General features: G+C 44.6%; 1 protein-coding gene across 1 annotated transcript; it reads right to left on the bottom strand.

Moving 5' to 3' along the window:
• Positions 1-32,394: 32,394 nt before the first annotated feature.
• GFRA4 (GDNF family receptor alpha 4) lies at positions 32,395-551,315 on the bottom strand. The gene is made up of 9 exons (XM_069745134.1): positions 550,602-551,315; positions 209,521-209,601; positions 102,346-102,624; positions 87,613-87,693; positions 48,776-49,121; positions 42,142-42,251; positions 39,657-39,791; positions 35,562-35,719; positions 32,395-33,460 (listed from the first exon to the last, which is right to left on the bottom strand). The coding sequence occupies exons 1-9, from the start codon at positions 550,648-550,650 to the stop codon at positions 33,317-33,319; spliced, it is 1,383 nt and encodes a 460-aa protein (XP_069601235.1). The 5' UTR covers positions 550,651-551,315; the 3' UTR covers positions 32,395-33,316.
• Positions 551,316-1,153,433: the final 602,118 nt, after the last annotated feature.

Genomic DNA, 1,153,433 nt, shown 5'->3' on the forward strand with positions numbered 1-1,153,433 from the left:
GAAGAACAAAGGCACCAAATCAGAGGAGGAAGGCAATTTAACCAAGGGCACCAGATGGACCATTTTAGAAAAGCGATCACAGACCACCCAAATGACCGACATCTTTTGAGAAACGGGAAGGTCAGAAATGAAATCCATCGAAATATGTGTCCAAGGCCTCTTCGGGACCGGCAAGGGCAAAAGCAACCCACTGGCACGTGAACAGCAGGGCTTAGCCCTAGCACAAATTCCACAGGACTGCACAAAAGCACGCACATCCCGTGACAGAGATGGCCACCAGAAGGATCTAGCCACTAACTCTCTGGTACCAAAGATTCCTGGATGACCAGCCAGCACCGAACAATGAAGTTCAGAGATAACTTTACTAGTCCACCTATCAGGGACGAACAGTTTCTCGGCCGGACAACGATCAGGTTTATTAGCCTGAAATTTCTGCAACACTCTCCGCAAATCAGGAGAGATGGCAGACACAATGACTCCTTCCTTGAGGATACTCGCCGGCTCAGATAACCCCGGAGAGTCGGGCACAAAACTCCTAGACAGAGCATCCGCCTTCACATTTTTAGAGCCCGGAAGGTACGAAATCACAAAATCAAAACGAGCAAAAAATAACGACCAACGGGCCTGTCTAGGATTCAAGCGCTTGGCAGACTCGAGATAAGTAAGATTCTTATGATCAGTCAATACCACCACGCGATGCTTAGCTCCCTCAAGCCAATGACGCCACTCCTCGAATGCCCACTTCATGGCCAGCAACTCTCGGTTGCCCACATCATAATTACGCTCAGCAGCAGAAAATTTCCTGGAAAAGAAAGCACATGGTTTCAACACTGAGCAACCAGAACCTCTCTGTGACAAAACCGCCCCTGCTCCAATCTCAGAAGCATCAACCTCGACCTGGAACGGAAGAGAAACATCTGGTTGACACAACACAGGGGCACAGCAAAAACGACGCTTCAACTCCTGAAAAGCTTCCACGGCAGCAGAAGACCAATTAACCAAATCAGCACCCTTCTTGGTCAAATCGGTCAATGGTCTGGCAATGCTAGAAAAATTACAGATGAAGCGACGATAAAAATTAGCAAAGCCCAGGAATTTCTGCAGACTTTTCAGAGATGTCGGCTGAGTCCAATCCTGGATGGCCTGGACCTTAACCGGATCCATCTCGATAGTAGAAGGGGAAAAGATGAACCCCAAAAATGAAACTTTCTGCACACCGAAGAGACACTTTGATCCCTTCACGAACAAGGAATTAGCACGCAGTACCTGGAAAACCATTCTGACTTGCTTCACATGAGACTCCCAATCATCAGAGAAGATCAAAATGTCATTCAAGTAAACAATCAGGAATTTATCCAGATACTCACGGAAAATGTCATGCATAAAAGACTGAAAAACAGATGGAGCATTGGCAAGTCCGAACGGCATCACCAGATACTCAAAATGACCCTCGGGCGTATTAAATGCCGTTTTCCATTCATCTCCCTGCCTGATTCTCACCAGATTATACGCACCACGAAGATCAATCTTAGTAAACCAACTAGCCCCCTTAATCCGAGCAAACAAGTCAGATATCAATGGCAAGGGATACTGAAACTTAACAGTGATCTTATTAAGAAGGCGGTAATCAATACACGGTCTTAGCGAACCATCCTTTTTGGCTACAAAAAAGAACCCTGCTCCCAATGGTGATGACGATGGGCGAATATGTCCCTTCTCCAGGGATTCTTTCACATAACTGCGCATAGCGGTGTGTTCAGGCACGGACAAATTAAATAAACGACCCTTAGGGAATTTACTACCAGGAATCAAATTGATAGCACAATCACAATTCCTATGCGGAGGTAGAGCATCGGACTTGGGCTCTTCAAATACATCCTGATAATCAGACAAGAACTCTGGGATGTCAGAAGGAATGGATGACGAAATAGACAAAAATGGAACATCACCATGTACTCCCTGACAACCCCAGCTGGTTACCGACATAGAGTTCCAATCTAATACTGGATTATGGGTTTGTAGCCATGGCAACCCCAACACGACCACATCATGCAGATTATGCAGTACCAGAAAGCGAATAACTTCCTGATGTGCAGGAGCCATGCACATGGTCAGCTGGGCCCAGTACTGAGGTTTATTCTTGGCCAAAGGTGTAGCATCAATTCCTCTCAACGGAATAGGACACCGCAAAGGCTCCAAGAAAAATCCACAACGTTTAGCATAATCCAAATCCATCAGATTCAGGGCAGCGCCTGAATCCACAAACGCCATGACAGAATACGATGACAAAGAGCATATCAAGGTAATGGACAGAAGGAATTTGGACTGTACAGTACCAATGACGGCAGAGCTATCGAACCGCCTAGTGCGCTTAGGACAATTAGAAATAGCATGAGTGGAATCACCACAGTAGAAACACAGCCTGTTCAGACGTCTGTGTTCTTGCCGTTCAACTTTAGTCATAGTCCTGTCGCACTGCATAGGCTCAGGTTTACTCTCAGACAATACCGCCAGATGGTGCACAGATTTACGCTCGCGCAAGCGACGACCGATCTGAATGGCCAAGGACATAGACTCATTCAAACCAGCAGGCATAGGAAATCCCACCATGACATCCTTAAGAGCTTCAGAGAGACCCTTTCTGAACCAAGCCGCCAGTGCAGATTCATTCCACAGAGTGAGTACTGACCACTTCCTAAATTTCTGACAATATACTTCTACATCATCCTGACCCTGGCATAAAGCCAGCAAATTTTTCTCAGCCTGATCCACTGAATTAGGCTCATCGTAAAGCAATCCAAGCGCCTGGAAAAACGCATCAACATTACTCAATGCAGGGTCTCCTGGCGCAAGAGAAAACGCCCAGTCCTGTGGGTCGCCGCGCAAAAAAGAAATAATAATCAAAACCTGTTGAATAGGATTACCAGAAGAATGAGGTTTCAAGGCCAGAAATAGCTTACAATTATTTTTGAAGCTCAGGAACTTAGTTCTGTCACCAAAAAACAAATCAGGAATAGGAATTCTTGGTTCTAGCATAGATTTCTGATCAATTGTATCTTGAATCTTTTGTACATTTATAACGAGATTATCCATTGAGGAGCACAGAGCCTGAATATCCATGTCCACAGCTGTGTCCTGAAGCACTCTAATGTCTAGGGGAAAAAAAAAAAAAAAACTGAAGACAGAGCTGAGGAAAAAAAAAATGATGTCAGGACTTCTTTTTTCCCTCTATTGAGAATCATTGGTTTGTCTCCTTGTACTGTTATGCTGTGCTATCAGGCAACACAGTGTGCAGTAATCAGCGCACATACAGTGATATGGCAATAACCCAAAAACAATAGAACAAGCTCTGAGACGTGGAATCTCTGCAGACTGCAATACCTGAACCTATCCTCACACAACTAAAAGCAGCAGTGGATTGCGCCTAACACTACCTATGCAACTCGGCACTGCCTGAGGAGCTGACTAGCCTGAAGATAGAAATATAAGCCTGACTTGCCTCAGAGAAATACCCCAAAGGAATAGGCAGCCCCCCACATATAATGACTGTTAGCAAGATGAAAAGACAAACGTAGGAATGAAATAGATTCAGCAAAGTGAGGCCCGATATTCTAGACAGAGCGAGGATAGCAAAGAGAACTATGCAGTCTACAAAAAACCCTATAGCAGAACCACACAAAGGGGAGCAAAAAGACCCACCGTGCCGAACTAACGGCACGGCGGTGCACCCTTTGCGTCTCAGAGCTTCCAGTAAAAGAGAATAGCACAGCTGGACAGAAAAAACGGAAACAAAAACCAAGTAACACTTATCTAGCAGAGCAGCAGGCCACAGGAAAGATGCAGTAGCTCAGATCCAACACTGGAACATTGACAAGGAGCAAGGAAGACAGACTCAGGTGGAGTTAAATAGCAAGGCAGCCAACGAGCTCACCAAAACACCTGAGGGAGGAAGCCCAGAGGCTGCAATACCACTTGTGACCACAGGAGTGAATTCAGCCACAGAATTCACAACAGGCACCCCTATTAATCTTAATGTTTTATAAAAATTGTTTTTTTTTGCAACATCTATTTCAGTTTCATATATCTAATAACTGTTGGACACAGTAATGTTTCTGCCTTGAAATGAGGTTTATTGTACTAACAGAAAATGTGCAATCTGCATTCAAACTAAATTTGACAGGTGCATAAGTATGGGCACCCCACCAGAAAAGTGACATTAATATTTAGTAGATCCTCCTTTTGCAAAAATAGCAGCCTCTAGTCGCTTCCTGTAGCTTTTAATGAGTTCCTGGATCCTGGATGAAGGTATTTTTGACCATTCCTCTTTACAAAACAACTCCAGTTCAGTTAAGTTTGATGGTCGCCGAGCATGGACAGCCCTCTTCAAATGATCCCACAGATGTTCAATGATATTCAGGTCTGGGGACTGGGATGGCCATTCTAGAACAGTGTAATTGTTCCTCTGTATGAATGCCTGAGTAGATTTGGAGCGGTGTTTTGGATCATTGTCTTGCTGAAAGATCCATCCCCTGCGTAACTTCAACTTTGTCACTGATTCATGAACATTATTGTCAAGAATCTGCTGATGCTGAGAGGAATCCATGCGTCTCTCAACTTTAACAAGATTCCCGGTGCCGGCATTGGCCACACAGCCCCAAAGCATGATGGAACCTCCACCAAATCGTACTGTGGGTAACAAGTGTTTTTCTTGGAATGCTGTGTTTTTTGGCCGCCATGCATAACGCCTTTTTGTATGACCAAACAACTCAATCTTGGTTTCATCAGTCCACAGGACCTTCTTCCAAAAAGAAATTGGCTTCTCCAAATGTGCTTTTGCATACCTCAGCCGACTCTGTTTATGGCGTGCTTGCAGAAACGGCTTCTTTGGCATCACTCTCCCATACAGCTTCTCCTTGTGCAAAGTGCGTTGTATAGTTGACCGATGCACAGTGACCATCTGCAGCAAGTTGATGCTGCAGCTCTCTGGAGGTGGTCTGAGGATTGTCCTTGACTGATCTCACCATTCTTCTTCTCTGCCTTTCTGATGTTTTTCTTGGCCTGCCACTTCTGGCCTTAACAAGAACTGTACCTGTGTTCTTCCATTTCCTTACTATGTTCCTCACAGTGGAAATTGACAGGTTAAATCTCTGAGACAGCTTTTTGTATCCTTCCCCTGAACAACTATGTGGAATAATCTTTGTTTTCAGATCATTAGACAGTTGTTTTGAGGAGCCCACGATGCCGCTCTTCAGAGGAGATTCAAACAGGAGAACAACTTGCAAGTGGCCACTTTAAGTAGCTTTTCTCATTATTGCATACACCTGGCTATGAAGTTCAAAGCTCAATGAGGTTAGAAAACCAAAAAAAAAAGTGCTTTAGTAAGTCAGTAAAAAGTAGGTTGGAGTATTTAAAACAAGAAAATGATAAGGGTGCCCATACTTATGCACCTGTCAAATTTTGTTTGAATGCAGATTGCACATTTTCTGTTAGTACAATAAACCTCATTTCAAGGCAGAAACATTACTGTGTCCAACAGTTATTAGATATATGAAACTGAAATAGCTGTTGCAAAAAAAACACTTTTTTATAAAACATTAAGCTTAAGATTAATAGGGGTGCCCAAACTTTTTCATATAACTGTAACTACTGTAATACTGTCCCTTATGTACAAGAATATAACTACTATAATACTGCCCCTATGTACAAGAATATAACTACTATAATACTGCTCCTATGTACAAGAATATAACTACTATAATACTGCTCCTATATACAAGAATATACCTACTATAATACTGCCCCTATGTACAAGAATATAACTACTATAATACTGCCCCTATGTACAAGAATATAACTACTATAATACTGCTCCTATATGCAAGAATATAACTTCTATATTACTGCCCCTATGTACAAGAATATAACTACTATAATACTGCCCCTACGTACAAGAATATAACTACTATAATACTGCTCCTATGTACAAGAATATAACTACTATAATACTGCCCTCTATGTACAAGAATATAACTACTAAAATACTGTCCCTATGTACAAGAATATAACTACTATAATACTGCCCCTATGTACAAGAACATAACTACTATAGTACTGCTCCTATGTACAAGAATATAACTACTATAATACTGCCCCTATGAATAAGAATATAACTACTATAATACTGCTAGTATGTACAAGAACATAACTACTATAATACTGCCCCTATGAATAAGAATATAACTACTATAATACTGCTCCTATGTACAAGAATATAACTACTATAATACTACTCCTATGTACAAGAACATAACAACTATAATGCTGCCCCTATGTACAGGAATATAACTACTATAATACTGCTCCTATGTACAAGAATATAACTACTAAAATACTGGCCCCTATGTACAAGAATATAACTACTATAATACTGCTCCTATGCACAAGAATATAACTACTATAATGCTGCTCCTATGTACAAGAATATAACTACTATAATACTGCCCCTATGTACAAGAATATAACTACTATAATACTGCCCCTATGTACAAGAATATAACTACTACTAGACGGTGGCCCGATTCTAACGCATCAGGTATTCTACAATATGTATGTATGTATGTATGTATGCATATAGCAGCCACATAGTATATAGCAGCCATGTAGTATATAGCAGACACGCAGTATATAACACAGCCACGTAGTATATAACACAGCCCACGTAATATATAGCACAGCCCACGTAATATATAGCACAGCCCACGCAGTATATAACACAGCCCACACAGTATATAACACAGGCCATGCAGTATATAACACAGCCCGCACAGTATATAACACAGGCCATGCAGTATATAACACAGGCCACATAGTATATAACACAGGCCACGTAGTATATAACACAGGCCACGCAGTATTTAACAGTGGCCACGCAGTATGCAACACAGCCCACGCAGTATATAACACTGCCCACGTAGTATATAGCACAGCCCACGCAGTATATAACACAGCCCACATACTGTAGTATATAACAGAGGCCACGCAGTATATAACACAGCCCACGCAGTATATAACACTGACCGCGTAGTATATAGCAGCCACATAGTAAATAGCACAGCCCACGTATTATATAGCAGCCACGTAGTATATAGCACAGCCCACGTAGTATATAGCAGCCACATAGTATGTATTACAGCCCACGTAGTATATAGCAGCCACGTAGTATATAGCACAGCCACGTAGTATATAGCACAGCCACGCAGTATATAGCATTGCCCACGCAGTATATAACACAGCCCACACAGTATATAACACTGCCCACGTAGTATATAGCAGCCACGTAGTATATAGCACAGCCCACGAAGTATATAGCAGCCACGTAGTATGTAGCACAGCCCACGTAGTATTTAGCACCCACGTAGTATATAGCACAGCCCACATAGTATATAGCAGCCACGTAGTATATAACACAGCCACGTAGTGTATAGCACAGCCACGTAGTATATAGCACAGCCACGCAGTATATAGCACAGCCCACGCAGTATATAGCACAGCCCACACAGTATATAGCACAGCCCACACAGTATATAACAGCCCACGTAGTATATAACACAGGCCACGTACTATATAGCAGTGTGGGCACTATATCCCTGTTAAAAAAAATAATTAAAATAAAAAATAGTTATATACTCACCCGCCGGCGTCCAGCGAAGCTGTCCCGACGCGCGCGCGGCTGCCGCCAGCTTCCGTTCTCAGCGATGGATTGCGAAATTACCCAAAAGACTTAGCGGTCTCGCTATGCATCGCTGGGAACGGAAGCTGGCGGCAGCCGAGCGCACATCATTGGACTACGGAAGGTGAGAATAGCAAGTTTTTTGTTTTTTTTATTATTTTTAACATTAGATCTTTTTACTATTGATGCTGCATAGGCACTGACTGCAGGGGAGTAGGGAGGGACTAATTCGCAGCCACAGGATTTCCATTACAGACAGACAGACGGAAGTACCCCTTAGAGAATTATATATATATAGATAATACTGTCCCCTATGTACAAGAATATAACTACTATAATATTGTCCATATAAACAATAATATAACTACTATAATACAGCACCTTATGGATAAGATTAGTTGGAATGTATTTTGTTGAATTGTTTTTATATTGCGGAAGTTCTTGCAGTGATTGTCAGTAATCTGGACTTGTTCTGTTAAGCAGCAGACTAGAATTCTTGTCGTCTTTGTTCCATTAGTAAATATTAATAAGTATGCCAGGCATTAAGTAGAGAGATTCCAATCACATCTGATGAAATCGGCATCTTGTTGACCCTGCTGAGGTGCCACCTTCCATTCAGCCTTTCTGTAGAAGCCTCTTGAATGTATGCTGCGCTGGAAGCCACATATGATGAGGAACGTGTGCCTAGCATTTTAATGGCACACTTATGTTCAATGACTTGTTTGTTCGGATTCATCCGTCTGCGTACGGTATCTGAGCAGAGGTCTCCAAGGACAGAAACCAGCTAGATGGTAGTTGTGACAACCAGAAAATTGCATATAATGCTAAACAATATGCTGAGAAAAGGCTTCAAACCTGTCATGAATGTCATAAATAAAACATACCGTATGCGGGGCACACTGTGTGGTCAGGTTCTCCCTTGTGTCAGCATTGTGTCACTGTTATTAAAATGTTACTATCTGCTATTTTCTGGTGTCAACATTTTTCATCTACTGTGTTAGTAGCCAACATTTAGGCCAAACAACAAAATGTGAACATTTCTAGTTCCTCATAGCATTAGTTAGAATGTGTCCTTCATATGTTGAAAGCTCAGTAACGTAACTTTTTAGGGTCCAAGCTCTCTTTTTTCTTGAAGCAAATGACCAACCAGCAATAACCCCCCTGAGATCTACAATTTTTGAAGGCTGAGGCTGTGTGCCAACAATTATCTTGTTATTTTATGTTTAAAGACCATACTGCCACTGAAGTACTGGAAGCAATGTCTAAAGCATAAAAAGTTAACACACTGAGCTGCTGTGAAATGCTGAGTTGTGGGAACCGTACAGTTAGCAGTAGCATGTCTGCCCATGCCACCTTTGTGCGTAAAGAGATTGATAGAGAGTTCTGCTGCAGTTTTGCTCCAGCTAAGAAGGATTTGCAAACAAACTACAGGCAGATGCTATAAAGAAGCCCAGATCAAAAGCCAGCAAGTAAGGTGGGAATAATACTTTCCCATTGATGAGCCTGCCCAAGTCTACTTTCACAGTTTCGTCATTTTAGATCTGTCGCAATGCGTCATTTTGGGAAAAAAACGCATCCTGCAAATGTGACTGCAGGATGCGTTTTTTTGCCCATAGACTTGTATTGCCGACGGATGGCCATACGTCGCGTCTGTCGTGCACTGGATGCGTTGTGTTTTGGCGGACCGTCGGCACGAAAAAATGTTCAATGTAACGTTTTTTCGTATATGTCGCATCCGCCATTTCCTACCGCGCATGCATGGCCGGAACTCCGCCCCCTCCTCCCCGGGACTTAGAATGGGCAGCATTGAAAAACTGCATCCGCTGCCCAAGTTGTGCCGAATTTGCACAACGTCCGTCTGTACGTCACGCCGACGCTTTGTGATGGCCCCGTACCGACGCAAGTGTGAAAGAAGCCTAACAGACTACTTAGGGCCAAAGAAGAGCATTCAAGAAGATTCATCGTGAACTGCAGTTTTCGTTGTTTGCCCAAGAAAGAAGAGTTTATCATATCTGGATGATAGAGCCATCATTGCACAGCCTGAGTGAAAGCTGTCATTACTTACGGGAAGCAAAGAGGCTTATTCCCGTGAGTGAGGATTGTTTGCACCAACAGGGCAAAGATTAGTTGCCATAAGGGTCAGATGGCCGTATAACTCGGACAGGGATCACAACGCAATGTTTGGACTGTCCGGTGGTTCTACCGACCCAAGCATGACAGCTGCATCAAAATACATGCTATCCTGCTCGGGACGGGAGATCTACCTGACAGTCCGAGAGTTGCGATCCCTGTCTGAGGTATACGGCCGCCGTCTGTATCTTCTGTATGAGTGAATGTTAGACACAGCAAATGGGAGTATAAAGGTTGTCACGGGGTCCTACTCCGGTATCACACAATCAACAGAGCGAGAGATGAGTGGACAGTCCCAAGAACCTTCATTACATGCAAACCAAAAGGTCCATAAAACAATCTCTGAGGATAAAATAGTCCAGGAATACGGATACAGTCCAGTACCGGCATAAATGCCCCGGGAGCTGAGAGTCAAATCCAAGGCCTGAGATCGATATGGACGTGCGGCACCAGATACGTAATCTTGGTTTCTCCATGTCTCTCTGGGGTGCTGACCTTAGCATCACCATCCCACAAAGGATTGATCTTACTTGTCTATCCGCCTCCTCAGGCCTCCTCCTTATATTCAGGGGTAGGCAGGGCAGACAGGTTGGATGGTTTTCTGTTGTGAATTCTGTTGTCGGGCTCCCTCCTGTGGTCATGAATGGTACTTCGGCTGGTTCTGTCCATGGACTTCCTCTGGTGGGTGTTTCTGAGTTTCACAGGTGACGAGGTTAATTCGTTAGCTGCTGCAATATTTAACTCCTCTTAGATCTTTGCTCCATGCCACCTGTCAATGTTCCAGTATTGGTCTAGTTCTCTCCTGGATCGTTCTTGTGACCTGTCTTCCCATCAGAAGCTAAGTTCCAGCTTGTATTTCTTTGGTTTGCTATTTTTCTGTCCAGCTTGCTATTTAATTTGTTGTCTTGCTTGCTGGAAGCTCTGGGACGCAGAGGGAGCGCCTCCGCACCGTGAGTCGGTGCGGAGGGTCTTTTTGCGCCCTCTGCGTGGTCTTTTTGTAGGTTTTTGTGCTGACCGCAAAGTAACCTTTCCTATCCTCGGTCTGTTCAGTAAGTCGGGCCTCACTTTGCTAAATCTATTTCATCTCTGTGTTTGTATTTTCATCTTTACTCACAGTCATTATATGTGGGGGGCTGCCTTTTCCTTTGGGGAATTTCTCTGAGGCAAGGTAGGCTTTATTTTTCTATCTTCAGGGCTAGCTAGTTTCTTAGGCTGTGCCGAGTTGCATAGGGAGCGTTAGGTGCAATCCACGGCTATTTCTAGTGTGTTTGATAGGATTAGGGATTGCGGTCAGCAGAGTTCCCACGTCCCAGAGCTCGTCCTTTATTATCAGTAACTATCAGGTCATTCCGTGTGCTCTTAACCACCAGGTCCATTATTGTCCTGACCACCAGGTCATAACAGTACAGGTGGCCCAAAGTACTAATGCATCTCAATAGAGGGATAAGAGAAGTTCTGAGACCATTTTTTTTTCTTTGCAGTGTGTTTTGTCTCTATTTTCCCCTTTACCTCTGGGTGGTTCAGGACACTGGTGTAAACATGGACATTCAAGGTCTGTCCTCTTGGATGGATAATCTCACTACAAGGATACAAAACATTCAAGATTTTGTGGTTCAGAATCCGATGTCAGAGCCTAGGATTCCAATTCCTGATTTGTTTTTTGGTGATAGATCTAAGTTCTTGAATTTCAAAAATAATTGTAAATTGTTTCTTGCCTTGAAACCTCGCTCCTCAGGTGACCCTGTTCAACAAGTAAAGATCATTATTTCTTTGTTACGTGGTGACCCTCAAGACTGGGCATTTTCCCTTGCGCCAGGAGATCCGGCATTGCGTGATGTTGATGCGTTTTTCCTGGCGCTTGGATTGCTTTATGACGAACCTAATTCAGTGGATCAGGCAGAGAAAATCTTGCTGGCTCTGTGTCAGGGTCAGGATGAAGCGGAGATATATTGTCAGAAGTTTAGAAAGTGGTCTGTGCTCACTCAGTGGAATGAATGTGCCCTGGCAGCAATCTTCAGAAAGGGTCTCTCTGAAGCCCTTAAGGATGTCATGGTGGGGTTTCCTATGCCTGCTGGTCTGAATGAGTCTATGTCCTTGGCCATTCAGATCGATCGACGCTTGCGTAAGCGTAAAGCTGTGCACCATTTGGCGGTACTATCTGAGCATGGGCCTGAGCCTATGCAATGTGATAGGACTTTGACCAGAGCTGAACTGCAAGAACACAGACGTCGGAATGGGCTATGTTTTTACTGTGGTGATTCCACTCATGCTATCTCCGATTGTCCTAAGCGCACTAAGCGGTTCGCTAGGTCTGCCACCATTGGTACGGTACAGTCTAAATTTCTATTGTCTGTTACTCTGATTTGCTCTTTGTCATCCTATTCTGTTATGGCATTTGTGGATTCAGGCGCTGCCCTGAATTTGATGGACTTGTAGTATGCTAGGCGCTGTGGTTTTTTCTTGGAGCCCTTGCAGTATCCTATTCCATTGAGAGGAATTGATGCTACGCCTTTGGCCAAGAATAAGCCTCAGTATTGGACCCAATTGACCATGTGCATGGCTCCTGCACATCAGGAGGATATCCGCTTTCTGGAGTTGCATAATCTGCATGATGTGGTCATTTTGGCGTTGCCATGGCTACAGGTTCATAATCCAGTATTGGACTGGAAATCTATGTCTGTGTCCAGCTGGGGTTGCCAGGGGGTACATGGTGATGTTCCATTTTTGTCTATTTCGTCTTCCACTCCTTCTGAAGTTCCAGAGTTTTTGTCGGATTATCGGGATGTATTTGATGAGCCCAAAGCCAGTGCCCTACCTCCTCATAGGGATTGCGATTGTGCAACTAATTTGATTCCTGGTAGTAAGTTTCCTAAGGGCCGATTGTTCAATTTATCTGTGCCAGAACACGCCGCTATGCGGAGTTATATAAAGGAATCCTTGAAGAAAGGCCATATTCGCCCGTCGTCATCACCGTTAGGAGCAGGGTTTTTTTTTGTGGCCAAGAAGGATGGTTCTTTGAGACCTTGTATTGATTACCACCTTCTTAATAAAATTACAGTCAAATTTCAGTATCCTTTGCCGTTGCTGTCTGATTTGTTTGCTCGTATTAAAGGGGCTAGTTGGTTCACCAAGATAGATCTTCGAGGGGCGTATAATCTTGTGCGTATTAAACAAGGCGATGAATGGAAAACAGCATTTAATACGCCCGAGGGCCATTTTGAGTACCTGGTTATGCCATTCGGGCTTTCCAATGCTCCATCAGTATTTCAGTCCTTTATGCATGACATCTTCCGAGAGTACCTGGATAAATTCCTGATTGTGTATTTGGATGATATTTTGGTCTTTTCGGATGATTGGGAGTCTCATGTGAAGCAGGTCAGAATGGTGTTCCAGGTCCTTCGTGCGAATTCCTTGTTTGTGAAGGGGTCAAAGTGTCTCTTTGGAGTTCAAAAGGTTTCATTTTTGGGGTTCATTTTTTCCCCTTCTACTATCGAGATGGACCCTGTTAAAGTCCAGGCCATTTACGATTGGACTCAGCCGACATCTGTGAAGAGCCTGCAAAAGTTCCTGGGCTTTGCTAATTTTTATCGGCGCTTCATCGCTAATTTTTCTACATTTGCTAAACCGTTGACTGATTTGACCAAGAAGGGTGCTGATGTGGTCAATTGGTCTTCTGCGGCTGTAGAGGCTTTTCAGGAGTTGAAACGTTGTTTTTCTTCTGCCCCTGTGTTGTGCCAGCCAGATGTTTCGCTTCCGTTTCAGGTTGAGGTTGATGCTTCTGAGAATGGAGCAGGGGCTGTTTTTTCGCAAAGAAGTTCTGATGGCTCGGTGATGAAGCCATGTGCTTTCTTTTCTAGAAAGTTTTCGCCTGCTGAGCGTAACTATGATGTTGGTAATCGTGAATTGTTGGCCATGAAGTGGGCATTCGAGGAGTGGCGTCATTGGCTGGAAGGAGCCAAGCATCGCGTGGTGGTCTTGACAGATCACATGAATTTGACTTATCTTGAGTCTGCCAAACGGTTGAATCCGAGACAGGCTCGATGGTCGTTATTTTTTTCCCGTTTTGATTTTGTGGTTTCGTACCTTCCGGGCTCTAAGAATGTGAAGGCTCATGCCCTGTCAAGGAGTTTTGTGCCTGACTCTCCGGGTGTTCCTGAGCCGGCGGGTATTCTCAAAGAGGGGGTAATTTTGTCTGCCATCTCCCCTGATTTGCGGCGGGTGCTGCAAACATTTCAGGCTGATAGACCTGACCGTTGCCCAGCGGAGAAACTGTTTGTCCCTGATAGATGGACTAGTAGAGTTATCTCTGAGATTCATTGTTCAGTGTTGGCTGGGCATCCTGGAATCTTTGGTACCAGAGATTTGGTGGCTAGATCTTTCTGGTGGCCGTCTTTGTCGCGGGATGTGCGTTCTTTTGTGCAGTCCTGTGGGACTTGTGCTCGGGCTAAGCCCTGCTGTTCTCGTGCCAGTGGGTTGCTTTTGCCCTTGCCGGTTCCGAAGAGGCCCTGGACGCATATTTCTATGGATTTTATTTCGGATCTCCCCGTCTCTCAAAAGATGTCGGTCATTTGGGTGGTTTGTGATCGCTTTTCTAAGATGGTCCATTTGGTACCTTTGCCTAAATTGCCTTCCTCCTCTGATTTGGTGCCATTATTTTTCCAGCATGTGGTTCATTTACATGGTATCCCGGAGAACATCGTTTCTGACAGAGGTTCCCAGTTTGTTTCAAGGTTTTGGCGATCCTTCTGTGCTAGGATGGGCATTGATTTGTCTTTTTCCTCGGCTTTCCATCCTCAGACAAATGGCCAAACCGAACGAACTAATCAAACTTTGGAAACATATCTGAGATGCTTTGTTTCTGCTGATCAGGATGATTGGGTGTCCTTTTTGCCTTTGGCTGAGTTCGCCCTTAATAATCGGGCCAGCTCGGCTACTTTGGTTTCGCCGTTTTTCTGCAATTCTGGTTTCCATCCTCGTTTCTCTTCAGGGCAGGTTGAGTCTTCAGACTGTCCTGGTGTAGATACTGTGGTGGATAGGTTGCAGCAGATTTGGACTCATGTGGTGGACAATTTTACATTGTCCCAGGAGAAGGCTCAACGTTTCGCTAACCGCTGGCGCTGTGTGGGTCCCCGACTTCGTGTTGGGGATTTGGTTTGGTTGTCGTCTCGTTATGTTCCTATGAAGGTTTCCTCTCCTAAGTTTAAGCCTTGTTTCATTGGTCCGTATAAATTTTCTGAGGTTATCAATCCTGTGTTATTTCGTTTGGCCCTTCCTGCTTCTTTTGCCATCCATAATGTGTTCCATAGGTCGTTATTGCAGAGATACGTGGCGCCTGTGGTTCCATCCGTTGATCCTCCTGCCCCGGTGTTAGTTGAGGGGGAGTTGGAGTATGTGGTGGAGAAGATTTTGGATTCTCGTGTTTCGAGACGGAAACTCCAGTACCTGGTCAAGTGGAAGGGTTATGGTCAGGAAGATAATTCCTGGGTTTTTGCCTCTGATGTTCATGCTGCCGATCTGGTTCGTGCCTTTCATTTGGCTCATCCTGGTCAGCCTGGGGGCTCTGGTGAGGGTTCGGTGACCCCTCCTCAAGGGGGGGGTACTGTTGTGAATTCTGTTGTCGGGCTCCCTCCTGTGGTCATGAATGGTACTTCGGCTGGTTCTGTCCATGGACTTCTGGTGGGTGTTTCTGAGTTTCACAGGTGACGAGGTTAATTCGTTAGCTGCTGCAATATTTAACTCCTCTTAGATCTTTGCTCCATGCCACCTGTCAATGTTCCAGTATTGGTCTAGTTCTCTCCTGGATCGTTCTTGTGACCTGTCTTCCCATCAGAAGCTAAGTTCCAGCTTGTATTTCTTTGGTTTGCTATTTTTCTGTCCAGCTTGCTATTTAATTTGTTGTCTTGCTTGCTGGAAGCTCTGGGACGCAGAGGGAGCGCCTCCGCACCGTGAGTCGGTGCGGAGGGTCTTTTTGCGCCCTCTGCGTGGTCTTTTTGTAGGTTTTTGTGCTGACCGCAAAGTAACCTTTCCTATCCTCGGTCTGTTCAGTAAGTCGGGCCTCACTTTGCTAAATCTATTTCATCTCTGTGTTTGTATTTTCATCTTTACTCACAGTCATTATATGTGGGGGGCTGCCTTTTCCTTTGGGGAATTTCTCTGAGGCAAGGTAGGCTTTATTTTTCTATCTTCAGGGCTAGCTAGTTTCTTAGGCTGTGCCGAGTTGCATAGGGAGCATTAGGCGCAATCCACGGCTATTTCTAGTGTGTTTGATAGGTTTAGGGATTGCGGTCAGCAGAGTTCCCACGTCCCAGAGCTCGTCCTTATTATCAGTAACTATCAGGTCATTCCGTGTGCTCTTAACCACAAGGTCCATTATTGTCCTGACCACCAGGTCATAACAGTTTTCACCCCCCCAGGCCTGGGAATGGTGAATCAGAGGTCAAGGCACTACAAGGAGGTGATTGTAGCATTTGGAGAGCAGAGGGATCATGAATGGACAGACAGGAAGTGTCAGCATACGTTCATCAAGATTTTGTCTGTGTGAAGGAAGTGCTGCTGAAGACTGTTGCAGGAGAAAGCAAATTGTCACCATTGTTATCTCATTATTATATATCAACTCCCTTCTTCTGTTCAAGACTGTTATATCTTAAAGTGGCTTCTGTAACCATCAAGCTCTTTGCCTCCCAGTGACTAAAATTCATTGATTGTTGCTGGCGTCTTTCTGCATTGCTTTTGCCATGCCGGAGTTGGAGACCACTTAGTCCAACAAGGGCGAGTGTAATGTCGAACTCACAAGCTTTTTTCAAAAGTGAGCAGGGAAAAATGGCTCCTGCCAACTTAAACACTTTTTTTTAAGTAAAAAACATAACTTACCCCTAGGCATAGTTTCTTCCCCTCTTACCTCCTGTACCATCCTGGAAGAAACACTTTTACTCTCCAGGAGGCTTCCTTTGGAGAAAAGGAGTATGCAAAGTGGATGACTTCTTATGGTTGGGTCTACGTAACTCATTGACTTGTGCGTGATACTTAGAAGCTAGTGATCCATTGTGCCAACCATGGAATTCAAGAGTCCAACACAACAATAATGACCAAAACCAACTGTACTTAGTAAGCCATGGGACACATTTTTGTTCTAGGTGGTTTTGGCTCCTTTTTCTTCAGATCAACTGGTCAAATAAAAACAATCCACTCTAAAGTTAAATTTGGATGGTGTTGTCTTCTAATGGATCTAAAGGGATTCTTCTGAGTCCTAACATTGTGATTGACTAGTAACATAGTAACATAGTAACATAGTTAGTAAGGCCGAAAAAAGACATTTGTCCATCCAGTTCAGCCTATATTCCATCATAATAAATACCCAGATCTACGTCCTTCTACAGAACCTAATAATTGTATGATACAATATTGTTCTGCTCCAGGAAGACATCCAGGCCTCTCTTGAACCCCTCGACTGAGTTCGCCATCACCACCTCCTCAGGCAAGCAATTCCAGATTCTCACTGCCCTAACAGTAAAGAATCCTCTTCTATGTTGGTGGAAAAACCTTCTCTCCTCCAGACGCAAAGAATGCCCCCTTGTGCCCGTCACCTTCCTTGGTATAAACAGATCCTCAGCGAGATATTTGTATTGTCCCCTTATATACTTATACATGGTTATTAGATCGCCCCTCAGTCGTCTTTTTTCTAGACTAAATAATCCTAATTTCGCTAATCTATCTGGGTATTGTAGTTCTCCCATCCCCTTTATTAATTTTGTTGCCCTCCTTTGTACTCTCTCTAGTTCCATTATATCCTTCCTGAGCACCGGTGCCCAAAACTGGACACAGTACTCCATGTGCGGTCTAACTAAGGATTTGTACAGAGGCAGTATAATGCTCTCATCATGTGTATCCAGACCTCTTTTAATGCACCCCATGATCCTGTTTGCCTTGGCAGCTGCTGCCTGGCACTGGCTGCTCCAGGTAAGTTTATCATTAACTAGGATCCCCAAGTCCTTCTCCCTGTCAGATTTACCCAGTGGTTTCCCGTTCAGTGTGTAATGGTGATATTGATTCCCTCTTCCCATGTGTATAACCTTACATTTATCATTGTTAAACCTCATCTGCCACCTTTCAGCCCAAGTTTCCAACTTATCCAGATCCATCTGTAGCAGAATACTATCTTCTCTTGTATTAACTGCTTTACATAGTTTTGTATCATCTGCAAATATCGATATTTTACTGTGTAAACCTTCTACCAGATCATTAATGAATATGTTGAAGAGAACAGGTCCCAATACTGACCCCTGCGGTACCCCACTGGTCACAGCGACCCAGTTAGAGACTATACCATTTATAACCACCCTCTGCTTTCTATCACTAAGCCAGTTACTAACCCATTTACACACATTTTCCCCCAGACCAAGCATTCTCATTTTGTGTACCAACCTCTTGTGCGGCACGGTATCAAACGCTTTGGAAAAATCGAGATATACCACGTCCAATGACTCACCGTGGTCCAGTCTATAGCTTACCTCTTCATAAAAACTGATTAGATTGGTTTGACAGGAGCGATTTCTCATAAACCCATGCTGATATGGAGTTAAACAGTTATTCTCATTGAGATAATCCAGAATAACATCCCTCAGAAACCCTTCAAATATTTTACCAACAATAGAGGTTAGACTTACTGGCCTATAATTTCCAGGTTCACTTTTAGAGCCCTTTTTGAATATTGGCACCACATTTGCTATGCGCCAGTCCTGCGGAACAGACCCTGTCGCTATAGAGTCACTAAAAATAAGAAATAATGGTTTATCTATTACATTACTTAGTTCTCTTAGTACTCGTGGGTGTATGCCATCCGGACCCGGAGATTTATCTATTTTAATCTTATTTAGCCGGTTTCGCACCTCTTCTTGGGTTAGATTGGTGACCCTTAATATAGGGTTTTCATTGTTTCTTGGGATTTCACCTAGCATTTCATTTTCCACCGTGAATACCGTGGAGAAGAAGGTGTTTAATATGTTAGCTTTTTCCTCGTCATCTACAACCATTCTTTCCTCACTATTTTTTAAGGGGCCTACATTTTCAGTTTTTATTCTTTTACTATTGATATAGTTGAAGAACAGTTTGGGATTAGTTTTACTCTCCTTAGCAATGTGCTTCTCTGTTTCCTTTTTGGCAGCTTTAATTAGTTTTTTAGATAAAGTATTTTTCTCCCTATAGTTTTTTAGAGCTTCAATGGTGCCATCCTGCTTTAGTAGTGCAAATGCTTTCTTTTTACTGTTAATTGCCTGTCTTACTTCTTTGTTTAGCCACATTGGGTTTTTCCTATTTCTAGTCCTTTTATTCCCACAAGGTATAAACCGCTTACACTGCCTATTTAGGATGTTCTTAAACATTTCCCATTTATTATCTGTATTCTCATTTCTGAGGATATTGTCCCAGTCTACCAGATTAAGGGCATCTCTAAGCTGTTCAAACTTTGCCTTCCTAAAGTTCAATGTTTTTGTGACTCCCTGACAAGTCCCCCTAGTGAAAGACAGGTGAAACTGCACAATATTGTGGTCGCTATTTCCTAAATGCCCAACCACTGGTTGGTGAGAGATCAACTTTCGGGACAAAAATAAAGTGACACGCACAGCAGCTCATCTATTTGCATGGCTATAAGGCTTTAGGGTCGCACCTCCACCCAATCAAAGGGCGATGACCTTCTATCGGAAAAAACCCATCAAGCGCTAAGTTTTCGGCAACCCCTTCATGGTGCAGGACTTATTAATTGTGTCAGGACCAGGATTTTATTATGGACTGCTCCCATCCGGTAAATGAAACTCAATATCGGTGGACATTTTTTCCAGTGTGGTGATGATTCTTGTTCATTCATCAACTTGCCAAGGGAAGAATTCCTATCTCTCTGTACAATACACACAACACTCTAAATTGCACGGTAAATAAAATGGACTCATTGAAATCAAATTAATTTCAGTTTCATTGCAAAATGCTAAAAAATTCATTGGAGCTCAGTTCCAGCCTCAGGTCGACAAGCGTATTACAGGGACAGGTGCCAGGAGTTGGCGAGACGCCTGGTTGCTGTATCTCTTTTTCCTGGACATTGAAATTATTTTTTTTGTTTTCTTGCTTCCCATCCTTTGTTGATGTGCCAACTATCTAGGGGCTCACATGACACCTGGTGCCAGAACAGATCTGCTGTATGACAATGCCATTCTGCTTAGTGTTTATTCTAGAGTTTGTTATTCATGAATTTTTCCATTCCAAAATAGTTTTTGGAATAGTTTTTTTTTTTTTTTAAATAAAACATTGACTTTTCAGATTGCCTTAGTGCACTCATGCCCATCTGTTGGCTCAAACTCAAAGCAAAAAGCTTATGTCAAGTTGTGACTAGACTTTCTTTCACTTGGGGCTCTGACCATGGAGAGTGGCTTGTTGGCTTCCCCTGTATTCAGGATTTGGATCACATGCCCTCCATTATTTTTAAATCCAAGTTGCTGAGATTGGTAGCTTTATTAATCACAAACAGAACTGTGATGATGCAAAGCTTTGCCATTTAGGACAAGAGGGGTTTCATCCCACTTCATACCATTTTCCACCTAAGCTAAGGATTTTTTATGAGGTACGTTTTATGTCGTAGCAGCTAGTTTCCACCCAATTGCATAGAGAAAGGAGAGGAGGAAACCCTCATGTCTCTGTGCGCTGTGTATGGGAGACAATATAGCGGCTAGTCTCCATCCACTAACTTAGAGATATGATAGCACAAGTCCCTCATCACTGTGTGAGGTGTCTAGGGAGAGCAGAAATCTCTCATGTCTGGGTGTGCTGTGTACAGGAGACATCGTAGCAGTTAGTCCTCATCCATTATGAGAGCTGTGCACCAGAGACATTATAGCAACTATTCTCCACCCACTAGTTTAGAGACATGATAGCCGGAGTCCCTATGTGAGGTGTGTAAGAGAGACATTATAGCAATTATTCTCTACCCACTAGCTTAGAGACAGGAGAACAAGAATCTCATGTCTGTGTGTGCTCTGTAGGAGAGACATTACAGCAGCCATTCTAACCTCCACCCACTAGCTTAGAGACAGGAGTACAAGAATCTCATGTCTGTGTGCTCTGTAGGAGAAACATTATAGCAGCTACTCTAATCTCCACCCACTAGCTCAGAGACAGGAGAGCAGGAATCTCATGTCTGTGTGTGCTGTGTAGGAGAAACATTATAGCAGCTACTCTAATCTCCACCCACTAACTTAGAGACAGGAGTACAAGAATCTCATGTCTGTGTGCTCTGTAGGAGAGACATTACAGCAGCCATTCTAACCTCCACCCACTAGCTTAGAGACAGGAGAGCAGGAATCTCATGTCTGTGTATGATGTGTAGGAGAAACAATATAGCAGCTATTCTAATCTTCACCCACTGGGTTAGAGACAGGAGAGCAGGAATCTCATGTATGTGTGTGCAGTGTAGGAGAGACATTATTGCAGCTATTTTCCACCTAATAACTTAGATATATGAGAGTAGGAATTCCTCCTGTATAGGAGAGACATTATAGTAGTACTGTAAGTCTCCATTTACAAGCTTAGAAACAGGAGAGCAGGAATCCCTCATCCATGTGTGAGATGTGTAGGAAAGTCATTACAGCAGTTAGTCTACACCTCAGTCATAACTTAAAGCTAGGAGGGCAGGAATCTCTCATGTCTGTGTGTTCTGTGTGTAGGTGACATTATAGTAACTATTCTCCACCCACCAGCTCAGAGATAGGAGAGTAGGAATCCCTCTTGTCTGTGTGTGCTGTGTTGAAGAGACCTTATGGCAGCGAGTCTCCACCTACTATCTTAGAAACAGGAGGACAAGAATCCCTCTACTCTGTGTGAGGTGTGTAGGAGAGTCTTTAGAGCAGCTAGTCTCCACCTACTAACTTAAAGCTAGGAGAGAAGTAATTTTTCATATCTGTGTGTAACAGGCTGGGTGGTGGAACCACCTTGCCGAAGGTCAGGGATGATCTGGAGGGGCATGACTAGGAGCCTCACCCAATCTGACCACTGATATGCAGCAGCGTACGGCACCGAGATCCGAAGAGAGACAAGGGAGGTGATCCAGGGGCTACTCCAGGACTGACCTAGGGTAGATGGCAGCTGATCCCCTAGGAATGAGTAGCTGGGGTGGTCCAATAGATGCAGGCAGGGAGAGTAAGATGACAGGTACCACAGATGCTGATGGGACCAGCTGGTGAGAAGATGGGCACTGACAGGTGCAGACTGGATCGGTAGATAGGAAAGCTGGTGGGCACGGCTGGTAGACAGACTGGTGGGCACAGCTGATAGACAGGTTGGTATTCAGGAATACAAGCGCTGGGACCGGAGAACTGATAGGAATGTTAAGAACACATTTACAACATTGCATGGGCTGCTCCAACCTGATGGAGGTGCCTTAAATAATAAGTGCTCCCCAGCCATTGGCTGGGTATTCTTTAAGATGGTATGCACTATCCCATGATTAAGAAGCCGGGACAGCACACGCACACCCTAAGCACTCTGCCTGGGGATCTGTGAGCAGTGTGCAGACCTCGGGCAGCTGCAGGAGGAGGACGAGGTGCAGGACCGTGACAGTGAGTATGTTGGCACCTCTGCTGGGGGAGGTAAGCGCAGAACAAAGGTGCCGGAGACTAGGCAGGAGGTGGAGCAGGAGGTACAGGGATGTGGTGGTGAGAGCACCAGTGTCTCTCCCGTGGAAGGGAATGCAGAGACACCAATATTACACTGTGTATAGGAGACATTATGGTAGCTATTCTCGACCCATCAACTCAGAAACAGGAGTATCTTATATATGTGTGTTCTGCGCAGGAGAGACATTATAGCAGCTATTCTTCACCTAACAACTTAGATAGTAGGAATCCCTCTTGTCTATGTGTGCTGTGTTAGAGAGACACTATGGCAGCTAGTCTCACCCTACTAGTTTAGAAACAGGTGAGCAGGAATCCCTCATCTCTGTGTGAGTTGTGTAGGAGAGTCTTTATAGCAGCTAGTCTCCACCTAACAACTTGGATCTATGAGAACAGCAAACTCTCATGTTTGTGTATGCTGTGTATAGGAGACATTATTACAGCTAGCCTCCACTCACTCTCTTCAAGACAGAAGAGGAGGAATCTCTCACTTCTGTGTGAGACATGTATGGGAGACATCATAGCTGGTAGTCTTCTAATAACTTACAAAAAGGAGAACAGGAATCCCTCATCTCTGTGTGTGCTCTGTATAGGAGACAATATAGCAGTGTGTCTCTACCTACTAGCTCTGAGACAACTGAAAATTGGAAATAGAGATTGTAGAGGTGAAAACTGGAGAAAAATGCAAATCATACAAAGGCCATAATTAGTGTTATTCCTCATGTACTGCTTATTCTTAACAGTTACCGAAAAACGTCCAAATTTTGGTCTGTATGACATTGACTCATAATTTTATAGGTGAAATCCACTTTTCATAAATGTCAGGAGACCAAGGTATGAGCATTACTACATACCTATTATCACATGTTACAACTAAGTCCTGTATAATGATGGTAATAGAAGTTACATTACTTTTCTAAAGACTTCTTCATTTTGGCACATGGCATGCCGTTGATTCCACCTTTCTAGTGGTGTAATATAACTAGAGCAGAACAAAGAGTGGAAAAATTGCAGCTCTGTAAATTAATTCCACAATCATTAACACATGAAAATTCACATAATTAATACTCTTTTTGTATAGTATTAAATGCTGTAATTGGAAAAAAAATAGTGAGAACCAGCCAGGAATAGGTAAACGGTAGCATAGGCCCTAGTGTGCCTTTTGTTACAAGAAGTTGTCCAGGTTTGGGATAAAACTATGCAGTCACCCTATGTGACTGCAAACTGCAGAACCTTGGTGACAGCGAGGCAATAGTTTGACTCTTGTTTTTATTGTTATCCAACTTTTTTATCCACTCTTTATATAGCGCTAACATATTCTGCAGTGCTTTACAGTTTGCACACATTATCATCACTGTCCCCAGTGGGGCTCACAATCTAAATTCCCTATCAGTATGTCTTTGGAATGTGGGAGGAAACCAGAGTACCCAGAGGAAACCCACGCAAACACGGGGAGCACATACAAACTCCTTGCAGATGTTGTCCTTGGTGGGATTTGAACCCAGGACTCCAGTGCTGCAATGCTATCCACTGAGCCACCGTGCTGCCCTAAGCTTGGTTCTGTTACATTATTTATTTGTTATCATATGTACATTGTAAGCTTAGTTCTGTCACCATATCTATGTAGAAAGCTTTTTTCTGATACTTATCTATGTAGTACCGTATTTTTCCGACCATAAGACGCACTTTTTTTCCTCCAAATTTGTGAGGAAAGTGTGGGTGCGTCTTATGGTACGGATGTAGCATGTGGGGAGGGGGACAGCAGTGAGTAAGATCGCACTGTTATGCCACTTCAGGATGTCCCCGCTGCCCAGAATCAGTGCTGGGAAAACCATGTGGTCCGGATGATTAAGTGCAGTGAATATTCATTAGCGGCTCCCCGCCCACCTATCAGCTGAGCGGTAAGCCAGAGCAGCAAATGAATACTGCACTTAAGCAGGGACACACATGGCTTCCCCAGCGCTGATTCCTGCAGCAGCTGGGGAGGTCTGTGTGTCTGGGGGAGAGGAGGCAGCAGCAGCAGGGGCCAGAGGAGAGAGGAGATCGCTGCATACCTGCCTGCCATGCCTGGGCTGGATGTCAAGTGCTGTGCACAAACAGGACCTGTTTGTTGTCAGGAGTGGGCGGGCTGGAGCATCACATGGCAGCTCAGAGCACTTCCTCTTCTTGACATCATCACAGGTCCTTCAGGCTCTCCACTAGAATCTGCAGCTTCCTCATAACCTGTGCTGTGGAAAGGAAACGAGGGAAAGCTCTGTGTGTGCAGTCATGGGATGCTTTTACCTCACCACAGTGTGGCTGGTTGCCACATTTAAGAGGTTAGTCTTTACAAAACACAATAAAGCACTCTGCCACTCCTTTGGTGAACTATAACTCCCAGCATGTCATAGGATCTGCAGGACATGCTGGGAGTTATAGTTCTCCCATGGGATTTTAAAGCAGCACTCCAGTGTTATTTTGCAGTGCTGGAGTGGTGCTTTAACTATAAGCCCTGTGCCCCAATTCTGGTACTCACCCTCCAGCATTTTCATATAGTACTGTACAGATACCACACTGGTCCCGCAGCTTCCAACATAATAACATACTATTATATATAATAACACCACATATAATAGTATGTTATTTATGTTATTAAATATTTTACCACATTTTTTTGCTTCAAATATTTTTTTTCCCTATTTTCCACCTCTAAAACCTGGGTGCGCCTTATAGTCCGGTGCGTCTTATAGTCCGAAAAATACGGTAAGTTTGGTTATGCTCCCGCATCTATGTAGCAAGCTTGATTCTGTTATTAAATCTATGTAGTCATCTTGGATTGTTTCTGCATCTATATAGTTAGCTTCATTGAAGCATGGTATCTGCACAGTAATTTTGGTTCTGTTACTTTATCTATGTAGGAACATATAGACAAAAAACGTATATTGAACAAAGTAGAAAATGTATTAATAATTGCAACAAAGCAAAACAAAAATTATTTAAAAAGTAGCCATGAGTGTCTGAAAGGAGCCAAAATAGATCTCAGTGGCACCACCTTGGGAAAACAAGCAAGCCAGGTACAAGTACAACTAAATGGCAAGGAATGGCGATGTTATACTAAGTGACAAATAGTGACATAGACAAATAAATGCATCCTGAAACAATTGGTAATCCATATCAATGGCAATACATAATTACAGTCATATGACATGAGGATGAAGGTTTCACGATTAGATAGTGCAAAAAGACGCCAATGCTGCCAGAAAAAGGATTGAAAAAAAATTAAATGATAGTGAAAAGTTGCCTTACCTAAACCCAGATGGTGGTGCCACTTCCCCTACGCACGTTTCGGCGACGTGCCTTCGTCAGGGGAGGTCCTATAACTATGTAGTAAGCTTGTTGTTACAGTGTCTATGTATTAAGCTTTATTCCTGTTACTTGTATCCATGTAGTACGCTTGATATTGGTTCTGTATTTATATAGAAGGCTTTATTCAGGTACTGTAAGAAGCTTAGTTATGTTACCATATCTGTGTAGTAAGCTTGGTTTTGTTGCTGCATCTATGTAGAAAGGTTGATTTTGTTACTGTATCCATGTAGTGAGTTTACTTCTGTTACTGATTTTATATAGTAAGCTTATTTCTGTTATTATAATCTCTGTTTAATAAACTTAGTTTGGTTTATGTATCTATGTGATAAGCTTGGCTTTAGCACCATATCTTGGTTCTTTTCCCGTATCTATGTGGCCAACTGGGTTCTGTTACCATATCTACATAGTAAGCTTGGTTCTGTTACTTTATTTATTTGTTATCACATGTACATTGTAAGCTTAGTTCTGTCACCATATCTATGTAGAAAGCTTTTTTTTTCTGATACTTAAAGTTAAATGGGTTAAGGATAACTAAAATCATCCAACTTCGGCTCATAAGTGATAAAAAAAAGAAGCAGATTTCTCTGATACCATATATTATGACGCTTCTTAAATTCACTTGTGCCATTGATTGACATTGACCATTTATCATCCAATCCCGTAGGCAGGTGATGAATTTTAAAAGCGTGAACATGCAATAATATTACACATAACATCCAGATTTTTTTATTTATATTAATATGTAGCCATATTAATTGGTTTTATTCATCTCTCTAGGTCTGTTATTATCTTATCTTGTGTTCCCAAGTAAAAAAAAATAAAATAAACAAAATAAAAAGTTTACATGAATTATTCAGGACAGGTAAGTGTGAAACATTACTGTTTTCGTACGCTAAAATTGAATGAAAATAATGCAAATTAACAATGACAAATGACTCATAACAAACCCAATAGAAATGAATGGGTTGCAACGACTGACATAAATGATCTGAAGCATCCTTCAGCTAAAGCTTTTCATACAATTCTATAACCACATTGATTCTTGCTCATTTTTTTTTATTTTGCCTTTCATTAATGCTATTACAGAAAAACACAAAAATCTCCTGTCGCCTTTCCCATCTTAATATGCTTGTTTAATGAGCTTCAGTGTATAAAGAGACTCAGCGCATAGACCCAGTACTATAAAAAAACTCAATATACTTTGCATTTCTGCTTTTATTAAGATTTCCTTTTTTTATTGCATTTATGTTTCTTTATTTTAGGCCTATAGCTTTTCTTCACCCTATTGTGCTCTGGCGCATTTTCTGATTTTTTTTTATTATTTTTATTTTATTTTTTTTTCAGATACATATCAGCATGTTGTTTTGCCATAGCAAAGAAACCCATACAACTAATTTCTCCTTTCTAGTCTGCTACAATAATACAACTGTTCCTTTAATACTTTAATGTTTTCAAAGGCGGCCTGCTGTGCCGATGCATTTGAATTTGTGGATATAGGCGAGAAGGAGAAATCATTTTCTGCTTTTGGAAATTCTCATCTATTCCACCTGAAGCTTACAGACTTGTTTTATAAAGAACACAGAAAGAACAAAGCTCGGCCTCGTCTTATTGAACGTGTGGTTTTATTACACACATACGAATTTAGCTCAGCTGCCAGTCACTGACCCAATATCAGAATATATAAATGAGGATCGAGATAGATTGCCATCCGGGAACATGGTGTCTCTTAAAGGCAAACACGTTCCATCTTATGTTTACTTGTGGGCAGATGATGTAGCGATATACAGAAAACCATGTATACAGTACTGTGCAAAAATTTCCGATAGATGTGGAAAAAATGCTGCAAAAAAAAAGAATGCTTTTAAAAAAAGTTTATTTTTAGAAACTATTAACAATGGACAGCAGTGTGAGCAGCCTCTTCTTACATCAGCACCCTGGTATCTCTAGTTTTGCATCAGATAGACAGAGTGGACAGCAGTGCAAGCAGCCACCTCTTACCTCAGGAACCCTGGTATCTCCAATGTTAGATCAGATAGACAGAGTGGACAGCAGTGCAAGCAGCCACCTCTTACCTCAGGAACCCTGGTATCTCCAATGTTAGATCAGATAGACAGAGTGGACAGCAGTGCAAGCAGCCACCTCTTACCTCAGGAACCCTGGTATCTCCAATGTTAGATCAGATAGACAGAGTGGACAGCAGTGCAAGCAGCCACCTCTTACCTCAGGAACCCTGGTATCTCCAATGTTAGATCAGATAGACAGAGTGGACAGCAGTACAAGCGGCCTCTTCTTACCTCAGGAACCCTAGTATCTCCAGTATTAGATCAAATAGACAGGGTGAACAGCAATGTGAGAAGTCTATTCTTACCTCAACACCCCTGGTATCTCCAGTTTTTCGCAGATCAGATCAGATAGAGACAAGGTAGACAGCAGTGTGAACATGTTCTTCTTGCCTCAGGACCCCTGGTATCTCCAGTGTTAAATCAGATAGACAAGTTGGACAGCAGTTTAAGAAGCCTCTTCCTACCTCAACACCTCTTGTATCTCTAGTATTAGATCAGATTGACTGGGTGGGCAGCAGTGTGAGCAGCCTCTTCTTACCTCAACACCCCTGGTATCTCCAGTATTATATCCCACAGGGTGGACAGCAGGGTAAGGAGCCTTTTACCTCAGCACTCCTGGTAGCTCCAGTATTAGATCTGACAGATACTGTAGAGTGGACAACAGTGTGAGCAGCTTCTTCTTACCTCAACACCCCAATATCTCCAGTATTAAATCAGATCAAATTGACAGCAATGTGAGTGGCCTCTTCTTTCCTCAGCAACCCTGGTATTTTTGGTATTAAACCAGATAGAAAGGGTGAGCAGCAGTATGAAAGTATGAAAAGCCTATTCTTATCTCATTACCATGATATCTCCAGCATTAGATCAGGTAGATCGAATGGACAGCAGTGTGAGCTACCTCTTCTTACCTCAGAACCCCTGGTATCTCCAGTATTAGATCAGATAGACAGGGTGAACAGTAGTGTGAGCTGCCTCTTCTTACCTCAGGAACCCTGGTATCTCCAAAATTAGATCAGATATACAGGGTGGACAGCAGTTTGAGCAGCCTCTTTTTACCTCACCACCCCTGGTATCTCCAGTATTAGACCAGATATACAGGGTGGACAGCAGTGTGAGCAGCCTCTTTTTACCTCACCACCCCTGGTATCTCCAGTATTAGACCAGATATGCAGGGTGGACAGCAGTGTGAGCAGCTACTTTTTACCTCAGCATTCCTGGTATCTCCAGTATTAGATCAAATAGGGTGGACAGCAGTGTGAGCAGTATCTTTTTACATCAGCACACCTGGTATTTTCAGTATTAGATCACATATACAGGGTGGACAGTAGTGTGAGCAGCTGTTTCTAACCTTAGCAATCTTGATATCTCCAATATTATATGAGAGTAGTTTGAGCTACCCCTTTTTTTGTCAGCACCTCTGGTATGTCCATTATTAGATCAGATAGTCTGGGTGGTCAGCAGTGTCAGCAACTTCTTCTTACATCAGCTCCCCTGGTATCTCTAGTTTTAGATCATATAGACATTGTGGACAGCAGTGTGAGCGGCCTTTTCTTACCTAACACTCCTGGTATTTCCAGTATTAAATCAGATGGACATGGTGGACAGTAGTGTGGTCAGCCTTTTCTTACCTCAGCAATCTTGATAATTCCAATATTATATCAGATAGACATGGTAGACAACAATTTGAGCGACCTCTTCTTAGCACCCTGTTTTCTCCAGTATTAAATCAAGTAGACAGAGTGAAGAGCAGGGTGAGCGGCGTCTTCTTACATCAGCACTCCTTGTATCTCCAATATTAGATCGGATAAACAGAGTGGACAGCAGAGTGACCAACCTTTACTTGCTCAGCACTCCTGATATCTCCAGTATTAGATCAGACAGAAGGGACAACAGTGTAAGCAGCCCCTTCTTACCTCAGCAGTTCTGATATCTCCAGTATTAGATCAGATAGAGACAAGGTAGACAGCAGTGTGAGCATGTTCTTCTTGCCTCAGCACCCGTGGTATCTCCAGTGTTAGATCAAATGCAGTGGACAGCAGTGTGAGCAGCCTCTTCTTATATCAGCAATCCTGATAGCTCCAATATTACATCCGATAGACAGAATAGACAACAGTGTGTGAGGCCTGTTCCTAACTTAGCACCCTGGTATCTCCAGTATTAGATTAAATAGGGTAAACAGCAGTGTGAGCGGCTTCTTACCTTTGCACTTCTGGTATCTCCAGTATTAGATCAGATAGAAAGGGGTGAAAAGGAGTGTGAGCAGACTCTTCCTAGCTCAGCAATCCTGATATCTCCAATATTATATCAGATAAACAGGCTGGATTGCAGGGTGAGCAGCCTCTTCTTACCTCATCAATACTGATATCTCCAGATAGACAGGCTGGATAGCAGTGTAAGCAGGCTTTTCTTATCTCAGCATTCGTGGTATCTCCATTATTAGATCAGATAGATAGTGTGGCCAGTAGTGTGAGCAGCCTCTTCTTACCTTAGTACTCCTGGTATCTATAGTATTAGACCAGATAGACAGGGTGGACAGCAGTGTGAGCAGCCACTTCTTACCTCCGTACTTCCAGTATCTCCAGTATTAGATCAGATAGACTGCGTGAACAGAAGTGTGAGCAGCCTCTTCTTACCTCAGCATTTCTGGTATCTCCAGTATTAGATCAGATAGACAGGGTGGACAGCAGTGTGAGCAGCCTCTTCTTACCTCCGTACTTCCAGTATCTCCAGTATTAGATCAGATAGACTGCGTGAACAGGAGTGTGAGCAGCCTCTTCTTACCTCAGCATTCCTGGTATCTCCAGTATTAGATCAGATAGACAGGGTGGACAGTAGTGTGAGTAGCCTCTTCTTACCTCCGCACTCCCATATCTCCAGTATTAGACAGTCTCTGCACTACTGGTATCTCCAGAATTATATTAAATAGGGTGGACAGAAGTGTTAGCAGTCCCTTGTTACCTCAAATGTCCTAGTATCTCTAGTACTAGATCTGAATATACCTAAGCAGTACATCTTCCTACACATGAGGGGACGAAACTTCCTACTGCAGACGCCCAGACAACTGTCTTAACATTCTAGTGTTACTGTCGACATTTTAATCCTATAGTGATTATATAGACAATGCAATTGTGCTTTAGTGATTAAAAGTATTTAGGGATTTATTTATGAAGACAATTTCTTAATTTTTTTTATTATTATTTCCAGAGAACCCATTTAAGAACTCCAATTTCTCAGAATACAAATTTAATGCAACATTGCAATATGCTTGAAATTGTTGCCAGGCTTCAATTCATATAGCAAACATTGTTTGGCCACATATAGTATGAACATCTCCTATGTCTGTCGTTGAGCAGAGATTGACTGATAAGGTTTCTTTGTTTTCGGATCTCAGGTTTGGCATAAAGAAACCCTCTGCAAGTCTGAAACTGATTAATTAAAAAAAAGTAATGAAAGAATACTATGGAGCTTGTCGATTGCTTCCTGTTGCTTCTGGTGTTCAGTTGAGCCTTTATGCAATTTGCAACTATCAAAACTACTCTATCTAATGGATAATTTAGGGTCATGCTCTGGTGCCTCCCTTGATGCTTTTCTTCGACAGTTTTCTAGTGTTTTCCAACATTGTTATGTCGGTAAGTGTCCATCAGCTCGCTTACTCTTGAGGCTTTTCCTATCAACACACCAATGGTTGCTTTGTGTTCCTTCCAGGATAGAGGAGCTACTCCAACACCACCTCATCCTTTTCGTGTGTGGATCATGTCCGCTACCATTTATGCCTGGATCAATTCTGGAGAACTGTTCATGACGGTGGTAAGTTGTGGGTGAAATCGCCAATACATGAGAATTTTCTTTCTTCTTCATTGCTATTTTGACTTATTTAGAAACATTTTCTGCATTTTATTTTTTACATTGACCCCTTCTTTTCATTTATAGTTGATTATCTGATGGTAATTGTCTTCAATTTCCCTCTAATCTCCACAAAAATAACTGATTTGAAAAGGAATATGTCTGCTGCCTTGGATACTAGAGATGAGCGAACCCAAACTAGGTGTCTACAGCTGAACTCCGAACACGGAATTCTCCCGAGAAAGAGGGAGAGACGTATGGAGAGGGAGATCGATTCTGTGGAGGCACTCTGCTTTTTCGGCAGCTCCTTAGCCTTTTCTACGATCATTTTACAGTACCAAAATTTGGGTCTTCATTAATTTCTATGGTGTTTGGGTTCAGATTCAAGTTTTGGTAGAGTTCTGGTGCCCAAACCAAACTTTGGACTAAAGTTCAGTTGAACACTTACATTTAGCATCATGACCACCTTCAGCCACCTTCTCAAGGTTTACAGTAAAGCCAATGTAAAATTGGAGTATCATTTGGTGCAATGACAAGAAAAGCAAACAAAAACAAAGAGAAAATCAAAATCCAAAAAATTACACACCCATATCAAACAGACAACTAAAATTAAAGACAACGTTGACACTCGGAGTTGTATAGTACAATTTAATGCTACTTTCCAAAAAAAAAAAAAAAAAACGGAAAAAAAGAAAATTAAAAATTTTATTCATGAGATCTTCAGTTTTTAAAGGAAAAAAATAGTTTGGGGGGAGCAGATGAGGGGTAACTTAGTTATGATAAAATAAAACTCTGTTGACTTAAGACGAAGCAAATTTGCAATATATCGTGAAAGCTAAATTATATCTCATCTTGTAGAAATTGTCTCAGACAGACGTCAAGAAAAGGTTCGATGACCTGTTGAGGAATACAAGCACTTCAGATGCTTGGGAGGGGACACCAACTTAGGAGAGCCATGTCCTTCATGGTATGACCTTGTCCTTCAAGAGATGAATCCATCCATGATATTTACACATCTTCACCTCTACCAGCATCAAGAATGTAGAAAATAAGAGGCCATATAATGCAGAATACAGTTTCCCAATCTCTTATATACTTTTTTTTTCTCCTACGTATTATAGGATTTAGGAACATCATCTCAACAATTTCATCCAAAAAAAGTTTTTTTGTATTTCACCCAAAGTTACTTTCATCAAAATTCTTGTCCTTGTGCTCTGTCGAGTCCCAGTAGACATTTGTGCATTATCTTAGATGCTCCTCGTGACCCCACAGGCACAGCTGGCACCAAGACTTCGCCAATATTCCAGACGAGTCCACGGGACTGCCACCCGGCCTTCCAAAAACTGTCTGAAAATCAAGTCCGAGACTCAAAAAGACGTTTCCTTATTATTTCAAAAGACGATAAAAGAAAGGAAGGACTTTTAAGATTACCATGAACTAACATAAAAAAATAGAGAAGACACAGTTTTGTTTTTCTCCCAGAAATTTTGTTTTTTGTTTGTTTTTTTTTCTCCTTTTTTTGCTTTTAGTGTAAAATGAGACACTCTCAAACGTTTTCAGATAAAGATTTGAAAAAATAGAGTGAAGAGGAAGGAACATCCACCACCGATCAACTGGGAACTGGAAGATGGGCCAAGAGAATTGAAGACTTCAGACTTGATTTCGTTGGATCCGACCAGGAAGGGTTCCTCCTTTGAAACCTTAAGGAAAACATTTTTAAATTATTAACCATAGTACTACTACTACTAATAATAATAATACAAACTGCTTTGTGACTTCTTAGAGGGCCAGAATGAAAATCTTTTAGAAAAGGTGTTTCTTCTTGGATATTGGTTTTGGTGAGAAACCCAAACTTCGATTAAAAAAATTAAAAGAAGTAAGAAAAAAAATATATAAAAAGTGATTGTCTCTTTGCTAGAGCCTTAAAATGGTTGTCCAATAGTGGAAAAATAACATATTTAAATACTTTATCAGGAAACACTGATGGGTCCCATCGGGAGGACACTTTATGATCAGATTAAGTCAAGGGACTCCTCTATTCTGGTAGGGTTGGTCCAAAGTGAGGAACCCTTTTAACAACATAAAAATACTTACAGTTAGGTCCATATATATTTGGACAGAAACAACATTTTTTTAATTTTGGTTATAGACATTACCACAATGAATTTTAAACAAAACAATTCAGATGCAGTTGAAGTTCAGACTTTCAGCTTTCATTTGAGGGAATCCACATTAAAATTGGATGAAGGGTTTAGGAGTTTCAGCTCTTTAACATGGGCCACCCTGTTTTTAAAGGGACCAAAGTAATTGGACAGATTCAATAATTTTAAATAAAATGTTCATTTTTAGGACTTGGTTGAAAACCCTTTGTTGGCAATGACTGCCTGAAGTCTTGAACTCATGGACATCACCAGACGCTGTGTTTCCTCCTTTTTGATGCTCTGTCAGGCCTTCACTGCGGTGGTTTTCAGTTGCTGGTTGTTTGTGGCCTTTCTGTCTGAAGTTTAGTCTTTACCAAGTGAAATGCTGCTCAGTTGAGTTGAGATCAGGTGACTGACTTGGCCATTCAAGAATACTCCACTTCTTTGCTTTAATAAACTCCTGGGTTGCTTTGGCTGCATCTGGATTGTTTTGCTTACAATTCATTGTGGTAATGTCTATAACCAAAATTAGGAAAATGTTGTCTCTGTCCAAATATATATGGACTCAACTGTATCTTTAAGAAGTTATCCCAACTTGACACATGCTTTTCCTATGCCATTTTAACGAATATGGACCTATAGGAGGAGTGAGCCTCCTGATTGGGCCCCCGCTCTTTGAAGAGTCACTTACATGGGTCCCTATTCAATTGGGACATAATATATGTAAAGGGGTTTTCTACCCCTTTGTTTAAGTTTACATAAATAAGAAAAAGCACATACTTATCGATCCCCTGCCAACTGACATCTGCAGCCAATGATTGGCTGCAGCGGTCGCAAGCTGACCACGATTGAAAAGGACAGGAGATGGGAAGGGAATCAATAGGTGAGCATGTGGTATTATTTTTTTTTACCACCCCGGGGTCCATATGTAAACTTTAAATGGTTGGGTAAATGCAGGATAAATGTACAGCAGCCCGTTTCTCTCAATGGTATCTTCTGGAATCGCCTTCATGGATACCATGGGCCAGGACCCCAATAATCTAGGATAGGATAGTCCAGAGGGGTTTGCATACTTACAGCCATAAGGGATGCGATCTCATGCAATAAATTATAATATTACTATATTATTTATAAGTAAAAAATAAGACAAAAAAAGCCAATGGTTTTGACTCAAATTCCATGCTTCTGTTATGTCACCATGGTAACAGACTACAAACAAAACTGGTGTTGTCGGATCCTGCAGTCACGTCTTATAGAATGTACTTTTGCACGTAAAATTAAAGGAATATAAAATTAAACACCTAATCAATTAGTTTTGATTAAAAATGCCCCTTGATTTTTTTTAATTTTTTTACTACATCTCCTACGCAGATCTTTATATGTCTCCATAGTAATCCTGGATATAGTCTGACGTGATAATCACTTCCCCCCGTCCTCTCTTCAACTGGATATCAAGAAAAGAGAGTAGAGGGAGAGAAACCACATGTGAATGTGGGTGCAGAGTTTTTCTTGTTTGTTACCATGGATACACATTTCTGCGCATTGGAGCTGTATACACAAAACTATAGGTGATGAAAACTATTGCCTGTTTTACTTTAAATGCATTTGAGCTCTATAAATCCACCACTAATCACATGGAATCTTACACTCATCCTCTTACCTTTGTGGGCTGGACGTAGACATTGACGCTTTCCTTTACTGCAGGGATAGAGGCATTGGCGTATTTTTCCTCCTTATGCTCAGGTGTTGTAGAGGCCATGGACGGATTTAATGCCAGATTTAGATTAGTTCCATTGCCAAAAGCATGAATAGAGTTTTCTATGAAGCAAAAACAAGTTAAAAAAGTCATAATCGATTTACCGGTACAACAAGCTACAAAAGTTACAACTCTATACAGAATAATATACTCCACAAAAAAAACGAACGCCGCTCCCGGCCGAAGCGATCCGAGCCAGTGTTTTATTCTGAGCCGTCATTAGCCCGCTCCTAGGGAAATCAGCTTTATGCAAGATCAGATGTTCAGCTGCGACGGTGGAATGAGCGGCTCGCCGGCGATGATTGCCCAAGTCAATAAAGAGGCCAATAATTGAATCAAAAAGGCAAATGCAGAACATTCATCTTTACCTTCTCCAAACAGACCTGGAGTGCGGAGACCTCCACACAGCTGCTGCCCCGTCCAATGTCTGATCTCACCAAAGTTTTATCAAACTCTTCAGACTATCAAATCAATACGTTTGCCCACCAGCCACAACAGGGCGACCTTTCTTTGATTGGACCCAAACTTTTTATTTTTTATTAGACGTACAGGTCCTTCTCAAAAAATTAGCATATAGTGTTAAATTTCATTATTTACCATAATGTAATGATTACAATTAAACTTTCATATATTATAGATTCATTATCCACCAACTGAAATTTGTCAGGTCTTTTATTGTTTTAATACTGATGATTTTGGCATACAACTCCTGATAACCCAAAAAACCTGTCTCAATAAATTAGCATATTTCACCCATCCAATCAAATAAAAGTGTTTTTTAATAACAAACAAAAAAACCATCAAATAATAATGTTCAGTTATGCACTCAATACTTGGTCGGGAATCCTTTGGCAGAAATGACTGCTTCAATGCGGCGTGGCATGGAGGCAATCAGCCTGTGACACTGCTGAGATGTTATGGAGGCCCAGGATGCTTCAATAGCGGCCTTAAGCTCATCCAGAGTGTTGGGTCTTGCGTCTCTCAACTTTCTCTTCACAATATCCCACAGATTCTCTATGGGGTTCAGGTCAGGAGAGTTGGCAGGCCAATTGAGCACAGTAATACCATGGTCAGTAAACCATTTACCAGTGGTTTTGGCACTGTGAGCAGGTGCCAGGTCGTGCTGAAAAATGAAATCTTCATCTCCATAAAGCATTTCAGCCGATGGAAGCATGAAGTGCTCCAAAATCTCCTGATAGCTAGCTGCATTGACCCTGCCCTTGATGAAACACAGTGGACCAACACCAGCAGCTGACATGGCACCCCACACCATCACTGACTGTGGGTACTTGACACTGGACTTCAGGCATTTTGGCATTTCCTTCTCCCCAGTCTTCCTCCAGACTCTGGCACCTTGATTTCCGAATGACATGCAAAATTTGCTTTCATCAGAAAAAAGTACTTGGGACCACTTAGCAACAGTCCAGTGCTGCTTCTCTGTAGCCCAGGTCAGGCGCCTCTGCCGCTGTTTATGGTTCAAAAGTGGCTTTACCTGGGGAATGCGGCACCTGTAGCCCATTTCCTGCACACGCCTGTGCACGGTGGCTCTGGATGTTTCCACACCAGACTCAGTCCACTGCTTCCTCAGGTTCCCCAAGGTCTGGAATCGGTCCTTCTCCACAATGTTCCTCAGGGTCCGGTCTCCTCTTCTCGTTGTACAGCGTTTTCTGCCACATTGTTTCCTTCCAACAGACTTACCATTGAGGTGCCTTGATACAGCACTCTGGGAACAGCCTATTTGTTGAGAAATTTCTTTCTGGGTCTTACCCTCTTGCTTGAGGGTGTCAATGATGGCCTTCTTGACATCTGTCAGGTCGCTAGTCTTACCCATGATGGGGGTTTTGAGTAATGAACCAGGCAGGGAGTTTATAAAAGCCTCAGGTATCTTTTGCATGTGTTTAGAGTTAATTAGTTGATTCAGAAGATTAGGGTAATAGGTCGTTTAGAGAACCTTTTCTTGATATGCTAATTTATTGAGACAGGTTTTTTGGGTTATCAGGAGTTGTATGCCAAAATCATCAGTATTAAAACAATAAAAGACCTGACAAATTTCAGTTGGTGGATAATGAATCTATAATATATGAAAGTTTAATTGTAATCATTACATTATGGTAAATAATGAAATTTAACACTATATGCTAATTTTTTGAGAAGGACCTGTACATCTGAAGATAGTGATTGTCTCCTTAGTTAGCCGAGCACTTCTCACACAAGGTTGTTTTTAGCTAGAGATGAATAATACCAGCCCTTTATTTTTATAGGTTTCTGGCCCGGCACAAGTAAGTCTGATAAAAAAAAAAGGCTAGGAACCCATCAGAAGAAAGTTCGCCTTGTTATAGCTGGTGGGCTCATACATATTGACCAAGCACAATAATTTTATAAGAATATTCTATATGGCTGTAATGCAGTTTATATTTCATATATTCAATGTTTGCACATAACTACAAAACTTGCCGCACACAATGTGCTGCTGCACTTTTTGGTATATAGTATATACAGTATATATACATATTCATACAGTCCTGGACAACAGTGTTGGCACCCCTCAAATAGTTCCACACATGTTTATTTCCTTTGTGTGTATTGGAACAACACAAAAAAAAATTGAGGGGAAAAAAGGCAAATTGGACATAATTTCACACAAAAGCTAGAAAAAAATTGTTGGTACCCTCAACTTAATACTTGGTCACCCGCTTTGGAATAAATAACTGCAATCAATCGCTCCCTATAACCATCAACAAGCGACTTCTCCCATTAGCAATTTTAAGATCCCTCCACAGGTGCTCAATGGGATTTAGATCCGGACTGATTGCTGCCACTCAAGACCTCCTCAGCGCTTTGTTTCCATCCATTTCTGGGTGCGGTGCTTGTTTAAATATGTTTGGCGCCAGTGTCCTGCTAGAAGTCCCATGACATAGGACACAAACCTAGCTTTCTGACACTGGGCAATACATTGCAACCCAAAATTCTGGGGTAATCTTCAGATTTCATGATGCCTTGCACACAGTTAAGGCGCCCAGTGCCAGATGCAGCAAAACAACCCAAAAAACATCTTTTAACCTCCACCATATTTGACTGTAGGTGCTGTTTTCTTTTCGTTACAGGCATCATTCTGTTTGGTTGACAGTAGAATGATGTGCTTTACCAAAAAGATCTATCTTGGTCTCATTTGTCCACAAGATACTTTTCCAGAACGATTTTGGCTTGCTCATATGCATTTTGGCTAACTGCAGCCTAGCTTTTTTATGCCTCTATGTCAGCAGAGGGTTCCTCCTTGGTTTCCTGCCATAGTGTTTCATTTCATTCAAATGTCAATGGATAGTTTGCGCTGACACTGATGCACCCTGAGCCTGCAGGATAGCTTGAATTTCTGTAGAACTTGATTGGGGCTGCTTATCCACCATCTGGACTATCCTGCGTTGCAACTTTTCATCAACTTTTTCCTCTATCGTCCACATCCAGGGAGATTGGCTACAGTGCCATGGGTTGTAAACTTCTTGATTATGTTGCTCACTGTGGACAAAGAAATATTAAGATCTCTGGAGATTATTAAACTTGTTTAACAATTTTGGTTCTCAAGTCTTCAGACCCTTGTCTTCTTTTCTTTCTGTTCTCCATGCTTAGTGTGACACACACAGACCCATAATGCAAAGATTGAGTCAACATCTCCTCGTTTTATCTGGTTTCAGGTGTGATTTTCATATTGCCCACACCTGTTACTTGCCACAGGTGAGTGTGAATGAGCATCACATGCTTGAAACAAAGTGGTTAACTCACAATTTTGGAAAAATGCCAACATTTTTGTCTGGCACATTTTGGTGGTTTTGTGTGAAATTATGTCTAACTTGCCTTTTTTCTCATTTTTTTGTGTTGTTCCAATACTTAGCAAATGTAAGAAAATCAAGGTTGGAGTTGTACTAAGATAAAGGAAGCTGATTGTTGAAACCCTCATATTAACACCCCCTTGACTAGACATCTGGAACTTTTCTGGAAACTTACGTAGACAGATGTTATTCGTGAAGAAGTGTAGGAAATTCTCACACTCCTCCTGCCGGTTTCCACTGGTGTTACATGTGCACCAGGGGGCCACACTTGAAGATGAGTTGTCCACATAGTTGGGTGTGATGGGACTACCTGTAAATACATTTACAGACAAGGAAAACTGATGAGTACAATATTGTGACATTAGATATGCTAAGCATAACACATACTATATAGTGTTACTACAAGAGATACTACTCCATTCACTCTCTATAGGACTGGTATATAGCGGAGTACAGTGGACAATGATCCATTCAAACTGCCAGTGAGCCCACCAGTGAACAGAAACTTTTCACCTATTATTTAAGAAGCAAATGTACATTAGAAGTGTTGAAACAAGAGGAGTGGAGTGATAGAGGAAGCAGAAGAGGAGTGGAGTGATAGAGGAAGCAGAAGAGGAGTGGAGTGATAGAGGAAGCAGAAGGGGAGTGGAGTGATAGAGGAAGCAGAAGAGGAGTGGAGTGATAGAGGAAGCAGAAGAGAAGAGGAATGAGAGGAGGTGTAGAGGAATGAGTGGGAAGTGAAAAAGGGAAACTACAGGTGGAAGAATGAGCGGAGAAGTGGTGGAAGCAGAGGAGAAATGGAGTAACAAGGGGAAAGGTAAAAAATTGAGAGGTGACAGAGGAAAGAGAGGTGAAATGTAGGAATGAGAGAAGAGATGTAGGATTGAGAGGGAAAATGGAAGAGTAGAAGGAAACCAAGGAAAGGTAGAGTATTGGTGAAGAAATGAAAAAAGGGGGAAGAATGATAGGATAGGAGTAATTTAGATAACTAAAGAGAAAGTTAAGAACAATTACAAAAGTGAAAGAGCGGAAATGGAGAAATGAGACGGTAACTGAAGAACTGAGAAGTGAAGGAATGAGAGGAAAAATAGGGGAACCACACAGAGAAGAAGCAAAGGAAAAGTAAAGTAATGAGGAGAAGTGGAGGAAAAAGGTGACGTGGAAAATAAGACAAGAGGTGAAGGAGAGAGAGAGAAGTTGAGAAACAAGAGGATAAATAAAGGAATGACAAGAGATGTGGAGGAATTAGAGGAGAAACTGAATAAGGACAGGAGAAATGGAGGAAAGAGAAGAAGGGGAAGACATACAAAGAGGAGAAAAGTGAAGGAACCTGAAGAAATATCCAGGAATGAAAGGAAAATGGAAATAGAGTAAAGAGAAGAGACACAGGAGAACTAAAAGGAGAACTAATTAAAGGAGAACTGCAGAAACGAGGACAGGAGTGAGTGGAGAAACCAGAAAAGTGAAGAAAGCAAGGGGTAGATGGAGGAACAAGAGGATGTGTTGAAAAATTGGAAAAGGTAAGCTGGAACAATAGGAGAAAAAAGTGAAGAATTGAGAGGATCAAGAGGAACCAAGCAGCAGAGTTGATGATTGAATTGTACTACATGTTTGGAGAATGTCACATCAGTATTTAGGAGAGAGGATGAGAAATGGTAGACACATTTTGGATTTTTGTGGAAAAGCAGATGTTTTTATGTTGGAGAACATGACCAGTCCAGAACAGGCTCGTACAGTAGTGGTCAGTATGACCAACTGGTCACACAAATCAAGATCTTCGGTATTCTTTTAGAGACCATGAAAAAAAAAAATCCTTTCTCTTACCCTCTGGATGAGGATGTGTCAGATACAATGATCATTTTGTAGCAGTACTGTGTCATCGTATAGTTCCTTATTATCTTTTCTTTCCTAAGCTATAAAAAAGAAGGTTCAAGCTTGTCCCTCAACATCTACTGGAAATCAGCACCAAATACCTCATTACATTCAACAGGGTCTAAGGAACCACTAGTGCCAGGGCCGAGACTGACAGCAGCTGTTGTTTTCGGCCTAACGGACTAATGGGCCGCTCGTATCAGAGTAGATTGTTAGCTCAGACATATCCATCCTGCAGGTGATTCTTAGTGTGGTGAGCATCGAGTCACCTGCTTGACATCTTCTAGTCCCGTAGTGAAGGTTTATCCTATGGAGCTGCATGATGAGAAAACTAGGCTGAAATACAGCAGTGGTCATTAAGGAAAGATGAAACCCACAGCAAGAGCAAACTAGGTGCCCATCTTGGTGGTATGTCACGTCAACGTGCCATCCTCGTAGCATTGAGGAAGGACTCTCTGCCACCCGGGAGATTTGCCAAGGCCGAGCTGTCCAAACGCACATACAATGGGCAACATTAGGAACGTGGAGAAGGCGCAGTTATGCTTCACAGCTGAAATCATAAATTCTCTGTGAATGTTTTAAAAATAGTTTTCAAGTTGGAAGTTTGTGTATTCCCACCCATCTCTAGCAAAACGTGGCAAGCAAAATCGCACCCAAAAGTGGACATCTTAGGAGCCCTGCTGGGCTGACGTATTAGAGTTCACAATTTGTGGGTAATACATTTTGATAATTATTAGGCATGTTGATCCTTCTCCTTATCCGTCTATAAGCATGGAATGACACGTTACCTATAATCCCCGTGTACGCCATCAAACAAGCGGCGTGGTTCTCCCGCGCACATCCGGTCACAGACTGTGCCGACGGCTGACAGTCCAGTTGGAAGGCAGCTAACCGGGATCTGAATGGAGAAAATTAGAATTATCAAAATTATGGGCTGTAAACATTTACTACTTATAGTCATAATGATTTATTATTGTTTTCCAATGTGTCCGTAAAAATATTATCGGTCCGTGATTTTTGATAATGTGTCCAGAAAAAATAAAAGGTTAACTTGGCAATCCAGATCCAAGGAACCCAAAACTTAATATTTGGGCCTTGTTTATTTTAAAAAAAACACCTAAAAAGAAAAACTATTTTGGTCACCTATGGCAACCAATCATAGCCCAGCTTTCATTTATTAAACAGGTCTGATGAAATGAAAGCTGCGCTGTGGTTGGTTGCTATGGGTAATAAAGATGGCTCTGCTTTTACACGGTTTCATAAATCGTCAGCAACCAGGCCGGACGTCTCTCATCCTCACGCGTCTTGTTCTGTAGAGTAATGTCGGCCCCAATGACACATCCTAAACGCGATGCTGTATTTATAGAGCGCGGTGCTGATGTATACACCTAGCCAGGAGCCATACATAAACCGCGGCCTGGGCTGTAATAGCCGATGCACAACGTCGACCACCGTGTCATAAAAATAAATTTCCACAAAAATGAACAAAATGAATGTGGTCCGGTCAAAATTATAAAAGATTCCAGTCAGCTGCTCCCCTAGCGATATATGACCACAATATGGCCGCCATCCCAGCTCTCCTAGAGCCCATGGGCGTTTAGTCATGCTGCGATACATCCTATGGCTGTTTTATGAGGTAAAGATGATACAAATGAATCTGCATTTGCCGTAGACATCGTGTGGGCAGTGAACTAAGCAGCTCCATACAGCGCAGGGTGCCGACTGTGCCGTACAGCCGACACCTGAGTCTAAACGCTATGCAAGAAGATAGGCTAAACTGCCGCAATCAGAGCTCTTAGATGCTGCTGTCGTTCATGTCAATGGCCTCTAAGAGGCTTTAAAGGAAGGGGAGCTATCCCATACGATGCCCATTGGACTCCTATCACAACATGACTCCTGCTATGGCATCTTGGAGGCCTACTGAAGAACCCCATGTCAGCCATGTTTGAACACCCATGAAGTTCAGCCTGTATTGTACAAGTTATCACTGGTACAAGGTCCCAAGACAAAGACAGTAAAAAAAAAAAAAGTAAAAATACAAAATATCCTTTTTTTTTTTTTTTTTTATTTACGCCATTCCCTGCCTTAATCCCAGAAGGTAAAAAAAAAATGATAAAAAAATATAAAATACTTGATGAGTGACCGTCTGAACTACTAAAATATCTGAATACAATGACTGCCAAAATGGAAAAAAGAGAAAAAAGCATTGCTGTTTCATGGTCATTTCGCTTCCCCTGAAAAGTTGAGTAGAAAGAGATCAAACTACAGCTCGTTCTGCAAAAATAGCTACAAATCAAGTGACCGACAAAAAAAACAAACCAAAAAACGTTATAGCTATTAAAAATTGAGGCAGTAAAATGGAAAATTAAAGAGAGGTCCAAATGCTGACATAAACCTGGAACTGGCTCCGAAGCTATGACCGACCTGGGGCACGGGGCCGTATATCATTCTGTCTTCCTGAGGTAATTCCATGCACAAATAAGCTTTCCATATATTTTCATAGCTCCTGTAGACTACAATGGACAGAGATGAGAGCCAAGGAAGGAGGAGACCCCAATTCTTCTGATGGGAGTCCCTGAAGTAGAACCCCCACCTATCAGACAATGGAGGCATGTATCTCCTATGCCATTAGACTGGGGCAACCTGGAGCAATCGGATAAAGTGACCCACGAAACGTTCTACCGTCCTAATAAATCAAGTATGAATCTTCCTCCTTTGAATAATTAAAAAAAAAATTGCAAATACATATATGTGCATCCAAGCTATGAAATTATAAGTTTAATTAACATGTATGTTGTTTATCATCTTATTATTATTATATAAAAAATATAAATATTAAATAAATCAATCAATCAATCATTATTAAATAAAGATTATTAAATTATTATCATCTTTTGATTATGTCATGGGACTTATAATTAATCAGAATCTGTCAGATCAAGTTACCCACCAAATCGCAAATAAGAGAGTGCAGATCTTAAAGTTAACTTCATCAAACTCTTTAAATCATCTATCTGTTGCTGCATTCCCGAGAAATCAGAGGTCATTTCCTCGACTAGTACTAACCTTTTTCGTTAAAGTAATAACTCATTGTCTATATGACGGTAGAAGATATTAAGTAATTGGATTATGAGCTGCTAATCAGACCAAAAAGGCTGATGCGGGAGGGGCAAACAACCTTAGGAGGCAGTGGCTTGGGAAGTGCTCTGTCAGGCCCAGAGCACTTAAAGTCTTATGAATTAAACAACTGATTTCTCAGGAATGCAGCAACAGATAACAGATTAAAAAGGTTGATGAAGATAACTTTAAGATCTTCATGCTAATATTTGCAATTTACAACCATTGTTTTTTTTACATCAATATCAATGATATCATAAGTGAAAAGCAACTTTGTAATATATCTTCTGCTTCTTTCTCCTCCCAGATTGATTATCTCTCAGTTGATGAGTACAATCTGTAAAATCTGTTGTCAGTGAAGGCATTTTCCTATTTCTGAGATAAGAGATGACAATTGGTGCTCATAAGATTCTATGGAGAAAGGAGCTAGAGGCAGACAAGACACAGATGTTCTGTTGGAAGTTCTCCTAAAGGGACAGTTACAGTTCTTCATAGAACTTTATGAGCCCTAATCATCTCCTATCTCAGTAATGGGAAAATCTATTAACTGAATACAGACTTTACCCTTAAATTGAAGCTTTTGAGAATGAATGAACAGTCCAGGAGAAGAAAACAATCAGATTTCTCTGATAAGAAAGATTGCAATTTTTTTTTATTTTCACATGATGAAAACGACAATTACACTTTAAGTGCTCTGAGCACTTAGTGCCTCATTTGCATATTAATTTAAACACTGATTTTTCAGCACTGGGGAAACAGACAGCAGGTATAAAGGTGTCAATGGATTTAGCTTTTGGAGGGGAAAGGGAGGCTGCTCTTACTAACAAATTGTAAAAATGAAAATAACCTACATGACTTTTCTATTTTATTTGTCTTTGTTTTATCTAATGGGGGATTTTTTTTGTCTAATCTCCACCGTTACAGCCTCAATATGGTTATACGGTGGAGAGCTTTGTCTGATCTTCAACATTAGAGCCTAAATATGATTATACGGTGAAGATCGGAGATTTTTCTGATCTCCACCGATAGAGCCTAAACATGGTTATACGGTGGAGATCAGAGCTTTGTCTGATCTTCAACATTAGAGCCTAAATATGGTTATACGGTGGAGACCATAGCTTTGTCTGATCTTCACTATTAGGACCTAAATATGGTTATATGGTGGAGATTGGAGCTTTGTCTGATCTTCACCATTAGAGCCTAAACATGGTTATACGGTGGAGACCATAGCTTTGTCTGATCTTCACTATTAGGACCTAAATATGGTTATATGGTGGAGATTGGAGCTTTGTCTGATCTTCACCATTAGAGCCTAAACATGGTTATACGGTGGAGACCATAGCTTTGTCTGATCTCCACTGTTAGAGCCTAAATATGGTTATATGGTGGAGACCACAGCTTTGTCTGATCTCCACTATTAGAGCCTAAATATGGTTATACGGTGGAGACCATAGCTTTGTCTGATCTCCACTGTTAGAGCCTAAATATGGTTATACGGTGGAGACCATAGCTTTGTCTGATATCCACTGTTAGAGCCTAAATATGGTTATACGGTGGAGACCACAGCTTTGTCTGATCTCCACTATTAGAGCCTAAATATGGTTATATGGTGGAGATTGGAGCTTTGTCTGATCTTCACCATTAGAGCCTAAATATGGTTATATGGTGGAGATTGGAGCTTTGTCTGATCTTCACCATTAGGACCTAAATATGGTTATATGGTGGAGACCATAGCTTTGTCTGATCTTCACCATTAGGACCTAAATATGGTTATATGGTGGAGATTGGAGCTTTGTCTGATCTTCACCATTAGGACCTAAATATGGTTATATGGTGGAGATTGGAGCTTTGTCTGATCTCCACTATTAGAGCCTAAATATGGTTATACGGTGGAGACCATAGCTTTGTCTGATCTTCACCATTAGGACCTAAATATGGTTATATGGTGGAGATTGGAGCTTTGTCTGATCTCCACTATTAGAGCCTAAATATGGTTATACGGTGGAGACCATAGCTTTGTCTGATCTTCACCATTAGGACCTAAATATGGTTATATGGTAGAGATCCAGAGCTTTATCTGATCTCCACCGTTAGAGCCTAGATGTGGTTATACGGTGAAGATTGGAGCCTTGCCTCATCTCCACCGTTAGAGCCTAAATATGGTTATACGGTGAAGATTGGAGCCTTGCCTCATCTCCACCGTTACAGCCTAAATATGGTTATACGGTGGAGATCAGAGCTTTATCTGATCTCCACAGTTAGAGCCTAAACATGGTTATACGGTGGAGATCAGAGCTTTATCTGATCTCCACAGTTAGAGCCTAAATATGGTTATACGGTGAAGATTGGAGCTTTGTTTGATCTCCACCATTACAGCCTAAATATAGTTATACAGTGGAGATTAGAGCTTTGTCTGATCTCCACCATTGGGGCAGGACTGTATATCACTGACGGTTTGATGCTCCTTTTTGTGCGACCACAGTAGCAGCAAAGCTTGCGTGGTTCAGCCACTGCCACAAACCTCTACACTAAAATTCTAGTGGATAATGTGAAGGTTTTGCGAGTCTATTCCAGTCTATTCGCGCAATCACTCCAACCATCCCTGTGTATAAGCCCCCATCTGCACCGTGTTAGTCAGTGCTACTCATGGACAAGAAAGGATAGCTACATTACGTCTCTTAGGCCTCTTCAAATCTACTGTCAGGAGATCTATGACATGTTCCACGATGGATATTGACTTGCTGCCTCCAGTACTCGCCTCACAATCACTCATGGTCGTTGCCATTATGAGTCTTGTAGCGTATCTAAGTCGAGGGTTTATTGGACTTTAACTCAAGGACCTTTAAAATCCCCTCGAGAATATTAAATGTCAGGAGCAAAGTGATAATTAAAAAGCATGGCTTTTCACTCCAGCTCACATCTGTTGTTGTAGGACCGGGGCGTAGCATTGCAGGCAGGACGTGCTGAGAGTTGTACTTATTGAGTTGTATAAATCTGATCGTCAATATTAAGACAAAGATATATAAATTTTACATTTAAGTTTTATGCAGTTTTACTCTGTAAACAATAGGAGAGAAGAGATAAAAGTTGATGTCTCATCACCAGAAACTCTTTTAATATGGCTTACTAGGACTTATGGGCATTGCCTGCCCGGGACCCCTCTCCATAAACCAGGGTAAACAGTCCTTGCTGGTTGACCTGGTCCATCTGTGTATTTCCAACTGAATACTACAGGGGAAATGACCAGATGAAACGTTTCATAAAATATTAGCTGTTCTCTGGTGGCTTAAAAAACAAAGCTTAACACGGGGGCCATACTGTACAATCGGGCAGTATCAGGTAGTGTATTTATGTATGTATTCAGGTCCATACAGTGAAACTATGGATTGTCTGAACATGTAAACTTATTTTTAGAAATATTTATGCAACCACAGCAAGGTAAATCTCTGTTCTGCCCCACTAGGTTGTACTGGCCCAAGAATGGACCACAAGATTCCTACGTCAATCACCTTTGAAGGAGCCCAAGCAGAAAAGAACTGATGACGTGATGCAGTAGGTGGGTCCCCATCAAGATTCCTTGGTCTGGTATGTCTGATCATTGGGACATTTGAGCAGCTTCTATCAGCGCACGGGTAGAAGTTGCCCACAGCCTCTGAGTCAGTCCTACTTATCCTAAGCTCCAGTCAAGGGACAACTGGATGATTTCCAATTTCATAGCTTCAAGGTTGAATGTAGACATAAGTTCCTCAAGTTTAACCCATACTCTAACAAATTGATCCAGAGGAAGTAAAACGAAACCAATGACACAGATGCTATTTTCTCTATATTATGGTAAAATTTATTTCCCGACTCCACATATAGAATCAGACCAGTTCCCTGGATCAACGTTCCATCACAAAATCTAGTGCCCATAACCTGTAAAACTATATTTTCCAAGGAAGTCATCCAGGCCTCCTTGTACTTGTCTACTGAAGCTCAAATTAAGCTCAATGAATCACATAGAAGGTAGCGGATAGACAAAGATCAATATGGACCACAAACGACCCAAGGGCCTTGTGTTGATCTTCCCTTCCATGCACTTTCCATACAATTTAGGACAATCACCCAATTTGCAATTGCTTAAAATGTATTTCAGTTGGGGACAAGGGTTTCACCAACAGGTGTTGAACCAAACAAAGCTTGGCACCCTTTCTCCATGGGCCCCATACTAGATGTTCATTCTGCTACTGCTGTATGTATAACAATGTAGACAACAATTTACAAAGAACCGAAGAACAAGACATTTTCTGGAATGAAGTAGCTTACCTACAAATGTAATCGCCCTTGCAAGCGTCTAGTGGAGCGAGGCAGTTGGGCTTCTCTTTTGACTCATAAGAACAAGCCGGAACGATGGTTTGCCGCCTCCGCTCCGCACAGGCAATGTCTTCACAAGGGCAGAAGAGCAGTTCACTGGTATACTCAGCCGGGACTCGGTCAAAAAACTTCCTCAAGGCCTTGTGACATTTGGAACGGTTGCAAGAGTCAGTCCGTGGCATGGGACGTATGCACAGGCCTACATACTCTGTTCGTAACTTCTGGCAAGTGGGGTCCACGTTGCAGGCTTTGGCCGCATCAAGGCAACGATTCACTTGTGTGACTTCATTCTCAGACCCTGGAAAAAGTGATAACGTAGAAACTGAGAAATGGCGCAGTGAATGAATTACAAGAGTGTCAGTAATGCGGCCTCATGTCAAATTAGAAGATCTCAAAATGTGCACTTCACGTCTGGTCCACAAAACCCAGGTGTGACTTTCTTTCAAGGTAACCACCATTTAAGCGCATGAAACTTAAGTTGCTTTGCCTCTCCACATGACACAGACCTGACTTCTCTAGATAACTACCATTCAAGCACATGAAGTTTGAACTGCTTTGCAGAAGACTGCCTCTCTACATGACACAGACTTGACTTCCTCTAGATAACCACCATACAAGCAAATTATGTTTTAACTGCTTTGCAGTAGACTGCCTCTTCACATGGCACAGACTTGACTTCCTCTAGATAACCACCATACAAGCAAATGATGTTTTAACTGCTTTGCAGTAGACTGCCTCTTCACATGGCACAGACTTGACTTCCTCTAGATAACCACCATACAAGCAAATGATGTTTTAACTGCTTGGCAGTAGACTGCCTCTACACATGACATAGACTTGACTTCCTCTCTAGATAGCCACAATACAAGCAAATGATGTTTTAACTGCTTTGCAGTAGACTGCCTCTTCACATGACACAGACTTGTCTTCCTTTCTAGATAACCACCATTTAAGCGCATGAATGAAGTTTGAGCTGCTTTTCAGTAGACTGCCTTTCCAGATTGCACAGACTTGATTTCCTGTCTAGGTGACCACCTTTTGAGCACATGAAGCCTGTAATAGACTGCCCCTTTTTTTCAAGGCGTACCTAGTAATTTGTCATTAAAATATTTTATTTTTTCCCATTAGAATACATAGTATTTCCGAAAATTCATCATGAGTGTAGAGCAAAAAGGAAGAAAGGAAATAACAGCTTAATTGTATAGAAGAGATTTTCCCATATTTGATTTTTTTATCTAACTTCCAAGCATTTGAAAATTATGAAATCCCGATGTGCAGTCATATTGGGTGGCGACTGCTGAAATCACCCCCCCCCCCCCCCATTATCCCATTAAAAATAAAACAATTTAAAAAAATAAAAAATACACATATTTGGTATCACTGCGTTAGTAAAAGTCTGATCAATCAAAATATAAAATAAATGTATTCAATCGGTAAATGGTGTAACGAAAATAACAATAGAAATAGAAACGGCAAAATTACATTTTTTTTTAGCCGCCGCAACATTGCAATAAAATGTAATAAGAGGCTATCAAAACATCATATCTACTTCAAAATGGTATCAATAAAAACGTCAGCTCTGGGTGCAAAATATATGCAATAACTCAGCGCCATATCCCAAAAATGAAAACTTTACAGGTCTTGGAAAATGGCGACACAAGCAAATTTCTTTTTGCAAATTTGTTATTTTTTAAAAAAAAATATACAGTATATATGTATGTTTGGTATCTGCGTAATCATACTGACCTTGGGAATCATGTTGCGAGCTTAGTTTTACCATACATTGATTGAAGTAAATAAAAAAAAAAAAAAAACAATTGTGGAGGATTTGCACTTTTTTTTTAACGCACTTGGAATTTTGTTTGGGCTTTCCACATTTTTCAACCACATGATACAATGAGTGGAGTTTTTCAAAAGTACAAGTCGTTCCGATGAAAACAAGCCCACATATTGCTATCTGGATGGAAAAATGAAAAAGTTTTGGCTCTTAGAAGAAGGGGAGGAAAAAGGAAAAATTAAAAAACAATCCAATCTCGCCAGGGGGTCTGGCTAAGAACCAGGAAGAAGGGGAAACGTTTCACACCTTCTGGCCCTTTTGAAGAGAGATGTCAACTACAGCCTGACACTATCTATCTATTAGAAACATTACACAAAGAGTTTCAGAGGAAATAATATATTCATTGGCGGAGTGGCCATGGCCCAGTCACAAACCAGCAATTATAATATTAACCTGAGAGGCTGATCTAGGAATTTGACCTTCAGGTTGACTCTATAAATTAGGCCTACACACAAAGAAAGATGTTCACATGTGAGGGCATCCTGGAAACTGATGTGATCCATTCCATATTTCTCCCTCCCTCAGGGACAGAGAATCAGAATGCAAAGTTTGATATTTCTGTAAGTTTTCTCCCTTTATTTTTATAACTGTTTTTGCATATTTGTATGTCACTTTTCATTCCCATATTTTTATACTCTTTTTATTATTGTAAGCACTGTACCTTTTCTATTAAAGCTTAAAACTTTAATAAGTCTGAACATTGATGCTCTAAAGAATCCATAGCCTTAAAGTGCGTGAACCTTATGATTGGCAGACAGTAGAAGAAATATTTCCGGGGCTCATCGCCCGTGTGTTCGGTGAGTGGTGGCAGCGTGTATGAGCGGGTGTGTGGCCTGGGTCGGTGTGATTTATGTTCCCATTACAGCATAGGACAGAGGTTCAATGCTGGACTGAGAGAGAGGAGATAGATTAACCCTTGCAGGCGCAACCCCAGTCACATGCTGAGAAGCGGGTACGTGACAAGAAGCAGCAGAAATCATGAGAAGGTTATATACATAACCACCACCATCAACATAAAAAAAATGTAATAAAGTAGCTTGTTGTAGACAAAATTTAAAATCCAGTAAGACGTCTCCGGGGAGGGGACATATCACCCTCACATTGAACATATGGGATTCATTATGGTTCGGGAGGTGAGAAAGAGCTGACACTTCAATCTCCATTGAATTAGGACTTATGGAATTAATTATATGAGGAAGAAAGAAACTAATTATAACTGGGGAAATGAGAGAACTGCTGAAGTAGGGACCCACTGCAGTGACCAGGTAATTACAATAGGAGATCTATTCTGGGGAAAAAAAAGACACCAGGCTTGGGGATTCATTTATGGGTCTTAGAAGAAGAGGAAAAAAATGAAAATGCAAAAACGGAAATTGGTCATGTCGGGAAGGGGATAAAATAAAAGGTGACATTGACAAGGGCGTTCATTGAGAGGAGCTACAGTAAGATAAAGCCATACATGAGCTGTAGTGGATGTCTGATTGGCCTGTATAAACGATCGGTGGAGGCAGCTAGTAGTTACTTTTGTTATTGTGGTGTTGGTAGTGACTGTACTGGGGTATATATATATATATCCCATGCGCTGGGATCAGAGGTGTATATATCATACGCTCACTGTGAGTTCCCCGATACCTGGCCTAGTAGTGTAAGCAGCCGCCGCCTCGTCTATCAGACAATTGCGTAATTGCCCTGATGACTGGAGGCAGCGGAATGAGGTCCCCTGACGCCCGCATACTCCCCTCCACTCACCCCTCACACAGAGTTAATGCCGGCGGTAACGGACCGCGTTATAACCGCTGCTATTAACCCTGTGTGACCAACTTTTTACTATTGATGCTGCGTATGCGGCATCAATAGTAAAAAGATCTAATGTTAAAAATAATAATAAAAAAAAAAAATCGTTATATACTCACCGTCCGTCGGCCCCTCCTCGCGACGCTCTGGTGACCGCGCCATGCATTGCGATCTCGTGAGATGATGACGTAGCGGTCTCGCGAGACCGCTATGTCATCATCTCGCGAGACCGCAATGCACTCTTGAGACTGGAGCGCACGAGGAGCATCGGTAACCGCTTCCTGGATCCAGGGGCCAACGGAGGGTGAGTATATAACTATTTTTTATTTTAATTCTTTTTTTTAACAGGGATATGATGCCCAAATTGCTGTATACTACGTGGCTGTGCAATATACTACATGGCTGTGCAATATACTACTTGGGCTGGGCAATGTACTACGTGGGCTGTGCAATGTACTACGTGGGCTGGTGTTGTGAATTCTGTGATCAAGCTCCCTCCTGTGGTCACAAGTGGTACTGCGGCTTCTGAGTTTCCTTCCTCAGGTGATGAGGTTAAGTCGTTAGGTGCTGCTCTATTTAACTCCACCTAGTGCTTTGATCCTGGCCTCCAGTCAATGTTCTAGTATTGGTCTTGCTTCCTCCTGGATCGTTCCTGTGGCCTGTCTGCTCAGCATAAGCTAAGTTCTGCTTGTGTTACTTTTGTTGCTATATTTTCTGTCCAGCTTGCTTTAATTTGTTTTTCTTGCTTGCTGGAAGCTCTGAGACGCAGAGGGAGCACCTCCGTCCCGTTAGTCGGTGCGGAGGGTCTTTTTGCCCCTCTGCGTGGTTGTTTGTAGGTTTTTGTGTTGACCGCAAAGCTATCTTTCCTATCCTCGGTCTATTCAGTAAGTCGGGCCTCACTTTGCTAAATCTATTTCATCTCTGTGTTTGTATTTTCATCTTAACTCACAGTCATTATATGTGGGGGGCTGCCTTTTCCTTTGGGAAATTTCTCTGAGGCAAGGTAGGTTTATTTTTCTATCTTCAGGATTAGTTAGTTTCTCAGGCTGTGCCGAGTTGCATAGGGAGCGTTAGGCGCAATCCACGGCTGCCTCTAGTGTGGTTTGATAGGTTTAGGGATTGCGGTCAGCAGAGTTTCCACGTCTCAGAGCTCGTCCTATGTTTTGTGGTTTTTGTCAGGTCACTTGTGTGCTCTGAACTTCAAGGTCCATTGTGGTTCTGAATTACCTATTCATAACAGTACTGGAGGCCCAAAGTACTATGCTTCTCAATAGAGGGAAAAAAGAAGTTCTGAGACCATTTTTTTTTCTTTGCACTGTGTTTTGCCTTTTTTTCCCCTAGACATTTGGGTGGTTCAGGACACAGGTGTGGTGATGGACATTAAAGGTCTGTCTTCATGTGTGGATCTTCTCACTGCAAGAGTACAAAATATTCAAGACTTTGTGGCTCAGAATTCTATGTTAGAACCAAGAATTCCTATTCCTGATTTGTTTTCTGGAGATAGAGCTAAATTTCTGAGTTTCAAAAATAATTGCAAACTGTTTCTGGCATTGAAACCTCGCTCCTCTGGTGACCCAGTTCAACAAGTTAAGATTATTATTTCTTTATTACGTGGCGACCCTCAAGACTGGGCATTTTCTGCTTGCGCGAGGAGATCCTGCATTATGTAATATTGATGCGTTTTTTCTGGCGCTCGGATTACTGTACGATGAACCTAATTCAGTGGATCAGGCAGAGAAAAATTTGCTGGCTCTGTGTCAGGGTCAGGATGAGATAGAGATTTACTGTCAGAAGTTTAGAAAGTGGTCTGTGCTCACTCAATGGAATGATTGTGCTTTGGCAGCAATCTTCAGAAAGGGTCTCTCTGAAGCCCTTAAGGATGTCATGGTGGGATTTCCTATGCCTGCTGGTCTGAGTGAGTCTACGCTTGCGTGAGCGTAAATCTGTGCACCATTTGGCGGTATTATCTGAGCATAAACCTGAGCCTATGCAGTGCGATAGGACTTTGACCAGAGCTGAAAGGCAAGAACACAGACGTCAGAATGGGCTGTGTTTCTACTGTGGTGATTCCACTCATGCTATCTCCGATTGTCCTAAGCGCACTAAGCGGTTCGCTAAGTCTGCCACCATTGGTACGGTACAGTCGAAATTTCTTTTGTCCGTTACTTTGCTCTGCTCTTTGTCTTCCTATTCTGTCATGGCATTTGTGGATTCAGGCGCTGCCCTGAATTTGATGGACTTGGAGTTTGCTAGGCGCTGTGGGTTTGTCTTGGAGCCCTTGCAGTGTATTATTCCATTGAGAGGAATTGATGCTACGCCTTTGGCCAAGAATAAGCCTCAGTATTGGACCCAGCTGACCATGTGCATGGCTCCTGCGCACCACGAGGATATTCGCTTTCTGGTGTTGCAAAATCTGCATGATGTGGTCGTGTTGGGGTTGCCATGGCTACAGGTCCATAACCCAGTATTGGATTGGAAATCAATGTCTGTGTCCAGCTGGGGTTGTCAGGGGGTACATGGTGATGTTCCATTTCTGTCTATCTCATCATCCACCCCTTCTGAGGTCCCAGAGTTCTTGTCTGATTACCGGGATGTATTCGATGAGCCCAAGTCCAATGCCCTACGTCCGCATAGGGATTGTGATTGTGCTATCGAGTTGATTCCTGGTAGTAAGTTTCCTAAGGGTCGACTGTTTAATTTATCTGTACCTGAGCACGCCGCTATGCGGAGTTATGTAAAAGAATCTTTAGAGAAGGGTCATATTCGCCTGTCGTCATCGCCATTGGGAGCAGGGTTCTTTTTTGTGGCCAAGAAGGATGGTTCGCTGAGACCTTGTATTGATTACCGCCTTCTAAATAAAATCACGGTCAAATTTCAGTACCCCTTGCCGCTGCTATCTGATTTGTTTGCTCGGATTAAGGGGCCTAGTTGGTTCACCAAGATAGATCTTCGTGGTGCATATAATCTTGTGCGTATTAAACGGGGCGATGAATGGAAAACTGCATTTAATACGCCCGAGGGCCATTTTGAGTACCTAGTTATGCCATTCGGACTTGCCAATGCTCCATCGGTATTTCAGTCCTTTATGCATGACATCTTCCGAGAGTACCTGGATAAATTCCTGATTGTATACTTGGATGATATTTTGGTCTTCTCGGATGATTGGGAGTCTCATGTGAAGCAGGTCAGAATTGTGTTTCAGGTCCTGCGTGCTAATTCTTTGTTTGTGAAGGGATCAAAGTGTCTCTTTGGTGTTCAGAAGGTTTCATTTTTGGGGTTCATTTTTTCCCCTTCTACTATCGAGATGGACCCTGTTAAGGTCCAGGCCATTTATGATTGGACTCAGCCGACATCTTTGAAGAGTCTGCAAAAGTTCCTTGGCTTTGCTAATTTTTATCGTCGCTTCATCTGTAATTTCTCTAGTATTGCTAAACCATTGACTGATTTGACCAAGAAGGGTGCTGATGTGGTCAATTGGTCTTCTGCTGCTGTGGAAGCTTTTCAAGAGTTAAAGCGTCGTTTTTCTTCTGCCCCTGTGTTGTGTCAACCAGATGTTTCGCTTCCGTTCCAGGTTGAGGTTGATGCTTCTGAAATTGGAGCAGGGGGCTGTTTTGTCGCAAAGAGGGTCTGATTGCTCGGTGATGAAGCCATGCGCCTTCTTTTCCAGGAAGTTTTCGCCTGCTGAGCGAAATTATGATGTTGGCAATCGAGAGTTGCTGGCCATGAAGTGGGCATTCGAGGAGTGGCGTCATTGGCTTGAAGAAGCTAAGCATCGCGTGGTGGTCTTGACTGATCACAAGAACTTGACTTATCTCGAGTCTGCCAAACGGTTGAATCCTAGACAGGCTCGTTGGTCGCTGTTTTTCTCCCGTTTTGACTTTATGGTTTCGTACCTTCCGGGCTCTAAAAATGTGAAGGCGGATGCCCTGTCTAGGAGTTTTGTGCCCGACTCTCCGGTTTTGCCTGAGCCGGCGGGTATTCTCAAAGAGGGAGTAATTGTGTCTGCCATCTCCCCTGATTTGCGGCGGGTGCTGCAAAAATTTCAGGCTAATAAACCTGATCGTTGCCCAGCGGAGAAACTGTTTGTCCCTGATAGGTGGACGAATAGAGTTATCTCTGAGGTTCATTGTTCGGTGTTGGCTGGTCATCCTGGAATCTTTGGTACCAGAGATTTAGTGGCTAGATCCTTTTGGTGGCCGTCTCTGTCGCGGGATGTGCGTTCTTTTGTGCAGTCCTGTGGGATTTGTGCTCGGGCTAAGCCCTGCTGTTCTCGTGCCAGTGGGTTGCTTTTGCCCTTGCCAGTCCCGAAGAGGCCTTGGACACATATCTCTATGGATTTTATTTCGGATCTCCCCGTCTCTCAAAAAATGTCGGTCATTTGGGTAGTTTGTGATCGCTTCTCTAAGATGGTCCATTTGGTACCCTTGTCTAAATTGCCTTCCTCCTCTGATTTGGTGCCGTTGTTCTTCCAGCATGTGGTTCGTTTACATGGCATTCCAGAGAACATCGTTTCTGACAGAGGTTCCCAGTTTGTTTCGAGGTTTTGGCGAGCATTTTGTGCTAGGATGGGCATTGATTTGTCTTTTTCCTCGGCTTTCCATCCTCAGACAAATGGCCAAACTGAACGAACCAATCAGACCTTGTAAACATATCTGAGATGTTTTGTTTCTGCTGATCAGGATGATTGGGTGTCCTTTTTGCCGTTGGCTGAGTTCGCCCTTAATAATCGGGCCAGCTCAGCTACCTTGGTTTCGCCGTTTTTCTGCAATTCTGGGTTCCATCCTCGTTTCTCTTCAGGGCAGGTTGAGTCTTCGGACTGTCCTGGTGTGGATACTGTGGTGGACAGGTTGCAGCGGATTTGGACTCATGTAGTGGACAATTTGACCTTGTCCCAGGAGAAGGCTCAACGTTTCGCTAATCGCAGACGCTGTGTGGGTCCCCGACTTCGTGTTGGGGATTTGGTTTGGTTGTCATCTCGTTATATTCCTATGAAGGTTTCCTCTCCTAAGTTTAAGCCTCGTTTCATTGGTCCGTATAGGATTTCTGAGGTTCTTAATCCTGTGTCTTTTCGTTTGACCCTTCCGGATTCTTTTTCCATCCATAACGTATTCCATAGGTCATTGTTGCGGAGATACGTGGCACCTATGGTTCCATCTGTTGATCCTCCTGCCCCGGTTTTGGTGGAGGGGGAGTTGGAGTATATAGTGGAGAAGATTTTGGATTCTCGTGTTTCGAGACGGAAACTCCAGTATCTGGTTAAGTGGAAGGGTTATGGTCAGGAAGATAATTCCTGGGTCTTTGCCTCTGATGTCCATGCTGCCGATCTTGTTCGTGCCTTTCATATGGCTCATCCTGGTCGGTCTGGGGGCTCTGGTGAGGGTTCGGTGACCCCTGCTCAAGGGGGGGTACTGTTGTGAATTCTGTGATCAAGCTCCCTCCTGTGGTCACAAGTGGTACTGCGGCTTCTGAGTTTCCTTCCTCAGGTGATGAGGTTAAGTCGTTAGGTGCTGCTCTGTTTAACTCCACCTAGTGCTTTGATCCTGGCCTCCAGTCAATGTTCTAGTATTGGTCTTGCTTCCTCCTGGATCGTTCCTGTGGCCTGTCTGCTCAGCATAAGCTAAGTTCTGCTTGTGTTACTTTTGTTGCTATATTTTCTGTCCAGCTTGCTTTAATTTGTTTTTCTTGCTTGCTGGAAGCTCTGAGACGCAGAGGGAGCACCTCCGTCCCGTTAGTCGGTGCGGAGGGTCTTTTTGCCCCTCTGCGTGGTTGTTTGTAGGTTTTTGTGTTGACCGCAAAGCTATCTTTCCTATCCTCGGTCTATTCAGTAAGTCGGGCCTCACTTTGCTAAATCTATTTCATCTCTGTGTTTGTATTTTCATCTTAACTCACAGTCATTATATGTGGGGGGCTGCCTTTTCCTTTGGGGAATTTCTCTGAGGCAAGGTAGGCTTATTTTTCTATCTTCAGGATTAGCTAGTTTCTCAGGCTGTGCCGAGTTGCATAGGGAGCGTTAGGCGCAATCCACGGCTGCCTCTAGTGTGGTTTGATAGGTTTAGGGATTGCGGTCAGCAGAGTTTCCACGTCTCAGAGCTCGTCCTATGTTTTGTGGTTTTTGTCAGGTCACCTGTGTGCTCTGAACTTCAAGGTCCATTGTGGTTCTGAATTACCTATTCATAACAGGCTGGGCAATATACTAGGTGGGCTGGGCAATATACCACGTGGGCTGTGCAATATACTACGTGGGCTGTGCAATGTACTGCGTGGTCTGTGCAATGTACTACGTGGGCTGTGCAATGTACTACGTGGGCTGTGCAATGTACTACGTGGGTTGTGCAATGTACTACGTGGGCTGTGCAATGTACTGCGTGGGCTGGGCAATATACTAGGTGGGCTGGGCAATATACTACATGGGCTGTGCAATGTACTACGTGGGCTGTGCAATGTACTACGTGGGCTTTGCAATGTACTACGTGGGCTGTGCAATGTACTGCGTGGGCTGTGCAATGGACTATGTGGGCTGTGCAATATACTACATGGGCTGTGCAATATACTACGTGGGCTGTGCAATATACTACATGGGCTGTGCAATATACTACGTGGGCTGTGCAATGTACTACGTGGGCTGTGCAATATACGTGGGCTGTGCAATATACTATGTGGGCTGTGCAATGTACTGCGTGGGCTGTGCAATGTACTACGTGAGCTGTGCAATGTACTGCGTGGGCTGTGCAATGTACTACGTGGGCTGTGCAATATACTACGCGGGCTGTGCAATATATTACACGGGCTGTGCAATATACTCCCTGGGCTGTGCTATATACTCCGTGGGCTGTACTATATACTCCGTGGGCTGTGCTATATACTACGTGGGCTGTGTTATATACTACGTGGGCTGTTACACACTACGCATACATTGCTGTATACTACGTGGCTGTGCAATATACTACATGGCTGTGCAATATACTACGTGGGCTGGGCAATGTACTACGTGGGCTGTGCAATGTACTACGTGGGCTGGGCAATATACTAGGTGGGCTGGGCAATATACTACGTGGGCTGTGCAATGTACTGCGTGGGCTGTGCAATGTACTACGTGGGCTGTGCAATGTACTGCGTGGGCTGTGCAATATACTACGTGGGCTGTGCAATGTACTACATGGGCTGTGCAATGTACTGCGTGGGCTGTGCAATGTACCAAGTGGGCTGTGCAATATACTACATGGGCTGTGCAATATACTACGTGGGCTGTGCAATATACTACGTGGGCTGTGCAATGTACTACGTGGGCTGTGCAATGTACTGCGTGGGCTGTGCAATGTACTATGTGGGCTGTGCAATGTACTGCATGGGCTGTGCAATATACTACGTGGGCTGTGCAATGTACTACGTGGGCTGTGCAATATACTACGTGGGCTGTGCAATATACTACGTGGGCTGTGCAATGTACTGCGTGGGCTGTGCAATGTGCTACGTGGGTTGTGCAATATACTACGCGGGCTGTGCAATATATTACACGGGCTGTGCAATATACTCCCTGGGCTGTGCTATATACTCCGTGGGCTGTGCTATATACTCCGTGGGGTGTGCTATATACTACGTGGGCTGTGTTATATACTACGTGGGCTGTTACACACTACGCATACATATACTAGAATACCCGATGCGTTAGAATCGGGCTACCATCTAGTAATAAATAATAATAATAATAAAAGTCTATAATGCAAGTGTAGCGTAGTCGGGTGATTGAGTTTATTAGCACGTTTTTTTCTCCCGTGTTAGTTCATAGCTCTTTATCACAGATTATATAGATGGATCACACGCACCACATAAATAAAACACAGATCTGCAGTTATTTCATTCGGTGTGAAGAAACATTTCAGAAGGTGTTTCTGCAGTTTGCTTGAAGGGACTTTCATGATGCTTCCACCAGGCAATCCTTCATGGTACCATATCGATTTTCAGCAATAAATGAATCTCTTTTTATATTTAGCAGGAAATAAGATGAAAACAATAGAAGTCATTCTCATATAAAAAATATCAACAGTGGCAAAAATGTGTCCCTTCCATGTCGTCCCTTGTGCAGTCACTTCTTACATGCATCCAGCAAGCAGTCCTTCCCCACAATCCAAGATGGACGGGCATCTAATGCAGCGTAAGAGGGACAGACCAGCCCGCATTTGTATGGTCTGTCCGTAGGGGCCAGCATGGACAATGTATAACTTCAGAACTTCTCTACTCCTCTTCTCGAACCTCTTTAAAAAGTTTCAGCAAACTTTTGAGATGTCCTAGAGATATGGCGATTTGGATAATAATATCTTCACAGATCGCTTAATCGAAAGAGCAAAGGTTTCGGACAGACACTGTCTTTCCTCATTGTTTTAAAAGGATTTGGACACCTTTTTATTTGCTTATATGAAAGCATTTTGGTCTAGGAATAATTTTTGCAATTGTGTGTTGCAATAACATTTTTGCACCGTTTGCCTTCTATAGACTATTGCGTTAACCAGTCTATTGCTGGTTGCAGAATGAGTTAAACAGCCTAAAAAAACAATCCCCAAAATTATCCCGGTAATGACTCCCTGTGTAACCTGTATTTTTGCTATTTTTTTTAGCTCCCCTTCAGCCGTCCTTGTGGTCTAGTAACATAGTAACATAGTTAGTAAGGCCGAAAAAAGACATTTGTCCATCCAGTTCAGCCTATATTCCATCATAATAAATACCCAGATCTACGTCCTTCTACAGAACCTAATAATTGTATGATACAATATTGTTCTGCTCCAGGAAGACATCCAGGCCTCTCTTGAACCCCTCGACTGAGTTCGCCATCACCACCTCCTCAGGCAAGCAATTCCAGATTCTCACTGCCCTAACAGTAAAGAATCCTCTTCTATGTTGGTGGAAAAACCTTCTCTCCTCCAGACGCAAAGAATGCCCCCTTGTGCCCGTCACCTTCCTTGGTATAAACAGATCCTCAGCGAGATATTTGTATTGTCCCCTTATATACTTATACATGGTTATTAGATCACCCCTCAGTCGTCTTTTTTCTAGACTAAATAATCCTAATTTCGCTAATCTATCTGGGTATTGTAGTTCTCCCATCCCCTTTATTAATTTTGTTGCCCTCCTTTGTACTCTCTCTAGTTCCATTATATCCTTCCTGAGCACCGGTGCCCAAAACTGGACACAGTACTCCATGTGCGGTCTAACTAGGGATTTGTACAGAGGCAGTATAATGCTCTCATCATGTGTATCCAGACCTCTTTTAATGCACCCCATGATCCTGTTTGCCTTGGCAGCTGCTGCCTGGCACTGGCTGCTCCAGGTAAGTTTATCATTAACTAGGATCCCCAAGTCCTTCTCCCTGTCAGATTTACCCAGTGGTTTCCCATTCAGTGTGTAATGGTGACATTGATTCCTTCTTCCCATGTGTATAACCTTACATTTATCATTGTTAAACCTCATCTGCCACCTTTCAGCCCAAGTTTCCAACTTATCCAGATCCATCTGTAGCAGAATACTATCTTCTCTTGTATTAACTGCTTTACATAGTTTTGTATCATCTGCAAATATTGATATTTTACTGTGTAAACCTTCTACCAGATCATTAATGAATATGTTGAAGAGAACAGGTCCCAATACTGACCCCTGCGGTACCCCACTGGTCACAGCGACCCAGTTAGAGACTATACCATTTATAACCACCCTCTGCTTTCTATCACTAAGCCAGTTACTAACCCATTTACACACATTTTCCCCCAGACCAAGCATTCTCATTTTGTGTACCAACCTCTTGTGCGGCACGGTATCAAACGCTTTGGAAAAATCGAGATATACCACGTCCAATGACTCACCGTGGTCCAGTCTATAGCTTACCTCTTCATAAAAACTGATTAGATTGGTTTGACAGGAGCGATTTCTCATAAACCCATGCTGATATGGAGTTAAACAGTTATTCTCATTGAGATAATCCAGAATAACATCCCTCAGAAACCCTTCAAATATTTTACCAACAATAGAGGTTAGACTTACTGGCCTATAATTTCCAGGTTCACTTTTAGAGCCCTTTTTGAATATTGGCACCACATTTGCTATGCGCCAATCCTGCGGAACAGACCCTGTCGCTATAGAGTCCCTAAAAATAAGAAATAATGGTTTATCTATTACATTACTTAGTTCTCTTAGTACTCGTGGGTGTATGCCATCCGGACCCGGAGATTTATCTATTTTAATCTTATTTAGCCGGTTTCGCACCTCTTCTTGGGTTAGATTGGTGACCCTCAATATAGGGTCTGTTATGGTCTATATTCTAAACTTCCTGCCAGCTATCCCTCGGTGCCTAGATACATTTCCCAAGAGACAGAGCTATTCTGTCCCACAGTCCAGACACTCCCATCCTCAGTGTCTGCCCATTCCATCGACAAAGCACCATCTTGAGACTCCTATACAGTCTCAAGATGGTTAAATTTCTGCCCACACAGTTTTCCCCATCCTGGTATACCCCAACACTCTCCTGCCATCTGTAATGTTCCAGATGCTGACACTGCAGCAACCCAGAACTCAAACAGCCTTAAAAGCCAAATGGTGCATTTTTTTTGCCATAAATATATGCATTTATGAAAAACAAACAAACGTGTGCTTCCAAAAGTGTCCATATCCTTAGATCTTCTCTTTTGTCTTGGCAGATGAAAGCGCTATTGCCTCAATTTTAATGATAGCTGAGGGCTGAGCCCAAAGCTCCATATTTTAATACTAGAGGCAGTGTAGTGCACCTTACTAAGTAAGGTGGAAGGGCAGCACCAAAACACTCCTCTTCAGGTTTCAAAACATGAAAAATTTGGAGATGGCTCAACTTGTTTCTTAGTGTCACTGATCTGCTGTGGTAAGAGGACTTCTACTGTAGATGTACACAACTTCTCCATTTGCTTCGCTCCCTTCAATGAACGTCCTTGCCAATGTCACCTCTTCGAAATTTTATTGAATATTTGATTTTTATCCCCTTCCCGACATGACCCATTTCCGTTTTCGTTTTTTCCCCTTCTTCTACGACCCATCATTTTTTGGTCCACATTGCCGTATGAGGACTTGTTTTTTTTTGTGTGAGGAATGAGTTGCACTTTTGAATGACACCATTCATTTGACTACATAGTGCACTGGACAGTGGGAAAAAAGATCCCAGGGTGAGGAAAGTGAAAAACCCCTCCATAATTCTCACATTGTTTTCTGAGAATTGTTTCAATGGCAAACATTGTATGGTAAAAGTTACCTGGCAATATGATTCTCCTTGTCAATACAATTACGAGGATACGAAACGTGTCCAGTGTTTTTATTATTTTAGTAATTAAAAAAAAAGAATCAGACATTTGTAAAAAAAAAAAAAACTACAACAAAAATACTTTCATTGTTTTGCCATTTTCGAAGACCCATTACATTTTTCATTTTTTGGCTGATCGGGGATTATTTTTTGCAAAACGATACATCCTTTTCGCTAATACAATTTTGGGATAGATATGACATTTTGATAGCTTCTTACAGCATTTTTTGTGGAGTTGCAGTAAGAAAAAAACCCCCCACAATTTTGACATTTTGATTTTTTTTCTGTTTACGGTCTACTATTAACCGATCAGGCAATTCATTTCATACTTAGATAGATAAGGCTTTTCTGGACGTAGTGAAACTACGTGTGTTTTAAATTTTTTTAATCTTTTTTTTTAAATTAGGGAAAAGAAGGGTCATTTAAACTTTATTTTTTTGTACTTTTTACTGTATTTTGTAGTCCCCTTTGGGGACTAGAACCTGTAATTATCTGATCTCTTGTGGTATAGACATCCATTACTATATTAAAAATAAAAATAGAAATCTTTAGAGTCTAACCTATTGTTTCAGGAAAAACACACGTACATTAGCTGCGACGAACCGACTCTGACCCTTTTGTCTTGATCCGCCTGATGAGCGTGTGCAAAGTTCATTGTGAAGGGAGAAGGAGCAGGAGAGATGTGACATCTCCTCCTGTGATTGGTGGATCCTGTGTTATCAGCTGTATGTAGACGTGTTATCAGTCATTATAATATCCTGCCTCTGATGATAACGAAACTGCTGAAAACTCTTCCTGAAAGTCTAACACAGCCCCAGCGGCCATTATCAAAATTGATACATCACTCACTCAATTTTGTTTTTTAAATATAGATTGTGATATTTAAAAAAAAAATGCTAAAAATTTGTAAAAAAAAATAGATGTAACACAAAAAAAGATAATATTGTGATCATAGCTAATAAAAGTTTTTGGACCCCAATAACAAGAAAGTACGGAACACCTAAAACATTTTGCAATTGTTACTTAGCGTTCTGTTTTTCCCACAATCGTTCTTTTCTTCACAGCCGCTCACTATTCAACATTACAAGCTTTATTTTCTCAGGAGGTGTCGAAACTGGCGGGGTCAGTGTGACCCAGAGCTTTGCTATTAACCCATTCTCAATCAAGTCTGGACAAGCTAAGCTCTTGTTTACTGCCAGACCACAGTAAATAGGCACAAGTCACGTCTCCTCTGTTTTCCTGCACCGTTTCGTCTCTGTTGTCTAGGGTACATTTAACAGGAAGAGCGGCAATTGAAGTCAAGCTATTTTGTGGGACGTCGAGCTCTGTAATTGAACGCCTAATGGTTTAAAGTAAGAAAAGAACATTAAAAAGGTTGGAAAAGTAGTAATCATAGTGGTTGTCAACAAAGTGCTCAGCGGAAGCGATGGCTATTTTAACCCACTTCGAGTCCTGACCCAGCGTACTACTATGTGCCATATTATACAGAGATCGTCGAAATCAAGCAGTTCTTAAAGTGAAACTACGAGCACATTTTCATCTTTAGAATGTAACGTACCAAGGGATCTCATTCTTTCCCAATCAGTCCTCATTTGTAAATCCTTGACACCAGACACTACCAACCACCGCTGCATATTCTGGGTTGTGCAGCAGAGGTTGCCAAACAACTTCCTTCTCTCTAACATGATCGTCTTCCTGCTCTTCTCACCCGTGCGCTTTTTACCTTAATACCCCTCTACTCCCTTCTCCTGACGGGGGTGACTATAATACTATCCCCTACAATCAGGACATTGATGAGTAAGGAAACTAAGCTCCTATGATGCCAAAGGAAATATCATTTGTCCACTCAGCCCTGCAGTGTGCACCCACATCTGGCTTTCAATTATTTAAGTAAATTGCTATGATTAGAGATGAAACAATTTAATGCAAATCAAATTTGCGTTGAATTTTTAAGAACCTGCTGAAGCCGGCGAATTGGAACAATTTGTGATAGCCTGTTTTATACATTGCAGAAAATTGCATTGCCCTGCATCATCTTGGACAGTGTTCCCCATAATCCTTGCAGCTATCACATCACATGCTATAGCACAGCCAATCAGGAGGAGTTATCATAGCCTGTATAAAAGCTGCGACAGGGAATGCAGCAGCCATGTTGTGGTGAATCTGGATAATGACAGCTTAGCAACAGAGATACGCTCTTCTGTGCATAGTTTTCGGGAGTGTACGCCCTACTGGATGTGGACACTCAGAAATAGTAGACTGTGTCTGAGTGACTGCCTCCAGTAAGTACAGTACAGACCAAAAGTTTGGACACACCTTCTCAATTAAAGATTTTTCAGTATTTTCATGACTATGAAAATTGTAGATTCACACTGAAGGCATCAAAACTATGAATTAACACATGTGGAATTATATACTTAACAAAAAAGTGTGAAACAACTGAAATTATGTCTTATATTCTAGGTTCTTCAAAGTAGCCACCTTTTGCTTTGATGACTGCTTTGCACACTCTTGGCATTCTCTTGATGAGCTTCAAGAGGTAGTCACCGGGAATGGTCTTCCAACAATCTTGAAGGAGTTCCCGGAGATGCTTAGCACTTGTTGGCCTTTTGCCTTCACTCTGCGGTCCAGCTCATCCCAAACCATCTCGATTGGCTTCTGGTCTGGTGACTGTGGAGGCCAGGTCATCTGGCGTAGCCCCCCATCACTCTCCTTCTTGTGAAATAGCCTTTACACAGCCTGGAGGTGTGTTTGGGGTCATTGTCCTGTTGAAAAATAAATGATGGTCTAACTAAATGCAAACCGGATGGAATATCATGCCGCTGAAAGATGCTGTGGTAGCCATGCTGGTTCAGTATGTCTTCAATTTTGAATAAATCCCCAACAGTGTCATCAGCAAAGCCCCCCCACACCATCACACCTCCTCCTCCATGCTTCACGGTGGAACCAGGCATGTAGAGTCCATCCGTTCACCTTTTCTGCGTCGCACAAAGACACGGTGGTTGGAACCAAAGATCTCAAATTTGGACTCATCAGACCAAAGCACAGATTTCCACTGGTCTAATGTCCATTCCTTGTGTTCTTTAGTCCAAACAAGTCTCTTCTGCTTGTTGCCTGTCTGTCCTTAGCAGTGGTTTCCTAGCAGCTATTTTACCATGAAGGCCTGCTGCACAAAGTCTCCTCTTAACAGTTGTTGTAGAGATGTGTCTGCTGCTAGACCTCTGTGTGGCATTGACCTAGTCTCTAATCTGAGCTGCTGTTAACCTGCGATTTCTGAGGCTGGTGACTCGGATAAACTTATCCTCAGAAGCAGAGGTGACTCTTGGTCTTCCTTTCCTGGGGCAGTCCTCATGTGAGTCGGATTCTTTGTAGCACTTGATGGTTTTTGCAACTGCACTTGGGGACACTTTCAAAGTTTTCTCAATTTTTCGGACTGACTGACCTTCATTTCTTAAAGTAATGATGGCCACTCGTTTTTCTTTACTTAGTTGCTTTTTTCTTGCCATAATACAAATTCTAACAGTCTATTCAGTAGGACTATCAGCTGTGTATCCACCAGACTTCTGCACAACACAACTGATGGTTCGAACCCCATTTATAAGGCAAGAAATCCCACTTATTAAACCTGACAGGGCACAGCTGTGAAGTGAAAACCATTCCAGGTGACTACCTCTTGAAGCTCATCAAGAGAATGCCAAGAGTGTGCAAAGCAGTCATCAAAGCAAAAGGTGGCTACTTTGAAGAACCTAGAATATAAGACATAATTTCAGTTGTTTCACACTTTTTTGTTAAGTATATAATTCCACATAGTTTTGATGCCTTCAGTGTGAATGTACAATTTTCATAATCATGAAAATACAGAAAAATCTTTAAATGAGAAGGTGTGTCCAAACTTTTGGTCTGTACTGTATATATGCCTGAAAATGATGAACAGCAGAGCGCATGTTCGCTCTGTCAGCACCATTATAGTTTATGGACTCGTTGGCGAATATGTCTGAATCTCGTTTTCCAGGGGGTTCGGACGTAAGCCCCACCGAGCCCACTGCTTAGTAATCAAAATAGGTAGTCACACTGCGAGCCGGCCACAATACTTCCTGTCAAAGCTTTTCCAAAATGTTCTCCATTGGATAAAAGTATGTCTGCATCTTACAAACAGTACACCACTTTAGGAAAGGGATGACGCCACTTAAAGGGACTGTGCAGTGTGTGGGGACCCCCAACACTCCTCCAGGAAATATCCCAGTCTTCCGGGAATTAGTCCAATGGTGAACGTTGCTTGCAGAGTCCTCGGACATCTCGAGCCGTGGCGTATCGGACGGATGAGCTGGCGCGTGCAATCATTCTGTTTTTAGCATCGTATAAAATCATTTTTTACTAGCGCAATTTTTTTTCCTGGAGCAAACCCTAAGAAAGCGGGACAGCTGGTCACCTAATATCTTCATCCATCACAAGAAGATTCCTTAGTGCCTGCTCTTCCATGTGTTGCCTGAAAGGCAGTGTTCGCAGGACATAAATCCTCAGCCTCCTGCATAAAGGGGGCCGCACATGAGGCTCCTAACACCCCCCAGGGAGGAGGTTTGATAATTGAAAGCAGGTGGTCCATAGGCAAGTGCTCGGAGGATCTTGGCTGACTTTGTACTTTAAGGTTGATGTCCTCCCAGTATTTGCTTCTCCAGCTCACTGGGTGGCTTGCAGAATGAATTTTCAGAACTCTCCAGAGCCCAAAATGCCAGTGGTTCTGGCCTCCTACATGGCGGATTTATTGTTCGTCCTGTCAGTGCTGGGCCCGAGTCTGATTCTGACATCCCATAAGCACAGAATGAAATGAGATTATTCATGTCCTAACACAGCACGATATGGAGCATGCAGAAAATAGCCGTAGTATTTCCATAAAAGCCAAACATAGGCAATTCTACAAAAAACATCAAACTGTTCCAATTATACTTCCAAATGTATTAATATGAGAGTATACAGCACAGAAATCCTCACAGACACATGTTAGAGTCTAGTTCGCGGTAAGATAATTTTCTGATAACAGGTAACAATAGATAATTATAATTATATGGACTAAAAAAGAGCATGCTCAAAGTAAGACGATGATTGGAAGGAGAATAAATGTCGGAAACACGCCATATAAAAATAGAAATAAAAGTACAAGCCTACAACTGCTACAATACTGCCCCACTCCTGCTGGAAAGTTTTCATACCCCAGCAGAATTTTTGCTTTCTTTGCCTTTTTTCAGAGACTATGAATGATAACACCAAAACTTTTTCTCCACTCATGGTTAGTGGTTGGATGAAGCCATTTATTGTCAAACTACTGTGTTTTCTCTTTTTAAATCATAATGACAACACAAAACATCCAAATGACCTTATGAGCCCAATATACAAGAATATAACTGCTATAACACTGCTCCCTATGTACAAGAATAAAACTATTATAATACTTCTATGTGCAAGAATATAACTACTATAATACTGCCCCTATGTACAGAATATAACTACTATAATACTGCCCCTATGTGCAAGAATATAACTACTATAATACTGCCCATATGTACAAGAATATAACTACTATAATACTGCTCCTATGTACAAGAATATAACTACTATAACACTGCTCCTATGTACAAGAATATTACTACTATAATACTGCCCCTATGTACAAGAATATAACTACTATAATACTGCCCCCTATGTACAAGAATATAACTACTATACTACTGCTCCTATGTACAAGAATATAACTACTATAATACTGCCCCTATGTACAAGAATATAACTACTATAATACTGCTCCTATGTACAAGAATATAACTACTATAACACTGCCCCTATGTACAAGAATATAACTACTATAATACTGCTCCCTATGTGCAAGAATATAACTACTATAACACTGCCCCTATGTACAAGAATATAACTACTATAATACTGCCCCTATGTGCAAGAATATAACTACTATAACACTGCCCCTATGTACAAGAATATAACTACTATAATACTGCTCCTATGTACAAGAATATAACTACTATAATACTGCTCCTATGTACAAGAATATAACTACTATAATACTGCTCCTATATACAAGAATATAACTGCTATAATACTGCCCCTATGTACAAGACTATAAGTACTATAATACTGCCCCTATGTACAAGAATATAAGTACTATAATACTGCCCCTATGTACAAGAATATAACTACTATAATACTGCCGCTATGTACAAGAATATAACTACTATAATACTGCTCCTATGTACAAGAATATAACTACTATAATACTGCCCCTATGTACAGAATATAACTACTATAATACTGCCCCTATGTACAAGAATATAACTACTATAATACTGCCCCTATGTACAGAATATAGCTACTATAATACTACCCCTATGTACAAGAATATAACTACTGTAATACTGCCCTATGTACAAGAATATAACTACTATAATACTGCTCCTATGTGCAAGAATATAACTACTATAATACTGCCCCTATGTACAGAATATAACTACTATAATACTGCCCCTATGTACAAGAATAAAACTATTATAATACTTCTATGTGCAAGAATATAACTACTATAATACTGTTCCTACGTACAAGAATATAACTACTATAATACTGCCTCTATGTACAGAATATAGCTACTATAATACTACCCCTATGTGCAAGAATGTCTTTTTTCGGCCTTACTAACTATGTTACTATATCATACAATTATTAGGTTCTGTAGAAGGACGTAGATCTGGGTATTTATTATGATGGAATATAGGCTGAACTGGATGGACAAATGTCTTTTTTCGGCCTTACTAACTATGTTACTATGTTACTATGTTACTATGTTACTAATATAACTACTATAATACTGCCCCTATGTACAAGAATATAACTACTATAACACTGCTCCTATGTACATGACTATAAGTACTATAATACTGCCCCTATGTACAAGAATATAAGTACTATAATACTGCCCCTATGTACAAGAATATAACTACTATAATACTGCTCCTATGTACAAGAATATAACTACTATAATACTGCTCCTATGTACAAGAATATAGCTACTATAATACTGCCCCTATGTACAAGACTATAAGTACTATAATACTGCCCCTATGTACAAGAATATAAGTACTATAATACTGCCCCTATGTACAAGAATATAACTACTATAATACTGCCGCTATGTACAAGAATATAACTACTATAATACTGCTCCTATGTACAAGAATATAACTACTATAATACTGCCCCTATGTACAGAATATATCTACTATAATACTGCCCCTATGTACAAGAATATAACTACTATAATACTGCCCCTATGTACAGAATATAGCTACTATAATACTACCCCTATGTACAAGAATATAACTACTGTAATACTGCCCTATGTACAAGAATATAACTACTATAATACTGCTCCTATGTGCAAGAATATAAGTACTATAATACTGCCCCTATGTACAGAATATAACTACTATAATACTGCCCCTATGTACAAGAATAAAACTATTATAATACTTCTATGTGCAAGAATATAACTACTATAATACTGTTCCTACGTACAAGAATATAACTACTATAATACTGCCCCTATGTACAGAATATAGCTACAATAATACTACCCCTATGTACAAGAATATAACTACTGTAATACTGCCCTATGTACAAGAATATAACTACTATAATACTGCTCCTATGTGCAAAAATATAACTACTATAATACTGCCCCTATGTACAGAAAATAACTACTATAATACTGCCCCTATGTACAAGAATAAAACTATTATAATACTTCTATGTGCAAGAATATAACTACTATAATACTGTTCCTATGTACAAGAATATAACTACTATAATACTGCTCCTACGTACAAGAATATAACTACTATAACACTGCTCCTCTGTACAAGAATATAACTACTATAATACTGCTCCTATGTGCAAGAATATAACTACTATAATACTGCCCCTATGTACAGAATATAACTACTATAATAGTGTCCTTATGTACAAGAATATAAGTACTATAATACTGCCCCTATGTACAAGAATATAACTACTATCATGCTGCCCCTATGTACAGAATGTAACTACTATAATACTGCCCCTATGTACAAGAATATAACTACTATAATACTGCCCCTATGTACAGAATATAGCTACTATAATACTGCCCCTATGTACAAGAATATAACTACTATAATACTGCCCCTATGTACAAGAATATAACTACTATAATACTACTCCTATGTACAAGAATATAACTACTATAATACTGTTCCTATGTACAAGAATATAACTACTATAATACTGCTCCTATGTACAAGAATATAACTACTGTAATACTGCCCTATGTACAAGAATATAACTAATATAATACTGCCTCCTATGTACAGAATATAACTACTATAATACTGCCCCTATGTACAAGAATATAACTACTATAATACTGCCCCTATGTACAGAATATAACTACTATAATACTGCCCCTATGTACAAGAATATAACTACTATAATACTGCCCCTATGTACAAGAATAAAACTATTATAACACTTCTATGTGCAAGAATATAACTACTATAATACTGCTCCTACGTAGAAGAATATAACTACTATAATACTGCTCCTACGTACAAGAATATAACTACTATAATACTGCTCCTATGTACAAGAATATAACTACTATAATACTGCTCCTATGTAGAAGAATATAACTACTATAATACTGCTCCTACGTACAAGAATATAACTACTATAATACTGCTCCTATGTGCAAGAACATAACTACTATACTACTGCTCCTACGTACAAGAATATAACTACTATAACACTGCTCCTCTGTATAAGAATATAACTACTATAATACTACCCCTATATACAAGAATATAACTACTATAATACTGCTCCTATATACAAGAATATAACTACTATAATACTGCTCCTATGTGCAAGAATATAACTACTATAATACTGCCCCTAAGTACAGAATATAGCTACTATAATACTGCCCCTATGTACAAGAATATAACTACTATAATACTGCCCCTATGTACAAGAATATAACTATTATAATAATGCCCCTATGTACAGACTATAACTACTATAATCCTGCCCCCTATGTACAAGAATATAACTACTATAATACTGCTCCTATGTACAAGAATATAACTACTATAATACTGCTCCTATATACAAGAATATAACTACTATAATACTGCTCCTATGTACAAGAATATAACTACTATAATACTGCCCCTATGTACAGAATATAGCTACTATAATACTGCCCCTATGTACAAGAATATAACTACTATAATACTGCCCCTATGTACAAGAATATAACTACTATAATACTGCCCCTATTTACAAGAATATAACTACTATAATACTGCTCCTATGTACAAGAATATAACTACTATAATACTGCTCCTATGTACAAGAATATAACTACTATAATACTGCTCCTACGTAGAAGAATATAACTACTATAATACTGCTCCTACGTACAAGAATATAACTACTATAATACTGCTCCTACGTACAAGAATATAACTACTATAATACTGCTCCTATGTACAAGAATATAACTACTATAATACTGCTCCTACGTACAAGAATATAACTACTATAACACTGCTCCTCTGTATAAGAATATAACTACTATAATACTGCTCCTATGTATAAGAATATAACTACTATAATACTACCCCTATATACAAGAATATAACTACTATAATACTGCCTCCTATGTACAAGAATATAACTACTATAATACTGCTCCTATATACAAGAATATAACTACTATAATACTGCTCCTATGTGCAAGAATATAGCTACTATAATACTGCCTCCTATGTACAAGAATATAACTACTATAATACTGCTCCTATATACAAGAATATAACTACTATAATACTGCCCCTATGTACAGAATATAGCTACTATAATACTGCCCCTATGTACAAGAATATAACTACTATAATACTGCCCCTATGTACAGACTATAACTACTATAATCCTGCCCCCTATGTACAAGAATATAACTACTATAATACTGCTCCTATATACAAGAATATAACTACTATAATACTGCTCCTATGTGCAAGAATATAACTACTATAATACTGCTCCTATATACAAGAATATAACTACTATAATACTGCTCCTATGTGCAAGAATATAGCTACTATAATACTGCCTCCTATGTGCAAGAATATAGCTACTATAATACTGCCTCCTATGTACAAGAATATAACTACTATAATACTGCTCCTATATACAAGAATATAACTACTATAATACTGCCCCTATGGACAAGAATATAACTACTATAATACTGCTCCTATGTACAAGAATATAACTACTATAATACTGCTCCTATGTGCAAGAATATAACTACTATAATACTGCCCCTATGTGCAAGAATATAACTACTATAATACTGTCCCCTATGTACAAGAATATAACTACTATAATACTGCTCCTATGTACAAGTATATAACTACTATAATACTGCTCCTATGTGCAAGAATATAACTACTATAATACCGCCCCTATGTACAAGAATATAACTACTATAATACTGCTCCTATGTACAAGAATATTACTATAATACTGCTCCTATGTACAAGAATATAACTACTATAATACTGCTCCTATGTGCAAGAATATAACTACTATAATACTGCCCCTATGTACAGAATATAACTACTATAATACTGCCCCTATGTACAAGAATAAAACTATTATAATACTTCTATATGCAAGAATATAACTACTATAATACTGTTCCTACGTACAAGAATATAACTACTATAATACTGCTCCTACGTACAAGAATATAACTACTATAACACTGCTCCTCTGTACAAGAATATAACTACTATAATACTGCTCCTATGTGCAAGAATATAACTACTATAATACTGCCCCTATGTACAGAATATAACTACTATAATAGTGTCCTTATGTACAAGAATATAAGTACTATAATACTGCCCCTATGTACAAGAATATAACTACTATCATGCTGCCCCTATGTACAGAATATAACTACTATAATACTGCCCCTATGTACAAGAATATAACTATTATAATACTGCCCCTATGTACAGAATATAGCTACTATAATACTGCCCCTATGTACAAGAATATAACTACTATAATACTGCTCCTATGTGCAAGAATATAACTACTATAATACTGCCCCTATGTACAGAATATAACTACTATAATACTGCCCCTATGTACAAGAATAAAACTATTATAATACTTCTATATGCAAGAATATAACTACTATAATACTGTTCCTACGTACAAGAATGTAACTACTATAATACTGCTCCTACGTACAAGAATATAACTACTATAATACTGCTCCTACGTACAAGAATATAACTACTATAACACTGCTCCTCTGTACAAGAATATAACTACTATAATACTGCTCCTATGTGCAAGAATATAACTACTATAATACTGCCCCTATGTACAGAATATAACTACTATAATAGTGTCCTTATGTACAAGAATATAAGTACTATAATACTGCCCCTATGTACAAGAATATAACTACTATCATGCTGCCCCTATGTACAGAATATAACTACTATAATACTGCCCCTATGTACAAGAATATAACTACTATAATACTGCCCCTATGTACAGAATATAGCTACTATAATACTGCCCCTATGTACAAGAATATAACTACTATAATACTGCCCCTATGTACAAGAATATAACTACTATAATACTACTCCTATGTACAAGAATATAACTACTATAATACTGTTCCTATGTACAAGAATATAACTACTATAATACTGCTCCTATGTACAAGAATATAACTACTGTAATACTGCCCTATGTACAAGAATATAACTACTATAATACTGCCTCCTATGTACAGAATATAACTACTATAACACTGCCCCTATGTACAAGAATATAACTACTATAATACTGCCCCTATGTACAAGAATATAACTACTATAATACTGCCCCTATGTACAAGAATAAAACTAATATAATACTTCTATGTGCAAGAATATAACTACTATAATACTGCTCCTACGTAGAAGAATATAACTACTATAATACTGCTCCTACGTAGAAGAATATAACTACTATAATACTGCTCCTATGTACAAGAATATAACTACTATAATACTGCTCCTATGTAGAAGAATATAACTACTATAATACTGCTCCTACGTACAAGAATATAACTACTATAATACTGCTCCTATGTACAAGAATATAACTACTATACTACTGCTCCTACGTACAAGAATATAACTACTATAACACTGCTCCTCTGTATAAGAATATAACTACTATAATTCTACCCCTATATACAAGAATATAACTACTATAATACTGCTCCTATATACAAGAATATAACTACTATAATACTGCTCCTATGTGCAAGAATATAACTACTATAATACTGCCCCTATGTACAGAATATAGCTACTATAATACTGCCCCTATGTACAAGAATATAACTACTATAATACTGCCCCTATGTACAAGAATATAACTACTATAATACTGCCCCTATGTACAGACTATAACTACTATAATCCTGCCCTCTATGTAGAAGAATATAACTACTATAATACTGCTCCTATGTACAAGAATATAACTACTATAATACTGCTCCTATATACAAGAATATAACTACTATAATACTGCTCCTATGTACAAGAATATAATTACTATAATACTGCCCCTATGTACAGAATATAGCTACTATAATACTGCCCCTATGTACAAGAATATAACTACTATAATACTGCCCCTATGTACAGACTATAACTACTATAATCCTGCCCCCTATGTACAAGAATATAACTACTATAATACTGCTCCTATGTACAAGAATATAACTACTATAATACTGCTCCTATGTACAAGAATATAACTACTATAATACTGCCCCTATGTACAGACTATAACTACTATAATCCTGCCCCCTATGTACAAGAATATAACTACTATAATACTGCTCCTATGTACAAGAATATAGCTACTATAATACTGCTCCTATGTACAAGAATATAACTACTATAATACTGCTCCTATGTACAAGAATATAACTACTATAATACTGCTCCTACGTACAAGAATATAACTACTATAATACTACCCCTATATACAAGAATATAACTATAATAATACTGCTCCTATATACAAGAATATAACTACTATAATACTGCTCCTATGTGCAAGAATATAACTACTATAATACTGCCCCTATGTACAGAATATAGCTACTATAATACTGCCCCTATGTACAAGAATATAACTACTATAATACTGCTCCTATGTATAGGAATATAACTACTATAATACTGCCCCCTATGTACAAGAATATAACTACTATAATACTGCTCCTATATACAAGAATATAACTACTATAATACTACCCCTATATACAAGAATATAACTATTATAATACTGCTCCTATATACAAGAATATAACTACTATAATACTGCTCCTATGTGCAAGAATATAACTACTATAATACTGCCCCTATGTACAGAATATAGCTACTATAATACTGCCCCTATGTACAAGAATATAACTACTATAATACTGCCCCTATGTACAGACTATAACTACTATAATCCTGCCCCCTATGTACAAGAATATAACTACTATAATACTGCTCCTATGTACAAGAATATAACTACTATAATACTGCTCCTATGTACAAGAATATAAGTACTATAATACTGCTCCTTCTGTACAAGAATATAACTACTATAACACTGCTCCTCTGTACAAGAATATAACTACTATAATACTGCTCCTATGTGCAAGAATATAACTACTATAATACTGCCCCTATGTACAAGAATATAACTACTATAATACTGCTCCTATGTACAAGAATATAACTACTATAATACTGCTCCTATGTGCAAGAATATAACTACTATAATACTGCCCCTATGTGCAAGAATATAACTACTATAATACTGCTCCTATGTACAAGAATATAACTACTATAATACTGCTCCTATGTACAAGTATCTAACTACTATAATACTGCTCCTATGTGCAAGAATATAACTACTATAATACTGCCCCTATGTGCAAGAATATAACTACTATAATACTGCCCCCTATGTACAAGAATATAACTACTATAATACTGCTCCTATGTACAAGAATATAACTACTATAATACTGCTCCTATGTACAAGAATATAACTACTATAATACTGCTCCTTCTGTACAAGAATATAACTACTATAACACTGCTCCTCTGTACAAGAATATAACTACTATAATACTGCTCCTATGTGCAAGAATATAACTACTATAATACTGCCCCTATGTGCAAGAATATAACTACTATAATACTGCTCCTATGTACAAGAATATAACTACTATAATACTGCTCCTATGTACAAGAATATAACTACTATAATACTGCTCCTATGTACAAGAATATAACTACTATAATACTGCTCCTATGTACAAGAATATAACTACTATAATACTGCTCCTATGTACAAGAATATAACTACTATAATACTGCTCCTATGTACAAGAATATAACTACTATAATACTGCTCCTATGTACAAGAATATAACTACTATAATACTGCTCCTATGTACAAGAATATAACTACTATAATACTGCTCCTATGTACAAGAATATAACTACTATAATACTGCTCCTATGTACAAGAATATAACTACTATAATACTGCTCCTATGTACAAGAATATAACTACTATAATACTGCTCCTATGTACAAGAATATTACTACTATAATACTGCTCCTATGTACAAGAATATAACTACTATAATACTGCTCCTATGTACAAGAATATAACTACTATAATACTGCTCCTATGTACAAGAATATAACTACTATAATACTGCTCCTATGTACAAGAATATAACTACTATAATACTGCTCCTATGTACAAGAATATAACTACTATAATACTGCTCCTATGTACAAGAATATAACTACTATAATACTGCTCCTATGTACAAGAATATAACTACTATAATACTGCTCCTATGTACAAGAATATAACTACTATAATACTGCTCCTATGTACAAGAATATAACTACTATAATACTGCTCCTATGTACAAGAATATTACTACTATAATACTGCTCCTATGTACAAGAATATAACTACTATAATACTGCTCCTATGTACAAGAATATAACTACTATAATACTGCTCCTATGTACAAGAATATAACTACTATAATACTGCTCCTATGTGCAAGAATATAACTACTATAATACTGCCCCTATGTGCAAGAATATAACTACTATAATACTGTCCCCTATGTACAAGAATATAACTACTATAATACTGCTCCTATGTACAAGTATATAACTACTATAATACTGCTCCTATGTGCAAGAATATAACTACTATAATACCGCCCCTATGTACACGAATATAACTACTATAATACTGCTCCTATGTACAAGAATATAACTACTATAATACTGCTCCTATGTACAAGAATATAACTACTATAATACTGCTCCTATGTACAGAATATAACTACTATAATACTGCCCCTATGTACAAGAATAAAACTATTATAATACTTCTATATGCAAGAATATAACTACTATAATACTGTTCCTACGTACAAGAATATAACTACTATAATACTGCTCCTACGTACAAGAATATAACTACTATAACACTGCTCCTCTGTACAAGAATATAACTACTATAATACTGCTCCTATGTGCAAGAATATAACTACTATAATACTGCCCCTATGTACAGAATATAACTACTATAATAGTGTCCTTATGTACAAGAATATAAGTACTATAATACTGCCCCTATGTACAAGAATATAACTACTATCATGCTGCCCCTATGTACAGAATATAACTACTATAATACTGCCCCTATGTACAAGAATATAACTACTATAATACTGCCCCTATGTACAGAATATAGCTACTATAATACTGCCCCTATGTACAAGAATATAGCTACTATAATACTGCTCCTATGTACAAGAATATAACTACTATAATACTGCTCCTATGTGCAAGAATATAACTACTATAATACTGCCCCTATGTACAGAATATAACTACTATAATACTGCCCCTATGTACAAGAATAAAACTATTATAATACTTCTATATGCAAGAATATAACTACTATAATACTGTTCCTACGTACAAGAATGTAACTACTATAATACTGCTCCTACGTACAAGAATATAACTACTATAATACTGCTCCTACGTACAAGAATATAACTACTATAACACTGCTCCTCTGTACAAGAATATAACTACTATAATACTGCTCCTATGTGCAAGAATATAACTACTATAATACTGCCCCTATGTACAGAATATAACTACTATAATAGTGTCCTTATGTACAAGAATATAAGTACAATAATACTGCCCCTATGTACAAGAATATAACTACTATCATGCTGCCCCTATGTACAGAATATAACTACTATAATACTGCCCCTATGTACAAGAATATAACTACTATAATACTGCCCCTATGTACAGAATATAGCTACTATAATACTGCCCCTATGTACAAGAATATAACTACTATAATACTGCCCCTATGTACAAGAATATAACTACTATAATACTACTCCTATGTACAAGAATATAACTACTATAATACTGTTCCTATGTACAAGAATATAACTACTATAATACTGCTCCTATGTACAAGAATATAACTACTGTAATACTGCCCTATGTACAAGAATATAACTACTATAATACTGCCTCCTATGTACAGAATATAACTACTATAATACTGCCCCTATGTACAAGAATATAACTACTATAATACTGCCCCTATGTACAAGAATATAACTACTATAATACTGCCCCTATGTACAAGAATAAAACTAATATAATACTTCTATGTGCAAGAATATAACTACTATAATACTGCTCCTACGTAGAAGAATATAACTACTATAATACTGCTCCTACGTAGAAGAATATAACTACTATAATACTGCTCCTATGTACAAGAATATAACTACTATAATACTGCTCCTATGTAGAAGAATATAACTACTATAATACTGCTCCTACGTACAAGAATATAACTACTATAATACTGCTCCTATGTACAAGAATATAACTACTATACTACTGCTCCTACGTACAAGAATATAACTACTATAACACTGCTCCTCTGTATAAGAATATAACTACTATAATTCTACCCCTATATACAAGAATATAACTACTATAATACTGCTCCTATATACAAGAATATAACTACTATAATACTGCTCCTATGTGCAAGAATATAACTACTATAATACTGCCCCTATGTACAGAATATAGCTACTATAATACTGCCCCTATGTACAAGAATATAACTACTATAATACTGCCCCTATGTACAAGAATATAACTACTATAATACTGCCCCTATGTACAGACTATAACTACTATAATCCTGCCCTCTATGTAGAAGAATATAACTACTATAATACTGCTCCTATATACAAGAATATAACTACTATAATACTGCTCCTATGTACAAGAATATAATTACTATAATACTGCCCCTATGTACAGAATATAGCTACTATAATACTGCCCCTATGTACAAGAATATAACTACTATAATACTGCCCCTATGTACAGACTATAACTACTATAATCCTGCCCCCTATGTACAAGAATATAACTACTATAATACTGCTCCTATGTACAAGAATATAGCTACTATAATACTGCTCCTATGTACAAGAATATAACTACTATAATACTGCTCCTATGTACAAGAATATAACTACTATAATACTGCCCCTATGTACAGACTATAACTACTATAATCCTGCCCCCTATGTACAAGAATATAACTACTATAATACTGCTCCTATGTACAAGAATATAGCTACTATAATACTGCTCCTATGTACAAGAATATAACTACTATAATACTGCTCCTATGTACAAGAATATAACTACTATAATACTGCTCCTACGTACAAGAATATAACTACTATAATACTACCCCTATATACAAGAATATAACTATTATAATACTGCTCCTATATACAAGAATATAACTACTATAATACTGCTCCTATGTGCAAGAATATAACTACTATAATACTGCCCCTATGTACAGAATATAGCTACTATAATACTGCCCCTATGTACAAGAATATAACTACTATAATACTGCTCCTATGTATAGGAATATAACTACTATAATACTGCCCCCTATGTACAAGAATATAACTACTATAATACTGCTCCTATATACAAGAATATAACTACTATAATACTACCCCTATATACAAGAATATAACTATTATAATACTGCTCCTATATACAAGAATATAACTACTATAATACTGCTCCTATGTGCAAGAATATAACTACTATAATACTGCCCCTATGTACAGAATATAGCTACTATAATACTGCCCCTATGTACAAGAATATAACTACTATAATACTGCCCCTATGTACAGACTATAACTACTATAATCCTGCCCCCTATGTACAAGAATATAACTACTATAATACTGCTCCTATGTACAAGAATATAACTACTATAATACTGCTCCTATGTACAAGAATATAACTACTATAATACTGCTCCTTCTGTACAAGAATATAACTACTATAACACTGCTCCTCTGTACAAGAATATAACTACTATAATACTGCTCCTATGTGCAAGAATATAACTACTATAATACTGTCCCTATGTACAAGAATATAACTACTATAATACTGCTCCTATGTACAAGAATATAACTACTATAATACTGCTCCTATGTGCAAGAATATAACTACTATAATACTGCCCCTATGTGCAAGAATATAACTACTATAATACTGCTCCTATGTACAAGAATATAACTACTATAATACTGCTCCTATGTACAAGTATCTAACTAATACTGCTCCTATGTGCAAGAATATAACTACTATAATACTGCCCCTATGTGCAAGAATATAACTACTATAATACTGCCCCCTATGTACAAGAATATAACTACTATAATACTGCTCCTATGTACAAGAATATAACTACTATAATACTGCTCCTATGTACAAGAATATAACTACTATAATACTGCTCCTTCTGTACAAGAATATAACTACTATAACACTGCTCCTCTGTACAAGAATATAACTACTATAATACTGCTCCTATGTGCAAGAATATAACTACTATAATACTGCCCCTATGTGCAAGAATATAACTACTATAATACTGCTCCTATGTACAAGAATATAACTACTATAATACTGCTCCTATGTACAAGAATATAACTACTATAATACTGCTCCTATGTACAAGAATATAACTACTATAATACTGCTCCTATGTACAAGAATATAACTACTATAATACTGCTCCTATGTACAAGAATATAACTACTATAATACTGCTCCTATGTACAAGAATATAACTACTATAATACTGCTCCTATGTACAAGAATATAACTACTATAATACTGCTCCTATGTACAAGAATATAACTACTATAATACTGCTCCTATGTACAAGAATATAACTACTATAATACTGCTCCTATGTACAAGAATATAACTACTATAATACTGCTCCTATGTACAAGAATATAACTACTATAATACTGCTCCTATGTACAAGAATATAACTACTATAATACTGCTCCTATGTACAAGAATATAACTACTATAATACTGCTCCTATGTACAAGAATATAACTACTATAATACTGCTCCTATGTACAAGAATATAACTACTATAATACTGCTCCTATGTACAAGAATATAACTACTATAATACTGCTCCTATGTACAAGAATATAACTACTATAATACTGCTCCTATGTACAAGAATATTACTACTATAATACTGCTCCTATGTACAAGAATATAACTACTATAATACTGCTCCTATGTACAAGAATATAACTACTATAATACTGCTCCTATGTACAAGAATATAACTACTATAATACTGCTCCTATGTACAAGAATATAACTACTATAATACTGCTCCTATGTACAAGAATATAACTACCGTATCTTCTGGCGTATAAGACGACCCCCAACTTTTCCATATAAAATATGGAATTTGGGATATGCCCGCCGTATAAGACAGGGGTCATCTTATACGCCCAGTCATCTTATACGACGTGTGGTTCCCAGGGTCTGGAGGAGAGGAGACTCTCCTTCAGGCCCTGGGATCCATATTAATGTAAAAAATAAAGAATAAAAAACATGGATATACTCACCCTCGGACGGCCCCTGGCTCACAGCGCTGCTAGCGTCTCCCTCCGTTCCTTAGAATGCGGTGAGTGAAGGACCTTCGATGACGTCGCGGTCACATGAGCGGTCAGGGCCTGAGGTGAAGGCTGCTAACACCGGGGATCACACCGTGTGTGACCAGAGTCTGAACTCACTGGGTGTTTTGCTGGCAAAAGTGGTGGGGGAAATCGACTGTGTCCTAGAGGGGATGGGGCCCCTGGCGGAGACTTATAGGAACCAGGAACTGTTTATGTCACACAAGCAGAACTCTGCAGATTCCAGGTCACACATTGTCCCAGGTGGACCCCAGAAGCAGGTACAGCCTGTGCTGCAGCCCGCAAGCTTCTGCTTCCAGAAGGGTCAAATACTGCACCAGCAGCCTGCGGCAGATCACAAGCAGCAACATGTAGAGCAGATTCCAGCAGAGGTACCACAAGTCTCAGGGTGTCCAGCGCAGCAGCCTGCGGCAGATTCCAAGCAGCATGACGAAGTGCAGATTCCAACAGAGGGACTACAAGTCTCAGAATGCCAGGCACAACAGTTGGGCAGTGGACATGTGCCGTTAGTTACTGATGGTGCTCAGCAGGGCCCTGATGCTGGGGATAACTGCGCTGTATGTGAGGGCTTGGGGGAGCACAGTGTCTTTGGTGGACGCTGTACAATCTGATAATGACATTGATGTTGATGATAACAGTGTGCATAATAATGTCTGTGATTTCCCCCCATTAATTCTGAGCACACAAGGTGTGGCAGCCCCCCTGCTGCAGAACCTCACCCTAATGTGACCCCGCAGGTTCCCCCCAGTAATGCCTGGAGCCGTGGTGCTCCGTCCTTCATCTCCGGTGCCAACTATACTGGCCAGGCATTTACAACGTGGTGCATTTCCGGCACAGAGGTGCCAAGGAGGACCTGCCAGACAGGAGGTTTGTGGTCAGAGAGCTCCTGTGCCGCCAGATGGGGTTTGCGCCAGTCAGCATCTTGGCAGTAATCAATCTTCCAGACAGGCAGGGCTATGACATCAGCTTTAGTCTATGTGCACACGTTGCGGATTAGGTTTAGTAATTTCTGGTGCGGATTCTGCATCGCTTGGCAGAAAACGTAGGTGCAGATTTGTCGCGTTTTTTGTTCTTTTTGGTGCGGATTTTTTGTATATTTACTGCGTTTTTTTACCCCTGTGGATTTCTATAATAGAATTGGTACAAAAACGCTGCAGATCCGCAAAAAATAAGTGACATGTTACTTCTTTTAATCTGCAGCGTTTCCGCACGGAATTTTCCGCACCATCAGCACAGAGGGTTTTTTTGCCATTGATTTACATTGTACTGTAAATCACTGCGGATCTGCAGTGTTTCTGCACCGCAAAAAAAACGCTGCGGATCCGCAGGAAATCCGCAACGGGTGCACATATCCTTAGGCTATGTGCACACGATGCAGATTTAGTGCGGATCCGCAGCAGATTTTTCCGTGTAGAAACGCTGCAGATCCGCCCTGTGATTTACAGTACAATTTAAATCGGTGGGTAAAAAAAAAAAAGCTGTGCTAATGGTGCGGAAAAATCTGTGCGGAAATACTGCGGATTTAAAAGAAGTGCATGTCACTTATTTTGTGCAGATCTGCAGCGTTTCAGCACCCTTCCACTATAGAAATTAGCAGTGGTAAAAACCACAGAAAATCCGCACAAAATCTGCAGCAAATCTGCACCTTTGGTTTCTGCCAGGAGATGCGGATTTTGTGCAGAAAATTCTGCACCCCATTGCACATAGGCTTAAGCTCATGACTGACCTGGACAGATTCTGGTCTAACTTCCTCAAGTTTAGTGACATGGAGGGCTGAAGTAAGTTCAGCTTTACTTCCATCTCTAAGCCAGACATGGATACCGTTAATGTCAGCTTCTGGAATGAGTCTGTTCCCCCGCAGGACATTGTGGTGTGGCTCTGGAGGCATTGTGACCTGGTCTCTGACCTCAGTGATGGTATCTGGACGGGAGGGTCTTGGTGAAGCTGCGCCAGTGTAATAACGTCACTGCCCACTTACCCAACTCCTTCTTTATTGGGAGGGTGAGGGGTGTGTGTTTCTATCCCGGGCAGCCTCGTAAGTGCAGCCTGTGTGGGGAAGTCGGCCATGTCGCTGCGGATTGCCAGAACCAGGTGCAACCTCTGTGGGAAGATCGGCCACCCTCACAGGGACTGTCCAGATGCTTGGCACAATATCTGTAAGGACTTTTCTGACGAGGATTTGGTGGCAGAGATTCTGGAGGAGGCAGCTTTACTGTCAGGGGAAATACTGACTGGGTCGGAGGTCCATCAGGGATCTACTCGGCTAACACCAGAGCAGCAGGGTTCAGAGATGAGTGTGGAGGTTGTCCCTCAGGAGCAGCAGTCACATGAAGGCATTACTTCAGCACTACCATCTGTGTCTGAAGGAAATAGCAATAATCAGACTAAAAGGAAGAAAAAGGACAAGACCTCCCGTAAAGCTGGGAAGTATGATACTGGCCCAGGAGCCAGGAGGAAAGTCCAGAGTTCTGCAGGGGTAATGGTCGTATCCAATAGGTTTGATGTTCTGTCTGAGTCTGATGTTGATTTTGAAGATGACCTTAAAAGAATTGATGCAGAGTGTGATAGGGACGTAGAGGACTGTCCTCCGCCTAAGCGGAAGCCCTTACCTGAGGGCACGCGGGAAGAGTCTGAAATGGAGACAGGTGGTGGGCAGAATAACTCCGACCCAGATCTGTGACGCTGTCAACCAGATAATGTGTGAACTCGGATAGGTAGAATCATTAGGAAATGTGAAGTTATGGATGTGTCCCTGGGTTCTAATATGATGAGCTCTTTTTGCTATGCTTTTTTTTTTTTTCAAACCAGAAGTATGGACTCTTTAAGTTAATTTTACACGTATCATCTGGATATGTAATGAATGTATGTACAATCCAAGTGAATTTAGTATTGTATTGTGTTACTGGAGGAATTTTGTTAAATTTAATTGTATTGGTTTGTTCTTACAATAAAAATTGCCCCTACGTACAAGAATATACTATAAGGCGATGTTCACATGTTGCATTTTCGCTGCAGGCAATACCTGCTCTCTTGGCAGTAAAGAAGCTGATTATAAAAAGTAGGTTTTTCTGCGTTTTTCGGGATCCCAATGTTTAGCTTTGCTTCCACCACAGAAGTAGGAACAAGGGAAGTTGTTAGGTTACCAATACAAGACCAGGCTTTTGCTAGTACTGTAAAACACAGCTTAAAATTTGCATTAAACAATGCAGCAAAAAAAATAGCAAAAAAAAAGTCATTGTGTGAACATAGCCTTATACAGTCCTAATGTCACAGGTTGGCGAACTGTATATTTGTGTTCTTTGTGTTTGCAGCTTTCTTTTCCTCACCGTCCCCCCTCCCAGAGTGCAGTGGTATGGTCCATGTTTGCTTTTGCATCATAACGTGACACATTGAATCCTCTGGTACGGCTGGATTATATGACGCTGGATGATATGGTCTTTGTGTGGAACATCTCCACATTTGGAACAGGACGAGCTGTAGAATGAGGATATAATTACCTGCGGTGATGGACGCCAGCCGCACGTAGTCAAAGCCCCTCACGAATGATTCGTACGGTGAACTCTCTAAGACACTTACACCTGAAAAAAAAAAAAACAGAGAGAAGCCGAGTTACTGCCTTTTCCTATTGTCAGTCCCTTCTGGTATCGTCTCTTACAGTCTCATTATTTTCGCTTCCCACAAAGGTAACATTTGACCGGCAATTTCATGCGAAACCGACCCGACTGAATGATGCCCCGCGGAAGGGAACATTATGGCGGAAACTCTCAAAGTGCTCCCCGGCATCATTTCACTTTATGGGAAGTTTCTCCGCTCTTGACAGGAAAAAATATTTATTCAAAGCCAACTTCTGAAAATGAAATGTTTCAATTTCCAATTTTTCATCTTTGATATTTGCGAGCTGTAATGCGGCGCGCGGCCTCAGACCTCGCACACAAATCGCCGTTCCCACCGCTATTATTCGGCAATAAAAAGTCATGAAAAATGTGCTCATTCAGCACTGGAGCGGACGCCGACATCCATGCTCGTTTTCCTTTGTAACTTCACTCACGACCCAAAAAGTCCGTGTGACTGTACATAATGCAATATCCATCGTTCTCTAATGTCGCACCCAAAAGCCAAGCAAGGACGAGAGGAGGGGAAGAGTAGGCAGCTGCCTAAGGCACCATGGCGAAATGAGGCAATTTCTGAATTAATAAAAAAAAGAGCTTAAAGAGAAATTTATAGATCATGCTATATGGAATTTTGGTGCACATGAGCAGCTGCTCACACATGAAGGGCACGGGGCTGTAGGTAAATGGAGAGCATGTATGGTAGGGAAAGAGGCAATTAAAGGGAATATATCAGCAGGATTTGACCACCAAAACTATTCATGTGCCCATGTCGCTCTTTTAAAGACAAGTCCAACAACACCTTTACATGGCCAGTCCTTTACTCCGCTACTGAAAAAATAGCATTAGAATTTATATAAAAATGAAGCTGAAGGACTACGGTAGATCTGAAGCCTGTGTCACTCCAGGTCTATTCCCACTGAGAGCAACTTCCTCCTATTTTATTTTTTACTCTTCAACCTAAAGGATACCATGTTAATAACTAATGATCCCTGAGTTTTCTCCATCACAGGCAGGTTCAGGCAGGGTTTACATGAAGGGAGTATATCAAATAGCTCCCTATATCTCAGCTTCTTAGAATCAAGAAGGATGGTCCGGCCTGTGATTTAGGAAGCTGATGTCATGCTGCTGCAATGCAGGTAGGTGCAGGCTTCACTAGATGGCAGTTAGAGGAAGCAGGTCTGCAGCTAAACAGTGCTAACCTGCAGTGCAGCAGTGAGGCTACCACAGGTGGCAACAGAATAGTCAAACTAGCCGGGTCAAATCCTAGAGTGTAGCGTAGTACCAAAGGAGTAAGCAAACTTGCGGTCAGAAACAAGCCAGGGGGTCCGTAACAGTAAGGAGTGGATAAGCCAAAAGACAAAGGACAGAAACAGGTCAGGATACAAGCCAAGTCAAAACCAGGGAGTCTGCACACTAAAGGGAAACACTGAGTCAAGACGGGAATAGAGGAAAATAGAGACACGGGTTCAGACACCAAACGCAGCAGGAAAAATCAGAGCAATTAGAGTCAGCTACAGCAGAACAAGGCAATAACTATAACTGACATCCTGCAGGAAGCAGGGGCAATAAATAGCCAACCTGAGCCCAGACTGAGGCTGGAAAGGTTAACTATTGACATGACCAGACCGGGAAAAAGGGAAAACAGGACTCAAAACCCGGTCTGGATCATGACAGCTGAGCTATATAGATCTTCTTAACCATTCTCAATCCATTACATATATATCTGCTATGGAACAGGTGTAAGGTGAAGGCTCGGGAGCTGAGCCTGCACCACACAGAACAGGCGCCGGCTGTGTTATACAGCTGCTGCTAACAGCAACTAATGTTCTGATCTCTGCTGTTTAACCACTTAAATGTCGCATCTAATCTCTTAAGTGGCACAATACTGTTGGGGCATCCGTTCAAGTGTCCATCGCCCTCCTGTGCAATAAAAAAAATGATTTATCCCCTACAACAAATGCCGTAAAGAAAAATAAAAAGCCAGAATTGCTGTTTTTTTTGTTTTTAACATTTCCCTAAAATATGAAATAAAAAGTTATTGAAACGCCTTATGTGCCTCAAATTGGTATCAATAAAAAAAGTCAGCAAAAAAACAAGCAGCTCAAGTAGCTCCATCGACCAACACTAAAAAAGCTACGGGTATCCGAACATGTAGACAAAAATTAATCCTTTTTTTTTTTACAAAGTTCAAAAAATTTGTAGCCACTAAAATATTTTATAAAAAACTAAACAAGTCTGGAAACTTCCGTGTTCACAATGATCTTGTGAATCATGGTGCTCAACAAATTAAGTAAAGATAAAACCGAAAAAAAAAAAATGTCAGAACTCCTCATTTTTAGTTATTTGATCCCATAAATTACATTTTTGCCTATATTTTTCTCACTTCACCAACTTAGAATGCTTAGTGCTGATTCATCACACACAAATTGGATTGCAAAAATATTTTGTAATGTAAGAAAATAGTGAAAAAAGCCAAGGGGGTGTGAATACTTTTGCAGAAAAGCCTGAGGTATACAGCTCGCTGCAGTGTATCAGGGATCTCTCTTTTGTAGCAAAGTCTGCACCAGCGCCCATTGGATGCCGTGAAGGCAAGGTTTTATTGTCTGGATCTTGTAGATCGTGTCCTCGCCTGACATACACGTGTTCCGCTACTTCATTTCGCCAGAGACTTTCTCCATAATTTGTGTCATATGGGGCTGGTAGCAAATAGCTCCGGAAAGCCGTGCATGTGTTTTTGGCTTCCATTATTATTGCTGCCATGGTCTATTACTTGTGATATTACAACAACAACATTTTTTTCGGAGCAGTTAAAATAGACAGAGAACAGCGCGTATTGATTACAGCGAGCAGCCGGCTACACGGCAGATGATCGAAATAAATCATCGCTGCGGGAAGGGGGCATATTGATGGAGCGACAATGGCTGATTTAGAGGAAAATTTCCCTTTTTTTTTTAAACTGTCCAATACTCTGGTCACCCAATGATACATAAAATGTCCATCCGGAGTTGTCTGTTACAATTACTCCAGGGCGTCCGAGTGTTCTTGATGTATTGTGGCGCCCCAGGGTCCTGGTTGTCACAGTAGCGTTGCTTTCCTCACGGGGAGAGTGATGTTACACTTGAAGGCAAGAAGGGATAACTGTAACCAGGTAACCACAAGCATGCAACACATTCACACTCCAGGCCACCAGGGGGAGCTTTTGATCCTATTCACTAGGTGACTCCCCCATATATATATATATGGTAGTCTGTAGGGAGAGTGAGAGAGTTCGTGCCAGGAAACAGACTGGATCAGTCTGAGGCAGAAGAGGGTTTAAGGAGCTGTGTAGCCGCAGTGCAGCAGTTCCCGGAAAGAGACATTCAGAAAGCCGAATACATTGCAGTGAACGTGCAGGAGAGCAAAGCACAGGAGAGGATACCTCCTTCTGAGGCGCAGAAACCGGTAGCCGAAACACCAAGGATCATAAGGCCCTCCACGACTTACATCAGAGACCGGCAGGACAGCTGAACTCCACGTTACCTGTTTGCCTTAGTACCCAGGAGGCACGGTGACACCCTTAGAGCCTGGGGCGTGCTAGAGTCCCTATAAACCGCCTCAAGTCACCAGTCATACGGGTCGTGTCCTATCTTATATAGAGGACAGAGAGAACAATAGAACACCTGTGAGGACCTTACTTGAAGCCCTAGGCAGTAAGGGACTACAACACCACGGCACTAGAGGAAGGCTTTGATTTCCACCTGGGTAAGGGGACTCATAACTTGCCTCCAAGCCAGCTGGATCCTGCCTGCCCTGTGATCTGGTGCCCTGGACTGTGGCTGCCTGAAGTCTTCAGTAAACAAGGTAAAGAGACTGCAAACCTGTGTCCTCGTTCTTCATTGCACCACTCACCATCTTCCATTTACACACCGGGAGCCCTGGGGACATACTTCACCTGTGTGAAGGTAAACCATCTAGCTGCCATAACATCACCCCAGATGACCCCTTAAAGCAGCGTTGGTCCCCACTGACCGATTACCACAGGTGGCGTCATGAACATAAACTTTATTCCCTTTAAAGACCTTCCCCTTTTACATGGGCACCCTGGGCCACAGACCGGGTCGCCACCGTGACATCCCCCTGTGAAACTCAGGACCCGAGTACCCCACGGCCCAGGCGGGGCGACTCATTTCCATTATCCACAGTTGTAGATGCAATCAGTCCCATATATAAAGCGTCCAGGTCTGTAAACTATATTTTTAGGCTGGTTCAGTAATAATTATTCCATTCAGGACCGGCAGTGTACAGTATTGCTCCTAGCCCCTTAGTGTTGTCACCCAGTACGTACGGTATCATTTTGAAGGCCCCCACATTGCCCACCACACACTGTATAATGCACACAGTGGACCCCACCCCAACACTATATGATGTTGCCCGAGCACACACTCTATGACTAGTGATGAGTGAATACATTCATCACTATTTATTACTCGCACAAATAATTTGGTATTCGGAATATTCGTTTCTCGGCGAGTAATTAGGTATTCATCATGGTATATTGGCGCTTTATTTACACCCAATGAACATGCTGGACTGGCTTGACAATCACAGTAATACCGGCTCCATCTTTGGTGTGGCAAAGCTGTGATTGGCTGACCTTCCAGCATCATAGGGACTATTTAAAGGCTGCCGGCGCCATCTTGCGCACGTTCCAGCCGGAAACAGCGTAGGGAGTGCGTAGTCTGAACGTAGGGAAAGTGAAAGTAGTGTAGGAAGAGTGATAGAAAGTCATAGTGAGCATTATTTATTCCAAAAAGCTCTTTTAAGAGCTGAAGACTGTCCAGATTACTTGTTTTTGTTTGTGAGGTGGGGATTCACTTTAATGTGAGGGAGGGAGGGTGGATGAAAGGCAGGTGGCTAGGTGTTCACTGGTGAACTCTGTATTATCTATACACTGACACTATATACAGAGTTCCTGTCTATAATGTCACTGGTGATCCCTGTAGTACCTGTACACTGACACTGTATACAGCGCTCATGTGTATAATGTCACTGGTGATCTCTGTATTACCTGTACACTGACACTATATACAGAGCTCCAGTGAATAATGTCACTGGTGATCACTGTATTACCTGTACACTGACACTATATACAGAGCTCATGTGTATAATGTCACTGGTGATCACTGCATTACCTGCACACTGACACTATATACAGAGCTCCTGTGTATAATGTCACTGGTGATCTCTGTATTACCTGTACACTGACACTGTATACAGCGCTCGTGTGTATAATGTCACTGGTGATCACTACCTTACCTGTACACTGACACTACTGTTATGAAAGGCAATTCAGTACTACAATGGACATAGCGGTCAGAGCACATACAGTGATCTGACAATAACCCAAAATCATAGAACGAGCTCTGAGACGTGGGAACTCTGCAGACCGCAATCCCTAATCCTCTCCAAACAACACTAGAGGCAGCCGTGGATTGCGCCTAACTCTGCCTATGCAACTCGGCACAGCCTGAGAAACTAACTAGCCTGAAGATAGAAAATAAGCCTACCTTGCCTCAGAGAAATACCCCAAAGGAAAAGGCAGCCCCCCACATATAATGACTGTGAGTTAAGATGAAAAGACAAACGTAGAGATGAAATAGATTCAGCAAAGTGAGGCCCGACTTTCTTAACAGATCGAGGATAGAAAAGGTAACTTTGCGGTCTACACAAAACCCTAAAGAAAACCACGCAAAGGGGGCAAAAAGACCCTCCGTACCGAACTAATGGCACGGAGGTACACCCTTTGCGTCCCAGAGCTTCCAGCAACAAATTAGACAAGCTGGACAGAAAAAATAGCAAACAAATAGCAAAAAAGAACTTAGCTATGCAGAGCAGCAGGCCACAGGAATGATCCAGGGAAAAGCAAGTCCAACACTGGAACATTGACAGGAAGCCAGGATCAAAGAATTAGGTGGAGTTAAGTAGAGAAGCACCTAACGACCTCACCAGATCACCTGAGGGAGGAAACTCAGAAGTCGCAGTACCACTTCCCTCCACCAACAGAAGCTCACAGAGAGAATCAGCCGAAGTACCACTTGTGACCACAGGAGGGAGCTCTGCCACAGAATTCACAACACACTACAGTATATTCAGAGCTTCTGTGTATAATGTCATTGGTGAGTCACTGTATTACCTGTGCTCTGACACTATACACTGTATACTATATACAGAGCTCCTGTGAATAATGTTACTGGTGATAACTGTATTACCTGTACACTGACACTATATACAGACATCCTATGTATAATGTCACTGGTGATCACTGTATTACCTGTACACTGACACTATGTACAGAGCTCCTGTGTATAATGTCATTGATGAGTCACTGTATTACCTGTACTCTGACACTATACACTGTATACTATGTACAGACCTCAAGTGCATAATGGCACTTATGATAATTAGTATTTTTTTTTATTGATGATTAGTATTTTAGTATTCCGTCACTATATGGTGGTAATATGTGATCTGGTCATGGTGTGGTGGCATTTATTTGTTCCCTGTATGTAGCATTATTCAGTCACTATGTGTTGGTAATATGTGGTTTGGTCATGGTGTGGCGGTATTTATTTGTTCCCTGTTTGAGTCATTATTCAGTCACTATATAGGGGTAATATGTGGTCTGGTCATGGTGTGAAAGTATTTCTTCCTTGTATGTGGTATTATTTGGTCGCTATGTGGTGGTGATATGTGATCTGGCCGTGGTGTGATGGTATTTGTTCCTTTATGTGGTATTATTCGGTCACTATGTGGTAGTAATATGTGATCTGGTCATGGTGTGGTAGTATTTATCCCTTGTATATGATATTATTTGGTCACTATGTGGATATTTTAAGAAATGTTTAATAGGTTAGAATAGAGCCCAGCCAGAAGAGTCTAGCTTGGCGTGGTGGCGGTTGAAAAATCTTTTGGCCAAAACAAAAGCTCCTCGCTGTGCATGTGATCTGATGTTCGATGGGAACTGTTAACTTGTGATTGACAAAGTGCAGAAGAGAAGTTTTTCAAGAGTGGGTGGTGGGACTGTGGAAGGTTTAAGGGGTGGAACCTGGGCAGAGTCTTAAGGGGACCCATTTGGGACGGCCGTTTAGGCCGTTGTCTGCACTCTCTACATTGCTCCCAAGCCTATGCTTTTTTTCCCCATGAAATAAAGACTTCCACTTTTGGTAACGGTGAGTGCCTTCCTTTTTTCTTTTACTGTGGCCTGAAAATTTTACAAGTATGGGGGGCCTGAAATTCTTGGTGGAAGTCTTGCTTCTGTATCTTTCTATGGTTGTTTGTGCTCATTTGTAGTTTTGGGGCTGCACAGACTTCAGCCATTTGTTCAGTAATCTTCTGACCACTGTCAGTTTTCTATTCTGTTCTTATTTCTAGTGAAGTGAACACATTGTATTTCAGGCTCTCTGGTAAAGTAATATTGTTGCTAGTAACAACTCTGTCTTGGGTTTTAAGATTCTGTACTTTTTACAAATATAACTGTGAATTCGGAAAAGAGGTCATGAAGCTGTGACATGACTTAATAAAGTGGGGACTAGATTTAATGCAGAAACGTACAGTATAAGAACAAGTGGACACTACAAGCAGTTTCATTAATGCTTTCCAGATGTCTGTGACCAAGAGGTCCACGCTTTGCTTAGATACAGTCATTGTGTCCATGTCTGCAGAATCCTACTTATGCTGATCTGTTTTTGTAATGGCTATCATCCACTCTCTGTCCAGGATAGCACACCTGGCTGTTACCTTTCAATCTTATAATGAGTTTGTTAGCTGTAATACACTTTGCGGATTACAACCCTCCTTCTAGACTGTTAAACATACAACAATTTTGCAGGCGATGCAAAGCTAGGAGGGATAGCGAACACTAGAGAAGACAGAGAAAGGATTCAGAAGGATTTAGATAAGCTTGAACAATGGGCAGCGACTAATAGAATGGTATTTAACAGGATGAAATACAAAATTCTACATCTGGGCAAGAAAAACGAAAATTACATCTAAAGAATGGGAGGAATAGAACTAAGCAACAGCACGTGTGAAAAAGACTTGGGTATACTAATAGATCATAGACTGCACATGAGTCAACAGTGTGATGCAGCAGCAAAAAAGGCGAACACAGTTCCAGGATGTACACTGCTCAAAAAAATAAAGGTAACACTTAAACAACAGAATATAACTCCAAGTAAATCAAACTTCTGTGAAATCAAACTGTCCACTTAGGAAGCAACACTGTTTGACAATCAATTTCACATGCTGTTGTGCAAATGGAATAGACAACAGATGGAAATTATTGGCAATTATCAAGACACCCTCAATAAAGGAGTGGTTCTGCAGGTGGGGACCATAGACCACATCTCAGTACCAAAGCTTTCTGGCTGATGTTTTGGTCACTTTTGATGTTGGTTGTGCTTTCACACTCATGGTAGCATGAGACGGACTCTACAACCCACACAAGTGGCTCAGGTAGTTCAGCTCATCCAGGATGGCACATCAATGCGAGCTTTGGCAAGAAGGTTTGCTGTGTCTGTCAGCGTAGTAATGTCCAGAGGCTGGAGGTGCTACCAGGAGAGACAGGCCAGTACCACAGGAGGGGCCGTAGGAGGTCAACAACCCAGCAGCAGGACCGCTACCTCCGCCTTTGTGCAAGGAGGAACAGGAGGAGCACTGCCAGAGCCCTGCAAAAATGACCTCCAGCAGGCCACAAATGTGCATATGTCTGCATAAATGGTTAGAAACTGAATCCATGAGGATGGTCTGAGTGCCCGATGTCCACAGATGGGGGTTATGCTCACAGCCCCACACCATGCAGGACACTTGGCATTTGCCACAGCACACCAGGATTGGCAAATTCACCACTGGGCACCCTGTGCTCTTCACAGATGAAAGCAGGTTCACACTGAGCACATGTGACAGAGTCTGGAGACACCGTGGAGAACGACCTGCTGCCTCCAACATCCTTCAGCATGACTGGTTTGGCAGTGGGTCATTAATGGTGTGGGGTGGCATTTCTTTGTAGGGCCGCACAGCCCTCCATGTGCTCGGTAGGTAGCCTGACTGCCATTAGGTTCGGAGATGAGATCATCAGACCCCTTGTGAGACCATATGCTGGTGTGGTTGGCCCTGGGTTCCTCCTAATGCAGGACAATGCCAGACCTCATGTGCCTGGAGTGTGTCAGCAGTTCCTGCAAGATGAAGGCATGGAAGCTATGGACTGGCCAGCCCGTTCCACAGACCTGAATCCGATTGAACACATCTGGGACATCATGTCTCGCACCATCCACAAACGTCATGTTGCACCACAGACTGTCCAGGAGTTGGCGGATGCTTTAGTCCAGGTCTGGGAGGAGATCCCTCAGGAGACCATCAGGAGAATGCCCAGGTGTTGTAGGGAGGTCATACAGGCAGGTGGAGGCCACACACACTACTGAGCATCATTTCCTTGTCATGAGGCATTTCCACTGAAGTTGGATCAGCCTGTAATTTGATTATCCACTTTGATTTTGGGTATCGTTCCAAATCCCGGCCTCCATTGGTTAATAAATTTGATTTCCATTGATGATTTTTGTGTGATTTTGTTGTCAGCACATCCAACTTTGTACAGAACAAAGTATTCCATGAGAATATTTCATTCATTCAAATCTAGGATGTGTTATTTGAGCGTTCCCTTTATTTTTTTTTTCTGAGCAGTGTATTAAGAGAAGCATAGAGTCTAGATCACGTGAAGTAATTATCCTGTCTACTCCTCCTTGGTCAGACCTCATCTGGAATATTGTGTCCAGTTCAAGGCACCAAATTGTAAAAAAGACATTGAAAAACTGGAACAAGTTCAGAGAAGAGCTACCAGGATGGTGAGCGGACTGCAAAGTATGTCCTACGAGGAACGGTTAAATCATCCGGGAATGTTTAGCTTGCAAAAAAGAAGGCCGAGAGGAGACTTAATAGCTGTCTGCAAATATCTGAAGGGATGTCACAGTGTAGAAGGATCATCATTATTCTCATTTGCACATGGAAACACGAGAAACAATGGGATGAAACCGAAAGGGAGAAGATACAGATTAGATATTAGAAAACACTTTTTGACAGTGAGGGAGATCAGTGAGCGGAACAGGCGGCCACGAGAGGTGGTGAGTTCTCCTTCAATGGAAGTCTTCACACTGAGGCAGGGCAGACATCTGTCTGGGATGGGTTAGTGACTCCTGCATTGAGCAGACGGTTGGACACGAGGACCCAGGAGGTTCCTACCAACTCAACCATTCTATGACCGTTTGTTATTCTGTTTGTTATTCTGCTTTCCATATGACTTGGCCTTTAGTTAGGTTTGTATATGGAGCATGCTCTCGTTTTCTTCCTGTGTGATCTTGTGTTCATCAGTGTAAGAGCATTTCAGCGGTCACTTTCTGTGGAGTCCTGCACAAGTTCCTTTCTTCTCTGGTATCCATCTACTTGCCTAGTCTTTAGACTTTCTAGTGTCAGGTCTGAGCTTTATCTAGTGTATTCGTCAGGGCGCTGCATGTCAAGGTAAACAGCATAACAATGTGCCATTCATTTTTTTTGTGTGTCCCATTACTGAATATTAATCTGTGCTCTTTATTAATAACGTCCTACTAATCATCTCTGGACAGTAACATTTCCACTCTAAGCTGGTAGCTGGTAGTTCTCATTATTCCGTTTGGCCTATGTGAGTTTATTAAGATTGGGGCTCTAGTCTGCAGTAATTCTAGGTGAAACCTCACAGTGTGCACAGTGCGCGCTGTCAGGATTTTCTGGCGCAGACGCCAGGAGTGGGGAGGTCATGTGACTGCAAGTATATGATTTGCACACTTCTGGCCACATTCATACTAGGCGTGTCCAGGTCGCTCACGTCTAGTTGGCAGGTGACCACATGTATATAAATCACATGATTGCAGTCTCACGCCCGCCCATTCCTAGCTCTGGCCCAGGAGAATCCTGACAATGCGCACTGTGCGCTGAGAGGATCAGCAAGTCTGCAGTCCCATGCTTGGACATCCCCCTTAAGCTCGTGACCATTTTCTGTCTTAGTTGGAGATCTGAACCGTTTTTTGTATCAGTCTTCACTAGGCTGTGCTGTTCTGTGCTTTTCCTTTATGTGTTACGGTTTTCAGCAGAATCATTCACACACTGTTCATCTGCTCTCTGCTCATCGTGGTCCCTTCACCGCATAAGTCTGAAGCTGCTGTATACTCCAACAATATGATGCGTCTAGTGCTATATACTGTATTCTTACTACTCCAGAGTCATGTAAAGGGTCCACTATTATATTATTCAGTGGATCATTCATATAGCACTATATGGAAAAAGTATGTGCCCCCCAAGTCCCCCCCCCCCCAGGACCTTCTCTGACCTCCTATCTTGCACCCGTAGATAATAATATGGAGTCGCTCCTCTAGGAAGGATTTACCCCTTCATCCAGAAGAGCAATTGTGGGGTCAGACCCTGATGTTGGGGGAGGCCGGGCTCACAGTCTCCATCATAGGATGGGGTCCGGTCTCTGTGCGGCCGCTCATGTTCTCCCCTCCATGTCACAATGGACCTTGTGCACTGGGGGAGACAGTCATGGGGGACAGAGAAGGGTGAACCCCAAACTGTTCCCACAAAGATGAAGTTACAATTGTCCTCATTGTTTTATGATTTCCCATCACTGGAGCCAAGAGGCTGAGGCCGCCCCCTGATAACGGTCTATAGCATTATCCTCCACCATCTGTACAGGGGGCACAGTGCAGCCAGGGGGCAACGTCCTCCTGGAGTCACCAAACCCAGACTCCTCCATCACACGCAGATAGAGAAGTCCAGGGGTGGCGGCTTTACACCACTCCATCCGACGCTCGCCATTGTGCTTGGTGATGTACGGCTGCATGAAGGTCCCGGCGGGGGGCAGCGTTTGTGCTGATATTATACCAGAGGAGGTCTGGACTCTATTGTTACGGGGGCAGCAGACCGTTGATGACTTTTCTGCTCTCTGCTCCTCAGCACGCGGCCCCCCGCTCTGTAACATTTCGGGGTCTTCACCTGGTGTGGTTCCTTCCACTTCTCACTAATATCACACTCAGATGATGGGGCAAGAAATGTCATGAACGCACTTGTTCCCCCGGTGGCTCCTATTACAGGACCGCGCTGGTATCTGAGCTCGGCACCTCCGGCCGTTCTATCACAGGTTAGTAATGGCAGACGAGTGGCCGAAGGCTATACATCGGGGGGACGAGGGGCTGGAGGTTATACATCGGGGGGAAGAGGGGCTGGAGGTTATACATCGGGGGGGACGAGGGGCTGGAGGTCATACACCAGGGGATGAGGAGACGAAGGTTATACACCAGGGTGGAGGAGGGACCGGAGGTAATATACTGAGAGTAGAGGGGCCGGAGGTTATACCGGCCGGGGGGACGTGGGGCTGGAGGTTATACACCGGGGGGAGGAGGGGCTGGAGGTTATACACCGGGGGGAGGAGGGGCTGGAGGTTATACACTGGGGGGACGTGGGGCTGGAGGGTATACACCGGGGGGAGGAGGGGCTGGAGGTTATACACCGGGGGGAGGAGGGGCTGGAGGTTATACACCGGGGGAGGAGGGGCTGGAGGTTATACACTGGGGGGAGGAGGGGCTGGAGGTTATACACCGGGGGGACATGGGGCTGGAGGTTATACACCGGGGGGAGGAGGGGATGGAGGTTATACACCGGGGGGAGGAGGGGCTGGAGGTAATACACCAGGGGGGCGTGGGGCTGGAGGTTATACACCGGGGGGAGGAGGGGCTGGAGGTTATACACCGGGGGGAGGAGGAGATGGAGGTTATACACCGGGGGGGAGGAGGGGCTGGAGATTATACGCTGGGGGGGAGGAGGGGATGGAGGTTATGCACTGGGGGATGAGGAGACGAAGGTTATACACCAGGGTGGAGGAGGGACCGGAGGTAATATACTGAGAGTAGAGGGGCCGGAGGTTATACACCGGGGGGAGGAGGGGCTGGAGGTTATACACCGGGGGGAGGAGGGGCTGGAGGTTATATACCGGGGGAGGAGGGGCTGGAGGTTATACACTGGGGGGAGGAGGGGCTGGAGGTTATACACCGGGGGGACATGGGGCTGGAGGTTATACGCTGGGGGGGGAGGAGGGAATGGAGGTTATGCACTGGGGGATGAGGGGCTGGAAGTTATACACCGGGGAATGAGAGGCTGGAGGTTATACACGGGAGATGAGGAAATGAAGGTTATACACCAGGGTGGAAGCGGGGCCGGAGGTAATATACTGAGAGTAGAGGGACTGGATGTTATATACCGGGGTGGGGGGTTTCGTGAGGGACTGGATGTTATACACCGGGGGGGAAGAGGGGCTGGAGGTTATACAACGGGGGGGAAGAGGGGCTGGAGGTTATACACCAGGGGGGAAGAGGGGCTGGAGGTTATACACCGGGGGGGAAGAGGGGCTGGAGGTTATACACCGGGGGGGAAGAGGGGCTGGAGGTTATACACCAGGGGGGAAGAGGGGCTGGAGGTTATACACCGGGGGGGGGGGAGAGGGGCTGGAGGTTATACACCGGGGGGGAAGAGGGGCTGGAGGTTATACACCGGGGGGGGAAGAGGGGCTGGAGGTTATACACCGGGGGGGAAGAGGGGCTGGAGGTTATACACCGGGGGGAAGAGGGGCTGGAGGTTATACACCGGGGGGGAAGAGGGGCTGGAGGTTATACACCGGGGGGGAAGAGGGGCTGGAGGTTATACACCGGGGGGGAAGAGGGGCTGGAGGTTATACACCGGGGGGGGGGGGAAGGGGAAGAAGGGCTGGAGGTTATACACAAGGGGGGCGAGGGACTGGATGTTATACACCGGGGAATGAGAGGCTGGAGGTTATACACGGGAGATGAGGAGATGAAGGTTATACACCAGGGTGGAAGCGGGGCCGGAGGTAATATACTGAGAGTAGAGGGGCTGGATGTTATATACCAGGGGGGGTGGGGGGGTGAGGGACTGGATGTTATACACCGGGGGGGAAGAGGGGCTGCAGGTTATACACCGGGGGGAAGAGGGGCTGGAGGTTATACACCAGGGGGTGAGGGGCTGGAGGTTATATAACGGGGGGGATGATGAGAGGCTGAATGTTATGGATGTTATACACCAGGGGGTTAGATGCTGGATGTTATATAACAGGGGGGGGGGTCTGTATGTTATATATCGGGGAGAAGGGGAGTGTTGGAGGCTGGAGGTTATACACCAGGGAAATGGCTATATAAAAAAACCCAGAATTCCATGATTAAGCCGTGTGGCCAATACTTTTCCGTGTATAGTATATATAGCGTCCAGCGGTATATACAGAGCAGTGTTACAGGGGTTGTCCGGCTGTGGTACCGCTATCAATCAGGTAATGACAGCTTACCTTACACATAGGCCCCCAGTGTCCTGGACACCCCCTTTAATACTCAGAGCAGCCTTAAATACACTCCCCCCTAGTGGAGAACTGGTGTAAAACTTCCACTTTGTGGAGCCCAGCAGATATTTGCTATATAAAGCCGAGTTCTTTATCACCAATTTACAAAGATTCAGCTCTGCTCTGTGCCCCCCGTGATTGTTGTGCACACTGACCTTCCATCAGGGTGTGGTGAATGCTCCAGTATATGTTGAGGCAGTTCTTCTCCTTCTTCATCCCTCGCTTGCACTTGCAGCCGTGCAGCTGGCTGGACTGGAGCGCGTCCACGGTCCGCTTGCACTGGCTCTTGGCATTGGGTGCCAGCTTATTGGCGCCGTTCCCAGCTATGCACTGGCGCAGTGTCCGTAAATTGAAGCTGCAGCTGGGGTTGTGCTTGCACGCTTCTCCGGCCTGTAGACAGTCTCTGCTGGAGGATGTGGCACCGGCTGTCTTGTCTGTGGAGGAACAGAAATAGAAATGAGCTGGAGCTATTATGCAAATATTACGCTTTTTTCTTATAATAGTTCCGCAGTAATACACCAGTGGGAACAACTGCGCATATAAAGCAGCCGTCAGATGCCCGTCTGCACAGTGAGCAGATTTTATATGCAGAATGTTCTATGGAATAAAGTCATTTAGGAAAATGTTAGCAAAATAATAGTAAAAAGTTCCCATTCCATCTGCTGCCACCAGGGGGAGCTCATTGCATGTGAAAAAAATGATTTCAATTTGAGATGTATGCGGTTGGCACCCTCTAGTGGTGGCAGCAGGCAGACAGTATTCAAAGGGCTATTTCCTAAATAATAAGTTATCCCCATCCACATAGGGGCCTCCGCTCCATTCATTGCCTATGGGATTGCTAGAGAAAGCGGAGTGCAGCACTCAGCTGTCCCATAGACAATGAATGGAGTGGAGGTCGAGCATGCGCTCAATGCAAAGATAAGATCTTGTGTTGCGGGACCTTCAATCACCCTCAGCAATCAGCAGGATATCACCTATCATACAGATGAGGGAGAACGAGCTTTATTAAAAACCCCTTTAATTATATAACTCATTTTTATTTCATATACGATCCACAGATGCTTTTTGCTTCAAAAGAGCCTCCGAAAATCTCAACAAAGCCTGTCTGTACAACCACACATTTATTATTAACTACTAAGCCACCAGGGACATTATTCATTGTCCACTAAACCACCAGGGATATTAGGTATTATCCACTAATCCACCAGGGATATTGGGTATTATACACTAATCCACCAGGGATATTAGGTATTATCCACTAATCCACCAGGGATATTAGGTATTATCCACTAATCCACCAGGGATATTAGGTATTATCCACTAATCCACCAGGGATATTAGGTATTATCCACTAATCCACCAGGGACATTAGGTATTATCCACTAATCCACCAGGGATATTAGGTATTATCCACTAATCCACCAGGGATATTAGGTATTATCCACTAATCCACCAGGGATATTAGGTATTATCCACTAATCCACCAGGGATATTAGGTATTATCCACTAATCCACCAGGGACATTAGGTATTATACACTAATCCACCAGGGACATTAGGTATTATACACTAATCCACCAGGGATATTAGGTATTATCCACTAATCCATCAGGGAAATTAGGTATTATCCACTAATCCACCAGGGACATTAGGTATTATACACTAATCCACCAGGGATATTAGGTATTATCCACTAATCCACCAGGGACATTAGGTATTATACACTAATCCACCAGGGATATTAGGTATTATCCACTAAACCACCAGGGATATTAGGTATTATCCACTAATCCACCAGGGATATTAGGTATTATCCACTAATCCACCAGGGATATTAGGTATTATCCACTAATCCACCAGGGATATTAGGTATTATCCACTAATCCACCAGGGATATTAGGTATTATACACTAAACCACCAGGGATATTAGGTATTATCCACTAATCCACCAGGGATATTAGGTATTATCCACTAAACCACCAGGGATATTAGGTATTATACACTAAACCACCAGGGATATTAGGTATTATCCACTAATCCACCAGGGATATTAGGTATTATCCACTAATCCACCAGGGATATTGGGTATTATCCACTAATCCACCAGGGATATTAGGTATTATCCACTAATCCACCAGGGATATTAGGTATTATCCACTAAACCACCAGGGATATTAGGTATTATCCACTAATCCACCAAGGATATTAGGTATTATCCACTATACCACCAGGGAAATTAGGTATTATCCATTAATCCACCAAGGATATTAGGTATTATCCACTATATAACCAGGAATATTAGGTATTATCCACTAATCCACCAGGGATATTAGGTATTATCTACTAAACCACCAGGGATATTAGGTATTATCCACTATACCACCAGGGATATTAGGTATTATCCACTAATCCACCAGGGATATTAGGTATTATCCACTAATTCACCAGGGATATTAGGTATTATCCACTAATCCACCAGGGACATTATTCATTGTCCACTAAACCACCAGGGATATTAGGTATTATCCACTAAACCATCGGAAATTAGGTATTATCCACTAAACCATCGGAAATTAGGTATTATCCACTAAACCACCAGGGATATTAGGTATTATCCACTAATCCACCAGGGACATTAGGTATTATCCACTAATCCACCAGGGATATTAGGTATTATCCACTAAACCACCAGGGATATTAGGTATTATCCACTAATCCACCAGGGATATTAGGTATTATCCACTAATCCACCAGGGATTTTAGGTATTATCCACTAATCCACCAGGGATATTAGATATTATTCACTAATCCACCAGGGATATTAGGTATTATCCACTAATCCACCAGGGATATTAGGTATAATCCACTAATCCACAGGGATATTAGGTATTATCCACTAAACCACCAGGGATATTAGGTGTTATCCACTAATCCACCAGGGATATTAGGTATTATCCACTAATCCACCAGGGATATTAGGTATTATCCACTAATCCACCAGGGATATTAGGTATTATCCACTAATCCACCAGGGATATTAGGTATTATCCACTAATCCACCAGGGATATTAGGTATTATCCACTAATCCACCAGGGATATTAGGTATAATCCACTAATCCACAGGAATATTAGGTATTATCCACTAATCGACCAGGGATATTAGCTATTATCCACTAAACCATCGGAAATTAGGTATTATCCACTAATCCACCAGGGATATTAGGTATTATCCACTAATCCACCAGGGACATTATTCATTGTCCACTAAACCACCAGGGATAATAGGTATTATCCACTAATCTACCAGGGATATTAGGTATTATCCACTAAACGATCGGAAATTAGGTATTATCCACTAATCCACCAGGGATATTAGGTATTATCCACTAATCCACCAGGGATATTAGTTATTATCCACCAAAGCACCAGGGATATTAGGTATTATCCACTAATCCACCAGGGATATTAGGTATTATCCACTAATCCACCAGGGATATTAGGTATTATCCACTAATCCACCAGGGATATTAGGTATTATCCACTAAACCACCAGGGATATTAGGTATTATCCACTAATCCACCAGGGATATTAGGTATTATCCACTAATCCACCAGGGATATTAGGTATTATCCACTAATCCACCAGGGATATTAGGTATTATCCACTAAACCACCAGGGATATTAGGTATTATCCACTAATCCACCAGGGATATTAGGTATAATCCACGAATCCACAGGAATATTAGGTATTATCCACTAATCGACCAGGGATATTAGCTATTATCCACTAAACCATCGGAAATTAGGTATTATCCACTAATCCACCAGGGATATTAGGTATTATCCACTAATCCACCAGGGACATTATTCATTGTCCACTAAACCACCAGGGATAATAGGTATTATCCACTAATCTACCAGGGATATTAGGTATTATCCACTAAACGATCGGAAATTAGGTATTATCCACTAATCCACCAGGGACATTATTCATTGTCCACTAAACCACCAGGGATATTAGGTATTATCCACTAATCCACCAGGGATATTAGGTATAATCCACTAATCCACAGGAATATTAGGTATTATCCACTAATCCACCAGGAACATTATTCATTGTCCACTAAACCACCAGGGATATTAGGTATTATCCAGTAATCCACCAGGGATATTAGGTATAATCCACTAATCCACAGGAATATTAGGTGTTATCCACTAATCCACCAGGGACATTATTCATTGTCCACTAAACCACCAGGGATATTAGGTATTATCCACTAATCCACCAGGGATATAAGGTATAATCCACTAATCCACAGGAATATTAGGTATTATCCACTAATCGACCAGGGATATTGGCTATTATCCACTAAACCATCGGAAATTAGGTATTATCCACTAATCCACCAGGGATATTAGGTATTATCCACTAATCCACCAGGGACATTATTCATTGTCCACTAAACCACCAGGGATAATAGGTATTATCCACTAATCTACCAGGGATATTAGGTATTATCCACTAAACGATTGGAAATTAGGTATTATCCACTAAACCATCGGAAATTAGGTATTATCCACTAAACCACCAGGGATATTAGGTATTATCCACTAATCCACCAGGGACATTAGGTATTATCCACTAATCCACCAGGGATATTAGGTATTATCCACTAAACCACCAGGGATATTAGGTATTATCCACTAATCCACCAGGGATATTAGGTATTATCCACTAATCCACCAGGGATTTTAGGTATTATCCACTAATCCACCAGGGATATTAGATATTATTCACTAATCCACCAGGGATATTAGGTATTATCCACTAAACGATCGGAAATTAGGTATTATCCACTAATCCACCAGGGACATTATTCATTGTCCACTAAACCACCAGGGATATTAGGTATTATCCACTAATCCACCAGGGATATTAGGTATAATCCACTAATCCACAGGAATATTAGGTATTATCCACTAATCCACCAGGAACATTATTCATTGTCCACTAAACCACCAGGGATATTAGGTATTATCCACTAATCCACCAGGGATATTAGGTATAATCCACTAATCCACAGGAATATTAGGTGTTATCCACTAATCCACCAGGGACATTATTCATTGTCCACTAAACCACCAGGGATATTAGGTATTATCCACTAATCCACCAGGGATATTAGGTATAATCCACTAATCCACAGGAATATTAGGTATTATCCACTAATCGACCAGGGATATTGGCTATTATCCACTAAACCATCGGAAATTAGGTATTATCCACTAATCCACCAGGGATATTAGGTATTATCCACTAATCCACCAGGGACATTATTCATTGTCCACTAAACCACCAGGGATAATAGGTATTATCCACTAATCTACCAGGGATATTAGGTATTATCCACTAAACGATTGGAAATTAGGTATTATCCACTAATCCACCAGGAACATTATTCATTGTCCACTAAACCACCAGGGATATTAGGTATTATCCAGTAATCCACCAGGGATATTAGGTATAATCCACTAATCCACAGGAATATTAGGTGTTATCCACTAATCCACCAGGGACATTATTCATTGTCCACTAAACCACCAGGGATATTAGGTATTATCCACTAATCCACCAGGGATATAAGGTATAATCCACTAATCCACAGGAATATTAGGTATTATCCACTAATCGACCAGGGATATTGGCTATTATCCACTAAACCATCGGAAATTAGGTATTATCCACTAATCCACCAGGGATATTAGGTATTATCCACTAATCCACCAGGGACATTATTCATTGTCCACTAAACCACCAGGGATAATAGGTATTATCCACTAATCTACCAGGGATATTAGGTATTATCCACTAAACGATTGGAAATTAGGTATTATCCACTAAACCATCGGAAATTAGGTATTATCCACTAAACCACCAGGGATATTAGGTATTATCCACTAATCCACCAGGGACATTAGGTATTATCCACTAATCCACCAGGGATATTAGGTATTATCCACTAAACCACCAGGGATATTAGGTATTATCCACTAATCCACCAGGGATATTAGGTATTATCCACTAATCCACCAGGGATTTTAGGTATTATCCACTAATCCACCAGGGATATTAGATATTATTCACTAATCCACCAGGGATATTAGGTATTATCCACTAAACGATCGGAAATTAGGTATTATCCACTAATCCACCAGGGACATTATTCATTGTCCACTAAACCACCAGGGATATTAGGTATTATCCACTAATCCACCAGGGATATTAGGTATAATCCACTAATCCACAGGAATATTAGGTATTATCCACTAATCCACCAGGAACATTATTCATTGTCCACTAAACCACCAGGGATATTAGGTATTATCCACTAATCCACCAGGGATATTAGGTATAATCCACTAATCCACAGGAATATTAGGTGTTATCCACTAATCCACCAGGGACATTATTCATTGTCCACTAAACCACCAGGGATATTAGGTATTATCCACTAATCCACCAGGGATATTAGGTATAATCCACTAATCCACAGGAATATTAGGTATTATCCACTAATCGACCAGGGATATTGGCTATTATCCACTAAACCATCGGAAATTAGGTATTATCCACTAATCCACCAGGGATATTAGGTATTATCCACTAATCCACCAGGGACATTATTCATTGTCCACTAAACCACCAGGGATAATAGGTATTATCCACTAATCTACCAGGGATATTAGGTATTATCCACTAAACGATTGGAAATTAGGTATTATCCACTAATCCACCAGGGATATTAGGTATTATCCACTAATCCACCAGGGATATTAGTTATTATCCACCAAACCACCAGGGATATTAGGTATTATCCACTAATCCACCAGGGATATTAGGTATTATCCACTAATCCACCAGGGATATTAGGTATTATCCACTAATCCACCAGGGATATTAGGTATTATCCACTAATCCACCAGGGATATTAGGTATTATCCACTTATCCACCAGGGATATTAGGTATTATCCACTAAACCACCAGGGATATTAGGTATTATCCACTATACCACCAGGGATATTAGGTATTATCCACTAATCCACCAGGGATATTAGGTATTATCCACTAAACCACCAGGGATATTAGGTATTATCCACTAAACCACCAGGGATATTAGGTATTATCCACTAATCCACCAGGGATATTAGGTGTTATCCACTAATCCACCAGGGATATTAGGTGTTATCCACTAATCCACCAGGGATATTAGGTATTATCCACTAATCCACCAGGGATATTAGGTATAATCCACTAATCCACAGGAATATTAGGTATTATCCACTAATCGACCAGGGATATTAGCTATTATCCACTAAACCATCGGAAATTAGGTATTATCCACTAATCCACCAGGGATATTAGGTATTATCCACTAATCCACCAGGGACATTATTCATTGTCCACTAATCCACCAGGGATAATAGGTATTATCCACTAATCTACCAGGGATATTAGGTATTATCCACTAAACGATCGGAAATTAGGTATTATCCACTAATCCACCAGGGACATTATTCATTGTCCACTAAACCACCAGGGATATTAGGTATAATCCACTAATCCACAGGAATATTAGGTGTTATCCACTAATCCACCAGGGACATTATTCATTGTCCACTAAACCACCAGGGATATTAGGTATTATCCACTAATCCACCAGGGATATTAGGTATAATCCACTAATCCACAGGAATATTAGGTATTATCCACTAATCGACCAGGGATATTAGCTATTATCCACTAAACCATCGGAAATTAGGTATTATCCACTAATCCACCAGGGATATTAGGTATTATCCACTAATCCACCAGGGACATTATTCATTGTCCACTAAACCACCAGGGATAATAGGTATTATCCACTAATCTACCAGGGATATTAGGTATTATCCACTAAATGATTGGAAATTAGGTATTATCCACTAATCCACCAGGGATATTAGGTATTATCCACTAATCCACCAGGGATATTAGTTATTATCCACCAAACCACCAGGGATATTAGGTATTATCCACTAATCCACCAGGGATATTAGGTATTATCCACTAATCCACCAGGGATATTAGGTATTATCCACTAATCCACCAGGGATATTAGGTGTTATCAACTAAACCACCAGGGATATTAGGTATTATCCACTAATCCACCAGGGATATTAGGTATTATCCACTAATCCACCAGGGATATTAGGTATTATCCACTAATCCACCAGGGATATTAGGTATTATCCACTAATCCACCAGGGATATTAGGTATTATCCACTTATCCACCAGGGATATTAGGTATTATCCACTAAACCACCAGGGATATTAGGTATTATCCACTAAAGCAAAAAAGAGGGAAGAAGCCAGCACTGCTTATGGTCAGAACGCAATAACTGAAGTGCAATTGCACATAAATTCTAACTGTATTTCAAATATGAGACATTTAGCAAACAATTGATCAATTCTTTGAGCTACCCCGCCACTTCACGGCAATCTCATAATGGGGCAGTCCTAATCTTCGTATTTTATTTACGTTGTGCCATTATGGCCTCCTGAATGTATAGAGAGTATAAAAAAAAAAAAAAGGACCACATTAAATGCTAACTGTACCTGGAGCATTTTCAGAATCACTCCCTTGGTGCCAGGAAAGGCAAGCGCAGGTAAAGGCCGATCAGGTCCAGTGCGGACATTTCAGATCTGGCTTCCACACTGCCAAACCCGCACCAAAGATGAAGGGTGAGACAGGCTGAGACACAGGTGCACAACTAACTTGAGCCTGAGGCGGGGCAGGGCTGCTGTGTGTGTGCACAGCAGCCTATCAATCACAGTGAACACAGAAAGAATGGCGCACATAACCCAGCGTGCGCGGCAACAGTGGTGGTCAGCCACATACCAATGCAAAGCTAAATGTCTCATATTTGAAATACAGTTAGAATTTATGTGCAATTGCACTTCAGTTATTGCGTTCTGACCATAAGCAGTGCTGGCTTCTTCCCTTTTTTTTTGCTTTGCATTGGTATGTGGCTGACCACCACTGTTGCCGCGCACGCTGGGTTATGTGCGCCATTCTTTCTGTGTTCACTGTGATTGATAGGCTGCTGTGCACACACACAGCAGCCCTGCCCCGCCTCAGGCTCAAGTTAGTTGTGCACCTGTGTCTCAGCCTGTCTCACCCTTCATCTTTGGTGCGGGTTTGGCAGTGTGGAAGCCAGATCTGAAATGTCCGCACTGGACCTGATCGGCCTTTACCTGCGCTTGCCTTTCCTGGCACCAAGGGAGTGATTCTGAAAATGCTCCAGGTACAGTTAGCATTTAATGTGGTCCTTTTTTTTTTTCTTTTATACATTCAGGAAGCCATAATGGCACAACGTAAATAAAATACGTAGATTAGGACTGCCCTATTATGAGAATGCCGTGAAGTGGCGGGGTAGCTCAAAGAATTGATCAATTGTTTGCTAAATGTCTCATATTTGAAATACAGTTAGAATTTATGTGCAATTGCACTTCAGTTATTGCGTTCTGACCATAAGCAGTGCTGGCTTCTTCCCTTTTTTTTGTTATCCACTAATCCCCCAGGGATATTAGGTATTATCCACTAATCCACCAGGGATATTAGGTATTATCCACTAATCCACCAGGGATATTAGGTATTATCCACTAATCCACCAGGGATATTAGGTATTATCCACTAATCCACCCGGAATATTAGGTATTATCCACTAATCCACCAGGGATATTAGGTATTATCCACTAATCCACCAGGGATATTAGGTATTATCCACTAATCCACCAGGGATATTAGGTATTATCCACTAATCCACCCGGAATATTAGGTATTATCCACTAATCCACCTGGAATATTAGGTATTATCCACTAATCCACCAGGGATATTAGGTATTATCCACTAATCCACCAGGGATATTAGGTATTATCCACTAATCCACCCGGGATATTAGGTATTATCCACTAATCCACCAGGGATATTCGGTATTATCCACTAATCCACCAGGGATATTAGGTATTATCCACTAATCCACCAGGGATATTAGGTATTATCCACTAATCCACCAGGGATATTAGGTATTATCCACTAATCCCCCAGGGATATTAGGTATTATCCACTAATCCACCAGGGATATTAGGTATTATCCACTAATCCACCAGGGATATTAGGTATTATCCACTAATCCACCAGGGATATTAGGTATTATCCACTAATCCACCCGGAATATTAGGTATTATCCAGTAATCCACCAGGGATATTAGGTATTATCCACTAATCCACCAGGGATATTAGGTATTATCCACTAATCCACCTGGAATATTAGGTATTATCCACTAATCCACCAGGGATATTAGGTATTATCCACTAATCCACCAGGGATATTAGGTATTATCCACTAATCCACCAGGGATATTCGGTATTATCCACTAATCCACCAGGGATATTAGGTATTATCCACTAATCCACCAGGGATATTAGGTATTATCCATTAAACCATCAGAAATTAGGTATTATCCACTAATCCACCAGGGATATTAGGTATTATCCACTAATCCACCAGGGATATTAGGTATTATCCACTAATCCACCAGGGATATGAGGTACTATTTATATTATATATAATATGCATATTTTACAGATATATAAATACATGGAATTAAAAAGAAAACCAAAATGACAAAATGACGAGTTCCTGTAATCTCCGGTGACTTTACTGCCCTGCATGAGGGCATGAATTATGCGTGAGCCCAGTGCTGCCATGTGTTGGAGGCATATCCTGATTCTTGGATGGCAGCGCTGGGGTGTTGGCGCCGCGCTCCTCCTGCCGCGCTCCGCCCACCGCGCTCTGTCCACATACCGGCAGCGCTAATGTCTGACCACTTGTGACTGTGATGCATGAAAAATGTATTTTTCCCCCAAATTGAAGCGGCCGCTTCTCTCTGTAAAACTCTCCCGAACGATTCTCAATTATAAATCCGTGTTATTACTCGTCAGTCAGGCGTCTAATTGACCCCGATGGGATAAGATTACAGATGTAGGGAAGAGGAATAATAGAGGGAATTTATGGATCCAAAGCCTGGAGTCAAATATGACAACTGCGGCCGAGCAATGAATCACATTGCACTGAACCGGCAGAGGATTAATCACAAGAAATAAAAAGAACTAAAATATATCCAAACTGCCGACTTACACTGGATAGTGAGGCCCCATTGTGAAAGATACCAATCCTCAACAATCAGAAATGCACAAACTCTCCTTATAACAGCAGTCTAGATGAGTGGTCTGGAGCCCCCTATAACAGCAGTCTGGAGCCCCCTATAACAGCAGTCTGCAGCCCCCTATAACAGCAGTCTGCAGCCCCCTATAACAGCAGTCTGCAGCCCCCTATAACAGCAGTCTGAAAACCCTATAACAGCAGTCTGGAGCCCCCTATAACAGCAGTCTGCAGCCCCCTATAACAGCAGTCTGGAGCCCCCTATAGCAGCAGTCTGGAGTCCTCTATAACAGCAGTCTGCAGCCCCCTATAACAGCAGTCTGAAAACCCTATAACAGCAGTCTGGAGCCCCCTATAACAGCAGTCCCATATAACAGCAGTCTGAAGCCCCCTATAACAGCAGTCCCATATAACAGCAGTCTGAAGCCCCCTATAACAGCAGTCTGGAGCCCCCTATAGCAGCAGTCTGGAGTCCTCTATAACAGCAGTCTGCAGCCCCCTATAACAGCAGTCCCATATAACAGCAGTCTGAAGCCCCCTATAACAGCAGTCTGCAGCCCCCTATAGCAGCAGTCTGGAGTCCTCTATAACAGCAGTCTGCAGCCCCCTATAACAGCAGTCTGAAACCCCTATAACAGCAGTCTGCAGCCCCCTATAACAGCAGTCTGCAGCCCCCTATAACAGCAGTCTGGAGCCCCCTATAACAGCAGTCTGGAGCCCCCTATAACAGCAGTCTGGAGCCCCCTATAGCAGCAGTCTGGAGTCCTCTATAACAGCAGTCTGCAGCCCCCTATAACAGCAGTCTGCAGCCCCCTATAACAGCAGTCTGAAACCCCTATAACAGCAGTCTGCAGCCCCCTATAACAGCAGTCTGGAGCCCCCTATAGCAGCAGTCTGGAGTCCTCTATAACAGCAGTCTGGAGCCCCCTATAGCAGCAGTCTGCAGCCCCCTATAACAGCAGTCTGAAACCCCTATAACAGCAGTCTGCAGCCCCCTATAACAGCAGTCTGCAGCCCCCTATAACAGCAGTCTGGAGCCCCCTATAACAGCAGTCTGGAGCCCCCTATAACAGCAGTCTGGAGCCCCCTATAGCAGCAGTCTGGAGTCCTCTATAACAGCAGTCTGCAGCCCCCTATAACAGCAGTCTGCAGCCCCCTATAACAGCAGTCTGAAACCCCTATAACAGCAGTCTGCAGCCCCCTATAACAGCAGTCTGCAGCCCCCTATAACAGCAGTCTGGAGCCCCCTATAGCAGCAGTCTGGAGTCCCCTATAACAGCAGTCTGGAGCCCCCTATAACAGCAGTCTGGAGCCCCCTATAACAGCAGTCTGGAGCCCCCTATAGCAGCAGTCTGGAGTCCTCTATAACAGCAGTCTGCAGCCCCCTATAACAGCAGTCTGCAGCCCCCTATAACAGCAGTCTGAAACCCCTATAACAGCAGTCTGCAGCCCCCTATAACAGCAGTCTGAAACCCCTATAACAGCAGTCTGGAGTCCCCTATAACAGCAGTCTGGAGCCCCCTATAACAGCAGTCTGAAACCCCTATAACAGCAGTCTGCAGCCCCCTATAACAGCAGTCTGAAACCCCTATAACAGCAGTCTGGAGTCCCCTATAACAGCAGTCTGGAGCCCCCTATAACAGCAGTCCCCTATAACAGCAGTCTGAAGCCCCCTATAACAGCAGTCTGGAGTCCCCTATAACAGCAGTCTGGAGCCCCCTATAACAGCAGTCCCCTATAACAGCAGTCTGAAGCCCCCTATAACAGCAGTCTGGAGTCCCCTATAACAGCAGTCTGGAGCCCCCTATAACAGCAGTCTGGGGTCCCCTATAACAGCAGTCTGGAGACCCCTATAACAGCATTCTGGAGTCCCCTATAACAGCAGTCTGCAGCCCCCTATAACAGCAGTCTGAAACCCCTATAACAGCAGTCTGAAACCCCTATAACAGCAGTCTGGAGCCCCCTATAACAGCAGTCTGGAGCCCCCTATAACAGCAGTCCCATATAACAGCAGTCTGCAGCCCCCTATAACAGCAGTCTGAAGCCCCCTATAACAGCAGTCTGAAACCCCTATAACAGCAGTCCCCTATAACAGCAGTCTGGAGTCCCCTATAACAGCAGTCTGCAGCCCCCTATAACAGCAGTCTGAAACCCCTATAACAGCAGTCCCCTATAACAGCAGTCTGGAGCCCCCTATAACAGCAGTCTGCAACCTCTATAGCAGCAGTGTGGAGTCCCCCTATAACAGCAGTCTGGAGCCCCCCTATAACAGAAGTAAGGAGCCCCCTATAGCAGCAGTCTGGAGCCCCCTATAACAGCAGTCTGGAGCCCCCTATAACAGCAGTCTGGAGCCCCCTATAACAGCAGTCTGGAGCCCCCCTATAAAAGCAGTCTGGAGCCCCCTATAACAGCAGTCTGCAACCCCCTATAACAGCAGTCTGGAGTCCCCTATAACAGAAGTAAGGAGCCCCCTATAACAGCAGTCTGGAGCCCCCTATAACAGCAGTCTGGAGCCCCCTATAACAGCAGTCTGGAGCCCCCCTATAAAAGCAGTCTGGAGCCCCCTATAACAGCAGTCTGCAACCCCCTATAACAGCAGTCTGGAGCCCCCTATAACAGCAGTCTGGAGCCCCCCTATAAAAGCAGTCTGGAGCCCCCTATAACAGCAGTCTGGAGCCCCCTATAACAGCAGTCTGGAGTCCCCTATAACAGAAGTAAGGAGCCCCCTATAACAGCAGTCTGGAGCCCCCTATAACAGCAGTCTGGAGCCCCCTATAACAGCAGTCTGGAGCCCCCCTATAAAAGCAGTCTGGAGCCCCCTATAACAGCAGTCTGGAGCCCCCCTATAAAAGCAGTCTGGAGCCCCCTATAACAGCAGTCTGGAGCCGCCTATAACAGCAGTCTGCAACCCCCTATAACAGCAGTCTGGAGTCCCCCTATAACAGCAGTCTGGAGTCCCCTATAACAGAAGTAAGGAGCCCCCTATAACAGCAGTCTGGAGCCCCCTATAACAGCAGTCTGGAGCCTCCTATAACAGCAGTCTGGAGTCCCCTATAACAGAAGTAAGGAGCCCCCTATAACAGCAGTCTGGAGCCCCCCTATAAAAGCAGTCTGGAGCCCCCTATAACAGCAATCTGCAACCCCCTATAACAGCAGTCTGGAGTCCCCTATAACAGAAGTAAGGAGCCCCCTATAACAGCAGTCTGGAGCCCCCTATAACAGCAGTCTGGAGCCCCCTATAAAAGCAGTCTGGAGCCCCCTATAACAGCAGTCTGCAACCCCCTATAACAGCAGTCTGGAGCCCCCTATAACAGCAGTCTGGAGCCCCCCTATAAATGCAGTCTGGAGCCGCCTATAACAGCAGTCTGCAACCCCCTATAACAGCAGTCTGGAGTCCCCCTATAACAGCAGTCTGGAGCCCCCTATAACAGAAGTCAGGAGCCCCCTATAACAGCAGTCTGGAGCCCCCTATAACAGTGTAAGGAGGTTGCTTTCCCTGCTCCTTGCCTGGAACCACTTAGACAGCTGGGTTGTTGGGGGGAAGACTTTCTACCCTGGACAGAAGGGACCAGGTGACTGCTGGGAAGAGAGAGGGGTGTGGTCAGAAAAAGAGCGGGAGAGCAGAGAGAGGGCAGCGCGCCAATGAGAAGGCAGGCTGCAGCGCCGTGCTCCCCTAAAGGTAGTGCTCCCTGTGAGGGCACTGAGGCTGAGATACCAGCCGTAGTGGAGGCTGGATGTGAGAGTGTGGACTTGGAAGCCTCGGTAATCAGAGAAGACGCATCTCCTAACAGTGACCTGAGCGGGCAGCCCCGGTGACCGTAGTGACAAGCCAAGACCCCTGAGTGTGACAAGTAAACTGCTCAGTGTGTGTGTGTGTAGCATTGCTACTGCAGAGAGAGAGACTGCCAGGCTGATACACAGAGACTGGCAGCAGAGTGACTGAGTTACTTCCTGCTTCCAGCTTCACTGGAAGAAAAGACTTAACCCCGGAGTCTCCAGTTCCCAAGAGACAGAGGAGAGACTTCAGAATCTTCAAGCGCTGCTGGTGACTGTGCCCACGTTGGAATAAGGACCCTCAAGTCAGGACCGCCCTGGACTGATAAGTTACCAGAACATTTGTTAACCGTTTGCGATTCCGCTTAGTTGTTTACTGTTTGCTTTATTTCTATTAACCCTCTGTTTACTCCCTGCGAGGAGAATCTAACTCCTGTTAATAAATTCCCCTCAACAGTTGGTCGGTCTGTTCCGTGGTGACATACTCTACCCTGCACTCTATTACACTTGGCGTAGTCGGCAGGATGTCACACGGTAGCGCGGAAGGGGCAGGCTAAGCAGTTGGGGGAGGCTCCAAGTCTAGCATCTCCCTGGGAGCCATGTTAGTTAACCTGCCATCAGGGAGCAATGTCATGTTGTGGAGTTGGACGGAGCACATCCGAGGGATAATGCGGATGCATCCTATGACACCGGCTCTGCAGGCGGAAATAGCGGTGATGGCCCTAGAGGGGGATGCACGGGACTCTGTTATGCTCAGAACCCCCCAGGCGAGAGATACCCTGGACAAAGTGTTACGTATACTTGAGGAGACGCATGGGGACCCCACTGACGTAGGGGAGCTGCACATGCGACTGTTTCGCCGGGTACAAAGAGAGGGGTAGACCGTGACGCAATATATGAATGCACTGCAGGAGCTTCATACTGCCATTATACGGAAGGACGGCATAGGTGTGGGGTCAATTGACGTTGTGCTGCGAGACCAACTGGTGACAGGCTTGCGAGATGTGTTGGTGAAACAGGCCCTGCGAGAGCGCATGCGCGTAAAGCTAGATATGACTTTCTCTGAGGTCGGGAGTGATGCACGCAAGAGCAAGGGGTGGTAGTGCCAGTGGGAAAGGTATGGAGTGGGGAGGTAACAGCCCCTCAATGGGTAGAAGACTTGAAGAAGGAGGTTAAGCGAGTCCGTGAGGAAGTAGCTGAATATAAGAAGACCCATGCTGCAGAGTGCAGCCCTCCGGTGCGAGAAAGGGAAACCGGCCCCCAAAGTGAGACTAGTGCCGCTCGGCGAAGAAGACTGCCTACGTGCTACAATTGCGGAGCACCCTGTCAAAATGAAGAGGAGGCAATGTGAACCCGAGATTCCCAGCTGAAGATAAGAAGAATCTGGGAGGAGATTGAGAGTCTGGGGAAAGCCATTACTGCCGTTTTGGGGACCAGCGGCATACCCCAAGGTAACGTGCGGAAGCCGCAAAAAAGAGAGGAGAGGTGCGCAGCATGAAGAAGGCTTCAGTGGTGGCCCCAGAGTGTAACTCCATATCCTGGGGTGAAGAGCAACCGCAAATGAGAGATGTCCCCCGCCGAGGTCGATGATCCAGACTGAAGCGCCCTCCAGACAGACGCAGACGTGAGTGCTGGTCGTGCAGAAGGGTGGGACACATGTCCAGAAATTGCCCTACCCGAGAAGAGCAGTGGCAGAGATCGGCTCACCCCTCTGAGGGTCCTGCTAACTGGAGGGAATGTCGCCCCTGGAGAGAATGGTACGGCAGGAAGAGAAGGGTTCCACCTAAGGCAAGACAGTACCACAATGTCGGACGCCAAGGAAAGGTGGAGAAAGTGTCAAGCATCTCTGGTAGAATGACTGCGCTGTCCCAACGCGTGAAGGTGAGCCTTGTGGAACTCCAGCCTGGGTCTGAAGGTTTTGTTGGTGAGACTCAGCCCGGAGGGCAGAAAGGGACGTCCACTCGAGAAGACGACCAAAGTGTTTTACTACCTTGCCCAGCACGAGTTCCCGAAGGAGAGAAAGTGCCACGTGCTCCTGCGACGCTCATTTTCGAGGTCCTCGTCAATGAGGAGGAACCACTAATATCATCCCCTGAGGTGAAAAGTGTGCTGGCTGTCAGCTCACAACATCCTGATCGGACAGAGGAAATGGAACAGCTGTTGGAGACGGGGAGTGTGGCTGAGAAGCCCTGGGAAGTGATGCCCGCAGAGCCCGGCTTGCATGGTCTTAATCCATCTGATTCTAATTTGGACAAGAATGCTCTTGTCAAAGAGAGGGGGAGCTATAGAGAAGAATTACCTGTACTAAGCCCCCAGACTGAGGAACCCGAGCAAGAAGCCCCTACGCAAACACCTGCTACCGGCAAGGCTAAGAAGAAGAAGAAAAAGAAGAAGAGGACAGCAGTTGTTGACGAAGCAGAGAAAGCATATCTCAACCTGACTGATGAACAGCTCCTAGACCATTGTTTTAGGGAGTATTTGCAAGAAGAAAGGCAGAAGGAGATGCGAGGATTGCAGGTATCTGACTCCCCTCAAAAGAACAAAGAGAAGCAGGAAGAGACCTCGCCTGTGGAATGGCGAGCTTTAAGAGAGGGGGAATGTAAGGAGGTTGCTTTCCCTGCTCCTTGCCTGGAACCACTTAGTCAGACAGCTGGGTTGTTGGGGGGGAAGACTTTCTGCCCTGGACAGAGGGGACGAGGTGACTGCTGGGAAGAGAGAGGGGTGTGGTCAGAAAAAGTGCGGGAGAGCAGAGAGAGGGCAGCGCGCCAAAGAGAGGGCAGGCTGCAGCGCCGTGCTCCCCTAAAGATAGTGCTCCCCGTGAGGGCACTGAGGCTGAGATACCCACCATAGTGAAGGCTGGATATGAGAGTGTGGACTTGGCAGCCTCCGTAATCTGAAAAGACGCATCTCCCGACAGTGACCTGAGCGCTCAGCCCCCGTGACCTCAGTGACAAGCCAGGATCCCTGAGTGTGACAAGTAAACTGCTCAGTGTGTGTAGCATTGCTACTGCAGAAAGCCTGCCAGCCTGATATACAGAGACTGTGCAGCAGAGTGGCTGTGTTAGGCTATGTTCACACTAGCGTTCGGCTAGTGTGCGTCGCGCTAGTGTCGGGCGACGCACGCGTCATGCGCCCCTATGTTTAACATGGGGGACGCATGCGTTTTTGCTTGTTGCGTTTTCCGATACGTGCGTCTTTTTTGACGCTAGCGTCGGACCAAGAAAACGCAACAAGTTGCATTTTTCTTGCATCCGATTTTCATCAAAAAACGACGCACGCGTCGAAAAACGCAGCGTTTTTGCGTGCGTTGTGCGTCGCGCCGCCGACGCAGCGCCGCACAACGCTAGTGTGAACGTAGCCTTACTTCCTGCTTTCAGCTTCACTGGAAGAAAAGGCTTAACCCCGGAGTCTCCAGTTCCCAAGAGACAGAGGAGAGACTTCAGGATCTCAAGCGCTGCTGGTGACTGTACCCACATTGGAATAAGGACCTTCAAGTCAGGACCTCCCTGGATTGATAAGTTACCAGAACATTCGTTAACCGTTTGCGATTCCGCTTAGCTGTTTACTGTTTGCTTTATCTCCATTAACCCTCTGTTTACTCCCTGCGAGGAGAATCTTACTCCTGTTAATAAATTCCCCTCAACAGTTGGTCTGTCTGTTCCGTGGTGACATACTCTACCCTGCACTCTATTGCAACAGCATTCTGGAGCCCCCTATAACAGCTGTCTGGAGCCCCCTATAGCAGTATGCAGCCCCCTATAGCAGCAGTCTGGAGCCCCACCATAACAGCAGTCTGGAGCCCCCCTATAGCAGCAGTCTGGAGCCCCCCCCCCATAATAGCAGTCTGGAGCCCCCTATAGCAGCAGTCTGGAGCCCCCCTATAACAACAGTTTAGAGCCCCCCATAGCAGCAGTCTGGAGCCCCCTATAGCAGCAGTCTGGAGCCCCCTTATAGCAGCAGTCAGGTCACAGGCAGTTGCGCCCCTGCCACCTAAATGCAGAAGTCGGTACTGCATCTCATCCCCATTCCTATAATGGAGCGAGGCTGCAGTACCACAGATATCCACTGACAATGGGGGCGCTGTTTCCTGCAGCCATTTGTGTAGGACCGTTCCTCTCACCCCATCAATCCCATCACAGTATGTACATGGCGTATGTGGCCGTCGCTTCCTTTAGTAACTGAATGAAAAAATCCACCATGATTTCTCCCTCATCATGAACACCATTTAAAAAAAAATGTCTAAATTGCAGGATTACTGCTTTATTGTTCCCTTTCACCCTCCTCCTCCCTCAGAAAAACTAAAAGTTTTATGGAAGCAACAAAAACTACAACTTGTGCAAAAAAAAAAGAAATGCAAAAAAATAAATAAAAAAAAAACAGTTAAAAAAACAAAAGAGAATAACCGTCCCTACCCTGCGTGGTGGAATGTGGAGGCGCCTGTAATCCCGGGATGGCGCCATTGTTCAGATTCAGCCACAGAAATGCTCTAATGCAAAAAAAAGGGTCCAAACCTCCCAAAATAAGTGCTGAGAAGTGATTCCTGCGCATCCAGCTCTGCAGGAACGGAGGCGCCGATCAGGCAGAACGCGGAGCCTGTCACCTAGCGAGCGGAGACATCCGATTATCAGCCTGGATCTGGCAGCTCAGCGGCTAAACACACAGCAGGGTCCATTAAATATGGAGGACGGCGCCGGCAGACAGCGCACACGAGGCCGCCGGCGCCACTCACACTCTTAATTATATATCTGTAGAATATTAATTATGTATACCTGTACACAACTTACTGAAGAGGAACCTCCTGCGAGCACTGATGAGATTCGCGCTGTTTACTATTATTACAGCCACCGCAGGGTGGTCTCACAATATTTACACATTTAATACACTTAGAAACTCTTTTTCCTTTGGAAACATGACTCTTTAAAGCACCTTTAAGCACCGCCCCTGCCTAAGAGCCATGCTTAATCAATGCCCCCTACTAAAGCATCACCCCTGCCTAAGAACCATGCTTAATGAATGCCCCCTACTAAAGTACCGCCCCTGCCTAAGAGACTTGCTTAATCAATGCCCCCTACTAAAGCACCGCCCCTGCCTATGAGCCATGCTTAATCAATGCCCCCTACTAAAGCACCACCCCTGCCTAAGAGACTTGCTTAATCAATGCCCCCAACTAAAGCACCGTCCCTGCCTAAGAGCCATGCTTAATCAATGCCCCTACTAAAGTCCCACCCCTGCTTAAGAGCCATGCTTAATCAATGCCCCCTACTAAAGCACCACCCCTGCCTAAGAGCCATGCTTAATGAATGCCCCCTACTAAAGTACCTTCTCTGCCTAAGAGACTTGCTTAATCAATGCCCCCTACTAAAGCACCACCCCTGCCTAAGAGACTTGCTTAATCAATGCCCCCTACTAAAGCACCGCCCCTGCCTATGAGTCATGCTTAATCAATGCCCCCTACTAAAGAACCACCCCTGCCTAAGAGCCATGCTTAATCAATGCCCCCTACTAAAGCACCACCCCTGCCTAAGAGCCATGCTTAATCAATGCTCCCTACTAAAGCACCACCCCTACCTAAGAGCCATGCTTAATCAATGCCCCCTACTAAAGCACCACCCCTGCCTAAGAGCCATGCTTAATCAATGCCCCCTACTAAAGCACCACCCCTGCCTAAGAGACTTGCTTAATCAATGCCCCTACTAAAGCACCGCCCCTGCCTAAGAGCCATGCTTAATCAATGCCCCTACTAAAGTGCCACCCCTGCTTAAGAGCCATGCTTAATCAATGCCCCCTACTAAAGTGCCACCCCTGCCTAAGAGCCATGCTTAATCAATGCCCCCTACTAAAGCACCATCCCTGCCTAAGAACCATGCTTAATCAATGCCCTCTACTAAAGCACCGCCCCTGCCTAACAGACATGCTTAATCAATGCCCCCTACTAAAGCACCACCCCTGCCTAAGAGCCATGCTTAATCAATGCCCCCTACTAAAGCACCGCCCCTGCCTAAGAGACATGCTTAATCAATGCCCCCTACTAAAGCACCGCCCCTGCCTAAGAGACATGGCTAATCAATGCCCCCTACTAAAGCACCACCCCTGCCTAAGAGACATGGCTAATCAATGCCCCCTACTAAAGCACCGCCCCTGCCTAAGAGCCATGCTTAATCAATGCCCCTACTAAAGTGCCACCCCTGCTTAAGAGCCATGCTTAATCAATGCCCCCTACTAAAGCACCATCCCTGCCTAAGAACCATGCTTAATCAATGCCCTCTACTAAAGCACCGCCCCTGCCTAACAGACATGCTTAATCAATGCCCCCTACTAAAGCACCACCCCTGCCTAAGAGCCATGCTTAATCAATGCCCCCTACTAAAGCACCGCCCCTGCCTAAGAGACATGCTTAATCAATGCCCCCTACTAAAGCACCGCCCCTGCCTAAGAGACATGGCTAATCAATGCCCCCTACTAAAGCACCACCCCTGCCTAAGAGACTTGCTTAATCAATGCCCCCTACTAAAGCACCGCCCCTGCCTAAGAGCCATGCTTAATCAATGCCCCTACTAAAGTGCCACCCCTGCTTAAGAGCCATGCTTAATCAATGCCCCCTACTAAAGCACCATCCCTGCCTAAGAACCATGCTTAATCAATGCCCTCTACTAAAGCACCGCCCCTGCCTAACAGACATGCTTAATCAATGCCCCCTACTAAAGCACCACCCCTGCCTAAGAGCCATGCTTAATCAATGCCCCCTACTAAAGCACCGCCCCTGCCTAAGAGACATGGCTAATCAATGCTCCCTACTAAAGCACCGCCCCTGCCTAAGAGCCATGCTTAATCAATGCCCCCTACTAAAGTGCCATCCCTGCCTAAGAGCCATGCTTAATCAATGCCCCCTACTAAAGCGCTGCCCCTGTCTAAAAGCCATGCTTAATCAATGCTCCCTACTAAAGCACCGCCCCTGCCTAAGAGCCATGCTTAATCAATGCTCCCTACTAAAGCACCGCCCCTGCTTAAGAGACATGCTTAATCAATGCCCCCTACTAAAGTGCCACCCTTGCCTAAGAGCCATGCTTAATCAATGCCCCCTACTAAAGTACCGCCTCTGCTTAAAAGACATGCTTATTTAATGCCCCCTACTAAAGCATTGCCCCTGCTTAAGAGCCATTCTTAATAAATGTCCCCTACTAAAGCAACGTTACTGTTTAATCAATGCCCTATACTAAAGCACCGCCTTTTCTTTTGTGAATGGTGGATCCTGTGTTATCTACTGTATATAGAGGTGTGATCAGTCATTGTACAGGAGGAGGTGAGCTGTGACATTACCTATTGTGAATGGTGGATCCTGTGTTATCTACTGTATATAGAGGTGTTATCAGTCATTGTACAGGAAAAGGAGGAGGGGAGCTGTGACATCACCTATTGTGAATGGTGGATCCTGTGTTATCTACTGTATATAGAGGTGTGATCAGTCATTGTACAGGAGGAGGAGGTGAGCTGTGACATTATCTATTGTGAATGATGGATCCTGTGTTATCTACTGTATATAGAGGTGTGTTCAGTCATTGTACAGGAGGAGGAGGAGGTGAGCTGTGACCACCTATTGTGGATCCTGTATTATCTACTGTATATAGAGGTGTGATCAGTCATTGTACAGGAGGAGGAGGTGAGCTGTGACATCACTTATTGTGAATGGTAGATCCTGTGTTATCTACTGTATATAGAGGTGTTATCAGTCGTTGTACAGGAGGAGGAGGAGGTGAGCTGTGACATCACCTATTGTGAATGGTGGATCCTGTGTTATAATAATAATAATCTTTATTTTTATATAGCGCTAACATATTCCGCAGCGCTTTACAGTTTGCACACATTATCATCACTGTCCCCGACGAGGCTCACAATCTAGAATCCCTATCAGTATGTCTTTGGAATGTGGGAGGAAACCGGAGTGCCCGGAGGAAACCCACGCAAACACGGAGAGAACATACAAACTCTTTGCAGATGTTGTCCTGGATGGGATTAGAACCCAGGACTCCAGCGCTGCAAGGCTGCTGTGCTAACCACTGCGCCACCGTGCTGCCCCTGTGAGCTGTGATATCACCTATTGTGAATGGTGGATCTTTTGTTTTCTACTGTATATAGAGGTGTTATCAGTCACTGTACAGTAGGAGGTGAGCTGTGATATCACCTATTGTGATCGGTGGATGCTGTGTAATGTACTGTATATAGAGGTGTTATCAGTTATTGTACAGGAGGAGGAGGTGAGCTGTTACATCACCTATTGTGATCGGTGGATCCTGTGTAATCTACTGTATATAGAGGTGTTATCAGTCATTGTACAGGAGGAGGAGGTGAGCTGTGACATTGCCTTTTGTGAATGGTGGATCCTGTGTTATCTACTGTATATAGAGGTCTTATCTGTCATTGTACAGGAGGAGGAGGTGAGCTGTGACATAACCTATTGTGAATGGTGGATCCTGTGTTATCTACTGTATATAGAGGTCTTATCTGTCATTGTACAGGAGATGGAGGAGGTGAGCTGTGACATTACCTATTGTTATCAGCTGTGTATAGAGGAGTCATGTCTCTAAGGATAATGAATATCAAAAGACTCAGTCACTTCCAGAAAGCAAACAGCTATGTACAGGTGATTACTAGGAGTCGCCATCTCCATATATGACCCACTAATAAAGCTGCACTCTGTGGCGCTATAGCACGCCTACATGAAACATATGAAATCTGCTCTAGATAATAGGATACAGTGTATGTGCTAGGTATTCTCAGTCTAGAGCAGTTATGCAGTTCACATTTCATATGTTTCATGTTTGCACGCTATAGTGCCAGAGTGCAGCTTTATCTGGTGATAATGAGCCTCCAACGTCTTCCTGAAAGTAGAGGAAGTTTGAAAAGAGGAGAGGGGTCTAAAAAAGTCCCAGGGGTCACTGTGGAAATGTCAAAACTTTATTTTTTTTTACTTAAAGATCATGACCTAAAAAATAATTATCAAAATTAAAAAAATACATTTTAAAAAAACCTAATTTAAACAACAGATCACGTTTTGATGATAGCTTCACCGTGTCGGGAGATGGTTATGTTATACGTGTCTATTTGTCACTACCTGGTGGTCGTTATGTGAACTGCAGCCTCTATAGGGTTTAATAAAAATTTCCAGGTAATGTATTATATCTCTAATGTGAGAAATTGCCAATATTTTAACTAGATTTGCAGAAAGTGAAGGGTGCCAACCAGGGCCGCCATCAGGGCATTACTGGGGCAGGATTCAGCAGTTTGCTCAGTAACTGAACATTCAGTTGCAATCTATTGCGGTGCAGGACTCACTTCCTAGGAGCCGCCAGATAATCAGAGGCCGAACTATAGCGGTTCAGGAAAAGGACGCTGCTAGATTATGGCCAGGTAAGGATGGAGACATAGGGGGGCAGGATGGAGACATATGGGGGAAAGGATGGGAGGATATACTGTATAGGGGAAGGGATGGGAGGATATATGGGGGCAGGATGGAAAGATATGGGGTCAAGATGTAGACATATGAAGGGGCAGGATGGGAGGAGAAGGGGGTGCAAGATGCAGACACATGGGGCCATGATTGGAAGACATATGGGGAGCTGGATGGAGACACATGGGGACATGAAGAGAGATCACATGTGAGGTAGAATGGAGACACATGGGTCATGGTCTGGTCATGGTGTGATGGTATGTGTCCCTTGTATGTGGTATTACTCGGTCACTATGTGGTTATGATATGTGGTCTGGTCATAATGTGGCGGTATGTGTCCCTTATATGTGGTTTTATTTGGTCACTATGTGGTGGTAATATGTGATTTGGTCATGGTATGACAGTATTTGTCCCCATATGTGGTATTAATTAGTCGCTATGTGGTGGTAATATGTGATCTGGTCATGGTGTGGTGATACTTGTCTCTGTATGTGGTATTATTCGGTAATTATGTGTTGGTAGTATGTGGACCGTTCATGGTATGATGGTATTTGTCCCTTGTATGTGGTATTATTCAGTCATTTTTTGCTGGTAAATATGTGGACCGGATATGGTGTGATGGTATTTGTCCCTTATATGTGGTATTATTTGGTCACTATGTAGTGGTAATATGTGATTTGGTCATGGTATGACAGTATTTGTCCCCATATGTGGTATTAATTAGTCGCTATGTGGTGGTAATATGTGATCTGGTCATGGTGTGGTGATACTTGTCTCTGTATGTGGTATTATTCGGTAATTATGTGTTGGTAATATGTGGACCGTTCATGGTATGACGGTATTTGTCCCTTGTATGTGGTATTATTCAGTCATTTTTTGCTGGTAAATATGTGGACCGGATATGGTGTGATGGTATTTGTCCCTTGTATGTAGTATTATTGGTCACTATGTGGAGGTAATATGTGGTCTGGCCGTGGTGTGGCGATTTTTGTCCCTTGTATGTGGTATTATTTGGGCACTATGTGGTGGTAATACGTGGTCTAATCAGGATGTGGTTGAATTTGTCGCCTGTATGGTATTATTCAGTGACTCTGTGGTGGTAATATGTGATCATGGTGTGAGTATTGGATACTTAACAAATATTTAATAGGTTACAGCAGAGTAGGGCCCGGCCAGAAGAGTTTACCTTGCCATGGTGGCGTCTGAAAAAATATTTTGGACAAAACAAAAGCTGCCGGTTATATGTGTGTGATCTGGTGATGGGAACTGTTAATGTGTGGTTGGTGAGGATGTGGTGCAGAAAAGGAGTTTTTCCAAGAAAGGGTGGTGGGACTGCGGAAGGTTTGCGGGGTGGAGGCGGAGCTGGGGTGGAGCTTGGGCGGAGGCTCAAGGGAGCCTGAAATGTTGCCAGTATGGGGCCCCGAAATTCCTGGTGCCACTAGGGTGTCTTTTATTTATTTGAAGGGACGCTGTGTAATTCCCAACCTTCGCCTGTAGTAACAGTGTAGATTGTAAGCTCCTGGGGACAGGGATGTGAAGTATGATCATCAGTACAGCACTGTGGAATAGGTTGGCGCTATGGTATATAATCACATGTGGATAATGGCTGGAGTGGGTCTAATTGGGTTCATCACGAAGACCCTAAGTGGAGCCGTCACAATGTCATCTCTCACCTCTCCTTTTTTTTTTGGTGAGGTCCTGAAGGGACGTGGTCATTTCTCATTCGGGAAGTGCTATGTAGGCTGATAGTTTGTCTTTGTGGGGCGGCCGGCACCTCCGGGACCATTCTGTCGTGCGGCTGGTCTGACATTCGGAGTTATAATTGGATCTGCCGTGTTCGGCTCGGGAACAATGAGAGGAACTCAGTTTGTAGCGATTGATAACATTGCTGGCGCCGGCGCTGTCACACAGGTACAGCACGTTCTGCTCAGTTCAGAGCCTCGCATTGAGAAGATAGAGGGCACGCTCAAAGAGAAACGCTCGGCCCTATGGAGGAACAAAAGAGCCACCGCCAAGGTCCCCGGGGTCAAACTGGCCAGCATCTACCGGGGCGAAAAGCATCCTGCGGGCGGGTGATGTAGGGACCCTGTCTGGGCTGGATATTAACCATGCAACGCCCAGAACTACCCCACCAGATCCTGTAGACGCAAACAGAATTATACTATATATATATATATAAATATATATATATATATATATATATATATATATATACATACAAGTATATATATATATTATATATACTCCACTATACATGCTACATTTTGTCTTTCATTTACAGTGGGGCAAAAAAGTATTTAGTCAGTCAGCAATAGTGCAAGTTCCACCACTAAAAAAGATGAGAGGCGTCTGTAATTTACATCATAGGTAGACCTCAACTATGGGAGACAAACTGAGAAAAAAAAATCCAGAAAATCACATTGTCTGTTTTTTTATCATTTTTTTTGCATATTATGGTGGAAAATAAGTATTTGGTCAGAAACAAACAATCAAGATTTCTGGCTCTCACAGACCTGTAACTTCTTCTTTAAGAGTCTCCTCTTTCCTCCACTCATTATCTGTAGTAATGGCACCTGTTTAAACTTGTTATCAGTATAAAAAGACACCTGTCCACACCCTCAAACAGTCTGACTCCAAACTCCACTATGGTGAAGACCAAAGAGCTGTCAAAGGACTCCAGAAACAAAATTGTAGCCCTGCACCAGGCTGGGAAGACTGAATCTGCAATAGCCAACCAGCTTGGAGTGAAGAAATCAACAGTGGGAGCAATAATTAGAAAATGGAAGACATACAAGACCACTGATAATCTCCCTCGATCTGGGGCTCCACGCAAAATCCCACCCCGTGGGGTCAGAATGATCACAAGAACGGTGAGGAAAAATCCCAGAACCACGCGGGGGGACCTAGTGAATGAACTGCAGAGAGCTGGGACCAATGTAACAAGGCCTACCATAAGTAACACACTACGCCACCATGGACTCAGATCCTGCAGTGCCAGACGTGTCCCACTGCTTAAGCCAGTACATGTCCGGGCCCGTCTGAAGTTTGATAGAGAGCATTTGCATGATCCAGAGGAGTTTTGGGAGAATGTCCTATGGTCTGATGAAACCAAACTGGAACGGTTTGGTAGAAACACAACTTGTCGTGTTTGGAGGAAAAAGAATACTGAGTTGCATCCATCAAACACCATACCTACTGTAAAGCATGGTGGTGGAAACATCATGCTTTGGGGCTGTTTCTCTGCAAAGGGGCCAGGATGACTGATCCGGGTACATGAAAGAATGAATGGGGCCATGTATCGTGAGATTTTGAGTGCAAACCTCCTTCCATCAGCAAGGGCATTGAAGATTAAACGTGGCTGGGTCTTTCAACATGACAATGATCCAAAGCACACCGCCAAGGGCAACGAAGGAGTGGCTTCGTAAGAAGCATTTCAAGGTCCTGGAGTGGCCTAGCCAGTCTCCAGATCTCAACCCTATAGAAAACCTTTAGAGGGAGTTGAAAGTCCGTGTTGCCAAGCGAAAAGCCAAAAACATCACTGCTCTAGAGGAGATCTGCATGGAGGAATGGGCCAACATACCAACAACAGTGTGTGGCAACCTTGTGAAGACTTACAGAAAACGTTTGGCCTCTGTCATTGCCAACAAAGGATATATTACAAAGTATTGAGATGAAATTTTGTTTCTGACCAAATACTTATTTTCCTCCATAATATGCAAATAAAATGTTAAAAAAACAGACAATGTGATTTTCTGGATTTTTTTTTCTCAGTTTGTCTCCCATAGTTGAGGTCTACCTATGATGTAAATTACAGACGCCTCTCATCTTTTTAAGTGGTGGAACTTGCACTATTGCTGACTGACTAAATACTTTTTTGCCCCACTGTACCTTCCCCCCATAAACACAATAACTTCTAGGCAGGATATAAAGACTAACTACTAAAAGTACACATCATTTTACTTTCTATTGCTCATCTCCTTCCTAAATATAAAGGTAAACAGCTTTCTGAATAGTCTTCATTAAAAGTTTTCTACCATTTTTCCAATGTAGAATATCTGCAAGTCCTTAATCTGGCCTAGAATGTTATTATCCGATCCTACAGCGCTCCAGGTTCTCTGTCTCTGCTCTCCCTCTCCTTTTTCTCAGTATTTGAAATAGCAGCAGGGACAAAGCTGTTCACAGATCTCCAAATGTGGAGAGAGGAGAAAGCGGCTACAGTCTCAAGGAGGGTAGAGAAAACAGGCATTAAATAAGTATTGGAGAGGAGTAGAAGCTGTACTGATGTATGAACTTATGAAGACAGCAATACCCTGGAAATACACAGCTCACATATACAGCCTATATTACTGAGAGACACACAGAGCTTACATTCAGCCTATATTACTGTGAGAGACACACAGATCTCACATCCAACCTATATTACTGGGAGACACACACAGACCTCACATCCAGCCTATATTACTGGGAGACACACAGAGCTCACATCCAGCCAATATTACTGTGAGAGACACACAGACCTCACATCCAGCCTATATTACTGAGACACACAGAGCTCACATCCAGCCTATATTAATGTGAGAGACAGACAGAGCTCACACCCAACCTATTTTACTGAAGGAGACATACAGACCTCACATCCAGCCTATACTAATGTGAGAGACACACAGACCTCACATCCAGCCTATATTACTGGGAGAGACACAGACCTCACATCCAGCCTATATTACTGGGAGACACACAGATCTCCCATCCAGCCTATATTACTGGGAGAGTAACACAGAGCTCACATCCAGCCTATATTACTGGGAGAGACACACAGACCTCACATCCAGACTACATTACTGGGAGAGACACACAGATCTCACATCCAGCCTATATTACTGGGAGAGACACACAGACCTCACATCCAGCCTATATTACTGGGAGACACACACAGATCTCCCATCCAGCCTATATTACTGGGAGAGTAACACAGAGCTAACATCCAGTCTATATTAATAGGAAAGATACACAGACCTCACATCCAGCCTATATTAATGGCATGGACACACAGCCCTCACATCCAGCCTCTATATTCTTGGGAGAGACACATGGACCATAAATCCAACCTATATTACAGAGAGAGACCCACGTACCCCACATCCAGCCTGCAGAACTGGGGAGAGAAACACAGACCTCATATCCAACCTCTATTACAGGGATAGACACACAGACCTCACATCCAGCCTATATTACTGAGATAGAATCTTGGACCTTACATCCAACCTATATTACAGATAGAGACGCATGTACCCAACATGCAGCCTGTAGTACTGGGGAGAGACACACAGAGCTCACATCCAGCCTATATTACTGGAGGAGGCACACATACCCTATAACTATATACATAAATGAACATCAGTTATTAATTATACCGTATGCATATAGATGACAACTCAACTAGCAATACTAATAAACAGGAGAAACCAGAGTCAAAAATGGCCAAAAGGTTACAAACTCACATTATTTATTGAAAATGCTGTCACTAATTTTCACATAGAGTATACATAATATTATCATGTAGTATATAGTAGATAGTTTAGAATAATATTGTGACTACATCCATGGATACAAACAGTGATCCAAGTTCACAGAACGGGACAATTGTGAATACAGCAAAAACTAGAGATATTTACAAATAGGCAGCAAATGTGCTGCTAACACATGAATGCTTGTGTCTCAGATATAGAGCGATCCAGCCAAGTAATACAATCAAATTAGTGGTGTTAATAGAGTCGCCATATGTCTCTGTGCAAAAAGTACAACATGTAAAGTTTAATAAGGGAATTAATTACCCATATGTGCAAAGGTCCCGTCTGGATCCTGGTCACGTACCGTAAGCACGCATGCGCTCTTGCATTTTTTGTACAATCACGTGATTGGATGTGATCATTATTTAAACCGGACTGAGATCCTGATTAAACCACGCCCCCTGAGGAAGCGGTAACAATTGCACGCGAAACGCGCGTTGGGGTATGTGACCAGGATCCAGACGGGACCTTTGCACATATGGGTAATTAATTCCCTTATTAAACTTTACATGTTGTACTTTTTGCACAGAGACATATGGCGACTCTATTAACACCACTAATTTGATTGTATTACTTGGCTGGATCGCTCTATATCTGAGACACAAGCATTCATGTGTTAGCAGCACATTTGCTGCCTATTTGTAAATATCTCTAGCTTTTGCTGTATTCACAATTGTCCCGTTCTGTGAACTTGGATCATTGTTTGTATCAATGGATGTAGTCACAATATTAATTTAAACTATCTACTATATAGCCTATATTACTGTGAGAGACACACAGACCTCACATCCAGCCTATATTACTGGGAGAGACACACAGAGCTCACATCCAGCCTATATTTCTGGGAGAGACACACCGAGCTCACATCCAGCCTATACTACTGGGAGACACACAGACCTCACATCCAGCCTATATTAGTGGGAGAGACACACAGACCTCATATCCAGCCTATATTACTGGGAGAGACACACCGAGCTCACATCCAGCCTATATTACTGGGGGAGACACAGAGATCTCACATCCAGCCTATGTTACTGGGAGAGACACACAGACCTCACATCCAGCCTATATTACTGGGAGAGACACACATAGCTCACATCCAGCCTATATTACTGGGAGAGACACACAAAACTCACATCCAGCCTATATTACTGTGAGAGACACACAGGGCTAACATCCAGCCTATATTACTGGGAGAAACACTCACAGACCTCACTGTTATGACCTGATGGTTAGGACAAGAATGGACCTGATGGTCAAGAGCACCCGGAAAGACCTGATAGCTACAAAAACACAGGACAAGCTCTGGGAAGTGGAAACTCTTCTGACCGCAATCCCTAATCCTATCACACACACTAGAAATAGCCGTGGATTGCTCCTAACGCTCCCTATGCAACTCGTCACAGCCTCAGAACTAGCTAGCCCTAAAGATAGGAAAATAAAGCCTACCTTGCCTCAGAGAAATTCCCCAAAGGAAAAGGCAGCCCCCACATATATTGACTGTGAGTAAGATGAAATCACAAACACAGAGATGAAATAGATTTAGCAAAGAGAGGCCCGACTTACTGAACAGACAGAGGATAGGAAAGGTAACTTTGCGGTCAACACAAAAACCTACAAAAAGCCACGCAGAGAGTGCAGGGAAAAAAAACCTTCTGCACCGACTCACGGTGCGGAGGCGCCCCTCTGCGTCCCAGAGCTTCCAGCAAGCAAGGCAATATTCACAATAGCAAGCTGGACAGAAAAAATAGCAAACAAGAAAAAAGCAAAGAGGAACTTAGCTTCTGCTGGAGTAAACAGGTAACCAGAACGATCCAGGAGCGAACTAGACCAATAGTACAACATTGACAGCTGGCATGGGGCAAAGATCTAAGTGGAGTTAAATAGAGCAGCCCACTAACGACTTAGCCTCGTCACCTGTGGAAGGAAACTCAGAAACACCCACAGCCACCAGAGGAAGTCCATGGACAGAACCAGCCGAAGTACCATTCATGACCACAGGAGGGAGCCCGACAACAGAATTCACAACACCTCACATCCAGCCTATATTACTGAGAGAGACACAGAGCTCACATCCAGCCTATATTACTGGGAGACACACAGAGCTCACATCCAGCCTATATTACTGGGAGACACACACAGAGCTCACATCCAGCCTATATTACTGGGAGAGACACAGAGAGCTCACATCTAGCCTATACTACTGGGAGAGACACACAGAGCTCACATCCAGCCTATATTACTGGGAGAGACACACAGAGCTCACATCCAGCCTATATTATTGGGAGAGACACACAGAGCTCACATCCAGCCTATATTACTGGGAGAGACACACAGGGCTAACATCCAGCCTATATTACTGGGAGAAACACTCACAGACCTCACATCCAGCCTATATTACTGGGAGAGACACACAGAGCTCACATCCAGCCTATATTACTGGGAGACACACAGAGCTCACATCCAGCCTATATTACTGGGAGAGACACACAGAGCTCACATCCAGCCTATATTACTGGGAGAGACACACAGACCTCACATCCAGCCTATATTATTGGGAGAGACACACAGAGCTCACATCCAGCCTATATTACTGGGAGACACACAGAGCTCACATCCAGCCTATATTACTGGGAGAGACACACAGACCTCACATCAAGCCTATATTACTGGGAGACACACACAGAGCTCACATCCAGCCTATATTACTGGGAGAGACACAGAGAGCTCACATCTAGCCTATACTACTGGGAGAGACACACAGAGCTCACATCCAGCCTATATTACTGGGAGAGACACACAGAGCTCACATCCAGCCTATATTATTGGGAGAGACACACAGAGCTCACATCCAGCCTATATTACTGGGAGAGACACACAGGGCTAACATCCAGCCTATATTACTGGGAGAAACACTCACAGACCTCACATCCAGCCTATATTACTGGGAGAGACACACAGAGCTCACATCCAGCCTATATTACTGGGAGACACACAGAGCTCACATCCAGCCTATATTACTGGGAGAGACACACAGAGCTCACATCCAGCCTATATTACTGGGAGAGACACACAGACCTCACATCCAGCCTATATTATTGGGAGAGACACACAGAGCTCACATCCAGCCTATATTACTGGGAGACACACAGAGCTCACATCCAGCCTATATTACTGGGAGAGACACACAGACCTCACATCCAGCCTATATTATTGGGAGAGACACACAGAGCTCACATCCAGCCTATATTACTGGGAGAGACACACAGAGCTCACATCCAGCCTATATTACTGGGAGAGACACACAGAGCTCACATCCAGCCTATATTATTGGGAGAGACACACAGAGCTCACATCCAGCCTATATTACTGGGAGAGAGGGCAAAAAGTAAATGGAGGCACCACGGTCAGTGGGACTCAAACCAAGGCCTAAACAGTTGCCAAATATATATAGAGACTGCCCGCACTGCTCCTCTCTCAGGGTTCACATGCCCGCTTCTAGCCTGCCCTAGACCGGTACCAACGGGACCGGGTCTTTGCATTATACACAGGGTCTATTGTTTCTTGGCGGTCGGTTCTATTTGTGGTGGGTATTGTTTTTCTACCCACTTATTTGCCCTATTATCATTACCTTTACCACCGGTATGGTTACCTGTAGTGCTTTATTTGTGGCCACTGCGGCACATTTATTATATGGTACCTGCTAGGTCTGCCTTTTCCCCAGGATAGTTCCATGTCCCTGCATAATGTATAATGTATGACTTTATGGGCCTGGCTGGGTTGTTCATGGTGTGCTATTATGCTGCTATTTAGGCCAAGTTCAATTTATGGGCATGTGCATTATACTCTGTCTGGGTTTGTGCGGGTTTTTTTGCCTCAGTTTGGGCTTTTGTTAGTATGGGGTTATGTTATATCCCCTTGTTTTTAATGTGTTTTTTTGTCTGTTGCATACATGTCTAATAAAGTTGTGATTTGATATGTTGTGGTGGTGACTCCCATTTCATAAGGCCTACCTTTCGTCTCTCTATATATATTTATTACTCGGAGAGACACACAGGGCTAACATCCAGCCTATATTACTGGGAGAAACACACACAGACCTCACATCCAGCCTATATTACTGAGAGAGACACAGAGCTCACATCCAGCCTATATTACTGGGAGACACACAGAGCTCACATCCAGCCTATATTACTGGGAGAGACACACAGAGCTCACATCCAGCCTATATTAATGGGGGGAGACACACAGCCCAGACATCCAGCCTATATTACTGGGAGAAACACACACACAGACCTCACATCCAGCCTATATTACTGGGAGACACACAGAGCTCACATCCAGCCTATATTACTGGGAGAGACACACAGAGCTCACATCCAGCCTATATTACTGGGAGACACACAGAGCTCACATCCAGCCTGTATTAATGGGGGGAGACACACAGCCCAGACATCCAGCCTATATTACTGGGAGAAACACACACACAGACCTCACATCCAGCCTATATTACTGGGAGACACACAGAGCTCACATTCAGCCTATATTAATGGGGGGAGCCACACAGCCCACACACCCAGCTTATACTACAAGAAGAGACACATAGAGCTCACATCCAGCCTATATTACTGGGAGAGATACACAGAGCTCACATCCAGCCTATATTACTGTGAGAGACAGAAAGGCCTCATATCCAACCTTTATTACTGAGAGAGTCACACAGAGCTCACATCCAGCCTGTATTACTGGGAGAGATGCACAGAGTCCTCACTATAAGCCTGTATTTCTAGGAGAAACACTCCCACAAGAGAAAAGTCTGAAACGTAGATCAAGATGAAAACTGTAGATCGTGGGGGTCTGAAAATTAATGAAGTAAAGAAATAGCAGACTGAAATTTAGCAAAAACAACCCTTTTTTTATTTTCAAATTGTCTATAGTCTTTAATTGTTTTTCATCCTCACCATCATGGTTTATGAATAAAATACCAAAAGAGCAGTAAAGACTGATAATGAGCAGTAAAAGAAGGAGGAGCTGGCAATGTAGACGTAAGTGGAATTCATGCTCTTGGGCTAGATATGAGACAGATAGATAATAGTGAGGCCCCATTCACACATGTTGATGTGTCCTGTACTGGAAGCACCAGTACCAGTATTTTCTTTGTGTCCGTGTGTGTGTATGTGGGTCGTCCACACTGTGCTATACAAGACCTGGCGACTGTGAAGAGCGGTGATGTCCGAGTGTATCATGAGCTGGACTTGGGGAACGTCGTGGTCGACTATGGAGGATCTGTCTGGGACCTTTTTTTTATTTTTTATAATAAATTGGTGACCGAGGGACAGTGTGTTGTTTTTATTTCTCTATTTTTATGTTTTTCAGGTTTCTCTTTGTGGACTGTGTCGGATTCCTTATACTACATTCTAGTATTTTTTTTGTGTCTGTGCTTTTATTTTTAATTACTGAGTTAGTAATTGGGGTGTCTGATAGATGTAGGGCTTGATACCCTCTGTGGTTTTGGACAATAAAACAGCTGACATCAACCCCAAGCCCCATTACCCTGAGTGCCACCTCAACAGGGCAAATGAGAAGAGAGAAGGCGAAGCGCCAGAATTGGAACATCGCATGTGATGCACTAATTCTCAGGTGGCTGAGGGCTGGTATTTTTAGGCTGGGAAGGGGCAAATAACTAGAGACCTTCCCAGCCTGATAATAGCCCTCAGCTGTCTGCTTTACCTTTGCTGGTTAATAAAAGTAAGGGGGGTCCCCATGTGACAACACAGCATTTTATCTTAATTAACCAGACATCTGTTTTCAGTATGCCAGCAGAAATAGACTGTTATCTATATGTCGACTTTTGAATTTATGTTTTCAATGAGAAGAAGAAATGTCAGCACTCACCCAGTCTGCAGGTAATTCAATCCATGTTTATTTTCTTAACATCCTGGACAATATCATAAAGTGTGGTAGTGCTAATATTGCAAATACAGGTGCGGGGATTTCAGAAGAAACCATGAGACATGGTGGACAACGGCCCTTTCGCCCTTCACTAGCACTTCTACAGGTCCATAAATGAACTTGCATTTGTTATAGTAGATCTACTGTACTTTATGATATTGTCCAGGTTGTTAAGGAAATACAAATGGACTGATTTACCTGCAGACTGGGTGAGTGCTGATTTTCCTTCTTCTCCCTGAAAGCTTAATTTATGTTTTGGATCTTGCACCACCCTGGAAAGTCCTATGCATGAGGTTGTGAAATGGCTATATGGGTCATTCAGACACTAAAAAAGCTTCAGAAATTGGTGCCTTGACATTCTTCTGTACATATTTTGAATTTATGTGTTTCTTTCTGGTTGGTCAAGAAAACACAGACTTTTTTTGTTTAAACCTGTAATATTGACTTGAAAGTTGACATTTGATGTAACATATTGTGCTGTTATACTGGATGACCAGAGACGCAGGATAATTGAACATGATGTTTGCTAATATGTTGATTACACATTGTCCAGGCCAGCTAGCCTGCTGACTTGCAAAACAGAGGAGTAAAAACTAAGCAAATACATTAAATAATTAAACAAAATGGGTTGATCTCGTCACCATTTTTCCCTTTTGCCTCTGGATGCTGGTTTGAAGGACAGTTGTTAACTATAAAAAGAGGATATATGCATCTCTGTAACAGATACCTCAAGATACAGAAATGCATCCAGATATCCAAAGAACCAGAGACTCTTTACTAGAGAGCAGCCAAGACATCATGGAAATTTGTCATTCTACAGGATGTCAGCTTAGGGGACCACGGCCCCAGCTGAAAAAATACAGATCTGCTCCACTGACCATCACTGAACCATGGATACGTTAGATATAGTTAGGATTTGGACCTACCAGTCACCTGAGCCCCATGGATACATTTGTGAAAGCCAGGAATGGGACCTACTGGTCACCTGCCTCCATGGGGATGTTCGGAGAAGCCAGGTTGTGACCCTCATTGGGGGGGCAGAGATTAGCTGGAGTGGCTGGCATGAGACTCCTAGTCCTGTGATGATAATCTCCTGATGATAAAACACTGAATATATTGAAACTACATCAAGCAGCCCAAGTAAGTGACATAACACTGGAATCAAGGTCTCTGTCTCTACAACAAGCTGCTCACCGATTAAATAGTAAAAACCCGCAGACAGATTCCCTTTAAAAAGACTCAGTTGCTAAATTAACTGAAAAAAACAAACAAAACAACAAAGGAGAATATAAAAAAATACAAATAAACAAGTGAACACAAACAAAATAGATTTTAAAAAAGGGTCAATATTAAAAGAAGAATCAAAAACACCAAAAATGAGACAAAAAAGGTGCAAATGACTACAAAAAGTGACTTGGGAAGCTCAGTTATAGGCTGGGATCAGTTCCCGCAGCTGACGGAAGGTTGTTGCCTGATTCCGTCCCGGCCATCTCTCCTTCCGTGATCTCCAGGTACGTGGGAGATTTACGTCTGGGTTGTAATGGAGCGAATGACTTGTATTTAGAAGCGGCTGCTTACTCCAAGCTCAATAATCCAATGTGCAGATGAGGCTCGTCTCTTCTCTCCGGCGGAGGCCGAGCGCACACCTTAGATCTATATTACGCATCACAATCACTCAGCTACATAAAGAGAGAGGATCAATGTCGCGCCTTCATCCGCACACAACAAGCTCTTGGATCAATGGCGCGCCTTCATCCGCGCACAACAAGCTCTTGGATCAATGTCGCGCCTTCATCCGCGCACAACATGCTCTTACCTCCAAGTGATATTTCTTGCTAAATACGGAACCATTTTCAGTTCCATTACAGCTACCAGGAGACTTGGATTCGCCCAGTGAAATCGTCTCTGTCTTCCCCAGGACTGACAAGATAATGCGGGAATATCAGCCCATAATTCACCTATCGCCAATACACCGCCCGCTCTCCGGAGCCATGATCTTATGATTGACTGTGTTACCGCCGGACGGGGCATCATCAGACTGCTGCAAAAACGCTGCCGAAACCTTACATTCAGGGGATTACTGCCAGGTAATGAGGAGTAATATATGTCGCCAGCGGAGGGGCCGCAAGGCAAACACACGAAACGCCATCTGTCTATATAAAAGTAGGGTCTGCCTGATGCACAACTACAGCGATCAGCAGCACTGACTCCCCCTGACCGCAGCTCTGCAAAGGTTGGAGAGCTACAGTGCGCTATATGAAGAGGCACAGGTGATGAGGGGCTTTCTCCTGGAGACCACCCGCCCGCATGACTTATCATGCTTATGAATATTGCAGGGTCACAAATCCAGGCTCCACATGAACTATGAATCCCGGCACCCGGGATTATCGAGACCTAGACCCACAGCAATTAGGAATGGCAACCTTAGCTTGGGAGTTACATAAACTGTAAAGCAATAATGTACAAAGTAATGTCTCAGTGTAGGGTGGATGGACACACAGTAATGTCACAGTACAGGGATAATACACACAGTGATGTCACAGTGCAGGGATAATACAAACAGTGATGTCACAGTGCAGGGATAATACACACAGCAATGTCACAGTACAGGGATAATACACACAGTGATGTCACAGTACAGGGATAATACACACAGTGATGTCACAGTACAGGGATAATACACACAGTGATGTCACAGTACAGGGATAATACACACAGTGATGTCACAGTACAGAGATAATACACACAGTGATGTCACAGTACAGGGATAATACACACAGTGATGTCACAGTACAGGGATAAGACACACAGTGATGTCACAGTGCAGGGATAATACACACAGTGATGTCACAGTACAGAGATAATAAACACAGTGATGTCACAGTACAGGGATAATGCACACAGTGATGTCACAGTACAGGGATAATACACACACTGATGTCACAGTACAGGGATAATGCACACAGTGATGTCACAGAACAGGGATAATGCACACAGTGATGTCACAGTACAGGGATAATACACACAGCAATGTCACAGTACAGGGATAATACACACAGCGATGTCACAGTACAGGGATAATACACACAGCGATGTCACAGTACAGGGATAATACACACAGCGATGTCACAGTACAGGGATAATACACACAGTGATGTCACAGTACAGGGATAATAAACACAGTGATGTCACAGTACAGGGATAATACACACAGTGATGTCACAGTACAGGGATAATACACACAGTGATGTCACAGTACAGGGATAATACACACAGTGATGTCACAGTACAGGGATAATACACACAGTGATGTCACAGTACAGGGATAATACACACAGCAATGTCACAGTACAGGGATAATACACACAGTGATGTCACAGTACAGGGATAATACACACAGTGATGTCACAGTACAGGGATAATACACACAGTGATGTCACAGTACAGAGATAATCCACACAGTGATGTCACAGTACAGGGATAATACACACAGTGATGTCACAGTACAGGGATAATACACACACTGATGTCACAGTACAGGGATAATACACACAGTGATGTCACAGTACAGAGATAATACACACAGTGATGTCACAGTACAGGGATAATACACACAGTGATGTCACAGTACAGGGATAAATTTAAGTAAATAGGGCAGCACACTGCAGCGCCAAAACATGCAAACTTGAAAACACAAAATTTGAACTGCATTACTGCACTGAAAATATGAAAAATGAGAGCTTTTAGCGCATAAAAATGGCCAATTTTATGTGTACCTCGTAGCCACTTTACGGCATCTCTCTTATACGAGGCCCTACGCTTGACCTACCTCACTGAGAATAAACGTCTCCATCTGAATGGGTACATGTGAAACCTCTCCTTGGACTCAAATTCTCTCTCACTGTGGAGAGGTATTAGACCTGCTGTAATTAAAACACCTGAAGCTTGGAGGCGTGGCTACGAGGTACACATAAAATTGGCCATTTTTATGCGCTAAAAGCTCTCATTTTTCATATTTCTAGTGCAGTAATGCAGTTCAAATTTTGTGTTTTCAAGTTTGCATGTTTTGGCGCTGCAGTGTGCTGCCCTATTTACTTAAATATATACGAGTTGGCGACTCTGGGTTCAGCACCTGTTCACACTGTGTCTATGTTTGGATGTGCAGATCAGGTTTTTTGAAAAGTACAGGGATAAGACACACAGTGATGTCACAGTGCAGGGATAAGACACACAGTGATGTCACAGTGCAGGGATAATACACACAGTGATGTCACAGTACAGAGATAATGCACACAGTGATGTCACAGTACAGGGATAATACACACAGTGATGTCACAGTACAGGGATAATACACACAGTGATGTCACAGTACAGGGATAAGACACACAGTGATGTCACAGTACAGGGATAATACACACAGTGATGTCACAGTACAGAGATAATACACACAGTGATGTCACAGTACAGGGATAATACACACAGTGATGTCACAGTACAGGGATAAGACACACAGTGATGTCACAGTGCAGGGATAATACACACAGTGATGTCACAGTGCAGGGATAATACACACAGTGATGTCACAGTACAGGGATAATACACACAGTGATGTCACAGTGCAGGGATAATACACACAGTGATGTCACAGAACAGAGATAATGCACACAGTGATGTCACAGTACAGGGATAATACACACAGTGATGTCACAGTACAGAGATAATGCACACAGTGATGTCACAGTACAGGGATAATACACACAGTGATGTCACAGTACAGGGATAATACACACAGTGATGTCACAGTGCAGGGATAATACACACAGTGATGTCACAGTGCAGGGATAATACACACAGTGATGTCACAGTGCAGGGATAATACACACAGTGATGTCACAGTACAGGGATAATACACACAGTGATATCACAGTGCAGGAATAATACACACAGTGATGTCACAGTGCAGGGATAATACACAGTGATGTCACAGTACAGGGATAATAAACACAGTGATATCACAGTACAGGAATAATACACACAGTGATGTCACAGTGCAGGGATAATACACACAGTGATGTCACAGAACAGGGATAATACACACAGTGATGTCACAGTGCAGGGATAATACACACAGTGATGTCAGAGTGCAGGGATAATACACAATGATGTCACAGTACAGGGATAATACACACAGTGATGTCACAGTGCAGGGATAATACACAGTGATGTCACAGTACAGGGATAATAAACACAGTGATATCACAGTACAGGAATAATACACACAGTGATGTCACAGTGCAGGGATAATACACACAGTGATATCACAGTACAGGAATAATACACACAGTGATGTCACAGAACAGGGATAATACACACAGTGATGTCACAGTACAGGGATAATACACACAGTGATGTCACAGAACAGGGATAATACACACAGTGATGTCACAGTAAAGGGATAATACACACAGTGCTGTCACAGTACAGGGATAATACACACAGTGATGTCACAGTACAGGGATAATACACACAGTGATGTCACAGTACAGGGATAATACACACACTGATGTCACAGTACAGGGATAATACACACAGTGATGTCACAGTACAGGAATAATACACACAGTGATGTCACAGTGCAGGGATAATACACACAGTGATGTCACAGTACAGGGATAATACACACAGTGATGTCACAGTACAGGGATAATACACACAGTGATGTCACAGTACAGGGAGAGTACACACAGTGATGTCACAGTGCAGGGATAATACACACAGTGATGTCACAGTGCAGGGAGAGTACACACAGTGATGTCACAGTGCAGGGATAATACACACAGTGATGTCACAGTACAGGGATAATACACACAGTGATGTCACAGTACAGGGATAATACACACAGTGATGTCACAGTACAGGGATAATACACACAGTGATGTCACAGTACAGGGAGAGTACACACAGTGCTGTCACAGTACAGGGATAATACACACAGTGATGTCACAGTACAGGGATAATACACACAGTGATGTCACAGTACAGGGATAATACACACAGTGATGTCACAGTACAGGAATAATACACACAGTGATGTCACAGTGCAGGGATAATACACACAGTGATGTCACAGTACAGGGATAATACACACAGTGATGTCACAGTACAGGGATAATACACACAGTGATGTCACAGTACGGGAATAATACACACAGTGATGTCACAGTGCAGGGATAATACACACAGTGATGTCACAGTACAGGGATAATACACACAGTGATGTCACAGTACAGGGATAATACACACAGTGATGTCACAGTACGGGAATAATACACACAGTGATGTCACAGTGCAGGGATAATACACACAGTGATGTCACAGTACAGGGATAATACACACAGTGATGTCACAGTACAGGGATAATACACACAGTGATGTCACAGTACAGGGAGAGTACACGCAGTGATGTCACAGTGCAGGGATAATACACACAGTGATGTCACAGTACAGGGATAATACACACAGTGATGTCACAGAACAGGGATAATACACACAGTGATGTCACAGAACAGGGATAATGCACACAGTGATGTCACAGTACAGGGATAATACACACAGTGATGTCACAGAACAGGGATAATGCACACAGTGATGTCACAGTACAGGGATAATACACACAGTGATGTCACAGAACAGGGATAATGCACACAGTGATGTCACAGTACAGGGATAATACACACAGTGATGTCACAGAACAGGGATAATGCACACAATGATGTCACAGTACAGGGATAATGCACACAGTTATGTTACAGCATTAGTATAATTAATAAACAATCATGTTTCAGTCCAATCTGCTGCGTTGTCTGAATGATCACTTTGCACCAATATCGCTGCCTCCATAATGAAGACCCCGATATGACAGGGCCAGGTAATGTGGGCAGAAGCCGGCAGTCACACGGCACAGAGGACATCATTCCTTTTTCGGTGGTAGAATGAAGATATATTTCAGGAGGATAATCACTTGTAATCGCCCGTGTGCAACTGCGCTTCCTGCGAGAATTACCCCAGAGCGTTTCATAAAGAAATATTGGCTTTTACATCAGCCAGGAGACCCCAAACGGTCGTATGGACCCGACTCGTGCCATGTAATGGTCAGTGAACTATGACGGATCTGATCTCCGCTAGATGACTATTCTTTGGCTGTGCGCACGTTACCGCCGTCCTCCTGTCCCGGTGTTTTACCGATGCTGAGAGCTGCTCCATCCACTGATTATATGGAGAAGCGTCCTCGGGAGAGATACGACGGACCATAACATTTCCGAAAGAATTCTCAGTCATGTTTGTAAGATCCGCTTCCGCCCTTATAGTCTTTATAGCTTCTTCTTCAGTAAACAGGGAGCGTTAAGGCAAACCTCATTGTTATGAGATTCTATAGGATTTTTTTGGCCTTTGTTTATTAAAGAAAATTCTGGAAGAAAAAGTGCGAATTTGTATTTAATTCAAATAAATAAACTTTTCTACAGAGCTTTTTTCTTCGCCAACATTAACCTTAGAGTTTGAGGTCCAGGCAATGAGGTTTCCATATGTATGTAGCACCCTCAGATGCCCCAATAGGTGCCGACAACGCCATACATATCCCCTAGCATACCCACAGAGCAGATGGCACAGAAATTGCCCCATAAAATGTCAAAGATGCCCACGAACAGTCAGTAGTCTCAAAAGTCCCAAGCTCTAGAAAGGACTTTGGAGAGGTGTGTTGCCCTAACGTTACCCAACATGGGTGGTTTTGAGGTTTTTTTGGATGTTCCTTGGCAGGTTGGTCCTAAGTCTTAAATTATTTTATGCCAGTACCTGCCACACAAGTTCTCCTGAGCATAGCCCAAGTTGTCCCGGTATGGACATCCAATGGTCTCCAGTGTGGTAACTCATATAACAGTTTGATGAAGGTCCTAAATCATGAACACCGCTAAAAAGGCCCTCCTACTATGTACAACAGCTTTATTTTAATACTTATAAAAAATGGGCTTCTCATGTTAGGGATATAGTGAGGGTGAGTTAGGAAATCTAGGCCTATTCAGGTCTAGAACTTACCCTACCTTGCCGCGGAGATAGGCAACCTAAGATTGCAATATGGCACCCCCGCTCACCATCGGCTTGCCCTCAGTGACCCTAAATATAACGCACCAATAATACACCTAGAATATTGTGAAAACAAGAAAACAATATTCAACAGGCCACTAAGATGACCACCAAATGGCATATCTCATCACTGGTATATATAAGAGCCATCAGAAAATATAAATCAGCCAAATTCACATATAGGGGAGAACATAAACTGAAATGTCCAAGCTGATCCATTAGGCAAGTGTCCATGCTACGATATTCAGACGCAACTATCAGATGCCTACATCCAGTCAGACACTTAGACCCTCATGGTTTGAGGGAACTGCTCAAGCATAATGCTTATAGTCTATAGATGATACTTATCGTGTGTATAATTCTTATAATAAATCTAAAAGCATGTGGATGATACTTATGGTGGGTTAATGCTGCAATATACATTCCCAATTCCCATTATCTCCCGTGTGGTGCAGTAACTAGTGATGTCTCCAACTTGATTGCATCAGTAGATGGTGGAAAAATGCAGATTAACCCGGGCATTGGGTTAATCAGTTTTATTATTATAAAGGCAGTGAGCTTGGGAGTTTCAACAAACTCACAAGAAGAAACAGGGAGACATGAACAGATGTAGATAGCAGTGGGTTTACACATGTCACAATTTCACGGTGTGCTGGCAATCTCCTCAGCTGCACTTCCTTCTCTCTGGTGTAGTCACTTTCTTAGCTCACACTCACAGTGATAATCACTTCTTATGGCAGCTTGTCTGGACCACCGAGCCTATTTGCATCCATTTCCTTTCAGTTAACCACCCAGTCCTTCACACATAGGAACCGGTCTGTGAGCCATCCCTGGCGTAGCACTTCTCTTCACACTTTTCCGGCAGCTTAGAGATTCTTCTAATATAGCGTGTATACGCTCCTAAACCTTTTTGGTGGGTTTACACTGTACCTATCTGATTGATGTCTTCTTTAGCCACAATGCTGCCTGTGGTGTGGAAATCCTTGCTCCTATAAAGGAGGTAGTCTCACATGCAGGATGGACCAGTCTCTTCCATCTGAGGAAAACAAAACCAACTGTAGATCAGGCTGAAGCTCCTTTATGCTCCTTTGTGGTCCTCAATAAGCTCTGGGCTCGTACAATGTACTATTTGAATATTTGAGTGCACCCAACAGGGTAAAGCATGGAGAATTTACAATGGGTTGCCATGATAACATTCAGAGTCATGGCAACTAATCTCAGACCGACTTTATTTTTCCTGCCCGTAAAATCCGAGCTCTGATCATTTGCTGTGGGCCAAGTTTAAAGCATAAGGCCAATGTTGTGCTCTCTATTTTGACAATGTATGACATTATACGACAGTGTATGATAGTATATGACAGTGTATGATGGTGTATGACAGTGCTGTGTGTTCTGCTTTACGGCCGGCGCTCACAGTCACTGCGGGAAGCTGAGGGCGAGGGACGTGACAGACACCGGAATGTGAGTATGTAGTGTTTTTTTTTTTTTACATTTACAATGGTAACCAGGGTAAACATCGGGTTACTAAGCGCGGCCCTGCGCTTAGTAACCCGATGTTTACCCTGGTTACCTGGGGACTTCGGCATCGTTGGTCGCTGGAGAGCGGTCTGTGTGACAGCTCCCCAGCGACCACACAACGACGCTGCAGCGATCACGGCCAGGTCGTATCGCTGGTCGTGATCGTTGGTAAATCGCTAAGTGTAATGGTACCTTAAGATGGGTTAATAGAAAAGCTAGATCCAAGTAATAAGAAGTGCTAACTCAGCAGACATACCCAGAAGAGACAGATCATAGAGTGGGGTCCTGACTCCTGCCGTGACTAACTGCTGTTGAAATAACTGCGGCGTCTTTATGCTTATCTGCGCAATGCTTTGCTGCAGAAATGCACGTGCCTGACCCATATAGTGTATGACACTATATGACAGAGTATGACGGTGTATGACAGTGTATGACACTATATGACAGAGTATGACGGTGTATGACAGTGTATGACACTATATGACAGAGTATGACGGTGTATGACAGTGTATGACACTATATGACAGAGTATGACGGTGTATGACAGTGTATGACACTATATGACAGAGTATGACGGTGTATGACAGTGTATGACACTATATGACATTGTATGACACTATATGACAGTGTATGATGGAGTATGACACTATATGACAGTGTATGACACTATATGACAGTGTATGACGGTGTATGACAGTGTATGACACTATATGACAGTGTATGACGCTATATGACAGTGTATGACAGTGTATGACAGTGTATGACACTATATGACATTGTATGACACTATAGGACAGTGTATGATGGAGTATGACACTATATGACAGTGTATGACACTATATGACAGTGTATGACGGTATATGACAGTGTATGACAGTGTATGACAGTGTATGACACTATATGACAGTGTATGATGGTGTATTATTATTATTATTATTTATTGTTATAGCGCCATTTGTTCCATGGCGCTTTACATGTGAGGAGGGGTATACATAATGAAAACAAGTACAATAATCTTAAACAATACAAGTCATAACTGGTACAGGAGGAATGAGGACCCTGCCCGCGAGGGCTCACAATCTACAAGTATGACACTATATGACAGTGTATGACGGTGTATGACAGTGTATGACACTATATGACAGTGTATGATGGTGTATGACAGTGTATGACACTATGACAGTGTATGACACTATATGACAGTGTATGACACTATATGACAGTGTATGACACTATATGACGGTTTGAAATCACTAAAGCTTAGAGATGGGCAAACCCAAACAGTAGAGTTTAGCATCCTTACCAAACACCTACTGTTCGGGCACGCATACCGAACACGGACTTCAAAAGGAAGTTCATGCTACTGTTTGGTTTCAGCCCCATGAATACCGGGTGTTTTTCGCACTGTCATGTCCATGGTAATAACATTAGCGCCATTAAGACAGCGGTTCCCATGCTATCAAATGACAACATGAGCAGGCAGCTGTGAGCAGAGGTATAAAGTTTACTTTTGGTCACTGGTGTCGGCTGATGGGGCTACTCAGTCTACACTTGCAGCCGCTAATAACAGCGAGAGCAGGTGGTGGCTGATGGGAGTAGTATTCATCAGCTGGCAGCTCTGCTGTAAATAAATGATTAAAAAATAAAAAAAGGCGCTGGTTCCCAGCATTTATGATAACCAGTCAGGCAAAACGCACAGCTGGAGGCTGCAACCCTCAGCTGTCAGCTTTAGCATGGCTGTTTATCAATATTAAAGGGGTCCCCAAGCCACATTTCTCCCGATGAAGTCACCGATACATGTTGAGCGATACCGTCTGATACTTAAAAGTATAGGTATCGGATAGTATCGGCCGATACCCGAAAAATATCGGATATCGCCGATACCGATATCCGATACCAATACAAGTCAATGGGACACCAAGTATCGGAAGGTATCCTGATGGTTCCCAGGGTCTGAAGGAGAGGAAACTCTCCTTCAGGCCCTGGGATCCATATTAATGTGTAAAATAAAGAATTAAAATAAAAAATATTGATATATTCACCTCTCCGGCGGCCCCTGGACATCACGCTGGTAACCGGCAGGCTTCTTTGTTTAAAATGAGCGCGTTTAGGACCTGCGAATGACGTCGCGGCTTCTGATTGGTCGCGTGTCGCTCATGTGACCGCCACGCGACCAATCAGAAGCCGTGACGTCATTCGCAGGTCCTAAATTCCTAGAATTAGGAGTTTAGTGAATGAGAATGACGTCGCGGCTTCTGATTGGTCGTGTGGCGGTCACATGAGCGGCACGCGACCAATCAGAAGCCGCGACGTAATTCGCAGGTCCTAAACGCGCTCATTTTAAACAAAGAAGCCTGCCGGTTACCAGCGTGATGTCCAGGGGCCGCCGGAGAGGTGAATATATCAATATTTTTTATTTTAATTCTTTATTTTACACATCCCTATGGATCCGATACCGATACCCGATACCACAAAAGGATCTCGGTATCGGAATTCCGATATCGCAAGTATCGGCCGATACCCGATACTTGCGGTATCGGAATGCTCAACACTAATTATGAGACTTTTTCTCATTGTGCTAGCGGTGTTCACTGCAGTTCAGTGTCCCGACTGGAAATGCTGCCTCAGTGACCGGCGGTAACCTTTATGACATCATTGCTAATCACTGATGCTGCGCTCGCAGCAGTTCATTTCAGTGGTTCTCAGCCTGGACGGTCGCATCTTGGCACTGTTCATGTTGAAAACTTTTTATCCCCCCAGACATGGATTACGGCGTGGGACAGAATGATAGACAAGTGAAGGATATTGCTGTTTTTTTATTTATGCTTTATTACAGTAGATGATAGCTTCAATGAAATGGGCATTAGGTGAGTATGGCTTAATTTAAAATCATTAAAGAAGCTTCTGTCATTCTTTCAATTACAGTTAAATGAAAAAGTTTGGGCACCCCTATTAATCTTAAGCTTAATGTTTTATAAAAATAGTTTTTTTTTGCAACAGCTATTTCAGTTTCATATATCTAATATCTGTTGGACACAGTAATGTTTCTGCCTTGAAATGAGGTTTATTGTACTAACAGAAAATATGCAATCTGCATTCAAATAAAATTTGACAGGTGCATAAGTATGGGCACCCTTATCATTTTCTTGTTTTAAATACTCCTAGCTACTTTTTACTGACTTACTAAAGCACTTTTTTTTGGTTTTCTAACCTCATTGAGCTTTGAACTTCATAGCCAGGTGTATGCAATCATGAGAAAAGCTACTTAAAGTGGCCACTTGCAAGTTGTTCTCCTGTTTGAATCTCCCCTGAAGAGTGGCATCATGTGCTCCTCAAAACAACTGTCTAATGATCTGAAAACAAAGATTATTCAACATAGTTGTTCAGGGGAAGGATACAAAAAGTTGTCTCAGAGATTTAACCTGTCAATTTCCACTGTGAGGAACATAGTAAGGAAATGGAAGAACACAGGTACAGTTCTTGTTAAGGCCAGAAGTGGCAGGCCAAGAAAACCATCAGAAAGGCAGAGAAGAAGAATGGTGAGATCAGTCAAGGACAATCCTCAGACCACCTCCAGAGAGCTGCAGCATCAACTTGCTGCAGATGGTATCACTGTGCATCGGTCAACTATACAACGCACTTTGCACAAGGAGAAGCTGTATGGGACAGCGATGCGAAAGAAGCCGTTTCTGCAAGCACGCCACAAACAGAGTCGGCTGAGGGATGCAAAAGCACATTTGGAGAAGCCAATTTCTTTTTGGAAGAAGGTCCTGTGGACTGATGAAACCAAGATTGAGTTGATTGGTCATACAAAAAGGCGTTATGCATGGCGGCCAAAAAACACAGCATTCCAAGAAAAACACTTGCTATCCACAGTAAAATTTGGAGGAGGTTCCATCATGCTTTGGGGCTGTGTGGCCAATGCCGGCACCGGGAATCTTGTTAAAGTTGAGGGACGCATGGATTCCTCTCAGTATCAGCAGATTCTTGACAATAATGTTCATGAATCAGTGACAAAGTTGAAGTTACGCAGGGGATGGATGTTTCAGCAAGACAATGATCCAAAACACCGCTCCAATTCTACTCAGGCATTAATGCAGAGGAACAATTACACTGTTCTGGAATGGCCATCCCAGTCCCCAGACCTGAATATCATTGAACATCTGTGGGATCATTTGAAGAGGGCTGTCCATGCTTGGCGACCATCAAACTTAACTGAACTGGAATTGTTTTGTAAAGAGGAATGGTCAAGAATACCTTCATCCAGGATCCAGGAACTCATTAAAAGCTACAAGAAGCGACTAGAGGCTGTTATTTTTGCAAAAGGAGGATCTACTAAATATTAATGTCACTTTTCTGGTGGGGTGCCCATACTTATGCACCTGTCAAATTTTGTCTGAATGCAGATTGCACATTTTCTGTTAGTACAATAAACCTCATTTCAAGGCAGAAACATTACTGTGTCCAACAGTTATTAGATATATGGAACTGAAATAGCTGTCGAAAAAAAAACAATTTTTATAAAACATTAAGCTTAAGATTAATAGGGGTGCCCAAACTTTTTCATATAACTGTATATTACATGTTTGGAGCTTAGCGACACTTGGATGTTGTAATTCTGGTTACCATGGTTACCTGCACATTTTTCTCCCCTCTGCAGCACTTATGATAATATTTTCTGTAAATTCTTATTGAAAACACATAATAGCAGTTCAGATCTATTACAAAAAGTAGCTGCCACCAACAATTGTTTATACAGGCTGATCGGACACCTGTTACAGGTGGTGTATGGCTTCATGGGTGCAGTTTATAGAGCAAGAGGAACAGATATTACATTTTATATAGGTAATCCAGAAATATCGTAAGTGTTTATAAAATACTAGATGGCGGCCCTGTTCTAACGCATCGGGTATTCTAGAATATGCATGTCCACTAGTATATTGCCCAGTCACGTAGTATATTGCCCAGCCATGTAGTATATTGCCCAGTCACGTAGCATATTGCCCAGTGACGTAGTATATTGCCCAGTCACGTAGTATATTGCCCTGTCACGTAGTATATTGCCCAGCCACGTAGTATATTGCCCTGTCACATAGTATATTGCCCAGCCACGTAGTATATTGCCCAGTCACATAGTATATTGCCCAGCCACGTAGTATATTGCCTAGTCCCGTAGTATATTGCCCAGCCACGTAGTATATTGCCATGTCACGTAGTATATTGCCCAGTCACGTAGTATATTGCCCAGCCACGTAGTATATTGCCCAGCCACGTAGTATATTGCCCAGTGACGTAGTATATTGCCCAGCCACATAGTATATTGCCCAGCCACGTAGTATACAGCACAGACACATAGTATATTGCCCAGCCACGTAGTATATTGCCCAGTCACGTAGTATATTGCCCAGTGATGTAGTATATTGCCCAGTGATGTAGTATATTGCCCAGCCACATAGTATATTGCCCAGCCACGTAGTATACAGCACAGACACATAGTATATTGCCCAGCCACGTAGTATATTGCCCAGTCACGTAGTATATTGCCCAGTGATGTAGTATATTGCCCAGTCATGTAGTATATTGCCCAGCCATGTAGTATACAGCACAGACACGTAGTATATTGCCCAGCCACATAGTATATTGCCCAGTCACGTAGTATATTGCCCTGTCACGTAGTATATTGCCCAGTGACGTAGTATATTGCCCAGTGATGTAGTATATTGCCCAGTCATGTAGTATATTGCCCAGCCACGTAGCATATTGCCCAGCCACGTAGTATATTGCCCAGTCACGTAGTATATTGCCCAGCCACGTAGTATATTGCCCAGTCCCATAGTATATTGCCCAGTCACATAGTATATTGCCCAGTCACGAAGTATATTGCCCAGTCACGAAGTATATTGCCCAGTCACGTAGTATATTGCCCAGTCCCATAGTATATTGCCCAGTCACGTAGTATATTGCCCTGTCACGTAGTATATTGCCCAGTGACATAGTATATTGCCCAGCCACATAGTATATTGCCCTGTCACGTAGTATATTGCCCAGTCACGTAGTATATTGCCCTGTCACATAGTATATTGCCCAGTTACGTAGTATATTGCCCAGCCACGTAGTATATTGCCCAGTGACGTAGTATATTGCCCAGTGACGTAGTATATTGCCCTGTCACGTAGTATATTGCCCAGCCACGTAGTATATTGCCCAGTCACGTAGTATATTGCCCAGTCACGTAGTATATTGCCCAGTCACGTAGTATATTGCCCAGTCACGAAGTATATTGCCCAGTCACGTAGTATATTGCCCAGTCACATAGTATATTGCCCAGTCACATAGTATATTGCCCTGTCAAATAGTATATTGCCCAGTCACGTAGTATATTGCCCAGTCACGTAATATATTGCCCAGTCACGTAGTATATTGCCCAGTCACGTAGTATATTGCCCAGTCACATAGCATATTGCCCAGTCCCATAGTATATTGCCCTGTCACATAGTATATTGCCCAGTCCCATAGTATATTGCCCAGTCACATAGTATATTGCCCAGCCACGTAGTATATTGCCCAGTCACGTAGTATATTGCCCAGCCACGTAGTATATTGCCCAGTCACGTAGTATATTGCCCAGTCACGTAGTATATTGCCAAGCCACGTAGTGTATTGCCCAGTCCCGTAGTATATTGCGCAGCCACGTAGTATATTGCCCAGTCACGAAGTATATTGCCCAGTCACGTAGTATATTGCCCAGTCACGTAGTATATTGCCCAGTCCCATAGTATATTGCCCAGTCACATAGTATATTCCCCAGCCACGTAGTATATTGCCCAGCCACGTAGTATGTTGCCCAGCCACGTAGTATATTGCCCAGCCACGTAGTATTTTGCCCAGCTACGTAGTATATTGCCCAGCCACGTAGTATATTGCCCTGTCACATAGTATATTGCCCAGCCACGTAGTATATTGCCCTGTCACATAGTATATTGCCCAGCCACGTAGTATATTGCCCAGTCACATAGTATATTGCCCAGCCACGTAGTATATTGCCCAGTCCGTAGTATATTGCCCAGTCACATAGTATAATGCCCCTTCACGTAGTATATTGCCCAGCCACGTAGTATATTGCCATGTCACGTAGTATATTGCCCTGTCACATAGTATATTGCCCAGCCACGTAGTATATTGCCCAGCCACGTAGTATATTGCCCAGCCACGTAGTATACAGCACAGACACGTAGTATATTGCCCAGCCACGTAGTATATTGCCCAGTCACGCAGTATATTGCCCAGTCACGTAGTATATTGCCCAGTCCCATAGTAAATTGCCCAGTCACGTAGTATATTGCCCTGTCACGTAGTATATTGCCCAGTGACATAGTATATTGCCCAGTCACGTAGTATATTGCCCAGCCACATAGTATATTGCCCTGTCACGTAGTATATTGCCCAGTCACGTAGTATATTGCCCTGTCACATAGTATATTGTCCAGTCACGTAGTATATTGCCCAGTGACGTAGTATATTGCCCTGTAACGTAGTATATTGCCCAGCCACGTAGTATATTGCCCAGTCACGTAGTATATTGCCCAGTCACATAGTATATTGCCCTGTCACATAGTATATTGCCCAGTCACGTAGTATATTGGTCAGCCACGTAGTATATTGCCCAGTCACGTAGTATATTGCCCAGCCACGTAGAATATTGCCCAGTCACGTAGTATATTGCCCAGTCACGTAGTATATTGCCCAGTGACGTAGTATATTGCCCTGTCACGTAGTATATTGCCCAGCCACGTAGTATATTGCCCAGTCACGTAGTATATTGCCCAGTCACATAGTATATTGCCCTGTCACATAGTATATTGCCCAGTCACGTAGTATATTGCCCTGTCACATAGTATATTGCCCAGTCCCATAGTATATTGCCCAGTCACATAGTATATTGCCCAGCCACGTAGTATATTGCCCAGTCACGTAGTATATTGCCCAGCCACGTAGTATATTGCCCTGTCACGTAGTATATTGCCCAGTCACGTAGTATATTGCCCAGTCACATAGTATATTGCCCAGTCACATAGTATATTGCCCTGTCACGTAGTATATTGCCCTGTCACGTAGTATATTGCCCAGTCACGTAGTATATCGCCCAGTCACGTAGTATATTGCCCAGTGACGTAGTATATTGCCCAGTGACGTAGTATATTGCCCAGTCACGTAGTATATTGCCCTGTCACGTAGTATATTGCCCAGCCACGTAGTATATTGCCCAATCACGTAGTATATTGCCCAGTTACGTAGTATATTGCCCAGTCACGTAGTATATTGCCCAGTCACGTAGTATATTGCCCTGTCACGTAGTATATTGCCCAGTCACGTAGTATATTGCCCAGTGACGTAGTATATTGCCCAGTGACGTAGTATATTGCCCAACCACGTAGTATATTGTCCAGCCACGGAGTATATTGCCCAGCCACATAGTATATTGTCCAGCCACGGAGTATATTGCCCAGTGACGTAGTATATTGCCCAGTGACGTAGTATATTGCCCAACCACGTAGTATATTGTCCAGCCACGGAGTATATTGCCCAGCCACATAGTATATTGTCCAGCCACGGAGTATATTGCCCAGTCACGTAGTATATTGGTCAGCCACGTAGTATATTGCCCCTGTCACGTAGTATATTGCCCAGTCACATAGTATATTGCCCAGTCACATAGTATATTGCCCTGTCACGTAGTATATTGCCCTGTCACGTAGTATATTGCCCAGTCACGTAGTATATTGCCCAGTCACGTAGTATATTGCCCAGTGACGTAGTATTTTGCCCAGTGACGTAGTATATTGCCCAGTCACGTAGTATATTGCCCTGTCACGTAGTATATTGCCCAGCCACGTAGTATATTGCCCAGTCACGTAGTATATTGCCCAGTTACGTAGTATATTGCCCAGTCACGTAGTATATTGCCCAGTCACGTAGTATATTGCCCTGTCACGTAGTATATTGCCCAGTCACGTAGTATATTGCTCAGTGACGTAGTATATTGCCCAGTGACGTAGTATATTGCCCAACCACGTAGTATATTGTCCAGCCACGGAGTATATTGCTCAGCCACATAGTATATTGCCCAGTCACGTAGTATATTGGTCAGCCACGTAGTATATTGCCCCTGTCACGTAGTATATTGCCCAGTCACGTAGTATATTGCCCTGTCATAGAGCATATTGCCCAGTCACGTAGTATATTGCCCAGTGATGTAGTATATTGCCCTGTCACGTAGTATATTGCCCAGTCACGTAGTATATTGCCCAGTCACGTAGTATATTGCCCAGTCACGTAGTATATTGCCCAGTCACGTAGTATATTGCCCAGTCACGTAGTATATTGCCCTGTCACGTAGTATATTGCCCAGTCACGTAGTATATTGCCCAGGGACGTAGTATATTGCCCAGTGACGTAGTATATTGCCCAACCACGTAGTATATTGTCCAGCCACGGAGTATATTGCCCAGCCACATAGTATATTGCCCAGTCACGTAGTATATTGGTCAGCCACGTAGTATATTGCCCAGTCACGTAGTATATTGCCCAGTCACGTAGTATATTGCCCAGTGACGTAGTATATTGCCCTGTCACGTAGTATATTGCCCAGTCACGTAGTATATTGCCCAGCCACATAGTATATTGCCCTGTCACGTAGTATATTGCCCAGTCACGTAGTATATTGCCCAGTCACGTAGTATATTGCCCAGTTACGCATTATATTGCCCAGCCACATAGTATATTGCCCTGTCACGTAGTATATTGCCCAGCCACGTAGTATATTGCCCAGCCACATAGTATATTGCCCAGTCACGTAGTATATTGCCCAGCCACATAGTATATTGCCCTGTCACGTAGTATACTGCCCAGTCACGTAGTATATTGCCCAGTCACGTAGTATATTGCCTTGTCACGTAGTATATTGCCCAGTGACGTAGTATATTGCCCAAATATAAGAAAATCAACCATCAGCACTCAGCTTGGAGGATGCACGCTCCAAAGTCCAAGGATCCAATCGGACCAAATAATCACAAATAGAAAAGAAGAGCAGCATCCATACCGGGTGATAGAGATCCAAGAAACGATTTATTCTGCCATCAAAGGTTACAACGTTTCGGCCATGGTGGCCTTTGTCAAGTACACACAATCTCAGTAGTGGCCATCTTTAAATAGTGTGGAGCCCACATGGGCACCAATCACCATCAAGGGGCGGCCTTTATTAAATATACATAAACATAAAAAATTAGTGCTTAAATCACTTGCGACATCTAATCACAGACCCAATAATACCCCAATCACATAACCCATAACAGAAAATATGTACAGAAACAGTACAGAAAAACATAGCATCCCTTCACAGGCCAATAGCTGTGTTCGTTGCTCCGTTGTCATGGTGAGGCTTCATCCAATCATATGCATTTGATAGGGCAAACCCCTTCCTTGTCCAATCACCAAACGTTAGAGAAAAGGGCGCAAAGTCTGTGACCCTCCAATGATAACCAACCTGCAGGAGAAAATCCACATGGCCATAGAACGCCGGCGCATGCGCACGAAGCACACCACACGGCCGATCATGTGACCGCCCCGTGGTGCCGCCCAGCGCGCACGCGCCAGACATCACAGGCCAGGCGCCGGCGCCGGAGAGAGAAGGCACAGCGAACACCGCATGGCCGACACCGGAGACACCACAGCGTATCAGCGCCAGGGTCTCCGGTCCGCCCACACGCGACACTGCGCCTGCGCCCACAGGCTAACCGCAGACATAGCCAAATCCATGGCAACTACATTCCCTGCTAACAAACAATGATTACATAGCAATTTTGACAGACAAGGAACACAGGGAGGAAAAAACACCCAAAAAGAGGGGAGAATTTACACAATAACGGCCTCCGTCTGTTCCCAGGGTGCCAAGTCACAGACTAATCTGTAAAAGAAGAAGGGAAAAAGAGGGGGAGAAAAAGGGGGAAGGGGGAAAGGGGAAAAAAAGGGGGGGAGAAGAAATATCAAAATTAATAAAATTTAATAAAATTTGCAAAAATTGCAAAAAATAGCGCACAATTAAAAATACACAGAGGGGAAACACATACCCTAAATGAGTACGAGGGAGCAAGAACATCATTAATTGAGACTGAATCTACAACCTATCTCATATATCAAATATCCATTTAATCAACTATGTTATTCAACTATGTCATGCAAATCTGTAGATTATAATCTACATTAAGGCCTTTGGGCTGTAGCGTCTCTAATACTGAGATCCACCTCAACTCCTTCTGTTTCAATTTGAGTGTCCTGTCACCCCCTCTCCTCAGAGCAGGAACCCCATCAATGACTCTAAAACGCAGCTGATTGATGGAATGTCTACATTCACTAAAATGCTTTGGAATTGGTAAATCCTGTAAATTTGTACGTATCGTACTCTTGTGCTTACTTATCCTTGTTCTTATTTCTCTCGTTGTTTCACCAACGTACATTAGTCCACATGGGCACACTATCAAATAGATAACAAATTTTGATGAACATGTGTACCGTTCGTTAATCATAAATTTTTTACCAGTACGAGGGTGACAAAAGCTGTCACCCTTAAGCATATTTCCACAGCAAGCACAATTGAGACAGGGAAAGTTACCCATCCGAGGAGGACAAAATGTCGTCTGGATGGTAACCTTACCCGGCCCAATGTCGGATTTCACCAAACGATCTCTCAAGTTACGCCCTCGTCTATACGACAATATAGGGCGTGGACTAAAATCTTGAATGTGGGGCAAACCCCTATGTAATATCCCCCAATGTTTATTGAGAATATTGGCAATACCATTACTGGCTGGACAATATGTAGAGACAAACGGCACTCGTTTTGGTTTATCCCTCCTGTTATGAGTCTGTAGGTCATCATTAGTCAATCTGATCGCCTTGTCCCTATGACCCAACACCTTCACCTTTGGATACCCTCTCTGAATAAATTTATCACACATTTCGTCAAGTCTTGTGTCACACATCTCTGTGTCAGTAACTATTCTTCGTACCCGAATCAGCTGGCTCCAAGGTAGTGAGTCCATCATACGTCTTGGATGGTAGCTATCATAACACAAAAGACTGTTCCTGTCAGTCACTTTTGTGAATAAATCAGTCCAAAGTTTATCATCTTTTTTATAGACCAAAGTGTCCAAAAATTGTACCTGGTCAACCGAACAAGTCATCGTGAATTTTAACTCCGGGTGTATACCATTGAGCTCCGCCAAGAAGTCAAGGAGGCACTCATGGTTACCTTCCCATACACAAAAAATGTCATCGATGTAGCGCCACCAGACCCGGACGTGCCGCCAGAAGATGGATCTGCAGCAGTGTGAGGACCCCCGGATTGTGCACAGTTGGTCCTCACACTGCTGGAGTTCATCCTCGGGAGGAATTTTTTCCTCTTTGGGGATGAGTACTACCAGCAGTTACGGGGTACCGCCATGGGGTCCAATGTGGCCCCCACTTATGCTAACATCTACATGGCGGTACTCGAGGACCAACATGTGTACAGATCCATCTTCTGGCAGCACGTCCGGGCCTGGTGGCGCTACATCGATGACATTTTTTGTGTATGGGAAGGTAGCCATGAGTGCCTCCTTGACTTCTTGGCGGAGCTCAATGGTATACACCCGGAGTTAAAATTCACGATGACTTGTTCGGTTGACCAGGTACAATTTTTGGACACTTTGGTCTATAAAAAAGATGATAAACTTTGGACTGATTTATTCACAAAAGTGACTGACAGGAACAGTCTTTTGTGTTATGATAGCTACCATCCAAGACGTATGATGGACTCACTACCTTGGAGCCAGCTGATTCGGGTACGAAGAATAGTTACTGACACAGAGATGTGTGACACAAGACTTGACGAAATGTGTGATAAATTTATTCAGAGAGGGTATCCAAAGGTGAAGGTGTTGGGTCATAGGGACAAGGCGATCAGATTGACTAATGATGACCTACAGACTCATAACAGGAGGGATAAACCAAAACGAGTGCCGTTTGTCTCTACATATTGTCCAGCCAGTAATGGTATTGCCAATATTCTCAATAAACATTGGGGGATATTACATAGGGGTTTGCCCCACATTCAAGATTTTAGTCCACGCCCTATATTGTCGTATAGACGAGGGCGTAACTTGAGAGATCGTTTGGTGAAATCCGACATTGGGCCGGGTAAGGTTACCATCCAGACGACATTTTGTCCTCCTCGGATGGGTAACTTTCCCTGTCTCAATTGTGCTTGCTGTGGAAATATGCTTAAGGGTGACAGCTTTTGTCACCCTCGTACTGGTAAAAAATTTATGATTAACGAACGGTACACATGTTCATCAAAATTTGTTATCTATTTGATAGTGTGCCCATGTGGACTAATGTACGTTGGTGAAACAACGAGAGAAATAAGAACAAGGATAAGTAAGCACAAGAGTACGATACGTACAAATTTACAGGATTTACCAATTCCAAAGCATTTTAGTGAATGTAGACATTCCATCAATCAGCTGCGTTTTAGAGTCATTGATGGGGTTCCTGCTCTGAGGAGAGGGGGTGACAGGACACTCAAATTGAAACAGAAGGAGTTGAGGTGGATCTCAGTATTAGAGACGCTACAGCCCAAAGGCCTTAATGTAGATTATAATCTACAGATTTGCATGACATAGTTGAATAACATAGTTGATTAAATGGATATTTGATATATGAGATAGGTTGTAGATTCAGTCTCAATTAATGATGTTCTTGCTCCCTCGTACTCATTTAGGGTATGTGTTTCCCCTCTGTGTATTTTTAATTGTGCGCTATTTTTTGCAATTTTTGCAAATTTTATAAAATTTTATTAATTTTGATATTTCTTCTCCCCCCCTTTTTTTCCCCTTTCCCCCTTCCCCCTTTTTCTCCCCCTCTTTTTCCCTTCTTCTTTTACAGATTAGTCTGTGACTTGGCACCCTGGGAACAGACGGAGGCCGTTATTGTGTAAATTCTCCCCTCTTTTTGGGTGTTTTTTCCTCCCTGTGTTCCTTGTCTGTCAAAATTGCTATGTAATCATTGTTTGTTAGCAGGGAATGTAGTTGCCATGGATTTGGCTATGTCTGCGGTTAGCCTGTGGGCGCAGGCGCAGTGTCGCGTGTGGGCGGACCGGAGACCCTGGCGCTGATACGCTGTGGTGTCTCCGGTGTCGGCCATGCGGTGTTCGCTGTGCCTTCTCTCTCCGGCGCCGGCGCCTGGCCTGTGATGTCTGGCGCGTGCGCGCTGGGCGGCACCACGGGGCGGTCACATGATCGGCCGTGTGGTGTGCTTCGTGCGCATGCGCCGGCGTTCTATGGCCATGTGGATTTTCTCCTGCAGGTTGGTTATCATTGGAGGGTCACAGACTTTGCGCCCTTTTCTCTAACGTTTGGTGATTGGACAAGGAAGGGGTTTGCCCTATCAAATGCATATGATTGGATGAAGCCTCACCATGACAACGGAGCAACGAACACAGCTATTGGCCTGTGAAGGGATGCTATGTTTTTCTGTACTGTTTCTGTACATATTTTCTGTTATGGGTTATGTGATTGGGGTATTATTGGGTCTGTGATTAGATGTCGCAAGTGATTTAAGCACTAATTTTTTATGTTTATGTATATTTAATAAAGGCCGCCCCTTGATGGTGATTGGTGCCCATGTGGGCTCCACACTATTTAAAGATGGCCACTACTGAGATTGTGTGTACTTGACAAAGGCCACCATGGCCGAAACGTTGTAACCTTTGATGGCAGAATAAATCGTTTCTTGGATCTCTATCACCCGGTATGGATGCTGCTCTTCTTTTCTATTTGTAGTATATTGCCCAGTGACGTAGTATATTGCCCAACCACGTAGTATATTGTCCAGCCACGGAGTATATTGCCCAGCCACATAGTATATTGCCCAGTCACGTAGTATATTGGTCAGCCACGTAGTATATTGCCCAGTCACGTAGTATATTGCCCTGTCACGTAGTATATTGCCCAGTCACGTAGTATATTGCCCAGTGACGTAGAATATTGCCCTGTCACGTAGTATATTGCCCAGTCACGTAGTATATTGCCCAGCCACATAGTATATTGCCCTGTCACGTAGTATATTGCCCAGTCACGTAGTATATTGCCCTGTCACATAGTATATTGCCAAGTCACGTAGTATATTGCCCAGTGACGTAGTATATTGCCCTGTCACGTAGTATATTGCCCGGTCACGTAGTATATTGCCCTGTCACGTAGTATATTGCCCAGCCACGTAGTATAATGCCCAGTTACGTAGTATATTGCCCAGTCACGTAGTATATTGCCCAGTCACGTAGTATATTGCCCTGTCACGTAGTATATTGCCCAGTCACGTAGTATATTGCCCAGTGACGTAGTATATTGCCCTGTCACGTAGTATATTGCCCTGTCACGTAGTATATTGCCCAGCCACGTAGTATATTGCCCAGTCACGTAGTATATTGCCCAGTCACGTAGTATATTGCCCAGTCATGTATATTGCCCTGTCACGTAGTATATTGCCCAGTCACGTAGTATATTGCCCAGTCATGTAGTATATTGCCCTGTCACATAGTATATTGCCCAGTCCCATAGTATATTGCCCAGTCATATAGTATATTGCCCAGCCACGTAGTATATTACCCAGTCACGTAGTATATTGACCAGTCACGTAGTATATTGACCAGTCACGTAGTATATTGCCCAGTCACATAGTATATTGCCCAGCCACGTAGTATAATGCCCAGTCCCGTAGTATATTGCCCAGGCACATAGTATATTGCCCCTTCACGTAGTATATTGTTTAGACACGTAGTATATTGCCCAGTCCCGTAGTATATTGCCCAGCCACGTAGTATATTGCCCAGTCACGTAGTATATTGCCCTGCCACGTAGTATATTGCCCAGCCACGTAGTATATTGCCCAGTCACGTAGTATATTGCCCAGTCACCTAGTATATTGCCCAGTCATGTAGTATATTGCCCTGTCACATAGTATATTGCCCAGTCCCATAGTATATTGCCCAGTCACATAGTATATTGCCCAGCCACGTAGTATATTACCCAGTCACGTAGTATATTGCCCAGTCACATAATATATTGCCCAGCCACGTAGTATATTGCCCAGTCCCATAGTATATTGCCCAGGCACATAGTATATTGCCCCTTCATGTAGTATATTGTTTAGCCACGTAGTATATTGCCCAGTCACGTAGTATATTGCCTAGTGACGTAGTATACAGAACAGAGCCACGTAGTATATTGCCCAGTCACATAGTATATTGCCCAGTCCCGTAGTATATTGCCCAGCCACGTAGTATATTGCCCAGTCACGTAGTATATTGCCCTGCCACGTAGTATATTGCCCAGCCACGTAGTATATTGCCCTGTCACGTAGTATATTGCCCAGCCACGTAGTATATTGCCCAGTCACGTAGTATATTGCCCTGTCCCATAGTATATTGCTCAGCCACGTAGTATATTGCCCAGTCACGTAGTATATTGACCAGCTACGTAGTATACTGCCCAGTCATGTAGTATACAGCACAGAGCCACGTAGTATACAGCACAGAGCCATGTAGTATACAGCACAGAGCCACGTAGTATATTGCCCAGTCACGTAGTATATTGCCCAGTCACCTAGTATATTGCCCAGTCATGTAGTATATTGCCCTGTCACGTAGTATATTGCCCAGCCACGTAATATATTGCCCAGTCACGTAGTATATTGCCCTGTCCCATAGTATATTGCCCAGCCACGTAGTATATTGCCCAGTCACGTAGTATATTGACCAGCTACGTAGTATACTGCCCAGTCACGTAGTATACAGCACAGAGCCACGTAGTATACAGCACAGAGCCACGTAGTATACAGCACAGAGCCACGTAGTATATTGCCCAGTCCCGTAGTATATTGCCCAGTCCCGTAGTATATTGCCCCTTCACGTAGTGTATTGCCCAGTCACGTAGTATATTGCCCAGTCACGTAGTATATTGCCCAGCCACGTAGTATATTGCCCAGTCACGTAGTATACAGCACAGAGCCACGTAGTATACAGCACAGAGCCACTTAGTATATTGTCCAGTCACATAGTATATTGCCCCTTCACGTAGTATATTGCCCAGTCACATAGTATACAGCACAGAGCCACATAGTATATTGCCCAGCCACATAGTATACAGCACAGAGCCACGTAGTATATTGCCCAGCCACGTAGTATACAGCACAGAGCCACGTAGTATATTGCCCAGCCACGTAGTATACAGCACAGAGCCACGTAGTATATTGGCCAGTCACGTAGTATGCACCATATCCCTGTTAAAAAAAAAAAGAATTAAAATAAAAAATAGTTACATACTCACCTCCTGGTGCCTTTGGATCGAAGCGGGCGTTTCCCGATGCTTGTCGCGCGGTCCGGTCTGAAGATTGCATTGCGGTCTCGCGAGATGATGACGTAGCTTCTCGCGAGACCGTACATTATCATCTCGCGAGACCGCAATGCATGCAGCGGTCACCGGGGCGTCGAGAGGAGCGAGAAAGGCCGGTTCCTGATCCGGGGGGGCCACCGGAGGGTGAGTATGTAACTATTTTTTATTTTTTTTAACATTAGATATTTTTACTATTCATGCTGCATAGGCAGCACGAACAGTAAAAAGTTGGTCACACAGGGTTAATAGCAGCGTTAACCGAGTGCGTTACACCGCGGTCAACGCTGCCATTAACCCTGTGTTAGCGGTGACCGGAGGGGAGTATGCGGTCGCCGGGCACTGACTGCGGGGAGGAAGGAGCGGCCATTTTCTTCCGGACTGTGGCCGTCGCTGATTGGTCGTGGCAGCCATGACAGGCAGCTGGCGAGACCAATCAGCGAATGAATAACCGTGACAGAAAGAAGGACAGATGGAAGTGACCCTTAGACAATTATATGGTAGATACACAAGATGATACAATATGGGAACGAAACAGTATGATATATACAATTACATAAAATAAATAAATATAAGGTAAGAAATGTATTAAATCTGTGTTACGGAAATGGCTCATAGCGTAGTGAAGGGAATCATTTTGATTGAGAAAATGGACAGAATCCACAGTGGATTTACTGTTAGTAAGTTGGATGGATTCTGGTGGACTTTCAGTGATGTGAGTGAATGTGCTCTAGTTGTCTTTTCCCCAGCTGATATCCTGTTTTAATCACGTGTCCCCGGCAAGAGGTCTCTGCTTCAAAGGAGATTAGAGTGTCCGTTCTTTCCCTATTTCCCCTGTGTTAATTGGTTCCTAGGTCTAAGTAGTCCCACTTCAAAAAGGAGATCTTCTCCAGCTACAAGTAGTTTTCCTTCTTCCCATATGTTGAATGTGAGGTGGAGGAGGGGGAAACATGTCCCCTCACTGGAGAATATCTTACAGATTTTAATCTTTCTCTATGACAACCATTGTTTCTAAATGAAGCACTCCACTCTAGCTTCTTTGTTTTGCACATATTATATTGGAACAGCATCAAAATTCTATTCGTGTGATATATTTAACCCCCTGTCAGTTAAATCAAGGTGCCTGCCTACTCCTCTCTACTATGCACACTCGACTTGGCGATTTCAAGGTGCCTGTCTATATCTCCATCTCCAGTGATTCATGTGTCATCCTGTATATCCAGCTCTGCTGATCCTCGTGCTATCCTGATCCATGTGCCATCCTGTATATCCAGCTCTGCAGATCCATGTGCCATCCTGCATATCCAGCTCTGCTGATCCACGTGCTATCCTGATGCATGTGCCATCCTGTATATCCAGCTCTGCAGATCCATGTGCCATCCTGCATATCCAGCTCTGCTGATCCACGTGCTATCCTGATCCATGTGCCATCCTGTATATCCAGCTCTGCAGATCCACGTGCTATCCTGATCCATGTGCCATCCTGTATATCCAGCTCTGCAGATCCACGTGCTATCCTGATGCATGTGCCATCCTGTATATCCAGCTCTGCAGATCCACGTGCTATCCTGATCCATGTGCCATCCTGTATATCCAGCTCTGCAGATCCATGTGCCATCCTGCATATCCAGCTCTGCTGATCCTCGTGCTATCCTGATCCATGTGCCATCCTGTATATCCAGCTCTGCAGATCCATGTGCCATCCTGCATATCCAGCTCTGCTGATCCACGTGCTATCCTGATCCATGTGCCATCCTGTATATCCAGCTCTGCAGATCCACGTGCTATCCTGATCCATGTGCCATCCTGTATATCCAGCTCTGCAGATCCATGTGCCATCCTGCATATCCAGCTCTGCTGATCCACGTGCTATCCTGATCCATGTGCCATCCTGTATATCCAGCTCTGCAGATCCATGTGCCATCCTGCATATCCAGCTCTGCTGATCCACCTGCTATCCCGATCCATGTGCCATCCTGCATATCCAGCTCTGCAGATCCATGTGCCATCCTGCATATCCAGCTCTGCTGATCCACGTGCTATCCTGATCCATGTGCCATCCTGTATATCCAGCTCTGCAGATCCATGTGCCATCCTGCATATCCAGCTCTGCTGATCCACGTGCTATCCCGATCCATGTGCCATCCTGCATATCCAGCTCTGCTGATCCACGTGCTATCCTGATCCATGTGCCATCCTGTATATCCAGCTCTGCAAATCCATGTGCCATCCTGCATATCCAGCTCTGCTGATCCACGTGCTATCCTGATGCATGTGCCATCCTGTATATCCAGCTCTGCAGATCCATGTGCCATCCTGCATATCCAGCTCTGCTGATCCACGTGCTATCCTGATCCATGTGCCATCCTGTATATCTAGCTCTGCAGATCCATGTGCCATCCTGCATATCCAGCTCTGCTGATCCACGTGCTATCCTGATCCATGTGCCATCCTGCATATCCAGCTCTGCAGATCCACGTGCTATCCTGATCCATGTGCCATCCTGTATATCCAGCTCTGCAGATCCATGTGCCATCCTGCATATCCAGCTCTGCTGATCCACGTGCTATTCTGATCCATGTGCCATCCTGCATATCCAGCTCTGCTGATCCACGTGCTATCCTTATCCATGTGCCATCCTGCATATCCAGCTCTGCAGATCCATGTGCTATCCTGATCCATGTGCCATCCTGTATATCCAGCTCTGCAGATCCATGTGCCATCCTGTATATCCAGCTCTGCTGATCCACGTGCTATCCTGATCCATGTGCCATCCTGTATATCCAGCTCTGCAGATCCATGTGCCATCCTGCATATCCAGCTCTGCTGATCCACGTGCTATTCTGATCCATGTGCCATCCTGCATATCCAGCTCTGCTGATCCACGTGCTATCCTTATCCATGTGCCATCCTGCATATCCAGCTCTGCAGATCCATGTGCCATCCTGCATATCCAGCTCTGCTGATCCACGTGCTATCCCGATCCATGTGCCATCCTGCATATCCAGCTCTGCAGATCCATGTGCCATCCTGATCCATGTGCCATCCTGTATATCCAGCTCTGCAGATCCATGTGCCATCCTGTATATCCAGCTCTGCAGATCCACGTGCTATCCTGATCCATGTGCCATCCTGTATATCCAGCTCTGCAGATCCATGTGCCATCCTGCATATCCAGCTCTGCTGATCCACGTGCTATTCTGATCCATGTGCCATCCTGCATATCCAGCTCTGCAGATCCATGTGCCATCCTGCATATCCAGCTCTGCTGATCCACGTGCTATCCCGATCCATGTGCCATCCTGCATATCCAGCTCTGCTGATCCACGTGCTATCCTGATCCATGTGCCATCCTGCATATCCAGCTCTGCTGATCCATGTGCTATCCTGATCCATGTGCCATCCTGCATATCCAGCTCTGCTGATCCATGTGCTATCCTGATCCATGTGCCATCCTGCATATCCAGCTCTGCTGATCCACGTGCTATCCTGATCCATGTGCCATCCTGCATATCCAGCTCTGCTGATCCACGTGCTATCCTGATCCATGTGCCATCCTGTATATCCAGCTCTGCAGATCCATGTGCCATCCTGCATATCCAGCTCTGCTGATCCACGTGCTATCCCGATCCAGTCATTACACTGGCTACCCATCCACTCCAGAATCCAGTACAAAACTACTACCCTCATCCACAAAGCACTCCATGGCTCAGCACCACCCTACATCTCCTCCCTGGTATCAGTCTACCACCCTACCCGTGCCCTCCGCTCCGCTAATGACCTCAGGTTAGCATCCTCAATAATAGGAACCTCCCACTCCCGTCTCCAAGACTTTACACGTGCTGCGCCGATTCTTTGGAATGCACTACCTAGGTTAATACGATTAATCCCCAATCCCCACAGTTTTAAGCGTGCCCTAAAAACTCATTTGTTCAGACTGGCCTACCGCCTCAATGCATTAACCTAACGATCCCTGTGTGGCCTATTTATAATAAAAAAAAAAAAAAAAAAAAGGTTCCTCGCATCATGTTCTCATACACTTTATGCAGTATTAGCCCTCTGTGTCTGTACTGCTACATACTTAGGCAGGTAACTGGTTCATGCAGCTTTACATGAACACCTGAGCCTTACACTATAGCCGGTCCGAATAACTATAGCAATTGTTACCATCCACCTCTCGTGTCTCCCCTTTTCCTCATAGTTTGTAGCTTGCGAGCAGCAGGGCCCTCACTCCTCCTGGTATCTGTTTTGAACTGTATTTCTGTTATGCTGTAATGTCTATTGTCTGTACAAGTCCCCTCTATAATTTGTAAAGCGCTGCGGAATATGTTGGCGCTATATAAATAAAATTATTATTATTATTATTATTATGTGCCATCCTGCATATCCAGCTCTGCTGATCTACATGCATTCCCGTTACATCCAGATGGGGGCAGGACTAGGGCGCAGCTATAGGGAAGCCCCCCATGACCACGATTGGCCGGGAGGTTCTTTTAAAAAATATATAAGGTTTTTGATAGGTGGTTGGTAATGGGGGGAGGAGTTTTAAGTAGGGGGCTTGAAGAGTGGGAGAAAGTGCGGGAAAACCATCAGTTACCCTCTCAGAATCCAGAAGAGGCACTCCCATCCACCCTTCCCTTTGCGATTTTCCTGGATGGTGTCATAAAGGGGAGGGGGTTGGTATGTAAATAAAAAAAAAAAAGGGGTATTGGGTTTAATTGTTGCATATCTTTAATATTGTTATTGTCACAGTGGCAGTGCGGCGGGGGGTGGGGGTTCTTGGAGTTGACGCTGATTGGTTGGGGGAAGGAATTGTAACATATTTTCAGGCAATTGAAAATGGTGTGGGGTTCTGATTCTTGAAAGGAGGCAAGTATATAGTACGTGTATCTACATGGTGGTCCCCAGGTGGGAGGTCGTCTGCTCACCAGGTAACCTGGATTCACACACCTTACAGAATATGCAAAATAGCTGAGAAATATAATGACTGCCGTGATATAAGAATGAAAATGATGGATCCCACTTCTTTTTAGATAAACTGCTTTATTAAAAGTTTTTAGTTTTAACTTTTCGTGACAAGGTCCTGCCGACCACGTCCATAGTTCCAGCGCCCTCATTAAGGGTCACCGCAGAAGACCATAGAGGAGTGGACGATGCGGATAATGAGCGCTGCCCGACGGAGAATAATTATAATAATGAGGCTCGAATCCAACCCACAACTTCTGCTATGTAATGTAAAACGCACTTCTGAAATCATCAGTCATTTGTCACTCCGCACACAATAAAAAAAAGCCTGAAAAAATGCAGAAAGGCAAAAAGTACCAAGAGCTGAGGATAAAATAGTATAGACAAGAATAATGACAAGGATTACTACAGAGTAAAACCAAAATGATAATACATAGATATATAGTAAATAGATAGATAGATAATGGATCGATAAGAGATAGATAAGCAGATAGATACAGTTGTGCTCAAAAGTTTACATAACCCGGCAGAATTTTTGCTCTCTTGTCCTTTTTTCAGAGAATATGAATGATAACACCAAAACTTGTTCTCCACTCATGGTTAGTGGTTGGGTGAAGCCATTTATTGTCAAACTACTGTGTTTTCTCTTTTTAAGTCATAATGACAACCCTAAACATGAAATTGACCCTGATCAAAAGTGATTTTGGCCTGATAAGAAGTTGACACAAATGGGTTTCAATGGCTACTAAAGGTAATATCGTCACCTATGACCAGTTGCCTTGTGATCAGTGTGTGTGCATAAAAGCTGAGTGAGTTTCTGGGATCCAGACAGACTCTTGCATCTTTCATCCAGCCACTGACGTTTCTGGATTGTGAGTCATGGGGAAAGCAAAAAAATCATTAACGGATCTACGGGAAAAGGTAGTTGTACTGCATAAAACAGGAAAGGGATACAAAAAGGTATCCTAGGAATTGATAATGCCAGTCAGCAGCGTTCACACTGTGATTAGCAAAGGGAAAATCAGGGGCTCGGTAAAAACAAAACCACGGTCAGGTAGACCAACAAAAACGTCATCCACAACTGCCAGGAAAATTGTTTGGGATGCAAAGATAAACCCACAAAAAACATAAGCTGAAATACAGGACTCTCTGAAAACTAGCGGTGTGGCTGTATCAAGCTGCACAATAAGTAACATAGTAACATAGTAACATAGTTAGTAAGGCCGAAAAAAGACATTTGTCCATCCAGTTCAGCCTATATTCCATCATAATAAATCCCCAGATCTACGTCCTTCTACAGAACCTAATAATTGTATGATACAATATTGTTCTGCTCCAGGAAGACATCCAGGCCTCTCTTGAACCCCTCGACTGAGTTCGCCATCACCACCTCCTCAGGCAAGCAATTCCAGATTCTCACTGCCCTAACAGTAAAGAATCCTCTTCTATGTTGGTGGAAAAACCTTCTCTCCTCCAGACGCAAAGAATGCCCCCTTGTGCCCGTCACCTTCCTTGGTATAAACAGATCCTCAGCGAGATATTTGTATTGTCCCCTTATATACTTATACATGGTTATTAGATCGCCCCTCAGTCGTCTTTTTTCTAGACTAAATAATCCTAATTTCGCTAATCTATCTGGGTATTGTAGTTCTCCCATCCCCTTTATTAATTTTGTTGCCCTCCTTTGTACTCTCTCTAGTTCCATTATATCCTTCATGAGCACCGGTGTACACAGTACTCCATGTGCGGTCTAACTAGGGATTTGTACAGAGGCAGTATAATGTTCTCATCATGTGTATCCAGACCTCTTTTAATGCACCCCATGATCCTGTTTGCTTTGGCAGCTGCTGCCTGGCACTGGCTGCTCCAGGTAAGTTTATCATTCACTAGGATCCCCAAGTCCTTCTCCCTGTCAGATTTACCCAGTGGTTTCCTGTTATGACCCCAATGGCGAGGGTCTCAGAGGAACGTGGAAGTCTGCAAGATACAAAAATCCAGCTCATAGGGCAGTGGTAACTGGGTTGACCATATATCTACTCCTAACGCCAACACTAGAAGTAGCCGGGGGTCATACCTACGTTGATCCTAGATGACTCGCGCCAGCCGGAGAATCTAAATACCCCTAGTAGAGGAAAACAAAGACCTCTCTTGCCTCCAGAGAAAGGGACCCCAAAGCAGGATAGAAGCCCCCCACAAATAATAACGGTGAGGTAAGAGGAAATGACAAACACAGAAATGAACCAGGTTTAGCACAGAGAGGCCCGCTAACTAATAGCAGAATATAGAAAGGTAACTTATATGGTCAACAAAAAACCCTATCAAAAATCCACACTGGAAATTCAAGAACCCCCGAACCGTCTAACGGTCCGGGGGGAGAACACCAGCGCCCTAGAGCTTCCAGCAAAAGTCAGGATACAGATTAGGAACAAGCTGGACAAAAATACAAAACCAAAAACAAATAGCAAAAAGCAAAGTAAATGACTTAGCTGAATAACCGGACCAGGATCAGTAGACAAGAGCACAGCAGATTAGCTCTGATAACTACGTTGCCAGGCATAGAACTGAGTGTCCAGGGAGCTTATAAAGCAACGCCCCTAACTAACGACCCAGGTGCGGAAAAAAGGAAAGACAGAAAAACCAGAGTCAAAAAACTAGTAACCACTAGAGGGAGCCAAAAAGCAAATTCACAACAGTTTCCCATTCAGTGTGTAATGGTGATATTGATTCCTTCTTCCCATGTGTATAACCTTACATTTATCATTGTTAAACCTCATCTGCCACCTTTCAGCCCAAGTTTCCAACTTATCCAGATCCATCTGTAGCAGAATACTATCTTCTCTTGTATTAACTGCTTTACATAGTTTTGTATCATCTGCAAATATCGATATTTTACTGTGTAAACCTTCTACCAGATCATTAATGAATATGTTGAAGAGAACAGGTCCCAATACCGACCCCTGCGGTACCCCACTGGTCACAGCGACCCAGTTAGAGACTATACCATTTATAACCACCCTCTGCTTTCTATCACTAAGCCAGTTACTAACCCATTTACACACATTTTCCCCCAGACCAAGCATTCTCATTTTGTGTACCAACCTCTTGTGCGGCACGGTATCAAACGCTTTGGAAAAATCGAGATATACCACGTCCAATGACTCACCGTGGTCCAGCCTATAGCTTACCTCTTCATAAAAACTGATTAGATTGGTTTGACAGGAGCGATTTCTCATAAACCCATGCTGATATGGAGTTAAACAGTTATTCTCATTGAGATAATCCAGAATAACATCCCTCAGAAACCCTTCAAATATTTTACCAACAATAGAGGTTAGACTTACTGGCCTATAATTTCCAGGTTCACTTTTAGAGCCCTTTTTGAATATTGGCACCACATTTGCTATGCGCCAGTCCTGCAGAACAGACCCCGTCGCTATAGAGTCCCTAAAAATAAGAAATAATGGTTTATCTATTACATTACTTAGTTCCCTTAGTACTCGTGGGTGTATGCCATCCGGACCCGGAGATTTATCTATTTTAATCTTATTTAGCCGGTTTCGCACCTCTTCTTGGGTTAGATTGGTGACCCTTAATATAGGGTTTTCATTGTTTCTTGGGATTTCACCTAGCATTTCATTTTCCACCGTGAATACCGTGGAGAAGAAGGTGTTTAATATGTTAGCTTTTTCCTCGTCATCTACAACCATTCTTTCCTCACTATTTTTTAAGGGGCCTACATTTTCAGTTTTTATTCTTTTACTATTGATATAGTTGAAGAACAGTTTGGGATTAGTTTTACTCTCCTTAGCAATGTGCTTCTCTGTTTCCTTTTTGGCAGCTTTAATTAGTTTTTTAGATAAAGTATTTTTCTCCCTATAGTTTTTTAGAGCTTCAATGGTGCCATCCTGCTTTAGTAGTGCAAATGCTTTCTTTTTACTGTTAATTGCCTGTCTTACTTCTTTGTTTAGCCACATTGGGTTTTTCCTATTTCTAGTCCTTTTATTCCCACAAGGTATAAACCGCTTACACTGCCTATTTAGGATGTTCTTAAACATTTCCCATTTATTATCTGTATTCTTATTTCTGAGGATATTGTCCCAGTCTACCAGATTAAGGGCATCTCTAAGCTGGTCAAACTTTGCTTTCCTAAAGTTCAGTGTTTTTGTGACTCCCTGACAAGTCCCCCTAGTGAAAGACAGGTGAAACTGTACAATATTGTGGTCGCTATTTCCTAGATGCCCGACCACCTGCAGATTTGTTATTCTGTCAGGTCTATTAGATAGTATTAGGTCTAAAAGTGCTGCTCCTCTGGTTGGATTCTGCACCAATTGTGAAAGATAATTTTTCTTGGTTATTAGCAGAAACCTGTTGCCTTTATGGGTTTCACAGGTTTCTGTTTCCCAGTTAATATCCGGGTAGTTAAAGTCCCCCATAACCAGGACCTCATTATGGGTTGCAGCTTCATCTATCTGCTTTAGAAGTAGACTTTCCATGGTTTCTGTTATATTTGGGGGTTTGTAACAGACCCCAATGAGAATTTTGTTACCATTTTTCCCTCCATGAATTTCGACCCATATGGACTCGACATCCTCATTTCCTTCGCTAATATCCTCCCTTAAAGTGGACTTTAGACAAGACTTTACATAGAGACAAACCCCTCCTCCTCTCCGATTTTTACGATCCTTTCTAAACAGACTGTAACCCTGTAAGTTGACTGCCCAGTCATAGCTTTCATCTAACCATGTCTCGGTTATTCTCACTATGTCAAAGTTACCTGTAGATATTTCTGCTTCTAGTTCTTCCATCTTGTTTGTCAGGCTTCTGACAATAAGGAGGCACTTGAAGAAAAATGGGCTGCATGGTCGAGTCTCCAGAAGAAAGCCATTACTGCGCAAATGCCACAAAGTATCTCGCCTGCAAAACAGCACAGACACAAGCCTCAAAACTTCTGGAACAAGGTAATTTGGAGTGATGAGACCAAAACTGAACTTTTTGGCCACAACCATAAACGGTACATTCAACAAGGCCTGTGATGAAAGAAACACCATCCCTACTGTAAAGCATGGAGGTGGATCGCTGATGTTTTGGGGATGTGTGAGCTACAAAGGCACAGGAAACTTGGCCAAAGTTGAAGGAAAGATGAATGCAGCACGTTATCAGCAAATACTGGAGGCAAATTTGCGCTTCGCATGGGGCGTACTTGGACATTCCAACATGACAACGATCTAAAACACAAGTTGACCTGTCATTGGCTACAGAAGAACAAAGTGAAGGTTCTGGAGTGGCCATCTCAGTCTCGTGACCTCAGTATTATTGAGCCACTTTGGGGAGATCTCAAGCGCGCAGTTCATGCTAGACAGCCCAAGAATTTCCAGGAACTGGAGGCTGTTTTGCCAAGAAGAGTGGGCAGCTTTACAATCTGAGAAAATAAAGAACCTCATCCACAACTACCACAAAAGACTTCAAGCTGTCATTGATGTTAGAGGGGGCAGTACACGGTATTAAGAAATCGGGTATGTGAACTTTTGATCAGGGTCATTTGGATGCTTTGGGTTATCATCATGATTTAAAAAGAGAAAACACAGTAGTGACAATAAATGTTCTTCACCCAACCACTAACCATGAGTGGAGGAAAAGTTTTGGTGTCATCATTCATATTTTCTGAAAAAAGGCCAAGAAAGCAGAAATTCTGCCGGGGTATGTAAACTTTTGAACACGTTTGTAGATTATAGATAGATAATATACAGATAGATAATAGATTATAGATAGGTATTGATGGATGATAGATTATAGATAGATTATAGATAGATAGATTATAGATAGATAATAGATAGATAGATTATAGATAGGTATTGATGGATGATAGATTATAGATTGATAGATTACATAGGTATTGATGGATTATAGATTATAGATAGATTATAGATAGGTATTGATGGATTATAGATTATAGATAGATTAGATAGGTATTGATGGATGATAGATTATAGATAGATTATAGATAGATAGATTATAGATAGGTATTGATGGATGATAGATTATAGATTGATAGATTATAGATAGATAATAGATAGGTATTGATGGATGATAGATTATAGATAGATTATAGATAGATAGATTATAGATAGATTATAGATAGGTATAGATGGATGATAGATTATAGATATATTATAGATAGATAATAGATAGGTATTGATGGATGATAGATTATAGATAGATTATAGATATATAGATTATAGATAAATAATAGATAGGTATTGATGGAGTGCTGTACCAGGTGACACTGTCTCCTCTGCTGCCTTTTGTTCAGGCCACGTAACATCTGCGCAGATAATTGCTTTGAGCTATTATGAAATAATTATACAAAATTCTCAGTTTACATCACACATTTTCTGCGCTCAGATGCAGGTTCTGTAATTGGCCCAAATCCCCCGAGTGCACAAATTTGTGTAGGTTTCCAGTGCATTCCCCTAATTAGTCGCAGTAGCTCCAAATCTAGCGGATGTTAGTATTCCGAGATGCCGCGCAGCCTCCATTACAGATACCGCGCTGCGCAGACATACAGAGCTGAGCGGAATCACTAATGTCCACGCCACGCAGACCACGTGTGATAGGGCCTGGGGATGAGCCACCATCGCTGATCCGTAGTGTCCTGGAGCAGGAGATATCTCCATCATCACAGAATAGGAATAAGCTGAACGTGCAAATGACTGTATAGGGAAATTCTTGTAATCCGGCATTAATAGGACTAAGGGGTGCTGAAGTATCAGATCTACTCAAGATATTTGTGGGAATGATATAATATTAGTACGCCATGAGAGGAGCCACATAGACATTAATCAGGGGCAGGTAATGTCCTTCTCAAAAATACATTGATCGAGCTGATATAGCATATTTATCTAGAAATTACATGACATGAGAATAGTTTTTTTTACGGAATAATATACCGTATATAGGTGATGATACTTGCACACTGCACTTCATGGGGGTCTATTTCATCCTCCTAGCACAAGGGTGGGCAATTCATTTTTCCAGTGGTACCACATGAGCGACAGTGACGGCTGTGAAGGGCTGAACCAATAGGCTGAAATTAATTCTACTCAATATTAATATATTATGATTATTATATTATTGACAATTATATTAATATTAATTGTATCACTTAATATTGAGCAGAATTAAGTATGCTGACATCCCTCTATTATCGTTTTAACCCGAATACAGCCCCTTCTGTAAATGAGCCTCCCAAGGCCCCTTATATACTGTAAGAGCTCCCACACAGCCTCCCCATATACAGCATGAGCCCCACACAGCCTCCCCATATACAGCATGAGCCCCACACAGCCTCCCCATATACAGCATGAGCCCCACACAGCCTCCCCATATACAGCATGAGCCCCACACAGCCTCCCCATATACAGCATGAGCCCCACACAGCCTCCCCATATACAGCATGAGCCCCATACAGCCTCCCCATATACAGAATGAGCAGCGCGGTAAATTTTAGTCCACACCCCTGACCACACCCATTTCACAACTAGTCACACCCATATCCACACCCCAACCACACCCATTTAGCATTGCTGATCACACTGTTTCATAAACAATAATTATAAAAAAATTGGCCACACAGTGCTAAATACTGTATAATGGCCCCACATGATGCTCCATACTGTATAATGGCCCCACATGATGCTCCATACTGTATAATGGCCACACAGTGCTCCATACTGTATAATGGCCCCACATGATGCTCCATACTGTATAATGGCCCCACATGATGCTCCATACTGTATAATGCACCCACATGATGCTCAATACTGTATAATGGCCACACAGTGCTCCATACTGTATAATGGCCCCACATGATGCTCCATACTGTATAATGGCCCCACATGATGCTCCATACTGTATAATGCACCCACATGATGCTCAATACTGTATAATGGCCACACAGTGCTCCATACTGTATAATGGCCACACATGATGCTCCATACTGTATAATGGCCCCACATGATGCTCCATACTGTATAATGGCCCCACATAATGCTCCATACTGTATAATGGCCCCACATGATGCTCCATACTGTATAATGGCCACACATGATGCTCCATACTGTATAATGGCCCCATATGATGCTCCATACTGTATAATGGCCAAACATGATGCTCAATACTGTATAATGGCCACACAGTGCTCCATACTGTATTTTGGCCCCACATGATGCTTTGCACAGTATAATGGCCACACATGATGCTTTGTACAGTATAATGGCCACACATGATGCTTTGTACAGTATAAAGGCCCCACATGATGCTGGGTACAGTATAAAGGCCCCACATGATGCTGGGTACAGTATAATGGCCCCACATGATGCTGGGTACAGTATAAAGGCCCCACATGATGCTGGGTACAGTATAATGGCCCCACATGATGCTGTGAATAGTATAATGGCACCACATGATGCTCCATACAGTATAATGGGCCCACATGATGCTTTGTACATTATAATGGCCCCACATGATGCTGGGTATAGTAAAATAGCCCCACGTGATGCTGGGTACAGTATAATGGCCCCACATGATGCTGGGTACAGTAAAATAGCCCCACATGATGCTGGGTACAGTATAATGGCCCCACATAATGCTGGGTACAGTATAATGGCCCCACATGATGCATAATGCTAGGCACAGTATAATGGCTACACATAGTTACCCCACCCCCATCATTGCCTTCTCCATCACCACACACCTACACATACACCTCACCGCGCTCCCTCGCAGCAGCCGGCAGCTTCTTCTCCCGCGGCGCTGAATATCATCCAGGCGCACCACGCCGCTGACTGCTCACGTCGCTGCTGCTCCGGTAGACCTCTCCATGTCTCCTGTGCCAGTCAGTGTCAGAGCGAGGGGCAATATCTGTTCCTATCCGATACAGCTAGCGATCACGCAAGCAGTTTAAAGCGGTGTTACATTTGGTCTGAGACCATGTGGGAAAAGGAGGATCCCGGCCGGGACAGCGGGACAGAGTCTCAAAATTGGGACTGTCCCGCTGGATCCGGGACAGTTGGGAGTTATGCACACGCGACTCCGCTCTGCACACATACACGGCTCCGCTCCGTACACCTCATGCACACGCGGCTCCGCTCTGTACACCTCATACACACGCGGCTCTGCTCCGTACACCTCATACACACGCACCTCTGCTCCGTACATCTCATACCCACATGGCTCCGCACACCTCATACACACCGGGCTCTGTTCCGTACACCTCGTACACACGCGGCTCCGCTCCATACACCTCATACACACATGGCACTGTTACATCAAAACTGTAAACCCCTCCTGACCCCACACATAAACTTACCCTCATCCAGCACCATGACAACCAGCACAGCAGAGTCCTGCATACACTAAGGCCCCTGATGCGTCCCCTGACTCCTCCACTCCTGTGACCTCATCACAGGTCCTGTGCGCACAGAGCAACCAAAGTTTCCCAACGTCTCTTGGCAACCAGTCGGTGAATACATCACAGTCAGTGCAATGCGGGAAAAGTAACGTTCCAGCAATGACCGCGGGGCAGTCTCACAAAATCGGTACTGCCCCGCTGGATTCGGGATGGTTGGGAGGTCTGCTAATATTGAAACATTTAACACACGCCAATTTTTGTGCAAAAATGTGTGACTTCTTGTGATTTAAAATACTTTTGCCAGCTTTCAAAAGTGGTCGTGGTTACCTGGGCAAATGAAGTTTGGCAGTCTAGTCAAGTTTATGAAGTGCAAACAAAAAGTAACAAAGAAAAGTCACAAACTTTCTCCAGTATAAATAACAAGAATTTACATTTAATGAAAGCGTCTATTAACGGTGACACATCCACGAGGAGCAGAGACATAAATCCGTGTGTATGGGATCCTCACATTACAGAGGGTCTCCCACTAGAAACAGATCCCCCAGATACCGGACATAGGAAGGGGCAGATACTCCTGACACCCGGGACTGGAGACGCGCGATATTACAGATACGTGACTGGTGTCGGACGGCCATGATGCTGTCTCCGCGCCTGTTCTGTTGGATCTATCACTTTCTCATTAGTAGACGTGTAACAATTAAGCCACCATGACTTCTGCCTCCAGATAAATCAAAAAACTCGACATAGTCCCTTGGTGATGAATGGCGGAGGCGGGTGGATGCAGCATTAAGAGACAGATTAGCGATATTAATATGTTTTTATAAAGCGCCAGAACAGATGGCGACATTGTGCGGTGGTTTAACGACAAAATCTCATTAAAACTTCAGCCATAAATTAATTTCACAAATTCTATAGAGGTCGAAAACTTGAAAGCCGGGTAGAAAGTTTCTGTTTCCCTATTAAAACAATGGCCTAGTTGAAAATGAAATGGGCCGTTATTATTGTGCCCATATTAGCCACCTGGCAATTTTTCTACCACTTTTTATGGCCCTTGGGCCAGTTCCTTTCTCCTTGTTTGCTCACAATTCCTATAGTTCCTCTGAAAAATCAGAGATAGTGGATGGGACAACCGGTATAGGTCCCCTGGCTCTAAGGGCCCCATAGCAGGTGCATATTATATACATCTTGACTCTTGACATATGTATTGTGGACATCCGAAAAATAATTATTTTCACAGCTTGTGTGCAAAAATGAACTGATTTCCTAATGGGCCTGTTCCAGTACCTATAGTGCTGGCAGAACACTAAAAAAAAAGAAGATCTGTAGAGCAAGGCCATATTTGCAGCATAAAAGACACTGTAGGGCGAAATGGTGCAATATGGGACAAAAATGGCACCAGAATTGCCAATTATCAATTTACCTATTTTTTATTTTAGTATTTTTTTTGTATTTATTTTCAGGTTTTGCAAAAAAAAATTTTGGGGAAAAGGAGGGATTGTAACCTTTATCAACATGTTATTCTTCACTCTTTTTCAGCCTTAGTTGCTGTTGGATAACACAGCTGCTGAATCTTACTTTAGGAAGTAACTGGAGGAGAAACCACAAAAACTTCAACCCAGAAAAGTGAACGTTTTGCAAATTTACCCTTTAATAAACTGTAAAATGCTGTGAAGAAAAGTTTCAAAAAGTTGCTTCCGATCCAGTTTGTAAGGATTGTGACCTGCATCGACCACACAAACTCCAGCCAGACTTGTGAAAGTCAATGACCCAACCACAGAGTGACGGCGTAGTGGAGGAAAGCTCGATCCTGCTGTCCTCATCCCCTACAACAAGGAAAAACAGCTGTGGAGCACCAGACTAATCTGTCCGGGATCCATCCTGATTCTGCTGCTCTGTAACTTCACATCCTCTCATTTTCCGTGGGCAGTTCTGCCAGCACTATAGGTACCGGAACTTCTTCTCATCCATCTCCCAGCATACACAGCTATTATTCAATTGGTTGCTTACCCTGGAATTAAAACGTAACCGTCGCTTTAACTTTTATTTCATAAATCAATAGTACATGAAAATGAGCAACTTTGTATTAGGTCTTATCAGAGAAATCTGCTTCTGTCTCTGCCAGAATGGATCAGTTATTATCAAGATTCATGGACATGGCAGCTGCTCTGAATACAATTCTGTGCACGCGGAAAGAGGGAGGAGCTAGAGGCAGAGCTCCTCCCTCCTCCGCCTAGCTAATAGAATCTTATCAGTAGCAGCTGCCATGTCCTATCTCAGTAATGGGACAGGAGATAAAGACCCTCCCCACTTGCTTCAGAGAAAGATCCTCCCCCACTTCCTTTACAGATAAAGACCCTCCCCACTTCCTTTAGAGAGATAAAGACCACCCCCCACTTCCTTTACAGATAAAGACCCTCCCCCACTTCCTTTACAGATAAAGACCCTCCCCCACTTAATGTAGAAAGATAAAGACCCTCCCCCACTTGCTTCAGAGAGATAAAGACCCTCCCCCACTTCCTTTACAGATAAAGACCCTCACCCACTTCCTTTACAGATAAAGACCCTCCCCCACTTCTTTTACAGATACAGACCCTCCCCCACTTATTGTAGAAAGATAAAGAACCTCCCCCACTTGCTTCAGAACGATAAAGACCTTCCCCCACTTCCTTTACAGATAAAGACCCTCCCCAACTTCCTTTAGAGAGATAAAGACCCTCCCCCACTTATTGTAGAAAGATAAAGACCCTCCCCCACTTACTGTAGAGAGATAAAGACCCTCCCCCACTTACTGTAGAGAGATAAAGACCCTCCCCCACTTACTGTAGAGAGATAAAGACCCTCCCTCACTTACTGTAGAGAGATAAAGACCCTCCCCCACTTACCGTAGATAAATAAAGACCCTCCCCCACTTACTATAGAAAGATAAAAACCCTCCCCCACTTACTGTAGAGAGATAAAGACCCTCCCCCACTTACTGTAGAGAGATAAAGACCCTCCCTCACTTACTGTAGAGAGATAAAGACCCTCCCCCACTTACTGTAGAGAGATAAAGACCCTCCCCCACTTACTGTAGGGAAATAAAGACCCTCCCCTACTTACTGTAGGGAAATAAAGACCCTCCCCCACTTACTGTAGATAAATAAAGACCCTCCCCCACTTACTGTAGAGAGATAAAGACCCTCCCCCACTTACTGTAGGGAAATAAAGACCCTCCCCCACTTACTGTAGGGAAATAAAGACCCTCCCCCACTTACTGTAGAGAAATAAAGACCCTCCCTCACTTACTGTAGAGAAATAAAGACCCTCCCCCACTTACTGTAGAGAGATAAAGACCCTCCCTCACTTACTGTAGAGAGATAAAGACCCTCCCTCACTTACTGTAGAGAGATAAAGACCCTCCCCCACTTACTGTAGAGAGATAAAGACCCTCCCTCACTTACTGTAGAGAGATAAAGACCCTCCCCCACTTACTGTAGGGAAATAAAGACCCTCCCCCACTTACTGTAGGGAAATAAAGACCCTCACCCACTTACTGTAGAGAAATAAAGACCCTCCCTCACTTACTGTAGAGAAATAAAGACCCTCCCCCACTTACTGTAGAGAAATAAAGACCCTCCCCCACTTACGGTAGAGAAATAAAGACCCTCCCCCACTTACGGTAGAGAAATAAAGATCAGCCTTTAGAGTCGGAAGGCTGCCCCACTTCCTGTAGATAAAGACCCACCCCCACCCCTTGTAATTGGTGTATTTGTCCCTAGAAGCTGATTACACTTGACAACAGGCAAAGGACAGCAAGTGAAATAGGGAGGAAGATCTAGTAACCTGCTACTTGGAGTTATTTTCAAGGATAAGACAACAGAATTTTTACATAAAGTGATTTGCAGCTGCCACTAGAGGGAGCACCTTACATGCAGATTTGTACACATTTGTCTGACATGAGCTCCCCCTAGTGGTAACTGCTCGCAGTCATCATTTTAATTCTTGGTTCTATGCCTTATTGGAAGATATAATTAGATTGGATAAAATCAAATGATATTAACACTTTACTGCCCATATTTAATATTGATATAACCTCCTATGCTCCAGGGACATTTAACCGATAATTACCCGAGAGCATCATGACTGCAGCCGGTGTTAGGATCAGGGATGCAGCTTTCCATCTCGCAGCCAATAGGGAAATCACATGTGTACATCTGGGGACGGTGAGCGGGGAAAGACGCGCCATTTATCTCCATCTGCAGAAGTGAAACTTTTCCTTCTCCTTGTTATTTCATAGAACGCCTTGATTTGAAGTGATCTAATTTTACACCTCCTCCAGTGCAAATCCAAAGAGCTGCTAAACAATGGCCATTACGGGATGATTTATGGCACCACGGCGCTCAGCAGATCCCGGGCGGAGGAACATATCAAATGCTTTTCTGATTTCAGGACAGAGGAAATGTGATTCAGTCGCAACAAATCAAATCTCAGCCGCCATGAAGCATCGGGTAATATACAGGATAGCTCAGTATATAGGATAGAGCAAATCTCTGCATCTATCGGCTGTGACCTCTCACCTCTGAGGTTAAACTCAAGCTCAAGATCAACTTAGATGAGGGTCCTCTGGTTAATCTTAAAAACGATGTGTCACTGGGTCAAAAGTGACCCGTTTTGGCTCCTATTCCCTAAACTCCACAGAGTATTCTGTTTTTTTTGGTACCAGAGATACAGGTCAGTGTATTTTGTGCACATTTATCTGGTCTTTTCGAAGAGGAAGTGGCTCACAGGCTCCTCTGGGGCGTGTCCTTAGGCTGTTCTGCATAAATTACCCTGTGAGCCACGCCTCCTTGCAACACACCATAAAAATAGCACTAAACGAAAAGGCCCATATCTTTAGAACCGTACGACGGGTGTAAAAAATAACCAAAAAGACAGAATACTCAGTGGAGCAGGGGGATAGCATTCACCTGGTGACAGCTCTTCTTTAACTTTCTTGAAGAGCACTCTTCATTGTGTATAGTTATTTTATTATGAGAACGGACAAACATCTGGAAAATAGAGACATCAAATTGGGACTGGTCTCCAGAAGTTGTAAGACCAAAAAGCTCCCCTAACATTATACTTGTCAACACTGTCTGGGAGACTTCTGCTTGTGTTGTGCCCATGGCACGTTTTATAGGCCCTGCTCTTCCACCCCAGTTCCATCCATTGGCCATCCATGTCCTCCACCGTGTCTCCCTTCCTGTCATCGAGCCCAAGAAACCTTCCAACAATCGTTCATTTTTGGAAAGACTTGCACCTGAGTTATTTGTCAATTCTGTTTGAAGTTCTCCCATTATTTCATGTTTCGGGAGAGTTGCCGATAATGCTCAAAATGTAACCCAAGAAGGAATTAACTTGGACCTGCCAACATTGGAAGAGAAGAAGGAAGGAGCTAAAATGCCACCCACCACCATCATAGCCAACGGGAGGTCTGTCACCTGTTCCTGTAGCTCTATGGTAGCGATGTGGTCTAGAACTCCTTGGAACAAATGCAAATGTGCTTGTCAATGCCTTGTAGAACATATGAATGTCTAAGACGGGGGTCTCGAGACCCCACTCTATTGCCCAAAGCAGTAGCCATGGGCCCACTGTGGAGTACTTAGTAATTCACAGTTTCCTCTCTTAATTTAATGGGCACAAGGTAATACTAAAAATTAAAAATGTGGGTCTGCCGATCTCTCTGCAGTGATATCACCGGCTGTATTCAGGTTCTGGACCCAGGGGGGTAAATGCAATGCTGGGTTCATCAGTGACATTCTTCAATGCTGCTTTCTTCTGAAACATGGACGAGGGACGGCCATAGGATGAGGGGTACAGCAGCATTCAGCAGATACCCACAGAGATTAGATAGTGTAATGTGAATATTTACTAACCAGTTTATAGAACACAGGAAAAGATGGCAGAGAAAAAGTGTATACGTAACACAATGACAGCAGTAATTCTAAATATCACCGACTAAGGCTATACACAGGTACACTTAACCAGAATTAACAATTAAAAGTGAGCAAAATGCAATGCGATTAACCCTTTCTATGCATAAATCAATAAAACGATTGTGTTGTGCCAGTACTTTAGTAATCACCTACTCGGAGCACTTTTCGGAGTGTCTCTTACAGAAGAGGCCTTTTCTCCTAACTAACTGGACACAGTTAGGGTTAAGGTTAGGGTTAGGGTTAACGTACATATATACATCCTGAGACCAAAGTTGAAGAGTCCATGCTGGGCTGAGTTCCGAATAATCAGTAACGCCGTCTTGAAGCTCTTAGGAAATGCCGATCTTTCCAATGCAGGGCTTCCCTAAGTCCTTAGAGAAAAGTCCTTAGCCCAAGATGCTGTATACTTGGTTGTCCTCACCGAGTCGTCTCATGTCAAGCCAAACAACGTGTCTCAGAGTCACCAACAACAGATCCAGAGTTGCACTGCCCTATTCAGACTTTCTCCAAGGATTACCAGTTTCATTACCACCCGGACTCTTGCTCCACTCCTCCCAACCACCCACCAACCGCCAATATCCCCCCCGCGCTCCAACTCTGGACTCTCGCCGCTACCCTCTACTGGCCAGATCATATATTACATCACAAATTTCCAACAAAAACAGTAAACTTTGATTAACTCTTACATTTCTTCTATTAGATGAGGGTCTTAAAGGGGACCTTTCACCTGCCACAAATATCTAACTTTTTAACTGGTGTAAATGCTGTTGTTCTCTTGAATCCGGCTTTGTTTTTCTCTTGTTCCTGCGTCTCTCAGTTCATGAGATATGGCCCCTTCTTCCCTCTATATAGATCTGGTCTTGTTGGCCAAGTGGGTGTTGCCCTTAACTCGTATCTGTAGGCATCTTCTTAAGGACCACGCCCACTTGGCTTACAAGACAAAATTTATATTGAGGAAAGAAGGGGCCATATCTCAGGAATGGAGAGGCGCAGGAACATAAGATAAACAACGCCGGATTCAGGAGAACAGAAAAATGACATATTTATGGTGACAGGTTCTTTCTACCTGGCCCGGTCAATAACATCTTCTAATCTACACAATTTCTTTATGTAAGTAATTTCATGCGATTTACCCTATGACATACTGTACCTAAGATGCACTGAAACCAGCTAACAGTGTACATTCATAAATTATGCAAATTAATTTCCTTGCTGATGAATTATTTACCAGGCATTATTACTAATTCTAAGTTTCTGCAGTTAGTTCCAGAAGTAAGTAAAAACAGAATATGGCGTCAGAGGACGCCGCCGGAATGGATAAGGCGAGAGCCACAAATAAATCATTAAGTCTGGGTGTTTATTTCTAAATGATGATGTGATTTGTGTGGCGCCGCTGATTTTTGTTGCCTTGTTAGTAGCGGTTTTATAAGGAGTGCGGCATTAATATAAATGGCTTGTACTCCCAAGCTCGAGATGAGAGCTGTCAATCACGGCCTCCCCGGGGTTCAGTCTGCCAGGTTCCTATGTAATACAGATGTAGCGGGAGATCAATATTGATCATGGGAAGCAAACATGAATTAATCGCTCGTAGTAAGGAAGTCTGTTTAAAGTATAATGGGATTGTGCTTGTCACTTACAATATGTGTCATTATTACACTTGGCGAGATGAGACATTGTCGTCTCCGCGTCTGCCCGTCCCTTATGCCTTCTGATGTGTACAATGTAAGATATCTCATTTAATCCTCCCACCATGGCCCTGTGCATTGTACGGCCTTGGTATGTGCCCTCTTTAAATTACCTTCAATCAACAGAGACTAGCTTCTGAACCACTTTCCACAATGGGATTCCTATGTTTTCTGAGCGGCTGGGTCACCCAGGACTGTGATTGTAAACTATCTATGTCATTTCTATGAAAGCGATGATAAGTGTACATTATATACCTGATTTACTATATGGTATGTCTCTTCACACTCCAAAGTCTCAGTGTGTATAGTATACAGCAGTCTCGTGATATCCTGAGATAGATACAGCTGAGTCTCAGTGTATCCTATATCATGTATACAGTAGAGTGTCGGTGTATCCTCTATGTTGTATATACAGCAGTCTCGTCATATCTTGAGATGTATACAGCTGAGTCTCAGTGTATCCTATATCATGTATACAGTAGAGTGTCGGTGTATCCTCTATGTTGTATATACAGCAGTCTCGTCATATTTTGAGATGGATACAGCTGAGTCTAAGTGTATCCTATATCATGTATACAGTAGAGTGTCAGTGTATCCTCTATGATGTATATACATCAGTCTCGTCATATCTTGAGATGTACTGTATACAGCTGAGTCTCAGTGTATCCTATATCATGTATACAGTAGAGTGTCGGTGTATCCTCTATGATGTATATACAGCAGTCTCATCATATCTTGAGATGTATACAGCTGAGTCTAAGTGTATCCTATATCATGTATATCTGGATTATCTCAATGAGAATAACTGTTTAACTCCATATCAGCATGGGTTTATGAGAAATCGCTCCTGTCAAACCAATCTAATCAGTTTTTATGAAGAGGTAAGCTATAGGCTGGACCACGGTGAGTCATTGGACGTGGTATATCTCGATTTTTCCAAAGCGTTTGATACCGTGCCGCACAAGAGGTTGGTACACAAAATGAGAATGCTTGGTCTGGGGGAAAATGTGTGTAAATGGGTTAGTAACTGGCTTAGTGATAGAAAGCAGAGGGTGGTTATAAATGGTATAGTCTCTAACTGGGTCGCTGTGACCAGTGGGGTACCGCAGGGGTCAGTATTGGGACCTGTTCTCTTCAACATATTCATTAATGATCTGGTAGAAGGTTTACACAGTAAAATATCGATATTTGCAGATGATACAAAACTATGTAAAGCAGTTAATACAAGAGAAGATAGTATTCTGCTACAGATGGATCTGGATAAGTTGGAAACTTGGGCTGAAAGGTGGCAGATGAGGTTTAACAATGATAAATGTAAGGTTATACACATGGGAAGAAGGAATCAATGTCACCATTACACACTGAATGGGAAACCACTGGGTAAATCTGACAGGGAGAAGGACTTGGGGATCCTAGTTAATGATAAACTTACCTGGAGCAGCCAGTGCCAGGCAGCAGCTGCCAAGGCAAACAGGATCATGGGGTGCATTAAAAGAGGTCTGGATACACATGATGAGAGCATTATACTGCCTCTGTACAAATCCCTAGTTAGACCGCACATGGAGTACTGTGTCCAGTTTTGGGCACCGGTGCTCAGGAAGGATATAATGGAACTAGAGAGAGTACAAAGGAGGGCAACAAAATTAATAAAGGGGATGGGAGAACTACAATACCCAGATAGATTAGCGAAATTAGGATTATTTAGTCTAGAAAAAAGACGACTGAGGGGCGATCTAATAACCATGTATAAGTATATAAGGGGACAATACAAATATCTCGCTGAGGATCTGTTTATACCAAGGAAGGTGAAGGGCACAAGGGGGCATTCTTTGCGTCTGGAGGAGAGAAGGTTTTTCCACCAACATAGAAGAGGATTCTTTACTGTTAGGGCAGTGAGAATCTGGAATTGCTTGCCTGAGGAGGTGGTGATGGCAAACTCAGTCGAGGGGTTCAAGAGAGGCCTGGATGTCTTCCTGGAGCAGAACAATATTGTATCTTACAATTATTAGGTTCTGTAGAAGGACGTAGATCTGGGGATTTATTATGATGGAATATAGGCTGAACTGGATGGACAAATGTCTTTTTTCGGCCTTACTAACTATGTTACTATGTTACTATGTTACTATGTATACAGTAGAGTGTCGGTGTATCCTCTATGATGTACAGTATATACAGCAGTCTCGTCATATCTTGAGATGTATACAGCTGAGTTTCAGTATATCCTATATCATGTATACAGTAGAGTGTCCGTGTATCCTCTATGATGTATATACAGCAGTCTTGTCATATCTTGAGATGCATACAGCCGTGTCTCAGTGTATCCTATATGATGTATACATTAGTGTCGGTGTATCCTATGCGATGCAAATTTAGCAGTCTCTATATCCCCTTTGTGATGTATATATAGCAGTCTCAATGTATTCGTTGTTATGTATACCGCAGTCTCGCTGTATCTTGTTATGTATAAAACCGTCACTGTCACTGGGCATTGTGGGCAACATTGAGTTTCAGCTCCCAACAAAGATTTTCTATTGGGTTAAGATCAGTAGCCTGGCTAGGCCTCTCCAGGACCTTGAAATGCTTCTTACAGAGTCACTCATTAGGTGCCCTGGCTCTCTGTTTCTGGTCATTGTTATGCTGGAAAATCCAGCCACGACCTATCTTCAATGCTCTTACTGATGGAAGGAGGTTGTTGGCCCAAATACATGACCCCATCCATCCTCCCTTCAATACGGTGCAGTCGCACTGTCTCCTTTGCAGAAAAGCAACCAAAAGTATGATGTTTTCCCCACCATGCTCCACGGTTGGGACGGTATTCTTTGGGTTGAACTCATTCTTCTTTTACCTCAAAACACGGCGAGTGGAGGTGATACAAAAAAGTTCTATTTTGGTCTCATCTGACCACATGAACTTCTCCCATGCCATGGAAAATGGCAAACTTTAAATGGGCCTGGACATGTGCTGGCATGAGCGGGGGGACCTTGCATGCCCTGCAAGATTTTAATCCATGACAGTGTAGTGTGTTACTAAAGGTAATATTTGAGACTGTGGTCACAGCTCTCTTCAGGTCATTGACCAGGTCCTCCCATGTAGTTCTGGGCCGATTCCTGACCTTTCTCAGAATGATCCTTACCCCAGGAGGCGAGATCTTGCATGGAGCCCCAGACTGAGGAAAATTGATAGTCATCTTGTGTTTCTTCCATTTTCTAATAATTGTGCCAACAGTTGTGGCTTCTCACCAAGCTGTTTGCCTATTGTCCTGTGGCCCATCCCAGCTTTGTGCAGGTCTACAATTTTGTCCTTGGTGTTCTTAGACAGCTCTTTGGTCTTGGCCATGGTGGAGAGGTTGGAGAGTGATTTAGTGTGTGGACAGGTGTCTTTTATACAGGTAATGAGTTCAAACAGGTGCAATTAATATAGGTAATAATAGTGCAGAGTAGGAGGCTTCTAACAGAAAAACTAACAGGTCCGTGAGATCCAGAATACTCGCTGATTGGTAGGTGATCAAATACTTATTTCATGCAATAAAATGCAATTTAATTGTGTAAATATCATATAATGTGATTTTCTGGTTTCTGTTTTTAGACTCTGTCTCTCACAGGTGAAATGTTCCTACGATAAAAATGACAGACATCTCCATTCTTTGTAGATGGGAAAATTTGCAAAATCAGCAGCGTATGGAATACTTATTTTCCCCACTGTATGTACAGCAGCCCGTGTGTCCTATGTGAAGAATACAGCAGTGTCAGTGAATCCTGTGTGATATATTTACAGTCTCTGTGACTCCTATGTGATGTATTTGCAGCAGATTCTCAATGTCTCCTATGCTATGCATACACAGGAGAGTCTCAGTGTATCCTGAGATGCAGCTTCAGCCTGTATCCTCGCCTCCTGCTGGTGATAAGTTTCTCCTGCCAGTTCATAGCATTGTAAATCTGCATCTCACCAATATACACTTTAGATTTGGCACACAGCACTTACCTACTAAATTGCTGCTCTCTTATATTATGTTTTATACAGTAGATATAAAATATATCCTTAAATATTTATTGTATTACATTGTATTAAAGCTGGAATAGATGGGCTTTGTATGTGCTGTAATGACAGGAGTATCAATGCTTATTGCAACCTCGGTGTCTTCCTGTACTCACTTCCTACACCACTTTATTTTAGATGGAAAACAATTCTCGACAATGGCAAAGCCTCCCTCACTCTGCGCGGCAATTACTAATCTAATTAGCAGATAAAACAATACAATTTTATTTGGTTTCAGCTTGTAATACAGCAGCTTTATACGGTCAGAGAGACGGAGCATCTGTCAGTAATGCGGTAAAGCATTTACTTTGCAATTAGTAACACTTTCCTATCCAGGAACAGTATCATAGAGCAGGAGCTGTGCAGAGGACAAGACCAGACCTCCGGGTAACGCATTTAGGCTGAGGAGGAAGCCCCCTCTGCCACTCAGAAAATACAAGTAAGTGATTTAATATATTGGGTCGCATAGTAATCTTTCATGTTGGAAACTTTTGGGGCTTTTTAAAAACTTTTTCCAATCCTCCTCAGATTAGGTTCATATATCATAAATGAAATGTCATAAATAAAATGATAAACATGAGAGGTGTAGCTAGATAAACTGCATGGGCATTAAGTGTGGCTGGTGGAGACCCCCAAGGTCCCCATCGTGTAGTGTAGAAAAGCCTTAGTCTGTCACCTTCCATGACTAGTAGTTGGAAGTGTTAGGCTTTACGACACACGTACAATGATGACCCATCGAAGGCCAACCATGGGGCATCGAATTTGACAAATGGTGCAATATTATATGGACTGGCTGGTGGGAATTTTTAGACCTTCACGACGTGTCTTTTCGTTCCATTGCTAAACCCATGTTTAACACCAAGAATAACTTGAACCAGGGTAGCTATTGGTGTAAAACTATTTTGTTGGGTTCCATGCTCAAACCATTAAAATAGTAGACAGAGTAGATACATTACCTTGTAAGACTTGTGTTACTATGATTTTTTCTAGTATTGTACTTTGACTCCTGATGTAACCCACTTGGCTTGACATCTATCCTGCGCTCCTCTCTGCTGCGTTACCCTTCTACGTTCTCCGAACCTTGGCCTAACCACCTACACTTAGGCCTTAAGTTCTGCTACTGCAACTGTAATGAAGTCCACCCAGTGTGGCCAGGAGATGTGGACCAACTTGGTGATAAGGGATTTGGTTTAGGGCTGAAGGAACATTGAGCTCTATACTCTTTATGTCCATGAGATGGAATGGACTTTCCCAAAGGTCTCCATTGGCACCAACGGGTAGCAAGTAAATGGAAAAAAAAACACTACGATGTGGTGCAAAGGCTTGGGCAGTGCCAAACCAATGCCAAATTGAACAGGAATAACATAACCGAAAGAACAAGAACCGAATATAGCTTATTTTCTATAGCCAAAGATGACGGCGATAACTGTACACTGTATCCCAGGCAGAGTAGTGTTATACAAGAGGACATTGGTCAGTAGGGATTGGCGGAGTAATGGCAACCACTATTGGGAACCATATCTTTTATGGTTCATTTTCATCCTTGTTTAACTTTATCCATGGAAGTCAGACCAGATCAAGGCATTTAGGACTAGATGAGTATCTCAAACCTCAACCAGTCCTTAGTAACATTGGTGATTTGATGAATCTGTGCTGTCCAGTTAGTTCTTTTCCTACGTATTGTAGGAATCAGAATTAGACTGTTATGATTAGGTGGCCTTGGAGCAGCATGAAAACCTTCACTGGAGTTAGTGGTAACTATACAGACCGAAAACCCTGATCTTATCACCGCAACTAGAAGTAGCCGTGGGGTGTGCCTAACAAAACCTAGACACCTCGACACAGCCGGAGGACTAAATACCCCTATAGATGGAAATAGGAAAACTAACTTGCCTCAGAGTAGACCCCCAAAGGATAGGCAGCCCCCACAAATAATAACTGTGAGTTGGAGAGGAAAAGACACACGCAGGCAGAAAACAGGCTGAGCAAAGGAGGCACTTCTAGCTAAATAGAAAAGGACAGGACAGGATACTAAGCGGTCAGCATAAAAATACTACAAAAATATCCACAGCAGAAAATACAAAACTCCACCACCTAACTAAAGATGTGGAGAGTATATCTGCAACTCCAGAGAATCCAACCAGACTGAGAAAAACAACTGGCACAGTCAAAGCTGGAGCAAATAGAAACAAAAGATCAGCACTGAAAATAAGCACACAACAGGTGTGCTTCAGAAAAAGAAACAGACACTTATCTTTGCTGAACTGGCAGATAAGCAGGAGAGGCCAGGCAGAGATCCAACACTTCCAAAGAAACATTGGCAACTGGCAAGGGCTAATGAATCCTGCACACTTAAATATCCCAGTCAGAACAGCAATTAGCAGATACACCTGGCCAGGACTGTGACTCAGAGAAAAACTGCATTCCCACCTACAACCACTGGAGGGAACCCAAGAGCAGAATTCACAACATTAGACATGCTGACATAAGAACCAAGCTCTTTATTAGCAGAAATAAACATGTATACATTTCACAATATTAATTTTCTATAAGCCTATGAGATCTGTTCCTTAAAATTGTAATCCCGCCCCTGAGGAACCTCGAGCTTTAATAATGTCTAATTTTTTTGGATCACCGACAATTAACCTGCTTTCATGTTTAAGTCATTTTTCATCACCCCATGAATTTATACAAGGTCCATACAACGTTTTATCGATGTCACCTGAGATTGCGAGAGTGCCACAATTAGATGAAGGTACACACCAATTTCACCGTCATTTCCAGACAAGGGCTGACTATTAGACGTCTCATTAAATGCCAAAGGATGTGTCAGCCGTGTAATGGGTTATGACTAGGAAATTTATGAGGCGATGTCAATAGATCTGAAATCTCACTTGACAAAGAGTGAAGACTTGTTAACGTGGAGCTGACATTTTAACGTCAACGTTTTGTTTGAAGAATCAAATTGGTCAAATCTCTAACGGATGAAATAGATGGCAACTATTGATCCTTATAAAAGGAGCTGTCACGGGAGGACAATCTGACATCTGATCTTCTAAAATCACGGTTTTCAGGTTCTCGCTTGCACAAATTCGCGATATGAGGTGACAGATATCTCTCACATGAGTGACATGACGGAATGGCGGTCATGTATTCATTACTAAATACGCACTTTCCAATTTCTCAAAATACAAAAGTAAAACCTCGACAGGCTGCCATTGACATAGCAACGACTGAATGAACACCTATAGTATAAACGACTCATGGCAGAATATCGCAAAAACAATAATTTTTTTTCAAAGCTGTCATCTCAAGTGAATTATTTGGGACATGTCAAGCCCATTGCAAATGTCAGAAAGCAATCATGATCTTCAAACTAGTGATGGTGTTGGAAGTTCTTCCATATCACAGAAGAACCATGAAATTAACTATAGATGCATATTTTTTTTTTATGAGGTGACATAACCCAATGATAACTGCTTTCTCGTACTCACAACTCATGAGTGCCACCAGGCCAACAGTCATTATTGACCAATTTTAAGGCAATACTCAAGTTTCGGAAGCAGAAACACTGGGTGGCCACTCTTTTAGAGACACCTGCCCTTCATGATTGACGCTTTTCTGTAGGGAAATTAGACATGTGAACCCAGAGTGGAGCGTAACATCAAGTGATCAGTTTTCCTTGGATCATTTTCAGGGTAAAAGAATGAAAAAATCAAGGGATCTGAGCAACATCGAATGACACTGGTCAGGGCCAGGATTATCATAAATTGCCAACCTCGTGAAGATTTCTCATGCGGTGGTGTAAAGAGAATATCTAGAAAGGAAAACAACCAGAGACAGGGGATTCTCTGGACGGAAACAACTCATCAATGAAAAGGGTCAGGGCAGAATGTGGAGAATCGCTTTGATGAACATTTATGGGCACGGATAGGCAACAACTGCGGACAGCTAGGTTCATCCTTTCCAACGGAAACAGAAAGGAAAGACTGTATTGTGCAAACTAGCGCAAAAACTGAAGGATTCACCAATGGAATCCAGGCTGCACCTTACTGGTGGGAGGTCAGAATTTGGAAAATAATTAGTTCTATGAATGGTTAACCCATTACTGACAGGGAGAGGGAGTAATGGTGGAGGAATGGGTTCTCGGCATACCCTGGATCCTCTGATACCTGTGGATGGATGACCCCTTCTTGTCAGGCTAGTGGAAGTGAAGTGATGGTGAGGAAAGGTTTTCTTGGCACCATCTGGCTCATATGATACTTGTGGATTGATGACCCCTTATTGACAGGGAGATGGAGTAATGGTGGAGGAATTTGTTCGTGGTGCACCCTGGGTCCTCCAATACATGTCTGGTTAGTGGAAATGAAGTGATGGTCAGGAAAGGAATCAATGTTGCACCTTGCAGGTGAGATGTCAGAATTTGGAGAATGGACTCTTTCTGTCAAATGTTGTCAGTTCTGTGAATGGTTGACTCATTCCTGAGTGGGAGCTGGAGTAATGGTGGAGGAATAGGTTTTGGCTCACCCTGGATACTCTGATACCTGTGGATGGATGACCCATCCCATTTCGCTGTTGGAGTAGTGGTGTGGGGAATGTTTTCTTGGCACACCCTGGCTCCTCTGATCCCTGTGGATGGATGATCCATCCCATCGGGCTGTTGGAGTAGTGGTGTGGGGAATGTTTTCTTGGTACACCCTGGCTCATCTGATACCTGTGGATGGATGACCCATCCCATCGGGCTGTTGGAGTAGTGGTATGGGGAATGTTTTTTTGGCACACCCTGGCTCCTCTGATACCTGTGGATGGATGACCCATCTCATCGGGCTGTTGGAGTAGTGGTGTGGAAATGTTTTCTTGGCACACCCTGGCTCCTCTGATTCCTGTGGATGGATGACCCTTCCCATCGGGCTGTTGGAGTAGTGGTGTGGAGAATGTTTTCTTGGTACACCCTGGCTCCACTGATTCCCGTGGATGGATGACTCTTCCCATCGGGCTGTTGGAGTAGTGGTGTGGGGAATGTTTTCTTGGCACACCCTGGCTCCTTTGATCCCTGTGGATGGATGACCCATCCCATGGGGCTGTTGGAGTAGTGGTGTGGGGAATGTTTTCTTGGCACACCCTGGCTCCTTTGATCCCTGTGGATGGATGACCCATCCCATGGGGCTGTTGGAGTAGTGGTGTGGGGAATGTTTTCTTGGCACACCCTGGCTCCTTTGATCCCTGTGGATGGATGACCCATCCCATGGGGCTGTTGGAGTAGTGGTGTGGGAATGTTTTCTTGGTACACCCTGGCTCCTCTGATACCTGTGGATGAATGACCCATCCCATCGGGCTGTTGGAGTAGTGGTGTGGGGAATGTTTTCTTGGTACACCCTGGCTCCTCTGATACCTGTGGATGGATGACCCATCCCATCGGGCTGTTGGAGTAGTGGTGTGGGGAATGTTTTCTTGGTACAGCGTGGCTCCTCTGATTCCTGTGGATGGATGACCCTTCCCATCGGGCTGTTGGAGTAGTGGTGTGGGGAATGTTTTTCTTGGCACACCCTGGCTCCTCTGATACCTGTGGATGGATGACCCATCCCATCAGGCTGTTGGAGTAGCGGTGTAGGGAATGTTTTCTTGGCACACCCTGGCTCCTCTGATACCTGTGGATTGATGACCCTGGAGTAGTGGTGTGGGGAATGTTTTCTTGGCACACCCTGGCTCCTCTGATACCTGTGGATGGATGACCCTTCCCATCGGGCTGTTGGAGTAGTGGTGTGGGGAATGTTTTTCTTGGCACACCCTGGCTCCTCTGATCCCTGTGGATGGATGACCCATCCCATGGGGCTGTTGGAGTAGTGGTGTGGGGATTGTTTTCTTGGCACACCCTGGCTCCTCTGATCCCTGTGGATGGATGACCCATCCCATTTCGCTGTTGGAGTAATGGTGTGGGAAATGTTTTCTTGGCACACCCTGGCTCCTCTGATACCTGTGGATGGATGACCCATCCCATCGGGCTGTTGGAGTAGTGGTGCGGGGAATGTTTTTCTGGTACACCCTGGCTCCTATGATACCTGTGGATGGATGACCCATCTCATGGGGCTGTTGGAGTAATGGTGTGGGGAATGTTTTCTTGGTACACCCTGGCTCCTCTGATCCCTGTGATTTGTTATTGGATAGTAGAGCTTATGGCTGACCAAGTATATCCCACCATGACAGCGGTGCAACAATGCACTACGCCAAAGGGCTGTATAGTCATGGATCATGGATTTTCCTTAGTTCTTGGCCTTCACAGTTCTCAGCTCTATATCCTATTTAAAGCACCACTAAGACAAGTTAGAAAGGGCTGTCCTGAGCCCGTCATACCTTCATATGTTAGAAGTACGGCTATCCTCATGGGCGCCTATTTCTTCATTATCTAGTGCAACTTATGCCATCATGAATGCAGATGTGAAGACCAAATGAGGTCCAGTGCTCTACTAAACGGGGGTCTCTAATAAAGTGGCCATTCACTTTACATATCCACCAATCAAGTTTGCAATATATGTACAAGGCAATAACGACGACATAATAAACCTGGCTCTTAGGTTCAGTCATACAATCCTTTTGCCTTAGAGGGACACAACACTTACCCCGTTACATATCTACTTCTTACACGCACTGTAAACTGTGAGGCTTTCGGGCTTTGTGGATGAAATTCAGATAGTAACATGCAGCCAAGCTCTTTCCGCCTGCACGCAGCCATAACCAACCTTATTAGCATGACATGACCTTCAGATGCAGGAATGTTTGTATCTAATGACTTCAGGCATATTCTTCCTAACTTTTGCATTAATGTTACCATGTTATCATCAGTTCTGCGAATAACTATGGACAACTTTTCTGTTATTTCACACTAAGGGCAGAAAGATTGGCCGTTGACGGTCTTAAGACCATTTATTTATAGCTTTATTCTCAGAATTGTTTCTATAATCATAAGGTGAAATAATGCCATACACTATGATACATAGCAATTAATAATATTAAGAATGAAAATGATACAGTTTTTCTTTTCAGTCTCCCTAGATTTCAGAAGGTGAAGCTTCTGAAGCAATTCTGTAAACTCTTCTGTGTCCAGCCATTAAACAAAGCAGCTCTCTCTTCCCCTCTCGCAGCAGTACGTAAAGCACCACCATAGTCTCAATCAAACCCGTATATATACAGTATATATGTCACTAGAAAAGGACTGTTTAGATTGGCCAGCAATTGGAGGACATGGCAAATCACAATTATAAGACGGTTTATACAGTCACACAAGCACTCGACGAATAAGCAGGCGTAAAAATCATCGTTAACGGCAGCAAATCGTCCTGTGTAAACAGCGGATGGATTTTGTTGACTTTTATAAACAGGTCGGTAAAATGTAGTCACAGTGTATAACTGGAATAAAGCCGAGCATGTCCCGAAATGCTAGTCATTACCCCTCGCAAAACCTGCCGATATCATTGGGAGCAGCCGAACGTCTAACATGAATGGAGACCTCCAGACTCTTCCCCCAACAGATAATGTATGTGGCTAGATGTTGCAAATTTTTATTTTCAATGATTGATCTATTTGTTCTCCAAGACATAAGCCACTGATCGAGGACTCTAGAGGAGACTGAAGAGTCTGCAGGCAACAGAAGAGTCTGGAGGAGACTGAAGAGTCTGGAGGAGACAGAGGAGTCTGGACAAGACAGAGATGTCTGGAGGAGACAGAGGGGTCTGAAGGAGATAGAGGAGTCTGGAGGAGATAGAGAAGTCTCGAGGAGACAGAGGGGTCTGAAGGAGACTGGAGGAGATAGAGAAGTCTGGAGGAGACAGGGGAGTCTGGACAAGATAGAGAAGTCTGGAGGAGACAGAGGGGTCTGGACAAGATAGAGAAGTCTGGAGGAGACAGAGGAGTCTGGACAAGATAGAGAAGTCTGGAGGAGACAGAGGAGTCTGGACAAGATAGAGAAGTCTGGAGGAGACAGAGGGGTCTGAAGGAGATAGAGGAGTCTGGAGGAGACTGGAGGAAACAGAGGAGTCTAGAGGAAACACAAAAGACTGGAGGAGACAGAGGAGTCTAAATGAGACATAGTAATCTGGAGGACACATAGTAATCTGGAGGACACATAGTAATCTGGAGGACACATAGGAATCTAGAGGAGACATAGGAATCTAGAGGAGACATAGGAGTCTGGAGGAGACAGAGGGGTCTGGAGGAGACATAGGAGTCTGGAGGAGACATAGGAGTCTGGAGGAGACATAGGAGTCTGGAGGAGACAGAGGGGTCTGGAGGAGACAGAGGAGTCTGAAGGAGATAGAGGAGTCTGGAGGAGATAGAGAAGTCTCGAGGAGACAGAGGGGTCTGAAGGAGACTGGAGGAGATAGAGAAGTCTGGAGGAGACAGGGGAGTCTGGACAAGATAGAGAAGTCTGGAGGAGACAGAGGGGTCTGGACAAGATAGAGAAGTCTGGAGGAGACAGAGGAGTCTTGTTGTGAATTCTGTGGCAGAGCTCCCTCCTGTGGTCACAAGTGGTACTTCGGCTGGTTCTCTCTGTGAGCTTCCGTTGGTGGAGGAAAGTGGTACTGCGGCTTCTGAGTTTCCTTCCTCAGGTGATGTGGTGAAGTCGTTAGGTGCTGCTCTATTTAACTCCACCTAGTGCTTTGATCCTGGCCTCCAGCCAATGTTCTAGTATTGGACCTGTTTCCTCCTGGATCGTTCCTGTGGCCTGCTGCTCTGCATAGCTAAGTTCCTCTTTGCTATTTGTTTGCTGTTTTTTTCTGTCCAGCTTGTCAATTTGTTTTTTTCTGCTTGCTGGAAGCTCTGGGACGCAGAGGGTGTACCTCTGTGCCGTTAGTTCGGTGCGGAGGGTCTTTTTGCCCCCTTTGCGTGGTTTTTGTAGGGTTTTGTGTTGACCGCAAAGTTACCTTTCCTATCCTCGCTCTGTTCAGAAAGTTGGGCCTCACTTTGCTAAATCTATTTCATCTCTACGTTTGTCTTTTCATCTTAACTCACAGTCATTATATGTGGGGGCTGCCTTTTCCTTTGGGGTATTTCTCTGAGGCAAGGTAGGCTTATTTTCTATCTTCAGGCTAGCTAGTTTCTCAGGCCGTGCCGAGTTGCATAGGGAGCGTTAGGCTATCCACGGCAGCCTTTAGTGTGGTTGGAGAGGATTAGGGATTGCGGTCAACAGAGTTCCCACGTCTCAGAGCTCGTTCTTGTTTTTTGGGTTATTGCCAGGTCACTGTATGTGCGCTGTCCTCTATGTCCATTGTGGTACTGAATTACCTTTCATAACAGGACTGGAGGGCCCAAAGTACTAATGATTCCCAATAGAGGGAAAAAAGAAGTTCTGAGACCATTTTTTTTTCTTTGCACTGTGTTTTGCCTTTTTTTCCCCCTAGACATTTGGGTGGTTCAGGACACAGGTGTAGCAATGGACATTAAAGGTCTGTCTTCATGTGTGGATCAGCTCATGGCAAGAGTACAAAGTATTCAAGACTTTGTGGTTCAGAATTCTATGTTAGAACCGAGAATTCCTATTCCTGATTTGTTTTTTTTGGAGATAGAACTAAATTTCTGAGTTTCAAAAATAATTGTAAACTATTTCTGGCTTTGAAACCTCGCTCCTCTGGTGACCCAGTTCAACAAGTTAGGATCGTTATTTCTTTTTTGCGTGGCGACCCTCAGGACTGGGCATTTTCTCTTGCGTCAGGAGATCCTGCATTAAGTAATATCGATGCGTTTTTCCTGGCGCTCGGATTGCTGTACGATGAACCTAATTCTGTGGATCAGGCAGAGAAGAATTTGCTGGCTCTGTGTCAGGGTCAGGATGAAATAGAGGTATATTGTCAGAAATTTAGAAAGTGGTCCGTACTCACTCAGTGGAATGAAGGTGCGCTCGCAGCTATTTTCAGAAAAGGTCTCTCTGAAGCCCTTAAGGATGTCATGGTGGGATTTCCTATGCCTGCTGGTCTGAATGAGTCTATGTCTTTGGCCATTCAGATCGGTCGACGCTTGTGCGAGCGTAAATCTGTGCACCATTTGGCGGTATTACCTGAGCTTAAACCTGAGCCTATGCAGTGCGATAGGACTTTGACCAGAGTTGAACGGCAAGAACACAGACGTCTGAATGGGCTGTGTTTCTACTGTGGTGATTCCACTCATGCTATCTCTGATTGTCCTAAGCGCACTAAGCGGTTCGCTAGGTCTGCCACCATTGGTACGGTACAGTCAAAATTTCTTCTGTCTGTTACCTTGATCTGCTCTTTGTCATCGTATTCTGTCATGGCATTTGTGGACTCAGGCGCTGCTCTGAATTTGATGGACTTGGACTATGCTAGGCGTTGTGGGTTTTTCTTGGAGCCCTTGCAGTGTCCTATTCCATTGAGAGGAATCGATGCTACGCCTTTGGCCAAGAATAAGCCTCAGTACTGGACCCAGCTGACCATGTGCATGGCTCCTGCACATCAGGAGGTTATTCGCTTTCTGGTGTTGCATAATCTGCATGATGTGGTCGTGTTGGGGTTGCCATGGCTACAAGTCCATAATCCAGTATTAGATTGGAAATCCATGTCTGTGTCCAGCTGGGGTTGTCAGGGGGTACATGGTGATGTCCCATTTCTGACTATTTTGTCATCCACCCCTTCTGAGGTTCCTGAGTTCTTGTCTGATTACCGGGATTTATTTGATGAGCCCAAGTCCGATACCCTACCTCCGCATAGGGATTGTGATTGTGCTATCGATTTGATTCCTGGTAGTAAATTCCCAAAAGGTCGACTGTTTAATTTATCTGTGCCTGAGCACGCCGCTATGTGGAGTTATGTGAAGGAGTCTTTGGAGAAGGGGCATATTCGCCCATCATCCTCGCCATTAGGAGCAGGGTTCTTTTTTGTAGCCAAGAAGGATGGTTCACTGAGACCTTGTATAGATTACCGCCTTCTAAATAAGATCACGGTTAAATTTCAGTACCCCTTGCCATTGTTATCTGATTTGTTTGCTCGGATTAAGGGGGCTAGTTGGTTCACCAAGATAGATCTTTGTGGTGCGTATAATCTTGTGCGTATTAAGCAAAGCGATGAGTGGAAAACTGCATTTAATACGCCCGAGGGCCATTTTGAGTATCTAGTAATGCCATTCGGACTTGCCAATGCTCCATCAGTGTTTCAGTCCTTTATGCATGACATCTTCCGAGAGTACCTGGATAAATTCCTGATTGTGTACTTAGATGACATTTTGATCTTCTCGGATGATTGGGAGTCTCATGTGAAGCAGGTCAGAACGGTGTTTCAGGTCCTGCGTGCTAATTCTTTGTTTGTGAAGGGATCAAAGTGTCTCTTTGGTGTTCAGAAGGTTTCATTTTTGGGGTTCATCTTTTCCCCTTCTACTATCGAGATGGATCCTGTTAAGGTCCAAGCCATCCATAATTGGACTCAGCCAACATCTCTGAAAAGTCTGCAAAAGTTCCTGGGCTTTGCTAATTTTTATCGTCGCTTCATCTGCAATTTTTCTAGTATTGCTAAACCATTGACCGATTTGACCAAGAAAGGTGCTGATTTGGTCAATTGGTCTTCTGCTGCGGTGGAAGCTTTTCAAGAGTTGAAGCGTCGTTTTTCTTCTGCCCCTGTGTTGTGTCAACCAGATGTTTCGCTTCCGTTCCAGGTCGAGGTTGATGCTTCTGAGATTGGAGCAGGGGCTGTTTTGTCGCAGAGAAGTTCCGATTGCTCGATGATGAAACCATGCGCCTTCTTTTCCAGGAAGTTTTCGCCTGCTGAGCGAAATTATGATGTGGGCAATCGAAAGTTGCTGGCCATGAAGTGGGCATTCGAGGAGTGGCGTCATTGGCTTGAAGGAGCTAAGCATCGCGTGGTGGTCTTGACTGATCATAAGAACTTGACTTATCTCGAGTCCGCCAAGCGGTTGAATCCTAGACAAGCTCGTTGGTCGTTGTTTTTTGCCCGTTTTGACTTTGTGATTCCATACCTTCCGGGCTCTAAAAATGTGAAGGCGGATGCTCTGTCTAGGAGTTTTGTGCCCGACTCTCCGGATGTATCTGAGCCGGCGGGTATCCTCAAAGAGGGAGTAATTGTGTCTGCCATCTCCCCTGATTTGCGGCGGGTGCTGCAAAAATTTCAGGCCAATAAACCTGATCGTTGCCCAGCGGAGAAACTGTTTGTCCCTGATAGGTGGACAAATATAGTTATCTCTGAGGTTCATTGTTCGGTGTTGGCTGGTCATCCTGGAATCTTTGGTACCAGAGAGTTAGTGGCTAGATCCTTTTGGTGGCCATCTCTGTCGCGGGATGTGCGTACTTTTGTGCAGTCCTGTGGGATTTGTGCTCGGGCTAAGCCCTGCTTTTCTCGTGCCAGTGGGTTGCTTTTGCCCTTGCCGATCCTGAAGAGGCCTTGGACACATATCTCTATGGATTTTATTTCAGATCTTCCCGTCTCTCAAAAGATGTCAGTCATTTGGGTGGTCTGTGATCGCTTCTCTAAGATGGTCCATTTGGTGCCCTTGTCTAAATTGCCTTCCTCCTCTGATTTGGTGCCATTGTTTTTCCAGCATGTGGTTCGTTTACATGGCATTCCAGAGAATATCGTTTCTGACAGAGGTTCCCAGTTTGTTTCGAGGTTTTGGCGAGCCTTTTGTGGTAGGATGGGCATTGACTTGTCTTTTTCCTCGGCTTTCCATCCTCAGACTAATGGCCAGACCGAACGAACCAATCAGACCTTGGAAACATATCTGAGATGCTTTGTTTCTGCTGATCAGGATGACTGGGTGTCCTTTTTGCCTTTGGCTGAGTTCGCCCTTAATAATCGGGCAAGCTCGGCTACCTTGGTTTCACCGTTTTTCTGCAACTCTGGGTTCCATCCTCGTTTCTCTTCAGGGCAGGTTGAGTCTTCGGACTGTCCTGGTGTGGATACTGTGGTGGACAGGTTGCAGCAGATTTGGACTCATGTAGTGGACAATTTGACTTTGTCCCAGGAGAAGGCTCAACCTTTCGCTAATCGCAGACGCCGTGTGGGTCCCCGACTTCGGGTTGGGGACTTGGTTTGGTTATCTTCTCGTCATATTCCTATGAAGGTTTCCTCTCCTAAGTTTAAACCTCGTTTTATTGGTCCGTATAGGATTTCTGAGGTTCTTAATCCTGTGTCTTTTCGTCTGACCCTCCCAGATTCTTTTTCCATACATAACGTATTCCATAGGTCATTGTTGCGGAGATACGTGGCACCTATGGTTCCATCTGTTGATCCTCCTGCCCCGGTTTTGGTGGAGGGGGAGTTGGAGTATATTGTGGAGAAGATTTTGGATTCTCGTGTTTCAAGGCGGAAACTCCAGTATCTGGTTAAGTGGAAGGGTTATGCTCATGAAGATAATTCCTGGGTCTTTGCCTCTGATGTCCATGCTCCCGATCTTGTTCGTGCCTTTCATATGGCTCATCCTGGTCGTCCTGGGAGCTCTGGGGAGGGTTCGGTGACCCCTCCTCAAGGGGGGGGGGTACTGTTGTGAATTCTGTGGCAGAGCTCCCTCCTGTGGTCACAAGTGGTACTTCGGCTGGTTCTCTCTGTGAGCTTCCGTTGGTGGAGGAAAGTGGTACTGCGGCTTCTGAGTTTCATTCCTCAGGTGATGTGGTGAAGTCGTTAGGTGCTGCTCTATTTAACTCCACCTAGTGCTTTGATCCTGGCCTCCAGCCAATGTTCTAGTATTGGACCTGTTTCCTCCTGGATCGTTCCTGTGGCCTGCTGCTCTGCATAGCTAAGTTCCTCTTTGCTATTTGTTTGCTGTTTTTTTCTGTCCAGCTTGTCAATTTGTTTTTTTCTGCTTGCTGGAAGCTCTGGGACGCAGAGGGTGTACCTCCGTGCCGTTAGTTCGGTGCGGAGGGTCTTTTTGCCCCCTTTGCGTGGTTTTTGTAGGGTTTTGTGTTGACCGCAAAGTTACCTTTCCTATCCTCGCTCTGTTCAGAAAGTTGGGCCTCACTTTGCTAAATCTATTTCATCTCTACGTTTGTCTTTTCATCTTAACTCACAGTCATTATATGTGGGGGCTGCCTTTTCCTTTGGGGTATTTCTCTGAGGCAAGGTAGGCTTATTTTCTATCTTCAGGCTAGCTAGTTTCTCAGGCCGTGCCGAGTTGCATAGAGAGCGTTAGGCTATCCACGGCTGCCTTTAGTGTGGTTGGAGAGGATTAGGGATTGCGGTCAACAGAGTTCCCACGTCTCAGAGCTCGTTCTTGTTTTTTGGGTTATTGCCAGGTCACTGTATGTGCGCTGACCTCTATGTCCATTGTGGTACTGAATTACCTTTCATAACAGAGTCTGGACAAGATAGAGAAGTCTGGAGGAGACAGAGGGGTCTGGACAAGATAGAGAAGTCTGGAGGAGACAGAGGAGTCTGGACAAGATAGAGAAGTCTGAAGGAGATAGAGGAGTCTGGAGGAGACTGGAGGAAACAGAGGAGTCTAGAGGAAACACAAAAGACTGGAGGAGACAGAGGAGTCTAAATGAGACATAGTAATCTGGAGGACACATAGTAATCTGGAGGACACATAGGAATCTAGATGAGACATAGGAATCTAGAGGAGACATAGGAGTCTGGAGGAGACAGAGAGGTCTGGAGGAGACATAGGAGTCTGGAGGAGACATAGGAGTCTGGAGGAGACATAGGAGTCTGGAGGAGACAGAGGGGTCTGGAGGAGACAGAGGAGTCTGGAGGAGACAGAGGGGTCTGGAGGAGACATAGGAGTCTGGAGGAGGCAGAGGGGTCTGGAGGAGGCAGAGGAGACGAAGAAGTCTGGAGAAGACATAGGAGTCTGGAGGAGACAGAGGGGTCTGGAGGAGACATAGGAGTCTGGAGGAGACAGAGGGGTCTGGAGGAGGCAGAGGAGACGAAGGAGTCTGGAGAAGACATAGGAGTCTGGAGGAGACACAGGAGTCTGGAGGAGACAGAGCAGTCTGAAAGAGACAGAGGGGTCTGGAGGAGACATAGGAGTCTGGAGGAGACAGAGGGGTCTGGAGGAGACAGAGGAGTCTGGAGGACACAGAAGACTGGAGGAAACAGAGCAGTCTAGATGAGACTGAAATGTCTGGAGGAGACAGAGGGGTCTGGAGGAAACATAGAAGTCTGGAGGAGACAGAGGGGTCTGGAGGAGACAGAGTGGTCTAGAGGAGACCGAGGGGTCTAGAGAAGTTAGAGTAGTAGTGTGCGGGAGACAGAGTGGTTTGGAGGAGACAGAGGGGTTTGGAGGAGTCAGAGGGGTCTGGTGGAGACAGAGTAGTCTGCGGGACACAGAGGGGTCTGGAGGAGACAGAGGGGTCTAGAGGAGATATTGGGGTCTAGATGAGGCACAAGGGTCTGGAGGAGACAGACGAGTCTGCGGGAGACAGAGGAGTCTGGAGGAGACAGAGGGGTCTGGAGGAGTCAGAGGAGTCTGGACAAAATAGAGAAGAAAGAGAAAGAGGGTTCTAGAGGAGATATAGGGGACTGGAGGAGATAGTGGGATCTGGAGGAGATAGTGGGATCTGGAGGAGATAGTGGGATCTGGAGAAGACATGGGTCTGGAGGAGATAGTGGGATCTGGAGGAGACAGAGGGTCTGGAGGAGATAGTGGGATCTGGAGAAGACAGGGGTCTGGAGGAGATAGTGGGATCTGGGGGAGACAGGTGGGTCTTGATGAGGCACAAGGGTCTGGAGGAGATAGTGGGATCTGGAGGAGACAGAGGGCTCTGGAGGAAATAGTGGGATCTGGAGGAGATAGTGGGATCTGGAGGAGATAGTGGGATCTGGAGGAGACCGAGGGGTCTGGAGGAAATAGTGGGATCTGGAGGAGATAGTGGGATCTGGAGGAGATAGTGGGATCTGGAGGAGATAGTGGGATCTGGAGGAGACATAGGAGTCTGGAGGAGACATAGGAGTCTGGAGGAGACAGAGGGGCCTGGAGGAAATAGTGGAATCTGGAGGAGATAGTGGGATCTGGAGGAGATAGTGGGATCTGGAGGAGACAGAGGGGTCTGGAGGAGATAGTGGGATCTGGAGGAGACAGGGGTCTGGAGGAGATAGTGGGATCTGGAGGAGACATGTGGGTCTTGATGAGGCACAAGGGTCTGGAGGAGACAGAGGAGTTTGGCATCTTATTTCTGATAGAGAACACAGGAGTGGTTACCCGAGCTGAGTGTTCCTGTGTATGAGGGACGGTGGTTCAGGCCCTCTCCTATCTAGTTTGTATGGGGGGCTTTAGGCCGTTAGTTGTAGCTAGGACAGAAATAGTGTTTTTCGCAGTGATATATATGGGGCAGAGTTGTTTGTTGGTGCCCCCTTTTGTACTCGGCCCCCTTTGTACTCGGCCCCCTGTATCGGGGTGCACTGTCACCTCTGTCCTCCTGTCAGCTGTGAATAATCTTTAGTTTCTGTGTTCTGTCTACAGAATAAAAGCCGGCGCTGAACAGGACCCAGAATCGCCGGTGTGAATACATTTGCATCCTCATTTGAAGCCCAAGGATCCTTCCTATGTAAGGCATTGTATCACAGCCATCATCCTCACTAGCTGCCGGCAATTAAGCTATAAAAGAAGCCCTGAATGCAGGGTATTGATCTGACAGGTGTGACGTCCTCCAGCAAAAGGCGGGAAGGTCTTCCCTGGGTCACGCACTGATGAGTCGCCTACGTGGCGGCACAATATGCGGCCTCCATGGCGGATACGCTTATTCATCATCAGTCTATTTGTACCGATACAGAACAATGGTCGTCGTGAGGACAAGAGCAAGCGATACTGCGAGAATTACATGAGCCGATCTGCAGATATACTATGAGAACAAAGTGCTGGAGGGTGGGAGGCAGCACTCGCACCTGGGGGGGTCCAAAGACCGCATGAAGGATAACAGTCATGTCCATTTACACAAAGCCTATAGAAAAGCATAATCTTGCAGCCCTCGTGCCCCACAACTTGCCATTGCATTCTGCCAGCACTATGGGTGCTGGAACTTCCTTCCCGAACTTTCTTTGGTTTTTATTTAATTGCTTGTTGGTGGTGGGATCTGTTCACATTTGCATTGTAGTACACCAACAGATTTTGATGGATCCCATTTGCTTACAACACCTGGTTTCTGACGTCCCGCTGAGGTTTCCAGTATGTACGGAGGCTCTGGTGATGATAACCTTTTAACTATAATTTGTAAAAATATATACAATACACAGAGGCGAGAGCGAATCTTCCATATGCATGTCTTCACGAGCGCAAGACAGCCCCTCAGGCCACCCTTAAAAATACCTTCCCCAAAATCCACTTCTGGCAACCCAGCGAGCGAGCGCTGCTCTGGAGAACTGCCTTCCACATCCTCAATCTCCTTATGAATCAGTGTTAACCTTTTTTGTGCTGCAAATTTATGCACATTGCCAAAGCTAAATACAAAATGCTAAAAAAAAAAAAACATAAAAAAAATATAAAAAAAAATATCAGATTAATGTATTCGCTGCCAGACAGGTGTCCTCACAGCAAATCTTTATTTGCACCTTTTAAATTATTCCTGTTGATTAACACATTTGAAAGATTTGAGATATATCTATATATTTTTTTAAAATGTTATTTTTTTTTTTTATTTATTTTTTTTTTAATTGAATGCATACGGGCTGAAACCTATATCTTTATCTGGAAAGGTGGCTGCTTATCTGCGCTTTCTTTCTTGCTGAATTAGTAACTCGCCTGATTACCCCGCCAGGGAGGCGCTATGGTGCTATTATAAATGTCACAGGAGACGGACGAGGATGGAGCGCGGACGGCCCCGGAGTCTCTTGACAGCAGCCAGATGGAAAGTAGTGCGGAATAATGATAAACCTATAGATTGGTGTGCGGCGCGCGTCGGTGCCTCCATTCACGACACATGTCGCAGAGATTACACCCTAATGCACTACAGAGATAATAGGTTTGCAGAAAGAAGTCATTATACTTTCTATTCACCGCGTCCTTCCATGGAAAACTCTTAACCATCATTATAACTACTAATTTTTCCTCCCCTCTACGAGTACAGCAAACGCGCGTCGCCTCCCAGATGCAAGACATTGATTTCTCTATTCACTCCAAACAATCGCAATTTTTTTTTTCTTAAAAAAGATACAATTCGTTTAAATAAGATCCATGAAGAAAAAAACCTTTTGTCTTTTGTCTGTTGCTGCTCGCTGAGACTTCGGAGGCCGTTTTTCTTCGGTTGCTCCTTTGGCCGCTGCTTGAAGCTGTAAAAAAAAAAAAAAAAAAAAAAGAATAATATTTAGCAAAGCTACATTTTTTTTTTACGAAGGGTCAGTTAGCTAATAATAGGGATTGAAGAAGTGTAATTGTAGTCATCAGTGATACAAAAAAAAAATCATTTTTTTTTCTTTTTGCAAAATAAAAGAAGGGAGGAAAACAAGAGCGCGGTCTTTATGTGACGAGACAAAGTGCTATTTGCAACCCAGCAGCACATTCAGGTATTGTATGGAGCTAAACGTACGGTTCCAGCGCTGAAAAGGATAAAATGCAGCTGAAATGTATATACTTTTGTCGTTCGGCACTGCAGGGTTATATAGAAGCGCGCGCAGCGGGTCAGAAGTACAATGAGCCGCCGGACTGAAATGCTCAGCACGGAGCACAGGCGTATTCAATAAAATCACACATTTACATTTATGGCGATTAATTAAAACCGGGACGTGGACCGGATGGTGAAGAGACAAGGTTTCTTTTGTTCAAATATTTTTAAAAAAAGTAGAGATGAGCAATGTTTGTTCAGTCGCGTGTTGCGTTCTGCGACTGTGAAGACAAAACAGAATTCAGGAATTGATATTTTGTCTCTCGTCATAAAACGGGAAACAAAACGCAATGCGTTATCAAAACTCCGGCCAAAAAATGATGCGAGTTGCTGGAAGTGCGGAAGTAAAATCCGGAAAAATTGGGGCAGCTTGAGAGAAGTTTTGTAGTAATGCGCAGGGAACAGAGAAAAAGGACGGAGAGGATTGGTTAGGAAGCCATTGTGGACAAGTGACTGTAGAAAAGCAACGAGTGAAGGAAAGGAAGTAATATCCAGAAAAAGGGGCAGGAGAACAAGGGTAACAAAGCACGGGGGGGCACAGTGGTTAGAACTGCAGCCTTGCAGCGCTGGGGTCTTGGGATCAAATTCCACCAAGCAAGGACAACAGTTTGTATGTTCTCCCCGAGTTTGCGTGGGTTTCCTCCGGGTTCTCTGGTTTCCTCCCACATTCCAGAGACATACTGATAGGGAATGGTAATTGTGAGCCTTAATGGGGACAGCGATGATAATGTGTGTAAAGCGCTGCGGAACTAATGGCGCTATATAAGCAAAAAGCATAATAAATAGATAGGGCAGAGGTAACAGGGCCATACAGGGCAGAGATAACAGGACCATACAGGGCAGAGGTAACAGGACCATACAGGGCAGAGGTAACAGGACCATACAGGGCAGAGGTAACAGGACCATACAGGGGAGAGGTATCAGGACCATACAGGGCAGAGGTAACAGGACCATACAGGGCAGAGGTAACAGGACCATACAGGGCAGAGGTAACAGGACCATACAGGGCAGAGGTAACAGGACCATACAGGACAGAAGTAACAGGACCATACAAGGCAGAGGTAACAGGACCATACAGGGGAGAGGTATCAGGACCATACAGGGCAGAGGTAACAGGACCATACAGGGCAGAGGTAACAGGACCATTCAGGGCAGAGGTAACAGGACCATACAGGGCAGAGGTAACAGGACCATACAGGACAGAGGTAACAGGGCAGAGGTAACAGGACCATACAGGGCAGAGGTAACAGAACCATACAGGGCAGAGGTAACAGGACCATACAGGGCAGAGGTATCAGGACCATACAGGGCAGAGGTAACAGGACCATACGGGGCAGAGGTAACAGGGCCATACGGGGCAGAGGTAACAGGGCCATACGGGGCAGAGGTAACAGGGCCATACGGGGCAGAGGTAACAGGACCATACAGGGCAGAGGTAACAGGACCATACAGGGCAGAGGTAACAGTACCATACAGTAACATAGTAACATAGTTAGTAAGGCCGAAAAAAGACATTTGTCCATCCAGTTCAGCCTATATTCCATCATAATAAATCCCCAGATCTACGTCCTTCTACAGAACCTAATAATTGTATGATACAATATTGTTCTGCTCCAGGAAGACATCCAGGCCTCTCTTGAACCCCTCGACTGAGTTCGCCATCACCACCTCCTCGGGCAAGCAATTCCAGATTCTCACTGGCCTAACAGTAAAGAATCCTCTTCTATGTTGGTGGAAAAACCTTCTCTCCTCCAGACGCAAAGAATGCCCCCTTGTGCCCGTCACCTTCCTTGGTATAAACAGATCCTCAGCGAGATATTTGTATTGTCCCCTTATATACTTATACATGGTTATTAGATCGCCCCTCAGTCGTCTTTTTTCTAGACTAAATAATCCTAATTTCGCTAATCTATCTGGGTATTGTAGTTCTCCCATCCCCTTTATTAATTTTGTTGCCCTCCTTTGTACTCTCTCTAGTTCCATTATATCCTTCCTGAGCACCGGTTCCCAAAACTGGACACAGTACTCCATGTGCGGTCTAACTAGGGATTTGTACAGAGGCAGTATAATGCTCTCATCATGTGTATCCAGACCTCTTTTAATGCACCCCATGATCCTGTTTGCCTTGGCAGCTGCTGCCTGGCACTGGCTGCTCCAGGTAAGTTTATTATTAACTAGGATCCCCAAGTCCTTCTCCCTGTCAGATTTACCCAGTGGTTTCCCGTTCAGTGTGTAATGGTGATATTGATTCCTTCTTCCCATGTGTATAACCTTACATTTATCATTGTTAAACCTCATCTGCCACCTTTCAGCCCAAGTTTCCAACTTATCCAGATCCATCTGTAGCAGAATACTATCTTCTCTTGTATTAACTGCTTTACACAGTTTTGTATCATCTGCAAATATCGATATTTTACTGTGTAAACCTTCTACCAGATCATTAATGAATATGTTGAAGAGAACAGGTCCCAATACCGACCCCTGCGGTACCCCACTGGTCACAGCGACCCAGTTAGAGACTATACCATTTATAACCACCCTCTGCTTTCTATCACTAAGCCAGTTACTAACCCATTTACACACATTTTCCCCCAGACCAAGCATTCTCATTTTGTGTACCAACCTCTTGTGCGGCACGGTATCAAACGCTTTGGAAAAATCGAGATATACCACGTCCAATGACTCACCGTGGTCCAGCCTATAGCTTACCTCTTCATAAAAACTGATTAGATTGGTTTGACAGGAGCGATTTCTCATAAACCCATGCTGATATGGAGTTAAACAGTTATTCTCATTGAGATAATCCAGAATAACATCCCTCAGAAACCCTTCAAATATTTTACCAACAATAGAGGTTAGACTTACTGGCCTATAATTTCCAAGTTCACTTTTAGAGCCCTTTTTGAATATTGGCACCACATTTGCTATGCGCCAGTCCTGCGGAACAGACCCTGTCGCTATAGAGTCCCTAAAAATAAGAAATAATGGTTTATCTATTACATTACTTAGTTCTCTTAGTACTCGTGGGTGTATGCCATCCGGACCCGGAGATTTATCTATTTTAATCTTATTTAGCCGGTTTCGCACCTCTTCTTGGGTTAGATTGGTGACCCTTAATATAGGGTTTTCATTGTTTCTTGGGATTTCACCTAGCATTTCATTTTCCACCGTGAATACCGTGGAGAAGAAGGTGTTTAATACTGTATGTTAGCTTTTTCCTCGTCATCTACAACCATTCTTTCCTCACTATTTTTTAAGGGGCCTACATTTTCAGTTTTTATTCTTTTACTATTGATATAGTTGAAGAACAGTTTGGGATTAGTTTTACTCTCCTTAGCAATGTGCTTCTCTGTTTCCTTTTTCGCAGCTTTAATTAGTTTTTTAGATAAAGTATTTTTCTCCCTATAGTTTTTTAGAGCTTCAATGGTGCCATCCTGCTTTAGTAGTGCAAATGCTTTCTTTTTACTGTTAATTGCCTGTCTTACTTCTTTGTTTAGCCACATTGGGTTTTTCCTATTTCTAGTCCTTTTATTCCCACAAGGTATAAACCGCTTACACTGCCTATTTAGGATGTTCTTAAACATTTTCCATTTATTATCTGTATTCTCATTTCTGAGGATATTGTCCCAGTCTACCAGATTAAGGGCATCTCTAAGCTGGTCAAACTTTGCCTTCCTAAAGTTCAGTGTTTTTGTGACTCCCTGACAAGTCCCCCTAGTGAAAGACAGGTGAAACTGTACAATATTGTGGTCGCTATTTCCTAAATGCCCAACCACCTGCAGATTTGTTATTCTGTCAGGTCTATTAGATAGTATTAGGTCTAAAAGTGCTGCTCCTCTGGTTGGATTCTGCACCAATTGTGAAAGATAATTTTTCTTGGTTATTAGCAGAAACCTGTTGCCTTTATGGGTTTCACAGGTTTCACTTTCCCAGTTAATATCCGGGTAGTTAAAGTCCCCCATAACCAGGACCTCATTATGGGTTGCAGCTTCATCTATCTGCTTTAGAAGTAGACTTTCCATGATTTCTGTTATATTTGGGGGTTTGTAACAGACCCCAATGAGAATTTTGTTACCATTTTTCCCTCCATGAATTTCAACCCATATGGACTCGACATCCTCATTCCCTTCGCTAATATCCTCCCTTAAAGTGGACTTTAGACAAGACTTTACATAGAGAAAAACCCCTCCTCCTCTCCGATTTTTACGATCCTTTCTAAACAGACTGTAACCCTGTAAGTTAACTGCCCAGTCATAGCTTTCATCTAACCATGTCTCGGTTATTCCCACTATGTCAAAGTTACCTGTAGATATTTCTGCTTCTAGTTCTTCCATCTTGTTTGTCAGGCTTCTGGCGTTTGCGAGCATGCAGTTTAGAGGATTTTGTTTTGTTCCAATCTCCTCACTGTGGATTGTTTTAGAAATGATCTTACCTCCCTTCTGAGTATGTTTTCCTGGGTCTTCTTTGTTCGAGTCTAATGTTTTTCTTGCCGCAGAGGTAGGGCAGAGGTAACAGGGCCATACAGGGCAGAGGTAACAGAGCCATACAGGGCAGAGGTAACAGGGCCATACAGGGCAGAGGTAACAGGGCCATACAGGGCAGAGGTAACAGGGCCATACAGGGCAGAGGTAACAGGACCATACAGGGCAGAGGTAACAGGACCATACAGGGCAGAGGTAACAGGACCATACAGGGCAGAGGTAACAGGGCCATACAGGGCAGAGGTAACAGGGCCATACAGAGCAGAGGTAACAGGACCATACAGGGCAGAGGTAACAGGACCATACAGGGCAGAGGTAACAGGACCATACAGGGCAGAGGTAACAGGACAATACAGAGCAGAGGTAACAGGACCATACAGGGCAGAGGTAACAGGGCCATACAGGGCAGAGGTAACAGGACCATACAGGGCAGAGGTAACAGGACCATACAGGGCAGAGGTAACAGGGCCATACAGGGCAGAGGTAACAGGGCCATACAGGGCAGAGGTAACAGGACCATACAGGGCAGAGGTAACAGGACCATACAGGGCAGAGGTAACAGGACCATACAGGGCAGAGGTAACAGGGCCATACAGGGCAGAGGTAACAGGACCATACAGGGCAGAGGTAACAGGGCCATACAGGGCAGAGGTAACAGGACCATACAGGGCAGAGGTAACAGGACCATACAGGGCAGAGGTAACAGGACCATACAGGGCAGAGGTAACAGGACGGGGCGTTTGCCATCAATAACCTATGGAGGCTGCAGCCTCGACTCGTGGGGGCAGTGATGGGGCAGTGACAATTATTCCTAGGGCTCCGGACGCCCCCATATGTGCCCATACGTCTCTGTATGCGCAGCCCTTGAGCTGTCAGCGAGTCCTGGCCGGCGCGGATCACCTTATATGGTTATATATGGCCTCCTTGCTTAATAACCACAAACCGCGATTCTCCTCTGACGACGACTAAGCTGAAAGCCTCCGTCTGATATTGGAGTCACATCTCAGCTTCCCACAAATGTGACTTTCAGGCATGGCCGCCGCTGCCGCTCGCCTCCTCTCTATGCTCCATATAGTTTAGCTCCTGGTTTATGATTCCTCTTAGTCAACATGTCAGAGATAGGAGGATGGACGCATTACCGGCATTGATTGCCTTCCTGCAGATTCTTCCTAAAATTACTCTGCCCCAGCTGTTCCCGCCCGGTGCGGGCGGTGTACAATTTCACCGTCCTATGTTCAATAGGCAAAAGCAAAGACCTTGGTGTCAGCTTCCGACGACCTCTCTCTGCCTCTCAATACCAATGTTTTATTATAAAGCAGCTCCCAATTTTTCGGCAGATTTTTCCAAGATTGAACTTGATGGACCTAGGTCTTTATTCAGCCGACGCAACTATGTCATTGGGGGAATTTACAGGATTAGATTTGCAAGGACTCAAAATGGCGTACGCGGTTCATGAATTTTGCAAAGTAAAAATTTGTCTTAAATTTTCTCTTTAACCTTTTTTTGTGTCACAAAGATAAGAAGACAAAGATGAGTGTCAAATATGCTGTCCCTAAAAATAATGCCAAATACACAGTATAACAAAAAATTGTGCAACTCAGAGTCCCTAAAAAAGTGCCGTATATACAGTATCCAAAATACAGTATTTAATGCGCAATCCACAAGAGTGTTGTACACCCAGTTCTTAAGAAAGTGCCAAAAGCATCACAAAAATGATGCCAAATACACAATATGCAAAAATATTGGCACACATACAAAACAGTGGCAAACACAGACCCTAAGAGGAGTGCCATGTCCATAGTCTTCCCATATGCAGTAATAAAGAAGCAATTACTAAAAATAGTGCCGTACACACTGTCCTTAAAAATAACATCAAACATACAGTATTGCCAAAAACAGTGCAAAACAGACCCTAAAAAAGTGCTGCACACAGTCCTCATAAATAATGCCGTACACACTGCCATTAAAAATAATACCAAACATACAGTATTGCCAAAAACAGTGCAAAACACTGTCCCTAAAAAGTGTTGTAAATAATCCTCATAAATAATGCCGCACACACTGCCATTAAAAATAATACCAAACATACAGTATTGCTAAAAACAGTGCAAAACACAGTCCCTAAAAAAAGTGCTGTAAACAATCCTCATAAATGATGCCGTACACACTGCCATTAAAAATAGTGTCAAACATACAGTATTACCAAAAACAGTGCAAAACACAGTCCCTAAAAAAGTGCTGTAAACAATCCTTATAAATAGTGCCGTAAACACTGCCATTAAAAATAATACCAAACATACAGTATTGCCAAAAACAGTGCAAAACACAGTCCCTAAAAAAAGTGCTGTAAACAATACTCATAAATGATGCCGTACACACTGCCATTAAAAATAGTGTCAAACATACAGTATTACCAAAAACAGTGCAAAACACAGTCCCTAAAAAAGTGCTGTACACAATACTTATAAATAGTGCCGTACAAACTGCCATTAAAAATAATACCAAACATACAGTATTGCCAAAAACAGTGCAAAACACAGTCCCTAAAAAAGTGCTGTACACAATACTTATAAATAGTGCCGTACAAACTGCCATTAAAAATAATACCAAACATACAGTATTACCAAAAACAGTGCAAAACACAGTCCCTAAAAAAGTGCTGTACACAATACTTATAAATAGTGCCGTACAAACTGCCATTAAAAATAATACCAAACATACAGTATTGCCAAAAACAGTGCAAAACACAGTCCCTAAAAAAGTGCTGTACACAATACTTATAAATAGTGCCGTACAAACTGCCATTAAAAATAATACCAAACATACAGTATTACCAAAAACAGTGCAAAACACAGTCCCTAAAAAAGTGCTGTACACAATACTTATAAATAGTGCCGTACAAACTGCCATTAAAAATAATACCAAACATACAGTATTGCCAAAAACAGTGCAAAACACAGTCCCTAAAAAAGTGCTGTAAACAATACTTATAAATAGTGCCGTACAAACTGCCATTAAAAATAATACCAAACATACAGTATTACCAAAAACAGTGCAAAACACAGTCCCTAAAAAAGTGCTGTACACAATACTTATAAATAGTGCCGTACACACTGCCATTAAAAATAATACCAAACATACAGTATTACCAAAAACGGTGCAAAACACAGTCCCTAAAAAAGTGCTGTACACAATATTTATAAATAGTGCCGTACAAACTGCCATTAAAAATAATACCAAACATACAGTATTGCCAAAAACAGTGCAAAACACAGTCCCTAAAAAAGTGCTGTAAACAATCCTCATAAATGATGCCGTACACACTGCCATTAAAAATAATACAAAACATACAGTATTGCCCACAATAATGCTAAACACTGTGTTCCTAAAATAGTGACGAAAACAGTCTGAAATCGTGTCATACACATAGTATCCCCCCAAATTATATCCCCAAGTGTAGTGTTAAACACACAATCATCATGTATAGTGCCGTACACACTGCCCCAAACTAAAGGAGCAACATGCCAACTCGGCACTTTCTGCAGTAGACCGGGTGGAAGACAAAGCAAAGGACCTGGAGGCAATCTCCCCCATCCAATCTAACACTGCCTCATCATGTTCTGGCCTCACTATTCCTGTAGCGGTTCTCGGCCCTACGAATTTACGCAGAACGTCCTGTCACCTGCGTGCTCCAGAGGAAGGTGTTTCATTTGATCACATTGCAGTAACATAATGACCATGTCCTCTCCCTGCAGCAGCTACACCACCACTACCAGCAGCAGCTACATCACCACCACCAGCACCATGGCCATGTTCCCTATTTGATGCTCTCCTCATTTTTGGAAGTGGTTTTTAGGCACACTACTTGCACAGGGATAGTGGCAGAGCAGAATTGTTTTTAGGCACAATACTCTAAAAGAGATGGTTGCAGAGGATAAATATTTTTTAGGCACACTACTCGTACAGACATAGCGATAGAGTATAATTAGAGTTTTAGGCATGGACACAACTTGCACACACAGCAGAAGAGTATTTTTATATTTTTAAGCCCACTAATCATCCAGACATGGCTGCAGAGTACACACAGAGGGTTTGTGGCACAGCACTGTCACAGTCAGTTTTTCAGAGTACATAGAGAGGCTTTTTGGCACAGTACTCCCACAAGCATGGTTGAAGAGTACACACAGAAGCTTTTTGGCACAGTACTCACACAGGCAGGATTGCAGAGTACATACGGAGGCTTTTTGGCACAGTACTCCCACAGGCAGGGGGGGAAGAGTACACACAGAAGCTTTTTGGCACAGTACTCCCACAGGCCGGGGTGCAGAGTACACACAGAAGCTTCTTGGCACAGTACTCCCACAGGCCGGGGTGCAGAGTACACACAGAAGCTTCTTGGCACAGTACTCCCACAGGCCGGGGTGCAGAGTACACACAGAAGCTTTTTGGCACTGTACTCCCACAGGCAGGGTTGCAGAGTACACACAGAAGCTTTTTGGCACAGTACTCCCACAGGCAGGGGTGCAGAGTACACACAGAAGCTTTTTGGCACAGTACTCCCACAGGCAGGGGTGCAGAGTACACACACAAGCTTTTTGGCACAGTACTCCCACAGGCAGGGGTGCAGAGTACACACAGAAGCTTTTTGGCACAGTACTCCAACAGGCAGGGGTGCAGAGTACACACAGAGGCGTAAAGTTACAGTACTCCCACAGGCAGTTTTTAAGAGTATATACAGAGGCTTTCAGCACAGTACACCCACAGGCAGGGGTGCAGAGTACACACAGGCTTAAAGTCACAGTACTCCCACAGGCAGGGGTGCAGAGTACACACAGAAGCTTTTTGGCACAGTACTCCCACAGGCAGAGGTGCAGAGTACACACAGAGGCGTAGAGTCACAGTACTCCCACAGGCAGTTTTTCAGAGTACATACAGAGGCTTTTAGCACAGTACTCCCACAGGCAGGGGTGCAGAGTACACACAGAAGCTTTTTGGCACATTACTTCCACTGAGACGCGAGCAAAGAGCACACACAGAGGCTTTTTTGTGGAGTACACACACACACAAGCTCTAATACTTTCCCTCGCTCCAGCTGCTTCTTGTCCCTACAGTAATCAGAGCAAAATGGCGGTGGGACCCGTGATACGACATTTAAATAGACCGGGTCACGTGGTGCGCCGACCAATCACAGCCGTGCCAATACTTGGCCTGACTATGATGGCTCCAGAAGTGTCAACAACCCAAAGGCTTGCTGATTGGCTGCTCTGCAGCCTTTCAACAAACTTTATTCGGCATCCGAACCCGAACAGTAAACCGTACATCAGGTAAAAAGTCAGTAATGGAACCGAACCCTGAACTTTACAGTTGGGGTTCACAAATCACTAGCTAAATCCTCTTCCCATTCGGCTGTTTGGTTGTTGCAAGAATTTTCAGTATAATCCGTAAAGTTGGCGTTTAAAAACAGCAACGATTAAGACTCCGGTGATTCTCAGCAGAATGGACGGTGTTCGGTGTCCTAGAAATCTATAAGGAGGATCTGCTGAATCAGGCTCGTCATCCCAGCGGGGGGAATCTAGAAAACAGCAGCGACCCCACAGAATGTATTTTAGACTAAAAAGGATTTTTGCATTTGACTTTCATTAAAAATGTCGCTCCGTTTTTGTACTATAGTCAGTGTCGCACTGTCGATTGCGGTCTTTACTTGTCTTTTTCGGCTGATTTATGACCAGAGACCACATCAAAGTTGAATGTCCAGCGATGCCAAGAGCCCGTGAAAAACAAATCTGCAACATTTCTAATTAAACCCAATAGCAAAAATTATTACATGTATTTAAGCCCCCCAAAAAGCCTAATTTCATTTTTTTACGCTTCTTTTTTTTTCTGAGCTAAGCTGATATGAAAGCAATCAGCGTCCTTTCTGCATTTCCTTCGCTCCTTTGGACACGTGATTATATATGTTTGTGGGACATCATGTACATATAATAAAACCTTGATTGGAGGGCACCGGCGGCCGGGCCTCTCTCCCAGATGAATCCCCTATAGGGGTGGGGGATGGGCAAGAATAGGTTAAACGCCGCTTTGTACCGGGCGCCATTTGCAGCTTATGAGCGGCTTCCCGGACATGTAGCGAGTTATTATCACTCGGACCAGCTTGCTAAAAAAAAAAAAAAAATTTCCAATCCCCCCCCTGAAATTGCCGGCTAACGAAGGACTTTCATAACTTGTATCAGCGGCACAATATTGGAGGGAGGATTAAAGAGAGGTAATCACATTCTTTGTTTTATACCTTCAAGATGAAGAATAATCTCCTGGAAGATTCGTCTGCCCAATTCTATACTTTCGGAAAAGCAGATTTCTCATTTCCACATTTGCATACTTTGATGCGGTTATCAGGAATGTAGAATTACAGGCGCAGCGAGCGGGAGGCCCAGCGTGTCCACAGACGTGAGGAATTGGCCGAGAAGGCGCCTACCATCGAGGCCGGCCGCTCCAAATCACCTTCCCTATGGCTTATGGAGAGAACGCGGAGGAATGACCAGAGGGGCATGTGCACATGACAAAGGCCAGAAAATGGGCCCTGGGTGACAATTAATGCCATTTTCACATTAAACATATAAAACATCATAAATGAATGTTTATGTTTCCAAAAAATTCCCAGACAATACCGCCATTCACTGCTCAAATAATGTCACCATACAGTATATATACCGTGTATATATATAATACAACCATATAGTTCCCACACATACTGCCACCAAATGCTCAGATAGAACTGCCTTATAGTGTCCAAATAATACTACTACACAATGCCAGTTTATATATTATACAACCAAACAGTGACCATATAATACTGCCAACAAATGCTTCAGTAGAACTGCCTTAAAGTGTCCAAAAAACTACTGTACAACTACTACACAAAGCCAGTATATAAATAATGCAACCATACACTGACCATATAATACTGCCAACAAATGTTTAGATGGATCTGCCTTACAATGTCCAAATAAAACTACTATACAATGCCAAATAATATCTACATGCAATATATAAATAATACAACCACACAGTGACCATATAATACTGCCAACAAATGCTTCAGTAGAAATGCCTTAAAGTGTCCAAAAAACTACTATACAACTACTACACAATGCCAGTATATAAATAATGGAAGAATACAGTGACTATATAATACTGCCAACATATGTTTAGATAGATCTGCCTTGCAATGTCCAAATAAAACTACTATACATTGCCAAATAATATCTACATGCAATATATAAATAATACAACCACACAGTGACCATATAATACAGCTAATAAATGTTTAAATAGAATTGCCTTAGTGTGCAAATAAAACTGCTATACAACTACTGCAGAATGGAGTATACAAATAATACAACCATATAGTGTCCACATATAATACACCCAACAAATATTTAAATAAAACTGCCTTATTGTGTCCAAATAATACTACTATACTATTACAAGTGATACCTACACACAATATACAAATAATACAACCATATAGTGCCTGTCATGGCACTGTTGCAGGATATCCCGGGGCTAGGGTTTCCTTGCCAATCCCTAATGCTAGGGGCGCTTTAGCTATCCCTGCTCAACAGATTATTTCTGATGGTGAAGACGTCGGGGCCTCGTGTCTTGCTGAGCTCCTAAAGCAGCCATTATCTGTCCTCTTAACCACCCAAGGAAGTGGGGAATTATAGTGTATAAGAAGACACAAACAAGACTAACAAGGGAAGATGTACAGGGATAAATGAAAATACCTATCGTACAAATATGCACTCACAAACAACAGAAGTAAGTAAAGGAAAAAAAGAAATAGGAAAGATGAGGATATGCACACAGACAAATCACCAAGCAACGGTCTTCTGAACAACACTCCGAGTCCATACATCTCCTCAAACATCCAACACCTCCAACTACAGAACCAGATAGTATGAAACTAACACTGGCAAGTATATATAGCAGAAGGGAGTGGCCAACACTGAACAGCTGAGACCATTAAAGCAGGAAAGCTGCAGGAGCTCTCAACTGGACAGATTGACCTTTGCAATGCTAGCAGAAACTTGCACTGTTTATTATGATGGTGAAGTGCTTCTAATCGGTCCAGGAGTAGAAGAAATCAGACTGCGTGGTCTTCTAGCCCCTCTCCGTCGTGGTAAAGCCGTGACAGTGCCCACATAATACTAATGTTCGAATAATACTGCTATACCATACCAAGTAATTCCTCCACCCAGTATGTTAATAATAGTACCATGTAGTGGCCACATGCTTGTTCTGATTGGCTGCTGTTTAGAAGCAGAAGCTCACAAGAATCAGGGAACAGATCCCTACTCTACTTGTTTTACCAAAGAGAATGCAAACTTAACTGATAGCGAGAAAAAGAAGACTAGCAGTTATCTGCTGTGCAAAAGCTGAGAAGGTGGTCAGGATGGAGTTCCCTTTTAAGTATCACTAGAATTTGATGTTGGGTTCCCTTTTAGACCCACTTTCTCCAGTGTTTCCAGCCTGCTCTTATTCTTCAGCTCCGGTGAGCACACAACGTGGCAGTAGACGATATAAGCCCACAATGCACTCGCAGTGTTACACGGGCCGGCGCCTCTGTCTGCTGCCAGTCTGCGTTAAAAGAACACAAACAGCTAAAAATTTAATAAGGTGCTATACATTTAATTATTGAGCACTCACAGCCCTCGGCAATCTCTCCCTCCAGACCACAAGACATAAAATATTCTTCACCGGTTTGACCTCAGGTTTGCAAATGCAGACTAAATGCCAGCGTAATATATGAAGCAAATAATAAAATGGAAGATAAGGGTCCGGGCACCTCCGGCTCCACCGATCCAGCTCGCTACACCTCCAAGGAGTCCTCGGGGACCGATTACAGTCCTGGATTTACAGATACAATACTGGGGCTTATTACTGCTCTCCTAGGGCTATAATCTCTAACAATCGATACGGAGAAGTACGGGGTATGGGAGGGTGGTACAACCCCACTGGAGGAGAAACAATGAGCCCCAGCTCAGGGGGGACTAAATGAGCTACACGTATGGGCCATTGGGCACCAACCTTCAGATGCCATGTGCCAATGATGGATTGTCCCTTTGGCTACAGGAGAGGGGCCACAATCACAACGTATCATCCAATCTACTTTTGGGAAGGGGAACGATGAATCAAGGACATTTCTGAAAATGGGGCAAAGTTAACAAAACTGTCTAATTACTTAGACAGTCCTAAATTACAGCAAATGTATCAGTGTCTAATTTTAAGACTTTCTTTAGGGCTCATGGAGACGTCCGTGCAACATGGTCAGATAATGGACCTGCCATGGGACTCAGCTTCATATAATCCCACGTTCCGTTCAGGGGACCCCCGACCAGCCCATGTGTTGCGATTAGTGTTGAGCGATACCTTCCGATATCGGAAAGTATCGGTATCGGTTTGGATCGGCCGATATTCAAAAAATATCGGATATCGCCGATACCGATACCCGATCCCAATGCAAGTCAATGGGACCAAAATATCGGAATTAAAATAAACCCTTTCTTTCCTTGTAGGTTCATTCTACATGAAGGAAAACAACTAAGAATAATGCCGGATGTATTTGGGGAGGTGGCGGAGACATTAAAGTCATAGAGGTTTATCCCAATCAAATAGAATAGCATGTTTTTTGTTTTTTTTTAAGACGTTCGGAGTGACAAAGATATTGACTATGTAAATTTTTTTTTTATTTTGTCAGATATTGATGTTTCACTATTCCACGCCCTTCCCCTTCTTTTTTTTCTTTTTTTTTTTCTTTTCCCACACTTTCATCTTCATCATCATCAGCATCTTTGACATCAACTTCTTCACCTTATTCATCTTCTTCTTCATCTTCTACCTATTTTTTTTTTTTTATTACATTCTTCATATTCATTTTATTCAACTATTATTATTCTTCTTATTCTACATATTCTTTTTATTCCACTGTTATTATTCTTCCTATTCTACTTCTTCATCATATTCTCATTTGTGACAGGCATTCCCGTAGTTGTTATCTATAAAAGTTTGAAGATTACACCTTCCGTTCTGCCAGTCACAAAAGTTACATTTGTCCGCGTTCAGTTTGGCCTGCAGCATCAGGCTTTATCCAGGGGCACCACGAGGAGGAACGGACTCACCCCCATACACTGCTTAGTCTTCTTCTGCATATAATTTAGATAATATCTTTTGCTCTGATATTAAGTCTTATGCTTAATGTTCTTCTGCTCTTTGTTCTGCAGCCTCTTGTTCTTCTGCTTCTCGGTCTTCCATGTTGTCGTCTCCAGGGTCGTCGTCTCCAGTGTCGTCATCTCCGCCGTCGTCGTCTCCGCCGTCGTCGTCGTCGTCATCGGGGTGGTCTTCCGTGTCGTCGTCATCGTGGTGGTCTTCCGGGTCGTCGACGTTAGGGTCTTCAACTTGGAAATGTAGCAGAAGGTACAAGAAGGCTGAGAAAATGCCAAGAACCAGCTGATGGAACTGGAACTCGGATGGCTACCCGAAGGTTCAAGAGCCTATGGAACTACCGAGGACCAGCTGACGTTACTGGAACCCGGTTACTAAGCAGGAGGTACCCGTGCTAAAAAGCACTACCAAGGACCGCCTGACGTTGACGGAACTCGGATACCCAGAAGGAGGCACCTAAGCCAAAGGCTCTGCCCGGAACCAGCTGACGTTACTGGAACCAGGATGGGGAGCAGAAGGTACAAGAGCAAAAGACACTGCCGAGAACCAGCTGACGGTACTGGAACCCGGATGGGTAGCCGAAGGTCCAAGAGCCAATGGAACTACCGAGGACCAGCTGACGTTACTGGAACCCGGTTACTAAGCAGGAGGTACCCGTGCCTGAAAGCACTACCAAGGACCACCTGACGTTGGTGGAACTTGGATACCCAGAAGGAGGCACCTAAGCCAAAGGCTCTGCCCGGAACCAGCTGACGGTACTGGAACCAGGATGGGGAGCAGAAGGTACAAGAGCAAAAGACACTGCCGAGAACCAGCTGACGGTGCTGGAACCAGGTGGTGGACCCGAAGGTCCACAGGAGAGGAGAGAACAGCTAGGCCGCGAGGCAGCCGCAGTTACCGAACCCCAACAGTCCTACAGGGGGAGCTGGGCCTACTGGCACTACAGAACCAGCCTTGACTACCAGTTCACGCAGCCCACATAGGAAGCTCCTAAACTGGAGGCACCCTGGAGTTGGCTAACCCGACCGCACCACGACGAGGCAAGCATAGGTGTCTCAGTGAGCTTGACACAACCCGGAAACAGCTGACGGTGCTGAAACCAGGCTTGGCACGAGGGAGTACCTGTGACAAAAACACTGCCGAGAACCAGCTGGCGGTGCTGGAACCCGGATGCGTTGCCCCAGTGTGCAAGAGCCAATGGCACGACCGAGGACCAGCTGACGGTGCTGGAACCCGGTTACTAAGCTGTAGGTGCCCGCGCTTAAAAGCACTACCAAGGACCGCCTGGCGTTGGCGGAACTCGGATACCCAGGAGGAGGCACCTAAGCCAAAGGCTCGGCCCGGAACCAGCTGACGGTGCTGGAACCAGGTGGTGGACCCGAAGGTCCACAGGAGAGGAGAGAACAGCTAGGCCGCGAGGCAGCCGCAGTTACCGAACCCCAACAGTCCTACAGGGGGAGCTGGGCCTACTGGCACTACAGAACCAGCCTTGACTACCAGTTCACGCAGCCCACATAGGAAGCTCCTAAACTGGAGGCACCCTGGAGTTGGCTAACCCGACCGCACCACGACGAGGCAAGCATAGGTGTCTCAGTGAGCTTGACACAACCCGGAAACAGCTGACGGTGCTGAAACCAGGCTTGGCACGAGGGAGTACCTGTGACAAAAACACTGCCGAGAACCAGCTGGCGGTGCTGGAACCCGGATGCGTTGCCCCAGTGTGCAAGAGCCAATGGCACGACCGAGGACCAGCTGACGGTGCTGGAACCCGGTTACTAAGCTGTAGGTGCCCGCGCTTAAAAGCACTACCAAGGACCGCCTGGCGTTGGCGGAACTCGGATACCCAGGAGGAGGCACCTAAGCCAAAGGCTCGGCCCGGAACCAGCTGACGGTGCTGGAACCAGGTGGTGGACCCGAAGGTCCACAGGAGAGGAGAGAACAGCTAGGCCGCGAGGCAGCCGCAGTTACCGAACCCCAACAGTCCTACAGGGGGAGCTGGGCCTACTGGCACTACAGAACCAGCCTTGACTACCAGTTCACGCAGCCCACATAGGAAGCTCCTAAACTGGAGGCACCCTGGAGTTGGCTAACCCGACCGCACCACGACGAGGCAAGCATAGGTGTCTCAGTGAGCTTGACACAACCCGGAAACAGCTGACGGTGCTGAAACCAGGCTTGGCACGAGGGAGTACCTGTGACAAAAACACTGCCGAGAACCAGCTGGCGGTGCTGGAACCCGGATGCGTTGCCCCAGTGTGCAAGAGCCAATGGCACGACCGAGGACCAGCTGACGGTGCTGGAACCCGGTTACTAAGCTGTAGGTGCCCGCGCTTAAAAGCACTACCAAGGACCGCCTGGCGTTGGCGGAACTCGGATACCCAGGAGGAGGCACCTAAGCCAAAGGCTCGGCCCGGAACCAGCTGACGGTGCTGGAACCAGGTGGTGGACCCGAAGGTCCACAGGAGAGGAGAGAACAGCTAGGCCGCGAGGCAGCCGCAGTTACCGAACCCCAACAGTCCTACAGGGGGAGCTGGGCCTACTGGCACTACAGAACCAGCCTTGACTACCAGTTCACGCAGCCCACATAGGAAGCTCCTAAACTGGAGGCACCCTGGAGTTGGCTAACCCGACCGCACCACGACGAGGCAAGCATAGGTGTCTCAGTGAGCTTGACACAACCCGGAAACAGCTGACGGTGCTGAAACCAGGCTTGGCACGAGGGAGTACCTGTGACAAAAACACTGCCGAGAACCAGCTGGCGGTGCTGGAACCCGGATGCGTTGCCCCAGTGTGCAAGAGCCAATGGCACGACCGAGGACCAGCTGACGGTGCTGGAACCCGGTTACTAAGCTGTAGGTGCCCGCGCTTAAAAGCACTACCAAGGACCGCCTGGCGTTGGCGGAACTCGGATACCCAGGAGGAGGCACCTAAGCCAAAGGCTCGGCCCGGAACCAGCTGACGGTGCTGGAACCAGGTGGTGGACCCGAAGGTCCACAGGAGAGGAGAGAACAGCTAGGCCGCGAGGCAGCCGCAGTTACCGAACCCCAACAGTCCTACAGGGGGAGCTGGGCCTACTGGCACTACAGAACCAGCCTTGACTACCAGTTCACGCAGCCCACATAGGAAGCTCCTAAACTGGAGGCACCCTGGAGTTGGCTAACCCGACCGCACCACGACGAGGCAAGCATAGGTGTCTCAGTGAGCTTGACACAACCCGGAAACAGCTGACGGTGCTGAAACCAGGCTTGGCACGAGGGAGTACCTGTGACAAAAACACTGCCGAGAACCAGCTGGCGGTGCTGGAACCCGGATGCGTTGCCCCAGTGTGCAAGAGCCAATGGCACGACCGAGGACCAGCTGACGGTGCTGGAACCCGGTTACTAAGCTGTAGGTGCCCGCGCTTAAAAGCACTACCAAGGACCGCCTGGCGTTGGCGGAACTCGGATACCCAGGAGGAGGCACCTAAGCCAAAGGCTCGGCCCGGAACCAGCTGACGGTGCTGGAACCAGGTGGTGGACCCCAAGGTCCACAGGAGAGGAGAGAACAGCTAGGCCGCGAGGCAGCCGCAGTTACCGAACCCCAACAGTCCTACAGGGGGAGCTGGGCCTACTGGCACTACAGAACCAGCCTTGACTACCAGTTCACGCAGCCCACATAGGAAGCTCCTAAACTGGAGGCACCCTGGAGTTGGCTAACCCGACCGCACCACGACGAGGCAAGCATAGGTGTCTCAGTGAGCTTGACACAACCCGGAAACAGCTGACGGTGCTGAAACCAGGCTTGGCACGAGGGAGTACCTGTGACAAAAACACTGCCGAGAACCAGCTGGCGGTGCTGGAACCCGGATGCGTTGCCCCAGTGTGCAAGAGCCAATGGCACGACCGAGGACCAGCTGACGGTGCTGGAACCCGGTTACTAAGCTGTAGGTGCCCGCGCTTAAAAGCACTACCAAGGACCGCCTGGCGTTGGCGGAACTCGGATACCCAGGAGGAGGCACCTAAGCCAAAGGCTCGGCCCGGAACGAGCTGACGGTGCTGGAACCAGGTGGTGGACCCGAAGGTCCACAGGAGAGGAGAGAACAGCTAGGCCGCGAGGCAGCCGCAGTTACCGAACCCCAACAGTCCTACAGGGGGAGCTGGGCCTACTGGCACTACAGAACCAGCCTTGACTACCAGTTCACGCAGCCCACATAGGAAGCTCCTAAACTGGAGGCACCCTGGAGTTGGCTAACCCGACCGCACCACGACGAGGCAAGCATAGGTGTCTCAGTGAGCTTGACACAACCCGGAAACAGCTGACGGTGCTGAAACCAGGCTTGGCACGAGGGAGTACCTGTGACAAAAACACTGCCGAGAACCAGCTGGCGGTGCTGGAACCCGGATGCGTTGCCCCAGTGTGCAAGAGCCAATGGCACGACCGAGGACCAGCTGACGGTGCTGGAACCCGGTTACTAAGCTGTAGGTGCCCGCGCTTAAAAGCACTACCAAGGACCGCCTGGCGTTGGCGGAACTCGGATACCCAGGAGGAGGCACCTAAGCCAAAGGCTCGGCCCGGAACCAGCTGACGGTGCTGGAACCAGGTGGTGGACCCCAAGGTCCACAGGAGAGGAGAGAACAGCTAGGCCGCGAGGCAGCCGCAGTTACCGAACCCCAACAGTCCTACAGGGGGAGCTGGGCCTACTGGCACTACAGAACCAGCCTTGACTACCAGTTCACGCAGCCCACATAGGAAGCTCCTAAACTGGAGGCACCCTGGAGTTGGCTAACCCGACCGCACCACGACGAGGCAAGCATAGGTGTCTCAGTGAGCTTGACACAACCCGGAAACAGCTGACGGTGCTGAAACCAGGCTTGGCACGAGGGAGTACCTGTGACAAAAACACTGCCGAGAACCAGCTGGCGGTGCTGGAACCCGGATGCGTTGCCCCAGTGTGCAAGAGCCAATGGCACGACCGAGGACCAGCTGACGGTGCTGGAACCCGGTTACTAAGCTGTAGGTGCCCGCGCTTAAAAGCACTACCAAGGACCGCCTGGCGTTGGCGGAACTCGGATACCCAGGAGGAGGCACCTAAGCCAAAGGCTCGGCCCGGAACCAGCTGACGGTGCTGGAACCAGGTGGTGGACCCGAAGGTCCACAGGAGAGGAGAGAACAGCTAGGCCGCGAGGCAGCCGCAGTTACCGAACCCCAACAGTCCTACAGGGGGAGCTGGGCCTACTGGCACTACAGAACCAGCCTTGACTACCAGTTCACGCAGCCCACATAGGAAGCTCCTAAACTGGAGGCACCCTGGAGTTGGCTAACCCGACCGCACCACGACGAGGCAAGCATAGGTGTCTCAGTGAGCTTGACACAACCCGGAAACAGCTGACGGTGCTGAAACCAGGCTTGGCACGAGGGAGTACCTGTGACAAAAACACTGCCGAGAACCAGCTGGCGGTGCTGGAACCCGGATGCGTTGCCCCAGTGTGCAAGAGCCAATGGCACGACCGAGGACCAGCTGACGGTGCTGGAACCCGGTTACTAAGCTGTAGGTGCCCGCGCTTAAAAGCACTACCAAGGACCGCCTGGCGTTGGCGGAACTCGGATACCCAGGAGGAGGCACCTAAGCCAAAGGCTCGGCCCGGAACCAGCTGACGGTGCTGGAACCAGGTGGTGGACCCGAAGGTCCACAGGAGAGGAGAGAACAGCTAGGCCGCGAGGCAGCCGCAGTTACCGAACCCCAACAGTCCTACAGGGGGAGCTGGGCCTACTGGCACTACAGAACCAGCCTTGACTACCAGTTCACGCAGCCCACATAGGAAGCTCCTAAACTGGAGGCACCCTGGAGTTGGCTAACCCGACCGCACCACGACGAGGCAAGCATAGGTGTCTCAGTGAGCTTGACACAACCCGGAAACAGCTGACGGTGCTGAAACCAGGCTTGGCACGAGGGAGTACCTGTGACAAAAACACTGCCGAGAACCAGCTGGCGGTGCTGGAACCCGGATGCGTTGCCCCAGTGTGCAAGAGCCAATGGCACGACCGAGGACCAGCTGACGGTGCTGGAACCCGGTTACTAAGCTGTAGGTGCCCGCGCTTAAAAGCACTACCAAGGACCGCCTGGCGTTGGCGGAACTCGGATACCCAGGAGGAGGCACCTAAGCCAAAGGCTCGGCCCGGAACCAGCTGACGGTGCTGGAACCAGGTGGTGGACCCCAAGGCCCACAGGAGAGGAGAGAACAGCTAGGCCGCGAGGCAGCCGCAGTTACCGAACCCCAACAGTCCTACAGGGGGAGCTGGGCCTACTGGCACTACAGAACCAGCCTTGACTACCAGTTCACGCAGCCCACATAGGAAGCTCCTAAACTGGAGGCACCCTGGAGTTGGCTAACTCGACCGCACCACGACGGGGCAAGCATAGGCGTCTCAGTGAAGTTGACACAACCCGGAAACAGCTGACGGTGCTGAAACCAGGCTTGGCACGAGGGAGTACCTGTGACAAGAACACTGCCGAGAACCAGCTGGCGGTGCTGGAACCCGGATGCGTTGCCTTGCCTATTAAAGATTGTCTTCCTAGAGCCCCAACTAGCGGTGTTGGAGCAAAGGGTAAGCAGGGGGAGATGAGTGTAGGCCGAAGCCTGCACTGGAGGCAGCTTTGTGTCTGCGTTGCGTTTGCAGGACACTTTGCCGGCTACACACTGGGGGAACAGCTGGCGTTGCTGAACCCCACTAACACAATGGCGTGTGTTTTTCTCTGTGCAGCTAGCACTTGCGGGCAAAAACTAGCGATGTTAGAGCCCGTGTTGAAGCAGGAGGAGGAGGAGAGGAGCAGAGTGTAGGCCGAAGCTTAGTTGAACCAATTTCAAAGGAAACCTTTAACCCCCCCCTCAGGTGTTACAAAGTACAAGAGACACACCTTGTGCAGTATTAATGCTGCACAAGTGAAAGGTTGCTCTATTAATTTGTCTACTTGCACACGCTGAATGAAAGACATACACAATTTACCCCATTCTACAGTCAAACTGTAGTGGATGCGTGACTTGGTTTTTTGATGAGACGCAGCACAGGTGTCCAAAATAACGCCTTGGTGCTTGGAGCAGCTTCCTGAGCGTTGTTATTTGCTGTACAGGAGTCTGCGCTCTTGTGTTATCCCTTGGCAATGCCCTGTTAGCGCTGCCCATCTTATGACATCATTTCATGTTGGCCGGTGCGGTTAACGATGGCCATAAATCCCAGACCCACAGTGTCTTTTCATAAAGCCACACTGCGGTGCTGGGATTCGTGGCCTTGAGCAGTAAATATTTTGGCCGCTCACACACGTCCTTACACCTGCTTCAGACTGGGCGGCCTCTGCTGATCCCTTCTCGCATGCCGCGGCCATGAGGCTGCACAGTCTGAAGAAGGCTGAAGGAGATGAGTTAAGACAGGCGAAGATATGCACTGCTCGTGCCCATCAATCACACCCTCGCAGTCAAAATAATTAAGACAACGAGGAGCATTTTATTCAGGCAGGGCGGACGAACAGGCGCAAGTAGCCAACCAATGATGTCAGAAGACGGGAAGCGCTACCAAGGGGGGTGCTGCGTATCATTAGAAAGGAAAGTCACACCTCAGGGACAGTGGAATGGTCTCAAAGAGACACATTTTGTACGTGTTGAGTTCCACGTGGGCAAGGAGAAAACATCAGCCACCTTGTACAAATGCAGCAGTACTGCTGTACAAGGTGGCTGTTATACATAGAAACACCTGGGGGTGGGGGCCAGGCTCCCTTCAATTTCAGTTCATGTGCCTGCGTGGCGTTTGCAGGTCACGTTGCAAGCTGCACAGCAGGGGAACAGCTGGCGGTGCTGAACCCCACTAACACATTGGCTGGTGTTTTTCTCTGTGCAGCTAGCATTTCCGGGCAAAAACTAGCGGTGTTTGAGCCCAGGGTCAGCAGGAGGAGGAGGAGAGGAGCAAAGTGTAGGCCGAAGCCTGCACTGGTGGCAGCTTTTGGTCGGTTGTGCCAGCGTGGCTTGTGCTGGACACGATGCCGGCTACACAGCGGGGGAACAGCTGGCGTTGCTGAACCCCACTAACACATTGGCTGGTGTTTTTCTCTGTGCAGCTAGCATTTCCGGGCAAAAACTAGCGTTGTTAGAGCCCAGGGTCAGCAGGAGGAGGAGAGGAGCAGAGTGTAGGCCGAAGCCTAGTTGAACCAATTTCAAAGGTTACCTTTAACCCCCCCTCAGGTGTTACAAAGAACAAGAGCCACTCCTTCTGCAGCATTAATGCTGCACAAGTAAAAGGTTGCTCTATTAATTTGTCTACTTGCACAAGCTGAATGCAACACGTAGACTATTTAGCCCATTATACTGTTTAACAGTAGTGGAGGCGTGACTTGTCTTTTTAAAGAAAAGCAGCACAGGTGTCGAAAACAACACCTTTTTGCATGGGCGCAGCTTCCTGAGCGTTGTTAGTTGCTGTACAGGAGTCTGCGCTCTTGTGATCCTTTGGCCATGCGCTGTGAGCGCTTCCTGTCTTATGACCTCATTTCATGTTGGCCGTTGCGGTTAGCGATGGACATGAATCCCAGACCCACAGTGTGTTTTTAAAAAATCACACTGCGGTGCTGGGATTCGTGCCCTGGTGCAGTAAATATGTTTGCCGCTCACACATGTCCTTACACCTGCTTCAGACTGGACGGCCTCATCTGATCCCTTATCGCCTGCCGAGGCCATGAGGACACCCAGTCTGAAGAAGGCGGAAGGAGATGAGTGAACACAGGCAAACATATGCACTGCACATGCCCATCAATCACACCCTCGCTGTCCAAAAAAATAAGACACCGAGGGCCGTTGTTTCGAGCAGGGGAGATGCACAGGCGCAGCCAGCTAACCAATGATGTCAAAAGACGGGCAGCGCTAACAAGGGTGGTGCTGCGTGTCATTACAAAGGAAAGTCACACCTCAGGGACATTGTAATGGTCTGTAATGAGACACATTTTGTACGTGTTGAGTTCCACGTGGGCAAGGAGAAAAAGTCAGCCACCTCGTACAAATGCAGCAGTACTGCTGTACAAGGTGGCTGTTATACATAGAAACACCTGTGGGTGGGGGGCAGGCTCCCTTCAATTTCAGTTCATGTGCCTGCGTGGCGTTTGCAGGTCACGTTGCAAGCTACACAGCAGGGGAACAGCTGGCGTTGCTGAACCCCACTGACACATTGACTGGTGTTTTTCTCTGTGCAGATTGCATGTCCGGGCAAAAACTAGCGGTGTTAGAGCCCAGGGTCAGCAGGAGGAGGAGGAGAGGAGCAAAGTGTAGGCCGAAGCCTGCACTGGTGGCAGCTTTTGGTCGGTTGTGCCAGCGTGGCTTGTGCTGGACACGATGCCGGCTACACAGCGGGGGAACAGCTGGCGGTGCTGAACCCCACTAACACATTGGCTGGTGTTTTTCTCTGTGCAGCTAGCATTTCCGGGCAAAAACTAGCGTTGTTTGAGCCCAGGGTCAGCAGGAGGAGTAGAGGAGCAGAGTGTAGGCCGAAGCCTAGTTGAACCAATTTCAAAGGTTACCTTTAACCCCCCCCCTCAGGTGTTGCAAGGTACAAGAGCCACACCTTGAACAGCATTAATGATGCACAAGTCAAAGGTTGCTCTATTTAATTTTGCTCCTTGCACACGCTGAATTAAACACGTACACTATTTAGCCCATTATACTGTCAAACAGTTGTGGAGGCGTGACTTGTCTTTTTAACGAGACGCAGCACAGGTGTCAAAATTTGCACCTAGGTACTGGGCGCAGATTCCTGAGCGTTGTTATTTGCTGTACAGGAGTCTGCGCTCTTGTGTTATCCCTTGGCAATACCCTGTTAGTGCAGGCCGTCTCATGACCTCATTTCATGTTGGCCGGTGCGGTTAACGATGGCCATAAATCCCAGACCCACAGTGGCTTTTCCTAAAGTCACACTGCGGTGCTGGGATTCGTGGCCTTGTGCAGTAAATATGATCGCCGCTCACACATGTCCTTACACCTGCTTCAGACTGGGCGGCCTCAGCTGATCCCTTATCGCATGCCGCGGCCATGAGGCCGCACAGTCAGAAGAAGGCGGAAGGAGGGGAGTGAAAACAGGGGAACATATGCACTGCTCGTGCCCATCAATCACACCCTCGCAGTCAAAATATATGAGACAACGGGGGGCGTTGTGTCGGACAGGGGGGACGCACAGGCACAGCCAGCCAACCAATGATGTCAGGAGACGGGCAGCGCTAACAATGGGGGTGCTGCGTGTCATTAAAAAGGAAAGTCACACCTCAGGGACATTGTAATGGTCTGTAATGAGACACATTTTGTACTTGTTGAGTTCCACGTGTGCAAGGAGAAAAAGTCAGCCACCTTGTACAAATGCAGCAGTACTGCTGTACAAGGTGGCTGTTATACATAGAAACACCTGTGGGTGGGGGGCAGGCTCCCTTCAATTTCAGTTCATGTGCCTGCGTGGCGTTTGCAGGTCACGTTGCAAGCTACACAGCAGGGGAACAGCTGGCGTTGCTGAACCCCACTGACACATTGACTGGTGTTTTTCTCTGTGCAGATTGCATGTCCGGGCAAAAACTAGCGGTGTTAGAGCCCAGGGTCAGCAGGAGGAGGAGGAGAGGAGCAAAGTGTAGGCCGCAGCCTGCACTGGTGGCAGCTTTTGTTCTGTTGTGCCAGCGTGGCTTGTGCTGGACACGTTGCCGACTACACAGCGGGGGAACAGCTGGCGGTGCTGAACCCCACTAACACATTGGCTGGTGTTTTTCTCTGTGCAGCTAGCATTTCCGGGCAGAAACTGGCGTTGTTTGAGCCCAGGGTCAGCAGGAGGAGTAGAGGAGCAGAGTGTAGGCCGAAGCCTAGTTGAACCAATTTCAAAGGTTACCTTTAACCCCCCCCTCAGGTGTTGCAAGGTACAAGAGCCACACCTTGAACAGCATTAATGATGCACAAGTCAAAGGTTGCTCTATTTAATTTTGCTCCTTGCACACGCTGAATTAAACACGTACACTATTTAGCCCATTATACTGTCAAACAGTTGTGGAGGCGTGACTTGTCTTTTTAACGAGACGCAGCACAGGTGTCAAAATTTGCACCTAGGTACTGGGCGCAGATTCCTGAGCGTTGTTATTTGCTGTACAGGAGTCTGCGCTCTTGTGTTATCCCTTGGCAATACCCTGTTAGTGCAGGCCGTCTCATGACCTCATTTCATGTTGGCCGGTGCGGTTAACGATGGCCATAAATCCCAGACCCACAGTGGCTTTTCCTAAAGTCACACTGCGGTGCTGGGATTCGTGGCCTTGTGCAGTAAATATGATCGCCGCTCACACATGTCCTTACACCTGCTTCAGACTGGGCGGCCTCAGCTGATCCCTTATCGCATGCCGCGGCCATGAGGCCGCACAGTCAGAAGAAGGCGGAAGGAGGGGAGTGAAAACAGGGGAACATATGCACTGCTCGTGCCCATCAATCACACCCTCGCAGTCAAAATATATGAGACAACGGGGGGCGTTGTGTCGGGCAGGGGGGACGCACAGGCACAGCCAGCCAACCAATGATGTCAGGAGACGGGCAGCGCTAACAATGGGGGTGCTGCGTGTCATTACAAAGGAAAGTCACACCTCAGGGACATTGTAATGGTCTCTAATGAGACACATTTTGTACGTGTTGAGTTCCACGTGGGCAAGGAGAAAAAGTCAGCCACCTCGTACAAATGCAGCAGTACTGCTGTACAAGGTGGCTGATATACATAGAAACACCTGTGGGTGGGGGGCAGGCTCCCTTCAATTTCAGTTCATGTGCCTGCGTGGCGTTTGCAGGTCACGTTGCAAGCTACACAGCAGGGGAACAGCTGGCGTTGCTGAACCCCACTAACACATTGGCTGGTGTTTTTCTCTGTGCAGCTAGCATTTCCGGGCAAAAACTAGCGGTGTTTGAGCCCAGGGTCAGCAGGAGGAGTAGAGGAGCAGAGTGTAGGCCGAAGCCTAGTTGAACCAATTTCAAAGGTTACCTTTAACCCCCCCCTCAGGTGTTGCAAGGTACAAGAGCCACACCTTGTGCAGCATTAATGCTGCACAAGTAAAAGGTTGCTCTATTTGTTTTGCTCCTTGCACACGCTGACTAAAACACGTACACTATTTAGCCCATTATACTGTCAAACAGTTGTGGAGGCGTGACTTGTCTTTTTAACGAGACGGAGCACAGGTGTCAAAATTTGCACCTAGGTACTGGGCGCAGATTCCTGAGCGTTCTTATTTGCTGTACAGGAGTCTGCGCTATTGTGATCCCTTGGCCATGCGCTGTGAGCGCTTCCTGTCTTCTGACCTCATTTCATGTCGGCCGTTGCGGTTAGCGATGGACATGAATCCCAGACCCACAGTGTGTTTTTAAAAAATCACACTGCGGTGCTGGGATTCGTGCCCTGGTGCACTAAATATGTTTGCCGCTCACACATGTCCTTACACCTGCTTCAGACTGGGCGGCCTCATCTGATCCCTTATCGCCTGCCGCGGCCATGAGGACACCCAGTCTGAAGAAGGCGGAAGGAGATGAGTGAACACAGGCAAACATATGCACTGCACATGCCCATCAATCACACCCTCGCTGTCCAAAAAAATAAGACACCGAGGGCCGTTGTTTCGAGCAGGGGAGATGCACAGGCGCAGCCAGCTAACCAATGATGTCAAAAGACGGGCAGCGCTAACAAGGGTGGTGCTGCGTGTCATTACAAAGGAAAGTCACACCTCAGGGACATTGTAATGGTCTCTAATGAGACACATTTTGTACGTGTTGAGTTCCACGTGGGCAAGGAGAAACAGTCAGCCACCTCGTACAAATGCAGCAGTACTGCTGTACAAGGTGGCTGATATACATAGAAACACCTGTGGGTGGGGGGCAGGCTCCCTTCAATTTCAGTTCATGTGCCTGCGTGGCGTTTGCAGGTCACGTTGCAAGCTACACAGCAGGGGAACAGCTGGCGTTGCTGAACCCCACTGACACATTGACTGGTGTTTTTCTCTGTGCAGATTGCATGTCCGGGCAAAAACTAGCGGTGTTAGAGCCCAGGGTCAGCAGGAGGAGGAGGAGAGGAGCAAAGTGTAGGCCGAAGCCTGCACTGGTGGCAGCTTTTGGTCGGTTGTGCCAGCGTGGCTTGTGCTGGACACGATGCCGGCTACACAGCGGGGGAACAGCAGGCGGTGCTGAACCCCACTAACACATTGGCTGGTGTTTTTCTCTGTGCAGCTAGCATGTCCGGGCAGAAACTGGCGTTGTTTGAGCCCAGGGTCAGCAGGAGGAGGAGAGGAGCAAAGTGTAGGCCGAAGCCTGCACTGGTGGCAGCTTTTGGTCGGTTGTGCCAGCGTGGCTTGTGCTGGACACGTTGCCGACTACACAGCAGGGGAACAGCTGGCGGTGCTGAACCCCACTAACACATTGGCTGGTGTTTTTCTCTGTGCAGCTAGCATTTCCGGGCAAAAACTAGCGGTGTTTGAGCCCAGGGTCAGCAGGAGGAGTAGAGAAGCAGAGTGTAGGCCGAAGCCTAGTTGAACCAATTTCAAAGGTTACCTTTAACCCCCCCCTCAGGTGTTGCAAGGTACAAGAGCCACACCTTGTGCAGCATTAATGCTGCACAAGTAAAAGGTTGCTCTATTTGTTTTGCTCCTTGCACACGCTGACTAAAACACGTACACTATTTAGCCCATTATACTGTCAAACAGTTGTGGAGGCGTGACTTGTCTTTTTAACGAGACGCAGCACAGGTGTAAAAATTTGCACCTAGGTACTGGGCGCAGATTCCTGAGCGTTGTTATTTGCTGTACAGGAGTCTGCGCTATTGTGATCCCTTGGCCATGCGCTGTGAGCGCTTCCTGTCTTCTGACCTCATTTCATGTCGGCCGTTGCGGTTAGCGATGGACATGAATCCCAGACCCACAGTGTGTTTTCAAAAAATCACACTGCGTGGCTGGGATTCGTGGCCTTGTGCAGTAAATAGGTTGGCCGCTTACACATGTCCTTACACCTGCTCCAGACTGGGCGGCCTCAGCTGATCCCTTATCGCCTACCACGGCCAGGAGGCCGCACAGTCTGAAGAAGGCGGAAGGAGATGAGTTAAGACAGGCGAACATATGCACTGCTCGTGCCCATAAACCACACCCTCGCTGACAAAATAAATATGACAACGAGGGGCGTTGTTTCTAGCAGGGCGGATGCACAGGCGCAGCCAGCTAACCATGATGACAAAAGACGGGAAACGCTACCAAGGGGGGTGCTGCGTATCATTACAAAGGAAAGTCACACCTCAGGGACAGTGGAATGGTCTCAATGAGACACATTTTGTACGTGTTGAGTTCCACGTGGGCAAGGAGAAAAAGTCAGCCACCTTGTACAAATGCAGCAGTACTGCTGTACTAGGTGGCTGTTATACATAGAAACACCTGGGGGGGTGGGGCCAGGTTCCCTTTTAATTTCAGTTCCTGTGCCTGCATGGCGTTTGCAGGTCACGTTGCCGGCTACACAGCAGGGGAACAGCTGGCGTTGCTGAACCCCACTAACACATTGGCTGGTGTTTTTCTCTGTGCAGCTAGCACTTCCGGGCAAAAACTAGCGGTGTTTGAGCCCAGGGTCAGCAGGAGGAGGAGAGGAGCAGAGTGTAGGCCGAAGCCTGCACTGGTGGCAGCTTTTGTTCTGTTGTGCCAGCGTGGCTTGTGCTGGACACGTTGCCGACTACACAGCAGGGGAACAGCTGGCGGTGCTGAACCCCACTGACACATCACCTAGTGTTTTTTTCTGTGTAGACAACACTTCCAGGTGGCAACTGACAGTGTTGAAACCCAGGGAATCAAAGAGGAGCAGAGTGTAGGCCGAAGCCTGCAGTGGAGCAAGTTGAAAGGGAACCTTTAACCCCCCCCCCCAGGCATTTGTTGCTGAAAGAGCCATCTTGTACAGCAGTAATACTGCACATGGAAAATGGTGGCTCCGAAAATTATGCTCCTTGCAAACGCTGAAGTACACACTCATATAATGTGTCCCCTCACACCGTCAAACCATCCCGGAAGTGGGACTTTCCTTTGTAATGTGACACAGCACAGCCGTCATTCCAACCCCCTTGGTGCCGGGCACCACCTCCTCAACGTTGTTTGGTTCTGTCACGGAGCACGCACTGTAATGTTATCCCTTGGCCATGCACAGTTAGCGGTGCCCGTCTTCTGACATCATGTAGGTGTCAGGCTGGCAGTGCCTGTGCGTCCAAGCTGCCCGAGATCCAACCTTGCAGTGTCATCTAATGTAGTCCCACTGCGGGCCAGGGATCCATGGGCATGCGCAGTGCATATCATCGCCTCTCACTCACCTCCTTCCTGCTTCTTCAGACTGTGCGGCGTCACGGCCGTGGCATGCTATTAGGGATCAGCTGACGCCGCCTAGTCTGAAGAAGCGTGAAGAAGGGGAGTGAGAGGCTAGTATATGCACTGCGCATGGCCATGGATACCAGGCCCACTGTGGGATCACATTAGACGACACTGCGAGGTGTGATTTCGGGCAGCGTGGACGCACAGGCGCAGCCAGGACGACAACAAATGATGTCAGAGGACGGGCAGCGCAAACTGTGCATGGCCAAGGGATAACATAACAGCGCAGGGTCCATGACGGAATCAAACAACGCTAAGGAGGCAGCGCACGGTGCCAAGGGGGTAGCAATGACGGCTGTGCTGTGTCACATTACAAAGGAAAGTCCCACCTCCGGGACGGTTGGACGGTGTGAGGGGACACATTACATGAGTGTGTAGTTCAGCGTTTGCAAGGAGCATAATTTCAAGAGCGACCTTTCCCTTGTGCAGTATTAGTGCTGCACATGGTGGCTCTTTCAGTAACAAACGCCTAGGGGGGGGGGGGGACAGGTCCCCTTACATTTTAGTTGTGCCAGCGTGGCGGTCGCATGACACGTTGCCGGATACACAGCTGGGGATCAGCTGACGTTACTGAACCCCAATAACAGAGGAGCGACTGTTGACTGTGCACACAGCACTTCCAGGCACCAACTGGCGGTGTTAGAGCCCAGGGACAGCAGGAGGAGCAGATTGGAGGTATTGCCGCACACACAGCTGGGGATCAGCTGACGTTACTGAACCCCAATAACAGAGGAGCGACTGTTGACTGTGCACACAGCACTTCCAGGCACCAACTGGCGGTGTTAGAGCCCAGGGACAGCAGGAGGAGCAGAGGAACAGAGTGTAGGCCGAAGCCTGATTGGAGCAAGTTGAAAGGAAACCTTTAACCCCCCCCCCCAAGACGTTTGTAGCTGAAAGAGCCATGTTGTGCAGCACTAAGGATGCAAAAGGAAAAGGTTGCTCTTTTAATTATGCTCCTTGCAAACACCGAAGTAAACACTAAAAATGTGTCCCTTTATACCGTTAAACCGTTCCGGAGGTGCGAATTTCCTTCGTAATGGGACACAGCACAGCTGTCATTCCTATCCCCTTGATGCCGTGCGCTGCCTCCTCAGCGTTGTTTTAAGCTGCCACGGAGCCTGCGCTGTTCTGTTAGCCCTTGGCCATGCCCAATTAGCGCTGCCTGTCTTCTGACATAATTTGGTGTCAGGCTGTCAGTGCCTGTGCGTCCACGCTGCTCCAGATCCCACCTCGCAGTCTCATCTAACGTAATCCCACTGCGGGCCTTGGAACCATGGGCATGCACAGTGCATAACCTCGACTCTCACTCCCCTCCTTCCCTCTTCTTCAGACTGTGCGGTGTCACGGCCGTGGCATGCTAGGGATCAGCTGACGGCGCACAGTCTAAAGAAGGCGGAGGGAAATGAGCGAGAGCCCGAGGGGAAGATATGCACTGCGCATGCCCATGGATCCCAGGCCCGCAGTGTGACTCAATCAGAAGACACTGCGAGGCGGGATCTCGGGCAGCGCGGCCGCACAGGCGCAGCCAGCCTGACACCAAATTATGTCAGAAGACAGGCAGCGCAAATAGGGCATGCCCAAGGGATAACAGAACAGCGCAGGCTCCGTGACAGCTTAAAACAACGCTGAGGAGGCAGCGCATGGCACCAAGGGGGTAGGAATGACGGCTGTGCTGCGTCACATTACGAAGGAAAGTCCCAGCTCCGGGACGGTATAACGGTATCAGTGAACACATTTTATAAGTGTTAAGTTCTGCGTGTGCAAAGAGCTAAAAAAAAAGAGCTACCTTTTCCTTGTGCAGCATTACTGCTGCACAAGATGGCTCTTTCAGTAACAAACGACGGGGGGGGGGGGGACAGGTTCCCTTACATTTAGGTTGTTGTGCCAGCGTGGCGGTCGCAGGACACATTGCCGGCTACACAGCTGGGGATCAGCTGACGTTACTGAAACCCAATAACACTGGGTCGTATGTTTTTACTGTGCAGCCTGCACTTCTGAGCCGCAACTGGCGGTGTTGGAGCCCAGGAATAGCAGTTCAGGTGGTAGAAAGATGAACACAGCAGGAGACCTGGATGACACCCAATTACTTAATCAGGCAGAGGAGTGGCAAATTCCTGCGAGATCCAGGCCTGGTTCATTTTCAGGAAAGTAAGCCGGTCAACGTTATCGGAGGATAGTCGCATGCGACGGTCTGTTAGTACACCACCTGCGGCACTAAAGACACGTTCCGATAAGACACTAGCCGCAGGGCAAGCCAGCACCTCCAATGCATACTGGCTTAGCTCTGGCCATGTATCCAGCTTAGAGACCCAAAACTTGAACGGGGAAGAGCCGTCTGGGAGTACAGTAAGAGGGCAAGCCATGTAGTCTGTCACCATCTGACGGAACCGTTGCCTCCTGCTGACTGGAGCCGCCGGTGATGGTGTAGACATTTGGGGCGGGCACACAAAAGTGTGCCAGAGTTGTGCCATACTGGGCTTGCCTTGGGCAGAGGCACTGCTTCTGCTCCCTCTTTGGGCAGAGCCTCCCCCACTGCCTCGACGCACTGAGCTGCTTTGTAAAGCACTAGCAGCACTCCTCTCAGTTGGACAGGAGAAGATGATGGAATTCACCAGTGTGTCGTGGTACTCCCGCAATTTACGCTCCCGGGTCAACGCAGGGATGAGGTTTTGGACGTTGTCCCGGTAGCGAGGATCGAGGAGGGTGAACACCCAATAATCAGGCATGTTGAGAATGTGGTCGATGCGGCGGTCGTTTCTCAGGCACTGCAGCATGAAATCCACCATGTGCTGCAGAGTGCCAACCGGCCCAGAAACGCTGTCCCCTGCTTGAGACATGATCTCTGCCCGCTCGTCATCACCCCACCCTCGCTGTACACACTGACCACTGGACAATTGTGTCGCTCCCTCCTCTGGACGGAGCTCTTCCTCCTCCATTGACTCCTCCTCATCCTCCTCACAAATTGGCCCCTGCGTACCCCTTTGTGAGGAACCACGTGGCGCTGACTCTCCAGAAGCTGATGGAAAAGGTGACTCCTCATCCTCCACCTCTTCCACCACATCATCCCTTAACCCTTGCAAAGTTTGCTGAAGCAGGCAGATAAGGGGGACAGTCATGCTGACTAGTGCATCATCTGCACTTGCCATCCGCGTGGAATAATCAAAAGGACGCAAAACCTGGCAGACGTCCTTCATAGTGGCCCACTCTGTGGTTGTGAAGTCTGATCGGCGCTGACTGCGACTTCTTTGCGCCTGATGCAGCTGGTACTCCATAACTGCTTGCTGCTGCTCACACAACCGCTCCAACATATGTAACGTGGAATTCCACCGGGTAGGTAGGTCACATATGATGCGGTGTTCCGGAAGGCGGAATCGGCGCTGCAGAGCAGCAATGCGGGATCTGGCCAAGCTGGAACGCCGCAAGTGAGCACACTCTAGGCGGACCTTGTGCAGCAGGGCATCAAGATCCGGATAGTCCCTCAGAAAACTCTGCACAACCAAATTGAGCACATGTGCCAGACATGGGATGTGAGTGAGGTTGCCAAGGGCCAAAGCTGCCACCAGATTTCGGCCATTGTCACACACTACCATGCCTGGCTGGAGATTCGCTGGCAGTAACCACACATCGCTCTCCTGCTTTATGGCATTCCAGAGCTCCTGCGCTGTGTGGCTTCGATGCCCCAATGAAACTAGTTTCAAGACGGCCTGCTGACGTTTGGCCACGGCTGTGCTCATGTCGGTCATAGGTAAACGTTCACGGGTCCATGTGGGGGTGGACTGTGACGGATCCTGCAGAGAGGAATCAGAGGAACTGGTGTAAGAGGAGGAGTCGATGCGTACAGACTGGATTCCTGCAATCCTTGGAGTGGGCAGGACACGTCCTGCGCCACTCGCACGATCTGTACCTGGCTCAACAACATTAACCCAATGGGCAGTGAGGGAAACATATCGCCCCTGTCCATGCTGACTGGTCCACGCATCGGTGGTGAGGTGGACCTTGCTACTGACGGCGTTCAGTAGCGCATGTTTTATGTTTGCCTCAACATGCCTGTGCAGGGCAGGGACAGCCTGCCTGCTGAAGTAAAAGCGGCTGGGCACCTTGTACTGTGGGACTGCCAATGCCATCAAGTCACGGAAGCTGTCAGTCTCCACCAGCCTGAACGAGAGCATTTCCAGGGACAACAGTTTGGCAATGCCTGCATTCAGAGCCTGTGCTCGGGGGTGGTTGGCCGAGAATGCCCGCCTTTTCTCCCATGCCTGTACTACCGATGGCTGTAGAGTAGACTGGGAGTGTGAGGATGACTGGGAAGGTGGTGCTGTGGGTGGAATTACACAAGGTCTCTGGGAGGAAGCCAAACCAGCTGTGCGTGAGCTGGAGGAAGAGGCAACACGAGCTGAAGAGGTGGTAGCTGCCGCTGTTGGTTGGCCTACATCTTCAGTGTGTTTCTGTAACTCCACCGCGTGCCTGGTCCGCACATGTTTCCACATATTTGTGGTATTGAGGTTGCTGACATTTTTCCCTCTTTTTACTTTATGATGACACAGCTTGCATTTGACAAAACAAATGTCATCTGCAACTGTGTCAAAAAAGGACCAGGCACTGCAAGTCTTGGGAGCGCCCTTTTTGGCTTTGGAAAGAGACAGGCTCCTAACGGGTGCCAAAGTGGAGGCTACAGGCTCCGCAGTCTTCCCCCTCCCTCTCCCTCTTTGGCCCGTAAGAGGAAGCTCTTCCTCTGAGCTGCTCCCACCACCTTCCTGTTCCTCACGCCACGATGGGTCAAGGACCTCATCATCTCCACTACCCTCTGCCACCAACTGCTCCTCCTGGGTAGTCTCAGCAGCACAGTACGCACGAGAAAGCGGCACCTGAGTTTCATCATCAGATGCGTACTGCGCTGTGGTCACCGGAGGCACTGGCCCACCTGCCTCTTCAGAGTCAGAGAGATAAAGCTTTTGGGCATCACTGCACACTGCCTCTTCTTCCATTTCTCCAATGCTGCTTGGCTGGCCCCCTGTTTCCAAGCCAAGAGATTCAGAGAACAGAAGTAGAGACGGCTCCTGTCCTGGGCTCTCTGACTGCCTGGCCAATTTGGCAGGTGGTGAAGAGACAGATGGCTGCTCTCCAGTGCTCTGTGCCTGAGAGGATGTGGCACTAACTGAAGTCGATGCCGAGGCGTTAGCTGCCATCCACCCGACAACGGCTTCAATTTGGTCTTCACGCAGCAGCGGTGCACGGCGCTCTCCGACAAAGCTGCGCATGAAGGACTGTTCCCTGCTGAAACTGAGTGACGACGAGTCACCGGCGCCCGCAGCAGGCACAGAATCACCACGTCCTCTCCCTGCTCCTCTCCCTGCTCCGCGCCCACGCCCACGTGCCTTACTCCCTGCCCTCTTCATCTTGGTTGACAGATAAAGATAAGCAGAAAAGTACTAAGGCCTTAGTGTGCTTATTCCTGTAATGCTCCTCCTAACAGGTGTAAGAAACACTAATGTTGTAAATTGTGGACTAAACTTTATTATTTTTCAAATGTGGCCTACACAAGTGTAAGTTGTGTTTGGTGAACTTAACCTTTTTTTTGGTGCAGATCGGGCTACAGAGCTAGTTTAAATCACACGGAGACCGTGCAGACAGCCGTAAACGGCGCTGCAAGGCCAAGAAACCCTCCTCTAGGTTATCCTATATAGTGTTTTTCCACTATTTAGCTGGATACAAGTGGAAAGACACTAATAGGAATTTTTTTTTTCAAATTTTAAACTGGCTGCACTATTTGAAAAAAAGGAAATTGTTTTTCAAGGTATGAGGCAGTAACGCACCCTGAGCTGAATCCAACCGGCTATGGCTGCACACAGACTACAGGGCGAGCTGGGCTCACACGGAGACCGTGCAGACAGCCGTAAACGGCGCTGCAAGGCCAAAAAACCCTCCTCTAGGTTATCCTATATAGTGTTTTTCCACTATTTAGCTGGATACGAGTGGAAAGACACTAATAGGAATTTTTTTTTTCAAATTTTAAACAGGCTGCACTATTTGAAAAAAAGGAAAATTTTTCTCAAGGTATGAGCCAGTAACGAACCCTGAGCTGAATCCAACCGGCTATGGCTGCACACAGACTACAGGGCGAGCTGGGCTCACACGGAGACCGTGCAGACAGCCGTAAACGGCGCTGCAAGGCCAAAAAACCCTCCTCTAGGTTATCCTATATAGTGTTTTTCCACTATTTAGCTGGATACGAGTGGAAAGACACTAATAGGAATTTTTTTTTTCAAATTTTAAACAGGCTGCACTATTTGAAAAAAAGGAAAATTTTTCTCAAGGTATGAGCCAGTAACGAACCCTGAGCTGAATCCAACCGGCTATGGCTGCACACAGACTACAGGGCGAGCTGGGCTCACACGGAGACCGTGCAGACAGCCGTAAACGGCGCTGCAAGGCCAAAAAACCCTCCTCTAGGTTATCCTATATAGTGTTTTTCCACTATTTAGCTGGATACGAGTGGAAAGACACTAATAGGAATTTTTTTTTTCAAATTTTAAACAGGCTGCACTATTTGAAAAAAAGGAAAATTTTTCTCAAGGTATGAGCCAGTAACGAACCCTGAGCTGAATCCAACCGGCTATGGCTGCACACAGACTACAGGGCGAGCTGGGCTCACACGGAGACCGTGCAGACAGCCGTAAACGGCGCTGCAAGGCCCAAAAACCCCCCTCTAGGTTATCCTATGTAGTGTTTTTCCACAATAGAGCTGGAGACTGGTGGAAAAACACTAATAGGAAATTTGAGAAAAAATGTGCAGCAGGCTGCACTAAGAGCAAAAAAGAACAACTGTGTGAGGCAGTGTGAACCCCCCCTGAGCTGAATACAACCGGGTATATGGCTGCACACAGACTACAGAGTGAGCTGCACACACACACACACACAGAGACCTTGCAGAACGCTGTTAAAACAGCGCTGCAAGGCAAGAGCAAGGTGAACAGTGAAGAACACACAGCGTTTTGCTAAATTAGCCTTTGGAAAGGAAAATAAAGCAATTAGCTAGCTCAACTGGCCCTCAGTTAGAACACAGCGTCCTGTCCCTAACTGAAATCACAGCAGAGTGAGCGCAAAATGGCGGCAGCGCTTTTTTATAGTGCAGAGTGACATCATTTCAGCAGCCAATCCAAGCCTTGCCAGTACTTACATGCCCACCATGCTAAACAGGATGTGCCCACACTTTCATTCATTCCTCATTGGCTGCTGCGTTCAATTTGAATTCTGGGAACTTCCGATTCCGGTATCCGATACGCGGGAAGTATCGGAATTCGGTATCGGAATTCCGATACCGCAAATATCGGCCGATACCCGATACTTGCGGTATCGGAATGCTCAACACTAGTTGCGATCCTTGGTCTGACCATGTTGCATGGACGTCTCCATAAACCCTAAGTCTAAGTTTCCACCACTTATTAGTTGGCTTACTTTGTGTCGCATGTCCTCTTTCTCCACTAGCCAGGTCCCTTTTTAGCTTGGCCACGTAAACTAGTTGGACAAGTTGTAAAAAGTGTCTAAAACACATCCAAAATATGGCACACATGGCATCAGTCACGAAAGACAATTTTTTTTTTTTGTTTGCCCAAAATATGTCTGGTGCATTGAACTTGATAAATATTCCCTGATGTCTTACTGGTAGAGATACCATAATGTACGATACGTTCGATTCGACTGCCAGGACCACCAGTGATCCCAAATACAGGGGATCTGAGAACAGGTCACACTCCATGACAGTCTATGGGAGATACCGATGATGGACGCCGGTCTCAGCAATCAGACGTTTCCACTATATCCTGCCGATACGTCTTCAAGGTCAAAAAATGCCACTTTGTCATTTTGGATTGTCTATCAGTCTATGGAGTGTGGGTGGAAACCGGAGTACCCGGAGGAAACCCACCAAACATGGGGAGAACATACAAGCTCCTTGCAGATGTCGTCCTCGGTGGGATTTGAAGCCCGGTGCTAACCACTGAGGCACCGTGCTACCGATAGACCGATGCATATTTGGATAAATAGATAATTTTACATTAGATTTAAAATTGATGGACAGACTAAATATTAGATTGAATCCTTTTGAAATATGAATTCGACAACTTCAGGAAATTTTTCCAAAATTTTTTATTTGCAGTGAATCAATCTAACGATATGTGTAACACCCTGAGGTCTCCCAGGACTGCATCCAACTCCTTTCAAGCACTTTAAAGCAAACACAGCCTAAGTAATGTCCAAGTGACCTCCGAATATATGGCTACGGGTAAACGGATGGTAACTAGAGGTGATCGATTGGAATCATAGGAATTCCACAGCTGCCAGACGGGAACCGAGCGAAACGCCTTGCTCCTTCTTGAATCTTCGGGACCTTGTCTAATTTGTAAGTCTGGCGTGATGTCGTCATTGCTTATAATGTTGCGTTGGGCCCACAGGTAGGATGCGGTTCGCAGGGCCACAGAATACAGATGTCACCGCGGGAAAAGTTTCTCGTGAATCCAATCAATCATTTCCAATTATCGTCTCTTTACTCATAGTCAAATATATTGAGGTCATTGAGACATTACTAGAGCTGTGATTGCATTAAGGAGCTTGATAGGAATTGGATACAGTCCTAAGAGACCTCAGAGTGTTCTACTGTAGACATCTTTTCGGGGCAGTTGGAATACTTTCAATCGATTTGACGAACATTAAATTTCTTGGAAAAATGATTTGCTCATAATAGTAACCGTTCTTCATTGCTTATTGTCACACACTATCTGTACAGTTTGTTCAGTTTTTTTATGACTTTCTTTACGTATTTCAATTACTGAGCTCTGACGTCCTCACAGAATTCAAATTCACCCCTAGCGTGGCCACTGCATTCCCTGCCTCGGCTTTTATACTGGCTGCGATAGCCATTTATCATGTGATACGATAGTTGCAAGGCATTATATGGAAACCTAATCTGTAATATGCCAAATACATACAAATATCTGTAAACATGGCTGTTATCGACTGCAATATATACACAACCAGCTGCTCTAGATAATGCGGAGATCACCGTGGTAGCAATCTGATGGGGTTTGCTCAGTAAAGTGTTCCCGTCCTCAGTCTCCAGACATGAAGCATCGTCCTCCGTCTAAAGTATGTGTGAATTATGCTTGTAATCACAGCCGCTCTATGCGTTGCTCTCATTGACTTAACCGCGAACTCGTTCTTTACACGGAAGGTCTGTATTAAAAAGCAATTAGAAAGTGAGTGTAATGTATGTGGCCATATATTCCGGGGAGATTCACGACACCACTGCTTTTATGATTTCACGTTATTCTGACCCTGAAAACATTTTTGCAGCCACCAATCCCGCGCTTCAAAGAGCCACCTCTGGATTACAGGATGAATGACCAGATGAGAAAATCAATGCAGGCAGAACACAGCAAGGTGGATGGCACTAATCTTCCCAATGTGACCTCACCGCCGTCCTCTACGGAGCCCACACACGGTACTGGCATCTGTTTCCTGTGCCAATTCCTCAGGTGCAGGCCCAAATTCATGGGGAGTCTCAGGTGGTCATTTAGTAGGATCCTGCAGTGGAAGCCTGTCATTTGTAGTTCTACAACCTAATCAATGCATAATGAGAAATTCTGCAACTTTCTATCATACTTTGTGTCCATATTACACATATACATATTACACACATACCATACACACTGTACTGTACATATTACACATATACATATACAACCATACTATACATACCATACTGTACATATTACACACATACCATACATACTGTACTGTACATATCACACATATACATATTACACATATATACCATACATACTGTACTGTACATATCACACATATACATATTACACATATATACCATACATACTGTACTGTACATATTACACATATACATATACAACCATACTATACATACCATACTGTACATATTACACACATACCATACATATTGTACTGTACATTTTACACATGTACATATTACACATACATACCATACATACTGTACTGTACATATTACACATATATATATATATATATATATATATATATATATAAAAAAATAAAGTGAACACTAAAATCCCACATCCTAGATTTCACTGAATGAAATATTCCAGTTGTAAATCTTTATTCATTACACAGTGGAATGTGTTGAGAACATTAAAACCTAAAAATGATCAATGTAAATCACAACTAATATCCCACGGAGGTCTGGAGTTGGAATGATGCTCAAAATCAAAGTGGAAAATCAAATTACAGGCTGATCCAACTTCAGTGGAAATGCCTAAAGACAAGGAAATGATGCTCAGTAGTGTGTGTGGCCTCCACGTGCCTGTATGATCTCCCTACAATGCCTGGGCATGCTCCTGATGAGGCGGCGGATGGTCTTCTGAGGGGTCTCCTCCCAGACCTGGACTAAAGCATCCGCCAACTCCTGGACAGTCTGTGGTGCAACGTGACGTTGGCGAGACATGATGTGCCAGATGTGCTCAATCGGATTCAGGTCTGTGGAACGGGTGGCCAGTCCATAGCTTCCATGCCTTCATCTTGCAGGAACTGCTGACACACTCCAGCCACATGAGGTCTGGCATTGTCCTGCATGAGGAGGAACCCAGGGCCAACCGCACCAGCATATGGTCTCACAAGGGGTCTGAGGATCTCATCTCGGTACCTAATGGCAGTCAGGCTACCTCTGGCGAGCACGTGGGGGGCTGTGCGACCCTCCAAAGAAATGCCACCCCACAACATTACTGACCCACTGCCAAACCGGTCATGCTGAAGTATGTTGCAGGCAGCAGATCGCTCTCCACGGCGTCTCCAGACTCTGTCACGTCTGTCACATGTGTCAGTGTGAACCTGCTTTCATCTGTGAAGAGCACAGGGCGCCAGTGGTGAATTTACCAATCCTGGTGTTCTGTGGCAAATTCCAAGCATCCTGCACAGTGTTGGGCTGTGAGCACAACCCCCATCTGTGGACGTCAGGCACTCAGACCATCCTCATAGAGTCAGTTTCTAACAATTTGTGCAGACGCATGCACATTTGTGGCCTGCTGGAGGTCATTTTGCAGGGTTCCCGCAGTGCACCTCCTGTTCCTCCTTGCACAAAGGCTGAGGTGGAGGCCCAGCTCCAGCGTGTGATCATCACACTCATCTTCCTTCAGGGCTTCTGATACCATGTGTCATGTATATATGGTGTATAGGGGACATCTGGTTGTGATGTGGATGGTCTGAGATCTGAGATGGATGGATTAGAGAAGTTCCTTCAAACTTTTTCCAGACTTCCTTCAGAACTTTCTTTTGCAGAGATATACATCTTGTGACACTTTCGTCTTGGACCCTACGCCCACGCCATTAGTTCCAGGATACATTAAACTCCTAAACCATCTTGTGAAGAGCGCTCTGCAGATATTTCCACCCATCCTACAGCCGCGCACATGCCGTGATTGAAGCGATGACAAACAGCTTAATGAGGCCTAATTAAGAGATGGATTCGCTTTGCGGTGGATGAAGCCGCTCATCTCTGAAGATGCAATTAAAATGTCCCTTTTTTTTCTGTACAACCTTTCGCTCTTCAGTCAGACTCGGCGGACGCGATTATACATTGTCTCCATCTACTCCACCTCACCAAAGACAATCAAGGACTAAATTACCGCCAGTCCTAAATTGGGCCATACAATTACATTTCATTTGCATCCCATTGAAGCCGTCCATACATGTTCTCCGGTCTCCTCGTCATATAATGGATGCGAGTGTTGAGTCTGCTCGAGTCGAGTCGTAGGATGAAGATCTCTTCACATGCCATTTCCTTAATAGCCACAAATGAGGAAGTTGTTTCTGGAGAGGAAATCTCAATGAGGCGGCTAAGGACTGTTTTTCTTCCTAATCTTAGCCAGACTATGTGTGTCTCCGCTGTCCTCCTGCAGCCATCTTCCTTACGTGTGCGGACCGTCTTCTTGGTCTTCACTTTTTTATCTCTTTTAGGCCATGTTCACACAGTGCGTTTTTTACCGCGGAACCGCGGCGGTTTTGCCGCTGCGGTTCCGCAGCTGTTTTCCATGCAGGGTACAGTACACTGTACCCTATGGAAAACAGGACACACTGTGCACATGGTCCGGAAATTGTAAAAAAAAAGACGCGCTGAATAGCTCCCGGAAAAAAGAAGGAGCATGTCAATTCTTTTTCCGGAGCCGCAGCGGTTCTGCACCCATAGACCTCCATTGTGAGGTCCAAACCGCAGTAAAACCCGCAGATCAAAAATATATCTGCGGGTTTTACTGCGGTTTGATGTGCAGAACCGCTGCAGCAGGAAGTGCGGGGAGCGGGCGGAAGTGCGTGGGCGGAGTGTGGCTGCCCCCCCCGTGTTCCGATCCCGCCCCCCCGTGCTCCGATGCCCCCCCCAGTGCTCCGATGCCCCCCCCCAGTGCTCTGATGCCCCCCCCGTGCCCTAATCTCCCCCCCTTATACTCACCCGGCGTCCCGGTGTCCGTCCGGCCGTCTTCTCCCTGGGCGCCGCCATCTTGCAAAATGGCGGGCGCATGCGCAGTGCGCCCGCCGAATCTGCCGGCCGGCAGATTCGTTCCAAAGTGCATTTTGATCACTGAGATATAACCTATCTCAGTGATCAAAATAAAAAAATAGTAAATGACACCCCCCCCCCTTTGTCACCCCCATAGGTAGGGACAATAAAAAAAATAAAGAATTTTTTTTTTTTTTTTTTTTCACTAAGGTTAGAATAGGGGTAGGGGTAGGGTTAGGGGTAGGGTTAGGGTTAGGGGTAGGGTTAGGGTTAGGGGTAGGGTTAGGGGTAGGGTTAGGGTTAGGGTTAGGGGTAGGGTTAGGGGTAGGGTTAGGGGTAGGGTTAGGGTTAGGGGTAGGGTTAGGGGTAGGGTTAGGGTTAGGGGTAGGGTTAGGGTATTTTCAGCCATTTTAACCCTAAAAAAATTCCTAGAAAACACACAGACTCTGGCTAGAAAACTGCATCAAAAAAACGCATCAAAAAACGCATCAAAAAACGCATCAAAAACGGACCAAAAAAGGACCAAAAAAAGGACCTGCGTTTTCTGCCAAGAGCTGCAGTTTTTTAAAAAACAGTCAGGAAAAAAAAAGGATGGAAATCCTGAACGTGTGAACATACCCTTATGCTATCAGCTAAATAATTCCCATTGTGTCCGGAGTCTCCCGGGCCCTCACCATCTATCTGCAATTATCATTTCTCGTGTTACGGCCGCCCTCCGCGACTCCTGAGTCTTCATCTACTTGGGATGTAATGTGGCGCCATTGTGTTCTCTTTCTTATCTTCTTTTTTATTCTTCCATTTCTCTTCCTACTATTTTCTTCTCATATTTTCCCTTCCTTATCTTCTATTTGTTCTTGTCTCTTCTCTCTTTTATATCCCTTTCCTTCCTTATTCTCTACTCTTCCATCTCTTCTCGCCCCTTTATTCTCTTCTTTCTCATCTTATGTCTTCTCATCTTTCTTCTCTTATTTTCTCTTCTTTCTTATCTTTTCTTTCTCTTTATCTCTTCTCTTCCTTCTTTTTCTTCTTTCTCCTCTTTTCTTTCTCTTCCTTTCCTTTGTTCTCATTTTGTCCTCCTATTCCTTTTAATCTCTTTTTTTTTCTCATCTCTTCTCTTTGTTCTTTCTTTTCTTTCTCACCTCGTCCTTCCTTCTATTTTCTTCTCTTCTTTTCCTTCTCTTCTCATTTGTACCCTTTTCTTTCTCTCTTCTTTCTCATGTAATCCCTTCTCTTCCTTCCTTTTTTCCTTCTCTTCTCATAACGTCCTCTTCCTTTTCTTCTCTTTTTTCTCATCTCATTTCATCCTTCTCTGCTCCTCGTTCTTTCTCTTCAACTTCCTTCTCTTTTCTTCTCTTTCCTTCTCTTTTCTTCTCTTCCTTCCTTCTCTTCTCTTCCTTCCTTCTCTTCTCTTCCTTCTCTTTTCACCCCTTCCTTCTCTTTTCTTTTCTCCCCTTCCTTCTCTTCCTTCTCTTCTCTTCCTTCCTTATCTTCTCTCACCTTCCTTCTCTTCTCTTCCCTTTTCCTTCAAATCTCTATTCATCTCCTCCATTCTCTTCCCTTCCTTCTCTTCTCTTCTCCATTTTCTATTCATCCCGTCCATTCTCTTTTCTTCCTTCTCTTCTCTTCCTTCCTTCTCTTCTCTTCCTTCCTTCTATTCTCTTCCTTCTCTTCTCTTCCTTCTCTTTTCACCCCTTCCTTCTCTTTTCTTTTCACCCCTTCCTTCTCTTTTCTTTTCTCCCCTTCCTTCTCTTCTCTTCCTTCCTTATCTTCTCTCACCTTCCTTCTCTTCTCTTCCCTTTTCCTTCAATTCTCTATTCATCTCCTCCATTCTCTCCCCTTCCTTCTCTTCTCTTCCTTCCTTATCTTCTCTCACCTTCCTTCTCTTCTCTTCCCTTTTCCTTCAATTCTCTATTCATCTCCTCCATTCTCTTCCCTTCCTTCTCTTCTCTTCTCCATTTTCTATTCATCCCGTCCATTCTCTTCTCTTCCTTCTCTTCTCTTCCTTCCTTATCTTCTCTCACCTTCCTGTTCTGATAGGCAATTCAGTATCACAATGGACATAGCGGTCAGAGCACATACAGTGATCTGACAATAACCCAAAATAATAGAACGAGCTCTGAGTCGTGGGAACTCTGCAGACCACAATCCCTAATCCTCTCCAAACAACACTAGAGGCAGCCGTGGATTGCGCCTAACTCTGCCTATGCAACTCGGCACAGCCTGAGAAACTAACTAGCCTGAAGATAGAAAATAAGCCTACCTTGCCTCAGAGAAATACCCCAAAGGAAAAGGCAGCCCCCCCTCACAGTCACATATAATGACTGTGAGTTAAGATGAAAAGACAAACGTAGGGATGAAATAGATTCAGCAAAGTAAGGCCCGACTTTCTTAACAGAGCGAGGATAGGAAAGATAACTTTGCGGTCTACACAAAACCCTAAAGAAAACCACGCAAAGGGGGCAAAAAGACCCTCCGTACCGAACTAACGGCACGGAGGTACACCCTTTGCGTCCCAGAGCTTCCAGCAAAACAAATAGACAAGCTGGACAGAAAAAATAGCAAACAAATAGCAAAGAAGAACTTAGCTATGCAGAGCAGCAGGCCACAGGAATGATCCAGGGAAAAACAAGTCCAACACTGGAACATTGACAGGAAGCATGGATCAAAGCATTAGGTGGAGTTAAGTAGAGAAGCACCTAACGACCTCACCAGATCACCTGAGGGAGGAAACTCAGAAGCCGCAGTACCACTTTCCTCCACAAACGGAAGATCCCAGAGAGAATCAGCCGAAGTACCACTTGTGACCACAGGAGGGAGCTCTGCCACAGAATTCACAACAGTACCCCCCCCCTTGAGGAGGGGTCACCGAACCCTCACCAGAGCCCCCAGGCCGACCAGGATGAGCCACATGAAAGGCACGAACAAGATCGGGAGCATGGACATCAGAGGCAAAAACCCAGGAATTATCTTCCTGAGCATAACCCTTCCATTTAACCAGATACTGGAGTTTCCGTCTTGAAACACGAGAATCCAAAATCTTCTCCACAATATACTCCAATTCCCCCTCCACCAAAACCGGGGCAGGAGGGTCAACAGATGGAACCATAGGTGCCACGTATCTCCGCAACAATGACCTATGGAATACGTTATGTATGGAAAAAGAATCTGGGAGGGTCAGACGAAAAGACACAGGATTAAGAACCTCAGAAATCCTATACGGACCAATGAAATGAGGTTTAAACTTAGGAGGGGAAACCTTCATAGGAATATGACGAGAAGATAACCAAACCAGATCCCCAACACGAAGTCGGGGACCCACACGGCGCCTGCGATTAGCGAAACGTTGAGCCTTCTCCTGGGACAAGGTCAAATTGTCCACCACATGAGTCCAAATCTGCTGCAACCTGTCCACCACAGTATCCACACCAGGACAGTCCGAAGACTCAACCTGTCCTGAAGAGAAACGAGGATGGAACCCAGAATTGCAGAAAAATGGCGAAACCAAGGTAGCCGAGCTGGCCCGATTATTAAGGGCGAACTCAGCCACAGGCAAAAAGGACACCCAGTCATCCTGATCGGCAGAAACAAAGCATCTCAGATAGGTTTCCAAGGTCTGATTGGTTCGTTCGGTCTGGCCATTAGTCTGAGGATGGAAAGCCGAGGAAAAAGACAAGTCAATGCCCATCCTACCACAAAAGGCTCGCCAAAACCTCGAAACAAACTGGGAACCTCTGTCAGAAACGATATTCTCTGGAATGCCATGCAAACGAACCACATGCTGGAAGAACAATGGCACCAAATCAGAGGAGGAAGGCAATTTAGACAAGGGTACCAGATGGACCATCTTAGAAAAGCGATCACAGACCACCCAAATGACTGACATCTTTTGAGAAACGGGAAGATCTGAAATAAAATCCATAGAGATATGTGTCCAAGGCCTCTTCGGGACCGGCAAGGGCAAAAGCAACCCACTGGCACGAGAACAGCAGGGCTTAGCCCGAGCACAAATCCCACAGGACTGCACAAAAGTACGCACATCCCGTGACAGAGATGGCCACCAAAAGGATCTAGCCACTAACTCTCTGGTACCAAAGATTCCAGGATGACCAGCCAACACCGAACAATGAACCTCAGAGATAACTTTATTCGTCCACCTATCAGGGACAAACAGTTTCTCCACTGGACAACGATCAGGTTTATTAGCCTGAAATTTTTGCAGCACCCGCCGCAAATCAGGGGAGATGGCAGACACAATTACTCCTTCCTTGAGGATACCTGCCGGCTCAGATAAACCCGGAGAGTCGGGCACAAAACTCCTAGACAGAGCATCCGCTTTCACATTTTTAGAGCCCGGAAGGTACGAAATCACAAAGTCAAAACGGGCAAAAAACAGCGACCAACGAGCCTGTCTAGGATTCAAACGCTTAGCAGACTCGAGATAAGTCAAGTTCTTATGATCAGTCAATACCACCACGCGATGCTTAGCTCCTTCAAGCCAATGACGCCACTCCACGAATGCCCACTTCATGGCCAGCAACTCTCGGTTGCCCACATCATAATTTCGCTCAGCAGGCGAAAACTTCCTGGAAAAAAAAGCGCATGGTTTCATCACTGAGCAATCAGAACCTCTCTGCGACAAAACAGCCCCTGCTCCAATCTCAGAAGCATCAACCTCGACCTGGAACGGAAGAGAAACATCTGGTTGACACAACACAGGGGCAGAAGAAAAACGACGCTTCAACTCCTGAAAAGCTTCCACAGCAGCAGAAGACCAATTGACCAAATCAGCACCCTTCTTGGTCAAATCGGTCAATGGTTTGGCAATACTAGAAAAATTGCAGATGAAGCGACGATAAAAATTAGCAAAGCCCAGGAACTTTTGCAGACTTTTCAGAGATGTCGGCTGAGTCCAATCATGGATGGCTTGGACCTTAACTGGATCCATCTCGATAGTAGAAGGGGAAAAGATGAACCCCAAAAATGAAACCTTCTGCACACCAAAGAGACACTTTGATCCCTTCACAAACAAAGAATTAGCACGCAGGACCTGAAAAACCGTTCTGACCTGCTTCACATGAGACTCCCAATCATCCGAGAAGATCAAAATGTCATCCAAGTACACAATCAGGAATTTATCCAGGTACTCTCGGAAGATGTCATGCATAAAGGACTGAAACACTGATGGAGCATTGGCAAGCCCGAATGGCATCACTAGATACTCAAAATGACCCTCGGGCGTATTAAATGCAGTTTTCCATTCATCTCCTCGCCTGATTCGCACCAGATTATACGCACCACGAAGATCTATCTTGGTGAACCAACTAGCCCCCTTAATCCGAGCAAACAAATCAGATAACAATGGCAAGGGGTACTGAAATTTAACAGTGATCTTATTAAGAAGGCGGTAATCTATACAAGGTCTCAGCGAACCATCCTTCTTGGCTACAAAAAAGAACCCTGCTCCTAATGGCGACGATGACGGGCGAATATGCCCCTTCTCCAGGGATTCCTTCACATAACTGCGCATAGCGGTGTGCTCAGGCACGGATTAATTAAACAGTCGACCTTTTGGGAATTTACTACCAGGAATCAAATTGATAGCACAATCACAATCCCTATGCGGAGGTAGGGCATCGGACTTGGGCTCATCAAATACATCCCGGTAATCAGACAAGAACTCTGGAACCTCAGAAGGGGTGGATGACGAAATTGACAGAAATGGAACATCACCATGTACCCCCTGACAACCCCAGCTGGACACCGACATGGATTTCCAATCCAATACTGGATTATGGGCTTGTAGCCATGGCAACCCCAACACGTCCACATCATGCAGATTATGCAACACCAGAAAGCGAATAACCTCCTGATGTGCAGGAGCCATGCACATGGTCAGCTGGGTCCAGTATTGAGGCTTATTCTTGGCCAAAGGCGTAGCATCAATTCCTCTCAATGGAATAGGACACTGCAAGGGCTCCAAGAAAAACCCACAACGCTTAGCATATTCCAAGTCCATCAAATTCAGGGCAGCGCCTGAATCCACAAATGCCATGACAGAATACGATGACAAAGAGCAGATCAAGGTAACGGACAGAAGAAATTTTGACTGTACTGTACCAATGGTGGCAGACCTAGCGAACCGCTTAGTGCGCTTAGGACAATCAGAGATAGCATGAGTGGAATCACCACAGTAGAAACACAGCCCTTTCTGACGTCTGTGTTCTTGCCGCTCAACTCTGGTCATAGTCCTATCGCACTGCATAGACTTAGGTTTAATCTCAGGTAATACCGCCAAATGGTGCACAGATTTACGCTCGCGCAAGCGTCGACCGATCTGAATGGCCAAAGACATAGACTCATTCAAACCAGCAGGCATAGGAAATTCCACCATGACATCCTTAAGGGCTTCAGAGAGACCCTTTCTGAATATAGCTGCCAGCGCAGATTCATTCCATAGAGTGAGCACGGACCACTTTCTAAATTTCTGACAATATACCTCTATCTCATCCTGAGCCTGACAAAGAGCCAGCAAATTTTTTTCTGCCTGATCCACTGAATTAGGCTCATCGTACAACAATCCAAGCGCCAGGAAAAACGCATCGATATTACTCAATGCAGGATCTCCTGACGCAAGAGAAAATGCCCAGTCCTGAGGGTCGCCACGCAAAAAAGAAATGACGATCCTAACCTGTTGAACTGGGTCACCAGAGGAGCGAGGTTTCAAAGCCAGAAATAGTTTACAATTATTTTTGAAACTCAGAAATTTAGTTCTATCTCCAAAAAAACAAATCAGGAATAGGAATTCTCGGTTCTAACAAAGAATTCTGAACCACAAAATCTTGAATATTTTGAACTCTTGCCGTGAGCTGATCCACACATGAAGACAGACCTTTAATGTCCATTGCTACACCTGTGTCCTGAACCACCCAAATGTCTAGGGGAAAAAAAAGGCAAAACACAGTGCAAAGAAAAAAAAATGGTCTCAGAACTTCTTTTTTCCCTCTATTGAGAATCATTAGCACTTTTGGCTTCCTGTACTGTTGTGATAGGCAATTCAGTATCACAATGGACATAGCGGTCAGAGCACATACAGTGATCTGACAATAACCCAAAATAATAGAACGAGCTCTGAGACGTGGGAACTCTGCAGACCGCAATCCCTAATCCTCTCCAAACAACACTAGAGGCAGCCGTGGATTGCGCCTAACTCTGCCTATGCAACTCGGCACAGCCTGAGAAACTAACTAGCCTGAAGATAGAAAATAAGCCTACCTTGCCTCAGAGAAATACCCCAAAGGAAAAGGCAGCCCCCCACATATAATGACTGTGAGTTAAGATGAAAAGACAAACGTAGGGATGAAATAGATTCAGCAAAGTGAGGCCCGACTTTCTTAACAGAGCGAGGATAGGAAAGATAACTTTGCGGTCTACACAAAACCCTAAAGAAAACCACGCAAAGGGGGCAAAAAGACCCTCCGTACCGAACTAACGGCACGGAGGTACACCCTTTGCGTCCCAGAGCTTCCAGCAAAACAAATAGACAAGCTGGACAGAAAAAATAGCAAACAAATAGCAAAGAAGAACTTAGCTATGCAGAGCAGCAGGCCACAGGAATGATCCAGGGAAAAACAAGTCCAACACTGGAACATTGACAGGAAGCATGGATCAAAGCATTAGGTGGAGTTAAGTAGAGAAGCACCTAACGACCTCACCAGATCACCTGAGGGAGGAAACTCAGAAGCCGCAGTACCACTTTCCTCCACAAACGGAAGATCCCAGAGAGAATCAGCCGAAGTACCACTTGTGACCACAGGAGGGAGCTCTGCCACAGAATTCACAACACCTTCCCTCTTTTCTCTTCCCTTTTCCTTCAATTCTCTATTCATCTCCTCCATTCTCTTCCCTTCCTTCTCTTCTCTTCTCCATTTTCTATTCATCCCGTCCATTCTCTTCTCTTCCTTCTCTTCTCTTCCTTCCTTATCTTCTCTCACCTTCCCTCTTTTCTCTTCCCTTTTCCTTCAATTCTCTATTCATCTCCTCCATTCTCTTTCCTTCCTTCTCTTCTCTTCTCCATTTTCTATTCATCCCGTCCATTCTCTTTTCTTCCTTCTCTTCTCTTCCTTCTCTTCTTTTCCCTTTTCCTTCTATTCCCTCTTCATCTCGTCCAATTCTCTTCTCTCTCTCTTCTTTCTCATGTAATCCCTTCTCTTCGTTCCTTTTTTCCTTCTCTTCTCATAACGTCCTCTTCCTTTTCTTCTCTTTTTTCTCATCTCATTTCATCCTTCTCTGCTCCTCATTCTTTCTCTTTCCTTCCTTCTCTTTTCTTCTCTTCCTTCCTTCTCTTCTCTTCCTTCCTTCTCTTCCTTCTGTTTTCACCCCTTCCTTCTCTTTTCTTTTCTCCCCTTCCTTCTCTTCATTCTCTTCTCTTCCCTTTTCTTTCAATTCTCTATTCATCTCCTCCATTCTCTTTTCTTCCTTCTCTTCTCTTCCCTTTTCCTTCTATTCTCTCTTCATCTCGTCCAATTCTCTTCTCTCTCTTCTTTCTCATGTAATCCCTTCTCTTCCTTCTTTTCTCAGAATGCCTGTCTGTATCACTATGCACAATGTATATATGATGTATTTGATTTATTTATTCATTCTTGGTTGGCACCACATAAAGGTCAATGTGTCAGCCAGTAGCTCAGGCACCAGAGCCAACAACTACCTCTTTGCCCCTTATAGCTGCACTCTGCACAAGCAATTCCCCAAATTTACTGAATGATTCTTGACTGCTACAAGGAATGAGCAAATACCCCAATTAAAAATTGGGAGACCACCAATCTGAATTGAAAAACAGCTCCCCATGGTTCACAGGTCGTGCCTGGTATTGCATCTCAGCTTTATTAAAGTGAATGGAGCTAAGCTGCAATATGCAATATCACCCACATCCTGTGGACAGGAGCGTCGCTGTGAAACTGGCACGGTTTCCTAATTCGGGACAATCCCTTTAAATTCTATGTGCTATTAAATCCCTTATAGTGACTGTCCCAGTATTCTATCATGAGCAGCCATTAACACAAGGCCACGAGCAAAAGTAACAGAAAGTCTACTTAACCCTAAAGTGGCCTCAATCTATAGAACCCAAGAAGGCAGCGCCGGGCTATTCATCACTGTCACCGTCCGCGCGCACCGTTCGGAGATATTTCTGATACTCGCCGTATAAACCGCCTGTTAGTTTTCCTTTCTGCAGATGCCACTGATTGGTGTAATGGTCCCGCCGCGCGGCTGGGACGTCTGAACGTTTCCATGTATCGCAGCTTGTTACAGGAGCAATCTTAGCGCTGTGCTAACAAGTTAGCGGCCACTCCCTGGGTATCATGGACCCGGCGGATCGGGAGATCAGGCGTGTAACACATGACATCAGTGGTATCTGCGCGTCGCGCTGCGGTTTTTATAGATGACAACTCTTGGAAAAGAAATATAATCTGTTGTGAATTCTGTGACCAAGCTCCCTCCTGTGGTCGTGAGTGGTACTTCGGCTGGTTCTGTCTATGAGCTTCCTTTGGTGGATGAGAGTGGTACTGCGGCTTCTGAGTTTCCTTCCTCAGGTGATGAGGTTAAGTCGTTAGGTGCTGCTCTATTTAACTCCACCTGGTGCTTTGATCCTGGCCTCCAGTCAATGTTCTAGTATTGGTCTTGCTTCCTCCTGGATCGTTCCTGTGGCCTATCTATCCTGCATAAGCTAAGTTTTGCTTGTGTTGTTTTTGTTTGCTATTTTTTCTGTCCAGCTTGCTATATTGGTTTTTCTTGCTTGCTGGAAGCTCTGGGACGCAGAGGGAGCACCTCCGTACCGTTAGTCGGTGCAGAGGGTCTTTTTGCCCCCTCTGCGTGGTTGTTTGTAGGGTTTTGTGTTGACCGCAAAGCAATCTTTCCTATCTTCGGTCTGTTCAGTAAGTTGGGCCTCACTTTGCTAAATCTATTTCATCTCTGCGTTTGTATTTTCATCTCAACTCACAGTCATTATATGTGGGGGGCTGCCTTTTCCTTTGGGGTATTTCTCTGAGGCAAGGTAGGCTTATTTTTCTTTCTTAGGGCTAGCTAGTTTCTCAGGCTGTGCTCGAGGCGCATAGGACTGGTCAGGAGCGCTCCACGGCTACCTTTAGTGTGGTTGGATAGGATTAGGGATTGCGGTCAGCAGAGTTCCCATGTCGCAGAGCTCGTCCTATGTTTTTGGTAATTGTCAGGTCACTTTGTGTGCTCTGAACTTCAATGTCCATTGTGGTTCTGAATTACCTGTTCATAACAGTACTGGAGGCCCAAAGTACTAATGCTTCTCAATAGAGGGAAAAGAGAAGTTCTGAGACCATTTTTTTTTCATTGCACTGTGTTCTGTCTTTCTTTTCCCCTTTACATCAGGGTGGTTCAGAACACAGGTGTGGACATGGACATTCAGGGTCTGTTCTCTTTGATGGATAATCTCGCTATAAATGTACAGAATATTCAAGATTTGGTGGTTCAGAATCCTATGTTAGAACCTAAAATTCCTATTACTGAGTTATTTTCTGGAGATAGAGCTAAGTTTTTGAATTTTAAAAATAATTGTAAACTATTTCTGGCTTTGAATCCCCGCTCCTCTGGTGACCCAGTTCAACAAGTTAAGATCATTATTTCTTTATTACGTGGCGACCCTCAAGACTGGGCATTTTCCCTTGCGCCAGGAGATCCTGCATTATGTAATATTGATGCGTTTTTTCTGGCGCTCGGATTGCTGTACGATGAACCTAATTCAGTGGATCAGGCAGAGAAAAATTTGCTGGCTCTGTGTCAGGGTCAGGATGAGATAGAGATTTATTGTCAGAAGTTTAGAAAGTGGTCCGTGCTCACTCAATGGAATGAATGTGCGCTGGCAGCTATTTTCAGAAAGGGGCTCTCTGAAGCCCTTAAGGATGTCATGGTGGGATTTCCTATGCCTGCTGGTCTGAATGAGTCTATGTCTTTGGCCATTCAGATCGGTCGACGCTTGCGTGAGCGTAAATCTGTGCACCATTTGGCGGTATTATCTGAGCATAAATCTGAGCCTATGCAGTGCGATAGGACTTTGACCAGAGCTGAAAGGCAAGAACACAGACGTCAGAATGGGCTGTGTTTCTACTGTGGTGATTCCACTCATGCTATCTCCGATTGTCCTAAGCGCACTAAGCGGTTCGCTAGGTCTGCCACCATTGGTACGGTACAGTCGAAATTTCTTTTGCCCATTACTTTGATCTGCTCTTTGTCTTCCTATTCTGTCATGGCATTTGTGGATTCAGGCGCTGCCCTGAATTTGATGGACTTGGAGTTTGCTAGGCGCTGTGGGTTTGTCTTGGAGCCCTTGCAGTGTCTTATTCCATTGAGAGGAATTGATGCTACGCCTTTGGCCAAGAATAAGCCTCAGTATTGGACCCAGCTGACCATGTGCATGGCTCCTGCGCACCAGGAGGATATTCGCTTTCTGGTGTTGCATAATCTGCATGATGTGGTCGTGTTGGGGTTGCCATGGCTACAAGTCCATAACCCAGTATTAGATTGGAAATCAATGTCTGTGTCCAGCTGGGGTTGTCAGGGGGTACATGGTGATGTTCCATTTCTGTCTATCTCATCATCCACCCCTTCTGAGGTCCCAGAGTTCTTGTCTGATTACCGGGATGTATTCGATGAGCCCAAGTCCAATGCCCTACCTCCGCATAGGGATTGTGATTGTGCTATCGATTTGATTCCTGGTAGTAAGATTCCTAAGGGTCAACTGTTTAATTTATCTGTACCTGAGCACGCCACTATGCGGTGTTACGTGAAGGAGTCTTTGGAGAAGGGTCATATTCACCCGTCATCGTCGCCATTGGGAGCGGGGTTCTTTTTTGTGGCCAAGAAGGATGGTTCGCTGAGACCTTGTATTGATTACCGCCTTCTAAATAAAATTACGGTCAAATTTCAGTACCCCTTGCCGCTGCTGTCTGATTTGTTTGCTCGGATTAAGTGGGCTAGTTGGTTCACCAAGATAGATCTTCGTGGTGCATATAATCTTGTGCGTATTAAACGGGGCGATGAATGAAAAACAGCATTTAATACGCCCAAAGGCCATTTTGAGTACCTGGTTATGCCATTCGGGCTTTCTAATGCTCCATCAGTGTTTCAGTCCTTTATGCATGACATCTTCCGAGAGTACCTGGATAAATTCCTGATTGTATACTTGGATGATATTTTGGTCTTCTCGGATGATTGGGAGTCTCATGTGAAGCAGGTCAGAATGGTGTTCCACGTCCTGCGTGCTAATTCTTTGTTTGTGAAGGGGTCAAAGTGTCTCTTTGGTGTTCAGAAGGTTTCATTTTTGGGGTTCATTTTTTCTCCTTCTACTATCGAGATGGACCCTGTTAAAGTTCAGGCCATTTATGATTGGACTCAGCCAACATCTCTGAAGAGTCTGCAGAAGTTCCTGGGCTTTGCTAATTTTTATCGTCGCTTCATCAATAATTTTTCTAGTATTGCTAAACCGTTGACTGATTTAACCAAGAAGGGTGCTGATGTGGTCAATTGGTCTTCTGCTGCTGTGGAAGCTTTTCAGGAGTTGAAGCGTCGTTTTTCTTCTGCCCCTGTGTTGTGCCAACCAGATGTTTCGCTTCCGTTCCAGGTCGAGGTTGATGCTTCTGAAATTGGAGCAGGGGCTGTTTTGTCGCAGAGAAGTTCTGATTGCTCGGTGATGAAACCATGCGCCTTCTTTTCCAGGAAATTTTCGCCTGCTGAGCGAAATTATGATGTTGGCAATCGAGAGTTGCTAGCCATGAAGTGGGCATTCGAGGAGTGGCGTCATTGGCTTGAAGGAGCTAAGCATCGCGTGGTGGTCTTGACTGATCACAAGAACTTGACTTATCTCGAGTCTGCCAAACGGTTGAATCCTAGACAGGCTCGTTGGTCGCTGTTTTTCTCCCGTTTTGACTTTGTGGTTTCGTACCTTCTGGGCTCTAAAAATGTGAAGGCGGATGCCCTGTCTAGGAGTTTTGTGCCCGATTCTCCGGGTTTGCCTGAGCCGGCGGGTATTCTCAAAGAGGGGGTAATTTTGTCTGCCATCTCCCCTGATTTGCGGCAGGTGCTGCAAAAATTTCAGGCTAATAGACCTGACCGTTGCCCAGCGGAGAAACTGTTTGTCCCTGATAGGTGGGCGAATAAAGTTATCTCTGAGGTTCATTGTTCGGTGTTGGCTGGTCATCCTGGAATCTTTGGTACCAGAGATTTGGTGGCTAGATCCTTTTGGTGGCCGTCTCTGTCGCGGGATGTGCGTTCTTTTGTGCAGTCCTGTGGGATTTGTGCTCGGGCTAAGCCCTGCTGTTCTCATGCCAGTGGGTTTCTTTTGCCCTTGCCGGTCCCGAGGAGGCCATGGACACATATCTCTATGGATTTTATTTCGGATCTCCCCGTCTCTCAAAGAATGTCGGTCATTTGGGTGGTTTGTGATCGCTTCTCTAAGATGGTCCATTTGGTGCCCTTGTCTAAATTGCCTTCCTCCTCTGATTTGGTGCCATTGTTTTTCCAGCATGTGGTTCGTTTACATGGCATTCCAGAGAACATCGTTTCTGACAGAGGTTCCCAGTTTGTTTCGAGGTTTTGGCGAGCCTTTTGTGCTAGGATGGGCATTGATTTGTCTTTTTCCTCGGCTTTCCATCCTCAGACATAATGGCCAGACTGAACGAACCAATCAGACCTTGGAAACATATCTGAGATGTTTTGTTTCTGCTGATCAGGATGATTGGGTGTCCTTTTTGCCTTTGGCTGAGTTCGCCCTTAATAATCGGGCCAGCTCGGCTACTTTGGTTTCGCCGTTTTTCTGCAATTCTGGGTTCCACCCTCGTTTCTCTTCAGGGCAGGTTGAGTCTTCGGACTGTCCTGGTGTGGATACTGTGGTGGATAGGTTGCAGCAGATTTGGACTCATGTAGTGGACAATCTGACTTTGTCCCAGGAGAAGGCTCAACATTTCGCTAACTGCAGGCGCTGTGTGGGTCCTCGACTTCGTGTTGGGGATTTGGTTTGGTTGTCATCTCGTTATATTCCTATGAAGGTTTCCTCTCCTAAATTAAAGCCTCGTTTCACTGGTCCATATAGGATTTCTGAGGTTCTTAATCCTGTGTCTTTTCGTTTGACTCTTCCAGCTTCTTTTTCCATCCATAACGTGTTCCATAGGTCATTGTTGCGGAGATACGTGGCACCTGTGGTTCCATCTATTGATCATCCTGCTCCGGTTTTGGTTGAAGGGGAGTTGGAGTATATAGTGGAGAAGATTTTGGATTCTCGTGTTTCGAGACGGAAACTCCAGTATCTGGTTAAGTGGAAAGGTTATGCTCAGGAAGATAATTCCTGGGTCTTTGCCTCTGATGTCCATGCTGCCGATTTGGTTCGTGCCTTTCATGTGGCTCATCCTGGTCGGCCTGGGGGCTCTGGTGAGGGTTCGGTGACCCCTCCTCAAGGGGGGGTACTGTTGTGAATTCTGTGACCAAGCTCCCTCCTGTGGTCGTGAGTGGTACTTCGGCTGGTTCTGTTTATGAGCTTCCTTTGGTGGATGAGAGTGGTACTGCGGCTTCTGAGTTTCCTTCCTCAGGTGTGGGGTTAAGTCGTTAGGTGCTGCTCTATTTAACTCCACCTAGTGCTTTGATCCTGGCCTCCAGTCAATGTTCTAATATTGGTCTTGCTTCCTCCTGGATCGTTCCTGTGGCCTATCTATCCCGCATAAGCTAAGTTTTGCTTGTGTTATTTTTGTTTGCTATTTTTTCTGTCCAGCTTGCTATATTGGTTTTTCTTGCGTGCTGGAAGCTCTGGGACGCAGAGGGAGCACCTCCGTATCGTTAGTCGGTGCGGAGGGTCTTTTTGCCCCCTCTGCGTGGTTGTTTGTAGGGTTTTGTGTTGACAGCAAAGCAATCTTTCCTATCTTCGGTCTGTTCAGTAAGTTGGGCCTCACTTTGCTAAATCTATTTCATCTCTGCGTTTGTATTTTCATCTCAACTCACAGTCATTATATGTGGGGGGCTGCCTTTTCCTTTGGGGTATTTCTCTGAGGCAAGGTAGGCTTATTTTTCTTTCTTAGGGCTAGCTAGTTTCTCAGGCTGTGCTCGAGGCGCATAGGACTGGTCAGGAGCGCTCCACGGCTACCTTTAGTGTGGTTGGATAGGATTAGGGATTGCGGTCAGCAGAGTTCCCACGTCTCAGAGCTTGTCCTATGTTTTTGGTAATTATCAGGTCACTTTGTGTGCTCTGAACTTCAAGGTCCATTGTGGTTCTGAATCTCCTGTTCATAACAATAATCACAGAATGGGAATATTTTTGATAAATGCTGAATAAACGCCATCTACTGTAATAGATTATAGGGCACTATTATACCGCGGGGGTTATTATTGTAATCATGCCCCTCTCCTTACTGTCTGATTATAAGAAGTAATAATATATCGGACACTGTGCGTAAATACACATGAGCCTAGAAATGCGTTAGCAGCAGCATCCGGCGCATGTGCTCTACATCCGCACACTGCACATACTCTCTACATGCGCACACTGCACATGCGCTATACATGCGCACACTGCACATACTCTCTACATGCACACACTGCACATACTCTACATGCGCACACTGCACATGCGCTATATATGCGCACACTGCACATAGTCTCTACATGCGCACACTGCACATGCGCTATACATGCGCACACTGCACATAGTCTCTACATGCGCACACTGCACATGCGCTATACATGCGCACACTGCACAGTCTCTACATGCGCACACTGCACATGCGCTATACATGCGCACACTGCACACACTCTCTACATGCGCACACTGCACATGCGCTATACATGCGCACACTGCACATAGTCTCTGCATGCGCACACTGCACATAGTCTCTACATGCGCACACTGCACAAGCACTGGATACTTCTGGACTCATCGCGGAGTCTAGTAATTGACACGCACTTTTCAATAAAACACTAGAAAGCCACCATATAGTGACAATATAATACTGCTCTATAGAACCTGTTTAATATGGTACCCAAATGGAACCTGTGTGACATTGCCATATGGTGCCCAAATGTTAGGTCACATTCCAAGTGCTCACAAGAAAATGTAGTTTTTACAAATATTTTCACCATATACTGCTGGATCGCTTTAGTTTGATTCCTAATTTTCTTGTCCTAAGGATTGTGCTGGGTAACAAAAGGATTTGAGCAGTTGCATAGCTTGCCACTCATGCAGAGATGTTTGAAGGGTGCCAAAGTAAGAAATCGAGGGTTCTTATCAGCACCTGGCAAAGATGGGCAAATGCTGATGCCCCGTGGTACAGCTGTCTTTAGATTCAACATGTTTTGTTTGGTCGGAGATGGGGGTCTTCTCTGCACAATAACACTGCTCACTGCATGCTTCTATATACTGTGCTTATTTGTCCTTTTTTTTTTTTTTTTTTTACTACCGGTAAGTCTTAGGCCACCGTCACACTTGCGAGTTTTACGGACGTATGAAAGCAGAAAATACGTCCGTAAAACTCGCAAAACAAACGGCACAATTATTCTCTATGCCCCTGCTCCTATCTGCCGTATTTTACTGATCCATATTATACGGCTTTCTACGGCCGTAGAAAATCGCAGCATGCTGCGTTTGTCACCGTATTGCGCAAAAAAAACGCCAATGAAAGTCTATGGAAGCCTGAAAAATACGGATCACACACGGACCAGCAGTGTGACTTGCGAGAAATACGCAGCGCTGTTAGAGAGAAAAGCCGGTAATTCATTGCGGTGTACAGTAAAATCACACTGACAGCTTACAATAGAATAGGTAGAAAAAATGTCTACACATAGAATATGTATATATATATATATATATATATATATATATATATGTCAGTGAGACACATATATATATATATTTATTAATATTTCTTCCAGCGCGAGATAGCTTTAAAGCCGGTAATTCAATTACCGGCTTTTGCTCTCTCCTTCCTAAACCCGACATGGTATGAGACATGGTTACATACAGTAAACCATCTCATATCACCATTTTTTTTGCATATTCCACACTACTAATGTCAGTAGTGTGTATATGCAAAATTTGGCCGTTCTATCTACTAAATTAAAGGGTTAAATGGCGGAAAAAATTGGCGTGGGCTCCTACACAATTTTCTCCGCCAGAGTAGTAAAGCCAGTGACTGAGGGCAGATATTAATAGCCTGGAGAGGATCCATGGTTATTGCCCCCCCCCCCTGGCTAAAAACATCTGCCCCCAGCCACCCCAGAAAAGGCACATCTGGAAGATGCGCCTATTCTGGCACTTGGCCACTCTCTTCCCATTCCTGTGTAGCGGTGGGATATGGGGTAATGAAGGGTTAATGCCACCTTGCTATTGTAAGGTGACATTAAGCCAGATTAATAATGGAGAGGCGTCAATTATGACACCTATCCATTATTAATCCAATACTAGTAAACGGTTAAAAAAATACACAAACACATTATTAAAAATTATTTTAATGAAATAAAAACAAAGGTTGTTGTAATATTTTATTCAACGCCCAATCCAATCACTGAAGACCCTCGTTCTGTAACAAAAAAAACATAATAAACCAACAATATCCTTACCTTCCGCAGATCTGTAAAGTCCAACGATGTAAATTCCTCTGAAGGGGTTAAAATATTTTGCAGCCACCAGCTTTGCTAATGCAACATTGTTCGTGGCTGCAAAACCCCGGAGAATGAAGGTAAAGTAGGTCAATGACCTATATTTACCTTCATTTGCGGTGAGGCGCCCTCTGCTGGCTGTTCCTAGATCGTGGGAACTTTCATAGAAAGCTCCCAGGCTCGAGTTCATATGAGGACAACCAGCAGAGGGCGCCTCTTATGAACTCGAGCAAGGGAGCTTTCTAGGAAAGTTCCCACGATCTAGGAACAGCCAGCAGAGGGCGCCTCACCGCAAATGCAGGTAAATATAGGTCAATGACCTACTTTACCTACATTCTCCGGGGTTTTGCAGACATGAGCAATGTTGCATTAGCAAAGCTCATGGCTGCAAAATATTTTAACCCCTTCAGATGGATTTACATCGTTGGACTTTACAGATCTGCAGAAGGTAAGGATATTGTTGGTTTATTATGTTTTTTTTGTTACAGAACGAGGGTCTTCAGTGATTGGATTGGGCGTTGAATAAAATAATACAACAACCTTTGTTTTTATTTCGTTAAAATAATTTTTAATAATGTGTTTGTGTATTTTTTTAACCCTTTACTAGTATTGGATTAATAATGGATAGGTGTCATAATTGACGCCTCTCCATTATTAATTAGGCTTAATGTCACCTTACAATAGCAAGGTGACATTAACCCTTCATTACCCCATATCCCACCGCTACACGGGAATGGGAAGAGAGTGGCCAAGTGCCAGAATAGGCGCATCTTCCAGATGTGCCTTTTCTGGGGTGGCTGGGGGCAGATGTTTTTAGCCAGGGGGCTGGCAATAACCATGGACCCTCTCCAGGCTATTAATATCTGCCCTCAGTCACTGGCTTTACTACTCTGGCGGAGAAAATTGCGCGGGAGCCCACGCCAATTTTTTCCGCCATTTAACCCTTTAATTTAGTAGATAGAACGGCCAAATTTTGCATATACACACTACTGACATTAGTAGTGTGGAATATGCAAAAAAAATGGTGATATGACATGGTTTACTGTATGTAACCAGGTCTCATATCATGTCGGGTTTAGGAAGGAGAAAGCAAAAGCCGGTAATTGAATTACCGGCTTTAAAGCTATCTCGCGCTGGAAGAAATATTTATACATATATATGTGTCTACTGATATATATATATGTATATATATATATATACAGTATATATATATATTTTTACACATGGATCCCTTCTATAGCCGTATGTCGGTTTTGCAAGCCTGCGAGAAAAACACGCAGTACGGATGCCATACGGATTACATACGGAGGATGCCATGCGCAAAATACGCTGACACACCCTGCCTACGAAGGAGCTACGGACCACTCTGTTGGGGACTTCTCAGCGTATTACGGCCGTAATATACGGACCGTATTTTTCAACGCTGAGTGTGACGCCGCCCTTAATCTCAGAACCTGCTGTATGGACGCTAGAAACACAAAGAAGGTCTTTGAAGGGAGGCCAGCTAGGTAGTTACCCAAATCCTTTTGTTACCCAGCGCGATCCTGAGGACAAGAAATCCAGGGGAAAACTAAAGCCATGGTTGTGAATAATTTTGAGGACTTTCTCTGCCCGGAAAAATAAAATCTCAATAGTATTTTGTTTTTTTTTACCCACAGGTATAAAATAAAATTATATCCAGCTATAACTTTTTATGTAAGTATATGGAATAAAAGAAAGCGAAAACACTAAATTTATTAAAAAATAACATTAAAAAGAAAAAAAAACACTTAAGTGTAACACATTTTAATAAAAAAAATTGCGTGGACTTCGTTGGTATCCTTGTAACAATGGTGATAAACGAAATCGCACAATCACTTATTTACTGCATCGTAGTAATAACAGTAACGTGAATTAAATGCTTCTTTATACATTGAGCAAAATGTCAGTCAAGGGGAGCGAGGTGGGGAGAAGGTCCTGGGCTCTTGGATTAGTCATGATAATCGCATGGTCCTTGTCTGATTTTTTTTTTTATAAAAAAGTACAAAATACAGAATATTTAAGTGATTCCATAATAGCAGAGGAAATCTCTCCTTCCTAATACACAGATCATAGGAAATGTTTATATGTAGCTGTTGTTACAGTTTGATCTTGGCAACATTGAAACGTTTGAGTGGGAGGGACTAGAACAAGCCTGTGCTGCCCGAAAAGGCAGTTTATTGTATAGCATAACTTCTTGTGGCCGTATCTTTGGACTTGCAATTAGAAAGGGGGTAAATGAGTTATGAAGTCAAGAAATTGCTACAGTCAGACTCATAACCTAAAAAAAGAGAGAAAAATAGAAAGAAAGAAGGAGATAAAGAAAGAAAAAGAAAGAAAGAGGGAAAGAAAGAGACAAAGAAAGAAAGCGAGAAAGTGAGAGACAAAGAAAGAAAGAGATAGAAAAAGAACGAAAAAAAAAGTAAGAGACAAAGAAAGAAAGGGAGAGAAAGAAAGAAAGAAAAAAGAGAAAGGAGACTAAAAAAGAAAGAGACTGAGAAAGAGAGAGAGAGAAAGAAAGAAAGCGAGAGAAAGAAAGAAAGAAAGAAAGAAAGAAAGAGAGAGACAAAGAAAGAGAAATAAAGAGAGAAAGAAAGAAAAAAGTAAGAGACAAAGAAAGAAAGAAAAAAAAAAGAGAAAGAGACTAAAAAAAACAGAGACTAAGAAAGAAAGAGAGAGAAAGAAAGAGAAACAAAGAGAGAAAGAAAGAAAGAAAAAGAAAGAGAAAGCAGCAAAGAAAGAAAGAAAAGAAACAGAAAGAAAGAAAAGAAACAGAAAGAAAGAAAGAGAGAAAGAAGAGAAAGAAAGAGAAAGAGAGAAAGAAAGATAGAGAGAAAGTAAGAAATAAAGAGAAAGAGGTAAAAAAAGAAAGAAAACAAAAAAAAGAGAAAGAAAGTAAGAAAGAAAGAGAGAGAGAGAAAGATAGGGCGAAAAAAAGAGAGAAAAATAGAGAGAGAGAAAGAAAAAGTAAGAAAGAAAAATAAAGGGGGAAAGAAAGAGAAAGAGAGAGAGAAAGAAAGAGATAAGGAAAAAGAGAGACTAAGATAGAAAGAAAGAGAGAAAGATAGAGAAAGAAAAAGAGAGAGAAAAAAGAGAGAAAGAGAGTAAGAGAGAAAGAAAGAAGGAAAGAAAGAAAGCCAAATCCCACAATGGATGGAGAGAACATCCGTCTGTCCGATCTTATGTAATGAATGTCGCTGTAGGTAACATGAAGAAGGCCCCGCTGCAGTGTGAATAGCGGCACTCGCCGGGCGGTTTTCACATATGGCAGCACCGTAAAGTTTTGCATTTAAAAAACAATCTGCGCCCAGCACATATTTATGATGCAGGAGCGCAGCGTCCACCATTAATCTTCATTTGAAAAATACTGGTGTGACAGGCGGCTTATTGAGCCAATATATTAACCAGTCACTGGCGATAAACCAGCCGGCAGGTAGAGAACACCGTACATCACGCACACTCCCCATCTGACAGCCTCCTGCAATACAGCACTCATGGTAAAAGACTATATGCATAATGCACAGAGGAGGCCAACATATATCGGAGAGGAGCACACAGCTCTTATTACATCAATGCATGCAACCGGAGAGTAAGAAAACTAAAACCTATAAGAAATAATGACAGGAAAAATAATAAAAACACTGTGACACTCTGCATTAAGTGATTTTACAACTGGGAAAATTTAGGGTCATCCAATATTGGGCATCCTGTTCTCAGTAACACCCCTCTATAATCACATTACTCTAATTATTAAATATTAATTACCATCCAGTGTTATACTGCAGAGGATCAGTAATGTCTGTACACAGTGACTGCACCAGCATAATAGTGAGTGCAGCTCTGGAGTATAATACAGGAGGTAACTCAGGATCAGTAATGTAATGTATGTACACAGTGACTGCACCAGCATAATAGTGAGTGCAGCTCTGGAGTATAATACAGCATGTAACTCAGGATCAGTAATGTAATGTATGTACACAGTGACTGCACCAGCAGAATAGTGAGTGCAGCTCTGGAGTATAATACAGCATGTAACTCCGGATCAGTAATGTAATGTATGTACACAGTGACTGCACCAGCAGAATAGTGAGTGCAGCTCTGGAGTATAATACAGGATGTAACTAAGGATCAGTAATGTAATGTATGTACACAGTGACTGCACCAGCAGAATAGTGAGTGCAGCTCTGGAGTATAATACAGGATGTAACTCCGGGTCAGTAATGTAATGTATGTACACAGTGACTGCACCAGCAGAATAGTGAGTGCAGCTCTGGGGTATAATACAGGATGTAACTCAGGATCAGTAATGTAATGTATGTACACAGTGACTGCACCAGCAGAATAGTGAGTGCAGCTCTGGAGTATAATACAGGATGTAACTCAGGATCAGTAATGTAATGTATGTACACAGTGACTGCACCAGCAGAATAGTGAGTGCAGCTCTGGAGTATAATACAGGATGTAACTCCGGGTCAGTAATGTAATGTATGTACACAGTGACTGCACCAGCATAATAGTGAGTGCAGCTCTGGAGTATAATACAGGATGTAACTCGGGATCAGTAATGTAATGTATGTACACAGTGACTGCACCAGCAGAATAGTGAGTGCAGCTCTGGGGTATAATACAGGATGTAACTCAGAATCAGTAATGTAATGTATGTACACAGTGACTGCACCAGCAGAATAGTGAGTGCAACTCTGGAGTATAATACAGGATGTAACTCAGGATCAGTAATGTAATGTCTGTACACAGTGACTGCACCAGCAGAATAGTGAGCGCAGCTCTGGAGTATAATACAGGATATAACTCAGGATCAGTAATGCAATGTATGTACACAGTGACTGCACCAGCAGAATAGTGAGCGCAGCTCTGGAGTATAATACAGGATATAACTCAGGATCAGTAATGTAATGTATGTACACAGTGACTGCACCAGCAGAATAGTGAGTGCAGCTCTGGGGTATAATACAGGATGTAACTCAGGATCAGTAATGCAATGTATGTACACAGTGACTGCACCAGCAGAATAGTGAGCGCAGCTCTGGAGTATAATACAGGATGTAACTCAGGATCAGTAATGTAATGTATGTACACAGTGACCGCACCAGCAGAATAGTGAGTGCTGCTCTGGGGTATAATACAGGATGTAACTCAGGATCAGTAATGTAATGTATGTACACAGTGACTGCACCAGCAGAATAGTGAGTGCAGCTCTGGGGTATAATACAGGATGTAACTCAGGATCAGTAATGTAATGTATGTACACAGTGACTGCACCAGCAGAATAGTGAGTGCAGCTCTGGAGTATAATACAGGATGTAACTCAGGATCAGTAATGTATGTACACAGTGACCGCACCAGCAGAATAGTGAGTGCAGCTCTGGAGTATAATACAGGATGTAACTCAGGATCAGTAATGTAATGTATGTACACAGTGACTGCACCTGCAGAATAGTGAGTGCTGCTCTGTGGTATAATACAGGATGTAACTCAGGATCAGTTTGTAATTTATGTACACAGTGACTGCACCAGCAGAATAGTGAATGCTGCTCTGGGGTATAATACTGGATGTAACTCAGGATCAGTAATGTATGTACACAGTGACTGCACCAGCAGAATAGTGAGTGCAGCTCTGGGGTATAATGCAGGATGTAACTCAAGATCAGTAATGTATGTACACAGTGACTGCACCAGCAGAATTGTGAGTGCAGCTCTGGAGTATAATACAGGATGTAACTCCGGGTCAGTAATGTATGTACACAGTGACTGCACCAGCAGAATAGTGAGTGCAGCTCTGGGGTATAATACAGGATGTAACTCAGGATCAGTAATGTAATGTATGTACACAGTGACTGCACCAGCAGAATAGTGAGTGCAACTCTGGAGTATAATACAGGATGTAACTCAGGATCAGTAATGTAATGTCTGTACACAGTGACTGCACCAGCAGAATAGTGAGCGCAGCTCTGGAGTATAATACAGGATATAACTCAGTATCAGTAATGTAATGTATGTACACAGTGACTGCACCAGCAGAATAGTGAGTGCAGCTCTGGGGTATAATACAGGATGTAACTCAGTATCAGTAATGTAATGTATGTACACAGTGACTGCACCAGCAGGATAGTGGGTGCAGCTCTGGGGTATAATACAGGATGTAACTCAGTATCAGTAATGTAATGTATGTACACAGTGACTGCACCAGCAGGATAGTGGGTGCAGCTCTGCTCAGCTGCTGCTCATTGTGCTAATTGTGGGTGCGGTCGCTGCTGAACCTGCAGTGTGCTCCTGAGCTCCAGAGAACCACCATCTCTCCACTTGGGGACCTGCTCTCTCTCTTACCCAGGGAGGGAGTGGGTTTCCTGGGATGAGTGAGGGAGCCAAGTCCCAGGCTTCTGCTTCCCGGACCAGGCTGGCGGGGGGCAGAAGGAACCAGCAACCAGCCTGCACATCAGAGGATTCGGGGGTGAGACGCTCCACCAGGAGTCGCAGCAATGTGGCTCCTACTCCCCCCAGGTCTGAAGAGACCCAGAGAAGCCGCAAGGCTTCCATGGAGGAGAAGCCTGCTAGTATGCAAGATGGCGGCCCTTCTGGAGGAAAGCTGAGTGCTCACGGAGGTGAGGCCAACCTCACCGAGGAGGGTTGGGCGCTGCAGGGTTCCCAGGAGTCTGTGACCACCTATGCCTCCCGGGTCATGAGCCACCTCCGTGAGTATGAAGATGCTAGCAAGAGACTGATGAGACTCCGGGAGGAGCTGCGCTGCACAAGCAACAAAGCTGCAAGTTCCTCCAAACCGAGGAAGAATCAGCTCCAGGCGGAGGTAAGGAGACTGAAAGTGGACATCAATGAGCTTGAAGTCAGAAAAGCTTTCATAAGAGAAAAAAGTGGACCGTTTAAGGAAAAACTTATTAATGAAGATCGATTCAGGGAAATGGCTGATAACAGAGAGCAAAGGCAGATGGGGCTGCAGCCTGAGTGCCAGGTGGATGATGATGATGAGGAGGAGGATGACCAGCAGAAAGCTCCACCTGGCAGCCCTCTTAGTCACTCAGAGGCCACGTGCAGCGAGCTCCCTGCTGGACAGGCGACGATGACATCTCGTCGCAGTTCTGCTGGCTCTGGGGAGGACAGTGACATCGACCAGGGAGGGGCGCTAATGGCAGAGATCAAGCTGCTGGAGTCCCCAGTGTGCCTTCAGAACTTCCATCTTGGTGATGATTTACCAGAGGAGGCACCTGGGGTCCAGAAGAAAAAGGTAAAGAAGATCAAACCTAAGCTGCAGGAAGCGGTAAGCTATGTATATGCCCCCCTCCCTGTACCCCCTGAGTCGGCTGCAGGGTCAGCTCGCTGTATAAGCCCCGTTGCCCAGCCCAGCCCGGGTTCTGCTGTGGATCCGGTGCAAAGGCGCGGGGAGATTACAGAGCACGGTAATGAGGCGCAGAGCTCCGTCTCTGCTTGTAGTAGCGGGGATGTAGCAGCAGGTGCATCAGCCAAGAGGCTGGACAGTGAGGGCGGCCCGGCGGCGGGCAAACGATCAGGCCACGATGCTGTGGTGCGCTCCTCAGTGGGAGGGGGGAGCGGCCCAGTGTCGGGGGCAGCTCCGGTAGCCTCGGTGCCCTTGAATGCTGTTGCCGCTGATCACTTAGTTGAGGAGCGGCGGCAGTGTGAGGGGGTTGCTGGGGCTGGGAGTTCCGGTCCTCCTCCCAAAGTCCTGTTCTGTGTTGGCGCTGCTGGTCAACAAGATGCTGACATAAAGGATCAGCGGCGCCCCACAGTGGCGAAAGATCAGCGGCGCCTGGTAACAGTAAAGCAGCGGAAAATATCATCTGATGATGCGGAGGGCACACGTAAGACCAGGGGTGAGGTCACCTCCAGTTCTGTGGAGGAGAATCAGCCCCTTGTGCCTGATGATGCGGAGGTCAAAATGTCACCCCCTGTTGTCACTGGTCCAGCAGGAGTGAATGTGGTGGTGGGTATGGATGAGGAAAACTCTTTGTCTAGTGGTGTGGTTGCTGGTTTGGTAGAGGGTGAGGGGGTTATGGAGGTGGGTAATAGTGATGCTGTTGGTGTGGATGTGGTCACTGGTCCGGTTGCCCCCCCGGTGGTGGCAGCGCCTGTCAGGAGTTATGCCGCTGTCACCTCCGGGGGAAATAGGGCATCCTCCTCATCTCCGGGCTCTGGGGACGGCATGTTGCAACGGCGTCTCCTGGAGGCTCTAAAGAAGGGGGAAAGATCACTAATGGTAGAGGGTCGAGAGGTTGATCTATCCTTCTGGATAGAGAGGCATGGCCTCGGGGCCTTCCGAGAGCAAAGAGGGGGGGATACAGTGTGGTCCCTCCCAACAGCCGGGCCGGGTAGTGTGCGTAGGAATGTGGTCCGTCTTCAGTGGAGGGGCAATGATGCGTGTCCTCCAAGGTCTAAAGTTGTGGAGCTCCTGCTGAGGATGGGCTTCAGTGCGATTGACATCTACGCCTTGATACAAGCTTTGTTCGGCCAGAGGGGCTGGAGCTCTTCTGGTCGAACTATGAGTTGGCAAAAAATGAGCCCGGCTGGCGAGACTTTGCCGTTCAGGTGGTGTCTCGCCAAAACCAAGTCAAGAAAGTGACCGTGATGACTTGTAACGAGTCACTTTCTTGTTATGACATCATGACGTGGCTTAGCCGGTATGGAGAGGTGGTAGAAATGCCAAAGAAAAACCGTGACGAGTTTGGTATCTGGTCAGGGGCCTGGACGTTTATGGTAAAACTTAAGCGTTCAGGTGGTACGGTTGCCCACATACCATCATCTGCCTTCCTGGGTAGGGATCGTATCCTGGTCTTCTACCAGGGGCAACCGAAGCTCTGCCACAAGTGCGGCGACCCCACACACTTCAGCGCAAACTGCACTGTGCAGAAGTGTGCACTGTGTGGGGATATCGGCCATCTTGCTGCATCTTGTGTGGAGATTAGGTGTCACCTGTGTGGTGACTTAGGTCACCCATTCAGCCGTTGTCCTCGCTCCTTCGCTAATGCAGTCATGACCCCGGTGGGAGAAAGCCGTGAGGCTGATTCTGCTGGGGAAGGGACTAGCAGGGGTGAAGGAGCTGAGGGGCCAAGGAAGAAAAGCAATAAAAAGACGCCAGCCCAGCTAAGGCGTCTAGACAAGCGCAGACAGGATAGGGAGCTGGGCGAGCCTCGTACTACTGGGGCGGCCCCTGTTCTGGATGCCAGTCTTGCTGCTGAGGCCCCGAGGGATGATGAGTTGGATGAGGAGGTCAGGAGGATCCACAGGGAGGAAAGTGCCACTGCCTCAGAGTCCTCCCATTAAGAAAGTATGGATGAGGATAATAGGCAGTGGCTAGAGGACAAGCGTAAGCTCGGCACCAAAAAGAAGAGAAAGAAGGGAGATAAAACATCTTCTCCCGCTCTGACCAAGGTACCTAAGGAAGGAAAAACCGACTCCCCTCTGGTTGGTTTTTCCAACCGGTTCCAAGCCCTTGAAAACATCTCTTCCTCTGAGGAGGAAGCTGAGGGTGAGGTTCTGGCTTCGGCGGGGCTCACAGGGGACGCCGAGTCTCCTCCTTCTGGGAATGTAAGATCCTTGGAGGGAGGGACTGGCCCAGAGTCCGGAGACGAGGACCAAAAAAATAAAAAACACGTGGGAATGGATACTTCATTGTCATTAAAGAGGGGGAAGGATTCCTCCTCTGAGGCAGAGGATAAGGGGAGTGGGAAAAAGAAAGCCATCTAACTCAATCACCAATGATGGCTGTACCCACTCCGTTGACGCTGGCGTCCATTAATGTCGCCAGCATAAAGTCAAATACAGCTAGATTTGCGGCCTTTGATTTTCTCAGCCGGGTTGAAGCTGACATTTTCTTTTTGCAAGAGACCAGGCTGCCAAACATGGCAGATGTGTTTAAAGCTAAGAGGGAGTGGAGACTCGGGCCCTCCTATTGGTCTCTTGCGGCCGAGCCGTATAGCGGAGTGGCGGTCCTTTTTACCGCACCGGTGGAATGCCGACGGGTTATTGAGTTAGAAATGGGGAGGTGCCTGATCTTAGATGTCCTCATGAAGGGACAAGAGCTCCGGCTCATTAACATCTATGGTCCCCAATCTAAGTGGGACCGGAAGTGTCTCTTTATGAGGATCAAGCCCTACCTTTTTACAAGTCGGCAGGTTGTCTTTGGAGGGGACTTCAATGCTGTCACGAGGCCCCGAGATAGAGGAGGTTCCAGAGACAAGCTGACTTATGATAGCGTCGCCCTTAATAGTATAGCTAGTGAGGCTCGCCGGGTGGATGTCCACATTCGGCACACCCCAGGCCACGAGGGGTTCACCTATCATAGAGGTAACTGTAGGTCCAGAATAGATAGGTTTTATTTAAAGGAGGAAGCTGTCTCTTCAGCACTGTCTGTTGTTGAGGTGGAGTTCTCCGACCACTGTTTAATTTTGTTTTCTCTGAATGTTACAGAGACCCTCCGGATGGGAAGAGGCTTTTGGAGGCTCAATTCATCTCTCTTGGAAGAAGCGGAGATAAGACAGTCCTTTGAGGATTTTCTTCAGAGCCAGGTACCATTACTGGATCTTTGTAGTAGTAAAGGTACCTTCACACATAACGATATTGTTAACGATATCGTTGCTATTTGTGACGTAGCAACGATATCGTTAATGAAATCGTTATGTGTGACAGCGACCAACGATCAGGCCCCTGCTGGGAGATCGTTGGTCGCTGAATAAAGTCCAGAACTTTATTTGGTCGCTGGACTCCCTGCTGACATCGCTGGATCGGCGTGTGTGACACCGATCCAGCGATGTCTTCACTGGTAACCAGGGTAAACATCGGGTAACTAAGCGCAGGGCCGCGCTTAGTAACCCGATGTTTACCCTGGTTACCATGCTAAAAGTAAAAAAAAACAAACACTAGATACTTACCTAACGCTGTCTGTCCTCCAGCGCTGTGCTCTGCACTCCTCCTGTACTGGCTGTGAGCGTCGGTCAGCCGGAAAGCAGAGCGGTGACGTCACCGCTCTGCTTTCCGGCTCACAGACAGTACAGGAGGAGAGCAGAGAAGCAGAGCGTAGCGCTGGAGGACAGACAGCGGTAGGTAAGTATGTAGTGTTTGTTTTTTTTACTTTTAGCATGGTAACCAGGGTAAACATCGGGTTACTAAGCGCGGCCCTGCGCTTAGTTACCCAATGTTTACCCTGGTTACCGGCATCGTTGGTCGCTGGAGAGCGGTCTGTGTGACAGCTCTCCAGCGACCAAACAGCGACGCTGCAGCGATCCGGATCGTTGTCTGTATCGCTGCAGCGTCGCTTAATGTGAAGGGGCCTTTAGTCAGAGTGGTGGGAGATGTTCAAGGAAAGGGTGGCGAGATTCTTCCGCCAGCTCTCGAGCCTCAGGAGTCTGAGCAGGTACCGCCTGTATCAGGGTCTGAGGAGGAAACTCGAGTATCTTGTCTCAACTGGAGGTAGCCGCGAGGAGATCTCCAGAGTGAAATCTTTGCTTATGAGGGATTCAACCAGGGATTCAAGCTTCAGGAGGCTAATTTGCATATTCCAGGTGCCTTCTGGGAGAAGCGAAGTCTCCCTAAGCTAGAAGATCGTTGGGTACAGCCGGGACCAGCTGCTTCGAAAGCATCACCAAACCAGGGATTCAAGCTTCAGGAGGCTAATTTGCATATTCCAGGTGCCTTCTGGGAGAAGCGAAGTCTCCCTAAGCTAGAAGATCGTTGGGTACAGCCGGGACCAGCTGCTTCGAAAGCATCACCAAACCAGGGATTCAAGCTTCAGGAGGCTAATTTGCATATTCCAGGTGCCTTCTGGGAGAAGCGAAGTCTCCCTAAGCTAGAAGATCGTTGGGTACAGCCGGGACCAGCTGCTTCGAAAGCATCACCAAACCAGGGATTCAAGCTTCAGGAGGCTAATTTGCATATTCCAGGTGCCTTCTGGGAGAAGCGAAGTCTCCCTAAGCTAGAAGATCGTTGGGTACAGCCGGGACCAGCTGCTTCGAAAGCATCACCAAACCGCGCGCCGTAATTTTTGCCTGTAGGACATTATTGCAAGAGAGCTTGGCTGAGTAGATTACACAAGAAGGAAAACACACAGCAAGTCAGCAGGATCTAGGAGCAACATGGCAGATGTGACAACCTACATGGTGAGCTGCAGCATGTGCTACATGTTCACAGATCGACCAGAAGAAGAATCCAATTTCACCTGTCAGAAGTGTAGACTAGTGGCCCTTTTAGAAGAAAAGGTGCGGGGTCTGGAAGAAAGAATAGCAACTTTCAAACTCATCAAAGAGAATGAAGACTTTCTAGACAGAACAGAAGCATCTCTACTGGTCACAGAAGGTGCAAAAAGTGTCAGAGAACCTCCAAAAGCAGATGAGTGGAAGCATGTGACCAAAAGAAGCAAGAAGACCATGGAGAAATCACCAACCACACAACTGAAGAACCGATATCAAATCTTTGTAGAGGATGAAGATGGCACACCTAAGAATGAAGCAATACCAGCAAGCAAAAAAGAAAAGGGCACACAGCAACAAGTGACAGCAAAAAGTACAGCCAAGAAGCAACGAAGAGTGGTGGTGGTGGGAGACTCACTACTGAGAGGCACCGAAGCAGCCATCTGCAGACCGGACATAACTGCAAGAGAAGTATGCTGCCTTCCAGGTGCGATGATCAAGGATGTGACCGATAGGATACCAAAGCTCTTCAGCTCCAAGGACGTCCACCCATTTCTTCTGATACATGTTGGCACCAATGACACGGCAAGGAAGGACCTACCGACAATCTGCAAGGACTTTGAAGAGTTGGGGAAGAAAGTAAAGGAACTGGATGCACAGGTAGTTTTTTCTTCTATCCTTCCAGTAGACGGGCATGGCACCAGGAGATGGAACAGGATCCTTGATGCAAACAACTGGCTAAGACGATGGTGCAGACAACAAGGATTTGGATTCCTGGACCACGGTGTGAATTACTGGTATGATGGACTCCTCGCCAGAGACGGACTACACCTCAACAAACCTGGGAAACACACATTCGCCAGAAGACTCGCTACACTCATCAGGAGGGCGTTAAACTAGAAGAAGAGGGGACGGGAAGAAAAACATCAGACTCGAACAAAGACGACCCAGGAAAACATACTCAGAAGGGAGGTAAGAACATTTCTAAAACAATCCACAGTGAGGAGATTGGAACAAAACAAAATCCTCTAAACTGCATGCTCGCAAACGCCAGAAGCCTGACAAACAAGATGGAAGAACTAGAAGCAGAAATATCTACAGGTAACTTTGACATAGTGGGAATAACCGAGACATGGTTAGATGAAAGCTATGACTGGGCAGTTAACTTACAGGGTTACAGTCTGTTTAGAAAGGATCGTAAAAATCGGAGAGGAGGAGGGGTTTGTCTCTATGTAAAGTCTTGTCTAAAATCCACTTTAAGGGAGGATATTAGCGAAGGGAATGAGGATGTCGAGTCCATATGGGTTGAAATTCATGGAGGGAAAAATGGTAACAAAATTCTCATTGGGGTCTGTTACAAACCCCCAAATATAACAGAAAGCATGGAAAGTCTACTTCTAAAGCAGATAGATGAAGCTGCAACCCATAATGAGGTCCTGGTTATGGGGGACTTTAACTACCCGGATATTAACTGGGAAACAGAAACCTGTGAAACCCATAAAGGCAACAGGTTTCTGCTAATAACCAAGAAAAATTATCTTTCACAATTGGTGCAGAATCCAACCAGAGGAGCAGCACTTTTAGACCTAATACTATCTAATAGACCTGACAGAATAACAAATCTGCAGGTGGTTGGGCATTTAGGAAATAGCGACCACAATATTGTGCAGTTTCACCTGTCTTTCACTAGGGGGACTTGTCAGGGAGTCACAAAAACATTGAACTTTAGGAAGGCAAAGTTTGAACAGCTTAGAGATGCCCTTAATCTGGTAGACTGGGACAATATCCTCAGAAATGAGAATACAGATAATAAATGGGAAATGTTTAAGAACATCCTAAATAGGCAGTGTAAGCGGTTTATACCTTGTGGGAATAAAAGGACTAGAAATAGGAAAAACCCAATGTGGCTAAACAAAGAAGTAAGACAGGCAATTAACAGTAAAAAGAAAGCATTTGCACTACTAAAGCAGGATGGCACCATTGAAGCTCTAAAAAACTATAGGGAGAAAAATACTTTATCTAAAAAACTAATTAAAGCTGCCAAAAAGGAAACAGAGAAGCACATTGCTAAGGAGAGTAAAACTAATCCCAAACTGTTCTTCAACTATATCAATAGTAAAAGAATAAAAACTGAAAATGTAGGCCCCTTAAAAAATAGTGAGGAAAGAATGGTTGTAGATGACGAGGAAAAAGCTAACATATTAAACACCTTCTTCTCCACGGTATTCACGGTGGAAAATGAAATGCTAGGTGAAATCCCAAGAAACAATGAAAACCCTATATTAAGGGTCACCAATCTAACCCAAGAAGAGGTGCGAAACCGGCTAAATAAGATTAAAATAGATAAATCTCCGGGTCCGGATGGCATACACCCACGAGTACTAAGAGAACTAAGTAATGTAATAGATAAACCATTATTTCTTATTTTTAGTGACTCTATAGCGACAGGGTCTGTTCCGCAGGACTGGCGCATAGCAAATGAGGTGCCAATATTCAAAAAGGGCTCTAAAAGTGAACCTGGAAATTATAGGCCAGTAAGTCTAACCTCAATTGTTGGTAAAATATTTGAAGGGTTTCTGAGGGATGTTATTCTGGATTATCTCAATGAGAATAACTGTTTAACTCCATATCAGCATGGGTTTATGAGAAATCGCTCCTGTCAAACCAATCTAATCAGTTTTTATGAAGAGGTAAGCTATAGACTGGACCACGGTGAGTCATTGGACGTGGTATATCTCGATTTTTCCAAAGCGTTTGATACCGTGCCGCACAAGAGGTTGGTACACAAAATGAGAATGCTTGGTCTGGGGGAAAATGTGTGTAAATGGGTTAGTAACTGGCTTAGTGATAGAAAGCAGAGGGTGGTTATAAATGGTATAGTCTCTAACTGGGTCGCTGTGACCAGTGGGGTACCGCAGGGGTCAGTATTGGGACCTGTTCTCTTCAACATATTCATTAATGATCTGGTAGAAGGTTTACACAGTAAAATATCGATATTTGCAGATGATACAAAACTATGTAAAGCAGTTAATACAAGAGAAGATAGTATTCTGCTACAGATGGATCTGGATAAGTTGGAAACTTGGGCTGAAAGGTGGCAGATGAGGTTTAACAATGATAAATGTAAGGTTATACACATGGGAAGAGGGAATCAATATCACCATTACACACTGAACGGGAAACCACTGGGTAAATCTGACAGGGAGAAGGACTTGGGGATCCTAGTTAATGATAAACTTACCTGGAGCAGCCAGTGCCAGGCAGCAGCTGCCAAGGCAAACAGGATCATGGGGTGCATTAAAAGAGGTCTGGATACACATGATGAGAGCATTATACTGCCTCTGTACAAATCCCTAGTTAGACCGCACATGGAGTACTGTGTCCAGTTTTGGGCACCGGTGCTCAGGAAGGATATAATGGAACTAGAGAGAGTACAAAGGAGGGCAACAAAATTAATAAAGGGGATGGGAGAACTACAATACCCAGATAGATTAGCGAAATTAGGATTATTTAGTCTAGAAAAAAGACGACTGAGGGGCGATCTAATAACCATGTATAAGTATATAAGGGGACAATACAAATATCTCGCTGAGGATCTGTTTATACCAAGGAAGGTGACGGGCACAAGGGGGCATTCTTTGCGTCTGGAGGAGAGAAGGTTTTTCCACCAACATAGAAGAGGATTCTTTACTGTTAGGGCAGTGAGAATCTGGAATTGCTTGCCTGAGGAGGTGGTGATGGCGAACTCAGTCGAGGGGTTCAAGAGAGGCCTGGATGTCTTCCTGGAGCAGAACAATATTGTATCATACAATTATTAGGTTCTGTAGAAGGACGTAGATCTGGGTATTTATTATGATGGAATATAGGCTGAACTGGATGGACAAATGTCTTTTTTCGGCCTTACTAACTATGTTACTATGTTACTATGTTAGGTGTCAGTACGATAGACACGCATCTTTGGTTTTTGAGAGGGATTACGGGAAGTACCGCTCACCCGACCCTTACAGAAACTGCAAGATGTCAGTGAATAGTAAAGTGGTTACAGGACTGGTCGACACTACGGGGTCCCTGAGGCGATCCAGATCAGGGATCCTGGAGGTTGTCAGATCCTTCTACTCGCACCTCTTGGGGAAGAGTGATCTTGATTGGGATGAGATGTCGGCTTTCCTGGCTGAAGCTGTCCCCGAACCAGGGGTAGACCCCTCTCTTGACGTTTTGACAGAAATGATCAGGGAACAGGAAGTTCAGTTGGCGATTGAAGGGCTTGCCCCCAAAAAATCGCCTGGTCCAGATGGCTTAACATCTGAATTCTATAAGACCTTTAAGGACGTTTTGGTTCCCCTCTTGACTGAGGTATTCAATGAGTGTCTTTCCTCGGGCACTCTGCCGAAGTCAATGAGGAGGTCTGCTCTGATCATCTTGTCAAAGGGTAAGGACCCGTCTTGCATTGAGAACTGGCGTCCCATAGCGCTTCTCAATGCAGACAGGAAGGTTCTGGCAAAGGTGCTGTTTAATCGGCTGGTGAAATTTGCACCCCGACTCCTTTTGGGGGCCCAGCATTGCTCTGTTCCAGGCCGCAGCACATTTAGTGCTGTGCTCTGTGTCCGAGAGGCAGTGGAGCAGGGTAGGGCTGGTCACTGGAAGGGGTACATGCTGTCACTGGACCAGGCAAAAGCGTTTGATCGGGTTAATCATGAGTACCTCTGGTCCGTCCTTCTGAGATATGGCCTGCCGGGGGGGTTTGTTGATTGGCTTAAGAACTTGTACAGTGGGGCAGAGAGTTTCCCGCTTGTGAATGGTTGGATTGGCAGCTCTTTTGATGTTGGGTCCGGTGTTCGCCAGGGTTGTCCCTTGAGCCCGCTGCTGTACGTGTTTGCGATTGACCCTCTTCTTAGGAGGGTGGAGCGTGGACCGTTGGCCGGGATTGGGATGGACCAGGCAGCACCGGAAGCCACTCTGAGGGTGGTGGCGTATGCTGATGATGTCACTGTGTTTGTTTCCTCTCATGAGGAGGCAGGGTGGCTGATGTCAGAGGTAGATCGCTACTCGGAGGCATCCGGGTCCAAGATCAACCGGGATAAGTGTGAGAGTCTCTGGCTGGGAGGAGGAGATCCTGGTTTTGATCTCCCGGACACCCTTCCAGGACCCAAAGTCTCTGCAAAAGTCCTTGGCATCGAATTTGGCCAGGGGGATTACCCCAAACAAAATTGAGACAGCAGGCTAGAGATCGCCACTCAGAAGGTGAACCAATGGAAGGGTTGGTCTTTGACCCTAAGGGAAAGGGTAAACCTGATCAAAACTTACCTGCTCCCTTTACTGATTTATCTGGGCAGTGTATGCATCTTGCCGGAATCTCTCTGGACTCGGGTCTACAGTTTGTTCTTCCAACTGTTATGGGGGAATAGACTGAACCTGGTCAAGAGGGAGGTTACTTACCGTACGAGGAGACTAGGAGGGTTGGGTATGGTCAACCCTGTGGTATTCCTTGTGGATACCTTCATTAAGATCAATATCGCAAACCTCTGGAAAGAGAGGGCTCCTCCGTGGGTATTCTCCTGTAGGGGATGGTTTCAGCCTTTCTTCCAGGAATGGGAGACAGGAGGGCAAGTGAAGGATCTTCGCACACCGCATGGACATCTTCCGGCTTACGCTACCTTGGTTCTGAAGGTAATTCGTCGGTGGGGTCTGGGAATGTGGGAGATCAGGACTCTGCCAAGGAAACTCCTTGACAATAGGGTCCTGTTGACCCATTTCCAGAGGCCTCTGGCGCTCAGGGACTGCCCAAGTCGGGATCTTGGGGTGGGTCTGCATCTTTTGAATTCTATCAGGATCCCCTCGAAGTTTTGGGACTTGGCTTGGCGCTGCTTCCATGGGAAACTGTGTGTGAGGGACAATCTGAAGTGTAGGAGCTCTGAGGACAGGAATTGTCCTCGGGAGCATTGTGGTACCTTGCTGGAAAGCATGGACCACTTCCTGCTTCATTGTCCCTTCAACACAGAGGTGTACAACAGGGTGGGCGCCTTCATTGGCTGGTCACGGCTGGCCGGTCTCTCCTATGCGGAATGGGCCTATGGAGCATTCGGAGACCTTGGTGGTCGGGACCGCTGCACCTTATTTCTAGTTAGCGCAGTGGTTAGGTATCACACGTGGAACGCACGGTGCTTAGTATCGACGCAACGAAAAATCCTCCCAGTGGAAGATGTGTTTAGGACCATACTCGGTGACCTGGTGAAGGTGCGCTCTCTGGAGTATGGGAGACTGGGCGCACGGAGGGCCGCTCTCCTCTGGAGGGGCTTTTCTTTTAGTGTGCCCTAGTCTGGTCATCTCCTTTCCTGGTGGTGGGCTGATGCTGACACTGTAGATTTTTGTTTTGTTTGATCATTATACAGTGATGTAGGGCTGCAGGCGCCGAACTTGGGCTTCGTGATTTGTAATTATTGTGGTGTGTGCTGCTGTATATAATGTATATATTGTATATAGGGATATAGAATTGGGTGTAGGTGTTAGGTTGGGTGGTGGGAAAAGTGGGGAGGTGGGATTATCTTGTGGGACTATAGGACACTGGGTTGTTTGGAGGAAAACTGGCACTGCCTGATCTGGCCTATGGACGTTGGACTGAGGCATGAGACGCAGGACCAGCTCTCAAGTCAGTGCGGGGGGTTGGGAATGAAGGATAGCTTAATATTGTATATATTTGTGTAATTTGTAGTTATTTTATTTAAAACTAAAAAAAAAAAAAAAAAAAAAGTTCATGTATATAGTTTTTGTTTGCCATTGTTTATTTTATTTGTTATTATTATTTTGTTTGGTGACCGGACCAGAAGGTCAAAGTAGTTATTCTGTATATACTGTATAATATGTGTGAGAGGAGAGAATGAGCGGCTGGACCAGTGTTCAGTGTACTGTTTATTTTCTGGCTAATATTTTTGTTATGTTTTCTGCTATTATTATTGTTATGTTTTTCATTTTTATAATAAAAGATCTACAGGATGTAACTCAGGATCAGTAATGTAATGTATGTACACAGTGACTGCACCAGCAGAATAGTGAGTGCTGCTCTGGGGTATAATACAGGATGTAACTCAGGATCAGTAATGTAATGTATGTACACAGTGACTGCACCAGCAGAATAGTGAGTGCTGCTCTGGGGTATAATACAGGAGGTAACTCAGGATCAGTAATGTAATGTACACAGTGACCGCACCAGCAGAATAGTGATTGCAGCTCTGGAGTATAATACAGGATGTAACTCAGGATCAGTAATGTAATGTATGTACACAGTGACTGCACCTGCAGAATAGTGAGTGCTGCTCTGTGGTATAATACAGGATGTAACTCAGGATCAGTTTGTAATTTATGTACACAGTGACTGCACCAGCAGAATAGTGAATGCTGCTCTGGGGTATAATACTGGATGTAACTCAGGATCAGTAATGTATGTACACAGTGACTGCACCAGCAGAATAGTGAGTGCAGCTCTGGGGTATAATGCAGGATGTAACTCAAGATTAGTAATGTATGTACACAGTGACTGCACCAGCAGAATAGTGAGTGCAGCTCTGGAGTATAATACAGGATGTAACTCAGGATCAGTAATGTAATGTATGTACACAGTGACTGCACCAGCAGAATAGTGAGTGCAGCTCTGGAGTATAATACAGGATGTAACTCCGGGTCAGTAATGTAATGTATGTACACAGTGACTGCACCAGCATAATAGTGAGTGCAGCTCTGGAGTATAATACAGGATGTAACTCGGGATCAGTAATGTAATGTATGTACACAGTGACTGCACCAGCAGAATAGTGAGTGCAGCTCTGGGGTATAATACAGGATGTAACTCAGGATCAGTAATGTATGTACACAGTGACCGCACCAGCAGAATAGTGAGTGCAGCTCTGGAGTATAATACAGGATGTAACTCAGGATCAGTAATGTAATGTCTGTACACAGTGACTGCAACAGCAGAATAGTGAGTGCAGCTCTGGAGTATAATACAGGATGTAACTCAGGATCAGTAATGTATGTACACAGTGACTGCACCAGCAGAATAGTGAGTGCAGCTCTGGGGTATAATACAGGATGTAACTCAGGATCAGTAATGTACTGTATGTACACAGTGACTGCACCAGCAGAATAGTCAGTGCAGCTCTGGAGTATAATACAGGATGTAACTCAGGATCAGTAATGTAATGTATGTACACAGTGACTGCACCAGCAGAATAGTCAGTGCAGCTCTGGAGTATAATACAGGATGTAACTCAGGATCAGTAATGTAATGTCTGTACACAGTGGAAGCACCAGCAGAATAGTGAGTGCAGCTCTGCAGTGTAATACAGGATGTAACTCAGGATCAGTAATGTAATGTATGTACACAGTGACTGCACCAGCAGAATAGTGAGCGCAGCTCTGGAGTATAATACAGGATGTAACTCAGGATCAGTAATGTAATGTATGTACACAGTGACCGCACCAGCAGAATAGTGAGCGCAGCTCTGGAGTATAATACAGGAGGTAACTCAGGATCAGTAATGTGATGTATGTACACAGTGACTGTACCAGCAGAATAGTGAGTACAGCTCTGGAGTATAATGCAGGATGTAACTCAGGATCAGTAATGTAATGTATGTACACAGTGACTGCACCAGCAGAATAGTGAGTGCAGCTCTGGAGTATAATACAGGAGGTAACTCAGGATCAGTAATGTAATGTATGTACACAGTGACTGCACCAGCAGAATAGTGAGTGCAGCTCTGGGGTATAATACAGGATGTAACTCAGGATTAGTAATGTATGTACACAGTGACTGCACCAGCAGAATAGTGAGTGCAGCTCTGGGGTATAATACAGGAGGTAACTCAGGATCAGTAATGTAATGTATGTACACAGTGACTGCACCAGCAGAATAGTGAGTGCAGCTCTGGGGTATAATACAGGATGTAACTCAGGATTAGTAATGCAATGTATGTACACAGTGACTGCACCAGCAGAATAGTGAGTGCAGCTCTGGGGTATAATACAGGATGTAACTCAGGATTAGTAATGTAATGTATGTACACAGTGACTGCACCAGCAGAATAGTGAGTGCAGCTCTGGGGTATAATACAGGATTTTACACAGAATAAGTAAATAGGTGAGTAACAAAATGACACAGATTTAGGATCCTATCTAGAATGTGAGATTCCTTACACTTTCATTCCTCTTAGAATCCAATCTAAGTGAAGTCGTTAATACTGTAATCATGCACACAGTGTCTGTATGGTGAGCGCTCGGAATCAGTGACCCTGTAACGGGTTGTATCCAGCTGAAGATTTGTCCTATTTGTAAAATGGCTCCTGGATTATTTGTTTTCTGCTCTGCATCTTCCGGTTGCACATAAGCAGCGTTATCTGCGGCACAAGAAGCCACGTAAAGCGGTCATTTTATAGACTTCTAAATACATGAAATGGCAAAAAAATTGCAATATTTAATTGCTGTTTGATTTTTTTTCCCAGCAGCATTAACATGAGGACGGGCAGAGCAATTTTCCAATTAGACGTCGTCTCTCCTTCTTCTAATGAAATTTCTGTAGGTGTCACAACATTTAATTAAAACAAGATGTAAAAGCCCCTGCAGGATTCTTATGGTGAATTGTAACATTATACCCGGAGTTCACGGGCAATTTTGTCATGTTTTCTGCGGTACGACGCTGATAAAGGGCTATAAACAAAACATGATTCTTACACCTCAGACAATAAATGCCGGGCCACTAATTTGTTATTCCCAGTTCTTTGCCTACGTGGGTCGTGCATTACTTAATAGTCAAGTAATAAAACAATTATGTCCTGCAAGTGTTGGAAAGATAGAAGAAGAAAGCACAGGAGTGGAAACTATGGGACGCTCAGGTGCCAGGACAGAGACGCCTTTAGCTCCTCTGCTATACTAACGTCTATGAGCCTTTAGGCCCCTTACAGTGTCAAGGTAGAGAGGCCTTTAGGCTCTTTGAGGTACCAGCCTAGAGAAAGCTTTAGAAATCAGGGTCTGGAGGCATTTTTTCCACCTGACATACCATGGTAGAGAAGCTTTTAGCTCCCTCAGGAAAATGAGGACTTTAGACATCTTCAGGTATCAGTAGAGTAGAGAAGCCTTTTTATCATCTCAGAAACCAGGGTGAAAAGTCCTTTAGGCCCCTTTAAGTATCAAATTAGTGATGTCTTTGGGTCCCCCAAGGTACCAGGTTGGTTAGAGTGGTTTTCAGGCATCCTCAGGTGCCAGAGTAGAGAATATTTTAGAATCTCTCAGGTACCAGGGTGGGGAGTAATTTAGGCCCCGTGACGACAGAGCATTTCATCTTAATTATTCAGATGTCTATTTTCAGTAAGCCAGGAGGCATAGACTGTTATCTTTATGTTGACTTTTCTTGTAGGTTGTATTGATATTTGCAAATTGATTAATGGTTGTCATTTACCTCTTATATCAGCTCCTACAGTTTATTGTATTGTTATCTTTGCAAAACAGGGATGCTGTGTCACTGAACAATGATATTTGCTTACAGTATATGTTGATTACACATTATACCAGGCCATGCAGTTTGTTGACTTGCAAACTTTGAAAGGCAAACTAAATAATCAAACAATTTGAGTTAATCTCATCACCCCTTCCCTTTGACCTGTAAATAATGGCTTGAAGAACAGTTGTGAACTATAAAAAGGGGATATGCCTCTAACAATGTACATCCAGACATCCAAGAGATCCAAAGCTCCAAAGAAGGCACTCTATAGCATAGCTGTCAGATTATGGCTTCATCACGAAAGACACAGATTTGACATTCTACATGATGCCAGCATAGGTGACCACAGCTCCGGCTGAAAGAATAGAGATATGCTCCACTGACCATCACTGAACCCATGGATACGTTTGGAGTACTCAGGACTTGGACCCACCAGTCAACTGAGCAACATCGATACGTTTGAGAAAGCCATGATTGGGACCAACTGGTCTCCTGGCTCCAAAGAAATGTTTGGAGAAGCCAGGTCATGACCCTCCGGTCACCTGCCCTTGTACCTCAATGGACTGTGAGCTTCCTAAGCTTGTCTTTATCTCCAGTGTGTGCCTGCTGCCGGTGGGGGTAGTCAGCCCTGGGAGGTCTGAAGCAACAGCTGCTCTTATCTTGGTGAGTCAGCAGAAGGGTAAGACTCTGTAATTTTGCACCATCATGGGTATTTTGCTAGGACTGTTCAATGTGTTATTTGCCTGTGTTGTGGTTCAATAAAGTATCACCATACTGTTTTACCCTCACCTTGTGTTGTCTGAGTAGCATTGCACTCATGGTAAAAGGAGAGCAGGCGTTAAGTGGGATAAGCCTGGGTCCATGCTATTTCAACTAGCGGACTAGAGCATCCTTTAGGTAGGCACACACATGTACTGGGGTAGAGAGCCCTTTAGATGCCTTTGGGTACCAGGATAGTGATGGCTTTAGGCCCTCTCAGATATCAGTGTAGAGATTGATTTAGGCTGTTTAGGTATCAGGACCTTGAAGCCTTTGGCCCTCCTCAGGAACTGAGTAGAGAGCCGTTTAGGACCCTTCAGATATTGAGTTAGTGTATATTTTAGGCCCTTTCAGGTACCAGTGTAGGGTGTCATTTAGGCTGGTTTAGGTATCACGGTAATGATTCCTTTATGAACCCTTGGATACATGGGTAGAGACCCCTTTAAACTCTCTCAGGTATCAGTGTAGAGAAGTCTTTAGGCCCTTTCAGGTATAAGACTAATTATGCCTTTAGGGCCCCTCAGGTACCAGATTTGTGATGGCTTTAGGGCCAATCAGGTCTTGGAGTTAAGAGTCATTTAGGCCAGTTTAGTTATCAGTTTTGCGATGCCTTAAGGCCCCCTCAGTTATTGGAGTAAAGAGCCCTTTAAACTCTCTCAGGTGCCAGGGTAGAGAAGCCTTTTGGCCCTCTCAGGTATTAGGGAAATGATGCATTTAGGGCCCCTCAGGTATCAGAGCTATGAGTCTTTTAGGCCCCCTCAGGTACCAAAATAGTGATTCATTTAGGCTCCATAAGCTACCAGGACAGCAAGTCCTTTAGACTCTTTCAGGTATCAGAGTAGAAAAGCCTTTAGGGCCCTTCATGTATTGGGGTATAGAGCCTTTAGACCCTCTCAGGTACTAGGGCAAGGACACCTTTAGGGCCCCTCAGGTACCAGTGTTGAGAGTTATTTAGGTCTGTTTAGGTATCAGGATAGTGATGCTTTTAGGTCCCATCAGGTACCAGGGTAGAGAGAACTTTAGACTCTCTCCTGTATCTGGATAGAAAAGCTTGTAGGGCTCTCTCAGATACTGTGGTAAAAAGTCATTTAGGCCCCTCTTAGGTACTTGGGTAGAGAGTGATGCAGGGCTCTCTCAGATACTGTGGTAAAAAGTCATTCAGGGCCCTCTCAGATACTTGGGTAGAGAGTCATGTAGGGCTCTCTCAGATACTGTGGTAAAAAGTCATTCAGGGCCCTCTCAGATACTTGGGTAGAGAGTCATGTAGGGCTCTCGCAGGTACTGTGGTAGAATGTAATTTAGGGTCCTCTCAGGTACCGAAGTAGAGAATTATTTAGGGCCCTCTCAGGTTCTTCGGTACAGAGTCAGTTAGGCCCCTTTAGGAATCAGAGTAGTGATGCTTTTACGCCCCATAAGGAGGCAGGTTAGATAGCCCTTTAGACCCCCTCTTTACCAGAGTAAAGAGCAAATATTGAACATCCATTTGAAACAATAGCCACAAAATGTAAGAAGGAGAGGACGTGACGGCAGATGAAGTATGGACCCTGAAAATAATTGTCTCTTGTGGGCCTAAAGTTCCTCTTTCCGTCATTGGAGTTTATCAGTCATTTTATCAAGAACCTTAGAAGAAATCACAAGCAGTGAGCATACAAATACAGATGATGCCTCTGGTAAGATCCAAAATCCAAACAGGGTTCCAAATGGAATTTCTGCCAACCCGTAAACTCTTATACTACCCATGAAAGAAAGGGCTTGTAAATATGAGCATACTTCTACATAGGCATGTTCCTAGAAAGGACTGAGGATTACGTTGGGCTGCGCCTGAGCTGGGCTTGTACTTATGTACTGGAGCCAATCTGAATGAGCAGCACTGCTGTACAATGTGAGAACCAAAGCATGAGACAGGAGGTGGATTTCGGACTACTGCAGGCTCCAGTGGGCAATACACCGAAACGGGAGTCACTTGGAAAGACCTACTTATGATTTTGAAGACCACAAGTCAATTGGAAAGACCTACTTATGATTTTGAAGACCACAAGTGGACATTCTAAATCAAGACTGTGCTACGAGGCATCTTCTTCACCCAACATGATGTACGATATTGTACTGGACCCATTTATAACTGGTGGATAATTTCGATGGAAGGTCAAAATTTTGTAAAAATTGGAAACCCAAAATGAGTGTTGTCCAGTTATGGTTTATCCTGCTACCAGTCCATGGTCTAAATGACCACACATGGGGCAGGGGCCAGGACTGGTGCTGCCCATTACACCCTTCTACGTCATTTTTCAGTGCATCATTCCCAGTAATAATAAATTCCTACAGAAATCTGTAATGAAAACAAATTAACCCCCGGAGGGCGATAAGGAATATGTTGAAAATGGATATTTTCTATTTCTGTTTTGTGAAGGAAGAGACGGATACGTAAGGCTCATTTTAGTTAATTCAGTCTGACGACGGCGTGGAGAAGTGAGGTAACCCTTCAATACATCTTCTTTCTCAGCGTTTAATAAGCCGAGGAATTTCAGATTGGTTTTCGCGACCCAAAGTGCTTTGAAGTAAATATAATGTGATGCTATTTCGTAATATAGAAAGCAAGCAGAGCAATCAAAATACATTTCTGGCAGAGAGCGCAAACCATTCCCGTTATCAAAGGACTTGTGAAATGAGTTTTCAAAGAGTCTTGCGGGGGATGGGGGGGGGGGGGGGTCCAGAAATTAAACTGCTAATCTCACTTGTCTCTCCGGTCGTAAGCATGTGTTTTAAGCGCAAATTGTTTTATTTAGCAATTTTACATTCCAAACAGTAGTAAAAATATGATTTACCACTTCTTATCCTTGCTACATCGAACTTGATTCAGTCGTCCCACCTAACATAACATATACCGTAACAGGGTGTAGAAGAAGGGCCTGCCTACAAAAGTCAGAGAACGTCCACCGAAGAACATCATGGATGGTGTTTGGTCCAGTATTAAATGCTGATTAATTTCTGAATATTAATGGATTTTTTTCTCACTCTATATTTATTTAAAATAATAAAATCAAATCTGAAAACATTTTTGATAAATATTCATGGGCCGCGTACTGAGTTGTTACTGATTTCAATGCATTACCAGTACACAATCAGCTCCTAAACTCCCCGTAGTGGTGCCTCCAGATAGAATGTTATAATTAAATCTGACTTGTCCTAATTGCCAAAGTGGCCATTTTTTTTCTCTTATATTATTCCTGCTGCTCCTCTGAATATTTTGTTTTTTGTCTTTTTTAAATCCGCCCTACGGTTCCAGAAATATGGGCCTTTTTATTTATTGCTAATTCCTATGGAATCTCGGGGGCGTGTCTTTAGGCTCCTCAGCATTGTTACCCTGTGGGCCACGCCCTCTTGTAAAGACTATAAAAAATAGCATTAAATAAAAAGCCCTATATCTCTGGCACTGTATGTCGGATTTAAAAAAAACAAAAACCCTAATACTCAGGGGAAGAGGGGGAAACACATAAGATCAAAAACTTGCTGATTTTGACCTAGTGACAAGGCCCCTTTAAACTTGGAAATAGCTCCTTGTGCTGGGCTTATGTTTATGCAGAGGACCCAATATGAACCAACAAAGCAAAATGATGCTTTAATTAAAGGGGTTTTAACCAAAAATTGCAAGTTATCCCCTCAAACCTCTGTTAAACCTGTAGAAATCAGTATCAGAAACTAATTCCCTCTCCTATGGATAGTGCTTCATTTGTGATTTGTGTCTAAAAGGGATCTGAAGCTCTGTATGAGACAAGTAGAGCTCTGCCTACTATAAAAATATAATATTAATAAATGCTCTGGGACAACTACTTCCACGCCCCCAATGCACTCCTCGCCTAATTTGCATATGGTTTCTAAGCTAAATTTCTCATGACTGGCATGTCAGATCTCTACAAAACTAGGGTTGCTGGTGAGAGACAATGAGACACAAATCTGAATGCCTCGTTGCTGCCATTCTTGATACTACTTTGATTAAATTGTGAGATGAAGACCACTGTGAGGATTAAAAAACGCAGTGAAAAAAAAAAATTTTTTTAATAATATTAAAAAAAATCCCAAAATAAAGGAATAAATATAATAAATAAAAAAAAGTCTGATCAATTAAAATATAAAATTACCTAACCAGAAAGGTGCAAATCCTCAAAAAGGAGGGACTATTAGCCTGAGTTAAGCACAACAAGACCAGGCCAAACAAACTAAGCAATAAACCGCTAAATGTCACTAAATATTAGTGGGAGAACAAACTGATAAAGTCTAACATATCCTAGTTCTATTGGGCTCTCAAGGAGTCTCCATATAGATACCAATATGTTGTCAGCACCCCCAATAGGGAGATGCATGAGATCATGCCATAATTCTAACCCACCTACCACATGCAACAAGACATGGCAATATAGTAAAGAGGTATATTACCTATTAATGGACTTGGTGTGCACTCCTCGGCGTCCCTCTGCCCCGACGCACGTTTCGCAGTAGCTTCTTAGAATTATGGCATGATCTCATGCATCTCCCTATTGGGGGTACTGACAACCTATTGGTATCTATATGGAGACTCCTTGAGAGCCCAATAGAACTAGGATATGTTAGACTTTATCAGTTTGTTCTCCCACTGATATTTAGTGACATTTAGCGGTTTATTGCTTAGTTTGTTTGGCCTGGTCTTGTTGTGCTTAACTCAGGCTAATAGTCCCTCCTTTTTGAGGATTTGCACCTTTTTCTCTCCGTAGTAATTCATATGCTTTTATTGTTATTAAAAGATATTTAATAAAATTGTTATTTTATATAGTACCGTTGTGGGGATCGTATTATTATTCTTCGATCACACTCTTTGTGAAGGCTATTCTATATATGGTACCAGTTGCCCCTTGGTCTGGGGGGGGGGCAATATTTTGTTTATTGTGGAGCAAAAAGTTGTGTATACAGTAAAAATAAATGCTGTAAAGAAATTAAAAATCGATTTTTTTTGGGGGGGGTCACAGCACCCCTTCAAAAAAATACAATAAACAGAGATGAAACGTTATATGTACCCAAAAAGAGACACTAATAAAAAGTACAGCTCGGCACTCAAAAATCACAAACCCTCATTCAGCTCCATTGACTGAAAAATAAAGAGTTACAAATCTCCAAAAATGGCGATACAACCAATTTGGTTTTTTTTTACAAAATTCTGATTTTTTTCAGGCCCAAAAATAATAAAAAATAGTTGAACAATCGTACTGACCTGGAGAATTGCGTAACCAGGTTGTTTTTACTGCACAATGAAGGACGTAAAGTCAAAACCCCAAAAAACAAGGACTGCTCTGCATTTTCCATATTATTCACGGGGGGCGGAAAGGGAGGAGGCTGGCTTTTCAGACCCAGGCCGGACAAGGAACAGCAACTCCTTGAAGACCTGGGCTTTGAAAAACCTTCACCCGACCATCTGCGTTGGAGAAAATGGAGATATCGAATAACCTAGAACGGTGCAAAAAGGGTGAAGGTCACTGGCAAAGGGGTCATTCAGGCTGATATATGGAAATCAGGGAAGAATATTTCCATCGACACCAGAACCCATCTCCGTATGTCCCATGTGAGCGGCAGCCGCGTTACTTGTCCTTTATAGGACGTCACCTTTAACGAACAAAACACAACGAGATACAAAAATAAAACTGAATGATAAAGAGAAAGTCAATAAAAACCGCCAGAGGCAGATGAAATTATCCTGCTGACACTCACCAGTGACTACTAGTAGCTCGCACGCACGATCCGGAGCTGTCAGGACCCCATCAGGAAGATTACAGCTGAGACAGCGCTTTCTGCGCACGTCCTGCCCTTGACGAGAGATGTTCTCATCAGTTCGGGTCCTGGGCGTAGAGCACGCTAAATGGAGACTTTACTCAACTTCTTGCTGTCTTATTACTAACCATTACACCAAGAAAACGTCGCGTCTTTAGTTCTCCATACAGTAGCCATACAGCCACTTGGCCAGTGCCAGCATGGATGATGATAAGAGTGGTCGACAAAAAGAGAGTCCCTGGGCAGGGGCATAAATAGGCATCATGGGGCCCCAGAGCAGAAGCAATAAGACGGTCACCTCCCACACACAAAAATAATAATATTCAGCAGTGTCACAGAAGAACAAAGCGCACAACGTTACAGCTCTTGCCAAGTCATTTTGTTCCTATGGAGGCCCCTTAGTGTTCCCGCGGACTAGGATAACCCTTTTATGGCTCTCAAAGAGTATGATGCCAATAAAAGTACCGCCAAAAAACAGTAAGATACCCCCCACAGTGAACTCCCTACCCTACAATACCACACAAAAATATGAGACTCCCTCAGTGACTCCAACACAGTATGATGGCCCCCACAGTCTCCCACACATGGTATAATGCCCCAGACATAGCCCTCCATACAGTTTATATGGCCCTCCATATAGCATAATGGCCCTACAAATAATATAATGGTCACCACAAAGTATGATGGTCCCCAGATAACATTCTACACAGTATGATGGCCCTCACACAGCCCTCCACATAGTATAATGGCCTCACACAGCCCTCCACACTGTATTATGGTTCATACACAGTATAACTGGCCCCCACATACATAGTAACATAGTAACATAGTTAGTAAGGCCGAAAAAAGACATTTGTCCATCCAGTTCAGCCTATATTCCATCATAATAAATCCCCAGATCTACGTCCTTCTACAGAACCTAATAATTGTATGATACAATATTGTTCTGCTCCAGGAAGACATCCAGGCCTCTCTTGAACCCCTCGACTGAGTTCGCCATCACCACCTCCTCAGGCAAGCAATTCCAGATTCTCACTGCCCTAACAGTAAAGAATCCTCTTCTATGTTGGTGGAAAAACCTTCTCTCCTCCAGACGCAAAGAATGCCCCCTTGTGCCCGTCACCTTCCTTGGTATAAACAGATCCTCAGTGAGATATTTGTATTGTCCCCTTATATACTTATACATGGTTATTAGATCGCCCCTCAGTCGTCTTTTTTCTAGACTAAATAATCCTAATTTCGCTAATCTATCTGGGTATTGTAGTTCTCCCATCCCCTTTATTAATTTTGTTGCCCTCCTTTGTACTCTCTCTAGTTCCATTATATCCTTCCTGAGCACCGGTGCCCAAAACTGGACACAGTACTCCATGTGCGGTCTAACTAGGGATTTGTACAGAGGCAGTATAATGCTCTCATCATGTGTATCCAGACCTCTTTTAATGCACCCCATGATCCTGTTTGCCTTGGCAGCTGCTGCCTGGCACTGGCTGCTCCAGGTAAGTTTATCATTAACTAGGATCCCCAAGTCCTTCTCCCTGTCAGATTTACCCAGTGGTTTCCCGTTCAGTGTGTAATGGTGATATTGATTCCTTCTTCCCATGTGTATAACCTTACATTTATCATTGTTAAACCTCATCTGCCACCTTTCAGCCCAAGTTTCCAACTTATCCAGATCCATCTGTAGCAGAATACTATCTTCTCTTGTATTAACTGCTTTACATAGTTTTGTATCATCTGCAAATATCGATATTTTACTGTGTAAACCTTCTACCAGATCATTAATGAATATGTTGAAGAGAACAGGTCCCAATACTGACCCTTGCGGTACCCCACTGGTCACAGCGACCCAGTTAGAGACTATACCATTTATAACCACCCTCTGCTTTCTATCACTAAGCCAGTTACTAACCCATTTACACACATTTTCCCCCAGACCAAGCATTCTCATTTTGTGTACCAACCTCTTGTGCGGCACGGTATCAAACGCTTTGGAAAAATCGAGATATACCACGTCCAATGACTCACCGTGGTCCAGTCTATAGCTTACCTCTTCATAAAAACTGATTAGATTGGTTTGACAGGAGCGATTTCTCATAAACCCATGCTGATATGGAGTTAAACAGTTATTCTCATTGAGATAATCCAGAATAACATCCCTCAGAAACCCTTCAAATATTTTACCAACAATAGAGGTTAGACTTACTGGCCTATAATTTCCAGGTTCACTTTTAGAGCCCTTTTTGAATATTGGCACCACATTTGCTATGCGCCAGTCCTGCGGAACAGACCCTGTCGCTATAGAGTCACTAAAAATAAGAAATAATGGTTTATCTATTACATTACTTAGTTCTCTTAGTACTCGTGGGTGTATGCCATCCAGACCCGGAGATTTATCTATTTTAATCTTATTTAGCCGGTTTCGCACCTCTTCTTGGGTTAGATTGGTGACCCTTAATATAGGGATTTCATTGTTTCTTGGGATTTCACCTAGCATTTCATTTTCCACCGTGAATACCGTGGAGAAGAAGGTGTTTAATATGTTAGCTTTTTCCTCGTCATCTACAACCATTCTTTCCTCACTATTTTTTAAGGGGCCTACATTTTCAGTTTTTATTCTTTTACTATTGATATAGTTGAAGAACAGTTTGGGATTAGTTTTACTCTCCTTAGCAATGTGCTTCTCTGTTTCCTTTTTGGCAGCTTTAATTAGTTTTTTAGATAAAGTATTTTTCTCCCTATAGTTTTTTAGAGCTTCAATGGTGCCATCCTGCTTTAGTAGTGCAAATGCTTTCTTTTTACTGTTAATTGCCTGTCTTACTTCTTTGTTTAGCCACATTGGGTTTTTCCTATTTCTAGTCCTTTTATTCCCACAAGGTATAAACCGCTTACACTGCCTATTTAGGATGTTCTTAAACATTTCCCATTTATTATCTGTATTCTCATTTCTGAGGATATTGTCCCAGTCTACCAGATTAAGGGCATCTCTAAGCTGTTCAAACTTTGCCTTCCTAAAGTTCAATGTTTTTGTGACTCCCTGACAAGTCCCCCTAGTGAAAGACAGGTGAAACTGTACAATATTGTGGTCGCTATTTCCTAGATGCTCAACCACCTGCAGATTTGTTATTCTGTCAGGTCTATTAGATAGTATTAGGTCTAAAAGTGTTGCTCCTCTTGTTGGATTCTGCACCAATTGTGAAAGATAGCCTTCCTTAAAAGTATAATGACCCTTACATAGACCTCCAAATAGTAAAATGGCTCCCACATAGCCCTCCAAACAGTATAATGGCCCTCACATAAACCTCCAAATAGTATAATGGTCCCCGCATAGACCTCCAAACAGTATAATATCCCTCACATATACCTCCAAATAGTATAATGGCCCACGCATAGCCCTCCAAACAGTATAATGTCCCTTACATATACCTCCAAATAGTATAATGTCCCCCACATAGCTCTCCAAACAGTATAATGGCTCTCACATAGACCTCCAAATAGTATAATGACCCCCACTTAGCTCTCCAAACAGTATAATGGCCCTCACATAGCGCCCCAAAAAGTATAATGGCCCCACATAGCCCTCCAAACAGTATAATGACCATCATATAGACCTCGAAATAGTATAATGGCCCCCACATAGCTCTCCAAACAGTATAATGGCCTTCACATAGACCTCCAAATAGTATAATGGCCCCCGCATAGCCCTCCAAATAGTATAATGGCCCTCACATAGACTTCCAAATAGTATAATGTCCTCCACATAGCTCTCCAAACAGTATAATAGCTCTCACATAGACCTCCAAATAGTATAATGGCCCCCACATAGCTCTCCAAACAGTATAATGGCCCTCACATAGACCTCCAAATAGTATAATGGCCCCCACATAGCTCTCCAAACAGTATAATGGCCCTCACATAGACCTCCAAATAGTATAATGGCCCCCACATAGCTCTCCAAACAGTATAATGGCCCTCACATAGACCTCCAAATAGTATAATGGCGCCCACATAGCTCTCCAAACAGTATAATGGCCCTCACATAGCGCCCCAAAAAGTATAATGGCCCCACATAGCCCTCCAAACAGTATAATGGCCCTCACATAGACCTCCAAACATTATAATGGCATAATGGCCCTCACATAGACCTCCAAATAGTATAATGGCCCCCACATAGCTCTCCAAACAGTATAATGGCCCCACATAGCTCTCCAAACAGTATAATGGCCCTCACATAGTGCCCCAAAAAGTATAATGGCCCCACATAGCCCTCCAAACAGTATAATGACCATCATATAGACCTCCAAATAGTATAATGGCCCCCACATAGCTCTCCAAACAGTATAATGGCCCTCACATAGTGCCCCAAAAAGTATAATGGCCCCACATAGCCCTCCAAACAGTATAATGACCATCATATAGACCTCCAAATAGTATAATGGTCCCCACATAGCTCTCTAAACAGTATAATGGCCTTCACATAGACCTCCAAATAGCATAATTGCCTTCAAATAGCCCTCCATACAGTATAATGGCCCCCACATAGCCCTCCATAAGGACTGTTATGGATGATGGCACCAGCAGAATAGTGAGTGCAGCTCTGGGATAAGGTTGCTTTGTTACTATCTTTGTACTTATCATCCTATTATAGTGTGTAACGCATTGAATACTCCACGGGGAGGTGTAGAATAAATAACATAGACCTGCACTGGTATACTGCATTTTAGAGAACCCATCAGACATTCTCGGCTTCTCGCCCCTTGAGGTGCGGTGACCCGGCCATATGCTCAAGCTCTTGGCAAACACTTCACTTTAGTGTATTTTGCGGTAGACGTTAGACATGCTGGAAATGTGAAGGCTTTTATTATTAATCAGAAAACAAATAAGCTAAAAGCTTTCTGGTCGCTTTGTAATAGTCCTAATTCAGTCACTTAATATGGACTGTATGTAAAAACGCCCCAATATTCCGGCAGGAATCTATTAACGGATAATGTTTTATTAGGCCAGCAAGAGAAATGTATTCGCAGCCGCTGTAACTTGTGCCATATTGTGTCTGCGTGGAAGTGCACTTAGTATGAACACGGATTAAAACATTTCAAAAGGGTTATTATCTGTAAAGGAAAACAACATGTAGTAAGGCCAGTGGTTCAGCTAGAACTGTATGGAAGATGGATTACTCGCACAATAAAAATGCTTTGAAAAAAAAGATGATATATTCTATTTTACTCTTCTCAGTAATACGTTGAGCTATTAAACATATCAAGCTTTCAATATGGTACACTAAAATCTGTAGAGCTTTATCTTACAGGACAATGTATCCAGGGCTGCTACTAGGAATTTCGGGGGCCCCATACTGGCAACATTTTCGGGGCCCCCTTGAGACTCCGCCCCGCCTCCACCCCAGTCCTGCCTCCACGCCTCGAACCTTTCACAGTCCCACCACCCACTCATAGAAAAACTCAACATCTGCACCACGTCCTCACCAATCACACGTTAACAGTTCCCATCACCAGATCACATACATAGCTAGCAGATTTTGTTTTGGCCAAATGATTTTTTAAGCCGTTACCATGACAAGGTAGACTCTTTTCGCCAGCCCTTGTCTACTCTAACCTATTAAACATTTGTTAAAATATGCAATACAATTTAGGTATATTTTTATTTATTTTTCAAATTTTAAAATGACCAATAATATCACATACAAGGGACAAATATCACCACACCATGACCAGACACCATATTACCACCACATAGTGACCAAATAACAGCACATACAATGAACAAATATCGCCACACCATGGCCGGACAACATGTTACCACCACATTGTGACTGAATACTACAATACTGATCATTAATAAAAAAAGCACAATACTAATATCACCATAAGTGCCTTTATACACAGGAGATCTGTACTTAGTATGCAGTGTCCTGGTACAGGTAATACAGTGATTACCGGTGACATTATACACAGGAGCTCTGTATACAGTATCAGTGTACAGGTTTTACAGTGATCAATGACGTTATACACAGGAGCTCTGTATATAGAGTCAGTGTAAAGGTAATAAAGTGATCACTGGTAACATTGTACACAGGACCTCTGTATATAGTATACAGTGTATAGTGTCAGTGTACAGGTCTCTAGGTTAAGTCCTTCATCTTCACTTTTCATCTTCATCCAGCACAGACTGCCATCACCTCTTCCAGCCAGAGCTCGTCTCTGAAAATAACACAGTTATCTAGAGCACCGCTTGCAGAACACATTATCCCCTTTCTGACCTTGGACGGTATAGTACGTTCGAGGTCAGATCCCCTGCTTTGATGCGGGCTCCGGCGGTAAGCCCGCACCAAAGCCGGGACATGTCAGCTGTTTTGAACAGCTGACATGTGCCCGTAATAGGCGCGAGCAGAATCGCGATCTGCCCGCGCCTATTAACTAGTTAAATGCCGCTGTCAAACGCAGACAGCGGCATTTAACTACTGCTTCTGGCCGGGCAGCTGGAAATGACGTCATTGCCGACCCCCGTCACATGATCGGAGGTCGGCGATGCTTCAGAATTGTAACCATGGAGGTCCTTGAGACCTCTATGGTTACTGATCGCCAGCAGCTGTGAGCGCCACCCTGTGGTTGGCGCTCACAGCACACCTGATTTTCAGCTTCGTAGCAGCGAACAGCAGATCGCTGCTATGTAGCAGAGGCGATCGTCCTGTGCCTGCTTCTAGCCTCCCATGGAGACTATTGAAGCATGGCAAAAGTAAAAAAAAAAGTAAAAAAAAAAATGTAAAAAAAATAAAAACAATATATAAAAGTTTAAATCACCCCCCTTTCGCCCCAATCAAAATAAATCAATACAAAAAAAATCAAATCTACGCATATTTGGTATCGCCGCGCTCAGAATCGCCCGATCTATCAACTAAAAAAAAGCATTAATCTGATCGCTAAACGGCGTAGCGAGAAAAAAATTTGAAACGCCAGAATTATGTTTATTTGGTCGCCGCGACATTGCATTAAAATGCAATAACGGGCGATCAAAAGAACGTATCTGCACCAAAATGCTATCATTAAAAACGTCATCTCGGCATGCAAAAAATAAGCCCTCAACCGACCCCAGATCATGAAAAATGGAGACGCTACAGGTATCGGAAAATGGCGCAATTTTTTTTTTCTTAGCAAAGTTTGGAATTTTTTTTCACCACTTAGGTAAAAAATAACCTAGACATGTTAGGTGTCTATGAACTCGTAATGACCTGGAGAATCATAATGGCAGGTCAGTTTTAGCATTTAGTGAACCTAGCAAAAAAGCCAAACAAAAAACAAGTGTGGGATTGCACTTTTTTTGCAATTTCACCGCACTTGGATTTTTTTCCCGTTTTCTAGTAAACGACATGCTAAAACCAATGATGTCTTTCAAAAGTACAACTCGTCCCGCAAAAAATAAGCCCTCACATGGCCAAATTGACGGAAAAATAAAAAAGTTATGGCTCTGGGAAGGAGAGGAGTGAAAAACCAACACGGAAAAATAAAAAATCCCAAGGTCATGAAGGGGTTATTTATTTTTTTCCCAACTTCTACACTACACCAGATGAAGAAAAAAGGAGACCGTGTCGCTCTTCACAGTAACAGGACCACCCCCCATTTAAAACAGTATCCTCAAAAAATAAAATAAATACGTCACTGCAGTAATAATATCCCTTAATTAGCCCCCTATGATAATAATATCCTCCATCCTGGCCCCATGTGTCTCATTCCTGGCTTCAGCCATATGTTCTCCCATCCTGCCCTCATGAGTATTCATTGTGCCCCATGTGTTGTCCCATCCTGCTCCATCTGTCCCATGATCCTGCCCCATCTGTTGCATGATCTTGCCTCATCTGTCTCCATCGTATCCTTCCTGACCCATGATCCTGAACCATGTGTCTCCGTCCTGCCCCGTGTCTCCATCTCGCCCCCTTGTTTCCATCCTGCCCCCTGTGTTTCCATCCTGTCCCCGTGTCTCCATCCTGCCCCCTGTGTCTCCATCCTGCCCCGTGTCTCCATCCCGCCCCCTTGTTTCCATCCTGCCCCCTGTGTTTCCATCCTGCCCCCGTGTCTCCATCCTGCCCCCTGTGTTTCCATCCTGCCCCCGTGTCTCCATCGTACCCCCATGTCTCCATCCTGCCCCCCTGTGTCTCCATTCTGCCCCCCGTCTCCATCCTGCTCCCTGTGTCTCCATCCTGCCCCCGATGTCTCCATCCTGCCCCTGTGTCTCCATCCTGCCCCGTCTCCATCCTGCTCCCTGTGTCTACATCCTGCCCCCCATGTCTCCATCCTACTCCCTGTCTCCATCCTGCCCCCTTGTTTCCATCCTGCCCCCTGTGTCTCCATTCTGCCCCGTGTCTCCATCCTGCTCCCTGTCTCCATCCTGCCCCCTGTGTCTCCATCCTGCCCCCTGTGTCTCTATCCTGCCCCCTTGTTTCCATCCTGTCCCCGTGTTTCCATCCTGCCTCATGCCTCCATTCTGCCCCCTATGTTTCCATCCTGCCCCGTGTCTCCATCCTGCCCGCTTGTTTCCATTCTGCCCCGTGTCTCCATCCTGCCCCCTTGTTTCCATCCTGCCCACTGTGTCTCCATCCCGCCCCCTTGTTTCCATCCTGCCCACTGTGTCTCCATCCTGCCCCCATGTCTCCATCCTGCCTCCCTGTATCTCCATCCTGCCCCCTATATTTCCATCCTGCCCCGTGTCTCCATCCTGCCCCCTATGTTTCCATCTTGCCCTGTGTCTCCATCGTACCCCCATGTCTCCATCCTGCCCCCCTGTGTCTCCATTCTGCCCCTGTGTCTCCATCTTGCCCTGTGTCTCCATCCTGCCCCGTGTCTCCATCCTGCCCCGTGTCTCCATCCTGCCCCCTATGTTTCCATTCTGCCCCGTGTATCCAGCCTGCCCCCTATGTTTCCATTCTGCCCCGTGTCTCCATCCTGCCCCCTATATTTCCATCCTGCCCCGTGTCTCCATCCTGCCCTGTGTCTCCATCCTGCCCCGTGTCTCCATTCTGCCCCCTATGTTTCCATCCTGCCCCGTGTCTCCATCCTGCCCCGTGTCTCCATCCTGCCCCCTGTGTCTCCATCCTGCCCCGTGTCTCCATCCTGCCCCCTTGTTTCCATTCTGCCCCGTGTCTCCATCCTGCCCCCTTGTTTCCATCCTGCCCACTGTGTCTCCATCCTGCCCCCATGTCTCCATCCTGCCTCCCTGTATCTCCATCCTGCCCCCTATGTTTCCATCCTGCCCCGTGTCTCCATCCTGCCCCCTATGTTTCCATCTTGCCCTGTGTCTCCATCCTGCCCCCTGTGTTTCCATCCTGTCCCCGTGTCTCCATCGTACCCCCATGTCTCCATCCTGCCCCCCTGTGTCTCCATTCTGCCCCTGTGTCTCCATCTTGCCCTGTGTCTCCATCCTGCCCCGTGTCTCCATCCTGCCCCGTGTCTCCATCCTGCCCCCTATGTTTCCATTCTGCCCCGTGTCTCCATCCTGCCCCCTATGTTTCCATTCTGCCCCGTGTCTCCATCCTGCCCCCTATGTTTCCATCCTGCCCTGTGTCTCCATCCTGCCCTGTGTCTCCATCCTGCCCCGTGTCTCCATCCAGCCCCCTATGTTTCCATCCTGCCCCGTGTCTCCATCCTGCCCCGTGTCTCCATCCTGCCCCCTGTGTCTCCATCCTGCCCCGTGTCTCCATCCTGCCCCCTTGTCTCCATCCTGCCCCGTGTCTCCATCCTGCCCCCTTGTTTCCATCCTGCCTCCATGTCTCTATCCTGCCCCCCATGTCTCCATCTTGCCCCGTGTCTCCATTCTGCCCCCCATGTCTCCATCTTGTCCCCCATGTCTCCATCTTGCCCTGTGTCTCCATCCTGCCCCGTGTCTCCATCTTGCCCCGTGTCTCCATCCTGCCTCCATGTCTCTATCCTGCCCCCATGTCTCCATCTTGCCCTGTATCTCCATCCTGCCCCCTTGTTTCCATCCTGCCTCCATGTCTCTATTCTGCCCCCCATGTCTCCATCTTGCCCTGTGTCTCCATTCTGCTCCTTGTCTCACATTCTGCCCCCCATGTCTCCATCTTGCCCTGTGTCTCCATCTTGCCCTGTGTCTCCATCCTGCCCCCTTGTTTCCATCCTGCCTCCATGTCTCCATTCTGCCCCCCATGTCTCCATCTTGCCCCCCATGTCTCCATCTTGCCCTGTGTCTCCATCCTGCCCCGTGTCTCCATCTTGCCCTGTGTCTCCATTCTGCTCCTTGTCTCACATTCTGCCCCCCATGTCTCCATCTTGCCCTGTATCTCCATCCTGCCCCCTTGTTTCCATCCTGCCTCCATGTCTCTATTCTGCCCCCCATGTCTCCATCTTGCCCTGTGTCTCCATCTTGCCCCATGTTTCCATCCTGCCCTGTGTCTCCATTCTGCTCCTTGTCTCACATTCTGCCCCGGGCCGCTTTCAATAAAAATAATAAAAAACCCTTTCTCCTTACCTGGCCACACTCCAGCGCTGACATCCACCCCAGGTATTTGAAGCGCATACTTGCTGGCAAATAGCAATGACGTCATAAGCCGGAAACCTGCGCGCTGATGTCAGCTGCCAGCCTCCGATTGACTGGCGGCTTTTAACTATTGCCGTGCGGGCCATCACAGCAATACAGGTTACCTGAACCTGCGTCTCAGACACAGATTCAGTTGCAGCGGCAGAAGCCTGCCGCTGGGGTCCGAGGAGCGGAAGAGAGGGGGCCCAATGCGGGACCCCTCTGTTCAATGAACCCCCTATGCCAGTCAGAGCAATAATGCCCTGAAGAAGGCCCTGAATGGGTCTACTATAATACTGCACTTTATATGCAAGAATATAACTACTATAATACTGCTCCTATGTACAAGAATATAACTACTATAATACTGCTCCTATGTACAAGAATATAACTACTATAATACCGCCCCCTATGTACAAGAATATAACTACTATAATACTGCTCCTATGTACAAGAATATAACTACTATAATACTGCCCCCTATGTGCAAGAATATAACTACTATAATACCGCTCCCTATGTACAAGGATATAACTACTATAATACTGCTCCTATGTACAAGAATATAACTACTATAATACTGCTCCTATGTACAATAATATAACTACTATAATACTGCCCCTATGTACAAGAATATAACTACTAGAATACTGCCCCTATATACAAGAATATAACTACTATAATACTGCTCCTATGTGTAAGAATATAACTACTATAATACTGCCCCTATGTACAAGAATATAGCTACTATAATACTGCCCCTATGTAGAAGAATATAACTGCTATAATACTGCCCCTATGTACAAGAATATAACTACTATAATACTGCCCCTATATACAAGAATATAACTACTATAATACTGCCCCTATATACAAGAATATAACTACTATAATACTGCTCCTATGTGCAAGAATATAGCTACTATAATACTGCCCCTATGTAGAAGAATATAACTGCTATAATACTGCCCCTATATACAAGAATATAACTGCTATAATACTGCCCCTATATACAAGAATATAACTACTATAATACTGCCCCTATATACAAGAATATAACTACTATAATACTGCTCCTATGTGCAAGAATATAACTACTATAATACTGCTCCTATTTGCAAGAATATAACTACTATAATACTGCTCCTATGTACAATAATATAACTACTATAATACTGCTCCTATGTACAAGAATATAACTACTATAATACTGCTCCTATGTACAAGAATATAACTACTATAATACTGCCCCTGTGTACAAGAATATAACTACTATAATACTGCCCCTATGTACAAGAATATAACTACTATAATACTGCCCCTGTGTACAAGAATATAACTACTATAATACTGCCCCTGTGTACAAGAATATAACTACTATAATACTGCTCCTATGTACAAGAATATAACTACTATAATACTGCCCCTATGTGCAAGAATGTAACTACTATAATACTGCTCCTATGTACAAGAATATAACTACTATAATACTGCCCCTGTGTACAAGAATATAACTACTATAATACTGCCCCTATGTACAAGAATATAACTACTATAATACTGCCCCTGTGTACAAGAATATAACTACTATAATACTGCCCCTGTGTACAAGAATATAACTACTATAATACTGCCCCTATGTACAAGAATATAACTACTATAATACTGCTCCTATGTACAAGAATATAACTACTATAATACTGCCCCTGTGTACAAGAATATAACTACTATAATACTGCCCCTGTGTACAAGAATATAACTACTATAATACTGCTCCTATGTACAAGAATATAACTACTCTAATACTGCTCCTATGTACAAGAATATAACTACTATAATACAGCCCCTATGTACAATAATATAACTACTATAATACTGCCCAGTATGTACAAGAATATAACTACTATAATACTGCCCATATGTACAATAATATAACTACTATAATACTGCTCCTATGTACAAGAATATAACTACTATAATACTGTCCCTATGTACAAGAATATAACTACTATAATACTGCCCCTATGTACAATAATATAACTACTATAATACTGCTCCTATGTACAAGAATATAACTACTATAATACTGCTCCTATGTACAAGAATATAACTACTATAATACTGCCCCTATGTACAATAATATAACTACTATAATACTGACCCCTATGTACAAGAATATAACTACTATAATACTGCTCCTATGTACAAGAATATAACTACTATAATACTGCTCCTATATACAAGAATATAACTACTATAATACTGCCCCTATGTACAAGAATATAACTACTATAATACTGCTCCTATGTACAAGAATATAACTACTATAATACTGTCCCTATGTACAAGAATATAACTACTATAATACTGACCCCTATGTACAAGAATATAACTACTATAATACTGCTCCTATGTACAAGAATATAACTACTATAATACTGCCCCTATGTACAATAATATAACTACTATAATACTGCTCCTATGTACAAGAATATAACTACTATAATACTGCTCCTATGTACAAGAATATAACTACTATAATACTGCCCCTATGTACAATAATATAACTACTATAATACTGCTCCTATGTACAAGAATATAACTACTATAATACTGTCCCTATGTACAAGAATATAACTACTATAATACTGACCCCTATATACAAGAATATGACTACTATAATACTGCTCCTATGTACAAGAATATAACTACTATAATACTGCTCCTATATACAAGAATATGACTACTATAATACTGCCCCTATGTACAAGAATTTAACTACTATAATACTGCCCCTATGTACAAGAATATAACTAGTATAATACTGCCCCTATGTACAATAATATAACTACTATAATACTGCCCCTATGTACAAGAATATAACTACTATAATACTGCTCCTATATACAAGAATATAACTACTATAATACTGCCCCTATGTACAGGAATATAACTACTATAATACTGCCCCTATGTACAATAATATAACTACTATAATACTGCCCCTATGTACAATAATATAACTACTATAATACTGCCCCTATGTAGAAGAATGTAACTACTATAATTCTGGCCTCACTGTTCTTGGATATAGTCAGTATAATTTTCTCCACTATGTGTAAGAAGTCTTATTTCCATGCTAATAAGCCTGTGTGGACCTGATACAGTAGGACCGGGAGCTTTATTCTCTGATTGTTGGGGTTTGCGTTATCACATCGGTTCTTCTATCCCTTTTCACTTTGTTGTAGGTAAAAAGCAAAACCAATTTCCTTTTATAAATGTCTTCTTTATTTTCTTGCAGCTGTCTTGCTTTGGTCTTGAACAACCTCTCCAGTTGATGAATGATTTGTAGGTGTCCTCCGCTCATCACGTACATATTGTAAGGGTTTTTTTTTTATGGGAACATTTTATATTTCCACGACCTAATGTGTTTTCTTCTCTATATGCAATGTCTTAGCGCATCAGCTTTACCATCTAGAATAATATGTTTTCCCATATCTTAACCCGCGGTAAGGTCAGCGTATCAATTACCGCTTCGTCTCCTGAATCAAGCTGAAGAACGCTCCTCGGATTGGTCTTATATGCTACTGCTTAGCACCCAGAGTTCCTGCACAGAAAATATATTGTATGGCGACTGTCTACTACTCCTATAAGCCACAGTAAGATTTCTGCCCCTTCCACTGCTGTTGGTTATCATTTCTGGATCTTATTCAGGGAGAGTTCTTAGTTTGGGAATGTTTTATGTGCAGTTTTAAGCTTTAGACCTTCATAGATTTAGAGAAATAAAGAAACCATTTTTCACTATAATTGTAAAGGAGATGAAGTCATAATATATATATTATCCCAAAACAATCCAATTAATGGCAACTGGAATATAGCTTTACTTAAAAATTTCCAGTCCAGTAATTTTGTCGGTGTAAAGCCTGTGCAACTGCATCACATAGCTGACTGTCCTGATGCTTCTGGTCAGACCTATTGTTGGTGTAAAGCCTGTGCAACTGCATCACATAGCTGACTGTCCTGATGCTTCTGGTCAGACCTATTGTTGGTGTAAAGCCTGTGCAACTGCACCACATAGCTGACTGTCCTGATGCTTCTGGTCAGACCTATTGTTGGTGTAAAGCCTGTGCAACTGCTTCACGTAGCTGACTGTCCTGATGCTTCTGGTCAGACCTATTGTTGGTGTAAAGCCTGTGCAACTGCATCACATAGCTGACTGTCCTGATGCTTCTGGTAAGACCTATTGTTGGTGTAAAGCCTGTGCAACTGCATCACATAGCTGACTGTCCTGATGCTTCTGGTCAGACCTATTGTTGGTGTAAAGCCTGTGCAACTGCTTCACATAGCTGACTGTCCTGATGCTTCTGGTCAGACCTATTGTTGGTGTAAAGCCTGTGCAACTGCACCACATAGCTGACTGTCCTGATGCTTCTGGTCAGACCTATTGTTGGTGTAAAGCATGTGCAACTGCCTCACATAGCTGACTGGCCTGATGCTTCTGGTCAGACCAATTGTTGGTGTAAAGCCTGTGCAACTGCATCACATAGCTGACTGTCCTGATGCTTCTGGTCAGACCTATTGTTGGTGTAAAGCCTGTGCAACTGCTTCACATAGCTGACTGTCCTGATGCTTCTGGTCAGACCTATTGTTGGTGTAAAGCCTGTGCAACTGCTTCACATAGCTGACTGTCCTGATGCTTCTAGTCAGACCTATTGTTGGTGTAAAGCCTGTGCAACTGCTTCACCTAGCTGACTGTCCTGATGCTTCTGGTCAGACCTATTTTTGGCGTAAAGCCTGTGCAACTGCCTCACATAGCTGACTGTCCTGATGCTTCTGGTCAGACCTATTGTTGGTGTAAAGCCTGTGCAACTGCATCACATAGCTGACTGTCCTGATGCTTCTGGTCAGACCTATTGTTGGTGTAAAGCCTGTGCAACTGCCTCACATAGCTGACTGTCCTGATGCTTCTAGTCAGACCTATTGTTGGTGTAAAGCCTGTGCAACTGCTTCACCTAGCTGACTGTCCTGATGCTTCTGGTCAGACCTAACAACAACTGCTCCCAGCTTTGTTAGCGGCTGCCTTGTGTTCACTGGCTTGAGCTGCAGGTAGCCGCCAGGAATTACTCCTGGGCAGTCCCCGATACCGCAGCTGCGGATACGAGGGATTTGTGCTCTGGACGGGGACATGCGAGCAGAGTCACAGACAGGAAGGATTCGGAGACTGACGGACAGGACTGACAACATGGACTTTGGTGTTAGGGTCTTGGACAGACAAGGGTCTCGGAAAACAGTTCAGGTACCTCCGAAATGGCTACATGGTACAGGTACCGCCAGAACTTCTGCAGGGTCATGTATACACTTCTCAAGACTATGGGGACAGTACAGGACAGGGAAATAATTTACACTAAACAAAGTCCCCTGTCGACATATAGTTGGACACAACAACTAGCACTAAATAACTATAGGGGGTTGCCCAGTCACCTCCTTATTGGGGAAGGTGCTTTTTATACAAGACGCCTCCCAGTGGTTGGCGAGTAGCGTGGGGATGCTGCCACCGCCAGGGTGGTGAGTACACCGGTGTCCCCACATGCAGGTAGGAGGGGGACTATGCGATGGTGCCGGCAATGAGTGTTATAGGGCACAGTATGTACAGTAGTGTGGTTCGGGCCCCCTAGGGTCTTTTTATGGTTACAATCATGTTTGCTGATGACGCTTAAAATCAAAATTTCCAACATTAACAGACACCCAATACTTCTGTCAACAAGTATGATAGTGTGAAATAATAAAATCAGACATACTGCACACCATTATACTTTTTGGGAGTGACCAGGTTTTTGGGCGCTGCTGGAACAGCAGTGATTTCGTATTGATATTCCTGATTCTTGCTCCAGACAAAAAGAGAGCGGCCTGGAAATGACAAGTGGCGGGAATTAAAGCCAATGTTACTTTCCTTTGCTTTTTTTTTTTTGAGTCATCTAAGCCTCTTGAGGAACAGTAAAAGGTTTTAGAAGTTTGAGACTCACTACCGCTGTGCCGTAAATTAGGCTGAGCAATGTTCAAACTGAGCATTTCAACTCAACACATTACCTTAAAAAAGGATTTTTTTTTTTATCAAAATGACGTCAAATTGTCCTCAAATTCTTTCAACGACAGTTGTCAGAGCCAAAAGTGAGCATTCGATGGAAAGAAACACCATGTGCAATTTTGTGCGTTGCCTTTTTATTATATTTATAATAAGTGTAACTTTGTATTTCCTTGTATAGATTTTACTAATCTGCGGAACCGTCATCAGCTATCTACCAAACAGACACAACTATTAGATAAGTATAAAATAAGGCTGAAAAATGTTACAGGGAGCAGGGACGTGTCTTTGATAGCAGGGGCTAGTCTATGTGAGCAGGGGTGTGTCTATGACAGTGGGGGCGTGTCTATGTCAGCGGGGGCAGGTCTATTAGAGTAGGGGAGTGTCTATGTGAGCAGGGGTGTGACTTCGGGGGCATGTCTATGTCAGCACGGGAGTGTCTATGTCAGCAGGGGCAAGTCTATTAGAGTAGGGGAGTATCTATGACAGTAGGGGCAAGACTATGAGAGCAAAAGCAAGTCTATGTGAGCAGGGGTAAGTCTATGTGAGCAGGTATGTGTCTATGACAGCAGGGGCAAGTGTATGTAAGCTGGGGAGTCACTAGGACAGCAGAAGCAAGTTTATGTTAACTGGGCAGTGACTATGAAAGCAGAGGTAAGAGTATGTCAGCAGGGGTGTGTCTACGACAGCAGAGGCATGTCAATGTCAGCAGGGGAGTGTCTATATACGCAGGGGCAAGTCTATGAGCAGAGGAAAGTCTATGTGAGCATGTGTGTGTCTATAACAGCAGAGGCAAGTGTATGTAAGCTAGGACAGCAGAAGCAAGTTTATGTTAACTGGGCAGTGTCTATGAAAGCAGAGGTAAGAGTATGTCAGCAGGGGTGTGTCTATATACGCAGGGGCAAGTCTATGAGCAGAGGAAAGTTTATGTGAGCATGTGTGTGTCTATAACAGCAGAGGCAAGTGTATGTAAGCTAGGACTGCAGAAGCAAGTTTATGTTAACTGGGCAGTGTCTATGAAAACAGGGGTAAGTGTAAGTGAGCAGGGGAGAATCTATGAAAGCAGGGGTAAGAGTATGTGAGCAGGGGCTATAAAAGCAGTGGTAAGTGTATGTGAGCAGAGGAGTATCTATGAAAGCAGGGGTAAGAGTATGTGAGCAGGGGAGTATCTATAAAAGCAGGGGTAAGTGTAAGTGAGCAAGGGAGTATCTATGAAAGCAGGGGTAAGTGTAAGTGAGCAAGGGACTATCTATGAAAGCAGGGGTAAGTGTAAGTGAGCAAGGGACTATCTATGAAAGCAGGGGTAAGTGTAAGTGAGCAAGGGACTATCTATGAAAGCAGGGGTAAGTGTAAGTGAGCAGGGGAGTATCTATGAAAGCAGGGGTAAGTGTATGTGAGCAGGGGAGTATCTATAAAAGCAGGGGTAAGAATATGTGAGCAGGGGAGTATCTATGAAAGCAGGGGTAAGTGTATGTGAGCAGAGGAGTATCTATGAAAGCAGGGGTAAGAGTATGTGAGCAGGGGAGTATCTATAAAAGCAGGGGTAAGAGTATGTGAGCAGGGGAGTATCTATGAAAGCAGGGGTAAGTGTATGTGAGCAGAGGAGTATCTATGAAAGCAGGGGTAAGAGTATGTGAGCAGGGGAGTATCTATGGAAGCAGGGGTAAGTGTAAGTGAGCAAGGGAGTATCTATGAAAGCAGGGGTAAGTGTAAGTGAGCAGGGGAGTATCTATGAAAGCAGGGGTAAGAGTATGTGAGCAGGGGAGTATCTATAAAAGCAGGGGTAAGTGTATGTGAGCAGAGGAGTATCTATGAAAGCAGGGGTAAGAGTATGTGAGCAGGGGAGTATCTATAAAAGCAGGGGTAAGAGTATGTGAGCAGGGGAGTATCTATGAAAGCAGGGGTAAGTGTAAGTGAGCAGGGGAGTATCTATGGAAGCAGGGATAAGAGTATGTGAGCAGGGGAATATCTATGAAAGCAGGGGTAAGTGTATGTGAGCAGAGGAGTATCTATGAAAGCAGGGGTAAGTGTAAGTGAGCAGGGGAGTGTCTATGAAAGCAGGGGTAAGAGTATGTGAGCAGGGGAGTATCTATGAAAGCAGGGGTAAGTGTATGTGAGCAGAGGAGTATCTATGAAAGCAGGGGTAAGAGTATGTGAGCAGGGGAGTATCTATGAAAGCAGGGGTAAGAGTATGTGAGCAGGGGAATATCTATGAAAGCAGGGGTAAGTGTATGTGAGCAGAGGAGTATCTATGAAAGCAGGGGTAAGTGTATGTGAGCAGAGGAGTATCTATGAAAGCAGGGGTAAGTGTATGTGAGCAGGGCAGTATCTATAAAAGCATGGGTAAGTGTCTGTGGGCAGTGATATGTCTATTAAAGTAGAGTTAAGCGTATTCATGTAGAGGTGTGTCTATGAATGCAGGTATGAGTGTATATGAGAAGGAGCATGTCTAATAAAGTAGAGGTGCGTGTACGTGAGCAGGGGTTGGTCTATGAAAGTAGGGTTAAGTAGGCATGCAGAGGTGTGTCTATGAATGCACGTGTGAGTGTATGTAAGCTGGAGTTTTTCTAAGAAAGCAGGGGCAAGTGTTTGTGAGCAGGGGTGTGTCTAAGAAAGCAGGGGAGAGTGTATGTGAGCAGGGACGGGTCTACGAAAGTAGGGTTAGGTGTATTTATGCAGAGATGTGTCTGAATGCATGAGTATATGAGCAGGGATGTTTCTAAGGAAGCAGAGGAGAGTGTATGTGAGCAGGTGAGGTCTGTGTAAGTATGGTAAAGAGTATTCATGCAGTGGTGTGGCAATGAATGCAGGTGCGAGGGTAAATGAGCAGGGGTGTGTCTAAGAAAGCAGGGGTGAGTGTATGTGAGCAGGTGAGGTCTGTGTAAGTATAGTAAAGAGTATTCATGCAGTGGTGTGGCTATGAATGCAGGTGCGAGGGTAAATGAGCAGGGGTGTGTCTAAGAAAGCAGGGGTGAGTGTATGTGAGAACGGGTGCATCTATGATCTCCGCAGCGAGAGCATGTGAGCAGCGAAGTGTGTCTGAAACATGGAGGAGTCTATGTATCACTTATGGGTGACTGGGTAAAGCAGGGCTATACTCTATAAACGACTGTCACCAGACAGCAGCTGATTTCATCCTTATCTACTTGACAGCTATTGACCTCACAGCACTAAAAGTCAGAGTTACATATGTGCGGAGAGATAGTGTGGTTCTCTCACTGTACCCGATTGGTTTTTAGTTGACCTATTTACCTTTGTGTTGTCATCATCACCATTTATCTAGTGACTGTGTATCAGGACTTGGTGTTAGCCTTTTGTGGATTATTGATCTGTTCTTTAGACCAAAGGTCTACTTAATGAACCCTGATGAAACGACCAGTTGCTGTAGAAACACAATTAAACTAGGATTTTTTGACATAAGCACTCATACCTTTACGCGGAACTATTGTAATACATTTATTGTAGCTTTAGTTACATCATGCACCTCTCAAGTAGGGTTTGGACCGAGTTTGTAGCTGCTCATGTCATGGGGAGCACTATGACTTGACTGAGATAGGAGTAGTACCCCATAGAGTAGAATAGTACCCCATAGAGTAGTAAGCTATAGAGTAGAGTAGCACACCATAAAGTAGAGTAGTACTCCATAGAGTAGAATAGCACCCCATAGAGTAGAGTAGTAACCCATAGGGTAGAATAGTACCCCATAGAGTAGAGTAGTAAGCCATAAAGTAGAGTAGAACCTCATATATTAGAGTAGTAACCCATAGAGTAGAGTAGTAACACACAGAGTAGAACCCCATAGAGTAAAATAGTACCCCATAGGGTAGAATAGTACCCCACAGAGAAGAGTAATAAGCCATTATGTAGAGTAGAACCTCATAAATTAGAGTAGTAACCCAGAGAGTAGAGTAGTAACACACAGAGTAGAACCCCATAGAGTAAAATAGTACCCAATATAGCAGAGTAGTACCCCATAGAGTAGAATAGTACCCATAGAGTAGAGTAGTAACCCATAGAGTAAAGTAGTAACACAAAGAGTAGAACCCCATAGAGTAGAATAGTACCCCATAGAGTAGAGTAGCATCACATAGAGTAGTAACACATAGAGTAGTACCCCATAGAACCAGAAACCAATAGTACCCCATAGAGTAGAGTAGCAACCCATAGGGTAGAGTAGCACACCATAGTGTAGAGTGGCAAACCATAGAGTAGATTAGTACCTCATTGAGTAGAATAGTACCCCATAGAGTAGAGTAGTACCCCATAGAGTAAAGTAGTACCCCATAGGGTAAAGTAGTAGCCCGTAGAGTAGCACCACATAGAGTAGAGTAGTAAGTTACAGTAACCCATAGAGCAGAGTAGTAACACATAAGAGTAGTAACACATAGGGTAGAATAGTACCCCATAGGGTAGAATAGTACCCCATAGGGTAGATTAGCACCCCATAGAGTAGAGCAGTAACCCATAGAGTAGAGTAGTAAAACAGAGTAGAATAGTACCCCATAGAGTAGAATTGTACCCCATAGAGTAGAGTAGCACCCCATAGAGTAGAGTAGAACCCCATAGAATAGAGTGGCAACCCATAGAGTAGAGTAGTACACCATAGAGTAGAATAGTACCACATAGAGAAGAATAGTACCCCATAGAGTAGAGTAGTACCCCACAGAGTAGAGTAGTACACCATAGAGTAGAGTAGTACACCATAGAGTAGAATAGTAACTCATAGAGTAGAATAGTACCCCATAGAGTAGAGTAGTACCCCATAGAGTAGAGTAGCACCCCATAGAGTAGAGTAGAACCCCATAGAATAGAGTGGCAACCCATAGAGTAGAGTAGTACACCATAGAGTAGAATAGTACCCCATAGAGTAGAATAGTACCCCATAGAGTAGAATAGTACCCCATAGAGTAGAGTAGTTCCCCAAAGAGTAGCATTGTACCCCAAAGAGTAGAGTAGAACCCCATAGCGTAGAGTGCAACCCATACAGTAGAATAGTAACCCATAGAGTAGAGTAGTACCACACAGAGTAGAGTAGTACCCCATAGAGTAGAATAGTAACCCATAGAGTAGAGTAGTACCGCACAGAGTAAAGTGGTACTCCATAGAGTAGAATAGTAACACATAGAGTAGAGTATTACCACACAGAGTAGAGTAGTACCCCATAGAGTAGAACAGTATTCCATAAAGTGCTCTTATTTTAGGAATAGCAAAATATTTGCCTATTATAATCTCATTGACTCTGGGTTTGGCTTTATTTGTTGACCAAAGAACCAGGAAAAGCTCTTCAGAGCTTTAAAATTGATAAGGATAGCTAAAATTTTTTCAAAAATGTGCTTAACATGGTTCCATAATTTCAACTACATTCTCCATTAAGGACTTGTCTTCCTTTATAAAAGTCGATGCCCCCACATTCCTCCGCCTCATAATGTATTCCTGTATCGCCCCAGCTTTACTGTATACCTTATATTAAAAAAAAACCTTTGAATTTCTCAGACGCTGTTATGGTAAGAGCTTCAAACAGTCCAAAGGGCATCTCCGGACAGTGCTCCTCACCAACTCTCTACCTCGGAACACTGACCGTCCACGTGGTCTGATAATGTCTCACTTTGAGCAAAAAGTCTGCTTTGTGGAGGCTTTAGTCCTTACTGGTGGTGCGAATGATGTAGAAGATGTTATTAATGTCAACCATGGGTGGAGAGTTGGATTAACAAGGCAGAAAGTTTGGCGACAAACATGGTCCATAGATAACCGTCAGACCGTTCAGTACCCATCGTAATGCCTCGTTGGCCAACTTCAAGGCTTTTTTTTTTTAACTTGTTTGGAATAGATTAAAAGACTTTGGTGCCTACCGATTTTAAAGGATAAACCTGACGATAGGTTCCTCTTAAATGTGTCCTGGATGACCATCTCATACTATGAAGGTCCTGGTGCCGGGCACATCCTTGGAGTACCAAGATGAAGTTTTGATTTATTTTTTTCCCAATTTCTCTTAGGGACCAAGTACGTTTTGAAAACATCCTCTACTGAACTCTATACAACCAGCTCTGGAAGATTGTATCACCCTCGTTGGTCCTGCGGTGAAGCACCAAACTCTTGAGCTGCTGGAAGATTGTATCACCCTCGTTGGCCTGCGGTGAAGCACCAAACTCTTGAGCTGCTGGAAGACTGTATCACCCTTGTTGGCCTGCGGTGAAGCACCAAACTCTTGAGCTGCTGGAAGATTGTATCACCCTCGTTGGCCTGCGCTGAAGCACCAAACTCTTGAGCTGCTGGAAGATTGTATCACCCTCGTTGGCCTGTGGTGAAGCACCAAACTCTTGAGCTGTTGGAAGATTGTATCACCCTCGTTGGCCTGCGGTGAAGCACCAAACTCTTGAGCTGCTGGAAGATTGTATCACCCTTGTTGGCCTGCGGTGAAGCACCAAACTCTTGAGCTGCTGGAAGATTGTATCACCCTTGTTGGCCTGCGGTGAAGCACCAAACTCTTGAGCTGCTGGAAGATTGTATCACCCTTGTTGGCCTGCGGTGAAGCACCAAACTCTTGAGCTGCTGGAAGATTGTATCACCCTCGTTGGTCCTGCGGTGAAGCACCAAACTCTTGAGCTGCTGGAAGATTGTATCACCCTTGTTGGCCTGCGGTGAAGCATCAAACTCTTGAGCTGCTGGAAGATTGTATCACCCTCGTTGGTCCTGCGGTGAAGCACCAAACTCTTGAGCTGCTGGAAGATTGTATCACCCTTGTTGGCCTGCGGTGAAGCACCAAACTCTTGAGCTGCTGGAAGATTGTATCACCCTCGTTGGCCTGCGGTGAAGCACCAAACTCTTGAGCTGCTGGAAGATTGTATCACCCTCGTTGGTCCTGCGGTGAAGCACCAAACTCTTGAGCTGCTGGAAGATTGTATCACCCTTGTTGGCCTGCGGTGAAGCACCAAACTCTTGAGCTGCTGGAAGATTGTATCACCCTTGTTGGCCTGCGGTGAAGCACCAAACTCTTGAGCTGCTGGCCTCCTACATTTTTTTGCAGGAGAACATGGAGCACTTACAACCCCCCGAGGAACTCATTTGTAATTTGGACGCAGTATTTGTGTAGACGACATTATTATAAAGTCCATTAGAGACATGATGGAAAATCCATTTACGTAGGTGACTCGTAAAAAAAAAGTGATTTCTAGCCTTTTTTTAAAAAAAATTGTCCTCTATATATTTTCGCGACCTTTAATTAGTTATACTAAAGTCATTACCAAGAAAGACCTGATGGCACTAAACCATCTATTGTTATTTTTTTTTCCCCTCTCTCTCTTAGCAAAATTATACTTTATTAGCATACTGTCTCGAGCAGGGAATATAATAAAAAATGAATCTACCTCCCCAGACTGCTGGGGATGCAAGATTTTTACCATCAGTAATATACGTCTCCTTGGAGAATGAACTGTGTATACTAAAAGTAATTTATAAACCCTTACGAGGAAAGTGGGAGAAAATCTATCTCCTTTTCTTACAGCGAGAATGGGTCCGAGCCAACACACCCAAAAGAGATTAATCTACTGCGATGGGAAATTTATTTTTTTTCCTCTTATTTTTTTTTTTCCCCCAGAATATAATAATCCCCAATAACCTGATTTATATACACCGTTATAACTCAAAGTGGAGAATTCTGTTACCATCATAAAACATAAATGTGATACAAGCACTTACAGAAGCAGAATCTTGGAATTTAATTACATCCTTCGCATTTCATAGGGAACGTACGTAATTATTTATAATGCAGCTAAATGATATTCATGGCTTTAATATTAAGAGTGTCTGCTGCAGAACAATTTTACATTTTAAATATGTTTTCGGCTCCTTTTTTTGCTGTTTACTTTTATTTTTAATGGTTCTTTGCCTTTTTTTTGTGCACGGAAGCGTAAGGTCTATGGAGAAACTTAGGGTTGTGGAAGATGTAAGATGTTTACTGCAAATTTTGCATTTTGGTGCCGCAGTCGTCGACCCCCAGAGCCTTCACCTTGTGCCCTATCGTATGTTGGAGAGTGATGGGAAGCGGGAAGACATGCTTCCCATCACCCATAGGTTAGGCTATGGGTTGAACTAGATGGACTTAAAGTCTTCCTTCAACCTTAATAACTATGTTACTATGCTCTGTGAATGAACTAGTCCAAGAAAATGGAAGGAAGGTCAACCCAAGAAGACCATTTTCTTATTCAAACAAACTTTACATAAATCAAAAAGTACCAGCGAATGTAAGAAACTTTGTAATATATCTTCTTTCTCCACTTATGAGCCATTTTCTCCATCTGTGGCTTTAATCTCATCATTTACATTGAAAAAAAAAAGCTAAAATTTATCTTTGTCAAAATAAAATGGACTACAGAGAGGTGAGGAGCAGAGCAAGAAAGACAGAGGACTAGATATATAGTGCTGCATCTTTCTAGTGTTTATCTCACCCCAGAGATGAATTTACAGCTACACTGCTTAGTATTATAGCTGTGTAATGTCCTTCATGCTTCTGCAATCTCATTAGTATTTTTTCTCACTCATGTGCTGGATCAACAGTAATACTAGTCAGTACTGCTGTATAATGTCCTTCAAGCTTCTGCTTTCTAGTACAGGTAAATATTTTATCTAACCTTGGTGATAGATTCACAGAGACAGGAGAGCAGGAATCCCTCATGTCTGTGTGTGCTGCTTATGGGAGACATCATTGCAGCGATTCTACGTCCACTAGCTCACAGACAACTGAGAATTAGAAAAGTAAGCTGCAGAGAGGAAAACCGGTACACCATGCAGGAAACAAGACATATAAAGGGCGGAAATAGTGTAATTACCCATTGCGGTGCATTGGCTCACTCGGCTGCTCACAGAGTAGACACAGGAACGTTTCTAGCGTTCTACTGGTTTATTTAAAAGCAACAGCATAAACCAGTGCAAAGTTCAGCAAAATAAATAAGGCCCTTCTGGTATAATGGGAAAACAAAAGATAACATATAGCACAGTCCATGTGACTGTGGGGATCTGTTCCATCAGGGTAAACAGCAAGGCTCAGCTCTGTTTCACATAAACGTGGCACTGGAGCTTCGTCTACAGGTACACCGACCACTGAATGATTCAGTCGGCTGACTATTTACCTTCTAAACCACACCCTAGGGAGGAGATATGGTGAACAGCCTCCCACCCTCTCTTCAGCTGTTCACTAAACCTAGCCCTAACCTGGACTTAGTGTGCAGGCGTGTTTTCCTAGGTTCATATCACCGAAGCTAAAAACCTCAGTGACCCATATCTCCCCTCCAGTACCTTGCCAATGACTTTTGTCCCACCAGGTACATGCACACGACAGCTTATTTTGAGTAGGCAACATTTTTTAGGTCAAAATTAGACCCCTGTACCAGAGCGGAGCGCTGTGGTCACCCGCCATGGCGGCAGTAACATTACTAAGCATCCACCCAAACACATTTAATCAGTGATACATCGACGAGTCTCAAGCAGAATTACTTCGGGAAACTATTTGTTCTGGACATTTTAACCCTTATATTTCTTTTGATTGTTAAGTCCATTGTTATGAGTCCCCCGCTATTCTTTCAGTTTAAGTTTAATATCTGCAAAAATGCAAATCCGAATTTTGAAAACATTATTAAAGAGCGTCTTGAATTAATCATTAAGGAGAATGAGATGAATCGAGGGCTCGCTACTCGAACACAAGTTGAGGCGCCTCTTTCATGTGGAATCTCTGATAAACGCCATTGATCAGGTTACGCTCAACTTCTTTTGAGGTGAAAATTCTAAAGAAGGTTCAATAGGCCCGAGAGCGTGGCATTCACTGGGGATAAAATGAATCAATCTGCACCGCCGAAACTTATTCTCAGCTCCCCCCAGATTATAGGAATCCTTTTAGAAACGTGGCCAACTGCAAGTCTCCATTCTACAGTGGTCTGAAGAACGGGAGCGGGCGAACTCTTATCCCTCGCTGCGAAGAATGGAACCTCATCATCTCTCTTCTACATTTTCATTTCATCTTATTATTTCAATATATTTCTGCTTTCCCTGTTCCAATGCTGCGATGGTGCCCCCGACCTTAAGAAAAGTACTGTAGCTCGCCAAGCATCGCCTTATGTCCTGCACTGCACATTTCACAGAAAAACACGACTTTCTAAGATCCCATAGCTTTTATAAAACTACAACTCCCAACATGCTCTGACAATGATCGCTGAGAGGCATGCAATACCTGACTGTGCACCGCACACCTGTAATACCTGACTGTGCACCGCACACCTGTAATACCTGACTGTGCACCGCACACCTGTAATACCTGACTGTGCACCGCACACCTGTAATACCTGACTGTGCACCGCACACCTGTAATACCTGACTGTGCACCGCACACCGGCAATGCCTGAATCTGCACCGCACACCTGTAATACCTGACTGTGCACCGCACACCTGTAATACCTGACTGTGCACCGCACACCTGTAATACCTGACTGTGCACCGCACACCTGCAATGCTTGACTGTGCACCGCACACCTGTAATACCTGACTGTGCGCCGCACACCTGTAATACCTGACTGTGCACCGCACACCTGTAATACCTGACTGTGCGCCGCACACCTGTAATACCTGACTGTGCACCGCACACCTGTAATACCTGACTGTGCACCGCACACCTGTAATACCTGACTGTGCACCGCACACCTGCAATGCTTGACTGTGCACCGCACACCTGTAATACCTGACTGTGCGCCGCACACCTGTAATACCTGACTGTGCACCGCACACCTGTAATACCTGACTGTGCGCCGCACACCTGTAATACCTGACTGTGCACCGCACACCTGTAATGCCTGAATGTGCACCGCACACCTGTAATACCTGACTGTGCGTCGCACACCTGCAATGCTTGACTGTGCACCGCACACCTGTAATACCTGACTGTGCGCCGCACACCTGTAATACCTGACTGTGCGCCGCACACCTGTAATACCTGACTGTGCACCGCACACCTGTAATACCTGACTGTGCACCGCACACCTGTAATGCCTGAATGTGCACCGCACACCTGTAATACCTGACTGTGCGCCGCACACCTGTAATACCTGACTGTGCACCGCACACCGGCAATGCCTGAATGTGCACCGCACACCTGTAATACCTGACTGTGCGCCGCACACCTGCAATACCTGACTGTGCACCGCACACCGGCAATGCCTGAATGTGCACCGCACACCTGTAATACCTGACTGTGCGCCGCACACCTGTAATACCTGACTGTGCCCCGCACACCTGTAATACCTGACTGTGCACCGCACACCTGCAATGCCTGACTGTGCACCGCACACCTGTAATACCTGACTGTGCACCGCACACCTGTAATACCTGACTGTGCACCGCACACCTGCAATGCTTGACTGTGCACCGCACACCTGTAATACCTGACTGTGCGCCGCACACCTGTAATACCTGACTGTGCACCGCACACCTGTAATACCTGACTGTGCACCGCACACCTGTAATACCTGACTGTGCACCGCACACCTGCAATGCTTGACTGTGCACCGCACACCTGTAATACCTGACTGTGCGCCGCACACCTGTAATACCTGACTGTGCACCGCACACCTGTAATACCTGACTGTGCGCCGCACACCTGTAATACCTGACTGTGCACCGCACACCTGTAATGCCTGAATGTGCACCGCACACCTGTAATACCTGACTGTGCGTCGCACACCTGCAATGCTTGACTGTGCACCGCACACCTGTAATACCTGACTGTGCGCCGCACACCTGTAATACCTGACTGTGCGCCGCACACCTGTAATACCTGACTGTGCACCGCACACCTGTAATACCTGACTGTGCACCGCACACCTGTAATGCCTGAATGTGCACCGCACACCTGTAATACCTGACTGTGCGCCGCACACCTGTAATACCTGACTGTGCACCGCACACCGGCAATGCCTGAATGTGCACCGCACACCTGTAATACCTGACTGTGCGCCGCACACCTGCAATACCTGACTGTGCACCGCACACCGGCAATGCCTGAATGTGCACCGCACACCTGTAATACCTGACTGTGCGCCGCACACCTGTAATACCTGACTGTGCCCCGCACACCTGTAATACCTGACTGTGCACCGCACACCTGCAATGCCTGAATGTGCACCGCACACCTGTAATACCTGACTGTGCACCGCACACCTGCAATACCTGACTGTGCACCGCACACCGGCAATGCCTGAATGTGCACCGCACACCTGTAATACCTGACTGTGCACCGCACACCGGCAACGCCTGAATGTGCACCGCACACCTGTAATACCTGACTGTGCGCCGCACACCTGCAATACCTGACTGTGCACCGCACACCGGCAATGCCTGAATGTGCACCGCACACCTGTAATACCTGACTGTGCGCCGCACAACGGCAATGCCTGAATGTGCACCGCACACCTGCAATACCTGACTGTGCACCGCACACCGGCAATGCCTGAATGTGCACCGCACACCTGTAATACCTGACTGTGCGCCGCACAACGGCAACGCCTGAATGTGCACCGCACACCTGTAATACCTGACTGTGCGCCGCACACCTGCAATACCTGACTGTGCACCGCACACCGGCAATGCCTGAATGTGCACCGCACACCTGTAATACCTGACTGTGCGCCGCACAACGGCAATGCCTGAATGTGCACCGCACACCTGTAATACCTGACTGTGCGCCGCACACCTGTAATACCTGACTGTGCGCCGCACACCTGTAATACCTGACTGTGCACCGCACACCTGCAATACCTGACTGTGCACCGCACACCGGCAATGCCTGAATGTGCACCGCACACCTGTAATACCTGACTGTGCACCGCACAACGGCAATGCCTGAATGTGCACCGCACACCTGTAATACCTGACTGTGCGCCGCACACCTGTAATACCTGACTGTGCGCCGCACACCTGTAATACCTGACTGTGCACCGCACACCTGCAATACCTGACTGTGCACCGCACACCGGCAATGCCTGAATGTGCACCGCACACCTGTAATACCTGACTGTGCACCGCACACCGGCAATGCCTGAATGTGCACCGCACACCTGTAATACCTGACTGTGCGCCGCACACCTGTAATACCTGACTATGCGCCGCACACCTGCAATACCTGACTGTGCACCGCACACCGGCAATGCCTGAATGTGCACCGCACACCGGCAATGCCTGACTGCACCGCACACCTGCAATGCCTGAATGTGCACCGCACACCTGTAATACCTGACTGTGCGCCGCACACCTGTAATACCTGACTGTGCACCGCACACCTGCAATGCCTGACTGTGCGCCGCACACCTGTAATACCTGACTGTGCGCCGCACACCTGTAATACCTGACTGTGGCCGCACACCTGTAATACCTGACTGTGCGCCGCACACCTGTAATACCTGACTGTGCACCGCACACCTGCAATGCCTGAATGTGCACCGCACACCTGTAATACCTGACTGTGCGCCGCACACCTGTAATACCTGACTGTGCACCGCACACCTGTAATACCTGACTGTGCGCCGCACACCTGCAATACCTGACTGTGCACCGCACACCTGTAATACCTGACTGTGCACCGCACACCTGCAATGCCTGAATGTGCACCGCACACCTGTAATACCTGACTGTGCACCGCACACCTGCAATGCCTGAATGTGCACCGCACACCTGTAATACCTGACTGTGCGCCGCACACCTGTAATACCTGACTGTGCACCGCACACCTGCAATGCCTGACTGTGCACCGCACACCTGTAATACCTGACTGTGCACCGCACACCGGCAATGCCTGAATGTGCACCGCACACCTGTAATACCTGACTGTGCGCCGCACACCTGCAATACCTGACTGTGCACCGCACACCTGTAATACCTGACTGTGCGCCGCACACCTGTAATACCTGACTGTGCACCGCACACCTGCAATGCCTGACTGTGCACCGCACACCTGTAATACCTGACTGTGCACCGCACACCGGCAATGCCTGACTGTGCACCGCACACCTGTAATACCTGACTGTGCACCGCACACCTGCAATGCCTGAATGTGCACCGCACACCTGTAATACCTGACTGTGCGCCGCACACCTGTAATACCTGACTGTGCACCGCACACCTGCAATGCCTGACTGTGCGCCGCACACCTGTAATACCTGACTGTGCGCCGCACACCTGTAATACCTGACTGTGCGCCGCACACCTGTAATACCTGACTGTGCGCCGCACACCTGTAATACCTGACTGTGCATCGCACACCTGTAATACCTGACTGTGCACCGCACAGCTGTAATACCTGACTGTGCATCGCACACCTGTAATACCTGACTGTGCACCGCACACCTGTAACGCCTGAATGTGCACCGCACACCTGTAATACCTGACTGTGCACCGCACACCTGCAATGCCTGAATGTGCACCGCACACCTGTAATACCTGACTGTGCACCGCACACCTGTAACGCCTGAATGTGCACCGCACACCTGTAATACCTGACTGTGCACCGCACACCTGCAATGCCTGAATGTGCGCCGCACACCTGTAACGCCTGACTGTGCACCGCACACCTGTAACGCCTGACTGTCCGCCGCACACCTGTAACGCCTGACTGTGCGCCGCACACCTGTAACCCCTGACTGTGCGCCGCACACCTGTAATACCTGACTGTGCGCCGCACACCTGTAATACCTGACTGTGCACCGCACACCTGTAATACCTGACTGTGCACCGCACACCTGTAATACCTGACTGTGCGCCGCACACCTGTAATACCTGACTGTGCACCGCACACCTGTAATACCTGACTGTGCATCGCACACCTGTAAGACCTGACTGTGCATCGCACACCTGTAATACCTGACTGTGCACCGCACACCTGTAATACCTGACTGCACCGAACACCTGTAATACCTGACTGTGCACCGCACACCTGTAATATCTGACTGTGCACCGCACACCTGTAATACCTGACTGTGCACCGCACACCTGTAATACCTGACTGCAACGCACACCTGTAATACCTGACTGTGCACCGCACACCTGTAATACCTGACTGTGCACCGCACACCTGTAATACCTGACTGTGCACCGCACACCTGTAATACCTGACTGTGCACCGCACACCTGTAATACCTGACTGTGCACCGCACACCTGCAATACCTGACTGTGCACCGCACACCGGCAATGCCTGAATGTGCACCGCACACCTGTAATACCTGACTGTGCACCGCACACCTGTAATACCTGACTGTGCATCGCACACCTGTAATACCTGACTGTGCACCGCACACCTGTAATACCTGACTGTGCACCGCACACCTGTAATACCTGACTGTGCATCGCACACCTGTAATACCTGACTGTGCACCGCACACCTGTAATACCTGACTGCACCGAACACCTGTAATACCTGACTGTGCACCACACACCTGTAATACCTGACTGTGCACCGCACACCTGTAATACCTGACTGTGCACCGCACACCTGTAATACCTGACTGCAACGCACACCTGTAATACCTGACTGTGCACCGCACACCTGTAATACCTGACTGTGCACCGCACACCTGTAATACCTGACTGTGCACCGCACACCTGTAATACCTGACTGTGCACCGCACACCTGTAATACCTCACTGTGCGCCGCACACCTGTAATACCTGACTGTGCGCCGCACACCTGCAATACCTGACTGTGCGCCGCACACCTGCAATACCTGACTGTGCACCGCACACCTGCAATGCCTGACTGTGCACCGCACACTTTTAGGGTTTACATTCTGTTCAATGAAGATTTGATCAGGAAGCTTTAACAATCCAGCGCTGTAAATGGCAGCCAACATGTTGTGCATGAACACACATCAGCCCTATCTGGTGACAGCAGTTATGTGCAACACTAATAATAACATTTCTCTTCCATCTTTCGCACTCCATCAAGTATAGCGGCACAGATACACTGTATACTACCCGTAATAATACCTGTCATCATAAATGCAAAGTGGGGCTCGATGGCGGCTCAGCGTGGGGTCAGTTATATGTGCAGTAATAGCAGCTTCTCCCGGTGACAATCACATGCCGCCATTGAGCAGAGTGATCATTTCTGAGATAAATGCGGAGATTCCTTACCACATTGTCATCATTTCCGTCTTCTGCTCTTTGCTACTTATTTATGGGGGAAAAATATCACTTTTGCTAAAGTTGGTTTAATAGAACAAGCAGAAATCGTGGCCACACTTAATAATGTGAAATGTATCAATACTTAGTCCCTAATATCACCCAGTCCCGATCCGATCTGAAGACGCACAGTTGGTTTATAAAACCCTTTGAGTTCCTCTCTGGCGGCTGCGCATTACACAAACAGCCCACTGTCACTAAAGGTGAAACGCGTCGAGGAAGTTATGGTAATTTCTATAAAACCAATGACGGCTTCATTTATGTATCTTGGATTTCTGACTGTATTGGAACTAGCCATGTATTATAATGTATGGGGAATGGCTTCTGATAGGACTAGGCTAAGACCTGGCTGTCTGATACGTGCGATTGGCACTGTCTTATCTATTACTTCATTTGTTTCAATACCGGGCACTTGGCACTTTCCTTTTAGTGCGATATGCTATCTCTGATGCTGTGATTTGTGCTTTACATGGATTTTTATCTGTTTATTGAGCCCTAACTCTCATTTGCCACATTATAGGGCTCTATAGGGTGAGAAGGACGAGTCGTCGCCTAGTGGGGGCGCCACATGCGCAGGTTTAGGGTGCCATCCAAGGTAGGATAAGACAGGGTGTTGTTAGGGTAAGGTGTTAGCCCCCTCTAATTCATGTGTATTCATGTTATTAGTATTTCTCAATATTTTTAGTTTCAACATGTTTTTATTTTTTCAAAGAAAAACCAAGAAAGTTTCACAACAATATCCCACGCAGGGGAATATACATGAATATAATCAAATTCTAGATTAACCTTGATGGTATTTAAACAATACAGTTAAACACGCAGACAAAGACAGGTGGTTGAAAAAGACAAGAGGAGATGGGGGGGGGGAGTAAGAGATCCATTACTGCATCAGAGTACTATCAATGGTCGGGTATAAGGAGCGAGTCCAAGGAAGACTATCGGGCATTAAATTGGCCTCATAGTGATAGTGTTAAGACTTGGTCAAGATTGCTGCTAGAGTTCTTTTCAATCCACGGTCTCCATATTTGATAGTAAGGCTCCCATTTTCTCAATATTTTTAATAGTAATAATTAAAGTAATATTTTTTAAATATTTGATAAGTGCATATTTTTTAGTGAATATTTAAGGCTTGACGTATGCGGGAACACCCCATAAGACCTTCTGTATTCTGGTAACAGCCCCCAAGACCTACCATGTACTGGGAGCACCCCACAAGCCTCACAGTATACCAGTAGCACACCAGCAGGTCCTGACATATACTGGGAGCACCCCACAAGCCCCACAGTTTACTAGTAACACCCCACAAGACCCACAGTTTACTGGTAACAACACACAAGACCCACAGTTTACTGGGAACACCCCACAAGACCCACAGTTTACTGGTAACAACACACAAGACCCACAGTTTACTGGGAACACCCCACAAGACCCACAGTTTACTGGGAACACCCCACAAGACCCACAGTTTACTGGTAACAACACACAAGACCCACAGTTTACTGGGAACACCCCACAAGACCCACAGTATGCTGGGAACACTTGACAAGACCAACAGTATACTGGTAACACCCAACAAGACCCACAGTTTACTGGTAACAACACACAAGACCCACAGTATACTGGTAACACCCCACAAGACCCACAGTTTACTGGTAACACCCCACAAGACCCACAGTTTACTGGTAACAACACACAAGACCCATAGTTTACTGGTAACAACCCACAAGACCCACAGTTTACTGGGAACACCCCACAAGACCAACAGTATGCTGGGAACACTTGACAAGACCAACAGTATACTGGTAACACCCCACAAGACCCACAGTATACTGGGAACACTCGACAAGACCCACAGTATACTGGTAACACCCCACAAGACCCACGGTATACTGGTAACAACACACAAGACCCACAGTATACTGGTAACACCCCACAAGACCCATAGTTTACTGGTAACACCCCACAAGACCCACAGTTACTGGTAACACCCCACAAGACCCACAGTATACTGGTAACACCTCACAAGACCCACAGTTTACTGGTAACAACACACAAGACCCACAGTATACTGGGAACACCCCACAAGACCCACAGTTTACTGGGAACACCCCACAAGACCCACAGTATACTGGGAACACTTGACAAAACTAACAGTATACTCGTAACACCCCGCAAGACCCACAGTTTACTGGTAACAACCCAGAAGTACTGTGAACACCTCACAAGATGCACAGTATACTGAGAACACCCAACGAGACCTGCTGTGTACCGGGAACACCCTTTGAGATGCTCTGACCCATTCATCTACATATCATAATTTAGTGCTGGTCACAATCGCTCAGATCCTCACTCTTGTCCATTTTTTTTTGGTTTCGATGTATCATCTTCAAGAACTGACTGATCACCTGCTGCCTATGTTTCAGAGAGGAGCCATTGGCAGCCGACAACGGATAATATTAAAGCCAGCTCTGAGAGAGTTTCAATGTTGAGATGAACAGTATGTTATGAGATATGTGAGAATTCCACACTGAGAAGGTTTCCTGTCTCTGTACTCATCAGGCAGAGGAGCAGATCCTCTAAACATGTGGATTTAACAAAAGGGAATGAGGGAATTGGAGGGTCGAGTGACTTCTCAGGAGTTTACGAGTCCATGCCTGAAATCGAATATTGAAGACCATGTACGTTAGAAGCTGTCAATGAACGTTCCCTTGAGGGACCGACTTCAGTATTCGGCCTCACATTTTCTAAGGTTCAAAGGCTTTTGGTGAGAATGTGTTTGATTTGATGTAACCTATGCAAATAAGCTGTGAGAATGGAGGGAGTGAGAGCGCTCCATCCCCGAGGTTATGGAGGAACGACGCCATCTCCATATTCTAAGGACTGTAGAACGTCAAGTTTAGTGAAAAGCTCAGTAAGCGTCATGATTATACGGTTACAAGCTTTTAAACGCCACACGATCCAATTGTGCCTGTTTTAGTCCTCTGCCTTTCATGTGGACTTTAAAGCCGCTTATATAATGTCTATCATATTATCAATTGATATAATAACTGCCTTGTGTCTTTGCAGATTTTTTTTTTTCTTTCACATCAAAAAGGTGTCGAAAGCAGAGAAATTCAGTAAGAAATACACAACCCCAGGCAATCACGTAATAAAAAGTATCTCACTGAGAATTGTTGGAATAAGCAACTTTTCTTTCTTTGTATCTGGTGGCAAAATAAAGGCATCAAACAATGAGTGCGGTCCCTGGTGGACCAAGTGCAAAGGTCAACTCCTGCATCAGCTTCAACATTATCAGCTTATTTGAGTGTTTTGGAGATTGGGCCAAGTTAGTGTCATCATGTAACATATATACTATATTGTGCGTAGTCCTACATTGACCCTACACAACCAATGAGGTACAATCACCTTCCAGGGCCAATCACAAGTACATCGACATTTTCCAATCATGGGCATAGCGTAAGGCTCTTGGTCATTTATAATGGTCTTCAATGGATTAGGATATTTGCAGCCCTTCAGGGTCCAGCAACTGGGTGTGACTGCTTTCTTGACATTCCCTTTAGTTATTCCCCTGGCAACTCCGATGATGCTTGTCCCATGGATATTGTTAGGACTCAGGGATAACCCGAGAGTGGACCCTCTGGGTCGTGACTCTAGAGCCCCTGAGGACGAGCAGACCAGATGGAACCACCCCTTATACAGGGAGCGTTAAGGTACCTTCACACTAAACGATATCGCTAGCAATCCGTGACGTTGCAGCGTCCTCGCTAGCGATATCGTTTAGTTTGACACACAGCAGCGATCAGAATCCTGCTGTGATGTCGTTGGTCGGGGCTAGAGGGCCAGACCTTTCTTTGGTCGCTGGCTCTCCCGTTGACATCGCTGAATCGGCGTGTGTGACACCGATTCAGCGATGTCTTCGCTGGTAACCAGGGTAAACATCGGGTAACTAAGCGCAGGGCCGCGCTTAGTAACCCGATGTTTACCCTGGTTACCAGCGTAAAAGTGAAAAAAACAAACACTACATACTTACCTAACGCTGTCTGTCCTCCAGCGCTGTGCTCTGCACTCCTCCTGTACTGGCTGTGAGCATCGGTCAGCCGGAAAGCAGAGCGGTGACGTCACCGCTCTGCTTTCCGGCCGCTGTGCTCACAGCCAGTACAGGAGGAGTGCAGAGCACAGCGCTGGAGGACAGACAGCGTTAGGTAAGTATGTAGTGTTTGTTTTTTTTACTTTTAGGAAGGTAACCAGGGTAAACATCGGGTTACTAAGCGCGGCCCTGCGCTTAGTTACCCGATGTTTACCCTGGTTACCTGCATCGTTGGTCGCTGGAGAGCGGTCTGTGTGACAGCTCTCCAGCGACCAAACAGCGACGCTGCAGCGATCCGGATCGTTGTCGGTATCGCTGCAGCGTCGCTTAATGTGAAGGGGCCTTTAGGAGCAGGCCCAAGGGGGATGGAGACACAACTGCTAGAGCCAAAGGGATGACTACAGAGGTACGGAGGTAGAGGGAACTAGTTGGAAGGGACTGGGAGACGAGGCCTGAAGCCTGACCGGTAGGGTTGAGGCACAGGTGAGACACAGCGGAGACGCGGGGGAGATAAGGCAGTGACGCAGGGCGAATGCGGCAGTTGCACTAGGCTGGTGCAAAAGTGACACTGGGTAGGCACAGCAGAGACACCAGGCAGGAACGGCAAAGACGCCAGGCAGGTACAGAAGAGACACAGAACAGAAAACGGAAGGGACACCAGAGAGGCACAACGGGGACCCAGGGCTGGCACGGGAGAGGCACAGGACAAAAGCAGCAGGGACACCAGGCACGACGGGGACCCAGGGCAGAAACGGGAGAGGCACAGGAATGGAGTGGCAGGGACACCAGGCAGGCACGATGGGGACCCAGGGCAGACACGGGAAAGGCACAGGAATGGAGTGGCAGGAACACCAGGCAGGTATGGGAGACTCAGGACAGGCACGGAAGAGGTACTGGACTGGAGCGGAGGGACCTGAGGAAGAAGAGAACGCAGGCAAGAATAGCTTAGCGATACCCTAAGAAGCACAGGCGTCTTACCTAGGAAGATGCTGGGAAGAAATACCTGATGGGCGCTGCCATATTGGGGAGGAGTCATCAGGTCGCGACCTCCCAGGAAGCCCAGCGGCAGATAAGACGCGACTGCGCATGTGTGGGGAAAGAATGCACAGACACCCGGAGAAGACAGAAGAGGAGCGGCGCAGGACCACGTCGGAAGTGCGCTGAGGGATAGAAGAAGGCAGGTAAGTATCCACGGACGTGACAGTACCCCCCTTCTTACTCCCCCTCTCTTTAGTGCTAGAGGGAAATCTCTTCATGATAAGAGGAGCATTGATGTTCTCTCGAGGCTCCCACGATCTCTCCTCAGGACCGAATCCCTCCCAATCAATCAAAAAAAAGGTTCTCCCTTAACAGTCTTTTTGGCAAGAATATATATTACATTAAAGACACCATCAGAAGTACTGGGCTGAGGTGAAAGGGAGGGAGAAGAGTGAAAACGATTGAAGACTGTGGGTTTGAGGAGAGATACATGGAAAGCATTAGGAATTTGTAGTGAGGCAGTTAATCTCAATTTGTAGGATACATCATTGATACGACTTAAGACCTGAAAGGGACTGATGTAACGAGGACCTAATTTGTGAGAGGGAATCTTAAGTTTGATATAGCGTGAAGAGAGCCAAACCTTATCCCTGGGACAATATGGAGTAGCGTCCAGACTTTTCTTATTGGCATACTTTTTTGTTCTGCAACTAGCTTTTTCAAGAGCCTCTTTAGTCTCCCTCCAGACTTTAGAGAATTCCAAGGACAAGAAGTTCGCCGACGGCACATCTGAGGTGAGAGAAACAGGAAGAGGAACGCTAGGATGTTGCCCAAAGACTAGAAAGAAGGGAGATTTGGAAGAAGATTCACCGGAATGATTATTATAAGCGAATTCGACCCATGGGAGAAGAGAGACCCAATCATCCTGGTGAGCATTGTTGAAGTGCCGGAGGTAGGAAGTTAGAACTTGATTGACTCGTTCCACTTGGCCATTGGATTGTGGATGATAAGCGGAAGAGAAATGTAGGTTAATCCTCATTAATCTGCAAAGAGCTCTCCAAAAGCGTGAGGTGAATTGGACCCCTCGGTCAGACACAATATGTTCTGGGAAGCCATGAAGCCGGGAGAGATGGAGTAAAAAGATTTTTGCCAACTCAGAAGCGGAGGGCAGTCTAGGTAACGGAACAAAGTGGGCCATCTTCGAAAATCTATCCACGACTACCAAGATGACAGTACAATTAGAAGAACGAGGCAAATCGGTAATGAAGTCCATAGTAATATGGCTCCAAGGGACAGAAGGCACAGGAAGTGGATGCAGAAGTCCGGACGGTAGTTGTCTGGGGATTTTGTTCTTGGCACAGGACAAGAAGCAATGAACTCCGAGACATCCAGACGAAGAGACGGCCACCAGCAATGGTGAGAAATAAGAGAGAGTGTCTTCTTGACTCCAACATGACCGGCGATCTCGGAAGAATGTCCCCAATGCAAAACTCTCTCTCTGTCTTGATCCAAGACTAACGTCTTGCCAGGTGGAGGAGAGATCACTCTCAGAGGAGCTATAGTGATGACCTTAGCTGGATCGATGATATGTGCCGGGCTCTCCTCAAGGTCCATAGGCAAAAAAGATCAGTGCATCCTCCTTGACGTTCTTATTGCCGGGTCGAAAAAGAAGTTCAAAGTCAAACCGTCCGAAGAACAGAGACCACCTGGCTTGCCGAGGATTGAGCTTTTGGGCAGATTGAAGATATGCTAGATTCTTGTGATCGTGATGATGAATAGATGAACGGCTTCTTCAAGAAGATAGCGCCAATCCTCTAAGGCCAACTTAATGGCTAGTAATTCCTTGTCCCCAGTGGAATAATTCCATTCAAGAGAGATAAAAGCTTTGGAGAATAAGCTGCAAGTAACTAAGTGGTTCAAGGAAGCTCTTTGTAAAAGAACGGCACCAGCTCCGACGGAAGAAGCACTGACCTCGAGGATAAATGGCCTATTCGCATCAGGGCGATGAAGCACAGGAGATGCCGCAAACCTTTGCTTCAGGTCTGGAATGCATCTTCAGCTTCAGAGGTCCAACGATTGCAATTGACTCCTTTGTGAACCAGAGCAGAAATCGGCTTGGCAATCAAAGAAAAGAGGGAGATGAACCATCTATAATAATTGGTGAAGCCAAGGAAACGTTGAATTGCCTTTATTCCAAGAGGACGAGGCCAGTTGAGAACAGCAGATACCTTCTCAGGATCCATCTCTAGACCGGATTACGAGACAATGAAACCAAGGAAGGGCAGAGAAGATGTATTTTTCGATCTTGGCAAAAAGGTGATTGTCCCTTAGGCATTGCAAAACTTGACGAATGTCTCGTCTATGAGCGGAGAGATTAGAAGAAAAGATGAGAATGTTGTCTAGATAGACCACGACACTGGAGTAGAGGAGATCCTGGAACACGTCATTTACGAACTCTTGGAATACCGCAGGTGCGTTGCAGAGGCCAAATGACATAACTAAATACTCGTAGTGACCATCACGAGTGTTGAATGCGGTCTTCCACTCATCCCCAGCTCGAATTCAAACGAGATTATAAACTCCACGCAGATCATGCTTGGTAAATATTTGCGCTCCCCTCAAGTGATCGAAGAGCTCAGGAATGAGCCAGCAGCGGGTATTTGTTCTTCACCGTAATGTTGTTTAGGCCTCTGTAATCAATACAAGGACGGAGAGAGCCATCCTTTTTCTTTACGAAGAAGAGGCCTGCTCCGGCAGAAGAAGAGGACCTCAGAATGAAACCCTTGGCAACATTCTCTTGAATATACTCCGACATGGCTTGCGTCTCTGTAGGTGAGAGAGGAAAGATTCTACCTCTAGGAGGATTAGCTCCAGTGACGAGATCAATGGGGCAGTCGTAGAGTCGATGCGGAGGAAGACTCTCAGCTTCCCTTTTGTCAAAAACATCCGAGAAAGAACTATAGATGCTGGGCAAACCAGATGGTAAAGAAGAAGAACCTACTGGATGCACTGGCAGCAGACAACTCCCTCGGCAGAACTCTCCCCAGCGCAAAATATTACCATTGTGCCATTCTAAAGAGTGCTCGTGGGTCCGCAACCATGGAAGACCAAGGAGAACTGGATGAGAGAGACCAGACAGAATGTAAAATGCAATTTTCTCCCTATGCAAAGCTCCTACTTGAAGCTCCACCTCATGTGTAACTTGATTAATGATCTCCTGTAAGGGATTACCATCTACGGATGCGAGAATTTGGGGATTTTCTAAGGTTCTTACAGGAACAGAGAATTTAATGACCTCCTCAAGCCTAATAAAATTCCCTGCGGCGCCCGAATCTACATAAGCATCTAATGAAAAACCTTTACCACCAACATGCAATAAAACAGATAAAGTAAGGGGTAGAGAGGTATCACATACACCTAGGGAGGCCTCTCTTACCTGACCTAGGCGGAGAAGTTTTCCAGATGCTCTGGACAAGCTTGCAGCAGATGGGAGGTACTTCCGCAGTAAAAGCAAAGATCCTGAGTATGACGCTGTCCTGACATCCTGAGACGATCAACTTGGATCCTGAGTATGACGCTGTCCTGACATCCTGAGACGATCAACTTGCATAGATTCAGGAGCAGATGCCATAGCGGACGTGCTGGATCTAGGACGGGACGGCCTACTAGAGGAAGGTGAAGGGTGAAGAAGTCTTCTCTCTCTGTCATGCTCCTGGAAACTAAGATCAATACGGGTAGCCAGGGAAATCAAATCCTCCAAGACAGTTGGTGTGTCCCGACCTGCTAGCTTGTCCTTTATACGACCGGAGAGGCCCCGCCAGAAGGCTCCCACCAAAGCCTAATTATTCCAGCCTAAATCAGAAGACAGAGTACGAAACTGGATAGCGTACTGACCTACAGTTAGAGACCCTTGGCAGAGGTTAAAGAGAGCCTCAGTAGTAGAGGCCAGACGCCCCGGTTCGTAAAAAACTCGACGAAAAGTCTCCAAGAATACAGATAATCGGGAGACTACGGCATCATCTCACTCCCAAAGAGGATTAATCCATGCCAAAGTGTCCCCCTCCAGATGGGAAATCAAAAAGGGTACTTTTGCCCGATCAGTGGGATATTGCTGGGGCAAAAATTCAAAATGAAGATGGCACTCATTAAGAAAACCCCGACACAGTTTGGGATCGCCACTGTACTGAGGTGGCTTAGCCAAGCGAGGAGGAGGGTGGGGAGCGGAAGCTGAAGCAGATGTAGAAGCGGCCAACGGCAAAGAGAGCAATCGGTCGTCCACCGAAGCCATATAACTAAGAATATGGGCCTGGGTGTCTCGCTGCTGAGCGAACTCCTGCTGTAGGCCTGCTAGCTGAGAAGCATTCCCAGGACCCGTAGACTGAAGAGAAGAGAGACCGGTATCCATAGTTTTCATTAAGGACATAATACGGGTCTGATTTTTCCGTAAAAAGACCAGCTCCTTTTGAGCAGCAGAAGCTCCAGCGGGGTCCATGGCCTGTGCTTACTATTAGGACTCAGGGATAACCCGAGAGTGGACCCTCTGGGTTGTGATTCTAGAGCCACCGAGGGCGAGCGGACCAGATGGAACCACCCCCTATACAGGGAGCATTAGGAGCAGGCCTAAGGGGGATGGAGACACAACTGCTAGAGCCAAAGGGATGACTACAGAGGGCCGGAGGTAGAGGGAACTAGTTGGAAGGAACTGGGAGACAAGGCCTGAAGCCTGACCGGTAGGGTTGAGGCACAGGTGAAACGAGAAAAAAGATTGGAGCGCACTTACCCAGGTAAAATAGTCACCACTTTATTAGGACTTTGTACAAAAAGCAGGGAAGGGAGTGGATAAAGATCGGACGACGGCCGTTTCGTGCAGAGTGGCACTTCAACGGGTCCTGACTGGTAGGGTTGAGGCACAGGTGAGACACAGCGGAGACACAGGGGAGATAAGGCAGTGACGCAAGGCGAATGCGGCAGTGGCACTAGGCTGGTGCAAAAGTGACACTGGGTAGGCACAGCAGAAACACTGGGCAGGAAAGGCAAAGACACCAGGCAGGTACAGGAGAGACACAGAACAGAAAACGGCAGGGACACCAGACAGGCACAACGAGGACCCAGGGCAGGCACGGGAGAGGCACAGGACAGAAGCGGCAGGGACACCAGGCACAATGGGGACCCAGGGCAGACACGGGAGAGGCACAGGACTGAAGCGGCAGGGACACCAGGCAGGCACGGGAGAGGCACAGGACTGAAGCTGCAGAGACACCAGGCAGGCACGACAGGGACCCAGGGCAGACATGGGAAAGGCACAGGACTGAGTGGCAGGAACACCAGGCAGGTACGGGAGACTCAGGACAGGCACGGAAGAGGTACAGGACTGGAGCAGAGGGACCTGAGGAAGAAGAGAACGCAAGCAAGAATAGCTTAGCGATACCCTAAGAAGCACAGGCATCTTACCTAGGAAGACGCCCGGGAAGAAATACCTGATGGGCACCGCCATTTTGGGGAGGAGCCATCAGGTTGCGACCTCCCAAGATGCCCAGCAGCAGATGAGATGCAGATGGGAAAGAACACACAGACACCCGGAGAAGACAGAAGAGGAGCGGCGCAGGACCACGGGATGGGAGAAGGCAGGTAAGTATCCACGGACGTGACAGATATATTTAAATGAGGTGTAGCTGGTACTCACCAATCATTGCACTGGTACTGTCATCCCTTTCTATAACCAATTTCTGTTACACATATGTCCCAGCAATCTTGGTCTCTGCTTCCTTCTCCTAGTTCTGTTGCCCTCTGTTGTGGTCCACATTGAGTTTTAAAAGTTGCTTGGCATGGATCATCTCTGTAGACTTACTTGAGGTCCATTTAGACATACACCTGTGTCTTGGGATTGAGGCTCCAGTGTTTCTTGTATGTTTTGCTCCGTTACCTGTGCTTGTTGTGTTGTGAATATCCCTGCTGGGTTCCAATCCATCCTGCTATTCCTGACATTCTTGTATGTGCCAAGTCCTTGCTGCCTACTTACCTTCCTGCTCTCTGAACCGATGCCTGGGGTCTGGTTGCCCTCCCTGATCCACCTCACCTGGTGAGCCTAATAATTACTCATTTAAGACCTGCTTCCTGAAAAACATCTCTCGCAAAATATCCATTTTAGGAGCGGCTTTTCTTTGTTTCAATAATTTTTATTTGAAAAATAACATAAAGATCTCCCAACATGGGAGTACTGAATGTACAGTAATCACATAGATATCAACAGTAACTTGGTATTATATTAGGGGGTTATAGATGTTGATACATTTAAAACAAGACAATGACAAGACAGAAACGAAAGGGGTAAAAGCTCAAGATCATGAATAATATAAAACCGTTCCACAATTCTACAAAATTGAAAGAAAAAGAAAAAAAAAACTTCTCTCATGTCAACAAATATTAGTCGGACACCATCACTGGCCCCATCAAGTGCCTTCAGACCACCACAGAGACTGAAAAGAGTCAGGAGCGGCTTTTCTAAGCTCTCCCTATTGAGCCTGATTTTGTGAGACTATGAAAGCAAAATCGGGACTGTTTTAAAGACTGTCTGTGGAAAGCTCAGCTCTCCATGAAATCATCCATTGTATCATGATGGCCTGACCCTGATTCTTATCTCAAAGCCTTGCCGATGGTGGCCAATTTAGAGAGGAAGTCAACATCCAACTCTCCCCAGCACATTGAAAGTGTTTCTGATTAAAATAAGTTATGTGATCATCTCGATAAGTGATAATATGATGTGCGGTGGATGCCCCACCACTAGGACTTGCACTAATCAGCTGGTAAGACAACTTCTATCCCTGACTGGGAACATTTATCTCCTGTACAAGATGGTGTGACAAGATACATTCCCGGGAATGAATGGAGTGTAGGTCATATGCACTTCTACTCCATTCACACAGGAATAAAAGTTTACCATTCATCGATCGGTGTTATCCCCCATCCTTGATAACCTTTTTTATCCGAACAACCCTTTTAAGCTACATGCCCATTTGGCCCACAAACCATGTTGCCAAGTGGAAAGATATTACTCGAAGTGTCCATGTACACTCTTAAAATGCAAGATACAACTTACAGACCAAGAATGATTTTGCTTCTAAAAAAGAAGATTGTTTTTCCTAATCTCACACGTTCAGTATTTGTGTATGTGTTCGGTACACATGGCAGGTAAACATTACACCTCGCACCCCAACGCCCAAGTAGAAAAACGAACTTATAGTCGTACTCACAAGTTTGAAAGTCATCCCTTATCCACGGGATATGGGCCAACTAAATGTCACTGGGCGTGACTGGGGCTCAGAAGATCCACATGGGAATAGGGCAGTGGTCGATCAAACTTGGCTCCACTCCTTTCATTCTTTATGGGACCACCGGTGGAAATAGCTGAATGGTGGACTGCTTGCCCCCATAAGAATGAATGCACATGATCGACCACTGCTACATTCACACGGGCTCTTCGGAGCCTTGGTTCTCGGGATTTGTGGGAGTTCCAGAGTTCTGACTCCCAGCGATTAGGAAGTTAACTTTCATGGGCAAGGGATGACTTTTACCTTGAGAATACCCCTCTAAATATGATTCTATGGCATTTCCATTTCTTTCCTTTAGGAACAATGTCTATCAGGGTGTAACAGATATTGTTCATTGTGCATAGCCATACTGTGTAGTCCTACAATGGCCATAAAGAACTAATCACGAAAAGACAACATTCTCAAAAATGGTCATTGATTGTTGAGGCTTGGTTACCAGGACATTATTACTTGCTGTTCCTCAATGTCACCGTGTTCACACTCTTATTTCATGCACTTTTTTAAAATTCTGTCCCTTTCCTTTCATACACATATAGATAATTCTCACATTACAGAACATTCTTAGAACAACCTCATGGTCATTTGCAATAAAAAAAAAAACCTGTTTCCTTCCCATCCTGTGTCGCCTCCTCATGTTTTCTGCTGCCACAGTGGGTGGGGCCAAAACAAGTCTGTGTATCGTGGAGAGGCAGTCTACTGTCCAGAAGAAGCAACTTCCTGTGACTACTATAAGTAAAAAAAATAGAGATTCCCCCAGACAAAATGGATGGAGGTAAACCTAGGAGACCTTCACAGAGGCTGAGAAACCTGAAAAACAAAGGTCTCACTTGGAAACCCTCCTCAACTGTAGAATGGCTGACGGCCACTTCAAATCAGCACACAGGCGTCCGGGGAAGGGTGGAAATGCCAAAAAATTAAAAACAAATGTTTAGGAGGTTGTGCACTTCAAGTTAGCTTCTTTTAGGACTAGAAGGACAACGTAAAGGAGGTTGCCATTTCCAGTCTACTTATTGGGCACCAATTTTCCTGTTTGTCCTAAGGAAAAAATAGCCAGGGGTTACAAAGTGTCAGACTCCTAAATAGAAGCTTTTTGCATTCCGCTCTTCATCAGACTCACGCCTTCATCTCTTCCCCAGACAGGGACACGTCATACATTTCAATCAAAATCTTCCCCCCTCTCGTGGAAAGAGATCCAGAGTGTTGTCATCAGAAAGCTTTGTTACGTGAGGGGTTCTCCTTTGCCGGGATGACGAGACCCTTTGTTGGGTGCAAGAGGGCAATTATTAAAAATGTTTGCAGAGCTGACAAAGTTTGTTACTGGCGAAGCCGATGAATGACCACACCGGGATTCCCGTACTAAGCTGCGGGGGCCAATATCACCGCCACACTCCGTACCGCACACGTGGGAAATTACAAGAGGCAATTAGTTGAAACGTTGACGACAAATAAAATTAGTCATTTACGAGGTTGCTTTCCCAATGCCCATGTGTCGTGTCAGGGTTAAATGTATCTGCATTAAAAAAGTCTCTCATGTACAAGAGAAAGGGATGAGAAAGAAGGAAAATGTACAAAATAATTAATAATAAACTAATTTTGTTCCTGAGATGAGATTAGAATTTAATCTGATGGAAGAAATATATAAGATAAATCTAGTCTGTTTGTCTCATGCCCCTCGTTCCTCCTCCTGGCTTCAGCAGGAGCCTCCCCCCTTTCTGATCTTTGCGCAGTATCCATTTGCTTGGAAACTCTGACATAAAATAAAATAAAAATAAAGCATTTAGAATAATTAAAGTCCTTTTTAATACAACAGCTTAAAAGCTGGGACTGGCGTCTGGCAATGTCAGGCTCCTTCGCAGGTCACAGTGATAATATACCGCCATCGCACCATTTGGTAAATTGTTCAGAGACTTCGGGCCGTTCCGTTGAATAATACGCTGGATATTTTTCCTGCTTTATAGCTCGTCAGAAATTTCCATAGTGTGATTAGGAACTTATGAGAACGACTCTCAGTGGGAAATTGCGCACTTTGCCAATATGCTTCTTACTTACAGCTCGGATATTTATTCTAGTTTACATATAAATTAATTTTGTTGTGCTTTGGGTAAAAAAAACAAAACAGAGAAACAAACCATTTTTTTTCCAGCACAGAAGCTGAGCAATATTCCAACGTAACTAAGCGTGAGTACCGAGACGCCCGTCCTACTTAGCAATATCATCGCCTCCTGAAGCTCCCCGTCCCCAGGTAGAACAACGTTCAGCTTCCAAGGGAGAAACCTCTTAAAGTACCACTAGATAGAACAACACGGGGAACAGCCTGAAAACTATTCATTTGGGACAATTCTGAGATCCCCCGAAGCCATCGTAATATATAAAGTATAAACGTTGCAAAATTTTACATTCAAAAATTTGTGCAAATCTGTACTGGAAAATATACAATAACTCCAAGTTTGGGCTGTCAAGTGGAGACAATTTTGGACCAAGGGCAAATAAAGAAAAGAGCACCCTCTCGCCTCGGTTGTGATCTTGGTGCCATCTCAGTAGGGGTCAATACATTGCTTGCCCTTTCATACTTTTTTGTGTCACGATCCTCATGCTGATCATCCTGTTCCCTAATGTCGAAGACCCAATGACAAAGAGTCGTTGACGTCACTCAAGGGAAGGAGATGGGTCCAGTCTAAACTAGGAAGTATGTCTACAAGCCAAGAGTTTCTACATGCTAGTCATCTCTGGTACCCAGACTATTGGTTGGTTATTAATATCAGATCGGTAGGGGTCTGGACAACAGAAGGTCCATACTGCAGTCCATTTACCTGGTCTGTTGGGGTGTTCAGAATCAGACCCCATAGATTAGACCAGTATAAAGGTACTGGATAACCATGTTTTGTGACAGTGACATCAAACTTGAGACGATCTTTATGACCCACTTACGGCATGATACACGGGCATAGTTCATACCCTTTAGGTAATACTTCCTTAGATTCATGTACCATAATATGACAAATTCTTAATTTTGGCACCAAGTCAACCATCAAATTGATGTTTGGTTCAGCAGAACCTCAGTAATCCTGTGTCTTCCGGTTATGATAAGGGTCTCCGAAACCAGCCTGTGTGTATCAGGTTGTGATCCAGATGTCCAAAGTTGGAGGAGGTATGACAAAGCATGATTTAGTTTTTCCATTATTGTTTTTTTTTGGCCAAAGGAAGTATTAAAGGGGCTGTCATTTGGTTATGAAGCTAAACTGAAATTGAACTAAACACCACACATCCAGCTCCTGGAACGACCATACATTCCTCAGCAGTGATCACTACACTGGAAATGCTGTATTTCGTGTTGACTATTGAACGAATGGTCCTCAACATTGGCAGACACAGACAGAATAGGTCCTTGTGGAAGAACAATATCTGGGCCCTTTGTAGTCCAATAGCTCAAAATAATGCCCAATTTCACCTGCTTAGGATGTAGAAGTGGACCCCTTACCTCTTCGAGACCTGTGCAGCTGCTCAGGATGCATCAATAATATGTTTGCCCCTGGCCCTCAATATAATAAATGAATGGGCTGCCCATGCCTGCCAAAGTGGATGCCACCGATGCTGTATGACATCTGTATGTCCAAATAAACAATATGAAATCTTGCCATCTCATTGCGAGAGCCCTTTTAATAATAGCAGCACCCAGTTACAGGACGCTGACTGAGATCTCGTTGATGTGTTTATTATACACGGAGATGACTTTTCATTGCAATTTACAATGCTTATGACAAAGTCTAGGCCTCTCACAATTAAATGCAATGTCTTTTTTAATTAAAACTTTTCTGTTCCATTTACAGATTCTGAGTGCTAAAAGTGGGAAATGATGTTTTATTCACTATGAAATGAAGTGTTGCATGTGATTTGCACAATATAGCAACCTCATACAGCTAAATCTCAATCCAAATGTTAACCCCGACCTTTGAGAGCAAACTCTCCACAAACTCTAAACAAAAGCAAATCATTCCAGCCAAGTCTCAGACCAACTCTCCACCAACTCTCCATTCAGCCTTCAGCCTCTCTACTTAAGTTTTTACCCAAGACAGCCCAAATCTTCATCAAACTCTCAATCCATGCAAAATTCAATAGTTTTCCATCCAAATCTCAGCCCAATTTTCTAATATATTCCCCCCATATTCTCCATGTAAGTTTCAGCCCAAGTTTTTACCCAACTGTCCATCCAAGTTTAAGCACAACTCTGAACCCAACTTTCCACACAAGACTCAGCCCAACTCTTCATCCAAGCCTCAGTCTAATTCTCCATCCCTTTCTGAGTCCAACACTCCATCCAAGTATCAGCCCAATGCTACCAAGTTCTCCATAAAAGTCACAGCCCAACTGTTTTCCCAACTCTTCAACCAAGTTTCAGTTCAACTCTGAACCTAACTTTCCACTCAAGTCTCTGCCCAATTCTGCATCTCAGTCCAACTCGTCACACATTTCTCAGTTCAACTCTCCATCCAAGTCTCAGGTCAACTCTACCAAATGCTCCATGTACAGTAAGGCTCAGCCCGACTGTTTACTCAACTCTCCATCCAAATCTAAACCTAACTTTTCATCAGCTCTTAACCCAATTTCCCACCAAAGCTTCAGCCTATCACTTCATCTACGTTTTAGCCTTACTCTGAACTCAATCCTCATCTACGTCACAGCCACCTTATTTAATCCAACTCTTTACATGTTCATTGGAGGCTATAGTCCTTGGTCAAATCCTCAGCCCAGCACTCCATCAATTCTCAACCCAACTGTCCACTCAAAACTAAGACCAACTCGATATGAATCTCTCCATTTTTATCATCCCAACTCTCCACTAAGCTATTTACTTATGTCTCGTCATTACTTTCCATGTAATTATCAGCCCTGCTCTTTACTTAACCCTCTAGACAACTCTTAACTCAACTCCTTACACAATCTTTGGAGAGTTTAGCTCTTGGACCACCACTGTTCGAAACTCCCGGCATCTCATAAGTTCTTTAAAACAATAATGTCAATTGCATTTCCTAAGAAATGCTTGAAGATTACTTGTCATAGAAATTCTTGACTGGACCTACAGGGGATCAGGAATTAAATAAATGCTATATCTTATTTTAGGCAAAATCTGGAAGGGCAAGGGAGGTCCAGATCACTATAACATATAATAAAATAGCTAAAAGATCTTTGGCCTGGTACTAGTTTTACAGGATCATTTTCACGTCAACAAGCAATTCCCTAACATTGGTCAAATTCTCCATCAAAGAATTATTATTACAGTAAGCATCTGTTATATGTAGGCAGGTTGTAGGAAGAGGGATCAACGCAAACACATGTTGGTAATTAGTAAGTCATTGAAATGTAGCAAAATAGAAAGAAAATCAGATTTTAGGACCAAAGAATGAGCATATAAATAGTAAATAATCCCATCATGTTCATTCACCTCTACGTCTCCCCGCTACCTCCAGTACAGTGTGTGTTCTATATAATTCTTAGGTGGATTTAGTTTTCTGCTTTGCTTTTTTCCAATATATGTATAATTGCAATATATAAATGCAATAAAACTCTTCAGCAGTATGTAATTTCCAAGGGATCGTGAAGATAATTGTACCTTGCTTTCATATGCGTACAGGAGAGAGCTGCTTACGTTGTCTGTTTCTAGCATGCTGGGATATACAATTACCTCTCCGTAATTACACAGCATGATGCGCTACGTTGAGTATTTGCTCTTTTATTAAGTACTCCTAATTATATTGTGCATAATGGGCACGGTACATTTCCATGTGAACATTCACATTAGTTGCATGATTTTACCTGAGCTTAACATGGGAACGTGGAGGAATGGCAGAAGGAGAGGAGTTAGGCTACTGTCATATTATGTTTCTGCCAAACGTTTGTGGCTCCATCAGGGGCTTGCATCTGGGATTTGTTGGAACCCCTGAGGGAGACAGAGTCACTTTGTGCTCCATCTGGGCCAATACAGTATAGATGTGGCACAAATCATGCTTGCGGAGTGGGCATAGATGAAGGACCTCTGCACCCTCGCTTTCATGTTGGATGTACCCTTCCCCTCTTTTAACCAGCTGTTTCACCACCGTAGGTCCACACCTCTCAGTCACCTGCCGGTAAATTAACAATCGGTATTTATTTGCTGAGATAGTGTGGCTGGAACACAGAATTAGCACAAAAGATTTAGAGTCTGAAATGTGGACCGATGTCTGGACCACACTTTTAGCAGAAAGGATTTAGATTCTCTACTCTGACATCTCTCCACCTCCACCCCTCAACAAACAGGTCCACCTGTCCCCCGGCTTATCATGCAGCACCACTATCCTAGCCAAAGTCCTGACAAAAGCATTAGTGGAAACTCAATCGCTTACCAAACTTTGGACGAATTTTGATGATTTTGAGGAAAATGCTCGGGAATCCAAATCCGAATCTGCCGAATTTGAGAGTGGTAAATGTTTTCCGGACAAGTTCACTCATCTCTACTCCCAACCCCTTGAAATAATCTGACTCACTAAAACAGACCCTTTGGGGATGGGAAAAAAAGTAGCTTTTTTGACCCCGGTCTTTTCTGTAACAGCATAAGGATGCGAAACCTGGATGATAAAGAAACAAAACAAAAGAAGAATAGACACCTTCGAAATGTGGTGCTGGAGAAGGATGTTATCAATACCATGGATGGCAAGAAGAACAAACAAATCAATTTTGAAACAAATCAAGCCAGACATGTTTCTCGAAGTAAGGATCACCAAGCTACGACTTGTTTACTTTAGACACATCATAGGAAGAGAGCAATCACTGGAGGAGGACATCATGGTTGGAAGAATAGAAGGAACAAGGCGAAGAAGAAGACCAGTATGGCTTGATACTATCAAGGTAACAGAGGAGAAGATCCTGGTGGACATATCTAGACTTGTACAAGATCGATCTTCCTACAGAGAGTTCATCCATCAAGTCGCCAAGGCTAGGGATTGAGTAGAAGAACGTTAAATAAATAGAGGGAAATCGGCAACTTCAAATGAATGGCGGTCTACCTAATGCTTAGATGTACCAGGGGTTCTGAGTAAAATGCCCCCTATATGACGCCTTGATGTGGAAGGGAATTTATTACAGTCCCTGTAATTGAAGGTTTATACTATATCGTCATGCATACCATGACGTCTCCATTTTGGACTTCTTTACCCAACATGGCAAGTCAAATAAAAGAGATGTAGGAAGTATCTAGAAATATTATCTTTTCCTCCATTACATAAAACATTGCCCATTTCGCTCCCCTTTACTTTCTAGGGATATATCACAACAACATTGCTACAAAATATAGGCTTCAAAACAAAATAAAAAAAGTCATAAATACTCCAAGAAAATTAAATAAAAAAGCCTTCATATAACCGGGAAATTGCTTCTTTCTTGATGTCAAAGCCGCCGTTAGAAGCCTGTCAATCGCATTTGATCCACTCTGTTAGCTGGATAACTTTATAGAGTCTTCGGTTGTTGGGATTTTTTTTTTTGCTTCGCATGAAAAGAAAAAATGAGATCAAATCTTAATATCAGTCTTTCTCCATCACTTTTTCAGACAATGATATATAATATTTTATTGGAATTATATCCTGTCCTGCCATTTGTCAGAACTTCAGCATTTTGTGCTTCTGCACCGCCGCTATGAATGAATAATAGATGTGCGCTTATAGTCCGATGGAGTTTAATAAATGCCATTATGCATGCAAAAAGGTCGGCATCACTGAAATATTCTTTACTTAAGAGTTTGCTTGCGAGGATCTCTGACCTTACTGCCGCTGTTTTACTGAAGTGTTCACTTTTTTTATATTGGCTAAAAAAGCTTTTCTTGGCTTGGTTTTTTGTTGTATTTATTCAAAATGTTTTTATGCATTTTTTTAGTTGTTTTGTTTGACTCATTTTGCATTTCATTTATAATATATTTTTTAAATCATTTTTAGTTATTTTGTTTTAAATCTTATGCATATTTATTTATTGCATTCTTTTTATTTAGCTTTACTCATTTTGAGCTTCATTACTTTATGCCTTTTTTATATATTTTATTTATTTATGTGTAAAATATATATTGCATTCATGTTTTTTTTATTTATGTCATTTTACCCATTTTTTATTTAATTTGTTTGCAATATTTTATTTTTTATATTTTTATGTATCATGCATTTATAGTTATTTTTCTTTATTTTTATTTATTGCATTTATGTTTTTATTTATTAAATTTTACTAATTTTTAATTGCATTTATTTGCAATAATCTTTTTTATATTATTTAGTTATTTTTATGTATTATTTATATTTAGTCTTTTTTATTAATTGTATCTATGTTTTTTATTTATTTACTTTTACTCATTGTATTGCATTTATTTACAATATATTTTTATTTTAATATTTATGGGATTTTTGCCATGTTTGAAAATTATTAATCATTTATATCATTCATTTTTTAATGTATTTGGTTTTGCTATTTATTTTTTCATTTAATTCACTAGATAAATGTATTTACAATCTTTATGTATTACGCATTTAAAATTACTACCTATTTTTCTATTCTATTAATTTTTTACATTTATTTAGTTATCTTCATTTTTAATTCAATTTACAGCTGGTGAAAAAAGTATTGAACGCGTCACCAATTTTCTAAATAAACAGATTTCTAAAGGTGCTATTGATAAGAAATTCTCACCAGATTTCAGTAACAACACATCCAATCCACACAGGCAAAGAAATCAAACCATGGATTTCAACAAATTATTTTTTTTTATACTTCATACAAAAGCCTTTGTTTGTGATGACAGCTTCTAAACGTTTCCTGTATGGAGAAACTAGTCGCAGACATTGCTCAGGTTTTGCGCAAATTTTTAATTGTTTTCAATCTGTATGAATTTGTTGGGTTTTTTTGCACTATTTAACTAAAATTTCATATTTTGGGATATGTCTGTTTAAGCATAGTTTATTTTCCTTTATTTAAATACCTTAAAGTGAAAAGTTCTCACAGCTCTCTGGGTTCTTTGGCCGGCAGTCTATCACCTGTCTGATGAAACAGAGATTGCTACTCGGCATTTACCACATTCTGAGTTTTTTTCCACCTAGCACAGAAGCCATCACCCCATGTACTAAATCACCAGAGCTGCCACATTGATTTGTGGTTTAATTAACCTTTAGTTACAGACCCCCCCCATAAAAAAAAACTTTAATGAGCAAGAAAAAGACTTTTCCTTTAACTTTGTGAAGTTTTCGTCCAGTATTAGAGATTGACCTTTTGTCCTGCCCTTTGTGGCTTCTGCCGAGGTGACTTTGTGATGTATGTCCAATGTACAATTTCAAGACAAGTACAATGTCTTTCATTTATTTTTTTCCTCTCAAAGTTAAATGAAGTAAATTTTTCACTATACTAGAAGGGACACTAGTAGGAACAGAAGAAGGGAGCAGTTGGACTAATTTTAGTGCCTAGAAAATGTAATCAAATGACAAGACGGACTACACTAATGGGCCAAGGAAAATCTACGCAAACATAGGCTTGTCAAAGCAAGATGTGTTGACTATAGGCAACTTCCATAAAGAAACATAAGTGTCCACAAACATATTGGCTCCGGGTATTTGAAGAAAATCTTCAAATGTAACGTTCCACCAAAGACTGTCTAACTAGTTTTGGGGCAGAAGCAAATATCAGATATCAATATATTATACAGTATATTGATTTACCATGGTGGGTCTGGACAGGAAGTCTAAGTTTAGTGCCACCATCAATATGAAGGAAACTTGGGAAGATGCCAAGGTCCACTGAACTTTGGGGCCCAAGAAAACCTAAGTTGATTGACTAAGGAAAACTATGATTAAGAAAGTCTGGTGCCCACTAACATACTGGTTATACAAATCTGTACAACACCGGGAGATACAAAGCTACACCCAACCTTGGGTAGAAAATATATGACATGTGTTTTACTTTTCTCATTTTAAGTCATTTTTATGTTTTTAACCAAATTTTTCCAAAATTTTGGGATAGTTATAGGGAGTAACTACATAGCTAGCTGGCAGAAGGTCAATCTGAGAAGAATGAACTCTGTCAGTTGTAATGGACATGACTTGGAAAACTAGGAGTTGGACCTTAGTGTCAACTCGGTTGGCAACAGCTGACAGTTGGTGATATCAGAAACGTGAAATGTTTGGAGAAGCATCATCAAGGTAGAGTTGATTCACTATGAGATTAAAGCAGAAGGTCAGGACAGGCGGCAGAAAACAATCAGGAAATGATACAAGCCAGCTCAGTAACAGCCAAAAGCTAACTACTAGTGATGAGTGAATATACTCGTTACTCGAGATTTCCTGAGCACGCTCGGGTGACCTCCGAGTATTTTTTAGTGCTCAGAGATTTAGTTTTCATTGCCACAGCCAAATGATTTACATCTGTTAGCCAGCATAAGTATATGTGGGTATTGCCTGGTTGCTAGGGAATCCCCACATGTAATCAAGCTGGCTAAGAGATGTAAATCATTCAGCTGAGGTGAGGAAAACTAAATCTCCGAGCACTAAAAAAAACTCGGAGGACCCCCGAGCGTGCTCCGGAAATCTCGAGTAACGAGTATATTCGCTCATCACTACTAACTACCTGAACATCACCCAGGATGTATCAGCTACTACAAGAGCCTTTTAGCTTAGGAGTGGAGTGATGGGAAAGGTTCTTGAGGAGTCAACAACTTATTGGATGAAGGTGATGCCCAAGGTCTCACGATAACCCTTTAAGAAGACGGGAGTCAATGCATAAGTGCCCTAGGATCAGCAGTCAGGAGAAGCCAGCGACTGAATAAGAAGTGGCATCAGGAAGCAAGAAGAGGGTGAAAAGAAAGCTCACATATGGACTGGGGAACATTGGCAGCAGTGATGGCCAATGAGTATGGCCATAGCTACTCAAAAGTGACTACTTTTGGAAATTCATCCATGGGCATTGTAAAAGTTGAATGATTCAAGAATGTGTACCATGTAAACTAGTAGATGCCAGCTGGTACGGACTGGGGCAGAAATTCAGCCCTTGCATTTGAAATCTCACAGGCCCATGCTGTCCCCGTCCCCAAGAACCAGATGGGAATATATTACCAATATTGCCCAGGATGGAAGAAAGTAAAATTTCCTACAAGACCAAAGGTCAAATGATATCCATGGCCTGCTGGGGTAAGTGACTGAGTCAGCAACTTTGTGCTCCGTGAAAACTATTAAAAGTGTGGGTATCTTGAGAACACAGATTCTGCAAACAATGTAGCAGACAAGGTGGCCCACAACCAGACAGGCCCTTCTGAGATTTGCCAGAATTGCCAGTCTGGCCCTGGATGCAGGTGGTCTACTGAAGGTGGCCTAAAGAAGAATTCTTCTTCAAAGATTTCCATAAATTGCATAAGGGTCACAAGTGTGTCATGCCAACCTAGGAGATCTGGGTGGTAGATGATCACTGCTTATTGTAAATTGCAGATCTTCCACTTAGCCTGTGTTTGGATGCCGTATTAATTTAGTTTGGTTTCCTTTGGTGCTCAAAAGGTTAATAACCCTTTCTATGCTGGTCAGAAACATGCAGCTCCATTTCATTTGTTTCTGATCAGGTCATTAACTCTTCCTATAAAACCTGGCCAGACCCTCTCTGTCTTTGTCCTGCCAGTATAAGCTCTGCATCTTTGCTCTTAGGAGATGCTGTGTTGAATAGGAGATCATTGTTGCTATTGTAGTTTCACCTTCCTGTGCTGTGTGCTAAAAGTAAGTTGTGGTGAAGTATGTGTATATACATATATATATATGCGGTGACCTATGTATAGGTATTGTGTGACTAATAACATCTGTCCTGAAGGCTGCATGTGTCACCCAGGTGTTAATATGTATTTTCCTGAGACAAACAGACTTCTGTCTCCAAATCTCACCAGGGGGTCTAGCTAGAAAAAAGGGAACATTTGACACCTCTTAGCTCTTGGAAGAGAGATGCCAATTACGGCCTGATAGTATCTCTGTGAGAACCTTTACACAAAGGATCTCAAGAGAAAATAATATATTCATTGGTAGCGCGGCCGTGGTCCAATCAAAAAACAAGCTATTATGATATTAACCTGAGGGGCTGGTCTAGAAATCTGACCTCCAGACCAAATCTATAAATTAGACCTGTGTTCAGAGAATCGTGTTCACATGTGAGGGCAGCCTGAGACGCTGATGTGTTCCACCAACTCCATTCACCCCCCCTCAGGGAGCAAAAAGCAAACTACCAGTTGGATGATTTCTGTAAGTTTCTCCTGTTTATTTTTATACTGTTTTGCATAATTTGTATGTCTTTTTATTATCATATTTTTATACCTTTTCTTACAGTAAGCACTGAACCTTTTTGTATTAAAGTATAAAATTTTAACAAGTTGAACCTTGAATGTTCTAAAAGAACCCATAGCCTAGAGGTGTGTGAGCCTTATAAGCGTTAGGCATTATTAGTACTAATATTTCCGGGACTCATCGCCCGTGTATTCGGTGAGTGGTGGCAGCGTGTATGAGCGGGTGTGTGGTCTGGGTCGGTGTGTGATTTATGCTCCCATTACAGCATAGGACAGAGGTTGAATGCTGGACTGAGAGTGGGGAGATAGATTTACCCTTGCAGGCACAACCCAAGTCACGTGCTGAAAGCGGGCAGGTGACGAATTAGTTACACCACGGAGTAGGGATCCGTGACATAAGTGTTTGGAGAGAACTTGTTGTGGAGTATTCTGTTGTACGTGTTCGTTTATCTCTTGGTCCCTTTTCCTGTTTAGTCTATTCCTCCCTATTCCTTTCCTCCTTCCTATTGTTGGTTAGTGCTTTTGAATGATAGAGGGTTTCTTTTATCTCTTTTTTTGTCTAGTGTGTCTTGTTCACATTACATTTCTGTCCCAGGCTCCAAGGAGTGGGGGGGGGGAGAAAGACCAGGGATTAACAGGATCACTGTGAGTTCAGAGACTCGGGTCTCTCTACCATCAAGAGTATCCCCGGGATAGGGATAGTTAAGTTCCCAGTTCCAGGGACAGTTTGAGCCCAATCTGTCCTAGCGAAGACCGTCAGAGTGTGACAATAAGTTTTTGCATAAGTTCATCAACTACAAACCATGATGATGAAGTCAAGTTGAACTATGGGGGAACTCTGTTCTTGGATCAGAAATAATTAAAACAAAGAAAGGATTCAAGAAAGTCTGGCATTGTGAAGAGGTAGACAACGGGGGCGAATGGCCTCAGTGTTTCCTTACGCTCTGATCAGTAAAACAACCCCCTGTAGATTCATCGCTCAATGAGAAAATGATCAGGTTATTTCCACCATTGAGGTGAAAATCTCCGTAACACTTAAGAGTTTTCTAACTGCTTTGTCGCAAACACTTATGTTGACCTCACTTTGTCATTCTTCCGGCAGAATTATAATTTCTTACAGATCTTGACAATAGCAAAGGCTCAAAACAGTGTTGGAGAGACCTCGCCGAATGTCAAGATGTTAGTGCGTTATTCAGCAACATAAACTCATTATTATCCAGTATTTCTTCTCTACACACATGGCTTGTAGCCAAAAAGCTGAACACAAGTCATACTGATATTGTTAGACTGTGTCCATTGGGTTCTTACAAGAATCATCAAAAGCATCACAATCATCATCCATTCATTATAATACAGGCCAATTGTCCAGTCATTACAGTACAGCAGTGGCTCGTGGTAAGGGAGAAGGTCATACAGCAGAGGCTTAGATCACAATTCTGTTATGTCTCAAGCTGACAAAATCCCAGAAATTGGTATATGATGAAGATGACCATGTATGTGATATTGGTGTATGATGTATGATGGAGATTACCACATGCCAGAGATTGGTTTATTGAGGAGATGACTATGCACCAGAAATTGGTGTATCATGTAGATGACCTTGTTCCAGAGTTTGGTGTATCATGGAAATGACCACACACCGGAGATTGGTGTATCATGGAGATGACGGTGTTTCTGAGATTGGTGTATCATGGAGATTACTGTGTTCCAGAGATTGGTGTATCATGGAGATAGCTATATGCTACAGATTGGTGTATCATGGAGATCACCTTGTGCCAGAGATTGGTTTATCAAGGAGATGACCATGTGCCGGAGACTGGTGTATCATGGAAATGACCATGCAAAAGAGATTGGTGTATCATGTAGATGACCATGTACCAGTGATTGGTGTATCATGGAAATGACCATGTGCCCGAGATTGGTATATAACGGAAATGACCACATCCCGGAGATTGGTGTATCATGAAGAGGACTGTGTGACAAAGATTGGTGTATCATGGAGATTGGTGTATCATGGAGATGACCGTGTTCCAGAGTTTGGTGTATCATAGAGATCACTGTGTGCCAGAGATTGGTGTATCATGGAGATGACCGTGTTCCAGAGATTGGGGTATCACGGAGATAACCATGCACCAGAGATTGGTGTATCATGGAGTGAACCATATGCTAGAGATTGGTGTATCATGGAGATCACCGTGTGCCAGAGATTGGTGTATCATGGAGATCACGTGTGCCAGAGATTGGTGTATCATGGAGATCACCGTGTGCCAGAGATTGGTGTATCATGGAGATCACCGTGTGCCAGAGATTGGGGTATCATGGAGATCACCGTGTGCCAGAGATTGGGGTATCATGGAGATCACCATGTGCCAGAGATTGGTGTATCATGGAGATAACCATGTACCTGAGATTGGTGTATCATGGAGATAACCATGTACCTGAGATTGGTGTATCATGAAAATGACCATGTACCTAAGATTGGTGTATCATGGAGATGACCATGTACCTGAGATTGTTGTATCATGTAGATGATCATGTGCCCAGATTGGTGTGTCATGAAGATGACCTTGCTACAGAGATTGGTGTATCATAAAGATAAACATGTGACAGAGATTGGTGCATTATCAAGATGACCATGTCTCATAGATTAGTGTGTCATGGAGATGACCGTGTACCCGAGATTGGTGTATTATGGAGATGACAATGTGCCATAGATTGTTGTATCATGGAAATAACCATGTACCTGAGATTGTTGTATCATGTAGATGCCCATATGCCCATATTGGTGTATTATGAAGATGATCTTGTTACAGAGATTGGTGTATCACAAAGATAAGCATGACATACTGTAGATTGGTGTATCGTGAAGATGACCATGTCCCATAGATTGGTGTGTCATGGAGATGACCATGTGCCTGAGATTGGTGTATTATGGAGATGACCATGTGCCGGAGATTGGTGTAGCATGGAGATCACCATGTGCCTGAGATTGGTGTATTATGGAGATCACCATGTGCCTGAGATTGGTGTATTATGGAGATCACCATGTGCCGGAGATTGTTGTCTCATGGAGATGACCAAGTAATAGAGACTGGTATTTAATAGAGATGACCATGGCCTTGTACCGGAGATTTGTAAATCATGGCGATTACCTGAGTTTGGGGTATATAAAGTGACTCTGTCTGTGGTCACCTGGCAGTGCTATATTGGGCTTCAATGAGTAGGCTTTGTGATAGTTACTTTGACTATTAGGACCCAGGTGAACACTGATATTCACCCTTTTATCCCTGTACAGGGATGTGTTCCTACACCAGGGCCCCAAGCTTGAGTCCACAAAGTAGCTGCTGGCTGGTGGAGCAGGCTGTCAGGAAGCCCAAATAGCCGAATCACAACAAGAGGTACACATAAGATAAAATTGTCAATTAAAAGAAATGTCCGTGAATGAGCCAAGGAGTGAAACAGAAATAAGCACTGGGTCTTCATGAGCAGAGTACATAAATGTGGAGCCAATGATCATCATTTATAACTGACAGCGAGAGACAGAGATTCGGGAGGTTAAATTGAGGACTAGGCACACATCACAGAGACCACACAAGACAATAACAATTAACCCTCAAGCTCCCTTCCTGCATGGCACCATTTATTTTAGGGGATAAAGAAAGAACCATTGCATTGTTGCCCTGCATCAACAGGCTACAGTACCATGGAGATTACCATATACCAAAGTTTGGTGTATCATGGAGAAGACCATGTATCAGAGATTGGCGTATCATGGAGATGACTATGTATCAGGGATTGGTGTATCAAAAAAGCCCTGTGCCGGGCATTGGTGTATGATAGAAATGACCATGTACAAAAGAATAATTTATCATGGAAATGATAGTGTACCGGAGATTGGCGAGTTAGGAAGATGACCATGTACCGGAGATTGGCGCATCATCGAGATGACCATGTGCCAGAGTTTTGTATATCATGTAGATAACTATGTAATGGAGATTGGTGCATCATGGAGATGACCATGTGCCAGAGTTTGGTGTATCATGCAGATGACCATGTACAGGAGATAGGTGTATCGTGGAGATGACCATGTGCCAGAGTTTGCTGTATCATGGAGATGACCATGTATCAGGGATTGGTGTATCTGTGCCGGGCATTGGTGTATGATGGAAATGACAATGTACAAAAGATTGATTTATCATGGAAATGATAGTGTACCGGAGATTGGTGAATTAGGAAGATGACCATGTACCGGAGATTGGTGCATCATGGAGATGACCATGTGCCAGAGTTTGGTGTATCATGCAGATGACCATGTACCGGAGATAGGTGTATCATGGAGATGACCATGTGCCAGAGTTTGGTGAATCATGCAGATGACCATGTGCCAGAGTTTGATGTATCATGGAGATGACCTTGTGCCAGAGTTTAGTGAATCATGGAGATGACCATGTGCCAGAGTTTGGTGTATCATGGAGATGACCATGTGCCAGAGTTTGATGTATCATGGAGATCACCATGTGCCAGAGTTTGGTGTATCATGGAGATCACCATATGCCAGAGTTTGGTGTATCATGGAGATGACCATGTGCCAGAGTTTGGTGTATCATGGAGATGACCATGTGCCAGAGTTTGGTGTATCATGGAGATGACCATGTGCCAGAGTTTGATGTATCATGGAGATCACCATGTGCCAGAGTTTGGTGTATCATGGAGATCACCATATGCCAGAGTTTGGTGTATCATGGAGATGACCATGTGCCAGAGTTTGGTGTATCATGGAGATGACCATGTGCCAGAGTTTGATGTATCATGGAGATCACCATGTGCCAGAGTTTGGTGTATCATGGAGATCACCATATGCCAGAGTTTGGTGTATCATGGAGATGACCATGTGCCAGAGTTTAGTGAATCATGGAGATGACCATGTGCCAGAGTTTTGTGTATCATGGAGATCACCATGTGCCAGAGTTTGGTGTATAATGTAGATGACTATGTGCCAGAGTTTGGAGTATCATGGAGATGACCATGTTTCAGAGTTTGGTGTATCATGGAGATCACCATGTGCCAGAGTTTGATGTATCATGGAGATGACCATGTGCCAGAGTTTGGCGTATCATGGAGATCACCATGTGCCAGAGTTTGATGTATCATGGAGATGACCATGTGCCAGAGTTTGGTGTATCGTGGAGATGACCATGTGCCAGAGTTTGGCGTATCATGGAGATGACCATGTGCCAGAGTTTGGTGTATAATGTAGATGACTATGTGCCAGAGTTTGGAGTATCATGGAGATGACCATGTTTCAGAGTTTGGTGTATCAGGGGATCACTATGTACCGCAGATGGGTAGACAATCAGGATTCTCATATCCCAGTTACCAGAGAGTAATGTATGGTGGAGGTGTCCATGTACTGGGGAATAGCACACTGTGGAGAGAACAGAGGCCATAGATTGCTGTATTGTGGGTATTTCCTGGCCGGTGCCACCATGGATTTATATAGACATTGCAGAGATAAAGGCTATAAAACTATGAAGACAATAAAACGCTGTGACAGAGCTGACATAATAATTGGCACTGGAAAATCAGCACGGAAAACATAAGGAGCTTATCGGATTAACATTGCTGGAATATCTTTATTTAGTAGACCATTTATATACTGTACCGCTGAGCATCTGCGAGAATAAACCGAGAATGTATCTACCCACAGGAACGAGCATGGCTGCCTGCGAGAGAGCACTCTATGGAGAAAGAGACTCATTACATAGTCACAGGAGACTACAGGACCACCAGCCGGTCTGCTCTCACCGGAAATCAGTCACCCGAACAACAAACGGCCATATCACCGAGCTGTGCCGCTGCAGCTCCGTAGTGTCTGTACAGCAGAATAGTGAGTGCAGCTCTGGGGTATAATACAGGAGGTAACTCAGGATCAGTAATGTAATTTATGTACACAGTGACTGCACCAGCAGAATAGTGAGTGCAGCTCTGGAGTATAATACAGGATGTAACTCAGGATCAGTAATGTAATGTATGTACACAGTGACTGCACCAGCAGAATAGTGAGTGCAGCTCTGGGGTATAATACAGGAGGTAACTCAGGGTCAGTAATGTAATGTTTGTACACAGTGACTGCACCAGCAGAATAGTGAGTGCAGCTCTGGGGTATAATACAGGAGGTAACTCAGGATCAGTAATGTATGTATGTACACAGTGACTGCAGCAGCTGAATAGTGAGTGCAGCTCTGGGGTATAATACAGGATGTAACTCAGGATCAGTAATGTAATGTATGTACACAGTGACTGCACCAGCAGAATAGTGAGTGCAGCTCTGGAGTATAATACAGGATGTAACTCAGGATCAGTAATGTAATGTATGTACACAGTGACTGCACCAGCAGAATAGTGAGTGCAGCTCTGGGGTATAATACAGGATGTAACTCAGGATCAGTAATGTAATGTATGTACACAGTGACTGCACCAGCAGAATAGTGAGTGCAGCTCTGGGGTATAATACAGGAGGTAACTCAGGATCAGTAATGTAATGTATGTACACAGTGACTGCACCAGCAGAATAGTGAGTGCAGCTCTGGGGAATAATACAGGATGTAACTCAGGATCAGTAATGTATGTACACAGTGACTGCACCAGCAGAATAGTGAGTGCAGCTCTGGGGTATAATACAGGATGTAACTCAGGATCAGTAATGTAATGTATGTACACAGTGACTGCACCAGCAGAATAGTGAGTGCAGCTCTGGGGAATAATACAGGATGTAACTCAGGATCAGTAATGTATGTACACAGTGACTGCACCAGCAGAATAGTGAGTGCAGCTCTGGGGTATAATACAGGATGTAACTCAGGATCAGTAATGTATGTACACAGTGACTGCACCAGCAGAATAGTGAGTGCAGCTCTGGGGAATAATACAGGATGTAACTCAGGATCAGTAATGTATGTACACAGTGACTGCACCAGCAGAATAGTGAGTGCAGCTCTGGGGTATAATACAGGATGTAACTCAGGATCAGTAATGTATGTACACAGTGACTGCACCAGCAGAATAGTGAGTGCAGCTCTGGGGAATAATACAGGATGTAACTCAGGATCAGTAATGTATGTACACAGTGACTGCACCAGCAGAATAGTGAGTGCAGCTCTGGGGTATAATACAGGATGTAACTCAGGATCAGTAATGTATGTACACAGTGACTGCACCAGCAGAATAGTGAGTGCAGCTCTGGGGTATAATACAGGATTAGTATAGGATAGGTAGTGTAACACATTCATATAATGGCTCCTCTTCTCTATGATAGAATATAAACATCTTGTGGTAATAATCAGTATTCCTTGTCTCCTGTATAGTGACGTTTGCTCCTGTTATTGTCCGTATACAGGGCATCCTGGCTCCGCACACGCACTCTGTAATTAGCACATTAATAATCCTGCATATTTGGCTATTTAGCGGAGTAATTAATGACCTGTGGAGCTGATGTCTGTATTTATGTAATGACGCTGTGGGATCCTGCGGAATATCGGTGGTGACCTGAGCGGAGACGCTCCATGTAACAGGACGGATTGAGGAAGGGTCCGTGCTACCAACATGACCCTCAGGAATAATCACGGGTTCGGCGTGGACTTCATTAAAAAGAAAAATGGTATAATAGCGCAGAGTATTTAAGGAAATGTCTCTTTTCTGCTTTTTTTTTCCATTCCTATGCAATAATTTCTAATTTGGAGGCCCATGAATAGCAGACAACCCCGGGCACTAGTGGGAGGTTACAGACTGAGGCTGGATGGAGGCCCGTGCAGCACAGAGGATTTCAGGAGAAGACTATATACTATATATTTTTTTATTCCCAGTGTAGGAATGTCCCCGTGAAGATGACACAATGTTGAGAAATGATTTAATCTTTGCTTCTGCGTAACATTTTGGGGAAAGTCAATAGTAGGAGAAGTCCTTCCACCGCCCCCGTCCTCGCGGCATCGGCCCTGACTATGGCAATCAGCGAAAGGTTAGTGGCTGCAGACACATACGTCTCTGTCAGCGGCTGCCAGCACCATGCATCACTCCCGGCCGCCGCGGCCCAGCTACATCGCCTGATCCGAGCCGGATTTCAGATTGGAGTCAGGTCCTAAGGAACACATTGTGTCCGTCACTGCCCTGCATCCTAAATACGCGGCTCAGCCTGGGCGCCATGACTTATGGCAGGGACCCCTTCCATCACTCATCGCTGAGGACAAAACTGCTTCACCCTGCGGTACCGGGATCACGGCTTCTATAAGGCTCAGCCTTAATTGATCAAATAATCCTACAGAACTTTATACATTACATTGTAGCGAAGGGCGATATTCTAAAATCATATTTTGACCAAAGAAAAGGATTTTTTACAGTCACAGCAATCACATTGTGAGCAGAGGAATAGGGTTCTTTCAGCGGTGTAGCTGGGGTTTTGGTTTGGGGGGGAGGGGGTTAAGCTTCTGAGTGGGCCTCTAACCAGGTAACCTTAATTACAACTGGGTGACGCGCCCTAATAGTGTAGGAGAACCTCAGCAGATGACCGCGCTGTTACTGAAGATAATCTCTATATAAAGACCAACATGGATATTACCGCCATATGGTCAGTGGCAGATACCAGCCCTACAGAACATATAAGAGATCACAGCACAGTTAGTGATGTCTTACCGCTGACGTTCTTTCTGATGGAATCGTTCATTTTTCCCGTCTTTTCCATCTGGCCGAGACCGACATGACAACTTCTTCCAGCTACAACTCACCTGCAGAGAATACAACAAAGACACGTTTCACTCCTCACATTCCAGCCCCATCACCATCTATTCCCAACCTGCACAAACTCCTCATCCTGGTGTTACCCCGATACTTAGCCGCTGCTGCCGTATGTGACCGTATTACTGCACCTGATACCCCAATACTAAGCCGCTGCTGCCGTATGTGACCCTATTACTGCACCTGATACCCCAATACTGAGCCGCTGCTGCCGTATGTGTCCCTATTACTACACCTGATACCGCAATACTGAGCTCCTGCTGCTGTATATGTCCCTATTACTGCCCCTGATACCCCGATACTGAGCCGCTGCTGCCGTATGTGTCCCTATTACTACACCTGATACCGCAATACTGAGCTCCTGCTGCTGTATATGTCCCAATTACTGCACCTGATACCCCAATACTGAGCCGCTGCTGCCGTATGTGTCCCTATTACTACACCTGATACCGCAATACTGAGCTCCTGCTGCTGTATATGTCCCTATTACTGCCCCTGATGCCCCAATACTGAGCCGCTGCTGCCGTATGTGTCCCTATTACTGCCCCTGATACCCCAATACTGAGCCGCTGCTGCCATATGTGTCCCTATTACTGCCCCTGATACCCCGATACTGAGCCGCTGCTGCCATATGTGTCCCTATTACTGCCCCTGATGCCCCAATACTGAGCCGCTGCTGCCGTATGTGTCCCTATTACTGCCCCTGATACCCCAATACTGAGCCGCTGCTGCCATATGTGTCCCTATTACTGCCCCTGATACCCCAATACTGAGCCGCTGCTGCCGTATGTGTCCCTATTACTGCCCCTGATACCCCAATACTGAGCCGCTGCTGCCGTATGTGTCCCTATTACTGCACCTGATACCCCAATACTGAGCCGCTGCTGCCGTATGTGTCCCTATTACTGCCCCTGATACCCCAATACTGAGCCGCTGCTGCCGTATGTGTCCCTATTACTGCCCCTGATACCCCAATACTGAGCCGCTGCTGCCGTATGTGTCCCTATTACTGCCCCTGATACCCCAATACTGAGCCGCTGCTGCCGTATGTGTCCCTATTACTGCACCTGATACCCCAATACTGAGCCGCTGCTGCCGTATGTGTCCCTATTACTGCCCCTGATACCCCAATACTGAGCCGCTGCTGCCGTATGTGTCCCTATTACTGCACCTGATACCCCAATACTGAGCCGCTGCTGCCGTATGTGTCCCTATTACTGCCCCTGATACCCCAATACTGAGCCGCTGCTGCCGTATGTGTCCCTATTACTGCCCCTGATACCCCAATACTGAGCCGCTGCTGCCGTATGTGTCCCTATTACTGCCCCTGATACCCCAATACTGAGCCGCTGCTGCCGTATGTGTCCCTATTACTGCACCTGATACCCCAATACTGAGCCGCTGCTGCCGTATGTGTCCCTATTACTGCCCCTGATACCCCAATACTGAGCCGCTGCTGCCGTATGTGTCCCTATTACTGCACCTGATACCCCAATACTGAGCCGCTGCTGCCGTATGTGCCCCTATTACTGCGCCTGATACCCCAATACTGAGCCGCTGCTGCCGTATGTGTCCCTATTACTACCCCTGATACCACAATACTGAGCCGCTGCTGCCATATGTGTCCCTATTACTGCCCCTGATACCCCAATACTGAGCCGCTGCTGCCGTATGTGTCCCTATTACTGCCCCTGATACCCCAATACTGAGCCGCTGCTGCCGTATGTGTCCCTATTACTGCACCTGATACCCCAATACTGAGCCGCTGCTGCCGTATGTGTCCCTATTACTGCCCCTGATACCCCAATACTGAGCCGCTGCTGCCGTATGTGTCCCTATTACTGCCCCTGATACCCCAATACTGAGCCGCTGCTGCCGTATGTGTCCCTATTACTGCCCCTGATACCCCAATACTGAGCCTCTGCTGCCGTATGTGTCCCTATTACTGCCCCTGATACCCCAATACTGAGCCGCTGCTGCCGTATGTGTCCCTATTACTGCACCTGATACCCCAATACTGAGCTGCTGCTGCCGTATGTGTCCCTATTACTGCCCCTGATACCCCAATACTGAGCCGCTGCTGCCGTATGTGTCCGTATTACTGCACCTGATACCCCAATACTGAGCCGCTGCTGCCGTACGTGTCCCTATTACTGCACCTGATACCCCAATACTGAGCCGCTGCTGCCGTATGTGTCCGTATTACTGCACCTGATACCCCAATACTGAGCCGCTGCTGCCGTACGTGTCCCTATTACTACACCTGATACCCCGATACTGAGCACCTGCGGTGAGGTTCTCTGTGCCCTCTAAATTCTAAAGCAACTCTCTATAATAATGTAATGCCGGGTGCAAGTGCCCTAGACAACAGTGCCCACATTTTGCCCCCTAGAAAGTGATATTGCCCTGTGTGCCCCTGTGACAGTCACAGTGACCTGAGTTCCCCTATAACAATAAGTGCCCACTTTACATTTAATAATGTCCCGAGTCTCCCCCTGTGCAGCTCCCCTATACACAGCATGATGCTCTCTTAAACACAGTATACTGACCCCATAGTAGCCCCCAAACTGATGGCTCCAACAATGTATAATGACCTCCACACTGTAATCTCCATACTGTATGATGGCCCCCTAGATAGCCTCCATATACAGCAGCATAATGCACCAAATAGTCCACAATATAGCATAATGCACTCCCCCTTAGTCAGACCCTGTAATAAGGCTGCACCCCCATAGGCTGACCCTGTAATAAGGCAGCACCCCCATAGGCAGACCCTGTAATAAGGCAGCCCCCTTAGTCAGACCCTGTAATAAGTCAGCACCTCTATAGTCAGACCCTGTAATAAAAGCAGCCCCCTTAGGCAGACCCTGTAATAAAGCAGCAGCCCCCATAAAAAAATAAATAAATACTCACCTCTCTTCTTTCTGGTTACTGCGCTGTTCCCGCTGATCTCCTGACAGAGGGTGCCGGGCAGTGACGTCATCGCGCCTGCTGTCAGTGACGTCAGACGCCGACACTGACAGGGGGATGATGGGGGAAGGAGCGCAGCGCTCCTTCTCCCACCATTGAGATCAGCTGTATCGGCTAAATTCCGGTACAGCTGATCATCCGATGACGGCGGGGGGGCTCACTGCTGGCTCCGGGCCCCCCGCCTGCTCAAGGGCCCCAATGTGGAAGAGCAGGGAGATCGATTGTCCCTGCTCTGCCGCAGAATGGTACTGTATCGGCGAGCTAGCGTGGCTCCAGGTGGGCCCCCTCAGAGCACCGGGCCTGGGGCGCACGCACCCTCTGTCCCCCGGTAGCTATGCTATGGGGTTCTTTACAGTTACAGCAATCACTTTATGAACAAAGGAACAGGGTTCTTTACAGTCACAGCAATCACATCATGAGCATTGGAATAGGGTTCCTTACAGTTGCAGTAATCACATTATGAGCAGAGGAATAGGGTTCTTTACAGTTACAGGAATCTCATTATGAGCAGAGAAGATGGGTTCCTTATAGTCACAGCAATCACATTATGAACATTGGAATAGGGTTCCTTACAGTCACAACAATTACATTATGAACAGAGGAATAGGGTTATTTGCTAAAACAGCAATCACATTATGAACATTAGAATAGGGTTCTTTACAGTTACAGCAATCACATTATGAACATTGGAATAGGGTTCCTTACAGTCACAACAATCACATTGTGAGCAGAGAAATAGTGTTCTTTACAGTTACAGCAATCACATTATGAACATTGGAATAGGGTTCTTTACAGTTACAGCAATCACATTATGAACATATGAATAGGGTTCTCTACAGTTACAGCAATCACATTATGAGCATAGAAGATGGGTTCTTTACAGTCACAGCAATCACATTATGAGCAGAGGAACAGGGTGCCTTACAGTTACAGCAATCACATTATGACCATTAAAATAGGTTTCTTTACAGTCACAGCAATCACATTATGAGTAGAGGAGGTGGGTTCCTTACAGTCCCAGCAATCACATTATGACCATAGGAATAGGGTTCTTTACAGTTACAGAAATCACATTATGAGCAGAGGAGATGTGTTCTTTACAGTTACAGCAATCACATTATGAGCAGAGGAATAGGGTTCTTTACAAATACAGCAATCACATTATGTGCAGAGGAATAGGGTTCTTTACAAATACAGCAATCACATTATGTGCAGAGGAATAGGGTTCTTTACAGTTCCAGCAATCATAATAATGAGCAGAGGAATAGGGTTCTTTACAGTCACAGCAATCACATTATGAGCAGAGGAATAGGGTTCTTTACAAATACAGCAATCATATTATGTGCAGAGGAAAAGGGTTCTTTACAGTTCCAGCAATCATATTATAAGCAGAGGAATAGGGTTATTTATAGTTCCAGCAAGCACATCATAACCAGAGGAATAGAGTTCTTTACAGTTACAGCAATCACATCGTGAGCAGAGGAATAGTGTTCCTTACAGTTACAGCAATCACATTGAGAGCAGAGGAATAGGGTTCTACACAGTTAAAGCAATCACATTATGAGCAGAGGAGATGTGTTTTTTCCAGTTACAGCAATCACATTGTGAGCAGAGGAATAGGGTTCTACACAGTTACAGCAATCACATTATGAGCAGAGGATGCGGGTTCTTTACGGTTACAGCAATCACATTATGAGCAGAGGATGCGGGTTCTTTACGGTTACAGCAATCACATTATGAACATTGGCATAGGGTTCTTTACAGTCACAGCAATCACATTATGAGCAGAGGAGATGGGTTCTGTTATTAACAGGTAATTCAGAACCACAATGGACATTGAAGTTCAGAGATCACAAAGTGACCTGACATTTACCAAAAACATAGGATGAGCTCTGAGACGTGGAAACTCTGCTGACCGCAATCCCTAATCCTATCACACCACACTAGAGGTAGCCGTGGATTGCGCCTAACGCTCCCTATGCAACTCGGCACAGCCTGAGAAACTAACTAGCCCTGAAGATAGAAAAATAAGCCTACCTTGCCTCAGAGAAATTCCCCAAAGGAAAAGGCAGCCCCCCACATATAATGACTGTGAGTAAAGATGAAATACAAACACAGAGATGAAATAGATTTAGCAAAGTGAGGCCCGACTTACTGAATAGACCGAGGATAGGAAAGATAGCTTTGCGGTCAACACAAAAACCTACAAACAACCACGCAGAGGGGCAAAAAGACCCTCCGCACTGACTAACGGTACGGAGGTGCTCCCTCTGCGTCTCAGAGCTTCCAGCAAGCAAGAAAACCCAATATAACAAGCTGGACAGAAAAAATAGCAAACAAAAAACAACACAAGGAAAACTTAGCTTATGCAGGATAGACAGGCCACAGGAACGATCCAGGAGGAAGCAAGACCAATACTAGAACATTGACTGGAGGCCAGGATCAAAGCACCAGGTGGAGTTAAATAGAGCAGCACCTAACGACTTAACCTCATCACCTGAAGAAGGAAACTCAGAAGCCGCAGTACCACTTGTGACCACAGGAGGGAGCTTGGCCACAGAATTCACAACAGTACCCCCCCCTTGAGGAGGGGTCACCGAACCCTCACCAGAGCCCCCAGGCCGACCAGGATGAGCTACATGAAAGGCACGAACCAGATCAGCAGCATGGACATCAGAGGCAAAGACCCAGGAATTATCTTCCTGACCATAACCTTTCCACTTAACCAGATACTGGAGTTTCCGTCTCGAAACACGAGAATCCAAAATCTTCTCCACTATATACTCCAATTCCCCTTCAACCAAAACCGGAGCAGGAGGATCAATAGATGGAACCACAGGTGCCACGTATCTCCGCAACAATGACCTATGGAACACGTTATGGATGGAAAAAGAAGCTGGAAGAGTCAAACGAAAAGACACAGGATTAAGAACCTCAGAAATCCTATATGGACCAATGAAACGAGGCTTTAATTTAGGAGAGGAAACCTTCATAGGAATATAACGAGATGACAACCAAACCAAATCCCCAACACGAAGTCGGGGACCCACACAGCGCCTGCGGTTAGCGAAATGTTGAGCCTTCTCCTGGGACAAAGTCAGATTGTCCACTACATGAGTACAAATCTGCTGCAACCTATCCACCACAGTATCCACACCAGTACAGTCCGAAGACTCAACCTGCCCTGAAGAGAAACGAGGGTGGAACCCAGAATTGCAGAAAAACGGCGAAACCAAAGTAGCCGAGCTGGCCCGATTATTAAGGGCGAACTCAGCCAAAGGCAAAAAGGACACCCAATCATCCTGATCAGCAGAAACAAAACATCTCAGATATGTTTCCAAGGTCTGATTGGTTCGTTCAGTCTGGCCATTTGTCTGAGGATGGAAAGCCGAGGAAAAAGACAAATCAATGCCCATCCTAGCACAAAAGGCTCGCCAAAACCTCGAAACAAACTGGGAACCTCTGTCAGAAACGATGTTCTCTGGAATGCCATGTAAACGAACCACATGCTGGAAAAACAACGGCACCAAATCAGAGGAGGAAGGCAATTTAGACAAGGGCACCAAATGGACCATCTTAGAGAAGCGATCACAAACCACCCAAATGACCGACATTCTTTGAGAGACGGGGAGATCCGAAATAAAATCCATAGAGATATGTGTCCATGGCCTCTTCGGGAGCGGCAAGGGCAAAAGCAACCCACTGGCACGAGAACAGCAGGGCTTAGCCCGAGCACAAATCCCACAGGACTGCACAAAAGAACGCACATCCCTCGACAGAGACGGCCACCAAAAGGATCTAGCCACCAAATCTCTGGTACCAAAGATTCCAGGATGACCAGCCAACACCGAACAATGAACCTCAGAGATAACTTTATTTGTCCACCTATCAGGGACAAACAGTTTCTCCGCTGGGCAACGGTCAGGTCTATTAGCCTGAAATTTTTGCAGCACCCGCCGCAAATCAGGGGAGATGGCAGACAAAATTACCCCCTCTTTGAGAATACCCGCCAGCTCAGGCAAACCCGGAGAATCGGGCACAAAACTCCTAGACAGGGCATCCGCCTTCACATTTTTAGAGCCCGGAAGGTACGAAACCACAAAGTCAAAACGGGAGAAAAACAGCGACCAACGAGCCTGTCTAGGATTCAACCGTTTGGCAGACTCGAGATAAGTCAAGTTTTTGTGATCAGTCAAGACCACCACGCGATGCTTAGCTCCTTCAAGCCAATGACGCCACTCCTCGAATGCCCACTTCATGGCTAGCAACTCTCGATTGCCAACATCATAATTTCGCTCAGCAGGCGAAAATTTCCTGGAAAAGAAGGCGCATGGTTTCATCACCGAGCAATCAGAACTTCTCTGCGACAAAACAGCCCCTGCTCCAATTTCGGAAGCATCAACCTCGACCTGGAACGGAAGCGAAACATCTGGTTGGCACAACACAGGGGCAGAAGAAAAACGACGCTTCAACTCCTGAAAAGCTTCCACAGCAGCAGAAGACCAATTGACCACATGAGCACCCTTCTTGGTTAAATCAGTCAACGGTTTAGCAATGCTAGAAAAATTAGCGATGAAGCGACGATAAAAATTAGCAAAGCCCAGGAACTTCTGCAGACTCTTCAGAGATGTTGGCTGAGTCCAATCATAAATAGCCTGAACTTTAACAGGGTCCATCTCGATAGTAGAAGGAGAAAAAATGAACCCCAAAAATGAAACCTTCTGAACACCAAAGAGACACTTTGACCCCTTCACAAACAAAGAATTAGCACGCAGGACCTGGAACACTATTCTGACCTGCTTCACATGAGACTCCCAATCATCTGAGAAGACCAAAATATCATCCAAGTATACAATCAGGAATTTATCCAGGTACTCTCGGAAGATGTCATGCATAAAGGACTGAAACACTGATGGAGCATTAGAAAGTCCGAATGGCATAACCAGGTACTCAAAATGGCCTTCGGGCGTATTAAATGCTGTTTTCCATTCATCGCCCCGTTTAATACGCACAAGATTATACGCACCACGAAGATCTATCTTGGTAAACCAACTAGCCCCCTTAATCCGAGCAAACAAATCAGACAGCAGCGGCAAGGGGTACTGAAATTTGACCGTAATTTTATTTAGAAGGCGGTAATCAATACAAGGTCTCAGTGAACCATCCTTCTTGGCCACAAAAAAGAACCCCGCTCCCAATGGCGACGATGGCGGACGAATATGACCCTTCTCCAAAGACTCCTTCACGTAACTCCGTATAGCGGCGTGCTCAGGTACAGATAAATTAAACAGTCGACCCTTAGGAAACTTACTACCAGGAATCAAATCGATAGCACAATCACAATCCCTATGCGGGGGTAGGGCATTGGACTTGGGCTCATCGAATACATCCCGGTAATCAGACAAGAACTCTGGGACCTCAGAAGGGGTGGATGATGAGATAGACAGAAATGGAACATCACCATGTACCCCCTGACAACCCCAGCTGGACACAGACATGGATTTCCAATCTAATACTGGATTATGGACTTGTAGCCATGGCAACCCCAACACGACCACATCATGCAAATTATGCAACACCAGAAAGCGAATATCCTCCTGGTGCGCAGGAGCCATGCACATGGTCAGCTGGGTCCAATACTGAGGCTTATTCTTGGCCAAAGGCGTAGCATCAATTCCTCTCAATGGAATAAGACACTGCAAGGGCTCCAAGACAAACCCACAGCGCCTGGCAAACTCCAAGTCCATCAAATTCAGGGCAGCGCCTGAATCCACAAATGCCATAACAGAATAGGATGACAAAGAGCAAATCAGAGTAACGGACAAAAGAAATTTTGACTGTACTGTACCAATGGTGGCAGACCTAGCGAACCGCTTAGTGCGCTTAGGACAATCGGAGATAGCATGAGTGGAATCACCACAGTAGAAACACAGCCCATTCTGATGTCTGTGTTCCTGCCGTTCAGCTCTGGTCAAAGTCCTATCGCACTGCATAGGCTCAGGTTCATGCTCAGATAATACCGCCAAATGGTGCACAGATTTACGCTCGCGCAAGCGTCGACCGATCTGAATGGCCAAAGACATAGACTCATTCAGACCAGCAGGCATAGGAAATCCCACCATGACATCCTTAAGGGCTTCAGAGAGACCCTTTCTGAAAATAGCTGCCAGCGCACATTCATTCCATTGAGTGAGCACGGACCACTTTCTAAACTTCTGACAATAAATCTCTATCTCATCCTGACACAGAGCGAGCAAATTTTTCTCTGCCTGATCCACTGAATTTGGTTCGTCGTACAGCAATCCGAGCGCCAGAAAAAACGCATCAATATTACATAATGCAGGATCTCCTGGCGCAAGGGAAAATGCCCAGTCTTGAGGGTCGCCACGTAATAAAGAAATAATTATCTTAACTTGTTGAACTGGGTCACCAGAGGAGCGGGGTTTCAAAGCCAGAAATAATTTACAATTATTTTTAAAATAAAATGTGTTCTGAACCACCCTGATGTAAAGGGGAAAAGAAAGACAGAACACAGTGCAAAGAAAAAAAAATGGTCTCAGAACTTCTCTTTTCCCTCTATTGAGAAGCATTAGTACTTTGGGCCTCCAGTACTGTTATGAACAGGTAATTCAGAACCACAATGGACATTGAAGTTCAGAGCACACAAGTGACCTGACAATACCCAAAAACATAGGATGAGCTCTGAGACGTGGAAACTCTGCTGACCGCAATCCCTAATCCTATCACACCACACTAGAGGTAGCCGTGGATTGCGCCTAACGCTCCCTATGCAACTCGGCACAGCCTGAGAAACTAACTAGCCCTGAAGATAGAAAAATAAGCCTACCTTGCCTCAGAGAAATTCCCCAAAGGAAAAGGCAGCCCCCCACATATAATGACTGTGAGTAAAGATGAAATACAAACACAGAGATGAAATAGATTTAGCAAAGTGAGGCCCGACTTACTGAATAGACCGAGGATAGGAAAGATAGCTTTGCGGTCAACACAAAAACCTACAAACAACCACGCAGAGGGGCAAAAAGACCCTCCGCACCGACTAACGGTACGGAGGTGCTCCCTCTGCGTCTCAGAGCTTCCAGTAAGCAAGAAAAACCAATATAGCAAGCTGGACAGAAAAAAATAGCAAACAAAAAACAACACAAGCAAAACTTAGCTTATGCAGGATAGACAGGCCACAGGAACGATCGAGGAGGAAGCAAGACCAATACTAGAACATTGACTGGAGGCCAGGATCAAAGCACCAGGTGGAGTTAAATAGAGCAGCACCTAACGACTTAACCTCATCACCTGAGGAAGGAGACTCAGAAGCCGCAGTACCACTCTCATCCACCAAAGGAAGCTTATAGACAGAACCAGCCGCAGTACCACTCTCATCCACAGGAGGGAGCTTGGCCACATAATTCACAACAGGGTTCTTTACAGTTTCAGTAATCACATTTTGAGCAGAGGAATAGGGTTCTCTACAGTCACAGTGATCACATTATGAGCAGAGGAATAGGGTTCTTTACAGTTACAGCAATCACATTATGAGTAGGGTAAAAGGGTTCTTTACAGTTACATCAATCATATTATGAACATAGGAATAGGGTTCTCTACAGTTACAGCTATCACATTATGAACATAGGAATAGGGTTCTCTACAGTTACAGCTATCACATTATGAACATAGGAATAGGGTTCTCTACAGTTACAGCAATCACATTATGAGTATAGGAGATGGGTTCTTCACAGTTACAGCAATCACATTATGAGCAGAGGAGATGGGTTCTTTACAGTTACAGCAATCATATTATGAGCATAGGAATAGGGTTCTTTACAGTTACAGCAATCACATTATGAGCAGAGGAGATGGGTTCTTTAAAGTTACAGCAATCATATGAGCAGAGGAATAGGGTTATTTACAGTTACAGCAATCATATTATGAGCATACGAATAGGGTTCTTTACAGGTACAGCAATCACATTATGAGCAGAGTAATAGGGTTCTTTACAGTTACAGCAATCACATTATGAGCAGAGTAATAGGGTTCTTTACAGTTACAGCGATCACATTATGAACATAGGAATAGGGTTCCCTACAATTACCACAATCACATTATGAGCATATGAATAGGGTTATTTACAGTTGCAGCAATCACATTATGAGCAGAGTAATAGGGTTCTTTACAGTTACAGCAATCACATTATGAACATAGGAATAGGGTTATTTACAGTTACAGCAATCACATTATGAGCAGAGGAGATGGGTTCTTTACAGTTACAGCAATCACATTATGAGCAGAGGAGATGGGTTCTTTACAGGTCCCGCAATCATATTATGAGCAGAGGAATAGGGTTCTCTACAGGTAAAGCAATCACATTATGAGGATAGGAATAGGGTTCTTTACAGTTACAGCTATCACATTATAAGCAGAGGAACAGGGTTCCTTACAGTTACAGCAATCACATTATGAACATAGGAATAGGGTTCTATACAGTTACAGCAATCACATTATGAGCATAGGAATAGGGTTCTTTACAGTTCCAGCGATCTCATTATGAGCAGAGGAGATGGGTTCTTTACAGTTACAGCACATATGATTTTGCAATAACAGTATATCCCACTCCCACACACAAAAAACCTGACCTCCCAGTACAAAGCATCGGACATTGTAATATATAATATTCCTTTCATATTCTACCATACATTAACTCTTGTCGAGATGCAGGATAACAAAACTGTAACATGGTCATCTACTGTGCACTTTTTTAGTTGTCTCTGAGCTGGTGGGGGACTCGATGCTATATTGTCTCCCATACACAGCACACACAGTCATGAGGGATTTCTGCTCTCCTGCCTCTACATAACACATGTCCAGGAGCAGCAGCATCATTATATTGTACCTGTACTGAGCAGTGTAACTGTGAATGCAGCTTTGAGATAATAAATTCTCACTAGAAAGCTGCAGCACCATTTGTTTCACTCTCTACCTCTCTTGTTTACTTTCCTTCTTACTCTGCTCCTCCTCCCTGTCCTCCATCTGTAGACTTCAAAAGGCAGCTGTAACCTGATCCCTCAGTGAACTGTCAGTGCATCTGGTCTTAAGCAGGACGAGATTTCTGGTTCTTTTGATGTAGCAGAGAAATGTGTGCGGGCACTTGTCTTTTTTACCCCATATAAGAGCTCTAAACATTGTTCTTGGTTAAATCATTTTTGCCTTTGTTGTGATATATAAGAGCTAATTTTTTTTGTCATTTTTATATTCTTTTTTTTTCTTATATTGGGGAAAAAGGAAAGAATAAAGAGAAAATACATGTCAGAGAGCCGGCTCCCCGTGGTCTCGGGTTTTAGAACTTTACTGCTTGTTGGGTGCTTCCGTAAGTAGTTAATAAAACTGTTTTCTAAACTGCTTGCCCAAAACTTGGGAAAAAAGGATGTGATTTTTTTTTTCAGAAACAGCGCCTCTCTGGGCACTAGCTTGTGTTTGGTATTACACCACAGCTTCATTGACTTCAATGGTGCTCAGATGCAATATCAATACACAATCTGTGGATGGTCAAGTATAAAGTACAAACGGAGTACACCGCCGGCACACGGAGTACACCGCCGACACACAGACGTCACCGTAATAATGAGCCAACTTTGGCCAAGGCAGAGGGTCTTCCCTGTGCCACCCCTCTATAACGCCACCTAGATATGCCCGCGTTACAGAGATCTACAGCAGATGCCCCCACCTCTCGGGCGCGCGCCGGACCACGGTCATGTACCGGGTCAATAAGTGGCGTTATTGACCGGGAGGATAATTATAGGATTAGTCAGGCATGTTCATACTGTCTTGGGTTTCCTGAAGGCAGCTCTTTCTTAAGAGGATTGCATGTGTATGATTGGGATCAGCACCATGGAGAGCGCAGGAAAGAAGGGTCAGGTATGAGAGGGAAGAGCAGATCTACCCTCAAGGACAATAGGAGCAAGGTGTGAACTGTCACCACCGGAGATCACAGTGCCTGACATCACAGGGCTCATATGTAGGTGACTTACAACATACAAGGCGATCAGTGCAAATCTGCGACCGATCCCTGCACAAGAATAACGCTGTCTGCAATCAGGAAAGATACCATATTGCCTGTGATATGCTACATGCATCTACACATGTGGTCTATAGCCGCTCCTGTGCCTCACACTGGTATCTGTAGTTCTCCTGCACCTCACACTGGAATCTGCTACTCCTGCGCCTCACGCTGGAATCTGCTATTCCTGTGCCTCATGCTCATATCTGCTACTCCTGTGACTCACACTGGAATCTGCTACTCCTGTGCCTCACACTGGTATTTGTAGTTCTCCTGCGCCTCACGCTGGAATCTGCTATTCCTGTGCCTCATGCTCGTATCAGCTACTCCTGCGCCTCACACTGGAATCTGATACTCCTGTGCCTCACATTGGTATCTGCTCCTCACGTGCCTTACACTGGTATCTACTACTACTGTGCCTCATGCTGGAATCTGCAGCATCTCCTGTACCTCACATTGGAATCTGCTACTCCTGTGCCTCACATTAGTTTCTGCAGAATCTCTTGTACCTCACATTGGAATCTCCATTTCTCCTGTACCTCACACTGGTATCTTCTGCTCCTATATTTTAGACTGGTATCTGCTACTCCTGTGCCTCACACTGGTATATGTTACTCCTGTGGCTCACACTAGTATCTGCTACTCCTGTGCCTTACACTGGTATCTTCTGCTCCTATATTTTATACTGGTATCTGCTACTCCTGTGCCTCATACTGGTATCTGCTACTCCTGTGCCTTACACTGGTATCTTCTGCTCCTATATTTTATACTGGTATCTGCTACTCCTGTGCCTCACACTAGTATCTGTTACTCCTGTGCCTCACACTAGTATCTGCTACTCCTGTGCCTTACACTGGTATCTTCTGCTCCTATATTTTATACTGATATCTGCTACTCCTTTGCCTCACACTGGTATCTGCTACTCCTGTGCCTTACACTGGTATCTTCTGCTCCTATATTTTATACTGGTATCTGCTACTCCTTTGCCTCACACTGGTATCTGCTACTCCTGTGCCTTACACTGGTATCTTCTGCTCCTATATTTTATACTGGTATCTGCTACTTCTGTGCCTCACACTGGTATTTGCTACTCCTGTGCCTTACACTGGTATCTTCTGCTCCTATATATACTGGTATCTGCTACTCCTGTGCCTCACACTAGTATCTGCTACTCCTGTGCCTTACACTGGTATCTTCTGCTCCTATATTTTATACTGATATCTGCTACTCCTTTGCCTCACACTGGTATCTGCTACTCCTGTGCCTTACACTGGTATCTTATGCTCCTATATTTTATACTGATATCTGCTACTCCTGTGCCTCACACTGGTATCTGCTACTCCTGTGCCTTACACTGGTATCTTCTGCTCCTATATTTTATACTGGTATCTGCTACTCCTGTGCCTCACACTGGTATCTGCTACTCCTTTGCCTCACACTGGTATCTGCTGCTCCTGTGCCTTACACTGGTATCTTCTGCTCCTATATTTTATACTGGTATCTGCTACTCCTTTGCCTCACACTGGTATCTGCTACTCCTGTGCCTTACACTGGTATCTTCTGCTCCTATATTTTATACTGGTATCTGCTACTCCTTTGCCTCACACTGGTATCTGCTACTCCTGTGCCTTACACTGGTATCTTCTGCTCCTATATTTTATACTGGTATCTGCTACTTCTGTGCCTCACACTGGTATTTGCTACTCCTGTGCCTTACACTGGTATCTTCTGCTCCTATATATACTGGTATCTGCTACTCCTGTGCCTCACACTAGTATCTGCTACTCCTGTGCCTTACACTGGTATCTTCTGCTCCTATATTTTATACTGATATCTGCTACTCCTTTGCCTCACACTGGTATCTGCTACTCCTGTGCCTTACACTGGTATCTTATGCTCCTATATTTTATACTGATATCTGCTACTCCTGTGCCTCACACTGGTATCTGCTACTCCTGTGCCTTACACTGGTATCTTCTGCTCCTATATTTTATACTGGTATCTGCTACTCCTGTGCCTCACACTGGTATCTGCTGCTCCTGTGCCTCACACTGGTATCTTCTGCTCCTATATTTTATACTGGTATCTGCTACTCCTGTGCCTCACACTGGTATCTGCTACTCCTGTGCCTTACACTGGTATCTTCTGCTCCTATATTTTATACTGGTATCTGCTACTCCTGTGCCTCACACTGGTATCTGCTACTCCTGTGCCTTACACTGGTATCTTCTGCTCCTATATTTTATACTGGTATCTGCTACTCCTTTGCCTCACACTGGTATCTGCTACTCCTGTGCCTTACACTGGTATCTTCTGCTCCTATATTTTATACTGGTATTTGCTACTCCTGTGCCTCACACTGGTATCTGCTACTCCTGTGCCTTACACTGGTATCTTCTGCTCCTATATTTTATACTGGTACCTGCTACTCCTGTGCCTCACACTGGTATCTGCTACTCCTGTGCCTTACACTGGTTTCTGCACCTCTCACAGGTTGGAATGATCAATGTAATGACATTTTCTGACACCATCTATCCACATCTTCCTCATCCAGTGTTTATGATGACATCATGATGATGTCACATCTCTCTAAGTTCATGTGTCTAAGTTCTTCATTGCGACCAAGCCTTCTCTAATCTTCAGCTTTCTTTAGTACTTTAATGATGTAGCCATCTTAAAAGGGTTGTAAAGGAGGATCGGTCACAACTTTTCTGATTGTTTGGGGTCCGCCTCCTGGGACCCCTACCGATTCCGAGTAAGGGGCTCAGACATGCGTGTAATCCTAGCAAACAGTTTGCAGCAACCGCTCCATTGTAGTGGTGGGTTTCAGAGCCTTTTCTCAGGATTCCTTTTCTTTAGATTCTTTTTATCTCATTTTACAATTAGAACTGATAAATATATGGAGAAATCATCTGTATGCGCCGCAGGAGCTCAGCTCTGTCCTCCCTCATCCCTACTGTCTAGTGTGTGGCTGTGAGACAACTGCCTGCAGCAGGAGCCTCCCCTCTCTGTCCTGTGCCCAGCTGACAAGGGAATATATTGGTATTATCATTAACCCTGTGTTCTCTGAAGGATTTCTACAAGACAGTTTCAAGAACATGCAGAAAACCCTTCCCATTGACCAATGTGTCGAGCGTGGTCGGATCATGTCCTGGTTACTTTATTAACCATTTCTAGCAACATTGTTACGCTAGTGCTTAAAAGTTTGTGAACCCTTCAGAATTTTCCATATTTCTGAGTACATTTGACCTAAAACTACATCAGATTTTCACAAAATTCTTAACAGTAGATAAAGAACCAAATCTAGTCACTATCTAGACACTGTCATGATCCAGGCCAGGGTTTGTTTCTTGTTATTCTTTCCCTGGTCTGGTTATGCAGGGGTTAACCTTCTCTGCCTCGTTTTGGGTTCTGTGTGGCTATTTCAGTCTGCTGTGGCCTGCAGACCAATGTCAGTGATAGTTTACGCTCCCAGGCTAGAGCAGCTGACCCCTTGATACTGTGTTTTGGTCCTCTGCCCGTTTACTCTGTTCCTGTGATTTTCCTACCTACCACCCCCTTGTCTTAGTGTTCTCTCCTTGTTCTTGGACCTTTTGGTATGTGACCCGGCTTGTCTTCTGACCTGTTTTACTGTCTCTCGTCTTGGCTATATCTGCTCCCGTCTGGCTCCGACTTCTGGCTTGTATTTGACCATGTGCATTGCTGTGACCTCTGGTACTTCTTGCCCTTACAGTTTCTGACTCGGCTCGTCTGGCCACTCTTTCGCTACCAGGTGGCGCTTGTGCTGCTGCTCAGAGGTGTTACGCTATGTGTGCAACCTCTCTTCCCTCACCAGCATCCCCTGGTGGAGGTTGCGCTAAGCTGCACTGCAGCAGCATTACACACATCAGATGGAGGAATTTTAGCCTATTCCTCCCTACAAATCAGCTTCACCTGTGTTATTTTGGTGATTTTCCTAACGAACCATTTCCAGCACTGCTATAATTGGGGTTCAATTCTGATTAAAAATCTGATAGTAAGGGCGAATGATATATCCACAAATGTCTGGATAGACGCACAGATTTGTATACCACCTTTAGGATATTTCTACGCCTACTCACCTTTCTCAGTTCCATCGCCAATGTATTTTTTGTCCTGGTCGCTAGCTCTTTCTGGTAAACCAGCACACACCTGTGATGTCACAATCCAGCTCAGGTGGCTGCAGTCTGCCTGAGTATTCAAGTAATACTGCACTCGGCCTAGCCACAAGACAAACCCAGCATTGTACCGCTGGGCTCAGCTATATCTAAAGGCTTATCTGCCAACTTGGCTTTGCTATTCCAAGGTGCTGTCCGCACAGTCGGTTCTGCTATATCAACGTGCCTGTTCGGCAACACGGATCTTCTGTTCTACAGTTTGCTACACAAAGGTATTTTTCTACCAGCTATTTCAAGATTCTGACTGCACACTCGACTTCGCTATTCCAAGGTGCCCGTCTGCCAAAATCTGGAGTTTGTATTTGAAAAAGGTCTTGGTTCGAGCCAGAAAGGTGCAATAAATCTGCCTTCATCTGCCTTACTTCCTGCACCAGCATCTTTCATTTCTAATATCTATCCTCCAATCCATTATCCATTGTCCGCCAACTTGCCTTTTGCTATTCTCAGGTGCATTCCACAAATCTGGCACAATTCAGGTCTGCTGTTCCAAGGTGCAATCTGCACGCTCAGATCTGCCGATTCAAAGTACCTGTCCACACAACCAGCTCTACTCATCCTCACTGTTCCACCTGACCTATCTAATTCCGCTGCATCGACGCCTCCGGTCTGTGCTGCTCTTCGTCACCTATGAATTAACAAATCCACCCGAACAGGTAAGCAATAGCACAAATTACAGCCTCCATACACTGCCATACAGTCTTCATACATTGCCATACAGTCTCCATACACTGCTGTACAGGCTCCATACATCGCCATACAGTCTCCATACATTGCCATACAGTCTCCAGACCTATCTAATTCCGCTGCATCGACGCCTCCGGTCTGTGCTGCTCTTCGTCACCTATGAATTAACAAATCCACCCGAACAGGTAAGCAATAGCACAAAATACAGGCTCCATACATTGCCATACAGTCTTCATACATTGCCATACAGTCTCCATACACTGCCATACAGACTCCATACACTGCCGCACAGTCTCCATACACTGCCATACAGTCTCCATACATTGCCATACAGTCTTCATACATTGCCATACAGACTCCATACATTGCCATACAGACTCCATACATTGCCATACAGTCTCCATACATTGCCATATAGTCTCCATACACTGCCATACAGGCTTTATACACTGCTGTACAGGCTCCACACATTGCCATATAGTCTCCATACACTGCCATACAGGCTTCATACACTGCTGTACAGCCTCCATACACTGCCATACAGTCTTCATACATTGCCATATAGTCTCCATACATTGCCATACAGTCTTCATGCATTGCCATACAGACTCCATACATTGCCATACAGTATCCATACACTCTCATACAGTCTTCATACATTGCTATACAGACTCCATACATTGCCGTACAGTCTCCATACATTGCCATACAGTCTTCATACATTGCCATATAGTCTCCATACACTGCCATATAGGCTTCATACACTGCTGTACAGGGTCCATACATTGCCATACAGTCTCCATACACTGCCACAGAGACTTCACACACTGCCATACAGACTCCATACACTGCCGCACAGTCTCCATACACTGCCATACAGGCTTCACCCCATTTTTGTAGCAGAAGAAATTTGATAGAGATGAACGGATCATAAATAATGGAAGATGGCGTTTTTCAATTTTGTTTCTTCATAGCTTGGTCATCTCAAACCTCCCAAAAAAACAGGTATGAAACCAAAAGTCTATGGGTATCTATCCCCCCCTCCACCCCCCATGTACGTGGAAATCATTCCCGTAAAATGTTCCCAACTTCCAGAGTAATGAATGATTTCGTCGTATCTATTGTGGAAGTAAATCAGTGAGTTCTGGATGGGGGATTCGTCTTCGCCGTCGCTCGGCTCGTTAAATCGAGGGCTGTTCTGGAGACTTTGCACACAGACCCATCCATTGGGACTTCATTGTACAGCATGCAGAGCCGGTTCTGCGAGACGCCGCCGCCGCGCGCGCTGCGGACGACACAAAGCAATATCTCCCGTCCTTCCGCAGAGCAAACAATTCACCATATGTTCCGTAGCAGCCGATAAGGCTCGACATTTCATAATGACGCTTGCCCTTGAAGTTTTAATTTTTAGTGGAGTGTGCGGAGCCTGCGGGGAAGGAAACCGCTGCTCCGGACGCCATTGGAGCGCTCCTCCTCAATAACCCCTTCACTATAAACGGCGGCGCTCTCCACACTTTACAAACTGCCGGGAAAATTAGAAAAATATGTTGTTTAAGATTCAATTTAGATTGGGGCCGTCTGTAAGACGTCGTAATAATGGGAAGATGATCCTTAATGGAGTTGATGGATACAGACGACACTGAGGAGGGCACCGTGCGCCGGCCCCCACTGTATGCGCCACAATGGGGAGCTACTCATTAGCCGTGCCCTCTGCCGCTCCCAGCGAGTCCATGAATGGCAAGACCATCCGTCTACAGCCGTCACAGCAGGGGCAATGTACAAGGCTGCCCATGGTGACAGCTGAAGTCAGGGGGTCAGGACCTGCTCCTCCTCTCACCCGCTCTGCTACATGAAAACCTCTTGGTGAGCGTCCATGGGCTTATATATTGGCTTGTAAGGTCTCCTAGGGATCATGCACACAGTCATATTACAGGTTTTGCATGGAACCATAACAGGATTGTCATGGGGCCATATAGGATTTATACAGTATGGCACTGGCTTCATGAACTACTATACATGCTCCATACATTGCCATACAGTCTCCATACACTGCCATACGGGCTCCATACATTGCCGTACAGACTCCATACACTGCTGTACAGGCTCCATACATTGCCATACAGTCTCCATACACTGCAGTACAGGCTTCATACACTGATCTACAGGCTCCATACATTGCCATACAGTCTCCATACACTGCTGTACAGGCTCCATACATCGCCATACAGTCTCCATACATTGCCATACAGTCTCCATACATTGCCATACAGTCTCCAGACCTATCTAATTCCGCTGCATCGACGCCTCCGGTCTGTGCTGCTCTTCGTCACCTATGAATTAACAAATGCACCTGAACAGGTAAGCAATAACACAAATTACAGGCTCCATACATTGCCATATAGTCTCCATACATTGCCATACAGTCTCCATACATTGCCATATAGTCTCCATACACTGCCATACAGGCTTCATACACTGCTGTACAAGCTCCATACATTGCCATACAGTCTCCATACACTGTTGTACAGGCTCCATACATTGCCGTACAGACTTCATACACTGCCAAACAGACTCCATACACTGCCATACAGGCTCCATACACTGCCATACAGGCTCCATACACTGCCGTACAGGCTCCATACACTTCTGTACAGGCTTCATACACTGCCGTACAGCCTCCATACACTGTGGTACAGTCTCCATACACTGCCATACAGTCTCCATACATTGCCATACAGCCTCCATACACTGCCATACAGGCTCCATACACTGCCGTACAGGCTCCATACACTTCTGTACAGGCTTCATACACTGCCGTACAGCCTCCATACACTGCGGTACAGTCTCCATACACTGCCATACAGTCTCCATACATTGCCATACAGCCTCCATACACTGCCATATAGCCTCCATACACTGCCATACAGCCTCCATACACTGCCGTACAGCCTCCATACACTGCTGTACAGTCTCCATACACTGCCATACAGCCTCCATACACTGCCGTACAGCCTCCATACACTGCCATACAGTCTCCATACACTGCCATACAGCCTCCATACACTGCCATATAGCCTCCATTCACTGCCATATAGCCTCCATACACTGCCATACAGGCTCGGTATCTCCTGTACAGACTCCATACACTGGTCATCCATTAAATGACAGTGTGACCATGACGCCACACCATGGCCCCTTCTCCTGCACAGTGGGTAGGGTTTCCTCAGAATCAAACAGATCACGAGAGGTCCCCCAATTTCTTTTTGAATGAAGCTTCTCAAACATGATTGATCCATTTGTTTCTGTAGAATAGTAAACTTCTCTACTGCTCTCCTTGGATCTTTCGTATAATAATATCACAGTTTAGCAGCTGATTTGCTCTGTGGATTCACAAAGAACCAGACGAGAAGCATCTTCTCCTACAAGAAATCGAGGAAAAGAATTATTGAAAACCTGCATTTATATTAGCTAAAATTAGTTAGCAGCTGACTTGGTCTGTGGTTTAACAAGGGGCCAGGAACGGCTTTTTCATCAAGAGAAGGGGACAAGATAAATCTTTGACACATCTGTCACTGTGGACTTTAATATGAGAAGCTTCACTACTGCCCTTCCTGAGCCTTCCACACAGTGACATCAGAGCTGAGCAGACGATTTGAGAAAGAACTAGAAGCTAAGCAGATATTCTATTAATTGAATGGGTCAAGAGAAATTATCAAGACTTTATTGGATGGGCATCAAATGAAATTTTGCATTGAGCCGGTTAAGAAGTAGCAAGTGTCTAGTCCACACGGGCGTGTGTCCAACAATACAAGCGTTCAAGGAGCAGAAAATGAAGACTCCAGACGACAATCAGCGCCTTGTGAGGATATAAAACGGAGATGACTGTTTTTGTGTTGTAATGTAATTACCAAGATAAAGCTGCCGAAGAATCTGCTCATTAACTGGAACTTTACTGCCAATTAGAAGCCCGGAATATGTTCTATTAGACGTGCGGCGTCTCGGAGGCCGCGGCTGCTGCGTCTGGTGCGCTCGGATGTGGCTGTTGTGCAATGTGCGCCTCATATTGAGACAATCATCTCGCTTATAACGGCCCCGGTGACCCCAGAAGTCTGGACAGCTTTACAGTCGCCGGGACGAGTTCTGCACAGGACGGGCGAAACATCACTGCTTGGGGGCTAATTATACCAGCACTTTCCTAGGCAGCGCTGGAGTTTTACTTTTTTCTTCTTGTTTCTGATGAACCCATTGAGGATAAAAGCAGAGAAGAGTTCATTTAAGTGATATTTTATCCCTCCAACCACCAAAAAAAAAGAAAAAAGGGGTTGTCAAACATTAACACACCAATGTCCTTCCCTTATGATAGGTCATCAATAAACACACCAATGTCCCTTCCTTACGATAGGTCATCAATAAACACACCAATGTCCTTCCCTTATGATAGGTCATCAATAAACACACCAATGTCCCTTCCTTACGATAGGTCATCAATAAACACACCAATGTCCTTCCCTTACGATAGGTCATCAATAAACACACCAATGTCCTTCCCTTACGATAGGTCATCAATAAACACACCAATGTCCCTTTCTTACGATAGGTCATCAATAAACACACCAATGTCCTTCCTTACGATAGGTCATCAATAAACACACCAATGTCCTTCCCTTATGATAGATCATCAATAAACACACCAATATCCCTTCATTACGATAGGTCATCAATAAACACACCAATGTCCTTCCCTTATGATAGGTCATCAATAAACACACCAATGTCCCTTTCTTACGATAGATCATCAATAAACACACCAATATCCCTTCATTACGATAGGTCATCAATAAACACACCAATGTCCCTTTCTTACGATAGGTCATCAATAAACCCACCAATGTCCTTCCCTTACGATAGGTCATCAATAAACACACCAATGTCCTTTCCTTACGATAGGTCATCAATAAACACACCAATGTCCTTTCCTTACGATAGGTCATCAATAAACACACCAATATCCCTTCATTACGATAGGTCATCAATAATCACACCAATATCCCTTCATTACGATAGGTCATCAGTAAACACACCAATGTCCTTCCCTTACGATAGGTCATCAATAAACACACCAATGTCCTTCCCTTACGAGAGATCATCAATAAACACACCAATGTCCTTCCTTACGATAGATCATCAATAAACACACCAATAGCCCTTCATTACGATAGGTCATCAATAAACACACCAATGTCCTTCCCTTACGATAGGTCATCAATAAACACACCAATGTCCCTTTCCTTACGATAGGTCATCAATAAACACACCAATGTCCCTTTCCTTACGATAGGTCATCAATAAACACACCAATGTCCTTCCCTTACGATAGGTCATCAATAAACACACCAATGTCCTTCCCTTACGATAGGTCATCAATAAACACACCAATGTCCTTCCCTTATGATAGATCATCAATAACAGATTAATTGCGGTCCAACACCTGGCACTCCACCAATCAGTAAGGATTAAAAACAGAACAGCACCATACACTGTGCAGTGGTCATTCTCGGTACTGCAGCTCAGATCACAGTACAATGATAGCTGAGCTGCAGTACCACGTTTGGCCACTAGACAGTGTATGTCGCTGTGGTGCTGTAGCCCCATACCCCAGATATCAGCTGTGGGGGGGGGTCGGATCTCTGACCTAAACAACATTCCATTAATCCTTAAAATACAGCACAGATTTTGTAATCTCTTTACTCTAGGAGTCGTTTTGGCTCTTTGGAAACAAGTAATTTGCTTTACATCTGTTGAATGCTGACAAAAGGTGTAAACATATTTAAAGGGGTTGTCCACCACTCAGACAACCCCTTCTCAATTACAATATTCCCCCAAAAAGAATTGAAAAAAACCCCTTATACTAAACTCCGGTGTCGGCACCTTTCCAACGATGTCGCGTGATGTTTTTGTGCTTGTAGCCAATCAGTGGCCACTTAACTCTCACTTCTTTTGGACAAAACTGACATTTGATGGAAGTGGCTGCAGGGCTCACGTGACATAAAACGTCACTCAAGCTATGGGAGACCTGTTGTCGAAATTGCTGGAAGGACGGCAACCTCGGAGGTGAGTATAAGGCTTTGTCACGCTGCAGCACTGCAGGTAAATGCAAACTCCACTAGATGGCAGCAGAGAGAGGGCTGGAAACCTGCTCAGAGCAGATCAGCAGAACTGCAGCGAGGCAGTCCGAGTCAATACCAGAGAGTAGCGTAATACCAAGGGGAATCCCAAACACAGAGTCAGAACAGTGCCAAAAGGTCAGTAACGGTCCATAACATAAGTACCAGAGGGAAGAGACAGAATCAGGTCAGAGCCAAAGCAGAGTCGAGTACCGGGGAGTCCAAACACAAAGGGAAACACAGAGTCGGGGTGGGAAGAGAGGAATAAACAGACACGGGGAAAGACAGCTAAATGCAGCAGGACAAATCAGGGTCTCACCAGAGCCAGCTACACTCGCCGTTGGCAGGAAATATAACTGGCACTGCCTGCAGGATGCAGCGCAGAGAAATAGCAGACCTGACACCGGAACGAGGCAGAGAAAGTTAACCCCTGACATGACCAGTCCGGGAAAGGAGAGACAAGACCCAAACCCGGTCTGGATCATGACAGCGTTTTCTTTTGGGGGAAGGGAACATTGTAATTACTAAAGGGTTGTCCAAGCGGTGAACAACCCCTTTAAGACCACATTGGACAAGGCATTATTAAACCCACTAAAGAAGCCTAATTTATCTATCGGCTTTCCTCTTAGCTCTACTTATCCCAAGGTGACCGTTGAGACCTTTGATAGAAAACCCCATAATCTTACGATACTCGGTCGGGAGACAATTATGCTCTATGTGTCTGTATGTGGCCACCCAGTGGTTGTGATGGGGATTTCGCTTCATCTGTGTTTTTTTCTTTTTAGCATGTCAATAATCATGTTTAGGGTTTGTATCTTGAGAAATTAGAGTTTTATAAAAGGTGAGGATGGAGTCATTAGCATCTCAGGAACTTTTAGCCATTTTTCCAATTCCTACGTATTCATCGAAGGTGGTTTCCAGATACATAAAAGATCTCAAAGATCAACATTCGCGTTCAACTTTAGACGTACCGTAAGGAAACCAATCAATATGTTTTCCATTTCTCGATGAGAAGGAGCATCTGACCGCATTTACTTCTACGGAATCCAAACTTTCAGACCACGTGGTGTAAGCCACATCCAGAAATAGCCCCACTCCATCACCAGAGACCCCCCCGCCCCATATATAAATATAGAAGGTGACTTTGGGAATCTGGAGATGTCTGAATCCATTGACGATGCCAAAGAAACGAGGCAGCTCCTGACGAACGTCTCCGCGGCCCCCGCTGCATACATAATAGATCAATAAAAGCTTATTTACTTATGATAAACACATATCAGATCAGTATTTTCCCCCCAGCGGTGGCAGTCTTGGAGTTGATGAGCCGTATGTTTTTCTGTTCTTTAATTTCCTGTCTTGGAGGATTTTTATGGCGACAGTGATGTGCCGCAATGAGATATATGGATGATTATTTAAGAAAATAAAGTATACCATTACATTTTAGAGAGCCCCTTTAAGAAATATCAGCTGCTCCTCTCTCGCTGGGCCTACAGTACCATCAATGGTTTCCTATGCTAAAAGCATTATCTTTCCACACAACAAGGTTTTGGTGCACAAACCAGACTAATATGTCCAGATTTTTATGCTCTTTTTAGTGGACAGTTCACCATTTATTCATCTGCATTCTGCCAGCATTATAGGCACTGTGACTTCCTTTTCCTAATCTTTTAGCATGTATTGCTCCTGCCATTGTTCAAGAGCTTACTGACCAGATACAATTTCTGATCTACAGGTTTGGGAGCATTTGGGAAGCGGTGACCATAACATGGTAACCTTCAATTTTATTTTTCAATCAGACATTCAAAAGGGGAAATGACAAAACCTGGAACTTTAGGAAAGCTGATTTTAACAAATTAAGAGAAAAGCTTCATCTTATAGACCTGGACCACGTCACGGTAACTGGGAATATCGAAAATAAAAGGGGCATGTTTAAGGATATACTACTAGAATCCTGTAGAAAACATACCCTCTGGTAATAAAATGTCCAGGAATAAAAAGAAACCATTATGGATAAATAAAACAGTACTAAGTTTAATAACAAAAAAACAAAGAACATTCAAAATCCTGAAGGCCAAGAATACAGAAGTAGCATTTCAGGGATATAAAGATCTAAGTAAGAAATGTAAAAAAGAAATCAAGCTGGCAAAGCTATCTACAGAGAAACAAATCGCCAACGACATTAAAATAAATCCCCAAAATTTTTATAAATGCATCAATGATAAAAAGGAAAAAATAGATGGTATCGGCCCCTTAAAAGATGACAATAAGAAGAGAATCACAGAGGACAAAGAAAAGGCTGAGATATTAAACAGGCACTTTTCATCAATGAACTGTCTGTTCCAGGGCTCATTCAACAAGGCAAAAATCAAAGTTCACCACCTGATATAACTAGTTTAACACAAGAAGAAGTACGCCTGCGTCTGAGCAAATTAAACATTGACAAATCCCCCAACACAGATGGCATTCATCCACAGATACTGGGGGAATTGAGCTCAATAATTGACAGACCACTGTATCTCATATTCTTAGACTCTCTTATAAGAGGGTCGGTGCCAGAGGATTGGAGGAGGCTCATGTGGTACCAATATTTAAGAAAGGTAAGAAGGTGGATCCGGGCAACTACCGTCCGGTAAGCCTGACATCAGTAGTGAGCAACATGTTTGTGTGCATTATAAGAGATGACCTGCAGAGATATATTGCACAGAATAATATAATAACTGACAACCAGCATGGATTCATGAAGAATAAGTCGTGTCTAACATGTTGGGTTTCTATGAGGAGGTGAGTGCAAATCTGGATGTAGGTAATGCGGCTGATGGGATTTATCTGGACTCTGCAAAGGCATTTGATTCAGTTCCACATAACAGCGTTATACTGAAGCTACAGAGGCAAGGACTGGGGGAAACTATGCAGATGGGCCAGGAATTGGCTAAATGACCAGAAACAAAGACTTGTCATAAATGATACGTTCACTAAATGGTCAGCAGTGGGGACCACAGGGATGTGTACTGGGAGCAGTGGGGACCGCAGGGATCTGTACTGGGAGCAGTGGGGACTGCAGGGATCTGTACTGGGAGCAGTGGGGACCACAGGCATCTGTACTGGGAGCAGTGGGGACTGTAGGGATCTGTACTGGGAGCAGTGGAGACCGCAGGGATCTGTACTGGGAGCAGTGGAGACCGCAGGGATCTGTACTGGGAGCAGTGGGGACCGCAGGGATCTGTACTGGGAGCAGTGGGGACTGTAGGGATCTGTACTGGGAGCAGTGGAGACCGCAGGGATCTGTACTGGGAGCAGTGGGGACCACAGGGATCTGTACTGGGAGCAGTGGAGACCGCAGGGATCTGTACTGGGAGCAGTGGAGACCGCAGGGATCTGTACTGGGAGCAGTGGAGACCGCAGGGATCTGTACTGGGAGCAGTGGGGACCGCAGGGATCTGTACTGGGAGCAGTGGGGACTGTAGGGATCTGTACTGGGAGCAGTGGGGACCGCAGGGATCTGTACTGGGAGCATTATACAGGGATCTTTGTAGGACCGATTCTTTTCAAACTCTTTATTAATGACGTTGTGGATGGGATTAGGAGTACAGTATCAGTCTTTATTGACGACACCAAACCATATAGGATATAGGATATAGAATATTAAAATCTCACCTTGACATTACAATACCGCTAAATGAGCTGAATAAGATGTCTGATGGGCAAACATGAAGGAATACAAATGTAAAGCAATGCACCTGGGATGGAGTAATCCTTTTGCTGCATATACATTAAATGGGAGAACACATGGGACTACAGAACGTGAGAAGGACGGGGTATTCTGGTTACAAGTAAGCTGAGCAGCAGCACTCAATGTCAAGCAGCAGCCACAAAAGCAAACAAGATTTTAGGGTGTATAAAAAGTGCTAAAATCCTGCGATCCCAATGTATTATTACCCCTCTTTATAGGTCACCTGTGAGGCCACATCTAGAATATGGTATCCAGTTTTGGGCTCCACATTTAAAAAATGACATTCAGAAATTAGAGTCAGTTCAAAGGACCTAAGTCTTTATTTAATCTATGTAACTAAATGCACATTTCACTGATCTGCCTGTATTCAGTGTAACAGACAGGAGAGCAGGAGCATAGAGACCCACTCCTGCTTCTTGTAGCAAGATAAAGACCAGCCCCCACTTCCTGTAGAGCGGCAAAGACCTGCCCCAATCCCTGTAGAGAGACGAATACCCCTCCGGTTCCTGTAGAGAGACGAATACCCCTCCAGTTCCTGTAGAGAGACGAATACCCCCCCCGTTTCCTGTAGAGAGACAAATACCCCCCAGTTCCTGTAGAGACAAATACCCCCACGGTTCCTGTAGAGAGACGAATACCCCTCCAGTTCCTGTAGAGAGACAAATACCCCCCCCGGTTCCTGTAGAGAGACGAATACCCCCCCCCGTTTCCTGTAGAGAGACAAATACCCCCCAGTTCCTGTAGAGACAAATACCCCCACGGTTCCTGTAGAGAGACGAATACCCCTCCAGTTCCTGTAGAGAGACAAATACCCCCCCCGGTTCCTGTAGAGAGACGAATACCTCCCCGGTTCCTGTAGATAGACGAATACCCCTCCAGTTCCTGTAGAGAGACGAATACCCCCCGATTCTTGTAGATTGACAAAGACCTGCCATAGTCTCCATAGGGAGACGAAGACTCGCCTCTGCTTCTTGTAGCAAAACAAAGACCTGCCCCAGTTCCTGTAGAGCAACAAAGACCCCCTCCGCTTCTTGTAGGGAGATAAAGACCTCCCCAATCCCTGTAGAGAGATGAATACCCACCCCTGCTTCCTCTAGAGCGACAAAGACCTGCTCCAATTCCACTAGAGAGACAAAGCCCTGCCCCTGCTTCTTGTAGAGACAAGGCCCTCCCCCACTTCCTGTAGAATGACAACCCACATCCACTTCTTGTAGAGACAAACACCCACTCCTGCTTCCTGAAGATAGACCAAGACCCACTCCTGCTTCCTGTAGATAGACCAAGACCCACTCCTGCTTCCTGTAGGTAGAGGAAGACCCACTCCTGCTTCCTGTAGGTAGAGCAAGACCCACTCCTGCTTCCTGTAGGTAGAGCAAGACCCACTCCTGCTTCCTGTAGATAGACCAACACTCACACTTGCTTCCTGTAGATAGACCAAGACCCACTCCTGCTTCCTGTAGGTAGAGCAAGACCCACTCCTGCTTCCTGTAGATAGACCAACACTCACACTTGCTTCCTGTAGATAGACCAAGACCCACTCCTGCTTCCTGTAGATAGACCAAGACCCACTCCTGCTTCCTGTAGACCAAGACCCACACCTGCTTCCTGTAGGTAGACCAAGACCCACACCTGCTTCCTGTAGGTAGACCAAGACCCACTCCTGCTTCCTGTAGATAGACCAAGACCCACACCTGCTTCCTGTAGAGAGACCAAGACCCACTCCTGCTTCCTGTAGATAGACCAAGACCCACTCCTGCTTCCTGTAGACCAAGACCCACACCTGCTTCCTGTAGGTAGACCAAGACCCACTCCTGCTTCCTGTAGGTAGACCAAGACCCACACCTGCTTCCTGTAGGTAGACCAAGACTTACTCCTCCTTCCTGTAGATAGACCAAGACCCACTCCTCCTTCCTGTAGATAGACCAAGACCCACTCCTCCTTCCTGTAGATAGACCAAGACCCACTCCTCCTTCCTGTAGATAGACCAAGACCCACTCCTGCTTCCTGTAGATAGACCAAGACCCACTCCTGCTTCCTGTAGATAGACCAAGACCCACACCTGCTTCCTGTAGATAGACCAAGACCCACACCTGCTTCCTGTAGATAGACCAAGACCCACTCCTGCTTCCTGTAGATAGACCAAGACTCACACTTTATTCCTGTAGATAGACCAAGACTCACACCTGCTTCCTGAAGATAGACCACGACCCACACCTGCTTCCTGTAGATAGACCAAGACCCACTCCTGCTTCCTGTAGATAGACCAAGACTCACACTTTATTCCTGTAGATAGACCAAGACTCACACCTGCTTCCTGGAGATAGACCACGACCCACACCTGCTTCCTGTAGAAAGAGAATTATCCACCTTCACTTATGTTAAAGAGATAATGAACGATCTCCACCTTATTGTGGGGAGACAAAGACCCACTCCTACTTCCTGTAGAGAGATAAATACCCATCTCCACTTCCTATAAAGAGACAAAGACCTTCAGCACCTTCCTGTAGAGGGACAGCTTCTCTGCTGCTAGAGACCAATTACCCTTGGCAGCAGGCAGGTAACACCGATGAGAGTAGCCGGCAATTTGGAGTGACTTTCCAGGGGTACGACAATATAATTGATATATAATGTGATTTACAGATTGGCTATTAATTAACTTATCTATGAAATGAGATCAACTTGTCTGAAATTACCGAGACCATTGATCTAATATGAGCTGCCTCCATCGATGGTCTCCACGAAAGTTGTAATCACTTCCTTTGTGCTTAGTGTCTCCCCGATGTCTAGTTATTATGAGCTTCCCCCATACTTACGTGACCCTACGGCAACACGTTGCCTACAGTATATGGCATTTGTTATGCTTATTTATTTGATATACCCCATAATGGCTGTGATGGTCTCGCCGGAGGTGAGCACTAGAAGGAGGCTTTCATATAACTACTTTTCTCATGTATTTCCATTCTGCTCATGCACTACGCATTTACAAAAACTAAATGTATGAGCTAGTTATGCCATTGGCGAACCAAGCCAAGAAAATGGTCAGGCTTCAGCAGATTTTCATATCCCTGAATATAAAACTCTTCTTCCCCACAAACTGCATAAAGCAGCTAAATACACAACACGAATCCTCAAGTCTCCCATCTCCTTCCTCGTGATTTAGGTCATGCATTTCATAACTGGAGGTTAAAATTTACATCTGTGCTCATGATGTTTCTAGGTGTCAGATGCGATGTCACAATACTCACTTGATTAACGCAATTTCTATAATGAACATGGCCACAAGTAAAAAAACATAATTCGTTATTTCAGCATTATTCTTTAGCGCACATCACGCCTGAGCGCTGACGAGCGGACGAAGCCGCATCAGCCTTAACTCTTTCTACCTAAAACGCTCAGGCTGTACTGCACCAGGTCAGAGGAGTTCAATAGCGCCAATGATAGTGCTAGTAGTACTGCCTCGCTGCATCGCCCCTAAATAAAATGAAGATAATACAGTGTCTCGCTGTAAATAAAGAAAAGGCACAGACAGTACTGCTTCCCTGTCTCTCTCTGTAAAAAAACAAACACAAGTTACATTTAGTACTGCCTCTTCCTGTAAATAAAGAAAAGGTACAGATAATACTGCCTCCCTGCATCGCTCCTAAATAAAGTGAAGATAATACAGTCTCTCGCTGTAAATAAAGAAAAGGCACAGACAGTACTGCTTCCCTGTCTCTCCCTGTAAAAAAACCAAACACAAGTTACATTTAGTGCTGCCTCTTCCTGTAAATAAAGAAAAAGGTACAGATAATACTGCCTCCCTGCATCACCCCTAAATAAAGTGCAGATAATACAGTCTCTCACTGTAAATAAAGAAAAGGCACAGACAGTACTGCTTCCCTGACTCTCCCTGTAAAAAAAAACACAAGTTACATTTAGTACTGCCTCTTCCTGTAAATAAAGAAAAGGTACAGATAATACTGCCTCCCTGCATCGCCCCTAAATAAAGTGAAGATAATACAGTCTCTCGCTGTAAATAAAGAAAAGGCACAGACAGTACTGCTTCCCTGTCTCTCCCTGTAAAATAAACACAAGTTACATTTAGTACTGCCTCTTCCTGTAAATAAAGAAAAGGTACAGATAATACTGCCTCCCTGCATCGCCCCTAAATAAAGTGCAGATAATACAGTCTCTCACTGTAAATAAAGAAAAGGCACAGACAGTACTGCTTCCCTGACTCTCCCTGTAAAAAAAAACACAAGTTACATTTAGTACTGCCTCTTCCTGTAAATAAAGAAAAGGTACAGATAATACTGCCTCCCTGCATCGCCTCTAAATAAAGTGAAGATAATACAGTCTCTCGCTGTAAATAAAGAAAAGGCACAGACAGTACTGCTTCCCTGTCTCTCCCTGTAAAATAAACACAAGTTACATTTAGTACTGCCTCTTCCTGTAAATAAAGAAAAGGTACAGATAATACTGCCTCCCTGCATCGCCCCTAAATAAAGTGAAGATAATACAGTCTCTCGCTGTAAATAAAGAAAAGGCACAGACAGTACTGCTTCCCTATCTCTCCCTGTAAAAAAAACACAAGTTACATTTAATACTGCCTCTTCCTGTAAATAAAGAAAAGGTACAGATAATACTGCCTCCCTGCATCACCCCTAAATAAAGTGCAGATAATACAGTCTCTCCCTGTAAACAAAGAAAAGGCACAGATAGTACTGCTTCCCTGACTTTCCCTGTAATTAAAGAACAAGTACAGATAATATTGCCTCCCTATAAAGAACAAGTACAGATAATACTGCCTCCCTATAAAGAACAAGTACAGATAATACTGTCTCCCTGCCCCTCCCTGTAATTAAAGAAAAGGTACAGATAGCACTGCCTCCCTATAAAGAAAAGGTACAGATAATACTGCCTCCCTGCATCGCTCCTAAATAAGGTGCAGATAATACTGTCTCTCCCTGGATAGTACTGCTTCTCTGCCTCTCCCTGTAAATAAACACAAGGTTCATATAGTACTGCCTCTTCCTGTAAATAAAGAAAAGGTACAGATAGTACTGCCTCCCTGTACATAAAGAAAAGGTACAAATAATACTGCCTCTTCCTGGATAGTACTGCCTCCCCCTGTAAACAAAGAAAAGGTCCAGCTAGTACTGCTTCCCTGCCTCTCCCTGTAAATAAACACAATGTACAAATAGTACTGCCTCTTCTTGTAAATAATGAAAAGGTACAGATAGTACTGCCTTGCTGATTATCCCTGTAAAGAAGATTGGTATAAATAGTACTGCCTCTCTATAAATAACCTTGATACATATAGTACTACATCCCTGCCTCTCCCTGTAAATAAATGGTGCAGATAATAATGCCTCCCTGCTTCTCCCTGTAAATAAAGATAAGGCACAGATAGTACTGTCTCTCTGTCTATTCCTATAATTTAATAAAAGGTACAGGTAGTACTGCCTGTAAATAATATCAGTGCAAGTATTACCGCCTCTCTATCTCTCCCTGTAAATAAGATTGACTCCACTGCCTCTCTGTAAATACAATTGGTACAGATTATGCTGTTTCTCTGCCTCTCCTTTTAAATAAGATACTGAAGGTACAGATAGTACTACCTCCCTATCACTCCATATAAACAGAATAGTTTCAGAGTTTGCTGCCACCTTGACTTTTTCCCTCCCTATAAATGATATACAGAAGATAGATTGTACTGCTTTATTGCTTATCATTCCTTAAATTATGTAGGTGCAAATAGTACTGCCTTCCTGTCTCCCCATGTAACTGATATAGGTACAGATAGTACTGCCTACCTGTTCTCTTCTAGTAATTGATACATAATTGTACAGAAAGCATTGTCTCCCTGTTCATCTTTGAAACTGATGTAGGGACAGATAGTTCTGCTTCCCTGTCTCTTCTTGTATATGATGTAGGTACAGATAAGGTAACGTTCACATTAGCGTTTCCCGACGCTGCGTCGGGAAACGCTGCGGCAACGCATGCGTCATGCGCCCCTATATTTAACATGGGGGGCGCATGGACATGCGTTGTGCTGCGTTGTGCGACGCATGCGTTTTTTTTGCCGCAAGCGTTGGGCGCAGAAAATGCAACAAGTTGCATTTTTCTTGTGTCCAAATTTCGGCAAAAAAAGGACGCATGCGTCGCAAAACGCAGCGTTTTTGCGTGCGTTTTGGTGCGTTTTTATTTGCGTTGTGTCGCCGACGCAGCGGCGCACAATGCAAATGTGAACGTAGCCTAATACCTTGTCTTTGTCTCTCCATGTAAAGGATAACGGTATAGATGGTACTGTCTTTGTCTCTCTGTAAATGATGCAGATACAGATAGTACTGCATCCTTATCTCGCTCTATAAATGATGTAGATACAGATAGTACTGCCTCCCTGTCTCTCCCTATAAATGATGAAGATACAGATAGTACTGCCTCCTTGCCAATTCCTATAAATGATGTAGATACAGATAGTACTGCCTCCTTGCCACTTCCTATAAATGATGTAGATACAGATAGTACTGCCTCCTTGCCCCTTCCTATAAATGATGTAGATACAGATAGCACTGCCTCCTTGCCTCTCCTTATATATGATGTAGATACAGATAGTACTGCCTCCTTGCCTCTCCTTATAAATGATGTAGATACAGATAGTACTGCCTCCTTGCCTCTCCTTATAAATGATGTAGATACAGATAGTACTGCCTCCTTGCCTCTCCTTATAAATGATGTAGATACAGATAGTACTGCCTCCCTTTCTCTCCCTATAAATGATGCAGATACAGATAGTACTGCATCCTTGCCTCTCTCTTTAAATGATGTAGATACAGATAGTACTGATTCCTTGCCTCTCCTTATAAATGATGTAGATACAGATAGTACTGCTTCCTTGCCTCTCCCTATAAATGATGTAGATACGGATCGTTCCGCCTCCTTGCCTCTCCTTAAAAATGATGTAGATACAGATAGTACTGCCTCCTTGCCTCTCCTTATAAATGATGTAGAAACAGGTCATACTGCCTCCTTGCCTTTCCTTATAAATGATGTAGATACAGATAGTACTGCCTCCTTACCTCTCCTTATAAATGATGTAGATACAGATAGTACTGCCTCCTTGCCTCTCCCTATAAATGATGTAGATACAGATAGTACTGCCTCCCTGCCACTTCCTATAAATGATGTAGATACAGATAGTACTGCCTCCTTGCCACTTCCTATAAATGATGTAGATACAGATAGTACTGCCTCCTTGCCTCTCCTTATAAATGATGTAGATACAGATAGTACTGCCTCCTTGCCTCTCCTTATAAATGATGTAGATACAGATAGTACTGCCTTCTTGCCTCTCCTTATAAATGATGTAGATACAGATAGTACTGCCTCCCTGTCTCTCCCTATAAATGATGCAGATACAGATAGTACTGCATCCTTGCCTCTCTCTTTAAATGATGTAGATACAGATAGTACTGATTCCTTGCCTCTCCTTATAAATGATGTAGATACAGATAGTACTGCCTCCTTGCCTCTCCTTATAAATGATGTAGATACAGATAGTACTGCCTCCTTGCCTCTCCTTATAAATGATGTAGATACAGATAGTACTGCCTCCTTGCCTCTCCTTATAAATTATGTAGATACAGATAGTACTGCCTCCCTGTCTCTCCCTATAAATGATGTAGATACAGATAGTACTGCCTCCTTGCCACTTCCTATAAATGATGTAGATACAGATAGTACTGCCTCCTTGCCTCTCCTTATAAATGATGTAGATACAGATAGTACTGCCTCCCTGTCTCTCCCTATAAATGATGTAGATACAGATAGTACTGCCTCCTTGCCTCTGCCCAGTAGCTTCTGTCCATGGTGACTTCACCAGCACTGGATGACCAGTCCTTTACTGTGACAGCAAACTAAATGCTCAAATCCTTATCATTTAATTAAGGGCCGTGCGGTGACATCTGTCAAGCAACATGAAGATGACGGTGTTACACTGCGATGTCGCATCTCGTGATTGTCAATGACGGACATTAGGTCACATTAACCCATTACCTGCTGGGATAATAATGGCTGGAAAGTCACCTGCGCGGCCTTTCCCCCGTAGACTTCAGGGTAAGTTGCGCGTGACCCACCTGTGATGTGTCTGCCATCACTTCGGCATTAGTACCTAGGATCTAGAAATCCTACATCTGACATTTTGCTTGAGACGGAGGATCCAATGTCATAAAAGGGTTAAACAAGAGGAAAAAAAAAGAAGTCAATTCTGCTGCTGCAGCGGATACAAGTCTCTATTCATGTATGATCCCTCCTGTGAAGTGTGGATCCTCGGCAGAACCTTCCCGCGGCCCCGGTTCAGGCGCTCGGGCTCCGTCCATGTTTCTTTAATAGATTGGGTTTCTCAGTGGTTCTTCTTCCTTTCTCCACGCGTTCCTCATGAAGCTTTCATACATGTGTGAGATCACTTACAAGTTCCCTCGCTGTGCGGTATTTATGGATCCAATTAATAGTGCATGAGATGCTGATAAACAAGATAGCGCCCTGATCTCACAGCAGCATCAGCACCGCATCAATCCATTATTAATGGCGCAATAGAAGATTACACGCTCAATAAATGTCTGCCGCTGCCATCGTGTAAGAACAGGACTACTGTGCCGCAAGTTATCTGATCCCCAACCCTGCAGAGGAGCAGACACAGAGGACAGGGTAACGAGGCACGGGGTAACGAGGCACAGGGTACTGAGGCATGGGGTAACGAGGCATGGGGTAATGAGGCTCGGGGTAACGAGGCATGGGGTAACGAGGCACGGGGTAACGAGGCACAGGGTAACGAGGCACGGGGTAACGAGGCACAGGGTAACGAGGCACAGGGTAACGAGGCACGGGGTAATGAGGCACAGGGTAACGAGGCACAGGGTAACAAGGTACGGGGTAACGAGGCACGGGGTAACGAGGCACAGGGTAACGAGGCACGGGGTAACGAGGCACGGGGTAACGAGGCACAGGGTAACGAAACACGGGGTAACGAGGCTCGGGGTAACGAGGCATGGCGTAATGAGGCACAGGGTTACGAGGCACAGGGTAACGAGGCACAGGGTAACGAGGCACAGGGTATCGAGGCACAGAGTAACGAGGCACAGGGTAACGAGGCACAGGGTAACGAGGCATGGGGTAATGAGGCTCGGGGTAACGAGGCACAGGGTAACGAGGCACATGGTAACGAGGTTCGGGGTAATGAGGCACAGGGTAATGAGGCACAGGGTAATGAGGCACGGGGTAATGAAGCACCCGGTAACGAAGCACAGGGTAACGAGGCACGGGGTAATGAGGCACAGGGTAATGGTAATGAGGCACAGGGTAATGAGGCACAGGGTAATGGTAATGAGGCACGGGGTAACAAGGCACGGGGTAATGGTAATGAGGCACAGGGTAACGAGGCACGGGGTAACGAGGCACAGGGTAACAAGGCACAGGGTAACAAGGCACAGGGTAACAAGGCACGGAGTAACGAGGCACGGAGTAACGAGGCACAGGGTAACGAAGCACGGGGTAACGAAGCACGGGGTAACGAGGCACAGGGTAATCAGGCACGAGGTAACGAGGCACAGGGTAACGAGGCACAGGGTAACGAGGCTCGTGGTAATGAGGCACAAGGTAACGAAGCACCCGGTAATGAGGCATGGGGTAACGAGGCACGGGGTAACGAGGCTCGGGGTAACGAGGCACAAGGTAACGAGGCACAGGGTAATGAGGCACGGGGTAATGAGGCACAGGGTAATGGTAATGAGGCATGGGGTAACGAGGCACGGGGTAATGGTAATGAGGCACAGGGTAACGAGGCACGGGGTAACGAGGCACAGGATAACAAGGCACAGGGTAACTAGGCACGGCGTAACGAGGCACAGGGTAACGAGGCACAGAGTAACAAGGCACAGGGTAATGAGGCACGGGGTAATGAGGCACAGGGTAACGAGGCACATGGTAATGAGGCACAGGGTAACGAAGCACGGGGTAACGAGGCACAGGGTAATGAGGCACGGGGTAACGAGGCACAGGGTAATGAGGCACAGGGTAACAAGGCACGGTGTAATGAGGCACGGGGTAATGAAGCACGGGGTAACGAGGCACAGGGTAATGAGGCACGGGGTAATGAGGCACAGGGTAACGAGGCACAAGGCAATGAAGCATGGGGTAACGAGGCACGGGGTAACGAGGCACAGGGTAATGAGGCACAGGGTAACGAGGCACAGGGTAACGAGGCATGGTGTAACGAGCCACAAGGTAATGAGGTACGGGGTAACAAGGCAAAGGGTAACGAGGCACGGGGTAATGAGGCAAAAGGTAACGAGGCACAGGGTAGCAAGGCACAGGGTAATGAGGCTCGGGGTAACGAGGCTCAGGGTAACGAGGCTCAGGGTAACGAGGCATGGGTAACGAGGCATGGGGTATTGAGGCAAAGGGTAACGAGGCACAGGGTAATGAGGCACGGGGTAACGAGGCAGAGTAACGAGGCACAGGGTAACGAAGCACGGGGTAACGAAGCACGGGGTAACGAGGCACAGGGTAATCAGGCACGAGGTAACGAGGCACAGGGTAACGAGGCTCGGGGTAATGAGGCACAAGGTAACGAAGCACCCGGTAATGAGGCATGGGGTAACGAGGCACGGGGTAACGAGGCTCGGGGTAATGAGGCACAAGGTAACGAGGCACAGGGTAACGAGGCACGGGGTAATGAGGCACAGGGTAATGGTAATGAGGCATGGGGTAACGAGGCACGGGGTAATGGTAATGAGGCACAGGGTAACAAGGCATGGGGTAACGAGGCACAGGATAACAAGGCACAGGGTAACTAGGCACGGCGTAACGAGGCACAGGGTAACGAGGCACAGAGTAACAAGGCACAGGGTAATGAGGCACGGGGTAATGAGGCACAGGGTAACGAGGCACATGGTAATGAGGCACAGGGTAACGAAGCACGGGGTAACGAGGCACAGGGTAATGAGGCATGGGGTAACGAGGCACAGGGTAACAAGGCATGGTGTAATGAGGCACGGGGTAATGAAGCACGGGGGAACGAGGCACAGGGTAATGAGGCACGGGGTAATGAGGCACAGGGTAACGAGGCACAAGGCAATGAAGCATGGGGTAACGAGGCACAGGGTAACGAGACACAGTGTAACGAGGCACAGGGTAACGAGGCACAGGGTAACGAGCCACAAGGTAATGAGGTACAGGGTAACGAGGCAAAGGGTAACGAGGCACGGGGTAATGAGGCAAAAGGTAACGAGGCACAGGGTAGCGAGGCACAGGGTAATGAGGCTCGGGGTAACGAGGCTCAGGGTAACGAGGCTCAGGGTAACGAGGCTCAGGGTAACGAGGCATGGGGTATTGAGGCAAAGGGTAACGAGACACAGGGTAATGAGGCACGGGGTAACGAGGCACAGAGTAACGAGGCACAGGGTAACGAAGCACAAGGTAACGAGGCACAAGGTAACGAGGCACAGGATAACGAGGCAAAGGGTAACGAGGCACAGGGTAACGAAGCACATGGTAATAAGCCTCATTTGCAATGAATCAATCAGTTTCACTAGGATGAAAGCTCCTGACTCTGCAGACGAGGAAGGAAGCACTCAGTCATCAGCTGCACCCGGCTTCCACCAGTGTGCTTCCTGCGCTGTAGTCACCTTCCTCATCATCTTACAGGGTTGTTCCATCACAGACATTTATGGCATATCCACACAAGTGGGCCCGCTCCTAAGTGCCCTGTGGACATGCCATACATGTCTGTGATGGATTTTTTTCTGAATACGCTGTATAGATGAATTTCCATTTCCTCTTTTGTTGATTCTATGATTTCTTGTGCTGGACAAGTGTTTAGAGAAAATGGGCGCTGGGTAAGAAGAATATCAGCTTCTGCTCTGGACGTGGACCCTGGTAACAAACATAGCGGAGCAGAGAGTCGGGCTGCCAGCTCCACCACTGTCCCAGTAATCTGCAGAGCTGACATTCACATCTTCTTAAAAGAATTGCTTAATTGATCCAGTAGTATAAAAAGGCACAAAAAATGGTTGAACACAACAGCACAAAAATCAAATAGGCCGAAAAGAAATATCTGCTGCGCTCCAAAGCTGCATGGTCTGTGGCTTCACAAAGGTCCAGCGCAGAGGATATTTCTTTCCATCTTTGGTGCTCAACCATTTTTTGTGCCCTTTATACTTAATTCCTGGGCCGTCTTGCATCCTTTGCTATTTTGAGGTCTAACCACAAATTTTCAATGTTGCTCAGATCAGGGGACTGTGAGGGCCATTGTAAAACCTTCAGCTTGCGCATTTTGAGGTTGTCTATTGTGGATTTTGACGTGTGTTTAGGATCATTCTCCATTTGTACAAGCCATCCTCTTCCTCTTCTCACCTGCAGCTTTTTTTACAGATAGTTTTAGGTTTGCATGAAGAATTTGTTGAGATTTTGTTGAATCCATTCTTCCCTCTATCCATGAAATATTCCCCGTGCCATTGGCTGCAACACAATCACAAAGCATGATTGATCCTCCACCATGCTTAATGGTTGGTCAGATGTTCTTTTCCTGAAATTCTGTGCCTTTTTTCTCCACCTTTAATCAGTGTGGCCAAAAATTTATATTTTATCCCCATCAGTCCACAGGATTTGTTTCCAAAATGCATCAGGATTGTTTAGATGTTCTTTTGCATATTTTAGACACTGAATTTTATGGTGAGAACGCAGGAGGGGTTTTCTTCTGATGACTCTTCCATGAAGGTCATATTTATGCAGCTGTCTCTGAACAGTAGAACAGTATATCACAACTCCAGAGTCTGTTAAATCTTTCTGCAGGTCTTTTGCAGTCAAGCAGGAGTTCTGACTTTCCATTGTAGCAATCCTAAGAGCAGCTCTCTCTAAAATTTTGCTTGGTCTTCCACAACTTATCTTGACCTCCACTGTTCCTGGTAACTTCCATTTCTTAATTGCGTTTCAAACTGAGGAAACAGCGACTTGAAAACGCGTTGCCATCATCTTATAGCCTTCTCCTGCTTTGTCGGCCTCCACCATTTTCATTTCCAGAGTGCTCGGCAGCTGCTTAGAAGAACTCATGGCTGCTGCACAAGGTTAGAGGAGCAGCATCACCTGGCCTTTCCTAACGATGATAGTGAACAAGCCATAAGCCTAACAGCCTAATTAAGGTTTGAAAACTTGGTTAAAGTTATTTGAGCACCCAAATCTCCAAGGGTGCCTAAACTTTTGCATTGGACCATTTTCCTTTTTGCAATTTTTAAAATGTAAAAGATGAGAATATATAGTTTTCCTAAAATATAAATGCATGTGTATGTGGCTGCCCTGCCTGTGGGATCTGTGGGGGGCATCACATTGTGTGTGTGTGAGCCCCAATACTATGTGTGTGGGGGCCCTCATACTCTCTGTGTAGGCCTTCATAATGTGTATAGGGGCTGTGGGGTAATTATTATTTATATAGGGGAGCGGAGGGACCATCATACTGTGCTGGGGGCACTTTACAGAAGGTATTACACTGTGATGAGTGTTTGTGGCAGCATTATCATCTTTTGAGGGGGCACTGTGGGGTCATCATACTGGGCATGCGCAGCGTGTCATTTTGGGTGGAACTCACTGGGGGTATCATGCAGTTTGGGGGCATTTTTCAGGGCATTATATAAAGGTGTATGTTAGTGGTGAACAAGTCTAGGGGCTTTGGGCATAATTAATGCGCTCTACGTGTCCCTCCACCAAATAATTTCCTCGCGGAGGGGGGGAGGAGAGGACGTTTGCGGAGGGGTCCCGTAACTTCTAAGACCACTGGAAAGATAGATATGTTGGTCCCACCTCACTAAAAGACCACCATCCGTATCCAGAGCAGATTGCTGGTTGTAGGGAGTCTCTTCGATGAGAAGACCACCCCTGGATGACCACCATATGGAGCCCTTTTCGATGGTGGTCTCTTGTACCGATGAAGTCACGGGCGGCCGCTTTCTACACCGCTCTCTGCCACTCTCTGTGCCGCTTTCTCTCCGCCACACTCTCTCCACCACTCTCTCTCAACCACTCTCTCCGCCGCTCTCTCTCCGCCACTCTGTGCCGCTCTCTCTCCGCCACTCTCCACCACTCTCTCCGCTGCTCTCTCCGCCACTCTTTGTGCCGCTCTCTCTCCGCCGCTTTCTCTCCACCACTCTCTCCGCCGCTCTCTCTCCGCCACTCTGTGCCGCTCTCTCTCCGCCACTCTCCACCACTCTCTCCGCTGCTCTCTCCGCCACTCTTTGTGCCGCTCTCTCTCCGCCGCTTTCTCTCCACCACTCTCTCCGCCGCTCTCTCTCCGCCACTCTGTGCCGCTCTCTCTCCGCCACTCTCCACCACTCTCTCCGCTGCTCTCTCCGCCACTCTTTGTGCCGCTCTCTCTCCGCCGCTTTCTCTCCACCACTCTCTCCGCCGCTCTCTGCCACTCTCTGTGCCGCTCTCTCTCCACCGCTTTCTCTCCACCTCTCTCCGCCGCTCTCTCCGCCACTCTTTGTGACGCTCTCTCTCCGCCGCTTTCTCTCCACCACTCTCTCCGCCGCTCTCTGCCACTCTCTGTGCCGCTCTCTCTCCACCGCTTTCTCTCCACCTCTCTCCGCCGCTCTCTCCGCCACTCTTTGTGACGCTCTTTCCCCCTCGCCGCTTTCTCTCCACCACTCTCTCCGCCGATCTCTGCCACTCTGTGCCACTCTCTCTCTCTGCCGCTTTCTCTCCAGCACTCTCTCGCTCCGCCGCTCTTTTTCCGCCACTTTCTCTCCGCCACGCTTTGCCGCTGTCTCCCTGCTGCTCTCTCTGCACCGCTCTCTGCACCACTCTCTACACCGCTCTCTCCGCCACTCTGCACGGCTCTCTCTCCACCACTCTCTCCCTGCCACTCTCTGCACCGCTCTCTCTCCACCACTCTCTGCCGCTGTGTCCCTGCCGCTCTCTCTGCCGCCGTCTCTGCACCGCTCTCTCTCCGTCGCTCTCTCTGCCGCTCTCAATATTCCCTGTAAATTGTATGAGAATGCTGCTGGAAACAATGGAACCCAGGTAAGGCGGAGAGGAAATTGGAAGCAGGAGGGTAATCTATTTTATTAACCCCTCCATTCATCTTGCTTCCTGTGCTTGTCGGCTCAGGCGGCGGATGAGGAGTGCGGCCGCTGACAGCAGCAATGCACCAGGGCATCAGCTAATACTGAGCAGATATTAGACCCCGGTGAGTGGAGCGATCGATGCCATCTTATCTCACACTCTCTGCTGCTTACACTTTACACTTGGCCTCCGAGGGGAACGTTTCCCGACATCGCTCATTTTCTGCTCGATCTCGGCCGCGTTCACAGGTCCCGTCCAGATAACGAGTGACATCGCAGTGATCGAGCCGTGCTGGAACCACCAATACGATGAATCCAGGAGCATCTCCTATCACTTCTTTAATAATAATAATTTTTATTTATATAGCGCCAACATATTCCGCAGCACTTTACAATTAAGAAGGATTGTCAATTTTGCTTATTACTTGGTGCTATAAAATGATTTTGGCAGTTGGGTTTTAGTAAAACGTTTGCCCCATTTTTCTCCTCGAGCGTCTGCACTTTACTGTCTATTGCTGGCTGCAGATTGAGTTAACCGAGAATCCATCAGTGAGCTCCTTCTTATGGGAGAGTTTGCATCTCTTTTATCTGTCCTTTTCTGAGCTCCTATCGGCTGATAATTACCCACAGAACACATCGAGGTTGAATGTGCTGGGAAACAAAGAGCCTGTAAACGTCGGGGCAAACTTTGTAATGAAAATGAAACGCAAAACTAATTTTTATCTTTATCTCCGAGCACTAGGACACCCTAGAACCTCAAGATCGGAACCCGCAATAATTGCATGTGTGGCCTCGGCTCCAGTCAAGGACTGAAAGAAATAACTGAGTGCTGTGTGCAGCAGTACCATAGACAATGAATGGAGCGGAGGTTGAGAATGCGAATCTCTATCCCGTCTTTGTGGTCCCCAAATCTCGGGACCCCTGGGGGTCTCAGCAGTCGGGCCTTCAGTGATCATTATTAGCTTTTAGGAGTTTACACTTTGCTGACGCAGAGGATGATTGTGGCCTTTTCAGAAAACCATTCTTTTCTAGGCGAGAAATCGTGGCCACCAGATGATCGGTCCTAGTCAATTTGTCCAGGTCTAATCCATAGTGTCGGCTCATTCTCCGAGGACCATTATCTTCTCTTATTCTCTCCTTTTTGACATAAAAAAAAAACCCTGAACAAAAGACTGTGGATGAAAGGCTTGTAGTAAAACTGACGTCTACCGGGGCTGAATAGGAGGTGGCAGCCATCGCTGCAGCTGGCGGCGCTCCGCCTACCTCCTGAAGGGGGTGATGAGACTTGAAAGCATCGGATCCATCAAGGGCCACCACCGGCTCCCCTTCGTTCCCCGACCACCGTGTTTATAAAGAAGCACAAACCAGCGACGGCGGACGGCTCCTTTCTTGTGCCATCGCCTCCGATGCTCCTCCTCATCTTTCTCCTCCAACAAAGCATCCCGAAAATAAAACGTTATGTGAAGACGCCACTTCTGCCTGGCGCACCTAACACCCACCCGCTGTCATCTCAGCCACCGAAAATCACGGCACTCTCCCGGGGTACAAGGATAAAGGCAGATTAAATGGGCGTCTCGGGGGGATGATATTCCTGGTCCTGCATCACAGGACTGTGCACACACGGAAATCCTACAGACGGAGGCGAGATGTGGGGAAGACAGGGGAAAATCCGGGGAATGTCGGAAAGGGGCAAAACCACGGCAGATAGCAGGACCGAAAGCACGGAAATATACAAGGACCGACTCAGGGGTCAATTACTATTTGTGAAGTAATGATTTGCCATATCTATCACCATCATCTCTATTTACAGTGGGTACAGAAAGTATTCAGATCCCTTTAAAGGTTTCACTCTCTTTTGAATTTACCGAATGGCTGCAATAAAACAAAGTTCATTTTCTTCTCTCATTAATGTACACTCTGCACCCCATCTTGACCGACAAAAAACAGAAATGTAGAAATTTTTGCAAATTTAATAAAAAAGAAAACATGAAATATCCCATGGTCATAAGTCTTCAGCCCCTTTGCTCAGTATTGGGTAGAAGCCCCCTTTTGAGCTAGTACAGCCGGGAGTCTTCTTGGGAATGATGCAACAAGTTTTTCACCCCTGGATTTGGGGATCCTCGGGCATTCCTCCTTGCAGATCCTCTCCAGTTCCGTCAGGTTGGATGGTGAACGTTGGTGGACGCCATTTTCAGGTCTCTCCAGAGATGCTCAGTTGGGTTTAGGTCCGGGCTCTGGCTGGGCCGGTCAGGAATAGTCACAGAGTTGTTCTGAAGCCGCTCCTTTGTTATTTCAGCTGTGTGCTTAGGGTCATTGTCTTGTTGGAAGGTGAACCTTCGGCCAAGTCTGAGGTCCAGAGCACTCTGGAAGAGGTCTTCATCTAGGATATCTCTGAACTTGGCCACATTCATGTTTCCTTCAATGACAACCAGTCGTCCTGTTCCTGCAGCTGAAAAACACCCCCATAGCATGATGCTGCCACCACCATGTTTCACTGTTGGGATTGTATTGGGTTGGTGATGAGCGGTGACTGGTTTTCTCCACACATACCGCTTAGAATTATCACCAAAAAGTTCTATCTTCATCTCATCAGACCAGAGAATCTTATTTCTCATAGTCTGGGAGTCCTTCATGTGTTTTTTAGTAAACTCTATGCAGCTTTCACATATCTTGCACTGAGGAGAGGCTTCCGTCGGGCCACTTTGCCATAAAGACCCGACAGGTGGAGGCTGCAGTGCTAGTTGTCTTTGTGGAACTTTCTCCCATCTCCCTACTGCATCTCTGGAGCTCAGCCACAGTGATCTTGGGGTTCTTCGTTACCTCTCTCACCAAGACTCTTCTCCCACGATTGCTCAGTTTGGCTGGATGTCCAGGTCTAGGAAGACTTCTGATGGTCCCAAACTTCTTCCATTTAAGGATTATGGAGGCCACTGTGCTCTTAGGAACCTTGAGTACGGCAGAAATTCTGTTGTAACCTTGGACAGATCTGTGCCTTGCCACAATTCTGTCTCTGAGCTCCTTGGCCAGTTCCTTTGGCCTCATGATTCTCATTTGGTCTGACATGCACTGTGAGCTGTGAGGTCTTATATAGACAGGTGTGCGCCTTTCCAAATCAAGTGCTATCAGATTAATTACACACAGCTGGACTCCAATGAAGGAGAAGAACCATCTCAACGAGGATCACAAGGAAATGAACAGCATGTGACAAATATGAGTGTCTGGGCAAAGGGTCTGAAGACTTATGACCATGTGATATTTCAGTTTTTGTTTAAATAAATTTGCAAAAATTTCTACATTTGTTTTTTTCAGTCAAGATGGGGTGTAGAGTGAACATTAACGAGAAAAAATGAACTTTTTTGAATTTACCAAATGGCTGCAATGAAAGAGTGAAAAATGTAAATTGGTCTGAATAATTTCTGTACCCACTGTATCTATCACCACCCATGCATAGGTATCTATCTATCTACAAAAAAGAGAAAGAAAAAGCAGCACTAGCAAGCAGTAAATAGAACATGGCTGCTAAGTTCCAATCATGTACCAACCCTCCATATAATGGAGAAAAATGAAAATAGTAATCGTCTTTAGAAAATTATGAAGATGATTTAAAAGCCGATAATGGCGTGTATCAACATTTCGGCTCCAGGTGTGAGTCTTTCTCAGGTTCGCCTCCCAGTCTTTTGTATAGACTCCATGTCTGCTTTCCATCAGATAACCCACTTTAATCACCTGTTCACAGCAGGGTCGCAGCTTAACAAGGGTCATGTGCAGTGTTAGAGCGCTAGCTCTTGTTCCCTTCGATTTATGACGCCGTGCTTCAATCTTGAATATGAGGGTGACACGTCCCATCTCCAGAGACGGCTTTATAGATGAATACTTTCCTACCGTACATTTATGACATCGATAAAAATAATAACAAAAGACAAGTCTTCCTCCCGGTGGAGGAAACGTTCCAGCGGTTGATGTGTCACCGGTGATGTATCAGCTCCTTATTTTCTTATGTAGATGAAGATTTGTGCAGGATTTATGTGACTTGATGAGCACAAGCCCCAATCATCTCATTATAAAGCGCTCACGTGCCCCGGCTGAGCCTCCACTTATCTCGCCTCGTGCTGCCGGACACTGGGGTTCGGTCAATTCCATGGAGAATCAATTCAAACTAAAGATCAATATTGTCTTTACATTTGTCCTAGAAGGATACATTTATGTTTTCCTGAAAATATGGAAAGGATCGACTTTATATTATCTGGGCATTATTGTGTAACTTTATACAGTTCTGGAGACGTAACCACAAAACAAAACTAATAGGGTGAAATAAAGCCCCCAATATTCGCACCTCCGTCCCATACATCCAATGGTTGTGGAAAAACCCTGTAATCAGGCACAGCTTTACTTCTGGCACAGAGAACGCATGCTACTTTATATCTTTACCAGTTACACTGTATAATGCCCACCACTATCAGCCCCCCAGAAACCATAATGCCCACCATTATCAGCCCCCCAGTAATCATAATGCCCACCATTATCAGCCCCCCAGTAATCATAATGCCCACCACTATCAGACCCCCAATAACCATAATGCCCACCACTATCAGCCCCCCAGAAACCATAATGCCCACCACCATCAGCCCCCCAGTAATCATAATGCCCACCATTATCAGCCCCCCAGTAATCATAATGCCCACCACTATCAGACCCCCAATAACCATAATGCCAACCACTATCAGCCCCCCAATAACCATAATGCACACCACTATCAGCCCCCCAATAACCATAATGCCCACCATCAGCCCCCAATAACCATAATGCCCACCACTATCAGCCCCCCAATAACCATAATGTCCACCACTATCAGCCCCCCAATAATCATAATGCCCACCACTATCAGCCCCCAATAACCATAATGCCCACCATCAGCCCCCAATAACCATAATGCCCACCACTATCAGCCCCCAATAACCATAATGCCCACCACTATCAGCCCCCAATAACCATAATGCCCACCACTATCAGCCCCCCAATAACCATAATGCCCACCACTATCAGCCCCCAATAACCATAATGCCCACCACTATCAGCCCCCCAGTAATCATAATGCCCACCACTATCAGCCCCCCAATAACCATAATGCCCACCACTATCAGCCCCCCAGTAACCATAATGCCCACCACTATCAGCCCCCCAGTAATCATAATGCCCACCACTATCAGCCCCCAATAACCATAATGCACACCACTATCAGCCCCCCAGTAACCATAATGCCCACCACTATCAGCCCCCCAGTAATCATAATGCCCACCACTATCAGCCCCCAATAACCATAATGCCCACCACTATCAGCCCCCCAGTAACCATAATGCCCACCACTATCAGCCCCCCAGTAATCATAATGCCCACCACTATCAGCCCCCAATAACCATAATGCCCACCACTGTCAGCCCCCCAATAACCATAATGCCCACCACTATCAGCCCCCAATAACCATAATGCCCACCACTATCAGCCCCCCAGTAATCATAATGCCCACCACTATCAGCCCCCAATAACCATAATGCACACCACTATCAGCCCCCAATAACCATAATGCCCACCACTATCAGCCCCCCAGTAACCATAATGCCCACCACTATCAGCCCCCAATAACCATAATGCCCACCACTATCAGCCCCCCAATAACCATAATGCACACCACTATCAGCCCCCAATAACCATAATGCCCACCACTATCAGCCCCCAATAACCATAATGCACACCACTATCAGCCCCCCAATAACCATAATGTTCACCACTATCAGCCCCCAATAACCATAATGCCCACCACTATCAGCCCCCAATAACCATAATGCCCACCACTATCAGCCCCCCAATAACCATAATGCCCACCACTATCAGCCCCCAATAACCATAATGCCCACCACTATCAGCCCCCAATAACCATAATGCCCACCACTATCAGCCCCCAATAACCATAATGCCCACCACTATCAGCCCCCAATAACCATAATGCCCACCACTATCAGCCCCCAATAACCATAATGCCCACCACTATCAGCCCCCAATAACCATAATGCCCACCACTATCAGCCCCCAATAACCATAATGCCCACCACTATCAGCCCCCAATAACCATAATGCCCACCACTATCAGCCCCCCAGTAATCATAATGCCCACCACTATCAGCCCCCAATAATCATAATGCCCACCACTATCAGCCCCCAATAACCATAATGCCCACCACTATCAGCCCCCCAATAATCATAATGCCCACCACTATCAGCCCCCCAATAACCATAATGCCCACCACTATCAGCCCCCCAATAACCATTATGCCCACCACTATCAGCCCCCAATAACCATTATGCCCACCACTATCAGCCCCCCAATAACCATTATGCCCACCACTATCAGCCCCCCAATAACCATAATGCCCACCAGTCCACATTCCCCGCCCTTCTGTTTATTTAAAGAAAAAATAATTAAAAATGAGTTCCAATGTATCCGAACAAAATAAAAAATACAAGAAGAAGAAAACAGAATATGTTATCAGCTCCACTGATAAATGTATTTTTTTTATTTTTATTTTTTACATTTTTCATAAAATGATGTTAAAAAAAAAACTGGCAATATTCACACAGTCTAATTTAAGACTCCTGTTTGCTGTTTTTCACATTTTCCTCAATAGATGGACTCAGAGGAAGCTCTAACCTGGGCAAAGGTCAATGTGAACGGACCCGGACCTCTGCTATTATGAATGATGAATCCTGTGTTATCTACTGTATATAGAGGTGATATCAGTCATTGTACAGGAGGAGGAGGTGAGCTGTGACATCACCTATTGTGAATGGTGGATCCTGAGTTATCTACTGTATATAGAGGTGTTATCAGTCATTGTACAGGAGGAGGAGGTGAGCTGTGACATCACCTATTGTGAATGGGGGATCCTGTGTAATCTACTGTATATAGAGGTACCTTCAGTCATTGTACAGGAGGAGGAGGTGAGCTGTGATATCACCTATTGTGAATGGTGGATCCTGAGTTATCTACTGTATATAGAGGTGTTATCAGTCATTGTACAGGAGGAGGAGGTGAGCTGTGACATCACCTATTGTGAATGGGGGATCCTGTGTAATCTACTGTATATAGAGGTACCTTCAGTCATTGTACAGGAGGAGGAGGTGAGTTGTGATATCACATTGTGAGTGGTGGATCCTGTGTTATCTACTGTATATAGATGTGTTATCAGTCATTGTACAGGAGGAGGAGGTGAGCTGTGACATCACATATTGTGAATGGGGGATCCTGTGTAATCTACTGTATATAGAGGTACCTTCAGTCATTGTACAGGAGGAGGAGGTGAGTTGTGAAATCACATTGTGAGTGGTGGATCCTGTGTTATCTACTGTATATAGATGTGTTATCAGTCATTGTACAGGAGGAGGAGGTGAGCTGTGACATCACATATTGTGAATGGTGGATCCTGTGTTATCTACTATATATAGAGGTGTGATCAGTTACTGTACAGGAGGAGGTGAGCTGTGATATCACCTATTGTGAATGGTGGATCCTGTGTTATCTACTGTATATAGAGGTGATATCAGTCATTGTACAGGAGGAGGAGGTGAGCTGTGACATCACCTATTGTGAATGGTGGATCCTGTGTTATCTACTGTATATAGAGGTGATATCAGTCTTTGTACAGGAGGAGGAGGTGAGCTGTGACATCACCTATTGTGAATGGTGGATCCTGTGTTATCTACTGTATATAGAGGTGTTATCAGTCATTGTACAGGAGGAGGAGGAGGTGAGCTGTGACATCACCTATTGTGAATGGTGGATCCTGTGTTATCTACTGTATATAGAGGTGTTATCAGTCATTGTACAGGAGGAAGAGGTGAGCTGTGTCATCACCTATTGTGAATGGTGGATCCTGTGTTATCTACTGTATATAGAGGTGCTATCAGTCATTGTACAGGAGGAGGAGGTGAGCTGTGACATCACCTATTGTGAATGGTGGATCCTGTGAATGCCAAGAGTGTGCAAAGCAGTCATCAAAGCAAAAGGTGGCTACTTTGAAGACCCTAGAATATAAGACATAAATTCAGTTGTTTCACACTTTTTTGTTAAGTATATAATTCCACATGTGTTAATTCATAGTTTTGATGCGTTCAGTGTGAATGTACAATTTTCATAGTCATGAAAATACAGAAAAATCTTTAAATGAGAAGGTGTGTCCAAACTTTTGGTCTGTACTGTATATACACACACACACAGTATATATATATATATATATATATATATATATATATACTTGAGTATAAGTCGACCCCCCCTAATTTTGCCACAAAAAAACTGGGAAAGCTTACTGATTCGAGTATAAGCCTACGGTGGAAAATGCAGCAGCTACCGGTAAATGTCAAAAGTAAAAATAGATACCAAGGAAAGTAAAATTAATTGAGACATCAGTAAACCTATAGGGAGGGCAAACAATTTAAATGCTCCGCCATCATAAGATACAAGAGAACCAAGAAACAATGGACACAAGAGCTCAAAAAATAATAACAGCTTTATTAAGACAAATTCAAAACATTACAATAAATACATAAAAAACAAATACGTAAAATGCAAAAGATGAGAGAAGAGGCGAGCCTAGTGCCACGCACAAATACACTAATCCATTAAAGAGCAAATCAAATGGTAGCTATAAGAAAGAAAGGCCATGTATACGAGCATGTAAAGATGTAATCAAAGTCATGAAATAAGGATTAGCCAAATATTCAATATAGTTGTAGTGTATACTAATACCAGAAAGTGGGCAGCTACACAGAAAATAAAGCTCCAAAGTACTAGGCAAACAGCAGGAAGGTAAAAAAGTATATAGCCAAATGAACGGGTGTCACATTAAAACATTATATATAGAGACAGACCCCTTATGGCTTATCACTAGAGTTGAGCGACCTTGACCTTTTTAGAGTCGAGCCGGGTTTTGCGAAACCCGACTATGTCCAAAGTCGGGTCGAGTGAAATCGGCCGATTATGACGTAAAGTCGGGATCGACCGAAACACGAAACCCAATGCAAGTCAATGGGGCAGCATAGTCGGCAGTGAGTGGGGGCCAGGAAAACACCTAGAGTGCCCATTTTAATGTCAAAACCATCCATTCTTCTTAATGAAGCTTGTCAAGCGTAATTTACCTTATAATAATTGGAAGGCATTTGAAATTGGGGGTCATTTGGCTAAAGTTGTGTGGGGTAGGGCTGGTTCAAGTAATTAGTGGGCCCAGGAAATCTGGACCACGTCACGGCAGTGGAGCAGGGAGAGGTAAGTATTTCAACTTTGCAAGTGCTGTGATCCTGAGCAAGCAGGGGGGGCCCACTCGTTGGCATTGGCACTGGCACAGGGCCCCTCAAAGTACAGCGGTGTGTTTGCACGGCGGGGGCGCCTCCCACCGGCAGCAACACTTTTGCGTACTATGAGAGGCCCTGTGCCAGTGACGTCGCCAACTAGTATTCCTCCCCCCACCTGATGAAGGAACCTGCACTTTCATCTGCACCTTCCTCTTTGTCCCCGTGTAAGGTGGTATGGTATGCGGGAAGAGCAACCTGACTTTCAGCAGGGTCACAATGTTGTTGTGTAGCATGCACGGGGAATGTTGCGTTATGGGTCAATGTACCAGCAGACTCATCTATCACTGGCTGGGCAATGGGCAGGATGAGGAGGAAACACAGATATAGACCCAAAGAATAAAGTTGGCTAAATGCAGTTCAAAATTGGTAACACAGGAATAACCAGGGGGCATTGCAGTGGAGGACAACTGGAATGAGAGGCTGACACAGAGAGTAGGGCCAAATCAGTAAGTAGTCGAAATGCAGTTCAAAATTGGCAACCGTAGTAAACAGGCGGCACAGCTTTGTTCAGTGGAGGAGAACAGCAAGGAGTGGCAGACACCGATAGTAGGCCCCAACCCAACTAGTAGGCCAAATGCAGTCTAACATTAACAACTACTTAACGAGAGGCTGAAAATGGTATTTCAGGACAGGAAACCAGGAGAACAGCAAGGAGTGGCAGACACCGATAGTAGGCCCCAAACCAACTAGTACGCCAAATGCAGTTGTTCCATTTAACCACAATTTAATGAGAGCCTGAAGATAGAAGCTCAGGAAAGGCAACCTGGGGAACAGCTTGGAGTGTAACACACCATCTCTCTCCACCCCATACCCATTTTGTAGGCCTAATGCTGTGTACTTTTCTACAACTACTAAACGAGAGTCGGAAGACCGAAGCAATGGCAAGGAAACCTGGGGAACACCTTGGAGTGTAACATACCATCTCTCTCCACCCCATACCCAATTTGTAGGCCTAATGCAGCCTACTTTCCGACACCTACTAAACGAGAGCATGAAGATCGAAGCTCAGGAAAGGCAACCTGGTGAAAACCTTGGAGTGTAACACAACCTGTCTCTACACCCCATACACAATTAGTAGGCCTAATGCAGCGTAGTTTCCAACAGCTACTAAACGAGAGCCGGAAGATCGAAGCTCAGGAAAGGCAACCTGGGGAACACCTTGGAGTGTAACACAACCTCTCTCTACACCACGGAAGGGCTGATTCTTAGGAAGGAAGGCTGTTGTAAATAAGCATTGCGCGTCCGAGGGTGATTATATTCTTATTCGGTATCTACTCACCCTCGGACGCGCCATGCTTCTTGATTTGTAATTAATGTTTATTTGCAATGTGCTTTTGACTTACTCAATTATTTTTTTAATTATTGATTTTATTAAATTAATAGTTTAACATCTTATTGGAAATAATTTAAAGGAGACGCGACAGGACAACACTCGGTGGATGCCATATCTGTGTTAACAACTCCAAAAAACTTTCAGTTAACTTCTTGCAGGAGAAAGAAATTGTAGCTGTTGGACCTTTGTAGTACAGTTCCAGATATTTGTTGTGTGTTTGTTTTGATTGTTAAAATGTCTGCATTTGAGATCTCAACACGATCTTATTTTTTATAATCAAATTAATTTTTTAAATATTTTATTAGGTTGGTTCAAGGGGTACACGGGCCGCAGTAGACAGGTCAGTGGAGGCCTAGTGGAAGGAGGGACCGCAGATGCGCCACTGTTTCACCCATACACAATTAGTAGGCCTAATGCAGCGTAGTTTCCAACAGCTACTAAACGAGAGCCGGAAGATCGAAGCTCAGGAAAGGCAACCTGGGGAACACCTTGGAGTGTAACAACAACCTCTCTCTACACCACGGAAGGGCTGATTCTTAGGAAGGAAGGCTGTTGTAAATAAGCATTGCGCGTCCGAGGGTGATTATATTCTTATTCGGTATCTACTCACCCTCGGACGCGCCATGCTTCTTGATTTGTAATTAATGTTTATTTGCAATGTGCTTTTGACTTACTCAATTATTTTTTTAATTATTGATTTTATTAAATTAATAGTTTAACATCTTATTGGAAATAATTTAAAGGAGACGCGACAGGACAACACTCGGTGGATGCCATATCTGTGTTAACAACTCCAAAAAACTTTCAGTTAACTTCTTGCAGGAGAAAGAAATTGTAGCTGTTGGACCTTTGTAGTACAGTTCCAGATATTTGTTGTGTGTTTGTTTTGATTGTTAAAATGTCTGCATTTGAGATCTCAACACGATCTTATTTTTTATAATCAAATTAATTTTTTAAATATTTTATTAGGTTGGTTCAAGGGGTACACGGGCCGCAGTAGACAGGTCAGTGGAGGCCTAGTGGAAGGAGTGACCACAGACAGGCATCGAAGGCCTAAAATAATAACACATGGCTGTAGGCAATTTTAAATTGGTTCCAGGGGTACACGGGCAGCAGTGCCCTGGTCAGTGTAGTAGTAGTTGAAAGAATGGACCGCAGACAGGCATCGAAGGCCTAAAATAAAAAAATTGGGCTGGCTGTAGGCAATTTTAAATTGGTTCCAGGGGTACACGGGCAGCAGTGGTGTGGTCAGTGGAGGCCTAGTGGAAGGAGTGACCGCAGACAGGCATCGAAGGCCGAAAATAATAACACATGGCTGTAGGCAATTTTAAATTGGTTCCAGGGGTACACGGGCAGCAGTGGTGTGGTCAGTGGAGGCCTAGTGGAAGGAGTGACCGCAGACAGGCATCGAAGGCCTAAAATAATAACACATGGCTGTAGGCAATTTTAAATTGGTTCCAGGGGTACACGGGCAGCAGTGCCCTGGTCAGTGTAGTAGTAGTTGAAAGAATGGACCACAGACAGGCATCGAAGGCCTAAAATAATAACACATGGCTGTAGGCAATTTTAAATTGGTTCCAGGGGTACACGGGCAGCAGTGCCCTGGTCAGTGTAGTAGTAGTTGAAAGAATGGACCGCAGACAGGCATCGAAGGCCTAAAATAAAAAAATTGGGCTGGCTGTAGGCAATTTTAAATTGGTTCCAGGGGTACACGGGCAGCAGTGGTGTGGTCAGTGGAGGCCTAGTGGAAGGAGTGACCGCAGACAGGCATCGAAGGCCTAAAATAATAAAACATGGCTGTAGGCAATTTTAAATTGGTTCCAGGGGTACACGGGCAGCAGTGGTGTGGTCAGTGGAGGCCTAGTGGAAGGAGTGACCACAGACAGGCATCGAAGGCCTAAAATAATAACACATGGCTGTAGGCAATTTTAAATTGGTTCCAGGGGTACACGGGCAGCAGTGCCCTGGTCAGTGTAATAGTAGTTGAAAGAATGGACCGCAGACAGGCATCGAAGGCCTAAAATAAAAAAATTGGGCTGGCTGTAGGCAATTTTAAATTGGTTCCAGGGGTACACGGGCAGCAGTGGTGTGGTCAGTGGAGGCCTAGTGGAAGGAGTGACCGCAGACAGGCATCGAAGGCCTAAAATAATAACACATGGCTGTAGGCAATTTTAAATTGGTTCCAGGGTTACACGGGCAGCAGTGGTGTGGTCAGTGGAGGCCTAGTGGAAGGAGTGACCGCAGACAGGCATCGAAGGCCTAAAATAATCACACATGGCTGTAGGCAATTTTAAATTGGTTCCAGGGGTACACGGGCAGCAGTGGTGTGGTCAGTGGAGGCCTAGTGGAAGGAGTGACCGCAGACAGGCATCGAAGGCCTAAAATAATAACACATGGCTGTAGGCAATTTTAAATTGGTTCCAGGGGTACACGGGCAGCAGTGCCCTGGTCAGTGTAGTAGTAGTTGAAAGAATGGACCGCAGACAGGCATCGAAGGCCTAAAATAATAACACATGGCTGTAGGCAATTCTAAATTGGTTACAGGGGTACACGGGCAGCAGTGGTGTGGTCAGTGGAGGCCTAGTGGAAGGAGTGACCGCAGACAGGCATCGAAGGCCTAAAATAATAACACATGGCTGTAGGCAATTTTAAATTGGTTCCAGGGGTACACGGGCAGCAGTGGTGTGGTCAGTGGAAGTCTAGTGGAAGGAGTGACCGCAGACAGGCTTCCAAGGCCTAACATAACAAAATTGGGCTGGCTGTAGGCACTTTAAATTGGTTCCAGGGGTACATGGGCAGCAGTGTATGGTCAGTGGAAGTCTAGTGGAAGGAGTGACGGCAGACAGTCTTCGAAGGCCTAACATAACAAAATTGGGCTGACTGTAGGCACTTTTAAATTGGTTCCAGGGTAACACGGCCAGCAGTGGCCTGGTCAGTGTAGTAGTTGTAGAAAGAAGGGACCGCAGACAGGCTTCGAAGGCCTAACATAACAAAAATGTCAAAACAATGGTATTGTCAGTGCCAGGCATTGAAGGATGTCAGCGCCTAGACTACACATTGGTGAAGCTGTGAGAGATAATTTTGCTAGTGGTAGAGCACTGTTTGAGATGGGGGGGGGAACTGTCTTGTGGCCGGCGGTACAGGCACAGGGCCCCTCATATTACAACGGTGTGTCTGACGTTGGGTGCGCACCACCACCGCCAGAGACACTTTATTGTACTATGAGGGACCCAGTGGCAGTGCCGTCGACCAAAAGCGGCCACACCCACCTCTTCAGACAAACAGCACTCTCAAGGGTCCAAGCGCAAAGTGGCGATAGCACGGCCCCGTGTGGGGAGTTTGGCCATTTCGTGAGGTGGAAACATGTCGTATGCTGGACAATCAGGTGAAGAAAATTACGAGATTGGAAAAGTCATTCAGAATAGTCCACAGGCAAGACCTTTTCATAGGAAAGCTAGGTGTCAGCCGGGCAGGGTGGGGCAAAAGATTTTGAAATCCAGTTGTGGTTCATTTTAATGAAGGTTAGATCATCTACATTTTGGGTAGCCAGACGAGTCCTTTTTTCTGTTAGTATTGAACCTGCAGCACTGAATACTCTTTCTGATAGGACACTAGCTGCCGGGCAAGCAAGCTCCTGCAATGCATATTCTGCCAATTCTGGCCAGGTGTCTAATTTGGATGCCCAGTAATCAAATGGGAATGACGGTTGAGGGAGAACGTCGATAAGGGATGAAAAATAGTTTGTAACCATACTGGACAAATGTTGTCTCCTGTCACTTTGAATTGATGCTGCAGTACCTGTCCTGTCTGCGGTCATAGCAAAATCACTCCACAACCTGGTCAGAAAACCCCTCTGGCCAACGCCACTTCTGATTTCTGCCCCTCTAACACCTCTGGTCTGCTGGCCCCTGCAGCTCGTGTGAGAACGATCACGGGCGCTGTGTGCAGGGAATGCCAGAAGCAAACGGTCAACAAGAGTTGATTGTTTTGTTGCTAATATTAGTTCCAAGTTCTCATGTGGCATAATATTTTGCAATTTGCCTTTATAGCGAGGATCAAGGAGGCAGGCCAACCAGTAATCGTCATCGTTCATCATTTTTGTAATGCGTGTGTCCCTTTTGAGGATACGCAAGGCATAATCCGCCATGTGGGCCAAAGTTCCCGTTGTCAAATCTGCGGTTGTGCTTGGTTGAGGGGCAGTTGCAGGCAAATCTACGTCACTTGTGTCCCTCAAAAAACCAGAACCCGGCCTTGCCACGCCACCAATTTCCCGTGCCCCCGGGAAAGCTTCCTCATTAAAAATATACTCATCCCCATCATCCTCCTCATCCTCCACCTCCTCTTCGCCCGGTACCTCGTCATGTACACTGCCCTGACCAGACAATCGCTGACTGTCATCAAGGCTTTCCTCTTCCTCTGGTGCAGACGCCTGATCCTTTATGTGCGTCAAACTTTGCATCAGCAGACGCATTAGGGGGATGCTCATGCTTATTATGGCGTTGTCTGCACTAACCAGCCGTGTGCATTCCTCAAAACACTGAAGGACTTGACACATGTCTTGAATCTTCGACCACTGCACACCTGACAACTCCATGTCTGCCATCCTACTGCCTGCCCGTGTATGTGTATCCTCCCACAAAAACATAACAGCCCGCCTCTGTTCGCACAGTCTCTGAAGCATGTGCAGTGTTGAGTTCCACCTTGTTGCAACGTCTATGATTAGGCGATGCTGGGGAAGGTTCAAAGAACGCTGATAGGTCTGCATACGGCTGGAGTGTACAGGCGAACGGCGGATATGTGCGCAAAGTCCACGCACTTTGAGGAGCAGGTCGGATAACCCCGGATAACTTTTCAGGAAGCACTGCACCACCAGGTTTAAGGTGTGAGCCAGGCAAGGAATGTGTTTCAGTTGGGAAAGGGAGATGGCAGCCATGAAATTCCTTCCGTTATCACTCACTACCTTGCCTGCCTCAAGATCTACAGTGCCCAGCCACGACTGCGTTTCTTGCTGCAAGAACTCGGACAGAACTTCCGCGGTGTGTCTATTGTCGCCCAAACACTTCATAGCCAATACAGCCTGCTGACGTATGCCAGTAGCTGCCCCATAATGGGAGACCTGGTGTGCAACAGTGGCAGGTGCGGATGGAGTGTTTGTGCGACTGCGGTCTGTGGACGAGCTCTTGCTTCTGCAGGAGGACGAGGAGGAGGAGGAGGAGGAGGGGGTGCGAACGGCTACAGACAACTGTTTACTAGACCGTGGGCTAGGCAGAACTGTCCCAAACTTGCTGTCCCCTGTGGACCCTGAATCCACCACATTTACCCAGTGTGCCGTGATGGACACGTAACGTCCCTGGCCATGCCTACTGGTCCATGCATCTGTTGTCAGGTGCACCTTTGTGCTCACAGATTGCCTGAGTGCATGGACGATGCGCTCTTTAACATGCTGGTGGAGGGCTGGGATGGCTTTTCTGGAAAAAAAGTGTCGACTGGGTAGCTCGTAGCGTGGTACAGCGTAGTCCATCAGGTCTTTGAAAGCTTTGCTTTCAACTAACCGGTAGGGCATCATCTCTAACGAGATTAGTCTAGCTATGTGGGCGTTCAAACCCTGTGTACGCGGATGCGAGGCTAAGTATTTCCTTTTTCTAACCATAGTCTCATGTAGGGTGAGCTGGACTGGAGAGCGGGAGATCGTGGAACTAGCGGGGGTGCCGGTGGACATGGCAGACTGAGAGACGGTGGGAGATGGTATTGTTGCCGCCGGTGCCCTAGATGCAGTGTTTCCTACTACGAAACTGGTGATTCCCTGACCCTGACTGCTTTGGCCTGGCAAAGATACCTGCACAGATACAGCAGGTGGTGCGCTAAATGGTGGTCCTACACTGCCGGAAGGGATGTTGCGTTGATGACTAGCTTCATTGGCCGAGGGTGCAACAACCTTAAGGGACGTTTGGTAGTTAGTCCAAGCTTTCAAATGCATGGTGGTTAAATGTCTATGCATGCAACTAGTATTGAGACTTTTCAGATTCTGACCTCTGCTTAAGGAAGTAGAACATTTTTGACAGATGACTTTGCGCTGATCAATTGGATGTTGTTTAAAAAAATGCCAGACTGCACTCTTTCTAGCATCGGATACCTTTTCAGGCATTGCAGACTGAGCTTTAACCGGATGGCCACGCTGTCCTCCACCAGGTTTTGGCTTTGCCACGCGTTTTGGGCAAGATACGGGCCCGGCAGATGGAACCTGTGGCGATGTTGATGCCTGCTGCGGCCCCTCCTCCTCCTCTGCTTCAGAACTGCTGCCGCCTGCACCCTGTTCCCCCAATGGCTGCCAATCGGGGTCAAGAACTGGGTCATCTAATAACTCTTCTTGTACCTCCTGCGCAACTTCGTCTGTGTCACCGTGTCGTTCGGTGGTATAGCGTTCGTGATGGGGCAACATAGTCTCATCAGGGTCTGATTCTTGATCAGCACCCTGCGAGGGCAATGTTGTGGTCTGAGTCAAAGGACCAGCATAGTAGTCTGGCTGTGGCTGTGCGTCAGTGCACTCCATGTCAGATTCAATTTGTAATGGGCATGGACTGTTAACTGCTTCACTTTCTAAGCCAGGGACGGTATGTGTAAAGAGCTCCATGGAGTAACCCGTTGTGTCGCCTGCTGCATTCTTCTCTGTTGTTGTTTTTGCTGAAGAGGACAAGGAAGTGACTTGTCCCTGACCGTGAACATCCACTAACGACGCGCTGCTTTTACTTTTACCAGTTTCACGAGAGGAGGCAAAAGAGCTAGAGGCTGAGTCAGCAAGATAAGCCAAAACTTGCTCTTGCTGCTCCGGCTTTAAAAGCGGTTTTCCTAATCCCAGAAAAGGGAGCGTTCGAGGCCTTGTGTAGCCGGACGACGAACCTGGCTCCACAGCTCCAGACTTAGGTGCAATATTTTTTTCCCCACGACCACCTGATGCTCCACCACTACCACTACCCTCATTACCAGCTGACAATGAACGCCCCCGGCCACGACCTCTTCCACTAGACTTCCTCATTGTTTTAAAAACGTAACCAAACTAACGTTATTTGTTGCAGTCACACAACTTACACGGTGAGCTATAACTTCAGTATGATTTAGCTACCCCTTTACAGGTTGGTGAGACCACAGCGAAAATCAGGCCCAATGTTACACACTCTTTTTTTGGTGGCTGCAAATTAGAGAGATGCCCCACACGCAGGACTGTCACTGAAGCACAAATGTTAATATTAATGTCACACTATTATTTTTTTTTTATTTTTATTTTTTTCAGGAACACTTTAGAAACCCCCCCCCAAAAAAAAAATTGATTTTTGCAGGGAGAATTTAGAAAACAAATGTAACAAACTATATGCTTTCTATGGGCCACTGAGTGAGAGATGACGCACACAGGAATCAGGAGTGGCACACAAGCCCAGAGGCCAATATTTTTCTACCAATGATTGATGGAGTTATTTTCTCTGGTAGATTTTGGAACCCAAATCAAGGGAAAAAAATATAGGCTTTCTATGGACCACAATTGGAGAGAGAGAGAGAGAGAGAGAGAGAGATGGCACACCCAGGAGTCAAGACTGGCACACAAGCAGAAAGGCCAATATTAATCTCCCACTGTTTTTTTTGGTTGTTTTTTTTTTTTTTTTTTCAGGGAGACTTTAGAAAAAAAAATAATAAAAAAAATATGATTTTATCAGGAAGAATTTAGAAACCAAATAAAATAAAATGATTTTTTCAGGGAGAATTTATAAAACAAATAAAACCAAAAATAGGCGTTCTATGGCCCACTGACTGAGAGATGACGCACCCAGGAGTCAAGACTGGCACACAAGCAGAAAGGCCAATATTAATCTCCCACTGTTTTTTTTTTTTTTTCAGGGAGACTTTAGAAAAAAAAATAATAAAAAAAATATGATTTTATCAGGAAGAATTTAGAAACCAAATAAAATAAAATGATTTTTTCAGGGAGAATTTATAAAACAAATAAAAACAAAAATAGGCGTTCTATGGCCCACTGACTGAGAGATGACGCACACAGGAATCAGGAGTGGCACACAAGCCCAGAGGCCAATATTTTTCTACCAATGATTGATGGAGTTATTTTCTCTGGTAGATTTTGGAACCCAAATCAAGGAAAAAAAATATAGGCTTTCTATGGACCACAATTGGAGAGAGAGAGAGAGAGAGAGAGAGAGAGAGATGGCACACCCAGGAGTCAAGACTGGCACACAAGCAGAAAGGCCAATATTAATCTCCCACTGTTTTTTTTGGTTGTTTTTTTTTTTTTTTTTTCAGGGAGACTTTAGAAAAAAAAATAATAAAAAAAATATGATTTTATCAGGAAGAATTTAGAAACCAAATAAAATAAAATGATTTTTTCAGGGAGAATTTATAAAACAAATAAAACCAAAAATAGGCGTTCTATGGCCCACTGACTGAGAGATGACGCACCCAGGAGTCAAGACTGGCACACAAGCAGAAAGGCCAATATTAATCTCCCACTGTTTTTTTTTTTTTTTCAGGGAGACTTTAGAAAAAAAAATAATAAAAAAAATATGATTTTATCAGGAAGAATTTAGAAACCAAATAAAATAAAATGATTTTTTCAGGGAGAATTTATAAAACAAATAAAACCAAAAATAGGCGTTCTATGGCCCACTGACTGAGAGATGACGCACCCAGGAGTCAAGACTGGCACACAAGCAGAAAGGCCAATATTAATCTCCCACTGTTTTTTTTTTTTTTTTTTTTTTTTTCAGGGAGACTTTAGAAAAAAAAATAATAAAAAAAATATGATTTTATCAGGAAGAATTTAGAAACCAAATAAAATAAAATGATTTTTTCAGGGAGAATTTAGAAAACAAATAAAACCAAAAATAGGCGTTCTATGGCCCACTGACTGAGAGAGAGAGAGAGATGGAACGCTTAGTACTGGCACACAAGCCCAAAGGGCAATATTAATCTCCCTTTTTTTTTCCAGGGAGAATTTCTAAAACCCCCCCCAAAAAAAAAAATTGGCTTTCTATGGCCCACTATTTGTGAGAGAGATGGGACGCTCAGGACTGGCACAGATGGCACGCTCAGGACTGGCACAGAAGCCCAGAGGCCAATATTAATCTCCCTTTTTTTCTGGGAGAATTTATAAAACCAAAAAAATATTTAAATAGGCTTTCTATGGCCCACTATTTGTGAGAGAGATGGCACGCTCAGGACTGGCACAGATGGCACGCTCACAACTGGCACACAAGCCCAGAGGCCAATATTAATCTCCCTTTTTTCAGGGAAAATTTATAAAACCAAAAAAAAAATTAAATAGGCTTTCTATGGCCCACTATTTGTGAGAGAGATGGCACGCTCAGGACTGGCACAGATGGCACGCTCACAACTGGCACACAAGCCCAGAGGCCAATATTAATCTCCCTTTTTTCAGGGAAAATTTATAAAACAAAAAAAAAAATTAAATAGGCTTTCTATGGCCCACTATTTGTGAGAGAGATGGCACACTCAGGGCTGGCACAGATGGCACGCTCACAACTGGCACACAAGCCCAGAGGCCAATATTAATCTCCCTTTTTTTCAGGGAGAATTTATAAAACCAAAAAAAAAATTAAATAGGCTTTCTATGGCCCACTATTTGTGAGAGAGATGGCACGCTCAGGGCTGGCACAGATGGCACGCTCAGGACTGGCACACAAGCCCAGAGGCCAATATTAATCTCCCTTTTTTTCAGGGAGAATTTATAAAACCCAAAAAAAAATAAAATAGGCTTTCTATGGCCCACTATTTGTGAGAGAGATGGCACACTCAGGACTGGCACACAAGCCCAAAGGCCAATATTAATCTCCCACTGTATTTTTATCAGGGAGAATTTATACACCCCACAAAAAAAAATACAGAAAAATGAAAAGGCTTTCTATGGCCCACTATGTGAGAGAGATGGCACACACAGGGATGGCACTCTAGCAGAAATGCCAAATTGCCAATCTTAATCTCCCACCAAAAAAAAAAAAAACAGGGAATGTCCTACAATTACTATCTCCCTGCCTGCAGTAATCTCAGCCAGGTATGGCAGGCAGCAATAAGGAGTGGACTGATGCACAAATGAAATAAAAAGTGTGTACAAACCAAAAAGATAGCTGTGCAGAAAGGAAGGAACAAGAGGATTTGTGCTTTGAAAAAAGCAGTTGGTTTGCACAGCGGCGTACACACAGCAATGCAGCTATCAGGGAGCCTTCTAGGGCAGCCCAATGAGCTACAGCGCTGAGGGGAAAAAAAAAACAAAAAACTTCCACTGTCCCTGCACACCGAGGGTGGTGTTGGACAGTGCAAATCGCTGCAGCACAAGCGGTTTGGTGGTTAATGGACCCTGCCTAACGCTATCCCTGCTTCTGACAAAGCGGCAGCAACCTCTCCCTAAGCTCAGATCAGCAGCAGTAAGATGGCGGTCGGCGGGAACGCCTCTTTATAGCCCCTGTGACGTCGCAGACAGCAAGCCAATCACTGCAATGCCCTTCTCTAAGATGGTGGGGACCAGGACCTATGTCATCACGCTGCCCACACTCTGCGTTTACCTTCATTGGCTGAGAAATGGCGCTTTTCGCGTCATTGAAACGCGACTTTGGCGCGAAAGTCGCGTACCGCATGGCCGACCCCGCACAGGGGTCGGATCGGGTTTCATGAAACCCCGACTTAGCCAAAAGTCGGCGACTTTTGAAAATGTTCGACCCGTTTCGCTCAACCCTACTTATCACAACTATCTGTGCAAAAATATAAGCGTTATAGATTAGTTCTCCCTAATGGCTCAGTAAGCCATATATTGCACATAATCCCGGGAAGTCCCATGCAAAAGAAGGGGGAGACTGAACAGATGCAAAAATAATACGTTAGCAACCTGCTGCTACCGTGCGTGGAAGAGGAGGCCCCGACGCGCGTTTCGCAGGAGTTGCTTCCTCGGGGGGCACTAGGTTAAGTGTTTTTGAATATCCATATTGAATCAGGAGCCCCATATAATGCTCCATACAGTTCATGATGGCCCCATAAGATGCTCCATATTAAAATATGCTCTTCTGACCTGAGCGTCACTGCAGAAGACGCTGAAGATGGACCGGCGCCCGGAACGAGGAGCAGTGAATATTGCGCAGCGCTCCCCTTCCCCATTATACTCACCTGCTCCTGGCGCGGTCCCTGGTTCTCTGGTGCCGCAGCTTCTTCCTGTACTGAGCGGTCACCGTTACCGTTCATTACAGTAATGAATATGTGGCTCCACCTCTATGGGAGCAGAGTCGGGTCCATATTCATTACTGTAATGAGCGGTACCATGTGACCGCTCAATACAGTTAGAAGCTGCGGCGCTGGGAGAACCAGGGACCTGCAGGGACCGCGCCGGGAGCAGGTGAATATTGTTAGACTCCCCTCCCCTGCCGACCCCTGGGTATGACTCGAGTATAAGCCGAGAGGGGCACTTTCAGCCCCCAAAAAATGAGCTGAAAATCTCGGCTTATACTCGAGTATATACGGTAGGTATTTGATCCCTTGCTGATTTTGTAAGTTTACCCACTGACAGACATGAACAGTCTATAATTTTAAGGGTAGGTTAATTTTAACATTGAGAGATAGAATATCAAGAATAACATCCAGAAAATCACATTGTATAAATTACGGCACGGAGCACAGGGGACCAGAGATCCCAGCTGATTAGCTCTATTCATGCAGTGTCAGCTGCTGGGCAGAGACGGGACCGGACAGAACCCCAGGGCTTCTCGCTTCCTGGGTCAGACAAGACAAACGACAATCACTCCCATTATTTCTCAGTTTTTGTCATCTCTTACGGTCAGACTTGTTCTCTCTTTCCGCCATTGATATGAATCGATACTGTAAAGTCAGTCGTCTGCACTTCTAGCGTTCGTGGACCACGTGGGCCGTTATGTGGACACAGTTCTCCCAAGGAAGCGCAGAAAGGACACGGACGTGACTGTGGGAATAATATTCCAAAGACTGACGGGGATGAAGAGACACAAGAGGGAAGTGTGTGACTGGGATGGGTGACCGGGTGACTTGTAAGTGCAGCAGGTGCCAATGATGCCGGACCGGCGGTCACGGGGAACCAAGTGTTATGGGGGACCAAATGTCACAGGGGACCGGCTGTCACGGGGGACCAAATGTCACGGGGGACTGGCTGTCACGGGGGACCAAATGTCACGGAGGACCAAATGTCATGGAGGACCAGCTGTCACGGGGGACCAAATGTCATGGGGGACCGGCTGTCACGGAGGACCAAATGTCACGGGGGACCGACTGTCACGGGGGACCAGCTGTCACGGGGGACCAAATGTCACGGGGGACCAAATGTCACGAAGGATCGGCAGTCATGGGGGACCGACTGTCACGGAGGACCAAATGTCAAGGGGGACCGGCTGTCACGGAGGTCCGGCTGTCACGGGGGATCGGCTGTCACAGGGGACCAACTGTCATGGGGGACCCAATGTCATGGGGGACCAGCTGTCAAGGAGGATCAAATGTCACCAGGGACCAGCTGTCACGGAGGTCCGGCTGTCATGGGAGGGATCGGCTGCCACGGGGGGGGATCGGCTGCCACGGGTGACCAGCTGTCATGGAGGACCCAATGTCATGGGGGACCGGCTGTCAAGGAGCACCGGCTGTCACGGGGGACCGGCTGTCACGGAGGACCAAATGTCACGGGGGACCAAATATCATGGGGGACCGGCTGTCATGGAGGACTAAATGTCAAGGGGGACCGGCTGTCACGGAGGACCGCGGCTGTCACGGAGGATGGGCTATTACGGGAGACCGGACTGGATGCCAGACCAAGGTAGCACAAACATTACTCAACTCTGGCAGCATCACATAGTCTTCAAAATGTCGGACTATGGATACAACTTCTTGTCCAAAAGGAAGAACTCTGAAGCGCAAACTGCTGCTATTCTAAGAGACCATATACGTTGCATCATATCTGGCACTTTTGGGTAATTAATGACTTCTGGTGATTGCGTCATTGTGCAGAGTCGCAGGGGAGGTGGTGCAGACATTGTGGAATACAGACAGTGACATGATGTGAAGAGGGAATGTAAAGAACGAGATGTTGTGTTCCCAGCAGTGCAGAGGATTTCAGGAGAGGAGCGTGCTGGTTGTACAGGAGGCAGTGACTCGTCCTCTGATCTGATGTTAGTGAGGACCGGGCAGCTTATGACAGTGACATGATGTGAGGAGGGAATGTAAAGAACGAGATGTTGTGTTCCCAGCAGTGCAGAGGATTTCAGGAGAGGAGCGTGCTGATTGTACAGGAGGCAGTGACCCGTCCTCTGATCTGATGTTAGTGAGGACCGGGCGGCTTGTGACAGTGACATGATGTGAGGAGGGAATGTAAAGAACGAGATGTTGTGTTCCCAGCAGTGCAGAGGATTTCAGGAGAGGAGTGTGCTGGTTGTACAGGAGGCAGTGACTCGTCCTCTGATCTGATGTTAGTGAGGACAGGGCGGCTTGTGACAGTGACATGATGTGAGGAGGGAATGTAAAGAACGAGATGTTGTGTTCCCAGCAGTGCAGAGGATTTCAGGAGAGGAGTGTGCTGGTTGTACAGGAGGCAGTGACTCGTCCTCTGATCTGATGTTAGTGAGCACAGGGCGGCTTGTAACTTAGACAGTGACATGATGTGAAGAGGGAATGTCTGACATGTGTGGGTACAAGGCGCCAGCAGCACAGAGTGTTTCAGGAGAGGGGTGCAGTGATTTTTCTGGGAGGCAATGAACCAGTTCCCTCGTATGACATAATTTAGCACAGGCTGATTATCACTGGGTTTAGTGAGGAGGAGAATTCAGACGAGGGGATGGTCCTAGCCCGACAGTAGAATGAGCAGGGTCTGGAGCAGCACAGAGTATTTTAGCAGAAGCGTGCTGGAGAGACCACCTGTCCACTAACGGTGTCATTATCAGGGCAGCGTCATGATGTAATTTTGAGGTTACAGACTGAATGACAGATACATGGTGGAAAGAGCAGCAGTCTCAGAAGTAGGATTCCCAGCAGCACAAAGTATTTAAGTGTGCTAATCTTTAGAGAAGTAGCTACTTGTCCGCTGATGTAATGTTAGTGAGGACGAGGGGCTGTGGGTGACAGGACGTTATAGAAGAAGCAGGGCCCGCAGCAGCACAGAGTATTTCAGCAGAGCAGTGTGACCTGCCCCTACAAGGGACGACTTCTTCCTCGCGCAGGACTGTCATGGTGAGGAGGAGATGGGAATACTGACGGTAGGAGTAGCAAGGTAACCAGCAGCACAGAGTATTTCAGGACACACGCTCTCATCTTTTTGCTATATATTTTTCATTAAAGAGGTAATCATGGCGGAATTCAGTGAGCGGACGGTGAGCGGGGAGAGGCCGTGGAGCAGACGGCGGTGTGTCGCCCACGTGCCACACGTGAGACTGGGGGAACGAGGCGCGGTTTGTGCCATTTCACATTTCTTGAGTCCTTCAGAAAATCCCCGACACCGGCCCCCCATGTCATAATTCCTGCCTGACACGTATCTGCGCCGTCTGTCAGTGTATATGGCCGCAGGGCTAATGTCCCTCATCATCAATATCCCGAGCGGGGCAGACGATGACCCTCGCAGGGAGAAGGACACAATCGCTTCCTCCTGAGATTACACACAGTGACAAATGGCTCCTGAGACCACTCATGGCCGAGTCTTCAGAAGACCCTGGGTCTGATCAGCTGCTCCCGTATCTCCGCCATCTTCTCTCTATCAGGTCTCTTATTTCCTGAGGAACAAGCCGGCTATCTGCGTGATGGATTATGGAGGTGGAGAACGAATCTAATCCAGAGCGTGGAGGCATGACACGGCGTCACATGGTGCGTACACTGAACCGCCACCGTGTCAGCACCAGTGATAGCGAAAAGGTGCAAATATATAAATGAGTGCTGCAATACCAGACAAGACCTGTGGGCCAGGGTGGCGCTGTTTCTTAACCAAACCGAAGGTTCCTTAACTTAATATTCTGCTACACAACCTATAGAGGAGATCACTGCAGACTAATGATTTGTGTAATTCTCGGCGAGTATTTTGTCCGCTCCTTGTGATCAAAATGGGCTACAACCCCGAAGACTTTACGCCTCTGAATAACATGTGCAGCTGTGGTAACAGGAGCGTCAGGCCGTGTGGAGACATCTTATACCATTCACCTGTTTGCCCATCATTTCCTTTCTCTCCTCAGCTTTCTTTGCTCCATGTTCAGTGTGACGAACACCATGATCCCAAACAGCACAATGACTACTTTTCACCCTTTAAATTTGCAGACAGACTGATAAAAAGAGAGTAACATGTTGCGGATTTGGCCCTGCGGATCCGCAGCAGTTTTCCATTTGTACAGTAGCATGTAAACCTATGGAAAACAAAATCCGCAGAGCACATGCTGCTTATTTTCCGCATCATGTCAATTCTTTGTGCAGATTCCGCAGCGTTTTACACATAAACCATTATAGGAATCCGCAGGTGAAAGCAGCACAAAATCTGCTGAAAACTCGCAGGGAATCCGCAGGTAAAATGAAGGTCATTATACCTGCGGATTCTGCAGAATCTGCGCAGAAAAATCCACAAACGAATCCGTAACGTGTGAACATACCCCAACATGTCCCTATGGTCAAAATATTTTTAGTCTAGTCTAGGAGTGCCATCATTTATGTCTAAAACATTTTCATTCGTTTTTTTTCTATGGAATCACAATTAGAAAGGAATGTCTGATTGTCATTAGCTGATACTCAGCAAACGTAAAATGAAAAAAATACTTCTGTCAGTTTCAAATTATTCCAATGACTATTGGGGGTTTTTCTGACTTTACCAAAAGATACCATCAATTACTGATTCTGTACTGATCCTGAGTTACATCCTGTATTATACTCCAGAGCTGCACTCACTATTCTGCTGGTGCAGTCACGAGTACATACATTACATTACTGATCCTGAGTTACATCCTGTATTATACTCCAGAGCTGCACTCACTATTCTGCTGGTGCAGTCACGAGTACATACATTACATTACTGATCCTGAGTTACATCCTGTATTATACTCCAGAGCTGCACTCACTATTCTGCTGGTGCAGTCACTGTGTACATACATTACATTACTGATCCTGAGTTACAGCCTGTATTATACTCCAGAGCTGCACTCACTATTCTGCTGGTGCAGTCACTGTGTACATACATTACATTACTGATCCTGAGTTACCTCCTGTATTATACTCCAGAGCTGCACTCACTATTCTGCTGGTGCAGTCACTGTGTACATACATTACATTACTGATCCTGAGTTACATCCTGCATTATACTCCAGAGCTGCACTCACTATTCTGCTGGTGCAGTCACTGTGTACATACATTACATTACTGATCCTGAGTTACATCCTGCATTATACCCCAGAGCTGCACTCACTATTCTGCTGGTGCAGTCACTGTGTACATATATTACATTACTGATCCTGAGTTACCTCCTGTATTATACTCCAGAGCTGCACTCACTATTAATATAATAATAATAATCTTTATTTATATAGCGCCAACATATTCCGCAGCGCTTTACAGTTTAACAGTTTCAAACACTATTCTGCTGGTGCAGTCACTGTGTACATACATTACTTATCCTGTAAAAAAGCTTTTTTGTATACTGTGCATAGGCAGAAAGCTGCCAAATCAGTGGTGGGACGGGGTTACACAACGCAGGAGGACTAATTGGCAGGAGACACCTTGTCTTTTAGTGATAATCTCCATCACCGTTTTTGAAGAAGCCATACTCTGCAGACCGGTGACACATTGCTGTAATCAGCGTTTCTGCCTCTACATCAGATTACATAGCATAAACCTGCCGATAGATTCCCTTTAAAGGGCCAGTCTCTCTTAGGAGTAGACCAGTTTTGTCACCCCTCTTACAGCCTTCGGTTATTGGATATAAAGCTCCATCGCCCCAGCTTCACCTTTCCCCTTTCTTACCTCCACTTTTTTTTTCAGGTAGAACATATCCAGACGTGCTCCCTCCATCCTCAACGTGGCCATCACTCAACATCAACAGGTCCAACATTATCAACCACTTGGCTAAGGGAATCATTTCCTCCTTTGGGCAGACTTCTTATCTCCTGCCCAGGACCACATGCAACATCTTGGTAACTCTTTAAAGTCACCAAATTCCAGTTTGCTTCAATCACTTCACGTTTCTTTCCTGTCTTCACGATCTGACCTGGGGCCATGACTCTTCTTTTTTACTCCACCCTTCACCAAATCTATGACTCCCTAATCTCACAAGTCCAGTTCCTTGGATTAACCCTGATTTTTACCCGTTCTTCAGACCATACATTCAAGCCCCAACCACCAATTGACTTCTATTTCATCTCTTGATTCTGCCTTCTTCAACGCCAAGGTCAACAAAAATGGTAGAAGGAGCGTAGAAGCCCTCAAAACGAGTTCCACAAAGACATGGGATGACGAGTAATTAGAGTCGTTCAACATCCATGGAACTTCGATTGCATCAGTCGTTCTCCCCAACACCAGTGCTGGACCCCACAAATGCTCCTCTACCTTGGGTTTGGGTTTAGAATACCCAACATGTCTACATAGGGTCAATGGTCATCGTTGAGGGCCACTTTGGTCAAGTCTTCAATTCTTGGAGAAGGTGGTGGTGGTAAATAATGATGGCGCTACCAGGGTTGTAGTGTGCAGAGAACTCACAGACAGATCCTGGTACCCAAAGGGGGTCGCCATCTTCCCCTATATAGGTGGCCCACAGCAGATGAGTGGCCCCTTTACTGACTTCATACAAGGGCCCAGAAGTTTCCAGATGTCCTACAAACACCCATTAGGCTGCAATGTTTTCATTGTTTGAGAAGTTTGAGTTTAGATTTTTTTTAAGATTTTTTTCTTCTTAGAAATTAGTTTTAGGAAATGTCCTTTTCCCCCCGATGGGAAATCTGAGCGCTATGACCTCCTGCGTGTGACCGGCCGCCAACGTTATGGCGTCTACCCTACAAACGCTGCCATGATGAAGCAGGGGTTAAGAGGGAGCAGAATCCGTCTCGTTCCTGGCTCCGGCTGTGATCTGAACACATTCGTCTCATTTATTGCCGCGTCTTGGCCATTCTCAAGTAAATATAATCAGCGGAGAGATTTAAGGATTATAAATATTGAACAGGTCGCGCGATCTCACACAAGGCATCCCATAAAACGGGCCGGCGAAAATGGGAATGGTAACTAGCCGCGCGCCTTCTACGGCCGGGGACGAAGATAAAACGGCCGTTCAGCTCATTTACCACATGGAAATATGGAGATGGGATCATCAGAGAAAGGAGCAAATGTGACGTAAAGGGCATGGAGATGTGAGGATGACGAGGGCCGGGGGAAGGACGGCTGCATGGGAGAAGAGCGGTTCTGGAGGCTGAATGCCTGGAAGCCATCGGTGCCTGCGAGAACAGAGACGACAATGCCGAGTTATCGTGTAATTAGGTGTCATAGAAGGAGAAGGGGCTGCACAGGTACAGGAGAAGGGGCAATGGGGGGCTGCACAGGTACAGGAGAAGGGGCTATGGGGGGCTGCACAGGTACAGGAGAAGGAGCAATGGGGGCTGCACAGGTACAGGAGAAGGGGCAATAGGGGCTGCACAGGTACAGGAGAAGGAGCAATGGGGGCTGCACAGGTACAGGAGAAGGGGCAATGGGGGGCTGCACAGGTACAGGAGAAGGGGCAATGGGGGGCTGCACAGGTACAGGAGAAGGGGCAATGGGGGGCTGCACAGGTACAGGAGAAGGGGCTATGGGGGGCTGCACAGGTACAGGAGAAGGGGCAATGAGGGGCTGCACAGGTACAGGAGAAGGAGCAATGGGGGCTGCACAGGTACAGAAGGGGCAATGGGGGGCTGCACAGGTACAGGAGAAGGGGCTATGGGGGCTGCACAGGTACAGGAGAAGGGGCTATGGGGGCTGCACAGGTACAGGAGAAGGGGCTATGGGGGCTGCACAGGTACAGGAGAAGGGGCTATGGGGGCTGCACAGGTACATGAGAAGGGGCAATGGGGCTGCACAGGTACAGGAGAAGGGGCTATGGGGGCTGCACAGGTACAGGAGAAGGGGCTATTGGGGCTGCTCCATCCCCTCCTCTACAATGACTGATAACACCTCTATATACAGTAGATAACACAGGATCCACCATTCACAATAGGTGATATCACAGCTCACCTCTTCCTCCTGTACAATGACTGATAACACCTCTTTGTACAGCAGATAACACATGATCCACCATTCACAATAGGTGATGTCACAGCTCACCTCCTCCTCCTGTACAATGACTGATAACACCTCTATATACAGTAGATAACACAGGATCCACCATTCACAATAGGTGATATCACAGCTCACCTTCTCCTGTACAATGACTGATAACAACTCTATATACAGTAGATAACACAGGATCCACCATTCACAATAGGTGATGTCACAGCTCACCTCCTCCTCCTGTACAATGGCTGATAACACCTCTATATTCAGTAGATAACGCAGGATCCACCATTCACAATAGGGGATGTCACAGCTCACCTCCTCCTCCTGTACAATGACTGATAACACCTCTATATACAGTAGATAACACATGATCCACCATTCACAATAGGTGATGTCACAGCTCACCTCTTCCTCCTGTACATCACTATATACAGCAGATAGCACAGGATCCATCAGTCACCATAGATGATATCACAGCTCACTTTCTCCCCTTCTCTGCTGCGCCTCATGCCCAAAAAATGTTCCCACAAAATAAAATACAGATTACTATATAATATCCCAAATATTCTATATGATATATTCCCATGAGGATTCCGTCATTCACCAGTTATTAGTGATACAGCAGATAACAAGTCAGCACTAAAGTACTGGGAGTTAACCAAAATAAAAGTAATGATGTTCGGGGTGTAGGAGGGTGGTGACGTAGGTGGAGTCCATGGGCTGCGACCACCGCTGATTACTACAAGAAGGGGAATCTATCAGCAGCTCCATGATACTGAAGCTCCAGATGGTTATTACTCTGATGAGGCTCCTCGGGGGCGTGGCTATGGGCGGAGCAGATTTGTCATGTGACCCAAGTGCTTAGGGTTAAGAAGATTTAACATCCGTCCATGTCAGTATATGAAATCCTTCCTGGCTGAGTAATGAGTACAAGGTCTGATGTAGGATCTCTCCCTATCACACATTTCCTGTAACTGATCCCATTCCTCCGTCCTAAACATGTTAATTAGTTGAGGTCGGGACATAATTGAGCTACAGCAAATTAGCATGAATGTTCCTAATCAATATCCATCCAACTTGTCAGACGCTATTGACTGGCGCCTCGGCCTTCAGCTAATTGTGGGACAACAAGCCGATAGCGGGACCTCGAGACGTTCCCCCTGGGGCGAGGAGCGCCCCGCTGAGCCGGCGAAGTCCTGTACTGCGGCTCCATCCTGCAAGCAGGCTTAATGGAAGTAACGATAAATTGCAAATGTATGCACGCCCTATCATGATGATGAATGGAGGCCCCGACAGGAGCCATAACTAATAAATCACCAATGGCGGCTAATACAAAAAAAGAACAGAATAAATAAAAAACGGATAGAAGTCATCGGCCATGTAGGAGAAACGCCCGTCTGGTACAGGACAGCTTCTATCAAAAGGGGGAAATAATTCACCCGGCCGTAGATCAAGTGGCTCACCTTTAATCTGCTTGATCTCCTTTAATAACAGGGTTTCTATACACCAGTATCAGACCATGACCCGCTCCTCAGTAGTACCAGTAATAGTACTGTACAATGCATATGTAATACCGCCATATTGTGTATTATTACATCCAAATAGTATCGCAATAACCAGCACCATACATTGCCCACATTATATTGTCATATGAAATCTATATAAAAGTATTATACGGTGCTACGTAACTCTACAGAAAACGGTATTCTACTGTGCCTAATTAATAATACCGCCATATTGTGTATTATTACATCCAAATAGTATCGCAATAACCAGCACCATACAGCGCCCACATTATATTGTCATATGAAGTCTATATAAAAGTATAATACGGTGCTACGTAATACTACAGAAAACGGTATTCAACTGTGCCTAATTAATAATACCGCCATATTGGGTAATATTACATCCAAATAGTACCGCAATGACCAGCACCATACAGTGCCCACATTATATTGTCATATGAAGTCTATATAAAAGTATTATACGGTGCTACGTAATACTACAGAAAACGGTACTCTACTGTGCCCAATTAATAATACCGCCATATTGTGTAATATTACATCCAAATAGTACCGCAATGACCAGCACCATACAGCGCCCGCATTATATTGTCATATGAAGCCTATTTAAAAGTATTATACGGTGCTACGTAATACTACAGAAAACGGTATTCTACTGTGCCTAACTAATAATACCGACATATTGTGTAATATTACATCCAAATAGTACCGCAATGACCAGCACCATACAGTGCCCGCATTATATTACCATATGAAGCCTATTTAAAAGTATTATACGGTGCTATGTAACAGTACAGAAAATGGTACTCTACTGTGCCCACATATAGTGCACACATAATATCACTATACAAAATATGACCACAAAGTGACAACACAGCGCTGCCGTATAAGCACATCATATCAGAATGCAGACAATGACCATAAAGTAATCTCATATTCCTGCCTTATAGTGCACACCCTAGATAGACCATTGCTGAGGCTGAATCTGCTACTAGGCCGGTTATTTGGGAACTAACAGTGAGCACTTGGTGTATACCCCCGTGATTCCAATGCATGAAATATGTGTATATACCCCCTGGTACGGTCACTGCCAGCTCTCCAATAACAAAAGGATCTACTAGCTGCCACCACCAATCGTTTATACAGGCCGATCGGACACTCGTTACATGTACTACCGTATATGGCTGCATGGGTGCGGTATACAGAACAAAAGGAACAGAGATATTATATTTTATATATTTAATCCAGAAATAAAGGCAGTGTTCATAGAAATATACCAGATGATACAATATAGGAACCAAACAGTACAATATACAATTACATAAAATAAAAAGGGATAACCAAAGAAACTTACTAAACATTGGTCACAGAAATGGCTCAGAGCTCAGCTGAAGGAACCACTCTGATTGGGAAATTGGCCTGAACCCACAGCGAACTATGTCATCCATGGAGAGACAAAGACAGAGACCCAAATTTCACTTTTTTCAGCTCACTGTTACGCCTACATACCTCCCCTTGGTGACCTTACATGGGGGCTATTAGTGGGATGTTCTCAGCACTTCACACTTTTATGAGATCCCCAACTTACAGGACACCTCCGCCTCTGAAGGTCCCAGGCATTAGATATTGAGGTCATATTTTTTACTGTGATTTTTACTTTTAGATAGTGATCAAACATGGTCTGTTCACATCATCTATAAGAACGTTATTAAGTTGGAGGCATTCTAATGGCCCCACGGCAATGTGAGTGAATGTGTCATGTCCGTCCCTTCGCTGAAAATGTATCTCCCATAATTATCGGATCGATACAAACCCCAATATTCCTATCTGACCACTGGCGCAGAACTGTCTACCTGCGGATTCTTTTATGAGAGGCTGTTCCCTCCTTGGAACAAAGCAGGCCTCTGCACATCTCCGCCTTTGTGTCAACAAATCTCAATCTGGCTGCCTTTTTCCTGAGCAGATATCCTGTTATAATCACCTGTCCAAAGCAGGAGGCCTCTGCTTCAAAAGAGATATTTCAGTTTTTATTCAATATTTCCACTATGTTAATGGGTTTCTTTGTTCCTAGGTCTAATTAATCCCACTTCAAACAGGAGATGTTCTCCAGCTACAAGTAGTTGTTAGGGATGATAAGTGCAATTGTTCTTTACTCAAGTTTTCCTAGGATGCTCGGGTATGCACAGAGTATCGCGGGTGCTCGAGTGACATGTTCAAGTACCCACGGGGATTGCCTGACATACACGGGCTATCCCCACACGTTTTGAGGTTGTCTAACAGCTGCAAAACATGTGGCTGCGGGTACTCGAACATGTCACTCGAGCAACCGCGATACTTGGTGCAAACCTGTGCACCCTAGGCAAACCTGAGTAAAGAGCACAAGCGCTCATTGCTAGTAGTTTTCCCTCTTCCCGTATGTTCTATGTGAGGGGGACTGGTCTTATGGATTTTGATTTTTGTCTTTGACACTCTTATATAGTGCACACATAATATTAGTATGCACAGCATGACCATACTGTGCTCATATAATACCGCCTTATAGTGCACACATAATATTAGTATGCACAGCATGACCATACTGTGCTCATATAATACTGCCTTACAGTGCACACATAATATCTGTATACAGACCATGACCATACTGTGCTCATATAATACTGTATTACAGTGCAAACATAATAGCTGTATACAGACAATGACCATACTGTGCTCATATAATACTGCCTTACAGTGCACACATAATATCTGTATACAGACCATGACAATACTGTGCTCATATAATACTGCATTACAGTGCAAACATAATAGCTGTATACAGACAATGACCATACTGTGCTCATATAATACTGCCTTACAGTACACACATAATATCTGTATACAGACCATGACAATACTGTGCTCATATAATACTGCCTTATAGTGCACACATAATATTAGTATGCACAGCATGACCATACTGTGCTCATATAATACTGCCTTACAGTGCACACATAATATCTGTATACCGACCATGACCATACTGTGCTCATATAATACTGCCTTACAGTACAAACATAATAGCTGTATACAGACAATGACCATACTGTGCTCATATAATACTGCCTTACAGTACACACATAATATCTGTATACAGACCATGACAATACTGTGCTCATATAATACTTCCTTATAGTGCACACATAATATTAGTATGCACAGCATGACCATACTGTGCTCATATAATACTGCCTTACAGTGCACACATAATATCTGTATACCGACCATGACCATACTGTGCTCATATAATACTGCCTTACAGTGCACACATAATATCTGTATACAGACCATGACCATACTGTACTCATATAATACTGCCTTACAGTGCACACATAATATCTGTATACAGACCATGACCATACTGTGCTCATATAATACTGCCTTATAGTGCACACATAATATCTGTATACAGACCATGACAATACTGTGCTCATATAATACTGCCTTATAGTGCACACATAATATTAGTATGCACAGCATGACCATACTGTGCTCATATAATACTGCCTTACAGTGCACACATAATATCTGTATACCGACCATGACAATACTGTGCTCATATAATACTGCCTTACAGTGCACACATAATATCTGTATACAGACCATGACCATACTGTGCTCATATAATACTGCCTTACAGTGCAAACATAATAGCTGTATACAGACAATGACCATACTGTGCTCATATAATACTGCCTTACAGTACACACATAATATCTGTATACAGACCATGACAATACTGTGCTCATATAATACTTCCTTATAGTGCACACATAATATTAGTATGCACAGCATGACCATACTGTGCTCATATAATACTGCCTTACAGTGCACACATAATATCTGTATACCGACCATGACCATACTGTGCTCATATAATACTGCCTTACAGTGCACACATAATATCTGTATACAGACCATGACCATACTGTACTCATATAATACTGCCTTACAGTGCACACATAATATCTGTATACAGACCATGACCATACTGTGCTCATATAATACTGCCTTATAGTGCACACATAATATCTGTATACAGACCATGACCATACTGTGCTCATATAATACCGCTTTACAGTGCACACATAATATCTGTATACAGACAATGACCCAACAGTGCTCATATAATACCACCTTATAGTGCACACATAATATCTGTATACAGACAATGACCATACTGTACTCATATAATACCGCCTTATAGTGCACACATAATGTCTGTATACAGACTATGACCATACTGTGCTCATATAATACTGCCTTATAGTGCACACATAATATCTGTATACAGACAATGACCCAACAGTGCTCATATAATACCACCTTATAGTGCACACATAATATCTGTATACAGAAAATGACCATACTGTACTCATATAATACCGCCTTATAGTGCACACATAATATCTGTATACAGACTATGACCATACTGTGCTCATATAATACCGCCTTATAGTGCACACATAATATCTGTATACAGACCATGACCATACTGTGCTCATATAATACTGCCTTACAGTGCACACATAATATCTGTATACAGACAATGACCATACTGTGCTCATATAATACCGCCTTATAGTGCACACATAATATCTGTATACAGACCATGACCATACTGTGCTCATATAATACTGCCTTACAGTGCACACATAATATCTGTATACAGACCATGACCATACTGTGCTCATATAATACTGCCTTACAGTGCAAACATAATAGCTGTATACAGACAATGACCATACTGTGCTCATATAATACTGCCTTACAGTGCACACATAATATCTGTATACAGACCATAACCATACTGTGCTCATATAATACTGCCTTACAGTGCACACATAATATCTGTATACAGACCATGACAATACTGTGCTCATATAATACCGCCTTATAGTGCACACATAATATTAGTATGCACAGCATGACCATACTGTGCTCATATAATACTGCCTTACAGTGCACACATAATATCTGTATACAGACCATGACCATACTGTGCTCATATAATACTGCCTTACAGTGCACACATAATATCTGTATACAGACAATGACCATACTGTGCTCATATAATACTGCCTTATAGTGCACACATAATATCTGTATACAGACCATGACCATACTGTGCTCATATAACACTGCCTTACAGTGCACACATAATATCTGTATACAGACCATGACCCAACAGTGCTCATATAATACTGCCTTACAGTGCACACATAATATCTGTATACAGACAATGACCCAACAGTGCTCATATAATACCGCCTTATAGTGCACACATAATATCTGTATACAGACAATGACCATACTGTGCTCATATAATACCGCCTTATAGTGCACACATAATATCTGTATACAGACAATGACCATACTGTACTCATATAATACTGCCTTATAGTGCACACATAATATCTGTATACAGACAATGACCATACTGTGCTCATATAATACTGCCTTATAGTGCACACATAATATCTGTATACAGACAATGACCCTACAGTGCTCATATAATACTGCATTATAGTGCACACATAATATCTATATACAGACAATGACCATACTGTGCTCATATAATACCGCCTTATAGTGCACACATAATATCTGTATACAGACCATGACCATACAGTGATCATGTAATACCGCCTTATAGTGCACACATAATATCTGTATACAGACTATGACCATACTGTACTCATATAATACCGCCTTATAGTGCACACATAATATCTGTATACAGACAATGACCATACAGTGCTCATATAATACCGCCTTATAGTGCACACATAATATCTGTATACAGACAATGACCATACTGTGCTCATATAATACTGCCTTATAGTGCACACATAATATCTGTATACAGACCATGACCATACTGTACTCATATAATACTGCCTTATAGTGCACACATAATATCTGTATACAGACAATGACCATACTGTGCTCATATAATACCGCCTTATAGTGCACACATAATATCTGTATACAGACCATGACCATACAGTGATCATGTAATACCGCCTTATAGTGCACACATAATATCTGTATACAGACCATGACCATACTGTACTCATATAATACCGCCTTATAGTGCACACATAATATCTGTATACAGACCATGACCATACAGTTATCATGTAATACCGCCTTATAGTGCACACATAATATCTGTATACAGACCATGACCATACTGTACTCATATAATACCGCCTTATAGTGCACACATAATATCTGTATACAGACCATGACCATACAGTGCTCATGTAATACCGCCTTAGGCCGGCTTCACACTTGCGAGTTTTACGGACGTAAGAGCGCAGAAACTACGTGTAAAACTCGCAAAAAATACGGCACAATTATTCTCTATGCCTCTGCTCCGATCTGCCGTATTTTACTGATCAGTATTATACGGCTTTCTACGGCCGTACAAAATCGCAGCATGCTGCGTTTGTCACCGTACTGCGCAAGAAATACGCCAATGAAAGTCTATGGAAGCGTGAAAAATACGGATTTCACACGGACAAGCAGTGTGACTTGCGAGAAATACGCAGCGCTGTTAGAGAGAAAAGCCGGCAATTCAGTGCGGTGTACAGTAAAATCACACTGACAGCTTACAGTCCAATAGGTAGAATAAATGTGTACACATAGAATAGGTATATATATATATATATATATATATATATATATATGTCAGTGAGACACATATATGTATATATATTAATATTTTTTCCAGCGCTAGACAGCTTGAAAGCCGGTAATTCAATTACTGGCTTTTTCTTTCTCCTTCCTAAAACCCGACATGATTTGAGACATGGTTTACATACAGTAAACCATGTCTTCTCTCCATTTTTTTTGCAGATTCCACACTACTAATGTCAGTAGTGTGTATCTGCAAAATTTGGCCGTTCTAGCTCTTAAAATAAAGGGTTAAATGGCGGAAAAAATTGGCGTGGGCTCCCGCGCAATTTTCTCCGCCAGAGTAGTAAAGCCAGTGACTGAGGGCAGATATTAATAACCTGGAGAGGGTCCATGGTTATTGGCCCCCCCCTGGCTAAAAACATCTGCCCCCAGCCACCCCAGAACAGGCACATCTGGAAGATGCGCCTATTCTGGCACTTGGCCACTCTCTTCCCATTCCCGTGTAGCGGTGGGATATGGGGTAATGAAGGGTTAATGCCACCTTGCTATTGTAAGGTGACATTAAGCCTAATTAATAATGGAGAGGCGTCAATAATGACACCTATCCATTATTAATCCAATTGAATGAAAGGGTTAAATAAAACACAAACACATTATTTAAAATTATTTTAATGAAATAAAAACAATGGTTGTTGGAGTATTTTATTCTACGCCCAATCCAGTCACTGAAGACCCTCGTTCTGTGAAAGAAAAAACATAATAAACCAACAATATACTTACCCTCCGCAGATCTGTAACGTCCAACGATGTAAATCCTTCTGAAGGGGTTAAAACATTTTGCAGCAAGGAGCTTTGCTAATGCAGGCTGCTCCTCACTGCAAAACCCCGGGGAATGAGTCTAAATATAGATCAATGAGCTATATTTAGCTTCATTTGCGGTGAGGCGCCCTCTGCTGGCTGTTCATAGATCGTGGGAACTTGCCTAGAAAGCCTGGGAGCTTTCTAGGAAATTTCCCACGATCTATGAACATCCAGCAGAGGGCGCCTCACCGCAAATGAAGCTAAATATAGCTCATTGATCTATATTTAGACTCATTCCCCGGGGTTTTGCAGCGAGGAGCAGCCTGCATTAGCAAAGCTCCTTGCTGCAAAGTGTTTTAACCCCTTCAGAAGGATTTACATCGTTGGACGTTACAGATCTGCGGAGGGTAAGTATATTGTTGGTTTATTATGTTTTTTCTTTCACAGAACGAGGGTCTTCAGTGACTGGATTGGGCGTAGAATAAAATACTCCAACAACCATTGTTTTTATTTCATTAAAATAATTTTAAATAATGTGTTTGTGTTTTATTTAACCCTTTCATTCAATTGGATTAATAATGGATAGGTGTCATAATTGACGCCTCTCCATTATTAATTAGGCTTAATGTCACCTTACAATAGCAAGGTGGCATTAACCCTTCATTACCCCATATCCCACCGCTACACGGGAATGGGAAGAGAGTGGCCAAGTGCCAGAATAGGCGCATCTTCCAGATGTGCCTGTTCTGGGGTGGCTGGGGGCAGATATTTTTAGCCAGGGGGGGGGGCAATAACCGTGGACCCTCTCCAGGCTATTAATATCTGCCCTCAGTCACTGGCTTTACTACTCTGGCGGAGAAAATTGCGCGGGAGCCCACGCCAATTTTTTCCGCCATTTAACCCTTTATTTCAAGAGCTAGAACGGCCAAATTTTGCAGATACACACTACTGACATTAGTAGTGTGGAATCTGCAAAAAAAAATGGAGAGAAGACATGGTTTACTGTATGTAACCAGGTCTCAAATCATGTCGGCTTTTAGGAAGGAGAAAGAAAAAGCCAGTAATTGAAGTACCGGCTTTCAAGCTGTATAGCGCTGGAATAAATATTAATATATATACATATATGTGTCTAATGACATATATATATATATATATATATATATATATATATATATATATATATATATATATATAGACAGTATATATATATATTTTTTTCTTTTTGGGACACATGGATCATTTCTATAGCGGTATGTTGGTTTTGCAAGCCTGCGAGAAAACCATGCAGTACGGCTGCCATACGGATTACATACGGAGGATGCCATGCGCAAAAAACGCTGACACACCCTGCCTACGGAGGAGCTACGGACCACTTTTTTCGGGACATTTCTGCGTATTACGGCCGTAATATACGGACCGTATTTTCATACGCTGAGTGTGAAACCGGCCTTATATTGCAGTTGTGTCACAGGACTTATATGTTGTATTCTGCACAGTGTCACATACATGTATCCGCCACACACGTGTGCAGCAGAGGGATAGAGCAGAGGTGAGCGTCGGCTGATGATGGGTCTCTACATTGTGTGAAGCGAGACTTTAATCCCCAGCGATAGCAGTGATACAAAGCTATAAGGCGACATAAATACCGCACTGTTTATTACACGTATTCTCATTATTCTCCACCGCTGTGTACAGTGTATATCAACTCTCGCACATCGCAAATCACCACAAATTGCTGCCCTGACAGGTTCTCCGACTGATACTTAGATTAGACAAGCATGAAATTGCACAAAATTAATATGTTTAGCAGCATAATAAAAAGCACAATCTTATAATACAAAAAATAAATATTAATACAAAATAATAATGATAAAAATATAAAACACAAAACAATAAAAAACACAATCATAATAAAAAGCACAGTTTTATAATAAAAAAATACAAAATAACAAAAACCACAATCATAACAAAGAGCAGAATGTTATAATAACAATAATAAAAAATAATAATGATAAAAATATAATAAACACAAAAAATAAAAAAACAGTCAGAATAAAAGGCACAATCTTATAATAATAAAAAATAATAATACAAAGTAATAATAAAAATATAACAAACACAAAATAAAAAAACTCAATAAAAAATGACAATTTTATAATAAATAATATCAAATAATAATTGAAATATAATAAACTCAAAATAGTAAAAAAAACAGCAATAATAAAAAGCACAATCTTATAATGATAAAAATAATAAAAATACAATAATTCCAAAATAATAAAAAAGCATAATCTTAATAAAAAACACAATTTTACAGTAAAAATTTAAAATAATAATACAAATGTAATAAACCCAAAATAACAAAAATATAATCAATGTATAATAAAAAATGTATTTGAAAACATATAATAAACACAAAATAAAAAACACAATAATAATAAAAGGCACAATATTATAATAAGAGACAACATAATAAAAATATGATAAATGCAAATAAAAAAACTAATAATAAAAGGCACAAAACGACATTAATACAACATTTTTAACTTACAATAATAATATAATAAACACAAACTAAAAAAAAATACTAAAAACACAATATAATGAAAAAAGCACAAAATAATATTAAAAACAGTGTTATAATAAAAACCACACAAACAAATACATAACACAACATGAAAGCAAAACAACAAAAACAAACAATATAATGAAAAGCACAATCTCATAATAGGAATCAATACATTATTGACCATTGACTATTCTGACTCCATGAAGATCTGAACTAGACCAAAAACAACTGTAGCAAACCCTCAGCTGTGGGAACTATTGAATATTCTGAGACTAATTAAAAGTTGCCAAACTTTTTTCATTACTTTGTGTGTTCGCTTTTAACCAGCTCTGCACTTCAGTGTCTGTGCACTGTCTTCCGGAACTAAAAATCTGATACAAAAACTAGCACTTCTCACAGCTGAGGGTTTGTTTCATTGTATCATATGTAGATTATCCTCTGTGATACAAGGTATCAGTGCTGAAAACAAAGAATCAGACTGTTCAGATGAGCATGGTCAACACTCTACTGGATACACTTAAACAAAACCTCAGCTCTGAGAAGTATTGCTTAGGCTACGTTCACACTAGCGTTGCGTCGGGCGCAGCCGCGGCGACGCATGCGTCCCTATAATTAACATGGGGGGCGCATGACATGCGTTGCACTTGCGTTTTGTGACGCATGCGTCACTGTGGCGCATGCGTCAGGGCGCAGAGGACGCTGCATGATGCAGTTTTTTCTGCGCCAAAAACCATGCAAAAGTGGACGCATGCGTCACAAAACGCTGCGTTGTGCATGCGTTTACATTTGCGTTGTGCGTTGCGTCGCCGACGCTGCACCGCACAACGCAAATGTGAAGGTAGCCTTAGTTTAGGGCTTGTTCACACATAGCGTTTTCAGCCAGTCCTCCTGTAAACTATATACATGATGAGCACTGTCCTCGTTACAATGTATCAGTGCTGGTAAAGTGCAGGTGCTAATAATGTGCATGATCACTGGAGAGACTGGATAAAGCTTTTATGGCGTCTGGGGGACATTATACCAGGTAGGGGCCCAGGATGGGTGAAAATGTTATAGCATGGTGCCCAGAATGGGGAAATTATTTCTATAGTGGTCCCAGAATGGGGGAGATTTTACAAGAAGGAGCCAGGAGAGGGGACATTATTACTGGAAGGAACGCAAAATATGGGAGATTATTACAAGAAGCAGCCAGGATGGGGGGCATTATTACATGGGGGGTGAACACATATGTCTTCACATAATTTAGAATGCAACAAGGGCCCATAAATCTGACAAACATGCAGGAGGGGCCCAAGATGGGGGCATTATTACTGAGAAGGGCCCAGGATATGGGATATTATTACAAGAAAGAGCCAGGACCGGGGACAATATTACATGACAGTGAACACATGACTTTATAGGATCTAGAATGCTATAAGGGCCTATAAATCGGACTAACATGAAGCCGAGGACCCAGTATTGGGGGATTATTACTAGAAGGGGCCTAGAATGGGAGAGATTATTATAAGAAGTAGCCAGGTTTGGGGCATTATTACTGGAAGGGGCCTAGAATATGGGAGATTATTACAAGAAGGAGTCAGGATGGGGAGCATTATTACCGGAAGGAGCCCAGAATGTGGGAAATTATTATAAGAAGGAGCCAGGATGGGGGGCATTATTACTGGGAGGAGCCCAGAATGTGGGAAATTATTATAAGAAGGAGCCAGGATGGGGGCATTATTATTGGGAGGAGCCCAGAATGTGGGAAATTATTATAAGAAGGAGCCAGGATGGGGGCATTATTACTGGGAGGAGCCCAGAATGTGGGAAATTATTATAAGAAGGAGCCAGGATGGGGGCATTATTACTGGGAGGAGCCCAGAATGTGGGAAATTATTATAAGAAGGAGCCAGGATGGGGGGCATTATTACTGGGAGGAGCCCAGAATGTGGGAAATTATTACAAGAAGGAGCCAGGATGGGGGGCATTATTACTGGGAGGAGCCCAGAATGTGGGAAATTATTATAAGAAGGAGCCAGGATGGGGGCATTATTACTGGGAGGAGCCCAGAATGTGGGAAATTATTACAAGAAGGAGCCAGGATGGGGGGCATTATTACTGGGAGGAGCCCAGAATGTGGGAAATTATTATAAGAAGGAGCCAGGATGGGGGCATTATTACTGGGAGGAGCCCAGAATGTGGGAAATTATTATAAGAAGGAGCCAGGATGGGGGGCATTATTACTGGGAGGAGCACAGAATGTGGGAAATTATTATAAGAAGGAGCCAGGATGGGGGGCATTATTACTGGGAGGAGCCCAGAATGTGGGAAATTATTACAAGAAGGAGCCAGGATGGGGGGCATTATTACTGGGAGGAGCCCAGAATGTGGGAAATTATTACAAGAAGGAGCCACGATGGGGGGCATTATTACTAGGAGGAGCCCAGAATATGGGAGATTATTACAAGAAGGAGCCACGATGGGGGGCATTATTACTAGGAGGAGCCCAGAATATGGGAGATTATTACAAGAAGGAGCCAGGATGGGGGGCATTATTACTGGGAGGAGCCCAGAATATGGGAGATTATTACAAGAAGGAGCCAGGGTGGAGGTCTTTATTGCTGGAAGGAGCACAGAATATGAGAGATTACTACAAGAAGGAGCCAGGGTGAAGGACATTATTACATGGGGGTGAACAAGCATGTCTTTGTAGGATCTAGAATGATACAAGGACCCATACATCTGACCAACATGCAGGTGGCCCAGAGGTCAAATTTTGCTCTGAGGCCCATTGGACTCTAGTTTCACCACTGGATAAAACAGTAGCAAAATCTCAGCTGTTGGAACCCCTGGAATTTCACAACGTTAATAAGAGCAGAGGAAGTAAAACAAAGAATACTGAAAACCATTGCAGACCATATGAGGCTTAAAATAAGTGCGACTTCTCACAGCTGAGAGTTTGCTACATTTGAACCCAATCAAAACAAATCTCTGTAAGTTAACCAGCCTGGACTCCAACTGATACATGTGATACATGGTAGCAAAGTTTTGTATCACGCCATGAAAGATGAATACACTCAGCTCATGCCTGACTGGCTGAGCCGGAAAACCTCTGTGACAAACTCTCAGCTGTGAGAAGTATGAGTTAGGTCTTTGTAGAAATTTTATATTCTATAACTTGATGTCAAACTTGCCCGGCGTTAATATTTTAACCTTCTGTCTGCTGTGATACAGTAACATTCTGCATTTATTCTAGGAGTCGCTGATCCGGTCCCGAGCGGCATAATTATCTCGCTGTATGGAGAAGGTGTGGCGGCACTGATGGCGGGGGGCTCAGCGGTCGTCCGCATGGTTCACTGCCCGCCTGCCATGCTTACAGTCTTTAATTATGAGTCGGCTGAGAATTAACGTAACGAGTTGATGAATTAATCAGGAAGCGGAAAGCTCCGGGGTGAATGTTTGTTTGTTCATGTGTCATTCGCAAAAAGGCGGAAGCATTGACAAGGAGCCAAGGTCTGATAGTCCTCGTCCCCCTGGGTGCGGAGCATTGTTCTTAAAGGGAAACTTCCCCGATGAGTAAATGATTTGCAATATTTCTTCTCCACTTAATGATACATTCAGTAATTTTATGTTCCTAAACGTTTGGAAAAACGTCCAGATAAAAAACACATGTGCGATTTTTCTGCCTTATTATCAAATCGCAGGAGCCGCAGGGATCAGTTGATCACGTTCCAACCTCCCTTCCCCACCCAAAATCCACTATTGTCAGTGTGCTGGGATGCTGGCGTCACATGATGGGTCGATTGGACATGTTGTACAAGAAACGATGCAGAATGTGCTGCTTGTTAGTAAAAAAAAGTTTTGCAACTCCTGGGGAATTTACTGAGTGAGAACCAAAAGTTATTAGGAGTCACACTGAAACAAAATGGTACAAAGCTGAAATGATAGTGCAGCGCCCCAGGGTCCTGGTCATTGCAGTAATGTCGTTTTCCTCTAGGGGGGAGTGATGTTACGTTTGTAGGCAAAGGAGGACAACTGAATCCAGGTATCACAAACATGCAACACATTTCGCACTCCAGGCCACCAAGGGGAGCTCCTGCTCCTATTTATTAGGGCACTCTTCACACTTAGGTAAAACTGGTTGCCTGGGGAGGAAGTCAGTTAGTTGCTGGCTGAGCTTCGCTCAGGTAGTTGGTCCCTGGCAGGGGTGGGATCCTGTCAGAGATCGAGGAAGAAGGACACGGAGCTGTGCATGCCCTGAGAGCTGCAGCTTCTAGACAGAGACACTGAAAGAGAACTGTATTGTAGAGAGGGTGAAGAAGTCGTAGCAAAGTCGTGGATATCAGAGGAGTTCTGCCCTACACAGGCTGCCTCCTTCTGAGGCGCAGGATCCCGGTAGCAGGAACACTGAGGAATCAACGATCCTTTATGCCTTGCTCCAGAGACCGGCAGGACAGCTAATTTCACGCTACCTGTCCGCCCTACACCCAGGAGGCAAGGTGGCACCCCTTAGAGGCTGGGGCATGATAGAGTCCCTGTAAAACACCTCAAGCCACCGGTCATACTGGTTTATCTGGGGGACAGAGAAAGAGACATTACATCTGTGAGGACCTTATGTGAAGCCTTAGGCAGTGAGGAACTACAACACCACGGCACTAGAGGAAGGCTACCGATTTCCACCTGGACAAGGGGACTCTGGATTTGCCTCCAAACCGGCCGGACTCTGTCTGCCCTGTGATCTGGTGCTCTGGACTGTGGATGCTGAAGTCTTCAGTAAAGGTAAAAAGACTGCAACTTTGTGTCCTCGTTCTTCTCTGCACCTCTCACCATCCACCACCTACACACCGGGAAGCCCTGGGGACATACTTCACCTGTGGGAAGGTATACCATCTAGCTGCCGTAACATCTATCTGCCATAACATCACCCCAGCGGACCCCTTAAAGCAGCGTCGGTCACCACAGGTGGTGTCGTGAACACAAACTTTATCCCTTTAAAGACCTTTCCATTTTACACGGACGTCCCAGGGCCACAGACCGGGTCAGCCACCGTGACATCCACTTGTGAACCCGAAGGACCCGGTTCTGAGTACCCCGCTGCCCTTGGGGGGGCTCCAATAAAACCACTGGCACATGGGGCACTAATGGGTAGTGAAATGGGCAAACCCAGAAGCTGAAAGGCCAACCTAGTCCTGGTGGTCCAGGAATCTGGGCAATAATTCTCATTTAAAGGCTGATATATCATAGGTGGCCGGGGACAAAGAGGAAGTCTCACAAATAAATATGTCTGGACTGATCCAATGTAACAACACCTCAGCTCTGACTGTAATGCCCTTTTTTGAGAGCAACCAAAAATGTTATCTGGCCATAAAAATGACCAAAACTTCAACAGAACAATGTAAAAACCCCAATACAAGTCAATGGAAGATGTTGATCACCAGCTGAGTCTCTCGTATGATTGATGTGGTACCGAGCCTTGGCTACTGCTACATAAAGTAACCCTATTCACTGAAAGCAAGCAGATATTGTTTGTAATAATAGTCATATATTAAATCCCCAATGGGTAATTTCACAAATATACAATCTTTCTGAAGTGTTGTGGGTCTTTATATCTATACAGGAAGTGGTGTGGGCCTTTAAATCTATACAGGAAGTGGTGTGGGCCATTATGTCTATACAGGAAGTGGTGTGGGCCTTTATATCTATACAGAAGTGGTGTGGGCCTTTATATCTATACATGAAGTGGTGTGGGCCTTTATATCTATACAGAAGTGGTGTGGGCCTTTATATCTATACAGGAAGTGGTGTGGGCCTTTATATCTATACAGAAGTGGTGTGGGCCTTTATATCTATACAGAAGTGGTGTGGGCCATTATGTCTATACAGGAAGTGGTGTGGGCCTTTATATCTATACAGAAGTGGTGTGGGCCTTTATATCTATACAGGAAGTGGTGTGGGCCTTTATATCTATACAGGAAGTGGTGTGGGCCTTTATATCTATACAGGAAGTGGTGTGGGCCTTTATATCTATGCAGGAAGTGGTGTGGGCCTTTATATCTATACAGAAAGTAGTGTGAGCCTCTGTTTTTATACAGGAAGTGGTGTGGGCCTTTGTTTCTATACAGGAAGTGGCGTGGGCCTTTATTTTTATACAGGAAGTGGTGTGGGCCTTTACATCTATACAGGAAGTGGTGTGGGCCTTTACATCTATATATACAGGAAGTAGCGTGGACCTTTATATCTATACAGGAAGTGATGTGGGCCTTTACATCTATACAGGAAGTGGTGTGGGCCTTTACATCTATACAGGAAGTGGTGTGGGCCTTTATATCTATACAGGAAGTGGTGTGGGCCTTTATATCTATGCAGGAAGAGGTGTGGGCCTTTATATCTATACAGAAAGTAGTGTGAGCCTCTGTTTCTATACAGGAAGTGGTGTGGGCCTTTACATCTATATAGTAAGTGGTGTGGGTCTTTATTTTTATACAGGAAGTGGTGTGGGCCTTTATTTTTATACAGGAAGTGGCGTGGGCCTTTATATCTATACAGGAAGTGGCGTGGGCCTTTATTTCTATACAGGAAGTGGCGTGGGCCTTTATATCTATACAGGAAGTGGTGTGGGCCTTTATATCTATACAGGAAGTGGTGTGGGCCTTTATTTCTATACAGGAAGTGGTGTGGGCCTTTATATCTATGCAGGAAGTGGTGTGGGCCTTTATATCTATGCATAAAGTAGTGTGAACCTCTATTTCTATACAGGAAGTGGTGTGGGGTATTATTTTTATACAGGAAGTGGCGTGGGCCTTTACATCTATACAGGAAGTGGTGTGGGCCTTTACATCTATACAGGAAGTGGTGTGGGCCTCTATTTCTATACAGGAAGTGGCGTGGACCTTTATATCTATACAGGAAGTGGCGTGGACTTTTATTTTTGTACAGGAAGTGGTGTGGGCCTTTATATCTATACAGGAAGTGGTGTGGACCTTTATTTTTATACAGGAAGTGGCGTGGACCTTTATTTCTATACAGGAAATAGTGTGGGCCTTTATTTCTGGTAAAATGTTGAATAAGAAGAACTGCTCCCTTAATCACAGTAGATATCCAGTGGTTTGTGCACCATATTAACCTATTAATACATGTAGGATTTCAGGTCACACAACAAAACGACAACCAATAGATTTGTACTTTTTTTTGGTACATAAAGTTTCACGTAAAGTTTTGTGGGAATGACCCTAACCCTTGTTCCATCCTGAAAACCTCCTCCACTGTCGGCACAGGACTGCAGTGACAGAGATTTCGGCACAGCATGGCGGTCCAGACCTGAGCCGTGCACACTCTGCATTATATCCGTCCCCGGTAGAACATTTTCTCAGTTGGATGGAATGAGACATCAGTGAATGTTTTCCTTTCCAGCTGATTCATCAAACATTAAGATATTCTGGCGGTTTGATGAATCAGCTGCGCTGAATTACATAGCGTGAAACCTTGCAGAAAATTTTACTCTTTCATGGTTTGCCACAATGGAGCTTTCTCTTAGTCACCCAGTGACAGATTACGCTGTGGATACGGGGTGCTTAATGACAAATTAGTGGGAGGCAAAAGAAATGTTTGACGATAAAATTATCTGAATCACCGGAGAACATCAAAGCGTAGACGCCATTGTCTCCTCAGGTGCCCACACATCTCAGATGACTGTCAACTGATCGCTCATCAGCCGAGGGCTACTTCTCTGGACTCCCGCAGACACATGCAGGATCGGTTCAGCTGAATGTTTAACTGTTTCCAGTGGGAAGAACGGAGTAACTTCTCCCCAAAGACAAACGGTAAGGTACCCTCACGGGCTCTGCGACCATTATGCAGCAAAAAAATCACCCCAGAATCAGTTCGCAATGACGGACCATGCATCCAACACAGTTGCCAAGATTTTCCAGTGCCGTCCTGATTATTCACAAGATGGATGTAAAGTATTTTTGCAAATCAAGTGGGTAAAAAGCCACCCAAGTGATTTTCACGTGCCCCCCTGGTTATCACCACAGTGGAACACATTGGGCTTTTAAAGTACCCGGGTCATCTACATTGGCCAGTTAACTACACTGAACTGTTAAAAATAAGAACAAAACCTACAATTGATCCTAGCTAAAAAGCCAACCAGGAATATAGTGCCCAAGAAGATATGGTGGGACAAGGGAGAAAGATGTGGAAAGAGTCTTCATTGGGGGAGCTATAAATGTAACTGGATGGTATTTTTTGTAACTTTTAATAGTTCAAAAAAGAAAAAAGTTGAAGAATCATGGGAAAAATACAATGTCTTAATTTACAATTGGGAAATACTTTTGTGAATATCAACGGTAAAGAACATGAAGATCTTGACCCAACTAAACTAAAGTTTTTACTTGGATCACCATGGTGAAATGTTGATGTATTCTTTACACATTATGAAGAAGCCATAGAACTTTGAAGCACACAGGTTGACCAAAAATATGAAATGGATGGGACTATGGCAAATACCATTGGGAGCCAAACAGAAGAAAACACGTCCAGAAAACCCTAAAGGTTGATGGCTGGTCATCAATGGAAAGGTCAATCCAAAGACTGGAATAAAAGAAGTAATAGAAAAAGATGGTCTTGTGAGTGATCTGACAGCCTCCTGGGATGGATACCATACACCCAACATATGACCAACGTCATACTCCACCAAAATGCTGTTTGTTATATCTACGTAGGCTGGCCGATTGCCAACCTACCGGTGGCAGCATGGTGACTTGTTGAGGAGGTGGCTTGTTGACTATCAAGTTCTCTGAGTTTAACAAGTGAATTCAATTTGTTTGCTTTACCTAAATATTTCTCAATCTAACGCCCGATTGCACCATTCAATTCTCAACCTCAGCTTAAACAAGTATGTATATGTTCTCAACAAGCGAACATTTCTTTTGCTCTTTTCTCACAATGGACTCCAAACGCAACATGCCTAGCCAGTGCCAACTGGTGGCCGTATGAGAAGAAAGGATCGGCACATTAATTAATACCCAATATGCCAAATTGTTTTCTGCCATCAGGGAAGAGTCTGGGTGCCATCATACAAATCAGCTGATTTGCTGATCGAGCCCAAATCAGAAGGTTTAAATGACATTTGTCCAATGTACATGGCCTCCACCGTGGCCTCACTTCAAAGCGATAATGTCCCATGGCAAGGATCAAAACTGTCACTAAGGCAGGAGAGCCTGGTGCTTATTTTTCCTTCCATGCCCTTAGGCCAATTTGCCACCTTTGTTTGCCAACAATACACATTGTGCCTTGGAGAGAGGAGTCCTGCACAGGTTCTCATCATCCATTAGGGGTGGACCTACCATCAACCAGAGCTGGGACACCAACATGCACATTAGCTGGTTGGCCTGTCCTGCCCAAATCACATTGCTCTGCAGATATTTTGACAGATGTTTCTTAAATGTATGTATCAAATAATGAGGGATAAATTGTGTGATCAGAGGATAGAAGTGAGACCAATATCAAGGATCAAACTGTGCCCCTTACAGTAGAGTCTGCTGCATGTTTCCCGCGCCATGCCCCCTTAGATCAATTCCCCATTCCTTGCTTGCTAGCAACTTACATAGTTCCTTTGGCGAGAAGAGTCTTGCATAGGTTTTAGCGACCATAAATTGATTGACCTACCAGAGTAACAAGAGATAGGATCAATGAGAAAAAGTAATTTCTCCAAGGGAACCATAGAAGTTGCATGGTCAGTCTTTACGTATGAGTCTTGCACAGGTTTTCTCCAATACAATGTGGAAGGGATGGGACCAGCTGAAGATGTTCTTCTTTTTTAGGGCACCATACAAATTGTAAATAGTCTATATGTGTATTGCTTGGTGAAGGATAAGTGCACAGCAATGGGAAGAGGGAAGGAGAAGCCCAAACACTAGGGAAGAGGCAAGTGGCGACCCCTAGGCAGATCTAAAATGTCTGCTCTAAACATCCCTATATAGGTTCTCCACCTATAGCCGTTGATGAACCTAATCCCTGCCTGACCCTAGCAATAGACTCTACATAGGGAGGGGATGGGGTAGCCACTAGTCAGTCCCTGCTAAAACTAAAGACAGAAAGGGTAGACGGATGGGTGGAAACACTTTGCTTGAGAAGACAACCGAGATGTCACACCAGCAATTTTCCAAGGGTCCTCAGGGAAGACACTAACCGGCTGCTAGAACTTCCAACAATACCGAGGCAAGTATGAGCTAACACCCGCACCATGTTGCAGAAATGGAATGAATTTAACTCTTCAGCAGAGGTGTGTGTGATTAGCAGCAGAAGGTGCGGGTAACTATTGGGTCCTAAAGGGAGAAGGATTTCGCACTATAACAGAGATGCAAAAATCAAGAAGGAGGCTTGAGCTAAATGCAAGGACCTTCTACAGCCGGAGATGGTCTTCTCTTTTATTGCCCCACACCAGATGCAGACAGACTTTATGGTTGAATCCTACACAGGTTCACACCACCCAAAACGTGTGGACCTACCAGGACTGCAAGATATCAGATCAGCCAGAGATGGTCCACTCTCCAAAGGCACCATAGCAGTTACACAATCCATCTCTATAAGATTGTCTGGAGTATTTTTTTAAGAAAATGAAAAAAAAAACTATAGGATTAACCCAATATTTGTTGAAATCATTAAAAAACTAAACTACATTATGAGAGACCTCATAGAGAACACACGTACAGACCCAGCCGATCTCTGCACTAACACATTTTAATGTTATGGTCACCTCTTGTTGAATTGCAATAGCCAAAAAAAGAAATACTGCCCCTTGTAATGTCACATTAGCATCAGAGCCTTGTAAATGTGCTAATGAGCTGAGACGAAGCCTCCGTCCTGTTGTTAGATCGCCATTTACAAGCAGGAAAGATGTCGGAGGACACGCCGGTCAGCCTTATAAATCTCCATCTCAATTAATGGAGCGGATTGCGTCTCTCTTTATCGCAGGCTGTTTTTGGTGCAGTTTTACCCGCTTCCCTCGGCCATCTGAGTGGTCTTTATGTGCAGACAAATTGTAATCAGCAGCTTTTCAGGCTTTGATGTAATCTTAACATTGCCGAATAAATCAAGAATGCCGCGTAGTCCAGACACCTGCCGGGGATGCACCTGGACTGGAGCTGAAATGTACAAATGGAGTCTTCTTTATGTATCAGTGATGTAGCTTCATACAAAGGTTAGCCACCTACATGAAGGGATAGCCGCTTACACCAAGGTATAGCTTCTTACACCAAGTGATAGCTGCTTACACCAAGGGATAGCTGCTTACACCAAGAGACAACTGCTTACACCAAGGGATAGCTGCTTACACCAAGGGATAGCTGCTTACACCAATGGATGGCTGCTTACACCAAGAGACAACTGCTTACACCAAGGGATAGCTGCTTACACCAAGTGATAGCTGCTTACACCAAGGGATAGCTGCTTACACCAATGGATGGCTGCTTACACCAAGGGATAGCTGCTTACACCAAGGGATAGCTGCTTACACGAAGGGATAGCTGCTTACACCAAGGGATAGCTGCTTACACCAAGAGATAGCTGCTTACACCAAGGGATAGCTGCTTACACCAATGGATGGCTGCTTACACCAAGGGATAGCTGCTTACACCAAGGGATAGCTGCTTACACCAATGGATGGCTGCTTACACCAAGGGATAGCTGCTTATACCAAGGGATAGCTGCTTACACCAAGAGATAGCTGCTTACACCAAGGGATAGCTGCTTACACCAATGGATGGCTGCTTACACCAAGGGATAGCTGCTTACACCAAGGCATAGCTGCTTACACCAATGGATGGCTGCTTACACCAAGGGATAGCTGCTTACACCAAGGGATAGCTGCTTACACGAAGGGATAGCTGCTTACACCAAGGGATAGCTGCTTACACCAAGGGATAGCTGCTTACACCAAGAGATAGCTGCTTACACCAAGAGATAGCTGCTTGCACCAAGGGATAGCTGCTTACACCAATGGATGGCTGCTTACACCAAGGGATAGCTGCTTACACCAAGGGATAGCTGCTTACACCAATGGATGGCTGCTTACACCAAGGGATAGCTGCTTACACCAAGGGATAGCTGCTTACACCAATGGATGGCTGCTTACACCAAGGGATAGCTGCTTACACCAAGGGATAGCTGTTTACACCAAGGGATAGCTGTTTACACCAAGAGATAGCTGCTTACACCAAGGGATAGCTGCTTACACCAATGGATGGCTGCTTACACCAAGGGATAGCTGCTTACACCAAGGCATAGCTGCTTACACCAATGGATGGCTGCTTACACCAAGGGATAGCTGCTTACACCAAGGGATAGCTGCTTACACGAAGGGATAGCTGCTTACACCAAGGGATAGCTGCTTACACCAAGGGATAGCTGCTTACACCAAGGGATAGCTGCTTACACCAATGGATAGCTGCTTACACCAAGGGATAGCTGCTTACACCAAGGGATAGCTGCTTACACCAAGGGATAGCTGCTTACACCAAGAGACAACTGCTTACACCAATGGATGGCTGCTTACACCAAGAGATAGCTGCTTACACCAAGGGATAGCTGCTTACACCAATGGATGGCTGCTTACACCAAGGGATAGCTGCTTACACCAAGGCATAGCTGCTTACACCAAGGGATAGCTGCTTACACCAAGGGATAGCTGCTTACACCAAGGGATAGCTGCTTACACGAAGGGATAGCTGCTTACACCAAGGGATAGCTGCTTACACCAAGGGATAGCTGCTTACACCAAGAGACAACTGCTTACACCAATGGATGGCTGCTTACACCAAGAGATAGCTGCTTACACCAAGGGATAGCTGCTTACACCAATGGATGGCTGCTTACACCAAGGGATAGCTGCTTACACCAAGGCATAGCTGCTTACACCAATGGATGGCTGCTTACACCAAGGGATAGCTGCTTTCACCAAGGCATAGCTGCTTACACCAATGGATGGCTGCTTACACCAAGAGATAGCTGCTTACACCAAGGGATGGCTGCTTACACCAATGGATGGCTGCTTACACCAAGGGATAGCTGCTTACACCAAGGGATAGCTGCTTACACCAAGGGATAGCTGTTTACACCAAGAGATAGCTGCTTACACCAAGGGATAGCTGCTTACACCAATGGATGGCTGCTTACACCAAGGGATAGCTGCTTACACCAAGGGATAGCTGCTTACACCAATGGATGGCTGCTTACACCAAGGGATAGCTGCTTACACCAAGGGATAGCTGTTTACACCAAGAGATAGCTGCTTACACCAAGGGATAGCTGCTTACACCAATGGATGGCTGCTTACACCAAGGGATAGCTGCTTTCACCAAGGCATAGCTGCTTACACCAATGGATGGCTGCTTACACCAAGAGATAGCTGCTTTCACCAAGGCATAGCTGCTTACACCAATGGATGGCTGCTTACACCAAGGGATGGCTGCTTACACCAATGGATGGCTGCTTACACCAAGGGATAGCTGCTTACACCAAGGGATAGCTGCTTTCACCAAGGCATAGCTGCTTACACCAATGGATGGCTGCTTACACCAAGGGATGGCTGCTTACACCAATGGATGGCTGCTTACACCAAGGGATAGCTGCTTACACCAAGGGATAGCTGCTTACACCAAGGGATAGCTGCTTACACCAAGGCATAGCTGCTTACACCAATGGATGGCTGCTTACACCAAGGGATAGCTGCTTACACCAAGGGATAGCTGCTTACACGAAGGGATAGCTGCTTACACCAAGGGATAGCTGCTTACACCAAGGGATAGCTGCTTACACCAAGGGATAGCTGCTTACACCAAGAGATAGCTGCTTACACCAAGGGATAACTGCTTACACCAATGGATGGCTGCTTACACCAAGGGATAGCTGCTTACACCAAGGGATAGCTGCTTACACCAATGGATGGCTGCTTACACCAAGGGATAGCTGCTTACACCAAGGGATAGCTGTTTACACCAAGAGATAGCTGCTTACACCAAGGGATAGCTGCTTACACCAATGGATGGCTGCTTACACCAAGGGATAGCTGCTTTCACCAAGGCATAGCTGCTTACGCCAATGGATGGCTGCTTACACCAAGAGATAGCTGCTTACACCAAGGGATGGCTGCTTACACCAATGGATGGCTGCTTACACCAAGGGATAGCTGCTTGCACCAAGGGATAGCTGCTTACACCAAGGGATAGCTGCTTACACCAAGGCATAGCTGCTTACACCAATGGATGGCTGCTTACACCAAGGGATAGCTGCTTACACCAAGGGATAGCTGCTTACACCAAGGGATAGCTGCTTACACCAAGGGATAGCTGCTTACACCAAGGGATAGCTGCTTACACCAAGAGATAGCTGCTTACACCAAGGGATAGCTGCTTACACCAATGGATGGCTGCTTACACCAAGGGATAGCTGCTTACACCAAGGGATAGCTGCTTACACCAATGGATGGCTGCTTACACCAAGGGATAGCTGCTTACACCAAGGGATAGCTGTTTACACCAAGGGATAGCTGTTTACACCAAGAGATAGCTGCTTACACCAAGGGATAGCTGCTTACACCAATGGATGGCTGCTTACACCAAGGGATAGCTGCTTACACCAAGGCATAGCTGCTTACACCAATGGATGGCTGCTTACACCAAGGGATAGCTGCTTACACCAAGGGATAGCTGCTTACACGAAGGGATAGCTGCTTACACCAAGGGATAGCTGCTTACACCAAGGGATAGCTGCTTACACCAAGGGATAGCTGCTTACACCAATGGATAGCTGCTTACACCAAGGGATAGCTGCTTACACCAAGGGATAGCTGCTTACACCAAGGGATAGCTGCTTACACCAAGAGACAACTGCTTACACCAATGGATAGCTGCTTACACCAATGGAAAGCTGCTTACACCAAGAGACAGCCACTTACACCAATGGATGGCTGCTTACACAAGGGATAGCCACTTACACCAAGAGACAGCCGCTTACACCAATGGAAAGCTGCTTACACAAGGGATAGCTACTTACACCAAGAGATAGCCGCTTACACCAATGGATAGCTGCTTACACCATGGGAAAGCCACCTGCACCAATGGATAGCTGCTTACACCAATGGATAGCCGCTTACACCACGGGAAAGTCGCTTACACCACGGGAAAGTCGCTTACACTAAGGGATAGCTGCTTACACCAATGGATGGCTGCTTACACCAAGAGACAACTGCTTACACCAAGGGATAGCTGCTTACACCAAGGGATAGCTGCTTACACCAAGAGATAGCTGCTTACACCAAGGGATAGCTGCTTACACCAAGAGATAGCTGCTTACACCAAGGGATAGCTGCTTACACCAATGGATGGCTGCTTACACCAATGGATGGCTGCTTACACCAAGGGATAGCTGCTTACACCAAGGCATAGCTGCTTACACCAATGGATGGCTGCTTACACCAAGGGATAGCTGCTTACACCAAGGGATAGCTGCTTACACCAATTGATGGCTGCTTACACCAAGGGATAGCTGCTTACACCAAGGGATAACTGCTTACACCAAGAGATAGCTGCTTACACCAAGGGATAGCTGCTTACACCAATGGATGGCTGCTTACACCAAGGGATAGCTGCTTACACCAAGGCATAGCTGCTTACACCAATGGATGGCTGCTTACACCAAGGGATAGCTGCTTACACCAAGGGATAGCTGCTTACACCAAGGGATAGCTGCTTACACCAAGGGATAGCTGCTTACACCAAGGGATAGCTGCTTACACCAAGGGATAGCTGCTTACACCATGGGATAGCTGCTTACACCAAGGGATAGCTGCTTACACCAATGGATAGCTGCTTACACCAAGGGATGGCTGCTTACACCAAGGGATAGCTGCTTACACCAAGGGATAGCTGCTTACACCAAGAGACAGCCACTTACACCAATGGATGGCTGCTTACACAAGGGATAGCCACTTACACCAAGAGACAGCCGCTTACACCAATGGAAAGCTGCTTACACAAGGGATAGCTACTTACACCAAGAGATAGCCGCTTACACCAATGGATAGCTGCTTACACCATGGGAAAGCCACCTGCACCAATGGATAGCTGCTTACACCAATGGATAGCCGCTTACACCACGGGAAAGCCGCTTACACCACGGGAAAGTCGCTTACACTAAGGGATAGCTGCTTACACCAATGGATGGCTGCTTACACCAAGAGACAGCCACCTGCACCAATGGATAGCTGCGAACAACAAAGGGATAGCTGCTTACCCCAAGGGAGGCCAACATCCTGAGTGACGTGTCACCCGTCCAGTATTTTGTCAGTGACCTGCTCACAATATATCTATAATATAAGGCTGGGAGCGTCACTCTGTCCGAAGCCTTTATAGACTGCGCAAGTGCAAGCGCCGGCGCAGTCTGGACCCCACAGAGTGACGCTCCCAGGAGATCGCGGTATGCGTAAACACCGAATGCACACCGCGATCTCCACCGGAGAGTCAGGGACCGCCAGGAGGCTAAGTATATTCACCTGTCCCCCGTTCCAGCGCTGCATGCGGCTCCGTCTCCCGGGTCCTCTGCTGTGACGTTCACAGTTCAGAGGCCGCCCTCTGACTGAACAGTCACAGCCAGAGGAGCCGGAACACAGAGCGGCATGCAGCGCTGGATCAGGGCCAGGTGAATATAGCAAGTGGCGGGGGCCTGAGCTAGCGGCGACTACGGCACCTGACCCCCACAGCGTGCCGGGGTCCCCGCCTGCTCAGGCCCCCCAGCACTCGGCGCCCAGCAACGATAGGTGAGTATGGTATTTTTTTTTTATATATCGCAGCAGCATATGGGGCATATAATACCATGGAGCATCTTATTGGAGCCATCAACCATAATGGAGCAGTGTACGGGGGCATATACAATGGAGCAGTGTACAGGGGCATATACTATGGAGCATCTTATGGGAGCCATCAACCTTTATGGAGCAGCGTATGGGGCATATGAATGGGAGAAGCAAATTAAAGAATGGTGGCGCAGGATGGGAGCAGCACTTGACAGAATAGGGCAGCACATGACAGAACGGGGGCGCAGGATGGGAGCAGCACATGACAGAACGGGGGCGCAGGATGGGAGCAGCACATGACAGAATAGGGCAGCACATGACAGAACGGTGGCGCATTATGGGAGCAGCACATGACAGAACGGGGGCACAGGATGGGAGCAGCACATGACAGAACGGGGGCGCAGGATGGGAGCAACACATGACAGAACGGGCGCAGGATGGGAACAGCACATGACAGAACGGGCGCAGGATGGGAGCAGCACATGACAGAACAGGGGCGCAGGATGGGAGCAGCACATGACAGAACGGGGGCACAGGATGGGAGCAGCACATGACAGGATGGGAGCAGCAAATGACAGAATGGAGGCGCAGGATGGGTGCAGAACATGTCAGAATGGAGGCGCAGGATGGGTGCAGAACATGTCAGAATGGAGGCGCAGGATGGGTGCAGCACATGTCACAATGGGGGGCGCAGGATGGGAGCAGCACATGACAGAATGGGGGCGCAGGATGGGTGCAACACATGACAGAATGGGGGTGCAGGATGGAGCAGCTCATGACAGGATGGGGACGCAGGATGGGGGCGCAGGATGGGGGCAGCACATGACCGGATGGGGCGGAGGATGGAGCAGCACATGATAGGATGGAGGCGGAGGATGGGAGCAGCACATGATAGGATGGGGGCGGAGGATGGAGCAGCACATGACAGGATGGGGCGGAGGATGGAGCAGCACATGACAGGATGGGGCGGAGGATGGGTGCAGCTCATGACAGGATGGGGGCGGAGGATGGAGCAGCACATGACAGGATGGGGCGGAGGATGGAGCAGCTCATGACAGGATGGGGGCGGAGGATGGAGCAGCACATGACAGGATGGGGCGGAGGATGGAGCAGCTCATGACAGGATGGGGACGCAGGATGGAGCAGCACATGACAGGATGGGGACGCAGGATGGAGCAGCGCATGACAGGATGGGGACGCAGGATGGGAGCAGCACATGTCAGGATGGGGACGCAGGATGGAGCAGCTCATGACAGGATGGGGACGCAGGATGGAGCAGCACATGACAGGATGGGGACGCAGGATGGAGCAGCGCATGACAGGATGGGGACGCAGGATGGGAGCAGCACATGACAGGATGGGGACGCAGGATGGAGCAGCACATACCAGGATGGAGACCATATACCAATATAAATGCTCGCCACTCGGGCGTAGAACGGGTTCAATAGCTAGTATATATATATCTCCATAGATCATTACAAAATAATTTGCCCATTTTGAACAATAAACATGATTTATGACAGCAGTCAGTCACCAGTTAATTGTACAGTTCATGTTAATAGTGTCTATAGGTATAGCAGCAATTATCAACTATGGGGGCTTTTTTTTTTTTCTTGAGAGCATTTGTCCTCTATAGCTCTTTTGCTGCATCGTCTATTTCTGCTGCAGGATGAGTACGCTGAGAATCCGTCAGTGAGCTCAAGAGGTATAACCGTTTTCCTTTTTCTTCTGAGATTCTTGCAGCTGATTTATGACCAATGAAAGATCAGCTGAACTTTTTGATCAATCGATTGAGAGAAGCATAGAAGAAGGAAAATGAGTCATAAACTCTCCTGTGACTGATTACTTTCTGATAGTTGGACAGATAACTCATTCTGTAGCAAGGAATAGACATTGCAACATGGAGGCTAAAGAAAGAAAATGGTGCAAAATGTACAATGAAACTCAACCCCCCTAAAAAAATTATCAGTACATAGATTAAAGTAAATAATAAATAATATTCCCTTCCTCTCTACCCTCTTCCTTACTGCTTTCCACATTTTTCCATTTTGTATCCATTTCCTTCTTTCTGATAACATTCCTTCCTTACATTTTTCATACCTTCCTACTATTTCCTTTCTCTCTTTATTCCTCTTAGCTTCTTCCTTACTTTCCTTCATTCACTCTGCTTACTACTTTATTAAGTTACTTGTCTTTATCACATTTCTTTCCATCTTTTTCCCTTCTTTCCTTCTCTTTGATCCTTACTCCCTCCCTGCCTCACTGTTCTCCCCACTCTTCCACTATCTTTTCCTTTCGTTTCTTTACCTTACTTCCCTTTATTAATTTTCTTTCACTTTTTTCTTTACTTCTTTCTTTCATTCCTTTCATTCTTTCTAGTTTAATATTTTGCTTCCTTAGATTCTTTTCCTTCCTTCTTTTCCTTCTTTATTACTTTACTTCCATACATTTCTTCCTTCCTCTCAATCTTCCTTTCTAGTTTATTACTTTGCTTCCTTACATTTCTTCCTTCCTCTCACTCTTACTTTCTAGTTTATTACTTTGCTTCCTTACATTCCTTCCTCTCATTCTTCCTTTAGTTTATCACTTTGCTTCCTTACATTCTTTTCCTTCCTTCCTTTCTTCCTTCCTCTCATTCTTCCTTATGATTATCACTTTGCTTCCTTATTTCCTTCCTTCTTCATTGTGTTTTAATCACTTTGCTTCCTTACATTATTTTCCTTCCTTCCTTTCATCCTTCCTGTTGCTTATCACTATGCTTCCTTACATTCTTTTCCTTTCTTCCTTTCGTCCTTCCTGTTGCTTATCACTATGCTTCCTTATATTCTTTTCCTTCCGTCCTCTCATTCTTCTTTATGTTTATTAATTTGCTTCTTTACATTCTTCTCCTTCCTTCCTCTCATTCTTCATTTTGCTTATCACTCTGCTTCCTTATATTCTTTTCCTTCCTTTCCTTCCTTCCATTCTGTACACTTCCTTTAATTCTCCTATCCTGTAGGCCCTCGGGGGCGGCTCCTGCTGGGCAAACATTTGACAAACTGACCATTGATTGCTATAGCTGAGGAATGGGCTGACGAGGACATATTCCAACATACCACTGTTTGGCTAGCCATTGACTAGAGCCAACTCTATCCTTGCCCCGGGTGAGGAGCTACTATATGACCGTGCCCCGTTGAACGTCATTGGTCTCATCATCATTGGTCTCATCATGACACCCCATTCTACTGCTCACGTTTCCCAATGCCCATGGGCTTTCCTTCATGCACCTGAGTGTCCTGACCTGATTAGAACCATACACTAGGTGCCTACCATACACTTTTGGACAATTTGTATATGTAGTGTGTACGTGAACTTTACAAGGTGTCCTCCTACGTAACCTTTGTGCAGCGCCTCTTACAAGACTTGTCTCTGAGTTTTTCGAGCTCTTAAATCTTTTATTGCATTAGCAATGAATCCTTCCACGGCTACGACTGTCATCGCCATGGCTGGAGGCCATAAACGCATGTCGAGGAAACGCTACTTCTGTTTGGATTTCATTCTCCATCAAACATCAAGCTTCATAGAAAAGTCATTTAATTACATGATGGAGTTCTCGCCAAGAACATAAGATAGGGCCCCGCAGGCAGCCAACGCTACAAACTTACCCAAACACTTAATGGGATTTTTATTTTTGATGGGGCTATAGATTTCTGAAACACATCAATGTAGCTCGGAGGTGAGAGGAGCAACGACAGAACCTCGGAAACACATGAGGCAATTCATGAGAAGAAGTGAAGGAGAAGACACACGCTGAAGGTGGAAAAAGTCAGTTTTGGACTGATGTCTGGAGACTGGATGATAAAACTAAGGGACATTACCCAAAATGAGAAGAATGGCATGAAGAAGTTCAGAATCGCCAACGTTTGCGATGACTTGTAAGATGTTTTGGAGATACTACAGCCTCAACTAATGGCCACCGTCGGACTGACCATAGGACTTGTCTTCACTTCTCCACGGAACCAAAACGTAAATCCGCATTGTTATGGAACAATAATAGTTTTAGAACCCATTAAAAGTCAATCGAAAACTGGAAGAAGCCACTTGGGGCCAGTAATGACGACAAGAGTCCTGAGAAGAAAAGAACTTATAGATCCTGAAGGAAAACCCGTTTTCCTTCAGTTTTTTTCAACCCAGAAAAGATATTTATCCCTTCCATACCCGGTAATTCTCCACTTACGCACTTTTATTTTTTCCTCCCATTCTTCCAAAAGAATTCTTGGTGGGACAAGTCGTTTTGTTTCTTGGTGGGACAAGTCGTTTTGTTTTTTTTTTCATGACATCAATCATTATGCCATACAATGTACAGAAAGACTGGGGAAAAAAAAATCCAAGTGCAATGAATTGGCGTAAAAATAAAAAAAGAACATGTAGTGACTCCGTTGTCGTTTTGCATTTGTTTTAAGATGTTCATTGTCCGGAAAAAAAAACTGACTGGGTCCCAGGATTCTCCCGGTGAGTACGATTATGGCGATTCCAAACTTATAGGGGCTTTTATTTATGTCTTAGTGGTTAAGAAAACAAAGAGAACTTTGTAAAAACTCCAAAACAACTGGTTTATGGCGGCATTTTCTGAGACACGTAATGTTGTGGTTTTTTCTGTCCACTGAATGGTTTGTAGTCTTGTTTTTTTTTTTTTGTCTTTTGTTTTTAATTGATTACGTTTTAGGGCATTTACAACGTTTTGATTACTTTCTATGGGATTTTTACTTTTTTCTTTACGGAATTTACCATACAGGGCAAATAATTCAAATAATTTTATCAATTTGATGGATCGGGAGTCTCCACGTAGGTTTATAATTTTTTTTAATTTTTGAACTGTGAAAAGTAAGGTAATTCCAATACTTATGTAGCCTATGTATATATATATTTTTTATTTACTTTTATTTTTTAGTACTTCCTATCTCCAAGATTTTAGAATATATAGCAGGGATAATAAAAATATTACCGAACACCTCCAATTAGCAATGTAGTATAGTTCTTCTGATTAGCTAGGTCTCTTTCCTCATGTGCATTCATTGAAGGACTTTAGGTATCCATGGTTATATGACCACTGGAAACTCGCAAATTCACTTTCTCAGTGTTCGTAACCGTGGATACCTAAGGTTCTGCCCATGAGGAAAGACACATAGCGAATCAGAAGAACTATACTACATTGCTAATTGCAGGTATTTGTATTATGAAATTAACTTACTAATCCAGGGTATCCATCAAATACGAAAATCATAATAGACCCTGATGGCAGCAATGGGAGATTTTAGCAGGCCCCTATCTCCCATGGCATTCCCTGATGTTGTGACGTGGGAAGTAGAACGATGGATGCGCAAAATGGCGTCACAACCAGATCGGGAACTTTGCAGAAACTTTGAGCAGCATTTAAGGGGGACTTGTTCCTTGGTCAAAAGTGTCACTTTTACTCCTATTTTATTCCTTATTGTTTAATTTTTTTTTTTTTTTTTAAATTCGCCATACGGTTCCAGATATATGAGCCTTTTTCATTTAGCGCTCATTTTTATGGTCTTTTCCAAATGGGTGTGGCTCAAGTAGAATAAGGTGGAGCAGCCTAAAGACACGCCCCCGAGGATCCTGCCTCACGCTGCCAAGTAACATTAAAGTGCTTAAAAGGGTTAAAGTGCCCAAATTAGCAAGAAACATAATTTGCTAGTTTCTGCCGGAAACGTGCCACAACACAGGAGCGCACATGACCCGAGCCGTGAGTGAAGGGGGCTGGCTGACTTCTCATTTCATAAGCAAAGCCGCCCCCCCTTATCTGCCTCTTGGGTCATTGGTATGGAGGAAAGAGCCACCAACCTTACAAAACAATGGTGGCTGGCAGTCAGCTCTCTGTCCACCGGAAAACATTGCAGAGACGTGAATATTGATATCTTCTAACTTTATTTTCTGACTTTTTACATCTATTTATCTTTTTTCATATATTTAGAACAGCTTTTATATTAGGGTCATAATATTACATATCGGGCATCTGTAGACAACAAACAAAAATATTTTTGTTGCTGGGTTTTAGTTTTACATTGTCCAGGTTTTCTCTGCACTTTACTCTGCTCTGAAAATGGGTAAAAAGTGATCAATATTCATCCCCACAATAAAGCATGATGGAAGCTCAGCTCTGCTTTGTCTCTTAGGTTTAATGATAAGTATGTTCATGTTCACAGGTTCAAATAAAAACCATCAGAATGGTGAGTGCAGCTCTGGAGTATAATACAGGAGGTAACTCAGGATCAGTAATGTAATGTGTGTACACCGTGACTGCACCAGCAGAATAGTGAGTGCAGCTCTGGAGCATAATACAGGAGGTAACTCAGGATCAGTAATGTAATGTATGTACACAGTGACTGCACCAGCAGAATAGTGAGCGCAGCTCTGGGGTATAATACAGGATGTAACTCAGGATCAGTAATGTAATGTATGTACACCGTGACTGCACCAGCAGAATAGTGAGCGCAGCTCTGGGGTATAATACAGCATGTAACTCAGGATCAGTAATGTAATGTATGTACACAGTGACTGCACCAGCAGAATAGTGAGCGCAGCTCTGGGGTATAATACAGGATGTAACTCAGGATCAGTAATGTAATGTATGTACACAGTGACTGCACCAGCAGAATAGTGAGTGCAGCTCTGGGGTATAATACAGGAGGTAACTCAGGATCAGTAATGTAATGTATGTACACAGTGACTGCACCAGCAGAATAGTGAGTGCAGCTCTGGGGTATAATACAGGATGTAACTCAGGATCAGTAATGTAATGTACGTACACAGTGACTGCACCAGCAGAATAGTGAGTGCAGCTCTGGAGTATAATACAGGATGTAACTCAGGATCAGTAATGTAATGTATGTACACAGTGACTGCACCAGCAGAATAGTGAGTGCAGCTCTGGGTATAATACAGGATGTAACTCAGGATCAGTAATGTAATGTATATGCACAGTGACTGCACCAGCAGAATAGTGAGTGCAGCTCTGGGGTATAATACAGGATGTAACTCAGGATCAGTAATGTAATGTATGTACACAGTGACTGCACCAGCAGAATAGTGAGTGCAGCTCTGGGTATAATACAGGATGTAACTCAGGATCAGTAATGTAATGTATATGCACAGTGACTGCACCAGCAGAATAGTGAGTGCAGCTCTGGGGTATAATACAGGATGTAACTCAGGATCAGTAATGTAATGTGTGTACACAGTGACTGCACCAGCAGAATAGTGAGTGCTGCTCTGGAGTATAATACAGGAGGTAATGGAGGATCAGTAATGTAATGTATGTACACAGTGACTGCACCAGCAGAATAGTGAGTGCAGCTCTGGGGTATAATACAGGATGTAACGCAGGATCAGTAATGTAATGTATGTACACAGTGACTGCACCAGCAGAATAGTGAGTGCAGCTCTGGGGTATAATACAGGATGTAACTCAGGATCAGTAATGTAATGTATGTACACAGTGACTGCACCAGCAGAATAGTGAGTGAAGCTCTGGAGTATAATACAGGAGGTGACTCAGGATCAGTAATGTAATGTATGTACACAGTGTCTGCACCAGCAGAATAGTGAGTGCAGCTCTGGAGTATAATACAGGGTGTAGCTCAGGATCAGTAATGTAATGTATCTACACAGTGACTGCACCAGCAGAATAGTGAGTGCAGCTCTGGAGTATAATACAGGAGGTGACTCAGGATCAGTAATGTAATGTATGTACACAGTGACTGCACCAGCAGAATAGTGAGTGCAGCTCTGGGGTATAATACAGGAGGTGACTCAGGATCAGTAATGTAATGTATGTACACAGTGACTGCACCAGCAGAATAGTGAGTGCAGCTCTGGGGTATAATACAGGATGTAACTCAGGATCAGTAATGTAATGTATGTACACAGTGACTGCACCAGCAGAATAGTGAGTGCAGCTCTGGGGTATAATACAGGATGTAACTCAGGACCAGTAATGTAATGTATGTACACAGTGACTGCACCAGCAGAATAGTGAGTGCAGCTCTGGGGTATAATACAGGATGTAACTCAGGATCAGTAATGTAATGTATGTACACAGTGACTGCACCAGCAGAATAGTGAGTGCAGCTCTGGGGTATAATACAGGATGTAACTCAGGACCAGTAATGTAATGTATGTACACAGTGACTGCACTAGCAGAATAGTGAGTGCAGCTCTGGGGTATAATACAGGATGTAACTCAGGATCAGTAATGTAATGTATGTACACAGTGACTGCACCAGCAGAATAGTGAGTGCAGCTCTGGGGTATAATACAGGATGTAACTCAGGATCAGTAATGTAATGTATGTACACAGTGACTGCACCAGCAGAATAGTGAGTGCAGCTCTGGGGTATAATACAGGATGTAACTCAGGATCAGTAATGTAATGTATGTACACAGTGACTGCACCAGCAGAATAGTGAGTGCAGCTCTGGGGTATAATACAGGAGGTAACTCAGGATCAGTAATGTAATGTATGTACACAGTGTCTGCACCAGCAGAATAGTGAGTGCAGCTCTGGAGTATAATACAGGGTGTAGCTCAGGATCAGTACATTATACTGTAAGTATGATATTTTCTGGAATATATACAATAGGTCCTGTACGTGCAGTTGTGTTATTTGCAGTGTGATTGATAATTCGTCTTCCCCTCATCGGTTTGCCAATCACATAGCTGCTTCCTATATAATATATTGCCATGGTAAGGCTGTGGCATTGCCCTGCCCCTCTGCCTCCATATATCATTGGTTCCCATAATGCCACTCCAGGATGTGCCCGTATATCAGTCATCATTGGGGGACATTATGCCGCCATCAGACGCTTCCTATAAACCGCTGGCAGAAGAGTGTAAAAGGAAAGGTGCACTTGTTTATTATCCCATTCTGGGCATGCAGCTGCCTTTATGACCAGTAAAACCGGCGGCCATAAAAGAGATGGAAAGGCTTTGTCTTCAGACTCCGGACAGGTAAAAATGTCTGTATGGCGCTACATACCGGCAGCGGCTGCGTACTGATAAAACTAATATCTTCGAGCAGACATTTACTACACCTGATAAGGTTGGAAAGAGCGCATCCATTAGATGCAATGACCCCCGGCCCTTTCGGCGCCTTTTTGCTTTTTGGTTGACTCCCCGCCTTTTAAGTAACACTTAAAGAGGATAAAAGCTCCCTTCAAAGCGCTGATGTACCTTCTACAAGATAAAACTCTTCTGCTGTGAAATTATAGGTTGTCAATTGTCGATGCAGACGAGGGAAGGCTAGATATGACCTGTCACCGCCGGCACATCTAATAGCCTCCATTGCAAATTATAACAAAAGTTGACAGCAGAAGCTGAATCTCTGCCCGTTACAAGGTGTCATTAGCGAAAGTTTTTCTTATCATCTTTGAGGGGTTTTTAAAAAAAAATTTTTTAGGTCACATTGGACCAAGTAATCTAGAAACAATGATTGTATTGAGCTGTAGAAATACAAGACCTCTTCAAGTACTGCTGAAAATAGGTGAAAAAAAATGGCTGGGTCCATAAATTATATTTAGTAGAGTATAGGTCAACAGAAGAATGCTGCTCCGGAGGACGAAACTTCGATATGTGGCATCACCAATGAACCACTGTAGACTACGGACACATTGAAATACTAGCATTTCCTAAAAGGAATGTCCACAAATATTTGTTTAAACCCCTGCTGCAACTGATTGGCTGCAGTGGTTATATGTCATCCCAGCCGAAGAGGAAGTGAAGAAACAGGCAGGGAACCTGTGCAGCAATACTGAGGAGCACCTAGGGGTCAATGTGTGAAGAGACCGGTGGGGAACCTGAGCAACAATACTGAGGAGCACCAAGGGATCAGTGTGTGAGAAGAGGAAGTGAAGAGGCCAGAGGGGAACCTGCGCAGCAATACAGAGGAACACCAAGGGATCAATGTGTGAAGAGACCAGTGGGGAACCTGAGCAACAATACTGAGGAGCACCAAGGGATCAATGTGTGCGAAGAGAAAGCAAACACCAGCGGTAAACCTGAGCAGCAATACTGAGGAGCACCAAGGGATCAATGCATGAGAAGAGAAAGTGAAGAGACCAGAGGGGAACCTGTGCAGCAATACTGAGGAGCACCAAGGGATCAATGCGTGAGAAGAGAAAGTGAAGAGACCAGAGGGGAACCTGTGCAGCAATACTGAGGAGCACCAAGGGATCAATGCGTGAGAAGAGAAAGTGAAGAGACCAGAGGGGAACCTGTGCAGCAATACTGAGGAGCACCAAGGGATCAATGTGTGAGAATAGAAAGTAAAGAGACCCGAAAGGAACCTGAGCAGCAATACTAAGAAGCACCAAGGGATCAATATGTGAGAAGAGAAAGCAAAGAGACAATAGGGGAACCTGAGCAGCAATACTGAGGAGCACCAAGGGATCAATGTGTGAAAAGAGTAAGTGAAGAGACCGGAGGGGAACCTGAGCAGCAATACAGAGGAGCACCAAGGGATCAATGCATAAGAAGAGGAAGTGAAGAGATCGGCGGTAAACCTGAGCAGCAATACTGAGGAGCCCCAAGTGATCAATGTGTGAAGAGAAAGTAAAGAGACCGGTGGGGAACCTGAGCAGCAATACTGAGGAGCACAAAGGGATCAATGCATGAGAAGAGGAAGTGAAGAAACAGGCAGGGAACCTAAGGAGCAATACACATGAACACCAAAGGATCAATATATGAAAAGAGGAGGAACCTGAGCAGTAATACTGAGGAGCAAATACTGAGGAGCACCAAAGGATCAATGTGTGTGAAGAAGATGCGAAGATACCGGCGGGGAACCTGTACAGCAATACAGAAAAGGGATTAATGCGAGAGAAGAGAAAGTGAAGAGACCGGCGGTAAACATGAGCAGCAATACAGAGGAGCACCAAAGGATCAGTGTGTGAGAAGAGGATGCGGAGAGACCAGCGGGAAACCTGATCAACAATACAAAAGGAGCTCCAAAGAATAAATGTGGGAGAAAATGATGCAATGAGACTGGTGGGGAACCCAAACAGCAATACAGATTAGCAGCAAAGAATCAATGCGTAAGAAGAAGATGCAAAAATACCAGCTGGGAACCTGAGCAGCAATACAGAAAAGCACCAACAGATCAATGGGTGAGAAAAGGAAATGAACAAGTCAATTAGGAACCTGAGGAACCATACAGAGCAGCACCAATGGTTCAATGCATGAGAAGAGAAGGTCAATAAATTGATGAAGAACCTGAGCAGCAACAAGTCAGCAACAAGTCAGCAATGAATGAGAAGAAGAAGCGAAGAGACCGGTGGGGAACTTGAGCAGCAATACAGAGGAGCACAAAGAGAACAATGCATCAGAAGAGGAAGTGAAGAGACCGGTGGGGAACCTGAGCAGCAATATAGAGGGGCACCAAGGGATCATTTATGGTGGTCAAGCACATAAGAACAATGTCAGCTGATCATCTAATAAGTATGGGAGGGATTAGACTTTCCACCTATGTCAGATGTCAGGAATAAAAATAGTTGGGTATCTTGAATTTCAACATTACCAATTCTTTTTATTGTCGTGTGGGACAAGTCACCGTCAGATACGTCTGGCAGCAGCTTGTTCCCGTTTCCCTTGCTGAGGACACATGTTTACTTGGCGGGGAGTTATGGATATTTGCAGAATGAGTGTCTACAGCTAATCCCAACTGTAGAAATATTGAGAAAGACTAATCCAGATTGATAGAAGCAGTAGATATGCCAAGATGATTGCCTTGATATCTATAAGACTTATTTGCACTATTTTTCATGGCATTAACATTTGGCCATTTGGAGTGATGAGAGAGTCCACTCCCCACCCACCAGCATATAAACTGGCCCTTATGTCCAAAATTAAAAATGCTAAATTATTATCCTCTTAATATAGTGCACTGTGCACTTACAATTGCTCATTTTGCCTTTCTACTCAGATAATTCTCTTTTCTCTACTCTATGTAGAAACAGAAAGTCTTCAAAGCCCTCTTCAACTTCTGACCTGGCAGCTCCCTCCTCCCTCTGCCAGGGACTTTTGCAATGATTACTCATACAGGGAAAAAAAGACCTCCTGTTTCTAAATAGAGCGTAGAATTCAGAAAGTTAGTTTTTAATCACATGATGTCATAGACCAAATGGAAATGAGAACAATTAACTGGGTAAAAAGGCAAAATGATCAATTGTAAGTACACGTTGCTATATAGTATGACGATTGCATCATATTAAGGCCATGTTCACACGATCCTTTTTTTCATGCGGAATTGCCGCGATTTTCCCGCTGCGGGTCCGCAGCTGTTTTCCATGCAGGGTACATTACATTGTACCCTATGGAAAACAGGAACTGCTGTGCCCACAATGCGGAAAATAAAAAAAAAAGCCGCGCTGAATAGCTGCGGGAAAAAAGAAGTACCATGTCACTTCTTTTTTCGGAGCCGCAGCGGTTCTGCACCCATTGACCTCCATTGTGAGGTCAAACCCGCAGTAAAACCCGCAGATGAAAAAAATATCTGCGGGTTTTGCTGCGGTTTGTGGTGCAGAACCGCTGCAGCAGGAAGTGCGGGGAAGCGGGCGGAAGTGCGTGGGCGGAGTGTGGCTGCCCCCCCGTGCTCCGATCCCGCCCCCGTGCTCCAATCCCACCGCCCCGTGCTCCGATGCCCCCCCCAGTGCTCCGATGCCCCCCCCATGCCCTAATCTCCCCCCCTTATACTTACCCGGCGTCCCGGTGTCCGTCCGGCCGTCTTCTCCCTGGGCGCCGCCATCTTGCAATATGGCGAGCGCATGCGCAGTGCGCCCGCCGAATCTGCCGGCCGGCAGATTCGTTCCAAAGTGCATTTTGATCACTGAGATATAATCTATCTCAGTGATCAAAATAAAAAAAAATAGTAAATGACACCCCCCCCCTTTGTCACCCCCATAGGTAGGGACAATAAAAAAAATTAAGAATTTTTTTTTTTTCCACTAAGGTTAGAATAGGGTTAGGGGTAGGGTTAGAGGTAGGGTTAGGGTTAGGGGTAGGGTTAGGGTTAGGGGTAGGGTTAGGGGTAGGGGTAGGGGTAGGGGTAGGGTTAGGGGTAGGGTTAGAGGTAGGGTTAGGGTTAGGGTTAGGGGTAGGGTTAGGGGTAGGGTTAGGGTTAGGGTATTTTCAGCCATTTTAACCCTAAAAAACTTCCTAGAAAACACACAGACTCTGCATAGAAAACTGCATAAAAAAAAGATCAAAAAACGCATCAAAAAAGGACAAAAAAAGGACCAAAAAAAAGGACCTGTGTTTTCTGCCAAGAGCTGCAGTTTTTTAAAAAACAGTCCTGAAAAAAAAAGGATGGAAATCAGGAACGTGTGAACATACCCTTAGAGGATAAAACTTTGATGGAAGTGTTTTTTTTTAAACGTGTCTTGAAATTACTTTTTAATAGAGTGGACCCGAGCTCACAGTATATAAAATCCATAAAATGTCTCAAAAATGTAAAAAAAAAAATTATGTCAAAATATTTTTTAAAGTCTAAACTTTTACATAACGCAAAAATAGGTCGTTTCCAAGCATGCTCCAATGCGAAAAGAAATGTTTTGACTTTTCTTTGATAGCCTCAACCGTGATACATTTCTTTGCTAACATTTATGATTAAGTAAGGACTCGAAAATTTAAGTTAAAAATATACTCATTTATTTTCAGGTTAGGTGAAAACTGTCTTTTCTCAAAAGACTGGTTGAGTATGGAGTCTTACTGGCAATGCTCCATTGGGAAAGTCCTACCTTGGCAGTGTAACCCATTGATGATAAATAGCTTAAGTCAATGTCTATCCCTTTACCGAGCCTTGTACATGACTAAGGATAAGCCAGACACCCTCTACAGACCGTTGTTTCGGATAGTTGTCCCACACCAGTCTAGGGCAGGATTTGGCTGGCTAAGTGAGGTTCCCTGGATATAGCTTTCAGGAGGGACCAGCTTATTATTATTATTATTTATTATTATAGCGCCATTTATTCCATGGCGCTTTACATGTGAGGAGGGGTATACATAATAAAAACAAGCAATAATCTTAAGCAATACAAGTCATAACTGGTACAGGAGGAGAGAGGACCCTGCCCGCGAAGGCTCACAATCTACAAGGGATGGGTGAGGATACAGTAGGTGAGGATAGAGCTGGTCATGCAGCGGTTTAGTCGATCGGTGATTACTGCAGGTTGTAGGCTTGTCGGAAGAGGTGGGTCTTCAGGTTCTTTTTGAAGGTTTCTATGGTAGGTGAGAGTCTGATGTGTTGTGGTAGAGGGTTGTATACGATTGTGGGAAGAGGAGATAAGAGGGGAGTAGAGAAGGAGATCTTGTGAGGATCGGAGGTTGCGTGTAGGTAAGTACCGGGAGAGCTTATGAACACCAACTGAGAAGGCCAACTTATAATGAAAAAAAAGTTTTGGGAAGAACAACCAAATAATATCTTAAGAAGACCGAATGAAAAAACAACCAAATCATATCTCTACTTTAGAAGCAAAGAAACTTCAGTCATTTTCAAAAATACCAAAGACTGAAATGTTTCTCCCACTTCACCAGTCCTTCAAATACATGCCCTTTAGGACACATCTTCAGTAAACACCATCACTACTGATGGTCGATTCGACCTTGTTATTTACTAAGTAATAATCTAGAGATAATGGTGGCTCTTCTTGCCTTTCCACCGATGGCGAAAAATACATAAAATGGATGGTTAGCATTGAGGAAAAAATGATTGACTACACATACCCTCTCGATAAAAATCCTCTAAAGCTCGAAAGCCAAATGTTTAAAAATTGATGTTACTCTACACGAGAGGCCATTTCACTGTTAACTTGACGACGACTCGGGAACAATGCCTCCAAGTTTCTTTATCTACATCAGAAACCAACTTTCAAGAGACGAAGGGAGAGGTCAAAGGTTCGAAGCCTATCGTTTTCTCCTAAAAGCATATGGGCTACAAGCCCCGATTCAATCAACTCCCTCACAAAGGTCATATTAGTAATGGAATTACAAAATGTCTTCGAGTCAACGCAGTGTGAGAAATGTGTCACATGGATTGTGTTATAGCCTCCCGATTCTCAATCGGTCACCCTTTTAATGCTTTCAAGGTTATAAAAAGCTTTCATACTTAATATGTCACTTAGAGGCAAAACCAACAATTTAGTTTAACTAAAGACAATGATCGGGGGGGGGGGGAAAGGATGTCTACCATTTAATACAGGAATCCAGTTCTGGTGGGAAAAATTGTAGCCGAGAGAAGACAGAGAAGCGGAATATGCCTTAGGTATATGGATGTGGGGACGGTATTATGTAAAGCTTGAGTGACACTCGGAGGGTATTACGGAGAGGGGTCTAATTAAAGACAGAAAACATGGCTCTGTGGTACTGAGGCAGTAGAAGAGTTCAAGACCAATCGATGAGACAACTATTAAAATCGATGGTCGTTTAAAGACCCTTTTACATGGGCGAACACAAGCTATACATGAGATTATTTTATATATATTTTTTCACTCCTTGTATCGTATGGTATATTTATAATTATGTTGTTGACTTTTTTTTTATTTTTTTACTATATATTTTCCTCCCTAAAATATTTTTTGCATATTTTCACATCACCTTTTATATTTTTCTTTCAATGTGTATTAACTCTGCCTCAATATTTTGCCAATGCTGCTTCAATAAATCAGCTACCCCAATATTAATTTTTAACTTTTTTTTTTTTTTTACTTTATTAGATTGATTGTTATAAGTAGGACAATGTCAAATATGTATTTATTTTTTTCCAACTCTCACATTTTATTTTATTTTTTTGTAAGGGTAGGATCACTCGATGCAATCGATCTGTAATTTTTGGGGCTCAAATTTTCTGTAACGATGGTTGAAACGCTACATTTTAGCAACGGTTTTTTGAAAAGTGTGTTAAAATTTTAAAAAAGTTTGAAACAAAATGCTGCAAAAAAATTCACCGAAATCGTATTTTTGTGAACTTAGTATTTTTTTTTTTAATTTACATTTTTAATCAATTCGATTTAGATATTTCTTTTTGTGTTCCATTAAGAGATCTGAATTTTACATCACTTCAATAATATACTGCAGAACTTCTGTATTACCTGCTGGTGTTTTACTAGAATGAGCCGGGTTTGACAAAATGAAAGATGAAGGAATTTCAGATGAGCAAATTTACCAAAATTCTAATTTGCAAAATTGCACAAATTTTCCTGGGAACCTTGATTCCTAGGAGAGTTATTCAACGTGAATTGAATGTTTTCCTTCATGCCCTAGGGCAGACTTCCCCAAGTTCGGTCCTCAAGAGCCACCAACGGGTCACGTTTTCAAGATTTCCTTAGTATTGCCCAACTGAGAATTTCATCATCTGGACAGGCAACAATTCCATCACCTGGGCAATACTAAGGAAATCCTGAAAACACGACCTGTTGGTGGCTCTTGAGGACTGGAGTTGGGGGAACACTGCCCTAGGGTCTCCAGAGACCCAAAAGCATGATAGACGTAAGATGATTTAAAAAAACCCTTATACTCACATCACCGCGCACCTGTCCTGTCCGAACGATTCGCTGCTCCCCGGTTGCTGTCTAGTTCTCCAAACCTCCGTCATGAAGCATCTCTGGCCCGATGTTCACTCTAGGTCAGGACTTTCCGCAAGACCCAGGAAATCCCAGCTTAGAGTGAACACCAAGATGGAGGCATGGAGAAACGGACACAGAGCAGGGAATAGCCAACGTGGTGAGTGGTGAGTGTTTATTGCTGCCTTTTTAAACTTTTGCTGGCCCTCCAGTGTTCAGAAAGATTTAGCCGAATTTGTGAGGATCAAATTACAAAAAGAAATTTTCATTCTCCGGAATGGCGATTTTTGTAAAATTCAAGCAGAGTTTCTTCCACTTGAAGAAATTTGCTAATCTATAGCAGGTACAAATAGACATATTGCCAGGGTAGACCTAGAAGCCTTTGTAAACTCTGTAAGTGCCATGACCACCCATGGTTATGTTGTGGGCACTAGGCTTGAGCGAAACGGATCGGACAAATTCAAAAGTCGCCGACTTTTGGCAAAGTCGGGTTTCATGAAACCCGACCCGATCCTAGTGTGGGATCGGCCATGCGGTCGGCGATCTTCGCGCCAAGGTCGCGTTTCGTATGACGCGTTTGGCGCCATTTTTTCAGCCAATGAAGGAGCGTGGGCAGAGTGATGATATAGGTCTTAGGGGCGTGGATGCTTATCGCCATCTTCTCGCTGTAGCGATTTGCAATGTGCAACACCAGCTTTTCTGTTCAGGAACGGAGGAGAGAGAGAGAGAGAGAGAGAGAGAGAGAAAAATATAGATTTCCCATTGACTATGCATTGGGTTTCGTGTTTCGGTCGATCCACGACTTTTCGCCATAATCGGCCGATTTCACTCGACTCGACTTTTGAGATAGTCGGGTTTTGCGAAACCCGACTCGACCCTAAAAAAGTAAAAGTCGCTCAACCCTAGTGGGCACCAATAGAGTGACACATTAAACCTCATACTTCTGTCTAACCACTTAAATGCAAAGAGTATTTCTGACCATGGCATCAGCAAGGCTATACACACATGATAAAAGTTAAAGCAGAATGCTGATCATCATTTACAAACAATGACCATAATGTAATCGGGTGTGGGTTGGATGCACAGCTACACTGGTTATTACTGCTGGATAATGTCTCCCATACTGCTGCTGTTGCGTGTGAACATGTGGAACATAGAGAAAGGAGAGCTGGAATCCCTCATGTCTGCTTGTGCAGTGTTTGGGAGACATCATAGCAGTTACTCTCCACCCACTAGCCTAGAGACAGGAGAGCAGGATTCCCTCATGTCTGTGTGTGCTGTGTATGTGAGACATTATAGAAGTTATTCTCCACCCACTAGCTTAGGGATAGGAAAGCAGAAATCCTTCATGATTGTGTGCAGTGTTTGGGAGCAGGAATCCTTGGTGTCTGCGTGTGCAGTGTTTGGGAGAGATCATAAAAATTACTCTCCACCCACTAGCTTAGAGACAGAAGAGAAGTAATCCATCATGTCTGAGTGTGCAGTGTTTAGGAGACATCATAGCAGCTAGTCTCCACCCTCTAGCTCAGAGACAAGAGAGCAGGATTTCCTGATGTATGTAGGTGCAGTGTTTGGGACTTGAGACATCATAGCAGTTACTCTCCACCCACAAGCTTAGAGGCAGGAGAGCAGAAATCCCTCATGTCTATGGTGCAATGTTTGGGAGACATCATAGCAGTTACTCTCCACTCAGTAGCTTAGAGAAAGGAGAGCAGGAATCCCTGGTGTCTGTGTGTGCAGTGTTTGGGAGAGATCATAAAAATTACTCTCCACCCACTAGCTTAGAGACAGAGGAGCAGTAATCCATCATGTCTGAGTGTGCAGTGTTTAGGAGACATCATAGCAGCTAGTCTCCACCCTCTAGCTCAGAGACAAGAGAGCAAGATTTCCTGATGTATGTAGGTGCAGTGTTTGGGACTTGAGACATCATAGCAGTTACTCTCCACCCACTAGCTTAGAGGCAGGAGACCAGGAATCCCTTGTGTTTGTGTGTGCTATATATGGGAGACATAGCAGTTACTCTCCACCCTCTGGCCCAGAGACAACTGAAAATTTGAAATAAAGTCTGCAGAGGGGAAATCTGGTGAAAATGATGTAGCCTACAATTCATACTATGGCCGGTCCTCATGTACTTCACAGCTTATACTGAAAAGTCACCTGAAATGACAGATACGTTTTAACTAAATGAAATGCCTGAAATACAGACTGCAGTAAATATCCTGATTTACATTCAGCCAAGTATCGACTCTGTAAAGGCCAAAAAAGAAAAAAGTAAAAAAAAGAGAGACTTCTTCTTGAGATGCCAAAAGTCCAGCAAAAAGTATTAAATTATATACTAGAGATTGTAAGAGATTGGAGGAAAGTCAATAACTTCTTCATCTTTATGAACTTTTCAACATAAAAAGTGCTAAGCTCGGGGGATGGCGGCTGCACTAGAACATGAACTTAGATCTGAATGTGTTTTGAGAGGATTGGATTTTTAATGATAGCCACAAAGTGTCTACAAAGTACAGCGAGATTAGAAGAGCAGATCGAGTTTATCTGATTGTTTGCTCCAACCTACAGGTAAAATAAAGAACACAAAGATCCGGGAGAGACAAACTCAAGTTACAGTAATGCAAGATATTCACAATCTTCTTCTAGTAGCCATTAGGAAAAAGGTTAAATCTTCAACTAGGGAATTAGTAGATAAGAGACCGTTCAATTATTTTTTGGGGGGCACCATATATTGGTTTTTGTTTAGGGTCATACTGCTGGGAACATTTGTGTCCTAGATTGCCCACAATACAGTTCATATCTGGGGGGTTCCAGCAGGAATTTATTCTTTCGGAAGTTCCAGTTGTCATTGCCGAAAACCTGTCGAGGATCAAGGCTAGACACATAGTATGGACTGCATTTTTCAGAAAACCAAACCTGCCCAAATAGTGACATCCAGTGCCCAGATAAAGCCAAAAAGGACTCTACGGGCATAGTGCTAGAAAGTACCAATGAACGTCAAACAAGAGTAAAACAATGCCCAAAGAATGCCAGAATTTACTATATCCAATAATAAAAGGTTTGAGGCGCACCTATGATTTCAGATGACATTTCAAAATAAGATGTTCTGAGTGTACCTGAGGAATAATAATATTTCTTACCATTTCATGGCTTGTACTGCATTTTTCACCAGTTTTCCACTCTGCAGGTTCTTTAGCTAATTTTCAGTTGTTTGAACTAGTTGGTTTAAACTATCTACATTGATTTCTCCCATACACAGAACACACAGTGATAAGCAACTCATACTCTCATGTCTCTACCTAGCACATGTTCAAAAGCAGTAGTAGCATGGAGGACTCTATATAACACTGAGCAGGGAAGATGTGAATCCACCTGAGCAGTGAATGTGTGTCCATCTGAGCAGTGTAGATGTGAATTGATCTGAGCCATGTAGATGTGAGTCCATCTAAGCACTGTAGATGTGAATCCATCTGAGCACTGTAGATGTGAATCCATCAGATCAATGAAGATGTGAGTCCATCTGAGCAAAGAGGTGAATCCATCTGAGCACTGTAAATGTGAATCCAACTGAGCAGTGACGATGCTAGTCCATTTGAGCAGTGATGTTAATCCATTGAGCATTGTAGATGCAAAACCATCTGAGCAGTGTAGATGTGAGTCCATCTAAGCACTGTAGATGTGAATCCATCTGAGCAAAGATGTGAATCATCTGAGCACTGTAAATATGAATCCATCTGAGCAGTGATGAAGCTAGTCCATTTGCGCAGTGAAGATGTGAATCCATTGAAGTATTGTAGATGCAAATCCATCTGAGCAGTGTAGATGTGAATCCATCTGAGCACTGTAGATGTGAATCCATCTGAGCACTGTAGATGTGAATCCATCAGAGCACTGTAGATGTGAATCCATCTGAGCAGTGAAGATGCAACTCCATTTGAGCAGTGAAGATGTGAATCCATTGAGCATTGTAGATGTGAATCCACCTGAGCAGTGAAGATGTGAATCCATTGAGCATTGTAGATGTTAATCCATCTGAGCACTGTAGATGCGAATCCATCTGAGCAGTGAAGATGCGACTCATTTGAGCAGTGAAGATGTGAATACATTGAGCATTGTAGATGCGAATCCATCTGAGCAGTGAAGATGTGAGTCCATCTGAGCAGGGTAGATGTGAGTCCATAACTGATAAACAATTACTGGAAAGCTGCAGCATATTCTTTGTGTTCTGTCACTTTGCTCTGCTCATCCTTTCTCTTCTCCTCAATAGGCAGCCATAATCTGATTCCTCAGTGAGCTACTAGGTTAGGTGGCTCATAAATGGAAAGAGAAGCACATGTCTATATAACAAACGTTCTTATATTCGCTAGTCGAATCTTTTACGATTAGTTTGATGTAAACCATTTAGTGACTTCTGGGGCAGGAGGAGAGGGGGATGGGTTAGGGGATGGCGAGTATAATGTTATTAGTGATGAACACCTTCCCAGCCATATGAGCCGAAACTCCTCAAAAATATGGATTTTGAAAAATTCAAATTTTTTTTTTTGGGGGGGAGGACACATTTGTAACAAATTACGAATCGATTCTTCATTTTTATAGCTGAGCGCTAACATGAGATCCCGCAGGTATTTTTCTCGGAGAGCAGCCATATTTAAGGGGAAAGTTCTTCGCTTCTGATGATCCTCATACATTTCTTCAATGTCATCTGGAATCCTTCAAGATTTTTGAAGAAAAAAAATAAAGAATTTGAGCATGGTCTTTGCATTCATAAACAGCCTTTATTTTAACCGTTTTGCATTTCTAAGACTCGCCAATTGAAGACGCCCGGAGTCAGATTGTGATCTCACAGACGGCACAGAGTGGTTATCAACGACTCGCAGAAACATTGTATTTTGCCATAGGAAAACAGACGTGCTTATCCTCTCCGCACAAGGCCTTGATAAGTCGGCTGCTCCCAAGAACGCATGGAGACTTTTTATTTTTTATTTTTTTCTTCCTTTACTCGAGGAAGTTGATGTTCCCGTTGTAAAATAGATTTCCGAGCACCCGGGAATACGCGTTATCTTATGTCGTGCGGTGAAATAGGCTGCATTAGGCGGAATTATTTTCTGTGAAATGTAGCTACAGATGCGGCTGATAATACATGGATGGGGGATTTACGGACTGGCGAGCGTGATAAACGTGCACTTATTTCCTGAGGGCTGTTGGGTTTCGGAAGCGAATGTTTGATCACTGATGAGGTCATGTCCTATCTAACGACATCTGGGCTGGGTCGAATTCAGAACTGTCAACCTCGGCGCGTGACTTCATTATAGCGGCATAATTAAAGTTTATGTTGCATCTAGAGAAACAATTACTCAATTTATGGCTCTTAATAGTCAAAGTATTCAAGGGAATCTGTCATTAGGATGTCACCCCCAAAACAAGGCCAACAGCACCTTTACGTGGTCATTTTTACACCCAAACACCTATGCACATGTAGCTCTTTCAAAGACAAGTCCAGCAATACCTTTTACATGACCGGTCCGTTCCGTTCCTCCATTAGCGATTTCCATAAAAATTAAGTTAGATCTGAAGCCTCTGTCACTCCGGCTCTACTCCCCGCCCACAGCCGCTGCCTCCTGCTTGATCGATGGCTCCTTTGCTTGAAGTCACACACAACAGAAACTGACAGTCAAGCAGGAGGCAGCAGCTCTGGTCCAGCTCTACTCCTCCCCGCCCAGAGCTGTTGCCTCCTGCTTGACTGATGGCTCCTTTGCTTGAAGTCACACACAACAGAGGCTGACAGTCAAGCAGGAGGCAGCGGCTCTGGTCCAGCTCTACTCCTCCCCGACAACAGCCGCTGCCTCCTGCTTGACTGATGGCTCCTTTGCTTGAAGTCACACACAACAGAGGCTGACAGTCAAGCAGGAGGCAGCGGCTCTGGTCCAGCTCTACTCCTCCCCGACAACAGCCGCTGCCTCCTGCTTGACTGATGGCTCCTTTGCTTGAAGTCACACACAACAGAGGCTGACAGTCAAGCAGGAGGCAGCGGCTCTGGTCCAGCTCTACTCCTCCCCGCCCAGAGCTGTTGCCTCCTGCTTGACTGATGGCTCCTTTGCTTGAAGTCACACACAACAGAGGCTGACAGTCAAGCAGGAGGCAGCGGCTCTGGTCCAGCTCTACTCCTCCCCGACAACAGCCGCTGCCTCCTGCTTGACTGATGGCTCCTTTGCTTGAAGTCACACACAACAGAGGCTGACAGTCAAGCAGGAGGCAGCGGCTCTGGTCCAGCTCTACTCCTCCCCGACAACAGCCGCTGCCTCCTGCTTGACTGATGGCTCCTTTGCTTGAAGTCACACACAACAGAGGCTGACAGTCAAGCAGGAGGCAGCGGCTCTGGTCCAGCTCTACTCCTCCCCGCCCACAGCCGCTGCCTCCTGCTTGACTGATGACTCCTTTGCCTGAAGTCACACACACAACAGAAGCTGACAGTCAAGTAGGAGGCAGCGGCTCTGGGCGGGGAATAGAGCTGGAGTGACGGAAGTTTCAAATCTAACATGGTGATTTACATATAAATTCAAACGCTGATTTCTCAGTATTGGAGGAACGGACCGGCCATGTAAAGGTACTGCTAGACTTTTCTATAAAAGAGCTACTTGTGCATATAAATAGTTTTGGGGATGAATTCCTGCTAATAAATTCCATGTATGGGTAATTTTTTGATGCTTCTTATTGCGAGCCTGTCTGAAAGCAGCATAATGTAGAGTCTGAGACATTGATTCAAGAGATGTGTCATTTACTGTTCTACTTACTGTAGTTTTGATATAATTAGGGTTTTATCAGCAGGAAATTATCACTACAGGACTAGTAAACCTGCTGCCATGTATATTCATGAGCTCTGTATAACCACAACACCACCATTGACTGGTAGATTTCTGACTATGCCCAGTGTGCACAGAAAGCTGCCAATCAGTGGTGTGGGCAGGGTTATATACAGCTCAGCATTCAGAGATCTGCAGCAGAAAAAACAAGGAATTTATCCAACTAGCTCAGTAAGGCTGGTTTCACATTTGCGTTTAAAAATGCAGCGTTTTAAACGCAAACGCATGTGGTGAAAAAAACGCATATAAACGCGTTAAAACGCCGCGTTTTTTAGATGCATGCGTTTTTGCATGTTTTAATACAAACGCGGCGTTTTGACTCGTTTACATGCGTTTTTGTTTTTAAAATGCATGATGAGAAGTGTGTGACAGCTGCCAATCATCAAAATCGACAAGAAAACCCACTTTAAACAGAAATAGCTAGGGTTAGGGTTAGGATCCCTAGTAACCCTAGGGATCCTAACCCTATCCCTAACCCTAACCCTAACGCTAAGGGATCCTAACCCTAACCCTATCCCTAACCCTTAGGGTTAGGGTTAGGATCCCTTATGGTTAGGGTAAGGGTTAGGGTTTGGGGTTTGCTTATCAGTGTGTATTCTTGTGTTTTTCTATTAAAACGCATGCAAACGCATGTGCTTAAAAACGCATGCGTTTACATAGACAGCAATAGTTTTTTTTGCCGCAAAAAAACGCCGCTAGAAATTACTACATGTTGCATTTCTGCAACACAACGCATGCATAGAAAAGATGCATGCGGCGGCAAAACGCATGCAAAAAAAGCATGCGTTTTTAATGTTAAGTATAGGAAAAAAACGCAGCGGCAAAAAACGCAAATATGAAACCAGCCTAAGTCATGAACTGGTGGAATCAGAATTTCTGCCCCGACATCATGCTGCTATCAGATGATGGAGCAAAAAAAGAAATGATTTAAATCATCTCATTTAAGATCGGGAACTGTGTCTCAAACATTAGCTGGACAGGACGAGAGTCTGGTCTCCCGTTCTTCTTTCTGGCAGTATGGTGCTGCGGGCAATGTTCTCCTGGGAAGCAAGATACTACAGATCCACCCTCAATTCCTCTGGTACCAAGCAGCGGCTACTGTAAAAATGATGTAGACTTTGTCTTCCGGCAAAGTCTAAGAAATTCCCAGCTGATCAGTGAGGTTGCTGAGTGTTGCCCCCCACCCAACCAATCAGATATTGATGACCTACCCTAAGGATAATTCAATAAGAAATCAATTAATAAGAATAAATCAATAACAAAGTAGTAGTGGTCAACACCTTCAAAAGATTTGCTACAAACATTTCGGAACCAGATGCCACAGGAGGACACCATCAGACGTCTCGTAGAGTCCACGCCTCAATGGGTCAGCTGCCTATTATTAGGCTGGTGGTTGTAAAGCTCTGGCCGATATACAGTTGTGATGAAAAGTTTACATACCCCAGCAGAATTTTTGCTTTCTTGGCCTTTTTTCACAGAAATATGAATGATAACATCAAAACTTTTTCTCCACTCATGGTTAGTGGTTGGGTGAAGCCATTTATTGTCAAACTACTGTGTTTTCTCTTTCTAAATCATAATGACAACCAAAACATCCAAATGACCCTGATCAAAAGTTCACATCCCCTGGTGATTTTGGCCGGATAACATGCACAGAAGTTGACACAAATAGGTTTGAAAGGCTACTAAAGGTAACATCCTCACCTGTTTGCTTGTAATCACTGTGTGTGCATAAAAGCTGAGTGTGTTTCTGGGATCCAGACAGACTCTTGCATCTTTCATCCAGCCACTGACATTTCTGGATTGTCAGTATGGGAAAGCAAAAGAATTGCCAATGGATCTACGGGAAAAGGTAGTTGAACTGTATAAAACAGGAAAGGGATACAAAAAGATATCCAAGAAATTAATAATGCCAGTCAGCAGCGCTCGCACTGTGATTAACAAATGGAAAATCAGGGGCTCTGTAAAAACAAAACCACAGTCAGGTAGACCAAAAAAAATTTGGAACAATGTAATGTGGAGTGATGAGACCAAAACTGAACTTTTTGGCCACAACCATAAATATTACATTTGGAGAGAGGTCAACAAGGCCTATGACGAAAGGAACACCATTCCTACTGTAAAGCACGGAGGTGGATCGCTGATGTTTTGGGGATGTGTGAGCTACAAAGGCACAGGAAACTTGGTCAAAGTTGAAGGAAAGATGAGAGCAGCATGTTATCAGCAAATACTGGAGGCAAATTTGAACTCAATAGCCTGGAAGCTGCACATGGGACGCACTTGGATGCTCCAACATGACAATGATCCAAAACACAAGGCCAAGTCGACCTGCCATTGCCTACAGCTGAACAAAAGGAATGTTCTGGAGTGTCCATCTCAGTCTCCTGACCTCAATATCATCTCTGGAGAGATCTCAAGCGCGCAGTTCATGCTAGACAGCCCAGGAATTTACAGGAACTGGAGGCTTTTTTCCAAGAAGAGTGGGCAGCTTTGCCATCTGAGAAAATAAAGAACCTCATCCACAACTACCACAAAAGAGTTCAAGCTGTCATTGATGTTAGAGGGGGCAGTACACGGTATTAAGAAATGGGGTATGTTCAGTGTCATTTGGATGTTTTGGGATGTCATTATGATTTAAAAAGAGAAAATACAGTAGATGACAATAAATGGCTTCACCCAACCACTAACCATGAGTGGAGGAAAAGTTTTGGTGTCATCATTCATATTCTCTGAAAAAAAGACCACGAAGGCAAAAATTTTGCTGGGGTATGTAAACTTTTGAGCACAACTGCACTTGTTACATACGTAATATAATGCATCAGTCGTTAAATCCATAAATACCTAAGCGCTATTTCCGGCACCTCACCGTCCTACGAGCAGATCTTTCATCATTACGAGCATAACTGTAATTACCGGCTGCATTGAAAAGTAGACGTGCGCCTCGATATTAATTTCATGCTTTAATCAGTTTCATTAAAAAATAAAATACATCACAAAAAGTTTTAATTCATATTCTAATTTATATTATCCCGTTATAACCCACATATTCCCGCCGAAGACATTATGTATGGAGGAATATATTCTAGGGCACTGGAGGGTGATGATTTTTACAGTAATGAGGGAAATTGCAGTGGATCTTCGCTAGACCCAATGAAGAGTTTAAAGTCTGCGAGAATGGGCTACAAGGCATAGTATATACATTTCACAATAAATCTATGTGACTGCAGACTTCTGAATCCTTTTAGTGTGTGCACCGCACAATGTCAGTATTCCCTGGTATTGCCGGTGAGGCTAGGTACTAAAGTGACTGCAAGTATGCGACTTGCATGCATGCTGTCACTTGCAGACTAGACTTGCTCAGTCTTTATCAATTCACTTGCGTTGAGTAACGTCGAGCACGACTAGTCGGAATGTGAATGGAAGTATGCAAATCACATACTTGATCACTCGCTCTCACCGGCAACACCAGAGAAACCCGACAGCAATTTTTGCACACGCTGAAAGGATTTAAAGTCCGAACTTACAAAGAATATCTACAGACTTTTACCCCTTTAAGGGTTATCTGACCCCTTTCTTCAAAAAAGCCCATGAAAGATCTGTCCAAACTTTCAATCGGAGATTCCAAAATCTCCCAGGCTACGTATTGGCTTGCACATTTCCTAGAAATGAATCACAGAATCTTGTTCAATTTGATAAATGACGATAAAGACCGGGATTCTTACTGTTCTTTTAAGAAATCTTTGAAGATTTCACCAAACCCCAAACTCCCCAAATGTTCTTTTTTTTCCCAAGTTGGGTGAACCTTCTGTGCAGAGCATAATTCATTTCACTATTTCTAATCTAAAAAAAAAAATGTGGATTATTCGCGAACAAAGGCAGTCCATGCGGCTACTATGGGAACCTGGAGACAAGAGGTTTATTCCAGGTTGAACTTGTCCATCAGTAATGCTTTTTTTTTTATATTATTATAGAAAAATGGAAACATGTCAAATTGTAATGCAACATAAAGGCTAAATAAAATGAAATAGTATTTTAGGGTTGACAGAACAGCCATTTTTAGACCGATATACGTCGAAAACGTGAGGCTAAAGATCTGGTGAAGGGTCCAGATTCTTAAATAAAATGGTTGGGGGGAATGGACATGGTGGACAACATCACTGTTGCGAAGGATAGACTGGAAAGGACTCCAAAGTGGACAAGTTGGGAGAGAAGGCAAAACAGAGAAAGAAATAAAAATTAAGACAAAGTTAGAGAAGGAGAAAAAGAGAAAAAAGAAGAAGAATGGATTTTGAAGGGACCTTGATAGATGGGTAAATCGCTTTGCTGCAGATCAAATTCACCTTGAATTTCACAAATAGTTTGTATTAACGAGAATCCAATTTTTTTTGTAATTCACTTTACCAAAGTCCAGCAAATTGGTGTCCAGTTATAATTTTTGATGGGAAAGAGTTAAAAAATAAAGAAAATACTACATACTCAACCATCAACTATTTTCTTCGGTCTGGTCACTAGTGTGGTCCTCACTGGTAACCTCCAGAGCCTGAAAAGTTTGGAGTCTGCACTCACTCAAAAACATCTTGCTACGTCATGACATGCATCATACAATGCCTTACAGCCCGGGGCCAATCGGCATATAAGACGCTCAAGATGCCAGGTGGTGGAAGATGCCAAAGATACCGGGTGATGGAAGACACTGAAGATAGTTATGTGAAAATCATTTTAATTTTCCACCCTAGGCTTATATTCGAGTCATTAAGTTTTCCCAGTTTTTTGTGGCAAAATTAAGGGGGTCGGCTTATATTCGTGTCGGCTTATACTTGAGTGTATACGGTATGTCTTATATTCTAGGTTCTTCAAAGTAGCCACCTTTTGCTTTGATGACTGCTTTGCACACTCTTGGCATTCTCTTGATGAGCTTCAAGAGGTAGTCTCAGAGGTCAAAGAGGTAGTTTTGATGCCCTCAGTGTGAATGTTCAATTTTCATAGTCATGAAAATGCAAAAAAAAAAAATCTTTAAATGAGAAGGCGTGTCCAAACTTTCGGTCTGTACTGTATGTTTATTGTGTATTGAATCTTCACAACATAATAAACTATTTTCGATTCACAGCAAATAATTTAGATGCAAATCGAATTTCCTGGACAAATTTGAACAAACTGAATTTGAATTTTGGCAGATTTGCTCATAATTAGTGGTGACTGTACCCGTGGAAGTTCGGATTCTGGTACCTGATCCAAACGTTATTCCAAAGTTCAGGTCGGATACCAGAACTTTACAAGAACTTGAACATTTGAGCTGAAAAATTCTCTCTCTCTCTCCTCAGACTTCCCCCGTAACTCGGAAAATTGCAACGGACTTCCGGCAAAAGTTCTTGTTCAGCAACGGCCTCTAACTATCCGATTCGAACTTTTAACTTTGGTTCTCTCATATCTACTCATAGTTAATTATGATATCAAGGCGGGTCAAAGTCGAAGACAAAAGAGTAGATGACCAGGAGGATGGTTTCAGCTTATTCACAATAATTTAATATGCCTATCTTGGAGCGGTAGGGTCTTGTCCCTACTTTAATGGGTGGTAAGAGCCTATACAAGGACGTGGTCTTCACCGATCTTCTCAATAGATGGTAGAATTGGGTCCTGCTATGCTGGTGGCAGGTAGGTCCTAAAAGGGGGATGTCATTTTCATTTTTGCTAGATAATTAACTTTTCCTAGGAGCTTTTTTTAATTTTTTTTTTTTATGAAGGACCCAAGGATGCCCAAAGATCAATTCCATCACTCGTCGGCTGGCAATCAAGGAACTATTTTTGCATAATGTAACGTAGAACGCACAACAAATGTACCTTTATCTTTATGGAATGTTTCCTATTCAAAGCCTCTGAAGCCATTAGTTAAATGAATCTCAGCTCGTTTCCAAATGTTTAATTCTCTAAGCTTTGTTAGAACTTTACATTCCAACACCTAAAATTAGATAAACACCAATTTAGTTTACGCGGAAGCTAGAGTAAGATGTTATTGTCCATTAGCGTCGGACTTATCCACAAATAAGCTTAATATAAAAATGTTTTGGTGTTTGATGTAACAATAAAATACACAACATAAGCTGATTATGCAAATTTCACGCAAATCTCTTATCTTGGTCATTTTATCTATTAGTCTCATTTAGAACGAAGCCGAGGAATCAACATTGTGAAAGCATTTACCTAACGAGCCATCGATCACTCCCGTTGTAGCTTTCCGGCTAATCACTCTGCAGAAGATAAATTGACTAAAACTAAATATAATTTCAAAAGGAAATAAAAAAAGAATAAAAAATTGTTAAGTGCGGTTAAGTCACGACGAGCACACGGCAAATTCATGTACTAGTCAGGAAAATGTATGATCACAGGTAAAATGTGGAGGAATTTATGCAAATCTTTTGGAAATGTTAAGAAAATCCAACAATAATGTGCGAACGTTAATGTCTAACCAAAGGATCGAGGCAATTTATTACATGAGACTGACGGCCATCAAGTTCGGAGGAGAGAAGATGGCGAAGCCTTGAGGAGACACCGTCTAAGGACTTCACATGTTCTAGGGGTCCGTGAAGGCTTGATAAAGTAATGGCCTGTTACTCCACAAGGTGCTAAAATGTTCCCAAGATGTTACTAAAAAAAAGGAAAATCTGAGACAATTTTTTTTTTTTATTGGACATTTGGAAAATACTTGCGATGATTGAAAATATCCAGGAAAGAATCAGTCCCCTCATACCCTGAGCGGTAACATCCAGCCAACCGGACAGATGGGGGTCACTTCTCTTTGGTGGAGACCGGCTGAAAGGAGAAAGTTCAGCTGAAGTGTACTGTGGCACAGAGACCAGAGCATCACGAATGGCGCAGAGCAGGGACACCGTATGCCGCCACGGCACGCCAAACTAAGATGCAGGCTATAGAAGAGAGAACCAAACGTGGGAGCCGAGGAAGGTAAGGAGAAGCTTTTTTTTTTTTTTTTTAAGGTGTTGGAAAAGAGCGCCGGTATGGACACTATGCCAAGAAGGGGCACAGGATGGGGGATATGATACAAGGAAAGATCCCAGGATGGAGGCATTATACCAGAATGGGGACATTATACCAGGAAGGGGTCCAGGATGGAAAAGAGAGTCAGTATGGACATTATATTCGGAAGGGGACCAGCATGCAAAAAAGCACCAGTATGGGCATTATGTTAGGAAGGGGACCAGGATGGGGACATTATATAAGGAAGAGCCCAGTATGGGGGCATTATACTAGAATGGGGGACATTATACTAGGAAGGGGTCCAGGATGGAAAAGAGCACCCGTATTGACATTATATTAGGAAGGGGACATTATATAAGGAAGAGCCCAGTATGGGGGCATTATACTGGAATGAGGGACATTCTAGAAGCAAAGAGCCCAGGATGGGGGACATTATACCAGGAAGGGTTCCAGGATGGAAAACACTACACCAGAAAGTGAGTCTTTGTACCAGGATGGGGGACATTGCTCTAGGATGAGGAACATTTTACCAATAAGTGGCCCATGATAGGGTACATCATACCAGGAATGGTGGCATTGTTACAGGAAGGGACCCAGGATAGAGGATAATGCACTAGAAAGGTGGTCTTTATACCATGATGGAGGTCATTGTTATAGGATGAGGAACGCTGTACCTGTAAGAAGCCCATGACAGTGCACATCATATGTGGAGGGCATTGTTACATGGGGGTATTGTTACAGGAAGGGGCCCAGTGTGCAGGACATTATTACAGGAATAGGCCCAGGAGAAGGGGTCAGGGTGGGGAACATTATTACAGAAAATGGGGCACAAATGCTGGACATTATTACAGAAATGGGCAAAGATAGGGGACATTTTTACAGAAAGGAGCCAAGATGAAGGACATTATTACAAGAAAGAGCCAAGATGGAGATTATTACTGTAAGAGTGGAGCCGTTATATCTGCAGAGGGGTTGACTTCATATTTGTGTCTATGGATGATGGAAGCTCCTGGAGGGGAACGTGGAGGGGGCACATACTTTTCTCCACATAGTGTATGCTTGTGATTGGAACCCCAAAGACCTTGGATTCTTATTTCTATATGATCTCTTGCAGACAATATATATGGATGTGATTATGTATGTATCCCATGGATGGGCCGACCCCAACATGTGCAATTCATGGCAATAGAGTATAGCTATAAAAAAATGTAAAAAAAAACAACACATGCTTACAACATGGGAAAAGCCTGAAACGCGTGTATGGGACAAGAACGCCACTCAGTCCCCAGAATAACAGAATAACTCTGGCCGGTAGGGACGCCAACGCTCATACTGAGCCCCGCAGACGGCTGTTGCCTCCGTCACACTCTACATTTCTATTTACCGCTCGGGTCCACGCCTTCCGCTAGATTAGAAGGCTGCGTTCTCTCTGCTTGTAAAGAACATTTCCCCATTATGAGCCAAGGAGAAGCGGAGTATAAGCTGCGCACAGCGTATCTTATCTGCGGTGCGGAGTTTGAAGCTAAACACGCTGACAACCTCCGGTGTTATCTGAGCGGCAAATAGGGAACAAACAAATAGTTCATACCATGCACCTGATTTGCCAGTTAATGAGATTTAGCTTGTTCACAAAAAAATCCTATTATTGTTGGAAGCAGCTGCGTCCAGTCTACGGAGAGGAGTCCGAGACCGGAGAGAACGTCCGTCTGGGTTTCGCCTCGACGCAGGCGGTGCAAAGATACCGAAGAAATTAGAATCCTAGAATGTTGGCGTTGGAAGGGACCTCCAGGGTCATCGTGTCCAACCCCCTGCTCAATGCGGGAGTCACTAAACCATCTCAGAGAGGTCTGTCCAGGCTCTGTTTGAAGACTTCCATTGAAGGAGAACTCACCACCTCTCCTGGAAGCCTGTTCCACTCATTGATCACCCTCACTGTCAAATAGTGGTTTTCTAATTCACCATTTCTTTGATAGTAGCACATTTTGGCACATAGCATATTTGACCCCAAATTTGCAATTTTTTTAACTTCTCTTGCAACTTTCGAAAATTGTTAAGAATATTTGGTCGACTCAGGTCCGACAATTTACTAAGATCCTGGTCATTTTTTTAAATAAATTTTCTTTTTTTTCCCCCTAGCGTTAACTCCTTTAAAGGGAGTCGTCCATGTTATCTTTATTTTAACAGATGTGTTGGGGGACATCATTTTGTGACAATTACTAAAGTCTTAGGCTATGTTCAAATAAACCTTATTAATTCATTCAAAAGTAGAAATATTTTTGGAAGAGTTTTTCTTTTCTTCAAGAGTGGATTTTTTCCCCTAATCATTGGACAGTGTCTAATTTGGAGAAGGTTCCTTTAGGATTCATTTCAAGAAAGTGACATGCACTACTTTCTTTTTTTTTTTCTTCTTCACCGTGCGTTTTTCAAAACTTTTTCAGAAAAAAAAAAAGCAAAGCAAAATGGCTTTCCGAAAAAAAACTAAGTTCTTCATTTTCAATAATTTCAGCAGGAGGATTTTGGAGCGTATGCGTTTTTTTAAAAAAACTCCTCCAAAAGTGCATACAAAGCTGAACAGGTTCTCCTCCCCCTTCATGTTGGCACAACCGTCCTCTAAAGACGGCATAATCCCCTGTTCAGTCCGGCTGCTTATGGAGGATCATGTGACCACACCTCCTCCAATTAAAAACAGCTTTCTGTAATCTAGTGCTTTTCTATTGGAGGAGGCTGATATCATGTGACCAAACCTGTCTCTTTCATCGGCAGTCATAAATAAAATATTTTATCCTCCACCTTTTCCCAGCTAAAAATAAAGAAATGATTAAAAAAAACATTTGGAATGGCAGTTTCCATAAAAGTCAATTAAAATAGTTTTAAATCCACACAATAAACGCCATAAAAAATTTTTTTCAGATGTTGAACCTCTCTCAAGAAATTAAATAAAAAGCGCTTCCGACACAAAGCAATAGCAATAATTATTAAAGAAAAAAAAATAGACCTCTGCTCCATCAACAGGAAAAGCATAACAGTTATAGATTTCAGGAAACGTACATTTAATTATTTATTTAAAACAAGTTCAATTTTTTTTGTAAAAAACGAAAACAGAAATGAAAAAAAAAAAATTATATATAACTGTTCACTTAGGAAGCAACACTGTTTGACAATCAGTTTCACATGCTGTTGTGCACATGGAATAGACAACAGATGGAAATTATTGGCAATTATCAAGACACTCTCAATAAAGGAGTGGTTCTGCAGGTGGGGACCACAGACCACATCTCAGTACCAATGCTTTCTGGCTGATGTTTTGGTCACTTTTGAATGTTGGTTGTGCTTTCACACTCGTGGTAGCATGAGACGGACTCTACAACCCACACAAGTGGCTCAGGTAGTGCAGCTCATCCAGGATGGCACATCAATGCGAGCTGTGGCAAGGTTTGCTTTGTCTGTCAGTGTAGTGTCCAGAGGATGGAGGCGCTACCAGTAGACAGGCCAGTGCACCAGGAGATGTGGAAGGGGCTGTAGGAGGGCAACAACCCAGCAGCACGACCGCTACCTCAGCCTTTGTGCAAGGAGGAACAGGAGGAGCACTGCCAGAGCCCTGCAAAATGACCTCCAGCAGGCCACAAATGTGCATGTGTCTGCACACACAGTTAGAAACCAACTCCATGAGGATGGTCTGAGTGCCCGATGTCCACAGATGGGGGTTGTGCTCACAGCCCAACATCGTGCAGGATGCTTGGCATTTGCAACAGAATACCAGGATTGGCAAATTCTCCACTGGCGCCCCGTGCTCTTCACAGATGAAAGCAGGTTCACACTGAGTACATGTGACAGACATGATAGAGTCTGGAGACGCTGTGGAGAACGATCTGCTGCCTGCAACATCCTTCAGCATGACCGGTTTGGCAGTGGGTCAGTAACGTTGTGGGGTGGCATTTCTTTGGAGGGCCGCACAGCCCTCCATGTGCTCGCCAGAGGTAGCCTGACTGCCATTAGATACCAAGATGAGATCCTCAGACCCCTTGTGAGACCATATGCTGGTGCCGTTGGCCCTGGGTTCCTCCTAATGCAGGACAATACCTGCATGCATACCATGTGGCTGGATTGTCAGCAGTTCCTGCAAGATGAAGGCATGGAAGCTATGGACTGCCCCCCTGTTCCCCAGACCTGAACCCAATTGAACACATCTGGGAAATCATGTCTCGCACCATCCACCAATGTCATGTTGCACCACAGACTGTCCAGGAGTTGGCGGATGCTTTAGTCCAGGTCTGGGAGGAGATCCCTCAGGAGACCATCCGCTACCTCATCAGGAGCATGCCCAGGCATTGTTTGGAAGTCATACACGCACATGGAGGCCACACACAATACTCAGCATCATTTCCTTGTTTTCAAGCATTTCCACTGAAGTTGGACCAGTCTGTAATTTGATTTTCCACTTTGATTTTGAGTATCATTCCAAATCCAGGTCTCCATTGATTAATCAATTTGACTTCCATTGATGATCCGTGTCTGATTTTGTTGTCAGCACATTCAACTTTGTACAGAACAAAGTATTCAATGAGAATAAATCATTCATTCAGATCTAGGATGTGTTATTTGAGTGTTCCCCTTTATTTTGAGCGGTATATATATATATATATATATATATATATATATATATATATATATATATATTTATTATATGGTAGCCCAATTCTAACGCATCAGGTATTCTAGGATATGTATGTAGTTTATTTATGAAGACTTTAGAATAGTACATTGAATACACAGGATTCGGCCGGCCGCGACCAATTAGCGAAGCCTGGTTGAAATCCCGTGCCAATTCGTGGCCGGACTGCGCATGTCGCTGATTGTTTCCGGCCGGTCACGTAGTATATAGCACAGCCCACGGAGTATATAGCACAGCCTACGGAGTATATAGCACTGCCCATGTAGTATATTGCACAGCCCGCACAGTACCATGCACGCAGTGTATAACACAGGCCACGTAGTGTATAACACAGCCCACGTAGTATATAGCACAGCCACGTAGTACATTGCACAGCCCGCGCAGTACATTGCACAGCCCGCGTAGTATATTGCACAGCCCGCGTAGTATATTGCCCAGCCACATAGTATATTGCACAGCCCACGTAGTATATAGCAATGTGGGCATCATATCCCTGTTAAAAAAAATAATTAAAATAAAAAATAGTTCTATACTCACCCTCCGTTGGCCCCCGGATCCAAGCGAAGCAGTTACGCGTGCTCTGGTCCCTAGAGTGCATTGCGGTCTCGCGAGACCGATACGTCATCATCTCGCGAGATCGCAATGCATGGAGTGGTCACCGGGGCGTTGCGAGGAGCGGGAAAGGCCTGTTCCTGATCCGGGGGCTGACGGACGGTGCGTATATAACGACTTAATTTTATTTATTATTTTTAACATTAGATCTGTTTACTATTGATGCTGCATCGGCCGCATCAATAGTAAAAAGTTGGTCACACAGGGTTAATAGCTGCGTTAATGGAGTGCGTTACACCGCGGCATAACGCCGTCCGTTACCGCTGCCATTAACCCTGTGTGAGGGCTGACGGGAGGGGAGTACGGATCGGGCACTGACTGCGGGGAGGAAGGAGCGGCCATATTGCCGCCGGACTGTGCCGGTCGCTGATTGGTCGTGGCTGTTTTGCCGCGACCAATCAGCGACTTGGATTTTCATGACAGACAGAGGCCGCGACCAATGAATATCTGTAACTGAAAGACAGACAGACGGAAGTGACCCTTAGACAATTATATAATATATATATATATATATATATATATATATATATATATATATATATATACACACACATATGTATACACACATACATACATACACACAGTACAGACCAAAAGTTTGGACACACCTTCTCATTTAAGGATTTTTCTGTATTTTCATGACCGTGAAAATTGTACTTTCAGGAAAAATCAGCCGCACTCTAAATTTGGATTTTTAAATACATATCATAAGCAAATGTTTATTGAAGTCACCACAGTAAAACATAAGGGAGTCGAGGTAACATTTCAACCCAGTGATGGGTCTTTTTCAAACCTCGCTAAAGAGAAAATGGTTTGAGAAAGGAAAAAAACGTAGTATGGAATAACCAAGTATGGGCTCCTTAGGAGAGCTTTTAGTTTTGTATATAAGAATCCGGAAAGGCATGGGAAGGGGGTACGGTGCCTATCGAAACTGTGGGTCCAGGCTGCCAGGTTCCTGTGGTGCTGTGTGGTGAAAATTGCACATTCACACTGAAGACATCAAAACTATGAATTAACACATGTGGAATTATATACTTAATTTCAGTTGCTTCACACTTTTTTGTTATGTCTTATATTCTAGGTTCTTCAAAGTAGCCACCTTTTGCTTTGATGACTGCCTTGCACACTCTTGGCATTCTCTTGATGAACTTCAAGAGGTAGCCACCGGAAATGGTCTTTCAACAATCTTGAAGGAGTTCCCAGAGATGCTTAGCACTTGTTGGCCCTTTTGCTTTCACTCTGCGGTCCAGCTCACCCCAAACCATCTCGATTGTGTTCAGGTCTGGTGACTGTGGAGGCCAGGTCATCTGGTGTAGCACCCCATCACTCTCCTTCTTGGTCAAATAGCCCTTACACAGCCTGGAGATGTGTTTGGGGTCATTGTCCTGTTGAAAAATAAATGATGGTCCTTCTAAACGCAAACCGGATGGAATAACATGCCGCTGCAAGATGCTGTGTTAGCCATGCTGGTTCAGTATGCCTTCAATTTTGAATAAATCCCCAACAGTGTCACCAGCAAAGCCCCCCACACCATCACACCTCCTCCTCCATGCTTCACGGTGGGAACCAGGCATGTAGAGTCCTTCCGTTCACCTTTTCTGCGTCGCACAAAGACACAGTGGTTGGAACCAAAGATCTCAAATTTGGACTGATCAGACCAAAGCACAGATTTCCACTGGTCTAATGTCCATTCCTTGTGTTTTTTAGCCCAAACAAGTCTCTTCTGCTTGTTGCCTGTCCTTAGCAGTGGTTTCCTAGCAGCTATTTTACCATGAAGGCCTGCTGCACAAAGTCTCCTCTTAACAGTTGTTGTAGAGATGTGTCTGCTGCTAGAACTCTGTGTGGCATTGACCTGGTTTCTAATCTGAGCTGCTGTTAACCTGTGATTTTTGAGGCTGGTGACTCGGATAAACTTATCCTCAGAAGCAGGGGTGACTCTTGGTCTTCCTTTCCTGGGGCGGTCCTCATGTGAGCCAGTTTCTTTGTAGCGCTTGATGGTTTTTGCCACTGCACTTGGGGACACTTTCAAAGTTTGCCCAATTTTTCGGACTGACTGACTTTCATTTCTTAAAGTAATGATGGCCACTCGTTTTTCTTTACTTAGCTGCTTTTTTCTTGCCATAATACAAATTCTAACAGTCTATTCAGTAGGACTATCAGCTGTGTATCCACCAGACTTCTGCACAACACAACTGATGGTCCCAACCCCATTTATAAGGCAAGAAATCCCAATTGTTAAACCTGACAGGGCACACCTGTGAAGTGAAAACCATTCCCGGTGACTACCTCTTGAAGCTCATCAAGAGAATGCCAAGAGTGTAAAAAGCAGTCATCAAAGCAAAAAGGTGGCTACTTTGAAGAACCTAGAATATAAGACATATTTTCAACTCTTTCACACTTTTTTGTTAAGTATATAATTCCACATGTGTTAATTCATAGTTTTGATGCCTTCAGTGTGACTTTACAATTTTCATAGTCATTAACATACAGAAAAATCTTTAAATGAGAAGGTGTCCAAACTTTTGGTCTATTTATTTTATATCAAGGTAATCCTACTGATCTGGAGAATTAGAATGCTAGGTCATTTTTACGGTATAATTAATTCCCTAAATGTGAAATACAAAAAAAAGAACGAATTTCTGTTTTGTTTTATTCTTCAAAATTTTACGGCGTTTGAAATTTTTTTCACATTTTTGATTATTATATAGCACAATGAATACCGCCATGTACAACTACATTTTGGTCTGCAAAAGAAAAAACAACAGAAAACACAAGCCTTATTATGGCTATGTGGAGGCAAAAAAAAAAAATTATGATGGAGAGAAAAAAACGAAAACGTAAAAAAAACTAATCTGCTTGTGGGGAAGGGGTTAAAGATATAGAGTAGAGTAATTGTATACATTCCATACCATCACTCTTGCACAATGTAATTCCCATTGAGTAATTAGCGGAATCGTATTAATGCCTCTGTATGAATAATTTTCTTACTGACGGATTCTTGTAGCGGCGGTGTAAGCCACTTTTACCTGGGGGTACAGATCGAGTTTCAAGAATATTACAAATACAATCAGTTCTTGCCACAGCTCACAGCACAGTGTAAAGCGCCCGAGGCACGCTCCGCACATCTGACTGGTACCCAAGAGAGAAGGACAAGATACACAAGCTGTACCATGCTTCAAGTAAACATTTCATATGGAGATTTTTTTTTTCTTGATGAAATTCTAGGAAATTCCACTTAAAAGGGAAGCATCAGAATGATTCCACTACTGATACCAGCACTTATGCTGTATAGATAGTTCTTAAAGCAACAATAAAAATGATACCTGTCTTGTAGTAATCCGATATGGCAGCGCTGAGAAATCAAGCTTTGAAGTTACATGTAAATTACCCTGGAAGTGCGTGGGGGCGTGTCCATGACTCTGCATAGTGACACGCCTTCACAACGCACTCCCAGGCTCATTTTCCAACTGGCTTCAAAGCTTGATTTCTCAGTGCTGGAACATCGGATTACTAAAAGACAGGTATCATTTTTATTATCGCTTTAAGACCTATACAACCGTACCTATGGTTTTAGTAGTGAAATCATCTCGACAGGTTCCCTTTAAAAATATAACATTCTTGAAAGCGAATGAGTTCCGACAATAACTGATCCCCTAACTTAAAGATATGCAAATTTAGAAGGTATTCCTTGTCCCCAATCATTAGGGATCCAACCACTAGGGATCCAACCACTGATGGTGGTTGATCATGTGAACTGCCACTCCATTTTTAATTGACAGCTGAGATAGCTGCTTGTTGTGTTCAGCTGGGTCTTTGGCAATCCCATAGGAATGAATGGAGCCTCAAGTGCTCATGATCAATCACCATTCCATCCACATGGTGCTCTTCAGAGACCAGGTTCCTGGCGGTGGAGGTTCCACCGGTTGGACCTCCAGCAATCAGGAAGTTATTCCCTATCCAATGGATGCAAAATAACTTTCAAACTTAAGAATATTACTTTAAGTATTTTGCAGAACCCTGAAGTTTCCAGCTGTGAAAATTAGTAGCATCGACTATCTCTAACGCTCACTCCTTATCGCCCAGATTCTTAAAGGGTTATTTCCATCTTATAAAGTGATAGTAGATCAAAAGAATACATTCTGATAATGTTCTTACAATCCTGAGAATTATGCTTAGGTTTCGCAGATATTTTGGCCATGACACAGGTTACACAGCCAAACATCACCGTGTGGTGCTGTAGGGGAATAGGGTCGCAATACGATCCACAAGTTACATCACAAGCATGTCGCAAAAAGTTGAAGTTTTTTCAAATTGTTTGTCAAGGTAGCGCTACATACAAGGTTGCTTTGTGATCCCCCGATTCATCTGCACTATGATAGATCTTTTGGTCGATTGACCTGTGTCATGGCCAAACTAGCCGCGTAGTCCTAGCCAAAAAAAGATGTAGCATTTGTGTAGCGCCGAGTTCTTAACCTAGAAGAACCTTGTAGTCACAGCTCCCATGCGGAGATTTCCCTGCACAGCAACCGTCATGAAGATGCCGCAACAGAGGGTGGTCTTCTCCATTTCACGCACACCTGAACTGCGATCTTCTGACCACTGAAATAGAGGAGACCACTCTCTGTTGTGGGACCCCCCATGACACCGGCGCTCTGCAAAACCCAACTGTGCAGGAGACCTACAACATGGCTCCAATCGATACAATAGAACTTAGCTGCCGATTCCCATCACAGCGGTTGATTGGAGCACCGCTTCAACCAGTAAGACTGTGAAGACTAAGACTATGACTAATGATGAAGACTAAGACGAAGAAGAAGATGAAGACTAAAGACTATGATGAAGCAGCAGAACCGAGTCAGCTCAAGACCAATCTGTCCTTGATAGTTGACGAACATTTTTGAAACTCGTAAGGATGAGAAAAAAAAAAAAAAGACCAGGGCAAACAAAGCCCTCAAATCTATTATTTTCCATCACACCCGCCTAATTTTGCCTAAAAGAAAACCGTTTTTGTAGCTTTATAATAATGAAAAAAAAAAGTGATAAAATTTCAGCCGTTTTCCAGAATCGTACATGTAAGATAAAAGAGTCACCTTTTCATATGCTACTGGATCTGAAACGTTCATTTATGGTGACAGGAGTGCCTTTAAGGTATAACATGACCTAATATTTTCTCTTAATTTACATATGGTTTGATTCCCGTCCTACGAGGTTCTATAGGTCAAGCATTCCTGGTGGCAAAGTGCCCCCCCTTCCCGAAAGTCGTGTCCATTATATCCTCAGGGGGTCGAGAATCACTGAACGTTCCAAGAGAAAGGGTCAAAGAATAAGGAATTACGGGATGAAAAAAAAACTCAACATCGGGAAGGCTTTCATTGAAGGAACAAGAGCCATACACAATAAATGAGTATTGTAGTGATGGCGGCACTGATACATTGAGTTACCCACAATTTTCAGAGTAATTTTCTTCCCATACGGAACGGATGGCGCCTCCGATACAACAGTTAATAAAGTTATTATTCAAAGATGACACGTCTGCAGGCGGCTTGATTTATTTGTTGTCCTCCGTAATTTGACACACTTCCCTGGATATTCTCCCGTTGAAAAACATCTTTTCTTTTTTTTTTCGTTCTTTTGAAAGAAAAGGACGGGGAAGCGTGTGCTCAGAATGGTGTTAAATTAATAGATAAGGAAAGGTAATATGTGTTATTCTTAGGGAATCGGCCCCCTCCACTGTGACTAGGCACCATGCATGCTTAGATTTCATGTGGGGAATTACGGCACGTAAAAAAAAAAGGCTTCAGAAAATAAGGCATAAAGAAAAAAAATACGCAGATTGTACAGTCAGTTTTTGGGTCAAGGGTGCTGGATGCACGGAATTTACCACCAACACCTATGTGTCCACCCAAATTCAATACATTATAGCTACATGGAACTCACATGATGACCACCAGATGATCACAAAGATAAAGCATAAACATCTCCTGAAAGATGAATTTCAAATCTACCGTATATTTTTCTGGTCATTTTGGCAGAAGTCAAACCAATCGGAAAGGTGAGGAAGGACGCATCTGTAGAAACCACCTACCGTAGGACAACCGTACAGCTGCTCGATCATGGTTGGTCCTTTTTTTTCCCCACTTTGTTCTTGGGTGGTCAGAGCCTGTTCAGGACTTCCCGTTCTATAATGACTGCAAATGATGGGTAGAAAAATCAGCCCAAGGGTAATGAGAAGGGAATAAAATAGGAAACAATCCTCAGGAACTCTGACTTGGATGGCAAAACTCAACCATTTTGAGCTCTGCTGTGGTGCCTTTTGTTTGACTGATAGTTATTCCCTTCTATTCCACATTCTGCTTCGTCCAATTTTCCTGTTTTTATCCAATAACAGGAGAGGTAAAAGTTTATGTCACAGACAACAAATGGTAAACTACTTTCTGTGAGAACAAAGGATTGGACATATTGAAGAACAATCCTTTTTTAAACCTTTTATTGGTGGACAATCGCACTCCACCATCCACATTAGATAGTCATCCAACAGTATTGAGGTTTTATGTTTAGTGTGAAGGGGGCACATATAACAAATAGCATTGGTAAGTGGCCAATGATATCACTCAGCATCTTCAGAGGTGATTGATGGTGGACCACCACTACTTCTTCACCCTCGATCTTGAAGATAACTGTCTGTTACAGGATGAGGAAAAGGAAGGTACGATTTCTTTAATGGAATTTTATATTTAGTGTGATGGGGGCACATATTAAAATAAGCATTTTTGAGTGACTGATGATTATGCAACTCAGCAATCTTCAGAGATGATTGATGGTGGACCAATGTTACTTATTTTTCCTTGAAGATAGCTGTACATTACAGCTTGAGTAGAAGCAAAATAAGATTTCAGCACTTGTATTGTATAATTTGTGTTAAGGGGGTTAATATATATAAAAAAAAGTGTCCGTAAGGTTCACAAAAAAGGAAGGTGTGTGACAAATGATGTCCCTCAACAGGTGAGAAGTCATCAATGGTGGACCATCATTACTTCTTCCTCGATCTTGATGACAGCTGTCGGTTACAGGATGAGTAGACGGTACGATTTCAGTACTGGGCTTTTATATTTAATGTGAAGGGGGCACATATATAACGTAGCATTGATGAGTGACCGATTATGTGACTCAACTATCTTTAGAGATGGTCAATGGTGGACTACCATTTATTCTCCTTTGATCATGGATATAGGTGTTGGTTACAGGTGAGTCGAATGAAGTTAAAATTTTAATACTGTGGATTTATTTTATGTGTAGTAGGAGGAAGTGTTCATAAGGTTCACGATAAGAAAATGAAGGTGAGTGACCAATAAAGTAGCATCGTTGAATGACCGATGATGTGACTCAGCAATCTTCAGAGGCGATCGATGGTGGACCACCATTACTTCTTCTCCTTCAAGCTTGACGATAAATGTTATGTAGGAGTAGAAACATGATACGATTTCAGTATAGAGGTCTTCTTTTTAGGGTCAATGGGGCACATAAAATAAGTAGCATTGGTCAGTGACCGTTGATCAGCAGTCTTCAGTGGAGATCGATAATGGACCACCATTACTTCTACTTCCTCGATCGTGGGTGGCACAGTGGCTCAGTGTTTAGCACTGTTGCTTGGTCTTGGATTCAAATCCCACCAGGGAAAACATCTACAAGGGGTTTGTATGTTCTCCCCATGCTTACGTGGTATTCCTCAAAGAGATATTGGTAGGAAATTTAGACTGTGAGCCCCGATGGGTCAGCGATAATCTTTGAAGATGGCTGTCAGTTACAGGATGAGTTTAAACAAGCTAAAATTTCAGTGATGGGTTTTATACTTAACTCGCTGAGGATGAAATGAAGCATTGCTGTGACCAGAAATAAAATAGTTAACCTTTGAGGGACAATTTTATATGTGACGTTGGGGCCTCTGTTGTTCAATATAATGGACATGTAATGGACGCATTATTCTCAGAAAGCTTTTACTTTTTTTTTTTTTTAATGAAGACATCATTAGTGTCCGATTTTGGTGCAATTACAGGAAGCTTTTAATGTCTCGCTCCGACATATTGGTGAAATTGGCGATGCTCTACGTGCATAATAAATTCAGCAGATCAGATCATTAAAAAGGCGAAGGGAATTCAGAGAGACCATGACTTAAAAGCTTAATGTCCACCGGGTTGCTATGGATTTTATCACATGTCTGCTATTTTCAGACTCTTATTAAATACGTCTTTCTGGTGTTTTCATAGAAAGAAAACAATTAGCAATTCAGTGAAATAGACGTAACTGCTACTTTCTTCTCTAATGCAGAGTTTGCTGCTAAGACTGGAAAATATTTACCAGCAAATCCCCTTAGCCGAGGACAAAGAACGTTCAGATATTAGAGATTAACCTTCTCATGGCGAGGTGGAGGTCATACATTCATGGATATATTGGCACAAGTTGGGACACCATTGTCTCTCTAAACATATGTATGGAAGTTCCAAGGATTGACAAATCGACAATGTTTAGAACTCTCTTAGAAATTAATCGAGGACATTGCCACCTCTCCACCATTCATGTTTTCCATGGTCAGAGTCACTGGCTTATATTCCCTGAAAGCAAAAAAAATGAAATCTCAACTATTTGATCCTTGCCTCTCATCAACTTCATCTGCTAGGAACCCAGGGGCGGACACGCCATTAGTGCACAAGGGCCCAAGAGGTAAGGGGGGAACTACCACCTCCACAGCAGGTGGAATTATGCATTATGATGAATTATTGTACTGCAATTGTCCCATATACTGATCTTCTCTCTGTGTCCGCCAGTGGGTCAAAATTAGCCTTTCATACAATGCGTGTGGTTGGGGGTTTTAAATAAAATATGGCAAAATGGAGTGCTTTATCAAAATGTATTCTTCTCAAAAGAGATGTTTATTTGATAGCTATATTCAAGGGGAATAGCCATAGGGGGGATGCATATACGAGGAGACACCAGTCTTATGAATGGCAGCTGGATGGTGGGCCGGGTCCTCTTACAGATTTTACATTGGAGACAAGCCACTTCATGAATTGGTTAATGCCAAGAACCAGGAAGGTTATTACTGGTCAGTTAGTCTTAGTATTCTCTAAAGGGGTTGTCCCAACATGCTTTTTCCTGGCGTCCCAGTAGGAAACCCTACAATGGGTTGTCCCAACATGCTTTTTCCTGGCGTCCCAATAGGAAACCCTACAATGGGTTGTCCCAACATGCTTTTTCCTGGCGTTCCAAAAGGAAACCCTACAATGGGTTGTCCCAACCTGCCTTTTCCTGGCGTTCCAATAGGAAACCCTACAATGGGTTGTCCCAACATGCTTTTTCCTGGCGTTCAAATAGGAAACCCTACAATGGGTTGTCCCAACCTGCCTTTTCCTGGCGTTCTAATAGGAAACCCTACAATGGGTTGTCCCAACCTGCCTTTTCCTGGTGTTCCAATAGGAAACCCTACAATGGGTTGTCCCAACATGCTTTTTCCTGGCGTCCCAATTGGAAACCCTACAATGGGTTGCCCCAACATGCTTTTTCCTGGCGTTCCAATAGGAAACCCTACAATGGGTTGTCCCAACATGCTTTTTCCTGGCGTCCCAATTGGAAACCCTACAATGGGTTGCCCCAACATGCTTTTTCCTGGCGTTCCAATAGGAAACCCTACAATGGGTTGTCCCAACATGCTTTTTCCTGGCGTCCCAATTGGAAACCCTACAATGGGTTGCCCCAACATGCTTTTTCCTGGCGTTCCAATAGGAAACCCTACAATGGCTTGTCCCAACATGCTTTTTCCTGGCGTCCTAATAGGAAACCCTACAATGGGTTGTCCCAACATGCTTTTTCCTGGCGTCCCAATAGGAAACCCTACAATGGGTTGTCCCAACATGCTTTTTCCTGGCGTCCCAATAGGAAACCCTACAATGGGTTGTCCCAACATGCTTTTTCCTGACATCCCAAAAGGAACCCCTACACTTCCAAAATCTGAAGAAAAACAAAGTAATCGCTATTCATTTTCCATGGGACTGGGGAAATTACAGGCACGCAAAGCCACCACACAGGTCATTTCAGAGTCCTGTCCTCACGATTGGAGGAGATACCCATTGCCCCTCAGTAAATCAGCAAATATGACATCCTGTGGATAAATTCATAGTTTCCACACAAGATCTCTCCAAGGCCATGAGAGTCTTAAAAAGTGTGAATGTCATCCATAACCACAAAGCATCAGGGTCCTGATTTGTAGCGTTAAACATTTGCAGGACCCATTAATCTTCCAACCTTCCATCATTTTACTATGCGTCCCCCTACTTCCCAGAAGGCCCGGTTGCACCATCTGTGCCATATGCTGGTGCCGACACATCAGTGTCCCCGAATCCTACACAGAGAATATTCAGGCAGCATCTGTCTCCCCCCGCCAATATCTCTTTTCTGGTTTCTAAACAGCTCCGAGGTTCTCGAGGCCATTCAGAGGCAGATTAAGCCGCTAATGTTCTGAATCTCAGAGCTTCTTCTCCGAGCCAAACAGCCTGGCCATGAATACAACTCACAATGAGACACTATCAGTTAAATATTGCGGAGCTTATAGGAAACCCACAGAGATGTTTTAATGAAGTGATTTATTTCCTGTCATTTGTAAAATACTCCCATACAAATCAACACCAGCAAGGCATGCGGGCTGCCACAATATTCTCCTCCAGCCCCACGTCCCTTCCTATTCATTTTCTTATCATTTTCGAAAGGAGGAGGAAAAATGATGATAGGAAATGAGACGTTATGACGGAATTTGGAGATGGGTTTAATAATATTTCATATGTTAGAATGGTTTAGTTTCCTTTACTTGATTTTATTAATTATATTTTTTTTTTTCAGTTTCCTTTGGGTTCTGGAAGCAAAGGTTATTATGGCAATTAGTTGGCTCTAGAGAAGTCATCTTCATGGTGGCCTGGAGGTCCACAAGACCTTCTCCTTTTTTCTTGCCTGAGGTTTTAAATTCCATCTATAGTCATTGTAATTGATATTGTTGGATAATGATGATGACCTGTACTTCCTTTCACCCAAGGCATAGATTCACTTTGGTACCCCATAAGTTAATATATGTGAATCCCCAGGCTCTGTGCCCAATCAGTATAACCTCTTCTGTTTGGTCAAGGCTTTAGTAATCTGCCACAATGCAATGTGATAATTCAGAAAAAAAATAGAAACCACTTTGGGTGCTCCTTCCGAAGGAGGAAGGCCACTGGAGACGCCAAGGGATTACTTGGTTCTTTGTATTAAAAGTTCATACAAAGAGCAGGACCTGCTCTTTTCTTAGACACAATGGTATGCATCCGCAATTAACATTTACATCCCTTTACCCAAAACCTAGTGTAAATTACGATCAGACACCACTTTACTAGACTTTCAACTGGTAATCCCAATAGGAGATCTTGAAAAAAAAAAAAAAAAAAGCAACTTGCCTTGTTAAGAAAACCCATTATTGATCACAATATTATAGAATTTTAGATTATTAGAAGGCGATCTCTAATTAAGGGTCTCGAGTTAATAACCTACAAAGAGAACCTCTAACTACGGAGAAATTGGAATATATACAACATTAATATGCAAACTTATTTCACCGTCATCAGATACCGGGCACGAGCAGTCCAAAATTGATTACAATGCTTACATGAAGGCACACACTCTGCACGCACCAGTTTTCTGATTTACCACTCAAGGACCATGTTTGGTGCAACCTATAGATGGTGATGTATGTGTCATCCGATCAATAAATGGACCAGGGGCAAGACTTCGAGAAGACTGATCGAGACACCTAAATGTTCTAGTCACGGCCAGAAAACATTAGTTCCTTCATTTACACTTTCAATCGATTTACTTTAACTAATGGCAATAACTTTAGAAGGATCATTTGAGGTTGGAAATGGTGGCGAGAACGGTTTATGGGGTTCTGCTCAATTTTGGCTTACTCTTCCCAAGAAAAAAAACACTTTACAAATTATCCACTTTTCAACTCCCGATCAACCATCAAGTTGGCAACCGTCTTACCAAAAATTCACCAGGACACTTACTCTGAATATGCCCAGTGGACACGAGTCCTTATTGGCATATGGCTTTGGACGTTTTTCATAGAACATGATTTTCTGGATAAAAGCTATAGAAATATCTTTTCTGCTCACAAATGGCCAGGTAAAATCTTCCGAGCGGTTCCTCTTAAATATTTGGTGCTGGATTTCCCCATAGATGACCACTTTTGGTCTTAGTAACCGACCCCCTGAAATTATCTTATTGTTCTTCTAATAAGGGAGATTTTCCAAAGTGGACAACTCTTTTTTTTTTTACTTATGTGAACCCTCCGTTTAGGATTTTGGTCAATGATATACCCAAGGAGGCCATCCGTTCTCTGAATTGATGTGTCCTCCATACTCTGCGCCCTTGTGGTCCTCCTCTTCAGTCCTTTCTTTCAGCTACGTCTAGTGCATATCTGCTCCCCGGGGTGGATTAATCTTACGCACAATGGAGAGCCATCATATAAACAATGACTAAGTACTCCCTTGCCTCAGTGAATTTATGAGTGCGGCCCTGATGTGGTATAAAGATCAGCGAGGAACATATTGTGAAAACAACGCTCTTCAATATGGTAATGAACATTTAATGTCGCATTAACTTTCACTCCAGTCCATTCGCAATATTTAGAAAATGCAGTTGGGAGATGAAAGCCACTTAGGAAGCAGAATACACAGCGTGGTGACGGTGAAGAAGGCTTGTGCTGCATCCTATTTCATTATTGGGTTTATACTCTTCCGTAGAGAACAGAGCGGTTATCTCATGTGCTACAAAACATGTAAGTACCGGAGCAAAATATCCGAAAGATGAAGAATCCCGATGCAACCAACTAAGTGCAATCTACTCTTCGTGGACATCAAATATTAAATTACAGACAATCGTTGGTCGGGTGTACCAGTAACAAAAAAAAAAAAAAAACAATTGTACATAAGTACATGGATTTGTCTACTTTATTCCTATCGAAATGAATGAGAACATATTGTCAACTTTTCACAAATGTGTTGTGGTAGAATTAGGAATTTTTTTTGCCCCATTTTGAAGACCACACACCTTTGTCGGACTACATCTCATTCCACACCCTATCCAGCCTTCCAATTATACATCTTGACATTGGAACTCAGAATGAAAGAAAAAGAAACGTTGTGAGAGGTTTACTCTGTGAAGCCCCTCCGGGAGGTGTCCTATTTGCTTCTGAACTTTCTGGACATTCCCGTAGAGCAGCATGTATGCTGAGGTCGTACGGTTTTTAAAGAACAGGTATAAGCTCCCAACAAATGCATTAAAAAAAATTATACCACCCCATAGGTCTTTTTATGGCTGAAACACATTCATAAAAGAACCTTGGACCATCAGATGATCTTTCTTCTTTTGTGACCCTCTAAACTGTTTTGCCATGTGTACGACACCCAGATGACTCATAAGCCCCTCTGGGAGGTGTCCTCTGGTTTCTAAACCTTCTGGACATTCCCGTAGAGCTGCAGCTATTTTTACAGGACCGGTGTATGACCCCATTAATTTAATAAAAAAATACTCCGCCCCATAAGATTTTTCATGGATGGAGCAGATAATCATACAAGAACCTTGGACCATTAGATGATCCAAGAGAGACCTTCTGGACTCCCGGAAGAGTTGGCAAACCTTCAGGGCATTGCAGAAGATTCTTGGGACATCCCAGAAGGGAGATCTCATAGAACTTTCACCACTGCTAGGATGAAAGCCCTGGTGTCTGGAGGCACACTAGAGGGGGTGGAAACAGGGATGGAATGGGGCATGACCTGCCCCCGAAGGGACATGGCTATAGAAACATAAAATGGCGGTGTTTATTTAACCTTTTGCCCCCACAGCCAAATTTGGCCTTTAGGAAGGGACAAAATCTGATGCAGTGTTCTTGAGGCTTGTTTTTTTTTTTCCTGTGGAACAAATTGTATTTTTCAATATCATTACTTGGGGGTACATATAAGGTATTGAAAAATTTTGCTGGTGAGGTATAAAAAAACCAGCAACTTATCACTCTCTTTGGGCTTGTAATTTTTTGCCAATAGTGTTGGTGGTCATCTATGGCCCGAGCTATCCCAACATTCATTTAATAGCAGCGTGATGCTGTGTGCTGAGTTATAAACCTATAAACAGAATGTTGACTTATGAAAACCTCATCGTTTATACAGAAGAAGTTGCCTTCCATGACATTTTCGATGCCGGCTCTGACTTGTTTGATCATTGCACTTCACAAGGATTTCCATTTCCTCCTGACACATTTGCATCAGATCAACACTTTAGAAGAATTTACCGGTGACGACTGCCAACAGCTCTCATCCTTGATACACTGTGTCACCGACCACTCCACGGGTTTCATTCGTTTTTTTTTTCCGTTCTCCCTTTTTGTAATTAACATAAGGATAGTTTTCATGATGTGACCTTGACGAGGCTTTTCTCAGTGTCGGTTGCTCATGGTACAGTTTCAAGGTTAGCCATGAAATATCATCATATACTGTAAGTAAGGGAATGGATGTGCCTTGCAGCAATTCTAATTTTTCTGTCTAAAAAAAAAAAATTTTTTTTTCCAGGATTGACAAAAATTTGGTCAAAGGGAGCAAATAGTAAAAAGTAACAAAATAAGTATAAGTTACAACCCTAAGGTGGAGTTCACACACCCGTAGTGTATGGTCTGTGCTTGGCTTGTACTAGGCCGCCCAACTGAAGGAGGAAGATCAAGACCAAATCCATGGTTTCTATTAAGGAGGACCTGTCACCAGCTCTAAAATAAATTGAGTTAAACAACTTGTAAAAATCCCTGTGTTCCCCTGATTCTGCAGTTTATTTTTAGTTTTGTGCTGCGTCGCTCCATTCCAGAGATATTCACATTTCTGTTATTTAGCACAGTATGTGAAATCTCTGTTTGCAGACTAACTGGAGGTTTCTTCAGAGTCTTCTCTATGCACTTACATCCCTCCCAGATGCTACCAATCCCAGCTCAGCAGCGTTTGAGACGGCTAGACTGTTTGATCATCTGACAAAATTGTGACTGGTAGCATCTGGATGTGGAAGGTGAAAGCACACGCCCTCAGAGAAGACTCTGAAGAAACATCCAGTTGGTCTGCAAGCCGAGATTTCACATACGGTGCTCCAAAACCAGAAACGTGAATATCTCTGCAATGCAGCAAAGCAGCACAAAACGAAAAAAAGCTGCAGAATCTGGAGAACACAGGGAATTTTCCAAATAATTGAATTCAGTTTTGTAGAGCAAGTGACCAGAACGCCTTCATGAAGATCATGGGTTTGGTCCGACTCCTCCTCCCTCCGGTTATAATTTTGTGATCAAAACAGTTATAAAGTGTCAGGTCTTCCTTTTTTTTTTTTTTTTTTTTTTTTTAGAATCCTGAAGTGGTTAAAAAAAAAAAATGATGAAAAGCCTGCACATATGAACGGCGTCATTTTTACATATAAATAACAAAATTCTTTCAAGTGTTTATTGAGCGGTTTTTGGGGGCATTTTTCGTAGCGGACTCGCTCAAAGAATTCCTGAAAAAAAAAAAAGAAAAAAAAAAAAAGAAAACACGGACACCTGTCTATAAGACAACTGGCTGCAGCAGGATCCTCCCCCCTTTGCTCTTTCTACAGATTATTGAGAACTTATCCCCAGTAAGCATCGCACTCTTTGTGCCGCATTAACCCTTTGCATGCAGAATTTCCAGCTTCTTTCTGGACCAAGTTGACAAATATTCAGAAAAACGAAGTTTCGATCAAAATAAACTTACGGTAAGAAGCCAATCAGGATGATTTATTAGTCGGCACCCAGGTGTGGATTTCCGCTAGGTCAGTCCCGCATTATTGGCATCTATTGCGGTACTCCGCGGGACATTACCGGCCATAGATGGGTTAACCCCATGCATTGAATATTCCGCTCCTCTATATGTTTTATGCGCCCGTTGTTGGAGGTGACGCTTCCTCACCGAATACAGATGGAGGATGTAAAAGTGATTTAGGAGGACGGCCATTTCCCTGCCTCTCGGGCCGCGCGTGTGAAATACTACGGGCGACGTTCACCTCGACGCGCGCTTCCTCACTCTCATCTCTGCAGATTTAATAGGAACATGCCAGATTTAGCCAAAAATAAAAAAACGTCATCCGGACTAATCCCCAATAATCACACATGGCTGTGTAACCACGGACGGCGCACGCGCTCCCAGACACCATTTAATGCATTTATTTTACATGCGCGGCTCAGAACTGAACATCGAGGCGTCCACTGTAAGTAATGGGAACACTTGTTACCGTCTGGGTGAATCGTGACCAGGAATTTTTTATCGCTATCTACATACGGCAGATGTGTGCCGAGGATTAGAAGCTTCTTATTCACCAAACTCCGCAAATCAGGGAGCTTCAATTCTGCAGAGCACTCAGACCGGGGGGCGCCAGGAGGGCGACTGACAGCCGGGAGGAACATGAGATTACAAATTGGCTTCATCTACATCAGGCTCTAGGTGACGCGTCCGTCATAGCTAAAATAGTTCTCAAAAGGGATCTGATTTGTTAAAAAAAAAAAAAAAAATATATATATATATATATATATATATATATATATTAATAATAATAATAATAATAATATCTACTCACAGTTCGTCTTGCTGGAAAAAAAATGAGCTACCGTCTTATTTTGGGGGGGGGGGGGGGGGAGAAAATTCCTTCCAAAGTTAAAGCATTTCAGATCAAGCGGTGGGGGCGCTATTGCATTGGCACTAATTGAAAATACATTTTAAAAGGCCAAAAAGGTCAAAAGTGGAACTGCAAGATGCAAATGCAATAATGTAATGGTGAAGTGTGAACTTGATCTTTTTGGGATTCCAACTTTTCACTTTGCAAACACATTATCCTGACGTAAAGATAAAACCCACAATAAACTGCAATAAACATCACAACCACTGGGTGGCGACATAGAGACACTTATTATTATTCTTCCACTGGATCACTGTATTATTCAGTCACTATATGGTGGTATTATTTATTCCCTGGATTATCGTGTTATTCAGTCCCTATATGGTGGTATTATTTATTCCCTGGATTATCGTGTTATTCAGTCACTATATGGTGGTATTATTTATTCCCTGGATTATCGTGTTATTCAGTCACTATATGGTGGTATTATTTATTCCCTGGATTATCGTGTTATTCAGTCACTATATGGTGGTATTATTTATTCCCTGGATTATCGTGTTATTCAGTCACTATATGGTGGTATTATTTATTCCCTGGATTATTGTGTTTTTCAGTCACTATATGGTGGTATTATTTATTCCCTGGATTATCGTGTTATTCAGTCACTATATGGCGGTATTATTCAGTCACAACATGCTGGTATCATTTATCCAATGGTTGACCATATTATTTAGTCACTATATGGCAGTATTATTTATTCCCTGGATGGCCATATAATTCAGTCACTATATGGTGGTATTATTCATTCTCTGGATGACGGCAGATTTACTCACTATATGGTGGTATTATTCTTCCACTGGATCACTGTATTATTCAGTCACTATATGGCGGTATTATTCAGTCACAACATGGTGGTATCATTTATCCAATGGTTGACCATATTATTTAGTCACTATATGGCAGTATTATTTATTCCCTGGATGGCCATATTATTCAGTCACTATATGGTGGTATTATTCATTCTTTGGATGACAGGAGATTTACTCACTATATGGTGGTATTATTCTTCCACTGGATCATTGTATTATTCAGTCACTATATGGTGGCATCATTTATCCAATGGTTGAGCATATTATTTAGTCACTACATGGTGGTATTATTCATTCTCTGGATGACTGTATTATTTTGTCAATTTATAGTGGTGTTATCCAATCATGGTATGACGGTATTTTTTATTGCCTGTATTTATTATTTTGTGGTAATGCTAATCTATGTATATAGATTCCAGAATGTAATGCAGCATACGGGCCTCTACATTTCCCAATGAAGCACATGGTGTCCAGTAGACTATGAATCCCCAGGACCAAAAACTCAGAGCAGGCAGCTGCTATGAAGATCCAGTATGACGCCAGGGGGTCAGCACAGGTTGGCTGCAGCTTTTATTTTAATGGGTGCTGAGAACTTGTACAAGGGTCTCCTCACCACAGACTCCACATCATTACCCAAGAAATGTGACTGGAATTATCCAAAAGCATCAAGGAAAGGAAAACAAAGCAGGAGAAAATGCGGTCAACATCAAACGGGGCTCCTCAGATGTGTGAGCCCCATTACAGAGATGAGGAGGAAGACCTCATGAAGGCCAAAGAGAAAAAAAAATGGGTTCCCCAACTTTACACCTCTCTCTTAGCATCACTAGTACTAATATCACCCTGATCAGTGGTTTTGAGGCTTAGAAGGCTTCCAACTTCATACTTGATATTTTACATGAGATCTTCCTGCAGAACATTTCAGGATGGTCAGGGAGAAATATGAAGAGAATGATCTATAGATCTGCAGTTTCATCAAAGCGAGATGATTCGGTGAGAGACGGGCAATGATAAAACACTAATCAGGCACAAAGAAAGGATATCTGGGAACAAGTCAATAAATGTGATCTATGGCGGCCAATTCACTCGTCTTCTGAATCACCAAAATAATTTATGTAATGTGACGGCTTTATCGGCTCGGCAGGCAAATGTTTCCAAAAGAGAATTTTAATCATCGTTATAAGTCAGAGCCGGGACTTGGAAACTACTACTTATAGATGTCAATCAAGCACAATGCTCAAAAACTAAGAATATAGTCATAGATAGTGAAGCAAAACCTCAGGGGTTGGACTCCAACCAATCAGCATAAGAGGTCCCACCCACGTAGTCCCCACCCCTGCGTTTCCTAATACTATTCCACCAATCACGTATTCTTTCTTTTTCATTCTCCTTATTGAGGGAAATATTGTGCAATGACCCAAAACAATTTTTTTCATATGCAAAAGTACCATGTAATCATAGTATTATAGAAGTTTGAGGTTGAAAATGAAGTTCACATGTATTGGTTGTCAATGGTCCGAGCTCAGTGCAGGTTTTTTATTTATTTATTTTTTACTTATTTATTGTTTAAAAGGTGTGAGGGCTTTTAGGCTTTTTCGAAGAAAAAAAAACAAACTAAGTACCTAATGTTTTTTTTATACTCATAACTACTGGTTATTAACTTACTGCTTTTTTCCTAGGTTTTAGCCAGCAGATAGCAGTAGTTGCACATTACGGTAAACCCAAGCAGCGCCTGGCACTGAGGAGCCTTAGCCTGAGGCACTGATATGAGAAGGATTCGCGGGCAGCAAGGAAAGACCTGCCCACAGGCCGACTTTGAGCCTCTTTGATGAGGAACGTGTTTGTGCTTCGGGGCGGCCTGTGGGTAGGTCTTTCCTTGGTCTTTCCTTGGTTTCTCTGGCTTAGAGCAGGAAGATGAGACTCTGCCTACAGTCCCGCCCCAGAGCACGGGCATCTCATTAACTGAAAACTTCTAACACTGATTACACAAGAACCACAAGACTGATTTCTTCACCCTAGGTATCATTTTAATCAGTGTAACAAAGCCGACTTGACAATGCCTTTAGTTTACTTAGCAAAATCCTATTGACAGGTTCACTTTAAGCCAAGAGATTCAAAGGACACTGGTCCAGCAGCCACATCAGTTATACCTGGCCTTTGAAACAAAGCCCTAAAAGCCTCCTAATACCGCCCTACATTTCTTTTGTTTATTAGCCTTGTAGCTACTCCATTGCTGTGGTGCAAGGCGCTCGCTAAGTTGCAAAGGATCTAATAATCAGGTAGGAAAACGATCACCACGTTATGGTCCGGCTTCCATGGACGACCGATGTGGCTGCTGGACCAGGGTCCTGCAAATCTTTTAACTGGACCCTAGTTGGCCGTGTTGATTATTATGTCTGCTGACAACTTGCCCGTGGCCACTCTGCCATCACCAGAGGTGTGTGTATAGACACTATGACCAGAGTGTGGCTCGCCATGTAGTGTAGCAATCCACCTCAGTCAAAGTCTGCCCTATACAAATCCAAATGAACGTTGGGTGGAAAACAAAGGTTCGTGGTGTCAAAGTTACGCCATGGCACACTTTGCATAGCTTGACTACTACTGTATCATGCAACTTAGCAGCCAAACTAGAAGACAGCAACACAATGGTTTCTTGGGCATTTAATACACGTGGCAGCCATCATGGTGATGCCTGTGGCAAGCGACAAGCCAACGATGGTCATGGCAAACAAGAAAAGTGTGATATGTGTCATGTCGTTGGTTGTTTGCCACATCTAATCGGACATGTACATGGCAGGGGATGGCCAATCATCGTAGGATCACGTTGTGCCTGGTAAGATCATTGTCTGGAAGAAAAGGTTGGTCGGAGCGCCATCTTCACGTTCTGTATTTTCCCCAGCATGCAGGATTTGGATGTATGCACACTCGTGCTCCGGCCGGAAAAATGTGTCTGGTTGCCATGCCAACAAGTAGAGCGCTGTGTTCAGGACCCCACTAAGTCACCTGCAAAACATAACCTAGAGAAATTGTTGTTCCCAAGCCTAGAATCATAATTATGTCTTTATATATGGAATATGAAGGACTACAATTTCCTGTCCCTCGAGCACCAACAGCCTGATGTGATAAAACCGAAAACAGCTGGAAACGAAAAGTGCGCAGCTCAAAAGAATAGAAAATAGAAGGAAAAAAAAAAGTCCTAAAACTAAAGAGATTTAGCGCATTACACTTTCCATTATTCTCAAACAGTTCCAGTCAGGATCAAGAAGAAGAAGGATGGATTAACTCTTCCAGTGCTGCGTCTAGAAACAATCCTGAAGCTCCAGAGTCCCCAACCACCACAGGAAGATCAAGAATCAAGGGGGTTGTCCAGAACCCGAGAAAAATGCAGAAACACTGATACTAATGTCCATACACAACATGATGGCTCCATAGGACCATCCCCTACACAGTATGATGCCCCCCTAATATGATGCCCCTAGGTGCCGTCTGCCCCCACTGTATGGTTACTCTCCAAACCACTGTGGCCAATAAAAAAAATAAATACTCGCCTAGAAAACAGTCCCACAATGAACAGATCTACAGATCTCGGAGGAGCAGGTGTGGTCTAGCTAGTGGAATACAGTGGTGGAGCAGGGAGCCATCAGCTCCCTGCTCCACCATCCTGGTCTGGACTAGTGATGTGCGAACATGCTGGGATAAGGTGTTACATGAGCACGCTAGGGTGCTAACAGAGTGGCTTCGGAGTGCTCGAAAAATATGTTTGAGTCCCCACGGCTGTGTGACACGTGGCTGTTTGACAGCCGCAACACTTGCAGGGATTGCCTGTTTGTTAGCAGCCTTGGGGACTCGAACACATTTTTCCAGCACGTCAAAGACACTCAGCACCCGATCATGCTCAGATAACGCCCATCACTAGTACAGACCAGAATGGTGGAGCAGGGAGCTGCTGGCGGCTCCCTGCTCCACCACTGTATACAACTGTACTGTATGTCCCGACATTGGAAAAGTCCCATTGGATCCAAGACACTCGGGAGGTTCGTAATGCGCCATCATTTCACCTCTACAGCCCAGACAACTGTTAAAGAATGATCTCTCTGTAGACTGGACACCTGCAACCGAACTTTTATTTTTGTGCCGATTTTTTCCCCCCGCAACGAGTGGAACATATTTTGGAAACCCGATGCAGAATCTGCACCAGCAAATCCTGAATGTGTGAACTTAGCCTTAGAAAGCTGTTTAGAGGGCAGCAGTTTAGGATGATGGGCCCCCTTTACACTCCGTGCACATTTTCACACTGACAGCGGCACGTGGGAGAGGGGCCATGCCAGCGGTACGGGGGAGGGGGGGCCATGCCAGCGGCACAGGGGGGAAGGGGGCCATGCCGGCAGCACGGGTGAGGGGGCCATGCCAGCGGCACAGGGGAGGGGGGGCCATGCCAGCAGCATGGGTGAGGAGGACCATGCCAGCGGTACGGGGGAGGGGGGCCATGCCGGCAGCACGGGTGAGGGTGGCCATGCCAGCGGCACAGGGGAGGGGGGCCATGCCAGCGGTACGGGGGAGGGGGGCCATGCCGGCAGCATGGGTGAGGAGGACCATGTCAGCGGCACGGGGAAGGGGGACCATGCCAGCGGCACAGGGGGGGCCATGCTCTCAACAGCTTTTTTTTTTTTTTTTTTGCATAATTTGGAAAGCGGCAAATGGTGCATGAGTGATGAAAGAGCCCGGCGCTGTCACATTAATGTGCGCCCAATATGTTGAGGGAGTAATGCTTATCTCAGCCCCGGAAAATAAATAGCCGGCGACAAGATCTTGATGAGAAATAGCCGTAATTAAGAGGGAGCCGGGATCTCGGACTATTGTGTCACCGATGAACAATTACAATTATTGTCAAACATCACGTCCTGTGACATTAACAGCTTTAAATAACTACTGACATTTCCCAGTTATGCAAATGGGAAGAAGACCAGCGGCAGCTCCGCACGGCAGCCTCCTCTATAGTGCGCCGATGGGAGGCGGGCGGCTCCTCCATCTCCTGCCCTGTGTTCTAGGGTGACACTGAGATGAGTAGAGTCTTGGATGGATTGTACGATCACACCTGGCCATGCCACCAGCCCACCGCTGCAAGCCTGGCCTCCAAGACCCCCGACAAACAGCTAAATCACCGGGGGAACATTTAGCCAGCCACTTTTCTAGTAGAGGACCACCCATGTGCATTAGTAAAAAAGTTGGGTGGTCCGGATTGGAGGTTCCACCCCTATGATGTCAATAACATGTGTACATACAGAACAACCACTAGGTGGCCTCACAGAGCCATGTACAGTGTACGCACAGCACAACCACTAGGTGGCCTCACAGGGCAATGTACAGTGTATGCACAGCACAACCACTAGGTGGCCTCACAAGGCCATGTACAGTGTACACACAGCACAGCCACTAGGTGGCCTCACAGGGCAATGTACAGTGTATGCACAGCACAACCACTAGGTGGCCTCACAAGGCCATGTACAGTGTACACACAGCACAGCCACTAGGTGGCCTCACAGGGCCACGTACAGTGTACGCACAGCACAACCACTAGGTGGCCTCACAAGGCCATGTACAGTGTACACACAGCATAGCCACTAGGTGGCCTCACAGGGCCATGTACAGTGTACGCGCAAGCACAACCACTAGGTGGCCTCACAGAGCCATGTACAGTGTACGCACAGCACAACCACTAGGTGGCCTCACAAGGCCATGTACAGTGTACACACAGCATAGCCACTAGGTGGCCTCACAGGGCCATGTACAGTGTACGCGCAAGCACAACCACTAGGTGGCCTCACAGGGCCATGTACAGTGTATGCACAGCACAACCACTAGGTGGCCTCACAAGGCCATGTACAGTGTACACACAGCACAACCACTAGGTGGCCTCACAGGGCCATGTACAGTGTACGCGCAAGCACAACCACTAGGTGGCCTCACAGGGCCATGTACAGTGTATGCACACCACAACCACTAGGTGGCCTCACAAGGCCATGTACAGTGTACACACAGCACAGCCACTAGGTGGCCTCACAGGGCCACGTACAGTGTACGCACAGCACAACCACTAGGTGGCCTCACAAGGCCATGTACAGTGTACACACAGCATAGCCACTAGGTGGCCTCACAGGGCCATGTACAGTGTACGCGCAAGCACAACCACTAGGTGGCCTCACAGAGCCATGTACAGTGTACGCACAGCACAACCACTAGGTGGCCTCACAGAGCCACGTACAGCATACACACAGCACAACCACTAGGTGGCCTCACAGGGCCATGTACAGTGTATGCACAGCACAACCACTAGGTGGCCTCACAAGGCCATGTACAGTGTACACACAGCATAGCCACTAGGTGGCCTCACAGGGCCATGTACAGTGTACGCACAGCACAACCACTAGGTGGCCTCACAGGGCCATGTACAGTGTATGCACAGCACAACCACTAGGTGGCCTCACAAGGCCATGTACAGTGTACACACAGCATAGCCACTAGGTGGCCTCACAGGGCCATGTACAGTGTACGCACAGCACAACCACTAGGTGGCCTCACAGGGCCATGTACAGTGTACACACAGCATAGCCACTAGGTGGCCTCACAGGGCCACGTACAGTGTACGCACAGCACAACCACTAGGTGGCCTCACAAGGCCATGTACAGTGTACACACAGCACAGCCACTAGGTGGCCTCACAGGGCCACGTACAGTGTACGCACAGCACAACCACTAGGTGGCCTCACAAGGCCATGTACAGTGTACACACAGCATAGCCACTAGGTGGCCTCACAGGGCCATGTACAGTGTACGCGCAAGCACAACCACTAGGTGGCCTCACAGAGCCATGTACAGTGTACGCACAGCACAACCACTAGGTGGCCTCACAGAGCCACGTACAGCATACACACAGCACAACCACTAGGTGGCCTCCCAGGGCCATGTACAGTGTATGCACAGCACAACCACTAGGTGGCCTCACAAGGCCATGTACAGTGTACACACAGCATAGCCACTCGGTGGCCTCACAGGGCCATGTACAGTGTACGCACAGCACAACCACTAGGTGGCCTCACAGGGCCATGTACAGTGTATGCACAGCACAACCACTAGGTGGCCTCACAAGGCCATGTACAGTGTACACACAGCATAGCCACTAGGTGGCCTCACAGGGCCATGTACAGTGTACGCACAGCACAATCACTAGGTGGCCTCACAGAGCCATGTACAGTGTACGCACAGCACAATCACTAGGTGGCCTCACAGAGCCACGTAGTGTATGGACAGCACAACCACTAGGTGGCCTCACAGGGCCATGTACAGTGTATGCACAGCACAACCACTAGGTGGCCTCACAGAGCCACATACAGTGTACGCACAGCACAACCACTAGGTGGCCTCACAGGGCCACTGTTATGACCTGGTGGTCAGGACAACAATGGACCTGGTGGTTAAGAGCACACGGAATGACCTGATAGTTACTAATAATATAGGACGAGCTCTGAGACGTGGAAACTCTGCTGACCGCAATCCCTAATCCTATCACACACACTAGAAATAGCCGTGGATTGCTCCTAACGCTCCCTATGCAACTCGTCACTGCCTAAGGAACTAGCTAGCCCTAAAGATAGAAAAATAAAGCCTACCTTGCCTCAGAGAAATTCCCCAAAGGAAAAGGCAGCCCCCCACATATAATGACTGTGAGTAAAGATGAAAATTACAAACACAGAGATGAAATAGATTTAGCAAAGTGAGGCCCGACTTACTGAACAGACAGAGGATAGGAAAGGTAACTTTGCGGTCAGCACAAAAACTACAAAAAGACCACACAGAGGGCGCAAAAAGACCCTCCGCACCGACTCACGGTGCGGAGGCGCTCCCTCTGCGTCCCAGAGCTTCCAGAAAGCAAGGCAAAAAACAAAATAGCAAGCTGGACAGAAAAATAGCAATGATCTAAGTGGAGTTAAATAGAGCAGCCAGCTAATGAATTAACCTCGTCACCTGTGGAAGGAAACTCAGAAGCTGCAGCCCCACTCACAACCACCAGAGGAAGTCCATGGACAGAACCAGCCGAAGTACCATTCACGACCACAGGAGGGAGCTTGACAACAGAATTCACAACAGGCCACATACAGTGTACGCACAGCACAACCACTAGGTGGCCTCACAGGGCTACATACAGTGTACGCACAGCACAAACATTAGGTGGCCTCACAGAGCCACGTACAGTGTATGGACAGCACAACCACTAGGTGGCCTCACAGGGCCACGTACAGCATACACACAGCACAACCACTAGGTGGCCTCACAGGGCCACGTACAGCATACACACAGCACAACCACTAGGTGGCCTCACAGGGCCATGTACAGTGTATGCACAGTACAACCACTAGGTGGCCTCACAGAGCCATGTACAGTGTACGCACAGCACAATCACTAGGTGGCCTCACAGGGCCATGTACAGTGTATGCACAGCACAACCACTAGGTGGCCTCACAGAGCCACATACAGTGTACGCACAGCACAACCACTAGGTGGCCTCACAGGACCACGTACAGTGTATACACACAGCACAACCACTAGGTGGCCTCACAGAGCCACATACAATGTACGCACAGCACAACCACTAGGTGGCCTCACAGAGCCACAGACAGTGTACGCACAGCACAACCACTAGGTGGCCTCACAGGGCCACATACAGTGTACGCACAGCACAACCACTAGGTGGCCTCACAGGACCACGTACAGTGTATACACACAGCACAACCACTAGGTGGCCTCATAGGGCTACGTACAGTGTATGCACAGCACAACCACTAGGTGGCCTCACAGGGCCATGTACAGTATACGCACAGCACAACCACTAGGTGGCCTCACAGGACCACGTACAGTGTATACACAGTACAACCACTAGGTGGCCTCACAGAGCCACGTACAGTGTCAGCCTCTCCTGGCAGAGTATCAGGTTTTTCTTATTCACATAATTGTGTTCACTTCTGGATGTTGGAGCCAAGAGGGAAGAAAGTGTGGAGACATCTGTATGTTTTTTGGATCCGCGGTCCCCCGGATAGGCCCCTAATGCCTGACAGATGCGGATCCCACCTTTGGGGCTCCATAGTACGCTCCTTGGTGACAAAGGGGTGGAGCCAAAGCACGTGCGGACCCCTCTTTACAAGGACCCCTAGCTCTGCCCTCAGGTGGTGGTCTCTACCGTGACACGATTACATCCGTAACGCTCTGCCGATAGCGGAGTCATTTGCGCTTTATCTTTACCTTCTGTTGAACGTCACACCGTCACATCCACATTAATTAAAGTCTTAATTTCCAGGGAAGTGAAACATCTCAGAAAGTGACGAAGAACAGGAGAATGCAATTACTCAGAATCGCCGGCTCATGTAAATTATGCTCCACTGCTCAGGGTCCACGGAAAGAAGCAGCAGGTGAGCCCCCCGCCAGCGCGGCCGCCGAGCCCCCCGCCAGCGCGGCCGCCCTCCTCCATTCCTCCAATTCACAAACCGTTTGATCTGGTAACACGGCATTATTCTCTACCAGCGAGATCGGACGCGGATCCGCAGCCAGGGGTATCCGCCGCTCACCGCCATCGCCGGCTGTACACGGACCCTATATATACTGCGGGGGCAGCCTCGGCTCCAACTTTACATGGTCCCATGCTTCTTGTCACTGAAACATTACTGTCGACATGTAGGACGAGAAAACGCCTATAGATGAATCCAAACCCCACAACCCGGAGACTGGACACCCGCACCACTGATTATAGTCATCCCGCACTGATACATTGTAACAAACACTGATTATAGTCATCCCGCACTGATACATTGTAACAAACACTGATTATAGTCATCCCGCACTGATACATTGTAACAAACCACTGATTATAGTCATCCCGCACTGATACATTGTAACAAACACTGATTATAGTCATCCCGCACTGATACATTGTAACAACCACTGATTATAGTCATCCCGCACTGATACATTGTAACAAACACTGATTATAGTCATCCCGCACTGATACATTGTAACAAACCACTGATTATAGTCATCCCGCACTGATACATTGTAACAAACACTGATTATAGTCATCCCACACTGATACATTGTAACAAACCACTGATTATAGTCATCCCACACTGATACATTGTAACAAACACTGATTATAGTCATCCTGCACTGATACATTGTAACAAACACTGATTATAGTCATCCCACACTGATACATTGTAACAAACCGCTGATTATATTCATCCCGCACTGATACATTGTAACAAACACTGATTATAGTCATCCTGCACTGATACATTGTAACAAACACTGATTATAGTCATCCTGCACTGATACATTGTAACAAACCGCTGATTATATTAATCCCGCACTGATACATTGTAACAAACACTGATTATATTCATCCTGCACTGATACATTGTAACAAACACTGATTATATTCATCCCGCACTTATACATTGTAACAAACACTGATTATATTCATCCTGCACTGATACATTGTAACAAACCGCTGATTATATTCATCCCGCACTGATACATTGTAACAAACACTGATTATAGTCATCCTGCACTGATACATTGTAACAAACACTGATTATATTCATCCTGCACTGATACATTGTAACAAACACTGATTATATTCATCATGCACTGATACATTGTAACAAACACTGATTATATTCATCCTGCACTGATACCTTGTAACAAAACCACTGGAGGCGGCTGGATTGGGGGCTTCACTTGTACAATCTCTTCCCGTAGACACATGAATCCCCCCCGCTGATCTATAATCCCCCCGCACTACACTTATTACCATGCAGTATTGGGGTCGGCTCCAATCTGCGATTATCTGCAGAATGTTCCTCAGAAGCTGAACTGCCCCCTGGTAACTCCACAGAAAGGGGTCTAGAGGCCCCAGATTCCTGGTGGGATATTCCCAGCTTCGGGGCTTCTTCAGACGAGTGTGATGTCTGTGCGCTACAGACCACCCACAGAGAGCCCACGGCCAGTGTGATGTCTGTGCACCACAGACCACCCACAGAGAGCCCACAGCCCCTTATAGGCAGAACGCGCAGTACCTACCAGACCCCCCCCCATCTCCCTCCAGCCCTACCAGCCCCACCATCTCCCTCCAGACCCACCATCTCCCTCCAGCCCTACCAGCCCCACCATCTCTCCTTCCAGCCCTACCAGACCCACCATCTCTCCTTCCAGCCCTACCAGACCCACCATCTCTCCTTCCAGCCCTACCAGACCCACCATCTCCCTCCAGCCCTACCAGACTCACCATCTCTCCTTCCAGTCCTACCAGACCCACCATCTCTCCTTCCAGTCCTACCAGACCCACCATCTCTCCTTCCAGCCCTACCAGACCCACCATCTCTCCTTCCAGCCCTACCAGACCCACCATCTCTCCTTCCAGCCCTACCAGACCCACCATCTCCCTCCAGCCCTACCAGACTCACCATCTCTCCTTCCAGTCCTACCAGACCCACCATCTCTCCTTCCAGCCCTACCAGACCCACCATCTCTCCCTCCAGCCCTACCAGACCCACCATCTCTCCTTCCAGCCCTACCAGACTCACCATCTCTCCTTCCAGCCCTACCAGACCCACCATCTCTCCTTCCACCCCTACCAGACCCACCATCTCTCCTTCCAGCCCTACCAGACCCACCATCTCTCCTTCCAGCCCTACCAGACCCACCATCTCTCCTTCCAGCCCTACCAGACCCACCATCTCCTTCCAGCCCTACCAGACTCACCATCTCTCCTTCCAGTCCTACCAGACCCACCATCTCTCCTTCCAGCCCTACCAGACCCACCATCTCTCCCTCCAGCCCTACCAGACCCACCATCTCCCTCCAGCTCTACCAGACCAATCATCTCCCTCCAGCCCTACCAGACCCACCATCTCCCTCCAGCCATACCAGACCCACCATCTCCCTCCAGCCTTACCCTTCCTACTATTCCATTTCAGACCTTTTACCTCCAGCATTCCCTTACCTATCATTGCCACCAGCCCTGCAGGACTGACTGGCCACCACACCATATGTGTAGCAGGGTCCACCAGCTCCTCCTTCTGCTCTTCTCATGACTGTCTTCCTTCCCCTTACTGCCAGCCTTTCTGAGGCTGCACTTTTAGTGGCAGTAATTGTAGCCAAATCCATGAGTAGACGTCCACTTCTCATCCCCTTTTCATCCACTTCTGGATTTTATAAGAAAAATTCCATAAAAACTCCTTTTTTTGTGTTCTCAACCTTAGTTTTTTTTTTTAAGTACAAAAAACTGCGCTTCATCCACAGCAGTGCCCTAGGCAGCTGCCTACAATACCTAACCCTTGTTTTGTTCAAAAACAAATCTACAGAATAGAAATTGTAGAATTGTTGCAAAATCTTTATGCACCAACTTTCTATGAATTTTTAGGGACAAATATTCTACAAAAAAAATTGTGAAAAAAAAAAAAAAAGTGTAATCAGTCTAATAATCAAAACTACAAATATTTCACTTTTTTAACAGACGTCTGACATTTAATAATCTAATCCATTAATTTAAATTTTCAAAAGGTTCACAAAAAAAAACAAATTTTTTGCAGTAATTTTTGTTTTTTATTTTTTTCATTTTTTTCTCGGTCAGGTCGCTTTTAGTTCTTTGGAAAAGGAACACACACACAGAGTGCATGTGAAACGCCCCCATTGTCTGTGCTCCACAGGCACGCAGCCGCACGCCCCGGGCCCTCACCCCTGACCCTAATTTGCTATGCAGAGAATGAGCACACAAATTGATTATCGGTTTCCTTCAGCAGGAGGAGGGTATGACAAAGAATTGATTGTCAATGTCACTTTCCAGCATTGTCCCTGACATCCATCCTGCTGCTGCTTTTTAACCGTTAAATCCCCAGACAATACTCGAAATTAGAATTGAGCAATTAAATTTGCAGGAGCCTGGACCATTATTAGGAGTTCATGGCCCCTGGACCAGATCTCTGTGTGACCTTCCTCCTAATACCTGCGCCATCCCCGGAGCCTCTACTGATTAGTAGGCGTAGCGCCATCTCTGGACTTACTAATCAGAAGAGGCGCCAGAGATGTCGGCAGGTAAGAGGAGGTTCGCAGCGCTCCCCTCCGGTGACCATGGACTACTGACCAAAGGTCCTGCAAATCGTCATCCTCAACTCTTCTAAAAGTATAAAGGAGTGGAAAAGAAAATGATTTACCAATTAGGAGATTTATTTATTTATTTTTGTAGAATTCCTTTTAGTCCAGATTAATTAAAAATTCTGATATTGAGGCAGAAAAGAAAAAAAACTCTCGAGCAAACACAAATTAGTAAAAATAAAAAAAATGATATTCATGTTTTATATGATGCATGAAAAAAAAAGTTTACAAACTTTTTGGAGTCAGTCCAATTATCCAGAACATTTCGTTATCTGGCATAAAAAAAGTTTTTAAAAGTGTTATCCAACTTGTTAGAAAAAAAAAAAAAACTAAAACAAACGTAATCTCATCTTTTCACTGAGATACTGTATAGTCCATCATGCCATCATGTAACCACTGCAGCCCAATCAGTGGCCAAAATAGGTCAGTGCTGTTAGTGGAAACATTGGGTCAGTGCAGCCAATCAGTGGTCACATTGGGTCATTGCAGCCAATCAGTGGTCACATTGGGTCAGTGCAGCCAATCAGTGGTCACATTGGGTCAGTGCAGCCAATCAGTGGTCACATTGGGTCAGTGCAGCCAATCAGTGGTCACATTGGGTCAGTGCAGCCAATCAGTGGTCACATTGGGTCAGTGCAGCCAATCAGTGGTCACATTGGGTCAGTGCAGCCAATCAGTGGTCACATTGGGTCAGTGCAGCCAATCAGTGGTCACATTGGGTCAGTGCAGCCAATCAGTGGTCACATTGGGTCAGTGCAGCCAATCAGTGGTCACATTGGGTCAGTGCAGCCAATCAGTGGTCACATTGGGTCAGTGCAGCCAATCAGTGGTCACATTGGGTCAGTGCAGCCAATCAGTGGTCACATTGGGTCAGTGCAGCCAATCAGTGGTCACATTGGGTCAGTGCAGCCAATCAGTGGTCACATTGGGTCAGTGCAGCCAATCAGTGGTCACATTGGGTCAGTGCAGCCAATCAGTGGTCACATTGGGTCAGTGCAGCCAATCAGTGGTCACATTGGGTCAGTGCAGCCAATCAGTGGTCACATTGGGTCAGTGCAGCCAATCAGTGGTCACATTGGGTCAGTGCAGCCAATCAGTGGTCACATTGGGTCAGTGCAGCCAATCAGTGGTCACATTGGGTCAGTGCAGCCAATCAATGGTCACATTAGGTCAGTGCAGTCAATTAGTGGCCAAATTGCGTCAGTGCAGCCAATCAGTGGCCACATTGGGTCATTGCTGTTGGTGGAAACATTGGGTCAGTGCAGCCCAATCAGTGGCCAAAATAGGTCAGTGCTGTTAGTGGAAACATTGGGTCAGTGCAGCCAATCAGAGGCCACAATGGGTCAGTGCAGCCAATCAGAGGCCACAATGGGTCAGTGCAGCCAATCAGTGCCCACAATGGGTCAGTGCAGCCAATCAGTGGCCACAATGGGTCAGTGCAGCCAATCAGAGGCCACATTGCGACAGTGCAGCCAATCAATGGCCATATTGGGTCAATGCAGCCAATCAGTGGTCACATTGGGCCAGTTCAGCCAATCAGCTGGCCAGATTGGGTTAGTGCAGCCAGTCAGTGGCCAGATTGGGTCAGTGCAGCCAGTCAGTGGCCACACCTCTCAGCACTTATGATTGGCTGCAGCAGTCACATGCTGTCGGCTAGGAGGAGAGCTCGATCGGAAGAGCAAATACAGGTTGTATCATATACAGTCATTTGTCGATTTTTATTTTTTTAATTTTTATAAGTTTGATAGCCCCTTAAATGCTGAATAAAATTAATTTTAAGGTGTCCTATATTTATTTTTTCTGACTACCTACATAGTAAGGTAACATAAGCTTTTTTTGCCTACACATCTGCTTCCAGTATAGAGTTCAGGAAGGATATACATTATCCCGGGTCAATAATAGGATCTTAAAGGGTCAGAAGCCCTGAAAACCTTCCCCCTCCGATCCCCAGGGGGACGCTTTTCACGTGGCTATAGAGTTAAAGCACAAAACCAGCTAGCCCTCCTAGATGAGAATGCGTTACAATACCATATGTTGCAGTGCTGGAGATACCGGTGGGATTTAGAGAGAAGAGTAAATTATTTGTGAGCAAAACCTTAAACTGGAAACCAGCAAAAAAATGCAAGTTTAGCAAAAAAATGAGCGTTCTGAGGTTTACTCCGCTATAAGATGAATTGCAGGCAGCAGAGGGGAAAATTGATTCTAATATTGTTAGACTCGGAAATAAAGACACTGACTGTGTACGTAAAAAAAAAAAAGGCTCAAAAGACATAAAAATCCCAAATATCATTGATCTATAAAGATATTCCAGTGGAACAACTCCCCCACCCCTCCCCCCCTCCCTGTTCTGCACTTGGATTATTAATTAATTAATACAGGCGAATCACAGTGATAGACATCAGGACAATGAATTCATTTACATTCCAATCAGTGGCAATCCATGCGGCTCTTCACTGACTGAACGGCTGGAAGGAAATAACATTTTGCCATTTTTTTAGATGTAGTATTTTACATGGCGCTCATTAGATAAGCAAAGCATCCTCCTAGCTATTGAGATACATTGCCCAGAAAAGATGTGTAATGTTCTGAGGTCTCCAAGGGCTGGGCGGAATAATTCTGTATTTTGTATTGAATATTTACTGCTGAATTGCATCGTATAAGATGCTATACCACAGTGTATCGCAGACGAATCTGTTCCCATTTGCACAGACTCTGCAGCTTATGCACCTCTCCATGACTTGAACCTGTATATTACTGTATCACAGATTATTCTTTCTACAGTTGCACTGACTCTGCAGCTTCTGCATCTCCATGATTTGAACCTGTATATTACTGTATCACAGATCATTCTTTCTACAGTCGCACTGACTCTGAAGCTCCTGCATCTTACTATGACTTGAATCTGTATATTACTGTATCACAGATCATTCTTTTTAGTCGCACTGACTCTGAAGCTCCTGCATCTCTCCATGACTTGAATCTGTATATTACTGTATCACAGATCATTCTTTTTACAGTCGCACTGACTCTGAAGCTCCTGCACCTTACTATGACTTGAATCTGTATATTACTGTATCACAGATCATTCTTTTTACAGTCGCACTGACTCTGAAGCTCCTGCACCTTACTATGACTTGAATCTGTATATTACTGTATCACAGATCATTGTATTTCCAGTTGCACTGACTCTACAGATCCTGCATCTTTCCATGACTTGAATCTGTACATTACTGTATCACAGATCATTCTTTTTACAGTCGCACTGACTCTGCAGCTCCTGCATCTCTCCATGACTTGAATCTGTACATTACTGTATCACAGATCATTCTTTTTACAGTCGCACTGACTCTGCAGCTCCTGCATCTCTCCATGACTTGAATCTGTACATTACTGTATCACAGATCATTCTTTTTACAGTCGCACTGACTCTGAAGCTCTTGCACCTCTCCATGACTTGAATCTGTACATTACTGTATCACAGATCATTCTTTTTACAGTCGCACTGACTCTGAAGCTCCTGCATCTCTCCATGACTTGAATCTGTACATTACTGTAGCACAGATCATTCTTTTTACAGTCGCACTGACTCTGAAGCTCCTGCATCTTACTATGACTTGAATCTGTATATTACTGTATCACATATCATTCTTTCTACAGTCGCACTGACTCTGAAGCTCCTGCACCTCTCCATGACTTGAACCTGTATATTACTGTATCACAGATCATTCTTTCTACAGTAGCACTGACTCTGAAGCTCCTGCATCTTACTATGACTTGAATCTGTATATTACTGTATCACAGATCATTGTGTTTCCAGTTGCACTGACTCTACAGATCCTGCATCTTACTATTACCGTATTTTGCCGATTATAAGACACACCGGATTATAACACGCATCCCAAATTTGGAGGAGAAAAATAGGAAAAAAACTTTTTTTAATAAGATGGTGGTGCTTATAATCCATGCGTCTCATTGCTTACTGGGGGATGGGGGGTAGCTGCGGTCAAGTAGAGTCCCAGGGTCACTGCTAGAGGAAGCAAGAGTGGAGCGTTGCTGCAGGCCACTGGCTGGGATGAGGGGGTGTTCGCATGTGCGGCACGCTGCTGCGGTTGTTCGGTGCTGTGGAGGCTCTGAATGTGAATTGGTGACAGGCACCTGTTTTAGAGATCTGACTGAATCAAAACGCAAACTGTTCGAATGCACCAGGATCTGTGAATTTTATGGAATCCATTAGCACCAGATCGATTCGATCATTTCTAATCCATTTGGGATCCCACAGGGGCCTTTTCTGGACACTGTTCTTTTTAAAGCAAATCTGAGGTCAAGTTTTCCCTTCTCTAACCTTCTCTATAGCAACCCAGGATACTTTGGAAAAAAGTTAGAACTTGCCTTTGCAGTATGGTAACTGTTATGAACAGGTAATTCAGAACCACAATGGACATTGAAGTTCAGAGCACACAAAGTGACCTGAGAAATACCAAAACCAAAGGACGAGCTCTGAGACGTGGAAACTCTGCTGACCGCAATCCCTAATCCTAACACACCACACTAGAGGTAGCCGTGGATTGCGCCTAACGCTCCCTATGCAACTCGGCACAGCCTGAGAAACTAACTAGCCCTGAAGATAGAAAAATAAGCCTACCTTGCCTCAGAAAAATTCCCCAAAGGAAAAGGCAGCCCCCACATATAATGACTGTGAGTAAGATGAAAATACAAACACAGAGATGAAATAGATTTAGCAAAGTGAGGCCCGACTTACTGAATAGACCGAGGATAGGAAAGATAGCTTTGCGGTCAACACAAAAACCTACAAACAACCACGCAGAGGGGCAAAAAGACCCTCCGCACCGACTAACGGTACGGAGGTGCTCCCTCTGCGTCTCAGAGCTTCCAGCAAGCAAGAAAAACCAATATAGCAAGCTGGACAGAAAAAATAGCAAACAAAAAATAACACAAGCAAAACTTAGCTTATGCAGGATAGACAGGCCACAGGAACGATCCAGGAGGAAGCAAGACCAATACTAGAACATTGACTGGAGGCCAGGATCAAAGCACCAGGTGGAGTTAAATAGAGCAGCACCTAACGACTTAACCTCATCACCTGAGGAAGGAAACTCAGATGCCGCAGTACTACTCTCATCCACAGGAGGGAGCTTGGCCACAGAATTCACAACAGGTAACGAGCACTGAGCAGTCCAATGGGGGGGTCTTCAGTCTCTGCTGAGGACAACCTCTATATCTGCTCTTGACTGCCCCACTGCCTCTGATGTGGATGACATCCCTTATGTCCTTCACACAACCTTGAAGTTTCGCGCCCACGCCTTTGGTCAGAACACTGGCTCATGCGCAGAGAATTAGCGCAAATCGCGCATGCGCTGGTCTTCTATGTGACCAAGGCGAGATTTAAAAAGCTGTGTGGATGTAATAGGGGACATCATCCACAGAGGTGAAGGGGCATCAATAGTAGGTACAGGAGGTACGTCAAGCAGGGTCAGATCCATCAGATACTTTTTGGATGACATAGGAGATGTCATCTATTAAGACAGAGGCAAGGGGTCATCATTACCAGACACAGAGGGCTTCGTGCACGGTCTGGAGATGCCCATGAAGACAGGTTCCCTTTAGGTAGATTCTTGTAGTCTGAAATATCAATTTTGCAAAAAATATTAAACTGTGTCTAATAAAAAAACACAAAAACAATATTGTAATATGGAGGGATATGGATATTTTAGAGATACGTTGCGAGGAGGCTTTCGACTGAAACAGGGAAATGTAAAATGATGTATTTAGAAAGAGAAAATAAATGCCACCATTGTGCACTAAGTGAAAATAAAACGGCTACAGCTGCCGCTGAAAAGCAACTGAGGATGTAAGTGGACAGAAAACTGAAAAATAGAAATCAGTGTCAGGCAGCTGCTGCTAATGCACAGATTCACGGGATGCATAAAAAAGGATAGATTCATCCACTTTATCCCACAAATTAGTGAACTGAGAGGATTTATTTGCCACTTCTGGTTGACTGTGTGTCCCAAAATCCAACAACATACAACGATCTAATAACTAACCAGCATGAAGGTGTCTCTGAATAGGTAATTAATATCAGATTGGTGGGGGTACAGCCCGGGGTACCCCATCGATCAGCATTTATCAGGTACTGCAGAATAGGAACTGAACATTTCATAACCCCATTAATTTGATATTGATGGCCTATCATATGGATATGTCTCCAATATCCTATGAACAGACAATCCCTTTAAGACAGAGTTCCCAAATGGAGTATGATAATGGGGTTTCAAAACTGGACAATATAAGCCCTTTACATTTTATTAATCTCCGAGCAGCTTTCAGGTGGAGAAATACCAGCAAATCTTGAAGATCGTCTGCACAACATTTCTATAATGGAAAAAAAGGAAGGAAATCTAGGGCATAAAGCTTATTATAAAGGCTTTATGTTATGTGTGATGGGTCAAAAGTGCACGATTTGCAGAGAAAGCGTGGGTATTTCCAGCAGTTTGCAGGCAGGGACTTGTTTTTACAGCACAACGTCTCTAGGTCCCGTGGTAATAGACCCTCTACATCAAGGATGACAAGTGGACTGGCTAATTTATATTTTCCTGTAAGGATCCATGGAGAGCACCGAGTCCAAACGTGAAGCATGATAACCTTCGAGACTCTGAATATTCATGGTAAACACTGGATTCCTTTAACAAGTTCAGCGCTCTATTCCCTCGATATTCCATCCACTTCTACTAATTTTCCTTCCTTGAATAATCGTGTTCCGGTAAAAGGAGACAATGTAGAGTAAATGAAAAAATATGTTATCAAGAAAGCTGAATTCACAATCGCAAGGCTTATATTTACAAAAACTGTAATAAAAAGATTTACAGACCAAAAATAATGGACGACCATCTTCACTCATCTCTGGGGGTGGGGAGCACTCATTCCTGATAAAGTGAGTCTCATATGCAATATTCCATGGGAAATAAATGCAAATCAGTCACCTGCAGTATGAAGTCAACTGTCCCACCTATAAAGTCCCTGAAACAGCTGTCTACACATGGGTTTTTTGTTTGGGTACTCCTAAACTTGTCAGCTTCGTCAAAAGCCTCCTTTGTCGTGTTGAGAACACTGCTATAGTTGTCTGCAGGTGGTTTTTATAGTTTTGTTAAAATTCCAAGCCATGGTGAAAAACCAGGAGAAAGAGTACATCTGAGAGGAGCTACATCAAAGGCCTCCTCTGTTCTGGCGAGAACCCTGAAACAGCTGTCTACAGATGAGTCTATGGTTTCGGTAAAATTCCAAGTCATGGTGAAAAACCAGGAGGAACAGTACACCTGAGAGGAGGTGCATTACAGTACTCCTCTGTCCTGTCGAGAACCCTAAAACAGCTGTCTACAGATGAGTCTATGGTTTCGGTAAAATTCCAAGTCATGGTAAAAAACCAGGAGGAACAGTACACCTGAGAGGAGGTACATTACAGTACTCCTCTGTCCTGTCAAGAACCCTGAAACAGCTGTCTACAGATGAGTTTATGGTTTCGTCAAAATTCCAAGTCATGGTGAAAAAGCAGGAGAATAGTACACCTGAAAGGCACAACATCAAATTCTTCTTCTGTCCTGGTGAGAACCCTGAAACAGCTGTCTACAGATGAGTCTATGGTTTCGGTAAAACTCCAAGTCATGGTGAAAAACCAGGAGGAACAGTACACCTGAGAGGAGTGGCATTACAGTACTCCTCTGTTCTGGCGAGAACCCTGAAACAGCTGTCTACAGATGAGTTCATGGTTTTATTAAAATTCCAAGTCATGGTGAAAAACCAGGAGGAACAGTACACCTGAGAGGAGGTGCATTACAGTACTCCTCTGTCATGTCAAGAACCCTGAAACAGCTGTCTATAGACGAGTTTATGGTTTTGTCAAAATTCTAAGTCACCGTGAAAAAAACTGGAGGAACAGTACACCTGAGAGGAGTGGCATTACAGTACTCCTCTGTACTGATGAGAACCCTGAAACAGCTGTCTACAGATGAGTTCATAGTTTTTATTAAAATTCCAAGTCATGGTGAAAAACCAGGAGGAACAGTACACCTGAGAGGAGGTACATTACAGTACCTCTGTTCTGTCGAGAACCCTGAAACAGCTGTCTACAGATGAGTTTATGGTTTCGTCAAAATTCCAAGTCATGGTGAAAAAGCAGGAGAAATAGTACACCTGAAAGGCACAACATCAAATTCTTCTTCTGTCCTGGCGAGAACCCTGAAACCTCTGTCTACAGATGAGTTTATGGTTTCGTTAAAATTCTAAGTCATTATGAAAAACGGGATAAACAGTACACCTGAGAGGAGCTACATTAGAGTGCTCCTCTATACTGACAAGAACCCTGAAAGGAACGGTCTACAGATGGGTTAATGGTTTTGTTAAAACTCCAAGCCATAATGAAAACGAGAGAAACAGTACACCTGAATGGAGATACATCACAGTCCTCCTCTGTCTTGTTGAGAACCCTGAAATAGCTGTTTACAGATGGGCGTCTTTTGCATTTGGTGGAGACTGCAGTTTGGCCAATTTTCTAGTAGACATTGAATTATAGGTTAATCACCTCCACTAAAACGAAAACGTCCTTCCTGCAGGGACCTAATTTATACACTTTTTTTTCCATTGCTTGTAGGAGTCTATACTTAAACTATACTCTTTGATAGGAGTCTGTCAACACAAAATGCCCATTCAAACCAAGCACATCCTTGGAGTGACTGAGCAAATATGGGACACAAACACACACACAGGCTAAATGAAAGATCTGTAACTCACAATTCGTAGTGTTCTTCTGACCACCAGATCTCCCAGGAGGACATGACACACTTATGACATTTACATTGACTTTTAGTCTGGCTTCTTTCCAGTGGAGAGCTTTGCATACATTTTTCAGTTTTTGGTCTTTAGGACACGTTAAACAGACTCATTTTTCATTATTTTATACAAATGTTGTGGCCTACCTTGTGAATAGAAAGAGGTTGTAGCGCTCCTAGCTCTCTAGCGCCTCCCAGGTCATATTTGTGTTCCTTTTTAAGTGTACTAGGAAATGGGGCGACTACGAGGTTACCTTCTGTCCTGACATCACATGGCTCTAGCTACTTATCAGTGGTATCCACCAAGAAGGGAACCCATCTTTGGCTAGAGGATTTTACTAATGGCCAGGACACAACAAAAACCTATGAAATCCAACAGTGGGAAGCCCCATATTCGGGTTATGGTTGAGATAGTCAACGAATGGTGCAGTATTTGGAGTTGTCTAGCAGATATTTTTGTTATCAATGGGATCAAACTGGTTCCAAGTCCAAGCCTACCCGGTCTCCACCTTCTGGTCCTATCTAGTCACACCCGAAATGGCAGAAAATACCTCCTCAGCCAACCATTGGCAGCAGTGGCGAACTGTCTCGGCCTGTGATAGGACCAGGAACTGGACACCAGTGACCAGGCAAGTGTCGAAAGAGAAGGTGTCACCAATCACTATTTTTTTTTTTAAGCCGAAAAACCTCCTAGACATCCCCTTTAATATGTTTTGAGGGGTAATCAGAGGCGAGACTTGATACAAAACTTATAACAGAAGCCTACCTACCATGCACCATGTTTAATACTAGTGTCTTCTTATTTGGCAGTGGGGTCTTTGGGCTCCCTTAGGAACCAGAACTCGGCTCCCTCTGCACCCACTGCAGCTTCACCCCTGTGGCCTGAGAGAACTAGGACAGCAATACAACAAAGAACAGATCCTCAAAAATGTCATTTTATTGCATTTGCTCCTTTTTTGTATAATTTTTCATGGTTTTTTTTTGTCTGTGTTTCCCTTGTGATTTATTTCTCCTTTTCAATTGCGCCTTTTTTAACATCTATTTTTTTTTTTTTATGTGTTCTCTGATTTTTCTTTTAATGTTCATCATGGTGGGCGAAGGATTGGGTTTTCCAGATAGTTTCAGCTGATTCATCAATTGCGATTTCTTTAAAACTTTGCCAAATTTGTAACAACTGCACTATAGTACTGTCCCCACATCCCCCGGAGTGAAACTTTGGCACAAATTTTGTACCATTTTTGAACCTGAGTTTTTTTTTTTTTTCGCTAAAAAGTCGAAAAACAGACAAAAGACAAAAATAAAGACCATTTTTGACTTTGTGCCAAAAACTTCTGAAATAATATAATAATAAAAACTATTAGAACATAATAATGTATCCAGAATTTGAGCTATTTTATGATTTTTTTTTTTTGCATGACAAAATATTGATGGTGATGACACCGTTTCCCGGCAATGGCACACAGGGGTCTTTAAACATCTATTTCCGAGACCTCCGAGCTTTCTCTGTAACAGGACGCTGGCAAAATCTGATCCATTTGTGAATTGTTTAAGAGGCTGCACTTAGAATTCACAGTCACGGGGCTGCATTCTATTAGTCACACATCCACACTTTTGGCCGATCTCCTGAATAGCAAACTGCTTAATTCTAAAAAAAAAAAAAAAAAAATAAATAAATAAAAATAAAGTAATAAATAATATATAAAATATATATTTTTCGCACCGCTATATGAATACATATGACAGAATAAATTCTTTATTATGCTGCAGTCGTAAGCCGACACTTCCCAGCTCTGCATAGCTGCAAGATGCTGCCCCGGTAATGATAGTCACTAATGTCCGAGAGTGAATGTCCAGAGGAAAGGTCAAAGGGGCTTTTATGCTCTATTAAATTTTTTATGTCCACCCAGATGGTCAGGGTAGGAAGTCCAAGTAATAAATTCTGATTGATTGGGCATGTTATAGACTTGACGTGAAGCCACCATGGAGGTTTCTGGGGCAGTAGGGGGTCATTCATTTTGACTTTTCAGGATGCAAATGCAACTGTAGAGTTCTTAGAAAGCTCAAAACTCTTGGAAGAACTTTGGCCAAAGTGTTTGATTTGGTTCGACGTTCTACCTGGAAATGTTACCTAATGTGGAATACTCAAACCATTAGCTTCAGCATTCCATGAAGGATAGAAGTGGCCCATCACTTTCTCAGGTCATCCCTGGGACCAATCATTATTTTCCTACAGATCATGAAGAACTTAAGTATAGATGGTTCTGATATGGTAAGGCTACGTTCACATTTGCGTTGTGCGGTGCTGCGTCGGCGACGCAACGCACAACGCAAACAGAAACGCATGCAAAACGCATTGTTTTGTGACGCATGCCTTTTTTGGCATGATTTTGGACGCAAAAAAATGCAACTTGCTGCGTCCTCTGCGCCCTGACGCTTGCGCCAAAAATGACGCATGTCCATGCTCCCCCATGTTAAATATAGGGGCGCATGACGCATGCGTCGCTATGCGTCGCCGAACCTGCGCCCGACGCAACGCAAATGTGAACGTAGCCTAAGGGTGACACAGGCCGGCCATGGCACCTCTGGAGCACCGCGGTCAGCAAGGAACTGAGCCAATTTATGTGGGCCAAAACTCATTGTAGCCGAAACGTTGCCACATCATATGGCCTAATAAAATCTACTTTTTTTCATAATTTATTGGAGTGCTGCCTCCTTCATTGTTATCTATCTTCTATCTATTATCTATCAACTATTATCTATCTATCTATTATCTATATATTATCTAACTATCTATTTACAGTGGCATGTAAACGTTTGGGCACCCCTGGTCAATATTACTGTTATTGTGAACAGTTAACCAAGTTGAAGATGAAATGATCTCTAACAAACCTAAAGTTAAAGATAACACATTGCCTTTGTGTTTTAGGCACAAAAAAATATTGTCAATTTATACATTTTAAAAATTACAAAAAAAGAAAATGGGCCGATGCAAATATTTGGGCTCCCTTGAAGATATGGGTGCTCAGATAACTTTGACCAAGGTTTCAGACCTTAATTAGCCAGGTGATGCACATTTCCCAGCTTTATAAAAAACCAAGCCTCCTCTAACCTTGTACCCAAAAATTAGCAGCCATTGGTTCTTCTAAGGAGCTGCCTAGCACCCTGAAGATGAAAATGATGGAGAACCACAAAGCAGGAGAAAGTTTTAAGAAAATAGCAAAGCGTTTTCAAGTTGCCATTCCTCAGTTTGAAATTAAATGTAATTAAGAAATAGCAGTTACCAGGAACAGTGGAGATCAAGATAAGGTTTGGAAGACCAAGCAAAATTTCAGTGAGATAGGCTCATAGGATTACTAAAGAGGCAAATCAGAACGTCCCGCTTGACGGCAAAAGACCTTCAGAAAGATTAAGCAGACACTGGAGTTGTAGTACATTGTTCTAATGTTCAGAGACACCTGCACAAATACAATCTTCATGGAAGAGTCATCAGAAGAAAACCTCTCCTGTGTCCTCACCATAAAATTGAGCATCAGAGGTATGCAGAAGAACATTTAAACAGGCCTGATGCATTTTGGAGACAAGTCCTGTGGACCGATGAGGGTAAAATAGAACTCTATGGCCACAATGATCAAAGGTATGTGTGGAGAAAAAAGGCACGGAATTTCAGGAAAAGAACATTATTATCTATCAGCAGATATATATATACACATTCTATATAGGTCCAGTGGGTTGGAGGGAGCACTTGAAGCTTTACAGCAGGTTCCTCCTGTCTAATACATTGCATATAAGGGTCTGAGCCAATAATCTCATGGCTTCGGGGTCTTTCCTTGCACAGGCTCCTGTGCTGTCCGTATCCACCCCGTCTGCACACTATATATGTATCTGCACTGGAACAAAGCAGGTTACCAGATTATTATTATTATTATTATTTATTATTATTATAGCGCCATTTATTCCATGGCGCTTTACATGTGAGGAGGGGTATACATAATAAAACAAGTACAATAATCTTGAAAAATACAAGTCACAACTGGTACAGGAGGAGAGAGGACCCTGCCCGCGAGGGCTCACAATCTACAGATCCACTTTCCCCTTAATAATCTCTTTCAATCTCCAAGAATGAGAAACTTTCTGTGTCTCCTGTAAGCGCAGAACAGCGAAGTCCCATAGACACAAAGAAGGATTATTCGCAGCCATCTAGTGTCTCCTACAGGCCGCCTCTGCCTCTTATAGGTGGAGAACAAAGCAGCAGCTCGCCGGCCGCAGAGACGCTCTATGGGCATCTGTCTGGATACCGATACATGCGGACCCTACAAGACCCCAGCTCCAGCAACCGCAGGGTTAACCATGAGAAAAGTGAATGAAACGTGTCGTAATCCAGAACAAGTTTTATATTTAATTAAATAACCAGTAAACTTTTACAAGAACCTCAAACCACCACCACTATCATCAATCATCATCGTCATCATCATTATTCAGATTCTATTTTTTTTTTAGAATTCTTTATTTCTTTTTATATTATTATATTTTGCACAATTATATTGTTTGTTTATTTTTTTCCTTTTTATTATAGTTTTTATTTTCTTAAATCATTTTAGATTTTTCTCCTTTTTTTTTACTAATGGCCCCCACAAAACACCAAAATAATAATCCTTCTTATCGCCCTGTGGGCTGTGAATTTGACCATCCAGCCTCAATAATGATGGGACTATCCTCCTCTCAGACATCATCGTCCAATACTCCGATCACGTAAAGGTGTAAAACGATGGAGAATAAATACAATTTCAATCTGCGCCAATTACTGGTGCGTTCACACTGGGAGGGAGCCGATAATCCCTGCTCGCACTCTACAAACAAATCGCAATGGAAACTAATGTTAAAGTCTCATCCCTGGTCCCTTTCCTGTGTCCATTATTCGGGAGGGAGCTGCGTACTGTGCATTTCTCCCTAATACTAAAAAAAATAGCTGTTAAATAGATTGTGAATTTGAAATGTGTTGGTTGAGTAACCTCATCTTGTGGAAAAATGATTATACAGCAATGTGGAAGGAGCGGGAGGGAGAAGAAGGGGAACAGGAGGGAGAAGAGGGGGAACAGGAGGGAGAAGAGGGGGAAGAGGAGGGAGAAGAGGGAGAAGAGGGGGAAGAGGAGGGAGAAGAGGAGGGAGAAGAGGGGGAAGAGGAGGGAGAAGAGGGGGAAGAGGAGGGAGAAGAGGGGGAAGAGGAGGGAGAAGAGGGGGAAGAGGAGGGAGAAGAGGGGGAAGAGGAGGGAGAAGAGGGGGAAGAGGAGGGAGAAGAGGGGGAACAGGAGGGAGAAGAGGGGGAAGAGGAGGGAGAAGAGGGGGAAGAGGAGGGGGAAGAGGAGGGAGAAGAGGGGGCGCAGGAGGGAGAAGAGGGGGAACAGGAGGAAGAGGAGGGGGAAGAGGAGGGAGAAGAGGGGGCGCAGGAGGGAGAAGAGGAGGAACAGGAGGGAGAAGAGGGAAAACAGGAGGGAGAAGAGGGGGAGCAGGAGGGGGAAGAGGAGGGAGAAGAGGGGGTAGAGGAAGGGGAAGAGGAGGGAGAAGAGGGAGAAGAGGGGGAAGAGGAGGGAGAAGAGGGGGAAGAGGAGGGAGAAGAGGGAAAACAGGAGGGAGAAGAGGGGGAACAGGAGGGAGAAGAGGGGGAAGAGGTAGGGGAAGAGGAGGGAGAAGAGGGGGGACAGGAGGGAGAAGAGGGGGAAGAGGAAGGGGAAGAGGAGGGAGAAGAGGGGGAAGAGGAGGGAGAAGAGGGGGAAGAGGAGGGAGAAGAGGGGGAAGAGGAGGGAGAAGAGGGAAAACAGAAGGGAGAAGAGGGGGAACAGGAGGGAGAAGAGGGGGAACAGGAGGGAGAAGAGGGGGAAGAGGAAGGGGAAGAGGAGGGAGAAGAGGGGGAAGAGGAGGGAGAAGAGGGGGACAGGAGGGAGAAGAGGGGGAAGAGGAGGGAGAAGAGGGGGAAGAGGAGGGAGAAGAGGGGACACGAGGGGGAGCAGGACAGAGAAGAGGGGGGACAGGATGGGGAAGAGGAGGGAACAGGAGAGAGAAAAGGGAGAACAGGAGGGAGAAGAGGGGACACGAGAGAGTAAAGGGAGAACAGGAGGGAGAAGAGGGGGCGCAGGAGGGAGAAGAGGGGGAACAGGAGGGAGAAGAGGGGGAACAGGAGGGAGAAGAGGGGGAACAGGAGGGAGAAGAGATTGCACAGGAGAAGAGGGGGAGCAGGAGGATGAAAAGGGAAGCAGGAGAGGGAAAAGGGGGAACAGGAGAGGGGAAAAGGGGGAGCAGGAGAGAGAATAGGGGGAGCAGGAGAGAGAAGAGGCGGAGCAGGAGAGAAAAAAGGGGAGCAGGAGAGAGAAGAGGGGGGAGCAGGAGATGGAAAAAGGGAGCAGGAGAGAGAAGAGGGGGAGCAGGAGAGGGGAAAAGGAGAGCAGGAGAGAGAAGAGGGGGAGCAGGAGAGAAAAAAGGGGAGCAGGAGAGAGAAGAGGGGGGAGCAGGAGAGAAAAAAGGGGAGCAGGAGAGAGAAGAGGGGGAGCAGGAGAGAAAAAAGGGGAGCAGGAGAGAGAAGAGGGGGGAGCAGGAGAGGGAAAAGGGGAGCAGGAGAGAGAAGAGGGGGAGTAGGAGAGGGGAAAAGGGGAGCAGGAGAGAGAAGAGGGGGAGCAAGAGAGAAGAGGGGGAGCAGGAGAGAGAAGAGGGGGAGCAGGAGAGAGAAGAGGGGGAGCAGGAGAGGGAAAAGGAACAGGAGGCAGAAAAGGGGAGCAGAAGAGAGAAAAGGGGAGCAGGAGAGAGAAGAGGGGGAGCAAGAGAGAAGAGGGGGAGCAGGAGAGAGAAGAGGGGGAGCAGGAGAGAGAAGAGGGGGAGCAGGAGAGAGAAGAGGGGGAGCAAGAGAGAAGAGGGGGAGCAGGAGAGAGAAGAGGGGGAGCAGGAGAGAGAAGAGGGGGAGCAGGAGAGGGAAAAGGAACAGGAGGCAGAAAAGGGGAGCAGAAGAGAGAAAAGGGGAGCAGGAGAGAGAAAAGGGGAGCAGGAGATAGAAGAGAGGGAGCAGGAGAGAAAAGGGGAAGCAGTAAAGAGAAAAGGCAGAGCAGGAGAGAGAAAAGGGGGAGCAGGAGAGGGAAGAGGGGAGAAGGAGAGGGAAAGGGGGAGCAGGAGAGAGAAGAGGGGAGAAGGAGAGGGAAATGGGGAGCAGGAGAGAGAAGAGGAGGAGCAGGAGAAAAAGGGGCAAAGGAGAGAGACAAGGGGGAACAGGAGGGAGAAGAAGGGGAGCAGGAGAGGGAAAAGTTAGAACTGGAGAGAGAAGCGGAAGGAGCAGGAGAGAGAAGATGGGGTGCAGGAGACAGAAATGAGGGAACAGGAGAGGGATGAGGGGGAGGAGGAGAGAGAAAAAGGGGAGACAGGAGAGAGAAGGGGGAACAGAAGGAAGGTTTAAAGCTCGGGCTGGGGAGAAGGGGTTTCAGCTTGTAGAGGATCTTGGGGGGACGCTGCAAAATATATTATTGGCTGCTGTCAACCAGTGTCCACAATGCTGAGCAGATGTGTTACTCATGATGCAGCAGAGCTGAGTTTGTCATCTGCTGTCCCTTTCTATTGATTGATTTTTATTTCCACGCGACTGCTGACAAATCTCTTGAATTGCAAAGTAGTATGTAAAAGGTGACTTCTACTATGTAATGAGACAGGATACATTGTATCTAGCGGAAAGGAACTTGTGTGCTGAAGTTGGTAACATCTACAGTAATGGGGTATAAGGAGACCCCAGACCCAGAGCCTTGATGAATGATCTAGCTGTGCCTGCAGGCAGTGAGAGCAGCTCCAGCCTCACACTGGATCGCACACAGATGTAGATGTAGCAGAGCTGGGGGTGTTGCAGCACCAAATATACAGTTCTGCAAGAAACTCAGCTCTGCCAGATCTCTACCTATGAAATCAATACACTTGTGGTTCACCCCATCCAGTGCCACCCTGCCTCTAGAACCTCCTTCCTCTCCATTGCTGCTGAGAGCTGTGCCAGTGGCTGGCAATCCACACAGACCTGCAGGCAGAGAGGGTGGCAGTGCCAGGCTACATGCATATCCCAGCAGCAGGGTGCCACCATGGGATGCCAGCTGTGTGCACAGAGATAGGGGACTTACCAGAGAGGAGCAGGAGCAGGACACATCCACACAGCCTGGCTGAGCGCATGGTGATGGAGGACCCCCTGGCACAGGGACTGGCTCTGGGACTGCCGGGCACTCAGGCTTCAGCTCTGCAGGTGTTTAACTCACTCTCTTCCCAGCTCAGCTCTGCACCTTGTATTATACACATCCCCCTTTAGATCCAAGCTGCAAAAAAAAAAATCCTCAGCAATCCAAGAGGATGAAATGTGGGGATGAGAAGTTTGATTGCACCCCCTGCTGCAGAAACTTCAGCCTCAGATCACCCGCTCAGGGCTTCATTCAGCGCTGGAACTTTAAAGGGCTCCCAAATCCTTAGATCAGGACAGTATCCACTGAGTGGGGGCAGCTGGTGCCCTGCTGGGGGCAGAGTGCCTCCTTAGATCCTCACAGCCAGGGTGCACTGTATCCTTCCAGGAGATGTAGAGAATCCTGGGGTCACAATGGGGGGCTTCCTCTAATCCTCCAGAGGGGCTCCTGGCAGCACTATTGCAGCTGCTGGCTCCTCACTTGCCTCCTTCTTCCCACATCCTCTGCTGCATGCAATGCCATGTAATGCAATCCCTCTGTGAGCTCCAGCATAGAGCAGAGCTGCTGTCACTGTGCTCAGCTCTGGAGGGTTTAAAGGGACAGGACGAGTCATAAATCGTCTGGAGCAGCAGCAGCAGAACCTCCCTCACTAACACATTGCCTGATAATGGGAAATGTGAGCATCACTATCAATCACAGGAGCCCTGCCTGCACTGAGCATCAGCCTATGAGCACAGGGCTGCAGCCTATAGATTGTGAGCTCTTAGGGCTGCTCTGCAGAGATTGTCTGATATAGCAGAGCTGAACATGCTAATCTCCCAACTGCACAGACAAATGGAAGCTGTCCTAAATGCAACTTCGGCTCTGCTACATCTGAGATTACTTTTAAATCGTGGAAGGAAAGGAATATGTGAAAAATAATAATAATAATAATCTTTATTTTTATATAGCGCTAACATATTCCGCAGCGCTTCACAGGTTGCACACATTATCATCACTGTCCCTATTGGGGCTCACAATCTAAATTCCCTATCAGTATGTCATTGAAATGTGGGAGGAAACCGGAGTGCCCGGAGGAAACCCACGCAAACACAGGGAGAGCATACATGCAACATATAGGCAGAAAGAACTGCAAACCTGCAGCAATGTGCTGAAAAAAGGGCAATTTATATACAGGAGAATGCAATGCCCCATCCACAATGGTGACACTGGAGCATGTAATGTCCTATCCACAGTGGTGACACTGGAGCATGTAATGTCCTATCCACAGTGGTGACACTGGAGCATGTAATGTCCTATCCACAGTGGTGACACTGGAGCATGTAATGTCCTATCCACAGTGGTGACACTGGAGTATGTAATGTCCTATCCACAGTGGTGACACTGGAGCGTGTAATGTCCTATCCACAGTGGTGACACTGGAGCGTGTAATGTCCTATCCACAGTGGTGACACTGGAGCATGTAATGTCCTATCCACAGTGGTGACACTGGAGCATGTAATGTCCTATCCACAGTGGTGACACTGGAGCGTGTAATGTCCTATCCACAGTGGTGACACTGGAGCATGTAATGTCCTATCCACAGTGGTGACACTGGAGCGTGTAATGTCCTATCCACAATGGTGACACTGGAGCATGTAATGTCCTATCCACAATGGTGACACTGGAGCATGTAATGTCCTATCCACAGTGGTGACACTGGAGCATGTAATGTCCTATCCACAGTGGTGACACTGGAGCATGTAATGTCCTATCCACAATGGTGACACTGGAGCATGTAATGTCCTATCCACAGTGGTGACACTGGAGCATGTAATGTCCTATCCACAGTGGTGACACTGGAGCATGTAATGTCCTATCCACAATGGTGACACTGGAGCGTGTAATGTCCTATCCACAATGGTGACACTGGAGCATGTAATGTCCTATCCATAGTGGTGACACTGGAGCATGTAATGTCCTATCCACAGTGGTGACACTGGAGCATGTAATGTCCTATCCACATGGTGACACTGGAGCATGTAATGTCCTATCTACAGTGGTGACACTGGAGCATGTAATGTCCTATCTACAGTGGTGACACTGGAGCATGTAATGTCCTATCCACAATGGTGACTCTGGAGCATGTAATGTCCTATCCACAGTGGTGACACTGGAGCATGTAATGTCCTATCCACAGTGGTGACACTGGAGCATGTAATGTCCTATCCACAGTGGTGACACTGGAGCATGTAATGTCCTATCCACAATGGTGACACTGGAGCATGTAATGTCCTATCCACAATGGTGACACTGGAGCATGTAATGTCCTATCCACAATGGTGACACTGGAGCATGTAATGTCCTATCCACAATGGTGACTCTGGAGCATGTAATGTCCTATCCACAATGGTGACACTGGAGTATGTAATGTCCTATCCACAATGGTGACACTGGAGCATGTAATGTCCTATCTACAATGGTGACACTGGAGCATGTAATGTCCTATCCACAGTGGTGACACTGGAGCATGTAATGTCCTATCCACAGTGGTGACACTGGAGCATGTAATGTCCTATCCACAATGGTGACACTGGAGCATGTAATGTCCTATCCACAGTGGTGACACTGGAGCATGTAATGTCCTATCCACAATGGTGACTCTGGAGCATGTAATGTCCTATCTACAATGGTGACACTGGAGCATGTAATGTCCTATCCACAGTGGTGACACTGGAGCATGTAATGTCCTATCCACAGTGGTGACACTGGAGCATGTAATGTCCTATCCACAGTGGTGACACTGGAGCATGTAATGTCCTATCTACAATGGTGACACTGGAGCATGTAATGTCCTATCCACAATGGTGACACTGGAGCATGTAATGTCCTATCCACAATGGTGACACTGGAGCATGTAATGTCCTATCCACAATGGTGACACTGGAGCATGTAATGTCCTATCCACAGTGGTGACACTGGAGCATGTAATGTCCTATCCACAGTGGTGACACTGGAGCATGTAATGTCCTATCCACAATGGTGACACTGGAGCATGTAATGTCCTATCCACAGTGGTGACACTGGAGCATGTAATGTCCTATCCACAATGGTGACACTGGAGCATGTAATGTCCTATCCACAGTGGTGACACTGGAGCATGTAATGTCCTATCTACAATGGTGACACTGGAGCATGTAATGTCCTATCCACAGTGGTGACTCTGGAGCGTGTAATGTCCTATCCACAGTGGTGACACTGGAGCATGTAATGTCCTATCCACAGTGGTGACACTGGAGCATGTAATGTCCTATCTACAATGGTGACACTGGAGCATGTAATGTCCTATCCACAGTGGTGACACTGGAGCATGTAATGTCCTATCTACAATGGTGACACTGGAGCATGTAATGTCCTATCCACAGTGGTGACACTGGAGCATGTAATGTCCTATCCACAATGGTGACACTGGAGCATGTAATGTCCTATCCACAGTGGTGACACTGGAGCATGTAATGTCCTATCTACAATGGTGACACTGGAGCATGTAATGTCCTATCCACAATGGTGACACTGGAGCATGTAATGTCCCATCCACAGTGGTGACACTGGAGCATGTAATGTCCTATCCACAGTGGTGACACTGGAGCATGTAATGTCCTATCCACAGTGGTGACACTGGAGCATGTAATGTCCTATCCACAGTGGTGACACTGGAACATGTAATGTCCTATCCACAGTGGTGACACTGGAGCATGTAATGTCCTATCTACAATGGTGACACTGGAGCATGTAATGTCCTATCCACAATGGTGACACTGGAGCATGTAATGTTCTATCCACAGTGGTGACACTGGAGCATGTAATGTCCTATCCACAGTGGTGACACTGGAGCATGTAATGTCCTATCCACAGTGGTGACACTGGAGCATGTAATGTCCTATCCACAGTGGTGACACTGGAGCATGTAATGTCCTATCCACAGTGGTGACACTGGAGCATGTAATGTCCTATCCACAGTTGTGACACTGGAACATGTAATGTCCTATCCACAATGGTGACACTGGAGCATGTAATGTCCTATCCACAGTGGTGACACTGGAGCATGTAATGTCCTATCCACAGTGGTGACACTGGAGCATGTAATGTCCTATCCACAGTGGTGACACTGGAGCATGTAATGTCCTATCCACAGTGGTGACACTGGAGCATGTAATGTCCTATCCACAGTGGTGACACTGGAACATGTAATGTCCTATCCACAATGGTGACACTGGAGCATGTAATGTCCTATCTACAATGGTGACACTGGAGCATGTAATGTCCTATCCACAGTTGTGACACTGGAGCATGTAATGTCCTATCCACAGTGGTGACACTGGAGCATGTAATGTCCTATCCACAGTGGTGACACTGGAGCATGTAATGTCCTATCCACAATGGTGACACTGGAGCATGTAATGTCCTATCCACAATGGTGACACTGGAGCATGTAATGTCCTATCCACAATGGTGACACTGGAGCATGTAATGTCCTATCCACAATGGTGACACTGGAGCATGTAATGTCCCATCCACAGTGGTGACACTGGAGCATGTAATGTCCTATCCACAATGGTGACACTGGAGCATGTAATGTCCTATCCACAGTGGTGACACTGGAGCATGTAATGTCCTATCCACAATGGTGACACTGGAGCATGTAATGTCCTATCCACAGTGGTGACACTGGAGCATGTAATGTCCTATCCACAATGGTGACACTGGAGTATGTAATGTCCCATCCACAGTGGTGACACTGGAGCATGTAATGTCCTATCCACAATGGTGACACTGGAGCATGTAATGTCCTATCCACAGTGGTGACACTGGAGCATGTAATGTCCTATCCACAGTGGTGACACTGGAGCATGTAATGCCCTATCCACAGTGGTGACACTGGAGCATGTAATGCCCTATCCACAATGGTGACACTGGAGCATGTAATGTCCTATCCACAGTGGTGACACTGGAGCATGTAATGTCCTATCCACAGTGGTGACACTGGAGCATGTAATGCCCTATCCACAGTGGTGACACTGGAGCATGTAATGTCCTATCCACAGTGGTGACACTGGAGCATGTAATGTCCTATCCACAGTGGTGACACTGGAGCATGTAATGTCCTATCCACAGTGGTGACACTGGAACATGTAATGTCCTATCCACAATGGTGACACTGGAGCATGTAATGTCCTATCTACAATAGTGACACTGGAGCATGTAATGTCCTATCCACAGTTGTGACACTGGAGCATGTAATGTCCTATCCACAGTGGTGACACTGGAGCATGTAATGTCCTATCCACAGTGGTGACACTGGAGCATGTAATGTCCTATCCACAATGGTGACACTGGAGCATGTAATGTCCTATCCACAGTGGTGACACTGGAACATGTAATGTCCTATCTACAATGGTGACACTGGAGCATGTAATGTCCTATCCACAGTGGTGACACTGGAGCATGTAATGTCCCATCCACAGTTGTGACACTGGAGCATGTAATGTCCTATCCACAGTTGTGACACTGGAGCATGTAATGTCCTATCCACAGTTGTGACACTGGAGCATGTAATGTCCTATCCACAGTTGTGACACTGGAGCATGTAATGTCCTATCCACAATGGTGATACTGGAGCATGTAATGTCCTATCCACAGTGGTGACACTGGAGCATGTAATGTCCTATCCACAGTGGTGACACTGGAACATGTAATGTCCTATCCACAATGGTGACACTGGAACATGTAATGTCCTATCCACAATGGTGACACTGGAGCATGTAATGTCCTATCTACAATGGTGACACTGGAGCATGTAATGTCCTATCTACAATGGTGACACTGGAACATGTAATGTCCTATCCACAATGGTGACACTGGAGCATGTAATGTCCTATCTACAATGGTGACACTGGAGCATGTAATGTCCTATCCACAGTTGTGACACTGGAGCATGTAATGTCCTATCCACAGTGGTGACACTGGAGCATGTAATGTCCTATCCACAGTGGTGACACTGGAGCATGTAATGTCCTATCCACAGTGGTGACACTGGAGCATGTAATGTCCTATCCACAATGGTGACACTGGAGCATGTAATGTCCTATCCACAGTGGTGACACTGGAGCATGTAATGTCCTATCTACAATGGTGACACTGGAGCATGTAATGTCCTATCCACAGTTGTGACACTGGAGCATGTAATGTCCTATCCACAGTGGTGACACTGGAGCATGTAATGTCCTATCCACAATGGTGACACTGGAGCATGTAATGTCCTATCCACAGTTGTGACACTGGAGCATGTAATGTCCTATCCACAGTGGTGACACTGGAGTATGTAATGTCCTATCCACAATGGTGACAATGGAGCATGTAATATCCTATCCACAGTGGTGACACTGGAGCATGTAATGTCCTATCCACAGTGGTGACACTGGAGCATGTAATGTCCTATCCACAATGGTGACAATGGAGCATGTAATGTCCTATCCACAGTGGTGACACTGGAGCATGTAATGTCCTATCCACAATGGTGACACTGGAGCATGTAATGTCCTATCCACAGTGGTGACACTGGAGCATGTAATGTCCTATCCACAATGGTGACAATGGAGCATGTAATATCCTATCCACAGTGGTGACACTGGAACATGTAATGTCCTATCCACAATGGTGACACTGGAGCATGTAATGTCCTATCCACAGTGGTGACACTGGAGCATGTAATGTCCTATCCACAATGGTGACAATGGAGCATGTAATATCCTATCCACAGTGGTGACACTGGAGCATGTAATGTCCTATCCACAGTGGTGACACTGGAGCATGTAATGTCCTATCCACAGTGGTGACACTGGAACATGTAATGTCCTATCCACAGTGGTGACACTGGAGCATGTAATGCCCTATCCACAGTGGTGACACTGGAACATGTAATGTCCTATCCACAGTGGTGACACTGGAGCATGTAATGCCCTATCCACAGTGGTGACACTGGAACATGTAATATCCTATCCACAGTGGTGACACTGGAGCGTGTAATGTCCTATCCACAGTGGTGACACTGGAACATGTAATGTCCTATCCACAGTGGTGACACTGGAGCATGTAATGCCCTATCCACAGTGGTGACACTGGAGCATGTAATGTCCTATCCACAGTGGTGACACTGGAGCGTGTAATGTCCTATCCACAGTGGTGACACTGGAACATGTAATGTCCTATCCACAATGGTGACACTGGAGCATGTAATGTCCTATCCACAGTGGTGACACTGGAGCATGTAATGCCCTATCCACAGTGGTGACACTGGAACATGTAATGCCCTATCCACAATGATGACACTGGAGCATGTAATGTCCTATCCACAGTGGTGACACTGGAACATGTAATGCCCTATCCACAATGATGACACTGGAGCATGTAATGTCCTATCCACAGTGGTGACACTGGAGCATGTAATGTCCTATCCACATGGTGACACTGGAGCATGTAATGTCCTATCCACAGTGGTGACACTGGAGCATGTAATGTCCTATCCACAGTGGTGACACTGGAGCATGTAATGTCCTATCCACATGGTGACACTGGAGCATGTAATGTCCTATCCACAGTGGTGACACTGGAGCATGTAATGTCCTATCCACAGTGGTGACACTGGAGCATGTAATGTCCTATCCACAATGGTGACAATGGAGCATGTAATATCCTATCCACAGTGGTGACACTGGAGCATGTAATGTCCTATCCACAGTGGTGACACTGGAGCATGTAATGTCCTATCCACATGGTGACACTGGAGCATGTAATGCCCTATCCACATGGTGACACTGGAGCATGTAATGTCCTATCCACAGTGGTGACACTGGAGCATGTAATGTCCTATCCACATGGTGACACTGGAGCATGTAATGTCCTATCCACAGTGGTGACACTGGAGCATGTAATGTCCTATCCACAGTGGTGACACTGGAGCATGTAATGTCCTATCCACATGGTGACACTGGAGCATGTAATGTCCTATCCACAGTGGTGACACTGGAGCATGTAATGTCCTATCCACATGGTGACACTGGAGCATGTAATGTCCTATCCACAGTGGTGACACTGGAGCATGTAATGTCCTATCCACAGTGGTGACACTGGAGCATGTAATGTCCTATCCACAATGGTGACAATGGAGCATGTAATATCCTATCCACAGTGGTGACACTGGAGCATGTAATGTCCTATCCACATGGTGACACTGGAGCATGTAATGCCCTATCCACATGGTGACACTGGAGCATGTAATGTCCTATCCACAGTGGTGACACTGGAGCATGTAATGTCCTATCCACAGTGGTGACACTGGAGCATGTAATGTCCTATCCACAGTGGTGACACTGGAGCATGTAATGTCCTATCCACAGTGGTGACACTGGAGCATGTAATGCCCTATCCACATGGTGACACTGGAGCATGTAATGCCCTATCCACATGGTGACACTGGAGCATGTAATGTCCTATCCACAGTGGTGACACTGGAGCATGTAATGTCCTATCCACAGTGGTGACACTGGAGCATGTAATGTCCTATCCACAGTGGTGACACTGGAGCATGTAATGTCCTATCCACAGTGGTGACACTGGAGCATGTAATGTCCTATCCACAGTGGTGACACTGGAGCATGTAATGTCCTATCCACAGTGGTGACACTGGAGCATGTAATGTCCTATCCAGAATGGTGACACTGGAGCATGTAATGTCCTATCCACAGTGGTGACACTGGAGCATGTAATGTCCTATCCACAGTGGTGACACTGGAACATGTAATGTCCTATCCACAGTGGTGACACTGGAGCATGTAATGTCCTATCCACAATGGTGACACTGGAGCATGTAATGTCCTATCCACAGTGGTGACACTGGAACATGTAATGTCCTATCCACAGTGGTGACACTGGAGCATGTAATGTCCTATCCACAATGGTGACACTGGAGCATGTAATGTCCTATCCACAGTGGTGACACTGGAGCATGTAATGTCCTATCCACAATGGTGACACTGGAGCATGTAATGTCCTATCCACAATGGTGACACTGGAGCATGTAATGCCCTATCCACAATGGTGACACTGGAGCATGTAATGCCCTATCCACAATGGTGACACTGGAGCATGTAATGTCCTATCCACAGTGGTGACACTGGAGCATGTAATGTCCTATCCACAGTGATGACACTGGAACATGTAATGTCCTATCCACAGTGGTGACACTGGAGCATGTAATGTCCTATCCACAATGGTGACACTGGAGCATGTAATGCCCTATCCACAATGGTGACACTGGAGCATGTAATGTCCTATCCACAGTGGTGACACTGGAGCATGTAATGTCCTATCCACAGTGATGACACTGGAACATGTAATGTCCTATCCACAATGGTGACACTGGAGCATGTAATGTCCTATCCACAATGGTGACAATGGAGCATGTAATGTCCTATCCACAATGGTGACAATGGAGCATGTAATATCCTATCCACAGTGGTGACACTGGAGCATGTAATGTCCTATCCACAATGGTGACACTGGAGCATGTAATGTCCTATCCACAGTGGTGACACTGGAGGATGTAATGTCCTATCCACAGTGGTGACACTGGAGCATGTAATGTCCTATCCACAGTGGTGACAATGGAGCATGTAATGTCCTATCCACAGTGGTGACACTGGAGCATGTAATGTCCTATCCACAATGGTGACACTGGAGCATGTAATGTCCTATCCACAATGGTGACACTGGAGCATGTAATGTCCTATCCACAGTGGTGACACTGGAACATGTAATGCCCTATCCACAATGGTGACACTGGAGCATGTAATGTCCTATCCACAATGGTGACACTGGAGCATGTAATGTCCTATCCACAATGATGACACTGGAGCATGTAATGTCCTATCCACAATGGTGACACTGGAGCATGTAATGTCCTATCCACAATGGTGACACTGGAGTATGTAATGTCCTATCCACAATGGTGACACTGGAGCATGTAATGTCCTATCCACAATGGTGACACTGGAGCATGTAATGTCCTATCCACAGTGGTGACACTGGAGCATGTAATGTCCTATCCACAATGGTGACACAGGAGCATGTAATGTCCTATCCACAGTGGTGACACTGGAGCATGTAATGTCCTATCCACAATGGTGACACTGGAGCATGTAATGTCCTATCCACAATGGTGACACTGGAGCATGTAATGTCCTATCCACAGTGGTGACACTGGAGCATGTAATGTCCTATCCACAGTGGTGACACTGGAGCATGTAATGTCCTATCCACAATGGTGACACTGGAGCATGTAATGTCCTATCCACAGTGGTGACACTGGAGCATGTAATGTCCTATCCACAATGGTGACATTGGAGCATGTAATGTCCTATCCACAGTGGTGACACTGGAGCATGTAATGTCCTATCCACAATGGTGACACTGGAGCATGTAATGTCCTATCCACAGTGGTGACACTGGAGCATGTAATGTCCTATCCACAATGGTGACACTGGAGCATGTAATGTCCTATCCACAGTGGTGACACTGGAGCATGTAATGTCCTATCCACAATGGTGACACTGGAGCATGTAATGTCCTATCCACAATGGTGACACTGGAGCATGTAATGTCCTATCCACAATGGTGACACTGGAGCATGTAATGTCCTATCCACAATGGTGACACTGGAGCATGTAATGTCCTATCCACAGTGGTGACACTGGAGCATGTAATGTCCTATCTACAATGGTGACACTGGAGCATGTAATATCCTATCCACAGTGGTGACACTGGAGCATGTAATGTCCTATCCACAATGGTGACACTGGAGCATGTAATGTCCTATCCACAGTGGTGACACTGGAGCATGTAATGTCCTATCCACAATGGTGACACTGGAGCATGTAATGTCCTATCCACAGTGGTGACACTGGAGCATGTAATGTCCTATCCACAGTGGTGACACTGGAGCATGTAATGTCCTATCTACAATGGTGACACTGGAGCATGTAATATCCTATCCACAGTGGTGACACTGGAGCATGTAATGTCCTATCCACAGTGGTGACACTGGAGCATGTAATGTCCTATCCACAATGGTGACACTGGAGCATGTAATGTCCTATCCACAATGGTGACACTGGAGCATGTAATGTCCTATCCACAGTGGTGACAATGGAGCATGTAATGTCCTATCCACAATGGTGACACTGGAGGATGTAATGTCCTATCCACAGTGGTGACACTGGAGCATGTAATGTCCTATCCACAATGGTGACACTGGAGCATGTAATGTCCTATCCACAGTGGTGACACTGGAGCATGTAATGTCCTATCCACAGTGGTGACACTGGAGCATGTAATGTCCTATCCACAGTGGTGACACTGGAGCATGTAATGTCCTATCCACAATGGTGACACTGGAGCATGTAATGTCCTATCCACAATGGTGACACTGGAGCATGTAATGTCCTATCCACAATGGTGACACTGGAGCATGTAATGTCCTATCTACAGTGGTGACACTGGAGCATGTAATGCCCTATCCACAATGGTGACACTGGAGCATGTAATATCCTATCCACAATGGTGACAATGGAGCATGTAATGTCCTATCCACAGTGGTGACACTGGAGCATGTAATGTCCTATCCACAATGGTGACACTGGAGCATGTAATGTCCTATCCACAATGGTGACACTGGAGCATGTAATGTCCTATCCACAGTGGTGACACTGGAGCATGTAATGTCCTATCCACAATGGTGACACTGGAGCATGTAATGTCCTATCCACAATGGTGACACTGGAGCATGTAATGTCCTATCTACAATGGTGACACTGGAGCATGTAATGTCCTATCTACAGTGGTGACACTGGAGCATGTAATGTCCTATCCACAATGGTGACACTGGAGCATGTAATGTCCTATCTACAGTGGTGACACTGGAGCATGTAATGTCCTATCTACAGTGGTGACACTGGAGCATGTAATGTCCTATCTACAATGGTGACACTGGAGCATGTAATGTCCTATCTACAGTGGTGACACTGGAGCATGTAATGTCCTATCTACAATGGTGACACTGGAGCATGTAATGTCCTATCCACAGTGGTGACACTGGAGCATGTAATGTCCTATCCACAGTGGTGACACTGGAGCATGTAATGTCCTATCCACAGTGGTGACACTGGAGCATGTAATGTCCTATCCACAATGGTGACACTGGAGCATGTAATGTCCTATCCACAATGGTGACACTGGAGCATGTAATGTCCTATCCACAATGGTGACACTGGAGCATGTAATGTCCTATCCACAGTGGTGACACTGGAGCATGTAATGTCCTATCCACAATGGTGACACTGGAGCATGTAATGTCCTATCCACAGTGGTGACACTGGAGCATGTAATGTCCTATCCACAGTGGTGACACTGGAGCATGTAATGTCCTATCCACAGCGGTGACACTGGAGCATGTAATGTCCTATCCACAGTGGTGACACTGGAGCATGTAATGTCCTATCCACAGTGGTGACACTGGAGCATGTAATGTCCTATCCACAGTGGTGACACTGGAGCATGTAATGCCCTATCCACAATGGTGACACTGGAGCATGTAATGTCCTATCCACAGTGGTGACACTGGAGCATGTAATGTCCTATCCAGAATGGTGACACTGGAGCATGTAATGTCCTATCCACAGTGGTGACACTGGAGCATGTAATGTCCTATCCACAGTGGTGACACTGGAGCATGTAATGCCCTATCCACAGTGGTGACACTGGAGCATGTAATGTCCTATCCACAGTGGTGACACTGGAGCATGTAATGCCCTATCCAGAATGGTGACACTGGAGCATGTAATGTCCTATCCACAGTGGTGACACTGGAGCATGTAATGTCCTATCCACAATGGTGACACTGGAGCATGTAATGTCCTATCCACAGTGGTGACACTGGAGCATGTAATGCCCTATCCAGAATGGTGACACTGGAGCATGTAATGTCCTATCCACAATGGTGACACTGGAGCATGTAATGTCCTATCCACAGTGGTGACACTGGAGCATGTAATGTCCTATCCACAGTGGTGACACTGGAGCATGTAATGCCCTATCCACAATGGTGACACTGGAGTATGTAATGTCCTATCCACAGTGGTGACACTGGAGCATGTAATGTCCTATCCACAATGGTGACACTGGAGCATGTAATGTCCTATCCAGAATGGTGACACTGGAGCATGTAATGTCCTATCCACAGTGGTGACACTGGAGCATGTAATGTCCTATCCACAGTGGTGACACTGGAGCATGTAATGCCCTATCCACAGTGGTGACACTGGAGCATGTAATGTCCTATCCACAGTGGTGACACTGGAGCATGTAATGCCCTATCCACAATGGTGACACTGGAGCATGTAATGTCCTATCCACAATGGTGACACTGGAGCATGTAATGTCCTATCCACAGTGGTGACACTGGAGCATGTAATGCCCTATCCACAGTGGTGACACTGGAGCATGTAATGTCCTATCCACAATGGTGACACTGGAGCATGTAATGTCCTATCCACAATGGTGACACTGGAGCATGTAATGTCCTATCCACAATGGTGACACTGGAGCATGTAATGTCCTATCCACAGTGGTGACACTGGAGCATGTAATGTCCTATCCACAATGGTGACACTGGAGCATGTAATGTCCTATCCACAATGGTGACACTGGAGCATGTAATGCCCTATCCACAGTGGTGACACTGGAGCATGTAATGTCCTATCCACAATGGTGACACTGGAGCATGTAATGTCCTATCCACAATGGTGACACTGGAGCATGTAATGTCCTATCCACAATGGTGACACTGGAGCATGTAATGTCCTATCCACAGTGGTGACACTGGAGCATGTAATGTCCTATCTACAATGGTGACACTGGAGCATGTAATGTCCTATCCACAATGGTGACACTGGAGCATGTAATGTCCTATCCACAATGGTGACATTGGAGCATGTAATGTCCTATCCACAATGGTGACACTGGAGCATGTAATGTCCTATCCACAATGGTGACACTGGAGCATGTAATGTCCTATCCACAGTGGTGACACTGGAGCATGTAATGTCCTATCCACAGTGGTGACACTGGAGCATGTAATATCCTATCCACAGTGGTGACACTGGAGCATGTAATGTCCTATCCACAATGGTGACATTGGAGCATGTAATGTCCTATCCACAATGGTGACACTGGAGCATGTAATGTCCTATCCACAATGGTGACACTGGAGTATGTAATGCCCTATCCACAATGGTGACACTGGAGCATGTAATGTCCTATCTACAATGGTGACACTGGAGCATGTAATGTCCTATCCACAGTGGTGACACTGGAGCATGTAATGCCCTATCCACAGTGGTGACACTGGAGCATGTAATGTCCTATCCACAATGGTGACACTGGAGGATGTAATGTCCTATCTACAGTGGTGACATTGGAGCATGTAATGTCCTATCCACAATGGTGACACTGGAGCATGTAATGTCCTATCCACAATGGTGACACTGGAGCATGTAATGTCCTATCCACAGTGGTGACACTGGAGCATGTAATGTCCTATCCACAGTGGTGACACTGGAGCATGTAATGTCCTATCTACAATGGTGACACTGGAGCATGTAATGTCCTATCCACAGTGGTGACACTGGAGCATGTAATGTCCTATCCACAGTGGTGACACTGGAGCATGTAATGTCCTATCCACAGTGGTGACACTGGAGCATGTAATGTCCTATCTACAATGGTGACACTGGAGCATGTAATGTCCTATCCACAGTGGTGACACTGGAGCATGTAATGTCCTATCCACAGTGGTGACACTGGAGCATGTAATGCCCTATCCACAGTGGTGACACTGGAGCATGTAATGTCCTATCTACAGTGGTGACACTGGAGCATGTAATGTCCTATCCACAATGGTGACACTGGAGCATGTAATGTCCTATCCACAGTGGTGACACTGGAGCATGTAATGTCCTATCCACAGTGGTGACACTGGAGCATGTAATGTCCTATCCACAGTGGTGACACTGGAGCATGTAATGTCCTATCCACAGTGGTGACACTGGAGCATGTAATGTCCTATCCACATGGTGACACTGGAGCATGTAATGTCCTATCTACAGTGGTGACTCTGGAGCATGTAATGTCCTATCCACAGTGGTGACTCTGGAGCATGTAATGTCCTATCCACAGTGCTGACACTGGAGCATGTAATGTCCTATCCACAGTGCTGACACTGGAGCATGTAATGTCCTATCCACATGGTGACACTGGAGCATGTAATGTCCTATCTACAGTGGTGACACTGGAGCATGTAATGTCCTATCCACAGTGGTGACACTGGAGCATGTAATGTCCTATCCACAGTGGTGACACTGGAGCATGTAATGTCCTATCCACATGGTGACACTGGAGCATGTAATGTCCTATCTACAGTGGTGACTCTGGAGCATGTAATGTCCTATCCACAGTGGTGACTCTGGAGCATGTAATGTCCTATCCACAGTGCTGACACTGGAGCATGTAATGTCCTATCCACAGTGCTGACACTGGAGCATGTAATGTCCTATCCACAGTGCTGACACTGGAGCATGTAATGTCCTATCCACAGTGGTGACACTGGAGCATGTAATGTCCTATCCACAGTGGTGACACTGGAGCATGTAATGTCCTATCCATAGTGGTGACACTGGAGCATGTAATGTCCTATCCACATGGTGACACTGGAGCATGTAATGTCCTATCTACAGTGGTGACACTGGAGCATGTAATGTCCTATCCACAGTGGTGACACTGGAGCATGTAATGTCCTATCCACATGGTGACACTGGAGCATGTAATGTCCTATCTACAGTGGTGACACTGGAGCATGTAATGTCCTATCCACAGTGCTGACACTGGAGCATGTAATGTCCTATCCACAGTGGTGACTCTGGAGCATGTAATGTCCTATCCACAGTGGTGACACTGGAGCATGTAATGTCCTATCCACAATGGTGACTCTGGAGCATGTAATGTCCTATCCACAGTGCTGACACTGGAGCATGTAATGTCCTATCCACAGTGCTGACACTGGAGCATGTAATGTCCTATCCACAGTGGTGACTCTGGAGCATGTAATGTCCTATCCACAGTGGTGACACTGGAGCATGTAATGTCCTATCCACAGTGGTGACACTGGAGCATGTAATGTCCTATCCACAATGGTGACACTGGAACATGTAATGTCCTATCCACAGTGCTGACACTGGAGCATGTAATGTCCTATCCACAGTGGTGACACTGGAGCATGTAATGTCCTATCCACAGTGGTGACACTGGAGCATGTAATGTCCTATCCACAGTGGTGACACTGGAGCATGTAATGTCCTATCCACAATGGTGACACTGGAGCATGTAATGTCCTATCCACAGTGGTGACTCTGGAGCATGTAATGTCCTATCCACAGTGGTGACACTGGAGCATGTAATGTCCTATCCACAATGGTGACACTGGAGCATGTAATGTCCTATCCACAGTGGTGACTCTGGAGCATGTAATGTCCTATCCACAGTGGTGACACTGGAGCATGTAATGTCCTATCCACAGTGGTGACACTGGAGCATGTAATGTCCTATCCACAGTGCTGACACTGGAGCATGTAATGTCCTATCCACAGTGGTGACACTGGAGCATGTAATGTCCTATCCACAGTGGTGACACTGGAGCATGTAATGTCCTATCCACAGTGGTGACACTGGAGCATGTAATGTCCTATCCACAATGGTGACACTGGAGCATGTAATGTCCTATCCACAGTGCTGACACTGGAGCATGTAATGTCCTATCCACAGTGGTGACACTGGAGCATGTAATGTCCTATCCACAGTGGTGACACTGGAGCATGTAATGTCCTATCCACAGTGGTGACACTGGAGCATGTAATGTCCTATCCACAGTGGTGACACTGGAGCATGTAATGTCCTATCCACAATGGTGACACTGGAGCATGTAATGTCCTATCCACAGTGGTGACTCTGGAGCATGTAATGTCCTATCCACAGTGGTGACACTGGAGCATGTAATGTCCTATCCACAATGGTGACACTGGAGCATGTAATGTCCTATCCACAGTGGTGACTCTGGAGCATGTAATGTCCTATCCACAGTGGTGACACTGGAGCATGTAATGTCCTATCTACAATGGTGACACTGGAGGATGTAATGTCCTATCCACAGTGGTGACACTGGAGGATGTAATGTCCTATCCACAGTGCTGACACTGGAGCATGTAATGTCCTATCCACAGTGGTGACACTGGAGCATGTAATGTCCTATCCACAGTGGTGACACTGGAGCATGTAATGTCCTATCCACAGTGGTGACACTGGAGCATGTAATGTCCTATCCACAATGGTGACACTGGAGCATGTAATGTCCTATCCACAGTGCTGACACTGGAGCATGTAATGTCCTATCCACAGTGGTGACACTGGAGCATGTAATGTCCTATCTACAGTGGTGACACTGGAGCATGTAATGTCCTATCCACAATGGTGACACTGGAGCATGTAATGTCCTATCCACAATGGTGACACTGGAGCATGTAATGTCCTATCCACAATGGTGACACTGGAGCATGTAATGTCCTATCCACAGTGGTGACACTGGAGCATGTAATGTCCTATCCACAATGGTGACACTGGAGCATGTAATGTCCTATCCACAGTGGTGACACTGGAGCATGTAATGTCCTATCTACAATGGTGACACTGGAGCATGTAATGTCCTATCTACAGTGGTGACACTGGAGCATGTAATGTCCTATCCACAGTGGTGACACTGGAGCATGTAATGTCCTATCCACAATGGTGACACTGGAGCATGTAATGTCCTATCCACAGTGGTGACACTGGAGCATGTAATGTCCTATCTACAATGGTGACACTGGAGCATGTAATGTCCTATCCACAGTGGTGACACTGGAGCATGTAATGTCCTATCCACAATGGTGACACTGGAGCATGTAATGTCCTATCCACAATGGTGACACTGGAGCATGTAATGTCCTATCCACAATGGTGACACTGGAGCATGTAATGTCCTATCCACAGTGGTGACACTGGAGCATGTAATGTCCTATCTACAATGGTGACACTGGAGCATGTAATGTCCTATCTACAGTGGTGACACTGGAGCATGTAATGTCCTATCCACAGTGGTGACACTGGAGCATGTAATGTCCTATCTACAATGGTGACACTGGAGCATGTAATGTCCTATCTACAATGGTGACACTGGAGCATGTAATGTCCTATCCACAGTGGTGACACTGGAGCATGTAATGTCCTATCCACAATGATGACACTGGAGCATGTAATGTCCTATCCACAGTGGTGACACTGGAACATGTAATGTCCTATCCACAGTGGTGACACTGGAACATGTAATGTCCTATCCACAGTGGTGACACTGGAGCATGTAATGTCCTATCCACAGTGGTGACACTAGAGCATGTAATGTCCTATCCACAGTGGTGACACTGGAGCATGTAATGTCCTATCCACAGTGGTGACACTGGAGCATGTAATGTCCTATCCACAATGATGACACTGGAGCATGTAATGTCCTATCCACAGTGGTGACACTGGAGCATGTAATGTCCTATCCACAATGGTGACACTGGAGCATGTAATGTCCTATCCACAATGGTGACACTGGAGCATGTAATGTCCTATCCACAGTGGTGACACTGGAGCATGTAATGTCCTATCCACAGTGGTGACACTGGACCATGTAATGTCCTATCCACAATGGTGACACTGGAGCATGTAATGTCGTATCCACAATGGTGACACTGGAACATGTAAGGTCCTATCTACAGTGGTGACACTGGAGCATGTAATGTCCTATCCACAGTGGTGACACTGGAGCATGTAATGTCCTATCCACAATGGTGACACTGGAGCATGTAATGTCCTATCCACAGTGGTGACACTGGAGCATGTAATGTCCTTTCCACAATGGTGACACTGGAGCATGTAATGTCCTATCCACAGTGGTGACACTGGAGCATGTAATGTCCTATCCACAATGGTGACACTGGAGCATGTAATGTCCTATCCACAGTGGTGACACTGGAGCATGTAATGTCCTTTCCACAATGGTGACACTGGAGCATGTAATGTCCTATCCACAGTGGTGACACTGGAGCATGTAATGTCCTATCCACAATGGTGACACTGGGGCATGTAATGTCCTATCCACAATGGTGACACTGGAGCATGTAATGTCCTATCCACAGTGGTGACACTGGAGCATGTAATGTCCTATCCACAATGGTGTCACTGGAGCATGTAATGTCCTATCCACAATGGTGACATTGGAGCATGTAATGTCCTATCCACAGTGGTGACACTGGAGCATGTAATGTCCTATCCACAATGGTGTCACTGGAGCATGTAATGTCCTATCCACAATGGTGACACTGGAGCATGTAATGTCCTATCCACAGTGGTGACACTGGAGCATGTAATGCCCTATCCACAATGGTGACATTGGAGCATGTAATGTCCTATCCACAGTGGTGACACTGGAGCATGTAATGCCCTATCCACAGTGGTGACACTGGAGCATGTAATGTCCTATCCACAATGGTGACACTGGAGCATGTAATGTCCTATCCACAGTGGTGACACTGGAGCATGTAATGTCCTATCCACAATGGTGACATTGGAGCATGTAATGTCCTATCCACAGTGGTGACACTGGAGCATGTAATGCCCTATCCACAGTGGTGACACTGGAGCATGTAATGTCCTATCCACAGTGGTGACACTGGAGCATGTAATGTCCTATCCACAGTGGTGACACTGGAGCATGTAATGTCCTATCCACAATGGTGACACTGGAGCATGTAATGTCCTATCCACAGTGGTGACACTGGAGCATGTAATGTCCTATCCACAGTGGTGACACTGGAGCATGTAATGTCCTATCCACAGTGGTGACACTGGAGCATGTAATGTCCTATCCACAATGGTGACACTGGAGCATGTAATGTCCTATCCACAGTGGTGACACTGGAGCATGTAATGTCCTATCTACAGTGGTGACACTGGAGCATGTAATGTCCTATCCACAGTGGTGACACTGGAGCATGTAATGTCCTATCCACAATGGTGACACTGGAGCATGTAATGTCCTATCCACAATGGTGACACTGGAGCATGTAATGTCCTATCCACAGTGGTGACACTGGAGCATGTAATGTCCTATCTACAGTGGTGACACTGGAGCATGTAATGTCCTATCCACAGTGGTGACACTGGAGCATGTAATGTCCTATCTACAGTGGTGACACTGGAGCATGTAATGTCCTATCCACAGTGGTGACACTGGAGCATGTAATGTCCTATCCACAATGGTGACACTGGAGCATGTAATGCCCTATCCACAGTGGTGACACTGGAGCATGTAATGCCCTATCCACAGTGGTGACACTGGAGCATGTAATGTCCTATCCACAATGGTGACACTGGAGCATGTAATGTCCTATCCACAGTGGTGACACTGGAGCATGTAATGTCCTATCCACAATGGTGACACTGGAGCATGTAATGTCCTATCCACAATGGTGACACTGGAGCATGTAATGTCCTATCTACAGTGGTGACACTGGAGCATGTAATGTCCTATCCAGAATGGTGACACTGGAGCATGTAATGTCCTATCCACAATGGTGACACTGGAGCATGTAATGTCCTATCCAGAATGGTGACACTGGAGCATGTAATGTCCTATCCACAATGGTGACACTGGAGCATGTAATGTCCTATCCACAGTGGTGACACTGGAGCATGTAATGTCCTATCCACAGTGGTGACACTGGAGCATGTAATGTCCTATCCACAGTGGTGACACTGGAGCATGTAATGTCCTATCCACAATGGTGACACTGGAGCATGTAATGTCCTATCTACAGTGGTGACACTGGAGCATGTAATGCCCTATCCACAGTGGTGACACTGGAGCATGTAATGTCCTATCCACAGTGGTGACACTGGAGCATGTAATGTCCTATCCAGAATGGTGACACTGGAGCATGTAATGTCCTATCCACAATGGTGACACTGGAGCATGTAATGTCCTATCCACAGTGGTGACACTGGAGCATGTAATGTCCTATCCACAGTGGTGACACTGGAACATGTAATGTCCTATCCACAGTGGTGACACTGGAGCATGTAATGTCCTATCCACAGTGGTGACACTGGAGCATGTAATGTCCTATCCACAATGGTGACATTGGAGCATGTAATGTCCTATCCACAGTGGTGACACTGGAGCATGTAATGCCCTATCCACAATGGTGACACTGGAGCATGTAATGTCCTATCCACAGTGGTGACACTGGAGCATGTAATGTCCTATCCAGAATGGTGACACTGGAGCATGTAATGTCCTATCCACAATGGTGACACTGGAGCATGTAATGTCCTATCCACAATGGTGACACTGGAGCATGTAATGTCCTATCCACAATGGTGACACTGGAGCATGTAATGTCCTATCCACAGTGGTGACACTGGAGCATGTAATGTCCTATCCACAGTGGTGACACTGGAGCATGTAATGTCCTATCCACAATGGTGACATTGGAGCATGTAATGTCCTATCCACAGTGGTGACACTGGAGCATGTAATGCCCTATCCACAATGGTGACACTGGAGCATGTAATGTCCTATCCACAGTGGTGACACTGGAGCATGTAATGTCCTATCCAGAATGGTGACACTGGAGCATGTAATGTCCTATCCACAATGGTGACACTGGAGCATGTAATGTCCTATCCACAATGGTGACACTGGAGCATGTAATGTCCTATCCACAATGGTGACACTGGAGCATGTAATGTCCTATCCACAGTGGTGACACTGGAGCATGTAATGTCCTATCCACAGTGGTGACACTGGAGCATGTAATGTCCTATCCACAGTGGTGACACTGGAGCATGTAATGTCCTATCCACAATGGTGACACTGGAGCATGTAATGTCCTATCCACAGTGGTGACACTGGAGCATGTAATGTCCTATCTACAGTGGTGACACTGGAGCATGTAATGTCCTATCCACAATGGTGACACTGGAGCATGTAATGTCCTATCCACAGTGGTGACACTGGAGCATGTAATGTCCTATCCACAGTGGTGACACTGGAGCATGTAATGTCCTATCCACAATGGTGACACTGGAGCATGTAATGTCCTATCCACAGTGGTGACACTGGAGCATGTAATGTCCTATCCACAGTGGTGACACTGGAGCGTGTAATGTCCTATCCACAGTGGTGACACTGGAGCATGTAATGTCCTATCCACAATGGTGACACTGGAGCATGTAATGTCCTATCCACAATGGTGACACTGGAGCATGTAATGTCCTATCCACAATGGTGACACTGGAGCATGTAATGTCCTATCCACAATGGTGACACTGGAGCATGTAATGTCCTATCCACAGTGGTGACACTGGAGCATGTAATGTCCTATCCACAATGGTGACACTGGAGTATGTAATGTCCTATCCACAATGGTGACACTGGAGCGTGTAATGTCCTATCCACAGTGGTGACACTGGAGCATGTAATGTCCTATCCACAGTGGTGACACTGGAGCATGTAATGTCCTATCCACAATGGTGACACTGGAGCATGTAATGCCCTATCCACAGTGGTGACACTGGAGCATGTAATGTCCTATCCACAGTGGTGACACTGGAGCATGTAATGTCCTATCCACAGTGGTGACACTGGAGCATGTAATGCCCTATCCACAATGGTGACACTGGAGTATGTAATGTCCTATCCACAATGGTGACACTGGAGCGTGTAATGTCCTATCCACAGTGGTGACACTGGAGCATGTAATGTCCTATCCACAGTGGTGACACTGGAGCATGTAATGTCCTATCCACAGTGGTGACACTGGAGCATGTAATGCCCTATCCACAATGGTGACACTGGAGTATGTAATGTCCTATCCACAATGGTGACACTGGAGCGTGTAATGTCCTATCCACAGTGGTGACACTGGATTATGTAATGTCCTATCCACAGTGGTGACACTGGAGCATGTAATGTCCTATCCACAATGGTGACACTGGAGCATGTAATGTCCTATCCACAATGGTGACACTGGAGCATGTAATGTCCTATCCACAATGGTGACACTGGAGCATGTAATGTCCTATCCACAATGGTGACACTGGAGCATGTAATGTCCTATCCACAATGGTGACACTGGAGCATGTAATGTCCTATCCATAGTGGTGACACTGGAGCATGTAATGTCCTATCCACAGTGGTGACACTGGAGCATGTAATGTCCTATCCACAGTGGTGACACTGGAGCATGTAATGCCCTATCCACAGTGGTGACACTGGAGCATGTAATGTCCTATCCACAATGGTGACACTGGAGCATGTAATGTCCTATCCACAGTGGTGACACTGGAGCATGTAATGTCCTATCCACAGTGGTGACACTGGAGCATGTAATGTCCTATCCACAATGGTGACACTGGAGCATGTAATGTCCTATCCAGAATGGTGACACTGGAGCATGTAATGTCCTATCCACAGTGGTGACACTGGAGCATGTAATGTCCTATCCACAGTGGTGACACTGGAGCATGTAATGCCCTATCCACAGTGGTGACACTGGAGCATGTAATGTCCTATCCACAATGGTGACACTGGAACATGTAATGTCCTATCCACAATGGTGACACTGGAGCATGTAATGTCCTATCCACAGTGGTGACACTGGAGCATGTAATGTCCTATCCACAATGATGACACTGGAGCATGTAATGTCCTATCTACAGTGGTGACACTGGAGCATGTAATGCCCTATCCACAATGGTGACTCTGGAGCATGTAATGTCCTATCCACAATGGTGACACTGGAACATGTAATGTCCTATCCACAATGGTGACACTGGAGCATGTAATGCCCTATCCACAGTGGTGACACTGGAGCATGTAATGTCCTATCCACAATGGTGACACTGGAGCATGTAATGTCCTATCCACAGTGGTGACACTGGAGCATGTAATGTCCTTTCCACAGTGGTGACACTGGAGCATGTAATGTCCTATCTACAATGGTGACACTGGAGCATGTAATGTCCTATCCACAGTGGTGACACTGGAGCATGTAATGTCCTATCCACAGTGGTGACACTGGAGCATGTAATGTCCTATCCACAATGGTGACACTGGAGCATGTAATGTCCTATCTACAATGGTGACACTGGAGCATGTAATGTCCTATCCACAATGGTGACACTGGAGCATGTAATGTCCTATCCACAGTGGTGACACTGGAGCATGTAATGCCCTATCCACAGTGGTGACACTGGAGCGTGTAATGTCCTATCCACAATGGTGACACTGGAGCATGTAATGTCCTATCCACAGTGGTGACACTGGAGCATGTAATGTCCTATCCACAGTGGTGACACTGGAGCATGTAATGTCCTATCCACAGTGGTGACACTGGAGCATGTAATGTCCTATCCACAGTGGTGACACTGGAGCATGTAATGTCCTATCTACAATGGTGACACTGGAGCATGTAATGTCCTATCCACAGTGGTGACACTGGAGCGTGTAATGTCCTATCCACAATGGTGACACTGGAGCATGTAATGTCCTATCCACAGTGGTGACACTGGAGCATGTAATGTCCTATCCACAGTGGTGACACTGGAGCATGTAATGTCCTATCCACAATGGTGACACTGGAGCATGTAATGCCCTATCCACAGTGGTGACACTGGAGCATGTAATGTCCTATCCACAATGGTGACATTGGAGCATGTAATGTCCTATCCACAGTGGTGACACTGGAGCATGTAATGTCCTATCCACAATGGTGACACTGGAGCATGTAATGTCCTATCCAGAATGGTGACACTGGAGCATGTAATGTCCTATCCACAATGGTGACACTGGAGCATGTAATGTCCTATCCACAGTGGTGACACTGGAGCATGTAATGCCCTATCCACAGTGGTGACACTGGAGCATGTAATGTCCTATCCACAATGGTGACACTGGAGCATGTAATGTCCTATCTACAGTGGTGACACTGGAGCATGTAATGTCCTATCCACAGTGGTGACACTGGAGCATGTAATGTCCTATCCACAATGGTGACACTGGAGCATGTAATGTCCTATCCACAGTGGTGACACTGGAGCATGTAATGTCCTATCCACAGTGGTGACACTGGAGCATGTAATGTCCTATCCACAGTGGTGACACTGGAGCATGTAATGCCCTATCCACAGTGGTGACACTGGAGCATGTAATGCCCTATCCACAGTGGTGACACTGGAGCATGTAATGTCCTATCCACAATGGTGACACTGGAGCATGTAATGTCCTATCTACAGTGGTGACACTGGAGCATGTAATGTCCTATCCACAGTGGTGACACTGGAGCATGTAATGTCCTATCCACAGTGGTGACACTGGAGCATGTAATGTCCTATCCACAGTGGTGACACTGGAGCATGTAATGCCCTATCCACAGTGGTGACACTGGAGCATGTAATGTCCTATCCACAGTGGTGACACTGGAACATGTAATGTCCTATCCACAGTGGTGACACTGGAGCATGTAATGCCCTATCCACAGTGGTGACACTGGAGCATGTAATGTCCTATCCACAGTGGTGACACTGGAACATGTAATGTCCTATCCACAGTGGTGACACTGGAGCATGTAATGTCCTATCTACAGTGGTGACACTGGAGCATGTAATGTCCTATCCACAGTGGTGACACTGGAACATGTAATGTCCTATCCACAGTGGTGACACTGGAGCATGTAATGTCCTATCCACAGTGGTGACACTGGAGCATGTAATGTCCTATCCACAGTGGTGACACTGGAGCATGTAATGCCCTATCCACAATGGTGACACTGGAGCATGTAATGTCCTATCCACAGTGGTGACACTGGAGCATGTAATGTCCTATCCACAATGGTGACACTGGAGCATGTAATGCCCTATCCACAGTGGTGACACTGGAGCATGTAATGTCCTATCCAGAATGGTGACACTGGAGCATGTAATGTCCTATCCACAGTGGTGACACTGGAGCATGTAATGCCCTATCCACAATGGTGACACTGGAGCATGTAATGTCCTATCCACAGTGGTGACACTGGAGCATGTAATGTCCTATCCACAGTGGTGACACTGGAGCATGTAATGTCCTATCCACAGTGGTGACACTGGAGCATGTAATGTCCTATCCACAGTGGTGACACTGGAGCATGTAATGTCCTATCCACAATGGTGACACTGGAACATGTAATGTCCTATCCACAGTGGTGACACTGGAGTATGTAATGTCCTATCCAGAATGGTGACACTGGAGCATGTAATATCTTATCCACAATGGTGACACTGGAGTATGTAATGTCCTATCCACAATGGTGACACTGGAGCATGTAATGTCCTATCCACAATGGTGACACTGGAGCATGTAATGTCCTATCCACAGCGGTGACACTGGAGCATGTAATGTCCTATCCACAGCGGTGACACTGGAGCATGTAATGTCCTATCCACAATGGTGATGCTGGAGCATGTAATGTCCTATCCACAATGGTGACACTGGAGCATGTAATGTCCTATCCACAGTGGTGACACTGGAGTATGTAATGTCCTATCCAGAATGGTGACACTGGAGCATGTAATATCTTATCCACAATGGTGACACTGGAGTATGTAATGTCCTATCCACAATGGTGACACTGGAGCATGTAATGTCCTATCCACAATGGTGACACTGGAGCATGTAATGTCCTATCCACAGCGGTGACACTGGAGCATGTAATGTCCTATCCACAGCGGTGACACTGGAGCATGTAATGTCCTATCCACAATGGTGAAGCTGGAGCATGTAATGTCCTATCCACAATGGTGACACTGGAGCATGTAATGTCCTATCCACAGTGGTGACACTGGAGCATGTAATGTCCTATCCACAGTGGTGACACTGGAGCATGTAATGTCCTATCCACAGCGGTGACACTGGAGCATGTAATGTCCTATCCACAATGGTGACTCTGGAGCATGTAATGTCCTATCCACAGTGGTGACACTGGAGCATGTAATGTCCTATCCACAGTGGTGACACTGGAGCATGTAATGTCCTATCCACAATGGTGACACTGGAGCATGTAATGTCCTATCCACAATGGTGACACTGGAGTATGTAATGTCCTATCCACAATGGTGACACTGGAGCATGTAATGTCCTATCCACAGCGGTGACACTGGAGCATGTAATGTCCTATCCACAATGGTGACTCTGGAGCATGTAATGTCCTATCCACAATGGTGACACTGGAGCGTGTAATGTCCTATCCACAATGGTGACACTGGAGCATGTAATGTCCTATCCACAGTGGTGACACTGGAGCATGTAATGTCCTATCCACAATGGTGACACTGGAGCATGTAATGTCCTATCCACAATGGTGACACTGGAGCATGTAATGTCCTATCCACAGTGGTGACACTGGAGCATGTAATGTCCTATCCACAATGGTGACACTGGAGCATGTAATGTCCTATCCACAATGGTGACACTGGAGCATGTAATGTCCTATCCACAATGGTGACAGTGGAGCATGTAATGTCCTATCTACAGTGGTGACACTGGAGCATGTAATGTCCTATCCACAATGGTGACACTGGAGCATGTAATGTCCTATCTACAGTGGTGACACTGGAGCGTGTAATGTCCTATCCACAGTGGTGACACTGGAGCATGTAATGTCCTATCCACAATGGTGACACTGGAGCATGTAATGTCCTATCCACAATGGTGACACTGGAGCATGTAATGTCCTATCCACAGTGGTGACACTGGAGCATGTAATGTCCTATCCACAATGGTGACACTGGAGCATGTAATGTCCTATCTACAGTGGTGACACTGGAGCGTGTAATGTCCTATCCACAGTGGTGACACTGGAGCATGTAATGTCCTATCCACAATGGTGACACTGGAGCATGTAATGTCCTATCTACAGTGGTGACACTGGAGCGTGTAATGTCCTATCCACAGTGGTGACACTGGAGCATGTAATGCCCTATCCACAGTGGTGACACTGGAGCATGTAATGTCCTATCCACAATGGTGACACTGGAGTATGTAATGTCCTATCCACAATGGTGACACTGGAGCATGTAATGTCCTATCCACAGTGGTGACACTGGAGCATGTAATGTCCTATCCACAATGGTGACACTGGAGCATGTAATGTCCTATCCACAATGGTGACACTGGAGCATGTAATGTCCTATCCACAATGGTGACACTGGAGCGTGTAATGTCCTATCCACAGTGGTGACACTGGAGTATGTAATGTCCTATCCACAGTGGTGACACTGGAGTATGTAATGTCCTATCCACAGTGGTGACACTGGAGCATGTAATGCCCTATCCACAGTGGTGACACTGGAGCATGTAATGTCCTATCCACAGTGGTGACACTGGAGCATGTAATGCCCTATCCACAATGGTGACACTGGAGCATGTAATGTCCTATCCACAGTGGTGACACTGGAGCATGTAATGTACTATCCACAATGGTGACACTGGAGCATGTAATGTCCTATCCACAATGGTGACACTGGAGCATGTAATGTCCTATCCACAATGGTGACACTGGAGCATGTAATGTCCTATCCACAATGGTGACACTGGAGCATGTAATGTCCTATCCACAATGGTGACACTGGAGCATGTAATGTCCTATCCACTGTGGTGACACTGGAGCATGTAATGTCCTATCCACAGTGGTGACACTGGAGCATGTAATGTCCTATCCACAGTGGTGACACTGGAGCATGTAATGTCCTATCCACAGTGGTGACACTGGAGCATGTAATGTCCTATCCACAGTGGTGACACTGGAGCATGTAATGTCCTATCCACAGTGGTGACACTGGAGCATGTAATGTCCTATCCACAATGGTGACACTGGAGCATGTAATGTCCTATCCACAGTGGTGACACTGGAGCATGTAATGTCCTATCCACAGTGGTGACACTGGAGCATGTAATGTCCTATCCACAATGGTGACACTGGAGCATGTAATGTCCTATCCACAATGGTGACACTGGAGCATGTAATGTCCTATCCACAATGGTGACACTGGAGCATGTAATGTCCTATCCACAATGGTGACACTGGAGCATGTAATGTCCTATCCACAATGGTGACACTGGAGCATGTAATGTCCTATCCACAATGGTGACACTGGAGCATGTAATGTCCTATCCACAATGGTGACACTGGAGCATGTAATGTCCTATCCACAATGGTGACACTGGAGCATGTAATGTCCTATCCATAGTGGTGACACTGGAGCATGTAATGTCCTATCCACAATGGTGACACTGGAGCATGTAATGTCCTATCTACAATGGTTACACTGGAGCATGTAATGTCCTATCCACAATGGTTACACTGGAGCATGTAATGTCCTATCCACAATGGTGACACTGGAGCATGTAATGTCCTATCCACAATGGTGACACTGGAGCATGTAATGTCCTATCCACAGTGGTGACACTGGAGCATGTAATGTCCTATCCACAGTGGTGACACTGGAGCATGTAATGTCCTATCCACAATGGTGACACTGGAGCATGTAATGTCCTATCCACAGTGGTGACACTGGAGCATGTAATGTCGTATCCACAGTGGTGACACTGGAGCATGTAATATCCTATCCACAGTGGTGACACTGGAGCATGTAATGTCCTATCCACAATGGTGACACTGGAACATGTAATGTCCTATCCACAATGGTGACACTGGATTATGTAATGTCCTATCCACAGTGGTGACACTGGAGCATGTAATGTCCTATCCACAATGGTGATACTGGAGCATGTAATGTCCTATCCACAATGGTGACACTGGAGCATGTAATGTCCTATCCACAATGGTGACACTGGAGCATGTAATGTCGTATCCACAGTGGTGACACTGGAGCATGTAATATCCTATCCACAGTGGTGACACTGGAGCATGTAATGTCCTATCCACAATGGTGACACTGGAACATGTAATGTCCTATCCACAGTGGTGACACTGGAGCATGTAATGTCCTATCTACAGTGGTGACACTGGAGCATGTAATGCCCTATCCACAGTGGTGACACTGGAGCATGTAATGTCCTATCCACAATGGTGACACTGGAGCATGTAATTTTCTATCCACAGTGGTGACACTGGAGCATGTAATGCCCTATCCACAGTGGTGACACTGGAGCATGTAATGTCCTATCCACAATGGTGACACTGGAGCATGTAATGTCCTATCCACAATGGTGACACTGGAGCATGTAATGTCCTATCCACAGTGGTGACACTGGAGCATGTAATGTCCTATCCACAGTGGTGACACTGGAGCATGTAATGTCCTATCCACAATGGTGACACTGGAGCATGTAATGTCCTATCCACAGTGGTGACACTGGAGCATGTAATGTCCTATCCACAATGGTGACACTGGAGCATGTAATGTCCTATCCACAATGGTGACACTGGAGCATGTAATGTCCTATCCACAGTGGTGACACTGGAGCATGTAATGTCCTATCCACAGTGGTGACACTGGAGCATGTAATGTCCTATCCACAATGGTGACACTGGAGCATGTAATGCCCTATCCACAGTGGTGACACTGGAGCATGTAATGTCCTATCCACAGTGGTGACACTGGATTATGTAATGTCCTATCCACAGTGGTGACACTGGAGCATGTAATGTCCTATCCACAATGGTGATACTGGAGCATGTAATGTCCTATCCACAATGGTGACACTGGAGCATGTAATGTCCTATCCACAGTGGTGATACTGGAGCATGTAATGTCCTATCCACAATGGTGACACTGGAGCATGTAATGTCCTATCCACAGTGGTGACACTGGAGCATGTAATGTCCTATCCACAGTGGTGACACTGGAACATGTAATGTCCTATCCACAATGGTGACACTGGAGCATGTAATGTCCTATCCACAATGGTGACACTGGAGCATGTAATGTCCTATCCACAGTGGTGACACTGGAGCATGTAATGTCCTATCCACAGTGGTGACACTGGAGCATGTAATGTCCTATCTACAGTGGTGACACTGGAGCATGTAATGTCCTATCTACAGTGGTGACACTGGAGCATGTAATGTCCTATCTACAATGGTGACACTGGAGCATGTAATGTCCTATCCACAATGGTGACACTGGAGCATGTAATGCCCTATCCACAGTGGTGACACTGGAGCATGTAATGTCCTATCCACAATGGTGACACTGGAGCATGTAATGTCCTATCCACAATGGTGACACTGGAGCATGTTATGTCCTATCCACAATGGTGACACTGGAGCATGTAATGTCCTATCCACAATGGTGACACTGGAGCATGTAATGTCCTATCCACAGTGGTGACACTGGATTATGTAATGTCCTATCCACAGTGGTGATACTGGAGCATGTAATGTCCTATCCACAATGGTGACACTGGAGCATGTAATGTCCTATCCACAGTGGTGACACTGGAGCATGTAATGTCCTATCCACAGTGGTGACACTGGAGCATGTAATGTCCTATCCACAGTGGTGACACTGGAGCATGTAATGTCCTATCCACAGTGGTGACACTGGAACATGTAATGTCCTATCCACAGTGGTGACACTGGAGCATGTAATATCCTATCCAGAATGGTGACACTGGAGCATGTAATGTCCTATCCAGAATGGTGACACTGGAGCATGTAATGTCCTATCCAGAATGGTGACACTGGAGCATGTAATGTCCTATCCACAGTGGTGACACTGGAGCATGTAATGTCCTATCCACAGTGGTGACACTGGAGCATGTAATGTCCTATCCACAATGGTGACACTGGAGCATGTAATGTCCTATCCACAGTGGTGACACTGGAGCATGTAATGTCCTATCCACAGTGGTGACACTGGAGCATGTAATGTCCTATCCACAATGGTGACACTGGAGCATGTAATGTCCTATCCACAGTGGTGACACTGGAGCATGTAATGTCCTATCCACAGTGGTGACACTGGAGCATGTAATGTCCTATCCACAATGGTGACACTGGAGCATGTAATGTCCTATCCACAATGGTGACACTGGAGCATGTAATGTCCTATCCACAATGGTGACACTGGAGCATGTAATGTCCTATCCAGAATGGTGACACTGGAGCATGTAATGTCCTATCCAGAATGGTGACACTGGAGCATGTAATGTCCTATCCACAGTGGTGACACTGGAGCATGTAATGTCCTATCCAGAATGGTGACACTGGAGCATGTAATGCCCTATCCACAGTGGTGACACTGGAGCATGTAATGTCCTATCCAGAATGGTGACACTGGAGCATGTAATGTCCTATCCAGAATGGTGACACTGGAGCATGTAATGTCCTATCCACAGTGGTGACACTGGAGCATGTAATGTCCTATCCACAGTGGTGACACTGGAGCATGTAATGTCCTATCCACAATGGTGACACTGGAGCATGTAATGTCCTATCCACAATGGTGACACTGGAGCATGTAATGTCCTATCCACAGTGGTGACACTGGAGCATGTAATGTCCTATCCACAGTGGTGACACTGGAGCATGTAATGTCCTATCCACAATGGTGACACTGGAGCATGTAATGTCCTATCCACAATGGTGACACTGGAGCATGTAATGTCCTATCCACAATGGTGACACTGGAGCATGTAATGTCCTATCCACAGTGGTGACACTGGAGCATGTAATGTCCTATCCACAGTGGTGACACTGGAGCATGTAATGTCCTATCCACAATGGTGACACTGGAGCATGTAATGTCCTATCCACAGTGGTGACACTGGAGCATGTAATGTCCTATCCACAATGGTGACACTGGAGCATGTAATGTCCTATCCACAGTGGTGACACTGGAGCATGTAATGTCCTATCCACAGTGGTGACACTGGAGCATGTAATATCCTATCCACAATGGTGACACTGGAGCATGTAATGTCCTATCCACAATGGTGACACTGGAGCATGTAATGTCCTATCTACAGTGGTGACACTGGAGCATGTAATGCCCTATCCACAGTGGTGACACTGGAGCATGTAATGTCCTATCCACAATGGTGACACTGGAGCATGTAATGTCCTATCTACAGTGGTGACACTGGAGCGTGTAATGTCCTATCCACAGTGGTGACACTGGAGCATGTAATGTCCTATCCACAATGGTGACACTGGAGCATGTAATGTCCTATCCACAGTGGTGACACTGGAGCATGTAATGTCCTATCCACAATGGTGACACTGGAGCATGTAATGTCCTATCCACAGTGGTGACACTGGAGCGTGTAATGTCCTATCCACAGTGGTGACACTGGAGCATGTAATGTCCTATCCACAATGGTGACACTGGAGCATGTAATGTCCTATCTACAGTGGTGACACTGGAGCATGTAATGTCCTATCCACAATGGTGACACTGGAGCATGTAATGTCCTATCTACAGTGGTGACACTGGAGCGTGTAATGTCCTATCCACAGTGGTGACACTGGAGCATGTAATGCCCTATCCACAGTGGTGACACTGGAGCATGTAATGTCCTATCCACAATGGTGACACTGGAGCATGTAATGTCCTATCCACAATGGTGACACTGGAGCGTGTAATGTCCTATCCACAATGGTGACACTGGAGCATGTAATGTCCTATCCACAGTGGTGACACTGGAGCATGTAATGCCCTATCCACAGTGGTGACACTGGAGCATGTAATGTCATATCCACAGTGGTGACACTGGAGCATGTAATGCCCTATCCACAGTGGTGACACTGGAGCATGTAATGTCCTATCCACAATGGTGACACTGGAGCATGTAATGTCCTATCCACAGTGGTGACACTGGAGCGTGTAATGTCCTATCCACAATGGTGACACTGGAGCATGTAATGCCCTATCCACAGTGGTGACACTGGAGCATGTAATGCCCTATCCACAGTGGTGACACTGGAGCATGTAATGCCCTATCCACAATGGTGACACTGGAGCATGTAATGTCCTATCCACAATGGTGACACTGGAGCATGTAATGTCCTATCCACAATGGTGACACTGGAGCATGTAATGTCCTATCCACAATGGTGACACTGGAGCATGTAATGTCCTATCCACAATGGTGACACTGGAGCATGTAATGTCCTATCCACAATGGTGACACTGGAGCATGTAATGTCCTATCCACAATGGTGACACTGGAGCATGTAATGTCCTATCCACAATGGTGACACTGGAGCATGTAATGTCGTATCCACAGTGGTGACACTGGAGCATGTAATGTCCTATCCACAATGGTGACACTGGAACATGTAATGTCCTATCCACAGTGGTGACACTGGAGCATGTAATGTCCTATCTACAGTGGTGACACTGGAGCATGTAATGCCCTATCCACAGTGGTGACACTGGAGCATGTAATGTCCTATCCACAATGGTGACACTGGAGCATGTAATGTCCTATCCACAATGGTGACACTGGAGCATGTAATGTCCTATCCACAATGGTGACATTGGAGCATGTAATGTCCTATCTACAGTGGTGACACTGGAGCATGTAATGCCCTATCCACAGTGGTGACACTGGAGCATGTAATGTCCTATCCACAATGGTGACACTGGAACATGTAATGTCCTATCCACAGTGGTGACACTGGAGCATGTAATGTCCTATCCACAGTGGTGACACTGGAGCATGTAATGCCCTATCCACAGTGGTGACACTGGAGCATGTAATGCCCTATCCACAATGGTGACACTGGAGCATGTAATGTCCTATCCACAATGGTGACACTGGAACATGTAATGTCCTATCCACAGTGGTGACACTGGAGCATGTAATGTCCTATCTACAGTGGTGACACTGGAGCATGTAATGCCCTATCCACAGTGGTGACACTGGAGCATGTAATGTCCTATCCACAGTGGTGACAATGGAGCATGTAATGTCCTATCCACAATGGTGACACTGGAGCATGTAATGTCCTATCCACAATGGTGACACTGGAGCATGTAATGTCCTATCCACAGTGGTGACACTGGATTATGTAATGTCCTATCCACAGTGGTGACACTGGAGCATGTAATGTCCTATCCACAATGGTGACACTGGAGCATGTAATGTCCTATCCACAATGGTGACACTGGAGCATGTAATGTCCTATCCACAGTGGTGACACTGGAGCATGTAATGTCCTATCCACAGTGGTGACACTGGAGCATGTAATGTCCTATCCACAATGGTGACACTGGAGCATGTAATGTCCTATCCACAGTGGTGACACTGGAGCATGTAATGTCCTATCCACAGTGGTGACACTGGAGCATGTAATGTCCTATCCACAGTGGTGACACTGGAGCATGTAATGTCCTATCCACAATGGTGACACTGGAGCATGTAATGTCCTATCCACAATGGTGACACTGGAGCATGTAATGTCCTATCCACAGTGGTGACACTGGAGCATGTAATGTCCTATCCACAGTGGTGATACTGGAGCATGTAATGTCCTATCCACAATGGTGACACTGGAGCATGTAATGTCCTATCCACAGTGGTGACACTGGAGCATGTAATGTCCTATCCACAGTGGTGACACTGGAGCATGTAATGTCCTATCCACAATGGTGACACTGGAGCATGTAATGTCCTATCCACAGTGGTGACACTGGATTATGTAATGTCCTATCCACAGTGGTGATACTGGAGCATGTAATGTCCTATCCACAGTGGTGACACTGGAGCATGTAATGTCCTATCCACAGTGGTGACACTGGAGCATGTAATGTCCTATCCACAGTGGTGACACTGGAGCATGTAATGTCCTATCCACAATGGTGACACTGGAGCATGTAATGTCCTATCCACAATGGTGACACTGGAGCATGTAATGTCCTATCCACAGTGGTGACACTGGAGCATGTAATGTCCTATCCACAATGGTGACACTGGAGCATGTAATGTCCTATCCACAATGGTGACACTGGAGCATGTAATGTCCTATCCACAGTGGTGACACTGGAGCATGTAATGTCCTATCCACAGTGGTGACACTGGAGCATGTAATGTCCTATCCACAGTGGTGACACTGGAGCATGTAATGTCCTATTCACAATGGTGACACTGGAGCATGTAATGTCCTATCCACAGTGGTGACACTGGAGCATGTAATGTCCTATCCACAGTGGTGACACTGGAACATGTAATGTCCTATCCACAATGGTGACACTGGAGCATGTAATGTCCTATCCACAATGGTGACACTGGAGCATGTAATGTCCTATCCACAGTGGTGACACTGGAGCATGTAATGTCCTATCCACAGTGGTGACACTGGAGCATGTAATGTCCTATCCACAGTGGTGACACTGGAGCATGTAATGTCCTATCTACAGTGGTGACACTGGAGCATGTAATGTCCTATCCACAGTGGTGACACTGGAGCATGTAATGTCCTATCTACAGTGGTGACACTGGAGCATGTAATGTCCTATCCACAATGGTGACACTGGAGCATGTAATGTCCTATCCACAGTGGTGACACTGGAGCATGTAATGTCCTATCCACAGTGGTGACACTGGAGCATGTAATGTCCTATCCACAGTGGTGACACTGGAGCATGTAATGTCCTATCTACAGTGGTGACACTGGAGCATGTAATGTCCTATCCACAGTGGTGACACTGGAGCATGTAATGTCCTATTCACAGTGGTGACACTGGAGCATGTAATGTCCTATCCACAGTGGTGACACTGGAGCATGTAATGTCCTATCTACAGTGGTGACACTGGAGCATGTAATGTCCTATCCACAGTGGTGACACTGGAGCATGTAATGTCCTATCTACAGTGGTGACACTGGAGCATGTAATGTCCTATCTACAATGGTGACACTGGAGCATGTAATGTCCTATCCATAGTGGTGACACTGGAGCATGTAATGTCCTATCCACAGTGGTGACACTGGAGCATGTAATGTCCTATCCACAATGGTGACACTGGAGCATGCAATGCCCTATCCACAGTGGTGACACTGGAGCATGTAATGTCCTATCCACAATGGTGACACTGGAGCATGTAATGTCCTATCCACAGTGGTGACACTGGAGCATGTAATGTCCTATCCACAATGGTGACACTGGAGCATGTAATGTCCTATCCACAATGGTGACACTGGAGCATGTAATGTCCTATCCACAGTGGTGATACTGGAGCATGCAATGCCCTATCCACAGTGGTGACACTGGAGCATGTAATGTCCTATCCACAATGGTGACACTGGAGCATGCAATGCCCTATCCACAGTGGTGACACTGGAGCATGTAATGTCCTATCCACAATGGTGACACTGGAGCATGTAATGTCCTATCCACAATGGTGACACTGGAGCATGTAATGTCCTATCCACAGTGGTGATACTGGAGCATGTAATGTCCTATCCACAATGGTGACACTGGAGCATGTAATGTCCTATCCACAGTGGTGACACTGGAGCATGTAATGTCCTATCCACAATGGTGACACTGGAGCATGTAATGTCCTATCCACAGTGGTGACACTGGAGCATGTAATGTCCTATCCACAGTGGTGACACTGGAGCATGTAATGTCCTATCCACAATGGTGACACTGGAGCATGTAATGTCCTATCCACAATGGTGACACTGGAGCATGTAATGTCCTATCCACAGTGGTGACACTGGAGCATGTAATGTCCTATCCACAATGGTGACACTGGAGCATGTAATGTCCTATCCACAATGGTGACACTGGAGCATGTAATGTCCTATCCACAGTGGTGACACTGGAGCATGTAATGTCCTATCCACAGTGGTGACACTGGAGCATGTAATGTCCTATCCACAATGGTGACACTGGAGCATGTAATGTCCTATCCACAATGGTGACACTGGAGCATGTAATGTCCTATCCACAGTGGTGACACTGGAGCATGTAATGTCCTATCCACAATGGTGACACTGGAGCATGTAATGTCCTATCCACAGTGGTGACACTGGAGCATGTAATGTCCTATCCACAGTGGTGACACTGGAGCATGTAATGTCCTATCCACAGTGGTGATACTGGAGCATGTAATGTCCTATCCACAATGGTGACACTGGAGCATGTAATGTCCTATCCACAGTGGTGACACTGGAGCATGTAATGTCCTATCCACAGTGGTGACACTGGAGCATGTAATGTCCTATCCACAGTGGTGACACTGGAGCATGTAATGTCCTATCCACAATGGTGACACTGGAGCATGTAATGTTCTATCCACAGTGGTGACACTGGAGCATGTAATGTCCTATCCACAGTGGTGACACTGGAGCATGTAATGTCCTATCCACAGTGGTGACACTGGAACATGTAATGTCCTATCCACAGTGGTGACACTGGAGCATGTAATGTCCTATCCAGAATGGTGACACTGGAGCATGTAATGCCCTATCCAGAATGGTGACACTGGAGCATGTAATGTCCTATCCAGAATGGTGACACTGGAGCATGTAATGTCCTATCCACAATGGTGACACTGGAGCATGTAATGTCCTATCCACAATGGTGACACTGGAGCATGTAATGTCCTATCCACAGTGGTGACACTGGAGCATGTAATGTCCTATCCACAATGGTGACACTGGAGCATGTAATGTCCTATCCACAATGGTGACACTGGAGCATGTAATGTCCTATCCACAATGGTGACACTGGAGCATGTAATGTCCTATCCAGAATGGTGACACTGGAGCATGTAATGTCCTATCTACAATGGTGACACTGGAGCATGTAATGTCCTATCCAGAATGGTGACACTGGAGCATGTAATGCCCTATCCACAGTGGTGACACTGGAGCATGTAATGTCCTATCCACAGTGGTGACACTGGAGCATGTAATGTCCTATCCACAATGGTGACACTGGAGCATGTAATGTCCTATCCACAGTGGTGACACTGGAGCATGTAATGTCCTATCCACAGTGGTGACACTGGAGCATGTAATGTCCTATCCACAATGGTGACACTGGAGCATGTAATGTCCTATCTACAATGGTGACACTGGAGCATGTAATGTCCTATCCATAGTGGTGACACTGGAGCATGTAATGTCCTATCTACAGTGGTGACACTGGAGCATGTAATGTCCTATCTACAGTGGTGACACTGGAGCATGTAATGTCCTATCCACAGTGGTGACACTGGAGCATGTAATGTCCTATCCACAGTGGTGACACTGGAGCATGTAATGCCCTATCCACAGTGGTGACACTGGAGCATGTAATGTCCTATCTACAGTGGTGACACTGGAGCATGTAATGTCCTATCTACAATGGTGACACTGGAGCATGTAATGTCCTATCCATAGTGGTGACACTGGAGCATGTAATGTCCTATCTACAGTGGTGACACTGGAGCATGTAATGTCCTATCCACAGTGGTGACACTGGAGCATGTAATGTCCTATCCACAATGGTGACACTGGAGCATGTAATGTCCTATCCACAATGGTGACACTGGAGCATGTAATGTCCTATCCACAATGGTGACACTGGAGCATGTAATGTCCTATCCACAATGGTGACACTGGAGGATGTAATGTCCTATCCACAATGGTGACACTGGAGCATGTAATGTCCTATCTACAGTGGTGACACTGGAGCATGTAATGTCCTATCCACAGTGGTGACACTGGAGCATGTAATGTCCTATCTACAATGGTGACACTGGAGCATGTAATGTCCTATCTACAGTGGTGACACTGGAGCATGTAATGTCCTATCCACAATGGTGACACTGGAGCATGTAATGTCCTATCCACCGTGGTGACACTGGAGCATGTAATGTCCTATCCACAGTGGTGACACTGGAACATGTAATGTCCTATCCACAGTGGTGACACTGGAGCATGTAATGTCCTATCCAGAATGGTGACACTGGAGCATGTAATGTCCTATCCACAGTGGTGACACTGGAGCATGTAATGTCCTATCCACAGTGGTGACACTGGAACATGTAATGTCCTATCCACAGTGGTGACACTGGAGCATGTAATGTCCTATCCACAGTGGTGACACTAGAGCATGTAATGTCCTATCCACAGTGGTGACACTGGAGCATGTAATGTCCTATCCACAGTGGTGACACTGGAGCATGTAATGTCCTATCCACAATGGTGACACTGGAGCATGTAATGTCCTATCCACAGTGGTGACACTGGAGCATGTAATGCCCTATCCACAGTGGTGACACTGGAGCATGTAATGTCCTATCCACAATGGTGACACTGGAGCATGTAATGTCCTATCCACAATGGTGACACTGGAGCATGTAATGTCCTATCCACAGTGGTGACACTGGAGCATGTAATGTCCTATCCACAATGGTGACACTGGAGCATGTAATGTCCTATCCACAATGGTGACACTGGAGCATGTAATGTCGTATCCACAATGGTGACACTGGAACATGTAATGTCCTATCTACAGTGGTGACCCTGGAGCATGTAATGTCCTATCCACAGTGGTGACACTGGAGCATGTAATGTCCTATCCACAGTGGTGACACTGGAGCATGTAATGTCCTATCCACAGTGGTGACACTGGAGCATGTAATGTCCTATCCAGAATGGTGACACTGGAGCATGTAATGTCCTATCCAGAATGGTGACACTGGAGCATGTAATGTCCTATCCAGAATGGTGACACTGGAGCATGTAATGTCCTATCCACAATGGTGACACTGGAGCATGTAATGTCCTATCCACAGTGGTGACACTGGAGCATGTAATGTCCTATCCAGAATGGTGACACTGGAGCATGTAATGTCCTATCCAGAATGGTGACACTGGAGCATGTAATGTCCTATCCAGAATGGTGACACTGGAGCATGTAATGTCCTATCTACAATGGTGACACTGGAGCATGTAATGTCCTATCCACAATGGTGACACTGGAGCATGTAATGTCCTATCCACAATGGTGACACTGGAGCATGTAATGTCCTATCCACAATGGTGACACTGGAGCATGTAATGTCCTATCCAGAATGGTGACACTGGAGCATGTAATGTCCTATCCAGAATGGTGACACTGGAGCATGTAATGTCCTATCCACAGTGGTGACACTGGAGCATGTAATGTCCTATCCACAGTGGTGACACTGGAGCATGTAATGTCCTATCCAGAATGGTGACACTGGAGCATGTAATGTCCTATCCACAGTGGTGACACTGGAACATGTAATGTCCTATCCACAGTGGTGACACTGGAGCATGTAATGTCCTATCCACAGTGGTGACACTAGAGCATGTAATGTCCTATCCACAGTGGTGACACTGGAGCATGTAATGCCCTATCCACAATGGTGACACTGGAGCATGTAATGTCCTATCCAGAATGGTGACACTGGAGCATGTAATGTCCTATCCACAATGGTGACACTGGAGCATGTAATGTCCTATCCACAGTGGTGACACTGGAGCATGTAATGCCCTATCCACAGTGGTGACACTGGAGCATGTAATGTCCTATCCACAATGGTGACACTGGAGCATGTAATGTCCTATCCACAATGGTGACACTGGAGCATGTAATGTCCTATCCACAGTGGTGACACTGGAGCATGTAATGTCCTATCCACAATGGTGACACTGGAGCATGTAATGTCCTATCCACAATGGTGACACTGGAGCATGTAATGTCGTATCCACAATGGTGACACTGGAACATGTAATGTCCTATCTACAGTGGTGACCCTGGAGCATGTAATGTCCTATCCACAGTGGTGACACTGGAGCATGTAATGTCCTTTCCACAATGGTGACACTGGAGCATGTAATGTCCTATCCACAGTGGTGACACTGGAGCATGTAATGTCCTTTCCACAATGGTGACACTGGAGCATGTAATGTCCTATCCACAGTGGTGACACTGGAGCATGTAATGTCCTATCCACAATGGTGTCACTGGAGCATGTAATGTCCTATCCACAGTGGTGACACTGGAGCATGTAATGTCCTATCCACAGTGGTGACACTGGAGCATGTAATGTCCTATCCACAATGGTGTCACTGGAGCATGTAATGTCCTATCCACAGTGGTGACACTGGAGCATGTAATGTCCTATCCACAGTGGTGACACTGGAGCATGTAATGCCCTATCCACAGTGGTGACACTGGAGCATGTAATGTCCTATCCACAGTGGTGACACTGGAGCATGTAATGTCCTATCCACAATGGTGACACTGGAGCATGTAATGTCCTATCCACAGTGGTGACACTGGAGCATGTAATGTCCTATCCACAGTGGTGACACTGGAGCATGTAATGTCCTATCCACAATGGTGACACTGGAGCATGTAATGTCCTATCCACAGTGGTGACACTGGAGCATGTAATGTCCTATCCACAATGGTGACACTGGAGCATGTAATGTCCTATCCACAGTGGTGACACTGGAGCATGTAATGTCCTATCCACAGTGGTGACACTGGAGCGTGTAATGTCCTATCCACAATGGTGACACTGGAGCATGTAATGTCCCATCCACAATGGTGACACTGGAGCATGTAATGTCCTATCCACAGTGGTGACACTGGAGCATGTAATGTCCTATCCACAGTGGTGACACTGGAGCATGTAATGTCCTATCCACAATGGTGACACTGGAGCATGTAATGTCCTATCCACAGTGGTGACACTGGAGCATGTAATGCCCTATCCACAATGGTGACACTGGAGCATGTAATGTCCTATCCACAGTGGTGACACTGGAGCATGTAATGCCCTATCCACAGTGGTGACACTGGAGCATGTAATGCCCTATCCACAATGGTGACACTGGAGCATGTAATGTCCTATCCACAGTGGTGACACTGGAGCATGTAATGCCCTATCCACAATGGTGACACTGGAGCATGTAATGCCCTATCCACAATGGTGACACTGGAGCATGTAATGTCCTATCCACAGTGGTGACACTGGAACATGTAATGTCCTATCCACAGTGGTGACACTGGAGCATGTAATGTCCTATCCACAGTGGTGACACTGGAGCATGTAATGTCCTATCCACAGTGGTGACACTGGAACATGTAATGTCCTATCCACAGTGGTGACACTGGAGCATGTAATGTCCTATCCACAGTGGTGACACTGGAGCATGTAATGTCCTATCCACAATGGTGACACTGGAGCATGTAATGTCCTATCCACAGTGGTGACACTGGAGCATGTAATGTCCTATCTACAGTGGTGACACTGGAGCATGTAATGTCCTATCCAGAATGGTGACACTGGAGCATGTAATGTCCTATCCACAATGGTGACACTGGAGCATGTAATGTCCTATCCACAGTGGTGACACTGGAGCATGTAATGCCCTATCCACAATGGTGACACTGGAGCATGTAATGTCCTATCCACAGTGGTGACACTGGAGCATGTAATGTCCTATCCACAATGGTGACACTGGAGCATGTAATGTCCTATCCACAATGGTGACACTGGAGCATGTAATGTCCTATCCACAGTGGTGACACTGGAGCATGTAATGTCCTATCCACAATGGTGACACTGGAGCATGTAATGTCCTATCCACAGTGGTGACACTGGAGCATGTAATGTCCTATCCACAATGGTGACACTGGAGCATGTAATGTCCTATCCACAGTGGTGACACTGGAGCATGTAATGTCCTATCTACAGTGGTGACACTGGAGCATGTAATGTCCTATCCAGAATGGTGACACTGGAGCATGTAATGTCCTATCCACAGTGGTGACACTGGAGCATGTAATGTCCTATCCACAGTGGTGACACTGGAACATGTAATGTCCTATCCACAATGGTGACATTGGAGCATGTAATGTCCTATCCACAGTGGTGACACTGGAGCATGTAATGTCGTATCCACAATGGTGACACTGGAGCATGTAATGTCCTATCTACAGTGGTGACACTGGAGCATGTAATGTCCTATCCACAATGGTGACACTGGAGCATGTAATGTCCTATCCACAGTGGTGACACTGGAGCATGTAATGTCCTATCCACAGTGGTGACACTGGAGCATGTAATGTCCTATCCACAATGGTGACACTGGAGCATGTAATGTCCTATCCAGAATGGTGACACTGGAGCATGTAATGTCCTATCCACAATGGTGACACTGGAGCATGTAATGTCCTATCCACAGTGGTGACACTGGAGCATGTAATGTCCTATCCACAGTGGTGACACTGGAACATGTAATGTCCTATCCACAATGGTGACATTGGAGCATGTAATGTCCTATCCACAGTGGTGACACTGGAGCATGTAATGTCGTATCCACAATGGTGACACTGGAGCATGTAATGTCCTATCTACAATGGTGACATTGGAGCATGTAATGTCCTATCCACAGTGGTGACACTGGAACATGTAATGTCCTATCCACAATGGTGACATTGGAGCATGTAATGTCCTATCCACAGTGGTGACACTGGAGCATGTAATGTCGTATCCACAATGGTGACACTGGAGCATGTAATGTCCTATCCACAGTGGTGACACTGGAGCATGTAATGTCCTATCTACAATGGTGACACTGGAGCATGTAATGTCCTATCCACAGTGGTGACACTGGAGCATGTAATGTCCTATCCACAATGGTGACATTGGAGCATGTAATGTCCTATCCACAATGGTGACACTGGAGCATGTAATGCCCTATCCACAATGGTGACACTGGAGCATGTAATGTCCTATCCACAGTGGTGACACTGGAGCATGTAATGCCCTATCCACAGTGGTGACACTGGAGCATGTAATGCCCTATCCACAATGGTGACACTGGAGCATGTAATGTCCTATCCACAGTGGTGACACTGGAGCATGTAATGCCCTATCCACAATGGTGACACTGGAGCATGTAATGTCCTATCCACAGTGGTGACACTGGAGCATGTAATGCCCTATCCACAGTGGTGACACTGGAGCATGTAATGCCCTATCCACAATGGTGACACTGGAGCATGTAATGTCCTATCCACAGTGGTGACACTGGAACATGTAATGTCCTATCCACAGTGGTGACACTGGAGCATGTAATGTCCTATCCACAGTGGTGACACTGGAGCATGTAATGTCCTATCCACAGTGGTGACACTGGAACATGTAATGTCCTATCCACAGTGGTGACACTGGAGCATGTAATGTCCTATCCACAGTGGTGACACTGGAGCATGTAATGTCCTATCCACAATGGTGACACTGGAGCATGTAATGTCCTATCCACAGTGGTGACACTGGAGCATGTAATGTCCTATCTACAGTGGTGACACTGGAGCATGTAATGTCCTATCCAGAATGGTGACACTGGAGCATGTAATGTCCTATCCACAATGGTGACACTGGAGCATGTAATGTCCTATCCACAGTGGTGACACTGGAGCATGTAATGCCCTATCCACAATGGTGACACTGGAGCATGTAATGTCCTATCCACAGTGGTGACACTGGAGCATGTAATGTCCTATCCACAATGGTGACACTGGAGCATGTAATGTCCTATCCACAATGGTGACACTGGAGCATGTAATGTCCTATCCACAGTGGTGACACTGGAGCATGTAATGTCCTATCCACAATGGTGACACTGGAGCATGTAATGTCCTATCCACAGTGGTGACACTGGAGCATGTAATGTCCTATCCACAATGGTGACACTGGAGCATGTAATGTCCTATCCACAGTGGTGACACTGGAGCATGTAATGTCCTATCTACAGTGGTGACACTGGAGCATGTAATGTCCTATCCAGAATGGTGACACTGGAGCATGTAATGTCCTATCCACAATGGTGACACTGGAGCATGTAATGTCCTATCCACAGTGGTGACACTGGAGCATGTAATGTCCTATCCAGAATGGTGACACTGGAGCATGTAATGTCCTATCCACAATGGTGACACTGGAGCATGTAATGTCCTATCCACAGTGGTGACACTGGAGCATGTAATGCCCTATCCACAGTGGTGACACTGGAGCATGTAATGTCCTATCCACAATGGTGACACTGGAGCATGTAATGTCCTATCCACAATGGTGACACTGGAGCATGTAATGTCCTATCCACAATGGTGACACTGGAGCATGTAATGTCCTATCCACAATGGTGACACTGGAGGATGTAATGTCCTATCCACAGTGGTGACACTGGAGCATGTAATGTCCTATCCAGAATGGTGACACTGGAGCATGTAATGTCCTATCCACAATGGTGACACTGGAGCATGTAATGTCCTATCCACAGTGGTGACACTGGAGCATGTAATGCCCTATCCACAGTGGTGACACTGGAGCATGTAATGTCCTATCCACAGTGGTGACACTGGAGCATGTAATGTCCTATCCACAGTGGTGACACTGGAGCATGTAATGTCCTATCCACAGTGGTGACACTGGAACATGTAATGTCCTATCCACAGTGGTGACACTGGAGCATGTAATGTCCTATCCACAGTGGTGACACTGGAGCATGTAATGTCCTATCTACAATGGTGACACTGGAGCATGTAATGTCCTATCCACAGTGGTGACACTGGAGCATGTAATGTCCTATCCACAGTGGTGACACTGGAGCATGTAATGTCCTATCCACAATGGTGACACTGGAGCATGTAATGTCCTATCCACAGTGGTGACACTGGAGCATGTAATGCCCTATCCACAATGGTGACACTGGAGCATGTAATGTCCTATCCACAGTGGTGACACTGGAGCATGTAATGTCCTATCCACAGTGGTGACACTGGAGCATGTAATGTCCTATCCACAATGGTGACACTGGAGCATGTAATGTCCTATCCACAGTGGTGACACTGGAGCATGTAATGTCCTATCCACAATGGTGACACTGGAGCATGTAATATCCTATCCACAATGGTGACACTGGAGCATGTAATGCCCTATCCACAGTGGTGACACTGGAGCATGTAATGTCCTATCCACAATGGTGACACTGGAGCATGTAATATCCTATCCACAATGGTGACACTGGAGCATGTAATGTCCTATCCACAGTGGTGACACTGGAGTATGTAATGTCCTATCCAGAATGGTGACACTGGAGCATGTAATATCTTATCCACAATGGTAACACTGGAGCATGTAATGTCCTATCCACAGTGGTGACACTGGAGCATGTAATGTCCTATCCACAATGGTGACACTGGAGCATGTAATGTCCTATCCACAATGGTGACACTGGAGCATGTAATGTCCTATCCACAGTGGTGACACTGGAGCATGTAATGTCCTATCCACAATGGTGACACTGGAGCATGTAATGTCCTATCCACAATGGTGACACTGGAGCATGTAATGTCCTATCCACAATGGTGACACTGGAGTATGTAATGTCCTATCCACAGCGGTGACACTGGAGCATGTAATGTCCTATCCACAATGGTGACACTGGAGCATGTAATGTCCTATCCACAGTGGTGACACTGGAGCATGTAATGTCCTATCCACAATGGTGACACTGGAGTATGTAATGTCCTATCCACAGCGGTGACACTGGAGCATGTAATGTCCTATCCACAATGGTGACACTGGAGCATGTAATGTCCTATCCACAATGGTAACACTGGAGCATGTAATGTCCTATCCACAATGGTGACACTGGAGTATGTAATGTCCTATCCACAGCGGTGACACTGGAGCATGTAATGTCCTATCCACAATGGTGACACTGGAGCATGTAATGTCCTATCCACAATGGTGACACTGGAGCATGTAATGTCCTATCCACAATGGTGACACTGGAGCATGTAATGTCCTATCCACAATGGTGACACTGGAGCATGTAATGTCCTATCCATAGTGGTGACACTGGAGCATGTAATGTCCTATCCACAGTGGTGACACTGGAGCATGTAATGTCCTATCCACAATGGTGACACTGGAGCATGTAATGTCCTATCCACAGTGGTGACACTGGAGCATGTAATGTCCTATCCACAATGGTGACACTGGAGCATGTAATGTCCTATCCACAGTGGTGACACTGGAGCATGTAATGTCCTATCCACAATGGTGACTCTGGAGCATGTAATGCCCTATCCACAGTGGTGACACTGGAGCATGTAATGTCCTATCCATAGTGGTGACACTGGAGCATGTAATGTCCTATCCACAGTGGTGACACTGGAGCATGTAATGTCCTATCCACAGTGGTGACACTGGAGCATGTAATGTCCTATCCACAGTGGTGACACTGGAGCATGTAATGTCCTATCCACAATGGTGACACTGGAGCATGTAATGTCCTATCCACAGTGGTGACACTGGAGCATGTAATGTCCTATCCACAGTGGTGACACTGGAGCATGTAATGTCCTATCCACAGTGGTGACACTGGAGCATGTAATGTCCTATCCACAGTGGTGACACTGGAGCATGTAATGTCCTATCCACAGTGGTGACACTGGAGCATGTAATGTCCTATCCACAATGGTGACACTGGAGCATGTAATGTCCTATCCACAGTGGTGACACTGGAGCATGTAATGCCCTATCCACAGTGGTGACACTGGAGCATGTAATGTCCTATCCACAATGGTGACACTGGAGCATGTAATGTCCTATCCACAGTGGTGACACTGGAGCATGTAATGTCCTATCCATAGTGGTGACACTGGAGCATGTAATGTCCTATCCACAGTGGTGACACTGGAGCATGTAATGTCCTATCCACAGTGGTGACACTGGAGCATGTAATGTCCTATCCACAGTGGTGACACTGGAGCATGTAATGTCCTATCCACAGTGGTGACACTGGAGCATGTAATGTCCTATCCACAGTGGTGACACTGGAGCATGTAATGTCCTATCCACAGTGGTGACACTGGAGCATGTAATGTCCTATCCACAGTGGTGACACTGGAGCATGTAATGTCCTATCCACAGTGGTGACACTGGAGCATGTAATGTCCTATCCACAGTGGTGACACTGGAGCGTGTAATGTCCTATCCACAATGGTGACACTGGAGCGTGTAATGTCCTATCCACATGGTGACACTGGAGCATGTAATGTCCTATCCACAATGGTGACACTGGAGCATGTAATGTCCTATCCACAATGGTGACACTGGAGCGTGTAATGTCCTATCCACAGTGGTGACACTGGAGCATGTAATGTCCTATCCACAATGGTGACACTGGAGCATGTAATGTCCTATCCACAGTGGTGACACTGGAGCATGTAATGTCCTATCCACAATGGTGACACTGGAGCATGTAATGTCCTATCCACAATGGTGACACTGGAGCATGTAATGTCCTATCTACAATGGTGACACTGGAGCATGTAATGACCTATCCACAGTGGTGACACTGGAGCATGTAATGCCCTATCCACAGTGGTGACACTGGAGCATGTAATGCCATATCCACAATGGTGACACTGGAGCATGTAATGTCCTATCCACAATGGTGACACTGGAGCATGTAATGTCCTATCCACAATGGTGACACTGGAGCATGTAATGTCCTATCCACAATGGTGACACTGGAGCATGTAATGTCCTATCCACAATGGTGACACTGGAGCATGTAATGTCCTATCCACAGTGGTGACACTGGAGCATGTAATGTCCTATCCACAATGGTGACACTGGAGCATGTAATGTCCTATCCACAATGGTGACACTGGAGCATGTAATGTCCTATCCACAATGGTGACACTGGAGTATGTAATGTCCTATCCACAGTGGTGACACTGGAGCATGTAATGTCCTATCCACAATGGTGACACTGGAGCATGTAATGTCCTATCCACAGTGGTGACACTGGAGCATGTAATGCCATATCCACAGTGGTGACACTGGAGCATGTAATGTCCTATCCACAGTGGTGACACTGGAACATGTAATGTCCTATCCACAGTGGTGACACTGGAGCATGTAATGTCCTATCCACAGTGGTGACACTGGAGCATGTAATGTCCTATCTACAATGGTGACACTGGAGCATGTAATGTCCTATCCACAGTGGTGACACTGGAGCATGTAATGTCCTATCCACAGTGGTGACACTGGAGCATGTAATGTCCTATCCACAATGGTGACACTGGAGCATGTAATGTCCTATCCACAATGGTGACACTGGAGCATGTAATGCCCTATCCACAATGGTGACACTGGAGCATGTAATGTCCTATCCACAGTGGTGACACTGGAGCATGTAATGTCCTATCCACAATGGTGACACTGGAGCATGTAATGTCCTATCCACAGTGGTGACACTGGAGCATGTAATGTCCTATCCACAATGGTGACACTGGAGCATGTAATATCCTATCCACAATGGTGACACTGGAGCATGTAATGCCCTATCCACAGTGGTGACACTGGAGCATGTAATGTCCTATCCACAATGGTGACACTGGAGCATGTAATATCCTATCCACAATGGTGACACTGGAGCATGTAATGTCCTATCCACAGTGGTGACACTGGAGTATGTAATGTCCTATCCAGAATGGTGACACTGGAGCATGTAATATCTTATCCACAATGGTAACACTGGAGCATGTAATGTCCTATCCACAATGGTGACACTGGAGTATGTAATGTCCTATCCACAATGGTGACACTGGAGCATGTAATGTCCTATCCACAATGGTGACACTGGAGCATGTAATGTCCTATCCACAGTGGTGACACTGGAGCATGTAATGTCCTATCCACAATGGTGACACTGGAGCATGTAATGTCCTATCCACAATGGTGACACTGGAGCATGTAATGTCCTATCCACAATGGTGACACTGGAGCATGTAATGTCCTATCCACAATGGTAACACTGGAGCATGTAATGTCCTATCCACAATGGTGACACTGGAGTATGTAATGTCCTATCCACAGCGGTGACACTGGAGCATGTAATGTCCTATCCACAATGGTGACACTGGAGCATGTAATGTCCTATCCACAGTGGTGACACTGGAGCATGTAATGTCCTATCCACAATGGTGACACTGGAGCATGTAATGTCCTATCCATAGTGGTGACACTGGAGCATGTAATGTCCTATCCACAATGGTGACACTGGAGCATGTAATGTCCTATCCACAGTGGTGACACTGGAGCATGTAATGTCCTATCCACAATGGTGACACTGGAGCATGTAATGTCCTATCCACAGTGGTGACACTGGAGCATGTAATGTCCTATCCACAATGGTGACTCTGGAGCATGTAATGTCCTATCCACAGTGGTGACACTGGAGCATGTAATGTCCTATCCACAATGGTGACACTGGAGCATGTAATGTCCTATCCACAGTGGTGACACTGGAGCATGTAATGTCCTATCCATAGTGGTGACACTGGAGCATGTAATGTCCTATCCACAGTGGTGACACTGGAGCATGTAATGTCCTATCCACAGTGGTGACACTGGAGCATGTAATGTCCTATCCACAGTGGTGACACTGGAGCATGTAATGTCCTATCCACAATGGTGACACTGGAGCATGTAATGTCCTATCCACAGTGGTGACACTGGAGCATGTAATGTCCTATCCACAGTGGTGACACTGGAGCATGTAATGTCCTATCCACAGTGGTGACACTGGAGCATGTAATGTCCTATCCACAGTGGTGACACTGGAGCATGTAATGTCCTATCCACAGTGGTGACACTGGAGCATGTAATGTCCTATCCACAATGGTGACACTGGAGCATGTAATGTCCTATCCACAGTGGTGACACTGGAGCGTGTAATGTCCTATCCACAATGGTGACACTGGAGCATGTAATGTCCTATCCACAATGGTGACACTGGAGCGTGTAATGTCCTATCCACAATGGTGACACTGGAGCATGTAATGTCCTATCCACAATGGTGACACTGGAGCATGTAATGTCCTATCCACAGTGGTGACACTGGAGCATGTAATGTCCTATCCACAATGGTGACACTGGAGCATGTAATGTCCTATCCACAGTGGTGACACTGGAGCATGTAATGTCCTATCCACAATGGTGACACTGGAGCATGTAATGTCCTATCCACAATGGTGACACTGGAGCATGTAATGTCCTATCTACAATGGTGACACTGGAGCATGTAATGACCTATCCACAGTGGTGACACTGGAGCATGTAATGCCCTATCCACAGTGGTGACACTGGAGCATGTAATGCCATATCCACAATGGTGACACTGGAGCATGTAATGTCCTATCCACAATGGTGACACTGGAGCATGTAATGTCCTATCCACAATGGTGACACTGGAGCATGTAATGTCCTATCCACAATGGTGACACTGGAGTATGTAATGTCCTATCTACAGTGGTGACACTGGAGCATGTAATGCCCTATCCACAGTGGTGACACTGGAGCATGTAATGTCCTATCCACAATGGTGACACTGGAGCATGTAATGTCCTATCCACAGTGGTGACACTGGAGCATGTAATGCCCTATCCACAGTGGTGACACTGGAGCATGTAATGCCATATCCACAATGGTGACACTGGAGCATGTAATGTCCTATCCACAATGGTGACACTGGAGCATGTAATGTCCTATCCACAATGGTGACACTGGAGCATGTAATGTCCTATCTACAGTGGTGACACTGGAGCATGTAATGCCCTATCCACAGTGGTGACACTGGAGCATGTAATGTCCTATCCACAGTGGTGACACTGGAGCATGTAATGTCCTATCTACAGTGGTGACACTGGAGCATGTAATGTCCTATCCACAATGGTGACACTGGAGCATGTAATGTCCTATCTACAGTGGTGACACTGGAGCATGTAATGTCCTATCCACAGTGGTGACACTGGAGCATGTAATGTCCTATCTACAATGGTGACACTGGAGCATGTAATGACCTATCCACAGTGGTGACACTGGAGCATGTAATGCCCTATCCACAGTGGTGACACTGGAGCATGTAATGTCCTATCCACAATGGTGACACTGGAGCATGTAATGTCCTATCCACAATGGTGACACTGGAGCATGTAATGTCCTATCCACAATGGTGACACTGGAGCATGTAATGTCCTATCTACAGTGGTGACACTGGAGCATGTAATGCCCTATCCACAGTGGTGACACTGGAGCATGTAATGTCCTATCCACAGTGGTGACACTGGAGCATGTAATGTCCTATCTACAATGGTGACACTGGAGCATGTAATGACCTATCCACAGTGGTGACACTGGAGCATGTAATGCCCTATCCACAGTGGTGACACTGGAGCATGTAATGCCATATCCACAATGGTGACACTGGAGCATGTAATGTCCTATCCACAATGGTGACACTGGAGCATGTAATGTCCTATCCACAATGGTGACACTGGAGCATGTAATGTCCTATCCACAATGGTGACACTGGAGCATGTAATGTCCTATCTACAGTGGTGACACTGGAGCATGTAATGCCCTATCCACAGTGGTGACACTGGAGCATGTAATGTCCTATCCACAATGGTGACACTGGAGCATGTAATGTCCTATCCACAGTGGTGACACTGGAGCATGTAATGTCCTATCCACAGTGGTGACACTGGAGCATGTAATGTCCTATCCACAATGGTGACACTGGAGCATGTAATGTCCTATCCACAATGGTGACACTGGAGCATGTAATGTCCTATCCACAATGGTGACACTGGAGCATGTAATGTCCTATCCACAATGGTGACACTGGAGCATGTAATGTCCTATCCACAATGGTGACACTGGAGCATGTAATGTCCTATCCACAATGGTGACACTGGAGCATGTAATGTCCTATCCACAATGGTGACACTGGAGCATGTAATGTCCTATCCACAATGGTGACACTGGAGCATGTAATGTCGTATCCACAGTGGTGACACTGGAGCATGTAATGTCCTATCCACAATGGTGACACTGGAACATGTAATGTCCTATCCACAATGGTGACACTGGAGCATGTAATGTCCTATCCACAGTGGTGACACTGGAGCATGTAATGTCCTATCCACAGTGGTGACACTGGAGCATGTAATGTCCTATCCACAGTGGTGACACTGGAGCATGTAATGCCCTATCCACAGTGGTGACACTGGAGCATGTAATGTCCTATCCACAGTGGTGACACTGGAGCATGTAATGTCCTATCCACAGTGGTGACACTGGAGCATGTAATGTCCTATCCACAGTGGTGACACTGGAGCATGTAATGTCCTATCCACAATGGTGACACTGGAGCATGTAATGTCCTATCTACAGTGGTGACACTGGAACATGTAATGTCCTATCCACAATGGTGACACTGGAGCATGTAATGTCCTATCCACAATGGTGACACTGGAGCATGTAATGTCCTATCCACAGTGGTGACACTGGAACATGTAATGTCCTATCCACAGTGGTGACACTGGAGCATGTAATGTCGTATCCACAATGGTGACACTGGAGCATGTAATGTCCTATCCACAATGGTGACACTGGAACATGTAATGTCCTATCCACAGTGGTGACACTGGAGCATGTAATGTCCTATCCACAATGGTGACACTGGAACATGTAATGTCCTATCCACAGTGGTGACACTGGAGCATGTAATGTCGTATCCACAATGGTGACACTGGAGCATGTAATGTCGTATCCACAGTGGTGACACTGGAGCATGTAATGTCCTATCCACAGTGGTGACACTGGAGCATGTAATGTCCTATCCACAGTGGTGACACTGGAGCATGTAATGTCCTATCCACAGTGGTGACACTGGAGCATGTAATGTCCTATCCACAGTGGTGACACTGGAGCATGTAATGTCCTATCTACAGTGGTGACACTGGAGCATGTAATGCCCTATCCACAGTGGTGACACTGGAGCATGTAATGTCCTATCTACAGTGGTGACACTGGAGCATGTAATGTCCTATCTACAATGGTGACACTGGAGCATGTAATGTCCTATCTACAGTGGTGACACTGGAGCATGTAATGTCCTATCCACAATGGTGACACTGGAGCATGTAATGTCCTATCCACAATGGTGACACTGGAGCATGTAATGTCCTATCTACAGTGGTGACACTGGAGCATGTAATGCCCTATCCACAGTGGTGACACTGGAGCATGTAATGTCCTATCTACAGTGGTGACACTGGAGCATGTAATGTCCTATCCACAGTGGTGACACTGGAGCATGTAATGTCCTATCCACAATGGTGACACTGGAGCATGTAATGCCCTATCCACAGTGGTGACACTGGAGCATGTAATGCCCTATCCACAGTGGTGACACTGGAGCATGTAATGTCCTATCTACAGTGGTGACACTGGAGCATGTAATGTCCTATCTACAATGGTGACACTGGAGCATGTAATGTCCTATCCATAGTGGTGACACTGGAGCATGTAATGTCCTATCTACAGTGGTGACACTGGAGCATGTAATGTCCTATCCACAATGGTGACACTGGAGCATGTAATGCCCTATCCACAGTGGTGACACTGGAGCATGTAATGTCCTATCCACAATGGTGACACTGGAGCATGTAATGCCCTATCCACAGTGGTGACACTGGAGCATGTAATGTCCTATCTACAATGGTGACACTGGAGCATGTAATGTCCTATCCACAATGGTGACACTGGAGCATGTAATGCCCTATCCACAGTGGTGACACTGGAGCATGTAATGTCCTATCCACAATGGTGACACTGGAGCATGTAATGTCCTATCCACAATGGTGACACTGGAGCATGTAATGTCCTATCCACAATGGTGACACTGGAGCATGTAATGTCCTATCCACAGTGGTGACACTGGAGCATGTAATGTCCTATCCACAATGGTGACACTGGAGCATGTAATGTCCTATCCACAGTGGTGACACTGGAGCATGTAATGTCCTATCCACAATGGTGACACTGGAGCATGTAATGTCCTATCCACAGTGGTGACACTGGAACATGTAATGTCCTATCCACAATGGTGACACTGGAGCATGTAATGTCCTATCCACAATGGTGACACTGGAGCATGTAATGTCCTATCCACAGTGGTGACACTGGAGCATGTAATGTCCTATCCACAATGATGACACTGGAGCATGTAATGTCCTATCCACAATGGTGACACTGGAGCATGTAATGTCCTATCCACAATGGTGACATTGGAGCATGTAATGTCCTATCCACAGTGGTGACACTGGAGCATGTAATGTCCTATCCACAGTGGTGACACTGGAGCATGTAATGTCCTATCCACAATGGTGACACTGGAGCATGTAATGTCCTATCCACAATGGTGACACTGGAGCGTGTAATGTCCTATCCACAATGGTGACACTGGAGCATGTAATGTCCTATCCACAGTGGTGACACTGGAGCATGTAATGTCCTATCTACAATGGTGACACTGGAGCATGTAATGTCCTATCCACAGTGGTGACACTGGAGCATGTAATGTCCTATCTACAATGGTGACACTGGAGCATGTAATGTCCTATCCACAATGGTGACACTGGAGCATGTAATGTCCTATCCACAATGGTGACACTGGAGCATGTAATGTCCTATCCACAGTGGTGACACTGGAGCATGTAATGTCCTATCTACAATGGTGACACTGGAGCATGTAATGTCCTATCCACAATGGTGACACTGGAGCATGTAATGTCCTATCCACAGTGGTGACACTGGAGCATGTAATGTCCTATCCACAATGGTGACACTGGAGCATGTAATGTCCTATCCACAATGGTGACACTGGAGCATGTAATGTCCTATCCACAATGGTGACACTGGAGCATGTAATGCCCTATCCACAATGGTGACACTGGAGCATGTAATGTCCTATCCACAGTGGTGACACTGGAGCATGTAATGTCCTATCCACAGTGGTGACACAGGAGCATGTAATGTCCTATCCACAGTGGTGACACTGGAGCATGTAATGTCCTATCCACAGTGGTGACACTGGAGCATGTAATGTCCTATCCACAGTGGTGACACTGGAGCATGTAATGTCCTATCCACAATGGTGACACTGGAGCATGTAATGTCCTATCCACAATGGTGACACTGGAGCATGTAATGTCCTATCCACAATGGTGACACTGGAGCATGTAATGTCCTATCCACAGTGGTGACACTGGAGCATGTAATGTCCTATCCACAGTGGTGACACTGGAGCATGTAATGTCCTATCCACAATGGTGACACTGGAGCATGTAATGTCCTATCTACAGTGGTGACACTGGAGCATGTAATGTCCTATCCACAGTGGTGACACTGGAGTATGTAATGTCCTTTCTACAATGGTGACACTGGAGCATGTAATGTCCTATCCACAGTGGTGACACTGGAGCATGTAATGTCCTATCCACAATGGTGACACTGGAGCATGTAATGTCCTATCCACAATGGTGACACTGGAGCATGTAATGTCCTATCCACAGTGGTGACACTGGAGCATGTAATGTCCTATCTACAATGGTGACACTGGAGCATGTAATGTCCTATCCACAGTGGTGACACTGGAGCATGTAATGTCCTATCCACAGTGGTGACACTGGAGCATGTAATGTCCTATCTACAGTGGTGACACTGGAGCATGTAATGTCCTATCTACAATGGTGACACTGGAGCATGTAATGTCCTATCCACAGTGGTGACACTGGAGCATGTAATGTCCTATCTACAATGGTGACACTGGAGCATGTAATGTCCTATCCACAGTGGTGACACTGGAGCATGTAATGTCCTATCCACAGTGGTGACACTGGAGCATGTAATGTCCTATCTACAGTGGTGACACTGGAGCATGTAATGTCCTATCCACAGTGGTGACACTGGAGCGTGTAATGTCCTATCCACAATGGTGACACTGGAGCATGTAATGTCCCATCCACAATGGTGACACTGGAGCATGTAATGTCCTATCCACAATGGTGACACTGGAGCATGTAATGTCCTATCCACAGTGGTGACACTGGAGCATGTAATATCTTATCCACAATGGTGACACTGGAGCATGTAATGTCCTATCTACAATGGTGACACTGGAGCATGTAATGTCCTATCCACAGTGGTGACACTGGAGCATGTAATGTCCTATCCACAGTGGTGACACTGGAGCATGTAATGTCCTATCCACAGTGGTGACACTGGAGCGTGTAATGTCCTATCCACAATGGTGACACTGGAGCATGTAATGTCCTATCCACAGTGGTGACACTGGAGCATGTAATGTCCTATCCACAGTGGTGACACTGGAGCATGTAATGTCCTATCCACAATGGTGACACTGGAGCATGTAATGTCCTATCCACAATGGTGACACTGGAGCATGTAATGTCCTATCCACAGTGGTGACACTGGAGCATGTAATGTCCTATCCACAATGGTGACACTGGAGCATGTAATGTCCCATCCACAATGGTGACACTGGAGCATGTAATGTCCTATCCACAGTGGTGACACTGGAGCATGTAATGTCCTATCCACAGTGGTGACACTGGAGCGTGTAATGTCCTATCCACAATGGTGACACTGGAGCATGTAATGTCCTATCCACAGTGGTGACACTGGAGCATGTAATGTCCTATCCACAGTGGTGACACTGGAGCATGTAATGTCCTATCCACAGTGGTGACACTGGAGCATGTAATGTCCTATCCACAATGGTGACACTGGAGCATGTAATGTCCTATCCACAGTGGTGACACTGGAGCATGTAATGTCCTATCCACAATGGTGACACTGGAGCATGTAATGTCCTATCCACAGTGGTGACACTGGAGCATGTAATGTCCTATCCACAGTGGTGACACTGGAGCATGTAATGTCCTATCCACAATGGTGACACTGGAGCGTGTAATGTCCTATCCACAATGGTGACACTGGAGCGTGTAATGTCCTATCCACAATGGTGACACTGGAGCATGTAATGTCCTATCTACAATGGTGACACTGGAGCATGTAATGTCCTATCCACAGTGGTGACACTGGAGCATGTAATGTCCTATCCACAATGGTGACACTGGAGCATGTAATGTCCTATCCACAATGGTGACACTGGAGCATGTAATGTCCTATCCACAATGGTGACACTGGAGCATGTAATGTCCTATCCACAATGGTGACACTGGAGCATGTAATGTCCTATCCACAGTGGTGACACTGGAGCATGTAATGTCCTATCCACAGTGGTGACACTGGAGCATGTAATGTCGTATCCACAATGGTGACACTGGAGCATGTAATGTCCTATCTACAATGGTGACACTGGAGCATGTAATGTCCTATCCACAGTGGTGACACTGGAGCATGTAATGTCCTATCCACAGTGGTGACACTGGAGCATGTAATGTCCTATCCACAATGGTGACACTGGAGCATGTAATGTCCCATCCACAATGGTGACACTGGAGCATGTAATGTCCTATCCACAATGGTGACACTGGAGCATGTAATGTCCTATCCACAATGGTGACACTGGAGCATGTAATGTCCTATCCACAATGGTGACACTGGAGCATGTAATGTCCTATCCACAATGGTGACACTGGAGCATGTAATGTCCTATCCACAGTGGTGACACTGGAGCATGTAATGTCCTATCCACAGTGGTGACACTGGAGCATGTAATGTCCTATCCACAATGGTGACACTGGAGCGTGTAATGTCCTATCCACAATGGTGACACTGGAGCATGTAATGTCCTATCCACAATGGTGACACTGGAGCGTGTAATGTCCTATCCACAATGGTGACACTGGAGCGTGTAATGTCCTATCCACAATGGTGACACTGGAGCATGTAATGTCCTATCCACAATGGTGACACTGGAGCATGTAATGTCCTATCCACAATGATGACACTGGAGCATGTAATGTCCTATCTACAATGGTGACACTGGAGTATGTAATGTCCTATCCACAATGGTGACACTGGAGCATGTAATGTCCTATCCACAGTGGTGACACTGGAGCATGTAATGTCCTATCCACAATGGTGACACTGGAGTATGTAATGTCCTATCCACAATGGTGACACTGGAGCATGTAATGTCCTATCCACAATGGTGACACTGGAGCATGTAATGTCCTATCCACAATGGTGACACTGGAGCATGTAATGTCCTATCCACAGTGGTGACACTGGAGCATGTAATGTCCTATCCACAGTGGTGACACTGGAGCATGTAATGTCCTATCCACAATGGTGACACTGGAGCGTGTAATGTCCTATCCACAATGGTGACACTGGAGCATGTAATGTCCTATCCACAATGGTGACACTGGAGCGTGTAATGTCCTATCCACAATGGTGACACTGGAGCATGTAATGTCCTATCCACAGTGGTGACACTGGAGCATGTAATGTCCTATCCACAGTGGTGACACTGGAGCATGTAATGTCCTATCCACAATGGTGACACTGGAGCATGTAATGTCCTATCCACAGTGGTGACACTGGAGCATGTAATGTCCTATCCACAGTGGTGACACTGGAGCATGTAATGTCCTATCCACAATGGTGACACTGGAGCGTGTAATGTCCTATCCACAATGGTGACACTGGAGCATGTAATGTCCTATCCACAATGGTGACACTGGAGCGTGTAATGTCCTATCCACAATGGTGACACTGGAGCATGTAATGTCCTATCCACAATGGTGACACTGGAGTATGTAATGTCCTATCCACAATGGTGACACTGGAGCATGTAATGTCCTATCCACAGTGGTGACACTGGAGCATGTAATGTCCTATCCACAGTGGTGACACTGGAGCATGTAATGTCCTATCCACAATGGTGACACTGGAGCGTGTAATGTCCTATCCACAATGGTGACACTGGAGCATGTAATGTCCTATCCACAATGGTGACACTGGAGCGTGTAATGTCCTATCCACAATGGTGACACTGGAGCATGTAATGTCCTATCCACAATGGTGACACTGGAGCATGTAATGTCCTATCCACAATGGTGACACTGGAGTATGTAATGTCCTATCCACAATGGTGACACTGGAGCATGTAATGTCCTATCCACAGTGGTGACACTGGAGCATGTAATGTCCTATCCACAATGGTGACACTGGAGCATGTAATGTCCTATCCACAATGGTGACACTGGAGCGTGTAATGTCCTATCCACAATGGTGACACTGGAGCATGTAATGTCCTATCCACAATGGTGACACTGGAGCGTGTAATGTCCTATCCACAATGGTGACACTGGAGCATGTAATGTCCTATCCACAATGGTGACACTGGAGCGTGTAATGTCCTATCCACAATGGTGACACTGGAGCATGTAATGTCCTATCCACAATGGTGACACTGGAGCATGTAATGTCCTATCCACAGTGGTGACACTGGAGCATGTAATGTCCTATCCACAATGGTGACACTGGAGCATGTAATGTCCTATCCACAATGGTGACACTGGAGCATGTAATGTCCTATCCACAATGGTGACACTGGAGCATGTAATGTCCTATCCACAATGGTGACACTGGAGCATGTAATGTCCTATCCACAGTGGTGACACTGGAGCATGTAATGTCCTATCCACAATGGTGACACTGGAGCATGTAATGTCCTATCCACAATGGTGACACTGGAGCATGTAATGTCCTATCTACAATGGTGACACTGGAGCGTGTAATGTCCTATCCACAATGGTGACACTGGAGCATGTAATGTCCTATCCACAATGGTGACACTGGAGCGTGTAATGTCCTATCCACAATGGTGACACTGGAGCATGTAATGTCCTATCCACAATGGTGACACTGGAGCATGTAATGTCCTATCCACAGTGGTGACACTGGAGCATGTAATGTCCTATCCACAATGGTGACACTGGAGCATGTAATGTCCTATCCACAATGGTGACACTGGAGCATGTAATGTCCTATCCACAATGGTGACACTGGAGCATGTAATGTCCTATCCACAATGGTGACACTGGAGCATGTAATGTCCTATCCACAGTGGTGACACTGGAGCATGTAATGTCCTATCCACAATGGTGACACTGGAGCATGTAATGTCCTATCCACAATGGTGACACTGGAGCATGTAATGTCCTATCCACAATGGTGACACTGGAGCATGTAATGTCCTATCCACAGTGGTGACACTGGAGCATGTAATGTCCTATCCACAATGGTGACACTGGAGCATGTAATGTCCCATCCACAATGGTGACACTGGAGCATGTAATGTCCTATCCACAATGGTGACACTGGAGCATGTAATGTCCTATCCACAATGGTGACACTGGAGCATGTAATGTCCTATCCACAATGGTGACACTGGAGCATGTAATGTCCTATCTACAATGGTGACACTGGAGCATGTAATGTCCTATCCACAATGGTGACACTGGAGCATGTAATGTCCCATCCACAATGGTGACACTGGAGCATGTAATGTCCTATCCACAGTGGTGACACTGGAGCATGTAATGTCCTATCCACAATGGTGACACTGGAGCATGTAATGTCCTATCCACAATGGTGACACTGGAGCATGTAATGTCCTATCCACAATGGTGACACTGGAGCATGTAATGTCCTATCCACAATGGTGACACTGGAGCATGTAATGTCCTATCCACAGTGGTGACACTGGAGCATGTAATATCCTATCCACAATGGTGACACTGGAGCATGTAATGTCCTATCCACAATGGTGACACTGGAGCATGTAATATCCTATCCACAATGGTGACACTGGAGCATGTAATATCCTATCCACAATGGTGACACTGGAGCATGTAATGTCCTATCCACAGTGGTGACACTGGAGCATGTAATATCCTATCCACAATGGTGACACTGGAGCATGTAATGTCCTATCCACAATGGTGACACTGGAGCATGTAATGTCCTATCCACAATGGTGACAATGGAGCATGTAATGTCCTATCTACAGTGGTGACAATGGAGCATGTAATGTCCTATCCACAATGGTGACACTGGAGCATGTAATGTCCTATCCACAGTGGTGACACTGGAGCATGTAATGTCCTATCCACAGTGGTGACAATGGAGCATGTAATGTCCTATCCACAGTGGTGACACTGGAGCATGTAATGTCCTATCCACAATGGTGACACTGGAGCATGTAATGTCCTATCCACAATGGTGACACTGGAGCATGTAATGTCCTATCCACAATGGTGACATTGGAGCATGTAATGTCCTATCCACAGTGGTGACACTGGAGCATGTAATGTCCTATCCACAGTGGTGACACTGGAGCATGTAATATCCTATCCACAGTGGTGACACTGGAGCATGTAATGTCCTATCCACAATGGTGACACTGGAACATGTAATGTCCTATCCACAGTGGTGACACTGGAGCATGTAATGTCCTATCCACAGTGGTGACACTGGAGCATGTAATGTCCTATCCACAGTGGTGACACTGGAGCATGTAATGTCCTATCCACAGTGGTGACACTGGAGCATGTAATGTCCTATCTACAGTGGTGACACTGGAGCATGTAATGCCCTATCCACAGTGGTGACACTGGAGCATGTAATGTCCTATCCACAATGGTGACTCTGGAGCATGTAATATCCTATCCACAGTGGTGACACTGGAGCATGTAATATCCTATCCACAGTGGTGACACTGGAGCATGTAATGTCCTATCCACAGTGGTGACACTGGAACATGTAATGTCCTATCCACAGTGGTGACACTGGAGCATGTAATGTCCTATCCACAGTGGTGACACTGGAGCATGTAATGTCCTATCCACAATGGTGACACTGGAGCATGTAATGTCCTATCCACAGTGGTGACACTGGAGCATGTAATGTCCTATCCACAATGGTGACACTGGAACATGTAATGTCCTATCCACAGTGGTGACACTGGAGCATGTAATGTCCTATCCACAATGGTGACACTGGAGCATGTAATGTCCTATCCACAGTGGTGACACTGGAGCATGTAATGTCCTATCCACAGTGGTGACACTGGAGCATGTAATGTCCTATCCACAGTGGTGACACTGGAGCATGTAATGCCCTATCCACAGTGGTGACACTGGAGCATGTAATGTCCTATCCACAATGGTGACACTGGAGCATGTAATGTCCTATCCACAGTGGTGACACTGGAGCATGTAATGTCCTATCCACAATGGTGACACTGGAGCATGTAATGTTCTATCCACAATGGTGACACTGGAGCATGTAATGTCCTATCCACAGTGGTGACACTGGAGCATGTAATGTCCTATCCACAATGGTGACACTGGAGCATGTAATGTCCTATCCACAATGGTGACACTGGAGCATGTAATGTCCTATCCACAATGGTGACACTGGAGCATGTAATGTCCTATCCACAGTGGTGACACTGGAGCATGTAATATCCTATCCACAGTGGTGACACTGGAGCATGTAATGTCCTATCCACAATGGTGACACTGGAGCATGTAATGTCCTATCCACAGTGGTGACACTGGAGCATGTAATATCCTATCCACAGTGGTGACACTGGAGCATGTAATGTCCTATCCACAATGGTGACACTGGAGCATGTAATGTCCTATCCACAGTGGTGACAATGGAGCATGTAATGTCCTATCTACAATGGTGACACTGGAGCATGTAATGTCCTATCCACAATGGTGACACTGGAGCATGTAATGTCCTATCCACAGTGGTGACACTGGAGCATGTAATGTCCTATCCACAGTGGTGACACTGGAGCATGTAATGTCCTATCCACAGTGGTGACACTGGAGCATGTAATGTCCTATCCACAATGGTGACACTGGAGCATGTAATGTCCTATCCACAGTGGTGACACTGGAGCATGTAATGTCCTATCCACAGTGGTGACACTGGAACATGTAATGTCCTATCCACAGTGGTGACAATGGAGCATGTAATATCCTATCCACAGTGGTGACACTGGAGCATGTAATGTCCTATCCACAATGGTGACACTGGAGCATGTAATGTCCTATCCACAATGGTGACACTGGAGCATGTAATGTCCTATCTACAATGGTGACACTGGAGCATGTAATGTCCTATCTACAGTGGTGACACTGGAGCATGTAATATCCTATCCACAATGGTGACACTGGAGCATGTAATGTCCTATCCACAGTGGTGACACTGGAGCATGTAATGTCCTATCCACAATGGTGACACTGGAGCATGTAATGTCCTATCCACAGTGGTGACACTGGAGCATGTAATGTCCTATCCACAGTGGTGACACTGGAGCATGTAATGTCCTATCCACAGTGGTGACACTGGAGCATGTAATGTCCTATCCACAGTGGTGACACTGGAGCATGTAATGTCCTATCCACAATGGTGACACTGGAGCATGTAATGTCCTATCCACAATGGTGACACTGGAGCATGTAATGTCCTATCCACAATGGTGACACTGGAGCATGTAATGTCCTATCCACAATGGTGACACTGGAGCATGTAATGTCCTATCCACAGTGGTGACACTGGAGCATGTAATGTCCTATCCACAATGGTGACACTGGAGCGTGTAATGTCCTATCCACAGTGGTGACACTGGAGCATGTAATGTCCTATCCACAGTGGTGACACTGGAGCATGTAATGTCCTATCCACAGTGGTGACACTGGAACATGTAATGTCCTATCCACAATGGTGACACTGGAGCATGTAATGTCCTATCCACAGTGGTGACACTGGAGCATGTAATGTCCTATCCACAGTGGTGACACTGGAACATGTAATGTCCTATCCACAATGGTGACACTGGAGCATGTAATGTCCTATCCACAGTGGTGACACTGGAGCATGTAATGTCCTATCCACAATGGTGACACTGGAACATGTAATGTCCTATCCACAATGGTGACACTGGAGCATGTAATGTCCTATCCACAGTGGTGACACTGGAGCATGTAATGTCCTATCCACAGTGGTGACACTGGAACATGTAATGTCCTATCCACAGTGGTGACACTGGAGCATGTAATGTCCTATCCACAGTGGTGACACTGGAGCATGTAATGTCCTATCCACAGTGGTGACACTGGAGCATGTAATGTCCTATCCACAGTGGTGATACTGGAGCATGTAATGTCCTATCCACAATGGTGACACTGGAGCATGTAATGTCCTATCCACAGTGGTGACACTGGAGCATGTAATGTCCTATCCACAATGGTGACACTGGAGCATGTAATGTCCTATCCACAATGGTGACACTGGAGCATGTAATGTCCTATCCACAGTGGTGACACTGGAGCATGTAATATCCTATCCACAATGGTGACACTGGAGCATGTAATGTCCTATCCACAATGGTGACACTGGAGCATGTAATGTCCTATCCACAGTGGTGACACTGGATTATGTAATGTCCTATCCACAGTGGTGATACTGGAGCATGTAATGTCCTATCCACAATGGTGACACTGGAGCATGTAATGTCCTATCCACAGTGGTGACACTGGAGCATGTAATGTCCTATCCACAGTGGTGACACTGGAGCATGTAATGTCCTATCTACAGTGGTGACACTGGAGCATGTAATGCCCTATCCACAGTGGTGACACTGGAGCATGTAATATCCTATCCACAGTGGTGACACTGGAGCATGTAATGTCCTATCCACAGTGGTGACACTGGAGCATGTAATGTCCTATCTACAGTGGTGACACTGGAGCATGTAATGTCCTATCTACAATGGTGACACTGGAGCATGTAATGTCCTATCCACAGTGGTGACACTGGAGCATGTAATGTCCTATCCACAGTGGTGATACTGGAGCATGTAATGTCCTATCCACAATGGTGACACTGGAGCATGTAATGTCCTATCCACAGTGGTGATACTGGAGCATGTAATGTCCTATCCACAATGGTGACACTGGAGCATGTAATGTCCTATCCACAGTGGTGACACTGGAGCATGTAATGTCCTATCTACAGTGGTGACACTGGAGCATGTAATGCCCTATCCACAGTGGTGACACTGGAGCATGTAATATCCTATCCACAGTGGTGACACTGGAGCATGTAATGTCCTATCCACAATGGTGACACTGGAGCATGTAATGTCCTATCCACAGTGGTGACACTGGAGCATGTAATGTCCTATCTACAGTGGTGACACTGGAGCATGTAATGTCCTATCTACAATGGTGACACTGGAGCATGTAATGTCCTATCCACAGTGGTGACACTGGAGCATGTAATGTCCTATCCACAGTGGTGACACTGGAGCATGTAATGTCCTATCTACAGTGGTGACACTGGAGCATGTAATGTCCTATCTACAATGGTGACACTGGAGCATGTAATGTCCTATCCATAGTGGTGACACTGGAGCATGTAATGTCCTATCCACAGTGGTGACACTGGAGCATGTAATGTCCTATCCACAGTGGTGACACTGGAGCATGTAATGTCCTATCCACAATGGTGACACTGGAGCATGTAATGTCCTATCCACAATGGTGACACTGGAGCATGTAATGTCCTATCCACAGTGGTGACACTGGATTATGTAATGTCCTATCCACAGTGGTGACACTGGAGCATGTAATGTCCTATCCACAGTGGTGATACTGGAGCATGTAATGTCCTATCCACAATGGTGACACTGGAGCATGTAATGTCCTATCCACAGTGGTGACACTGGAGCATGTAATGTCCTATCCACAGTGGTGACACTGGAGCATGTAATGTCCTATCCACAATGGTGACACTGGAGCATGTAATGTCCTATCCACAGTGGTGACACTGGAGCATGTAATGTCCTATCCACAATGGTGACACTGGAGCATGTAATGTCCTATCCACAATGGTGACACTGGAGCATGTAATGTCCTATCCACAGTGGTGACACTGGAGCATGTAATGTCCTATCCACAGTGGTGACACTGGAGCATGTAATGCCCTATCCACAGTGGTGACACTGGAACATGTAATGTCCTATCCACAATGGTGACACTGGAGCATGTAATGTCCTATCCACAGTGGTGACACTGGAGCATGTAATGTCCTATCCACAGTGGTGACACTGGAGCATGTAATGTCCTATCCACAGTGGTGACACTGGAGCATGTAATGTCCTATCCACAATGGTGACACTGGAGCATGTAATGTCCTATCCACAATGATGACACTGGAGCATGTAATGTCCTATCCACAGTGGTGACACTGGAGCATGTAATGTCCTATCCACAGTGGTGACACTGGAGCATGTAATGTCCTATCCACAATGGTGACACTGGAGCATGTAATGTCCTATCCACAGTGGTGACACTGGAGCATGTAATGCCCTATCCACAGTGGTGACACTGGAGCATGTAATGTCCTATCCACAGTGGTGACACTGGAGCATGTTATTCCCTATTCACGTAGACTCTGGTTTAAAGGAACCCAAATGTGAAAGTCAATATTCCCTTTGTTCCACAGGTAATATGTAATCTACTGTTCTCTGCTGTCAGTCATTTCTGGCTCATAGACAAGTCTCATTCAGGAACATGACAGTAATCCTTCTATGAGAAGCCCCCCATAACCACAGCTCCATGTTACATATCTCCGATGCATTTTCCATTTGTAGGTGTTGGCCATTGTAGAGCCTGTAGTAGGTATATTCCCATCTCCGAAATTTGTGCCACATACAGAGTCTGTTGGAGGTCTCAGATGGTCCCTAACTTCAGTTCTGAGAGACAAGCTCCACATCCAGCCACCAACTGTGACCTCTTTGTAGAAATGGGGGTCAGACGACCCTTGTCTGGGATCCTCAACTTTCAGTGGCTTATATGTAATAACTAGTGATGGGCGAGAACTAAAATGCTCGGGTGCTCGTTGCTCGGGTTGAGCAAATTGTAATACTCGGGTACTCGGCCAGAACAGCGAGCCCAATGTAAGTCTATGGGAGACCTGAGTATTTTTATCGCAATCCCCCCGGGGGTTCTGTTTAAGTTCTAAAAATGTCTGAAAATGATGGAAACACTGCTCAAATGACACCGGGACATCATGGGGATCACCCCTGGAAGCATTCCTGACTCCTAGGTCACAGCTGTAAGCAATGTTGTCAGAGTTTCACACCATTTTTACAGGTGCTTCAAAAAACATACAAAAACGTAAACGTAAACGTAACCAAAGTTGATTTTACCGGGAAATCTGTTAAGGTACATCCTTTCCACGTTAATGACTTGTATATAAGACAAAATAATTAACCCCAGACCGAACTGTTCCTCCACCACTAGGGCTATGTTCACACGCAGTGTTTTTGATGCGTTTTTCAACTTTAACATTGCTTTCAACCACTACAAATGCATTCACTGGGAAATGTCAATGTAACATGTAACACCCCTAGCTGGCCATGTGGTGTGTAACAGATAAGGAGACACGTCTTGTTTCATTTATGAAGGAGGGACTCTTAAAGTCACAGAGCCTATTTTTAGAGAGGCGTCAGGCGGCATTAATATTCTTAAAGGGGCATTATTAAACAGTGGGTCTCCTAAGCTGTTATTGCCTATGCAGTGAGTGGATGGGCTGCCAAGAAATATGATGCACCACAATACCCCTTTCATGAGAGGTACAGGAGGGCCTCCTGAAAAAATGTTGCATTGACTGCAAGGCCTGGCCTGCTATCAAGTTATATGCACCCCAATAAGCCTTTGAACCCAGATACTGGAAGTCCACAGGAAAATGCACTTCACAGTCTTCAGTTGGCCCTGCCATACTGTTTCCTTATGCATTGAATGCAAGGGCCGCCTTGACCCAAATTTGCACGCGCCCCAATCCCCCCTTGGAAGAAACATGGAGGAGGGCCTCCTAAACAAAACTGTCCCATTACCAAGGAGTGTGTCTCCTAGACTCGTACTGCCCATACACTAAGCGCATGGGCTGACAAACATTTCCCCATGGGGGGTACATTTTTCAGAAATATTTTATGGGGATCATAGACACCCTTGCCCCAAAATTGACTGGCTGTAACAGAAAGGAACTCTGCTTATAGAAGTGGAAGGGAAGAACAAAAGCAAAAAAAAATCTAAATAATACAAATATTGGAGAAAGAGAAACAAATCACAAACTAAAATTGGTTGCATGGGCAACAAACAAGGAGAATTGGAACTAGTAACGCAGGAAAAGAAATCTGATGTCATTGGAATCACTGAAACTTGGGGGGACGATACACATGATTGTAATACAAGGCTAGAAGGAAACAACTTACTTGCAAGAAACAGACTTGATAAACACGGAGGAGGTGTCACATTGTATGTTAGAAAAGCATATATCTGCACAAAGATTGAAGCTCCAGAGACTAGGAGTTCTGTGGAAACTGTTTGGGTAAGAATACAAGGAGAGAACAACGGAAAGGGCACCATTGTAGGCATTTACTACAGGCCACCCGTGCAAGCTGAAGATATGGATGAACCCTTTATGCATCAAATGGTCAAGTTCTGCAAAAAATATGACATAGTGGTCATGGGAGATTTCAACTATCCTGACATTTGTTGGGAATCTCGGGCAAAGCTAACAGGTCAAACAAATTCTTATCCTCTCTTGCTGACAATTTTATCTTCCAAAAGGTAGGAAACAAGAAAACATGGAGATCTGCTACCTTGGATCTAATGCTCAGAAACATAGAGGAAAGGGTTGAGGAGGTAAGAGTGGCTGGGACCCAGGAGGTAGCGACCATGCTATTTTAGCATTTTGGATAACTAGAGGAGGAAGACCTGCGAGGACTCAGACTTCAAGGTTAGATTTCAGAAAGGCAGGTTTAAGGGACTCAGAAAGAGAATCGGAGCGATACAATGGCTGGATAGCCTTAAGGACAAAAATGTCCAGGAAGGATGGGAAGTCTTGAAAAATGAGATTTTCAAAGCACAATTGATAACAATTCCGAAAAGAGGGAAAAATAGGAAGCATTGTAAGGAAACCCGGATGGGTGAACACAGAACTTAAACGCATGCTAAGAAGGAAGAAAGAAATGTTTATCAAATGGAAAGAGGGAGGCATATCTAAAGAAGAACATAATGCTGTCTGCAGAACCTGCAGGGCACAAATCAGATTTGCTAAAGCTGACAATGAATTAAGGCTTGCAAGAGATGTCAAAAGCAATAAAAACGGATTTTGGGGATATGTCAAAAAGTAATAGAAAAGTCAAAGATGCTATAGGATTTTTACAGGATGAAAATTATGTAATGGTAAAAAAGGACGTTGAGAAGGCCGAACTTTTAAATTCCTATTTTGCATCTGTTTTCTCTCAGAAAGAAAATGTAACTTCAACTGATTTTCACTGTCCTATTAAGGGAATAAAAGAATCCAGGATATCTATAAACAGAAAGATAGTGAGGAAACACTTAGCTAACATAAATTAATTCAAGTCCCCAGGTCCAGATGAATTACACCCCAGAGTACTGAAGGAGATAGCAGAAGAAATTTTTGAATCACTCTCCATAATCTTTGAAAATTCTTGGAGAACAGGAGAAGTCCCAGAAGACTGGTAAAGAGCAAATGTTATTCCTATCTTCAAAACGGGGAAGAAGGTGGACCCAGGGAACTATAGGACGGTGAGTCTGACTTCCATAGCAGGAAAGATCTTTGAACAAATTATTAAACAACATGTATGTAAGTACCTGGATAAGAATGAAAAGATTAAATAAAGTCAGCATGGGTTTGTAACTAATAATTCATGTCAGACTAACTTATTTTCCTCCTATGACAGAATCACTGACTGGGTGGATCAGGGAAATGCTGTAGATATATCTTGACTTCAGCAAAGCATTTGACAAAGTATCTCACACAATCCTTATTGAAAAAATGACTAAGTATGGAATGCACAAGTCAAATGCTAGGTGGATTCATAACTGGCTTAGTGATCGGACCCAAAGAGTGGTCTTAAATGGCTGCACATCCAGTTGGAAGAATGTCTCAAGTGGGGTACCACAGGGTTCTGTCCTGGGCCGTGTATTGTTCAACATCTTTATCAATTATTTTGATGAAGGAATTGAGGGTAAACTGATTAAAATTGTTGATGACACAAGGCTGGGAGGGATAGCTAGTACTAGAAAAGAGAGAGAGGATTCAAAAAGATATGAGTAAACTGGAGCAGTGGGCAGAAACTAATAGAATCATTTTTAACAGGGAAAAATGCAAAGTACTACATCTGGGCAGTAAAAATGAAAAAATCATATACAGAATGGGAGGAATAGGGCTATGCAACAGCACATGTGAAAAAGACTTTGGTATACTAATAGATCCGAGACTAAACATGAGTCAACAGTGTGATGCAGCAGCAAAAAAGGGAAATACAATTCTGGGATGTATTAACAGTAGCATACAGCCTAGATCATGTGATGTAATTATTGCCCTCTATTCCTCTTTGGTCAGACCTCATCTGGAATACTGTGTCCAGTTTTGGGCACCACATTTAAAAAAATACATCAACAAACTGGAGCAAGGTCAGAGAAGAGCGACCAGAATGGTGACTGATCTGCAAACCATGTCCTATGAGGAATGTTTACAGGATTTGGGAGTATTTAGCTAGCAAAAAAGAAGACTGATAGGAGACTTAATAGCTGTCTACAAATATCTCAAGGGCTGTCACATTGTAGAAGGATCATCTTTATTCTCATTTGCACAAGGAAAGACTAGAAGCAATGGGATGAAACTGAATGGGAGGAGACAGATTGGATACTAGAAAAAACTTTTTGAACAGTTAGGGTGATCAATGAGTGGAACAGGCTGCCACGAGAGGTGGTGAGTTCTCCTTCAATGGAAGTCTTCAAACAGAGGCTGGACAGACACCTGTCTGGGACAAATAAGTGAATCAGCTTTGAGCAGGGCGTTGGACCAGATGACCCAGGAGGTCCCTTCCAACTCTAACATTATATGATTCTATGATTCTATATGTTAACCATGGTGATCTAGTGGCAGAGAATGATGAGACGTGGAGGAAGGCCTCATTAAAAACTGGGACCAATTTAAAGGAGCGGTCTCCTAGACTTGTAATGCCCATACACTAAGTGCATGGGCTGACAAACATTTCTCCCTGTGGGATACATTTTTTAAAAATATTTAATGGGGATCATAGACACCCTTGCCCAAAAATTGATTGGCTGTAGCAGAAAGGAACACGTGAATCCTGGTGATCTAGTGGCGGAGAATGATGAGACGTGGAGGATGGCCTCAAAACTAGGTCCAATGTAAAGAAGTGGGTCTCCTAGACTTGTAGTGCTCATACACTAAGTGTATGAGCTGACAAACATTTCCCCCCTGGGGGAGTAAAATTGTTTTTGGTTTCAAAATAGTAACGGGCATCATAAAAACATCCTTGCACAAAAATTTAGTGATTTTTGCATCATGGAATTCGTTCACCCTGGTGTTCTATTGATTGCGAATGATGAGAATGAGGATAAGGAGGAGGATAACACCAAACAGAACAAATCAGGAAGCGTATACCCATGTGTGGTTGTGAAGAGGTGCATGAGAATACCTCTCCACAAAAAATACAATGTATTTGAGGTTATGTTTTGCTGTTTTCATTCGGTGGTGTACAGAAGTCTTGCCCAATCCAGCATTTGTTCATTTTTATAAGAGTCAGCCTGTCAGCATTTTCAGTTGACAGGTGGATGTGCATATCTGTTATAATTCCACCAGCGGCACTAAAAACCCTCTATGAAAGAACATTAGCAGCAGGGCAGGCCAGCACCTCCATGGTGTAGAGAACCAGTTCATGCCACGTGTCCAGCTTGGATACCCAATAATTAAAAGGCACAGAGGAATCACGAAGGACATTTGTACGATCAGCAAGGTACTCCCTCAGCATCTTCTCAAACATTGCACTTCTTGTGGTAGCACCCCTTGCCTCTGTGCCGGCACGATGGAAGGGTCTGAGAAAACTGTCCTAAAACTTGGCCATTGTTCCCCTGCCTGAGCTGGATTGTACGTCTGTCTCTCTCGCTTGGACTCCTTGGTTGTACAACAAACTCTGACATCTGCTGCCAGCCTTCTCAGATGGGTATTTTTTTTAGTAATTCCGCTACAAGGGCCCTCTGATACTGCAACATTTTAGTACACCTGTCTGCCTCTGGAAGAAGAGATTGAAAGTTCTCCTTGTAGCATTGGTCTAAAAGTGTCACCAACAAGTAATGGGTGTCACTGAAAATTTTAATAATGCGAGGGTCACGTTAAAACGCAGCGCATGGGCAGTAATGTACATAGAAATTACAGGACCCCATAGGAAAAGGTCTAATTGGGGCCATTACCCGGGCCTTATTCCAATATAAGATATACACGGTAGCTGGCACGCTGAGGACTGTAAGGGACTCTAGGACTTACATCAGAGACCGGCAGGACATCTGAACTGCAAGTTACCCGTCCGTCACACACACACCTGAAGACACAGTAATACACATAGAGCCCGGGCATGCTAAAGACCCTGTAAAAAGGCTCAAGTTACCTGTCAGGCAGGTATTGTCCTATCCTTTATGGGGGACAGAGAAGAACTGTGAGGACCTTATCAGAAGCCCTAGGCAGTAAGGGACTACAACACCACCACGCTAGAGGAAGGCTTTTAACTCCACCTGGTAAAGTGGACTCTGGATTCGCTTCCAAGCCGGCCGGACCCTGCCTGCCCAGAGATCTGGTGCCCTGGACTGTGGCTGCTGAAATCTTCAGTAAACCTGTTAAAGAGACTGCAAACCTGTGTCCTCGCTCTTTACTGCACCTTCCACCATCTTCCATCTACACCCCGGGAGCCCTGGGGACATACTTCACCTGTGGGAAGGTATACCATTTAGCTGCCGTAACATCACCCCAGCGGACCCCTTAAAGCAGCATCGGTCACCCTGACCGAATACCACAGGTGGCGTCAGGAACATAAACTTTATTCATTTATCCCTTTTACATGGGCGCCCAGGGCCACGGACCAGGTCGTCACTGTGACATCACCCTGTGAACACCGGACCCGGTACCGGGTACCCAACGGCCCTGGCGGGTGACTCAACAGTGCCTCACCTTCCTCCAGGACAAGGCCAGAGACTTTACGCATCACCTACGGCGCCACTGGGATTTCAAGCTTCCGCAACCATGGAACCATGAGACTGATACATTTACCAGTTTCCTAACCATTTGTTTATACCCTGATACCAACGCCAAGTTTATTTCCCCCTTAACCCTCCCACTCACTGCGTGGAGTAATCTTTGTAAGAAACCTGTTAACTCTTGGTCTGTCTCCTGCTCGTCACTGCATCCAGTGTTTCTGCTTACTCTCATATGTAAGTTGCTTTTTGTTATCCCAGTTTGTCTTACGTGTTTATGCACTAACATGCCTGTCCCAGGCCTCCTGAGGTGGGGGAGGGTACTGCTTAGGGCATATCAGGAGCATGGTAAGGTCAGAGACTCAGAACTCTCTACCTCCAAGAGTACTCCCGGGTCAAGGATAGTTAGGGTTCCAGTTCCAGGGACAACTTGAGGCCCCCATCCTAACCGAAGACCATCACAGCGTGACATGCAGACATGATGTAGTGAGTTAACTGGGCCTGCACCGCATGGAGTCTCAGACTCACAGGCGCGGGCTGAATGGTGGATCGACTCCCTGAAACACCATTCTATTCACTGATATCTGCCTACTGAGGATGAAATTGTGATGACGGGGTAGGAGAGGTTCCTGGGGCTGAGCATTATCAAGCTCTCCTCTGACTTACGGCCCCATTACTTCTTGTATGACTCTCCTATGTGTTCTAATGTCTGATCCGATATAGATAATAAATCATAGAGTGTGAGGAGGCAGCAAAGTTCTGACTTGGAACTTGGCTTTGACCAGGGTTCAGGGTTTTGTTATTGGCTTAGACAAGATAGGACTTTCCCATTACAGAGTAAAAGGGGTTGTCTAGGATAGGAAAAAAAATACCCCAAATTCCCTTTCACACACCTTGCCTGAACTTAGGTTCCTAGTTTCAGTCCATCTCTTGTTACCTGTCTAGGTGCGTTCTTGGTTTTGTCTCTCCTGTTACTATGCCGGCTTGTTTACTAATCTTGTCTACTCCTGACCCCAACTTTGTACTGTGAACCTGTGCGGCCTGCCCCAAACCTTGGGCTGTCTGTCCATATCTTTGTCCTCGCTCTCTGTGACTCGTATTTCTGCTTTGACCCGCAGGTCAGCTGTTGAAGGTCTGGACTCAGCCCTGGAGTGGCACCTGGTGACTACCCTAATGGCCCAAGCCGATCCTCAACTTTTTAGACCCTAGTGGAGATCAGGTAGTCATTTCGTTGTGGCCCTCCAGTGGTGAAGTGGATACACACCCATTGCCGTCACACTTTATAACTTCAAGACAATATCATTTTTCATGTACACGCCCCATACTACGTCACTGTACAAGCTCCAAGTAGTAACTTACCATGCATATTAATGAATCAATATTGTACCTCTGTATCACTCAGTATATAGAAACAATCGTGGCGTGTTCCACTGGAGGCCATACAACATAGATATTCCCCCCTAGAAGCAGATATTATTCTCAGATACAATACCAAAGTAATATGGCGCCTGTGATCACAGCTGTAGGGGGTGGAAAGAATGCACTGATGCCGGAGAGCACACATTTCCTAAAGAAGACACCAGTTGAATGTATGGCCCAGAGTTGGTAGGGGCCCTCTTACACATATTGAATTGGTAAAGTTTAATTGAGTTCCATTGTGAGCCACCACGCTACCACCGGGAGACTTAGGCATTCCTAACACAACCTTATAGTCTCCATGCACATGCCATATTCATGAGCCTCAAGTCTCCTTACAAGTTGGCAACTTTTCCCTGTGGTTAAATTATTAATATTTCACTTATTGAAAAGTCTGGTCTCAGTTCTGGGCCCATTTATGCAGTGAAAATGGTTAAATAAGTAAAGACAATGCATCTAAAGTAATCTCAAAGTAATCTGCTCCGTGCCCTCCAAATCCTGTTTTATAGAAATAAAGGGAGGAAAGGCACAGGCTGACTTCTTTTTTTTTTTTTTCATTCCCTTAATGTTATGCAAATTTAATCACAATTTACTGCTTAGATTGACTTGAATTGGTATTACTTTAATTGGTTTTCAAAAATGTCTTGATGATGTGAAATTCCTCAGAATGGCACATACAGCGCGTCGCTGTTGCATTGATGGATTGTCGTGTGAGTCGGCAATTCGGAAAGTTTCGGATTTCACTGAATTGACACTTTTTTTTTTTTGCAAATTTACCCAATTTACTGAAGCAAAAAGTGAATCTGAAGCAAAAATGAGACACATTAAGGATAAAGGTGCTCATCTCAATAGAAGATGCTAAAGAATAACATGGATTTTGTGACTCATGGAGTGGGCCGAACAACTTAAAGGGGTTTTAGACAACTGGTCAAGTCTATCTAAATCAACCTCTTTGGAATATTTACCTTTTGTTTTGGTCACTATAAAATGTAAATTTACTTCTGCCGACGTCGTGCCGTACATCGAGTTCCACACTGTCTCTTCCGGTGAAGAAAATGTATGGTACGCAGTCGAAAAATATTTAGAATTGAGAGTCCTCAGTGGTTGACACCTTTTTTTTTAGAATTGAGAGTCCTCCTGGTACGTGGTCAGCATTCATCACATTCCCGTGTGCCAACTTTTGTGTGCCATCCTCAAAGCATGCTAGAGACTGACCCAGCATTATTGCACCCCGTATACTCAGCTCATGGGTGATCATGGGCTTCCAAAGCATCGGTGGCCATCATCTCCTCCAATGACATTTCTACAAACAGTTGGACTTGGACAGATTGGAAGGTCGGCTCAGTTGCATTGAAAGGAAGTGTTCAGGTTTCGTGAGCCATTGTAGTCAGTGATGACCAGGAATGACCTTGAGAGAAAGTGGCTGAGGTCAGCAATGAGGTGTGGGGTGCTGATACCAGAGAAATGGTATACAACTATGGCTACGTTCACATTAGCGTTGCGCGCCGGTGCATCGGCGACGCAACGCACGGCGCACAAAAACGCGCGCAAACGCACGCAAAAACGCTGCGTTTTGCGACGCGTGCGTCATTTTTTGACGAAAATCGGACGCACGAAAAATGCAACTTGTTGCATTTTCTTGCGTCCGATGCTAGCGTCGAAAACGACGCACGTGTCGGAAAACGCAACAAAAAAAATGCACGCGTCCCCCATGTTAAACATAGGGGCGCGTCGCCGCTGCGTAGCCGACGCAACAGCGACGCACATTAGCGGAACACTAATGTGAACGTAGCCTTAGAGGATAAAGTATTTGTTGTACAGTTGTTAAAGGGAATATTTATTGTATGAGGAAAGTTTACAAAACATTTGATGGTGGAATATTGTAGTGCAATATGTTAGTAACAATGGAAGGAAAATATTCCAACAGGGTCAAAAATATATTGTGAGAGAGTACATCATATTGATCTGGCCACTTAAACAAGACGTGGTTCACCGATGCACCTTGGATAGGAAACGTTGGCATCTTGCCATTGGTTCCACTGAGTCCCTCAGGGCAACAAATTTGTCTACCACTTCACCAGTGAACCACCAAAATTTGAGATGTTTCTCATTGAGACACCAGGAAGAGTTCATGTTGACCACATCAGCATTGTACTACTTCACCAGTGGACCACCAAAATTTCAGATGTTTTCTCATTGGGATACCAAGAAGAGTTCACGGTGACTGCGTCAGCATTGTATCAGTTCACCAGTGGACCACCTTAATTTGACCTGTCTTCTCATTGAGACACCAAGAAGAGTTCACGTTGACTGTGTCAGCATTGTACCACTTCATCAGGGGACCACCAAAATTTGACCTGTCTTCTCATTGGGACACCAAGAAGAGTTCACGGTGACTGCATCAGCATTGTACCAGTTCACCAGTGGACCACCAAAATTTGACCTGTCTTCTCATTGGGACACCAAGAAGAGTTCACGGTGACTGCGTCAGCATTGTACCAGTTCACCAGTGGACCACCTTAATTTGACCTGTCTTCTCATTGGGACACCAAGAAGAGTTCACAGTGACTGCATCAGCATTGTACCAGTTCATCAGGGGACCACCAAAATTTCAGATGTTTTCTCATTGGGACACCAAGAAGAGTTCACGGTGACTGCGTCAGCATTGTACCAGTTCATCAGGGGACCACCAAAATTTCAGATGTTTTCTCATTGGGACACCAAGAAGAGTTCAAGTTGACCACATCAGCATTGTACCACTTCACCAGTGGACCACCAAAATTTCAGATGTTTTCTCATTGGGATACCAAGAAGAGTTCACGTTGACTGTGTCAGCATTGTACCAGTTCACCAGTGGACCACCAAAATTTGACCTGTCTTCTCATTGGGACACCAAGAAGAGTTCACGGTGACTGCGTCAGCATTGTACCACTTCATCAGGGGACCACCAAAATTTCAGATGTTTTCTCATTGGGACACCAAGAAGAGTTCAAGTTGACTGTGTCAGCATTGTACCAGTTTACCAGTGGGCCACCAAAATTTCAGATGTTTTCTCATTGGGACACCAAGAAGAGTTCACTTTGACTGTGTCAGCATTGTACCAGTTCACCAGTGGACCACCAAAATTTCAGATGTTTTCTCATTGGGATACCAAGAAGAGTTCACGGTGACTGCGTCAGCATTGTATCAGTTCACCAGTGGACCACCTTAATTTGACCTGTCTTCTCATTGAGACACCAAGAAGAGTTCACGTTGACTGTGTCAGCATTGTACCACTTCATCAGGGGACCACCAAAATTTGACCTGTCTTCTCATTGGGACACCAAGAAGAGTTCACGGTGACTGCATCAGCATTGTACCAGTTCACCAGTGGACCACCAAAATTTGACCTGTCTTCTCATTGGGACACCAAGAAGAGTTCACGGTGACTGCGTCAGCATTGTACCACTTCATCAGGGGACCACCAAAATTTCAGATGTTTTCTCATTGGGACACCAAGAAGAGTTCAAGTTGACTGTGTCAGCATTGTACCAGTTTACCAGTGGGCCACCAAAATTTCAGATGTTTTCTCATTGGGACACCAAGAAGAGTTCACTTTGACTGTGTCAGCATTGTACCAGTTCACCAGTGGACCACCAAAATTTCAGATGTTTTCTCATTGGGATACCAAGAAGAGTTCACGGTGACTGCGTCAGCATTGTATCAGTTCACCAGTGGACCACCTTAATTTGACCTGTCTTCTCATTGAGACACCAAGAAGAGTTCACGTTGACTGTGTCAGCATTGTACCACTTCATCAGGGGACCACCAAAATTTGACCTGTCTTCTCATTGGGACACCAAGAAGAGTTCACAGTGACTGCATCAGCATTGTACCAGTTCATCAGGGGACCACCAAAATTTCAGATGTTTTCTCATTGGGACACCAAGAAGAGTTCACGGTGACTGCGTCAGCATTGTACCAGTTCATCAGGGGACCACCAAAATTTCAGATGTTTTCTCATTGGGACACCAAGAAGAGTTCAAGTTGACCACATCAGCATTGTACCACTTCACCAGTGGACCACCAAAATTTCAGATGTTTTCTCATTGGGATACCAAGAAGAGTTCACGTTGACTGTGTCAGCATTGTACCAGTTCACCAGTGGACCACCAAAATTTGACCTGTCTTCTCATTGGGACACCAAGAAGAGTTCACGGTGACTGCGTCAGCATTGTACCACTTCATCAGGGGACCACCTTAATTTGACCTGTCTTCTCATTGGGACACCAAGAAGAGTTCACAGTGACTGCGTCAGCATTGTACCAGTTTACCAGTGGACCACCTTAATTTGACCTGTCTTCTCATTGGGACACCAAGAAGAGTTCACAGTGACTGCATCAGCATTGTACCAGTTCATCAGGGGACCACCAAAATTTCAGATGTTTTCTCATTGGGACACCAAGAAGAGTTCACGGTGACTGCGTCAGCATTGTACCAGTTCATCAGGGGACCACCAAAATTTCAGATGTTTTCTCATTGGGACACCAAGAAGAGTTCAAGTTGACCACATCAGCATTGTACCACTTCACCAGTGGGCCACCAAAATTTCAGATGTTTTCTCATTGGGACACCAAGAAGAGTTCACGGTGACTGCATCAGCATTGTACCAGTTCACCAGTTGACCACCAAAATTTGACCTGTCTTCTCATTGGGACACCAAGAAGAGTTCACGGCGACTGCATCAGCATTGTACCAGTTCACCAGTGGACCACCAAAATTTGACCTGTCTTCTCATTGGGACACCAAGAAGAGTTCACAGTGACTGCGTTAGCATTGTACCAGTTCATCAGGGGACCACCAAAATTTCAGATGTTTTCTCATTGGGACACCAAGAAGAGTTCACGTTGACTGTGTCAGCATTGTACCAGTTTACCAGTGGACCACCTTAATTTGACCTGTCTTCTCATTGGGACACCAAGAAGAGTTCACAGTGACTGCATCAGCATTGTACCAGTTCATCAGGGGACCACCAAAATTTCAGATGTTTTCTCATTGGGACACCAAGAAGAGTTCACGGTGACTGCGTCAGCATTGTACCAGTTCATCAGGGGACCACCAAAATTTCAGATGTTTTCTCATTGGGACACCAAGAAGAGTTCAAGTTGACCACATCAGCATTGTACCACTTCACCAGTGGACCACCAAAATTTCAGATGTTTTCTCATTGGGATACCAAGAAGAGTTCACGTTGACTGTGTCAGCATTGTACCAGTTCACCAGTGGACCACCAAAATTTGACCTGTCTTCTCATTGGGACACCAAGAAGAGTTCACGGTGACTGCGTCAGCATTGTACCACTTCATCAGGGGACCACCTTAATTTGACCTGTCTTCTCATTGGGACACCAAGAAGAGTTCACAGTGACTGCATCAGCATTGTACCAGTTCACCAGTGGGCCACCAAAATTTCAGATGTTTTCTCATTGGGACACCAAGAAGAGTTCACGGTGACTGCATCAGCATTGTACCAGTTCACCAGTTGACCACCAAAATTTGACCTGTCTTCTCATTGGGACACCAAGAAGAGTTCACGGCGACTGCATCAGCATTGTACCAGTTCACCAGTGGACCACCAAAATTTGACCTGTCTTCTCATTGGGACACCAAGAAGAGTTCACAGTGACTGCGTTAGCATTGTACCAGTTCATCAGGGGACCACCAAAATTTCAGATGTTTTCTCATTGGGACACCAAGAAGAGTTCACGTTGACTGTGTCAGCATTGTACCAGTTTACCAGTGGACCACCAAAATTTGACCTGTTATCTCATTGGGACACTAAGAAGAGTTCATGGTGACTGTGTCAGCATTGTACCAGTTCACCAGTGGGCCACCAAAATTTGACCTGTCTTCTCATTGGGACACCAAGAAGAGTTCACGTTGACTGTGTCAGCATTGTACTACTTCACCAGTGGGCCACCAAAGTTTCAGATGTTTTCTCGTTGGGACACCAAGAAGAGTTCACGCTGACTATGTCAGCATTGTACCACTTCATCAGGGGACCACCAAAATTTGAGATGTTTTCTCATTGGGACACCAAGAAAAGTTCACATTGACCGTGTCAGCATTGTAGTGCAGTTGATGACAAACCTGTTTCAGGGTCAGCAGAGGTTTACAAAAAAAGTGATACACCAATTCACAGATTGTGTCTGGTATTGGTGTCCAACCCATTCACGTCAAGGGAGCTGAGCTGCAATACTAAACACAACCTTTGTACAAGTGTGGCACTGTTTCTGGAAGACGGCAAACCATATTTTTTGAATCCTTGCAACTTGGTTCAGAGCACCGGCCTCTGACATGCGTCTGATCAGTCATACTTCTTTCAGTGTCTTCCTACTGCTTCATCATACAAAGGACTCGGTTTCCTGAAGCTTCCATGCATTCAGTTCAGAACTTTTTCCACCTTTAATGCCGTCCATAATCTGTACAAATTTATTTAGAAATGGACAATAATCTTTTTGAGAGGGAAAATGAAAACAGCAAAACTAGAATAATGTGGTTGCATAAGTTTGCACACCCTCTTATAATTGAGGATGTGTTGTATTCAGAATTAGCCATTCCCATTTAAACTCATGTTAAACAGTAGTCAATGCATGTCCGCCATCATTTCCAGTGATTTTGTTTAAAGGGAATTTATCAGTAATCTGCATATGTCATCTGAGAGCAGCATGATGTAGAGACAGTGTCCATGATATGTATCACTTATCCGGCTGTGTGTTGTTGTTTCAATAAAATCAGTGTTTTATTAGCAGGAGATTATCACTACATGACTAGTTGTCCCGTGCCTCCTAGTCAATTTGCTGTACATAACCCGCCCCCACCACTGTCTGGAAGCTTTCATCATTCAATAAACTGGTAGATCTACAGCAGAGAAAAACTGTCATTGCATTGCAACTACGGTATCCAGTAAAGTAAGTGATACATCGCTGGATTTAGGGTCTCTGAATTTACATCATACTTCTCTTGGATTACATAGCAACAACTTGCTGACATTCACTTTAACACCATGTAAAGTTTTGCTTTTCTAGTAAAAATCTCCCGACATTTTCTTAGTTGCATTTTACAGCAAAATCCATAGTCTGTGAATAGCTGACAACACAGCAAAGGGATCTCATTGCTGAAAGTTATAAATCAGGAGAAGGATACAACTAACTTTTCTTGGCAATAGATCTACCATGGAGCACTCTGAACATGTCATAAAGCAGTGGCTTAAATTTTGCACCACAGTCACATTACCTAGTGTAACCCTATTTGCTGGTGACCCTGCATGGTTCCCCTTTCCGCTCCATGCAGGGACGCCTGCATACTCCCCAATGGCTGGCATGCATATAATATTACAGTACTCCTGTTAGTTTGCCCCCAGCCAACAGCTGGTAGGCATCTTGTATAAAAGGCACCCTCCTCGATAGACAGGTGCCAAGCATCCAAAGCTGCATTAGGCATTGCGTAGTCTACTAGTGAAGTTGTGAGGTCCCCTGGTACTGGTGTGGCTAGTGTCCTGAACTAGAAGTTCCCTGTCCTTGTGTGGCCAGTCCTGAGTCATAGTTCCTGGTCCTAGTGTGGTCAGAGCCCAAACCTCATCCTCTGGTCCCTGTGCAGCCAGTCCCTGAATTTATATGAGACCCATGTGTCTGGACTTGTGTCTTTTCGAGTATCCTATGTGTCCGGACTGTCCTATCAGCCCTGGCTGAGTCTCCATGTCAGTAACCCTTCTGTTGTGAATTCTGTGGCTGAGTTCACTTCTGTGGTCACAAGTGGTATTGCAGTCTCTGGGCTTCCTCCCTCAGGTGTTTTGGTGAGCTCGTTGGCTGCCTTGCTATTTAGCTCCACCTGAGTCTGTCTTCCTTGCTCCTTGTCAATGTTCCAGTGTTGGATCTGAGCTACTGCATCTTTCCTTGGGCCTGCTGCTCTGCTAGATAAGTGCTTCTAGTTTGTTTTCTGTTTTTTCTGTCCAGCTTGCTATTAACTTTTGCTGGAAGCTCTGAGAAGCAAAGGGGTGCACCGCCGTGCTGTTAGTTCGGCACGGTGGGTCTTTTTGCCCCTTTGCGTGGTTTTCGTTTTAGGGTTTTTTGTAGACTGCATAGTTCTCTTTGCTATCCTCGCTCTGTCTAGAATATCGGGCCTCACTTTGCTGAATCTATTTCATTCCTACGTTTGTCTTTTCATCTTGCTAACAGTCATTATATGTGGGGGGCTGCCTATTCCTTTGGGGTATTTCTCTGAGGTAAGTCAGGCTTGTATTTCTATCTTCAGGCTAGTCAGCTCCTCAGGCAGTGCCGAGTTGCATAGGTAGTGATAGGCGCAATCCACTGCTGCTTATAGTTGTGTGAGGATAGATCAGGTACTGCAGTCTACAGAGATTCCACGTCTCAGAGCTTGTCCTATTGTTTTTGGTTATTGCCAGATCTCTGTATGTGCGCTGATTACTGCACGCTGTGTTGCCTGATTGCCAGCCATAACAGTACAAGGAGCCACACCAATGATTCCCAATAGAGGGAAAAAAGAAATCCTGACATCATTTTTTTTTCTTAGCTCTGTCTTCAGTCTTTTTTTTCCCCTAGACATTAGAGTGCTTCAGGACACAGCTGTGGACATGGATATTCAGGCTCTGTGCTCCTCAATGGATAATCTCGTTGTAAATGTACAAAAGATTCAAGATACTATTGATCAGAAATCGATGCTAGAACCAAGAATTCCGATTCCTGATTTGTTTTTTGGTGACAGAACTAAGTTCCTGAGCTTCAGAAATAATTGTAAGCTATTTTTGGCCTTGAAACCTCATTCTTCTGGTAATCCTATTCAACAGGTTTTGATTATTATTTCTTTTTTGCGCGGCGACCCACAGGACTGGGCGTTTTCTCTTGCGCCAGGAGACCCTGCATTGAGTAGTGTCGATGCGTTTTTCCTGGCGCTCGGATTGCTTTACGATGAGCCTAATTCAGTGGATCAGGCTGAGAAAAATCTGCTGGCTTTATGCCAGGGTCAGGATGATATAGAAGTATATTGTCAGAAATTTAGAAAGTGGTCAGTACTCACTCTGTGGAATGAATCTGCACTAGCGGCTTTGTTCAGAAAGGGTCTCTCTGAAGCTCTTAAGGATGTAATGGTGGGATTTCCTATGCCTGCTGGTTTGAATGAGTCCATGTCCTTGGCCATTCAGATCGGTCGTCGCTTGCGCGAGCGTAAATCTGTGCACCATCTGGCGGTATTGTCTGAGAGTAAACCTGAGCCTATGCAGTGCGACAGGACTATGACTAAAGTAGAACGGCAAGAACACAGACGTCTGAACAGACTGTGTTTCTATTGTGGTGATTCTACTCATGCTATTTCTAATTGTCCTAAACGCACTAGGCGGTTCGATAGCTCTGCCGTTATTGGTACTGTACAGTCCAAATTCCTTTTGTCCATTACCTTAATGTGCTCTTTGTCATCGTATTCTGTCATGGCGTTTGTGGATTCAGGCGCTGCCCTGAATCTGATGGATTTGGATTATGCTAAACGTTGTGGATTTTTCTTGGAGCCTTTGCGGTGTCCTATTCCGTTGAGAGGAATTGATGCTACACCTTTGGCCAAGAATAAGCCTCAGTACTGGGCCCAGCTGACCATGTGCATGGCTCCTGCACATCAGGAAGTTATTCGCTTTCTGGTACTGCATAATTTGCATGATGTGGTCGTGTTGGGGTTGCCATGGCTACAAACCCATAATCCAGTATTGGATTGGAACTCTATGTCGGTAACCAGCTGGGGTTGTCAGGGAGTACATGGTGATGTTCCATTTTTGTCTATTTCGTCATCCATTCCTTCTGACATCCCAGAGTTCTTGTCGGACTTTCAGGATGTATTTGAAGAGTCCAAGTCTGATGCCCTACCTCCGCATAGGAATTGTGATTGCGCTATCGATTTGATTCCTGGTAGTAAATTCCCTAAGGGTCGTTTATTTAATTTGTCCGTACCTGAACACACCGCTATGCGCAGTTATGTGAAGGAGTCCCTGGAGAAGGGACATATTCGCCCATCGTCGTCACCATTGGGAGCAGGGTTCTTTTTTGTAGCCAAGAAGGATGGTTCGCTAAGACCGTGTATTGATTACCGCCTTCTTAATAAGATCACTGTTAAGTTTCAGTATCCCTTGCCATTGATTTCTGACTTGTTTGCTCGGATTAAGGGGGCTAGTTGGTTCACCAAGATAGATCTTCGTGGTGCGTATAATCTGGTGAGAATCAGGCAGGGAGATGAATGGAAAACGGCATTTAATACGCCCGAGGGTCATTTTGAGTATCTAGTGATGCCGTTTGGACTTGCCAATGCTCCATCTGTTTTTCAGTCTTTTATGCATGACATTTTCCGTGAGTATCTGGATAAATTCTTGATTGTTTACTTGGATGACATTTTGATCTTCTCTGATGATTGGGAGTCTCATGTGAAGCAAGTCAGAATGGTTTTCCAGGTACTGCGTGCTAATTCCTTGTTCGTGAAGGGATCAAAGTGTCTCTTCGGTGTGCAGAAAGTTTCATTTTTGGGGTTCATCTTTTCCCCTTCTACTATCGAGATGGATCCGGTTAAGGTTCAGGCCATCCAGGATTGGACTCAGCCGACATCTCTAAAAAGTCTGCAGAAATTCCTGGGCTTTGCTAATTTTTATCGTCGCTTCATCTGTAATTTTTCTAGCATTGCCAGACCATTGACCGATTTGACCAAGAAGGGTGCTGATTTGGTTAATTGGTCTTCTGCTGCCGTGGAAGCTTTTCAGGAGTTGAAGCGTCGTTTCTGCTGTGCCCCTGTGTTGTGTCAACCTGATGTTTCTCTTCCGTTCCAGGTCGAGGTTGATGCTTCTGAGATTGGTGCAGGGGCGGTTTTGTCACAGAGAGGTTCTGGTTGCTCAGTGTTCAAACCATGTGCTTTCTTTTCCAGGAAATTTTCTGCTGCTGAGCGTAATTATGATGTGGGCAACCGAGAGTTGCTGGCCATGAAGTGGGCATTCGAGGAGTGGCGTCATTGGCTTGAGGGTGCTAAGCATCGCGTGGTGGTTTTGACTGATCATAAGAACCTTACTTATCTTGAGTCTGCCAAGCGCTTGAATCCTAGACAGGCCCGTTGGTCGTTATTTTTTGCTCGTTTTGATTTTGTGGTTTCATACCTTCCGGGCTCTAAAAATGTGAAGGCGGATGCTCTGTCTAGGAGTTTTGTGCCCGACTCTCCGGGGTTATCTGAGCCGGCGAGTATCCTCAAGGAAGGAGTCATTGTGTCTGCCATCTCCCCTGATTTGCGGAGAGTGTTGCAGAAATTTCAGGCTAATAAACCTGATCGTTGTCCGGCCGAGAAACTGTTCGTCCCTGATAGGTGGACTAGTAAAGTTATCTCTGAACTTCATTGTTCGGTGCTGGCCGGTCATCCAGGAATCTTTGGTACCAGGGAGTTGGTTGCTAGATCCTTCTGGTGGCCATCTCTGTCACGGGATGTGCGTGCTTTTGTGCAGTCCTGTGGAATTTGTGCTAGGGCTAAGCCCTGCTGTTCACGTGCCAGTGGGTTGCTTTTGCCCTTGCCGGTCCCGAAGAGGCCTTGGACACATATTTCGATGGATTTCATTTCTGACCTTCCCGTTTCTCAAAAAATGTCGGTCATTTGGGTGGTCTGTGATCGCTTTTCTAAAATGGTCCATCTGGTGCCCTTGGTTAAATTGCCTTCCTCCTCTGATTTGGTGCCTTTGTTCTTCCAGCATGTGGTTCGTTTACATGGCATTCCTGAGAATATTGTTTCTGACAGAGGTTCCCAGTTTGTCTCGAGGTTCTGGCGAGCCTTTTGTGGTAGGATGGGCATTGACCTATCTTTCTCCTCGGCCTTCCATCCTCAGACTAATGGCCAGACCGAACGAACCAATCAGACCTTGGAAACATATCTGAGATGTTTTGTTTCCGCTGACCAGGATGATTGGGTGTCATTTTTGCCGTTGGCTGAGTTCGCCCTTAATAATCGGGCCAGCTCGGCTACCTTGGTCTCTCCATTTTTCTGCAATTCTGGGTTCCATCCTCGTTTCTCTTCAGGACAGGTTGAGTCTTCGGACTGTCCTGGTGTGGATTCTGTGGTGGACAGGTTGCAGCAGATCTGGACTCAGGTGGTGGACAATTTGACCTTGTCCCAGGAGAAGGCTCAGCTTTTCGCTAATCGCAGACGCCGTGTGGGACCCCGACTTCGTGTTGGGGATCTGGTTTGGTTATCTTCTCGTCATATTCCTATGAAGGTTTCCTCTCCTAAATTTAAACCTCGTTTTATTGGTCCGTATAGGATTTCTGAGATTCTCAATCCGGTGTCTTTTCGTCTGACCCTCCCAGACTCCTTTTCCATACATAATGTATTCCATAGGTCGTTGTTGCGGAGATACGTGGCACCTATGGTTCCATCTGTGGAGCCTCCTGCCCCTGTTTTGGTGGAGGGGGAATTGGAGTATATTGTGGAGAAGATTTTGGATTCTCGTGTCTCTAGACGGAAACTCCAGTATCTGGTCAAATGGAAGGGTTATGCTCAGGAAGATAATTCCTGGGTTTTTGCCTCTGATGTCCATGCCCCAGATCTTGTTCGTGCCTTTCATGTGGCTCATCCTGGTCGGCCTGGGGGTTCTGGTGAGGGTTCGGTGACCCCTCCTCAAGGGGGGGGTACTGTTGTGAATTCTGTGGCTGAGTTCACTTCTGTGGTCACAAGTGGTATTGCAGTCTCTGGGCTTCCTCCCTCAGGTGTTTTGGTGAGCTCGTTGGCTGCCTTGCTATTTAGCTCCACCTGAGTCTGTCTTCCTTGCTCCTTGTCAATGTTCCAGTGTTGGATCTGAGCTACTGCATCTTTCCTTGGGCCTGCTGCTCTGCTAGATAAGTGCTTCTAGTTTGTTTTCTGTTTTTTCTGTCCAGCTTGCTATTAACTTTTGCTGGAAGCTCTGAGAAGCAAAGGGGTGCACCGCCGTGCTGTTAGTTCGGCACGGTGGGTCTTTTTGCCCCTTTGCGTGGTTTTCGTTTTAGGGTTTTTTGTAGACTGCATAGTTCTCTTTGCTATCCTCGCTCTGTCTAGAATATCGGGCCTCACTTTGCTGAATCTATTTCATTCCTACGTTTGTCTTTTCATCTTGCTAACAGTCATTATATGTGGGGGGCTGCCTATTCCTTTGGGGTATTTCTCTGAGGTAAGTCAGGCTTGTATTTCTATCTTCAGGCTAGTCAGCTCCTCAGGCAGTGCCGAGTTGCATAGGTAGTTGTTAGGCGCAATCCACTGCTGCTTATAGTTGTGTGAGGATAGATTAGGTACTGCAGTCTACAGAGATTCCACGTCTCAGAGCTTGTCCTATTGTTTTTGGTTATTGCCAGATCTCTGTATGTGCGCTGATTACTGCACGCTGTGTTGCCTGATTGCCAGCCATAACACCCTTCTACCCGTGGATCCTGAACTTAGTAGTCTGACAGGAGCCTGAGTCTGTGTCAGTGTCAGTATCCGATCTGCAGACGATCCAGAACTTAGTAGTCTGGACGGTGCTTGAGTCCTATCCCTGTCTGTGAGCCTGACCTCTGGGTAGCAGCTGCAGTACTAGGAACTGCCTAGGAGTGGTACCTGGAGGCAACCTGCAGCTCAAGCCTGACTCCACCATCAGGAGCTCCAGTAAACAGGTAGCCACTTAGCTACACCCCTCCTAGGCAAGCCTGGCACAATGGGTCCATGAACTACATGCGTCACCTGCGTGCGTAACACCTAGAACTAGTCGGCCTTCAAAAACGTATGAAAAGTCATGAAGAAAACTGGTCAAGGGTTGCCATGTAGCCTTCAAAAACTTAAAAGAGCTGCAACAATTTCTGGCAAGTGCTGATTGTGTGCTGTGTGTGACAACAATCTCCCATATTCTTCATATGTCTGGCCTGTGAGATAGGGTGGCAAGGCGCAAGCCTTTTCTTAGAAAGAAAAACATCCAATCCCGGCTATGTTTTGTCAAAGCCTCCATCAAGTCTGCCAAAAGTATGTGGGAAACATGTTATGATCTGATGAGACCAAAGTGGAACTTTTTGGCCATAATTTCAAAAGATGAAAAGTCAACACAGCGTATCACCAGAAGAACACCATCCCCACAGTGAAGCATGGTGGGGGCATAATTGTGCTATTGGGCTGCCTTTTGACATCAGGAACTGGGACTTTAGTCAAGGTTGATGGAATTATGAAGATTTCCACATATCAGTCAATTTTGCAATAAAACTTTCAAACCTCTGCTAAAAAGCTGGTGATAAAGAGGTATGTCACCGTTTCAGCTGGACAATGACTCTAAGCGACCACAATCACTCCAAATCAGCAAAATAACGGCATCAGCAGAAGAAGATCTGAGTTTTGTACTGGCCCAACCAGAGCCCCGACCTGAATCCAAGTGACAAGCCGTGAATGACCTGAAGATGACGCCGTACACAGGAGATGCCCCAGCAATCTGACAAGATCACCAAATCTAGACGAGTCATTCTGAAGGACTCCGGCCAAAAAGAATGAATACTGTCAGAAATTCAAAGTGAACTTCAAGAACCCATGATTGGAGAATATTTACTGCGTCTTCTTTCCTTGTAAAATTGTCAATTGAAACGTATTTAATTGCAGACGAAGTTAGGATGATAAAAGAAAGCTCGTCGTCACCCCGGGCTCGGTCGTAAAGGGTGAAACCTGCAGAATTTTATGATGGTTAGAAAAATCATATTAGTTTTACAAGGGCATTTATTAGCGAGCAATACAGTTCTCCTTTGCCGTGATGTTTACTGCTCACATATCAAAGCAAATATTTGCGCCAAATCTGTTGTAAACAGAAGTATTTGTCTCCTGTAACTTCAGCATTGATGTCGCCGGCTCTGTATTGATCAGACGGAGAATGTGAGGAGTTATTCACTGTCTGCGGGAAATCTTACAGTTCTCTACTTCTATAGGGTTCAACGTGAGTTCATTACACGAGATGGAGGTATCACTTAGAGCTATGGGGCCCTAAATCAAAACTAATTCTAGGGCCCATGTGCCATTTATAATGCCAATGTCTTCCTATTAAAGTCCGAAATTGTAAAGCGTTTGGTTAGATCCTGACATCATCTTTGGGGTGACGTCATCTTTGAATGTCCCCTCTTAAATGTTAAAAATATCCCCTAAAATGGAAACTTTTGGAGATGGTTATGTTAAGCCCTGCACCATTAATACTTTGTGATAGTGGCTGCAATCTAGAGACTGTTAGCTAGTATTTTACTGCCACAAGGTGCACAAATAACAATATTATATAGTGCATAGTGTGAGGCAGTGACTGGTGTCACAGGTAGGGGTTGCTGTTTGTTCTCCCTAGGATGCGCACGGAGGCATAGTGAGGCCATGAGGGGGTATTGCAGTCACAGGTGTAGCTGTGATTGCAATGGTGAAGCAGTGACCAATGTCCCAGGTAGGAATCACTGTGTGCACAGAGGAGTATGAAGGCCATAGGAATGCATGGCAGTCACGGGCGTAGCAGTGGCTGCAATGCAGACTAGAAATAATAAAAGTAAGTGTTAGTTTTGGACATGCTAGTGTCCAAGGCAGATGTAGGGGAAACCTGCACTGGGATGTTGTGCTGGTGAACAGACTGCAGGATGATAGTCGTGCAGTCCGTTTCATTCCAGGCCCGGGTTTTCCATGTGGCTGAAGGCCACAGGTTTCTTTGTTAAAAGACCTGAAGTAAAGGGTTTGGGTGCGTCATGTGTAATGTCAGTTAGTCTGGTGGTCGATGAGAGTGCAGAGCAGAGGTCCTGCAGAGCACTGGCTGTTTGTGAAACGACACAAGCAAGCAGAGCTAAACAGCCAAGGCAGCTAAAAGGTCTGGCACCCACAACGGACACAGCGGTGCAGACGCCCACGGCAACCAGTCAAAGGAAGACTGGCGTGTTTAGTGCCTGCAAACAGGAGGATTTGGTTCCCGGCTGCGATCCGGAGGATATCATGGACTGTGTTATGCTGTGAGTAAGAGACATTGACACGGTGGTGTAGTCACCCACGGTAACTGGTCAGAGGTAGACCGGCGTGTTTAGTGACTGCAATCTAAAGGATACCATGTAGTTTGTAGTGCTGTCAAATGGACACTAATATCATATGTACTTGTGTGTGAATTGGACATTTATTGCCATGAAGAAACGCATTAAAGGAGTTTTGTGTTTGAACTTTGTGGGTCACTGCTTCATCACTGTGCAAGTGTGCTACCGCGGCTCAATAATAGATATCAGTGATGCAATATGCAGTGCCCAAATACCACTGCCAGGGTGGAGAACATTGAAATGTACTGGGATAAACATAAATTATGGAACAGTGCCAACCCCAAAAAGCATTGTAAACATACATAGTGATCAAATAATACTGCCATATAACACTCTTCTAATACCATCGTACAGTGCTCAAATAAAATCGCTGTGCAGGACCTAAATAATCCCGTCATACATTGATCAAATATTACTGCTGTATAGAGCTCAAATAATATACCCATACAACTCTCAAATAATACCACCATACAGCGCTCAAAGAAATTCCACCATAAGGTGACCAAATAATACCAACATACAGAACTCAAATAATACTACGAGAATACAGTGGTCATGTAATATAACCATCCAGTGCTCAAATAATGACACAATATAGTTCTCAAATAATAACACCATAAAGCACTGAAATAATTTCACCATACAGTGACCAAATAATACCACTGTACAGGGCTCAAATAATATCATAAAACAGACACTCAAATAATGATTAAATAAATCGACCATATAATAATCAAATAATGCTAGTGCAGAATCCTCAAATTATACCACCATACAGTGCTCAAATAATACCATCGAGAAGCACTGAAATAATGTCACTGTGTGGAATACTACCATACAGTACTCAAATAATGCCATTGTACTACGCTTAATATTAGCACCTAACTGTCAGCATCCCGCCACTCACAGTGTTCTAGGGATACAGTGAGTGACAGCTCAGCCACCCTATAGAATCGGGTGGCATTCTGGGCTGTCCGCACCGTGAGTGACAAACCAGCCACCCTATCTGGCCGGACTTGAGGGATTCTTCCAGGTGTCACCCGTTCTGGGTGATTGTCTGGCTATCGGACAATGGTCAGACCATTGCCATTCATAGCTTTGCTCAGTGGTGACTGTACCTTTTGCTCTGTCTTCATTTATTCCGCTCTTTGCTGCCTGACCTTGGACTTTGCCTTTTGACCATTCTTTTTCCTTACCCTTTTCCTTTGACACGCTCTCCTGGTATCTGACCCCGGACTCCATAGCTTCCTTATCTCACGACTTGTCTGTGAGAAGTGACTCAGCGTCACACAAACAACTCTCAAATAATGCAACCATACTGTACTCAAACAATACTACCGCCATACAGCATTTAAACATTACAGTTGGCCGGACTTGCTGGGTTTTTTCCAGGTGTCACCCGTTCTGGGTGATTGTCTGGCTATCTGACAATGGTCAGACCATTGCCATTCATAGCTTTGCTCAGTGGTGTCTGTGCCTTTGGCTCTGTGTTCATTTATTCCGCTCTTTGTTGCCTGACCTTGGACTTTGCCTTTTGACCATTCTTTTTCCTTACCCTTTTGCCTTTGACACGCTCTACTGGTATCTGACCCCGGACTCCATAGCTTCCTTATCTCACGACTTGTCTGTGAGAAGTGACTCAGAGTCACACAAACAACTCTCAAATAATGCAACCATACTGTACTCAAACAATACTACCGCCATACAGTATTTAAACATTACAGTTGGCCGGACTTGCTGGGTTTTTTCCAGGTGTCAACCGTTCTGGGTGATTGTCTGGCTATCTGACAATGGTCAGACCATTGCCATTCATAGCTTTGCTCAGTGGTGTCTGTACCTTTGGCTCTGTGTTCATTTATTCCGCTCTTTGCTGCCTGACCTTGGACTTTGCCTTTTGACCATTCTTTTTCCTTACCCTTTTGCCTTTGACACGCTCTCCTGGTATCTGACCCCGGACTCCATAACTTCCTTATCTCACGACTTGTCTGTGAGAAGTGACTCAGCGTCACACAAACAACTCTCAAATAATACAACCATACTGTACTCAAACAATACTACCGCCATACAGCATTTAAACAATACAGTGCTCAGATTATGCCACCTTACAATATTATCACCTTATCAAATTATACCTAATAATAATTTTTAATCAACAAAATTTGCCAAGTTCATTGAATTTTTTTTTTTATCGTAAATGAAATGGAGCGTTAATAAAAAAGAGGCTACAAAATAATGCCGCAATCCACACACCTTGGCTTTACAGCAGATATCGGGCTCCTCGTAGGCATTTCGTAGCTTAATTTATGTATTAAAGAGACTTTTTGTAGTGTTACTGCTCAAATAATGGCTCTCAGCGTGCAAAAAAGCCGCTCAGTGAGGAATAAGACTATTTATCTACTGCAAAAAAAGAAGGATTGTGCTATCTGTGAGCAATGCTAACCTTTCCGAGCTTCTAGAAAACTTTTTAGATCAAGACACATTCAAGAAATGACTTAAAGGCAGCATCATTTCCTGTGGTTCTCAGATCTGTCCTCGCCGGCGACGACGCAACTGCAATAAAGTCATAATTACGAGAAGAACAGAAGAGCCATTTGTTTCATCGCATACGACTGATCACACAAGTGTCTGTCGCTGGCACAGCTGCCGCTGACTCTTCACTTGTAGCTCATGAGGTCCAACAATATTTTATTTTATAGGCTCCTGTGCACTGATTTTTTTTATTGTTTATTTTGCTTTTCTAAATGTAGAATTGAGCACATTTCTAAAAAAAAAAATCTTCTTTACATTTTTTCTACAATTTGGCTGCTGTACAGTTTATGCAACTTCATCACATAGATGGCTGTCCTGCTGCTAACAGAATACAGCAACCCACTATTTTTGCTGAGTTTTATGTCACTTTCCATTTCCTCAGAGTTAGAAATAACAGCAGGGAGGAGGAGAAGAGTTTATACTGCAGAAAAGAGTGTGGAGAGGGTGGAAAGCATCTAAGTCTTCATGGAGGGCGTAAAACCCAAGATATACTGTATTAGAATGTAAATAGGAAGGAAAGTACATTCAACAGTGTGCAGGAAAAGGATAGGGGGAAATCAAGCAGGCTGTATATCTGAAATCTCATGGCAGAGTCTGCAGCGTAGAGGAAGGGGGAAGTCACTGCAGAATTAGTATCTCTTATCACAAGATAGAAGAGATCCCTCATGAGATGTAGAAGGGAAATGCAGTTGAGGGATGAAGCTGTGCAGATACATAAGAGCTAGTGAAGCAACGTTCTAAACACACAGACCTACGGACTTTATTATTGTGGGGACACGCTCACATGAGGAAAGTTTGTAACTGTGAGCAGGACGCAAGGTCCATATCAGGAGGTGTAGAAATAAACACAAGGATGGAGATTGCATCTTTTTAATTCAAGATATCCACTAATATATGTGAAAAAAAAAATTTTTGTCGATGGCAAAAGTGTCCGTAGACGATCAAATACTTGTGAAATTTTCGGATTTGGTAAAATGTAGATATCAGTTGATGGGACTTACTGGACTGTTCATATCCAGTCCTCAGTCCGGACAGCCAAGGGACTGGAACCAGTGTCATATCGCACCGCGCATCTCAGTTTCAATAGTATCTGTATCCTTGGTGCGCAGGTACATGTTTCATACTATTGTGGAATGGTTGGAATAGGCTCCACCATTCAATTTGTGCGTCTGAGCCTAAGGGCGCAGCTGAGGTGAGCAGTATTTTGTCAGTCATTACTTATGCAGGGCACTGTGGGGCATCATACTGATAGGGGGGCTGTGGTGGCATAATAAAGTGTGTTAGGGACTGTGGGGCATCATACTGGGTGTTAGTGGAGTCAGTGTAGACATTAAGTTGTGTGTGTGGTAGTGAAGATATCATACTGTGTGTGGGGCTGTGGGAGTGTACTGTGTGTATCTGTGGAATCATCATACTGTGTGTGGGGCTGTGGGGGCATCATACTGTGTGTGGGGCTGTGGGGGCATCATACTGTGTGCGGGGCTGTAGGGTCATACTGTGTTTGGGGCTGTGGGGTCATACTGTGTGTGGGGCTGTGGGGGCATCATACTGTGTGCAGAGCTGTGGGGGCATCATACTGTGTGGGGCTGTGAGGGCATCATTCTGTGTGTGGGGCTGTGGGGTCATACTGTGTGTAGGGCTGTGGAGGCATCATACTGTGTGTGGGGCTGTGGGGGCATCATACTGTGTGTGGGGCTGTGGGGGCATCATACTGTGTGTGGGGCTGTGGGGTCATACTGTGTGTGGGGCTGTGGGGCATCATACTGTGTGTAGGGCTGTGGAGGCATCATACTGTGTGTAGGGCTGTGGAGGCATCATACTGTGTGTGGGGCTGTGGGGGCATCATACTGTGTGTGGGGCTGTGGGGGCATCATACTGTGTGTGGGGCTGTAGGGTCATACTGTGTGTGGGGCTGTAGGGTCATACTGTGTGTAGGGCTGTGGGGGCATCATACTGTGTGCAGAGCTGTGGGGGCATCATACTGTGTGTGGGGCTGTGAGGTCATCATACTGTGTGTGGGGCTGTGAGGGCATCACACTGTGTGTGGGGCTGTGGGGGCATCATACAAGGGCTATTTGAGTATACTGTGGGTTAGAGCTGTGGGGACATACTGTGGGATTGTGGGGGTATCATACTTTGTGTGGGGCTGTGGGGTCCTACTGTGTGTGTGGCTGTGGCAGCATCATACTCTGTCAATGGCTGTATGAGTACATTGTGTGTAGGATCTGTGGGGGTATCATACTGTGTGTGGGGCTGTGGGCTCCATGTACAATGGCTGTGGGCTTATCGTACAATGTGTGTGCAGCTGTGGGGTCATCATACAGAGTGAGGGGCCTGTGTCAAGGGCTGAATGGGTATACGGTGTGTAGGAGCTTTGGGGTCATACTGTGTGTGCGGCTGTGGGGTCATCATACAGTGTAAGGGGCCTGTGTCAAGGGCTGAATGGGTATACGGTGTGTAGGAGCTTTGGGGTCATACTGTGTGTGGGGCTGTTGGGGCATCATACTGTGTACAGGTATCAGATTGGTCCGACACCTGGCATCCTCACTGATCAGCCGTTACAGCTCCTGCTGTAGCTAGATGTCCTCTATGTACAGAGCTGTGATTCTTCACACTGTGTTGTGGCCACTCTGAGATCTGAGCTGTAGCACCTAAGAATGGCCACTACAAGTCTACATCTGGCCGGCTCAGGCTGATCAGCAGTGGTGCCAGATATTGGATCCCCACTGACCGGATACTGATGACCCATCTTATAAATAAGTCATCATGTAATCGAATATTCAAGACCAAGGCAATTCCTTTGATTGTGACTGACGGTGAGGTGAGGCAACCAGTCCAGTGATGACCCAAACTGGCAAACTTCGGATAAAGCAGATTCGCTTGAATTTAGCTTGGAAATTCGATCTACATCTAATTATGCTCCGAGGTCTCCCAACCCTAAAGCTTAATAAATAGAGGGGTTAAATAAAGGACAATAAAATATCAGGCTCTCTTCGGCCTTTATTGTCCTTGGCTCTGGTCTTCTCTTCACTCTACACCGGAGCTTTGGCCGCTTGGTAAACCTCAAGGCATCATGGGAAGTCATTCTGTCAAGACGAGTGTTGAGGCTCATCGGGTGCCCCAAGTGCTGGCGAACAGTACGGTGAAGAGCTGGAGAGGCTGCTTAGGTGAGCCGGTGAGGTGACTATGATATTTTATTGTCTTTAAACCATTTCAAGACCCATGTGAATCCAATAAAATGGTTGGCAGGCTGGCAAATCGAATTCTGAAAAATTAGGGAATATTACCAAATTTTAAGTGAAATTGATCAGTTTAGACCTGAAATTTCTCATCCTTTGGCATGTTACAAAATATTACAAAGTGCCTGAACTGGATAATTTACCTTTATCATATAATCCCCTTTCACTGTACCACATACTTCATGTTCGAAAACCGCCGTATCCCAGGTTACTTTCTATCCCCTGTATGATTCTGGCCAACCCTGTCTGTCCGTGTATTTAACATGGGCTTATATGAAGAATGGCCAGTCATGCCTTCCCGCTGTGTTCATCAAGCCATTACGACACGTCCCATTAAAGGTCCAAGTCATTAACTGCTATGTCTGATAAATAGTGATGGCGGCTTTATAATTTCCACGTAGGGGTCGTACTCTCCTGCACTTGTTAATGGCGTATCTTCATGGCCGCTGTACTGTGGGCTAGGGTTGGCCTTGTGTTTCCTGCTATTGATAAGGCTGTCTTATCCACTTATTAATAAATAATGTAGTAATGGAGTGTGTAATGAAATCCAATTACCAACGCAATTTATCACCGTGCTCCATTGCACACAGGCTGGTCGTCTGGTCATACATGCGTACAATGAGCCAGCAATGCTTATGAAGGGTGGTTATGTACAGCTCATGTAAGAAATGTAGCCCCTATGAAAACCATACCTACAGTTCAGAATTCAGTAATTACATTTTATTTAAAAACGACTTTATTTTATGTGTAAATGTGAGGCCTGCGGAGCACTCTTCAAAAGGCCAAGGGCTCAGAGCGCCGTTTAGCTGACACCATTACAATCCTCTGCACCTTCCCATATGTCTGGATTTAATCTTCAGTACTGCACACTCTGACACTGGAGAAGCAGAGAGCACACACTGTCAGTGCGGACTGCAGATGAAGATAGTGGGCGCAGCAGACAGGAGAAGGAGACGAGAGTGCACCTACACTAACACCTTGAGTGCTCTATGCTTCTTTAATTTGAGTTTTGTGGGTGACAGACAAAATCTGTAAATCTCTTATTTTAGAGAGTTGGAATGGCGCAAGTGCTTAAAAACACCCTGCCCACAATGAAACATGGTGGTAGCTCTGTGAATCATACAGTGAAATATGCCAGTGGCTCAGTGATGTCTCAGTGAAACATGGAGGTGGCTTGGTGTTGCTTGAAGAGAAGCATGGGAAGGTGGCTCTGTGATGCCTAAAGTGAAGCATCACGGAGAAACATGACGGTGAAACATGAAACGCAGTATGTTTCCCTCTAGCCTAACTATCAATGTTGGGATGTACAGTGCAGTCACAGAGTTTATGTAGAGGGTTAGTCTGTAATCAGTGATGATGTCATAGTGGAGCACGGTGCAGTCACACAGTTGATGTTGGGTTAGTCTGTAATCAGTGATGATGTCATAGTGGAGCACGGTGCAGTCACACAGTTGATGTTGGGTTAGTCTGTGATTGGTGATGATGTCATAGTGGTAGCACGGTGCAGTCACACAGTTGATGTTGGGTTAGTCTGTGATTGGTGATGATGTCATAGTGGAGCACGGTGCACTCACACAGTTGATGTTGGGTTAGTCTGTGATTGGTGATGATGTCATAGTGGAGCACGGTGCAGTCACACAGTTGATGTTGGGTTAGTCTGTGATTGGTGATGATGTCATAGTGGTAGCGCGGTGCAGTCACACAGTTGATGTTGGGTTAGTCTGTGATTGGTGATGATGTCATAGTGGAGCACGGTGCAGTCACACAGTTGGTGTTCAGTTAGTCTGTGATTGGTGATGATGTCATAGTGGAGCACGGTGCAGTCACACAGTTGATATTGGGTTAGTCTGTGATTGGTGATGATGTCATAGTGGTAGCACGGTGCAGTCACACAGTTGATATTGGGTTAGTCTGTGATTGGTGATGATGTCATAGTGGTAGCACGGTGCAGTCACACAGTTGATATTGGGTTAGTCTGTGATTGGTGATGATGTCATAGTGGTAGCACGGTGCAGTCACACAGTTGATATTGGGTTAGTCTGTGATTGGTGATGATGTCATAGTGGTAGCACGGTGCAGTCACACAGTTGATATTGGGTTAGTCTGTGATTGGTGATGATGTCATAGTGGTAGCGCGGTGCAGTCACACAGTTGATGTTGGGTTAGTCTGTGATCAGTGATGATGTCATAGTGGTAGCATGGTGCAGTCACACAGTTGATGCTAGGGTAGTCTGTGATTGGTGATGATGTCATAGTGGAGCACGGTGCAGTCACACAGTTGGTGTTCAGTTAGTCTGTGATTGGTGATGATGTCATAGTGGAGCACGGTGCAGTCACACAGTTGGTGTTGGGTTAGTCTGTGATTGGTGATGATGTCATAGTGGAGCACGGTGCAGTCACACAGTTGGTGTTGGGTTAGTCTGTGATTGGTGATGATGTCATAGTGGAGCACGGTGCAGTCACACAGTTGATATTGGGTTAGTCTGTGATTGGTGATGATGTCATAGTGGTAGCACGGTGCAGTCACACAGTTGATATTGGGTTAGTCTGTGATTGGTGATGATGTCATAGTGGAGTACGGTGCAGTCACACAGTTGGTGTTGGGTTAGTCTGTGATTGGTGATGATGTCATAGTGGTTAAGTAATTAATTAAGTAAATAGGGCAGCACACTGCAGCGCCAAAACATGCAAACTTGAAAACACGAAATTTGAACTGCATTACTGCACTAGAAATATGAAAAATGAGAGCTTTTAGCGCATAAAAATGGCCAATTTTATGTGTACCTCGTAGCCACTTTACGGCATCTCTCTTATACGAGGTCCTACGCTTGACCTACCTGACTGAGAATAAACGTCTCCATTAGGGTTGAGCGAAACGGGTCGAACATTTTCAAAAGTCGCCGACTTTTGGCGAAGTCGAGTTTCATGAAACCCGATCCGACCCCTGTGCGTGGTTGGCCATGCGGTACGCGACTTTCGCGCCAAAGTCGCGTTTCAATGACGCGAAAAGCGCCATTTCTCAGCCAATGAAGGTAAACGCAGAGTGTGGGCAGCGTGATGACATAGGTCCTGGTCCCCACCATCTTAGAGAAGGGCATTGCAGTGATTGGCTTGCTGTCTGCGGCGTCACAGGGGCTATAAAGGGGCGTTCCCGCCGACCGCCATGTTACTGCTGCTGATCTGAGCTTAGGGAGAGGTTGCTGCCGCTTCGTCAGAAGCAGGGATAGCGTTAGGCAGGGTCCATTAACCACCAAACCGCTTGTGCTGTAGCGATTTCCACTGCCCAACACCACCTTCGGTGTGCAGGGACAGTGGAAGCTACATTTTTTTTTTTTCCCCTCAGCGCTGTAGCTCATTGGGCTGCCCTAGAAGGCTCCCTGATAGCTGCATTGCTGTGTGTACGCCGCTGTGCAAACCAACTGCTTTTTTCAAAGCACAAATCCTCTTGTTCCTTCCTTTCTGCACAGCTATCTTGTTTGTTTGTCCACACTTTTTATTTAATTTGTGCATCAGTCCACTCCTTATTGCTGCCTGCCATACCTGGCTGAGATTACTGCAGGGAGATAGTAATTGAAGGACAGTCCCTGTTTTTTTTTTTTTTTTTTTGTGGGAGATTAAGATTGACATATCTGCTAGAGTGCCATCCCTGTCTGTGTCATCTCTCACTCAGTGGGCCATAGAAAGCCTATTTATTTTTTTGCTTGATTTGGGTTCCAAAATCTACCAGAAAAAATCACAACATCAATCAGTGGGAGAAAAATATTGGCCTCAGGGCTTGTGTGCCACTCCTGACTCCTGTGTGTGCCATCTCTCACTCAGTGGGCCATAGAAAGCCTATTAATTTTTTTGCTTGATTTGGGTTCTAAATTCTACCTGAAAAAATCAATAAATCAATCAGTGGGAGATTAATATTGGCCTTTGGGCTTGTGTGCCAGTCCTAAGCGTGCCATCTCTCTCTCTCTCAGATAGTGGGCCATAGAAAGCCTATTTTTTTATTATTTTATTGGGTTTATAAATTTTCCCTGGAAAAAAAAAAAAAGTGGGAGATTAATATTGGCCTCTGGGCTTGTGTGCCAGTCCTGAGCGTGCCATCTCTCTCACAAATAGTGGGCCATAGAAAGCCTATTTATTTTTTTGGTTGATTTGGGTTCATAATTCTACCTGAAAAAATCAATCAATCAATCAGTGGGAGATTAATATTGGCCTTTGGGCTTGTGTGCCAGTCCTAAGCGTGCCATCTCTCTCTCTCAGATAGTGGGCCATAGAAAGCCTATTTATTATTATTTTTTTTATTGGGTTTATAAATTTTCCCTGGAAAAAAAAAAAAAGTGGGAGATTAATATTGGCCTCTGGGCTTGTGTGCCAGTCCTGAGCGTGCCATCTCTCTCACAAATAGTGGGCCATAGAAAGCCTATTAATTTTTTGGGTTGATTTGGGTTCCTAATTCTACCTGAAAAAATCAATCAATCAATCAGTGGGAGAAAAATATTGGCCTCAGGGCTTGTGTGCCACTCCTGACTCCTGTGTGTGCCATCTCTCACTCAGTGGGCCATAGAAAGCCTATTAATTTTTTTGCTTGATTTGGGTTCTAAATTCTACCTGAAAAAATCATTAAATCAATCAGTGGGAGATTAATATTGGGCTTTGGGCTTGTGTGCCAGTCCTAAGCGTGCCATCTCTCTCTCTCTCTCAGATAGTGGGCCATAGAAAGCCTATTTATTATTATTTTTTTTATTGGGTTTATAAATTTTCCCTGGAAAAAAAAAAAAATGGGAGACTAATATTGGCCTCTGGGCTTGTGTGCCAGTCCTGAGCGTGCCATCTCTCTCACAAATAGTGGGCCATAGAAAGCCTATTAATTTTTTTGCTTGATTTGGGTTCCAAAATCTACCTGAAAAAAATCACTAAATCAATCAGTGGGAGATTAATATTGGCCTCTGGGCTTGTGTGCCACTCCTGACTCCTGTGTGCGTCATCTGTCACTCAGTGGGCCCTAGAAAGCCTATTTTTTGTTTTATTTGTTTTCTAAATTCTCCCTGAAACAATCATTTTATTTTCTTTGGTTTCTAAATTATTCCTGAAAAAAATCATTTTTTTTGTATTTTTTTTTCTCTCAAGTCTCCCTGAAAAAAAAAAAAAAAAAAAAATCTGTGGGAGATTAATATTGCCCCTTCTGCTTGTGTGCCAGTCTTGACTCCTGGGTGTGCCATCTCTCTCTCTCTCCCCAATTGTGGGCCATAGAAAGCCTATAAATTTTTTTGCTTGATTTGGGTTCCAAAATCTACCAAAAAAAATCACTAAATCAATCAGTGGGAGATTAATATTGGTCTCTGGGCTTGTGTGCCACTCCTGACTCCTGTGTGCGTCATCTGTCACTCAGTGGGCCCTGGAAAGCCTATTTTTTGTTTTATTTGTTTTCTAAATTCTCCCTGAAACAATCATTTTATTTTCTTTGGTTTCTAAATTATTCCTGAAAAAAATCATTTTTTTTGTATTTTTTTTTCTCTCAAGTCTCCCTGAAAAAAAAAAAAAAAAATCTGTGGGAGATTCATATTGCCCCTTCTGCTTGTGTGCCAGTCTTGACTCCTGGGTGTGCCATCTCTCTCTCTCTCCCCAATTGTGGGCCATAGAAAGCCTATTAATTTTTTTGCTTGATTTGGGTTCCAAAATCTACCAAAAAAAATCACTAAATCAATCAGTGGGAGATTAATATTGGCCTCTGGGCTTGTGTGCCACTCCTGACTCCTGTGTGCGTCATCTGTCACTCAGTGGGCCCTAGAAAGCCTATTTTTTGTTTTATTTGTTTTCTAAATTCTCCCTGAAACAATCATTTTATTTTCTTTGGTTTCTAAATTATTCCTGAAAAAAATCATTTTTTTTGTATTTTTTTTTCTCTCAAGTCTCCCTGAAAAAAAAAAAAAAAAAAAAAATCTGTGGGAGATTCATATTGCCCCTTCTGCTTGTGTGCCAGTCTTGACTCCTGGGTGTGCCATCTCTCTCTCTCTCCCCAATTGTGGGCCATAGAAAGCCTATAAATTTTTTTGCTTGATTTGGGTTCCAAAATCTACCAAAAAAAATCACTAAATCAATCAGTGGGAGATTAATATTGGCCTCTGGGCTTGTGTGCCACTCCTGACTCCTGTGTGCGTCATCTGTCACTCAGTGGGCCCTAGAAAGCCTATTTTTTGTTTTATTTGTTTTCTAAATTCTCCCTGAAACAATCATTTTATTTTCTTTGGTTTCTAAATTATTCCTGAAAAAAATCATTTTTTTTGTATTATTTTTTCTCTCAAGTCTCCCTGAAAAAAAAAAAAAAAAAAAAATCTGTGGGAGATTCATATTGCCCCTTCTGCTTGTGTGCCAGTCTTGACTCCTGGGTGTGCCATCTCTCTCTCTCTCCCCAATTGTGGGCCATAGAAAGCCTATTAATTTTTTTGCTTGATTTGGGTTCCAAAATCTACCAAAAAAAATAACTAAATCAATCGGTGGGAGATTAATATTGGCCTCTGGGCTTGTGTGCCACTCCTGACTCCTGTGTGCGTCCTCTCTCACTCAGTGGGCCCTACAAAGCCTTTTTTTTTTTTTTTTTCCTAAATTCTCCCTGAAACAATCATTTCATTTTATTTGTTTTATAAATTCTTCTGTAAAAAATAATTTTTTTTTAATTTTTTTTTTTCTGAAGTCTCCCTTTTAAAAAAACAAACACAAATCAGTGGGAGATAAATATTTACATTTGCGCTTCAGTGACAGTCCTGCGTGTGTGCCATCTCATTTGTTGCCAACAACAACAGAGTGTGTAACATTGTGGCTGATTTTCGTTGTGGTCTCACTCACCTGTAAAGGGGTAGCTAAATCATACTGAAGTTATAGCTCACCGTGTAATTTGTGTGACAGCAACAAATACCGTTAGTTTGTTTACGTTTTTAAAACAATGAGGAAGTATGGTGGAAGAGGTCGTGGCCGGGGGCGTTCATTGTCAGCTGGTAATGAGGGTAGTGGTAGTGGTGGAGCATCAGCTGGTCGTGGGAAAAAAAATATTGCACCTAAGTCTGGAGCTGTGGAGCCAGGTTCGTCGTCTGGCTACACAAGGCCTCGAACGCTCCCTTTTCTGGGAGTAGGAAAACCGCTTTTAAAGCCGGAGCAGCAAGAGCAAGTTTTGGCTTATCTTGCTGACTCAGCCTCTAGCTCTTTTGCCTCCTCTCGTGAAACTGGTAAATGTCAAAGCAGCGCGTCGTTAGTGGATGTTCACGGTCAGGGACAAGTCGCTTCCTTGTCCTCTTCAGCAAAAACAACAACAGAGAAGAATGCAGCAGGCGACACAACGGGTTACTCCATGGAGCTCTTTACACATACCGTCCCTGGCTTAGAAAGTGAAGCAGTTAACAGTCCATGCCCATTACAAGTTGAATCTGACATGGAGTGCACTGATGCACAGCCACAGCCAGACTACTATCCTGGTCCTTTGACTCAGACCAAAACATTGCCATCGCAGGGTGCTGATCAAGAATCAGACCCTGATGAGACTATGTTGCCCCATCACGAACGCTATACCACCGACCGACACGGTGACACACACGAAGTTGCACACGAGCTACAAGAAAAGGTAATAGATGACCCAGTTCTTGACCCCGATTGGCAGCCATTGGGGGAACAGGGTGCAGGCGGCAGCAGTTCTGAAGCGGAGGAGGAGGGGCCGCAGCAGGCATCAACATCGCAACAGGTTCCATCTGCCGGGCCCGTATCTTGCCCAAAACGCGTGGCAAAGCTAAAACCTGTTGGAGGACAGCGTGGCCATCCGGTTAAAGCTCAGTCTGCAATGCCTGAAAAGGTATCCGATGCTAGAAAGAGTGCAGTCTGGCATTTTTTTAAACAACATCCAATTGATCAGCGCAAAGTCATCTGTCAAAAATGTTCAACTACCTTAAGCAGAGGGCAGAATCTGAAAAGTCTCAATACAAGTTGCATGCATAGACATTTAACCACCATGCATTTGCAAGCCTGGACTAACTACCAAACGTCCCTTAAGGTTGTAGCACCCTCGGCCAATGAAGCTAGTCAGCAACGCAACATCCCTTCCGGCAGTGTAGGGCCACCATTTTCCGCACCACCTGCAGTATCTGTGCAGGTTTCTTTGCCAGGCCAAAGCCGTCAGGGTCAGGGAATCACCAGTTTCGTAGTAGGAAACACTGCATCTAGGGCACCGGTGGCAACAATACCATCTCCCACCGTCTCTTAGTCTGCCATGTCCACCGGCACCCCCGCTAGTTCCACGATCTTCAGCTCTCCAGTCCAGCTCACCCTACATGAGACTATGGTTAGAAAAAGGAAGTACTTAGCCTCGCATCCGCGTACACAGGGTTTGAACGCACACATAGCTAGACTAATCTCGTTAGAGATGATGCCCTACCGGTTAGTTGAAAGCGAAGCTTTCAAAGCCCTGATGGACTACGCTGTACCACGCTACGAGCTACCCAGTCGACACTTTTTTTCCAGAAAAGCCATCCCAGCCCTCCACCAGCATGTTAAAGAGCGCATCGTCCATGCACTCAGGCAATCTGTGAGCACAAAGGTGCACCTGACAACAGATGCATGGACCAGTAGGCATGGCCAGGGACGTTACGTGTCCATCACGGCACACTGGGTAAATGTGGTGGATGCAGGGTCCACAGGGGACAGCAAGTTTGGGACAGTTCTGCGTAGCCCACGGTCTAGGAAACAATTGGCTGTAGCCGTTCGCACTCCCTCCTCCTCCTCTTCGTCCTCCTGCAGAAGCGAGAGCTCGTCCACAGACCGCAGTCGCACAACCACTCCATCCGCAGCTGCCACTGTTGCACACCAGGTCTCCCATTATGGGGCAGCTACTGGCAAACGTCAGCAGGCTGTATTGGCTATGAAGTGTTTGGGCGACAACAGACACACCGCGGAAGTTCTGTCCGAGTTCTTGCAGAAAGAAACGCAGTCGTGGCTGGGCACTGTAGATCTTGAGGCAGGCAAGGTAGTGAGTGATAACGGAAGGAATTTCATGGCTGCCATCTCCCTTTCCCAACTGAAACACATTCCTTGCCTGGCTCACACCTTAAACCTGGTGGTGCAGTGCTTCCTGAAAAGTTATCCGGGGTTATCCGACCTGCTCCTCAAAGTGCGTGGACTTTGCTCACATATCCGCCGTTCGCCCGTACACTCCAGCCGTATGCAGACCTATCAGCGTTCTTTGAACCTTCCCCAGCATCGCCTAATCATAGACGTTGCAACAAGGTGGAACTCAACACTGCACATGCTTCAGAGACTGTGTGAACAGAGGCGGGCTGTTATGTTTTTGTCGGAGGATACACATACACGGGCAGGCAGTAGGATGGCAGACATGGAGTTGTCAGGTGTGCAGTGGTCGAAGATTCAAGACATGTGTCAAGTCCTTCAGTGTTTTGAGGAATGCACACGGCTGGTTAGTGCAGACAACGCCATAATAAGCATGAGCATCCCCCTAATGCGTCTGCTGATGCAAAGTTTGACGCACATAAAGGATCAGGCGTCTGCAGCTGAGGAAGAGGAAAGCCTTGATGACAGTCAGCCATTGTCTGGCCAGGGGAGTGTACAGGACGAGGTAGCGGGTGAAGAGGAGGAGGAGGACGAGGAGGATGATGGGGATGATTATATTTTTAATGAGGAAGCTTTTCCGGGGCCACTGGAAATTGGTGGCGCGGCAAGGCCGGGTTCTGGTTTTTTGAGGGACACAAGTGACGTGGATTTGCCTGAAACTGCCCCTCAACCAAGCACAACCGCAGATTTGAGAACTGGAACTTTGGCCCACATGGCGGATTATGCCTTACGTATCCTCAAAAGGGACACACGCATAACTAAAATGATGAATGATGACGATTACTGGTTGGCCTGCCTCCTTGATCCTCGCTATAAAGGCAAATTGCAAAATATAATGCCACATGAGAACTTGGAACTAATATTAGCAACCAAACAATCAACTCTTGTTGACCGTTTGCTTCTGGCATTCCCTGCACACAGCGCCCGTGATCGTTCTCACACGAGCTGCAGGGGCCAGCAGACCAGAGGAGTTAGAGGGGCAGAAATCAGAAGTGGCGTTGGCCAGAGGGGTTTTCTGACCAGGTTGTGGAGTGATTTTGCTATGACCGCAGACAGGACAGGTACTGCAGCATCAATTCAAAGTGACAGGAGACAACATTTGTCCAGTATGGTTACAAACTATTTTTCATCCCTTATCGATGTTCTCCCTCAACCGTCATTCCCATTTGATTACTGGGCATCAAAATTAGACACCTGGCCAGAATTGGCAGAATATGCATTGCAGGAGCTTGCTTGCCCGGCAGCTAGTGTCCTATCAGAAAGAGTATTCAGTGCTGCAGGTTCAATACTAACAGAAAAAAGGACTCGTCTGGCTACCCAAAATGTAGATGATCTAACCTTCATTAAAATGAACCACAACTGGATTTCGAAATCTTTTGCCCCACCTTGCCCGGCTGACACCTAGCTTTCCTATGAAAAGGTCTTGCCTGTGGACTATTCTGAATGCCTTTTCCAATCTCGTAATTTTCAGCACCTGATTGTCCAGCATACGACATGTTTACACCTCACTAAATGGCCAAACTCCCCACACGGGGCCGTGGTATCGACACTTGGCGACAGCACCCGTGAGAGTGCAGTTTGTCTGAAGAGGTGGGTGAGCCCGCTTTTGGTCGACGGCACTGCCACTGGGTCCCTCCTAGTACAATAAAGTGTCTCTGGCGGTGGTGGTGCGCACCCAACGTCAGACACACCGTTGTAATATGAGGGGCCCTGGGCCTGTACCGCCGGCCACAAGACAGTTTCCCCCCCCCCAGCTCAAACAGTGCTCTACCACTTGCAAAATTATCTCACAGCTCCACCAATGTTTAGTCTATGCGCTGACATCCTTCAATGCCTGCCACTGACAATACCATTGTATTGACATTTTTGTTATGTTAGGCCTTCGATGCCTGTCTGTGGTCACTCCTTCCACTAGGCCTCCACTGACCACACCACTGCTGCCCGTGTACCCCTGGAACCAATTTAAAATTGCCTACAGCCATGTGTTATTATTTTAGGCCTTCGATGCCTGTCTGCGGTCACTCCTTCCACTAGGCCTCTACTGACCACACCACTGCTGCCAGTGTACCCCTGGAACCAATTTAAAATTGCCTACAGCCAGCCCAATTTTTTTATTTTAGGCCTTCGATGCCTGTCTGCGGTCCATTCTTTCAACTACTACTACACTGACCAGGGCACTGCTGCCCGTGTACCCCTGGAACCAATTTAAAATTGCCTACAGCCATGTGTTATTATTTTAGGCCTTCGATGCCTGTCTGCGGTCACTCCTTACAATATGCCTCCACTGACCACACCACTGCTGCCCGTGTACCCCTGGAACCAATTTAAAATTGCCTACAGCCAGCCCAATTTTTTTATTTTAGGCCTTCGATGCCTGTCTGCGGTCCATTCTTTCAACTACTACTACACTGACCAGGGCACTGCTGCCCGTGTACCCCTGGAACCAATTTAAAATTGCCTACAGCCATGTGTTATTATTTTAGGCCTTTAATGCCTGTCTGCGGTCACTCCTTCCACTAGGCCTCCACTGACCACACCACTGCTGCCCGTGTACCCCTGGAACCAATTTAAAATTGCCTACAGCCATGTGTTATTATTTTAGGCCTTCGATGCCTGTCTGCGGTCACTCCTTCCACTAGGCCTCCACTGACCACACCACTGCTGTCCGTGTACCCCTGGAACCAATTTAAAATTGCCTACAGCCATGTGTTATTATTTTAGGCCTTCGATGCCTGTCTGCGGTCCATTCTTTCAACTACTACTACACTGACCAGGGCACTGCTGTCCGTGTACCCCTGGAACCAATTTAAAATTGCCTACAGCCATGTGTTATTATTATTTTAGGCCTTCGATGCCTGTCTGCGGTCACTCCTTCCACTAGGCCTCCACTGACCACACCACTGCTGCCCGTGTACCCCAGGAACCAATTTAAAATTGCCTACAGCCAGCCCAATTTTTTTATTTTAGGCCTTCGATGCCTGTCTGCGGTCCATTCTTTCAACTACTACTACACTGACCAGGTCACTGCTGCACGTGTACCCCTGGAACCAATTTAAAATTGCCTACAGCCATGTGTTATTATTTTAGGCCTTCGATGCCTGTCTGCGGTCACTCCTTCCACTAGGCCTCCACTGACCACACCACTGCTGCCCGTGTACCCCTGGAACCAATTTAAAATTGCCTACAGCCATGTGTTATTATTTTAGGCCTTCGATGCCTGTCTGCGGTCACTCCTTCCACTAGGCCTCCACTGACCACACCACTGCTGCCCGTGTACCCCTGGAACCAATTTAAAATTGCCTACAGCCAGCCCAATTTTTTTATTTTAGGCCTTCGATGCCTGTCTGCGGTCCATTCTTTCAACTACTACTACACTGACCAGGGCACTGCTGCCCGTGTACCCCTGGAACCAATTTAAAATTGCCTACAGCCATGTGTTATTATTTTAGGCCTTCGATGCCTGTCTGCGGTCACTCCTTCCACTAGGCCTCCACTGACCACACCACTGCTGTCCGTGTACCCCTGGAACCAATTTAAAATTGCCTACAGCCATGTGTTATTATTTTAGGCCTTCGATGCCTGTCTGCGGTCCATTCTTTCAACTACTTACGGGAAGAAAAACATTAGACTCGAACAAAGACGACCCAGGAAAACATACTCAGAAGGGAGGTAAGAACATTTCTAAAACAATCCACAGTGAGTAGATTGGAACAAAACAAAATCCTCTAAACTGCATGCTCGCAAACGCCAGAAGCCTGACAAACAAGATGGAAGAACTAGAAGCAGAAATATCTACAGGTAACTTTGACATAGTGGGAATAACCGAGACATGGTTAGATGAAAGCTATGACTGGGCAGTTAACTTACAGGGTTACAGTTTGTTTAGAAAGGATCGTAAAAATCGGAGAGGAGGAGGGGTTTGTCTCTATGTAAAGTCTTGTCTAAAGTCCACTTTAAGGGAGGATATTAGCGAAGGGAATGAGGATGTCGAGTCCATATAGGTTGAAATTCATGGAGGGAAAAATGGTAACAAAATTCTCATTGGGGTCTGTTACAAACCCCCAAATATAACAGAAAGCATGGAAAGTCTACTTCTAAAGCAGATAGATGAAGCTGCAACCCATAATGAGGTCCTTGTTATGGGGGACTTTAACTACCCGGATATTAACTGGGAAACAGAAACCTGTGAAACCCATAAAGGCAACAGGTTTCTGCTAATAACCAAGAAAAATTATCTTTCACAATTGGTGCAGAATCCAACCAGAGGAGCAGCACTTTTAGACCTAATACTATCTAATAGACCTGACAGAATAACAAATCTGCAGGTGGTTGGGCATTTAGGATATAGCGACCACAATATTGTGCAGTTTCACCTGTCTTTCACTGGGGGGACTTGTCAGGGAGTCACAAAAACATTGAACTTTAGGAAGGCAAAGTTTGACCAGCTTAGAGATGCCCTTAATCTGGTAGACTGGGACAATATCCTCAGAAATGAGAATACAGATAATAAATGGGAAATGTTTAAGAACATCCTAAATAGGCAGTGTAAGCGGTTTATACCTTGTGGGAATAAAAGGACTAGAAATAGGAAAAACCCAATGTGGCTAAACAAAGAAGTAAGACAGGCAATTAACAGTAAAAAGAAAGCATTTGCACTACTAAAGCAGGATGGCACCATTGAAGCTCTAAAAAACTATAGGGAGAAAAATACTTTATCTAAAAAACTAATTAAAGCTGCCAAAAAGGAAACAGAGAAGCACATTGCTAAGGAGAGTAAAACTAATCCCAAACTGTTCTTCAACTATATCAATAGTAAAAGAATAAAAACTGAAAATGTAGGCCCCTTAAAAAATAGTGAGGAAAGAATGGTTGTAGATGACGAGGAAAAAGCTAACATATTAAACACCTTCTTCTCCACGGTATTCACGGTGGAAAATGAAATGCTAGGTGAAATCCCAAGAAACAATGAAAACCCTATATTAAGGGTCACCAATCTAACCCAAGAAGAGGTGCGAAACCGGCTAAATAAGATTAAAATAGATAAATCTCCGGGTCCGGATGGCATACACCCACGAGTACTAAGAGAACTAAGTAATGTAATAGATAAACCATTATTTCTTATTTTTAGGGACTCTATAGCGACAGGGTCTGTTCCGCAGGACTGGCGCATAGCAAATGTGGTGCCAATATTCAAAAAGGGCTCTAAAAGTGAACCTGGAAATTATAGGCCAGTAAGTCTAACCTCTATTGTTGGTAAAATATTTGAAGGGTTTCTGAGGGATGTTATTCTGGATTATCTCAATGAGAATAACTGTTTAACTCCATATCAGCATGGGTTTATGAGAAATCGCTCCTGTCAAACCAATCTAATCAGTTTTTATGAAGAGGTAAGCTATAGACTGGACCACGGTGAGTCATTGGACGTGGTATATCTCGATTTTTCCAAAGCGTTTGATACCGTGCCGCACAAGAGGTTGGTACACAAAATGAGAATGCTTGGTCTGGGGGAAAATGTGTGTAAATGGGTTAGTAACTGGCTTAGTGATAGAAAGCAGAGGGTGGTTATAAATGGTATAGTCTCTAACTGGGTCGCTGTGACCAGTGGGGTACCGCAGGGGTCAGTATTGGGACCTGTTCTCTTCAACATATTCATTAATGATCTGGTAGAAGGTTTACACAGTAAAATATCGATATTTGCAGATGATACCAAACTATGTAAAGCAGTTAATACAAGAGAAGATAGTATTCTGCTACAGATGGATCTGGATAAGTTGGAAACTTGGGCTGAAAGGTGGCAGATGAGGTTTAACAATGATAAATGTAAGGTTATACACATGGGAAGAGGGAATCAATATCACCATTACACACTGAACGGGAAACCACTGGGTAAATCTGACAGGGAGAAGGACTTGGGGATCCTAGTTAATGATAAACTTACCTGGAGCAGCCAGTGCCAGGCAGCAGCTGCCAAGGCAAACAGGATCATGGGGTGCATTAAAAGAGGTCTGGATACACATGATGAGAGCATTATACTGCCTCTGTACAAATCCCTAGTTAGACCGCACATGGAGTACTGTGTCCAGTTTTGGGCACCAGTGCTCAGGAAGGATATAATGGAACTAGAGAGAGTACAAAGGAGGGCAACAAAATTAATAAAGGGGATGGGAGAACTACAATACCCAGATAGATTAGCGAAATTAGGATTATTTAGTCTAGAAAAAAGACGACTGAGGGGCGATCTAATAACCATGTATAAGTATATAAGGGGACAATACAAATATCTCGCTGAGGATCTGTTTATACCAAGGAAGGTGACGGGCACAAGGGGGCATTCTTTGCGTCTGGAGGAGAGAAGGTTTTTCCACCAACATAGAAGAGGATTCTTTACTGTTAGGGCAGTGAGAATCTGGAATTGCTTGCCTGAGGAGGTGGTGATGGCGAACTCAGTCGAGGGGTTCAAGAGAGGCCTGGATGTCTTCCTGGAGCAGAACAATATTGTATCATACAATTATTAGGTTCTGTAGAAGGACGTAGATCTGGGGATTTATTATGATGGAATATAGGCTGAACTGGATGGACAAATGTCTTTTTTCGGCCTTACTAACTATGTTACTATGTTACTATGTTACTACTACACTGACCAGGGCACTGCTGCCCGTGTACCCCTGGAACCAATTTAAAATTGCCTACAGCCATGTGTTATTATTTTAGGCCTTCGATGCCTGTCTGCGGTCACTCCTTCCACTAGGCCTCCACTGACCACACCACTGCTGCCCGTGTACCCCTGGAACCAACATCAGAAAATATAAAAATAAGTATTTTGCTTACAAAAAAGAAAATACTGGAGAGATATCAAATGCAGACATTTTAACATTAAAAACAAACACACAACTAAAATCTGGTACAGTACTAAAAATGGCCACCAGCTACAATAACTTTCTCCTGCAAGTAGTTAACTGAAAGGTTTTTTAAATTGAAAACACAGATATGGCATCCACCAAGTGTTGTCCTGTCGCGTCTTCTTTATATTATTGCCGAGAAGATGCAAAACAATGAAAATAATAAAATCATTAATTACCAAAATAATAGAGAAAGTCAACACCACATTGCAAATAAACATTCATTCCAAATAAAGAAGCAGGGCGCGTCCGAGGGTGAGTATATACCTAATAAGAATATAATCACCCTCGGACGCGCAATGCTTATTTCCAACAGCCTTCCTTCCTAAGAATCAGCCCTTCCGTGGTGTAGAGAGACATTGTGTTACACTCCAAGGTGTTCCCCAGGTTGCCTTTCCTGAGCTTCGATCTTCCGGCTCTCGTTTAGTAGTTGTCGGAAACTACGCTGCATTAGGCCTACAAATTGGGTATGGGGTGTAGAGAGAGGGTTTGTTACACTCCAAGGTGTTCCCCAGGTTGCCTTTCCTGAGCTTCGATCTTCCGGCTCTCGTTTAGTAGTTGTTGGAAACTACGCTGCATTAGGCCTTCAAATTGGGTATGGGGTGTAGAGAGAGGGTGTGTTACACTCCAAGGTGTTCCCCAGGTTGCCTTTCCTGAGCTTCGATCTTCCGGCTCTCGTTTAGTAGTTCTTGGAAACTACACTGCATTAGGCCTACAAATTGGGTATGGGGTGGAGAGAGATGGTGTGTTACACTCCAAGGTGTTCCCCAGGTTTCCTTGCCATTGCTTCGGTCTTCCGACTCTCGTTTAGTAGTTGTAGAAAAGTACACTGCATTAGGCCTACAAAATGGGTATGGGGTGGAGAGAGATGGTGTGTTACACTCCAAGGTGTTCCCCAGGTTGCCTTTCCTGAGCTTCTATCTTCAGGCTCTCATTAAATTGTGGTTAAATGGAACAACTGCATTTGGCGTACTAGTTGGTTTGGGGCCTACTATCGGTGTCTGCCACTCCTTGCTGTTCTCCTGGTCTCCTGTCCTGAAATTCCATTTTCAGGCTCTCGTTAAGTAGTTGTTAATGTTAGACTGCATTTGGCCTACTAGTTGGGTTGGGGCCTACTATCGGTGTCTGCCACTCCTTGCTGTTCTCCTCCACTGAACAAAGCTGTGCCGCCTGTTTACTACGGTTGCCAATTTTGAACTGCATTTCGACTACTTACTGATTTGGCCCTACTCTCTGTGTCAGCCTCTCATTCCAGTTGTCCTCCACTGCAATGCCCCCTGGTTATTCCTGTGTTACCAATTTTGAACTGCATTTAGCCCACTTTATTCTTTGGGCCTATATCTGTGTTTCCACTTCATCGTGCCCATTGCCCAGCCAGTGATAGATGAGTCTGCTGGTACATTGACCCATAACGCAACATTCCCCGTGCATGCTACACAACAACATTGTGACCCTGCTGAAAGTCAGGTTGCTCTTCCCGCATACCATACCACCTTACACGGGGACAAAGAGGAAGGTGCAGATGAAAGTGCAGGTTCCTTCATCAGGTGGGGGGAGGAATACTAGTTGGCGACGTCACTGGCACAGGGCCTCTCATAGTACGCAAAAGTGTTGCTGCCGGTGGGAGGCGCCCCCGCCGTGCAAACACACCGCTGTACTTTGAGGGGCCCTGTGCCAGTGCCAATGCCAACAAGTGGGCCCCCCCTGCTTGCTCAGGATCACAGCACTTGCAAAGTTGAAATACTTACCTCTCCCTGCTCCACTGCCGTGACGTGGTCCAGATTTCCTGGGCCCACTAATTACTTGAACCAGCCCTACCCCACACAACTTTAGCCAAATGACCCCCAATTTCAAATGCCTTCCAATTATTATAAGGTAAATTACGCTTGACAAGCTTCATTAAGAAGAATGGATGGTTTTGACATTAAAATGGGCACTCTAGGTGTTTTCCTGGCCCCCACTCACTGCCGACTATGCTGCCCCATTGACTTGCATTGGGTTTCGTGTTTCGGTCGATCCCGACTTTACGTCATAATCGGCCGATTTCACTCGACCCGACTTTTGAGATAGTCGGGTTTCGCGAAACCCGGCTCGACTCTAAAAAGGTCAAGGTCGCTCAACTCTAGTCTCCATCTGAATGGGTACATGTGAAACCTCTTCTTGGACTCAAATTCTCTCTCTCTGTGGAGGGGTATTGGACCTACTATAATTAAAACACCTGTGGCTAGGAGGCGGAGTGCACGATCAGAAGGCTAGAGAATACATTTCAAAAACCTGACCTGCACATCCAAAAATAGACTGAGTGTGAACAGGTGCTGAACCCAGAGTCGCCAACTCGTATATAGTTAAGTAAATAGGGCAGCACACTGCAGCGCTAAACATGCAAACTTGAAAACACGAAATTTGAACTGCATTACTGCACTAGAAATATGAAAAATGAGAGCTTTTAGCGCATAAAAATGGCCAATTTTATGTGTACCTCGTAGCCACTTTACGGCATCTCTCTTTTTTTTTAAATGAGATGTCATAGTGGTAACACGGTGCAGTCACACAGTTGTTGGGTTAGTCTGTGATTGGTGATGATGTCATAGTGGAGTACGGTGCAGTCACACAGTTACATAGTAACATAGTTAGTAAGGCCGAAAAAAGACATTTGTCCATCCAGTTCAGCCTATATTCCATCATAATAAATCCCCAGATCTACGTCCTTCTACAGAACCTAATAATTGTATGATACAATATTGTTCTGCTCCAGGAAGACATCCAGGCCTCTCTTGAACCCCTCGACTGAGTTCGCCATCACCACCTCCTCAGGCAAGCAATTCCAGATTCTCACTGCCCTAACAGTAAAGAATCCTCTTCTATGTTGGTGGAAAAACCTTCTCTCCTCCAGACGCAAAGAATGCCCCCTTGTGCCCGTCACCTTCCTTGGTATAAACAGATCCTCAGCGAGATATTTGTATTGTCCCCTTATATACTTATACATGGTTATTAGATCGCCCCTCAGTCGTCTTTTTTCTAGACTAAATAATCCTAATTTCGCTAATCTATCTGGGTATTGTAGTTCTCCCATCCCCTTTATTAATTTTGTTGCCCTCCTTTGTACTCTCTCTAGTTCCATTATATCCTTCCTGAGCACCGGTGCCCAAAACTGGACACAGTACTCCATGTGCGGTCTAACTAGAGATTTGTACAGAGGCAGTATAATGCTCTCATCATAAGTATCCAGACCTCTTTTAATGCACCCCATGATCCTGTTTGCCTTGGCAGCTGCTGCCTGGCACTGGCTGCTCCAGGTAAGTTTATCATGTTGGGTTAGTCTGTGATTGGTGATGATGTCATAGTGGAGTACTGTGCAGTCACACAGTTGATGTTGGGTTAGTCTGTGATTGGTGATGATGTCATTGATGTCATAGTGGAGCACGGTGCAGTCACACAGTTGATATTGGGTTAGTCTGTGATCAGTGATGATGTCATAGTGGTAGCACAGAGCAGTCACACAGTTGATGTTGGGTTAGTCTGTGATTGGTGATGATGTCATAGTGGTAGCACGGTGCAGTCACACAGTTGATGTTGGGTTAGTCTGTGATCAGTGATGATGTCATAGTGGTAGCACGGTGCAGTCACACAGTTGGTGTTGGGTTAGTCTGTGATTGGTGATGATGTCATAGTGGTAGCGCGGTGCAGTCACACAGTTGGTTTTGGGTTAGTCTGTGATTGGTGATGATGTCATAGTGGAGCACAGTGCAGTCACACAGTTGGTTTTGGGTTAGTCTGTGATTGGTGATGATGTCATAGTGATAGCACGGTGCAGTTACACAGTTGGTTTTGGGTTAGTCTGTGATTGGTGATGATGTCATAGTGGTAGCGTGGTGCAGTCACACAGTTGATGTTGGGTTAGTCTGTGATTGGTGATGATGTCATAGTGGTAGCGCGGTGCAGTCACACAGTTGATGTTGGGTTAGTCTGTGATTGGTGATGATGTCATAGTGGTAGCGCGGTGCAGTCACACAGTTGATGTTGGGTTAGTCTGTGATTGGTGATGATGTCATAGTGATAGCGCGGTGCAGTCACACAGTTGATGTTGGGTTAGTCTGTGATTGGTGATGATGTCATAGTGGTAGCATGGTGCAGTCACACAGTTGATGTTGGGTTAGTATGTGATTGGTGATGATGTCATAGTGATAGCGCGGTGCAGTTACACAGTTGGTTTTGGGTTAGTCTGTGATTGGTGATGATGTCATAGTGGAGCACAGTGCAGTCACACAGTTGGTTTTGGGTTAGTCTGTGATTGGTGATGATGTCATAGTGATAGCACGGTGCAGTTACACAGTTGGTTTTGGGTTAGTCTGTGATTGGTGATGATGTCATAGTGGTAGCGCGGTGCAGTCACACAGTTGATGTTGGGTTAGTCTGTGACTGGTGATGATGTCATAGTGGATCACGGTGCAGTCACACAGTTGATGTTGGGTTAGTCTGTGATTGGTGATGATGTCATAGTGGAGCACAGTGCAGTCACACAGTTGGTTTTGGGTTAGTCTGTGATTGGTGATGATGTCATAGTGATAGCACGGTGCAGTCACACAGTTGGTTTTGGGTTAGTCTGTCATTGGTGATGATGTCATAGTGGAGCACGGTGCAGTCACACAGTTGATGTTGGGTTAGTCTGTGATTGGTGATGATGTCATAGTGATAGCGCGGTGCAGTCACACAGTTGGTGTTGGGTTAGTCTGTGATTGGTGATGATGTCATAGTGGAGCACAGTGCAGTCACACAGTTGGTTTTGGGTTAGTCTGTGATTGGTGATGATGTCATAGTGATAGCACGGTGCAGTTACACAGTTGGTTTTGGGTTAGTCTGTGATTGGTGATGATGTCATAGTGGTAGCGCGGTGCAGTCACACAGTTGATGTTGGGTTAGTCTGTGATTGGTGATGATGTCATAGTGGTAGCGCGGTGCAGTCACACAGTTGATGTTGGGTTAGTCTGTGATTGGTGATGATGTCATAGTGGTAGCGCGGTGCAGTCACACAGTTGATGGTGGGTTAGTCTGTGATTGGTGATGATGTCATAGTGATAGCGAGGTGCAGTCACACAGTTGGTGTTGGGTTAGTCTGTGATTGGTGATGATGTCATAGTGGAGCACGGTGCAGTCACACAGTTGGTTTTGGGTTAGTCTGTGATCAGTGATGATGTCATAGTGGTAGCACGGTGCAGTCACACAGTTGGTTTTGGGTTAGTCTGTGATTGGTGATGATGTCATAGTGATAGCGCGGTGCAGTCACACAGTTGGTGTTGGGTTAGTCTGTGATCAGTGATGATGTCATAGTGGTAGCACGGTGCAGTCACACAGTTGATGTTGGGTTAGTCTGTGATTGGTGATGATGTCATAGTGGTAGCACGGTGCAGTCACACAGTTGGTGTTGGGTTAGTCTGTGATCAGTCATGATGTCATAGTGGTAGCACGGTGCAGTCACACAGTTTATGTTGGGTTAGTCTGTGATTGGTGATGATGTCATAGTGGTAGCATGGTGCAGTCACACAGTTGATGTTGGGTTAGTCTGTGATTGGTGATGATGTCATAGTGGATCACGGTGCAGTCACACAGTTGATGTTTGGTTAGTCTGTGATTGGTGATGATGTCATAGTGGATCACGGTGCAGTCACACAGTTGATGTTTGGTTAGTCTGTGACTGGTGATGATGTCATAGTGGATCACGGTGCAGTCACACAGTTGATGTTTGGTTAGTCTGTGATTGGTGATGATGTCATAGTGGAGCACAGTGCAGTCACACAGTTGGTTTTGGGTTAGTCTGTGATTGGTGATGATGTCATAGTGATAGCGCGGTGCAGTCACACAGTTGGTTTTGGGTTAGTCTGTGATTGGTGATGATGTCATAGTGATAGCACGGTGCAGTTACACAGTTGGTTTTGGGTTAGTCTGTGATTGGTGATGATGTCATAGTGGTAGTGCGGTGCAGTCACACAGTTGATGTTGGGTTAGTCTGTGATTGGTGATGATGTCATAGTGGAGCACAGTGCAGTCACACAGTTGGTTTTGGGTTAGTCTGTGATTGGTGATGATGTCATAGTGATAGCACGGTGCAGTTACACAGTTGGTTTTGGGTTAGTCTGTGATTGGTGATGATGTCATAGTGGTAGCGCGGTGCAGTCACACAGTTGATGTTGGGTTAGTCTGTGATTGGTGATGATGTCATAGTGGTAGCATGGTGCAGTCACACAGTTGATGTTGGGTTAGTTTGTGATTGGTGATGATGTCATAGTGATAGCGCGGTGCAGTCACACAGTTGGTGTTGGGTTAGTCTGTGATTGGTGATGATGTCATAGTGGAGCACAGTGCAGTCACACAGTTGGTTTTGGGTTAGTCTGTGATTGGTGATGATGTCATAGTGATAGCACGGTGCAGTTACACAGTTGGTTTTGGGTTAGTCTGTGATTGGTGATGATGTCATAGTGGTAGCGCGGTGCAGTCACACAGTTGATGTTGGGTTAGTCTGTGATTGGTGATGATGTCATAGTGATAGCGAGGTGCAGTCACACAGTTGATGTTGGGTTAGTCTGTGATTGGTGATGATGTCATAGTGATAGCGAGGTGCAGTCACACAGTTGATGTTGGGTTAGTCTGTGATTGGTGATGATGTCATAGTGGTAGCGCAGTGCAGTCACACAGTTGATGTTGGGTTAGTCTGTGATTGGTGATGATGTCATAGTGGTAGCATGGTGCAGTCACACAGTTGATGTTGGGTTAGTCTGTGATTGGTGATGATGTCATAGTGATAGCGCGGTGCAGTCACACAGTTGGTGTTGGGTTAGTCTGTGATTGGTGATGATGTCATAGTGGAGCACAGTGCAGTCACACAGTTGGTTTTGGGTTAGTCTGTGATTGGTGATGATGTCATAGTGATAGCACGGTGCAGTTACACAGTTGGTTTTGGGTTAGTCTGTGATTGGTGATGATGTCATAGTGGTAGCGCGGTGCAGTCACACAGTTGATGTTGGGTTAGTCTGTGACTGGTGATGATGTCATAGTGGATCACGGTGCAGTCACACAGTTGGTGTTGGGTTAGTCTGTGATTGGTGATGATGTCATAGTGGAGCACAGTGCAGTCACACAGTTGGTTTTGGGTTAGTCTGTGATTGGTGATGATGTCATAGTGATAGCACGGTGCAGTCACACAGTTGGTTTTGGGTTAGTCTGTGATTGGTGATGATGTCATAGTGGAGCACGGTGCAGTCACACAGTTGATGTTGGGTTAGTCTGTGATTGGTGATGATGTCATTGTGATAGCGCGGTGCAGTCACATAGTTGGTGTTGGGTTAGTCTGTGATTGGTGATGATGTCATAGTGGAGCACAGTGCAGTCACACAGTTGGTTTTGGGTTAGTCTGTGATTGGTGATGATGTCATAGTGGTAGCGCGGTGCAGTCACACAGTTGATGTTGGGTTAGTCTGTGATTGGTGATGATGTCATAGTGGTAGCATGGTGCAGTCACACAGTTGATGTTGGGTTAGTCTGTGATTGGTGATGATGTCATAGTGATAGCGCGGTGCAGTCACACAGTTGGTGTTGGGTTAGTCTGTGATTGGTGATGATGTCATAGTGGAGCACAGTGCAGTCACACAGTTGGTTTTGGGTTAGTCTGTGATTGGTGATGATGTCATAGTGATAGCACAGTGCAGTTACACAGTTGGTTTTGGGTTAGTCTGTGATTGGTGATGATGTCATAGTGATAGCACGGTGCAGTCACACAGTTGTTGGGTTAGTCTGTGATTGGTGATGATGTCATAGTGGTAGCGCGGTGCAGTCACACAGTTGATGTTGGGTTAGTCTGTGATTGGTGATGATGTCATAGTGGTAGCGCGGTGCAGTCACACAGTTGATGTTGGGTTAGTCTGTGATTGGTGATGATGTCATAGTGGTAGCGCGGTGCAGTCACAAAGTTGATGTTGGGTTAGTCTGTGATTGGTGATGATGTCATAGTGATAGCGAGGTGCCTTCACACAGTTGGTGTTGGGTTAGTCTGTGATTGGTGATGATGTCATAGTGGAGCACGGTGCAGTCACACAGTTGGTTTTGGGTTAGTCTGTGATCAGTGATGATGTCATAGTGGTAGCACGGTGCAGTCACACAGTTGGTTTTGGGTTAGTCTGTGATTGGTGATGATGTCATAGTGATAGCGCGGTGCAGTCACACAGTTGGTGTTGGGTTAGTCTGTGATCAGTGATGATGTCATAGTGGTAGCATGGTGCAGTCACACAGTTGATGTTGGGTTAGTCTGTGATTGGTGATGATGTCATAGTGGTAGCACGGTGCAGTCACACAGTTGGTGTTGGGTTAGTCTGTGATCAGTCATGATGTCATAGTGGTAGCACGGTGCAGTCACACAGTTTATGTAGAGGGTTAGTCTGTGATTGGTGATAATGTCATAGTGGAGCACGGTGCAGTCACACAGTTGATGTTGGGTTAGTCTGTGATTGGTGATGATGTCATAGTGGTAGCATGGTGCAGTCACACAGTTGATGTTGGGTTAGTCTGTGATTGGTGATGATAGAGTGGTAGCGCGGTGCAGTCACACAGTTGATGTTGGGTTAGTCTGTGATTGGTGATGATGTCATAGTGGAGCACGGTGCAGTCACACAGTTGATGTTGGGTTAGTCTGTGATTGGTGATGATGTCATAGTGGAGCATGGTGCAGTCACACAGTTGATGTTGGGTTAGTCTGTGACTGGTGATGATGTCATAGTGGATCACGGTGCAGTCACACAGTTGATGTTTGGTTAGTCTGTGATTGGTGATGATGTCATAGTGGAGCACGGTGCAGTCACACAGTTGGTTTTGGGTTAGTCTGTGATTGGTGATGATGTCATAGTGAGAGCACGGTGCAGTCACACAGTTGGTTTTGGGTTAGTCTGTGATTGGTGGTGATGTCATAGTGATAGCGCGATGCAGTCACACAGTTGGTGTTGGGTTAGTCTGTGATTGGTGATGATGTCATAGTGGAGCACGGTGTAGTCACACAGTTGGTTTTGGGTTAGTCTGTGATTGGTGGTGATGTCATAGTGATAGCGCGATGCAGTCACACAGTTGGTGTTGGGTTAGTCTGTGATCAGTGATGATGTCATAGTGGTAGCACGGTGCAATCACACAGTTGATGTTTGGTTAGTCTGTGATTGGTGATGATGTCATAGTGGAGCACGGTGCAGTCACACAGTTGATGTTGGGTTAGTCTGTGATCAGTGATGATGTCATAGTGATAGCGCGGTGCAGTCACACAGTTGGTGTTGGGTTAGTCTGTGATTGGTGATGATGTCATAGTGGAGCACAGTGCAGTCACACAGTTGGTTTTGGGTTAGTCTGTGATTGGTGATGATGTCATAGTGATAGCACGGTGCAGTTACACAGTTGCTTTGGGTTAGTCTGTGATTGGTGATGATGTCATAGTGGTAGCGCGGTGCAGTCACACAGTTGATGTTGGGTTAGTCTGTGATTGGTGATGATGTCATAGTGGTAGCGCGGTGCAGTCACACAGTTGATGTTGGGTTAGTCTGTGATTGGTGATGATGTCATAGTGGTAGCGCGGTGCAGTCACACAGTTGATGTTGGGTTAGTCTGTGATTGGTGATGATGTCATAGTGGTAGCATGGTGCAGTCACACAGTTGATGTTGGGTTAGTCTGTGATTGGTGATGATGTCATAGTGATAGCGCGGTGCAGTCACACAGTTGGTGTTGGGTTAGTCTGTGATTGGTGATGATGTCATAGTGGAGCACAGTGCAGTCACACAGTTGGTTTTGGGTTAGTCTGTGATTGGTGATGATGTCATAGTGATAGCACGGTGCAGTTACACAGTTGGTTTTGGGTTAGTCTGTGATTGGTGATGATGTCATAGTGGTAGCGCGGTGCAGTCACACAGTTGATGTTGGGTTAGTCTGTGACTGGTGATGATGTCATAGTGGATCACGGTGCAGTCACACAGTTGGTGTTGGGTTAGTCTGTGATTGGTGATGATGTCATAGTGGAGCACAGTGCAGTCACACAGTTGGTTTTGGGTTAGTCTGTGATTGGTGATGATGTCATAGTGATAGCACGGTGCAGTCACACAGTTGGTTTTGGGTTAGTCTGTGATTGGTGATGATGTCATAGTGGAGCACGGTGCAGTCACACAGTTGATGTTGGGTTAGTCTGTGATTGGTGATGATGTCATTGTGATAGCGCGGTGCAGTCACACAGTTGGTGTTGGGTTAGTCTGTGATTGGTGATGATGTCATAGTGGAGCACAGTGCAGTCACACAGTTGGTTTTGGGTTAGTCTGTGATTGGTGATGATGTCATAGTGGTAGCGCGGTGCAGTCACACAGTTGATGTTGGGTTAGTCTGTGATTGGTGATGATGTCATAGTGGTAGCATGGTGCAGTCACACATTTGATGTTGGGTTAGTCTGTGATTGGTGATGATGTCATAGTGATAGCGCGGTGCAGTCACACAGTTGATGTTGGGTTAGTCTGTGATTGGTGATGATGTCATAGTGGAGCACAGTGCAGTCACACAGTTGGTTTTGGGTTAGTCTGTGATTGGTGATGATGTCATAGTGATAGCACAGTGCAGTTACACAGTTGGTTTTGGGTTAGTCTGTGATTGGTGATGATGTCATAGTGGTAGCGCGGTGCAGTCACACAGTTGTTGGGTTAGTCTGTGATTGGTGATGATGTCATAGTGGTAGCGCGGTGCAGTCACACAGTTGATGTTGGGTTAGTCTGTGATTGGTGATGATGTCATAGTGGTAGCGCGGTGCAGTCACAAAGTTGATGTTGGGTTAGTCTGTGATTGGTGATGATGTCATAGTGATAGCGAGGTGCAGTCACACAGTTGGTGTTGGGTTAGTCTGTGATTGGTGATGATGTCATAGTGGTAGCGCGGTGCAGTCACACAGTTGATGTTGGGTTAGTCTGTGATTGGTGATGATGTCATAGTGGTAGCGCGGTGCAGTCACACAGTTGATGTTGGGTTAGTCTGTGATTGGTGATGATGTCATAGTGGTAGCGCGGTGCAGTCACACAGTTGATGTTGGGTTAGTCTGTGATTGGTGATGATGTCATAGTGGTAGCACGGTGCAGTCACACAGTTTATGTAGAGGGTTAGTCTGTGATTGGTGATGATGTCATAGTGGAGCACGGTGCAGTCACACAGTTGATGTTGGGTTAGTCTGTGATTGGTGATGATGTCATAGTGGTAGCATGGTGCAGTCACACAGTTGATGTTGGGTTAGTCTGTGATTGGTGATGATGTCATAGTGGAGCACAGTGCAGTCACACAGTTGATGTTTGGTTAGTCTGTGATTGGTGATGATGTCATAGTGGAGCACAGTGCAGTCACACAGTTGGTTTTGGGTTAGTCTGTGATTGGTGATGATGTCATAGTGAGAGCACGGTGCAGTCACACAGTTGGTTTTGGGTTAGTCTGTGATTGGTGATGATAGAGTGGTAGCACGGTGCAGTCACACAGTTGATGTTGGGTTAGTCTGTGACTGGTGATGATGTCATAGTGGATCACGGTGCAGTCACACAGTTGATGTTTGGTTAGTCTGTGATTGGTGATGATGTCATAGTGGAGCACAGTGCAGTCACACAGTTGGTTTTGGGTTAGTCTGTGATTGGTGATGATGTCATAGTGAGAGCACGGTGCAGTCACACAGTTGGTTTTGGGTTAGTCTGTGATTGGTGGTGATGTCATAGTGATAGCGCGATGCAGTCACACAGTTGGTGTTGGGTTAGTCTGTGATTGGTGATGATGTCATAGTGGAGCACGGTGTAGTCACACAGTTGGTTTTGGGTTAGTCTGTGATTGGTGGTGATGTCATAGTGATAGCGCGATGCAGTCACACAGTTGGTGTTGGGTTAGTCTGTGATCAGTGATGATGTCATAGTGGTAGCACGGTGCAATCACACAGTTGATGTTTGGTTAGTCTGTGATTGGTGATGATGTCATAGTGGTAGCACGGTGCAGTCACACAGTTGATGTTGGGTTAGTCTGTGATCAGTGATGATGTCATAGTGGAGCACGGTGCAGTCACACAGTTGGTGTTGGGTTAGTCTGTAATTGGTGGTGATGTCATAGTGATAGCGCGATGCAGTCACACGGTTGGTGTTGGGTTAGTCTGTGATTGGTGATGATGTCATAGTGGTAGCACGGTGCAGTCACACAGTTGATGTTGGGTTAGTCTGTGATCAGTGATGATGTCACAGTGATAGCACGGTGCAGTCACACAGTTGGTGTTGGGTTAGTCTGTGATTGGTGATGATGTCATAGTGGTAGCACGGTGCAGTCACACAGTTGATGTTGGGTTAGTCTGTGATCAGTGATGATGTCATAGTGGAGCACGGTGCATTTAACACCTCAGTGCAGCTCTTTGCCTTTGCTTTCTACTATTTCAGAATTTGCTGAGACATTCTCGCTTTGTGTCAGCTAGATGCTAATAAATATGATTAATATCTTGGTAAATGCGTCATTTTCCTTTCCTTCCTGTAAATGGTTATTTGCAGAGTTTTCTTTTGAGTTGTTTCTTTCTTTTCAGACAGTGTTATGTATATAGAATAATGTATACATTGTGTGTATTGTTCATTCGCAGTCACTTTTCATCTGAAGCCCTATGATTAATATGTCATTGTGCAGCTTTATTACATTAGAACAAAATAAAACTTGCTGCAGAGCCAAGAGGACCTGTCATATTTCTGTGTTTTGCAAGCATTGCAAGAACTCTGGGAATTCTGAGTTAAAGGGTTATTTCTCGAGATGATTGGAATCAACATCTAGTCGAATTTCCTGGAAATTACAGGTTCAAGCAAATTTGACCAGTTTGTGGTTTGATTATGGCAAAATGGCCAAAATAAAAATGTAATTTCTCCCTCTGCCGAAGAGTCTCAGAGAGGACTAATGATATCAGGCTCGGCCAGGCACGTTTCCTGATAATTCCTTGCAGCTATTTCATCACATGGTCTTGCACAGTCAATAAGGGGTACTATCACAACCAGGGTAAAATATGGTGGACGGCCAAGCAGCACCATTTTATGCTTTTCCAGTGTAGAAATAGCAGGTCATGGAGCATAGCGCGGTGAATAATAATCCAAAGATTCACGTGAGATAGGGAAGTGCCGGACCTGCAGAGTCAGTGCCACTGAGAATACATTGATCTGGGATGTTCTGAAGTAACAGCACCTTATAAAATCTTTACACATTGAAATTGCAAACCAGGAAAGATATGTAATACCTTACTGTGTGTCTATCTATCTATATATATAATTGTCTAAGGGTTTTTCCGTCTGTCTGTCTGTCTGTCTGTCTGTCCTGGAAATCCCGACTCTCTGATTGGTCGAGGCCGCCAGGCCTCGACCAATCAGAAACCGGCACAGCATCGACGTAGAAATCCCGCGTCTCTGATTGGTCGAGGCCGCCAGGCCTCGACCAATCAGCAACGGGCACAGCGACGATGATGTCATAATGGTTGCCATGGCGACGATGATGTCATAAAGGTTGTCTCGACCAATCAGCGACGGGCACAGTCTGCCGCGAATTCTGGAATCATCATTGTCCATATACTACGGGGACATCGACGTAGATGTCATAATGGTTGCCATGGCGACGAATATTCTAGAATACCCGATGCATTAGAATCGGGCCACAGTCTAGTATATATATAATTGCCTAAGGGTTTTTCCGTCTGTCTGTCTTTCTGTCTGTCTGTCTGTCTGTCTGTCTGTCCTGGAAATCCCGCGTCTCTGATTGGTCGAGGCCACCAGGCCTCGACCAATCAGCAACGGGCACAGCGACGATGATGTCATAAAGGACGTAGAAATCCCACGTTTCTGATTCAGCGATGGGCACAGTATAGATGTAGATGTCATAATGGTTGCCATGGCGACGATGATGTCATAAAGGTTGCCTCGACCAATCAGTGACGGGCACAGTCTGCCGCAAATTCTGGAATCATCATTGTCCATATACTACGGGGACATGCATATTCTAGAATACCCGATGCGTTAGAATCGGGCCACAATCTAGTATATATATTGTGATGCAGTGACCAATGTTGCAGCCAGTGGGCGCTGCATGTGCACTTCGGGATGCACTTGGAGACATAATTGTGTTGAAGGACCTGTGGTGATGTCACGCTCACCTGACTGGCCATATGACAGGTACCTGGGTGTGGTTACACCTATGAAAAGCAGGTGTGTGTAGCACATGGAGGGAGTGTTTGGGAGACTGCAACTGTGGACAGACTTCCATGTGTCCTGGCTGGACACTACAGACTGGCCTATGTGCTGTAAGTCTTGGACGGTCGGTGTTGGAGACTCCTAGGACTGGGGTCACCCTGGAAGCACCTGGTGACCGTAGACCTGGACAGTCTGTGTTGAGGACCTGGGTCTGACATGAAGTCAGCCTGAGCAATGGACTCCTGAAAGGTAACCCCGGACGGGGAGAATTGTAATATACAACAGAGAAGCCTTTTGGCTGTATGAACTGACCGGGGGTCGTGATAAGTTCATGAAATGTAACACAATGGACTGTATGTCATGTGGTTTATGATGTGTAATAAACCAGATATATGTAAGGATAGGCTACCTGAGTGTGTTGGGGGACACTCGCTTGGCATAAGATTCAAGCACTCAGGCACGGTACCTCACATAAATCTGGTTTATTACACATCATAAACCACATGACGTACAGTCCATTGTGTTACATTTCATGAACTTATCACGACCCCCGGTCAGTTCATACAGCCAAAAGGCTTCTCTGTTGTATATTACAATTCTCCCCGTCCGGGGTTACCTTTCAGGAGTCCATTGCTCAGGCTGACTTCATGTCAGACCCAGGTCCTCAACACAGACTGTCCAGGTCTACGGTCACTAGGTGCTTTCAGGGTGACCCCACTCCTAGGAGTCTCCAACACCGACCGTCCAAGACTTACAACACATAGGCCAGTCTGTAGTGTCCAGCCAGGACACATGGAAGTCTGTCCACAGTTGCAGTCTCCCAAACACTCCCTCCATGTGCTACACACACCTACTTTTCATAGGTGTAACCACACCCAGGTACCTGTCATATGGCCAGTCAGGTGAGCGTGACATCACCACAGGTCCTTCAACACAATTATGTCTCAAAGTGCATCCCGAAGTGCACATGCAGCGCCCACTGGCTGCAACATTGGTCACTGCATCACATACCTCCCCCCTTTGTTCAACCCTATTGGGGTGGGCACATGACATAAACCCAGGGTTCCGATAGCGGGAACCCACGTCACCTTTGATAGGCCTCCTCCGCCCCCAGCGGTCAGTTTGTCGGCCCTGCGCTTCAACCCTTGAGTCACCATCCGTTTGTGTCAGCAGACCCTTTTTGGTCAACCAACTTACAGTTGAGCTGACTGTCTGGTCTGAGTCCGACCCTCCGCTACTACGTCTGCTAGCAGGTCTCCCACCTCGGTCACTCAGCCCTGAGTTAACAGAGGAGTCACTCCTTTGGACTCTTCTACTCTTTTGAGTATCTTTTCGTATCTCCATATTCTGGGTTGGAAGTGGTCGCCATCTTATATTCTGCAGCTGTTTACTAATCTTCAGACGTTGCACTCTTAGCTGCTCTATCTCCTTTAGATACGTCACCCAGTATTCAAGAAGCACTCGAATGTTTCTAAGGCTATCTACTGAGCCAATTACAACAAATGGAACCATCTCATCTTCACCAGTTACCTGGACTTCACCATCATCCGGAATCCTCAGTCTTACCACGCCGGATCTATTCACCAGGTCCTGCATCACTTTTCCAAATCTTCCAATGACTTTCCCCACCAGACTTCTGGGTACTTGAATGACGTCTTCCACAAAGCCCAACCGACTTTGCGCTTTCCTGGCATGCTCCAAACGTCGAGCTGCTTCCTTGTTCCTCAACAGGATCATCTGTTTCGTGCGAAGACATTGTAGGTGCATATCCTTCAGGATAGCCACCCGCTTCACTGTGACTTCCTTAGTATACAGTATATATACATATACATTTGTTAATACAAATTTCCAGAATCCAGAAATGTAAAGTCAACTTTCTAACTCACAAAATGAGAACATTTGTTATTTTTTTTATTTTTTTTTCTTGTATTAGTCCAAAATTCGACCTGTACATTGTGGGTTACAGTTAAATTAGGGACCAAATGAACAACTGATGGAGAAAGGTTGAACTTGATGAACCTAGGTCTTTTTTATCTAACTATGTTACTATGCTTCTATATATCATCCAAATATACTGTAGCTGTCTGTTGATCACTTTTGGAATACAAAACTTGACTTTTGGATATGGGATGGACCCCACTCCTTCTTAAAACCACCATAACTACTGTAAACCTAGGTACTAAAATAAATACACAAAACACGTTATTTTGGTTGTCAAAATGGCCACAGCTTTTATTCAAATCACAGGATTAAATAATCACAGTAGGAGTCAGGTGGAGTGCTAGTACATTGGGATTCACAAGTACTGTGATACCCCCAGCTGTCTGACATACAGCACTAGGACAGACAGCCATAAAGGGGCGGCACGCACTGGCTTGCCATTCAAGCAGAGCCAGTAAACTTTCAGGGCACCAATGACCCTATTGTCCTCACTCCTGTGCTTAACCACTGTGCCCGCCCCTGATTGATGTTACCATTACAACGTCCTTGAGGCTGGCCACCAAAGCCGAGCCTGCTCACCACCATGAGGTTTTACATCCTCTATTAGTTAAAATGAGTCCACCTTAACTTGTCTGCAACTTCCACCTGACTCCTAAACCGCAAAGCCGTGACGGGTTATAAATTCCAAGTCTCATTTGACACTTTTTTTTTTTAATAATTAAATCATTTTTGCAAACTTAAAAACTAGGAGTCCCTGCAAAAGCATTAATGGGACTAAACTTGGCAAACCCCCGACTCATAAAGAGTCATCCTACAGCGCTCAGGAGAGGAAAAACCCCCTGTGGAGGAAACCTCCAGGGAACCATGGCTGAAGGATTGCCCTTCCCTTGGGCTTAGAAGGTTACCGCAAATAATAACTCTTTGTAGCCAATATACAATTGAACCTGGTACAAGATATACAATGACAAATAAAAAAATACAATAAAGCATTTATCATTATACAAGCAATAATTAAAAAGTTTAAGGACAGAGATTATAAACAGGGCGGGAGGGCGGGTAATGTTTCCTCCTGTCCATCGTGTGAGAGAAAGAGGGAGAGCCAGAGTTGCCTCCCCTATATAAGCCCCACCCTCCTCACAGTAATACACCAGGCACAAACATCTAAACTCCTTCCTCTTAAAGCAACAACACTCTTGCTTAAAATCTACACTGCAATACAAACAAAGGCTGCAGGAGTTCTCAGTCCACCCATCCCCAAGTCATGTCCACCTCCGTCTAGTCTCCGGTGGTTTCTAAAGAGCTTTTCTTGTCCCATTCTTTTCTTGGAAAGTATTGGGGCTTCAAGTTTTTTTTAACTCTTTTGTATCATGGACACATTTTAATTTTTTGAATACCTGTTTCAATAGTCCAATTTATCAGCCCGACATCCCACAACAATACGGCATGCTGGTGTCATATTTTTCGTATCCAGGTGTAAACCTACATGTACATAGTATGCAACACAGCATTTTGGGTCATCACTCGTTTTTGGTTAAAGAGTCAGAGCTTTGAATTGAAGTTTCAATGAAGACCTGCTGGTTGAGGGAGCGGTGTAAGCCTTCTTTGCTGGGAGACCTCACTCCTCATGCAACACCTCCAATTTTTTTTTCCCCAGGCACATTCAAATGGCACAAACAGCAGTTTCATAGAGTACCATTGGTAGAAAAGTGTAAGGAAAGTAACATAGATTTTTGACTGATCCACTGACCCGCAGTAGAACCTTTTATAATGGCACAGATGCAGTCAGGTATGGGCCATGCATGCGGTATCAGGGTCAGGCCCCGCACTTACAGCTTGGAACTGAAGTTTGAATGAGAACCTGGTGGTTAAGGGAGTCTTGTAAGCCTTCTTAGCTGATACCTCATGAAAGAGGTCCAATTCTTTTCTCCTAGCCACACTCAGATGGCACAAACATCAGTTTTATAGGGTACTATTGGTAGAAAAATGTATGAATAGTAACACAGGTAGTTGAGTGAAAGTGTAGGCTTGCCGGTGTGGGAGCCCTGCTGCTACAGGCAACTCACATGAAGGAGACCCAACTTGGATTCTCCACATTTCAAAAAAAATATTGTCACACACCTCAAAAGTGGCATCAGAGTGGGAAACAGTATGATAGGTCTGTGACACACCTTCTACTACAGGAAATCCACCAGATGGAGACACATCTGCCGAAGAAAGGGAGTGGAGTAGCTCATCCAATAACAGCTGTTATCAGTAGTGATGAGCGAATATACTCGTTACTTGAGATTTCTCGAGCACGCTCGGGGGTCCTCCGAGTATTTTTTAGTGCTCAGAGATTTAGTTTTTCTTGCCGCAGCTGAATGATTTACATCTGTTAGCCAGCATAAGTACATGTGGGGGTTGCCTGGTTGCTAGGGAATCCCCACATGTAATCAAGCTGGCTAACAGATGTAAATCATTCAAGAAAAACTAAATCTACGAGCACTAAAAAATACTCGGAAATCTCAAGTAACGAGTATATTCGCTCATCACTAGTTGTCAGTGGTCGAACACCAAGCCTATTCCCCCTTCCACCACAACCTCGCTTTTTCCTACTCATATTGTATGTTCCCTTCCCCTCTGGTAACTCTGCTGTTTCGCAACCTTACCCCCCACACCTGCCAGTCATCTTTCGCTAAATGAACAATCACTATTTATTTTCTTAGATAGTGTGCTTGAACGACACCTAACGATTTTACAGAGAAAACGTGGCCTTCTGATTTATCACTGCAAGACAGTTTTATCACAAATGGTTAGGTTTAGCTAATTTCCCCCCCTTCCCCAGGCTGCTCCCCAATATCAGGCCTAACAATTTTTCAGTGGAATTCTGGCCTTCTGATTTCTCCCTGAAACACAGTTTTTGCCCAAACGATTTGGATTAGCAAATGGGGCCTCCTAAGACTGCAGCACAATCTGGTCAGATGCTGGAAGATCGATTTCACACAGGACAGGATCCTGTCTAGCTAACTGACTAGTTCACTTTCAGCACTATCAGAAGAGGCTTCTCTGCACTGTGACACTGAGAAAATGGCGCCGGCAAAACAAGATGTCCACTTTTTATATGCCCAGGGACATGTGACTTTGGTAGCCAATCACTGAAGACCTTGTGTCATGACGTTGTGGATGGTTTCTGTGCCCCGATTGGCTGCTTGAATCTACACAAATTAAGTTATTACAGGAAAAAAAGGAAAAAACAAATCACACTCCACACCTCCTCGGGAACGTCTCGGTCACCGCACGGTAATTCCCTATTGCTACAATGACTATTACCTGACATTACTAACCGCGGTCCGGGCGTTTGTTTGCCTGTTTATTATGACTATGTGGCCATTACTATATATTACGCTACCTTATTAGAAGTACTGTATGTGAGTACGGCCCCAGCAGCTCAGGGAATATAATCTCCTCACATTCCTGATAAGCAAAAATATATATATAAAAAAAATATTTTACGCAGGAAACTTTTTAAATGCCTTCCTATTATTTCTTGATTACTCATCAAACTAATGTTCAAGTTGAGTAATTTGGTAAAATAATTAATTGTCCACTAGGTGGCAGTATAAGGAGGTGAAGATGAACCAGGAGGCATGAACAGACTGATGATCGCCTGGGTGAGATTACACAGAGATCCGGGGCCACGGGACATTATTATTATTATTATTATTATTATTATTATTATTATATGTAAAGGATTCTTATATAATCTCTTTACCAAGAAAGAAACTGAGTAAGACAGAGCAGTATTTATTGTAATATATAGTCAATATATATTGTAGTATATAGTGTCCTCTTACTGGGCACGACAACTGTACGGGAGCCCTGGGGAGAGCGAGTGCCGACACAGCGGGAATGGCTCCGACACAGAAGGTGACTATAGGCTTTATTGTTTTATTAGGGTCAAATATTTACATCAAGAAGAAGTTGTCCTAGTCGTGGACAACCCCTTTAAGGACAGAAAATGACAATTTTCTTTACACTACATTTGGCATCGTTTCCTCAAGTGTCGTGGGGTTTAAGACTCGTATAAGAAGCGCATGTCCTCATAAATCTCCACCAAAGTCATCCAGCACCTTCATACAGTCATGGCCAAAATTATTGGCACCGTTGAAATTCTTCCAGAAAATTATTGCAATTACACGTTTTTTTTCTCATACATGATTATTTCGTTTGTTTGTATTAGAATAAAACAAAAAATGGTAAATTGGACATAATTTCAAACAAAACCCCCAAAATGGGTCGGACAAAATTGTTGGCACCCTCAACCTAATATTTGGTTGCACCCTTTGGAATAAGTAACTGCAGTCAGTAGCTTCATAAAACCATCAACAAGCTTCTTTCTGAAACTAGGCACTACATTGCGATCCAAAATCCTTTGGAAATCTTCAGATTTCATGATGCCTTGCAAAAAGTCAAGGCACCCAGTGCCAGAGGTAGCAAAACAACCAATTAAACATCTTTGAACCTCCACCATATTTGACTGTAGGTACTGTGTTCTTTTCTTTATAGGCCTCATTCCATTTTCGGTAAACAGTAGAATGATGTGTTTGACCAAAAAGCTCGATCTTGGTGTCATCTGTCCACAAATCGCTTTTCATGAAGGATTTTGGGTTACTCACGTACATTTTGGCAAAATGCAGTCTAGCTTTTTAAGCCTCTTTTTCAGCAGTGGGGTCCTCCTGGGTCTCCTGCCAAAGCATTTCTTTTCATTCACATGTCGACGGATGCACCCTGAGCCTGCAGGACTGCTTGAATTTCTTTGCACGTTGATTGGGGCTGCTTATCCACCATCCGAACTATCCTGCGTTCCCAACCTTTCATCAATTTTTCTCTGCCGTTCACATCCAGGGAGATTGGCTACAGTACCATGGGTTGTTCACTTCTTGAATATGTTGCTCACTGTAGACAAAGGAACATCAAGATCTCTGGAAATGGACTTGTAACCTTGAGATTGTTGATATGATTCTATAATTTTGGTTCTCAGACAGTTCTCTTCTCCTCTTTCTGTTTTCCATGCTTAGTGTGACACATACAGACACACAATGAAAAAATTGAGGCAGCTTCTCCCCTTTTTATCTGGTTTTCGGTGTGATTTTCATATTGCTCACACCTGTTACTTGCCAGAGGTGAGACTGAACGAGCATCACATGCTTGAATCAAATTTGTTTACCCACATTTTGTCCTGCCAATTTGGGGGTTTTTGTCTGAAATTATGTCCAATTTGCCTTTTTTGTGTTGTTCCAATACACACAAAAAGGAAATAAAAATGTGTAGCTGTAATCATTTTCTGGGAGCAATATTTCATTTTCTGGAACAATTTCAAGGATACCAACACTTTCGGCCATGGCTGGGTATGTGCAAGCGTAAATCTGCAAGGCAAAAGCAAATATACACAAAGATGCAGCCACAGCCTATGGGCTCTACCAGATGTGCAAATACAGTATCTTGAAAATGTATTCATACCCCATGATCTTTTCCACATTTTTTCATGTTATACCCAAAAACACTACTGTAAATAGCAAGTATTTGTGACATGTAAAAAAAAATGATACAGGGTTTTCTAAATAGTTAAAACAATTAAATTGTGAGATGCATTTGCAGTCAGTACATTGTATGACCACCTTTCTCTGCAGTTACCTCGAGGTGACATTTTTCCCCTTCTTCTTTGCCCCCTCGATCTCGCTCAGTGACACTGGATGGAGACGTCTGTGATCAGTGATTTTCACGTCATGTCACAGATTCTCTGGGATTTCAGTCAGGACAGTGACTGTGCCATCCACACACAAGAATATTCTCTGATCTAAACCCCCCATTGTAGCTCCTGCAACGTTGTTTAGGGTCATTGTCTTGCTGGAAGATGAACCTACAGCCCAGTCTCAAGTCTTTTACAGCCTCTAACAGATTATCCTCACCGATTGCCCTGTATTTAACTCCATCCAACCTTTGACCAGCTTCCCTGCCCCTGCTGCATAAAAGTCTCCCCACAGCAGGATGCCGCCACCACCATGTGTGACGGTGGGGATGGTGTTTTCAGGATGATGTGCAGTGTTAGTTTTCCACCACACCATTTAACTTAAAAAGTTCTGCTTTGGTTTAATCTGACCAGAGCCCCTTCTTCCACATGCCATGTAGGGAACACACATGAAAGAAAGTGCCCTTGTGAGAAGTACAAGGATTTCAGCTTGAGTGACGGTGATAAGCAGATGCGACAAGCAGGGAGGCCGGAGAGGTGAGCAGTCAGATGAGTATAAGGATTAAAAAAAAAAAACTTTGAATGAATGAACATCCACCCAATATGTGACTCTTCCCACTACCCAAGGGTCCATTAATCTATTACATGAGCATATGCTGTATCCATCCAGGGTTGGAATATTTTTATTTTGGACAATCCCTTGAAGGATTCCCTAGCAGTGCTGTTGGGAAGACGTAGCGATCAGTGATCGGCAGGCAACCTGGAGACAAGTGAATTTCCTGCAGCGCCACCACTGGCAACATGAAGCATTACATCACTGCTCCTTACTCTGGATTTTGACTTGGGACACTCGGCCCTGTACGCTGGGTCACCATCTCACCCCTAGGGGGGGCTTTGCTGCCTCTTTTTATAACCTGCCCTTAGAATGATGCTTTTGTGGCTCAGCTTTCCGGTGTCCACACTCATGAATTGGTTCATAACCCAGTTAGTCAGTCGCTTCCTACAATTTCCACTAGGACACTGTCTTGCTGTTATCTTAAAGAACCAGAATACCATTTAGCAAAAAAAAAATGTGGAAACGGCACGTTTGTTCATTTATTTTTGGTCCATCTATTTTTTTTTTTCTTCATTTGCAAAAATAAATAAATTAATTCCAAGTTTCTCGTACCCTTTAGTCCTGGACTGTCAGAAAAAAAAAAAGTAAAAAAATAGAGAAATGACTGGTTTTGCTGATGACTCATTCAAGAGAATGGATCCATCAAAAATGGGATGCCAGCTCTGTGTGGCCAAGATTTACAAATCTTTTTTCCGAACTTGAGCAGAGATTTTAAGGACTCGTTCACATGTAGCGATTTTTGCGGTGCTTTTCCCATGCAGTTTTTTTTCAAAAGTGCATAAAAAAACGCACACTCTGCGTTTTTCAGGCTGATATAAAAACTGGTGTTAAAAAGGACTGTGCAAACAAAGCTTAATACGTTCATGTTCTAGGCGTGAAAAAAAAAAACATAGAACACGTATGAGAGTCTAGAATGTGTGAATTAGCCCGGAGGAGGATGGACCTTTATGGTTTCATTGTTTTGTGACTTGCAAACAACTATTTTATTGTGTCAATTGTGAACCTGCCCGTGAAAACCAACTCTGATTGCAATGAAGTCTTTGGGTGAAAAATCACCAAAATGTATCAAATAGAACAATCTCTGGGTCCCAAATGAATCATTGATGTATCACTTGGATACAAGCTGTGCATAACAAGGAGAAAACAGGAAAAAGGGAGGTCTGCAAGTATAAGATGGCTCCTGGACTGTCGGAGCTGTTATAATGTTGGACAGTTGTCCTTTATTTTCAGGAAAGTGCACATTCTGTGTCGGGGTCCCCACAGAAGTGGCACCGAAGTCATAAAGGTCCCTTAGTCTCTTTCAGTAGCTCCACAGTCATGGGAAAGACTGCTGACCTGACAGATGTCCAGAAAGCAGTCATTGCCCACAATCATGGGGAAGACTGCTGACCTGACATATGTTTTGAAGGCAGTCATTGCCCACAATCATGGGGAAGACTGCTGACCTGACAGATGTCCTGAAGGCAGTCATTGCCCACAATCATGGGGAAGACTGCTGACCTGACAGATGTCCTGAAGGCAGTCATTGCCCACAATCATGGGGAAGACTGCTGACCTGACAGATGTTCAGAAGGCAGTCACTGACACACTCCACAAGGAGGGGAAGCCACTAAAGGTCATTGCTAAAGAAGCCGGCTGTTCACAGAGTGCTTTATCCAAGCATGTTATTGGAAAGTTGAGTGAAAGGACAAAGTGTAGTAGAAAAAGGTGCACAAGCAACCGGGATAACCGCAGCCTGGAAAGGATTGTTAAGAAAAGGTCATTCAAAAATTTGGGTGAGATTCACAAGGAGCGGACTGCTGCTGGAGTCATTGCTTCAAGATCCGCCACACACAGATGTATCCAGGACATGGGCTACAAGTGTTGCATTAACTTTTTCATGATATTCTAATTTCGTGAGAAGCACCTGTGCACGGTCCCATGGCCGCCTTTTAATAGTTTCCTCTCTCTGAGACGCTGGAGCAGTACAACGTGCCAGTGTTCAATAATGCAGCCAGGCTCTGATTGGTGCCGACCGTGGTTTTGGAAGCATGAATCAGGTGACAGGTTTCCTTTAAACAAGAAGTCTAAATCCCCTCACTGCTTGTTAGTTTGCAGCATTTTTCGGTCTTGTCTTATTCCTGCAGAGGGCTGAGCACTTCCATCTTCACCTTACTGCAGCACCTTCCCTTTAACCAACGGGGCGTGATTTAGTGCCATCTTATCCCAATGTAGAAAAGGCAGAGGGGAGAGGCTCCTGCTTCAGCTAGTTGTCCAGTAAACAAGAAGTTAGACAGTGAAGAATTCTCATTAACAGCAATAGGAGACAAAAAAGTTATGAAAAAGAAAATTAAATGGGTTGCCCAATACTGCGCAATCTCTTCTCAAAGGGTCCAAGAAAATAACAATAAGAATATGTGACTGCAGAATCATGACAGTATGCAATACACACACTGTCATGATTCCCCTGTATTTCCATTACGTGCTGATTAGGCTCCTTAGCGTCTTCAAATCTCTTAAATTAAGCAAAGCAAATCACTAGTCAGCAATGACAGAAGGTACACAAATCCTATATATGTGGTAATGTGGCAGCCACAGGGGATACAGTGACAGTGTGCACATTATATACTGTCATAATTCAGCATTCTGCCATCACCTAGAGTTACTGCGCCAGAGAAGTCTCACTTATCATAAACTCAGCAGTTTACTTAAAGGAACCGAGAAAATTAAAATATATTCCAGCACATTCTCCCTTAAAGATGTCCCATCACCAGATAAAAGACAGACAGTTTTTGCTTTTATTTTATTTCCGCTGTTCCCCTGAGTTTTACATTTTTTATTTCTTTTAAATCCGCCATACACTTCCAGAAAAATATACATTTTTATTTAGTGCTAAGTTTTATGGTCTTTTCCTAGAGGGCGGTGCTCACAGGATGCTCAGGGGCGGGCCTCTAGGCTCCTCTGCATAATTACCCTGTGAGCCACGCCCACTTAGTAAAGACCATAAAGCATAAAAAATCCCATATCGCTTGAACCGTACGGCGGATTTAAAAGAAACAAAAAGCAAAAAGCTCAGGGGAACAGCGCGAATAAAATAAAAGCAAAAAATGTATATACAATAGGAGATTTTGAGTTTTTTGTATATAAAAATATCTTTTATTAAATATAAAACATCAGACAAAACAAATACATTATTAATTCAAAAATAGATAGAACAATTTTTAATTTGTATGAAAAGTTGTGTGATCCCAATAGGTAAAAGCACAACGTGATCGCTAATCAGGGCTGATAGTATAGCAGCTTTCAAAAAAGTTACCGCCAAATAGGCATATATATAAGCATGAGGCAAAAAGCACTCTTATTTCATGCATGTGCTGAAAGTTAAAGATGTTTTTTTCCCCCGTCTCAAGGATAGTATGTCAAAGATACATATCGCACATAGAGTACATTGAAACGCTGCACAAAAAGTATTATAGTAAAAGGTTAATTACTCATTATCATAAGATTCAGTCCTGAAGGCGATCACTCTCCCCGACGCGCGTTTCGCCAGACTGATTCTCGCTTCCTCAAGGGGGCAAAAAATGACTGCTTGTTAGAGGTCTTTAAGGGAGAATGTGCTGGAATATGTTATAATTTTGTGGCTAATTGTTTGTGTTCCTTTAATTAAACTGCTGACTTTACAATAAGTGAGACTCCTCTGGCGCCCGTGTTGCTCCCCGCACTACAGCTGCACCTTCGAGAACCTGGCTTTGTTTCAAGTCACTTTAATTGACTTGTCCCTCCATTTCCTCGCTGCGTAAAGTCCGCTTTTAAATATTAATGTTAGGACCATAAGTGCATTGAACACAGGTGAAGCAGCTAAACACACAAATGAAAAAAGTCCCCCCTCCCCACAGTCAGTGGCGTCTCCCTGCAGAATGTAATCAGCTGCGTCTGGAAAGTGCCATGTAATGAGGAGGTGGTTACACTTCATTACATTGGTTAAATACTTGTCAATACGAACACTGTAGATACAAATAAATAGACGCCGTGTGCATCCATTACCAGCGCTCCCCGGATGGGAGAAGTCGCCCTTCACATACGTCTTGTGTATTATCCACACTTGACCAACAAAGAAAACCCCCCGGGAAGAGAACGAGCCGAGCTCAGCGCTGGAATAACGGTTTTATATTATAAAATCGGAAGATTGCCGCGTAAATCCACATTATATATTTAATGCCTGAACAGGAAGGAACAAATAAGTAAAAATACTCATCACGCTCTTTAACCTCTTAAGGACCGGGCAATATTTTTTTCATTTTTGACGCTTTCATTATTTTTAATTTTTTAAGATCCATAATTTTTCTACTTTTCCATCGCCATAGCTTGTTTTTTTTTGTGTTCATTTTAATATTCAATGTACTGAAAAACGGGTAAAAAAATTCCAAGTATTGTAAAATGATTAAAAAAAAAATAGGAAAATCCGTTACTGTTTTTTTGGGTATTTTGCTTTTACGGCATTCATTTTGTGGGGGAGGTAAAAATCATTGTCCTGTTCAGTACGATTACACAAATGCCAAACGTGTAAGATTTTTTTTAAATATTTCAGTGATTATGAAAAATTTAGAATTTTTGGGGAAAAAGGCATCATTAGCAAAATTTGTTTTTTTGAGATCTGAATGTTTGTGCGTTTTTTCCATCTGTGTGAGCTGCTTTTTTTTCTTGTATGTTGAGCTGAAATTTTTATTTATACCATTTTGGGGTACCTGCTTTTTATTGCATATTTTTTAGGGGACGATCAATTCAGGCATTTTTCAATTTTTCATTTTCAATTTGGCATTCATTTTATGGAATATAACCGCTGAGATCCAAATGAAGTGGAGACTTTCAGGTTCAATTACAGGGGTCCTACAAAAATATTGTGTGAAACATTTACGAATTGCAGCCATTTTCCTAAAAGCCTCCTCATTTTAGGGGCTGAGAAGTGATTTGACAAATTAACTTTTCCATAAAAAAATGGCCATTTTTAATACTTTGAAGAATAAGGATGTAAAACTCATATACACAGAAGGCCAAAATTAAAAGCTTGGACAAAGCCGATCTTGATATTTATTAGTTTTTCCTTATCATCAAATGTAATGATAAACCTTTTATTATGGAAACAAACTTAGAGGGGTGTCCCACGAGCAAAGTACATTTTAATTAATAGATCTTAGAATAAAATAAACATATACCGTAATCACAAATGGGGCAAGAGCATTAAAATGTATATGGCCCAATGGCTTAAAGTAAATATGTAATAACAAATGATAAAACCCCCTGAATTAATAAATAATACAGGTGATAAAGCATGATACCAACAAAAGTGACCCCAAACACAGTAAAATACCCCCACAATGAATTCCTACACAGTACCCTCCACACGCATGTTACGATGACCCTTCGTCATGTCAAATGTCCTACTGTACTCCCATTAATCTTCCCTGCAAAAATATGGTGACCCATCAGTGATCTCCACATAGTCCTCCATGCACTATAATTGGCCCCACATAGTCCTCCATGCAGTATAATTGGCCCCATACAGTATAATGGGCCCCACATAGTCCTCCATACAGTATAATGGGCCCCACATAACCCTCTATACAGAATAATGGGCCCCACAAAGCCCTCCATACAGAATAATGGGCCCCACAAAGCCCTCCATATAGTATAATTGGCCCCACATAGTCCCCCATGCAGTATAAATGGCCCCACATAGTTCTCCATGCAGCATAATGGGCCCCCGATAGTCCTCCATCCAGTATAAATGGCCCCACTTAGTCCTCCATGCAGTATAATTAGCCCCATACAGTATACTGGGCCCCACATAGTCCTCCATACAGTATAATAGGACCCACATAGCCCTCCATACAAAATAATGGGCCCCAGAAAGCCCTCCATATTGTATAATTGGCCTCACATAGTTCTCCATGCAGCATAATGGGCCCCACATAGTCCTCCATCCAGTATAAATGGCCCCACATAGTCCTCCATGCAGTATAATTGGCCCCACATAGTCCTCCATGCAGTATAATGGGCCCCACATAGCCCTCCATACAGTATAATTGGCCCCGCATGGTCCTCCATGCAATATAATGGGTGACACGTAGTCCTCCATACAGTATAATGTGTTGTGAGTTCTGTTTTTGGACTCCCTCTGGTGGTTACTGATGGTACTGGGTGATTTGTGTTCTGCTGTCTCTGGTGTCCACCTGTTCTATTAGGATTTGGGAGTTTCCTATTTATCCGGGCTTTCTTGTCATTTCCCCGCCGGCTATCAAGGTTATCAGAGTGTTTTGTTACCTCAGCTTCTGGCTTCAGTAATCTTCAGGACAAGCTAAGTTTTTGATTTTCTTGTTCCACGTTTTGATTTATTTTTGTCTTGTCCAGCTTGCATATAATTGTTTCTTTGCTGCTGGTTGCTCTAGCGGGCTGTAATTGCTCCTCATGTTCCATGAGTTGGAACATGAGTTCAAGTAATTACAGGATGGTTTTTTTGAAGGGTTTTTTGCTGACCGCGCAGTTTACTTTTGTATCCTCTGCTATCTAGTTTTAGCGGGCCTCATTTTGCTGAATCTGATTTCATACTGTGTATGTGCCTTCCTCTTATTTCACCGTCATTATATGTGGGGGGCTGCTATTTCTGTGGGGTATTTCTCTGGAGGCAAGAGAGGTCTGTGTTTCTTCTAATAGGGGAAGCTAGATCTTCGGCTGGTGCGAGACGTCTAGGATCAACGTAGGCACGTTCCCCGGCTATTGTTATTTGTGTTTTCAGGTTTAGGGTCGCGGTCAGCTCAGGTTCCATCACCCTAGAGCTCGTTGGTGCTTGTCCTTTTGTGATTCCCTGCCATTGGAATCATGACAGTATAGCCGGCCTCAAAATGTTTGGGCTGAAGTAGGAGGAAAAGTAGTCTGAGGAAGTTTTTTTTTTTTTTTTTTCTCCTCTGAGGTTGCTGCCTAGCCCTAATTGCAGCCTGGCTGATTTTTTTTCCCTCCTCTTAATCCTTGAATGGCTCTGACCTTAGCTGTTTATCATGGACGTCCAGAGTTTAGCTTCCAGCTTGAATAATCTTGCTGCTAAGGTTCAAAATATACAAGATTTTGTTGTACATGCTCCTATGTCTGAACCTAGAATTCCTATTCCAGAGTTCTTTGCTGGAGATAGATCTAGTTTTCTGAATTTTAGGAACAATTGCAAGCTGTTCCTTTCTTTGAAATCTCGCTCTTCTGGAGACCCTGCTCAGCAGGTTAAGACTATTATATCTTTCCTGCGGGGTGACCCTCAAAATTGGGCATTTGCATTGGCACCAGGGGATCCTGCGTTGCTTAATGTGGATGCGTTTTTTCTGGCATTGGGTTTGCTCTATGAGGAACCTAACCAAGAGATTCAGGCTGAAAAAGCTTTATTAGCCCTCTCTCAGGGGCAAGATGAAGCAGAAATATATTGTCAAAAATTTCGGAAATGGTCAGTGCTTACTCAGTGGAATGAGTGCGCCCTGGCTGCAAAGTTCAGAGATGGCCTTTCTGAGGCCATTAAAGATGTTATGGTGGGGTTCCCTGCGCCTACGGGTCTGAATGAGTCTATGACTATGGCTATTCAGATTGATCGGCGTTTACGGGAGCGCAAACCTGTGCACCATTTGGCGGTGTCTTCTGAACAGGCACTTGATACAATGCAATGTGATAGAGTTCAGTCTAGAAGTGAACGGCAAAACAATAGGCGGAAAAATGGGTTGTGCTTTTATTGTGGTGATTCAGCTCATGTTATATCAGCATGCTCTAAACGCACAAAAAAGGTTGATAAGTCTGTTGCCATTAGTACGTTACAGTCTAAGTTCATTCTGTCTGTGACTCTGATTTGCTCATTATCAGCCATTTCCGTTGATGCCTATGTGGATTCAGGCGCTGCCCTGAGTCTTATGGATTGGTCATTTGCCAACCGCTGTGGGTTTAGTCTGGAGCCTCTGGAAGTCCCTATTCCTTTGAAGGGAATTGACTCTACACCTTTGGCTATGAATAAACCTCAGTACTGGACACAAGTGACCATGCGTATGACTCCCGTTCATCAGGAGGTGATTCGCTTCCTGGTGTTGTATAATTTACATGATGTTCTAGTACTTGGTCTGCCATTGTTACAAACTCATAATCCAGTCCTTGACTGGAAATCAATGTCTGTGTTAAGCTGGGGTTGTCAGGGGGTTCATGATGATGCACCTCCGATTTCTATCGCTTCATCTACTCCTTCTGAGGTTCCTGTATTTTTGTCGGATTATCGGGATGTTTTTGAGGAGCCTAAGCTCAGTTCGCTTCCTCCTCACAGGGATTGCGATTGTGCTATAGATTTAATTCCTGGTAGTAAATTTCCTAAAGGTCGTTTGTTCAATCTGTCAGTGCCAGAGCATACTGCTATGCGGGATTATGTTAAGGAGTCCTTGGAAAAGGGACATATCCGTCCATCTTCGTCCCCTTTGGGAGCAGGTTTTTTTTTCGTGGCCAAGAAAGATGGGTCCTTGAGACCTTGTATAGATTATCGTCTTTTGAATAAGATTACCGTAAAATATCAGTATCCTTTGCCTTTGTTGACTGATTTGTTTGCTCGCATTAAGGGGGCTAAATGGTTCACTAAGATTGATCTCCGGGGTGCGTATAATCTTATACGAATAAAGCAAGGTGATGAGTGGAAAACCGCATTTAATACGCCTGAGGGCCATTTTGAGTATTTGGTAATGCCTTTCGGACTTTCTAATGCTCCTTCAGTCTTCCAGTCCTTTATGCACGATATTTTCCGTGAATATCTGGATAAATTTATGATTGTGTATTTGGATGATATTTTGGTTTTTTCTGGTGACTGGGAGTCTCATGTTCAGCAGGTCAGGAAGGTGTTTCAGGTCCTGCGGGCTAATTCCTTGTTTGTAAAGGGCTCAAAGTGTCTCTTTGGAGTCCAGAAGATTTCTTTCTTGGGGTATATTTTTTCCCCTTCTACTATTGAGATGGATCCCGTCAAGGTTCGGGCTATTTGTGACTGGACGCAGCCTGCATCTCTTAAGAGTTTGCAGAAGTTCTTGGGCTTTGCTAATTTCTATCGTCGCTTTATAACTAATTTTTCTAGTGTTGTTAAGCCTTTGACGGATTTGACTAAGAAGGGTGCTGATGTTGCTGATTGGTCTCCTGCGGCTGTGGAGGCCTTTCAGGAACTTAAACGCCGGTTTTCTTCTGCTCCTGTGTTGCGTCAGCCTGATGTTTCGCTTCCTTTCCAAGTTGAGGTTGATGCTTCCGAGATTGGAGCGGGGGCGGTTTTGTCACAGAGAAGCTCCGATTGCTCGGTGATGAAGCCATGTGCGTTCTTTTCTAGAAAATTTTCGCCCGCTGAGCGGAATTATGATGTGGGTAATCGGGAACTTTTGGCCATGAAGTGGGCATTTGAGGAGTGGCGTCATTGGCTGGAGGGTGCTAGACATCGTGTGGTGGTCTTGACTGATCACAAAAATCTGATTTACCTTGAGTCTGCCAGGCGTCTGAATCCTAGACAGGCTCGTTGGTCACTGTTTTTCTCTCGTTTCAATTTTGTGGTTTCATACCTGCCAGGTTCAAAGAATGTGAAGGCGGATGCTCTTTCTAGGAGTTTTGTGCCTGACTCCCCTGGAAATTCTGAGCCCACTGGTATCCTTAGGGATGGGGTGATTTTGTCGGCCGTATTCCCAGACTTGCGACGTGCTTTGCAGGAGTTTCAGGCGGGTAAACCTGATCATTGTCCGCCTGAGAGACTGTTTGTTCCGGATAGCTGGACCAGTAGAGTCATCTCTGAGGTCCATTCTTCTGCGTTGGCAGGTCATCCTGGAATATTTGGTACTAGAGACTTGGTGGCCAGGTCTTTTTGGTGTGCGTTCTTTTGTGCAGTCTTGTGAGGTTTGTGCTCGGGCTAAGCCTTGCTGTTCTCGAGCCAGTGGATTGTTGTCACCTTTGCCTATCCCGAAGAGGCCTTGGACGCACATTTCCATGGACTTTATTTCGGATCTCCCTGTCTCTCAAAAAATGTCGTCATTTGGGTTGTGTGTGACCGCTTTTCTAAAATGGTTCATCTTGTACCCTTGCCTAAGTTGCCTTCCTCCTCTGAGTTGGTCCCTCTGTTTTTCCAGAACGTGGTTCGTTTGCATGGGATTCCGGAGAACATCGTTTCTGACAGGGGATCCCAGTTTGTGTCTAGATTTTGGCGGACGTTCTGTGCTAAGATGAGCATTGATTTGTCCTTTTCGTCTGCATTCCACCCTCAGACGAATGGCCAGACGGAGCGAACTAATCAGACCTTGGAAACTTATTTGAGGTGTTTTGTTTCTGCTGATCAGGATGACTGGGTTACCTTTTTGCTGCTGGCCGAGTTTGCCCTTAATAATCGGGCTAGTTCTGCTACCTTGGTTTCTCCTTTCTTTTGTAATTCGGGGTTTCATCCTTGTTTTTCCTCTGGTCAGGTGGAGCCTTCTGATTGTCCTGGAGTGGACATGGTGGTGGATAGGTTGCATCAGATTTGGAGTCATGTGGTGGACAATTTGAAGTTGTCCCAGGAGAAGGCTCAGCAGTTTGCTAATCGCCGTCGCCGCGTGGGTCCTCAGCTTCGTGTTGGGGACTTGGTGTGGTTGTCTTCTCGTTTTGTTCCTATGAAGGTCTCTTCTCCTAAGTTCAAGCCTCGGTTCATCGGTCCTTATAGGATCATGGAAATTCTTAACCCTGTGTCGTTTCGTTTGGATCTCCCGGCATCGTTTGCTATTCATAATGTGTTCCATCGGTCGTTGTTGCGGAGGTATGAGGTACCTGTTGTTCCTTCGCCTGAGCCTCCTGCTCCGGTGCTGGTGGAGGGAGAATTGGAGTATGTTGTGGAGAAGATCTTGGATTCTCGTGTTTCCAGACGGAAACTCCAATATTTGGTCAAGTGGAAGGGTTATGGTCAGGAGGATAATTCTTGGGTGGTTGCCTCTGATGTTCATGCTGATGATTTGGTCCGCGCTTTTCATAGGGCTCATCCTGGTCGCCCTGGTGGTTCTCGTGAGGGTTCGGTGACCCCTCCTCAGGGGGGGGGTACTGTTGTGAGTTCTTTTTTTGGGCTCCCTCTGGTGGTTACTGATGGTACTGGGTGATTTGTGTTCTGCTGTCTCTGGTGTCCACCTGTTCTATTAGGATTTGGGAGTTTCCTATTTATCCGGGCTTTCTTGTCATTTCCCCGCCGGCTATCAAGGTTATCAGAGTGTTTTGTTACCTCAGCTTCTGGCTTCAGTAATCTTCAGGACAAGCTAAGTTTTTGATTTTCTTGTTCCACGTTTTGATTTATTTTTGTCTTGTCCAGCTTGCATATAATTGTTTCTTTGCTGCTGGTTGCTCTAGCGGGCTGTAATTGCTCCTCATGTTCCATGAGTTGGAACATGAGTTCAAGTAATTACAGGATGGTTTTTTTGAAGGGTTTTTTGCTGACCGCGCAGTTTACTTTTGTATCCTCTGCTATCTAGTTTTAGCGGGCCTCATTTTGCTGAATCTGATTTCATACTGTGTATGTGCCTTCCTCTCATTTCACCATCATTATATGTGGGGGGCTGCTATTTCTGTGGGGTATTTCTCTGGAGGCAAGAGAGGTCTGTGTTTCTTCTAATAGGGGAAGTTAGATCTTCGGCTGGTGCGAGACGTCTAGGATCAACGTAGGCACGTTCCCCGACTATTGTTATTTGTGTGTTCAGGTTTAGGGTCGCGGTCAGCTCAGGTTCCATCACCCTAGAGCTCGTTGGTGCTTGTCCTTTTGTGATTCCCTGCCATTGGAATCATGACAATAATGGGCCCCACATAGCCCTCCATACAGTATGATTGGCCCCGCGTAGTCCTCCATGCAATATAATGGGCGACACGTAGTCCTCCATACGGTATAATGGGCCCCACATAGCCCTCCATACAGTATAATTGGCCCCGCGTAGTCCTCCATGCAATATAATGGGCGACACGTAGTCCTCCATACGGTATAATGGGCTCCACATAGTAACATAATAACATAGTAACATAGTAACATAGTTAGTAAGGCCGAAAAAAGACATTTGTCCATCCAGTTCAGCCTATATTCCATCATAATAAATCCCCAGATCTACGTCCTTCTACAGAACCTAATAATTGTATGATACAATATTGTTCTGCTCCAGGAAGACATCCAGGCCTCTCTTGAACCCCTCGACTGAGTTCGCCATCACCACCTCCTCAGGCAAGCAATTCCAGATTCTCACTGCCCTAACAGTAAAGAATCCTCTTCTATGTTGGTGGAAAAACCTTCTCTCCTCCAGACGCAAAGAATGCCCCCTTGTGCCCGTCACCTTCCTTGGTATAAACAGATCCTCAGCGAGATATTTGTATTGTCCCCTTATATACTTATACATGGTTATTAGATCGCCCCTCAGTCGTCTTTTTTCTAGACTAAATAATCCTAATTTCGCTAATCTATCTGGGTATTGTAGTTCTCCCATCCCCTTTATTAATTTTGTTGCCCTCCTTTGTACTCTCTCTAGTTCCATTATATCCTTCCTGAGCACCGGTGCCCAAAACTGGACACAGTACTCCATGTGCGGTCTAACTAGGGATTTGTACAGAGGCAGTATAATGCTCTCTTCATGTGTATCCAGACCTCTTTTAATGCACCCCATGATCCTGTTTGCCTTGGCAGCTGCTGCCTGGCACTGGCTGCTCCAGGTAAGTTTATCATTAACTAGGATCCCCAAGTCCTTCTCCCTGTCAGATTTACCCAGTGGTTTCCCGTTCAGTGTGTAATGGTGATATTGATTCCCTCTTCCCATGTGTATAACCTTACATTTATCATTGTTAAACCTCATCTGCCACCTTTCAGCCCAAGTTTCCAACTTATCCAGATCCATCTGTAGCAGAATACTATCTTCTCTTGTATTAACTGCTTTACATAGTTTTGTATCATCTGCAAATATCGATATTTTACTGTGTAAACCTTCTACCAGATCATTAATGAATATGTTGAAGAGAACAGGTCCCAATACTGACCCCTGCGGTACCCCACTGGTCACAGCGACCCAGTTAGAGACTATACCATTTATAACCACCCTCTGCTTTCTATCACTAAGCAAGTTACTAACCCATTTACACACATTTTCCCCCAGACCAAGCATTCTCATTTTGTGTACCAACCTCTTGTGCGGCACGGTATCAAACGCTTTGGAAAAATCGAGATATACCACTTCCAATGACTCACCGTGGTCCAGCCTATAGCTTACCTCTTCATAAAAACTGATTAGATTGGTTTGACAGGAGCGATTTCTCATAAACCCATGCTGATATGGAGTTAAACAGTTATTCTCATTGAGATAATCCAGAATAACATCCCTCAGAAACCCTTCAAATATTTTACCAACAATAGAGGTTAGACTTACTGGCCTCTAATTTCCAGGTTCACTTTTAGAGCCCTTTTTGAATATTGGCACCACATTTGCTATGCGCCAGTCCTGCGGAACAAACCCTGTCGCTATAGAGTCACTAAAAATAAGAAATAATGGTTTATCTATTACATTACTTAGTTCTCTTAGTACTCGTGGGTGTATGCCATCCGGACCCGGAGATTTATCTATTTTAATCTTATTTAGCCGGTTTCGCACCTCTTCTTGGGTTAGATTGGTGACCCTTAATATAGGGTTTTCATTGTTTCTTGGGATTTCACCTAGCATTTCATTTTCCACCGTGAATACCGTGGAGAAGAAGGTGTTTAATATGTTAGCTTTTTCCTCGTCATCTACAACCATTCTTTCCTCACTATTTTTTAAGGGGCCTACATTTTCAGTTTTTATTCTTTTACTATTGATATAGTTGAAGAACAGTTTGGGATTAGTTTTACTCTCCTTAGCAATGTGCTTCTCTGTTTCCTTTTTGGCAGCTTTAATTAGTTTTTTAGATAAAGTATTTTTCTCCCTATAGTTTTTTAGAGCTTCAATGGTGCCATCCTGCTTTAGTAGTGCAAATGCTTTCTTTTTACTGTTAATTGCCTGTCTTACTTCTTTGTTTAGCCACATTGGGTTTTTCCTATTTCTAGTCCTTTTATTCCCACAAGGTATAAACCGCTTACACTGCCTATTTAGGATGTTCTTAAACATTTCCCATTTATTATCTGTATTCTCATTTCTGAGGATATTGTCCCAGTCTACCAGATTAAGGGCATCTCTAAGCTGTTCAAACTTTGCCTTCCTAAAGTTCAGTGTTTTTGTGACTCCCTGACAAGTCCCCCTAGTGAAAGACAGGTGAAACTGTACAATATTGTGGTCGCTATTTCCTAAATGCCCGACCACCTGCAGATTTGTTATTCTGTCAGGTCTATTAGATAGTATTAGGTCTAAAAGTGCTGCTCCTCTGGTTGGATTCTGCACCAATTGTGAAAGATAATTTTTCTTGGTTATTAGCAGAAACCTGTTGCCTTTATGGGTTTCACAGGTTTCTGTTTCCCAGTTAATATCCGGGTAGTTAAAGTCCCCCATAACCAGGACCTCATTATGGGTTGCAGCTTCATCTATCTGCTTTAGAAGTAGACTTTCCATGCTTTCTGTTATATTTGGGGGTTTGTAACAGACCCCAATGAGAATTTTGTTACCATTTTTCCCTCCATGAATTTCAACCCATATGGACTCGACATCCTCATTCCCTTCGCTAATATCCTCCCTTAAAGTGGACTTTAGACAAGACTTTACATAGAGACAAACCCCTCCTCCTCTCCGATTTTTACGATCCTTTCTAAACAGACTGTAACCCTGTAAGTTAACTGCCCAGTCATAGCTTTCATCTAACCATGTCTCGGTTATTCCCACTATGTCAAAGTTACCTGTAGATATTTCTGCTTCTAGTTCTTCCATCTTGTTTGTCAGGCTTCTGGCGTTTGCGAGCATGCAGTTTAGAGGATTTTGTTTTGTTCCAATCTCCTCACTGTGGATTGTTTTAGAAATGTTCTTACCTCCCTTCTGAGTATGTTTTCCTGGGTCGTCTTTGTTCGAGTCTAATGTTTTTCTTCCCGTCCCCTCTTCTTCTAGTTTAACGCCCTCCTGATGAGTGTAGCGAGTCTTCTGGCGAATGTGTGTTTCCCAGGTTTGTTGAGGTGTAGTCCGTCTCTGGCGAGGAGTCCATCATACCAGTAATTCACACCGTGGTCCAGGAATCCAAATCCTTGTTGTCTGCACCATCGTCTTAGCCAGTTGTTTGCATCAAGGATCCTGTTCCATCTCCTGGTGCCATGCCCGTCTACTGGAAGGATAGAAGAAAAAACTACCTGTGCATCCAGTTCCTTTACTTTCTTCCCCAACTCTTCAAAGTCCTTGCAGATTGTCGGTAGGTCCTTCCTTGCCGTGTCATTGGTGCCAACATGTATCAGAAGAAATGGGTGGACGTCCTTGGAGCTGAAGAGCTTTGGTATCCTATCGGTCACATCCTTGATCATCGCACCTGGAAGGCAGCATACTTCTCTTGCGGTTATGTCCGGTCTGCAGATGGCTGCTTCGGTGCCTCTCAGTAGTGAGTCTCCCACCACCACCACTCTTCGTTGCTTCTTGGCTGTACTTTTTGCTGTCACTTGTTGCTGTGTGCCCTTTTCTTTTTTGCTTGCTGGTATTGCTTCATTCTTAGGTGTGCCATCTTCATCCTCTACAAAGATTTGATATCGGTTCTTCAGTTGTGTGGTTGGTGATTTCTCCATGGTCTTCTTGCTTCTTTTGGTCACATGCTTCCACTCATCTGCTTTTGGAGGTTCTCTGACACTTTTTGCACCTTCTGTGACCAGTAGAGATGCTTCTGTTCTGTCTAGAAAGTCTTCATTCTCTTTGATGAGTTTCAAAGTTGCTATTCTTTCTTCCAGACCCCGCACCTTTTCTTCTAAAAGGGCCACTAGTCTACACTTCTGACAGGTGAAATTGGATTCTTCTTCTGGTCGATCTGTGAACATGTAGCACATGCTGCAGCTCACCATGTAGGTTGTCACATCTGCCATGTTGCTCCTAGATCCTGCTGACTTGCTGTGTGTTTTCCTTCTTGTGTAATCTACTCAGCCAAGCTCTCTTGCAATAATGTCCTACAGGCAAAAATGATGATGCTTTCGAAGCAGCTGGTCCCGGCTGTACCCAACGATCTTCTAGCTTAGGGAGACTTCGCTTCTCCCAGAAGGCACCTGGAATATGCAAATTAGCCTCCTGAAGCTTGAATCCCTGGTTTGGTGATGCTTTCGAAGCAGCTGGTCCCGGCTGTACCCAACGATCTTCTAGCTTAGGGAGACTTCGCTTCTCCCAGAAGGCACCTGGAATATGCAAATTAGCCTCCTGAAGCTTGAATCCCTGGTTTGGTGATGCTTTCGAAGCAGCTGGTCCCGGCTGTACCCAACGATCTTCTAGTCCTCCATACAGTTTAATGGGATCCACATTGCCTTACAGTATAATGGCTCCACATAGTCCTCCATACAGAATAATCTGACCCTCATTTAAAAAAGATAATTAGACATCTATCCTTGTTCCTCCTATGCTTCGGTCTTGGCAGTGAGTGCTCTGAAGCTCTGCACTGCTCGGTACGGCGGATGCAAAATAATGATGTCATTGCGCTCATTGTCCCAAGACAACAGACACAGAGGGAGAGTGATGGGGTCAGGAGTGGTCGGCTCCCTCATTCTCCATTGCTTACAACTGTAGTAAGATCCAAGATGCCGATACATTTGAAAGTGAGATGCTGGAAGGTGCCGTCGTCATGCGTCAAATATATTCACCCTGCGGGACAGATTTGGCCCACGGGCCAGAGTTTACCATGTGTGTTGTAGAGAATCCTTTGCAGCAATGACGGCCTGAAGTCTGGAGGCCATTGCCATCACCATTGCTGGTGTCGTCCTGTGTGAGTCTTTACTGCAGATGATTTCAGTTCTCACTTGCTTGTGGATCTTTCTGGCTCAAGTTTATCTTTAGCCTGTGAAACGCGGCTCTCTAGACTGAGATCAGGAGATGACTTGGCCATTGCAGAATATTCCACTTCTTTGCTTTCACAGGATGTTTTGAGTAATTGTCCATCTGTTGTCAAAACTCAGGTGTCGGTTGACCCGGGACCAGGGGCTGCTTCCCTGTCCCTAACACTAGCCGGCGCCCTAGCTCGCCCTATTCCACGGAATACTTTTGAAGGTGAAGATGCCGGGGCCTCCACCCTTGCCTTATCTCCTGAGATAGCCCTCCATCTGTTTTCTTCCCCCACCCAGGGAAGAGGGGCGCTACTGTGCACCATAGTACACCAACATGACAAACAAGGCAACACGGCAGTAAAACAAGCAGCAATCAAACACTCATCACCAATCCTGCGGTGTAGTGGAATCTCCCGCTTGGGTGGCCGGGCACGACTGGATGACTTTAGTTCAGCATTTGCATTTGTATAAGTTGATGTGGATTTGTTTATTTGCAAGAGCGGAGCTGGCTAATCTGAGTATTCCTGCTGACACCTGCCCGGCCAGAACATGAATCCTCCTGGGTAGAATTCCATGTATATCATTCAGTTTAGATTCCATTCTCGGCATAAGCTCCTGAAGTTGACGGATCTCTATTGGAGGGATGTGATTTGCACACACATGAAAGAGTTAATGCCATAGCGCATTACTCTAGGAGATGGGCTTCTGATCATCCGGGGGTTTGATCATTCCGCTTTTACACTATAATATTATCAGTGCTGACGGGCTGTTTTTAGAAGTCTGGGACACAGCACAAAATCAGAAATCTACTGTCAGGGAAGTATAATGAGAAAGAATAAAACACAAGGTAAAGATATAAGTGCGTCCTGGATAAATGGCTCACAGAGGTGGAGGGGGCACAACTTCAACATCTAGATTAGATAAAAGTTAACAACTAAGATGCCCAAAGTATACTCTACAGATCCATGTAATGCCACTGACATCTTCACTCACCTCTGCAACCCTGCTAACTTTGGACAGCTCACTCATCTCTGCTGACCTTGGTCCACTCACCCACCTCTGATGACCTTGGTCTACTCACCCACCTCTGGTGACCTTGGACCCCTCACCCATCTTGGCTGACCTTGGTCCACTCACCCACCACTGCTGACCTTACAGTGCTCACCCACCTCTGCTGATCTTAAAGCTCTCACCTACCTTTGCTGACCTTGGATCGTTTACCCATCTTTGCTGACCTTGGTCCTCTCACCCACCTCTGATGACCTTGGTCTACTCACCCACCTCTGGTGACCTTGGACCCCTCACCCATCTTGGCTGACCTTGGTCCACTCACCCACCACTGCTGACCTTGGAGTGCTCACCCACCTCTGCTGATCTTGAAGTGCTCACCCACCTTTGCTGATCTTGGATCGTTTACCCATCTTTGCTCACCTTGCTCCACTCACCCACCTCTGCTGACCTTGGTCTACTCTCCCACCTCTGCTGACCTTGGAGCGCTAACCACCTCCGCTGACCTCTTGGTCCGCTTACCCACCTCTGCTGACCTGGGAGTGCTCTCCCACCTCTGCTGACCTTGGTAAGCTTACCCACCTCTGCCGACCTGGGAGTGCTCACCCACCTCTGCTGATGTTGGACTATTCACCCACCTCTGCTGACCTTGAATTGCTCACCCACCTCTGCTGACCTTGGAGTGCTCACCCACCTCTGCTGACCTCTTGGTCAGCTTACCCACCTCTGCTGACATGGGAGTGCGCACCTACCTCTGCTGACCTTGAAGTGCTCACCCACCTCTGCTGACCTTGGTAAGCTTACCCACCTCTGCTGACCTGGGAGCGCTCACCCACCTCTGCTGACCTTGGATCACTCACCACCTCTGCTGATTTTGAAGCGCTCTCCCACCTCTGCTGACATTGAAGTTCTCACCCACCTCTGCTAACCTTGGAGCACTCACCCACCTCTGCTGACCTTGAAGCGCTCACCCACATCTGCTGACCTAGAAGCGCCTATCCACCTCTGCTGACATTGAAGTGCTCACCCACCTCTGCTGACCTTGGAGCACTCACCCACCTCTGCTGACCTTGGAGCACTCACCCACCTCTGCTGACCTTGGAGCGCTCACCCACCTCTGCTGACCTTGGAGCGCTCACCCACCTCTGCTGACCTTGGAGCACTCGCCCACCTCTGTTGACCTTGGAGCGCTCACCCACCTCTGCTGACCTTGGAGAACTCACCCACCTCTGCTGACCTTGGAGCGCTCACCCACCTCTGCTGACCTTGGAGAACTCACCCACCTCTGCTGACCTTGGAGCGCTCACCCACCTCTGCTGACCTTGGAGCACTCACTCACCTCTGATGACCTTGGTTCGCTCATTTGCCCCTGTAGACCTTGTACCACTCATACATCTCTGCTGACCTTAGTCCGCTCACCCACTTAACTGGTTTCAGAACTTCAGTTTAATTTTAAAAACTTTTGACAAGTCAAAGAAATTTTACTACTTTTAATCAATGGAGGTTCAGGTGTTACGACTGACAGTTGTTGTTAAAATGAAGGATATACAAATATTCAAACAACTGCTACTCTCCTCCGAAAATGAGGAAGGACTTAAAGGGTTATTCCGATAATTGCACTATTTTTCACAAAGCACAGAACATGCTTACTTGTTGATTTACAGATGAGTGGTCCTATTCTTACATTGCTAAAACTACATTTCACAGCAGTACTTGCTTATCCTCAGTGCTGCAGACACCTCTCTCCATTTCCTGTGTGCTGCCGACTCGTGCCACCTCTATCTGTTATCATCAGGCTAATCTAAGTGTAAAATTCACTTTATGCTTCTGTGCACTGTCTGCTCCTGTACAGGACCCTGCCTGGACAATTTTATTTTCTGCCATCAGTATAACTGTCTATGAAGTTTTACATTATTAGTTAGTTTCTCTCAGAGCTCAAGTCTCCTCCACTTGTCCACAATGAACTTGTAATATCTAGGAAGTGCAAAGTAGAACTGTTTCTTGTCTGCTACTGACAAATTAGTCATGTTAAACTCCAAATGCTGCTCTGTTGATGCATATGGCATATGATTATCTTCTGTCATATGCATCAATAGAGCAGTATTTGGAGTTTCTCTCAGCAACAAGCAACACACACAGCTCAACTCCTCTCAGCCCCTCTGTACACAGCCCTTTCCTGAAGTATATCACTCCTCTCAGCCCATCTGTACACCACCCCATCCTGCAGTATATCTCTCTTCTCAGCTCCTCTATACACAGCTCCATCCAGCAGAATATTACTCTTCTTAATGCTTCTATAAACAGCCCTGTCCTCTAGTATATCACTTCTCTCCTATATACACATCCCCATCCTGAAGCATATCACTCCTTTCATCCCTTCTATAAAGAATCCTATCTGCAGTATATCACTACTTTTAGACCCTCTATATACATTCCAATCCAGCAGTATGCCAGTTATTTCAGCCCCTCTAAACACAGCTCCATCCTGCTGTATATCACTCTTAACTTCCTGTATACAGCCCCATCCTGCAGATATCTTTCCTCTTAGCCCCTCTATATACAGTCCCATCCTTCAGTTCATCACTCATCTATCCCCTTTTATACACAGCTCTATCCTGCAGTATTTCATTCCTCTCATCTATACACATTTCCACCCTGCAGCATATCAGCACTTCTATAAACAATCTTATCTTGCACTATATCACAATTCTCAAACTCTATATGCAGCCCCACAGTGCACTATATCCCTCCTTTTAGCATCTCTAAACACAGCCCCATCCTGCTGTCTATCACTCTAACCTTCCTGTATAGAGCCCCAAAACACGTCTCTCCTCTCAGCCCATCTATATACAGTCCCATTCTTTATCACTCCTCTCTGCCCCTTTCTATTCACCCATATCCTGCAGTATTTCATTCTTCTCCTCTATATGCAGTCCCATCCTTCAGCTCATCCCTCCTCTCTGCCCCTTTCTATTCACCCATACCCTGCAGTATTTAATTCTTCTCCTCTATATGCAGTCCCATCCTTCAGTTCATCCCTCCTCTCTGCCCCTTTCTATTCACCCATACCCTGCAGTATTTCATTCTTCTCCTCTATATGCAGTCCCATCCTTCAGCTCATCCCTCCTCTCTGCCCCTTTCTATTCACCCATACCCTGCAGTATTTCATTCTTCTCCTCTATATGCAGTCCCATCCTTCAGCTCATCCCTCCTCTCTGCCCCTTTCTATTCACCCATACCCTGCAGTATTTCATTCTTCTCCTCTATATGCAGTCCCATGCTTCAGTTCATCCCTCCTCTCTGCCCCTTTCTATTCACCCATATCCTGCAGTATTTCATTCTTCTCCTCTATATGCAGTCCCATCCTTCAGTTCATCCCTCCTCTCTGCCCCTTTCTATTCACCCATACCCTGCAGTATTTCATTCTTCTCCTCTATATGCAGTCCCATCCTTCAGTTCATCCCTCCTCTCTGCCCATTTCTATTCACCCATACCCTGCAGTATTTCATTCTTCTCCTCTATATGCAGTCCCATCCTTCAGCTCATCCCTCCTCTCTGCCCCTTTCTATTCACCCATACCCTGCAGTATTTCATTCTTCTCCTCTATATGCAGTCCCATCCTTCAGTTCATCTCTCCTCTCTGCCCCTTTCTATTCACCCATATCCTGCAGTATTTCATTCTTCTCCTCTATATGCAGTCCCATCCTTCAGTTCATCCCTCCTCTCTGCCCCTTTCTATTCACCCATATCCTGCAGTATTTCATTCTTCTCCTCTATATGCAGTCCCATCCTTCAGCTCATCCCTCCTCTCTGCCCCTTTCTATTCACCCATACCCTGCAGTATTTCATTCTTCTCCTCTATATGCAGTCCCATCCTTCAGCTCATCCCTCCTCTCTGCCCCTTTCTATTCACCCATACCCTGCAGTATTTCATTCTTCTCCTCTATATGCAGTCCCATCCTTCAGTTCATCCCTCCTCTCTGCCCCTTTCTATTCACCCATACCCTGCAGTATTTCATTCTTCTCCTCTATATGCAGTCCCATCCTTCAGCTCATCCCTCCTCTCTGCCCCTTTCTATTCACCCATACCCTGCAGTATTTCATTCTTCTCCTCTATATGCAGTCCCATCCTTCAGCTCATCCCTCCTCTCTGCCCCTTTCTATTCACCCATATCCTGCAGTATTTCATTCTTCTCCTCTATATGCAGTCCCATCCTTCAGCTCATCCCTCCTCTCTGCCCCTTTCTATTCACCCATATCCTGCAGTATTTCATTCTTCTCCTCTATATGCAGTCCCATCCTTCAGTTCATCCCTCCTCTCTGCCCCTTTCTATTCACCCATATCCTGCAGTATTTCATTCTTCTCCTCTATATGCAGTCCCATCCTTCAGTTCATCCCTCCTCTCTGCCCCTTTCTATTCACCCATATCCTGCAGTATTTCATTCTTCTCCTCTATATGCAGTCCCATCCTTCAGTTCATCCCTCCTCTCTGCCCCTTTATATACACCCATACCCTGCAGTATTTCATTCTTCTCCTCTATATGCAGTCCCATCCTTCAGTTCATCCCTCCTCTCTGCCCCTTTATATACACCCATACCCTGCAGTATTTCATTCTTCTCCTCTATATGCAGTCCCATCCTTCAGTTCATCCCTCCTCTCTGCCCCTTTCTATTCACCCATATCCTGCAGTATTTCATTCTTCTCCTCTATATGCAGTCCCATCCTTCAGCTCATCCCTCCTCTCTGCCCCTTTCTATTCACCCATACCCTGCAGTATTTCATTCTTCTCCTCTATATGCAGTCCCATCCTTCAGCTCATCCCTCCTCTCTGCCCCTTTCTATTCACCCATATCCTGCAGTATTTCATTCTTCTCCTCTATATGCAGTCCCATCCTTCAGCTCATCCCTCCTCTCTGCCCCTTTCTATTCACCCACACCCTGTAGTATTTCATTCTTCTCCTCTATATGCAGTCCCATCCTTCAGTTCATCCCTCCTCTCTGCCCCTTTATATACACCCATACCCTGCAGTATTTCATTCTTCTCCTCTATATGCAGTCCCATCCTTCAGTTCATCCCTCCTCTCTGCCCCTTTCTATTCACCCATACCCTGCAGTATTTCATTCTTCTCCTCTATATGCAGTCCCATCCTTCAGCTCATCCCTCCTCTCTACCCCTTTCTATTCACCCATACCCTGCAGTATTTCATTCTTCTCCTCTATATGCAGTCCCATCCTTCAGCTCATCCCTCCTCTCTGCCCCTTTCTATTCACCCATACCCTGCAGTATTTCATTCTTCTCCTCTATATGCAGTCCCATCCTTCAGTTCATCCCTCCTCTCTGCCCCTTTCTATTCACCCATACCCTGCAGTATTTCATTCTTCTCCTCTATATGCAGTCCCATCCTTCAGCTCATCCCTCCTCTCTGCCCCTTTATATACACCCATATCCTGCAGTATTTCATTCTTCTCCTCTATATGCAGTCCCATCCTTCAGTTCATCCCTCCTCTCTGCCCCTTTCTATTCACCCATACCCTGCAGTATTTCATTCTTCTCCTCTATATGCAGTCCCATCCTTCAGCTCATCCCTCCTCTCTGCCCCTTTCTATTCACCCATATCCTGCAGTATTTCATTCTTCTCCTCTATATGCAGTCCCATCCTTCAGTTCATCCCTCCTCTCTGCCCCTTTATATACACCCATACCCTGCAGTATTTCATTCTTCTCCTCTATATGCAGTCCCATCCTTCAGCTCATCCCTCCTCTCTGCCCCTTTCTATTCACCCATACCCTGCAGTATTTAATTCTTCTCCTCTATATGCAGTCCCATCCTTCAGTTCATCCCTCCTCTCTGCCCCTTTCTATTCACCCATATCCTGCAGTATTTCATTCTTCTCCTCTATATGCAGTCCCATCCTTCAGTTCATCCCTCCTCTCTGCCCCTTTCTATTCACCCATACCCTGCAGTATTTCATTCTTCTCCTCTATATGCAGTCCCATCCTTCAGCTCATCCCTCCTCTCTGCCCCTTTCTATTCACCCATATCCTGCATTATTTCATTCTTCTCCTCTATATGCAGTCCCATCCTTCAGCTCATCCCTCCTCCCTGCCCCTTTCTATTCACCCATATCCTGCAGTATTTCATTCTTCTCCTCTATATGCAGTCCCATCCTTCAGTTCATCCCTCCTCTCTGCCCCTTTCTATTCACCCATACCCTGCAGTATTTCATTCTTCTCCTCTATATGCAGTCCCATCCTTCAGTTCATCCCTCCTCTCTGCCCCTTTCTATTCACCCATACCCTGCAGTATTTCATTCTTCTCCTCTATATGCAGTCCCATCCTTCAGCTCATCCCTCCTCTCTGCCCCTTTCTATTCACCCATACCCTGCAGTATTTCATTCTTCTCCTCTATATGCAGTCCCATCCTTCAGCTCATCCCTCCTCTCTGCCCCTTTCTATTCACCCATATCCTGCAGTATTTCATTCTTCTCCTCTATATGCAGTCCCATCCTTCAGTTCATCCCTCCTCTCTGCCCCTTTCTATTCACCCATACCCTGCAGTATTTCATTCTTCTCCTCTATATGCAGTCCCATCCTTCAGTTCATCCCTCCTCTCTGCCCCTTTCTATTCACCCATACCCTGCAGTATTTCATTCTTCTCCTCTATATGCAGTCCCATCCTTCAGCTCATCCCTCCTCTCTGCCCCTTTCTATTCACCCATACCCTGCAGTAAATCATTCTTCTCCTCTATATGCAGTCCCATCCTTCAGTTCATCCCTCCTCTCTGCCCCTTTCTATTCACCCATACCCTGCAGTATTTCATTCTTCTCCTCTATATGCAGTCCCATCCTTCAGCTCATCCCTCCTCTCTGCCCCTTTCTATTCACCCATACCCTGCAGTATTTCATTCTTCTCCTATATATGCAGTCCCATCCTTCAGTTCATCCCTCCTCTCTGCCCCTTTATATACACCCATACCCTGCAGTATTTCATTCTTCTCCTCTATATGCAGTCCCATCCTTCAGCTCATCCCTCCTCTCTGCCCCTTTCTATTCACCCATACCCTGCAGTATTTCATTCTTCTCCTCTATATGCAGTCCCATCCTTCAGTTCATCCCTCCTCTCTGCCCCTTTCTATTCACCCATATCCTGCAGTATTTCATTCTTCTCCTCTATATGCAGTCCCATCCTTCAGTTCATCCCTCCTCTCTGCCCCTTTCTATTCACCCATACCCTGCAGTATTTCATTCTTCTCCTCTATATGCAGTCCCATCCTTCAGCTCATCCCTCCTCTCTGCCCCTTTCTATTCACCCATATCCTGCAGTATTTCATTCTTCTCCTCTATATGCAGTCCCATCCTTCAGCTCATCCCTCCTCCCTGCCCCTTTCTATTCACCCATATCCTGCAGTATTTCATTCTTCTCCTCTATATGTAGTCCCATCCTTCAGTTCATCCCTCCTCTCTGCCCCTTTCTATTCACCCATACCCTGCAGTATTTCATTCTTCTCCTCTATATGCAGTCCCATCCTTCAGTTCATCCCTCCTCTCTGCCCCTTTCTATTCACCCATACCCTGCAGTATTTCATTCTTCTCCTCTATATGCAGTCCCATCCTTCAGCTCATCCCTCCTCTCTGCCCCTTTCTATTCACCCATACCCTGCAGTATTTCATTCTTCTCCTCTATATGCAGTCCCATCCTTCAGCTCATCCCTCCTCTCTGCCCCTTTCTATTCACCCATATCCTGCAGTATTTCATTCTTCTCCTCTATATGCAGTCCCATCCTTCAGTTCATCCCTCCTCTCTGCCCCTTTCTATTCACCCATACCCTGCAGTATTTCATTCTTCTCCTCTATATGCAGTCCCATCCTTCAGCTCATCCCTCCTCTCTGCCCCTTTCTATTCACCCATACCCTGCAGTATTTCATTCTTCTCCTCTATATGCAGTCCCATCCTTCAGCTCATCCCTCCTCTCTGCCCCTTTCTATTCACCCATACCCTGCAGTATTTCATTCTTCTCCTCTATATGCAGTCCCATCCTTCAGTTCATCCCTCCTCTCTGCCCCTTTATATACACCCATACCCTGCAGTATTTCATTCTTCTCCTCTATATGCAGTCCCATCCTTCAGTTCATCCCTCCTCTCTGCCCCTTTCTATTCACCCATACCCTGCAGTATTTCATTCTTCTCCTCTATATGCAGTCCCATCCTTCAGTTCCTCACTCCTCTCTGCCCCTTTATATACACCCATATCCTGCAGTATTTCATTCTTCTCCTCTATATGCAGTCCCATCCTTCAGTTCATCCCTCCTCTCTGCCCCTTTCTATTCACCCATATCCTGCAGTATTTCATTCTTCTCCTCTATATGCAGTCCCATCCTTCAGCTCATCCCTCCTCTCTGCCCCTTTCTATTCACCCATATCCTGCAGTATTTCATTCTTCTCCTCTATATGCAGTCCCATCCTTCAGTTCATCCTTCCTCTCTGCCCCTTTCTATTCACCCATATCCTGCAGTATTTCATTCTTCTCCTCTATATGCAGTCCCATCCTTCAGTTCATCCCTCCTCTCTGCCCCTTTCTATTCACCCATACCCTGCAGTATTTCATTCTTCTCCTCTATATGCAGTCCCATCCTTCAGTTCATCCCTCCTCTCTGCCCCTTTCTATTCACCCATATCCTGCAGTATTTCATTCTTCTCCTCTATATGCAGTCCCATCCTTCAGCTCATCCCTCCTCTCTGCCCCTTTCTATTCACCAATACCCTGCAGTATTTCATTCTTCTCCTCTATATGCAGTCCCATCCTTCAGCTCATCCCTCCTCTCTGCCCCTTTCTATTCACCCATACCCTGCAGTATTTCATTCTTCTCCTCTATATGCAGTCCCATCCTTCAGTTCATCCCTCCTCTCTGCCCCTTTCTATTCACCCATACCCTGCAGTATTTCATTCTTCTCCTCTATATGCAGTCCCATCCTTCAGTTCATCCCTCCTCTCTGCCCCTTTCTATTCACCCATACCCTGCAGTATTTCATTCTTCTCCTCTATATGCAGTCCCATCCTTCAGCTCATCCCTCCTCTCTGCCCCTTTCTATTCACCCATACCCTGCAGTATTTCATTCTTCTCCTCTATATGCAGTCCCATCCTTCAGTTCATCCCTCCTCTCTGCCCCTTTCTATTCACCCATACCCTGCAGTATTTCATTCTTCTCCTCTATATGCAGTCCCATCCTTCAGTTCATCCCTCCTCTCTGCCCCTTTCTATTCACCCATATCCTGCAGTATTTCATTCTTTTCCTCTATATGCAGTCCCATCCTTCAGCTCATCCCTCCTCTCTGCCCCTTTCTATTCACCCATATCCTGCAGTATTTCATTCTTCTCCTCTATATGCAGTCCCATGCTTCAGTTCATCCCTCCTCTCTGCCCCTTTCTATTCACCCATACCCTGCAGTATTTCATTCTTCTCCTCTATATGCAGTCCCATCCTTCAGTTCATCCCTCCTCTCTGCCCCTTTTTATTCACCCATACCCTGCAGTATTTCATTCTTCTCCTCTATATGCAGTCCCATCCTTCAGCTCATCCCTCCTCTCTGCCCCTTTCTATTCACCCATATCCTGCAGTATTTCATTCTTCTCCTCTATATGCAGTCCCATCCTTCAGCTCATCCCTCCTCTCTGCCCCTTTCTATTCACCCATACCCTGCAGTATTTCATTCTTCTCCTCTATATGCAGTCCCATCCTTCAGTTCCTCACTCCTCTCTGCCCCTTTATTTACACCCATACCCTGCAGTATTTCATTCTTCTCCTCTATATGCAGTCCCATCCTTCAGCTCATCCCTCCTCTCTGCCCCTTTCTATTCACCCATATCCTGCAGTATTTCATTCTTCTCCTCTATATGCAGTCCCATCCTTCAGCTCATCCCTCCTCTCTGCCCCTTTCTATTCACCCATACCCTGCAGTAAATCATTCTTCTCCTCTATATGCAGTCCCATCCTTCAGTTCATCCCTCCTCTCTGCCCCTTTCTATTCACCCATATCCTGCAGTATTTCATTCTTCTCCTCTATATGCAGACCCATCCTTCAGCTCATCCCTCCTCTCTGCCCCTTTCTATTCACCCATATCCTGCAGTATTTCATTCTTCTCCTCTATATGCAGTCCCATCCTTCAGCTCATCCCTCCTCTCTGCCCCTTTCTATTCACCCATATCCTGCAGTATTTCATTCTTCTCCTCTATATGCAGTCCCATCCTTCAGTTCCTCACTCCTCTCTGCCCCTTTATATACACCCATACCCTGCAGTATTTCATTCTTCTCCTCTATATGCAGTCCCATCCTTCAGCTCATCCCTCCTCTCTGACCCTTTCTATTCACCCATATCCTGCAGTATTTCATTCTTCTCCTCTATATGCAGTCCCATCCTTCAGCTCATCCCTCCTCTCTGCCCCTTTCTATTCACCCATACCCTGCAGTATTTCATTCTTCTCCTCTATATGCAGTCCCATCCTTCAGCTCATCCCTCCTCTCTGCCCCTTTCTATTCACCCATACCCTGCAGTAAATCATTCTTCTCCTCTATATGCAGTCCCATCCTTCAGTTCATCCCTCCTCTCTGCCCCTTTCTATTCACCCATATCCTGCAGTATTTCATTCTTCTCCTCTATATGCAGACCCATCCTTCAGCTCATCCCTCCTCTCTGCCCCTTTCTATTCACCCATATCCTGCAGTATTTCATTCTTCTCCTCTATATGCAGACCCATCCTTCAGCTCATCCCTCCTCTCTGCCCCTTTCTATTCACCCATATCCTGCAGTATTTCATTCTTCTCCTCTATATGCAGTCCCATCCTTCAGCTCATCCCTCCTCTCTGCCCCTTTCTATTCACCCATACCCTGCAGTATTTCATTCTTCTCCTCTATATGCAGTCCCATCCTTCAGTTCATCCCTCCTCTCTGCCCCTTTCTATTCACCCATATCCTGCAGTATTTCATTCTTCTCCTCTATATGCAGTCCCATCCTTCAGCTCATCCCTCCTCTCTGCCCCTTTCTATTCACCCATACCCTGCAGTATTTCATTCTTCTCCTCTATATGCAGTCCCATCCTTCAGTTCATCCCTCCTCTCTGCCCCTTTCTATTCACCCATATCCTGCAGTATTTCATTCTTCTCCTCTATATGCAGTCCCATCCTTCAGCTCATCCCTCCTCTCTGCCCCTTTCTATTCACCCATACCCTGCAGTATTTCATTCTTCTCCTCTATATGCAGTCCCATCCTTCAGTTCATCCCTCCTCTCTGCCCCTTTCTATTCACCCATATCCTGCAGTATTTCATTCTTCTCCTCTATATGCAGTCCCATCCTTCAGTTCATCCCTCCTCTCTGCCCCTTTCTATTCACCAATACCCTGCAGTATTTCATTCTTCTCCTCTATATGCAGTCCCATCCTTCAGCTCATCCCTCCTCTCTGCCCCTTTCTATTCACCCATACCCTGCAGTAAATCATTCTTCTCCTCTATATGCAGTCCCATCCTTCAGTTCATCCCTCCTCTCTGCCCCTTTCTATTCACCCATACCCTGCAGTATTTCATTCTTCTCCTCTATATGCAGTCCCATCCTTCAGTTCATCCGTCCTCTCTGCCCCTTTCTATTCACCCATATCCTGCAGTATTTAATTCTTCTCCTCTATATGCAGTCCCATCCTTCAGTTCATCCCTCCTCTCTGCCCCTTTCTATTCACCCATATCCTGCAGTATTTCATTCTTCTCCTCTATATGCAGTCCCATCCTTCAGCTCATCCCTCCTCTCTGCCCCTTTCTATTCACCCATATCCTGCAGTATTTCATTCTTCTCCTCTATATGCAGTCCCATCCTTCAGTTCATCCCTCCTCTCTGCCCCTTTCTATTCACCCATATCCTGCAGTATTTCATTCTTCTCCTCTATATGCAGTCCCATCCTTCAGCTCACCCCTCCTCTCTGCCCCTTTCTATTCACCCATATCCTGCAGTATTTCATTCTTCTCCTCTATATGCAGTCCCATCCTTCAGTTCATCCCTCCTCTCTGCCCCTTTCTATTCACCCATATCCTGCAGTATTTCATTCTTCTCCTCTATATGCAGTCCCATCCTTCAGTTCATCCCTCCTCTCTGCCCCTTTCTATTCACCCATACCCTGCAGTATTTCATTCTTCTCCTCTATATGCAGTCCCATCCTTCAGTTCATCCCTCCTCTCTGCCCCTTTATATACACCCATACCCTGCAGTATTTCATTCTTCTCCTCTATATGCAGTCCCATCCTTCAGTTCATCCCTCCTCTCTGCCCCTTTCTATTCACCCATATCCTGCAGTATTTCATTCTTCTCCTCTATATGCAGTCCCATCCTTCAGTTCATCCCTCCTCTCTGCCCCTTTCTATTCACCCATATCCTGCAGTATTTCATTCTTCTCCTCTATATGCAGTCCCATCCTTCAGTTCATCCCTCCTCTCTGCCCCTTTCTATTCACCCATATCCTGCAGTATTTCATTCTTCTACTCTATATGCAGTCCCATCCTTCAGCTCATCCCTCCTCTCAGCCCCTTTCTATTCACCCATATCCTGCAGTATTTCATTCTTCTCCTCTATATGCAGTCCCATCCTTCAGTTCATCCCTCCTCTCTGCCCCTTTCTATTCACCCATATCCTGCAGTATTTCATTCTTCTCCTCTATATGCAGTCCCATCCTTCAGTTCATCCCTCCTCTCTGCCCCTTTCTATTCACCCATATCCTGCAGTATTTCATTCTTCTCCTCTATATGCAGTCCCATCCTTCAGTTCATCCCTCCTCTCTGCCCCTTTCTATTCACCCATATCCTGCAGTATTTCATTCTTCTCCTCTATATGCAGTCCCATCCTTCAGTTCATCCCTCCTCTCTGCCCCTTTCTATTCACCCATATCCTGCAGTATTTCATTCTTCTCCTCTATATGCAGTCCCATCCTTCAGTTCATCCCTCCTCTCTGCCCCTTTCTATTCACCCATACCCTGCAGTATTTCATTCTTCTCCTCTATATGCAGTCCCATCCTTCAGTTCCTCACTCCTCTCTGCCCCTTTATATACACCCATACCCTGCAGTAAATCATTCTTCTCCTGTACATACAGCCCCATCCCGCAGTTCATTGTCTTACTATCACACCCGCTGACTTCATGACTTCAGCTTCCTAATTTAAATTGTCTGCACTCTAATGAAGGAGGCTCCATCTCTCCAAGTATAAACTCTGTTCTAGATCCTCGCAAAGCAGAGATATGCGTGCAAGAGGCCAGCTGATAGGAACTGCACAGTGCATGATCTCCCAACAGCAATGGAGCTACAGCAGGACTATTCAGATAGTAACTAGAGGGTTAATAGAGCCATTAGGGGCTCTTTTGGGGGTGATATTGTCAGGATTCTGTTGTCATTCTGTGCATTGACCACTAGTGGCTGCTATTATTTACTTTGGTAAATTGTACTGCACTTCCACTCCTTACCACTGGAGGCCCTTATTTAGTCCTGCAATTGCCCTTTAGTAAGATGGCCAATGTTGAACTTGTGGAAGACATTTTGATTCCTGTTTGGGCCTACTTGGAACCCCATGGATCCCTCACTCAGTTCTTGAGTATTGTGTCCAGCTGTTAGTGGAGTTCCAGTCTCCAGCTCCAGAACTGTCTTACCCCTCTGCGGATTGTTTCCACAACTCCCATTGCTACGTCCAAGGACTTCTACTAACACTTGCTGTTCCTTGATCATGATCCCCCGACCTTTGGATTCCAGCTGTTTCCACCAGTATCATAACAGATATGAGCAAAATCGGGCAGATTTAAAACTGTGTTAAATCGGAACAAATCAATAAATTAAAGAGCAATTAATTATACCAAACTGTGATTTTGTCTAAAAGCCGTCTTTAGTTTTGAAGGACATTGGCACTCAGGTGGACTTTTACTCCTTGACTCGAGCGATCATTGCAGGCTTAGCACCGAGACACCCACTGATAAAGGCTTCTGACATGTCTCTGGGACTTCTGAAATGTTTCCTGAAAGGACAGATACAGTATTATAGCAGGTATATTCCTGTATATAGGGGCAGTATTATAGTAGTTATATTCTTGTACATAGGGGCAGTATTATAGCAGTTATATTCTTGTACATAGGGGCAGTATTATAGTAGTTATATTCTTGTACATAGGGGCAGTATTATAGCAGTTATATTCTTGTACATAGGGGCAGTATTATAGCAGTTATATTCTTGTACATAGGGGGCAGTTTTATAGTAGTTATATTCTTGTACATAGCGGCAGTATTATAGTAGTTATATTCTTGTACATAGTGGGCAGTATTATAGTAGTTATATTCCTGTATATAGGGGCAGTATTATAGTAGTTATATTCTTGTACATAGGGGCAGTATTATAGCAGTTATATTCTTGTACATAGGGGCAGTATTATAGTAGTTATATTCTTGTACATAGGGGCAGTATTATAGCAGTTATATTCCTGTACATATGAGCAGTATTATAGTAGTTATATTCTTGTACATAGGGGCACTATTATAGTAGTTATATTCTTGTATATAGGAGCAGTATTATAGCAGTTTTATTCTTGTACATAGGGGCACTATTATAGTAGTTATATTCTTGTACATAGGGGCAGTATTATAGCAGTTATATTCTTGTACATAGGGGCAGTATTATATTACTCATATTCCTGTACATAGGGGCAGTATTATAGTAGTTTTATTCCTGTACATATGAGCAGTATTATAGTAGTTATATTCTTGTACATAGGGGCACTATTATAGTAGTTATATTCTTGTACATAGGGGCAGTATTATAGCAGTTATATTCTTGTACATAGGGGCAGTATTATAGTAGTTATATTCTTGTACATAGGGGCAGTATTATAGTAGTTATATTCTTGTACATAGGGGCAGTATTATAGCAGTTATATTCCTGTACATATGGGCAGTATTATAGTAGTTATATTCTTGTACATAGGGGCAATATTATAGCAGTTATATTCTTGTACATAGGGGCAGTATTATAGTAGTTATATTCTTGTACATAGGGGCAGTATTATAGTAGTTATATTCTTGCACATAGGGGCAGTATTATAGCAGTTATATTCCTGTACATATGAGCAGTATTATAGTAGTTATATTCTTGTACATAGGGGCAGTATTATAGAAGTTATATTCTTGTACATAGGGGCAGTATTATAGTAGTTATATTCTTGTACATAGGGGCAGTATTATAGTAGTTATATTCTTGTACATAGGAGCAGTATTATAGCAGTTATATTCCTGTACATATGAGCAGTATTATAGTAGTTATATTCTTGTACATAGGGGCAGTATTATAGTAGTTATATTCTTGTACATAGGGGCAGTATTATAGCAGTTATATTCTTGTACATAGGGTCACTATTATAGTAGTTATATTCTTGTACATAGGGAGCAGTATTATAGTAGTTATATTCTTGTACATAGGGGCAGTAATATAGTAGTTATATTCTTGCACATAGGGGCAGTATTATAGTAGTTATATTCCCGTACATAGGGGCAGTATTATAGTAGTCATATTCTTGTACATAGGGGCAGTATTATAGTAGTTATATTCTTGTACATAGGGGCAGTATTATAGTAGTTATATTCTTGTACATAGGAGCAGTATTATAGTAGTCATATTCTTGTACATAGGGGCAGTATTATAGTATTTATATTCCTGTATATAGGGGCAGTATTATAGTAGTTATATTCTTGTACATAGGGGCAGTATTATAGCAGTTATATTCTTGTACATAGGGGCAGTATTATAGTAGTTATATTCTTGTACATAGGGGCAGTATTATAGCAGTTATATTCTTGTACATAGGGGCAGTATTATAGCAGTTATATTCTTGTACATAGGGGGCAGTTTTATAGTAGTTATATTCTTGTACATAGCGGCAGTATTATAGTAGTTATATTCTTGTACATAGTGGGTAGTATTATAGTAGTTATATTCCTGTATATAGGGGCAGTATTATAGTAGTTATATTCTTGTACATAGGGGCAGTATTATAGCAGTTATATTCTTGTACATAGGGGCAGTATTATAGTAGTTATATTCTTGTACATAGGGGCAGTATTATAGTAGTTATATTCTTGTACATAGGGGCAGTATTATAGCAGTTATATTCCTGTACATATGAGCAGTATTATAGTAGTTATATTCTTGTACATAGGGGCACTATTATAGTAGTTATATTCTTGTATATAGGAGCAGTATTATAGCAGTTATATTCTTGTACATAGGGGCACTATTATAGTAGTTATATTCTTGTACATAGGGGCAGTATTATAGCAGTTATATTCTTGTACATAGGGGCAGTATTATAGTAGTTATATTCCTGTACATAGGGGCAGTAATATAGCAGTTATATTCCTGTACATATGAGCAGTATTATAGTAGTTATATTCTTGTACATAGGGGCACTATTATAGTAGTTATATTCTTGTACATAGGGGCAGTATTATAGCAGTTATATTCTTGTACATAGGGGCAGTATTATAGTAGTTATATTCTTGTACATAGGGGCAGTATTATAGTAGTTATATTCTTGTACATAGGGGCAGTATTATAGCAGTTATATTCCTGCACATATGGGCAGTATTATAGTAGTTATATTCTTGTACATAGGGGCAATATTATAGAAGTTATATTCTTGTACATAGGGGCACTATTATAGTAGTTATATTCTTGTACATAGGGGCAGTATTATAGCAGTTATATTCTTGTACATAGGGGCAGTATTATAGTAGTTATATTCTTGTACATAGGGGCAGTATTATAGTAGTTATATTCTTGCACATAGGGGCAGTATTATAGCAGTTATATTCCTGTACATATGAGCAGTATTATAGTAGTTATATTCTTGTACATAGGGGCAGTATTATAAAAGTTATATTCTTGTACATAGGGGCAGTATTATAGTAGTTATATTCTTGTACATAGGGGCAGTAATATAGCAGTTATATTCTTGTACATAGGAGCAGTATTATAGCAGTTATATTCCTGTACATATGAGCAGTATTATAGTAGTTATATTCTTGTACATAGGGGCAGTATTATAGTAGTTATATTCTTGTACATAGGGGCAGTATTATAGCAGTTATATTCTTGTACATAGGGTCACTATTATAGTAGTTATATTCTTGTACATAGGGAGCAGTATTATAGTAGTTATATTCTTGTACATAGGGGCAGTAATATAGTAGTTATATTCCTGTACATAGGGGCAGTATTATAGTAGTCATATTCTTGTACATAGGGGCAGTAGTATAGTAGTTATATTCTTGTACATAGGGGCAGTATTATAGTAGTTATATTCTTGTACATAGGAGCAGTATTATAGTAGTCATATTCTTGTACATAGGGGCAGTATTATAGTAGTTATATTCCTGTATATAGGGGCAGTATTATAGTAGTTATATTCTTGTACATAGGGGCAGTATTATAGCAGTTATATTCTTGTACATAGGGGCAGTATTATAGTAGTTATATTCTTTTACATAGGGAGCAGTACTATAGTAGTTATATTCTTGTACATAGGAGCAGTATTATAGTAGTCATATTCTTGTACATAGGAGCAGTATTATAGTAGCTATATTCTTGTACATAGGAGCAGTATTATAGTAGTTATATTCTTGTACATATGGGTAGTATTATAGTAGTTATATTCTTGTACATAGGAGGCAGTATTATAGTAGTTATATTCTTGTACATAGGGAGCAGTATTATAGTAGTTATATTCTTGTCCATAGGGGCAGTAATATAGTAGTTATATTCTTGTACATATGGGTAGTATTATAGTAGTTATATTCTTGTACATAGGAGGCAGTATTATAGTAGTAATATTCTTGTACATAGGGGCAGTATTATAGTAGTTATATTCTTGTACATAGGAGGCAGTATTATAGTAGTTATATTCTTGTACATAGGGAGCAGTATTATAGTAGTTATATTCTTGTCCATAGGGGCAGTAATATAGTAGTTATATTCTTGTACATATGGGTAGTATTATAGTAGTTATATTCTTGTACATAGGAGGCAGTATTATAGTAGTAATATTCTTGTACATAGGGGCAGTATTATAGTAGTTATATTCTTGTACATAGGGTCACTATTATAGTAGTTATATTCTTGTACATAGGGAGCAGTATTATAGTAGTTATATTCTTGTACATAGGGGCAGTAATATAGTAGTTATATTCCCGTACATAGGGGCAGTATTATAGTAGTCATATTCTTGTACATAGGGGCAGTATTATAGTAGTTATATTCTTGTACATAGGGGCAGTATTATAGTAGTTATATTCTTGTACATAGGAGCAGTATTATAGTAGTCATATTCTTGTACATAGGGGCAGTATTATAGTATTTATATTCCTGTATATAGGGGCAGTATTATAGTAGTTATATTCTTGTACATAGGGGCAGTATTATAGCAGTTATATTCTTGTACATAGGGGCAGTATTATAGTAGTTATATTCTTGTACATAGGGGCAGTATTATAGCAGTTATATTCTTGTACATAGGGGCAGTATTATAGCAGTTATATTCTTGTACATAGGGGGCAGTTTTATAGTAGTTATATTCTTGTACATAGCGGCAGTATTATAGTAGTTATATTCTTGTACATAGTGGGTAGTATTATAGTAGTTATATTCCTGTATATAGGGGCAGTATTATAGTAGTTATATTCTTGTACATAGGGGCAGTATTATAGCAGTTATATTCTTGTACATAGGGGCAGTATTATAGTAGTTATATTCTTGTACATAGGGGCAGTATTATAGTAGTTATATTCTTGTACATAGGGGCAGTATTATAGCAGTTATATTCCTGTACATATGAGCAGTATTATAGTAGTTATATTCTTGTACATAGGGGCACTATTATAGTAGTTATATTCTTGTATATAGGAGCAGTATTATAGCAGTTATATTCTTGTACATAGGGGCACTATTATAGTAGTTATATTCTTGTACATAGGGGCAGTATTATAGCAGTTATATTCTTGTACATAGGGGCAGTATTATAGTAGTTATATTCCTGTACATAGGGGCAGTAATATAGCAGTTATATTCCTGTACATATGAGCAGTATTATAGTAGTTATATTCTTGTACATAGGGGCACTATTATAGTAGTTATATTCTTGTACATAGGGGCAGTATTATAGCAGTTATATTCTTGTACATAGGGGCAGTATTATAGTAGTTATATTCTTGTACATAGGGGCAGTATTATAGTAGTTATATTCTTGTACATAGGGGCAGTATTATAGCAGTTATATTCCTGCACATATGGGCAGTATTATAGTAGTTATATTCTTGTACATAGGGGCAATATTATAGAAGTTATATTCTTGTACATAGGGGCACTATTATAGTAGTTATATTCTTGTACATAGGGGCAGTATTATAGCAGTTATATTCTTGTACATAGGGGCAGTATTATAGTAGTTATATTCTTGTACATAGGGGCAGTATTATAGTAGTTATATTCTTGCACATAGGGGCAGTATTATAGCAGTTATATTCCTGTACATATGAGCAGTATTATAGTAGTTATATTCTTGTACATAGGGGCAGTATTATAAAAGTTATATTCTTGTACATAGGGGCAGTATTATAGTAGTTATATTCTTGTACATAGGGGCAGTAATATAGCAGTTATATTCTTGTACATAGGAGCAGTATTATAGCAGTTATATTCCTGTACATATGAGCAGTATTATAGTAGTTATATTCTTGTACATAGGGGCAGTATTATAGTAGTTATATTCTTGTACATAGGGGCAGTATTATAGCAGTTATATTCTTGTACATAGGGTCACTATTATAGTAGTTATATTCTTGTACATAGGGAGCAGTATTATAGTAGTTATATTCTTGTACATAGGGGCAGTAATATAGTAGTTATATTCCTGTACATAGGGGCAGTATTATAGTAGTCATATTCTTGTACATAGGGGCAGTAGTATAGTAGTTATATTCTTGTACATAGGGGCAGTATTATAGTAGTTATATTCTTGTACATAGGAGCAGTATTATAGTAGTCATATTCTTGTACATAGGGGCAGTATTATAGTAGTTATATTCCTGTATATAGGGGCAGTATTATAGTAGTTATATTCTTGTACATAGGGGCAGTATTATAGCAGTTATATTCTTGTACATAGGGGCAGTATTATAGTAGTTATATTCTTTTACATAGGGAGCAGTACTATAGTAGTTATATTCTTGTACATAGGAGCAGTATTATAGTAGTCATATTCTTGTACATAGGAGCAGTATTATAGTAGCTATATTCTTGTACATAGGAGCAGTATTATAGTAGTTATATTCTTGTACATATGGGTAGTATTATAGTAGTTATATTCTTGTACATAGGAGGCAGTATTATAGTAGTTATATTCTTGTACATAGGGAGCAGTATTATAGTAGTTATATTCTTGTCCATAGGGGCAGTAATATAGTAGTTATATTCTTGTACATATGGGTAGTATTATAGTAGTTATATTCTTGTACATAGGAGGCAGTATTATAGTAGTAATATTCTTGTACATAGGGGCAGTATTATAGTAGTTATATTCTTGTACATAGGGAGCAGTATTATAGTAGTTATATTCTTGTCCATAGGGGCAGTAATATAGTAGTTATATTCTTGTACATATGGGTAGTATTATAGTAGTTATAGTCTTGTACATAGGAGGCAGTATTATAGTAGTAATATTCTTGTACATAGGGGCAGTATTATAGTAGTTATATTCTTGTACATAGGAGCAGTATTATAGCAGTTATATTCTTGTACATAGGGGCAGTATTATAGTAGTTATATTCCTGTATATAGGGGCAGTATTATAGTAGTTATATTCTTGTACATAGGGGCAGTATTATAGCAGTTATATTCTTGTACATAGGGGCAGTATTATAGTAGTTATATTCTTGTACATAGGAGCAGTATTATAGTAGTTATATTCTTGTACATAGGAGCAGTATTATAGTAGTCATATTCTTGTACATAGGAGCAGTATTATAGTAGTTATATTCTTGTACATAGGAGCAGTATTATAGTAGCTATATTCTTGTACATAGGAGCAGTATTATATATAAACATAAACGTCAGTACAATACTATACGGCGACTCTATACTAAGATCATATATACTGGAGAAACATGAGTCAAAAAGTGGCCAAAAAGTTACAAAAAATCATTTATTAATGTATAGAAAATGTATACCATATACACCTAAAAACATACACAAATTGTATGGTAGATAACAGTGCACAAAAGGTTACGCTGTGACTAAATCCTTAGATGCAACCAATAGTCCAGGACAATCTAATAGAACACCGGTAAATCTAGTGTTAACATAGGGTACAAATTATCTACACCTGCGTATTAATGGGTCCAATGCATTGCTCATAGAATACATACTTGTACCGATTATACTAATGGTGTTGCCATATAAAGTAAGTATGCAGACCAACATATGTGCAGATAAATTGAGAAGGTAAAAAGGACTAATTACCCATGTTTATCGAGGTGTCCCGTCAGGATCCTGGTACCTAACCCCAACGCGCGTTTCGCGTGTGTGTATTGCCGCTTCCTCAGGGGGCGTGGCTAAACAAGGTTCTCATTCCGGTATAAATACTAACAACGTCCAATCATGTGAGATCGTGAACTGAAGCAGTGCGCATGCGTGACCCGCAAGCTAAAGTCACCGCTGCGTCCCAAGCCTCCACCTTAGTGAACAGATCCAAGTCATGTGAGCGGGTCGGCGCCACGCCCACAACACACGAGAAGGAATCGCCACCAAGAGAGAGGCAGAGAGCAGCGGGTACCGTCGCCAGCAGTGTTTATATGCTACGTGAGTATACTTTATGACCAAATTTAATGGCAGTGAATAGATACAGATGAAATAAAGTGTATATATGTGCAAATCACTGGATAATATATTTAATACATCTACGCCCACCCCTATGGCCAGCCAAATGACCGGACCAAAGGAGGTATAAATGTATACCTAAACTAAGAAACATTGTACAAATTCCTCATAACAAAGTGACTAGTGCATTAAATGTGTAACGTGAGCTAAAGGGTTATCCATCATACATATTAATACAAATACTTTATTCAATATATAAAAAAACCATATTAAAATATACCAAAGTCATAAGCACAAGATAGAACTGACGCAAAGAACATAACAGGGGGAACTAATTATATAGTAACCACAATGTTCCATGTAGATCAATATAAGACAATAACCATAAATCTGAACTAACACATGGATATATAGAGCATATTCAGATATTTATATATATCAAACATATCACGTATTCTGTGTGAGTTCTTTGAACTTCCTTGATCCCACGTTAATCAAGAGGATTCCTCACTCTTCATTCTCCCCTATAGACGCATCAAACGTCAGAAATCATGTAGATATGGACAGAAGTATAGGCACGCTAAAATATAATAAAAGAATAGAGATACCAAATTAAAACAGATGATATATAGCAGAAACAAACTTATATCCCATGAAACCACTCAATCAAAGGAAAGAGGAGAATCCATGCGCCTCATTTAGACCTATTGGTGTCATGGTTCCCAAAATTGTAGTCCAACGGCATTCTCGTTGTGCTAGAATACGCTTAACGTCGCCTCCTCTAATACCACATTGAATGTGATCAATCCCACGTGCCAGGAATGACTTGGGATCACAACCATGAAACTGCCTGAAATGGCGTGGTATGGTCTTAAGTTTTGCCATATCTGTCTCTTTTGTAGCGGCCAATATATCACGCACGTGTTCACGTATGCGTGTACCAAGGCGACGAGAAGTCATCCCAATATATATTTTTGGACAGTCGCACACGGCGTAATATATGACCTGTGTGGTATTGCAGGTTATTTGACAGTTGATAGTGAAAGTCCTTTCACCATCAGCTGTATCAAAGGAGGTAACGCGACTAATATTAGGGCACGAAATGCACCTACCACATGGGAAGCAACCCCTAGGTGGTCCACCGGATCCAAAGTTATTCTCACGTAATTTGGGAACATAATGACTGGATACTAATAAATCCTTCAAATTTTTGCTACGCCTAGCAGTCATAGAAGGATATTCCTTAAGGCATTTTGAAAGTGATGGATCACTTCTGAGGATGCCCCAATATTTTTGGAGGCAATTCCTCATCGTGGTCCATTCACCATTATAGGTGGATATGAATCGCACTGTGCCCTGTTGTTCAAAAATCCTTTGATTATACTTGCTTCTGGGGCACAATAGCTCATCACGTGGTGTATATTTAACCCTCAGATACCCCTTCTTAATGTTCCTGTTACTGTATCCCCTGGTTTTAAATCTGGCCTTTAAATCCACTGCCTGTGCTTCGAACTTAGTGGCTGAGGAACAGATCCGCCTCATCCTTAGATGCTGACCAACCGGGATGGCTTTGATGGTGCTATATGGATGACCCGAATCAGCATGCAACAGAGAGTTGACCGACGTGGACTTCCTGAAGACATCTGTCTGCAAGTAACCATCAGCATCCACCTCAATTTTTATGTCCAGGAAGTCCACCTCAGTCCTACTCATCTGATATGTCAATTTGATGTTGTATATGTTGTTATTCAATTGTTGCATAAATTCATGCAATGCGTCATCGGGTCCCTGCCATATAATGAGCAAATCATCAATGTAACGCAGCCAGCACTGCACATGGTCCGCGGCCTGCAGCCCCCCCCCCGCCAAAAATTTCCCTCTCCCAGAAGCCCAGGAAGAGGTTGGTGAAGGAGGGCGCACAGGCCGCGCCCATGGCAGTGCCACGCTGCTGCAAATAAAAAACATCCTTGAATACAAAGACATTTTTTGTCAGTATGAAAGTCAGCAATTCCATGACCAGATCACAAATAGCGCCATCCCAGCTGCTCGCTTCCAGAAAGAAACGGACCGCCTCCAGACCATCATTATGGCCAATACAAGTATACAGGGATTATATATCTGCAGTAACAAGGTACATATTATCCTCCAACTGAATCCCACTGATCCGACGCAGGACATCCGACATGTCTCTAGCATAGGAGGGGAGCGACTCAACCAATGGTTTCAAATAATGGTCAACAAATTTACATATGGGGTCGCTCAAACCTCCCACGCCAGACACTATCGGACGGCCCGGCGCGTCAGTGGGATTTTTGTGGATCTTTGGAATGAAGTAGAGCGTTGGAATCCTAGGGGACTTGGTGAGTAGACCTTCCAACACTTGTTTGGGAATAACACCCCTCTCATAAGCACCAACCAGAATGCCCTCCAACTCACGAGAAAATTTATTAACTGGATTAGAATCCAGCTTAATGTATGTTTCCTTATCCCTAAGATGTTTATTAGCTTCCTTCTCATAGAGGGTACTAGGCCAAAGAACCACATTTCCCCCCTTGTCTGCCGGCTTGATTACTATGTCTTTATAGCAGTTATATTCTTGTACATAGGGGCAGTATTATAGTAGTTATATTCTTGTACATAGGAGCAGTATTAAGTAGTTATATTCTTGTACATAGGGCAGTATTATAGTAGTTATATTCTTGTACATATGGAGCAGTATTATAGTAGTTATATTCTTGTACATAGGAGCAGTATTATAGTAATTATATTCTTGTACATAGGAGCAGTATTATAGTAATTATATTCTTGTACATAGGAGGCAGTATTATAGTAGTTATATTCTTGTACATAGGAGCAGTATTATAGTAGTTATATTCTTGTACATAGGGGCAGTATTATAGTAGTTATATTCTTGTACATAGGAGCAGTATTATAGTAGTTATATTCTTGTACATAGGGGCAGTATTATAGTAGTTATATTCTTGTACATAGGAGCAGTATTATAGTAGTTATATTCCTGTACATAGGAGCAGTATTATAGTAGGTATATTCTTGTACATAGGAGCAGTATTATAGTAGTTATATTCTTGTATATAGGAGCAGTATTATAGTAATTATATTCTTGTACATAGGAGCAGTATTATAGTAGTTATATTCTTGTACATAGGGGCAGTATTATAGTAGTTATATTCTTGTACATAGGAGCAGTATTATAGTAGTTATATTCTTGTACATAGAGGCAGTATTATAGTAGTTATATTCTTGTATATAGGGGCAGTATTATAGTAGTTATATTCTTGTACATGGGGCAGTATTATAGTAGTTATATTCTTGTACATAGGGGCAGTATTATAGTAGTTATATTCTTGTACATAGGGAGCAGTATTATAATAGTTATATTCTTGTATATAGGGGCAGTATTATAGTAGTTATATTCTTGTACATGGGGCAGTATTATAGTAGTTATATTCTTGTACATAGGGAGCAGTATTATAATAGTTATATTCTTGTATATAGGGGCAGTATTATAGTAGTTATATTCTTGTACATAGGGGCAGTATTATAGTAGTTATATTCTTGTACATATGGGCAGTATTATAGTAGTTACATTCTTGTACATAGGGAGCAGTATTATAGCAGTTGTATTCTTGTACATAGGGGCAGTATTATAGTAGTTATATTCTTGTACATAGGAGCAGTATTATAGTAGTTATATTCTTGTACATAGGAGCAGTATTATAGTAGTTATATTCTTGTACATAGGAGCAGTATTATAGTAGTTATATTCTTGTACATAGGGGCAGTTTAATAGCAGTTATATTCTTGTACATAGGAGCAGTATTATAGTAGTTATATTCTTGTACATAGAGGCAGTATTATAGTAGTTATATTCTTGTATATAGGGGCAGTATTATAGTAGTTATATTCTTGTACATGGGGCAGTATTATAGTAGTTATATTCTTGTACATAGGGGCAGTATTATAGTAGTTATATTCTTGTACATAGGGAGCAGTATTATAATAGTTATATTCTTGTATATAGGGGCAGTATTATAGTAGTTATATTCTTGTACATGGGGCAGTATTATAGTAGTTATATTCTTGTACATAGGGAGCAGTATTATAATAGTTATATTCTTGTATATAGGGGCAGTATTATAGTAGTTATATTCTTGTACATAGGGGCAGTATTATAGTAGTTATATTCTTGTACATATGGGCAGTATTATAGTAGTTACATTCTTGTACATAGGGAGCAGTATTATAGCAGTTGTATTCTTGTACATAGGGGCAGTATTATAGTAGTTACATTCTTGTACATAGGGAGCAGTATTATAGCAGTTATATTCTTGTACATAGGGGCAGTATTATATAGTAGTTATATTCTTGTACAGAAGGAGCAGTATTAAATTTTATTATCTGTAAAAATAATATAATATTTGGGTCTTTACGTAAAATCGTGGCTCAGTTTTGAATCATTTTAATCTTCCTTCTTGGAATGTGTCTCATTGAAGATGACGGATTTTGATGCAATACCATATAGAGTAAGTGCTTTCTACTGACTAGATTCTGTGAAGGACTTTTCTTTTCTATGAAACTCCGAGTAATTCTCTAAATAAATACTGCCAGGCTGATATGATAGCCAATTTATGTCAATGAAGATTGACTACAATAGCCTCCTATTTTATGATCTTTCCCATAAATGAACTTCAGTCAGAATCGTTGAAGAGACGTCCACACATTGTATTTCAAAGCATTAATTATTATATTAATGTACAGTGGAAAGTAAATCCATAGTAATGAGTAACCCCTGCAATGCAGCCATTGATCAGAGTGATAATCCTGCAATGTATCAACCAGGCACTGACATCAGTGAGATTTTAAGTGCGCTTTAAACAATATTCAGGCATTATGTGGCCACTGGATTAATGCTCAGAATTGACTGGAAAGGTCAGCTAGGAATGTAATAGATGAAATCGCTCACATTTAATGTCCAATGACTGATGGCATGAAAGCTTCAAGAAACGCAGCTGCCACAATGCTTTCATTGGTGCATGGTTGGTTAATGGTGGCATAAAGAGAATAAATATGAGATCTTAAAACATGGGAGATAACAGCTGAAGGACACCAAGTGTGTAGGACAAGTGGATGTTACATGGTACCTGGAGAGTCTCACTCTTCGTAGGTTAGCCTCTCCACCTTGCCCCCAAACATCATGAGCTCCTACTATGCCACAAATGTACTGACTATCCCATAAGTTACAGTCCAGAATGGTACTACAAAGCTTCACCCAAGAACTACAGTTCAACCTGATTTCATTTTAGTTACTACTAGACCAAAGGGATCCTCCTAGTTCTTCTACAAGATGCAACTAACCTACACAAAGCCAATACCGGTTCCCATACAAGGACGTTGAGTTCCACAGCCCCATCATACTCTCCAGCCATTAAGTCAATAATATGGCCCACATGCCGACCTACCTCCTACATGGCACAACTCTATATGTCCAAGACCACAACTGCTCATTTTGTTTGTTCCCAGCATTTATGGCAGTCATCCCAAGTCCCATTTTTCAAAGCAGTTGTTCTGTCCTCTCCTCAACACATTACTCATTCATGACTGTTGCACTCAGCTCAACAAAGTCCTCATCATTTCTACCAGCCATTAGTCTACCACCTACATGTACACAGCTTTTCAGTCTCGTCCAAGATTGCTTTTTACAGGTATCCACAAATTAGAAAGTTAATAAGACACTCCTTGAATGTTCAACGATAGATATAATACTTTTCAACCTCATCGTATTCCAAGTAGAGTGAGCGTATCTTCTAAACTTTCCAGGTATGAATGCCTACTCATGAATAAACCCTTAGAATTCAGCTCTAGCACCACATGACTCATCTCACCAGTCTGCACCAGGAAACTTTTGGACAAAGCTAGCTCTCTGTACTTCCATAGTAGCTTTCACCCAGAAGATTCTAATTACTTTGCCCATTGACAGTGCCACAAGGACCACGACCTTTCATCTGGCAGCCCTCCAAGATAAAACATATATACAGTGCAACACAACTTATGTACATTTGACAAACAACTTGCAGTCCTTAAAGCAACAGGCAGAAATCCTGGATACTTGGGCAGTTGTTAGGTGGTGAAGAAATAAGGGCTTCTCAGTTCTCCCGATATGTGCAAGCCAACCTTGATGAATAATTAGAAATGCCACTGGTAAGTAGAAAGCTAACTTGTTTCTCAACTCTCCCATGCGTGTGTGAGCTTGGATTTGTTGGTCAGTCATTGTTCTTTTTCTCCTGTTTTTATTCATTTTCCACTAAATATTATGTAAATTAAAATGATTGAAAGTAAGTTGTTAAAACCCCTATGTGATAAGCGATCAACTCTTAATTTGAGATATCTTAGTGGTTCGACCAGTGGACGATGTTCAGCCCAAGTTACCGTACTTATTCTTCTGAACCCTGATAAGTCTTAGTGGTTCGATCAGTGGAAGACGTTAAACCCAAGTTGCCATACTTGTTCTTCTGAACCCTGATAAGTCTTAGTGGTTCGACCAGTGGACGATGTTCAGCCCAAGTTACCGTACTTGTTCCTCTGAACCCTGATAAGTCTTAGTGGTTCGACCAGTGGAAGACGTTCAGCCCAAGTTGCCATACTTGTTCTTCTGAACCCTGATAAGTCTTAGTGGTTCGATCAGTGGAAGACATTCAGCCCAATTTGCCATACTTGTTTTGAACCCTCATAAGTCTTAGCGATTTGACCAATGGAAGGCGTTCAGCCCAAGTTGCCATACTTGTTCTTCTGAACCTTAATAAGTTTTAGTGGTTCGATCAGTGGAAGACATTCAGCCCAAGTTGCCGAACTTGTTCTTCTGAACCCTGATAAGTGACCACTGGTCTAAGGAACCCTTGCAGCCCCACATCTGGGCCTTTAATTGATCCATTAGGAGACAGTTCAAGGCCATAAACCTTCCGATGAATTCTTAGCTACAGTTTGTTATATAGGAGGATACATATTTGAGCAATCACTATTAACACAGTACACCTTGTGATGATGAGACTTTGAATTTGACGTGCCCTCTACAACCGGTCCATCAACTCATAGATAGAACCCGATAGATCATTTTTTAAAAAAGGTATTGGACAACATTTTAGTAGAAAGATGGCTGTACATAATATGTCAATGGCTCTTATATTAAAAAACTAATTATTCTGCTTGGTTTTGTCACTCCTGATACATGAACCTTCTCCATAACCTATGCATAAATCATGAAACTAAGTCCTAACCACTTCTTTTAGCTAAAAATGAACTTTCTTTGGAATAAGAAGTCCAATGTGGTTTCCCATACCCACTATCAAATTGGAAGGAACCAATTATCTAGAGAACCCATATGGCAACTGTTCCCTAGTGGCCACGATTGCCCTAAGTTTTGCAGGTCCCCAAACTTTAGACATACTTTCTATGTGCAATTGACTGTGGATGTCTCTTAATTAACAGGTTACAAAGACATTTTTGAAGAAGAGAGAGGTAATTGTCAGTTTCTGCATCTACAGCTCCTTTAAGATTACACCTGCTGTGCCTGGAGGTCAAGATGACTTTCTCCTGAGTGTTTCCAAATGTGTTAAAGCAGTCTTGCATCTTGAGAGTCAGTTGGTGGTCCTGACAGAGCCAGGCGGGTCTACAAAGTGCGCACTTCAGATTATTAAGAGCTGGCTGGAAGGAAGTAGAAATCAGGCTGCATACAATTTGTAATTTAGCAGTCAAAACCCAGTGGAAACGAGAAATCTTGGCTTTGGTTTGTTTTCTGTTTTGGCATGCATGTAATTAAGAGATTAATCCGCTTAGGTTGGCGCAGAAACAGGAAAAATGCAACCTTGGTGGAGCAGAGGCTAGAAGCTTATAGACTAGGGGGGGAAGATGGAGATCAGTCCAGACGTTTTAGCAGGTTTATTAGAAACTGGCATTGCATTCTCTGGATGCCACACTCATAGCTGTCCAACTGGTGGTGGGTTGTATGGAGGCCAGCAATGTGTTTTTTTTTTCCTGATAACAGACTGTATATTAAACCTCTTCGGCGAGTAATTGAAAACAGGACAATCAAGAGTGCAAGCGTAATGACTAATAGGCAATGCAAAACTGGAAGAGAGTATAACCCCCAACCTCCTTTATCGCAAATAGTCAGCCCTATCCTATAGAATGGTCTAACAGACATGTACCAAAAGTTACAGATTTTTGTAGAATCTTTATGGTAAAATGTAAAAGCTGGAATGAAGCAAAAGCATTGATTCATTGATAAAAACCATGATTGATACAGAATGCCATGAGGACATCTCGCGAGATTATCTCCCATGCTCTGGTATGTTCTTAAGATGTCTTGCCTGCTCTAGTGTACTCTGAGACCATCTCACCTCTTCTGAGGAAATCTTACATGTTCCTTTATGCTTTGAGCATGTCTTGACTTCCAAACTGTGTGCAGAAGATGCCGTATCTGCTTCTATATAGTGTATCGCTATCTCACCAGGCCTGCTAAGCACTGTGGACATCTTGCTTGCTCTGGTATGCCCTGAAGATATATCTTCTGCTTCATTATGCTTTGTTGATATCTTGCTGGATCCAGTAGTCCCTGAAGACATATCATCTGCTCCCTAATCATTCTTGAGGGCTTCAGTATGCTCTGAGGATATGACACTTGCTCTGGTATGTCTGGGATGACTCGCCTGTTCCAGGATGCTCTGAGACCTTCTCACTAGTTCCGATAAGCTCTAAGGACATCTTGCTTGCTCCAGTATAATTTGAAGACATCCCGCCTGCTTTGGAGATTTCTCGGAGTCTGTTTTTAGGAAATCTTGCTGGTCCAGGATGCCCTGACATCTCGTTTGCTTTGGTATGCTCTGCGGCCTTCTTGCTGGCTCCATTACACTCTGAGGATATGATGTTTGCTCTAGTATACACTGTGAATGTCTCACCAGTTCCAGTATAGACTCAGGCCTTCTTAGCTCTGAGAATTTTTTGCCTGCCCTCGTATACTATTATCTATTATGCTTTGAAGAATTCTCACTTGTTCCATTATGAACTACACCTATTTTGGTATGCTGTGAGGATGTCTCAAATACTCTGTTATGCTCTCATCCTTTGTCGACTGGTCTAGTATGCTTGGAAAACACTTCCCGACTCATTCCGATATGCTCGACTGCTCCAGTTTGAGGACATCTTGGAAGCTCCTGTAAGAGGACATTGTGATTGCTTCAGCATAAGAATGTCTCACCTGCTCCAGTTTGAGAATTACTCATTTTCTCCAGTATAATGAAGCTGCTCATACTGGCTACTTCAGGATGAGGACATCTCACCTCCACCAATATGAGGACATCACGTCTACTCCAGTACGAGAACACCTCGCCTGGTCCAGAACGGGAATCTCTCAACCGCTCCGGTATGAGGATATATCAACTGCTCCAGTAAAGGTGTTTCAACTGCTCCATTAGGAAAACATCTCAACTTTTCCAGTTTGATGGAATTTCACCTGCACTAGTATGAGGATGTCCCACCTGCTCCAGTATGAGCATGTCTTGTCTGCTCCAGCATGAGAACGTCTCGCCTGCTCCAGTATGACAATGCCTGACCTGCTCAATTATGAGAATGTCTTGCTTGCTCCAGTGTGAGAAATTCTTGCTTGCTACAGTGGAAAGACATCTCGCCTGCTCCTGTATAAGTTCATCCCTCCTGCTCCAGTATAAAGACTTCTTTACTGCTCCAGTTTGAGGACATTACGATTGCTCCAGCATAAGAATGTCTCACACACTCCAGTTTGAGAATTACTCATTTGTTCCAGTATAAAGAAGATGCTGTTACTGGCTACTCCAGGATGAGGACACCTCAATATGAGGTCATCTCGCCTGCTTCAGTATAAGGATATCTTGCCTGCTACAGTATGACAAAGTCTCACTTGCTCCAGCATAATGAAGTCTTGGCTGCTCCAGTATGAGGATATCTCAGTTGCTCCAGTATAATGATGTCTTGACTGCTCCAGTATGAGGATATCTCAGTTGCTCCAGTGTAAGGATGTCTCGGCTGCTCCAGCATGAGAACAACTTGGCTGCTCCAGTATGAGAATGTCTTGCTTGCTCCAGTATAAGGATGTCTTGGCTGCTCTAGTATGTGGATATCTTGCCTGCTCTAGTATGAGGACATCTCACCTGCTGCAGTATGAGCACATTTCAACAGTCCAGTATGCAGACTTCTCGCCTACTCTAGTATGAAGATATTTCACCTCCTCCAGCATGAGGTAATTTCATCTGCTCTAGTATGAGGACATAACACCTGTTCCAGTATAAGGAATAAGGATGTTTCGCCTGTCCAGTATGCAGGTTTCTCGTCTAATCTAGTATGAAGATATTTCACCCCTTCCATCATGAGGACATCTTGCCAACTTCAGTATGAGGACATCTTGCCTGCTCCAGTATGAGGACATCTTCTTAGCTCCAGTACCAGGCCATCTTTTTGCCCCAGTATAAGGATGTCTTGGCTGCTCCAGTATAAAGACTTATTGGCTTCTCCAGTGTAAGGACATCTTGCCTGCTCTAGTATGAGGACATCTTCTTAGCTCCAGTATCAGGACATCTCTTTGCCCCAGTATAAGGATGTCTTGGCTGCTCCAGTATAAAGACTTATTGGCTTCCCCAGTGTAAGGACATCTTGCCTGCTCTAGTATGAGAACATTTTGCCTGCTCTAGTATGAGGACATCTTGCCTTCTCCAGTATGAGGACATTTTGTCTGCTCCAGAATGAGGATACCTCTTCTGTTCTGGTGTGAGGACATCTTGGCTGCTCCAGTATGAAGACATCTCGATTGCTCCAGAATGGGAACGTCTCGCCTGCTCCTTTTTCCTCTTCACACTATTCTACACATCTATCATCGAAACAAAAAACAAGTACATCTGCTTTCAATAAAGGCAAATGGCGACAATGAAGGAAGAAGTGGTATCTGCATGATGACAGCGGCGAGACGACGGATACTTCCCTGTGATCAGTTACATCTGATTGCTTTATTAAACCAAGCAAGAAACATCACACAAATGTTACCATCTGTTGCTTATGATTTTCTGTTTAGGGTTATCACGGTGTCTAAAAAACAAGCAGATTAAGCAGATTAAGCAGATTACTTCGGCAATATGCTACTTGGCTAAACGCATGAATATATAATCATTGATATGCTAATCCTGAGGAATTCATTACGGAAGTAACAGAGTATTACTAAAAAGTTAGACGTGGCAGAGGACACTGGTGACTGTCCTATCTGGCAGAAGATAGGTAGTGTGGGGATCCATTCTCTTAGGTAGGCGTTAGCACAGGTAATGTGGTTTGGTACAAACATGTGCACTTAGCCTAAGCTCCTGCAGCTTCCAGAAGTGTTCATCTCCATGCACAGTTCACACTGAACAGGCCGCAGCTTCCACAAATTACTCTGTCCAGTTTTCCTAGCTAACCCCTGCAGTCTCCACTCAGAGAGAGACTCTGGCTTGTATCTCTCCCAGCTACAGCTCACGTTTTGGCTGGTCACTCACCAGCTTCAACATCCAGCAGACTGACAGCTACTCTAGGTGAACCCATGCCCTGGTTCTTAGTCAAAGCTAACCAGGTGCATCTAGTTAAGACCTGCAGTGCTAGGATTTAACCCTAGCCTACCTAACTAGAGTATAATAGATAGACAAATAGAAAAATCAAAGCAGCACGTTTTCTTGCAAAGAAGGATGTCTCCAAGGTTGTCATCAAGACCTCGTTTAGCTAATCTTTAGTTTTCGTACACTATAACCCCACAACATATGGAAGATGGGGGCACTAGCTGAATGTACTGTACGTCCCAGGCCATTTTTGCCACCATCACCAGTCCCTATTTAGGTTTTGGAGCTCAATGGTTGGTGGATGACCATATGTAGTGGCTCCCTTTGCTCTCCCAGTACGTACATATACCCTATACATCTGTATTTCAGCCCATGCCGCATGTTTCTTGTAGATATCCTCGAGATGCTTGGTGCATCCCATCGAATCCTTTATATAACGCTCTGTTGCCAGCTGCCAGCTGTAAGATGTGATAATAGGAGACATAGTCGGAGGCTGATCTCGGCATTCTGCTTTGTTTACATTCTCTCTAATTCTATTAATCTTACAGCTATTCTTTCCCATTATCTTGGAGGAGGAAGAGCAACACTCAACACTTTTCCGCTTTATTATATTAGTCTAATTTGACAAGAAAGGACGCCTGCCGGCTGAATGAAGACACCGGTCCGAACAAGGGGAACGCTATCAGCTGTTTTACGGCTCACTTCCCATACAGAAACCATCACGGATCCCGGAGACGGGAATCTTATAGCATTAGCTCAATGCGGTGACCAAAGTCGCTCCAACTGGAGATATTAATTTATTATTATTATTTATTGCTATTATTATTGTTTTATAAATCTATATATCACACAGTATTTATACATTGCATTACACGGTGCTATACTATAAAATCTAGTTACGTTATGAATCGCTGCATAGTGCAAATAAATCACCTGGAAACTGTCAAAACATTCAGGATTCAGCACTGTTTGCCAGCTCCAGCGGACAGTACCCAAGCGCTGGCATGCGATCTGCATACTTGTGGTCATGTACCAGGTGATGCATAAAATATACTTTAAAAATGTAACCAGAGGTATCGACCCTGGGTGGTAGGGAGATTCCCACTGAGGCTATGTTCACCTGACTTACGTTGCGTTGATTCTCTCTAAGCATGGCAAAAACGCAGCAAATCTACTGCTTTTTCAGAAAATCGTGACACAAAAAAATGAAAACGCATTGTGTGAGCCCAGCCTTATGGATGATAGAACAATAACAGTCAGTTGAGAAACACGGAGGCAACGCGCTTTATGGTTTCAGGAGTCCCACATGAGGCAACAGATGTAGATACTTCACACTTCCCACATTCTGCTGGCAAGTACCTCAGCAGCTCTTTCTTCACTTCGCAACAGTCTCTGTGTCCCTATGTCAGGAACTCACAAGAGCAGTGTCAGTCCAACCTCCTGGCATTGTCTTCTCTATGGCAATGCCTTTCAGTAGAGGCACATAGGCAGTCGTCTCCAGACTTCTCTGGCATGGCACTGCTCTCCAGCTTCCTCACCATTTACAGGTGGTTATCTCCTTGGCCATTAGAGGCAGGTGCCCCCCTTCAGTCTCTGTCCTCCTGTTCTCTGTAACTGTCCTAAACATCTCCATCTGGAACAGCTCAAGCAGTAGCTTTTCTTGTTCCTCTGCAAGTCTTTCTGAGTCTTGTGGTGCACCTTAACAGTGTTTACCTCCTCCCTATTGCTAACTGCCTAGTCCCGATTGCATTTCTTGGGTACACCTTGCAACTTTTGAAGAGTGAAGCAGGAGGTGATTTTTCAACCTGGTGGGTGACAGAGTCACGGTGTGCAAAAATTAAGAAAATGCTGTAAGCCTACGCCCGATTCCCGTTTTCTCGGGGTTAAGACATAATCATAAGTCCCTTTTATATATATATATATATATATATATATATATATGCCGCAATAACATCGGACAATAACATCTGCTCTACTTGTTGATGGTTTCCAAATGGCAGATTATTATTTTTTTCTTAACACAGAGGGAAAACAAACTGAAAAATGAGCGTAAAGATAAAAAGCCAGTGACTGCACAACGCAAAGGGACGGCCAATTACTCTATAGAGCAAATTCTGGAGTTTGATAAAAATAAGGACGAATCGTTGCGTAAAGAACAGTGTGAGTGACCTTCTGCGAGTTCTCAGAGAATCATTTTTATCCCTTGTGAATTCATTAGAGATGATTAACAACTGGCGTCATTAGTATCGGTGTAAACGTTGACGTGTGCGCCATTGTCAGCTATGTCGGGCGAGTGTGCGGGAAGGTTTCCGAGAGTCTCTCTGCTTCTTCCAAATTCCCTTTTCACTGAAGGTTTATTAGTAATTATAAAAGTCTGAAAATACTTCTAAGGAATTACTGGCCATGACCATGCAGGAAGTTTCTGACCCATAGAGCTCACTAACAGCCACGATTAATCCTCTGCGAATACTTGGCTTTCAAGATTCCCCCTTGGAAATGTCTACAAGCGAAGCAGGAAATTCTACCATTTTCCCTGGCAACAACTGAACAATAAAAACAGACTTAAAGGCTATGTGTGATCAAAAAACGGCCAACTTCAAAATGGAGTCTGCATGCACTATTAGACAGATATCTTAGACCTGATGAGGCTGGTGTACTTACTGTGATTATCCATATAAAAAAGCTGTGTAAAACTGATATAAGAATGAACATTTCATGAGTCTGCTAAGGAGTGAGAGAGCTCAAGTATATTCAGATTTTGTCCGCGCAGTCTGACCGACAGCTGCAGCTTGTACTGAGCAGGGTGAGGTTATAATCAGCTGCAGGGAGGAAGGACATTGAGGAGTGCTCATTTTGGATAAGTGGATGGGGATGCAGGAAAAGAGACACTGAGAAGCGGTCGATCAGACCAGGTAGAAGGAGAATCAGATTAGAATTTGATAATTATACAGCCTTTCATACATGGAATCAGGGGCATAACGACCGCGGTCTCAGAGCCACGGCCGTCACCAGGTCATGGGGGTGGTGTCCCACTGATGCCAATGCAAACTTCAACTGGATGCGCGTCCTCAGATGCACATCCAGCTGAGTGGTTTATTTTTTTTTCCTTGCATTGATGAACAGCGGCAGAATGGGAGACATATACCAGGACTGGGGTTATATGTAACAGGATGGAGGACATACCGTTGTGTGAAAACGTTTTTGCCCCCTTCGTGATGTTCTATTCTGTCATAATTTAATTTTTCGGATCACCAAACAAATGTAAATATTAGACAAAAGATAACACAAGGAATCACAAAATGGAGTTTATAAATGAAGGTCTTCATTATTATGGGTATAAGAAATCCAAACCTACAGGGCCATGCGTGAAAAAGTGATTGCCCCCTATACCTAATAACTGGTTGGGCCGCCCTTAGCAGCAACAACTGCAATCAAGCAATTATTTATTTATTTAGTCCCTCAAAGTGACCTGGGAGTCAGAGATGTGTCCAGGTGTCTTTCACATGCCGTCCTCAATCCATCTGAGTGCTATTTTCATCCATTTCAGCCATTTTGTTGTCCCTCGGCCCTCCTGTTAGGTCTTTGGAAAAATGCTTGAGTTTTCATTATACTCGTTACTCAAGTTGGGCCCATCCGAGCATCCGACCTGCTCGATTCGAGTTCTGAACTCTCAAGCATTTCAGTACCAGATCATTACTAAAACTACGTCCTGTTAGTACAATGATTGCTCCTGTGGATCAATGGTGGGACAACTCTACATTATTCAGTTACAGCTAACACCAAGCACCTCTACTTTCTACTCAATGGAGGCTGCAGCGCTCCCAGGCAGCATGAGCCTAAATGCACCAAATCTCCCATCTTGGTGGTAAGAAAACATCCTACTTTGTGAATATGCTATAAATGTATGGTGTCAGTATAAGCATCCCTGGTGATCTAGTGCAGTATGATTTTAATATCGGCACCCTGGTTGTCTACTGCATTATGGTGTGTGGTAGAGCGGCTCACTCAGCTACACAAGGAGGTAGACACGGGTACACTGAGGCTTTAAGAATGACCTTTAGTTTATTATAGGCAGCATAAACCAAGGTGAAGTAAAACAAATACAGCCCTCTGGGCAAAACAGGAAAACAAAACAAAACGGTGGCCGAACAAACAAGTCCTTCTGAGAGCGGGGTTCTTCCCTCTCACTGTTAGAGTCTAGTGCAATATGGTGTCAATATCAGCATTTCTGGTGGTCTAGCGCTTTGTTGGGGTTAATGTCGGCGTTCTTGGTGGTTCCTAGTGCAGTAAATGGTTGCTTTCAGCATCCCTGATTGCGGAATGTGTTGGTGAATGCCTTCCCTTAGTGGTTAATTACACCTGAAGTCTAGTAGTTCTGCCCTTAGACACCAGCAACATTATTATCATACAGTCAATCGCTGTCAGTCTACAAAAGAAGTCTCCCACCTGTCAATCTTCTGTCATCCTGCACCCAACACATTAGAAATATCGGCTGTGCCCACTATTATGGGGCCATCATTCTTGTCATCATTCTTTGGTAAGGAACCAGTTCTGAAGTCTCCAGTTGTGCCGTGACTGATCTGTGCCATACAGCAGGAGTTGCGGGGTCAGTTCTCTCATCCTGAAGCTCCCGACTCCCCACAACACCAATCAGGAAACTTTTTTTCAACCTGACAACTCCTAAAAGTTAAAGAAATCCACAGTCACAGCGAGGCAGTGACCATCAGCCGATTTGTCGGGTAGTAAATTATCAATGCGTGATTCTGCCGACATGGGGCTGATTTATTACAAAAGACTAAATTGGCTACGGAGAACAATTAGCCGCGGAAAGTTTTGAGCAAATTCTTTTCTAATCTGTTCTCTGCTGGAGCCGATGGTAGCAGTGTTCTAGGAAGGCGCCGCTGATGGGGATCCCAACTCTTCATACAAATCTATTATGTTTTCTGATTAGCATTAATGAATGCGAGATTATAATAAAGGGCTACAGGAAGCTGATTACATGACCAGTGCCACATGGACCCCCCTCCCCGTCTGGAGACCAGTCACGACTCTCAATAGTTCCCATTAGAGTTGAGCGACCTTGACCTTTTTAGAGTCGAGCCGGGTTTCGCGAAACCCGACTATCTCAAAAGTCGGGTCGAGTGAAATCGGCCGATTATGACGTAAAGTCGGGATCGACCGAAACACGAAACCCAATGCAAGTCAATGGGGCAGCATAGTCGGCAGTGAGTGGGGGCCAGGAAAACACCTAGAGTGCCCATTTTAATGTCAAAACCATCCATTCTTCTTAATGAAGCTTGTCAAGCGTAATTTACCTTATAATAATTGGAAGGCATTTGAAATTGGGGGTCATTTGGCTAAAGTTGTGGTGGGTAGGGCTGGTTCAAGTAATTAGTGGGCCCAGGAAATCTGGACCACGTCACGGCAGTGGAGCAGGGAGAGGTAAGTATTTCAACTTTGCAAGTGCTGTGAACCTGAGCAAGCAGGGGGGGCCCACTCGTTGGCATTGGCACTGGCACAGGGCCCCTCAAAGTACAGGGGTGTGTTTCCACGGCGGGGGCACCTCCCACCGGCAGCAACACTTTTGCGTACCATGAGAGGCCCTGTGCCAGTGACGTCGCCAACTAGTATTCCTCCCCCCACCTGATGAAGGAACCTGCACTTTCATCTGCACCTTCCTGTTTGTCCCCGTGTAAGGTGGTATGGTATGCGGGAAGGGGGACCTGACTTTCAGCAGGGTCACAATCTTGCAGTGTAGCGTGCACGGGAAATGTTGCGTTATGGGTCAATGTACCAGCAGACTCATCTATCACTGGCTGGGCAATGGGCAGGATGAGGAGGAAACACAGATATAGGCCCAAAGAATAAAGTGGGCTAAATGCAGTTCAAAATTGGTAACACAGGACTAACCAGGGGACATTGCAGTGGAGGACAACTGGAATGAGAGGCTGACACAGAGAGTAGGCCCAAATCAGTAAATAGTCGAAATGCAGTTCAAAATTGGCAACAGTAGTAAACAGGCGGCACAGCTTTGTTCAGTGGAGGAGAACAGCAAGGAGTGGCAGACACCGATAGTAGGCCCCAACCCAACTAGTAGGCCAAATGCAGTCTAACATTAACAACTACTTAACGAGCGCCTGAAAATGGAATTTCAGGACAGGAAACCAGGAGAACAGCAAGGAGCGGCAGACACCGATAGTAGGCCCCAAACCAACTAGTACGCCAAATGCAGTTGTTCCGTTTAACCACAATTTAATGAGAACCTGAAGATAGAAGTTCAGGAAAGGCAACCTGGAGAAAACCTTGGAGTGGAACACACCATCTCTCTACACCCCATACCCAATTTGTAGGTCTAATGCAGCGTAGTTTCCAACAACTACTAAACGAGAGCATGATGATCGAAGCATTGGCGAGGAAACCTGGGGAACACCTTGGAGTGGAACACACCATCTCTCTACACCCCATACCCAATTTGTAGGCCTAATGCAGCGTAGTTTCCAACAACTACTAAACGAGAGCATGATGATCGAAGCATTGGCGAGGAAACCTGGGGAACACCTTGGAGTGGAACACACCATCTCTCTACAGTGGAACACACCATCTCTCTACACCCCATACCCAATTTGTAGGCCTAATGCAGCGTAGTTTCCAACAACTACTAAACGAGAGCCGGAAGATCGAAGCTCAGGAAAGGCAACCTGGAGAACACCTTGGAGTGGAAGAAACCATCTCTCTACACCCCATACCCAATTTGTAGGCCTAATGCAGCGTAGTTTCCAACAACTGCTAAACGAGAGCCGGAAGATCGAAGCAATGGAGAGGAAACCTGGGGAACACCTTGGAGTGTAACACACCATCTCTCTACACCCCATACCCAATTTGTAGGCCTAATGCAGCATAGTTTCCAACAACTACTAAACGAGAGCATGAAGATCGAAGCATTGGCGAGGAAACCTGGGGAACACCTTGGAGTGGAACACACCATCTCTCTACAGTGGAACACACCATCTCTCTACACCCCATACCCAATTTGTAGGCCTAATGCAGCGTAGTTTCCAACAACTACTAAACGAGAGCCGGAAGATCGAAGCTCAGGAAAGGCAACCTGGGGAACACCTTGGAGTGGAACACACCATCTCTCTACACCCCATACCCAATTTGTAGGCCTAATGCAGCGTAGTTTCCAACAACTACTAAACGAGAGCCGGAAGATCGAAGCAATGGAGAGGAAACCTGGGGAACACCTTGGAGTGTAACACACCATCTCTCTACACCCCATACCCAATTTGTAGGCCTAATGCAGCGTAGTTTCCAACAACTACTAAACGAGAGCCGGAAGATCGAAGCAATGGAGAGGAAACCTGGGGAACACCTTGGAGTGTAACACACCATCTCTCTACACCCCATACCCCATGTAGGCCTAATGCAGCGTAGTTTCCAACAACTACTAAACGAGAGCCGGAAGATCGAAGCAATGGAGAGGAAACCTGGGGAACACCTTGGAGTGTAACACACCATCTCTCTACACCCCATACACAATTTGTAGGCCTAATGCAGCGTAGTTTCCAACAACTACTAAACGAGAGCCGGAAGATCGAAGCAATGGAGAGGAAACCTGGGGAACACCTTGGAGTGTAACACACCATCTCTCTACACCCCATACCCAATTTGTAGGCCTAATGCAGCGTAGTTTCCAACAACTACTAAACGAGAGCATGATGATCGAAGCATTGGCGAGGAAACCTGGGGAACACCTTGGAGTGGAACACACCATCTCTCTACAGTGGAACACACCATCTCTCTACACCCCATACCCAATTTGTAGGCCTAATGCAGCGTAGTTTCCAACAACTACTAAACGAGAGCCGGAAGATCGAAGCTCAGGAAAGGCAACCTGGGGAACACCTTGGAGTGGAACACACCATCTCTCTACACCCCATACCCAATTTGTAGGCCCAATGCAGCGTAGTTTCCAACAACTACTAAACGAGAGCCAGAAGATCGAAGCTCAGGAAAGGCAACCTGGGGAACACCTTGGAGTGTAACAAACCCTCTCTCTACACCACGGAAGGGCTGATTCTTAGGAAGGAAGGCTGTCGGAAAGAAGCAGGGCGCGTCCGAGGGTGATTATATTCTTATTAGGTATATACTCACCCTCGGACGCGCCCTGCTTCTTTATTTGTAATGAATGTTTATTTGCAATGTGGTTTTGACTTACTCAATTTTTTTGGTAAATAATGATTTTATTATTTTCATTGTTTTGCATCTTCTTGGCAATAATATAAAGAAGATGCGACAGGACAACACTCGGTGGATGCCATATCTGTGTTTAAAATTGAAAAAACCTTTCAGTTAACTACTTGCAGGAGAAAGTTATTGTAGCTGGTGGCCATTTTTAGTACTGTACCAGATTTTTGTTGTATGTGTTTGTTTTTAATGTTAAAATGTCTGCATTTGATATCTCTCCAGTATTTTCTTTTTTATAAGCAAAATACTTATTTTTATATTTTCTGATGTTGGTTCCAGGGGTACACGGGCAGCAGTGGTGTGGTCAGTGGAGGCCTAGTGGAAGGAGTGACCGCAGACAGGCATCGAAGGCCTAAAATAATAACACATGGCTGTAGGCAATTTTAAATTGGTTCCAGGGGTACACGGGCAGCAGTGGTGTGGTCAGTGGAGGCCTAGTGGAAGGAGTGACCGCAGACAGGCATCGAAGGCCTAAAATAATAACACATGGCTGTAGGCAATTTTAAATTGGTTCCAGGGGTACACGGGCAGCAGTGGTGTGGTCAGTGGAGGCCTAGTGGAAGGAGTCACCGCAGACAGGCATCGAAGGCCTAAAATAATAACACATGGCTGTAGGCAATTTTAAATTGGTTACAGGGGTACACGGGCAGCAGTGGTGTGGTCAGTGGAGGCCTAGTGGAAGGAGTGACCGCAGACAGGCATCGAAGGCCTAAAATAATAACACATGGCTGTAGGCAATTTTAAATTGGTTACAGGGGTACACGGGCAGCAGTGGTGTGGTCAGTGGAGGCCTAGTGGAAGGAGTGACCACAGACAGGCATCGAAGGCCTAACATAACAAAAATGTCAATACAATGGTATTGTCAGTGGCAGGCATTGAAGGATGTCAGCGCATAGACTAAACATTGGTGGAGCTGTGAGATAATTTTGCAAGTGGTAGAGCACTGTTTGAGCTGGGGTGGGGGGAAACTGTCTTGTGGCCGGCGGTACAGGCCCAGGGCCCCTCATATTACAACGGTGTGTCTGACGTTGGGTGCGCACCACCACCGCCAGAGACACTTTATTGTACTAGGAGGGACCCAGTGGCAGTGCCGTCGACCAAAAGCGGGCTCACCCACCTCTTCAGACAAACTGCACTCTCACGGGTGCTGTCGCCAAGTGTCGATACCACGGCCCCGTGTGGGGAGTTTGGCCATTTAGTGAGGTGTAAACATGTCGTATGCTGGACAATCAGGTGCAGAAAATTACGAGATTGGAAAAGGCATTCAGAATAGTCCACAGGCAAGACCTTTTCATAGGAAAGCTAGGTGTCAGCCGGGCAAGGTGGGGCAAAAGATTTCGAAATCCAGTTGTGGTTCATTTTAATGAAGGTTAGATCGTCTACATTTTGGGTAGCCAGACGAGTCCTTTTTTCTGTTAGTATTGAACCTGCAGCACTGAATACTTTTTCTGATAGGACACTAGCTGCCGGGCAAGCAAGCTCCTGCAATGCATATTCTGCCAATTCTGGCCAGGTGTCTAATTTTGATGCCCAGTAATCAAATGGGAATGACGGTTGAGGGAGAACATCGATAAGGGATGAAAAATAGTTTGTAACCATACTGGACAAATGTTGTCTCCTGTCACTTTGAATTGATGCTGCAGTACCTGTCCTGTCTGCGGTCATAGCAAAATCACTCCACAACCTGGTCAGAAAACCCCTCTGGCCAACGCCACTCCTGATTTCTGCCCCTCTAACTCCTCTGGTCTGCTGGCCCCTGCAGCTCGTGTGAGAACGATTACGGGCGCTGTGTGCAGGGAATGCCAGAAGCAAACGGTCAACAAGAGTTGATTGTTTGGTTGCTAATATTATTTCCAAGTTCTCATGTGGCATTATATTTTGCAATTTGCCTTTATAGCGAGGATCAAGGAGGCAGGCCAACCAGTAATCGTCATCATTCATCATTTTAGTTATGCGTGTGTCCCTTTTGAGGATACGTAAGGCATAATCCGCCATGTGGGCCAAAGTTCCAGTTCTCAAATCTGCGGTTGTGCTTGGTTGAGGGGCAGTTTCAGGCAAATCCACGTCACTTGTGTCCCTCAAAAAACCAGAACCCGGCCTTGCCGCGCCACCAATTTCCAGTGGCCCCGGAAAAGCTTCCTCATTAAAAATATAATCATCCCCATCATCCTCCTCATCCTCCTCCACCTCTTCGCCCGCTACCTCGTCCTGTACACTGCCCTGGCCAGACAATGGCTGACTGTCATCAAGGCTTTCCTCTTCCTCAGCTGCAGACGCCTGATCCTTTATGTGCGTCAAACTTTGCATCAGCAGACGCATTAGGGGGATGCTCATGCTTATTATGGCGTTGTCTGCACTAACCAGCCGTGTGCATTCCTCAAAACACTGAAGGACTTGACACATGTCTTGATTCTTCGACCACTGCACACCTGACAACTCCATGTCTGCCATCCTACTGCCTGCCCGTGTATGTGTATCCTCCCACAAAAACATAACAGCCCGCCTCTGTTCACACAGTCTCTGAAGCATGTGCAGTGTTGAGTTCCACCTTGTTGCAACGTCTATGATTAGGCGATGCTGGGGAAGGTTCAAAGAACGCTGATAGGTCTGCATACGGCTGGAGTGTACGGGCGAACAGCGGATATGTGAGCAAAGTCCACGCACTTTGAGGAGCAGGTCGGATAACCCCGGATAACTTTTCAGGAAGCACTGCACCACCAGGTTTAAGGTGTGAGCCAGGCAAGGAATGTGTTCCAGTTGGGAAAGGGAGATGGCAGCCATGAAATTCCTTCCGTTATCACTCACTACGTTGCCTGCCTCAAGATCTACAGTGCCCAGCCACGACTGCGTTTCTTTCTGCAAGAACTCGGACAGAACTTCCGCGGTGTGTCTGTTGTCGCCCAAACACTTCATAGCCAATACAGCCTGCTGACGTTTGCCAGTAGCTGCCCCATAATGGGAGACCTGGTGTGCAACAGTGGCAGCTGCGGATGGAGTGGTTGTGCGACTGCGGTCTGTGGACGAGCTCTCGCTTCTGCAGGAGGACGAAGAGGAGGAGGAGGGGGTGCGAACGGCTACAGCCAATTGTTTCCTAGACCGTGGGCTAGGCAGAACTGTCCCAAACTTGCTGTCCCCTGTGGACCCTGCATCCACCACATTTACCCAGTGTGCCGTGATGGACACGTAACGTCCCTGGCCATGCCTACTGGTCCATGCATCTGTTGTCAGGTGCACCTTTGTGCTCACAGATTGCCTGAGTGCATGGACGATGCGCTCTTTAACATGCTGGTGGAGGGCTGGGATGGCTTTTCTGGAAAAAAAGTGTCGACTGGGTAGCTCGTAGCGTGGTACAGCGTAGTCCATCAGGGCTTTGAAAGCTTCGCTTTCAACTAACCGGTAGGGCATCATCTCTAACGAGATTAGTCTAGCTATGTGTGCGTTCAAACCCTGTGTACGCGGATGCGAGGCTAAGTACTTCCTTTTTCTAACCATAGTCTCATGTAGGGTGAGCTGGACTGGAGAGCTGGAGATCGTGGAACTAGCGGGGGTGCCGGTGGACATGGCAGACTGAGAGACGGTGGGAGATGGTATTGTTGCCACCGGTGCCCTAGATGCAGTGTTTCCTACTACGAAACTGGTGATTCCCTGACCCTGACTGCTTTGGCCTGGCAAAGAAACCTGCACAGATACTGCAGGTGGTGCGGAAAATGGTGGCCCTACACTGCCGGAAGGGATGTTGCGTTGCTGACTAGCTTCATTGGCCGAGGGTGCTACAACCTTAAGGGACGTTTGGTAGTTAGTCCAGGCTTGCAAATGCATGGTGGTTAAATGTCTATGCATGCAACTTGTATTGAGACTTTTCAGATTCTGTCCTCTGCTTAAGGTAGTTGAACATTTTTGACAGATGACTTTGCGCTGATCAATTGGATGTTGTTTAAAAAAATGCCAGACTGCACTCTTTCTAGCATCGGATACCTTTTCAGGCATTGCAGACTGAGCTTTAACCGGATGGCCACGCTGTCCTCCAACAGGTTTTGGCTTTGCCACGCGTTTTGGGCAAGATATGGGCCCGGCAGATGGAACCTGTTGCGATGTTGATGCCTGCTGCGGCCCCTCCTCCTCCGCTTCAGAACTGCTGCCGCCTGCACCCTGTTCCCCCAATGGCTGCCAATCGGGGTCAAGAACTGGGTCATCTATTACCTCTTCTTGTAGCTCGTGTGCAACTTCGTCTGTGTCACCGTGTCGGTCGGTGGTATAGCGTTCGTGATGGGGCAACATAGTCTCATCAGGGTCTGATTCTTGATCAGCACCCTGCGAGGGCAATGTTGTGGTCTGAGTCAAAGGACCAGCATAGTAGTCTGGCTGTGGCTGTGCATCAGTGCACTCCATGTCAGATTCAACTTGTAATGGGCATGGACTGTTAACTGCTTCACTTTCTAAGCCAGGGACGGTATGTGTAAAGAGCTCCATGGAGTAACCCGTTGTGTCGCCTGCTGCATTCTTCTCTGTTGTTGTTTTTGCTGAAGAGGACAAGGAAGCGACTTGTCCCTGACCGTGAACATCCACTAACGACGCGCTGCTTTGACATTTACCAGTTTCACGAGAGGAGGCAAAAGAGCTAGAGGCTGAGTCAGCAAGATAAGCCAAAACTTGCTCTTGCTGCTCCGGCTTTAAAAGCGGTTTTCCTACTCCCAGAAAAGGGAGCGTTCGAGGCCTTGTGTAGCCAGACGACGAACCTGGCTCCACAGCTCCAGACTTAGGTGCAATATTTTTTTTCCCACGACCAGCTGATGCTCCACCACTACCACTACCCTCATTACCAGCTGACAATGAACGCCCCCGGCCACGACCTCTTCCACCATACTTCCTCATTGTTTTAAAAACGTAAACAAACTAACGGTATTTGTTGCTGTCACACAAATTACACGGTGAGCTATAACTTCAGTATGATTTAGCTACCCCTTTACAGGTGGGTGAGACCACAATGAAAATCAGGCACAATGTTACACACTCTGTTGTTGGTGGCAACAAATGAGAGAGATGCCACACACGCAGGACTGTCACTGAAGCGCAAATGTAAATATTAATCTCCCACTGATTTGATTTTTTTTTTTAAGGGAGACTTTAGGAAAAAAAATAGAATAAAATGATTTTTTCAGGAAGAATTTAGAAACCAAATAAAATAAAATGATTTTTTCAGGGACAATTTAGAAAACAAATAAAACAAAAAAAGGCTTTCTATGGCCCACTGAGTGAGAGATGACGCACACAGGAGTCAGGAGTGGCACACAAGCCCAGAGGCCAATATTTATCTCCCACTGATTGATGTAGTGATTTTTTCAGGTAAATTTTGGAACCCAAATCAAGCTAAAAAAAATAATAGGCTTTCTATGGCCCACAATTGGAGAGAGAGAGAGAGATGGCACACCCAGGAGTCAAGACTGGCACACAAGCAGAAAGGGCAATATTAATCTCCCACTGATTTGTTTTTTTTTTTTTTTTTCAGGGAGACTTTAGGAAAAAAAAAAATAGAATAAAATGATTTTTTCAGGAAGAATTTAGAAACCAAATAAAATAAAATGATTTTTTCAGGGAGAATTTAGAAAACAAATAAAACAAAAAAAGGCTTTCTACGGCCCACTGAGTGAGAGATGACGCACACAGGAGTCAGGAGTGGCACACAAGCCCAGAGGCCAATATTTATCTCCCACTGATTGATGTAGTGAATTTTTCAGGTAGATTTTGGAACCCAAATCAAGCTAAAAAAATAATAGGCTTTCTATGGCCCACAATTGGAGAGAGAGAGAGAGATGGCACACCCAGGAGTCAAGACTGGCACACAAGCAGAAAGGGCAATATTAATCTCCCACTGATTTGTTTTTTTTTGTTTTTTTTTTCAGGGAGACTTTAGGAAAAAAAAAAATAGAATAAAATGATTTTTTCAGGAAGAATTTAGAAACCAAAGAAAATAAATTGATTTTTTCAGGGAGAATTTAGAAAACAAATAAAACAAAAAAAGGCTTTCTATGGCCCACTGAGTGAGAGATGACGCACACAGGAGTCAGGAGTGGCACACAAGCCCAGAGGCCAATATTTATCTCCCACTGATTGATGTAGTGATTTTTTCAGGTAGATTTTAGAACCCAAATCAAGCTAAAAAAAATAATAGGCTTTCTATGGCCCACAATTGGAGAGAGAGAGAGAGATGGCACACCCAGGAGTCAAGACTGGCACACAAGGAGAAAGGGCAATATTAATCTCCCACTGATTTGTTTTTTTTTGTTTTTTTTTCAGGGAGACTTTAGGAAAAAAAAAATTGAATAAAATGATTTTTTCAGGAAGAATTTAGAAACCAAATAAAATAAAATTATTTTTTCAGGGAGAATTTAGAAATTAAATAAAACAAAAAAAGGCTTTCTATGGCCCACTGAGTGAGAGATGACGCACACAGGAGTCAGGAGTGGCACACAAGCCCAGAGGCCAATATTTATCTCCCACTGATTGATGTAGTGATTTTTTCAGGTAGATTTTGGAACCCAAATCAAGCTAAAAAAATAATAGGCTTTCTATGGCCCACAATTGGAGAGAGAGAGAGAGATGGCACACCCAGGAGTCAAGACTGGCACACAAGCAGAAAGGGCAATATTAATCTCCCACTGATTTGTTTTTTTTTTGTTTTTTTTTCAGGGAGACTTTAGGAAAAAAAAAAATAGAATAAAATGATTTTTTCAGGAAGAATTTAGAAACCAAAGAAAATAAAATGATTTTTTCAGGGAGAATTTAGAAAACAAATAAAACAAAAAAAGGCTTTCTATGGCCCACTGAATGAGAGATGACGCACACAGGAGTCAGGAGTGGCACACAAGCCCAGAGGCCAATATTTATCTCCCACTTTTTTTTTTTTGTTCCAGGGAAAATTTATAAACCCAATAAAAAAAATAATAAATAGGCTTTCTATGGCCCACTATCTGAGAGACAGAGAGAGATGGCACGCTTAGGACTGGCACACAAGCCCAAAGGCCAATATTAATCTCCCTTTTTTTTTTAGGGAGAATTTATAAAACCAAAAAAAAAAAAATAAATAGGCTTTCTATGGCCCACTATTTGTGAGAGAGATGGCACGCTCAGGACTGGCACACAAGCCCAGAGGCCAATAATTATCTCCCACTTTTTTTTTTTCCAGGGAAAATTTATAAACCCAATAAAAAAAAAAAAATAAATAGGCTTTCTATGGCCCACTATCTGAGAGAGAGAGATGGCACGCTTAGGACTGGCACACAAGCCCAAAGGCCAATATTAATCTCCCACTGATTGATTTATTGATTTTTTCAGGTAGAATTTAGAACCCAAATAAAGCAAAAAAAAAAAAAAATGGGCTTTCTATGGCCCACTGAGTGAGTGATGATGCACACAGGAGTCAGGAGTGGCACACAAGCCCTGAGGCCAATATTTTTCTCCCACTGATTGATGTAGTGATTTTTTCAGGTAGATTTTATAACCCAAATCAAGCAAAAAAATAAATAGGCTTTCTATGGCCCACTGAGTGAGAGATGGCACAGACAGGGATGGCACTCTAGCAGAAATGTCAATCTTAATCTCCCACAAAAAAAAAAAAAAAAACAGGGAGTGTCCTTCAATTACTATCTCCCTGCAGTAATCTCAACCAGGTATGGCAGGCAGCAATAAGGAGTGGACTGATGCACAAATTAAATAAAAAGTGTGTACAAACCAAAAAGATAGCTGTGCAGAAAGGAAGGAACAAGAGGATTTGTGCTTTGAAAAAAGCAGTTGGTTTGCACAGCGGCGTACACACAGCAATGCAGCTATCAGGGAGCCTTCTAGGGCAGCCCAATGAGCTACAGCGCTGAGGAAAAAAAAAAAAAAATGTAGCTTCCACTGTCCCTGCACACCGAAGGTGGTGTTGGGCAGTGGAAATCGCTACAGCACAAGCGGTTTGGTGGTTAATGGACCCTGCCTAACGCTATCCCTGCTTCTGACGAAGCGGCAGCAACCTCTCCCTAAGCTCAGATCAGCAGCAGTAAGATGGCGGTCGGCGGGAACGCCTCTTTATAGCCCCTGTGACGCCGCAGACAGCAAGCCAATCACTGCAATGCCCTTCTCTAAGATGGTGGGGACCAGGACCTATGTCATCACGCTGCCCACACTCTGCGTTTACCTTCATTGGCTGATAAATGGCGCTTTTCGCGTCATTGAAACGCGACTTTGGCGCGAAAGTCGCGTACCGCATGGCCGACCCCGCACAGGGTTCGGATCGGGTTTCATGAAACCCGACTTTGCCAAAAGTCGGCGACTTTTGAAAATGAACGACCCGTTTCGCTCAACCCTAGTTCCCATCCCCAAATACCCAGGTAAGAATGTACACAGAGGACACTACCCGTCTATACACCCACGTTTGCTCCAAATCTTTGCCAGGCTGCAATTCACATTGCAATCACTGGGTGGCCACATACAAACACAGACAGCATAATCATCTCCTGGCAGAGTATCACGTAATGTATTTATTTATTTATTTATTTATTAAAGGTCTTAATCTTATGCCACATTTCTCATTATATATATATATATATATATATATATATATATATATATATATATATATATATATATATATATATATACTGTATATACACACAATACATGGGAAATAAAAGGTCCATCTGTATCTGAACATTGGAGCAGATAGAGCAGATTTAATCCATGTTTAGTGAATGGGTTCTCAGAATACTAGGCAATCCTGTCATGTGTATATATGGAAGGCACTACCTTAAAGGGGTGCTCTCAAGTGCTTTAATTATTTAGACAGTATGAAAATGAGCAAGTTTTCAATTGACTTGCTTTTTCTATCTGTTGTCATTTAGATAGATAGATAGACATTAGATTATACTCACCCAGGGTCGGTCCCGCTGTTGGTCCGGGTCCAGCGCCTCCCATCTTCATCAGATGACGTCCTCTTCTGGTCTTTATGCTGCGGCTCCAGCGCAGGCGTACTTTATCTCCCTGTTGAGGGCAGAGCAAAGTACTGCTGTGCGCAGGCGCCGGGCCTTTCTGACTTTTCTCGGCGCCTGCGCACTGCAATTATGCGGTCATACAGATGCGGGTGATTGCAGATGGAGTGTGTCAAAACAACGCATTACTGTCTATGGGAATGCATTGGTGCGCAAGGACATGCGTAGGAATATGTTCAATGCCCTTGTGTACTTTAGACTGCGCATGTCCAGGAACTGTTTTAAGACACGCCATCCTGGAAATATCAAACACATGCGCATAAACAACGCAAACGCAGGCAAAAACGCATACAAACGCATGCACACGTGTGACACCCCAGGAGTTCGGGTATCACAGTGGTGCTGCCTTCCTCTCGGGGAGGGTAGTGCCATGCCTGGAGACAAGAGGGATCCCTTTGGCAGGTTATCTCACACACAACACCTTCTGAATTCAGGCCAGAAAGGGGAGCTCAAAACCCGGTTTTAGGGGAGCTTCCCTCAATAAACATCCTGGTCTGAAGGAGGAGTCAAGTTAGTTGGTCCAGAGAGACCAGAGAGAGCAGACGTCTGGTGCAGAGATAGGGAAGGAGCAGAGGAGTGATTAGGGGCTTAAGTAGGCTGCGATTGGGCCTCCTCTGAGCCAGAACGCAGAAACCGGGCCGCGAGAGCCCAAGGCTGTGGGGAGCTGCAAGCCCCACAGCAGAACTGGAGGGCATATGTTATGAAAGGCAATTCAGTACTACAATGGACATAGCGGTCAGAGCACATACAGTGATCTGACAATAACCCAAAATCATAGAACGAGCTCTGAGACGTGGGAACTCTGCAGACCGCAATCCCTAATCCTCTCCAAACAACACTAGAGGCAGCCGTGGATTGCGCCTAACTCTGCCTATGCAACTCGGCACAGCCTGAGAAACTAACTAGCCTGAAGATAGAAAATAAGCCTACCTTGCCTCAGAGAAATGCCCCAAAGGAAAAGGCAGCCCCCCACATATAATGACTGTGAGTTAAGATGAAAAGACAAACGTAGAGATGAAATAGATTCAGCAAAGTGAGGCCCGACTTTCTTAACAGATCGAGGATAGAAAAGGTAACTTTGCGGTCTACACAAAACCCTAAAGAACACCACGCAAAGGGGGCAAAAAGACCCTCCGTACCGAACTAACGGCACGGAGGTACACCCTTTGCGTCCCAGAGCTTCCAGCAACAAATTAGACAAGCTGGACAGAAAAAATAGCAAACAAATAGCAAAGAATAACTTAGCTATGCAGAGCAGCAGGCCACAGGAATGATCCAGGGAAAAGCAAGTCCAACACTGGAACATTGACAGGAAGCCAGGATCAAAGCATTAGGTGGAGTTAAGTAGAGAAGCACCTAACGACCTCACCAGATCACCTGAGGGAGGAAACTCAGAAGCCGCAGTACCACTTCCCTCCACCAACAGAAGCTCACAGAGAGAATCAGCCGAAGTACCACTTGTGACCACAGGAGGGAGCTCTGCCACAGAATTCACAACAGTACCCCCTTCCTTGAGGAGGGGTCACCGAACCCTCACCAGAGCCCCCAGGCCGACCAGGATGAGCCACATGAAAGGCACGAACAAGATCGGGAGCATGGACATCAGAGGCAAAAACCCAGGAATTATCTTCCTGAGCATAACCCTTCCATTTAACCAGATACTGGAGTTTCCGTCTAGAAACACGAGAATCCAAAATCTTCTCCACAATATACTCCAATTCCCCCTCCACCAAAACCGGGGCAGGAGGATCAACAGATGGAACCACAGGTGCCACGTATCTCCGCAACAACGACCTATGGAACACGTTATGTATGGAAAAAGAATCTGGAAGGGTCAGACGAAAAGACACAGGATTAAGAACCTCAGAAATCCTATACGGACCAATGAAACGAGGTTTAAACTTAGGAGAGGAAACCTTCATAGGAATATGACGAGAAGACAACCAAACCAGATCCCCAACACGAAGTCGGGGACCCATACGGCGTCTGCGATTAGCGAAACGTTGAGCCTTCTCCTGGGACAAGGTCAAATTGTCCACCACATGAGTCCAAATCTGCTGCAACCTGTCCACCACAGTATCCACACCAGGACAGTCCGAAGACTTAACCTGTCCTGAAGAGAAACGAGGATGGAACCCAGAATTGCAGAAAAATGACGAAACAAAGGTAGCCGAGCTGGCCCGATTATTAAAGGGAACCTGTCACCTGAATTTGGCGGGACTGGTTTTGGGTCATATGGGCGGAGTTTTCGGGTGTTTGATTCACCCTTTCCTTACCCGCTGGCTGCATGCTGGCTGCAATATTGGATTGAAGTTCATTCTCTGTCCTCCATAGTACACACCTGCGCTGTGCAAGATTGCCTTGTGCAGGCGTGTACTATGGAGGACAGAGAGTGAACTTCAATCCCATATTGCAGCCAGCATGCGGCCAGCGGGTAAGGAAAGGGTGAATCAAACACCCGAAAACTCCGCCCATATGACCCAAAACCAGTCCCGCCAAATTCAGGTGACAGAGTCCCTTTAAGGGCGAACTCAGCCAAAGGCAAAAAGGACACCCAGTCATCCTGATCGGCAGAAACAAAGCATCTCAGATATGTTTCCAAGGTCTGATTGGTTCGTTCGGTCTGGCCATTAGTCTGAGGATGGAAAGCCGAGGAAAAAGACAAGTCAATGCCCATCCTACCACAAAAGGCTCGCCAAAACCTTGAAACAAACTGGGAACCTCTGTCAGAAACGATATTCTCTGGAATGCCATGTAAACGAACCACATGCTGGAAGAACAATGGCACCAAATCAGAGGAGGAAGGCAATTTAGACAAGGGTACCAGATGGACCATCTTAGAAAAGCGATCACAGACCACCCAAATGACTGACATCTTTTGAGAAACGGGAAGATCAGAAATAAAATCCATAGAGATATGTGTCCAAGGCCTCTTCGGGACCGGCAAGGGCAAAAGCAACCCACTGGCACGAGAACAGCAGGGCTTAGCCCGAGCACAAATCCCACAGAACTGCACAAAAACACGCACATCCCGCGACAGAGACGGCCACCAAAAGGATCTAGCCACCAACTCTCTGGTACCAAAGATTCCAGGATGACCAGCCAACACCGAACAATGAACCTCAGAGATAACTTTATTGGTCCACCTATCAGGGACAAACAGTCTCTCCGCTGGACAACGATCAGGTTTATTAGCCTGAAATTTTTGCAGCACCCGCCGCAAATCAGGGGAGATGGCAGACACAATTACTCCTTCCTTGAGGATACCCGCCGGCTCAGACAAACCCGGAGAGTCGGGCACAAAACTCCTAGACAGAGCATCCGCCTTCACATTATTAGAGCCCGGAAGGTACGAAATCACAAAGTTAAAACGGGCAAAAAACAGCGACCAACGAGCCTGTCTAGGATTCAACCGCTTAGCAGACTCAAGATAAGTCAAGTTCTTATGATCAGTCAATACCACCACGCGATGCTTAGCTCCTTCAAGCCAATGACGCCACTCCTCGAATGCCCACTTCATGGCCAGCAACTCTCGGTTGCCCACATCATAATTTCGCTCAGCAGGCGAAAACTTCCTGGAAAAAAAAGCGCATGGTTTCATCACTGAGCAATCAGAACCTCTCTGCGACAAAACAGCCCCTGCTCCAATCTCAGAAGCATCAACCTCGACCTGGAACGGAAGAGAAACATCTGGTTGACACAACACAGGGGCAGAAGAAAAACGACGCTTCGACTCTTGAAAAGCTTCCACAGCAGCAGAAGACCAATTGACCAAATCAGCACCCTTCTTGGTCAAATCGGTTAATGGTTTGGCAATACTAGATAAATTGCAGATGAAGCGACGATAAAAATTAGCAAAGCCCAGGAACTTTTGCAGACTTTTCAGAGATGTCGGCTGAGTCCAATCATGGATGTCTTGGACCTTAACAGGATCCATCTCGATAGCAGAAGGGGAAAAGATGAACCCCAAAAATGAAACCTTCTGCACACCAAAGAGACACTTTGATCCCTTCAGAAACAAAGAATTAGCACGCAGGACCTGAAAAACTGTTCTGACCTGCTTCACATGAGACTCCCAATCATCCGAGAAGATCAAAATGTCATCCAAGTACACAATCAGGAATTTATCCAGGTACTCTCGGAAGATGTCATGCATAAAGGACTGAAACACTGATGGAGAATTGGCAAGTCCGAATGGCATCACTAGATACTCAAAATGACCCTCGGGCGTATTAAATGCAGTTTTCCATTCATCTCCTCGCCTGATTCGCACCAGATTATACGCACCACGAAGATCTATCTTGGTGAACCAACTAGCCCCCTTAATCCGAGCAAACAAATCAGATAACAATGGCAAGGGGTACTGAAATTTAACCGTGATCTTATTTAGAAGGCGGTAATCTATACAAGGTCTCAGCGAACCATCCTTCTTGGCTACAAAAAAGAACCCTGCTCCTAATGGTGACGATGACGGGCAAATATGCCCCTTCTCCAGGGATTCCTTCACATAACTGCGCATAGCGGCGTGCTCAGGCACGGATAAATTAAACAGTCTACATTTTGGGAATTTACTACCAGGAATCAAATTGATAGCACAATCACAATCCCTATGCGGAGGTAGGGCATCGGACTTGGGCTCATCAAATACATCCCGGTAATCAGACAAGAACTCTGGAACCTCAGAAGGGGTGGATGACGAAATTGACAGAAATGGAACATCACCATGTACCCCCTGACAACCCCAGCTGGACACCGACATGGATTTCCAATCTAATACTGGATTATGGACTTGTAGCCATGGCAACCCCAACACGACCACATCATGCAGATTATGCAACACCAGAAAGCGAATAACCTCCTGATGTGCAGGAGCCATGCACATGGTCAGCTGGGTCCAGTATTGAGGCTTATTCTTGGCCAAAGGCGTGGCATCAATTCCTCTCAATGGAATAGGACACTGCAAGGGCTCTAAGAGAAACCCACAACGCCTAGCATACTCCAAGTCCATCAAATTCAGGGCAGCGCCTGAATCCACAAATGCCATGACAGAATATGATGACAAAGAGCAGATCAAGGTAACGGACAGAAGAAATTTTGACTGTACCGTACCAATGGTGGCAGACCTAGCGAACCGCTTAGTGCGCTTAGGACAATCAGAGATAGCATGAGTGGAATCACCACAGTAGAAACACAGCCCATTCAGACGTCTGTGTTCTTGTCGTTTAACTCTGGTCAAAGTCCTATCGCACTGCATAGGCTCAGGTTTAAGCTCAGGTAATACCGCCAAATGGTGCACAGATTTACGCTCACGCAAGCGTCGACCGATCTGAATGGCCAAAGACATAGACTCATTCAAACCAGCAGGCATAGGAAATCCCACCATGACATCCTTAAGGGCTTCAGAGAGACCCTTTCTGAACATAGCTGCCAGCGCAGATTCATTCCATTGAGTGAGCACGGACCACTTTCTAAATTTCTGACAATATACCTCTATCTCATCCTGACCCTGACAATGAGCCAGCAAATTTTTTTCTGCCTGATCCACAGAATTAGGCTCATCGTACAGCAATCCGAGCACCAGGAAAAACGCATCAATATTACTCAATGCAGGATCTCCTGGCGCAAGAGAAAATGCCCAGTCCTGAGGGTCGCCACGCAAAAAAGAAATAACAATCAAAACCTGTTTAACTGGATCACCAGAGGAGCGAGGTTTCAAGGCCAGAAATAATTTACAATTATTTTTGAAACTCAGAAACTTAGTTCTATCTCCAAAAAACAAATCAGGAATAGGAATTCTTGGTTCCAACATAGCTTTCTGATCAATAGTGTCTTGAATCTTTTGTACTCTTGCCGAGAGCTGATCCACAAATGAAGACAGACTTCTAATGTCCATCGCTACACCTGTGTACTGAACCACCCAAATGTCTAGGGGAAAAAAAAGGCAAAACACAGTGCAAAGAAAAAAAAATGGTCTCAGAACTTCTTTTTTCCCTCTATTGAGAATCATTAGTACTTTTGGCTTCCTGTACTGTTATGAAAGGCAATTCAGTACCACAATGGACATAGAGGTCAGCGCACATACAGTGATCTGACAATAACCCAAAATCATAGAACGAGCTCTGAGACGTGGGAACTCTGCAGACCGCAATCCCTAATCCTCTCCAAACAACACTAGAGGCAGCCGTGGATTGCGCCTAACTCTGCCTATGCAACTCGGCACAGCCTGAGAAACTAACTAGCCTGAAGATAGAAAATAAGCCTACCTTGCCTCAGAGAAATACCCCAAAGGAAAAGGCAGCCCCCCACATATAATGACTGTGAGTTAAGATGAAAAGACAAACGTAGAGATGAAATAGATTCAGCAAAGTGAGGCCCGACTTTCTTAACAGATCGAGGATAGAAAAGATAACTTTGCGGTCTACACAAAACCCTAAAGAACACCACGCAAAGGGGGCAAAAAGACCCTCCGTACCGAACTAACGGCACGGAGGTACACCCTTTGCGTCCCAGAGCTTCCGGCAACAAATTAGACAAGCTGGACAGAAAAAATAGCAAACAAATAGCAAAGAATAACTTAGCTATGCAGAGCAGCAGGCCACAGGAATGATCCAGGGAAAAGCAAGTCCAACACTGGAACATTGACAGGAAGCCTGGATCAAAGCATTAGGTGGAGTTAAGTAGAGAAGCACCTAACGACCTCACCAGATCACCTGAGGGAGGAAACTCAGAAGCCGCAGTACCACTTCCCTCCACCAACAGAAGCTCACAGAGAGAATCAGCCGAAGTACCACTTGTGACCACAGGAGGGAGCTCTGCCACAGAATTCACAACAGGCATAGGACTATACAGTACAGACCAAAAGTTTGGACATGCCTTCTCATTTAAAGATTTTTCTGTATTTTCATGACTATGAAAATTGTACATTCACACTGAAGGCATCAAAACTATGAATAACACATGTGGAACTATATACTTAACAAAAAAGTGTGAAACAACTGAAAATATGTCTTATATTGTAGGTTCTTCAAAGTAGCCACCTTTTGCTTTGATAACTGCTTTGCACACTCTTGGCATTCTCTTGATGAGCTTCAAGAGGTAGTCACCAGGAATGGTCTTCCAACAATCTTGAAGGAGTTCCTAGATATGCTTAGCACTTGTAGGCCCTTTTGCTTTCAGTGTGCGGTCCAGCTCACCCCAAACCATCTCGATTGGGTTCAGGTCTGGTGACTGTGGAGGCCAGGTCATCTGGTGTAGCACCCCATCACTCTCCTTCTTGGTCAAATAGCCCTTACACAGCCTGGAGGTGTGTTTGGGGTCATTGTCCTGTTGAAAAATAAATGATGGTCCAACTAAACGCAAACCGGATGGAATAGCATGCCGCTGCAAGATGCTGTGGTAGCCATGCTGGTTCAGTATGCCATCAATTTTGAATAAATTCCGAACAGTGTCACTAGCAAAGCACCCCCACATCATCACACCTCCTCCTCCATGCTTCTCGGTGGGAACCAGGCATGTAGAGTCCATCCGTTCACCTTTTCTGCGTCGCACAAAGACATGGTGGTTGGAATAAAAGATCTCAAATTTGGACTCATCAGAGCAAAGCTCAGATTTCCACTGGTCTAATGTCCATTCCTTGTGTTCTTTAGCCCAAACCAGTCTCTTCTGCTTGTTGCCTGTCCTTAGCAGTGGTTTCCTAGCAGCTATTTTACCATGAAAAAAAACAAAGCACGAACAACAGTCTATAGTCCAAAATAGTGAGTATAATTTATTGTAATTAAATAACAAACAGGTACAAGGCAAAACAGGGGAGAGACATGCAGCATTGCAAGAAATAGCTAAGAATCAATTTAAATTTCTTGGCTGAAATGAGAATCCCTTTTAAAGGATTTGGCCAAGCCTGAAATTATTACGGTCTTCAGCTCGATAGTGAGCCATGGTGACTTGATGGATGAACGATCTGTAGGACGATCCATCTTGTGCAATCCTAAATAGGTCCACCAGGGTGTTCTCCAAAATTATCTTGATAGTATCAAGCGATAGTATTGCCGATCTTCCTCTTTGACTTGTTCCTTCTATTCTTCCGAAGATCAATTGCTCCCTTCCTATGATGTGTCCAAAGTAGTCAAGTCATAGCTTGGTGATCCTTGCGACAAGTCTGGCTCCATTATTTCCCAGATTGACAAGATTCATTTGTTGGTTCTTCTTGCCAATTATGATATTGATAACATCCAGGACCACATTTGAAATGTTGAATACTCTTCTTTCTAGTTTCCTTATCGTCTGAAGTTTAACATCTATATGTTACCCCAGAAAAGTTGAGACTATGTACCAGCCGTGTATTCATCGTCAGTGAAATGTTCCTCGATTTAAAGACCTTGTCCAGTGACTTACTTATTGATTTGCCCATCACTATTCTCCAGTTGGCATCTGATGTTAGAGTTTTCGTAGATCCAAGTAGATTGAAGTCTTTACAACTTCCAGTTCATCGACGTCCATCTCAAATGGGTCCCGGTCATACCTGGCCAAGGTCAATGTCTTCTTGGCATGAGCAGGAGTCCAATGTTCGAAGCTTTCCATCTTGACCCTCCGTAATAAGTGCTTCATCCCATCCATTCTTGCTGCTATCAATGTTGTACCATCTGCGTTTTGATGATCATTCATCCAGTAATTTTGATTCCTTCTTCTTTTTCGGCAAGACCGATGTTTCTGAAAATAGCTTCTGCATATAAATGGAACGAATGGTGATAGGATGCAGCCTTGCCTGACCCTCACTCTACTTTGAACCATGCCGTGTCGTTGTTTTCCGTTCGGACTGTTGATTCTTGATTGGTGTTCCTAATGAGGTTGATCAGATGGTTGGACACAACCATATCCATCATGGTATTCCAACGTTTCTCGTGATCAACACCGTTGAAGGCTTTGAAGGAAAAATAGATCTCCTTGTTGTGTTCTTTGGCCTTTTCCAAGACTGAGATATTGGTGACCTATCCTTGGGGATCTGACACCTGGCTTCCCAACTCATCTGCTGATGCTTGGTACAGAGGCATGCAGAGTAGACAGATGGACACCTCACCTCCATACATTGTGTAGTGACCATTCCCATGTTCTGCAGTTCACCACAATGAAGGTCAGAACCATGATACTTGATAGCGGCCACTACACAAGGTGTTGAGCTGCGCTGTTCCATCACCATATACTGTGATCTTTTTACTGATGCAGCACCAGGTATCAGCTGATCTGTGTCGGACCCCCATTAATCTGTTCTGTTTCTCTGACGGCCCCTTGAATTATAGCTTTCCGCTCATTTTACAAATGATTCTTGCACCTGTTTTGCATTTTTTATTTTGTAAACCCTTCTTCCCAGTAAATGTCAATAGTCATGCTGGGATCTGAGCCGCGCGGTACATTAGATAAGAGACGGGCAGACAGGCTGCTGGATGGTTTGAGGATACCGTGTACGTAGCGCTCGCTGAATGCATCTGCCCACACCGCCTCCGGCACACCTGACTGCAAAGGTAACAATTATCCGGATGGGGGGAAAAAAATAAATTAAAAAAATGTAAAAAAAAAAAAAAAGGAAGGCGGAAAAAGCGAGAATGTTTTTTTTTTTTTTTTAAATCTCCTTTTAAGAAGTAGAAATTTCGATAGATGTTCTCTCTTTTGTCACAAAGTCTGAGCTGCTGTACGTGCTGTCAGGAGAAAGCTCATTATTGTCACTCCAAATCACAGAACAGGGAATTAAACCGTTTAATTGGTCAACCGGGGAGCAAGAAGTTCTTTATTTTTAGTGAAAGACTCTGCGTCAATCACTCTGATAATAGAAGAGAGCGGCAATCTGAAAGTGCTGATATTCCGAATGAATCATGATTTACTGCCGTACCGGCTCCCGCTCAGCCACAACTCCTCACAACCCAACGTGGGACTGTGCGACATTATCTGACTGTAGCAAAACCTCAGCAGTGAGTAGTATTTGATGGTCATTGTCTTTTCAACCATCTTCACATAAATTAATAATACAAGTGATTGTTAGAATTTTTTTTTTAATATATATCCTATTAGAGAAATCTGCTTCTTTCTCCACTTATGAGCCATGTCTCCTGATTTCATGATGGATAAAATCCATCTTGGTCGCAATAAGACAGACTGCTACATCACCGAGGTATTAGGAGAGAGACAGAAAGAGAAAGAAACAGAGAGAGAGAGAAAAATGGAGAAAGAGAGAGTGAAGAGGAGAAAGAAAGAAAGAGGAAGAAGGAAACAGAGAGAAAGAGAGCGTACGTGAGAAAGAGAGGGAGAGAAAGAGAAGAAAAGAGAGTGAAGAAGAGAAAGAAAGAGGGAAAGAGAAACAGATAAAGAAGGAGAGCGTACGTGAGAAAGAGAGGGAGAGAAAGAAGAAAAGAGAGTGAAGAAGAGAGAGAAAGAGGAAAAGAGAAACAGAGAGAGAGGGAGAGCGTACGTGAGAAAGAGAGGGAGAGAAAGAGAAGTAAAGAGAGTGAAGAAGAGAGAGAAAGAGGGAAAGAGAAACAGAGAGAGAGGGAGAGCGTACGTGAGAAAGAGAGGGAGAGAAAGAGAAGAAAAGAGAGTGAAGAAGAGAGAGAAAGAGGGAAAGAGAAACAGAGAAAGAGGAAGAGCGTATGTGAGAAAGAGAGGGAGAGAAAGAGAAGTAAAGAGAGTGAAGAAGAGAAAGAAAGAGGGAAAGAGAAACAGAGGGAGAGCGTACATGAGAAAGAGAGGGAGAGAAAGAGAAGAAAAGAGAGTGAAGAAGAGAGAGAAAGAGGGAAAGAAAAACAGAGAGAGAGGGAGAGCGTACGTGAGAAAGAGAGGGAGAGAAAGAGAAGAGAGTGAAGAAGAGAGAGAAAGAGGGAAAGAGAAACAGAGAGAAAGAGAGCGTACGTGAGAAAGAGAGGGAGAGAAAGAGAAGAAAAGAGAGTGAAGAAGAGAGAGAAAGAGGGAAAGAGAAACAGAGAAAGAGGAAGAGCGTATGTGAGAAAGAGAGGGAGAGAAAGAGAAGTAAAGAGAGTGAAGAAGAGAAAGAAAGAGGGAAAGAGAAACAGAGGGAGAGCGTACATGAGAAAGAGAGGGAGAGAAAGAGAAGAAAAGAGAGTGAAGAAGAGAGAGAAAGAGGGAAAGAAAAACAGAGAGAGAGGGAGAGCATACGTGAGAAAGAGAGGGAGAGAAAGAGAAGAGAGTGAAGAAGAGAGAGAAAGAGGGAAAGAGAAACAGAGAGAAAGAGAGCGTACATGAGAAAGAGAGGGAGAGAAAGAGAAGAAAAGAGAGTGAAGAAGAGAAAGAAAGAGGGAAAGAGAAACAGATAAAGAAGGAGAGAGTACGTGAGAAAGAGGGAGAGAAAGAGAAGAAAAGAGAGTGAAGAAGAGAGGGAAAGAGAAACAGAGAGAGAGGGAGAGCGTACGTGAGAAAGAGAGGGAGAGAAAGAGAAGTAAAGAGAGTGAAGAAGAGAGAGAAAGAGGGAAATAGAAACAGAGAGAGAACGTACGTGAGAAAGAGAGGGAGAGAAAGAGAGGTAAAGAGAGTGAAGAAGAGAAAGAGGAGAAAGAAACAGAGAAAGAGAAAGAATGTACGAGAGAAAGAGAGGGGAAGAAAGAGAGGTAAAGAGAGAAAGAAAGGGAGAGAAAGAGAGAGAGTGAGCGAGAAAGAGAAGGAGAGAGAAAGAAAGGCAGAGATAGAGAGAGAGAGTAATTGAGAAAGAGAGGGAGAGAAAGAGAGATAAATAAAGAAACGGAGAGAAAGGGACTGCTTTCTAGATAGCGTTTATCTCACCCTAGTGCTGGATTCACATTTACACTGCTCAGTATTACAGAATAATGTTCTCCATGCTGCTGCTGCTCCTAACATGGAGAGTGGGAATGTAACGTGGTGTTTGACGGTAGCCACGGGCAATGCACGCGTCTCTCATGCCCTGGCACATTATATGAGAGTGGGGGTCCTGGTTGGGTGTGTGGACTTTGTCTACAGGGGTGCTACACCCTTACAGACTGCATGATGCTGGTGACTTCGGCTGGCCATGACCAGATGTTGAATAGTTCAATGAGGGAGACCACTAGTCCAAAATAAACAGTTTTTTTTTACTAAACAGCCACTTGGCGGGAACTGTGTGCAGTAGACAGTGCGTGCATAACTTCTCAAATATTTTCTTTCCAAAACGGAGCATTTTCACACACAGTCTCATTACATTTTCCACATCTTTCACATTTACTTGTTTCTGCCTTGACTAGTTTCCTTCACCACACCCCAGCACTACAGTCCAATTAGTGAGAGCCCTATTCTCTGACATCCCGACAGGAAACTTTTTGTCCCTTCACCTTAACCCCTCCCACTCTGGGCTAGTACCCATCATTATCTCTAACTCTCCCTACTGTCTGGCAGAACACAACGGTCTCACTATAACTCACGTCATAATAACCTTTACACATCAAAATACTTTTCCAACAATATACGTATCTTCAAGGTGGTTAGTCCATCTTCTTACACTCCCCCTTCTTTAATGATGGCCGTCCTCGACCTTCCAAAACCTAGAAGACACCAAAACATTTCACCGCACACAACATATACCAAACAATGCAAAGCTCCTTCCTTGTCCAAGAGTAACACAGACCCAGTCCTAATTGGTTAGGACCCAGGAATTTGTTTGACCCTTCTTAGCAAGGGCCCTAAAGCCAACACAACATGGTAGAGTCTATCACTTTAAGGGTAGCCCTTTTACGCCAAGGGCACAGTTCATTGTTCCCCCATCAGTCTATGAGACAGGTACACAGACCTTTGGGGGCAACATCTATCTTGGATTAGAATCAGTCCTTAGCTAGGGGTGTAGGACCCTCCTGAGCATTCAATGTCTCTCAAGAAAACAGGAGGAAGGTCAACAAGCAGAACCAAACTGGGAGGATAACAAATTTAGCCATCCATGGTCAACATTGCAGGGAGTTCCAGACACATAGGTCATAGTCCCGCTGGACCTTTAGCTCTCCCAGGAAGTGCGAAAATGTTCCGGACGTTAGGGTATAACAAGCTCAGCACGATGTCTTCCAGACTCCAACTGCGATTCTTCTCTCTTCAACTGGTCCTCTGCCAACCTCACTCAGACCAAAGTTTTTCTCCTTGACCCAGTGTCATGATACTGTAACTGGATTTCCCAGGGCAATGGGCTCCTTCTCTATCCCTAGCACTAGGGCACACCCTAGCTATTCCTGTTCCCTGGATTATCTCTGATGGTGAAGATGGCGGGGCCATGTGGCTTACTGATATCCTAAATGCACTCAAAATGGTGGTGGGGTATTGGCCACTTTCTGTATATTTTAAGCACTTCTAAGAGAGTGGGTTAATATGCTCCACAGACCCATTCAGGTCACAGCCTTACACATGCTGGAACATGGTCATTGCCACGCTAAGGCCTTCACCTGAGCTCTGTAGCACTGCCTGGCTGTCACCTGAGTAATATACTCCACAGACCTCGACACTCTCTGGAACATATCCTGGAATTACTCCATTGTTGCCCAAAGCCATGCAAAAGATCCCTTCTGCCTGGTTGGGCAGTTTCCAGTCGAAGTGCTTGGTCTTCTACAGATTGGTCAATGGCGCTCCTGGCTCTTTCCATTGAGTAGGCTGCTTCCAAGTAACATGAGGCTTGTCCATGTCCCTGACATGGGTTTCAGGCCTGACTGACTGACCACAATACCGGCCCTCGCTGGTTACACTGTATTCAGAACTTAATTCTAATGCTTTTGGTGTCTGGTAGAATCCAATTTCCTGACATTGAGCATACCGCTCCCCCGACTCCCGTATTATATTCACCCTACAGCGGCTTCACCCGCTATGACAGTGGCTCCATTGGGATCCGATGGCCAAAATGAAAAGTGGAGCTCACAAAACGCAGGTTTCATAGCACCTGCTGGTCCTCTGCAAATTGTAAGCGATGGCCACATAATGACATGGCGGAGAGGACATGGTGGTGGCGAGTAGGGTTGAGCGAAACGGGTCGTTCATTTTCAAAAGTCACCGACTTTTGGCAAAGTCGGGTTTCATGAAACCCGATCCGACCCCTGTGCGGGGTCGGCCATGCGGTACGCGACTTTCGCGCCAAAGTCGAGTTTCAATGACGCGAAAAGCGCCATTTCTCAGCCAATGAAGGTAAACGCAGAGTGTGGGCAGCGTGATGACATAGGTCCTGGTCCCCACCATCTTAGAGAAGGGCATTGCAGTGATTGGCTTGCTGTCTGCGGCGTCACAGGGGCTATAAAGGGGAGTTCCCGCCGACCGCCATCTTACTGCTGCTGATCTGAGCTTAGGGAGAGGTTGCTGCCGCTTCGTCAGAAGCAGGGATAGCGTTAGGCAGGGTCCATTAACCACCAAACCGCTTGTGCTGTAGCGATTTCCACTGCCCAACACCACCTTCGGTGTGCAGGGACAGTGGAAGCTACATTTTTTTTTTTTCCCTCAGCGCTGTAGCTCATTGGGCTGCCCTAGAAGGCTCCCTGATAGCTGCATTGCTGTGTGTACGCCGCTGTGCAAACCAACTGCTTTTTTCAAAGCACAAATCCTCTTGTTCCTTCCTTTCTGCACAGCTATCTTTTTGGTTTGTACACACTTTTTATTTAATTTGTGCATCAGTCCACTCCTTATTGCTGCCTGCCATACCTGGCTGAGATTACTGCAGGGAGATAGTAATTGAAGGACACTCCCTGTTTTTTTTTTTTTTTTGTGGGAGATTAAGATTGGCATTTCTGCTAGAGTGCCATCCCTGTCTGTGTCATCTCTCACTCAGTGGGCCATAGAAAGCCTATTTATTTTTTTGCTTGATTTTGGTTCTAAAATCTACCTGAAAAAATCACTACATCAATCAGTGGGAGAAAAATATTGGCCTCAGGGCTTGTGTGCCACTCTTGACTCCTGTGTGCATCATCACTCACTCAGTGGGCCATAGAAAGCCCATTTTTTTTTTTTTTGCTTTATTTGGGTTCTAAATTCTACCTGAAAAAATCAATAAATCAATCAGTGGGAGATTAATATTGGCCTTTGGGCTTGTGTGCCAGTCCTAAGCGTGCCATCTCTCTCTCTCAGATAGTGGGCCATAGAAAGCCTATTTATTTTTAATTTTTTTTAATGGGTTTATAAATTTTCCCTGGAAAAAAAAAAAAAAGTGGGAGATTAATATTGGCCTCTGGGCTTGTGTGCCAGTCCTGAGCGTGCCATCTCTCTCACAAATAGTGGGCCATAGAAAGCCTATTTTTTTTTTTTTTTTTGGTTTTATAAATTCTCCCTTAAAAAAAAAGGGAGATTAATATTGGCCTTTGGGCTTGTGTGCCAGTCCTAAGCGTGCCATCTCTCTCTCTCAGATAGTGGGCCATAGAAAGCCTATTTATTTTTTTTTTTTTTTAATGGGTTTATAAATTTTCCCTGGAAAAAAAAAAAAAAATTGGGAGATTAACCCCTTTACCCCCAAGGGTGTTTTGCACGTCAATGACCAGGCCAATTTTTACAATTCTGACCACTGTCCCTTTATGAGGTTATAACTCCGAAACGCTTCAACGGATCCTGGTGATTCTGACATTGTTTTCTCGTGACATATTGTACTTCATGATAGTGGTAAAATTTCTTTGATAGTACCTGCGTTTATTTGTGAAAAAAACGGAAATTTGGCGAAAATTTCGCAATTTTCAAACTTTGAATTTTTATGCAATTAAATCACAGAGATATGTCACACAAAATACTTAATAAGTAACATTTCCCACATGTCTCCTTTACATCAGCATAATTTTGGAACCAATTTTTTTTTTTGTTAGGGAGTTATAAGGGTTAAAAGTTGACCAGCAATTTCTCATTTTTACAACACCATTTTTTTTTAGGGACCACGTCTCATTTGAAGTCATTTTGAGGGGTCTATATGATAGAAAATGCCCAAGTGTGACACCATTCTAAAAACTGCACCCCTCAAGGTGCTCAAAACCACATTCAAGAAGTTTATTAACCCTTCAGGTGTTTAATAGGAATTTTTGGAATGTTTAAATAAAAATGAACATTTAACTTTTTTACACAAAAAATTTACTTCAGCTCCAATTTGTTTTATTTTACCAAGGGTAACAGGAGAAATTGGACCCAAAAAGTTGTTGTCCAATTTGTCCTGAGTACGCTGATACCCCATATGTGGCAGTAAACCACTGTTTGGGCGCATGGGAGAGCTCGGAAGGGAAGGAGCGCTATTTGACTTTTCAATGCAAAATTGACAGGAATTGAGATGGGACGCCATGTTGCGTTTGGAGAGCCACTGATGTGCCTAAACATTGAAACCCCCCACAAGTGACACCATTTTGGAAAGTAGACCCCCTAAGGAATTTATCTGGATGTGTGGTGAGCACTTTGACCCACCAAGTGCTTCACAGAAGTTTATAATGCAGAACCGTAAAAATAAAAAATCATATTTTTTCACAAAAATTATATTTTTGCCCCCAATTTTTTATTTTTCCAAGGGTAAGAGAAGAAATTGGACCTCAAAAGTTGTTGTCCAATTTGTCCTGAGTAAGCTGATACCCCATATGTGGCAGTAAACCACTGTTTGGGCGCATGGGAGAGCTCGGAAGGGAAGGAGCGCAGTTTGACTTTTCAATGCAAAATTGACAGAAATTGAGATGGGACGCCATGTTGCGTTTGGAGAGCCACTGATGTGCCTAAACATTGAAACCCCCCACAAGTGACACCATTTTGGAAAGTAGACCCCCTAAGGAACTTATCTAGAGGTGTGGTGAGCACTTTGACCCACCAAGTGCTTCACAGAAGTTTATAATGCAGAACCGTAAAAATAAAAAATCATATTTTTTCACAAAAATTATATTTTTGTCCCCAATTTTTTATTTTTCCAAGGGTAAGAGAAGAAATTGGACCTCAAAAGTTGTTGTCCAATTTGTCCCGAGTACGCTGATACCCCATATGTGGCAGTAAACCACTGTTTGGGCGCATGGGAGAGCTCGGAAGGGAAGGAGCGCAGTTTGACTTTTCAATGCAAAATTGACAGGAATTGAGATGGGACGCCATGTTGCGTTTGGAGAGCCACTGATGTGCCTAAACATTGAAACCCCCCACAAGTGACACCATTTTGGAAAGTAGACCCCCTAAGGAACTTATCTGGATGTGTGGTGAGCACTTTGACCCACCAAGGGCTTCACAGAAGTTTATAATGCAGAGCCATAAAAATAAAACAAAATTTTTTTCCCACAAAAATTATTTTTTAGCCCCCAGTTTTGTATTTTCCCTAGGGTAACAGGAGAAATTGGACCCCAAAAGTTGTTGTCCCATTTGTCCTGAGTACGCTGATACCCCATATGTGGGGGGGAACCACCGTTTGGGCGCATGGGAGGGCTCGGAAGGGAAGGAGCGCCATTTGGAATGCAGACTTAGATGGAATGGTCTGCAGGCGTCACATTGCATTTGCAGAGCCCCTAATGTACCTAAACAGTAGAAACCCCCCACAAGTGACACCATTTTGGAAAGTAGACCCCCTAAGGAACTCATCTTGATGTGTTGTGAGAGCTTTGAACCCCCAAGTATTTCACTACAGTTTATAACGCAGAGCCATGCAAATAAAAAATATTTTTTTTTCCACAAAAATTATATTTTAGCCCCCAGTTTTGTATTTTTCCAAGGTTAGCAGGAGAAATTGGACCCTAAATGTTGTTGTCCAATTTGTCCTGAGTACGCTGATACCCGATATGTGGGGGGGAACCACCGTTTGGGCGCATGGGAGGGCTCGGAAGGGAAGGAGCATCATTTGGAATGCAGACTTAGATGGATTGGTCTGCAGGCGTCACATTGCGTTTGCAGAGCCCCTAATGTACCTAAACAGTAGAAACCCCCCACAAGTGACCCCATATTGGAAACTAGACCCCTCAATGAACTTATCTAGATATGTTGTGAGAACTTTGAACCCCCAAGTGTTTCACTACAGTTTATAACGCAGAGCCGTGAAAATAAAAAATCTTTTTGTTTTCCCACAAAAATTATTTTTTAGCCCCCAGTTTTGTATTTTCCCAAGGGTAACAGGAGAAATTGGTCCACAAAAGTTGTTGTCCAATTTGTCCTGAGTACGCTGATACCCCATATGTTGGGGTAAACCCCTGTTTGGGCACACAGGAGAGCTCGGAAGGGAAGGAGCACTGTTTTACTTTTTCAACGCAGAATTGGCTGGAATTGAGATCGGACGCCATGTCGTGTTTGGAGAGCCCCTGATGTGCCGAAACAGTGGAAACCCCCCAATTATAACTGAAACCCTAATCTAAACACACCCCTAACCCTAATTCCAACGGTAACCCTAACCACACCTCTAACCCTGACACACCCCTAACCCTAATCCCAACCCTATTCCCAACTGTAAATGTAATCTAAACCCTAACCCTAACTTTAGCCCCAACCCTAACTGTAGCCCCAACCCTAACCCTAACCCTAGCCCTAACCCTAGCCCTAACCCTAGCCCTAACCCTAGCCCTAACCCTAACCCTAGCTCTAACCCTAGCCCTAACCCTAACCCTAGCCCTAACCCTAACCCTAACCCTAGCCCTAGCCCTAACCCTAGCCCTAACCCTAACCCTAGCCCTAACCCTAGCCCTAACCCTAGCCCTAGCCCTAACCCTAGCCCTAACCCTAGCCCTAACCCTAGCCCTAGCCCTAACCCTAGCCCTAACCCTAGCCCTAATGGGAAAATGGAAATAAATACATTTTTTTTTATTTTTCCCTAACTAAGGGGGTGATGAAGGGGGGTTTGATTTACTTTTATAGCGAGTTTTTTAGCGGATTTTTATGATTGGCAGCCGTCACACACTGAAAGACCCTTTTTATTGCAAAAAATATTTTTTGCAATACCACATTTTGAGAGCTATAATTTTTCCATATTTTGGTCCACAGAGTCATGTGAGGTCTTGTTCTTTGCGGGACGAGTTGACGTTTTTATTGAAAACATTTTTGGGCACGTGACATTTTTTGATCGCCTTTTATTCCGATTTTTGTGAGGAAGAATGACCAAAAGCCAGCTATTCATGAATTTCTATTGGGGGAGGCGTTTATACCGTTCCGCGTTTGGTAAAATTGATAAATCAGTTTTATTCTTCGGGTCAGTACGATTACAGCGATACCTCATTTATATCATTTTTTTATGGTTTGGCGCTTTTATACGATAAAAACTATTTTACAGAAAAAATAATTATTTTTGCATCGCTTTATTCTCAGGACTATAACTTTTTTATTTTTTTGCTGATGATGCTGTATGGCGGCTCTTTTTTTGCGGGACAAGATGACGTTTTCAGCGGTACCATGGTTATTTATATCTGTCCTTTTGATCGCGTGTTATTCCACTTTTTGTTCGGCGGTATGATAATAAAGCGTTGTTTTTTGCCCCGTTTTTTTTTTTTTTTTTCTTACGGTGTTTACTGAAGGGGTTAACTAGTGGGACAGTTTTATAGGTCGGGTCGTTACGGACGCGGCGATACTAAATATGTGTACTTTTATTGTTTTTTTTTTTTTATTTAGATGAAGAAATGTATTTATGGGAATAATATTTTTTTTTTTTTTTCATTATTTTGGAATATTTTTTTAAATTTTTTTTACACATTTGGAAAAATTTTTTTAAACTTTTTTACTTTGTCCCAGGGGGGGACATCACAGATCAGTGATCTGACAGTTTGCACAGCACTCTGTCAGATCACTGATCTGACATGCAGCGCTGCAGGCTTCACAGTGCCTGCTCTGAGCAGGCTCTGTGAAGCCACCTCCCTCCCTGCAGGACCCGGATCCGCGGCCATCTTGGATCCGGGGCTGGAGAGAGCAGGCAGGGAGGTGAGACCCTCGCAGCAACGCGATCACATCGCGTTGCTGCGGGGGGCTCAGGGAAGCCCGCAGGGAGCCCCCTCCCTGCGCGGTGCTTCCCTGCACCGCCGGCACATCGCGATCATCTTTGATCACGGTGTGCCAGGGGTTAATGTGCCGGGGGCGGTCCGTGACCGCTCCTGGCACATAGTGCCGGATGTCAGCTGCGATAAGCAGCTGACACCCGGCCGCGATCGGCCGCGCTCCCCCCGTGAGCGCGGCCGATCGGCTATGACGTACTATCCCGTCCAGGGTCAGATAAGCCCAGGGCACCTCGACGGGATAGTACGTCTAAGGTCACAGAGGGGTTAATATTGGCCTCTGGGCTTGTGTGCCAGTCCTGAGCGTGCCATCTCTCTCACAAATAGTGGGCCATAGAAAGCCTATTTATTTATTTTTTTTTGGTTTTATAAATTCTCCCTTAAAAAAAAAGGGAGATTAATATTGGCCTTTGGGCTTGTGTGCCAGTCCTAAGCGTGCCATCTCTCTCTGTCTCTCAGATAGTGGGCCATAGAAAGCCTATTTATTATTTTTTTTATTGGGTTTATAAATTTTCCCTGGAACAAAAAAAAAAAAAGTGGGAGATAAATATTGGCCTCTGGGCTTGTGTGCCACTCCTGACTCCTGTGTGCGTCATCTCTCACTCAGTGGGCCATAGAAAGCCTTTTTTTGTTTTATTTGTTTTCTAAATTCTCCCTGAAAAAATCATTTTATTTTATTTGGTTTCTAAATTCTTCCTGAAAAAATCATTTTATTCTATTATTTTTTGTTCCTAAAGTCTCCCTTAAAAAAAAAAAAAATCAAATCAGTGGGAGATTAATATTTACATTTGTGCTTCAGTGACAGTCCTGCGTGTGTGGCATCTCTCTCATTTGTTGCCACCAACAACAGAGTGTGTAACATTGTGCCTGATTTTCGTTGTGGTCTCACTCACCTGTAAAGGGGTAGCTAAATCATACTGAAGTTATAGCTCACCGTGTAATTTGTGTGACAGCAACAAATACCGTTAGTTTGTTTACGTTTTTAAAACAATGAGGAAGTCTGGTGGAAGAGGTCGTGGCCGGGGGCGTTCATTGTCAGCTGGTAATGAGGGTAGTGGTAGTGGTGGAGCATCAGCTGGTCGTGGGAAAAAAAATATTGCACCTAAGTCTGGAGCTGTGGAGCCAGGTTCGTCGTCTGGCTACACAAGGTCTTGAACGCTCCCTTTTCTGGGAGTAGAAAAACCGCTTTTAAAGCCGGAGCAGCAAGAGCAAGTTTTGGCTTATCTTGCTGACTCAGCCTCTAGCTCTTTTGCCTCCTCTCGTGAAACTGGTAAATGTCAAAGCAGCGCGTCGTTAGTGGATGTTCACGGTCAGGGACAAGTCGCTTCCTTGTCCTCTTCAGCAAAAACAACAACAGAGAAGAATGCAGCAGGCGACACAACGGGTTACTCCATGGAGCTCTTTACACATACCGTCCCTGGCTTAGAAAGTGAAGCAGTTAACAGTCCATGCCCATTACAAGTTGAATCTGACATGGAGTGCACTGATGCACAGCCACAGCCAGACTACTATGCTGGTCCTTTGACTCAGACCACAACATTGCCCTCGCAGGGTGCTGATCAAGAATCAGACCCTGATGAGACTATGTTGCCCCATCACGAACGCTATACCACCGACCGACACGGTGACACAGACGAAGTTGCACATGAGCTACAAGAAGAGGTAATAGATGACCCAGTTCTTGACCCCGATTGGCAGCCATTGGGGGAACAGGGTGCAGGCGGCAGCAGTTCTGAAGCGGAGGAGGAGGGGCCGCAGCAGGCATCAACATCGCAACAGGTTCCATCTGCCGGGCCCGTATCTTGCCCAAAACGCGTGGCAAAGCCAAAACCTGTTGGAGGACAGCGTGGCCATCCGGTTAAAGCTCAGTCTGCAATGCCTGAAAAGGTATCCGATGCTAGAAAGAGTGCAGTCTGGCATTTTTTTTAAACAACATCCAATTGATCAGCGCAAAGTCATCTGTCAAAAATGTTCAACTACCTTAAGCAGAGGACAGAATCTGAAAAGTCTCAATACAAGTTGCATGCATAGACATTTAACCACCATGCATTTGCAAGCCTGGACTAACTACCAAACGTCCCTTAAGGTTGTAGCACCCTCGGCCAATGAAGCTAGTCAGCAACGCAACATCCCTTCCGGCAGTGTAGGGCCACCATTTTCCGCACCACCTGCAGTATCTGTGCAGGTTTCTTTGCCAGGCCAAAGCAGTCAGGGTCAGGGAATCACCAGTTTCGTAGTAGGAAACACTGCATCTAGGGCACCGGTGGCAACAATACCATCTCCCACCGTCTCTCAGTCTGCCATGTCCACCGGCACCCCCGCTAGTTCCACGATCTCCAGCTCTCCAGTCCAGCTCACCCTACATGAGACTATGGTTAGAAAAAGGAAGTACTTAGCCTCGCATCCGCGTACACAGGGTTTGAACGCACACATAGCTAGACTAATCTCGTTAGAGATGATGCCCTACCGGTTAGTTGAAAGCGAAGCTTTCAAAGCCCTGATGGACTACGCTGTACCACGCTACGAGCTACCCAGTCGACACTTTTTTTCCAGAAAAGCCATCCCAGCCCTCCACCAGCATGTTAAAGAGCGCATCGTCCATGCACTCAGGCAATCTGTGAGCACAAAGGTGCACCTGACAACAGATGCATGGACCAGTAGGCATGGCCAGGGACGTTACGTGTCCATCACGGCACACTGGGTAAATGTGGTGGATGCAGGGTCCACAGGGGACAGCAAGTTTGGGACAGTTCTGCCTAGCCCACGGTCTAGGAAACAATTGGCTGTAGCCGTTCGCACCCCCTCCTCCACCTCTTCGTCCTCCTGCAGAAGCGAGAGCTCGTCCACAGACCGCAGTCGCACAACCACTCCATCCGCAGCTGCCACTGTTGCACACCAGGTCTCCCATTATGGGGCAGCTACTGGCAAACGTCAGCAGGCTGTATTGGCTATGAAGTGTTTGGGCGACAACAGACACACCGCGGAAGTTCTGTCCGAGTTCTTGCAGAAAGAAACGCAGTCGTGGCTGGGCACTGTAGATCTTGAGGCAGGCAAGGTAGTGAGTGATAACGGAAGGAATTTCATGGCTGCCATCTCCCTTTCCCAACTGAAACACATTCCTTGCCTGGCTCACACCTTAAACCTGGTGGTGCAGTGCTTCCTGAAAAGTTATCCGGGGTTATCCGACCTGCTCCTCAAAGTGCGTGGACTTTGCGCACATATCCGCCGTTCGCCTGTACACTCCAGCCGTATGCAGACCTATCAGCGTTCTTTGAACCTTCCCCAGCATCGCCTAATCATAGACGTTGCAACAAGGTGGAACTCAACACTGCACATGCTTCAGAGACTGTGTGAACAGAGGCGGGCTGTTATGTTTTTGTGGGAGGATACACATACACGGGTAGGCAGTAGGATGGCAGACATGGAGTTGTCAGGTGTGCAGTGGTCGAAGATTCAAGACATGTGCCAAGTCCTTCAGTGTTTTGAGGAATGCACACGGCTGGTTAGTGCAGACAACGCCATAATAAGCATGAGCATCCCCCTAATGCGTCTGCTGATGCAAAGTTTGACGCACATAAAGGATCAGGCGTCTGCAGCTGAGGAAGAGGAAAGCCTTGATGACAGTCAGCCATTGTCTGGCCAGGGCAGTGTACAGGACGAGGTAGCGGGCGAAGAGGAGGAGGAGGACGAGGAGGATGATGGGGATGATTATATTTTTAATGAGGAAGCTTTTCCGGGGCCACTGGAAATTGGTGGCGCGGCAAGGCCGGGTTCTGGTTTTTTGAGGGACACAAGTGACGTGGATTTGCCTGAAACTGCCCCTCAACCAAGCACAACCGCAGATTTGAGAACTGGAACTTTGGCCCACATGGCGGATTATGCCTTACGTATCCTCAAAAGGGACACACGCATAACTAAAATGATGAATGATGACGATTACTGGTTGGCCTGCCTCCTTGATCCTCGCTATAAAGGCAAATTGCAAAATATAATGCCACATGAGAACTTGGAACTAATATTAGCAACCAAACAATCAACTCTTGTTGACCGTTTGCTTCTGGCATTCCCTGCACACAGCGCCCGTGATCGTTCTCACACGAGCTGCAGGGGCCAGCAGACCAGAGGAGTTAGAGGGGCAGAAATCAGAAGTGGCGTTGGCCAGAGGGGTTTTCTGACCAGGTTGTGGAGTGATTTTGCTATGACCGCAGACAGGACAGGTACTGCAGCATCAATTCAAAGTGACAGGAGACAACATTTGTCCAGTATGGTTACTAACTATTTTTCATCCCTTATCGATGTTCTCCCTCAACCGTCATTCCCATTTGATTACTGGGCATCAAAATTAGACACCTGGCCAGAATTGGCAGAATATGCATTGCAGGAGCTTGCTTGCCCGGCAGCTAGTGTCCTATCAGAAAGAGTATTCAGTGCTGCAGGTTCAATACTAACAGAAAAAAGGACTCGTCTGGCTACCCAAAATGTAGATGATCTAACCTTCATTAAAATGAACCACAACTGGATTTCGAAATCTTTTGCCCCACCTTGCCCGGCTGACACCTAGCTTTCCTATGAAAAGGTCTTGCCTGTGGACTATTCTGAATGCCTTTTCCAATCTCGTAATTTTCTGCACCTGATTGTCCAGCATACGACATGTTTACACCTCACTAAATGGCCAAACTCCCCTCACGGGGCCGTGGTATCGACACTTGGCGACAGCACCCGTGAGAGTGCAGTTTGTCTGAAGAGGTGGGTGAGCCCGCTTTTGGTCGACGGCACTGCCACTGGGTCCCTCCTAGTACAATAAAGTGTCTCTGGCGGTGGTGGTGCGCACCCAACGTCAGACACACCGTTGTAATATGAGGGGCCCTGGGCCTGTACCGCCGGCCACAAGACAGTTTCCCCCCACCCCAGCTCAAACAGTGCTCTACCACTTGCAAAATTATCTCACAGCTCCACCAATGTTTAGTCTATGCGCTGACATCCTTCAATGCCTGCCACTGACAATACCATTGTATTGACATTTTTGTTATGTTAGGCCTTCGATGCCTGTCTGTGGTCACTCCTTCCACTAGGCCTCCACTGACCACACCACTGCTGCCCGTGTACCCCTGTAACCAATTTAAAATTGCCTACAGCCATGTGTTATTATTTTAGGCCTTCGATGCCTGTCTGTGGTCACTCCTTCCACTAGGCCTCCACTGACCACACCACTGCTGCCCGTGTACCCCTGGAACCAATTTAAAATTGCCTACAGCCATGTGTTATTATTTTAGGCCTTCGATGCCTGTCTGCGGTCACTCCTTCCACTAGGCCTCCACTGACCACACCACTGCTGCCCGTGTACCCCTGTAACCAATTTAAAATTGCCTACAGCCATGTGTTATTATTTTAGGCCTTCGATGCCTGTCTGCGGTCACTCCTTCCACTAGGCCTCCACTGACCACACCACTGCTGCCCGTGTACCCCTGGAACCAATTTAAAATTGCCTACAGCCATGTGTTATTATTTTAGGCCTTCGATGCCTGTCTGCGGTCACTCCTTCCACTAGGCCTCCACTGACCACACCACTGCTGCCCGTGTACCCCTGGAACCAATTTAAAATTGCCTACAGCCATGTGTTATTATTTTAGGCCTTCGATGCCTGTCTGCGGTCACTCCTTCCACTAGGCCTCCACTGACCACACCACTGCTGCCCGTGTACCCCTGGAACCAATTTAAAATTGCCTACAGCCATGTGTTATTATTTTAGGCCTTCGATGCCTGTCTGCGGTCACTCCTTCCACTAGGCCTCCACTGACCACACCACTGCTGCCCGTGTACCCCTGGAACCAACATCAGAAAATATAAAAATAAGTATTTTGCTTATAAAAAAGAAAATACTGGAGAGATATCAAATGCAGACATTTTAACATTAAAAACAAACACATACAACAAAAATCTGGTACAGTACTAAAAATGGCCACCAGCTACAATAACTTTCTCCTGCAAGTAGTTAACTGAAAGGTTTTTTCAATTTTAAACACAGATATGGCATCCACCGAGTGTTGTCCTGTCGCGTCTTCTTTATATTATTGCCAAGAAGATGCAAAACAATGAAAATAATAAAATCATTATTTACCAAAAAAATAGAGTAAGTCAAAACCACATTGCAAATAAACATTCATTACAAATAAAGAAGCAGGGCGCGTCCGAGGGTGAGTATATACCTAATAAGAATATAATCACCCTCGGACGCGCCCTGCTTCTTTCCGACAGCCTTCCTTCCTAAGAATCAGCCCTTCCGTGGTGTAGAGAGAGGGTTTGTTACACTCCAAGGTGTTCCCCAGGTTGCCTTTCCTGAGCTTCGATCTTCCGGCTCTCGTTTAGTAGTTGTTGGAAACTACGCTGCATTAGGCCTACAAATTGGGTATGGGGTGTAGAGAGATGGTGTGTTACACTCCAAGGTGTTCCCCAGGTTTCCTCTCCATTGCTTCGATCTTCCGGCTCTCGTTTAGTAGTTGTTGGAAACTACGCTGCATTAGGCCTACAAATTGGGTATGGGGTGTAGAGAGATGGTGTGTTCCACTCCAAGGTGTTCCCCAGGTTTCCTCTCCATTGCTTCGATCTTCCGGCTCTCGTTTAGTAGTTGTTGGAAACTACGCTGCATTGGGCCTACAAATTGGGTATGGGGTGTAGAGAGATGGTGTGTTCCACTCCAAGGTGTTCTCCAGGTTGCCTTTCCTGAGCTTCGATCTTCCGGCTCTCGTTTAGTAGTTCTTGGAAACTACGCTGCATTAGGCCTACAAATTGGGTATGGGGTGTAGAGAGATGGTGTGTTCCACTGTAGAGAGATGGTGTGTTCCACTCCAAGGTGTTCCCCAGGTTTCCTCGCCAATGCTTCGATCATCATGCTCTCGTTTAGTAGTTGTTGGAAACTATGCTGCATTAGGCCTACAAATTGGGTATGGGGTGTAGAGAGATGGTGTGTTACACTCCAAGGTGTTCCCCAGGTTTCCTCTCCATTGCTTCGATCTTCCGGCTCTCGTTTAGTAGTTGTTGGAAACTACGCTGCATTAGGCCTACAAATTGGGTATGGGGTGTAGAGAGATGGTGTGTTCCACTCCAAGGTGTTCCCCAGGTTTCCTCTCCATTGCTTCAATCTTCCGGCTCTCGTTTAGTAGTTGTTGGAAACTACGCTGCATTAGGCCTACAAATTGGGTATGGAGTGTAGAGAGATGGTGTGTTACACTCCAAGGTGTTCCCCAGGTTTCCTCTCCATTGCTTCGATCTTCCGGCTCTCGTTTAGTAGTTGTTGGAAACTACGCTGCATTAGGCCTACAAATTGGGTATGGGGTGTAGAGAGATGGTGTGTTCCACTGTAGAGAGATGGTGTGTTCCACTCCAAGGTGTTCCCCAGGTTTCCTCGCCAATGCTTCGATCATCATGCTCTCGTTTAGTAGTTGTTGGAAACTACGCTGCATTAGGCCTACAAATTGGGTATGGGGTGTAGAAAGATGGTGTGTTCCACTCCAAGGTGTTCCCCAGGTTTCCTTGCCATTGCTTCGATCATCATGCTCTCGTTTAGTAGTTGTTGGAAACTACGCTGCATTAGACCTACAAATTGGGTATGGGGTGTAGAGAGATGGTGTGTTCCACTCCAAGGTGTTCTCCAGGTTGCCTTTCCTGAACTTCTATCTTAAGGCTCTCATTAAATTGTGGTTAAACGGAACAACTGCATTTGGCGTACTAGTTGGTTTGGGGCCTACTATCGGTGTCTGCCGCTCCTTGCTGTTCTCCTGGTTTCCTGTCCTGAAATTCCGTTTTCAGGCGCTCGTTAAGTAGTTGTTAATGTTAGACTGCATTTGGCCTACTAGTTGGGTTGGGGCCTACTATCGGTGTCTGCCACTCCTTGCTGTTCTCCTCCACTGAACAAAGCTGTGCCGCCTGTTTACTACTGTTGCCAATTTTGAACTGCATTTCGACTACTTACTGATTTGGGCCTACTCTCTGTGTCAGCCTCTCATTCCAGTTGTCCTCCACTGCAATGCCCCCTGATTAGTCCTGTGTTACCAATTTTGAACTGCATTTAGCCCACTTTATTCTTTGGGCCTATATCTGTGTTTCCTCCTCATCCTGCCCATTGCCCAGCCAGTGATAGATGAGTCTGCTGGTACATTGACCCATAACGCAACATTTCCCGTGCACGCTACACTGCAAGATTGTGACCCTGCTGAAAGTCAGGTCCCCCTTCCCGCATACCATACCACCTTACACGGGGACAAACAGGAAGGTGCAGATGAAAGTGCAGGTTCCTTCATCAGGTGGGGGGAGGAATACTAGTTGGCGACGTCACTGGCACAGGGCCTCTCATAGTACGCAAAAGTGTTGCTGCCGGTGGGAGGCGTCCCCGCCGTGCAAACACACCGCTGTACTTTGAGGGGCCCTGTGCCAGTGCCAATGCCAACGAGTGGGCCCCCCCTGCTTGCTCAGGTTCACAGCACTTGCAAAGTTGAAATACTTACCTCTCCCTGCTCCACTGCCGTGACGTGGTCCAGATTTCCTGGGCCCACTAATTACTTGAACCAGCCCTACCCACCACAACTTTAGCCAAATGACCCCCAATTTCAAATGCCTTCCAATTATTATAAGGTAAATTACACTTGACAAGCTTCATTAAGAAGAATGGATGTTTTGACATTAAAATGGGCACTCTAGGTGTTTTCCTGGCCCCCACTCACTGCCGACTATGCTGCCCCATTGACTTGCATTGGGTTTCGTGTTTCGGTCGATCCCGACTTTACATCATAATCGGCCGATTTCACTCGACCCGACTTTTGAGATAGTCGGGTTTCGCGAAACCCGGCTCGACTCTAAAAAGGTCAAGGTCGCTCAACTCTAGTGGCGAGCAAAGCCCAAAATTCAAATGGGCATGTTCTAAATGGCATTGTAAAGGGATGGGGAATATGTATTCTGCTATCTGGGTAACTATTTGGCACGAGGGAAGGACCTCCCCAATGTAGGAGTGAGAGCCCTCACAAATGTTACAGGAAAGACTAAAGCAAAAACGCTCCGTGTGAACACATGCTATAATAATAATAATCTTTATTTTTATATAGCGCTATCATATTCCGCAGCGCTTTGTAGACATTAGCATCGCTGTCCCCAATGGGGCTCACAATCTAAATTCCCTATCAGTATGTCTTTGGAATGTGGGAGGAAACCGGAGAACCTGGAGGAAACCCACGCAAACACGGAGAGAACAGACAAACTCCTTGCAGTTGTTGTTCTTGGTGGGATCAGGATTCAGGACCTCAGCGTTGCAAGGCTGCTGTGCTAACCACTGAGCCACCGTGCTGCCCTGCTATAGGGGAGACATAATTATTTTTTTCATTTTTTCTTAGCATTATATACATGTAATTATGAAGGAGATAATGTTTCTTAGCACTTTTTCTTTAAAAAACTTTTTTGGTTTAATATGATAGGTATTTTTAAAAATCCGCAACCTCAGCGCAATAGTCTGACAACATTATTCCCAGATAGCATATGTGAGTCAGAGAGGCATGCCGGCATCTCCTCCAGGCTGTTACCATTTAGTTTTAGCTCTTTCTCATCCATTTCAGCTTTTTTTCACATGCCCCCAGACCTGTTTGTTGAGTCCAGCAGAAAAATATTCGGCTTTCCCTTTGACTTACATTGGATCCGTTATTCGGTAAGAATGCACAGATATTAGAAATAATTTGTGCCGATTTTCCCAAATCCGAATATTTCACTATTCGATCATCACTAATAATAGATAGATAATAGATAGATAGATGATAGATAATAGATTGATAATAGATGGATAGATGATAGATAATAGATAGATGGATAATAGATAATAGATAGATGGATAATAGATAATAGGTTGATAGATACCATATTTTCCGGCGTATAAGACGACCTTTTAACCCCTGAAAATCTTCTTAAAAGTCGGGGGTCGTTTTTTATGCCGGGTCTCGTCTTATAGTGCGGGTGCATATGGTGGGTGGGGTGGAGTGGTCCCGATGACGAAGAGGGGACGTCTCACTGGGAAGGTATAAGTGGAGTATCCCCCATTACCTCATTGTAGCAAAGCAGTGATGCTCTCTATGCTGGGGGGGCATCGGCGTATCTCTCTGCAGCATCGCGATGCTGCAGAGATACGCCACCACCACCCCCCCAGCACAGAGCACCCACACTGCACAAAAAGGAGCCGCCGCCGCCCCCAGCACGGAGACCCCACGCTGCACATAGAGGAGCTACCGCCGATGCCGCCCTCCCAGCACAGAGAGCAGCTCTGCTACAATGAGGTAATGGGGGATACTCCACTTACACCTTCCCTGTGAGACGCCCCCTCTCTCCGTCATCGGGACCACTTCACCCCACCATATGCACATTGCTCACCCACCCTATAAGACGACACACAGCGTATAAGAAGACCCCTGGCTTTTAAGAAGATTTTATATTTTAACTAGAAAAGTTGGGGGGTCGTCTTATATATCCAGTCGTCTTATACGCCGGAAAATACGGGTAGATAATAGATAGATAACAGATAGATAGATAATCTAATATATAATTGCCTAGAATACTACTTCCTGCAATTTGTGCCAACTTCCGTGGCTTTGTCCGGAGCTAATGTCCGGAGCTAATGTCCGGAGCTAATGTCCGGAGCTAATGTGCGGAGATAATGTCCGGAGCTAATGTCCGGAGCTAATGTCCGGAGCTAATGTCCGGAGCTAATGTGCGGAGATAATGTCCGGAGCTAATGTCCGGAGCTAATGTCCGGAGCTAATGTCCGGAGATAATGTCCGGAGCTAATGTCCGGAGCTAATGTCCGGAGCTAATGTGCGGAGATAATGTCCGGAGCTAATGTCCGGAGCTCATGTCCGGAGCTAATGTCCGGAGCTAATGTCCGGAGCTAATGTCCGGAGCTAATGTCCGGAGCTAATGTCCGGAGCTAATGTCCGGAGCTAATGTCCGGAGCTAATGTCCGGAGATAATGTCCGGAGCTAATGTCCGGAGCTAATGTGCGGAGATAATGTCCGGAGCTAATGTCCGGAGCTAATGTCCGGAGCTAATGTCCGGAGCTAATGTGCGTAGATAATGTCCGGAGGTAATGTCCGGAGCTAATGTCCGGAGCTAATGTCCGGAGATAATGTCCGGAGCTAATGTCCGGAGCTAATGTCCGGAGCTAATGTGCGGAGATAATGTCCGGAGCTAATGTCCGGAGCTAATGTCCGGAGCTAATGTCCGGAGCTAATGTCCAGAGCTAATGTGCGGAGATAATGTCCGGAGCTAATGTCCGGAGCTAATGTCCGGAGCTAATGTCCGGAGATAATGTCCGGAGCTAATGTACGGAGATAATGTCCGGAGCTAATGTCCGGAGCTAATGTCCGGAGCTAATGTCCGGAGATAATGTCCGGAGCTAATGTCCGGAGATAATGTCCGGAGCTAATGTCCGGAGCTAATGTCCGGAGCTAATGTGCGGAGCTAATGTCCGGAGCTAATGTCCGGAGCTAATGTCCGGAGCTAATGTCCGGAGCTAATGTCCGGAGATAATGTCCGGAGCTAATGTCCGGAGCTAATGTCCGGAGATAAGTGACGTCAACAGTGTCCAGTGTCTGATTGGTTGCCGCCTGCTGCGAGCGACCAATCAGAAACGTGCCGTACTGTGACACACTCCGCCCGCCATTTTGGTGTGATTTTTGAATTTTTACCTCACAGCAAGTTTCTACTGCGTGGAGGCGGGCCCAGTGACGTTGCTCTTCAAGCTCCTGCCGAATTTCGTCAAAAAAATGATAATACCATTTACCAAAACTATATATATTTAGTTGTGAAGTGGTTCAGTGACATTTTCACACCAATTTTTAACTTTTGTTTGGTGTTTTCTCCATATACTGCCTATTATTTTTGTTCTTTCTTACTATTATTTATTAATTGTATTATTCTTACATTTGAATAAATAAAGTATATAAGGATTCTAGACTCCCGATTCTTTAGAATCGGGCTGCCATCTAGTAATAGATAAATAGATAGATAATAGATAATAGATAGATAGATAATAGATAGATAGATAGATAATAGATAGATAGATAATAGATAGATAGATACATCTATAGCTAGATAATAGATAATAAATAGATAATAGATAAATAGATAGATAAATATTAGATAGCTAAGAGATAGATAGATAATAGATAGATAATCCATTTCAAATTACTAACACTGACCTACACAGCCATCCACAACCTGTCTCCTCCATATACTGTATCTCTGAACTAATCTCCCGATATCTTCCCCCACGTGATCTCCGGTCCTCCCAAGACCTCCTTCTCTCCTCCACACTTATTCGCTCCTCATCCAATCGCCTCCAAGACTTCTCCCGAATATTCCCCAACCTCTGGAATTCTTTGCCTCAACACGTCCGACTATCAACCACATTCAGATCCTTCAGACGGAACCTGAAAACTCATCTCTTTAGGAAAGCCTACAGCCTGCACTGACCCCGCTGCCTCCTCACCACTATCGAAACTACCGCCTCACCAACACCGGAGCTCCTGCAACCCTCAACCTACTGTCTCCTTCCCCATAATCCTGTAGAATGTAAGCCCGCAAGGGCAGGGTCCTCGCCCCTCTGTATCAGTCCGTCATTGTTACTTTACTGTAAGTGATATCTGTAATTTGTATGTAACCCCTTCTCATGTACAGCACCATGGAATCAATGGTGCTCTATAAATAAATAATAATAATAATAATAGATAGATAATATATAGATAAATAGACAGATGATAGATAATAGGTAGATTTTAGATAGATAATAGATTAATAGATAATAGATAGATAATAGATAAATAGATAATAGATAGATAATAGATAGATAATAGATAGATAATAGATAAATAGATAATAGATAGATAATAGATAGATAATAGATAAATAGATAGATAGATAATAGATAGATAATAGATAAATAGATAATAGATAGATATATAGATAGATAATAGTGTGATGCAGTGACCACTGATGCAGCTCCTGTGTGTGCTCCTCAGGATATGCATGAAGGCGTATCTGTGATTATAATGGTGATAATGAGATAGTGACTGGCTGGATTGTAAATGGCCGGTATGTGTCGCAGAGGGAGTCTGTGCTGTAAGTCTGATGTAATGTTGTTGTTCTGGAACCTGTAGTCCCACAAGTGTTTGTATAAATGTGAAGGGAGGCTTACAGGGCTAGTTATGAGAGCTGGGCAGGTCAAACTAGCCACCCACACACCTCCCATCTATGGGAGTGGTTACAACTACATACAGTAATGTTGCCCAAAGAGAGAAAAAAAGTGAATCAAAGAGCAGAATTCTTATTTAATATACTCATTTTAATAAATAATTCAAAGGGAATAATAAAAAGTTCATACACCAAATGATGACAAGGCTGGTGACACCTAGAAACCATATCAGGCGAGATTAAGGTACAGTCGTAACAATAAGCTACATTATATTTGGCCATTGATTTTTGGATTAATACATACAGTAATGTGACCAGGGCGTGGGTCACATGGTTCCTGTGGTCTCTGCAATGGAATCTGTAATGGTTCCTGTGCTCTCTGTAATGGAGAGTGTGTAGATCCTGGATGGCTTGTGTGTTGGGAGGTCCTGTGTGTGGACTGGATCCCTGAACAGCGCACTGAGAGGCCGTGGATCTGGAAGACTTGTGTGTTGGGAGATCTTGGGAGTAGGATCGGATCCCTGAATAGCGCACTGAAAGGTCTATGTGTTGGGAGAACCTGGGAGTAGGATCGGATCCCTGATAAAGCGCACTGATAGATTTGTGTGTTTGACGGTCCCAGGTGGGGATGGACGTCCTGAATAGCACACGCAGCGGCCTGTGTTGGAAGTCCTGGGAGTAGGACTTCCTGAATAGCACAACTTGTGTTGGGAGTCCTGGGAGTAGGACTTCCAGAAGAGCACATGGGAAGGAGTGGATGCAGAGCCTGCAACGGCACTGCATTGGGGGAGCTACAGCCCGTCTGAGGATCTGGACTAACTGATATGTGCCTGCCAGGCAAGTTGGTGATCCCGGTTCAGCAGTTTTCCTGGAGGAGAGAGGACTGACAGGAGTCAGCGTGTGGAGCAGGAGCTCCTGCTAACAGGACGAAGTGAGGTCCAGCATGTTTAGAGATGGGGAACCAATGTCATGTGCGCCATATGACTAGAGACATTGATACGGCGTACGGACACCCCCTGGAACTAGTCAAGGAGAGCCGGCGGATGTAGTGTCTGAACTGTGAGGTAAAGCCGTATAAGAAATATCTAAGTTAAAGCTGCAACTTAATGTCACCTGTTGGTGCCTATTCTGTTCCATGAAGTGTAATAGACTGTGCATGACCCGGTTTATGAAGCCATAATAAACTGCATGGACTGCTTGGTGAGAAAAACGTGCCTGTGTGACTGAGTCCCGTTGCTAAGCGAGTGTCCCACAACACATGCAGTAAGCGCTATCTCACAATAGATAGATAATAGATAGACAGATAAAAGATAATGGTTCAGCACGCAAGTATGAACAAGCTTACAAGGCTTTCTAAACAAAAATCCAATTATACGTGTAGTGAAACCTCCACCAGGGGGAGCTGGTGAGGTAAGAGAGGTTAAACACTAAGCGTAGTTACACAGAGCTCAGGCACAGGTGTCACAGGTAATGAGAGAAGTCAAACAAGCCAAGGTCATACACAGAGATATCAGCACTGTACACAGGGGCAGTCAGGAGAATAATCAGGGACACGCAAGAAATCAGAGCCTACCGGGAACGTGGTAACCAAAACGAGAGACGTAAGACAAAGTCGGGGTACAAGCCAAAGTTGGAACCAGAAGGGGAGTGTGGTGTCAGAGACGGAAAACAAGAGGTGAAGTCCAGAGATCAGATCGAGTCATACACGGGTACGGGCAGTCAGAGACACAAGGATCACCAAAACCAGGATACAGGTCAGGGGCTCAAGCTGGGGAGCATGAACTATCACTAACACTGGTAAACAGGCTGTGGGGGATTGAAATAGCCCAGCTAGCCCAAGAACGAGGCTGAGGAGTTTAACCCCTGCATGACCAGTCAAGCTTTCTGTTATGGAACTGAGCTATCGCCACATGGGCATATAAAGCGTTCTTTATCCTTTGCACAATTAACTCTAGCGCTTCTTATTTTTCTATATTTATCTAATTGGACCTATGGGTATGATTCCTCCCATACATGAGATTCTGGTGCTGCTTCATTATATCTGCTCGTTCGATCCCCACCACGCCTGTGATATCCTGTGAGCTCTGCTCCATCTGTATACTGGATGTACATGTATACTGAGGACAAACACAGGCTCGGTCGTGTTTATATATATATTACACCAGTGAAACTTTACAGGAAATGATCTAGATCTAAAATAAACAGAGAGATATTACAACCCGTCATAATATCCGACACAGCAAACATGTGGCAGATGGAGGGGAAGTGTCCTCCATGTGCATCTGATCCTTCGTATGAGTGAGGAGAATGGAGATGGGATTATCTGCAACTGCGTGGTATCGACAAAGCGAGATCTCAACGTGATGGTACATTATGCTGCATAGGAAACAGAGCATCATAATGCTCTAATATTAAAGAACTAAATACCTGGAAACCACATTAGTGAGCTGATTGGGATACCAACATTTTAGATACCTTCAGGCAAGATGATGGAGATGGCTCCATAACAGATGATTGGGACACCACCATACTAGACGATTGAGATACCTCAATGCCGAATGATGGAGATACTTCTATACTAGATGACTGAAATAGCTCAAGGACAAATAATCAGCATACCACCGTTCCAGATGATTGAGATACCTCCAGGACAGATGATGGAGATACCTCCATCCTGGATGACTGGGATAGCTCCAGGCCAAGTGATTGAGATACCACCATACCAGATGATTGTGAAACCATCATAGTAGAAGATTGAGATACCTCAATGCCGAATGATAGCGATACCTCTATGCTAGATGACTGAAATGGTTTAATTAATTTAATATGTGTGAAAGCGCATGAACCCTTTAGTTCAATATTATTATGGGGAAATGGTTTCATTGAGTTGGGCTTGGACATCAAACCATGGTTGTGTCTATGATGACTCTTCTGTCCATCTGTAATGTTGTGGCTTTCTGTCATTGATTGCCTGGCAGCTCTAAAAATGGCTTCCCATAGACAGACTCAGCACAAGCTACTCCGTTTACCAGATCCCAGGAGTTGCCCTGACTTTTACCCTTCAACATCTGTACAGGGATCTAAACTTACACAAGGGCCCCTGGGTTGAGGCCATGGAGTCAGAGGCTGGCTGATGGTCAAGGATGGCAGGAATGGTCAAGTATCTAGGTATGAATGAGAATGGCAGCTAAGGTACAAAATTATAATGCAAAGGATTAATCAGGAAACTGTCCGCAGTCAGAGGAACTATCAGCAAACTAAACAGGACTGAATTGGAAGGACAGAACGGAACCAGAGATAAACGTGGGATTGGCAGTGGGAGTCAGAGGTTCAGGAGTTTAATTAGAAGACATCTCCATCCAGGTCTGACGGAAAGGAGCAGTTTAACAGCCAGGATTTAACCCAATAAGTCTCCCTATCTGAGTAACACTAAAATTCCAAAGAATTACAAAAAATTGCTGTGTCGATGCCCTGCACCGCCAGCAGCGAAGGAGCAGAGCAGGCCAGCAACCAAATTGGAAACATGTGGGATAGGTACCAGCCTTAATGTGACATTTTGTTCAGCTCTTTGCTGTCCTTTTATCTCAAATTGAATAGATGGAAAATAGGAGCAAATAAAGGAGACTTTGACATATGAAACATGCCTCTTTCTACTCTTATTAAACATGTCTTCCCCACTCCTGAACTCATCCTCATTTACTTTTAGTACAAACAGGCTTCAGGCTCACCATGGGATCTGATTACAGCCTGTTGAAGTCTATGGGGCGGGCGAGGGGAGACAAGAGCACAGAAGAGTACATTGAGAGGAAAAGAGATGGATATTAACTTTGTTTCATCTAATCGCAGAGCTGGATTCACAGCTACACCGCTCAGAAGTCCTGCATAATGTCCTCCATGTGGCTGAACATATGTGCCACATACAGACAGGAGATCAGGCATCCTTTACGCGTTTGTGTGGATCATAGCATGTAGTCGCTTCTCCAGTAGGTCAGAAATGCATGAAGATTAGAATTAGAGCCCGGAAAGGGAAAAACTGGTGAACAATCCATGATACAAGTCACATAGTAGCCAGGAATAGCATCATTCCTCATAGACACGTGAAGGCTTATTCTGAAAAGTCACCTGAGATTGGCGGCATGCCTGAAATAATCCCTAACCATGATATTTATAGAAGCTCGTAAACTTAATAGGCTAAATGGCTTTAAATGAAAAAAATAATAATAAAAAAAAAATCTAAAAAAAAGAAAAATCAAAAGCGAGGAATTGTTTAATTAATTGGAGATGACGGTGAAAGACTCATACATTAGCTTCTCTTACCCTCTAATGTATTACAGAGTAAAAAAAAAAAGACAATCCTGCAGTCTGCTTCAAAGACGGCATTCTGCAATTTATCACACAATGCTCTGCCCATCTTTTGATGATGCCTGAAAAGAAAAATCAAAAGCGGGAAGCTGAGAAATCTTTTGTCGGAGCTCAATCACTGTGCCGAGAAATGTGCTTCCACCATGAATAGATCTGACCTACAGGACGTGGAACAAGCTGAGATGTCATCCTACAATGTTCTCCGAAGGATTCAAGCCAAAGTGGAAAGCAAACTTCTCCACGCACCGGGCATGTGAGATCAGTGGGGCAATACTGCGGCTTGTGCTGCCGGTATGAGGACGAACCTTGTGCAATTAGGTTCTTTCTGTCAGTGGGTAATTTCACTGATGGAGTCGGAAGTTTACCATACCTCTCCTCACTGTAACTACAACCAATCATGTTTTCAAGTCTGTAACGAAGTTTAGATATAAGAAATAGTCGATGGAAAAGAGGGGGAAGAGGGGGATGCGGTGCAGCATCCATGTCTCAGTGACTCAGTAACACTTATGCCTTTAGAGGGAAATTGGGAGGAGAAATGTTGCTACAATCTTATAGTGTAAACCCCTTCATGACCAGAGGTATTTTTGCTTTAGCATTTTCGTTTTTTGCTCCCATTCTTCCCAGAGCCATAACTTTTTTTTTAATTTTTTTGGTCAATATGGCCATGTGAGGGCTTGTTCTTTGCGGGACAAGTTGTGCTTTTGAACAACACCATTGTTTTTAACATATCCTGTACTGGAAAAAGGGAAATTACAAAAAAAGTGGAATTCCAAAGTTGTTTTTATTTTTTTAACCATATTCACTAAATGCTAAAACTGACCTGTCGTTATGATTCTCCAGGTCATTACGAGTTCATAGACACCAAAGATGTCTAGGTTCTCTTTTATTTTAGTGGTGTAGTGCAACAGACAGGCAGGGGCCACATAGAAGTTCAAAGTAAATGTCTTTAATGTCCATAGAAACTCACAAATGGAAAGCAAATGGTATCCTCCGGATCGCAGATGTGGAGTCATGACAGTCCTTATCTGAGACCGGTTGCCGTGGACGACTGCACCACCATGTCACGCTGAGAGGTGCCAGGCCTTTTGGCTTTGTACAGGCTGAACCTTGCAGAGCCACCTGCCCTGCAGTTTGCAAACTAAGACTGACACACTCAATCCTTTGCTGCAGGGTTTTTCAATGGAATCTGTGGCCACGGATCACTTCTAAGACCCGGCTGGAGGGAGCAAACCGCCCCACTACCATCTTATAGTTTGCTCCAAAAATAAAAGCCCTTAACAGGTTTTCCTAAACATTGCCTTGGCCAAATAACTTGAACAGGTCTACACTTACTTTTATTTTGCACTGCAACCATAGCTATGGTGTAGATATAATCTTTTGATCGCCCTTTATTGCATTTTATTGCAATGTTGCGGTGGCCAAAAACACGTAATTCTGTCGTTTTGAATTTTTTTCTTGTTACGCCGTTTAGCGATCAGGTTAATTAATTTGTTATATTGATAAGATCGGGCGATTCAGCACACGGCGAAACCAAATATGTGTTTAATTTATTTTTTTTTCAATTGTTTTATTTTGAATGGGGTGAAAGGGGGGTGATTTGAACTTTCATATTTTTTTAAATATTTGTAAAAACATTTTGCTCATAGCAATCCGACTTCTGGATGTCATGCCAACCCATGATCATATGACGGGGTCACCGATGGACGGGATTAGTGACGCTCTCGTAAATGCAAGTTAAATGCCCCTGTCAGAAATTGACAACTACATTTAACTAGTTAACAGCCGCAGTTGGATCACGATTCCATCCGTGGCTGTTGTAAGCACATGTCAGCTGATTAGATCAGCTGACATGTGCTCGGAAAGGTGCACACTTGGCCCTGGAGCATGCACCAAACAGGGGGAGTCTGACATCGGCGTACTATTACGTCCAATGTCGGAAAGGGGTGAAACGATGTGTGGCATCTTTCCGCAGATTGTATCGCACCTCTTTGACTCTCAATCTCACTCTATATAAGTATGAAGTATATCACAAAAGTGAGTGCACCCCTCACATTTTGGTAAAAACTTTTATTCTGTCTTTTCAGGGGACAACACTGAAGGTGTGAATGGGGAGCACGTGTGTTAAATTTGCCATTATCTCTGTCACACTCTCTCATACACTGGAAGTTCAACATGGCGCCTCATGGCAAAGAATTGTTCGAGGATCTGACAAAAAGAACTGTTTCTCTACAAAAAGAAGGCCTAGACTATAAGAAGATTGCCAACACCTTGAACTTCAGTTGAAGCATTGAGGCCCAGACCATACAGTGGTTTAACAAGACACGTTCCACTCAGAACAAGCCTCGCCGTGGTCGACCAAAGAAGGTGAGTGCACGATCAGTAACGTAATGTATGTACACAGTGACTGCACCAGCAGAATAGTGAGTGCAGCTCTGGAGTATAATACAGGATGTAACTCAGGATCAGTAATGTAATGTGCGTACACAGTGACTGCACCAGCAGAATAGTGAGTGCAGCTCTGGGGTATAATACAGGATGTAACTCAGGATCAGTAATGTAATGTATGTACACAGTGACTGCACCAGCAGAATAGTGAGTGCAGCTCTGGAGTATAATACAGGATGTAACTCAGGATCAGTAATGTAATGTGCGTACACAGTGACTGCACCAGCAGAATAGTGAGTGCAGCTCTGGGGTATAATACAGGATGTAACTCAGGATCAGTAATGTAATGTATGTACACAGTGACTGCACCAGCAGAATAGTGAGTGCAGCTCTGGGGTATAATACAGGATGTAACTCAGGAGCAGTAATGTAATGTATGTACACAGTGACTGCACCAGCAGAATAGTGAGTGCAGCTCTGAGGTATAATACAGGATGTAACTCAGGCTCAGTAATGTAATGTTTGTACACAGTGACTGCACCAGCAGAATAGTGAGTGCAGCTCTGGGGTATAATACAGGAGGTAACTCAGGATCAGTAATGTAATGTGCGTACACAGTGACTGCACCAGCAGAATAGTGAGTGCAGCTCTGGGGTATAATACAGGATGTAACTCAGGATCAGTAATGTAATGTATGTACACAGTGACTGCACCAGCAGAATAGTGAGTGCAGCTCTGGGGTATAATACAGGATGTAACTCAGGAGCAGTAATGTAATGTATGTACACAGTGACTGCACCAGCAGAATAGTGAGTGCAGCTCTGGAGTATAATACAGGAGCTAACTCAGGATCAGTAATTTAATGTGCGTACACAGTGACTGCACCAGCAGAATAGTGAGTGCAGCTCTGGGGTATAATACAGGATGTAACTCAGGATCAGTAATGTAATGTATGTACACAGTGACTGCACCAGCAGAATAGTGAGTGCAGCTCTGGGGTATAATACAGGATGTAACTCAGGAGCAGTAATGTAATGTATGTACACAGTGACTGCACCAGCAGAATAGTGAGTGCAGCTCTGAGGTATAATACAGGATGTAACTCAGGCTCAGTAATGTAATGTTTGTACACAGTGACTGCACCAGCAGAATAGTGAGTGCAGCTCTGGGGTATAATACAGGATGTAACTCAGGAGCAGTAATGTAATGTATGTACACAGTGACTGCACCAGCAGAATAGTGAGTGCAGCTCTGAGGTATAATACAGGATGTAACTCAGGATCAGTAATGTAATGTGCGTACACAGTGACTGCACCAGCAGAATAGTGAGTGCAGCTCTGGGGTATAATACAGGATGTAACTCAGGATCAGTAATGTAATGTATGTACACAGTGACTGCACCAGCAGAATAGTGAGTGCAGCTCTGTGGTATAATACAGGATGTAACTCAGGAGCAGTAATGTAATGTATGTACACAGTGACTGCACCAGCAGAATAGTGAGTGCAGCTCTGAGGTATAATACAGGATGTAACTCAGGCTCAGTAATGTAATGTTTGTACATAGTGACTGCACCAGCAGAATAGTGAGTGCAGCTCTGGGGTATAATACAGGATGTAACTCAGGAGCAGTAATGTAATGTATGTACACAGTGACTGCACCAGCAGAATAGTGAGTGCAGCTCTGGGGTATAATACAGGATGTAACTCAGGCTCAGTAATGTAATGTATGTACACAGTGACTGCACCAGCAGAATAGTGAGTGCAGCTCTGAGGTATAATACAGGATGTAACTCAGGCTCAGTAATGTAATGTATGTACACAGTGACTGCACCAGCAGAATAGTGAGTGCAGCTCTGGGGTATAATACAGGATATAACTCAGGATCAGTAATGTAATGTATGTACACAGTGACTGCACCAGCAGAATAGTGAGTGCAGCTCTGGGGTATAATACAGGATGTAACTCAGGATCAGTAATGTAATAATGTATGTACACAGTGACTGCACCAGCAGAATAGTGAGTGCAGGTCTGGCGTATAATACAGGATGTAACTCAGGATCAGAAATGTAATAATGTATGTACACAGTGACTGCACCAGCAAAATAGTGAGTGCAGCTCTGGGGTATAATACAGGATGTAACTCAGGATCAGTAATTTAATGTATGTACACAGTGACTACACCAGCAGAATAGTGAGCGCAGCTCTGAGGTATAATAAAGGATGTAACTCAGGATCAGTAATGTAATGTATGTACACAGTGACTGCACCAGCAGAATAGTGAGTGCAGCTCTGGAGTATAATACCGGATGCAACTCAGGATCAGTAATGTAATGTATGTACACAGTGACTGCACCAGCAGAATAGTGAGTGCAGCTCTATAGTATAATACAGGATGTAACTCAGGATCAGTAATGTAATGTATGTACACAGTGACTGCAGCAGCAGAATAGTGAGTGCAGCTCTGGGGTATAATACAGGATGTAACTCAGGATCAGTAATGTAATGTATGTACACAGTGACTGCACCAGCAGAATAGTGAGTGCAGCTCTGGAGTATAATACTGGATGTAACTCAGGATCAGTAATGTAATAATGTATGTACACAGTGACTGCACCAGCAGAATAGTGAGTGCAGCTCTGGGGTATAATACAGGATGTAACTCAGGATCAGTAATGTAATGTATGTACACAGTGACTGCACCAGCAGAACAGTGAGTGCAGCTCTGGAGTATAATACTGGATGTAACTCAGGGTCAGTAATGTAATGTATGTACACAGTGACTGCACCAGCAGAATAGTGAGTGCAGCTCTGGAGTATAATACTGGATATAACTCAGGATCAGTAATGTAATGTATGTACACAGTGACTGCACCAGCAGAATAGTGAGTGCAGCTCTGGAGTATAATACTGGATGTAACTCAGGATCAGTAATGTAATGTATGTACACAGTGACTGCACCAGCAGAACAGTGAGTGCAGCTCTGGGGTATAATACAGGATGTAACTCAGGATCAGTAATGTAATGTATGTACACAGTGACTACACAAGCAGAATAGTGAGTGCAGCTCTGAGGTATAATACAGGATGTAACTCAGGCTCAGTAATGTAATAATGTATGTACACAGTGACTGCACCAGCAGAATAGTGAGTGCAGCTCTGGGGTATAATACAGGATGTAACTCAGGATCAGTAATGTAATGTATGTACACAGTGACTACACCAGCAGAATAGTGAGTGCAGCTCTGGAGTATAATACAGGATGTAACTCAGGATCAGTAATGTAATGTATGTACACAGTGACTGCACCAGCAGAATAGTGAGTGCAGCTCTGGAGTATAATACAGGATGTAACTCAGGATCAGTAATGTAATGTATGTACACAGTGACTGCACCAGCAGAATAGTGAGTGCAGCTCTGGGGTATAATACAGGATGTAACTCAGGATCAGTAATGTAATGTATGTACACAGTGACTGCACCAGCAGAATAGTGAGTGCAGCTCTATAGTATAATACAGGATGTAACTCAGGATCAGTAATGTAATGTATGTACACAGTGACTGCACCAGCAGAATAGTGAGTGCAGCTCTGGGGTATAATACAGGATGTAACTCAGGATCAGTAATGTAATGTATGTACACAGTGACTGCACCAGCAGAATAGTGAGTGCAGCTCTGGAGTATAATACCGGATGCAACTCAGGATCAGTAAAGTAATGTATGTACACAGTGACTGCACCAGCAGAATAGTGAGTGCAGCTCTATAGTATAATACAGGATGTAACTCAGGATCAGTAATGTAATATATGTACACAGTGACTGCACCAGCAGAATAGTGAGTGCAGCTCTGGGGTATAATACAGGATGTAACTCAGGATCAGTAATGTAATGTATGTACACAGTGACTGCACCAGCAGAATAGTGAGTGCAGCTCTGGAGTATAATACTGGATGTAACTCAGGATCAGTAATGTAATAATGTATGTACACAGTGACTGCACCAGCAGAATAGTGAGTGCAGCTCTGGGGTATAATACAGGATGTAACTCAGGATCAGTAATGTAATGTATGTACACAGTGACTGCACCAGCAGAACAGTGAGTGCAGCTCTGGAGTATAATACTGGATGTAACTCAGGATCAGTAATGTAATGTATGTACACAGTGACTGCACCAGCAGAATAGTGAGTGCAGCTCTGGAGTATAATACTGGATGTAACTCAGGATCAGTAATGTAATGTATGTACACAGTGACTGCACCAGCAGAACAGTGAGTGCAGCTCTGGGGTATAATACAGGATGTAACTCAGGATCAGTAATGTAATGTATGTACACAGTGACTGCACCAGCAGAACAGTGAGTGCAGCTCTGGAGTATAATGCTGGATGTAACTCAGGATCAGTAATGTAATGTATGTACACAGTGACTGCACCAGCAGAATAATGAGTGCAGCTCTGGAGTATAATACAGGATGTAACTCAGGATCAGTAATGTAATGTAATGTATATCCAGTGACTGCACCAGCAGAACAGTGAGTGCAGCTCTGGAGTATAATGCAGGATGTAACTCAGGATCAGTAATGTAATGTATGTACACAGTGACTGCACCAGCAGAATAGTGAGTGCAGCTCTAGGGTATAATACATGATGTAACTCAGGATCAGTAATGTAATGTATGTACACAGTGACTGCACCAGCAGAATAGTGAGTGCAGCTCTGGGGTATAATACAGGATGTAACTCAGGATCAGTAATGTAATGTATGTACACAGTGACTGCACCAGCAGAACAGTGAGTGCAGCTCTGGGGTATAATACAGGATTTAACTTAGGATCAGCAATGTAATGTATGTACACAGTGACTGCACCAGCAGAATAGTGAGTGCAGCTCTGGAGTATAATACAGGATGTAACTCAGGATCAGTAATGTAATATATGCACACAGTGACTGCACCAGCAGAATAGTGAGTGCAGCTCTGGGGTATAATACAGGATGTAACTCAGGATCAGTAATGCAATGTATGTACACAGTGACTGCACCAGCAGAATAGTGAGTGCAGCTCTGGGGTATAATACAGAATGTAAGTCAGGATCAGTAATGTAATGTATGTACACAGTGACGGCACCAGCATAATAGTGAGTGCAGCTCTCGAGTATAATACAGGATGTAACTCAGGATCAGTAATGTAATGTATGTACACAGTGACTGCACCAGCAGAATAGTGAATGCAGCTCTGGGGTATAATACAGAATGTAAGTCAGGATCAGTAATGTAATGTATGTACACAGTGACGGCACCAGCAGAATAGTGAGTGCAGCTCTGGGGTATAATACAGGATGTAACGCAGGATCAGTAATGTAATGTATGTACACAGTGACTGCACCAGCAGAATAGTGAGTGCAGCTCTGGGGTATAATACAGGATGTAACTCAGGATCAGTAATGTAATGTATGTACACAGTGACTGCACCAGCAGAATAGTGAGTGCAGCTCTGGGGTATAATACAGAATGTAAGTCAGGATCAGTAATGTAATGAATGTACACAGTGACGGCACCAGCAGAATAGTGAGTGCAGCTCTGGGGTATAATACAGGATGTAACTCAGGATCAGTAATGTAATGTATGTACACAGTGACTGCACCAGCAGAATAGTGAGTGCAGCTCTGAGGTATAATACAGGATGTAACTCAGGCTCAGTAATGTAATAATGTATGTACACAGTGACTGCACCAGCAGAATAGTGAGTGCAGCTCTGGGGTATAATACAGGATGTAACTCAGGATCAGTAATGTAATGTATGTACACAGTGACTACACCATATAAACATATTTCACATGGTAGGTACCAATAGAAAAAATGAAGTGAAGAAGATAATGATAAAACAATGCATTTATTGAAGAATAATCTAAAAGTGTGTCATACAAATAAAATTAGACATGAAGTGGGGGAACGGAAAACCTCCAAATACCAGGGAGGCACACCACAGTACTAAAGAATATAAACAGAGATCCCAAGAAAGCTGCTATTTCAATATATCATATGCGTATTAACAGATTATAGCATCTATTATTATTATGTGTATCAATTGACACAGCTGCTTGGGAGATATCTTGATAACAATAATAACAATATAGTGCCCAGCGCACAGAAAGGTATACAGGGTACTAGTATATGGGGGAGCCCAGAAAGTTTTAGCGAAAAAGCTATATGTTGATTCTGGGGAGCGATGGATATTGTTGCTATATGCCCAAATAAGTACTCATAACAGCACCTAAATAAGTACTGAAGCTAAAGTGTTAATATATGGTCACCTAAGATATATGATTACCTGTAATATGTCCAAATCTGTGCGCACGGGTAAGGTGGAGGATGGAGTGCTGTGGAGGCCCCCCCGCGCCCAACAAGCGCCGTTTCGCTGGATCGCTTCTTCAAAATGGGGCGTGGATTGATAGGTGTGTAGTGGCGGTCTTTTTTATATCAAAGGGGGAGGTCTGTAAGGGTCTCTTGATTGCGCACGTCAGCAGTGCCGCTCCTCCTATCGCAAAGGGGACTTCCGGGCCTGCGCACCATGACACGCAGTGGAGCGCACAGCGGTCATGTGAGCGGCGCCAGGCCGGAAGTCAGGGGAGGCTTGCAGAAACTGCGCGTGCGCAGAAGACCCACAGACCCGACAGTAAAAAGGAGAAGTGGACATGCGCAGTGAGGAGCTGGAGATTAAAGATGTATCGGGGCTGGGCGTGGTTGCCAGCATAATGGGGGGAGGATACCCGGCGAAATGGCGGAGAGTGGAAATAAAACGTGTATAGGACCATATTAGAAATGGAACTTGGAAAAAGGAGAAACTCGGATAGAGCTAGATGGGATATTCTAAATATGATAAGTGGAGGCGGGGCAAAGAGCCAGCAAATAGCGGGTTTCATTGATGCCAGGGAGAAAAGGTTTACTGACCTATGTATCAGTCCCATAAATAGGGTGATAAGGGGGATATATAGAGAGGCAAACTCGCAGGAGGTATGGATGTAGCCAAAGTGAATAGAAGAAAGGGGGCCAAATAATAATATATATAGGTATAAAGAGAAATTATTACCTATGTATTAATACAGGAACATAACTTATATACATAGGGATAACAATGGCATGTTATGCAGTGATCGGAGTGCCCAATGTGCCTTAATGTGATATTATGTTATATAGGCTAAGTGCCCTATATGCCATAATATGATATTATAATGGGAATTTGAGGGCTGGAAGGCAGGAACCCATGAGGGGTATATAGAGAGGGTCACAATATGGAAAAAAAAAAAAAAAAAAAAAAAAAAAAAGGACAAGAATTTCCTGCGTGTCTGGATGGTGGTAAAGTAAGGATTTGGATCCAAAACTAAGAGTAAGTACCCATGCAAGTCTGCTTGGGGTGAGATCTACCGACAAGAGAGTGGTGCAGGTGCTAGGGGTGAGGGGCCTCCGGTCACAAGTCTGGGGTGGAGGTGGGCATGTTTATGGCATATATCATGCCTAAATACACAGTAAAAATAATGTGATTATATGTGAATTGAGAAAAAATAATAAAGAGGGGTGAATATGATATATTGAAATAGCAGCTTTCTTGGGATCTCTGTTTATATTCTTTAGTACTGTGGTGTGCCTCCCTGGTATTTGGAGGTTTTCCGTTCCCCCACTTCATGTCTAATTTTATTTGTATGACACACTTTTAGATTATTCTTCAATAAATGCATTGTTTTATCATTATCTTCTTCACTTCATTTTTTCTATTGGTACCTACCATGTGAAATATGTTTATACGTTGTGGAAGTGACTCAAGCCTCTGATATATTAGGACTATGGTAATAATCACTTTTTCTGTATTCTATAAACAGATTGTCCGCCCCATTATTATAATGGACTTTAAAGCCAGAGAAAAGACCTGGCTAAATAAGGCATCTAATATATTTAGACAGGGGGCCTCCAATACCGTTGGGGAAACGGTTACACCCAATAAAGATTTGATCAAAATGTATAGGAATGCTCTGTTCAAAAAAACTAGACTCTGGTGGAACAGAGCCACACTCGAAAATTACATGGATAAGCAAATAATTCCAAGAGGCCTAAGGGTCCAATTGTATCCCTCATTTGAATTGGAGGATGATGTCCTTATCAAGAGGTGGACCTCAGCGGCCACAACCTGCTCCCTTGATTTCATTCAGATCATCATAGACAAGAATACCATGTCTCTACAGACTATAGACTCCCAAATTGAAGACTATGAGAAACAACTGGTTAAAGATATACCAGTGGACAGTCTGGATAAAATTATGACGGAAATCAATAAGGATGTGGACAGATGGGAAAACGAAATCTGCCAGAGCAAAATCAAGAAATTTCAAAGAGACACCAATGACTACGATACGGACAAAATTTACCGGTGGCAAATCAAGAGACAAAATCCCCTTAGCAGAGGTAAAGGAAATGATCGTAAAAGGACCAAAACCTCCCATGAGAGAAGTCCCTCTGTGAGCTCAGCTATTTCAAGCTCAGAAAACAACACTTCCCTCAGTGAAGGTGAGAATACAACAGCCGAAACCTCACGAAGACTACCTGACATCTTCACGAGATCAAAAGCACTACGTACACAGGGGGATCAGTTAAAGGTAATTAATCTGTCCAAACACATACTATCCTCGGCTGAGGTGAACCTCCTGGAGAAGGGTCTGACATTCTCTCCTACGAGTCACTTAGACACCTTCACTGCAGTGAAGGACCTGCACCTCTTCTCCAGGAAGCTCATCCTCAAAAAACTACATTACAAAAATGATATAGGTGAAACCTTCTCCACAGTGGAAGAAAGCGAAACGCTAAGAAATTTGGAGGAACTCTTGGAGGAAAATGCATCTTCAAATGTAAGTAGCTTTCCACACAAACTATTCAATAAATCCAAGAAATTCCCCCCTATTCACACCTGTCCAGCCATTGAGGTATTCACTAAAATACTCACTACGGAAATTGAAACCTTGGCCCAAAAACCTTCCTGGACTTCTAATCTTACCAAGGAAGAAAAAACTGCCCTGACACGCTTACAATCTCTTAAGGATGTAGTCTTTAAACCGGCAGATAAGGGGGGCAATTTAGTCATCTGGCCAACTCTTATGTATGAAAAACAGGCACACAAACTATTAAATGCCCCCTTATGCTACAAAAAATTACCCTTCAATCCCCTTACAAAATACCAGAAGGACTTGGTGGATATAATAGAAAAGGCCTTTGAAAACGGTATCATCACCAAAAAAATGGTAGAAACTATTAAAAACATTCATCCTAAACTACCGACCCTGTACCTTATCCCCAAACTACACAAAGATCCCCAGGACCCACCTGGAAGACCCATCATCTCAGGGAATGGGAGTCTATGCGAAATAATCTCAGACTTCATCGATTTTTATCTTAAACCTATTGTGTTCACTTTGCCCTCTTACATTCAGGATACTACATCAGCCCTACAAAAATTAAATAACCTATACCTGGAAAACCACATGTTAATAGTGACGGCTGATGTAGAGGCCTTATATACCTCTATTAGACACGAGGACGGCCTCAAAGCTGTAGCCTGGTATCTACAAACCAGCAATCTGGACCCGGAATTGTCACAACTAATCCTGACCCTTTTGGAATTCGTTCTCACCCATAATACTTTTATATTTAACAAAAACATCTACTTACAAACACAGGGCACAGCCATGGGGGCTTCCTGTGCCCCGTCATACGCCAACCTTTTCCTAGGGGCCTGGGAAAGAGAAATTTTCCAGGGGGATACCATCCCCGAAATACAGGGGGTACAGGATTGGATGAGGTATATTGACGACGTGTGGTTCGTCTGGGAAGGTACTGTGGAGGATTTGCATGGACTAATGGCCAAACTTAATAACAACAAAAAGAACATTCTTTTAACATACAAATATGGTAGGGAACTGGATTTTTTAGACATTAATATCAAAATCTCAACGGAGGGCATCATCAACACCAACTTATATAGAAAACCCACAGCGACAAATTCCCTACTACATGCCACCTCCTCCCATCCACCGGCAACTATAAAAGGTATACCAGTTGGCCAATTTTTGAGAGCTAAAAGAATATGCTCAGACATGTCTAATTTTGAAGATCAGGCCGCTGATCTCACGCAAAGATTCATAAATCGTGGCTATAGTAAAAGAAGCATTAAACATGGGTATAGGAGAGCCAAAAATACCACTAGGGACCAACTCCTTTATTCCCATAAAAAATCACCTCCGGAAAACAACAACCAGGTAAGGTACATCTCCACCTATAACAACCGATGGAATGATATCAGATCAGCCTTTAACAAACATTGGAACATCCTAATGACGGACCCAGTACTACGGAAAATTCTACCCTCCGCCCCCTCAATGGTAGCAAAAAGGAGCCGCAATTTAAGAGATCTGTTAGTACACAGCCATTATGAGCCAACTTCAACATCTATGACTTCGGCCCTTAAAAATGGTTTCTTTCCCTGTGGCGGGTGTAAAGCATGTCTGAATATGAAAAAGGCATCTTCCTTTAGCAACTCTGACAATTCCAAGGCTTTTGAGATCAGGAAACATCTTACGTGTTCTTCTCAGGGGGTAATATACCATGCTACATGCCCCTGTAAACTCATATATATTGGACTGACCACACGTGAAATAAAAATCCGCGTCAGGGAACACATTCGTGATATCGAAAAAGCAAAGTCTATTACCGATATGTCTCTTTTAAAAACAATACCCCGGCATTTTAAAACACATCATGAGTGTAATCCCAAAAACTTTATTTTTAAAGCTATTGATCAAATCAATCTTGGTACTCGTGGGGGGGACTTGGCCAAATCCTTGGCGCAGCTAGAAAGCAAGTGGATATATCGCCTCGGTACAGTCACCCCCCAGGGCCTGAATGAAAACTTTGGCTTTAATTCATTTTTGTAACCGTTTCTTCCCCCTTTGGATTGTTTTTAGGTGTTCTTATTTATCTTTACTCTTATCTTCGTCCCCTTCCCCCCCTCCCCCCCCCCCTTTTTTCCATGTGTGTTTTTACATGATTTTAACTTACGTATTTTCATTCCCTTTAGACCTTTAACACACTAAAGTCTTTACAGTTGACATGCGCATCAGGATGATGCTGAGTACATATCTGCGTGGTAACCTGGAACATTCATAAACATATCTGAGTCTACCGGGATCTGGAAGTGGGCGTCAAGTCACGTAATACCATGGACCCGAATAAAGGCAAGATAAGGAGCTACGCCATGAATAGGACTTGCTCCTATACCAACAAGCACCATCTGTACACATTGGACTTCGGATGGATTTTTATAACATAAATATAAATAAGAGCAATAAGAGGACTATGGGATCCATCTTGCCGCAATTGACGGATATCAACTCGGCCCAAACTCTGGGCATATCTGGTCCATGGGGTACATTTGTCCCTCTCCCCTCAACCTTTAATATTACTATGTTGTCATTATATCATTATTATATTATATATTTCTTTTAAAATCCCAATTTTATTATATTTATTATCTTTTATCTCCTGCGATCACTTTTTTCCACTTTTTTATCCACAGTTCTGAGCATTTTCATATTAGCTGTTTTCTTATATACTTCCCATCTATGCCCCTATTAATAGGATAGGGAACTTCCAAGGGGCTGGCTGACCCTCGCTATTATAGTAATTCACCCCTCTTTATTATTTTTTCTCAATTCACATATAATCACATTATTTTTACTGTGTATTTAGGCATGATATATGCCATAAACATGCCCACCTCCACCCCAGACTTGTGACCGGAGGCCCCTCACCCCTAGCACCTGCACCACTCTCTTGTCGGTAGATCTCACCCCAAGCAGACTTGCATGGGTACTTACTCTTAGTTTTGGATCCAAATCCTTACTTTACCACCATCCAGACACGCAGGAAATTCTTGTCCTTTTTTTTTTTTTTTTTTTTTTTTTTTTTTTTTTCCATATTGTGACCCTCTCTATATACCCCTCATGGGTTCCTGCCTTCCAGCCCTCAAATTCCCATTATAATATCATATTATGGCATATAGGGCACTTAGCCTATATAACATAATATCACATTAAGGCACATTGGGCACTCCGATCACTGCATAACATGCCATTGTTATCCCTATGTATATAAGTTATGTTCCTGTATTAATACATAGGTAATAATTTCTCTTTATACCTATATATATTATTATTTGGCCCCCTTTCTTCTATTCACTTTGGCTACATCCATACCTCCTGCGAGTTTGCCTCTCTATATATCCCCCTTATCACCCTATTTATGGGACTGATACATAGGTCAGTAAACCTTTTCTCCCTGGCATCAATGAAACCCGCTATTTGCTGGCTCTTTGCCCCGCCTCCACTTATCATATTTAGAATATCCCATCTAGCTCTATCCGAGTTTCTCCTTTTTCCAAGTTCCATTTCTAATATGGTCCTATACACGTTTTATTTCCACTCTCCGCCATTTCGCCGGGTATCCTCCCCCCATTATGCTGGCAACCACGCCCAGCCCCGATACATCTTTAATCTCCAGCTCCTCACTGCGCATGTCCACTTCTCCTTTTTACTGTCGGGTCTGTGGGTCTTCTGCGCACGCGCAGTTTCTGCAAGCCTCCCCTGACTTCCGGCCTGGCGCCGCTCACATGACCGCTGTGCGCTCCACTGCGTGTCATGGTGCGCAGGCCCGGAAGTCCCCTTTGCGATAGGAGGAGCGGCACTGCTGACGTGCGCAATCAAGAGACCCTTACAGACCTCCCCCTTTGATATAAAAAAGACCGCCACTACACACCTATCAATCCACGCCCCATTTTGAAGAAGCGATCCAGCGAAACGGCGCTTGTTGGGCGCGGGGGGGCCTCCACAGCACTCCATCCTCCACCTTACCCGTGCGCACAGATTTGGACATATTACAGGTAATCATATATCTTAGGTGACCATATATTAACACTTTAGCTTCAGTACTTATTTAGGTGCTGTTATGAGTACTTATTTGGGCATATAGCAACAATATCCATCGCTCCCCAGAATCAACATATAGCTTTTTCGCTAAAACTTTCTGGGCTCCCCCATATACTAGTACCCTGTATACCTTTCTGTGCGCTGGGCACTATATTGTTATTATTGTTATCAAGATATCTCCCAAGCAGCTGTGTCAATTGATACACATAATAATAATAGATGCTATAATCTGTTAATACGCATATGATATATTGAAATAGCAGCTTTCTTGGGATCTCTGTTTATATTCTTTAGTACTGTGGTGTGCCTCCCTGGTATTTGGAGGTTTTCCGTTCCCCCACTTCATGTCTAATTTTATTTGTATGACACACTTTTAGATTATTCTTCAATAAATGCATTGTTTTATCATTATCTTCTTCACTTCATTTTTTCTATTGGTACCTACCATGTGAAATATGTTTATACGTTGTGGAAGTGACTCAAGCCTCTGATATATTAGGACTATGGTAACAGTGACTACACCAGCAGAATAGTGAGTGCAGCTCTGGAGTATAATACAGGATGTAACTCAGGATCAGTAATGTAATGTATGTACACAGTGACTGCACCAGCAGAATAGTGAGTGCAGCTCTGGAGTATAATACAGGATGTAACTCAGGATCAGTAATGTAATGTATGTACACAGTGACTGCACCAGCAGAATAGTGAGTGCAGCTCTGGGGTATAATACAGGATGTAACTCAGGATCAGTAATGTAATGTATGTACACAGTGACTGCACCAGCAGAATAGTGAGTGCAGCTCTATAGTATAATACAGGATGTAACTCAGGATCAGTAATGTAATGTATGTACACAGTGACTGCACCAGCAGAATAGTGAGTGCAGCTCTGGGGTATAATACAGGATGTAACTCAGGATCAGTAATGTAATGTATGTACACAGTGACTGCACCAGCAGAACAGTGAGTGCAGCTCTGGAGTATAATACTGGATGTAACTCAGGGTCAGTAATGTAATGTATGTACACAGTGACTGCACCAGCAGAATAGTGAGTGCAGCTCTGGAGTATAATACTGGATGTAACTCAGGATCAGTAATGTAATGTATGTACACAGTGACTGCACCAGCAGAATAGTGAGTGCAGCTCTGGAGTATAATACTGGATGTAACTCAGGATCAGTAATGTAATGTATGTACACAGTGACTGCACCAGCAGAACAGTGAGTGCAGCTCTGGGGTATAATACAGGATGTAACTCAGGATCAGTAATGTAATGTATGTACACAGTGACTACACAAGCAGAATAGTGAGTGCAGCTCTGAGGTATAATACAGGATGTAACTCAGGCTCAGTAATGTAATAATGTATGTACACAGTGACTGCACCAGCAGAATAGTGAGTGCAGCTCTGGGGTATAATACAGAATGTAACTCAGGATCAGTAATGTAATGTATGTACACAGTAACTACACCAGCAGAATAGTGAGTGCAGCTCTGGAGTATAATACAGGATGTAACTCAGGATCAGTAATGTAATGTATGTACACAGTGACTGCACCAGCAGAATAGTGAGTGCAGCTCTGGAGTATAATACAGGATGTAACTCAGGATCAGTAATGTAATGTATGTACACAGTGACTGCACCAGCAGAATAGTGAGTGCAGCTCTGGGGTATAATACAGGATGTAACTCAGGATCAGTAATGTAATGTATGTACACAGTGACTGCAACAGCAGAATAGTGAGTGCAGCTCTATATTATAATACAGGATGTAACTCAGGATCAGTAATGTAATGTATGTACACAGTGACTGCACCAGCAGAATAGTGAGTACAGCTCTGGGGTATAATACAGGATGTAACTCAGGATCAGTAATGTAATGTATGTACACAGTGACTGCACCAGCAGAATAGTGAGTGCAGCTCTGGAGTATAATACCGGATGCAACTCAGGATCAGTAAAGTAATGTATGTACACAGTGACTGCACCAGCAGAATAGTGAGTGCAGCTCTATAGTATAATACAGGATGTAACTCAGGATCAGTAATGTAATATATGTACACAGTGACTGCACCAGCAGAATAGTGAGTGCAGCTCTGGGGTATAATACAGGATGTAACTCAGGATCAGTAATGTAATGTATGTACACAGTGACTGCACCAGCAGAATAGTGAGTGCAGCTCTGGAGTATAATACTGGATGTAACTCAGGATCAGTAATGTAATAATGTATGTACACAGTGACTGCAGCAGCAGAATAGTGAGTGCAGCTCTGGGGTATAATACAGGATGTAACTCGGGATCAGTAATGTAATGTATGTACACAGTGACTGCACCAGCAGAACAGTGAGTGCAGCTCTGGAGTATAATACTGGATGTAACTCAGGGTCAGTAACGTAATGTATGTACACAGTGACTGCACCAGCAGAATAGTGAGTGCAGCTCTGGAGTATAATACTGGATGTAACTCAGGATCAGTAATGTAATGTATGTACACAGTGACTGCACCAGCAGAATAGTGAGTGCAGCTCTGGAGTATAATACAGGATGTAACTCAGGATCAGTAATGTAATGTAATGTATATCCAGTGACTGCACCAGCAGAACAGTGAGTGCAGCTCTGGAGTATAATGCAGGATGTAACTCAGGATCAGTAATGTAATGTATGTACACAGTGACTGCACCAGCAGAATAGTGAGTGCAGCTCTGGGGTATAATACATGATGTAACTCAGGATCAGTAATGTAATGTATGTACACAGTGACTGCACCAGCAGAATAGTGAGTGCAGCTCTGGGGTATAATACAGGATGTAACTCAGGATCAGTAATGTAATGTATGTACACAGTGACTGCACCAGCAGAACAGTGAGTGCAGCTCTGGAGTATAATACAGGATGTAACTCAGGATCAGTAATGTAATATATGCACACAGTGACTGCACCAGCAGAATAGTGAGTGCAGCTCTGGGGTATAATACATGATGTAACTCAGGATCAGTAATGTAATGTATGTACACAGTGACGGCACCAGCAGAATAGTGAGTGCAGCTCTGGGGTATAATACAGGATGTAACTCAGGATCAGTAATGTAATGTATGTACACAGTGACTGCACCAGCAGAATAGTGAGTGCAGCTCTGGGGTATAATACAGAATGTAAGTCAGGATCAGTAATGTAATGTATTTACACAGTGACGGCACCAGCAGAATAGTGAGTGCAGCTCTGGGGTATAATACAGGATGTAACTCAGGATCAGTAATGTAATGTATGTACACAGTGACTGCACCAGCAGAATAGTGAGTGCAGCTCTATAGTATAATACAGGATGTAACTCAGGATCAGTAATGTAATGTATGTACACAGTGACTACACCAGCAGAATAGTGAGTGCAGCTCTGGGGTATAATACAGGATGTAACTCAGGATCAGTAATGTAATGTATGTACACAGTGACTGCACCAGCAGAATAGTAAGTGCAGCTCTGGAGTATAATACCGGATGCAACTCAGGATCAGTAATGTAATGTATGTACACAGTGACTGCACCAGCAGAATAGTGAGTGCAGCTCTATAGTATAATACAGGATGTAACTCAGGATCAGTAATGTAATATATGTACACAGTGACTGCACCAGCAGAATAGTGAGTGCAGCTCTGGGGTATAATACAGGAGGTAACTCAGGATCAGTAATGTAATGTATGTACACAGTGACTGCACCAGCAGAATAGTGAGTGCAGCTCTGGGGTATAATACAGGATGTAACTCAGGATCAGTAATGTAATGTATGTACACAGTGACTGCACCAGCAGAATAGTGAGTGCAGCTCTGGAGTATAATACTGGATGTAACTCAGGATCAGTAATGTAATAATGTATGTACACAGTGACTGCACCAGCAGAATAGTGAGTGCAGCTCTGGGGTATAATACAGGATGTGACTCAGGATCAGTAATGTAATGTATGTACACAGTGACTGCACCAGCAGAACAGTGAGTGCAGCTCTGGAGTATAATACTGGATGTAACTCAGGGTCAGTAATGTAATGTATGTACACAGTGACTGCACCAGCAGAATAGTGAGTGCAGCTCTGGAGTATAATACTGGATGTAACTCAGGATCAGTAATGTAATGTATGTACACAGTGACTGCACCAGCAGAATAGTGAGTGCAGCTCTGGGGTATAATACAGGATGTAACTCAGGATCAGTAATGTAATGTATGTACACAGTGACTGCACCAGCAGAACAGTGAGTGCAGCTCTGGAGTATAATGCTGGATGTAACTCAGGATCAGTAATGTAATGTATGTACACAGTGACTGCACCAGCAGAATAATGAGTGCAGCTCTGGAGTATAATACAGGATGTAACTCAGGATCAGTAATGTAATGTAATGTATATCCAGTGACTGCACCAGCAGAACAGTGAGTGCAGCTCTGGAGTATAATGCAGGATGTAACTCAAGATCAGTAATGTAATGTATGTACACAGTGACTGCACCAGCAGAATAGTGAGTGCAGCTCTAGGGTATAATACATGATGTAACTCAGGATCAGTAATGTAATGTATGTACACAGTGACTGCACCAGCAGAATAGTGAGTGCAGCTCTGGGGTATAATACAGGATGTAACTCAGGATCAGTAATGTAATGTATGTACACAGTGACTGCACCAGCAGAACAGTGAGTGCAGCTCTGGGGTATAATACAGGATGTAACTTAGGATCAGCAATGTAATGTATGTACACAGTGACTGCACCAGCAGAATAGTGAGTGCAGCTCTGGAGTATAATACAGGATGTAACTCAGGATCAGTAATGTAATATATGCACACAGTGACTGCACCAGCAGAATAGTGAGTGCAGCTCTGGGGTATAATACAGGATGTAACTCAGGATCAGTAATGTAATGTATGTACACAGTGACTGCACCAGCAGAATAGTGAGTGCAGCTCTGGGGTATAATACAGAATGTAAGTCAGGATCAGTAATGTAATGTATGTACACAGTGACGGCACCAGCATAATAGTGAGTGCAGCTCTGGAGTATAATACAGGATGTAACTCAGGATCAGTAATGTAATGTATGTACACAGTGACTGCACCAGCAGAATAGTGAATGCAGCTCTGGGGTATAATACAGAATGTAAGTCAGGATCAGTAATGTAATGTATGTACACAGTGACGGCACCAGCAGAATAGTGAGTGCAGCTCTGGGGTATAATACAGGATGTAACGCAGGATCAGTAATGTAATGTATGTACACAGTGACTGCACCAGCAGAATAGTGAGTGCAGCTCTGGGGTATAATACAGGATGTAACTCAGGATCAGTAATGTAATGTATGTACACAGTGACTGCACCAGCAGAATAGTGAGTGCAGCTCTGGGGTATAATACAGAATGTAAGTCAGGATCAGTAATGTAATGAATGTACACAGTACACAGCAACAAGTGACAGCAAAAAGTACAGCCAAGAAGCAACGAAGAGTGGTGGTGGTGGGAGACTCACTACTGAGAGGCACCGAAGCAGCCATCTGCAGACCGGACATAACTGCAAGAGAAGTATGCTGCCTTCCAGGTGCGATGATCAAGGATGTGACCGATAGGATACCAAAGCTCTTCAGCTCCAAGGACGTCCACCCATTTCTTCTGATACATGTTGGCACCAATGACACGGCAAGGAAGGACCTACCGACAATCTGCAAAGACTTTGAAGAGTTGGGGAAGAAAGTAAAGGAACTGGATGCACAGGTAGTTTTTTCTTCTATCCTTCCAGTAGACGGGCATGGCACCAGGAGATGGAACAGGATCCTTGATGCAAACAACTGGCTAAGACGATGGTGCAGACAACAAGGATTCGGATTCCTGGACCACGGTGTGAATTACTGGTATGATGGACTCCTCGCCAGAGACGGACTACACCTCAACAAACCTGGGAAACACACATTCGCCAGAAGACTCGCTACACTCATCAGGAGGGCGTTAAACTAGAAGAAGAGGGGACGGGAAGAAAAACATCAGACTCGAACAAAGACGACCCAGGAAAACATACTCAGAAGGGAGGTAAGAACATTTCTAAAACAATCCACAGTGAGGAGATTGGAACAAAACAAAATCCTCTAAACTGCATGCTTGCAAACGCCAGAAGCCTGACAAACAAGATGGAAGAACTAGAAGCAGAAATATCTACAGGTAACTTTGACATAGTGGGAATAACCGAGACATGGTTAGATGAAAGCTATGACTGGGCAGTTAACTTACAGGGTTACAGTCTGTTTAGAAAGGATCGTAAAAATCGGAGAGGAGGAGGGGTTTGTCTCTATGTAAAGTCTTGTCTAAAGTCCACTTTAAGGGAGGATATTAGCGAAGGGAATGAGGATGTCGAGTCCATATGGGTTGAAATTCATGGAGGGAAAAATGGTAACAAAATTCTCATTGGGGTCTGTTACAAACCCCCAAATATAACAGAAAGCATGGAAAGTCTACTTCTAAAGCAGATAGATGAAGCTGCAACCCATAATGAGGTCCTGGTTATGGGGGACTTTAACTACCCGGATATTAACTGGGAAACAGAAACCTGTGAAACCCATAAAGGCAACAGGTTTCTGCTAATAACCAAGAAAAATTATCTTTCACAATTGGTGCAGAATCCAACCAGAGGAGCAGCACTTTTAGACCTAATACTATCTAATAGACCTGACAGAATAACAAATCTGCAGGTGGTCGGGCATCTAGGAAATAGCGACCACAATATTGTGCAGTTTCACCTGTCTTTCACTAAGGGGACTTGTCAGGGAGTCACAAAAACATTGAACTTTAGGAAGGCAAAGTTTGACCAGCTTAGAGATGCCCTTAATCTGGTAGACTGGGACAATATCCTCAGAAATAAGAATACAGATAATAAATGGGAAATGTTTAAGAACATCCTAAATAGGCAGTGTAAGCGGTTTATACCTTGTGGGAATAAAAGGACTAGAAATAGGAAAAACCCAATGTGGCTAAACAAAGAAGTAAGACAGGCAATTAACAGTAAAAAGAAAGCATTTGCACTACTAAAGCAGGATGGCACCATTGAAGCTCTAAAAAACTATAGGGAGAAAAATACTTTATCTAAAAAACTAATTAAAGCTGCCAAAAAGGAAACAGAGAAGCACATTGCTAAGGAGAGTAAAACTAATCCCAAACTGTTCTTCAACTATATCAATAGTAAAAGAATAAAAACTGAAAATGTAGGCCCCTTAAAAAATAGTGAGGAAAGAATGGTTGTAGATGACGAGGAAAAAGCTAACATATTAAGCACCTTCTTCTCCACGGTATTCACGGTGGAAAATGAAATGCTAGGTGAAATCCCAAGAAACAATGAAAACCTTATATTAAGGGTCACCAATCTAACCCAAGAAGAGGTGCGAAACCGGCTAAATAAGATTAAAATAGATAAATCTCCGGGTCCGGATGGCATACACCCACGAGTACTAAGAGAACTAAGTAATGTAATAGATAAACCATTATTTCTTATTTTTAGGGACTCTATAGAGACAGGGTCTGTTCCGCAGGACTGGCGCATAGCAAATGTGGTGCCAATATTCAAAAAGGGCTCTAAAAGTGAACCTGGAAATTATAGGCCAGTAAGTCTAACCTCTATTGTTGGTAAAATATTTGAAGGGTTTCTGAGGGATGTTATTCTGGATTATCTCAATGAGAATAACTGTTTAACTCCATATCAGCATGGGTTTATGAGAAATCGCTCCTGTCAAACCAATCTAATCAGTTTTTATGAAGAGGTAAGCTATAGGCTGGACCACGGTGAGTCATTGGACGTGGTATATCTCGATTTCTCCAAAGCGTTTGATACCGTGCCGCACAAGAGGTTGGTACACAAAATGAGAATGCTTGGTCTGGGGGAAAATGTGTGTAAATGGGTTAGTAACTGGCTTAGTGATAGAAAGCAGAGGGTGGTTATAAATGGTATAGTCTCTAACTGGGTCGCTGTGACCAGTGGGGTACCGCAGGGGTCAGTATTGGGACCTGTTCTCTTCAACATATTCATTAATGATCTGGTAGAAGGTTTACACAGTAAAATATCGATATTAGCAGATGATACAAAACTATGTAAAGCAGTTAATACAAGAGAAGATAGTATTCTGCTACAGATGGATCTGGATAAGTTGGAAACTTGGGCTGAAAGGTGGCAGATGAGGTTTAACAATGATAAATGTAAGGTTATACACATGGGAAGAAGGAATCAATATCACCATTACACACTGAACGGGAAACCACTGGGTAAATCTGACAGGGAGAAGGACTTGGGGATCCTAGTTAATGATAAACTTACCTGGAGCAGCCAGTGCCAGGCAGCAGCTGCCAAGGCAAACAGGATCATGGGGTGCATTAAAAGAGGTCTGGATACACATGATGAGAGCATTATACTGCCTCTGTACAAATCCCTAGTTAGACCGCACATGGAGTACTGTGTCCAGTTTTGGGCACCGGTGCTCAGGAAGGATATAATGGAACTAGAGAGAGTACAAAGGAGGGCAACAAAATTAATAAAGGGGATGGGAGAACTACAATACCCAGATAGATTAGCGAAATTAGGATTATTTAGTCTAGAAAAAAGACGACTGAGGGGCGATCTAATAACCATGTATAAGTATATAAGGGGACAATACAAATATCTCGCTGAGGATCTGTTTATACCAAGGAAGGTGACGGGCACAAGGGGGCATTCTTTGCGTCTGGAGGAGAGAAGGTTTTTCCACCAACATAGAAGAGGATTCTTTACTGTTAGGGCAGTGAGAATCTGGAATTGCTTGCCTGAGGAGGTGGTGATGGCGAACTCAGTCGAGGGGTTCAAGAGAGGCCTGGATGTCTTCCTGGAGCAGAACAATATTGTATCATACAATTATTAGGTTATGTAGAAGGACGTAGATCTGGGTATTTATTATAATGGAATATAGGCTGAACTGGATGGACAAATGTCTTTTTTCGGCCTTACTAACTATGTTACTATGTTACTATGTTACACAGTGACGGCACCAGCAGAATAGTGAGTGCAGCTCTGGGGTATAATACAGGATGTAACTCAGGATCAGTAATGTAATGTATGTACACAGTGACTGCACCAGCAGAATAGTGAGTGCAGCTCTGGGGTATAATACAGAATGTAAGTCAGGATCAGTAATGTAATGTATTTACACAGTGACGGCACCAGCAGAATAGTGAGTGCAGCTTTGGGGTATAATACAGGATGTAACTCAGGATCAGTAATGTAATGTATATACACAGTGACTGCACCAGCAGAATAGTGAGTGCAGCTCTGGGGTATAATACAGGATGTAACTCAGGATCAGTAATGTAATATATGTACACAGTGACTGCACCAGCACAATAGTGAGTGCAGCTCTGGGGTATAATATAGGATGTAACTCAGGATTAGTAATCTAATGTATGTACACAGTGACTGCACCAGCAGAAAAGTGAGTGCAGCTCTGGAGTATAATACAGGATGTAACTCAGGATCAGTAATGTAATGTATGTACTCAGTGACTGCACCAGCAGAATAGTGAGTGCAGCTCTGGAGTATAATACAGGATGTAACTCAGGATCAGTAATGTAATGTATGTACACAGTGACTGCACCAGCAGAAAGTGAGTGCAGCTCTGGAGTGTAATACAAGATGTAACTCAGGATCAGTAATGTAATGTATGTACACGGTGACTGCAGCAGCCGAATAGTGAGTGCAGCTCTGGAGTATAATACAGGATGTAACTCAGGATCAGTAATGTAATGTATGTACACAGTGACTGCACCAGCATAATAGTGAGTGCAGCTCTGGAGTATAATACAAGATGTAACTCAGGATCAGTAATGTAATGTATGTACACAGTGACTGCACCAGCAGAATAGTGAGTGCAGCTCTGGAGTATAATACAGGATGTATCTCAGGGTCAGTAATGTAATGTATGTACACAGTGACTGCACCAGCAGAATAGTGAGTGCAGCTCTGGAGTATAATACAATATGTAACTCAGGATCAGTAATGTAATGTATGTACACAGTGACTGCAGCAGCAGAATAGTGAGTGCAGCTCTGGGGTATAATACAGGATGTAACTCAGGATCAGTAATGTAATGTACGTACACAGTGACTGCACCAGCAGAATAGTGAGTGCAGCTCTGGGGTATAATACAGAATGTAAGTCAGGATCAGTAATGTAATGTATTTACACAGTGACGGCACCAGCAGAATAGTGAGTGCAGCTCTGGGGTATAATACAGGATGTAACTCAGGATCAGTAATGTAATGTATGTACACAGTGACTGCACCAGCAGAATAGTGAGTGCAGCTCTGGGGTATAATACAGAATGTAAGTCAGGATCAGTAATGTAATGTATTTACACAGTGACGGCACCAGCAGAATAGTGAGTGCAGCTCTGGGGTATAATACAGGATGTAACTCAGGATCAGTAATGTAATGTATATACACAGTGACTGCACCAGCAGAATAGTGAGTGCAGCTCTGGGGTGTAATACAGGATGTAACTCAGGATCAGTAATGTAATGTATGTACACAGTGACTGCACCAGCAGAATAGTGAGTGCAGCTCTATAGTATAATATAGGATGTAACTCAGGATTAGTAATCTAATGTATGTACACAGTGACTGCACCAGCAGAAAAGTGAGTGCAGCTCTGGAGTATAATACAGGATGTAACTCAGGATCAGTAATGTAATGTATGTACTCAGTGACTGCACCAGCAGAATAGTGAGTGCAGCTCTGGAGTATAATACAGGATGTAACTCAGGATCAGTAATGTAATGTATGTACACAGTGACTGCACCAGCAGAAAGTGAGTGCAGCTCTGGAGTATAATACAAGATGTAACTCAGGATCAGTAATGTAATGTATGTACACGGTGACTGCAGCAGCCGAATAGTGAGTGCAGCTCTGGAGTATAATACAGGATGTAACTCAGGATCAGTAATGTAATGTATGCACACAGTGACTGCACTAGCAGAATAGTGAGTGCAGCTCTGGAGTATAATACAAGATGTAACTCAGGATCAGTAATGTAATGTATGTACACAGTGACTGCACCAGCAGAATAGTGAGTGCAGCTCTGGAGTATAATACAGGATGTAACTCAGGGTCAGTAATGTAATGTATGTACACAGTGACTGCACCAGCAGAATAGTGAGTGCAGCTCTGGGGTATAATACAGGATGTAACTCAGGATCAGTAATGTAATATATGTTCACAGTGACTGCACCAGCAGAATAGTGAGTGCAGCTCTGGGGTATAATATAGGATGTAATTCAGGATTAGTAATCTAATGTATGTACACAGTGACTGCACCAGCAGAAAAGTGAGTGCAGCTCTGGAGTATAATACAGGATGTAACTCAGGATCAGTAATGTAATGTATGTACTCAGTGACTGCACCAGCAGAATAGTGAGTGCAGCTCTGGAGTATAATACAGGATGTAACTCAGGATCAGTAATGTAATGTATGTACACAGTGACTGCACCAGCAGAAAGTGAGTGCAGCTCTGGAGTATAATACAAGATGTAACTCAGGATCAGTAATGTAATGTATGTACACGGTGACTGCAGCAGCCGAATAGTGAGTGCAGCTCTGGAGTATAATACAGGATGTAACTCAGGATCAGTAATGTAATGTATGTACACAGTGACTGCACTAGCAGAATAGTGAGTGCAGCTCTGGAGTATAATACAAGATGTAACTCAGGATCAGTAATGTAATGTATGTACACAGTGACTGCACCAGCAGAATAGTGAGTGCAGCTCTGGAGTATAATACAGGATGTAACTCAGGGTCAGTAATGTAATGTATGTACACAGTGACTGCACCAGCAGAATAGTGAGTGCAGCTCTGGGGTATAATACAGGATGTAACTCAGGATCAGTAATGTAATATATGTTCACAGTGACTGCACCAGCAGAATAGTGAGTGCAGCTCTGGGGTATAATATAGGATGTAATTCAGGATTAGTAATGTAATGTATGTACACAGTGACTGCACCAGCAGAATAGCGAGTGCAGCTCTGAGGTATAATACAGGATGTAACTCAGGGTCAGTAATGTAATGTATGTACACAGTGACTGCACCAGCAGAATAGTGAGTGCAGCTCTGGGGTATAATACAGGATGTAACTCAGGATTAGTAATGTAATATATGTTCACAGTGACTGCACCAGCAGAATAGTGAGTGCAGCTCTGGGGTATAATACAGGATGTAACTCAGGATCAGTAATGTAATGTATGTACACAGTGACTGCACCAGCAGAATAGTGAGTGCAGCTCTGGGGTATAATACAGGATGTAACTCAGGATCAGTAATGTAATATATGTTCACAGTGACTGCACCAGCAGAATAGTGAGTGCAGCTCTGGGGTATAATATAGGATGTAACTCAGGATCAGTAATGTACAGTTAGGGCCAGAAATATTTGGACAGTGACACAAGTTTTGTTATTTTAGCTGTTTACAAAAACATGTTCAGAAATACAATTATATATATAATATGGGCTGAAAGTGCACACTCCCAGCTGCAATATGATAGTTTCCACATCCAAATCGGAGAAAGGGTTTAGGAATCATAGCTCTGTAATGCATAGCGTCCTCTTTTTCAAGGGACCAAAAGTAATTGGACAATGGACTCTAAGGGCTGCAATTAACTCTGAAGGCGTCTCCCTCGTTAACCTGTAATCAATGAAGTAGTTAAAAGGTATGGGGTGGATTCCAGGTGTGTGGTTTTGCATTTGGAAGCTGTTGCTGTGAGCAGACAACATGCGGTCAAAGGAACTCTCAATTGAGGTGAAGCAGAACATCCTGAGGCTGAAAAAAAAAGAAAAAATCCATCAGAGAGATAGCAGACATGCTTGGAGTAGCAAAATCAACAGTTGGGTACATTCTGAGAAAAAAGGAATTGACTGGTGAGCTTGGGAACTCAAAAAGGCCTGGGCGTCCACGGATGACAACAGTGGTGGATGATCGCCGCATACTTAATTTGGTGAAGAAGAACCCGTTCACAACATCAACTGAAGTCCAGAACACTCTCAGTGAAGTAGGTGTATCTGTCTCTAAGTCAACAGTAAAGAGAAGACTCCATGACAGTAAATACAAAGGGTTCACATCTAGATGCAAACCATTCATCAATACCAAAAATAGACAGAAAAACACCTCAAGAAGCCAGCTCAGTTCTGGAAAAGTATTCTATGGACAGATGAGACAAAGATCAACCTGTACCAGAATGATGGGAAGAAAAAAGTTTGGAGAAGAAAGGGAACGGCACATGATCCAAGGCACACCACATCCTCTGTAAAACATGGTGGAGGCAACGTGATGGCATGGGCATGCATGGCTTTCAATGGCACTGGGTCACTTGTGTTTATTGATGACATAAGAGCAGACAAGAGTAGCCGGATGAATTCTGAAGTGTACCGGGATATACTTTCAGCCCAGATTCAGCCAAATGCTGCAAAGTTGATTGGACGGCGCTTCATAGTACAGATGGACAATGACCCCAAGCATACATCCAAAGCTACCCAGGAGTTCATGAGTGCCAAAAAGTGGAACATTCTGCAATGGCCAAGTCAATCTCCAGATCTAAACCCAATTGAGCATGCATTTCACTTGCTCAAATCCAGACTTAAGACGGAAAGAGCCACAAACAAGCAAGACCTGAAGGCTGCGGCTGTAAAGGCCTGGCAATGCATTAAGAAGGAGGAAACCCAGCGTTTGGTGATGTCCATGGGTTCCAGACTTAAGGCAGTGATTGCCTCCAAAGGATTTGCAACAAAATATTGAAAATAAAAATATTTTGTTTGGGTTATGTTTATTTGTCCAATTACTTTTGACCTCCTAAAATGTGGAGTGTTTGTAAAGAAATGTGTACAATTCCTACATTTTCTATCAGATATTTTTGTTCAACCCTTCAAATTAAACGTTACAATCTGCACTTGAATTCTGTTGTAGAGGTTTCATTTCAAATCCAATGTGGTGGCATGCAGAGCCCAACTCGCGAAAATTGTGTCACTGTCCAAATATTTCTGGCCCTAACTGTATGTACACAGATATTTTTCTTTTTGTGTTGACTTCCTAATGAGTGTTTTGTTATGCAGGACAATATATAATAGTCATATAATAGCTTTATATACATTACCTCATCTTATGATCAATTTTGTCAATAAAGGTCCATCTGTAAGCTGACCTATGTATGATTTAGGGACAGTTAGAAATTAGTCCACAGGGATCCCTGGATCCTTCTGACTCAGATCCTATTTATGAACAGTAAGTTGCTATACGTAGATCTAGAGGACCAGAAGTTTTTAAATTCCCCCCGGTTTGTTCCTACACCTGTCATTTACTCTCAACTTTTCTTGTAAAGAAATATATTTAGTGAAAGTCAGCAGTCAGCCTTAAACTCCAATCTGACATTTATCATGGTTTAAGAAATCAAATACCTCAAAGGAATAAATTCTTCTGTAAAATCACCTGATTAAGTTCAGTCTCTCGGAAAGGCAAGAAAAGATATCTGTGATTCTTTGAATACAATATTTTGTCTTTTAAAATATTTTCTGTGATTTATTCTCTAAAGTAATGGATGTTAAATGTTTTATGTGAGATAAGTTATCACAAACCGCTTGTTTTACTTCTTTAGAGATAGCAACAAATATAAATAGTGGCCGTAAATATAGCATCCAAGGACATATCCCAGTGTTAGTGTGCGCTTTGTTATTCAGCACTAGCCCCTTCAACATCGGCTCATGCATGGTCCTCTTACTCTTCTGCATGGTCCACTTCTACAAATTCTTCTACATGGTCCACTTCCTCTTCTAAATGGTCCACTTCCTCTTCTGCATGGTCCTCTTCTATACAGTCTACTACATGATCCACTTCCTCTTCTGCATGGTCCGCTTCTATACAGTCTACTACATGATCCACTTCCTCTTCTGCATGGTCCGCTTCTATAAAGTTTACTACATGATCCACTTCCTCTTCTACATGGTCTACTTCCTCTTCTGCATGGTCCACTTCTATACAGTCTACTACATGGTCCACTTCCTCTTCTGCATAGTACCCTTCTATACAGTATACTACATGCTCCACTTCCTCTTCTGCATGGTCCCCTTCTATAAAATCTACTACTTGGTCCTCTTCTTCTTCTGCATGGTCCACTTCTATACAGTCTACTACATGGTCCACTTCCTCTTCTGCATAGTCCCCTTCTATAAAGTCTACTCCTTGGTCCACTTCCTCTTCTGCATGGTCCACTTCTATAAAGTCTACTACATGATCCACTTCCTCTTCTGCATAGTCCACTGCTATACAGTCTACTACTCTACTACATTGTCCTCTTCCTCTTCTGCATAGTACCCTTCTATACAGTATACTACATGCTCCACTTCCTCTTCTGCATGGTCCCCTTCTATAAAATCTACTACTTGGTCCTCTTCTTCTTCTGCATGGTCCACTTCTATACAGTATACTACATGGTCCACTTCCTCTTCTGCATAGTCCCCTTCTATAAAGTCTACTCCTTGGTCCACTTCCTCTCCTGCATGGTCCACTTCTATACAGTCTACTACATGGTCCACTTCCTCTTCTGCATGGTCCACTTCTATAAAGTCTACTACATGGTCCATTTCCTCTTCTGCATGGTCCACTTCTATAAAGTCTACTACTTGGTCCACTTCCTCTTTTGCATAGTCCACTTCTTTACAGTCTACTACATGGTCCACTTCCTCTTCTGCATAGTCCACTTCTTTACAGTCTACTACATGGTCCACTTCCTCTTCTGCATGGTCCACTTCCTCTTCTGCATGGCCCACTTCTATAAAGTCTACTACTTGGTCCACTTCCTCTTTTGCATAGTCCACTTCTTTACAGTCTACTACATGGTCCACTTCCTCTTCTGCATAGTCCACTTCTTTACAGTCTACTACATGGTCCACTTCCTCTTCTGCATGGTCCACTTCCTCTTCTGCATGGCCCACTTCTATAAAGTCTACTACACGGTCCTCTTCCTCTTCTACATGGTCCACTTCTATAAAGTCTACTACATGGTGTCAGGAAATAGGAAGAATTTCTTATTACTTCAATTACACATACAGCTCTCAGCTGCAGTTTCCTCTGCCTGCATGTGCCTGCGTGCAATTTCACCTTTCCCCCTCCCTCCCCCTGCTTTATAGTTGTAATGCAAGACCAGCGTGCCAGCAACCTTCACTGAGCAGTTTATGGCTTTTCGCTGGGAAAGGCAGCCATAGTACCATCTCCTCTTTTGTTCCTGTAGAAACTTCATAGTAAGGCATAACTCGACTCCAATTAGTGACAGAGATATGAAAGTAATATATTTGGTATGTGCAACCATAGGGCTACACACTGGTGTGTTTTCTGGGCGCAGCGCCTCGCATGGACTGAGAGACGGATTACAGTTTAAGCGGGTCATATATCTACCTCGTGTTTACACTTAAAGGAACCCCCATGACGTGGGGAGCATCACGATCATTGTGTCGTCTTTCTACGAGATTCATAAGCCAAGATATGCAGGTTGATGGTTTTTTATTTCCTCAAGAAAGGGGAGTGTATTCCATAGCTCTGCCCACCCCATGAGGTTATCCAGGGGGAGACCCTTAGTTTTGGGCAAAGGTATAAAACTCAGAGGCCCACACAAGGGGGTGTCTTTTGCCAGGGGATTCAGCTGCAACAGGCTGTGCAATCTGCCCTGAAGATAAGTGGGGAAGGTCCCTTCCCCCACCACCGCATGGCATACCATTGAATGAAATGAAAGAACTGTAAGTGTTTTTTTCAACTCCAATCCCTTTTTATTTGTAATCGTCTGTATATAGATACTCGTCTCATTTTATAATGTCTTTTTACCATTTTGTAAACACTGCCTATCGTTTGGAGTAAAATATATAAAATTACTAGCTCCGTTTCTCCTTGCTCTATAACGTACTGTCACATCCTCTGAAGTGAATTACGCTAATAATTTGGGTTGGTTCTGGACCCGTTATTAATTAAGGAATCGGAGCTGGTGGCAGCAGATTGGACCTGTGCGTTTGGGATACCTGATAGCGACAGACAGCATTGATAATTATCGTTCCCGCCTGAGTGGGAGCAGTTATATCGCCCTCGCGGCAGTGTGCCCATTAGCCAGTACAAAGTAAGACAGCCTTTCTGGCGACTAATTATCCTAGGTGCAGTACCCTGTCTGACCTGAGGGTAAGGGGGGCACCAGAGAACTGCAAGTTCCAAACCAGAACTGGCAAATGGGATATAGATAAATCCCCTTCAGAAAGAACTGGGCAACCAAACAACCCTGGTTCATGACCTACTACATGGTCCTCTTCCTCTTCTGCATGGTCCACTTCTACAAAGTCTACTACATGGTCCACTTCCTTTTCTGCATAGTGTCCTTCTATAAAGTCTGCTACTTGGTCCACTTCCTCTTCTGCATGGTCCACTTCTACAAAGTCTACTTCTTGGTACACTTCCTATTCTGCATTGTCAACTTCTATAAAGTCTACTACTTGGTCTACTTCCTTTTCTGTATTGTCCACTCCTACAAGGTCTACTACTTGGTCCACTTCCTGTTCTGCACAGTACCCTTCTATAAAGTCTACTGCTTTGTCCACTTCCTCTTCTGCACAGTCCACTTCTCTACAGTCTACTACATGGTCCACTCCCTGTTCTGCATGCTCTACCTCTACAAAGTCTATTACATGGTCCACTCCCTCTTCTGCATGGTCCTCTTCTACAAAGCCTACTACTTGATTGAGTTATGCTCAGTCTCTTCTGCACAATCCAGTTCTACATTGTCTACTGCACAGTCCACTTCTACATGTTCTCATAAACATGGTCTAATTCTGCTCACTCTCTCTTACATAGTGCACTTTTACATGGTCTACAATATTGTCCCTACACAGTCTCTACTACATGGTCTACTTCCACACAGTCCACTTCTAAGTAATGGACTACACTAATTATGTACAGTCTCACTGTCTTTTCTATATAGTCTACTGCATGTTCTACTTCCACACAGTTTACTTTTACAAAGTCTACCACAAGAAACACTTCTATTCAGTCAATTCTGCACAGTCTTTTTATATTTAGTCTAATAGATGGTCTCATTCTACACAGTCTCTTTTGCATAGTCTACTCCTTCACAGTCTACATCTACATCAACTACTAAAAAAGGCAGGATCCACTTCCACAAATTCCATTTCTACGCAGTCTATTATAAGGACCAGTTCTGCACAGTCTCTCCTGAATGGTCAACTTCTACATAGTCTATTACATGGTCCAATTCTACATGGTCTCTTCTGTACAGTGAACATCTACATGATCTACAGCATAACACATGATCCACTTCTACATGGTCTACAACATGGACCACTCCTACACAGACTCCAACACAGCCTACTTCTACAGTCCTCTTGTGCATCTTCCAATACTGGTTGGCCTCCTTGCACATAGTCCACTTCTACTTAGTGTGAGTCAGTGAGTCACAGTAATCACAGCCACGGCTATGGTTACCATGCAAAATAAAAGTAAGTGTGCACTGGGTCAAATTATTGGACCAGGTCAGTTTAGGTAAATCGGTCTTTGTCTTTTATTTTTGGAGAGATTTGTAGGATGGTCGTGGGATGGATCTCTCCCTCCACTTTGGGTCTTACAAGTGGCCCATGGCCATGGATTTTATTTAAACCTGCAGTTAAGGTTTTGGGTGTGTCAGTTTTGTTGTTGGATTTCACATGTAGCAGAGCTGAAAGTGCTGTGGATGTATGCCTGGCTGTGTGAAGCTAACATAGACCATGGGTAACCATGATAGCACCCGTGAACCGTATTGGGGTGCAAGTGCCGGTGGCACTGGACTTTATTTCCGTATTCTCGGCTGTGATCCGGAGGTGATTGATTTCAGGTGTGCAGTGTCTGGACAATAAAGGATGTTTTACTTAACTTGCCTGAGTCACTCTTCTACATAGACTACCACCACTGCGTTGAGAAACACGTGATGGTGTCTCCGCAGCATGGCCGGACTGGCCATATGGCAATTCTGGCAAATGCCAGAAGGGCCTGTCTGGTTATGGGCTGCCTTGTCTGCTACGTTGTTAACAGAATCGGCGTTCTCAAGACACCCATACTGTTAAAAGTTGTGATGGAGCACAAAGTTGCTCCGTCACTTACCCCAGCAGGCCACGGGTATCATTAGTATATTGGTCTTGTAGAAAATCTTCCTTTCCTCCATCCAGGGTAACATAGTAACATAGTAACATAGTTAGTAAGGCCGAAAAAAGACATTTGTCCATCCAGTTCAGCCTATATTCCATCATAATAAATCCCCAGATCTACGTCCTTCTACAGAACCTAATAATTGTATGATACAATATTGTTCTGCTCCAGGAAGACATCCAGGCCTCTCTTGAACCCCTCGACTGAGTTCGCCATCACCACCTCCTCAGGCAAGCAATTCCAGATTCTCACTGCCCTAACAGTAAAGAATCCTCTTCTATGTTGGTGGAAAAACCTTCTCTCCTCCAGACGCAAAGAATGCCCCCTTGTGCCCGTCACCTTCCTTGGTATAAACAGATCCTCAGCGAGATATTTGTATTGTCCCCTTATATACTTATACATGGTTATTAGATCGCCCCTCAGTCGTCTTTTTTCTAGACTAAATAATCCTAATTTCGCTAATCTATCTGGGTATTGTAGTTCTCCCATCCCCTTTATTAATTTTGTTGCCCTTCTTTGTACTCTCTCTAGTTCCATTATATCCTTCCTGAGCACCGGTGCCCAAAACTAGACACAGTACTCCATGTGCGGTCTAACTAGGGATTTGTACAGAGGCAGTATAATGCTCTCATCATGTGTATCCAGACCTCTTTTAATGCACCCCATGATCCTGTTTACCTTGGCAGCTGCTGCCTGGCACTGGCTGCTCCAGGTAAGTTTATCATTAACTAGGATCCCCAAGTCCTTCTCCCTGTCAGATTTACCCAGTGGTTTCCCGTTCAGTGTGTAATGGTGATATTGATTCCTTCTTCCCATGTGTATAACCTTACATTTATCATTGTTAAACCTCATCTGCCACCTTTCAGCCCAAGTTTCCAACTTATCCAGATCCATCTGTAGCAGAATACTATCTTCTCTTGTATTAACTGCTTTACATAGTTTTGTATCATCTGCAAATATCGATATTTTACTGTGTAAACCTTCTACCAGATCATTAATGAATATGTTGAAGAGAACAGGTCCCAATACTGACCCCTGCGGTACCCCACTGGTCACAGCGACCCAGTTAGAGACTATACCATTTATAACCACCCTCTGCTTTCTATCACTAAGCCAGTTACTAACCCATTTACACACATTTTCCCCCAGACCAAGCATTCTCATTTTGTGTACCAACCTCTCGTGCGGCACAAGGGTAATATTAGTAATATATCCCATCTGGTTTAATGGGGACGGGGACTACTTGGGCCTGTGTGATTTCAGATGCCAGGGCTGAATTTCAGCCCCAGTCCGTACCTGCTCCGCGGTGTTGGATGTTTTCATCTCCCCGACGTCATTCATCCTTACGTTTATAGTCCTCTTCTACATAGTCTACCACAAGCTCCATTTCTAAACAGTCCACTATTACACAATCCACTTCTACATACAGAATTCTAATTAATAGTCCACTTCTACACAATTGACATCTACCTTGCTGTGTACATCTGGCCCCTGATGAAAAACTTTTCCGCTGATCGGTGTCAGATACCCACAATTAAACCGTGTGCAGAATTATTCAGCAATGAGTATTGTAATCATACTATATTTTTTAGGCAGATTTCCCATCTCCTAGTTGTAAAAACGTGAATGCTGATTGGATTAAGCAGATCAGGGCACTATAAAATGGCTGCTGCATTCCCGGCCTTTGCTTTTATACTGGCAACGATAGTCTCTCCTGATGGACTGCGCTATAGTATGTGATGTAATAGCTGAAAGACATTATGAAGAAGCCCAAATGGCCGCATCTATGGTTACGTGAACCTTTCCTTACTGATGGCATATGGACATCATAGAGAGGGTTCAAAATGTGTCCGATTTGGGAGACCTGGATGTCCATGCACTTACAGGGACAGTAGAGTCACTTGAATGACCGGCTCATACTGCTGTAACTTTACCGATGATCACAAATGATTCCTGGTGGAGCCCTTAGGACAACAGTGGTGGAGTTGCCTTCCAATCATTAATGCTATGAAACCCCTAAATGTTCATGGTGCCACGTTCCTCCCAAGTCTCGAGTGTTAGACTGTTTCTTCAGGCATATTATTTCCTCATTTATTAGTTGCCAATTGCGAAAAGTATTTTTAAAATGCCTAAAAAATCTACAGATGGGAACCGATGCAGAGTCTCTGCATAAATTATCGCAGAATTGATCAAAACTGTGGATTTTATGCACAAAATAGGGGAAACAAGATGATTAAAAATGTGCCACTCGCTGAAATTCTGTTCCAAAACGACGTCATTGTTAATATTTACAGGTTAAGTTCTATAATCTGGGAACAAAGAGCGCGGATCTGTGTGAAGCTAATCTTTATTTGCTTACAATGGGCGACGAGAGCGGATGGAACGGTAATGAAAAGACATATTTGTATGTATATTTTAAGCATATTTTACTTTTACGGCGCCACCGAGCACAGAACGCTTTACACAATGGAACCGGAGGATATAAAAACTTCACGGAAGGATGCAAAATCTAGGTGAGGAGGCATTGTTCACTTTCGGGATCTTTTTACGTTCTTAAGTTGTTCCATTAACAAACAAATATTCAATACAAAGAGGACAATTGTCCTAACGTAGGGAGTAAAGTATCCCGTGGCGTTAACGAAATGAAAATAGATTGCCAAAATGTATCTTTGTAGGAAACCATGGCGCCTTTATACTGAAGTATAGGCTGCATTATTTTGGTCACCACCATGCAGTCAATATTTCATGTAGATTTATTTAACCGTACACCTGGTGAGATGGATCCTTGAAGAGCTTGGTTCCGATGGGCAGCTGTGATGCAGCACGGCCAGGTGATGCCGGTGGCAGCAGAAAGATCCAGTTGGAACAGCGTAAGCTGGGGAGGCAGAACACAAGGAGCATACAGGAATCACAGGATCTGATGAAGAAGAGTTGAGAAACATCAAAGAGTTTTGGTCCACAAGGAAGCAGAGGAGACTCAACAATATGGAATAGGTGCACAAAAGCTGAGCTACAGGATTTTCTAAGGCTAGACCAATGAAGTAGCAGAACTCAGTTTACAGAAGTTCAATGTAGATCAGGCAGCAAAACAGAATATTTAAAAGTTTCAGTCTGCAATCTTCATTCACCCGATATTCAGTTTGCAATTTCATCTAAGTTCCAGATTTTTCCCTTATGGGAATTTCCCTCTCGGTAATATAGGCTGAACGCGAGCTGTGTATATCCAGCGTGGTACTGTCTTCATCAGCTCCTACATCAGCACAGCTTCTATCCTGCACTTAGGTCATCTCCTTGTGGTTTCTTCCTCGTTTATACCTTGTTTTCTCTTCCCTGATTGAAGCACTTTCTCTTTTATCCACTTTTTATGTGCACAATTCCCTAATCCCCACTTGCTTATGCCTCTATCCTGCACTGATGTCCTCTCCCTGTGCCTTCCTCCTAGTCTATAGCCTGTTTTATCTGCACTGTCCTTTGCAGTTCTGCATACAATTCTCTCCCCCTCTCTGCATTTATGTCCTCTCTGTGTGCCTTCCTCCTTGTTTATAGCCTGTTTTCCCTGCCCTCCCTGAAATACTTTCTCCCTTGTCCACTGCTGTTCTCACTCTCCATGCTACCATCTCTAAAATTAAAGATGATCTGGGACTTTAGTAGTTACTAACAGAGGCAACTACCTGCCTGCTGTACCTGGCACCGATCTTTGACCGCTCCTGCCAGAGATTCAGCTGCTCACTGTCAACAGAGCCTCAGTTTCTCTTCCTGTTGATAGGGTGGGATAACTGGTGTCATGCTAATTGACAGACAGCTCCTGCTGCCTAATTGGCGGAAACTGGCTGTCAATCAGCATGACACCAGTAGTCCTGCCCTGTCAACAGGAAGAGTAACTGCTGCTCTGTTGACAGGGAGCAGCAGAATCTCTGGCAGGAGCGGTCAATGATTATAACAGACAGATAGTTGCCTCTGTTAAGCAAATACATGCCTTTTATTTTTCAAAGTCACGGATATCACCTTTAAGAAGGGAGTGGGGAGCAAAGAGAACTATCAGGACCAGGAGCAGGATTTCTTTTGCATTTGTATCAGTTATCAGATCATTCAGCTATAGAACTTACAGGAACTTTGCAGTAGCAAAATGGTAGAAAATGTGTAACAAAAAAAAGTTCAGAAAATTCTGTGTGAATGTGAACAAAGCCTTTAAATTAGAATTAATACCAAACTATTTCAACGTTCTTCCTCCAATTTTTCCTTTAATAAAGTCATTTATTTCTTTTCATTTACAATGTTCTTGTGCTTTGTTCTGAAAATTATTCCCTAAACTTTTTTTTTTATATATTTTTACTTTTTTTTAATGTTGTTTTACCTTTTTTTTTTTTCCGCTGAACTGATGTTTATTGTGTTGTACAATGACGATAAAACGAAATAGATACAATCTTTCCACAGATTGATTTTAATAAAATGACTTCATACCCGATACCTAATGGCTATAAATATTATTTAAGAGCTCGTAGCTTACGGTTATTGCCTAAAACATCTTTTGACATAAAATGTTATTTGCTGTTTAGACGTTCGTGTAGTTACTTCACATACGGGGAGAAATATTAATGGTTTATAAACCAGAAGCAACATTAATATCTGTAAATGACGGCTCCATATTTCTGCAACGGAAATGTGATCAAGAACATGGACGGATGGTGGTGATGTCAAGTGTGCAATTTTCAAGATCCCGAAGGGTTAGTGTTCTGAGTCCAAAGTTGAGGGGGTTCAGTCTCGATCCTTAACCCTATACAACTGGAGTTTTTGTACTACGGCCAGAGTATGAAAACAAAGGCCTAAGGGGTAACATTTCGCCCTGTGGAGAGTGACATGTCAAGCCTGGCATGTCAGAGTGAGGAGACATAACCTTCACCCCGAAGCCTGTTTTCACCTTCCTGACCGGGCCAATTTTTTACAATTCTGACCACTGTCACTTTATGAGGTCATAACTCAGGAACGCTTCAATGAATCCCACTGATTCTGAGAATATTTTCTCTTGAGATATTGTACTTAATTATATTGGTAAAATTTATTTCATATGACTTGCGTTTACTTGTGAAAAAAATTGAAATTTGGTGAAAATTTAATTTTTTTTTTCGCAATTTTCAAACTTTTAGTATTTGAAAATCAGAGAGTCATATGGCACAAAACAGTTAATAAGTAACATTTCCCACATGTCTACTTTACATCAGCACAATTGTGGAACCATAATTCGCTTTTGTTAGGAAGTTATAAGTTAAAAGTTGACTAGCGATTTCTAATTTTTACAACAAAATTTGCAAAATCATTTTTTTTTAGGGACCACCCCATATTTGAAATGACTATAAGAAGCCTATATGGCAGAAAGTACCCAAAAATGACACCATTCTAAAAACTGCACCAAGCGATGAAACATCATGGCTCATGAGACATGACTGGGAGTGACCTATGGTTGCAGGCTGCCGCGAGACCCGGTGGCTCTGAACAGAGGTGGGATCAGTAACTCCACCACTCATCAGAGCTGCAGGGTCAGGCTGCCCTCTATGAGATTCGGTGACTCTGATGAGCGGTGTAATTACTGATGTGAATGAAGGAGTGTTTCTTGTCTTTATTTCTTTACATCTCTCTTGTCTTTCAATTTCCCATTTGTGGACTACTTCAGATTCGGTGGATAACGTCAGAATTTTTGTTTATAAATCGGGAATCAGGGCTAGAGTTGAGATTGCATTTTAAAATAAAATATGTGTGTGTTTTCTTCTTTAAATTCCTGGATTACTAATGGGGGTGTCTGATATACAACTCTCCATTACTAACACCAGGGCTTGATTCCGGCGGACATTTAACAGCTGACATCAACTCCATGAAACATAACACTGTTTGCCATCACATCAGGGCAATCGGGAAGAGTCGGGCCAAGCACTAGAATTGGAAGATCTTATGTGTTGCATCAATTCTGGGGAGGCTGAGGGCTTTTACTTTTAGTTTGGGAAGGGACCAATAACCAGGGAGCTTCCCAGCCTGATAATATAAGCCCACAGCTTTATGCTATTCCTTCGCTTGTTATGAAAAGTGCTTCTTTCTCTGCCAGAACTAACTATTCATTTTCAAAATTCTCAATTTTGGGGAAAAAAAAAATCTGTATTCATTGAAGGCAGATTGTTACAACGCTGAGATGGAAGGTGACAGTTAGTTTGTATAAGATTCTATTTATACAAGATTTTCCTCCTTCCTCCTCTCTTCACTCTACAGAGAATCTTGTAAGCACCAACCATCATCTTCACTGAATACAGAATTTACCCAACATTTGAGAATAAATGATCAATCCTGAAGGAGAAAGAAGCAAATGTCATGACTCATGATCCCACCTGGGGGTTGGTCAGCGGACGCCACGACACACACACAATGGGATGGTATAGGGGAGAGGAAGGCCCTATTGATAGGGAATGATGGATGGGACACCTCCTGAATTCCAACCTGAGCCTGTCCCTGCACTCCCCTAATGCCCTAAGTGGGTCCTTCCTCCCCCTACCGCCATCACGAACATCATCCGTCGCTGTCACCTTGCAATGCCCTGGCTAGTGCACTAGCCGGCAAAGGCACTAGCTTCACCACTGCAGATGGTTCAACACAAGGTGTGGTGACAAACACGAGACAGACAAGGTATAAACATAACACTTAGCTTCCAGACTCCGCTGCCAAGCTCAATACCACAGATGACACAGAAACAGGACTCCAAACTCCACAAGTAGCTGACACCAGAGAGCTGTAACTGCAAGACTGTTCTCCATAGAGAATCTCTATCACCAACAGTCAGCTGATAAATCAGGTGACAATTTAAAGCAGTGTTCGCCAAATCCGGTCCTCAAAAGCCACCAACAGGTCATGTTTTCAGGATTTCCTTAGTATTGCCCAGGTGATAATTGCATCACCTGCACAGGCAATACTTCCATCACCTGCGCAATACTAAGGAAATCCTGAAAACATGACCTGTTGGTGGCTCTTCAGGACCGGAGTTGGGGAACACTGATTTAAAGGATGGTGGGAGTGTCACCACCCACATCAGCTTACCTAGCAACTCTGCAGTTGCAGCATACTGCCAGCAGGGGAAACACTGACATTAATCCTCGCTGGCCTGAAAGGTAAAAAACTGCATTTAAAACATAGTGGAACCAGAGCTGCCACAAATCCAAAAATGGATCGTGACAGCGGACTTCTCTGATTATTTCAAAGTTTCTTATTTTCATGTGTACTAGTGATTTATGAAATAATAGCTAAAATGACGATTACTTTAGAATTTATGGAAAAAGGATACAAGATTCGTCCGGACGAAGCATTTCATTGTGAAACGCGCGTCGGGTGTGGTGGACTCCTGGACTCTCTCCATTGTTTTTGGTAATTGTATGTTTTCTTATGTATTACATTAGACACGCATTCAAGATGGCTGTATTTGGACATTGTGCATGTCGGTATATATGGTACATTTAATTTTATCTTCTAATATTCGGCACATGCTTGTCCTTTTTGTATGTAGGTATTTATATATTTATTCGTCCATTAGAAGGCTATAGCACTGGCTAGCAATAAATTAATAATAGCCATCTTGTGTCCTTTTTTCATAAATTCTACCATCCTTTTACCTTAATGAGAGTTATATTTATACACTGGTATTTATTTTTTATTAGTAATTTCCAGGTTTGTCCATCTTTTTTCTGTGTTTGTTGTTGTTTCTCACCTTTGCCTGTTTTGACTTTTTACGACCATGCTTGTCATAAATAAATATGACTTTTATATTATCTATGTGTTGTGCCTTTCTTTGTAGGTGTATTTATTTTTATTGTTATTAAACTTGGCATAAACTTAAGACTTTTTTAATAGTATTTTCTTGAATGAATAAATGTTTTGAAGAAATTCGGTGAAGACATCATTGCAAGGTAAAGCTAGTAATTACCGAAATAATTCGTCTTCGTTGAGGTTATCCTCATACAAGTGTGTCATCCCTTAAACATTATCTTATCGCACGTCTTGGAAAGCAGCCCAGTCGGCGGAAGCTCTTTCCTCAAGGCCTTAGGAGGATACAATGTTTTCTCAGTAGCAAGCAATTAATTATCAAGCATCCCCCCGTAGATATGTCGTATTGATTGCAAAACCATATTCCAATGTCGTGTGACAAGGCGGCTTTGATAAATACTCTGTATAAAGTCTAATTGTTTTTCATAATGATTTGTTTTCTTAGGTTTTTTTTTTAATGTAATTGTGTATAATTAGGCATTTGTTGATAAACAGACATTATAAAACTAAAAAAAAATACAAATAAGCAGACGTGACAAATAAAGCCTCAAACGGTGAGGATGACCTTTCCCATTCAGCTCGTAGCTTGTTATTATGTCGGTGGTGGGATGGAAGTGCAAACAGATTCTTCTTTGTGAGACAGGTACAAAGGACTAAACTTAGACTCAATAGGGAGTTATCACAATATTCACTTCCATGGCTTTTGGGAACATTACAAAATAATCAATAGTCTCGGGAGTAAGATAAAGCTTTGGCTTTTACTGAGACTCTCCGACCAAAGAAGAAGGTTAGTTAAGACAAGACCATATTTCATGTCATGGTTCCCGGGTTAATCTTCTATGAATGAATTAACAAGTCCTTAAGATAGCGGCTGACATAAGAAGACTCCTGCCATGATGGGTGTCGGGGGAAATGTGCGTTTCGGAATAAAGTTGGGAAAATTGTCTTTTGTTTAAGTTATCAGCTTTAGTTTAAAGCAGGGGATCTGTGTTAGGAGTGAACGGGACTAATGACTGCCAAGGGAAAAACTCAGTATAGCGTTGTTATAGGGTCACCTGGGGAAATGGATCCTCTAAGCAATAATAATTATTATTATTTATTGTTATAGCGCCATTTATTCCATGGCGCTTTACATGTGAGGAGGGGTATACATAATAAAAACAGGTACAATAATCTTAAACAATACAAGTCATAACTGGTACAGGAGGAATGAGGACCCTGCCCGCGAAGGCTCACAATCTACAAGGGATGGGTGGGAATACAGTAGGTGAGGATAGAGCTGGTCGTGCAGCGGTTTGTTCGATCAGTGGTTACTGCAGGTTGTAGGCTTGTCGGAAGAGATAGGTCTTCAGGTTCCTTTTGAAGGTTTCGATGGTAGGCGAGAGTCTGATGTGTTGTGGTAGAGGGTTCCAGAGTAGGGGTGATACGCGAGAGAAATCTTGTATGCGATTGTGGGAAGAGGAGATAAGAGGGGAGTAGAGAAGGACGTCTTGTGAGGATCGGAGGTTGCGTGTAGGTAAGTACCGGGAGACGAGGTCACAGATGTATGGAGGAGACAGGTTGTGGATGGCTTTGTACATCATGGTTAGGGTTTTGTACTAGATTCAAGGTGAGCATTATGGACCAGAGGAGATAATGATGAGAGCTGGACTTTCCAGGCGGCATGTAGAACAGCGAGGGGTGTTATGGCAGAAAATGCATGATAGCAGGTAGATAAATAGAACTGGGAGCACTATAACCAGCAGGGACAAAAGTGCGGGCAGCACAGGAATTTCAGAGATGCTTAAGAAATCTGGTACCTTGTTACAAGAGTGAAGAAGCAGACAGCAAAAGCAGAGTCGTATAGGCATTTCGGTATCTTGTTGCAGAAGTATGGTGGTGCCCCAGTAATGACAGACTAGTTTCTTATCAGGAAACTAGATTTAGCATTATTGAAGGTGTGGACATCACAGGGACACCAAAGATGTGTAGGCAATCTGAAAAATGCGTTGCAGAAGTGAGGTAGCAGTCAGCAATTCTATAGGCAATGTATCTACAAAGGAATGATAAAAACAATCTCATTATTGGGTACCCTGTTGAGTGGGGTTGAGGGTGTGGCAGCACTAGGAATAGCAGAAAGGAGGGTGCGGTGTCACCAGGAGGAAATATAGAACGGAGCTGGAGATAAAAGATAGATGTGGTCTGGCAGTCTGAATGCGCTGAACAGATGTTTAGACACTTGGATTTAGCAGAACCAAGTGGAAAGTTAAGGTTGGGCTTAGACTTAGGCCTAGAGTTAGGGTTGGGTTTGGTGTTAGGGTTGGGCTTAGGGTTATAATGGTAAGGTTGTACTTAGGGCTAGGGTTGAGTTTTAGCGTTTTTTCAAAGGTTAAAAAAATGATGACTATATGACGACTAGTGTTAAGCGCAAGTGCTCACTACTCCAGTTTGCATCGAGTATGTACCCAGTATCGCGGGTGCTCGATTGACATTCTCGAGTCCAAGCCCTGCATTTTTTGCAGCAGTTAGATACCCAAAACAACCATGTGGGTATTGTCTGTGCCTTTACGGGTACCTGTGTTTTAAAAATGCTTATTATACCCCTGGATAAAATCCTTGAGGGGTGTAATTTATAAAATGGGGTCAGTTGTCAGCAGTTTCTGCTGTTTAGGTTCTGCAAATGTGACATGATTTTTTCAGACAAATTTGTGTTCCAAAATTCAAATATTGCTCCTTTCGCTCCGAGCTCTGCTGTTTGTCCAAACAGAACGTTTTGACTACATGTGGGCTATTGTCGCACTCATAAGAAAGTGGGTAACAAACTGTGTAGTTTACTTTTTGGTGTTACCTCTTACAAAACTGAGAATTTTGGGGCTAAAACAAAATTTTAGAGGCAAAATTTAAATTGATTTTTTTCATACCACTTGACATTTATTCCTGTGTAGCAACTGTAAGGTTGAAAAATCTGCAGACAACAGTTTTAAAGTATTTGAGGGGCCTCACTTTTGGGGAGTTTCTAATATATAAGCCCCTAAACATTCATTTAAATCTGATTAGGTCCCTAAATAAAAAGGTTTTGTAAATTTGTTGATGAAGGCCAGTTCATAACTCGTAAACTTATCATTATCCCTGGTTATCTCACAGTCTTTTCATAGTGATATCACAATAACACAGGAAAGTTTTATATTTCTGTAGCTCTCAACAACCGTTCACAGAAAAGTCATTCGGCCATTGTTCCGGTATAAAGAGTGAGAAGGGGCATGCTGGACTGGACACAGCGGCTGAGAATGAAGAATTTATTCCTAATGTTTTATTCCTTACCAGCGTGGAGCTTTGAAAGACACATTGGGAGTCCACCAATTACTGGGGAAAGTGTTGAGGCTTATTCAGAGAATGGGCAGAATTTGGAAAGATTGGAACGTTTTTCTAAAAGCTTTTGTGTCTATGTGCAGGATAAGGTTTTATCTATTTACAACGTTGCGGTCGTTGAGTCTTAAAAAATAAATTGGAATTTTTTTGACTAGGCCTAAATGACCAGCTTTCGTCTTTCTGCGCATCAATAATGTCTACAAATGTCAGGAGAGACTTCGAAGATACAGATATTTCGGGGCTCAGCTCACCATTGGCACATTGAGCTCTAGTATATTTTTACTAGTATGGAAATACACAATAAAATCACAAGCTACCATAGCTATCCTCACAGCCTACCACAACTATCCTGTGCCTCCTCACTCTTTTCTATTTTCCAAATGTTTGACAACTGCAAAAGTTCTAAAATGTTCATGGCATTCAGTAATCACATTAATTTTACTGCAACTGAAAAATGATTAATATCACCGTGTAGCAGGCTCGGACTGGACCATAGGGGAACAAGGGAATCACCCGGTGGGCCTCTGTGCAGGTCTGGGCCCCCAACCCCACTGTATGGGCAGTATTTGGCATAATTCACTTGATTCACTCTGTACAGAAAAAAGCAGCATCTCATCAATCATTAGCCTAACTTACCCAGTATATTATTATATCGAGATATATGTAAATTTATGAAGAAGGGTAGTGTAATATTTGTTTGCAGATACTGGTGGGCCCTTAGAAACATATTTAGAATTGAGAGTCCTCAGTGGTTGATACCTTTTAGTGGTGAACTGAAAAGATGGTAACAACTTGCAAGCTTTCGAGACTACTCAGGTCTCTTCATCAGGCACAGACCTGATGGTGGGCCCTTGGCACTCCAGTCCAACACTGCTATGTAGCCATAGTCTTATCTATGGTTTTTCGTAGACTGATGAATCTTCAGAATTAGAGTAAAGTCTCCTTCAGATGAGCATATAAAATTTCGACGTGAAAAAAAAGTAGAAAAAAGTTGAGCTCACCGTAATGGACATCCTTGAGTGTTTGGAGCACAGGAAACGCTGTGTCAAGTCGTGGAGCAATCAAAAACAAGAGAAGTCCAGCTCAACGAATTTGTGAACAAACGTCTTTCTTTAATCGCCAAAAGTGCTCAGCAGAGGGTAAGACAACATCAGTGTAGACAGTTACATGATATGCGACATATCATGTAACTGTCTACGCGGATGTTGTCTTATCCTCTGCTGAGCACTTTTGGTGAATAAAGAAAGAAGTTTGTTCACAAGTTCGTTGAGCTGGACTTCTCTTATTTGTAAAAAAAAAAAGCCCACAGTAGGAGCAATTTTATGCCACATCTCCACCTGGACCTGCCCCAGGAAGGTCTGTTTCTCTCACCAGGTGTCTGGACAGTGTTGGTGATGGAGGAGATGTCATAACCAATAGCACTGGGTGGTGTAGAGATTGCCCAGTCAGAAGTACCGATGTGACTGGAACATGTCGTGCCACCAAGTCGGGCAGAATGGTTGTGTGTGCCATCCGGCATCTCAGCAGGAGTAATTAGTACTCTGCTGTGGCCACCGGTGCAGTAACATACCCTAATAAACTCCCGGCATGTTGCTAGGCATGGCTGATTATAATTTTTTCAGACCCTGGTTTTATTTTCCTGTAGCTCTGCTCTGATCCTGCTTGGTAGGTGCCCACAGCTGACCTCGGACTGACATAATCATCCATTTGCTTTAGGAAATTGTCTTAATGATTTTTTTCCAAGTCAATTCTCCTGGTTCTGATCTCGGCTATCTTGTGACTTCATTAATATCTACTGATTTTGGCATGTACCTACTTTTCTGGTTTTAACTCAGCTTTACATTTTTTTTGTTCTGCCAGCTCACTCCACCTGCAAGCAGCTACTCCATGTCCACAACAAAGGGTACCCTGCTGTAAGTCCAGATCCCTGTATAGAGGTTCCTCTGGAACCTGATAACTGAAGTAGCTTGTGCAAAGTTGGTCCTTGGAGGTCCTATAAAGAGCCTGGATGTTCCATTGTACAACTTACACTTGCAAAGAGTCTCTAATGACCAACTAATGCTTTAGCCCACAGGACGTATGAGATGCACATGAGATTGTTCAGATGACAGCCATACACAAGAGCGATTTTTCAGCCAAGTTCTCCTGTGTTCTCTATGAGAGCGAGGGAGAACAAATGAATCTGCAGTTCAAGATATGACATGCTGGATAGATATCTTCCCCAACAATACATTTTTAGTATTTCCCATTTACATGAGAGTCGGACAAACGTGTCATTGGCCAATATTACTCTAATATGTATAGAGACCTTTAATTTTGCTCGAATCAATAAGGGAGTCAGCTGCTTAATTCACCACATAGCGAAAGACTTGAAGGCAGTGCTATCTTTACCTAAACAAATTACTTAGTGAGACAGGACTATATATACCTTTGAGGTATTGTCTCTCTTTGTGGAGAGTGACTTGCCTGACATGCCACTATAAGGAGACTTATAGGCCATGCAATGCTCCTCTGGGAAATTATAATATGCAAATTGTCTCTTCAGACAGGAAGAAGACTACCTGAACTCTAGTACCACCATCTTGAAGTCGCAATCCTAAAAGTCAATATCGACTCTTTAACGAGCCTTGCCACATGATTTAGATGGCACTAGAGTTCTAGACTTCTTCCTCTCTGAAAAGGCAATTTGGATATTTTTTACTCACATCATTAACATGGCAAAACAGGAAAGCAATATTTCTTTGTGTCTATACAATTTATAGGGTGACAAATGGAGACAATCTTATTTCTTAAGGTACCGTCACATTAAGCGACGCTGCAGCGATCTAGACAACGATCCCAATCGCTGCAGCGTCGCTGTGTGGTCACTGGAGAGCTGTCACACAGACAGCTCTCCAGCGACCAACGATGCCGAAGTCCCCTGGTAACCAGGGTAAACATCGGGTTACTAAGTGCAGGGCCGGGCTTAGTAACCCGATGTTTACCCTGGTTACCAGCGTAAATGTAAAAAAAAAAAAACACTACATACTTACATTCCGGTGTCTGTCCTCCGGCGCTGTGCTTTCCTGCACTGTCAGCACCGGCCAGCCGTATAGCAGAGCGGTGACGTCACGGCTGTGCTTTACGGCTGGCCGGCGCTCACAGCCAGTGCAGGAAAGCAGAGCGCCGGGGGGCAGACACCGGAATGTAAGTATGTAGTGTTTGTTTTTTTTTTACGTTTCCACTGGTAACCAGGGTAAACATTGGGTTACTAAGCGCGGCCCTGCGCTTAGTAACCCGATGTTTACCCTGGTTACCAGTGAAGATATCGCAGTATCAGCGTCACACACGCCGATTCAGCGATGTCTGCGGGAGATCCAGCGACGAAATAAAGTTCTGGACTTTCTGCTTTGACCAACGATGTCACAGCAGGATCCAGATCGCTGCTGCATGTCAAACACAACGATATCGCTAGCCACAGATCACTAGCGATATTGTTCAGTGTGACGGTACCTTTACTGGGAGAAACAAGGCGGCAGTACTAACTGAATCGATATAATTTACAGGAAGACAGTACTATCTGTACCTAAATCATTTAGTGGGAGAGATAAAGAGGCAGTATTATCTGTATCTACATCATTTACTTTACGACAGAGGGAGGCAGTTCTATCTGTAGATTCTGTATTCATCTCACAAGAGAGACGTGAAATAATAGATTCTGTATCTTTATCATATACAATGAGATAAAGGAAGAAAAAAACATCTATACATGCAGAGAGACTGAGAGGCAGGGTAATCTGTAGCTACATTATTTACAGAGACAAAGAGGCAGTAATATTCATTTGTACATCATTTACACAAAGAAATAGGAAGCAGTACTATCTGTACCTAACTCCTTGACAGGGAAATACAGGGAGGCTGTGCTAAATGTACCTCTGCCAGTCACATAGGCAGTAAGGCAGTACTATCTGTGCCTACATCATTTACAGGAAGGCAAAGAGGCAATAATATCAGTCCCTCAAACATTAATAGAGAGATGGGCAGGCATTATCTAACTATATTGTTTACAGACAAATACATTAACTATACCTGAGTCAGCATTATCTGTGCCTTCACCATTTACAGGGAGAGACTAGGAGACAGTACTACATGAACCTACTTTATTTACAGAAAGATTCAGGGAGACATCACTATCTGTGCCTTTGTAACTTGCAGAAAAAGTTGGGGCAGTATTGTCTGTGCCTACACTATTTATATGGAGAGACAAAAAGGAATTTAGGATCTGCACTTATATGTGCAATATGTCTAACATAATTCACAAGTAAGGACAGATAGGTAGTGTTATCTATAGTTACATGATTTACAGGTAAGGACAGAGGAGCAGAACAATCTGTACATAAATCATTTGTAGTTACAGAAGGGGGAAGTAATTTACATAAAGAGTCAGGGAGTAAGTACTATCTGTAGCTATATAATTTATAGAGAGAGATGAAAAGGCATCATTATCAATACATACATCATTTACAGAGAGGGAGGGAGGCAGTACTATCTGTGCTTACACAATTTACAGGAAGAGATAGAGAGGAAGTAATATCAGTACTTAGATCCTTTATATCTACAGACAGGGAGACAGTGCTGTTTGTACATACCTTATTTGTAGGGAGAGACAAGGAGGCAGTAATATATGTATCAAGATCATTTGTAGTTAAAGACAGGGAGACAGTGCTATTTGTACATACCTTATTTGCCAGGAAAAACTAGGAGGAAGTGCTATCTGTGCATGAATAATTTACAAGGAGAGACAAGGAGGCAGTAATATATGTATTTAGATCAAGATCATTTGTAGTTTAAAGACAGGGAAAGAGTGCTATCTGTACATACCTTATTTGCCGGGAAAAAACTAGGAGGAAGTGCTATCTGTGCATGGGTAATTTGCAAGGAGAGACAGGGAGGCAGTATTATCTGTGCATACATCATTTATAAGGTTAGACTTGGAAGTAGTACTATTTATGCATTCATCTTTCACAGGGAGAAACTGGAACGCTGTACTATCTATGCATACATAATTTACAAAAAGATACTGGGAGGCAATAATATCTCTGCATACATCATTTAGAGGGAGAGACTTGGAGGAAGTACTATCTGTGCATACATCATTTATTGGGAGACACAAGGGGATCATTTATAGTTAAAAACAAGGAGACAGTACTATCTGTACCTATATCCTTTAAAGGAGAGACTGGGTGGCAGTACTATCTGTGTATATATCATTTAGAGGGAGAGACTGGGATGCTGTACTATAAATGATATCTATATATATAATTGTCTAAGGGTTTTTCCGTCTGTCTGTCTGTCTGTCTTTCTGTCTGTCCTGGAAATCCCGCGTCTCTGATTGGTTGAGGCCGCCAGGCCTCGACCAATTAGCGACAGGCACAGCGACGATGATGTCATAATGGTTGCCATGGCGACGATGATGTCATAAAGGTTGCCTCGACCAATCAGCGACGGGCACAGCGACGATGATGTCATAATGGTTGCCATGGCGACGATGATGTCATAAAGGTTGCCTCGACCAATCAGCAACGGGCACAGCGACAATGATGTCATAATGGTTGCCTGGCGGCCTCGACCAATCAGCGACGGGCACAGTATCGACGTAGAAATCCCGCGTCTCTGATTGGTCGAGGCCCCCAGGCCTCGACCAATCAGCAACAGGCACAGCGACGATGATGTCATAAAGGACGTAGAAATCCCACGTTTCTGATTCAGCGACGGGCACAGTATCGACGTGGATGTCATAATGGTTGCCATGGCGACGATGATGTCATAAAGGTTGCCTCGACCAATCAGCGACGGGCACAATCTGCCGTGAATTCTGGAATCATCATTGTCCATATATTACGGGGACAGGCCTGGCAGCCTCGACCAATCAGCGATGGGCACAGCGACGATGATGTCATAAAGGACGTAGACATCCCGCGACTCTGATTGGTCGAGGCCGCCAGGCCTCAACCAATCAGCAATGGGCACAGCGACGATGATGTCATAATGGTTGCCATGGCGACGATGATGTCATAAAGGTTGCCTCGACCAATCAGCGACGGGCACAGCGATGATGATGTCATAATGGTTGCCATGGCGACGATGATGTCATAAAGGTTGCCTCGACCAATCAGCGACGGGCACAGTCTGCCACAAATTCTGGAATCATCATTGTCCATATACTACGGGGACATGCATATTCTAGAATACCCGATGCATTAGAATCGGGCCACAATCTAGTATATATATATATATACTTGTCTAAGGGTTTTACCGTCTGTCTTTCTGTCTGTCTGTCTGTCTTTCTGTCTGTCCTGGAAATCCCGCGTCTCTGATTGGTCGAGGCCGCCAGACGAGCACAGCGACGATGATGTCATAAAGGACGTAGATATCCCGCGTCTCTGATTGGTCGAGGCCAGGATTGGCCTCGACCAATCAGCAACGGGCACAGCGACGATGATGTCATAAAGGACGTAGAAATCCCACGTTTCTGATTCAGCGACGGGCACAGTCTGCTGCGAATTCTGGAATCATCATTGTCCTCCACTGCTGTCAAGTGCCGCCATTGTGTAGGGTGCGTGCCTGCGTCTCCCTGTATGTAGAATGGGTCGTAAACGAAAATACGCCAATGAGGATGACAGAAAAGCAGCAGCAGCAGCAAGAAAATGACAACATCGGGAACAGGAGACATCACAACAAACTGACGCCAGACAAGCCCAGGATGTGGAATCTCACAGACAACGTCGCCAACAGGAGACACCACAAGAAACTGACGCCAGACAAGCCCAGGATGTGGAATCTCACAGACAACGTCGCCAACAGGAGACACCACAAGAAACTGACGCCAGACAAGCCCAGGATGTGGAATCTCACAGACAACGTCGCCAACAGGAGACACCACAAGAAACTGACGCCAGACAAGCCCAGGATGTGGAATCTCACAGACAACGTCGCCAACAGGAGACACCACAAGAAACTGACGCCAGACAAGCCCAGGATGTGGAATCTCACAGACAACGTCGTCAACAGGAGACACCACAAGAAACTGACGCCAGACAAGCCCAGGATGCGGAATCTCACAGACAACGTCGCCAACAGGAGACACCACAAGAAACTGACGCCAGACAAGCCCAGGATGCGGAATCTCACAGACAACGTCACCAACAGGAGACACCACAAGAAACTGACGCCAGACAAGCCCAGGATGCGGAATCTCACAGACAACGTCGCCAACAGGAGACACCACAAGAAACTGACGCCAGACAAGCCCAGGATGCGGAATCTCACACACAACGTCGCCAACAGGAGAAACCACAAGAAACTGATGCCAGACAAGCCCAGGATGCGGAATCTCACAGACAACGTCGCCAATAGGAGACACCACAAGAAACTGATGCCAGACAAGCCCAGGATGCGGAATCTCACAGACAACGTCGCCAACAGGAGACACCACAAGAAACTGACGCCAGACAAGCCCAGGATGCGGAATCTCACAGACAACGTCGCCAACAGGAGACACCACAAGAAACTGCCGCCAGACAAGCCCAGGATGTGGAATCTCACAGACAACGTCGCCAACAGGAGACACCACAAAAAACTGCCGCCAGACAAGCCCAGGATGTGGAATCTCACAGAAAACGTTGCCAACAGGAGACACCACAACAAACTGCCGCCAGACAAGCCCAGGATACGGAATCTCACAGACAACGTCGCCAACAGGAGACACTACAAGAAACTGCCGCCAGACAAGCCCAGGATGTGGAATCTCACAGACAACATCGCCAACAGGAGACACCACAACAAACTGCCGCCAGACAAGCCCAGGATACGGAATCTCACAGACACCGTCGTCAACCGGAGACACCACAACAAACTGTTGTGCAAGAGGAACAACATGATCGCCAAATTTATAAAAAACGAATGCTCTACCAACTAAGGCACGACCAGGACAATATTCAACAACTTGCACATTATGTAACAGACAATGAAAGTACAATTCATGAACACTACTGTGGGAATATGAATGCAGTTTGCTCTAAATGCGACTCTCTGAATTTCATTGATGAAAAACCATCAGACAATCAGTTTACTCAATGCTGCCAAAAAGGAAAAGTTATGCTACCGAGACCTCACTATTCAGATCTGTTTGAGCAGTTAATGAAAGGAATGCATCAACATAGTAGAAATTTTATGGAAAATATCAGAAGCATCAACAGTTCTCATGCGTTTGCTTCATTCGGTGCCAACATTGCACCGCCCCCTGGATTCGGACCTTATTGTTTTAAAATTCACGGCCAGATCTACCATCGCACTGGAACACTTCACCCAGAAATAGGACAACCACCAAAATTTGCACAATTATACATCATTGATACAAATGAGGCTACAGAACAAAGGATGAACCTAAAAGAAAACGAAAAGTGTGATGCTGAACTGATGAACCAAATTGCTGTACATTTACAAAAAATAAGCCCATTTGCTGCCGCATATCGCATGCTAAAAGACGTTCAAGCTGAGGAGGAACAGAGGGCTACACAAAATGGTACTGAAATGCCTTCTATTGTCATGGCCATTAAACAAGAACGTAAACAGGATCCCCGACTTTACAACAAATCACGTGTAAGTGAGGTCGCAGTTGTTTTTCAAAACGATGATGGAGAAGCTCCTTTTCAAAGGGATATATTAGTCCATCTTAAGCCAGACCAAAACAACCCTTTGGTTCCTAAGACACAACGAATTAGCATTTTGCACAGCAACCTTGATGCTCTTCTGTATCCGCTATTCTTTCCAAGAGGTGAACAAGGGTGGCATGAAAACCTAAACCAACAAGGAACTTCAAGAAGAATTACACAGCTGCAATACTACAGTTTTCGTCTGTCTGTCCGAAATTACTTCAATCCTATTTTAAACGGTGGGAAACTGACACAACAGTACTTAGTTGACGCATATGTTAAAATTGAAGCTAATCGTCTAAATTTCAGAAGAATGAACCAAAAACAACTTAAAGTTGAAGACTACTGCGTTCTTCAAGAACATTTGCAAAAACAATCAATTGAAAAGGGAATTCCAATTGGAAAAACAGTAATCCTCCCGTCGTCGTTTGAAAGTAGCCCCCGCAACATGCAACAGCGTTATCAAGATGCAATGGCAATAGTAACAAAGTTTGGAAGACCTGACATTTTTGTGACAATGACCTGTAATCCTAAATGGCCAGAAATTACTGAAAATCTAGAACCCTGGCAAAAAGTTGAACACAGGCCGGACTTAGTCGCACACGTATTTCGACTGAAACTCATCAGCCTTTTGAAAGACATCAAAAATGGACTTTTTGGAACAGTCGTAGCAATGGTACACGTCATAGAGTTTCAGAAACGAGGTCTCCCACATGCGCATATACTAATTATCTTAGACACGGATTCCAAGATTCGTACGGAGGAAGAAATCGACAATATAGTGTGGGCTGAAATTCCTAACCAAGAAAAGTATCCAGAACTGTATAATATTGTAGTCTCTCATATGGTTCATGGCCCATGCGGTGTAGCAAATCCAAAAAGTCCATGCATGGAAAACGGAAAGTGTACAAAAGGGTTTCCAAAGGAGTTGAAACAGCACACTGTTAAAGACTTGGATGGCTACCCATCCTACCGGCGACAACACATTGATAACATTGCTTGCAACAATAAAATTATAAATAACTCATGGATAGTCCCATACAACCCGTACTTATCAAAATGCTACAACTGTCACATCAACATAGAAGTCTGTGCTTCAATAAAAAGTGTAAAATATCTCTTCAAGTACATCTACAAGGGGCATGACAAAGCTAACATCGAAATACAACAGAAAACAGTCAATCACGATGAATCATCAACTTTTGTTGACTCAAGATATGTCAGTGCTCCAGAAGCAGCTTGGAGGATATTTGCGTTTCCAATGCATTCACAGTCCCATGCCATTATACGTTTAGCTATTCATTTACCAAATCAACAGCAGCTTTATTTCTTTGAAGATGCTGAAGTCAAAGATGTCTCAAAAACTTTAAGCACGACATCAACATTAATGGAATGGTTTTTGCTGAACCAATGTGACGAAAACGCAAGGCAGTATTTGTACCGAGAGATTCAAGAGCATTACGTTTGGAATAAAACTTGGAATCCAAGAAAACGAGGAGTTAGCAGAATAATTGGATGCATGTATACTGTTAGTGTCAAGGATCAAGAAAGATATTGCCTTCGGCTGTTACTACTACATATCAAAGGAGCTAAAACGTATGACGATTTGAAAACAGTTAACGGAGTATTGCACGATACATTTAAAGCTGCAGCTTTGGCCTTAGGACTTCTATTGGATGATACTGTGTGGAAACTTACTTTAGAAGACGCAGTTACTCTACATATGCCTAAGCAACTTCGTGAATTGTTTGCCTACATCTGTGTATTTGGACCGCCTACAAATCCAGCTCAACTTTGGACAAATTTTAAAGAACATCTAATCGAGGACTACTGCCTATGTCTTCACAGCAGAAGTGGAAGTTGTCAAAATTGCGAATCGTATGCAATGCAAAATGTCAAAAATATCTTACTACTACATGGAAAAACGTTTTCAGACTTTAATTTGCCCCAGCCTGCCATTCAAGTTCCACAAGTTCCAGAGTATGACGAAGCTTATGAATTATTGCTGGCAACAGAGAAGACAAACTCCTTAAATGAACAACAACGGATTGCATATGACACTATTGTGAGCGCTATAGAAAACCAAGCAGATGCAAGGCCAAAATGTTTCTTTATTGACGGTCCAGGAGGGAGCGGTAAAACATACCTCTATGAAGCTTTAATGCATCACGTTAGAGGGTTGGGAAAAGTCGTATTGCCATCAACTACAACAGGGATTGCAGCAAACCTTTTACGAGGAGGTCGCACTATCCATTCACTCTTTGGGATACCAGTTCCAGTCAACGAAATCTCTATTTCCAGAATAAAACAAGACACATTTGCAGGAAGACTGTTAAAAAATGCACATATTTTCATACTTGACGAGTGCACCATGGCACCCAAATACGCTTTGAGCTTAATTGACAGACTTCTGCGTGAAGTAATGACTACAAATGTTGCTGAAAAAAATAAAATTCTGTTTGGAGGTAAAGTTTTTGTCATTGGTGGAGATTTTAGGGAATGCCTTCCAGTCATACCAAATGGAACAAGAACAGATGTTATCGAGTCCAGCTTAAAAATGGCTGACCTTTGGAAACAGTTCAATAAACTCCAACTAATTAACAATATGTGATCTTCGGACCCAGAGTATAGCAACTGGCTTCTTAAACTTGGCAACGGTGAACTTAGCAACCAATACAACCTTGGAGAAGATATTATTGAAATACCAGAAGACATGTTGTGCACTGACTGCATCGTAACTGATGTTTTTGGACAATGCATTGAAATTGATGTGAACGACCAAAGCAGTGTTGAGAGGGCCTCTTCTCATGCAATTCTCTGTCCCAAGAATGATGCCGTGGCTCTGCTAAATTCCCAGGTGATGGATAGAATGCCTGGTGAGTATAAGTTGTATAAAAGTGATGATTCAGTAGATGTAGACAATGAAGATGAACGAGAGCATTATCCAGTTGAATTTTTAAATAGTCTTACGCCATCAGGAATGCCATCCCACAGACTTCAACTGAAAGTTGGAACAATCATAATGTTGCTGCGGAATCTAAATACGAAAAATGGTCTATGTAATGGAACTCGCCTTATTGTTACTGGACTCCATTCTCACGTCATTCAAGCAAGAGTGATCACTGGATCAGCAAAAGGAGATGAAGTGTTAATTCCACACATTGATTTATGTCCTTCAGACACGGGTCTTCCATTTAGGCTTCGGCGTCGACAGTTTCCAATAAAACCAGCTTTTGCCATGACAATAAACAAGTCACAAGGTCAAACTCTACACCGTGTTGGCATATATCTACCGCAGCCCGTTTTTGGTCATGGACAACTCTAAGTTGCATTTTCAAGAGTTAAAATGAGATCCAACGTCAAGGTGCAAGTTCTTCCTACCCCTTTACAAGGAAAGTTGCTTATAGGTAGTCAAAAGGTATTCACAAGAAATGTGGTGTACAAAAATATTTTGGCTTGATATTGTTAATAAATATATTATAGTGTCAATGTCCTTCTTTCGTCCGATGATTTATTTAAATACAGTTACAGTTCATGTAATGTGGTTTATATATTTTGATGATCTGTTTCATAATTTCATTCAATTGTGTTAAGTTCTATGACGTAGATGTCATAATGGTTGCCATGGCGACAATGTCATAAAGGTTGCCTCAACCAATCAGCGACGGGCACAGTCTGCCGCGAATTCTGGAATCATCATTGTCCATATACTACGGGGACATGCATATTCTAGAATACCCGATGCGTTAGAATCGGGCCACAATCTAGTATATATATATATACTGTATAATTTACTGGGAAACGCAAAGACAGGGAGGCAGTACAATCTGTGCCTAAATTAGTATGGGGGCACAGGTATATCTGCATTGTTAAGATGTCTACCACATGACTGTAAAGCCTAAGTTGACATGTGGTGATCACATCCCTAGCGGCTCCTAATTAGAAGTGCATATTCCTACTATAAGAATAATAATGATGCATATAAGGCGGCACCATTCCGGAACGAGGAGATGGACTGGAGCATAATATGGAGATTACATGTTCTTTAATGCTGGCGATATCTTTAATAGACTGTTTTTACTGTTTAGTGTCTCTCATTTACTGCGGCGCTTTCCTTTCGGTTTTTATAGCCGCTCGCACCGCACACAGGTCTATGAATCAGAGACTCCCCACATCTGACATTACCATAATATTTAATTACAAGGCATTGTTAACCTCATCCCAACAAGCCAACATTTCCTCGTTAAGACTCTAAAATTCAATTTTTTTTTTTTTTTTTTAAACTATTCATTCCTTAACGCGGCTTTTGCTTAACTAACCTAAGAATCTCGGCTAATTAGCCCTTTTTATTTTTACAGATCAAATCTGAATAATTCAGGAGCTCCGTAGCCGAGTGCAACCCTGAAAAGTGAGAATTAAAAATAAATCAGCTCATTCCAGTGATTTGTAATGCCGGCGTGTGGGAGCGGCGAAATTGCGTATAGATTTTGGTAAGTTTTATGGGTTTATGGAGGAGTAAATGTAATACTGAACTAAACTCATCAGGCTTAAATAAAACCTATTATCTTCTTTACTTTGCTTTATTGTTCTCATTAATGGCCGGCGTTGATTTGAAGAACACAGAAAAACTTGTTTTATAAGAGAAGTAATATTTTACAGCCGTTGCACTATCCACAGCGCTTCCTAAAAGGCGTCTGCCCATCCCGTAATAATGTGGGAAATTGCTTGGAAAGACATTATCATTGGAGAAGTATCCGTGCATATTCAACTCAAAAATTGCCCAATGCCCATGATCAGCAATTCCCCATTCCTGACAGGGGGCGAAGAAACCCCTGTCCTTGAAATAAATGTAGGTCCTAGTCATCAGCCACAACTATCCGACACTATAAATGGGTGAATCGCATTGCAATTAATCAAATTTATTACATATTTTTCTAAAAAAATTAACTCACCATTTTCCTGGATTCTTTAAGAATCTAGAAAGTGGTAAAAAACAAGGACAGCACATGTCCATATAATGCGCCCATCTAAGAGTGCACTAAAGGTATCACAGGCTAGCGCTTATTCTACCTTCTAGTGACCCTTTCTAATTTCTGGTACTTTCTCTTGGGTTGTGTTGGTTGGTCCACAATATTTCGTCCAGTTGGCCTCTCCTTACATACAGCACCTTTAAATATTAGGTACAAATATTTAGCTTTTTACCATTTTGGCACTTAATATGGAATGTTAGGTCGAAAAATGTAGAAAAATGTTCCATTATGTACTTCCTATGCTATGCAATGCAGGGAAGGACCATGGTTATTGGCCCCTTCCCAGACTAAAAATTTCTCATGTTCTTGTTACTCGAATCGAGCTCGGGGGCTCGTTTAGAGTAACAAGCACAATGGAAGTCAATGGAAAATCCAAGCATTTTTCTGGCAGACCCTACAAGGAGGTCTGGGGGGATCGGAAAATCTCTGAAATGGATGGAAACACAGCTGAAATGGCATGGAAACAGCATGGGGATGACACCGGACACTGACTCCCCTTTTACAGACCGGCAATAAAACATACAAATTTGAAGATAAAATGGATTTACAAGAAAAAAATGTTAAGATATATTCTTTCCTGTAAAATGTATTGTATACGATACTTGCATATTAGGCAAAATAAAAAAGAGAAGAAAAAAAAACAACGCCATCTATCATCATATTTCCGTGTCCCCTTTAAGCATTAATAAATAAATACTTTAAAAAAGTGATATGCCCCCCCCCCTATCTATATATATAATTGTCTAAGGGTTTTTCCGTCTGTCTGTCTGTCTGTCTGTCTGTCTGTCTGTCCTGGAAATCCCGCGTCTCTGGCGGCCTCAACCAATCAGCGACGGGCACAGAATTGACGTAGAAACCCGCATGTGTGATTGGTCGAGGCCGCCAGGCCTCGCCCAATCAGCGACGATGATGTCATAAAGGACGTAGACATCCCGCGTCTGATTGGTCGAGGCCGCCAGGCCTCCACCAATCAGCAACGGGCACAGTATCGACGTAGATGTCATAATGGTTGCCATGGCGACGATGATGTCATAAAGATTGCCTCGACCAATCAGCGACGGGCACAGTCTGCCGCGAATTCTGGAATCATCATTGTCCATATACTACGGGGGCATGCATATTCTAGAATACCCGATGTGTTAGAATCGGGCCACAATCTAGTTTCTAATAACCAGCTAAGGCAAAGCAGACAGCTGCAGTTTGATATTATCATGCTGTAAGGGTTTATGGCCATTGACTGGTGATGAGCGAGTATACTCGTTGCTCGGGTTTTTCTGAGCACGCTCGGGTGGTCTATGATTATTTTTTAGTGCTCGCAGACTTAGTTTCCTTGCCGCAGCTTGATGATTTGCAGTTGCTAGACAGCCTGATTACATGTGGGGATTCCCTAGCAACCAGGCAACCCCCACATGTACTCAGGCTGGCTAGCAGCCGTAAATCATCCAGCTGCCTCAACAAAAACTAAATCTCCGAGCAGTTACAAATACTCGGAGACCACCCAAGCATGCTCGAGAAAACCCGAGCAATGAGTATACTCACTCATCACTATTGTTGACCCCTTTACTGCCTAAAAATGCCAGCCTGAAGCCAAACCAGAAATGCCATATCACACTAGATGCACCAATTCTGGTGCCCTTGTTTCTTCCCGATCGCACTGGTGTGGTAGCAATCTGTATAATGGGATCTGTATAATGGGGCAGAGCAAAGTACGCCTGCGCCGGAGCCGTGGCTGAAGATCAGAAGAGGACGTCATGGAAAGAAGATGGGAGGCGCCGCAGCGGACCGGAGACGCCCATCCGACCGGACCAGCAGCGGGACCGCCCCTGGGCGAGTATAATATAACGTCTTTTTTACCTTTTTCAGGTAACATCGGGGGCTTATCTACAGCATTACAGAATGCTATAGATAAGCCCCTGATGCCGGTGGGCTTACCTCACCCGCGATTTTCGGGGTGACAGGTGCCCTTTAAGCTCAGCTGCACAACATTGCTATTGTGGTTCCAAAATTGATATATTAAGCTCTGCTGCACAACTGTTGGTTTGAGCCTACATTGCAAACTCAGCTCAGCTGCACAGGTTCTATTTTATTAAGTCATCCTTGCTATATCACGGTTCCAGCTGTGCTATTTTTTACTTCCATTACAAACTCATATCTGCTGCACTATTTTGCTGAGTTAACCCCTCTACAATTTTGTGTCAATTGAGACTTCGTTGCAAACATTGCTCTGCTAAACCCGTTCCTTATTACCAGGCGACCCTATCACATTGCTGGTGCAGGTAGTGCTGTTGTGGCTTCATTTCAGCAATTCCAGTTGCCAAATATTCCAGTTCTGCCACATTTGCCTCCATTGTTCCAACTTTGCTTTTTGCTGCACCTGCGCCACACGTCTGTGCTCCTTTTCAACTACTCACCAGGACCAAAGGTTTCAAGGATGGATATCTTCAGATTAGAAGCAACTATTTTGTAGCTGTGAAGAAGCCATGACAACAGTTCAGGATCCTCATCTCTTTCATCCATGGAAATATATAATAATAGTAACAATAAAAAGAAATAGCGCACCTGTACATTAACATGGGTATGTGTGTACTAACATAGATGGATAGATAGAAAATCTAAAATTGTAACCTTTAAAAATAGTACAAAAGTATAAAACAAAATAATACAAATTAATGAAAGCATAAGACAATTAAAAATGAAAATATAAAATGTTTTAAAACTAAAACAAAGAAAATCACTTCACCGAGTAAATTAATATATAAAACATCTGAATTAATTTTTGCACTTTTCACAGTCTCTCTTCTCACAGGAGGAGAAACTGTTCCTTTGGCGCATAAATCAGCCTTTTATTTTAGTCTTTCTTTTTGCCTTTTGGTTAGAGCTGTGAACGACATAATCCTGTTAATTGTTGAATGGGCTGCTATGGAGAGATTTCTTCCAGTGCGGTGAACGGGAGATTTAAGCTCCGCTCGCTATCAGTAATAAATAATATAGTTTTGCTTAAAACGGAATTAGAGTGAGACGATAGATCAGCCGAGCTAAATGTGAGCCAGATTAACGGCCCAATTAGAACCGTAACAGACTAGGTCAAACCGAACTTTCGGGAAATACATCATCTCCTGTCATTGGGAAAGGTTACCCACTGAGTCACTGTCCCGACTTCGCGGATAGGAAAAATACATTGGATTGGTGTTCAGCCACTAAACTAATTTATATGCACTTTGATACACCAGGCTGTGATATTTCCCACCTCATATCAATAAGTCATTGTCCGGACCTCCTCTTACTATTCCCGCAGTTCAACGGTCTTCAAAAATTGGATGACTGCAGACATCTTGATCAGGACAGCATGCAGTGCGCACACTGTCAGGATTCTCCAGTACTGCCGGTATGAGTTGGGGTCACGTGATTGTCTGTATGCGATTTTCATATTTCTGCTCACATTCCGACTAGACGTGCCCATCTTCTCTCAGTGCCCTTCTATTGAGACATGACAAGGAAGTCTAGTTGGAATGTGACTGCATGCTCGCAATCAGCAATTCCTTTCCTGAAAATCCTGATTCACATACTTCCCTTCACCTTCCAACTAGACGTGCCCATCCTCTCTCAGTGCACTTCTATTGAGACATGACAAGGAAGTCTAGTTGGAATGTGACTGCATGCTCGCAATCAGCAATTCCTTTCCTGAAAATCCTGATTCACATACTTCCCTTCACCTTCCAACTAGACGTGCCCATCCTCTCTCAGTGCACTTCTATTGAGACATGACAAGGAAGTCTAGTTGGAATGTGACTGCATGCTCGCAATCAGCAATTCCTTTCCTGAAAATCCTGATTCACATACTTCCCTTCACCTTCCAACTAGACGTGCCCATCCTCTCTCAGTGCACTTCTATTGAGACACGACAAGGAAGTCTAGTTGGAATGTGACTGCATGCTCGGAATCAGCAATACCTGAAAATCCTGATTCCTTACTTCCCTTCACCTTCCAACTAGACGTGCCCATCCTCTCTCAGTGCACTTCTATTGAGACACGACAAGGAAGTCTAGTTGGAATGTGACTGCATGCTTGCAATCAGCAATACCTGAAAATCCTGATTCACTTACTTCCGTTCACCTTCCAATTAGACATGCCCATTCTCTCTCAGTGCCCTTCTATTGAGACATAACAAGGAAGTCTAGTTGGAATGTGACTGCATGCTCGGAATCAGCAATACCTGAAAATCCTGATTCACTTACTTCTGTTCACCTTTTGACTAGACGTGCCCATCCTCTCTCAGTGCCCTTCTATTGAGACATGACAGGGAAGTCTAGTTGGAATCTGACTGCATGCTCACAATCAGCAATACCTGAAAATCCTGATTCACATACTTCCCTTCACCTTCCAAATAGATGTGCCCATCCTCTCTCAGTGCACTTCTATTGAGACACGACAAGGAAGTCTAGTTGGAATGTGACTGCATGCTCACAATCAGCAATACCTGAAAATCCTGATTCACTTACTTCCCTTCACCTTCCAAATAGATGTGCCCATCCTCTCTCAGTGCACTTCTATTGAGACACGACAAGGAAGTCTAGTTGGAATGTGACTGCATGCTCACAATCAGCAATACCTGAAAATCCTGATTCACTTACTTCTCTTCACCTTCCAACTAGACATGCCCATCCTCTCTTAGTGCCCTTCTATTGAGACATGACAAGGAAGTCTAGTTGGAATGTGACTGCATGCTCGCAATCAGCAATACCTGAAAATCCTGATTCACTTACTTCCGTTCACCTTCCGACTAGACATGCCCATTCTCTCTCAGTACACTTCTATTGAGACACGACAAGGAAGTCTAGTTGGAATGTGACTGCATGCTCACAATCAGCAATTCCTTTCCTGAAAATCCTGATTCACATACTTCCCTTCACCTTCCAACTAGACGTGCCCATCCTCTCTCAGTGCACTTCTATTGAGACACGACAAGGAAGTCTAGTTGGAATGTGACTGCATGCTTGCAATCAGCAATACCTGAAAATCCTGATTCACTTACTTCCGTTCACCTTCCAATTAGACATGCCCATTCTCTCTCAGTGCCCTTCTATTGAGACATAACAAGGAAGTCTAGTTGGAATGTGACTGCATGCTCGGAATCAGCAATACCTGAAAATCCTGATTCCTTACTTCCCTTCACCTTCCAACTAGACGTGCCCATCCTCTCTCAGTGCACTTCTATTGAGACACGACAAGGAAGTCTAGTTGGAATGTGACTGCATGCTTGCAATCAGCAATACCTGAAAATCCTGATTCACTTACTTCCGTTCACCTTCCAATTAGACATGCCCATTCTCTCTCAGTGCCCTTCTATTGAGACATAACAAGGAAGTCTAGTTGGAATGTGACTGCATGCTCGGAATCAGCAATACCTGAAAATCCTGATTCACTTACTTCTGTTCACCTTCCGACTAGACGTGCCCATCCTCTCTCAGTGCCCTTCTATTGAGACATGACAAGGAAGTCTAGTTGGAATGTGACTGCATGCTCACAATCAGCAATACCTGAAAATCCTGATTCACATACTTCCCTTCACCTTCCAAATAGATGTGCCCATCCTCTCTCAGTGCACTTCTATTGAGACACGACAAGGAAGTCTAGTTGGAATGTGACTGCATGCTCACAATCAGCAATACCTGAAAATCCTGATTCACTTACTTCCCTTCACCTTCCAAATAGATGTGCCCATCCTCTCTCAGTGCACTTCTATTGAGACACGACAAGGAAGTCTAGTTGGAATGTGACTGCATGCTCACAATCAGCAATACCTGAAAATCCTGATTCACTTACTTCTCTTCACCTTCCAACTAGACATGCCCATCCTCTCTTAGTGCCCTTCTATTGAGACATGACAAGGAAGTCTAGTTGGAATGTGACTGCATGCTCGCAATCAGCAATACCTGAAAATCCTGATTCACTTACTTCCGTTCACCTTCCGACTAGACATGCCCATTCTCTCTCAGTACACTTCTATTGAGACACGACAAGGAAGTCTAGCTGGAATGCGACTGCATGCTCACAATCAGCAATACCTGAAAATCCTGATTCACTTACTTCCGTTCACCTTCCGACTAGACATGCCCATCCTCTCTTAGTGCCCTTCTATTGAGACACGACAAGGAAGTCTAGCTGGAATGCGACTGCATGCTCACAATCAGCAATACCTGAAAATCCTGATTCACTTACTTCCGTTCACCTTCCGACTAGACGTGCCCATTCTCTCTCAGTGCACTTCTATTGAGACATGGCAAGGAAGTCTAGTTGGAATGTGACTGCATGCTCGCAATCAGCAATACCTGAAAATCGTGAAAGCTTGTGCACTGCCGGTGCAGTCACACATAGTGATGGCAGACTTTCATCAGAATACTGGACAACCCCTTTAACTTTAGGAAACTAGATCTATACTCTACAAATATCAATGGAGTAGCCTGTGCCGCCAGCTCCAGATGCAACACACCTCCCAAACCAGTAATGCTTCCTCTTGAGTGCCCCTTTGAAGACAAATGATACCCCCATTAGTGCCCTTTTTAAAATATATTAATGCTACTTTAGTGCCCTCAAAAAAAGTAATGATACTCCCTAATCCGAGCTTCTGATTTCTCTTGTCCCTGCACATAGGGATGGTCAATGGTAGCAGAATGGAGAGAGCGGAGAGCAAGAGAGACTAGAGCTCCTCGCTGTGCGACGAGATGCAACCGCATCGGAATTGTGTTTGGTGCTTGCAAGACTTTTTTCTTTTGAAATATACAGTAAGTGTTGCAGTATTATACGGAAGCAATATTTGGGTGCTGCATGTTTTTTGGTCACTATTTAGCAGAACAATAAGCGGAAGTAAAGTCGTGGCACACTTTGGTGGTATTATAGGCTGATATTACTGGAAGAAACTGCCATGAAATGTTCAGCCCCCTCAGCATGATGCCTGAAATCTTGCATTTGTAGTAATATTTGAGAAAAGAATGGAAGTGCTGTTTGGCAATATAGTGCAGTATTATACAGGAGTAATATTTGGATGCAGAGTTTTATTGGAGCAGTGCATACTGATATTATACACAGTACAGCAGGATGAACTGTATGCAGAGGAGAGATGAGCAGATCGATTCATGGAGGATGGAAATTTGTTTAAGTTTCCTGAAATTTTAACATTTTGAGATTCATTTCTCAATTTGCAAGAAAAAAGATCCCACTCACCATTCCCGAAGCATCAGACAGCGGCCCCTCAGCCTCCCCATAATGGCCCGCAGCCATGACATCTAGTGCACCTTGTACAGTGGTGGCCAGTACCTGGGACATCACAGATCAGCTGTTCAAAGTGGAGCAAAGTTTGCACAGCAGAACCGGCTTCCATCTCCACATTGACTGGATAATCTCATTCCTTCCTAGAGTGTATGGTCAGTAGAGTTTTTTATCTCTCATAGAGTGTAACCTCTAATGGTCAGCGGGGTCCTCTCTCTCCTGTAGAGTGTAACCTCTAATGGTCAGTGGGGTCCTCTCTCTCCTGTAGAATGTAAGCTCTTATGGTCAGTGGGGTCCTCTCTCTCCTGTAGAGTGTCAGCTCTTATGGTCAGTGGGGTCCTCTCTCTCCTGTAGAGTGTAAGCTCTTATGGTCAGCGGGCTCCTCTCTCTTTCCTGTAGAGTGTAAGCTCTTATGGTCAGTGGGGTCCTCTCTCTCCTGTAGAGTGTAAGCTCTTATGGTCAGTGGGGTCCTCTCTCTCCTGTAGAGTGTAAGCTCTTATGGTCAGTGGGGTCCTCTCTCTTCTGTAGAGTGTAATCTCTTATGGTCAATGGGGTCCTCTCTCCTGTAGAGTGTAAGCTGTTATGGTCAGTGGGGTCCTCTCTCTCCTGTAGAGTGTAAGCTCTTATGGTCAGTGGGGTCCTCTCTCTCCTGTAGAGTGTAAGCTCTTATGGTCAGTGGGGTCCTCTCTCCCCTGTAGAGTGTAAGCTCTTATGGTCAGTTGGGTCCTCTCTCTCGCCTGTAGAGTGTAAGCTCTTATGGTCAGTGGGGTCCTCTCTCTCCTGTAGAGTGTAAGCTCTTATGGTCAGCGGGCTCCTCTCTCTTTCCTGTAGAGTGTAAGCTCTTATGGTCAGTGAGGTCCTCTCTCTTCTGTAGAGTGTAAGCTCTTATGGTCAGTGGGGTCCTCTCTCTCCTGTAGAGTGTAAGCTCTTATGGTCAGTGGGGTCCTCTCTCTCCTGTGGAGTGTAAGCTCTTATGGTCAGTGGGGTCCTCTCTCTCCTGTAGAGTGTAAGCTCTTATGGTCAGCGGGCTCCTCTCTCTCTCCTGTAGAGTGTAAGCTCTTATGGTCAGTGGGGTCCTCTCTCTTCTGTAGAGTGTAATCTCTTATGGTCAATGGGGTCCTCTCTCCTGTAGAGTGTAAGCTGTTATGGTCAGTGGGGTCCTCTCTCTCCTGTAGAGTGTAAGCTCTTATGGTCAGTGGGGTCCTCTCTCTCCTGTAGAGTGTAAGCTCTTATGGTCAGTGGGGTCCTCTCTCCCCTGTAGAGTGTAAGCTCTTATGGTCAGTTGGGTCCTCTCTCTCGCCTGTAGAGTGTAAGCTCTTATGGTCAGTGGGGTCCTCTCTCTCCTGTAGAGTGTAATCTCTTATGGTTAGTTGGGTCCTCTCTCTTCTGTAGAGTGTAAGCTCTTATGGTCAGTGGGGTCCTCTCTCTCTCCTGTAGAGTGTAAGCTCTTATGGTCAGTGGGGTCCTCTCTCTCCTGTAGAGTGTAAGCTCTTATGGTCAGTGGGGTCCTCTCTCTCCTGTAGAGTGTAAGCTCTTATGATCAGTGGGGTCCTCTCTCTCCTGTAGAGTGTAAGCTCTTATGGTCAGTGGGGTCCTCTCTCTCTCTCTCTCTCTCTCTCTCTCTCCTGTAGAGTGTAAGCTCTTATGGTCAGTGGGGTCCTCTCTCTCCTGTAGAGTGTAAGATCTTATGGTCAGCGGGGTCCTCTCTCTCCTGTAGAGTGTAAGCTCTTATGGTCAGTGGGGTCCTCACTCTCCTGTAGAGTGTAAGCTCTTATGGTCAGTGGGGTCTTCTCTCTCCTTTAGGGTGTAAGCTCTTATGGTCAGTGGGGTCTTCTCTCTCTCCTGTAGAGTGTAAGCTCTTATGGTCAGTGGGGTCCTCTCTCTCCTGTAGAGTGTAAGCTCTTATGGTCAGTGGGGTCTTCTCTCTCTCTCCTGTAGAGTGTAAGCTCTTATGGTCAGTGGGGTCTTCTCTCTCTCTCCTGTAGAGTGTAAGCTCTTATGGTCAGTGGGGTCTTCTCTCTCCTTTAGAGTGTAAGCTCTTATGGTCAGTGGGGTCCTCTCTCACTCCTGTAGAGTGTAATCTCTTATGGTCATTGGGGTCCTCTCTCTCCTGTAGAGTGTAAGCTCTTATGGTCACTGGGGTCCTCTCTCCTGTAGAGTGTAAGCTCTTATGGTCAGTGGGTCCTCTCTCTCCTGTAGAGTGTAAGCTCTTATGGTCAGTGGGGTCCTCTCTCTCCTGTAGAGTGTAAGCTCTTATGGTCAGTGGGGTCCTCTCTCCTGTAGAGTGTAAGCTCTTATGGTCACTGGGGTCCTCTCTCCTGTAGAGTGTAAGCTCTTATGGTCAGTGGGGTCCTCTCTCTCCTGTAGAGTGTAAGCTCTTATGGTCAGCGGGGTCCTCTCTCTCCTGTAGAGTGTAAGCTCTTATGGTCACTGGGGTCCTCTCTCCTGTAGAGTGTAAGCTCTTATGGTCAGTGGGGTCCTCTCTCTCCTGTAGAGTGTAAGCTCTTATGGTCAGTGGGCTCCTCTCTCTCCTGTAGAGTGTAAGATCTTATGGTCAGTGAGGTCCTCTCTCTTTCCTGTAGAGTGTAAGCTCTTATGGTCAGTGGGGTCCTCTCTCCTGTAGAGTGTAAGCTCTTATGGTCAGCGGGCTCCTCTCTCTCTCCTGTAGAGTGTAAGCTCTTATGGTCAGTGGGGTCCTCTCTCTCCTGTAGAGTGTAAGTTCTTATGGTCAGCAGGCTCCTCTCTCTCCTGTAGAGTGTAAACTCTTATGGTCAGTGAGGTCCTCTCTCTCCTGTAGAGTGTAGGCTCTTATGGTCAGTGGGGTCCTCTCTCTCCTATAGAGTGTAAACTATTATGGTCAGTGGGGTCTTCTCTCTCTCCTGTAGAGTGTAAGCTCTTATGGTCAGTGGGATCCTCTCTCTCCTGTAGAGTGTAAGCTCTTATGGTCAGTGGGATCGTCTCTCTCTTTCCTGTAGAGTTTAAGCTCTTATGGTCAGTGGGATAATCTCTCTCTTTCCTGTAGAGTGTAAGCTCTTATGGTCAGCTGGGTCCTCTCTCTCTTCTGTAGAGTGTAAGCTCTTATGGTCAGTGGGTCCTCTCTCTCCTGTAGAGTATAAGCTCTTATGGTCAGTGGGGTCCTCTCTCTCCTGTAGAGTGTAAGCTCTTATGGTCAGTGGGGTCCTCTCTCTCCTGTAGAGTGTAAGATCTTATGGTCAGTGGGGTCCTCTCTCTCCTGTAGAGTGTAAGCTCTTATGGTCAGCGGGGTCCTCTCTCTCCTGTAGAGTGTAAGCTCTTATGGTCAGTGGGGTCCTCTCTCTCCTGTAGAGTGTAAGATCTTATGGTCAGTGGGGTCCTCTCTCTCCTGTAGAGTGTAAGCTCTTATGGTCAGTGGGGTCCTCTCTCTCTCCTGTAGGGTGTAAGCTCTTATGGTCAGTGGGGTCCTCTCTCTCTCCTGTAGAGTGTAAGATCTTATGGTCAGTGGGGTCCTCTCTCTCCTATAGAGTGTAAACTATTGTGGTCAGTGGGGTCTTCTCTCTCTCCTGTAGAGTGTAAGCTCTTATGATCAGCGGGGTCCTCTCTCTCCTGTAGAGTGTAAGCTCTTATGGTCAGTGGGGTCCTCTCTCTCCTGTAGAGTGTAAGCTCTTATGGTCAGTGGGGTCCTCTCTCTCCTGTAGAGTGTAAGCTCTTATGGTCAGTGGGATCGTCTCTCTCTTTCCTGTAGAGTGTAAGCTCTTATGGTCAGTGGGATCCTCTCTCTCTTTCCTGTAGAGTGTAAGCTCTTATGGTCAGCTGGGTCCTCTCTCTCTTCTGTAGAGTGTAAGCTCTTATGGTCAGTGGGGTCCTCTCTCTCCTGTAGAGTGTAGGCTCTTATGGTCAGTGGGGTCCTCTCTCTCCTGTAGAGTGTAAGCTCTTATGGTCAGTGGGGTCCTCTCTCTCCTGTAGAGTGTAAGCTCTTATGGTCAGTGGGGTCCTCTCTCTCCTGTAGAGTGTAAGATCTTATGGTCAGTGGGGTCCTCTCTCTCTCCTGTAGAGTGTAAGCTCTTATGGTCAGTGGGGTCCTCTCTCTCCTGTAGAGTGTAAGCTCTTATGGTCAGTGGGATCGTCTCTCTCTTTCCTGTAGAGTGAAAGCTCTTATGGTCAGTGGGATGCTCTCTCTCTTTCCTGTAGAGTGTAAGCTCTTATGGTCAGCTGGGTCCTCTCTCTCTTCTGTAGAGTGTAAGCTCTTATGGTCAGTGGGATCCTCTCTCTCCTGTAGAGTGTAGGCTCTTATGGTCAGTGGGGTCCTCTCTCTCCTGTAGAGTGTAAGCTCTTATGGTCAGTGGGGTCCTCTCTCTCCTGTAGAGTGTAAGATCTTATGGTCAGTGGGGTCCTCTCTCTCCTGTAGAGTGTAAGATCTTATGGTCAGTGGGGTCCTCTCTCTCCTGTAGAGTGTAAGCTCTTATGGTCAGTGGGGTCCTCTCTCTCTCTCCTGTAGGGTGTAAGCTCTTATGGTCAGTGGGGTCCTCTCTCTTTCCTGTAGAGTGTAAGCTCTTATGGTCAGTGGGGTCCTCTCTCTCTCCTGTAGAGTGTAAGCTCTTATGGTCAGTGGGGTCCTCTCTCTCTCCTGTAGAGTGTAAGCTCTTATGGTCGGTGGGGTCCTCTCTCTCCTGTAGAGTGTAAGCTCTTATGGTCAGTGGGATCGTCTCTCTCTTTCCTGTAGAGTGTAAGCTCTTATGGTCAGTGGGATCCTCTCTCTCTCTCCTGTAGGGTGTAAGCTCTTATGGTCAGTGGGGTCCTCTCTCTCCTGTAGAGTGTAAGCTCTTATGGTCAGTGGGGTCCTCTCTCTCACCTGTAGAGTGTAAGCTCTTATGGTCAGTGGGGTCCTCTCTCTCTCCTGTAGATTGTAAGCTCTTATGGTCAGTGGGGTCCTCTCTCTTCTGTAGAGTGTAATCTCTTATGGTCAATGGGGTCCTCTCTCCTGTAGAGTGTAAGCTGTTATGGTCAGTGGGGTCCTCTCTCTCCTGTAGAGTGTAAGCTCTTATGGTCAGTGGGCTCCTCTCTCTTCTGTAGATTGTAAGCTCTTATGGTCAGTTGGGTCCTCTCTCTCTCCTGTAGAGTGTAAGCTCTTATGGTCAGTTGGGTCCTCTCTCTCTCCTGTAGAGTGTAATCTCTTATGGTTAGTTGGGTCCTCTCTCTTCTGTAGAGTGTAAGCTCTTATGGTCAGTGGGGTCCTCTCTCTCCTGTAGAGTGTAAGCTCTTATGGTCAGTGGGGTCCTCTCTCTCACCTGTAGAGTGTAAGCTCTTATGGTCAGTGGGGTCCTCTCTCTCTCCTGTAGATTGTAAGCTCTTATGGTCAGTGGGGTCCTCTCTCTTCTGTAGAGTGTAATCTCTTATGGTCAATGGGGTCCTCTCTCCTGTAGAGTGTAAGCTGTTATGGTCAGTGGGGTCCTCTCTCTCCTGTAGAGTGTAAGCTCTTATGGTCAGTGGGCTCCTCTCTCTTCTGTAGATTGTAAGCTCTTATGGTCAGTTGGGTCCTCTCTCTTCTGTAGAGTGTAAGCTCTTATGGTCAGTTGGGTCCTCTCTCTCTCCTGTAGAGTGTAATCTCTTATGGTTAGTTGGGTCCTCTCTCTTCTGTAGAGTGTAAGCTCTTATGGTCAGTGGAGTCCTCTCTCTCTCCTGTAGAGTGTAAGCTCTTATGGTCAGTGGGGTCCTCTCTCTCCTGTAGAGTGTAAGCTCTTATGGTCAGTGGGGTCCTCTCTCTCCTGTAGAGTGTAAGCTCTTATGGTCAGTGGAGTCCTCTCTCTCCTGTAGAGTGTAAGCTCTTATGGTCAGTGGGGTCCTCTCTCTTCTGTAGAGTGTAAGCTCTTATGGTCAGCGGGGTCCTCTCTCTCCTGTAGAGTGTAAGCTCTTATGGTCAGTGGGGTCCTCACTCTCCTGTAGAGTGTAAGCTCTTATGGTCAGTGGGGTCTTCTCTCTCCTTTAGAGTGTAAGCTCTTATGGTCAGTGGGGTCTTCTCTCTCTCCTGTAGAGTGTAAGCTCTTATGGTCAGTGGGGTCCTCTCTCTCCTGTAGAGTGTAAGCTCTTATGGTCAGTGGGGTCTTCTCTCTCTCTCCTGTAGAGTGTAAGCTCTTATGGTCAGTGGGGTCCTCTCTCTCTCTCTCCTGTAGAGTGTAAGCTCTTATGGTCAGTGGGGTCTTCTCTCTCCTTTAGAGTGTAAGCTCTTATGGTCAGTGGGGTCTTCTCTCTCTCCTGTAGAGTGTAAGCTCTTATGGTCAGTGGGGTCCTCTCTCTCCTGTAGAGTGAAGCTCTTATGGTCAGTGGGGTCTTCTCTCTCTCTCCTGTAGAGTGTAAGCTCTTATGGTCAGTGGGGTCCTCTCTCACTCCTGTAGAGTGTAATCTCTTATGGTCATTGGGGTCCTCTCTCTCCTGTAGAGTGTAAGCTCTTATGGTCACTGGGGTCCTCTCTCCTGTAGAGTGTAAGCTCTTATGGTCAGTGGGGTCCTCTCTCCTGTAGAATGTAAGCTCTTATGGTCACTGGGGTCCTCTCTCCTGTAGAGTGTAAGCTCTTATGGTCAGCGGGCTCCTCTCTCTCTCCTGTAGAGTGTAAGATCTTATGGTCAGTGAGGTCCTCTCTCTCTCCTGTAGAGTGTAAGCTCTTATGGTCAGTGGGGTCCTCTCTCTCCTGTAGAGTGTAAGCTCTTATGGTCAGCGGGGTCCTCTCTCTCCTGTAGAGTGTAAGCTCTTATGGTCAGTGGGCTCCTCTCTCTCCTGTAGAGTGTAAGATCTTATGGTCAGTGAGGTCCTCTCTCTTTCCTGTAGAGTGTAAGCTCTTATGGTCAGTGGGGTCCTCTCTCTTCTGTAGAGTGTAAGTTCTTATGGTCAGCAGGCTCCTCTCTCTCCTGTAGAGTGTAAGCTCTTATGGACAGTGGGGTCCTCTCTCCTGTAGAGTGTAAGCTTTTATGGTCAGCGGGCTCCTCTCTCTCTCCTGTAGAGTATAAGCTCTTATGGTCAGTGGGGTCCTCTCTCTCCTGTAGAGTGTAAGCTCTTATGGTCAGTGAGGTCCTCTCTCTCCTGTAGAGTGTAAGCTCTTATGGTCAGTGGGGTCCTCTCTCTCCTATAGAGTGTAAACTATTATGGTCAGTGGGGTCTTCTCTCTCTCCTGTAGAGTGTAAGCTCTTATGGTCAGTGGGATCCTCTCTCTCCTGTAGAGTGTAAGCTCTTATGGTCAGTGGGATCGTCTCTCTCTTTCCTGTAGAGTTTAAGCTCTTATGGTCAGTGGGATCCTCTCTCTCTTTCCTGTAGAGTGTAAGCTCTTATGGTCAGCTGGGTCCTCTCTCTCTTTCCTGTAGAGTGTAAGCTCTTATGGTCAGTGGGGTCCTCTCTCTCCTGTAGAGTGTAAGCTCTTATGGTCAGTGGGGTCCTCTCTCTCCTGTAGAGTATAAGCTCTGATGGTCAGTGGGGTCCTCTCTCTCCTGTAGAGTGTAAGCTCTTATGGTCAGTGGGGTCCTCTCTCTCCTGTAGAGTGTAAGATCTTATGGTCAGTGGGGTCCTCTCTCTCCTGTAGAGTGTAAGATCTTATGGTCAGTGGGGTCCTCTCTCTCCTGTAGAGTGTAAGCTCTTATGGTCAGTGGGGTCCTCTCTCTCTCTCCTGTAGGGTGTAAGCTCTTATGGTCAGTGGGGTCCTCTCTCTTTCCTGTAGAGTGTAAGCTCTTATGGTCAGTGGGGTCCTCTCTCTTTCCTGTAGAGTGTAAGCTCTTATGGTCAGTGGGGTCCTCTCTCTCCTGTAGAGTGTAAGCTCTTATGGTCAATGGGATCGTCTCTCTCTTTCCTGTAGAGTGTAAGCTCTTATGGTCAGTGGGATCCTCTCTCTCTTTCCTGTAGAGTGTAAGCTCTTATGGTCAGTGGGGTCCTCTCTCTCTTCTGCAGAGTGTAAGCTCTTATGGTCAGTGGGGTCCTCTCTCTCCTGTAGAGTGTAAGATCTTATGGTCAGTGGGGTCCTCTCTCTCTCCTGTAGATTGTAAGCTCTTATGGTCAGTGGGGTCCTCTCTCTTCTGTAGAGTGTAAGTTCTTATGGTCAACAGGCTCCTCTCTCTCCTGTAGAGTGTAAGCTCTTATGGTCAGTGAGGTCCTCTCTCTCCTGTAGAGTGTAAGCTCTTATGGTCAGCGGGCTCCTCTCTCTCTCCTGTAGAGTGTAAGCTCTTATGGTCAGTGGGGTCCTCTCTCTCTCTCCTGTAGATTGTAAGCTCTTATGGTCAGTGGGGTCCTCTCTCTTCTGTAAAGTGTAAGTTCTTATGGTCAGCAGGCTCCTCTCTCTCCTGTAGAGTGTAAACTCTTATGGTCAGTGAGGTCCTCTCTCTCCTGTAGAGTGTAAGCTCTTATGGTCAGTGGGGTCCTCTCTCTCCTATAGAGTGTAAACTATTATGGTCAGTGGGGTCTTCTCTCTCTCCTGTAGAGTGTAAGCTCTTATGGTCAGTGGGATCCTCTCTCTCCTGTAGAGTGTAAGCTCTTATAGTCAGTGGGATCGTCTCTCTCTTTCCTGTAGAGTTTAAGCTCTTATGGTCAGCTGGGTCCTCTCTCTCTTCTGTAGAGTGTAAGCTCTTATGGTCAGTGGGGTCCTCTCTCTCCTGTAGAGTATAAGCTCTTATGGTCAGTGGGGTCCTCTCTCTCCTGTAGAGTGTATGCTCTTATGGTCAGTGGGGTCCTCTCTCTCCTGTAGAGTGTAAGATCTTATGGTCAGTGGGGTCCTCTCTCTCCTGTAGAGTGTAAGATCTTATGGTCAGTGGGGTCCTCTCTCTCCTGTAGAGTGTAAGCTCTTATGGTCAGTGGGGTCCTCCCTCTCTCCTGTAGGGTGTAAGCTCTTATGGTCAGTGGGGTCCTCTCTCTTTCCTGTAGAGTGTAAGCTCTTATGGTCAGTGGGGTCCTCTCTCTCCTGTAGAGTGTAAGCTCTTATGGTCAGTGGGATCGTCTCTCTCTTTCCTGTAGAGTGTAAGCTCTTATGGTCAGTGAGGTCCTCTCTCTCCAATAGAGTGTAAGCTCTTATGATCAGTGGGGTCCTCTCTCTCTTTCCTGTAGAGTGTAAGCTCTTATGGTCAGCTGGGTCCTCTCTCTCTTCTGTAGAGTGTAAGCTCTTATGGTCAGTGGGGTCCTCTCTCTCCTGTAGAGTGTAAGCTCTTATGGTCAGTGAGGTCCTCTCTCTCTCATGTAGAGTGTAAGCTCTTATGGTTAGTGGGATCCTCTCTCTCCTGTAGAGTGTAAGCTCTTATGGTCAGTGGGGTCCTCTCTCTCCTGTAGAGTGTAAGATCTTATGGTCAGTGGGGTCCTCTCTCTCCTGTAGAGTGTAAGATCTTATGGTCAGTGAGGTCCTCTCTCTTTCCTGTAGAGTGTAAGCTCTTATGGTCAGTGGGGTCCTCTCTCTCTCCTGTAGATTGTAAGCTCTTATGGTCAGTGGGGTCCTCTCTCTTCTGTAGAGTGTAAGTTCTTATGGTCAGTGAGGTCCTCCCTCTCCTATAGAGTGTAAGCTATTATGGTCAGTGGGGTCTTCTCTCTCTCCTGTAGAGTGTAAGCTCTTATGGTCAGTGGGATCCTCTCTCTCCTGTAGAGTGTAAGCTCTTATGGTCAGTGGGATCGTCTCTCTCTTTCCTGTAGAGTTTAAGCTCTTATGGTCAGTGGGATCCTCTCTCTCTTTCCTGTAGAGTGTAAGCTCTTATGGTCAGTGGGGTCCTCTCTCTCCTGTAGAGTGTAAGCTCTTATGGTCAGTGGGGTCCTCTCTCTCCTGTAGAGTGTAAGCTCTTATGGTCAGTGGGATCGTCTCTCTCTTTCCTGTAGAGTGTAAGCTCTTATGGTCAGTGGGATCCTCTCTCTCTTTCCTGTAGAGTGTAAGCTCTTATGGTCAGCTGGGTCCTCTCTCTCTTCTGTAGAGTGTAAGCTCTTATGGTCAGTGGGGTCCTCTCTCTCCTGTAGAGTGTAGGCTCTTATGGTCAGTGGGGTCCTCTCTCTCCTGTAGAGTGTAAGCTCTTATGGTCAGTGGGGTCCTCTCTCTCCTGTAGAGTGTAAGATCTTATGGTCAGTGGGGTCCTCTCTCTCTCCTGTAGAGTGTAAGCTCTTATGGTCAGTGGGGTCCTCTCTCTCCTTTAGAGTGTAAGCTCTTATGGTCAGTGGGATCGTCTCTCTCTTTCCTGTAGAGTGAAAGCTCTTATGGTCAGTGGGATGCTCTCTCTCTTTCCTGTAGAGTGTAAGCTCTTATGGTCAGCTGGGTCCTCTCTCTCTTCTGTAGAGTGTAAGCTCTTATAGTCAGTGGGGTCCTCTCTCTCCTGTAGAGTGTAGGCTCTTATGGTCAGTGGGGTCCTCTCTCTCCTGTAGACTGTAAGCTCTTATGGTCATGGGGGTCCTCTCTCTCCTGTAGAGTGTTAGATCTTATGGTCAGTGGGGTCCTCTCTCTCCTGTAGAGTGTAAGATCTTATGGTCAGTGGGGTCCTCTCTCTCCTGTAGAGTGTAAGCTCTTATGGTCAGTGGGGTCCTCTCTCTCTCCTGTAGGGTGTAAGCTCTTATGGTCAGTGGGGTCCTCTCTCTTTCCTGTAGAGTGTAAGCTCTTATGGTCAGTGGGGTCCTCTCTCTCCTGTAGAGTGTAAGCTCTTATGGTCAGTGGGGTCCTCTCTCTCCTGTAGAGTGTAAGCTCTTATGGTCAGTGGGGTCCTCTCTCTCTTGTAGAGTGTAAGCTCTTATGGTCAGTGGGATCGTCTCTCTCTTTCATGTAGAGTGTAAGCTCTTATGGTCAGTGGGATCCTCTCTCTCTTTACTGTAGAGTGTAAGCTCTTATGGTCAGCTGGGTCCTCTCTCTCTTCTGTAGAGTGTAAGCTCTTATGGTCAGTGGGGTCCTCTCTCTCCTGTAGAGTGTAGGCTCTTATGGTCAGTGGGGTTCTCTCTCTCCTGTAGAGTGTAAGCTCTTATGGTCAGTGGAGTCCTCTATCTTTCCTGTAGAGTGTAAGCTCTTATGGTCAGTGGGGTCCTCTCTCTCTCCTGTAGGGTGTAAGCTCTTATGGTCAGTGGGGTCCTCTCTCTCTCCTGTAGGGTGTAAGCTCTTATGGTCAGTGGGGTCCTCTCTCTTTCCTGTAGAGTGTAAGCTCTTATGGTCAGTGGGGTCCTCTCTCTCCTGTAGAGTGTAAGCTCTTATGGTCAGTGGGGTCCTCTCCTGTAGAGTGTAAGCTCTTATGGTCAGTGGGGTCCTCTCTCTCTCCTGTAGAGTGTAAGCTCTTATGGTCAGTGGGGTCCTCTCTCTCTTATAGAGTGTAAACTATTATGGTCAGTGGGGTCTTCTCTCTCTCCTGTAGAGTGTAAGCTCTTATGGTCAGTGGGGTCTTCTCTCTCCTGTAGAGTGTAAGCTCTTATGGTCAGTGGGGTCTTCTCTCTCTCCTGTAGAGTGTAAGCTCTTATGGTCATTGGGTCTTCTCTCTCCTGTAGAGTGTAAGCTCTTATGGTCAGTGGGTCCTCTCTTTCCTGTAGAGTTTAAGCTCTTATGGTCAGTGGGGTCCTCTCTCTCTCCTGTAGAGTGTAAGCTCTTATGGTCAGTGGGGTCTTCTCTTTCTCCTGTAGAGTGTAAGCTCTTATGGTCAGTGGGATCCTCTCTCTCCTGTAGAGTGTAAGCTCTTATGGTCACTGGGGTCCTCTCTCCTGTAGAGTGTAAGCTCTTATGGTCAGTGGGGTCCTCTCTCTCTCCTGTAGAGTGTAAGCTCTTATGGTCAGTGGGGTCCTCTTTCTCCTGTAGAGTGTAAGCTCTTATGGTCAGTGGGGTCCTTTCTCTCCTATAGAGTGTAAGCTATTATGGTCAGTGGGGTCCTCTCTCTCTACTGTAGAGTGTAAGCTCTTATGGTCAGTGGGGTCCTCTCTCTCCTGTAGAGTGTAAGCTCTTATGGTCAGTGGGCTCCTCTCTCTCTCCTGTAGAGTGTAAGCTCTTATGGTCAGTGGGGTCCTCTCTCTCTCCTGTAGAGTGTAAGCTCTTATGGTCAGTGGGGTCCTCTCTATCTCCTGTAGAGTGTAAGCTCTTATGGTCAGTGGGCTCTTCTCTCTCTCCTGTAGAGTTTAAGCTCTTATGGTCAGTGGAGTCCTCTATCGTTCCTGTAGAGTGTAAGCTCTTATGGTCAGTGGGGTCCTCTCTCTTTCCTGTAGAGTGTAAGCTCTTATGGTCAGTGGGGTCCTCTCTCTCTCCTGTAGGGTGTAAGCTCTTATGGTCAGTGGGGTCCTCTCTCTCCTGTAGAGTGTAAGCTCTTATGGTCAGTGGGGTCCTCTCCTGTAGAGTGTAAGCTCTTATGGTCAGTGGGGTCCTCTCTCTCCTGTAGAGTGTAAGCTCTTATGGTCAGTGGGGTCCTCTCCTGTAGAGTGTAAGCTCTTATGGTCAGTGGGGTCCTCTCTCTCTTATAGAGTGTAAGCTATTATGGTCAGTGGGGTCTTCTCTCTCTCCTGTAGAGTGTAAGCTCTTATGGTCAGTGGGGTCTTCTCTGTCTCCTGTAGAGTGTAAGCTCTTATGGTCAGTGGGGTCCTCTCTCTTTCCTGTAGAGTGTAAGCTCTTATGGTCAGCGGGCTACTCTCTCTCCTGTAGAGTGTAAGCTCTTATGGTCAGTGGGGTCCTCTCTCTCTCTCCTGTAGATTGTAAGCTCTTATGGTCAGTGGGGTCCTCTCTCTTCTGTAGAGTGTAAGTTCTTATGGTCAGCAGGCTCCTCTCTCTCCTGTAGAGTGTAAACTCTTATGGTCAGTGAGGTCCTCTCTCTCCTGTAGAGTGTAAGCTCTTATGGTCAGTGGGGTCCTCTCTCTCCTATAGAGTGTAAACTATTATGGTCAGTGGGGTCTTCTCTCTCTCCTGTAGAGTGTAAGCTCTTATGGTCAGTGGGATCCTCTCTCTCCTGTAGAGTGTAAGCTCTTATGGTCAGTGGGATCGTCTCTCTTTCCTGTAGAGTTTAAGCTCTTATGGTCAGCTGGGTCCTCTCTCTCTTCTGTAGAGTGTAAGCTCTTATGGTCAGTGGGGTCCTCTCTCTCCTGTAGAGTATAAGCTCTTATGGTCAGTGGGGTCCTCTCTCTCCTGTAGAGTGTAAGTTCTTATGGTCAGTGGGGTCCTCTCTCTCCTGTAGAGTATAAGATCTTATGGTCAGTGGGGTCCTCTCTCTCCTGTAGAGTGTAAGATCTTATGGTCAGTGGGGTCCTCCCTCTCCTGTAGTGTGTAAGCTCTTATGGTCAGTGGGGTCCTCCCTCTCTCCTGTAGGGTGTAAGCTCTTATGGTCAGTGGGGTCCTCTCTCTTTCCTGTAGAGTGTAAGCTCTTATGGTCAGTGGGGTCCTCTCTCTCCTGTAGAGTGTAAGCTCTTATGGTCAGTGGGATCGTCTCTCTCTTTCCTGTAGAGTGTAAGCTCTTATGGTCAGTGAGGTCCTCTCTCTCCAATAGAGTGTAAGCTCTTATGATCAGTGGGGTCCTCTCTCTCCTGTAGAGTGTAAGCTCTTATGGTCAGTGGGATCCTCTCTCTCTTTCCTGTAGAGTGTAAGCTCTTATGGTCAGCTGGGTCCTCTCTCTCTTCTGTAGAGTGTAAGCTCTTATGGTCAGTGGGGTCCTCTCTCTCCTGTAGAGTGTAAGCTCTTATGGTCAGTGGGGTCCTCTCTCTCCTGTAGAGTGTAAGATCTTATGGTCAGTGGGGTCCTCTCTCTCCTGTAGAGTGTAAGATCTTATGGTCAGTGAGGTCCTCTCTCTTTCCTGTAGAGTGTAAGCTCTTATGATCAGTGGGGTCCTCTCTCTCTCCTGTAGATTGTAAGCTCTTATGGTCAGTGGGGTCCTCTCTCTTCTGTAGAGTGTAAGTTCTTATGGTCAGCAGGCTCCTCTCTCTCCTGTAGAGTGTAAGCTCTTATGGTCAGTGAGGTCCTCTCTCTCCTGTAGAGTGTAAGCTCTTATGGTCAGTGGGGTCCTCCCTCTCCTATAGAGTGTAAGCTATTATGGTCAGTGGGGTCTTCTCTCTCTCCTGTAGAGTGTAAGCTCTTATGGTCAGTGGGATCCTCTCTCTCCTGTAGAGTGTAAGCTCTTATGGTCAGTGGGATCGTCTCTCTCTTTCCTGTAAAGTTTAAGCTCTTATGGTCAGTGGGATCCTCTCTCTCTTTCCTGTAGAGTGTAAGCTCTTATGGTCAGTGGGGTCCTCTCTCTCCTGTAGAGTGTAAGATCTTATGGTCAGTGGGGTCCTCTCTCTCCTGTAGAGTGTAAGCTCTTATGGTCAGTGGGGTCCTCTCTCTCCTGTAGAGTGTAAGCTCTTATGGTCAGTGGGGTCCTCTCTCTCCTGTAGAGTGTAAGCTCTTATGGTCAGTGGGATCCTCTCTCTCTTTCCTGTAGAGTGTAAGCTCTTATGGTCAGCTGGGTCCTCTCTCTCTTCTGTAGAGTGTAAGCTCTTATGGTCAGTGGGGTCCTCTCTCTCCTGTAGAGTGTAGGCTCTTATGGTCAGTGGGGTCCTCTCTCTCCTGTAGAGTGTAAGCTCTTATGGTCAGTGGGGTCCTCTCTCTCCTGTAGAGTGTAAGATCTTATGGTCAGTGGGGTCCTCTCTCTCCCCTGTAGAGTGTAAGCTCTTATGGTCAGTGGGGTCCTCTCTCTCCTGTAGAGTGTAGGCTCTTATGGTCAGTGGGGTCCTCTCTCTCCTGTAGAGTGTAAGATCTTATGGTCAGTGGGGTCCTCTCTCTCCTGTAGAGTGTAAGCTCTTATGGTCAGTGGGGTCCTCTCTCTCTCCTGTAGGGTGTAAGCTCTTATGGTCAGTGGGGTCCTCTCTCTCCTGTAGAGTGTAAGCTCTTATGGTCAGTGGGGTCCTCTCTCTCTTCTGTAGAGTGTAAGCTCTTATGGTCAGTGGGGTCCTCTCTCTCTCCTGTAGAGTGTAAGCTCTTATGGTCAGTGGGGTCCTCTTTCTCTCCTGTAGAGTGTAAGCTCTTATGGTCAGTGGGCTCTTCTCTCTCTCCTGTAGAGTGTAAGCTCTTATGGTCAGTGGAGTCCTCTATCTTTCCTGTAGAGTGTAAGCTCTTATGGTCAGTGGGGTCCTCTCTCTTTCCTGTAGAGTGTAAGCTCTTATGGTCAGTGGGGTCCTCTCTCTCTCCTGTAGGGTGTAAGCTCTTATGGTCAGTGGGGTCCTCTCTCTTTCCTGTAGAGTGTAAGCTCTTATGGTCAGTGGGGTCCTCTCTCTCCTGTAGAGTGTAAGCTCTTATGGTCAGTGGGGTCCTCTCCTGTAGAGTGTAAGCTCTTATGGTCAGTGGGGTCCTCTCTCTCTCCTGTAGAGTGTAAGCTCTTATGGTCAGTGGGGTCCTCTCTCTCTTACAGAGTGTAAGCTATTATGGTCAGTGGGGTCTTCTCTCTCTCCTGTAGAGTGTAAGCTCTTATGGTCAGTGGGGTCTTCTCTCTCCTGTAGAGTGTAAGCTCTTATGGTCAGTGGGGTCTTCTCTCTCTCCTGTAGAGTGTAAGCTCTTATGGTCAGTGGGGTCTTCTCTCTCCTGTAGAGTGTAAGCTCTTATGGTCAGTGGGTCCTCTCTTTCCTGTAGAGTTTAAGCTCTTATGGTCAGTGGGGTCTTCTCTCTCTCCTGTAGAGTGTAAGCTCTTATGGTCAGTGGGATCCTCTCTCTCCTGTAGAGTGTAAGCTCTTATGGTCACTGGGGTCCTCTCTCCTGTAGGGTGTAAGCTCTTATGGTCAGTGGGGTCCTCTCTCTCCTGTAGAGTGTAAGATCTTATGGTCAGTGGGGTCCTCCCTCTCCTGTAGTGTGTAAGCTCTTATGGTCAGTGGGGTCCTCCCTCTCTCCTGTAGGGTGTAAGCTCTTATGGTCAGTGGGGTCCTCTCTCTTTCCTGTAGAGTGTAAGCTCTTATGGTCAGTGGGGTCCTCTCTCTCCTGTAGAGTGTAAGCTCTTATGGTCAGTGGGATCGTCTCTCTCTTTCCTGTAGAGTGTAAGCTCTTATGGTCAGTGAGGTCCTCTCTCTCCAATAGAGTGTAAGCTCTTATGATCAGTGGGGTCCTCTCTCTCCTGTAGAGTGTAAGCTCTTATGGTCAGTGGGATCCTCTCTCTCTTTCCTGTAGAGTGTAAGCTCTTATGGTCAGCTGGGTCCTCTCTCTCTTCTGTAGAGTGTAAGCTCTTATGGTCAGTGGGGTCCTCTCTCTCCTGTAGAGTGTAAGCTCTTATGGTCAGTGGGGTCCTCTCTCTCCTGTAGAGTGTAAGATCTTATGGTCAGTGGGGTCCTCTCTCTCCTGTAGAGTGTAAGATCTTATGGTCAGTGAGGTCCTCTCTCTTTCCTGTAGAGTGTAAGCTCTTATGATCAGTGGGGTCCTCTCTCTCTCCTGTAGATTGTAAGCTCTTATGGTCAGTGGGGTCCTCTCTCTTCTGTAGAGTGTAAGTTCTTATGGTCAGCAGGCTCCTCTCTCTCCTGTAGAGTGTAAGCTCTTATGGTCAGTGAGGTCCTCTCTCTCCTGTAGAGTGTAAGCTCTTATGGTCAGTGGGGTCCTCCCTCTCCTATAGAGTGTAAGCTATTATGGTCAGTGGGGTCTTCTCTCTCTCCTGTAGAGTGTAAGCTCTTATGGTCAGTGGGATCCTCTCTCTCCTGTAGAGTGTAAGCTCTTATGGTCAGTGGGATCGTCTCTCTCTTTCCTGTAAAGTTTAAGCTCTTATGGTCAGTGGGATCCTCTCTCTCTTTCCTGTAGAGTGTAAGCTCTTATGGTCAGTGGGGTCCTCTCTCTCCTGTAGAGTGTAAGATCTTATGGTCAGTGGGGTCCTCTCTCTCCTGTAGAGTGTAAGCTCTTATGGTCAGTGGGGTCCTCTCTCTCCTGTAGAGTGTAAGCTCTTATGGTCAGTGGGGTCCTCTCTCTCCTGTAGAGTGTAAGCTCTTATGGTCAGTGGGATCCTCTCTCTCTTTCCTGTAGAGTGTAAGCTCTTATGGTCAGCTGGGTCCTCTCTCTCTTCTGTAGAGTGTAAGCTCTTATGGTCAGTGGGGTCCTCTCTCTCCTGTAGAGTGTAAGATCTTATGGTCAGTGGGGTCCTCTCTCTCTCCTGTAGAGTGTAAGCTCTTATGGTCAGTGGGGTCCTCTCTCTCCTGTAGAGTGTAGGCTCTTATGGTCAGTGGGGTCCTCTCTCTCCTGTAGAGTGTAAGATCTTATGGTCAGTGGGGTCCTCTCTCTCCTGTAGAGTGTAAGCTCTTATGGTCAGTGGGGTCCTCTCTCTCTCCTGTAGAGTGTAAGCTCTTATGGTCAGTGGGGTCCTCTCTCTCTCCTGTAGAGTGTAAGCTCTTATGGTCAGTGGGGTCCTCTTTCTCTCCTGTAGAGTGTAAGCTCTTATGGTCAGTGGGCTCTTCTCTCTCTCCTGTAGAGTGTAAGCTCTTATGGTCAGTGGAGTCCTCTATCTTTCCTGTAGAGTGTAAGCTCTTATGGTCAGTGGGGTCCTCTCTCTTTCCTGTAGAGTGTAAGCTCTTATGGTCAGTGGGGTCCTCTCTCTCTCCTGTAGGGTGTAAGCTCTTATGGTCAGTGGGGTCCTCTCTCTTTCCTGTAGAGTGTAAGCTCTTATGGTCAGTGGGGTCCTCTCTCTCCTGTAGAGTGTAAGCTCTTATGGTCAGTGGGGTCCTCTCCTGTAGAGTGTAAGCTCTTATGGTCAGTGGGGTCCTCTCTCTCTCCTGTAGAGTGTAAGCTCTTATGGTCAGTGGGGTCCTCTCTCTCTTACAGAGTGTAAGCTATTATGGTCAGTGGGGTCTTCTCTCTCTCCTGTAGAGTGTAAGCTCTTATGGTCAGTGGGGTCTTCTCTCTCCTGTAGAGTGTAAGCTCTTATGGTCAGTGGGGTCTTCTCTCTCTCCTGTAGAGTGTAAGCTCTTATGGTCAGTGGGGTCTTCTCTCTCCTGTAGAGTGTAAGCTCTTATGGTCAGTGGGTCCTCTCTTTCCTGTAGAGTTTAAGCTCTTATGGTCAGTGGGGTCTTCTCTCTCTCCTGTAGAGTGCAAGCTCTTATGGTCAGTGGGGTCTTCTCTCTCTCCTGTAGAGTGTAAGCTCTTATGGTCAGTGGGATCCTCTCTCTCCTGTAGAGTGTAAGCTCTTATGGTCACTGGGGTCCTCTCTCCTGTAGGGTGTAAGCTCTTATGGTCAGTGGGGTCCTCTCTCTTTCCTGTAGAGTGTAAGCTCTTATGGTCAGTGGGGTCTTCTCTCTCTCCTGTAGAGTGTAAGCTCTTATGGTCAGTGGGGTCCTCTCTCTCTCTCCTGTAGATTGTAAGCTCTTATGGTCAGTGGGGTCCTCTCTCTTCTGTAGAGTGTAAGTTCTTATGGTCAGCAGGCTCCTCTCTCTCCTGTAGAGTGTAAACTCTTATGGTCAGTGAGGTCCTCTCTCTCCTGTAGAGTGTAAGCTCTTATGGTTAGTGGGGTCCTCTCTCTCCTATAGAGTGTAAACTATTATGGTCAGTGGGGTCTTCTCTCTCTCCTGTAGAGTGTAAGCTCTTATGGTCAGTGGGATCCTCTCTCTCCTGTAGAGTGTAAGCTCTTATGGTCAGTGGGATCGTCTCTCTCTTTCCTGTAGAGTTTAAGCTCTTATGGTCAGCTGGGTCCTCTCTCTCTTCTGTAGAGTGTAAGCTCTTATGGTCAGTGGGGTCCTCTCTCTCCTGTAGAGTATAAGCTCTTATGGTCAGTGGGGTCCTCTCTCTCCTGTAGAGTGTAAGCTCTTATGGTCAGTGGGGTCCTCTCTCTCCTGTAGAGTATAAGATCTTATGGTCAGTGGGGTCCTCTCTCTCCTGTAGAGTGTAAGATCTTATGGTCAGTGGGGTCCTCTCTCTCCTGTAGAGTGTAAGCTCTTATGGTCAGTGGGGTCCTCCCTCTCTCCTGTAGGGTGTAAGCTCTTATGGTCAGTGGGGTCCTCTCTCTTTCCTGTAGAGTGTAAGCTCTTATGGTCAGTGGGGTCCTCTCTCTCCTGTAGAGTGTAAGCTCTTATGGTCAGTGGGATCGTCTCTCTCTTTCCTGTAGAGTGTAAGCTCTTATGGTCAGTGGGGTCCTCTCTCTCCTGTAGAGTATAAGCTCTTATGGTCAGTGGGATCCTCTCTTTCCTGTAGAGTGTAAGCTCTTATGGTCAGCTGGGTCCTCTCTCTCTTCTGTAGAGTGTAAGCTCTTATGGTCAGTGGGGTCCTCTCTCTCCTGTAGAGTGTAAGATCTTATGGTCAGTGAGGTCCTCTCTCTTTCCTGTAGAGTGTAAGCTCTTATGGTCAGTGGGGTCCTCTCTCTCTCCTGTAGATTGTAAGCTCTTATGGTCAGTGGGGTCCTCTCTCTTCTGTAGAGTGTAAGTTCTTATGGTCAGCAGGCTCCTCTCTCTCCTGTAGAGTGTAAGCTCTTATGGTCAGTGGGGTCCTCCCTCTCCTATAGAGTGTAAGCTATTATGGTCAGTGGGGTCTTCTCTCTCTCCTGTAGAGTGTAAGCTCTTATGGTCAGTGGGATCCTCTCTCTCCTGTAGAGTGTAAGCTCTTATGGTCAGTGGGATCGTCTCTCTCTTTCCTGTAGAGTTTAAGCTCTTATGGTCAGTGGGGTCCTCTCTCTCCTGTAGAGTGTAAGATCTTATGGTCAGTGGGGTCCTCTCTCCCCTGTAGAGTGTAAGCTCTTATGGTCAGTGGGGTCCTCTCTCTCCTGTAGAGTGTAAGCTCTTATGGTCAGTGGGATCGTCTCTCTCTTTCCTGTAGAGTGTAAGCTCTTATGGTCAGTGGGATCCTCTCTCTCTTTCCTGTAGAGTGTAAGCTCTTATGGTCAGCTGGGTCCTCTCTCTCTTCTGTAGAGTGTAAGCTCTTATGGTCAGTGGGGTCCTCTCTCTCCTGTAGAGTGTAGGCTCTTATGGTCAGTGGGGTCCTCTCTCTCCTGTAGAGTGTAAGCTCTTATGGTCAGTGGGGTCCTCTCTCTCCTGTAGAGTGTAAGATCTTATCGTCAGTGGGGTCCTCTCTCTCTCCTGTAGAGTGTAAGCTCTTATGGTCAGTGGGGTCCTCTCTCTCCTGTAGAGTGTAGGCTCTTATGGTCAGTGGGGTCCTCTCTCTCCTGTAGAGTGTAAGATCTTATGGTCAGTGGGGTCCTCTCTCTCCTGTAGAGTGTAAGCTCTTATGGTCAGTGGGGTCCTCTCTCTCTCCTGTAGGGTGTAAGCTCTTATGGTCAGTGGGGTCCTCTCTCTCCTGTAGAGTGTAAGCTCTTATGGTCAGTGGGGTCTTCTCTCTCTCCTGTAGAGTGTAAGCTCTTATGGTCAGTGGGGTCTTCTCTCTCTCCTGTAGAGTGTAAGCTCTTATGGTCAGTGGGATCGTCTCTCTCTTTCCTGTAGAGTTTAAGCTCTTATGGTCAGTGGTATCCTCTCTCTCTTTCCTGTAGAGTGTAAGCTCTTATGGTCAGTGGGGTCCTCTCTCTCCTGTAGAGTGTAAGCTCTTATGGTCAGTGGGGTCCTCTCTCTCCTGTAGAGTGTAAGCTCTTATGGTCAGTGGGGTCCTCTCTCTCCTGTAGAGTGTAAGCTCTTATGGTCAGTGGGATCGTCTCTCTCTTTCCTGTAGAGTGTAAGCTCTTATGGTCAGTGGGATCCTCTCTCTCTTTCCTGTAGAGTGTAAGCTCTTATGGTCAGCTGGGTCCTCTCTCTCTTCTGTAGAGTGTAAGCTCTTATGGTCAGTGGGGTCCTCTCTCTCCTGTAGAGTGTAGGCTCTTATGGTCAGTGGGGTCCTCTCTCTCCTGTAGAGTGTAAGCTCTTATGGTCAGTGGGGTCCTCTCTCTCCTGTAGAGTGTAAGATCTTATCGTCAGTGGGGTCCTCTCTCTCTCCTGTAGAGTGTAAGCTCTTATGGTCAGTGGGGTCCTCTCTCTCCTGTAGAGTGTAGGCTCTTATGGTCAGTGGGGTCCTCTCTCTCCTGTAGAGTGTAAGATCTTATGGTCAGTGGGGTCCTCTCTCTCCTGTAGAGTGTAAGCTCTTATGGTCAGTGGGGTCCTCTCTCTCTCCTGTAGGGTGTAAGCTCTTATGGTCAGTGGGGTCCTCTCTCTCCTGTAGAGTGTAAGCTCTTATGGTCAGTGGGGTCCTCTCTCTCTTCTGTAGAGTGTAAGCTCTTATGGTCAGTGGGGTCCTCTCTCTCTCCTGTAGAGTGTAAGCTCTTATGGTCAGTGGGGTCCTCTCTCTCTCCTGTAGAGTGTAAGCTCTTATGGTCAGTGGGCTCTTCTCTCTCTCCTGTAGAGTGTAAGCTCTTATGGTCAGTGGAGTCCTCTATCTTTCCTGTAGAGTGTAAGCTCTTATGGTCAGTGGGGTCCTCTCTCTTTCCTGTAGAGTGTAAGCTCTTATGGTCAGTGGGGTCCTCTCTCTCTCCTGTAGGGTGTAAGCTCTTATGGTCAGTGGGGTCCTCTCTCTTTCCTGTAGAGTGTAAGCTCTTATGGTCAGTGGGGTCCTCTCTCTCCTGTAGAGTGTAAGCTCTTATGGTCAGTGGGGTCCTCTCCTGTAGAGTGTAAGCTCTTATGGTCAGTGGGGTCCTCTCTCTCTCCTGTAGAGTGTAAGCTCTTATGGTCAGTGGGGTCCTCTCTCTCTTATAGAGTGTAAGCTATTATGGTCAGTGGGGTCTTCTCTCTCTCCTGTAGAGTGTAAGCTCTTATGGTCAGTGGGGTCTTCTCTCTCCTGTAGAGTGTAAGCTCTTATGGTCAGTGGGGTCTTCTCTCTCTCCTGTAGAGTGTAAGCTCTTATGGTCAGTGGGGTCTTCTCTCTCCTGTAGAGTGTAAGCTCTTATGGTCAGTGGGTCCTCTCTTTCCTGTAGAGTTTAAGCTGTTATGGTCAGTGGGGTCTTCTCTCTCTCTTGTAGAGTGCAAGCTCTTATGGTCAGTGGGGTCTTCTCTCTCTCCTGTAGAGTGTAAGCTCTTATGGTCAGTGGGATCCTCTCTCTCCTGTAGAGTGTAAGCTCTTATGGTCACTGGGGTCCTCTCTCCTGTAGAGTGTAAGCTCTTATGGTCAGTGGGGTCCTCTCTCTCTCCTGTAGAGTGTAAGCTCTTATGGTCAGTGGGGTCCTCTCTCTCCTGTAGAGTGTAAGCTCTTATGGTCAGTGGGGTCCTCTCTCCTGTAGAGTGTAAGCTCTTATGATCAGTGGGGTCCTCTCTCTCCTGTAGAGTGTAAGATCTTATGGTCAGTGAGGTCCTCTCTCTCTACTGTAGAGTGTAAGCTCTTATGGTCAGTGGGGTCCTTTCTCTCCTATAGAGTGTAAGCTATTATGGTCAGTGGGGTCCTCTCTCTCTACTGTAGAGTGTAAGCTCTTATGGTCAGTGGGGTCCTCTCTCTTCTGTAGAGTGTAAGCTCTTATGGTCAGTGGGGTTCTCTCTCTCTCCTGTAGAGTGTAAGCTCTTATGGTCAGTGGGGTCCTCTCTCTCTCCTGTAGAGTGTAAGTTCTTATGGTCAGCAGGCTCCTCTCTCTCCTGTAGAGTGTAAGCTCTTATGGTCAGTGGGGTCCTCTCTCTCCTATAGAGTGTAAGCTATTATGGTCAGTGGGGTCTTCTCTCTCTCCTGTAGAGTGTAAGCTCTTATGGTCAGTGGGGTCCTCTTTCTCCTGTAGAGTGTAAGCTCTTATGATCAGTGGGGTCCTCTCTCTTCTGTAGAGTGTAAGCTCTTATGGTCAGTGGGGTCCTCTTTCTCTTCTGTAGAGTGTAAACTCTTATGATCAGTGGGGTCCTCTCTCTCCTGTAGAGTGTAAGCTCTTATGGTCAGTGGGGTCCTCTCTCTCCTGTAGAGTGTAAGCTCTTATGGTCAGTGGGGTCCTCTCTCTCCTGTAGAGTGTAAGCTCTTATGGTCAGCGGGGTCGTCTCTCTCCTGTAGAGTGTAAGCTCTTATGGTCAGTGGGGTCCTCTCTCTCCTATAGAGTGTAAGCTATTATGGTCAGTGGGGTCTTCTCTCTCTCCTGTAGAGTGTAAGCTCTTATGGTCAGTGGGGTCCTCTTTCTCCTGTAGAGTGTAAGCTCTTATGGTCAGTGGGGTCCTCTCTCTCCTGTAGAGTGTAAGCTTTTATGGTCAGCGGGGTCCTCTCTCTCCTGTAGAGTGTAAGCTCTTATGGTCAGTGGGGTCCTCTCTCTTCTGTAGAGTGTAAGCTCTTATGGTCAGTGGGGTCCTCTCTCTCCTGTAGAGTGTAAGCTCTTATGGTCAGTGGGGTCCTCTCTCTCCTGTAGAGTGTAAGCTCTTATGGTCAGTGGGGTCCTCTCTCTTCTGTAGAGTGTAAGCTCTTATGGTCAGTGGGGTCCTCTCTCTCCTGTAGAGTGTAAGCTCTTATGGTCAGTGGGGTCCTCTCTCTTCTGTAGAGTGTAAGCTCTTATGGTCAGTGGGGTCCTCTCTCTCCTGTAGAGTGTAAGCTCTTATGGTCAGTGGGGTCCTCTCTCTCCTGTAGAGTGTAAGTTCTTATGGTCAGTGGGGTCCTCTCTCTCCTGTAGAGTGTAAGCTCTTATGATCAGTGGGGTCCTCTCTCTTCTGTAGAGTGTAAGCTCTTATGGTCAGTGGGGTCCTCTCTCTCCTGTAGAGTGTAAGCTTTTATGGTCAGTGGGGTCCTCTCTCTCCTGTAGAGTGTAAGCTCTTATGGTCAGTGGGGTCCTCTCTCTCCTGTAGAGTGTAAGCTCTTATGGTCAGTGGGGTCCTCTCTCTCCTGTAGAGTGTAAGCTCTTATGGTCAGTGGGGTCCTCTCTCTCCTGTAGAGTGTAAGCTCTTATGGTCAGTGGGGTCCTCTCTCTCCTGTAGAGTGTAAGCTTTTATGGTCAGCGGGGTCCTCTCTCTCCTGTAGAGTGTAAGCTTTTATGGTCAGTGGGGTCCTCTCTCTCCTGTAGAGTGTAAGCTTTTATGGTCAGCAGGGTCCTCTCTCTCCTGTAGAGTGTAAGCTCTTATGGTCAGTGGGGTCCTCTCTCTCCTGTAGAGTGTAAGCTCTTATGGTCAGTGGGGTCCTCTCTCTCCTGTAGAGTGTAAGTTCTTATGGTCAGTGGGGTCCTCTCTCTCCTGTAGAGTGTAAGCTCTTATGATCAGTGGGGTCCTCTCTCTTCTGTAGAGTGTAAGCTCTTATGGTCAGTGGGGTCCTCTCTCTCCTGTAGAGTGTAAGCTTTTATGGTCAGTGGGGTCCTCTCTCTCCTGTAGAGTGTAAGCTCTTATGGTCAGCGGGGTCCTCTCTCTCCTGTAGAGTGTAAGCTTTTATGGTCAGCGGGGTCCTCTCTCTTTCCTGTAGAGTGTAAGCTCTTATGGTCAGTGGGGTCCTCTCTCTCCTGTAGAGTGTAAGCTCTTGTGGTCAGCGGGGTCCTCTCTCTCCTGTAGAGTGTGAGCTCTTATGGTCAGTGGGGTCCTCTCTCTCCTGTAGAGTGTAAGCTCTTATGGTCAGTGGGGTCCTCTCTCTCCTGTAGAGTGTAAGCTCTTATGGTCAGTGGGGTCCTCTCTCTCCTGTAGAGTGTAAGCTCTTATGGTCAGTGGGATCGTCTCTCTCTTTCCTGTAGAGTGTAAGCTCTTATGGTCAGTGGGATCCTCTCTCTCTTTCCTGTAGAGTGTAAGCTCTTATGGTCAGCTGGGTCCTCTCTCTCTCCTGTAGAGTGTAAGCTCCTATGGTCAGTGGGGTCCTCTCTCTCCTGTAGAGTGTAAGATCTTATGGTCAGTGGGGTCCTCTCTCTCTCCTGTAGAGTGTAAGCTCTTATGGTCAGTGGGGTCCTCTCTCTCCTGTAGAGTGTAAGCTCTTATGGTCAGTGGGATCGTCTCTCTCTTTCCTGTAGAGTGAAAGCTCTTATGGTCAGTGGGATACTCTCTCTCTTTCCTGTAGAGTGTAAGCTCTTATGGTCAGCTGGGTCCTCTCTCTCTTCTGTAGAGTGTAAGCTCTTATGGTCAGTGGGGTCCTCTCTCTCCTGTAGAGTGTAAGCTCTTATGGTCAGTGGGGTCCTCTCTCTCCTGTAGAGTGTAAGATCTTATGGTCAGTGGGGTCCTCTCTCTCCTGTAGAGTGTAAGATCTTATGGTCAGTGGGGTCCTCTCTCCTGTAGAGTGTAAGCTCTTATGGTCAGTGGGGTCCTCTCTCTCTCCTGTAGGGTGTAAGCTCTTATGGTCAGTGGGGTCCTCTCTCTTTCCTGTAGAGTGTAAGCTCTTATGGTCAGTGGGGTCCTCTCTCCTGTAGAGTGTAAGCTCTTATGGTCAGCGGGGTCCTCTCTCTCCTGTAGAGTGTAAGCTCTTATGGTCAGTGGGGTCCTCTCTCTCCTGTAGAGTGTAAGCTCTTATGGTCAGTGGGGTCCTCTCTCTCCTGTAGAGTGTAAGCTCTTATGGTCAGTGGGATCGTCTCTCTCTTTCCTGTAGAGTGTAAGCTCTTATGGTCAGTGGGATCCTCTCTCTCTTTCCTGTAGAGTGTAAGCTCTTATGGTCACTGGGGTCCTCTCTCCCGTAGAGTGTAAGCTCTTATGGTCAGTGGGGACTTCTCTCTCTCCTGTAGAGTGTAAGCTCTTATGGTCAGTGGGGTCCTCTTTCTCCTGTAGAGTGTAAGCTCTTATGATCAGTGGGGTCCTCTCTCTTCTGTAGAGTGTAAGCTCTTATGGTCAGTGGGGTCCTCTTTCTTTTCTGTAGAGTGTAAACTCTTATGATCAGTGGGGTCGTCTCTCTCCTGTAGAGTGTAAGCTCTTATGGTCAGTGGGGTCCTCTCTCTCCTGTAGAGTGTAAGCTCTTATGGTCAGTGGGGTCTTCTCTCTCTCCTGTAGAGTGTAAGCTCTTATGGTCAGTGGGGTCCTCTCTCTCCTGTAGAGTGTAAGCTCTTATGGTCAGTGGGATCCTCTCTCTCTTTCCTGTAGAGTGTAAGCTCTTATGGTCAGCTGGGTCCTCTCTCTCTTCTGTAGAGTGTAAGCTCTTATGGTCAGTGGGGTCCTCTCTGTCCTGTAGAGTGTAGGCTCTTATGGTCAGTGGGGTCCTCTCTCTCCTGTAGAGTGTAAGATCTTATGGTCAGTGGGGTCCTCTCTCTCCTGTAGAGTGTAAGATCTTATGGTCAGTGGGGTCCTCTCTCTCCTGTAGAGTGTAAGCTCTTATGGTCAGTGGGGTCCTCTCTCTCTCCTGTAGGGTGTAAGCTCTTATGGTCAGTGGGGTCCTCTCTCTCCTGTAGAGTGTAAGCTCTTATGGTCAGTGGGGTCCTCTCTCTCTCCTGTAGGGTGTAAGCTCTTATGGTCAGTGGGGTCCTCTCTCTCCTGTAGAGTGTAAGCTCTTATGGTCAGTGGGGTCCTCTCTCTCTCCTGTAGAGTGTAAGCTCTTATGGTCAGTGGGGTCCTCTCTCTCTCCTGTAGAGTGTAAGCTCTTATGGTCAGTGGGGTCCTCTCACTCTCCTGTAAAGTGTAAGCTCTTATGGTCAGTGGGCTCTTCTCTCTCTCCTGTAGAGTGTAAGCTCTTATGGTCAGTGGAGTCCTCTATCTTTCCTGTAGAGTGTAAGCTCTTATGGTCAGTGGGGTCCTCTCTCTTTCCTGTAGAGTATAAGCTCTTATGGTCAGTGGGGTCCTCTCTCTCTCCTGTAGAGTGTAAGCTCTTATGGTCAGTGGGGTGCTCTCTCTTTCCTGTAGAGTGTAAGCTCTTATGGTCAGTGGGGTCCTCTCTCTCCTGTAGAGTGTAAGCTCTTATGGTCAGTGGAGTCCTCTATCTTTCCTGTAGAGTGTTAGCTCTTATGGTCAGTGAGGTCCTCTCTCTCCTGTAGAGTGTAAGCTCTTATGGTCAGTGGGGTCCTCTCTCTCCTGTAGAGTGTAAGCTCTTATGGTCAGTGGGGTGCTCTCTCTTTCCTGTAGAGTGTAAGCTCTTATGGTCAGTGGGGTCCTCTCTCTCCTGTAGAGTGTAAGCTCTTATGGTCAGTGGGGTCCTCTCCTGTAGAGTATAAGCTCTTATGGTCAATGGGGTCCTCTCTCTCTCCTGTAGAGTGTAAGCTCTTATGGTCAGTGGGGTCCTCTCTCTCTTATAGAGTGTAAGCTATTATGGTCAGTGGGGTCTTCTCTCTCTCCTGTAGAGTGTAAGCTCTTATGGTCAGTGGGATCTTCTCTCTCTCCTGTAGAGTGTAAGCTCTTATGGTCAGTGGGGTCTTCTCTCTCCTGTAGAGTGTAAGCTCTTATGGTCAGTGGGTCCTCTCTTTCCTGTAGAGTGTAAGCTCTTATGGTCAGTGGGGTCTTCTCTCTCTCCTGTAGAGTGTAAGCTCTTATGGTCAGTGGGGTCTTCTCACTCTCCTGTAGAGTGTAAGCTCTTATGGTCAGTGGGATCCTCTCTCTCCTGTAGAGTGTAAGCTCTTATGGTCACTGGGGTCCTCTCTCCCGTAGAGTGTAAGCTCTTATGGTCAGTGGGGTCCTCTCTCTCTCCTGTAGAGTGTAAGCTCTTATGGTCAGTGGGGTCCTCTCTCTCCTGTAGAGTGTAAGCTCTTATGGTCAGTGGGGTCCTCTCTCCTGTAGAGTGTAAGCTCTTATGATCAGTGGGGTCCTCTCTCTCCTGTAGAGTGTAAGATCTTATGGTCAGTGAGGTCCTCTCTCTCTCCTGTAGAATGTAAGCTCTTATGGTCAGTGGGGTCCTCTCTCTCTCCTGTAGAGTGTAAGCTCTTATGGTCAGTGGGGTCCTCTCTCTCTCCTGTAGAGTGTAAGCTCTTATGGTCAGTGGGGTCCTTTCTCTCCTATAGAGTGTAAGCTATTATGGTCAGTGGGGTCCTCTCTCTCTACTGTAGAGTGTAAGCTCTTATGGTCAGTGGGGTCCTCTCTCTCCTGTAGAGTGTAAGCTCTTATGGTCAGTGGGGTCCTCTCTCTTCTGTAGAGTGTAAGTTCTTATGGTCAGCAGGCTCCTCTCTCTCCTGTAGAGTGTAAGCTCTTATGGTCAGTGGGGTCCTCTCTCTCCTATAGAGTGTAAGCTATTATGGTCAGTGGGGACTTCTCTCTCTCCTGTAGAGTGTAAGCTCTTATGGTCAGTGGGGTCCTCTTTCTCCTGTAGAGTGTAAGCTCTTATGATCAGTGGGGTCCTCTCTCTTCTGTAGAGTGTAAGCTCTTATGGTCAGTGGGGTCCTCTTTCTTTTCTGTAGAGTGTAAACTCTTATGATCAGTGGGGTCCTCTCTCTCCTGTAGAGTGTAAGCTCTTATGGTCAGCGGGGTCGTCTCTCTCCTGTAGAGTGTAAGCTCTTATGGTCAGTGGGGTCCTCTCTCTCCTATAGAGTGTAAGCTATTATGGTCAGTGGCGTCTTCTCTCTCTCCTGTAGAGTGTAAGCTTTTATGGTCAGTGGGGTCCTCTCTCTCCTGTAGAGTGTAAGCTTTTATGGTCAGTGGGGTCCTCTCTCTCCTGTAGAGTGTAAGCTTTTATGGTCAGCGGGGTCCTCTCTCTTTCCTGTAGAGTGTAAGCTCTTATGATCAGTGGGGTCCTCTCTCTCCTGTAGAGTGTAAGCTCTTGTGGTCAGCGGGGTCCTCTCTCTCCTGTAGAGTGTAAGCTCTTGTGGTCAGTGGGGTCCTCTCTCTCCTGTACAGTGTAAGCTCTTATGGTCAGTGGGGTCCTCTCTTTCCTGTAGAGTGTAAGCTCTTATGGTCAGCGGGGTCCTCTCTCTCTCCTGTAGAGTGTAAGCTCTTATGGTCAGTGGGGTCCTCTCTCTCCTGTAGAGTGTAAGCTCTTATGGTCAATGGGGTCCTCTCTCTCTCCTGTAGAGTGTAAGCTCTTGTGGTCAGCGGGGTCCTCTCTCTCCTGTAGAGTGTAAGCTCTTGTGGTCAGTGGGGTCCTCTCTCTCCTGTACAGTGTAAGCTCTTATCGTCAGTGGGGTCCTCTCTCTCTCCTGTAGAGTGTAAGCTCTTATGGTCAGTGGGGTCCTCTCTCTCTCCTGTAGAGTGTAAGCTCTTATGGTCAGTGGGGTCCTCTCTCTCTCCTGTAGAGTGTAAGCTCTTATGGTCAGTGGGGTCCTCTCTCTTTCCTGTAGAGTGTAAGCTCTTATGGTCAGTGGGGTCCTCTCTCTCTCCTGTAGGGTGTAAGCTCTTATGGTCAGTGGGGTCCTCTCTCTTTCCTGTAGAGTGTAAGCTCTTATGGTCAGTGGGGTCCTCTCTCTCCTGTAGAGTGTAAGCTCTTATGGTCAGTGGGGTCCTCTCCTGTAGAGTGTAAGCTCTTATGGTCAGTGGGGTCCTCTCTCTCTCCTGTAGAGTGTAAGCTCTTATGGTCAGTGGGGTCCTCTCTCTCTTATAGAGTGTAAGCTATTATGGTCAGTGGGGTCTTCTCTCTCTCCTGTAGAGTGTAAGCTCTTATGGTCAGTGGGGTCTTCTCTCTCTCCTGTAGAGTGTAAGCTCTTATGGTCAGTGGGGTCTTCTCTCTCCTGTAGAGTGTAAGCTCTTATAGTCAGTGGGTCCTCTCTTTCCTGTAGAGTGTAAGCTCTTATGGTCAGTGGGGTCTTCTCTCTCTCCTGTAGAGTGTAAGCTCTTATGGTCAGTGGGGTCTTCTCTCTCTCCTGTAGAGTGTAAGCTCTTATGGTCAGTGGGATCCTCTCTCCTGTAGAGTGTAAGTTCTTATGGTCACTGGGGTCCTCTCTCCTGTAGAGTGTAAGCTCTTATGGTCAGTGGGGTCCTCTCCCTCTCCTGTAGAGTGTAAGCTCTTATGGTCAGTGGGGTCCTCTCTCTCCTGTAGAGTGTAAGCTCTTATGGTCAGTGGGGTCCTCTCTCCTGTAGAGTGTAAGCTCTTATGATCAGTGGGGTCCTCTCTCTCCTGTAGAGTGTAAGATCTTATGGTCAGTGAGGTCCTCTCTCTCTCCTGTAGAATGTAAGCTCTTATGGTCAGTGGGGTCCTCTCTCTCTCCTGTAGAGTGTAAGCTCTTATGGTCAGTGGGGTCCTCTCTCTCTCCTGTAGAGTGTAAGCTCTTATGGTCAGTGGGGTCCTTTCTCTCCTATAGAGTGTAAGCTATTATGGTCAGTGGGGTCCTTTCTCTCCTATAGAGTGTAAGCTCTTATGGTCAGCTGGGTCCTCTCTCTCTTCTGTAGAGTGTAAGCTCTTATGGTCAGTGGGGTCCTCTCTCTCCTGTAGAGTGTAAGCTCTTATGGTCAGTGGGGTCCTCTCTCTCCTGTAGAGTGTAAGCTCTTATGGTCAGTGGGGTCCTCTCTCTCCTGTAGAGTGTAGGCTCTTATGGTCAGTGGGGTCCTCTCTCTCCTGTAGAGTGTAAGATCTTATGGTCAGTGGGGTCCTCTCTCTCCTGTAGAGTGTAAGATCTTATGGTCAGTGGGGTCCTCTCTCTCCTGTAGAGTGTAAGCTCTTATGGTCAGTGGGGTCCTCTCTCTCTCCTGTAGAGTGTAAGCTCTTATGGTCAGTGGGGTCCTCTCTCTCCTGTAGAGTGTAAGCTCTTATGGTCAGTGGGGTCCTCTCCTGTAGAGTGTAAGCTCTTATGGTCAGTGGGGTCCTCTCTCTCTCCTGTAGAGTGTAAGCTCTTATGGTCAGTGGGGTCCTCTCTCTCTTATAGAGTGTAAGCTATTATGGTCAGTGGGGTCTTCTCTCTCTCCTGTAGAGTGTAAGCTCTTATGGTCAGTGGGGTCTTCTCTCTCTCCTGTAGAGTGTAAGCTCTTATGGTCAGTGGGGTCTTCTCTCTCCTGTAGAGTGTAAGCTCTTATGGTCAGTGGGTCCTCTCTTTCCTGTAGAGTGTAAGCTCTTATGGTCAGTGGGGTCTTCTCTCTCTCCTGTAGAGTGTAAGCTCTTATGGTCAGTGGGGTCTTCTCTCTCTCCTGTAGAGTGTAAGCTCTTATGGTCAGTGGGATCCTCTCTCCTGTAGAGTGTAAGTTCTTATGGTCACTGGGGTCCTCTCTCCTGTAGAGTGTAAGCTCTTATGGTCAGTGGGGTCCTCTCTCTCTCCTGTAGAGTGTAAGCTCTTATGGTCAGTGGGGTCCTCTCTCTCCTGTAGAGTGTAAGCTCTTATGGTCAGTGGGGTCCTCTCTCCTGTAGAGTGTAAGCTCTTATGATCAGTGGGGTCCTCTCTCTCCTGTAGAGTGTAAGATCTTATGGTCAGTGAGGTCCTCTCTCTCTCCTGTAGAATGTAAGCTCTTATGGTCAGTGGGGTCCTCTCTCTCTCCTGTAGAGTGTAAGCTCTTATGGTCAGTGGGGTCCTCTCTCTCTCCTGTAGAGTGTAAGCTCTTATGGTCAGTGGGGTCCTTTCTCTCCTATAGAGTGTAAGCTATTATGGTCAGTGGGGTCCTTTCTCTCCTATAGAGTGTAAGCTCTTATGGTCAGCTGGGTCCTCTCTCTCTTCTGTAGAGTGTAAGCTCTTATGGTCAGTGGGGTCCTCTCTCTCCTGTAGAGTGTAGGCTCTTATGGTCAGTGGGGTCCTCTCTCTCCTGTAGAGTGTAAGATCTTATGGTCAGTGGGGTCCTCTCTCTCCTGTAGAGTGTAAGATCTTATGGTCAGTGGGGTCCTCTCTCTCCTGTAGAGTGTAAGCTCTTATGGTCAGTGGGGTCCTCTCTCTCTCCTGTAGAGTGTAAGCTCTTATGGTCAGTGGGGTTCTCTCTCTCTCCTGTAGAGTGTAAGCTCTTATGGTCAGTGGGGTCCTCTCTCTCTCCTGTAGAGTGTAAGCTCTTATGGTCAGTGGGGTCCTCTCTCTCTCCTGTAGAGTGTAAGCTCTTATGGTCAGTGGGGTCCTCTCTCTCCTATAGAGTGTAAGCTATTATGGTCAGTGGGGTCTTCTCTCTCTCCTGTAGAGTGTAAGCTCTTATGGTCAGTGTGGTCCTCTTTCTCCTGTAGAGTGTAAGCTCTTATGATCAGTGGGGTCCTCTCTCTCCTGTAGAGTGTAAGCTTTTATGGTCAGCGGGGTCCTCTCTCTTTCCTGTAGAGTGTAAGCTCTTATGATCAGTGGGGTCCTCTCTCTCCTGTAGAGTGTAAGCTCTTGTGGTCAGCGGGGTCCTCTCTCTCCTGTAGAGTGTAAGCTCTTGTGGTCAGTGGGGTCCTCTCTCTCCTGTACAGTGTAAGCTCTTATGGTCAGTGGGGTCCTCTCTTTCCTGTAGAGTGTAAGCTCTTATGGTCAGCGGGGTCCTCTCTCTCTCCTGTAGAGTGTAAGCTCTTATGGTCAGTGGGGTCCTCTCTCTCCTGTAGAGTGTAAGCTCTTATGGTCAATGGGGTCCTCTCTCTCTCCTGTAGAGTGTAAGCTCTTGTGGTCAGCGGGGTCCTCTCTCTCCTGTAGAGTGTAAGCTCTTGTGGTCAGTGGGGTCCTCTCTCTCCTGTACAGTGTAAGCTCTTATCGTCAGTGGGGTCCTCTCTCTCTCCTGTAGAGTGTAAGCTCTTATGGTCAGTGGGGTCCTCTCTCTCTCCTGTAGAGTGTAAGCTCTTATGGTCAGTGGGGTCCTCTCTCTCTCCTGTAGAGTGTAAGCTCTTATGGTCAGTGGGGTCCTCTCTCTTTCCTGTAGAGTGTAAGCTCTTATGGTCAGTGGGGTCCTCTCTCTCTCCTGTAGGGTGTAAGCTCTTATGGTCAGTGGGGTCCTCTCTCTTTCCTGTAGAGTGTAAGCTCTTATGGTCAGTGGGGTCCTCTCTCTCCTGTAGAGTGTAAGCTCTTATGGTCAGTGGGGTCCTCTCCTGTAGAGTGTAAGCTCTTATGGTCAGTGGGGTCCTCTCTCTCTCCTGTAGAGTGTAAGCTCTTATGGTCAGTGGGGTCCTCTCTCTCTTATAGAGTGTAAGCTATTATGGTCAGTGGGGTCTTCTCTCTCTCCTGTAGAGTGTAAGCTCTTATGGTCAGTGGGGTCTTCTCTCTCTCCTGTAGAGTGTAAGCTCTTATGGTCAGTGGGGTCTTCTCTCTCCTGTAGAGTGTAAGCTCTTATAGTCAGTGGGTCCTCTCTTTCCTGTAGAGTGTAAGCTCTTATGGTCAGTGGGGTCTTCTCTCTCTCCTGTAGAGTGTAAGCTCTTATGGTCAGTGGGGTCTTCTCTCTCTCCTGTAGAGTGTAAGCTCTTATGGTCAGTGGGATCCTCTCTCCTGTAGAGTGTAAGTTCTTATGGTCACTGGGGTCCTCTCTCCTGTAGAGTGTAAGCTCTTATGGTCAGTGGGGTCCTCTCCCTCTCCTGTAGAGTGTAAGCTCTTATGGTCAGTGGGGTCCTCTCTCTCCTGTAGAGTGTAAGCTCTTATGGTCAGTGGGGTCCTCTCTCCTGTAGAGTGTAAGCTCTTATGATCAGTGGGGTCCTCTCTCTCCTGTAGAGTGTAAGCTCTTATGGTCAGTGGGGTCCTCTCTCCTGTAGAGTGTAAGCTCTTATGATCAGTGGGGTCCTCTCTCTCCTGTAGAGTGTAAGCTCTTATGGTCAGTGGGGTCCTCTCTCTCTCCTGTAGAGTGTAAGCTCTTATGGTCAGTGGGGTCCTCTCTCTCTCCTGTAGAGTGTAAGCTCTTATGGTCAGTGGGGTCCTTTCTCTCCTATAGAGTGTAAGCTATTATGGTCAGTGGGGTCCTTTCTCTCCTATAGAGTGTAAGCTCTTATGGTCAGCTGGGTCCTCTCTCTCTTCTGTAGAGTGTAAGCTCTTATGGTCAGTGGGGTCCTCTCTCTCCTGTAGAGTGTAGGCTCTTATGGTCAGTGGGGTCCTCTCTCTCCTGTAGAGTGTAAGATCTTATGGTCAGTGGGGTCCTCTCTCTCCTGTAGAGTGTAAGATCTTATGGTCAGTGGGGTCCTCTCTCTCCTGTAGAGTGTAAGCTCTTATGGTCAGTGGGGTCCTCTCTCTCTCCTGTAGAGTGTAAGCTCTTATGGTCAGTGGGGTCCTCTCTCTCCTGTAGAGTGTAAGCTCTTATGGTCAGTGGGGTCCTCTCCTGTAGAGTGTAAGCTCTTATGGTCAGTGGGGTCCTCTCTCTCTCCTGTAGAGTGTAAGCTCTTATGGTCAGTGGGGTCCTCTCTCTCTTATAGAGTGTAAGCTATTATGGTCAGTGGGGTCTTCTCTCTCTCCTGTAGAGTGTAAGCTCTTATGGTCAGTGGGGTCTTCTCTCTCTCCTGTAGAGTGTAAGCTCTTATGGTCAGTGGGGTCTTCTCTCTCCTGTAGAGTGTAAGCTCTTATGGTCAGTGGGTCCTCTCTTTCCTGTAGAGTGTAAGCTCTTATGGTCAGTGGGGTCTTCTCTCTCTCCTGTAGAGTGTAAGCTCTTATGGTCAGTGGGGTCTTCTCTCTCTCCTGTAGAGTGTAAGCTCTTATGGTCAGTGGGATCCTCTCTCCTGTAGAGTGTAAGTTCTTATGGTCACTGGGGTCCTCTCTCCTGTAGAGTGTAAGCTCTTATGGTCAGTGGGGTCCTCTCTCTCTCCTGTAGAGTGTAAGCTCTTATGGTCAGTGGGGTCCTCTCTCTCCTGTAGAGTGTAAGCTCTTATGGTCAGTGGGGTCCTCTCTCCTGTAGAGTGTAAGCTCTTATGATCAGTGGGGTCCTCTCTCTCCTGTAGAGTGTAAGATCTTATGGTCAGTGAGGTCCTCTCTCTCTCCTGTAGAATGTAAGCTCTTATGGTCAGTGGGGTCCTCTCTCTCTCCTGTAGAGTGTAAGCTCTTATGGTCAGTGGGGTCCTCTCTCTCTCCTGTAGAGTGTAAGCTCTTATGGTCAGTGGGGTCCTTTCTCTCCTATAGAGTGTAAGCTATTATGGTCAGTGGGGTCCTTTCTCTCCTATAGAGTGTAAGCTCTTATGGTCAGCTGGGTCCTCTCTCTCTTCTGTAGAGTGTAAGCTCTTATGGTCAGTGGGGTCCTCTCTCTCCTGTAGAGTGTAGGCTCTTATGGTCAGTGGGGTCCTCTCTCTCCTGTAGAGTGTAGGCTCTTATGGTCAGTGTGGTCCTCTCTCTTCTGTAGAGTGTAAGCTCTTATGGTCAGTGGGGTCCTCTTTCTCTTCTGTAGAGTGTAAACTCTTATGATCAGTGGGGTCCTCTCTCTCCTGTAGAGTGTAAGCTCTTATGGTCAGTTCGGTCCTCTCTCTCCTGTAGAGTGTAAGCTCTTATGGTCAGTGGGGTCCTCTCTCTCCTGTAGAGTGTAAGCTCTTATGGTCAGCGGGGTCGTCTCTCTCCTGTAGAGTGTAAGCTCTTATGGTCAGTGGGGTCCTCTCTCTCCTATAGAGTGTAAGCTATTATGGTCAGTTGGGTCTTCTCTCTCTCCTGTAGAGTGTAAGCTCTTATGGTCGGTGGGGTCCTCTTTCTCCTGTAGAGTGTAAGCTCTTATGATCAGTGGGGTCCTCTCTCTTCTGTAGAGTGTAAGCTCTTATGGTCAGTGGGGTCCTCTCTCTCCTGTAGAGTGTAAGCTCTTATGATCAGTGGGGTCCTCTCTCTTCTGTAGAATGTAAGCTCTTATGGTCAGTGGGGTCCTCTCTCTCTCCTGTAGAGTGTAAGCTTTTATGGTCAGCGGGGTCCTCTCTCTCCTGTAGAGTGTAAGCTCTTATGGTCAGTGGGGTCCTCTCTCTCCTGTAGAGTGTAAGCTCTTATGGTCAGTGGGGTCCTCTCTCTCCTGTAGAGTGTAAGCTCTTATGGTCAGTGGGGTCCTCTCTCTCCTGTAGAGTGTAAGTTCTTATGGTCAGTGGGGTCCTCTCTCTCCTGTAGAGTGTAAGCTCTTATGATCAGTGGGGTCCTCTCTCTTCTGTAGAGTGTAAGCTCTTATGGTCAGTGGGGTCCTCTCTCTCCTGTAGAGTGTAAGCTTTTATGGTCAGTGGGGTCCTCTCTCTCCTGTAGAGTGTAAGCTCTTATGGTCAGCGGGGTCCTCTCTCTCCTGTAGAGTGTAAGCTTTTATGGTCAGCGGGGTCGTCTCTCTCCTGTAGAGTGTAAGCTCTTATGGTCAGTGGGGTCCTCTCTCTCCTATAGAGTGTAAGCTATTATGGTCAGTGGGGTCTTCTCTCTCTCCTGTAGAGTGTAAGCTCTTATGGTCAGTGGGGTCCTCTTTCTCCTGTAGAGTGTAAGCTCTTATGATCAGTGGGGTCCTCTCTCTTCTGTAGAGTGTAAGCTCTTATGGTCAGTGGGGTCCTCTCTCTCCTGTAGAGTGTAAGCTCTTATGGTCAGTGGGGTCCTCTCTCTCCTGTAGAGTGTAAGCTCTTATGATCAGTGGGGTCCTCTCTCTTCTGTAGAGTGTAAGCTCTTATGGTCAGTGGGGTCCTCTCTCTCCTGTAGAGTGTAAGCTTTTATGGTCAGCGGGGTCCTCTCTCTCCTGTAGAGTGTAAGCTTTTATGGTCAGTGGGGTCCTCTCTCTCCTGTAGAGTGTAAGCTCTTATGGTCAGTGGGGTCCTCTCTCTCCTGTAGAGTGTAAGCTCTTATGGTCAGTGGGGTCCTCTCTCTCCTGTAGAGTGTAAGTTCTTATGGTCAGTGGGGTCCTCTCTCTCCTGTAGAGTGTAAGCTCTTATGATCAGTGGGGTCCTCTCTCTTCTGTAGAGTGTAAGCTCTTATGGTCAGTGGGGTCCTCTCTCTCCTGTAGAGTGTAAGCTCTTATGGTCAGCGGGGTCCTCTCTCTCCTGTAGAGTGTAAGCTTTTATGGTCAGCGGGGTCCTCTCTCTTTCCTGTAGAGTGTAAGCTCTTATGATCAGTGGGGTCCTCTCTCTCCTGTAGAGTGTAAGCTCTTGTGGTCAGCGGGGTCCTCTCTCTCCTGTAGAGTGTAAGCTCTTGTGGTCAGCGGGGTCCTCTCTCTCCTGTAGAGTGTAAGCTCTTATGGTCAGTGGGATCCTCACTCTCCTGTACAGTGTAAGCTCTTATGGTCAGTGGGGTCCTCTCTTTCCTGTAGAGTGTAAGCTCTTATGGTCAGCGGGGTCCTCTCTCTCCTGTAGAGTGTAGGCTCTTATGGTCAGTGGGGTCCTCTCTCTCCTGTAGAGTGTAAGATCTTATGGTCAGTGGGGTCCTCTCTCTCCTGTAGAGTGTAAGATCTTATGGTCAGTGGGGTCCTCTCTCTCCTGTAGAGTGTAAGCTCTTATGGTCAGTGGGGTCCTCTCTCTCTCCTGTAGAGTGTAAGCTCTTATGGTCAGTGGGGTCCTCTCTCTCTCCTGTAGAGTGTAAGCTCTTATGGTCAGTGGGGTCCTCTCTCTCTCCTGTAGAGTGTAAGCTCTTATGGTCAGTGGGGTCCTCTCTCTCTCCTGTAGAGTGTAAGCTCTTATGGTCAGTGGGGTCCTCTCTCTCCTATAGAGTGTAAGCTATTATGGTCAGTGGGGTCTTCTCTCTCTCCTGTAGAGTGTAAGCTCTTATGGTCAGTGTGGTCCTCTTTCTCCTGTAGAGTGTAAGCTCTTATGATCAGTGGGGTCCTCTCTCTTCTGTAGAGTGTAAGCTCTTATGGTCAGTGGGGTCCTCTCTCTCCTGTAGAGTGTAAGCTCTTATGATCAGTGGGGTCCTCTCTCTTCTGTAGAGTGTAAGCTCTTATGGTCAGTGGGGTCCTCTTTCTCTTCTGTAGAGTGTAAACTCTTATGATCAGTGGGGTCCTCTCTCTCCTGTAGAGTGTAAGCTCTTATGGTCAGTTCGGTCCTCTCTCTCCTGTAGAGTGTAAGCTCTTATGGTCAGTGGGGTCCTCTCTCTCCTGTAGAGTGTAAGCTCTTATGGTCAGCGGGGTCGTCTCTCTCCTGTAGAGTGTAAGCTCTTATGGTCAGTGGGGTCCTCTCTCTCCTATAGAGTGTAAGTTCTTATGGTCAGTGGGCTCCTCTCTTTCCTGTAGAGTGTAAGCTATTATGGTCAGTTGGGTCTTCTCTCTCTCCTGTAGAGTGTAAGCTCTTATGGTCGGTGGGGTCCTCTTTCTCCTGTAGAGTGTAAGCTCTTATGATCAGTGGGGTCCTCTCTCTTCTGTAGAGTGTAAGCTCTTATGGTCAGTGGGGTCCTCTCTCTCCTGTAGAGTGTAAGCTCTTATGGTCAGTGGGGTCCTCTCTCTCCTGTAGAGTGTAAGCTCTTATGATCAGTGGGGTCCTCTCTCTTCTGTAGAATGTAAGCTCTTATGGTCAGTGGGGTCCTCTCTCTCTCCTGTAGAGTGTAAGCTTTTATGGTCAGCGGGGTCCTCTCTCTCCTGTAGAGTGTAAGCTCTTATGGTCAGTGGGGTCCTCTCTCTCCTGTAGAGTGTAAGCTCTTATGGTCAGTGGGGTCCTCTCTCTCCTGTAGAGTGTAAGCTCTTATGGTCAGTGGGGTCCTCTCTCTCCTGTAGAGTGTAAGTTCTTATGGTCAGTGGTGTCCTCTCTCTCCTGTAGAGTGTAAGCTCTTATGATCAGTGGGGTCCTCTCTCTTCTGTAGAGTGTAAGCTCTTATGGTCAGTGGGGTCCTCTCTCTCCTGTAGAGTGTAAGCTTTTATGGTCAGTGGGGTCCTCTCTCTCCTGTAGAGTGTAAGCTCTTATGGTCAGCGGGGTCCTCTCTCTCCTGTAGAGTGTAAGCTTTTATGGTCAGCGGGGTCGTCTCTCTCCTGTAGAGTGTAAGCTCTTATGGTCAGTGGGGTCCTCTCTCTCCTATAGAGTGTAAGCTATTATGGTCAGTGGGGTCTTCTCTCTCTCCTGTAGAGTGTAAGCTCTTATGGTCAGTGGGGTCCTCTTTCTCCTGTAGAGTGTAAGCTCTTATGATCAGTGGGGTCCTCTCTCTTCTGTAGAGTGTAAGCTCTTATGGTCAGTGGGGTCCTCTCTCTCCTGTAGAGTGTAAGCTCTTATGGTCAGTGGGGTCCTCTCTCTCCTGTAGAGTGTAAGCTCTTATGATCAGTGGGGTCCTCTCTCTTCTGTAGAGTGTAAGCTCTTATGGTCAGTGGGGTCCTCTCTCTCCTGTAGAGTGTAAGCTTTTATGGTCAGCGGGGTCCTCTCTCTCCTGTAGAGTGTAAGCTCTTATGGTCGGTGGGGTCCTCTTTCTCCTGTAGAGTGTAAGCTCTTATGATCAGTGGGGTCCTCTCTCTTCTGTAGAGTGTAAGCTCTTATGGTCAGTGGGGTCCTCTCTCTCCTGTAGAGTGTAAGCTCTTATGATCAGTGGGGTCCTCTCTCTTCTGTAGAATGTAAGCTCTTATGGTCAGTGGGGTCCTCTCTCTCTCCTGTAGAGTGTAAGCTTTTATGGTCAGCGGGGTCCTCTCTCTCCTGTAGAGTGTAAGCTCTTATGGTCAGTGGGGTCCTCTCTCTCCTGTAGAGTGTAAGCTCTTATGGTCAGTGGGGTCCTCTCTCTCCTGTAGAGTGTAAGCTCTTATGGTCAGTGGGGTCCTCTCTCTCCTGTAGAGTGTAAGTTCTTATGGTCAGTGGGGTCCTCTCTCTCCTGTAGAGTGTAAGCTCTTATGATCAGTGGGGTCCTCTCTCTTCTGTAGAGTGTAAGCTCTTATGGTCAGTGGGGTCCTCTCTCTCCTGTAGAGTGTAAGCTTTTATGGTCAGTGGGGTCCTCTCTCTCCTGTAGAGTGTAAGCTCTTATGGTCAGCGGGGTCCTCTCTCTCCTGTAGAGTGTAAGCTTTTATGGTCAGCGGGGTCGTCTCTCTCCTGTAGAGTGTAAGCTCTTATGGTCAGTGGGGTCCTCTCTCTCCTATAGAGTGTAAGCTATTATGGTCAGTGGGGTCTTCTCTCTCTCCTGTAGAGTGTAAGCTCTTATGGTCAGTGGGGTCCTCTTTCTCCTGTAGAGTGTAAGCTCTTATGATCAGTGGGGTCCTCTCTCTTCTGTAGAGTGTAAGCTCTTATGGTCAGTGGGGTCCTCTCTCTCCTGTAGAGTGTAAGCTCTTATGGTCAGTGGGGTCCTCTCTCTCCTGTAGAGTGTAAGCTCTTATGATCAGTGGGGTCCTCTCTCTTCTGTAGAGTGTAAGCTCTTATGGTCAGTGGGGTCCTCTCTCTCCTGTAGAGTGTAAGCTTTTATGGTCAGCGGGGTCCTCTCTCTCCTGTAGAGTGTAAGCTTTTATGGTCAGTGGGGTCCTCTCTCTCCTGTAGAGTGTAAGCTCTTATGGTCAGTGGGGTCCTCTCTCTCCTGTAGAGTGTAAGCTCTTATGGTCAGTGGGGTCCTCTCTCTCCTGTAGAGTGTAAGCTCTTATGATCAGTGGGGTCCTCTCTCTTCTGTAGAGTGTAAGCTCTTATGGTCAGTGGGGTCCTCTCTCTCCTGTAGAGTGTAAGCTTTTATGGTCAGTGGGGTCCTCTCTCTCCTGTAGAGTGTAAGCTCTTATGGTCAGTGGGGTCCTCTCTCTCCTGTAGAGTGTAAGCTCTTATGATCAGTGGGGTCCTCTCTCTTCTGTAGAGTGTAAGCTCTTATGGTCAGTGGGGTCCTCTCTCTCCTGTAGAGTGTAAGCTTTTATGGTCAGCGGGGTCCTCTCTCTCCTGTAGAGTGTAAGCTTTTATGGTCAGTGGGGTCCTCTCTCTCCTGTAGAGTGTAAGCTCTTATGGTCAGTGGGGTCCTCTCTCTCCTGTAGAGTGTAAGCTCTTATGGTCAGTGGGGTCCTCTCTCTCCTGTAGAGTGTAAGTTCTTATGGTCAGTGGGGTCCTCTCTCTCCTGTAGAGTGTAAGCTCTTATGATCAGTGGGGTCCTCTCTCTTCTGTAGAGTGTAAGCTCTTATGGTCAGTGGGGTCCTCTCTCTCCTGTAGAGTGTAAGCTCTTATGGTCAGCGGGGTCCTCTCTCTCCTGTAGAGTGTAAGCTTTTATGGTCAGCGGGGTCCTCTCTCTTTCCTGTAGAGTGTAAGCTCTTATGATCAGTGGGGTCCTCTCTCTCCTGTAGAGTGTAAGCTCTTGTGGTCAGCGGGGTCCTCTCTCTCCTGTAGAGTGTAAGCTCTTGTGGTCAGCGGGGTCCTCTCTCTCCTGTAGAGTGTAAGCTCTTGTGGTCAGCGGGGTCCTCTCTCTCCTGTAGAGTGTAAGCTCTTATGGTCAGTGGGATCCTCACTCTCCTGTACAGTGTAAGCTCTTATGGTCAGTGGGGTCCTCTCTTTCCTGTAGAGTGTAAGCTCTTATGGTCAGCGGGGTCCTCTCTCTCCTGTAGAGTGTAGGCTCTTATGGTCAGTGGGGTCCTCTCTCTCCTGTAGAGTGTAAGATCTTATGGTCAGTGGGGTCCTCTCTCTCCTGTAGAGTGTAAGATCTTATGGTCAGTGGGGTCCTCTCTCTCCTGTAGAGTGTAAGCTCTTATGGTCAGTGGGGTCCTCTCTCTCTCCTGTAGAGTGTAAGCTCTTATGGTCAGTGGGGTCCTCTCTCTCTCCTGTAGAGTGTAAGCTCTTATGGTCAGTGGGGTCCTCTCTCTCTCCTGTAGAGTGTAAGCTCTTATGGTCAGTGGGGTCCTCTCTCTCTCCTGTAGAGTGTAAGCTCTTATGGTCAGTGGGGTCCTCTCTCTCCTATAGAGTGTAAGCTATTATGGTCAGTGGGGTCTTCTCTCTCTCCTGTAGAGTGTAAGCTCTTATGGTCAGTGTGGTCCTCTTTCTCCTGTAGAGTGTAAGCTCTTATGATCAGTGGGGTCCTCTCTCTTCTGTAGAGTGTAAGCTCTTATGGTCAGTGGGGTCCTCTTTCTCTTCTGTAGAGTGTAAACTCTTATGATCAGTGGGGTCCTCTCTCTCCTGTAGAGTGTAAGCTCTTATGGTCAGTTCGGTCCTCTCTCTCCTGTAGAGTGTAAGCTCTTATGGTCAGTGGGGTCCTCTCTCTCCTGTAGAGTGTAAGCTCTTATGGTCAGCGGGGTCGTCTCTCTCCTGTAGAGTGTAAGCTCTTATGGTCAGTGGGGTCCTCTCTCTCCTATAGAGTGTAAGCTATTATGGTCAGTTGGGTCTTCTCTCTCTCCTGTAGAGTGTAAGCTCTTATGGTCGGTGGGGTCCTCTTTCTCCTGTAGAGTGTAAGCTCTTATGATCAGTGGGGTCCTCTCTCTTCTGTAGAGTGTAAGCTCTTATGGTCAGTGGGGTCCTCTCTCTCCTGTAGAGTGTAAGCTCTTATGGTCAGTGGGGTCCTCTCTCTCCTGTAGAGTGTAAGCTCTTATGATCAGTGGGGTCCTCTCTCTTCTGTAGAATGTAAGCTCTTATGGTCAGTGGGGTCCTCTCTCTCTCCTGTAGAGTGTAAGCTTTTATGGTCAGCGGGGTCCTCTCTCTCCTGTAGAGTGTAAGCTCTTATGGTCAGTGGGGTCCTCTCTCTCCTGTAGAGTGTAAGCTCTTATGGTCAGTGGGGTCCTCTCTCTCCTGTAGAGTGTAAGCTCTTATGGTCAGTGGGGTCCTCTCTCTCCTGTAGAGTGTAAGTTCTTATGGTCAGTGGGGTCCTCTCTCTCCTGTAGAGTGTAAGCTCTTATGATCAGTGGGGTCCTCTCTCTTCTGTAGAGTGTAAGCTCTTATGGTCAGTGGGGTCCTCTCTCTCCTGTAGAGTGTAAGCTTTTATGGTCAGTGGGGTCCTCTCTCTCCTGTAGAGTGTAAGCTCTTATGGTCAGCGGGGTCCTCTCTCTCCTGTAGAGTGTAAGCTTTTATGGTCAGCGGGGTCGTCTCTCTCCTGTAGAGTGTAAGCTCTTATGGTCAGTGGGGTCCTCTCTCTCCTATAGAGTGTAAGCTATTATGGTCAGTGGGGTCTTCTCTCTCTCCTGTAGAGTGTAAGCTCTTATGGTCAGTGGGGTCCTCTTTCTCCTGTAGAGTGTAAGCTCTTATGATCAGTGGGGTCCTCTCTCTTCTGTAGAGTGTAAGCTCTTATGGTCAGTGGGGTCCTCTCTCTCCTGTAGAGTGTAAGCTCTTATGGTCAGCGGGGTCCTCTCTCTCCTGTAGAGTGTAAGCTTTTATGGTCAGCGGGGTCCTCTCTCTCCTGTAGAGTGTAAGCTCTTGTGGTCAGTGGGGTCCTCTCTCTTTCCTGTAGAGTGTAAGCTCTTATGATCAGTGGGGTCCTCTCTCTCCTGTAGAGTGTAAGCTCTTGTGGTCAGCGGGGTCCTCTCTCTCCTGTAGAGTGTAAGCTCTTGTGGTCAGCGGGGTCCTCTCTCTCCTGTAGAGTGTAAGCTCTTGTGGTCAGCGGGGTCCTCTCTCTCCTGTAGAGTGTAAGCTCTTATGGTCAGTGGGATCCTCACTCTCCTGTACAGTGTAAGCTCTTATGGTCAGTGGGGTCCTCTCTTTCCTGTAGAGTGTAAGCTCTTATGGTCAGTGGGGTCCTCTCTCTCCTGTAGAGTGTAAGCTCTTATGGTCAGCGGGGTCCTCTCTCTTATGTAGAGTGTAAGCTCTTATGGTCAGTGGGATCCTCTCTCTCCTGTAGAGTATAAGCTCTTATGGTCAGTGGGGTCCTCTCTCTTCTGTAGAGTGTAAGCTCTTATGGTCAGTGGGGTCCTCTCTCTTTCCTGTAGAGTGTAAGCTCTTATGGTCAGTGGGGTCCTCTCTCTCCTGTAGAGTGTAAGCTCTTATGGTCAGTGGGATCCTCTCTCTACTGTAGAGTGTAAGCTCTTATGGTCAGTGGGGTCCTCTCTCTCCTGTAGAGTGTAAGCTCTTATGGTCAGTGGGGTCCTCTCTCTCCTGTAGAGTATAAGTTCTTATGGTCAGTGGGGTCCTCTCTCTCCTGTAGAGTGTAAGCTCTTGTGGTCAGTGGGGTCCTCTCTCTCCTGTAGAGTGTAAGCTCTTGTGGTCAGCGGGGTCCTCTCTCTCCTCTCCCACATGTGTTTTTTTTTTTTTTTTTTAGCAATTTCAAGCATTCTAGTATTGAAATTAGCACTAATTTATTGAGTGCAAATCTTATATTTGGGAAAATTTGGTGAAGTTGGTGAATTTGAATTTCATAAGATTCACACATATCTAATGCAGAGGTATTGTCTATTCACTATGATTTTTTATTATGGGCTGAAATCACAAGAAAAACTGACTAGCGGTGATAAGCACCAGCCGACTTGATGCTAATGAAACTGTCTGTAAATATTGGAAGTCAATCAGGTTTCGCCAAAATAATTATGCAGCAGTTGAAAGGATTGAATTACAATTTCCTCAACTTAAGTGAAAAAGACGACTGTAGGACTTTATTCCCTGGGGATGGTTTGGTGACTGTGACTTACTAGTGCCCGTCTACCCACAGGCCTTTTATAATACTGAGTGTGACCGGCCAAAAAATTAGAAAGGTTTCAGGGTCCATATTTCTTGGAGACGCAGTGTCCCGGGACTGCAGTTCATGAGGCATACACGAGATCACGTGACATGGCTGGAGGCTCTTAACCCCTTAGTGACAGAGCCAATTTGGTACTTAATGACCAGGCCAATTTTTACAATTCTGACCACTGTCACTTTATGAGGTTATAACTCTGGAACGCTTTAACGGATCCCACTGATTCTGAGATTGTTTTTTCGTGACATATTGTACTTCATGTTAGTGGTAACATTTCTTCGATATTACTTGCGATTATTTATGAAAAAAATGGAAATATGGCAAAAAATTTTAAAATTTAAGCAATTTTCAAACTTTGTATTTTTATGCCCTTAAATCAGAGAGATATGTCACGAAAAATAGTTAATAAATAACATTTCCCACATATCTACTTTACATCAGCACAATTTTGGAAACAAAATTTTTTTTTTAAGGGAGTTATAAGGGTTAAAAGTTGATCAGCAATTTCTCATTTTTACAACACCATTTTTTTTTAGGGACCACATCATATTTGAAGTCATTTTGAGGGGTCTATATGATAGAAAATAATGACACCATTCTAAAAACTGCACCCCTCAAGGTTCTCAAAACCACATTCAAGAAGTTTATTAACCCATTACGTGCTTCACAGGAACTGAAACAATGTGGAAGGAAAAAATGAACATTTAACTTTTTTTTGCAAACATTTTAATTCAGAACCATTTTTTTTTATTTTCACATGTGTAAAAACAGAAATTAATCCATAAATTTTAGTCCATGAAAAGGTAGAAAAGAAGTGCACTTACCCGTATATAGTAGTCACAATTTTTATTCGGACATATTACAAAGCGTGCAGGGAGGGATGTGAAAAAAAGCGGACAACGGCCGTTTCGTGCCTCAGCACTTCAACGGGACAGAATGGTCTGTGGGCGTCATGTTGCATTTGCAGAGCCCCTGATGTACCTAAACAGTAGTAACCCCCCACAAGTGACCCCATTTTGGAAACTAGGCCCCCCAAGGAACTTATATAGATGTGTGGTGAGAACTTTGAATGCCGAAGTGCTTCACAGAAGTTTATAATGCAGAGTCGTGAAAATAAAAAATATTTTTTTTTCTACAAAAAAGATTTTGTAGCCCCCAAGTTTTTATTTTTACAACGGTAACAGGAGAAATTAGACCACAAAAGTTGTTGTCCAATTTATCCCGAGTATGCTGATGCCCCATATGTGGGGGTAACCCACTGTTTGGGCGCACGGCAGAGCTCAGAAGGGAGGGAGAACCATTTGACTTTTTGAGCGCAAAATTGGCTGTCGTGTTTGGAGACCCCCTGATGTACCTAAACAGTGGAAACCCCCCAATTCTAACTCCAACCCTAACTCCAACACACCCCTAACCTTAATCCCAACCCAATCCATAATCCTAATCACAGCCCTAACGATAATCACGACCCTTACCCCAAAACAACCCTAATGTCAACCCTCACCATAACCCTAATCAAAACCCTAAATCCAACACACCCCTAATCCTAATCTCAACCCTAACCTCAAACCTAACCCTAATCCCAATACACCCCTAATCCCAACCCTAACCTTAACCCTAATCCAAAACCTACCCCTAATCCCAAGCGTAACCCTAATGCCAACCCTAACCCTAATACCAACCCTAATCCAAACCCTAACCCTAATCCCAATTCTAACCCTAACTTTAGCCGCAACCCTAGCCCTAACTTTAGCCCCAACCCTAGCCCTAACCCTAAATTTAGCCCCAACCCTAACCCTAACTTTAGTTCCAACCCTAACCCTAGCCCTAACTTTAGCCCCAACCCTAACCCTAGCCCTAAGGCTACTTTCACACTTGCGTCATTTGGCATCCGTCTCAATCCGTCGTTTTGGACAAGAAACGGATCCTGCAAATGTGCCCGCAGGATGCGTTTTTTGCCCATAGACTTGTATTGCCGACAGATCGCGACGTGCACTGGATCAGTTGTGTTTTGGCGGACCGTCGGCACAAAAAATCGTTCAATGTTATGTTTTTTTGTACATCGCGTCCGCCATTTCCAACTGCACATGCGTGGCCGTATCTCCGCCCCCTCCTCCCCAGGACATAGATTGGGCAGCGGATGCGTTGAAAAACTGCATCCGCAGCCCACGTTGTGCACAATTTTCACAACATGCATCGGTATGTCGGGCCGACGCATTGCGTCTTCCTTTTTGGCTGGATGGGAACTCTGCGATTCTCCTTACTTTTCGGCATTCCTGGCTCATTTTTTTGTCTAAATGGGAACTCTGTGAATCTCCCTATTTCCCGCCATTGTTGACTCTTTTTTTTTGACTGGATGAGAACTCTGCAAATCTCCTTACTTAATGGCATTCCTGACTCTTATTTCTGGCTGGTCAGGAACTCTGGGAATGTCCTTACTTCTCGACATTCCTGGCCCTTTTTTATTGGGCTGGACGGGACCTCTGACTTCCCTGACTTCCCATTGTTCCTGACTCTTCTTTCTGGCTGGACAGAAACTCCTTACTTCTTGGCATTCCTGATTCTTCTTTTTGGCTGGACTGGAACTCTGCGAAGTTCCTGACTTCTCGGCATTGGACGGGAACTCTGCAAATCTCCTTATGCCTATCAAAAAAATATCTAGGAATGCCAGGAGGTCAGGAAATTTTCAGGGTTCCCAAACAGCAATCAGAGATTACGGAATAGGCCATTGGACAGGAGTCCTGGGAATTGATCTTCCCATCTCCACTTTTGACCTGATTTTACGAATAAAGATTTCACTTGTAACCATATCTATGATGACTTCTATTGCTACGATTCATCAAAACTGTAGTTCTGCACACTAGTTTCATGAAGAACGAGTTGTAGTAAGGCGTGCGTCCCTTGATTAATTTGGTGCACTTTTCACCTGCCTTGCACCACCGCAAGAAATGCTATTCCAGGCAATAAAGTTGTCAGAAATTTGCCAGCCATGTTTTCTCACGTCCTCTTCCAGCTAAGCTCTGCTCACTTTTTAAAAATTGGGATTGGCGGAAAAACCCCAACAAATCACATAATTTTTAGTATATACAAGTTGCATAAACATTTTGTAACATTTGATAAAGTTTTACAGAGTATATGTATATAGTTAAATATATCTAGGATTGTAATATTCCGGCTCTATAGGCTATCACTAGGTATAAAGAAATTAAGGCAATGAGAATCAAGTCAAATGACGTCATCAGTGGGCATTTTGGACAATCCAGTTGTGTCCTTCCTATGCTTTCCTTTAGGCTTGATATATCTGGAAATGATTGGTTGTAATGAGACTTATGTCCTCTGGGTTTCGCTAAAATGTGGCAAATTTGCTTAGTGAGACATTGGATCTTTTATCCAAATTTAAGATAAGGATCTGAAAAAAATTAATCTCTCCTACATACTGTAGGTAATTGGAAGAAGCAACTGTATTTGGTCCATTCTAAAAAATACTGTCTTGGACTGACAGTTAAAAGACAAAAGCAAATAAAAAGGAAGAAGCTTACAGATAAATTCGAGGAATGATCGATGAGGCTTTGAACACTTATGGGATCTTGAAGTACATAAAATCCGGTAGCTCCTATAGAAAGCAGATTGTTATGTACATATTTTCATGTATCATATCGCCTGATAACTGCCGGAAAAGGTGATGTCATACAATTTATTAGCCGACCATAAAAATGAATTTATAGGCTTTCAGACCTCATAGGCTTGATTTGTACCTTATGAAAAATTGAGGCTCAAAAGCTTGTAAATTCAGGTTTATGCAAGTCTAATAAAATCCATAATACTACATATTCCATCTCTCTGCTCCCAATACTGGAGACGCCTGTGGAGGCCGGAAAGCTCTTTTTTTTTGCTCATATATCAAACGTTATGTGGTTGCATAATGTTCATGTTTGCCTTCAGCTGAAGCTATGCTTGTAGGATTAAGACAGGGTATAGAAGAGATATCGGGGATGATGGATCTAAATATAAAGACAAAGGAAGTCATGAAAATTATTTTTTAGACCCATTGATCGCTCAAATCAATTTGCAGCAAATCTAATTTTGGGGAAAAATTCAGCAAATCGGAAGAATTTGAATTTCACAAGATTTGCTCATTTCTAGTATTTATGTTTTAGATCCTGATGTAATTTTGTATGAACTAAGCATTTATATTTTTGTTTAACTTTCTGATGTATTTTGGCTTGGATGTTTTACGTATCCTTACTCGGTCACCACTAATTTAGTTTTTCACCTTTTGTCCATCATATTATTACAGGTCAAAGCAAATTTAGCCTAGCTTGTGACATGGGGCCCGACTGCGAGTGTTTAACTATCTCTCCTCAATCAATCTTGGTGTCAACCTCTGGTATAGGCTGCAAATTATATATCACAACCCTACAAAGTCTACACACCTCAAATATACAACATGACGCTGCTGTTACTCAAACCCACAGGGTGATGACCGACAGTCAAAAGGTCACCTACTCTTTGACAGACAATGGATTTTTTCGAATGTACAAAGAACAACCTATTTTAAGCTTTAATATAAAAAAAACTAAATCCAAGAAAAAGCAAAATGTGCATGTATTTCTTCTGTTTCCTTCATCATCTACTTATTTTATGGAACTTCCTATCAAAAATGTAAATTCAAAAGTCCCAATTTTTAGACTTGTGTAAGTTTCTTAAAAAAGATAAAACTTATTGAAAACGCAATAAACATCATTGATATATATTACTTAGGGCCGATAGTGTGTGTATAATTGCAGCTTTCTCACAGTTATATGCAGGATTATTTTTCTTCATTTTTCAGCATAGTTATTTATATCCATTTCCTTCATACATACAGCCTCTAGAACATAAATAATTGAACAGTGAAATAGCCAAATGTTCCATCCATTACCAACTCTCCCCTCCCCCAATATTAATTAAATCCACATAGCAAGCAAAATAAATATTCCATAAAGAGCAGTTTTGGCTGGTAACATTGATCAAAGCAGCATAAAGAAGATGAAACAAGTCCGGTTCGGTGCTGAAAAATATGTTACATTTCAAAGGTGATCTCTGGCTCGGGGGCAAAACTCTGAGTTCTTCCATTGCACTGGAAGAACGACTGCAAGGAACACCCAAATAAAATGTCACATCCAGGAGAAAAGATTTAACTTTTTGGAATCTATTGTCTATTGTCAGTTTTACTAGAAAATTAGATCCGGATGATGAGGAATAGACATGCGATAAGTGTGATTTTTTTTATGACTGTGATCACATGATATGAGATTGTTAACAAGAGACAGGAGTGTTACTTGCTAACTATCCTTGGAACACAATGTAGAGCTCATGCAGGTCAGAATATCTACAATGTAAAAAAGGGGTAAGAGGAGACTTTTTCTGCCAAACAATTCTGGTTTGCAGCTTATTCCTTGATGCAAAAAAAAGAATAGTGTGTTGAAATGTCACAACGTCAGGGATAGTGGAGAGGTCCCTATTCACGTACAATAGTACCAATAGTTTTGAAATCAAAGGGTTTTGGCTCAGTTTACTCTCTTGGGTATTGGTGCCTTCATAGTCTGATTTCTGTCATAGCCATGGAAAGAACCAACTGGATGGCACAATTGTACCCACAGCATCATCTCTCTCACAAATTGAGTTAGTGAGAAGTATTGTAGCCAACATCTCCTGGCTGTATTCCATGAGCCGGAATAAAAAAGTACCATAGCTTGACCTTACTATTAAGAGGTCAATACTCCCCCACTGCCCATCATCAAGTTACTCAAATTTGTCATCAGGTACGACCCGGACACATTTGAGATGGACAGCGATGAACTGGAAATTGTAAAGACTTCAACCTACTCGGATCGATGATCACTCAAGATGCAGCGAAGACAGCGGAAGTCAATAGGAGAATAGCTGTGAGCAAATCAACAATGAAGTCGTATTTCCTGACCCCCCTTTTACCCTGTACTTGTGTCTGCCATTACTGGTATGTTTGTTTGTGTGTTCCTACATGTTTCTCACCTTAATTCCTTGATGCTAACATACTTGGCTTGATCTGTCCATTTGGGTCTGACTATTTCCTGGTTGCATTTTTGCTTCTGACTCCTAATTCTCCCCTCCTGTGTCTGTGATCAGTCTACCTACTGTCTCTCCCTCCTCTTCACACCTGGCCTATTACATGTGCACTTAACATGTTATAAATTCAGAGTCCCGTGTCTGACTGACAGTGGTCTGGCTCCATAAGTATGTCTCTTTAAGTGTGCAACAGAAATATGCTAGAAATGGACCAGAAGTGAACAGAAGGTACAACTAGGCAAATTTCTCTTTCTCTTCCCCCCACTTACTCTCACCATGCCAACATATGCCCTAACAGTTTTAGCTCCATTAATCCTCACTCTCCTGCTCCATCTGCAAACTCCAGCACCCTCTAACCAAGTTATAATCTCTCCTTCCCTCTTACCTCCTCACCTGACCTCCCTTGCTGACCTCCTTCTCAACATCACATTTCTCCTACTAAAACATAAGACAAGCCGCCCATTCTCCTTCTCCCACTTGCTCTCTCTCTGCTTCTCCTCACTGCTGGCAACATATCTTCCAATCATGGACCCACACAGCTGATACCTCCCATTATTTCCCCCTCCTATCGCTCACAACCTAATATAAACACCCAAAATCTCACCTACGTCAAACCTGTGCCCTTGATGTCCACCCACCACCCTGCTCCCTCTCACTCTGGAATGCCCACTTCATCTGCAATAAACTCCATGTGATTCACGACTTCTTTACCTCTCGCAATTTTTCCTTCCTGGACCTCATCGAAACATGGCTGACACGCTCCGACACAGCCTCCCCTGCTGTGCTATGTCGCGGCACCTCTACTTCACCCACACTCCTCGCCCTGGCAGCAAAGATGGTGGAGGAGTGGGCATTCTTCTTTCTTCCAACGGTACCTTTAACACAATCTCACCTCTACTCTCCCTTACCCTCCCCTCTTTTGAAGTCCACTCTGTCCCTGCAACCTCCAAGTAGCTGTCACATACCAACCTCCTAGCCCAACCACTGCCTTTTCTGACCAGTTCTCCACTTGACTTCTTCACTTTCACTCTGCTGACATTCCCACCATCATCATGGGTGACTTCAACATCCCTATTGACACCCACCAGTCGGCAATCTCCAAACTCCTGTTGCCCTTGAACTTACTCGGTGGTCTACCTCAGCCACCCACACAGATGGACATACATTAGACCTGGTCTTCACCCATATCTGCTCTCTATCTAATTTCACAACCTCTCCCTTCCCTCAATTTGACCACCATCTACTCACCTTCTCATCACTATTCTCCTCGACTATCACACTCTCTGACTCTATTTTACCACTGTCCTCCATATCTTCACTCCCCAACACAGACACTGCCACTAGTTTCGACAATACCACTCTTGCATCAGCTATAGACTCGGTCACCCCTCTCATGAATAGCAGAGTGCAACAAATCAATAGACAATCCTGGCACAATAACATCACTAAAAAACTTCGGCAGGTATCCAGAATTGCAGAGCGGCATTGGAAGAAAACGCATTCGCAAGATGACTTCACCACATTCAAACAAGCAACACTCACATTCAAATCAGCCCTCACTTCTGATAAACAGGCCTACTTTACATTCCTTATCAGACAACCCTAAACAGTTGTTCAACAATTTTAACCTCCTCCTCCACCCACCACTGCCCCCTCCGACTTCCCTAATCTCTGCCGAGAACTTTGCCACACACTTCAATAATAAGATAGACCAAACAAGCAAGTCTTTGTTGTCCAACCACCACAATCCCTTTGCATACCAGACCAATGCCCTAACCCCATAACGTCCCTCTCCAAAATCACTGAAGGAGGGCTTACTCATCTCCTCTCCAAATCAGACGTCCCCACTTGTGCGCTTCACCCCATACCATACCTCCTCCTCCCTAACTTCACAACCACACTTATCCCATCCCTAACCCATCTCTTCAGCCTATCACTAACTTCTGGTACCTTCCCTTCTGCTTCCAAACATGCCACAATTAAACTAGAAGAAGAGGGGACGGGAAGAAAAACATTAGACTTGAACAAAGAAGATCCAGGAAAACATACTCAGAAGGGAGGTAAGAACATTTCTAAAACAATCCACAGCGAGGAGATTGGAACAAAACAAAATCCTCTAAACTGCATGCTCGCAAACGCCAGAAGCCTAACAAACAAGATGGAAGAACTAAAAGCAGAAATATCTACAGGTAACTTTGACATAGTGGGAATAACCGAGACATGGTTAGATGAAAGCTATGACTGGGCAGTTAACTCACAGGGTTACAGTCTGTTTAGAAAGGATCGTAAAAATCGGAGAGGAGGAGGGGTTTGTCTCTATGTAAAGTCTTGTCTAAAGTCCACTTTAAGGGAGGATATTAGCGAAGGAAATGAGGATGTCGAGTCCATATGGGTCGAAATTCATGGAGGGAAAAATGGTAACAAAATTCTCATTGGGGTCTGTTACAAACCCCCAAATATAACAGAAACCATGGAAAGTCTACTTCTAAAGCAGATAGATGAAGCTGCAACCCATAATGAGGTCCTGGTTATGGGGGACTTTAACTACCCGGATATTAACTGGGAAACAGAAACCTGTGAAACCCATAAAGGCAACAGGTTTCTGCTAATAACCAAGAAAAATTATCTTTCACAATTGGTGCAGAATCCAACCAGAGGAGCAGCACTTTTAGACCTAATACTATCTAATAGACCTGACAGAATAACAAATCTGCAGGTGGTTGGGCATTTAGGAAATAGCGACCACAATATTGTGCAGTTTCACCTGTCTTTCACTAGGGGGACTTGTCAGGGAGTCACAAAAACACTGAACTTTAGGAAGGCAAAGTTTGACCAGCTTAGAGATGCCCTTAATCTGGTAGACTGGGACAATATCCTCAGAAATAAGAATACAGATAATAAATGGGAAATGTTTAAGAACATCCTAAATAGGCAGTGTAAGCGGTTTATACCTTGTGGGAATAAAAGGACTAGAAATAGGAAAAACCCAATGTGGCTAAACAAAGAAGTAAGACAGGCAATTAACAGTAAAAAGAAAGCATTTGCACTACTAAAGCAGGATGGCACCATTGAAGCTCTAAAAACTATAGGGAGAAAAATACTTTATCTAAAAAACTAATTAAAGCTGCCAAAAAGGAAACAGAGAAGCACATTGCTAAGGAGAGTAAAACTAATCCCAAACTGTTCTTCAACTATATCAATAGTAAAAGAATAAAAACTGAAAATGTAGGCCCCTTAAAAAATAGTGAGGAAAGAATGGTTGTAGATGACGAGGAAAAAGCTAACATATTAAACACCTTCTTCTCCACGGTATTCACGGTGGAAAATGAAATGCTAGGTGAAATCCCAAGAAACAATGAAAACCCTATATTAAGGGTCACCAATCTAACCCAAGAAGAGGTGCGAAACCGGCTAAATAAGATTAAAATAGATAAATCTCCGGGTCCGGATGGCATACACCCACGAGTACTAAGAGAACTAAGTAATGTAATAGATAAACCATTATTTCTTATTTTTAGGGACTCTATAGCGACAGGGTCTGTTCCGCAGGATTGGCGCATAGCAAATGTGGTGCCAATATTCAAAAAGGGCTCTAAAAGTGAACCTGGAAATTATAGGCCAGTAAGTCTAACCTCTATTGTTGGTAAAATATTTGAAGGGTTTCTGAGGGATGTTATTCTGGACTGTTTAACTCCATATCAGCATGGGTTTATGAGAAATCGCTCCTGTCAAACCAATCTAATCAGTTTTTATGAAGAGGTAAGCTATAGGCTGGACCACGGTGAGTCATTGGACGTGGTATATCTCGATTTTTCCAAAGCGTTTGATACCGTGCCGCACAAGAGGTTGGTACACAAAATGAGAATGCTTGGTCTGGGGGAAAATGTGTGTAAATGGGTTAGTAACTGGCTTAGTGATAGAAAGCAGAGGGTCGTTATAAATGGTATAATCTCTAACTGGGTCGCTGTGACCAGTGGGGTACCGCAGGGGTCAGTATTGGGACCTGTTCTCTTCAACATATTCATTAATGATCTGGTAGAAGGTTTACACAGTAAAATATCGATATTTGCAGATGATACAAAACTATGTAAAGCAGTTAATACAAGAGAAGATAGTATTCTGCTACAGATGGATCTGGATAAGTTGGAAACTTGGGCTGAAAGGTGGCAGATGAGGTTTAACAATGATAAATGTAAGGTTATACACATGGGAAGAAGGAATCAATGTCACCATTACACACTGAATGGGAAACCACTGGGTAAATCTGACAGGGAGAAGGACTTGGGGATCCTAGTTAATGATAAACTTACCTGGAGCAGCCAGTGCCAGGCAGCAGCTGCCAAGGCAAACAGGATCATGGGGTGCATTAAAAGAGGTCTGGATACACATGATGAGAGCATTATACTGCCTCTGTACAAATCCTTAGTTAGACCGCACATGGAGTACTGTGTCCAGTTTTGGGCACCGGTACTCAGGAAGGATATAATGGAACTAGAGAGAGTACAAAGGAGGGCAACAAAATTAATAAAGGGGATGGGAGAACTACAATACCCAGATAGAATAGCGAAATTAGGATTATTTAGTCTAGAAAAAAGACGACTGAGGGGCGATCTAATAACCATGTATAAGTATATAAGGGGACAATACAAATATCTCGCTGAGGATCTATTTATACCAAGGAAGGTGACGGGCACAAGGGGGCATTCTTTGCGTCTGGAGGAGAGAAGGTTTTTCCACCAACATAGAAGAGGATTCTTTACTGTTAGGGCAGTGAGAATCTGGAATTGCTTGCCTGAGGAGGTGGTGATGGCGAACTCAGTCGAGGGGTTCAAGAGAGGCCTGGATGTCTTCCTGGAGCAGAACAATATTGTATCATACAATTAGGTTCTGTAGAAGGACGTAGATCTGGGGATTTATTATGATGGAATATAGGCTGAACTGGATGGACAAATGTCTTTTTTCGGCCTTACTAACTATGTTACTATGTTACAATCACGCCTATCCTCAAAAAGCCATCCCTTGACCCAAGTGCTATGTCCAGCTATCGACCCATATCGTTGCTCCCATTTGCTTCCAAACTCCTTGAGCAGCACATCCAAGTTGAAATTTCCTCTCACTTTGCATCTTACTCGCTCTTCGACAACCTACAATCTGGCTTCCATCCCCACGATTCCACTGAGACTACCCTGACCTAACTTACTAGCGACTTACAGCCAAAGCTAACAGACAATTTTCTACAGTCCTTCTTTTTGACTTGTCTTCTGCCTTCGAAACAGTTTACCACTGCCACCTACTACAGATCCTCTCTTCCTTTGGCGTCAAAGACCTTGACCTATCCTGAATCTCCTCATACCTTACCAACCGCACATTTAGCATTATCTACTTCCACACTACCTCCTCATCCCGCCCTTTCTCTGTTGTGCCCTTCAAGGCTCTGTCATAGGACCCCTTTTCTTCTCTATCTATACCCTTGGCCTGGGACAACTCATAAAGTCCTATGGCTTCCAGTACCATTTATATGCTGATGACACTCATATCTACCTCTTTGGCCCAGATGTCACCTCTATGCTGTCCAGAATCCCAGAGTGTCTATCAGCCATATCCTACTTCTTCTCCTCTCACTTCCTCCAACTCAATGTGGACAAATCTGAGCTAATTATCTTTCCTCCATCTCGCATATCTTTCCTACCTGATCTATCTATCACAATAAATGACATCACACTTTCCCCTGTACCGAAAATCCAATGACTCTTAGTAACACTTGAATCTGCCTTGTTCTTCAAAACGCACATTCAAGCTCTCGCCACCTCCTGTTGCCTCCAAATCAAAAATATTTCCAGAATCCGTCCTTTCCACAACCCTCATTCTACCAAAATGCTTATGCATGCCCTAATCATCTCCCGCCTCGGCTACTGCAACACCCTCCTCTGTGGCCTACCTTGTAACACTCTCGTACCTCTCCAGTCCATCCTTATCTCTGCTGCTCGACTAATTAATCTCTCCTCCCTACACTCCTTCTTCCCACCTTTGCAAATCCCTTCACTGGCTCCTAATTTCCCAGCGTATTCAGTTTCAACGACTAACACTGACCTACAAAGCCATCCATAACCTTTCTCCTATGTATATTTCCGAACTAATCTCCCAATATCTTCCCTCACGTAATCTTCTCTCCTGCACACTTATTCGTTCCTGACCCAATCGCCTCCAAGACTTCTCCCGAACATCCCCATCCTCTGGAATTCCGTGCCCCAACATGTAAGATTATCCACCACATTTGGATCTTTCAGACAGAACCTGAAAACTCATCTCTTCAAAAAAGCTTACAGCCTGCAATGATCACGCTGCCACCTTAACACAACCTGAGCTACTGCAATCCCCAACCTACTGTCTCCTTCCCCATAATCATGTAAAATGTAAGCGGGCAAGGGCAGGGTCCTCTTCCCTCTGTACCAGACTGTCATTGTTAGCTTTGCTTACTGTAAGTGATATTTGCATTTTGATGTAACCCCTTCTCATGTACAGCACCATGGAATCAATTTTGCTATATATATATATATATATATATATATATATATATACTTACATACTTAGGCAGTTAACTGGTTCATGCAGCTTTACATGAACACCCGAGCCTTACACTATGGCCGGTCCGAATAACTATAGCATTTGTTATCATCCACCTCTCGTGTCTCCCCTTTTCCCCATAGTTTGTAGCTTGCGAGCAGCAGGGCCCTCATTCCTCCTGGTATCTGTTTTGAACTGTATTCCTGTTATGCTGTAATGTCTATTGTCTGTGCAAGTCCCCTCTATAATTTGTAAAGCGCTGCGGAATATGTTGGCGCTATATAAATAAAAATTATTATTATTATTATATAAATAAATAATTATAATAATAATACTAATAAAGTCTCTGGACATGATCTTCAAATCATGGAACATTTCAATGACGATGAAGCCATGGCTCATACATAGTCTTGTCTTTTCTGTAGTAATATATGGATGGAAAACCTGGGTGATAATGAAACAAGACAGAAGAAGACTCAAGTCTTTGGTGCTGGAGAAGGATGTCAATACCATGAATAGCAAGAAGAACAAACAAATCAATTTTGAAAAAAATCAAGCCAGACGTGCCTCTCGAAGCAAGGACCACCAATCTATGACTTGTCTACTTGCCTATATGTGGGGATGACATCATGAGAACTATGCCGACATGTCCGGGAACACATCCTAGACATTGAGGCTATTAGAGAAGAGGAAGACTTCTTCAAATTGAAACCCATCCCGCGCCACTTTAAAATAACCCATGGGTGTGATTCAACTAAATTTCTAGTCAAAGGTATTGACAGGGTTTTTGTTGGGTCACATGGTGGCAGTTGGAAGTGCCTTTTAGCTCAAAAAGAGTCCAAGTGGATTTATATACTAAACATGATCACCCCCTTTGGTCTTAATGACCATAACAGCTTTGTCCCTTTCTTGCCTACCTAATTGAAATATAGGATGTGCGGGTACACATATGTGTGCATATACATTTATGTGCACGCATGCGCGTATGCATGTATGTACACTGTATGCAGAATTATTAAGCAAGTTGTATTTTGCTCCCATGATACTTTTTATACATGTTGTCCTACTCCAAGCTGTTCAGGCTTGAGAGCCAAATACCAATTAAGTAAATCAGGTGATGTGCATCTCTGTAATGAGGAGGGGTGTTGTCTAATGACATCAAAACCCTATATAAGGTGTGCTTAATTATTAGGCCACTTCTTTTCCTTTGGCAAAATGGGTCAGAAGAGAGATGTGACGGGCTCTGAAAACTCCAAAATTGTGAGATGTCTTGCAGAGGGATGCAGCAGTCTTGAATTTGCCAAACTTTTGAAGCGTGATCACCGAACAATCAAGCGTTTCATGGCAAATAGCCATCAGGGTCGCAAGAAGCGTGTTGTGCAAAAACGGCACAAAATAACTGCCCATGAATTGAGGAAAATCAAGCGTGAAGCTGCCAAGATGCCATTTGCCATCAGTTTTGCCATATTTCAGAGCTGCAACGTTACTGGAGCGACAAAAAGCACAAGGTGTGCGATACTCAGGGACATGGCCAAGGTAAGGAAGGCTGAAAAACGACCACCTCTGAATAAGAAACATAAGATAAAACATCAAGACTGGGCCAAGAAATATCTTTAGACTGACATTTCAAAGGTTTTATGGACTGATGAAATGAGAGTGACTCTTGATGGGCCAGATGGATGGGCCAGAGGCTGGATCAGTAAGGGGCAGAGAGCTCCACTCCGACTCAGAAGCCAGCAAGGTGAAAGATGAACTTGTGGGACCTTTTCGGGTTGAGGATGAAGTGAAGCTCAACCCCCAGACCTTCTGCCGGTTTTTGGAAGACAACTTCTTCAAGCAGTGGTCCAGGAAGAAGTCTGTATCGTTCAAGAAAATCATGATTTTCATGCAGGACAATGCTCCATCACATGCCTCCAACTACTCCACAGCGCGGCTGGCCAGTAAAGGTCTCAAAGAAGAAAAAATAATGACATGGCCCCTTGTTCACCTGATCTGAACCCCATAGAGAATCTGTGGTCCCTCATAAAATGTGAGATCTACAGGGAGGGAAAACAGTCCACCTCTCGGAACAGTGTCTGGGAGGCTGTGGTGGCCGCTGCTCGCAATGTTCATCGTAAACAGATCAAGGAACTGACAGAATCTATGGATGGACGGATGTTGAGTGTCATCATAAAGAAAGGGGGCTATATTGGTTACTAATTTGGGGGGGGTTGTTTTTGCATGTCAGAAATGTTTATTTCTAAATTTTGTGCAGTTATATTGGTTTACCTGGTGAAAATAAACAAGTGAGATGGGAATATATTTGGTTTTTATTAAGTTGCCTAATAATTCTGCACAGTAATAGTTACCTGCACAAACAGATATCCTCCTAAGATAGCCAAATCTATATATATATATATATATATAAACTCAAAAAAAGGAAAAGCAGCACAAAATAATTGAAAAAAAGTGGACTTTAATGCCTGAACGGCGTGGCAACGTTTCGGATGTGTTATCCTTTGTCAAGTAAGGTAGTAATTTGATGCTGTTCCAATTTTTTCACTTTATATATATATATGTGTGTGTGTAAATTACATATGTATAAACTTACATGTCAATTATAAACCTTTTGGTTCACGCCATTTACACCATGATTACCCGACATCTTTCACTTGTTTATATTGAGATTTATACTTGATATCACACAAACGAGTTTCTTCACTTTCTATTATCTCTTTAAGTATTTTATTATTTCTTCTTATCTCTTACACTTTCTTTGGTTCATTGGTTTTTTACTTGTTGATTAAAATGTATTTATCACACTTTTTCTGGTGTCGTGGTTTTTACTTTAGCAATCTATTTTATATGTAGATGCACTCTCCATACGTTTCTTTTGTATGTACAAGTATAGATATGTGTGTGTGTGCACATATTTATGTGTATGAGAATCTTTATTAACGCTTATATATTTTTTACTTTTCTCACTTTTATTGTTTGGCTTTGTGTTTTGTCTTTTTAACTCTGTTCGTGTACATGCATGTGGATTATTATTATCTTATAGATGTTTGATTATAACATACATGCACATGCTCCCTGTCCTTTCTTTTCTTCACTCCACTATACTGTACTGATAATATCTGATATATGTCTGTATTTCACCATTCTTCTTGTATATTTTATATACTCCTTATTACCTTACTATTCTTCTTTTTTAATCTTTGCCATTTTTCTCTTAATAATTCATTGACTTGTTATGGTTCTATTATTCCTTTAAGTTCTCATCTAATTTATTATTGCTTCCCATAGGAATTACTTCTTGTTACCGGGATGTTTTTGTTTATATTTGCGGTGTACTGATCTATGGGAAAACATTTTCTTATATATTTCTTAGTGGCGGGCTTCTCTTATGGAAAATGATATGGTGTTACTATTATTTTCTTGTGTATTTTACCTGTTTTTTTCGGATGTTTGCGGTTGGACATGTGATTACATCACGTGGTCACTAACTCGTGACGTTGGTGTATGCGCCGTTGTTGAGCATCACTGAGGTCATGCTTCTATGCCGGACCAGGAAGTTACATCTCGCGGACGGACATGTGACTACGTCACGTGACGGACGCGTCTTTTGTGTACCAAGAAGCGACACTTTGCTGCCGGATATGTGATTGCGTCACATGATAGTCTTTCTGTGACATCGTATCACATGATCTGGTCACATGTTAGTTCTCCTCTGCATAATCAAGTATCTTACGATGGACCACACACACCGGTAAATAATTCGGAGAGGCAGTCCGCCTCTCTGTCATTCGCCAATAGATGTTTAAATAGTAACTTCCCCAGCTGCCCATCACCCTGGGATGAAGCTTTCCATAGCGAAACGCGCGTCGGGTTTGGTGGGTCCCTAATCCCTTGCACTTCTGATAATGTTATTTTCATTTTTACTGTTTGTTCAATGATGTCTTGATATTCTGGCTATTTTATATGCATGCTCTTTTTCGATCTCATACTTGGACATTTAATGTGACTAAAAGAGTCTAGCAGGATGTTTTCTATATTGAAATGTATTAAACCTTGTTGCTGCTCATATCTGGTATTATACAGATCCACAATAGATTTATGAGTGTCACAATAGTCTCTGTATGTTATGATCCTATCATAATGTGCATTATCTGCAATTCCTCTTGTATTATTATCAGAGTTCTGAACAATAATGATTGAAGTATAATAGACTCTAGCAGTGCATCACACGCTTTTCATTTCCAGGTATACCCACCTTCGATTCTCTGTATTTGAATTCCCCATTCTCTTTACATATTTACTTTCCTTTACAATTTTTAATGTTTTGTAATAAAAGATTTGTTTTAGCCTTTTCTAAAAAAAAAAAAGCCTTGTGTTTCAGCGTTTCCTCTATGTATGCTTTTTCTGACTTAACCATTTACGATTGAGGATATCGCTGTTGCAATACCACGAATGGCAAGAACAACAAACGAATCAATTTTGAAACAATCAAGACGTCACTAGAAGCGAGGATCACCGAGCTACGACTTGCCTGCTTTGGACGCATCATGGGAATAGAGCGATCACCGAAGAAGGACATCATGGTCGGGAGAACAGAAGGAACAAGGCGAAGAGGAAGACCAGCAACGTGATGGCTTGATATTATCAACATAACGGTGGAGAAGACCCTGGTCGATCTATTTAGGCTTGTACAAGATCGATCGTCCTACAGACTGTTCATTCATCAAGTCACCATGGCTTGAGATTGAGCCAAAGGCTATTTAAAAAACCTTCAAAGCACAAAACTTTGCCAAACCTGTGACTGCAATCAGTCGGTGAATCACCTGCAAAGGCTTCCTAAACGTTTATAAAGGTCCCTTAGTCTGTTTCAGTAGGCTCCACAATCATGGGGCAGACTGCTGACCTGACAGATGTCCAGAAGGCAGTCATTGACACACGACACACTCCACAAGGAGGGGAAGCCACAAAAGGTCATTGCTAAAGAAGCCGGCTGCTCACACAGTGCTGTATCCAACTATATTAATGGAAAGTGGAGTGGAAGGAAAAAGTGTGGTAGAAAAAGGTGCACAAGCAACCGGGATAACCGCAGCCTGGAAAGGATTGTCAAGATAAGGCCATTCAAAAATGTGGGGAAGATTCACAAGGAGTGGACGCTGCTGGAGTCATTGCTTCATGAGCCACCACACACAGACGTGTCCAGGACATGGGCGACAAGTGTCACATTCCATGTGTCAGACCACTCATGAGCAATAGACAACGCCAGAAGCGTCTTACCTGGGCCAAGGAGAAAAAGAACCGGACTGTTGTCAGTGGTCCAAGGTGTTTTCAGATGAAAGTAAATGTTGCATTTCATTTGGAAACCAAGGTCCCAGAGTCTGGAGGAAGAGTGGAGAGGACACAATCCAAGCTGCTGGAGGTCTGGTGTGAAGTTTCCACAATCAGTGATGGTTGGGAAAGTCATGTCATCTGCTGGTGTAGGTCCACTGTGTTTTATCAAGACCAAAGTTTCCTTCCCTGTTGGACCACAGCCTGTACTGTATCTGTCCAACTGCTGATAATGCTCTTGCCTTTCTTTTTCTTTAGCTGCCTGTGCAGGTGTCGTCACTACCTCGTTTGGTTTGCCCTATCACATCTTGGAGTGGCTGTGTACACTCTCTTGGCACAAGCAATCCTTGCCGGCTATATTCCAAGTCAAATGGGTGTTTGGAGTCCTAGTTCCCGGGTTAAGGATTATCTTGCTTCAGTTTTCTCTATTGCTTCCCCTTCCCAGCACTCGTCCCATTTTTTTACATTTAGGGTCCGGGGTTTTCCACGTATATCAAAGGGTTTTTTTTGGTTCCTTCTTTTTCTTTAGTATTTCATGTATACTGTGTGAACACATCCTTAATCCTGTGCCTCACCCTCTGTCTATGTGCGCTATGTTCTGTTGTTGTTTTGGGTTACACTCTGCGTATAGTTTAGGGTGCAGTTAAAGGGTCAGCCGATGTTGAGTAGGGGTTCTATTGTGTAATTTTAGGGTATCAACCTCCACAGTCAGCCAGAGACAAATCAGAGTCAAGCTAGGATTTGCCTAGTCTATATAGGAACCAGCTGTGTGCAGTTTGACCATCTTCCCTGGTTTGCTCATCCTCATGCGAGTGTCATAACAGCATGTTACTATCTCCACAGCCCCATAGCACCTTGTTAAGCCCTACCCTTGATGCCAGGGTCTACCATCTCAGCTTGCTTTTTCTTGCCTACAACTCCAGCTTCTCTACAATTCAGTATATTGTCCCCTGCTGCAGGTTTTCACCATCTTGATGACCACAGCTCACGTCAATGCTGTCTTCTCTTCAGCTTTAGCTTACCCTCATCAATAAGCAGTCTCTTTTCTGCAGGCTGTGTCTCCTCTATAGGCAATCTCAGGAACATCTTGTGGGCAAAAGGGGTAGAACCAGGTATAATAAATAACAATCTACATAATTCATTATTATAAATATTGTAAAAAGTATCAACTTATAGATCTCTATTATATATAGACAGAAAGGCACAAAAGGTTTAATACAATTATGTAAATATAATGTGCAAGAGGTGCTGTATAGAGTAGCAAACCAATTTTGTAAGAAGACGGCGCATGTATTGAGAATCAAACAGTCTACCTGAGTACTGATTACAGCAAACAGGACATAATCTGCAAGTGCAGAGAAATTATAACCTCACTATGAGGTGCAACGTGTACATGTGCAAAAGAGTTATATAAATATAAGACCTGTGCCGGAGTATAACTTACTTAATGAGGTCAACCTGGGCCCCTGCCTGCCGCCCCTACGCGCGTTTCGCCGTTCTTCTTCAGGACAGGAGGCGTGGCCTAAGGTTGTGCTCATATCCGTATATGAATAGTTCACTAGCCAATATAGAGGATCCATTCATTAGTGACGTCAGCCAATAGTCGGCTCATGCGTGGATATTCCTATACCACGTGGGGTCACTTCCTCCTGCGCTCCCGGAACACAAGCGATCCACCGGGGGAGCGCATGCGCATCAAGCGAGTGCATCGGGAAGGCCCAGGCCTGAAAATCCCCGAGCATGCGCACTGACTGAAAACCGAGAGGTATGTGGAGACAATGAAATGCATAAGCAATTGTATATTGCGCACGCAAAAAAACGATGCCAATGTGATACATACGGTGGGCGGATAACATTGGGTGCTCAAAATGTTTACAGCAATAAAATCGAATGTGCCAGGGACTGGAATATTAAAATGAGAAAATGGCCACAAATTGGACCATGATGAACCATTATACACAGCACCAATCAGCACCATAGGACCAACAGTGAGATATCATACAGCATCTAATATTAAAATATTGTGTTATAAATTTACATTTTATATAAGGTGTATATATATTAATTACGAAAACAAAATCAATCCTAATAAAGTGCAATAATGAAATATAAATCATACATAATCAATATTACAATAAATAACGAGTGATAAATAGATAGGATTATGCATGTGTGCCACATGTACTGTATATGTAAACACATGTACATGCACATATAATTACTCAAATCATGCAATTCATCAGAAAAACCAGATTATAATAAGATAGACAAAAACAATTACTATCCATATTAAATCTTAAGTCATCCATAATCGATAATGCAGTGAATAATAAATAGTCAATAGAAGAATATACTATGTACAGTGCATACAACAACTATCTACACAGCCCCATGACTGTCTCATTTAGAGATGAGCTGATCAATTAGCGGAGGATGGCGTTCGAGTAGAATTTCCTGAAATTTGTGGTTTCACGCAAATTAAATGTTAAGAATTGATTTTCAGTTTGCAAAAGAAAAACTTGCCTGCCACCAACTCGCACATTACGGAAGCATCAAAGAGCGGGCATATAGCATTATTGGCCGGCCTTCCCATAATGCCATGCAGCTATGATATCTAGTGGATTATCATACGTTGTACAATGGTGGCCAGTAGCAGTGGAACAGAGATTATATGGCAGAGTTTTTGTTTCCACCTCCAGAGACACTGGCTAAATCTATCTCTCCTGTAGAGGGTAAGTTCTTATGGTCAGTGGGGTCCTCTCTCTCCTGTAGAGTGTAAGCTCTTATGGTCAGTGGGGTCTTCTCTCTCCTGTAGAGTGTAAACTCTTATGGTCAGTGGGGTCCTCTCTCTCCTGTAGAGTGTAAGCTCTTATGGTCAGTGGGGTCCTCTATCTCTCCTGTAGAGTGTAAGCTCTTATGGTCAGTGGGGTCCTCTCTCCTGTAGAGTGTAAGCTCTTATGGTCAGTGGGGTCCTCTCTCTCCTGTAGAGTGTAAGCTCTTATGGTCAGTGGGGTCCTCTCTCTCCTGTAGAGTGTAAACTCTTATGGTCAGTGGGGTCCTCTCTCTCCTGTAGAGTGTAAGCTCTTATGGTCAGTGGGGTCTTCTCTCTCCTGTAGAGTGTAATCTCTTATGATCAGTGCGGTCCTCTCTCTACTGTAGAGTGTCAGCTCTTATGGTCAGTGGGGTCCTCTCTCTCCTGTAGAGTGTAAGCTCTTATGGTCAGTGGGGTCCTCTCTCTCCTGTAGAGTGTTAGCTCTTATGGTCAGCATGGTCCTCTCTCTCCTGTAGAGTGTAAGCTCTTATAGTCAGTGGGGTCCTCTCTCTCCTGTAGAATGTTAGCTCTTATGGTCAGCGGGGTCTTCTCTCTCCTGTAGATTGTAAATTCTTATGGTCAGTGGGGTCTTCTCTCTCCTGTAGAATGTTAGCTCTTATGGTCAGTGGGGTCCTCTCTCTCCTGTAGAGTGTAAGCTCTTATGGTCAGTGGGGTCCTCTCTCTCCTGTAGAGTGTAAGCTCTTATGGTCAGTGGGGTCTTCTCTCTCCTGTAGAGTGTAAGCTCTTATGGTCAGCGGGGTCCTCTTTCTCCTGTAGAGTGTAAGCTCATATGTCAGCGGGGTCCTCTCTCTCCTGTAGAGTGTAAGCTCTTATGGTCAGTGGGGTCCTCTCCTGTAGAGTGTAAGCTCTTATGGTCAGTGGGGTCCTCTCCTGTAGAGTGTAAGCTCTTATGGTCAGTGGGGTCTTCTCTCTCCTGTAGAGTGTAAGCTCTTATGGTCAATGGGGTCCTCTCTCTCCTGTAGAGTGTAAGCTCTTATGGTCAGTGGGGTCCTCTCTCTCTCCTGTAGAGTTTAAGCTCTTATGGTCAGCGAGGTCCTCTCTCTCCTGTAGAGTGTAAGCTCTTATGGTCAGCGAGGTCCTCTCTCTCCTGTAGAGTGTAACCTCTTATGGTCAGCGAGGTCCTCTCTCTCCTGTAGAGTGTAAGCTCTTATGGTCAGTGGGGTCCTCTCTCTCCTGTAGAGTGTAAGCTCTTATGGTCAGTGGGGTCCTCTCTCTCCTGTAGAGTGTAAGCTCTTATGGTCAGCGGGGTCCTCTCTCTCCTGTAGAGTGTAAGCTCTTATGGTCAGTGGGGTCCTCTCTCTCCTGTAGAGTGTAAGCTCTTATGGTCAGTGGGGTCCTCTCTCTCTCTCCTGTAGAGTGTAAGCTCTTATGGTCAGTGGGGTCTTCTCTCTCCTGTAGAGTGTAAGCTCTTATGGTCAGTGGGGTCCTCTCTCTCCTGTAGAGTGTAAGCTCTTATGGTCAGTGGGGTCCTCTCTCTCTCTCCTGTAGAGTGTAAGCTCTTATGGTCAGTGGGGTCTTCTCTCTCCTGTAGAGAGTAAGCTCTTATGGTCAGTGGGGTCCTCTCCTGTAGAGTGTAAGCTCTTATGGTCAATGGGGTCCTCTCTCTCCTGTAGAGTGTAAGCTCTTTTGGTCAGTGGGGTCCTCTCTCTCCTGTAGAGTGTAAGCTCTTATGGTCAGTGGGGTCCTCTCTCTCCTGTAGAGTGTAAGCTCTTATGGTCAGTGGGGTCGTCTCTCTCTCCTGTAGAGTGTAAGCTCTTATAGTCAGTGGGGTCCTCTCTCTCCTGTAGAGTGTAAGCTCTTATGGTCAGTGGGGTCCTCTCTCTCTCTCCTGTAGAGTGTAAGCTCTTATGGTCAGTGGGGTCCTCTCTCTCCTGTAGAGTGTAAGCTCTTATGGTCAGTGGGGTCTTCTCTCTCCTGTAGAGTGTAAGCTCTTATGGTCAGTGGGGTCCTCTCTCTCCTGTAGAGTGTAAGCTCTTATGGTCAGTGGGGTCCTCTCTCTCTCCTGTAGAGTGTAAGCTCTTATGGTCAGTGGGGTCCTCTCTCTCCTGTAGAGTGTAAGCTCTTATGGTCAGTGGGGTCCTCTCTCCCCTGTAGAGTGTAAGCTCTTATGGTCAGTGGGGTCCTCTCTCTCCTGTATAGTGTAAGCTCTTATGGTCAGTGGGGTCCTCTCTCTCCTGTAGAGTGTAAGCTCTTATGGTCAGTGGGGTCCTCTCTCTCCTGTAGAGTGTAAGCTCTTATGGTCAGTGGGGTCCTCTCTCTCCTGTAGAGTGTAAGCTCTTATGGTCAGTGGGGTCCTCTCTCTCTCTCCTGTAGAGTGTAAGCTCTTATGGTCAGTGGGGTCCTGTCTCCTGTAGAGTGTAAGCTCTTATGGTCAGCGGGGTCCTCTCTCTCCTGTAGAGTGTAAGCTCTTATGGTCAGTGGGGTCTTCTCTCTCTTCTGTAGAGTGTAAGCGCTTATGGTCAGTGGGGTCTTCTCTCTCTTCTGTAGAGTGTAAGCTCTTATGGTCATTGGGGTCCTCTCTACCTCCTGTAGACTGTAAGCTCTTATGTCAGCGGGGTCCTCTCCTGTAGAGTTTACGTGTAACACACAGGTTCTTGGAGGCAGTGACACAAGCGGGCAAAGCAGGAGTTAACTATAGTTTATTTGTACTTCGGGCGTGTACTCCTCGCAGAGAGATAACAGGAAGAAAGGAATGCAAAATAGAACAATATGACCGTTACTTAACTATACAGTCTTTTGTTAACAGATTCTCTTATCGTGGCTCCGCTGTCCGTCACTCTCTCTGGGGTCCGGAGGGTGATGGGAGGCTGGACCATGTCGGTGAAGGGTCTTTAGGCGTTCCCGCACAATACACGGTCTTGCATCTGGTGGCAGTGGGCAGTCACCAGTGTTGCCCGCTGAGCCCTTCAACCACTTAACTGCGGAGCAGAAGGATAGAGCTCTTCCCAAGAATCCACTCAGCATGTATCTCCCTGAGCAACTGCCATCACCTGAATGGTTGCTCTGCAATGCTCCGCCCTGCATGTGCAGCAATGCTCTGCCTGGCGTGCGCTCCTCTGTGTGGCAGCCGGCGCCTGGCCATCAGTGATGCGATGCTCTGTCTCATGCATGTTCCTCTGCGTACCCACCGATATGGCCCTGTCCCTGCACGCTGCGGCCTACCCCTCTCCTTGCTGCAGCCGCGGTCCTCTCCTGCTCAGCGCTCTGGTGGGAAGCCCCCTTAAGTTCCTGCGAAACACTTTTACTTCACTTTACCTAGCCACACCCCCTTCACCCTGGTTACTGGCTCTTCAATCTCGTTCCCTCGAGGAACAGGAGGTTCGACCCCAGCAGTTCTGGACCAGGCGCTTCAGCAGCCCTGGCAGCCCGGTCCTTCCTTCTACATAAGTTCTTATGGTCAGTGGGGTCCTCTCTCTCCTGTAGAGTGTAAGCTCTTATGGTCAGTGGGGTCCTCTCTCTCCTGTAGAGTGTAAGATCTTATGGTCAGCGGGGTGCTATCTCTCTCCTGTAGAGTGTAAGCTCTTATGGTCAGTGGGGTCCTCTCTCCTGTAGAGTGTAAGCTCTTATGGTCAGTGGGGTCCTCTCTCTCCTGTAAAGTGTAAGCTCTTATGGTCAGTGGGGTCCTCTCTCTCCTGTAGAGTGTAAGCTCTTATGGTCAGTGGGGTCCTCTCTCTCCTGTAGAGTGTAAGCTCTTATGGTCAGTGGGATCCTCTCTCTCCTGTAAAGTGTAAGCTCTTATGGTCAGTGGAGTCCTCTCTCTCCTGTAGAGTGTAAGCTCATATGGTCAGTGGGGTCCTCTCTCTCCTGAAGAGTGTAAGCTCTTATGGTCAGTGGGGTCCTCTCTCTCCTGTAAAGTGTAAGCTCATATGGTCAGCGGGGTCCTCTCTCTCTCCTGAAGAGTGTAAGCTCTCATGGTCAGTGGGGTCCTCTCTCTCCTGTAGAGTGTAAGATCTTATGGTCAGTGGGGTCCTCTCTCTCCTGTAGAGTGTAAGCTCTTATGGTCAGCGGGGTCCTCTCTCTCTCCTGAAGAGTGTAAGCTCTTATGGTCAGTGGGGTCCTCTCTCTCCTGTAGTGTAAGCTCTTATGGTCAGCGGGGTCCTCTCTCTCCTGTAGAGTGTAAGCTCTTATGGTCAGTGGGGTCCTCTCTCTCCTGTAGAGTGTAAGCTCTTATGGTCAGCCTGGTTCTCTCTCTCCTGTAGAGTGTAAGCTCTTATGATCAGTGGGGTCCTCTCTCTCTCTCCTGTAGAGTGTAAGCTCTTATGGTCAGTGAGGTCCTCTCTCTCTCCTGTAGAGTGTAAGCTCTTATGGTCAGTGGGGTCCTCTCCTGTAGTGTAAGCTCTTATGGTCAGCGGGGTCCTCTCTCTCCTGTAGAGTGTAAGCTATTATGATCAGTGGGGTTCTCTCTCTCTCCTGTAGAGTGTAAGCTCTTATGGTCAGCGGGGTCCTCTCTCTCTCCTGTAGAGTGTAAGATCTTATGGTCAGTGGGGTCCTCTCTCTCCTGTAGAGTGTAAGCTCTTATGGTCAGCGGGGTCCTCTCTCTCTCCTGTAGAGTGTAAGATCTTATGATCAGTGGGGTCCTCTCTCTCCTGTAGAGTGTAAGCTCTTATGGTCAGTGGGGTCCTCTCTCTCCTGTAGAGTGTAAGCTCTTATGGTCAGTGGGGTCCTCTCTCTCCTGTAGAGTATAAGCTCTTATGGTCAGTGGGGTCCTCTCTCTCCTGTAGAGTGTAAGCTCTTATGGTCAGTGGGGTCCTCTCTCTCCTGTAGAGTATAAGTTCTTATGGTCAGTGGGGTCCTCTCTCTCCTGTAGAGTGTAAGCTCTTATGGACAGTGGGGTCCTCTCTCTCCTGTAGAGTGTAAGCTCTTATGGTCAGTGGGGTCCTCTCTCTCCTGTAGAGTGTAAGCTCTTATGGTCAGTGGGGTTCTCTCTCTCCTGTAGAGTGTAAGCTCTTATGGTCAGTGGGGTCCTCTCTCTCCTATAGAGTGTAAGCTCTTATGGTCAGTGGGGTCCTCTCCTGTAGAGTGTAAGCTCTTATGGTCAGTGGTGTCCTCTCTCTCTCTCCTGTAGAGTGTAAGCTCTTATGGTCAGTGGGGTCTTCTCTCTCCTGTAGAGTGTAAGCTCTTATGGTCAGTGGGGTCCTCTCTCTCCTGTAGAGTGTAAGCTCTTATGGTCAGTGGGGTCCTCTCTCTCTCTCCTGTAGAGTGTAAGCTCTTATGGTCAGTGGGGTCTTCTCTCTCCTGTAGAGTGTAAGCTCTTATGGTCAGTGGGGTCCTCTCTCTCCTGTAGAGTGTAAGCTCTTATGGTCAGTGGGGTCCTCTCTCTCCTGTAGAGTGTAAGCTCTTTTGGTCAGTGGGGTCCTCTCTCTCCTGTAGAGTGTAAGCTCTTATGGTCAGTCGGGTCCTCTCTCTCCTGTAGAGTGTAAGCTCTTATGGTCAGTGGGGTCATCTCCTGGAGAGTGTAAGCTCTTATGGTCAGTGGGGTCCTCTCTCTCTCTCCTGTAGAGTGTAAGCTCTTATGGTCAGTGGGGTCCTCTCTCTCCTGTAGAGTGTAAGCTCTTATGGTCAGCGGGGTCCTCTCTCTCCTGTAGAGTGTAAGCTCTTATGGTCAGTGGGGTCCTCTCTCCCCTGTAGAGTGTAAGCTCTTATGGTCAGTGGGGTCCTCTCTCTCCTGTATAGTGTAAGCTCTTATGGTCAGTGGGGTCCTCTCTCTCCTGTAGAGTGTAAGCTTTTATGGTCAGTGGGGTCCTCTCTCTCCTGTAGAGTGTAAGCTCTTATGGTCAGTGGGGTTCTCTCTCTCCTGTAGAGTGTAAGCTTTTATGGTCAGCGGTGTCCTCTCTCTCCTGTAGAGTATAAGCTCTTATGGTCAGTGGGGTCTTCTCTCTCTTCTGTAGAGTGTAAGCGCTTATGGTCAGTGGGGTCTTCTCTCTCTTCTGTAGAGTGTAAGCTCTTATGGTCAGTGGGGTCCTCTCTACCTCCTGTAGACTGTAAGCTCTTATGTCAGCGGGGTCCTCTCCTGTAGAGTGTACGTGTAACACACAGGTACTTGAAGGCAGTGACACAAGCGGGCAAAGCAGGAGTTAACTATAGTTTATTTGTACTTCGGGCGTGTACTCCTCGCAGAGAGATAACAGGAAGAAAGGAATGCAAAATAGAACAATATGACCATTACTTAACTATAAGCATAACGCCCAATCCTATAACCCCTAAACAAGGGGAGTAGGCAACACTTTATATAGATCAAAAACATACCAGGAACACAATAAATGAACTATTGTGATCCACAAAAGTGCAGCAACAATATATTAAAAACATATTCTTTTATTAACAATAAATACAATACATAACATACATAAAATATTAAGGTGCCTCTATACAACCTAAACCACAAGAGGCGGACAGCTAGAGTAAGACACTAAAAATAAAGAGCAAAAACAAATGGGCACACGGGTATATGTAGATCTTACAAGACAAACATCACAGTTCACAGGAGCAACAAATAATAATGATTTAGTAATATATCCAAATGACTACATAATGTCCAGTTGAGAAAACTACCCAGCCATGCCGATAATTCCATATTCAGTGTAGATGTCACCGTAATATACACTTAATTCCATATGCATAGATGGCAGGATAATATCCCCTATATTCCAGCTGGATCACTCTAAATAACCGACTTTTATCCTCTTGCAATAATCGATATAGATAACAGTTGCTATATGCCTATGACAGGTCAGTGCGCTACCATAACATACGCACCGCTTACAATAGAACCGCGGCTTGAATTAGCCCGCAATTTGCCAAAGTGAAATGTCCGCTGTAGCTAAATGCTACTGTATATGTCTGACAAACCAGCGCAATAAATTTATGACATATATCCTCCTATACTAATCGATATAGATAAAAAATACTATGTGCCCCTGATACAACAGTGCGCTTGCATATCATGCGCACCGCTTACAATAAAAACGCGGCTTAAATTAGCCCGCATTTGCCAAAGTGCAATGTCCGCTGTAGCTGGCTGCTACTATATGTATCTAACAAACCAGCGCAATAAACTTGTGATCTAACATATTACCTGTACAAGCTACCATGCGCCTTCACAGATGAAGCCATAATAAGCCCCCTGTCCCACACATATTACCTGCTCCGTGTCTCCTCGTGGAATCCCTAGCCAGAGTGGCGTGCTGCCTCTGCCTGCCCCGACGCGCGTTTCGCGTGATGCTTCTTCCTGGGGGTGTGTCTAAGGCGGTGAGTCTCACAGGTCTTATACCGGCAACATCCAATCAGATGGTAATGGGCAGGACTATCTCATACTCGCTACACTACACCTGGCCTCCGGTCTCAAAATATCGGCCGTATAATGAATCCTAATGATTAGTTTAATTACTATCGTGAAAAATCCCGATATCCCTCCAAAAATCACTGCTATTACAATACTAAAAAATCCTTCCAGAAAGCTAAGATAAATCCATGTAACTGCATACATCATCTCTAATCCAAATACCTCCAGCCAAAGACTATATTTTTCAAAGAGGAACGCTGGCTGCGATAATGCCTAAATAAAATGATTAGTGAGTTAAAAAGTGACTGAAAATAAATTGTAAAGTGAGAGATAAAGAAAAGAAAATTCTATAGAAAAATTCTGTAGATAAACATGCACCAAATAAGTATATGCCGTGCAACAATAAAGGATGTCGATGTAAGAACCCACAGTACTTGGAGTCAGCTTTCTGAAGGAACATGTCCATCAATTTCCACATTTATCCTCAACATCTCAGCCATAGTGGATTTAATAGGTCAGATGTTATTGTCCTTCGTTCTTTCTTTCTTTATTTTTTCTCCAGATTCATCCAACAGCTCAATAAAGCAAGGAGTGTAGCCCAAACCCGGTGTTTGACCGTATATATGACCGAAACATACCTTAAATAAACAAATTAGAATTAAAAATTGCACCATATAACAAGAAAATAAAACTACTATGGGAAAACCCACCGTACCAAATAAAACCGATGCTACACAAACACAAAGAGAGATCCACTACACCTATAAAATCACAGTAGTATATAAACTACCTCACAAGAATGCACTGAAACCCAGATTCTCGTTCAGGCCTTGTGGAGTCAGTGTACCTAATCTGTAGATCCATCTACTTTCGACCTGGGCAAGGACTTTGCCCAGGTCACCTCCTCTCGGTCCCAATGTAACTACATCAATACCCTTTATTTTCATGAGATAGGGATTAGAATCATGAAACCTCTTATAGTGTCGAGGAATGGTCTTCAGGGTGGAAATGTCATCTATCGTTTTTGCCTTAGCTATATCAAGGTGATGTTCCCGAACTCGAATTCTCAGTTCCCTGGTTGTGAGGCCTATATATATCTTGCCACATGGGCAAGTTAGATGGTAGATGACCCCTTTAGTTGTACAAGTGATAAGCTTTCTAATGTCATAGCTTCTAGACCCATCAAAATTGGTAAATGTCTTAGCTTTGTTACAATTGGCACACGCCTTACAATGGCCGCACGGAAAGAAACCCCGGATATCTTGGTCCTGTCTTTTTGTCATTTTTCCATTGGCCATATAATGGCTGTGCACCAAAATATCGCCAAGGTTTCTAGATCTCTTGGCCACTATAGATGGGGCAGCAGGTAAACACAGTCTCAGAGTAGGATCCGTATGTAAAACTGACCAATGTTTTTGAATTATACGTCTAAATTCAAACCATTTATTATGATGTCCCGTGATATACCGAATCTGATTGTCATTATCCTTCTTAGTTTTAATCTGATTTTTATACAAAAGCACATTCCTAGGCGTATTCTTGGCCCTAATATACCCTTTCCGTATCACTCTGTGACTGTAACCCCGCTCCTTGAATCTATCGGTCAGTTCCCTAGATTGTTTTTCAAAATCATTTGTATCTGAACAAATTCGTTTAACACGCAGAAACTGACCGATAGGGATGCCCTGTATAGTAGATTGTAAATGGGCTGAGTGTGCGTGTAATACAGAATTCGTGGCCGTCTTTTTACGGAAGACATCAGTAGTGATGTCCCCGTTGGGCAAAGCACGTATCCGCAGATCCAAGAAATCCACCATCCTGCCACTCACAAATGTGAGCTTGATATTAAGACAGTTCTGATTGAGACTATTCATCATAATATTAAGGTCCTCTGCGCCCCCCTCCCATACGAACCAAATGTCATCAATATATCTCATCCACTCTTGGATGAGACACATCTGGGGGATGGGATTACAGAGGAAAATATCCCTTTCCCATGCCCCCAGAAACAGATAGGTTTGCACTTTAATATAACTGGGTGCACTTTTCTGGCTGTGTTCCAATGGTGGCTGGTGGTGGCATGGCCCGTCCCCTATCTGCAGGAGGGGCGGGGTTTGCCCTATATCGCACCTGGAACATTGTAACCAGTATAATAGATATGTATATTGCATCAATATGTGAACCGTATCACTTTACAAACAAGCACATGGTCCTATATGGTTATATAGGTCACAAATTAATCTTTTACAGACATTCAAGGCTGTGGGTTCTTACATCGACATCCTTTATTGTTGCACGGCATATACTTATTTGGTGCATGTTTATCTACAGAATTTTTCTATAGAATTTTCTTTTCTTTATCTCTCACTTTACAATTTATTTTCAGTCACTTTTTAACTCACTAATCATTTTATTTAGGCATTATCGCAGCCAGCGTTCCTCTTTGAAAAATATAGTCTTTGGCTGGAGGTATTTGGATTAGAGATGATGTATGCAGTTACATGGATTTATCTTAGCTTTCTGGAAGGATTTTTTAGTATTGTAATAGCAGTGATTTTTGGAGGGATATCGGGATTTTTCACGATAGTAATTAAACTAATCATTAGGATTCATTATACGGCCGATATTTTGAGACCGGAGGCCAGGTGTAGTGTAGCGAGTATGAGATAGTCCTGCCCATTACCATCTGATTGGATGTTGCCGGTATAAGACCTGTGAGACTCACCGCCTTAGACACACCCCCAGGAAGAAGCATCACGCGAAACGCGCGTCGGGGCAGGCAGAGGCAGCACGCCACTCTGGCTAGGGATTCCACGAGGAGACACGGAGCAGGTAATATGTGTGGGACAGGGGGCTTATTATGGCTTCATCTGTGAAGGCGCATGGTAGCTTGTACAGGTAATATGTTAGATCACAAGTTTATTGCGCTGGTTTGTTAGATACATATAGTAGCAGCCAGCTACAGCGGACATTGCACTTTGGCAAATGCGGGCTAATTTAAGCCGCGTTTTTATTGTAAGCGGTGCGCATGATATGCAAGCGCACTGTTGTATCAGGGGCACATAGTATTTTTTATCTATATCGATTAGTATAGGAGGATATATGTCATAAATTTATTGCGCTGGTTTGTCAGACATATACAGTAGCATTTAGCTACAGCGGACATTTCACTTTGGCAAATTGCGGGCTAATTCAAGCCGCGGTTCTATTGTAAGCGGTGCGTATGTTATGGTAGCGCACTGACCTGTCATAGGCATATAGCAACTGTTATCTATATCGATTATTGCAAGAGGATAAAAGTCGGTTATTTAGAGTGATCCAGCTGGAATATAGGGGATATTATCCTGCCATCTATGCATATGGAATTAAGTGTATATTACGGTGACATCTACACTGAATATGGAATTATCGGCATGGCTGGGTAGTTTTCTCAACTGGACATTATGTAGTCATTTGGATATATTACTAAATCATTATTATTTGTTGCTCCTGTGAACTGTGATGTTTGTCTTGTAAGATCTACATATACCCGTGTGCCCATTTGTTTTTGCTCTTTATTTTTAGTGTCTTACTCTAGCTGTCCGCCTCTTGTGGTTTAGGTTGTATAGAGGCACCTTAATATTTTATGTATGTTATGTATTGTATTTATTGTTAATAAAAGAATATGTTTTTAATATATTGTTGCTGCACTTTTGTGGATCACAATAGTTCATTTATTGTGTTCCTGGTATGTTTTTCATTACTTAACTATACAGTCTTTTGTTAACAGATTCTCTTATCGTGGCTCCGCTGTCCGTCACTCTCTCTGGGGTCCGGAGGGTGATGGGAGGCTGGACCATGTCGGTGAAGGGTCTTTAGGCGTTCCCGCACAATACACGGTCTTGCTTCTGGTGGCAGTGGGCAGTCATCAGTGTTGCCCGCTGAGCCCTTCAACCACTTAACTGCGGAGCAGAAGGATAGAGCTCTTCCCAAGAATCCACTCAGCATGTATCTCCCTGAGCAACTGCCATCACCTGAATGGTTGCTCTGCAATGCTCCGCCCTGCATGTGCAACAATGCTCTGCCTGGCGTGCGCTCCTCTGTGTGGCAGCCGGCGCCTGGCCATCAGTGATGCGATGCTCTGTCTCATGCGTGTTCCTCTGCGTACCCACCGATATGGCCCTGTCCCTGCACGCTGCGGCCTACCCCTCTCCTTGCTGCAGCCGCGGTCCTCTCCTGCTCAGCGCTCTGGTGGGAAGCCCCCTTAAGTTCCTGCGAAACACTTTTACTTCACTTTACCTAGCCACACCCCCTTCACCCTGGTTACTGGCTCTTCAATCTCGTTCCCTCGAGGAACAGGAGGTTCGACCCCAGCAGTTCTGGACCAGGCACTTCAGCAGCCCTGGCTGTCCGGTCCTTCCTTCTACATAAGTTCTTATGGTCAGTGGGGTCCTCTCTCTCCTGTAGAGTGTAAGCTCTTATGGTCAGTGGGGTCCTCTCTCTCCTGTAGAGTGTAAGATCTTATGGTCAGCGGGGTGCTATCTCTCTCCTGTAGTGTAAGCTCTTATGGTCAGCGGGGTCCTCTCTCTCCTGTAGAGTGTAAGCTCTTATGGTCAGTGGGGTCCTCTCTCTCCTGTAGAGTGTAAGCTCTTATGGTCAGCCTGGTTCTCTCTCTCCTGTAGAGTGTAAGCTCTTATGATCAGTGGGGTCCTCTCTCTCTCTCCTGTAGAGTGTAAGCTCTTATGGTCATTAAGGTCCTCTCTCTCTCCTGTAGAGTGTAAGCTCTTATGGTCAGTGGGGTCCTCTCCTGTAGTGTAAGCTCTTATGGTCAGCGGGGTCCTCTCTCTCCTGTAGAGTGTAAGCTATTATGATCAGTGGGGTTCTCTCTCTCTCCTGTAGAGTGTAAGCTCTTATGGTCAGCGGGGTCCTCTCTCTCTCCTGTAGAGTGTAAGATCTTATGGTCAGTGGGGTCCTCTCTCTCCTGTAGAGTGTAAGCTCTTATGGTCAGCGGGGTCCTCTCTCTCTCCTGTAGAGTGTAAGATCTTATGATCAGTGGGGTCCTCTCTCTCCTGTAGAGTGTAAGCTCTTATGGTCAGTGGGGTCCTCTCTCTCCTGTAGAGTGTAAGCTCTTATGGTCAGTGGGGTCCTCTCTCTCCTGTAGAGTATAAGCTCTTATGGTCAGTGGGGTCCTCTCTCTCCTGTAGAGTGTAAGCTCTTATGGTCAGTGGGGTCCACTCTCTCCTGTAGAGTATAAGTTCTTATGGTCAGTGGGGTCCTCTCTCTCCTGTAGAGTGTAAGCTCTTATGGACAGTGGTGTCCTATCTCTCCTGTAGAGTGTAAGCTCTTATGGTCAGTGGGGTCCTCTCTCTCCTGTAGAGTGTAAGCTCTTATGGTCAGTGGGGTTCTCTCTCTCCTGTAGAGTGTAAGCTCTTATGGTCAGTGGGGTCCTCTCTCTCATATAGAGTGTAAGCTCTTATGGTCAGTGGGGTCCTCTCCTGTAGAGTGTAAGCTCTTATGGTCAGTGGTGTCCTCTCTCTCTCTCCTGTAGAGTGTAAGCTCTTATGGTCAGTGGGGTCTTCTCTCTCCTGTAGAGTGTAAGCTCTTATGGTCAGTGGGGTCCTCTCTCTCCTGTAGAGTGTAAGCTCTTATGGTCAGTGGGGTCCTCTCTCTCTCTCCTGTAGAGTGTAAGCTCTTATGGTCAGTGGGGTCTTCTCTCTCCTGTAGAGTGTAAGCTCTTATGGTCAGTGGGGTCCTCTCTCTCCTGTAGAGTGTAAGCTCTTATAGTCAGTGGGGTCCTCTCTCTCCTGTAGAGTGTAAGCTCTTTTGGTCAGTGGGGTCCTCTCTCTCCTGTAGAGTGTAAGCTCTTATGGTCAGTCGGGTCCTCTCTCTCCTGTAGAGTGTAAGCTCTTATGGTCAGTGGGGTCATCTCCTGGAGAGTGTAAGCTCTTATGGTCAGTGGGGTCCTCTCTCTCTCTCCTGTAGAGTGTAAGCTCTTATGGTCAGTGGGGTCCTCTCTCTCCTGTAGAGTGTAAGCTCTTATGGTCAGTGGGGTCCTCTCTCTCCTGTAGAGTGTAAGATCTTATGGTCAGCGGGGTGCTATCTCTCTCCTGTAGAGTGTAAGCTCTTATGGTCAGTGGGGTCCTCTCTCCTGTAGAGTGTAAGCTCTTATGGTCAGTGGGGTCCTCTCTCTCCTGTAAAGTGTAAGCTCTTATGGTCAGTGGGGTCCTCTCTCTCCTGTAGAGTGTAAGCTCTTATGGTCAGTGGGGTCCTCTCTCTCCTGTAGAGTGTAAGCTCTTATGGTCAGTGGGATCCTCTCTCTCCTGTAAAGTGTAAGCTCTTATGGTCAGTGGAGTCCTCTCTCTCCTGTAGAGTGTAAGCTCATATGGTCAGTGGGGTCCTCTCTCTCCTGAAGAGTGTAAGCTCTTATGGTCAGTGGGGTCCTCTCTCTCCTGTAAAGTGTAAGCTCTTATGGTCAGCGGGGTCCTCTCTCTCTCCTGAAGAGTGTAAGCTCTCATGGTCAGTGGGGTCCTCTCTCTCCTGTAGAGTGTAAGATCTTATGGTCAGTGGGGTCCTCTCTCTCCTGTAGAGTGTAAGCTCTTATGGTCAGCGGGGTCCTCTCTCTCTCCTGAAGAGTGTAAGCTCTCATGGTCAGTGGGGTCCTCTCTCTCCTGTAGTGTAAGCTCTTATGGTCAGCGGGGTCCTCTCTCTCCTGTAGAGTGTAAGCTCTTATGGTCAGTGGGGTCCTCTCTCTCCTGTAGAGTGTAAGCTCTTATGGTCAGCCTGGTTCTCTCTCTCCTGTAGAGTGTAAGCTCTTATGATCAGTGGGGTCCTCTCTCTCTCTCCTGTAGAGTGTAAGCTCTTATGGTCATTAAGGTCCTCTCTCTCTCCTGTAGAGTGTAAGCTCTTATGGTCAGTGGGGTCCTCTCCTGTAGTGTAAGCTCTTATGGTCAGCGGGGTCCTCTCTCTCCTGTAGAGTGTAAGCTATTATGATCAGTGGGGTTCTCTCTCTCTCCTGTAGAGTGTAAGCTCTTATGGTCAGCGGGGTCCTCTCTCTCTCCTGTAGAGTGTAAGATCTTATGGTCAGTGGGGTCCTCTCTCTCCTGTAGAGTGTAAGCTCTTATGGTCAGCGGGGTCCTCTCTCTCTCCTGTAGAGTGTAAGATCTTATGATCAGTGGGGTCCTCTCTCTCCTGTAGAGTGTAAGCTCTTATGGTCAGTGGGGTCCTCTCTCTCCTGTAGAGTGTAAGCTCTTATGGTCAGTGGGGTCCTCTCTCTCCTGTAGAGTATAAGCTCTTATGGTCAGTGGGGTCCTCTCTCTCCTGTAGAGTGTAAGCTCTTATGGTCAGTGGGGTCCACTCTCTCCTGTAGAGTATAAGTTCTTATGGTCAGTGGGGTCCTCTCTCTCCTGTAGAGTGTAAGCTCTTATGGACAGTGGTGTCCTATCTCTCCTGTAGAGTGTAAGCTCTTATGGTCAGTGGGGTCCTCTCTCTCCTGTAGAGTGTAAGCTCTTATGGTCAGTGGGGTTCTCTCTCTCCTGTAGAGTGTAAGCTCTTATGGTCAGTGGGGTCCTCTCTCTCCTATAGAGTGTAAGCTCTTATGGTCAGTGGGGTCCTCTCCTGTAGAGTGTAAGCTCTTATGGTCAGTGGTGTCCTCTCTCTCTCTCCTGTAGAGTGTAAGCTCTTATGGTCAGTGGGGTCTTCTCTCTCCTGTAGAGTGTAAGCTCTTATGGTCAGTGGGGTCCTCTCTCTCCTGTAGAGTGTAAGCTCTTATGGTCAGTGGGGTCCTCTCTCTCTCTCCTGTAGAGTGTAAGCTCTTATGGTCAGTGGGGTCTTCTCTCTCCTGTAGAGTGTAAGCTCTTATGGTCAGTGGGGTCCTCTCTCTCCTGTAGAGTGTAAGCTCTTATAGTCAGTGGGGTCCTCTCTCTCCTGTAGAGTGTAAGCTCTTTTGGTCAGTGGGGTCCTCTCTCTCCTGTAGAGTGTAAGCTCTTATGGTCAGTCGGGTCCTCTCTCTCCTGTAGAGTGTAAGCTCTTATGGTCAGTGGGGTCATCTCCTGGAGAGTGTAAGCTCTTATGGTCAGTGGGGTCCTCTCTCTCTCTCCTGTAGAGTGTAAGCTCTTATGGTCAGTGGGGTCCTCTCTCTCCTGTAGAGTGTAAGCTCTTATGGTCAGCGGGGTCCTCTCTCTCCTGTAGAGTGTAAGCTCTTATGGTCAGTGGGGTCCTCTCTCCCCTGTAGAGTGTAAGCTCTTATGGTCAGTGGGGTCCTCTCTCTCCTGTATAGTGTAAGCTCTTATGGTCAGTGGGGTCCTCTCTCTCCTGTAGAGTGTAAGCTCTTATGGTCAGTGGGGTCCTGTCTCCTGTAGAGTGTAAGCTTTTATGGTCAGCGGTGTCCTCTCTCTCCTGTAGAGTATAAGCTCTTATGGTCAGTGGGGTCTTCTCTCTCTTCTGTAGAGTGTAAGCGCTTATGGTCAGTGGGGTCTTCTCTCTCTTCTGTAGAGTGTAAGCTCTTATGGTCAGTGGGGTCCTCTCTACCTCCTGTAGACTGTAAGCTCTTATGTCAGCGGGGTCCTCTCCTGTAGAGTGTACGTGTAACACACAGGTACTTGGAGGCAGTGACACAAGCGGGCAAAGCAGGAGTTAACTATAGTTTATTTGTACTTCGGGCGTGTACTCCTCGCAGAGAGATAACAGGAAGAAAGGAATGCAAAATAGAACAATATGACCGTTACTTAACTATACAGTCTTTTGTTAACAGATTCTCTTATCGTGGCTCCGCTGTCCGTCACTCTCTCTGGGGTCCGGAGGGTGATGGGAGGCTGGACCATGTCGGTGAAGGGTCTTTAGGCGTTCCCGCACAATACACGGTCTTGCTTCTGGTGGCAGTGGGCAGTCACCAGTGTTGCCCGCTGAGCCCTTCAACCACTTAACTGCGGAGCAGAAGGATAGAGCTCTTCCCAAGAATCCACTCAGCATGTATCTCCCTGAGCAACTGCCATCACCTGAATGGTTGCTCTGCAATTCTCCGCCCTGCATGTGCAGCAATGCTCTGCCTGGCGTGCGCTCCTCTGTGTGGCAGCCGGCGCCTGGCCATCAGTGATGCGATGCTCTGTCTCATGCGTGTTCCTCTGCGTACCCACCGATATGGCCCTGTCCCTGCACGCTGCGGCCTACCCCTCTCCTTGCTGCAGCTGCGGTCCTCTCCTGCTCAGCGCTCTGGTGGGAAGCCCCCTTAAGTTCCTGCGAAACACTTTTACTTCACTTTACCTAGCCACACCCCCTTCACCCTGGTTACTGGCTCTTCAATCTCGTTCCCTCGAGGAACAGGAGGTTCGACCCCAGCAGTTCTGGACCAGGCACTTCAGCAGCCCTGGCTGTCCGGTCCTTCCTTCTACATAAGTTCTTATGGTCAGTGGGGTCCTCTCTCTCCTGTAGAGTGTAAGCTCTTATGGTCAGTGGGGTCCTCTCTCTCCTGTAGAGTGTAAGATCTTATGGTCAGCGGGATGCTATCTCTCTCCTGTAGAGTGTAAGCTCTTATCGTCAGTGGGGTCCTCTCTCCTGTAGAGTGTAAGCTCTTATGGTCAGTGGGGTCCTCTCTCTCCTGTAAAGTGTAAGCTCTTATGGTCAGTGGGGTCCTCTCTCTCCTGTAGAGTGTAAGCTCTTATGGTCAGTGGGGTCCTCTCTCTCCTGTAGAGTGTAAGATCTTATGGTCAGTGGGGTCCTCTCTCTCCTGTAAAGTGTAAGCTCTTATGGTCAGTGGAGTCCTCTCTCCTGTAGAGTGTAAGCTCATATGGTCAGTGGGGTCCTCTCTCTCCTGTAGAGTGTAAGATCTTATGGTCAGTGGGGTCCTCTCTCTCCTGTAGAGTGTAAGCTCTTATGGTCAGCGGGGTCCTCTCTCTCTCCTGAAGAGTGTAAGCTCTTATGGTCAGTGGGGTCCTCTCTCTCCTGTAGTGTAAGCTCTTATGGTCAGCAGGGTCCTCTCTCTCCTGTAGAGTGTAAGCTCTTATGGTCAGTGGGGTCCTCTCTCTCCTGTAGAGTGTAAGCCCTTATGGTCAGCCTGGTCCTCTCTCTCCTGTAGAGTGTAAGTTCTTATGATCAGTGGGGTCCTCTCTCTCTCTCCTGTAGAGTGTAAGCTCTTATGGTCAGTGAGGTCCTCTCTCTCTCCTGTAGAGTGTAAGCTCTTATGGTCAGTGGGGTCCTCTCCTGTAGTGTAAGCTCTTATGGTCAGCGGGGTCCTCTCTCTCCTGTAGAGTGTAAGCTCTTATGATCAGTGGGGTTCTCTCTCTCTCCTGTAGAGTGTAAGCTCTTATGGTCAGCGGGGTCCTCTCTCTCTCCTGTAGAGTGTAAGATCTTATGGTCAGTGGGGTCCTCTCTCTCCTGTAGAGTGTAAGCTCTTATGGTCAGCGGGGTCCTCTCTCTCTCCTGTAGAGTGTAAGATCTTATGATCAGTGGGGTCCTCTCTCTCCTGTAGAGTGTAAGCTCTTATGGTCAGTGGGGTCCTCTCTCCTGTAGAGTATAAGTTCTTATGGTCAGTGGGGTCCTCTCTCTCCTGTAGAGTGTAAGCTCTTATGGACAGTGGGGTCCTCTCTCTCCTGTAGAGTGTAAGCTCTTATGGTCAGTGGGGTCCTCTCTCTCCTGTAGAGTGTAAGCTCTTATGGTCAGTGGGGTCCTCTCTCTCTCTCCTGTAAAGTGTAAGCTCTTATGGTCAGTGGGGACTTCTCTCTCCTGTAGAGTGTAAGCTCTTATGGTCAGTGGGGTCCTCTCTCTCCTGTAGAGTGTAAGCTCTTATGGTCAGTGGGGTCCTCTCTCTCTCTCCTGTAGAGTGTAAGCTCTTATGGTCAGTGGGGTCTTCTCTCTCCTGTAGAGTGTAAGCTCTTATGGTCAGTGGGGTCCTCTCTCTCCTGTAGAGTGTAAGCTCTTATGGTCAGTGGGGTCCTCTCTCTCCTGTAGAGTGTAAGCTCTTTTGGTCAGTGGGGTCCTCTCTCTCCTGTAGAGTGTAAGCTCTTATGGTCAGTCGGGTCCTCTCTCTCCTGTAGAGTGTAAGCTCTTATGGTCAGTGGGGTCATCTCCTGGAGAGTGTAAGCTCTTTGGTCAGTGGGGTCCTCTCTCTCTCTCCTGTAGAGTGTAAGCTCTTATGGTCAGTGGGGTCCTCTCTCTCCTGTAGAGTGTAAGCTCTTATGGTCAGTGGGGTCTTCTCTCTCCTGTAGAGTGTAAGCTCTTATGGTCAGTGGGGTCCTCTCTCTCCTGTAGAGTGTAAGCTCTTATGGTCAGTGGGGTCCTCTCTCTCTCCTGTAGAGTGTAAGCTCTTATGGTCAGTGGGGTCCTCTCTCTCCTGTAAAAAGTAAGCTCTTATGGTCAGTGGGGTCCTCTCTCTCCTGTATAATGTAAGCTCTTATGGTCAGTGGGGTCCTCTCTCTCCTGTAGAGTGTAAGCTCTTATGGTCAGTGGGGTCCTCTCTCTCCTGTAGAGTGTAAGCTCTTATGGTCAGTGGGGTCCTCTCTCTCCTGTAGAGTGTAAGCTCTTATGGTCAGTGGGGTCCTGTCTCCTGTAGAGTGTAAGCTCTTATGGTCAGCGGTGTCCTCTCTCTCCTGTAGAGTATAAGCTCTTATAGTCAGTGGGGTCTTCTCTCTCTTCTGTAGAGTGTAAGCGCTTATGGTCAGTGGGGTCTTCTCTCTCCTGTAGAGTGTAAGCTCTTATAGTCAGTGGGGTCTTCTCTCTCTTCTGTAGAGTGTAAGCGCTTATGGTCAGTGGGGTCTTCTCTCTCTTCTGTAGAGTGTAAGCTCTTATGGTCAGTGGGGTCCTCTCTCTCCTGTTGAGTGTAAGCTCTTATGGTCAGTGGGGTCCTCTCTACCTCCTGTAGACTGTAAGCTCTTATGTCAGCGGGGTCCTCTCCTGTAGAGTGTACGTGTAACACACAGGTACTTGGAGGCAGTGACACAAGCGGGCAAAGCAGGAGTTAACTATAGTTTATTTGTACTTCGGGCGTGTACTCCTCGCAGAGAGATAACAGGAAGAAAGGAATGCAAAATAGAACAATATGACCGTTACTTAACTATACAGTCTTTTGTTAACAGATTCTCTTATCGTGGCTCCGCTGTCCGTCACTCTCTCTGGGGTCCGGAGGGTGATGGGAGGCTGGACCATGTCGGTGAAGGGTCTTTAGGCGTTCCCGCACAATACACGGTCTTGCTTCTGGTGGCAGTGGGCAGTCACCAGTGTTGCCCGCTGAGCCCTTCAACCACTTAACTGCGGAGCAGAAGGATAGAGCTCTTCACAAGAATCCACTCAGCATGTATCTCCCTGAGCAACTGCCATCACCTGAATGGTTGCTCTGCAATGCTCCGCCCTGCATGTGCAACAATGCTCTGCCTGGCGTGCGCTCCTCTGTGTGGCAGCCGGCGCCTGGCCATCAGTGATGCGATGCTCTGTCTCATGCGTGTTCCTCTGCGTACCCACCGATATGGCCCTGTCCCTGCACGCTGCGGCCTACCCCTCTCCTTGCTGCAGCCGCGGTCCTCTCCTGCTCAGCGCTCTGGTGGGAAGCCCCCTTAAGTTCCTGCGAAACACTTTTACTTCACATTACCTAGCCACACCCCCTTCACCCTGGTTACTGGCTCTTCAATCTCGTTCCCTCGAGGAACAGGAGGTTCGACCCCAGCAGTTCTGGACCAGGCGCTTCAGCAGCCCTGGCAGCCCGGTCCTTCTTTCTACATAAGTTCTTATGGTCAGTGGGGTCCTCTCTCTCCTGTAGAGTGTAAGCTCTTATGGTCAGTGGGGTCCTCTCTCTCCTGTAGAGTGTAAGCTCTTATGGTCAGTGGGGTCTTCTCTCTCCTGTAGAGTGTAAGCTCTTATGGTCAGTGGGGTCCTCTCTCTCCTGTAGAGTGTAAGCTCTTATGGTCAGTGGGGTCCTCTCTCTCCTGTAGAGTGTAAGCTCTTATGGTCAGTGGGGTCCTCTCTCTCCTGTAGAGTGTAAGATCTTATGGTCAGTGGGGTCCTCTCTCCTGTAGAGTGTAAGCTCTTATGGTCAGTGGGGTCCTCTCTCTCCTGTAAAGTGTAAGCTCTTATGGTCAGTGGGGTCCTCTCTCTCCTATAGAGTGTAAGCTCTTATGGTCAGTGGGGTCCTCTCTCTCCTGTAGAGTGTAAGATCTTATGGTCAGTGGGGTCTTCTCTCTCCTGTAAAGTGTAAGCTCTTATGGTCATTGGGGTCCTCTCTCTCCTGTAGAGTGTAAGCTCATATGGTCAGTGGGGTCCTCTCTCTCCTGAAGAGTGTAAGCTCATATGGTCAGTGGGGTCCTCTCTCTCCTGAAGAGTGTAAGCTCTTATGGTCAGTGGGGTCCTCTCTCTCCTGTAGAGTGTAAGCTCTTATGGTCAGTGGGGTCCTCTCTCTCCTGTAAAGTGTAAGCTCATATGGTCAGTGGGGTCTTCTCTCAACTGAAGAGTGTAAGCTCTTATGGTCAGTGGGGTCCTCTCTCTCCTGTAAAGTGTAAGCTCTTATGGTCAGTGGGGTCCTCTCTCTCTCCTGTAGAGTGTAAGCTTTTATGGTCAGCAGGGTCCTCTCTCTCCTGTAGAGTGTAAGCTCTCATGGTCAGTGTGGTCCTCTCTCTCTCTCCTGTAGAATGTAAGCTCTTATGGTCAGTGGGGTCCTCTCTCTCTCCTGTAGAGTGTAAGCTCTTATGGTCAGTGGGGTCCTCTCTCTCCTGTAGAGTGTAAGCTCTTATGGTCAGTGGGGTCCTCTCTCTCCTGTAGAGTGTAAGCTCTTATGGTCAGTGGGGTCCTCTCTCTCCTGTAGAGTGTAAGCTCTTATGGTCAGTGGGGTCCTCTCTCTCCTGAAGAGTGTAAGCTCTTATGGTCAGTGGGGTCCTCTCTCTCCTGTAGAGTGTAAGCTCTTATGGTCAGTGGGGTCCTCTCTCTCCTGTAAAGTGTAAGCTCATATGGTCAGTGGGGTCCTCTCTCAACTGAAGAGTGTAAGCTCTTATGGTCAGTGGGGTCCTCTCTCTCCTGTAGAGTGTAAGCTCTTATGGTCAGTGGGGTCCTCTCTCTCCTGAAGAGTATAAGCTCTTATGGTCAGTGGGGTCCTCTCTCTCCTGTAGAGTGTAAGCTCTTATGGTCAGTGGGGTCCTCTCTCTCCTGTAAAGTGTAAGCTCATATGGTCAGTGGGGTCTTCTCTCAACTGAAGAGTGTAAGCTCTTATGGTCAGTGGGGTCCTCTCTCTCCTGTAAAGTGTAAGCTCTTATGGTCAGTGGGGTCCTCTCTCTCTCCTGTAGAGTGTAAGCTCTTATGGTCAGCGGGGTCCTCTCTCTCCTGTAGAGTGTAAGCTCTCATGGTCAGTGTGGTCCTCTCTCTCTCTCCTGTAGAGTGTAAGCTCTTGTGGTCAGTGGGGTCCTCTCTCTCCTGTAGAGTGTAAGCTCTTATGGTCAGTGGGGTCCTCTCTCTCCTGTAGAGTGTAAGCTCTTATGGTCAGTGGGGTCCTCTCTCTCCTGTAGAGTGTAAGCTCTTATGGTCAGTGGGGTCCTCTCTCTCCTGTAGAGTGTAAGCTCTTATGGTCAGTGGGGTCCTCTCTCTCCTGTAGAGTGTAAGCTCTTATGGTCAGTGGGGTCCTCTCTCTCCTGTAGAGTGTAAGCTCTTATGGTCAGTGGGGTCCTCTCTCTCCTGTAGAGTGTAAGCTCTTATGGTCAGTGGGGTCCTCTCTCTCCTGTAGAGTGTAAACTCTTATGGTCAGTGGGGTCCTCTCTCTCCTGTAGAGTGTAAGCTCTTTTGGTCAGCGGTGTCCTCTCTCTCTGCATAAAGAAGAACAAGGAGTCCTGTACGTGATGATCAGCGCCCCTCAGAGCTCTGATCTCACATCCTCCAGCCTGATTGAGATCACAAGATCCGCACAAATCTCATACACAGAAGATCTGGAGTCAGTTTTCAAAGATGTTTGGAACAACCTCCTGCCTAGTTCCTTCAATACACATATGGAAGTGACAAGTGTATATAGAGGACCTGATGTTGTTTTGAAAGCAGAGGGTGATAATTCCATTTATTGATGGGATTTGCATTGTCTTTTATTCAATTACTTTGCTTTTTGTTAATCAATAAAAATAAAATATTAACACTTCCATTTTTTTAATTATTCTTACTTTACAGCATTTATTCCACACTCGCCTAAAACGTTATCGCAGTGCTGTATCTGTGTGTAGTGTTTGTGTATATGAATGTGTATTGGAAGCAGCTTCTCCTTTATGGACTCCGGTTTGCTAACTTTTTATTTTTGTTGCTTCACTACTTCATACAAGTGTTATTATAATCCATACTAACGAGACATGAGTTATTTGTGTACTTGTAGAAAATGAACAATTCTGCGCAGCCCGTCTGCAGTTAATAAGTCATCTATCCGTGGATAATAACCGTGCTTCTTCTCCTGGAGGAATCAACAAGTTCTTCTCTTCTGTAAAGTGTTTGTATAAAAGCGCAGTAATTTCAGTTCACATGGAAAAGCCGAACCTGAAAGGCCCATTGTGCCGAGGCACAGAATGTGCAGTAACCAAAGTCGTAGATCACCTTTTTATAGTGTGCTCCGGCTGTATTGCGGCAGCTTTTATAAAGATCACTGCTGATTGGTCAACGGTCAGGATTTTTCCAGATTTGGAGTCAGAAATACATTTTTTTTCAGTAGTAAAAATATATAATGAGAATTGCACTGTTTCCTCTGCAATACAATAGCTGCATATTAATGTATATATTATAGTGGTAGAATTACTAGTTTGATGCCTTTCCTTGTATATTTTTATAACAGACAGAGCTGAAACATAGCTCCAAATCCCCAGCATTTACATAGATCAAAATAAGAATATTCTGTCCGCCTGTAGTCACCACTAGGGGGAGCTCACTGCTGTAGTTGAATGTATGAGCAATATGCAGTTATCTCTCTCTATCGGTGGATATTATTTTCTATGCAGTTGTCCATGTTGATATTTTTTTCAAATAATGTGTTAAAAAAAATAAAATAAGTGATACTCACCTCAACAATCCCCTGTAGCTCTCATTCAGTCCCCGACTGTCTCTACCTCTCAGTCCCCGACGGTCTCTACCTCTTTCTTCAATGATGATGTCGTAAAAGAAAGACATGTGTCCGCTTCAGCCAATCACTGGCTGAGTTGGGTAACCGCTGCAACCAATGATTGGCTGAACAGTTATTCCTTGTGTTGAAAGGGGAAATAGGGACCAGTGGAGAAATGGAGGAGCATCAGTCCATAGTGGTGGAGCATCAGTCCATAGTGCTTACTTGTTTATTTATGCTGATTTGGACTTCTTTTAAAAAATACATTTTGCTTTAACTCTATGCAGAAAGCTTGGAGGTCTGTAGTAGAAAAGTGAGGTTCTGAACCCTATTGACTTATATTACACCTCCCCACTGCAGCAAATTTTTAATTTTGGTCTTCTTTTTTTAACCTCGTCTTCTTCCAAGAGTCATCACTTTTTATTTTTTCCTTCAGCATACAATTTTGCCATTGTTTTTTGGGTTTTTATTTTTTCCGCACTCATTGTGCAGTAAAAACGATCGATTAACATGATTTTCCAGATCGTTATAGCATTAAGTTTATATTGCTTCTCATGGCTGGGTGTCCATTATTCGGGGTCCCGGTCCTGCTTAGCCCTTATTCACACTTAGGTCATTTGAAGTGTGGTAAGGTTCTATTACTATAAGTTAGGACCGTCTCGAGTAGGGTCACCTTGACGTGGTGGGATGGCTTTTACGCATTTGTTATCAATACAATGTTAAATAAGCACCTTATGTTATTTTCATGCACTATTGCTATTTACTTAATCCAGGCAGGCTCGGACTGGCTCACCGGGGAATCGGTGGATCCCCCGATGGGCCACTGACTCCGACAGTCTTTGTACTGTCCTCATACACGTTAGCAGGGTGTGCAATGAGACATGTAGCTAGACCCCCCATCTTCTTTAAGAAAAGTGGCTGTAAAATTGTAACCTTCTTTTATTGATTGCAGATGTGACAGGAAAGGGTGAAACTATAGGATGCAATAACAGGAGCATTTCAGAATATATAACTGCACAGAGCATGAAACACAATACACAGGTAACATGAGGTAATGTACAGACTGATGATCACATACTTAGTACAGCAAACGTATGATAAACACAGGATTCTAACACATAGATAGTGCTTACCAACTATGCTTAGAGCAGGCGGTTTCAGGAGCATGAAGAACACGAATGGGGTAGTGTCTCCTAAGACACATGGAGGAATAATGGCTGCTGTTCCCTTCACAGTGTCCTAATAAGACCACAATGCAACAGGAACAATCCCACAATGCCCTAGGAACTTCCCACAATGCCTTAAACTAGAATCTATGCATTAGACATCCAGCAGGTGGTGCTGTTACCTTGCAACATGAAATATAGGAAGGATTAATACACACAAAAATACAATGTCTGTAATAACGGAGACATAAAAAAATGAGTAAACTTTCTAGACAGCATCTATATGGCTGGACAGAACAGTGATTCTCTTCTCAGCATCCTTGCATGTCCGATTTGAGCCTCACAGCAGTAAGCCCCGGCCATCACCACAGGTGGGTCAGGCCGCTGCAACATGTGACCAGGAGAGCTGTGCAGTCACTGACAAAGATACTGCTAGCACTGAAGAAATTGCTAATGGCAGTGAAGGGGTGTCCTACGGCTCCTGCACTGCTCCAAATAAAGCTCTAAGCCAGGGCCGTATTTAGAGTTTCTGCTGCCCTAGGCACTTTTAGTGCTGTCTCCCCCTTTGGTGAGTATGACACTTTCGGCAGTGACTTTGGCAAGAATCGCTGTTGTGAAAATCGCCTTTTGCAGCAGATCGGGCAGTTTTTCCGCATCTGCCGTGTAACGGATCACTTACAGCAACACTGCGTTCGGCCTCATTCATTCCCTATGGGATTTGTGGTACTTGCCGTGATCTGGCAAATGCGGTACCATACCTCCCAACTTTTGAAGAAGGGAAAGAGGTATAAAGTTTGCGGCAAATTTTAGGCCACGCCTCTGACCACACCCATTTCACAAGTAGTCACACCCATATCCACGTCCTAACCACACCCATTTAGCACTGCTGATCATACTTTCATATACAATAATTATAAACAAAAATAAATATGGCCACACAGTGCTCCATACTGTATAATGGCCACACATGATGCTCCATACTGTATAATGGCCACACATGATGCTCCATACTGTATAATGGCCACACATGATGCTCCATACTGTATAATGGCCACACATGATGCTTCATACTGTATAATGGCCACACATGATGCTCCATACTGTATAATGACTGCACATGATGCTCCATACTGTATAATGGCCACACATGATGCTCCATACTGTATAATGACCCCACATGATGGTCCATACTGTATAATGGCCACACATGATGCTCCATACTGTATAATGACCCCACATGATGGTCCATACTGTATAATGGACACACATGATGCTCCATACTGTATAATGCCCCCCTCCCATCTTGTATGCATGGCTCATCTCCCTCCTATCCCATATGCATGGCTCATATTCCCCCCCCTCCTGTATGATGACTCATATCCCCCCCTCCTGTATGCATGGCTCACAATCCCCTCCTGTATGCATGGCTCATAATTCCCCCACCTCCTGTGTGCATGGCTTATATTCCACCCCCCTCCTGTATGCATGGCTCATAATCCCCCCCACCTCCTGTATGCATGGCTCATATTCCACCACCACCCCCTCCGTATGCATGGCTCATAATTCCCCCTCTGTATGCATGGCTCATATTCCCCCTCCTCCTGTATGCATGGCTCATAATTCCCCCCACTTCTTGTATGTGCAGCGCCCCAGAGATCTGGTCGTTGCAGTATGACACTCTGCCGCTAAGGGGAGTGATGGTACGTCTGATGGCACTGAAGGAATTCTACTGACCAGGTATCACCAGCACACATTACACTTCACACTCCGGCCACTAGGGGGAGAAAAATGCTTTATTTATTGGGCCACTCCTCACACTGGTAAAACTAGGGGTTGGATAGGAAGTTAGTCAGAAGCTGACTTGGGTTGGATTCAGGCCACATCCCGTGGCAGGGGGTGTTGCAGGGAGAAGATTCAGGGGGTGCCTGTCAGGCGTGGGAGCCTGGCAGGTACCTAGTGAACAGAACAGAACGTTATGGAACCGCGCCTGCAGTACCTTGCGGCGGTATCCTAAGAAAGAGACACGAAGCGAAGAATATTGTGGAACAGTGAGAAACGAGATCAAGCACAAAGGAGAACCAGTAGGAGTCGTGCCCCGAGAACGGCAACATCCTACTGAGGCGCGTAGCTGGTGGCCGGAACACCGAGGAAGTAACTGACTCCAAGTCTTACTTCAAACTCCGCAGGACAGTTAATTATAGGCTGGCTGTCTACCTTAAATTTCCTACGAAGGCATAGGGGCAACACATGGAGAAGGGCGTCTCCAGGGTCCCGGAAGAACTCCGAGCCTTCCCGTCATACGGGTGCGTCCTAGCCATAACATACCTGGGGGACGACAAACTAGTAACATCTGGAACGAAATAGAAAGAAAGAGAAAGAACTAGAAAGAACGAACGAACGAACTAGAACAGACGTTGTGAGGACTATACCGAATGCTCAGCAGGGTAGTACTACAACACACAGACGCTATTGGTAGGCAACGATTTCCACCTGTAAAGGGAACTCTGGATGTGCCATCGGACCGGCCGGTCTCAGAGAGTCCTGTTAACTGTGCTCTGGATTGCGGATCCTGAAGTCTTCAGTAAAGAGGTAAAGAGACTGCAACCTTGTGTCCTCATTATTGTCTGCACCTCACACCATCGCCATCCACATCACTGGGAAGCCCTGGCGACATACTTCACCTGTTGGAAGGTATACCATCCAGCTACCATTCCATCACCCCAGCGGACCCCAAGCAGCGTCGGTCATCCTGACCGAACACCACAGGTGGCGTCACAAAACCTTGACAGACTCCTATCACCTTTTATTGGACGCCCCTTAGCAGGGTCACGGACCGGGTCCAGCCACCGTGACAACCCCAGAACTGAGACAGAAAGGACCATTACCGAGTAACTTGTGGCCCTGTGTCTGGGGGCGCTCCAACTTGGTGTCACGAACAGGATCGTACTTAAGCCTGAGAAGCAGGTCATGTGTGCCTTGGAACTGTGATTGAAACGTGTTTGAACTGTGATTTATTGCAAGGACTGTGTATTGCTATCTGCCGCAAGATTCCCGCCAAAACTGCCGCCATTGCAGCGCCACGAGGAGTGCAGGAGAAGAAGAAGGGCGTGGAAGTGGGCGTGGACAAGCTGAAGAGCGCGAACGACAATGGCCGCCCAGTCTAAATATTTCTGTACCTTGAGGATGTGTCCGTCAGCGGCCGAGATCTGCCTTCTGATCCTCAGTGGGGGGCGGAGACAAAGGAAGCAAAACCGCCCACGAAGAAGAGAGTGGGAAAAGGACCAGGAAGAAGTGAGCCACATGGAGGACGCCATGACAAGCTGCCCGGGATCGGAGCATGGGGTCGGAGCAGAGGACTCCCCCAGCTACCCAGAGAGATACCGTGGCCAGGCGTCACCTGTTGGCCCCGACTCCCTCCAGGCCAGAGTGGACGAGCTCAGCGATCAACTCCGGCGCACGCAGCTCAGCACTGAGGCCGGGTGGAAGGAGATCGTCACCGGGGGCCTCATCAGACGTCTGTCGGCAGCCTCGTATGGTCCGGAGCAAGAAAGAAGTTCCAGCGCTTCAAAGCCAGGAAGCAAGGCCCTGCTGGAAAGCGAGATACTGCAAACAGAGATGACAATGCCACATCGCAAGGCCCCGCAGTCAGTGTTCCAGATCCCAGCGGAGACGGAGCAGGCCAGCACCGGAGGGACCGCATCTGAAGCAGGTATGAAGAACGACCCTGCCCCAGTGACAGAAGACCTGCGGGTAAACCCCCTCACGGCGCCACCTGCTGCCCTGACTAAGACTACCTCTGAACTGACAAGTCCCAGCACTACTACCACTGTGTGCATCATTTCTACTACTGCACCTACTACCAAAACTGACATTCGAACACCGATCCCTAACAACTTGACTATACCAGAGAAACCGATTAGTGACATTGATACCGCATCGGATGAGAATAGAGATATGCAAAGCCATAAGACCCCGTTCTGGAATGGGGGAGCCCCTTATGTGGCACCTGGTAGCCGCCAGTATCCAGCTGGGCTACTCCAACCGGAGCTACCCTCTGAGTTACAGCACTAAACCTCGAAACCCCGAAACTGTACATAGTTAACTGTTTCCTGCTTTTGCTGCTTTAAACCCGTCCAGGGTTAACTCCTAGGGATCCCTTTGTTTACCCGGGATCCCTTCTTCCTTTTGTTTGTTTATCAGTGTTCTAAAAGAATGCCGGATCATGAACAGTGAATGATTCCAAAACTGTTGTTGTATATAGTTCGCGCCTTATTAAAGGCGCCCTCTACTGGTTTTACATCGAAAGAAGACTTTGCGAAGATACTGCTTTTGGACATGACGCAGAACGTCTTGCTTTCATTAGACTTGCAGACAGAGAGAATCTGCACTATTTCAAAGAGACTTGGTTCCCTCTTAAAGGGAATGTTCACATGTTGCACTGAAGTTATAATGTTGCCTTAAGAAAAGTTGAAATGTTAATAATGTTGTGATTCAGAAAAGTTTGATAATGTTACTAGAGATTGAGGACAGGAAAGATTGAAAGTGAACCCGTAGGGGTTAGAGAAAGAGTCCTCCTGAGAACCGTAGAACGATAGTTGGTTGCTGATAGAAAGACAATGACAGTAGGCCCAGCCAAGGAGCTAGGCGGTCCTGCATTGGTGAAGCTAGAAAGAAAAGAAAAAGTTGAGTTTGTCTTATAGTACTTTATAGTAGGCCTTTAGTGGGTTCAGCTTATATGCCCTTAAAGGAAAAGTTAAATTATTGTTCAGAATTTGCACTTAGTAGAATACCCGGAAAGGTACCAGAAGTTATTTATAGACAGAATGTTATTTAAAAATATTTAACTTTGTTTTTGTTTGTAACGTTCAAGTGTCCTCACCTCCCATAAAGGGAAGCCTTGTTATATTTACTTGTTTCAAGCATTCCAAAATTTTGTGTGTCTTTTGCTGACATGTATTGTTGTTCTTCTTCCCAGTCCAGGAGTACTGGATTTAACCGGGGGGGGGGGGGGGAGTGCAGCGCCCCAGAGATCTGGTCGTTGCAGTATGACACTCTGCCACTAAGGGGAGTGATGGTACGTCTGACGGCACTGAAGGAATTCTACTGACCAGGTATCACCAGCACACATTACACTTCACACTCCGGCCACTAGGGGGAGAAAAAGGCTTTATTTATTGGGCCACTCCTCACACTGGTAAACCTAGGGGTTGGATAGGAAGTTAGTCAGAAGCTGACTGGGTTGGATTCAGGCCACATCCCGTGGCAAGGGGTGTTGCAGGGAGAAGATTTAGGGGGTGTTAGGAAAAAACAATAAAATAAAAAAAATGTATTTCCATTTTCCAGTTAGGGTTAGGGCTAGTGTTAGGGCTAGGGTTAGGGCTAGGGTTGGTGCTAAAGTTAGGGTTAGTGTTTGGGCTAAAGTTAGGATTAGGGCTGGGGGTTGGTGCTAAAGGTAGGGTTAGAGTTGGTGCTAAAGTTAGGGTTAGGGTTGGGGCTAAAGTTAGGCTTAGGTTTAGGGCTAGGGTTGGGGTTGGTGCTAAAGTTAGGGTTAGGGTTGGGGCTAAAGTTAGGGTTAGGGTTGGGGCTAAAGTTAGGGTTACGGTTGATGCTAAAGTTAGGGTTAGGGCTAGGGTCAGGGTTGGGGCTAAAGTTAGGGTTAGGGTTGGGGCTAAAGTTAGGGTTAGAGTTGGGATTAGGGTTGGGATTAGGATTTGGATTAGGGTTAGGGTTGGCATTAGGGTTAGGGTTGGCATTAGGGTTATGTTTGGGATTAGGGTTAGGTTTGGGATTAGGGTTAAGGTTGGAATTAGGTTTAGGGGTGTATTGGGATTAGGGTTAGGTTTGAGGTTAGGGTTGAGATTATGATTAGGCGTGTGTTGGGCTTAGGGATTTGATTAGGGTTAGGGCTGGGATTAGGGTTAGGGGTGTTTTGAGGTTAGGGTTTTGATTAGGGTTATGGATTGGGTTGGGATTAGGGTTAGGGGTGTGTTGAGGTTAGGGTTGGAGTTAGAATTGGGGGATTTCCACTGTAACGCGACAGCCAATTTTGCGCTCAAAAAGTCAAATAGTGCTCACTCCCTTCTGAGCTCTGCTGTGTGCCCAAACAGTGGTTTAACCCCACATATGGGGTATAACCGTACTGAGGACTATTTGGAAAACAACTTTTGGGGACAAGTTTCTCCTGTTACCCTTGCAAAAATCAGAGAAAGCAGAGGGTGGTTATAAATGGTATAGTCTCTAACTGGGTCGCTGTGACCAGTGGGGTACCGCAGGGGTCAGTATTGGGACCTGTTCTCTTCAACATATTCATTAATGATCTGGTAGAAGGTTTACACAGTAAAATATCGATATTTGCAGATGATACAAAACTATGTAAAGCAGTTAATACAAGAGAAGATAGTATTCTGCTACAGATGGATCTGGATAAGTTGGAAACTTGGGCTGAAAGGTGGCAGATGAGGTTTAACAATGATAAATGTAAGGTTATACACATGGGAAGAGGGAATCAATATCACCATTACACACTGAACGGGAAACCACTGGGTAAATCTGACAGGGAGAAGGACTTGGGGATCCTAGTTAATGATAAACTTACCTGGAGCAGCCAGTGCCAGGCAGCAGCTGCCAAGGCAAACAGGATCATGGGGTGCATTAAAAGAGGTCTGGATACACATGATGAGAGCATTATACTGCCTCTGTACAAATCCCTAGTTAGACCGCACATGGAGTACTGTGTCCAGATTTGGGCACCGGTGCTCAGGAAGGATATAATGGAACTAGAGAGAGTACAAAGGAGGGCAACAAAATTAATAAAGGGGATGGGAGAACTACAATACCCAGATAGATTAGCGAAATTAGGATTATTTAGTCTAGAAAAAAGACGACTGAGGGGCGATCTAATAACCATGTATAAGTATATAAGGGGACAATACAAATATCTCGCTGAGGATCTGTTTATACCAAGGAAGGTGACGGGCACAAGGGGGCATTCTTTGCGTCTGGAGGAGAGAAGGTTTTTCCACCAACATAGAAGAGGATTCTTTACTGTTAGGGCAGTGAGAATCTGGAATTGCTTGCCTGAGGAGGTGGTGATGGCGAACTCAGTCGAGGGGTTCAAGAGAGGCCTGGATGTCTTCCTGGAGCAGAACAATATTGTATCATACAATTATTAGGTTCTGTAGAAGGACGTAGATCTGGGGATTTATTATGATGGAATATAGGCTGAACTGGATGGACAAATGTCTTTTTTCGGCCTTACTAACTATGTTACTATGTTACTATGTAAAAATAAAAAAATTGGGGGCTAAAAAATCATTTTTGAGGAAAAAAAATGATTTTTTATTTTCACGGGTCTGCGTCAAACTTCTGTGAAGCACATGGGCGTTCAAAATGCTCACCACATATCTAGATAAGTTCCTTGGGGGTCTAGTTTCCAAAATAGCGTCACTTGTGGGGGGTTTCTACTGTTTAGGTACATCAGGGGCTCTGAAAATGCAACATTACACCCGCAAACCATTCCATCAAAGTCTGCATTTTAAAACGTCACTACTTCCCTTCCGAGCCCTGATGTGTGCCCAAACAGTGGTTCCCCCCACATATGGGGTATCCTCATACTCAGGACAAATTGGGCAACAAATTTGGGGGTCCAATTTCTCCTGTTACCCTTGTGAAAATAAAAAATTGGGGGCTAAAAAAATCATTTTTGTGGAAATTTTTTTATTCTTTTATTTTCACGACTCTGCATTATAAACTTCGGGGAAGCACTTGGGCGTTCAAAGTGCTCACCACACATCTAGGTAAGTTCCTTGGGGGGTCTAGTTTCCAAAATGGGGTCACATGTGGGGGGTTTCTACTGTTTAGGTACATCAGTGGTTCTACAAACGCAACATAACGCCCGCAGACCATTCCATCTAAGTTTGCATTCCAAAACGGCGCTCCTTCCCTTCCGAGCTCTGCCATGCGCCCAAACAGTGGTCCCCATCAACATATGGGGTATCAGCATACTCAGTATAAATTGCACAATAAATTTTAGTGTCTAATTTCTCCTGTTACCCTTCTGAAAGTAAAAATTTGGGGGCAAAAAGATCATTTTTGTGAAAAAAATATGATTTTTTATTTTCATGGCTCTACATTATAAACTTCTGTGAAGCAGTTGGGGGTTCATAGTGCTCACCACACATCTAGATAGGCTCTTTGGGGGAGTCTAGTTTCCAAAATGGGGTCACTTGTGAGGGTTTCTACTGTTTAGGCACATCAGGAGCTCTGCAAATGCAACATGACGCCTGCAGACCAATCCATCTAAGTCTGCATTTCAAAACATCACTACTTCCTTTCCGAGCCCCGACATGCACCCAAACAGTGGTCCCCCCCACATATGGGGGATCAGCATACTCAGGACAAACTGGACAACAAATTTTGGGGTCCAATTTCTCCTGTTACCCTTGAGAAAATAACAAATTGTGAGCTAAAAAATCATTTTTGAGGAAAAAAAAAGGATTTTTTATTTTTACGGCTCTGCATTATAAAGTTCTGTGAAGCACTTGGGGGTTCAAAGTCCTCAACACACATCTAGATAAGTTCCTTGGGGGGTCTAGTTTCCAAATTGGGGTCACTTGTTGGGGGTTTCTACTGTTTAGGCACATCAGGGGCTCTGTAAATGCAACATGACGCCGCCTACGATTCCATCAAAGTCTGCATTTTAAAACGTCACTACTTCTGAGCCCCGATGTGTGCCCAATCAGCGTACTCAAGACAAACCAGGCAAAAAATTTTGGGGTCCAATTTCTCCTGTAACCCTTCAGAAAATAAAAAATTGCGAGTTAAAAAATCATTTTTAAGGAAAAAAAAAGGATTTTTTATTTTCACGGCTCTACGGTATACATTTCTGTGAAGTACTTGGGGGTTCAAAGTGCTCACGACACATCTAGATAAGTTCCTTAGGTGGTCTAGTTTCCAAAATGGTGTCACTTGTGGGGGGTTTCCACTGTTTAGGTACATCAGGGGCTCTGCAAACGCGACATGGTGTCCGATCTCAATTCAAGCCAATTCTGCAAGTCCTTCTCTTCCAAGCTCTGCCGTGCGCCCACACAGTGGTTTACCTCCACATATGGGGTATCAGCGTACTCAGAACAAATTGCACAACAAGGTTTGGGGTCTAATTTCTGCCGTTACCCTTGTAAAAATAAAAATTGGGGGCGAAAAGATCATTTTTGTAGAAAAAATGCGATTTTTTATTTTCACGGCTCTACGTTATAAACTTCCGTGAAGCACCTGGTGGTTTAAAGTGCTCACCTCACATCTAGACAAGTTCCTTAAAAGTTCTAGTTTCCAAAATGGTGTCACTTGTGGGGGGTTTCTACTGTTTAGGCACATCAGGGGCTCTGCAAATGTGACATGGCGTCCGATCTCAATTCCAGCCAATTCTGCATTAAAAAAGTCAAACGGCGCTCCTCTTCCAAGCCCTGTCTTGCATCCAGACAGTGGTTTACCCCCACATATGGGATATTGACATATTCAGGAGAGTTTGCACAACAAATTTTGTGGTTCATTTTCTCTTTTTACACTTGTGAAAATAAAAATAAATTGGTTCTGAAGTAAAATGTTTACACATTGTTTCAGTTCCTGTGAAGCACGTAAAGGGTTAATAGACTTCTTGAATGTGGTTTTGAGCATATTGAGGGGTGTAGTTTTTAGAATGATGTCAAGTTTGGGTATTTTCTGTCATATACACCCCTCAAAGTGACTTTAAATGTGAGGTGGTCCCTAAAAAAATGGTTTTGTAAATTTTGTTGTAAACATGAGAAATCGCTGGTCAAATTTTAACCCTTATAACTTCCTAACAAAAAAAAAAAATTTGTTTCCAAAATTGTGTTGATGTAAAGTAGACATGTGGGAAATGTTATTTATTAACTATTTTTCGTGACATATCTCTCTGATTTAAGGGCATAAAAATTCAAAGTTTGAAAATTGCAAAATTTTAAACATTTTCGCCATATTTCTGTTTTTTTCACAATCGCAAGTAATATCAAAGAAATGTTACCACTAAGATGAAGTACAATATGTCACGATAAAACAGTCTCTGAATCAGCGGGATCCGTTGAAGCGTTCTAGAGTTAGAACCTCATAAAGTGACAGTGGTCAGAATTGTAAAAATTGGCCTGGTCATTAAGTACCAAATTGGCTCTGTCACTAAGGGGTTAAAAAGCGCCACAGCAAAATGTCAAAACACATGTACCTTTTAAAAAGATACCTGGCATTTTTATATGCAGAATTAACTATTAATATATTTATGTTATTTACAGCAAAAATATAATAGTAAAAAAATGCCACCTCTCCAGTTTGCATCAGGTGCTCTATAACAGTGATCTAAAGGAAACAATAGGAATAATTTTGTATTGTTGCTGGATACTGGCTGGCAGATCTCGGCCAGCGATAACGGCAATCACATGATCGGACAGCTGAAGATCCGGCTGTGATCATGGCCTCCGGGGTCTCGGCTAATCCCGGTAGCCGAATCCCTGGAGATTTTCCCACTCTGGGGGGCGCTACAGCCTTATTCCTGATTGCCGTTTTAAAACGGCGATGAGGAAATAAGTACACTTAGCTTATGAGTATCGGCGGTTGTAAGGGTTTAAACTAAGGTTACGATCACGCAGCCAGTATTTGGTCAATATTTTATCTCAGTATTTGTAAGCCAAATCCAGGAGTGAAACAGTCAGCAGGAAAGTATACGGCTAAATTCACACTGGGCGTTTTTGCTGTGTTTTTAACGCGTTTTTTTATGCTAATTTGTAGCTGCTTTTTACAGTACCAGCAAAGCCTATGAGATTTCAGAAACCTCATGCGCACACATTGATTTATTTTTTATCAGTATTTTGTGCTTTGCATGGTTTTTTGGACGTAGAGCATGTCACTTCTTTAAGCTTTTTTTTTTAGCGTTTTTCACCTATTTAATTGATTGGAAAAAAACGCATGAAAAAACACCAAACATACAGAAAAATCTGCGTTTTTGCGGCAGCTTCTTTCCTGCCATGGACTCGGGATTTGCTGCAGAAAAAAGCGCACCAAAAACGCCCAGTGTGAAGTTAGCCTTATAGAAACACGTCACCACGTCTGTATTTTTCACTCACTTCTGGTTTTGGCTGCCAAATTCTGATGTAAAATACTGATAGTGTGACCATAGCCTTAAAGAAATGGATCTGTCAAAAATAGACCAAAATGGCGATGGACAGAACCAATTAAGTAATTAGGTCTTTGTTGTTTCCATTAGAGACTGAGTGTCCATCTTTTTGCAAAAAAAAAGTGCAGCATGTTGTATCTGTTCTAGTGAATATGATGAAACTTACTACTGAGCCTCCTAACAAATACTACAGCACAAAGGTGTACCTAGCCTGGATATTGAAATTTAAAGTGGGCCCCTGGAGTCGGTTCCTCTGGTGGGCCCTAGGCACTACAGTCCGACACTGAATCCATGGTATTGGTTTATTTTGCTTTTATCTTAGATTTTGTTTGTTTAGTGGCCAGTGTGAACATGCGCCTACACATTGCATGCATACCAATTTTTATTCCAGTTCACTTCTTTTGGTTTCACAGTACTTAGAAGTCTACAATACCCATGAAAAGACATGTAACTTTGAGGACTATTGAGGCTATACCTTTTTTATTCCAAACACAGCCTAGGCAATGTCAAAGTGACCTCCTCATAGAAACGGACTGTAACGCGGTAGCAACCAATAGCCAATTTAATTAAACAGACTCTTCAAAAGATGATCCAAAAATTATCCCTCTTCATCATCTCAATGCAAAAAACTGGCTCAAGCTGATGTAGTCGCTGTCAGAGGCAACATTTTCCTGATGTAAGACGAATTATGTGCCATATTTTGTATAACAGTCATTTCTTTCTCACCACTGTGCTTGCCAGTGGAAAAGGAGGACAATTGTAACCAGTAACCAGTCAGTATCAGTGGTGGTGGTGGTAGTGGTTCTTCTGCTGCGCTAGCGGCGCCAACATTCTTAGCCCTGGTATAGTTTTCTTATTTTACACAACCCCATACGCTGCCATTGCCACTATTTTTTCCACACATTTTTGTGCATCAATATATTTACATTTTGACAATCTTTTCGACCCCAATTATTCAACCCTTACCAAAAAAGGAGATTACAATAAATGACAGGTAGGTAGGGTAATACATAGACAGAACACAAAATGTGGCAACAGGTTGCAGTATAGGTGTGGTGTCTATGATTGTAAAATCGGATTGGCAAAACGGGTGTGCAACACAGAAAAGCACAGTTAAATGGACAAGTCACTCATTTTCTAAGCAAATATATTTTAATGGTGCTCAAGACATGAAATTCTCACCAGATGTCGGTAACAATCCATCCAATCCACACAAGCAAATAAATCAAATGATAGATGTCCAAAAATGAAGTTGTGTAATCATGAGAAATGTAACAGGGAAAAAATATTGAACATGCCCACTAAAATGTATTTGATACTGACCGCGAGTAACCCTATTGATTCTCGCTCTCAGAACGTTCCGAGACTCCATGGGGTTACTCATGGTCAGCGGCAGGCATGAGAGCGAGCATTTCCGTGCCTGCCACTGAATGGGAGTGAACTATGAAGCTGCTGACATCAACCCCAAAAACATTTACCCCAAACGCCTCCGCACCAGGGCAATCAAGAAGAGCCGAGGCTACGCACCAGGACTGGCCTATTAAATATGATGCCCCAGTTCTGGGGTGGCTGCAGGCTGATATTTGCAGGTTGGGAAGGGCCCAATAATCAGGGGCATTCCCAGCTTATTAATATCAGCCCCCAGCTGTCTGCTTTCTATTAGCTGATTATATTATTACAAATATATTAATAAATAAATGAAAAATAAATAAATGGAAAAATCTATGTGGGTTCTCCTGATATTAATAGGCCATGGATATTCTCCCCTTCCTAGCCTAACAAGACCAGCCTTGAGCCACCCCAAAAAGGGTGAATCCATTGCCCTGGTGAGGTGGCCATTGGGGTAATGGGATTGTGGGGTTGATGTCAACTGTGTAATGTCCGCTTACATCAATCCCATAGGTTAGTAATGGAGAGGTGTCTATCAGATGGCCCTATTGCTTACCAAGTAAGTAAAAAGAGAAGAAAACACACCAAAAAGAATCTGCATTTGAAAAAAACACATAGAAAAAAAATCTCTATATGAAGAAAAATCTCCCCCCAAATTATCCTCTTTCCCCCATTTATTAAAAAAATAGTAATAAAAGTCCACAGGGTCTGCTGTAATCCAAATGGAGGTCCCATGACGGTCCCAGCTTCCTTCATCCAGTCTATAAAGCCCCGTTCATAGAACGCAGCTCTATAGAATGGAGAAGTAGACACTGCCGGATTTAGAGCTGCATTCCGCGAGACCCGGCTGCTGTGACCTGAGGTGGTCAGTAAGGTTACAGGGGACAGTTCTCATGAGGGCAGCGTTGCTGTGAATGGAGGAGGTGCCAGATTCAGGGTTGCTCATTAGTCCAATCGCTGTGAACTGAGATAACCTTACTGATGTCACCTGAGGTCACAACAGCCAGACGCAGGTCAATGCGAGACCCGGCAACTGCTTCAGTGTACGGAGCAGCGTTCTTTCTTTTTTTATAAATGAGGGAAAGATAACTAAAGATTTTTTTTTTGTTTGTTCTTTTAAAATATATATATTTTTTAAACTAATTTTTTTGGGGTGTGTTTCTGTTCTCTTTTTACATACTGGGTTAGTAATGGGGTTGATAGACACCTCCATAACTAACCCGTAGGCTTGATGTCAGCAGATATTACACAGTTGACATCAACCCCACAATCCCATTACCCCGATTGACACCATGGGAGGTAATAGCTGTTAAAGCCATTACGGCTTTTACTTTTCTCAAACCGAATCGCGATTCACCTGTGATTTTCATAAGATTCGACTCCAATTTGAATAGCGTCGAATTGACTCTTTCTTCTCGACTGAGTTTTGGGTCAGGATGACTAAAGCCACCATGTCCACATGGTCCTATCCGAATGCCGAAAAATACACGTCATCTACACGTCTTTACATACTCCTATCGTTCGCCTTCTTTAGCATCATGCCAAAAATGAGGAAATTTATATATTTCATTTTTTTTTTGCCGTGAATCTGGAAAATGATAAAAAAAAAACCCCCAAATATGAAAGAGAGAGAGAGCGAGCGGCTAACTGAGAGTTCAGTCGATACCGAGCTTCTGACGGGAATATTTCATCATAAATCTAGCAGATATCATTTACAAACTCATCTGCAAGAGAAATGTTTTATTTAAATTTCGGCAGCGCCATCACTCCCGGCCCAACGTCGGCTCTAAAAGAGACAGTGATGAAGATGAGGAGCGACAGTCAATGCTGCAAATTAAATAAAGGAGCCGAACGAAGACAATCTCCACCAGAAGCCGTTCTTCATATTCCTGGGGAGTGTAGGGAAAGATAATTCCATTTAATATTTTAACGTAGATCTATAAAAAAAAACTATTTATTTCCAACATCAAGAGATTATGACAACAAATAAAAACAGATGCTCTGGAATGTTCCACCCGGTAACTTTGTAGTCTATGAGCGGAGGAGGCGTATGAGTGAAGAATGTGGAAGCTATCTGCCTGATGGCGGCATTATCAACATGCCGGTAAGCGGACGCATTATTCTATGCCTCTAGTGGCTCCTGTGACAAAATCACGGATCGACGATGGGTTGCTATAACAGCCGGAGGACTGTTCTTGTCATTAAGTAGCTCCCTTGAAACTCTATCTGTGGCCGGGCTTCGAAGGAGACTGTGATTTTCACTATATGCAACAATGTTGTGGTTTCACTGTATATAGGACAAGAGATCACATGATCGCACCTTCAAGTCCCCTAAGGGGACTAACAAGTACATTGAAAAAAATGTTTTCAAAAATGTGAAACAATCAAAAGAATATAAAAGTTCAAATCACCCCCATAAAAATAAAGATAATTAAAAAAATTTAAAAATACACATGTGGTATCACCAAGTTCAGATCTATGAAAACGTAAAAATTATTAATCCGATAGGCAATCACCGTAAACGCAAAAAAATTCAAGAATGTCAAAATGTTTGTTGTTGTTGTAGTACCACGAGAAACGCTGCAACAAGTGATTGAGATTGGAGACATCCTATCTATCCCAAAATGGTATTAACCCCTTCATGACCCAGCCTATTTTGACCTTAAAGACCTTGCCGCTTTTTGCAATTCTGACCAGTGTCCCTTTATGAGGTAATAACTCAGGAACGCTTCAACGGATCCTAGCGGTTCTGAGATTGTTTTTTCGTGACATATTGGGCTTCATGTTAGTGGTAAATTTAGGTCAATAAATTCTGCGTATATTTGTGATAAAAATGGAAATTTGGCGAAAATTTTGAAAATTTCGCAATTTTCACATTTTGAATTTTTATTCTGTTAAACCAGAGAGATATGTGACACAAAATAGTTAATAAATAACATTTCCCACATGTTTACTTTACATCAGCACAATTTTGGAAACCAAATTTTTTTTTTTTTAGGAAGTTATAAGGGTTAAAATTTGACCAGCGATTTGTCATTTTTACAACGAAATTTACAAAACCATTTTTTTTAGGGACCACCTCACATTTGAAGTCAGTTTGAGGGGTCTATATGGCTGAAAATACCCAAAAGTGACACCATTCTAAAAACTGCACCCCTCAAGGTACTCAAAACCACATTCAAGAAGTTTATTAACCCTTCAGGTGCTTCACAGCAGCAGAAGCAACATGGAAGGAAAAAATAAACATTTAACTTTTTAGTCACAAAAATTATCTTTTAGCAACAATTTTTTTATTTTCCCAATGGTAAAAGGAGAAACTGAACCACGAAAGTTGTTGTCCAATTTGTCCTGAGTACGCTGATTCCTCATATGTGGGGGTAAACCACTGTTTGGGCGCACGGCAGGGCTTGGAAGGGAAGGAGCGCCATTTGACTTTTTGAATCAAAAATTGGCTCCACTCTTTAGCGGACACCATGTCACGTTTGGAGAGCCCCCGTGTGCCTAAAAATTGGAGCTCCCCCACAAGTGACCCCATTTTGGAAACTAGACGTCCCAAGGAACTTATCTAGATGCATAGTGAGCACTTTGAACCCCCAGGTGCTTCACAAATTGATCCGTAAAAATGAAAAAGTACTTTTTTTTCACAAAAAAATTCTTTTAGCCTCAATTTTTTCATTTTCACATGGGCAACAGGATAAAATGGATCCTAAAATGTGTTGGGCAATTTCTCCTGAGTACACCAATACCTCACATGTGGGGGTAAACCACTGTTTGGGCACATGGTAAGGCTCGGAAGGGAAGGAGCGCCATTTGACTTTTTGAATGAAAAATTATTTCCATCGTTAGCGGACACCATGTCGCGTTTGGATAGCTCCTGTGTGCCTAAACATTGGCGCTCCCCCACAAGTGACCCCATTTTGGAAACTAGACCCCCCAAGGAACTTATTTAGATGCCTAGTGAGCACTTTAAACCCTCAGGTGCTTCACAAATTGATCTGTAAAAATGAAAAAGTACTTTTTTTTCACAAAAAAATTCTTTTCGCATCAATTTTTTTCATTTTCACATGGGCAGTAGGATAAAATGGATCATAAAATTTGTTGGGCAATTTCTCCCGAGTACGTCGATACCTCATATGTGGGGGTAAACCACTGTTTGGGCACACGGCAGGGCTCGGAAGGGAAGGCGCGCCATTTGACTTTTTGAATGGAAAATTAGCTCCAATTGTTAGCGGACACCATGTCGCGTTTGGAGAGCCCCTGTGTGCCTAAACATTGGAGCTCCCCCACAAGTGACCCCATTTTGGAAACTAGACCCCCCAAGGAACTTATCTAGATGCATATTGAGCACTTTAAACCCCCAGGTGCTTCACAGAAGTTTATAACGCAGAGCCATGAAAATAAAAAATAATTTTTCTTTCCTCAAAAATGATTTTTTAGCCTGGAATTTCCTATTTTGCCAAGGGTAATAGGAGAAATTGGACCCCAAATATTGTTGTCCAGTTTGTCCTGAGTACGCTGATACCCCATATGTGGGGGTAAACCACTGTTTGGGCGCACGGCAGGGCTTGGAAGGGATGGCACGCCATTTGGCTTTTTAAATGGAAAATTAGCTCCAATCATTAGCGGACACCATGTCACGTTTGGAGAGCCCCTGTGTGCCTAAACATTGGAGATCCCCCAGAAATGACACCATTTTGGAAACTAGACCCCCAAAGGAACTAATCTAGATGTGTGGTGAGGACTTTGAACCCCCAAGTGCTTCACAGAAGTTTATAACGCAGAGCCATGAAAATAAAAAAAAAAAATTATTTTCTCAAAAATGATCTTTTAGCCTGCAATTTTTTATTTTCCCAAGGGTAACAGGAGAAATTTGACCCCAAAAGTTGTTGTCCAGTTTCTCCTGAGTACGCTGATACCCCATATGTGGGGGTAAACCACTGTTTGGGCACATGCCGAGGCTCGGAAGTGAAGTAGCGACGTTTTGAAATGCAGACTTTGATGGAATGCTCTGTGGGCGTCACGTTGCGTTTGCAGAGCCCCTGATGTGGCTTAACAGTAGAAACCCCCCACAAGTGACCCCATTTTGGAAACTAGACCCCGAAAGGAACTTATCTAGATGTGTGGTGAGCACTTTGAACCCCCAAGCGCTTCATAGAAGTTTATAATGCAGAGCCGTGAAAATAATAAATACGTTTTCTTTCCTCAAAAATAATTATTTAGCCCAGAATTTTTTTTTCCCAAGGGTTACAGGAGAAATTGGACCCCAAAAGTTGTTGTCCAGTTTCTCCTGAGTACGCTGATACCCCATGAGTGGGGGTAAACCACTGTTTGGGCACACGTCGGGGCTCAGAAGGGAAGTAGTGACTTTTGAAATGCAGACTTTGATGGAATGCTCTGCGGGCGTCACATTGCGTTTGCAGAGCCCCTGGCGTGCCTAAACAGTAGAAACCCCCACAAGTGACCCCATTTTAGAAACTAGACCCCCCAAGGAACTTATCTAGATGTAAGGTGAGCACTTTGAACCCCCAAGTGCTTCACAGACGTTTACAACGCAGAGCCGTGAAAATAAAAAATCATTTTTCTTTCCTCAAAAATTATGTTTTAGCAAGCATTTTTTTAGATTCACAAGGGTAACAGGAGAAATTGGACCCCAGTAATTGTTGCGCAGTTTGTCCTGAGTATGCTGGTACCCCATATGTGGGGGTAAACCACTGTTTGGGCACATGTCAGGGCTCGGAAGTGAGGGAGCACCATTTGACTTCTTGAATACGAGATTGGCTGGAATCAATGGTGGCGCCATGTTGCGTTTGGAGACCCCTGATGTGCCTAAACAGTGGTAACCCCTCAATTCTACCTCCAACACTAACCCCAACACACCCCTAACTCTAATCCCAACTGTAGCCATAACCCTAATCACAACCCTAACCGCAACACACCCCTAACCACAACCCTAACCCCAACACACCCCTCACCCTAACCACAACCCTAATTCCAACCCTAACCCTAAGGCTATGTGCCCACGTTGTGGATTCGTGTGAGATATTTCCGCTCCATTTTTGAAAAATCCGCGGGTAAAAGGCACTGCGTTTTACCTGCGGATTTTCCGCGGATTTCCAGTGTTTTTTGTGCGGATTTCACCTGCGGATTCCTATTGAGGAACAGGTGTAAAACGCTGCGGAATCCGCACAAAGAATTGACATGCTGCGGAAAATACAACGCAGCGTTTCCGCGCGGTATTTTCCACACCATGGGCACAGCGGATTTGGTTTTTCATATGTTTACATGGTACTGTAAACCTGATGGAACACTGCTGCGAATCCGCAGCGGCCAATCCGCAGCCAAATCCGCACAGTGTGCACATAGCCTAATTCTAAAGGTATGTGCACACGCTGCGGAAAACGCTGCGGATCCGCAGCAGTTTCCCATGAGTTTACAGTTCAATGTAAACCTACGGGAAACAAAAATCGCTGTACACATGCTGCGGAAAAACTGCACGGAAACGCAGCGGTTTACATTCCGCAGCATGTCACTTCTTTGTGCGGATTCCGAAAATCGCAGTTGTAAAACCGCAGTGAAATGCGCAGAAAAAAACGCGGTAAATCCGCCATAAATCCGCAGCGGTTTAGCACTGCGGATTTATCAAATCCGCAGTGGAAAAATCCGCAGAGGACCAGAATACGTGTGCACATACCGAAACCCTAACCCTACCCCTAACCCTAACCCTAGCCCTAACCCTAGCCCTACCCTTAACCCTACCCCTACCCCTAACCCTACCCTTAACCCTACCCCTAACCCTAACCCTACCCCTAACCCTACCCCTAACCCTAACCCTACCCCTAACCCTAACCCTACCCCTAACCCTATTCTAACATTAGTGTAAAAAAAAATTTCTTTATTTTTTTTATTGTCCCTACCTATGGGGGTGACAAAGGGGGGGGGTCATTTATTATTTTTTTTTATTTTGATCACTGAGATATAATCTATCTCAGTGATCAAAATGCACTTTGGAACGAATCTGCCGGCCAGCAGATTCGGCGGGCGCACTGCGCATGCGCCCGCCATTTTGGAAGATGGCGGCGCCCAGGGAGAAGACGGACGGGAGCCCGGCTGGATCGGTAAGTATGATGGTGTGGGGGGGGGCCACGGGGGGGGGATCGGAGCACGGGAGGGGGAATCGGAGCGCGGGAGGGGTGGAACGGAGCACGGGGGCGTGGAACGGAGCACGGGTGGGCTGGAATGGAGCACGGGGGGGTGGAACGGAGCACCGGGGGGGGTGGATCGGAGTGCAGGGGAGGGTGATCGGAGCATGGGGGGGGTGATTGGAGCACGGGGGGAGCGGACAAGAGCACGGGGGGGAGCGGAGCACTGGACGGAGGGGAGCCGGAGCAGTGTACCGGCCAGATCGAGGGGCTGGGGGGGCGATCGGAGGGCTGGGGGGGGGGCACATTAGTATTTCCAGCCATGGCCGATGATATTTCAGCATCGGCCATGGCTGGATTGTAATATTTCACCCGTTATAATAGGTGAAATATTACAAATCGCTCTGATTGGCAGTTTCACTTTCAACAGCCAATCAGAGCGATCGTAGCCACAAGGGGGTGAAGCCACCCCCCCTGGGCTAAACTACCACTCCCCCTGTCCCTGCAGATCGGGTGAAATGGGAGTTAACCCTTTCACCGGATCTGCAGGGACGCGATCTTTCCATGACGCCACATAGGCGTCGGATTGGCACCGACTTTCATGACGCCTACGTAGCTTCATGCACCGAAAAATAAAAATTTTACGAGTCCTGGAAAATGTCAACACAATCCCGCACATTTAAAAAAAAAAAAACTTATGATTTGTTTTTTAAGACTAAAATAATTTAAAAAACTGACATGTTTGGTATTGCCATAATTGTACTGATGAGGAGAATCATATTGCATAGTAATTTTTGTATGCCGTGAAAGCAATTTCCAAAAATCTATGTCAGAACTGAGTTTTTTTTCTTCCCAAATTCTTTCCAATTGGAATTTTTTCAAAATTAAAAGTTCTCACCGATCCACTGAATGGTGATAACTATAAAATCAGTGTGGGTCTGACTGCTGAGATGACAGGTGATTGCGAGAATGGAGCTCTCTGGAGAAGTTGGAGCTGTGGCCATGCACACTTTCAATATTATTTATTATTATAACACCATTTATTCCATGGAGCTTTACATGTGCAAAGGTTATATATAATAAAAATCAAGTGCAATAATCTTGAACAAGACAAGTCTGACTGGTACAGGAGGCGGGAGGACCCTGCCCGTGAGGGCTCACAATCTACAAGGGATGGGTGAGGATACAGTAGGTGAGGGTAGAGCTTGTCATGCGGTGGTTTGGTTGATCGGCGGTTACTGCAGGTTGTAGGCTTGTTGGAAAAGGTGGGTCTCCAGTTTCCTTTTGAAGGTTTCTATAGTAGGGGTAGAGAGTTCCAGAGTAGGTGGGATACACGGGAAAAATCTAGTATGCGATTGTGCGAAGAGGAGAAAAGAGGGGAGTAGAGAAGGAGATATTGTGAAGATCTTGTGAGGATCAGCAGTTGTGTGCAGGTAAGTATCGGGAGACAAGGCCACAGATGAATGGAGGAGACAGGTTGTGAATGGCTTTATAAGCCATAGTTAACGTTTTGAACTAGTCTCATTCTAGTCTCAGGGAAATGGGGAGCCATAGAAGGGATTGACAAAGAGGAGAGGCCGGAGAATAGCAGGGGAACAGGTGGATTAGTTAGGCAGCAGTGTTTAGGATAGATTAGATGGGTGCGAGACTGTTAGAAGGAAGGCCACAAAGCAGGAGGTTGCAGTAGTAGAGGAGGGAGATGATGAGGGCATGCACTATTCTTGGTTAAGGAATGTATGGAGCCAGAAAATAGCTTTGAGTTGGAGTAGACAGGAAGTAGAAAGGGCATGGATATGTGCATTGACTGACAGAGTCAAGGGTTCCTCAAGGTAGTGAGCTTGGGGACAGTAGGCAGCCCTTGACTTTGATGGACAGTTCTGTTGGGGCAGTGAGTGAGATGTGGGAAAGATGGCATATTCAGTTTTTCCATGTTAAGTTTTGGAAATCGAGTAGGAAACAGGACAATGTGGGACTCTGGTAAGTAATCAGATGATATCGGGTTCAGAGAGGTAGATCTGTGTGTCATCAGCATAGAGATTTCCACGTATTCACGGTGGAAAATGAAATGCTAGGTGAAATCCCAAGAAACAATGAAAGCCCTATATTAAGGGTCACCAATCTAACCCAAGAAGAGTTGCGAAACCGGCTAAATAAGATTAAAATAGATAAATCTCCGGGTCCGGATGGCATACACCCACGAGTACTAAGAGAACTAAGTAATGTAATAGATAAACCATTATTTCTTATTTTTAGTGACTCTATAGCGACAGGGTCTGTTCCGCAGGACTGGCGCATAGCAAATGTGGTGCCAATATTCAAAAAGGGCTCTAAAAGTGAACCTGGAAATTATAGGCCAGTAAGTCTAACCTCTATTGTTGGTAAAATATTTGAAGGGTTTCTGAGGGATGTTATTCTGGATTATCTCAATGAGAATAACTGTTTAACTCCATATCAGCATGGGTTTATGAGAAATCGCTCCTGTCAAACCAATCTAATCAGTTTTTATGAAGAGGTAAGCTATAGACTGGACCACGGTAAGTCATTGGACGTGGTATATCTCGATTTTTCCAAAGCGTTTGATACCGTGCCGCACAAGAGGTTGGTACACAAAATGAGAATGCTTGGTCTGGGGAAAATGTGTGTAAATGGGTTAGTAACTGGCTTAGTGATAGAAAGCAGAGGGTGGTTATAAATGGTATAGTCTCTAACTGGGTCGCTGTGACCAGTGGGGTACCGCAGGGGTCAGTATTGGGACCTGTTCTCTTCAACATATTCATTAATGATCTGGTAGAAGGTTTACACAGTAAAATATCGATATTTGCAGATGATACAAAACTATGTAAAGCAGTTAATACAAGAGAAGATAGTATTCTGCTACAGATGGATCTGGATAAGTTGGAAACTTGGGCTGAAAGGTGGCAGATGAGGTTTAACAATGATAAATGTAAGGTTATACACATGGGAAGAAGGAATCAACGTCACCATTACACACTGAATGGGAAACCACTGGGTAAATCTGACAGGGAGAAGGACTTGGGGATCCTAGTTAATGATAAACTTACCTGGAGCAGCCAGTGCCAGGCAGCAGCTGCCAAGGCAAACAGGATCATGGGGTGCATTAAAAGAGGTCTGGATACACATGATGAGAGCATTATACTGCCTCTGTACAAATCCCTAGTTAGACCGCACATGGAGTACTGTGTCCAGTTTTGGGCACCGGTGCTCAGGAAGGATATAATGGAACTAGAGAGAGTACAAAGGAGGGCAACAAAATTAATAAAGGGGATGGGAGAACTACAATACCCAGATAGATTAGCGAAATTAGGATTATTTAGTCTAGAAAAAAGACGACTGAGGGGCGATCTAATAACCATGTATAAGTATATAAGGGGACAATACAAATATCTCGCTGAGGATCTGTTTATACCAAGGAAGGTGACGGGCACAAGGGGGCATTCTTTGCGTCTGGAGGAGAGAAGATTTTTCCACCAACATAGAAGAGGATTCTTTACTGTTAGGGCAGTGAGAATCTGGAATTGCTTGCCTGAGGAGGTGGTGATGGCGAACTCAGTCGAGGGGTTCAAGAGAGGCCTGGATGTCTTCCTGGAGAAGAACAATATTGTATCATACAATTATTAGGTTCTGTAGAAGGACGTAGATCTGGGTATTTATTATGATGGAATATAGGCTGAACTGGATGGACAAATGTCTTTTTTCGGCCTTACTAACTATGTTACTATGTTACTATGTTACTATGAGATGATACAGAAAGCTGTGGGACTCTTTGAGGTGTCCCAGTCCAGTGGTGTAGATGGAGAAAAGCAGGGGTCCTGGAACTGAACCTTGGGGACACCAACACAACAGATGAAGAGGTGGTGTGTGAGTGGGAGACGCTGAATGTCCGGTCTGTTAGCTATGGAGAGATCCAGGATAGGGCCAAGTCTGTGATGCCAAGAGATGAGGGAATCAATAGTAAGAAGGAATGATCCACTGTGTCGAAGGAGATAACAGGTCCAGGAGGAGGAGCACAGAGTAGTGTAGCTTGGATTTGGCTGTTAGTAAGTCATTGGTGACTTTAGTTAGGGCAATTTCAATTGAATAATGAGATCGGAAGCCAGATTGTAAGCGGTCAAAGAGGGAGCAAGAGGAGAAGTGGGAGGACAGTTTAAGTTGGACGTGTTGTTCCAGTAGTTTTGACACATAAAGAAGAAGTGGTACGGGATGATAGCTAGACACGGAGGATGGGTCAAGATGGAGTGCTGGCTATGCATGAGGACCAAAATTACATTAGTTGTTCAAAGGACCGGCAGAAAAAGACCACACATACCGTCATCTATCTCCATCAGTCCCAAATGATAATAATGATTAGAGAGGTTTAGCTGCATCCGAGGGGACACTTTAGAGCCCCATTTTTGGAATAGCTGGGGATCCCACTTGTTGATTCCCTTCTGATTACAAAGGTATCACCTGCCTATCCATTTACCATCCCTCATCATTTCCTCCAGGTTTTCCAGATTTCTTCATCTATCATTTAGTAGGTAACAAACAACCTGGTAAAATTAAACTGAGAGCAACCTGGCCGGAGGGAAATAATCACTGTTTGTGTCGTATCACTATCACATTTGATGGTCGCCTACTGTTGTCATTTTTACAGTTGGAGGTAATTACCAGCACTGAGAGTGTCTGTAACAACTCTGCTGGCATCACTGCATGGCCTCCCATCCCCCCCCTGCATTACACTCAAACTCTGGGCTTTGTGGTGACTTCTCTCTGCTGCCAGCTCCATGCTGTGTGCCTCATGTCTGCTGTCTGCTCTGTGCATGCTCTGTCTGTGTGCATAGGGGGGCGGCGCCAGCAACTCCTGTTTCTTATAGAGACTGTGTGCACCTTGCTAAGGTGTCCCTGGCCAATCGCCATGAGGCTTCCTGTATTTAACACATCTCCACCCTGTGGTCTGGGCCTGTGCAACTTACTCCCTCAGTCAGTTCTTAGCTGCTGAGGTGCCAGGTCCTGTCTCGGTTACGCTCTCTTGTCTGCCACCCAGAGGGGCTTCGTACCCTGGAATATGTCTGCCACCCAGAGGGGCATCGTACCCTGGCCTATGTCTGCCACCCAGAGGGGCTTCGTACCCTGGCCTATGTCTGCCACCCAGAGGGGCTTCGTACCCTGGCCTATGTCTGCCACCCAGAGGGGCATCGTACCCTGGCCTATGTCTGCCACCCAGAGGGGCTTCGTACCCTGGCCTATGTCTGCCACCCAGAGGGGCATCGTACCCTGGCCTATGTCTGCCACCCAGAGGGGCATCGTACCCTGGCCTATGTCTGCCACCCAGAGGGGCTTCGTACCCTGGCCTATGTCTGCCACACAGAGGGGCATCGTACCCTGGCCTATGTCTGCCACACAGAGGGGCTTCGTACCCTGGCCTATGTCTGCCACCCAGAGGGGCATCGTACCCTGGCCTATGTCTGCCACACAGAGGGGCTTCGTACCCTGGCCTATGTCTGCCACCCAGAGGGGCATCGTACCCTGTCCTATGTCTGCCACCCAGAGGGGCTTCGTACCCTGGCCTATGTCTGCCACCCAGAGGGGCATCGTACCCTGGCCTATGTCTGCCACCCAGAGGGGCTTCGTACCCTGGCCTATGTCTGTCACCCAGAGGGGCTTCGTACCCTGGCCTATGTCTGCCACCCAGAGGGGCATCGTACCCTGGCCTATGTCTGCCACCCAGAGGGGCATCGTACCCTGGCCTATGTCTGCCACCCAGAGGGGCATCGTACCCTGTCCTATGTCTGCCACCCAGAGGGGCTTCGTACCCTGGCCTATGTCTGCCACCCAGAGGGGCTTCGTACCCTGGCCTATGTCTGCCACCCAGAGGGGCATCGTACCCTGGCCTATGTCTGCCACCCAGAGGGGCTTCGTACCCTGGCCTATGTCTGTCACCCAGAGGGGCTTCGTACCCTGGCCTATGTCTGCCACACAGAGGGGCATCGTACCCTGGCCTATGTCTGCCACCCAGAGGGGCTTCGTACCCTGGCCTATGTCTGTCACCCAGAGGGGCTTCGTACCCTGGCCTGTCTGTCACCCAGAGGGGCTTCGTACCCTGGCCTATGTCTGTCACCCAGAGGGGCATCGTACCCTGGCTTGTGTCCATGTCTCTGTGTCTTGTCTCGTTCCTGACTCTGTCTTGGTCTAGTCCTATTCCGGTGTCTGTTTATAGCTCTGTCTTGGTTTGCCTTTTCTGCTGTGCATTGTCTGTGTCTTGCTTTGCTCCGCTTTCGGCTCCGCTCTCTGCGACCTTGCTTTGCTCCTTGCTCTGCATTCTGTTACCTTGCTCTGCACTCTGTGGCTTTGCTCTCAGCTCTGCACTCTGTGGCTTTGCTCTGCGGCTCCGCTCCTTGCGGTTCTATCTGGCTCCACTCTTTGCGGTTCTACCTGGCTCTGCTCTTTGCGATTCTATCTGGCTCCGCTCTTTGCGGTTCTACCTGGCTCCACTCTTTGCGGTTCTACCTGGCTCCGCTCTTTGCGGTTCTACTTCTCCTGCTCTTGGCTCCGCTTCCTGCGTTTCTGCACTTGGCTCCGCCTCCTGCTTTTGGCTCCGCCTCCGGCATCTCTGTTATTGGCTCTAGCTCCTGTGCTTTCGCTCTGCATCCGCTCTTGCGCTCTTCCTCTACCTTTTCTTAAGTCCTCCTGTCTGAACAGGTTCTTACCTGTTTTACATACCTGTCTGCAGACCGGTCCCTACCGGTTCTTCCAGTGTACCAGCCTTGTCCGCCTGTCCGGCCAGAGAGCCAGCCGTACCTGCCTACCAGAGAGTCAGCCGTGCCCGCCTGCCTGCCAGTGTCTCTGTTGTACCCGTCTGCCTGTGTCCCAGCCGTGCCCGCCTGTCTGCCAGAGTGCCAGCCGTGCCCGCTTGCCTGTCTATGTTCCGTTCCCTGGTGGGATCAGCAGCCACAGCCAGACACCACCCTGGAGTGGTACCTGGTAGCTTCCTATTGCACAAGTCTGACCTCACCATCAGAGGCTCCAGCGAACACCTAGGAAGCTACTTAGTTATGCCCCTTCCAGGGAAGTTCGGTCTGTGGCCCAGTGGGGCCACACCCCCGCACGCCCGCGCCAACCAGTCTCGGTGTGAGCGTAACAGTGTCCCTCAGCCTCACAGACCAAGTCACAACGTTTCTATGTTTCTATGTAGCTGCTGGAACATAATTCATATAATAGGTTGTGCTGGGAATTCCTGCTGGGAGAGGGAAGTGAGAACTTCATGGGCAGCCTGCACACAGAACTCTCCACGAATACTGACTAGGCTAGTCTCCATGCACTCTCCCACCTCTCCAATACATCCTTAACTTTGCTGCCTGACTAATCCACTTCTTGCCTCACCACTCCTCCGCTTCTCTCCTCTGCAAATTCCTTCACTAACTTCCAATTCCCCAATTTTATCCGATTCAAACCACTAATATAGACCTACAAAGTCATCCATAAGCTGTCTCCACCAGGGCCGGGACAAGGTATTTTGGTGCCCTAGGCAAATAGGTCAGAGACTAAGGTAGCATTAGCCCTAACGCACCCTTCTTCCGTCTCTGATGGGTCAGGAAGGAAGCTAAGAGGACCACTACCACTAGAATTGTTTCATCAAAAAATACCAGCAAAAGTAAAAATAAGTGATGTACTTTAGAGGCGAGGCTCACTGGCCTTTAATTTCCTGGCTCCGTCTTCTTTCCTTTTTTGAAGTAGGGACAACATTTGCCCGTCTCCAATCTTCTGGGACTTCTCCTGTCTGATCGCTTGTGCTATATACTGCCGTTCCACCACATTGCTGAATATAGCAGAAAACACCATCTACATTCAAGCTTGGCCACAGGCAGGAACTCCGTAATGACAAGCAAGAGGGTCTTCAGCGGACCCCCGACTGTCATACCAACCCATCAACGACTAGCGTGACGATGGGCGCATGGAATGACATACCCCTCTCGCGGTGCGCTAACTGCCACTATCAGAGTTTGAAAGCGGCATTTAACAGGTTAACAATCTAGTGTTAGAGGCTGGTCCGGTGAGCCCGCTTCTGACTTGCGCCATCCATGTACTGCGGTGGTTGTAAAATGGTTAAAAAACTCAGGTCCACGAAGTCCAAGCTATAATCCCACCGCGTTTATCCAGAGGATGGCAAAATCTGTAAGAGGTGGTGCCCACTGACGCATGCTAGGGGGAATAAAATCCGTCATTATAACAGTACTGTAGATATAGTGTAGAGTTGGTCATTCAACTTCCTTTTCTTTCTGTGAAATTAGAAGAAATGTTTCCTTTTTTTTCTGAAAACAGCGCCACCCTTCTTCAAAGGCTAAGTCAGGTATTGCAGCTTGACGTTATTGAAGACTGCAATATACAACAAAGCTTATACAGAAAAGCAGAATCAATAATCTTCCCACCAGTATACAGCTTTTCCTGCATAATTAATATTCATCACTAGTGTTGAGCATTCCGATACCGCAAGTATCGGGTATCGGCCGATACTTGCGGTATCGGAATTCCGATACCGAGATCCAATACTTTTGTGGTATCGGGTATCGGTATCGGATACATAGAGATGTGTAAAATAAAGAATTAAAATAAAAAATATTGATATATTTACCTCTCCGGCGGCCCCTGGACTCAGCGCGGGTAACCGGCAGGCTTCGTTGTTCAAAATCAGCGCTTTTAGGACCTGAGAATCACGTCCCGGCTTCTGATTGGTCGCGGGCCGCCCATGTGACCGCCACGCGACCAATCACAAGCCGCGACGTCACCGCAAGCTATTAGCGCGCTCATTTTTGAAAAATGAGCGCGTTAATGACTTTCAAAGACGTAGCGGCTTGTGATTGGTCGCGGCCACGCGACCAATCACAAGCCGCGACGTCACCGCAAGCTATTAACGCGCTCATTTTTAAAAATGAGCGCGTTAATGGCTTTCAAAGACGTAGCGGCTTGTGATTGGTCGCGTGGCCGCGACCAATCACAAGCCGCGACGTCACCGCAAGCTATTAACGCGCTCATTTTTAAAAATGAGCGCGTTAATGGCTTTCAAAGACGTAGCGGCTTGTGATTGGTCGCGTGGCCGCGACCAATCACAAGCCGCGACGTCACCGCAAGCTATTAACGCGCTCATTTTTAAAAATGAGCGCGTTAATGGCTTTCAAAGACGTAGCGGCTTGTGATTGGTCGCGTGGCCGCGACCAATCACAAGCCGCGACGTCACCGCAAGCTATTAACGCGCTCATTTTTAAAAATGAGCGCGTTAATGACTTTCAAAGACGTAGCGGCTTGTGATTGGTCGCGTGGCGGTCACATGGGTGGCCCGCGACCAATCAGAAGCCGGGACGTGATTCTCAGGTCCTAAAAGCGCTGATTTTGAACAAAGAAGCCTGCCGGTTACCCGCGCTGAGTTCAGGGGCCGCCGGAGAGGTAAATATATCAATATTTTTTATTTTAATTCTTTATTTTACACATCCCTATGGATCCCAGGGCCTGAAGGAGAGTTTCCTCTCCTTCAGACCCTGGGAACCATGAGAATACCTTCCGATACTTGATGTCCCATTGACTTGTATTGGTATCGGATATCGGTATCGGCGATATCCGATATTTTTCGGGTATCGGCCGATACTATCCGATACCGATACTTTCAAGTATCGGACGGTATCGCTCAACACTAGTGTTGAGCATTCCGATACCGCAAGTATCGGGTATCGGCCGATACTTGCGGTATCGGAATTCCGATACCGAGATCCGATACTTTTGTGGTATCGGGTATCGGTATCGGATACATAGAGATGTGTAAAATAAAGAATTAAAATTAAAAATATTGATATATTTACCTCTCCGGCGGCCCCTGGACTCAGCGCGGGTAACCGGCAGGCTTCGTTGTTCAAAATCAGCGCTTTTAGGACCTGAGAATCACGTCCCGGCTTCTGATTGGTCGCGGGCCGCCCATGTGACCGCCACGCGACCAATCACAAGCCGCGACGTCACCGCAAGCTATTAACGCGCTCATTTTTAAAAATGAGCGCGTTAATGGCTTTCAAAGACGTAGCGGCTTGTGATTGGTCGCGTGGCCGCGACCAATCACAAGCCGCGACGTCACCACAAGCTATTAACGCGCTCATTTTTAAAAATGAGCGCGTTAATGGCTTTCAAAGACGTAGCGGCTTGTGATTGGTCGCGTGGCCGCGACCAATCACAAGCCGCGACGTCACCACAAGCTATTAACGCGCTCATTTTTAAAAATGAGCGCGTTAATGGCTTTCAAAGACGTAGCGGCTTGTGATTGGTCGCGTGGCCGCGACCAATCACAAGCCGCGACGTCACCGCAAGCTATTAACGCGCTCATTTTTAAAAATGAGCGCGTTAATGACTTTCAAAGACGTAGCGGCTTGTGATTGGTCGCGTGGCGGTCACATGGGCGGGACGTGATTCTCAGGTCCTAAAAGCGCTGATTTTGAACAAAGAAGCCTGCCGGTTACCCGCGCTGAGTTCAGGGGCCGCTGGAGAGGTGAATATATCAATATTTTTTATTTTAATTCTTTATTTTACACATCCCTATGGATCCCAGGGCCTGAAGGAGAGTTTCCTCTCCTTCAGACCCGGGGAACCATGAGAATACCTTCCGATACTTGATGTCCCATTGACTTGTATTGGTATCGGATATCGGTATTGGCGATATCCGATATTTTTCGGGTATCGGCCGATACTATCCGATACCGATACTTTCAAGTATCGGACGGTATCGCTCAACACTACTCAACACTATTCATCACTGGTCTGTTAATACTTAATGCTCCATAAGGATATGAGCAACTAATTTCAGTTGTGCGTTAATCTCGTATTTTTTCCTCCCAGACCTCTGACAAATGGCGCTTATGTTAAATAACGCGTGCAAACTTTTCACCGTAATCTGCGCCTCCCGTCTCTGAATAGAAGAGCGAAATCATTTTCCAGCCTCCGAAAGAACGTACAATGACGAGAACATAGAGATTAGCTGTTTCTATAGTGCCGCAAATTCCAGGGTCCCGAATCCCTTGTCTGCGCCACAAAGAAAACATTTCACGAATGTGACATTGAAGAGGTGTTTTATATTTATAAGCGACTTAAATCAGCATTTCCTGTAGATTAAATGTCACCGGGACGGGCGCGGAGAGAAAAGAATAGACGTCCTCTCCTCCGTGCAATCAATGGATATTATAAAAGAGTAAAATACAGATTTACAGGGCGCTACGTTACCATTAAGCGATGATGCAAATAATCATTTTCCATAGGCAAAAACATTCCCTCCGGTGATACCTATAATACACGGCTTTTAATTTTCCCCAACACTTGCGCATTCGGACTATTTCATTTAGCTTAGTATCCTATAATTTGAGCTGAGTGCAGAAATAATGTGTTAATAGGTAAAAGAATAAAAAAAATATCTATTGCCAAAAACATTTACCGTAATTCTGTGGCGTGAAAACAAACTCTAAATTCTTAAAGATACAATTTCTAACAGGTGGGATCCCAGAAGTATCGTTTCTCCTTTCGGAGAGTGACATGATAAGCACGTCGAGGTGAGGAGACTTAAAGCTGCAATGCTCCTCTGGGAAATATGCAAATTGTCTCTTCAGAGAGGAAGAGGACTAGAACTCTAGTGCCACCTATTGGACGTAGCAATCCTAACATTCAATGTCGACCCTTTAACGAGCCTTGTCACATGACTTAGGATAGTAGCCAAACCAGAATCTCAACTTGCAGACACTGTGTTACTGCCCCTCGTCAGTGCAAAGTGGAGATCTGGTTTGGCTTATTGAGAGGTGTCTGACCGGGATGCAAGAAGTATCATTTCTCCTTGCGGAGAGTGACATGATAAGCATGTCGAGGTGAGGACACTTAAAGCCGCAATGCTCCTCTGGGAAATATGCAAATTTTCTCTTCAGAGAGGAAGAGGACTAGAACTCTAGTGCCACTTATTGGAAGTAGCAATCCTAACAGTCAATGTCGACCCTTTAACGAGCTTTGTCACATGACTTAGGATAATAGCCAAACCAGAATCTCAATTTGCAGACACTGTGTTTCGGGGTACTGCCCCTCATCAGTGCAAAGTGGAGGGACAGTACCCCAAAACAGTGTCTGCAAATTGAGATTCTGGATTGGCTATTATCCTAAGTCATATGACAAGGCTCATTAAAGGGTCGACATTGACTGTTAGGATTGCTACTTCCAATAGGTGGCACTAGAGTTCTAGTCCTCTTCCCCCCTGAAGAGACAATTTGCAAATTTCTAACAGCTGTAATTCTTCCTGGCAGCACTAGGGGGGCGCAAAGGAGCAGCGGAAAAAACTACAGAGACAGTAAATAGAGCATCAAAAGGTGCATGGTAGGTGGGGGGCTTAAGAAAGAATTATCGGATTTAGAAAACCTGTATATACTGTACTGTATGGAATCTGGAGATAAAGGGGTGTACTCAACTTTCTCTTGAATGTTATTTTCTATCCTTGGGATAGGGGATCAATTGCTGAGGCTCTGACCATTGGGTTCCTCAATGATACTGAGAAATGTGAAAGATGGGATAGTCAGTCATGAGCACCTGCGCTCTAGTTATTCTTATAAGTTTGCGAAGACCAGTTGAGCTTCGATTTCCTCAATCTCCAGCATTAATGGATCGGTGATCAACCACTTCTTCATTCACATAGGACTCTTCAGAGATCAGGGTTGTTGGGATGGGTGGGATCTCAGCCATCTCACAAACAGGGGATAATTTCCAAACTTGAGAACACCCCTTTAATAGAAGGTCTCCTCCGACCAACATCTTCATTTTTAAAAGTTTGATAATGAGCATCTCTCACTCTGGAGGTCTTGTCCTGTCCTGCGTTACACAGGCGGCCCATTCATTTGAACGGAAATGATGTAATACTTAGTTTCTCCATCGGGAGCAGTGCAGGAAAATTGAAAACTTACTGAAAGAGATTAGAACCAATCATTGTAGGTATCAAAAAGGGATTTTTTTCGGCTTAGCTTCAAGAGGCAAGTGTAACAAGTAGGGAGTGATATCGTAGCCCTGTTTGGGATCATGGAAGAATTAGTGAAGATACAAAAGGAGGAAAATGATGTTTAGCGTTGATAAATGTCTAGCAAGTAAAAAATATACTTCGAAAAAAAATCACTGGTGTGGCATCACATTAATAATAAGCAGGTTTTGGAGCCATTTCATAAAAATGATATCCGGAATCTGAAGAAAGTTCATAGCAGGAAAGCAAAGTGAAGAAAAATTCTAAATTTGTCTCGACCAGATGATCCCATTTTTTAAAAGAAAACCATCGATTGGTTTGAATTCAACTTCAGTGGTTTCGATAAAAGGCATGTTTTTCCTACAGTGGCCACTACTGGTGAAATGTGGTATTACATGATGTCAATTCAAACGAATAGGTGATCAAGCTAAAACGTCTGTAGGGAGTCTTCCAAAGGAGGAGTCAAACTTTCTGGCTAAAATAGGGCAGAGGATGACAGTCATGACAGTACACCCAATGAAAACTTATGCAAAGGAATTGTCTTTTTGTTAAATTTAAATTTGCAATTGATGACGCTGAAAGATGTAAATAGATTTGAGAAATGGTAGAGGAGGCCTTGCGAAACACAATGAACAGAGTTATTGGCGGTGTCGATATACTTAAGAACATTGATCCTAGGGTTGACTGTAAGAGATCAGGAATTTCTGTCCTCCTTAATCTATGCTGCTTATGGATGTTTTTATCTTCTTCTACATGAACTGCAGTTCATCAGTATTAAATATTGCATTTAATTTATGCCTTCTTGTAAATTCTTAATATTTACTGTATCATTAGTGCTCTTATCAACAGTTTCTGTAATTGTCGTTTATCCAGATCCAAACTTGAATGCCTGGATCTATCCAACACTGAACTTATGTTGCGCCCAACCATCGTGCATGAGGATTTGTGGACCCAATGTGCCACAGGGCCGGGCCTACCTAGGAAGGGGTGTAAATAAGTAACTACCTTGGTTTTCACTGGAGCCTCTAGTTGTCAGGTCAGGCTTATGCGGCAGGTAGCCAACAGGTACCACTCCTGGACAAAACCCGGTACTGCAACTGTTGACCCCATGGGTTATGTATGCTGACACTGATTTAGGGCTTAGTTCAGACACGCCGGTCTAGTATACTGGATCAGAGTCTGGCCACCCATGGACTGGAGAATAATGTTCATGCACTGGCTGCACTGGGACCAGGAGTCTTCGGGAACAGGGCTGGCTGCACCAGGACCAGGTGACTTTGGGCACATGACTGGTCACATCAGGTCCAGGGGCCAATGTTCAAGAACTGACCACTCACGAACCAAGGGATGAGGTTCAGGTTCTGGAGGCTCTGGGACAAGGAAACAAGGTCCAGGCTTTGGCCAATTTGTGACCAGGGAATGAGGTTCAGGCACCAGCTGCTCTGGGACTAGGGGATAAGGCACTGTCCGCTCCGGGACCAAGGGATGAAGTTCATGCACTGGTAACTCCAGGACCAGAGGAAAAGGCTCAGACACTGCCCACTATGGGACCAGGTGATTAGGTTTAGAAACTGGCCACTAAGGGACCAGGGGACTTTAGATAGAGGACTGGCCACACTGTGATCAGGGGACTACGGACAAAGGACTGGCCACACCAGGACCAAGGATACAGATTTTGGACACTGGCCACACTGGGACCAGGGGACCTCATAAGTTACGAGTGTTACACCTTCCAAACTAATGACTTTACACATTACTTGGTGACTCCCTATGGGAGAGTCTTTTAAACAAGATACCTACAAGCTATCCCAACAAGCTGATGGCATTTAGTATAGGTGCACGCTGCCCTTTTAAGAATGGGAGAGTGCACGCATGAACTAGGCATGCCGCTGAAACTGCGGTGTACACACAGGACTGGGAAGTGACAGGGAGCAGGAGCACGTCAGGGACCGCGCCAAGGGTCGGGACGGTGACTAAGCCAACATCCCTGCATGGGGGGAGATGGGGGCAACATGCCAGGTCGCCAGTAGCAGCGCTACAACTTAAATCGGTTGTCTCATGGGAGACAACCACTTTCAGAATGTTCCCCAAAAATGATAATTTGGTCAGCATCTGGCAGACATTTCTCCCACAGCCAATATAATTCAGTCTTACATGGAGATCATTCAGATTTACAGCATGTCCTTCCTTGCGCTACAAAGATGTTCTCCAGAATGAGAGCTGTTTTTACAAAGTGTCTCTCCAATCTGTCTTATATAGTGAGTCGTGAGTAGTGGCTCTTCTCTATGATGTATTGTTCACATGTCTTTGACTTATGTAGATAACTTGAGTTCGCAAGAACAAGAGCTGCTTATGACAAAATTTTCTTGATATAGGGTCCCTCTCTGACTTGTCCGTATGTCCTTCATGAGACAACACCTTTGTGCTGCACCAGGGAGCATCAGCTGTGACTACTGGAGGAGCCGCCATTGGCCTTTGCGCCTGAGGTTGACACCTTGACGCACACTCAATCCAGAAAGGTTTTGTAGATGCTTTATGAAAATGTTTGTATTATTTGGGCACGCCACGACAAGATGTGGATGACTGTAGAAGGAATTGCACAAGGGACCCACAAAGGCTTGGCCTTGGATTTATCTCCTCTACTTTCTTCTCGTTCTGAAATAGTTGATGTTTTTAGTTTTGCAGCCCTTGTGAATATTCATAGCTAATCAGCCACACAATAGCTTCTGGTCCTCGGCTGTATTAAACTGTCGGAAACCTTTCATAGTTCAGAATTACATAAATTACACAACCTTTATATTCTAATCTACTGCAGACCAGGATCTTGTAACCTAACAACGTGGACAAAATTGATACGAAGGTTTCCTGTGTTTGTGCATATCTTGCGTTGATATTAAAAGTATTACATCGCTTATACAATATACATTGTGTAACCGGATCCAATAAAAAGCTTCCAGAACATTTCATACATAATAACTGCAACAATGAATCAAAATCATAGTCCATTAAACAGATTTTATACCTATTCCAGCGAGGGTAGAGCTGGCAAGAGGCAGAATGAAGTGGCAATCTTTATAGCATTGTTGTAAAGGAGTAAAACAATTGATGGAGCCGTAAATCACTCCCGCAGAACATCAAGTACAGGTTATGTTATGTGTTTGTTATGGGATTTGTAAGAGTTATTTTCACTTTTGTAAAAGGAGAGATCATTTTTGCATTGCGGAATGACAGTGCTTATCGGTATTGAGTGTTGCGGCTGCTAACTCTTTCGATACGTAGACATCATCTAAAGATCCTTAAGAGGTGACCTGCAGGGTAGGACTAGAGCGGGGCTATAGGATGCATTTTTTTTTTCATTGCTGCAGAAATTGCAAAAACATTCCATAAAACGGGACAATACATTTTAAACATTTCAGATAAACTTAAAGAAAACGAGAAGGGAAAAAAAGGGGCAAGGGTAAACGTGAGGGTAAAAGGGGTAAAGATAAATTACACATAGTTGTTATCAATAAATTAGTGCTTCACAAGAGGAAAATGCTTGTATTTATATCAGGACCATACATCTTGGTTCAAATATGATAGAAGGCAAAAATTGTAGTAGTTGAACCCGTCTGATTGTTAAGAATTTGATTTGGGACTAAACTGAGAAATGTTTAAATACCAAAATGCCAAAAGGCATAAAGAAACTTAACTAAAGATTCTTAGATTAATACTTAACTTTTATTTGAAATTAATAATACTAAAGTGCTCAATAAAATTACAGCATCTAACACAGTTGATTTTATTCAGTTATATATGAATTTTTAGTCCCAAAATATAAGTGAATTTATCAGCGGTAAAATACCTTGCTTGTATAGTTTAATATCTCCCCTGGGGGTAAGAATTGTTCAATAGTCTCCCTTTCATGGATGAACTTACAGTGGAGATTTCCACTGTTCAGCCTAACCACTGTGGGGATCCCTGAGGGTGAACAGTTAATCTTAGCGGTAAGTTAACCTTATTAATTGAGCTCTCTACTATCTTCCTTGGGGGTAAGTATTATTCAATTATTCCTCTTTCAAGGATAGAAGTACAGTGGATTTTTGCCACTGCTTTACCGAACCGCCATGGGGATAGTTGTTAAGCGCTTCCCCTCTAACAGTCTGACAATCTAGTGACCAATTTTTTAGGTCATATGGGTCATTATTAAAGACTGTAATTCAGCATAGAGTGGCCGCGAACCTCTAATTAGCTTTTCCAACTGTGTAGATTACTGCTTTGAAAAGTTTAACGAGCTACAACCCCATCATGTTTCGCCATTACTGACTTCTTCAGGGAATGAAGCTGTAGGGGAATGGGTACTAAAGCAACATTATACTTCCCAAAATGGCAAGACGTAAACCCAAACATGGGACCTCCTAGGATGACTCTCAAAAGTGATAAAGACAATGGATAACTTGGTGTTCAAACTTTGTCCCTACACAGGGAAGCAATCTCAGAGTAGCAGTCAATAGCAGCAGTGGACAGATGATAGGATCCAAGACTTAGGACCACAAAGATCTATGAAACATAGTCAGACAAGTCAAAGTCAAATACAATAATTTACCAGAAGGTCAGGGCAGGCAGAGTTTGTTAACAATCATATGCTTGGAGGATATCAGGGCTGGCAGCAAACAAAAATTAAGGGTGTAGCTGGGTCCACAATGGAAGACAACACAGAATATCTCTTTTGAACAGGTTGGAACTTGGCCTATGAAGGAGGATCACTTAAATATTCTCAGTTATGTGTCCTGGGTCAGCTGACCATTATTTGAAAGAGATGCTCTTGAGTGCACGCTCGGCCATTGATGGACCAGGAGTCAGCGTGTGTTGACCCTGGTGTCTGCATCAGAGGTCTCTATGAGAAGATAAAGTATAGGCAGCCATGTGACCACATTAGAGCGGGAGTACCGTAGGGAGGTGGAGCCCACCTAGAGACAGGGGATTGACATCCACAGCTGGTAAGGAGTTACGGCACAGCACCACAGAAATTGGGCATTTTGGTGTTTTTCAGGATTGGAAATGAAAGAGTCTCTTCTTCTTCCAGACACAGGTCCATTTTTGTTGATGTCTAGTAGTGCAGAATTGGCACTGTATTTGTAAAAAAAATGTTCTATAAGTCCTTAGCTAAGATAACCAGTCCTATAATTTTACCTCCCAGCCATTTCAATGGAAAAAAAAGGAGAGGAGAGTTTTCGAGAGTTTTTGTTTTGATGCAAATCATGTTGAATCTTTTAGAAATCTCTTGAACCCGGCAAATTAGATAAAACTCAGGACCTGAGGAATGACCAGGAAGCCAAATTAAGCTCTGCAGCTATCACATCACATGATATAGCACAGCCCATCAGGAGGAACTATCATAGCCAATATACAAGGAAAAGCAGGGAATAAAGCAGCCATTTGGAGGTGAAAGTGAGAGGATGACACAACTCATAGCTTAGGCATACAGTCAGACAGAAAAACCAAAGAAATGAGCCAGAGCATCATTTGGTATATATAAAATGTGTAAGAGCACATTTACAATATGGCCAACCCCCACCACCAAAAGAAGAAAAAAAAAGAGCAAGTAGCCTATAGTAAGTAAATAATTAAATAGTAATAGTGCATGTACAGTGGGGAAAAAATATTTAGTCCAGTAATTGGAATCATGGCTAGACCAAAACTATGAGAGTCAAAATGAGAAAACATATTCAGAAAATCACTTTGTCCGATTTGGCAAGATTTTTTTTTCTAATTATTTTGGAAAATAAGTATTTGGTCATTAAAAGTTCAACTCAGTATTTTGTTTTATATCGTTTGCTGGCAATGAAAGAGGTCTGCTCATTCTACTCGACCTCTCTGCAGCTTTCGACACTGTTGACCACCCTCTCCTAATCTCTAGGCTCCAGTCTCTCCTTCACCTCCCATATACAATCTCTTGCCCGCTCGTGCCGCTTACACTTAAAGAACATCTCTAGAATCCGCCATTTTCTCACCATGGAAACAACAAATACCCTCACTGTCGCCCTGATCCACTCCCACCTGGACTACTGTAATGCTCTATTAATTGGCCTCCCCCTCACTCGACTTTCCCCTCTCCAGTCTATCTTTAATGCAGAAGTCAGGGTCATCTACCTGGCTAATCGCTACTCAGATGCATCCGCTCTTCACCAATCGTTACACTGGCTGCCCATTCATTACAGGATACAATTCAAAGTACTTGTTCTCACCCACAAAGCTCTTCACAGTGCGGCACCCCCTTACATCTCCTCCCTCATTTTGGTCTATCGGCCTAGCCGACCGCTGCACTCTGCAAATGACTTTCGGCTAACCTCTGCACTAATCCGTACCTCCCACTCCAGACTGCAAGACTTCTCCCGTGCTGTGCCAATCCTCTGGAGTGCTCTACCCCAAGATATTAGGACCATCCACAATTTGCATAGTTTTAGGCGCTCGCTCAAAACACATTTGTTCAGAGCGGCCTATCACGTTCCCTAATCAAAGTCATTTTATGTTTGTGTGTGTGTAGCCCATTCACTATCTACCCCCCACTCCCTGAAGATGGCTGGACCATCATTGTAAATACACACCTGTGCTTTGTATCTCCCCCATATGTTGGCACTATATAAATAAAGATTAATATTATTAGGTCAAACATCTTCACAAGGTTGGCATCCCAAGGATAAACAGTCACACTCAGAATTCCTTTAAGTTGCAAACAGTTTAGAATTTGCAGGTGCAGTAATAAGTTTATCAAGGTAGTAGTTTCATAGATAATACCCAAAAAATGTAATTAAGAGAGACACACAGGAGAGTACAATAAATGAGCACAATTATATATACAGTCATGGCCAAAAGTATTGACACCCTTGTAATTCTGTCAGATAATACTCATTTTCTTCCTGAAAATGATTGCAAACGCAAATTATTTGATATTATTATCGTCATTTAATTTGTCTTAAATGAAAAAGCACAAAAAGAATTGTCCTAAAGCCAAATTGGATATAATTCCACACCAAACATAAAAAGGGTAGACAAAAGTATTGGCACTGTTCGAAAAATCATGTGATGCTTCTCTAATTAGTGTAATTAACAGCACCTGTAACTTACCTGTGGCACCTAACAGGTGTTGGCAATAACTATCACACTTGCAGCCAGTTGACATGGATTAAAGTTGACTCAACCGCTGTCCTGTGTCCTTGTGTGTACCACATTGAGCATGGAGAAAAGAAAGAAGACCAAAGAACTGTCTGAGGACTTGGGAAACCAAATTGTGAGGAAGCATGAGCAATCTCAAGGCTACAAGTCCATCTCCAAAGACCTGAATGTTCCTGTGTCTACCATGCGCAGTGTCATCAAGAAGTGTAAAGCCCATGGCACTGTGGCTAACCTCCCTAGATGTGGACGGAAAAGAAAAATTGACAAGAGATTTCAACACAAGATTGTGTGGATGTTGGATAAAGAACCTCGACTAACATGCAAACAAGTTCAAGCTGCCCTGCAGTCCGAGGGTACAACAGTGTCAACCCGTACTATCCGTCGGCGTCTGAATGAAAAGGGACTGTATGGTAGGAGACCCAGGAAGACCCCACTTCTTACCCAGAGACATAAAAAAGCCAGGCTGGAGTTTGCCAAAACTTACCTGAAAAAGCCTAAACAGTTTTGGAAGAATGTTCTCTTGTCAGATGAGACAAAACTAGAGCTTTTTGGGCAAAGGCATCAACATAGAGTTTACCGGAGAAAAAAAAAAGAGGCATTCAAAGAAAAGAACACGGTCCCTACAGTCAAACATGGCGGAGGTTCCCTGATGTTTTGGGGTTGCTTTGCTGCCTCTGGCACTGGACTGCTTGACCGTGTGCATGGCATTATGAAGTCTGAAGACTACCAACAAATTTTGCAGCATAATGTAGGGCCCAGTGTGAGAAAGCTGAGTCTCCTTCAGAGGTCATGGGTCTTCCAGCAGGAAAATGACCCAAAACACACTTCAAAAAGCACTAGAAAATGGTTTGAGAGAAAGCACTGGAGACTTCTAAGGTGGCCAGCAATGAGTCCAGACCTGAATCCCATAGAACACCAGTGGAGAGATCTAAAAATGGCAGTTTGGAGAAGGCACCCTTCAAATATCAGGGACCTGGAGCAGTTTGCCAAAGAAGAATGGTCTAAAATTCCAGCAGAGCATTGTAAGAAACTCATTGATGGTTACCGGAAGCGGTTGGTCGCAGTTATTTTGGCTAAAGGTTGTGCAACCAAGTATTAGGCTGAGGGTGCCAATACTTTTGTCTGGCCCATTTTTGGAGTTTTGTGTGAAATGTTCAAAGTTTTGCTTTTTGCTTCATTCTCTTTTGTGTTTTTTCATTTAAGACAAATTAAATGAAGATAATAATACCAAATAATTTGTGTTTGCAATCATTTTCAGGAAGAAACTGAGTTTTATCTGACAGAATTGCAGGGGTGTCAATACTTTTGGCCATGACTGTATATAGATAGATAGATAGATAGATAGATAGATAGATAGATAGATAGATAGATAGATAGATAGATAGATAGATAGATAGATAAATAGATATATGGATAGATAAATGTCCACAATGAGTAATGGGTGGTGGAAATTCAATGCAGGTATAAGGCAGTTGGTACTAACCTCATGGTAGAAAGGCAAGGAGAGGAAATATTTAATGAGAGGTGCTGCAGTCTCATTAGGGGCTGTGGGGGAGAAAGCCATAGGGATAAGCAAAAATAGAAGGGAGCTTGTAAAGAAAAGCAGGCAATAAGGGGTTTTCTGACTTACTTGTGAGTGGGAGCGTGCTGACAGGCGCCATTATACGTATATGTGGAGTGGCAGGAAGTGTAAGGAGTCAGAATGAGGCTTGGAATGCAGAAGCGATGTTTGAGCATGCTCAGTGGTATGCAAGAAAAAAGGAGGCTTGGAATGCATGTATGGTTGAGCGCTGTGTGCGCAGGCGAGTTGTGAATACTGGTATGAGGAAATAGAAGTGTATCCGGGAGAAGCGTGCCTGTAATGAGTGAAGCTGGACTAGTAGTACTGAGTGGAGTGTGGGAAAAAGCATAAAAGCAAGGTGACTGATGAAATCATTAAGGAATTCTGAGTGCGACTGTTTATCCTTGGGATTAAATTTTGTGGAATAACTCCACCTTCTGTCAGCACCACCGTAGCAAGAGTGCGCGTCTTTTTCTTTTCTATTTCACAAGGTTGGCACACACTGTTGGTGGTATGTTGGCCTATTCCTCCATGCAGATCTCCTCTAGAGCAGTGAGGTTTTGGGCCTGTCGCTGGGCAACACGGACATTCAACTCCCTCCAAAGGTTTTCTATGGGGTTGGGATCTAGAGACTGGCTAGGCCACTCCAGGACCTTGAAATGCTTCTTACAAAGCCACTCCTTTGTTGCCCTGGTGGTGTGCTTGAGATCATTATCATGCTGAAAGACCCAGCCACGTTTCATCTTCAGTGCCCATGCTGATGGAAGGAGGTTTGCACTCAAAATCTCACGATACATGGCCCCATTCATTCTTTCATGTAAACGGATCAGTCGTCCTGGTCCCTTTGCAGAGAAACAGCCTCAAAGGATGATATTGCCACCCCCATGCTTCACAGTAGGTATGGTGTTCTTTGGATGCAACTCAGCATCTGTCTCATTCAAACACAACGAGCTTTGTTTCTACCAAACAGTTCTACTTTGGTTTCATCAGACCATATGACATTCTCCCAGTACTCTTCTGGATAATCCAAATGCTCTCTAGCAAACTTCAGATGGGCCCGGACATGTACTGGCTTAAGCAGGGGGACACGTCTGGCATTGCAGGATCTGAGTCCCGGGCGGTGTAGTGTGTTACTGATGGTAGCCTTTGTTATGGTGGTCCCAACTCTATGCAGGTCATTCTCTAGGTCCCCCCGTGTGGTTCTGGGATTTTTGCTCACTGTTTTTGTCATCATTTTGACCCCACGGGTTGAGATCTTGCTTGGAGCCCTAGATCGAGAGAGATTATCAGTGGTCTTGTCTGTCTTCCATTTTCTTATTATTGCTCCCACAGTTGATTTCATCACACCAAGCTACTTGCTTATGTGTGAGGAATATACTGTGTGGAATATACTGGGATGAGCATTGGAGAACAAGCAGAGCTCCAAATGAGTCAAGGACAAAGTTGCAGAGAAGTACAAATTGGGTTTAAAAAAAAAATCCCTAAAATATACACTAAAAATATACACTAAGTGGCTTTATTATGAGCACTATTACTATTCATTGTCTGGATGAAAACCATAGAAAATATCACAATCCTTGCTGGCTGCCGAGCCCCATGCTTCATTGTCCATTGTTATCACTTGGCTCTAAAGTGAATCTACTGTGGCTGAAGCTTATAGGACAAGGACCATAGAGTCTTCATGTTGCTGTTTATCATTAGACAAAGAAAAAGACTTTAAACAGTTGAGTAACTATTTTTTTTTTACTGGACCAGTAAAAGAAATTATTTCTGAGTTCAAAAATTGCAATAAACTTAACTTTTGATGAGCAGGCTGGAAAGTGAGCGTGCGGATGATATTAAGCATTTACTGCTGGTTCTGTTTACAGGCCATGAAATTATTACTTTATGGAGGGTTTTATCTCTCGACTTTGTTTCTTTCTTATTTTATTTTAAACATCTTTTTATTTGGTTTCGTACATATAAACAACCAACAAATATACAACCCTAAGAAAACAGACAAAGTTATTGATGTGGTCATAATCTCTCTTCTAATATAATAACAGTAGAAATCTGCCAACTTGCGTTTCTATTTTAGGAGAATTATGGTACTTGAGGGATTTTTCCTTCTTGGCAGATGGGGGTATTTGAATGATTACAACTAGACAGGGTGAGAGGTTTTTCAGGGGTTGTGCTAACTATTGTCTGCAAGACAGTTTGAGGAAGAAGAAAAGAAAGGAAAAAATTGGGGGATAGCGGGAGGGGGGAGTTTTTCTCCTCGTGAAAGGAGAATAGCGTCCGGCCTGTCAATGTAGAGAAAACGGATAAGATCCGGAGACCCACCAGGACGTTTAACTCTGATATGTCTGAGAGCTAAAATATTCAGCAAGAATTTTAATTGTTTATAAATACCTAGGTACTCGTTGCTAGTTCGGGAAGATTTCCAAGGGGCCCAGGTTGTGAGGAATTTATCTTGTGAGAAGTAGGTGTATGCGGTTATTTCTTCAATATAATAGAGTTGGTCTACATTGTGTACTCATTCCGAGAGGCTCGGACAGCTTTTGGCCAGCCAATGAGAGGGGATAAGAAGTTTGGCTGCCGCTAACAGAAATGCTAGTAGGGATTTATTTTTATGTTTGGAGTTGTCTCCAGTCCAGTTCAGGAAGATAAGTGTTAGGGTGTCGTAATTTGCAAATCTTAGTCGTATATTTTAGTATTTCTTTCCAAAAGACTTGCATTTTGTCACATGACCACCACATATGAATAAAAGACCCAGTATCGTTAGAGCATCTCCAATAGGTTGATGTAGAGATGGGATATCATAGGTGGGATAAGGTCGGGGTGGTGTACCACCTATTTTGTATGAATTTTCTTGTACTCTGATGCAACTTGATGGTCCATGTGAATTTTTATAAATTTGTTCTACTTCCCAGTCTTGTAGTTCAAGACCTAGGTCTTTTTCCCAATTAGAAATGTAGGCCCGTTTGATAGGGGTTGTGTTAATTATGATTTCTTGATATATTTTTGTCAGGGCTCCTTTTGGGGGTTTCTGTTGAGTTAGGAGTTTCTCAAAAGTCTTTAGTTCCCTTTAGAAGGAATCTCCACTGAGGTAGGATTTTACCGCAGTCCTGAGTCTACTGTATTGAAGAAAATTTAAGTGGTATTGCGGAAATCTTGATTGTAACTCTAGTAATGGAGGGAGGGTGCCATCAAACATCAAACACTCTAGATTGTCTTTAAATCTGTGGAGGGGATCAGGAATTATGGTTGAAGAGCAATTCAGGTGAAGTCCCGGCAGGTCCATCACTCTGACCAAGGGAGATGGCAAAGGCATTAAAAATTGAGAGAATTTTACCCATGTCCGAATCATATTTTTGGATATGGCATTTGGGATTCTTAGGCTATATATGAATTCTTTAGAAGCATGGAGTATAGTGCGTAGGGGAACTGGTACAGCAGTGTCTGCGATTTGGGTCCAGAGCTTCTGGGGATTACCTTTCCACCAGTCAATTATTAGAGAAAGTGTCGCCGCGGTGTGATAGTTCTGGGGATCTGGAGCACCCAAGCCTCCCCTAGATTTGGGGAGCGAAAGTGTCGTGTAATTAAGTCTAGGTCTAGAGTCTCTCAAGATATATTTCCCAAAAATTGATCGGACTTTTAAAAAGAAAGCGTTGGTGACCGATATTGGTAACATTCTTGAGATGTAGCTGAATTTGGGAAGAATGAAACACTTTAACAAATTTTTCCTCCCTATCCAAGAGACAAATGGGGCTTTCCATGATTTTATTAGTTCTAGTGTGGTATTGAGTAGTAGGGTGTAGTTGAGTGCATAAAGTAAATGCCAGTGTGGAGTCAGTTTGATCCCTAGGTATTTAATGAATCTCGAGTTCCACTTGATGGGGAATTTAGATTTAATGTCGCGAATGATCTTATGATCTACATTTATGCTCATTGCTTCAGATTTATCTGAAGTTGATTTTGAAGTTCGAGAGGTTCCCAAATTTCTCGAATATTTCTAAAACCACTGGGATTTTTTTATGAGAATTAGTGTCAATAGTAAATCATCAGCAAAGGCTGCTACTGTGTGGGTAGTCTTTCCAAGTTGGAATCCTTCTATGTCTGGGTGCTGTCTAATGTTTTGGATTAGTGTTTCAATTGATAGGATGAATAGTGCAGGGGATAGGGGGCAGCCTTGTCGTGTAGCGTTTTTAATTTCAAAAGGAGGGGACAGATCTCCATTTACTCTCACTTTTGTGGTGGGGAAATTATACATTTGGAAAATGGCGGTGGTTAAAACTTGGGGGAATCCAAAGCGCTCGAGGGTCTCCTGCATAAAAGTCCAGTCCACCATGTCGAACGCTTTCTCGGCCTCTGTGCCCATCAAGATTAATGATTTGTTATGGGTGAGTGCATGTTGCATTAAGTATAGTATTTTCAGTGAAATGTCTCTCCCTTCTCTGCCCCTCACAAACCCCGTCTGGTCCAGTGAGACCAATGAATCCAATACCAAGCTCACCCGATTAGCAATCATTTTTGCAAACATTTTCTGGTCATTGTTTAATAGAGAAATCGGTCTATAGTTGCTGCATATTTCATGGTCTCTGCCTTCTTTATGAATAAGCAAAATATGTGCCTCTAGAGTTTGTTTTGGGAAGGGCGACCCTTTTAACATTTCATTAAACAATTTGAGGAGCAAAGATCTTAGGGTTTCCTGAAAGGTCTTGTAGTAAGAGGTTGGTAGATCGTCTGGACCAGGACTTTTACCCATTGGGCAGCTCGACAGGGTGGACCGGAGTTCACCTGCTGTAAAAGGCGTGGCCAATTCAATCTGTTGAGCCTCGGAGAGGGATGGGAGTTGTAGAGATTTAAGGAATGTTTTAATCTCAACTTTTCTATCAGTTAGTTGATCTATATTTTCGTTAGGGCGTATATTATACAAGGAAGCAAAATAATCCCTAAAGATCAAAGCGATCTCCTTTGGATTTTTGGTTACCGCGTCATTCAAGTTTTTTAGTGAATATATTAATGATTTCGCTTTCCTCTTTTTGATCATTGTGACCATGAATTTGGACATTTTTTCACCATGCGCAAACATTTTATTTTTCCATTTGGTGTAGATTTTTAGAGAGTCTTGGTTTAAAAGATCTTTCAGAGCCTGTCTCTTTTGCGTTAGCGAGGTCAGCACCTGGGGGTCTAATGTCAGTTTATGGTCGTGTTCTAGAATCTGAATCTCCCTATGCAGGGAGTCCAACTCTGTCCCTCTCCTTTTGTTTTTATACGAGGTCAAAGAGATCATCTCTCCCCTTATGACCGCCTTATGGGTTTCCCATACTGTCGAGAAGGGTATATTATCTTGATCGTTAATCTCAAAGAATTCTCTGAGTTTCGCTATTATTTTGTCTTTGGATTGTCTATCAGTCAATAAGGATTCATTTAGGCGCCATGTATTGTTTTTAGGTCTATGTCCTATCAAAATTTTACTGATTAGTATCGAGTGGTCTGAGTGAACATTTGGGATTATTTGTATGTCTTTTAAAGATGGAAACCTTTGGAGTGGGATGAAGAGGTAGTCTGTACGACTGTAGGATACTTGTGTTTGAGAGAAGTGGGTGAAGTCTTTAGTAGTGGGATGGAAGTATCTCCATGCACCAATTAATTGGTTTAAATTAAGAATTGAGTGGATTTTTTTGAACACTTTTTTAGGGATGTTGGATTTCCCCGTAGAGGAGTACAATGCTGGTTCTAGGGGGACATTTAGATCTCCGCCTATTATTAACTGGCCCTCTATAAAAGTGTTAATGTCTCTCATTGTTTTAGACAGCCAAGTGTCTTGCTTTATGTTGGGTGCATATATGTTCCCTTTTGTTATTAGTTTGTGTGCTATTTTACCTTTGATGAAAATAAATCTGCCTTCCTTGTCTCTAAGGGTGTCTAAGAGCTGGAAAGGGGTGCGTTTAGATATACAGTAGCTATCGCCACTCCCTTGTCGAGATGTCGAAAAAGAGTGAAACCATGTATTGTAGTAGTGTTTTTCGAAATTAGGGGACTTGTCTTGGATGAAGTGGGTTTCTTGGAGTAATAAGATATCTACACCTAGTTTACTGGGCTCTCTTGACTGGTGCATTTAAGCCTCTTACGCTATACGACGCAATGGTTGTCTCTTGGGCGTCTCTAGCCATCACCATTCTGTATTAGGTCAGGTCTCCAATGACGATGTAGGGACGTTCGCCGACACGGGTGGTTCACATAGGAAAGCGGAGGTAAAGAGTGAAAAATAAAGATGAAAAGACAATAACAATAGAACAATAACAAGGGCAGGTGGCCCAAGTACAAACGTTAAAACCATTTGGTTTTAAGGGTTATAGCCAACTGGTGGCAATGCATAAAGAATAATAATAATATGGCATCTGTACTAACCATGTATCTACATAAGCTCTAAATAAAGAAATTGCCAAGACCAATGTATAGAAACCGGTTGAAAACTTGTCGAAGCAATAACTCTATATTATTCCAGGATCTCTTTTTTTTTTTTTACAAACAAATATGACATTGTGAGGTTATAAACCATACTACACCGCCATGGAATATGGAATATCTTGTTGTCTTTCTGTCTTGTTCTTGCGGGTCAGTTGAGTTGGATAAACGAGGAATTGTCTATCTTCAGCGTTGGGTTTTCGTTTGGCGTTTTCTAGATCTTTGTTCCTTCGGGTTTTCTGTGGTCTTCCGGGGTTCGTGGGCTGGGAGGTCTGGAAGTTGAAGATTAGTATGGACAGATCTTAAGTCTGGAAGGTGGTCTAGATGGATTTTTAGGTCTTCACATACTTGACTAATGTCCGAAGATGACTTGATTATGAATTTCCTTCCGATGGCGGTGATGAGTAGGCCGAACGGGAAGAGCCAGCGAAAAAGAATGTGTCTCTCTTTGAGAATATCTGTTGAGAATATCAGTAGATATCTTTTGGCAATAGTTGATGGCGCTAGGTCTTGAAAAATCTGGATTGTCGAGGTTTTGTACTTCAGAGTTTCTATTGATCTGGCCTTCTTGATGATTCTCTCTTTCATCTTGAAATCTAAAATTTTACAAATAATGTCTCTTGGACGTTCTGAAATTTTAGGTTTGGGTTTCAGTGCTCTGTGTGCTCTCTCCAGGACCAACACCTCGCCTTCCTTTGAGTCTAGTAGCGGGATGAAGAGCTCTTGTAGCATGGCTGATATGTCTTCTTGGTCAGGGGCTTCAGGTATACCCCGTATTCTCAAGTTGTTCCTCCTGTTTCTGTTTTCCATATCTTCCATCGTGGTGTACAAGGTATTTAGATGGTCTTCTTGGTGTTGTAGTCCAGTTGAGAGAGAACTGGCATAGGTTATAAGTGTCGCTTGAATTTCCTCTAGTTCCTCCACTCTACTCCCAATATGCTGGATGTCTTTTTTAATTTCAGAGAGATCTTTTGATAAAGGTGCTAGAGCAGTAGATAGGATGTTTTTAATGAAACTTCTTGAAATGGGTTTATCAGAGTCTTCAGAGGTAGATAGGTCTCCCTCCAAATCTCCAAATACCTGGACTCCGAATCATCAGGAGCGTCTCTGTTACATGGTGAATTTTGTTTGGAGCCTCCAGGTTTTGTGATGAATTTCTCCATTCTTTTGTTTGAGATTTGTCCACTGCGATTTGGTAAGTCCGTGGTGCGTCCTATTTTGACCATAGTCCCCCTTTTTTTTTTCTCTCTCTTCTACAGACGCCTCAGATTCTACAGTATAAATTTCTCCTGAAATTAGTGAGCTAAAAGGCAGCCAATCCAGGCAATTTTAGAGTGTAGGAGTAGAAAATGCAACGTCAGAAAAAATTTCCTCTCGTCCGAATTCCAGTCGCCACTAGGTGGAGTATTTGCTATAGTTTTGTTTGAGATGTAGTAAGACCAAAAGTAAAAAGAGTCTTGTTTAATATTATTAAAGGTTTAGTAGGTCACGTATTGGATGTTGTTTCTAAGTTGGGGAGGTAGATTCCCCATGATTACTTGTAATGGAGGGTACAGAATGACACCCATTGATAAAATTAGAAATAGTGCCTTCCAGTTGGGTACTTTTGTTTTGTAGTCCCTTCATGTCATTCCGCACGCCATAGAGAAAAGTGTCTCAAATGAGTACAGCCATGTTATAGGGGCATTTACAGCTTTTCAGCTTCGCCAAGGTTGGCTAATGCTGTTATTGTGCCTCAGTAAGAGGTCTGTAGAATTAGAAGATGTATCTAACATCTCTAAAGCAGACCCCTTGCTTTGCAAGTGTGGGGAAGTATAGTGAGGGAACCCAAGATGGCACTGGGACGTCTCACCTTGCAGCCAGGGGAAGGAAGAAGATATAGCCTCTCCGGAGATCCCTTGCCTTCTAACGCGGGTTTCGCGGTCTGCAGTACCGGCGCTGCTCCTTCTTGTGATCTGCCCGACCATTCTGCAGACTTGATTTCACCACCGGGGCCCGGGGGACGGCGCCTCCAATCTCAGCCAGGATTCGAAGGGTATGCGTGGTTCTCCAGGAGGGGGTGGCGGGTGATGAGTACCTGATCCCCTGATGTCGCTCGGGTCCGAAGGCGAGGTCTTTTCTCCCGCAGGGTTGTCTCGCGGTCAGGAGGAGGTGATCTCCTCACTCCCTGATGGTGTTCCGCTGCCTGCTGATCCTCTGCGTCTTCTATGTAGAGGGGGGGAAAGGCGTGCAGCATCGGGTCTCGTGCGTCGCTCCTAGTTCCGCCTTTTACAAGGCCGCGGCAATGAGCACCTTTCCAAGGTGAAGATCCTGGTTAGAGTCAGGTGTGTTATGCCTCTATCAAGGTGTGTGTTTAGTTTGTGTCTGGGGCAGTTTGTTGTGGAAAGCTTCAGACGGGGCAGGACCTCTGTGTTGTGTGTCATGATTAGTCAGCGGCCATCTTGGATCTCCCTGTTTCTTTCTTCTCTGCTTTGTGTTTGACTACAAAATAGTCATCCCTGCAGAGTAATTCTATGGGATGCAAAGCTTTATGGGATTCATCTAGGTTTTTGTTCAAAAGGAATCTATGAACAAGTTCTGTAGAGCACAGGCAAGTGAGAGTATGAAGCAGAGGCGTAGCTAGGGTTTCAACTTAGGGGGGGCGAAACATCTGAGTGGGCCCCTAACCAGCTAACCCTGATTACAGTTACGGTTGCACACTCCAATTGTGAATATAGTGGAACCTCAGAATATGACCACGCTGTTATTGAAAATAAATCTATATACAAAATTGAACATTGACTTTACTGCCATATTGTGACCATATGCAACTTTGATGGTCACAATACTCTGAGTGCCCCTATAACAATGATACTTAAGTGCCCACGTGCCCACTTAACATTTAATAATGTCCCCTAAGTTCCCACATGCACTGCTCCATTATACACAGTATGGTGAGCTCAAAGCTTCCATATACACAATCTAAGGCCCCCACAGCTCCCCTATACACAGTATGATGATTCTATAATTCCCAATACACCGTATGATGTTCCCACTGCTCCCCTTTACACAGTATGATCCCACTGCTCCCCTATAGATAGTATGAGCCCAATGCTCCTCTAAACACAGTATAATGCTGACAGAACTCCACTATAGAAAGTATAATGCCCCCCAGAGCTCCCCTATATACAGTGTAATGGGCCAACAGCTCCCATATGCACAATAAGCCTTCAAAGTTCCCTATACACAGTATGATGGGCCTGCAGCTCCTGTCAAACTGTATGATGTCCCCCACAGTTCCTTATACACAGTATGATGGGCCCACAGCTTCCTTATACAAAGTATGATGGGCCCACAGCTTCCTTATACACAGTATGATGGGCCCACAGCTTCCTTATACACAGTATGATGGGACTACAGCTCCCTTATACACAGTATGATGGGCCCACAGCTCCTTTATACACAGTATGACGGGCCCACAGCTTCCTTATACACAGTATGATGGGCCCACAGCTTCCTTATACACAGTATGATGGGCCCACAGCTTCCTTATACACAGTATGATGGGCCCACAGCTCCCTTATACACAGTATGATGGGCCCACAGCTTCCTTATACACAGTATGATGGGCCCACAGCTTCCTTATACACAGTATGATGGGCCCACAGCTCCCTTATACATAGTATGATGGGCCCACAGCTTCCTTATACACAGTATGATGGGTCCACAGCTTCCTTATACAAAGTATGATGGGCCCACAGCTTCCTTATACACAGTATGATGGGCCCACAGCTCCCTTATACACAGTATGATGGGCCCACAGCTTCCTTATACACAGTATGATGGGCCCACAGCTCCCTTATACACAGTATGATGGGCCCACAGCTTCCTTATATACAGTATGATGGGCCCACAGCTTCCTTATACACAGTATGATGAGCCCTCAGCTCCCTTACACACAGTATGATGAGCCCGCAGCTCCCTTATACACAGTATGATGGGCCCGTATCTCCCTTATACACAGTATGATGGGCCGGCAGCTCTCTTATACACAGTATGATGGGCCTACAGCTCCCTTATACACAGTATGATGAGCCCGCAGCTCCCTTATACACAGTATGATGGGCCCGCAGCTCCCTTATACACAGTATGATGGGCCCACAGCTCCCTTATACACAGTATGATGGGCCCACAGCTCCCTTATACACAGTATGATGGGCCCACAGCTCCCTTATACACAGTATGATGGGCCCACAGCTCCCTTATACACAGTATGATGGGCCCGCAGCTCCCTTATACACAGTATGATGGGGCCACAGCTTCCTTATACACAGTATGATGGGCCCGCAGCTCCCTTATACACAGTATGATGGGCCCCGCAGCTCCCTTATACACAGTATGATGTACTCACAGCTCCCTTATACACAGTATGATGTACTCACAGCTCCCTTATACACAGGATGATGGACTCACAGCTCCCTTATACACAGAATTATGGGCCTGCAGCTCCCTTATACACAGTATGATGAGCCCACAGCTCCCTTAAACACAGTATGATGAGCCCACAGCTCCTTTATACACAGTATGATGAGCCCACAGCTCCCTTAAACACAGTATGATGAGCCCACAGCTCCCTTATACACAGTATGATGAGCCCGCAGCTCCCTTATACACAGTATGATGAGCCCACAGCTCCCGTATACACAGTGTGATTGGCCCGCAGCTTTCTTATACACAGTATGATGGGCCCGCAGCTCCCTTATATATAGTATGATGGATCTGCAGCTCCCTTATACACAGTATGATGGACCCGCAGCTCCCTTATACACAGTATGATGAGCCCGTAGCTCCCGTATACACAATGTGATGGGCCCGCAGCTCCCTTATACACAGTATGATGGGTGTTGTGAATTCTGCTTTCGGGTTCCCTCCAGTGGTTGTAGGTGGTAATGCAGTTGTCCCTGAGTTGCAGTCCTGGTCAGGTGTTTCTGCTTGATGCAGTTCTGACTGGGGTATTTAGGTGTGCAGGATTCATTAGTCCTTGCCAGTTGTCCATGGTTCTGGGAGGTTTTGGATCTTTGTCTGGTTCCTCCTGCCTTGCTGCCAATTCAGCAAAGATAAGTGTCTGTTTTTTGTTTCTGTGGCACACATGCTGTGTGCTTGATAATTCTGTGCTCTTCATTTGTTTTCTCTTGTCCAGCTTAGACTGTGTCAGTGTTTTCTCAGTCTTGTTGGATTCACTGGAGTTGCAGATATACACTCCACATCTTTAGTTAGATGGTGGAATTTTTTGTATCATCTGCTGTGGATATTTTTGGAAGGATTTTAATACTGACCGCTTAGTATTCTGTCCTATCCTTTCCTATTTTAGCTAGAGTGGCCTCTTTTGCTAAATCCTGTTTCCTGCCTGCGTGTGTCTTTTCCTCTACTACTCACAGTCAATATTTGTGGGGGGCTGCCTATCCTTTGGGGTTCTGCTCTGAGGCAAGGTAGAATTCCTATTTCCATCTATAGGGGTATTTAGTCCTCCGGCTGTGTCGAGGTGTCTAGGATTTGTTAGGCACACCCCACGGCTACTTCTAGTTGCGGTGTTAAGTTCAGGATTTGCAGTCAGTACAGTTTCCACCAACTCCAGAGAAAGTTCCATGTGGCTCCAAGGTAACCGGATCATAACAGATGGGCCCGCAGCTCCCTGTCGTGATTTGGATGTCCCGGTCATTTACTCATTCTACGGCGTATTCACTATTTTGTGGCACTGCTGCAGTGCCGCTGCTCAAACTTATGAGCGCAGCTTCTGACAGGCCAGAAGTTAGAAGCTATGTCACAAGCGCTCAATGTAAGACTATGAGGCTATGTGCACTTGTTGCGGATTCGTGTGCGGAATTACCATGGATTTCCTGTGTTTTTTGTGCAGATTTCACATGCATTTTTACACCTGCGGATTCCTATACAGGAGCAGGTGTAAAACGCTGCGGAATCCGCAAAAAGAATTGACATGCTACGGAAAATACAACGCAGCATTTCCACGCGATATTTTCCGCACCATGTGCACTGCGGATTTGGTTTTCCATAGGATTACATGGTAAACCAGACGGAAAACTGTGCGAATCCGCAGCGGCCAATCCGCAACGTGTGCACATAACCTGAGAGTGAGAAAGAGGCCAGAACGAGGCTCCCATAGACTCACATTGATTAGGGACCTCTGCGCTGCTCCATGAAACACTGGAGCCACAGACAGGTCACAAACTGCAGGAGACAGAGCCGAGCAGAGACAAAAACAGATGAAAACGCCAGAAGTTGAGTATCAGACGGAGGAGAGCAGGGGACGTGGATTTTCAGCTCCGCTCCAGCAATGAAATAAATAATGCTGGAGTGGTGCTGTAAATGTGATGCAGCTCTTGGTTACTGTATGGGGGCTCCTTATACTAATACTCATAAAAGACCCAGGTGGTACGCATCAAACGCCCCCTAACCCCCCCACCCCCAATCTCCAGCCTCCCCAGAGGCAAATATTACATGTGATGGAGCACATATAATATCATAGCAAACATTATAATATTCAACCCCCAGTGACCTGTCCCCCACTTCAGCCCCAATACCCCCATCATCTCACATCCACCCCTCAGTGCCCTGCCCACCTCACCCACCTTCTGCCCTCACAACCCCCAAATGGTCTCACATTCACCCCCCAGTACCCTGTCCCCCCTCCCCCATAATACCCCCATGCTCTCACATTCACCCCCCCAGTACCCTGTCCCCCCTCACTCACTTTCAGCCCCCACAATACCCCAATGGTCTCAGTGACATACCTGAATTTAATTAATCTAATAAGTTCCATCCCCACTTAGGCTTCTTTCACACTAGCGTCGGGCCGAGGTTACCGACGCTAGCGTTGCCTCCGCCGCACAACGGGTGCAGCGGATGCTGCTTTTCAGCGCATCCGCTGCCCCATTGTGAGGTGCGGGGAGGTGGGGGAGGAGTTCCGGCCGCGCATGCACGGTCGGAAAAGACGGTCCGTCGGCTGCAAAAAATGTTACATGGAACGTTTTTTGCGGCCGACGGTCGGCCGAAACATGGCGCAACCGTCACGCGACGGTTGCGACATGTGGCAATCCGTCGCAATGCGTCGCGTAATGTTAGTCAATGGAGAAAAAACGCATCCTGCAAACACTTTTGCAGGATGCGTTTTTTCTGCAAAACGACGCATTGTGACGGATTGCAGTTAACGCTAGTGTGAAAGTAGCCTAACTGATGAAGTTTGCACTGCAGGCAGGACCAGGAAGTAAAGTGAAATGCAAGGTGTGGGCACTAGGACCCAGCGTGCCTGAGCCAATCCCAGCATGCACAGACAGAGTGAAGAAAAACTGCAGCTTCATCATCAGGTCAGACGGGCGACCATTCCGGCCACTGTGCTAGCAGCGTGCAGACATCAGAAGGGAGCAGACATTATACTCCTCTGCTCCTATGCAGTGTTCTGCCTCATCACAGAAGTGGCCCTGGCTCCCAGTGGGCCCCTTCATGTGACAGGGCTTGGGGCGATGGCCCCCTCTGCCCCCCCAGTAGCTACGCTACTGGTATGAAGTGATGATCTCATGATATGGAGCTACCACTTTGGTTCCCTGTTCTGGCTCCTCACTGATTTTGCCAGAGTAGGCAACGGACTGCCAAGAAGTATGTACCAAGTTCTCCATACTAGCATGGGAGGTCTCCCAGTATGACGTACATTTACCATAGTAGTGCACATGGACATAGGTTTGTATGCTTTTTTATGACACAAGCCCCTTGAGGTTCCGTACAAACACCAAATTCTACGGACACACCATACACCACCCATTCACGTCTTTCAGTCCATCCTATAACTCACATTTTATAAAGAATAGTTTTCTGTCTGAGTGATCCTTAAGATGACATATAATATTGTAGTATTATAAGTTTAACTTCTCCTAAAACATTGCTTTCAGAACACCAAATGGGAGCACCAGATGGAGAAAGCTCTATGTGAAACGCGCGTCGGGGCAGTTCTGACAGAGCCCCACCAAGTCTCTTACCTAAGTGGAAGCACCAGATGATGGCACACACGACACCTCCCCTTGGGAAAGCTCTACGCAAAATGCAGATCGGGGCAGTTCTGACAGAGCTCCACCAAGGCTCTTTACCAAGTGGGAGCACCTGATGATGGCACACACGGCACCCATGCAAGCTATGGCACATAACTACCAAACTTCTGTGCACATAGACAGGCTACAACTCTATGTACAACTATTGAGCAGCTACATAGACTTGTATGACATTAACAACTCCAGGCAGAGTATCATTATATCATGTTTGCTTGTTTTTTTTCTTTTAGAGATGTTCATCTTTCATCACACACATATTGTCTCCTTAAGAATTGCAACAAGGAAAATTGAAATCCCTTTTAAATGTCTCAAAAAATGTAAATTTAACCAAATCTGTCATAACAATGCTGCCTAGTCAGAGCAGGAGACGCCAGAGAATTTGGGAGTTGGCGGAGACCAGAGAATCTGGGAGTTGGCGGAGACCAGAGAATCTGGGAGTTGGCGGAGACCAGAGAATCTGGGAGTTGGCGGAGACCAGAGAATCTGGGAGTTGGCGGAGACCAGAGAATCTGGGAGTTGGCGGAGACCAGAGATGCTGGGAGATGGAAGATGCAGAAGTTGCTGACTGGGCACCAAAAAAGCACTGATGATGGCCCAGTGTAGGCTGAACCAATGACCAAAATGCAGAAGACAACTAGACAGGACCAGGGCTGCACAAAAAGAAAGTCTAGGTGAGAAGAATCTTTTTTTTCACATAATAATATACATTCAACTCACATCAAATAAATTCAAAGTAAATAGAATTTCTTAGCCAAATTCGAGGAAACTTTTGAATTAGAATTTTGGCAGAGTCGCTCACCAATTGCATCTCAAAGAAGAAAAATATGGACAGACACGCCTGTACCCTTGCTCCAGTTCTCCTTTGGAAGTGGATTTAATGACTAAAAAGGAGTTGGGTAAGAGAAAAAAACCTAAAGACAGGAATTGTCTCAACATAAGAAAAAAGGTTTACATTCGACCACTTTGTCACCTCACTACTGGTGGTCTCTGATAGTCCCTCACTAATAACTATGCACATGTGTCCGTGCAGCCAATCACTGTGGTCCTGTGATGACTGAGCTACCATCACTGGTGAGGACAGTGGTTGGCTGCCATGGTCATGTGGACATGGTCTGCACATTATCAGTCCATTTCATTTCAGTAGGGATGAACTAAGCGGCAGCACTGAAGCTGTAGAAAACGTCATTTTTATTATAACAGTTATTATACTTATTTTAGCACATATCCTGCCATGTTGGAAAATTTTCTACATCTTGGACAATCATTAGTGCATTTGGTCAACCAGTTTTCAGAACTTTTCGCATTGTTTAGTATTACCTGGTAGAGCAAAAATATGTAAGAATTCCGTGAGATGGAAAAATTTCATTATCATGTCCAACACTCGCCCTATCACAGTTTTTATAGCCCCCCCATTGGCCTTCGTAGGTACATGCCTTTGTGTATTGTTCTTCCGTCAGACCTTATGAATGCATATTTTTGCTTGATGTAATTTCTATATCAAGAATTTCTCCCCGGAGAGACCTAAATGTGCTCTAACACTTTACTCTTTATTATGTTTTACTTACAGTGACACATTGTACTTTTTATTTCAATCTATTTTCTGTTTTGAAGAACGTCAGCTGTACAATAGCTATCATCATTCAGAGTGTACGCTGCTATTAACCTTCAGTCAAACAAATCTACCTACACCGTATTACGCTTTTAATGGTTATTTCCTGCAATTATGAAAGTGAAGCTGTGGGGGTCATCTACAATAAATTGCTGGTGCCAAAACACACACACACACACCACAAAGAAATAAGTTCCATATTTTCAATTTTTTTTTATGAGAAGTAGAAACATGATCCGTATGGTTGACAAGAGTTATATGTCCTTGGATAAGCTCTAGCCTTTGCTGAAGAAGACCCCAGTGCAGGGTTGAACTATTATCTTTACTAAAATTCAATTAAATGTTTCTAAAACTCATTTTTTTAGGACAAATTATACTACCCTCTACCCCCTGTGAGGCAGCGACAGGTGTTATATGCAAGGCTCGCTATGTGTCCCCCAGGATGCGCACAGAAGCGTATTGAGGCTGGAGTACATTGCAGTTACATTGCAGTTACAAGCATAGCTGCGTTTGCAGTGAAAAATAAAAGTAAATTTGGTCTTGGGCAAGTTATTTGCTAAAGGCAGATTTAAGAAAACCCGGCATGGGCTTTTATTTTTTAAACCGTAATCCAGGATGGTTGTGGGGTGATCCGCTCCCTCCAGGCTGGGTCTTACAAGTGGCCCATGGCCACAGATTATATTTTAAAGCCCTGCAGCAAAGGGTGTGTCAGTCTTGGTTTGCAAAGCTTTGGCCTATGAGAGGTAACACAGAGCCAAGTGAAGCCAAAATGCCTGGCACCTCTCAGCGTAGCACGGTGGTGTAGTCGCCCACGGCAACTGGTCTCGGATACTGACTTTTTTGGTTACCGTCTGCAATCCGGAGGATACCATGTGCTGTTTCTTTTGTGAGTTTTTTGGACATTAAAAGACATTTATTTTGAACTTGCCTGTGGTCCATACCTGTCTGACACACTGCACCAGCCCCGCTGCACTACACCCCATACAGCCATTTTGTCTTCTGGTCATGTGAACATATGGACATCACAGGAAATTCTTAGTATGATCTCTATGTAGCACTTATTCTAAAGATATATCATTGAAATTTACAAAAGTAAATCCAAAGTGAGCCAAAAAACACAAGTAAAAACCAAAGAGAAACGCCATAATAAAAGCTAATAAAGAAGAACCAATAACGACCATTAACAGGTACCGAGAAGCAACCAAAACCCAACTGGGAAGCACTCACCAAACCACTATGCAAGGGAACTAAATAAACAGCACTGACCTGAAAAGAAAAAGGTCTTATAAAGAGAGTCCTAATTCAAGGGTAACAATCGGGTGATGAATTCCTCCCAGTCATGTCCAGGGAGCCAGTCCCTGCTCCCCAGCACACGTTCCCACCATTGCCTAACAGCGGACAAAGCAGCGACCTGCATTGCTTGGCAACAAGGAGTCACAGCGTCCAATGTCTCCCGGGCCGCAAAAAAGAGGGAAGCACTTCGTCCGGTGTTCCCACATCACTCACCATTTCCACACATGAGGAACCACCGTGAGTAGTAGTAGGACAGATCGGCAGAGCAGTCTGGAAATTGTCGGAGGATGATTGCGTGCACGGCAGGTATTCCTACTATTAAGCATGTACAAAGTTTCCAGGATTAAATCTTATTTAGATTACTTCTCGACAACTCGATTAACCTTAACACGGGCAGAAATGGTGACGCTGTCAAGGTGAGAGTGTCCACATGCTCTTAGGACATGGTGCTTGTTGTTTCTACTCTTACTCCTTGAAGACATCTTGCATACTTGTACTTTCTGCATACAGGAACGTGGCTCCCTATTTTTGGGATGTGCGTTCTGCCCATATTGCTCTACATGAACAAGAGTTGCAAATGTCCAGTCTGTGTCCTGCTCTGTCTCTGCCTTGTTTAATCTGTATTTGTAGTTTTCAGTTAATGAGATTCTCGCGCTTCAGGGCGGCCTGTGGGGACATTAGGTACCACAATGTATGCACTACAATGAGCTCTCCATCTAAAGTCAGTGTTAAATGGAATATAAAACCAGATTTTTTTTCTTCCTATCCGAGAAGAGCATGCCATAGGGGGCAGAGACCCTGCTTCCAGAAATATATATATACTAGCTGTACTACCCGGCTTCGCCTGGGTTAATAACTGCTGTTAGCAAAATAGAATGTGTTAACAAAAATTTATTCATGTCTGCAAGCCTCGCTTCCCTCTCCTCAGAAAGTTCATAAGCCCTTGAGGAAGCAGCTCTTGTTCTCTTGTCTGCAAGCCTCGCTTCCCTCTCCTCAGAAAGTTCATTGGCTCTTGAGGAAGCAGCTCTTGTTTTCATGTCTGCAAGCCTCGCTTCCCTCTCCTCAGAAAGTTCATTGGCACTTGTGGAAGCAGCTCTAGTTTTCATGTCTGCAAGCCTAGCTTCCCTCTCCTCAGAAAGTTCATTGGCTCTTGAGGAAGCAGCTATTGTTTTCATGTCTGCAAGCCTCACTTCCCTCTCAGAAAGTTCATTGGCTCTTGAGGAAGCAGCTCTTGTTTTCATGTCTGCAATCCTCGCTTCCTTCTCCTCAGAAAGTTCATTGACCCTTGAGGAAGCAGCTCTTGTTTTCATGTCTGCAAGCCTCACTTCCCTCTCCTCAGAAAGTTCATTGGCTCTTGAGGAAGCAGCTCTTGTTTTCATGTCTGCAAGCCTCACTTCCCTCTCCTCAGAAAGTCCATTGGCCCTTGAGGAAGCAGCTCTTGTTCTCTTGTCTGCAAGCCTCACTTCCCTCTCCTCAGAAAGTTCATTGGCTCTTGAGGAAGCAGTTGCTGTTCTCATGGGTGTCAGCTTTGTTTCTCGGTCTTCACATTTTTCATTGGCCCGTAATGCAGCTTTTCTTTTCGCATCAGCTGACATTCGTGCCATGGAATTCCTTTTCTTATGAGGCATTATTGTGGTAAAAATAGTCTGTAACTCGCAGTTTATATATCCTCTCACATAGAGGTAATGTGACTGACATCAGCCTTTCCACCAACACACCCTAACTGACATGCTATTACCTCACACAAGCTTTGTTATACTGAGAATGTCCTTTGTTGCCTATATTAGCCAATCAGAGCTCAGATTACTTCACTGTAGCAAAATAGAAGCTGAGCTGTGATTGGTTGCTATTGGCAACCTGATAAATCCCCAGCCAACAGGAAGCCCTCCCCCCTGGCAGTATATATTAGCTCACACATACACATAATAGACAGCTCATGTGACTGACAGCTGCCGTATTTCCTATATGGTACATTTGTTGCTCTTGTAGTTTGCTTATTAATCAGATTTTTATTTTTGAAGGACAATACCAGACTTGTGTGTGTTTTAGGGCGTGTTTCATGTGTCAAGCTGTGTGAGATGACTTGTGTGGCGACATGCGTGTAGCAAGTTGTGTGCAACAAGTTTTGCGCATGGCGAGTTTTGCGCGTGGCGAGTTTTATATGTGGTGCAAGTTTTCTGTGAGGCAACTTTTGCATGTGTTGCAACTTTTGTACATATGGCAATTTTTCCGCGTGTGCAAGTTTTGCGAGTGGCGAGTTTTCCATGAGATGAGTTTTGCACATGTGACGAGTTTTGCGTGAGCCTAGTTTTGCGTGAGCCTAGTTTCACATGTGGCGAATTTTACGCGTGGTGAGTTTTGAGCGGTGACTTTTGTGTCTCGACTTTTATGTGGCGAGGTTGGTGTATGTGTGGTGAAATGTGTGCTGAGGGTGGTATATGTGTTCAAGCACGTGGTAGTGTGTGGCGCATTTTGTGTGTGTGTTCATATCCCCGTGTGTGGTGAGTATCCCATGTCAGGGCCCCACCTTAGCAACTGTACGGTATATACTCTTTGGCGCCATCGCTCTCATTCTTTAAGTCCCCCTTGTTCACATCTGGCAACTGTCAATTTGCCTCCAACACTTTTCCTTTCACTTTTTCCCCATTATGTAGATAGGGGCAAAATTGTTTGGTGAATTGGAACGCGCTGGGTTAAAATTTTGCCTCACAACATAGCCTATGACGATATTTTGTGCAAAATTTTGTGGCTGTAGCTGCGACGGTGCAGATGCCAATCCCGGACATACATACATACACACACACATTCAGCTTTGTATATTAGATATGCTATTTGCTGTAGTTTTGATTAAAAATTGTTTTATCTGCAGTAGATCCAGCAGTTCTCTAAATGCTGAGCTCTGAACATTCTTATGCTCTTAGAAACAATTCTTTTTAAAAAATACTATTCCACATGGTCATCTTGGAACCTATTTCTTTCCTCAAGTCGGAATGCCCCCTTTTAGGTTAAAAGCTTTATTATTTGCCAAGAAGTACAAGTACAATTACATATTTAATGAAGCAAATTGAAAATTGTTTTATTATATTGTTTCAATAATGATGATCTTTACCCCTGTCCCTACTCTCCACGTTTATCTGATCCAACCTTCTCCTATGCCCACCTCTTTTCTTCCCCTTCCCCTCTTCCTTTCCTAACTTTTCCTTCCACATTCTTTCCCTCTTGCATTAACCTTTTTTTTCTCAGTTGACTCTTCATTGTATATATCTTCTTACTTGTTTAATATAACAAGTTTTACATCACTGTTATGTTTTATTAATCACCTTATTGTCTATAACTATAATCCCCTCCCCATAAACTGTTAAAAAAATCCCCCCATTAAATAGAATATTGTTACTAAATGCTGAGCCCTGTACAACCACGCCCACACCACTGATTGGCAGCTTTCCAGAAAGCTACCAATCAGTAGTGGGGGTGTGGTCAGACTACATGGCAGCAGGCTTACTAGTCCTCTAGAGATAATCTCCTGCTGATAAAACAATAATGTTATAAAAACTACAAACTGCAGCAAGCAGCCCAATAATTAACACATTGATGTAATCAGGGTCTCGGTCCTTACATTACTTTAAATCCTCTAGATCCAAAATTATTCTACTATAGCACATCAGGGTAGTGAAAAAACAAACAAATAAAAAAACTTTAAAACTAGAAATCTGGAGTAATTATGGGAAATACATTCAAGCATTGATGCAAAAAAAATCACAACCGTCGATAATGAGTCAATTCATAACTGCTAAGCATCACATGAGATGATAACAATGGATTTGTTCTGACACTATGACTTTGACATTTTGAAGCAACATTGCTGAGAGTCTTGTGTCATTTTATTAGTTTCGCAAATTGAACGGGCTTGTTAGACGAGCGGCGGAATAATTAGCGTCTAATAAAAGAGAGTGTTTTTCAATGCCAGTCTATTCCACATGTTGGTAAAATCAGTGTACTGTATAATGCAATGTCAGGAGAGATTTATTTCAAGGTAGAATGAATCAGGATTTCAGTGATGGTCGGGCGGTTCGGAGCCTGATCTGTGTACACAAAGGACGAACATTGGGACGGGTGTACTAATCTTTTCTAATACGTAGGCTGCATATTCTGCCACTGAGCGGTCTGAAGGTACGGCAAATTTATCAGAGGAGCTCAAAGCAGATGGTACATTTGGTTCATCTTTAGACGCTTGTCTAACATTACACCATTCTTGGTTTTCTTACACTTTGTTTAGAACCAAATAAATCCAGGATCAAAAAAAGACCTATTGTTTAACCCCTTTACCCCCAAGGCTTTAATGACCGGGCCAATTTTTACAATTCTGACCACTGTCCCTTTATGAGGTTATAACTCTGGAACGCTTCAACGGATCCCGGTGATTCTTAGGCCGGTTTCACACGTCAGTGTCTCCGGTACGTGAGGTGACAGTTTCCTCACGTACCGGAGCCACTGACTCACGTAGACACATTAAAATCAATGCATCTGTTCAGATGTCATTGATTTTTTGCGGACCGTGTCTCCGTGTGCCAAACACAAAGACATGTCAGTGTTCGTGGGAGCGCACGGATTACACGGACCCATTAAAGTCAATGGGTCCGTGTAAAACACATACCGCACATGGACGTTGTCCGTGTGCAGTCCGTGTGCCGTGCAGGAGACAGCGCTACATTAAGAGCTGTCCCCCCAGCGTGGTGCTGAAGCCGCAATTCATATCTTCCCTGCAGCAGCGTTTGCTGCAGAGAAAATATGAATAATAGTGTTTAAAATAAAGATCTATGTGCCCCCCGCCTTCCCACCCCCTGTGCGCCCCCCCCCCCGCTGTTCTAAAAATACTCACCCGCCTCCCTCGTTGGCTGTCGCTGTTTCCTGGTCTGGCCGCATCTTCTCCTGTATGCGGTCACGTGGGGCCGCTCATTTACAGTAATGAATATGCGGCTCCACCTCCCATAGTGAGCACACGGATACACGGACACGGATAACTCCAGTACCGATTTTATACGATACTGGAATTATCTGGACGTATGAAACCGGCCTGACATTGTTTTCTCGTGACATATTGTACTTCGTGATAGTGGTAAAATTTCTTTGATATTACCTGCATTTGTTTGTGAAAAAAATGGAAATTTGGTGAAAATTTTGAAAATTTCTCAATTTTCCAACTTTGAATTTTTATGCCCTTAAATCACAGAGATATGTCACACAACATACTTGATAAGTAACATTTCTCACATGTCTACTTTACATCAGCACAATGTTAGAACCACATTTTTTATTTTTGTTAGGGTGTTACAAGGGTTAAAAGTTGACCAGCAATTTCTCACTTTTACAACACCATTTTTTTAGGGACCACATCATATTTGAAGTCATTTTGAGGGGTCTATATGATAGAAAATAACCAAGTGTGACACCATTCTAAAAACTGCACCCCTCAAGGTGCTCAAAACCATATTCAAGAAGTTTAGGTGTTTCACAGGAATTTTTGGAATGTTTAGAAAAAAGCATATATCTTGGTACCGTGTTAGCCAGTAGATAGAAAAATATTTAGAATTGAGAGTCATCAGTGGTTGATACCCTTTAATCAGAGGACAATAAAACAATTGACGACCTTTGACAGTCTTAATGCAGGAATGAATGTGTCGCATGGATTTATGTATTTTTACATCAACTAAGGAACTTGCCCCTCAGACTATGAGGGGTCATCACAACAGAGACCCTAATCAGAGGACAATAAAACAATCTTTATCTAAGAATTGGCCCAATATTTATGGACATAACTGTTTATCACTCATGGTAATTCTACTTCATGTCACCTGTCTTATCCATGGTTTTCCCCCCCTTTTTTTTTTTCCTCTGTGCTATGTTGTGCATAAATATGTGATTCTTCAGAATTTGTTTTAGTCTTTGCCTGATGAAGAGACCTGTGTAGTTTCGAAAGCTTGCAATTTGTTACCATCTTTTCAGTTAGCCATTAAAGGGTATCAACTAGGGTTGAGCGACTTTTGTTTTTATAGGATCGGGTCGGATTTCACGAAAGCCGACTTTTTCAAAAGTCGGGTCGAGTGAAATCGGCCGATCCTATAGAAAAGTCGGGGTCGGCCGAAACACAAAACCCAATGCAGTGCATTGGGTTTCTAATGGTTCCCAGGGTCTGAAGGAGAGGAAACTCTCCTTCAGGCCCTGCGATCCATATTAATGTGTAATATAAAGAATAAAAATAAAAAATATTGCTATACTCACCCTCGGACGCGCCCTGGTTGTAACCGGGAGCCTTTCTTCCTAAGAATGAGCGCCTGAAGGACCTTTCGATGACATCGCGGCTTGTGATTGGTCGCGTGAGCGGTCACATGGGCGTCACGCGACCAATCACAAGCCGCGACGTCATCGAAAGGTCCTTCAAGTGCTAATTCTTAGGAAGGAAGGCTGCGGGTTAGAACCAGGGCGCGTCCGAGGGTGAGTATATTCTTAATAGGTATATACTCACCCTCGGTCGCGCCCTGGTTCTAACCCGCAGCCTTCTTTCCTAATAATCAGCGCTTGAAGGACCTATCGATGACGTCGCGGCTTGTGATTGGTCGCGTGACGCCCATGTGACCGCTCACGCGACCAATCACAAGCCGCGACATCATCGAAAGGTCCTTCAGGCGCTCATTCTTAGGAAGGAAGGCTCCCGGTTACAACCAGGGCACATCCGAGGGTGAGTATAGCAATATTTTTTCTTTTTATTCTTTATTTTACACTTAAATCTGAATTCCAATACCGATTACTGATATCTTAAACATATCGGGAATCGGTATCAGAATTCCGATTCCAGATTCAGAAGATCGCCGACCTCATGGCCGACCCCACACAGGGGTCGGGTCGGGTTCCATGAAACCCGACTTTGCCAAAAGTCGGCGACTTCTGAATCTGGCCGACCCGTTTCGCTCAACCCTAGTATCAACCACTGAGGACTCTCAATTCTAAATATTTTTCTAGAAAAAAACAAGCATTTATCTTTTTCACAAAAAATTTACTTCTGCTCCAATTTGTTTTATTTTACCAAGGGTAACAGGAGAAAATGGACCTCAAAAGTTGTTGTACAATTTATCCTGAGTACGCTGACACCACTTATGTGGGGGTAAACCACTGTTTGGGTGCATAGCAGAGCTCGGAAAGGAAGGAGCGCCGTTTGACTTTTTAATGCAAAATTGACTGGAGTTGAGATGGGACGCCATGTTGGGTTTGGAGAGCCCCTGATGTGCCTAAACATTGAAAACGCCACAAGTGGCACCATTTTGGAAAACAGACCCCCTAAGGAACTTATCTAGGTGTGTTGTGAGAGCTTTGAACCCCCAAGTGTTTCACTATAGTTTATAATGCAGAGCCGTGAAAATCAAAATTCTTTTGTTTTTTTTAAATTATATTTAAGCCCCCAGTTTTGTATTTTCCCAAGGGTAACAGGAGAAATTGGACCTCAAAAGTTGTTTTCCAATTTGTCCTGAGTACGCTGATACCCCATATTTGGTGGGGACCTCCGTTTGGGCGCATGGCAGAGCTTGGAAGGGAAGGAGCGCCATTTGGAATGGAGACTTAGATGGACTGGTCTGCAGGCATCACGTTGCATTTGCAGAGCCCCTGATGTACACAAACAGTAGAAACTCCCCACAAGTGACGCCATATTGGAAACTAGGCCTCCAAAGGAACTTATCTAGATGTGTTGTGAGAACTTTGAACCCCCAAGTGTTTCACTACAGTTTATAACGCAGAGCCGTGAAAATAAAAAATAATTTTTTTCCCACAAAAATGTTTTTTTAGCCCCACAAATTTTTATTTTCCCAAGGATAACAAGAGAAATTGGACCCCAAAGGTTGTTGCCAATTTGCCATGAGTACGCTGATACCCCATATGTTAGGGTAAACCCCTGTTTGGGCTCATGGGAGAGCTCGGAAGGGAAGGAGCACTGTTTTACTTTTTCAACGCAAAATTAGCTGGAATTGAGATTGGATGCCATGTTGCGTTTGGAGAGCTCTTGATGTGCCTTAACAGTGGAAACCCCCAATTCTAACTGAAACCCTAACCCAAACACACCCCTAACCCTAATCCCAACTCTACCCATAACCCTAACCACACCCCTAACCTGAACATGCCCCTCACGCCAACCACGCCCCTAACCCCAACACACCCCTAACCCCCACAGACCCCTAACCCTAATCCTACCCCTAACCACACTCCTAACTCCAACACACCCCTAATCCTAATCCCAACCATAACCATAACCACTCCCCTTACCCTGACACACCCCTAACCCTAATCCCAACCATAAATGCAATACAAACCCTAACCCTAACTTTAGCCCCAACCCTAACCCTAAATTTAGCCCTAACCGTAACGTTAGTCCCAACCCTAACTTTAGCCCCAACCCTAACCCTAACTTTTGCCCCAACCCTAACTGTAGCCCTAACCCCAATCCTAACCCTAGCCCCAACCCTAGCCCTAACCCCAACCCTAACCCTAGCCCCAACCCTAAGCCAAACCCTGGCGCCAACCCTAACCCTCACCCTAGCCCTAACCCTAGTACTAACCCTAACCCTAGCCCTAACCCTAGCCCTAACCCTAGCACTAACCCTAACCCTAGCCCCAACCCTAACCTTAACCCTAATGGGAAAATGGAAATAAATAAATTTTTTATTTTATTATTTTTCCCTAACTAAGAGGGTCCTGAAGGGGGGTTTGATTTACTTTAATAGCAGGTTTTTTAGTGGATTTTTATGATTGGCAGCCGTCACACACTGAAAGACGCTTTTTGTTGCAAAAAATAGTTTTTGCGTCTCCACATTTTGAGAGCTATAATTTTTCCATATTTTGGTCCACAGAGTCATGTGAGGTCTTGTTTTTTGCGAGACGAGTTGACGTTTTTATTGGATAATTTTGGCTTTTTATTCCGATTTTTGTGAGGCAGAATTACCAAAAACCAGCTACTCATAAATTTGTTTTTTTTTTGGGGGGGGGCGTTTATACCAATCCACCTTTGGTAAAATTGATAAAGCAGTTTTATTTTTCGGGAGAGTATGATTACAGCGTTACCTCATTTATATCTTTTTTATGTTTTGGCGCTTTTATACGATGAAAACTATTTTATAGAAAAAATATTTATTTTTGCATCGCTTTATTTTGAGGACTATAACTTTTTTAATTTTTTGCTAATGATGCTGTATGGCAGGTCGTTTTTTGCGAGACAAGATGAAGTTTTCAGCGGTACCATGGTTATTTATATCTTTCTTTTTGATCGCGTGTTATTCCACTTTTTGTTCGGTGGTATGATAATAAAGCGTCGTTTTTTTGCCTCATTTTTTTTTTTACGGTGATCACTGAAGGGGTTAACTAGTGGGACAGTTTTATACGTCGGGTCGTATTTATGGGAACAATATTTTTTTTCTTTATTTAGGTTTTTTTTTTGTGTATTTTTTTTTCTTTACTTTATAACATTGCCCCAGTGTGGGACATCACTATATATTATCAGATCGCTGATCTGACACTTTGCAGTGCACTGTGTCAGATCAGCGATCTGACAGGCAGTGCTTCAGGCTTGCCGACGCCTGCTCTGAGCAGTCGCTTGCAAGCCACCTCCCTGCAGGACCTGGTAGCAGCCCCGCGGCCATATAGGATCCGGGGCCTGCAGGGAGGAGGAGGTAAGAGACCCTCGGAGCAACGCGATCACATTGTGTTGTTCCGAGGGTCTCAGGGAAGCATGCAGGGAGCCCCCTCCCTGCGCGATGCTTCTCTATGCCGCCGGAACACTGCGTTCATGTTTGATCACAGTGTGCCGGGGATTGATGTGCCAGGAGCGGTCCATGACCACTCCTGGCACAGAGTGCCGGATGTCAGCTGCGATAGTGAGTGCGGCCGATTGCATATGACGTACTATCCCGTCACCGGGAATTAAGTCCCAGGTCACCTCGACAGCATAGTACGTCATATGGGATAAAGGGGTTAAATCAGGTTTTTATTTTTTGTTTTTGGCATTTTTTATATTTCCAGATCACCATTTAAATTAAAAATAAAATATACAAAACTTGCAATTTTCACTCTGGCCACTAGGGCACTTTTTCTTTCACTGTAACTTCCTGTCCTTTCAGAAAATGGTCGGCAATGAACAAACTCTGATCTTTTTGTATTGAAGCATCTAATGAGCGTGTGTAAAGGTCTTTGTAAAGAAAGGGGTCAGCTGAGACATCACCTATTGAAAATGCTGTGTTAGCCTCTGATGATAAGGAAACTGCTGAAAACTATTCCCGAGTGGACACTTAGTACTAGTATAAAAAAAAAGCCCCAGTGGCCGGTGTGAAAATTGGAAGATTGCTCATTTTGCTTTTCAGGGCTGACCAAAGGTGAATATATTAGATTTTGTTGAGGACTGTTTGTGTTTTTCCACAATTACTTGCGTTTAACCCTTGCACAATGGTTCCCACCCATGATGTCGCTTTATGCAGAAATTGGGGATTATTTTTCACAATCAAACTCTATTTTCTCTACTCATTTTTTTTTAAAGAGTAACTAAACGTTCGCAGCATTTATTTTATATATTGGGTTTTATGGGAGATTATTTTTTATATTTATACTGATCTAAGAAGATGGAAAAATAAAGTGTAAATTAGAAAGAAAAAAAAAAGAAATTTTACTTCATTCAAAAATAAAGTTTTTAAAAAAAATACACATGATTAAAAGATATTATGTAGCCCGAAATATTCCCAATAAAACTGACATCTCAGCGCGCAAAAATCACACATCTCCATTGATGGAAAGTAAAAAAAAAAATACAGTTTTCCGAATATGGTGATAAAATTTTTTTTTACAAGTTCTGATTTTTTATTTCAATCACTGAAAAGTGAAAAAAAAAATTTAAGTCATCTACTACCAAAATTATACTGACCTGTAGAGTCACATACCAGGTCACTTTTATTGAACAATGAAGACTTTGTCCTTTTAGGTTCATCTTCGCATTCGGAATCTTCCCCTTTAAACCTTTATTAATTTGCCTCTACATTTTCACACCTTGGTGATTTTCACATATCCCTAATGCTCCTTTAACAAAGTTTTCTGACTTTAATTGACTTTAAGAATGTTCTAGCAATAAGAATAGAGGAATGATTGCGGCGTAATGTCCGTTATCTGCCGGTGTCTGGCGATGCATAAAGAATATGTATTACTTGGATAAAATAAAATGGAGATAATACGGCTACATTTGCTTAGGGTTTAATGTTCCTACATTATCCAATATAAATATTTAACTTCTCATTTGCATTCACCTCCAGAACAATTATAAAGGGAATGTGTGTTACGGATGAAAACTCTATCTTTCACTAATAACCTGCTTTGGAATTTTACCTGAGGTGTCAAAAAAAGTGCGCATATCTCCGGTATTAAACTGGATATTACTAATATTGCTAAAGCTGGATCTCCTGGGCAGACGCCGCACAGATAAAGTATTTCTGATCATTTAAATGGCAAATTGGAACTAGAATGTGTTCTCTCTGCTATGCTACAGACTGCCTCTCAGGATGCACAGACCTGTTTGAGGGCCCTCCCACAGTAAAACAGGAAATAGGCGGAGAATGAAAAGTAAATTAGGGAGTTTTAGAAAAAAAGAGAAAGGGAGAAAGAAGGGAGGAAGTACAGGGAGAAGGAAAGGAGGGAAAAAAAGGCAGAATGAAGGGAGAAAGTACATGTAGAAAGAAGTGAGGAAAAAGAGGAGAATGAAAGGAGAAAGTACAGGAGGAAAAAGGGCGAAAGAAGAGAGAAAGTACAGGGAGAAAGTACAAAGAGAAATAAGGGAGAAAGTACAAAGAGAAATAAGGGAGAAAGTACAAAGAGAAATAAGGGAGAAAGTACAAAGAGAAATAAGGGAGAAAGTACAGGTCAAAAGAGGGGAGAAAGTAAAGGGAGAATAAAGGGAGAAAGTACAGGGAAAAATACAAGGAGAAAGAAGGTAGAAAAAAGGGGGAAGTACTGGGAGAAATAAGGGAGAAAGTACAGGGAGAAATAAGGGAGAATGCACAGGGAGAAATAAGGGAGAACGTACAGGGAGAAATAAGGGAGAAAGTACAGGGAGAAAGTATAGGGAGGAAGTACAGGAAGAAATAAGGGAGAAAGTACAAGAAGAAAGTATAGGGAGTTAGAACAGGGAGAAAGTACAAGGAGAAAGAAGGGAGGAAGTAAAGGGAGAAAGTAGCGAGAAAGCACAGGGAGGAAGAAACGAGAAAGAAGGGAGAAAGTACATGGAGAAAGTACAGGGCAAAAGAGGAGAAAGAAGGGTGAAAGTACAGGGAGAAAGTATAGAGAGAAAGTACAAGGAGAAAAAAGGGAGAAAGCACAGGGAGAATGAAGGGAGAAAGTAAAGGGAGGAAGAAAATAGAAAGTACAGGGACAAGGAAGGGAGAAAGTACAGGGAGAAAGTACAGAGAAAAAGTACAGTAAAAAGAGGGGAGAAAGTACAGGTAGAAATAAGGGAGAAAATACAGGGAGAAAGTACAGGGAAAATGAGGGAGAAAGTAAAGTGAGAATAAAGGGAGAAAGTACAGGGAGGAAGTATAGGAAGAAAGTGCAGGGAGAAAGTACATGGAGAAAGAAGGGTGAAAGTACAGGGAAGAAAGGGAGAAAGCACAAGGAGAAAATATATGTATAAATTACAGGGAGAAAGAATGGAGGAAATACAGAAAGAAAGTACAGGGAGAAGATGAGATGGTAAAATATTTGCTGTATTTGCTTTGGGAGAAGAGATATTACATAATGTAAAAACTAAATGTTGCAACTAAATAAAAAAATACAGTTAATACATTAAAAGGAAATTCTCACCAAGTTTCTGTCACCTAATCTGAAAGCAACACGATGGGGCAGAGATCCTGATTCTAGTGATGTGTCACTTACTGGGATGCTTGCTGCAGTTTTGATAACATCACAGTAGTCCTTTATATTCATGAGGTCTGTACATCAACTCCCTCAACCACTGATTAGCAGCTTTCTGACTATGCACAGTGTATACAGTAAGCTGCCAATAAGTGGTGTGAGCGGGGTTATACGGGGCTTCTGCATTCAGAAAACTGACAAACCCGCAACAGATAAAACTATGATTTGATCAAAATTGAAGCAAGCAGCCCAGTAAGTGATTTCTACCCAAAAATCATGCTACTCTCAAATGCAGTAGCAAAAACCTAGTGGCAATTTACCTTTAACACTTCATATCTTGAAATTGAATTATTAGCCGCTTCACGAGAATTGGAAGTATGGTACGTCCTTGTGATTATGTGGGCACAGGAGCTGTGCCCTCACAATTGTCTTCAGGAGCTCTGCTTAAGTGATAGTTTAGCCCCCACTAACTCCGCCATGGGTGGTGTATCTGTAAGGGGGTTGCGGGAATTCCTCTTAACCTCCGTGCCTTCTTCAGTTTACAAACAGTATACTGTATATATATGACGTCCTCTACTGTTACGGAGAAGCATGTTTTAATACTGCCGAATGTATATATATATATATATATATATATATATATATATATCTTTCTATAATGTATTTATTGTTCTTATATTTTCAATGTGTGTAGGGAAAGCCTAGTGTGGAAATTGACCACTAGATAGGACATTTCAGTTTAGATAGATACTATAGGAGGGGTCACTGTGATAAGTATAGGAGAGCTTCCTGGTTGGAGTCGGAAGGGCCTGGGCACCCATAAAGCTCAAAAGGGCTTAAGTGAATATATCGCCCTATATCACTTCTCCCCTTTGCCTCAAAACTACTGGAACAACATGTCCATATTGAACTGTCCTCCCATCTATCTTCCTGCTCCTTCTTCGACCGCTTTCAATCAGGCTTCCGGTCACACCACTCCACTGAAACTGCCCTAACTAAGGTCACCAATGACCTATTAACCGCCAAGAGCAAGCGACACTACTCTGTCCTCCTCCTCCTGGACCTGTCCTCTGCCTTTGACACAGTGGACCATTCCCTGCTGCTGCAGACCCTCTCATCCCTTGGCATCACAGAATTGGCCCTATCCTGGACCTCATCATACCTAACTGACCGTACATTCAGCGTCTCCCACTCACACACCACCTCCTCACCTCGCCCCCTATCTGTCGGAGTCCCGCAAGGTTCAGTTCTAGGACCCCTGCTCTTCTCCATCTACACCTTTGGCCTGGGACAGCTCATAGAATCTCACGGCTTTCAGTATCATCTCTATGCTGACGACACACAGATCTACATCTCTGGACCAGATATCACCTCCCTACTAACCAGAATCCCTCAATGTCTGTCTGCTATTTCATCCTTCTTCTCCACTAGATTTCTAAAACTTAACATGGACAAAACAGAATTCATCATCTTTCCCCCATCTCACGCGATCTCCCCAACGAACCTATCCATTACAGTAAACGGCTGCCCACTCTCCCCAGTCCCACAAGCCCGCTGTCTTGGGGTAATCCTTGACACTGATCTCTCCTTTAAACCACATATCCAAACCCTTTCCACTTCCTGCCGCCTCCAACTCAAAAATATTTCACGGATCCGCACATTCCTAAACCAAGAATCTGCAAAAACCCTAGTCCATGCCCTCATCATCTCCCGCCTTGACTACTGTAACCTCCTGCTCTGTGGCCTCCCCTCTAACACTCTTGCACCCCTCCAATCTATTCTAAACTCTGCTGCCCGACTAATCCACCTGTCCCCCCGCTATTCCCCGGCCTCTCCCCTCTGTCAATCCCTGCTCTGGCTCCCCATCACCCAGAGACTCCAGTACAAAAGCCTAACCATGACATATAAAGCCATCCACAACCTGTCTCCTCCATACATCTGTGACCTCGTCTCCCGGTACTTTCCTGCACGCAACCTCCGATCCTCACAAGATCTCCTTCTCTACTCCCCTATTATCTCCTCTTCCCACAATCGCATACAAGATTTCTCTCGTGCATCCCCCCTACTCTGGAATGCTCTACCACAACATATCAGACTCTCGCCTACCATCGAAACCTTCAAAAAGAACCTGAAGACCCACCTCTTCCGACAAGCCTACAACCTGCAGTAACCACCGATTGACCAAACCGCTGCACGGCCAGCTCTACCCTCACCTACTGTATCCTCACCCATCCCTTGTAGATTGTGAGCCCTCGCGGGCAGGGTCCTCTCTCCTCCTGTACCAGTTGTGACTTGTATTTTTCAAGATTATTGTACTTGTTTTATTATGTATACCCCTCCTCACATGTAAAGCGCCATGGAATAAATGGCGCTATAATAATAAATAATAATAATAATAAATAATAATAATAAAGTGCCCAGCAACAATTTAAATGTCCCACAACTTTTGTGCCTAAGCATAGCGCCCAGCCATCCGGCACCCCCATTTACAGATGGCCAAAGCCATGGAAGCATCAGCAGCTTCTGGACAGAAGCCTAACTTAAAAGTAGACACGGCAGGAAAGACGGGCAGATCGATCGTCATGCGGCAGATGTTTGCGTGGGCTGATGCCCTCAGAACCAGGGCGAAACGGCTGCTGAGGGAACCTGTTGTGAATTCTGTTGTCGAGCTCCCTCCTGTGGTCGTGAATGGTACTTTGGTGAGTTCGGTCCGTGGGCTCCCTCTGGTGGCTGTGAGTGGACCTGCTGCTTCTGAGGTTCCTTACACAGGTGACGTGGTTTATCCTTTGGTTGGCTTCTCTATTTAACTCCACTCAGATCGTTTCTCCATGCCAGCTGTCAATGTTTTAGCATTAGTTCAGTTCGCTCCTTGATCTGTCTGGTTTCCTGTCTTCTGCAGAAGCTAAGTTCCTGATTGTTATTATTGTTCTTGTTTCTTTGTCCAGCTGGTTTTCTTGATTTTGTCTTGCTAGCTGGAAGCTCTGGGATGCAGGGTGGCACCCCCGCACCGTGAGTCAGTGCGGAGGACCCTTTTGCACACTCTGCGTGGTCTTTTGTAGGTTTTTGTGCTGACCGCAAAGATTCCTTTCCTATCCTCTGTCTATTTAGTAAGTCGTGCCTCCCTTTGCTGAAACCTATTTCATTTCTGCGTTTGTGACTTTCATCTTTACTCACAGTCATTATATGTGGGGGGCTGCCTATTCCTTTGGGGAATTTCTCTGAGGCAAAGTAGGCTTTATTTTCTTCTCTAGGGCTAGCTAGCTCTTAGGCTGTGTCGAGGCGCCTAGGGAGCGTCAGGAGCGCTCCACGGCTATTTCTAGTGTATGCGATAGGATTAGGGCTTGCGGTTAGCAGAGCTCCCACATCCCAGAGCTCGTCCTGTATGAGTTTAACTATCAGGTCGGGTGCTCCTAACCACCAGGTCATAACAGTACAGCTGGCCCAAAGTATTAATGCATCTCAATAGAGGGATAAGAGAAGTTCTGAGACCATTTTTTTTTCTTTGCACTGTGTTTTGTCTTTCTTTTCCCCTAGACCTTTGGGTGGTTCAGGACACAGGTGTAGAGATGGACATTCAAGGTCTGTCCTCTTGTGTGGATCATCTCACTGCAAGGGTACAAAATATTCAAGATTTTGTGGTTCAGAATCCGATGTTAGAGCCTAGAATTCCTACTCCTGATTTATTTTCTGGAAATAGATCTAAGTGTCTGAATTTCAAAAATAATTGTAAACTGTTTCTAGCTTTGAAACCACGCTCCTCTGGTGACCCCGCTCAACAAGTAAAAATCATTATTTCTTTATTACGTGGTGACCCTCAAGACTGGGCATTTTCCCTTGTGCCACGAGATCCTGCATTGCGTGATGTTGATGCGTTTTTTCTGGCGCTAGGATTGCTTTATGATGAACCAAATTCCGTGGATCAGGCAGAGAAAATCTTGCTGGCTTTGTGTCAGGGTCAGGATGAGGCGGAGGGGTACGGTCAGAAGTTTAGAAAGTGGTCTGTGCTTACTCAGTGGAATGAATGTGCCCTGGCGGCAATTTTCAGAAAGGGTCTTTCTGAAGCCCTTAAGGATGTCATGGTGGGATTTCCCACGCCTGCTGGTCTGAATGAGTCTATGTCATTGGCCATTCAGATCGATCGGTGCTTGTGTGAGCGCAAAGCTGTGCACCATTTGGCGGTGTTCTCTGAGAATAGGCCTGAGCCTATGCAGTGTGATAGAACTTTGACCAGAGCTGAACGGCAAGAACACAGACGTCGGAATGGGCTGTGTTTTTACTGTAGTGACTCCACTCATGCTTTCTCTGATTGTCCTAAGCGCACTAAGCGGTTCGCTAGGTCTGCCACCATTGGTACGGTACAGTCAAAATTTCTTTTTTCTGTTACTCTGATTTGCTCTCTGTCATCATATTCTGTTATGGCATTTGTGGATTCAGGCGCTGCCCTGAATTTGATGGACTTGGAGTTTGCCAGGCGCTGTGGTTTTTCCTTGGAGCCCTTGCAGCATCCTATTCCATTGAGAGGAATTGATGCTACGCCTTTGGCCAAGAATAAACCTCAATACTGGACACAATTGACCATGTGCATGGCTCCTGCACATCAGGAGGATATTCGCTTTTTGGTGTTGCATAATCTGCATGATGTGGTTGTTTTGGGGTTGCCATGGCTACAGGTCCATAATCCAGTGTTGGATTGGAAATCTATGTCTGTGTCCAGCTGGGGTTGTCAAGGGGTACATGGTGATGTTCCATTGTTGTCAATTTCGCCTTCCACTCCTTCTGAAGTCCCTGAGTTTTTATCAGATTACCGGGATGTGTTTGAGGAGCCCAAATCCGGTGCCCTACCTCCTCATAGGGACTGCAATTGTGCTATTAATTTGATTCCCGGTAGTAAGTTTCCTAAGGGCCGACTGTTTAATCTATCTGTGCCAGAGCACGCTGCTATGCGGAGTTATATAAAGGAATCCTTGGAGAAGGGTCATATTCGCCCGTCGTCGTCGTCACCATTGGGAGCAGGGTTCTTTTTTGTGGCCAAGAAGGATGGCTCTTTAAGACCTTGTATTGATTACTGCCTTCTTAATAAGATCACAGTCAAATTTCAGTATCCTTTGCCGCTGATGTCTGATCTGTTTGCTCGGATTAAGGGGGCTAGTTGGTTCACCAAGATAGATCTTCGAGGGGCGTATAATCTGGTGCGAATTAAACAGGGCGATAAATGGAAAACAGCATTTAATACGCCCGAGGGCCATTTTGAGTACCTGGTTATGCCATTCGGGCTTTCCAATGCTCCACCAGTATTTCAGTCCTTTATGCATGACATCTTCCGAGAGTACCTGGATAAATTCCTGATTGTATATTTGGATGACATTTTGGTCTTTTCGGATGATTGGGAGTCTCATGTGAAGCAGGTCAGAATGGTGTTCCAGGTTCTTCGTGCTAATTCCTTGTTTGTGAAAGGGTCTAAGTGTCTCTTTGGAGTTCAGAAGGTTTCATTTTTGGGTTTCATTTTTTCCCCTTCTACTATCGAGATGGACCCTGTTAAGGTCCAGGCCATTTATGATTGGACTCAGCCGACATCTGTGAAGAGCCTACAGAAGTTCCTGGGCTTTGCTAATTTTTACCGTCGCTTCATCGCTAATTTTTCTAGTGTTGCTAAACCGTTGACTGATTTGGCCAAGAAAGGTGCTGATGTGGTCAATTGGTCCTCTGCGGCTGTAGAGGCTTTTCAGGAGTTGAAGCGTCGTTTTTCTTCTGCCCCTGTGCTGTGCCAGCCAGATGTTTCGCTTCCGTTTCAGGTCGAGGTTGATGCTTCTGAGATTGGAGCAGGGGCTGTTTTGTCGCAAAGAAGTTCTGATGGCTCGGTGATGAAACCATGTGCCTTCTTTTCTAGAAAATTCTCACCTGCTGAGCGCAATTATGATGTTGGCAATCGAGACTTGTTGGCCATGAAATGGGCATTCGAGGAGTGGCGACATTGGCTTGAAGGAGCTAAACATCGCGTGGTGGTCTTGACGGATCACAAGAATTTGACTTATCTCGAGTCTGCCAAACGGTTGAATCCTAGACAGGCTCGATGGTCGCTCTTTTTCTCCCGTTTTGATTTTGTGGTTTCATACCTTCCGGGATCTAAGAATGTGAAGGCTGATGCCCTGTCAAGGAGTTTTGTGCCTGACTCTCCGGGTGTTCCGGAACCGGCGGGTATTCTTAAAGAGGGGGTAATTTTGTCTGCCATCTCCCCTGATTTGCGGCGCGTGCTGCAGAAGTTTCAGGCTGATAGACCTGACCGTTGTCCTACGGAGAAACTGTTTGTCCCTGATAGATGGACTAGTAGAGTTATCTCTGAGGTTCATTGTTCGGTGTTGGCTGGTCATCCTGGAATCTTTGGTACCAGAGATTTGGTGGCTAGATCCTTTTGGTGGCCTTCTTTGTCACGGGATGTGCGTTCTTTTGTGCAGTCCTGTGGGACTTGTGCTCGGGCTAAGCCCTGCTGTTCTCGTGCCAGTGGGTTGCTTTTGCCCTTGCCGGTCCCGAAGAGGCCCTGGACGAATATTTCCAGGGATTTTATTTCTGATCTCCCTGTTTCTCAAAGGATGTCGGTCATTTGGGTGGTTTGTGATCGCTTCTCTAAGATGGTCCATTTGGTACCCTTGTCTAAATTGCCTTCCTCCTCTGATTTGGTGCCATTGTTTTTCCAGCATGTGGTTCGTTTGCATGGCAATCCGGAGAACATTGTCTCGGACAGGGGTTCCCAGTTTGTTTCAAGGTTTTGGCGGTCCTTTTGTGCTAAGATGGGCATTGATTTGTCTTTTTCTTCGGCTTTCCATCCTCAGACTAATGGCCAAACCGAACGAACTAATCAGACTTTGGAGACATATCTGAGATGCTTTGTTTCTGCTGATCAGGATGATTGGGTGTCCTTTTTGCCTTTGGCTGAGTTCGCACTTAATAATCGGGGCAGCTCGGCTACTTTGGTTTCTCCTTTTTTCTGCAATTCTGGTTTCCATCCTCGTTTCTCTTCAGGGCAGGTTGAGCCTTCGGACTGTCCTGGTGTGGATACTGTGGTGGACAGGTTGCAGTAGATTTGAACTCATGTGGTGGACAATTTGACATTGTCCCAGGAGAAGGCTCAACGTTTCGCTAACCGCCGGCGCTGTGTTGGTCCCCGACTTCGGGTTGGAGATTTGGTTTGGTTGTCATCTCGTCATGTTCCTATGAAGGTTTCCTCTCCTAAGTTTAAGCCTCGTTTCATTGGGCCATATAAGATTTCTGAAATTCTTAATCCTGTGTCATTTCATTTGGACCTTCCAGCTTCTTTTGCCATCCATAATGTGTTCCATAGGTCGTTGTTGCGGAGATACGTGACGCCTATGGTTCCCTCCGTTGATCCTCCTGCCCCGGTGTTGGTCGAGGGGGAGTTGGAGTATGTGATGGAGAAGATCTTGGATTCTCGTGTTTCGAGACGGAAACTCCAGTACCTGGTCAAGTGGAAGGGTTATGGTCAGGAGGATAATTCCTGGGTTTTTGCCTCTGATGTTCATGCTGCCGATCTAGTTCGTGCTCATCCTGATCGGCCTGGGGGCTCTGGTGAGGGTTCGGTGACCCCTCCTCAAGGGGGGGGGTACTGTTGTGAATTCTGTTGTCGAGCTCCCTCCTGTGGCTGTGAATGGTACTTCGGTGAGTTCGGTCCGTGGACTCCCTCTGGTGGCTGTGAGTGGAGCTGCTGCTTCTGAGGTTCCTTACACAGGTGACGTGGTTTATCCTTTGGTTGGCTTCTCTATTTAACTCCACTCAGATCGTTACTCCATGCCAGCTGTCAATGTTTTAGCATTGGTTCAGTTCGCTCCTGGATCTGTCTGGTGTCCTGTCTTCTCCTGCAGAAGCTAAGTTCCTGATTGTTATTATTGTTCTTGTTTCTTTGTCCAGCTGGTTTTCTTGATTTTGTCTTGCTAGCTGGAAGCTCTGGGATGCAGGGTGGCACCCCCGCACCGTGAGTCAGTGCGGAGGACCCTTTTGCACACTCTGCGTGGTCTTTTGTAGGTTTTTGTGCTGACCGCAAAGATTCCTTTCCTATCCTCTGTCTATTTAGTAAGTCGTGCCTCCCTTTGCTGAAACCTATTTCATTTCTGTGTTTGTGACTTTCATCTTTACTCACAGTCATTACATGTCGGGGGCTGCCTATTCCTTTGGGGAATTTCTCTGAGGCAAGGTAGGCTTTATTTTCTTCTCTAGGGCTAGCTAGCTCTTAGGCTGTGTTGAGGCGCCTAGGGAGCGTCAGGAGCGCTCCACGGCTATTTCTAGTGTGTGCGATAGGATTAGGGCTTGCGGTCAGCAGAGCTCCCACATCCCAGAGCTCGTCCTGTATGAGTTTAACTATCAGGTCGGGTGCTCCTAACCACCAGGTCATAACAGGAACCCCCACAAAGGGCAATAAGTCTGTACAGGGAGGACGCTAAAATGCTGTATGAGATGGTAGGACCCAGACTTGAGCCGTGTGAGGAGGAAAGGATTAAAGGATTAAAGGGAAAGCTGAAATGACGTACACTGTGAAACCTGATGTAACTGCTGTATTGCAACTGGATGAGCTGCAAAGAAATACAAGTAAAGTGGTTTGCTTGAAGTTATACTTAGACTGTGTCTCAATTATTTACAAAGGGACTGGAGCAGTCCGACTGGAGCTGAGTATAAGACCTGCCAGCACAGAGAGTGGAGCGGCAGGTAAGCTAACAAAGGAACATGATTTTTATGCAGAGGGAGGTCAGCCATGACTATGGCCCTTGCCCACTTCTACATATCACCACTATTTAACTTTCTAAATGCCATGATCAATAGCCATCATAGCATTTAGAAGGCAGGAAGAAGGAGTGGGCTTCTGATTAGCGCATATTGCGAGCTGCTGAACATTGTAATGGAAACTTGTGGATCTGTCATCTATGATGGCCTGTTAGACAATGCTAGCAGAAAAGTCTAAAAGGCATTCTCTCACTGTTACACTGTCACCTATAATGCATTGCAATGTATTATATCGGTGATATAGCATTGTAAAAAAAAGTTGAAGTCCTATAGAGAAAGTAAGTAGAAAAGTGAAAAAAAGTTGTCAAAAATTGTAAAAATATAAAAAAAACACAAAATAAAGAACAAAAAATATTATACCACTAAATAAGTATATTGTATATTTTTGTTAAAAAATAAAATTAAATAAAAAATAACACATAATTGGTATAGCCGTAAATTGCCAGGATCAGAGATTACTCCAATATCCGCCCTCGTCATTCCATCATCACCCCACCACACATTTTGCAAAGTGGGACGTCTATTTGTTTCTATGAGAGTCATTTCCTGTCAAGCTGCACAGACTGATTTTAGGTTCTTTCAACTTCAGTAAACCTGACCGTAAGGGCACAGTCAGATGGCCATTTAAACTGTACTGAGATCAGAATGTAATGCTTGGTGTCACAATAATGTAAAAATGTCATATTGTGAGTTTACTTTCAGAAGGTTACATGGCTTTCCATACACGCTGTGGGCTGTTCCGACCCCCCCTCTTTTCTCTCTGCCTGCTGCTTGTGTGTGTGAATCCGGAACATGGTACTAGTTGAAACTGGTGTAGCCACCATGAGATTCTTTGTTCTATTAAAGTGACATATTCTGGCACTGATCTGGGCTAGAGATATAAGAATTGTATATTCCGGATGTCTATCGATAGATCTATCACTCCCTGAATCCGCTACCAGCTAAACGCAACAAGGGCAAAGTGCGGATTTCTCAGTAAGCGGTTCAGGCAATTACTCCTTGTTTACACTTAAAAGAATCGCCCCGACATGGTGCACCTCGGGAACCTGGTGTATTTTGTATATGAGATTCATATATACAGCTGCTATATACAGTAGATGTGACATGCCTCTAGATGTGTGCATCCTACAAAGCCCACAGGCCAGGCAATATGATAAGAAAAAAACTGTGCGCACGTATCCTTGTGGAAGTTGCAACATCTGCAAATTTACGGTTCCACAAGATGGGATTTCCATATCTACCTTGCCTTCCCAGATTTGCCATAAGGCCTACTTTAACTGCAGATCCCGTAACCTCGTTTATGCCATCGTATGTGATTGCCCCAAGGTATATGTTGGACAAACCACACAGGAATTGAGAAGAACTCAACAGCACCTTTCCAACAACTCCACAGCCAAAAAAGATTGTGAAAAAGAAAAATCTATATCATCTGTGGCCTCACACTTTCTTGATATCCACAGGAGCAGGACAACCGGTTTCAAGGTAATGGGGCTGGAGAGTGTCCAAACGAGCGATAGGGGAGGGAGTATCACCATTCACTTCTTACGTTGTGAGTCCAAATGGATCTATGATCTAGAGTCTTTCCCCACATGGTTTCAACGAGGAACTTTTGTTCACAGGGTTTTATAAACCGCTTTAAATTGATTTTCTCATGATGCCTCCTTTTTTTCCATGTCCGGGTTCCAAAATCTGTCACCGATGAATTGGTTCCATTGCAGACTACTGAACTGGTTCCCTATAATGACTACTTCCCACCATGCTGTGCTCTTGGAAATATTTTTTATTGCTGCTCTAATATATTGCAATTTGTATATTCTTATTGCACTATGTGTGTGATTTCGGCTGCCACCCCGTATAAGACTATATGATTTTTGCTGGGCTGGATCATATTATAATTATTTTTCTCTTTTTTCCCAATTTTTCTTTTTTCTTTTTTTTTACCATATTTTAAGTAAATCAATAACCCCACCCTGATAACACATGTTTCTTTTTACCTTATAGGGTCACTCTTGATATATATATTGTTTTCCTGTTATAGTGTTTACTTTATCATTTTGACATTTCGCAACTGAACCATGTTTGGTGACTAGGTCTACAATATAACTTATCTGAATTGACAAGCACTTTTATTTACCTGCTTCTTTAAGAAATTTCTAAGGGTCTGCATACCCTTCAGAACCTTTATAGAGGTAAAGACAAGAATACTCTTTATAGATGCTACAGGTATTTCATGCAGACAGTGGTAGTGATGACGCCACGTTTCCATCTATACCTCTGAAATCCTTAACAGCCTGTCTGCAGTCTGCAACACCTTTTCGCAGGTCTCTTGTCTTATCTTGCCTATTGGTGGAGACTCAAGACGTGGATGACAAGATAATTTCCTGCGCATGCGCATACTCGACAGCCTCCCACCACACGAGTGGCGTTGAGGTGCATGGGCTTTGCTTCTAAACATCACACTTCCTGTAAAGCAGCCATGACCTCTGGTGTTCTACATGACTCTGGAGTAGTGTTGAGCGATACCGTCCGATACTTGAAAGTATCGGTATCGGATAGTATCGGCCGATACCCGAAAAGTATCGGATATCGCCGATATCGATATTCGATACCAATACAAGTCAATGGGACATCAAGTATCGGAATGTATCCTGATGGATCCCAGGGTCTGAAGGAGAGGAAACTCTCCTTCAGGCCCTGAGATCCATAGTGAGGTGTAAAATAAAGAATTAAAATAAAAAATATTGTTATATTCACCTCTCCGGCGGCCCCTGGAACATCACCGTGAGGAACCGGCGTCCAGCAGGCTTCTTTGTTCAAAATGAGCGCCTTTAGGACCTGCGGAATAACGTCGCGGCTTCTGATTGGTCGCGTGCCGCCCATGTGACCGCCACACGACCAATCAGAAGCTGCGACGTCATTCCACAGGTCCTAAAGGCGCTCATTCTAGGAATTTATCTGAGGAATGACGTCGCGGCTTCTGATTGGTCGCGTGGCGGTCACATGGGCGGCACGCGACCAATCAGAAGCCGCGACATCATTCCGCAGGTCCTAAAGGCGCTCATTTTGAACAAAGAAGCCTGCCGGACGCCGGTGACTCACGGTGATGTTCCAGGGGCCGCCGGAGAGGTGAATATAACAATATTTTTTATTTTAATTCTTTATTTTACACCTCCGATACCGATACCCGATACCACAAAAATATCGGATCTCGGTATCGGAATTCCGATACCGCAAGTATCGGCCGATACCCGATACTTGCGGTATCGGAATGCTCAACACTACTCTGGAGCATTAAGCCCTACAGCTGATTCTGACTGACGAAATTACTTTGTGTGTATATATTAATATTGGTACAATAAAGCCTCACCACAGGTCTTGCACATTGTGGTCTTTTTTTGACCCACTATTTCTCCCATGTTATTTCCTCCGTAAGTTTCTTTTTATTTTTGCCTGCACTCCCTGCCCATAGCTCTGATGCTTATCTGACACTATTGCATTATTTTCTTGCTTTTACCATATCTACTCCATTATTATCTTATTCTTCAGTGTCTGATATTGTATGGCATTTTTACCGCTTTATTATATGGTCACATTCTTGTTATTATAGATATAGAGACAGATTTTTCCTTACACGCTATAAGGGTCTTTATACTGGGTGTCAACCATCTATCATTTTAGACCATTTTGTCAGTAGGCTCGATTATTGCTGTATTTTCATACATAGTAGTGCTGTCATGGCTCATTTTTAGAGTTGTGACAGCTCTAGTTCTGATTTAAGTTAAACATGTTTTTTACTTTTGGGCCAGCAAGGGTTAATGTCAGTTTCCTTGCTGGCAGCTGCTGTGTTGCTGGTCAGCTGCATTGGTTGGAGACCACTTCCACCATCACATGATGCATCAGCTGACTGTTGGTAATAGAGTTTGTCTCTGAAGACCAGCCCAGGAGTTGGGAGCTCTCTGGTGCAAGCAGTGTATCAGCTGCTTCTGTGGAGTTAGAGGTCTTGGTTCCGTGTCCTCTGCTGTGGAGCTTTGCAGCAGAGGCTTGAGCCAAGTTTTTTGTTGTCCCTTTCTGTGTCTGTCTTGTGCTTGTCACTACCCCCTGTGTTGATAGCATCTGCAGTGGTGAGGCTAATGTCCTTGCCGGCCAGTGCACTAGCCAGGATTTAGTGAGGTGACAGCTAGGGACTAGGCACGTGACAGCGGCGGAGGGAAGTACCCGTATAGGGCATTAGGGGAGCTTAGGAATAGGCACAGGCTGTATTAGGATGTGCCCCATCTATCATTCCCTACTGTTTGGGCCTTCCTCTCCATTTTTCCCTCCCATTGTTGGTGTTTGCTGTGCTGTCTGCAGGACCGACCCCTGTGAGTCGTGACAATTGCATTCATAGGTGTCAGTAGGTCTGGTTTGTTAATTCCCTTAGGTGGGCATGAACCAGTTTGGTGTTTTAAAATGTTTTTAGACAGTGTTGGCTTTTTTTTGTAAATTAATAAAATATTGAAAATTTCACGGTTATCCGTTGACAGGTAGCGCTTGAGATGAGACGCAACATTGGATTTTGGGGATTCTGAATAAAGTACAGTTTGGGTTTTCATTACAACAAGCTGAGCTGGGAATCAAAAGTTTTCTGAAAGGGGACAATCCCTTTAATTAACAATCAAAATTGGTTGGATAGCCTTTTTTTTAAATCAGTTGACTCCTTATCTAATCATCCACTGTAACAGGCAATTCTCTCTGCTGTTTACTAGACTGCCTCTCTGTGTGAACAGACTTATTTTGGATCCTCCTACGTTGTTATTGTTGGCATATGCAACAGATTGGGACTTATAAGTGAAAGGAGGACTTTATACTAACCAGACAGCAGATGGCGATAGTGTGTAAAGTCATATACTTGCTGTAATGTGGGGAGGGAAGCTCTCAGTGGTTGGTTGTTTTCTTACTTTCGGTTTTGCTTTTCTTCATGAATGTGTTGTCTTCAGTGCACGGACTGTGTGACACTGAATTGTATCTCATGTTTATCCAGTATGAAGTAAATACTGTTTACTCAAGATATCTTGCTGATTGAAGCTCTCCTAAGTACAGTGGTGACTGCAAGAAGACGCACTCTGCAACAGGTTATGGGCCCAGGCAACCCAGATAACCCCAGATAACCCCAGGCACCCCAGATAACCCCAGGCACCCCAGACACTACAGGTCTGCACTACAAGCTCAGGCAGAAGGATCCTGGTTTATAGCCCAGATAACGGAGCACACAGATAAGCTCTGTAAACAGAAGGAACTAAATCCAGATACAGAGTGACAGAGGAATTCAGCATCCCAGGAGCTGGATATAATTGCAGAGAATTCACAGGACATACAGGAGAATATCTTCAGTACAACTCTCTAAACAAGTAAGACTATATAAAGATGATGAGTAACACAGAACTGAAATTTACAGTAGCTAAACTGAATAGTGAAAATTATCAGTTATGGAAATTCAAAGTAGAGATGTTATCTAAGGATGATCTATGGGAAGTAATTGTTACAGCAAGACCAGATCAAGATAATCAGACATGGGATAAGAAGGATATACAAGCTAAAGCCACCATTAGCTTATTAGTGGATGATGCTCAATTAATACATATAAGAAATGAAGAAACAGCTAAGGGAATGTGGGAAGCATTAAGAAAACTGTATGAAAGACCTAGCTTGAATCACAAGTTGTTTTTATTAAGAAAGCTGTACAGTATGAGATTGAGTGCAAATGACGATATGCAGAAGCACATATTCTCAATGCTGGAAGTGATATCACAGCTAAGATCTATTGGTGAAGATATTAAAGAAAGTCATGTAGCAGCTATATTGTTGTGCAGTTTACCAGATTCATATACAGCCTTGATAAATGCCCTTGAGACGAGACCAGAAACTGACATTACATTAGATTTTGTGAAAACAAGACAAATAGATGAATATCAGAGAAGAAAAGAACAAAGAAATGATTCTTCTACTGAAAAGGACAGTGAAAACGCTCTTAACCCCTTCCCGACCTTTGACGCATACGCTGCGTCATGAAAGTCGGTGCCATTCCGACCCATGACGCAGCAAATGCGTCATGGAAAGATCGCGTCCCTGCAGATCGGGTGAAAGGGTTAACTCCCATTTCACCCGATCTGCAGGGACAGGGGGAGTGGTAGTTTAGCCCAGGGGGGGTGGCTTCACCCCCTCGTGGCTACGATCGCTCTGATTGGCTGTTGAAAGTGAAACTGCCAATCAGAGCGATTTGTAATATTTCACCTAAAAAAATGGTGAAATATTACAATCCAGCCATGGCCGATGCTGCAATATCATCGGCCATGGCTGGACACACTAATGTGCACCCACCCCACTCCTCCGATCGCCCCCCCAGCCCCCCGATCTGTGGTCTGCTCCCCTCGGTCCTGTGCTCCGCTCCCCCGTCCTCCTGCCCGCTCCCCCCGTGCTCCAATCACACCCCCCGTGCTCCAATCAAACCCCCCCGCACTCCGATCCACCCCCCGCACTCCGATCCACCCCCCGCACAGCGATCCCCCCCCCGCACAGCGATTCCCCCCCCGTGCTCCGATCCACCCGCCCGCACAGCGATCCCCCACTCCGTGCTCCAATCCACCCCCCCGTGTTCCGATCCACCCCCCCGTGCTCCGACGCCCCCCCGTGCCCTGATCTCCCCCCCCTTATACTTACCTGGCCTCCCGGGGACCGTCCGTCTTCTTTCCTGGGCGCCGCCATCTTCCAAAATGGCGGGCGCATGTGCAGTGCGCCCGCCGAATCTGCCGGCCGGCAGATTCGTTCCAGAGTGAATTTTGATCACTGAGATAGGTTATATCAGTGATCAAAATAAAAAAAAGTAAATGATCCCTCCCCCCCCCCCTTTGTCACCCCCATAGATAGGGACAATAAAAAAAATAATTTTTTTTTTCCACTAAGGTTGGGGTAAGAACTAGGGTTAGGGGTAGGGTTAGGGGTAGGGGTAGGGTTACGGTTAGGGGTAGGGTTAGGGGTAGGGTTAGGGGTAGGGTTAGGGTTAGGGTTTCGGTATGTGCACACGTATTCTGGTCCTCTGCGGATTTTTCCACTGCGGATTTGATAAATCCGCAGTGCTAAACCGCTGCGGATTTATGGCGGATTTACCATGTTTTTTCTGCGCATTTCAATGCGGTTTTACAACAGCGATTTTCTATTTGAGCAGTTGTAAAACCGCTGCGGAATCCGCAGAAAGAAGTGACATGCTGCGGAATGTAAACCGCTGCGTTTCCGTGCAGTTTTTCTGCAGCATGTGTACAGCGATTTTTGTTTTCCATAGGTTTGCATTGAACTGTAAACTCATGGGAAACTGCTGCGGATCCGCAGCGTTTTCCGCAGCGTGTGCACATACCTTTAGAATTAGGCTATGTGCACACGGTGCGGATTGGCCGCTGCGGATCCGCAGCAGAGTTCCATCAGGTTTACAGTACCATGTAAACATATGGAAAGCCAAATCCACTGTGCCCATGGTGCGGAAAATACCGCGCGGGAACGCTGCGTTGTATTTTCCGCAGCATGTCAATTCTTTGTGCGGATTCCGCAGCGTTTTACACCTGTTCCTCAATAGGAATCCGCAGGTGAAATCCGGACAAAAAACACTGGAAATCCGCAGTAAATCCACAGGTAAAACGCAGTGCCTTTTACCCGCGGATTTTTCAAAAATGGTGCTGAAAAATCTCATACGAATCCGCAACGTTGGCACATAGCCTTAGGGCTAGGGTTGGGTTGGAATTAGGGTTGTGGTTAGGGTTAGGGGTGTGTTGGGGTTACGGGTGTGTTGGGGTTAGGGTTGTGATTAGGGTTACGGCTACAGTTGGGATAAGGGTTAGGGGTGTGTTGGAGTTAGAATTGAGGGGTTTCCACTGTTTAGGCACATCAGGGGGTCTCCAAACGCAACATGGCGCCACCATTGATTCCAGCCAATCTTGTATTCAAAAAGTCAAATGGTGCTCCCTCACTTCCGAGCCCCGACGTGCACCCAACAGTGGTTTACCCCCACATATGGGGTACCAGCATACTCAGGACAAACTGCGCAACAATTACTGGGGTCCAATTTCTCCTGTTACCCTTGTGAAAATAAAGAAATGCTTGCTAAAACATCATTTTTGAGGAAAGAAAAATGATTTTTTATTTTCACGGCTCTGCGTTGTAAACGTCTGTGAAGCACTTGGGGGTTCAAAGTGCTCACCACATATCTAGATAAGTTCCTTGGGGGGTCTAGTTTCTAAAATGGGGTCACTTGTGGGGGGTTTCTACTGTTTAGGCACATCAGGGGCTCTGCAAACGCAACGTGACGCCCGCAGAGCATTCCATCAAAGTCTGCATTTCAAAACGTCACTACTTCAATTCCGAGCCCCGGCATGTGCCCAAACAGTAGTTTACCCCCACATATGGGGTTTCACCGTACTCAGGAGAAACTGGACAACAAATATTGGGGTCAAATTTCTCCTGTTACCCTTGGGAAAATTAAAAAATTCTGGGCTAAATAATTATTTTTGAGGAAAGAAAACGTATTTATTATTTTCACGGCTCTGCATTATAAACTTCTGTGAAGCACTTGGGGGTTCAAAGTGCTCACCACACACCTAGATAAGTTCCTTTCGGGGTCTAGTTTCCAAAATGGGGTCACTTGTGGGGGGTTTCTACTGTTAAGCCACATCAGGGGCTCTGCAAACGCAGTGTGACGCCCACAGAGCATTCCATCAAAGTCTGCATTTCAAAACGTCACTACTTCACTTCCGAGCCTCGGCATGTGCCCAAACAGTGGTTTACCCCCACACATGGGGTATCAGCGTACTCAGGAGAAACTGGACAACAACTTTTGGGATCCAATTTCTCCTGTTACCCTTGGGAAAATAAAAAATTCTGGGCTAAATAATTATTTTTGAGGAAAGAAAACGTATTTACTATTTTCACGGCTCTGCATTATAAACTTCTATGAAGCACTTGGGGGTTCAAAGTGCTCACCACACATCTAGATAAGTTCCTTTTGGGGTCTAGTTTCCAAAATGGGGTCACTTGTGGGGGGTTTCTACTGTTAAGCCACATCAGGGGCTCTGCAAACGCAACGTGACGCCCACAGAGCATTCCATCAAAGTCTGCATTTCAAAATGTCACTACTTCACTTCCGAGCCCCGGCATGTGCCCAAACAGTGGTTTACCCCCACATATGGGGTATCAGCGTACTCAGGAGAAACTGGACAACAACTTTTGGGGTCAAATTTCTCCTGTTACCCTTTGTAAAATAAAAAATTGCAGGCTAAAAGATCATTTTTGAGAAAATAATTTTTTATTTTTATTTTCATGGCTCTGCGTTATAAACTTCTGTGAAGCACTTGGGGGTTCAAAGTCCTCACCACACATCTAGATTAGTTCCTTTGGGGGTCTAGTTTCCAAAATGGGGGATCTCCAATGTTTAGGCACACAGGGGCTCTCCAAACGTGACATGGTGTCCGCTAATGATTGGAGCTAATTTTCCATTCAAAAAGTCAAATGGCGCGCCTTCCCTTCCGAGCCCTGCCGTGTGCCCAAACAGTGGTTTACCCCCACATATGAGGTATCGGCGTACTCGGGAGAAATTGCCCAACAAATTTTATGATCCATTTTATCCTACTGCCCATGTGAAAATGAAAAAATTGAGGCGAAAAGAATTTTTTTGTGAAAAAAAAAGTACTTTTTCATTTTTACAGATCAATTTGTGAAGCACCTGAGGGTTTAAAGTGCTCACTAGGCATCTAAATAAGTTCCTTGGGGGGGTCTAGTTTCCAAAATGGGGTCACTTGTGGGGGAGCGCCAATGTTTAGGCACACAGGAGCTCTCCAAACGCGACATGGTGTCCGCTAACGATGGAAATAATTTTTCATTCAAAAAGTCAAATGGCGCTCCTTCCCTTCCGAGCCTTACCATGTGCCCAAACAGTGGTTTACCCCCACATTTGAGGTATCGGCGTACTCAGGAGAAATTGCCCAACACATTTTAGGATCCATTTTATCCTGTTGCCCATGTGAAAATGAAAAAATTGAGGCTAAAATAATTTTTTGGTGAAAAAAAAGTACTTTTTCATTTTTACGGATCAATTTGTGAAGCACCTGGGGGTTCAAAGTGCTCATTATGCATCTAGATAAGTTCCTTGGGGCGTCTAGTTTCCAAAATGGGGTCACTTGTGGGGGAGCTCCAATTTTTAGGCACACGGGGGCTCTCCAAACGTGACATGGTGTCCGCTAAAGAGTGGAGCCAATTTTTGATTCAAAAAGTCAAATGGCGCTCCTTCCCTTCCAAGCCCTGCCGTGCGCCCAAACAGTGGTTTACCCCCACATATGAGGTATCAGCGTACTCAGGACAAATTGAACACCAACTTTCTTGGTTCAGTTTCTCCTTTTACCATTGGGAAAATAAAAAAATTGTTGCTAAAAGATAATTTTTGTGACTAAAAAGTTAAATGTTCATTTTTTCCTTCCATGTTGCTTCTGCTGCTGTGAAGCACCTGAAGGGTTAATAAACTTTTTGAATGTGGTTTTGAGTACCTTGAGGGGTGCAGTTTTTAGAATGGTGTCACTTTTGGGTATTTTCAGCCATATAGACCCCTCAAACTGACTTCAAATGTGAGGTGGTCCCTAAAAAAAATGGTTTTGTAAATTTCGTTATAAAAATGACAAATCGCTGGTCAAATTTTAACCCTTATAACTTCCTAACAAAAAAAAATGTTGTTTCCAAAATTGTGCTGATGTAAAGTAAACATGTGGGAAATGTTATTTATTAACTATTTTGTGTCACATATCTCTCTGGTTTAACAGAATAAAAATTCAAAATGTGAAAATTGCGAAATTTTCAAAATTTTCGCCAAATTTCCGTTTTTATCACAAATAAATGCAGAATTTATTGACCTAAATTTACCACTAACATGAAGCCCAATATGTCACGAAAAAACAATCTCAGAACCGCTAGGATCCGTTGAAGCGTTCCTGAGTTATTACCTCATAAAGGGACACTGGTCAGAATTGCAAAAAACGGCAAGGTCTTTAAGGTCAAAATAGGCTGGGTCATGAAGGGGTTAAAGCTACAGAATTCCAAAAACCCTATAATAAAGAGACGAGAGAATGCTTCAGATGTAAGAAAAAAGGTCATTTAAAGAAAGACTGTACCATATGGAAAGCAGAACAACAAAAATTACAACATAAAAAGCATACAGAGAAAGTAAAAAACACAATTTCCGATTCATGTGAGAATAATTGGAATGGCACATTTAAAGTAACAGACAAGAAATCATCACTTGGTTGGTTTATTGATTCAGGAGCAACGAGTCATATGACAAGTGACAAGAATTTCTTTACTGATCTTGATTTAGATAAGAAAGAAGCCATTTATCTCGCAGATGGAAGCAAAATAACCGCAGAAGGTATCGGACAAGGTATGCTAAATTGTTCAAACAAGTTCGGACAAGATTCAAAGATACTTGTACAAGATGTGTTGTATGTTCCAAAATTGGAAGGCGGATTATTATCTGTGAAACGTTTAACAGCAAAAGGACTTACAGTGAAATTCAAAGACAATGAGTGTGCAATTCTTGCAGGAAACAAGGTGATAACCAAAGTCAAGGCAGATAAACAATTATATCATTTTGACACACCAAAGGAACAGATGAAGGTATGTACACATGATCACAAAAACTGTATTCACATGTGGCATAGACGTCTAGGACATAGACACCCTGACAGTATAAGGGAACTACAGAGAAAAGAATTGACAAAAGATTTAAAGATATCAGATTGCTCAATTACCATAAGATGTGATTGTTGTATAAAATCCAAAGCCACAAGGATATCTATTCCAAAAGAAAGTGAGATGAAAAGCGAAAGACCACTTGATTTGGTGCATACTGACGTATGTGGACCCATGAAAGTGACTACATCAGGAGGCAATAGATACATGTTGACTTTTATAGACGATTACTCAAGATACACAGTCACATACTTAATTAAAAACAAAAGTGAAGTTTTTGATAAACTTGTAGACTACGTAACAAGATCAAGTAACAAATTTCAAAGGAAGCCAATTGTCATCAGAAGTGATAATGGAGGTGAATTTACAAGTCACAGAATAGAAGACTACTTAAGACAAAATGGGATAGAACACCAGAAAACTGTTCCATACACACCTGAACAAAATGGAGTAGCAGAAAGAAAAAACAGAACTCTAATAGAGATGATAAGATGTATGCTGACGGATTCCAAACTACCAGAGAAATATTGGGGTGAGGCAGCAATGACAGCTACTTATCTACAGAACCAACTTTTTTGCAGAAAACTGACGAAAACTCCATATGAACTGTGGCAAGGTATGAAACCAAGTGTCAATCATTTAAAAGTTTTTGGATGTAAAGTTTTCATATTCATTCCAACAGAAAAACGTTCCAAACTTCAAAACAGATCCATGGAAGGAATATTTGTTGGATATAGTGAAAATTGCAAAGGATACAGAATCCTAGATCCCAAAACAGACAGAGTTACGGTGAGTAACAGTGTGACATTCATTGAAGATTTAAATGAAGACATTATGATTTCAGTTGAATCAAAATATGAGAAAACCAATAATGACACAACTGAAGAAATATCTGATGAGAAAGAAGTAGAAATTAATGAAGAACAAAATACTGAAAGTGAAGAATCACAACTACAAACAGACACAGAACCAAGACGTTCAATGAGAGAGAACAAAGGAAAACCACCGAAACGTCTCTCATACAAGACAAGCACAAGAAAAATCTATGAGCCTACTTCTTGGGAAGAAATATCTAAACTGCCTGTTGGAGAAGACTATGATGAAACATTTGCTCCAGTTGTCAAACACACTACAATAAGAACTTTACTTACAGTTGCAGCAATGAAACAGATGCAACTGAGACATCTGGATGTAACATAGTAACATAGTAACATAGTTAGTAAGGCCGAAAAAAGACATTTGTCCATCCAGTTCAGCCTATATTCCATCATAATAAATCCCCAGATCTATGTCCTTCTACAGAACCTAATAATTGTATGATACAATATTGTTCTGCTCCAGGAAGACATCCAGGCCTCTCTTGAACCCCTCGACTGAGTTCGCCATCACCACCTCCTCAGGCAAGCAATTCCAGATTCTCACTGCTTTAACAGTAAAGAATCCTATTCTATGTTGGTGGAAAAACCTTCTCTCCTCCAGACGCAAAGAATGCCCCCTTGTGCCCGTCACCTTCCTTGGTGTAAACAGATCCTCAGCGAGATATTTGTATTGTCCCCTTATATACTTATACATGGTTATTAGATCGCCCCTCAGTCGTCTTTTTTCTAGACTAAATAATCCTAATTTCACTAATCTATCTGGGTATTGTAGTTCTCCCATCCCCTTTATTAATTTTGTTGCCCTCCTTTGTACTCTCTCTAGTTCCATTATATCCTTCCTGAGCACCGGTGCCCAAAACTGGAAACAGTACTCCATGTGCGGTCTAACTAGGGATTTGTACAGAGGCAGTATAATGCTCTCATCATGTGTATCCAGACCTCTTTTAATGCACCCCATGATCCTGTTTGCCTTGGCAGCTGCTGCCTGGCACTGGCTGCTCCAGGTAAGTTTATCATTAACTAGGATCCCCAAGTCCTTCTCCCTGTCAGATTTACCCAGTGGTTTCCCGTTCAGTGTGTAATGGTGATATTGATTCCCTCTTCCCATGTGTATAACCTTACATTTAGTTATTATAGTTATTAATTAAGGTTGAAGGAAGACTATATGTCCATCTAGTTCAACCCATAGCCTAACCTAACATGCCCTAACATGTTGATCCAGAGGAAGGCAAAAAAAACCCATGTGGCAAAGAGTAAGCTCCACATTGGGGAAAAAAATTCCTTCCCGACTCCACATACGGCAATCAGACTACTTCCCTGGATCAACACCCTATCAAGGAATCTAGTGTATATACCCTGTAACATTATACTTATAATGTTTATCATTGTTAAACCTCATCTGCCACCTTTCAGCCCAAGTTTCCAACTTATCCAGATCCATCTGTAGCAGAATACTATCTTCTCTTGTATTAACTGCTTTACATAGTTTTGTATCATCTGCAAATATCGATATTTTACTGTGCAAACCTTCTACCAGATCATTAATGAATATGTTGAAGAGAACAGGTCCCAATACTGACCCCTGCGGTACCCCACTGGTCACAGCGACCCAGTTAGAGACTATACCATTTATAACCACCCTCTGCTTTCTATCACTAAGCCAGTTACTAACCCATTTACACACATTTTCCCCCAGACCAAGCATTCTCATTTTGTGTACCAACCTCTTGTGCGGCACGGTATCAAACGCTTTGGAAAAATCGAGATATACCACGTCCAATGACTCACCGTGGTCCAGCCTATAGCTTACCTCTTCATAAAAACTGATTAGATTGGTTTGACAGGAGCGATTTCTCATAAACCCATGCTGATATGGAGTTAAACAGTTATTCTCATTGAGATAATCCAGAATAACATCCCTCAGAAACCCTTCAAATATTTTACCAACAATAGAGGTTAGACTTACTGGCCTATAATTTCCAGGTTCACTTTTAGAGCCCATTTTGAATATTGGCACCACATTTGCTATGCGCCAGTCCTGCGGAACAGACCCCGTCGCTATAGAGTCCCTAAAAATAAGAAATAATGGTTTATCTATTACTTTACTTAGTTCTCTTAGTACTCGTGGGTGTATGCCATCCGGACCCGGAGATTTATCTATTTTAATCTTATTTAGCCGGTTTCGCACCTCTTCTTGGGTTAGATTGGTGACCCTTAATATAGGGTTTTCATTGTTTCTTGGGATTTCACCTAGCATTTCATTTTCCACCGTGAATACCGTGGAGAAGAAGGTGTTTAATATGTTAGCTTTTTCCTCGTCATCTACAACCATTCTTTCCTCACTATTTTTTAAGGGGCCTACATTTTCAGTTTTTATTCTTTTACTATTGATATAGTTGAAGAACAGTTTGGGATTAGTTTTACTCTCCTTAGCAATGTGCTTCTCTGTTTCCTTTTTGGCAGCTTTAATTAGTTTTTTAGATAAAGTATTTTTCTCCCTATAGTTTTTTAGAGCTTCAATGGTGCCATCCTGCTTTAGTAGTGCAAATGCTTTCTTTTTACTGTTAATTGCCTGTCTCACTTCTTTGTTTAGCCACATTGGGTTTTTCCTATTTCTAGTCATTTTATTCCCACAAGGTATAAACCGCTTACACTGCCTATTTAGGATGTTCTTAAACATTTCCCATTTATTATCTGTATTCTTATTTCTGAGGATATTGTCCCAGTCTACCAGATTAAGGGCATCTCTAAGCTGGTCAAACTTTGCCTTCCTAAAGTTCAGTGTTTTTGTGACTCCCTGACAAGTCCCCCTAGTGAAAGACAGGTGAAACTGCACAATATTGTGGTCGCTATTTCCTAAATGCCCAACCACCTGCAGATTTGTTATTCTGTCAGGTCTATTAGATAGTATTAGGTCTAAAAGTGCTGCTCCTCTGGTTGGATTCTGCACCAATTGTGAAAGATAATTTTTCTTGGTTATTAGCAGAAACCTGTTGCCTTTATGGGTTTCACAGGTTTCTGTTTCCCAGTTAATATCCGGGTAGTTAAAGACAGCTTTTCTGAATGGAGATTTAACAGAAGACATTTATATGGAACAACCTCCAGGATTCAAAGATGAAAGAAATCCAAACAAAGTTTGTAAACTACAGAAAAGCATATATGGTTTAAAGCAAGCAGCTAAAGCATGGAATGACAAAATCACGGAAGTACTTACAAATGAAAAATTTCAAAGAAGCAAAGCTGATCCATGCTTATGCACAAAAAGGCTGATTAATAGATGGATTTACATACTCATATATGTAGACGACATTTTGATTTGTTTTGAACAAGAAAGGGATAACGAAAATATTCTAAAAATCCTGAAGCGACATTTCGAAATCAAAGACTTGGGAAATGTAAAACAATACCTAGGAATACAAGTAGAAAGAGAAGAAGATGGAAGTTTCCTACTGAATCAAAATCACATGATTCAAGACATAACAGAAAAATTTGGATTAAAAGATGCAAAAACAGTAAAGTCTCCAATGGAAACTAATTATCTCAAAGAGATGAACAGTGAACAAAATATGCTACCAAATAATGAAGAATACAGAACAGCAATAGGAAAACTACTGTATCTAGCAACCGTTACAAGACCAGACATCGCAGCAGCAGTAGGAATCCTGAGTAGAAAGGTATCAAAACCAAATAAAGCTGATTGGAATGCCGTGAAGAGAGTAATGCGTTATTTGAAAGGAACTAGCAATGTTAAGCTGAAATTACCCACAAGCAATGATTGCATTTTAACAGGATATGTTGATGCAGATTGGGCTGGAGATCCAACTGACAGAAGATCTACCAGTGGACATATTTTTTTCCTCTCAGGTGGACCAATAAGTTGGACAAGTTAGGGTACCGTCACACAGTGCAATTTTCATCGCTACAACGGTACGATCCGTGATGCTCCAGCATCGTAACAATATCGCTCCAGCGTCGTAGACTGCTGTCACACTTTGCAATCTACGACGCTGGAGCGATAATTTCATGACGTATGTGCGATGTAGAAGCCGTTGGTTACTATGTGCACATCGTATACGATATATGTTACACCATGCGATCATGCCGCCACAGCGGGACACTAGACGACGAAAGAAAGTTTCAAACGATCTGCTACGACGTACGATTCTCAGCGGGGTCCCTGATCGCAGGAGCGTGTCAGACACTGCGATATCGTAACTATATCGCTCGAACGTCACGAATCGTGCCATCGTAGCGATCAAAATTGCACTGTGTGACGGTACCCTAAGAAACAGTCAATTGTGACACTATCTTCAACAGAAGAAGAATATGTTGCCGCAGCACATGCGAGTCAAGAAGTACTGTGGTTAAGACAATTGTTGACAGAATTAGGACAACCACAGTTGGCACCAACAAAACTAAAAGAGGACAATCAATGATGTCTTGTTCTTGCTCAGATGGAAAGAGTCAATCCAAGAACCAAACATATTGATGTGAAATATCATTTCTTGAGAGATCATCAGGAACAAGGAGTCTTGAAGTTAGAGTACTGTCCTACTGAAGAAATGACAGCAGACATTTTCACGAAGGCGTTGAATGCTGATAAACATCAGAGACTAATAAAAAAGTTGGGTTTGATTGAATAAGTCCTAAGGGTACCGTCACACTATACGATTTACCTACGATCACGACCAGCGATATGACCTGGCCGTGATCGTAGGTAAATCGTAGTGTGGTCGCTGGGGAGCTGTCACACAGACAGCTCTCCAGCGACCAACGATGCCGAGGTCCCCGGGTAACCAGGGTAAACATCGGGTTACTAAGCACAGGACCGCGCTTGGTAACCCGATGTTTACCCTGGTTACCAGCGTAAAAAAAAAACCCAGCACATACTTACATTCTGGTGTCCGTCAGGTCCCTTGCCGTCTCTGCTTCCCGCACTCAGTGACTGCCGGCCGTAAAGTGAAAGTGAAAGCACACGTCACCGCTGTGCTCTGCTTCACTTTACGGCCGGCAGTCACAGTGCGGGAAGCAGATGGCAAGGGACCTGACGGACCCCAGAATGTAAGTATGTGCTGTTTGTTTTTTTTTAGTTTTACGCTTGTAACCAGGGTAAACATCGGGTTCCTAAGCGCGGCCCTGCGCTTAGTAACCCGATGTTTACCCTGGTTACAAGCGAACGCATCGCTACATCGCATCGCTAGATCGGTGTCACACACACCGATCTAGCGATGACAGCGGGAGATCCAGCGACGAAAGAAAGTTCTAAACGATCTGCTACGACGTACGATTCTCAGCAGGATCCCTGATCGCTGCTGCGTGTCAGACACAGCGATATTGTAACGATATCGCTGGAACGTCACGAATCGTACCGTCGTAGCGATCGAAATGGCAGTGTGTGACGGTACCCTTACTGTTGAGAAAGGGTGTTGGCATATGCAACAGATTGGGACTTATTATAAGTGAAAGGAGGACTTTATACTAACCAGACAGCAGATGGCGATAGTGTGTAAAGTCATATACTTGCTGTAATGTGGGGAGGGAAGCTCTCAGTGGTTGGTTGTTTTCTTACTTTCGGTTTTGCTTTTCTTCATGAATGTGTTGTCTTCAGTGCACGGACTTTGTGACACTGAATTGTATCTCATGTTTATCCAGTATGAAGTAAATACTGTTTACTCAAGATATCTTGCTGATTGAAGCTTTCCTAAGTACAGTGGTGACTGCAAGAAGACGCACTCTGCAACAGTTATAACTAATATAATGTAAGAAGGATGCACAATAAATTTTGATGTTTCAGCCATAAAAAAAAAAAAAAGATTGTCCAATTAGGTGACAGCAAGTTCTGATATATAATAGACTGACTCTCAAGCTGCACAGACTTGTTATATTTCATTTCACCATAGAAAGAGAAAATTTAAAGAGACTGAGCAAGAAATTATGGAACTTCAGGAACTAAACAAGCAAGAAACAGGAGAAAGGTTCAAGGACAAGATAAATGATATGTTATGTGGAATCTGGATGCCGACAAAAGAGCACTAATATATTAATGGCTATCATTCTGTAAGCAGACAAAGCACATGTTTCAAGGCAAGCTACAAAACTAATATATCTATAGCAAAATATGGTAAGGGGGGAGACGTCCTTCAGTATTTCATGATACGAATAAGGCTTCACGAATATTTAGTACGGCCCTGAGGTTCGCACAGTGCTGCAACGGTCGACAATTATTAGAAATGAAGCATTTATTTTCACTGATGGCAATAAGGTATCCCTGGCAAAACCATTTCTATAAAGGCCATCACTTAAGTCACTTAACCTCCATCAGCCACACATCGAGAGAGGGACAGTTACTAAAGTGAGCTCATTTTTTTATTTCTAGCGATGCGGCATCTTATTCCCAAAGGTTGTGTGAATGCAATAGACTATCTCTGACTTATACTTCTCCAACTCATTCTCTTGATTAAATCAATGCAAATCTAGCATGTGTCAAATTTTGTGAAAATCACAGGTCGTAAAGAATTCAAAACAATTTACAATTAGATTTACGGAAATTGCACAAACACTGTTCCCCGGCCTTTTATACATTGCAGAAGCTTGCATTGGTTTCGGAATGCTCACATGACTTGAGTTGTGACCACACAGGCTTCACATCACATGGTACAAAGCAGGAAATCAGTAGGGACATTTTTAGGCTGTATAAAAACGGAGGCAGGGAATGCAGCAGCCATTATTGGTGTAATGTAGGACAATAACAATACATCAGAGTTCACAGCTCAGCAATAGAGATAGGAAGAGGATGCGATAAACATTGGACAATTATTCGAGACATTAATGTGTTGTGCAACTGCACAAGAAGGAGAAAAAAATTTAATACCGAGATTCAATCGATAAGAAGTGAAAGATAAGAGAGGTGCAAACAGCAGCACCAGACTCAGTGTGGCATCTGTCCTGATAAAGTTGAATAACAATTATACTATACATATTTGTACATTGTAATAAGATCGACACTAAGCCTTCATTTTTCCAAACTGAATAACCCCAAGATTTATAACTAGTGATGAGCAAGCACTAAAATGCTCGGGTGCTCGTTGCTCGGGTCGAGCAGATTGGAATACTCGGGTACTCGGCCAGAGCAACGAGCCCAATGTAAGTCTATGGGAGACCCGCGATCCCCCCAGGGGTCCTTTTAAGGTCTAAAAATGTCTGAAAATGATGGAAACACTGCTCAAATGACACCGGGACATCATGGGGATCACCCCCGGAAGAATTCCTGACTCCTAGGTCACAGCCTTAATCATTTTTTTCCGAGATTCATGCCATTTTTCCCGGTGCCACAAAAAAAACACATGAAAACGAAACCAAAACGGGTTTTGCTGGGAAATATGTCAGGGTACATCCTTTGCAGGTTAATGACTTGCCTGTAGAAGCCGCGACATCATTCGCAGGTCCTTAATTCCTAGAATTAGGAGTTTTTGTGAATGAGAATGACGTCGCGGCTTCTGATTGGTCACGTGCCGGTCACATGGGCGGCACGCGACCAATCAGAAGCCGGGACGTCATTCGCAGGTCCTAAAGGCGCGCATTTTAAACAAAGAAGCCTCCTGGTTAGCAGCGTGATGTCCAGGGGCCGCCGGAGAGGTGAGCATATCAATATTTTTTATTTTAATTCTTTATTTTACACATCCCTATTGATCCGATACCGATACCCGATATCACAAAAGTATCGGATCTCGGTATCGGAATTCCGATACCGCAAGTATCGGCCGATACCTGATACTTGCGGTATCGGAATGCTCAACACTAGTCGCCACACAAAACTCATCTCACAAAAGTCGCTACATGTAAGTCGCCACACGCAACTCAACACAGACAACTTGACACATGAAACTTGCCCTAAAACACACACAAGTCTGGTATTATCCTTCAAAAATTAAAATCTGATTAATAAGCAGACAAACAACAAGAGCAACAAATGTACCATATAGGAAATACGCCAGCTGTCAGTCACATGACCTGTCTATTATGTGTATGTGTGAGCTAATATATACTGCCAGGGGGGAGGGCTTCCTGTTGGCTGGGGATTTATCAGGCTGCCAATTTAGCTTACAAATACTGAGGTAAAAATACTGACCAAATAACGTGTGAACGAGGTCTAATACAGAAGGAGATGACACACAGATATATACTATATACAGGAGGAGATGACACACACTATATATAGTATATACAGGGGAGATGACACACGTATAAACTATATACAGGAGGAAATGACATACAGGTATATACTATATACAGGAGGAGATGACACACACATATACACGGGAGATGACACACAGGTATATACTATATACAGGAGGAGATGACACACTGGTATATACTATATACAGGTGAGATGACATACAGATATATACTATATATAGTAGGAGATGACATACAGGTATATACTATATACAGGGGAGATGACACACAGGTATATACTATATACAGGGGAGATGACATACAGAGATATACTATATATAGGAGGAGATGACATACAGGTACATACTATTTACAGAGGAGATGACACACAGGTATATACTATATACAGGGGAGATGACACACAGTTTTATACTATATACAGGGGAGATGACACACATATATACTATATACAGGGAAGATGACACACAGGTATATACTATATACAGGAGGAGATGACATACGGGTACATACTATATACAGGGGAGATGACACAGAGGTCTATACTATATACAGGAGGAGATGACACAGGTATATACTATATACAGGAGCACATCACACACAGGTATATACTATATACAGGAGGAGATGACACACAGGTATATACTATATACAGGAGGAGATGACATACAGGTACATACTATATACAGGAGGAGATGACACACAGGTATATACTATATACAGGAGCAGATGACACACAGGTATATACTATATACAGGAGGAGATGACTTACAGGTAGATACTATATACAGGAGGAGATGAGACACGTATATACTATATACAGGAGGAGATGACATACAGGTATATACTATATAAAAGAGGAGATGACACATAAGTATATAGAGGAGGAGATGACATACAACAGGTATATACTATATACAGGGGAGATGACATACAGGTATTTACTATATACAGGAGATGACATACAGGTATATACTATATACACGGGAGATGACATACAGCAGGTATATACTATATACACGGGAGATGACATACATGTATATACTATATACAGGAGAAGACATACAGGTATATACTATATATAAGGGAGATGACAAACATGTATATACTGAGGGGAAAATGAGAGGTGTGAGGTGAAAATGAAAAAGGTGTGAGTGCAAGATGAGAGGAGTGAGGGAAAATAGTGGAGTGATCGGAAAATGACAGATGTGAGGTCGAAATGACAAGTGTTAGGGGGGAATGAGAAGAGTGAGGGGGAAAATGAGAGGTGTGATGGGAAAATAAGAGAAGTGAGGTGCTATAACTAACCACAGATATTTACTATGTCCAGGCAACGCCGGGCTCTTCAGCTAGTATATATATATATATATATATATATATATACACACACACACACACACAGCGGCAGACCTGTGTAAACTGTAGATAAGCTGCTGATAACATGATACTGTATGGGGACAGATTGATCTCTTATTGATATTTCTGTCCCCATAATTCTTCGTCAACCAAGAAAGAAAACCACCATTCCACAAACAGACCTGCCAGCCTGAAGGAAGTTGTTTCCACATGGCACAGAATTGTTAGGTAATGGTCACCAAAATATTCAACAATTTGTGTTGTATACTTTCTTAAGAACAGTTGTAGATGAAGCAAAGCCAAGAACAGCCATGGATAACATGGAGTCATCATCACAGACTGTCGAGCCATGAAGATGCTATAAACCAGAAGCAGATGAGATGAGGATGAGATGATTTAGTCAGAAAATGGTCAAAACTAGGAGGATTGACTACCAGATCAAAAAAAAAAAACAATAAAGCAACATGTAGTGGCAAGGCTAAGCAACACAGCCATGGTATTCTCATTCAACAGAGCTAGGATGAATGAGACGGACTCAGGCTATTCTCATTCTCATGCCGTTAAAGGGGTTGTCCAGGACTGTAATATTGATATCCTAATTACAAGCCTCATGACTCCCATCCAATAAGTTATCAGCTTTTGCAGAGGATGGATGTAAACAGTACAATGTGTGATGATCTTTCCACCGTTCTGCAGCTCAGCTCGTTCTGAAGTGAATGGGAGCTGACCTTCCTGAAGCAACCAATACTCAATGTATGTCACCCTGCCGTTACGGCTCTATATACGGTTAATAACTGACCACTGCTAGAATCTCATCAATCTAAAATGTATGATCTATCCTAAGGTCAAAAATATGTTAATCCTTTCCAACCCCTTTAAAACAAGGCTGATATGGGAAACGGAGAATGTCACAATTTAGGACGGGTGGATACCAATGAAAGCTCTTCAGCAGACCTCTTCTTCGAGAAAGCAACAGCTCCATTTCTGATTGGCAGTTTAGCATCTCATTTTCATATTTATTACAGACTTTTCTATACAGTTTTGGATGGTCATTATATTATTTTTTAGAGTCGTTATTATTGCCCTATTTATTGTCATTTTGTGCTACGTAAAAGTTTAGGCGCCCTATAAAAGACCTTAAGAACTCATCAGCTTCTGCAAACGCTTCCTTCTTCTCTGTGGTTCTCGGCCCTGAAGGGTATCTATTTGCATTCTAAGCATTTATCTGACATGCCCTCATTGTCGGCAGTGTTACTTGTAAACTATGCTAATTACCGTTCTGATTTCCTCTCGAAATTCAGACACTTTAGGAAATGAGCAAAACTCCGGAATTTAATTCTATTTTTTTTTTCAGAAGAAAATGCATACAACGTTCCATCACCCACTGTGATCTTAAAAGCGAAGAATTGAGGACCAAGCCTTATTTAAAGAAAAATATTTGTTCAAGTAAAGACTTTTCAAATGTTTTAATAACAGATATTACGAGACTTTTTTCTGTGGATTTTGCCTGCTGGCTTTTCAAGCTGTGCCTATATTTATGGCACAGTAAAAAACAATGGAGTCAAGAGTGCTCTGAATACTAATGGTCTCCAGTTTATTACACCAAGGCTGAGTGCTTCATTCTAATTGCTTAGAAACATTTAATTTGTTAGATGAGGTGTCATGTCATTTTCCTCAGGCGCCACTAACTCATATCCACATTGGGACAATCTCACAGCCTCCAGGTAGATTGGAAAGCAAATAGTAATTTTTCCTTTTCAGTTTTTTGTTAATAATTACTGGCATTTAGCTGATCATGTAGTGGAACATTACAGAAATATGTTGGGTCAACCCAAGGAATTGACATAAGCCCTGACCACTTAGGAGGTTAGGTCAGAAAAAAGTAAAAAACTTCTGTTCATCTGCCATATGTAGAGGATATTTTTGTACTAGAGACCTGACACTAAATCATTATAAGTTCCTTCCAATGTTTATAGGGGCGAATACTCTATAATATGGAATCTGATGGATTGTGGGCTGCCGATACAGAGCTGTACAGAGGAACAGCATGAGCCCACAGACTCTACTGCATGTTGCATAATGGCTCCACACAATTCAAAGGCTGTATTGTGCCATTGTACGTCCTTGTTCATGACCTACTCTCCACCCACGACCTAAATGTGGTCTTCAAGGACTTGGTTGAACGCCTTTAAAGTTTTTTTTTATAGCAAATGCAATTGCCTCAGCAATGTCAAAGTGCCCTCATTATATTAACGGATGGTAACACCGGTAGTAACCAACAGCTTGTTTAACAACAACAAATACTAATAGATTTTTCATGCTTTGTAAACTAGCAAAGCAATTTAATCAGAATTCCGGGCTGAGTTGCTTGAAAACGTCGCAGACTTTTCATGCAGCTTGAAGTTGCACAAAATTGTTGCCACTCTTGATGTTTTCAGGCCAGGTTTTTGTGATGATACCTTGACGTTCCCGGGGTTGGACGTCTACAACTGGGATGCACAATGTGCGCATCACTGTTGTCTTGGGGAAAACCACTCTTAAGATTGTCTACAAGTGTGTTTCGATACTCCAGCATGCACGCATCCCTTACCAGGGTGGGAAGCATCTATCTCAATTTACTCTTGTACCATTGATCTAACAGTGTAGCAACCCAGTAGTCAGCAGTATTACTAACCCTAAGAATACATGCATCATGTTGGAGATAGTGCAGCAAGAAGGCGCTCATGTGTTAGATGCTTCCATGAGGTCCAAGTCCATGGTGTGTTGGTGGTGGGGTAACACTCACGGTTGCTTCCTTGGTCCCCTCCCACCAACCATGGACAACAGAAAGGCGATCATTATCCTCTTCATCTCCTGACTGTTGCGTGTTCACCACCTCATCCTCCTCCATTTGTTCCTTGGCTCCTATACCTTCATTAACAGTTTGTTTGGTACCTTAAGCCCTCCTTGATCGCTATAAGTCACCCTCCCATGACACCTGCCTGTGCGACAACAGTCCGGAAAATAGAGATATTGTTATCCCTTCCGCATCCTCCTCTGCTACCACCCCTTCCTCTGGGACCACCACCTCCTCACGCAGACTATTCAAAACTGTGTAGAAAGGTGCAGAGGTCCTTTATCTGTCCCCACTCCACAAGCGTGATTTGCACCACATCCGGACTGCATTGGCTAAGGCTATGCAAAAACCAGGTTGAGGATGTGAGCCATGCAGGGCACATGTGTGAAGACACCAGGTTTGCACCGTTATCGCACACAACCTTCCCTGGCTCCAGATTCAGTGACGAGAAGCATTTCTCTAACTCGGTCTGGATAGCTGTCCCCAACTCGAGCTGTGTGACTGTGATCTTCAAGGCACATTAATTTGAATACTGCCTGATTGCGGTGAGACATGGATGCACGGTACGCAGTTGGCGGGATTCTATCTACACTGTTGGTAGGCATGTCTGATTAGGGAAAGTTTGAGGGCACAGGTGGAGGCCCTAGAGGAGATGGAGGAGGTAGAAGCAGTGGAGGAAGTGTTAGATACAGAGGTTTGTCTCGCAAGCCTTGGGGATTCAAATACTTGTGGAGCAGCCCCTTGACTACCTGCCCCTACAGCCACCAGAGTCACCCAGTGCCAAGTAATTCAGTGAGATGTAACGCCCCTGCCCATTTTTGCTCGTCCATGTGTCAGTGGTAGTGTTGAGCGATACTCGGAAGTATCGGTATCGGACTGGATCGGCCGATATCGACAAAATTTCGGATATCGTGAAACCGATACCCGATATTAATGCAAGTCAATGGCACAAAAATATCAGAATTAAAATAAACCCTTTCTTTCCTTGTGGTTAATTCCACATGAAGGAAAACAACAAAGAATAACGTAGAATGTATCGGGGGAGGTGGAGGAGACATTAAAGGCATAGAGGTTTAGCCCAATCAAATGGAAAAGCAGGAATTAATTTTTTTTTAAGATGTTCGGAGTTACAAAGATATTGACTATGTTTAGATTTTTTATATTTTGTCAGATATTTATGTTTCACTACTTCCATGCTCTGCACCATTCTTTTACTTCTCCCACATTTTCCTCTTCATGATCCTCAGCTGCAGCATCTTTTTCATCAACATCTTCTTCACCTTATTCATCTTCTTCTTCACCTTCTTCCTATTATTCTTTTTGTAAAAATTCTCCATATTCTTCTTATTCAACTCTTATTCTTCTTCATATTCTTCTTCTTCATCATATTCTTATTTGTGACAGGCATTCCTGTAGTTGTTATCTATAAAAGTTTGAAGATTACACCTTCCGTTCTGCTTGTCACAAAAGATTTACAACAGTATTTGTCCGCGTTCAGTTTTGCCTGGAGCAGCAGGTTTTTTCCAGGGGCACCACGAGGAGAAACGGACTCACTCCCATACACTGCTTAGTTTTCTTCTGCTTATAATTTAGATAATATCTTTTGCTCTGATTTTTAGTCTTATGCTTAATTTTCTTCTGCTTTTTGTTCTGCAGCTTCTTGTTCTTTTGCTTATCAGTCTTCAGGGTCATCATATTTAGGGTGTTGAACTTGGAACTGTAGCAGGAGGTACAAGAAGGCTTAGGAACTGCCAAGAACCAGCTGACGGTACTGGAACCCAGATGGCTACCCGAAGGTAGAAGAGCCAATGGCACGACCGAGGACCAGCTGACGGTACTGGAACCCGGTTACTAAGCAGGAGGTACCAGTGCCTGAAAGCACTACCAATGACCACCTGACGTCGCTGGAACTCGGATACCCAGAAGGAGGCACCTTAGCCAAAGGCTCTGCCCAGAACCAGCTGACGGTGCTGGAACCAGGGGGACCTAGTCAAGATTGTCTTTCCAAGAACCAGCTAACGGTGCAGGAACTCAGATAGGCAGCAGAAGGTCCACAGGAAAAGAAACAATAGCTAGGCCGCGAGCCGGCCGCAGTTACCGAAAAACCACATTCCTACAGGGGGAGCTTGTCCTATTTGAACCGCATTTAGCCTACTTTTTTATTTTGGGCCTACTAGCTGTGTCTGCGCCACTCATTACAATTGTCCTCCACTGAACAAAGCAATGCCGCCTGTTTAGTCCTGTTACCAATTTTGAACTGCTTTTAGCCCTCTTTTTTATTTTGGGCCTACTAACTGTGTCTGAGCCACTCGTTACAATTGTCCTCCACTGAACAAAGCAATGCCGCCTGCTTAGTCCTGTTACCAATTTTGAACTGCTTTTAGCCTACTTTTTTATTTTGGGCCTATATCTGTGTTTCCTCCTCATTCTGCCCATTGCCCAGCCACTGCTAGATGAGTCTGCTGGTACATTGACCCAGACCACTACATTCCCCTTGCACTCTACACAGCCAGAATCTGACCCTGCTGAAAGTCAGGTTCCCCTTCCCGCATACTATACCACCTTACACGGGGACATAGAGGAAGGTGCAGATAAAAATGCAGGTTCCTTCATCAGGTGGGGGGACATACTCGTTGGCGAAGTCACTGGCACAGGGCCCCTCATAGTGCGCAAAAGTGTCTTTGGTAGTGGGAGGCGCCACCCGCCATAAAACACACCGCCGTACTATGAGGGGCCCTGTGTCAGTGCCAACTAGTGGGCCCCCCTGCTTGCTCAGGATCACAGCACTTGCAAAGTTGAAATACTTACCTCTCCCTGCTCCACTGCCGTGACGTATTCCGCGTTTCCTGGGCCCACGAAAATCTTGAGTCAGCCCTACCCCCCCACAACTTTAGCCAAATGACCCCCAGTTTTCAATGCCTAACTATTATTATAAAGTAAATTAAGATTGACAAGCTTAAGAAATAAGAATTGATGTTTTTGTCATTAAAATGGGCACTGTAGGTGTTTTCCTGGCCTCCACTCACTGCCGACTTTGATTCCCCATTGACTTGCATTGGGTTTCGTGTTTCGATCGGCCCCCGACTTTTCGAAATAATCAGCCCATTTCACCCAACCCAACTTTTGACAAAGTCGGGTTTCACGAAACCCGACCCGATCCTAAAAAAGTAAAAGTCGCCCAACTCTACTAGAAAATGGTTTGAGAGAAAGCACTGGAGACTTCTAAGGTGGCAGCAATGAGTCCAGACCTGAATCCCATAGAACACCTGTGGAGAGATCTAAAAATGGCAGTTTGGAGAAGGCACCCTTCAAATATCAGGGACCTGGAGCAGTTTGCCAATGAAGAACGGTCTAAAATTCCAGCAGAGCATTGTAAGAAACTCATTGATGGTTACCAGAAGTGGTTGGTCGCAGTTATTTTGGCTAAAGGATGTGCAACCAAGTATTAGGCTGAGGGTGCCAATACTTTTGTCTGGCCCATTTTTGGAGTTTTGTGTGAAATGATCAATGTTTTGCTTTTTGCTTCATTCTGTTTTGTGTTTTTTCATTTAAGACAAATTAAATGAAGATAATAATACCAAAGAATTTGTGTTTGCAATCATTTTCAGGAAGAAACTGAGTATTATCTGACAGAATTGCAGGGGTGTCAATACTTTGGGCCACAACTGTAAGGAAGTATTTGCTTAGATCTAACACAAATTTAAATTGTTAGTAATCAAACAACTAGCTTAAGACAGCATGAGACAATAAACTACATGGATAAACACATAATCTTTCAGCTCAACATGGATCATAAACTGTTAAAGTAAGTGCGATGACCTTCCAGCCTCAATGATTAAACTCAGCGTGTGAATAAAGTATATGCGCTCAATATATGATGCACAGATTGAAATGAAGGTTCAGACTTTAAAAAGATGAAAGCAAGCGATGAATGAAGTATATACCTGTATGAAAAATAGATGAGTATTAACCCCTTAGTGACAGAGCCAATTTGGTACTTAATGACCGGGCCAATTTTTACAATTCTGACCACTGTCACTTTATGAGGTTATAACTCTGGAACGCTTCAACGTATCCCGCTGATTCTGGGATTGTTTTTTCGTGACATATTGTACTTCATGTTAGTGGTAACATTTCTTCGATATTACTTGCGATTATTTATGAAAAAAACAGAAATATGGCGAAAATTTTTTAAATTTTGCAATTTTCAAACTTTGTATTTTTATGCCCTTAAATCAGAGAGATATGTCACCAAAAATAGTTAATAAATAACATTTCCCACATGTCTACTTTACATCAGCACAATTTTGGAAACAACATTTTTTTTTGTTAGGGAGTTATAAGGGTTAAAAGCTGATATATGATAGAAAATAACCAGGTATGACACCATTCTAAAAACTACACCCCTCAAGGTGCTCAAAACCACATTCAAGAAGTTTATTAACCCTTTACGTGCTTCACAGGAACTGAAACAATGTGGAAGGAAAAAATGAACATTTAACTTTTTTTTGCAAACATTTTAATTCAGAACCATTTTTTTTATTTTCACAAGTGTAAAAACAGAAATGTAACGATAAACTTTGTTATGCAATTACTCCTGAATACGCCAATACCACATATGTGGGGGTAAACCACTTTTTGGGCGCACCGCAGAGCTTGAAAGTGAAGGAGCGCTGTTTGACTTTTTCAATGCAGAATTGGCTGGAATTGAGATCGGACGCCATGTCATGTTTAGACACTCCTGATGTGCCTAAACAGTGGAAACTCCCAACAAGTGACCCCATTTTGGAAACTAGACCCCTTGAGGAACTTATCTAGATGTGTGTGGTGAGCACTTTGAACCCCCAAAAGCTTCACAGAAGTTTATAATGTAGAGCCATGAAAATAAAAAATCGCATTTGTTTACACAGAAATGATCTTTTCACCCACAAATTCTTTATTTTCACAAGGGTAACAGGAGAAATTAGACCAAAAAAGTTGTTGTGGGATTTCTCCTGAATACGTCGATACCCCATATGTGGGGGTAAACCACTGTTTGGGCGCACCGCAGAGCTTGGAAGTGAAGGAGCGCCGTTTTACTTTTTCAATGAAGAATTGTCTGGAATTGAGATCGGACGCCATGTCGCGTTTGGAGAGCCCCTGTTGTGCCTAAACAGTGGAAACCCCCCACAAGTGACCCCATTTTGGAAACTAGACCCCCCAAGGAACTTATCTAGATGTGTGGTGAGAACTTTGAATGCCCAAGTGCTTCACAGAAGTTTAGAATGCAGAGTCGTGAGAATAAAAAAATATTTTTTTTTTCCACAAAAAAGATTTTGTAGCCCACAAGTTTTTATTTTCACAAGGGTAACAGGAGAAATTGGACCACTAACGTTGTTGTCCAATTTATTCCGAGTACGCTGATGCCCCATATGTGGGGGTAAACCACTGTTTGGGCGCACGGCAGAGCTCGGAAGGGAAGGAGCGCCGTTTTGGAATGCAGACTTAGAAAGGATGGTCTGTGGGCGTTATGTTGCGTTTGCAGAGCCCCTGATGTACCTAAACAGTAGTAACCCCCCACAAGTGACCCCGTTTTGGAAACTAGACCCCCCAAGGAACTTATCTAGATGTGTGGTGAGAACTTTGAATGCCCAAGGGCTTCACAGAAGTTTATAATGCAGAGTCATGAAAATAAAAAATATTTTTTTTCCACAAAAAAGATTTTGTAGCCCCCCAGTTTTTATTTTCACAAGGGTAACAGGAGAAATTGGACCCCAAAAGTTGTTGTCCAATTTATCCCGAGTACGCTGATGCCCCATATGTGGGGGTAACCCACTGTTTGGGCGCACGGCAGAGCTCTGAAGGGAGGGAGCACCATTTGACTTTTTGAGCGCAAAATTGGCTGTCGTGTTTAGAGACCCCCTGATGTACCTAAACAGTGGAAACCCCCCAATTCTAGCTCCAACCCTAACCCCAACACACCCCTAACCCTAATCCCAACCCGATCCATAATCCTAATCACTAACCCTAATGATAATAACAACCCTTACCCCAAAACAACCCTAATGTCAACCCTAACCATAACCCTAATCAAAACGCTAAATCCAACACACCCCTAATCCTAATCTCAACCCTAACCTCAAACCTAACCCTAATCCCAATACACCCCTAATCACAACCCTAACCTTAACCCTAATTAATTACCGGCGATCGCAAAAGCGACCAAGACCCCGAATCATGTTCTCTGGGGTCTTGGCTACCCCCGGCAGCCGAGACCCCAGAGAAAATCCAACTCTGGGGGGTGCTATTTACTTTTTTTCTGTGGTTTAAGTACCCTTAGCGGCCGCCGTTAAAAGTCGTATGGGCGGTCGTTAAGGGGTTAAATTCATGCCATGTTTAACTGCCCTGGCACTTAGAAAAATTGCATTTTGAAAAAATTTGCCCAAGTGTACCTGTGCACAAAGTCAGGGGGAGGTTGAGGTGAATGGACTCCAGAGGACACTATGGCTCCTTGCCTCATGGTCCACCAAACCCAAGGCCGCACACAGGTTCAATCAGGAGAGGGCCGAGGGCGTGGGGGACTATGTGGCGCCTCTTTGTCACACAGTGTAGGAAAGACTAAGAGCAGCATGAAGGGAAAAGGGGAAGGGAACCCAAGACTAGGCAATAGGCTTGGCAATAGGTGCAGAACCTATATAGGGATGTTAGGGCAGACATGGTGATGTTGGATCTGCCTAGGGGAGTGGAGACCCCTAGGCAGAGCCAACATCACCCTGTCTGCCCTAACATCCCAATATAGGTTCTGCACCTATTGCCGAGCAGCCATTTTAAAGCACCGAAGTTTGTGTCACTATTGACTTCTATTGGGTTTGGGGTCAAGTTCGAGGTCACCTTCGGATATCATATTGAACTTTGAACTCTAGTATGACCAAAAAATTAAACCCAAATATCCACAGGTTCGTTCATCCCTAGTCATAAAATGGAAGTCCATAAACTTATGTTTTTTGTCATTTTTTTCTAGTTACTCTAAGCACTATGTACTAGGTCCAATCTTGTGCAGGGTCCTATTGAAGGAATTCTCCCTGGTTGATGCTCGCGAAGTTAATTTCCTAGAAAATGAAAGAAAAGTTGAGATCAGGTGATTAGTTATCACCACTGGAAACCTGAGAGTGAAATTGGATTTGATTTGGGTTTCTACACAAGGTGGACAAAAGTGTTTCCTGGTCAGATATATCTGTGAAGAAGAGGAGGAAAAACACGGAATTAAAAAGATGAGGATGATGATTGTGATGCATAGACCAGGCACTAATTGAGGATGTGGCTTGGCTACTGGAAAGACAATTGACTTTAATGGTTCAATTTAATTCTATCACTTTAATATTCCGATTTTCTGCTCTTATTTTGTCCTCTGATACAAGGTAGACCAGGGAATACATGATATATAGGCAGCTCTTGGACACAAACATTCTAAAGTGTTGATCTCAGGGTCTACTGTTAAGATAAGTCCAATGTTTAAATTAAGAACGGCTTCAACAACATAAGGGTCATGTCAAGGTTTCAAGGTTATAAATTGTAGGGGTTACACAAAGGATAGTTTGAAAACTGCAACATGGAAAGTCTGTTCTCTTATACATCTCCCTCCGATGTGAAGGTTCAGCATATTATGAGTTTGTTGTTATTGTTTGGTATGAGAGACGTTATGCATCTTTTCCCCTGCTCTATGTTCTTTTTTCTTTAACAATACTACATAGATTTCCACTGCATATTTACATATACTGTACATATATATTTGTAATATTATTTAGTTAATTATGTGTGGATCCATTTATCTTGCATTTTCGAATCCATTATGAAAGAAGAGTACAGCTTGAGTTTTACTCACCTTGCTGGTCAATTTTATTTTTACACGAGAACAGTTAATGCACTCGGTATGTAGAACTCACAGGACCCCATAGCAGAAATCCTAATTATTATTATTATTATTATTATTATTATTATTTATTGTTATAGCGCCATTTATTCCATGGCGCTTTACATATGAGGAGGGGTATACATAAAAACAGGTACAATTATCTTAAGCAATACAAGTCATAACTGGTACAGGAGGAGAGAGGACCCTGCCCGCGAGGGCTCACAATCTACAAGGGATGGGTGAGGATACAGTAGGTGAGGATAGAGCTGGTCGTGCAGCGGTTTGGTCGATCGGTGGTTACTGCAGGTTGTAGGCTTGTCTGAAGAGGTGGGTCTTCAGGTTCTTTTTGAAGGCTTCGATGGTAGGCGAGAGTCTGATGTGTTGTGGTAGAGGGTTCCAGAGTAGGGGTGATACGCGAGAGAAATCTTGTATACGATTGTGGGAAGAGGAGATAAGAGGGGAGTAGAGTAGGAGATCTTGTGACCTCCCTCCGAAAATAAAGTACAAATATTCAACTTTGCAGCCTGCACCCATAGATTATGATGCAAGCAAATGTGCCCCCATGCACAGTAAGATATGCCCCCAATGATTCCTCCACAGACCCTAACCCCAACCCAGTATGATGACCCCTATAGGCCCCCACACAGTACGTTGGCCTCGACACAGCCCTATACACAACATGATGGTTCTCGCAAAGCCCTGCATACAGCATGATTTCCATCCATACAGGATAGTGACTCTCCATACAGTATAGTAGCCCCCAAACAACCCTCCACACTGTGCAATGGTCTGTAGACATTATAATGGCCCCCACTAACCCTTAAAAAAATATAATGGTCCCTCACATAGCCCACAAGGCAGTATAATGGCTCCCACACAACCCTCCACTCAGTATAATGGACCCTGCACAACTCTGTAAACAGTAAAATGTATCACGCACAACCCTACACACAATAATGGACCCCCAATAGCCCTGCGAACAATAATATTGGCACCCAAACAGGCTTCTAAACAGTATAATGACTCCCACATAGTCCACAAATAGTATGATGGCCTGACAAACAGACCTCCAAATAGTATTATGGCCTCACAACTAGATCTCTAAATAGTAGCATGGCCCCACAAATAACCATCCAAATAGTATGATGGCCCCCACATATCCCTTTAACTAGCATTGTGGTCCTAAAAATATCTCTCTAAATACTTTATTTGTATGGCCCTACAAATAGTAGTCCAAATAGTATGATGGCTCACTAAGCACTGCCACTCATCAGTGCAGAGTGTGAGATCTGGCTTGGCTGGGTGAGTGGCACCTGATAGCGATCCTTTGATTTGTCTTGACCATCCATTTGCCTAGCCCTTTTTTTGTGATCCACTACCTTCTTGGAATTTTGACCTTGTAGTGTTTAATGACTATGCCTTTGTCCATCCCTCTGTCACTGACGAACACTCCTGGCTTTTGACCTAGGACCTCTTGACTATTCAGTCTCTCGATGTTTCCATCAATAAAATAGCTAAAAAAAATTTTTTGTGATTTTATTTTTGTGCCACTTTTTGGATAATTTTCAATTAATAATTTGGTCTATAATAAATTTTGTATAAAATAGAAACATTAAGGTTTTAGGGGAAGAAAATCCCTCCATGGACAAAATTCAACTCTCTTTCATGGAGTACTGGTTTTTAGCCCTAAAAGATACCTGCTCATAGAAAAGGTAAAACCTCTTCCAATCAAAACTATTTTTTCACTCTTCGTTCTTTCCTTTTTTTCTTCCTCTTGTTCCAAATACCGCACCTTTTTATTTTTCTGCCAACATATTTGTATGAGGGCTTATTTGTTATAGTGACAAGTTGTAGTTTTGAAAGACACCTCTTATTGCCATATAATGAACTGAAAAATGGGAAATTAATTTCCAAATGTTTTGAAATGGTAAAAAATACCCCAAAATGTCACCATTACTTTGGGAGTTTTGTTTGGCATTCGTCGAGCAGTTAAAATTTCCTGGCAAAATGATTCTTCAGATCAATATGATTATGGAAATATCAAGCTTGTTTTTTTTTTTATATTCTACTAGTTTTAAAAAATTCAGAAATCCGTAAAAGAATCATTTTTTTCCACGAGCTGTTTGAGGGCTTGTATTCTGTATGGTAAGCTATAATTTTTATCGATACCGTTTTAGGGCACATGATATGTTTCTCTTGCTCTGTAATCCATTTTTAGAGGTCAATTCTGCCATTTTTACATTTTTCTTAACGCTACTTCTCATTTGGGTTAAATAATAATATGCGTTCACAGATTGGACTTTAGCAGACCTGGATATATGAAATATATTAAATTTGCATTTATTTCATATTTGGAAAGGAGGCAGACTTAACGATTACTTTTTTTATTTTTTAAATACTTTTGCACTTTTTTTTTAACTACTTTTCACATAGTTTTTTAGTTCTTCCATAGCAGTGAAAACAGAAAAAGCCATAGCTTTTTCACAAACGGTAATGCAAAAACGATTCCTTTTTGGGGAGTATCAAGAGCTTTCATTCTTTCTAAATGAAGAAGTGAAGGTTTCTCACAAGGCATCCCAAAATATCCCTTTATTAAGGAAGCAAAACGGGTGTGCTCAGCACTTTTGAAAGAGAACAAGTCTTGTCTTCTCAACCGGTAGTAAAAAAAAAATTTATACCATTTTTTGGAGGTTCACTATTCTTAGATATGAATGAGCAATTGCAAAGGTTTCTTATCAAGCCTTTTAATCCTTTTTAAGGAATCAGGGACAGGCTAACTGCTTTCAAAGTAAAGAAGCCATAGCTTGATGTTAATAATACATGAGAAAACGTTGTCTCATTTTGTGAACTGCTTGATGTTTGTGTGCCCTCAAGCGGATGTGCTTCACATCAGTGGTAAAGTCTATCGCTATATAACACAGTGTGCAGCAAGGATATATGTGCGACCGGTATGGCTGCGCAGTGGCCAAAACTCCATGGCAGAGATTTAGGACAGGGCACGCAAAGAGATGTCTGGCAGCGTAGGTTTATCAATGGCAGCCTCGACAGCAGCATTACAGTCTAGCACTAAAAAACACAGTGGGCAGGCAGAAGATGTGTGGCTGGAATGACTGTGCAGTGACAGCGGCAGCAGAAGTCACAAAGTAGAGAATTTGGATGGGGAAAGGCAAAGAGATTTGTTTAGGGTCAGCAATAGCAGCCTTCAGCTCGATCTTGAGCCATGATGACTTGATGGATGAACGTTTTATAGGAAGATCGATCTTGTGCAAGCCTAGATAGGACCACCCGGGTCTTCTCCACAGTTATCTTGACTGTATCAAGCCATCCGGTAGCTGATCTTCTTCCTCTTTGCCTAGTTCCTTCTATTCTTACAACCATGTTGTCCTTCTCCAGTCATTTTTTTGTATGATGTGGCCAAAGTAGGCAAGTTGTAGCTTGGTGATCATTGTTTTGAGTGACATGTCTGGCTTAATTTGTTCCAAAATTGATTTGTTTGTTCTTCTTGCCATCCATGGTATTGATAGCTTCATTCTCCAGCACCACATTTTGAAGGTGTCGATTCTTTTTCTGTCATGTTTCTTTATTGTCCAGGTTTCGCATCCATATGTTGCTACAGAAAAAGACTGGACTATGTACGAGCCGTGTCTTTGTTGGCAGTGAAATGTTCCTCGATTAGAAGCCCTTGTCCAGTGACTTCAGTAATACAGTATAAGTGACATAATGGACTCACGGCTGAGTGTTGGCCATCAACACTGGCAACAACAGAACTGTATAGAAAACAAACATCAGACAGTCAGGCAAGAAGACATTGCACATGGTGTAAGCATTGGCATCAGTTGTAGGTGAATGACAGTGTGCCCATAGAAAACTGGACACTAGTCCAGTCTGTTGAGCCAGAAGTCCATAGGATCGGAGCTCAGAATATGTGCTGGGTAAATGATGAAGTGCACTGTTGACTCTTCAGCCTAATGTGCATTAGGTTGGTCCACCCAAAGTTAAAACATCTGCTCCATCATGTCATATATGTTCAAATAACGTCTGCTGCCCTGGTTTGGGAAGTGCTAACTGGTCAGATATGCAGGTGGCAACTGTTTGGTGAGTTTCACCAAGAAGGAAACAAATATTATCTTGGTAACACACCAATTCACAAGCCCCAAAAAACGAATAACAATTTTGGAGAAAAAAAATCATAATTTTGTGAAAGAAAATTGAACTTATGGATTTCCAAGCAATTTGTTGGATATTTTAAAACAATGTTGATTGTTTAAAATATTTTGCATTTTGTGCCCAAACCTGGCAAGGATGACTTTTGAGCACCATAAATAATGGTGGCTACTTTTGTAAATGGCAGTGCAATCTAGTTGGCCTATTATCAATAAAAACATCAACTCGTCCCACAGAAAACAAGCCATCACATGACCCTGTTGGTCAAAACACGATGTGCAATAAAAAACATTTTTTATAAAAAAAAAAAAAACTATTTAAATAAGGTATCTCTGTATTTGCACCAAGATCAAGAATAAAGCCGTCTAATCACTTATACCGCACGAAGAACGGCGTAAAAAATAACTAAAACCAATTCTTCACATGCTGTTAATTTTTTAATTCTGCCTCCCACAGATTGCAGTAAGGCTCGGCTCACATTTATCCTGCACTCTACACTGAGCACTTATACCGGGTTTCCTTTTAATGAGGCAAATGGAGACAAAGTGGACGCCATCTGGCCGCCTAGGATCCAGCATTATCTGCTTTTTTAGGCAAGCATAAAAATGCAGTCCACCACAGTTTTGTGTACTTCAGAAAAGAAGGTCAACGCTGAACAGAGGCCAAGCGGAATCGGTGGGATCTGTTGAAGCGTTCGAGAGTTATTGTTAGGACTGGCGGAACGCACCAAGAAAGGTGATACAGATGCGTTCGCAGTCCGGGGTCCACCGTGCAGGTGAAAACCTGCTGCTAGTAAATACAGGCTATATGGCGGTACACTAAAGTATATACACGTGGGTTCAACCTCACCCAGCGTGAAGGGAGCAATCCTGTTGCGTCACAGGATCGCGGTACCGCACCTAAAGCGCGAGCGAGTAGTCATCGTACTTAACCCCAACTGGGATTGAAGTCCGATTAGACCCTCGCTGGCACTACACCGCAACTGGGTGTGTAAGGTAACTAAATATAAATATATGAATGCACAGGAGTACGAGCAATGCCGCACTGACGGACGCCACCAACCACACTGGCTTGGGTATGGAAAGCACAAGGCAAGCGCACGGCGCCGTACAGGCGGACACAACAAGAGGACGCTGCAATGTGTGTTTCGTGCTGTTGGATAAGTCGGGCGCTAGATTAGCAAACATACACCTTCCGCGAACAGACATTCAATTTAAGTTATTTATTAAGTTATTTAAAGAGCGACTTTCACTCACAACACACACACATATTTACAAGACAATACTAGCGCATGGCCGTGCGGTCATGCGCAGTTTATATAGTTGCAGCACAGGAAGTGGCTACAGAACTTTTGCCCTTCCAAGACCTGCCAAAAGGACCAATGGGATGTGCTGCAGCACCTGAGCATGTGACCCTCGATCTCCAACAGGAGAACTTGCCCTGGGCATGCTCAGTGCGTGCAAACAAGGACTTAGATCCAGAAACGTCCACTCGCCGCTGCCCAGCACTGGCCTTAATGGCAGAAGCAGGAAAAGCAGCAGCAACTCTTCGCACAGAGTCAGACTGAGCGAGACGCTGGGATCGACGTCCCTGCTGAGCAGACTCCACTGCGGCTGGAGGAGAATGGGAGACCGCAGCGGAGACGGATCGAGATTTCCCCTGTGCAGCAGAGGAAACTCGACTCCTAACATTACCCCCCTCCTTGGGCCTCGCTACGTTCGAAGGCAGCAATGAGCTGCGGAGCCCGAATGTGCTCAACAGGCTCCCAGGACCTGTCCTCGGGACCATAACCCTTCCAGTCCACCAAATAAAATTTTTTACCACGCACCACCTTGCACCCCAAAATAGCGTTCACCTCATAATCGTCCGTAGACGAACCCGATGTCCCAGCAGATGACTCGGAGAACCGGGACATATACACGGGTTTCAAGAGGGAGACATGAAAGGTGTCGGTGATACCCAGGTGTGGCGGAAGGGCCAAACGAAAGACCACAGGATTAACCTGCTCGAGGACCTTGAATGGGCCCAAGTAGCGAGGAGCAAATTTAGTGGACTCAACTCGCAGCCTGATGTTACGGGCGGAGAGCCACACCAAGTCGCCAGGAGCAAAGGTCGGAGCGGGGCGCCGATGAGCATCGGCGGAGGACCTCATTCTCTCCTTAGAGGCCTGAATGGCATCCTGAGTGCGGTCCCAAATATCCCGTGCCTCCACAGCCCAGTCTGCCACCCTGGAGTCGGCGGAAGGCACGGGCATAGGCACAGGTACCCGTGGATGCTGACCATAGTTGAGGAGGAATGGGGTTTGTCCAGTGGTGTCGGCTACGTCGTTGTTCAGTGCAAACTCTGCCCATGATAGCAAGGATGCCCAGTCATCCTGCCTGGCTGAAACAAAATGTCGCAGGTATGTGGTCCAAGGTCTGGTTGGCCCTCTCTACCAACCCATTCGTCTCGGGATGATAAGCGGACGAGAGATTCAACTCAATACTGAGAAGACGACAGAGCTCTCTCCAGAACCGAGACGCAAACTGGGGACCCCGGTCACTGACAATTTTGTCTGGCATACCATGCAGGCGGAAGATATGTCTAATGAACAACGCTGCCAAGGCCCGTGCAGAAGGTAACCGTGGTAGCGGCACCAAATGCACCATTTTTGAGAAATGATCGGTGATGACCCAAATGATGGTAGAGCCGCGAGACTTGGGCAAACCCACAACAAAGTCCATCCCGACCATCTCCCAGGGCCTATCTGCCACCGGCAGGGGATAGAGCAAACCAGCTGGCCTTTGACGCGGAGATTTATTTTTGGCGCAGGAGACACACGCCAGAACATAATCCCTGACATCCCGGACCATATGCGGCCACCAGTACGTCCTCGCTAGTAGCTCAGATGTCCTCTTTGTCCCAAAGTGTCCACCCACCCTGGACGAATGAGCCCAAAAGAGAACCTCCGGTCGCAAATTAATGGGCACAAAAGTCTTGCCCGGAGGCACAGACTCTAGCGAAACCGGCGCCACGGTTCTCAGGCTCTCGGAAGGGACAATAAGCCGAGGCTCCTCTTCCTCCTCCTCAGTTGACATAAGGGAGCGAGAGAGAGCGTCAGCACGGATATTCTTCTCCCCGGCGAGATAATGAAGAGAAAAGTGGAACCGGGAGAAGAACAGGGACCATCTGGCCTGGCGAGAATTTAGCCGCTGAGCTGTCTGCAAATAGACCAAATTTTTGTGGTCCGTGTAAACTTGGAAGGGAAACCGTGCACCTTCCAGAAGGTGTCTCCACTCCGAAAAGGCCAACTTCATTGCTAGCAACTCCCTGTCCCCGATGGAGTAGTTCCTCTCCGCTGGCGTGAAGGTCTTAGAGAAGAAGAAGCATGGATGCTTCCGACCTTGAGCATCCTTTTGGTAGAGGACTGCTCCAGCACCAACGGACGAGGCATCCACCTCCAGTAGGAATGGCTTATCCACATCGGGACGATGTAGGATGGGAGCGCTAGCAAAGTGGGACTTAATAGAAGTGAAGGCCTTGGAGACCTCTTCCGACCACAATTTGGGGTTCGCTCCCTTCTTGGTGAGGGCTACCAAGGGAGCCACCAGAGTTGAGAAGTGGGGAATGAACTGGCGGTAATAGTTTATGAACCCCATAAAGCGCTGCACCGCTTTAAGAGAATGGGGCTCTTGCCAGTCCATCACAGCCTGTAGTTTGGCAGGATCCATAGCCAATCCCTGGGCGGAGATGATATAGCCCAGGAAAGGTAAGGACTCCTGCTCAAACACACACTTCTCCAACTTCGCATAAAGAGAGTTTGCCCGTAGGAGGTCGAAGACTTTGCCAACATCTCTCCGGTGGGAGTCAATATCAGGAGAAAAGATGAGAATATCATCCAGATAGACTACCACCGAGGTGGAAAGCATATCCCGGAAGATGTCGTTGACAAGGTCTTGGAAAACGGCAGGTGCATTACAGAGCCCGAAGGGCATCACCAGATACTCATAGTGCCCATCTCTGGTGTTAAATGCCGTTTTCCACTCGTCCCCCTCACGGATGCGAATCAGATTATAAGCACCCCGCATATCTAGTTTAGTAAACACTCTAGCTCCCCGAAGCCTATCGAAAAGCTCAGATATCAACGGCAAAGGGTACTTGTTCTTAACTGTGATAGCATTAAGACCCCTGTAGTCTATGCATGGACGTAGTTCTCCATTCTTCTTCTGCACGAAAAAGAACCCTGCCCCAGCAGGTGACACTGACTTCCTGATGAACCCTCTTGCCAGATTCTCTTGTATGTACTGAGACATTGCCTCCGTTTCCGGGAGAGATAATGGATAGACTCGACCCCGGGGAGGCTCAGCACCAGGCAAGAGATCAATAGGACAGTCATAGGGGTGATGGGGCGGAAGAGTCTCCGCTGCCTTTTTGGAGAACACGTCTGCATAAGACCAATATTGCTTGGGGAGAGAGGAGAGATCTGCGGGTACCTCTGTAGTAGTAACCTGAACGCACTCTCGATGACACCTGTTCCCACAAGATTCACCCCATCCCAGAATTCTGCCTGAGGACCACTCGATGTGAGGAGAGTGGTACCGTAACCAAGGTATCCCCAAGAGAACCTCATCAATTCCCTCAGGAATGACGAGTAGAGATATAATCTCCTGATGAGATGGTGACATGGACAGAGTGAAAGGGATAGTTTGATGTGCAATCTGTGTGGGCAGTGTCGACCCATTCACCACTCGTACCGTTACTGGTTGAGATAGCATGACCAGAGGAATTGCGTGACGTTGGGCGAAGGCTGAAGACATAAAATTGCCCTCCGCCCCAGAATCCACGCAGAGTTCTACCGAGTGAGAGGATGAGCCCAATGTTATTGTCCCCTTAAAGGACAATTTGGAGGCAAACGTCGCCGTGTCTAGTGCACCTCCACCAACTACCACTAGACGCTGACGTTTCCTCGACCGCTGGAGACATCTGGAGGCAAGATGTCCAGACTGTTGGCAAAGATGACATATCTGGAGTGCACGAGCGGTCCGGGACTTAGATCCTGCTCGAGACTCTACCACAGGCTCATGGGGCTCAGGAGCCTGGTCTGGAGATTCCAAAGGTTTGGCGAAGGTGGGAGCCAGCCGAAACCTCTGCCTACACTGGGCTCGCTCTAACCTCCGCTCGTGAAAACGGAGATCAATTCGAGTGGATAGAGTTATTAATTCCTCCAGTGTGGCGGGAATCTCCCTAGTGGCCAGGGCGTCCTTAACGTGGTCAGCCAGCCCCCTCCAAAATATTGGAATGAGGGCTTTATCCGACCACTCCAGCTCAGATGCTAAGGTGCGGAAGTGGACGGCAAAATGACTGACCAAGGACGAGCCCTGAGTCAATGCCAACAATTGGAGCGCCGTATCATGGGTGACACGAGGTCCCAAAAAGACCTGTTTCAGAGTGCTGAGAAACAACGGAGCACTCTGCACCACATGATCGCTACGCTCCCATAGCGGCGTAGCCCACTGCAACGCTCTGTCCGACAGAAGAGACACTATAAATCCCACCTTAGCCCGCTCTGTAGGGAAACGAGAGGCCAGAAGCTCGAGATGGATAGAGCACTGACTCACGAAACCCCTACAAGACTTACTGTCACCAGAGAATTTCTCTGGAAGCGGGAGGCGAGTTAGAGTCGGGACAGGAGCGGCAGTGGACAAGGTGGCTGCAGCAACACTAGCAGCCTGTACAGCGACAGCAGTGACATCCACAGCTGAGGTTGAACGCTCAAGAGCCGCCAACCTTCCCTCCAGCTGCTGGATGTACCGCTGTGAACGCTGATCGTCCATCATTTACTAGCCAGACCCTGGCGCTAGTATTATGTTAGGACTGGCGGAACGCACCAAGAAAGGTGATACAGATGCGTTCGCAGTCCGGGGTCCACCGTGCAGGTGAAAACCTGCTGCTAGTAAATACAGGCTATATGGCGGTACACTAAAGTATATACACGTGGGTTCAACCTCACCCAGCGTGAAGGGAGCAATCCTGTTGCGTCACAGGATCGCGGTACCGCACCTAAAGCGCGAGCGAGTAGTCAGCGTACTTAACCCCAACTGGGATTGAAGTCCGATTAGACCCTCGCTGGCACTACACCGCAACTGGGTGTGTAAGGTAACTAAATATAAATATATGAATGCACAGGAGTGCGAGCAATGCCGCACTGACGGACGCCACCAACCACACTGGCTTGGGTATGGAAAGCGCAAGGCAAGCGCACGGCGCCGTACAGGCGGACACAACAAGAGGACGCTGCAATGTGTGTTTCGTGCTGTTGGATAAGTCGGGCGCTAGATTAGCAAACATACACCTTCCGCAAACAGACATTCAATAGGGAGGGTTATTTAAAGAGCGACTTTCACTCACAACACACACACATATTTACAAGACAATACTAGCGCATGGCCGTGCGGTCATGCGCAGTTTATATAGTTGCAGCACAGGAAGTGGCTACAGAACGTTTGCCCTTCCAAGACCTGCCAAAAGGACCAATGGGATGTGCTGCAGCACCTGAGCATGTGACCCTCGATCTCCAACAGGAGAACTTGCCCTGGGCATGCTCAGTGCGTGCAAACAAGGACTTAGATCCAGAAACGTCCACTCGCCGCTGCCCAGCACTGGCCTTAATGGCAGAAGCAGGAAAAGCAGCAGCAACTCTTCGCACAGAGTCAGACTGAGCGAGACGCTGGGATCGACGTCACTGCTGAGCAGACTCCACTGCGGCTGGAGGAGAATGGGAGACCGCAGCGGAGACGGATCGAGATTCCCCCTGTGCAGCAGAGGAAACTCGACTCCTAACAGTTATTACCTCATAAAGTGACAGTGGTATGAATTGTAAAATTTGGTGAAAACAGGCTCGGGGGTGAAAGGGTTCATGCTGCTAAAGGCATGTAAATATATTAAGTAAAAACAAGAGTTTGTTAAGCCACTTGGATGCAATTTTATAAATGAATGAAGAGAAATCCTCTAATAAAGTGATGTACAAATTTTAATAACTTTACACATGGGCCAAAATTATTTGTAAAAAAAAAAGTTTAATTGATCTTGAGGTTTAGATGTTTCTGTAGTAGAACTAATATTTTTTTCAAACTTTCAACTTCTAACTATAGACGACTGATTTCAATTGGAAGCAACATACCGGAATTTCACATATAACCACAGGTATGGTCACACATATGTCCAATGTCTCAGAGTATGTGGTCTCCTTTCTGCAGTCAATTACGGTATATTATTTCTCGATCTATCCTCCAGAAGTGATCTATCACATGGAAGACACAGGAACAATTATAATTTCTAAAATTAGTTCTAGATTAAACAAAACTTGTTTGTTAATAGCATGTTAATTTATCCTAATGTGGCACCTTTTTCAGAAATTTTCTAACGAATTGTCATCTATTTAATAACAAGACAAGGATTTGCCTTGCTTTCATTGGTGGAAAAAAAAAATTCAACAAGAAACGTCATTTTAACATTTTATTACCTTATCTGGCCATGTGGTGTGTGAGACATGGTCAGACACATCCTGTTTAATTTATGAAGAAGGGACTCTGAAACTCCTAAAAAAAAAATTTCAGGGCCATCACTCTATTTGTAGATGGCCAGCAGCCAGCTCTCACAATTTATTGATGGCCAGCAGGCGTCTTGTGGACAGATGAGGCCAAGATAGAGCTTTTTGTTAAAGCACATCATTCTACTCTTTACTGTAAACGGAATCAGGCATACAAAGAAAAGAACACAGTACCTACAGTCAAATATGGTTGGATCTTCAAAGGTATTTTGGGGTTGTATTTTTTCTTGTATGTGGCGGTAACAAACTCTAGTGTTCCTCTGCCTCTGCTGCATCTCATGTGTGTGTCTCCCTCGTCTCTACTCCTTGGTTTTCCACGGAACTGTGACCTTTGCCGCCAACATTGTCAAATGGGAATTTTTTTTAAAGATTTTTTTAACTAGGGCCTTCTGATACTGCAACATATTATTAGATCTCCCCGCCATGGAAAGTAGAGATGGAAAGTGACCAACCAGTAACTTGTGTTGGCCAAATTGCATTCAACGTGAGGGTCAAGGGAAAGGCAGTGGAACATAAACTCAGCAATGTGTGCCAGACTGCCAACAGCCAAGACTTCCCTGTCCCCACTAACAGGATTACTGTCCATCTTCTCCTCCTCATCCTCATCCTCCCTCTCCTCGTCATCAGGCCGTCCATCATGAACAGCCGGGATGAAGGTGGCGTGTTTAGCACCGTCTGTAGTGCAGGCAACCAGCTCCTGTTTCTGATCCTCCTCCTCATTACCACCCAATCCATATTGAGAAGATAAAATGAGGCTGTGCTGTCTAGCATCACCCTGTTATAGAGGTGTTCTGTAGAGATGAGCGAACTGGTTTGGAAAAAGTTCACCAATCTCAAATTCAGCACGAAGGTTCAGATTAATGTTCAGATTCTCAAGCATTCCCCTCAAAATCGGCATAATTCGGCCAAACTTCGGTAAATGAATGAGTTTTGTTAGGACTTTGGCTAGGATAGTGGTGTTGTTCGGTGAGCAGGGGGGAAGTGTTTGATGTGGGGAGGGGGTAGACTTATTATTTTTTCTTTTTTTTTCTTGAATAACTTAATGTATGGAGATTCCAGCAGCCAATCAGGGTGCAGAAACCATCCACAACGTCCAGACATTGGCTGCCGAAGTCACATGCCCCTTTCCATATAAAAAGCAGACGTTGCTTCGGCATCATTTTGTCAGCGTAACAGCGTAGTGACTCAGTACTCAGATAGTTGGTGTATTTTCAGGCTAGTCAGATAGATAAGAACTTATGTCAAATTGATCTTCCAGCATATCAATCCTTTGTGCTACCTGTGTGGTCCAGACACCAGTCCACATTCCAGCATTTACTGTAAATCCTCTGTGTTAATTGGTTGTTCCAGCCAAAAGTCCAAATTCCAGCATTTAAATCCATTGTGCCTATTGTGTGTTCCAGAAACCAATCCATATTTCAGCATCTGAATCTTTTGTGATAATTGTGTGTTCCAGACATCAGTCCACATTTCAGCATCTAAATCATAGTGCTAATTGTGTGGTCCAGCCACCCTATCTCAGCAAATAAGTACTGATTATTCCTTTTGTGACAGGGTACTGGGCCTAGGGTTGTGAAACAGCTGGTTAAAAAAGGGAAGGGTACATGCAAGTTAAGCATAAAAAAGCGAGGTCATGGTGGAAGGTGAAATAAGCTTGGTGTTCGAGGTTTACGTGTGGTAGGTGGTAATGTTATTGAAAAATCTACTGTAAAAATACTGGCCAGTTCTATCCAAAGACAAGTGATAACTTCTGTTACTCGATGGGCTATTTGATTGTCTTTGGCAGCTGTACATGTATGTGTATGTTTTGTAGATGAGGGCCAAAAAGAGCATGTGCTCCAGTGGATGGCGAGCACTGCATCAAGTCGCCTCTCCTCCCGTTCCTCTACCTAAACATCACACACAGTGCAGTCCTCAAAGGTGGAACCCCAATTACCCTTGTGTCCCTCTCGCATCACCTCTTTCTACCTGCCCAACTGACTGTGGGGAACCACAGATGGGCGAGTCTGCAGAGCTGTTCACATATTCTGTTAAATAGCCATCATAGTTCTGCTACAAAGATTCACAACTCAAGAGAGGGAAAGCATCTGCACCGATGCCCAAAATTTTTTCAGTTGCATCCAGGGCTGGACAAAGAAGGGTCTGAGCAAAAACCAGACCCTTGTGACCAAATATTAACTCCTAGGGGTGGATGTAATCCTGATGAGACTAACATACCTGAGGTGCATGCGGACTAGACTGTGCTGTCAGGGAAGTAAGAAGAGGAGGGTGAGTCTCAGGGCAAGGAGTAGGAGAATGGAGAAGATGACAATGAGATTGTAGATCCAACTTGGCGTGAACCTAGAGGTACACAGGTGAGTAGCTCAGCAGAGGAGGAGGAAGACGAGGAGGGTACCTTGCAGCTTCCCACACAGACCTGAAGTACTGCGACCACGACAAGCACCGCATCCTCAGTCATAACTCTGGCTGTGGCCAGCAGCAGTTGCAGAACTGCAGTTTACAGGGGCGGCAAGGGTTGCCCGAGCTGGGCCTTTTTTAGACCGCAAAGGAAGACTCAACTCATGTTATCTGCCAACTTTGTAAAAAAACGACTCAGCAAAAGCAAAATTTCCAATAATTATAATTTGACTACTACAAGCATGAACCGGCGCATGGGCGATTAACATGCGTTAGTCTGGGAATCTCACTGCGCTAAAATATGGCCTAGCGGGTGTCACGATAATGTAAAAATGTAATGTGAGATTAGTTCTAGAAGGTACCATGGCACAGACACACACGCTGCAGATTCGACCCCTGTTGTGAATTCTGCTCTTGGGTTCCCTCCAGTGGTTGTAGGTGGGAATGCAGTTGTCTCTGAGTCACAGACCTGGCCAGGCGTATCGGATGATTACAATTCTGACTGGGATATTTAAGTGGGCAGGATCCTTTAGCCCTTGCCAGTAGTCAATGTTCCTTGTGAAGTGTTGGATCACTTTCTGGCTTCTCCTGCTCGCTGCCAATTTCAGCAAAGATAAGTGTTTGGTTTTTGTTTCTGTGGCACACTGCCAGTGTGCTTGTTTCAGTTTTATTCCTGCTCTGATTGTAGGATTCACTGGAGTTGCAGATTTACGCTCCTACATCTTTTAGTAAGATGTAGGAAGTTTTTGTATATTCTGCTGTGGATGTTTTGAAGGGTTTTTATACTTACCGCACAGAACTCTGTCCTATCCTGTCCTATCTAGCTAGAGTGGCCTCCTGTGCTAATCCTGTTTTTCTGCCTGTGTATGTTTTTTCCTCTCCGACTCACCGCCAATATTTGTGGGGGGCTGTCTGTCCTTTGGGGATTTTCACTGAGGCAAGATAGTATTCCTATTTCCATCTTTAGGGGTATTTAGTTCTCCGGCTGTGACGAGGTGTCTAGGTGTGTTAGGTACACTCCACGGCAACTTCTAGTTGCGGTGTTAAGTTCAGGATTGCGGTCAGTACAGTGGCCACTTTCTCCAGTGAAAGTTCTCATGCAGCTCCTAGGTCACCGGATCATAACAGACCCCCCAATCTTTTCTCTGTCTTGGCCTGCAGGCAACACTCTCCCCCTTGAATACAGCTGTAACTTGAATCTCCATTGTGGGACTCTGTCCCCCTCCTCATTTTCAAAGGCAGGAGTGTGTAGGAATCCTTTGTCTGAAATACCATGTGCTGTCTTTTTCATGTACAACCTTAATAGTAAGGCATACCTTGACTCCAATTAGTGACAGAGTTATGGAAGTTACACTTTTGGCCCCTGCGTCGGCAGGGCCATCACCCAGTGTGTTTCCCAATTTCCGGTACCCTTGGTATCCAAGAAAACAAATTACTGTTTTCTTGCTGTGCCTAACAAGGGCATGTTTGGTCTCAATAGAATGCTAGTCGCAAAACAAGATCTATAATAATTCCGTCGTCGCTTTACGAGTTGCATCCTGGAGCTACAGTGGCTGAATTTTCCATACTTCTGAGTCCCTCTGAGAAAGTAGGAGTGCATTTCATAGCTCCGCCCACTCAGTGATGTCACAACCTATTGGTATAAGACCCTGAGAACTCAGTTTCATTAGTCTTTGACCAGGAAGCTAGCTGAGAGATGCTCTATAATGCATTTTGATGTTGCCCCTCCCCCGAGCCACATGGTTTGCCATGATCTGAAATGATATGAGAGAAATTTAGGTGTTCTTTTCAATTTAATCACACTTTATTTGTAATTGTATTGTACACATAATATCTTTTTATACTTTGTAAACACTGCCTACCTTTTTTGGAGTAAAATATAAAATTACTAGCTTGTCTCTCCATGGTCTAAACAAACTGTTGCATTCTCTGAAGTGAATTACGCTACTGATTTCGGATGGATCTGGACCCGTTAACAATTTATAGCGATGGCAGCATTGATAATTATTTTTCCCGCCTGAGTCGGAGTAGTTATATCGCCCTCGCTGCAGCGTGTCCAATAGCCAGTACATAGTAGGCAGCCCTTCTGGTGACTAATTACCCTAGGTGCAGTACCCTGACTGACCTGAAGGTAAAAGGGGCACCAGAGAGCTGCAAGTTCCAAACCGGAACTGGGAAGTGGGATATAGAAAAATTCCCTTCAGAAGGAACCAGAGGCAACCAAACGACCCCGGTTCGTGACAAATTGGTGGGAGTGGTGAGGATGATAAAGGTATCTTCCCCGTGAACCATGACATAGTGGTGGGATCCCTGACATATCCGGTGGGATCCGTGACATATTGGTGGCAGCACGGTGGGATACATGACAGCGGGCCTCTCCAACCACTGCCTGCCCAATAAACCACATTTGCTGCTTCTTCCTCCTCCGTCACCATCGCAATTGTTCTCACACAGGTCTCAGGCCTCAGAACCTCCACTTGTTTACCTGCTACAGTAGGGTTGAGTGAGAGCCCGTCAGTTGTTATAGAAGTGGACATGCCTGCTGGTTTTGACCGATCTCAGACACTGAGCACACCACATCTTTCTCAATCCACCATAACATCTCCGCCTGCATCTCACTTACAGTCCAGCAGTTTGTCATGTTCACAAACTATAATATTTCTCCGCACAGCCGAAGCCCTCAGTCCTGCAGTTGTGGTCGAGTAAAGGAATGTTTCCTCCTATATATGCCAAAGCTAAGATCTTGAACTTCACCATCTCCAATTTGTTGACCAGGGAAATGCAGCCTTTCCACCTTGTGGATACAGACGGTTTCTGAAAGCTTATGGCCGTCGCAGTCAGCCAGCACCAGTTTCCCAGTTGCCATTACTTCTCAAAGAAAGCTTGCCTGCGCTACACCAGCATGTCTCAGAAGGGGCTGCCTCAAAAGTCTTGGAATCCCCATGGCTTGTGGGACAAACCTCTGTATCTAACACTTCCTCCATTGCTTCTGCCTGCTCCACCTCCTCTTGGGCCTCCACCTGCGTTCTCAAACTCTACCTTAATGAGACATGCATTCCAACAGTGCAGAGAGAATCCCCACCATCTCCGTACTGCACAGCTAAGCCTCACCACAATCAGGCAGTGTTTAAATTAATATGTCTTGTAGATAGCAGTTACACAGCTCAACACTTGTGGACAGTTACTCAGGCCAGGGAAGGCCGTGTGCGATAATGGTACAAACCTCGTGTAGGCTCTACAGTGGGGCAACCTCAAACACGTGCCTTGCGAGGGTCACTTTCTCAACTTGGTGGTACAGCAATTTATTCATCACTATCCAGGCCTGGATGCTCTGCTGCTGAAAGCATGGTCGCTGTGCGATCATTTCCGCCATTCACACCCCATGGGTCATCAACTGCAGAGGTCATTCGGCCTACCGGTAAAACTGGTTGATTTGCAATATACCAGCACGGTGGAATACAACTCTGCACATGTTGCAGAGATTGTGTCAGCAACGACGAACCCTGGTGCAGTATGTCATTTTGCATAGACTGGCCCAACGCAGTACGGACGTGGTGCAAATCACGTTTTGGTAATGGGTATATATGAAACACCTGCACCTATTTGCACAATTTTGAAATTGTTACTAAGATGATTAGTAACTTTTACAATAGGTAATGTCACAGCTCACGTCCTCCTGTACAATGACTGATAATACCTCTATATACAGTATGTAACACAGGATCCACCATTCACAATAGATGTCACAGCTCACCTCCTCCTATACAATGACTGATAACACCTCTATATACAGTATGTAACACAGGATCCACCATTCACAATAGGTGATGTCACAGCTCACCTCCTCCTATACAATGACTGATAACACCTCTATATACAGTAGATAACACAGGATCCACCATTCACAGTAGGTGATGTCACAGCTCACCTCCTCCTCCTCCTGTACAATGACTGATAACACCTCTATATACAGTAGATAACACAGGATCCACCATTCACAATAGTTGATGTCACAGCTCACCTCCTCCTCCTTTATAATGACTGATAACACTTCTATATACAGTAGATAACACAGGATCCACCATTCACAATAGTTGATGTCACAGCTCACCTCCTCCTCCTGTACAATGACTGATAACACCTCTATATACAGTAGATAACACAGGATCCACCATTCACAATAGTTGATATCACAGCTCACCTCCTCCTCCTCCTGTACAATGACTGATAACACCTCTATATATAGTAGATAACACATGATCCATCATTCACAATAGGTGATGTCACAGCTCACCTCCTCCTCCTGTACAATGACTGATAACACCTCTATATACAGTAGATAACACAGGATCCACCATTCACAATAGGTGATGTCACAGCTCACCTCCTCCTCCTGTATAATGACTGATAACACTTCTATATATAGTAGATAACACAGGATCCACCATTCACAATAGTTGATGTCACAGCTCACCTCCTCCTCCTTCTGTACAATGACTGATAACACCTCTATATATAGTAGATAACACAGGATCCACCATTCACAACAGGTGATGTCACAGCTCACCTCCTCCTCCTGTACAATGACTGATAACACCTCTATATACAGTAGATAACACAGGATCCACGATTCACAATAGGTGATATCACAGCTCACCTCCCCCTCCTGTACAATGACTGATAACACCTCTATATACAATAGATAACACAGGATCCACCATTTACAATAGGTGATATCACAGCTCACCTCCTCCTCCTATACAATGACTGATAACACCTCTATATACAGTAGATAACACAGGATCCACCATTCACAGTAGGTGATGTCACAGCTCACCTCCTCCTCCTCCTGTACAATGACTGATAACACCTCTATATACAGTAGATAACACAGGATCCACCATTCACAATAGTTGATATCACAGCTCACCTCCTCCTCCTCCTGTACAATGACTGATAACACCTCTATATATAGTAGATAACACAGGATCCATCATTCACAAAAGGTGATGTCACAGCTCACCTCCTCCTCCTGTACAATGACTGATAACACCTCTATATACAGTAGATAACACAGGATCCACCATTCACAATAGGTGATGTCACAGCTCACCTCCTCCTCCTGTATAATGACTGATAACACTTCTATATATAGTAGATAACACAGGATCCACCATTCACAATAGTTGATATCACAGCTCACCTCCTCTTCCTCCTGTACAATGACTGATAACACCTCTATATATAGTAGATAACACAGGATCCATCATTCACAAAAGGTGATGTCACAGCTCACCTCCTCCTCCTGTACAATGACTGATAACACCTCTATATACAGTAGATAACACAGGATCCACCATTCACAATAGTTGATGTCACAGCTCACCTCCTCCTCCTTCTGTACAATGATTGATAACACCTCTATATATATAGTAGATAACACAGGATCCACCATTCACAACAGGTGATGTCACAGCTCACCTCCTCCTCCTGTACAATGACTGAAAACACCTCTATATACAGTAGATAACACAGGATCCACCATTCACAATAGTTGATATCACAGCTCACCTCCTCCTCCTCCTGTACAATGACTGATAACACCTCTATATATAGTAGATAACACAGGATCCATCATTCACAATAGGTGATGTCACAGCTCACCTCCTCCTCCTGTACAATGACTGATAACACCTCTATATACAGTAGATAACACAGGATCCACCATTCACAATAGGTGATGTCACAGCTCACCTCCTCCTCCTGTATAATGACTGATAACACTTCTATATATAGTAGATAACACAGGATCCACCATTCACAATAGTTGATGTCACAGCTCACCTCCTCCTCCTTCTGTACAATGACTGATAACACTTCTATATATAGTAGATAACACAGGATCCACCATTCACAATAGTTGATGTCACAGCTCACCTCCTCCTCCTTCTGTACAATGACTGATAACACCTCTATATATAGTAGATAACACAGGATCCACTATTCACAACAGGTGATGTCACAGCTCACCTCCTCCTCCTGTACAATGACTGATAACACCTCTATATACAGTAGATAACACAGGATCCACGATTCACAATAGGTGATAACACAGCTCACCTCCTCCTCCTATGCAATGACTGATAACACCTCTATATACAGTAGATAACACAGGATCCACCATTCACAGTAGGTGATGTCACAGCTCACCTCCTCCTCCTCCTGTACAATGACTGATAACACCTCTATATACAGTAGATAACACAGGATCCACCATTCACAATAGTTGATATAACAGCTCACCTCCTCCTCCTCCTGTACAATGACTGATAACACCTCTATATACAGTAGATAACACAGGATCCACCATTCACAATAGGTGATGTCACAGCTCACCTCCTCCTCCTGTATAATGACTGATAACACTTCTATATATAGTAGATAACACAGGATCCACCATTCACAATAGTTGATGTCACAGCTCACCTACTCCTCCTTCTGTACAATGACTGATAACTCCTCTATATACAGTAGATAACACAGGATCCACCATTCACAATAGGTGATATCACAGCTCACCTCCTCCTCCTGTACAATGATTGATAACACCTCTATATATAGTAGATAACACAGGATCCACCATTCACAACAGGTGATGTCACAGCTCACCTCCTCCTCCTGTACAATGACTGATAACACCTCTATATACAGTAGATAACACAGGATCCACCATTCACAATAGGTGATATCACAGCTCACCTCCCCCTCCTGTACAATGACTGATAACACCTCTATATACAATAGATAACACAGGATCCACCATTCACAATAGGTGATATCACAGCTCACCTCCCCCTCCTGTCCAATGACTGAAACAGATCTATATACAGTAGATAACACAGGATCCACCATTCACAATGAGTGATCTCACAGCTCACCTCCTCCTCCTGTACAATGACTGATAACACCTCTATATACAGTAGATAACACAGGATCCATCACTCACAATAGATGATATCACAGCTCACCTCCTCCTCCTGTACAATGACTGGTAACACCTCTATATACAGTAGATAACACAGGATCCACCATTCACAATAGTTGATGTCACAGCTCACCTCCTCCTCCTGTACAATGACTGATAACACCTCTATATACAGTAGATAACACAGGATCCACCATTCACAATAGGTGATATCACAGCTCACCTCCTCCTCCTGTACAATGACTGATAACACCTCTATATACAGTAGATAACATAGGATCCACCATTCCCAATAGGTGATGTCACAGCTCACCTCTTCCTCCTGTACAATGACTGATAACACCTCTATATACAGTAGATAACACAGGATCCACCATTCACAATAGGTGATGTCACAGCTCACCTCCTCCTCCTGTACAATGACTGATAACACCTCTATATACAGTAGATAACACAGGATCCACCATTCACAATAGGTGATATCACAGCTCACCTCCTCCTCCTGTACAATGACTGATAACACCTCTATATACAGTATATAACACAGGATCCACCATTCACAATAGGTGATGTCACAGCTCACCTCCTCCTCCTGTACAATGACTGATAACACCTCTATATACAGTAGATAACACAGGATCCACCATTCACAATAGGTGATATATAAAAAATACATGTAAAATCCTGATGTAAACAATATGTAATTTTCTGATGATATTCAATTTAACCCTTGCAGTGCTTAGGGTAAATTGCATGCAATGTGAATATGGTGCTGAAGGCACTGGGAAATCTACAGATTAGCCCGCTTCTGGACTAATCCTTATATTGTAACGTATGAAACCATTAACCGTCCCAATGACATGAGCTACTGATACAACCTGGTCATTTGTCTATTAAACAAGTCATTTCCTAGAGATTCCAATGATTTTTTTTTTAATAATTGATTTTCATTTATTCTTTAAAGAAAAAATAGCTATTTCGTAGAAATGCTATTACGTAACAATTGGAAAAACCCGCTAGCAATTTATGTGACTGGAGGAGTTTGGAAGAGATTTTCAAGTTATTCAATCCATGGACATGAATTCTTTAAAGGGAACCTGTCAGCATTTTTTTTATGCAGACGGAAACTTAGCTGTTTAACCCCTTTCTGCCATTGGAAGGAATAGTACGTCCGATGGCAGTATTCCCTGCTTTGATGTGAGCTCGCATCAAAACTGGGACATGTCAGCTGCCCGCAATAGCAGCGGGTGGAATTGCGATCCACCCGCCGCTATTATCTAGTTAAATGCCGCTGTCGAATGGTGACACCGGCATTCAACAAACGCTTCCGGCCATTCCAAACGCCAGAATTTCGTTTTTTTGTCGCCACGACATTACATTAAAATGCAATAATGGGCGATTAAAAGGTCGTATTTGCACAAAAATGGTATCAATAAAAACGTCAGCTCTGCGCGCAAAAAATAAGCTCTCATCCGACTCCAGATCCTGAAAAATGTAAACGCTACGGGTCTTGGAATATTGCGCAATTTTTTATTTTTTTTATTCAAAGTGTGGAATTTTTTTTCACCACTTAGAAAAAAAGTAACCTAGACATGTTTGGTGTCTATGAGCTCATAATGACCTGTTGAATCATAGCGACAGGTCAGTTTCAGCATTTAATGAACCTAGCAAAAAAGTCAAACAAAAAACAAGTGTGGGATTGCACATTTTTTTTTAAATTTCACCGCACTTGGAATTTTTTTCCCGTTTTCTAGTAAACGACATGGTAAAACCAATGATGTCGTTCAAAAGTACAATTCGTCCTGCAAAAAATAAGCCCTCACATGGCCATATTGATAGAAAAATAAAAAAAGTTATGGCTCTGGGAAAGAAACAAAAACGCAAAACCGAAAAAAAACTCTGGGGGTTAAGGGGTTCAGCCCTTGTTTCATAACAAAATTGATATTTTTTTTGGCGATTCAATATTCCAGTCATGAGAAATCAAGTGTAAAAGCCACGTGCAAAATTTACTAGTTCATATTTATGAACCAGAATCGAGTTAATTTGCCCACAAATTATTATTATTATTATTATTATTTATTATTATAGCGCCATTTATTCCATGGCGCTTTACATGTGAGGAGGGGTATACATAATAAAACAAGTACAATAATCTTGAAAAATACAAGTCACAACTGGTACAGGAGGAGAGAGGACCCTGCCCGCGAGGGCTCACAATCTACAAGGGATGGGTGAGGATACAGTAGGTGAGGGTAGAGCTGGCCGTGCAGCGGTTTGGTCAATCGGTGGTTACTGCAGGTTGTAGGCAAATAAAATGTGTCTTCCGTTCCTCTGCTGCTCCTTCATGGTGGCCATGGGCGTCTTGGCTGCTTCTCTAGTTAGTGCTCTCCAATAGGGACTAGCGAAACCGAACTGGAAAATTTGGGGTTCGTATCGGACTTCTAGTGTCCGGTAGTGGACCCTGAACACAGACTAATTTCTGTATGTCCAGTTTCCTGCTCAGGTCCGGAATTCTAATAAAGCTTGTTGAAAAACTGCAGTGCAGCCAATCAAAAAGCTTTAAGGCTGCGTGACTCCATTACAGCTATGTCAAGTAATGACATGCCTGTGATTGGCCGACACAATACGTGACCTGGCCTGAAAGTAAAAATAAAATAATAAAAACAACAACCCGCCTTAGCTCGTTAATAAAAATAAAGAGGACTCTAAAAACAAGATGGGAGGTCTATTTTTAATGACCAGGTAAGGCAAAGCAGACAGTTGTGGGATAAAATTAATAGGCTGGGAAGTGCCATTGATATTAGCCCCCCCTCCCAGCCTAAAAATAGCACCTCTCAGCCACCCCCCTTCCCAGAATGGTGAATCCATTCCATGCTCCGATTTTGGTGGAAGCTTTGGGAAGTGGGGTAATTGTTTTTGGGGTTGATGTCAGCTTTGTAATGTCAGCTGACATCAAGCACATAGGATAGTAATTCAGAGGCGTCTATCAGACTCCCCCCATTTCCAACCAAATAAGTATAAAGAAAAAAAAGAGAGGAAAAAACATTTAATTTGAATAAAGATTGGCATAGTCAATGCAGGAAACTCCAAAGATGCAGGCACAGAAGATGCTGAAGAGGACCCGGTGAAGGCTGCACTAGTGACGGGACCAAATAAGTTAACCCAGGACTGAAGCAGGGTTCATTGATGGGATAAGGAAGGACCAGTTGAGTAGAACCTTTTTTTTTCGCATAAATCTGGCAAATTCGTCTGACCTTGTAAATTTTTAATTTTGTCAGATTCACTCATGACTACTCATATGGCTATCTCGAAAAAAAACAAATAGTGTTGTGGCTCTTGGGAGACAGCAAATGAAAAACAAGAGCAAATAAACTTAAAATAAGTGCATTAGGAAATGGTTAATAGATAGAAGCAGGGTCATAAAAATCTCATCGGTAACTGGGCAAGGATAAAAGCAAGATGAAAACATCACATGGATAGGAATTGTGGGTCAATTGCCTGGGGAATTCCAACAGTACGATTTACGGTAATTCCTAAACACACATGCAGGATTAGACTGGCTCAATGGAGTGGCAAGAAGATTATCTAGCAAATAAAGTCTGTGGAAAAACGACGGGTTGCTAAAAGAACACAGCCTAAATAAGATTTCATGGAGGACAAGCTCATTTGGAGATGACTTTTGAGACAATCATTTGCTACAAGTGTCTTTTTATTAAGGCTTACGTCTTATAAATGTTTTGTATATGAAGAATGTCAAATGTGCGGTAGTCATAAAATTCAAACAATTTTCAATTTGATTTCTGCAATTTTCCCAAGAAATGCCAGATGCTATTTTTTTAAAAAAAGCAGAAGATTGCAGGAGCTAGAAAAGGCGTGGCCAGACAGGAAGGCTTCCACCCAATGCTTTGTAGCTATCAAATCACATGGTTTAGCACAGCCAATCAGGAGGGACTATGATCTGCTGTATAAAAGCTGAGGCAGGGAATGCAGCAGCTGTTTTGTGGTGAATCTAGATAGTGAGATGACGTCGCTGTTTATCGATAGAGATAAGGCGAGAAAACTTTAAAACACAGAGTAAACATTATAGATAGAGTGTGAAAGTACAACAATGAAAAACAGCTACCATCCAGTACTTTGAGGTCCAGTATGAAGGCTGTGATTGACATAAAGAGCTTGTAAGTGGTTGGATACAGTTCTAGAAGATCTCCTCTACACATCTTTTCGTGACAATTAGATTTTTCACAGTGTCATTTTTGGGAACTATTCAATGGCAAATTTGAATTTCAAAAGATTTGCTCATCATCAGATGCATATAACCCCTTTCTGACCTTGGACGGGATAGTACGTCCAAGGTCAGAAGCCCCGCTTTGATGCGGGCTCCGACGGTGAGCCCGCATCAAAGCCGGGACATGTCAGCTGTTTTGAACAGCTGACATGTGCCCGTAATAGGCGCGGGCAGAATCGCGATCTGCCCACGCCTATTAACTAGTTAAATGCCGCTGTCAAACGCAGACAGCGGCATTTAACTACCGCTTCCGGCCGGGCGGCCGGAAATGACGGCATCACCGACCCCCGTCACATGATCGGGGGTCGGCGATGCTTCTGCATTGTAATCATAGAGGTCCTTGAGACCTCTATGGTTACTAATCCCCGAAAGCTGTGAGCGCCACCCTGTGGTCGGCGCTCACAGCACACCTGATTTTCTGCTACATAGCAGCGAACAGCAAATCGCTGCTATGTATCAGAGCCGATCATGCTGTGCCTGCATCTAGCCTCCCATGGAGGCTATTGAAGCATGGCAAAAGTAAAAAAAAAATTAAAAAAAAATGTGAAAAAATAAAAAAAATATAAAAGTTTAAATCATCCCCCTTTCGCCCCAATCAAAATAAATCAATAAAAAAAATCAAATCTACACATATTTGGTATCGCCGCGCTCAGAATCGCCCGATCTATCAATTAAAAAAAGCATTACCCTAATCGCTAAACGGCATAGCGAGAAAAAAATTTGAAACGCCAGAATTACTTTTTTTGGTCGCCATGACATTACATTAAAATGCAATAACGGGCGATCAAAAGAATGTATCTGCACCAAAATGCTATAATTAAAAACTTCATCTCGGCACGCAAAAAATAAGCCCTAAACCGACCCCAGTTCATGAAAAATGGAGACGCTACGAGCATTGGAAAATGGCGCAATTTTTTTTTTTTTTTAGCAAAGTTTGGAATTTTTTTTCACCACTTAGGTAAAAAATAACCTAGTCATGTTAGGTGTCTATGAACTCGTACTGACCTGGAGAATCATAATGGCAGGTCATTTTTAGCATTTAGTGAACCTAGCAAAAAAGCCAAACAAAAAACAAGTGTGGGATTGTACTTTTTTTGCAATTTCACCACACTGAGAATTTTTTCCCGTTTTCTAGTACACGACATGCTAAAACCAATGATGTCGTTCAAAAGTACAACTCGTCCCGAAAAAAATAAGCCTCACATGGCCAAATTGACGGAAAAATAAAAAAGTTATGGCTCTGGGAAGGAGGGGAGTGAAAAGCGAACACGGAAAAACGAAAAATCCCAAGGTCATGAAGGGGTTAAAAGAATCTTTAGACGGCAGACTCCATAACCCGCTCATGCCATTGAACTCTTTCTATGTGAACAGGTTGTCATAATTTAAGTCATTACTTGCAAAATTATGAACAAAAGGGAAGTTACTGTGACAGAGTGTGAATTTTTTTTTTCTCTGCGTGGAACATCTGGGACATTTTATAGACAATACACAGTGGAAATATCGGAACAAAATCATAAAATGCCACCTCTGTCTCGGCAATGTCACTGATGAGCACTAATTTCTATATAAAATGACGGAGGAAAATCGAGTTGACCTTCTTAAGAGTAAATAAGTTGATTTATGTTTTGTCACTATTAGCCGAAAGTGTCTAGACGATCCTGATTTATTCATCATTGTAATTGTTAACCTATAGTCTCCGTGCCTATGACTTTCGAAAATTGCTCTACAAATGATATCACGGGCACCGTTCCATTATATGAACTCGTGCATTATAGGATAGATTTCTACTGAACTCGAAATGTTCATTTTGAAACACAGCCATCAGGGGAAAATGATATACATCAGGAATGGTCATGGTTGAAGTAGAACCATCTGTCCATAGAACCTAACCATTATTTTTCTCCCGACGAAATTGATATTTTTAGTGATATTATGTTCTGACATATGGTTGTCGTAATGGTGTGTTATTTTCTCAGGCTGATCATCTCACCCATTTGGGTTAATATTCTGTATCCTTGGATGAATTTTAGTGTTTGCCGCGGCTGAGTGCAGGAAGTGGTTCAACAGTTCAAAAGTTCCCTTCTGCGTAACTTTCTGAGAATAAACTATTGGGTGGATTGGTGATTTTAAAAAAATGTGGCACTAATGGTCATTTTTTTTAAATATTTTTATTTTTATTATTTATTTTTGTTTCTCAGCTTAAAAAATGACCTATCACAAGGTTAAAAGTGACTAGATTTTGGTCTTGTTGGGCATACTGTTCTAGAGATATAGGTCTCCTTCTTTAGTGCTAATTTTTAGGCTCTTCACCAAGGTCACAGGATTCTCTGGGGAGGGTCATATTATTATCAACCTATAGCGACACAGAAGGAGCAACACGATCAATATACACATGTTATTACGTATGCTGATAAATGTTAATATACAAAAATACGATAAAAAATCAACAGGGGCACTAGGAGATCAGACCATAATATCCTACAAAAATAATTGCTCAAATAGCACCCTGGACCTGAATATCGGCGTAAAGTCATAATCGTAAGTGTGTTGTATTATTGAAAAATACAGAAAGTATTATTGCTGATAGAAATGTTCATGGGTGGATATATTGACACAGTGACAGCTATATGTGCAAAAAAATGTATAGTAACAGTGATCCGATGATCACAAAATGGCTAGCACACATTATCAAAGTAGAATAATGTCAGTAGATCCTAAGATCCATTAGCTATGGAATGGATCAATGGTCTGTGACTGTGACCGGACCTCGACGCGCGTTTCACTGCCTCTCTGGTTTCGTCAGGAGGTTTTCATTTTTTGTAGTTTTCGTCATGTTGGTTTGAAGGGATCATATATTTTGTATGAGGATTACTATTGGTTGTGTGCTTTATATTATTACCCTGTAAGCAGTACTCCTTCAGAAAAGACAGTAAAAAAATAAATATTGGGGGCACTAACTGAAAAGAACCATTTCACTGGAACTGTATGGCAGATTTAAAAAAGGAGATAAAGTAAATACCCAGGAAGCAGCAGGAATAAAACAGAGCAAAAATTGGTCACTTGCATAATGACCCTCGCAATCCATAACTGTCACTGCAAATATGGAAAAAGTATAATTACCCACATGGAGACATTTTTGGATACTTATAGAGGTTCTCCACTTTGCTCAATTTGTTCTTTCTTCCGTAAATAAATGGGACAAAGCCATGTCTTCAAGTACTGTAAAAATTCAGAAGATAAATGAAACAAATAGATCAAAGTAAAACAAAATAATGGTAGGATAAGAGGAGGGGATAAGAGGGGGATGTAGCTGCAGCTTACCACTAATGTATAATAATTGCACGTAGACAGTATATTCTAACAGAACTATTCTAATATGTGATTATGTGCAAAGATATGAAGCAATACCAGCAAGCAAAAAAGAAAAGGGCACACAGCAACAAGTGACAGCAAAAAGTACAGCCAAGAAGCAACGAAGAGTGGTGGTGGTGGGAGACTCACTACTGAGAGGCACAGAAGCAGCCATCTGCAGACCGGACATAACTGCAAGAGAAGTATGCTGCCTTCCAGGTGCGATGATCAAGGATGTGACCGATAGGATACCAAAGCTCTTCAGCTCCAAGGACGTCCACCCATTTCTTCTGATACATGTTGGCACCAATGACACGGCAAGGAAGGACCTACCGACAATCTGCAAGGACTTTGAAGAGTTGGGGAAGAAAGTAAAAGAACTGGATGCACAGGTAGTTTTTTCTTCTATCCTTCCAGTAGATGGGCATGGCACCAGGAGATGGAACAGGATCCTTGATGCAAACAACTGGCTAAGACGATGGTGCAGACAACAAGGATTTGGATTCCTGGACCACGGTGTGAATTACTGGTATGATGGACTCCTCGCCAGAGACGGACTACACCTCAACAAACCTGGGAAACACACATTCGCCAGAAGACTCGCTACACTCATCAGGAGGGCGTTAAACTAGAAGAAGGGGGGACGGGAAGAAAAACATTAGACTCGAACAAAGACGACCCAGGAAAACATACTCAGAAGGGAGGTAAGAACATTTCTAAAACAATCCACAGTGAGGAGATTGGAACAAAACAAAATCCTCTAAACTGCATGCTCGCAAACGCCAGAAGCCTGACAAACAAGATGGAAGAACTAGAAGCAGAAATATCTACAGGTAACTTTGACATAGTGGGAATAACCGAGACATGGTTAGATGAAAGCTATGACTGGGCAGTTAACTTACAGGGTTACAGTCTGTTTAGAAAGGATCGTAAAAATCGGAGAGGAGGAGGGGTTTGTCTCTATGTAAAGTCTTGTCTAAAGTCCACTTTAAGGGAGGATATTAGCGAAGGGAATGAGGATGTCGAGTCCATATGGGTTGAAATTCATGGAGGGAAAAATGGTAACAAAATTCTCATTGGGGTCTGTTACAAACCCCCAAATATAACAGAAAACATGGAAAGTCTACTTCTAAAGCAGATAGATGAAGCTGCAACCCATAATGAGGTCCTGGTTATGGGGGACTTTAACTACCCGGATATTAACTGGGAAACAGAAACCTGTGAAACCCATAAAGGCAACAGGTTTCTGCTAATAACCAAGAAAAATTATCTTTCACAATTGGTGCAGAATCCAACCAGAGGAGCAGCACTTTTAGACCTAATACTATCTAATAGACCTGTCAGAATAACAAATCTGCAGGTGGTTGGGCATTTAGGAAATAGCGACCACAATATTGTGCAGTTTCACCTGTCTTTCACTAGGGGGACTTGTCAGGGAGTCACAAAAACATTGAACTTTAGGAAGGCAAAGTTTGAACAGCTTAGAGATGCCCTTAATCTGGTAGACTGGGACAATATCCTCAGAAATGAGAATACAGATAATAAATGGGAAATGTTTAAGAACATCCTAAATAGGCAGTGTAAGCGGTTTATACCTTGTGGGAATAAAAGGACTAGAAATAGGAAAAACCCAATGTGGCTAAACAAAGAAGTAAGACAGGCAATTAACAGTAAAAAGAAAGCATTTGCACTACTAAAGCAGGATGGCACCATTGAAGCTCTAAAAAACTATAGGGAGAAAAATACTTTATCTAAAAAACTAATTAAAGCTGCCAAAAAGGAAACAGAGAAGCACATTGCTAAGGAGAGTAAAACTAATCCCAAACTGTTCTTCAACTATATCAATAGTAAAAGAATAAAAACTGAAAATGTAGGCCCCTTAAAAAATAGTGAGGAAAGAATGGTTGTAGATGACGAGGAAAAAGCTAACATATTAAACACCTTCTTCTCCACGGTATTCACGGTGGAAAATGAAATGCTAGGTGAAATCCCAAGAAACAATGAAAACCCTATATTAAGGGTCACCAATCTAACCCAAGAAGAGGTGCGAAACCGGCTAAATAAGATTAAAATAGATAAATCTCCGGGTCCGGATGGCATACACCCACGAGTACTAAGAGAACTAAGTAATGTAATAGATAAACCATTATTTCTTATTTTTAGTGACTCTATAGCGACAGGGTCTGTTCCGCAGGACTGGCGCATAGCAAATGTGGTGCCAATATTCAAAAAGGGCTCTAAAAGTGAACCTGGAAATTATAGGCCAGTAAGTCTAACCTCTATTGTTGGTAAAATATTTGAAGGGTTTCTGAGGGATGTTATTCTGGATTATCTCAATGAGAATAACTGTTTAACTCCATATCAGCATGGGTTTATGAGAAATCGCTCCTGTCAAACCAATCTAATCAGTTTTTATGAAGAGGTAAGCTATAGACTGGACCACGGTGAGTCATTGGACGTGGTATATCTCGATTTTTCCAAAGCGTTTGATACCGTGCCGCACAAGAGGTTGGTACACAAAATGAGAATGCTTGGTCTGGGGGAAAATGTGTGTAAATGGGTTAGTAACTGGCTTAGTGATAGAAAGCAGAGGGTGGTTATAAATGGTATAGTCTCTAACTGGGTCGCTGTGACCAGTGGGGTACCGCAGGGGTCAGTATTGGGACCTGTTCTCTTCAACATATTCATTAATGATCTGGTAGAAGGTTTACACAGTAAAATATCGATATTTGCAGATGATACAAAACTATGTAAAGCAGTTAATACAAGAGAAGATAGTATTCTGCTACAGATGGATCTGGATAAGTTGGAAACTTGGGCTGAAAGGTGGCAGATGAGGTTTAACAATGATAAATGTAAGGTTATACACATGGGAAGAGGGAATCAATATCACCATTACACACTGAACGGGAAACCACTGGGTAAATCTGACAGGGAGAAGGACTTGGGGATCCTAGTTAATGATAAACTTACCTGGAGCAGCCAGTGCCAGGCAGCAGCTGCCAAGGCAAACAGGATCATGGGGTGCATTAAAAGAGGTCTGGATACACATGATGAGAGCATTATACTGCCTCTGTACAAATCCCTAGTTAGACCGCACATGGAGTACTGTGTCCAGTTTTGGGCACCGGTGCTCAGGAAGGATATAATGGAACTAGAGAGAGTACAAAGGAGGGCAACAAAATTAATAAAGGGGATGGGAGAACTACAATACCCAGATAGATTAGCGAAATTAGGATTATTTAGTCTAGAAAAAAGACGACTGAGGGGCGATCTAATAACCATGTATAAGTATATAAGGGGACAATACAAATATCTCGCTGAGGATCTGTTTATACCAAGGAAGGTGACGGGCACAAGGGGGCATTCTTTGCGTCTGGAGGAGAGAAGGTTTTTCCGCCAACATAGAAGAGGATTCTTTACTGTTAGGGCAGTGAGAATCTGGAATTGCTTGCCTGAGGAGGTGGTGATGGCGAACTCAGTCGAGGGGTTCAAGAGAGGCCTGGATGTCTTCCTGGAGCAGAACAATATTGTATCATACAATTATTAGGTTCTGTGGAAGGACGTAGATCTGGGTATTTATTATGATGGAATATAGGCTGAACTGGATGGACAAATGTCTTTTTTCGGCCTTACTAACTATGTTACTATGATATTTCTGACCATAAATGAACAGGTTTGGGCTTGTATATGATTTTTCTATTTTGGTTAATTTCTTCTTATTAAATGCTTGATCCTTGGCAAAAGCTGATTACAAAATGTCTCCCGGTGGGTGAAATAAACTCTTTGTAATTGTTCGGAAGCGTTCTTTATTATAAAAAAAAAAAAAAAAAACAAGAGTGAGGGTATGTGCACACCTTAAGGTTTTTTCGTGTTTTTTTCACGTTTTTTCACGATAAAAACGCGATAAAAACTCATTAAAAATGCATACATTATGCATTCTATCATTTAGAAAGCATTCTGCAATTTTTGTGCACATGATGCGTTTTTTTCCGCGAAAAAAAACACATCGCGGTAAAAAAGCAGCATGTTCATTAATTTTATGGATTTTCTGCGTTTTTCCCGCTATTCTATGCATTTGGAAAAAACGCAAGAAAAAAACGCATCAAAAATGCATTAAAAACGTGCAAAAAATGAATTAAATCCGCGGAAAAAAAAAACGCAAAAAAACCGCATGCGGATTTCTGGCTTCTGAATTTCGGCTATGTGCACACGTTCAGGTTTTTTAGCATTTTTTTCGCTTTTTTTTCGCGGTTAAAACGCTATAATTACTCATTAAAAATGCATACATTATGCATCCTATCATTTAGAATGCATTCTGCATGTTTTGTGCACATGATGCATTTTTTTCCGTGAAAAAAACGCATCGCGGTAAAAAAAGCAGCATGTTCATAAATTTTGCAGATTTTCTGTGTTTTTTCCCGCTATTCTATGCATTTGGGAAAAAATGCACAAAAAACGCGTCAAAAACGCATGAAAAAACGTGAAAAAAACGCATGCGGATTTCTGGCAGAAATGTCCGGTTTTTGTCAGGAAAATTCCTGCAAGAAATCCTGACGTGTGCACATACCCTGAAGCAGTAAATGGTCTATAAGGAGAGGAGGGGAAAGGAGGGAGATGCAGCTGCACTTATTAATGTAAAAAAGTAGCGCAAAAAATTGCCATGGATGAAAAACTCATATACAGTGGCAAAGTTACTGATATTGTGAACAGTTAACCAAGTTGAAGATGAAATGATCTCTGAGAGGCCTAAAGTTACTGATGACACATTTCCTTTGCATTTTTGGCAAAAATATAAATATATATATTTTCGTCCTTTACATTTTAAAAGCTACGAAAAGGAAAATAGGCCAATGCAAAAGTTCGGGCACCCTGGGAGATTTGTGTGAACGGATAACTTTGACCAGACCTTTATTAGCCTGTTAGGTCAGGCGATGCACATTTCCCAGCTTTTTAAAAGCGGAATGAGGACTTTAAGACTCCAATATAGAGGAGTCCACTAAATTAAAGAAATTACTGACTTAGGTGGACCCAAGAACATAAAACATAACTTTTCTGAACAACCTTATTAAAAATTCTATTCCACCGTACTAATCTGCAGTCTTATTCGATCAGGTAATTTTGACGCGTTTCACCCACTTATTATTGTGGGTACATCAGGAGCTTTGATTTTTGCCACATGGTGTGTGGGTACACAGGAGCTGGTTCTCCTGGCATTCATGCGAGACGACTTTATTCTAATATCAGTATCCGTTTCTGTGTTGAATTACCTGATTGGATAATAGTGCAAAATAAGAAGAGGGAATAGAATTTTTAATATTTTTCTTAGTAAAAGTTATGTTTTGTTTATACAAACCCAGCCTCCTCTAACCTTGTGCCAAAAAATAGCAGCCGTGGGTTCTTCTAAGCAGCCGCCTAGCTCTTTGACAAATAAAAAAGGGGAGGCCCACAAAGCAGGAGAAGGCTTTAAGAAGATAGCAAAGCATTTTCAAGTTGCCCTTTCCGCAGATAGAAATGTAAATAAAAAATGGCAGTTACCAGGAACAGTGGAGGTCAAGATAACGTCTAGAAGACCAAGCAAAATTTCAGTGAGAGCTGCTCGAAGAATCAAAACCCAAAAGGCCTTCAGAAAGATTTATCAGACTCTGTAGTTGTGATACATTGTTCTAATGTTCAGAAACACCTGTACAAATCTGGCCTTCATGGAAGAGTCATCAGAAGAAAACCATAAAAGCATCTTTTAAAAAACCTGAAGTTGAAAAGAGGATGGCTTATAAAAATGGATAATGATTAGGGATGAGCGAGCACTAGAATACTCAGATGCTCGAATTAAAAAACAAGTATAATGGGAGTCAAAGGGAAATCCAAGCATTTTTTTGGCCGATCCTACAAGGAAGTCAGGGGGGCAGTGAAAATGTTGAAATGCTGTAGAAGGAGAACAGCATGGGGAACACTCTGGAAGCATCTCTGACTTCCAGGTCGCTGCTGAGAACATTGTCACACATTTTCTGCACCACTGACTACAAAACCTAAAAAAATAGAAGAAAAATTGAAGTTTACAGTAAAAAAAATCATTCTTTTATGTTTAATGACTTGTATATAAGGCAAAATTTAAAAAATATTTTAAAAAATAATAATTTAAGTAAACCAAAATTGAAATTTTTCTAAAAAAAAAAAGTGGATATTTCAGTGTAATTTGTAGCTCTACTGCCGGCGCCTCTACACTGTGACCCCGTCTCCCTCCATGCAGGGACACTGACTTACTCACCACCCCAGCTCCGCGGTATGGTGTCCCAGCATGTTCCTCCTGCTTTCTGGTGTGTGCGCTACTGTTTACGGCAGCGCTGCTTGTGTGCACGATCCCCTTTTCTTAAAAGGGCAGCTCTCGTATAATAAATACTCTCAGCTTGTTGCTGAGAGGAATTTAGTATAATGTAGTGCACCTGCAAAATGGCTTCCAGCCAATAGCTGAGAGGCATCTTGAATGAAAGACTCCCTCTCCCTTATGGAATACATAGTGGATGCTTTCCTGAAACGGAAAGTACTTGCAAGCAGCATAATACAAAGAATAGCAGGTTTACCCAGAATCCTTTGCAGTAGGCGGAGCTATGCAAATCATCTCTTTCGCCTACTGCAAAGGATTCTGGGTAAACCTGCTATTCTTTGTATTATGCTGCTTGCAAGTACTTTCCGTTTCAGGAAAGCATCCACTATGTATTTCCTTTAAGTAGAGGGCTTTTCGGTCTCTTTCGTCCCGCTACATTTAGCCCAACTTGGGTCTCTCCCTAAGGTGGCTAGCATGTATGTATCGCTTGCTCACCGAGCCCCACTCCATACAGCCAACCAATTCCAGCCCTGTGCTGATGAGGGCCTAAAGCCCGAAACACGTGCCCACAGGTAGGAATTGGTTGGCTGTGTAAATTTAGAAACTAATCCGCAGCATTGCACGCTTGGCGGTTCCAAGCGCTGTGGATTAGACAGGGGTGGAAAGAGATGATTTGCATAGCTCCGCCTACTGCAAAGGATTCTGGGTAAACCTGCTATTCTTTGTATTATGCTGCTTGCAAGTACTTTCCGTTTCAGGAAAGCATCCACTATGTATTTCCTTTAAGTAGAGGGCTTTTCGGTCTCTTTCGTCCCGCTACATTTAGCCCAACTTGGGTCTCTCCCTAAGGTGGCTAGCATGTATGTCTCCCTTATGGATTCGTCAAGCAGCATTTAGAATCATTAGTAATATGTACTACTAGTGAGTTGTGAGGTCCCCTGGTCCTGCTGCAGCCAGTGTCCAGTATCCATAGTTACCTGGTCCCGGTGAGGCCAGTCCTGTATCTATAGTCGCCTGGTTGCAATGTGGCCGGTAATGTATCAGAAATCCCCTTGTTCCGGTGTGACCAGTCCTGTATCCATAGTTCCCTAATATCGGAGCGGCCAGGGCCTGAACCCCATTCCCATGTCCTGGAGCTGCCATTGCCTGAACCTGGACCATGAAGGAGCGGTCCGGACCTGAACTTCACCCCTGGTCCTGAAGCGGCCGGTGCCTCAAATCTGTCCTCTAATTCTGGAGCTACTAGTGCCTGAACCCCATCCCCCGATCCTGGAGTGGCTAGAGCTTGAACCTCATCCCCTGAGCCTGAACATTGTCCCACGGTTCATGTGTGGTTAAATCCTTATCCAGTATTCTAGACTGGCGTGTCTGAACCTAGCCCGGATCATGTCAGTAACCATTCTGTAGAGGTGCCAGAACGTACTAGTCTGAATGGAGACCTAGCCCTTATGAGTGTCAGCACACCTGACTCCTTTGGTAAGAAGCTGAAGTATCGGGCTCACCCCAGGAATGGTACCTGGCGGCTTCTTGCCACACAAACCTGACCTCATCACTAGAGGCTTTAGTGAACGAACACCAATGTAGCTGCTTAGTTATGCCCCTTTGTGGGTAGACCCAGCCCTGTGACACAGTAGGTCCACAAAATAACATGTGCCAAGTTTGGGCGTAACAGTTTGCTTGGCCCGGCCATGGCCACAATATAATTTATGATGGAAGCAAGAACAATCAACAATTTGATGGAAGAGAGACTCAGATACACCCTTTATTAAAAATAAAGGAAGGCCTCATACACATCATGTTCAAATTGTCATGTAATGGTACTCCTACACTTACATAAGCTCTGCCAAAAATTAAAAACAGGGTCTTCCATACACCTGTACTAACTGTAGTACCTCATTCAAATATTGTGAACAAAGTGTAGTTGTGGCACTCCGATAATCTTAAAAGCTCTGTACACAGTGAAAAGGCTGCCAAAAATTACAAGCAAGGTCATCCATACACCCTTAAAGGCATCAACTGGAGTGCTTCATTCAAATATTAAGAGCATGTAGTTGATGTACTCCTACACTCACAAAGGCTATGCAAACAATGCAAAGCCAGAAAAAAATTGTAAGGAGGGTCATCCATAAACTCTTGAAGGCACCAACTGGAGTGCTTAATGAAAAATAAAGAAAGTGTAGTTGTGGTGTTCATACTGGCGTGTCAGACCTGGCGTGTCACTATCCACAAGGAGATGCCTTACCCCTTTTATAATAGGGAGGGAAGCGTGGAGGAGAAAGGAGAGGGATGCAGCTGTAGTTTGTAAGTAAGGAGCGAGACACGAATATGACATCCCAACAGGAAGAACCTGCTTACTTAGCAGTACAGACACCAGTAAAGGGTTACACAAAGCATTTCAAGCTTCATCTAAATCACATCTAAAGGTGCCTAAAGCGATATTGTGATTTTTTTTTCTTTTGCAACGATTCTCTGTAATAACTGCACTTAACCTTGACTATACATTCCTGTATACATATCTGTAAAAGCAGCGCATAGAAAAGGTGAGCTGACTTGAAAAATATTTTTACTGTCTTGAAAAACAAAGACGTGAAGAAGAAAAGAAAAACCCAAAAAATAAAATATATTTTTTGTAACAAAGAGCTATTAAAACAAATTGAAATACAGACATGTGACTCACGTTGACCTATTGTACTTGGTTTGAAGGTACGTGAGCTGGGTTCTGTAATAGCTACATTGTAACAGTGTGTGCAGAATAAAAACAAGAGATTGTACGGCCGAATGAAAGATACAGAAATATCAACAGCTGAATCCGGGATATGGAATTGTCCTCCGCTTTCACTGAAATATTGAACAGTTGTAACAGAACAAGAGGTTATTTATTGAAGCTCACGCTGTTCATATAAAAAGTCATCCAGTTGTGACACTTTATCCCCGGATTAGAAATCGAGTGCTAGGAATGAAAAGTGATCATCTCCGAGCACCGTCAGCGAGCAACACCGGCTCCCCTCACTATGCAAATACCAAAAAAAAGATGTACAGGACATTTTATGAAAGTCTGCTTTATTCACAGAATCGATGTCTCTGCATGTTAATCTGTGTACTCTCTGTATATTTGTTTTTGTAGTTTTATATTTATTGCTTTATTGTAGTTTTATATTTATTGCTGAAAGACATAGTTATTAATTTACACGTAGCAATCACAGCATAGCAGTATATTAGAAAAGCTGAATTTTTTTGTAGCATAACTCCTTCAATGATAAAGGCGTATACAAAATGTTATGACTATAAAAGGGTCCTCCACGATTACAAAATTAATACATCATCAATATCAGATCAGTGGGAGTCAGAACCTTATTGGATGCAGCTCTCACAAGGTTTTCCTGGCACAGGTCGGTAATAGAGATGAGCAAATTTAAAAGTTCAGCATTCGTACCAGACAGGGGTGGATTAAGGGTAGCCAGGGCCCCGGGCTGTTCACACACTGTGGGCCCCCCGGTCATGTGACGGGGGTCATGTGACGGGGGTCATGATATACCCGAACCAGATTATTCCAGAAAATGGCCGGGCCCTACTCTACTGTAACCTATTCAATATTTGTTAAAATCTGCAATACAATTTAGGTAAATCTTGACCAATAATATCACATACAAGGAACAAATACCACTGTACCATGACCAGACCACAAATTACAACCACAGTGATCGAATAATATCACATACAAGGAACAAATACCACCGCACCATGTCAAGACCACATATTACCACTTGGTGACCAAATAGCACATACAAGGGACAAATACCACAACACCATTTCCAGACCACATATTACCACCACATAGTGACTGAATACTACAATACTGATCAGTAAAAAAATAAATAAAAAAAAACACACTACTATCACCATAAGTGCCAGTATTCACAGGAGATCTGTACTTAGTATGCAGTGTCTGTGTAGAGGTAATACAGTGATCACTGGTGACATTGTACACAGGACCTCTGTATATAGTATACAGTGTATAGTGTCAGTGTATAGGTAACACTGACTCACCAGTGACGTCTCTAGGTGAAGTCCTTCATCTTTCATCCAGCACAGACCGCCATCATTTCTTCCAGCCAGGACTCGTTTCTGCAGGAAATAACACAGTTATCTCGAGCTCCGCTTGTAGAACACATTACTTAATTTTTCACAACTTCTACATTACACCACATGAAGAGAAAAAGGCGATATAGTGTCACTCTGCACAGTAACAGGACCGCCCCCCATTTAAAACAGTATACTCAAAAAATAAAATAAATACATCACTGCAGTAATAATATCCCTTAATTTGCCCCTATGGTAATACTATTCCCCACCCCATGTATCTCATTCCTCGCTCCAGCGATATGTTCTCCCATCCTGCACTCATGAGTATCCATCCTGCCCCATATGATCTCCCCATCCTGCCCCATCTGTCTCCATCGCATCCATCCTGCCCCATGATCCAATCCTGCCCCATGTCTTTCATTCTACTCCGTGTCTCCAATCATGCCCCGTGTCTACATTCTGCCCATGCCTCCAGTCCTGCCCCCAGTGTGTCCAGCATATTACCCCCAGTGTCTCCAGCAATCTGCCCCACTGTCTCCAGCAATCTGCCCCACTGTCTCCAGCAATCTGCCCCACTGTCTCCAGCAATCTGCCCCACTGTCTCCTCCAGCATTGCCCGCCAGTGTGTCCTCCAGCATTGCCCGCCAGTGTGTCCTCCAGCAATCTGCCCCACTGTCTCCAGCATTGCCCCCCCAGTGTGTCCTCCAGCATTGCCCCCCAGTGTGTCCTCCAGCAATCTGCCCCACTGTCTCCAGCATTGCCCCACTGTCTCCAGCATTGCCCCACTGTCTCCAGCATTGCCCCACTGTCCCCAGCATTGCCCCACTGTCTCCAGCAATCTGCCCCACTGTCTCCAGCAATCTGCCCCACTGTCTCCAGCAATCTGCCCCACTGTCTCCAGCAATCTGCCCCCAGTGTGTCCTCCAATCTGCCCCAGTGTCTCCAGCATTTCCCCCAGTGTGTCCTCCAGCATTGCCCCCCAGTGTGTCCTCCAGCAATCTGCCCCACTGTCTCCAGCATTGCCCCACTGTCTCCAGCATTGCCCCACTGTCTCCAGCATTGCCCCACTGTCCCCAGCATTGCCCCACTGTTCCCAGCATTGCCCCACTGTCTCCAGCAATTTGCCCCACTGTCTCCAGCAATCTGCCCCACTGTCTCCAGCAATTTGCCCCACTGTCTCCAGCAATCTGCCCCAGTCTCCAGCAATCTGCCCCACTGTCTCCAGCAATCTGCCCCACTGTCTCCAACATTGCCCCCCAGTGTGTCCTCCAGCATTGCCCGCCAGTGTGTCCTCCAGCATTGCTCGCCAGTGTGTCCTCCAGCAATCTGCCCCACTGTCTCCAGCATTGCCCCCCCAGTGTGTCATCCAGCATTGCCCCCCAGTGTGTCCTCCAGCAATCTGCCCCACTGTCTCCAGCATTGCCCCACTGTCTCCAGCATTGCCCCAATGTCTCCAGCATTGCCCCACTGTCCCCAGCATTGCCCCACTGTCCCCAGCATTGCCCCACTGTCTCCAGCAATCTGCCCCACTGTCTCCAGCAATCTGCCCCACTGTCTCCAGCAATTTGCCCCACTGTCTCCAGCAATCTGCCCCAGTCTCCAGCAATCTGCCCCACTGTCTCCAGCAATCTGCCCCACTGTCTCCAGCATTGCCCCCAGTGTGTCCTCCAATCTGCCCCAGTGTTTCCAGCATTGCCCCCCAATGTGTCCTCCAGCAATCTGCCCCACTGTCTCCAGCATTGCCCCCCAGTGTGTCCTCCAGCATTGCCCCCCAGTGTGTCCTCCAGCAATCTGCCCCACTGTCTCCAGCATTGCCCCACTGTCTCCAGCATTGCCCCACTGTCTCCAGCATTGCCCCACTGTCCCCAGCATTGCCCCACTGTCCCCAGCATTGCCCCACTGTCTCCAGCATTGCCCCACTGTCCCCAGCATTGCCCCACTGTCCCCAGCATTGCCCCACTGTGTCTCCAGCATTGCCCCACTATCTCCAGCATTGCCCCACTCTCTCCAGCAATCTGCCCCACTGTCTCCAGCAATCTTCCCCACTGTCTCCAGCATTCTGCCCCACTGTCTCCAGCAATCTTCCCCACTGTCTCCAGCAATCTGCCCCACTGTCTCCAGCAATCTGCCCCACTGTCTCAAGCATCGCCCCCACTGTGTGTCCTCCAGCAATCTGCCCCGGTGTCTCCAGCATTGCCCCAGTGTGTCCTCCAGCATTGCCCCCAGTGTGTCCTCCAATCTGCCCCAGTGTGTCCAGCATTGCCCCCCAGTGTGTCCTCCAGCATTGCCCCCAGTGTGTCCTCCAACCTGCCCCAGTGTCTCCAGCATTGCCCCCCAGTGTGTCCTCCCTCCAGCATTGCCCCCCAGTGTGTCCACCTTTTAACTGATCAAAAAAAAAAAAATAGTCTCCTCACCTGTCCGCGCTCCCGGCGGCGAGCTCCCTTTAGCAGCGCACACTCGCCGGCGACTGACAATGCGCGCCCGCACATCAATAGGAAACCGCCGCAGCACCGGAAAGGGCCCGGTGAGCAGATGAGAAGGGGCCCAATGCAGGCCCCCTCTCTCTGCCCACCGGGTCCGGGGGCACATAAACGCCGCCCGGCGGGCATTCACAGACGATTATCAGAGGGTTAATCTGTGCGGTAGCCCAGGGCCCCCCCAGACCACTGGGCCCTGGGCTACCGCCCATATTGACCCTCTGATAATACGCCCCTGGTACCAGATCGTTAGTGCTAAACGATGAACACAAACTTCTCCCTGAAGTCCGTTGTAATGTTCGGAGCTCCATTATTGTTAATGGGGTTCAGGTTTTGGTTCAAGTTCGGGTAAAGTTCTGGTACCTGAATGGAACTTTGGAATAAAGTTCAAGTAGGATACCAGAACCTGATATTCCACTGGTCCACTCATCCCTACTTGGTAATATTAGAATTAGCTATGTCTGATATTACAGCTCCGAGCATTAAATAGAACCTGTCAACAGAGTAGAGTGGAAGAGAAGAAGCTGATCTGTCTGTGTGACGTTAGTGGACTGCTCTGTGCTGGCACAACAAGAAGGCATTTAGCAACTACCTACCTGTTAATTCTTAGCCTCTCAATTAAAAAAATGATATAGTCCCCATGTAAGGGGAAGTTTTGTTCATAAAGGGAACCTGTCAGTGAATATATACTGCCCAAACCATGGGAAGCATATGTCAGCTACTGGGTGTAGTATCCCAGCCATGTATGCTTGTCTCTGACTGGCAAGCCTCTGCATGTGTGCGTATATAGACAGAGGTTTGTAAGCCACTGCCAGTGGGCGAGGAAAAACCACCAGAGTGCCACCTGTACAAGTAGTGCATCTTTTGGCAATGAAAAGTATGTTTTTCTCTGAAACTGTGATGTGGCTGCAGTGCAGTTTAGCGCAACCTTCACCAGGGGGTGCTGGTGAAGGAAGAGAGGTTGCACACTAACAGCGTAGCAGCACTGAGCATCCACACGTGTCACATGTAATGAAAGAGTGGTCAGACGAGCAAAGTCAGAAACTGTCAGGAGCAGAATTACCAGAGGTCACAGCAATGCACGTAGTCCGAGACAAGCCAGAAGTCAGAGCCAAACGGGAGCATGGCATCCAAAACGTGAGACTCAAGAGGAAGTCGGGGTACACGCCAGAAGTCAAAGCCAGTCAGGGAATGAGGTATCAGAGACGGAAAGCAAGAGGTAGGGTTCAGAGATCAGGCCGAGTCATACACTGTAAGGAAAACTACCAGATGAACACTAAGTGAGGGACAGGGAACAGGTCTCACACAAATACGTGAAGTCAGAGGCAGAAGGATAACCAGGCCACAGGACCCCCAGGCTTCCCTTGACAACGAGCGTGAAAGGCCCGGACCATTCCGTCCATGCGCGTGATGCGCATGGACGGAATGTGCTGGCACCCACGACTGGTCCAAAGGATCATAACCTTTCCAATGGACCAAGTACTGAAGTGAATGGCGGAGCATATGAGAATCCACCACCCGTTCCACCTCATGTTTGGTCTGGCCATCCACCACAGCAGGAGGCGGGTGCGAGGGGGACTCACCTGAGGAAGACACTAACGGCTTCAGAAGTGCCTTATGAAAATCATTGGGGATCCGCAAAGACAGGCAGTTGCAGGGGAAAGGACACAGGATCAAGCACCTCTAACATTTCATAAGGGCCAATAAACTTGGGACCCAACTTAGCAGAGGGAATCCTCAATCTTATATTCTTGGTGATAACCATACCTTATTCCCCATCTGGTAAACCGGCCCCACAGAACGTCCTTTATCTGCAAAAAAATTATATTTGCCCTGAGCCTCCACAATGTTTCTCTGAACCTCCCTCCAGACCTCCACAAACCACAGGAAGGCTGAATCAGCCCCTGGACACCCCAAATCCAGCTGGGAAAATTCACCAAAGTGGGGATGAAACCCATAGTTGCAGAAGAACGGGGAAGTACCAGTGGACTGATTGACATGATTATTGAAAGAAAATTCCACCATGGGTACCGCAGAGCACCAATCATCCCGTCAAGACGTGGCAAGACACCGTAATATCTGCTCCAAAGACTGATTGGTCCTTTCATTCTGACTGTTGGTCTCGGAATGGTAGGTCGATGAAAAGGTCAGACTGATAACCAGCCTTTTACAAAAAGCCCTCTGGAATTTTGGAACAAATTGCACCCCTCTATCAGACACCACACTGATAGGCACACCATGCAATCATACCACATGCTCAATGAATAGATAGAGTCTCAGCATTAGGGAGGCCCGCCAATGGTGCAAAATGTGCCTGTTTACTGAACCTAGCAACAAGTACCCAGATCACGGTTTTGCCATTAGAGGGGGGAAGATCGGTGATTTAATCCATGGACAGATGAGTCCACAATCTACACTCCCTGACAGAAGTTATAACCTGATGTTAAATTCATCCATTGGTTGTTTAAATTATCCTTTTGAAAGCTGAAACCCTCTGAAATGTGGTTTAGGTTAAGAAAATAAATTGGCATCAATGCAGAAATATTGATCAGTTAATGGACACAGAATGGTCAGATTTTAGCAAGACAAAAGTTTTGTTGCCCACAGAAAGTAATGTGATATTCAAACAAATAATTAACTTAAAATATGTATGTTGCATAACATTGGTAAATGAAGTTGTGATGCTATAAGAGTCATACTTAATATTTTGTGTGACTTCCATGAGCTAGTCGACGTGGTGGGCCCCTGAGACAACACAGCCCCCACTCCCATCTCTGAGGCGCCCACCTCTACAATAAATGGTTTAGACAAATCAGGTTGAACCAATGCAGGTTTAGTCATGAAACAGTACTTCAAGGAAGAAAATGCCGCCACAGCTGGAGCTAACCAGTTCTTGAGATCAGCCCCCTAAAGAGTTAAATCCGTGAGGGGTTTGACAACCTAAGAAAACTCATCAATGTTAGGGGTCGAGTTCCCGCCTCTGCACAGGGGGAATCTCAGTCCATCTCCGCTGCGGTCTCCCATTCTTCTCCTGCCACAGTGGAGTCTGCTCAGCGGAGATGTCAGTCCCAAGGTCTCGCTCAGTCTGACTCTGTGCAGAGGGTTACTGCTGCTTTTCCAGCTTCTGCCATTGAAGCCAGTGCTGGGCAGTGGCGAGCAGATGCTTTTGGGACTAAGTCCTGCTTTTCTCCTTCTGAGCATGCCCAGGGTAAGATCTCTCATTGGAGATCGAGGGTCACATGCTTGGATACTGCAGCAAAGCCCATTGGTTCTCCAGGAAGGTCCTGAAGGTGCTCAGGCTCTGTGGAAGCCTCTCATTGGTCCTTCTAGGAAGGTCTTGCACTTTCTGCAACTATAAAAGGTCCACGCGCTAGTATCAATGCATGTTATAAGTTTTGCGCCAATGTGGTCACGCTTGTGTGGATTCAGGGACCCGGCTGAAATAAGCCACTTAGAATACCGACATCTCCGGTGATGAGATTGTGTGTATGGTCTCAGGGCCCCGGCTGAAATAAGCCACCTAGATTACCGGCTCCTCCGGTGAGGAGATTGTATGTTTGCCTCCGTGATTGCATGACCACAAGTTGCTTTCTGCTCAGCAGTTACTGTGTATTCCTGTGGAGTGTAACAGGACACAGTCCTTTCCTTATAGCGACGCTGTGAAGCAACAGAGATCGCTTCTACTGCCATATAGTGCCGCCGTTTGCCAGCAGCAGGTACCTTTCCTGCACGGTGGACCCCGGGCTGCGAACGCACCAAATAACATCTCTATATTTACTCGGTGTGTTCCGCCAGCCCTAACAGTATACTAGTGCGAGGTTCTGGCTGGTAAATGGTGGACAATCAGCGTCTACAGCGGTACATCCAGCAGCTGGAGGGTAGGTTGGCAGCTCTAGAGCGCACAACCTCAGCTGTGGATGTTACCGCATCTCTATATTTACTCGGTGCGTTCTGTCAGCCTTAACAATTAATGAGTTTTCTATAATAATTAGCGAAACCCAGAAAACGCTGAAGACCATTGAGATCTCTGGATTGTACCCAATCCACAATAGCCTGCACCTTCCTAGAGTCCATGCGAAAAACCCCTCAGCCGACAAAATGAGCCCAATAAAGAACAATTCTTGTACAAAAAATTTACACTTCTCTAGTTTAGTAAATAATGAGTTCTCCCTAAGCCTCTGAAGAACCGCCCCCGTAGGTGGTCCATGCGACTCTGCTTGTCAGAAGAATATATGAGGATGTCATCCAAATAAACTACAATGAAACCCAATAAAATCTGTGAAAACATGATTCATGAAATTCTGGAGCACTGCTGGTGCATTAGTCAGGTCAAAGGCATAACCAAATTTTCAAACAATCCCTCAAAGGTGAGAAATGCAGTTTTCCACTCAACCCTCTCACGCATATGGATGAGATTGTATGCTCCCCGAGGTCCAACTTAGAGAACCACCTAGCCCCCGACAATTGATTGTTCAAATGGGGTATAAGTGGGAGGGGATAAGTGTTTCTTTTAGTGATTTTATTCAGTTCTCGAAAATCGAGGCATGGAAGTAAAACATCATCCTTTTTCTTCACAAAAAAGAACCCCGCCGCCATGGGAGAAATAGATGGCCAAATGTGCCTTTTACAGAGGCTGTCAGAGATATACTCCTTCATAGAGGCCTCCTCCTCAGGGCCGGAAAGGTTATAAAAACGGGCTTTGGGCAATTTGACACCGGGAGCAAGATCAATAGCACAATCGAATGGGCGGTGTGGTGGTAGAACCTCAGCATCCTTTTCAGAGAACACATCCTCAAGTGCTTCAGGTACTTCGGATTACCCTACAGACTGACGGATGACACAAGTACAGTAGTGAGGCAATTTTTACTACAATTAGGACCCCATTTAACAATGTCCCGAGATTCCCAGTTTATCACAGGATTATGTAATGGTAGCCAGGGGAACCCCAACGCCAGTCCCGCAGGCAGATTGCCTATAACAAAACATGAAATACCTTCCTGGTGTAGGGAACTCACTTTAAGGAGAAACTCCTCTGAAACACATTTGATGACATTCTTAGCCAGTGGTGTATTATCAATGGCAACAACATGAATAGGTGTCTCCAGCCTAAAGGTCCCTAGCTTACACATGGACACCAAGTAAGAGTCAACAAAGTTCATGGATGACCCACAATCCACGAAGGCAGATGTAGGCGCGGAGCCACTCCCACAACAAAGTTCCACTTGCAACAAAATTTTTGATAATGCAGAAAAAGTTACCTGAGAGTGTTAGGTGTCAAGTTCCCGCCGCTGCACAGGAGGAATCTCGAGCTACCTCCGCTGCGGTCTCCCATTCTTCTTCAGCCACAATGGAGACTGCTCAGCAGAGACGTCGGTCCCAGCATCTGGCTCAGTCAGATACCGTATGCTAATCTTCCAGGCTCAGCCATTGTAACCAGCACTGTTCAGTGGTGAGCAGACGCTCCTGGGACTAAGTCCTGCTTTTCCTCTACTGAGCATGCCCAAGGGACGACCTTTCATTGGAGGTTGGGAGTCACATGCTCAGGTCCTGTAGCTGCTCCTATTGGACCACTAGGAAGGTCCTGGAGAGATTCCTCTATAAAAGGTTTGCATGGCCGCACGGCCATGTGCTAGTATAATTCAGTATTTGTTTATGTGTGGATCTATGCCTGTTCTGGTTAAGCCACCGAGGGTCAGAGCAGGATCAACCACCAGCACAGTGGGGGTGAGTTGCAGGGATCCCACTAGTATCCAATTGCTGAGACCTGTGAATGCTAACAGGGCACAGCGTTATCTCTAATCTCGGCGACTCTGTGAAGCAACAGAGTTCGCTCCTATTCAGACTGGGTGGTGGTACCCGTGTCTATTCAGGCATAGTACCAATATATAGTGCCACCATTTACTAGCAGCAGGTTCCACACCTGCACGGTGGACCCTGTTGTTAATTCTGTTTTCGGGCTCCCTCCTGTGGTCATGAATGGTACTTCGGCTGGTTCTGTCCATGGACTTTCTCTGATGCCTGTGGGTGTTTCTGAATTTCCTTCCACAGGTGACGAGGCTATTTCGTTAGTGGGCTGCTCTATTTAACTCCGCTTGGATCCTTGTCCGATGCCAGCTGTCAATGTTGTAGCATTGGTCTAGTTCGCTCCTGGATCTTCCTGGTTACCTGTTTTCTCCAGCAGAAGCTAAGTTTCGCTTTGTTTTTTTGTTGTTTGCTATTTTTTCTGTCCAGCATGCTTATGTGAATTTTGCCTTGCTTGCTGGAAGCTCTGGGAGGCAGAGGGGCGCCTCCGCTCCGTTAGTCGGTGCGGAAGGTATTTTTCCCTGCACTCTCTGTGTGGCTTTTTGTAGGGTTTTGTGCTGACTGCAAAGTGACCTTTCCTATCTTCTGTCTGTTTAGTAAGTCGGGCCTCTCTTAGCTAAATCTATTTCATCTCTGTGTTTGTGATTTCATCTTACTCACAGTCAATATATGTGGGGGGCTGCCTTTTCCTTTGGGGAATTTTCTCTGAGGCAAGATAGGCTTATTTTTCCTGTCTCTAGGGCTAGCTAGTTCTGAGGCTGTGACGAGGCGCCTAGGTCATGATAGGAGCGCTCCACGGCTATTTCTAGTGTACGTGATAGGATTAGGGATTGCGGTCAGCAGAGGTTCCACTTCCCAGAGCTTGTCCTGTATTAATGTGCTATCAGGTCTTTTCTGGTGCTCTAACTACCAGGTCCACTATTTGTTCTAACCACCAGATCATAACAGTACAGCTGGCCAAAAGTATTGATGCATCTCAATAGAGGGATAAGTGAAGCTCTGAGACCATTTTTTTTTCTTTGCAGCGTGTTCTGTCTCACTTTTCCCCTTTACCTCTGGGTGGTTCAGAACACAGGTGTAGACATGGACATTCAAGGTCTGTCCTCTTTGATGGATAATCTCACTATAAGTGTACAAAAAATTCAAGATTCTGTGGTTCAGAATCTGATGTTAGAGCCTAGGATTCCAATTCCTGATTTATTTTTTGGTGATAGATCTAAGTTCTTGAATTTCAAAAATAATTGTAAATTGTTTCTAGCTTTGAAACCTCGCTCCTCAGGGGATCCTGCTCAACAAGTAAGGATCATTATTTCTTTGTTACGTGGTGACCCTCAAGACTGGGCATTTTCCCTTGCGCCAGGAGATCCGGCATTGCGTGATGTGGATGCGTTTTTCCTGGCGCTCGGATTGCTTTATGACGAACCTAATTCAGTGGATCAGGCAGAGAAAATCTTGCTGGCTTTGTGTCAGGGTCAGGATGAAGCGGAGGTGTACTGTCAGAAGTTTAGAAAGTGGTCGGTGCTCACTCAGTGGAATGAATGTGCCCTGGCAGCAATCTTCAGAAAGGGTCTCTCTGAAGCCCTTAAAGATGTCATGGTGGGATTTCCAATGCCTGCTGGTCTGAATGAGTCTATGTCCTTGGCCATTCAGATCGATCGGCGCTTGCATGAGCGTAGAACTGTGCACCATTTGGCGGTACTATCTGAGCATGGGCCTGAGCCTGTGCAGTGTGATAGGACTTTGACCAGAGCTGAACGGCAGGAACACAGACGCTGGAATGGGCTGTGTTTTTACTGTGGTGATTCCACTCATGCTATCTCCGATTGTCCTAAGCGCACTAAGCGGTTCGCTAGGTCTGCCACCATTGGTACGGTACAGTCAAAATTTCTATTGTCCGTTACACTGATTTGTTCTTTGTCTTCCTACTCTGTTATGGCATTTGTGGATTCAGGCGCTGCCCTGAATTTGATGGACTTGGAGTTTGTCAGGCGCTGTGGTTTTTTCTTGGAGCCCTTGCAGCATCCTATTCCATTGAGAGGAATTGATGCTACGCCTTTGGCCAAGAATAAGCCTCAGTACTGGACCCAATTGACCATGTGCATGGCTCCTGCACATCAGGAGGATATCCGTTTTTTGGTGTTACATAATCTGCATGATGTGGTCGTTTTAGGGTTACCATGGCTACAGGTCCATAATCCAGTATTGGACTGGAAATTTATGTCTGTGTACAGCTGGGGTTGCCAGGGGGTACATGGTGATGTTCCATTTTTGTCAATTTCGTCTTCTACTCCTTCTGAAGTTCCGGAGTTTTTGTCGGATTATCAGGATGTATTTGATGAGCCCAAAGCCAGTGCCCTACCTCCTCATAGGGATTGCGATTGTGCAATTAATTTGATTCCTGGTAGTAAGTTTCCTAAGGGCCGATTGTTCAATTTATCTATGCCAGAACACGCCGCTATGCGGAGTTATATAAAGGAATCCTTGGAGAAAGGCCATATTCGCCCATTGTCATCACCGTTGGGAGCAGGGTTCTTTTTTGTGGCCAAGAAGGATGGTTCTTTGAGACCTTGTATTGATTACCGCCTTCTTAATAAAATTACTGTCAAATTTCAGTATCCTTTGCCGTTGCTGTCCGACTTGTTTGCTCGTATTAAAGGGGCTAGTTGGTTTACCAAGATAGACCTTCGAGGGGCGTATAATCTTGTGCGTATTAAACGGGGCGATGAATGGAAAACAGCATTTAATACGCCCGAGGGCCATTTTGAGTACCTGGTGATGCCATTCGGGCTTTCCAATTCTCAATCAGTATTTCAGTCCTTTATGCATGACATCTTCCGAGAGTACCTGGATAAATTCCTGATTGTGTATTCGGATGATATTTTGGTCTTTTCGGATGATTGGGAGTCTCATGTGAAGCAGGTCAGAATGGTGTTCCAGGTCCTTCGTGCTAATTCTTTGTTTGTGAAGGGGTCAAAGTGTCTCTTTGGAGTTCAGAAGGTTTCATTTTTGGGGTTCATTTTTTCCCCTTCTACTGTCGAGATGGACCCTGTTAAAGTCCAGGCCATTCATGATTGGACTCAGCCAACATCTGTGAAGAGCCTGCAAAAGTTCCTGGGCTTTGCTAATTTTTATCGTCGCTTCATCGCTAATTTTCTACTGTTGCTAAACCGTTGACTGATTTGACCAAGAAGGGTGCTGATGTGGTCAATTGGTCTTCTGCGGCCGTGGATGCTTTTCAGGAATTGAAGCGTCGTTTTTCTTCTGCCCCTGTGTTGTGCCAGCCAGATGTTTCGCTCCCGTTTCAGGTTGAGGTTAATGCCTCTGAGATTGGAGCAGGGGCTGTTTTGTTGCAAAGAAGTTCTGATGGCTCGGGAATGAAGCCATGTGCTTTCTTTTCTAGAAAGTTTTCGCCTGCTGAGCGCAATTATGATGTTGGTAATCGAGAATTGTTGGCCATGAAGTGGGCATTCGAGGAGTGGCGTCATTGGCTTGAAGGAGCCAAGCATCGCGTGGTGGTCTTGACAGATCACAAAAATTTGACTTATCTTGAGTCTGCCAAAACGGTTGAATCCGAGACAGGCTCGATGGGCGTAATTTTTCTCCCGTTTTGATTTTGTGGTTTCGTAACTTCCGGGCTCTAAGAATGTGAAGGCTGATGCCCTGTCAAGGAGTTTTGTGCCTGACTCTTCGGGTGTTTCTGAGCTGGCTGATATTCTCAAAGAGGGGATAATTTTGTCTGCCATCTCCCCTGATTTGCGGCGGGTGCTGCAAAAATTTCAGGCTGATAGACCTGACCGTTGCCCAGCAGAGAAACTGTTTGTCCCTGATAAATGGACTAGCAGAGTTATCTCTGAGCTTCATTGTTCGGTGTTGGCTGGGCATCCTGGAATTTTTGGTACCAGAGATTTGGTGGCTAGATCCTTTTGGTGGCCTTCTTTGTCACGGGATGTGCGTTCTTTTGTGCAGTCCTGTGGGACTTGTGCTCAGTCTAAACTCTGCTGTTCTCGTGCTAGTGGGTTGCTTTTGCCCTTGCCGGTCCCGAAGAGGCCCTGGACACATATTTCTATGGATTTTATTTCGGATCTCCCCGTCTCTCAAAAGATGTCGGTCATTTGGGTGGTTTGTGATCGCTTTTCTAAGATGGTCCATTTGGTACCCTTGTCTAAATTGCCTTCCTCCTCTGATTTGGTGCCATTGTTTTTCCAGCATGTGGTTCGTTTGCATGGCATTCCGGAGAACATCGTTTCGAATAGAGGTTCTCAGTTTGTTTCGAGGTTTTGGCGATCCTTTTGTGCTAGGATGGGCATTGATTTGTCTTTTTCCTCGGCTTTCCATCCTCAGACAAATGGCCAAACCGAACGAACTAATCAGACGTTGGAAACATATCTGAGATGCTTTGTTTCTGCTGATCAGGATGATTGGGTGTCCTTTTTGCCGTTGGCTGAGTTTGCCCTTAATAATCGGGCCAGCTCGGCTACTTTGGTTTCGCCGTTTTTCTGCAATTCTGGTTTCCATCCTCGTTTCTCTTCAGGGCAGGTTGAGTCTTCGGACTGTCCTGGTGTAGATACTGTGGTGAATAGGTTGCAGCAGATTTGGACTCATGTGGTGGACAATTTGAAAGAGAAGGAGATCCAGCTCAACGAAATAGTGAAAAATCCATAATTTATTTCACTTAAAATATAGTGAAAGGACAAAACATCAGCATACAGAAAAAATTATAAAAACAAGGTCAACGCGTTTCCGGTGACTAAGCACCCTTATCATGATTAAGGGTGCTTAGTCACCGGAAACGCGTTGACCTTGTTTTTATAATTTTTTCTGTATGCTGATGTTTTGTCCTTTCACTATATTTTAAGTGAAATAAATTATGGATTTTTCACTATTTCGTTGAGCTGGATCTCCTTCTCTTTCCTGTTCGTCCACGCCCTGACACAGCGGTTCCGTGCTCCGAGCTCCTGGGAATGTCGGTATGGTGAGCTGGATTTTGTTTTTCCGGTGGACAATTTGACATTGTCCCAGGAGAAGGCTCAACGTTTCGCTAACCGCCGGCGCTGTGTGGGTCCCCGACTTCGTGTTGGGGATTTAGTTTGGTTGTCGTCTCGTTATGTTCCTATGAAGGTTTCCTCTCCTAAGTTTAAGCCTCGTTTCATTGGTCCGTATAAAATTTCTGAGGTTATCAATCCTGTGTCATTTCGTTTGGCCCTTCCAGATTCTTTTGCCATCCATAATGTGTTCCATAGGTCGTTGTTGCGGAGATACGTGGCGCCTGTGGTTCCATCCGTTGACCCTCCTGCTCCGGTGTTGGTTGAGGGGGAGTTGGAGTATGTGGTGGAGAAGATTTTGGATTCTCGTGTTTCGAGACGGAAACTACAGTACTTTGTCAAGTGGAAGGGTTATGGTCAGGAGGATAATTCCTGGGTTTTTGCCTCTGATGTTCATGCGGCCGATCTGGTTCGTGCCTTTCATTTGGCTCATCCTGGTCGGCCTGGGGGCTCTGGTGAGGGTTCGGTGACCCCTCCTCAAGGTGGGGGTACTGTTGTGAATTCTGTTTTCGGGCTCCCTCCTGTGGTCATGAATGGTACTTCGGCTGGTTCTGTCCATGGACTTTCTCTGATGCCTGTGGGTGTTTCTGAGTTTCCTTCCACAGGTGACGAGGCTAATTCGTTAGTGGGCTGCTCTATTTAACTCCACTTGGATCCTTGTCCGATGCCAGCTGTCAATGTTGTAGCATTGGTCTAGTTCGCTCCTGGATCTTCCTGGTTACCTGTTTTCTCCAGCAGAAGCTAAGTTTCGCTTTGTTTTTTTCTTGTTTGCTATTTTTTCTGTCCAGCATGCTTATGTGAATTTTGCCTTGCTTGCTGGAAGCTCTGGGACGCAGAGGGGCGCCTCCGCTCCGTTAGTCGGTAGGGAAGGTATTTTTCCATGCACTCTCTGTGTGGCTTTTTGTAGGGTTTTGTGCTGACTGCAAAGTGACCTTTCCTATCTTCTGTCTGTTTAGTAAGTCGGGCCTCTCTTTGCTAAATCTATTTCATCTCTGTGTTTGTGATTTCATCTTACTCACAGTCAATATATGTGGGGGGCTGCCTTTTCCTTTGGGGAATTTTCTCTGAGGCAAGATAGGCTTATTTTTCCTGTCTCTAGGGCTAGCTAGTTCTGAGGCTGTGACGAGGCGCCTAGGTCATGATAGGAGCGCTCCACGGCTATTTCTAGTGTACATGATAGGATTAGGGATTGCGGTCAGCAGAGGTTCCACTTCCCAGAGCTTGTCCTGTAATAATGTGCTATCAGGTCTTTTCTGGTGCTCTAACTACCAGGTCCACTATTTGTTCTAACCACCAGATCATAACAGGACCCCAGGCTGCGAACGCATCTATACTATCTCTATATTTACTCGGTGCGTTCCGCCATCCCTAACAGACAGTCTGGGTGACTTCCATGACAATCACCCAGACTCAGCCGCTTGGTTGTCGGTGGTAAGAGGGGCAGCCATTTTTCCAATGTTTAGGATTTCTGCAGTAAAAACACAGCTTTCCTACACATCGCAGTCTCCTCTCCTTCTCCTCAAGGTTGGTGGCCACCACCTCCATAGGTTCAGATGGAGGCAAAACAACAGAACCAGCAGGGAGCAACAGAACCTCTCATTGAGTAACACCTCTCTCCCGCAGCCTCCGTTCCATATCGATAGCCTGGGTCATAGCTTCCTCCAATGAGCTGGGAGGTGGATGTAGAGCCAGAGCGTCCTTCAGGTAATCCAACAGTCCACTCCTGAAGTGTAACACTCGGCTGAGCATTTTCTCTGAACCAGACCCACAATAGTGTCCTCTGCCAGCCTCACACTGTCCGGTTCATCATAGATAAGTCCTAGGGCCTCAAAGAACCTATCTACCGACATCTGTTTAGGATCAGTAGGGGGCAACGAGAAAGCCCAAGATTGGGGAGCCTCCATAAGTAAGGAGATAATAATCCCTTCTCGCTAAGTCTCATTCTCAGGCGATCGGGGTCTAAGAGAAAATAATAATTTACAATTCTCTATGAAAGTGCGAAATTTATCTTTTTCACCAGAAAAGGTATCAGAAAGCTTAACTGAGGGCTCAAAAGAGTGCAGAACAATATCTGCTGAATCACCAGGTCGACTAACAGCTTAAGGGGTGCTTACCTGCATGGTCTTAAGGCCGCCGTCACACTTGCGAGTTTTACGGACATATGAGTGCAGAAACTACGTCCGTAAAACTCGCCAAACAAACGGCACAATTATTCTCTATGCCCCTGATCCTATCTGCCGTATTTTACTGATTCGTATTATACGGCTTTCTACGGCCATAGAAAATCGCAGCATGCTGCGTTTGTCACCGTATTGCGCAAAAAAAATGCCAATGAAAGTCTATGGAAGACCCAAAAATATGGATTACACACGGACCAGCAGTGTGACTTGCGAGATGTTAGAGAGAAAAGCCGGTAATTCAGTGCGGTGTACAGTAAAATCACACTGACAGCTTACAATAGAATAGGTAGAATAATTGTGTACACATAGAATAGGTATATATATATATATATATGTCAGTAGACACATATATGTATATATATTATTACTTCATACAGCGCTAGATAGCTTTAAAGCCGGTAATTCAATTACCGGCTTTTGCTATCTCCTTCCTAAACCCGACATGATATGAGTCATGGTTTACATACAATAAACCATGTCATATCACCTTTTTTTTTGCATATTCCACACTACTAATGTTAGTAGTGTGTATATGCAAAATTTGGCCATTCTAGCTATTAAATTAAAGGGTTAAATGGCAGAAAAAATTGGAGTGGGCTCCCGCGCAATTTTCTCCGCCAGAGTAGTAAAGCCAGTGACTGAGGGCAGATATTAATAGCCTGGAGAGGGTCCACGGTTATTGGCCCCCTCTGGCTAAAAACATCTGCCCCCAGCCACCCCAGAAAAGGCACATCTGGAAGATGCGCCTATTCTGGCACTTGGCAACTCTCTTCCCATTCCCGTGTAGAGGTGGGATATGGGGTAATGAAGGGTTAATGCCACCTTGCTATTGTAAGGTGACATTAAGCCAAATTAATAATGGAGAGGCGTCAATTATGACACCTATCCATTATTAATCCAATACTAGTAAAGGGTTTAAAAATACACAAACACATTATTAAAAAGTATTTTAATGAAAAAATCACAAAGGTTGTTGTAATAATTTATTCTACGCTCAATCCACTCACTGAAGACCCTCGATCTGTAACAAAGTCAAAATAATAAACCAACAATATCCTTACCTTCCGAAGATCTGTAACGTCCAACGATGTAAATCCATCTGAAGGGGTTAAAATATTTTGCAGCCACGAGCTTTGCTAATGCAACGTTGTTCGTAGCTGCAAAACCCCGGGGAATGAAGGTAAAGTAGGTCAATGACCTATATTTACCTGCATTTGTGGTGAGGCGCCCTCTGCTGGTTGTCCCTAGATCGTGGGAACTTTCCTAGAAAGATCCCAGGCTCGAGTTCATAAGAGGCGCCCTCTGCTGGTGGTCCTCATATGAACTCGAGCCAGGGATCTTTCTAGGAAAGTTCCCACGATCTAGGGACAACCAGCAGAGGGCGCCTCACCGCAAATGAAGGTAAATATATGTCATTGACCTACTTTACCTTCATTCCCCGGGGTTTTGCAGCCACGAACAATTAGCAAAGACACGCATTAGCAAAGCTCATGGCTGCAAAATATTTTAACCCCTTCAGATGGATTTACATCGTTGGACGTGACAGATCCTCGGAAGGTATGTATATTGTTGGTTTATTATTTTGACTTTGTTACAGATCGAGGGTCTTCAGTGAGTGGATTGAGCGTAGAATAAATTATTACAACAACCTTTGTGATTTTTTCATTAAAATAATTTTTAATAATGTGTGTGTGTTTTTTTAACCCTTTACTAGTATTGGATTAATAATGGATAGGTGTCATAATTGATGCCTCTCCATTATTAATTTGGCTTAATGTCACCTTACAATAGCAAGGTGGCATTAACCCTTCATTACCCCATATCCCACCGCTACACGGGAATGGGAAGAGAGTGGCCAAGTGCCAGAATAGGCGCATCTTCCAGATGTGCCTTTTCTGGGGTGGCTGGGGGCAGGTGTTTTTAGCCAGGGGGGGGGGGGGCAATAACCGTGGACCCTCTCCAGGCTATTAATATCTGCCCTCAGTCACTGTCCTTACTACTCTGGCGGAGAAAATTGCGCGGGAGCCCACGCCAATTTTTTCCGCCATTTAACCCTTTAATTTAGTAGATAGAACTGCCAAATTTTGCATATACACACTACTAACATTAGTAGTGTGGAATATGCAAAAAAAATGGTGATATGAGATGGTTTACTGTATGTAACCATGTCTCATATCATGTCGGGTTTAGGAAGGAGATAGCAAAATCCGGTAATTGAATTACCGGTTTTAAAGCTATCTAGCGTTGTATGAAGTAATAATATTATTATTATTATTATTTATTATTATAGCGCCATTTATTCCATGGCGCTTTACATGTGTCTAATGACACACATATATATATATAGACAGTATATATATATATATATTTTTTTTTTTACACATGGATCCCTTGTATAGCCGTATGTTGGTTTTACAAGCCTGCGAGAAAAACACGCAGTACGGATGCCATACGGAGGATGCCATGCGCAAAATACGCTGACACACCCTGCCTACGGAGGAGCTACGGACCACTTTTTGGGGACTTTTCAGCGTATTACGGCCGTAATATACGGACCGTATTGTCTTACGCCATGTGTGACGCCAGCCTAACAGTCTCCGTCAGCTTTTTTCTTAAGTGAATATGAGACGTGGCAAGGGTCCGATGTTCCACCAAAAAATCCCACATCATCTGTGTCAAACTGGACTCTTGATCGGCCAAGTTACCAAGCAGATCAAGACCAGAGGGAAAAATAGCAAAATCTCCTTTTAAATGTGTGGCAAGTGATAATGTGATGCGGCTGCAGTGCAGTTTAGAGCAACCTCCAGCAGGTGGTGCTGGTGAGGGAGGAGAGGTTGCACACTAACTAACAAAAGAGAGGTCAGATGAGCAGAGTCAGAAACTGTCAGGAGCAGAAGTACCAGAGGTCACAGCAATGCACGTAGTTAGAGACAAGCCAGAAGTCAGAGCCAAACGGGAGCATGGTATCCAAAATGAGAGACATAAGACGAAGTTGGGGTACATGCCAGAAGTCAAAGCTGGTCGGGGAACGAGGTATCTGAGAAGGAATGCAAGAGGTGGGGCCCCATCGACAGAGAAGCCTGGAAGAAAAAGAGCTGCTCTGTTGACGTTAAGCAGTTGAATCACTGGCAAGAATGGACAGTGACAGTTTTGAGCCTATGTTGGGTACAAAAGGAAGGTAGTTTCCTCTGTTAGTTTTAGATCCATAGTTTAAATAATATAATTGTCATGGCTCAGTTTCAGGATTTGGCCCAGTGACCTGCCGATGTGTGGTTGGCTTCCCTTTCTGCCGGGCTACAGTCCTTCCTATCTCTGTACAAATGCTGATGGTTTCTTTTGCCTTGGTTTTCCTTTCTTGGTTGGCTTCTTTCCAGGTGTTTTCCATTTTCCTTTTTCGCTCTGTACTATAACAATTTGGGATGGCCTTTATATTTTCACCTTTCACTTATCTCACTTGCTGGCCATACTTCCATTTACATAGGTGTTTGGATTTCCAGGTCCTCAGCTAGATATTTATCTTGTCCGGTAGCCCCAGTTGTTTTTCCTGCTGCAAATCTGTGAGTGTTCCTCCCCAGCACCTTTCCCTTCTTCACATTTGGGGGACTGTGAGGTTTCACTTATTCTGTTTGTTTTTTGGTTCTATGTATTTATCTCTTTCTATTCCTGTTTATCCTATGTGAATGTGTTTTAGTTTCTCACCCTGGGTTATGTTTCCCTGCACACTTTCCTCTACCTTTGTTGGATTTGTGTTGCGGCCTTCCCTCTGGTTTCTCACGAGGTGTGAGAAACCCCTTGATGGCCTTCTAGGTAGCCAGGCTTGAGGAACTGTATTTAGTTGTGCAGCTAGAACCTTTACTAGTCTATTCAGGGACTAGTTGGATTCATTTACTGCTTCTCTCTTTGGTAGTTCTTTCCCTCCTCTGTTACCCGTGTGAGTGTGTGAGCATCATCATAACAATAATAGTCCTGGACAACCTCTTTAATGTCAGTGCAAAATAATTTTTTCCCTAGTTACCCAGCCACCCCCTCATTCACACCTGATTGCCCTTAACTGGGGATATATTCACATGCAGGAGTCTGCTATAGACTCAGTCTGCTGCAAATCATCTTTTAACTTCCATCTTTTAAATTACATCTTTTTAATTATGATTCTGAATTAGACTGAATTACATCTTTTTAATTATGATTCTGAATTAGACTGAATTACATCTTTTTAATTATGATTCTGAATTAGACTGAATTACATCTTTTTAATTATGATTCTGAATTAGACTGAATTGGACTGGAATTGACTGGAAGGTAACAGAACACCAACCACTACAATGTTTTGGTTTCTTTTCTCTTTCACCCCCATACTACTTTCCTTCTTACAATCTCCTGCAATCCCTCCTCCTAGTAAGGAACTAGTCATTTCTTCCTCCATACTCCCCAGCCATATCACCTTCTCCTCAGAACTGTTCCTCCACATACAATCCTTTTTATCCAGACACACACGGCCACATCATGTCCTATCCTGCTCCCACCTTCTAATGATCTGTCTGTTACTCCTCATTGCTGGTGACATATCCCCAAATCCCGGCCCTCCCCAATTCATCCCCACACTCGTTTCTAACCCCCTGCCACGATCCTCCGCACGTTTTCCCAACCACGACAACCTCATACCCATTCATCCAGCCCCCACTCCCCCGCTCCCCCTACTTGGAGCACTATGGAACGCACGCTCCATCTGCAACAAACTGCCATTTATCCATGACCTCTTCATCACCAACAAACTCTCCTTCCTCGGCCTCACTGAAACCTGGCTCACCCCCTCTGACTCGGCCTCTCCAGCTGCGCTCTCCTATGGCGGATTCCACCTCTCTCACACCCCTCGCCCCAGCAACAAACGCGGTGGAGGAGTTGGCTTGCTCCTGTCCGACACCTGCTCCTTTACTCCAATCCCGCTACCACCCTCCACTACTCTTCCCTCGTTTGAGGTGCACTCTGTCCGCATCTATTCCCCCTCCAACCTCCAGCTGGCTGTCATCTACCGCCCCCCAGAACTAGCCATCTCCACCTTTCTCGACCACTTCACCACCTGGCTACTTCATTTCCTCTCTGTTGACATCCCCACTATCATCATGGGTGATTTCAATGTCCCCATTGACACTTTCACCTCAGCTACCTCTAAACTTTTATCACTGACTGCCTCCTTTGGCCTCACTCAATGGTCCTCTGAGGCCACTCACAAAGATGGCCACACGCTGGACCTCATCTTCACCCGCCTCTGCTCCCTTACTAACCTCACTAGCACACCCCTCCCCCTGTCTGACCACAACCTACTGACATTCTCGTCCCTCTCCTCTCCTAGTGTGCAACCCCCACTCCACAAACTCACTCACCCTCGCAGAAATCTCAAACATCTCAACTTACAATCACTCTCTGAGTCCCTTCTCCCTCTCACAGACATAGCCTCCCTTCATGACACAGATGCTGCTGCCACTTTTTATAACACCACAATAACAACAACACTCGATTCGGCCACCCCACTCATGCATAGTAAAACTCGTACAATTAACAGGCAGCCCTGGCTGACCAGCCTGACCAAAGAATTGAGACGGGCTTCCAGGATTGCTGAGCGGAGATGGAAGCGATCCCACTCTGCCGACCACTTCACTGCATACAAGCAGTCCCTCGCCAGCTTCAAGTCTGCGCTCACTGCCGCAAAACAAACTTACTTCTCATCCCTCATATCCTCCCTGTCCCACAACCCTAAACAGCTTTTCAACACTTTCAATTCTCTACTCCGTCCCCCCGCACCTCCTCCCTCCCCCCTCATTTCTGCTGATGACTTCGCCTCTTTCTTTAAACAGAAGATCGATACGATCAGAGAAAGCTTTGGCCCACAGCGCCCACTGCCCCTCTTAGCTGCTCAACCCTGCTCCTCCAAAACCAGCTTCTCCACCATGACAGAAGATCAGCTCTCCACCCTCCTGTCAAGATCACACCTCACCACCTGCACGCTTGACCCGCTCCCATCCCACCTCATCCCTAACCTTTCCACGGTCTTCATCCCAACCCTAACACACCTCTTCAACCTCTCACTCACAACAGGTGTCTTTCCCTCATCCTTCAAGCATGCCAAGATCACACCCATCCTCAAAAAGCCCTCCCTCGACCCATCCTCTGTGTCTAGCTATCGCCCAATATCTCTTCTCCCTTATGCCTCCAAATTGCTGGAGCAACACGTCCATCTTGAACTGTCCTCCCACTTCTCCTCCTGCTCCCTCTTTGATCGGTTACAATCAGGCTTCCGTTCCCATCACTCAACTGAAACTGCCCTAACTAAAGTCACCAATGACCTACTAACTGCCAGGAGCAAGCGACACTACTCTGTCCTCCTTCTCCTGGACTTGTCTTCTGCCTTTGACACTGTAGACCACTCCCTTTTGCTACAAATCCTCTCATCCCTTGGCATCACAGACTTGGCCCTTTCCTGGATCTCGTCATATCTGACAGACCGAACATTCAGTGTCTCCCTCCCCCACACCACCTCCTCACTTCGCCCCTTGTCAGTCGGTGTTCCTCAAGGCTCTGTTCTAGGACCCCTACTCTTCTCCATCTACACTTTCGGCCTGGGACAGCTCATAGAATCCCACGGTATGCAGTACCATCTCTACACTGACGACTCGCAGATCTACCTCTCCGGACCTGACCTCTCCTCCTTGCTTACCAAAATCCCGCACTGTCTGTCTGCCATTTCAGCCTTCTTTTCTGCTCGCTTTCTACAACTGAACATGGACAAAACAGAATTCATCATCTTTCCCCCATCTCACTCTACCCCTCCACCAGACCTATCCATCAATGTCAATGGCTGCTCACTATCCCCAGTCCCACACGCCCGGTGCCTCGGGGTGATCCTCGACTCTGCCCTCTCTTTCAAGCCACATATCCAAGCCCTTGCCTCCTCCTGTCGTCTCAAACTCAAAAATATTTCCCGGATCCGTGCTTTCCTTGACCGCAACACTGCAAAAACGCTAGTGCATGCCCTTATCATCTCCCGCCTCGACTACTGCAACCTCCTACTCTCTGGACTCCCCTCTAGCACTCTGGCACCACTCCAATCCATCCTACACTCTGCTGCCCGACTAATCCACCTGTCCCCCCGCTATTCCCCAGCCTCTCCCCTGTGTCAAGCCCTTCACTGGCTTCCTATCGCCCAGAGACTCCAGTTCAAAACCCTCACACTGACATACAAAGCCATCCACAACCTGTCTCCTCCATACATCTGTGACATGGTCTCCCGGTACCTACCTACACGCGACCTCCGATCCTCCCAAGACCTCCTTCTCTACTCCCCTCTCATCTCTTCTTCCCATAACCGCATCCAAGACTTCTCCCGTGCTTCCCCCATACTCTGGAACTCTCTACCCCAACACATCAGACTTGCGCCTACCATAGAAACCTTCAAAAAGAACCTGAAGACTCATCTCTTCCGACAAGCCTACAGCCTGCAGTGATCCTCAACCTACTGAACAGCCGCACAGCCAGCTCTTCCCTCTCCTAGTGTATCCTCACCCACCCCCTGCAGACTGTGAGCCCTCGCGGGCAGGGTCCTCCCTCCTTATGTACTCGTGTGCCTTGTTATCTGCTCATGTTTAATGTATTTGTCTATATTTGCCCGTATTCACATGTAAAGCGCCATGGAATAAATGGCGCTATAAAAATGTATAATAATAATAATAGTTATATGTATACAATAGAGCTATAATTGACATCAGGAAAAAAATATAATAGCTCTTATTTTCCTCTTTCCCATCCAAGGCCTTCAGCATGAGATACAGGAGCTTTTCTTCATGGTATCACCCCTTGTACTAGTGATATATTTATGAGGCTTCTTTTTTATACTTACAAAATAAGATGCAAATCATCCTCGACTCCTAATTAGGACACTTACTGACTCATATTTTTATTGGCATCTAGATTAACGGGGTTTGGCCACTTTATGTTTACGCTCACAAATGTGTGGAACAAAAGCTTTCTGCGCCACTTTCTATAAAACACAGCTATTAGCAGATTAGCTGCACTTTCTTCTGAAGTGGTGCCCCCTCATTAGTTTAGCACTGAAGAGGAGACATGTCACTAATCACATCCATCAGTGTCGTTCTCTGTTAAACACTATAATGTTCCCACACACAATTCAGGGATATGTTCTTTCTTAATTATTGTCTCCCAGGAGGTGCTAGACACTATTGGATAATGAGCATGATGCAAGTGGTGATGCGATGAGTAGTGGAATATTCATCAGCCTGAATAACCTGTAATTATGGTATTATCACTATTATTACTACCAGTGGAGGACACAAAAACCCTGGACACCAGGGACTGAATTTTATCAAAGGAATATGGGAGAAAGCAAAATGGACTAAACCTCTGTTCATATTGCATATCATTCAATAGTAGAAGATGTATCCATTCCTCCTATATACTCCATTGTTAAAAAATATATAAATAGGTATGCTAACCAACTGGTGAAAAGATCTTGTGCCAAATCGGCTAATCAAAAGAAGAGCTGTAGAAGATGGTGAGTAGGAGGAGGTTCGGAGGGCTGCCTTCTGACAACTAAGTATTACCATGATGGCCACTGGACCGGTTCCTATGAATAAATTTTGTGCCATCTCTGATTCCCTTACACTTCATGGATGCGTGCCGAGTATCCGGTTGGCTTTCCCTCATTTTGGAATTTGCTAGTTACCGTAAATTTATTTTCTGTAGAGTACAAAAGAGTAGCCTATGTTTGTATGTAGTGGCTTCCTGCAGGAATGTTTACCGTGCAGCTTATTTAGCTGTCAGAAGGTAGCCCTCTGAGCCTCCTAATCCATGCTATCATCTAAAACTCTTCTTTGGATTAGTTGATCTGGTACGAGATCACATCACCCGTTGATTAGTGCCAGGCCGACCTATCGAAAGAGGAGCCAGTGATAGATTCAGATATGAGGCGTTTCGCAGGGCTTCCGTCCAACAGCCAAACATTGGCATCCTGTGAATTGATTCATACCTAACAAATCAAAGCTGCCTTCTGACAAACTATGACTGGCAAACATTGAATATATGAAATTGGAACTGCATGTTAAAAAATGAAGGTACTTGGTGTTAGGGCTGGCGGAATGCACCGAGTAAATATAGAGATGTTATTTGGTGCGTTCGCAGCCCGGGGTCCACCGTGCAGGAAAAGAACCTGCTGCTGGCAAACAGCGGCACAATATGGCGGTAGAAGCGAACTCTGTTGCTTCACAGAGTCGCTATAAGGAAAGGACTGTGTCCTGTAAAACTCCACAGGAATACACAGTAACTGCTGAGCAGATAGCAGCTTGTGGTCACGCAGTCCAGGAGGCAAACATACAATCTCCTCACCGGAGGAGCCGGTATTCTAGTGGCTTATTTCAGCCGTGGCCCTGTAACCAAACACACAATCTCCTCACCGGAGGTGCCGGTATTCTAGTGGCTTATTTCAGCCGGGTCCCTGAATACACACAAGCGTGACCACACTGGCGCAAAACTCATGTCATGCATTGATACTAGCGCATGGCCGTGCGGCCATGCGAGCCTTATATAGCTGCAGCAAGTAAAAGACCTTCCTAGAAGGACCAATGAGAGACTGCCATACCTGAGCATGTGACCCTAGATCTCCACTGAGAGATCTTACCCTGGGCATGCTCAGTGTGTGAAAAGCAGGAGTTAGTCCTAGCAGCTATAGGACCTTCCTACCATGTGACCCTCGATCTCCACTGAGAGATCTTACTTAGGGCATGCTCAGAATGAGAAAAGCAGGACTTAGTCGCAGAAGCATCTGCTCGCCGCTGCCCAGCACTGACTTCAATGGCAGAAGCAGGAAAGGCAGCAGTAACTCTTTGTACAGAGTGGGACTGAGCAAGACGCTTGGACTGACGTCTCCGCTGAGCAGGCTCAACTGCGGCAGGAGAGGAATGGGAGACCGCAGCGGAGATGGCCCGAGATTCACCCTGTGCAGAGGCGGGAACTCGACCCCTAACACTTGGTACACAAATTGGTCAATTCGTGAAAGCCCAACAGTCAGTGACAACTGTACCCTTTTGTTGGGACCCTAAACCAACCATGATGCCTCTCCTAGGCTAAACGCCTACAAGTATATACGAGGGGCGTTCATTAAAGATTTCCCCTGACCCACTTCCTGTGGACTGAGAGTATTGAAACTTGGCACAGTTATTAGTCCTTCTTTACATAGGTGCCACCTAGGGACACACACTTCTCCCATTTTCTTTAAGCAACTGTAAACACCTTGTTTGCAGAAGTCAACAAGTTGCTCCAAAAGCCAAGCTGTGACTTCGGAAATCAGAGTTTCATCATCTGGAAAATGCTTGCCCTCCAAAAATAACTTCATTGTTGGAAAGAGGTGGAAGTCCGATGGTGTGAGGTCGGGTGAATTGGGGGATGCGGTAGAATTTCAAAGCCATAGGAGTATCCTTCCATTTGGGCAACATGTGAGTTGTGAACTGGTGCATTGTCTTGCAGAAGGCAGACACCTTTGGCGAGCATGCCACGTCTCTTGGTTTTGATGTTCTCCTGCAATTTCTGTAGCAATGAAGCATAGTATGCCCCAGTGATCATGGCATCCTTTGATAGGAAATCCATCAATACTACTTCATGCTGATCCCAAAATACTGTGAGCATGACCTTGCCTGCTGAGGGTTGGGCACCTGCCTTCTTTGGAGGTGGTGAGTCATGATGCTTCCATTGCATCTACTGGACTTTAGACTCAGGATCATAGTGATGGACCCAGCTTTCATCCTGTGTGATCAGTCTGTTGAAAAAGCCCTCATGGTTTCCATGGCACATCGTCAATAGAGCCTGAGAGCATTCGACTCGTTCCTGCTTCTGGAAAGGTGTGAGCAGCCGGGGAACCCAGCGAGCGGATACCTTCTGCATGTGAAGATGGTCTTGGATGATTTTTTCCATGGACCCCACACTAATCTTGACATTTTGGACTAGGTGGCGAATGGCTACGCGGCGATTTTCCAAAATGGCGACCTCTACAATAGCAGAGTGGGGTCGCCCTAGAATTGGAGCTGTTTGCACCAAAGTCAAACCACATTTGTATTGGCGATGCCAGTTCTTGACTACATCATATGATGGGGAATCATCACCATAAACCTCTTTCATTTCATTGAACGTCTCCTTTGGTGCTCAGCCTTTCAAGTAAAGGAACTTGATGACTGTTCTGTATCCACTGGGTCCATTATCAAACCTCACACCACTGAAGCACCTGTAACATCAAGACCGTTATCAGTTCTGAGCTGCAAATTGGCACGTAACCTATAGAGAGTTATATCATTACATGTGCAGTTTCAGCGTCCTGTGACAGATAGAAGTGGGTCAGGGGAAATCTTTAATGAATGCCCCTCGTATGATTATTAACATGTGTTCAACAGCCAGACTGTCTGGGAATATAAACTGATGACGACCTTTGACAGTCTTAATGCAGGAATGAATGTGTTGCACGGATTTATGTCTTTTTACATCAACTAAGGAACTTGCCCCTCAGACTGTGAGGGGTCATCACAACAGAGACCCTAATCACAGGACAATAAAGCAATCCTTATCTAAGAACTGGCCCAATATTTGTGGACATAACTGTTTATCACTCATGGTAATTCTGCTTCATGTCACCTTTCTTATCCATGGCTTTTCCTTTTTTTTCTGTGATATGTTATGAATAAATATGTGATTCTTCAGAATTTCTTTTTGTCTTTGCCTGATGAAGAGACCTGTGTAGTCTCGAAAGCTTGCAATGTGTTACCATCTTTTCAGTTAGCCATTAAAAAGTATCAACCACTGAGGACTCTCAATTCTAAATATTTTTCTATACAAGTTTCATAAATTATATCAACATGGCCAGCAAAACTCTTGAGAGTCTGTAATTCACATCTCATCCACTGGATGTGCACAAAAGGACATATATAGCATAAACATCTCTCAACAAAGTATCATTATTCTTTTTTTTTTAAGAAGTTGGTCATCGGGTGCCACTCCTGTTATGTTGAACCAAGAGGACACTTAAAGAGGTCCTCTCATCAAAATGTGTCCCTCTTGATAAAATTACACTCACCATATTATATAACACTGTATACTTACAATTGCTTATTTTGCCTTTCTACCCAGCTAATTCTTCTCTTTTCCATCAGGTCTATGACAACATGTGATCTAAAACTGATGAGCTAAATCATTCTAAACTCTATGTAGAAACAGGAGTTTCCATGCATGAGTCATAAGTCATTGCAAATGTGCCTGGCAGGGGGAGGATGTAGCAACTGGGTCAGGAGTTGAAGAGGGGAATGATTTATGCAGGGACAAGAGACTTCTGGTTTCTACATAGAACAGAGAAAAGAGAAGAATTAGCTGGGTAGAAAGGCAAAATGAGCAATTGTAAGTGCACAGTGCTGTATAATATGATGATTGCAAAATATTAATAGGATAACATCTTTGATAGGATGAATACTTTTTTAATAGGGTCAGTTATGTATTTATTAAAATATGGCAGCATGCATCTGGATAGAAATGAGCTCAGGCTTCACTTGTATTTTTAGCGAGTAAAGCACCACTTTTTAGGACGTTACTTTTCGTTTTCATTTTGCCATTTAATATGATGGATAAAGCAAATGTCTTACAAATACAAAGGGAAAGTGAACTAATATAAGTGATTGAAGCCAACAATTTAGAAGTTAGGAACAACCCTTCCTCACTGACACATGATGTCCTATAAAATAGCCACTAAAACGCCATAATGACTTATACGTGTTATTCCGTAAAATTTCCCCTGTGAGAGGAGAATGTCTTTTTGAAAGTGGAAGAAATGTTTGTGCAGCATTTTAATTTTCTTACTTCTCGGCATCTTCCGTTATCTCCAGTCTCTTATTTTATCTCATTATTATTTGTGCCAGTTTTAACACCGACCGTATACTCTAAGGAGGCCACCGAAATGTTAAGTAAATTTTTTTTTTTTTAAAAGAGTCATTCTAAGGTTTTCCTTTACAAAAGTAATTAGAATGAACTTTACTAATCCATCCAGGAAAAGCCCGACTCTGAGTAATGGAGTAATCGAACCTCACGCGAGGAACTGTAAACTTATATGGAAGGACTATTGATTAGGATTGCTGCCTTCGGGGACTTAATGACTTTTGTTGCAAGAGACTTCTTCTGAGAACTTGACTTTGGAGCATAGTCTAAGACTATGTTCTTCTGCATTGGAGATTCCATGGCTGATTCCTCCTCAGTTGAAGCCACTTTTACGTGCTGTACTATTTTGTCCCATAAAATGTTAGTCATGAAAGCAGTCCGTTGTTGCTGTTAATTTTGCTGTTTTGCTTTTTGACAAAGTAAAGCAACAGGATGAAAAATTATAGATGCAAATAGAGTCAAAGCGGTTTGTTTCTCAATGAGTCAAGGGGGTGGAGATTTTAAGTTTTGTTCAGCCATTACGGTGACCAATCACAATAATTGTTACTAAAAGTAAATATTTTAAAGGTCAGCTAGCTGTCGAGAATGCCGATGACATGTGTATTCTAAGTGAGTCTGACAGAGAAAAGCAACCAAATACAGGAGCTTCTCACAAAATTAGAATATCATCAAAAAGTAAGTATATTTCAGTTCTTCAATACAAAAAGTGAAACTCATATATTATATAGACATTACACACAGAGTGATCTGTTTCACGTGTTTATTTCTGTTAATGTTGATGATTATGGCTTACAGCCAATGAAAACCCAAATGTCATTATCTCAGTAAATTAGAATACTTTATAACACCAGCTTGAAAAATGATTTTAACCCCTTTCTGACATTGGACATACTATCCCGTCAAGGTGGGGTGGGCCCCTATGACCACCAATGGGATAGTACGTCCAGCGCGATCGGCAGCGCTCACGGGGGGAGCGCGGCCGATCGCGGCCGGGTGTCAGCTGCCTATCGCAGCTGACATCCGGCACTATGTGCCAGGAGCGGTCACGGACCGCTCCTGGCACATTAACCCCCGGCACACCGCGATCAAACATGATCGCGGTGTGCCGGCGGTGCAGGGAAGCGTCGCGCAGGGAGGGGGCTCCCTGCGGGCTTCCCTGAGCCCCCCGCAGCAACGCGATGTGATCGCGTTGCTGCGAGGGTCTTACCTCCCTTCCTGCCTGCTCCAGACCCGGATCCAAGATGGCCGCGGATCCGGGTCCTGCAGGGAGGGAGGTGGCTTCACAGAGCCTGCTCAGAGCAGGCACTGTGAAGCAGCCTGCACTGCTATCAGATCGGTGATCTGACAGAGTGCTGTGCAAACTGTCAGATCACTGATCTGTGATGTCTTCCCCTGGGACAAAGTAAAAAAGTAAAAAAAAAAATTTCCAAATGTGTGAAAAAAAATAAAAAAAAATATTCCTAAATAATGAAAAAAAAAAAAATATTATTCCCATAAATTCATTTCTTTATCTAAATAATAAAAAAAACAATAAAAGTACACATATTTAGTATCGCCGCGTCCGTAACGGCCCGACCTATAAAACTGGCCCACTAGTTAACCCCTTCAGTAAACACCGTAAGGAAAAAAAAAAAAAAAACGAGGCAAAAAAAACGCTTTATTATCATACCGCCGAACAAAAAGTGGAATAACACGCGATCAAAAAGACAGATATAAATAACCATGGTACCGCTGAAAATGTCATCTTGTCCCGCAAAAAACGAGCTGCCATACAGCATCATCAGCAAAAAAGTAAAAAAGTTATAGTCCTGAGAATAAAGCGACGCAAAAATAATTATTTTTTCTATAAAATGGTTTTTATCGTATAAAAGCGCCAAAACATAAAAAAATGATATAAATGAGGAATTGCTGTAATCGTACTGACCCGAATAATAAAACTGCTTTATCAATTTTACCAAACACGGAACAGTATAAACGCCTCCCCCAAAAGAAATTCATGAATAGCTGGTTTTTGGTCATTCTGCCTCACAAAAATCGGAATAAAAAGCGATCAAAAAATGTCACGTGCCCGAAAATGTTACCAATAAAAACATCAACTCGTCCCACAAAAAACAAGGTCTCACATGACTCTGTGAACCAAAATATGGAAAAATTATAGCTCTCAAAATGTGGTAACGCAAAAAATATTTTTTGCAATAAAAAGCGTCTTTCAGTGTGTGACGGCTGCCAATCATACAAATCCGCTAAAAAACCCGCTATAAAAGTAAATCAAACCCCCCTTCATCACCCCCTTAGTTAGGGAAAAATTAAAAAATGTATTTATTTCCATTTTCCCGTTAGGGCTAGGGTTAGGGCTAGGGTTAGGGTTAGGGCTAGGGTTAGGGATAGGGTTAGGGCTAGGGTTATGGCTAAGGTTAGGGCTAGGGTTAGGGTTAGGGCTAGGGCTAGGGTTAGGGCTAGGGCTAGGGTTAGGGCTAGGGTTAGGGCTAGGGTTATTGTTAGGGCTAGGGTTAGGGTTAGGGCTACAGTTTGGGTTGGGGCTAAAGTTAGGGTTAGGGTTGGGGCTAAAGTTACAGTTAGGGTTTAGATTACATTTACAGTTGGGAATAGGGTTGGGATTAGGGTTAGGGGTGTGTCAGGGTTAGAGGTGTGGTTAGGGTTACTGTTGGGATTAGGGTTAGGGGTGTGTTTGGATTAGGGTTTCAGTTATAATTGGGGGGTTTCCACTGTTTAGGCACATAAGGGGCTCTCCAAACGCGACATGGCGTCCAATCTCAATTCCAGCCAATTCTGCGTTGAAAAAGTAAAACAGTGCTTCTTCCCTTCCGAGCTCTCCCGTGTGCCCAACCAGTGGTTTACCCCAACATATGGGGTATCAGCGTACTCAGGACAAATAGGACATCAACTTTTGGGGTCCAATTTCTCCTGTTACCCTTGGGAAAATACAAAACTGGGGGCTAAAAAATAATTTTTGTGGGAAAAAAAAAGATTTTTTATTTTCATGGCTCTGCGTTATAAACTGTAGTGAAACACTTGGGGGTTCAAAGTTCTCACAACACATCTAGATAAGTTCCATGGGGGGTCTAGTTTCCAATATGGGGTCACTTGTGGGGGTTTCTACTGTTTAGGTACATTAGGGATTCTGCAAACGCAATGTGACGTCTGCAGACTAGAGTTGAGCGACCTTGACCTTTTTAGAGTCGAGCCGTGTTTCGCGAAACCCGACTATCTCAAAAGTCGAGTCGAGTGGAATCGGCCGATTATCACGAAAAGTCGGGGATCGACCGAAACACGAAACCCAATGCAAGTCAATGGGGGAGCATAGTCGGCAGTGAGTGGAGGCTAGAAAAACACCTACACTGCCCATTTTAACGGCAAAAACATCCATTCTTGTTACAGAAGCTTGTCAATCGTAATTTAGCTTATAATATTTGGAAGGCATTTAAAATTGGGAATAATTTGGCTAAAGTTGTGGGGGGTAGGGCTGGTTCAAGTAATTAGTGTGCCCAGTAAATCTGGACCACGTCACGGCAGTGGAGCAGGGAGAGGTAAGTATTTCAACTTTGCAAGTGCTGTGATCCTGAGCAAGCAGGGGGGGCCCACTCTTTGGCATTCGCACTGGCACAGGGCCCCTCAAAGTACAGCGGTGTGTTTGCACGGCGGGGGCGCCTCCCACCGGCAGCAACACTTTTGCGTACTATGAGGGGCCCTGTGCCAGTGACGTCGCCAGCAACGAGTATTCCTCCCCCCACCTGATGAAGGAACCTGCACCTTCATCTGCACCTTCTTCTTTGTCCCCGTGTAAGGTGGTATGGTATGCGGGAAGGGGGACCTGACTTTCAGCAGGGTCACAATCTTGCAGTGTAGTGTGCACGGGGAATGTTGCATTATGGGTCAATGTACCAGCAGACTCATCTATCACTGGCTGGGCAATGGGCAGGGTGAGGGGGAAACAAATATGGCCCCAAAGAATAAAGTGGGCTAAATGCAGTTCAAAATTGGTAACAGGACTAACCAGGGGGCATTGTTTTGTTCAGTGGAGGACAACTGGAATGAGAGGCTGACACAGAGAGTAGGCCCAAATCAGTAAGTATTCTAAATGCAGTTCAAAATTGGCAACAGTAGTAAACCGGCGGCACAGCTTTGTTCACTGGAGGAGAACAGCAAGGAGCGGCAGACACAGATAGAAGGCTCCAACCCAACTAGTAGGCCTAATGCAGTGTTGTTTTCAACAACGACTAAACGAGAGCCAGAAGATCGAAGCAATGGAGAGGAAACCTGGGGAACACCTTGGAGTGGAACATACCGTCTCTACACCCCATATACCCAATTTGTAGGCCTAATGCAGTGTAGTTTTCAACAACTACTAAACGAGAGTCGGAAGACCCAAGCAATGGAGAGGAAACCTGGGGAACACCTTGGAGTGGAACATACCGTCTCTACACCCCATATACCCAATTTGTAGGCCTAATGCAGTATAGTTTTCAACAACTACTAAACGAGAGTCGGAAGACCCAAGCAATGGAGAGGAAACCTGGGGAACACCTTGGAGTGTAACACATCGTCTCTCTACACCCCATACCCAATTTGTAGGCCTAATGCAGTGTAGTTTTAACCAAATACTAAACGAGAGTCGGAAGACCCAAGCAATGGAGAGGAAACCTGGGGAACACCTTGGAGTGGAACATACCGTCTCTACACCCCATATACCCAATTTGTAGGCCTAATGCAGTGTAGTTTTCAACAACTACTAAACGAGAGTCGGAAGATCTAAGTAATGGAGAGGAAACCTGGGGAACACCTTGGAGTGTAACACACCGTCTCTCTACACCCCATACCCAATTTGTAGGCCTAATGCAGTGTAGTTTTCAACAACTGCTAAACGAGAGTTGGAAGACCCAAGCAATGGAGAGGAAACCTGGGGAACACCTTGGAGTGGAACACACCGTCTCTACACCCCATACCCAATTTGTAGGCCTAATGCAGTGTAGTTTTCAACAACTACTAAACGAGAGTCGGAAGACCGAAGCAATGGAGAGGAAACCTGGGGAACACCTTGGAGTGGAACACACCATCTCTCTACACCTCATACCCAATTTGTAGGCCTAATGCAGTGTAGTTTTCAACAACTACTAAACAAGATTCGGAAGATCGAAGCAATGGAGAGGAAACCTGGGGCACACCTTGGAGCGGCAGACACCATTAGTAGGCCCTACCAAAGTAGTAGTCCCAATGCAGTTTTCAAATTCCTAGAGGCTGAAAACAAGACTATTGACGCTCTGCTTTTTTCAAAGGAGGACAGCTGTATTGAGTGGCGCAGACAGACACAGGTAGTAGGCCTTAAACCAAAAATGTGGCTCACTGCAGTTTAAAAAAGGTTACAGGGGTACACAGGCAGCATTGCTCTGGTCAGTGGAGGACAATTTCAATAGTGGACCGCAGACATACTTTGTACGCCTACTATTAAAAAAAGGATGCTCTATGCAATTTAAAATAGGTTCCAGGGGTCCACAGTCAGCAGTGGTGTGGTCAGTGGACGAGTATTGGAAGGAGGGACCGCAGACAGGCCTAGTAGGCCTAACATAACAAAATTAGGTTGTAGGCACTTTAAAATTGGTTCCAGGGGTACACGTGCAGCAGTGGTGTGGTCAGCGGAGGACAATTTGAATTAGGGACTGCAGACAGACTTTGTAGGCTGTCCCCTGTGGACAATGCATCCAACACATTAACCCAGTGCGCCTTAATGGACACGTAACTTTTTGTGGACATGCCTACTGGTCCATGCGTCTCTTGTCAGGTGCACCTTTCTACTGTTTGATTGCCTGAGTGCTATGACAATGTAGACTATTTCATGCCGGTGGAGGGCTGGGATGGCTTTTCTCGCAAAAGAAATGTCAACTGGGTAGCTTGAACTGTGGTACAGCGTAGTTCATCTGGGCTTTCTAGATATAAAACAAAGAAAAAAAGGAGACTCCATGCACTTTCAGCTGCATTCCAGGGGTACACGGCCAGCATTGGTCTGCTCAGTGGAGAACTATTGGAAGGAGGGACCGCAGACAGGCTTCGAAGGCCTAACATAATAAAATATGGCTGTAGGCACTTTAGAATTGGTTCCAGGGGTACACGGGCATCAGTAGACAGGTCAGTGGAGGCCTAGTGGAAGGAGGGACCGCAGACAGGCTTCGAAGGCCTAACATAATAAATTAGGGCTGTAGGCACTTTAACATTGGTTCCAGGGGAACACGGGCAGCAGTGTTATGAACAGGTAATTCAGAACCACAATGGACCTTGAAGTTCAGAGCACACAAAGTGACCTGACATTTACCAAAAACATAGGACGAGCTCTGAGACGCGGAAACTCTGCTGACCGCAATCCCTAATCCTATCACACCACACTAGAGGTAGTCGTGGACTGCGCCTAACGCTCCCTATGCAACTCGGCACAGCCTGAGAAACTAACTAGCCCTGAAGATAGAAAAATAAGCCTACCTTGCCTCAGAGAAATTCCCCAAAGGAAAAGGCAGCCCCCCACATATAATGACTGTGAGTAAAGATGAAATACAAACACAGAGATGAAATAGATTTAGCAAAGTGAGGCCCGACTTACTGAATAGACCGAGGATAGGAAAGATAACTTTGCGGTCAACACGAAACCCTACAAACAACCACGCAGAGGGGCAAAAAGACCCTCCGCACCGACTAACGGTACGGAGGTGCTCCCTCTGCATCTCAGAGCTTCCAGCAAGCAAGAAAAACCAATATAGCAAGCTGGACAGAAAATATAGCAAACAAAAATAACACAAGCAGAACTTAGCTAATGCAGGATAGACAGGCCACAGGAACGATCCAGGAGGAAGCAAGACCAATACTAGAACATTGACTGGAGGCCAGGATCAAAGCACCAGGTGGAGTTAAATAGAGCAGCACCTAACGACTTAACCTCATCACCTGAGGAAGGAAACTCAGAAGCCGCAGTACCACTCTCATCCACCAAAGGAAGCTCATAGACAGAACCAGCCGAAGTACCACTCTCGACCACAGGAGGGAGCTTGGCCACAGAATTCACAACACAGCAGTAGACAGGTCAGTGGAGGCCTAGTGGAAGGAGGGACCGCAGACAGGCTTCGAAGGCCTAACATAATAAATTAGGGCTGTATGCACTTTAACATTGGTTCCAGGGGAACACGGGCAGCAGTAGACAGGTCAGTGGAGGCCTAGTGGAAGGAGGGACCGCAGACAGGCTTCGAAGGCCTAACATAATAAAATATGGCTGTAGGCACTTTAGAATTGGTTCCAGGGGTACACGGGCATCAGTAGACAGGTCAGTGGAGGCCTAGTGGAAGGAGGGACCGCAGACAGGCTTCGAAGGCCTAACATAATAAAATTAGGCTGTAGGCACTTTAAATTTGGTTCCAGGGGAACACGGGCAGCAGTAGACAGGTCAGTGGAGGCCTAGTGGAAGGAGGGACCGCAGACAGGCTTCGAAGGCCTAACATAATAAATTAGGGCTGTAGGCACTTTACCATTGGTTCCAGGGGAACACGGGCAGCAGTAGACAGGTCAGTGGAGGCCTAGTGGAAGGAGGGACCGCAGACAGGCTTCGAAGGCCTAACATAATAAAATATGGCTGTAGGCACTTTAGAATTGGTTCCAGGGGTACACGGGCATCAGTAGACAGGTCAGTGGAGGCCTAGTGGAAGGAGGGACCGCAGACAGGCTTCGAAGGCCTATCATAATAAAATTAGGCTGTAGGCACTTTAAATTTGGTTCCAGGGGAACACGGGCAGCAGTAGATAGGTCAGTGGAGGCCTAGTGGAAGGAGGGACCGCAGACAGGCTTCGAAGGCCTAACATAATAAAATTAGGCTGTAGGCACTTTAAATTTGGTTCCAGGGGAACACGGGCAGCAGTAGACAGGTCAGTGGAGGCCTAGTAGAAGGAGGGACCGCAGACAGGCTTCGAAGGCCTAACATAATAAATTAGGGCTGTAGGCACTTTAACATTGGTTCCAGGGGAACACAGGCAGCAGTAGACAGGTCAGTGGAGGCCTAGTGGAAGGAGGGACCGCAGACAGGCTTCAAAGGCCTAACATAATAAAATTAGGCTGTAGGCACTTTAAATTTGGTTCCAGGGGAACACGGGCAGCAGTAGACAGGTCAGTGGAGGCCTAGTGGAAGGAGGGACCGCAGACAGGCTTCGAAGGCCTAACATAATAAATTAGGGCTGTAGGCACTTTAACATTGGTTCCAGGGAAACACGGGCAGCAGTAGACAGGTCAGTGGAGGCCTAGTGGAAGGAGGGACCGCAGACAGGCTTCGAAGGCCTAACATAATAAATTAGGGCAGTAGGCACTTTAACATTGGTTCCAGGGGAACACGGGCAGCAGTAGACAGGTCAGTGGAGGCCTAGTGGAAGGAGGGACCGCAGACAGGCTTCGAAGGCCTAACATAATAAAATATGGCTGTAGGCACTTTAGAATTGGTTCCAGGGGTACACGGGCATCAGTAGACAGGTCAGTGGAGGCCTAGTGGAAGGAGGGACCGCAGACAGGCTTCGAAGGCCTAACATAATAAAATTTGGCTGTAGGCACTTTAAATTTGGTTCCAGGGGAACACGGGCAGCAGTAGACAGGTCAGTGGAGGCCTAGTGGAAGGAGGGACCGCAGACAGGCTTCGAAGGCCTAACATAATAAATTAGGGCTGTAGGCACTTTAACATTGGTTCCAGGGGAACACGGCAGCAGTAGACAGGTCAGTGGAGGCCTAGTGGAAGGAGGGACCGCAGACAGGCTTCGAAGGCCTAACATAATAAAATATGGCTGTAGGCACTTTAGAATTGGTTCCAGGGGTACATGGGCATCAGTAGACAGGTCAGTGGAGGCCTAGTGGAAGGAGGGACCGCAGACAGGCTTCAAAGGCCTAACATAATAAAATTAGGCTGTAGGCACTTTAAATTTGGTTCCAGGGGAACACGGGCAGCAGTAGACAGGTCAGTGGAGGCCTAGTGGAAGGAGGGACCGCAGACAGGCTTCGAAGGCCTAACATAATAAATTAGGGCTGTAGGCACTTTAATATTGGTTCCAGGGGAACACGGGCAGCAGTAGACAGGTCAGTGGAGGCCTAGTGGAAGGAGGGACCGCAGACAGACTTCGAAGGCCTAACATAATAAAATTAGGCTGTAGGCACTTTAAATTTGGTTCCAGGGGAACATGGGCAGCAGTAGACAGGTCAGTGGAGGCCTAGTGGAAGGAGGGACCGCAGACAGGCTTCGAAGGCCTAACATAATAAATTAGGGCTGTAGGCACTTTAACATTGGTTCCAGGGGAACACGGGCAGCAGTAGACAGGTCAGTGGAGGCCTAGTGGAAGGAGGGACCGCAGACAGGCTTCAAAGGCCTAACATAATAAAGTAGGGCTGTAGGCACTTTAACATTGGTTCCAGGGGAACAAGGGCAGCAGTAGACAGGTCAGTGGAGGCCTAGTGGAAGGAGGGACCGCAGACAGGCTTCGAAGGCCTAACATAATAAAATATGGCTGTAGGCACTTTAGAATTGGTTCCAGGGGTACACGGGCATCAGTAGACAGGTCAGTGGAGGCCTAGTAGAAGGAGGGACCGCAGACAGGCTTCGAAGGCCTAACATAATAAAATTAGGCTGTAGGCACTTTAAATTTGGTTCCAGGGGAACACGGGCAGCAGTAGACAGGTCAGTGGAGGCCTAGTGGAAGGAGGGTCCGCAGACAGTCTTCGAAGGCCTAACATAATAAATTAGGGCTGTAGGCACTTTAACATTGGTTCCAGGGGAACACAGGCAGCAGTAGACAGGTCAGTGGAGGCCTAGTGGAAGGAGGGACCGCAGACAGGTTTCGAAGGCCTAACATAATAAATTAGGGCTGTAGAATTGGTTCCAGGGGTACACAGGCAGTGGGCACCATTGGTGTTGTCAGCGGCGGCCGATTGTAATGAGTGTCTGCCAGTTAGTAGTCCCAAAAAATAAATACATGTTAATGTCTCGCATTACAACAAAAAGAAAAACCAAAAGGGTGCAATCATTAGGTACAGGGGTGGGCTCCTCTGCGTAGTTTCAGACCTAGTAATTTGGCACAAAGTATTTGCTTGGGTAAATATAGGACACTGCCCCTGACTATGTTAAGTACCATCATACATGTCAACACAAGGGTATTGTCAGTGGCAGGAATTTACGGATGTCAGCGCATAGACTAAACATAGGTGGAACTGTGAGAGATAATTGTGCAAGTGGTGGAGCAATGTTTGAGCTGGGGGTGGGGGAACTCTCTTGTGGCCGGCGGTACAGGCCCAGGGCCCCTCATGTTACAACAGTGTGTCTAACGTTGGGTGTGCACCACCACCGCCAGAGACACCTTATTGTACTATGAGGGACCCAGTGGCAGTGCCGTAGACCAAAAGCGGGCACACCCACCTCTTCAGACAAACAGCACTCTCATGGGCCCGTGTGGGGAGTTTGCCCATTTAGGGACGTGTAAACATGTCGTATGCTGGACAATCAGCTGCTGCAAATTACGAGATTGGTAAATTCATTCAGAGTAGTCCACAGCCAACACCTTTTCATAGGAAAGCTAGGTGTCGGCCGGGCAAGGTGGGGCAAAAGAATTCAAAATCCAGTTGTGGTTCATTTTAATGAAGGTTAGATCATCAACATTTTGGGTGGCCAGACGAGTCCTTTTTTCGGTTAATATTGAACCTGCAGCACTGAATACTCTTTCTGCTGCAATGCATATTCTGCCAATTCTGGCCAGGTGACTAATTTGGATGCCCAGTAATCAAATGGGAATGACGGTTGAGGTACAACATCGATAAGGGATGAAAAATAGTTAGTAACCATACTGGACAAATGTTGTCTCCTGTCACTTTGAATTGATGCAGCAGTACCTGTCCTGTCTGCGGTCATAGCAAAATCCCTCCACAACCTGGTCAGAAAACCCCTCTGTCCAACGCCACTTCGGATTTCTGCACCTCTAACACTTCTGGTCTGCTGCCCCCTGCTGCTCGTGTGAGAACGATCACGGGCGCTGTGTGCTGGGAATGCCTGAAGCAAACGGTCAACAAGAGTTGATTGTTTGGTTGCTAATATTAGTTCCAAGTTGTCATGTGGCATAATATTTTGCAATTTGCCTTTATAGCGAGGATCAAGGAGGCAGGCCAACCAGTAATCGTCATCGTTCATCATTTTCGTAATGCGTGTGTCCCTTTTGAGGATACGTAAGGCATAATCCGCCATGTGTCCAAAGTTCCAGTTGTCAAATCTGCGGTTGTGCTTGGTTGAAGGGCAGTTTCAGGCACATCTATGTCACTTGTGTCCCTCAGAAACCCAGAACCCGGCCTTGCCACGCCACCAATTTCCAGTGGCCCCGGAGAAGCTTCCTCATTAAAAAAATACTCATCCCCATCATCCTCCTCGTCCTCCTCCTCCTGTTCGCCCGCTACCTCGTCCTGTACACTGCCCTGACCAGACAATAGTTGACTGTGGTCAAGGCTTTCCTCTTCCTCGGCTGCAGATGCCTGCTCCTTTATGTGCGTCAAACTTTGCATCAGCAGACGCATTAGGGGGATGCTCATGCTTATTATGGGGTTGTCTGCACTAACCAGCTGTGTGCATTCCTCAAAACACTGAAGGACTTGACACATGTCTTGTATCTTCGACCACTGCACACCTGACAACTCCATGTCTGCCATCCTACTGCCTGCCCGTGTATGTGTATCCTCCCACAAAAACATAACAGCCCGCCTCTGTTCGCACAGTCTCTGAAGCATGTGCAGTGTTGAGTTCCACCTTGTTGCAACGTCTATGATTAGGCAATGCTGGGGAAGGTTCAAAGACCGCTGATAGGTCTGCATACGGCTGGAGTGTACGGGCGAACGGAGGATATGTGAGCAAAGTCCGCGCACTTTGAGGAGCAGGCCGGATAACCCCGGATAACTTTTCAGGAAGCACTGCACCACCAGGTTTAAGGTGTGAGCCAGGCAAGGAATGTGTTTCAGTTGGGAAAGGGAGATGGCAGCCATGAAATTCCTTCCGTTATCACTCCCTACCTTGCCTGCCTCAAGATCTACTGTGCCCAGCTACGACTGCATTTCTGTCTGCAGGAACTCGGACAGAACTTCCACGGTGTGTCTGTTGTCGCCCAAACACTTCATAGCCAATACAGCCTGCTGACGCTTGCCAGTAGCTGCCCCATAATGGGACAACTGGTGTGCAACAGTGCCAGCTGCGGATGGAGTGGTTTGGCGACTGCGGTCTGTGGACGAGCTCTCGCTTCTGCAGAAGGACGAAGAGGAAGAGGAGGATGAGGGGGTGCGAACACCTACAGCCAACTGTTTCCTAGACCGTGGGCTAGGCAGAACTGTCCCGAAATTGCTGTCCCCTGTGGACCCTGCATCCACCACATTCACCCAGTGTGCCGTGATGGACACGTAACGTCCCTGGCCATGCCTACTGGTCCATGCATCTGTTGTCAGGTGCACCTTTGTACTCATAGATTGCCTGAGTGCATGGACGATGCGCTCTTTAACATGCTGGTGGAGGGCTGGGATGGCTTTTCTTGAAAAGAAGTGTCGACTGGGTAGCTCGTAGCGTGGTACAGCGTAGTCCATCAGGGCTTTGAAAGCTTCACTTTCAACTAACCGGTAGGGCATCATCTCTAACGAGATTAGTCTAGCTATGTGGGCGTTCAAACCCTGTGTACGCGGATGCGAGGATAAGTACTTCCTTTTTCTAACCAGAGTCTCATGTAGGGTGAGCTGAACTGGAGAGCTGGAGATCGTGGAACTAGCGGGTGTGCCGGTGGACATGGCAGACTGAGAGACGGTTGGAGACGGTATTGTTTCCGCCTGTGCCCTAGATGCAGTGTTTCCTACTACGAAACTGGTGATTCCCTGACCCTGACTGCTTTGGCCTGGCAAAGAATCCTGCACAGATACTGCAGGTGGTGCGGAAAATGGTGGCCTTACAGTGACGGCAGGGATGTAGCGTTGGTGACTAGCTTCATTGGCCGAGGGTGCTACAACCTTAAGGGACGATTGGTAGTTAGTCCAGGCTTGCAAATGCATGGTGGTTAAATGTCTATGCATGCAACTTGTATTGAGACTTTTCAGATTCTGACCTCTGCTTAAGGTAGTTGAACATTTTTGACAGATGACTTTGTGCGGATCAATTGGATGTTGTTTAAAAAAATGCTAGACTGCACTCTTTCGAGCCTCGGATACCTTTTCAGGCATTGCAGACTGAGCTTTAACCGGATGGACACGCTGTCCTCCAACAGTTTTTGGCTTTGCCATGCGTATTGTCCCATCTACGGGCCCGGCAGATAGAACCTGTTGCGATGTTGATGCCTGCTGCGGCCCCTCCTCCTCCGCTTCAGAACTACTGCCGCCTGCACCCTGTTCCCCCAATGGCTGCCAATCGGGGTCAACAACTGGGTCATCTATAACCTCCTCTTCTAGCTCGTGCACAACTTTGTCTGTGTCACCGTGTAAGTCGGTGGTAGAGCGTTCGTGACGGGGCAACATAGTCTCATCAGGGTCTGATTCTGGATCAGTACCCTGCGATGGGAATGTTGTGGTCTGAGTCAAAGGACCAGCATAGTAGTCTGGCTGTGGCTGTGCATCAGTGCACTCCATGTCAGATTCAACTTGTAATGGGCATGGCCTGTTAACTGCTTCACTTTCTAAGCCAGGGACGGTATGTGTAAAGAGCTCCATGGAGTAACCCGTTGTGTCGCCTGCTGCATCCTTCTCTGTTGTTGTTTTTGCTGAAGAGGACAAGGAAGCGACTTGTCCCTGACCGTGAACATCCACTAACGACGCGCTGCTTTTACATTTACCAGTTTCAAAAGAGGAGGCAAAAGAGCTAGAGGCTGAGTCTGCAAGGTAAGCCAAAACTTGCTCTTGCTGCTCCGGCTTTAAAAGCGGTTTTCCTACTCCCAGAAAAGGGAGCGTTCGAGGCCTTCTGTAGCCAGACGATGAACCTGGCTCCACAGCTCCAGACTTAGGTGCAATATTTTTTTTCCCACGACCACCTGATGCTCCACTACCACTACCATCATTACCAGCTGACAATGAACTCCCACGGCCACGACCTCTTCCACCAGACTTCCTCATTGTTTTAAAAACGTAACCAAAGTAACGGTATTTGTTGCTGTCAAACAACTTACACGGTGAGCTATAACTTCACTATGATTTAGATATCCCTTTACAGGTGGGTGAGACCGCAAGTAAAAACAGGCACAATGTTACACACTCTGTTTTCGGTGGCACCAAATGAGAGAGATGCCACACACGCAGGACTGTCACTCAAGCAGAAATGTCAATATTGATCTCCCACTTTTTTTTTTTATTTTTTTTAGGGAGAATTTAGAAACCAAATAAAAAAAATGATTTTTTCAGGGAGAATTTAGAAACCAAATAAAAAAAAAAGGCTTTCTATGGCCCACTATTTGAGAGAGAGAGATGGCACACCCTGGAGTCAGGAGTGGCACACAAGCAGAAAGGGCAATATTAATCTCCCACTGATTTTTTTTTATTTTTTCAGGGAGAATTTAGAAACCCAATAAAAAAAAAAGGCTTTCTATGGCCCACTATTTGAGAGAGAGAGATGGCACACCCTGGAGTCAAGACTGGCACACAAGCAGAAAGGGCAATATTAATCTCCCACTGATTTTTTTTTATTTTTTCAGGGAGACTATAGAACTAAAATTAAAAAAAATGATTTTTTCAGGAAGAATTTAGAAACCAAATAAAAAAAAATGATTTTTTCAGGGAGAATTTAGAAACCAAATTAAAAAAAAGGCTTTCTATGGCCCACTATTTGAGAGAGAGAGATGGCACACCCTGGAGTCAGGAGTGGCACACAAGCAGAAAGGGCAATATTAATCTCCCACTGATTTTTTTTTATTTTTTCAGGGAGAATTTAGAAACCCAATAAAAAAAAATAGTCTTTCTATGGCCCACTATTTGAGAGAGAGAGATGGCACACCCTGGAGTCAAGACTGGCACACAAGCAGAAAGGGCAATATTAATCTCCCACTGATTTTTTTTTTATTTTTTCAGGGAGACTATAGAAACAAAATTTAAAAAAATGATTTTTTCAGGAAGAATTTAGAAACAAAATAAAAAAAAATGATTTTTTCAGGGAGAATTTAGAAACCCAATAAAAAAAAAATAGGCTTTCTATGGCCCACTATTTGAGAGAGAGAGATGGCACACCCTGGAGTCAAGACTGGCACACAAGCAGAAAGGGCAATATTAATCTCCCACTGATTTTTTTTTATTTTTTCAGGGAGACTATAGAACTAAAATTAAAAAAAATGATTTTTTTTTTCGGAAGAATTTAGAAACCAAATTAAAAAAAATGATTTTTTCAGGGAGAATTTAGAAACCACATAAAAAAAAAAAGGCTTTCTACGGCCCACTACTTGAGAGAGAGAGATGGCACACCCTGGAGTCAGGAGTGGCACACACGCAGAAAGGGCAATATTAATCTCCCACTGATTTTTTTTTATTTTTTCAGGGAGAATTTAGAAACCCAATAAAAAAAATAGGCTTTCTATGGCCCACTATTTGAGAGAGAGAGATGGCACACCCTGGAGTCAAGACTGGCACACAAGCAGAAAGGGCAATATTAATCTCCCACTGATTTTTTTTTTTTCAGGGAGAATTTAGAAACCCAATAAAAAAAAAATAGGCTTTCTATGGCCCACTATTTGAGAGAGAGAGCTGGCACACCCAGGAGTGAAGACTGGCACACAAGCAGAAAGGGCAATATTAATCTCCCACTGATTTTTTTTATTTTTTCAGGGAGACTATAGAAACAAAATTTAAAAAAATGATTTTTTCAGGAAGAATTTAGAAACAAAATAAAAAAAAATATTTTTTCAGGGAGAATTTAGAAACCAAATAAAAAAAAAATAGGCTTTCTATGGCCCACTATTTGAGAGAGAGAGATGGCACACCCTGAAGTCAAGACTGGCACACAAGCAGAAAGGGCAATATTAATCTCCCACTGATTTTTTTTTATTTTTTCAGGGAGACTATAGAAACAAAATTAACAAAAAATGATTTTTTCAGGAAGAATTTAGAAACCAAATTAAAAAAAAAAGGCTTTCTATGGCCCACTACTGGAGAGAGAGAGATGGCACACCCTGGAGTCAGGAGTGGCACACACGCAGAAAGGGCAATATTAATCTCCCACTGATTTTTTTTTATTTTTTCAGGGAGAATTTAGAAACCCAATAAAAAAAAAATAGGCTTTCTATGGCCCACTATTTGAGAGAGAGAGATGGCACACCCTGGAGTCAAGACTGGCACACAAGCAGAAAGGGCAATATTAATCTCCCACTGATTTTTTTTTTTCAGGGAGAATTTAGAAACCCAATAAAAAAAAATAGGCTTTCTATGGCCCACTATTTGAGAGAGAGAGATGGCACACCCAGGAGTGAAGACTGGCACACAAGCAGAAAGGGCAATATTAATCTCCCACTGATTTTTTTTATTTTTTCAGGGAGACTATAGAAACAAAATTTAAAAAAATGATTTTTTCAGGAAGAATTTAGAAACAAAATAAAAAAAATTATTTTTTCAGGGAGAATTTAGAAACCAAATAAAAAAAAAAAAAGGCTTTCTATGGCCCACTATTTGAGAGAGAGAGATGGCACACCCTGGAGTCAAGACTGGCACACAAGCAGAAAGGGCAATATTAATCTCCCACTGATTTTTTTTTATTTTTTCAGGGAGACTATAGAAACAAAATTAACAAAAAATGATTTTTTCAGGAAGAATTTAGAAACCAAATAAAAATAAATGATTTTTTCAGGGAGAATTTAGAAACCAAATAAAAAGAAAAAAGGCTTTCTATGGCCCACTATTTGAGAGAGAGATGGCACACCCTGGAGTCAGGAGTGGCACACAAGCAGAAAGGGCAATATTAATCTCCCACTGATTTTTTTTTTATTTTTTCAGGGAGAATTTAGAAACCCAATAAAAAAAAAAAAGGCTTTCTATGGCCCACTATTTGAGAGAGAGAGATGGCACACCCAGGAGTCAAGACTGGCACACAAGCAGAAAGGGCAATATTAATCTCCCACTGATTTTTTTTTATTTTTTCAGGGAGACTATAGAAACAAAATTTAAAAAAATAATTTTTTTCAGGAAGAATTTAGAAACAAAATAAAAAAAAAATGATTTTTTCAGGGAGAATTAAGAAACCAAATAAAAAAAAAAAAAGTCTTTCTATGGCCCACTATTTGAGAGAGAGATGGCACACTCAGGACTGGCACACAAGCCCAAAGGCCAATATTAATCTCCCACTGTTTTTTTTTTCAGGGATAATTTATAAACCCCACAAAAAAAAACAGAAAAATAAAAAGGCTTTCTATGGCCCACTATGTGAGAGAGATGGCACACACATGGATGGCACTCTTAATCTACCACAAGTTATTTTTTTAGGGAGAAAAAAAATAAATAAAAGGGACTGTCCTACAATTACTATCTCCCTGCAGTAATCTCAGCCAGGTATGGCAGGCAGCAATAAGGAGTGGACTGATGCACAAATTAAGTAAAAAGTGTGGACAAACAAACAAGATAGCTGTGCAGAAAGGAAGGAACAACAGGATTTGTGCTTTGAAAAAAGCAGTTGGTTTGCACAGCGGCGTACACACAGCAATGCAGCTATCAGGGAGCCTTCTAGGGCAGCCCAATGAGCTACAGCGCTGAGGAAAAAAAATGTAGCTTCCACTGTCCCTGCAAACAAAAGGTGGTGTTGGACAGTGGAAATCGCTACAGCACAAGCGGTTTGGTGGTTAATGGACCCTGCCTAACGCTATCCCTGCTTCTGACGAAGCGGCAGCAACCTCTCCCTAGGCTCAGATCAGCAGCAGTAAGATGGCAATCGGCGGGAACGCCCCTTTATAGCCCCTGTGACGCCGCAGACAGCAAGCCAATCACTGCAATGCCCTTCTCTAAGATGGTGGGGTGTTATGAAAGGCAATTCAGTATAACAATGGACATGGAGGTCAGAGCACACACAGTGATCTGACAATAACCCAAAATAACAGAACGAGCTCTGAGACGTGGAAACTCTGCAGACCGCAATCCCTGATCCTCTCCAAACACAACTAGAGGCAGCCGTGGATTGCGCCTAACGCTCCCTATGCAACTCGGCACAGCCTGAGAAACTAACTAGCCTGAAGATAGAAAAATAAGCCTACCTTGCCTCAGAGAAATACCCCAAAGGAAAAGGCAGCCCCCCACATATAATGACTGTGAGTAAGATGAAAAGACAAACGTAGGGATGAAATAGATTCAGCAAAATGAGGCCCGATATTCTAGACAGAACGAGGATAGGAAAGATAACTTTGCGGTCTACACAAAACCCTTAAGAAAACCACGCAAAGGGGCAAAAAGACCCTCCGTACCGAACTAACGGCACGGAGGTACACCCTTTGCGTCCCAGAGCTTCCAGCAAAACAAATAGACAAGCTGGACAGAAAAATAGCAACAAATAGCAAAGAAGCACTTAGCTATGCAGAGCAGCAGGCCACAGGAATGATCCAGAGAAACACAAGTCCAACACTGGAACATTGACAGGAAGCATGAATCAAAGCATTAGGTGGGGTTAAGTAGAGAAGCACCTAACGACCTCACCAGATCACCTGAGGGAGGAAACTCAGAAGCAGCAGTACCAGTTTCCTCCACAAACGGAAGCTCCCAGAGAGAATCAGCCGAAGTCCCACTTTTGACCACAGGAGGGAGCTCTGCCACAGAATTCACAACAGTACCCCCCCCTTGAGGAGGGGTCACCGAACCCTCACCAGAGCCCCCAGGCCGACCAGGATGAGCCACATGAAAGGCACGAACAAGATCGGGAGCATGGACATCAGAGGCAAAAACCCAGGAATTATCCTCCTGAGCATAACCCTTCCATTTAACCAGATACTGGAGTTTCCGTCTAGAAACACGAGAATCCAAAATCTTCTCCACAATATACTCCAATTCCCCCTCCACCAAAACCGGGGCAGGAGGATCAACAGATGGAACCATAGGTGCCACGTATCTCCGCAACAATGACCTATGGAAGACGTTATGTATGAAAAAAGAATCTGGGAGGGTCAGACGAAAAGACACAGGATTAATAACCTCAGATATCCTATAAGGACCAATGAAACGAGGTTTAAACTTCGGAGAGGAAACCTTCATAGGAATATGACGAGAAGATAACCAAACCAGATCCCCAACACGAAGTCGGGGACCCACACGGCGTCTGCGATTAGCGAAACGTTGAGCCTTCTCCTGGGACAAGGTCAAATTGTCCACTACATGAGTCCAAATCTGCTGCAACCTGTCCACCACAGTATCCACACCAGGACAGTCCAAAGACTCAACCTGTCCTGAAGAGAAACGAGGATGGAACCCAGAATTGCAGAAAAATGGCGAAACCAAGGTAGCCGAGCTGGCCCGATTATTAAGGGGCGAACTCAAAGGCAAAAAGGACACCCAGTCATCCTGATCGGCAGAAACAAAGCATCTCAGATAGGTTTCCAAGGTCTGATTGGTTCGTTCGGTCTGGCCATTAGTCTGAGGATGAAAAGCCGAGGAAAAAGACAAGTCAATGCCCATCCTACCACAAAAGGCTCGCCAAAACCTTGAAACAAACTGGGAACCTCTGTCAGAAACGATATTCTCTGGAATGCCATGCAAACGAACCACATGCTGGAAGAACAATGGCACCAAATCAGAGGAGGAAGGCAACTTGGACAAGGGTACCAGATGGACCATCTTAGAAAAGCGATCACAGACCACCCAAATGACTGACATCCTTTGAGAGACGGGAAGATCTGAAATAAAATCCATAGAGATATGTGTCCAAGGTCTCTTCGGGACCGGCAAGGGCAAAAGCAACCCACTGGCACGAGAACAGCAGGGCTTAGCCCGAGCACAAATCCCACAGGACTGTACAAAAGAACGCACATCCCGCGACAGAGATGGCCACCAAAAGGATCTAGCCACTAACTCTCTGGTACCAAAGATTCCAGGATGACCAGCCAACACCGAACAATGAACCTCAGAGATCACTTTATTTGTCCACCTATCCGGGACGAACAGTTTCTCCGCTGGGCAACGATCAGGTTTATTAGCCTGAAATTTTTGCAGCACCCGCCGCAAATCAGGGGAGATGGCAGACACAATTACTCCTTCCTTGAGGATACCCGCCGGCTCAGATAAACCCGGAGAGTCGGGCACAAAACTCCTAGACAGAGCATCCGCCTTCACATTTTTAGAGCCCGGAAGGTACGAAATCACAAAGACAAAACGGGCGAAAAACAGCAACCAACGAGCCTGTCTAGGATTCAAACGCTTAGCAGACTCGAGATAAGTCAGGTACTTATGATCAGTCAATACCACCACGCGATGCTTATCTCCTTCAAGCCAATGACGCCACTCCTCGAATGCCCACTTCATGGCCAGCAACTCTCGGTTGCCCACATCATAATTCCGCTCAGCAGGCGAAAACTTCCTGGAAAAAAAAGCGCATGGTTTCATCACTGAACAATCAGAACCTCTCTGCGACAAAACAGCCCCTGCTCCAATCTCAGAAGCATCAACCTCGACCTGGAACGGAAGAGAAACATCTGGTTGACACAACACAGGGGCAGAAGAAAAACGACGCTTCAACTCTTGAAAAGCTTCCACAGCAGCAGAAGACCAATTGACCAAATCAGCACCCTTCTTGGTCAAATCGGTCAATGGTTTGGCAATACTAGAAAAATTGCAGATGAAGCGATGATAAAAATTAGCAAAGCCCAGGAACTTTTGGAGACTTTTCAGAGATGTCGGCTGAGTCCAATCATGGATGGCTTGGACCTTAACAGGATCCATCTCGATAGTAGAAGGGGAAAAGATGAACCCCAAAAATGAAACCTTCTGCACACCAAAGAGACACTTTGATCCCTTCACAAACAAAGAATTAGCACGCAGGACCTGAAAAACCGTTCTGACCTGTTTCACATGAGACTCCCAATCATCCGAGAAGATCAAAATGTCATCCAAGTACACAATCAGGAATTTATCCAGGTACTCTCGGAAGATGTCATGCATAAAGGACTGAAACACTGATGGAGCATTGGCAAGTCCGAATGGCATCACTAGATACTCAAAATGACCCTCGGGCGTATTAAATGCAGTTTTCCATTCATCGCATCGCCTGATTCGCACCAGATTATACGCACCACAAAGATCAATCTTGGTGAACCAACTAGCCCCCTTAATCCGAGCAAACAAATCAGACAACAAAGGCAAGGGGTACTGAAATTTAACAGTGATCTTATTAAGAAGGCGATAATCTATACAAGGTCTCAGCGAACCATCCTTTTTGGCTACAAAAAAGAACCCTGCTCCTAATGGCGACGATGACGGGCGAATATGCCCCTTCTCCAGGGATTCCTTCACATAACTGCGCATAGCGGTGTGCTCAGGCACGGATAAATTAAACAGTCGACCTTTTGGGAATTTACCACCAGGAATCAAATTGATAGCACAATCACAATCCCTATGCGGAGGTAGGGCATCGGACTTGGGCTCATCAAATACATCCCGGTAATCAGACAAGAACTCTGGAACTTCAGAAGGGGTGGATGACGAAATTGACAAAAATGGAACATCACCATGTACCCCCTGACAACCCCAGCTGGACACCGACATGGATTTCCAATCCAATACTGGATTATGGGCTTGTAGCCATGGCAACCCCAACACGACCACATCATGCAGATTATGCAACAACAGAAAGCGAATAACCTCCTGATGTGCAGGAGCCATGCACATGGTCAGCTGGGTCGAGTATTGAGGCTTATTCTTGGCCAAAGGCGTAGCATCAATTCCTCTCAATGGAATAGGACACTGCAAGGGCTCCAAGAAAAACCCACAACGCTTAGCATATTCCAAGTCCATCAAATTCAGAGCAGCGCCTGAATCCACAAACGCCATGACAGAATATGATGACAAAGAGCAGATCAAGGTAACGGACAGAAGAAATTTTGACTGTACTGTACCAATGGTGGCAGACCTAGCGAACCGCTTAGTGCGCTTAGGACAATCAGAGATAGCATGAGTGGAATCACCACAGTAGAAACACAGCCCATTCAGACGTCTGTGTTCTTGCCGTTCAACTCTGGTCAAAGTCCTATCGCACTGCATAGGCTCAGGTTTAAGCTCAGGTAATACCGCCAAATGGTGCACAGATTTACGCTCACGGAAGCGTCGACCGATCTGAATAGCCAAAGACATAGACTCATTCAGACCAGCAGGCATAGGAAATCCCACCATGACATCCTTAACCCCTTTACCCCCAAGGGTGGTTTGCACGTTA

This window comes from Ranitomeya imitator, chromosome 1 (assembly GCF_032444005.1).
Source record: "Ranitomeya imitator isolate aRanImi1 chromosome 1, aRanImi1.pri, whole genome shotgun sequence".
Taxonomy (NCBI): Eukaryota; Metazoa; Chordata; class Amphibia; order Anura; family Dendrobatidae; genus Ranitomeya; species Ranitomeya imitator.

Excerpts from the sequence above, each read along its gene's own strand:
- GFRA4 (XM_069745134.1), bottom strand. The coding sequence starts at position 550,650 with ATGCGCTCAGCCAGGCTGTGTGGATGTGTCCTGCTCCTGCTCCTCTCT. Across the intron at positions 39,792-42,141 it reads GGCGTACACGGGGATTATAG|GTAGTCCCATCACACCCAAC; the intron begins GTAACGTGTCAT and ends ATGTATTTACAG. Across the intron at positions 35,720-39,656 it reads CACGAATAACATCTGTCTAC|AAAACTCTATTCATGCTTTT; the intron begins GTAAGTTTCCAG and ends TTTGCTTCATAG.